At 41.4% G+C, this 1,153,433-nt stretch overlaps 37 protein-coding genes, 6 long non-coding RNA genes and 6 other non-coding genes across 83 annotated transcripts in view; 20 read left to right on the forward strand and 29 right to left on the reverse strand.

The window, feature by feature from the left end:
- LOC127143211 (uncharacterized) overlaps positions 1–267 on the reverse strand; it is a 3,509-nt gene extending 3,242 nt beyond the window's left edge. Inside the window, exon 1 of the long non-coding RNA XR_007814468.1 lies at positions 25–267. This is a non-coding gene — a long non-coding RNA (uncharacterized LOC127143211). The remainder of the gene's footprint in view (positions 1–24) is intronic.
- Positions 1–19,162, forward strand: part of LOC108878472 (E3 ubiquitin-protein ligase HERC2) — a 286,295-nt gene extending 267,133 nt beyond the window's left edge. Inside the window, exons 9-15 of the mRNA XM_051075311.1 lie at positions 600–637; positions 5,824–5,944; positions 8,626–8,738; positions 9,418–9,466; positions 13,667–13,779; positions 16,209–16,640; positions 17,292–19,162. Of these exons, the coding sequence (XP_050931268.1) occupies positions 600–637; positions 5,824–5,944; positions 8,626–8,738; positions 9,418–9,466; positions 13,667–13,779; positions 16,209–16,640; positions 17,292–17,654 (1,229 nt within the window). The 3' untranslated portion in view covers positions 17,655–19,162. The remainder of the gene's footprint in view (positions 1–599; positions 638–5,823; positions 5,945–8,625; positions 8,739–9,417; positions 9,467–13,666; positions 13,780–16,208; positions 16,641–17,291) is intronic.
- Positions 19,163–26,368: 7,206 nt separating this feature from the next.
- On the reverse strand, positions 26,369–28,530 carry LOC108878271 (uncharacterized). The gene is made up of 2 exons (XR_001960210.2): positions 28,480–28,530; positions 26,369–28,213 (listed from the first exon to the last, which is right to left on the reverse strand). It is a non-coding gene; the product is annotated as an uncharacterized LOC108878271 (long non-coding RNA).
- A 7,912-nt stretch (positions 28,531–36,442) lies between these two features.
- On the forward strand, positions 36,443–44,841 carry nr2f1a (nuclear receptor subfamily 2, group F, member 1a). Its single transcript, XM_018668788.2, has 3 exons — positions 36,443–37,644; positions 39,070–39,597; positions 43,614–44,841. Exons 1-3 carry the CDS (start codon positions 37,212–37,214, stop codon positions 43,886–43,888), a joined length of 1,236 nt encoding a protein of 411 aa, XP_018524304.1. The 5' UTR covers positions 36,443–37,211; the 3' UTR covers positions 43,889–44,841.
- Positions 44,842–48,838: 3,997 nt separating this feature from the next.
- On the forward strand, positions 48,839–73,550 carry LOC108878270 (uncharacterized). 4 transcript variants are annotated; one of them, XR_007814407.1, is made up of 5 exons: positions 49,379–50,143; positions 52,267–52,369; positions 60,418–60,636; positions 70,534–70,673; positions 72,670–73,550. It is a non-coding gene; the product is annotated as an uncharacterized LOC108878270 (long non-coding RNA). The 4 variants fall into 4 exon arrangements; XR_001960209.2 differs by lacking the exons at positions 52,267–52,369; positions 60,418–60,636 and adding an exon at positions 48,839–49,355 and having other exon boundaries at positions 49,995–50,143; XR_007814406.1 differs by lacking the exon at positions 60,418–60,636 and having other exon boundaries at positions 49,387–50,143.
- fam172a (family with sequence similarity 172 member A) lies at positions 68,167–224,715 on the reverse strand. 2 transcript variants are annotated; one of them, XM_018668786.2, is made up of 11 exons: positions 224,621–224,715; positions 223,813–223,956; positions 222,587–222,688; positions 219,138–219,238; positions 208,247–208,312; positions 206,500–206,691; positions 167,597–167,815; positions 156,331–156,450; positions 130,505–130,621; positions 124,053–124,137; positions 68,167–70,667 (listed from the first exon to the last, which is right to left on the reverse strand). In XM_018668786.2, exons 2-11 carry the CDS (start codon positions 223,919–223,921, stop codon positions 70,507–70,509), a joined length of 1,272 nt encoding a protein of 423 aa, XP_018524302.1. In that variant the 5' UTR covers positions 223,922–223,956; positions 224,621–224,715; the 3' UTR covers positions 68,167–70,506. The 2 variants fall into 2 exon arrangements, with proteins under 2 accessions (XP_018524302.1, XP_050930939.1); XM_051074982.1 differs by lacking the exon at positions 224,621–224,715 and adding an exon at positions 224,053–224,071.
- A 2,892-nt stretch (positions 224,716–227,607) lies between these two features.
- On the reverse strand, positions 227,608–340,569 carry kiaa0825 (KIAA0825 ortholog). 2 transcript variants are annotated; one of them, XM_018668594.2, is made up of 23 exons: positions 340,155–340,569; positions 336,575–336,711; positions 329,249–329,417; positions 328,610–328,804; positions 328,246–328,431; positions 327,674–327,998; positions 317,963–318,130; positions 316,303–316,388; positions 315,845–316,102; positions 310,563–310,840; positions 309,063–309,213; positions 306,707–306,897; positions 304,941–305,147; positions 304,487–304,597; positions 302,546–302,685; positions 299,388–299,564; positions 297,056–297,286; positions 296,654–296,958; positions 296,305–296,411; positions 293,772–293,916; positions 291,283–291,438; positions 289,757–289,851; positions 227,608–228,669 (listed from the first exon to the last, which is right to left on the reverse strand). In XM_018668594.2, exons 2-23 carry the CDS (start codon positions 336,703–336,705, stop codon positions 228,486–228,488), a joined length of 3,996 nt encoding a protein of 1,331 aa, XP_018524110.1. In that variant the 5' UTR covers positions 336,706–336,711; positions 340,155–340,569; the 3' UTR covers positions 227,608–228,485. The 2 variants fall into 2 exon arrangements, with proteins under 2 accessions (XP_018524110.1, XP_050931210.1); XM_051075253.1 differs by lacking the exons at positions 227,608–228,669; positions 289,757–289,851; positions 291,283–291,438; positions 293,772–293,916 and adding an exon at positions 294,229–294,825.
- A 243-nt stretch (positions 340,570–340,812) lies between these two features.
- Positions 340,813–369,914, forward strand: slf1 (SMC5-SMC6 complex localization factor 1). 2 transcript variants are annotated; one of them, XM_018668598.2, is made up of 18 exons: positions 340,813–341,066; positions 341,477–341,600; positions 342,058–342,136; positions 342,324–342,552; positions 342,663–342,816; positions 343,047–343,175; positions 343,340–343,405; positions 343,926–344,072; positions 344,618–344,787; positions 344,938–345,072; positions 345,258–345,411; positions 345,642–345,810; positions 346,154–346,299; positions 346,948–347,057; positions 350,327–350,406; positions 355,171–355,263; positions 356,513–356,695; positions 368,962–369,914. In XM_018668598.2, exons 2-18 carry the CDS (start codon positions 341,490–341,492, stop codon positions 369,456–369,458), a joined length of 2,652 nt encoding a protein of 883 aa, XP_018524114.1. In that variant the 5' UTR covers positions 340,813–341,066; positions 341,477–341,489; the 3' UTR covers positions 369,459–369,914. The 2 variants fall into 2 exon arrangements, with proteins under 2 accessions (XP_018524114.1, XP_050931213.1); XM_051075256.1 differs by lacking the exon at positions 356,513–356,695.
- Positions 369,915–370,281: 367 nt separating this feature from the next.
- Positions 370,282–503,592, reverse strand: mctp1a (multiple C2 domains, transmembrane 1a). 5 transcript variants are annotated; one of them, XM_018668601.2, is made up of 22 exons: positions 502,635–503,591; positions 457,345–457,465; positions 441,557–441,699; positions 441,247–441,326; positions 439,349–439,460; positions 437,650–437,688; positions 434,388–434,552; positions 433,816–433,946; positions 432,931–433,117; positions 425,921–426,014; positions 420,988–421,090; positions 420,016–420,118; positions 419,309–419,410; positions 418,697–418,771; positions 416,273–416,392; positions 408,071–408,187; positions 397,141–397,197; positions 391,066–391,164; positions 382,426–382,535; positions 381,116–381,225; positions 380,757–380,854; positions 370,282–373,480 (listed from the first exon to the last, which is right to left on the reverse strand). In XM_018668601.2, exons 1-22 carry the CDS (start codon positions 503,166–503,168, stop codon positions 373,409–373,411), a joined length of 2,772 nt encoding a protein of 923 aa, XP_018524117.1. In that variant the 5' UTR covers positions 503,169–503,591; the 3' UTR covers positions 370,282–373,408. The 5 variants fall into 5 exon arrangements, with proteins under 5 accessions (XP_018524117.1, XP_018524118.1, XP_018524119.1 ...); XM_018668602.2 differs by lacking the exon at positions 437,650–437,688 and having other exon boundaries at positions 502,635–503,590; XM_018668603.2 differs by lacking the exon at positions 391,066–391,164 and having other exon boundaries at positions 502,635–503,590.
- On the forward strand, positions 488,310–489,238 carry LOC127143200 (uncharacterized). The gene is made up of 2 exons (XR_007814449.1): positions 488,310–488,391; positions 488,976–489,238. It is a non-coding gene; the product is annotated as an uncharacterized LOC127143200 (long non-coding RNA).
- Positions 502,650–517,669, forward strand: fam81b (family with sequence similarity 81 member B). 2 transcript variants are annotated; one of them, XM_018668609.2, is made up of 9 exons: positions 502,650–502,742; positions 506,284–506,336; positions 506,901–507,108; positions 507,911–508,029; positions 509,568–509,697; positions 510,880–510,986; positions 513,732–513,867; positions 514,487–514,688; positions 516,230–517,669. In XM_018668609.2, exons 2-9 carry the CDS (start codon positions 506,293–506,295, stop codon positions 516,361–516,363), a joined length of 1,080 nt encoding a protein of 359 aa, XP_018524125.1. In that variant the 5' UTR covers positions 502,650–502,742; positions 506,284–506,292; the 3' UTR covers positions 516,364–517,669. The 2 variants fall into 2 exon arrangements, with proteins under 2 accessions (XP_018524125.1, XP_018524123.1); XM_018668607.2 differs by lacking the exon at positions 502,650–502,742 and adding an exon at positions 504,156–506,046.
- On the reverse strand, positions 506,752–521,001 carry LOC108878190 (uncharacterized). Its single transcript, XR_001960202.2, has 4 exons — positions 520,296–521,001; positions 509,556–509,685; positions 507,269–507,470; positions 506,752–507,048 (listed from the first exon to the last, which is right to left on the reverse strand). It is a non-coding gene; the product is annotated as an uncharacterized LOC108878190 (long non-coding RNA).
- trnaf-gaa (transfer RNA phenylalanine (anticodon GAA)) lies at positions 516,817–516,889 on the reverse strand. The gene has a single exon. It is a non-coding gene; the product is annotated as a tRNA-Phe (tRNA).
- trnai-aau (transfer RNA isoleucine (anticodon AAU)) lies at positions 518,707–518,780 on the reverse strand. The gene has a single exon. It is a non-coding gene; the product is annotated as a tRNA-Ile (tRNA).
- LOC108878189 (uncharacterized) lies at positions 518,860–525,271 on the forward strand. Of its 4 annotated transcripts, none has more exons than XM_051075258.1 (2): positions 518,860–518,871; positions 524,030–525,271. In XM_051075258.1, the coding sequence occupies exon 2, from the start codon at positions 524,082–524,084 to the stop codon at positions 524,748–524,750; it is 669 nt and encodes a 222-aa protein (XP_050931215.1). In that variant the 5' UTR covers positions 518,860–518,871; positions 524,030–524,081; the 3' UTR covers positions 524,751–525,271. The 4 variants fall into 4 exon arrangements, with proteins under 4 accessions (XP_050931215.1, XP_050931216.1, XP_018524128.2 ...); XM_051075259.1 differs by lacking the exon at positions 518,860–518,871 and adding an exon at positions 518,956–518,976; XM_018668612.2 differs by lacking the exon at positions 518,860–518,871 and adding an exon at positions 523,416–523,515.
- trnaf-gaa (transfer RNA phenylalanine (anticodon GAA)) lies at positions 519,544–519,616 on the reverse strand. The gene has a single exon. It is a non-coding gene; the product is annotated as a tRNA-Phe (tRNA).
- On the reverse strand, positions 521,090–521,163 carry trnai-aau (transfer RNA isoleucine (anticodon AAU)). Its single transcript has one exon. It is a non-coding gene; the product is annotated as a tRNA-Ile (tRNA).
- LOC108878188 (uncharacterized) lies at positions 521,162–522,627 on the forward strand. Its single transcript, XM_018668611.2, has 2 exons — positions 521,162–521,272; positions 521,679–522,627. Exon 2 carries the CDS (start codon positions 521,748–521,750, stop codon positions 522,402–522,404), a length of 657 nt encoding a protein of 218 aa, XP_018524127.1. The 5' UTR covers positions 521,162–521,272; positions 521,679–521,747; the 3' UTR covers positions 522,405–522,627.
- Positions 523,351–523,424, reverse strand: trnai-aau (transfer RNA isoleucine (anticodon AAU)). The gene has a single exon. It is a non-coding gene; the product is annotated as a tRNA-Ile (tRNA).
- Positions 525,272–526,001: 730 nt separating the features above from the next.
- trnai-aau (transfer RNA isoleucine (anticodon AAU)) lies at positions 526,002–526,075 on the reverse strand. The gene has a single exon. It is a non-coding gene; the product is annotated as a tRNA-Ile (tRNA).
- A 50-nt stretch (positions 526,076–526,125) lies between these two features.
- LOC127143199 (uncharacterized) lies at positions 526,126–528,243 on the forward strand. Of its 2 annotated transcripts, none has more exons than XM_051075260.1 (2): positions 526,126–526,237; positions 526,996–528,243. In XM_051075260.1, the coding sequence occupies exon 2, from the start codon at positions 527,014–527,016 to the stop codon at positions 527,677–527,679; it is 666 nt and encodes a 221-aa protein (XP_050931217.1). In that variant the 5' UTR covers positions 526,126–526,237; positions 526,996–527,013; the 3' UTR covers positions 527,680–528,243. The 2 variants fall into 2 exon arrangements, with proteins under 2 accessions (XP_050931217.1, XP_050931218.1); XM_051075261.1 differs by having other exon boundaries at positions 526,205–526,332.
- On the reverse strand, positions 528,070–542,061 carry skic3 (SKI3 subunit of superkiller complex). The gene is made up of 41 exons (XM_018668592.2): positions 542,005–542,061; positions 541,448–541,548; positions 541,183–541,326; positions 540,842–540,933; positions 540,585–540,660; positions 540,344–540,490; positions 540,034–540,132; positions 539,773–539,881; positions 539,452–539,592; positions 539,219–539,317; positions 538,934–539,058; positions 538,676–538,762; positions 538,374–538,477; positions 538,107–538,233; positions 537,729–537,908; positions 537,460–537,584; positions 537,116–537,366; positions 536,881–536,983; positions 536,588–536,770; positions 536,288–536,435; positions 536,128–536,206; positions 535,050–535,111; positions 534,908–534,964; positions 534,747–534,815; positions 534,233–534,307; positions 533,868–534,009; positions 533,647–533,740; positions 533,474–533,551; positions 533,245–533,369; positions 533,029–533,152; positions 532,540–532,764; positions 532,328–532,400; positions 532,109–532,162; positions 531,746–531,857; positions 531,315–531,443; positions 531,111–531,235; positions 530,743–530,907; positions 530,067–530,219; positions 529,280–529,410; positions 528,613–528,742; positions 528,070–528,443 (listed from the first exon to the last, which is right to left on the reverse strand). Exons 2-41 carry the CDS (start codon positions 541,535–541,537, stop codon positions 528,363–528,365), a joined length of 4,713 nt encoding a protein of 1,570 aa, XP_018524108.1. The 5' UTR covers positions 541,538–541,548; positions 542,005–542,061; the 3' UTR covers positions 528,070–528,362.
- A 132-nt stretch (positions 542,062–542,193) lies between these two features.
- Positions 542,194–547,152, reverse strand: arsk (arylsulfatase family, member K). Of its 2 annotated transcripts, none has more exons than XM_018669103.2 (8): positions 547,059–547,152; positions 545,133–545,262; positions 544,838–544,997; positions 544,343–544,625; positions 544,059–544,230; positions 543,137–543,361; positions 542,749–542,964; positions 542,194–542,627 (listed from the first exon to the last, which is right to left on the reverse strand). In XM_018669103.2, the coding sequence occupies exons 3-8, from the start codon at positions 544,993–544,995 to the stop codon at positions 542,353–542,355; spliced, it is 1,329 nt and encodes a 442-aa protein (XP_018524619.1). In that variant the 5' UTR covers positions 544,996–544,997; positions 545,133–545,262; positions 547,059–547,152; the 3' UTR covers positions 542,194–542,352. The 2 variants fall into 2 exon arrangements, with proteins under 2 accessions (XP_018524619.1, XP_018524618.1); XM_018669102.2 differs by lacking the exon at positions 547,059–547,152 and adding an exon at positions 545,454–545,671.
- An 84-nt stretch (positions 547,153–547,236) lies between these two features.
- arrdc3a (arrestin domain containing 3a) lies at positions 547,237–555,200 on the forward strand. Its single transcript, XM_018669104.2, has 8 exons — positions 547,237–547,779; positions 549,726–549,807; positions 549,916–550,063; positions 550,472–550,574; positions 550,777–551,033; positions 551,618–551,774; positions 551,871–552,013; positions 552,136–555,200. The coding sequence occupies exons 1-8, from the start codon at positions 547,500–547,502 to the stop codon at positions 552,202–552,204; spliced, it is 1,239 nt and encodes a 412-aa protein (XP_018524620.1). The 5' UTR covers positions 547,237–547,499; the 3' UTR covers positions 552,205–555,200.
- Positions 555,201–571,160: 15,960 nt separating this feature from the next.
- adgrv1 (adhesion G protein-coupled receptor V1) lies at positions 571,161–685,693 on the reverse strand. Its single transcript, XM_018668798.2, has 95 exons — positions 684,594–685,693; positions 673,130–673,317; positions 672,110–672,259; positions 669,499–669,594; positions 667,996–668,100; positions 667,686–667,799; positions 667,012–667,242; positions 666,573–666,910; positions 666,201–666,471; positions 664,501–664,827; positions 663,795–663,971; positions 663,170–663,393; positions 661,925–662,051; positions 661,580–661,765; positions 661,171–661,351; positions 660,588–660,751; positions 660,349–660,472; positions 659,906–660,166; positions 658,597–658,723; positions 658,249–658,472; positions 657,337–658,071; positions 655,611–655,984; positions 654,660–654,839; positions 653,968–654,148; positions 653,514–653,707; positions 653,265–653,394; positions 652,872–652,952; positions 651,957–652,096; positions 651,410–651,775; positions 651,028–651,271; positions 650,688–650,903; positions 650,373–650,588; positions 650,028–650,272; positions 649,717–649,898; positions 649,110–649,608; positions 648,651–648,960; positions 648,218–648,427; positions 647,542–647,672; positions 647,227–647,326; positions 646,949–647,128; positions 646,625–646,788; positions 646,412–646,499; positions 645,314–645,392; positions 645,077–645,215; positions 644,635–644,776; positions 644,115–644,380; positions 643,741–643,916; positions 643,500–643,627; positions 643,174–643,355; positions 642,868–643,014; positions 642,671–642,751; positions 642,299–642,563; positions 641,444–641,566; positions 641,072–641,294; positions 640,735–640,939; positions 640,441–640,587; positions 640,035–640,290; positions 639,367–639,569; positions 638,507–638,683; positions 638,175–638,357; positions 637,878–638,057; positions 637,379–637,543; positions 637,069–637,189; positions 636,829–636,952; positions 636,551–636,689; positions 636,231–636,416; positions 635,877–636,112; positions 635,519–635,667; positions 635,063–635,261; positions 634,636–634,855; positions 634,313–634,552; positions 634,003–634,152; positions 633,676–633,896; positions 633,305–633,584; positions 633,019–633,162; positions 632,497–632,668; positions 632,059–632,200; positions 631,361–631,929; positions 630,991–631,254; positions 630,362–630,479; positions 630,086–630,257; positions 629,644–629,886; positions 628,078–628,485; positions 626,984–627,156; positions 626,650–626,896; positions 626,311–626,450; positions 625,165–625,325; positions 624,815–624,915; positions 601,688–601,804; positions 597,335–597,513; positions 594,141–594,298; positions 587,546–587,667; positions 581,433–581,618; positions 579,018–579,195; positions 571,161–574,577 (listed from the first exon to the last, which is right to left on the reverse strand). Exons 2-95 carry the CDS (start codon positions 673,313–673,315, stop codon positions 574,459–574,461), a joined length of 18,624 nt encoding a protein of 6,207 aa, XP_018524314.1. The 5' UTR covers positions 673,316–673,317; positions 684,594–685,693; the 3' UTR covers positions 571,161–574,458.
- On the reverse strand, positions 609,462–614,689 carry LOC108878283 (uncharacterized). 2 transcript variants are annotated; one of them, XR_001960211.2, is made up of 5 exons: positions 614,515–614,689; positions 613,400–613,506; positions 612,244–612,350; positions 611,233–611,339; positions 609,462–609,895 (listed from the first exon to the last, which is right to left on the reverse strand). It is a non-coding gene; the product is annotated as an uncharacterized LOC108878283 (long non-coding RNA). The 2 variants fall into 2 exon arrangements; XR_007814489.1 differs by lacking the exon at positions 613,400–613,506 and having other exon boundaries at positions 614,515–614,675.
- Positions 685,694–685,742: 49 nt separating the features above from the next.
- Positions 685,743–690,161, forward strand: lysmd3 (LysM, putative peptidoglycan-binding, domain containing 3). 2 transcript variants are annotated; one of them, XM_018668807.2, is made up of 3 exons: positions 685,743–685,900; positions 687,316–687,592; positions 688,459–690,161. In XM_018668807.2, the coding sequence occupies exons 2-3, from the start codon at positions 687,326–687,328 to the stop codon at positions 689,167–689,169; spliced, it is 978 nt and encodes a 325-aa protein (XP_018524323.1). In that variant the 5' UTR covers positions 685,743–685,900; positions 687,316–687,325; the 3' UTR covers positions 689,170–690,161. The 2 variants fall into 2 exon arrangements, with proteins under 2 accessions (XP_018524323.1, XP_018524324.1); XM_018668808.2 differs by having other exon boundaries at positions 685,761–685,795.
- A 138-nt stretch (positions 690,162–690,299) lies between these two features.
- polr3g (polymerase (RNA) III (DNA directed) polypeptide G) lies at positions 690,300–693,604 on the reverse strand. Of its 2 annotated transcripts, none has more exons than XM_018668811.2 (8): positions 693,428–693,604; positions 692,980–693,111; positions 691,848–691,977; positions 691,192–691,257; positions 691,045–691,104; positions 690,900–690,964; positions 690,571–690,693; positions 690,300–690,445 (listed from the first exon to the last, which is right to left on the reverse strand). In XM_018668811.2, the coding sequence occupies exons 2-8, from the start codon at positions 693,088–693,090 to the stop codon at positions 690,356–690,358; spliced, it is 645 nt and encodes a 214-aa protein (XP_018524327.1). In that variant the 5' UTR covers positions 693,091–693,111; positions 693,428–693,604; the 3' UTR covers positions 690,300–690,355. The 2 variants fall into 2 exon arrangements, with proteins under 2 accessions (XP_018524327.1, XP_018524326.1); XM_018668810.2 differs by having other exon boundaries at positions 693,303–693,596.
- Positions 693,605–693,692: 88 nt separating this feature from the next.
- On the forward strand, positions 693,693–696,566 carry mblac2 (metallo-beta-lactamase domain containing 2). The gene is made up of 3 exons (XM_018668809.2): positions 693,693–694,287; positions 695,465–695,679; positions 695,816–696,566. Exons 1-3 carry the CDS (start codon positions 693,846–693,848, stop codon positions 695,987–695,989), a joined length of 831 nt encoding a protein of 276 aa, XP_018524325.1. The 5' UTR covers positions 693,693–693,845; the 3' UTR covers positions 695,990–696,566.
- A 407-nt stretch (positions 696,567–696,973) lies between these two features.
- rtkna (rhotekin a) lies at positions 696,974–752,809 on the reverse strand. 5 transcript variants are annotated; one of them, XM_051075359.1, is made up of 13 exons: positions 736,067–736,414; positions 734,851–735,518; positions 706,665–706,926; positions 705,993–706,046; positions 704,229–704,346; positions 703,898–704,122; positions 703,616–703,710; positions 702,851–702,957; positions 702,510–702,641; positions 701,250–701,415; positions 700,970–701,074; positions 698,840–699,549; positions 696,974–698,735 (listed from the first exon to the last, which is right to left on the reverse strand). In XM_051075359.1, exons 2-13 carry the CDS (start codon positions 734,944–734,946, stop codon positions 698,724–698,726), a joined length of 2,082 nt encoding a protein of 693 aa, XP_050931316.1. In that variant the 5' UTR covers positions 734,947–735,518; positions 736,067–736,414; the 3' UTR covers positions 696,974–698,723. The 5 variants fall into 5 exon arrangements, with proteins under 5 accessions (XP_050931316.1, XP_018524316.1, XP_018524317.1 ...); XM_018668800.2 differs by lacking the exons at positions 734,851–735,518; positions 736,067–736,414 and adding an exon at positions 752,285–752,808; XM_018668801.2 differs by having other exon boundaries at positions 734,851–736,414.
- Positions 752,810–757,174: 4,365 nt separating this feature from the next.
- Positions 757,175–761,714, reverse strand: smn1 (survival of motor neuron 1, telomeric). Of its 2 annotated transcripts, none has more exons than XM_018669549.2 (8): positions 761,561–761,714; positions 760,983–761,054; positions 760,772–760,891; positions 760,377–760,568; positions 760,030–760,209; positions 759,476–759,550; positions 757,649–757,756; positions 757,175–757,385 (listed from the first exon to the last, which is right to left on the reverse strand). In XM_018669549.2, exons 1-8 carry the CDS (start codon positions 761,606–761,608, stop codon positions 757,329–757,331), a joined length of 852 nt encoding a protein of 283 aa, XP_018525065.1. In that variant the 5' UTR covers positions 761,609–761,714; the 3' UTR covers positions 757,175–757,328. The 2 variants fall into 2 exon arrangements, with proteins under 2 accessions (XP_018525065.1, XP_018525064.1); XM_018669548.2 differs by having other exon boundaries at positions 759,476–759,553.
- Positions 761,715–761,719: 5 nt separating this feature from the next.
- On the forward strand, positions 761,720–763,650 carry hspb11 (heat shock protein, alpha-crystallin-related, b11). The gene is made up of 5 exons (XM_018669550.2): positions 761,720–761,971; positions 762,117–762,223; positions 763,231–763,299; positions 763,377–763,420; positions 763,512–763,650. The coding sequence occupies exons 1-5, from the start codon at positions 761,880–761,882 to the stop codon at positions 763,602–763,604; spliced, it is 405 nt and encodes a 134-aa protein (XP_018525066.1). The 5' UTR covers positions 761,720–761,879; the 3' UTR covers positions 763,605–763,650.
- A 431-nt stretch (positions 763,651–764,081) lies between these two features.
- Positions 764,082–782,055, reverse strand: lzts1 (leucine zipper, putative tumor suppressor 1). Of its 2 annotated transcripts, none has more exons than XM_018669545.2 (9): positions 781,747–782,055; positions 772,879–773,226; positions 772,663–772,791; positions 770,655–770,817; positions 770,161–770,552; positions 769,859–770,032; positions 769,565–769,696; positions 769,086–769,280; positions 764,082–768,781 (listed from the first exon to the last, which is right to left on the reverse strand). In XM_018669545.2, exons 2-9 carry the CDS (start codon positions 773,107–773,109, stop codon positions 768,233–768,235), a joined length of 1,965 nt encoding a protein of 654 aa, XP_018525061.1. In that variant the 5' UTR covers positions 773,110–773,226; positions 781,747–782,055; the 3' UTR covers positions 764,082–768,232. The 2 variants fall into 2 exon arrangements, with proteins under 2 accessions (XP_018525061.1, XP_018525062.1); XM_018669546.2 differs by lacking the exon at positions 781,747–782,055 and adding an exon at positions 774,791–775,103.
- Positions 782,056–801,940: 19,885 nt separating this feature from the next.
- LOC108878663 (GDNF family receptor alpha-2) lies at positions 801,941–846,981 on the reverse strand. Its single transcript, XM_018669589.2, has 8 exons — positions 846,324–846,981; positions 844,710–845,057; positions 834,481–834,567; positions 823,524–823,902; positions 812,113–812,225; positions 810,941–811,081; positions 807,503–807,642; positions 801,941–803,147 (listed from the first exon to the last, which is right to left on the reverse strand). The coding sequence occupies exons 1-8, from the start codon at positions 846,373–846,375 to the stop codon at positions 803,013–803,015; spliced, it is 1,395 nt and encodes a 464-aa protein (XP_018525105.1). The 5' UTR covers positions 846,376–846,981; the 3' UTR covers positions 801,941–803,012.
- A 3,530-nt stretch (positions 846,982–850,511) lies between these two features.
- bco2l (beta-carotene 15, 15-dioxygenase 2, like) lies at positions 850,512–859,912 on the reverse strand. Its single transcript, XM_018669583.2, has 12 exons — positions 859,865–859,912; positions 857,829–858,006; positions 856,644–856,855; positions 856,187–856,302; positions 855,954–856,056; positions 855,682–855,822; positions 854,236–854,396; positions 853,678–853,848; positions 852,752–852,889; positions 851,792–851,974; positions 851,504–851,614; positions 850,512–851,115 (listed from the first exon to the last, which is right to left on the reverse strand). The coding sequence occupies exons 1-12, from the start codon at positions 859,896–859,898 to the stop codon at positions 850,999–851,001; spliced, it is 1,665 nt and encodes a 554-aa protein (XP_018525099.1). The 5' UTR covers positions 859,899–859,912; the 3' UTR covers positions 850,512–850,998.
- A 4,322-nt stretch (positions 859,913–864,234) lies between these two features.
- On the forward strand, positions 864,235–867,177 carry ela3l (elastase 3 like). The gene is made up of 8 exons (XM_018669585.2): positions 864,235–864,352; positions 864,563–864,651; positions 864,856–864,953; positions 865,313–865,441; positions 865,831–865,967; positions 866,338–866,483; positions 866,870–867,022; positions 867,121–867,177. The coding sequence occupies exons 1-8, from the start codon at positions 864,313–864,315 to the stop codon at positions 867,136–867,138; spliced, it is 810 nt and encodes a 269-aa protein (XP_018525101.2). The 5' UTR covers positions 864,235–864,312; the 3' UTR covers positions 867,139–867,177.
- Positions 867,178–880,209: 13,032 nt separating this feature from the next.
- fam219ab (family with sequence similarity 219 member Ab) lies at positions 880,210–888,673 on the forward strand. The gene is made up of 6 exons (XM_018669734.1): positions 880,210–880,449; positions 881,670–881,769; positions 883,620–883,725; positions 884,263–884,343; positions 884,442–884,496; positions 886,747–888,673. Exons 1-6 carry the CDS (start codon positions 880,372–880,374, stop codon positions 886,903–886,905), a joined length of 579 nt encoding a protein of 192 aa, XP_018525250.1. The 5' UTR covers positions 880,210–880,371; the 3' UTR covers positions 886,906–888,673.
- Positions 888,674–888,811: 138 nt separating this feature from the next.
- klf9 (Kruppel-like factor 9) lies at positions 888,812–893,805 on the reverse strand. Its single transcript, XM_018669569.2, has 2 exons — positions 892,940–893,805; positions 888,812–890,958 (listed from the first exon to the last, which is right to left on the reverse strand). Exons 1-2 carry the CDS (start codon positions 893,361–893,363, stop codon positions 890,681–890,683), a joined length of 702 nt encoding a protein of 233 aa, XP_018525085.1. The 5' UTR covers positions 893,364–893,805; the 3' UTR covers positions 888,812–890,680.
- Positions 893,806–897,111: 3,306 nt separating this feature from the next.
- On the reverse strand, positions 897,112–1,028,265 carry trpm3 (transient receptor potential cation channel, subfamily M, member 3). 5 transcript variants are annotated; one of them, XM_051075129.1, is made up of 25 exons: positions 1,026,877–1,028,265; positions 959,337–959,416; positions 957,712–957,913; positions 956,705–956,918; positions 954,792–954,916; positions 953,311–953,482; positions 943,841–944,015; positions 943,095–943,218; positions 934,432–934,504; positions 930,021–930,121; positions 929,461–929,595; positions 929,181–929,231; positions 925,801–925,941; positions 923,782–923,811; positions 921,923–922,215; positions 919,298–919,526; positions 916,246–916,413; positions 913,816–913,956; positions 912,122–912,250; positions 911,181–911,432; positions 909,769–909,943; positions 907,271–907,421; positions 906,411–906,604; positions 906,014–906,146; positions 897,112–905,440 (listed from the first exon to the last, which is right to left on the reverse strand). In XM_051075129.1, the coding sequence occupies exons 1-25, from the start codon at positions 1,027,078–1,027,080 to the stop codon at positions 903,817–903,819; spliced, it is 5,316 nt and encodes a 1,771-aa protein (XP_050931086.1). In that variant the 5' UTR covers positions 1,027,081–1,028,265; the 3' UTR covers positions 897,112–903,816. The 5 variants fall into 5 exon arrangements, with proteins under 5 accessions (XP_050931086.1, XP_050931085.1, XP_018524647.1 ...); XM_051075128.1 differs by having other exon boundaries at positions 916,210–916,413; XM_018669131.2 differs by lacking the exon at positions 1,026,877–1,028,265 and adding an exon at positions 1,002,573–1,003,340.
- A 14,025-nt stretch (positions 1,028,266–1,042,290) lies between these two features.
- On the reverse strand, positions 1,042,291–1,067,939 carry cemip2 (cell migration inducing hyaluronidase 2). 3 transcript variants are annotated; one of them, XM_018669303.2, is made up of 24 exons: positions 1,067,675–1,067,939; positions 1,064,673–1,065,024; positions 1,064,373–1,064,513; positions 1,063,698–1,064,265; positions 1,059,741–1,059,910; positions 1,058,693–1,058,884; positions 1,057,436–1,057,605; positions 1,055,845–1,056,057; positions 1,054,683–1,054,888; positions 1,053,399–1,053,468; positions 1,052,673–1,052,801; positions 1,051,768–1,051,856; positions 1,050,217–1,050,348; positions 1,049,675–1,049,710; positions 1,049,245–1,049,400; positions 1,047,379–1,047,556; positions 1,046,145–1,046,360; positions 1,045,845–1,046,056; positions 1,045,379–1,045,561; positions 1,045,047–1,045,266; positions 1,044,860–1,044,961; positions 1,044,600–1,044,745; positions 1,044,338–1,044,444; positions 1,042,291–1,044,244 (listed from the first exon to the last, which is right to left on the reverse strand). In XM_018669303.2, the coding sequence occupies exons 2-24, from the start codon at positions 1,065,004–1,065,006 to the stop codon at positions 1,044,045–1,044,047; spliced, it is 4,170 nt and encodes a 1,389-aa protein (XP_018524819.1). In that variant the 5' UTR covers positions 1,065,007–1,065,024; positions 1,067,675–1,067,939; the 3' UTR covers positions 1,042,291–1,044,044. The 3 variants fall into 3 exon arrangements, with proteins under 3 accessions (XP_018524819.1, XP_018524817.1, XP_018524816.1); XM_018669301.2 differs by having other exon boundaries at positions 1,067,565–1,067,939; XM_018669300.2 differs by having other exon boundaries at positions 1,067,688–1,067,938.
- A 2,690-nt stretch (positions 1,067,940–1,070,629) lies between these two features.
- abhd17b (abhydrolase domain containing 17B, depalmitoylase) lies at positions 1,070,630–1,085,552 on the reverse strand. Its single transcript, XM_018669610.2, has 4 exons — positions 1,085,017–1,085,552; positions 1,082,459–1,082,935; positions 1,072,912–1,073,091; positions 1,070,630–1,072,493 (listed from the first exon to the last, which is right to left on the reverse strand). Exons 2-4 carry the CDS (start codon positions 1,082,923–1,082,925, stop codon positions 1,072,274–1,072,276), a joined length of 867 nt encoding a protein of 288 aa, XP_018525126.1. The 5' UTR covers positions 1,082,926–1,082,935; positions 1,085,017–1,085,552; the 3' UTR covers positions 1,070,630–1,072,273.
- Positions 1,085,553–1,085,939: 387 nt separating this feature from the next.
- Positions 1,085,940–1,087,828, forward strand: lg13h9orf85 (linkage group 13 C9orf85 homolog). Its single transcript, XM_018668295.2, has 4 exons — positions 1,085,940–1,086,140; positions 1,086,301–1,086,407; positions 1,086,791–1,086,904; positions 1,087,461–1,087,828. Exons 1-4 carry the CDS (start codon positions 1,086,039–1,086,041, stop codon positions 1,087,687–1,087,689), a joined length of 552 nt encoding a protein of 183 aa, XP_018523811.1. The 5' UTR covers positions 1,085,940–1,086,038; the 3' UTR covers positions 1,087,690–1,087,828.
- A 3,244-nt stretch (positions 1,087,829–1,091,072) lies between these two features.
- gda (guanine deaminase) lies at positions 1,091,073–1,100,735 on the forward strand. Its single transcript, XM_018669644.2, has 14 exons — positions 1,091,073–1,091,279; positions 1,091,807–1,091,895; positions 1,092,180–1,092,351; positions 1,092,608–1,092,695; positions 1,095,733–1,095,838; positions 1,096,082–1,096,109; positions 1,096,252–1,096,359; positions 1,096,651–1,096,758; positions 1,096,869–1,096,966; positions 1,097,259–1,097,326; positions 1,097,665–1,097,811; positions 1,098,107–1,098,225; positions 1,098,309–1,098,336; positions 1,098,428–1,100,735. The coding sequence occupies exons 1-14, from the start codon at positions 1,091,151–1,091,153 to the stop codon at positions 1,098,499–1,098,501; spliced, it is 1,362 nt and encodes a 453-aa protein (XP_018525160.1). The 5' UTR covers positions 1,091,073–1,091,150; the 3' UTR covers positions 1,098,502–1,100,735.
- Positions 1,100,736–1,101,970: 1,235 nt separating this feature from the next.
- On the forward strand, positions 1,101,971–1,106,679 carry si:ch211-214j8.12 (uncharacterized protein LOC100000539 homolog). Of its 2 annotated transcripts, none has more exons than XM_018669728.2 (5): positions 1,101,971–1,102,008; positions 1,103,079–1,103,397; positions 1,103,855–1,104,021; positions 1,104,288–1,105,528; positions 1,105,690–1,106,679. In XM_018669728.2, exons 2-5 carry the CDS (start codon positions 1,103,148–1,103,150, stop codon positions 1,106,096–1,106,098), a joined length of 2,067 nt encoding a protein of 688 aa, XP_018525244.1. In that variant the 5' UTR covers positions 1,101,971–1,102,008; positions 1,103,079–1,103,147; the 3' UTR covers positions 1,106,099–1,106,679. The 2 variants fall into 2 exon arrangements, with proteins under 2 accessions (XP_018525244.1, XP_018525245.1); XM_018669729.2 differs by lacking the exon at positions 1,101,971–1,102,008 and adding an exon at positions 1,102,467–1,102,630.
- Positions 1,106,680–1,107,389: 710 nt separating this feature from the next.
- entpd4 (ectonucleoside triphosphate diphosphohydrolase 4) lies at positions 1,107,390–1,113,629 on the forward strand. 2 transcript variants are annotated; one of them, XM_018669657.2, is made up of 13 exons: positions 1,107,390–1,107,500; positions 1,107,872–1,108,002; positions 1,108,106–1,108,303; positions 1,108,393–1,108,598; positions 1,108,772–1,108,922; positions 1,109,034–1,109,137; positions 1,109,350–1,109,409; positions 1,109,617–1,109,771; positions 1,110,375–1,110,541; positions 1,110,663–1,110,987; positions 1,111,288–1,111,373; positions 1,111,495–1,111,656; positions 1,112,428–1,113,629. In XM_018669657.2, the coding sequence occupies exons 2-13, from the start codon at positions 1,107,950–1,107,952 to the stop codon at positions 1,112,660–1,112,662; spliced, it is 1,902 nt and encodes a 633-aa protein (XP_018525173.1). In that variant the 5' UTR covers positions 1,107,390–1,107,500; positions 1,107,872–1,107,949; the 3' UTR covers positions 1,112,663–1,113,629. The 2 variants fall into 2 exon arrangements, with proteins under 2 accessions (XP_018525173.1, XP_018525174.1); XM_018669658.2 differs by having other exon boundaries at positions 1,107,398–1,107,500; positions 1,109,617–1,109,747.
- Positions 1,113,630–1,116,610: 2,981 nt separating this feature from the next.
- Positions 1,116,611–1,124,638, forward strand: slc25a37 (solute carrier family 25 member 37). The gene is made up of 4 exons (XM_018669694.2): positions 1,116,611–1,116,926; positions 1,120,194–1,120,422; positions 1,120,800–1,120,856; positions 1,121,557–1,124,638. The coding sequence occupies exons 1-4, from the start codon at positions 1,116,732–1,116,734 to the stop codon at positions 1,122,084–1,122,086; spliced, it is 1,011 nt and encodes a 336-aa protein (XP_018525210.1). The 5' UTR covers positions 1,116,611–1,116,731; the 3' UTR covers positions 1,122,087–1,124,638.
- A 4,166-nt stretch (positions 1,124,639–1,128,804) lies between these two features.
- Positions 1,128,805–1,131,778, reverse strand: nkx3-1 (NK3 homeobox 1). The gene is made up of 2 exons (XM_018668422.2): positions 1,131,528–1,131,778; positions 1,128,805–1,131,231 (listed from the first exon to the last, which is right to left on the reverse strand). The coding sequence occupies exons 1-2, from the start codon at positions 1,131,718–1,131,720 to the stop codon at positions 1,130,831–1,130,833; spliced, it is 594 nt and encodes a 197-aa protein (XP_018523938.1). The 5' UTR covers positions 1,131,721–1,131,778; the 3' UTR covers positions 1,128,805–1,130,830.
- A 5,342-nt stretch (positions 1,131,779–1,137,120) lies between these two features.
- Positions 1,137,121–1,138,986, reverse strand: nkx2.7 (NK2 transcription factor related 7). Its single transcript, XM_018668332.2, has 2 exons — positions 1,138,709–1,138,986; positions 1,137,121–1,137,718 (listed from the first exon to the last, which is right to left on the reverse strand). The coding sequence occupies exons 1-2, from the start codon at positions 1,138,950–1,138,952 to the stop codon at positions 1,137,165–1,137,167; spliced, it is 798 nt and encodes a 265-aa protein (XP_018523848.1). The 5' UTR covers positions 1,138,953–1,138,986; the 3' UTR covers positions 1,137,121–1,137,164.
- Positions 1,138,987–1,146,443: 7,457 nt separating this feature from the next.
- stc1 (stanniocalcin 1) overlaps positions 1,146,444–1,153,433 on the reverse strand; it is an 8,020-nt gene continuing 1,030 nt past the window's right edge. The window contains exons 2-4 of one of the 2 annotated variants that reach the window (XM_018669764.2): positions 1,152,212–1,152,351; positions 1,151,860–1,152,071; positions 1,146,444–1,151,210 (exon numbers count right to left, since the gene is read on the reverse strand). In XM_018669764.2, the coding sequence (XP_018525280.1) occupies positions 1,150,910–1,151,210; positions 1,151,860–1,152,071; positions 1,152,212–1,152,351 (653 nt within the window). In that variant the 3' untranslated portion in view covers positions 1,146,444–1,150,909. Of the gene's footprint in view, positions 1,151,211–1,151,859; positions 1,152,072–1,152,211; positions 1,152,355–1,153,433 lie in introns of both variants that reach the window. The other variant, XM_018669763.2, reaches the window with a different exon arrangement.

Raw genomic sequence — 1,153,433 nt, forward strand, 5'->3', positions numbered from 1 at the left:
TTTTCACCATACACTTTTACTTACACATATTGTAAGTGGGGCCTTACACTCCCATCCCACATTCCTTCCCCTGGGGAGCCTGGTGCAGTGTGAGTGATTCAGTTAGCGTTACTACATTAGAGCTGTCCATCCATCCGGTCTGCTTTTCCAAACACATCCATCCCGGTCCTAGTTAAAACACTGGGGGATCTCCTCCACTCCACCACCACCCCCTCCCGAAAGTCTTTTATGATGTCCATAAAATGGAAGAGTGCAGCTTTACTTGAACTAATAATATCTGAGCTTACAGGGCCGTGATTGATGATCTTTAAAGCCAGCCCGATCGGTCTCATCTTTCTTCAGATTTTTATCACTGACTTGTTTGCAGTCATGTGCAATCACAAGCACCGGGAGAGGTAACAAGTGCTTGATGTATGATGCTTGAGCCACTTTTGTCAGCTGCGCATTTCCCTTCTCTCCCTCCGCTTTTGTTTTTTTCTTCTTCTTTTCTATTTTAACCCCAGGATTCTATTTTTTGCCTCGCTTGAATTGTTTGCGGACTGTTGGTTTACTTTGTGCTCTCTCCTCTTCTCTCTCTCTTTCTGTCTTTCTTTTTTCAGATGGTGGGAATGTCTTCTCCTGGGGGATGGGGCAAGAGGTGAGCCAAACATTTTTCCACTTTTGGCCCTGCCAGGAGAGGCAGAATAAGAACAACACTGGACTCCAGGCTTTTTTCATATCATACAAACTCCCTCTCTCTCTCTCACACACACACACACACACACACCAACCTCTTCCATTTTTTAAACATTTTGGGGAGATTTTTTTTCCCCTCCACAGTAGAGATTAAAAGGTTTTGAGGGGATCTGTGTCCGAGCCCTCCCTTCAAGCACTTATTATACTTCATGGTGTGCCAAGAACGCACATCTTTTTAAATTCTATAAATCACTTTTATGGGATCTGCTGTTTGTCCATTTCAACTCCTGTGCTTCACATGGACAGAGCAGGAAATCCTCTTTGTGGAATCTACTGTAGTTTATGCATGTGCATGCCCCCTTTGAACATGCATAGTCAAAAGAGTGTGCATGTGAGGCGTGTGTGTGTGTGTGTGTGTGTTTGTTGGCCCTGTCCTGTCTCTCCTCCTCTCAGATAAAGAATCCCACCTGTCACTGAGGATTGTTCTGGCCTTTCATTTAAGACGTTCTTTAAAGAGCCGCATCATTACACAGCCCTCAGACAGAGCCCAGAGAGTGTAAAACCTAGGCCCACCTCAATCCCTCTGTTCCCCTCTCTCTCTGATTCTTTTTTCCTCCCGGCTTTGGTGTTTATCTGTAAGGTCATTTGAAACCACGGCCAAAATGTGATCACTTTTACAACGTGACAGCGAGGATGACGCTTTGCCAGGACAGTGAAACAAACATGCAGGTGAAGGTTAGAGAGAGACAGGGGGGAGCAATGAAAATGTTAGACATCAGCTGTTATGAGCTGTGACGTGGCCTTGGCTTCCACACTGCACTCTTGTTTTGCAGGGTGGCTTCTAGTCTAACTAGACTCATTGGATTTTCATAAGCGTCCTCGTGTCTATATAACTCTAAGTTAGTCTCTCCAAGGGCACCGTCTATTTTCTCTCTCCCCTCATCATGTTCTTTCTCTCTCCTCTTTCTCCTATCTCTTCTCCTCCCTCAGTCCTCCTCCATCCTTGTTCTGTTCCAGTCCTACCCTTCTTTTCCCATTTTTTTTTCTTACTCTTCCTCCATCTCTCCTATCTTCCTGCCCTCTCTCTCTCCTCTGTCTTGGAGCCGTTCTGATGATTGATTGTTTCTCTGTGCAGTCTGACAGGATGTAGCACACTCTCGGCCCCAGGGGCCCCGAGCAGACTGCACCACCTGATTAAGACTCCCCCTGTAATCAGCCTCACAGTGCCACACCGAAACTACTCCCGTCAACATGTAAAAAAATAAGAAAGGTTCCACCTCCTGAAAGATAACACTTTGTTTGTCGCTGGAGAAGAAGTGAGATGAGGGGCCATCTTGAACTTTTTTTTTTTTTTTTTTTTTTTTTTTTTACTAAGCTGATACCTTCCTCTCTCTAGGGCTTTAAGGCTCTTATGTATCAGTAGCAGTAGAAAAGCAAAAGGTCTTAAACCTAATAAAGTTCTCTGCTGCCTTACCAAGGTAAACCCAGGCAGCTCTAACCCTATTACGGCTGGTAATAGTATTACAGATAGAAATCTCATTGTTTTCCTCCTATTGAGACTAAAAGACGGACGACCTGCGCTGTATCACATGATTGAGGTGAGAAGGAATTTGAATGATGTCAGAGCGCACGCGCCACAGTCGGAATCAATATGGTAACAGCATAACAGGTAGCAAATAAGTGTCAAAGCAAGCAGGAGAGTTAAAAGTGGTATATCAGATGTTTTGTAAACCATGGCTTTTACATTTACTCTTAAAATGTAACATGTCAATATCTAAATAATTAAAACATTATGGATTATTGAATTAACCAGTGAGCCAGTGTAATGGATGTAATAAACTCAATACAGACAAATACATCTACAGTCTAGAGTCATGTCTCAATTCCTAATGTCAGCTGTGTGATAACAGGGTGAACTGTCTGCTAAAGTTGTGACAGAGAGTTCAAGCGGCCAGAGACCGAAATTGACGCAACATCTAATAGACTGCAAAAACAAATTCTAAAGAGCCTAAATAATGAGGTAGACAGAGAGGGCGAAAACTGTTCTTTCATACAAAGCAGACATTGTTCATACAGAGATGACCTGCAGATTACAGTATATCTGCATTACCAATGAATTGCAAGTACATAACAAAAATCTAACAGGAAAAATTATTTGGTTCTTAGGAAAACACTGAGGACAGTGAGTGCAGTGTGAATGCAGCACATCAGGGAAAATGAAGATCTGACCCAAACATATGCATCTGAAACCACTAATAATAATAGCATGCATGACATGCAACCAGATCAGAATAACAAGAACAGATTACATGAAGCCAAAGCACAAACACCTCCTTTTTTTGCTCAGTGTTGTTGTTTTTCAGACTGGTGAAATTTTGCAATAGCTTGTACCGTGTGTTTATGTATGTCTGAAGTATGGCTTCGGATCAGTGTGGCTATTTGGCCTGTCAATTGCAATACTGTCTGTAATGTAATGATGAGGGTGACTCATCAGGCATGGTAAATAATAAAGGAGCCGGCCTGATGGCGGTGGAAGCCCCGGGCCTGGTTCCAACACAGTTCAGGCCTCATCGAACCCTGGGCCTGTTCCAAATTGATGCTAATATGGTCTGGGCTGCAGCAGTAGAGTAAAATGAGCGTTATTGATACTGTGGATCCACAGGTCCTCCTCTGTGTGAAAGAAGAGTACAAGAAAAAAAAAGAGGAAATTTAAAAAATGGTGTACTTGTGTAAGGGCACATGCATAAGTGTGTTTGTATATTAGTGTGTGTCTATGCATGCTCATTCTCTCAAATGCATGTGTACATAGTGTAAGCATCTTTGCTTGTGGGTGTGTTTGGTATGTCGCCATGCTCACATTTATATCTGTCTATGTTTTCCCTTTTCCTTCCTGCTGATGCTATCAGTACACACGTGGTGACTGATGACAGTCGTTGCCACAGTCTGATGCTCTGCTGCTTAATGTCCTTTTTGTTTATTAATTAACTCCAGGACATATATGCTGAGAGACACCTATTGATTCTACTGCTGCATTAATTGATTTTGTGCTTCACTAATCATATTGTTGCTGCAAGATCATTACTAGGCCTCTGTGTTCTTTGTGGTAGAGGATTGTATGTTGATGCACTGTGTTGTTCTTAGTTTTGTGGGTGAAGTGTTGAGTGCAGTTGTCATTTTGAATGGATATCCCTCTGCTTTTTATTACGTGATAATTAATTTAACAATAAGAGGGTGACAGAGGGGATTGACAAATAAATCCTGACAATCAAGGCCAAGTCTAAACTAGTCCTAAAAAGCTAGTCCTAGTCTTCACTAAAAATTTCTGAATGTAAACACCGGCAGAACACATAGTAGTATATGTTTTAAAGTAAGATTAAGCAAGAGCCACTGAAATAAAATATATTATAATATAAAGTATCAGAACAAGTTGTTATCCCTCATCGACCCATATCTCTCTTTTTCCCCATCCTTACTCATTAATCCAAAAATACATTTCATCATGTCCTGCTCATGTTAAAGCAGGGTCTTAATTTGAACACTGGCCTAAAAGTTTTTTCTTCTGGTGTGCTGCCTTCAAAAATGCAAAACCACAGATCAGAAACAAGTTTTGTGAGAGAAAAAAAACTCAGTGTCCTCTGGTTAATCTTTGTAGTCAAAATGCTTGAGTTCAAATGAAGAAATTGATCATATTGTGTGTTTGGATACACTCAAACTTGGAGGCACACAAAAAGTAAAAGAAAAAAGTAAGCCTGAATTACATTGTAGAAAAAAAGGCGGCAGAACCCTGACGGGTAAGAAAAGGTGAGAATAGCCTCTGATATAAGACACTACTATTCTATCATTGGAACAAACAGATTCCAGTGTTTGTGTGTCTCTGACTGCCAGAGATTCCCCAGTGAGTCTGACCGGGGGTTACAGTGTAACCAAAGCGTCTGTCTCCTGCTCACCACCCAGATCAGCCGGTTCAGCTTGACTGGGCCCAGTTGTCATGGTTTCATACTGACAACTGTCTGGGAAAGGTCTGTCTGGGGTTCAAGTACATTAAAGTCATCCGCTCCCCTCCCACTGAGCCCCAACACAGATGGCTCCAGATGCAGCTGGCACAGCATGGAGCAGCACCTGACAGTGCTCATTCACTCAGACACACACAAAAATACACATATACAAGTATAAACACATGCAGACGCACAAACTCAGGTATGGACACATCTGCTCACTTACTGTACCGAAATCCAAGTGAACTTACACTCACACACTCTGATGGAAGCACATACCCTCACACCTATAAATACGCAGAAACACACACACTCACAGCAGGAACATATGCTGCAGCGCGTCTACAAATCCTCACAGTAGCGCACATTCGAATAAGCAATTAAAGACCCAGATTACTGCATGGCGCACACACACAGTGAAAATGTAAACCCACACATATTGTGCTCACTTTCAAACATATGCCAGGGCATGCTGACGTGCACATGAGCACAGTGCAGAAATCTCTTTGTCTCTGCAGGAGCGAGCAGGAAAGAGAGGAGCAGGGCAGCTGAGAGAAGTCAAATTGAAAACCCCTCACCATTTATAACACAGAGAAAGAGATGTAAATTGAGGACAATGCATTCTTTTGTGCCACACGAGATGCTATGGTTATTAAGTCTTTGTGTTTGAATAGAGTTTTTACACGGAGCCACTCACCGATGAGGGATTGCACTGCCAGGCTGTTGTACATGATGGTAAATGAAACATAAAACGTGTGGTGAAAGAAATATGCTGTGTGCCTTTTTTAACAGTATTTCCTCCTCACTGACAGCTATTTGAGCCAAGGTGAATTGCTAGTTCCCTGTGTCATATATAACTCCACGCAGCTGATATTATAACAGGGCTTTACAGAGATGCATTTAAATTATGATACTCCAGAGATGGTATACAAGTCCTCTTTGACAAAGCTAATAACCATGTTACATTCTGGGATGGCAGGGCAACATGAATTAGGATGACACACTAAACGGGAAAATTGTTCTTTCCCCAAAATTGAAATGCCACTTTGGCATGTGTCTGTATTTAACTATTCTGTCTACGAGCAATGGAATCATTGGGATTAAACTTTTATTTAATACTGTGACTGACACTGTATCATTATTTTGCTTGCAGGGACAGCTTGGACTTGGTGAGGACAGGATTCACATCTCTACTCCTTGTCTTCTCAACTATTCTCAGCTAGCCAAAGTCACACAGATAAAAGCAGGGGACAGCTACAGTGCAGCTGTCACAGGTGAGCCAAGCATCCAACTTGCTTCGGTAACCCATGGAGACCAGTTTCTTCTTTCTCACAACTTAATCATTTTGGCCTAAAAGCGCTCAGCACAATTAAATAACACAGCTTAACTCAAATCTCCAAACAGCTAATTGTCGCTGTAGATGTCTTTCATTTAGATTTTTTTTTTTTCAAAATCCTTAAAAGTTGTATTCACTCTACATAATATATAAAACAACTTATTAACTTGAAACCCTTATTTTCCCAGCAGTATCCCTCACTGTGGCTTTGAGCCATGCAAATTTTTCATCTACATCATTTCATTGAGTTTTAATTAACACAACAAGGATTCAGTGTCCTCAAATGACATCACTCGGAGCACAAATTCAACCTCATTAGCTCTCAATATCTCTTAAACCAAGCAAAACTGTGGAATACTGAAACCCGTTCCAGTGTTATGTGTTAGATGAAGTACATAATGAATTGATTTGTTGTTCAACCAGATATCCCCTGAACTACCCTGCTAAGATATGTCTGTCCCTGTAGCTACTTTGTTATTAATAGGACTGGGAGATAAGGAAACACCTTCTCTTTACATCAGCTTTTCCACCAGCCTGGCTGTCTTCTCTGTAATTCCTAAAAAGCCAAACTCAGAGCCCTCTTTGCTGACAAACTTTAAAAACGGGTAGTTACAGATAGTCGCTTTTTTACCTTTCTCTGTCTTAAGTCTCTAACTTGTATGATTTTCAGCAATCGGATTCATCTCCCCTCTGCTCTAGGGAGCAATTGAACCGCTACGAAACTAGTTCTAATACATTTACACCATTACAAAGTGTCAACCAACCTCTTCTCCTTCAATTGCTGCTTGCCTTCTGCCAGACAGATGGAATTAAAGTGGTTACACTACAAATGTAACATCAGCCACTTAAAGAGAAAAGGCATTGTACTTGTTTCAAGACCAGGGCACATTTGCAGCATACTGCTGCACTGCAATATTCCGTTAAAAGAATTGCCTATTGTTGAACAGAGACGTCTGCTGGCACTGTGTGCGTAGTTTTGCTGGAAATGCCACTGGTTCATTAAATGAACTGCAGTGAACATATTAAGTTTGGTCCCATTTGAATTCTTGGCGCGGTGAAGACTATTTGGAGAGTAGAGCCCTGCTTGCCTGTGGTACAGTTATGTCTTTAGGTGATCTATAAAATGTTATTATTTAAAACAAGCTCTTTATGGATTGCTTACGAGGCATGCTTAGCACATGATTGATCTGACCTTTCACAGACGGTCGTTCTTTGGGAAAACATCAGCCTTAACCTTTTTTAGCTGGATTACCCTGCCAGCGTCTCTGTGCAAGTGTGTATGTCTGTGTCTGTGTTTCTGTGCCTGTCACTCTGTATGTGTATGTACATGCATGTTAGTAGTGTAAATCACATGTGTCTGCGGTGTGTGGTAAAACGACATCTAGAAACGCCTGCCTCAGATGCTTTTATAAGGTTTGCTTCACTGAGATGAAAATAATACATTACTGATTGATTGATCAATCATGTCTGAAAGGGTATCTGTGTCGGTGTGTGTGCGTGTGCGCGTGCATATATTTGTGTGTGTGTATGTGTATGCGTGTGTGCAAGCACACCAAGGCTACGTACCGCTTGATGCAGAATAGAGATTGATGGAGGCCTGCCGTGAGGAGGATACTCAGTTATCTCCTTGTAATTAAAATCCACCTCATAAAGATTATTGACTCCCCCACCACACAAACCAGCATGCTCCCTTGCTTGGCAGGGTTTGCAAAGCGCTTCTTAAAAAATGAAAAATAGCATATTAAGCAGCACATATTTCCCATTTATGCGGAACATTTAGATGTGGTTAAGTTATCGTAATGTGCAATAAAACCTGGATGTGAAATTTGTAATCCACTTTGGAAAATTGCTTACTATATTGCTTTAACATCCCCTGAAAGAGCTTTTGAGATGTGTGTGCCAGGTTTATTGTACGCCATAATTTAAAAGTCCTCAATGCAGGCAGTAAATATAAATTTATTAGTGGCAGGTTTAAATAGGCAGACTGAGGTAGTATGAGTGAGTGGATGCTTGAGTGTTTGCTGTATGCGAGTACATACAGTATGTATGTGTGTGTGTGTGTGTGTCTTTGATAAGTACCAGCTGAGAATGTGCTCCCTCTGCTCAGCACAGCATGAAGAAAGGTGAGTGTGTGTGGGCGGGGTTACAGTCTCAATACAGTGTTGTACGTCAACTCCCTCTTCTAAACTAAATCAAACTGACAGGATGTAATTCTCAGTTCCATTTAACGGTTCCTAATTGGGGTCAGTGTTTCTTTTTGAATTTGGAGGAAATCAGAGTTGTAAGGTTCAGGAGTAAGCTAATCTGCGGTAGACTGGGGTCTGGTTTCCTCCTGGCCCTGGGGGCTGCTGAACTGACAGAGAACCACTTCTGGCACTTAGCGGTGTTATTCCGGCGTGACCACAAAGTATGCATGTTGTTTCAACAGTCCCGTGTAAATATGATCAAGGACCCACAATCAGGAGCTGGAAAAGAGTGATGGTGGAAAGCATATGAGGAGATCATACCAAAACAACATCCTCATATGGGTCAATTTACTTTTCATAGTTAAGATAACTATGGTGCAAGGTGACACTGCATTTATTTCTGAGCATTCCTCCCTTTTGTTCATATCCACAGCAGGTGGAGAGCTGCTTCTCTGGGGTCAGATCCCCTGTGTGTCCCAGGTCAGTGATCATCCAGGCCTCAAAAGGGTCCGGACCCCCCAGCCTGTTCCATTGGCAGGCAGAAAGGTGTGTGCGTGTGAGAAAGACTGCGCAAATTATGTTTTCAGGCTCCTCAAGTCTCAAGGAGATGAAAGCCTCAGGATTTTCTGAGTATATGAGTTTTAGCTGGATATGCATAAATTCTTAAAGGGTAAGTCCACACTGAATCACATAGCCCTGAAAGCTGATTCTGCACTGCTCTCAATGGGTTTAAAGTTTATAGAATACAGCTCTCCTGATCACACCACAACCGATGATGTCACAGCAGGTGTTTACCCTTTCTCAGCTGATGAAGATGTCACAGATCAGGGTGTAGCCACAAGTGTATTGTGCCAGATTTTTTTTTTAATCTCATGAAATTGAAACTTTAACATCTTGCAGTTTCATTCCTGGAGAACAAGCAAGTCTTGCTTGGCATCATCTTGCACAAAGACAACCAATAAAATCATTGCAAATTTGTAAGAAATCCCCTTTCTATGTAGTCAAAGAGTCTCTCTTTCCTTAACTGACAACCTATTGGTTTATAGTTGGCAATGATTCATCACTGTGCTATTTACTACATCAAAGTCATATGTTATTTATTCTCTAATTACAGTTCCATTCAATTCAGCATAATACAAAAACTCCATTTGCAGGTGTCTCTTGGGGAAAGCTTTGAAATTTCAGCCTGTTCTAAAATCTAAAAACTGTTTTCATTTTATTGCAGGTGTGTGATGTTGCCTGTGGTACCTGGCATATGATTGCCCTCACCACAAGTGAGTACCCTATCATCCATCCCTAAATGCTCATATCTCTCTGGTTAATTGTTCTGGGGGTAGTGAGAGTGGGTCACCAAAGGTAAACCAGGCCAATACTTCCTAGTCTCCCCTTTCCCCTCCACACTGGCTTCTCTTCCCTTCTCCAAATTATGTCTTGCTCCTCCTCAAAGCCCCTCCTCTCTCACTTTTCACTCATCAAACCATAATTCACTTCAGAGGGAAGCATCATTAATGCACAGTAGGACCCAGCAGCTTGATGTGTGCTAATTATATTGTGTGTTTTACACGCTGGATGGCTTTTGCTTAGTCAGTGATGAGCTCAGTCTCTGGTAATTGTTTTTTTGATATGATGAGTTTATAAAAGCCTGCCTGTGCATGCATGTGTGTGTGTGTATCTGGGCGTGTTATGTATGTGTGAGTGACAGTGTGATCCTTACATTTATGTGCCTGTGTAGTCTTGCATTAAGGCTGTGTGTATACTTGTATACAACATACACTGTTTTTATAAGTAGCCAGAAAGACAAGATTATTCCACAGCACCGCACATCATACGCCTCTGTGAACTTAATAATGATTAGCAAACAGTCATAGTCTCAAGATCATTCTGACACATTAAAACTGCATGCAACTTTAAACTCCATCAACCCCACACAAAACTTTGACATGCACCGTCAAACATGGCACCACACTCCATGACTTGCTTGCATTCTCCACAACCCATGTGATCCTTTTAGTACTGTACATCACTCAGCGCTATAGCTAGAAATGCTGCTCAGCCTTTGGCTAATCACGCTGATTGGAGGTGTCCTTTGGCTCACCTGGGGGCTTCCAATCCTATTAGGCCAACCGTCCTGAGCCTAGCACACCCAGCAGCCGCTTGTGTTTGATCACTGGTGCTTAGAGCCCACACTTGTCCTCTTATGTTGGTGTTGAGGCATGGAGGAGAGGAGCGGCAGGGTGGGGTTTGGTGGGGGGGGTTAAAATGTGATCTCCTTAACTCTCTAGGGGGGCAGAGGGGAGTTTGGTGCCCCACCTCCCTCACTGACACTCCTCTGGAGCTGGTCTTTAAACTTCAGATGTCAGTTGAAAGGCAGAAAACTGCAAGTTGTTTCCAAGCAAAAAAAGGAAGAGATGGGGGGAATGAGAGACTGAAAGATTGAGAGTGAGAAGAGGAGGTTGTGCCTGTGTGTCTCTGTTGTCTTTTAACCTTTTAAAAAATCTTTGGGTTGTTTTGTAGTTCTCTTACATTTTTCTCAGTCTTTTTCTTAATCTACCTTTTCTTTCTCTTTCTCAGTCTATGGAAGCATGGAACTTCTGTCATCTGGTTAGAAGTCAATACGCCTGATCCCACTAGTCCTGTCACCTTTTTCTACCCTCATCCTATCTCTACTACATACTCTACCTCCCCTCCATTACTCCCTCACTCAACCTTCATCCTGACTGCTCTTCTCCCTCACTGCACACCCATCACTATGTCTCTCTTGTGGCTCTCCTTCTTCCTCCCCTCCTCCCCTTTTTGCCCCCTCCTCCTCCTCCTCCTTCGTCCCCGGGCCAGGAGCGCCCAGGAAGAGCCATGTGTTTCCAAAGTGGACTGGATGGGAAATCGAAGCAGGGCTTCTGTGTTTATCAAGCCACAGCTCCGTCACCTTGCTCCAACTCCCGTCTGGAGGCCCCTGCAAATTGGTGACAGCAGCAACAACCCTGCAGCACACATACCCCTTTTTTCCATGTGCACATCCACACACACACTCACACATACACACACACACACACACACACAGCATAGTACCTTGGCCTGTTTAGTTTTATTGCCGGTGTCAGGTGAGGAGGTGGAGGTAGGAGTGCTGTCTAATGTTCACCTCACACACACACACACACACACATACACACTCACACACAGTCATTTCCACCCCTGCCGACACCTTGGCTAACAAGACCTGTGAACTGCAGTGACAGAACTCCGAGACTTGTCAGAGTCCCAGTCATTTAATGCCAAGACCCAGCCCCAGCTCTAACCCAACAGGGTTTCTGTATGCACACCAAGCCACAATAGGCTACACAGTGATATACTGAACATGAGTTTACTGAATACTGCTGCTCCTCCAGGTTAATATTGTTTAAATAATACCTTTACTACAGTGATCTACAGTAATTCTCTCAACAGAACACAAAATTGTAGTACAGCAATATTATGGTTATATAGATAAAATGTTTGTCTGGCGTGAGAGTGGTTCAATTTAAATTTACCCTCAGTTTGCACCTCATTATGTTGATCTGCACCATTACCCATGACTTCTTTCATCTATAAGTGTTTGGATGCTATTACTCTTGTTTGTCCATCTTGCCTGTGTAACAGTGCAGTTATGTGTTTGTAAACCTGCTGTATCCACAGGCATCTTTATCTGAAGTATCTAATAGCTACGAGTCATTACAGGTAGTTGTGCATGGACCACTGCCCCTTTTGTTGCATGTATACAGGATGGTCGCTGCTCGATACCTTTTTCAGTGCCCCCTCTCTTCTCTCTTTGGTGTGATCATGTAAGTGGAGGAGAAAGGAGAGTTGACTGAGGTTAGAGCCCTGTCTGGCCTTGCTACCTTGGAAATGAACTGCACAAACAACGGCTGGCCATTGTGCCTAAGCGCTTACAATGATGCCATTTAAGAGAGTATTGATCCAGCCAGTGCAGGGTCAATCATTGGATCAATGGTGTGTGGGCTGGTCGGCTAGAAGGCTGGTTGACTGCATGAATGAATGGATGGCTGGATAACGGATGAATGGACAGTTGAATAATGGATGGATGGATGGATTGATTCATGGATAGATTTGAAGACTGATACATGAGGAGACAGTAGTGTTGAACTTCTGTGGGTCTGAAGATTACAGTTGTCTATCCTCTTTTGTGCTGGATTGTGTCCGTTATGTTTTGTGCTGGTCCTTCCCAAAGAAACATTTCTTTCCACAAAGTCAGTTTGATTCAATAACAACAAACAAACTTTGTATTACTTGGTCATAACTTTTGCTATCGTCACTAAAGAGGGCATGCGTTACATCTGGTATGTGTGGGAGCTAGCTACCTACTACCTGCTAATATTTTTCCTTAGATGTACACAAGCTTAAGTTGACATCCTTCAAGGAGTTATACTGCATATATATAAAGCTTTACTGTGGCATAGAGGATGGGGGAAAGAAGAGATATAAATTAAAAAAGAGTCATTGTCATTAGCATGTTCTTGGTGGATTCTTGTGATGTGTTTACACCAGGGTTGATTGACCTAGTTACCCAGCCCCTGGCAGCAAAACACGGAGAAATGTAACACAAGGCAACACAAGGGAGAGGTGTAGATCCCTTTATTATTCTTACATGTGAGACACATGTGAGTGAACACACACAAGCACTCATACACACTCGCAGAGCAGTGATCATCAGGGGCTCACAGAGGTCGTGCCTTGTGACTGAGTGAAAAAAGAGAGAAAGCTTATTTAAAATTCTGTAAGAGATGTCAATTGTGCCCTCTGCATATTTCTATGGAAAATTTGTAAATAGATCCTTTGTAAATAGCTTCTCTCTTGCCAATCACCCTGTCTGCTCTCTGCACAGCAGCATTAAAAATTGATCCTTAGCCGCACCAGGGTGAAATGCTAACATCGCTGCCAAATGACTGATTAAAAAGAAAAACCTTTAATCTTTGCTTAAAAGTGTCTACTGCCTTGGCATGCCTTTCCCCTGTGCTCCTCTATCTTCCAAGGCTGTGAAGGGAAGGAGGGGGTCGCCGTGGGGGAAACGGGGTCACGCTTCATGTAGAGTCAGCGCTGTACAGTGATATAGCTCTAGAGGTGAGGGATTTCACTAAGAGCAGATCTAGGAATCGACATGTATCGCTCTCTTCTGAATTTAACCTTAAGCCAAAGGTTAAAAACACATTTGAGCATTCCACAAGAGGGGGGGCGAATGTGTTGGCACTTCTGCTAATAGCTTGCAAAAAAAATAGCTTTATATCCAACTTAATCATGCATGTTAACAAAAATGAGTAGGGTTGTATTGACAGTGCATCATGAGATAGTTTGACCTGCCTCCAGCTTGCTAGCAACAGAAACTGACACAAATTATGTTTAAATAGTGAAGTTATGAAATAGAGAAACACAAGCAAAAGACAAAAAAAGACATTAAAGCGTTGAGAGGTGTGTTTGTGTTTCAGGGAGCAGAGAGAAGAACAGAGAATATGATCACCCAGAATGTGAAGCTCTCTTCAGAGACCTTGTCAGCAAACCCCTACCGACGGAGCACACAGAGAAAGAAAACACAGTGCAAGTAAGATAAACACACCTCCCCTTTCTTGCTCTATAGCCCTTTTATTGACTTACTCACATACTGTATAGCTCAATCTGTAACTCACTTGCTAACTCAACAGCTCCCTAACTCTTGCAGTGGATCGCTCCTGATTGATATCTTCCACTTCCACTCTCCCTGCCTGCCTCGTTGATACCCTCATTCTCACACATCCACTGTTTGCTTCTCAAGTACTCTTTCATTCATTTTTTTTCACTTTCTTTATACATGCTGTAAATGAACATATCAGTAATGAGTGATGCAATATAACAAGTTGCACTTGGGTAAACAGCACAGCCCTCAAAACATTAAGTGGTGAATATATTCACTCACCTCTCATAATATCAGTGAGGACCACTAAATTGTCACCCAGAGCCACACACATACACACACGCACCCAAGCTCCCGCCCCTCCCCATCTCTCTGTCATTCAGGTGTTTACTGTCATTCATACTCAGGGTTTTGTATAATCCTCTCACCACACCTGAGTGCTCCCCACTCAGTGTCACTGGATTTACTCCCCCACCCCACCCCCTCTCTCACACACACACTTCTCCTCTCCTCCGGTGCTCAGCCTTTTTCATTTTGCATCACAGCCATTCTTTTACACACGTTGTCATTTCTTATGTAAATAACCACAGATAAAAAAGACAGTAACAGACATTTTAAGATTTACACACACTGCTCAGCGCGTGTGTTTTCAGTCATCCCCTCTCATCAGCCAGTTTGTTTGTAGAAGTGTCTTTGCCTGTAGCCATAAATTAGGGGTTGTGATTTAACTCATTGAGACAAAAGAGAAAGACAACGAAACATGAATAAAACAAATGATGTGGAGAAGGTGAGGGGAGAGAGAGAGCGCACAGAGAGGAGGGTGAACTGAAGGCAGAAATGGGCCAGTATGTATTTCTGCTCCACTTTCACTTGGGGAAGGCTTCATTAAGAAGTCTGTTTCCAGAGCATGGTGGAATCTCTGTGTGTGTGTGTGTGTGTGTGTGTGTGTGTGTGTGTGTGCGCACGTGTGTGTGTGCATGCGCGTGTGTACACAGGAAGTGTGTGTATATGTTCATAGGTTAATGTGTGAGACTGTGTCGATGCACATGCACATTCATGCATACATGCCTATAAAATTATTTGTGTGTGTTCAGTTTGAGAAATCTCTTAAATAATTTACACCCAGAACTCTCTAATTGGTATCAAGTTTTTAAATGGGGTCAAATGTTGTGGTGCAGTTTCATGCAGCTTTCCTCTTGCCTTAAGTCTGCATCATTACAGCTGGTGCTACAGTGCTGCTGCTTCATTGAACTTGAACCTTTAAATGCTGTATTTGCCCATTGACTGGGGTTCTGCTCTCAAACTGGAGAAACGCTCTGCGCCAGGCTGAGGCCAAGGAGGGAATCTAGTTTTATTGCTGTGGTAGAGTTGTGTTAGTCCATATACTCATGTCTGTTACATAGAAAACATTCTATGAGTGATCTGGTGAGTCGTAAACATCAGAGGTACACACTCACACTCACACATACACACCCACAGAGCCTGAGGCAGCGCACAGGGCTGGTATTAGATTTAAGCCCCCTAATAAAGCCAATTAGAATTATACTGTGCATTGGTGAAGGCAACTTTACCAGAGCAATTCTCTCTTCTCCTCACATACACATACAGACATACAGCATACACATGTATATGCGCACATACATGCAGCCTTACTGCTGTACACCTCAAGTAGAAATAACATGCTTAAGTCCTAGTTTTAGTAGTTGATCTACTGTGACATTGTCAAATGTTTTTTCCCTTTTTCAGACACTGGATACATTGAGTCCAGTGTTGGGCAACTTACTTGGAAAGTTTAATCAAATATTCATTGAAAAGTAATTATATTACTTCACCAATTACTCAACAGCAAAATGAATTGTTTGAATTACTTGTTGTATTATTTGTTACTCAGCACAGTTCTGTCAATGATCCCCTTAAAACCCTCAAAGCCTCCACAACTCATATATTGCATCGTCTGTAGAAAACAAGACAGCCAGCCATTTTGGAGGGATTTACCTACCATCAGTTAACTTAGCCCCAGTGACTTTGCCCAGCACTCCTGAATTCCCATCCTCACTGTCAAGCTGTAGTGTTCACACACCATCCAACTCTAAAAAAATTGAGCTAATTACCTGCATGTCGTCTTGCCAGTGACAAACGTTAGCAAGCCAACTAAGAGCGCACAACACTTTCTGAGTTACCAAGATGCACATTTATAGTTACATTTATTGCTACTGGGAGGCTTAACTTTATTTTTTTGCAGCTGATATAGTTAAACACCTACTTTGAAAGGCTGTCTGTTTTGTTGTTAAGTTCATTTGACTATGCATTTAAGAAACCTGTGTCACAACCTAAATGGATGCTGTGTATTCTCCTGGCAGGACTTCAAGTGTAGTATTCAGGATCTGGAGAAACCAGAGAGCTCCGAGGAGCAGGAGAAAGATGAAAAAAGTGAGAGTGCAGACGAAAAAGAAAAACATGAAGAAAGACCAAACAAAGATGAGGGAGATGGAGCGTTACACGATTCAGCATTTGCCATAGCCAGGGCTGCAACGGGGATGGACAGGAGAGGAAATGGCCACTCATCAATCACATCCGACCAAGGAAATGAGAGGGAGGGTTGCAGAGCAGCAGGGCCTTTGGAGCTGAGAAAAGAACCACGCAGAAGCAGAGCAAGCAGAGACGTAGTCTTCACCACTTTGCATCTTTTACCTAGGTCAGAGGGAGAGCAATATAAGCCCACTGCCAGCACCTTGCCACGGCTACTGATAGGACAGCAAGCTCATTGCAGAGTTTTAGCTGAGGCTCAATTGGTGAGTGTCAGTGTGGTTATCACAAAGAACAAATCTAAATGGTCCAGCTTGTCACTGTTGTGTTTCCCATGAGAAAGGTGCATATGTTTTCAAAGGGAAACAAATGTCCATGTTTGCACATGTTAGATTTTATTTCTTTTACTTTACCCCTTTTGTCTCAGTGAGTATAATCCAAACATAGTTTTTACTTTTATTAGATAGTTGACAGTAGAGAGTGAATGGAAACTGGATGACCTGGAAACGTCACAGGGCTGCTGGCCCTCAACCCCTTATTTGTTATACTACACATTTCTGAGAGTGCTACAGTAAGTGGTTTTGAACTTTGAGTGGCGGTGTTGAATAGCTTTCACATTCATTAACTGGATAGCAGACTTGAAGTGTGACTTTAGAGATGGGCTACTGCACAATCATTAACTTAGAAATGGTAAGCAGTGAACAAGGATGTTAAAAAGCCTTTACATTCCTTTGAGACTGATCAAATGTAGAAAAAAAAACACAGACGTATTGTTTAATTTTTGTGATTTTTTATATCATAGTATAGCATCAAGTAATTTCCCCAGCAACTCAAAAGCAAATAGCAAGTACAAAGTAGACTGTTTTCAGATGTGTTCTCGCATCTGTGTTCTTTTTCTCATATGTCTGTCTTTCCAGGAGAGATCTACACATCTGACTGAACTGGTCCAAAAATCTGGAACTGATAGCAGCAGTTTGCAGAGTCCCAAGCTCAGACCCAAACCCAGACCTCCTGAGATATGCGCGGGTCCTGGAACTCACAGGGTAGCCTCTTGTCACCGTTCAAGAACAAGACTGCTCACTGGCATTGAGTCTCCGATTTACAATTCTTCTCTTCATCTGACCCCTGGACAACAAATTCAGACGTCCCCTTCTTTCCAGCTCGGACCACACATCGAAACCTCTCTTCCTCCGTCTCGTTCCTCCTCTGAACCACTCAGGTACTGTCCTACACACAGAGGAGCACTTTCTTCCTTTAACACTTCTTGGAAAAATCTATAAAAATCTGCAGACCCAGTTCTGTCCACCAGTGGCCCTAAACTAGTTATCTATTATGTTTGAAACTTATATATTTATCCTTTTATGTCAGGTTATGTGGACTACTTGAAATCAAAATATGTTTATCATATAACCTCCCAGATAATACACAACTCATCCATGAAATCATCAACATTTTTAACCAATAGTTCCTGAAAATGGCTGGCTATGGAGAGAGAATGTGCACTCTATTATCTACTTGATAATGCTTTTTCTGGAGACCACATACAAAGTTAAATACTTTTGGCTCCAAGGTGACTGACAAAACAGCCTCTTTTGCTCTGCAAGAGCTCTCCAAAACAGATTTCAGATCAGCTTTAAAGGGCTCCACTTTACCCCACACTGTGATTTGGCAAATACATGTATGCTCCTCTTACAAACCATCTCAGTCAACGACACTCACGAACCTTGACCTCATCTGAAAGCATTAGACTTTGCTCTTACAGTCAAAGCTGCGTGTAGGAGTTGCAGAGTCCTTGAATCACCACATTTCAACAGAACTTGAGAGGGCTGAGGGTTTTTTTTTTACCCTACTACACACTACCGAGCCACATTCATTTTAATACTTACAGTATGTTGTTTATTAAAGACATAACGCCCTCTCAGATCTTGGCCTCTTGTAAGACATTTCACGGTGGAGTGTTTTCATGGCTGCCCATCTCTGCAGTATGAGTCACATGTGCATGCTACTACGGCTCTTTTGAGTGTGAGGAAATTGATTTGTTGCAGAGATAATACTATATGATGAGGTTTCTCTAAGTAAATAGGATCATTACAGGAAACAGAGCTTCCTTTGAACTTGCTTTGCTCTGTTTTGTTTTTCATGTTTCTGAGAGAGAAGTCCTTCATTAGCCTTGTACTGTATGCAAACTGGTTCTTTGCCACAGTCTCAACCACAACCACATGGTAATTCCTCTTGTCAGGATTTAATTTCAAGTAGTGCATGTGATGTTTTTTTCATTATCTGCATTTAACATAAGGACCTTTTGTTAATAACTTGGCACCGTGGCAGTGTTGGGTTAGACTAATCAGTCAGAAATGTAGACAAATAAAACTTTAATTAATTCTTATAAATTATTTATATTACTTATACTACTACTGCTGCTGCTAATGAGGACAATAATAATAGTAGTTGTAAAAATAATTAGTAAAAATATTTTATCACTTGGGGTTGATTTTATATTTACAAATCATTGCATAAAGTTTTCAATTACTTTTACCACCTGCAAGTTATTAGGTATGTTGAAATTTTGACTGGATTCGTTATTGTTCCTGTTTTGCTTTCTTTGGAGTAGTCATCATTTCAGTTGGACAAAGAATACATGTGGACATCAAAGCTATTTTTTACTTTAATTCTTAAAGGTACAAAAGGATACTAATGTTAATTTTGTAAACCTAAGCAAAGGTATTTAAAGCTCATTGAACTGCTTCTCAAGGAGAGTGATCAGTAAAATAATAAAAGTGCCATTTAATTGAGTCTTAGATTTACTTTTGTGAGCAGCAAACTCAAAACCAACTACATACAGGCATGTAGTAATGATGGCATTGAGACATCCATCCTCATCCCACCCCATCATCTCTCCCACCTCCTTGTAGTTTGTTTTGGTGTGTGTGTGTGAGAGAGAGAGAGAGAAAGTGTTGGTTGTGTGTATCACGTCTTTGCCCTGCGAGACTCCTGCCAATCGATTCAAGGTGAGACCTGTCGATTAAACACCCTGAGCCGTGCTCTCTACCTAACCCCAGGGTGATTCAATCCTACCCCTTACGAACACACATATACACACCCGTAGCACAAACACACGCGTGCGTACACACCAACTTCATCTGTCATCCATCAATACCTCCATCGGGGGCCCTATATTGATCCCCTCCATCCAGCCTCTTCACCCCATGCAGTACAACATCAGGGCCAAGACGACATCTGTGCAGGTTTAATTTCTGACAGATTTACAATAAAGCTCAAGTTATTATTTAACTCTTCCGGCCGCAGTGTGCTCTTTGATTTAGCACCCTGAGAGAGGATGAGTTACAGCTGACACAGAGAATCTGCCTGGGCTGGAATGGTAGGCACCCGGTTCATAACTCAGCCGCCGAATGTGTAGTTAGTCAATCACTTGATCTGTAATCACAAATGCTGCCAGAAATTACATGAGTGATGAGCTGTAATAAAAGCACTTACTTTTCCTGCTCTGTCTCTTAAGTGTTATTGGCAGACCCCTCTCTCCCAGGAGGCCGTGGCTGTGAAACAAAATCCCGATATAAACTGCCTCATTGGTCCCTGCCTCACGCTCTCTCTCTGGTGTACTGTATGTGTGTGTATGTGGCTGTGTGTGTGTGTGTGTGTATGTGTGTGTTAATGCAGAGTCTTCCCACTACAGTGTAATACAAAGCTCTTTTTGACAGTCTTTCTTCCACTCTTGGATTGCCTTGCTTCAGGACAAATGAGCCTCACTCCAGTAAAGACACTCATCTGCGTCTCTATCATCTATAATCTCTAATGTCTGCAGAGGTGCAAGGAAACACAATTCACTGGCAATGACTGTTTTTAAACAGACCTGGCGCTATTAATTGGTCAGTAAAACACAGCATATAAACATAGTTTTAAATGTGTTGCCATGCAGCAGTTTGTCAGTGCGGGTAAAACTTTCCTTGCCTGAATCTCATCTCAGCCAAGCATGTCGTGATAAGTTACAGCACATCAAATGTATGACCTTATGTACAGGTAATCAAACATCTCAGGGCCACAACATGAACCTTTCTTCGACTCTCTGTGACTCCCAGCTCCATAGCCTTTGGCAGGAGGTCATGCGTGACAGTTTTATTGATACGGACCTCTGTAATAATTACACAGCGTCTTGCATGCACTATTGATCAGGCATATTGATAAAATCATATTTTACTGTAAAGGTCTGTTGATTTGATGCATTACAGCATAAATCTCTCCTCACAAGCAGCTGAGTTGGAACTCCTCCTGCTGAGTGATGGATGCTCCCACAGACAAACGCACACATACATACACGTACGCACACACACAACTATTTATATCTATTGTTTGAATGGGATAGTAACAGACACAGGTTAAAGATAGACAGAGATGTAATGATATCCATACCTTTAGTCCATCCATATAAATAGACAAACACATAGGGATGACAAGTAGGATGTGCTATCCAGCCCAGCTCATATGATGTGATATATAAGCGAGGGTGTTTATGGAGTCACTGCTCCATCTTATCATGATTTGTATTGTCAGCAGGGGCTGAATCTGCATGGTGGTAATAGATTCTGATGTGGTTCAAATGCCCCATGGTGAATGGGAAATAGAGATGAATGTGACAGATCGTACAGAACTCATCCTGTATATAAACGGCTTTAGAACTGTTGTTCTCACAGGGAGGGAAGGATAGATGGTGTAACGGCTGGTGTGTAGGCAAATGTCATCGCTGGTATTAAAATGGTAAGAATCTGATCCTCAAAGCTGACCTCTACAGTCGATACAATGAAATTGATATGATTTCCTGAGGAGAAACATTCTACACTTTGGCTGCTGCAGTTTGTCTGGTGCTAAAGAGGTTTTTGTCATATTCAGGCTGCATGCAAGCTGAAGTACAGACTAATGGAGAGCTAAACAGAAAGTGTCAGGTAATTTACACTGGTGCCTATGGTGTCGCGCATTATCACCCTTTGATCTTACCATGGAAAAACATAACGTGTAATAAAGGAAAAAGAGCAAATTTATTACTATTGGAAGAAAGGAAAATAGGTCTTTATGGTTCAGGTTAAAAAGCAGCTTACTAGACCATGTTTCCGCTTTGGCCGGCAGTTCAAAAGCATGTTTTCTTTTTGGACTTTTCTCTGGCTGGATTCTGAACCACTTGGGGGTAGTTCGCAAAGGCTGTGGTGCACCAGTGACGGGCTGGTTTTCACATTTAAGGAGCCAAAGGGACATGGGGAGCATGTTCATGTTCAAGAGGCCTACAAAATTCTAAAAGCCGGGATATAGAGTTAATCGCTGGCCCAGGCATGGTACCCCCAGAGCGGCTGCTCCTGCAAAATGCTGAGCAGCCTCATCTGGCTGCAGCACAGGAATTTAGTCCTGCAGAGGACAGAGGAGTGGAAACTGATCTTAATTGGCAGAGATTCGTTTTATAAGCATAAAACCTGCTCCAACCTGAACTCTTGTAAATGCCCTGGAATTCTGGTGAAAGTAACAGCATAGAGGCTTAACGTTTTTCTCAGGCAAACCAAATGCATGGAAGCCTATTAAAACAGAATAAAAACAGCATTCTGAGGAAATAAACAGACGCAAAGAGACATTACATTTTTAAAAACCATTTTGTCACATAACAGGTTTTTTTTAAGACATACCATTTTCCCCTCAGTATTTTTGAGATCAATTGAGGACCTTCTATAGTGTATGATTGATATAGTATGGAATCTATCCATAGACTATGGCGCATAACTAAAGAATTCCGCTGACTTTGAACATACTCACTACTTTTGTACCACAGCTGTTTGAAATGCTAATATAAAGCTTGTGAAATAGCAACAATACCGCCAGTGTGTTCCCCAGAGCTGGAGGGAGAAGGCAGACGAAGACAAAGGCAGTTTTTAATCTGAGCAGGAAGCATACAGTGGCGATTCACTGTGACATGGTGATTGATATGAGTGAGTAGTATATTTACCGAGTCTGACGGGATAGGAGAAAGAGAGTGTTTTCTTCCCATCCGTACGCTTATCTCCCTCCATAAATCACTGCCAATGGGATGCATAAATGTGGACGAGCAAACATCGTATTGCTCCGACTCAGGCAATTCCACTTTGACCTTTACGTTTGGCATTGGTCACTGGTGCTAAATGCCTACCACGACCTTCCCTGACCTTGGGCTATTCATATTTAATAGCCATGAGGCCTGATGGCTTCTCAGACAACGTACAGTATATGACCATGCACACACACACCACACAAGTGGTTACCATAGTCAAGCCAAACAACATTTAATGCCATTAATTGAGATTCTGATCATGAGCAGCTCCTGTAATTTTCTCTGTCTATGGAGATATCACGTAAATGAAGAGATCCCTTTTTCCCTTCTCATCTGGCTGTTTCTTTACAGCTCTGGTTCCATTACCCCTTGCCCAGCGGCACTCTATGATGTCCTATGTCCGTCCTAACCTTTGACTCCAGCCAGTGCTTTAAAGGTTCTGCACTTTGCCCTCTCCCATTTGACCTGTCTGAAGTATACCTTTATAATTGCGCCTGTCGCTATCAAATGCTCATATGAGAGGGTGCAGGGGCAGGGGGCCAAAGTCTGTCCAGTAACCTTTTGGCCTCTTGTTCATCCATTCTGCTCGAAGACACACAGCAGGCCTCCTCCCCCTACCCACAGTCCCATACTGTATTAGTCTGCATGTCGGAGTTATTGATGGTGCTCTGGAAATATTTTATTGGTCAGTCACGACCTTTGACTGGGGCAATGCAAACACTAACCCCCCTAAAGCCTCCTATCGACATGGATATATATATCTATGATCAGATGGCTAATAGAGGTATAGATTTAGAACAGCCAAAGACCTAGTCATTTAGATTTTAACACCATGAGGTCAGCATTGCTTTTTCCACTATGCATGTGAAGGATCAATAGTCAAAACACATACTGAGTTCGTTTTATTAAAAAAATGGAAACAAAATGGACACAAAAACACAAAATGAAAAAAATTATACTCTGACATATTGCTCATCTTTGACTGACAAAGTGCTAAAAACAAACAACCAAAGGGAAGATATCAAATACACTTCAAAATTGTAAGTCCTTCTTTCGTCTCTTCCTCCTATCTTCCTTTTTTATTCCACGTAAGTCTCTTCATCAAAGGAAGTGTAGCTTGCACTGAAGCACCCACAATTAAGATAAGCCTGACCACAGCTGGACAATTACCTGCCAACTAACCTTTTCTGGAGGCACTTAAGAATGTAAGGACCCCTGAGGATAGATGTGCCCCGAGTAGAACAAGCACTTCAACAGTTCAGAGAGAGAGAGAGAGAGAGCAGGAGGGAGGATGTAATGTATGAGAATGGAGGGGTAGAGAGAGAGTGACAGAGAGGGAAAAAATGATAGAAAAAGAGAAAAAGACAGTATCATGGTGAGATTACCTAATCCTCTGTCTGAGAGGAGTATTTGAGGGACCTGGTGGTGTCAGACATGAGGGGGCTTTGTGGAGGTTTACCCAGGAGAGGCCAGCTTAGCAGGGGGATCTAGTGGAACACCAGGTGACCACTGCTCTGTCCCCAAGCACAGACCTCAGTCTGTGGCTTTGTAAACACTGTTAAATTGATTGCAGGGAGCTGATGAGATTTCCCTGCAGCCTGGGTCATTATCACATTGTGTACCAGCTCTAATTCACTCATACTGAGCCCTCTATGGGCTGTCACTCTGTTTTATGTTGTAGTTTTTAATGTAAGTGACAGTGTTTTCTGTCACATTGTGTGTGTGAATGAAGCAGAGTGCCACAAGTTTAAGAAATGAGAAACACTGACTTGTATGTAATTTCCTAATATTTGGTGTAACATTTGTAGCAACAGTCAGGGTGTTACCATCGACGCTGCTGCACAACGGGGTGAGTTTCAGCACTGTATGATATCTGATCCCAAAAACCCTGCAGGGCAGCCACAGCAAATCAACAATGGATTAATGGATCTGGTTCTGCTCATAAATCTCTGTGGGATTGGAAAGCATTCGAGGACAGTCGGCCTGTAGTGGTGTGCTTAATGTTACAGGCAGTTTGGGGTTCCCATCGTTCAAAGCAGTGACAGCGTAGTAAAGATGTGGCAGTATCTTATGTCTGCCTTAAATCAGTGAATATCAGGAATGCTGGATTGTCAGTCAGCAGTGTTGAGAGCTACACCAACACTTATTCATTGGCACAGATTTGTTTATAAATAACTCTGATACTTTTCCATCGCTCTTTGCTTACAATAGGATAACTATAGCAAAGACAGAAAGATGTGTTGTGCAGACATGCCCTAATTCACTGGTGTCAGTACAACACTTCAACCTTAGCCGAGTGCAGTAAGGCCTTGCCATAGATCACAGTGGTTAGCAGTTAGCTGTTCCTGCAGGTGTGTAGGGAATGGCAGTAACTGCTTCCATTACTGGAGAGAATGGCCCAACTCCCACAGCCCCCTCCAGACAGCGCTGTCATTACCCATCCATTGTGAGGCCTGAGAGGGAGCTGTAAGTACGGCAGACTTATGGCTTTGTTAGAGTGACTGGATGGTCTCCTCTGGCTCAGCACAGGATAAGGAGGTATGGTGGTATGGACGGATAGCCAGATAGAGTGATAGAGATGGAGGATGAGGATGAGGATGAATCAAACACCCACTCGCCCCCACCCACTCCCCGATATCCCACCACCGCCATGCCACCCCCCGATGTGCTAGTGAGTAGAGTGCAGGCTGTGGGGTGGGGAGGGTTATTTGGTGCTATTTTTACAAGAAACGGGTTGATTTGTCTTAGGCCATTACCGTCTATTACAGCTGCGAGTCTTGGGGAAAAGGTGGGAAGCGGCAGACGCTGGCATTCTGCCTAAAGAGAAATCAATGAAACAAATTAATCCTTCGCAGGCTGCGGTGACACAGTAATCCATCATTCAGGGGGCGCTTTTACACACTGAATCAGGGAGCGAGGCAGGGAGGTGGAGGGATTGGGGGTCGGGGGACTGGGTTGGTGGGTGCGTGCCGGTTTGCGGAGGGGTGGGGGAGAGCGGTACCGAGGCCCTGGGGGACAGGGGCAGACATCCATGCTACGGTAACACTGGGGTAACGGTGGGTGGTGGCAGGGAATCAAGTGGCTCTGAGCCCTTCCTTTACATCCTTGAGCTGCCTGTGGACATACAGAGCAGAAGGAGGAGAAAGGGGACGTAAACACAGTCAGCTGAGCTGCACCATGGACATGGCCATGATTACACACAAATGCCCACACACAGTTTCCCTGTTGCCTGTCAGTTGCTGCCTGGTTTTAACCCCACCAAGCTGATCGCTGATGGTAGAGAGTAATAGAGCTTTATACAGGCAGCTAACTGGTCATTAATGCATGGACATAACTGGCGTGTGAAAAAAGAGATGTAGAGACAGGGGCCATGAGGTGGAAGGAGGATGAGAGGGGAATCAGGAAGATGCTAGAGCCCTGCAATGATTCTGTTCTTTTCTTACCATTCCCAGCCACAACTTCATTATGTGGCACTGCATTGTTTCACTTTCCTTATGCAGCGATGTGCATTGTCCTTGCGATGACATATTATTTTGCATTGTAGATCATCATAGCAACAGACCAAGGTCCAGGTGTCCCCACCCACAGACATGCAGGAAGCTCACTGCCCTCTTGCCTGGGAAGGCAAAACTACACCAAAGCTCAGCCCACCATTTTGCTATTCAAAGCAGAGAGCTGTATACATGCGCCCAGATTCGCCACAGTGATGCGCCAGTGCATGGCCAATTAGAGCTCAGATCTATCCATGTGACTGAGTCATGTGATCAGCTGCCCTGTGAGGAAACAGTCCTGTCCAGGCCAAGATCCATGTGAAGCAGCTGTACCCTCCGATGAATCACATAACAGCCGACATCAAATGATATCACAATTCAACTGGGAGTGAAGAAAGAAAAAAAAACACACACACACATATTGAGATTGATGTGTTTTTATTAAGATCTTTGCTGTGTTGCATTGCCTTTTAGTAATATTACATCATTATGAAAGCAAGTTCAAGAGCATGATCCACTCAACTGTATCAGCCGGCTTTGTTGGTCTCCAGGATCCTTTGTGGCACTGTGGCTGCTCTGCTGACATTCATTGATAGTGACTGTGTGTGTTTTTACAGCAGTGACTTGTAGCTAAAGCTCTGATGGAGGGTGGTGATGCTTAGGAAGCCGGGGTCATAGCATGGAAAAAAAAGTTAATACAGAAACACAACAACCAGAGCCATTATTTGCCCTGTCATTGTAATAGGTGGTGCCACTTACCTTAACCAGCTTCCAGAAGAGGAATACCAATAGCCCCCTTTTCCCCTTAAAAACACAGGTGGTAGCATTCTGTGGAATGGCATGTTAGAAAATCAGAGAAAATTGTGGGTGGAGGAAAAAGCGAGGGGGGTTGGTGAGCGTGCTGGAAGAAGAGAAGAAGGGAGGGAAAGGTTGAGATCGGGCAGGGTGGGGCAGAGGAGAGGAAGGGTAAAGGGAGCAAGAGTGGTCAGAGAACAGAGAGAAGGCGAGTGGGGAGGGAGGAAGGGAGAGAGGGAGGGTAGGGGAAGAAGTGAAAAGATGGAAAAATGTGGGGATATTGCAGTAGAGCGGATGGTGTGAGGGAGGCAGAGTGAGAAATGTTGCCGGAAATGCTAGAGCCAGCAGCGTGTGTAAAAAACCACACTGCAACATTTCTCATCCTTGACATCACTGACAAGCTTTCCAAACACGCACAGTGTGCTTTCAAAGTGCAGAGTTGTAATATCCAAATTTTCAACACAGCTTCTCCTCTGTGATCACACTCTTTTGTTTTCTCAACTTCTGTAAACAGGGTTTATGTCAGGGATATAAAATTTAACTAATGCTGTAATTCTTAATTTGACACGTGCTTTAAGATCCCCACAGCAAATACAATAAAACATGTTTGTGTGCAGTGAGAACTTTCTCTGTCTCTAAGTTGAGAGGAAGAGACATAGTGAGAGGAATGAAGGGGTGAGGAATGACGGATATGAGGAGAGGGGAGGAGGACACAAGATTGTTGTGGAATGTTTGCAGTTCTGGCCAAAACTCGACCATCTCATTTGTCAGGGCTTGACCCCAAGTCTTAGGTCAAAGGTCAAAGGGAACATCTGAGAGAAACTGACTTGGCTATCACACACACGGAGACAAGTAAACACACAAACGCATGAGAGTGTCTCCCCCTTTGCTCTCCTTCAGCACTCTCTCACACATGATTCAAGCTCATGCACAGTACATCTGTATATATCATCATGAATATCCATCCAGTCGTATTTGTTTTATTAATACTGAGTGTTATGTTGACCTCTAGCTTTGAAAACATAAGCTGCCAGGTTCCCAAAAAGCATAGTATGGTCTTTCTCCAAGAAAAAAAAAGGAAAGAAATGAAATAATCAAAAAAGAATTTGAGTTCCAGGATGCTTGGATTCATTTCTGAGTAAAAAGCTTGACTTGATAAACACACACTCAAGTAATGTACTTAAAAGAAAATCTGAACAGAGCAGTGAAATTCAAACAGGGCAACCTGTTAAAATCCATTTTGACAGTGGCTATTAACTTACCTTTAATGTTATATTTACCACATGTACAGTCAGTACAGGGCTGTCATGCCAAATGAACCCAACATTCTGCTGCTAAGCAGTGGTTTCACCGTCACTGTCCTATAATCAAACAGCACTCGCCATAAATTATGTCTCATCCCAGTGTTAGTCCTTGCCTCACACAGACACGTCCCCCCTTTGTTTCGCCTGGCCGCCATGTCGCTCTCTGCCTGCGAGGACACACACAACACAGATCCTGGTTACAAAGAGCAAAGTTTTAGCTCCACTGAGTCACTCTACACAAACTCTCTGCTTCAAGTTTCAAATTAAAGCGAGGGTAAGGCAGGCACAGGCAATGTGGGTGGCCCACTTCAGTGACCGACATAATCACTGGACACCTGTGAGTCACATGACATTAAGACAGAAGCCACACCTTGCGCACTGCAAATGGTAGATTGGGTTACAGCCGAGTTTTATTAATGTATCATATACTTACTTTCCATGGCTGCTCTCTGGTCTCTCTCTCTCTCTACTCCTGCACCCTCCTGTTAGGAGACAAATTGATCATTTTTGTTGTTTAAAATGCAGCATCCCTCCCTCTTTTCCCTGCTCTAGAAAAGAGACAGGTAGCACAGCAGCTGATATTCATGGCTCTGAGATGCATCTTAAATCTTACACCTTTGTCATTCTTTGGCCGGAGACATCAAACAGGTGCTATGAATAATTTATCTTAAGAGTTTCACATTGATAAGGTCACAATCTGCCAGGTCTGGACACTAAACACAGGCCACCTCCACACCTTCACTTCACACATGTCTTTTCACACACATGTGCCCTCACGCGCAAACACCAGACACACACCTTTCATATGAAAATGCACAAAATTTCAAGGGGGTTTTGTTCGTGTGTGTGGGTGTGAGAGAGAGGGGTATCTTTTAGTTTAAAGTTAGCGTTAGTGTTGATATTGTTTTCAGTTAGAAATGTGTGCAAAAAATATATGTATTTCACACAGTTGCCGTGTTACCTGTGCTATATTTTAGCATAATAATAGATAATATTTCACAGTTGTTTAGGGGGGTTAAAATTAAAGAAAAACTTGAATTGCAGCTTCATGTTATTGTATATTTTCATTTATGGCACAAACGACTTTCAGGGCTGCTAAATGTAAATATACAAATATGTTTCTGACTCCAACTGCCACTGAGAGTTTGCAGGGAAATTATTTTCTGTTCTCTCTGTACTGATGTACTGCACCAGTGTGCTCAGTCATTCTCAGCTCCAGCATGCTGATGGTTCAGCTACACTACATTTCTAATTAAGCCCCTGCTGTGTGTTGGTTTTTAGAAAAAAAAAATTGTAGGAAAAAAAATAATGTGCTGATGTGATGCCACTCATTTAGTTAAACAACCAAACAAGTTAAACCAAAAGGAGGGGTGGGAGGGCAAACTCTGACCCAGCGTCAGCAATCAGTTCAAGACATCACAACCGACAGTATAAACAACAATCTGTGAAAGTTGCCAAAAGAGAAAGAGAACTAATTTGTTTACATATCCCTCTAAACGATTCTGTCCTCGTTCAGTTTTGCTCGGTTTCATATTTTGTTTGATGTGCGTTTACTTGCCATAAATATTGATGCCAGTATAAATAGGTGGGTAAACTCTTTTTAGAGAGGTCCACCATCCACCTCGCCACCACGACAGTGACGGGACACTGTATGTATCAGCTTCATGTCATCTTTTTTTTCTTCTCCCCCCTTTGAAAGCACACAGGGAATCACTCCTCCGCTGTGCTGACCCCCCACCCACCCTCTCTCCCTCCGCTCTCCTCTTCCTGCTGTCCCTCTCTCTCCCTGCGTTCGCCCCCTCCCTTAATAATCGCCATACTTCTTTAAAATTGTTTTGCACTCTTCTGTGTCGGAGGGTAATCTCGCTCTTTTGTCGCGGAGCTATATTTCTACTGTGTGTTGTCGGATAATGTGAGGATGGGATGAAAGGTAATCTGCGTGCAGAATTCCTAAAGCTCCCTTATCCTTGTTGAATTTCTCAAGAATTCCACCTTTGCCCTCCGGTTTCCTTGAAATAAATTACTTTAAGGGCGAGATGCCTTCACGCACCTCCCGATTTTTGTGTTTCCTCCTTTTAAACGCAGTCAAACAGGTATTAAGTCTTATTTTAATTCACTTTATTCCTTAAGGCGGCATCCCTCCCTGGATGTTTCACAGGCACGTGGGGAATAAGAATAAATGATTTCCCAAACATAAAAATAGAACCCACGATATTAAAATGGTGTTGTGTTGATCATTAATGATTACAATGGTGCATTAGGTTGACGCAGTAATATAAACAGGTCTTCTTTAAACCTAACCACCGGCCACGGGCAGTCAAACCTCCTGTGATAAAACATTTTCCCCTGTCACTTCATTTTCTGTTCTGCTTAGTTTACTCAGTGTTTCAGTTTAGCTGCTGATTGATATACGCTAGGCTTCCGTTCACAGTGGATCCCTGAGAAGTGCACACACTGTTGAAAATCTGTTTCCCTTCATCTAGCTTCTGGTACTTAAAGTTTGGTTTTTTGGTGTACTACAAAATTACAGTGTGTGTACTGTGGAACCACGAGGGTTTGAGTGCTAATGGATTTATAATCTCCGTCTCTGGGACCATCCAAAGTAATTAGCACATAGGCTCTAAAGAAATGATGGTTAGTGAGCAATAAAGCCATTGCCCATAGCATAAACTGACAGTCCCTCTAACTTAACTCCAACCTCAAGCCTAATTGGGAAAGTCATTGCAGTTATTGTCCTCAATTATAGTCTGGGATGCAAAAACCCTGGAAAGAGACTTTCATTCATCACGTCTGAAAGTGAAGGATCTCAAATCTCTGGAGAGGCGAGGCCATATTAAAAATAATGAGGAAATAAACAATAATATCTACATAGGAACGAGGATGATTCGCGGGGTAATGCAATTTTACAGTTAAACTAAAGTCCTTCAGGGCAAAAAGATAACTTAAACAAAGATGAAATAACAAAAATGAGCAGCTTTATTATAATACATAAAGTTACGTATACCATGAATACACAGATTGCTGTTTGCACATGTCAGTTTTAATCTGCTATGTAAACTTTTCACTGTTTTGGAGATCCACTTTGCAGTAAATAATTAATAGCCATGCTATTTTGTGAACTCTTGTTGCCTGTTAAATGCCTCGGTCTTAAATGGCCGCTGCCCATAGGCTCCACGATATTTCCACTATTTCTCATGAATGGCGTTTCCATTAAGAGCGATTAGATTATGTCTATTGAAAGTTGCTGATCCATAGAAAAAAAGCCAGCGGATAAAAGGCGATTTCAAGTGACCTTCTCGTCCCTTTCACACCAATCTGAGCCCCCAGAATAATTTGGGGATCAGATTTGGACAAAAAAGAAGCACCCCCACTCACACACATACACACACTCACACACGCACACACACACACACACCTCGAGCCCCCCTCCCTTTTCAACACTCAACCACTCAAAGCAACAAAACCTCCAATTCAAACATAAGAACAAGTTTGATTTTGGTTTTTAATTAGAACTTGCAAAAATATGAGTGTTAGTGTTCGTTGTGTGTTTAGCGCACTACGCACGGTGAAAATCAGACTTTTTTTTTCTCCATGTGCCAGTTTTTAAGTATGGGCTGTAGAGATGTTGAGAGAAGTTACACTAACTTCACTGTAGTAAATGGGCTCCTACTTTTAAAACCATGTCCAAATCACTGTTGCCTCTATCAGGTCGAAAGCTTTACTGTCATTTTAAAATTGACTGATTTCAGCTTAATTAAGAAAAATAAATTCGTCCTTGTTGCCCAACTAAAACAGCACAAATCAATCTTCCACTGCAGGGTTACTGCTCACTTGTAACAAGCAAATGATCCGGAGACACATTTGTAAAAAAAATTATATTCAAAAACATACTGTTCAAAGTAAGACAAGAGACTGTTGTCAATATGGCACATATCCTGTAAGGTAGTGTACTTCTGCATCTACATTTTATTTTTATTTTTTTTACTAGGAAATGTGGAAAAACATTGCCCTAATAATCCTTTGTGCTCCCACAATTAATAAAAACATTTAATAGAAAGTACAAATTACCATCTACTATAAATAGCCTAACAGGCAAAACCGTGTAATGGCATTGTCAGCAGCGCATAAGCTGTTTACTTACTAAATCATAACTAACTTCATTATTAATGGAAATAACTAGTCACAAACTTCCCCATGCTACACAGAAGCACAGTCCAACACGTGTTAAGTTATTTTGGAGGTTTGGAACTGCATCTTACTGCCACACATGCTCAATTTGACTATTAATCAGTGTCTATTATTCAAACAAACGGCCAGGACCCAACATGGAGATGTGTAACGATGCTTATAGTTCCACCGCATAAAGGGTGTCCATCACAGCATTCCGTCTTTGGTTGTTGAATTATTTTAATTTTGCTGACAGATGTTTGGAGTCGCAGGGATCAGCATCAGCTGCATGTGGCCCTCTACAGCCCGGCGTCCAGAAACATAACACTCGTGTGTACACACAGGAGACGTTTTGAACAGAGGCCCCCTGGAAAAGCGAATCACCCTCTAAGCCCATGCAGTGTCTTATTGACTGTATGCTGTGGTTATAACCCTGATGTGATTACACACAATCAATAATAAACAGACCCTCGACCATTTATAAATCTCTGCATCGCTCTGCATCATTTTAAATGCTCTGAAACGCGTTCTTGTGGTCATCTGTTGTTTTATTGAGGGGCCTTGCACTTATGACCTCAGTGTTTTCCCAACTGATAGAGCTGCTTGTTGGTTTCTGCTGCATTAAAGCTGCATTTCGTGAGCTTTATAATGCCCCACTGTCCCCGTTTAAAAAAGGGGGACTCACTTACTGATCATCACAGATTTGGCAAAACTGTTCTGTGCTTCTTTTTTTATTTTTTTTTTAAATCCCCATAAATATTTAACCAATAAAGCCGTCTGACAAAACTTTCACACGAGGGAAATTTAAACAGTCATCCAGCAATCCATTCGTGGATTATTCAATTTTGATTGAAACAGAAAAAGTCAGATTGAACCTTAATATTCAGAGATCACTTCATCACAGTATTGGATTACAGTATAAGACGGCTGCCATGTAGTGCGCAAATGTATCCATTACCTGAAAGACATGTTTAATAATAATGTGATTGTGTAATTCTTAACGTGTTTTCAGTCACTTAATACATTATAGAGGCATGCATATTTTACTATTCAAATAAGACAAAGTAGAGCCCTGAAAGAATAGGAAATGGAAAATAAATATTACTTGGCTCACGTAAAAATAATTAATTAGCATGAACTCAATACATGCAGGATTAAAGTCAGTGTTATTATGTAGTGTTATTTTACAAAGCTGTTTGGAATAATTGAACCTGGCCCACGTTGCTACATCATTTATTTTAGTTTTCAGTTTTTATTACAATCCCTTTATATCAACATTGCTGCTCTGATAAATGACATTGCATGTCCTCTTACATTTCCTCTCTGCTGCCTTTTCTGACATGAGATTTTGCGTGAATCTATATATATATATATATATATATATATATATATATATATATATATATATATATATATATATATATATATAATTTTTTTTTCCATTTGTCAGAACAGAGGCTATACTGGCACTTTGAAAAGAGAGTAAAAGATGGGCAGCGGCTGGTCTCCTTGATCAGCCTTTTAATCCGGTGACACTATCGCTGAGACAAACAGCCTGCTATCGATCTTTTCACAATGTGTTCAAACAACAAATAGCCTCGCAGGTGAGGTGCACGGGACGGTGTAAAAAAAAAAAAGCCCCCCATGTCCAGCGGCACTACAACCAGCCTGTAATAACATTACTACTATCTGATGTACAAATCGGTGAGGACAGCTGGGAAACGGCGAAACGAGTCTCAATAATCGGCGATAATGTGGAGAAAAGATGCGGCTGTCCATTAAAAAGTTGTGAGTCTGACACTGCCGGGGTCGACTCCACGGTTTGAAGTTAACGGTCATGTGGCGTGACACAGAGAATGTAGCCTTGCGTTTAGAGCCATGCGTGTGTAGCGTAGGAGAAGTGAGAAGTAAATAGTGTTACTTGCCTCATCGGTGGCCGGTTTTATCCAGGTAGAAAGCTGCTCCTCTTCTGGTAACCGCCGTCGCTGGTGCTTCTTCTTTTAATGTCCTGCTGTCCACTTTCTCCTTTTTCTCTCGCCGTTTCCCCAGCTTTCTATTAGAGCCTCTCTACCCTGCTCCCATTCGCTGTCCCCCTCACTCTCACTCTCCTCTCCTCTGCTCCTGCGGAGCCCCCTTTTTTCCAATCTGTGGAGTTAAATCTTAATGATACACTTACAGAAAAAATTCTTTGTCCGATTTAATCTTATTGGTTTCACCTTTTCAAAGAGCTGGAGACATGGCCGGGGAGTTTTCAGTGGAGTGTCCGAGACAGGGACGGGAGAGAGAGCTCTCATGTTGAATACTTAAAAAACAACCCATCCCTCCTATGCGTTTCCAAAGGGGGCACTTGCATATTTACGCTCCATTCTATCTACTGATATCTCTGTGTGCTTAAAGATCTGTATACAAGCACTTTGTTTATTTTTATTGAACGATAATTTGATGTATTATGAATGGTTATTCTTTTCCAACATGGTGCATTACAATGTTTTTGGCGAGGATTTACGCACGTGATTTTGACTTTACGCCCCATCTATATCAGGTGTAATCAAAATGGTAGTGCACTTTTGAGATTGTTTTTATTTTCCTGTAATATAATCTATATTTACTGTTGTTCTTTCAAAGTTTTTTTTTTTTTTTTTTTTTTTTTTTTGGTTCTACAGCCTTAACATCAGAAGTTTTTGCTTTTCAGAAAGCCAAAAAACACGAGAGAAACGGTGCGCAAAATTTGGGCTTATTGTATTTTTAAAATCAACTTTTAAGTTTTAAAAAATTCATGTTTGATGACTTGTGCATGCATTAATATGAGGTTGTAATTGTACAACGTACGCTAGATGGCAGCGCGATCCAGACATTTTTGAGTTGGAGAGGTGGTAAGCCTGCAGAAACCCTGATACAAAAAAGCCGGAATCCCCATGCAAATTCCCTGCAACTTCACATGATTTTGAATTACTGTCATTATTAAGACATAATGTGACACCAGCTCAGTGATTGTGGAGACTACAGGACCTCGGTAATTATTGAATATTGCTTATTGCTCCGTCTATTTTTAGAGATTTTCGGCCGCTGGCTCGGCATCCCGTTTGTATAACACACTGTCTTTAATGCATCAGTCTCCCCATTGACATATTCCTCCCTTTATAAGCTCCTTTAAACTAAATTGTAAGTTTTAATCAGCGAGACTGTGCCGATTACAGACAAGGATGTACCGCAATGCGCATGCCAAAGACAAAGCAACGTGTGAAAATATAAATCCGCTTCAGACCAATAATGACACCCGCTAATTCTATAATAAAGATACTGGTCCAAAACAAACCATTTTGAAACTTTGGGGAATTTCTGAGCCAGAGTCCCCCCATTCGCCGCTGCGCACAGTTTTTGGTTTATCTGTCGTGCGTAAAACCTTTGTCCCCCCCTTGCCTTTACCCCGCTTTTTCAGCTATTCTATCCAGGGTTTCTTCCTCTTTTTGGTGACAATAGACGGCCCATACTAATCAGGTTTCAAAGTAAATAGCAGCGCGGGGCGAGCTCAATGTAAATTGTGCCTGTCAGAGCCCCCCAGCCCCTCCAGTCGTAGATGGCAACACTGCAAAAAATATCCATCCCCGGCTATCAGTCGCTTCAGCGGGCTATTGAGTCTGGAAATCTTGGATTTACCCAAACAGGAGACTGAATCGTCCATCGGGACGAGATGCTTCCACTTGTTTCTGATGCCAACAGGCGCATCACTGTAAATTTTATTACATCGACCGTTAATTTTTAAAGGAATCTCCCCGTATACTCAGCCTCAATTGAAGATACTTACTCCTAAAAAAACGCTACGAGCGATTCGGACTGCTACTGGAACCAGGTGGAATTCTGTAAACTGTACTTGCATTTTTTCCGATGTGTTTTCAGGAGAAAAATAACATTTTAAGATTTGAACACGAGACCCAGTGAGTTATCGGGATGGACATTTTTTGCAGTGAATGAACAGAGGGGGACTCTAACCAATGGAGAGAAAGAGAGGGCTTGGCTATAACCTTAGCCTCCCATTTTCTCTCTCTCCCTATCCCCCCCCTCTCCTCCTCTCCTCCTCCTCTATGCAGGGCTCTGGCCAGTCAGTCGCCTTTGATTATCAGTCTCCAGCAGCCCCTCTCTTGGCTCCTTGACATGAGCACCATATAAGGCGCAGCGATCTCCATAGAAACGTGTCAGTTTCAATAGTAGTGTCAAAGTTCACTATATACAGACATTCGCGCAGATCCCCCGTTTCGGAAACATTGCTCTGCTGGTCCTCCCGTTTAAGCGCATTCATTTTTGGGTCTCTCCTTCTTCTTGCATATTCTATTAGTTGTTGGTGTTTTTCCTCTTCTTTTTTTATCTTTTCTCTTCGTATCTCCATTCCTCCTGCTGGAGAGAGGTGAAACTATACATGGGCACTTCATTCGGCGACGCGGTTTTCTTTCGCTGCTGGGCGAGATGATGAGGTTTATTTAAGAATATAGATGTAAAAATCCAGCTCTTCAGTTTTTCCTCCCCTCCTATACGACGAAGACGGGAGTGTAAAGGAGCAAGGGGAAGAAAAGAGAAAGGAATTTATCTCCGCAGCACTTTGGATCGCGTGTCTTTCCAGCAAAAGGTTTTTTTTTACTCGTTCCTGCGTCCATGTGAATCGCTCCTGCCTTTCCTTTGTGGCTATTTTATATCAAACTGCAATTTGTTACGTCTGGACTCGGGTTTTCCTACAAGATTAGGGATTCCTGAATGGCTGACTGCAATTTACCTTGGAACTGGCCTCCCGATACTTGCAAATCCTGATCGGGTGCCTATTCAATCGCCCTCCTGTATTTTGAATGTATTGATCGCGTTGTACTTCCCTTCTTACCCCATATGAGATTGCGTGCTCCGATTTGACTTTGCACTGCCCCGTCTTTTGAGATCTATTTTTTTTTCCTCCTCTACGCTTCATAAACACCGGCGATCATTTCGCTTTATAGCACTTTCCGGGGCCGAGATATGGCAATGGTAGTTAGCGTCTGGCGAGATCCGCAGGAAGACGTGGCCGGAGGACCTCCGAGCGGCCCCAACCCAGCAGCGCAGCCGGCGAGGGAGCAGCAGCAGGCGGCGTCGGCGGCGCCGCACACTCCGCAGACCCCCAGTCAGCCGGGACCCCCGTCCACACCGGGGACCGCCGGGGACAAGGGGAGTCAAAATTCTGGACAGAGTCAGCAGCATATTGAATGTGTGGTTTGCGGAGACAAATCGAGCGGCAAACACTACGGCCAGTTCACCTGCGAGGGATGCAAAAGTTTCTTCAAGAGGAGTGTACGGAGGAACTTAACATACTCATGTCGTGCCAATAGGAACTGTCCCATTGACCAGCACCACCGAAATCAATGCCAATACTGCCGGCTGAAGAAGTGTTTAAAAGTGGGAATGCGGCGGGAAGGTGAATATATATATTTTAAAGCCCACTCATGATTACGCATCCTAGTAGCAGACGAACAGGGTTGCCATGTTGCATTAAGGTCACAGGCTATATGGCTGGGCATACTGCAGTCTCCATCCATGTTTTTGAGGGATGTTTGCATGAATGATTAGTCTCTCTGCCTATGTGAGAGAAGGGTAAAAGGCCAGTGCAGCCACAGCGGCTATGCTTGTGAATGCAGGTCGCCTGAACAAAGCGGCTCGTCTAGCTGACCCTTTTATTATGTTTTCCTTGCAGTCTAAACTGTACTATTATCAAGCAAAGGCATTGAGCCTAACAGGCCTATTTTATGTATAGATTTTAGAGCAGAAGATGGGTTGTGTGTATGTGTGTGTGTCTGTATGTCTGCCTGTGTGAGTGTGTGTGTGTGTGTATAGCTTAAATGTGTGTGTGCAGTGTGTCTCTCTGTGTGTGTACAGTGTGCAAGGCTAATAGTCTCTTCCATAAGTATGTGCAGCTATCTAATTTATAATCGTACAGTAGGGTTTGTAAGCCGTGTGTGTGAATGTAAAATGAACACACTACAAACCCACGTCTCTCTCCGGCTCCTTGTGCTGACTAGACAGCTCAGACACACTGAATAATGCCGCTGAAGTTGTTCATGGCTAATTGTTTTGCCTGCTGCATTACAGGCCGTATAACTTTCCCCCATATGTCAAGTGTTTTATTCTAATTTATGCAAACATCCCTCATTTTAAATCTACTATTTGTGGCACACACTGCAAGCCCACGTATAATGTGCACTGAGTTAGATTAATATTTTATTTTTAATATTTAACAATAGCTGAATTCCTTTTATTCCCAGCTGACCTTTTGGTGTGGGTAAAATGTACAAATGTGACTACATTTAACAGTAATTATCAGTCATATTTGTAATATGTTTGGCCCCAATTAATAATTATTAAAATAAGCAAAAACCCACATAAATGTAATGCTAAAGTAATATAACTAGGCTACTGCATCCATCGTGCAGTTGCGCCTTGAAATATACACAATAGTAAATTTTGTAAATTTACTTTTAGATAGGAGAAAATGTGTGTGTTTTCTGTCTAAAGTGGATGTATTTTCATTTTGCACTCAGCCCATGTAGCCTGCATCCCTAAATACAAATGCAATCAGTGTGAAGGTTGAGGGACACAGCACATCTGTTTTGATGAGATGTTTATGTTGTCGATAGAATAATTTGCTCAGGAATATTATAGTCTTACAAACAGCACACACTAGTCAATATGTTTTGAGAGAGCGTGCTGAATTTAGATTTCAGTGCATGCCGTTTCACTGAGAAGAAGCACACTAGCTGTAGCTTGCCTGACGCTTGTACTACTCATGAACAATGTTTATCAGTCCTGGATGCACATTTCCTCTTTTTCTCTTTCTTTTTGTCAGCGGTTCAGCGAGGACGAATGCCTCCAACCCAGCCCAACCCAGGCCAGTACGCGCTGACGAACGGGGACCCTCTGAATGGCCATTGCTATCTGTCCGGATACATCTCGTTATTGCTGCGGGCCGAGCCTTACCCGACGTCCCGGTACGGGAGCCAGTGCATGCAGCCCAACAATATCATGGGCATCGAGAACATCTGCGAGCTGGCAGCTCGTTTGCTCTTCAGCGCCGTGGAGTGGGCGAGAAACATCCCTTTCTTTCCCGACCTGCAGATCACCGACCAGGTGTCCCTTCTCAGGCTGACGTGGAGCGAGTTGTTTGTGCTTAACGCGGCCCAGTGCTCCATGCCTCTGCATGTGGCCCCTCTGCTCGCCGCGGCGGGCCTCCACGCCTCCCCGATGTCCGCGGACCGCGTCGTGGCTTTCATGGATCACATCCGGATCTTCCAGGAGCAAGTGGAGAAGCTTAAGACCCTGCACGTAGACTCGGCAGAGTACAGCTGCCTCAAGGCCATCGTGCTTTTTACATCAGGTGGGTGCCCAACATGTCACATACATACATGTCTATAATCAAATGAGGCCTAGTTACAGTTATGTTACTGGGAGCGAGGCTCGCAGGGCGAAGCACTGTGGCATCACGAATATGGCTGTCAAGTATAGGCTGGTCACAAATCTGAGTTTACGAGATGTTTGTGTTGCCGATGGAATAGCTATTTTGTCAACAGCTTGCTACATATCCACTTACATGCATTCCCATGTCAGTTGTAGCCGCAGCGTAAGACGTGTAAACAAATCCAGATTGAGTGAGCGCATCAAGTTTTTAAGTGTGACGCTCAGTTCAGTGCTTTCTAAATAGGAGACAACTGACAGTCTCATATAGCTGTGTCAATATTTTATAATTGTTGAGTTAAACTTTTTTTGAACGCGTCTGAGCCGAGACCGAGAATTGAAGGTTCGCGTCCATAAATTTTGGAACAGGTGTCATATAATTGAGCGTAAAGATGAAATAGTCCATCACTGGGTGATATATGACAGCTGATGCATTTATGAGTGTTGGTGCGTGCTTTTATCCTTGTTTTGCGTGCACAAACACATGTCTTGGGGGGCAGGAAATAATCCTTAGCAGACTGAGATCAAAAAAAAGCTGATGGAAGTTGACTCATATGTCAGTGCATCGCTTCTGTAGGACACATGAGTAACACTGCTGTATGGACTGTTTGTAGATTAATCTTAGCTGACCTATTAATTTTCTTAGTTATTGGGGATAGTTTCTCTTCTCTCACGCGCTTTGGAAAGTCATCAGCAGTAATTTTCAAAAGTAACCTACATTGTTGATAGCTTAATTGATGGCTGACTGGGGCAAGGTCCTAAAGGTCCTCATTTACTCTCGGTGCGTAATTTAGATGCTATTTTGGAGTTGGTTGTGTACACTTGCTGCCATTAGGCCTGTTATGTCAAGGGAGTCTGGTGATGATGGGAAGGGAGAGGAAAGTCGAAATTCACTTGCTTACAGGCCCCAAACTACCTCAGAACTTATCTCAAAGTTTTGGCCTCATTGTCTCATATTTTGTCCGTTCCAAAATTCTGTAACATGGTTGTACATAATCTATAATTGGATACGTTTGTGATAAAATATTCAGTTTTATTGTGGTTTTCAGATTTGGATTTATATAGAAAAAAATCCCACTTTCAATATCCCTAGAAAGCGTCTTAACTCCATTTTATATTGAGAGTGGTCACACTTGTCCTCTAGCATATTTTAGTAATTATTGTTTATTATTTACTTATCGTCTCCGGGATCTACAAGGACATATGTACATTGCCTTTATTGTTTTATATTATATTATATTATATTATATTATATTATATTATATTATATTATATTATATTATATTGGTGAAAATGTCTCCCATGCCATATTAAAATGTCACCTAGTGTGTTTAAGTGATAATAAGCTCTAAATGTTATCAGGATCTAAATTATCCAAACTTAAAGTTAGAGTGCTCACCAAACTTGGAAATAGGAACTCAGAGATTGTATTCCATCTACTAAACCATCCTCAACATTCAATTTTCCCTTTTTGGCGAATACGACATTACCACATAGGTTTTCCTACAGTTAGAGGACTTTCAGTTTTTTATATATATATTTTTAGTTTCAGGAGCCATAATAACTACTTTCAGTTTTGGGGTTTGGCAACTAGGTTAATTTGACACGCCAAATTTTGAATTCATGCTGAGAGGTAAATATATGTTTTAACACAAATAAATACGTATTTTGCCTCAGTTTCCGTACTTGAGTAACGTGACAGCCTCTTAGATTCACTTTATTTACTATTAGCCTACTCATCCTGTAATGTAACCTTGTGCACTGACATTTTTTGACCATATTTTCCTATTACCCGGCGTTTCAGCAATTCACCCCAGATTACCCAGAGAAACTTCATACACACATTAACAGCCACCATGTTTTCTAACAGATCATTTAGTTAGGTTGATAGGCTACAACTGGTGTTGGCTATAACAAGTCACGTGGCACTTTGCCAAGACCAGCGTGGATTGTTTGCCTTTAATAACACCAGACTTGTCAGTATTTGATGCACAAATAATGGTGGCCAGGCTAAACTATTTCACCACAGTTCAGGATCATTGTCTTACATTAACTCTTTATCCACATGTGCACACAGCAGTGTGTTGCCTTTGCTAACCTACCACAGAAATAGTCGTTTGCGAATCTGGAAGCTATCTGCTTCTATGTCCCAGTCTATTGAGGTAGTGGGGTGCAGGGTTGCAGGCAGGCCTTATGGAGAACTATGGGGTGTCTTTGACCAGCTTTCTCTTGACACGTACATTCAACTGCACCCTATTCCCTGCAATGCTAAGAAACCCTTATATCGTTGCGTTGCAACATTCACGCCAGGTATTATAATTTACAAGAAATTTCCAAATGTAATTAATTTCAACCGTATTGATTGCTGTAGATTTTAAAGGGGACACTCAGCGTTAATCCACGGGGATTTGCATACATGGGGCACTGACCGGCCGGACTAAGGTCACAGTAAATCACCCCGAGATCTCAGCGTTGCCCCCGGGTTCATAAGGTTATTGTGTCTGGCCATAGTGAGTTATAGCACTGAGAGATCACGAATAGGCTTAAAAGCCTCTGTCCGGTCTTTAATGTATTAGTGCTTGAAAACTAAAGCTGTCTTCCTCGTGTACTTTCTACAAAAGCACAGCTCAATACAGAATCTTTTAGGGGGACAGCCTAGACTCCATGTGGGACCATATACGCCAGCGGTTATGCTGCTTGCGTTTACAGCAGTTTATAAGCAGCAGAACACGCATGCTTGGGTTGTGTGAAAAACAGTTCTCTTTATAACAGGCTAAAACGTCGTAATTCACTAACAAGCCTTATATGCTTTTGTCTATATTGAAGGGTGACTGCTCACGGCTGCATAACCCACCAGTGAGCACCAAAACACACGTCTCGCCTGCGTTGTTGCACAGGCTCATTTTCTGACATTTTATGTCGCTTCTGCGTGACTATTGACTTCACCTCCTCTAATAAATTTGATTGCTTCCAGCGGCCTGTCCTATAGGCTCCATCGAAAAACAGGCCAAGAGTGGTCTATGGAGAGAAGAGCAGCGAAATGACTTAACAGCTTATTGCAGAGTAATTAGGTCACATTACATCCAGTGTAATTTCAGATTCATCAGTGCCGTTTATGTTTCCTTATACTTGAATCCCCAGAGTCCAGACATCAAGAGCAGCGGCCTTTAGGCCCTATACCCTACCTTTCGCCTTTGCTCCACTGCCCCATCACTTCTTCCTCCACAGCGCTTAACAACACTGTTTTCGTGACATTTAGCTCTATATTCTTGTTGATTGTTGTAAGAGCAGGCAGAGAGATATCCTCCACTGTGCTGTGCATCTCCTACTCCAGCAGCAAAGCCCCTTGTTTATTCTGTATGACAGTCCCACTCGCTCAGTGTGATGTAGCATGTTTGGGCAGTGTGTTTGTTCATTCCACTTTGTCAATAACACGTAAAGGCTGATGTTGAATGATAACCAGAGTGCTTTTGCAGGGCGTAAATTGGGAATGGCAAAGTGTGCACTTGCCAGAGCAAAGCCCACGTGAGGCAAAAAAGAAAGAAAGAAAATGACCATGTGGTTCATATATTGTAGAGAAAACGTTAAGCGAATTCATCAGGCATGTATTGTGAGTGCTATACATTTTAGAATAATTATGATTCAAAGTAATATGTGTATTTAACAGCACTGTTTCTCCTCAGCTCTGTGTGCTCTCTGTGCACGTTTGGTGACCTGAGAGGCTGATTTATTTTAAATTCTAAATTTTAATAATATATTTTGGAGTCTACACGTATTGTTCCACTTGTTCCCCGAAGTGTTAAAGTTTAACGACAATATAATATCAGATCCAGACACTTTTTCCACGACGTGCTACACCTTGGGGTTTTGGAGACGTTACGAGCCTAACCACAGTGTGTGTTTTTTTGTTTTTTTTTGTTTTTGGTGTGTGCTTCTCAGACGCCTGCGGCCTGTCGGACGCTGCTCACATCGAGAGCCTACAGGAGAAATCCCAGTGCGCCCTGGAGGAGTACGTGAGGAGCCAGTACCCGAACCAGCCCAGCCGCTTTGGGAAGCTCCTGCTGCGGCTGCCCTCTCTGCGCACCGTCTCCTCGTCGGTAATCGAGCAGCTGTTCTTCGTCCGCTTGGTAGGTAAAACTCCTATTGAAACCCTCATCAGGGATATGCTATTATCCGGGAGCAGCTTCAACTGGCCTTACATGTCCATCCAATGATCCTTATAAGAAAGTGGAAAAAAGAGAGGAAAAAAAGGACCAAAATTCAGCACCCCTCACCCCATCCTCCTTCAAGAAGACTATATATAGGACCTTTTCTGAGAAAACTTGGAAGACATTACTTTTTTTCTGTCTTCTGGGACTGTGATGGAATACATTATGTACAGAAAAATATTGGAACTGGACTTTACACCTGTGTAAATCCACCCTCATCTTCAAGAACAATACTCTTCATTTTGTAAAATACTAGTCTTTATTTTCCTTTTTTGTAAAAAATACAAATAAAATGAAAAACATCATATGCGCAGTAAGAAAAAAAGAATCAAGACTTAGCGGGAAAATAATGTTTCCAAGCAATTATAAGAATTGTCCTGTGTCTATGTACCTCTCTGTTTTGTATTTTTTCTGGTTCTAAACCAGGGTTTCTGTGATTCTATACTAATAATTTTTTGATATAACCTTTTGCTTCTTATAATGAGTGCGATATATGTTGTCGAAGCTATGTTCTCCAAGAATTAAAATTGAAGTGAGAATTTAAAAACAGAAAAATAAAGAAATTTAGACAAATAAGAAACAGTCTAATCGCTATGACAATATCACCACTGATGGTTGAACTTTTTTCCCAATTGAATACGATGGACCTGCAACAGCAGCAAACTGACCTCCAGGACATTTTTACTGAGAGGACGTCTGGGGCGCCTTTTCCCCGGGCCATGAATGCGCGTGGAGTCGATCATCAGTCAAAGAGGAGAGACATGAAAATCAAAAGCACTTTTAATATATCATTTCAAATACATTTTGTTTGTTTCGTCTTGAAAATTTTCATTGTTTCTTGAATTTTATTGGTTGTTGCCTTCAATTTGCTTACTCCATGATGCAGCTTTTTGCAGAAGGGTCGGTTGATGAAGTTGTGTGATGGTGACTGTACTATTAAAAAAAGAAATAGGCAACGATGTCTCATTCTCAAGCATTTTCCTGGAAGTCAAATGCCAAAGATGCTCGGGCTTATTTTAAACCATCTGAGGGAATCTCTTGTCTCTGTGCGCTCCTGGCTTCTATAAGAAAAGCGCAAGTTCAGCCTACAGTTAGTGAGTCAGTGTCCAGCATTGCCATATACTGAGACTTATAATTCTCAATACACTGTTTACCTCTATCACACCTACCAGTGAAAACGAGGTGATACACGGGATTAAGTGTGGTAATTACACAATGGTTGCATACCTTACACTTTAACAAACCCACTGACATAACTGGCAATGCGAGCACAAAGGAGGGGAGGCTATATACGTGAGGAACTACAGCAGTGAGCTCTCTGCCAGCCTGTGAGCGCATTAATGTTTAATATTTTTCCCAGACAGCAAGGGGAAGCCTGCGCACCACACAGAGCCACCTCTATCCTACCTCCTGTGGCTTAATCAAGGTGATTCTCCACAAACCAAACAATATACCCCCCCCCCCCTCTCCTCTGCCCCCCCCCCCCAACACCGTTCCTAAAAACTCTGCCTTGATAGTGCATGCCTTAGTATTGATGTGGGCGTCGTTTGGCAAAAGGGTTAGGCCCCGCTGCAAAGCTGCTGTGATATGCGTGATCAATCTGGAAAATGTATTTTACAGCATGTAAGCCAGTCGATAGGAACACCGAGTGTGATGCATTGTGTGGGAATAGAGAGGAGGAAGGAGAGGGAGGGAGAGAGGGGGGGGGCAGAAAGGTAGAGAGACTATGGAGGCAGTGCAGAGAGAAATGAGAAGGGAAACGTGTTAGAAGAAAGGCAAGTGTATGAGTGTGTGTGTGTGTGTGAGAGAGAGAGAGAAAGAGATGTGGCCTTGGTTTGCCTGATACATTCAGAGTGTAATGAGTACATCGATAACACTCAATGTGTTAGATGGGTTACATAGAGTTTCTGTCCTTGCGTTGGTCTGTCTCTGTGTGTTGCGTTCCCTCTTTTGTGTGTGTGAGAGAGAGAAAGAGAGAGAGTCTCCATATACTCTACAAATGACACAGGAAGCCCAGTTATGGACCTGGATCTACCCCACACTGTCATTACTGCGTTACACTCGCACCTAGAGTGATAAAATGTGATAAACTGGAAGGCGTCGTGAAGAAGAAAATGGGGTTTCGGTGTGACAATTATTAAATTTGCCTGTTAGTCCTCCCCTCTTCATCACCAGACGTGTTGCTTGTGTGCCATATTGCCCACATCTTCATCTGCTGACTGGCAGTGATGAGGGACAGGAGGACAGGAGCAGAACTGCATGTAGCACGTTGCAATGCCTGAATTTGATATCGCCATATTTGTTATCTGCCTTATAGGACTGGGGGAGGGGTATTTTCTGCCACTGGCGTTATTTGTTTGTATTGCATGTCTCGTTCAAAGGCAACAGTATTAAGCTATTAATTAGTTCGTGCTCGTGCTGGAATGATGCTATAGGTTGTGCATTAGGTTGTCCTCAGATGCTCTCTCGCGCGCGCGCACGCAAGGACACAGTTTTTATTCTCGTGATTAATGTCTGTTGAGGCATATTGTACCTGTTAGCTCCCAATCGACCTGTCTGTAGCGCTGGGTCAGTTGTCAGGCGCCTTATTGTTGTTGTTGAGGCCATTGAACAAACATAAATGTGATATTTCTTCGGGTTGGATCGTTGTTTCCTTATTGTGGAAATAATTCTCCCCGCAGCTGTAGGTGCAGGTGAAAGTTGCAGAATAAATGAGCTGATAAGGCCTTTCCTTTCTGCTTTACAATGGAGACAAAATATGCTGAATTTGGCCCAAATAAATAAATAATAACAACAGACACACACATAGCCAACAATCTCTAAAACGCAGCCTTAAAATAGATAATTACTGATGCCCAGGAATTATTTAGCGTGTTAGTCTTCATTGTTTTTCTTTCTCTTTTTTTTAATTGGAATAATCCAGATGATCGTTTCCTGGACGGCGAAGGAGGGCTACATGTGAGAATAAATGTTTGTTTATCAAAGAGAATGAATATGGCGTCACCATGGCCATCACAACAGCGCAGGTCGTTTTTGTTTTATGTGGATCTGGACTAAATTGTTTGCTGGGTTATTAAACGCAGCTTTCAGCTGGTTGTCTCAACATAATGTATTCTAAATCCCTCTAGAGTAACTATCTTTTATCCTCTTGCTGAGAGCATTCTGTTATACAATTGTTACACTACAGGCTATATAAAGCAATAGTTCAAAAACAGATGAAATGGTGGCATGTGTTCCTAATTAACGTTTCTGTACAGGCAATACAAGCAAAACACATGAGGGCTTGAGGAAAAGTCATATTTTCTATTTGGGCTTTGGACCATTTTTGACTCCCTCCACTTTGACAGAAGCTCAAATTAGAACATTATGCAACAACTTCAAATACTGAAATAATAACCATCAAATATCATCTTTATTTTTTTATTTTTCAACTAGACACCTATCATCAAATGTCTAATCTTCTCGTGTAATGACAGCATTATCAGTACTTATACTGAATTAAATAAAAGGACAGGGGAAAGTACAAAGTGCAGCGAGGGAGGAGTAAATGCACCGTCACATTGGTCTGTAGCTGCGGTGGGTAAAGGAGATGGATATGTGGCACACTATAGGCCCCATTTGTGTCTCTGTAATTTCGGAAACTCCGGTTACCAAAGTGTTACTACGAAATGAGTTAAATAACCATTTACCTTTGTCTGGTTTCATTCATCAAACCACAAGTGGAGGACTGCTAACACGGGGGGCTATTTGTTTGCTTTACACAAGCAGCTGGGTGCGATTTCACGTTTGAGATATCTGTCTGAAAGCGAAGCATTTATTATCCTAAGTTGTCAGCGAACCTATTTCTCCAAAACCCTTCAATGCAAGCCAATGGTTTTATGCAGCAGTGGAAATGTCCTATTGGCGTTACACGTCACTTCATTTCACTTATAGTAGCCTGGTTTTCCCGGTCACATTTGACAAATACTGTTGTTTGAGACAATAACAATTTCCAAATAGCGGCTCCGTGTATGAATGGGGGGCCCTCTGAAGTATGACACGGCTTATTTCTCATATTGTCTTCTGCGTAAAAATGATGACAACACAAGACAACAAGTGCTTCGCCGTGTCTACCACGCACACACGCACACACACACACACACACACTTACACCTCATCCAGCACGAGCTTGCAAAATGGCTGGGAACGGCACAGAGAGGACAAATGTCTAAAATTAAATGGATTCCCGTGAGGTGTTTGAGTTATATCTCAGCAAACAGCTCGAGTTTCTTGTTGTATTGACTGTACACAGTCAATGAAGACAGGCATATCTTATAATTACAATGTGCTGTTCTGAGATCTGTCCGCGGACCTCATAGGCAACCTTTAAGCCATGGATCAAATCCAGCCCTGCGGGGTATAAAATATCCCTAGTTGTGAATGTAACATAAGGGGATGCCTCCCGGGGACGCCTCCCTACCCCCGCGCGCGTGCACGCCCGTGTGTTAATGTGTGTGTGTGCACGCAAGTTTGTCAGGATTGTCGTAACTCTGTGTAGGCAATGGTAGGGGTTTTTTTTAATATACGTGTGAGGTCTTTCTGTATGTATGTGTGCGGGCGCCTTCTTCGTATGCCAGTGCGTAAAAGCGTGTATCTTACCAGCGTACGTACGCGTGTGTGCGCGCGCTACTGGCCGAGTGAGTGAGTGAGTGAGTGAGTGAGTGAGAGAGAGAGAGAGAGAGAGAGGTGGTTGTGAGAAAGCCCGGATCGCTGTGTAAGCGGATCCCTTTGTGTTGATTTAGGAAGACGTCTGCTGTATATAACGTTCAAGGCTGATAATATCATTGCCTGGCCAGATAAATAAAGCATTGGCCAAAACCATCGGGTCAGCTATCGATCCGCTTTTTCTCCCCGAGAGAGGGAGAGGGGTGGGGGTGGGGGGTGGGGGGGAGTGGGGTGAGGGAGGGGGGTTAACAGGAGGAGAGTGGGGGGATTGAGAAAGAGAGAGAGAAAGGGAGAGAGACCTCACTCATTAGCATTCCACAGCCATGGACTAAACGCTGACAACTAACAGAGATATCCAGCTCTACACCACTGCATGCATTTTCCCCCCTTTGTCTTCTTCCCCTGGCCCTTCATTTCCAGCGGACAGATCTCTCGTCACAGCCAACACATTTTTATTTATGCCTTCTCCACTCTTCTTTTTTGCACGAATGGACCCCGTGCACAAGAGAGAAAACCTTCCAGTAAAGCAGAGAAGAAAAAAGAGGGAGGGAGAGAGAGAGAGAGAGTAAGAGAGTAGAGGGGGAGTGATGTTGTAAAAGCTGTGCAGAAGTGACAGCGCTAAGCACACTGGCTTTACTTGGGAGAGATACAATTGTGTGTGACTTGACAAAATAGAAGTGGGAGACGTTTTAAATTGCAACCTTAACTGCTATTATTTAAATATTTGAGGATTTAAAAAACTGCAGCCTGTATGCTTCATTATGAGAAGGTAAATGATGATGATTTTATTTCCAATCCAAGTAGTAGGTCAATATTTTTCCACTTAGTTGTGGACATTTGGTTCCATTTAGTGTCACAATTGCAGAAAATATCTTTAAAAGGTTTGTCCATCATTAAAGCTGTTATTCACGGCTTCAGCATAGAATAAAATAAACACAGAGAGTCAATAACAAGAGCAAAAAGTAAATTCTAAATCTCTTGACCATGAAAAGTTAAAGTTCTGTTTTTGATGAATGATTTACAATTTGTGTATTTTAGAAACTAAACCTATTTTTGGAGGAATAAATGAAAACTTTAAAAGATTTGAATGAGTGATAGACCGAGTACCAGTGACATTATCTGGACAAGCTCCTTTTTTTTTTCAGATGACTATATCTTAATATGCGCTCGAGTCTTGCCCAACAATGACAGCTGTTCATCTGATAGTAACTTCTTTCCAAGTTTTCTCCCCTCCCACCCCGGGGCCCCCGGTCTCTGTCTTGCTTTGTTGTTTTAAAATATGCATGTCTCTCCGGAATGCCAGTCACGGGTCCAAACTTTGTGTGTCCCAACCTCCCACATGATGAAATGATCCTTTTAAAGCGGGCTCAATATGTCTCAATCTGCACTCCTCTTCCCTTCTCTAAAGCTTCTGGGTTCGGGACACAGCCCAGAAATATATTAATTAAAGCGCACTACGACAGACTTTTTTTAAGCGCTGGGGGAAGAAACGGTTGGATCAAGTCAAGCTCTGTCAACGACGGATGGATGAAGATTCACGACAGGAAAAGAAAAAAAGTAAGGCTCATTTTGACGGTCTCTCTCGCTCTCTCTCTCCCTCTGTCTCCCCTTCTCCTCCTCTCTCTCTTTCCTCTGTGTGTGTGTGTGTGTGTGCGCGCTCGTGTGTGTCTGTCTGTGTGTGTGTGTGTGTGTGTCTTTTGCACAGTGTTCTTGTGTGTTCCTCGGACTGAAACGGATAAAGCCAGGGGGAGTGAGTGAGAAAGAGAGAGAGAAGTGTGAGAGAAAGGGGAGGAGGCATATATACGTAAAAAGTGAAAGAGGATGGACGTGTGTCTGTGTTTGTGTGTGTATCTGTATATATGCATGCGTGTGTGGGGGGGGGACAGTGTGCGTGCTTGTCACCAACAAGAAATTAATCAGCACGTGGCATCAACCTCCAAAAGTGCAAGTTTTCTCACTGGTGTACTATATATGTAGAGTATGTGGACTTTTGTTTGCATGAATGAGGGGTGTTTGCATGTGTACGCGCGCGGTTGTGCACATGTATAAATGCTGTGTGGAATAAATCACACTACCTACCAGGAAAAAGAGAGAGAGAGAGGGACCCGGATGGTCGGAAAGGAAATGCTTGGTTTTAAAGGGGAAAAGCGTGAATCGGATGTAACAGAGTGTGTTCAACTCAAGAGGAACTTCTAATTCCTTCTGTTAAGTTTGAGAGGCTGTGTGTATGTTTGCGGCAAAGTGATCATCATGAAAGACAAAGCAACTTATTAATAATTGATGTAATAATTGTAATAATTAGCTGTTAAGTTGGTGGAATTTTTGGGGGGGAAAGTTGGAGCTGAAGCCAGTTAACCTGTTGCTTCTGGTCCAAACGTAACAGCAACCTCAGTGCTGTCATAACATCCCATGAGCCCTGCAGCATTTCATCCCATAATAATCCACCCCTCTTGAAAAATGTAAACAGGACCAACAGTGGGAGTCACTGGGAGATCTGCACAAACAAATTGAATTTAATTACTGTGCTCATTTATTAAACTCAGATAGGTTTTAATAGACATCCCAACAGTCCGATTATGTCAACATATGGGAGGCCATGCAGCAAGGCCCGGGCTTACATACCTGATAACGCCTGGGCTTTTCAGCAATATTTACGGCTTCTCTTTCTAATACACTCCAGATGGTGTGTGTGTGTGTGTGTGACTGTGCCACCGCAGTCAGCGAGCTCCTCAATTTTTTACTCAGCAGCATTTTGTTGCAATTACATCAATGCTGAGACAGAATTTATTGGTGACCCATTTTCGCTGCTTTATATGCAAAAATAAAAAAATATATGAAAAAAGAAAGAAAGGAGAAGGAAGAAAAAAGTTTTGGCCACTACTAAGCTCTGCTTTATTTGCATGTGAAGTTTTTTTTTTTTTTTTAAACTGCTCTGAAGTTTTCTTTTAAGAGAAAAAAATATCTTTAAAAAATCTCATTAAAGTATAGGGCTCAAATAGTCCCCACTTCATGGTTTGATGGATTAATATGTTATGAAGACAAAACACACAGGCCGCATTCATGCCTGACCAATCTTTGTTGTAGCCTGTGCGTTTTTTTCCCCATCCACTCACTCAGGCAGAATAATGCTTGTAAAGATATAATCCACTGAGCCCATACCCTCTGTAGTCCTCTGCTATATTATCCACTGACAATAAATTGGCAAGCTTTTTAGCAGGTATCCAGCCCTCTGCACTAAACACATGTGAATGTCATTTGCTGAGGATCTGGTTAATAGACTAATTCCGTTTATGTTTTATTACTATATTAGGTTTAGCATGACATGATGAAAGCACGTGTGCCTGCTGTAGAATAATTCATTTTTTCTGGGTGCATTTGTGCAGATACAGATAAAATTATCATCTGAATATAGCAAAGCAAATCTCGTATTGTGTGATTATTTTACATCTGTTTGCATGAAGTAAAGCGTGACAGATATTTTGCTGTGGACTAAGGCTGCTACAGAACTGTCATTAATAGACCTATCTATCTATCTATCTATCTATCTATCTATCTATCTATCTATCTATCTATCTATCTATCTATCTATCTATCTATCTATCTATCTATCTATCCAGTGTTGTGTTATAGACTGTTTTACTGTTAAAGTTGCAGCTCATATTGTTGTTATCTGTGTTTAGCTAGATTGCTCGGAGAGGCTGCTGTAGGTCTATTATGATTGACTGAAACGATGCATCGAAGGGTGTTTTTCATCTGTGGCACGGAGAACCACTCCTGACAGTGGTAAGGTTTCCCATTGACTCCCTTTAGTCTCCATGGTTGATGCTCTCTCTCTCTCTCTCTCTCTGTCTCTCTCTCTCTCTCTCTCTCTCTGTCTCTCTCTCTCTCCCCCTCTCCCCTCAGCCACCTCAGAGGACATGCGGCATGTTGATAAATACATGTCTTTTTTTTTCCATCTTACTCAGCACCATCCATCAAATTTGTATGTCCATGTTACACTGCTGTGCTTAAGGGAGGGACGGGATGCCAGTAGTCGTGCAGAAACACACTCTAAATCGTCAACAAGGGATGTATTGCTCTCTCTCTACACAGAGACTGAATAATTACTTGATCATTCGCGCTGTGCTCTGGTCACGTTAACGTGGTGAATTGTCTTAAGTCGGGCTATGCCAGGGTTATGCTGTTTGGAGATTTAGAAGTGGTCTTTCGCTGTGCTCTGTGGGTTAATAACCTCTTCACGCACTATAACCACTGTGTTTTGATCCCAGTAATACGTTGGATAGAGCGTTTCTCTGGCTTGCCCAGGGCTTGGACCACTCTACAGAAGACCAGTCGCCCTGTGGTTGCAAACTCTTTGTGGCCCCACATACCGCCGCTGTGATTATAGAAGTGCCTCCTCTCCCTTGTTAAAGGAGCAAAGCTCTAATCTAGCCTCTGTGTCGCCCCCAAAGCCAGCGTGCTAGAGTGGAAATGTGCGTACGTGCGTGTGTGCGCGCGTGCGTAAGAGTGAGTGGGGGTCGGTGGGAGCGAGAGAAGAGGGGAAGGGAAGGGTGGGAGAGAGGGAGAGCAAATAGGAGGGGGGTTATAACGGAGTGGCCCTTTCCTTCTTTTGAGTGACACGACCCCTCTCTTCTCTTCAAAGGCCATGCAGAAATAAACGCATCTCATTTGAATGGCGATTTTTTCTTGGTGGTATTTCACAGCCAAGATTTCTGGAATAGGAATGTGTATTCTTTTTTTTCTTCTTCTTCTTCTTCTTGCAATATTGAATTCGGGAATGGTTCTGGTGGCGGGGTATTCAATATTCCCATCTCTCCACATGCAGCATTCTGCAGCCAGTGTGGTATTTTGTCCATGACTACACCACCACTACCCCCCCCCACCCACCCCCCACTCCCAACACACACACACACCACCCCGTCCAAATTCATTTGCATCCGCTGATGATATCAGTAAAGAATTGCTGGCACCATATGAGGCAGGGTGGGGGAAGAAGGCTTATTTGGATAAAACTGGACCGCAGAGTGGACACGGCCCTAAAGGTCAGTCGCCCATTCATGTCAAGGTGGCAGGGGGTGTGTGTGTGTGTTGGGGAGGGGGGGGGGTCGGCATGGGATTGCCAAAGAGGCTTATTTGAAAGCGGGCGTATATTTGAGGCAAGGGAATGAAAAGGAGTGGACCACAAAGCTCGTCATACTTCAAATACGCCCCGTCACATCTTCACTCGTTGCTTTCCACGCAGGCGGCGGGTATATAAGGAAGCTGGGGTCTCAGCACCGTGGCATGGCCCTGCAGAACGTGCAGCAGAAAATAAAACATGTGGTCCGTAAAGTGGATCACAGAGGTTTAGGTGCACAAAGGAAGGAGTTTCCAGGGTTCTCCTTCAGTGGTTTCCCCTGATTTGTGCAAATAAAATACTGGATGAATTCAAATAAGGAAGGCCAGTGTGGTTGTCAGAAAGTTCCTTTAATGCAGCTGATGTGGAACATTTCATGTAATCTCGCGGTGTTGTTTACAGCACCATAACGCTGGGGAGATAGAGGAACCTTTCTAAAAGGATTCTTCGTAGAACCAAAATAAGGCTTTGCCAGGGACCAAGCCTATAATTTTCTGATTACTAGACTATGTGCTACAATTTTGGTAATAGTGCAGAATGTCAAGGATTTACTTCTCAGGAAAAAAAAGAAAAGAAATAGAAAAAAATCGGGAAAAGTATTAATGTAATGTATTGTAACTGAATGATACACTGAACGCCATGAGGTGTTCAAATATTTGAAGCGTTTGTTTTATATTTTTTATATAAGGATTATGTCATTTTATATCAAGCTCAGGGTTTTTATGTAATAAATCACCAGTACCCGGATGACCATTACACTTGGTGTAGTCTCCTCACCAGAGAATAGTAAATGATGTAAACAATACCACATAATGGCAGAACACGTAATAAAAGTGCTAATGTTTTTTCTCATTAATTAATAAATCGATTAATTCACTCTCCTGCCACACACACACACACACACACACACACACACACACACACACTTATCACTTCATCATTATGTATATATAATAAAATTAGGTGAGGTAAACTGCAGTGGAAGGAGCCACAATTTCATTATAATCATTTCCAAAACTATATTAGTGGCCCAGTTCTAAGTGTGCTCATGCAGTCTAAACTTTACTCTCAGTGTGGAAGCTGTGGGGGGATTATTGAAAGCCTTAACCGAGCGAAAATTGTCACAAATTGCTGGTTGTCGAGGGACGAATGACAAGATAACGAATATGAGAATTTTTGCCCCTGACACCTCGGTTCATATATCATTGCAAAAGCCTACTAATCACTCACACGTTGCCTTTAGTATTATTACACTTCAATGTCATGTTTAAGTAATGTGTCAAAATTGGAAATTTAGATTTATTTTACCTCCCAGACCTAAAAGAAAAAAATAATAAACAGAAACGATTTTCTGTATTTGTTAATTTGGCTTGTGTAGGTGCACTAATTAAATAATTACACAAGCTTTTCAGTTTGCAGCAGTCGCTGATGTATGAGATTAATACTTGACACGATGTTTTTCTAACCTGTGCAGTGATGATGTGGACTAAGATGAATAGTAACATGAAGAATCCGCCGGCTGAATGAAGCTTGATCATTTTAGATATATAGCTCTGCATTGATTGCTGCACTAATAGTGCTTGTGCCCCTTACACTCGCGATCAGGCTTTTACCACTGCTATCATTATTACTGCTTATATTGTATGTGGCTAGAGCTGCTCTCGCTGTTATTGCACTATCATCACCAGCAATGATGTTACAGGGATGACAACTTAGTTCTGTCTTTGTATATGAAACAATGGGCTGCGGTGAGGATGAGTAAGGAAGATTACTGAGTGGGTGAGGATGGAAGAGTTGGAGACATATTACTGACCATTTTACACACGATTCTACCTTTTTTCTTTTCTTTTATTTCATGTGGTCGAAAACCTACCTCTTAACACCTCTCAGCAGCAGCAGAGCATATATATATATATATATATATGTATGTGTGTGTGTATATATATATATATATATATATATATATATAAAATTGATTCGCAACTATGCACTCGACAGAAGATGTATTGTTTGCTTGTGGTACACATACACATCCCCAGTAAAACGCTGTGATGGAGCTTGAGAGTGATAGTATCGATTGATTTTGTCAAGTGGGGGAGTCGCCGGCCGCTCTTACCCCCTCCCTCACCCACTTTGACATTAAAAGTTCTCCCATTTTCAGCTTTGACCACTGATCAGCTGCTTTGCCATCTCGACCCCTCTCGGATGCTCATTAAAATACGATCCGGTGGCAAAATAAAAAAAAAAAAAAAAACAGCAGACGTTACACTAACACTAATTAATCGATTTGAGCTGGATCGTGTATTAATCTTGTACAAATGGCAAGCTTCCATAGCAGGCACGGCAGGGCTTTGGGATCGTGCGTGATACACAAAGTTTTTTTTTTTTTTTTTTTTTTTTTAGTGTTTGAGAGCGCTAAACCGCGGCGCTTTGTTGTGGCGTCCCTCCGCGCCCCTGTGTGCCGTGTGCGTAAAGACAGCTTCTCTCCCTCTCTCTCTCCCAGACCCTCCATGCTGTTATTGTTTCTACCTTTGTTTGCTAGATGGCGCTCTGCGTTGTGGGACCCTCTGACACAAGGACCGCCTCACACCCTCTCTCTCTCCCTCTCCTCAGCACTGCTCTCAGTCCACCGCACAGCACAGAGCAACGTATCCAGGGCCATTTTTTAAAAGCAGGAAATTTTCAGCCGCTGCAAACCGACTTTAATGCAACCCCACCGCTGTGAATAGTGGGGGAGTTTTATAATTGCCTCATCCTATGTCGACTGTCATTTTTTTTGTTGGTTTTGCTAAGCTGTGGAATCACATCGATTAAAACCAGCGATCAGTAATGCGTTTAATTTTAATGCACACTGATAATAACACAGACTATAGCACAATATTTGAGCTTCAGATAATTAATTGTTTGTTTTAGCAATGTAACGTTGCAGAACGTATACACTGGTTCAAATTCAAATTATGTTGAAAGGAATAAAAGGACTTAAATGATCCATCCTCAAATAAACGTCTTATTAATTTAAATAAAGGCAGGCGAACTCAATCTGTAGATGCAACAGAGAATTAAGATCGACTGCAAAATCTATACTGCAGAAATATTTAACATTATTTTGGCTTCGCAGAAAATATTAAGAAGCTGTTAACTATAATGACACAAAATGTATCTGAGAAAGGCAGCAACGCAAAACAGAGTCTGTTATTTACGTTAAAAAATATAAAATGAACGAAAATTAACCTTCATGCAATTTTGTAATTTTTATGATTTTTTTTAAACAATCCAACGATCATCTGTCTGACTTTATAATCTGTTTTAGATTGGTTACAACCAAAGGGGGGGAAGAAAAGTCCATTGTATTGTTTGCTGAGTGGCCCACTCTGCTCTAAAATATACTGCTGCAGTTACACTTTCACTAAATAGCGGCTTGTCGGTGTCTGACGTTGATGAATGTGCTGGAGACTTGGAGAGCCTTTTACAGCTGTCTTAAAAAGCGCCGTGGCCCCCCAGACCAGCCACAAACAGATCAGGTGCAGGGGCCTTAATACGGCAGTCAGTGACAAAGAAACACGCACTATATACACACACGCGCGCGCGCACACACACACACACACGCATGGAAAGAGCCACTGCTGCACTGAAAAGTAAATGTTTTTATTTCAAAGTCGAGTTTCTGTTGACTTGAATCTTAATGATGTAAACTAAAAAACAATACCACTGTGAGATGTTATTTAAAGATGTGGCCGTTTGCAGAAACATGTGTGGAGAGATTGACATTTTAATGAAGATCTAATTGTTTTTAGTTTATGTTGATAGCTTTATATCTGTATAATGATCTCCAACTGTAACTCTTGCATTTTAACCATCTTTGAATTTGCCAGTAGATCACTGGACAGATCCAGAAGATAGATTTTCTCTAATGTGGCTGAAGATGAACACAGTGCAAGTGCTGCCCATGTGGGCTGTGAATGATGGTTTTGGCTTTTTTTCCCCCCTCACTGTGGCTTCATCTACTCCTCATATGAAGACATCAAAAATACAAATGTGAGCTCCAGTATTGTATGTAGAGTCAATCTAATTATTATATGGAAAATATTTTTTGAGTATGTCAAACATTTCCTATGGAGAGTGAATTTATAGTAGACTTTAATGCCAGGAGAGTGATACATATTATATCTCACTAGCTGAAGTACTAAGAAACTTTCATACCTGTTACAATAAATAGATGGGGTGGGGGGCTTAAAGAAAACACACAAAAGACATAGACAATAGTTATACACACAGAAGTTACAGGAGTTGGACCTTACAGGGAGCTTCTAATCTAACAACGGGCAGGGTTTCATTGTTGATTGAGCTGTATTATCCATTTGTTCTAGACACCCCCTCCAACACACACACACACACACACACACACACACACACATAGAGTCACACTTCCTCCCCCGTTAGATCCTGGGTGGTGTGGCACAGCAGGTTAGCTTGTACTGTATACGAGGCCTCTCCACCTGCAGCACCCCCCACCCCCCCCACCCAGAGGACTCCAAACCCAGTCAGGCTTCACTCACCTCATTCCCTCCAAATCCACGTCTGTCTCCTCGCTGCTATTTACATGAGTTGGCCTACACTTGGCTAACACGTTATTAGCGAGCGGGGGGGGGGAGAGAGAGAGAGAGAAAGGGAAGCAGCATTTCAATTATTTTTTGAACAATGGGCATGGGCCCGTCATACATTTTGAGTGTTTGAGTAAGGCTCTCTTGGTATTTGTTTTCCTCGACTTAACAAGCCATCATCTCACACATGCATATAGAAGTGAAATAGCTCAGAGATCCCGCAGGCAAAGGGCGGGTTGCGGGTTCAATTAAGGTGGAATAATGCATGGGGACAAAGCGTATGATGACCTCGATTGAAATTGATCAGAAAACGCATTCACCAAAAAAAAAAAAAGAAAGAAAGAAAAAAGAAAAAAAAACCCAAAACACACACACACACGCAGTAGCCCCCTTTGTTTTGACTTAATGCTACCTCTTTGTATCTGCACTGAGGCCTATCTGCCTCTCTGAAATCGCAAGCTACTTTGATTCTGGCAATAATTCCAATGCCCGAATATAAAGCTAAGAATTTAATACCACCCAAACTATGTCTAGACTAATTCACTCCATTTTTTGACATTCCTTTCTTTCCTTCCTTAATCGAATTTGCCACATTTAAGCTGGTGTGTGGATTTTGAAGCATAAGCAGCCATTTGGGCTCTATCCCTGGATTGACAGAGAATACGAAGGTTTGTCATAATTTCTTAAGTAGAAAACAAGATATTTCACCGCCACAGTGGGATTTTAACGAATTAAAATATCTCACTGCTTGCCTGTGATAAAAAGGTATGGGATTGAGGCGCTCGCTTGTTAAGTAACTTGCTGTCAGTATAGTTAGCAGTGCTCTGATATGGACGGTGGCTGCAGAGCCTCATCTCTTGGGGTTTTAATTAACAAGCTGTCTCAAAGCTGTAGAGCTCCATCAAACAGCCCCTTTCTCCCTCTCTCTCCCTCTCTCTATTTCTCCACCAGTAAATCCTCCTCCCGTCAGTGCCTTGGGCTCTCTCTCAAACTTTAGACATTCTGGTTCCCAAATCAACTTGTTACCACAGTATGTGCAGCAGCTGATAGGGTGTAACTATTCTGAGAAGATTTGCAAAAATATAAATTGCTTGTGTTTTCTGTTTTCGCTCGGCATCTATTTACGTGCACTGATGCGCACGTCTATTCAGCAGACGTCCGCATACTGTACGTGTTCTGTTGGGTTTGACTTCAAGCCCGACTGAACTGTTGCTTTCTCCGTAGTTCGTGAGATGGAGAGATGACTTTCGCTGCTCTGGTAAAGTGGATGAAGTCTTTCAATCTGTTTCACAAATGTGAGATTATGCACCTTTAACCTGGAAAACATGTTCTGAATGATGTTTAACATACTTTACAAAATCAAATTTTCATTGGAAAAAGTCAGTGGTGTAATGTAACTCAGGGAAATGTTCAGACTTTTTACTCCACTACATTTATCTGACAGTTAGTAGTTATACACTGTTAAATTGATAAAGTGGCCAACAGCCTATTAAATGGTTAAAATAAGTGTCACCTCCACCTGCTGCAACAGTAAAACGCTACTTAAACATTAGTCGGTGCATCAGTAATAGTTATGTATATAATGTACATAACGCTCACAGATGCATTTTTCTGATTTGTGAGTACTTTGAGTACATTTTGCAAACAGTACTTATCTGCTTTCACTTACTTTTTCAATGCAAATCTTTTAATGGAGGTTTTTAATTTATGACAGTAAATGATCTGAATACTTCAACCACGACTGGAAAATTCAACTGGAAAAAAGATTCAACTTTTATATCACTTGGTTAAATGTGGCCAGTTTGAAATTCCAGTTAACAGAGTAGAGTTTAAGTTGTCCAGGTAGGAGCCTGTTAACCCCGGGGAAGTCGTGTAGGTAAGGATGGGTCCTTTAAGGATAAAAGCATAAGATAAAGTCATTGTGTAAGTGTAACTGAGTATTGTTTACATAGGCGGTTGGCGCAACAGTCTATGTAAACCGCCAACCTCTTCTTGATTTACCACAGTATTATAGAGTGTAAGCACTGGCTTCAGAGAAGATTTGTCTTTTGGTGAAGAAAAAAAAATCTCTCTCTCTCTTTATCTCCCCCCCCCCCTCTCTCTCTCTCCCTCAGCCTATAGTAAACTTGGTGCTGGGCTCCCACCGTGGCCCAGACGGGGGTAATTTGATAGCAAGGCAAGGTCAAGACAGTGCGCTGTCCATGGTGCTGCGGCGGGGCAGGCTGGATGTTATCATCAAATTAGACAGGACAAGTTTCAAATCGATGCCACCCCCGGATGTCTGGAGACCGCCAGCAGTCGGAGTTAAAGTCCTAACAAGTCCCCCCTGACAGGTCAACACCTCAACACAAACACACACCTCTGATGCAGCAGCCTACAGGTCAGCAGCGCTGTGTTGGCGAGATAAGCACCAATCCCATTGAAGGCTCTAAGTGAAATATAGCTTTAGGTCCACTGTTATTCTGCGGGCCCTGTATGAGACCCGGGCAGCTCAGGTTGGATGTCATGCTTTTCTCAAGATTTCCCCTCGCACTTGAAGTTCTTGTGCTTGCCGATTTATTTGACAGTCTTCATTTATCTGTGTGTGTGAGGAATATCAAAGCCACACTCTCACACACATCTCCGTTTATTATGAAAACAATCCATGGACACGCAGTTATGGAAGGTTGAAAGTTTAGGTAAAAACAGAACTTTTTGGATAATTTGTTGGAGTGTTATTACAATCCTATAAATATTAATATTGAATATAGCTGTAAAGGTTGCACGGTCAGTAGCCGAGACGTAAACAATGTGCTTTTCATCTCCACTAGATCAAAGAATATAATGTTTTATGTATCTTTTTGATCCATAAAATGCAAAAACTGCCTATATTTGTAATATTCAGATAAAACACGATGTCCTTATGAATTGATTTTCTTCTGCACTCTTGTTGCCTTAAATGAGTTGCATTTAATTTGTTAGAGATTCTGCAGACTATGGAAAATATTTTAGTTTTAATTGGATATGTTTTTTTTCTTGTAATCAGACTGAAATAGTTACAAATTCCCTGTTTTAGCTCGATTTTATTTGTTTTGCTGCAAGTTTGCTACCTTTAAAATGTTTTTTTTAATTATGTCAATGCAGTACAACTCTCTTCTATTTTCATTTTTAATTTTAAGACTGCATTTTCAAATTCTCATTCAAAAATAAATAATTGAGCCTATGAATAACCTGTAAAATGAATTATCTGGACATAGGTGGAATAGTAAAACTGAAAAGTTGGACTTTATCTCTATATACATTATATGTATTAAGTAAAGAATAAATGCCATTAGTAACAATCCATTTGTGAGGAGTTGAGAGGGGATCTCAGAGAGGAGTGAAGAGGCCACTGATTAGAGATGCTGCCAATCTGTCACCACCTGACAGCTTTTGCTGCAGGGATAAACAGCAATAAAGTAGAGTTGGCCGCTGTGTTGTTAACTTCACACACACATACACACGCTATCACACGCGCGCGCACACAGCTCGCCACCGGAGGAGCAGGTAAATTCACTCAACTCCCCCCACCTCCCACCCCCTCCTCCCCCTCCTCGCCTATCATCGCCTCTGTCTCCCTCTCTGCATGTCAAACTACCCCTTCCTCCCGTCCTTCCTTCCGTCAGACTCTCCTCTTTTCATCCTCCCTGCTGACTCAGGTAGCAAACACAATGAGGACCTCAGCGACAAGAAAGAGAGCCATTCAACCGGATGGAGAGATTGTGAGCGAGAGAGAGGCAGAGAAACGTTATATTTGAATGGTTGATAAAGAAATGAAATAGATGGGAACAAAGTCTTAAAGCCGTCGGGATGGGAGGGAGGGGTTAGGCATCAGAGAGCAGGCTGCAAGGTGACTGCAGGCCCTTTAATAACACAAGTATATTAACTCGCTTAACCACGGAGATTCAAAATGAACTCAGCTTCACTTAAGGGGCCCTGCAAACCATGAAATGCACATCAAAACATACACCTGCCAATCCCACCACCTATATCCCTCCAAGCCCGCTTCCTCCCCCTCTTCTCTTCATCCGAGCTGTCTGTCATGGTGTGGCCCGGCTAATTTGAGTTCATTGGATGGCAATAACTTCATTTAGACCTTCATCTCTTTTTGGGGTAGATGTAATGAGGATGCAGGGTGCTGCCAGTGAAAGGCCGATCCCTCAGTAATAATAACTTGGATCTTATTCTTACCCCACGCACTGCCGTGTTTATCCTCGGAGGGCTGCGTCCACATGATGAAACTCATCTATAATGTGTGATTTAATATCGCGTTGCACTCCTTTTTTTTTTTTCCTCAGAGATTTTAAACCCAAAAGAGAGGAGACGGTGGGTTAGAGTACACTGCAAAAATTCAGCCTTTAGTCTTTACTGAACTATTTTTCAAGTGTTTGTTTTTTCTGAGAATGAAAAAACAAACAAACTGAAAGCTGAGGTTATCTCACTTAAGAGCAACTTTTTTTAAAAAAATAATATGCATCAGCAACATTTTCCAGACATCACTAAAGTTATTTGCGTTTATTTTTAGAAGATTTCCAAAAATATTTAACTAAACAACATGTGCTGAACAGGTGAAATGAAATGGGAAATATTGACTCATTTGACTCTCTTAAACAACTTTTCACCTTTTTAAGAAAAAAAAATGTAAAGAAAAAATATGTGGCTAATAAATTGGTTCAAGGGCTTTCTTTTTCTTTTTTTAACAGTGTAAGTGAAGGCCTTGTCTCTAACCACCAACTAATCGATATCTCTCCAGCTCCAATGCGATATTGATTCAGGGAGGATTGTACTTTAAGGATTTCTGGAAATACCTCATTATTTCGTTGCTTTAAGTGCAAGAAAATATTTTTTCACAGTCGACCTCCTTTGATTTATTAAAATAAGACCTCATCGATGACAATACAATTCTGGAGTTGTTGTTAGTACTAATGCACAGGTTTATGAGGAGAATTGATGTTTTTTTTTTCCTCTACAGAATGAACCAGTGGGGTTTTCCAATGAAAACTCTTCACTTCTTTTTTGCAGACAAACTCTCAGTAAACTTTTAGAAGACTTTATTAAAATTCTAAAAATAAAATATCTAAATATTTATTTTCGTTTAATATTAATTTATGCATAGCAGAAACTGCAGTCACTTCCTTTTTGGATTCGTATTTGGATTGTATAATTGTTGTTTTTTTTAAATCACAACCATTTAAATGTTGTTCATAGGCGTCCTTTATGATAATGGATTATCCAGGAGGTTTTGAAATAATTAAATATATGAATATATATCTTTTGTTTTTAATGAAGTTGTATTTAGTTTGTTTACTATTAAGCTCTACTATGAAAATTAGTTTTATATAGTGTTTTTAAAATAATATTATCTAGTTTAGTTTTTATAGTATTCCATTATTTATTATAATATTTTTAATGCTGGTTATTTGTTCGGTATTATTCTAAATATAACTACTAAAGCATTTACTAATATTGAAAAAAAAAAAACAGTTGAAGTTCCTGTGAATTGTATTATTTATGATAAAATATTGGTCCAGTGTTAGACCTTTAACAACACAATTTGTTTTTAAATCGATTGGATAAAAAAGGCCTTGAAATCAACTGGTTGTAAAATGAAGAGTAAATATAGTGGATAAACTTTTTTGGAGGTAAAGAGGGACTTGTGACTGAAACTTGTGAGCAGTAAATTTACTCTCTCTTCAGCTTTTGTGAAGAAATCATGGGAGAGGTTATGTCGCACACAACAATCAGAGTCATTTCTTTGATGGCTGAGTGTGCGTCTCTTACAAAAAGACAAAAACACACACACACACAAGTGTGTAATTAAAACTGGCATTTGTCAATATGATATTTGAGACTGGACAAATTACAGAGTGCTAAATAACACACATTACTGGTTCTGAGTTTGCAGATATCCAGTCGCATTTTACAGCCTGAGAAAGGCCCCGATCACAGGCCTACCTAGAGCCCCTTCATCTTCACTGCCATTCATCAAGACAAAATGACCAATTTTCCCCAGTAAGTCGTCGGTGGCCTGTTAAACTAGGCCAATGAGCTGTGTTATACTTCCTTTCCTCCCTCCTTCATCACTGCTTGCCTAACATTGCTTCCCTGAAATCATCAGAGTATAGCCCCAAATCTTAAAAGTCAGAGCCCATTCTTCAAATGTATTGCATTTCAGAGGGTGTTTTTTTTTTACTGCAGGAGTCTTTAGGCCAGCAGAGTATCAGAGGAGGTGTAATTGAGGGGGCGGTGAGGGGATAGAGTAGCGGTCCGCTTGAAAGCTGCTATTAAAGCCAAATGGACTGAACACCGTAAAACGGCTCTGCCAACAGCTGTCCCACAATCGGAGTATTATATGCCAGGATCCTCAAGCACGCACCACGCACACATTAGGGCCACGCTGCTGATGTAGTGGCTACTTAGAAGTATTAGACAGCAACGGCGAGAAAAGAAAATACCAACGAATAACCACTAGAACATCACGGTAATATTCGTATTATATTCCTATAGGGACTTCAGCCCAGTAGTGTTTCTTGGTGATTTTGGTCTCTTAAGGCATTTTTCCTTCTCTCTACAAGCCCCGCTCTTCATATAATAACCTGGGGAATTGCAATTGTGCTGGGATAGCCGGTTTGCTTTGCATATTTCCACACATTATGGTTTAATAGTGCTTTTTCATAGGAGCCCCAAGACAGGTGAGAGCAAAGGCAGAAGAATAGCGTGTCATCCTGTATGTGTCTCTCTATATTACGTGCTTGTGAGCGCGCGCGCGAGTACAGCAGGCTCAGGATATCATTATACAAGTTTTGCAGAAGTTCATTTGTTGGGAATTGTTCCCTTAAAAACTTTTAATGGCAGGGTGTTTCTCTGCAGTTGTGCATAAGAGAAATATATATATGATGTGTTACATTTCGCACATTAGTTGATCCAGACTATTAGAATAAAGTATACATTTGCATGTTTTCTACTACCCATAAGAGGCCCGGCAACCCCACCCCCTCCCCACTCGATGCAACACCTGTGCCCGGGCTAGCGCCTTTCAGCAGCGCTGCACCTTCCTCGCCCTCCAGAATAAAAGCCCAGTCACACCCTTCCCTTAAATGTGATGTCTGCGGACCCGAGTGTTGTCTCAGTCCGAGAGTCCTTATTAGAATAGAGAAGGAGAGAGAGGGCGATTGAAGAGGAGTTGTTTCCACTGGATTAAATGGATTCTCTGCAAGTCAATGAATATGTAATGATGTCTAACGAAACCGGCCACTGAGTTCTGTGCTGCTCTGGTATACAGGCCCTGATATTAAAGACCTCTTCTGCTGGGGGAAAAACACAGTATAGAGCCGGGGCAGAGAAAAGAGGGGCAGAATAGGGGAAGGGAAGAAGGGATACAATCTTGAATGCACCTCCAAAGCTTAAGCCAGACATTCTCTCCCAGTCAATAGATGAAAAAGTATTTGCTCACGTACCCAGAGAGAGAGAGAGACAGGGAGAGAGAGAGAGAGAGAGAGAGAGAGAGAGAGAGGTTGGTTGGGTCTTTTTGAGGCAAGGGTGGGGGGTGAATTTACATTTTTTAAAAACTGCTTTGGAAATATTGTTTCTGATAAGCAGTCATGCCAATAAAGTAATTGAATTGAATTGATAGAGAGGAGGGGAGAGGGAGAGAAAGAGAGTTCCTCCACCATGATTGTTAAAGATATTTTTCCCTTAGTATACCCGATAAAACATTGATTGTTGCAGTTAGTTGACCCGTAAAATTTGGGGGTTAGTTTTCTCCTCTGAGCTGAGCATATAATTATGCAAATAGTGATCTGACAGTGATCCGCTGGAGGAGTGCTGAAGGAGAGTGTGTGTGTGTGTGTGTGTGTGTGTGTGTGTGTGAGGTGGGGGCTGTCAGAGGGGTGACATTCCAACTTTGCCTAATGCCCGGTTCCTTTGGAAAGAGTTCATCTTCTGCACGGATGGCGCGCCTATCAGAGTGGGCCGGAGCAAGCAAGCGTGACAACAACTCTCTTAAAGTAAAAATTGAAATATCAGGCTGGGGCAGCATAAGGAGGTTCCCCAACTTTATCATGTCAAGGACACCCCCCACCCCACCCAACCCACCCACTCAAAAAAAAAAAAAAAAAAAAAAAAAGACGAAAAAAAAAAAAACCTGACATTACAGCACAGACCCCCCATTTGGCAGGATTTCACCCTAAAGCTCCGCAGCCGATGTTATTTTCTGTTGCAGATATGATTCAGTGTGGAGCTGTCTGTTACCGTCTGTATACCGCCAGTTGACGACAATAGCTGGGAGAGTGAAACCTATAATCAAATCAGTCATACCTATTATATATTCACACGCTGTGCTAACTTCTAGCGAGTTAAAAAAAAAAGAGAGAGAAAGAAATCAGACTGATTTCTCATGTGGGGAATCCCTCCTTGGGGAGAACTTTTGGGAACCACCGCGAGATTTTAAACCAGCACCCCGTAGACACGAAGAGACAGATACATGTGACAAAGTGATGCATGAGTGATCAGTCTGAATACACAGGACCCATCAGAAAATCACTTTAAGATAAATGGGGTGTAGTTTCTGTTTAGACAAATGCTTAGAAACAGGAGCACGTACGCCTCCAAATTCCAGACTTGTGAAAAGTTTGCTCTGCATTGGAGTGGATGGGTGTGAATTAAAGGATATATTTTACCTAAACTTACTTTACATAACTTTTAATGTCGCCATATAATAGCTTAACAGATAGTGAACAAGTCTCAGGGCGTGAAATAATTCCTGGCCGAAAATATAATTTATTCCGCTGTGTATTAGTCGTCTGCCTTTGATGATAAGTGACTGGAGGTCATAATTTATGGCAGCACCACATCATCGCTTTGGGCAGAAGGCAGGTTATTTAATTAAACTCCGAAAATTCTCTCCATTGTAAGAATGGACATTTTCTTTCCCAACATCATAGAACTGTTAAGTTATATATATCCAAGGGAAGTTGTGAATCCATTTTTAAGACAGAAAGTTGAGTCCAGTTCACTTGTGTGTGTGTGTGTGTAAGAGAGAGAGGGAGAGAGTGTGTGTGTCGGTGTGATTGAATGCCTCTCTTTAATCAGCGGTCTGACACGGCGTGAGGGGGACTCGCCTGGTTCCACTTGTTGTTTCGGGGGTTAATGGAAAAGATTTCTAAAGATTTATTGAGGGGGCGTTTAATGACCTGATCGGTTTCACCGTGTGAAAACAAATGATGCTGTAAAACCTCGCTGAGTTGGAGTGGTGGCTGGTTGGGTGGGGGGTTCACTTTGCCAAAATTAATGACCAAAAAGAGGGGCATTACTGTTTATAGTTTGTTTTCCTTTTGACACACTTCTTACTGTCGATATGAGCAGTTTAAAGATATCGCTCAGAACAGCCTGACCTGTAGGACGTGTTTTAAAAGTTCAGCCCTTAAAACTTGCGTCTGCCACTCTCAACTTAAACTGGACACTGGAATAAAGTGAAACGAGTTGTTTGACAGTTTAGAAAGGAGACAAAAGATAGTCACGTTAGGTGGTCCTCCCTCTCGGTCAGATTTCATAGATGTCATGTGAGATGATGACACAGGTCAGTTTTCACTTGGTGCTCCACTTTCCCGTCCCGCTGCACTCACTTTACATCTCTGTCTGTCTTTACAGTCGCACCGGATTTTCTAGTTCTGGCGATTAATTTTTTCCCACACATCTCTTCTGTGCGCTATCCTTCACCGACAACCCTGTAAAAGAATAATTCTGATGTCTTGCAGGGAAAACCTGAGGAAATAAAAAGCACAACAAGACACAATAATAATAAAACAATCAACAATGAAATATGAAAATGTGTACAGTTTCAAAACCAAGATGCAAAAGTTCGTTTTATTTGCTTTTGACAGGTTTAATGGGTTAATTGCAAAAAATGAAATCAATCATGTTAAAGTAGAGTAATTATTGAGCTGCAGAAAATGTCAAATCATTTTTAAAGACAGTCGTTTAAAACCGAAATGGATCAAGGAGCACGAGAGAAACACTGAGAATATAAGAAAAATCTGTGACCTGATAGGACACTCGCGGTTTCATAAAATCAAAAGGCTTGTACTGCGATTAAAAAAAATACAGGCGTGTTTCTTAAACCAATACAACATATAAACCATCTGCAAAAAATATTGTCTTCAAGAGCAACTGGCAAAATTAGTCCCCTTTTATTTGCAGACTGTGCTTTGGATTTAGGCTGCTCTTACATCTTTAGTTCCATTCACATATGGCTTGCTGGATATTATTAAAAAAACAGTGAGCAGAGTCTTGTTTATTCCTAAGGCAACAATATACAAATTATGGAGTGAAAAATGAACTGATTGTAGCTGAAAAGCAGAAAGATGAGCAATGGTATCTTGAAATGAAACTCATCAAATCAAATAATAAGCCAACTTCTTTGCTGAAACCTGGAGAGATCTGAATCAAATTAAAAGGAAATTAGGCCTGCAACCATCAGCCACAGTTGTCTCATTACAGCAGAAAAGATAATCCACAAAAGCCTTAAACCATACACACAGTAGGCAGGAGAGGCAGGATTTCACAGTGTACAAGTTTAACAATGGTAACGATTTGAAGTTTCAAAAAAAAAGAAAAAGTATACATTTGAGAATGTGTCTAAGGTATCATAAGATTTAGTATTCGGTTTGAGTTTTTTTACTAATGTCATGACACATTAGAAATGTATTCCATTAAGCCTTGAGTGGTTTATAAAACATACGAGCCTTATGGAAAAAAATTTATCATGTTTGTGTCACATAGTCAGATTATGTGCAGCTGAGCAGGGAGCTGACTTTGTCACTTCTAAGTAGAAGACTACTTTGGTGGAAGGAAAAAAGGGGGGAAAAAATAGATATGTTACACTTCTCTAACATCTAAGGAAATATCATTCAGGCTTAGAATAATATTGAAATCTTGGATTTCCTGACATGTGTAAGGCGATATATTGAGGCTTTATGAGTGTTGTGAGCTGACTTCTGGCTCCTGTTAAAATGAGATATCCCTCAAACCCATTTTGATGCTTGACTTTAAGTGATTTTAAATATGCTCAGTGTCCTGAATTTTCCATATTCAGCACTGGTTGTGTTTTGTTTTATTTGTTTCATCACATTCAATCATCCAGAGACATCAATTTCAAGGATATAAAACTGAAAAAAGAGATATATGTTTATAATAAACACAGAGAGGTGGACTCTCCACAGTTTTGCAAATCAAACCCAGAGATATTCTAAAGTAAACACATACAGTTATGAGAAGTATTGGCTTAATATTAAAAATCAAATAGTGTGAATGAGAGAGTGCATTCAAATTTAGCTCAAAGCTGAGAAAAAAAAAGAGATCTCCATTATCCAGCACTGCAATCCCAGAAATACATGGGTTAGAACCACATTTTACACAAAGTTGAATGAAAAAGGTCAGGATTAAAAGCTAACTGCATGTGCAGAGGAGTTAAAGAATAAAGAATAAATCATAAAAACAACACCCAAAAGAAACCAGCTAAGAGTGTGTGTTCACGCTTTCTAAAAACATTTGTGGTGGGTATGGGCTGAAAAAAAACTTAAGATGGGCATTGGCCACGCTGAAATGATAGTGAGTCTTAGCAGAAGATTTCAGACAGCATGAGCTGATTTCAGGATAAGCAGTCCAGGCTTTGGGACCAGGAGAGGGGGGAGAGGGAGAGGAGGGAGAGACTGAGCAGTGCAGACTGGAGGGCAGGCGGGGCATTAGCTCAGTTCAGGCTGATGTCAGGACAATTAGAGGTGCACCACAGCGCATTGTGCACAGCGCCTGTCAGCCTTAATCTCTGCTGCCGTGGCCCGTACCCGCAGCCAGGCCACAGCCCACGGGAAGCACTAACACTCAGGCCCATATTGCTTTGACAGTTGCGCTCATCTAGAAGTAATGCAAAACGTTACTGTGATGTATACATGGTGACCCTGTACTCTTGTCTCTTACAACAACAAGGCTATGTGTGCGCAGAGCCAGGGAGGGCTGGAAGGGAGAAATGACGCTCAAGGAGAAGAGTGAGTAGGAAAGATGGAGGATACTGAGGGAGAAAGAAAAAAATAGCAGAGAGGATCAGGGAACCATAGCCTCCCTTTCTGCATTCCCCCCCTCTGATCCCTTGACTCCCTCTCCTCTTGTTCCATGTCACTGTTGTTGGTCCTCTACAAATCTTGATGTCTGTTTTTAAGGGAGCTGCTGCGTGTGGTGACGGTGTTGGGGGTCTCTTCTGCCGCCTCGTCCTCTTTCGCCTCCAGGGCCTCACTGAAGAACCTGAAGATGGACATGAAACTCATCCAGGAAGTCAGCTCATGCCTCTCTGTGCCTACATGTAAAAAATACACACAAGACACACACGCACAAACATAAACAGGGTTTACAAAATATTTACTTGCCGTAAAAGTTGCAAGCAAAGAAAGTGCAGATGGATCATCTTACATTATTAAAAATGTAGCTCCACAGCCTTTATATCTGCTGTGGCAACATAGAAGGTGAAAATGAATGAACTCCATTAGATATGTATGTAGATAAGATGTTTAGTCTCTTAAGGCTCTCCACTCCCACAATGTATTGTATCTCTCCCTGCAAGCCAAAGGCCTTATGCATGAGAGCCATGACAGCCTATGACCTATTAGTCCAATGGGACGGCCTTAATATGTTATCCAAGTGGATACCTGATAATCAACACCACTGCACGTCCCTCTTTCCATCTCAGGCCTTCCAACAAAACTAGAGTTATGCACAATGGGCGCACTAAGTGAAACCAGTGGAGCGGTAGTCATTCATTCTAAAGGGCTGATTGAGGAAAGGCAAGACAGAAGCTGGAGAGAGGTAACTAACGAACATATCAGGTGGTCTGGCGGTGTGGGGGGAGGTGGCAGTGCTGGGTTTCCCTCTGACCTCCTCCAGGTTAGGCAGTTCCCAAGTTGGGGTCACGCTGAAGCTTGAAATCTGGTACACACGCCTCAGGTTCCTTAGGGTTAGGGTATCACAGTCCGGCTTTTTAGTTGGATAGCTTAAATTCAATGGCAGCTTCTCCTACACCAGCAAGTCCTGCTACCTCGTCTCTGCATCGGAGCATCGTTGATGAGGACAGATTATGGCTGCAGCTTCTGCCCGACTCATTTCTACTCCTGTTCACTAACCATTCAGCGCTAACAGATAATGGCTTGTTTCTGCGGCCGCTGGCTTGCAGCTCAGCTGCTTAGCAACACAACTGTAACTGGACTTGAGAAGCCATATTGAGGTGCCCTCTTGTTTTCCCAGAGGGAGAATAGGTTTGCCACGAGATGATATTAAGAGTTTCATCCCTTGATAGATGGATCTAAGAAAAATTTACATGTGTTTACAGACAGAGGGATAAGTGAATACAAGCCTGGCAGTAATGGGTTTTCTTTTTTGAATCTTTATTTGCACACTTAAGACTCTTTTTTTTTGTTGGGACCTGCATTTGTTTATAAGATAAGAACATTAAAATGGATCCTTGCAATTTCCTCAGGAGGATTAAAACAAAGGATAAGCTTGGGGTTGCCTGAAAATAACTAGTCCCAGCAGAAAAGGGTTGAAAACCATGACCCTTACGGATGAGTCAAATCAGTAGTACATTAGAGATACCTCTTTACCTCTGCTCCTTTCTTCAGTGCCTTTCTCCATCCTTCCTTACTTCCCCCCCTTCTCGTCTGTGTACATTGTATCGGCTATAAAAACCTAGACTAGAAGGCCGCAGGGATACAATTAGGGGGCACCTTAAAGGCTCTCTCACCATAGACAGGCCTCTGATGACCACTGCACTGACCCCATGTTTATTAGATTGACCCCTGCCTGGACGCATTAATGGAGATGGCGTGCGTACACCTGTGGGTGTGTATGTTTGTGTGTATGACTGTAAGACCGAGGGTAAGTGTGGGGTCTTGGGCTGAGAGTGGATTTGGGTTCAGTTGCCAGTGGTGTGTTTGGTTTGTGTGTAATTTGTGTGCACGAGTATGTAAGGGGGGTTCTCGATCACTCTGAGATAAGGGACTGCGCTGTGTGCTATATAGCAAACCAGACTGCAGTCGGTGCCTTGGGTCAAATTTACTGGCCTGGCAATCATGGGAGTCAATAACCCGGCACTCTGAGTGACTCTGCTACCTGTGTAGGGCTCAACATAACACCCATCCCTGGAAAACAAAGACACAGCCCTCTCACACCTCTAATCTATCATTTATATCCAATTTGAGGCACTGTGATCTTTTTCCACCTCCTCCTCCTCCATGTCCCTCTTCTCATCGGTCTCTCCCTCACTAGTGTTTTTACTTCTGTTTTGTCCTTTTTTTCCTCTCCTGCAGAAGCAATCAATGGTGCAGCGCTCTCTCGTTCACCCTGAACTGGCGGTGAACTCCTGCGGAACGCCGCCAGCCTCTCCACCCTATCCCATCGCAGTTCGGGGTCACCAGGGGGGCGTCTCTGTGCCAATATGCAGATGAGACTGTGCCCCTCCAGTGACTCTGGTGTTAAGATCCACCCCTCTATATGGTGGAGGCTTTGAGATGAAGTCCAATCCCCCCACCCCACACACACACACACACACACACACACACACACACACACACACACACACACACACACACACACACACACCCCACCCAGACAACACTCACACACAGAGACATAAACCCACTCTCACATTGGCTTAAATAGGCCTTTAACAGCTTTCGTCCTCTCTTCCTTTAATAGCCAAAGTGTGTCGAACCTAATGGATGTTGTCAAAGCTGAGATGTGACCACTGATTTAGAGGAGGAACCCCTATGACCAGGCTTCACTAGCCACTAAAGATGGGGAGAGAAGGAGAGAAGGAGAGAGAGAGAGAGAGAGAGAGAGAGAGAGAGAGAGAGAGAGAGAGAATTACCTCAGCTATGCCACAAATCAAAGTAATATCTTTAAAAGATGTGGGGATCGATGAGGTGTCATCTGGCTGTATCTCGTGTGTAAAGTGAACGCATAAACAGCCAATGAGTTCTACTTTATCCTCAGTTTTAGTTGCTGGCTGAAAAAGTTTTTCAGCTGATAAGCAGATTTTTAACATTTTTTTTTATGGCCAATTGATTTCATGTATTGTTAAAACAGGATATAACAGGCAAACAGCTCCTCCATTTTCAGGATTTTAATTATAACTTGTATCTTGTATTTAATTGATCAAACTTTGACAATAAAATACCTTGTATATTTATGTGTGCTTTCTTGCATTAACTATGAATCAATTAAGTTGCATGCGCTAATTTTAACAGGTTTATTGTAATTGCATTAATCCAATAAAGTTTACTGTAAATGCAATAATGTCCTCATTTATTGTAAATGCAATAATGATGTTACTGTGAGCTCCATAACATTGGGTATTGTCAAGGGAAATACAGCGAAAATTTCTCCTTACTTTAACAATGTGTTTATAATTAGCATTAGGCAATGGTAGGCTTAACAGACATTATTACTGGAAGTAGAATGATGACTGCGATAACCTTCCATGATGATGTTTCACTATAATGCAGGGAACACCAGGTATAGGAACAAGGTCTGTGGTGAAAGCCGTGCTCTTTGCTCAGGTCATGGCAGAGTTTCAGTCCGTGCCCTGTGTTTGACCATTCTAGGCGTGTTGTCTGAGCCTGGTGAGGCTGCCTCATTATGTGACAGGCAGAGGAGAGTATTTGATCCTGGATATTTAGCCTCCTCCTCTCTGTCACAGCCACTGGAGCCCTCTCAAGGTAATTGACTGACTGTTTGATCTCCCTCTGACTCTACACTGCTACAAGACGCTGACACACACACACACACACACACACACAGTAACACATTCATCGCTCGCAAGGGTCTACCCCTGGATGGCACACACTCACACATACATTCACTCACCAATGTAGCACATACCCGCTGTACCCTCCCCCACAACACCAAGAAATCCAAGACATGCACACACAGAGAGATCCACACACACACACCGTTGTTATCATTTGTGTGCAGTGAGGTGAGGGAACAGAGGAGGAGAGTTTTGAGCTGTTAAAAAGGAAACAAGGAAACTCCTCCATAGCTATGGGCCATGCTTTCTTCCCTCTGCACCAAACGCTGCATGCTGTTACAAATGGTAATCGGCTCTGATTGTCACAAATTTCAAAACAAACGCTAGGTGACTGAAAAGCCAAAGTGACGCCCCGAGTGATACTCCGACAGAAAGCCCGAATCAAAGCATGCCGACTATAATTAGGTTCCATCTGGGCTACATTATTTAAAGCCGCACCAGTTAATTGCTTGTGTACAAATGGCCTATTTTATTTGAATCAAACTCTTTTTTTGTGATTCATAATTACATTGATATGAAGGGGGCCATATCTCTTTACCTCATTTATAATATAAATACATATTCAAATTATTAAGAGGACTTTGAGGCAAGGGAAATGTAAAGTGATGATACTTTACTATGTGTGAATTTAATTTCTTTAAACAATTATGGGTGTTTAATCAAATATACTGACATTTGGGTTAAACATTTAATGAGCTTCAATTAAAAAAGGAGATGAACAATGATATAATCATGAAGTGAAAATTACAAAAACATAATACCTAACAGGACTGATACTCATGATATTATTGTATGCAGAAGCAAACATTTTCTCATTTCCTCTTGTCAAAGTTTTCATCAAAAATCTAACACAAACAGTGCATTTTCTTATCGATTTCCTATCGACCGTAACCTGAGCTTTTGTTTTATCTCCATGTGAGGCAGAGCATTGCGTCGTGGTGCGGGCCCTGGTTGGCTGTAACCTTAGCCGGGCTGCTGTTTGTGGAAACTATCTGTTGCATAGATCTGCGGTGGGGAATCGCTATCTGTATCCTGGTTGTCAGATGATCGGATTTCCGCCCCTGACGCTCTCTGATATTAGATGATCTTCTGTGGTGTGTGTGAGTGTATGTGCACAGTGTGTGTGCAGATACTGTGTGCTTGTGTTAGTTCCTATGTGTCTGGTTATCCATATGAGATGCATGGGTGCGTACAGTCAGTTATGCTTGTTGTCATGTTGCTTGCCGACATGAGTAAAGGTCAAGGATGTCATTTTGTCCCATGTGGCTGTCTGTCTGAAGGGGGCAGGACATGTTGCCACTGGAGACGAGGTCAAAGAGAGCCCAGGCAGGTGACAGGCAGTCAGCCATACTGCCAGAGCAACTCTGTCCTCTGTAACAAAACATGGAGATGTTGTCCTCAGTCAAAAAGCTAATTAAATCTAAATTGACTCCCCCTCCCCACCACCACCCCTCAATTTCCACTAAGGGTGAAGACATCCACGTCAAAGCCACAGACAGCATAACACAGGTATAATCAGACTTTGTTTATGCTATGCTATGTGTCTTCATTTTTTAATAAAATCAACACTGTACTAAAGCTTCACACATCTACCGGAGCACAAGAGACACACATGCATCACACAAGGAAAAAAAAAAAAAAAAAAACAAACAGAAAAATTACTCAAAACAGAGCTCATTTCATCAAACCAGTAATACCACTGCTGCTCCTTGAATGTAATTCATTTTTAATGCTTGTCGGTAAGTGGGGTCTGCTTTCCCCCACATCTCCCTCGTACTGCTTTTAATTACTTTGCTTATTATTGTGTGTTGTTGTTAGACAAAAACAAGGCAGAACTCATTACACATCCAGAGATGAGGAACCTGAATCACTAGCTACAGGGGCCGCTGAGGGGACTCTGTATTTACTTAGAATAAAATACAAACAGAATAGGGACACAGAGAAACAAAATCAAGCGAAAACCCTGAGAGGGGGAGAATATCGCATTAACTTGTTCAAATCATCAGCCAACGTAAGCTACTTTACATTCCATAAAATATTTCGAGGAAGAGTAAAACTTATGGCAACAAAGACTCCACACAAAAGACTGTGGCACTGTTCTTCTTTCTACTTCTTTCTCCTTCAGTTCCCTCCCTTCATCTATCCTTCCCCACTTGCCGCCTCCCTACCCAGACACTGAGACTGCGCTGAGTGCTTTTTTATTTTAACGTGAATGAGTGGCCTTGGCCGTCATAAAGGACCCTCGCTTTTATAGACTTGGAGCGGAGTATTTACAAGATAACCCCAGTCCAAGGACAGCACAGGCTATTTGATACCAGTGTCAGACTCTCCCCTGTTCTCCTCAGTAAAAATCGAAAGCCCAAACATACCCTCGCCTCTGACAGCACCTCTCAATGTCAGTTGTTTTACTGAAATGGGATGAGACACTTTGGAATAAGAGGAGAGACAGCTGTGTGTGGCATTCAACAAACACATTGGTTGCATCTTTTCTCATTTACTTTTTACACTGGAATGATAATGACATCAAAATACTAGAGATACAAATGTTTTTAAAAAGTGCATTCAAATATTAAAATTCAAGATTTAAGTTAGCACTCTATATACATACAGCAAGTGATAACAAGTTACTCTTTTGTAAGGACAAGGCAGGACATTAAATTCACATATAGAGACAGAATGACTATAAAACTGTTTTAATAAGACTGCACAAATTGTGCTGTCTTGATTATCAGGATTAAAATAATAAAATTTTAATTACTATTTTAGACATGACTAAAAAGAAAAGAAACAAACCAAGAAAAAAATCTCTGGAGTTAATGACAAAATTACATAGAATACATTATTTAGTTAAGAGGGAGCTTTTGAGATTATAGTCTGAGCACACTGTTTGCTCATAGCTAACAAATCTGTTTGACTACACCAAGAAACATATAATTGTGAGAATGTCTTTGTAATAGAAAGAAATTAGGGTAGCTTTGGAAAACAAAACACTGTCACTTCAATTATCAGATACACACATTAACACAAATTCCGCAGTTCATTTCCCTATAAGCAAATTCCCAACTTGCTTCTAGTGACAGACCCATGCTTCACCATTATGGAGAACAAATGTTCACTCTGGCTTGTCCAAGATTCACTGGCAGTTTTTGTTTCAAAAATGCACAAGATCTGTGCATGTACCTGTTGATTCAGTGTGTGCATGTGACAGAGGGAGACATAGAAGGAGAGAGATTGAGTGACTGAGTGTGCGTACACATGTATGTGTATGGAGGGGCCTTGTTGGGAGTGCCACCCAGACATTAGCACTGTAAACAGTGCAGGCCTCCTTCCCTGTCCAGGGCTTTTGTTCCATCTGCACCACCATTGGTCGGAACTTAAATGGCAAACACTCGGGGGCTGCTAGCTCGCCTGACACGGTTTTGTTTTTGGCCTATTGAGCGGCAATGGAGAGCTTCTGTTTCTATGCCCAGGCACAATGTGTCTCAAAAGCAGCATGGCTGAAAAGAGAGGCCCCCACAAAGACTGTCCATTAGTGGAGGTACTGCATGCATGTGTATATGTGCACTTGCATAGGCACAGGCGCATGCACGCACACTGACACACACACACACACACACACACACACACATCATGGTGCCTGGGCAAGGGTCAGGACAGACAACCTTGCCAAAGACATTGGTGGAGATGGAGCATGCGCACATGGGTATGCCCATGCACACACTAGCACACACACACATATATAACCAAATCTGAGCCAAACTGCAGGCTCACTACACTACTTCACTATACTACACTCGCTCCTCACTCACATAAACACACAACCTCTGCTCCACTTCAACACAATGAGGTCTGGTGCACACACATGCATGCACGCACTCTTGCACCTCCCTAGCACCTTCAGGACAATACCAGGCATAGAAACACACACACACTCTCCAACAATATCAGACATACACACATCACTCAGTCACAAAAGAGGTAGAGAAGGAGGAGAGGGGGAGGAGAGGCCCCTTTGCACCTGTAAACCTGTAAGAAAGACAGGCCACATTCAGAATCAGTGGTCAAAGAATAGACAGCCTTGAGTGTGAGAACTTAAATACAGCCCTCCTTCACTAACCAAGTTGTCTAAGCTTTATCGAAGAATAGAGCATACACTGCAGTATGGTGAGGGAATGTATAGTACATGGAAAAATATTTTTTTACCTTTTTCTTTGCCTAACTGGCTGTAAATGTTTGTGCAGCACTACACTTACTTTTTTCATGCTTAGAAAGAGAAAATGTCTTGCTGCGCGTTCTTCACAATGCAGAGGCTTATGTCTGGTAATAAAAAGCATGAAGCAGCCCTATACCAACAGTAGTCTTGACCAGCACTTAATCCAAAGATCTCATCAGCATTACAAGCCAAAGAGAGCTGAGCAATGGATGTAAATGATCAGTATTGTGCGCAACAATATGTTACTTGTGTACAACAACTAAGGCTGAGAAAACATGTCTCCGCTAGCGCAAAGCAGTTGCCTTTGGACCTTAGGACACAAAAAGGAACACGACTGCAAATGATCAAACTGGTGGAACTGCTCAGATTCCTGAACTGAAGGAATACACAATACATGGGTACATTCTTAGATGAGATGACGTGCAAGCAAGCTCTCTGCTTTTACCCCAACAGATTTCAGAAACAATTTAAACACTGCTGTTAAGCATATCTCAGGTGTAGTGGGCACATACACATACAACACACAATGCAAACGCATACTTCAAAATATATCACAGGCCACCTGAGAACAATGTGCAGTGGAATATGTGATATACTAGACTGTATGATTTGCACACAGTTTTGAGTCTACTGAGAGAGAAATGTAAAATCTAAATATAACAACAGAGTGTTCTATAAGAGCCTCGTTGTCTTTATTGTCTCAAATAGATGCATGTACATACACCTGGCATGCATGTATAGAGCTACTTGTCAAATGACCTTTTGATCCTATGTATTGTAATACATACACGGTTGGGGGTAGGGGGGTGAAAATAAAAAAACAGAGGATAGAGGACGAGAGGGTAGGACAGATGTGGAGGACAGGAGAGGAGAGGAGAGGACAGGAAAGGAGAGGAGAGGGGTCATGTGGGGGAGGAGCAGGCCAGGGGTGGAGATAGCAGAGAGTGGGTGTTGAGGGCGGGGCAGGTCTGAAATAGATCACTTAAGGGAACAAAGTGTAATTAATGGGTCGCCACAGATAAGAGCGCTCTGGCCCTATCTGGGAATGTGCTAATGGAGTTGACACACACTCAACAAGATCAGTGGACAACCCCTCTTTATGTGTGTGTGTACATATCTGCAGTGTGTGCATGCACATGCATGGGTGTGTGTGTCTTTTAAGGACACAGTGGATAAACTGTGGGACAAGACTGCTAAGGTGACAGGTTAACATGGTTTCCCCCATGACAAAGATCTACCATTCCTACAATCAGAGAAAACTCAGAAGGAAACACACACATACAAACACACACACACACATAACGTTTCTCCCAATACACACAACTAATATCTATGTGAGTCAGCCCTAACACACGTAGACATCCCACCTCACATCAAAACATGAGTGATGTTATTACACTTGGAGAGCCGGCACGCCTTCAGTTGCAGGGATGTGGTTGTTTACGGAGAGATGGAGGGGGAGGAAGCCGCCTGGTCAAGAGAGGGTCAGACCTGAAGTGTTCTAAGAGAAGCAAGCTGACACAAACCTCTCCTCAAACTTCCTGCCTGCGTGTGTCCCTGCGTCAAGGGAACCTGGCTGGAGCCAAGGGGCCTGTGCCTGTGGATAATCTCTGTGTGCATGTGTCTTGGGTTTGGAGCCTGGCCGGGGAGGTCGGGGGAGGGTTTGCAGGCGCCCACGTGCGCTGGGACAGTGAGATGGCCTGTGATGGACAAGGCAAGACAAGGAGGATTTCCCCTGTTTGTCTGAGAGAGCGGAGCTGCCGCGTCACATACACAGAGGGAGAAGTCTGTCTCCGGGATGGATTTCTTGTGTGAATGTGCGTGGCATGAGGCGAGTAGGTCAGGCATCTGGTTGGTTTTGTGTGTGTGTATGTGTGTGTGTGTGTGTGTGCGTGTGCCTCTTTCAGGGTCACAGACCCTGCGGCCATCTACTTCAGTCTGGTTTAGTCAGACAAGCCAAGGCCACATTAACACACTACATGACTTAATAATATAGAGACGCTTGGCTTGGCGCAGCAAATACAAGGCTCAGAGTGGTGAATAATCAAAAAAAACAAACACACATCTTACATCTTTATGGAAATGAACTATTTAATGCCATTACAGTCACCTTGACAAGTCAATAAATATCAAATGAAGTAAGTGTAACAGTCCTTAAACACAAGGGCATGACCTCGACAATAGCAAGCTGTGCACGGAGCTCTAGGTGAATCTTAAATCTTGCATTGTGCTGTTAAATGTGTCCACAGCAGCCTGAAAAAGTGTGTCTAGTTTGTGTGTGAATGTATGATGTAGCATCAGGGGGTTAAATGGAGAGGGACGAGACTCCAATCTGTCAGGACAAGGGAAGAACAGCTTCAAAGACTCAAGATCAACCCCTCTCTCGCTCACACACAAACACACACTGACGGACAGTCCATTGCTCCCAGCATATCTCTACTTTGTCCTTGGACTGTCTGAATACCACTGGAGGCGAGCATGATTTGAGAGAGCAAGTGGGAACAAGAGAGAGGGAGACAGAGAGAAGGGAAGAAAGAGGAAAATGATAGAGGGAAGGAGAGGGAGAGAAAAGAGGCGCCCCTCAATGACATCTAAAGAGATAACTCACTCTCCAGAGCTTCTTTTCTCTTGCTATCACTTTCCAGGCAGCGCTCCTACCACATAAGGCCTGAAGTGTGAGTGTGTGTGTATTAACTCTGTGTGTGTGCATGTGTGTGTATGAATGAGTGACAGTAGTGTACGTGGGAATACAGTGTACGTGAAGGTGAAAAAGATTTTTGAATCTCAATGAGATGATCAAAAGCGCTATCAAGAACAATGACATGCATACTGAAGACAGCACATTGTACACACTCACAAGAAAAATACGTTCTGCTTGGTCAGACATCATGATCATTGTCAGTGTTTATATATAAAACTATAATTAACAAAGCAGAGATGTATTTAGACTGGTTTGCATATTTGTTTGCATGTAACATCAGTGTAAAGCTGAAAGATAAAGCTGAAACTCGACAATACATAGTGTGTGCTGTATATTCTGTATATTTATGTCAGAGTCATTTTGCTGTGAATCTGCACTCAGATGGCTGCTTAAGAAATGATGTACAGAACACAACACAAACAACAGCTGGCTTGTCTCTTGATTGAAAGTTAACTTTGGGAAAACAAAGCATCAGGCCACCGGCAGGTCACAACATTGTTGAAAACACCCAGACAAAACAGCAGGAAAACACAAAGTGGCGCGATGCTGCCACTGTTGTTGGAAATGCTCCCTTTTGTAGGCACAGACAACTGTAGGGAAGAGTTAACCTTTTGATAAGCTGCTTCGAGCCCCAGCTGTATGCATTTTTCATCGAAATGTGTGAGTCAGAAAGAGAATAATTATCTCCTCTCGCTCTGTGGAGAGGCGAGGGGTTGCAGCCCCCAGTCTGGTCTTCATAAATGAACTAAGTTCTGAAACGAAGAGCACAGAGAAAAACTAAGCTATACTAATTCATAACCTAAAAATAAAGGGAATGTACACAGTATAACTTCACACATACACACACCCTAATATTCTTTGCATTCCAGCATGGAATTAATTTTAATACAACTCTGACAAGAAAACTAACCCATAAACCTGTAAGTCTGCATTCAGGTCAGCAATAGTACTATAAACTATAAACCACTGGGCAATGTTTCTGTCTCTAATGCACCTTCAGGCTGTATTTCGTCTGCACACCTGTACCTGTAGCAATCACCTACTCCAGCTGAGCCGTGTATGTCTTTGACGCAGTGTTATTGTTGGGTTGAACATGGCCCAATAGTCCTTGCACTGGAAGACTTTCCCAATCAGTACAAGAACAAACATGTATGCACAAACACACACAGAGACACACAAGTTGAGCCTGCCAAACAGGGCAAGGTCACTGATCCCTGCTTCAGAGTGGCCACGATCACCTCTAGAGGAGACACAATCTACACCCACCCTGGCACAGTCACACATTTACACAGAGACACATAGAGAAAAAAACAAAAAAAATAAATAAAAAAACAGAGCACCCACCCCGACTGAGCTTAAGACCTTTATCTGACAGCATCAGCTAACACCAGATACACACACAGTCCTGCCCTGACCTTGCAGCACTTCAAGATTAATCAAAATTGTAGCTGGGATCAGAGGTGTGGGTACAACGGGCAGAGAGTCATTCATTTTGTGCATGTGTGTGTATTTTTCTATATGTGTCTGTGTGTGTATTTGCGTGGTGGGGTGGATGAGACAGACTCAGAGATTGAGGGAGGGGAGGTCAGGGGAGGCACTCACCCTCTCAATCCTACTCTATTGACTTGTGAGCAGGGAGACCGCGCCGAGCGGTCAACGGCAAATAGAATAAACTGATCAATAACCTCGCACTTGTCAGGAGGGACGAAGGCACCTCTAAAAAACATTCAGGAGACCAACTTGAACTATGCAGGAGGGGAACATTGATCAAATCGTGGAGAGCTTTGCCAGCTTGATCACCCAGTTTTGTCCTTTATCTGTGACACGTATGGAACGCTACTTCTCAAAAACAGTGCAGGAGAGGGCTTAGAAAGGGGGGGCAGTGAGAGGAGATGTCATGGCATTTCAACAATGGAAAGCCATAACCAAGTAGCAAATTCAAACATTTAAAAGAAACAGTTGGAGAATCCTCAAAAGCAAACAATGAAAAAAACTGACTGAGTGTACGCGTGTGTTGAAGATGGATGCTTGTTAAGACAGATGTTGGAGAGAGGGGAAAGACAGAGGCATGAGGTAAAAAAAAAAAAAAAAAGTCAGCAGGAATGGGGAGACTGAGAGAAAGGGAAAGGAAACTCTGAGTGAGAGCGGCAGAAACAGAAGTGCGGGAAGGAAGAAAGGAGAGGAGAAAAACTACCCTCTGTCATAATTTAAACGAGCCGTAGTCTCCCAACGCTCTGTTTACAATGTATAATTTATGCCTCCCAGTTCAAACACAGCTTTATCTGCACTCAGCTGCTAAGTGATATGATTTCACTTTTTATAGCAGCCCCCCACCCGTCCAATCCACCACCACCCCCAGTCCCTCTGTAATGCAGGCTGGTGTGATTCTGCACGCCTCATGCACTGACTTTCAACTGTACAGCCCCCCAAGGGCTAAAGTAGCATATTAAACCCCTCCCTAACCCCATCCTCTTCCTTCCCTTAAGCAAAACCACAGCCCTAGACACACACTTAAGCACATGCATTTCTTGCGTGCATGTACACACACTCACAGACATGCATACCCTATGTGCTGCAAAAGGAGAGGGCTGCCTCATATTTTACAGCAGTTAAAGTTTCTTTCTGTATTTATTGCTGTGTTGGTGAGCGGTAATGTCCCATTTCACAGCAGCACACTCTGACCTCTGATCAGAGCCTCTCTCATGACCCCACGGCTCTGACTGAGTGGCACTAATATGCCACTTAGGTTACTTCGGTGTAATGGTATTTTTCATGTGTCCCCTCCACACTTATCCAGCAGTGCACACATACACACACAGATATATAGATATTGTATTGAATATCAAACTGGGGGGACAATCTGGATAATGTTTGAGGTCCTAATACAGAAAGTGGATGTCAAGAGATACACCCTATAATAAAGACTTAATGGGTTTCCACAGTGTCCACCATGGTGATCAGTGCACTGATGGGTCCAAGGGTCAAGGTGAGCATTCATTAATAGTAATTAATATTCATTTCTGGTAGTCATTAACAGAATTAGTAATCTTTGTGAGTCATGTCAAGGTATTTCAAGATGTGACAAAATTGTAATTGTTGTACAAATGTAGCTTTATGTTGATGATTTGAATCATGATTTCAAACAAAATTAAAGAAAAAAAACTTCTTAGTTCACATGTGTGGTGATTTTGTGCCTCATATAGTATCAAATGGCAACATTCTTATGAAGTCATGTTATGAACTCTGGTCCAGTCTCATTACATTATTATGTACAGATCAATTTATCTGACTTCAACAGAGTATTAGCCCTCTGCTTTTTCTTTTTCTCTGAACCTTGCTCTTCTTCTTTCCCACCATTTCATCTATTCATCATGCCGCTCCCTTCTCCCTTCCTCCAGCATCCCTCTTTTTACTTATTCTCTGCCATCTCCTCCCCTCTTCTTTCTCAGCTATCTGCCTACATAGTGTTTGCGCTAGCAGAAAATTCCCACTTTATCTCTGGGGAAAACTGCGTTTTTCTCTGCTCCCCTCGTCTCTCGTTCTTCTCTTGTATGTTTTCCATGCTGGCAAAGCTTCCTCTTCCTGCATGCAGCAGGGAGTGTGCTCCGTCTGCAGCTGTCCCATAAGGGACCTTACAGTGTGATGTTACAATCCCCCCATCCAGCGGGTTCCTCTCTCTATCTTCCTCTCTCTCTGGCTGCTCTTTTCTCTCTCTACAAGACGTTCATGCCCTCTTTTTTTCCCCCAGTCTCTAACTACTTTATACTCCTCTCCCTCACTTACTTTCTTAATCTGTTTATCTGACTCTTACCCCTCTGACACTTTCCACCTTACGTGCACTCTTGCTCATTCTCACTCGCTCTCCCTCTCTCTACCCCCACCGACACAGACACACTTAAAATTAGGCCTTTTTCCTGTTTACTTTTCTTTTTCCTGTATTCTTTACTGGAATTGACTGTCTTAGTCTCTAAAAAAGTGCAAATCCTGAACATTTTGTCAAAACAAGAAAAAAGAAAGAATTCAACTTCACAATTAACTGAAGTCTGCAATGGAAGTCTTTATCATCCACCTTACAGTCTCCACAGTTCATTTTTCTTGAGACATGTTCAATATGACACTCTTTGGGGTTTTTTTGATTCTCATCGAACAGTACATGAAGCCTGGAGCCCAGTTAAGTCTGGAGCTCCAAGACTCCAGTCCCTAGCTGTTAGCATACAGCCCAAAGGAGGTCTCCAGGGAGGTGGCTGTTGTGTGTGTGCTGCAGTCCAAATGTGACTTGCCAGCCAACAGACCACGGTCCCTTGCCATATGGCTTGGGGCTGTCCTGCTCTGGTGTTCCTGTAGGGGCAAACTAGGATGGCACCATGCCCTGTGACACACATAGTGGTAAAGAAGGAAAACCCCAAAACACAGTCAAGCAAGACAACTTGCACTGCAGATGTGCATAGTTGCATAAAAATGGGGGCTCTCATTCACAAAAAAAGCCTTTCATAAACTCCTGGGGGTTTCTCTTATTGACTTATTGAATGAATATTGACATTAGTGTAAAATGGAATGCAACTGAGCGCCACAAAGTCGACAAGTAGCACAGTTTAAAATAAACCTACGTCTCTTCCCTTAACCAAACCATCCATTCTGCCAAAGGACAACCAGCAGGAAATGAGCCAGACCCTATAAATGGTACAGTATACAATTTTGCAGTGCATTGCAGTTTATAGGAAATATCTGAGAGGCATATAAGCATAACTTCTTAAACTCTAGCAGAGCGGAAACTCCCTTTGGGATTCTCATGTTAATGCTATGCACATGTTTATTCTGAGACATTGCATGTTTTAATATATATTTTTCTTTCTTCTTGATAAAAATGGAAGGACAAGAAACATAGGTAAAAGAAATCAGGCTAATAGGACAACAGTTAACAGTTTAACAATAAAATTAAAATCCACTACACTATTTATGTCTAAATTAGAGAAACAGAGAATTGGCAGTGTCTTCATATCACCATTAAAATGTGGTCTGTTTTAAGCCTCTCATTACCCATATCTCCCTGTAAACAAGCATGTCACTATGAAGAAATCTGGAATTGGCCACTTAAAAGTGAAAGCTACAGATGGGAACACAGCTTGGCTAAGCCACTCGTGTAGTGATGCCTATACATACACGCATTTACAGGAAAATACTGTGTGTACTGCTGGGACTTCTAAAGATATAAACAGAGTTTAAAAGGTTGAGGGAGATTTTCAGTTTGTTGAAATGCAGAGCAATATCTTGACTAGAAAAGATGAGGTGCTGTGTGGGTGAGATTCCCTTGACCTGCCATCTATGGACAAGGTCTCCAGTTAATTAAGTTTCTTGTACATCCAACTGCATGGCTTTTATGTTTGCAGTTCTTTTTGGAGATTAACATGGATGCCTCTAAATCCACCTCACAATTTCATTTCATTCAACAGGATTTCTTTTCTCTTTTCTAAAGGTTCATATCAGCAATGTGATATGGGGGCGGGGGGCGGTTTGTGGGTTTGTGCATGTGTATCTCTGTTCTTTTCAGTATGCATTTTGTGACTTGTCTGTGCTGAAGCGACAGATAAAGAGAGAAAGAGAGTGAGTTCTTTTTAGTGTGCATTCTGGCATGTGTATGTGAAAGAGAGGTGTTAAAACTGAAACACAGAGAATGGGATTTGGGTTAAAGCTAATTCACCTCTCTAAATATTGCTCTTGGCTGGAGATGGCACATTTGCCCATGTTCTCACGTGGACAGAGATGAGCAGAGACACAAAATGTCAGAACCTGATGCTAAAACCGAGACCTGAGAGTGAAGATCAAGCTGACTGTCTTTGACAAGTCCAGGTAACACAATCCTTCTGTGTAAATGATGAGGAGAGGGAGCATATAGTATAAGTATGTTGGTAACACACACTTTTGCCTGGGAAATGCAGATAAATATACATTCAAACACACACACACACACAGACATGCACACAGACACATGCACACACACGTCTAATGAGTGATTGGTACAGGATGTTTGTTTGGGTGGAACTTGAACCTGTCTGTGCCCCAAGGCCACAGTCAAACAGGTGTTGGTGTGCACACAGACACATACACACAAGTAAGAACACCTGGACACCTGGGCTGGGCTGCACAGCACTGTCAGACTCACAGGAGCTGTCACACACTCCAGGATGAAAGTGACCCTAGAGCTGAGGGGGGCACACCTGTGCCATGGGAGGCCCCCTGTCTGTCGAGGACCCTCTCATAAAAACACTCTGTCACAGTGACAAAGTTGTAGGTGTTTAATTGGCACTTAAACTCGCTCACTGCTAATAAGGGTACTAATAACATCTCTCAGAGCCATCTAAACAAAGGGACAAAAGAGGCTGAAAAGAGGGATACAGTAATACAGAGACAGTAAATTTAGCATCATGTTCTGAATGAAGATTGCTGCAAATATTATAGTTGTATGTATGAAGTAGCTGCCTCGCTAGCTAACTTGTTCCAGGCTGTTGGCCACAGTTTTGGTAATACTGTCTAAGTCTGGGTGTCTTCACAGGGCAGTACAGTGAGCAGCTTTGCACTTTACGCAGCTATGAGCAATCATCAAAGCCAGCCACATGTATACATGAGAGCTGAGGTTCCAGTGTTCCTTGCTTGGTTGCCTGGCTTGGGGGTAGAGTGTGTGTATGTGTGTGCGTGTGTGTTTCAAAGGATCAGGGCATTGTTTGATCATTGCCCAGTATTGTTCAGTCCAGCCATTAAAGGGCACTTTTACCTGTGTGCTTAATGAACAATGATGAGAGAGCAGAGAAAGATGGAGAGAGACAGACAGACAAGAGACGCAGACAGCCACAAAATCAAAAGAGATACACAGAGTTACAGAGACTGAGTGAGACAGACAGAGATATACTAAGGGAGTTTGACACGCAGCCACATCAATAGACACAAACAATGCAACAGCATAACGGGGAAGCTACAAACCCAGGCTGGGTAGTTCAGATAGATGTGGTGGGGGGAAGGGAGGAGGGAGGGCAGTGGGCTTGTGGGTCCTGTCCTGCCCTCGACCTGCGAATGCTGGCACACCCTGTCCTGCTGCTGGCTAAATAAAGAGCCCCAGGGTGGGCCGGGCTGGGCGGCAGGAGAAACAGACACAGAGTCGGCATTACCCAGCTAATCTCATTAGGGAGGCAGCCCTGCCAAGCTGCCAGAGGTCAGCCAGAGTGCCACGTCACTCACCGCACCTTTGGCACTCCCTGTGACCCCAAGGCAGGTTTGGGCTGAGACTCATAGCCAGCTGCGTTGGGGTTGTTGGTAAAGGTGGGCAGTAGGCAGTAAAGCTAAGAAGAGCGGGTAAACCAGATCAGCAGAGTTTAGAGTCAGTGTAGCTTAGAGACTGGGGAGTGTCTGCATGCAGTACTTTCAGATAGAGGTAGCGAAGGGGAGGGAAACCAGAGAGTGGATAAAAGAAAAACAAGAATGAGACAAATATAGTGAAAAGATATAGAGCAAATGAGAGAGAGAGGCAGAAGCAGAGGGAGAAAGAGATAAAGACAGAGTAAAAGCAAGAGAGGGAAAAAGAGATGGAGAAAGAGCAGAGAGGATGGATAAGCAGCTTCCTCCTCTGCAGCTTGGTTTAATATATTTACAGCGGATTGCATCAGGGTGCTGTAGTTAAAAGGGCCATCGCCATCCAACAGGGTCATCTGTAGTGTGATGTGCCTCTCATAAAGAGGATGTGTGTCACATCGCATACACACACATGCACGCGCACACAGCCACACAGACAATAAATTAATGTACCCACAGAGACACAAATACAAGCATACGCAAGTGTGGGTATACATGCACACACGGTCAAATCTCTTCAGAGCAAAATACACAAAGCCAGCAGAGTGTCATAAACCCTTGCAAGTTCTTTCTCATGGAGCATACCCCTCCTACCTTCCTATCTCTCTTTCACTCCTTCCCTCCCTCTGTGAGCACAGTCGAGAGCTGATATGACGGTACTTTTAGCTCTTGCTCCCTGTGCTGGGTTGACATTCAGCAACACGGGCAAAGGTAGGAGTTTAAAGCCATGGAGCACCTCAGTCCTGTCAACACCTTGGCTGCATGCTGCTTCCCAGACAGGGTCAGACACATTGGCTAACGTTACAACATCACCAGCACTGCCCAATGTGGACAGAGCCATGGCCATCATCCTTGTTCCAGCTTAACTCCACTGAGAAAAACATCTATCTTGGGCTTTTAGCTCTCTTTGTAATCTTTAATTGGTGGTCCAGGCTGACTTATATTTAAAATGAAAACAAAATTTGCTGAAATATCATACATTCATAGATTAAGCACCATCATGTGTATACACTATACATGCCTATTGCATTGTGGCTCAGGAGGTAGAGTGGGTTGCCCACTAATCGGAAAGTCAGTGGTTTGATCCATGTACTAAAGTTTCCTTGGGCAAGATACTGAACCCTAAATTGCCCCTGATGTATCACTGGTGTGTGAATGGGTGTGTGTGTTAGAACACTTCATATGTATATGAACAAGTGCTGTATGAATGTGTGTGTGAATGGGTGAATATCAGTAGTGTAAAGCGCTTTGAGTGGTCGGTATGACTAGAAAAGTGCTAAATGTGTGCAGTCCATGTAACATGCTAACTTCCAGTCTTGTTAATGAATATTTAGCGATTGCATTTACATCCTCTTCAAAAGTTGAAACTCAGAAGAATTCGCATTGCCTCACATTAAGTCCCAAGTTCTGGCTTTAACTTTAGTTGTTAGATAGACAAATATTATTTGCTCAGTCTCAAACATAGAGAGACACCTTCTCATGACCCCTAAATGTCAGGAGAGAATAAGGAAGGTGAGGGTTATGGGGGCCAGAATAGCATGACCACTGGCACTGGCTACTATGGACTGAGCTCAGCTGTTTAACACCCCAATCTCATTATTGTAACTCCTGATACTCAGGAAATACAGTGGCTGAAAGAGAGGGATAGAGAGAAAGGGAGAGTGAAAGAAAGCCAAGGGCAACATAGAAAGTAGAGGTTGTCAAGGCTAAAGCTGCTGGTTTGTGTCTGTGATGACTAAAACAGAGACTTACAGTCTTTTGGCTGGGACTTCCATCATTAGCCACTAGCCAGTGCCAGTTGACATACTTAGTGGTTTTAAAAATGAAGTGAGAAAAGGGAAATTAACCCAATCGCCTTTTCTACTCAGGGGACACATTTTCAGAGCTGTCTTAGTTAGCTCAGCTTTGTAAAATTCATGATGGCTGGCTGGCTAGCCCATCTAGGTGACTACTATCATAGTTGTTTGACTGACAGCGTGCAGCAGTGTGACTCCCTGGCTAGCTAGCTGACTAGCTGGCCGGCTGCCTAGCTGGGTGGCTGGTTGGTGTGTTGGCTGCTGTCTGGATAATAGCAGAGAGTTTATGTTATTGTTGAGCTCTACTCGACACCCTGAGTGTGTTTAGACGTGCCCTATAAACTGTGCATAAGAGCATCCACTGCATATCAAGGCCCTCATCCAAAACCCTCCTAAAAAAGGCAGAGATGGAGTCCGGGTGAAGGGGGAGCCAGCTAACTAGAGAGTGAAGGGCGCTGAAGGAAAGGTTGAGAGTTCACAGCTGAGTTCAGACGGGCCCTGCACTGCTTTGGGCCCCCAGCCAAGGCCGAGATTGGGATAAGCTCCTGATGGTTCCACTGTGAAATGGGATCAGAGGAGGGACAGAGGGAGGGATGGAGGGATGGGAGGAGGGCTTAGGGGGGGCAACTGTATGAATAGGCCAGAGTTGGCGTTGAGATTTGAAATTGTTTAACAAGCTGGTGTTGGAATATGCTGCCGGGAGCAGAGCTGACTGAATTGCAGCTGTACAGGGAGGGAACATGCTTGGAGGAATTTCTCTTCCCTCTAAAGTATAAAAATTGCTGGAATAGTGCGACTTGATTAGACTCCTAAAGAACCACATGACCTATGACAGAGGAAATTATCTTCAGAGCATCAAAGAGAGAAATAAAAATGAATCCATCTGGACAAACCACATGATGCAACTCTCCTTTCTGTTGTATAACTGATAAAAAAGAAAGGTTGCGCAGTCATATGTAGAATGGCCGAGTAGCTGAGGTAAACACTGAAAGTAAAAAGTTTAGGTGCAGTATGCCAAAGTGCCTGAAAACCTATTCCACGGCAGGTGCAAGAGTTTCCTAACTAAAAGCTGATCAAGCTAACCTTACAGTTACCTCAGTGTAAATGCTCCACAGTTGACTAAGAGTGGGAGTGCCCTTATCCTCACAGCAGGGGAGAGAAAGAAACAGAGGAAGAGAAAGAGGGGGGTGTGGAGATAAAGAAAGAGTCTTTAGGAAAGCGAGGCTCTTCTGACTAATTTTGGAGGGGTGAACAGTACAGAGTTCGGATTCATGCCAGAGCACGATTTGCCATGAAAGCTCATGCTGCACTTCAGCAAATATTAACAAGAATAGGAGGCACATGCAAAATATAACTGGGTTAGCGATAGGGTTATTAATTAACTACTTAGTGACTTCTGCTTTTAGAGATATGGTATGTATGGTCAGCTAAAACAAGTGAGTGAGAAAATGCTTCCTATTCTTTTAAACATGCAATGAAATTAACAGACTTTAAAATTTTGACTGAAAGCTGTTCTGATGACATGCTTAAATATATCAAACATAAATCTATCTGGAAGACACTGTATTCTTATAACCCCAGATACATTTTAAATGCACGTTCTCATTACCTATCTTTTTTGTATGACGTGTGTGCATGTACTACATGTGCATCTCTCAATGCCACTGTGCTTGTCTACATTCTGGGAACTCATTACCAGGAAAATCAATGCATGACATTGCTTTATAGCGGACGGCTTCTCATCAACCTAAGGACCTCATTCTATCTCCTCTCATTTCTGGCTGAGCACAGAGACCAAAACATATGAACACAGACACAAACACACAAATCAATAAACTCAGTGTATACAGAGGGCACAATCATTCTTACGAGTATGATCAAACACAGCTGAAAATGTGTAAAGGCTTTATTTGAATGTGTCTGTGGAGTGTGTTTGTGTTAGAGAGATGTAGACAATATAAACAGCTGTGTGTGTCTGTGAGCTTGCACGAGGCAGCATGTGCATTAGCTTGTATGTAAGCATGTTTGTGTGCATATATGTATTTTGCGCTTGTGAGTGTCAGCGTAAAGCATCTTTCTGTATGTGTGTTGTGCGTGCGTATGTGTGAGAGTGTGTTTGCAGGCAGGCGTGTCTGATGAAGATATCAGAGTTAGCAGAGCCAGGGCAAGATTGGAATGTTGAGGAGGACTGGGGGGCTCAACAGGCAGAAAAGAGGATGCTGTATGCCTGAAATGTGCACACCCATACTCACACACACATCCTCAAACACACCCCTCCGCCTCTCTGTCATGGCCTCTGCTCCTACTGTATGTGTGGCACGCAGCATGCTTTAAAGGCAGAACTACGAGGCACAACACTGTCTGCCTGGGGAATTCTCTACTTCTACATCACTCTCTTCTCCTTTGCACACCTCTCGCTGCCTTGCTCCCCCGCTCTCTCCCCTAACTCTGACTCTACGAAAACCCAGAAAGAACTTTTGCTTGCACAGCCTTCCCACAAAAACGACTCTCACCCTCCCTCTCTCTCTTTCTCTCCCTCTTGTAGGCAACAAGCAGAGGAGACGGCAAACCCGTGCTCAAAAGTGATCAATTTTTAATTTCTCACCACTTTTTCATGTTGTGTCAGAGAGAGAGATGTCAGCAAACAGGAGCCCTGGGGAGGCTAGAGTAAGGAGGAAGAGGGGGGTGGTAGTGGATGCAGGAAGTGCAGGTGAGGAGAGCAAAGATGAGCAGAAGATAGAAGGGAGGAGAATAATTGAGGAAAATATGAAAAAAAACCTGACTAATATTACACAATCACATTGAGTGAGGATGCTCAACTACATGCATTATGTGCCTTTTACATGTGATCACTATTGAGCTTATTTCTAGTAATACACTATTAAAATTTGTTGAGTTTTTCCGCTGTTGTGTTTGTGCCACAAGCTGGCTAAGCTGGCTGGCTTGCTGTTTGGCTCTTGCTAGTGACATGGGTGGTGAAAACGAGCAGAAAATCTAACTGTTCCATATCAAGGAATATTTTTACTGCTGCTAATGTGACTTAAATACCTTGTTCCACAGCTGAGTGGGCTAGCACCTGCTGCAAGCAGCAGCTAGCCTATTACAGCTCAGTACAGAGCTGTCGCTAATTTTCTGATTCAATTAGCATGCCTCAGAGCTTTCCAGTCTAATTGCAAACTACTTCACAGTTACCTCTCTGATTAATCGCTGCCCATCTGCGAACCATTGCACGCAGAACTTGGTGGAACAAATTTGTGTATTCTCAAGTATCAGCTGCACAACCCTGAGCTGTTGAATAGGCTTCAATCTCATATGGTCATTGAAAGGCCCTGATACCTGACCTGTGTGCCCTGATCTGCTAGGAGTGTGCATTTTCAAGAACCAAGGGTCACATCCCAGTGTTCTGCAAATGTTGCTAGAAGGCTATCACAGCATCAGTAAACACAGTGACACTGGCTCCTGCTGCTTACAACATAAAGAAGATAGGTTGGAGGCTGTGTGAAGAATGTGTCTGTGTGTGTTTTACGTGCAAGTACAAAACAGAAAAGCTATGGATCATATGTTATAGTGGATGAAGAATTTGCACCATACTCCCTAAACTGAAAGGTCAGAGAAAAGAAGCCTCCTTCGCCACTGAAATATCATCATTCATTCTGATACATTTTATATTATAAGGCCTGCTTCTTACACATTTCAAATTAAAAATGCTACCTCAAAGGCCAGCTAAGTACTAATATATTCCTAATTATGATATTGACTTATGTTAGTCCCATTGCTGTAGGCTTTCATTGTTGTCAACATATATACAACCAACAATGAAATCTCACTTGCCCAACGATCCAACACCCCTAACCTTCACCGAGGACTTGTACACCACTAACCTTGTTGGCCTTAAAACCTCCCAGCAGATCAGTAACACATCTCATTAGCCTACTGTTGTTTAACCTTAAAGATTCTATGAATATTACTGCATGCATTGGGGATAGTATTTGGTAAATGGAACAAAAACATTACAAAAAACAGAACAGAGGGAAAACAAGCCAATTCCTTGCTAAGCAATTTAAACAAATGTGTTTAATAAAATCCAAAATAAATGTCAAGTTTTTTTTTTTTTTTTTACCTCAACTATTTAAGTTGTGATACCAACTGTAACAATATATATATATATAATATAATTCTGGCTGTCCATAAAACCTCCAGCCTCCAATTCCTCAAACCTATTTGAGGAATTTATTGCCTATATCATATCATTCACCCTGTTCTGGACCAAATTTTGAAGCCGTACACCTGCATCTCTGGTAGCCCTCCGGCGTTTTTAGTGGATCAACACTGACTGACTGTTGTTGGCCTGGTACTCCATGTTCCCTAACGTCCCCCAAATGAAGAACTCAGGACAGTGTAGTCTAGACCTGGAGGCCGTAACCCTCCTGGAGACACATCAGGAGACCCCTCACCTCTCCCACCAAACCAGATCAATAGCTCTGTGTTGTCTGGGCTGTTGGCCAGTGTTTACTTGTGTTGACCTCTGGAGCTCATGAAGAACAGCATAGGACAGATGACAGCAGAAATAGAGTAAAGCATCATGGTGGAGAAGATGAGGGCAGACAGTGGACAAGCTGTGGAGAGAGGGGCAGAGATACTGCTATCAAAGAGGAAAGGAGCAGCGTCAGAGAAGAGAAAAGAGAAGGGTAGAGAGAACATGAGGAGAGGGCAATAAGGAGAGCTCAAGAGAAAATGAGTACACCAATATCAAAGAGAACAGAGTGGAGCAGAGGTGAGTGGAGAGCTTTGACAATGAGAGAGAAGAGTGCAGAAAGATGGTTAAAGGAGTGTAGCTTGGGTCAGAGGTAAGGCTGAGGTATCTCAGGTTATCATATCAGTCAGTCAGCTAGAGACTTCCAGCTATCATAGTGAGGGCATGTTGCTCTCAATCCCACACAATCCTCTTCTCTGTTCTCCAACCCAGCCCTATTGACAAATCTAAAACCAAGGTCACAGCAGTGTTTACACAGCCTTTAGCCCAAATTACATCATCCAAACTCTGGCCCGCTGGATGCATCACACTGTCACTGAGAGTAAATGACCTGGCAGGCTGCCGTACTGCTGAAAGAGGAGAAACAGAGAAAAAGAGAGGGAACGAGAAAGAGAGACAACGAGGGGAGGTGTGTGTGTGTGTGTGCGTGTGTGTATGTGTGGGGGGTGGAGTCAGATGAAGAGGATAAAGTCTGATTTAAAAAATGAAATGGCACAAGAGCTTGGCATGTAGAAACTTATCAGGGTGTTCAATTTGTGTCCCCACAAAATAAAAATTCAATGTCCCCAAAACACACATACACAACAATATTGTCATACTGTCTGTGGCAGTGTTTTCGCCGTATGAGTCCACACACCAAACAACAAGGGAGCATAATGCATATTGTTGCTGGCTCCCGATAATGATGCATAACCCGGTGGCTGCACAGGAATATAATACCAATATGTCAGGTCTCTGATTTGGCCACAATTTGCATGGTTATAATAGCTTATCGACTGGCTCAAGGTTGAGCAGGGCCAGGCGGCTTCACTGTAATGACTGGCCGTGTGCCTCCGACAGTTTATTTCAAGCTTCTGTGGCTCAGTCACCCGGTCCCCTATCTCGTCAATACCCAATCTTGATCCCACTATCTGCATCCTGACAAAGTCTGCACAAACACGTCTGGCCCCCCTCCACACTGCCAGCAACCTCACCTCCACCCCCCCAGCCCCCACCAGCCCAGTGTTTTTTATTCTTTACATTATTCCTGTATCATACAAGTATTTCCCATGGAGATCAATACAGGTGCAATTCATTAGGCCCCCCAAAAGCTGCTTGTCTGCAAGCGTTTGCTTGTATAAGAGCTATCGACCCTCCCTGAGTTGGCCTGGCGCCCACCTCGTTCAATGTCTTTGCAGCAGCACAACAGGCAAGCTCCAGAAGCACAGCCAAAATTATTGAAATTAAAATTATGGATTGAGTTTGAAACAAAGAAAAATAGGCTATGATATGACCTCTAAAAACATGATTTGTATTTAAAGAACAAATGGACGTACATTAGAATTGTATTTTTTGTATTATTTTGTATTTTTTTAAGCAAGATTTTAAATTTACACAGAGAAATTTCCAAAAATGAGAAGTTGTCTTAATCAACTATTTACTTATCATTCCTTTAGTATAACATCAACTTTGGGACAATGCTTCCAGAACTACATGCAGTAATAGGAGCTCATCAATTAATTGTCAAATAGAATATTATTTTATTCCAAAACTGCTGATTAAGCTAGTCAATTGCCCAGTATAAAATATGCCATATGTAGGCCAGTTACAGTTTGACATATACTAGAAATATATTGTGTTTTGCTTAATTTTAGGGTTTTGTAAATTTTAAATCACATGCAATACTGGTTAGTTGTGATGAGATTTTAGTGAAGTAATTATTGTCAAACTATATACAACAATATGTTAAATTTAAACATTACAAACAGATAAGTAACTAAAATGATTGTTAGTTGCAGCACTGGCATGTATTATGTGAGACAGGACTTCTGCCAAACAAGATACTGAATTTAAAAGTATTTTCCATTGACATAAAAAGCTTTACTGTGTAATTTTTGTGTACACAATATCAGGTATAAGGAAAACATACAAACACAAAGTCCTTGTTTGGAGCTGGAAGCAGTGAAATTCCAATATGAAGCTTTTCATCAGCTGAAATTTGATATGGAAACCTAAACATTTCAATTAATTTATCAATTTTTTTTAGAGAGGAAATAAAAAAAAGATTAGAATTGAGGCATGTAAACAGAGGAGGGACATAAGCAAAGGTTAATCAAGAGTGTACCAAAAAAGATAGAAAGATGGATAACAGTAAAGAAGTAAGGAAAAGGACAGAATAACTGCTGTCAGGCAACGACTGACTTTACAGAGAACTCCATGCGTTAGTCACTGGAAGTCCTTTCCTTCCCAACAGACTACAACACTTGACAGCGTGATTGCTCCAACACTAACATTCTCTGAGTCAGTGTCAAGGGCATCGCCTTGTAGGGGAAGAAGGTCATACAACAAGAGAAACCCGACAGTCCTGCTCAGTGTGCCTTCCACTTTGAGAGATGTTGGTCTTCATAAAATAAAACTGACTGCCTCTTCATTTGTAAAACATAAACTGTTCAAAACTTTCTTGGACAAAGTTTGTTCTGCATTGTATTACTAAACTTTTCTCTAGAATCCCATTCTGTTGAAAATGTCTATGCAGATGTTATAAACAAAATATTTAAATCAAAGTAAATTAAAGCTGCGAGCAGCGTTGAACGGGCCCTCGCACCCGGCGTCCGTCGGGGGAGCGGCGACCGCGGGACCCCGGCAACCGCGGGGTCAACGCAGGTCGCAGGGCACACGCTGGCGTAACAGTTCACACTTCCCAGATGTAAAAATTTTAAATAAAAGCTTTTATGCTAATTATTTTCTGTGATAATATTATTCAGAGCTCATCATCTGTGACAGATCATGGCTCTATTGACTGTAACCTCCCTGTGGCAGCTTCTCACAGACACAATCAACTCCTCTTCCCCTCCCCCCTCAAACACACACAGACACACACACACAGAGACCCCCTTCCAAAAACCCATCAAAGAGTAATACAATGGCTCCATCTGTAGGATAAAGTAGAGAGTCGCAACAGGAAGTTACCCCAAAATCTGAGGTTTCAAACAGGAAGTTGGGTTTCCGAACTTTGACGGGCCAGAACCGGCACACGCTTCGACCCAAACTCACAATTTTCGGAGCCAGTCTTCCAAAAATCCTTAAGTCTGTCCTGACAACATTTGAAGTGAATCTGGTCACCCGTCTAGAAACTGGACATCACACTATAAAATATGTCATTTCCTGCTATAAATAGGTGGTGCTACAACAATTGTATGAATATTGACATATGGATGTGTGCAGATAGGTACCATTAACAATCCTGTAAAGTTTGATGCAGTTTGGACAAAGTATGGCCGAAATATAGCAAATTTAAAGCAACTTCCTGTTTTGTGGCGAGTGATTGAACTTTGAGGGGCCATAACTTCCACGCCCTTCAATGAAAAGTCCGAAACTTTTGCAATTTAACTTCGTCTATGTCTTAAGAACAAATTATCAAATTTTGAAGTCAATCGGATAATGCGTCTAGGACTAGTTCGCGTTCAAGCGACCCCTGGAAATGGCCAAAAACACACAATTTTTTCACCTTCCGGTCAAAATAAAAATACTTTCTGTTGGGTTTAGAATATGGCTCCAAGAGACTTTTTGGTGCGTCATGGGATGTTACATATGTGTGCAGATTTTCAGATTTTTAGGCGCAACGGGCTTGAGGGGCTGTTCCGTTAAAAATGTAGGTGGCGCTACCGAGGCCATTTTGCCACACCCATGCTCAAGACCCCTAAATTCTTAAATTTTTCGCCGTGCCTGACGCGTCTGCAAATTTTCAGGAGTTTTGACGCATTTTAAGGCCCTCAAAAAGGCGATCAAAGAGGCGGAAAAAGAAGAAAAAAAATAATAATAATAATAATTAAAGCTGCGAGCAGCGTTGAACGGGCCCTCGCACCCGGCGCCCGTCGGGGGAGCGGCGACCGCGGGACCCCGGCAACCGCGGGGTCAACGCAGGTCGCAGGGCACACGCTGGCGTAACAGTTCACACTTCCGAGATGTAAAAATTTAAAATAAAAGCTTTTACGCTAATTATTTTCTGTGATAATATTTTTCAGAGCTCATCATCTGTGACAGCTCTTGGCTCTCCTGACTGTAACCTCTCTGTGGCAGCTTCTCACAGACTCAATCAACTCCTCTTCCCCTCCCCCCTCAAACACAAACACAAACACAAACACACACACACACACAGATACCCCCTCCCAAAAGGAGATAAAACTCAGTTTTAACTTGAGTTTACAAGCTTTGAGCTTTGAGCAAAAGCATTTTTTTGCAAGTTCTGTTATTGGGTGCATATATAAATCATTTATGCTTAAACAAGGCTTATAATGAAGTTATTTGAACAGTGAATATCTCATCTGCCTAAAGTCAGGGCGAAGCCACTAACCAGCTGTAGGGATGGGTATCATTAGGATTTTATCTTTATCCATACAGACCCCTATCAGTCCAGCTCAGACTGTTACTGGTTTAAGAGAGTGAAGTTTATAGCAATTTGCAAAATTTGGAGATTAGTGACAAACTAACCAGTTAGACTACATACAGACAAGCTTTCATTTTAGCTGTTAGTAACAGTTTGCCATGAGCTTAACCAGCGTGCTGTGCTTCGTGTTAAACATGTCATGAGACTGTGGACAACGCTGAAAATATTACTTTACTAACTACTGGCCCAACAGGCGCTTTTACAAAGAAAAGGTAAAGGCCAGCAGCTTTTACTTTTCAATGCACTTGTCGTCAACTTGAGTGGCTTATATTCAGCTGGTTCACCTCGACGCCGGTGGATGTAGACGTGCACTTTTCCTGTCGCCGTACACTGTGTAACATGAAAATATCAGCCGACCCCTTGTGAAATTTCCTAACTGATCAAAACCAAACTGTAAAGACTTTGGTCAAGGGGAGACATATGGTAAGATTACATGAATTCAAAATAACCTACAATTCCTTCAAATTAATTTGAAGCCAGTTTAATTTTTTGAGCCAGCTTTGACATCTGCAGATATGAGTTTCTGAAGAGGGGCCTGCTGAGGTTAGATGTGCTGAATAATATCCATTTTCATATCAGAAAAAACACTGCATTAAACATTGTCTTAGCTCACTGAGCTGAGGTCAACAGGTAATATAACCAACCTGTGAGGTGGCTCACCCCCGTAAGATAAACACATAAATGATCCCTGATAGAACCGATAATTAAAGGCACATCAGTGACAGGGAATGCTATTAAAACTAAACTATAAACTGGTGACATTAACTGCAAAAGAAGATTTTTATTGATACATTTCAGGTAGAATTTAGTTTTCAATAAGGAAAATGCTGTAAGAAACCTGAATTTGTTGCAACAAATTTAAAATAAAAGCTTTTATGCTAATTATTTTCTGTGATAATATTTTTCAGAGCTCATCATCTGTGACAGCTCTTGGCTCTCCTGACTGTAACCTCCCTGTGGCAGCTTCTCACAGACTCAATCAACTCCTCTTCCCCTCCCCCCTCAAACACACACACACAGACACACACACACACAGACCCCCTTCCAAAAACCCATCAAAGAGTAATACAATGGCTCCATCTGTAGGATAAAGTAGAGAGTCGCAACAGGAAGTTACCCCAAAATCTGAGGTTTCAAACAGGAAGTTGGGTTTCCGAACTTTGACGGGCCAGAACCGGCACACGCTTCGACCCAAACTCACAATTTTCGGAGGACTTCTTCCAAAAATTGTCAAGGAGGGGCTGACAACATTTGAAGTGAATCTGGTCACCCGTCTAGAAACTGGACATCACACTATAAAATATGTCATTTCCTGCTATAAATAGGTGGCGCTACAACAATTGTATGAATATTGACATATGGATGTGTGCAGATAGGTACCATTAACAATCCTGTAAAGTTTGATGCAGTTTGGACAAAGTATGGCCGAAATATAGCAAAAATAAAGCAACTTCCTGTTTCGTGGCGAGTAATCGAACTTTGAGGGGCCATAACTTCCACGCCCTTCAACAAAAACTCAAAATCTGCCGCAATTTAACATCGTCTATGTCTTAAGAACATACTATTAAGTTTTGAAGTCAATGGGATAATGCGTCTAGGACTAGTTCGCGTTCAAGCGACCCCTGGAAATGGCCAAAAACACACAATTTTTTCACCTTCCGGTCAAAATAAAAATACTTTCTGTTGGGTTTAGAATATGGCTCCAAGAGACTTTTTGGTGCGTCATGGGATGTTACATATGTGTGCAGATTTTCAGATTTTTAGGCGCAACGGGCTTGAGGGGCTGTTCCGTTTAAAAATGTAGGTGGCGCTACCGAGGGCATTTTACCACGCCCATGCTCAAGACCCCTAAATTATTAAATTTTTCGCCGTGCCTGACGCGTCTGCAAATTTTGGTAAGTTTTCACGCATGTTAAGGCCCTCAAAAAGCCGATCTAAGAGGCGGAAAAAGAAGAAAAAAAATAATAATAATAATAATAATAATAATAATAATAATAATAAACAGACCGAAAACAAGAGGGTCCTTGCAACTCGTTGCATGGCCCCGTTGGGCCCACGCAACTCGTTGCTCGGGCCCTAATAATAATAATAATAATAATAATAAACAGACCGAAAACAAGAGGGTCCTTGCAACTCGTTGCATGGCCCCGTTGGGCCCACGCAACTCGTTGCTCGGGCCCTAATTAAAGCTGCGAGCAGCGTTGAACGGGCCCTCGCACCCGGCGCCCGTCGGGGGAGCGGCGACCGCGGGACCCCGGCAACCGCGGGGTCAACGCAGGTCGCAGGGCACACGCTGGCGTAACAGTTCACACTTCCGAGATGTAAAAATTTTAAATAAAAGCTTTTACGCTAATTATTTTCTGTGATAATATTTTTCAGAGCTCATCATCTGTGACAGCTCTTGGCTCTCTTGACTGTAACCTCCCTGTGGCAGCTTCTCACAGACTCAATCAACTCCTCTTCCCCTCCCCCCTCAAACACAAACACAAACACACACACACACACACACACACACACACACAGATACCCCCTCCCAAAAGGAGATAAAACTCAGTTTTAACTTGAGTTTACAAGCTTTGAGCTTTGAGCAAAAGCATTTTTTTAAGTTCTGTTATTGGGTGCATATATAAATCATTTATGCTTAAACAAGGCTTATAATGAAGTTATTTGAACAGTGAATATCTCATCTGCCTAAAGTCAGGGCGAAGCCACTAACCAGCTGTAGGGATGGGTATCATTAGGATTTTATCTTTATCCATACAGACCCCTATCAGTCCAGCTCAGACTGTTACTGGTTTAAGAGAGTGAAGTTTATAGCAATTTGCAAAATTTGGAGATTAGTGACAAACTAACCAGTTAGACTACATACAGACAAGCTTTCATTTTAGCTGTTAGTAACAGTTTGCCATGAGCTTAACCAGCGTGCTGTGCTTCCTGTTAAACATGTTATGAGACTGTGGACAAGGCTGAAAATATTACTTTACTAACTACTTGCCGAACAGGCGCTTTGACAAAGAAAAGGTAAAGGCCAGCAGCTTTTACTTTTCAATGCACTTGTCGTCAACTTGAGTGGCTTATATTCAGCTGGTTCACCTCGACGCCCGTGGACCTAGTGCACTTTTCCTGTCGCCGTACACTGAGTAACACGAAAAAATCAGCTGACCCCGTGTGAAATTTCCTAACTGATCAAAACCAAACTGTAAAGACAGCATCAATCCACGCTCAGCTTTGGTCAAGGGGAGACATATGGGAGAAGATGAGTAGAGAGATGGAAAGAAACAGAAAGGGTGATGGAGAAAGATTACATGAATTCAAAATAACCTACAATTCCTTAAAATTAATTTGAAGCCAGTTTAATTTTTTGAGCCAGCTTTGACATCTGCAGATATGAGTTTCTGAAGAGGGGCCTGCTGAGGTTAGATGTGCTGAATAATATCCATTTTCATATCAGAAAAAACACTGCATTAAACATTGTCTTAGCTCACTGAGCTGAGGTCAACAGGTAATATAACCAACCTGTGAGGTGGCTCACCCCCGTAAGATAAACACATAAATGATCCCTGATAGAACCGATAATTAAAGGCACATCAGTGACAGGGAATGCTATTAAAACTAAACTATAAACTGGTGACATTAACTGCAAAAGAAGATTTTTATTGATACATTTCAGGTAGAATTTAGTTTTCAATAAGGAAAATGCTGTAAGAAACCTGAATTTGTTGCAACAAATTTAAAATAAAAGCTTTTATGCTAATTATTTTCTGTGATAATATTTTTCAGAGCTCATCATCTGTGACAGCTCTTGGCTCTCCTGACTGTAACCTCCCTGTGGCAGCTTCTCACAGACTCAATCAACTCCTCTTCCCCTCCCCCCTCAAACACACACACACAGACACACACACACAGAGACCCCCTTCCAAAAACCCATCAAAGAGTAATACAATGGCTCCATCTGTAGGATAAAGTAGAGAGTCGCAACAGGAAGTTACCCCAAAATCTGAGGTTTCAAACAGGAAGTTGGGTTTCCGAACTTTGACGGGCCAGAACCGGCACACGCTTCGACCCAAACTCACAATTTTCGGAGGACTTCTTCCAAAAATTGTCAAGGAGGGGCTGACAACATTTGAAGTGAATCTGGTCACCCGTCTAGAAACTGGACATCACACTATAAAATATGTCATTTCCTGCTATAAATAGGTGGCGCTACAACAATTGTATGAATATTGACATATGGATGTGTGCAGATAGGTACCATTAACAATCCTGTAAAGTTTGATGCAGTTTGGACAAAGTATGGCCGAAATATAGCAAAAATAAAGCAACTTCCTGTTTCGTGGCGAGTAATCGAACTTTGAGGGGCCATAACTTCCACGCCCTTCAACAAAAACTCAAAATCTGCCGCAATTTAACATCGTCTATGTCTTAAGAACATACTATTAAGTTTTGAAGTCAATGGGATAATGCGTCTAGGACTAGTTCGCGTTCAAGCGACCCCTGGAAATGGCCAAAAACACACAATTTTTTCACCTTCCGGTCAAAATAAAAATACTTTCTGTTGGGTTTAGAATATGGCTCCAAGAGACTTTTTGGTGCGTCATGGGATGTTACATATGTGTGCAGATTTTCAGATTTTTAGGCGCAACGGGCTTGAGGGGCTGTTCCGTTTAAAAATGTAGGTGGCGCTACCGAGGGCATTTTACCACGCCCATGCTCAAGACCCCTAAATTATTAAATTTTTCGCCGTGCCTGACGCGTCTGCAAATTTTGGTAAGTTTTCACGCATGTTAAGGCCCTCAAAAAGCCGATCTAAGAGGCGGAAAAAGAAGAAAAAAAATAATAATAATAATAATAATAATAATAATAATTAAAGCTGCGAGCAGCGTTGAACGGGCCCTCGCACCCGGCGCCCGTCGGGGGAGCGGCGACCGCGGGACCCCGGCAACCGCGGGGTCAACGCAGGTCGCAGGGCACACGCTGGCGTAACAGTTCACACTTCCCAGATGTAAAAATTTAAAATAAAAGCTTTTATGCTAATTATTTTCTGTGATAATATTTTTCAGAGCTCATCATCTGTGACAGCTCTTGGCTCTCCTGACTGTAACCTCCCTGTGGCAGCTTCTCACAGACTCAATTAACTCCTCTTCCCCTCCCCCCTCAAACACAAACACAAACACACCCACACAAACACAGAGAGAGATACCCCCTCCCAAAAGGAGATAAAACTCAGTTTTAACTTGAGTTTACAAGCTTTGAGCTTTGAGCAAAAGCATTTTTTTAAGTTCTGTTATTGGGTGCATATATAAATCATTTATGCTTAAACAAGGCTTATAATGAACTTATTTGAATAGTGAATTTCTCATCTGCCTAAAGTCAGGGCGAAGCCACTAACCAGCTGTAGGGATGGGTATCATTAGGATTTTATCTTTATCCATACAGACCCCTATCAGTCCAGCTCAGACTGTTACTGGTTTAAGAGAGTGAAGTTTATAGCAATTTGCAAAATTTGGAGATTAGTGACAAACTAACCAGTTAGACTACATACAGACAAGCTTTCATTTTAGCTGTTAGTAACAGTTTGCCATGAGCTTAACCAGCGTGCTGTGCTTCCTGTTAAACATGTCATGAGACTGTGGACAACGCTGAAAATATTACTTTACTAACTACTGGCTGAACAGGCGCTTTGACAAAGAAAAGGTAAAGGCCAGCAGCTTTTACTTTTCAATGCACTTGTCGTCAACTTGAGTGGCTTATATTCAGCTGGTTCACCTCGACGCCGGTGGATGTAGACATGCACTTTTCCTGTTGCCGTACACTGAGTAACACGAAAAAATCAGCTGACCCCTTGTGAAATTTCCTAACTGATCAAAACCAAACTGTAAAGACAGCATCAATCCACGCTCAGCTTTGGTCAAGGGGAGACATATGGTAAGATTACATGAATTCATGTAATCTTCTTTGAGGCTACAATTTCAGACTTAACTTAGTCATTCACTAGTGTCTTGGCAGCGTTTATGGGGTTTTTAGACAGGTCTCTCACTGGTTTTCTTTCCAGGGTCATTGAAATCTTTGGCTTCCTACCTCTGCCAGGCTTGTTCTGCACAGTGTGGCTCTCCTTGAATTTCTCGGTGACGCTTCTCATTTGAGTTCTTGACGCTTGGAAATGCTGTGATAACTTTGTATATCCTTCTCCTGCTTCCTGAGCATCGACAATTCTTTTCTTCAAGTCTACAGTGATTTCCTTAGTTTTTGGCATGATGCTTTCTCAAGTGACAGCTCAAATCTTAACTGAAGTTTTTATCCCGCGTGTAAAGCAGCTCTTGGCTCTCCTGACTGTAACCTCTCTGTGGCAGCTTCTCACAGACTCAATCAACTCCTCTTCCCCTCCCCCCTCAAACACAAACACAAACACACACACACACACACACACACACACACAGAGACCCCTCTCCAAAAATCCATCAAAGAGTAATACAATGGCTCCATCTATAGGATAAAGTAGAGAGTCGCAACAGGAAGTTACCCCAAAATCTGAGGTTTCAAACAGGAAGTTGGGTTTCTGAACTTTGACGGGCCAGAACAGGCACACGCTTCGACCAAAACTCACAATTTTCGGAGGACGTCTTCCAAAAATCGTCAAGGAGGGGCTGACAACATTTGAAGTGAATCTGGTCACCCGTCTAGAAACTGGACATCACACTATAAAATATGTCATTTCCTGCTATAAATAGGTGGTGCTACAACAATTGTATGAATATTGACATATGGATGTGTGCAGATAGGTACCATTAACAATCCTGTAAAGTTTGATGCAGTTTGGACAAAGTATGGCCGAAATATAGCAAATTTAAAGCAACTTCCTGTTTTGTGGCGAGTGATCGAACTTTGAGGGGCCATAACTTCCACGCCCTTCAATGAAAAGTCCGAAACTTTTGCAATTTAACTTCGTCTATGTCTTAAGAACAAATTATCAAATTTTGAAGTCAATCGGATAATGCGTCTAGGACTAGTTCACGTTCAAGCGACCCCTGGAAATGGCCAAAAACACACAATTTTTTCACCTTCCGGTCAAAATAAAAATACTTTCTGTTGGGTTTAGAATATGGCTCCAAGAGACTTTTTGGTGCGTCATGGGATGTTACATATGTGTGCAGATTTTCAGATTTTTAGGTGCAACGGGCTTGAGGGGCTGTTCCGTTAAAAATGTAGGTGGCGCTACCGAGGCCATTTTGCCACACCCATGCTCAAGACCCCTAAATTCTTAAATTTTTCGCCGTGCCTGATGCGTCTGCAAATTTTCAGGAGTTTTGACGCATTTTAAGGCCCTCAAAAAGGCGATCAAAGAGGCGGAAAAAGAAGAAAAAAAATAATAATAATAATAATAATAAACCGAACGAAAACAAGAGGGTCCTTGCAACTCGTTGCATGGCCCCGTTGGGCCCACGCAACTCGTTGCTCGGGCCCTAATAATAATAAACAGACCGAAAACAAGAGGGTCCTTGCAACTCGTTGCATGGCCCCGTTGGGCCCACGCAACTCGTTGCTCGGGCCCTAATTAAAGCTGCGAGCAGCGTTGAACGGGCCCTCGCACCCGGCGCCCGTCGGGGGAGCGGCGACCGCGGGACCCCGGCAACCGCGGGGTCAACGCAGGTCGCAGGGCACACGCTGGCATAACAGTTCACACTTCCCAGATGTAAAAATTTAAAATAAAAGCTTTTACGCTAATTATTTTCTGTGATAATATTTTTCAGAGCTCATCATCTGTGACAGCTCATGGCTCTCTTGACTGTAACCTCCCTGTGGCAGCTTCTCACAGACTCAATCAACTCCTCTTCCCCTCCCCCCTCAGACACACACAGACACACACACACAGAGACCCCCTTCCAAAAACCCATCAAAGAGTAATACAATGGCTCCATCTGTAGGATAAAGTAGAGAGTCGCAACAGGAAGTTACCCCAAAATCTGAGGTTTCAAACAGGAAGTTGGGTTTCCGAACTTTGACGGGCCAGAACCGGCACACGCTTCGACCAAAACTCACAATTTTCGGAGCCAGTCTTCCAAAAATCCTTAAGTCTGTCCTGACAACATTTGAAGTGAATCTGGTCACCCGTCTAGAAACTGGACATCACACTATAAAATATGTCATTTCCTGCTATAAATAGGTGGCGCTACAACAATTGTATGAATATTGACATATGGATGTGTGCAGATAGGTACCATTAACAATCCTGTAAAGTTTGATGCAGTTTGGACAAAGTATGGCCGAAATATAGCAAAAATAAAGCAACTTCCTGTTTCGTGGCGAGTAATCGAACTTTGAGGGGCCATAACTTCCACGCCCTTCAATGAAAAGTCCGAAACTTTTGCAATTTAACTTCGTCTATGTCTTAAGAACAAATTATCAAATTTTGAAGTCAATCGGATAATGCGTCTAGGACTAGTTCGCGTTCAAGCGACCCCTGGAAATGGCCAAAAACACACAATTTTTTCACCTTCCGGTCAAAATAAAAATACTTTCTGTTGGGTTTAGAATATGGCTCCAAGAGACTTTTTGGTGCGTCATGGGATGTTACATATGTGTGCAGATTTTCAGATTTTTAGGCGCAACGGGCTTGAGGGGCTGTTCCGTTAAAAATGTAGGTGGCGCTACCGAGGCCATTTTGCCACACCCATGCTCAAGACCCCTAAATTCTTAAATTTTTCGCCGTGCCTGACGCGTCTGCAAATTTTCAGGAGTTTTGACGCATTTTAAGGCCCTCAAAAAGGCGATCAAAGAGGCGGAAAAAGAAGAAAAAAAATAATAATAATAATAATAATAATAAACCGAACGAAAACAAGAGGGTCCTTGCAACTCGTTGCATGGCCCCGTTGGGCCCACGCAACTCGTTGCTCGGGCCCTAATAATAATAAACCGAACGAAAACAAGAGGGTCCTTGCAACTCGTTGCATGGCCCCGTTGGGCCCACGCAACTCGTTGCTCGGGCCCTAATAAAAGCTCATGAGCCTGTGCTGGAAGTTCACCTGGAGTTTTCACAGTGCAATTGTGACTAAAGGAGTAATGATGCGCAATAATGTGTCTGTAAACTGCTTTTTCAAATATGTATCAGTTTATCCTCATTGATTAACAACAACAACAATAACTAACAAGGAAAACCCCTATTACCACTCCCATGAGAGTCCCAAAAAAATCTTTCCTTTTGTTGAATGCAACTCTTGGATATGTGACAGAAACACATTAAGGAGAAAATCCCATCTGTAGTTTTTGTGATCTTCAGAAAAAAATGTTTCTTTTGATCAAGAGGTGAGTGATAAGTTGCACTGTATTAAAAAAAACACTGCAAAAAGCATTCCGCTGGTGGTGTGATCACACACCTAGCCCACTGCTTTGACAAATCAATTCTGAAACATCTCTGTTTTGGCTGTTATGAAGCCATTTCCAAAATACAAAGAGGGGGGGTTAGGAGGAGAAGAAAGGGATAAATCAAAAGGGGTGGTGGAAACAGGCAAGCAGTGGTCCGTGGTCGAGAGGTCAGAGTGAAGGCAGTGCGGCCATGCCCACTGTGGGCACTCGGCTGGAACTAAATGCGGACGTGGAGACGCCAACTACTGCCAAGGACCTCTCATCCTGCTGTGCTTTCTCTCTTTCTCTTCTTTTGCCCGAGACTCAACAATGAGTGGGAATTCACTGCCTACCGCCCCACATCCCCACCCAACCAGCCCCCCCAACTCCCCCACACAACACCCCACCCTTACCCCATTTCGCACTCATTCAGTCATTCAGCTTAACATTTTCATTATGGCAAGCACAGGGACAGTGGGATGTAGGAAGAACACTGAAGGAGGGGAAAGTGAAGGATGTGTGTGTGTGTGTGGGTCAGGGGGGTTGAACTAAACCTCTGACAGCGAGGTTACCCAAAATATTACACTCATTTAAATTTCGACACCCCTGTAGGTGGTTGGTTGGTTATGGCCGTATATGTGTTTGTATGGGACAAGCCTCTCTGAGATGTGTGGGAGGGACAATGGGGCCAGTGAGCTAGTCCAAACAGTTGCGAGTGAGCTCGGTGTCATACCACCTCAACACACACACACACACACACACACACACACACACACACACACACACAAACACACACACACACACACCATCTGTGAACACCAACACATGACAGAGCAAATAGGATTACAGTATGGAGGAAGACAAGGAGGATGATCCAAACACCATAATATCATTTCCAAGAAGGGACAGGGATGGGGCAGGGCATGCAGCGGGCAGGTGTGGGGTGGGCTGGGGGTGAGGGGTTTACCAGGGGGCGGGGCAGGGGTTTAGTTGGTCAGGGGTCAGACCTACAGTGTAGTGATCTAATGGGTGTCTGGTTTGTGCACCGCAGCTTAGCTCGTGTTTTCCATAAACAAGATACAGAAACTAGGCCAGCATTCAAGAGATGAAAAGCACCACAAATAGCACACCGGATAAATGAAATGCACCAAAGTTCATATAGTTCAAACCTTTTTTGCAGTAGAACCTTGTTTATCTCAACTCCTTAGAGACTGAGGTTATTCAGAGAAAATTATTTGATATGTAAGAACATATAGAAATCCCAGATTACAATTTTTAAAATATAAAACGTGCAAGCATGTGTATGATGCATTCTAATTTATAGCTCACGCGTATAACATTGCTTAAAGAACATGGCCTGTATGTCCACAATGGGGATTTATTTGAAGATAAACTAAAGTCTGTTTTTGTGTCTGCAATGGTTTGGTGGTAATTTCCCCTGCTGTGCGAAGGTTACAAGCCAACATTGGACATAAACCTTGGACATGGTCAACATAACAAGTACTGTGTGTCAGCTATGATTAGACCCTTGGGTTAAATCCTTGATGTACGTTGTCATTCGAAAGAAACACTTTCATATCGTGATTATCATGTGATTTGTCAACTAATATTCAATGTATTAAAAGAGATTATGGTTGCATTAGAGGATTAGAGGTCTTTTAAGGAACCAGGAATGAATGCACCACACACATCCATATACACACATACAAAAAGATACAGAAGATTCACACCAACCTCACCATATATGAAAGAGATTATAATGTGATTTTCAGAATTGTAGTACAAAATAATCCATTTCTCTCTCATTCATCCATTCATCCATACATGCATTCGTTTCTCTGTTTATTGCTTCAAGGGCTTGTCTGTGTGACAGAAAAAGGTTGATCCTGGGGCCAGAGAAGGGCAGGAATGCCAAGCATGGGTTTAAGCTGTAAGGTAATATCTACGTCAAAAGCTTCATCGGGTGTAAGACTAAATTTCTGAGTTGGGCTGGGTTGAGCAAGTCTTGAGTAGGAACCACTGAGACAATCTGACATGTGACTGGCTGCGACACCTCAAGGTCAAAGGTCAGTACAGATTTCAGCAAATCTGAGCAGGCACGGCATGAGCTTATATTCAGAAAGGGGAGGGGGCATGGCTTGGCCTCCAACCCTTACCCGCTAAGACCCTTGAAGTTTTTTACCCTGACCTAGACTTGACTCCTTCATCTGGGATGTTAGCTATACTAATTACTGCCTGATAGCCGCCTGGTGCCAAACGCAATTCACTTCCCCCCAATTCTCCTCGACTCTACTCCAACAGCTGGTGCCAACCTCACTTAGCACTCATGAAGTGTTTCAGACACAAAGTGCGAGCCCCCACCTTTCTTCTGCTCTGGCAATCTACCTCTTTTGTTTAGGGTTTTGTTATCTGGCCACATGTTGTTCAGAGGGCTGGTTTGGGGGCAAAGGGTAGCTGCACTATGTAACATCAGAAGGTCGGCTGGCATGCACTCTGAAAGAAAAAAGCATTTCATAAGCCAAACAAAAGGGGATTAAAATGGCGCCAAAGATGGATTTGGAATTTGCGCCTCAGAATACTGGCCCCACCCTTTTGCATCTCAAGGGTAGATATAAGGCAAACTGTCTCCTCTGTGGCTGAGGATTCTGTTAGAATATGAACAAAGGACAACTTAGGGTGGAAGTGGTTGGAAGGAGGGCCAGAGCTACACAGCAATCAGGTGACTTGTGCCCTAAGGCCCCCTGTCCAACCTTGTGGCGCCCTCCACTACCTGCTCTGCATGTCTACCACTTGGCCTTATACCCCCCTCTCTGCCCTCTGGGCCACTCTCACATCTCACTGCAACAGCTAGTCATATCTGAAGAACCAGAGCAGGCCCAGATCAATGTGAGTTTGTCTGTCATTATCAGCTTCTGGGTGTATATGTGTTGTGGCGTTTAGGGGTGTATCACTAAGTGTGTCTACATGTGTAACGCTATCTCTGGGCATGTCTGTGTGCATGTGAATCTGCAAGCACACATGCAGTTTATGTGTGTGTGCATGTGGACAAGTGGCCTGTCTATGCTGATTAGATAAGAGGTGAGCCCTGCAGTAGGTGGACATGCTGGCTGACCAGCACACAGATGCAGAGGCAGGGGGAAGGCAGGAGTGGTGTTTTTCCGCTGGCTCTGTAGTTTAGCCCTGAGAGGCTCACAGAGGTGATAACCAGTCTGTCTCTAGGTCACCCAGATAACATGTCTGTGCACACAACATTCTTCTTCTTGGGTGGATGCACACAAGTGTAGGTGAGTATCTGTATGTGCAAGAGTGCAAGCACACATATCTTGTATGTATATATCAAGTATAAAGGCTCACACCATTAAACAACATGGTTCAACATGACCTGTGACAGATAACACAGTTAAAGAACCTTAGTCTGATCCAAGTTTAAGTATGACAGGATGGACAAAAAGTGACAGAAAAGATATAAACAGAAATAATAGGATAACACCAGTGGCCAAAAGCTAAACTCCAGAACCTCATGATATACAGAATATGTGCACCAGATAACAAGATCCATTGGGTTTTCTTGGCTTGAAATATGTCCGTCAATTCAGTATAAGAGACCACTAAAGACAAAATCACATGGGCAAAATGGAGAAAGTGAGACCAAAATAAATGGCAATTAGACCATTTAAAATTCAAGGCAACTGTTTATTAAGGGATTAGTTTGGTGATAAAGCAAACCCACTTATTTGTACACTGAGGAAAACATACTACAGTGCACTTTATGACATTATCGCCCCATGACTCAGTGCCAGACCACTTTCAGAGCTGAAAAGTCAGCTGACACACAGGCTAAAGGTCATTAGGAGCTGCCCAAAGCAGTGACAGGCCAGCGACAGTCAGAGGATGTTGGTGGATAAACAAGTGAACCAGGAAAAGAGGTCTGAGGATTAGGAGCCATAGCATCAGTGAGGGATCAGTGCAGCCTATCTCATTACTTCCAGGCACAATAAGCACAACAACTCTCCAAGCACTTTATAATTGCTGCTTCCTAGGCCACAAACAAGCTGTGTCTATTACCCTTTTCTACTCCTTGGTGCTTTTATTGGGGAAAAAAAATCATCCTCTAATTGCCACATTTCTCAAATACTAGCGTACATCGGTTTCACAGGCGGTTTGTCTCCTGTCCTGAAGATGGCTGGTTAATAAAGTTTTTATCTGTCAAAGAGGAGCACAGGGGAGGATCCAAGGTCATTGCTGCATGCTCAAAACCTGGCTGGTCGTGGAATCTACCATCACTTTTGTTTACATAATTACAGAAATAAGATGTAATTTTCTTTTCTCAGCAAAAAAAGACAAATGAACATTATAATTTGAGGCTGATTATGACTCAAGGACTTTCAAGGATGATTTTTTTCTTTATTTTCTAATCATCTCTTTGGCAATTATGTGCATTCCAAATATATTCTCACAGCTTCCATGTTTGCTCTTTTTTTATTTCATAAAAATCATATTAAATGTGCATTTAATTATAACCTAATCGTGCAGAAGAGAAGAGAGGGGGTAAAACTGCTGCCACAATGTATCAAAGAAGTTTAGCTAAACAAGAGCAGTGGGTTTAAACTAAAGGAACTAAAGGAACATCTAAACCCTTTGCTCTTACACAATTAGAGTGTACACACACATCACACTGACATATTAAATTGACTGGCTTTTACAGATGTTGGATCTCAGCATGGGTTCTTCAGTCCGGCAGTTGTACATACTGTGTGTGTGTGTGTGTTTCTGTGTGTCTGTGTGTTTGTGTGTATTAATTAACAACTAAACCTTAAGAACTGGCCCCATGAACCCATAACAATAACAGTCTCCATTCAAAAAGAAATGTATAACATGTCCAGCAGAGCACAATAAAAGATCAGTAGAATAACCCAAAAAATCGAACTTGCACCTAATTAGAGTTAATACACACTTCTGGGAGCCACAATCATAAAATCTAATTAAAAGTGCAGGAACAACAGCAAATAAATTCTGTTTGCACAACAATATAATTACCACATCTGTCTTTAGAGTCATGTACAAATTATTCATCACTGTAGGTAAATTAAGATAAGATAGCACCTTAAGTCCAAGTGACCAAGTTCTATGTTTCTTAACCAAGAAAAAAAAATACTGGACAAAGTGTTGTAATAACATTTTATACTGTTAGAAATTATTTTTGTCAAATATTAAAAATTAAATAAGTGTTAATAGGTTAACTATATGTGGAGTGTTTGTAGTAAATGAATTTATGCTCACAAAAATGAACATGCTGACAAATATAACAGAAAAAAAAGCATCCATTGACAAGTTTGTAGCTTTGTCTTTCTTCCTCATTTCCTTTTAAATAAATACTTTGTTCAGAGGTAAATTATAAAGTCATATTCATGTTCTCAACCTTCAATAAAAAAAGCGGTGGAGCAGTGAATCAGTGCTTTTCTTTTCTTTTCTTTTTTCAAGCACTGTGGTGAACTTATAAGGATTTATGATGACACTCTCATATGATTACTCAATAGATTAACCTCTCCTTGCCCCAATCTACTTTATCCCATCAACTAATTTCACCTGCCTAGTGGTAGCACCTGTGAAGAATACTACATTTACTGTCAAACATTTAAAACATTGGGACTAAAATAAGATCATATTTCAGAAGTAACGCATGCATAATGGAAATTAAATGTACAATAACAAACAAACACACACTCCAGAAATCTGGAGAAAAAGTGGTGCTATTAAGGTACAAAGTTTTCTGGCTTGGTTATCCCCTCATCCTCTCACAGACAACATCAATGCCAATAATGATGAGAAGTATCATCAGAGGGGTATTGCTACTGAATAGCAACACTGTGACACTTGTTGGGTGGCAACTTATGCCTTGTTAATAAGGGCACGGTGATACTGGGAGACTATGGGATGAAGGAGATTGCTAAGAGTTATAATCTTAGCAGTAGTTAGGACTTGCCGTGCCCCACTGGGGCTTATTGGATTAATTCCACACCAGGGAATGCACCTAAAACCAGTCTACTGCTACAAGAACCCAGCATGTTATTATGGTATTTCTTGCTTTTTGACTACACCACAACCCAAAATGGGGAAAAGTCGCTAAAATCCCATAGAGCCGCTGATGATCAAATACACTGGCATCCGTTTTTCATCCTCATCTTTACGCTTGATCCTGTCGATGGTGAAGCCATCAAATGTGGTATATGCACGGTTTGTGTGTTCTTTTTTCTAAGTAGTTTGCCACATGTCGAGGTCAGGGGTAAAGGCTGGGCGGATTAGAGCCTATATTGACTCAATGAGAAGAGGCCATATGGGCAAATGAGATCCATGTCCGTGAAGCACTAATCTGGGGATGCCCTCTGAGTGACCAGGGATGGACACTACCCACAGCAGCTAAGAGGCTTGGGGATTCGAAAGCAGCCTGTGGCCTGCTCTACTGTACCCTGTACATTAGCTCCCCCATCTGACCCTTAATACTCAGGGAGAAAAGTGCCTGGCCTTGAACATGAGAGATGATTAAAAACGCTGTCAAGAGTAAACAAATACAGTGTACTATGCAACTATATTGATGCCATTCATCCAAATTAACAAAATCTGCACTATGTAACATGAGAAAATATTTAGAGTATGCACATTCACTTTGTTCCTCATATCAAAGTCAAAGTATATACAATATAATGACTTGTATACTGTATACTGTATATACAGATGTGTTTAAAGGCAAATAACGTCTTTAGAAAGAAATAATGTACAGTTATTAGCAGACTGCTGAATAAAATGCTGGGTGTTTGCCCCATAGCAAGAAAAGAAAAAAAAATCATAAATAAAGCAGTAGGTGGTATAGCAACAGAGAAAAAAAAAGTGAAGATAAAACATGAAGGAGGGGGGTATTTATTAGAGTCCCAGTGATTGGCTGCGAGATGGGTAGCAGAAGGACAAATGGACAAATCTGAGGAGCTAATAAGAGTGAATACAGAACAGCCCTCATGGGCAAATCTGGCACTAAGATGATAATGAGATTATAAAACCCCACTATATTGCAGCAAATTGTATAAGTGTTTCATTGAACCTTGTTGAACTTTCATTTATGCATGCCAGGCTCTTTCCCTTTTTGTCTCTCCCCTTTCTTCTTTTCCCTGGGATGATGGGTAGAGTATGAGAAAGGAGGAGAGGATAAAATGCCTCCTGGATAGAGTTTACCTAGTGCAGGGGTGAACTGAAGACCACAGACTGGGCTTTCCAGACACGCTTCTAGTTCGCATAATCACAATAGCCTAAACTGTTAAAGTGCTCTGCATATGAGATGTGATTATAAATCACACTTCAGCTTCATCTTGTCAGCATGCAATATGTCATTTATACATACAGTATATACATATATATCTATGCCCAGAAGTAAATATAGCTGATGACCAACACAATGAGCAGTTACAAACCTGTAATTTGCATTTTTCATTACCTGAGCTTTGATATTTTCCAGTGGAATTAAATGAACCAATTTTGACATATGGAGTGTGGTCCAAATGGAAGCTCCAAAAGAACTACTGTGTTACTATAAATATAATGTTGACCAAATTGAAAAGTGGGCAATACTTCTGAATATGAGAAATATTTTTAAAAAGCTGAAAAAAAACATTCATGTTCATCTATTGTTACAGTTTTGATAAACTTTCTTTAAAAATGCTGGAAAACGTTTTAAAAAAGGAGACAAGATGAAATCAAAGTAAACACAAAATCATTTTGTAAAAGATCCTAAGACATCAAATGTCTTCTTTTTTCTCTCTCTCTCTTTCTTTCATTTGGATGTAACTCATCACAAAAAATTGATTATGACAATTATCATGGACATGGACAGTCCTCTAGAATTGAATCAAAGAATTGAATCAAAGTGATCAAATATTTGATTCAAAGGAAGTGTCCCTGAGAGATTGCAACCTACATGATGGGACAGGTTGTCTGTCACCATGGCACAATGGCACTGGACTCAGGCTAATATTGCATCTAAATCTAAATTTGGCACAGGAATTTGATGATTGCTGCAAAAGTATCTAATATAAGGACAGTATATGTCCATCTGTTGTTGTTTCTGTAGTTTTTACACAATCAAAATCAAACTTAAATACGTCTCTCACTCCAATGACCAAAAGATGGACTATATGAATATGAATGTTACAAACATCAGGGTGGGTAAATTTGCCAACATTTCTTAAATATTGGGCATTTTTGGTAAAAACAAAACAAAACAGAGGTTGTGGCTCAAACTGATTTATTTTTTTGTTGTTCTTGTGAATATGTACTAAAAGCTGAACTATGTAAATTATTTGATGAAAAATGTTGTTTGTGTCATTTCAAAAGTAAGAAGCAGAGAAAACATTTTTCACATAATTGAAATAAAATAGTCCAAAAGTAGTCTAAATTAAATAGTACTTCAATCAATATTCCTTTCAAAAAGACATTTGTATTTCTCAAGCTTTAGCTTCAATGTCATTCTTTGTTTATACTGAAATGTTGTGTCTAAATGTGTCTCTACATTAATTAAGAATCACATTCACATATTTTGAATCAGAGCTGAGTTTAATTTAGTTAAAGCACCTTTAAGTTTTTCTTTTCTTTTCTTCAAGCTGTCATGGCCTAAAACCTCTTCATCCACACCTGCAACTTTTCAATGATTCCAAATGAGATATCAGAAAATCAATACATATTAAAACAAAAGTAAAATAAAACAAAAGCTGAGATGGAAGATATTCTCTATATTCAACACTCTCATCTGCTCATATCCTCTGTTTATCTCTTATACACCAGACTCTTGATAATGAGCCAAGGTTCCACTCCAGCCAAGGCAGCTGAGACTTAAATACATTGCAATCCATATTTTCACAAAAGAGTCTGGCACTCTTGGAGTTCCAATTCACAGGTACCTCACCAAATAACAGATCCTATAAGTTTGCCTACTAATGTTCCCAACATTGATGCCACCAACAACATGTTAAGAAGTTTACCACCAAAGGATGAGGGGCATTTAAATTCAGACATAATTAACCAAATTTTGGTTTGGTTTGGTTTGGTTTTGCCAAAGTGGATGTTTTTTTGACCAACTCTTATTCCTCCTGAGTCACCATGGGAACATGTCCCCAAGGCGAATACCCATCTTTTCATGGCTGCACCATGACATCAAATGGAAATATTCTAGATGTCTTGTGTCTCATTTTATACATTTCCCAAACTTCAGCCTGACATATCTGGTAACTTTGGATGAGTGGGATCTACACAACTTTAATATGTAGAGAGTTTGAACCATATTTTGTTGCAAAAGTTTGTAATGACTGACCTACTCGTGGGTCAGTGGAGTTTAACCTCCCTCACCTACCACTTTAGGTTGCATATGTAAGCTGGGATGTTGTAAAGGCCTGGGTGTGGATGCCAAGCGAGGGTAAAACAGCCATTTTTACAACAAGTTCTATCAGGAATTAAGGGGTCCATGCTTATTGGCTAAAGTAGTACAGGCTAAAATCCAAAGTTCTCTGCCTGTGCTCGCAGAACTATGGTTACAATGCTTACCCTTCATTTTGACTTATTGAACATAAACATCTAAACATAATTATCCACATCACTTTTTATCAGCTGTAACATACCGTGAATGTTCCAGGTCTATTTTCTAATGTTTGTAAAACAGAATTACTAACATCAAGAGAAACCACAAATCTCTTCCATCTTAACACCAGCTGTGCATGACTCAACACTCTTCTTGGGTTTTGTTACTTAGCACAAGTACAGAGAACATGATAGTCCAGGCATTTTCTTTCTGAAAAGACCTCCAAAGACAGGACTTTTTAATTATAAAGGTATTTGTTAGCCTGTCAAAACAGGTGTAATTTCTTTAAGCAAGTTTACAGACTGATCCACAGCCAAACTCTGTCTCACTGTTTGTCTTCACCTTCAATTTGACATTTCCAGTTTTTGTTACTTTAAAAAAGTTGGTTTCCAGCTCTAACATGGCATCTTTTGCTGTGATTATACAGTTGTCCCTTGTCAAATGTCTTCATAAAAAGGTTTCAAAAGAAAAAAGAAAAAAAAACCTGGCCACCTGAAACCCTCCAATAAAGGCCAGCTGGTTATTGTAAAATTGAGCTGTTTTTTTTTTTTTGTTGTTGTTTTTTTGTTTTTTTGTTTTTTCTTACCAGGGTCAAGAAAGTTTGTTTTGTTCTTACTGATAAAACTCCAAGCTGCTGGAGATTTAGTCCCCCTAGTAATTTCATGGCATAAAGCTTTTGCAACTAAACCTGCCCCCTCAGAGTCAAACACAAATAAAAAAAAACTCCATAAGAAGGGAAAAAGGGAATAGATAAAAAGATCTTTGCAACACTTGTACATACTCTCCCTCTGTTTCATATCAACCACTCAACACTATTTCTGACACAACTTTTCTTCTTTTTTTCCAACTCTGTGCCTTCAACATAACCTTATTACTGTTGCCTATAGTTTGAGAGTGCTACACTGACTTTAGCCCTGGCACTAAGGAAAAAGAGATAACCATTGTTTGACAATTTGGTATGAAAAGGAAATATAATATAGATGGAAACAGTACAAAGAGTACTTTTGAATCATTGCTCCACCAAAAATATGCATTACACTTTGGTATTTTGATCATACGGTTGTGGTTTACGATATCAAAGTATAATCACAAATCAAATCAAATTGTTTTTACATCTCATAAATCAGTACTAGTTTCTTAAAAACCACAATTCCCAGACATCAGTAGTCTTTGGTGTCAGCATTTTCCACATCACTGTGATACAGTCTGTCACAATGGTGACCCACACAATAGCTTGATCCAACCTCAGTGAATTCAGGTCAGAGGTTAGGGTCCGGTTCACCAGAGTTTACCTGTCTATTTCCTGCAACACTAGCACAGCGTGTGCCGGTCAGACTAAGAAAACACTGACATACATATGTGAAAACACACACACACACATTTTAATGTGATCTTCCATTGAGACTGCGGACTTCCACTTTACCAAGCTGAAAAAACAGTGCTTGGAGGGGGTGAGGTTAATGTGAGTGGGCCTGAGTTTCCTCTTAAAGAGTTAAGTCATACAAACATCAATCAGACAGTGTGTGTGTATGAGTGTGTGTGTGGTGAAGAGGTGCAGACAGCTAGAGGTGTTTCATGGTTAGTAGTGCGTGGATTGGGGAGGTGAGGGTAACAGTCAAATCAAACCTACAGCAGGACAGAGCAAATTCACAATAAGGGCATGACAGTGTGTGTGTGTGTGTATTCTAAGTGTGCTCTGTGTCAGGCTGTCTGCCTTTTTATGCAGGACTCTTTTGTGTCTCTGTGGTATCTTGGTACATTAATAACACTGAGCCAAAGAAGTATGAGCCTTAGGTAAAGAAGAAAGGCAGAGTGACCTCCCATGTCATTGCACAGAAATTATTTCTCATTTCTTTAACAATATTGCATCACTTTTCCACCCAAGACCCTACTATTTCCATAGAAGATACCAAAATCGAGAAATCCTTTCAACAAAATCCTCACTTTTAATTATAGAAAACCTAGTAGGAAAGCAAGAAAGGTGGGTAGATCCTAAAATGATATACAGTAGAGTATTTATGTTGTGAAAGAAAATGAAAGTGAGTCTCTTTCTACAGTCCATTAGGGTTAATTACAGCCTTGTGTTCGGATGCTTGTAACAGAGCAGGGTTGGTAATTAAAGTACAGGTAAGACATTAACTTACTTTTGTTAGCCATTAATCAGTGTTTACCTTCAGAGAGCTCTCCCTTTGTAATTAATAATCAGCTTGGACAATGAGTAATCACCCAAGAGGAAGTTGTGTGTGCATGTGTGTGTGCACTTATGTATGTGTGTGTTATTAGCAAAAGGGGTTTTCCCACCTTTGAAACAGCATCTTTCGTGATCAAACAACCAATCATCCATCTCACCAGAAAAAAGTCAATAAACTAAGCTACAAAAACAGACAGGCCCTTACAAGAAAAATAACTAAGAATGTTGTTCTTTCCTCTCTTTTCATCCATCTATTCCTAATTCTCTCCCACCTTGCATTTATCCTTATCCTGGTATCTAAACAACATTGTAGGTTTGGAATGATTACATCTTGGGAAGGCCTCAGCAACCCCACTTAAGCAGCATCCCACTCACTAACTTATTTCTCTGTCAGCCTTGCAGTTACTCCACCACACACACACACACACACACACACAAAGGGAGCTTTTCCAGCAGGAGATTGGTTCCACTTTATCTGCATATTTAGCCTGTGTTCGGTGTGCTCCTAACTGATAAAATTCTGCTAGTGTGCCAGGCCACTGCCAAACGCCAGAGCAATGACCTTCTTGGGGGAACAAATTCCTTTTGCTAGATGGGAAAAAAAGAATGGAGTGAAAAGAAGAAAGATTAAGACAAAAAAAATTTAAAAATGAAAGGGAGGGAAGCTAGCCAGTCAAATGCGAAGGGAATGGGTCCAGGTTTTATCGCATTTAAAACAAGAAACTGAGATGTTAGCGGACACCCCCGCTACACGTTATTTTCCCTCCCTCTCTGGGTACTTGCAGCCCCGTCTGAGTGCCATGCTGGTACACCGGCGTTGCTTCACAGATGATTAGGAATAACAGACAAGCTCTGCCTCCACTTCTCCCTACCTCCTTCTGCCAAGAGTCTACCAGCATGGAAAACACAATCATCATATCATCACTGCACCACACAGGGAGGCAGGATGCAAGCGGAGGAGGGGAGAGAGAGATGTATAGAGAAAGTCAGAAACAGAGGAGAGTAAGGAGAGAGAGAAGAACAGACGTAGAGGCAGAAAAAGCAACAGCAAGACTTGTCCTGCAACCCGTTCTCCCATCATGCTGCCTGACCAGTCCCATTGCCCATGTCTAAGCACACATCCAATACTTTGTTAGCCTTCAGACATCTTAGTATGTGTGTGCTTCTGATCACATGCCATTCTCCACAGCAGCTGAATTGCCCCGGGCCTGGCTCAGTCTGGCTCGACACAAGAGCAGTGGTTCACACTGTGATGCGTGTATCTGCATATGTGCATGACAACAAGGATTCACTGGTCTGTTCTCTGTTGCTGAGACACTTTGGTGGTCAACCCCGATTACCCCCACCTACAAGCACACAAACACATACTCTACCATAGCAACCCAGATAACAGCATTCATGGTAGTGGAAGAGGTGACTGTTGTGGAGCTGTATGTGTGTTGATTGAAGCACTGGGCAATGATGCCCTGACAGCCTTCCCTCAACCTTCTCTCAACCTTGTCACCTCTGTTGCTCTGCTGTGACTCTCGCCACAATGGCAGCTGCCTGTGAACCTGCCAGGCTGCCAAGGACACAAAGACGACCGAGTCAACCTTTGACATCAGAAGCTGCCACCAAAAGACCAGAGACAAGCTGAGTTGGCAGCTCTGTTAACAGGCCAGAGACTCAGATCTTTTCAGCTTGGTTAAAGTAGCAAAAGTCAATAGAGCACAAGTCAATAGTGCATACATACAGATGGAGGTTGTGTCAAACAGGTCTGTGTTAGGACAATGTCAGGCAAGCCAGCAGTTTCAAAACGAAGACCTAGATATCTTGGCTGAAAGGTTGCTGTCTTTTGACTGGCAGCAGTCACTGAGAAGAGACATAAAACATCAAGGTAAAAAACTGACATTTGAACATGAAATACAGTATTGGTTTTGTATTGAAGGCTAGATGACATTTCAAGGAGCTGATTCACTGGTAGATGTTAAGGCCACCCACCCACACAGCTCCGTGTGGAACATGGTGTTTTAGTGGCTGAGATGAGATAGCAGTGTTGGAGATGTATTCACCGACATGTGGAGCATGTGTAAGATGACCTACACATTCACCGTGATGTCACTGAGGGGATTTGAAGAGAATAAAATCACAAGGCAGCACCTCCTGAGTGTACACATGTAACAATCAGTGCTTAAACATACACATGAAAAAACAAAAGATGCATTTGATAATTATGACATTATGATATATAGTATTTCCTTTTCAAAGCTTGAATTTCCTTTTGTTTCTTTGTGTGTGCCTGTGTGTGCACGCCTGCATGTGGGTCACTCTTCAAACAACACTGCAATCATCATCTCTTATCAACGGTCATGTTGAGGATTACAGCTTTCATCCCTAATCCAACATTAAGGACACATTCTCATGATGGCCATGACATCATCAAGGCCAGTCAACCACAGAGAGGGCACAGGGACAGGAAGCCAAACACCACAGGAGAGGATTAATGAATATAGGAGACAGAGCAGATGATGAAAAAGAAAGAGGGAAAGGGCGCGACAAAGAAGACAAAAATAGAAACAAAATCAAACGGCACATTTCTGTAGCGTGTGAGAGACAGCCTCTCTTTCTGTGTGTATTTGTGTTTCAAGATAATCTGCCACTGCTTCAGTTTCTCAGTTTCTCTGACAATGATCCCTCTCAATCAGCCTTACTAAGACTTCCAATCTACCCAACACCCACAAACATGCACGCACACACACACACACACACACACACCCAAATGAATTCTGTCAACATACACATCACACTGCACTGACTGAACCCTGATAATCTTCACATGTGCACTGCTATAAACCACCAATGAACACAAATATGGAGGTATAACAAACACTGAGGGGTGTATTTGTATTTAAATTATTTACCTATTTATGGATATGTGCACATCTGTTATTTATTCAGGTTTTTGCTATTAAATAATTTCACCTACCTGTAATGGCAAATCAATTGTGTCTTAAGTTGGTATATTACATCCACCTTACTCTCAGTTGTGGCATGGAATATAGTATCTAATAAAACATCCTAAACTTGATTTACCCATCTTCATCTTCCAGAGGAGAGATCATTCATTTTTTTAGGCTACATTTCAGGGACCTATAGAAATGGCTTATGAACCTTTCACTGATTGATTTCATTGACTATTTTAATAATTACTACATCACTGGTTGTGACCCTCTGGCAGTGCCAAGACTCCCAACTGCTGCTACCAATTGTACCACTCACAATGCAACCCTGATTCAATTTTTCACCCTTGAATGCAGAATAAAAACTTGGCTTAGCTAACAATGACATAGCACCTGTTACCTGCATGTGAGGCATTTTGACTGGCAACTAGTGTGCTAGTACTCTTACAATGAACCAAGTCAAATTTCATGCACAATTGTATTTGGAAACTGAAAGCAATCCTGATTATACTCTAAGTAGATATGGTGTAATAGTGTTATTACTGGAGTTGGAGTGTGTTTTATACCTGCAGAGACTCGGGGGCAGTCTGGCAGCATGGATTCCAGTGGTGTGTCCAGGGGTTCTGCACTCGATACCCAGTTATAACAGTGCTGTGGGAAAAAGAAAAAAGGAATTGCTGATTGGAAACTCTGAGGAAAGATTTCTCACCATAGCTACATATCATATTCAACTAGAGGTTGTAAGCACTTCTACATAGAAAACTTTGAGCATATAGAGGGTTTGTGTATAGGATGTGAATATAGGACAATCAACAACCTCCAACACAGACATGCATGTTCAATGATGGATATACAATAAGTGAAAGGAGGATTTGATGTGAAAATGTATGTCTTTTTATCTTGATGCCTCCATGCCTTTTTTAAAAAACACAAATTAAACATGCTATATTCATTACTGAAATATAGTATGTTTAAATGAAATTGAAAGTGATATTAAAAGAAAAAAGAAAAGAAAGAAGCCAAAAAAAGAAAAAATGGAGAAAGAGAGGGACAAGAAAGCAAAAAGAGGGAGGCAAGGGAGACAAAGAAAAGGGGGACAGGTGGGGAGCACAAGGGGAGGTACAGTAAGCAAGAAAGAGTTGTGTGTATGGCAGAGTGAGGTTGGGGGAGAACTAAAGAGAGAGGGAGAGAAAGACAGGAACAAGCAATTAAAAGCTCTGTGACATGTTGCTCAGACAGCTTGGCGTTTGTTTGTGGTGGAGAGCTGAGGCCTTCTACCATGGTACATCAGTGGGTGCCCTGGGGGGAGGGTGTCTGTCCAGCTTGCTGACCCATAACCCCCTGCAAACACCCCTAGTCCTCTCAAACCCCCCTGTGGTTGACAACTCTACTGTCAGAAAGAGGAGAAGACCTCTTTATCTGGTTTCTGCTGTCTTCATCTCCCTGTCTGTGTGGCTCTCCCTCTCTCTATCTACTAGGTTATTTCAAACATATAATGGTTAAACCTAATATGCCTTTGATGAACCACAGCAATAGCTTACTAGAAAATAACTTACTTTTCCCATGCTTTGAGTTTGGTATGTTGTGGCTTGTAAGGTTAGTACAAAAACAAGGGAAAAGGGAGAGAGGCAAAGAGGGAGGTTGAGAAGGAATGCTTGGAGAAGACGTTCCCCAGATAAGATAAAAGTTCAATAGAAGAAAGAGAAAATGTAAAGAGATTAGAATGTGCAGCTGGCGTCCTTCTGAATCACTGCTTATCTGCCCTTGTTTACTTTCACCCTGGCCCCCTGACAGCCATTACAGTGTTGTGCACACTTGTGTGTGCCTGTGTGCTTGTGTGTGTGGGTCAGTGATTACATTGCGGGGGGTCTCCCACAAAGATGAGTAGTGTTGTGAACCCTTCAGACTCAAACATGCACGCACGCTTGCGCATTTTTGCCCTCAGCGACCCTGACTCCCAAGCCCCTGAGAGGGGAGGGACTGGATAAACGAATGTGTGAAACTTCGGCCCCTCCAAAAAAAAAAAAAAAAAACACACACACCACATACACGCAAAAAAATCCAGGGTCATAAACAAACATGCACACCCTACTCCCAGATATGATCATGTTTTTCTGTATAAATGTAAAGATACAGCAGGACACTGAGTATACTTGATGTTTAATTGAGCCTTCCTAGCTGCTGCTTTTTGTCTACTTAGGTTTCTGCAGCTTTGTCAAACTAAATGTCTTTTACTATTTTGTGCTTGACATATACTACATGTTTTGTCACACAGTAATTTATTTACTTTAAGCTTATAGAGAAATCTAGAAACTCATTGCTTGAGATGACTGTAATGAAACATCTGGCCCATGTACGCAAATCCTTAGCAAATATCATTAAGGAAGTAGTAGTAATATCTACAAGTAAGTAAACAAAATTCAGTTGGGAAATGTGTGCAGAAAGGACTGATATTAAAATAAAGTTTGGCTCATGTGTGATCCATTCCTAGCCAGTCAAAAGAAATAAAGATGAACTAAAGTGAATCTGTCTTTTAAATAGTAGGAATGCCCCTTCACTTTCTTCCTCTATATTTCATTTCTTCAGCTCTGTCAATCAAAAGTGCTAGCAATCGGAAGGAGCATGGCATAAGAGGAGCCAAAGAGGTTGAAGAAAGATCGGCAGAGAGATGAGGGGGAATGGAGGGGAGGAGGAGAGGGGGTTCAGTGTTGGGGGAAGATGACAAGTCATCTTGGTAAACAGTGGCATATTGTGTATTTTTAGATCCTTTGCTTTGCCCTAGATGTGCTCTCCTCTGAGCCTGGGCTTGAGGGCAGAGCGGTGTAGAGCGGCACAGAAGCAGTGGGGCTCCTTGACTGCTACATCAAGTGTCTCATTGTATCTCCTTTAATTCATTCAGTCTGTCTGGAGGAAGATGTCAGCTGGGCTGTGGAGCAGTAGGCTGAAGGCGGCTGGAGAGAGGGGCAGGAGGGGAGTCTTTCAAAGGGCCCTCCTCCCTCCCCTTCATCTCCACCATCACCACCAATGGAGGCAGGGAGGCCGGGGTTTGAATAGATTTGTCAAGGCAACAACACACATGTGCGCACAAACTCTTGCATAAATGCACACACGCACACACACATACCACACAGCCCCAGTGCTGTGGGAGACCGCAGGCATAACAGCAGTCGCATAAAGGCAAGGCCTGCTGGCTGGGATTAGAGAAGGGCGATGTGACAAAAGGATGGCACATCACATCAGCTGCCTCTGACGCATAGCATCATCACTTCAAGCAGCTCGTCCGCCGATCAATGGCGCTATTGAACTAAAGGCAGACAGAGAAACAAACATGTAAACAGATTTGACTCCCCCCCCACCCCCACTCACCCACCCACCACTGCTGCTCCATGCATGTGTGTCTATGTGTGTTTGGATTTGCGCTGGATATGCAGACATACATGTACCCACATTGTTGCGCAATGCATTTTATTTTGCTTAATCCCTGTATCAACATTTTGCAGAAACAAAGTTCTAAAAGATCCTTTAAAATGGTGAGTTGGTTAAAACTAAGAGCTAAAGCTAATCAATAAGCTACCAGCATGGTCTGAGAGTGTAAATGACAAGCAGATGTCAGTTCTACCCCTCTACCTGTGAGGGATGCTTTTAAGCCTTCTCTGATACAGTATGTGTATATGTGTGTGTGTGATCCACCACCTGCTGCTGTATGCAAGTCAGAGTGGAAGCCACTGCTCTTCTTTCACCTAAACACACACACGCACACGCACACGCACACACACACACGCACACACACACACAAACACACACTGGGAGTAATGGACACAAAACACTGCACTCTGATGATGATGGCAGGGTTATCTAATGGAACCATCATAAGGACCAAATAGGTCTCTTATAGGTGTCCATATCCACTACACATTAAGTGTCACAGGATTGCACACATATGGTCCTCAAAAGGGGATGTGTGCACCCTCCCTTCCAAAATCTGCATCAAAGTAACAGATAACACTTAGGTTTGGCCAGAATTCATGAACAGACTTTAATTATCACAATGCAACAATAAAACAACTGGTTAAAAATGGTGACTGAATAAATGAATAAGTCACTAAATTAACTTATGTTGATTTTTCTAGGAAACTGTTACATCTGAATTTAATAAAAATAGTGAAGCATTTGTATATTTTCAACCGTATTAGGTTGGCTCTGTTTAATGGTAAAACAGTATCTCCACCTCTTCTTTTCTCAAAGCACACATGACTAAGCTCCATGATCGAAACTCTGTGCTAAGTGTACAAAAGTCTCCTAAACCATAACACACATGACAGTCTGCAACCTAACTTCCCAGAAAGTAACTGCGAGTATCAATTCTTGCTCACTCTCTCTGTGTCTGTCTCTCCCACCTCCTCCAGTTGCTGTATAATCTCTATGGATTAGGATGGTTTATTCATGACCATAGTGTACTCTGTATGTGTGTGTGTGTGTGTATGTCTGTGTGTGTGCTCTGGGCAGGCCACTAGAGTGTGACAGCAGGCCAGCACAGTGACAGGAGACACCTTGGAGACTGTGACAGGCTGCCAGCTGTACACCATCATTCACATTTCTCTCTCTCACTCACTTCTCCTCACTATGCTACTCATCTATCTCCGCATTCATCTCTTCATCTCCTCTCCTCCATCTGTATTCACTCCATTCACATCCTACCTGTCTTTTTGTTTTTCTTTTCCACAGCTCTACCCTGCACTTTCTCAGCGGCAGTCAACAGGATTTAAATAATTGAACATTTCTCATACTTTATTTCTCTGTCTATTTCTTTTTCTGCCTCAGTCAATGGATGAGTCTTTCCATCTCTGCCTCCGCTTATTCCCATTCCTTTCTTTTTTCCTTCACCTTCACTATATATTTCCTCTCCTGGCCGTGACGTCATTTGGCCCTCGTCTGACCCATTTGCTTTATATAACCCGGCCCAGCAGGTGCTGATCTCTAAATCCCATCTTCTCTCTTTCACTCTCCTCTTCCCATCTCTCCATCCCACCATCTAGTGACTTCTTGAACCCTGGAGGGAGGGAATTATCTCTGTCTGAGGAGAACAGAGCAGTGTGCTGCTGGGGTGCCCCGACCTCACATGCACCTGTGTGTGTGTGTGTGTGTGTATGATACAAGTGTTGCTTGTGTTAAAGATCCAGCTGTGTATGGGTTATTGATAGCGATATCCTTTAAAAAGGAACATGTTATGCACCTGCTGATGGGCCTTTGTGTGCTCTTAAACATTTCAGTGGATTGTGTGATCATTAAGAGCCAAACATAAGAAAACAGAGCCAATGATAGAGACCCCTAAATCAGTTCAGAGCAATGGGATTAGCATATTGGGTGAAAAACAAAAGAACTCTGACCTTTTGGTGGAACCACTGCACATACAAAGTAATGGTTTCTAATGTAAATGACTGGGACAGATTAGAATTTGGATCCAGCTCAATCCTCAAGCTGACCTGGGACTTGTTAACAAGCAGTGCCATCCATGCCCAGAAGCCAGTGATGTGATAAAATACTAAATTTGAGTTTATACAATTGAAGTTTTGAAATATAAGACAATATTTTTGTCATTATTTTGCTGGTCTCCTGTGACAGTATCAATCAGATTGTTAAAATATGCAAAAATATCTCATCACTTCACATTGTTCCACAATACTGGCAAGAGCAATAGTCATCAAAACTCCTTGCTTTCCAAAAAAGTGTAGACATTGTTTTAGAATTAGCAACAAGTAGTGAGTCCAAAACTATATTGGCAGTTAAGAAGTTAAGGAACAGAGGCAGAAAAAAAAACTGAATGCACTAGAAATCTAGACTATGTAAAATTTATAAATGTACGCACTTTTTCCAAATTTGCTTTTTTTGTTGTATCATTGAGAAGGGCATAGCATAGGTGTGCCACTGTTTCCCTCTAGAAAAATTCCCTTTAATTAGGCAGGCTCCTCTCTTAATTCTGCCAAAAAAGGACTGCGGGTTAATGAGTACGAGAGAGTGTGAATCCTTGCCTGTCCCCTGCCTTCGACTGGACAAAGAAGGTTATTTCAGATTTATTGTTCTGGGTAATCATCACAAATAGAAAATCACTTAACATTCCAATTATGCTGTGTCCCACACATCCCTTAGATGAATCAAAAATAGGAGATGCCAGACAAGGAGAAGGGGGCCAGTGCAACCTTGAATCCCCACAACTGAAACTAACAAACATACACATTCATAGACAAGTAACACACAGTTGAGCAGGCAAACTAAACACACACACAAAATGGGAGATGACAGAAATAGCAAAAACAAACGGCAAGGGATATAAAAGAGGATGTAATACAAATAAAGGTATGGTGTGTGTGTGTGTGTGTGTGTGTGTGTGTGTGTGTGTGTGTGTGTGTGTGTGTGTGTGTGTGTGTGTGTGTGTTTGTGTGTGCGTGACATTTGCATCTCTGGCTCTCAAGCAGCTCTGGTCTTGGCTGGTCCTCATCTGTATGTGCATACTGAGTGAGCCCAGGTGCTGCGTATGGCGCAGAGGTCACACCAGAAAGGGCAAGTGCTAAAATGAAGCTAACACAAATGCAGGTGCATTCTATCTCATATGCCTACCCACAAGTACATAGAAACTCATGCATGCACGCTTACATATATACATGCCCAGCCACACATGCCAGCGAGGGTTAACTGTCTCAGTTATTCATTGACATGCACCCAGGAACAAAAAGTGGGGCTGATAAAAAATATATATATATATATAAAAAAATAGAGAGGGAAACAGACAAACAATGGTTCTCTATGACTTCTAAGGCTAGCTGTTGGTCAGGGGTACCTGTGTAGGTCAGCAGAGATGTGCAGGTAGAAATTAAAGAGGAGCAGAATCTCAGACCTCAGCTCACCGCTGGGTGAAATTACATGATGAGATGGGAGCCTAGGAATAGACCCCTGCAAGGTTTGCAGCATCTTTGTTTGCCTTCAAGGTGTGTTTGTGTATTTGAGTGTGTGGTTATTTCACCTGCTGCATCCAGTCCTGTGTGCCTTTGCTGGTCTCCTGCAGCCAGATGTTGTGAGCAGAGTCAGTCAGAGCCACGGCACACACTCTATTCTTCACCTGCATTTCCCTCTGATTCATCTGCCACAAAAAGCAAATCAAATTCATGTTAGTCACCCTTCCATCATGTTAATGACACAGTCACTGTTGAGGAGGACAACATTTGTTTCAGACAACATTTAAACAACAAGAGACCTTAATCTGTAAGAGATATAATAACCTCTTTTGAAAAATATGATCATCTTTTTGAACTGCAAAGATTTGAAAAAACATATTTTAATATGACATACTCGTTGCGTCAGTAGATACTTGCCTAATAAAAATTTTATTCCTTATGCAACACACACCATCAGCCTACTCCTCGGACCGTGATATCACTGGCCAAGCGGACACCTTTGTAACTGGCGGATACAAATTCAACCTGGTGTATAGCATAATGTTATAAAGTGAAATATGAAAGAGCTGCTCCACTATAGCGTGTCCTTGTCACGTTCTGTACAAATGTCCTTCCCTGTGCACGTTCAAATACCTCGGTCCCCATTCTTAATACCCTTTCCCTTCACATGTCACAGAGAATGTGGCATGAGCAGGCCCGTCTTCCTATTCCCCTCTGAATGTCAACGCCAAGGAAAATGTCACACAAAGGACTTGTTACCGCACTACAATAGACTTCCCACACCGCTGGTCCTACCCCAAGGAGTACCGTAGCCAGGCATTGGGAACGAGCCGTTTCACTCTGCTTTGCTTTAAGATAAAACAGGAAGAAAAGAGAACAGGACGTGCAACAATAGGTTAACAATCACCTACTGTATAGATTTAGTGAAGCTGGCAGAGAGACTGGTGGACTGGGGATGGTCATGGTGCTGCAAAATAGCACTGAGAATAGTGATTGTGTGGTCATCTACACATGGTGCTAAGACTGTACAGACCAATTTTTAACTGCATTAAATCTTCATCTTAAGTGTCATCTGGAGACAGGAAAATCTTGGCAGTGTCCTGGACCACTGGACTTCTGGTGGGATTAAAATGATGATGGTGTTTATGGCTTGGTGCCTGAGAATAAGACTAGCACTTCAGTGGGAAATCTAGTTAATGTTAAGGCTAAGGCAGGGACTATCGGGCATTAGTTGGTGCTTGCATGTAAGAATATGATCAATATTGGCTTATAAAAGCTCAAGTGCAATAAACCAGAAATAGGGCTTAGGCATGAGTATAAACCTACTTTTTGGGCAGGCATAGAGGGTTTAAGCTGGGGCAACAGTATGAATCTGTGTCTGACACTCAGGCTGAGGCTAAGGCTGGAGCAATCACAGAGGCCAGCTCTAGCTGGCTGGCTGTACATCATAATGACGGTGGGCATTTGAATACATCCTCCCTTGCCCAGCCAAATTAAAGTGGGAGTGTATAGAGATAAATGGAATCTATTAAGGCACTAAGGACTCATACATCATCCAGCTGATAAGACTTCCACTGGAGCGTCTTTACCATGGTAGAGGATAAAGCAGACTGAGAGGGGAGGTACAACCATAAGCATTAAGAAAAAAGTAGAGATAGACAACAAAAGAAGACTGACACTGCACATGTATGCACAGACACATTTCCTCGCTCACACAAAATCATACAATCACATACACACACACAGATACAGACTCCCACTTCCTCAGCCACGCTTGGTTGAAAAGCTTTCCTCTGGCAGAACTGGGCCCGTGGGAGTAGCAAAGTCAACCTTTTAAAACTGGAGGTGTCAGTCAAGGTCCTGTTTTCTGGTGCTAGCCAAACGGGCCAGTCCCTGAGTACAGGGGCTGCTAACAGAGGCCAGGAAACAGGAGACAGTGGACTGACTGCCCATGGAAAACGCTAAGCACATGACTTCAATCCAGTCAAAAACATCACCAAAGCCTGGGCTGAAAACACTTTTTCCACTTTCCAAGTGGATAAATGGGTCTCTACTTGCTCCTATTGTATGCCCCTTTAAAACATCTGAGTCCAATATTTTTTTTTATTTTTGATGGAAAACCAATGTATTTTACATGGGTAAGGTTCATTGGAAATCACTGGTATATTAAAACTGTAACTGTGCTATAATAAATTTGGTAACTTGTGCCAAAGTAAACTGTATTTGCCAACCTGCCATTAATGACAGGTTGTTTAAGTCTATCTTTGTTTAAATCATTTTGACATGCCACTTTTAAAACAAAGTACTTTAGAGAGATAACAAAGGATATGCAGATAGATGGAGGCAAGACACAGAAAAAGAACACCCCGAAAGACGACCAGAGGAGGTGTGTGTGTACATGTCTGCATGTGTGTGGGTACACGCATGGATGTATGCATATGTGTGTAGGAATGAATGTGAGCAGATATGAGAGAAGTGCACAACAGAGGGGCAGTTTGGTGGAGAAGCAAGTGAATGACAGACAGCGGTTAGACAAAGATAACGGCATGAACAAAGAAAAAGGCACAGCTGGTAAGGTGGGAGTGAAGCTGAGCTGTAGATGGTGCTGGATGGATACGTCTGGAACTTAAATACTGGACTTAAGTATTTAGACAGTGCATGGTTAAATATGCCTTGACAGACTGTCTCATCAAGCAGACAGATGACTGGGGGAAATTGAAAAAAAAAAAAAAACTGGGATAACAAGATCTTTGGAAATGCTAAAGCACCTATTCAAATTGAAAACATTCAGCACCTCTTGATGATCATTGGTGGGTAAAAACAAGTTTTCCCAAGCTAAGTTTTATTGGTTTTAAAGACAATGAAAAACTACTTTGTCTCTGCCATTTTCTAACAAACTTTTGCGCTCAAGTTTGTCTGTGATTTGCTAGTCAAAGATACTTACACAGTGTTGTATATTTGCTGAAATGAGGAAGGAAAATAAATCAGGAGCTCTGTTTTTCCTGACGATGCCTCAACCAAAGATTAAAGACCAAGGAACTCCATCTCCCAACACTGGCTATATAAATCACTCGTTCTGACAGTTCTCATCACCGCAATGCCTACACACATATGGTTGGCTGTGGTAACAGTTGGGGTAATAGGTTGACAAATAATGACTCCAGGAGAGTGTTTTCTATGCAGTGTGGCCCTCAACCACAATGATTTTGACACCACTGGGTCCCATGTTTTACAAGCCACAATGACAAATGTGGTTTGCTGCATGTTGAAAGGAAAGTCTAAGCATGTCTGTGTCTTCTGCTAGGTGGGTGATACTCATGATTAAGTTACCAACCAGTCAGAACCATAAAGCCACATGCTCCCAAGGGATGTAAGCTGTCTTATCACATGACTCATCATGTTATAATTTTTACACCACGTTACCCTGTGAGTTAGTGTTAGCCATCTTTATCCAGAATGTTAAATGTGCTAATCCACTATGTAACCACAGACTGCGGCTTTAACAAGGAAACAGACCAGCTGTTGTGATCAGTCTTGTATCGGACAGGGAAAAAGGAAGAGAAACATGTGGAAATACTTGTTGAGCTAAAACCAACACACAGATGTTGAGACATTTGCTGTGTCTCTGCTGGCCTTTCCTTTAACACTAAAGCAGCTGGATATGCAGAGCAAAGTTCGGGTGGGGCTTGGACATGGAGGGCTTGCATGTGAAAAATTGTAAGAAAGGGGAGTAGAAAGGCAAAGGGTTATAAGAGGAAGCTGAGTGGATATCAAAAGTAGTATGCTAGGAAGGAAAAAAGAAAGGAGTGAGGAGACAAAGCAAGACAGATTACAGATAGACAGGCAGATGTGCACAACAAAGAATATTTATGAATGTTTTATTGATCCCCATGAGGAAAATTCTCTTTTCCCTTGACCCACTTCACAGGGAGATCAGACCACAGGGTCAACTTCAGAACAGCATCCCTGAAGCAAGAGGGCTTTCACTGTCTTCCTAAAACATAAGCAGAAGCTTAAGTGTAAGTAGAAATCTGTCCATCACAGAGGTCTGAACCTGAGTCCTCAGCTTGAAGGGCAATCTCCTTACCCACTACACCTGATGAAACGTTTATCACCAGTGTGATGTATTTCATCTAGCTTCTGAAGCATTCAGGCTTGTAAGTCTAATTCAGTTGAATTATCAAGGCCTTTTTGACAACATACTTCAGTTTTCCACAACAAGAAAAGGTGTAAAAAATTTCTTAACCCATTTCAGTGACAAGCTATCACTGTGATTTTGTGACCACCACAACACATCATGTTATGTTCCCCTGAACCATGATAACAAAGCTGAGTCACAACTGATGACGCACACTCAAATTCACCCACCGCCCCACATACATTCAAACTCTGGATGAACTACAAAATCCTTCTCCCTCTTTTCCCCCCCTCTCTTTTTCTCCCTCATAAACCATTTCTTTCTGATTTCTCTGCAGAGGGCCTGGTTGCTATAGAGACCCGCAAACATCACAGATTTCTGACCCCCTGGTTGGCACAATTCTACTAAATCTAGCTTTTCACAAGATCCATGAAATAGCCAACCCCCACACATTTGGAGCCACTCAAACACACACACATGCAGACATACACACACATACACACACAGAGACTTTTCTCTAACCCTTGTATCTTGTACCTGACCTCTCACATGGCCCTCACCAAAGTACAGTGTTTAGCGCTTTAAGCTGCTTCCTGCTACAAAGCCAGCTAATTGCAAGACTTTTTGTTGTGCATAATCTTATTTTCACCACTGACGTAGAATGTGATATGTAATGGGTGTGTGTATATGTAAATGTGGGGTGTGGGTGTGTGCATGAAGGAGGGAAGGGGGGCATATTAATCATGTTTATTTATCTGGACGAGGAGTTGAAATAAGCGTCGAGACATCATTTAACAGCATGCTAAGCTAATCTCTGGTCGAGATAAATACTTCATTTCTCTCCTCTCCCCGTGACGCTCCCTTGCTTGCGACTGCTCCGCTGACGCTACATCTAAACACCGGCAATAATAAAGACAATTATTTAGGCCTTTGATAATTATGTGTCAAAGGCAGCGAAAGCCACTAGATAATTGGGCGAAAACTGAATGGTAATCCACAATGGAGATCCCCGCAGGGAGACAGGCAGACTCATCCCTAGAAAGAATGCAGTGTGAGAGAAAAGAGAGAAAAAGGCAAAGACAGAAAGATGAGAGCTCTTTAAGGGGCCTTGCTCACTGTCAGATAGTCAATGTGAAAAGCCACAATTACACAGAGAGAGAGAGTGCGAATAGAGAGCAACAAACAAGAGAAAGGAAAACAAGGGATAGAGAGAGAATGACAGAAAATGAGTGAGAATGAAAAAGAAGACAAAATGTAGAATGTTAGTGGGAGTGTGCAAAGACTGAGCAGAGGCCAAGGGGAAGGGGAAGGAGGGGAGAGAGGGAGAGAGAGAGAGAGAGAGAGAGAGAGAGAGAGAGAGAGAGAGAGGCGCCCCATGACGATGCCAGTCAGAGACGAGGCTTATAATGTGGCTGCGCCATGCACTGCCAACAGCCACAGATAATCTAGGACTACCCACTGAGCACTGAAGCACTGCTTAAATATTTGATTGATTAACTGTCCTGTTGCTGCCAGAGAGTAAGAGGAGAGCATCAGAGAAGCCAGGGCGAACACTGGAAAAACAAACAAACATGTATGCGGGTGCACACCGGAAGGTTGGAAAACACATGGCGCAGACACACTAACACATACACCCCCATAAATCCCTACACGCCAACATTGGAACAGGAGCACAAACACAAACACATACAGACATGTACACATTGCAAGCATGTGTAGAGTCTGCAAAGACAGTGGCAAGGGCTAGAAAAAACAAACATAAAGGCTAACTGGTGCTCTGGCAGTGATTTTTCTCTATCATAAATCAATAAGTACAATAGACTTATGGATAAACAGTGGTTAAGTTGATGATCCTCAGCTGGATTTGGCTGTTAATGACTGGAGGATTCATCACGGGAATGATGTTTGTGTGCTATCTCTCTTATTCCTATCTGTGTATCTGTGACGGTATGTTGCTAGTAATTGATCTAAGGTCATAGAAGGGCGGATAGGAATGGGAGTGCAGCGTGCTTCACTACTCTCTACCTCGTCTGTGACACACACATACATAAACACACACACAAAACACACTCATCCCTGTTCGTCCCTGACTGTGAAAACACAGGCAGCTGGCCCCCCACGCTCCGACACCCTCCACAGGAAGAGACAACACCAGCGCTTCCTGTGGCTTTGAAGCAGCGGTCCCAGGTCCCCTGTTGGTCCCCAGCTTCCTTTGTCTTAACCGCAGGAAGGAAGCCCTCTCTAGCACGAGGCCACAGGGCCCAAGGGAGCGAGAGGGAGTGTGTTTGTGTGTGTGCATCTTTCAGTGTTGTGGGAGTGTGCAGAGGTTTTGCTCACTGAGGTCACATGCATTTACTCGCAGGGTTTTTTCCCCTCTGACTCTCCAGTGCATGAACTCTGGCTTTGGCGAGGGTGTAGGGAAAGAGAGGGAGGGAGAGAGCAGGAGAAAACTGCAATAACTTCCTGCCGTCTTTCCTCTTTCCTCCCATGGCTGTTCCCCACATGCATGATGGAGGGAAGATGAGGAAGAGAGGGAAAGGGATGATGGTGGGTGGGGAGAAAGAGTGAGATCTCAAAGGGTGAGGAGGGGGCATTCCTGAATTGTGTGAGTGACAGCACCGGACGCAGGGTAGTGGGAAGTGGTGTATGTCTGTGTACGTGTTGGGGAGGATTCTATGTGTGTATAAACATGCAAACCACACAGACACACATATATATATACACATAGACACGCGTGGAGAGATACACACCAACATCAGTGGAGGCGGTGAGGAAAAGGAAGGCCAATAAATATTTACTGACACAGCAGAAGTGGAGAATGGTTGTCCACTGGTGGAAACAAAAGGCAGAGGATGAGGAGCGGTGTGCCAGGAAACCTGCCGGCTGCGGGCGCTGAGCCCCGCTTGTGCCCGCATGGAAAACAAGAGGAAGACGGGAAGGGCGGACGGAGGAGAGGGAGAGGGAGAGGGGGAGAGGGAGAAAGAAAGAGAGAGAGAGAGGGCAGGGAGGATGGGATGGAGGGAGAGAAGAAGGGAGGGACCAACAGAGTTGTGGGTAAGGGAGTGTTCATAAACAACAGCAGCCTGGTGCAAGGCAACTACTGTTCACACAAAATAATGGAATTAGTTGCTTCAAGATGAGACTGAGTGAGAGAGTTTTAATGTGTGAAGGAATTGGTTTGTGCATGCAGGTATGTTCAATCATGCATATATATTAAATCTTTTATCATTTTTCTTCTTGCTTGTGATATGTAATTCCACAAAATAATAACATGTCCCTGAAACTCTTGTATTCCTATTGGTTTTCACTTGGCATTGAATTCAAATCATTCAGACCCAATAAGCCAAGCAGATGCTCAAATGTATAGCAGTATTTCATAGTTGCTACAACACAATTCAGTTAATTTCTAATTAACATCTGCACAGTGGTTAGTGTTAATGATATCAATTCCCAACAGTTTGATCAATTTACATTTCTGTCACAATGAAAAGACTGGTATTCGCTACTCAAATTACTTAAGCTATATCAACAATAGCCCTATAATATTCACATTGAAATGATATTGACACAATTAAGAAAGTGGACAAAGTTTTGTAACATTAGTAGTTAAGGATGTTCGTATATTGTTTAGCGACAGCAATTACAGAAATTCTCCCAATGATAATTTCTAATTAGGCAGCTTTCCTTAACAAAGTGAAATTACGGCATGGCGACTAATTAAAGTCTTGTGTTAATTAGAATACATCTTAGTTAAGAAAACCAGTACAATGTACAGTGGGCAATATCTTCATCATTCCCAAATCAACTGGCCATATTAACAGCTTTGGTCTGCAGAGTGAAACCAAAAAGTTACTTTTGCACATTGGATACAGTCTAGGCCTCATCATCTCCACTCGCCTTTTCTCTCCCTCTCTCTCACTCTGAAAGTGCTTCTTTCTTGTCTTTCTCCCTGTCTCTCAACCCTCCGGCAATGCTGTAAAATAGAAACCTAACCTCAATATTTTCCCTCACGGTGCTGGGACTTGCTGGCCCATTAAATTCCCCTTCCCATGTGTCAGCTTGCACATTTCCACCATGAAATTTTCGTATAATTAAACTTTCTTAATGATTTATAAGCTATAATAATAGCCGTAAGTATTTCAGAGCAGGTTAAAGGGACAGCCTTTAAGTGCACGCCGGGGGATGACCCTGTTTTAACATAGTTTCGGATGGGTGACTCTCGGCTGGAGATGAGGATGGATAGGGTGAGGGAGAATGAGATTGACGGAGGGAGGGAGTGAGCGAGAGGGCCTAACAAGGGTGGGTGGAGGAGGAGGCTGAGACCTTTGTGTCGTAACTCAGGGTGATACTGACATCGAGGAGAACCAAGAGCTCCCTGAACCCTGGCAGGGAGGAGACAGCTTAGCACAGACAGACAGAGACACACACATGCAGAGCAGGCAAACGGAGCGATGGAGGCTGAGAAACTGAAAGAAAGATGGAAACCCTCGGCTGTTAGAGGAAAAGGCTGGATACAGAGAAAAAGACACAGGTAGAAAGAGACAGTAAGAGAGGCTGAACATCTGATAAAACTGTAGATAGATCAAATAAATCATTAAGAAAATGGCAGAAAGAAACACAACACAATAGTATACGGTATGGAAAGCAGATTCTATTAAATAAAAGTGAAATAATATTAAGAGGCACATAATTTTAAAAAAGCTAAATAAACACTTAATGGTGATGAACAAAACACACATTAATAAACAGACAAAGTTTAGTGTACATATCTAAAGTAGTACTGGAGTTGATGTCTAAATGATGTGCATAAACAGTTCACATGCATGTTCTGGGGCACACACACACACACACACACACACACACAGATGTTTGCTCTCTGCTGCCTCTCTGACGGCAAGGCTGATATGATTGCCACTTAGGAAATCAGTGTGTTTTCACACCACTCTCTGCTCTGCCAAAGCTAATGTGTTAAATATCCATCGGGTACTGCTGTCCATTTCTGAGAAAAACACACACACACACACATGCACACACACAGGCTTAGGGTTTGATAAACACTGATTCCTTGTACTAACTGAGCCCAAAGTTGGCATTCAAGCCAACATTTCTAAATTGGGGTGCAATGAGAAAATTTCAAAGAGCTATGATGTGGAATTCTCACTCAGTTCTTCTAAATTTGTTGTGAGAAGGTTGAAGTGGAGCTAAATTTTAACAATTGTGTTACTTTCTTCACTCTTCTTGTTGTTATCAAGAAATACACATTTATTTTTTTTCATACACATACTGTTTGTTTTTTCTACATTCCATACAAATTCCCTTTCATGCTTCACAAATCAACACATGAAGTCCAGCTACTGTATGTGTTTTGAAAAGGTGGAGCCTGCTAATGGCAAAATCTACCAAATATCTCAGTGGACTGTTTTTCACCTTAGCCGTGAATGAGGGAGGAGGAAGAGAAGGAAAATGAAACAAAAACAACAAATCTGGAGGCGCCTGCTGCTCTGCACATTACTGGCAAATCAGGTGTGTGTGAGTGTGTGTGTATGTGTGTCCCTTCAGGGCTGCAGGAGTTGGGATTGTCAGGGGAGGTGTTTTGTATAAACTTCCAGGGCCACTCGACCCATCTCTGAGTGAGAACCCGCTCATGGACAAGCCAAAAAAAAAAAAAAAGTTTGGGGGAAGAGGAAAGGGGAGGAGAGGTAAAAGAACGTGACAAAGAGAGCGTTCTTCCCTTCAGTTATCATCCTCTACTCCTTCATATTTGCTCGTCTCCTGTGCCGTGGGGCAAGAGGGAAAGAGAGAGCCCTCCGAAAAAGAAAAATAAGGAATGAAAAAAGGAAAAACAGGCTCTGTGATCCCCCTGTACTCAAAGGAAGGAGAGAGTGAGGGAGGGAAAGCTACAGAAGGCCAACTAAAATTAATGGAAATATATAACAATCTGAAATTAACTTCTCATTGCCACTAGCCATGATTTAAAACAGCTTTTTAACGAGAGGAAAGATGAGTCAGAAAAGAAAGAGAGAGAGAAGGGGTTGAGGCCATATTACAAATTGGACAGGCTGGGGGAAGCTACAAGTTAATTTGCCCCATCATGTAAAAAACTTTGCCGTTCTCAAGGCGCACTCACTTAAATGATTTTTTTTTTTTTTTTGCCCAAAGTAATCAAGACATAAAAATAAAAGATTAAAAATAATACTAATGTAGGGTATAAGAAAATACAAAGCAATTCAATTAGCCAATTAAACAGCCAGGGTAAAGAAAAGGAAAAAAAAACCAAAACAAACCTGTTCCAAGTACCAGATCTGTATCGTGATGTTCCGTTGGACCAAATTTAATAGCAAGAACATTTTCTCTTCTAGTTTTAATTACAATTAATTTAAATTCCATAGATAGTCCAAAGTTAAAAAATAAAAATCAAAAGCTTCAACTTTGGGTTCTATTACTGCAAAAGAAAAATATAATGCCAAAAAGTGAGTAAATAATATCAAATTTATTGAAATTATAGTGATACTACACACTGATATTAAACAAGATAAAATCAACATTGGTACTTATTATTATTATTATTATTATTATTATTACGTTTAAAGCATACACTGAAACAATATTTTGAATAAAACATAACAACACTTAAAATAATTCACTTTTGCTATTCTTCTTTTGTACTTTCACAACATTTTGTAATGTAGTTTATTAAAATAATGTGCCAAACAAGCACAGCAATATACTCTGGAGTACATAATGAAATCACCACAATGATTCCCTTAATGAATTAAATGTAAAATTTACAAATAGTTGTACACCAGCTGAAGTGCTTTTCAAGTGATATTGTTGATTAAAAACAAAGCCTGAGAGAAGGGAGTGGAGTACATACATACACACACACATACACACACACAAACACACACACACAAAGAGCACACACACACAATACGGTATAAAGTATATTATTAATCTTATAAAAAAAAAAAGCAATTAAATCAAAGTGGTATAGAGCCTGAAGCTATGAGGACTGTCAATTCTGCTGGAAATGCCACAGAAGATTACAGTTGGGTTTGTGGATTCCATGAACCCTTTTTTTTGATTAGGGAGTCAATTATTTCTCATTACTGAAGATGCTATTTCGGAAAAAGACCTTGTCAGTCAATCATGCAAAAAGTCCTCAAAAAGCGTGAATAAACCATTAAAGAGAGAGGCGGATGGGGGGGGGGGGGCACACTGACCCTTTTCCCCACCCAAACTCCTACTTGTAGTCAAATTACCTTTTTAACTATTACACCTCTGTCAGGTCTTTGTCAGCGTATGGTAATTAGGGCCTTCAGTGGAGAACATTTGAAAAGAAAACAGTATATTTATTAGTTTATCTCAGAGAAAGGCATTTACCCAGAGCTGAAGGTAAGTTTGAATGTGGTGATTATCTTGTCATTTTCAGGCTGTTTGTCTAAGAGTGTGCATGTGTGCGTTAGTAGGTGTTTGTGTGTATGAGTGTGTGCATGTCAGTGTGAGTGAATGGTGGTGTATTTGACTCCAGGTAATGTGCTGTTATGTGTGTGTGTGTGTGTGTGTGTGTGTATGTGTGTGGATGGACGTACACATATGCATTCATACATATATAATATATATTTATACATCTGTGTGTGTGTAAGTATGTGTGTGTGTGTGTGTGTGTGCACTTCAGCTGCTTTCAGCACACTGATAGGCGAGCACAGCACATTTCTCCTGTCCTCTTTGTTCTGTGTTGGGTTTGACACCTCTAAACAATAGCAGCGCTTCACTTCGCCCAGCCCCAACCCACCACCAACCACACACTGCATGGACGGGAGCTGCCAATTAGCACTATCAAACACCCCTCATCAGCTGTCTGCTTACCACAAAAAAAAAAAAAAATCCCACAACAAATCAATAATTCTGAGTTTCCTTCAGAAACAATCACATTCATCAGCAGACTTAAGGATATATGAGAGAACTAAGCTTGATCGTTAATTATATAGCATGGACTGTGTGTATATATGCCCAGAAAAAACTGCAGCATAAAGTGGAATGTCACAGAAAAGCTCTCAACCGACAGAGTAGAAACAAAGGTCTGCATCCTCTCTGTCTCCTCTCCAACTCTGGTGTCTAGAGCTGATCATTATTTTGGGGCCGCCTCTTCCTTGACCCGGCCCAAATGCAACCGAGGTCCCTTGTCTAAATCGCAAGCCTTTTGGATAAACAGGGCGGTCATTCACATGCACTCTCTTTTTCCTCGCACACAAAAACTGCCATCTACTCAAAAACGCACCACTCTCTGTTTTAGTTTATCTACCTTTGTGTGAAGCCACGCCGGGTGAGCTGTGTTTTCGGTGGCCACCAGGCAGCCAGACGATGTGGTGTGACCCGGGGGACAGAGGGTGAAACGTGGGGAGAGAGACATGGGGGGTGGGGGGGTGGCTTGCCTGTCATGGAGAGAGAGGGTCTCAGAGGGCCGGAGGTGAGCAGAGGTGTCTGTGAGATGACTGTCGCTCCTCTCGGTGGTCCAAGCCCTTTTCATTAACCGACACCCCTGGGTTCACCAAACAGAAACAGGGGGTGGAAGTGGGGACGGGGGGATGCCGACGGGTGCACAGCACTAGCCTTGGTGACCACCAGAGACCTGCTGCTGCCTGCCTTCCTGTCTGTCTGAATGCAGATCTGTGTCATCCATTACAGGCAGGGGACTGCTTTTTAACAAAATACAAACACAAACAGGAGCACATGCACAGGCACACAGACACAGACCGAGCACACGCATACAAAAATACACACGCATGGAAGACTGTTAAGGGAAGAGAGGGGTAACAAAGGACAGGCAGTGCCCCCTAGTGTTTTCATCAAAGAGAAATCAGACCAAATCAACTAACCATCACCCCAAGCAAAGCCACAAAAACAGATACAGGAGGGGAGCAAGAAAGAATAGAAAGGGGGGGGGGGGGGCAAGAGGTGAAGAGGCTGGATTCATGAGAGGAGTGCCATCACGTGGAAGGCACAAGGGTGGGGGTGGGTGAGTGAGGTGGAGGGGGCAGGACACTGGGGGAAGGAAGGAGAGGGATGGAAGGAGCAAGGGATGAAGAGGGGATGGAAGTTAAAGTGTGAGCATAGGGGATGGGGGTGTATAGTACACGTTAGCTGGTAGGTGGTGGAGGGTGTGGGGGTGGGTTAAAAGATGTCTGACACAACCAAGATGTTTTTAATATTCGAGGCCGAGAGAGCGAAAAAGTGAGAGGGAGAAGGAGAGGGCGAGAGGCAGGCAGGCCATGCATGAAAGCCGATGTCAGAGGAGTCCAGAGGAATCGTCGAGTGTGAAGCCATCTAATAGGAAAGCAGAATATATATGAGACAGGGACACACACACACACACACATGCATGTGCGCACACACACACAAGCTGTGAATTACTAAGCCACCCAATGTGGCCTGGTAACTGATCTGAACATGAACCACAAACTAATGAGTGACATGACGGGGGAGAAACGAAAACGTAGCTTACTGGGACAACAAACGAACCTTCTGGAGCAAAATGCACATTCATGCTTGAAGATAAAAACATTTGTACATGAATATGTTAAAAAAAAAAAAAAAAAAAAACATCTGTGCAAATGTGTGCATTTGTGTTTTACGCTTTACTCGGACAGCACATCCAGCGTCATACTCCCACCATGAAACAAGGCCTACCCTTTAGTGAGTTCCGCATTCAGCTCCAAGCCAGCAAAGACATCAAAGGCTGCACCTCACCAGGAGCCTCTCACTCGCTCTCCTTCTCGTTTCCTCTCTCTACCTTCCTTTTGCTCTTTCATAACCCCCATCGTATTTCACAGCACATAAAGCCTTAAAATGGCACATAAAACAGTTCATCTCTTTTCACTGTCAGCTTTCCAGGCTTAAAAAATTAAATATGTTTTACTGCAGGTACATAACTAAAACACACACCCTGGAAAAAAACTGCCATAAAGGATTCAAACCAGGCTTTCCATAAGTATCAGAGGCTGTAGTGTTGGGAACAGATCAGCTGAATAGTCAGTATGAGGTATTTCAAGCTTTAAGTGAAGAAAATATGAAGTCACAGAAACTGTGCGATTGCCTGTTTTCCCTTTGCCATTAATTTCACCCTTGTATGTTTTCTGTTAAAACACTAAAGATATGTGCAGGAAATAAATCGCACATCCTGCAGGTGATGCACTGATATTGAAAAATTCTTTACAAACACACTAAAAGAATGCTGTGACCCTGGTGTTTGGAGGGTTTGGAGTAGGCACAGCAAAAACACCACAGAATACCAACACCCCATTCAATGAACTTTAAAAGCAGTGAAAGACAGAGAGCAGAGAGTGAAGGAGGCGGGTGTGGATGGAGATGCAGACTTTGAAGGAAAAAACGCAAAAAGGAGAGAGAAGAGAAAACAGAAGCCAAGGAGGGAGAGAAGGTTTAAACTTCAACCCTGGAGTCAGTGAGTTCACTGACATTTGCACCAGGATCCGCCTAGCTGCTCCTCACAGCTTTTCAGAAACAACACTTTCTCTCCTTTCAATTCCTAAGACTTATTCTTCCTCCTACATTCGCTGCAGAATGAGACCATTCACAGTCTTGAGGGCAGAAAGAGGGGAAAAAAAAGACAGAAAAGCGAACTGGATAGAATGTGTTGAATTCGAGTGATGCCTGCGTGACAATTTGCAACCCCGTATGTCCTCAAGATTCCTCTCGTATATTGTATGCATTCTTATGGCAGAATTAACAAGGGGGGTGGGGAAAAAAATGACATGTGACAAGCGATTCATTTGAGCTGTCAACATGTCATCTTCGCCACATTCAAACCTCACGTCAACCGCTCCTATTCTGTCTCTGGTGAAGGTGACCTAGGTCGTAACCAGCTGACACACCCAGACACAGCAGGTGAATGCATGGAAATACCACAGTGGGAACAGGGAATATGAAAGAATGGCAAGAATGAAAGGCAAGTTAGAGCCAAAGGATAAAAAGGAAAAAGAAAAAATTTGGAAAGAGGAAACAAATGAGGATACTTTTTAAAAGATTTTCATTTTCAGATAAGAATAAGTATTTTATAGATAATTCATTTCACATTTTAGTTGATATTGAATGATAAAGTTCAGATTACCATTTTAACCATTTAGCGGTTTTACATAGAATATATATAAACAGCACCCAAGAGACTAATTTTAAATACATACAGTAGGTAGGGACTGTGAGAAGGAGGCAGCAATGAGAAAAACTGGTCTTCTTAGACAGATGTTTGCTGAAAAAGACAAAATCTAAAAAAAACTAGATAAAGGAGACAGAAAAAAGTGAGGTCAGTCTCGAGTGAGATGGAAAAGAATGAAGTACCGAGGCCGATGTGAAGTTGAGGTTAAGAGAGGAAGAGAAAAATAAAGTCTGAATCGGAAGCAAAGGGGAGGAGAAGAGAACAGGCAAAAGACCATATATGTGGGGCACAAGGTAAAAGGAAGAAAATAAGAGGAGGTAAGTTTACTGATAAGCGTTAAGAGAGAGGAGACAGTAGTGTGACCAAAAAAGGAGCATGAGAGTCACAGAAAAAGGACAGTAATGTGGAGTGGTTTGATAATGGGGGCAAAGGGCAAAGAAGGAAACAAATGAGTGAAGGAGAGTTTCATTGCGAATTAAGAGGAAGGTAAAAACACAACACGACACCAGGGAGGGGAGCGAAAGAAATGGACAGCAGGGCCCAATGGGTATTAAAGAGTGAATGAAAGAGTGAGAGAGCTCTGTAGAAGAGAGGAGGGAAAAGAGCGAGACCTTGCCTCTGAGGCAACGAGCCGAGAGGAACGAGAGAGGCAAACAAAGCTGCACGCTGCTCTCACACGGCAGAACAAAGAGAAGAGGTGCATCATGGGAGTCTGAGCCTTGCGCCACCGCTGACGCCATGTTGGATGAAAAAAAATAATAGAACATTATGCACAAATCAAAACAGAAACACATAACCCTTCATGTAATAATCAAGGACATGACTAGTATATAGACCTCTGTTTTGAGTTAGTTGGAAAAGAAGGCTAATTACTTTAAAAACTTATAGAACAGCAAGGTCAGTTTTCCTGCTTTCAGTGCTTTACCTCCTCAAATCACATAAAACTATACAAATGCAAAAATATACAAAAATCTGTACAATCACATCAACTATTGTGCACATAATTTAAAAGCATACCATACCAGATATATTACATGATTAGGATCTGTCTGTCATAACCTTGACTCAAGACAAAACGCAAAGCTTTGATTAATATTGAATTTAGAACAGCATGAAATATGCAGCTAAATTACAGAGAGCAGGGAATCAGCATCCTCACTGACCAAGTGTATAAGTGGAAAGATGGTAGACTGTCCAAGCAGGTACAAGGCAAACTGTGCTGGTAAAAGAGTGGAAACAGGCAAGAGGAGGAAAAAACAACTAGTGAAAGAGCACAGGGAGAGGAGAGCTTCCTCTGTAGCACATTGATACAAACAGACCAGGGTTGAAGCAGAGGCTGAGGATAAACACTAGGGGAGGAGGGCTGTTCAATTTTAGCAGCAATTTAGGTATGAGTGGAAATATGCATATATGCATGTGTTTACTCCTGTAAGAGCAGTGTATATCATTGTATTGTGTTTACCGACACAGGCAGAAAGCTCATGGAAACACAGGAAGAAGACACAGGGGTGGCAGGGTGAAACTGGATTTTATTTTCTCACCTTAAGTGTCAAAATTCAAAGAAAAAGTATGCAGAATTATCAAGATATTGGCCCTAAAGTTTTCCATCTACCCCATCTGACTCCTGCTTGCCCCTCTCTTGTGCTCCCTCTTTCTTTTCGTCTCCTTCTCTCTCTTCCTCCGGCAGGTCTGATACACCGGAGCTGCAGCTGAACTCTGAGTAGCACTGTCTCCGGGAAAAAACAAAGTGATCAATGTGAGAAGGCACGGGGAGCTCATGGACAGGCCAATCAATGGTGGAAAGAACCTTGCCCAGGGCCTTATGCAAATGGAAGCACGTCCCGTAACCTCGGGAGTGAACATGCGCACTAGATCAATGGGACGAGGGTAGAACCTTACAGCAAGATCAGCCTCAGCCAGTAAATATGTAATGATGAATCCCTCAAGATTTAACTGAACTCAAATGAACTTCAACTAGCTCAGCTTCTTATATCACAAAGTGGCAAGAAAGGCCCTGTGCTGAAGAGGTGGGGTATGGGGTGGGTGGAGCAGGACAAGAGAGATTAAAAAGAGCCTTTGCACAATGATGCAGTGAGGACAGATGGATTTTTTTTACTTCCTTTTCACTGGGGAGGAAAAAAAACAGGAAGACAAAAAGGTGAGAGGATACTTATGAATAGTCACCTCAACAATACTTGTTTGAGATGTAATGATTTTCAATTACGTCACCATGGCAACATCTGTGTGTTTTGAGGAACGAAGGAGAGGAGTGGGTAACCGTGACGACCTGGTGAAAGCACGTTCGGTCATTTAAAACTGTGGATGGTCAGACCGAGGACTGGATAAGAAAAACTATTCAAAACAAACAGCTGACACTCACAAACGTCCTTATACTGAAGTCTGAAAGTGGCATCAATCAAAACCTTTCAAAGACCAATTAGAGGTAGTGCATGACTTAATTGTCCACAAGGTAACAGTGCAGATGGGAATATTGATAACTTTTATCTCTGTAAGCAGAAAAATGAGAGACAGCAACTTACTGGACTGGTCATGAAAAAAATTGTTGTGTACTCAAACTATTGAAAACCACTGATAGAGGAGAAAAATATAGAATTACTGTAAAAGCAGTAAAAGACACATACAGAGAGACAGATCAGTTCATTCTCTGACAATAGAAACCACAATGTATAGAAGCAATCCTAAAGACTATTGACTGCTCCAGCAGCAGAGCTTGAGGTGAGAGCAATAGCTCCATGTCTGCCTATGGGCTGTTGAGTATATTCTAGGAGAGTTTGATCAAAACAAGACACATATATCCACACATATATTTTAAATAGCGTGGAAATGAAAGTGATGCCTTGGATTGCCCTTGGTTGTGGGCTGTCTCAGATGACCTTTTTAACCCTGGGCCGTTCAAAAGAAGAACAAAAGTTTGGGAAACAAGAAAAGGTGTACTAAAACATCGATGCTTTATCTAGTTATACCCGGAGTACTCCTGAAACAAAGTTCAGGGAAACAGCTGTTAAAACACTGAACACAAGGTGAATCACTTCCCTGAGAGCTCCTCTTGACAGTCTACCTTTTCTGAGTTGTAACAACCCTCCAGGAGCGTCTATCTTACTCCACTGACTGAATATACTTATTCACTAAAAAGAAGAAAAAGTCAACTGATCAAAAATAATGTCATGGCATTGCTAGTTATCTGGTTGTGATGGATGTATGCTAACAAAATGGTGAGAAAATATAGAGACCTACACATATTTTTAAATAAAAAGAGACTGAATCTTTTATGAATACCTGATATACGATATACGTCTTTGAAATAAATTTTGCTCATTAACAAGATAACAAGTCCCGGCTAATAGAGTTCAGGGTTGTTGGTTAGTGATGCATGAGAAAATCAGAGGATAAGAAGATGCTAGCAGCAAATAGGACACATGGCAAAGGAGGACAGTTCCATGAACAGATGTGATCCACTCTGTATTCTGGCCAACCATAGCAATTTTGTAATGCCTTTTGCTCAGGCTGCTTCCTTTCAGAGATATTGTGAAACAACCTGACTAAAAAGAGAGGTGTACGATATGTACAAGGAAAAGAAGCAGATGTAAAAAAGACTAATAAAGGGGACCGACAGTGTTTATGTTCTGAGAACCTGATTGTCTTGCAACTGTACAACAATAAAACAAGACAGAATTAAAAATGAAAGCAATCAAAAAATGCAGTAAACAACAAAAAATCTGAATCTCTCCCTCAAAATCAATTTCCTTAGATAATGAAGGAATAGCACAAGAGACACAAGAGGTGAGTAAAGTATTTTCAACCCCCAACGCCTCTCCAACACCACAAATGTAATCTAGAAACCAAAGATGCTCCTGAAACATAGAGAGAAACACCAACAAAGGTGAGAATAATGGCGACGTATTGAAGGGAATACTTCACAAAGCCTATTGTGTGAGTATCCTTTTCAGGCAGCAAACCCGCTGTAATTTGGTCTGCGTCATCTGCCTCTAGTCACAATGCAGCACTACAGCTTTGAAATGGATGGCAAATGAAGGCCATTTGTACATAATCACAGCAGATAGAAGAATTCAGAAGCCCTACAATGTGTTGTTGAGGTGAAAAGAAAGACCTTGGTCTATCTGTGGCAGCCAGCGCAGCTAAGGTTTGGCAAGGGAGGTCTTTTTTCCAGAAACAAGCAAATCAATTCAAATCAAATCAGCTTGCTAGCCGTGACATTTAAACAGTTCAATTTACATCCTTATGTTAAGAGGAGAGCCGCTCTCAAAGATGCCTATTCATTCACAAAGAAATTAGACGTCTATATTTCAGCTGCTTAATAGAGCAAATATGCTGTAGCTGTACTGAGGAACAAGCCATGTCTTTTCATGGTGTACAAAGGGCTAGGCATTGTCTGTCATTACGAGCGGAGCACAAAAACAGAGAGAGGGATAATATACACAATATAGACAGGACTAGAAAACACGACCATGCATGATATGCATGCATTACCACATACACGCACACGCGAGTGTGTACAAACACGTGCAAAGGCACATACACATACACCATGAGTGGTGATGGTGTATGTCCTAAGGGCTGCTGTCCTGCTGTGCAGGCTGGCAGGCACTTTTGTCATGGTGGTCCTTTTGTTTCACATCAAACAAAACGCCACAGCTTTGCATACGGCTCCACTAATTTCTGCTAGTGTGCCCCAGCCATTTATCATCGCCTCTCACCCTCTCCTCTTCTCCTCCCCTAACGTGGCTCTGATAGCTGCTCTCTACCAAGCTGTTCTGCTCAGGACGATACAGGCTTCTCCAGGCTAGGGCTGACACACACAGGCATGCACATATGCATACGTGCACGCACACATACACCCAGGCAAGCATAGACCCATACAATATGTGCGCACCCATTTGCAGACGCAGACATACACAAACATGCACATTCGCACACGGAGACAGACATACACACAGGAAACTGCACTACTCCTGCACCGCTTGCAAGCCCGCCAGCTATGGAGAACCTTGAGATAAAAACAAACCTTCTCTTCATCCCCTCCAGAAGCAATAGACAGGCCAGCAGTCAGAGCTTCGAAGGCGGCCGAGACGTGCATACAACATTAGATGAGGGGATTTTCGGAGCTTGTGTATGGACCTTTTCACAGCTGCGATGATTTTGTCAACAAATTAAAGTGATTTTTGCTTGTGTGGTAATGAATTCAGGTGAAGGATACACTGGTCCTTGAAGAGCATTTCAGACAGATATGAATGTGGAACTTAGTTTGACACAGTTTAAAGGGATACGCCAACATTTTAGGGAAATAAACTTGTTTGCTGTCTGACTGGGATTAAGACACTGTGAGAAGATCAATATAAATTTTACGTTGGTGCATTCAGCAGAGAGATTGGGATGTATTTAGTCTAGGAAAGCACAAACACTTGAAGCAGGGTGGAAACTGCTAACTTCCAACTAAAGAGAAAACTTTCAACAAAACTTTCTTTAAATTTGTCTTATTTACATTTTGTGTTTGCTGGCAGGCTAGTCACCAATCCATCCATGATCCAAGAATCAGTTGGGCTTTTTTTAAGGCTTAGGAAAGTGTGGAAACAACTTTACCATGAAGACAGGATTGCTAGGACACTGCTTGCGGTCACTTCGCCCAGTAAGTTTCAACAACAATGTTGAATTTCATATTTCTACACATGCTAAATACATAAGAAGAAAAATGACAGTGAGAAAGCAAATAAGTATATTTCCCTAAAAATCTAGGTAGTCCTTTAAAATCACAGAGGTTGACACTAAACTGAAGATCAGGTACAATAACAACTAAACACTAAAGTGTATTCTAATATTTACGTATATGTAAATTTTAGTAATTTTCCAGAGGCATGCTGTAAAATAGAAAAGGAATGAAAAACACAAGTGTTTGCACAGTGCCATGTGTTTAGTGGGCTGTTACCATGCCAGTCATGGAGCTGTACAGACTACTGCCAGACCCAGAGTCCTGCACAGAGGGCATAGTTGGCACCACCGCTGCCCTGAGGGTCACCACGTCTGAGAGAGGGGGAATTAGGAGGATGAAGGAAATGGGGACACAAAACAGGACATAAAGCAGAGTGGATTTTGGGATGGTGAATTTTGTGGTGGAAGGGTTGAGTGAGAAACCAAAGACTGACAAGGCAAAAAAAAAAAAAAAAACGTTTTTTAAACATTTGCATTGCCCAGAGAAATGGCAATGAGCTTTGGAAAAGTATCTGTGGTTAATGAATAGGAAATCTTAAAGAGACACAGAAAATATATGCACAACTACTTTTACTTACTTGTATTTCAACTTGTGAATCTGATTAGGCACAAACAATGCACAGTGTAACAGAAATAAACGTATTGTTCTTCTTACATCTTCCCATACCATACAACATAAAAACCTCTAATTTAGTATAAAGATGCTGTATCACAGCAGTGAAATTCAATCATTTTCTAAACTCTCAGCGATGTAAAACAAACTTCTCCGACTCAGACTGATTCACCCAGCAGTGTTTCATCTTTCTCATCCTCCACACCGGTATAGCGATGAAGTCCACAAGGAGTGAAAAAATCCTCCATATCTATCTGTCTCACCTCAAGCATCTCTTCCCACATCTGACACCTAGCCACAACACACACATACACTTACACACACATGAAACCAAGGACAAACAGAGAGAAAACTATCTATATTCATTATAGATTGAAACAGATGGCACTATCCAGAAAGTGTACAGACAGATACTTTGCAAGCATGCACTGTATGTATGTGGTGTGTTCACAGAGGACTCTCAAAATCTGTAATCATGTTTTTGAAGGGCTGTTGTGGCGGCTGGCTGGTTGTCTGGTTGGCACCCACACATTTGTGTACTGGGAGACAGATGCATTCTTACATAAGACCTTATATAATGCTGCCCTGTCCTATCCAATAAGTGTGCTCCTTTTTCACTCTGTGAGCGGGAAGGTTAGTACGGGTTAGACAACCCTTCCTCAACACAACCACCACCACCACCACTTACACGTTCAGTCCCCCCTGCCCCCCTCACTCCTGGCATCGAAGAAAGATGAAAAGACAGGCTGAGCAGAGGGAGAGATGGAGGCAGGGCCCTAATTCTGTATGGCTCTATCCCCTCAGTCCCTTCCTCTCTCTCCCTGGTTCGTTCTCGGGTGAGATTTTGTCCTCAGGTGAAGAAAGGATAATGTGAACCTGGAACCTAAATGAGCATGGCTAGTTTATGTGTGTGTGTACTGTGTGTATGAGACAATGAGAGAAAGACGGTCCATAGGCTAAAACCCTTTAGACTTTGAAAGGAATATAGGACTACTGGGTTCAAAACAAGGTAGCATGACTGAGGGAACATGACCTATCTTCCTTTAAAACTATACAGCTGAGAGAGACAGAGGAGGAGGAGCAGGGAGGAACAGGCTGGCCGAGCATGAAAACAGTTGTCAGAGGAGACCAGAGACTCTGAATAAGAGATAGAAAAAAGGACAGAACTGCAAAACAGTGAACTTAGTTGGATGGATGGATTCTGCGATAGCTATAGAATGGTAGACAGGGGAAAAGGGCGAAAAAGGTGGGGGCGAAGCAAAGAAAGAGCAAGCAGCCTTCCCCCTGCAGCGCAAGCCTCTCTTTCTCTCTCGCATTCAAAGGCAGTTAGCTACTCTTTGATGTATCTATAATTAGTCAGTACACTCTGTGAAGTGTTTTAAAAGAAATCAAATTGCAATGAAACACTTGAGCACTCCAAACAGGGGCTAACATGCTCCGGAGCAATGGGAGCGAGCAGGAGAAATTAATGGCGGGCCTTTTTGATGTGCTTGATCAGAAATGTATTTATTAACTGCAAAGGGGAGTAGTAATTAACCCACAGACAGCTTGTTTTCTTTGGGTCTTCTCATGTGTCAAATGGTTCATCCCGCAAGGCTCCACTCTCCACTCGCCTGCTCATGCGCACACACCTCCCGTCCTGTCCCGCTGGACCACTTTCTCCTCAATTAAGTAGACGGCGTGCATGTGTATGTTTGTGCGTATGTGTGTGCTTGTATGTGCACGAGTATGTGTGCGCTTATGTGTGAGGGAGTACAAAAATACAGCAATAACAAGTAAGAAATGTATAGTGGCTGCTTTAAATCCCATGTGGATATTTATGTGGTACTCCTGTAAAGTGCATGTCTGTGAGTGGGGAGAAGTTTGAGTGCATTTGGATAAAAAGCAAAACAGCCTAGAGTAGAGACTAGTAGAATAGTTTAAATGAACAATGCTCCTAAACAAAATATAAAGTGCATAGGAAAAAAAACTTAATATTTCAAAAATTGGCACTATTGACTTGGACACGTCTACAGACTTCTCTCTTTAAACAAAGTCGTTGATAGGTAAAGACAGGCAATTGAGGGTAGCTAATAAAAACTATGAATGCATGCATATATGTGTTTGTGTTGGTGTCAGGATGGAAGAGGTGAAGGAGTTTCGACACTGACAGACAACAGAAGCTGGGATGGCCTCGAGGGAAACCTGACAATGCCATATTCGAACACCCTGTCACTTAGAGTGAACACAAAGATCTTTCAAGTCTCTGTTTTGATGTTATCTGATGTTATCTTCACCATACTGAATCTACTATATATGCATATACTGTATGGGAGTGTTTTAAGAGGGTTTTCACATGACAAGGACATCACATAAAAGAAAGCAGTTAGAATCTTGTTGAGGCCTTTACACACACATGCACGCACACACACAGAGAGTCTGACTGAAGGAAACACAGAGAGACAGAAAGATACAAATAGAGAGAATAGCTAGTCTTCGTCACACTGTGAGAAAGCCCAGGAGATTGTGAGGCTGTCACGGACAAAACACTGCATGAATATTTAGCAGCCAAATTAAAATTACAAAATACTAAACAAAAAAAGAGTAGGTGAAAGAAAAAGAAAGAAAATAAAATATTCCTGAAAACACCAGTGGGACAAGTGCCCACCTTTAATCCCCCACTAGTCGTATCCTCATTGTGCCGCCTTCCTCCTCCTCCCCTTCCCAAGAAAAGAGGAGAGATATGTCCTAAATAATATGAGATGTGGTGGATCTCGCAGTAAATCCTTCAGATCAAGAAACCAGCAGACTGGCAATGTAACCCAGCTCTCAGATCATAGAGAGGCTTGCAAACACAACTAGCACAGTGTGTTAGCTAGCAGAGCTTAATACAGTGTAGTCCTTTGCGGTAACTTGCTAGCACAGCATGTTATAAGCTTGGCACTGAGCCAGACTATAGCTACATACAAGTGATTGTTGGGATTTCAGAACCTAATACACATAAAACATGACTTCCATTTGTTTACTATTATACTATCTTTAAATACTTTACACACTAAACATCAAATCCAGGTACCCTGAAACTTTGCAATTTGTAAGCTATTTATGTGTGCTCAAACTACATTTTCTGTATCATGATTTTTGGATTAGGATTAATCTGAATGGTACAAAAAGAGCTCTAAGACAGAGTGAAATTGTATCCCTTTTGAAGCACATAAACTACACAACACATGGTATATATTATATTTTATATTATTAGACTGGATGATAAATCAAGCAGCAGGTAGCAAGATAGACGGGTACAAATATAAACTTCCCACCATCAAACATGGCTCTTGAATGCTACACCAACCCAGTAAGGAGGATAACTCACCATGATGGTATTGGCTATCTGCACACTGAAGCTTTATTATTGGGTAACTCTAGTCATTAAAACACTAAGAGAAGAGAAAGTGATGATCAATATGTGATGTAGGGTCCCAGTAGGACATCATAGTATACTAGAAAATAAAGCATTAACCTCAGAAGCTTTCATATAACCCGCAAAAGACACACTGTAGGCCTATTTAGCTAAAGGGTGCGGTTATAAAGCCAAGAGGCTGGCCAAACTTTTATTTTCAGCCTCCCCTGTGCACCATTAATTCCATCAAATCCACTTCCCTCCCACCATCTTTCAACCTATCCTCTGTCTCTCTTAAGGCTGGGAGATCTGCATGCTCTGCAGCAGATCTGGTTTAACAGTACCACTGTTGTTGTATTGCCATCCCTAGATTTAGCTATCCAGCCCTCTCCTCTCCCCTCTTTCCTTGTGTTCTTGATGTGTAGAGGAGGTGGATAGTGCCCAAGGACAAGGATGAACCAGATTGTTTACAGAAGGAGTACTTTTCAAAGAAACTAAATGCTATTTATTTTTAATTGTTCCACCATGTTTCACACACAGTCGCTCTGCTGCCTGTCTCCCTGAGGTAACTGGTGCTAGTACTGCCCTGCACGTTTGTATTTATGTGTGTGTAAGTTTGAGAATATTTTTTTGTTTTTTTGAATACTAATGGGTGTTAGTACTGTATGTACTGAAGCGTTGCAAACTTCAATTTTAGTCTGTATTCTTCCAAGAGTTAGAATATGCAGATTTTCCAACATGAACATGTGTGAGAGGGATTGTGCTGACAGGAGTGTATTGTGTGTCTCACTGTGTCTTTATGTCAGTGGGAGGTAGGAAGGATAAGTGGAAAACTAAAACACTCACCAGCTCAACGAAAGACAGCCCTCCATAGCTGTGGGCCATGATGAAGACATTCTTGGCTGCGGCTTTGGACACAAAGTGGTCCCACACGTATAGCACGTGTTCCTCGGAGGAACCATTTTCCTGCAACACAAAAAAGCCACTCCAATGTTAGATCCATAACCAAATAGACGGAGGGAAACCTTATGAGCTTGAACTCTGTCAACGAACTCTGACAACCACAGCTGTGCAATTAAGAAACATTTAAGGTGTCCAGCCAATGAGACTGAAACATCAATAGAGTTGTCAGACTCTTAGAAATTTAATGCTACAGCATTGAAACCAGCACCCTTGGGCCAGCCAAAAAGAGAGAGGTATAAAAGAGAAACAAAAAAGTGTTGGTGGCCTGAGGTGATTTCTATAAAGAGCCACACTTCAGCAGATCAATAAGTCTTGCATATTGCAAATGCCCTAAATGTAAAACTCAATAGCCTGGGTGACGTAACGTTTAAATCTTAATTTGTACCCTGTTGCTGAATCGATGGCCCATCTATACACCAGTGGACGCATAGTGGGAAGGTCAAAGAAAAAAACAACAGAGAGGAGATTTGCAAATGCATATAAAAAACCACACACACATAATGTTGCACCAATGCACAACAGTCACAAATAAATACATCTAAATATGTTCTCATTCCCATGCACAGTCATACACACACGTGCAGGACAAACACAGAATGGTAGAAGACATGTTTAATTAACCAGAGATGTAAGTGCTTATGCAGGGCCTGCAAGAACAATAGTAAAAGTACAGGCGAGAAAAGGGCATCCGTTAATGAACTTGTGACATTGATTTTAGACTTTGATTTCCTATCAAACTGTCTGGTTCACAATAGAAATCAACAATACATTCCCACAAGAAGCTACACTATGCATGGAGCTTTGTCGTCTAGAAACACCTGTATCTTTAGATCAGCAATGTCACACTGTATTTAAGATAGCACCATACTGGATACAAACATAATACACACACACACACACACCCAAGCACACACACCATTCTCTTAATTAGCATATGGACGTATATAAAAAAGGATATCATATCTTGAAATAAACAAGCACATGGCCTATAGAGAATGTAAGCTCATCTGTTAATTGAGTGTCAAACTTTTCCATGTGACTCCAAAACAAATCATTAGTTATATGAGGTAAAGGACAGAGGAGGCGTCTTAAAAGATTATTCTGTTACTTTCCATAAATGTGTCTGCATTTTACAAAGTAAGACAGCATATTATCACAGGAAGATAATTATTTCAACATTCTCTCTCATAAAGGTGGTAACTGAGAAGGAAGTGTAGAACACACGCACATTACAGAAAATATGGTTTAAACTTTACTTTGAGAGGAAAGTAAGGCAGCTTGTGATTTGATGAGGTGTTTACTTGCATGCATCTGTGTGTACAAGTTTGTGTGCAAGTGTGTGTGTGCTTGTACTATTTGATGATGTGCTGATGTGTGTTTTTGTTGCTGTGTTTGTCTAGAGGTAAATTAACCTGTCAGAGTGTTTGTGTTTACTGCTAGATTAGCATGAGGGGGTTGTAGTGTCAGCACCCACCTCCATTCACAGAGTGTGATGCAAGAGCAGGCAACTCTGCTCTGCCCTGCCCTTCTGCCATCAGTGCTATGCGTGTGCTTGTGTGTGTGTGTGTTATCCTGTGTGCATGGAGGAGCTGGCTGAAGCGGAGTTGTCTGTCTGAAAGGCTGTGGCATCAAAGTCCTTTGATGTCTCCCTCCTCTCTCCTCCGCCATGTCACCCTTCATCTGTGAAGCCCATTTCATTAGCCTGCCTCCCTGCCTCACCCCTTTCCTCTCCTCTACCCTCTTTTTCTCCTCTGCTGATCCCACCTGTTCTTCTTAACACTCTTCCATCTCCTGTTTTGTCCACCTCTCCACCCACTCTTTAGTAACAATGTCTGACATGGAGGCATTAGGCAGGGTTTGCTACTGTAGAGGACACACACTTACGGGTGTGTGTGTGTGTATGACATTCAAGTCATCAAAAACCAAAATTGCTAATCAACGGACAATAATTGATAATGTTGGTTTTCAGTCAATGTGAATACAAGGTTAGTATTATCACTTACTGCTATTCCCTGAATAATAGTAATGATTTTAAGAAAAATATTGCCTGTTTGATGTCTTCATGGTGGCAAATGAGTCCCCACGTGCGCCTGACTCCATCACCGAACTTCACACACAAACGTACACAGAACAACACACACTCTTTGCCTGCACCCTCAGCGGCAGGCAACAGAGTGACTGACTACCTGGCATGGCAGTGTAGTGAATTATCTAAACAGCATTTGCATATTGTAGCAATTATTTCCTGGGGTTAATTAGCTGCAGTGGAGCACACCGCCCTGCGAGACCAGCTTCCTGTCACCAGCTCTCACACAGTATCTTAGCTTATTTATTTATTTTCCACAGTTTCCCCACAGTTTGTTGTTTGTGTGTGTGTGTGTATGTGTGTATGTTGTGTGTGCATCTGCCAGCACTGTCAGGGTAGCATCCCAACTGCACACCTGTTGCCAACATCCTTCAGCCATGACTGTCAAGGGACATTTGAGAGAGTATACTGTTTGTGTGTGTTTACCGAATACATAGTGATCCATACTGTCCCCGCAGAGAATATAAAATACAAATCTGCTCCCTAGACAGTCTCAGGACCAGACAGTCTCCAGATACTGACAGCTAACTATTATCAAAAAGAAATAAAAATAGGGAGAGAGCTAGAGAAAGGAGATGGATAGATAGAGAGAAGAGGAGAGTGAGCAAGAGAAAGAGAGAGAGAGGGAGAGAGAGAGCCATACATATAATGGAGGGTATACAGTATACACAGTATCTGTGTGTGTAGCAGAAAGAGACAGCAGTCTATGAGAGGATTTTGACGGGTTCCCCCAGCTCTGGTCTTGGAATTCACAAAACATGTTGCCCCACCCCCACCCCACCCCACACACACACACACACACACACACACACACTTTTATGCATGCAAACTTAACTAATGTGCATTTATTGTCAGTCATCATGACCTCTAGTGCAGACAGCTCCCTATAGTACAATCTTGTGTAAGTGCTTTCATCACACAGCTTGTGATTAAAGTGATATATACTCAGTGATTGGACAGCTCAGCCAGTACAGCAAGGATGCTGCCAAACACATCTTTGAGCAATATACTGTGTGGGATATATACTCAATATATATGTAGATACACTGAATTTTGACACAATTTCAAAGGCTGCAGTGAGTCAACTAACCAAAATGTGGTTTTAGGCAACTTCTGCTACCCAATCAACAGAATGCTGATTATGTGTTATACCTTACGTCATCATTAAAGCTGCTAGACAACCTGCTACGCAACATTGTGCATGACTATCTACCCCACTTTTCGTCCATAACTGGTTCCAACTGCAGAATGCATTTGCCTTCCAGTTGTCTAGTTTCAAGAATTTGTTCAATTTAGCTCTTTCCATTACTTAAACAATAACAACTCACACTCCATTCTAATGCCACACATAATTGCAGTCACCCTTGAACAGACACACACATAAACAGGCATGCTCCAGTGCTGCATGTACACAGACTGCAACTCACATACACACACACAGTCTCTCTCTCTTGTTTCTTCAAAAGTTGTCCGGTCCAATACTTGCCCTGTGTTTATTCACTGTAATGAGAAGCAGAGAGAGGAGAGCGGAGGAGAGGAGAGCGCTGCAGCCAGAATAACAGCCCCAACGCCAACACAAACCCAGTGTCTGACCAACACAGGAAACAATGAATCTAACAACATCAACGCACTCTGACAAACAACCACTTCAGACCTCCCTGCTCCTCCCTTCTGCTCCTCCTCCTCAGTCATCCAAAACACACACGACTTCAGAAAACTTCTGAGGAAGCTGGAATTTCTAGTCGGGAGACGGTGAGCAGTGTGGACCGGACGGAATCTAGTGGATAAGAGCCATTATACTTTTTACACTCAGAAACCTTTTAGTGGGAGCCAAAGTGTCAGGACAGTGTTACGGGATGCCTAAACAACTTTATTGGGTTTGGACTCTTTTGCCTGAGTAGTGCTGGTTCCAATCTTGCAAAAAATGTCAATAAGTATTTCAAGGTGTTAAGAGTGAGAGCTGAAGTGGAATCAAAAGTAATACAAACACACATCACACAACAATATTATCTCAGAGTTCCTTCCTGCATGGAAAGAGGTAGAAACAAATTACTCAAATTACACAGGAGCTCTCTCGTTCTCTCTCATTCACTCATGCTCTCTCACAGACAAACACACATGCAGGAAACTGACTTACTGGCTGACTGATCTCTCTCAATCTCTCAGTACCTTCCTGCTCTCAGGCCACATACTGGGTAAACCCACCTCCAGCCCCAGTCATTATGCACTTTAATATATCCTGATCATCACAGAACAAGATTGTTTTCATTTGGCCTGATGATTAAATATTAAATAAGCAATGTACATAATTACATGTTTGGTATTAGCAAAGAGATTATTAGAGTGAGTTAGTCTGTGTGATTGCGTACATGTCTCTGTGCACACAATTAAAAAGTGGACCTCCACGACACCTGTTTGCAATTGCATTCTAATCAATGTCTGGGATGTGTACTCCTTCGCCATCTCTTTTCCTTTTTTCCTTCCCTTCCAGTCTTTGTTTCTTTCTTTACTGGCTTTTAAAGCAGACAGAGAGCTGAAGTTAGCTAGAAGCTGTCTGGGAGCTGATGGGTCTGCTAGAGTGGGGGAAAGGAAGGTATGGAGCAAATTAGCGGCAGAGATGTGAAAATAATGACTGTGGCATTGTGGGTAATTAGCAGGTATGGTACCTATGGAGAGTGGGGAATATAATGATGTGAGAAAGAGACAGAGAAAAGGGAGGATGAGGTGAAAAACGTGTGCAAGACTAACAAGAGAGGGGAAACTGTGCACACGTGTGTGTGTGCATGAGACAGAAATGTATGTGTAGGTGTGTTATTCAACTTTGCAATGAGGGGATACACAGTGTAAGGAGAGAGACAGTGAGAGGGAGAGAGGGAGGGAGAGAGAGAGAGAGAGAGAGAGAGAGAGAGAGAGAGAGAGAGAGAGAGAGAGAGAGTGCCAGAGGAAGGAGAAAAACTATAGCGTACATGTCATCCTGCGTGCAGATTAGCGTGCTCAGACTGTATACAATAAAATAGCATGACCTTGGTGGGGTCAGTCTGCTCTGACAATATTTGCCAGGGCATTGTTTCAAATCAATAACTCATTAACAAAGTACAAAGGAAGTTGCTGTGGGTTTGTGAGATTCTTTATTAGAAAAGAGCGGCTGCAGGCCAGAAAGGTCATCGCTGTGACATCTCGGCTAGCCTCGCGCTGCCGCCCGGATTGTCAGGTGAAATTACTGCGAGCCATTAATTGACATAAGGCAAAGGAGAGCGGGCAGGCAGACAAGGCTGTGTTTGTTCCAGTATGACCCTGAGGTGCTGCGTGTGTACGTGAGTGTGTGGGTCTGTGTATGTCTTTATTCGGGTCAGCCTGTATCCACAACAGGGTTGTGCACAGAGAGGAAAAGAGAGAGAGAGGAGCTCAGTGGGTGGGGAGGTGCGAGGGAGGGCAGGATGGATGTGTTTGATGGTTGACCTGACTAGAAGATTGGGAGCAGGGATCTGAGACCAGCTACACTGGTTCTGCCTTGAGCAAACACACAGGTATGCGTACACACAGATGTTATGTGCTACACATTAACACATATCCAAAAATGCTCACGCACACAAACAAGCATGAAATTTAGCAGACTCCCCTTTAAAACTAAGAAGTCAAATGCACTCACTTGTACACTCAATTCTTAACAAGGAGATAAACCTGAAATAAAAACACGCCACACACCACAGCATACTGTGGCCTTAAATATGAAAAATAAGCTTATAAAGACAGATACACATGCGCACAGGTCAAAGATTTTTCTCTACCACACTCACAGAAATATACACACAAATACAAAGATGGCATCCAGCCAATTTGTTCTCTGCAGCAAGCAGGTGAGCTGCCCTTTAGCTCTGGTCATTGACCGCTTCCCTGACCAAGTTCAGAGGTTAATCAAGTCCCTACCTGTCCTTGGAAATGCTGAGCCTTACCTCTTGGCACAGCCACAGGCCAAAGGTCAAATAAACCCTGTCTGTATAATTGCTTGTGGGCCACAGACTGGGGCAAAGGGGTGAAGGTGACAAAGAGCAAAAACCTAGTCCCATAGAGAAACACTGTAGAATCATGTCGAATACAATTACCTGTGTGTGTGCTTGTGTGTCCATGTCTTAATGTTAATAATCAAGTTTTGTTGTGTGTGTAGGTGTGTGTGCATGTACGTTAGTGAATCCTCTGGACATTTTGTAGTACAGTTTGAACATGGAGAAACAGGGCATCATCTGCTAAGCACAGACAAGGACAAGGATCTCAGCTGGCCCCTGTGGACAGCTGCAGCTGGGAATAATGGTTCTTGGAGCGGCAGCGGCTAAATAATGGATGCTCCTTCCTTTAGGAAACACACTCTGTACAGTCCAGAGTCAGATCAGTATGCAACAGTACAAGGCCCCCTGTTTTGCCTCATACGTCACCAAGAAATTAGAAGAGTTCTGCACTTGCTCTGAAGACAGAAAAACTAAAGGTGTAATATGAAAATATGATTTAAAAAAGTAAATAAAGAAGACTCTTGAGAGGATCTTACATCAACTCTGTTAAGAGTAAAAAAATCTATCTGCTACTTTAAAATGCTATTGGAGTGAGGCCTCTCAGTCTATCTCTCACTCTGAACATTTAAGAAACGTACAGTGTGAGATGTTAAAAGGAAAAGCATAAAAAACTACAAGAGAAAGAGAGAAAAGTATTCCAGTCATTTATAAAAATAAGTGGTGCTTAAAAAAAGGCAAAGCTCTGTTTTTTGTCCCCCTTGCTCTTTTTTTTCCCTTCTTCTTTCCAGGGCCTGCTGGCCTAATCCCAGCCAGCCAGCCTTGGGTGAACTCTTTGGAAGCTTCTTAAGCCCATGAATGTGCCTTTTGTTCCTGCCATTCCTCCGCTTGGCTGACAGAAAATAGCTAACTGGATTACTGCTAAAATTCAGAGTAAAGTGAACTCCCAAACTTCTATATGGCAAAGTGCTAAGAAAGCACCCCCCCCCAACTCTTCCACTATCCTCATCAGCATCCCTCCGATCAGACCTTCTATCCCTCCATCCCTCCCTCTGTTCTCTCTCTTTCTCTTTCCCTCCTCAACCAACATCCCCCCTAGAAATGGCCCAGTGGTGTGTGATCTGGAGGAGAGGAGAGGAGAGGGATTAGATAAGGTTGAGAGGTTGCACACTATGAACCCAAGGCTAAAAAGTAAGAATCCTAAAAGCAGTTAAGAGCTTATTAATGTGTGTAAGGAAGCGTATTAATCAACTCAACTCTATCAGAGGGCTGGTGTGTGTGTATGTGTGTGTGTTTGTCAGTCTTTTTGAGTCAATGTAGTAAAAAAAAAAAAAGAAACCGTACAATATAATTTGGGTCTCATAGGTACAAATACAGAGCAAGACAGGTGTTAATTCCAGCTTATTCCGGCTGTTTTTTGTGTAATGTTGGATTTCATTATATTGGGAGGAGTAGAGGTATATATTTCAGTGTGTGTGTTTCTGAATGGCTGTGTGCAGGTGGTCTGGCAGCTCAGTGGGAGTTAGAGTGAGAGATGTAGTGAATAAAAAGGTTTGTGTATGTGTGAGTGCACGCTTGTGTGTGTGAGTGAGCGAATCTTGGGTGGGTGCTGTTAAAAAAAGATGAAAACAGCCCTGCTAAAGGGGTTTGATTTGATCCACCACCCACCCCGACTAACAGAGGTGAAGGAGAAAGATACACACGTACGTACACACACGCACACACACACACACACACACACACACACAAATGTCAAAACCTTAGTTCTTTTTCCACCTCCTTTACTCTTTTGTCTGCCGGGATGTGTGTGCCTTCGCATATCTGCATGTGTTTATGTGCATGCGTGTATGTGTGTGCGTGTGACAGCTTACTCTGGGCTGGACAGAGGAAGAACAGTGGAGGGTAATGCAGTGCAGGAGGAGGTGTGGATGATAGAGGCGAGGTCATACACACAAACATCCTGCTGACTTCTGGGTCAAAGGTCAAAATTCAAGGGGCACCAACACAGAGCCAGCCTGCTCACTCATTAATCTTTATCCCAAGTCTTACAATCCCTGCATCTAAGGACAAGTGTATTTGGCTGGAAAATCTAAACCTTCTACATGACCCCTATTTTTCAGGTTAATGAAGATAATTTTGTATTAGCCTGCTGGTCCAAAAAAGTAGACACAGAAAGCAATTTTTAAATACATTTTAAATGCCATAACACAGAATACTGCATGGTATGGAGTGCTAAATCAATTATCAATGTGCTAGCTTAAAGTATATGAAAAGAACATGCCACTGGTCTGGCTAGTATTTGCCAGTTACCCATTATGTTGCCTGTCCTCAGCTCAAGGAGTTGTGAAAAGACCAAGACTGTTTAACTGTGCAGTATTTCGAAGATACACTGCAATCTCAGAAAGACACACTACTACTGCTACATACCACCTCTGATCTGACCCTGTTGAGCATAATATGCAGACGAAGAAAGCAGAGCCTAATATCAAGATGTGAATAGTACTGCATGCTTCCTCAAAGGATGGGGAAACCTTGGTTAGCACGGTGTTAATGATCTCACGCTGCTAACATTACTGAGTGTTAAACATTTCAGGCAAGAGGAGAGAGGAAGGAGAAATATATATATACACTCGCCAAGCACTTTATTAAGAACACCATACTAATATTGAACAGGGCCTCGCTTTTCTATCAAAACAATCAGTTCTTAGTAGCATGGATTCCACAAGATGTTGGAAACATTGCTTTGAGAGTCTGGTCCATGTTTAACATGATTTCATCACATAATTTTTGCAGATTTGTCAGCTGCACATTCATGCTGTCAATCTCAGATTCTACTACATCCCAAAGGTGTTCTATAAGATTCAGATATGGTGACTCGCGAGACCACTTTAGTAGAATGAACTCCTTGTCATGTCCATGGAACTGTTTGAACGTCTCTTGCTTTGTATCATGGTGCATTAGCATTCTGGAGGTAGCCAGTAAAAGCTGGGTAAATTGTGGCCATAAAGGGATACACATGGTCAGCAACAATACTCTGATAGGCTGCTGCATTCTGAGATGTTTTTCTGCTCACCACAGTTGTAAAGAGTGGTAATCTGAGTTACCATAGCTTTTCTGTCAACTCCAACCAGTCTGGCCATTCTCTTCTGACCTGTCTCATCAACAAGGCGTTTCAGTCCGCAGAGCTACCACTCACTTGATGTTATTGTTTTTTGCAGCATTCTGAATAAACTCTAGATGTTGTGCATGAAAATCCCAGGAGATTTCAAAAACACTAAAACCTGCCGAACTGACACCAACAATCATGCTACGATTAAAATCACTATGATCGCTTTTTCCCCATTCTGATGTTAAATGAAGAATGAATAGAAATGAAGATTAATTGAAGTTTCTGACCTTTATCAGTATGATTTTATACATTCTACTGCTGCCACATGATTAGCTGATTGGACAATTGCATGAATAAGCTGGTGTACAGGTGTTGCTAATAAAGTGCTGGGTGAGTGTATGTATATGGAGAAAAAGAGAAATCAATGAAATTAGAAAACCATTCAAATTACACCCTCAAAACAAAACAAGTTATGATACAAGCTCCCATCACTATTTGAAATTCTAATTGCTACTGCTTAAAATAAAAAAACTACAGAGCTGACCATAGATGTAAATTAGTTTGCCCGCATCACTGTAAATGACATGATGGATTGTTTACCATAATGTCAGATAGTGTAAAGCAAGTTCATCAGCTGAATGATGGGGAAACAGCGCACATGTAAAAAAGTGTGATGGAGTAAAACAGCACTGCGACTAATTATCCCTTATTAGAGTGTGTGTAAAGGTACTGCCAGGGGGGGTGAGAAAAAAAAAGCCTGCGTTGACAGCTCACACACCACCCGCTAGTCCCACAGCAGCCCTAACTCTTGTCAGACACCAGAGACTGACGTCTTTCTCACACACACACACACACACACACACACACACACACACACACCCACCCACACACACACACACACACACACAGACTCACATGCAAAAACACCCACCCACACACAGGAACGTACATGCATTACTGTGACGCTACTGCCATCAACCAAAGTAAGACACAGTTAATCGATGAGGACACTTGACACCTGAAACCTCAGCTTGCTGTGCCCATCATTTTTTAAATTTTACTGAATGAAAGCTTTTAAGAAAAAAATGGCTGGACCTTATTGAGGCTGCAAATTATGATTTTTGTTGGCAGGGGTGAAAGAAAAGACATCTATGAAGAGGACAACATTATTTTCATTTCACATCACTATGGCCATATTTATTTTTACAGTAAAACTAGATTTATGCAAAGGGTCGCCTCCTGTGTTTGACCACAAGGTAAAGTGGCCAAGCTAGGCTGTGTGTGCTCGTATGCACATGCGTGTATGTGTGGGTGTATGATTAGGGGGTGTACGGTCAGTGCAGCATGATAAGAATGTTGCAGTGTGTTTGCAGTGTGTGTTAGGGAGATAATAATCCCAGCGGTCAACAAGAGTGAAGGGCCAGAGCTGCACTGACCAGCCCACCATCTGAGAGAGAAAAAGAGAGAGACGGAAAGAGGGAGAGGAAGAGGGAGAGAGGGAGGTAGCCATGTGGTTAACACTTGCTCACTGAGAGGCGACTGGAGCACGGCCAACCTCTTCACACACAGGCTGACCACACAAGAGCCTCTCTTTCTCCCTCTGCCTCCCATCCTCCCTTCATCCCTTGTTACCTAACATTTCCTTCCCTTGCTTCCTCAGCTAGCTGCCTCCCACCCTCCTCCTCCCTGCACCTTCTTGCCTCTTTTGTCTCTTCCAAACTTGCCCAAATTCCTCCCTCCCGTTTTCTCACCTTAGTCTCTTCTCCTACCTCCTCCTACAACCCTAGACTGTCGGCCCGCCGTTCGCCTCCCCCATTTTGTCTGTTTTTGATGAACATCTATCCTTCTGTCCCTCCGCCCCGGCTTTCCAAACATTTCCTTCCTGCCTTCCTTTTCTGTCTCTTCTCCCTCTCTCCATCCCCTCGTCCCTCCCTCCCCCCATCTCCGACTTACCCGTATAGGGATACGTTCCGTCTCCGTCTCCTTCTGTGGGTTACGGTACTTCTCATAAAATTCTCTCTTCTTTTTGCCCTCTTTGTCATCTTTGCGTTCCCTCTTTTCAGCTGGTTCGTCCGAGGGTTCAGTGGGAGAGGGCAGGGGAGAGGACTTGGCTGGCTTCTCCACCTCTAGGTAGTTCTCATTGGGGTTGAGCACCATCACACCATAGCCGTCCTAAAACATATAAGAAACAGAAGCATGTGTATGAGAGCTATGGCATCATCTACAACAGATACTGCTCTCAATAATTCTTCAGCATCTATGATATTTTATTTTATAAGAAAATGCTTTATGATCAAAGTAAAACTTATTAATTAATTAACGAGGTTGAGAAAAAAGGGAATCAATCATAATATCTATGGCATATCAATAAAATAAATGTATCTTGAAGTAAAGAACATGGTAAATATATGTGGGTGTGCATGTGTGACAGAGTTAGAGACCTGCAGAAAAATGTATATATATATTTTTTCTTTTTTAATTCCAGAAAAGAAAGATTTTTTGTCTTTCTCTGTTTTTTTTTCTTTTAAAAATGTGTGTATAAACTTAACCCTTAAACCTAAAATGGCGGTGTTTGCCAGAATAGTTTTGGTAGTTTTTTTAGTTGATTGTTCATAATTATCTTTACTTAGAGAAAAGCCAATATTAACTTTGTCAAACCTACTCGAGGGAAAGATATGATATATCTGATACTGCACAATAATCTTGCCCACACTGAAGCTCAAAAACTTGACCTGCTCAGTCTAGGTCTGGTAGTTGCTCATGGTCTATGAGGAAGAAAAGCTCAATAATAGATATCTAAAAGCAAATAATATTGTAACAGCAATTAAAATACACAGATTGTGAGATGACTGGGGAAAAAATGCAAATCCAGACTGAAAGAAATGGCGGAGAAAGAGACGGAGGAGAGAGTGTCACTGCAGGGACAAGCCTGAGAAGTAACTGGGGGATTGGAATTCAGCGACGGTGGTTTCAGTCGGTGAGTAGCATTTAGTGACTCCAAAGGCCATGTGTCACTTAATATCAAACCCAATCGATCCCACCATCACTCAACAAAAGAGTTAGCTGCAACTGCATACGCATCTGTGTGTATGTGCATGTGTTTGTGTGTATGTGACTTGAAACTTCTACAGACAGCATTAAAGATAAAAGTGTAATTTTTTTTGAAAAGCTGAGAAAGTTTTCACATGAAAATAACATTTGAATTAATATTAATAATAATCAGTGCACTGTTTCAAAAGGCCAAAAATGAAAATAGGAGTTGAAAAAGAGGGAAAATGTAAAAGAGCAGAAACCCAAGTGGTTATAACAAAAGAGAATGACAGAAGGGAAATGTATTGTGGAGAAAAGGAAGTTTTCTTATAGCCTTTGGTGACTTCTTCAACTTTGAAGCCATTTTAATTAACTGTGTTTATTGTCCCAAGCACTCCGAAACTAAAGCAGGAAACGGATGGATTCCTGTTCCACTTAAGTTGTGCTTTTCTCACACAACCACTAAGACTTATGGGTATACGCCTGTGTAAACACATACATCATACAAAGGACACATACTAGGGAGAATGAAAAATATCAGTGCTGGCAAAAAGACCTTTAGGAGACGTGAGAGGGAGTTAAGAGAGGCAGCGCCACTCAGCTTCCACTGCAAATCGCCATCACACACACTGTCTTCGCAAGGCAGCACGTCTCCTCTTCCTTAATAAGTGTTAACACAATGTGTTTGTCTTCCGTTGACGCAGCATGTGTGTGTGTCCCTCCTGTGCCCATCGACATCAAACCTGCCACACACCCCTTCCCTTAGCACCTGCCGTGTGTTGACAACGGCAAAATGACACTTTCTCACTTATTCAGATTATAAAATTAGTCTGATTCTCACTCCCTTTCAAAATCATACAAGGCTGTACTTCCCTCATGGACATATTTGTAATGTAACACTAATATAAAGATTATTAATTTAAGAAATTATTTTTAATAAAGAAGAAAATTGTACATCAACAAATTGCTTATTATTATATTTAAAGTATGTGTTTTAAAAATCAATTGACTTTCAGCTTTTAAATGCCACTTCAACAAATGTACCTTTCTCATTTTAGCTTTAAACATTTTCTGCTACATAATGGCATCTCCATGATGATGGAATGAAGTTTTGCATTTTACTCCAAAGCACAGCAAGTCTAATAGTACTTTAATAAGTAACTTATGACTTAAAAAACTACATGTCCATGTAATAGTATTTATACAAATTTTCCAGACCTGGAATTTTATTAGTCTGTGTGTGTATGTATACAGCAGGAAAAGTGAAGTTGAAGAGGTTTTGGATGAAAGTCTATTAGGGAGACTTAATTCTGCCTTCAGACATCACAGAGACATTTGCACGCAAATACAGAAGTTTAGACTCACAAGCGCACATTCAGACAGATGGATCACCGGATGAAAAAGAAGTAGGGAGCGGATGACGGAAGGAGAGGACAGAAGAGAGCGGGAGGGAGGCAGAGAGGGAAGGAAGAGTGAGAAACAGGGAGGAGAGTTATAGATAGATTGTAAAATGATAAGACAGACAGACAGAAAAGAAAGGAGCGACAGAGAGATATAGTCTAACCAGATCCACACCAGCTTTGTGCCACTGCCCACTGGTGGCAGCCTGATAAAATAACTGACAAGACAGCCTATGGCAACAACATTGTAAAAGAGATCAAATTTAAAATCAATAAATGATTCAGTTCAAAACTGTGAAATAATACTCAAACAACATAAACATATGACAAAAATGAAACAATTCAAGAATGAGAAGTCCACTACACTTTGAAAATGTTTTCCAAATGAAATGGGAGGAAAGGAGAGAATAAACATGAAAAGACTCGTCTCCAACACCATCACATCACTTTGTGTGCATTTCTCCTTTCCCCTAATCCTAGTTCACAAGGCCAAAAGTTAATGGTTTAACAACACTGGTCCACATGACCTGATGCTAACCCTAAGTGGCCTACAACTATGTTTAGTTTTCAGCGCTCTTACCCTAACCCTTACTGGTCAATAAGTCTTCCTGGCCTTAAGCATATTAATGCTAACCTCAAGTGGCCCAGTTCCTAGCCTTTAGCTTCCTTATGCTAACCCTTAGTGGCCTATAGCCTATGGCCTTTCCTTTGCAGAGGCTAACACACCTAACCAAGCTAACAGTGCTAACCCTTTCAGCTGTCCAGTCACCCAGAAGGACATTGCTGTAAAGGCAACTAGTGTCGTTGGCGTATTTAGTCTGGAGGAGCAGGGCCGCCGACTTCACCTCTATGTCGGAAACAATCATTTATTTGAACACTGAGAGGTCTGTGTTGGTGTCAGGACAACACTGCTCTCCCTGTCCAGTCACTTCCTCCTCTTATTCTTCTCTCCATCAACCAAAAATGTAACAATGAGTCTGGTACTGGTGGACTTTATTTTTCACATAAAAAAAATAAAAAAAAATAATTAAACTCAAATTTTATACATGTGATTCTACCTTTTCTTATGTAGAAGTTTAAAAAAGGTATTACACCTTTAATTGGATATACAGAACCTATCAATATACACAAAATAAAACGAAAAAAATAAGATATTCAAATCAATGTCTGCTTTCCCAAAATCCCACAGAACTTCTCCCACAGAGCTTATTTTCATCATCCTAGTCTTTGTGTTGTTTTGTGACAGCTAAATCTCTCTGTCATACACCCTTCTAAAGTTAGGTCATTTGGTCTTTGTGTTTCTAGCTAACTGTTAAGTCTCTCTCTCTCTCTCTCTCTCTCTCTCTCTCTCTCTCACACACACACACACACACACACACACACACACACACACACTGGATACACCTGCTAAATCTGATCTTTGTGCTGTGATGTGCTGTCAAAGTGTGAATCTTACACAAATTCACATTGCAAACCTCGGGTCACCCTGCTTTTTATACTACTAAATCTCTCTCTCACACATTGCTAACACTAGGTCACTTTGCCTTTGTCCTATACACACACACTGTCTCAAATAAAGCAGACACACACGGTCCTCTAGCGTTGGGTCAGTCTTGTCTTTCTGCTGCAGTATGGGGGCTAAGTCTATTCCCATGCCCTGTGGGTGCCCCTGTGCCACCACCACACTGAGCCCCTGCCCTGGGGCCAGCGGTCAAGAGGGTCGCCCCGACCCCTCTAAGGGGGGGCACGCCGACCCCCATCACCCTGCGCCGGACGCTCCTTAGCGCTCCTTTGTCGGCCTGTCCCGCACCAGATAGCACAACAAAGGCTGCTGCTGCTACGGAAACCAGGGCTTGTCTCATCATCGTGATGAAACCCTTCCTCCGTCATCCCCACATGCGGGATTGTGAAGCCCTTAAAAATCCAAACACCCCTTACTATCCACAAGGTATTGACAAAATAATTAATAAAAAAGTAAATCATATGAGCTATAAGCTGCAATATAAAGATCATGATATTATGCACTATTGGTGATTTATTATCATAAAACTGGACTATACTGTGCTGTCTTCACAATACTGTCAATACTCTGATAACACTGATCTGCCCTCTTTATGGTCAAATTAGATGCCGTTTGCCCACTAGAACTTTGATGGTAACAGATCATTATTTTCCCTTCCAGTTGCATTATTTGAAAAGAGAGCTGACAGTGTCTGTGTGTGTGTGTGTGTGCGCGTCTACATGTGAGTGACTACACAAGTGCAAGGGAGAGTAAATAAGATGTCCCTTTAAGACAGCAGCACCTCTATTTTTCCAGTGGCGTTGTAATGAAATGAAATGTGTCTAATGTGCGGGAGCAGGGAGAGAGGCGGCCGGAGTGAGAGGGTGTTTCATCTGTGCGTGTGGAGCTCAGCGAAGCTTTGATGTGAGAGCTCTCATGTAGTGAGCAGGGCTTTGGGCACAGGGAAAAGGACAGCACTTGACAGGTACAAAGCATGGCTGATAGCGGTCACGGGTGCATGCAGTGAGGAAAGTGGATGGTATGGTTGTGTGAATTTGAGGTTGTATGTGTGGCTGTTTGCTGAATAGGAGCATATAAATGCTCTCTTTCACATTGCACTTGTATTTTAATGCATTTGTGTATCCGTGCGCATGCATCTTACATCACAGCAATCAGCGTGCAGTCTATAGGTGTCCATTGAAATTGGCTCTTGGGGTAGCTTACTTTATTAGTTTTCTGTCGGGGGGCTGTTAGGATCAAGACAAGCGGCGCAAGCTTTTCTCAACAGCCTTTCCTCCACTTCCTTGTTCCAGCAACACACAGCTCCCGATTTGCTACTCAGGCTTGACTGACAAGGAGGAAAGGGTCACCCAGCATGGCACACCCAATGAGAAGAGGAGGAGGGGAGGGATGTCTGCAGGCTACAGTCGGATTTGAGATCTGAGCAAGGCACAATGGCTGACCGAGAAGAAAGGCTAAGTTGGAAAATAAGCGCGAGCAAAGTGATGGCATCACAGTTCGTTCACATTTCAGTTTACTAGGGGCTGAAGTGGCATCAAATACAAGTAAAAAACTGTTTACAGGAAGACAGAAAAAACAGACTGTTCCTCAATAAAGAGGTATGAGGGAGCTGAGAGGGAAGGTAAATACTGTAATAACAAGTACACTCTCACTCTCCCTCTCTGTCAGGGCCACCCTGCTCTGTGTGACCTTGTCTGTCTCAGTCTCTATGTGAGCTTTTTTTTTTTTGCATGCAGGGCCCCTTTATCCATCCGATCCCCCTCTTCTCTCTCTCTCTCCCTCTTTTTTTCCCACTCCTCCTCTCCCTGAGGCTGACATACCACACAGATCGCACAGTACTGTCAGATTAAGTCATGGTGCCCCCTTTCTCATTTTAACACAGCACCAGTCTGAGACCCCCCACCCCCCACCCCCATACCCACCAAGCACACAGCCATGTTTCTCTGAGAGCAGAGGGGTGGAAGAGTACTTACTGTACCACAGAGGCTATGAAAAGACATGTGTGGATCTTAGGGGTGATGTGAGAGGGGATGAGACGGGATTGTCATCAGCCTGTCAACACAAAATCAATCATCCTCTTGATAACTAGTGATACCCAGGGGGCCATGCCTTTACTTTCCGAGAAGATCTAAATGTTATGAAATATTATTATCTTACATTTCTTTAAAAAAAGTTCACGTTGGTAAAGAAAAATAGATATAAGGTAGAAGGTAACAACATAGGTGAAGACAAGATACTAGAACTGAGTAGCATAAATCGCAGTACATACACAACATACATGTGCTCAACTTGCTTTTTTTGGGATCCTTTGCTTAACACCACATCCCTGTATGTTTAAGCAATCAACTGAACAGCCAACACAAATGTTTACACAGGAAAAGTGAGACAAACTGGAGCTTCATCTCCCCATCTGCCCTCTGAGTTAATTTTGAACAAATCGCCCAACTGCATGGGTTTCTCCTCTAATAAAGAGCACACATTTAATTAAGTTTCTTTAAATTCAACTTTTCACTTCAAGTTCAAAGACTGTTTTCAGCGTTTGCTTCCACTAATGTAGTCGTACACTAATTCGGTCAAAGTAAATAAGACTGTGGTAATGATTATCTTTTTCTTGATCTTAATGAGCACAAATAGTTTAGGTCAGAATAGGAGGCTAACCTTTGGAGCTAGTCAAGTAGTTGTATCTGTAATAAGCAGCAGAGTTTTTAACCTTGGCATGGATGTCTGGGCTCATTTGGATATTGTTTATATGTGGAGCTGAATATTTATAAATTAGTTCAAAGTGGAGCAGTGGGGTGGAGGAAGTGGAGAGAATAGCACAGCTTCTGATCCCTGATGCCTCAGCTTCTTTTCATGCTCGCATTTACATTTCTTTCTTTCTGTTTCACTTTCTATTTCTCTCTTCCTGTCTCGCTCCTTCCGACCTGTCTATTTTCAGCACCTTAGTGAAAAGATAGATATAAAGACATTCACACAAACACTGTTGAGTAACCCACTCAGCGTGATGCCAAAGTCCGTTTATATGTCAATCATTTACCATACTCAACTTCTGTGAATCTGTAAATTTGTTCAGCCACTATTTATGCTCAATGGTTGATAAGCATCGACGCTGCCACATAAACACATGTGCATGTATGCTGACTCAAACACAAGAGTTCGGAGGCCTGCTTCATCTGCTCTCAGCACGACACCCACAGAGGGGGGTGTAGGGTTGGAGGTGGGGGTTGCTAGATTGGGGGTGGATGTAGCATTAATCACCGTCCAGGTGGAAATTGTCAGAGCTATCGATTGTGCAAGTAAATGTTACACAAGCCATTTGTCAACTTTTTTTTACAGAAGACCTATGTGTCATTCACAAAGACACAACTGTGAATGTTAACTCATTGGCTCTAAGATTTTAGAGCTGTCTGTGCAACTTAGCAGTCATTCAAGTATCTGAATATTTGATTATATCTTTTTACACTGAAACCTTTTAATTATTTAACTTAAAAAATCAGAAAATGGAATATCATGAGTCATGCCTCAGCCACCAGATTATCAAATCGGCTGCATAATATGGTATTTCCACGTTAATATTAGAGCATACTAACACAGGGTACAGTGAGCGGGAAGAGTCCTCAGCCTGCAGAGGGAAAGCTATGGGGAAATAAATACAGGAGGCTTATTCTGACGCCGTTAGCATTTTGATTTATATATTCTATATTGTCTCCCCTAAGCATACACATGTATTTTTAATGAGGGCACAGAGAGATATAGATCATGGAATGATAGGTGCCTCCCTGCCCTCCTGCCTAACTATTTAATGTATAAATCAGGGAGAGAGGAGAGCAGAGGGGGGGAGGCAGAGAAGCTACAAAAAGAGGGAAGACAGGAGGAGTGGAGGCGTCCCAGGAGCAACCCTGTCCTGAAGGCCACTAATAACTGTGCACGGAAGGAAGGAAGGAAGACAAAGCCTGAATTGGATGGGCCTAGGAAGGAAGGAACACGATGCTAAATGAAGATGATGATTATAATGGTGATGGTTATAAAGAAGTATTTCGCTGCTATTCAAAATCTATTTTCCAAAGAATGGACAAAAATAAGGCATCTAACCTCTGCAATGACAGTGAAATACCAATCTCTGTTAATCATGATGATAACACTGACACTAAGTGACACCAAAAAGTGAGAGTGCTTTTCAGTTCGACTGAAGTTGAGGAATTCCACCATCATGTGAATTCTTAAAGAGCGCTGTCGATGAATGTTTCTACTTCACCATCTGGACAGGTAGTTAGTGCGTTAACACACATGAACACACACACGGTGGGTGCGAGACGCATGGCCATATGTACAGACTGAGCCAACCGGGGTCAATGGTAGGACACATCTAAACATGGCACACACATGAACACATTTATAGAGGCATGTGTATGCATAGACCTAGGCACATACCCCGTCACCATGGTAAAATAATACACAAGCACATGTGTGTATGCCATGGTGAATTACTAAGAAAAAAAAAATTACAGTCCATCAGAGTGTTAAAATAAAAATAACTTGATAGATTATGTTTTAATAGTTAATAACTGCTACGTAGCATGTGTCATTTCACAAAAAATAAATAAATAAATTTTTAAAAAGTATAGTTTCTTCAATTCTAAATTCAGATTTTGTGTTGAATAAATGCAGGCATGCTGTGCTGAGAGTCATCTACCAGTAATCGGCACTGTGTCTGTGAATAATGTGTCTATGCTGTTGCACCCAGCGTATTAATCTTACTGAACATCACAAGACCACGATGACCTCTATAGGTCAAAGGTGAAAGAGGAATCCCTTCACCCCTGCCCTGTTATTGTGACCTAGGAGGGAGAGCCACAGAGAGAACTGGTGGTCCTGTCGACAGTGCTGACTGTTGCTATGTGAGGTGCGTGATATTTCATGTTAAGTGTGACCTTTCATGAGATGAAGTTTTCTGTTTTATATGTGTAAAATATTCATTTCTATCTGCAGTGGTATTGTACACTGTGTGTAACAGGCTACAGTCATGAAATCAGCAATAAATCTGAAGGCCACAGTATTAGCACACACAACCACGATCACACACACACACACACTCCAACAGTCCAAGAGTCTGACCTCTCTCTAAGTGGAGCTGCACCACAGGTCCATGAGTCACGGGAGGTCGCCACAGCCAATCACAAGCTGTGTTTGAAGTGTGAAGGGTAAACACTATGGCTGCTCTGTCCTGCCATTTACTCTGCTTACTTTCACAGGATGTAACCTAGTAAAGAGGTGATGGAGAATATATCTGTCTGTGTGTATGCATGTATGTATCTCTGTGTGTTCCAGCACATTTTCCATAGTGTCATTACCACATGGCTGGGTTTATGCTTCACAGCACACACATGGAGCTACGCATGTATGTTGGAATCCCCTTCATCCTCTCGCCATACGGCCAAATACACATGGAGAAATCCATGCTGTGGCAACTAAGGAAACCATGCATGGAGCTACAGACATTTTCCTATTAACCCAATGTAGCCTTCAAAAACGGTTGAAAGCAATTAACCATGGAGAGCGGCTGTAAAACACATCCTCTCTCTCTTCAGCACTCTCTCACACACACAGGCCAACCCCTTCAACCCCACCACCGCCACCACAATTCTCACTAGAAGCTCTTTCAAATCTACTACTTTTTTTTTTAAGACCACCTGTTGTCTATTATTTTTACATACTGCTTTTCTCATAAATCATAACACTGGGTAATTAATCAAGCTGTCAAAACAGAGACCGGAGGTCACTTGGAGGGGTCGGAGGTGGTTGCAGGGCCGATGGAGGTCAGGGTCACACTGCATTCCTCATTATCAAGTTGGGATGGGAGAGGGGCCAGGCAAACAAAAGCGAAAGCAGATGGGGGGGTGGGGGGCGGGTTGGGGGGCAGATGAAAAAGAGGACTAGAGAGACAGAGAGAGAGGGAGAAGGAGAAATTGACAAAGAAAAGTGAAAGAAGCTGTCAGCTGCCTACAGATGAAGACAGGGGAGGCGATTCTGAGAAGGGAGACATCACATAAAGAGGTGGAAAAAAGAGAAGAGAAAAAAGACAGAGGTATGAAAAAAGAACAAAAGAAATCTACAAGATGTTTCTACTGTATAGACCTGAAATTGGTTGCAGAGAGGAGAAAGAGAAAAGAAGGAGGTAGGATGGTGTGGTTTCTTCGATGAGAAAATAGGGAATCAGCTGTGGAAGTATGATTGTTATCTTGTTCTCCTTCCTAGCTTGTGTGTATGTCTGTGTGTGTGTGTGTGTGTGTGTGTGTGTATGTCTGTGGGTGATGAGGCAGACTGATATCTCTCTCAGAGGAGTGTGTATCGGTGTCTCACTGGGTTGAGAGCCAGTTCAGAGACAGGACCACGGGCCTGGAGTGGCATGTCACCGACTCCACAATACACACTGCTGATTAGATCACACAGATTAGATTGGCACATATATACACAGATATACACACCCCCCCAAATAAATGCCCACAGGCAAAGAAGCTGAATAAATGTACCATCTATTTTCAAGTTATTCCTGTGGTCAATACTGGACAAGTTGCCTTATTTGGAAAACTAAAGACAGTAAATTAAAGAAATTACTATCTTATTATCATATTAGGATGTTGAAGGGTTTAAGTTTTCTTATGCTTCTCTGCTTTACTAAGCATTATGAAGTATGTACTGTGTGGCAAAATGTGTTGACAATCAAGTTAAATGAATTATCTCATTATGTTGAGTGTAAGTAGGTTATGTGAAGTTATGGGGGCAAATTCAACAAGATGAAAAAACAAAACATGGGAGGAAGATGCTCAGTAGGCTGGATGAAAGGACTGGGACAGACAACTGGAGTGGCTGAGAGCGAGAGGGAAAAGATTAAAAAAAAGAACAATTTAAAAAGTGCAAATGCCGCGGAACTCCTTGTGTTATGCTCGCGTCCCCCTCCCCTGCGTAGAGCATGAATTCTCAGGCGTGGCTCGCTCTATCAAAAACATCACTCTTGAATGAGACGCCGACCATTGCGCAAAATTAGCTGTCACCCTTTCCTCAAAATCTTTGTTAATCTTGTTTCCAGTGTTTGCGGATTTATCAGCACATGCATCAATGTCAGCTCCTTGGTTACTGAGCCGCACTACTTGGGAGAAGATATAATTAAAAATGTTTGGGGCGTGGGGGGTGGGAGGGGAGGGCTGCTGAGGAGCGGGAGTGCTAGGAAAGACGGAGTGGTGGGGGGTGGGGGTTGTCTGGGAGGAGGAAGGTGAAGTCTTCCTCTCGTCTCGTACTCTCCCCAGGGAGCCTGTGGAATACAGAGCCAGTGATAACACACAAATGGGCTCGGCCGCCTCTCTCTTCCTCTCTGGCTCGCTCTCTGGTATCATCCAGGTCAGCATGTGCCGCTATCTCTTTAATGATGCTAGTTCCACTGATCTGGCCATGGCCGGGAAACTGGTCTCACTGCTAACAGCTGCTTGACACGGAGGAAAACAACAGCCAAATGCATCCATCTAGTGATATCACTACCTTATCAATGATTTGATATACAACAACCCCATCCAGAGGGTTTCACACATTGGTGTCACAGCTGCGGGGGAAGGACAAGCAGAAAAGCAAACATACTATACACAACATGCATCATTTTGGAGAGAGCCACTGTGACATATTTAGCACAAGTGAAATTCTGTGAGTATGTAAAATTTGTTTGCATGTTCACTGACTTAAACTAAAACACTTTGACATCTGTAGGGGCGGTGATGAATTACACTGTGGCACCACAGCTTGATCCTTGATATATTTCCAGCACATCTCTTATTATCATGTGGCTTTTCAAAAACCATTACTCGCCCATCCAGCTCGCATCAAGGGACAAGGGACATCATGCATTAGAAATTCAACGTTAAAATCTTCCCTGCTAACTCACAGATACAAACACACATCCAACATGCATATACACATGTATAAAACACACACACACACACACATGCACACAGACACACACAGGCACCCCTCTGGGAGTGCAGTTGTGATGCTGATATCCCGGAGAGCCGTGCCACAGTACCAGCAGGTTTCAGGGCTGTGTGGACAGAACTCTGGCCACAGACATGACAGCTCGGGAGACAGCTCTGGAGGATGACAGACACATGTTTAAAACATAGCGCATAAATGCAAACCCCTTATGAGATGACACCTACCATAGCAGCCCTCTGTCTTTCTCCCAAAAGATTGGGGTGTCAAAGAATGCGACAACTGTGTGCCCTTGTGTGTGAATATCTATTACAGAGATTGGAAAAAAAAGAACACAGAACGAACTGTGTGTGTGTGAAATCTACTGTGGCCACATATGGGTGTCTTAGCTTGCACATGGTCAAGCTAGCAGGAAGGGGTTAGCTGACAGTTGAATAGAGGATTTTCAGAGAGGCAAGAAGTATCTAATTTTTTTCCCCACATTATGGTGAGAGCTGCCATGATAGCCCAGGCTGAAGTTCACCCACAGGTCTTAGAGACAAAAATACAGCTGTCCCATGACAGAGGCCTTGGGGATGGAGGGTGGACAGTAATGTGGCCCTAACCTTAACCTCACACCATGCCTGATACAACATGTCAGCACTGAGAGCAGAGGTTTTTATCCATGCTCACATATTTTCTTCTTGTCTCCTCGAGCTCTTCTTCCTCCCTCCTTTTCTCCTCTATCCAGACCTTTAAGTGTGGTCTGGCAGGTTTGGCTGGGAGGTCGCGTATTCCCCCTCTTCATTAGTGAGAAAATGGACTCTGGTAAACGCTTGTTAAAGCCCTTACCTACACTCCCCCAGTTAATGGGAGTGATCCATTTGTGTCCGTTTCTGCCTGACAAGGCTTTACTGGAAGATTAATAGTGCGGTGTCAGGCCACGGCCACCCTCTGTCCCGTTCTCATTTCCTTTCTTCTGGGACGCACACATGCAATAATGGAGCCCCGTCTTTTGTTGTAACACCATGATTAGCCAGGGAGAAAAAAAGCACAGGAATGACAGAATGAGAGAAAGAATGGAGGAGACAAGAGGAAAACAAAAGGAATATAAGAAAAAACTCTTTCCTTCATGACATGGTACAAGTGTAGGTTTTAAGGTTGTGAATAACAGGCACTTGACAATGGCAGAGTGATATTATTAATTAATCTCCATGTGAGGTGAAGAGAGATATAATGAATCACTTATGGATATTTCCTCTGTTTTAAAGGCTGGCTTTATCTTGGCGTGATCCAGAGAGAGGTCTTAAAAAGAGTTGACGATGGAATGTATGACAGAAAAAGAGACAGAGAGAGGGAACACCATGGGAGAAATAATAGAGACAGAAAAAAGACGGAGAGAGAGAGTGAGAGAAAGGAGAGGGGAGAAGTCCTTAAAGGGCCACCCAGGGTTTCGTCTATCACCCAGGCCCCCCAGCAATCCCTCTTCCTTTCGGGGATGACACTGTCAAGTGCTCGGTCCCTTCACTGGGCGAACAGGATAATCGCTCTTAATAATTACACGGACATTCCCGAGAAGTCTGTCCTGTCCAGGAAGAGCAATTCTTCAGATGAGAATCCCATGGTGTAACAGGCCTGGAAATGTGCCATATAAATGTAGAATTAAAATATAGGCAGAATACTTTATTTTGTATTGTTTTGTTTTCTTATCTCTCTGTGTCTTTTCTCTGAGGATTTCTCTGATGGGCAGACCAACAATCTGGTAAACATACAAACAGACACAGACAGGCGACCTGCATCGCAACCCCCTCCTCAGTACATCACAGTCAGTGCCAATGGAAACCAGGGTGTTTCTCAAAGCAGAGTATAGGGGATTGGGGCTGGTGGTGTCTCATTAAATTCTTGGGATTGTCTAATTGTCTTTCGTGGACCTCCGAGAGACTAGTACATTATACTCATTGCAATTAACTAAACAAAAGAGCCGAACCGCCCAAGCACTGGGGACAAGGCTGGCTAGGGGGAGCAAGCCGTCCAGCCGGGACCAGCACAACAAAACACAAACACACACCCACCAGAAGAGAGTGCGGAGAAACACTAAAGAACAAGAGAAAAGATATGAAGGAGAGCAAAAAAAATTAAGGGGGAATAAAAGGGGAGGGGAATGAGTGAGGACTCAGACAGATCTTGGGATTGGCCAGATGTCAGAGTCGGGTGGGAGGTTGGGGTGAGACGGGGTGAGGCGAGAGAGGAGGAGGGTGCCTGTGCTCATTTGAGACGCACCTTTGTGCTGGACCTGTCTTGTTTACTGCACTACAGCTTAGCAGTGCGAGGGTCCTATTCAGGGTCCAGGCCTTTCAGAAGGTACTGAAGGAGCCCTTAAGCCCACTTAACTACCATTTTCACACACTCTGCCTGCTCTCCTCTTTGTCCTTGCCTCCATTACATCAAACGCAGGAACAAAGGCGGGGAACAGAAACTGGGGCTGGCAGAATGGCGCCCATCACAAATATTAATTTGAAAAGGTGTTGGAAAGTAGAATCTACTTTTATGCACAAGGACAACTTGGGATTTTTTTTTCTCTACCTTGTGGGGGGGCTCTTTGGGGGCCGCAATGAGCTTGGTTTTCAGGCTAAAGGGGAGGCTGAGGACTTGCAGCACAATTATCCAAGAATAAGGGGCTTGAGACGTGGCACACTGCTAAAGACTGAGCACACACAAGCACAGATACATGCACGCGCACTGCCTATTAAATAAGCTCCAAACATCAGGCCTCATTCACTTGCCAAAGCTATTAGGCAGAGCAACAAACTCAAAGAGCACACACACACACACACACGTGAATAGCTCATGTGACTGCAGTGGTTGGCATACAAAAACTGTGAAGCAACTTCTTTTCTCCAGAAAAATATACATGATATAAGTCATTATAAGAGGAGCACACATAAATGAAAAATGGTGGCAGAAGAAAAACAATAACAAAACATCATGTATATTGAGATGTTTGAACCAGAGCTTTCATTCAGACACACTTGATTGAAGCATATTTGCTGGCAAGTAAATGGGTTTGTAAAACTGACCTTGAATTGACTGGTGGATAGATAATTGTCTGAACTAGAGGTAATCCACAGTCCACCACTCGTATTGCTATTAGCTCTGAAACACACAAAAGCTGCACACACACATACACACATTCACACAGGTGCAGGGCGCATGCGTTTTCTGTGGAATGCTGTTTTAGTCGGATCACATGAGAAAGTGGGGTGAAAAGTTTATGCTGCCATTACCCATCAGAAAAAAGTGCACAGGCCTCTTTCTGACGTCGTCTCGCACACTCGCACACACACACTCGCACACACACACACCTGCACAATTGTAACACACACTTCCCCAGTTCAGGGGAGTCATGGCCAGGGTATGGTATGTTGAAAAGCCCATCCTGTGTGTATAGATGGTGCATTGCTCTAATCTGCAGGATACAAGCTCTGCAGTCCCGCCCCCACCTCCATCTCAGTCTGCCCACACTCCAGGTCTCGTTGCTTGTCAAACCAAACCCTGGCCTGCCCTGGACCTGGCTCTCAGCGGGCTGGCTCTCACCCAGCTACTCTGGCTGACCCTGCAAACATGTGGTCAACTTGGGCACGACAAACCCTCAGCTCTCTCAGGTGTAGGGTGGGAATAGGTGGATGGAAAAAAAGGAGGGGAGGGATGAGGAGAAATAGGACACAGGACTGGCTCAACACCTAACTTATATTCAAAAAAGAGATTTGTGCTGTAAAAAAAATTACAAATAATGAATAAGCAAGCTGCAACACCTCTTTCTGTTGCATTGAGTTCAAATATGTATATTACTCTGCTCTCTGCTTGGTGCCACAGTGGAAGGTAGGACGCTGCTGTGTGTGTTTATGCATATGTGCTTACAATTACCAGCATGTGTGCAAGCACAGGACCTGTCCACTCACCCACATAGGTACTCCAGAGAGGGAGGGAATGCAAAAGGGGGGAGTGTCCATTTTGATCTCTGACAGAGCTGCCACCGCCAGAATCAAACCCCAGCTCAGTGGGGCGGCAGGCAGGCAAGGCAAAGCCACTCGATGGGGGGAGGGACACTCCATTCAACCGTGCACCACCACCCCCTTCAAAAAACATACACACTTACAATTACTCATAATCTCCTAATGATGCAGGCCTATGGTGGGTTTGCTAACATTACCAGAGGGAGAAAAAGAGAAGAGTGCAGGAGTGAGAGAGACTGAAAGACAGAAAGGGCGGTCTCCAGGTGTCCAGTAATAGCAGAGTGACTGAAACGGTTTTACTTTGTGTTATTTTCATCTACCACACACTGAGGCTTAAACATTTCACACAACTGCTTTGCTCCCAAGCTTCAAGGAAAATACGGAGGAAATAAAGACAGAGTGGATAGGGAATGAAAATAACTGTCGAATCCACTGCGTTTAGAGAATGTGAGAAAAGAGAATTGAAGCAAATACTGTGTGAAGAAGAATAAACACGAAAAAAAATTACAAGCGTTTTCTTTGTTGCTCATTCAGCTGGAGGATCTTTGGAAAGGAACCTGACCTGTTAAACTATGATAGATAGTTTAACAGAATTTTTTTTTTACTTTATTGTGAAATGTTGTGCTCTGGAGAATATTAGTGAAGAAAAACATTCATTTCTATACTGCAAAACATATAATAACTTGATAGCGCGATATAAAATATCTTTGGAGTGTTTTGGTGGCATTTCAAAAGCCATATTAAAAAAAACACACACATTCAATACCGTCTAAAATGAAATGGCATCCTGCTGTGTGAGTAACATTGAATCTGTCATAATTTTCAGTGACACATCTAACAGTTGGCCAGTAATCCTTCCTTTTTACTCTGAATGCTCGCCACAGTATGTTACATAGAAAAAAAAAGGGATGTATGGATGGTTACCAAAAAAGTAACACACAGGACAAGAAACTAGGTAAAATCAGAGACCATACTGTCGACAAATTAAAGACTTTAGTAAAATGTCATAAAGTCAACACACAAACAGAATGAAAGAAATATTCAACTAAATTGCAAAGTTCATTTCTACTAAAAGTAGGTGATGGTAAAATAAGGAGAGTGTAGGCAAGTTCAACTTTTGCACTGCCTCTTTCAGAGGAAATGCTGCTTAGCTTAAGGACAATAAAAGGAAGATGGGAAAGGAGGGAGAGCAGTGTGTGTATGTGTGTGTCTGTGTGTCAGATGCAGGTTACTGCACAAGAGGATGGAAAAAGACAAGAAGAAAGTCTGAGAGTTGAGGGTACCACCACAGTAGTGCGTCTCCGGGGAAGAGTGGTGGGTGTTTCGATGACAAAGCCGTCTATTTCCATAGGCTCTCTGTGCCTGATCTCCCTCTAGTCCCTCAGAGCCACGGCCTTGATCTGGGCAAACAGTGTGTGTGTGTGTGTGTATTTGTGTGTCTGCATTTATCTGCTCACATCATTTCCAAGTTGATGGTACTGAGTCACAGCTGGTATGCAGTGCTACAATTTCTTATCCATTCATTCTTTTATAGACCTGTATCGGACACAGAGGAATGAATAGCCACATCTATGCTAACGAGTGCTAACATCACTGCATTTTAGCATTTAAGCAGGTAGCACCTCAAGGGGGAGATGAGGGAAGACTCCGTAGAAATGGAGAGATAGCCTGGGGGGAGATCGAGAGGAGGGATATAGCAGAAGATAAATGACAAAAACAGTGTGATAGTGGGTGCTGAAGATGACCGTGAAGGTAGAAATTCAAGATCAATCCATGACTTGATAGGATAATGTGAAAATCTGTCTTTCTGAATAATATAAATCTTGATTTGATAGATAGATATATAGATAGATAGATAGATAGATAGATAGATAGATAGAACAAAACAGGGCCTAATTAAGTCAGAGGGAGATGGGGAGCAAAGGGGAGGAAAGGGAGAAAGTGTTGATCAAGCCTGACAGTATACTGCCACCTATCTGTCTGATCTTGTATAACAGTCCCTGCTCTTCACGCATCTGTCCTAGGGTCTGTCGCTCAAGTTTCATATTATTCAGAAAAACACAACCATAAGAACGGCAAGATCTGAGGCAGGGAAATGATAAAAGCCCTAAAGAGATTACATGCAGACGGTGACAGTTTTAGAGAGAGAAGGATAGAGAGACAGAGAGAGGAAAAAAGAGGAAAATCATGTCTGTTCCACAAAGCCTGTTGTATCAAAAGGTAGCATAGCAGCCTGGAGCAAACGTCTGCTCACCTGCCAGCCCAGCCTGACCAAATCTCTGTCTCTCTCCAGTTCTTACCCACATCACACATGTTAAAAACTGCCAAATGCACACAAAAGCAAATTATCATTTTTAATTTAATTAACATCAAACCAACAATTCCATAAAATACATGCATCTAAGAAGATATAAAAGTGCCCTAAATGTCTCCCCCAACTCTCCCTCTTGTCGATATCAGCATCAATCTGGTTTAGGAATTCCCCGGCTGGGGAACAGGGATGGCTGCTGGGCTGGGCTACCACCAGCCTTGGTTCATATGCAGGTTCCAGTTCATCCACAGTTCATGCATACTCTCATCTTTTTGAAGCAGCATCCCATCAGCTCAGGATCATGATTATTCAGGACAGAGAAGAGAAGCGTGGCGTGCCATCAATATAACATCTGCCCTCCTCCCTCCCTCCCTGTCTCTCTCATTTTTTCTTTTACACACACACAAAACTCCCAAAGAGAGTTAGCGCCGCAGAATTTAAACCCATGTTCTGACCCTATGTGTAGATCCATGCCAAGTAATCATTTGACTATCGTTCTCATTTTGCAGCGTCTCCTCGGCTACAGAAAAGCACACTGCCCCAAGCTTTGAACCTTTAACCATCCAATTTGACTTACTTTGAGGATCATGCTGAAAAATTAAGGATGTATATTTAAATTTGCCACATCTGTAGAGGTACTTTATGTGTTATTAATTCCTGGACATTAAACAGACAAATATGAGCATGGGAAAAGGCATCTCTTGCTCTAAGTAATACTGAAGGGCTTTTAAACTTTAGATTAATCAGGGTTAATCAGGTTAGTGCAGATGTGCGTGCACACTCACACCCACATGCACACCGTCAAATGGGGGAGTAAGCAGAGTTTATATTACATTACATTTAAGCAGCTATCTGACAGTTATCCTGTACTTATAAAAACCACTAAATCAGTGAAGAAATCATGATGCTGTGTTTCACTGGAAGTTGAATAAATTGGCATACAATCCACTCATTAGCAAGAGGTGAGGCTACCAGAGAGATACAAAAGAAGAAAGTCCCTGCTGTCAATAAAGGGCAACTATAGGTCTTTAAAAAGGGGGATGATGAACATCAGCGTCCTCCACGCACAACATGAGGAGGACAGGATCTTTTTTTTTTCCTGAAAGCTCTGACTCAGGTTCCCCACCAGCAAGCCAGCTTGCTTTTCCTGCACTGCCACCCACTGCCAACATATGCCACTTCCATACACAAGTAAAAGCACAAGGAACTTCACACAAACTGCACACATGCAAGCACACGCATGGATAGACACAAGTACATTGGTGCGCTTGAACACTTGCTAATGCACTCATCCCTCTAATAAGCAGACACACACACACCCTGTTTGTGAACACACGCACACGCACACACACACAAACTTTGTACATCTCATCTGGCCTCCTCCTCTCCTTGTCTTTATTTTAATCTGCGGGAGAGGAGTTCACCAAGAAGTCAGCGGGGCATACAGGAGTTGTGCCTCCAGCGTCACACACTTGGAATGAGGAACAAGGCAAGGTGGAGGCAGAACTTATCAGCATTTTAAATTAACCAATGGTAATGGTAAACAGAGAACAATTTGACATCAAGAATCCCCCTAATTTCTTTCCGTAGTGGTGAGAAAAATAAAAGAACAAAGTGTAAATGGTGCAAAAACTTTTCTTATATACTGAATATTCACATATTACACCTTTTATAATATTTTTTTCAAAATCACACCACAACGTGGCAGGGGTGAGGGATATTAGTGGTTAAAAAGTAAAGGAATGATGATGGAATAAATGAGAGAGAGAAGATGAGAATAAAAGGGAGGGAGAGGGAGAAAGAGAGAGAGAGAGAGAGAGAGAGAGAGATCTGTATGTAGGTTATTGCAGTCTCACTGCACCACTCTTGAATTTCAAACAAGAACCCTGGGCAGAGCAGAGGAGAGAGCAGAGGAGAGGGAAGGGAGGAAAGACAGAGAGGCAGTAGGGCGAGAGAGCAAGCAGCAAGCTAACACTGGAGGCTAACAGGAGGCAGGCAAGAGAAGTGGTTATTAATGAGATATCTTAACTAAAGAAGGGCAACAAAGGGAAAGGAGACGGAGGAAGAGAAGAGAGAGGCATGGACCTGGAAGAGGGAAACAGATCTGCTGGTTGAGAGCGAAAAAGGGGCTGAAGAGGTGAATGAAAGGCTAAAGATATCCCCACATAACTGAGGCATATTTTTTCTTTCTTCTCTTTTATTTCATCCTTAGCTACATCCCCTCTGTCCATCTGCGCATGCTGTATTTGAGAGTTATTTTAAGTGTGCAAGTATGCAGCTGCACTTTTTTGGTACAAGTATAAATTAGTGCATCATTACATGCCTGGATGTGTTGTCTTTAAGTGTACTTGTTTATGTTTGCACGCATCCAGGTGTTACTGTGCACACAAATTTCAGCCTCTGTGTGAGTGTTAGGCTGCAGCATCTCTCTAATTGCTGGTGTATTAGAGGGCCAGCTCTTTGATCTGGGGGCTGTGCCGGGCCTCAGCACTCGCTGCGCAGGGTGGTCTCCCATCATGCTCGGCTGATCACAGACGAAGCCTCACTATTGGCTGCCTGGCAGGCCCTCCCATCAGCCTCAACGCTACACGCCTCTGACAACTTCATTAGCCCAATTCGACCCTCCAAGTCTACTCTGCTATACTCCTCTCTGCCAGCAACAGGAAGCTAGCGCTGCTACAGCTGGCACATAACCAGAGAAGTTCAGGGAAGGCTCTTACACAAATCAAAAAAGACACCACAAAGAAAAAATCCACATACTTACAAATACAAATAATGACTGAAGGTAAGCGTTGAGGGGAAGATGACATATTTTCTTTGCTAATTTTTTTTGCGATGATTCTCAAAAAAGAAAAAACTTAAGAAAGGGCAACCATTTTTCTATGTATTTTTGTGCTTTGTGCTTTAACACTGTATTCAGTGAGGTGTACTATACCTTAATTATCAAGAATTGATGAATTTTTTATCTGAAAAGTTAAGCGGAATGAACATGGGGAAGAAAGATGAATGGAATTTTAATATACTGGTCTCTATTATGACTATTCAAATACATTAAAGCCATCTTTGTCTGTCACAATCAGTCTCTCTCACTCTCTCTCTCTGTCTTACACACACACACACACACACACACACACACACACAAAAGCCGGTAGTGACACAAAATATCTCTATAGCCACCTCTCTACACATCAGCATTCACTGTCCACTGTTAAACACCAAAATAAAGATGTGGGTATGCATGTGTGTATTTTTACTCAAAGCCAAACCTTTGCCAATATAAAGGCCTATGCTTCCATTCTCACACCACTCTACCCCTCTACATCTTAATTGAGCCTTGAAGATGAAGATGAAAATGGGATGTATTTACATATTTTTGTTAATATTGCAGAAGAACTTCCAAAAAATACCAAAAAGTAACTGATTGTGTATGCAGATTGTGGTATCTCTTTTTTGTTTTGTTTTACTAAATTGTCTTTTTAGAGCAAGCTAAGAGCTGTGTGTTTGCTTAAGGCTTCACATGTGAATATAAAGTAAATATATTAATAAGATCTATAACCAATCTCAATCAATGGCTGACGGACGGCAGCCTCACATATTCTTGAAATATCAAATATCAAGATGAGAGCTTATCTCCGATGCTTTAGCTTGTCACAACAAAAACTGATTGACGGTCCATATCATCAATAGCCTTTAATCATTTACAGGCGTAGCTGACACATCTAGGACAAAGCTTTTACAACATCCCATTTTAAATGACAGTAGTCATAAATCTGATCCCGTTAACTAATGTTTGGTTGTCTTTCATTCCAAAAGTGAAAGAGCTCTTCAGTTTCCAGGCCACTCAAACTTTTTTTCCCATGATATGCAGACATTATGGAGAAAGCAACTATGTCTCTTCTCAGGACAACAGATTTCATAAAAATCCACCTGGCCAGCTCTTTGGACTGATTTGATTTCCAGGTTGCTGAACAAGATAGGTACTTGTAATACTGGGGTTTGGTAGCAGGTAAAGCAGGTAATCCAGGTTTACCATCGTTGTAGCTCAGTGGTAGATAGGTGAACTATTGAACCCTGTCCCTGCAGCTGAGGCTTGGTAGTGTAGCGGGCTAATTAGTCGGTCACAGGGATGAGGAAAAAAAAAGAGCTATCTCTCTCTTCCTCCCTGCTCCATTTCTACTTCTTTTCATCTCTCATTCATGAGCCCTTGGTGGTGCCCTTGGCATTGGGTATGTAAACTATCAATTCATACCATCACACACCAACTCAGGACTGGCATTATAAAACCTTACCATGGGTTGCATAATGAGCACACAGCTTAATGAATTTGTTTCAGAAGTGATGCTGTGTGAAAAAGAAAAATCAATGATTATTTCACAATCCTGACACATATTGGATGAAATGTGAATTTAGATGTTGTTATGTTATTTCAAAGATAACCATTGGAGACTGTGATGCATCCTGAAAAGAAAGCAAAGCATATAAATATATCAAATCATTTATCTATTCATCACCTCTGTGATCATATGGCCAGATTCTGATACTCAGTAGTTCTAGTTCCCCTGAATCCAAGCCCACAATGGCCAACAATGGTCAGAGTTTTAGTGAAAAACTGGTGAATTCCAACAAAGGACACACTGGTTTAACCAACACCACTGATCACAGGCTCCAAACCAGCTCAAATAGGAGTACCAAATTCCAGGCCTGCCAAAGGAGGGATACTAGCAGAATCATAGAAAAAGTCATTTATCAAGCAAAATTACCAAACATATGCTGGATCCTGCTTATCAAATATGAGAATTTGAAAATTTTGAACTGTTCGTCAAGTAAATGGGAAATGGAGATGAGTATTTTACACAATTTTCTGATTTTTTACTGATGAAACAATTTGGAAATTTAATTGAAAATAACTAATGGCATCCCCAGAATCAAGGATTGCTCAGACAACAGCAACAACAATCACCTTAGGTTACTTTCTGTGTAAATGACTTTTTCTTTTTTTAACCACAGTCCCTCATTCAACTAGTCTCTTAATCAAGAATAGAGAAGTGAAAATAACCATCCAGGAAAAGAATGTGTTCTGGCTCTTCAAGCAAGAAGATGGCTGGCTGGATGGCTGAGAGAGAAACTCAATCCCGCCTCCTGCTGAGGAAGAGACGAGCGCTGGCTGACTACCACACAGGTACTGATTTGAAACGACAAGTCAAGAGAAGTCAGGAGTAAATAAGAGAGATAGAAAGAGAGTGAAAAACAGAGGGAGAAAGAGAGAGAGAGAGGGGGATAATAGATTTGAGAGTGTTTTTGGGGAGTAAACAGATGGAGTAAACACAGCACGGGGGAAACCAGGGGACTCCCACCGAACCCGCTCAATGTGTCACTGACACTGCAGAGCAGAATCAACAAAGTGCTCTGAGGGCAACATGCACACATACATACACGCACACCCACACAATCACACACAGTTCACCAATTGGCTGGGACCCAGAGCTCCTATCCAGAGCAGTGACAGGCACATGGAGAACAAGCTGGCTGACAGCACATGACAACTCCTCAGCTAGTGGAAAAGCAGAGAAACATCTCCTACTCTACTTTCTGACTGTGGCTTTAATAAGTGGCCTGAATATGTGCTGGTAAAAATGCAGTAACACTAATATTTTAGAGAGATTTACTGTTAAATATCACTCTGTGTTGAGGCATAGCTATAATTTACCTTCTCTCATCTCCTGATCGTGCTCTAAACCTCATCCTAGCACCCATCTGTATTGCTTCCCTCTCTCCAATTTCTTCCATGCCCTCAAACCTGCTTACATGCCCAAACTCTGCTGCTGTGTGCCAGCGTACCAACAGGCCTGTAGGCCTGTCCAAGAGAGAGATAGAGAGGAGGAGAGAAAGAGGGAAGGTAGCCAATTAAGATTGGGTAATGGGAGAGTGAATGTGAGAGAGAGAGAGTGAGTGTGTGTGTGTGTGTGTCTATGGGTGAATGTCTGACTTCAACCGGCTGTGAGTGCACTTGCGCTTGTATGTGCACGTGCGTATGTGTGTGTGGTGCCACAGGCTGTACACACAGCCAAACTTAATTTAGCAGGCCCAGGTTTTTAACACAGGCCTGAAGCTAGCCAGCAAGCTATAGCTGGACCAGAGAGCCAGAAGTTAACAGGCACATTGCTCTCCTAAACCCCCTGAGATCTCGTTCCAACCCTGCAGGGTGAGAGAACTCATTTAGTCATTGATGACCATCACTGATCACATCCTTGTGGTCATATCTTTCCGTCAGGCAGTTCATTACAATAAAGCTTTATGGAGCAAAAACTTTTTCCCCCCCTGACTTTCAAGACCTTGACAGTTGACAATGCTAAAAGAGGTACAGGGACCATTCAGCTGTCACTGACGAAACTTCTGACATGGTTTGTGATTGTTTGTGAAAGTGACATTTTGGAAGACTGCTATCACTTGCATCGCTGCAAACAGTCTGACAGACTCCGCTTTTAAGCCATGAACAACAACAAAGATGGCAATATCCAACATGATTCTGTTTTTTCTATGTCCCGTGGAAGGGGAGCTGAAAAGACATGCTTATTTGTGTATATGTGTGTCTGCAGTACCCATGTGTAATGTATGTGTGGTGCATGTGTGGCATCAGGGCTGAGATGGATACGGCAACGTGGATTTTTTTTGTACTGTGGTGGGGCATGCCCTTGACGTTGTCACAGACAAAAACACAGACACAGCAACAGTCAGAACACAAGCACACACCTTGATCACCAGTGTGTATGGGAATTCGTGCCTGGAGACTAAACACAACAAAACAGTGTTGGATTGTGTCTGAGTCTCCAAACAAACATGCACCAAACTAGTTAAGCAAATAGCAACCAAATTTTCACTTGTATGGCTCACATGCTGCTTAGCTATGGAGTTGATAAATGTTGCATCAATGAAAGGTAGATCAATTACAATTGATAGTGGGTGGATGTTGCCTAAAGCTAAAGATTGCAGAGTGACAATCAAACTAAACATACGATGACGCATGTGTGTTTGTGCATGCATGTGGGAGTGTGTGTGCACAGATGTATGCACACACTTCACAAGTGTCTCAGTGTGTGTTGTCTTATTCTACGAGGTAATAGGCAGTCAGCTTCACAGCCAGAGCATGACCTAGAAAGTGAAACCACACGGCAAGGGACTAAATGTGTCACATGGGCTCAATCATTTTCTCTTTCTCTGTCTTCAGAGAGAGAGACAGAGACATGGAGAGGGAGGAAAAGGGGGGAGAGAGAGAGAGAGAGGCTTCTACCAACCCACTGCACTCAGAAGCTAATTAAGTCATTTGAAATAGCCACAGAGGGTACCTGTATGCAATCTAGCCAAGGCAAAGGGTTGATGAGGCTCTGCGAGGCCCCAGGCTAACTTCAAAAAGAAGGCAAAGGAAGGGAATGAAAGAAAGGAGGAAAAGGAGAAAGGAAGAGGGGAAAAAAGTGAAGTGGATTTTTTAATTGAAGCCCAACTTGAAGAAGTGCATGTGTGTCTGTGTCTCCTTGTGTTGTGCAGCAGGAAAAAGGTTAAGCATGCCCCCAGCAGAGTATGTCTGCACACACAGGCTCTCAATGGGGAGCAGGTGGGAAGATGGAGGGATGGAGGGGTGCAGGAAAAAGGCTCCGGATAATTGAGGGAGTTCACTGAGCGGCCATGTCGTATGATGTGCACATGTGCGTATGTGTGTGCGTCTATGAACTCCATATTTGCTCTGTCTTTTCTTAGACACATGTTGAACTTAAAATCGACACAATCACTGGTGTACACAAAGTCAATTAAAATGTGAGGAGTGGCAGCCATACATACATAGATACATAATAGAGTGGTGGTTTAACTGAGGAGCCAATAACCCAGTAGGCAAATGATATGGAAATAAAGATACCTATAATTCATTTTGGTAGATTTACAAACCACAGATGTAAGAAATCTACAGCTGTGCTTGAACAGAATATACACATCTAAGGCCCTAATATGCATGCCCTCACCAGGGGCAAGCCTGGCGACACCAGCAACTGAACTGGGTCACACACACACACACACACACACACACACACACACACACACACAAACACACACACACACACACACACACACACACACAGTATAGACTGCGGCATTGGCAGCGTGGTGATCACAGGAGAGGGCAGACAGGGGGCTGGATGTAGAGTGATTGGACTATTCTAGGTCAGCTCTCCTGACAATGCACCACTGTCTCCTAATGTGGTGGGCTAAAGGATAAAGGCTGTGTTTGGCCTGACATTACAGCTACACGTTCCAAAAGGAATACCTGCAACACACAAAGACACACACAGACACACACACAGAGAGAGAGAGAGAGAGAGAGAGAGGGAGGGAGAGAGAGAGAGAGAGAGAGAGAGAGAGAGAGAGAGAGAGCAACATCACAGTCACAGCACAGTTAAAAGCATATCCTAAAACACAGTCATATAGACACACTTGAAAGCATGAACAAGTTGACACATAACACAGCACATACATGTACACATGCATACATCTATCTGGAGGTTTAGAGCAGGCTGAAGACCCCCAGAATTTGATTCAGTTCCTGCTTTTTTTCAATCCCGGTCTAATATAGCTGTATGCAGCAGATCTCCTCTGCAGCCTATAGAGAGAGATCAGCCTGTGGACTTCAAAGAGGTTGCAACTAGGTCACCACAAGACACTGCAGTCAGCTAGAGCACAGTCTCTGGTCTGAGACATCTCACTTCTCTCCCTCCTTCTCCCTCTTGCTCTGCCAACCACTGCCACATTCTCTCTCTCTCTCTTGCTCTCTCTCAATACAATGATATCAGTGAAATTAAAATGGATTATGGTGCCTTTTTCTCTTGTCATTCCCTGGGGTTGTACAGAACCATGTCATGTTACTGTTACTATAATGTTACTTCTTTATCACTGTCCATCGAAGCTGGTGCTCAGCAGTTTAACTAATGTTTAATTTAGACACAGAGCGAGAGAAATGGGGAAAGAGAGAGCCAGCGAGAGGAGGCAGAGAGAGAAAACGAGACAGAGACCCCAAGCTGAATGCAGAAACAGCCCAATCCTCCATGGTCACACACTGCCATCCTGATCTGTCAAAGGCCAAAGAGACAGTGACTCCAAAGGCTACTGCTCTGCACTTTGGATAAAACAGCCAGAGAGGCAGCCAGAGATGAACAGGAAGCAGGAACCTTAGAAAGACAAGAAAGAAAGGAGAGAGGAAGAAACACTCATGAGGGAGAGGGAAGGGTGAGTTTGAACAAGGTCAAAATGAACAGAGAGCTGCAGGGCCACGTTCCCTCTCTGAATGCCGAGCAAAACACAACAACTCTGTTAACACGAGAAAACAACCACCAACATCTTAAGATGGATATAGAGGAAAGGGAGGAGGGGAGAGAGGCAGGAAGACACAGGAGGTACACTTTTATCAGGTAAGTGAAGAACACAATATACAGTAGCTACATACACACTCACACTCACACACATATGCATGTGTGTGCGTGTGAATGTCAGTCTGTGTCACTGTGTTATGCTATGCATGTGTGTGTAAATGCAGACTTGAATTCAATGTATGACCGCTACTGAATAGATTTTGGACAAATGTGTTTGTGCCACGGTAGTAATTTCCACCCACCTGTGTGGCATCTGGAAGTGGTGTTTATGTGTGTTCTCCTATGTTGATGCCAAAACTAAATATCCCTTTGCAATGCATAATCGTTACTGAATGGCAGCATTCACCATATTTGCAGTGGAGTGAACTGAAGCAGGATTTCTCACAACGTGAGTGCATGACAAGTTGGAAGCAGCAAATAGCCTTCCTGGAGCAGATGGCAGTTATCTTCCCTATTTACAGCAGATCTTGGTTTAGGTAAGTCCTCTAGTGGCAGATTTAAAGGAAAAAGATTTCATTTTCTAAGCAAACTTCTGTTCGATTAACCTTTGTTGCAAAGTGTATTTGTACATAGAGGATATCTTTTATCAATCACTGTGAAAAGCTGAAACTTGATACTGAGATTTCTGTTCACTAGGAAAAACAACTAACTACTGCTGCTCTCAATAGGCAGTAGAATGTCCTGATGGTGGTATGGCCATTACAATAAAAGTGTGCCAATCTATCAGACACAAATTATGATAGACTAACATCCACCACCAGGGGCAGAGACCAGGGTTCAACACCCAGTAACAGTACCTCTGGCTTGGTTGTGCAACAAACAGAACTTAATCTGAATTTTGCTACTAAAACGCAATCAATTGGACAACTTTTCACTTGGCCAATCACAAAGATTAGCAATCGAAATTAGACTTTGAGAGAAGAGTGTACCTATGCATAATTAGGTGTATGTCTGTGTTTACAGGCATGACTTCTCTCACTTCAAGCACTACTGCAGATTCTGTTGTGTTCCTCAGTCAGCTGATGAAGAGCTGTATGTCAGGGCCTTCCTGGTGACAAGCTACACTGTCCTCTCATGGCACCCCAAACAGGATGTGAATCTTTTGTTCTTACTCCAGTGTGTCTGTATTTGCTTTATGGCAAGTTTATTTGTATGTACAGTATGGGTGTATGAGTGACTGTGTGTGTGTGTGTTTTGTCACTGTCGTTGTGTTTCTGGGTGTGTGCTGCGGCGTACTGTGTTCTGAGCTAAGGTTGACATTCGTTTGACTGACATCGGGGGCGACAGCAGCACAGTGGCATATGGTAACCGCCTGCTAACCGCTAAAACTTGACATCAGCGCAAACAAGTCAGCCAAGCGTGGCATAGTGTGCTCCTAAGAGGGTTAAGGGATAGGCTGTCAGCATACAGCAGGATAATAACACCTATCACAAGCACCATAATACCAGATAAAGGGGAGGGGAGCCAGACCAAAAACACAGGTTTGACGCAGATGAAACTGTAACTGACAAGTTACACAAAAAAGTAATGGATAAACTGTAACAGATCTGAGCACGTTGTATAGCTGTTGTGCAGTGAGAAGTTCAGATCCTGATCTCAGCATTTTGTGGCATCATAAGAGGCAGAAAAGCAAAGAGAAACATTCAGATGAAGATGAGTGCCTTACACTTGACATTAACATGAGTCTCACACCCGGAATCTGTTCACATCTGATGTAGCTGGATTATATTCACGCCTGGCTTTGACATGCCTCCTTAATATTTACACTGAAATTTGACTTCTCTTTCCTTTGCCAAAATACAGATTGTCATGCATGTCACTACCTGGCATAATATTTATATGGAAAGTGACAGTAAATACCTCATCTGGCTTGTTCCTCATCCCTGAGTAACTTGACAATGCATTTTTGAAAAGTAAGCTACAGTGAGAGCAGTCTTCTGCCTTTTCTTGTGTTTGTGTGTGTGTGTGTGTGTGTGTGTGTGTGCCCTTTTTTCTATATTTTTCTATATCTCACGCTGTAGCTTTGATGAACAGGCAAGAAACACAGTGTATTCTGACATGGGACAAAATGCATCTCTGACTAAGTCTAAAGGTGATGTGGATGACCCCATCTTTAACATGTCTTTGCTTAAACACATGAATATCAGAATTTTTAGTTATCCACTGACCCAGTGAGCTGCAGAGGACAGAAGAGCTGCAGACAAATCTGATCACTGATGCCATCTCTCTCTTCTCATTGTCTGTCTCTCTTTCTTTTGCACAGAGGCAAAAGCGCACATCTTGAAACACTGAGACACCGCCATCACTGCCATGATCTGATGTACTAAAATGTACATTTCACATCCTCTAAGAATGCAGGACAATACCAGTCTCAAAAGACAGATAAGCCTTCAAATAAAGATTACAGCTTTGATGTCTGGTCACATAAAAAAAGAGAGAAAAAAAAACACAAAAGCAGACAGCTACAAGACACTAACACATATGGGTAAACGCAGATAAAACCACAGCCTCAAATAAATATATGGCTTATTAATAATCATCTATATATGACAAATAATCCAACAGGCCAAATGACTGAAAAGCTGGTCTAGATGTCTAGATGTTGTCTAGATGTTGTTACCATAAAACACGACTGAAAAAAAATCTGTTTCCAAAACTGATTTTCAAATGTCTACAGGACAACCAGAACAGCCATCCAGCATCCATTTTCATTTCTAACCACAGAGCCGGCACTAAAACTATTAACAGAAAGATTTGTTGTTGTTTGCCTCTAACCCTAGTGTACCCCCTAGAACCCTGGTAACCCCTATTTAAGAGCTGAGTTTCCTCTCATCGATCAAAGTGTGGTACACACAGTCCAGGAGCATGACACTGGCACTGGAGAGCTTAAAGCAGGTTTCAACTTTGACCCTAAGAGATGCTCAGTGGCTGATTGTGTGAGTGAGAGTGCGTGTGCTTGTGTGCGTCTGTGCATGTGTGCGCAGTGTAGTGTAGTGTATATTCACAGTGGGTCACCGAAGTGCTCACCACTAGCTCTCTGCAAAACTCAATTTCCTCCCGGAATGTCCACAGCTAAACACTTTTAACCTCTGCAAACCTGCTGAGATGGAGGATACATGTAAAATTTACAAGAGGATGAAAGAGCCTTTGCATTTGCGTGTTTGTGTCTGCAGGTGATATTAACTGATTCAAATGCATACCCACCTGTATCCAAAAAGGAAAAGGAAGTAAAAGCTGTTACATTAAAGCAGTCAGACAGTGAACATGCTGCCACACAGGTTGACAAATTGTGCAAAAGATTGTGGAGTATTTTTCTATGCATGTGTGCATGTCTTTTGTGTGTGTGTGTGTGTGTGTATGGGCCATAGAGGAGTGTTCCCTGTGAGAGTGTGAAGAGGTATCCACCACACACAGCCTGGGGCCCTCTGGAAGAGAGACTAAACAAGACCTTCCCATTGGGACGCGCACACACAGCCTGCAGCTGCAAATGACCTACTACCTACCTCACACACAGACACACACACTCACACATGCGTGCATGCACACACACATAGAGACAAAGCCTTTTTGATGGTATAATTTGTTAATTTCAAGAAAAAAAATAAAGTCAATTATCACACGTCGGCTAATAAATGTTCACTCCCAAATAATGTTTCACAATTAGATCAAAGTCTTCCTCTCTCATGCTCTTTTGTTTTTCATCCTCTTGTTCTTTCCATCCTCTTATCCCCCAAGCAACAAGGTGGCATGAGCAGTCTGAAAATTGACACACCAAACAACTCTCAACAGATTTTTCAATAGTATACATATACACTATATTTTAACATATATTGAAAATAAAATATTCTCTTCTCTCTGAGTGTATGTAAACTACTAGAACAAACTGCTACATTTGTGCTGGTATGTTCAGTTGCTGGATCTATAGCAGGAGTTTCACCACATCTTTTAAACCATAGCATCCCAGTGACACAAACACATACACTTGCACCCTTTAAGCCAAGAATGTCATAGTAAATATGTACTACTAGTCTATTTACTGTGACAAATGTGTGATAAAATGTTATTAAAAAAGAACACAAAAGCTGGAAACAAATCTTGCCATATCCCTGGCCAGTTTTTATGGCACCCCAGGGTTCTGTACCAGCCACTTTGGGAACAACTGATCTGAAGTGCTATGTTTAAAAGTCACACTATTTAAATTGGATTACTTTTAGTGGAGGCATCCTCTAATGCAATTTGCATGTGCTATGTGTGTGTAAATCCAGGGGCACTTTGTACAAAATAAATGATCTCTGCACAGTAAAATTGCCAGACTTAATTTACTGTAACTCTGAAAGTGTTAAAATCAACACTTCCTGTGTTTATAGAGGCCAATCAACACTTATTAACACCACAACATTTGCTGTGTGTTTTCCCTTGAATCTCTGCTCTTAGCCCAAATATGAAATGTCATAACGCATGCTCCCCCTTACACACTTGTGTGAATTATGTATCAGGCAGATTTGCACTGGATGAAAATTACAGATGCCACTGGTAATTACAATAATGACAGGACCTCCCAAAAGAACATCCATTTTAAATAGGCTTAATATGTAAGGGGAAGAATGTGTCCTACACCAATGACATACAGACACTGATAAAAAAAAAAAAGAAAAAGCATGTGATGTGACCTTTTGCCTACAGTGTGTTTAGAAAATACTTCAAACCTATTGTAAACGGTCAGTCTCATTCATCAGTGTCTTGTGAAACAATAGTCAGTATGTTTTCCTAGAGGAAGCCTGAGGATGAACATATCTTCTTCATATCGTTCTTGGACTGACAAATAAAGGCTCCCTGCCAAGAGAAACTCAATGAGACCACAATCAATATACTGCTACAAGGTGCGCACATGCAGATACGTGCACACACCCACACATGCACACTCACCCTGCACAGATAGGGGATGATGTACGATTACCTGGAGCACATAACAATCAGCTACATGCTCATACAGCATGCACACACACACACGATCACATACTGCATGTGCACACACATGCAGACAGGGATGCACACTGAAAGACACTTAATATGCAAATAATTTTTTTACAACAGGGACAGCACTCCATTGTTCATCGGGACGAAGGGGGGCAGATAGATAGATAAATAGGTCTCTAGATATCTAGCTTGGACCTCAATTGATGAGATTTCACATACGGCAGCAGCAGTGCTGTTAGGACAGGGAATACCACCACAAAATAATGTTTTCTCTCCCTCTGATCAATTTTTAATTTGGCCCGTGCAGCAGAGCCCTTGGCGGGCCTGGCCCCGGTAATTATGGTGGGTTATTGACAGCTGCCTTCCCGCGGGAGGCTATTTAAAAGAGGTTTAACCCCAGAGCAAGTCCAGGCCCCACACCTGCCTTTGAAGGTGTCAAGTGCATTGATCTGAGCTTCGGGATGTGCTGGGACCTTCCCACCTGGAGTTGTGTTACGTGTGTGTGTGTGTGTGTGTGTGTGTGTGTGTGTTGCTTGCAGGGGTACTATTACAAGGCCACAGCTAGGCAGAGCATCTTTTGACCTATACATATAGACACACATGGACACGGATACACACACACATACACACACTGTCCTCTGGCTATACCTGGCTAGCTGGATAGAATGATATGTGTCTGACTTCTGTAGCCACCTGATGCCTTAAGACAGGCTGTACACACACTGTACGTACAATGTTATCACTGGGGTACACACACACGCACATGCACGTGTGCACACACACACATACACAGACACAGGTTAACTCACAGCTCAGGGGGAATTAGAGGAACTAATGAGAAAGGAGGAGGAGGAAGAATGGTGATTGGAGAGACAGAGAGAGGAGAGAGAGAGGGATATCCTCACAGCACACAAGGCCACGACACAACACAGGAAGATGCCAGAGTGTGAAGCTGATGTTGAAAAAGACATCATCCAGCTACGGGTGGGGGGTGGGGGGGGCATGACAGAAATTAAAAGAGGATTTCTGTGTTTGAGATTGTCTGCCTCGCTGCCCCCTTTCAGCCTCCCATTGAAATTCTGGGCAGATACAAACCCCTAGGCTTTTGACACACTTTTGAAAACACCACACCCCCTCTTTCTTTCCAGTGGGTCTCCAGTGTCGAGCCTGCCTCACTATCAAGAGAGAGCGAGAGAGAGAGATGGAGAGGGGGGTGAGAAGGAGGGGAGGCATTACGGGGGGGTATAGATCTGTTTTTGTATTAGCAACTTCCAAATTAAATTGAGTCGTTCTTGAGGACAGTGCGTGGTTTTTGTGTGGTTATGTGTTTGTGTGCACATGCATATACAGTAAAGGACTTGGAGAGTTGGCGGACTTGATACTGTTGAATTAATTTATACTTGAAAAATCTAAAACACCCAGAAAATTAGATTGAATAAATTAACAATGAACTCAACCTAAAAACTTTTGACCATCTGAAAAAAAAATCTCGAACTCGAATTTCTGCAGAAATAATATCAGTAGCTTTAAAAAATGACTAAATTGTGTGTTTCTGTTGTTGTTTCTTTTTTTTTTTTTTCTTTTTACCCCAGATGAATACAAAGCGTTTTGGAGGAGAATTTTTTTAAAGCAGTCAATAACTAAGGTTGCCAGCAGAGCCAAAAAATATGACAACTGCAGAAGAAGTCACAGGAAACAAGTAAAAAAAAGTCATGTAAAGTAAAGAAAAAGAAAAAAAAAAGAAGGCACTTGAAGATTCTGGCTTTGTGCTTCTCAATAATGTTGTGTCATGGATGAATAAGGAGAGCTAAGGCCTCACAACAGCCTTCAATTGTATTCTGTCAGTTTGGACACAAACTTAAAAAAGTTCAAAGTCCTACTCCTAACTCCAACAGCTACTTTAACTAATGATACCACCTTTCGATATTCCCTACTTCCACAATTATTCTGACTGTAACCTCACAATCTACACTCTCCCTCTCTCTCTCTCCCATCCTCCCATCCCCTCCAAACCCCATGGCACCCACCCTCCACCTCCACCATCTCAGTCTCAGGATGCAGAGCAGTGACAGGGCCAGAAGGTAATGATACAGCTGCCATGATGCAACAAGCAGACCTGTCGACTGTCAGGAATTGAAATCATGAAGGAATAAGCTGTCATTAAGAGGCCCTCTCCCAGTAGTGGAGCTGTCAGACGCCTGCCTTCTGCCTACTCTCTCTCTATACTCCCGTCTGTCCTCTGCCAGTCCCACCCCATTTGCAGTCACTCCCTAGTCCTCCTCTCATTTCTCTCTACCTGCTTCAATCCTCTCTGTACTCCTCTCCTTCTCTCCTCTTCTGTCCTCTTCCAACCAATCATAACCCCTCTCCCTCTCTGCAACCACCCACCCCCCTCTATCTCAGATTCCTCTTTTCCACCTCTTTCCCTCTCTCTGTGGTTGTTGCTTGAGCAACCTCCTCTCACCTGTCACTTTACCTCTAGGCTATGGGAATAGCACTACTTGCATGTGCACATACACATACACATAAAGACAACATGCATGAGACCTGCATGCACAGCACAAAGATTCCCCTTAACCTGGTGTTACTGTACACACAGTGCCAAATGCCACAAGCATACCATTCGCCCAATGTGATGCATAGGTTTTTTTTTCTATGTGCACATGTTTATGTGTACATATTTTAGACTTATCTTTATCATGTGCATTTTGCTATCTTATTAATATGTTATCATCATTCTAGGATTGTGATATGTGCAGACAGGAGCATGGTTGATATGGGAGGCAGAAACAGGTGATTGGATATAAATGGTATGAGACAGGCTGCCTGGAGAATCACCCTAAAATGTGATTGTTTGTGTGTGTGTGTGTGTTTGTGTATGTGTGCTCTGTGAAGGGCCTGATCAACTAGCACAATCAGCTATTTTTCCCACAATCCCCTGATTGGCAGTGGTGATCCCATCGGAAGAGAGGAAAGGCTGACTCGCGCCTTTAAGGAACAGGGCTAAGAATTTCAGAGTGGTGCTTTAACGCAGGTGCAGGCCCATACACACCATAGACTAACACCATATGCACACACACGATACAGTTGTACAGTTGCACTGAGTCAAATTAACTGGTTTTTTTTGTGTGTGTGTGTGTGTGTGTGTGTTTTGCAAAGCCGAAAGCTCCCCCCATATTTCCCCGAATGAACTCCAGTTGACCCTTCGCTGCAGGCTTTGAATTTCCAAACAACTTCCCGTGAGTAACTTCACATGCTGCACTCGAGGCAAAAGATTCTTGCTACGCTACATTTTTGGAAAATGGAGTCTAATCTAAACATAATAAAAATATACTAAAATTTCAATGTTTGACCCATTGCACTTAAACAAATTTGCAAATAAACAGTATTGAGTATTTGTCATGGTGACAGAGTTGCTCTTATATAAAGCATCAGACTGTTGTAATGACCTATTAACAAATACGTTTTCAGACTAAACTTTTTCATGTTTGCATTGATGACAGTTTAATTAAAGGAATAGTCCACTTTCAGACGCAGATTATGTCTCACACTGCTGAATATCAGTACTGTATTGTGGTATAATACAGCAGGTGGTATAATGTGCTTATTTCCTCAAGCTTGTTCATTGACCTCTTCCTCAGTTAGTCACTTTCTTCAATTCCAAGAATGGCTTTGGACAAGTTCTTGTGATTTTTTTATTGTAATCAACTGTGGATTATATAAGTAGGGGGAGACAGTGATGCTGATAGCCACAAAGGCAGCAATAACAAGAGTTTCCTGTTGAGGAAGTAGAGTTTTTATCTACTTCCTATTAATCATTAGTGACTCATAGTAAACATTTCAGAGTAAAGAAGGGGTTACTGGAAAAGGTTAACATAATAATAGTACAACAACTTTTAACAACAGGACACCTCACTGGGTTTCAGAACTCACCTAGTAATCACCATTTCTGCTACACCTCTCTTCCCACGAGGAAAATAAATATAACATACTGGAAGTCAGCAAGCCACTTGGCCAAACAGTCAGGCACTCATTATAAACACTGGCTTCGGAAATACATTTAAATTAATGCATAACTAATGCCATGCCTCTATTCATGTTTGTCTTTGTGCTGTATAACAGGTGGAAGGCAGTATCTTTAAAAAGGGAGACGGGCTTTATCTGTCAAAGTGATGAATTAGTAGCTTGTACAAGTATATGAGATAACCAGATGAGATGTCTGAGGGTAAATGAATAAAGGAGGAGTAAAATGTGAAGCTGCACCATGCCAAAGTGGAAACTATCAGAAAGTTACGGCAATTACATGTCAAATACCAAATATAATAGAGTCAAAATAACTGTCCTTGTACAAATATGGCTGTCAGTGTATATTACATACTAAATGGACATACATCAGTCATGTGGTGTACCTTTTGAGCATACAGCAATTTTAAGTACCCACTGAAAACAACATACTGAATAACTATAATGGCTACTGCTGATGAGTATGCAGTATCATCCTAGTGATTTCACTGATTACTTCCTCCCTCTCTGCTTGAATGGAAACAAATCAGTAAAATCGGCTGATGACGTATTAGGTAGAGACAAAAACGAGTCTACACTCTACACCTTTCTTCAGATGTTAGAGTAGCTGTAACTCCTGTGCATGCACCTCAGAAGACATCCACACAAATTTCATGGTATGACATAATAAACCACAAACATGCCCGTAATAGATGCAGACAGCATGAATTGACTGTAAATGTGTGTGCTTGTCTTTCCAGTGCACACACAGAGTACAAGGCCTGTGTGTGGTAAATGCCTGGATGATGATTTGTCAGGGTGTAAGAACACGATTTCTTGTTTACTATGATGAATGAGCAACACTCGCACTGCACACACTGTGTTCTCTATATCTAAGCTGTCACTTTGGCTCTCTGGAACACAATCCTGCCTTTTCCAACTGTAACAACAGCCAGGGTGACTGTAAAAGACAGTTTCGGGGTACCTGAATCATCCGTTAGCACACACATGGACACACACGCACACAACCCAAACCTCTCCTGTTGTTGTACTCAGCAGGCGGGGGCTTTACACAGCAGTGAAAGTCTTTATGGTATTCAGATGGACAAAATGAGGGAATGGGGGGGAGAGGGAGAGCAGGATCTCCCCTAAGTCAATTTGAACAGCGGGCCGATGAAATTACACAGGTAGTCGTGGCCAGGCTGACAAATGAGCACAGAGATGGGGATGAAAATAATAAGACAGACAGAGCCACCTTTCGCTTGCTGACACACACATGTATACACTTATGTGTGATCATATAGTAGGGAAAGAAAAACAAATCTATATTTTACATTACATTATCTCCTTTTCTCTCTCAGCTCAGTCACCCATGAACACTTTGGACTACATAGGAATCGTGCATCATAAAAATGCATAAATGTTTTCTTGTATAATAATGATCATGTTGAGGAATATGCTTCATTTCACTAACAAGACAATATAAGCCTCCATTCTGGGTTGGGGACTGTAGAGTTATATGTAAAGTAATAAAGTCTATGTTTGCACCTTATTTGCTCCTGTTACTATATGATTCTGTGGAGAGCTGAAATTGTCCAGCATCATATAATTTATCATGACCCCAGGACAAAGTTTCCTTTCCACTCTACACTTGCAGAAATTGTACAATGAAGTTAAACTGAATTGAGTCGATCCAGAGTCTAAGGTGTGAAAGTAGAGAGCAAAAGAAAATTAGCCACAATCACATTCATACCTCCAGTCAAATACAAGAAAACTACATACCACAACACTCCATTTATGACTGTGCCACAACTGCCTCCACAGCCAAAAATATTCAAGCCTGCCCTTAAAATAAACAGTGTGTGTTACAGTTGTCACACCAATATCCCATCAGGCTAACCACTGTGGTAGTGGTGGTACCACCATGTGGTGACTTTTTCACTCAAAGACACACAAAACCCTGCAAACCAATGATGTGTCACAGTTTATACTCTCTGGGAGGGAAAAACTGTAGCAACTGTAGCAAAAAGAAAAAATGGAGAATGTAAATGTGAAGTATTTTGAACTGGCTGCACAATATATCCTCTTCCGACATCTTAATTGCAGTTTCCTCAGTGTGCTCATTCAACCCCTCCCTCTTAGTGACATGAAAACAGGACATTTTGGAACAAAGATCAGAAAATCAGCTCAACATCCAACAAAATAGCTTGAACTTCTTTTGTTGTGCCCCCCTACCTCCATGGCTCTGTTGATGAAGGGGATCTGAGTCCCTGAGTCCAGGTCCTGGTTGATGATTAGCCTGCGGGCCCACTGACCAGCCCGGACTACGCCACTGCCCTGGATCAGCACCAGCAGCTTGGACGGGTTTGACAAGGCATCTGGACTCAGATAGATAAAACTGGTGGGTTCATCTTCTGTGGAATCCACCTAAATATTCAGGAAAACACAGGTTACCACATGTCACTGATGTGCTATTGGAGACAATATCTCTTATAAAAAGTAAAATACATATTTCTAAATGATGTTCATATATTTTTTAAACTGCTGAAGATGTTATAAATATGACTTCATTTAACTCAAGCAAAATAAAGCTTTGCTGTAGCAGCAAATAAAAAAGATGATCAAATTGTGATTTCATAATTAGAGCTCTGATTTCTGTTGATTCAAAGAATCATCTGAAAACGATTACGAAAAGAAATGCTAAGAATTTTCTTATGTAACATGCATGAGTTGAAGGAGAAACGGCTTTCTCCACTGTGTCCTTTGTAATTAGATAAGCTCATATGCATCAGTACACTAATCATCAATAACCATGATTAGAAAACAGCCTTTGTGTGATTAAAACTGAAGGAGAAAGTAATACAGACAGAGAGAGGCTAAGTGAGTAAGTGTGTATTTGTGTGTGTGCATGCGCTCCATCCACATCCTATGTATCTTTGCATCCCTCCCAAGTATGCCTGGAAGAATCTCTAAGGAGACAAACACTGTCCATAAAAGCCATGGGTGGCAGCTGCAAGAACTTAATCCAAGCAGACAAAGAGAGCCGAGTGGGGGAGAAAATCTTACCCTTTATTCTCTTGTGCTCCCTCATTCCCTTTCCCTATACTTGGCTGCGGTTAATCTTCTTAAAATCTGCGGTCACAAGTTCAATGCCACGCAGGTGGACGGACCCACCACTAACACACAAATACACACACACAAATGCCATATACACGCAGGCGGGTGGGCAGCAGAAAAGCAGAACAGAGCAATTTTCCAGAGGAATAATGAGATAAATAGACCAGGCAGATAAACCAGTAAAAGTGTATGGGGGCTAATGAAAGGCGCTGAGTCCCTGGCTAGGTGATTTATGGACACTGTTAGCGCCGGAGCTAACTCTGCGATGCTTCTAAACACCAGCGCTGCCTAACATCCCTATAAACGCAGCCTGAAAAATGATCACAACTTTTATAAACAGAAAAAAGCACAGGGATGGAGGGGTAAAGGGGGCAAAAAAGAGACAAACATGCTTCCAACAACAAATAAAAGGGATCAAGTGTGTGCTCTGAGCCTGGATGAGCTGGGCAAAGAATAACTCCATGATGGCTGAGTAGAAAGTCCCCTTCAGCGCAAATGAATGCAAAACAGATTAAGCATCAGCATGCTGCGCCTCTGCGCCTTTGAAATGACACGTCACAATACAGTTAATTTGTTGAGGAGACACTTTTGCACAAAGGATGTGAGCAGAGGAGGGGGTAACAGAAAGAGAGAGAGTAAGAGAGAAACTGAGTGAGATAGAAAGGGAAAGACAAAGACTGATAGAGAAATGAGGAGAGCTGACTCCTCACAATCCCCCGTCTTTATTTTTTTAAACAGGACACTCAATATAATCACACTCTGAAGCCGAAGCATTTACGTCAATTTTCATATTTAATACTCCCTTTAATCTTCAAGGGCATAAATCAAAGAGGAAAATGCCTCTTTTCACACTCTGGGTACTTACTGGCAGGAATGCTTTAGTCATGTTGCACTTTTTCTCCAACAGCTCATAAACATACTGAGTGATGATCTGGAGAGAAAAAAAAAGACACAGAACACACACACACACACAGTCAGACATCACATTGATAATACAGTCTAATGCAATTAATATTTTGATATAGCTGCTGATATAAATCCATCTAACAAAAGCCAACTAAACTCTGTGTGTATGTGTGAACAAGTAATAACAACCACTGTCATGCTTGCAAACAGAATAAAAAATACTATTCAAAACCCTTGTTTGCCCTCTGGTGTATGTGTATGCATGTGTACATGAGCTACTTGAAAGGGTGCGTGTGTGTGTGTGTGTGTGTGTGTGTGTGTGTGTGTGTGTGTGTGTTTGTGTGTGTGAATCACAGTGCAGTGTGAGTGTTGAGGTTGTAAGTGCCAGGAGAGGAAATCTCCTGTACAAGCGAAGGGCTGATGTAAGTTATGTTTATCCCCGCAGCCACAGCACTAAAGAACCTTGTATACCGAGTCATTCCAACCCGGGGCCAAGCCTTTCATGGTTCAGTGACATTAACAACTTTCTTTTCCATTTTCCTTATTTTTTCTTTCCTTCTTTTCTTTTCCCCACGTCCTGCTCAGCTGAGAACAGAGAGAAGCACTTTGTGGAACAGATTTAGATTTGTGATCAGTTGTTAGAGAAAGCCAGAGGAGTTAAGAGTGATAACAGATGACAGGGCTCATGACCACTGGCACCGAGCAGTGCTGGAGCTATTGTTACTGCAATAATGTTTCCCAACTTCACATGTGCAATGACAGACTCTGTGTCCTGTACATGTCACAACAGCACAATGCTGGCTAGATGGACCACAGGGAGAACTGAGCAACAAGTTGTCCTGCTCTGCTGTTAAGTCTCTTTGGGCGGCTTCTGAAGCATCAGCCTTACTAAATCAGGAAACCAAAGGCCAGCGGTGGCGCCACAGCTACAAAGCGTGTCCGAACCCAAGTCACGCTCTCTAGTCAGAGACCAACCAGCTGACTGACCCCAAACACAAATAAGGATCAACCAGAGACTGTCATGTCTCACAGCACAGAGAGGCATGATGCTCAGATCTCATTAATGTGTGAAAAGGTGGACTGTACAGAGATTTAATAATAACACGTCAATAGACAATTACTCATTAAATGTAAGAGGGATGGGTAATTAAAAACATCTGCACAAAAATCTAAACAGTTTGTAATTGGACTACTAACACTTTTTAAAAATACCACCATACACCATCAAAAAATTACCTCAATTATAAACTGCAGACATTCACAAGTCACTTGTGTGTTTTTGGAGCCAGTCAAAAGTAAACTTGCTCTGTGTAAGCTTCAGTATGTAGAACAGAGGTGTAGTACCACAGATACATGACAATGACAAAAAACATTGTGCTATTTCTGAAAGAACATTTCTCCAAGTTCCTTAGAGAACTGAAAAAATCTCTGCCCTCACTGCTGACATGACTAGTGCACTAGTTACAAATACAAGAACCAAAATGTGAAAAAAACTGATGGGATTTTTTTGGGCCATGATGTGCTTAGCTTTTGTAATTTTTGGCACACACAAAACAAAACGTTTTCTTTAGCCCAAGTTCTAAAATGTCAACCAAGGGACAATGAAATTATGTATATCCCGAAATTACATGTTCCAAACTCCAGACCTTTTTTAAATGGCATGAACTTGAGAATATTTCTCCTTTCAAAATGTAAAGGTGGCACATTATTCTCCACCAAATGCCAAATGCAACTTATGAGTGCTCAGGGAAGAAAAGAACAGCTGTTGCTTTAAAGTCAAATGTGAATTCTCATGATAATATTCACCATAATATTACCATGCTCTTTTATGCCCAAAAGAAACTAAATGCTAACTTGATTTAATGCTTAGAAAACAACATGCAAAAATAACATTACATACTAGACACATATTAGCCTTATGACAGCCAATCAAAGGCCAACAGACAGAGCAAATGAGATGATCGATTCTACCATTTGACCCTGAAAGGGAGGGGGGTAGGGTGGTGGTGATGGAGCTAGAGGATCTAAAACAACCCCACCTCACCCGAACCCACCAAACCTCCCAACAGCTAATTCACTAAAATGTCAGCCAGTCTGATGAAGACTAAAATGATTCTGGGCCTCAGTATGCTAGTGTTTAATGACATCAATAAGCCTCACAGGAAATTTCATTTGCACTACGTTATTTGTTCAGTGCCTCAGGTGGCTCAAGAACCATCTGATATAGAATAAGGAGAGAGACTGATGGGGAACAAGAGAAGAGAGGAAAAACTGGAAAGAATGTAGGAGTTTCAATGTGAAAATCCATTTCCACTGATATAAGAACACTGTAGATCATAAATAAGAATCTAATATCCCAGCTTGTATATATGGCTATGAGGGCATCTGTATGTTTCAGTTTATAATGTAAACTGCAGCCAGATGACCTTTTCTTTCCACTGAACAAGATCTAGATCAAAACTAAGAGTTGAAAAAGGGACAGTAGCAGAATTTCAATGAATCAAGATCAGAAAATCAGTCTACTAGAACAAAATTTGTTTTAAAACAAAATTTGTTTTAGGAGACTGAGAGCAGAGGCATACAACTCAGAAACTCAATGTCCTGACACACACACAAATGTACACACACTCACACACACACAGCCAACCTCCTTCTGTGTGGGCCTCAGAGGACTACGTCTCAGCAGCTGATCAGTACAATAAGAAAAGCCTCTTTGTCACCTAATTACCAATGTGTTATTAGTGCTTTAATGAAATGCCTGCAGGAAGCGGGAACGCTGAGTGCCTGCATTGTCGACATTGGACGATAGGAGAAGCATGAGGAGTGGATTTGGGAAATAATATTAAGTCACACAAAGAGAGGAGAAGGGAGGGGAGTGAGGGAGAAAAACAGAGAGAAGGAAGGAGAAAAAGATAAAAGAGCCTAAATCAATTCAAATCAATAGGTTTCATGACCACAAACATGTCTACAATGTCCTAATCTGCAACAAATATGTAATATCATTCAGGCTGACAGAATATGGGTGCCACATCATCAGAAATTTCAATGTAAGCTCTCTGTCTATCATAAAAAAATGGAGGCTGAAGTCATAGACTGTACAATTTCATCTCCAAAGACATAGTCCCCCCCGGCAGACACAGGCACACAGAGCAATGATCATCAACACTTTGTAACCCTCCTGACTTTGTCTCCTAGTCCAGAGACAAAGTCAGTCTTCACAAAGGTAAAAAGAGCAAAAAGGGCGAGAGTGGAGTTTTAGTTGTCTGACAACTGGATGATGCCATGAGCTCTCTACATGACCGTGAGAGAGATCGTGGGAGAGTCTGAAATAGACCTTCTGTGGCTGAGGTCATCTCTGTGTCTGTGGTTTGTTTGTGTAGAGGAAGCATTGTGGTGATGAAGCAAGAAGAGTGGGATCAGGGAGGAAGGAAGGGACTTAGAGGAGGGCTCAGTGGGAGGAAAGGAGGAAGACAACAAGGGAGAGGTGGAGAAGTAATCCCCAGGAGCCAGAGTCTCGTGCCAGATCCCACTGCAGTGAACAGCTGAGGGGAGAGGGAGTGATGGAAGGGGTGTGGAGGAGGGGAGAGAACAGTACAGTATGTGGCCTTGATAAGAGGCCTTTAAGTGGGTGGGCTGTGGCATCAACTCCTTGCAAACCTCTGGTCATCCCCATTACAATCTCTTCATCACTCACTCACACACCAAGCCATGGTCTTAATTAAGACCATTGTGGCTGCAAGTCGATATGTTTTTAAACTCCTCACTACTGAGGGAGAAAGACCTCCCACATTATGTCCAGGCATGTGTCAGTTAACGTGTGTGTGTGTGTGTGTGTGTGTGTGTGTGTGTGTGTGTGTGTGTGTGTGTGTGTGTGTGTGCCTGTGTGTTCTTCCACTGATTACAACAGTCATGCCTGGTTTGGCTGACCACACCTGAGGCGATAAAGAGATGATCCTTCCCTGGCACACGTGAAAAAAAAAGTGAGGGGAAGAGAACCAGGGCAGGAAGAGGAGGATATATTGAGTGGTGGGAAAGACAAGGACATGAGGAACAGGAGCAAGGGAACAGAGAGTAAGTCAAATATGAGAAGGAAAGAAGGATAGAGATCAGGGAATGATAAGAGGGAGGCAGAGAGGATAAAGGTTGAGATGGTCAAGGGCAATGGAAAGACTGAGGTAATTACAGGGGAGGAAGAGAAAGCAATGATCTGAAACCAGCCCTCAGAGACAATCATGAAACATGACCAGATGTTTATCAGGGTCGATGTAAGTCTCATCAAGATACATTTAAGACCAATTAAAATTTCTGTATGTGTTCCAGTGATATCTGATTGAAAATGCAGCCACCCCACAAGAAAAGTAAAAATTTAAACAACTTTTAAGTAATGAGAAGTCAAAGTTACAGAGCTGTCTCCAAGGCCTTGTGAGGCTTCCAGTTTAAATAATGGAATTGGAGATATGTCAATCACTTACTGGTGGCAATGAATCCACACTGGTTATCTGATTAACTATCACAGAGTGATAGCCATGTGGACAAATATAAACAAGACAATACCACATGCTGTATACACACATGTGAGAAACTTATGTACAGACACACACATCTCTTGTCTCTCTAGTCCAGAGCCCTCTCCAAAAGCCACTTAGCCACAGAAACCAGAGAGCAAGAAGAGGCATCAAAGCTGTTTATATAATGAAACTGAAAGAGCTGCTCCATGCCATATCACTGACTGCACCCAGGAAAGCATTCCCTCTTCTCCAGAGAATAGAAGAGAGGAAGAAAAAGAAAGCAGAAGAAAATCCCCCCGAACAATGCAGCACAACAACAGTGGCAACAACAGCAAAGCATGCTCAGAAAGAGAGACAGACTGCAAAAATGAGAGGGAGCACGAGGCAATAGAAAGGTTGTTTATTTTAAGTCAGCCTCGTGTACCAACAGAAAGTGGTATTAAAATAGGGCCTATTGTTGTGAGTTTGTGATCTGTCAGGCCGTGTGGGAAACAAAGAGAGAGAGAGAGAGAGAGAGAGAGAGAGAGAGAGAGAGAGAGAGAGAGAGAGAGAGAGAGAGGGAGAGGGAGAGAGAGAGAGAGAGAGACTGGTGTAATTCCCATGGGGTCTCTGTCATTCTTCTGTCAATGGAGAGAGGGCTCTCCAGGGGGAGAGAAAGTTCTCCAACAGACTGACAGACTGTTTACACTTAGCGTAGATATCCCTCTCTCTCATTCCCTCTCTGCCCTCCCTGCACTACTCATCCTAATGGCATCATAATGACCTCCTCAGGTGTTAACTGAGAAGCCAGCTGAGGGCTAATTCAAAGTAAAGTACTGTATGCCACCATGGGTGCCGGCGGTAGTGACAGATGCCAGTGCTGTAACTACCAGCCCTCCTGTCTTTTCTCTAACACCCCACCCCCCTCGCATCCCCTGTCCAATTCCCTTCTCTTTCATCAACTCTAATCCACCTCACCCACACCCTGCAACCATTTTTGTCTGACTATGTCTGTTTCCTCTTCCTTGCTCTCAGCAGAAGCTGCAGCAGCAGTGTTTAAGTGTTTTGGGAATGGAGACGTGATGGCAGTCAGTGAATCAGGGCAGACAGCTGTCATTTACAGTCCCTCTTTAGAGAGATCCCATTAGCTTCCCAACAAAATGGTCCACGACCAGTATGGGGCCTCCCGGTGCTTTAAGTACAGTATGAAGGCCTGTCTCCATGGTTCCCATTGTGGCCCTGATGCAACATTTCATGACTGGAACCATAACTTTTTTATTCATAGCACCTCCACAACATAATCTATCCCTTGTAGGTTAAAACGGTTTATCTAAAGGGGCAAACACACTACTCTGCTTGTTGTGCCAACGAACACACCTAAAACACAACATCTGATGAAATAAATGTGTGAAAATGTAAAAATATATTGTTTAAAATGTTCGTTAAAAATCTGTTTAGATTCACAGTTGTGTAGTTTCTGCATCTGGACTCTGTTTGGGCTGCACCTCCACATACACAGAGACTACTGCATGGACACTGGCAAATGACGAGATTTCCAATGCAGCAAAGTGAACACAGATAGTATGATTTCAGCTTAAGGGATAGTGTTGTAAGCTAACTCTTCAGAACTATCTGTTTGTCTAAGGACATCAACCAGCTGGCCACTAACTCTCCACATCTTCCCCAACAATCTGACAGTTAAATCTCACCCATTTTACTGCATATATTGTTTGTCCTGAGACCAGCATCCAAATGTATGCAGATGACATTGTAATTTATGCACATGCTAGATATAATATAATATAGTAAGAGCTTGTCATAATTTATTGTTACCAAAGGAAATACTTTAGCTTCAATGTTTGTCTCCTCAGCATTTTGCTCAAGGGTACTTCAGCAGGGCCTTAACCCTTGGCCAGCTGGTCAATGTGTTGACAACATCCAGAATCCATAATGTGGAAAAGGAGGTGGACAAGAACAGAAAAAAGATAACAGAGAGACAGCAGTGTAGGAGACAGAGAGAGAGAGAGAGAGATGAAGAGACAGAGAGAAAAGGAGAGAGAGAGACGGCTTTCTAATTCAGCCATCTGGCTAGCTTTACTTCATTATAATATTCTGACTGTGTGTGTGTGTGTATGTGTGTGTGTGTGTGTGTGTATGTGTGTGTGTGTGTGTTTACAAATTTGTGAGTGCCTTCAATTCCACAGATGCAGGCAGAGCAGAGAAGAATCCTCATTTATTAACAGCTTAATAGAGCTCCATCTGGGCCAGACCCTATGCTTGTCTTCTATCAGAGAGATTCATCACCGAATCACAGGAATTAGACTACAACTGACACCTACACAGGCTCTGGTGACCCTGCTGCACTGAGCAACACCACGCAGATAGCCTGCACTGTATTACAGCTGTAATACAGCCATTACGATAACAGTTAGAGCCAAGGGCGGAAAATGTCACCATACCAGTAGTCTGTGGGTTGAGTAATGTTTTAGTTTGCATAGGACAAAACAGAATACAAACACAAGAGGAGAATACGAAAAAGAATACATTAGCGCAATACAAAGATTTACAAACTGGGGTTAATGGTAATAACAGAGAGATCACCTGAGTTAGTACTTAAACTCTTTATAGAGTGCATTCAGAACATAAAGGGATATTTTAGTTGCAGACTTTTTATATGTCCTACTTATCCACAGACAGACAACCATGGATGCCATTTCTTATACTATTTCCATACCTTCAGACTACACAGAGAGACATAATAAAGGCATTAACAAGTGGCTGACTCTTGGTAAAAAGGAAAAATAGCTATACTCCACATAACCCTGCTTTCCCTTGAAATAATTTAGTTCAGATAGTTAATAATCAGGTACTCCCTGACCACGCTCAGTGGTTTTCATGCCAGGATGTATGGCTCTGAGAAACTTCATTCTCTCCCTGTAAGTTTGCACTGAGTCAGTACAAAAGGTACTGCTGTGTGGAAACTGTTGGGTTTGTGTAATTAGCCTTTTTTTTTTTACATCAGCCCTTGTTTCTATGAACCTACCTTGTGCATATCCTTAATAAGTGATTTCCTACATTTCTCTGAGTGGTTTTGTACAACTCAAAGAGAACAGGTGTAAGCTTGATGTTTTTAGTCAGTTATATTAATAATGTAAACAAGGCCTCCAAATTGGGATGTGTTATAACTTTATGGCTAGTATTTTTCTCAGGTGTTGAACTACGGGCCATTTATGTGTAGATAAATGCGGCCAATGGCCCCCAAACAAAGTGGACTGATGCAGTTCCTTGGAAACAGCATCTCCAAATCTATCCACATCATGGCATAAATATATGGGAAATTTTGAAAATTATTTTTTCATAGATCAAAAATGAAGAGTGAAGAATGATTCACTGCTCAAATTTTGTTCCCCATCTCTTTCTTTCGCTTAGAGGCCATCACACCAACATCCTCGTTCTCCCTCTTTGTATCCGTCCCTCCATTCAGACGAGGCTGAAGTGCAAATTGGACATCTGGTGCTGTGATGTGTCTGACAATACAGCCGCCACCCCCCAGCCCCCTCACACATGTACACAGACACACACACACACACACACACACACACACACAGAGTCCTCCACACAAAATACAAAACCGTGAGGATATAAAGACACTGAGAATAAGACAGGAGGAGGGAGAGATGGACAGGGATATGGAGGAAGGGAGGGAGAGAAAGGAATGTGAGTGAACATTACGGGGCAATGATGATGCCACTCTATTCACACTGCCAGGGGCAAACACATGCACCCATGTCCTTGTGCCATTGCTCACAGCTCTCAGGCTGAATTGTGGCTAGTTCTCAGACCGTCTCAGGTGGCAGGTTGATAGAGGGCACTAGTGTGTGTTGTGGAGTGTTGTTGGCCCATAACAGGCCTGTCTGCATAGAGGCTTATTTTACCTTTACCCTCATGACATCTGACAAAGTCTTTCTTCTTGCCTGATGCAGAAATGAAGGAGCGGGATGGGAGAAAATACTAGACAAACAAACAATGGCATACAGGGGGAAATTCACGCACAAATAGATCTGCATGTGTTGGCCAGACGGACACAGAAATAAGCATGCAGGAATGCCTGTGTGACACACACTTAAACTCACACATACAGAGGCTGACTAAGCAGCATAACCTACTTTTACAACCAAAGGCATACAATACCATAGTTGTGTCTATTTATAATGGTGAATATTTCTTACCAGCAAAAACAATGCATTTGTACTTGCAAAGCTGTAGGAGAGAGGTACAGTATTCATTTTCTTGAATCATCTGTGGCCTAAAAACAACAGACAGATAATACTGCTTATTCAGGTAGTGTTCCTTTCTTCTCAGCCAGTTAATCTCCTGCAGCACAACACATACTGTATCTGTTCTCATTACACAAGCTCGTATCAACACTGATTGACACAATTTCCTTTTTTCTTCTCTAAAGAAGATACTTCTGTCAATTTTTTAATCACAGGATGAATAAAATTTGCATACATCCTGCTTGATGATTATTTGTTTCCTCAAAATGTTTGGCCCCCCTTGGATGCCTGAGTTCAGTTAGTTTAAATGACTGTGTGTTCTTTCAGGGCCTCTGCTTTCCTGCTACCAAATGTTTGTTTCTACAGGCTTTTTAGATGTTGGTAGATAGTGCCTGAGCAGGAAAAAGAAGAGAGGGGGGAAAAAAGCCTTCACAGAAGGCAGGCTCTCAAAGGAGCTACTGTATACCTGCATTAGAAATAATAAAAACACCCAGGTAATCCCACAAACGGGTTTATCACTTTGCTTTGAACTTCAAAGAATGCACACAACAATTAAAAGCAACATAGCAGGGGATGCAAATAAAAAAACAGATTACAAAAGAACATTTGTCTCATTATCTTAATGCATATTGCATGTGGTGGTACTGTGGAAGTGAATTAGAGGTGAACTTTAGGATGGTATATGGTGATGCAGTTGGATGGCCACAGGACATCATAAGGTGGCACAGAATCCTTTAAGTGAAAATCTAAAAGTAGCTTTCAGAGTCCGTGCTATTCCCACCATGTGCTCCATATATACACTATGGCAAAAAACAATGGAAGTCATCACTTCATCTGCACACATCCCATTAACACCAGTCATGCATCAGCGACTGCAAAGTCTCCAATGTGTTTCAGCAGCTCAACTTGCACAGTCAAAGAAAACTGTCAAAACAGTTGTTGATTCTCTCCTGCACATGCATGTCTCAGGCCTGCGGTCTCTGTCAGAACAGTGTAGACAGGCCAGGTTTTATCTGCACCATGCCATCTCATGTCTTTCTAATGTTGCCTCAAACAGCTTGGTTGAGGTGTTTTTCTGGTTAAGGTGATGGTTCTCAGCAACAGACTCAGTCTAAGATCTATCCTCAGGTTCTGATGTAGACTTCAAATCTGATTTAGGCTTTTGCTTAGAATCAGTGGATGTATCAGTCACCAGTCCAAATTTCACATTTCGAAATTTAACTGGAGTTATGTGACAAATTTGACCTCAAACTCAACACATACCTCAACTAAGCTGACAAGTAGATGATCAGGGTGAGATCCATTGTGCTCATCTGCCTCAGCAGACCATGACCTTTAAAATACTTGTAAACTTGTTCCTCATTTCTAATCTGACTGAGTCCTGGACCACAAGATACACCACTGCTGAAGTCATTCTATGGTTCTGGCATTTAAGGTGTTTAAAAGAATGTTACAGTGCAGTTCATCCAGCTTGTAATGGAAGAATGTGCAAGAGCTCCATCACCCCTTTTACACACAAATGTTACAGTAAAAGGTGTGGCACTTTATGATGACCACATTGTGTTTGAAAAAGAACTGGAATCCACAAATCAGCCTACTCAGAATCTTTAGCACTTCTGTAACTCTTCCATAGCCCAAGCATAAATGAAAACAGCAAATGTTACAATATTTTTAGACATATAAATGCATAAATAAAAAAGGAATTAAATGACAGTTAAATCTTAACTTCAACAACTTGATTTTCTTTAATGCTACAGCGACTTGTTTGCTGAAATTCAAGACTTGACATGAAATTGATCTGTACAGGGGATCTACACTACATGTTAATGTCAAAAATCCACTCAGCCTTACGCTGATATAAAAAAGCAATGTCATGGGTTCCATGTGTGAAAGAGCTTATGTGCCATGTTTTTTGCTCTCAAAATAATCAACAATAATTGCAACATCTTGTAGTGTCATGTTACAAAAAGTGGTCAGGATAGAAAACCCAGTAGATGAGGCCGAAGTTGATAAACATGGATGGCCTTGGAGAAGAAACAAAAACTGATTCTCGCTTAGTATGCCAGTAGGAAGAACAATGCGTTACCTCTCCAAGAGCTTCATAGCGTTTCTGGTTCCAGCGGTGGAGATCCTCTCTGGCATTGAACACAAAGGGTTCTCCTGTTTTTGTATGTCTGAGCTGGCCATCTGTGAGAGAAGGACAGGAAGACGGAAGGAAAAATCTGTATTGATAATAGATACCTGTATATACCGTATATGACTGTGTGTGTGCATGTTCATATCAGGTCAGGTCACTACTTCTGACTGAACATGCGAAACTACTTCTCTCTGCCAAATTAAACAAACTGAGCTTGACCACCTACTTTTTATTGTTTATTTTAATTCTCCCTCCCTCCCCTCCCCTCTGTCAGTCCTTTCGTCCCCCCCCCCCCCCCCCCCCCCCCCCATCTGGCAGGTGCAAGGCCTGTGGATGCAGCAGCGTTCTTCCAGTCACGACTCCAACGGCCTTCTGGGTAGTCTGGCAGGCCAGGGCTGGACAGCTGGTATGGCAAAAATTCTCTCTCCCTCTTTTCATCCGTCTAAAAGCCTCTCCACTTCCTCTTTAACTGTGTCCATCTCTCTCTCTCCCTCTTCTTCCTCACTCACTCTGGCGACAGGCCACAGGTCTGTCCCTGCCTTTCTCACCTGGAATATCCAAGAGCACAAACTGAAGGAGGTGTGGGCAAGGGTCTTTGTGTGTGTGTATGTGTGTGTGTGTGTGTGTGTGTGCGTGTCCGTGTGCGTGCATACGTGTGTGTGTGTGTGTGTGCGAGAGAGAGAGAGAGAGAGAGCAAGGTGGGCTGGCACACATTAGCCACAACAACAACTGCTCCTTGAGATTGTTGGGCATCAGCCAGTCACCCTAACCAGCATAGCATACATACACCCTAACACACACACACCAGCAGCTCCAGCCAGGAGGACCAGGTGTGGACATACACTAAGCGTCACTAGGCCTCTGTAAAGTGTTGCAAATGAGCCACACTGCCATTACAACACACAAGAATTGACTGAGAAGAAACTAATGCTCTCTGGGACAATGATTTATTATAATTCAGGAAAACCAGAGGAGTTTTTAACACATCCAGGTTTTATTTCATATAAAACAGACAAAATGCTGTTCAGAAATGGTTCTACTTTTTTTCTTAATAAACAATTACCCTTGTGTGGCTGTGGAACCACTACATTTATACCTTAGCAATGAGCCCATCGATCCTGCAGTTGACACTACAACACAATAAAACACTAAACAGTGTTAAATTTAATTTTGACCTTTATGACTGCAGAATTTGTAAGAGCTAAACCACTGAAAAGTACACATACTTAACCCAGATAGCCAGGGGGCTCTCATACTTTCTCAATTATTGCACAATGTGAGAAAACCCATCTAAGATATAAATAAATATAATATCGCAGCAAGATAAAAGAATACATAAGCTTTTTTTTCATTTCCTCCTAAATTGCCACCATTTTCACCCCTCTTTCAATGTGATAAATCTTACATTGCTATCACACTGTGTATTACAGCACATGCTTTCATGGCTTGTTGTTAGACAGCATGTAATTCTGAATGTAGGTTTGTCATTGTGTTGCATTAAAAAGCAGACTTGTGCCTGAGAGGTAGCGCAGGAGCTGAGTGAGAAGTTAGGATAAAGTAGTGTGCACAAAAAGTACCTTGAAGAAAATCAATTATGCATTCGTGGAGGGGTGAGGATCTAAACACTACTGCCTAAGAGAAGGAAGAGAGGAGCCATAATGAAATCTTACTGTAGGAAAGGGGTGTGGGCGTGCGTGCGTGTGTGTGAGGGAGGGAGAGAAGAAGTGTGTGGTGTGCATGTGTGTATGGGCTTCATCGCCTCCCCCAACACATCCTCTCAGAGGAATAACGTTTTCTCAACTTTTCTCCTCTTTTTCAGTCATAATTAGCATTCTGTTCTCAATTTGGCCGCTTAATTAGGTGTACATAACCTTGGATTTCCAGTAATGGAAAACCGGAGGGCTAGCAAGATGAAGCCATCATCTTCAGTGATTAAGATACCTGCAAACTATTGTACACAGCCTGGTCTGTATTCACATCATTACATGGTCAAATTAACATTTTTGTTCCACCTGTCTCAGGCAAAGGTAGCCAGGGTGTAGCTATAGAAATGCCCGCGAGTCAGAGTGACTATGAGCCGACATACTAGAGACACCGCCTGAGGGCCACCATGGCTTTAATAGAAATACTATCCTTCAAAAACAGGCCTGAGTGGAAACTGACAAGACATACAGATGGGTATGGGTGTGTATATCCAAGCGTGTGCATTTTTATTTGTGTTTGTGTGTATGTGTGTACCTAAAGTCTGTTTCAGTTGGGGACTCTGAGCAGGGCAGGGGCAGAAATAGAGAGATACAGAAACAGAGGGAGAAAAGGGAAGAAGGGAGATAAAAGGGTGAGGCGATGGAGAGTCTCTGAATGTGTTCCTCCCTCCATGGGAGACTGAGCTTGGGACTTGAGGGTGTGGGGTGGTGGGGTGAGTCTGCGTGTCTCTGTTCTTAGGCACAGCGAGGTTATGCAAATGCTCCGTCAGGCGGAGGGCAAGGCTGAGTAGGTTACTGACGGGCCGTAGAGTACACAACATGTCCCCCACTCAGCCAGCCAGACAGCCAGCAGAGACACTGACAGAGAACAGAGCGGGTGAGAGAGGGAGAGTAAGAGACTACAGGGGAATACTAAGAGCCAAAACCACCACTGCCACTGCCACCACCAGCCTTTCCAACTCTTCCTCCTTCCCTCCACCTGGTTTGATTAAAGCAAGCCAAGAGAATCCTAAAGAGACTTTTATATCATCTGGACCCAAACCACTCTGGGTTCAGCTCTGCTCCTTGTTGTCACTGTTAACTGACACACACACCTACACCCATAACCCCCCAAATGTCCCAGATGACAGCTGAGACAGTTTTAGGTCATTAATTCTTATGCTGAAATTGGCTCAGTTTTTAAAAGTACTCTGGTAATTATGTTTTTAAGTCAACTTCAACATGACTGCTGTGGAAGTATCCAAACCAATAAACCAGTAGTTCCCAACCTGGGGTTTGAGACCCATCCAGATCAAAATAATAAAATGGGGAACAAGGAAGGGAAAATATTGTCGTTTCAGGGATAGTTTTTTCCTCTTCCGGTCACTAATAACTATTCAAATGTAACGAAGAAGTAGACTTTGCGTTGTTTTAAAGGGTCACAAGCCAAATGAATTGGGAACTACGGTACTACTATAGACGACAGGCCATGGATTGACCTGATTTATGTTTTACCCAGTTTATATCCAGACCTCACGTGGTTTTGTGCCAACAATTTAACCTTTTGTTCACCTGAGCTTAAGTATTTTGCCTAGACTGTCTGCCTAGATTTGTCTTTTCTCTATCAAATCAGAAGCTTTTGTGTGCCACTGGGCAGGCCATGAAACTCACTGGGAGACATGGGGTTTATACTTTGAAGATAAAATCTGAACTTACGTTCATTGAAGGCATACTCAAACTCCTCTAGTGTTTTGGGGAAAGTGAAAGGAGGTTCATCTTTCTTCATCAGTTCATCTAAGTCTATTCTTGACAGCAAATCTGAGGAGAAAGAGAAAAAGGGTGATCAATGGTGAGGAAAAAAACAGTGACAACAGTCATACAGATGCTCCTTTTCTTCAAAGGATATCAAAATCCAATTTTCATATCATAATCTCAATCACATCATCATACCATTATGAGATTTACAACATTTACATTTGATAATGTCGCCTCATTTTGTTAAGTTATGAGGCAACAAAGCAAACCCTACACCAAAGTCCTCCCTACTCAAATTAAAAGCTCTTCATCATCCTGAAGTGGCATAGTAGGTATAGGAGAGACTCCAATAATAACCAAACCAAGATGTCTACTGACATTTTTCTGCAAATTCTACCACTTAAGTAGAAAGAAACTAGAGGGGAAAATTACACATACCGGTCTGTTAAAACGGTGGGTGAATATATTGGATTCAAGGTTAAGTGAGACATTTCCGGTCCTGTGCAATCTACTCTCTGAGCCAATTAAAAGTTTAATCATGAACTGGTGGGTAGGCTAAAGCTTTCAGTTTTGCAGCTCACATGTTGAAAAAATATATCTTAATCAGAGTCAGTTTGGCCAGATAAATTTTAAAGGCACACATTCACACGACAGATTGCACAGTCCTTAAAATATCAGAGAAAACTGGTGTTTCTGCCACAATTTGACTGCGTATTTATTCCTAGTCACACAAAGGAAGGCTGTACATCATCAGTGATATGAGATTACAGTCTGTAAGAATGTGTGTAAGCGGTGGGTATTAGACAAGTCAAATATGTTGGAGAACTAACTAGATCAAGATAGGAGAAAAACTAGGGTCATCTCTAGGCATGTCCGTTTACATGGATCAATACATTTGTGTTTTTGTCCAAGATGATGATGAAAGTGACAGCTACAAAATAAGAAAGCAGGTAGCTAATTAAACTACAAAAAGATTCATTAGATCAGATCAACATAGAAATAAACAACATCTTAAAAGCTAGGTCCATCACTGCAGTATAACTAGCCATGTAAGTTATGATCAGAGCTGTAGTTTATATCCATTTTTGAGCTAATTTTCTTTACTTTCACTAACAGTGTTCCCTCCTTTCTTCTGGTTAAGAGTAGTGCCAAACTTTATTTTTTATTTTCACAATAAATAAATTCACCTTTGAGTGCAGTAGTTTTCTCTCTGTCCTCCTGGCCAGCAGCCTGAGCAGCCATGGCAATCCACAATATGTACAGGGCTGGTGTGGCAGCACAAAGATAAGAGAGCATGGGTCCTTTGCTCCTGGGGATCACTGTGATGCATCCTGTCACATGCGGATATTAAAAGAAAAGACAAAGAACGAAAACGAAGAACAAGAAATTAGCACGAGAGCACATGTGCCATATTATATTATACTTACATATTCCTGCCTGAGACTGAATCCCTTTGTAAAACCATAACGGCAATAGTCTGAATGGTTGCTGCACCTGTAAGATGGCAGTAAGCCAAAACATTAAAGCCTGCTCCCCTGTCCAGGCTTCAAGCTTCTAGCTGTCTGAATAAAACAGAGCGGTGATCATTCACACTGCAGTAACACACTGCATTAACAACTGTTTGTCGACGTTGTTGCGATCAACTTTGCACACGTGCAGCAACTGAGTTAATTATGCAAACACAGCAAAGTTATTCTTTCTTTAAAACCAGGCTGCAGGCGGCAAAAACACAGTCATTTTCACACGCTCAACCATCTCATATTGCTCCGTCTTTTTCTCAACAGCAGTCAACATCTGTTTATTGTTTCCTACACTTAAAAACAACTCCCGGAATGTGTGCAGTCGCTCTACGTGGAGGCACGGCGAGCACGTACAGTAGGACATATTCGTGCTTTTTTTATCTCCCACTCGTTTCAGCCAAATGAAACACAGAGGCTCGGAGAGGAACAGCTGTTTATAGTAGATGCATGCATGCTTTTTGCTCGACTCACGCACCATTAGTTGGCTACATATGCGACTGTCCAGTTGCTGCTGCTTCCTTGAAATTTCTAAAACAGGAAGGACTCTGAGCAGTGCAGAGCACTGAGAGCATGAAGCTTCCGGGTTACCGGGGCAACGGACTGGAAGGGATTTTTAAAGGCACAGTAGCACAGCAGCTGCTGCAGCTCACGCAGATGTTTTCTCATGGATGTGATTTCTGCCACCTGACAGCGATGGAATGTGCATTTGCACAAGTATTGTACTTTTTGTCACCTCTCACAGCTGCTATATAGTTATAAGATGCCTTGTATATAAATATTCTAAATATAAAACACAAGACTATTTTATAAAATATGGTGCATTATTTCAGATCAAACAATCCAGCTCTATATAAAGTTTCAGATCAAACTCTCCAGCTCTATATAAAGTTGTTGAAATTTAGTTTACTCCTCTAACAAAATTAAAATTTTGCTCACACGCTCACAATAGGTTACGTAATAGGAGTGATGCTTTTACTACATTTTGCTAATGATGAATTTTGTTACATTTTGACTACAAGACCTTTACTAGTAATTTTGTGTTTTTAACCGACGGTATTATATACTTGTGTGTTAAGAGTACATTAAGTCCACACCTTTCCCCTGACAACTTTACTTTGTTTCTGTGTTGCATAAGAGGAGCTACACAAAACACTTATTGTGTTCTGTGTTCTTAAATTATGACCAGATGACCTACTAATATTATTTTTCCCTCACAAGCTTGATATAACTATCTAACTGTGGGGACAGACATATAGGATGTACTTCTAGATGTGTTATGTGTCAAAACCGTTGGAAGTGGGGCAGGGGGTGGTGCATGTGTGAGTTGCTGTGATGGGACAACGGGAGTACAACATTTTAGAAATGGCACTCATTTATCATGGGAGTGTACACTGAATATCAGGGCTTTTAATCTGGATAGTCATGCAGGTGTTTTTCTCACCTGGGCCGACGTTGTGCCTTGGTGACTTGCTGGTGGAAATTGACTGCATCTAAGTGTAAATCCCTGTAAACAGGAAAAAGAGAGCACATTGTTTAAATATAATTTTAAAATTAGGATAGTGATTAGGTAAGGCATGTTGAAGGACCTAATGACTGTCATCTATTAAAGAACTATTACCATGACCCACTATCAATACAATCTACAGAGAATACTCATAGGTCAATAGGTGGTTCCTTCCTCAGCCAAACAAACCTTTGTTCTGATCTTTGTATTAACATTGCTGAACTGTTTCCTATCAGCAGCAAGCCTTATAAAACATGTGTTTTGCAAATGTGTTATCTTAAATTTAACAAACTTTACCATCAGCATCATATTTAAGGTGGTGGATATTCCCTTTGATATTCCCTTTGATTTTCCACCTCAGGCACAAGGGACGAAACTGCCAGTGTGACATGGATCAGAGCACATTACAGTACACTTAAGGAGAGAGTAGAGAAAATAGACCTGTCCGATTGATACTGATACTGTCCTATAGGTGACTTATCTAAAACCACCTGGCACACCCTGTTCCCTGGTACCATGTACCTGCGACTTTACTTCATGCTAGGTGCTGTTGATTCACAGAAATAGCCTCCTGGTTAAACTTGAGCTGGATGCCCTACTTCTGGACGGCCTCTAGAAGTTGAAGCTGTTTCTCTGGGGAGCTGAGCTACCCTGTTTCCTCAAGCAGAGCGCTGGAGATGCTGCAGAGGGAGACCCAAATAAGAAACAGAGATGACATATTGTGGCATTGATATCCGCTGAGTTTGACAACACAAAAGAGGTACTTCTTGCTCACTCTGTACTCAGTGTAACACCTGAGACCAGAGATGTGGACTTGAATCACATGAGTTGGATTTAAGTCTGATTATTTGCTCAGATTTGACTTGACACAATAAAATAAATCACTTAGACTTGAGAGTTGAAAGATCTGATACCTGACTCAAACCCAAGGCAGAAAAATCCTGGTTGGCCCAAACAGAGAAGACATTCAGGCCACTGTTCAAACTAGATGTGCATTTGAAGTAATTATTATAACTTTATAAAAGACTTTTCAGGTTACTGTGTAATGAGAGCTCACACTGATCCCCCATTGTATAAAGAGACATTTATAGGATATAGATAAATTGCTGCTATGGAATTGGGACTTGACATGGAAATGAAGAGAAATCAGAGTGCTCCACCTGAAAGATGGTCCTCCTGTTATCGCTGCCATGATGGTTTGCAACATGCTGACACAAAGTCTGTTGTGCTCAAGGGATAAACATACAAATAAAACCAACATGTTTCTGCTGCGACAGTTTGAATGTGGACAATGCACTAATATACTGAGGGTAATAAATTGAAGTAGAAATCAGAGGAGTCAAAGTGCTGTGACTGTTTATCCTGTAGGAATATGTCATGATGAGCTCTGGGATTCTAAAAGTGTTAGGTTTGATAATCCCGAAATGAATGCTGTATAATGGGAAATTCAATTTATTCTTTGTGATGACTCATTCTTTGTAATGATTCCTGTGAATTATACTGTCAGCTTATACTGACAGATGTCATCTGAGCCTATCACCTGTCTACAATGGAAACACAAATGGATAACTCAACAGGTACTTACTTTAAGGAGAAAGAGGAAAAGGGGATGAGATCAAAGCATTTTTTTTCACAAAAAAATGTTATCTTATGAGAACAGTTTGATTAGTCAAATACTTTTTTTCTGCAGCACCAAAATAAAACTGTTTTAATGTTTTAAATAAAGTTTTTTGTTACTGTTTACCCTTTATTCAGAGCCAAAGGCAGAATTGCTGAGCATTTTGCTGTTTTTTGTACTCTCTAATGGTGTGGTTTGGTGATCTTTCTATATTTGCATGAAAAATCTAGTTAAGGAAAGGAACATCCCTCTCTAGAGAAAGAAATGTTTTCCTTGTCTCTCAAAGGAATTGAACAGCAGTAGCCTTAGCAAGCTAAAATTGTTGATCAAAAGAGCATAATTTGTGTTGTTTAAGCTTTATTTGAACATAATATATAATGGGAAAGGACATATTAAGATTTCAAAAGTGCAATTCTAACTTCGTAGTGATAAATCATAATAAATTATTGACTACACAGAGATCACACAAATTGATCATACAACAGAAGAAAAATGTTCAATGGTGAAGAAAGAATCTGATTTTATTTTCATGTTTAATTCTAAAACATTCCATCTCATAAATAATAAAATATAGACACGACTCGAAAAATATACTGAGCAATCGTGTTACACATAAAATAAATGTTTTCTCAGTTTGCACAAAATACTGACTGATATTACATAGTGGGGCAGATTTTTGGGACACACTGTAATCAAAACATACATCGTCTTGCTTCCCAACCATCATTTTTGATCCAGGAGGAAGTATGCTGACACCAGTGTCTTTACACTCACAGTCTCAAGAAAAAAAAAAGAAGAAGAAAAAAAAAAACTACCAACAGTGATCACACAGTCCCATCTTGTCCCAGGCAAACAAATCCAGGTTCTCCATTTCCCAGAACTGATTTCTGGAGATGTGCTCCAGAAAGATGAAATGTGTCTGATGCTGCATAGAAAAGCACAGGGAGTTTGTCTGAGGCATGTGCATAAAGAAGGAGGCATCGTCTCCCTCGCTCTTTTTGTTGTTTCAGTTTCTGGTTGTCTCATTCACTCATGTTTTCATGCACACACATATGCAAACTCACTGCATACAGTACACACACAAATCCAAATACACCCACAAATGTGCACACACTCACGTCTACACACACATATGCACATTCTGCTACCTTGAGAGTGGCAAGTGCATATTACAAGCAAACATTTACAACATGATAAAAATTCCAACTGCGTGGACTTTTATTGGGCAGCACTTTTATCGGATAGTTGCGTTTCCCCCTGGGTCTGCTCTGCCAGTGTCTCCTCAGCTTTGGGGGGGTCCTGTGGTCCCGGACTGCAGCAGCAAACAAAATAGGCTTTCTGAAGTTCTTCTATCATCGCTCTCTCTCCATCTTCCAGCTCTGCACCCTCCTGCATCTCCCACCTGGAAAGCACAGACAGCACAGAGAGTGGGTGGAGGGTTTCAGACAGAACATCGGCTCTTTTAATACTAACAAACAATTGTCACCTAGTCTTAAATCAAAACACACATCCACTAGTAGCTGCAAAGGAACCCGCTGAATGTGTCTACACCTACAGTACAAATAATGCTGGTCTCAAAAGGCTGTTTATGTTTGTTTGTGTGCCAGTATCTCCCCTCCATTTGTATCTCACACAAAAAATAAAGGATCCCACCGCATGCAACTCAGCTTGGGTTCAGCAACACAGAATGAGGAGTAACCTGTTGTCCACAATACATTCTCTCACAGACAGAAACTCTTCAAGGCTCTATAAGCTACACTTTCACTCCTTACATTTTCATATGGGACTATTCTTCTCTTTCTCCTTTCATGCTGTGCCGGTCAGTTTCACAGCAGTCTCTGCTGCTCTGATACACTATCAGAGAAAAAAAAGTGAAATAAAAGAGAATGGATGCTTCTCTATGTGTCTCCCTCTTTCTGTCAATCTGATGCTCACTGTGGTGAAGACATGATATAACAACTGCAGAACCGTCCATGTTTGGGTGACTAATTTTTATGGAGGAAATTGCTTCTCATATCTTGTTGCTCCTCCGTCTTGTTTAATCGCTTCTACAGTATGTCTCTCCATCACATTTTCTAATTCTTCAAGCTATGGAGTGGATGGAGGGCTTTAATATGAAGACATCAAGGGCAGTCACGTCGTAATTCACTCTCAGTATTTCAGTGGAATCCCTTGACGAGTGACTGTGGTCAATCAAATCCATATGGAGAGCCGGGTGAAGGCTGTCTTTGAGCCGCCGCATCACACTTCCTTCCAAAGGAGAATTATATCTGTCTGACTGCAAATGATTGCATTTTCATTGCAATCTCTGCGTCTCCTTTCATCCCGTCCTCCCTCCCTTCCGATTCCTCACTGTAGCTTCAAATACATACCGTATAGTTGTGCTCTGTGCATGCGTGTGGGGCATACATGTGCATAAGCAGAAAGAGAGGGTTAAACACCAAGAATATCACGCAAGTGTTTCATGCATACTAAGAAGCGGGCCTCTCATTGCAGATCACTTTGATGAAGTTTCAGCCTCTGTCATAGAGTGTGTGTGGACAAATCAGACTTCCTATTTCTCTGCTTCCCCAAGCATTGTCAGTGCAGTAATTACCATCTATAAGAAGAAGAAGATCTGTTTATGTAAATATGCAGCTTTGACAGAGAAGTTTCCTCTCATGTGACTGCATTCTCCTTCGAAGTACAACTTTGCTAACTAGTTTAGTTTCCTGACTACTTTTTGTGTCTGTCTGAATTTCACTCTTTCTATTTGTCGGAGAATAAGTGGACTATCTCTTAAAAAAGAAAAGAACAAAGGGGGGAGTAGTTAAGCATGTCTTTGATGACTGCCGCAGACTGTTTAGGAAGAATGCAGATGACTACTAGGGGCAGACAAATTGCCCCTATATTATTTTTTCAGTGACATAGAATTAAAATCAGTTCTACTAAATAACCATTATGGGATACAAATAACACTCACATAAACAAAACAATACAAATGTCACACAGGGAGCAAAACAAGAACAGAAAGGGAGCGAGGGAGAACAGAAAGCTGGAGGAGTGGTGGCCAATAAAGGAGTGAGGCAAGACAGGAAGCAAGACAGGAAGGTGCGCTAAAGGTTTTTCAATGTTTAATTTTCAAATAGGATTAAGCAGAATGACATTTAGCTGAAGGTTACAGGCTCAGCATTGTCTTAGCTGATATTGATATGCAGGAGGCGCCCTGCTTGTCACCGGGACAAACACCGTTGATGAATGAGAAGCCTTTCCCCAGGAAGGTGTTAAGTGCAAATTTGAAATGAGAGAGAGGTAGAGGTAGAGAGAGAGAGAGTGAAAAAAAGAAGGAGCACACACAGACAGAGATTGAATTACCACGATAGTCGCCATGTATGCTGTCACTGGATAATGTTGCCAAAAGTGTAAATTGTTCCGTAAAGTGTAGGTTGCATATTTGTTGAGATTGGTTGATCTTGTGCTGAAAATGAGCCAAAAAATACACAAGGTGCTTTGCGGCGTGTATCTAATTTCAACAACTACAACACAACAATGCCTCTTAGAAATGCATAAGTAGGCTAAAGTTGACAATAACTTCACTGTATCCTCATTTCGGCAAGTTTTCCCCCGGAATTTACATCTTAATAAGGGGGAGTCTTACCCTTTAATTCTTATGGGCTCTGCTCATTTCTCATGCATTAATACTGGAGCTGCTGACTTGGCTCTTCCTCTGAATACAGAATAGGACACACATATTAAGACTCATATATTTACAGGATTGATGCCACGGGAGATTGTCTCAGAGTGAGATGAAAAGGCTGGCTCAGATGTATTTCAACGTGAACATCAATGTAAGCTGTCCTAATCATGGGTCTGCGCAGGCACAAGACAGACAGCATCCATCCTGATTTTCAGCTGATAATGAGCAGTGATGTTCGACAAATTAAGAGCATAAGCCTTGCTTGGAGATCATCCGGCAATCCACTTACTTACTAAATCTCGCTCAGAATGCAACACAGATGAAACTTTGATGTTCAACTTCAGCAGCTGCCAATGACAGAGAACAAGAAAAAGGAGATGTAAACTGATAGTGAAAAAAAAATCGACGTGGAGTGGGGAAAAGCAAGCAAGAGAGAAAAAAAAAAGGACAGCAACAAAATAAAACTGGCAGAGGTACAAGTATAGGCTGTGCCAAACAAAGTGAGAGAGCAGAAAGACAAAGTGCTTGAAAGATCATGAGAGGCAGAGAGACAGTGGCCAGTGGTTTCCTCTGCAGCTGTCAGTGGGCTGAGTGGTTTCTCTCAGAGTGTGGGGTGTTTGTGCTGCACTGGGTGCCCTGCCTGCTCTGCCACTGGGACCGCTGTTTGTTTAAAAGGCTTGCCTGTCAAACAGAGAGCGCCACCGGCAGCCAGACACTCAGCTAAATGACTCTGACAGCAGCCCTAATCAGAGGCTTCGCACATTGCCGCAGGGCCTGGAGGATCCATCATAACCCAAGCCTAAATATTTAAAGTGCTAAACTTTCCAAAGGTCAGGCCTTTCCATGCATGCCAGGGCGACATGTGTCAGAGAAGAAGGAAAAGAGGGACTGAACAAGAGAGAGAGCTGGAGAGAGAGAGAGAGAGAGAGAGAGAGAGAGAGAGAGAGAGACTATAGTCAAATGTTCTCTATCATTTTCACCCTTGTGAGAACCACTTTCAGTTTTAGACCTTTGAAATCAGGTTACATAGTGTAGTGGACGGACATAAATTTGAGTGGTCGTCACGTCTTTGCACATTTCATTTGAGGTTAGAACCCTGGATTAGAGTGAAAGATGAGCGAGAAAAGATTTTTATGTAAAGCAACTCACATCACAAAGTTGGGCTGCAACTGACAAGATTGTCCCTCCCTACACCAGACACTCAGATTCACCCTATGTCTCTGAAAAGAAAAAAAAAAGATGAATGATGATGTTTCAAAACTTTGGAGAAAAATAGAAAAAAACTAACGCAGTGAGTGAGTGAGTCAGCCCGGTGAAAAGCTGGACTGAGATGGATGGACCTTTTCAACCACAGTTACCTGACCAGAATACATTCTTAAAAATTCAAGCAGCTACTCGCTGATGTCAGAATTCAGAGTGTTGGGTGTTTAAAGGTGATGGGTGAAGGTGAGGTCAGTGGATGAATGTAGCCAGTGGAAGAATAACTATACAAGGATGTGTACAGTGTACGCCTGTGCCTGCTTCAGACCTAGTTTAAAGTCCATGTAAAGTCCATACCATCTCATTTCATGCTCTTGCACTTGGCCTTCAGTTTTGTAGTTCAGCAGACAACACTGCAATGCACACAGGTGACTGGGAAACAGAGTGCATGGGAATAAATCATTACAAGAGAGAACACAGAGTGCTTCTAAGAGGTGACAGCAAGTATTTGGGGATTTTATTCATGATCTGTCAGTAGTCTTAAGTGAAGCACATTAGTTGTTCAGCAAGCAAAGTCACAACTCGTGATACAAATCTGTCAAAAACGGATCTCAAGCTACACCGTTCCTTCAAATAAAAAGGAAAAAGGGAAACAACAAAGATAAGTTATTAGTCGAGAATAGATATTGTACATTACAATCTAGTTGAGTTGGGGTACTGACAAGTTCACAATACAGGGTGGAGGTGGGATGGAGTGGGGGGGGGTCATCTCTTCAACTCAATTTCCATTGAGAAGCAAACATCCAATTCAATTTAGATATGTGCCTGTGCTAGGCCATGAGCCAGGGGGAGATTGTAACTGACAGCCATTGGACAGCCGGCTGGATTTGAATATTGACGAGACAGAGACTTGACAGAAGGGATTATGCTCTACCTTCTGACTTACTAGCTGCTACACTGATCCATTCTATTGTCAGATCAACTCAGTGTCAGGTCTACAGTATGTCCGTGTGGCACGGTGATGCCACTCACTATTAGACCCTACCTGAGATCCATCTCAATCCAAACTGATGTCCACTCAAAAGCTACAAGACACACACTAAATCAACAAGGACAAAAATATGCGACATCAAAGTAAATCTATTTCAAAGTAAAGATGAACCGGTAGCTTTAGTCTATAGCTGCTGTGTTCAATATAGACAAACAAAAATACATACACACACAAAGTTTGTATTACAATACTTGAAAATTAAATTAACCTTGCAATTTCTAACCTTGACCTTAAACCTCTCTCTCATATTGTGATAACATTTTGACTTCATGCAACAAAAACTACAATAAAATCCTGAGGTATCATATGAGAACAAAGCTCCGCTATCATATGCTACAGCAAAACTCAATCTTCAAATTTTAAAATGTGCATGCGCATGTACGTGCTTATATGTTTGTGTGTGTATGAGCATGCGGGTCAAAACCACAGTCTGCCCCAACGTCAAACCAGCCCCGCCTCCCTCCCAGCACACACACACACACACACACACACACCCTCCCATCTCGAGGGCCGCCGAGAGCAGGCGAGTCATAGAACGCTTGATCAAAGGGCCTCGGACAGATCTGTGAAGGCCCTTTGAAAGGACATCCACAGTTACACAAGTTGACACGTTTGTACGTGCTTTGGCGCAGACACACACCCAGGCTCAGGGGCATACACACATATTCACAGAGGCTCACACACAAACACAAAACCACAAAAAACCCACCACGGTTTTCAACTCCAGATCCTAACAAAAAGTCCAGCACATCAGAGATTACAGAGGGCCTTTTCCTTAAATGCATTACACACACAGATGCATACACACACATACCCTAATGTTGTTAGATCACAAGTCCTACAATATAACGAGATGGGGGGAGAGAGAGACAGTGAAGGATGACTAGAGATATAACCTAACTCATCTCTAATGGAAGTAATGAATCTACTGGTATATGAAGACTAATGTAACTACAGAGAATATACTGGATAATATATTATGACTGACACTTAAAAGAACAGTTCAACATTTGGGAAACAAACTTGTTCACTGTGTAGCCAAAAGATAGATGAGAAGATCAATACATATCTGATCGTTTGTTTAATTGGTCATTTTTACAATCCGTTTTTTCTTTGGATTAAACAAATGAGATACAATATACAACAATATAACTACACAATGATACAATGTAAATTAGTGAGCTTCAAATGGTGCTGGTAGATGGATTTTTGCTACTGTTTGACAGAGCCAGGCTAGATGTTCCCCCATGTCTTTATTGCTAAGCTAACCAGCTGCTGTCTCCATCATCATACTGAACAGACAGACATGAGAGCCGTACCAATGCTCTCATTTAACACTGTGACTACACAGAAAGCATAGCAGAGCAGCACCAGCAGCAGCAGCACCAGCTCTGGTGCTCCGTCTACACCTGCACAGAGGGTGCTCAGGCACAGTGCTGAGTTGTAGGTAACCCTCGTTTTGGAAGTACTCGGAGCCCAGTACACAGTCACTGTGGTTATGTGCATAAAACACAGGACAATAGATTTGGAGCATAAAAATATGCTTTTATCAGACACACGTGAGATGGATGACTGGTGGTAGAGGATGTATAGGAATTAAATTACAATAACACTTGTTTTGCCAAAGATCTCTTAGCTAAGGGTTGTATATGCATACTATGTGTGTGTTTTGTGGGCCAGTTTTCCTTTCATGCAAGATGCCATTTTATTATTTTGTGGAATATGACAATGTATTCATATCATGTGACCACATATTTCAAATCCCTCTACATGGCTGTTTCTAGCTCCTCACTATTCTCTCCAGTCATCCAGGGAAAAGTTTGTGTAAATTTGCAGTGGCTTAATTACTGAATAATTTAGACCATGCTCCAAATTAATGTAGACATTTCCATATTAATGTGTTTGCCTACCAATTCCACATTTATTTGTACTGCGGACAGGAGGGTAGCAATTATCACAGCATATCATAGCAGTTGTGCCGGTATTTCAGACATCATTAGGCTGCTTGTCCACCACAGTGTGACTGTGAGTACTAGTCTATTGGACACAGTTTGGTACATTCCTCACACAGGCTTGCTACGCTTCTGTGGGTAAGATCTATCAAGCCTTGCTCTGGGAGAAAAGGGTGAAGGGCCTTGTTTGTGTTTGACAAGGTGAGGTCCAATTTAGAATCCTTGCTGTTTGTGAATGTATTATTACATGCAGTAAAAAATAAGGACAACAGCAAATAACCAAACTCCTGCCAAGTCTACACAGCCAACGTCGTCTGGTCAGTGCAGTGCAGTATCTGACTGCTCCACACAGACACTGAGTTCTGCTCATGTCCCAGGAGGTTGACAGCTCTCTGCTCCTCTTATCTGCCCTCCTCAACTCCCCCTTTTTCCCACCTCAATTCACCTTTTCTTTTCTTCCTCCTCAGTCTCCTGACTGTTTGGCTCTTGTTATAGGAGCTTGGCTGAGCAGGCTGGCACCTTTCACTGAAACAGCACCCAGGAGGAGGTTGTGACATGGAGAAATTCAAGTATGTGTATGTGCTTACGTGTGTGTGTGTGTGTGTGGGTGTGTGTGACCCCTCTCACTCGAGCTACTGTAAATCATTAAAGCAAGGCCCTTCGTTAAGGAAGCCAACCACCTTGGCACCTTTCAGCCATGTCCTGTATATGCCTGACGACTGCCCCTGACACCGCCTCTCAAACTCCCACCACATGGGGCACAACAATTATTTGTGAAAGAAACCAAAAAGCAACTCCAAATAAATCTCAGCCTTTGTCTTGCATCATCAACATCTATGTATTTACATGTTGCATTTTTAATGTTACTCTTTTTTTTATACCCATGAAAACTGATGCATGAATATCTGAGCATAACAGCCAGCTCTTATCTACCCCATATGCCTCATGACCACCCTCTTCCTCCTTCCATCAACTTCCTCTTGTATGTTACTGCAGTAACGAGGGGAGGCTAAGTTAGCCGGGCAGTCAGTGAGTCAGTCATTCAGCCTGGCAGGTGGGTAGGCAGGTACCTGTTAACGGCTCCAGTGTGCCTGCAGGTCTCTGGGATCAAAAATCTTAGCAGAGGCAAACTGTCTTCACCCATGAGCCAAACAGAGAGAGCGGAGGAGAGAGACGGAGGGAGTGAAATAGATAAGTAGGCAGGCAGAAGACAGAAAAAAAGGAGAAAGAAGGAAGGGCTCTTATTTTGAATAAAGATAAGCACATGCACATATTTAATGTTATTAGAAACACAATCTCATTTAAAAGCAAAAAAGTGTCTAAGTATGACAAAGCCTCAACCTAACAGGTCTTGTACAGAATGTGCCAAATATTATGACTGCATCCTATTTTGTTGTTAACCTGTAAGCTGTTTCCTGCCATTGTTCAAAGTTGGTTCACCAATTTCCTACAATCCACCATTTTCTTTGCCATCTCCTACAGTAAACTATCAGCCACTATTCACCCATCACCTACCTAAGCTCACCTGTTGCATTCAGCCCTCCCATGTGATCTGCAAGTACCTTAAGCTCTCTCCAGATGATCTGCAGGTCCCCAGCTTCCTTTAGAGAATGATCATTAAAGCCTCGCATAACACACAATCTCCCTCTGTGTCTTGTGACTGCATTTGGGTTTACTCCTTTAAACCTTGTCACCAAATGCATAAAATATCACCCATGAATTAATGAACAAAGATGATTCAGATAAACAGTGAGTAGCTTTAGATTTTTTGCCCTCCCCACACACACACACACACACACACACACACACACACACATACACAAGCACAAACACTGAGAACAAGCATTCACTCACGCAATTTCCCCACTGAACAGCGTACAGAGGGGGAGGAAAAAAAAGCTGTTCGTTGTGATTTCACCTCAGTGTGCTACCAGGAAATAGCCTATTACTTATTCAGTACTTTCTCTTTGTCATCTGTGCATATATAAACTGTGAAATCTACTACGGAGCTCTGGGGGTTGAGAAACTGCGACTTGCTCTCAGACAAAGGCCTCGCTCTCAGACATTGATCTGGCAAAACTTCTATTCAAACCCAGCTATATATCATCTCCATAGCCACTATGAATAAATTGCATATTTCAGCATATTCTACTTTTTTATGGATTATGTAGTGACTTAGTTGAGTAAGTTGCGAGTATGGTTGGTGTCATGGTGAGTGATCGAGCTGAAGAATAAGGAGATGTGTTGAAATAATACTGAAAATACAGGAACACTGTCAAAAAAAATCAAAAACCACATCAAGGCTGAGAATAATACAACAACAGCTGCACTGTGGGCATGTTTAATAATTGTGATCACAATTTATAATTCCACGCTTAATTAAAGCTGATCAGCTGCAGTATTGACGCTCAGTGTTTATACTTACTGCTTCAGTGCATCAAATCAAACATTAACTATTCACAGCTAAAGTCTAAAGAGATTTGTTTTGTGCACATGATGGTCAAGCAGCCTCTCTTTGGCAAACACTGACTGAGCAATAGCACTGCACAGACAACCAGCAAGTTTTTGGTGTTTTCCCCTTTATTAGATCATTGACAGTGAAGAGGCAGACCTGGGGGAGATAGTAGGGGTCAACCCAGGTGTAATTTCACTGCATTTTTTTTTTTTTTATCCCAGAATAAATCCTTACATGGAGGAAGAAACCCTTAACATATGGTTAGGTTTGGAGCTTTCACATTTAAACAGCCAAACTAATTTACCTTCATTATTACATTTTCTCAGAAAGCGCTGAAGTAGCAGGTGCCCACACACAACATTTGGCTAACAGCAATAGCTTCAGGTATTTGTAGAGTCCTACAGGTGGATCCTTTCACCACAGAATGGTTTCAGTTGTGAAGCACTTTGGGGTTTTTTTAAGGCAAGCAAATACATGAGAAATGAGTTGCACTTACTCTCACCAGCTGGTGCATAAATACTCACTGAAGGCCACACTGTAAATACACCTATGTTTAGACTCAATTCATAATGACATTATTAGCAATGGCCTCCCACAGTTTTGCTGAGCCTGCAATGAACTGATTAGTCCATGCAGACATTGATCTCACCTTTCTAGGCTGTGTGTATGTGTGTGTGTGTGTGTGTGTGTGTGTATTAGTCTTTGGTTGGGGGTGCTCTATTATTGTGTATCAGATCAGGGCCTTGTTCTTTTACCATTTCAAACAGTTCATTTTCTACCATGCTAATGGCAGTTTTAGGGGGTTAAGGAGATAAATAAATCCTCGCTGTCACCTCATTTAAAATCAAATGCCACTTAATTATAGCTGTATGTGTTTTCAAACACTTTGCATAATTTATTGTTCTGCTCCATCCTAATCTCCAGATCCTTATCACTTGTGCTCTATTTTACCCTCTCTGTCCTTATAATAAAATTATAATGCTCCCACTCTCAGTTTTTCTTTCCCTTTCTTGCTGCCAACAGCAGTGTGCAAGAGATAAGGAAGGCGATGAAAAGACGTTTTTAAGTTGTGCCTCACCTTGTAGGGATTTGATGCTGTAAAGGTCTATTGTCAACTCAGGGGAGCATACGTGCACATGCTCACACACATACACACAGCCCTCTGGCAAGTGTTGCATTTCTTACAACCAAAATACAAACATTGTCAAATTTTATGAAAAGAGTGGGGTAACACCATCATTCATGTCTTGGTTACAGGCACAAAAAAAAAACAACTTAACATGCCAACTACTAGTACTTTTGTAACCTTTATCCACGTGATGTCAAGAACTTTTCTCTGCTTTTCATTCACTGACCCTCTCTTCCACTTCTTTGTAGCACTAATGTGCCAGAAAGGACTGAGCACATTAGTGACATTAATGTACATGTGCGACATAGGTCATAAAGGGAGGTGAGCACTAATATGCTACTTTACTGGCTGAGGCTGCCATCATCAACACTAAATGTCAGATCACATCAGTCATCTTCTCTCTTTTGAGAGAAAATTGTGAAAGTTGGCATTCTGTCTCTGCCTGCATGACCTTGCCTACAACTCAAAGAGACTTCATTGTGAGATTAAATTAGTGAGCAGCTAAGAATTTTGAATAGATAACAGATTCATGTTACTCGCCAGATACAGTGACATGAATACACAGACAACCAGGGTAATGACAGTATTTGGTGCAGACAGATAGAAAAGTTAGCATGCACAATATATACAGTTAGAGGAGTGTATACATCTCACTATACATTCATACATTTGTCATTTCTATCACTTTGCATTCAGGGAGCATGATGCACTGTATAGCTATAGCTGCTGAAAGTGGTGGTACAGTAACTGTCCAGCAGTACAGTGGATCAGAGTACAGATTTAATCCTCATAATCAGTGTATTTTGATTTGTGAGGATTCTAGTAATTCAACTAAGCACAGTAAGTAAAGTAGTGGTTTAAATAAACAAACAGACACAACATCTAAAAAGTATAATTTTTCATAGACCTCTGATTAAGAAAGTGAGTAAAAGTAGGCTTGAAAGCAGCTCCCATTTGAGTAGCAGTTGATGTTATTATTTCTATATAAAAATACACAAACCAGACCAAATAGGCCGCATTCATCAGAGAAGCTGTTCAAAAACCTTTCTTTAGTCACCTTGGGAAAATAAATGCCGTTCATATAAGTTGGCAAAGAATCTTTTGCTGATGGATCCACACACACACACACACACACACACACACACACACACACAATATGTAACACCTTCATCAACAATCCTCAGTCAGTGTGAACTGGGAGCAGATGGTGTGTGCATACCTAACAAGATGTGTATGTGGCTTTCTGTTCCACAGACTCAGAAGCAGTAGCTGTTGCAGCGTTACCATAACTAGGTAATGGATGGGAGGAGCATGCAGTTGTGCATCCTCTCTATGGGCCCTCCATCCTGGGCCAGTCGATGGACCAGACAGGCCGGGGATTAGCATATCACATAGATCCCATGGCTGGACAGCACAGCAGACAGATACGAGTCAATAGGAAGGTGCTGCTTTTGAATATTCACTCTAATGGTCAGTGGCAGGCTGCATATTAATTGGTCACAGAAAAGTAGATCTCTGTTATTAATGCAGATTTTGTAAAGATTCCTAGAGTGAGAGAGAAAGGAAGAAGCTGTAGGAGAAGTGTGTGTGTGTGTGTGTGTGTGTGTGTTGGCTGTGGGTGAGAGGTGGTGTTATATACTCTTGATTGAGTGACTTAACAGCTGGGTCACTTAAACCAACACAATCAATGTCACTGAATTCAATCTGGGTTCACAACACAAAATTCATTGCAAATAAACTAATATTGTATAGTATAAACTTCAGATGGACACTAAACTATATAATTACCATAAACTAGATTGCTTAGCCTCAGAAAACCATCAATCATATACAGTACAGCCATTCCAAACATATTCCCTATAGAGAAGCATAAAGATATTGCTATCGAGCTTTTCGAAATGTCAGGGCAATGGAAACCCAGGCATTGTGCAATTACATAATGATTATTGCAAAAGTTTCTCCCCCTCACTCAGTGTGGCTGTAATATGCAGTGGATGGCCATGGGGGTTCATTAGCGAGAACAGGCTGCTGTTGAAAAGCTCCAGTTTCACCTCTGATCCTGGCTAATGTGATTTGGACCTGAGATTGGTAGTGGGGAGATTAGATGCTAGCTCACCTCAGGGTGGGAACCGGAGAAGGAGACATACATCAATGTTGTTTGCTTTCAAACTCAAATGTCTTCTCACCTCTAATTTGCTCTGAAGCATCTGCAAAAAAGTGTCTAGAAAGCATCGGTACTCAAATTTACTTTTCCAGTGATGGAGAGTTGGTGGTGCTGAGCAGGTGCTCGCTAATCCACGCTGTTACATTTAGGAGTGCATGATTTGGGCTTTCATAACAAGTCAATTGGTTTGTGAGTGGAGCTGGAGAGCCGAGGATCAGCTACAGATGACAACTGCGGCAGCGTTCTCCTCTCATTACCTCATGGCATACCCCCATGGCCTGCACTGCCATTCGCAATGTCAGGCTGCTCCTTCTTTCATTTCCTTTTCATTAAGCCGCTGCTCTCTCTGTCACTTCTTAGCCTCAACGCTTACAGCCCCTCCACCTTCGTCCATATACTCCTCGTGCCCCCTCCACCTCCTCCATTATGTCTCTACCTCCTTCCTTTCCCTCATTCCTCTCTCCCCCTCTCATTAGGTCATAGTTGTGGTGATTTGTCAGAGTGGCTGTGTTGATTAATAGGCCGACGAAGCCCCTATATTTGGGGGCTGTCAGCGGGGCTCCAGAGTGCCAGGGCCGCCCCGCTGAGCTCCCTCACCACCCAGGTGGCCCCATTTGGACTAAATGAGCTGTGAAGGGTCCCGGCTATGCCCGCCTGCCCCACACTAAGACGTTACGCACAAACACACGCACAGGCATAGACACAAAAAGGCACAAACACATGCAGGCATACACACACAGACAGACACACACACAGACACATATACACATCTGAGATGCAAGCACACATGCAGGCACGCTCACGTACTCAACACCCTGGCTCTCACTGCCACGCACCCCTGCGTTCCCACATGATTTGTCACACTCCATCAATAGACAATAAGTTACTGCCACTCTAGCCTGTCAATGGGCCCTGTCTTCACCAGACCCCTCTATGCTGTCTCCTTGCCTGCTGAGGGGGGTGGGGGGGTGGAGGGGAACAGGGGAGAAAGTGGTGAGCATTTAGTAGTTGAGTCTCAGGAAGGAGGGAAATAAAAAGAGAGTGAAAGAGAAATAGCAAGAGAAGAGAGATGGATAGGTAGATCGACAGAGAGAGAGAGAGAGAGAGAATGCAGGAGATATTAGACAAATTGCTTCGCTGTGCATCCCACATCCCAGTGGAGGGCTTACAAAGCTCACACTCACGCACAGGCAAGTACCCAGGTTCAAGGAAATGGGAGTCTGAGCCTGTGTGTGCGTGTTGAGTAACATGGTTCAGCTGCTTCAAGCCAATTGCCCAGCCTTGGAGGTGGGTCATGTGCATGAATGCGTGTGAATGTGAACGTCCCTCTTTGCAAGATTATTTTTGTTCCCCACGAACTAGGAAAGGGGGGAGACCTTGGTGAATGAGATCATCCTGCCACATTTTGCACCGTGCACGCACACTCCCACAAATGCACAAGCACGACACGCCGCACACGCCCCCTCAATGATTCAATCTGATGATGGGTATTGGAGGGGAAACTGGAATCTGTGAAGGTCAGAAAAGCCTGAACAGTAACATCCACCACTGCAGGCTACTGCCACTGTCTCCACTCCTACACTGTCATTACTGCTGGCCAGCTAGCTCTCATTATCAACTTACTTCATCAAATACACTTCATTATCAGCTTGTCCTTAACAGACAGATGGGATGGACCCTCCGGCAAATGACAGAGTAACTGGTATAAAGTGATCCCTTTTAAAGTCTATTCAGTGAACGGGTCATAACACATATAGTCCTCTGCTATTAGTTTATCTGTGATTTACACTTGATTGGACATCTGGAGGAAGAAAAAAAGTGGTATGTTTCTTCAGAAAATAATGTTTAATTGTACCAATGGCTATGCATTATAATTACATCTGAAGTGATTATAGTCATTATGAAGTCGTTATTTCTGAGGCTGTTGAACATATGAAAGGCGGATGGATACACTGGCTGAATAGACAGCTGTTACTGAAGATGTAAGTAACAGACAGCCCTATCACGCTGGCAATATGGACGACCATGAAATTAAGACTCAACGTATAGTAATTACAATGACAATGAGCTTTGTTCGACGTGTCAAGTATCAATCTAACACTTGCCAGGCAGCTTTCATATCATAGCTAATAGGCAGTTGGCGGGCCAGGCCGTTGCCAACCACTGAACCAAACTATTCATAAGCTGGCCCTTGTCATTGTGCTTAGCAGTTGACGTAACAGTAACACACACATCAGCTACATGTGCCCCCATGCAAATGAGTGCATTAGAGCGGACCTCGGAGAGCGGAGCGTGGCCAATAAATCCAGCCGGGGTGAGAAATGTAGCCTTTACCATGCGTGTCCAACCCCATCTATTTAACCTAATTACACACACCATACCAGGTAATAAAAGTCTGCATGCCATCAATTCTGACATCTCATCCGGGGCACTGCAAGGAATGTCTATTAGAATCTATAAATCCTCAGGATAGTGATCTTCTCTAGGTGTAAAGTGTGTGAAAAGGTGTCTCTGTGGGCGGCTGTGTCTTTTCTTGTGTGAATGTGTGTGTGTGTGTGTGTGTGTGTGTGTGTGTGTGCACAAGAAAGAAGTAAGTCAGCATGACACTTATGACATGCATGTATGTATGTGCATGTTTGACTCTGTGTCTTTTTTAACTACATCTGCTGGTACTGTATGGGAGCCCACAAGTGAATGAACACATCAGGAGGTGAGACACAAAGGAAATGAACCCACCGATGGAGTTCAACCATCACTATTCTTTTGATCGGCCCTAATCCAAAGTGAAAAGACAAAACAACAAATAGCTGATTCAGACAGCAGTAAAGCATGAGAGCAATCCTAGTTTTGGCCAGCCAGTGCTCCTACCCAGGTGTTTCATGTCACTTGCTGACAGGCCTGTCTGTCATACCTGAGGTCAGGCGGAACATGGCTGCAGGTACTTTCACTTTCCAACGTCACGCCTTGCGATTGGTTAAAGAAAACAGCACAGAGCTGCTGAATGGCCGCAGCCAGTGTTTTAACCACAGGCGGCTGGAGTTAAATAGATGTGTTCACAGTAGCTTCACTTGCACACTCTTTGCCTTTGTCTGCAGCACACCTGAGCTACACCTGACCCCCATCACATCCGAAAGAGAGAATGAAGTGGTAAGGTAAAGCAAGGCAGGCAGACAGGGAGGAATGAGGGGAGTGAAAGACAAATAACTGAGGGGCGATGAATGCAATTGTTGGAAGACTACCCTGTGAACCATTTCAGCATTTCACCTTTCTGGTTAATTGAGGATCAGCCACGTTAGAGTGGCAGCAATATTGCATTTTACAACTACTGTACACTTGCTGTAAAGCTAAAGTAAGTAATTCAATTCAACACCATAGTCACACTACTTTGTTGTTACTGTGGTGCCTGATATTTAGTTTACAAAACAGTGAAACTGACACTTTTTTGCATTTTTAAACATAGGAGACACAACTTCAGTTCATATACTTCAATATCATAAATATCAGTAAAGATTATGTCCCAACTAGTAAACATTTGATAATGAAAAGCGAATACAAGCCTCTCTCTAACTCTTTCTCTCATTTTTTGATGGTACATTACCCACCCAGTCTGCAATTTCCAGCTTTCCTCCTTCCAAAAAAAAAAAAAAGGAAAAAAATAAAAGGATCACCACACCTGGATTTCTACTCCAGGATGTCATCCATGGAATTCAGCAGAAAAGCTAATCCATCAAACTCTGTAAAAAGAACAGTGTGGGTGTGTGTATTTTCTATTAAAAAGGATTACTCCATTACCAAAACACACCCGGTTTGAAAAGCCAACTCAGAATATATGGTTTGGTAAATTGATTTATGACTGATTTATCTCATATAAGCCTAAGACAGTGTTGGGTTTTGGATAAGCACAGGCTTTGTGTCACAAACAATTACCATTTCATATAGCGGGCTAAGAAAAGATGGTGAATTTGAAGCAGCTTGTGTCACAACATCGGGCCGTTGTGGCCCCTGTCACTGTAGAAAGCGTTAAATGGTTGGGATTGATAAAGGAGTTTGGCGGGAGGAGGGACTTCTGTCTCACTGCACTTTGTGCTTATTTTGAAAGAGGCAAACCCTAAGATAGTCTCACATACACAAACACAAACACATTTGCACAAATACAAAGATTTAAAAACAGAGACACTCTCTCACACATATACAGTATTATTCATGAACATACACACTACACACAGTGGAGGTTGAATAGTGATTCGCTGTTGGTTTATGAAGATTATGCTCTTCTTCATTGTCATGTTTCGTGCATTGTGCCTCGACTCTCCACAGAGCTCCGGGCTTCAAAGCTACTCCAGTGCAATTGTTGTCTCAGTCACCTATTATAAACAACGCATTTTTAGAGAAAAAGCTGTAATTGTGCAAAAGTGTGGCAGAAATGGCTTTGGAACATTACTGTATGCCTTTCTTCAATGCAACCCATACACAGGACCCTGAAAGCTCTCGCCAATTGAAGTTCTGCTTTCATCCAGCATAAAAGCTATGTTTGCAATTGAGCTTTGGTGCTATACCTTTCCTCGCCTTTACCCCCACCCTCCTCGCCTTGTTTCATATGAGTGCACAACCACAATGGCCTGAGTAATGGGTACAAAACGCCTTTTCCCTGAACAAAATCACTATTTTTGTGGGTCATGCAGAGGTAACTTTAAGAGACCAGAACAACTTGAACAGACTACTGCTATTACTAATTCCTTTCTCTCTATTCTAATAGTGAAATCATTCTGCAGTACCTCGCAGGCCCCTTCGTTTAGCCTGGCTCAATGCAATATACACACAAGAGAGAAAAAGAAAAAGCAAGAAGCATACAGAGAAAAACACAGGGGGAGAGAGAGAGAGGAACACAGGTCAACCACAGAGCTTTTTCCTTGTTTTAAAATGTCAACATCAAAGAGAAGCTTCTCTCCATCGGTGGGGGCGTGCTGGTGGGCCGTGGATGTTTCCCTGCTGCAGAATGAATTGGGGTCCAAAGCCAAACCAAGAGCAGTCTAAAATAGCCTGGTGACTGGGTGGTTATGGCCTCATGTCTTATATGAGTCGAAGCCACATGCTTTTAGTGCCCAGCGGCTGGCCCCGTTTGCTGCACTACTCTGTAACCTCCATGTATATAGAGAGAAAAGTGCTGTGCTGAGTGTTACATTGGCTTAAAAGTTTTTTTCAATAGAAAGTAACGGTCTTAGCTTAAATCCTTTCATTTGGCATGTAAATGACAAATAACCAGTCATAAAACTTACTCTGTCAATTACTGATATTACTGACTGGCTTTCCTCTCACTGTCTTTAACAGCTGTAAATGGATCCAAGACACTGCCTCTGGATCGAAACTCACAACATTTCACCTACTCTTGACGTAATATCCTTTGACATGTATCCCGTATCACATATGCAAGCATGCTGTGGTTGCGGGCACATGCGTGTGTACATCCGTGCATGTTTAGAAGCGTGAGCAGGCTGCAGACAGTGGCCACTGGGAAATCAAGAAGCACTTTGTCATGCATCCTTAAATGTGTGACACTACGTCTCATGAGACGGCGCCTGATTGGTCTATGAGGCATCGAAGAATGACGGGTGAGTGATGGCCTCAGGGGGATATGGCGTGCGTGTGAGTTGTGTGTTGAGTGTTGTGTGTGCGTGCGTGTGTCTGTTGGCTGGGGTTAGAGACACAGGACAGCACTGTGACATGTCTGGGTGGCACCCTGTCAAAGCCAGCTGGCAACGTGTCGTAATGCTGCCATGGGAGTCATACGCCAGTCTAGTCTCAGTTTTCAAGATCCACATCGTTTTAACCCATATGTAAACTTCATTCAAGTAAAGAGAAAAAAAAATATTGGAATCAGCTTTTAACCCACCAGTGACTCCTTATATAATGATTTGTTAGAGCAAAGATATCATAATGAACGCATGTCAAGCAAATCAAACACAAGAACATATGTGCACGTACCAAAAAATTTTAATTTTAAATAGTACTATTAATTTCTGATGGGAACTGTATGAGGAGCTCAATTACATTTTCACATTTTCCATTTAGCCATCACTTTAATAATTACTTACAAAGAGTACACAATGAGAGCAAGCTCAAAATCCCTGACCACCAACATCACAATCAAAGCAAATGCAAGGACTACAGTGGTTTAATCAACAGCACCAAGGCAGAAAAAAATGAAGACGTTTCAAACATAATGCATACTCTTGAAAAATCTGGGATGAAAAGAATATATCAAACTAAAAAGAAAGCTGTGCTGTTAAAATGAATCTGTGATGTTCAATGTATTCATGCATGGTACAATGTATTTTACTTTTTTGGTGTTAGCATCTACCTCTTAAATTATGGGGCGCTGTATGATTGTTGAAGTCTAGTAAAAAGCCACAAATTCTGGAAAAAGGTGGAAATCCAGTGGTGAAAGCAGTTTTGTCAGTCCATTAGTGGCAAATAGAATTCACAGAGATGATCAAGAAATAAGGTGAAGTACACCAACAACAGATGCCTAGGAAAGCAAAGTCTATAGTGGGCTTCAAATGTTTCAGGATGTATTTCTCATTTGAATTAAGTATTATAGTCTGCATTATAGTATGGCACTAAAATGCAGACTGTGCTATGCACAATGAAGTTTCAAGATTATTTACCAAAATAAAACATCATAGAGAGATGATGTTTTAGGAATTATAGGGTGTACAGTATGTAATGGTACAATAAGGTGCCCTTACTCTATTTCTATTAAGTTGGGTTAAGCTTGTATTTAAGGGATAACCTTGTTTTTTTAATGCAAAAAAAGAAAAAAGAAACAGAGGCTTCATCCTCTACTGTATGAATCATGTGTGACTGCTGTAAAGAACAGCTGAAATCCAAAACCAACAGGGGGCAGGCATAATTACCAAGCATGTCCCCCATATTTACTATCTCTTAATAAGCTACTGGCATAGAGCAGACAATGGCCTGTCATCTGTACTTCGCATTTATTTTTACTCCGTTTTGTTGTTGTATTTTCATCAGCAGATAAGAACTGGCATGGAGTGAGAGAGAGTGTTTAACTTTGTCTCCCTGGTCTTTGGTTCTGATCGATGTTACCAGCTCTTACCACCCGAGAGGTGGAGAGAGAGAGAGGGAGAGAGGGAGAGAGAGAGACGGAGAGACAGAGTGAGAGAGGAGAAGGATTTACGCTGGCACCGCATTTTTGTCCAATTAATAGATTGCCAGTGTGTTGCGTATTTTGCATGACAAAGGAGGGTAATATTAAACTGCCATTTGTAATGAAAATGCACTTTGCAAATTAAAAAGTGCAGAAACCCAATTTTTCCTACCTCTTTAGGAAATAAACAGTCCTTAACCAATTAAAGCGCATTGTAATAATTCTGTGATTTATTGCAGGTTGTTTAACTTTCAAAACTCGGCTAACCTATATTAAGGTCACAATCCATCATGTCTTGCATGGAGTGCTGTGGAGTAATGGCTGTTGTATTAGCTGCTTTTGATGATAGTATGAAAGAAGTATTAGCACTTGTCAACAAAACTGCTTACAACATAACATTAGCATGCATGAGCTGCATCGCCTATTCATTATCTTGGCAGCTCCACACACACGGTTACTGCCTTATAAAACATTTTGCCGGGCCGAGAGCACACGCACACTGTTTGGTTTTGTGATAGAGTGGCAACATGCAAACCACGGGGCGCGCTCCGGTTGCAAGGCAAACAGGCACCGGAAAGATGAAACAGTCTCTGTGACACCCGAGAGAGGGAGGGAGGAAGAGCAAGGGAAGGGAAAGAAGGAATGAGGGATGGGAAGGATAAAGGAGATTACTCTCCATCTTTGCCTTGATCACTCTCCTTCAGTTAAGCTTCAGTTTGTGTGTTATAAACACAAAAAAAATGTCCACTGGTTGACAGAGGAAGAAAGGGAGGGAGGACAGAGGAGACAGAGGAGACAGTGTGGACGAAAGCACTGTGGGTGAAAGAGAGTGCAATGTTATGAAAAAGCATCCCGCTTTTAGAGTTCAGCTGAGGCTGAACAATGACTGGCAAGAAAAAGGTAGCTCCGGAAGAGAAATGGAAAAAAGTAGACACAGAACAAGTTAAACTGTGGGGGTAACATTTGGAGGGCTGTTGAGGCAGATACAGTGTGGAGGGAAATAAAGCTTCAGTGGTAAGTAGTAACTGATTTGAAAGACAGAAAGCTGGACATGATGAGGGGGTTGAGTGTGAGACACGGGTTGAAGTAGAGGGAGAGAAAGAAGGAGAAACAGATGTAAACACAGGAGAAAGAGTTACAGCTGAAGGGCACGGCAGGGTACCAGCCAGTGAGAGAAAGATGCAGAGATGCAGGGCGGTGTGACATGGTGACATTTGCCTCCACAAATGGGCTCTCTGGCTTTAGCCGCACAGTCTGGTGCGATGCCCCCCGACTGTGAGCCAAGAATGCACTTAGCTCAACAAGAGCAAATGAATGGCCCTGTTTTGACTTCTACCATTACACTCCTTCTCCCTGATAGCTGGTGCTGGGCAGAGTGGGTCTTTGTTGGAGCACAGAGATCCCTGCGTGTTTAAACACCTCTGCACCATGGTCTAATTAGTGTGTTAAATCAGCAGTTGGATAATATGTGGATTCAGTGCTCAGCCCTTGATTCTAGAGTTTTGGTTCACCTGGCTTGGTGCAGTTGGAAGGCAACTAAAATTAAAACGTGTCAACATATATTGCTACAATTAGTAGTATACTGTACATATAATACCAGCTTCAAGATGAAAAGCAGTAAAGCAGATGCCAATTTAACATCTGCAGGTCCGTTCTTATTCCATTGGGCATGTACACTCCTATTGGATCCCTATAGAACCATGTTGTTTACTTCTCACAGAGAGGAATCTGCGCATCTACCCACCACAAACCATGCTAACACCTGATGAGCCCACAAACATGTCAACAACAGGCCATTTAGCAGCCAAATCCACCACGCCAGCAATTCAATAGAGCTAATTGCAACCGCTAAGGATTCTCGTATCCTAGGGCAGCTTTGCTAAACATCAGGCTTATATTAATTATTTAGATTTTTCCTGGAAGTCCATTTTAGACACATGTGCTCATCCCTCGAAGGAAATACATAGAAATCTTCTCAGCTTGTTAAAGACAGAAGTGCTCATTTATAAGAAGCGTTGGCATTAATTGTGTAGTTTTTTTTTTTTTCAACCACTCTTCAAAGTCAGTTACTCTTTGCACAACAAGTTCTCCACTGTTGTATCTGAAGGTAGAGACAAACTACCTAGATTAAGTTTTAGGAGTGTACCAGCAGCAGGTGTACCTGACCTTGTCTTACTGGCTACAATAGTAAACATGCACTTAAGGTTATGGAACTGTTAAAGTTTGGCTAGATTAAGGCACAAAAACTATTTGGTTAGGTTTAAGAAAAAATTATGGTTAAAATGAGTATGCTACTTCCTTAATTTTCAAAGACCTTTGTTGTCATGGTTACAATAATAAACTTGAATGGTCTGTGGAATGGTCATGGATAAAAGCAACCAAGTTTCACATGGAAAACGTACAGTGGCCTCCTGTGTGAAAGTCCTGTCTTTTGTCGTCCCATATACCCACGACAACCTCCTTCTAACATGGACTTTGTCTCTCTACATACTTCCTTCTTTGCCCCCATTAATTACTGTGGCTGCCTAACAATAAAACACAACTATGGGTTTTAATAGGCTCCTTGTACAGACGACCTATGAGGTTGTTGTTTTACAGTCTGCATATTTGTGGAACTTGAAAGTACTCTTTAGAAAATGCATACTGGTAAAGGAAAAAGTAACAAAGTAAAAGGAGTTGAAATGTAACATATACATGAGCACATGCATCCACTATTTAAATATGTGTCTTATTAGATATTTACATCAACATTTACGTGTATATGCTCACTGGTTGCCTCGAGTATTCTGACTTTCATATTGATCTGGCCTGTAGCACATTTACTATTACATGTCTCTATACACTGTCTGTCTCTGATCACTCAGTCCCTCAACCCACTCTGCATGTGTTGATATTGAAATCTCTCTCTCTTTTTCTCTGTAGCTCCAGCTCCCCGATGATTATTCATGTGCGTTTAACTCTCAAACAGCCCCTCATTAACTGTGGCACGCTGGGCCATACGTTGGACCAAATTACGCAGCTTTGACATACACAAACCAGCGGGGGTGGGGGGGGGGGATATGGGAGGGAGGGAGCGCAGTCGTTGGGATAAAAGGCCTAGCTCTCTACTTGGTCCTCTCTAACCACAGATAATGGCTGCCAACGTGTCTGTATGGTCTTTTAAAGCAATCAGCACTTTCACTTTTAGAGGAGTGGGGTTGGGGGTGATAGGGGTGTTGGGTGGGGGTGAAGAAGGGGGAGAGTGAAGAGCAGGAGGAGAAGAAGTGGGGAAAAAGGGGGGTGAAGTGGTAAGCACAGTTAGGATTGGACCCTCATCATCAAATAGCACAGACGGGAAGGTGGGCGAAAAGCAAAGTCGGAGGATCTACACTAGAGTCCATGAATTTCCTGAGCTGATGTATAGGATTGATATCAAGGGTTTAATTTTTAATTGATCTGTTAACCACTGCAGCTCGGTGATGCCAACTGTCAAAAATGCAAAATTGTGCAAAACCACTTTGGCTTTACAATAATTTGTTTTGTGCATATTCTACAAAACACCACAGGCAACCATAAATGAAGGTTGATGGCAGACTATAGTCTCTTAATGCCAACATGCTCAATTGTCAAACATATATCTAGATCGGGCCATCTTTGATCATTTTAATGTAGCCCTACTTTAGTTTAAATGTGTACTGTGAAGTTATATTATGTTGAAAAATATAATTATGAGATTGGCACTTGGCAGATATTCAAAATTAGATGTCTCGGTTCAAGATCACGAGCAAACGACTTGATTCAAACATCCCTACTAGAGACTTTTTTTCATTCTAAATGATAGCTGATGGAAGAAAGCTGGTGAGTATAAAATATAGGGAAAAGGAAGCGTTATTGAATTCTAACAGCTAATGAAGTCGGCTAGGAGATTAAAAAGAGGCAGAAAATCTAGAAGGCAAACAGGGGCAATAATTGTACAATCAAATTATAGCTTATAAAAGTAGACATTGAGTAGTGATAACAAGAACAATACTTTCTCCCACTGCTACAGTTGTAGTCGTATTTGAGTCAAGAGAGCAATCAAAACCTCTTTATTCATTAACAGCTGATGTCCTAATAACAGTGATCACAGTTAAATAGAGGAAAAGTCTAACAATGGATGTTGGTAACAGATAAATCAACCCTTGAAGCAACAGAGAAATTAGCCCACGAATATACAATCACCACTACAGCGAGGTGATTAGTCTCTGTCTGACAGTCTACTGTACACTCTGGGTCACCACACACACACACAAATACCACAAGTTCAAAACAGCTTACATTCTAAAGGTTTGGTGAAATAAAGACCGTGAGAGTGACGCTGAAACCTTGCTATGTGTTGGCCCAAGAGTCAGACTTGTGCATATTTCTGGGTCAGATTCTTGACATGACCTGTTTGCTAAGGAGAGTTTGTTTCATTTGTAAAATGATACACTATACTACAAACACTGTAAAAAAGCAGAGCTCTAAATCTATCCAGCGTGAGAAATTACATATCATTTGATTCACATCTCACATCATTCACCTATACAACCAGCCCAGTTACTGTAGCTATATAGACATGTCACTCACTGAGTTTTAAATAAAATAGAAATGACGGTACATATCTGTTATCAGCTGCATGCTCTGACTTGCCATAATAACAGTGAGAATGGGAGAACAAGTTTTGAATGACCTCAACATCGACTAAACTCAACATAGCCATTACAAATCAGCCTTTATTGAACTGCAGGCTGAAAATCACTCATCACTGCATCTCCCCCCGCACGTAGTTGGGCAATCAAATCAAAATGCGCCCTAATTTGACAGTTGCTATGAGAGTGACCTCAGCGTAATGTGAATAACTACCCTTTATTACGAAGAAGAATTGAGACTAATTCTACATAGCTTGTCACATCTGACGTTGGACCTTAAGGTTTTGGGGGTGGGTGGGGGTTAGCGCCATATGCTCAGTGTATGACAGCTACATCACAGCAGTGTGACAACTTAGAAGTGTATACTCCTCTCATGGGATGGTGATAGGCCCTGTATGTGTGTGTATGTGTGTGTGTGAGTATCACAGATGTTTCAGTCTGAGGTCTGGTGCAGATGGCTCTGGGCATACTTGCCAGTGATCTCTTTCCAGTGAGAACAGCACCCTCACACACATTGCTACCTGGACTCTGTTTAGAGGATAGAAAGTGACATGCTGCACACACACAGGAAGACACACACAGACCACCATCAGGGACACTCACGCACACACACACAGACACAAGCACACACAGAGAGACTCAAAATTCACCCTTATGCTTTTTACTCTCCTTGACAACAGAGCTCTTTCAAACTCTACCTAAAAAACATCAAGCCTTTTCTGAAACTTTCAAAATTTTGCTTGGAATAAAAAACTCTTACAGCTCATTTTCTATAAAAATCAGAAGGTTTCTCTTTTTAAAGAAATGTAATTCAATTATTTAATCTCTGCTTCAGACCAGACTCATTTCTTTCAACATTTTCCACTTCATACAATAATATTTCAGGCAATAAAATATTTAACTCAACATAAGTGTGACTTACTCACTAAACAAACCTTTAAAGTTTATGGGAAAGAAAGCACATCTCCAGTTGGCATGCATTTGATAGGTAAGCCTGCTAAATCAGATCTCTTGAACATAAGATATTCATAGATACTGTACGCTGTTTATTTTATCAAACACTTTATACACACATGCTTGCACACCATGTACAACAGCTAGACACCCAAGTGATTAAGCCAAACCACAACCAGAGTGTTTGGAAAGAGAGTATCTTTGTAGCATCACATTCACACACAGTATACAGATAGAGAAGAGTCTCTCTCTCTCTTTCTCTCTCAATCTGTCAGTGCCTCTCCCTCTGCTTGTTTCCCTCAGTTTCTCACTGGGGAAAGGTGTCCTCTGGGGGATAGAAAGGCCTCAGGGGATTTGTCTTAGTGCAGAGTGCCACCTTGTTGTCAAGACTGCAATGACACATTTCTTTCAAAGCCACCCCTGACAGACGCTCACAGAGGAGAAATGTCATTTTATGATGCATTGCAACATCAACGAAGCGCATACATAGATAGTTTCTACGATATCCATTTAGATGAAAAGGGAGGAGGTGGATTGGCCAGGGGCCAAGCAAATTATGACATAAGGGAGTAGTAGTCAGGATATGACCTCCATTACCTCATGGCATCTTATGCCAGTGGCTGGATCTCCATTTCTGACAAGTATGACTTTAACACTTTAACTGTCAAATTTAATCTTACTGTATTCTAATTGGGTTGATGTATTCTATTTCTTTGTAAAAGCATGCATCTTTTATAAAGAAACAGTAACATACAAGTAACAAAGCAGCATCCCTCTCTACACACACTATACAGTGCATGCTGCTGTTAACTCTAGCCTACATACAGTATATAAACAGATATATTTCTCAAGGACAACAATATGAAAATGTTGAAGAACTACTGTCAACTTTTGACTTGCAACATTTTGAACAAAACTTTCAGTTTACATCAAGGTAAAATTGTTTAACTTGTGAAATGGTGTAAAGAGATTTGTAACAATGAGCAGTGTCAATGAGGCATCAATACCACAAAATAACTACTGATAATAGTTTAATACTATAATATAATTTACTAAGTCTGAAAAAATATATGTGTAATATACAGGATAACTACTATAGATGTTCAATTTTTTGATTCCAGTAATTAATTAAGCAAAATATTCTTTAGATGGGAAGAAAAATCATGAGTGTCAAAATTTACCTCTCTGCTAATCATTTCCATAAAGCTATACTGTTGATACTGTCTAACTTCTTTCATAGAAGTAGTAGAAGTAGACACACACAGCCATGAGCATGACATTAGCCTAAGCATCACTGCACTAAAGCAGTCAGAGTATGATAAACAAGAGATTAAAAGCATGTGTACAGGTGTGAGTGCATAGATGTGTTAATGGGAAAAAATGAATTATAAAACCTACTTCCCATAACGGAGGGAACATGGTGTATACGCTGGGTCAGTAATGTATTCGTTAATGTGTGAGAAACCAGAATACAGGCAGCAGAGTCCTTGTCACAGGTTTTTACTGGATGACGAAGTTAATTAAACGAGGAAACGCAGGATGAAAAGACAGAGAAATGGAGGCGAAGCCAGGAAGGACCGAGGGGTGATTGTTAACAGGACATCTGGCACAAGCTTGTTTCTCTCTGGGAGAAGGCAGGAGGGAGGGGGAGGCAGCAGCCATAAGTACTTGACCTTCCACTTGTCTGACTGGCAAACTCACACACACAAAATCAAACTCTAACAAACGCGCACAAACATACAACCGCATACATATGCAGAAGTGTACGCATTTTGTGTGTGAGCAGATTCCCAGAGAGCAGAGAGAAACAGTGTGAAGGTGAACAACATGGCCGGCAGGGTGCTGACACGTCAGAGACGGAGACCAGAGGATGAGATCACTGTCCCGCCTGTGGGCTGTAATGGCGACGGGAGCCTCTGTTGCATGCACACGCATACACACACATAAAGACAAACACATGTGCGCGCATTTGAAAACATAAACATGCCGACATACACACATTCTGTGCTCGCTTTTATATGCACACAGGCACGCACGCACACACATACAGCCTCACAGTGTCTCTGGGAGTATGCAGTCAGTGTCTGTGCCTGCTGCATATGTGGCCCCATGCATAAACAATGTGCCCTGAGAGACAGTGGAGTGATACTATGGCCCTTAGCGCAACTCCCATGAGCTTCTCTGCCCCCTCCATAACCACTACCAGTCTCTCTCTATCTCTGCCTCTCTCTCTTACACACACTCTCTCTCTCTCTGCCGCACACACAAACACACACAGGCAAATGAACAGCCAGAATATACACAAATGAAAAAAGGAGTAGCACTGAGAGGGAGAGAGGGAGGTATGCATAAAAATGTAGCGCGCGCACACACACACACACACACACACACACACACGCTTACAGACAAGCACACTTAGAGATATGTGGGTGCTCAGTGCATGTGCATACAGTGAAGAACACAAGCACATACATACATACACACACAGACACAAACCATTTTCAGAAACATAAGAGAAGTGGATGTGTGAGCCCCTGTTGCGAGACTACATGTAGATAATAGAGGGTGCTTGCTGTAAGTACACATACATACAAGGTATATTGCTGTGTTCGTATTGTGAGTGCTGGCTTATCACCATTACTGAGCTACACACACCTACAGCAACACAAGGATGTCTGAAAGATGTCAATTCAAAGTTATAATCAGCCACAGTTTTGTGTAAATACATTCCCATCTTACTACATCCCATTGCGGACTGTTATAACATAATACTGATTCAACTTATGGCCACTTCATTTCCTCCACACTTCTTTCACTTTTGCTGTTGTAAACATCTGGTGTCAGGTTGGTCTTTCATAAGAAAAATCCTTTTGGTGCACAGGAGGACATGCATTTTAAATTTCCAGCAGCAGTACCAGCAGTTTGATTGGAATAAACATAAGAGGAAATGGGTGGTTAGCATTTGCAGCATGGCTGTAGGAAGAAAAAACTGCCACCAACAGGAACTCATACTTTAGAAACTTCACTGGCAAGTGATCGCATGGAAGTGCAAACCAAAAAACGCTACAGCAAAGATTATATATGAACAACGTTTTTTGGGAAAAAATAAATAAAACTAGGACCTTGTGGGTTACAAAATAAGTACAAAAGTTAGAAACACACACACACACACACACACTCACACATAAAAAGGCCTGACAGATTAGGAGACAAGTGTGCACTGTGAGATCAGTATTTTGGTTTTAAGTTAACCTACAACAGAGTGAGGGCAAACAAGGTGAGGATTAAATATATGGAAGTAAATTAGAATGGGAAATTTAACAGAGTGGGAGGAGGGGAAGAAGGGAGAGGGAGAGAGAGAGAGAGAGAGAGACAGAGGGAATAAGTTAGTGAAACAAAGAGGAATGTCCTCAGCATTATGAAGGAGATAATTGAGATATGCAACTCTTGACAAAATGTGCTATTTCACTGGAGCTGGGAAAAACAGAGAAGAGGGATGGGGGGTGGTGGGGGAGAAGAAGGGGAGGAGAGATAGAAAAGAGGGATGGGGAGAGGAGAGGGGTGGGGGGTGGGGGGTGGAAGGAAGTCTAGAGGGAGGTGACAGTGGTGTATGTGGCTGTGCTGTCTGTCTGACCTGATTGCAAATAAGCGAAGGAGCTCTGCAGCGGCCCAGGAGCACTTCCTCATGCACACAACTCTTCTCTCGCACAAACACACACAACCTTTCCCTTTAATAAGACTGCTTAATGGTGGCTGTACACACACGCCACAGCAGTAAAATGTGAGTGTGTGTGTGTGTGTGTGTGTGTGTGCATGGATACATGTAACTGGTGAGGAATGGGACAAGGAGGAAGAGAGGGTTGCTGTAGTGAGACAGCAAGGAAAAGGGTGGGGTGGGGGAGTGGGGGAGAGGGAGAGAGAGGGAGGGGAGGAGGGAGGGGCAACGGTGGGTTTCCGAGACGCATTTGCAATTTAAAACACGGTTTGGTATAATGAAAATGTAAAGCAGTGGTTTTATTTTATTCAGTGTGGCAGGTTCAGATTCCCAGAGAAGCTCCACTCGAGCAATCAGTCCATTAATAATTGAATTTTGTTCAGGAGCCGTGCGTGTTTGTGTATGTGAGCATATGAGTGTGGGCATAAACGCGTGTGTGGCGCGTGTACACACGTGCGTATTACGAGTGTGTTAAAGTGCATGCGACAAACCTCTCTTCTCTTTCCAGCTGCTGACCCTAATATGAAGCAGCCAATTAAAGATCTTTATTTAATTGCTGGGCGACTCGTCCTCGCTACACACTGTCATGCTCTGCCAGCGACTGGCACTGTGGCACTGGGGCAGGGCCAGGGACACACACACACACAGACACCCATACGAATGCACACATGTATGCACACATCTCATACACACATGCGTACACACTAATGCAAGAATTTCCTTAATGATAATTCCCAGGGGAAAATGCCTTGCTGTAGCTGGACTATTTTATGTCCTACAATACAAAACAATATTAGTTTGCTCTGATATCAGCAAACAAAACTTCTACATATGTGCATCACAACATATATTCACCTTCAAACTGCACATGAGACATAGAGCAGAGAAATGCCAGTTCTCTCCTCTTTTAGCTCTGGCTTGTCCTTCATCCCGCTCTCCTCACTGACTGCTCTTTCCCTCTCTCTAGGCCCGAATTTCTCTCCATCCCTCCTCTCTGCCCTAAATCGGGTCTCTCTCCTCACCCTCCCTCCTGCATCTCCCTCTCCATCGCTATATCTCTCTCTCTCCCTCTCCCTGGCTGTCAGAGAGTATCAGATCAGTAGTTAGATCCATGGCCGAGGCCAAGCCGGCCTCTCTGCTCTCAGCACTCTACCACAACACATCATTACAGCTGACAGCAGGACTTCACAATGCACCGTACACACGCGCACGCACACACACACACACACACACACACACACACCCAATGCAAGTGTGCATACACACACATACTGTTATAGTTTATATGCATGCTCTTATTCGCTCTATCGCTTCCACAAATGTACATACACAAATCCACTGTTACAAAGCATGAGGTCTCTACACATTTAATAACAATCGTGCTGTAGAGATTCTACAACTTTTTTGCATGGTGCATATTTACTAACGCAGCTGTTTTTTTATTGCGCAAATAGTTTTTTTTACAGATGGCTTGGTCGGGTTTCATAAAACAGAGATTTAAAATGAAGGGTGGAGATGGGGGAGGAAGGGGGGGGATACCACTTCCAAAACCAACAGCAGCAATATGCCAGCGCTGGCGGGAAGAGTTAGCCTCTGTATAACACTTCCAAAGAGAGGCATAGCCCCTTTTACAAAGCCGTGAGGGCCAACTGGTATGTGTGTATCTGTATGCGTATGCATGTGTGGGTGGATATGTTTTTTAAGCCAGGCTGGGGACTTTAGAGCTCCAGCTAAAGTGGGGCTTACACACATGCACATACCCACATGCACACACACACATCAGTTGAGAATACACCTGAGAATACACACAATCACCATGTAGGACAACAAATCTAACACTTTGCCCACTTTGATCGGCTACCCAAAAACAAGGCTGGGGGTGGGGTTGGCAGGATGGGAGGGTGGGTAGGGTAAGAGGGTTGGGCTGGGGGGGCCTGGTGGGTGAGTGTCTATGAGGGGGGGAGTTATTGAAAAGATATGGGATACGTTGCCCCCCCGCCCAAAAAAAGGTGCCCACTTCCCTCCCCTTTGGTAAGATGACAGGAGGAGAGCAGAGGGAAAGACAAAACACACTAATCTTTTGGCTTCGCAGGAAGCCACAAAGCATCATTTACACAGCGGAGTTAACAGGAGAGCACCAGGCTTCCTGATTTGCAGCGAGCAGCCTTGTTCTAGATAGAGATATTCAGACTGTCAGTATAAACTGCTTCTGTTTTCGTTTTGCATTTATTTCAATGCCAGACTCAGGGCATAAATTTTTCATCACCTGCTAAGCTATGAATAAAAGATTAAAAAAGGAACTGAGAGGGGAGTGGAGGGGAGTGAGAGAGGGACATAGAGAGAGAAAGAGAAAGAGAAAGAGAGAAAGAGGAGAGGAAGAAGAAGAAGAAGAAGGAGAGGTACAAAAAAGTCTAACAGATGTGGCGCATGCGGTGCAACGTGCAAGCACTGTGTGCATAGTGAGAAGGTCTCACTCTCCCCTTTCTCTTTGCCCCCCACCTGCCCAACTCCCCATCACCCCCCTCCCCTCCACTCCCTCTGCACCACCATCCCAATATACCTCTAGGAAGAGAGCAGTGGCTGCGGTGCAGGGTAAAGATGCTATAATGAGCGGGAGGCAGAGGAGCATCTCACCTTGGCTTTTTATAGGATTACCTGAGAGGTGAACTCTCTGCTCTGTGAGAGGATTCATCAGTACATTCTTCTTTCTCCCTCTCCCTCAATCTCTCTCTCTCACCCTCTCCATCTCCCTCTCTCTCTCTCTCTCCCTGCCCTCAGCGGTCTTTGACAGGCAGGGCGAGAGTGAGATGTCGAAGAGCTGCCGGAAAATTCTCTGCAATACAGAGCTGACAGGTTCAGGTGGGGGTTAAAGAAGGGAGAAAAAGAGAGGGATGGAGGGAAGGACGAGCAAATGCACAGACAGGGGAGGAATGCATCTCTAACTCTCTAACTCTGTAATTCTCTCTTCCTCTTTCTGTTGAAGTTTATGAAGCTGTACATCCTGCCTCATATGGACTAGGACTGTTAAATCCATATATACCTCACACCATTACCTTCTCTCCAACCAGCAGAGTCATACCATGACAGTATGCCACCTGTATTATGAGGAGTGCTGGTGTCACTTGCAAACTCAATGAGAATCCTTAGTTTTAGCTACAGATAATAGACATGGCATTTTCTAGAATGTCCAGTTGTGCACACAGACACAACTACACACCTGTAAACATACCTGTTCCTTTTTTCTGTAGTTGATTTTAGTGTGTCAGCAGTTTTACTTTTATGTTTTTTCTTGATGGGTAAATCAGAAAAGACGGCAAAGACGTTCAGAGCATGGGTTGCACAGAAGTGCACACGTACACCCTTACATCAACTGACCCAGTCATACAGGATGTAATCTAAGGAGACAGGTACATGGAAACAGTGCTGTACACAACAAAAAACTCACCTAGTCTACATTATGTCAGGCAGTGTGTGTGTGTGCGTGTGTCCGTGGATATGTGGGTGCTCAGGTCTGCAAGGAATAAGTGTGATCCACACTGAAGATACCTGATCAAAATAACCACTTATACAGATGAGCAGTCACAGCACACCCACTCAGCACAGCAGCCCCACAGTTGTACATCTATATACATACATAAGCACACAGATGCAGTCATATGACCTTGTCTCAACATATAAAAAATTAATGCTGGACTCTCCTGAAAAATAAACATTACATTGACACAGAAGAAAAAGAACACCTACCAGCTGCGTGTGCTCATAAACACACGCGAGCACGCAGGCACATGCTGTTTGTGACCTCATGCACAAACACACACACTTGCACGCACAAATATATTTGAAATGAACATATATATAAACCCAGAAGGTTGTAGTGTATGTATGTGCAGGGTGAAATTCATCTCTGGTTTGAGTAGAGGTAATATATCCCACCAGGATCTGTGTTCCTCCTAGCAATTTAAAATAATTATTGTGAGACCTGATGTTGGACGTCAGCCCCAGCTTTCTGCATTTAAATGAGTGTGTGTGTGTGTGTGTGTGTGTGTGGGTGTGTGTGTGTGTGTGTGTGTGTGTGTGTGTGTGTGTGTATGTTTGCCTGCATTTTTGTGTTACCTACTAGAAACCATGTTGGGACTGCCCAACCTGCCCCCAAAGCCTCCTAAACCTCTACTGCAGTTATGTTTTATGCTATTGAGAAAAATAAATGTGATATTTTTACTTTAAGGGTCTTAAAATACCATTAGCTAGACACCTAAAGAACCACAGACATTACCAAAAAGAGTGTGAGGAAATCACAGTGATGACTATTAGAGACCTGACATTAACTGTGAAAATATAAACTGATGTAGAAATAGTAAGAGAATAAAATATCACAGGAACTGTAGTTTTGTGAAAAAATACCATATGTCTGCTCTATATGTGCACATCATGATACTGACAATAGGTTCATCAGTGAGCATTCAACCACAGTTGACAGTCAAGTCCTCATCATTTAGAGCTTCTTGGACAGTTAGTGCATGTATGGATGAGGTGTGGGAGGATAATAACACTTAAAGCAATGATTTAGTTTAGCAGTGTTTTGTCAGTAGCCCTTTGATAAAACTCTCAATCTACGTTGCTGCACTGCCACTAATTAAATAGAAAATTTTGAGAATTCCATCACCACAACATAATCATTCAAAAGCACAGTTTATGTCTGTAGAAAAACAGATTTGGCAAGTTGCATGTGTGAAAATTGGATCTAAACTGTGAGAGGGGTTTTCTAATGTGGCACCATCAGTTTGCCCCTTACACCTCCTACTCTTTCACCCCCTGCCATCTCCTCATATCACCACCTACTCACCACCTTTCTATCTTGCCTTCTTTTTTTTTGAGTCCCAGTGTCACTCTCCTTGTTACTCGTTCTTCTTCCACTCTTTGGCAACCATTGTCACCCTCTTTCTCCATCCTCCCTCATCTCCTCCATCTGAATCTGACCATTTCTCATCCCCCTTTTCTACGATCTCAGGCCAAACGCTGTGAGCCCTTCCTCAAACACCATCTCCTCTCAGTCAGGGATAAGGGTGAAGGCCATGCCAGGAGGAGCTGGCATCAACCTGTCACCCTACCATTCCTGCTTCCTCCTTCTGCCAGTCTGCTTAATCAAATTACCCCCCTCACCCATGCACACACACAAGCCCATTTCGCAATCAACTTCCCCCCATGCTCTCCCTCCCTCCTCCTGCCCCTTCTTTTTTCTCCTCTCCTAAACCTTGTTCCATTTGCTCTCTTTATCTGCCAGCTCCCCGCAGATTGTGTAAAAAAACATATATACCTGCGGTCCAATTGGCAAAAACTGTATTATAGTGTGTTTGTATTTGTGTGTCTGGATGACTTTGCTTGTGTCTATGTGCTTGTGAGTGCAAACGGTGCAATACATCGCACTGCAACAATGGCTGAGGCTGCTGTTTCATCTTAATTAAATTTCCCTCCTCTTTTCTGCTTCCTTCCTGTGTGCCCACTTGCCCACGCTCCAAATGTCAACAGGATTTGGGCACATGGAGTGGCATCTGGTGCCACATCACCCAACGCACACGGATACAAAAACCCTCACAGCACGCAGAGTTAACCTGGAGCGCCGCCAAGCCAGCAGCTACTCGCTAGCTAAGTGCCGCAGCGCCAGTCAAGTGCCCGTTCGGCTGTGCGCCCACCCGCATCACTGCATTGCTCACACACACACACACACGCAAACACATACACACGCTGGCACTTTCAACCCCCAGTGGCACTAGGCGATGACAGGGAGACAGAAGGGCCTTGCCTTGCTGAGCCGCTCCCTGCCCCCAGCACATACTGTACAGCTCCCTACCTAACCCCAGAGCCGTACTGTATCTCCATACCCTTACTGGCAGTCTGTTAGCGTGGGCTACGCTCAAACAGAGTGTGTGTTATGTTGTTACAGTGTAGCGTAGAAATACCAGCTCCCCGTGTCTCCCCTCAAGCACACGCAAATATGTATGCTTATATATGGAACATGCATGTGGGCATGAAGACACACACTCAGACAAATTACCAATCCCACTACAGCACTAGTATTAAAATATACACACAGCCATGGATTCATCCCCCCACCCCACCCACTTGCACATGCCCACACAGAGGTCTTCTTTGATATGTTTGAACTGTCTCAGATGGTACCATTAGAGGCTAGGGTCTGGCCTCCCAACCACAGTGTTCCTCTGAGCTATTACTGGCTTCCCAAGGTTTACTGCGGATTGGGCATTTTCGCTGGAAAACACTCCCAACACACATGAGCTTGCAAGCAGAGACACACACTAACACTCCTGCTAGCTAAACTTTCTATCCAGTGCTATTAGACAGCTGTGCTGCTTAAATCCAAGGACAGCAAAAAGGGATCATGCATGTGTAAAAAGAGAGGAAGGCGGACAGAGACAGAGAGAGGGAATGAAAAAGGTAATTGACAATCGTGACCTTGAGTTCAGCCTTTTCCAGTGAGGAAAAGCTGGAGTCAAACGGATGCGTGTGTTTTAGCCGTGGGGACGATGAAGGAGGGGAGAGGAGCCACAAGCAGAAGGAGAAAAAAATAATAATAATTTGGTCAGCAATATTCATATTCTCGTAAAAACACCACTGCACATTTAATTCAAGGACCGCTTTTTTCCCCCCTCACCTCCCAGACTTTTCTCAGCTTGCCTTAATGCAGATTAGAGTTGACTCTCAATTACAGTCCATCTCAGATGCAGATGACAGTGTGAGGCGGGCCCAAATAAAACACATCAGGCTTTTCAAATCGGCTGTTTCAGGACCACTGAGCAGCCATCAGTGCCAGCCAGCTAGCCAGCCGGCCAAGTCCATATACATCCATGGCTGTGAAAGAGCTCAAGAAAACTAGAAAGCTAGCCATGCTGCCTGAGTCTAACATATGTTCTATTCCAATCCGTGTCACTCTTCATTTGCCTGTTCCTTCTCCTTGGTCTAGGCAGCTCTAATTCTCTAATTTTCTGCATTTGTACTAATGTTGCGGCATCTCTCTCTCTCTTTCTTTAAACTCCTTCCCCTTTAGGATTTGGCATTGCTTAACTGGTTCTCATATGGCATTAAAGTTTGATTTTTGCATCAAGGCTACAGGTATGTGACTGCTTTTCTCCACTATGTCTCAATGCTGACCAGCTCCATTGTACTAGGTATGTTACATATTGCCATATTTCCAGATTTGGGAAAGGAGGATGAGAGGGAGCACCCCATCCTAGCCCATCTGTAAATTTAGACTGCACTAATTTGGCTTAGTTTTGGAGCAGTGCGCATATGAAAACAGATGCAGCCAGGCAGACAGAGGGACAGATAAAAATGGGCCTTGGTAGCTGGAAGCAATGGACCAAACAGAAAATCTATTGGCTTGTTTGTGGAGGAGATGCCCCATGATATTTGTCTGGTGCTTGTCTCTCCATTGAGTGAGATAATCAGAGAGTGAGTATTTGCTGTAGGAAAACACACAACCTTGTTCAGTGTCTGCCTGTTACAATGTGAACACATAGAAATCAGCAGCACAGCTTTTCAACTACACAGAGGTGATGCACTGTATGCTTATTGTAACACTTGTGTGTTTTCAAGTGCCCATACTGCATGTTCAGGATGGCAGACAGGTGGTGGTGGGAAGTGTGTGAGCCTAAATGACATTGAGCTTTATGCATGCACCAGTACACATGTGTAGGTGTATACGTTTGTGTACCTTCTGTAAGGAACCCATTCAGTGTGTGGCCTCCATTTAAGTGGGTGAGTCTGTCTGTAGCCACTCACACACCAAGGAGAAATAAAGCAACCAGTGCTGTGCCAGCTTAGTGTAGGCAAGACAGGCTGAGGGGTAAAAGAGAGTTCATTAAGAGATTCCAAGGCACCTGAAGTTCATTTGTCTCCCTAAAGCATCAAAACAGGATAATAAGGACAGAGGAGGAGGGAAAAGGCAACAGCGAGTCAAGTCTTTGTTTTTTCTCTCTTTAACAATTCTCCCCTTTAAATACCAAGTCCTTTCATCCTTATCAGCTACTTGTCTCTAGATTTCAATATGAAAAACTTCTTATTGCATTCATTGCAGTGTCAAGGTTTACGCGGGGCAAACCTGTCTCCTTGCACAATGCAATACAGATAGGGAAAATAAAATGAATCCCAAGAAAGTATTTTAATTCATACCACTTGTCACTTCCTTTTTACTGTACATTGAGTGTTTTGAGGCAATCTAGATTTCAAAATAGAACCAATAGTATTTTCCTACCGCATTGTCCAATTACTTGTTTCTGGTTTAAGTTACAGACATTGATACACACATTTATATAATAAGATTTGAAACCCATGCCGCACATCTTAAAAATCACAGTCTTGAAAAAATTTGCAATAAACAATGTAACAAGTGCCCAGATGTTAAGATCTGGACCTGACAATTTGCCACTGTCTGCATCTACTGTAGCCACTGCATAATTAATGGGGTTTAATTGTCATTTACTTTCTGTCTCTGGCATCCCTCATTCATTGTGCTTTTGTACCTGTGTGTGCACGCCTGCCCCTGCCTTGCATATGGCCGGTGCTAAGGCTAATAAATATGCTCTTATAATCCTGCTGCTGGTGTCATCCAAGTGTCACTCCTAGACATAAGGCAGGGTGACAGTGGGGCGCCCCTTGCAGTATGTGTGTGTGCTTAATTTGACTTTGCATGGATGAATGCATGGTCATGAGTTTATGTTGTGTGCACGAGTGTGTTCATTTGTGTGTGTGTGTGTGTGTGTGTGTGTGTGTGTTTGTGTTTGTGTGTGTGTTTGTGCATTAGTGTGCATATGTGTGTGTGTGTGTGTGTGTGTGTGCGCGTGTGTCCGCATTGTGTGGCGTGCAGGTCTGTGGGATTGATTAAGACACACTCTTCTCTGGTGTGGCGGGGACACCTGGTCTTAGTGGGAAAATGGGCTGTGGGCCACCAGGGCAAGAGGGTAGGCAGAGAGAGAGAGAGGGAGGCAGGGGGAGGCAGGAGGGAGGGAGGCAAGGTGAGCTACAGGGAAACACTGTCATCCACTTCCGCACCAAAAGGACTTTTAATTTAGCCACGGTCAGATTAGACCAAGGCACATGGCATAGGTGGAGAGACACACTGCTGCCAAGCTATTAGGTAACCCCAACTGGGCAAAGTGACAATACACAAATAGATATACTGTATCAACACACATTTACACACATAGACCTGCAGGTCTCTTGCAAGGTTGTAAGACAAGAATAACAACCATGTGTGTATTTACGACATAGTGTTCCTGACCAGTGTTGAGTCCAAGTGGCTCTGACATCACTAACAATGTTAATACAGCACAGCTGCTATAAAACAGTTACTATTTCATGTAATATCCTTCAATTACACATCAGTTTTTCAATTTCTGAAAAGCTGCATAGTGGAATGGCAGATTTTAACTGCAAAGGCAAGACAAATAAACTTGTGTGATGTGCTTTTTGAGGAGTGTGTTCGTATACACAAATTTCTGTGAAATGTTAGGTTGTTAACTAAATCTTGCAAACACAATCAGAAAGAATACTAATTCTAATCATGCAAGAAACATCTTTCTACTGTGACAGAATAAGAGAATAAAGTTTATTGGGATTTCAATAGGTTTCAATTAGATTTTTTTGACAGTAACACAAGCTCCATTTTTTTACTTTGTTCAATAGAACATCATAACACATCTTATATTCCTGTTATACCATTAAATGTTTCTTTTTTACTACAGCTTGCCATGCTGTTTTTGTATAAAAGCACTGCTTTACATCTGTTTTACATTAACTCTGTAAATTGATTGAGGAGAATCTGTGTCTATTAGGTGTTTCTTACACCACTCTAAGGTGTAATTTGACTAAGCTAACCAACATAAGGCCTTAGCACAACAGTTGCAGCAAGTGGAGTATTGCTATAACCTGGTTATCAATTATAGATTTGTTAGTGTGCAGAGAATCAGGCTGCAGACTTGGGGTTCATACCCAGTGGGCAACTGTAACACATGGCAATGACTGTGCACAGTGCTCAACAGAGATGAGGCCATGACACAAGTATAGACAGAACACATGAGGTTCATAAAGCACACGTGGTTGCGCGCACACACACACATGCAAACACACTCATGCGCACACACTCAGAAGAACACACATCACATCCACAGTAAACATAAAAAAACCCCAAGGCAGCTTGCAAGAATGAAGTAACAAAGCTAAACAGGAATGGCAGTTTTCTTGGTGTCTGCTTAGACTTAAAGTAATTGCCGCATGTCTGTCATTGCCGACGAAGGCGAAGAAAATGTCTTCCTCAGCTGCTCCCCTGCCTGTTTTGTTCGCTGCACTTGTGTAAAGTGGGAGAAAATAAGTGTCATTCAATGAATGCAGCTATTCTTCCCATGACAGCTTCATATCTATGAGTTAGGGGGGAGGCCACCCCAAAATCCTCCTTTCTACTGGTAACGCCTTTGACAGGGTGTTAAAAAAAAGGCTCCACCTCTTTGTCCAAGCATGGGTAAGCACACACACATATAGACATGCACACACACCTACATCCCACTCTAATAAGTTTTTACACACCCACTCAACAATGCACAAGGACTAACATTCACACACACACACACGAACAAATGCACAGAGAGAGCAGTGAAGGGTGTCTGTGCTGAATGAATGGATGGCCTTTTTAACCCTGCTCAGCAAGTATCCCTGTGTTAATACAGCTGATTAGATGGCTAGGAGACAGAGAGAGAGGGACAGAGAGAAACAACACAGAAAAAGAGATGCTGCTGAAGAGTTGAGTGCAGAGGAGGACTTTCCTATATTCTTACAACTATACCTGTCTGTCTGTCAATCTGTCTGACCCTGTCTCACACTTCTCAAGCTCCTTCGCCCTCACTTTCATATGCAGCAGGCAAATGGGTCAGTTGCCATGGCAACAACTGAGAGGCCAGGGATCTTCTAGTCTACTAAGAAAAGTGGGGGAAGTCGTACTCCCCAACCCCACATTTATACTCATTCAACTCAACAGTGTAGTGAAAAAGAGTGAGATGGGTTATACTAGGTGGAGCACGATAGCTGATGATCATACCATATATGCACACATAGACACACACACAAACTTAATCACAAGTAAGTTTAAAGGTGCTATATGTAAGTTTTGTTATCACTATATAACAGTAATGTTAGTATTAACAGCTATTTACTTAACAAGGTATTCAGTTATTGTTGCATTTATAAGACAAGAGGTTAGAATATGCCCTCTGGGCAGCACTACTTCTTCATCCTCTCATATTGGACTGGGGGTAGACAGGACACTACAGTGACTTGCTATCGCAGAGTGGTATTACAAGGTGGTACAGGCTGGGGCTAGCTGGTTAGCATGCTAACTTCAGTAAAAAAAAAAAAAAAAAAATTGATAGAAATAGAAACAAAACAAGAACTAACATTGGTGCTGCTTTCCAGTCCTGGAAACATGAAGTTTGATGTTGAACCCACAATATTTCTTCCAGAAAGGTATGTAAACAGCTGTTAATTCTAATTTTGGCTATGTAGCAATAGCAAAAACTTGCACATAGCACCTTTAAGTCCATCCATAAATTGAGACTGTCCTCACATAAGGAGAAGGTAGAGGTAGATGGATGAGTCAACACAACATCTGCCTTTGACATGAGCAACCAAAGTTAACCTTGTGTTTCCAACAGACAGTCAGTGTTGTTACAAGCACAACCACAATCATTCACGATCTTTCTCTAAACCTAGCCAAGTTATTTTTATGAAACTGATGCTTTTGTTGAGGTTTCCTCAACCACAGCACTGTCACATGATGAAAGTGATTTACTTGTCAATAATGATTTTTGGAAGACACAGTCATTAGGGGTCCAGTCCAGTCAGATAAGACAATGCTTGTATGCACTGTTCTAGAGGGTATACATAAACAGTGTATTTTGTTGTTCAATTTGGAAGGCTCATAGATTTGTTGGTTATAAATAAAGAATGCCACATAATGTCTTCATACAAGGCCAGTGTAGACAATAGCTAGTCATGAAATTGTTGATAAGGGTGAACAGATGCAGAATTCATTACTTCCTCAAAAGTGGTTTATTAGCCCTTACAAACTTAAAATACAGCAAATTTAGACTTTAGAGTTACTTTTAAAAGAAAATGACAACCACAAATATCTTGATAATAATCTGGGTCACTTGTTTTTACATACTATATGTCTCATTTAAAAGTAGTAAATCTCAGTTATAGTTATTTGCTTTTAAGATGAAATGAATGGCAGTTGTTTTTTTTTTTTTGTTTTTTTTTTTTCATTTATTACCTCTGCCAAGGAGGTTATGTATCCACAGCTGGTTTGTTTGTTTATTTGTCAGCAGAATTACACAAAAAGTACTGAACCAATTTGCACCACATTTGTGGAGGAATGGACCATGGACCAGAGAAGAATCTATTAAACATTGGTGAGGGTCTGGTTCAAGGGCAGATGCAGAAATCTTTAAATTACTTTCATTAACATTGTGAGATAGAATAGAATAGACTTTATTGTCATTGTGCAGGAGTACAAGGAAATTATGGGGATGGCAGGCCATTTCTCAACATTTTCGTCAGTTTCTCAAGAAATAATGTACGAAGACATGTGTGGGATTGTTTGGCCTTGGCAGAAGCATGCACTGTACCAAGCACCACTTGAGTCTTATTTTGTTTTGTTTTGTTTTTGCATACATGCTGTACTTACAAAAGAATATACTCATGGCAGTTTCTCGATATACATTCAATGTTTGGAAACTGTTTCACTGCATAACCCTAAAGATTGTGACCTTGTGACCTCCCCAGGAGCTTATGGCCCTGACCACTATGCTTTCCTGTACTGTAGAGGTACCCTCGCTTATGGTGTACTCCCTTGAATATTTCAATAATCAATGAAATATTAATACACTGTAGTGAGATGATGAGAAAAGGAAGTACGCAGTGGAGCTGGAGTGAACTTCTGATGGAGGGACAGACTGCCAGCTGGGTTATACAAGGTAAACATAACCACAGAGATGTGGAGGGGTAAGTTTGAAAGTATTCTTGAGTTTTTTTTCCACTGGTCCATTAAGTGTAGTAATCTTTTGCACTGTGGAGTAAGGGGAATTCACAAAAATATATTTTTAAAAAATTATTATTTATGCAAAGTAAATGACCCTTGATCCATATAGGTTAATATGTGGAATTTGACAGCATCATCAGCTCTGTTTGTTGAAGCAAGGCCCGCAAAATCAAAACTGGGGAGGAGCCATGACTGGTTTTTGGCATTATCTGATATTATTGTATATTGTACAAAGCTTAGTGGCAGAGAGCAAGAGGGAAAGAGGGAGAGAGGAAGAGAGGAAGAGAGAGAGAGGCCCCTGCGGCTCACACCCTGACGTGTATGTTACGCTCTATTAAATTAGCATGAGTCCAATATTAAAATAATAACATTTACCTCCACAATAAATGCTTTGGGTCCCAAAATCAATACCTCTACCCTATAATGCCAAAGTATCATTACAAATAATAAGAGCAAAGTTGTTGCATTATATTGAGCATTTTAAAAAAAAAAGCTCAAAGGGGCATGCACGTATAGATTAAATAATTTCATTTGAAATGTCACAGATTCCCATAAGAGTTAATAGAGTTACACTGTTAATGTGATTTTTTTTTTTTTTTTTTTTGGTTTGATGACAAAGAAAGCAAGAGGCAACACAATAATAATGATAATGTAATGAAAAAAGAAAAGACAAAGCACTCTTACACAAATATGTACTCTGTGTTTATACACATTTTCATTAATCCAATTTGGTTTTTACTATTCAAGTTTTATGACTGACAAAACGGAAATCCAAGGCTACTCTCCAAGGTTTACCTTGTGCTTAATTGCTTGATTGAAGCATCCTTCATAAGCACAATCAGAGTAACTAAGGAACTAAAGACTCATATCCACAAAGCAACACTGTTAATGTAAAAAAAAAAAAAACCTACTCCACGCATCAAATCAGAGAGAAATTTTTCAGTGATGAATTAGTGGACCTAACAAAAAGGACTCAAAATGCTGGAGTGGAGTGACGATTATATCATCTTTGAGTTTGTAGAATCGAGTCTAAAGGTGAGAACAGAATGACGGAACCATACAGCTGAATTGTGAAGGCCCACTGTCATGCTTTCTATGGCCTTATTGGATGAGCCACTCTCAAAGTACTCAGTCTCCATTCAGAGCATGAATCAATGGCTCCTGATTAGATTTTGAGGGGTTACTATGCTGTTTTTGTTTGTTGTGACATCTTCCCTCGCTTTGTGAGGTCTCTGTGCTCCTGTCTGACAAAGGCACCACCTCCTCTGATAGAGGAAGAGCAAAATGGAGAGACAGGAACTGGGGGAGGGGGAAAATCATCGAAAGGGGACCGTCAAGACTGTTTCTTGCCATTCCTTGTTGTGTTGCATTCTGCTGTTGTGTGCAGGCGTAAATGTAAGCATTTGTGTTTTCATGTATCAGTCTTTGCGTGTTTGTGACTATGTGATGGCATAAAGTATGTGCAGTCATGGAACACTCATTGAGCAAATATGTGTGTATGGTCAAAACTGAAACCTGATAATTTTTTTTTGTGTATGGTCTTGCTACTATTTGTCATTATTTTGTCCCTGCCCCTCCACTATTCAGCAGAGGAATTGGGAGGAACATAACAAAGACATCTGCAAGTTTCCAAGTATTCATTGTACAAGAAAATGCAGGTCAGAATGACATCCTGTCTCATCTTCAATGGCCACTTCAAATGCTGGGTCCACTGGATAGTAAACTGAGTGAAAGCAGCTCACCACATGCCTCACTTTCTCTCTCTGCATGAGTCACATGTAAAACTACTCTGCTGTTCAGCGTATATTATACTGCAAAATCTTCAGTAAAGGGAAATTTATATTGAGAAATGTTTACCAGAAGCTGTTTGAGAAAATATATCCCACTGCATTCCAGCCAAGCCAAGGCCAAGCCTCACAGCCTTCACTAGTAAACTGCCTATGTGATAAGGGGCTGAAAGAATCCGATAAGCTCTAAATCTAAACAGGGCCAAAGCATCTGCCTTAATAATAAATGTGCCATGCTAAAAGGTTACTTGAACTGCCGAATTCAAATTTAATTGAGGCTGTGTGTTGAATAATTAATCTTTTTCCCAGGGAACACAAGGCGTACTGGACAAGCCAATGCTGAGAGCCCAGAGAGACACAGAGAGAGAGAGAGAAAGAGAGGGACAGAAACAGAGGCAAAGATGGAGGGAGCACAGTGAGGAGTGCTGCGCCAGCCCACGCCACCATCCCATGAACCCTGCCAGAGCGCGACCCACTATACAACACAGTCAGGGCATGATGTCATCCGCCACATCATCACCCTGGTAACCAGCCTACGTGTGCGTGTTTGTGTGCAGAAGGGAATAAAGAAATCAACCTTTCAACAACTGAGCACAAATAGGAGTGTGAAAAAGGGCAAAGCAAAAAAAGAGGAAGGAATCAAAGCATTAGCAGGAAAAAAAAAGTGCCATGAGATGATGGTCGGGATTTTTGTCGTTATTATTGTTGTTGTTGGGGTACAAAGCCAATATAAAGAGGAGCGTTTAACGTCTGTCTTTAATGTTTGTATCAGTTTGCTCCCCTCTAATTCTCCTCCTCCTCTCCTTCTTCTGTAGGTATTTCAGTTAGAGGCGTCTCCTTAGATCTGTGCCTTTTAATGCTGACTGCCGCAAATCTTTTGAGGCCGACTACAAAAGCAAGCTGGCAGTAAACTTTTCCCCCTGAAGGAGAAAGAGAGGAGTGCTGTTTGGGATAGCTCCGCTCTGGGGAATCTCCTCCCTGCTATAGGGCTGATCCAAGGGTGCCACTGCCCCTCCTCTGCTCTGACTGGCCCCCAAACACACACACACACACGCACATTCACACACCTGCGACAGCAAAAGAGCTTGTGTGTGTTTGGCTTGGCTACATGTTGACTGGTTTTGTTTGGTCCATGCAGATGGATAAGTAAGGGTGCTTTTATGTATTGTTCCTCTATGTGTATGATGTGCCCTGCTGCATGCAGTACAGCAAATTGCATATGTAAACACAGTATTGTACATAATCGTAGTGGTTTTATTGCAACAGTGCTGTCAGGCAGGAGCAACAGCAGCATTCCTGGTCTTCTAGGTTTTTTCCCCTCTCTCTCTTTCTCTCTCTCTCTTTCTCCCATCAGCCCTCTCTGGGTATAAGGCAGCTCCCCTCCATTGTTGATCTGACTCTGGGCTCTACATTGCTGAGGTGGCGGATTGTGGCGGAGAGATGCCTCTGTCAGGAACGTGCTTATCCTCTCGCTCTAGCCACCCTCTTATACATAAAATATCAAACATCTGAGGGACAATATGCTGACCTGCTGTGACCTCCACACATGCGTACGTGCACAAAAGGGACACACTCACCCACGCGCACCCGGTCGCACACAAACACACACACACACTGGAAAACAGAGACGCACACACATACACACACACACATGCACAGATGAATGCTGGCATACAGTGACACGCACACACAAATGCTCAGAAAGCTCAAGTCGGCTCACATCCCCCACTCGTACGTGCCTTGACTTTCTTCCATCACCACCGCATCCCTCTGATGATGTATTTGCGACATCTGGCGGCGCTCACTATATTCATGGGTACTGAGATACTGCGCGTGTAGGAGGGAGAGAGAGAGAGAGAGGGAGAGACGAAGAGAGCGGGGAGAGAAAAGAGCCATGGTTGCCTGAGATGGCACAACGACTGAGGGAGAGCAAGAAAGAAAAAGAGTGGGTTAGAGCGAGGGAAAGGACCCCTAATCAGGGGGACATAGACAGGCGGATTCATTGGCGAATATACTATGAGTTGCGCGCCGCAAACCCGCAAGCACCTCGAATTCCACAGCGAAAGGCTTGGGTACCCCCTAGTGGGCGCCCAGCGGCAATCTGGCCCTTTTGGCGTTGTGGGGGTTTGAGGGTGCTGTGGTGGGCTGCCATGAATCCATAGGGGTCAGAGGTCAGCCTTCTTGAGTTGCAGTGACATCATGACAATGGGACACTTCTAGAGCCTCAGAAACACAAGCTGATCCATTCTGCTGAGGCTAAGGCACCAGGCCCCTCTTTTCCCACACATTCACACCCTCTGCCAGACTGGGAGAGAGGGAGCAAAAGAGAGAGCAGAGGGGTGAATGTGTAGGCCTCACCCCCAGAACCCCCACTCCTCCAACCCCCATCTCTCTTTCTTTCTCTCCGTCTCTTTCTTTCAGGGGCTAGATTAAAAGAGATGGCTTAATTCTGTCTAATTATCTACCCTTACCCTCTCCCTGCTTCCTCCCCCTCTTTTTTTTCTCTCTCTCCCTCTCCTTATATCTCAGTGTGTGGATACTAATTAGCTGATGTGAATTGTATCTACTATACAAATAGACTGTGCAATTATATGAAAAAATTATATTCCTGCCCTTTAAAACATTAGATATTGGTACCACAAGTATGATCTTGAAATGTTTCTTTTTGCCCATTGAGGTAAAGAAATAATCCAGCAGTGTGACTGTCTTTGCTGTGGACCAATCAGCACTATGATACCATGACTGATGATATTCATCACACATTATCAAATTGCTCAGATAATTGGGGAAATCCTGGTGTAAATACCCTAAGCACTAAACGGCACTGCCGACTAAACCTACAGCCTACATTACTGAAATCTCAATGTTAGAAAAACATTTGATTCATCACTCTAACTGTATTAGCTCAACAATAAACAATACATTTTCACTCACATGTTCATTTGCTTTATGTAATAATACTGCAATCACTGTGTGTGCATGTGTTTGTATGTAAGCGTGCGCGTGTGCATGCACGTTACATAAGCAGAAATCACATTAATGAGATCATACACTGGTGTTGAAAGTGCTAATTAGTTGCCAGGCTGAGGGTGAGGAAACTAGGCGAGGATCCTAGTGACTTCAACCATTGTTTCCTAATCCCCTCCACACATTCATAATTCATTCCATCATGGACGGCGATGATACAGCGGCACTCGTTTTGTCTCTTTTTCTTTCTCTCTGGTTGGGGAGATGATGGTTTTCTTTTTTTCCCCTCCCCTTCTCTCTTTCCTTCTTGCTGTGAGGTTTCACTGCGATCATAATAAAATGTGCAAGCGAGGGATGTTCGCCTCGGGACCCAGCTGTCGGGCCACTTTGACAGCTTCATTTGTGGTGTCGCACTTTGATCCTTCCTGTCACTGATATCCAACGCCACTGAACATACATTTGCCCCCCAACCCAAATAAATAAATAAGTAGTGAACTGTGCAGTGCAGAGCCAAGTGAGGCGAGGTTTTCAAGCTAGTTGGCTGTTTGCTACATCTGCTGTGAACTAGCTCGCCTCCACCCCCTTTGCTCTCCCTCCACTGCAGCAATGCATCGACACCCCCAGGGCTGATCCCTTTGTAAATGCTCTCTGACACACACCCACATATACACTCACACACAAACAAACACACACACACACACACACACACACTCAATCCTGTACAGAAATAACAGCAGAATCACTCCCAACACTAACTCCCTTTGCATATAGCGCATATTCCCAAAGTGCACCATTACTGCGTGGAAGAGAGTACGAAAGAGAGGTGTTGTTAAGATATGAACAGTGAGGTGCAACACTAAACAAGAGTGAGACGAGTACAGATACACCTGGTGTAATGTACGGGGTTAGGTTGTGATACAAAGAAAAACAGATAGCAGGAGGGAGAGCCGGAGGGGGACTGATTGTGATCGGTGCTGTCAGGTCTGAGATGCTGAGATGACAGAGATATCAGCCATATCTGCTCTCAGTGATACAGATACAGACAGACAGATATCAGCCCACACTGGCCTCCCACTGCATGGACGCAGCCACCTCAAGAGGAAGTGATGAGCTAACAGTATTGAATGGTGTACAGTTACTCTAAGTTAAATAATACTTTCATACTCAGATGAGAAAATAGATTTTCATATTTATTTAATCTCTTATGTTATGTTAACCTTATGTTTGTGTTAATTAGGAGTTTCCCATCACAAAACTTGAAAACATTAATGGATAACGGATAAAACGTTGGCTTTTGGGATGCTATTATTCACACATACTGTACACAAACACAATGCGCAACAAACATGAACACAAAAAACACAAAAACAAATATTCTTATTCAAAGTTGAAGGTGTCACAGGAATTGATCTGCAAAATATTCACTGACAACGCATTTTTCATTTGGTTTTCCTCCAGTGGCTGCTCTTGCTCATTGCATCGAAAGCATGATTAAACTTTTTTTTAATGGTTTTATGGTCTAGCTTGTAAGACTATCCTTTTGGCTCAGTGATTGTTTCTCCTCTGATGTGAAAGACATGATACACAATTTGCCCTGCTGTAATAGTATAAAGTCAGCTTCTCTACTGCAGCAATATATTTTTACCCCCTAAAAATGCCTCAATCCCAATCTTTTTAATTTGCACTAGGATTTAGATAGCTGCTGTTTTTTTCTCATTGTTGTTACTGCCAAATGCTTCAGATATCTTCACATTTATTCAAAAACATTCAACTCTGTATTCCTAAAATTCAGCACAGTGTGGAAAGACTAACTTTCAACCAAACCACGCATCAATGCAAAAATGCATGAATTCATAAAATAAGAAGGAATATTTTTATCCATTGCTGTGATTTTCTTTGGCAAGTTTTCTAACACCTTAAGTCCCAGCAATGCTCAGATTACAGCATATTCACTCACACAGTATACATATAGGAGAACATCCTTGAAACACCTTTACTGTTGGCAGGCACTAAGATTACTGCAGGCATCTTGACCTCTCCACCAGGCATGTGGGCATCAAAACTACAGACCCTACAGACACCCACAAGGTAGAGGTGGGTAGGCCTTCTAAGATAGAACAAAAGAAAGAGAGAAGGAGAGAGATGGTAGTGTGGCCCAACTTTCAGTCTCAGGGTTTTTTTTTTTTTTTCTTAAGGATCTAAGAATGAGGGTGTGTGTTTGTGTGAGTCTGTGTGTGTGTGAGACGACGAGATGGAGGAGAGAAATAGAAAAGACAAGAGCAGGAAGGGACTCACCTTGAGAGAAAGTGGGGATGAGAGGGAGGATGGAGCTGAGCCACCTTTAAACTTCCACTCCTTTGTCAGATGAGTGTAAGTACTGGATAGAGAGCTGGTGGAAGGCTATATGGAGAGCACTGGGAGAGGCTCACCTTGAGAGGAAGAGCTGGAAGGAGGGTAAAACCTCCAACATCCAGACTCCTTTATGAGACTGTGTAATAAGCAGAGAATGGATAGATACCAGTAAGGTGCATATGAAGGATAACGGAAACAGAAAGGCCGCAGATGGAGGCTAACCTTGAGAACAGTGAGGTGCAGAGGGAAGGTCTACCACACGGTGATAAGAAGGGCTCTTTTAAAGGGCTGGAGGAGGAACACTCAGACAGGAGGGCTAGGCAGGCTGACTGATTGCAGGGTACAGCCCAGGGGTCACACTCAGACTCAGTGAGGGCAGAGATACTGGACATACATGTATACACACACATATACCAGGCAGAAAATACCCACCCATTCACACAAAAACATCAGCTTGTCCACATACACACACACTCTATACCCCCGTGACCAGCTCTTCATCATTACAAGTCAAACTCAAGATGAAGAGAAGACAGATTACAAAACAGATGGAGTGATAGGAGGCCAGATAGGAGGAGACAGGACGGGGAGCCTCGACAGTAATTTAAATGTCCTTTCCTATGATTGTCATTGGCATTCTTATAGACTGGCATGTAGCAGTACAATATGTCAAATAATACCACTCACCGTTCAGTCTCCTGTAAAGGGTAGACCTGTTTCCATAATGTCATAGGGGAAACAACATCTAAAAAAGATGCTTCCAGCAAGCCTAGGTCCTGCATCTAAAGAATCCATCAAGATCACTAAATGTCTCCGGTGGCAAATTCAATCAAATAGACTGTTCTTAACAGTCATGACAAAGCAAAGATACAGAGGAATACAAAGATGTTTTTTTTTTTTCAAGAAAATGAAGGAGATAAAGAATTGATTTCTGCAGAGGGAATTCACCTAAGAAGAAAAATTCCAATGCTTTGCCTTTATGTTTCAATTTTTTTCCTTCCCTCCTTCCCTTTTTCTATGTCTTCTGTCAAAAACAACTTGGGCTAACATCGCAAGCTGTCACATCAAGGCCATCCCCTGCATCTTACAAAGGAGAGAATTCTGCAGTTGGATGGAGCTGCAGAGCTCTCAGACACCCAGCCATCGTTTACACACATGAGGTGTAAAGACTGAGGAGAAAAAAAAAAGGCTTTTTCTATTTGAACCAGAGTTTGTGCCCTGAGGACAAACCCATTATGGCACAGTGAAGGAAGTTTTCCATGCAATAACTGAACAAATAGATGTGGATGAAATGCTAGGGGTATTAGGAGATCTACATTTCAAGGTTTTTAAGCTATTTAAAAATAATGTGAAAATGTTAAGCACTTCAGAGTTATTTTTTTTCCCTTGATGATGACATTGTCACATGATTGTCATCTGTCAGGTATGGTACAGAAAAACCTTGCTTATCAACCAGCTCAGAACATAGCTACAACTTAGCTGCAACATGATCACAACACAGTGCTATAACAGAGTCTTTCATCATGTCTGAGTGGACACACACACACACACATACACACACATACGCTTTCAACATCAGCAAATGCTTTCAACCATCAACATCATAGAAGCCAGATAAGTGTGCCCCCTCTTTTGCAACAACCACTGGGGAGGTGAGAGGCCTTGTAGTCAACATGCTGAAAGACTACTCAGTGATCAAAGACTCAGAAAAACATGACCCATGATGGTTTCTCTGAGAAGATAGGAGAGGGGGGGAGCCAGAGCAGGTAAAAAGAGAAAGAGTTGAAAGAAACATATAGTAAAAAGCCGCAAAGGTGGGAGAAACAGTGCGAGAGGTAAAGGGAAGATTGAATGCAAGCACACACTTACCATTTGCCACAGACAGAATTCCTGGTTACTACATTTACAGTATAAACTGATCTTGCCTGCCTAAACTAGAACCTGCTCTGAATTGGAACAGGCTGTAAATTCATAACTACTGGGGGCTTGTTAAGAATGTGCTTTTTCATTCCTGAAAGCAAAGTCTTGATTGACTGCACTTCCAGCCTCATCACAGGTTCCACATGTGTTGGCACGAGTGTTTAATCAGGCTGGAGCTACTGTTGCACTGAGAAGGTGGCTAGGCTTAGCAGAGGACAGCAATGATGCAGCAAAATGCAAACATTGGGTGAAAATGATACTGTGCAAAAGAGGAAGTTGGTTTGCCAAAGCATTTACTGCAGCATAGTGTAAGAATGTTTTTGTTACTCCAGTCCCAGGCATAATGCCCTATTAGCTAATGCTGCTGCATCAAACCATAAAACAGCCAACACTCATCTTGAGCATGGCAGGATAAAGAATATTACATTCTTCTTTTTTACATTCTTAGCAAAAACAAACACAAAGTACTTTGCCATTTATGTCAAATGATTGTTAATGACCGTCTACATCTGCTGAGAATACTTATGTTTTTACTTTCACATTTTTTCCTGACTCAAATAATACTGTCTTCCCAAATGGGAATCTGAATCTGAATCATAAAGGTCTAAGTAATACCCAACCCTAACTGTAATCTTCACTATTTATGGAGGTTGGGTAGGCTAGTCTATGTAGTGAAGGTATGTGAAGATAGGAAAAGTATTTTATGTAAGGATAAAAGAGGATACTGATGAGAGGAGAGGAGAGGAGAGGCTGAAAGGAGGGGGTTGATTCCAGTGTGGAGTGTTCGCTCTGCCTGTCTATAGATTTGTCAAGACAAGTGTCAAGACAAGTGCACCTCTGTGCTTACCTGTAATGGCACAGGGGCAGGAGGGCGGGACAGGCTATTTCAATTCAGCGAAAGTGTGTCTGAGTAGGGTCTAAGTGTTAGCATGCGTGTGTGCGATTGCATGTGCGTATTTGTCTGTGAGACGAGACAAAGAAAGAGGGAGAGAGAGAATGATGAAGAAAAGCAAAGAAAAAGTGGAAACAAGTGTAGAGAGAGCTCCTGGACAAAAGGCAGAGGCACAGACAGAGTACAAAGATTACCACATTAGAATATGAATCCAGGGCCTCGGGCACTCTTGGCACTTAAAGAGCCCCTAAAGTCAAGTGTCAACTATTATGTGCCATCACTGGTGACACAGGGTCACAGAGCGGGACGGATGAGGTCAGCGACGGTGCTCACCCTCTCTCTCAACATGCACCATTAAACAGTCCCACAGTGTGCAAAAAGGACTAGCTGTCATTTGGGTGGAAATAGGCTTTGCAGTGACATGAACATCTATCCAGCTTTTTACACAGGATTTTCTTGTACTGGATGAAAGACCGTCTATGACATTCAATTAGGTGAGCAGAGTCAATATTTGCATAGACATATTCAGCTAATCATATGATATTTTACATAATATGTGACATGTGCATTAAAAGCGGTAACATTCACAGATGTAGCTCATTTCCTCCGATTAACTATCAAACAGGTACAAATAAAACACACAGGCAACACGTGGAATGTATAAAATGCTTCAGTTGTTTGCTGCTAAACCAGCTCTGTAATTACCTGAAGGATGTTTTAATTGTTGCATGTTCTACTCTTAATATTAGTCAACGCTTTAGCAGCTCTCCAAGTGAGATTGATTGAATAAATCAGTCGGAATTATGGGAAAACAGGAGGCCTGCCAATCAGCGATGTGCGAGTGAGTTTGTGTGTTTCCGACGTGTGTGTGTGTGTGTGGCTGGGGATGTGCCAACGCACAAGCGCATGTACATGTTTGTTGGGATGGAGTGCGTATCGATGTGCATGTGTGTGAAAGTATATAGGGCTGACAGCTGGGCTTGTTCAAAAGGCTTACCGAGCATTCTGCCTGTTTGGGAAGCAACAAGCACACAGTCTATCTGAACAGGGATCTAAAACCTGTGTCAACAGCATAGTACAACTGGTGTAAACAGCCACTGAGTCAACATGCTATCATTCACATACCAATGGAGAAGCAGTTCTGATATATTTCAGTGTAATATGCTGCAGTATTAGAGATAAAAAAGATACAAAAAGACAACTGTATTGGTCACAGGTCAAAAAGAGGGAGGTAATAAAGACTTACCCTCCACTTCAGCAGCAGAGTATGAAACATCAGAAAGATGGTGTTTGTGTGTGTTTGTTTATGCATAGCACCAGTGTGTGTGTACAGGTACTGTATTTACTCTTGTTTGTGCATGTGTGTATATCGGATGCCAGTGTGTGCACATGAGTATAATGCCGCACTGTGTGTGTGTGTGTGTCGACATGTGTGTCAGTCCATCAGCATGTCGGCGTCACAGCCCTTCACTAAGTCCCAGATTAACAGTGACAGGCAGAGATCCCTCTAATTATCTCTTCCTGGACCACATGCAAATGGCAGAGCCGAGCGGAGCATGGCGATTGGCTGGGACAGCTTGGGCGCCGCCGACGGGCTAATGAGCCTGGCGACAGGATACAACCTCGTGATGTACCACCAAAACAAACCCTCACCGTTACACAGGAGTGTACGTACACACACACACACACACACACAGACATTATGTTTTAGACATTTAGCTGATGCCCTTTTCCACAGTGACTTGCACCGAGTGAATATAGAGAGTCTCAATGTCTTGCAAAATGTATAACATGTTATCTGGCTGCTTTCAGATATAAATTTAATCTCTTACACTTCTCAGCAACTGGCTGGTCTCTCTAACTTCTGGGCTACACTGATGCCCGAGAAAACACACATATTGACAAATACACATTAACATTTACAACTGTTAATGTGTGCGTATTACTCCTGACTGCAGTGTTGGCAAAGTACACAAAAATATCATTACTAGTTCTCAATTCAACATTGAGTTTTACAGTGTTATCCCTAAATACACTCATCAAACAACCACACATATTCTGCAAGCTAAAAGCATAACTCAGTGTCACCTCCAGAGGGTCTGAATAAAGATGGCAAATGGAACAGAATAATGAGAAAAAAGAAGAAGAATACAATGATGGACTGGAACAGACGGTCACAGTCTGGCTCTTGACAATGGACTGCTGCAGTCAGCTAAAAAGTCAACTCAGTAAATCAGCAGGAAACATGGCAACAGCGTCAAACAGTCCGCCATATCTTGAACTGAGTCCCAGTCCATCTAAACTGGTTGACAAAACTGGTTCCAGGGGCAAAATATGGAATTATTTTGATGATGGAGCTCACACAAACAAATACCCAGTGGACATAACTAGCAAAAGTTGCCACAAAGCTCCCAAAGTCAGGTGTAGCAACAAAATACATGAAGGTAAAGTGTGATAAGTTAGCAAAGCATCTCAGTAACCACTGTGCTGTGACATTGTGTTTGCCATTGTACTGGAGCTCTATTGAATTTTTAGGTAATATTGATATCACTATCGTTGTACAAGGCTTGCAATGCCAGTCAGTTTCACTCAATGCAATGTAACACACCTCAACTGGCATTTTTCCATGGCACACATTATTTTAAGCTGTACAAGAGATGATAGACAGATCTCTCACTTCACTCTAACATTAACATGAACCTTTTCTTTGTGTGATAAGACAAAACACAGCAGGATTGTCACCAGTTTTTGCTTCTGATTTTACACAAAAAAGAGGGCAGTTGCTGAAGAAAAGTGTTAAATAGGCCATACAGTTGCTAAATGATGGCTCATTTTATATTTATACAAACCTGGTCCAAATAGCTGCTCATAAGGTTCGTGTAGCAAAAAGTGATCTTGCAAGATGTAGTTCAGCTGTGTGAGGCTCCAACTGCACTGGTGTCATCCTCATAATTCTGGCATGATAACAGGAGAAATTCCTTCCCTCCAACAGCATTACCCATACTTAAGACAAAAGCACAGCTTTCTGTTGCTGTGTGGAGCACTGTCTTTATATTTGTACCATCAAATACCCCAGTGTATTGGAAGAGCCTTGGGACTTGCCATTTTTAATCAGGAACGGGTGGCTTTGTCTTGTCCCTGTTCCATCCAGCATTTCTATCCATCCTTGGAGGGCTTTGCAGTAGATTAAATGGTATTTTCATTTAGCTCTGGTGTTACAGAGGCTCTCCAACTATTTATCCGTCCAAGGTTGGAAGTTGGAACAATCACAGAGGTTGCTATTTATGTTATGAAATTGTCTGAAATCACAGTTTAAAGAAGGGAAATTTAAAGAGGTCAGGTGCACAAAGTTCATAATGCACGGGGGATAACCAGATAATCCTGTTGAGAAGCTTGCCTTGTGGCATGAGTGCTATGCACCAACAATTCTGTCAGTGAATGGTGATATTATTATAACTATTGTTAACAATTGTAACCAATTTAAAGCCCTTGGGATGGGAGATTGCAGCAGTGAAATGGTCGGAATATGAGATGTGATACAATAATCACAAAGAGAACGGAAAACTCATTTTCACATGACTGTATTTCCATGTAGGAGGCATACACGTTTTACCCCTGAATGTACCCCTGAAGGCTCTGTACAGTGGAAATTACAGGTGAAATTGGTCTTACTTTGTCAGCAGATATACTAAGAGCTAGATGTATTGACTTGCCTATCTTAAAACTTAACCGAAACCTAAATATATTCCTAGCCTTTACCAGAGCAAAGTCATTGCCCCTCAATTTTCTTATATCAAATGAAGATTAGAATTAGAATGTAATTAGGTTACAAAAGAATTTGGATAACCATGGATGGAGAAAAAGATATTGTTCAACTGTACTGGACCAGAGAGGAGAGTCGTCTATAACCACAGAGACCAGAGCAATGTGCAGTAATGACTGATGTCTGGTGTCTCTAGAATGGTTTGACCATGACCACTCTCTGAGAAGATGGATTTGCCTCGACCCTCCAGATCGTTTTTAGAGGGACAAGACAAATATTTCAGATGTATCACACTGAGGCATCACGCTGGAGGTGAGTGGAGGTAAAGGGAGACTGAGAGATAAATACAACAGAGGGGAAAGAGGGAGAGGGAGAGAGAGAGAGAGAGAGAGAGAGAGAGAGAGAGGGAGAGGAAAAGTGCGGCCGGCCTGCCTGCCTGCCTGCCTGCCTGGCTGACAGTTGACTCTGTTGGATGTGACTTTCACAGTCTGCTGGCGGTTTGTGTGGAAGCCATCACATCTGTGACTGGCCGTTTGATTAATGAGCCTCTCAGCTTGTCTGTGCAGTTTGAGGAGGGGCCACGGCCTTATCCCAGGCATCACTGATTTATTCGCCTTTGGAGCAAACCTCCAAATATCACACACTCTGAAATATAAGAGTGAACATTTACACACATGCAGGCAGACACATGTACACCCTCCATGATATGCATACACTGTACAAGTTGGTGCAGTGCAGATGCACACAGGCAGGCATGGAAACAAACTCGTGCAAGCAAGCTCATCCCTTTCCTCCGCCACCTGCTTACGGCTAATGAAAACCTCAATGTGTCAGTGCTGTCCAGGGGTAGCGAAGACAAAACACACCATGTATAACCAAGCCGACAAAAGATGTATTCTGTCTCCACCAACACAAACTCACATCCCTAGCTGTCAGTCAGCAGAGGGGACACACACAAGGGGATCGACGAGAGAAGAAAGAAGCCCTTCCTCAATGACACATCACACTCTCCTGATTTTCAAAAGTGACAAGTCTTTTGAATTTCTGGCCTCGCAAGACGGAGAGCCTGATGATGGCTTGAGAGTGTTTCTTCTAGTTTCTTTGGCAGCGGCAACCATGAAATGTCACTCTGGCTAACCTTGAAGCTCTTTTCTCCTGTGCTGTTTAATGCTTCCAAGACTAGGGCAACCAGCTGCTCAAAATGGTATGGTAACATCGCCCTTTAAGTCAGATAAATGATTCCAGAAATACTTCCAGGTACATAAATGTGCATTAGCATGTGCATACTCTCATCACACAGGAATGTGCGTGTACTCACACAGACACACACGAAGCCACACGAACCACAAGCACACACTCCCTCATTCCCTGAAGCGTAAAGTAAGACCATTAATCCAGACACACTGAGATCCAGCTTCTCCCCAGGTTGATCAGCGTCCGTGGAGGAAGACGAACATTCTGACATATTTGTTTTTATTTTATTCCCTGAGAAAAAGGCCCGCCATATGGCAGCGCCCAGGAACAGATGGCGATTGCCCACTTCCTGAAAGCACAAGTGTCTATCGCCGCAATTTAAGGAGCTGCTCAAGCAAGAGAATGCCACAGACTGGCATTTTTCCACAAACTGCTATTGTTATGGACCTGAGGGGTAACAGCAACAATGAGACAATGCAGTGAAAATGCTTTAGTGTTCAGTAGTTACAGAGTAGCTTACCATATTAAGCTACCAAATCTATGGGTCAATGCGGCTAGTCGTCTCTTACTGTCAGCGTGAAATAAAACGACAAGTGCTTACTCAGAATATTTCTGTAAAAATAGCACAAGTCCTCATTTTGTCCCACACTTTAGGAAACAGTACTTGGAGCAGTGGACCGGTGTTGTAGATGTAAGCATGAATGTCCTTGGGTGAGATTAGGTCCTTATGATGGAGTGGAAGAGCTGCCCTGTGACACATGAAGCTTCATCTCTCATACTAGGCTACCCCTTATCAACCAGGTCAAAGGACCTTCTCTGACATACAGACACAAAGAAAGAGCCTCAAAAAGTCACCTTGGCAGATGACAGTTAAAATGTGACTTTGGTCTGTGCCCACACTCCACACTTTTTCAAAGATTTGTTTTATTTTCCTTGGATGGAAAAGAAAAATGACATAAAAGACTACAGTTCATAAAGGCCTTGCATCACAGTCTGAGTTATAGAAGAAAGAGATGGGCCCGCATTGCTGCCATTAATTCCAACCTACAAAGGGGCTATGTTGCTTTTGACTGTTTGGTGCAAAAGTATGCTGTGAAAGAGTTACAAGTGTTCACTAAAGAAAAGAGGATTTCAGTAGGTGATCAAGGACAAAGTAAATGAGTTACCCATTCATAGATCACTAGTTGAAGAGAAACTATTCAGTATCAGTTGAATCACTTAATACTTTGACTCCATGCCTCTAGGGTAGAAACAAAGGGCAGCTCGTGACTTGAGGTCAAAAAGTGAGGCAGTGAGGACATTTTTCCATCAGTACACGGTGACACAGACCTTTGGTGTAAAATCTGTTCAATGTGAAATGTCAAGTATATATTTAACCTGGTATGTAATGTCATTGACTTTGGCATTTCAAAAAAGTAATCTTACTTTAAAGCTGATAGAGACCTGTGGTAAAGAAATGAATGAATATATATCAGGTTGGTTGATACAAATATGAAATATTCCATAGTCCTTTTGAGGTCTGTCTAACCTTGATTCTTCAATACTGTATGATATGCCATATATCTCTTTCATAAGTCAACAGTACATCAGTATGAAACAAATAGGCTAGCTGACGGAATTTAAGTATAGAAAATTAAAAAGTTTTCCTAGGAAATGTAGGATTTAATTTAGGAGATTAAGGACGGTGTAGATACAACTACAGATTCTGTATAGGAACTTCTCATTTGGATTAAACTAGGTTGGGAGTGCGGCTTCCACCCATCAGCAAATAGTCAGACAGTTATTCTTCTAGTCAATCCATTACCCATTCATCAATCCATTTTTGAGACCTGTCATTCATCAAAGCAGACCAGCAGCCAACAGGTTAGTCGGCCTCCCAGCCATTTGGTCAAAATATCATTTAGCCTGTCATTAATCAGCTAAACTTCCACTGATCACTTCTTCCTACATCATTGTACCTAACCAAGCCAGCCTGCCATTTAGTCAGCAAACAAGCAGGCTAAAAAGTTAGCCCACCCACAAGTCGTCCATCTATCCATTTAAACAGCCAGCCTGCCAGGAAGCCAGGTCAGTCAGTCAGCCAGTCAACCCTGGGGGTCCTGGGGTAGTATTAATCAGTCTGGTTTCTGCTGAAAAGCTCAATCTGCAGATGATGGATGAGCCATCGTGCTGAGGGAACTGAAGTGACAGGTGACAAAGAAGGACACACACACCTGTATAAATCCACTCTCCCTCCTGTCTGGCCCCGATGTTACACCATCAAGGTGGCAGGGTGAAAGTGTGTGTGTGTGTGTGTGTGTGTGTGCAGGCGCAAGTGTCTCAGCATGTGTCCTGCTCTGCTAATGAAGTCATCTGAACAGTGATTTAACAGCCTGGGTGTAAAAGCCTACCGCCCTTAACTCATAGCCTTGCTCCATTAGAATGTGATATAAACCCTGGGCACAATAACTGTCCTGCCACTGTAACAATATATAGGAGGCCAATGGGCCACACTGCTAACTCACACAGTCCGGGTAGTGAAAAAAAAAAAATTATTGGCTGTGTACAAGGAAGGGAAGTCATTCAAGGAGACTAAAACTTACAAGATAGAAAATACAGATCGCCACAAGGTCACAATGATAGGTCTTTTTGTACAGTGTGAGCCAGCGTCATTACTATTAATATTGTCAACTGTGTAAGATTATATCCTGTGGTTTGTCCAGCAACTGTAGGTAGCAAAAGAGTAATTGTTGTGAAGCCTCTGTGAAAACAGCCGAGGGCACTTCAGTCTGCGGTTACGCAGAAAGCATTATCCTTATCTGCACTAACAAATGGATCAGTGGATCCGACATCAGTGAGCTTATCCCGTGAATGGCCTTCTATAGCTTGAGAGATATTTTTGAGTCAGAGATGGATCTGAGGAAAACTTTGACAGCTTACATGTCGCCAGCCGTGAAACTAACTTCCTGCTCTGTGCGAGCGTCTCAGGCAAAACCAAAGCCATTCTCCAAATCCTCCATGAAATCTGCTCCTCTGGCCCAACAAAGAGAGGCTAATGAGGCAAATGACAGAATCTCAGACACTTTGATACTGTGAGATTAGGGTGAATTATATAACCTTTACCCCCTCCCACTCTCATCCTCCCTCATACTTTTTTGGTGCCTTGTCAGTATTGACTGCTCCCTCTCTCTCCATGTCACTCACAGTCTCAAACTGCAAGTGCAATCTCTCTTTTTTCTGTCTCTCTTGTCCTATCTGACTTCATATCCACTTCATTCAGTTTCTATTTGTGAATACCCCAACACTAATTTGGCTCAGTCAAGCAATGACAGTATCTGTTTTAACATGCAACAAAGCAGCATATAAGGGGAGGAAGAATGGAGTGTGTGTATGTGTGTGGGGGAGGAGACGGAAGAAGCACGAAGGCGACAAAGCTCGTCACAGCACAGAGCTGCGTACTTCACCCTTATTAGACCTGTGTCCTTGGCAGATGCAGAGCTTGCCCTTTGTTAGAAAGGTGTGTGTGTGTGTTACAATGGCGGTGATTTAGAATGGATTGGGCGTAGGCGTGGAGACAAGGTGCAGTAGCCCCATGGCTCCCTGATAGCTGGCAGCGTGACAGCTGTGAATGGAGAACAGGGAACAGCCTGAAGTATTGCCATCTAATATGTGTCACATACCTGCATAAATATTTATGCCCGTTGCAGAGCAGAACACGAGAGGGGTGGGGGTGGGGGTGGGGGGTGGCACAGAAGAGGTGGACTTGGGCGAAAAACTCTTCAATCAGGTGACATCAAGATCTGAACCAGCCACTCTTTTTCCATCTATAACTACTTCTATATCTGTCTCAAGGCCTCCAACGTACCCAGAAAGCATTAATACCTCAATTACCAAAATCTGCAAACATTTTGTCCACATTACACAGTCAGTCACACATGTGAATGTGCATTTACAAAGACAGGACGCCATGATTCAACATACACAGCATATTATATCATTTTTCCAAAGAGTTATTTCCACAGCTCAGCCTCCATTCTGGAAGCCACAGGAGCCCTTGGCCTTTGAACAAAGTGGAAGCTTGAACCTCTGATGAAGAGCAGCAAGGCTATATGATCCCAAATGACTAAAGCTTATGCCAAAGTTAAGTCAAAAGGGAATTTGTGGAGAGAAAAAAAAACTTGCTCCAGGAGTCCCATGTGTACACTCATTTTGTGCAGGTAAAGACACTACTGATGCGGCACGTGCCTCAGTGGACTGAGGCTTTTATTTCATGAAAAGACTCCTCAAAAACCCAAAACACCTGTGAGGACCCTAATGAAAACATGAAAACACAAAAAGATACTTGCATTTGCGCACTCACGTACACACCGCCACCAGTGAACACATGTATATGTAACAAGTGAAATTACTGTTTTACCTGTTGGCCAGCAGAGTTTTGAAGGTGACCTGACTCATGCCCTGATAGGCTGGCAGCAGCCTTGGCCAGTCCCATGCCCAGTCGACCACGGCACTCTGTTGATGTATGAGGATAGCACATTGTTAGTTATTAATCAGGGTTAATACCATCAGTGCATTACCGCTCCAGCTGGGACCCACTAACAAAGGAGGAGGGGGGTCCCCAGCGCAGGCCACCGACACCAGGCGATCAATCATGTCCGCACAAGAAGGTTTTTATTCCAATAAGACAGCAATTAATTTATAAATCCATTTGGGGGGATGTAGCCATCATTTATAGAAAGATAAATCAATTTTGGGAGGGAGTCGTTACTCTTCTGACTGCTCTGCTTTTTTTTCTCTCCATCTTCAATGGCACCCCGCCAACTGCCCCCCCCCCATCTCCTGCACTCTCTCTCTCCTTTTCTTAAACACACACACATGCACAAACACACCAGCACCATATTGGGAAAGCAAATAAAAATCAGATTGCTTTGATTGCCAAAATGTCACTCTTAACTCCAGGCTGAGTTTTATTGACAAAAGGAGGAGAACTCCACTCGTTTCCTCCATCCATCCATCCCCCCTCTGCTCCTTCCTCATAGCTGATTGATGGATGTAACTTTTTTTTCCTCCTCCCTCCATTTTATTTGACAAACAACACAGGCACCTGAAGCGGAGAAGGCATTTTAATCATTCTCTTAATAGGGTGTTTCTATGCAAAGCTATGCAGCCTCCTGCGATAAGCCGAAAACAGGCAAAGTCTTAGGATTAAAACGTGCCTGTTCTTGAAAAACAATAGCGGCAGCACTACTACATTATAAGGGATCACAAATGTATAAATACATCTAATCCATTTCTAAATAGCGGAAAGACATGCAGAAGCTTGTCTAGAAGAAATACTAGCCTTTTGTTGATTGATTGTGAAGTATCAATGGTATTTCCCTTGATAGTAGGATGAAAATGAGTGGAAAAGCTGACAACTCTCAACACTGAACTAATACTACCTGTAACTAGACATATCCCCTTTAAGTGAAGAAAAAAAAATCTACAATTAACTGAAGATCACGGTGACACTCTTGGGGATAAGTTTGGGGTAAGAGGGTACATGGTTCAAAGCCCCAAAGAAGTGCACTTTAAGGCTGCACTCTCCTTTAACATTACTCACTTTTTTATGAAAGAGAAAACGTCTCTCATCTTTTCACCTTTTCGGTATTCTTTTCTTTCTGCTAGTCTGACTCCTGCTTGGGAAAGGAAGCGACCTATGGAGAATAGGGAAGCCAAGCCCCAGAAAGACCTGACAACTTCACAGACTGCCACAGTATCCAGTTCACTAGAGACTCAAACAGCTCCTAACCTTCAACTTTAAGCTTCTGGCCTTGGGAGAATGTTAAAATAACACCGGCATGAAGTTATGAGGGAGCCTCATTAATCACTAGCATATCAGAAATTTCATAGAGCTAGAATAAATAACAAACTGTGATGATAACTTAAAAATGCTTGACAAACCTGATCCAGCTTCTTCTTGCCAATGTGGTCAAATTGGTGTAGAGGGTTGAAACAGGCTGTGCCCACAGGACTGTCAGAGCCAAGGCTAAAGTTCACCAACTGAGGAGGATCATTTTGTGAGTCTGTGCCTCCACTTAGTTTAGACATCAACAGTTCCTGTAACCAAGATCGAAGGAAAGACAGGGTAGAGACACGGGACAGACAGAGGTTGAAATAGATTTATTCTGACAGACTGACAGTGAAATATTCTGTAACGAAAAAGGCTGACAAACTAAGACCAACAGAGAAAGGCCAAAAAGTTGTCCAAAGCTGAAAGCTATCTGAACCAAACTTGCTGAAACAGAGCACACACTAGAACGTTCAGCATGTAGCTGACATTTGGAATATTTTTTTGCTGTAGCATTTTTGTTTTTTGATAAACTAATCAAGTTCAGACAGGATTTCTGCAGTACTTTTTCAAGACTGGAATAGTAATGACTATCATCATAGTATCCACACACTTTTCAACTGTTCAGCCTCACAAAAGCAAAATTAATATTCAGATATAAAGAAATGAGAACACAGAACTAATATGTGCAGATGTAGAGAAAGAGAAGCAGGTTTTTCAGGACAACAGCACACTCTGCTTTATTTTTGTAACCTTAGGAGTGGTTACTTGGTGTAGGTGTCTTACAAAATGTACAGTATAAAGTAATGAGTGTGTGTACAGTATGTCTCAATGTGTGTTTGTGTGTACATGGGCACCCTGGTGTGGATCCACTATATTCCCATCTGTCAGTTTGACATGGCCTCCGAACCCCCTCTCCCTCCACCTCACCACCAGCCCAGTCCGTCCCTGACCTGAGTGTTCTTGCCTTGACCTTGGGTGAATAGAGATACTCAAGCTGCTAGCAGGGGTAACTCAGAGCCTGCTTGGGAATCCCATTCACATGCTCACAAATTGCTACATAGGAGTTATAGCGGTTTATGGATTCTATCAACAGTAGCATAATGTATACGGTGCTTATGTTTTTGTTATTCCATGCTGTGTCCTAATAAACAGTCTATAGGAGAACCATGTCAGCAACACTCACATGAGCACCAACTAGCTGTTTGGACTTTACTGCACCTATACCTCTATGTGATGCTGTAGCGATCTTTGAAGGTCCTCCACTCTCTTTTAGTACAACTGACCCTTTTCATGCACACCTGATGAGCTAGTGGAGCTGTGGTGCAAACATACAACAACTGTGACTTCTGTACATAATCTTGTATGTGCTTTTGGTATTGTCACCATTATCTTTATTGTTATTGTCATGAATTTCTATGTCATTTTCTTTCTGGAATACACTTTGTAATAATTGCATTGTACAAGAGCAATTCCTCCATTAAAGATAATTACACTACTTAAAGGTCTGGTAATGTTCTATCATCCTGTAAACATATTCAATGAGAAGATGAAAACCAACGATGAATGATTCTGCTAACAAGCATTTTCTGGGTATCTAAAGACTGACATAACTTATTCTTCCATTGTTATCCAAAAATGTTGGATGGACACAAATGAGCTACATCGTTGCACCGGATGACACGTTCTTTCATTCCAATTAACATGGGAACTGTACTGTAGTTTATTTTGAGTCCATCCCACATAAATTATTCTACTGCTGTAAATACTCAGTACGGCACTTTTAACCTTTTTACAAAACTCTTCAAAAGATTTATGTCCTTAGTAGGAACCAATAGGGATGAAGGTGAATGTCACAGACATGGTGGGGATGCCAGAGAGTTTTGAGAAACATACTAATGCTGTTGGTATTGGTCTTTTAATGGAATTCGCTAGTGGTGACAAAAATACAGAATATTGCCAGTCTCATTGTATAATTAATGTTCTTTCCCAGCGAAACAGCTATTGTGGTAGGAGGATGGTCAATAAGTAATTGTGCAGTAAATGTGATACAGTACACAGTGTAGCATATGTTGGTGTCTTTGTGATATACAGTGGTAGCAGGCTGACTGCGAGATATAAATGTAGTGCACTGTAGATGGAGGATGTTTCAGTTTGATTTTCACTACAGGAGTAATGTTAACTTTTTACATACTATTTTACCAGCGGTTCATTTAAAGGAAAATAACACTCAACTTGGGCACTTCCTAGAGAACTGCTACTTTTCTTGTTGTTAAACTTTTTTTCCCCTTTTAAGTTAATTCAGCTAAAATAACTTCCACTTGAGTTAAAAAAGAATCAGTGCTCTTCCTCTCTCTGATCTTCTCCTCTATGCTAACTCTGGGAACTCCATGTGGCTCCCTCTCCTCTCCATGTGGTGAGCATATAACACAGGAAATCACTGTAGGTTTGCACCCTCGAGGTCACCTGAACAACAGAAGATCAGAACGAGCAGACTGCACACAAGCAGCAGCCCTCTTCCCTCTGTCTCCCCCCTCCTGAACAGCCTGCGGCCTCAGGCCAGCAGCCACCTAATTGCTGGGGAGAGGGAGTGCTTCCCTACCTCATTGCCTTGGATGATGTGATAGATCTGCCTCAGGTAGTCGCTGCCACCTGCTTTGTGGCAGACCTCCAGCAGCATCAGGCCTATTTTCTGCTCAGTCAGTTCAGCTGCAGCGACTCCGCTCTCCCTTTCTCGCTCAAATACACTGAAAGAGGAACAGAGATGGGAGAAGGGGGAGATGCGAGAAGAAACACAAAGAGAGAAAAAAAATACAGAGTGGGGCAAAGAGAAAGGAGAGGAAATGGGAAGAAGGAGGGTGTCAGCTTGAATCTGGATACCACCTCTGGTTTAGGAGGTATTTTCCAGTTTAGAGAGGAATTTGGGATAAAATTTGAAATTTACTATACACAAGAAAATGAGGTGAATCACAAATCCTCAGTTCAAAATTATTATTTTTTTTTTTAGTTTTTAGAGGAATCATTCATTCCAGAGGGCAAATGAACTTAAAATCCAATTCTTGGCAAAGAAAGAAATGTCTCTGTGCTCCAATATCTCTCTGAAAACCATGGTCAAGGCTAACGCTGGTAAAAGTGAATAAGAAATACAAATTACTGAGGGTTAGATAACAAAATAATTTCCACTGTTTTCATTACCATTCATGAGATACATAAGGGATTCTGACCGAAGGATGCTGCTGCACTAAAAATGATTGGTGTATGTGTTCTTAAGTGTCTATATGTGTGTGTAATTGTGTGTCAAGGTCCTCATGCATGTACAGTCCCCAACCCAGGCAGACGCCAGCATCATTTTCCTGCCCTTCTTGTATGGATGGATATCACACTACCGTCCATCAAACCCTCTCCTTCACATACACTTCCTGTCATTGTTCTCTCTCTCTCTCTCTTCCCCTTTGTAATTACAAGGTGGCAGAAACGGTGTCGCCTGTCAGCCAGCCATTGGCTGCTTGACATTGAGAGCGGCAAAGGAAGAGGAGTCCCGTCTCGTCCATATACATCCCCTCATTCCTTTGCTTGGCGGCCCAGCAGTGGTGTTGTCGGCGATGGTGGCTCTGCATCCGTGTCAGCACCTGCACTGTATCCTTTCCTGTCCATCACTGTGCAGGTGAAGCAGATGATTGGATTCAGTCAGCGGGGTGATTAATGAGGGCCCCTCCGGATTTGGGACAGCCTATCAATCATGTCATTAGGGCCAATGTGCCCTGAAAGAGGCAGACCTCCGCCAAGGAATAACTGCATTCATCTTCATCTGTGTATGCATCCCGTCAGCCCAGCCAGGGTCACCATGATGGAGAACAATAATCTTCTCCTCTACAAATTACTTTGCAAAGACAAGGTGGGTGGCATGGTGGGTGGTGGTGGTGTGTGTGGGGGGGGGGGTTACAGCTGGGAAAGGAAGAAGGGAAAGCGGGATAAGGGAACAGAGGTGGGAGGGCTCGCAAGGGGCAAATGTTCTTTGTAGAGGGGGTTCACTATATGTGTGTGTGTGGGTGTGAGATGCCAGTGAGTGAAGTGCCAGTTGTTTTTGGAGTTGATACATCCACTTCTTTCTCTTCTCTCTCTCTCTCTCTCTCTCATTCTGACACTGTATTCTGATTGTTTACAAGCCAGGCGTCACTTCCCTGTGAAGGTTAGTTTAATGAATAGTAATGATCCCACTGAATGCCTCCGACAGGTGATACATAATCACTCTTCTTTCACTCCCCCCCCCCCTCTGCCCCTCCACCACCACCCTGTCTCTTTTTTTCCCCCCATCTCATCCCCTCTTCCTGTCACTGAAACAGACAGCATTTCCTAGAACTGGACATAATCTACTCAGTGTTTTTTTTTTTTTTTTGGTTTTATTTCATTCTTTTTTATTTATTTTTTTAATTGTACGTGTTGTGCCACAGCACTGAATCACCATCTTATGAGGATAGATGAATCCACAGTTTGTTATGATGAAGTGAGCAACCAGAGATGCAATTTCTGGGAACAAGCTACAAAACGCAGAGCCAAAGGTCACAGATCAGCCCAGAATGAAAGCTGTTTTCCCATCACTCCAGCCCGCAGTCCACTCAGTCAGACAGCATGTCCGTCATTTACCACAACAAACACATCTGAGATTCATCGATCTTTCTCATAGAGCTTTTCAATGAAAAATGATCTCGATGATACGATACATCAGAATTTGAATGCTTAATTAAAAAAGCATATCTAAGCTGCATTCTTTTTCATTGTTTTATTCAGTATCTATACTGAATGTCAAGTGGTTGAATACACCATCAGTCAGTTTGATCAGTTTGAACCTCCTTCATCAGACTATCAGCCCTCAACCTTCATCTTGCTATTGATAAATCACTAAAGTTATGTATTGGGAAATTCATCTTATAAAATTCTGTTTTTATGATCAAAAATTATCTGAATAAATTGAATCTTCATTTTTTGCTGAAGGTGCAATAATCAATATCAACTGAGACTAATGATGGATAACACATGTATGCCACTTTCCTGAATGTATGAAAACATTAACGCAAACCACATCAATATCATTCTGACCTTATCCTCTGGCTAAATCCCTGCAGTTGACCTCTCACCTGTCTGAGCAGAGCTTGCGGGCCTTCTGCAGCTGCACGTTTGTCCATTTGGGTCTTTTTTCCTCCAGAGCCTGCAGCACTTTGTGCACTGTGGGTTTGGGAACACCCTGCCAGACACACAACAGACCACCAAGTTAAATGAGTGAGGAAATAAACTCATAAGGCAAATCAGCCATCATTATGATTAATGTATGATATCAGTTTTTTTTTTTAGATATATATAAGGTATAAAACAAGTATTTGTACTTTAGAGATACCACAACAGAACAGTACAATGCTCTACCTTACCCTAAATTATGGTTGAACTTATTGTTGTTATTACTTTTATTACATAACCCTTTGCCCTTACTTTCTGTTGAATGCCAATGGCAGCCTGTAGGCACTCAGCCAGCAGGCACAGGTGTTCCTTTGCCACACGGTCCAGGGCCATACCACTGATCTGTTCTAGTGTGTCTGGGACCTCTAGGCCCTGGATCAGGCAGCCCAGCAAGGCCCAGAGCAACAGGCCCACTACGCGCAGCTGCCGGGCATGCTGGGAGAGGTGCTTCTCTGCCACTTGGAATAAGAAGCGAATAGGGAGGGGCACAGACGCTACAACCAAGGGCAGGTTGGTGAAAATGAAGGATATGGCTTGAATGGCTAGGGATATGACAGCTGGAAGGAGAAACAAATGTTAGCTGTTAGTTTTGGAGAACAACCCTTAAGTTTCTAATAACTTGTCTTGAAAATCCAGCACCTGGTCTGTACGTACTCTTAGTGGCAGTCTCTTTTCCCTGTGCTTCCAGTGGTGCGTAGTTCCAATCCTTAGGTATTTTAGCCAGGACACTCTCTGGTACACTCTGCTTGAATAAGGTTCCACTCGGCTCCTCTGTGGCCTGCCAGCCAATCACCATGGAGACCAGGTGTACCAGGAGGCTGTTGGTAGACTTGGTGACTATGGCCTGGACACAGCTGATCACTAATGGTGCTGTCTGCGTTGTGTCTGACAGAAGAAGAATAGGAGTTACTGAAAGAATATCAAACGGAAGACTGAAAACCTTACTACTTCTATGTATCATTCATTATTATGACTTCATTTGAAAGTTGTGCTGTTCAAGAACAAGCACAAAATTAATGTTAGGCTATGACCAGTTTCACGCTGTAAGACAGAAACACAACTCAACTGGTGAAGGAAATGACATCCCTTTAAATTTAATAACCAGACATGTTGCCTTCTGTACAAAACACCTTGTTTTGAATTATCTTAAAAGTAGCGATGCAGCACAAAGATGACTCTCATTGCTGTATGTTAGAGCTTTTATTAGTATTCTACTGTATGAAAGAACTACTGTATTACAATAAAAGGTCTTAAATCATAAGTCTTTTGGATATGCCATACTTTTTACATAAAAATGAAGGGTAAAAATTACATGATTACTACAAAATTAGAGTGGGTTACATTTCAAATGATAGGTATTGTACTATTGGGCTTTTCCAACAACGTATTGTCCACCTAGTCATTACTATATAGCACACTCAGTCTGTGTTACAAATGATTAAACTTTTCAAACAATGGAAAAATACAGACACACGAATAGCTTGTGAATCCACAGACTGCTACGGTATTCTGTTGAAATATCAACACTAAAAGCAAGTAATATCAAGTTAAATTCAGATGTTCTCAATCAAAACCAGGTGGCCTAACAGTAGAAATCTTACTACTTCCTCCAGGTGCACTGTGTCTTTCATCGCTCTGCCCTTTCATATCCCACTCATACTGATAGCAGAGCAGCTACAGCGTGAAGTTGTATGGCACCCATAAACTTCCTATGGCATTGGCTGTAAAACCAAAGGCTACAACAGAGAGATATAGTACTGTGGCAGCACTGGAAGTGCACTGAAATCTCCAGGGACGCCTAACAAATGTGTGACCTCAGACCCATAGAAAAAGAGGTGAGCGGAACAGAAAATGATATAGCTTTTCGTAAGAGAAGCACTCTGTGGCAGGTGAGACATAGACCTATTTTTCAAAGTCACTTGGGTTTCAGACTTTTTACCGCCCGCTACCATATTGACTAGTGTATTGATTTGAAACAACCTGCTACAGTGTGATGAAACACCAGTGCAAGTGTAGAAACAGTGAAACTCTAAGTGTAATCTATGAAAGTTAACTCAGTGAACAGTTTAAATAGAAATGGGGGCACTGGGGGTATCCTGTAACCAAAATTATAATACAAAGATTTGGCACAGTCCAATAATTAAACTAATTACCCTGTGAGGATAAATGATGATTGGATGACATTGAGAATTTCTCTCTGGCTCACTCTATCTCTTTTTCGTTCTTTCCCTCTGTCGACCCCTCCCTTGCTCCATCTCCATCCAAATACTCTTCTCCAATCACCCTAATTTATGCTACAATAATTACCACTCACCCAGGATATAAAAATCACCACCAAAAAGAGCTCCATACTCCACAGGAGTTCTGATTAAGCTCTGTATCAAAGCTTGTACCAGAGAGAGGCGGAAAGAAAGAGTTGGGGAGTAATTGCAGTCTCTGTAACAGCATATTAAAGTCATGCTTTGGCTCACGTGCATGCAATGTCAACACTAGTTGTAAAAAAAAGAAAAGAAGACATATTCTTTGTGGGCAGATTTACTCTTGTATTTAGAAATATATCTGACACATTTAGAGAAAATTTGGCCAAATCTCTACATAAAACATTCATTTCCTGTTCTCTAAGCATGCAACAGCTGTGTTTCAATATCTTGAGGGGTGATTGATTTAAGAATTAGTTTAACCTGCCCTATAAGGCAAGTAACACTGCTAATGAGCAATGAAACTATTAAAAACTGACATTAAAGCTGCTCTACTTTTGCATTTATTCATTTGTCCCAAGAAATGAATATACTATTTATTAATATTAGTATATCATTTCTATTAATATGAAACTAACTGATACATAATGTAGGGTAGCGTAGTACTAAGATGTAGCTTTGTGGCCTCTAGTAATACATTGAATATCAACCTCCACATAAGTGTAATGCCAGTCTGTAGTAATGACCCCTCGACTACAACATTACACATCAGCTAGTTGCTACTTTACCTGCCAGTGTGTAGAGATGTTCCCATATCTGTGCCTTCTCCAGGTATGGTTGTAGGGCCTGAGTCAAGGCCTTGGGAACAGTATTCAAGCAACTGAAAAGGTTGAACAATGTGACTATGAAGTCATCTCCTGCCTTGCAACTCTCTGTAGTCTCTGAGGCACCCTCCTGGCAAAAATCTGAGAAAAAAAAATAGAGATAGTCTGGTGGGACACTTTTGGGCACAATACAAATAAATGTGTGAATTTATGAAATGTGATAATCTGGAGCACTTCACAAAAACAACAGGATGTACAAAAAGATGTATAGGCTCACTATTTATGCACACATACATTCAGTTAGGGGTGTGTAGGTGAAATATGACTGTTTTCCGAATTATGACTCAGAAAAAAATCAACCTTATGGAGGTCGGTAGGGAAAGATGTAAAACCCTATCCTGTGAAACAGCATCTTGATTTATTCGCACAAAAACACATTGGAAAATGTCAAGGCTGCCCAACCTGACACATGTTAACAGAAAGGGTGAACAAAAGGCATTGTGGAATAGAAGGGGAAGAAAACCCCACATCTGTGTTAGATGGAGAAAAAAAAAACAGACCAGAAAAAAACAGAAAAAGAAACAGATTTCAAAGCCCCTGGCTGAGGGATCCACAGCACATGGAGACAGGAAGTGAAAAGGAAGAGGTTTTGACAGGGTGTCCTTGTGGGGGTTGCTGTCTGAGCACAGGGCTGAGGATGGAGGTGTGTGCGTGTGTAACCCATATGGATGTCTATATATGTGTTTTGTGTGGTTACAAGTGTGTGCGTGTTAAGTTGACAGGGGTTGCTGAGGAAAGGCCCATTGCTCCAGAGGTGGCAGACATCCAGCGGTCTGTCAGTCTACTGTGTGGGAGATGACAGCTATCTGAATAGGAGAGTGTATGCAACGCAGCAGTCAATGAGGGGGCGCTGTGATGGAAAAAAGCACGGCTTCCTTGTGACTAATGCTGGACTATTTTAAAATGACAGGGCTAAATTAGCTGCTGCATTACAGGGCCAGTAATATCAGCTAGTTTAATAACAGACAAGTAGGGAGCATTGCCACCACTCAAGGGCCAGATGAGAACTGATTTCCTCTGTCCCCCTGTCTTTAAGTTCCATTTACATCCCTCACTCTCTTTCTCTTTTACTATCACACATCTTACACACACACTCAAAAGCAGTCAACCACCCTGACCCACAATCAGTCTATTAGGTGGCATTATGTGGGTTATACCGGCATCTTGTTCCTTGCCTATCTGGTAATTGGTCCTTAAGGAGAGGGTGTTCTGGATATCACTGCTGTGGCTCCAATGGTCCAAGGAAACAGGGGTGACTAACATTAATTTCCACTTGGGGTGCTGGAGAGCACGGCAGGTTAACTAGGTGCCTTTTAATAATGATCCCATTATAGAGCAGCAGATGACTTCAGAAAAACAGATGACAGTGCACTGGCACACTCTCACTCTCTGTGGAGTTTCCACTACTGCTACAGCACACGATAATTCCAAAATGTTTGTGCTTCTATGTCAGTGTCTTGGTTGCTTTCTCTACTTTTCCTCGCTCTCTGTCCCTCCCCTCCCTGTCTCTAAGCTTATCCAACCTTGATACATAGCCAATACATACACCTGTTTATCTTCCGGACAACCAGTCAACCAGTCACAAGGGCCCTCTCTGCAAACCTCTGTAATTGGAAGCAGACGCACTGATCATAGTAAAAAGGTTGAGTATATGTGTATGAGTGTGTGTGTGTGCACCAGACATAGTGTACACTCTGATGTAGGGATTTTGCAAAAGCACAAACTGTTATCGTAAATGTGGAGGAGGTGTTATCTCTTTGCAAATAAATAGGTCATTTAGTTTGCTAGCTAGCTTTCTGGTGAGTTGAGAAATATGACTCACTGTATTAGTTATCTATGAATAAGTTACATTTAAAGCAACAGAATGTAACTTTGTCTGAGCGGTTAGATGGTTTTCATGTACAGAAAATATAGCACATAAATTGAGCGACCAGAGCTCCAGCTGCATAGTCCCACTCACTGAACAGAAACATGGCCAGACGGTGTATATTCCTCATAATACCTGGTTTCTGTAGCTGGATGTCCTGTCGCTGTATATATGATATTTTAGTATGTAAGTTTCCTCATTCGATATTGGAGATGAACGCTGCTTTTTAATGACCTGATTCCAGCAGTTTAAGCCACTATCACTCAGTTGTGCAGTTCTTGTGGGAGATCATACCACCTCACAAAAGTTACATAGAGCCTGAACAGTCATTTAGGGTGCAGAGTAGGAATGACAGGGGCACCATTTTCCTTGTTACAAGTCAGGGTACCATCAAAATGACTCTGAAGCTGTTATTTTAAGGTAAAATACTTATTTAATGTTGCTTTACATTTTTTCGCACATTTAAAATTTTTAGTACAGTACCAAGAAACACCCTAGTATATACATGTGGGCAAGTGCAGTGGCTTATGGGAGTGTAGGCGTTCAGTCAAGCTGTTCGTTCTGTCTGTCTGCTTCCTGGTTAATTAGCCCGTCACCGTGATAACACGCAAGAGTCAGCGCTTCCAGCGTTGATTTACGGCAGCGTGCAGAGAGAAGCATTGCAGAGTCTCTGAGCCAGACTCAGACCAAGCGAGAGAACGAGACAGTGAGAGTTGTTATTAATGAGGTCGCTATAATGTGAATTAATGTGCAAGTGCACAACAGTCTTTAAAGGTTAGACTGTTGCTGGTGCGGCGGAGAGAAGAGGGAAGGGAAAATCTTTAAAGGTCAGCCTGTGTGCTCCGCCTGGGCCTGTTGAGTGTTTATTACTGCGCTCTATTGATTTAGTGATGATGATGACCAAGGTGAAAATGATGATGATAGCAAAGATGCTGATGATAACTTCATAAAATGGATAGAGCTCATCTAAAGTCCATATAACTCGCTTAGGATCTTAGAGCACCATAATTAAGACACTGGTAAACACCTTCCCACATATAGTCCCTGCAGGATTGACTGAGGGTCAAAAAACAAAAAACATTAAAGAATTAAAAGAAGTTGCTTCAATTTTCTAGTAAACAATGGACAGCTAGGCATCTACACAGACACTGTGCCCTCTATTAACATAAACCAATCCATGTAAAATCAGACTTACGAGAGTTTTCCAGGAGTATTCTGGGCAGGTGACAGTCTCTGTACAGCAGCATTCGCAGTAGCAACTTGGGATTGTGTCCCGGGTCAGAGGTCAGCAGCCTCAGCTGACATGCAAAGGCTGCCTGGCCCATAAGGCCATCTCTGAGAGTGGAAAAAAGGAAAACAAAGTTGACAGTTCTGCAGTGTCAGGTGAGTGTACAGATAGCAGTCCATTTAGCAAGAGACAACAAAGGAAGGAAAAAGCCTCACAAGTGAAAAACAAAGACAGAAGTCACGGTTGTCTTGGATGACACTCTGGGAGGAAATAGTGTTTATGCCACAATGGTAACTTCCTTCAGTGTCACTCACTCCTGATACGAGCTTAGTCTGCAAATGTCTTCACTCTGGCTTACTTATAGTGTGCACCGGGAAGGAATTAGCTCTAATCTTGGCCAGCTAAAAGCAAATTAACATTTGGGAGACAGCCAAATACATGAATATACAGCAGTACCCCCCTCCTACATCTTTTGTATAACCAAGAGGCTGCAGCCAGCTGTGGGTAATGAGCCGTATCCTTGGTGTGCGTGCATCTAAATGTGTGTGTGCGTGTGCACCCTTCGGTGCCTATGCTTGTGGTTATGTACGTGTGCAAGTGTGAGAGCGTGCTGACATGTGTGTGCCTGCATGTTACTTTATACATCTCAATAAAATCTAATGGAAGGAATGGACAGAGTTTGTCTGAAGAGCAAGGAGGCAGGAGGCTGGACAGGGGGTGTCTGCCCAGAAATTAACCATTCTATTTGAGCCAGAAAGCTGGAGCAGGGTGCACCCTGCTGCTTGACTGAGGAAAACTATGCCTCGATCTGACAGCGCAATTTATGATGTCACTGGGACTGCAAATCTAGAAGAAATCCTCTTTTAACTGCTCTGATAAATCTACCCGGCTACAGCGAAGGGTCAGCTTACAGAGCCAAGACACACAGATTCAGACACACAAATTCATACACACACATATGTGCAAAGGCAATGCAGAGCATGAATGTGTGCAAATGCAGAAACACATATAAGGCCAGAAAACATAACTTCAGATTCCTTCTTTACAGCCTGTAATGCTGGATGATTTATTTATGTGCTTTGTGATTTTATTATTGTTTTATTTAATAACCATAACAATGGGTTTTATTTTAATGGGCTGGGGAAAGATTTGGCCACAGAGACCGGGTCCTGGATGAGGACCTGTGGATCTGGCCCCGGGCCACTGGCAGGCCCCCTGGCGCCCTTGCATGCAGGCAGGAGGTGGGAGCAGAGAAATAAAGAGGTCATAAAAATAAACTAATTTCAGCTCTCCAATACTTAGAAGCAGGAGAGTGGGGGTTAGTTTGATTTGTGCTCCATCAGCACGCAATGACATCACCTCTGGCTGTGAAAGAGATGAGAGGGGAGGAGGGTGGAGTCAAGGGTGAGGGGAGAGAGTGATTGACTGCACCGTGGAGGTCACAACAGTAACTGGACACACATGTACACACATGTATGCCTGCATGTGCACATTCAGGTATACACATGCACATACAGAGTGCACTCTGTTGACACCTCATGTGTAAAGCCCTCAGCAACCATCAACATAAACAAAATCAGTGTCAGCGGCAACGGTAGTTTATTTTATTTTTTTTCCCCTTCTCAGCTTGCATCTGTGTTATATTACCACAGCAACTGTAGCTTGAAGCCCTGAGCAACGGGTAAGTCAAGTTATATGTCTGCACATACAGTGTGTGGCTATAACTCCACACACATATGTTTCTCTACATAGCGTGGGTGGAGGTGTGTGTGATGGCTTTGCATACCAGAGTGTGTGTGTGTGTTGTGTGTGTGTGTGTGTGTGTGCATTTGTGTGTGAACATGCATACTATATGTGTACCTGCTATATGACAGGTGATAGATGGTATGATGGGTGTACTTTACATACCGTACGACCTGCTCTGTGAAGAGGTCAGGGTTGATAGCATTTAGCCAGTGTGCAGCAGAGCTGTCAGGCTGGTGTGGCATGGATTCCTTTGCAGGATTAATCATAAATGTCCTGGAGGAATTGAGATCACATGTGGCAGTTTTGAGCAATACATCTTCAATATACAAAAAAATCTACAACACCTCTCTATGACACTACTTCAGGTAGTGATGTCATATAACCACATATTGTGTCCACCCATGTAATTTATGTATTTTTTTACCATTAGCAGCCAACTCATGTTATTATAAAGTCTAGTGTGTGGTTAAATCAATGGTCATTTGAGACACACTTAGTTTCAGAGTCAGCAGCTACAGCCACATGACCATCTTTGGTCATTAAAGTAGAAAACCTTTAATATAATTAGGTCATATTGTTAGTTAATTGTTACAAATAACATAATGTGCATCCATACCTATAGAGCAAAGATAGGGGTGCTGTGACAATGACGAGGACTGTCAGGAGTTGCTCACAAAGGCTGTGGATTTGGTACGGCCAGTCTGATCCACCCGCGATGATGGTAATTGCTGAAGAAGGGTTGGCACGCACCAAGGCCTCGGGACTCTCACACAAACTCCACAGGAGCTCCTCCACATACAGCAACATTGTCGTAATGTCACATCTTAGACACACAGTGAGCAAACAGAACAGGTGAACGTATAGATGAAAACAGAGTAGATGAGATGTGAGGGAATACATGAGAACACATAAAGAGAGAGAAGGAAAAGAGGCACTATGATGTTAAGGCACTGAAGACATCTCTGTCTTCAAAGGCTGGCATCCGGCATAACATCATGACATAACAGCCTCATTGCGCAGCCTTTCAGATGACAGATCCTCCTGGTGATTTTACCATTGCAAAGTTAAGTGTACTGCTGGCTTTGGATTTCACTATAAAAGTCAGTGCTTTTACATTTAAACGGCCATAAATCTGTTTCCTCAATTGGTCAGGAAGAGCTGCTCATCATCTCTCATCTCCTCATCCTTGCTTCCCTGTGGCCTAAATCGTTATTAGACACACACAGGGATGGACTGATACAGGAGAGCTGAGGCAGCATAAGAGTACCCATGTGGGTTCTGTACACATAGAAAACTTGGAGACGCTTTGAAAAGCCATCTGTTTAGCCTAGCCTTACACTTTACAACTGTCCCTTCAGAAACGCACTCATCTCCAAGCAACATAAACCAGGCTTTGCACTGACATCATGCTGTGCTACACATGTATACTGCACTTTCTCTTTGTCACTCTTTCATCCTCTTATGGTGTGTCACAGTTTAACCTGTTTATTGTCATCATTCAGGTATTTGGAGGAAAAAAGACAAAAAAAAGGAAGGAGAGGAGGACCACTTGAACCTGTACAGGGAGTGTGCCTATGATATGTTAACATTATGTTCAGACCTCCACCATCAGGCCCACAGGAGCTGAGTGAAAACGGGGTCAACAGTAATTATCACCGATTCATTGTCATACAGTATACAGCAACATCTACATTCATGTAGGCCATACGAAGATGTATGTGAGGAAGGTAAAGAGATGTTTATGCAGTTCAAAACATACCAGCTTAATCACACACGCAGGCTCAAACATCTATGGTTACTGACTATATTTGATTATATTACCAGGAAACTGACAAATTACTGATGAAAAAATTAATTTTGATAGAAAACAAAGCCCTGCAATAGACTGATCATCTGTCCAGGGTAGGGATTGGCTCCAGCCCCCAACAACCGTAAGAGGATAAGCGTTATAAGGAGGACCACTTAATGAATGGATAGAAAACAAATATCACTCCTGGAGTTCACAGTTCATTCAGCTCATTCATAATGTTTAAAAAAGAAATGAAGCCCATTCAGATGGGTAAAGCTTTTGATCATATCGAGCTTCCTCAGGAGATGAAGTTTGCCTACTTGTCATAGAATTGTAGCTTTTCCTATTTACATTTTAAGCACTTCTCATCCTTGTTGGCTTAAAAGCAGAGATTCTTAATTGACTCTTAATTGCTGGTTCTGAGGTCAAGAATAAACTAAAAGAATAAACAGGAAGTCCTTAAAACTAAAGGACCTTGTGATTAGATTGTTTTCTCAGTTATCATCACCACTATCACTTTAGTAGCCTAGTTCTTATCACAGAGAGTGTGTCTCAAATGAATCACTGAGGTCAGAATGGTGAAGGATAAGTACCTGATTTGCAGGTGTCTCTTGTACGAAGGACGGGCCCTGGCATATCTTTGCACCAGCAGCTGCAAAGTCTCTGACAGCACCTGGCCGAGCACCCCCTTGGCCATCCCCGCCGGAAGGACTGCCCACAGGTCGCTCCGGAGCCCACACAGGAAGTAGAACCACATCTGCACTGAAAAGGAACAGCGCTCGCCCTGTGGAAGAAAGTGGTGGATGGGAGGAAGGGAGGAGGTAGGGTAACAGATGAAGATATATTGTGATATGGACATTGACAGTGAAGAAAAAAAAAAGCAGAGACAAGGAGATAAAAATAGAGGGAGAGAAAGAAAGAGTGAGAGGGAAAACATGAAGGAGAAGAAAGGGAGAGACAGAGACAGAGGCAGGTCTGTCAACACCAGGATGTCTCAGTGGTCACGCCACCTGCACTCTGCACCTGGGTTTCTTCCCCCACTGGGATTTTAGACTGCTTTAAAGTCCTGAACTGGAGAACACATCACAACAGGCACACACTTGCACACACATACACACTCACACATACAGAGAGCGAAAAAGGTAGAAATCGAGAACTTTTCTGAATTAAGTAAGAAAAGACAAGTAAGAGTGAAAAGAAAGACAGACAGACAGAGAGAGGGGGAGGACAGATGGAGAGAAGTGGATGATTATCCTGGCATCCTGCAGTTTTGTCAGCGAAGATATAGAAGGATTCATTCATTAAACCTCCCTCTTCTACCTCAACTCGCCAGAAATCTTCATGTTTAACCTCCAACAATAAACTGCTCCAGTGGATGGTGTCTGTGTGTGTCTGTGTCTGTGGCAAAGACACTGACACGTCCAAAACTCCTCAACTTCCTCCCATCTTCAACTCATCATACCCTTCAGTCCCTTCTCATTTTCCTCCCACTGCACCTCATCTATCTCATATTTTAGATTCCTCCTTCCTCTCCCTCCCTCTCCTCCCCGGAGCCAGTCATTTAGGGATTGCTGGTTGATGGGGAGCGTGACCAAGCTCTATGTCCGGGATTAGGCCGCCATCCTCCGCCTGTGGACTCGGTGGAGCAAACGCAGACACAGACGTTGGATCAAAACCAAGAGCAGTCACAGCTACATGTGTGGCTGGGATGTTTTATCCGTCCACACAAGTCAAACTTTATTTAACCAGCCAGGTCAACTATGAACAAATTCCTATTAGGGATGACAACCTGGCAAGAGTAAAGACTGAATCTGGGACAGGGAACTGGGGGCGAATAAACTTTTTTTTCTTTGTATGAAATTTTGCATTCACTTCAGGCTCTGAAGGCCAAATCCTGACAAGGGAGGTAACCAAGGTCATGTTCTAAACCTCTTTTGATTGCCTTAACTGACCCCATATGCTGTTATTATAACATATTAAATATTTGTCTGCCAACAGCTATTCGTGTGTCAATATCAATGTAAAATAACAAAAAGAAAGAAAAATGCAAGCTGGAGAAGGGTCTCTTTGGAGCTGCACTGAGCCAAGACACAAGGCTGCGGATCCAGGGGATGGAAACCTGATACATACAACTGCACATATGCAGACATCAAAAATACAGATACATACATACATTCACACAACAAATGAAACGCACATCCTGAGATGCTGCTGCACACCCACACATGCATTCATCTGTACAGATGCACACAGGCATGCTTGAACAAAAGCACACACCTGCGCACAGCAGGTCTGTCTGACACCAGTGACCCAGAGAAGGAGGGAGGAACAAAGGGAGAAAAAAAAAGGCAAAAGCGGAGTAAAGTAAGAAAGAGAGGGGAGGTTTAGATTGGTTTAAGGGCATAAAGGTAGGGGAGTTCCAGGGGCCCTATGCTGTTTCCAGACAGTCCCAGTGTAGACTGCAGACTTCAGACAGCTGAATCCCTGGAGCCCCTGGGGCAGCATGGAAGCCACAGATGTTCTCAGGGAGCTCAGAGTAGAAGGCTTGGTTAGAAGAGGGAGAGTGGGAGGCAAAGGTGCATTGTGGAAATGAAAAGAAGAAGGGAGAAAGCTCCCGAGTATAATTCCTAGAGTTCCTCAAACTCTACAGAACAAGCCTGCTAAGACGCGTGGCATCAGAATTTTCACTTTTTGCAATGACAGTAACGAAATAAATACCAAACAATACAGGGGTAGTTATATGTGTAACTGGCTTAAATAAATAACACTCACACAGGCTCAACTGATTTATTTTAAGCATCACAAGCATCAACTCTAACAAGTAAATAAAGACAACTAAGCATATTTTATCATATAAGGGTTTAGCGCAATTCAATTATATTTCAAGATGTCTTAAGTAAAAAAGAAAACTCAATTAAGCGGATTATGGGAAATGCAAGGACATTTTACCTCATAGAATGGTTTGGGGTCAGCCCAGTAGTGACTCTCTGCATCATGAAGAATACAGGCAGAGCAAACCTGGATACAGTAGCTGGTCAGCTGGTCCTTCAAGGTGTCCACTGTATCTCGGTACTTCTGTATGGGCAGTAGGGTCAGGGGTCTGGGCATAGAGGAAGGAAACAAACTTTGAAAGGGAGGGACAGAAAATATATAATCTATAATAGTAAGAAAAAAAGAAAGGGACGGTCGGGGTCAAGAGTCCAACAGGGCACAATCCTGTAATTCAGATGTATAATTGACTACTGTATATTCAGAGAGCTATCAAACAAACATGAGCTGAAATGATTAGATGAAAGAACAAATGATTTATTCTAAAAGTTCAGTGTGACATTTCATATCCTTTAAATCTGCCTGCCTTGATACTTTCCAGAGAGAGGCAAGAGTTTAACAGGGGTGCAGGAGGCTTAAAACCAGGGGGACTGAATGGTGTACAGAGAGGAAAGTGCTTTATGACCGGAGGGGGCACAGCGCAAGTGCAGGTGGAGGGGTGCACAGGGCCAGAGGTGGGACAACAGGAGCACCGAGGGCACCAGAGATGCCTTTAGAGGGGATCTGTGGAGAGCAGAGGTTAAGGGGGTATTATGGGGCATAAAAACTCACCAGATGTAGACATAATATGGGTGTCATTACCACCTGTCAATCATTTCAACTCTTTTTTTTTTAAAAGCTCTCTGGTCCCCTCCACTTACTCTACGATGTACAAATTCCTTTTAAAACATTTCAAAATGTTTATGTTCATGCTTAGGTTTTCTGCCTGTATTAAAAGGCTCCTTCTTTCCTCATCTTTGCTTATTGCTTTTTAAATCTATACTTCATGACTTGGATGGAAATAAAAAATCATAAGACAATATATACAGCAATGGGTACCGGGCGCAGGAATGTGGCAGCTGTGAGAGGGCTTGGGTTTTGAACAAATCTTGACACAGCATCTGTGATGGGTGACATGCTCACATTCATACTTCAAACTCTAATAGGATTTGGAGTTTGATGTCTGACTGATCATTGTGATAGCACAACCTAATGCCCTCTACAGTCACCATCTGTGGGTTTAAACATGAGGGAATTTGGTCCCAGTGAATACTGTCTCTTTAAGGTACATATACTTTACAGTTCTCATTTGTAAATGCAACATTTGGTTCTTTGCTGGAAGAAAGCAACAAAGATGGTTTTTCAACAAACCCATTAATTATGATGTTGTTGCCCCTCTGGCAAGGCAGCCATAACTGCTGTAACTGCAGAGCAAAAGTTAGTCTAAACTGATCATTGAGATCACAATTTTCAATCAATTGCCAATGACAATTTTTTTATCCAATGCTTGCTGTAGTAGAACACACATAGACAGACAGACACATGCTGTAGATATAGATACTTAATATGTATATATTGTATGAAGACCACAAGCATATGCAATCCCACCAATACACACATACGCACACACACTTCCCTTACACTTTAGCTGCAGTAGTATTTGGATCTTTCAGCCTAGCATGGTAGTGCTCCAGTCGTTGGTGTACATAAATGCAAGTGGCCAGCAGAGCAGGCAGGTTCTTCAGGGGTGCAGAAGACGGTACCTCCAGGGCCCTCTCCTGCAAACGGCCCAACATGGCAAACGCTGCCCTGCCACACGCCTCCACAAAGCTTGATCGTACCTCCAGGAGGGAGCTGTCCCTGCAGGCTGCTGCCAAAGGTAGTAAGGCATCCAACTCAGCCATGACTGTTCCACAGAACTGAGGGGTGAGATAAGGCAAAGACAAGATGATCTCAATAGCAGAGAGAAAATCTGTCAGTAAGAGGAAAAAAAACATCAGAAAAAAAAACCTCATTAGATGTAAATAATGGAACATTTGCGAGGAGACATCAGAATGACAAGCATTCAAGATTGAGCTGAGTATTATACATGCATTTTTCCATCACATTGTGCAAGCCATTACAGCTGAAAAGCAGTGCAATTGTAGAATACAGATGTCTAAAGACATGCCCTCCACATAAACTTTGCAGCTGAACATGCATAATTGGTATCAGGTCAAATTAAACCTTTGCTTCGGAGGAGCCATCAGCGCTTGTCTAATTTTATAACAGCATGCATCGTGTTAACCACATTCAAACAGACATGTTACAGTACAAAGGAAGAGGTGGGGCATCAGATGCGCTGAGAGGAAAGAAAAAGAAAAGGTCAGGGAAAGGTTAGACTGAGAGAGACAGAGAGGAAGAGAGAGCTGTTTCAGCAATGTAAAAGACCAACAGCATATTCTATAAACAGCCAGAGCAACAACCAAGACTTATCTCTTTTATCCACATTTGTCCTAAAGAAAGGCCTGTAGGGACAGGGCTGCCTACACCTTTCCCTCTCCAGGGGCTGGGAGACTGGCTGATCAAGGCGCTTTAAAATAGTTGAGTGCGTGTGCTCGCTGAGACACAGATAAGCAGTTTGATTATTTGCTGGTTTTTACTTAAAGCTTTAATCTTAATGTTTTTAGTATAATGATAGCATTGTGTCAATCTCCATGGTTGACATAATGTTATATTCATAAATCATTGTGCTTCTGGGAAAACAATTTCACAAACACGGCACCAGATTGCTGGAGCAGTGTTTATGTGCATGTGCCTGTGTATTAGGATGGTGTGTGGTGCTGGTTGCCAAATCGTATACAAAAAAAAACATAGTATGCATATAGTATACTGTAGTGTAATGGTTTAACATGTATTCTACAGGCACCACATATTGTACACCTTGACACCACTGCCTCTGCTCACCTCATGTGCTTCCTATTGACATTGCATTGAGAACAGTGAAAGATGATCATGCAAGTGCCAAGGAGTCACACATGTGTGTAACTTCAAATCCAAATTTATACACCTATACATTTGAGTTATGTGTCAGGCAGATTCTTAAAAAAGCCATAAAACAAAGCATATTCCAGCCAGGTCATACTGAGAGGAAAAAAAGTCACCATAACTCAGAAAACTCAATGGCAGTTTAATCAATCAATCAATCGCACTATGTATTACTTGTGTCTAGAGTCACACACTCTATTACTTGACTTACTGTAGGGCTCACTGGGAAGTTCGACATTCTGTCAGATCAGGGCTTCAGCGTGCATACACAATTGACAATCTCACAATCCCTTTACACAATTTTCTCCAGAAAAGCTTCCAGTGTGGTTAAAAGGCCTGGGAACAATGGCCGTTTGGACAATTAAGTCAATATCTGACTGCATGTAGTCATTAGGAGCTTAGCTTTGAGAGAGAGAAAGCAGAAGCAGACACAACACTCAGCATTACTGGGTGATGGAGAGACCCCGGAGAAGCATCTCATACACATACAGGTTTGGTGCGTGTGCACACACACACACACACACACACACAACACACACAGCCTCACATGCACGCTCAGACAAAAACAACCACACGCATGCGTCCATGCTGAAGTCAGATTGAAACCTTAACTAGCTAAGATCAAAGCCTGGAATCCCACCAGGACTATTGCAGCAAGGTGAAAGAGATTGTATGAAGTTTTTTAAGTGTTAGGGAGGCCTGTTTGTGTGTGTGCAGAATTTGGAGTAGACAGACAAGCGGAGAACTGAACACGTAGGTGAGGGGTTCAGTGAAGTCTGAATACAGAAAAGGCACCTCTGTTGCTATAATAGAGAGCTTGCATCAAGGTTAGAGGGGCCCACCCAAACAAGAAGAGTTCAATCCCAGGTTCTGACAGGAGGGCCAGTTCCAGAAGTTGAATGCAGGGTATTTGGCATTCAGCGCATATCTGACTGCCAATAAAAAAAAAGTACACTATCTAAAGTACTCTGATGGATGAACGGTATCATCGCATGCCTGCATATGTATGGTAATACAGACAGTGAAGTGGGTTCACGTGAAAAAAGTGAGGATTGAGGTATGAACATATGAATATAAATGTGTGAAATATTGATCCATCATAATGCCTTTGAACCGGTCATATTTTATGCTTATGCCTTGTATAGTAATTTGCTCTCTGCTCAAACACTAGGGCTAGTGTCAAAAAAAGATGAGGGGTGTGTGTGTGTGTGTGTGTGTGTGTGTGTATATATATATGTAAAATCTTATGGTCTCGTCTTGGATATCTGTCTGGCTCTGTGTTATTGAATGCAAATGCATGCATGTATAACCTTTGGGCTGAAAGGCCCTCATCTTTGAAGCGTTGACCTACACATAAATACGTTGTACAGGTCCTGAGCACCGACAAATTCTGACACTCGTTAGCAATGAAAGCCACAACTACTGTCAGAGTAAAGGGCTGGAGGAGAGGAGAGGGGGAGGAGGAGGAGAGAGAGAGAAGAGGCACTAATGATAAGAGTCTGTACAGTGTGCAGTGTAGAGGAGAGAAGTGGGTAGCATAAGAGTTGAGAGGAAGATGGAGGAATGCAAGTCATAAAAAGTTTGCAGGAACTTGAGGAGAACTCCACTAGTTGTTCAGCAATAGTAAAATTGGAAAAACGATTAAGAGAAGAGACAGAAAAAAAACAACATAGTGTCATTTGAAAAAGAAATCCCAAACACTGGAGATTCTTTGTAATGTCAGGCACTAAGCCTGGTCTCACACCAGACACTGGTCTTCCTCCTGAGAAAAGTCCATCTCTGATGTCTACTTCACCTCCCCCTGCCTTTTCCCAGGCCCTCTCTTCTCATGCCGTCTCTCACACTATCCCTTCTTTATCCTGCTCTCTACCCTAACCTCTTTGCCTTTGTGATACATCCTCTGTATGCATCTACATCATCTATATACCCTACATCTCCCCCTATTCAACACCTTTCCCTACACACGTCTAGCCCTCATAATATCATCCTTACTGGTTTTTGGTTTCCTCCTGTCTCTCTTTTGTCCCCAGAGTCCTCCCCTCAAGTAATACTGATGACTCTTCCCAAGGCCCTCTCTGATCCAGAGAGTCGACTGTGTCAGGCCCAAATCATTTGGGCTTTCTATTATAGAGGGTTCACTTTCCTTTGGGGCTACAAAAACCATTAATCTCCCTGGGTCTGGGTGATGTGTGTAGACCTGCATTGTTCAGCCAGGTGGATAAAGGAGGATGAATAGGACAGGGACACCGGTGTGTATTGTAAAACATGCTCATGCATGGGTATATTAGGGGCAGACCAGTAGAGGGTTTCCAAATATGCAATAAATAAATTAAAAAGATGCAATATTCAAAATTTCAATTTCATTTTGAACTTCTAATCTTAAAAGAGAAAAAAAAAAAGCAATAAATTTTGACTTGAATTTTGCTTGACAAGCATGAATCCGTGTAATGTTTTAGGTGAGTAATTTTTCATAAATAAAACATTGTAAGACTTGTCTGTGGCAAGAAATTATTTTGTTTTATAAAATTAACCATTTTCCCCAACACAGAATGTACGTTTCTTGATGCACTGCTGCACGGCACTGAAGTGATGTAAATACCTTAATCCTTGCTATCAGAGTTTTCATATCAGATTTTGTGACATGTACTGTATCTGCTGACACAGATGACACACATCTGATGATGATTCCAAAGATTATGTCACATCTTCACTGTCACTTTCATGTTTCATCATCTGCAAATGCTCACCAGGCTACAGACTCTTTGTGCTTCCAGCTATGCTAGTGGCCTTCTACAGAGTGGTGTGTCTTTCTATGGTAAAGCATCTTTTGGCATTCTTGTAGACGTGAAAAAATGCTTTAAAAACCCAGAAAGTCACAAGGCAATTCAGTGATAACAACATAAGAGAAATACTGGGTTTGAGGAATGAAATTTAATGTTGTAAAATAATGTGAAGGGGGTGTCTTAATTAAGTCAGCTCTACTCCATATTGTGAAGAAAAAAATAGAGGGGAGAAGATCCTATAATTAACCCATTTAAACAGATTAATCAAAGTAACATCCCTTACTCTAATTACTGGTCAGATTATTTACTGTATGTGCATGGGAACACAACTTGACAAAGCTTCTAGATTACTGTCTAAACTGATAACTTCAGACCTGAAAATTGTGATGGAAATCGACCATTACAACATCACTGTTAATCGGGAAGGAATAAATGAAAATGAAGGTAAGCTAATGCACTTTCCTGACAGCAAGATGAAAAGAATTACTAAATCCTGTGCTCCAGTGCCTTTGGTTGTGTGGACATTTGTCTTTGTAACCGACCTTGTTTCTAAGTTGTAGATGAACAAGTTCACTAACTCTTACTACCAATTTGTATGAGGCTGTTACCAAATTGCTGTATATAACATTCAAGAGTTTTATTTAATATTTTTTATCTCTAGTCTTAGTCAGTGTACTTAAATATCTGTCAATCTTATCGTGAGAGCAAGTTCCACTACTGTGCTTTTTATTTTGGTAGTGAGCATACCATTGTTACATTAGAATTACAGATGGTGTCTTTGAGAGGAAAACTAAAAGGATAGGTCAGATGTGTTTTCCCTTGTGTTTTTCCGTATACTTTTTAAGATGATCCAGTTTTCTGGCTACTCACTGTGAAGCCCCAGACAGATGTTGTGGATATAGACCCATATGTCAACAATTTAACTCATGTTTTGCTTCTTGTCTAGAGCACATTTGTGTGTTTGTAACTCACTATGGAGGAATTCTGGCTCATTCCATTGTCACAAAGAGAACTATAGTATACTTAGCAATTGATAATTAAACTCTAAGGCATGCCTTCAATTAGATGTATTAAATATTGAACAAAACTATTCTACTTTATATCGGAGAGTACCTTGGCAATCATTCTGGGAGTCTCTCTCTCTGGGTATGTATAGAAGGAGTCTTCTTTGAGATGTGTGGCACTGGCAGCATTGACGGTGTGTCCAGTTGTGCAACACAGGGTGACAGAGGTCTGTTCCAAGGAATATAAGGCCTCTTCCTGCTGTAGACTCTTGGCACAAACATCATCCAGCACCACTTTAACGCAATGCTCCATGTGAGGGACCAGCCCTTTAAACGCTGACCTCCAGTTAAACTCCAGAACCTGTCCCTGAAAAACAAGAGATGAGCCAACACCCAATTAATGAGTGCTGAAGGGAATATTTCACCTGTTCTACTTCACTGCTACAAATTGTCTTGCCTCTTTGTAATTATAGAAAAAGATAATAAGGCTGAATGACATTGAATGGTTGTAATAGAATAGAAACTTTCTCTCAGGGTCTTATAAAGCAGCACATGCAAACGACTCACCTCTGGTGTGTGGAGAGGTGTTCCTGCTGTGGATTTCTTGCTGTCTGCTGTCATGTCTGAATCCTCTCTACTCTTTTTCAAGATGCCTAAATGAGTAATATTTTTTTAATGCAAACATCATGTAATACATCTTAAAAGACATTAAACAGTAACTGTGCCCGGTCAAGCTCTCAAATCAAATCAGGGAAATTTCACCAGGAACCTATGATGATACAGAAGATATCCACTTTGAAAATGAAAAGCTATGTGAAGAGTGTCCGTAGCATCTTTCAAATCTATGCATTTTTTAGCATGACTATTTCCATATCACTCATAATACACTGTATGATGATGTGTTACAAGCCTTGCTGAATGCCAAGAGCGGTAACATGAAAGCAACTGTATGTAACTAAGAGCCAGATATGGGTCACATTGCTCCCCTCTTCCCCCACTAGCCAAAATGAGGCACAGTGACCGGAGTATAACTTTACATGCCTTAGAGGGAGCAGAAACAGGCAGTAAATACTAATGGCTTTACGAGTCTAAATTTGGGGCTTAGATTTGATTTGAACCCAGATAGCATAAACTATATATGGGGTAATTCCATGAGGGAAGATTGTGTGTGGGGGAGCGTAGCAGGGGGGGTGATATGAAGACAAGCATACAGGATGTTGGGTTGGGTTGCAATTAAAAAGCGTGAACATCAAGGCCGCAGTTTCCTAATCAGAAGGCGAAGTGTAAGACCCCAGGCGAGGCAATTTAGCCGAACAAGACCGCACGGAATGGAAGAAGGAGTAAGCAGCAAGCGCATCACTTTTTGACCTTTAAGCCCATCTGATGAATTTCTGGTAATTAAGCCGTTTGATTGCCTGGAATTAATGATTTGGATAACTGCCCTTTAAAGGCTGTTTACCTCTCTGTAAATTGAGCCTTTCTGCAAGTCTTGTTTTTGTAAATGTAACCTTTATGGAAATTACTCCATGCACCAAAAGCTTTCATTTAACATCTCTGCAGCAGTAGTTCAAAGGGGAAAGAGGAAAAGGATACTAAAGCCTTATATAACACCCAAGATAATTCTCGCCTCAAATAACACATTTCTTCAGACACAACTCAGACGTCTCGCTAGAACAAGTAACAATGTGTGTATAGGTATGTGTATGGGTATGTATGTGTGTGTGTGTGTGTGTATGTGTTTTGTGGGGGTGTGACCTGACTGTTTATGCCTGGAGGAGTGGCACACATGCAGTGCTATAGCCAGAAATTCTGAGGTCATGAATTTCCCCACTGTCACCCCAACACACTCACAGAATTAAGTCTGTAGTTTCGTAATTATTTGAATTATTCAAACTTTAATCATTCATTATCTGTTTCATAATTTTCTGCAAATTCTAACTCCTACTTGATGGTCTAAAGGGTGCTGTGAAATCTGCTCCACGCTGTCAGGCTGAATATATTTCGAAACTTTTTGGCTGAAAAATTGTGAATTTTAGGGATATTAAATCAACCTTTAAAGTATCTGCCATTTTTAACTAATAGAAACTGCACCTCAGGTCAGTAAGATTTCCCAAATTCACAGAAAATGTGCAGAGAGCATGACCTCAGTGACCTCGGTAGGAGCTACAGCCCTTATTATATGTCTAATATGTATACACGTGTGTATTTTGGAGAGATGGAGACATACCTTTTACACAGGGAGTGTCTCCTGTACAGTTCATGAAGGTCATGTTAGTGACCAGCTCCTTCACATTGTTCTCAAACCCCAGCAGAGCGCAGGCCAGCTGGGTTAACGCCCTCAGCTGGTGGGAGGTCAGACTAAAGCTCCTGTTTTTCATGGGAAGCTCCATTGGCGCTGTGAAGGGGGAAAAAAATGAATGTAAAAGAGGAAAGAGATAAAATGAACAGTGCATATGCTTGTGACTGTGTGAGTGACGGAGAGATAGAGCAGTGAGAGCTGCACTACAGTTTACAGTTCAGTAAAGCCACAAACAGTTTGATGAAAATAGTTTTTCAACCCAACCTCCCAACCTACACACACTCATCAGAAAACACCCCCATCCTGAAGTATTGCCTCGCACGGCACCTCTTATAAATATCGACCCATTCATGTTTTCCCAGTACACAGTATAAACAAAGAGACAGTGAAAAAATATGCAAAACTTTGCTCCCTGAGAAGTCACACATGCACATCCCTCTCTCTCGGCACAAAACTTTTCTCCCCCTAACCCGCCGATGACCCCCTCGGCAAATATGGATTTCCCATTTTGGAGGCTGCCAAAGCCATCACCCAGGGGATGTTCCGCATTAAGCTGGAGAATGGGCGGCTGGGAGATGCGTTGCCATACTTCCAGACACATGCACAAATACTTTTGTGTGTCCGCTTAAATGAGCTCCTCCACTGCAAAAGCATTTGGGAATGGATGAGCTCAGTATTAGTCTTGACTCTGAAAGCACAGAGATGATTGAGCTTTGAGAAGGAAGAAAGAAGAGGGGGGCCCTTTTCCAATAATTGTAACATTATTGCCTCTGGATCCTAATGTAATTTTGCCATATTGTTAAACAAAATCTCACAATATGACAACACACTGTCCCCAAGGATGCCTGGTTTAATCATGCATGAGGCTTGACTCGGTGTGTGTGTGTAGGCACTTGTGTTTATTTACAGGAGTGTTTATGAGTGAGAATCGATGAGTTTTTGCGTGTTTGTGTTTGTCGAATGAGCACACACATGTTTATGTGCATGTAATGCAGGTCATTATGAATAACTTGATTTGTAGAAGACACTTTCACACACATTTGCACATGTCAGTCTTGCAGGATAATTGCCACAGTACAACCAGACTCTATGGTCACCATGGAATATATTCTGACCTCAAGTTTGTTTGTGTTTGCAAGTGTATACATGTATTTATGTGCAAGTGTGTGTCTGCAAGCATGTATGAAATCGCATGTGAATAGCTGTGTAATTATTTTGTGTGTTAGAATGTGTGTACCATGCATTTGTGTGTATGTGTGTGTGTAATTAAGCTGCATGGGTCCACAGCTCGGCAGCTCCTCTGTAATGGGGTCCGGTGGGAGTCTGTGCCAAAGAGACCACCTCATACTGCATGTTTACATGCGTGACCTGGCTGACACCAACATGCCAGCCTCTTTCTCCAGCTTGCACATTCGCACACGCACCACCAATCATGTCTATTTCTGAAGTCACCAGCAAATCAACAGAGCTTTCCGTGCCTAAACGCAGGGGCAAACTAAACCAGTCAACAACTCAAGACAACAACAATCTAAACCAGATGAGACAGGGACACATTCGAGAGAGAGTCGCTGGATTCTCTATAAAGCTATCACTAAACCCCCCCTCATGTGAGCATAGCAACCATTAACCACCACTTCATCTGGAGCATCAGCTTTTCCAGAGCATCATCTCCATCTGTCTTCTTTCTCACCATTCATGCTATCCATCCCCTCAAACTGTGACCCTATGACTGGTTCACTTGCTCACTAAGTCACAGTCTAAGTAGTTGCACATGACCTTGATGTTTAGCAATGCCTCAGCCTCTCATCAAGCTCTGCCTCCCAGGCTATATAGGTATTTATAGTCGCCTCCCTAGCCAAATAGCCTTATAGCCATTGCAGTCTAGTACACAGCCATCTAAACCTCATTATACCTTTGTCACAACAGTGAGGCCAAATGGAGGTTCTCATAGCCGGTTGATGGAGAGGGTGTGCTTAAAAGCACCCAGGTGTGTCATATAGCATAGAGCATAGCATGTCTCAATGAGGAAGGGCACTAGCAGGCAGAGGAGTTCAACTAAAGGTCAGTGCACTGAGAATCAATAAAAGAGGGCTGCTGCTGAAAGCTGGGCAAAAGATGATATGTCTATATGAGAACTCCTCCGTATGACATTACAGCGTGAGGATGTTCTTATAAACAAAAAGAAAATCAATGGTTAGTCATATTACTGTGATAACCATAAAGCAGCATGAATCTTATGAGAGGCCCTCAAAGCAAACAAGCATATGTCAAGCAATATGTCATTCAACAAAACGTGTGAAACAGAGAACAGTGTGTGTGTTGAGGGGAAGTGGGGACTTATGTTTCACATGGAGCAGAAACAATGTAAAAAAAATGTCTGAAAATACCAAACTCTGCGGGTCTACAGTGGCCAGTTTCAGTTTGTAGCTTTTAACAATGACAACAATGTAACACAAAAGGAAAAAAAAACAAAAAAACAAACAGAGCAGGTATTTTTGGCGAGCCATCAGTCTTCTCCTTGTCTGTCTCTCCTGTGGGTTCCACCATCAGCTCCACAGCACACTCTCTGTCTCACACACACACACACACACACACACACACACACCCACTGCTCTTGACTGGCAGGGAACAGAGGGAGAGGGGAGAGAGGAGGAGATCTAGGGGAAGGGAAAGAGGTGGTGGTTAGGGATGAAAACATGAGGAAGAGAGGGAGGGAAAGAGAGGGAGGGGCGGGATAAGGGAATTCCCTTAGCAGTTGTTATTGATTCCGGTGTTTACGGGCGAATAGTTTAGTGCCGTTTACAAAACAGAACAGATGCAGCCAGTGAGCAAAAAGGTAAACAATTGCTGTGTGGCGGGCTGCCAAATCCCCAGTCTGATGTATTAAACTCACGGTGAAGAGCATTTCCCCTTTGGCTGCACTTATTGCCACTTCATTTCCTCTTCGCTCACATACACACTCTCTCCTTCTTGCCATCTCTCTCCTTCTCTGTGTCTCTCTCTTTCTATGTCGTTCCCTCGTTTATATGAGGGGGAAAAAAAAGAAGGGCGTAGGGCACTTTTTGCCGTCTGGCTATTTTCTGTCCTTCTCTGACCCAGGAGGCCCAGTTCTTCCTAACAGAGCCATTAGTAGGGGGAATTGCATGTGTCTGACATGGCCGAAAACCAATTATTAGACACTTTCTACCAAATGATGCCCAAGTCTTTGGGGAATGGGCAATCATGCAATAATTTAGCCACTGATTTAATTTCTCTCCAGCACAACATCTCTCCCCCTCTCATCCTCTGTCTCTCATTTTCCTCTCTTTCTCTCATTCTGTCTCTCTGTAGTGTAAATCAGACCATCAGAGGGGTGGTCTTCTTCTCTCTTACCACACTACCCAACTGGCCTCCAGTATCTTATCATGTGATCACAATATGAGAAGATGAGTTTTCTGTGTTTGTGCAGGTGTGTGTGCTATACAAAGGTGATGAAGCCATTTGGTTTCATTAGATCCAGAGAGAAAAGAAAGGAAGGCAAGAACTTTTAGCACATGTCATATATTGGTAACAAAGATGCTTTACATATTGCATAAAAAAGAACAAAAAAAGAACAAATAATGCTTAATAATCTTTTTGCAAAGTAATTTGTTTGCATCCCTGTTTTTAGTGACATCCTGAGAGGTGTATTTTGGACCTTTTTGCCTATGAGTTTCATTTAGAAGGCCTAAAAAGTGAGTGTTACAATACTTTCACCAGCTGGAGGGAATAAATGCATGGATCAGCTTTTTGAGATACTGTTTATCCATGAATCCTTAGACTCCATTTCAGACTGACGTCAGACTGACGTTAGACTGACGTTGTAACTGATGTGATGTGACTGCTAAAATTTATATTCAAGCCCACAATAATACCCAAATTTCTATCCGTCTTCGAATTATTTATTTATTTAGTTATTTTTTGTTTGTTTAATGCTTTCAAACTGTAGGCTGATGGGACCATGGCCACCAGGCTAAAGATTTGATTTGGATACCATCTGCATATGCAGTATGTTAATTAATACTCACAATGGTCAGTTGGGAAAAAGTATTAACACTGATACAGCTGAAACAGAAAAATGGCCTGTGTTATTCCAAGAACTCTCCTTCCTGGTGCCACTTGGTGCCTACATTACCCACAATGCAACTGGACTGCTGACAGTTCACTCAGCTATTCAGGTATGTGCAAATATTGGCTAATGGGGCCTCAAGCTGCGAACCTCATGCTGTGATGAAGAGCCAACTACAAGCCCATTTCTCTCTGACTCCACACACAGTTTCAGACTTGTCTTCAGCATCGACCAGTGCTGCCTCAAGTCAAGCCACTTGAGGCAGGTTCCAATGCAGCTCTCTCTGGAGCAGCAAAAGGCTTTATACAACTTTTTTTCAGATATGCAGCAGGACTCCTCAAGACCTGTAAACAGACTTTGATGTGTAAAATCAATGCACTTCCCCTTTAAACAGAAGCATATAACTATTGAATCGAGGGGGGTCAAATACTGACCCTTGTGGGACTCCACAGAGCACAGTGGCGTGGCTGGAAACTAAATTTATAATGAAATAATATATTTCCCCTCCTAAAAATAGTGACAGGCCTGAAGCTAACCCAGTTTAAATTAGTTCCTGAACTCAACAGTACACACAAACTATGAAAGAAGCGCTGCTTAGGGCAGAGCAGCAGCAGCGAAAACAAAGTGCCAATAGACAACACAACCCTCCTGCCAGTCCATCCTGCAGTAGCCACTTTGTGCTTTTCTTACAGCCTGGGATCCACACTGACACAGATGTTAACCACTTAAAAGACACTTAAATATCAAAATGGGCTGGTACACCTCAGTCTTGTGTATTTGTGCACTGCTTTTCATGGGGCTTTGCTCCTGGAGTGTAATGTTGTGGCTCTCCTGTGTGTTTCTTTTTGTGCCTGTGTTTTCTGTGTATCCATGCTTCCTTGTGTGTTCATCTCATAGGGTGTCAAGCAGGGTCGCGTGGGTGCCTTGGGGTACGTCTGTGGCATGTATGTGTGCGTATGTGGGTAGATGAAGGCTATGAGCCACTGTGGACCGCCTGCCAGGCCCTGTGACAGCTGGGGTCCTCTTCGTCAGTTGCGGCCCACTGCTCGCTCAGACAACCTTATTATGGGAGACCTCCTGCTGTGATTCCCTAATACACACTCTGACACATGCACGCACACATGCACAAACACAAACCACCCAAGCCCCGGTCTCTTGTGGCCCTGTCCCTTGGTGCTGTCCAACCAGTCCACAGCAGGGGCCACCTGCCCTTCACAGAAGGGGAAAGTAGCAATATTTGATATCTCAATTAAGTTGGCTTACCAAGGAGGAGGTGTAGTTGTGACTGTGACACTTTTTGTGGTGACAGAGAATCCTGGCAAACCTTCTTGTGTTTTATATTTGTTTTTCTATCCTCCTCTGTGTCTGTCTTTGTTTCTGGCTCTCTTTGTGGTGAATATTGCAGTGACAGTGAGATAGGGGTTAAGATTTCTCTGGCTTCCTCCGTGTACTTGAACCAAGCAGCCTGGATGAAGAACACGGAGGAATGTATTGTCTTGATGGGAGCATTTCATTAAAACCCACTTGTTTAGTGCCCTTGTTCGCATTATTGTTTTCAAGCCCTCGGCGAATCACACTGACTCTTCATTACGAAGTGCTGGCTGCTCTCAATAAGCTAGCCATTTTTGTCTGTGCTTTCTCAATAGAAGGTGCCAGGAAAATGTTCATATCCTTGAGCTTTTCAAGAGTGATACACAAAAGCTATTGTGACCACTCGGAGGAAATGGGGAAAAAAAAATAAATGGCACGCATAATACACATTCTCAAGGGCCATGAAACATATTCTTTTCTGTAATTTCATTGGAGCTATGATTTAGAGAAAATGAACACTTACACATACACACATGAACACAACCAGAGAGTAAAGACCCAGCTATTCTCATTAAAATTAGTAAATAACCACTTGCTCTGTGTGGTAACTTTCTTAAACAAGGCCTTTCTCAGCATCTACAAGGACAGTGGAAGAGAGCAGCATAAAAAAGAATCATCCATAAACTGGAAGCAACACGCCACATGTACACAGAGAGACACACACACAAACCCTCCTACCTTGCACATAATTACATGGCAGCATGCGGGTGCACGTCCCTGGCTGACAGGGTGTATAAACTCAGGCAGAGATATGATCTAGTGAGGAGCTGCTCTTATTAAATATTAACAAACGCCATTCCCAAGTAGCCTCAATCCCCACAAGCACCTCCAATGCCAGTCAGAGCCTCAGCCTAGCTATCTCGCGTCACTACTGAACCTCTCTCCCCGCTGAATAGGCTGCTGTGCTTTCTCTAAGAAAGAGTTCAAAGAGCCAGAAAGGGCGAGGACGGGGGTTGGGGGGGGGGGGGTGTGTGCTTGCTATACATGTTCTGACTCAATCCTTTTTTATCTATAGGGAGCTGCCGACGTCGTCATATGGGGAAATTAGTGGAAGTGGAATTCAAATCAGCGCTATCAGAATGGGGTTGCGAAGTGTTTGAACCAGAAATTCACAACCTCGACTTCAACCCTTTGGTCGATTGTTGGGGAATAAATTGTATGTGTGTATGTGGAGAAGTTGGAATGAAAGCTTTTGATGTCCTTCAAAAACACGGATCTCCTATGCATACGTATGCAAATTACCGATGCCATATGGAAATTTAATGATGCATTTTTAAAAGGGAGGTATTAAATGACTCTTGATCACACAATTTTCTAAGTAAGCCTGCAATTAGTGTGCATACTAGCATCGACTCAAAGACAAATGGGCAAACATATGCACATGACACATGCTCAAAGGTGATTGAAAACACACATGTACACATGCACAACCCACCTACATGGCTACTCAAACGTTTGCACAGGGCAAATAAGTACAAACACACAAAAACTGCACCATGGTAAATGGCTTTTTTAGTGCTGGTGTGTCTGCACTGGTGTCGGGTGCATCTCTTAGCACGGAATCATTCCAATTTTAGCTAAAGGTTGTGCAAATTCTGATTACTACTATTTGTATTAACAGGAGCAATAACTAGCTACATTGCTGTGAGAGAAAGTGTGTAATTGTCTCTATGGAGAAATTTTTACCTAATGCAGCTTTTAATGTAGAAAATCACAGAACTTGGATGACTGTTGAAAACTGTAACTGATGGCCTTTAACCTTTATCCCAGCATAACTCTAAAGAGCTAAGGGCACTGAAAAAATGTAAATTACAGTATTTGCATTATTTTGGCAAAGCACACACACACACACAGATACACACACATTCAGTGACATGCAGGCTTGGCCCACCCACTCCCCTGCAGACCCAGTGAGGTGTATCAGTAAGGTTTAAAGCCTGTATTGTTCCTGACCAGCCAACCTGTCCAGCACACTCCCCAGTCTCACTGCTCACCCCATTACACTTGGAAAACTACAGGAAAATTGGAAAAAAAAAAAGACAAGAAAACAGAAAGAGAGAGGAAGTGGATGAAGGAGAGATGGAGTAAAGGGAAATTTTTTTTTGAGGGGGGGGGGCTCAGACCCTTCACATCTGTCTAGGTACAATGTCAGAGCCTACCTTTGAGTCAGTGGGGTTAAAAGAGGAGGCAGATCTCGCCGTGAACGCTGTTAAATGGTTCAGTGGTTTGACAGTGGCTGATGCTACAGACAGTGCTGCTCCCCTGGGAGCCTGCACAGTCTCCCCGGCATGGCTCTTATCAAAATATACCTACCGCCTGCCTCTACTGCTGGAATAAACAATAACACAGCAGGGAAGGAGGGAGAGATCTAAGAAATCATTGGATGCTTATGAAAATAGAATTACTTTTTTTTTTTTTTTTTACCACTGTCATAATTGTCTTGACAATTATGGGCATAACATATACAGTAAAGTGTGAAAATAGATTATGCATTAATGTTCAAGCCTTGGCTCTTTAGGAGCCACGGGCATTTGGGTGGTGGGTATGTGGGTTCCTTTTTTGGGGGGGGCTTAAAACATGAACAACACAAAAATGTAATCCCAGTTGTAGCCCTCAAAGCTGTGTTGCAGCTGATAGTCAAACACATACACATACACACACAAACACGCACATACACACACGTAAAACCAGCACAGGCAAAACTGCTCCATTTTACCATCATTACACAGCACGGGTCCCCCGCTCCCTTTGGAGCCGTGTTCTGCCTCCGGTGCTACATTTGACGGTTTGTTGAGCGGCACGTAGGTGTGTAGCCTCCGCCGCGTTACGTGATCAAACAGCCCAACTGACGCATGGCCAATTATCCTGGCTGCCTCCTCTCATCTCACGTTTAAGGAGAGGGAAAGTAAAAACCAGAGAGGGAGATGGAAAGAGAGAGATGGAGGGAGGGAGAGAGAGGGGAGAAAGAGAAGCAAGGCTGGTGGTGTGTTTATCGAAGAATGGCAGATGTAAAAGCACTCTTCTCCCCGTTCCGCAGGGAAGCTGACATGTGCACCATTTTTGAAAAAGTAAACAATGGCTCACACACTTTACATTTCTTCTTTTCTTTTTTTTTTTCTTTTTTTTTTACCGTGAATCTTTACCCTCAGCAAGCCGTAAATAGGCCAATATGAAACAAACAAAGAGAATATGGGAGGAATTAAGTATCAAAAGTGACACAGCATGTGAAGGTCTGTGCTCGTCACAGTCTTTAACATCACTAAATGTTCCATCACAGTGACACATTCTGCATTACTGGCAAATATTAAAAGAACTTCATATGGTTTCTTTCTGTCAAATATCCACCCTACTGTGCAACAAGGTCGAGAAAATGTTCAACCTTGCTCTCACTCCTGTGCCAACTCTTTCACAACCCCCTGCTGTTCTTCCTACACAGCTATATCACTGCTCAAAAGTAAGAGAAAGGTTAAGATTAATCACTTTCCCATCTCCACCTTAAGGTCACAAGGTTGTGTGAGGGTGCTGCTGCTGCTCTGCCCTTGTTTACTTTTTGATAATAAACTTTGTTTTGATTTTTTTCAATGGAATTCCTATAAAGAGGACAGCAGAGCTATTGTCAACACTGGCACAGTGCACATTGCCTTAGGTTCAAGTTGAAGAACCCAATTAAATCTGACTTAAACACGCTGCAGACAGACCTTGGATATGGCTCAGACCTTTCTTGGCATTAGGGTCATCACACTCATAGATGAGGTATGTGGTAAATAGTGTTTAGAGGTAGTTTCAAACGAAGCCTTGGCCCTGGAAATGCTGCTCTTCTCTTTTTGTTGGTAAAGAGGAAAGTAAGGCAGACGGGAAAGAGGGCAGTAAAAAGAAAAGCAATTACAATGGGAACAGCAGTTACTGACAATCACTTACAGAGGCCTTGGCTCAGGCTCAGATCACTGCACACTACAGTTGGTTACAGAAAAGTAAAAATGGAGAGGAGAGAGAGAGAAAATCGTTTAGCCTTTATTGGGTAACAATAAGAAGCAGGAGGAGAGGAAAGAAGGTAAAAATGGAAAGAAAAAAACAGCAGTAAGGCACATCTAAATAAACTCTCTAACCATTTGGACAGAAAAAAGAAAACAGAATGAGCAGACAGAGGAAACTCTTTTTCTTAATTTGAAAGAGCCACTTACCCACAGTTGCACGGGACCTGGCTGAATATTTTTTGATCCTGCTGCTGAGTGTGGTGTTGTCCCTAAGGGCCATCTCACATTCTCTCTCCACCAGGGAGGCCAGTTCTCTGGCCACAGTGCTGAGGTAGGCTGCGTTAAGGAAACCGAGGATGGTGTGTGGTTCTGCTAGTCTTGAAAGGACCTGGAGTTCCTCTGTGAGGGCTTGGGTCAGAGCTGGGATCACAGAGCAGAAACCCAGAGCCAGTCTGTCAAAGCCAGTCTCACTGCCTGGGCTGGAGCTCAGGGTCGAGTGCAGAATAACCTGCACAGATTGGCTTCTTAGGCCCTGGATGAATAAAATCAAAATAATACATCATTGTAAAATCACTAGTATTCTACTGTATCATACTGGTGCTGCAAATTGACAGTGTCTGGAATTCAAGAAAACAACATAGCTCATGACTAAACTATGGTGGAAAAACACTTGCCAACAAATATGTTTCAACAAAAATAGAAATTTAATTTGTACAGGAAATTATGGAATATATTCACAGGATTTTTTTCATTGCTGCATTTTCACTATTCTGCCACACCTGGTACTGTGTGAGCACCTCAGACTCAGGATAAAGAAAGAACAGCTGCTGCAGACAGTGGATTCGTTCAGGGATGGACAGAATGGAAATTTGTCCAGGTCCAGGATGCTCTGGGCTGCGGGAAGACAGCCGGTCCAGCAGGTGGCGGCGCAGCTGCAGACGCACAACATCCCATGCCTCCTGGATCTTAAGGAAATAATAAAATGAGGGGTAAGTACAAAAACACACTATTATTGACAACACCCATTTTAGGAGGTGACCAAATATTTATCTTTTCTGGTAGCCAAGCATATCTTTATTTAAATCCACTCAGATGCTGTAATACACATTAAATCAATTAACCCGATAACATAATGTGTATTACCTCTAATGAAGCGTCATCTCTGACCGTATGTACCAGTTGGATGGGGGAGGCAGTCTGTTGAGGATGAAGAGAAGAGGACGTGGAGGTAGAAGAGGGAGTACAAGGAAAGCAGACACCACACTGGGCAGACAGGTTCAGAAGCAACTGAAGCGTCACTTCCTCTCTCCCCGCATCTTCAGATCTCAGGTACTGTTGCTGAATGGAACAGAGGAATGAAGATGTTTATTTCACTGGAGGGAGAAGAAAACTACCTGAAGTTATGAAACAGTACAGTGTAACTGCAGACCCAGCAAGTCCAAATATGAAAATATGTCAATCAATATATCAAGCCAAATACAAGCATAAGGCCATCTCTTGACATCTGAAGGTTGTGTTAATAAAAAGGGCTGCAGATCAATAAATAGCTAAATGTTAATAACAGAATATCAGTGCAGTCAATAGGGAAATTGAGGATATTCAACAATATCAGAGCAGATTGATGAAATCATTATGGTCAACATAACCACTGTCAGTTATCAGTCTTCTAGAATTCTCATTTTGGAAAAAAAAGATTTTATTACATGTAAAATATTTAAAGCACTATTATCATTAATATTATCAACACCATCAGTCAGTGTCATCAACATTGTGATGTATTACCAAGGCTCTGAAGAAGTCCATGAGCTCTTGATGTCCAGTGGTAACAGGCTTCACACTGTTGTGCATTCTGAGGCTGAACCACTGCAGGCACTCCGAAGGACTTGGCGGACGCTCCCCTGTCTGGGACTCTCCCATTTTGGCCTGGATCTCCTTCAGCTGCTGTTCAATGCTGAGTGAAAAGGACATACGATGTGTAAGTCTGTGAGGCTGAGGACTATGAAACGGTATGCATTACCAAGCTCAGAGTGAAAGAGAAAATGACTTAGCAAAATAAATGATAACTTAGAAAAATGAGGGGAAAATACACCCCCAACAGTCAGTTTCAGTTTTTGCTGCTTATGTTCAATTCTGACAACAACAGAAAAGATTAAAATGCAAAATGCAAGAAAGAACCAGTCCATCTGATACTCCCCTACATGCCATGTTTACCAGCACACAGCCAACACATTCCTGTTAATCTAAACTCCTCCTTTACTCAGTCGTGACTGAGCAAAGTGTTGTAGTGACTGTCAAGATCTGCGGAGCCGAGTGAGGAGACTGTTGAGAGATTAGGCGCACCCCAGTCATTCGAACATACCCAGATGAAGACGCTGCCACACACACAAGAACAACACAGAAAACAGGTCATGTTACAATCACACTGAGGGACCTACACTGCACATCACATTTGGCTTTCCCTCACTCTCATTCAGTGTCTGTACTGTGAGAAGACAGATACTGATGCATCAACAGTAATGAACACAGACATCGATATATCAGTGTGTGAGTGTGTGCTAAGCATCTGGCGTGAAGTGGTGTTACAGGCATCGGCAGGCATCTGAGACGCGCGCGTCTTGCCGTCTCACGTCTTACTCTTCCCCTTGACACACACGCACACACACAAACAAACACAGCTCTTTTGATTTTAACAGACTGCATCAGCTATTCCGTTTCCCCTTTAATATGACAGATTAGAAATGACATCTTTGGGCTCGACATGTTTAGTCATTTCCATGCAAATCAATGCATATATATTTGGCCATGTAAGACAGTGTGTGTCAGTGTGTGTGTGTGTGTGTGTGTGTGTGTGTGTGCAGGCCTACATACCTGCATAATTAAACATGTTATGGTGTTGTGAATGCTGCTATTGTGTTCCAGTGTGACTGTGTGTGCACAAAGTTGCATACATGAATGTGTGTGTCAACTAAATCAAGACAATCAATGACTGACAGCTTGATGGCTTTTCAAACGAAATAAGCAGTTTAATACATCACTTAATTATTAATCAAATATTCAAACAAATAATCAATAGATAACGAAAATATTAATTAGCTGCTGTTACATGTACCAAACGTGTGTGTGTGAATGTGTGTATATGTGTGTTAGTCTACATGACACGAAGCCAAAGTGCCTTTTTCCCCCATCAGACAGCTCATCCCCTACCGCAGGTCTATAAACTGCCTCCTGCCTGCTCTTGGGCCATGAACGCATCCAGATGTCTTACAATGGCAACACATTAAATAACCGTTCAATCTGACACACTTTGGTTTCAGTGGGGAAAAACGCAAGGGGATAAAATGTTATAGACTGTTACAAACCGCTATCCTCTAGATTGAACACTGCCTAATGCTATCGTTCTCTCTCTCTTTAACTATCTTCCTCTCCCTCTCTCTCTTTCTTCTTCTTTCGGCAGGCCAAATGATGCATCTCACTTTATTCTCCTGACACTAACTTGCTGACTGACAGAAACCCTGATTATAAAGTGGGGATGTTTTGTGTGTTTGGAGTGATTTGATGCCAGTTAATACTTGTACCACAAGTGAAGAACTACTGTATCGACACCTTCATTAAACAGTCCTTTGTTATGTTTTTCTTTTTTTCACCTCACCCTGTGAAGTGCGTGCGATTGTGTTTTTGTATCACTATGCATGTTAATACCTGTTCTTGTATGAACATTGTATAGGAAAGATATTGCCTTAAATGTGTGACAGATTGTGTGAGCTCAGCAACTGGTTCAGGATTGCTGATGGCACTGTGTGTAAAATTAACCGACACCAGTTTAAACAACACAAAGGAGCGTTCAGATGCTGGTTTGTTTTTGTGACCTCTGACTTTGCTTTCTCTAAGGAGAATATGGAAATGACTCTCTGACATCCTTTTTTAAAGATCAATCAGGATGGGTAAAATTTAAAGAGAAGAAATGTACATTTAGGGATAAATGCAGAAGTAAGAAGTTTAACTTTTAGTATAGATTTCTGACTTGCAATGAAACCTTGCTGTAGATTAAATGGCAGCACAGAGCACTGTATGTGTGTTTATGGTACGTCATAAACATGGATGTTCGTTCTGGGCTCTACCCCAGGACTTCACATAGACAGCAGGTTTCAAATGGGCTTCCATCTGTAGCTCACTTTTCACCGACTCTCTGAAGTTCATTAAAAACAGGAAATGTAGGTAGACTAAACTACATAACTGAGGTCAGATAAAAGTGCAGCTTTGCGGGACATCCACCTTGTTTGCCCAGGACTTGGCGAGATATTACCACAGTCTCTGGAGCTCAATTTTGTCATAGGTGGATACAACACAAGTAGATATTTGACTTGAAATCCATGTGAAGCCATATACTGGGACAGGAAGGAGAATGGCTTTTAGGCTTCATACTCATTCCACTTCCAATCATCTCACTCCTGCCTTCACTCAATGAAACAATGTACTCTAATGGCTACAGCAACAGCATTTGCTCCAGATAGGTTTTCAACCCTGGCCTCCACAGTCCCCATCCTTACCCCCACCTCCACCCCCATCCCCCTCTTTCATTCTCCTCAAAACTCTTACTTTCCTAATTTCCTTTTCTTTACTCTCGCCTTTCAATTACCCCTCCTTAGGGCCTTGTGCTGTAAGTTATAAAGTCAATGTGGATGGTCTGTGTCAAGAAGTCCATCCAGCTCTCTACAATGTTGTGACCTTTTGCCCGCCGGTGTGAAAGCTACCTGCAGCCTAATCAACTTGGCAGGATTAGCTCCGAACCTGATGACTTCCACTGCCAACAGCTCAGACGCCAAGGAAAGAGACAGAAAGAGAATGAGGGAAGAGGAAGGTAAAAATGGGTAGAAAACAGAGGAGTCAGAGAAAATAAAACCATTCAACTTACTGAGTAAAGACGACAATGGACCAAACTGTAATGGCAAAAATGGCGGAGCAGAACTCAACAAAGGACTCGAAGAATGAGAAAAGAGGGAGAGGAAACTGGGAGGAAAGGATTCTTTAGGCCTCTTGACAAACATGTCAATCATCTTACCCTAACTGACACACACACACATACACACACTTGCACTTTCACTGCTGAAGTGAAATCTAATTGTTTTTCAGACCAGTATAGCTAGACAGTCGACACCGCAACCGTGCACCCCCCAACCCTCCCCACCGCTGAGAGAGAAAGGGAGCAACCGGAGGTCTTTTATTAGATATGATGGCACATTTCACAGCTCCCTGACTTACGGAAACCCAATCCTGCGATTAGTCAGCGCTTTGACGTTATCTTAAGTTCCTTGTCAGAATTAATTTAGTGTGGGTGGGCTGCTGCGGGGCTGTCTGTCTGTCGCGCTCTGCTCCCCTCTGCTCGCCTACAGGAGGTGCGGGGGGGGGGTTAGAGGCAACAGGGGCAGGAAGATCCCTTTCAAATAAGCCCCAGCTCCAGTCAGTGCCAAACCAGTCGCCTGAGAACTAAATATCTCCTCCATCAAAGGGCCCCATTCTGTGAGGGGAAAGGGAGTGAATGGGCTTGAATGAACAGGCTGAAAACAGATCCTATCCTGGCCCAGCCTGTCGTCCACTTAGTGCCCTCGGCCCTCAACCCCCCAGCCACCGGGCCCAAGCCAATGATACCGGAGAACCGATACAGCTGATATACTAACTTAACACACGTGTCACGCACAGCTAAACACAAAATCAGCTACATACTGCAAAGACTACAGATCAGTATTTTTGCTCACTGGAAGGGAACCTTGCACGATATTTTACAGTGGCAGACTTTCAACTCTCTCTCTCAACTGCTCGCGCACGTATACAAAGTCCTGACTATCAGAAGCACTTAAACACACAAAGAATCAAATTTAAAAGTATTGATATTGAACCCTGATCAAGACTGGCAGGCGACTAGTGAGAGCCATTTGCCTTGCCAGTGTGAAACTAGAGGCCTGTCTGCACTCTCCGGGCCTGCACTGACACTTCATTAGAGGATTTTTCCTGGTGGCCCACCACTCCCCGCTCCCCACCCAGCCATGCACCGCGCCACTGTCCCATCTGATGAAAACTAATGGATTACAGCGTTTCAATTTGGGGTAGCCAGCTCCGTTGTCAGCCTATCTTAATCTCCTTCAATTAGGGAGTAGCTCTTAGGAAAATCTCTGACATCTGAGAACTGGGAGCAGGCCAGTCACTTTGACCCATAAACTGGTTGCAGTCCTTCACGGGTGTGGGCAGCTCGGTCTCCCCCATCTCTCGGTTTCCCTTTCCTCTCCTCCACTTCCGTAATTTGTCCCAGACACTGATAAGTCAATTAGGCAGCAGGTGAGTGAGCTGTGGATGTGTGTTTGTGTGTGTGTGTGTGTGTGTCTGCAGCCCACCCTGGCTGAGGCGAAAGAGAGGCCTTGTGAGATTTTTGTTTGTCTGGATGTGTGCTGACAGTAAAGGGGCTGTCTTGAAGTAGTCTGGAAGGAAGTTATATGCAGCCTGACAGAGATACTGACCAGTGGTCCCCCACGGCGAGAGAAGGATTGCCTTATTTTTAGCCCCATTCTCCATTATCTGGACGCTTTGTTCTCATAATGGTTATCCCTCTCCCATCTGCAGGAACACAAAATAACCCTTTAATGCTTAGAAAGCAGAAAAATGGCCTGGCCTTCGGTAATAAGCCTTGAATTACCTACCCAAGGGTTTTCGTTTCAAGATGTGGAATCTTCAATTATTATGTTCCCATTTAGAAGGAGGAAGGAAAGAAAGAGAGAGAAAGGGAAGGAGACAGAGAGAGAGTAAGGAAGGGATGAGTCCCAGACACTAATGGTGCCAGAGTGAGGCTTTGTTCACTTGCTACATTTAGCCTGTCCTTCATCATCTGCCCTCAGCCTCATAACACCACAAACAATAAAAGACCTGAAATATAGATTTCTCTTTTACTTCTCTCCCCAATGTCTGTCTCTTTATCAATCTATTTGCGCTCTCCAACTATCCCTGTCTGCCATTATTGACAGACATCTATATTTCAGCGAAGGTGCAAAAGAAAGAAAAAAATAAGTTGCTACACTGCACTTTCTTCTGTAACACATGACAGAAGGATTGTTTGAGTAATTAATATAATTGAATCTTTCGGGTTATATTATCAAATACTTGATGTATTAAGTGTTTGGAATACTGTAAGAAAATAAAAGTTTGATAAGGCCATTTTATACAATCATCCCAAATCAGCTCAACTATATACACACACATAGAAACAGAGAATAACCACAAACATTTTCATTTCAGCGAAAGTCCTCAACAATGTTAAGCAGACTAAATCCAATAGACTATATTTACACCTACATGGAAAAACAGAAATCCAGTTAAGGCTGAATCAGACAAGTTACCCTTATTGCAATAAAATGGTTAGTCTAACGCCCATAGCTACATGTAGCTGGTCAGATTTGTCCCTGTGCACTACCATATGTTTGCACCAAGGCTTGTATATTTTCAGTTTATTAGTCAGGCTTTCTTAAGGCTTCATATGACAAGAATTTTTTCTTTCTTTCTAATTTTCTGTGTACAGTGCACAGTGAAAGGACAGTCACTGTCAGCTCAGAATTTTCCCTATTGTGCAATTGTGTCTGAATTGTACAAATAGGCTGTTCAGCTGTGGAAACTAATGTATTTACTTTAGTTTCAGAGTCACCAATCAGTCCTTTCATTTAATTACTACATTCTAGATTCAAGAACACTGATGCCACAGTAATGATCTTTCCATTCAGTCTTCCACACTGCTGCCACAGTAATACTTAGAGTCTTGGGTCTTTGTCCTGTTAGACTCTCAACTGAGAACACATCCCCTTATTTTAAAAGAAAGATATTTATACAGTTTCTTTAATAGCAGGCCTGTTAAGAGATTTTTTGTTTGAACTCACAACAGGTGACATATATTTACCATTCCCTCTTCAAATGAGTCTGCAATATGTAAAAAAAAATAAATAATAATAATCAAATACACAGATGTGATTGGTAAATTGGACAGTCCTCATTCAGGAGATTGACATGATGAGGAGAGGAAAGAGTGGCAGAGAGAGAGAAAGAGAGTAATTTAGCCCAACAAAAAGATGGATGCAGTCTTTTGGCTTGTAATCATGATTTCATATCTCTACTTTGAGATTTGCCACTTGCCACAATTGTAAACTGCATTACTTTTTCTTTTCTTTCTTTCTTTCTTTCTTTCTTTCTTTTTTGTTATGTTTTGTTTTGCTAGTCGGTCATGCAGGTAGTTCTCTTGAAATTGATTCCTGCTGGTGTGTGCACCTCTCTCAGTGGTAGTCAGCATAAAAATAAGAGCTTGTTTTCCCACCTTCAGAGCAAGCTATTTTTTTTCTGGCCTTAATCTTTGTACAGTTCAGAAAGCAACTTCCACATACTGTAATTTCCAGACTATTGAGCGCACCTAACTATAAGCTGCACCCGCTAAATTTAAAAAGAAAAAAAAAAAAGTACATATACAGGCCACACTTTTCTATAAGCCGCAGGTGTCTAAATGTTTTTGCGGCATGAAGCCCATAAAAATCTATAAATTAGCCGCATCATTGTTTAAGCCGCAAGTTTCAAAGCGTGTGAAAAAAGTAGCGGCTTATAGTCCGGAAATTACGGTACACAGAAATCATCTGAGAAGTAATACATACCCATGAAAGTGAACACAAGGCTTTAATTGTATTTTGTCAAAATTACCGTTTAACATTAATTTCATTGTGCCAGTGTTGTGTCCTCATGTTGAATTGTGCTGAATTGTTCCATTATTCACCTGACATCCTCAGAAAGAAATGTCTCCCTCAGAAAATAATCCCTCAAACACATGCTGTAAAAAAAGTTCACTGTTACATTCATGTCTTCTTACTTGGGATTTCTTTGTGAACTGGGACAGTACTTAATTTCAGTCTGGCTTTGGCATCATAAAGCTTAAATTCTAAAACTGATGAAAAGCAAGTATTGTGATTAGTGATTCGGGGGTGTGGAATTCAAAGGAAAATGGCAAAACTCAAAATGATGGAACTATTTGAATTTAAGGTCAGAAAGATCAGGATGGCATATTAAGTCAGTGCTTTTACTGCTCTGACTGACCTGCTGGCATTGAGATTGAGTTTCTCCTCTGTGTCTTTGAGAAACTGTTCAAAGTCCAGCTCACTGGAAACCCCTGGAACCAGTAGATCCACAAAGGCATGGTCGTCAGGAAAATCCCCCGGCCACTCCATAGTGCTCTGCAGGGAGAGGAACGAGAGAAAGAACGAGACATGTAGAGGTTTTATAGCATTCAAAACAGTATTCATGGTGTGTGTGCAAGTTCATACCCTAAGCAATTCAAAGTGCTTTACAGAAGCATGGACATGCATTAAAAATAAGACATTAAGAATACATTTAAATTGCATTAAAAGGACAATTAAAACAAACATGAAAATAAATAGTTAAAGAGAGAATAAATAGTTAAAGATGCTGTCAAACAAAATACTGCAAAAGACAGTGCTTGTGTCAGGATTAAATTGGTGGTGTATACTGATACCAGTTGGCTGCGTGATCTGGTGTGTTGTATTATCACAGCTGTCTGTCAGGAAGGTAACCACAAACATAAACACACAAACAGGCTGTACACACGCGTCCACGGTCATGTGGTCTATAATAATTTGAAATTTTCTCAAACAGGAGTCTTATTAGGAGGTGCAAATCAATTGCTCCTCAAAGACCCGAAACAAAAGGAAGCTTATCATCAGCAAAAACAGATTCTTCCAGTTCCCCTCCTCTCTCCTCAAAAAATCATTTGCAGAAGGAGGAGACCCCTGATCAAAATTCATTGCCTCAGCCTCTAACCATTTCCACCTAGTGACACTGTAGTGAGTTAACACATGAAAAAAAATAGACCAAATAAATAAACAATGAGGTGAGATGCTCTTCAGTCAAGGCTTTAAATAAACAACTCATCTCCCTACGTCTCTCAGAACAGAGGGCCACCCCCCTACCCTGTGGTGCTTAACGCTCATGCTAACAGCCAATCCCACGCCAGTGCCGCGTTGCTGGGTCTCATATCAACATTGTCATCAACACGAGTCAAGTGGAAGGTAATGGAGAGTGTCTGTGTCAATTTGGCTTTCTCACACTCCGCCTCTCGCCCCTTCCTCGTCATCTGCTCTGATTTTAATAATCCCTGTCAAACTCCAAACAGCTCTCCGTACTCCGCTCTGCTTCTTCGCTGCTGCATACAGTCTATGCCACTCTCCCTGACAGGGAAGACAGGAAGCTCAACATTCATTTAGCCTGCACAAAGGGAGGCCTGTCCAGCTGGACAAATATTATTTTCCTCTGCTGACAGCCTCACCAGTTAAGCTTGTCCTTTATTATTTCTCCCTCTCTTCTTCTCCCTTACTGTTTCCCCTCATCATCACGCTCCCTCTGCGCCACTGTCTGAGAAGGGGTCTATGCACAGCCAATGCTGAAAGGGAAGAAGATTTTCAATCCATGGATTAGGAACTCAACATTGTAATTATATGGGCTGAGCCTGTGTGTGTGCGTGTGTGTGTGTGTAATTTTGAATAGTGTCTGTAACACCATATTCTCGTATATGTGTATGAAAGACAGTCAGACAGATGGACATAAGGTCTGAGTGTGTACACTACGTCTGCAGGGCGTCTACCTCCTGGTCTGCCAACATATCATCTGTTATCTTAAGCATGAGTGTGTACATGTAAGTGCGTCTGTGTCAGGATTCTCCAGGCAGCACACAGGGCCTCATTAGTACTATACTTTAAATCATCCAGTCTCCATTGTCTTGTCATTAGCTCTTTACAAAGCAGATGTTGAAGGAGCCCCCGTGTGTTTCACAGTGTTGCAACAGGGACAACTGGGCCAGGCGCTGCCTGCCTGAGACATCGACTCCACAGCTATTAGAGCACAGGAAGAAACACAGTCTCTCTCTCTCTCACTCACACACACACACACACACACACATACACACATACACACATACACACATACACACATCACTGTCCTATCTCTCTTGCTGCTGCCTGTCTACCCCAGCTAGGCTAACACACAGGCCCATTTACAGTAATGAGTTTGTCCTGAAATATTTAGCAGCACGTCCCCCAGGCCGCCGCTTTAAAGCCACTTAGAGCATGTCAAGTTAAAGTCAACATTATTTTAAAGGGGGTACCTAACAGCCTGCTGTAAAGGAAACATAATAAATTAAATAGGTGCACATTCTAAAATCACAATACAGCTGAGAACTATCTCATGCGTACCCAGGGGGGAACATGGCTTCTCTGTTACTGTGCAACCATGTGGCCCTGTTACACTGCACTGGCTTTGACTGATTTTCTTCTTTATAGTAAGTCCTGTCTGCTTAGTGATGGGCTTCAGTTCAGATTTGATATAGCGATATGTCTGCTAAACGTAGGAGGCACTAATGTTGTTAAAATGTATTGGTCACTTTTTTCCTTTACTATGGGGAAATATGTGGACAATATCTTCTTGAAATATGTTGCGTAAGATTGTTTGAAAATTGCAGTGCAACAACTAACAAATGCCTATGTGATTAGCTTACACTGAGGGAATGAATAATACATGACTTAATCCTGATATTACTTGTCGTTGCTGTTTTGTGGAATAATCATCATCATTCAACAGTATTAAAGTACCCTGAGCAATGAGTCAATTACAGCCACTGAAAAACAAGACAATATTGTCACATTGGAGCAGATCATATTGTGTAGCTTATTGCATCCCAACTGTCATGATTCCAGTAAACTTAAATATTCCTATCTTAAACATACATTTACTGTAGAGAGTTGACTTACAACTACATAAATATAAAGGTTTTGTGGTTGTATTTTGGTTGAAAACTACAAGAAAAATATGCACAATGTAAATATATCATCATGAACTCCAAAGTTTTACAGTGCTATTTTGCTACAATAATAAATTTTTTAAAAATCTCCCAAAGGTATTCAGGTTAAAAGGGAGGAAGGCATTAAATCATCACATCTGAAAGGCTGGAGCCTGTAAATATTTTGTAATTTTTTCTTCATTTATGACTTTTAGAATGAACCTATGAGTGACTGATTATCAAAATAGTTGTTGATTGAGTTTGTCAAACGAGTAATAAATTATCAACTTATCATTTTTCTCATTTTATTATAATTTGGTAACATTTTATTTAAATCTTATAATAGTGCTCTATAGTATTTTCAGGTATTAACCACAAATATATGTTCATACAAAAGGTGTGAGCACCACATCACTGAGAGAGTCCAGCTATTGCTTTGCATGGTGTTTTGCCTTGTGACCTGACTAAGTGAGATCCAGACTCTGTAGATCAAGCTCAACATGTCATAGAACATGTGAAACCAGTAGAAAATGTCCATCATTAATTCTAAGAAGCCAAATTAAAATGTAGTTTATGTAGATTATCAAAATTGCTGTTGATTATCTTTTGTCTTTTGTCAGTATATTCTGGTGTTGACCATAAGTATGTATGTAGAGAGAGAGAGAGAGAGAGAGAGAGAGAGCGAGAGAGAGAGAGCCCTTGGACTTTACAGAGCAACTGACTTTTACTGCCTCTGTATGACAAAGAACTGACTCTGTATTTCCTAATGTTGTCAGGTTACAACACAACACTTCACTTGACGACACGTGTATTATTTGTGCATCTTACCTTCTACAAGTTCCTTTATATTCCTCTCTTGATTAAAAGTTAATCCATTACAGGTAGGGGAGATATGACTAGCATCATTTGCGGTCACGTATTACTAAAATTTGTCTACGACAGCTATGTGTACCTGTTACAAAGCTGTAAACACACACAATTCAACAGCAAATATGCCACCATACACTAAAATTACATTACTATAGAAAGCTTATCTGTCGCTGTCACTGAACGTCAACCGAACACTGCACTGAACGGTTTCTGTAAACAGCTGTGCGGTTTCATGAGCAGCGTCTGTGTCAGAATCAAATCAATTTGATCGATCGATCAGATATTTCCGTTAATCAATCGGTGCAGTATGATAACCAGTTATTTTTGGTTGTTTCCGGGGACAGAAAGCGTCCGTGACAACAACCTGGAAGTAGCTCCACGAAAACTTCCGCTGGTTGGAAAAGTCCAATCGACAAACAAAAACGGGGGGGATTTGGCGCCATAGTGACTGAATAACACACGAATTCCACCAAAAGTACTAGCACTTCATTAAACGTATATTTTTAACACATTCTTCTGTGTTTCTGGTAAACAAAATTGCCTTTTGAACGTTACTTACGCAAACAAATTTTATTGGTAAATGAAGAATCTCCCCTCTTCAATATAGTTAGCTGTGCCGTGAAGCTGTCAACACATGGCAGTTGGGCGGTGAAGAAGCACAAGGATCCAACACACATCATTAGTTTACTAATACAAATGAGGGAAGTCGCTATGAACGTGTGTCCGCGAGGTTAAACATCTTATTTGGAAGAAGCAGCCAAACACTGGCACAAATCACTGCTCACGTTACTGGATGGTGTCACTGTCAGAGTTTTGGCGCGCCTGTACCTAACTGGGTGGACGCAGGGGTCATTAGTGGTGGTATGACAGGTACCTGGTCAGTCAGCTGTGTTTTAAGATTATTGGGAATTACTTCTAAATGAACAAGACGCAGATGTTGGGTCATTTCTGTGACTTTGAGACTGTAAAGGTGCAAAAGATATTAAAAGATATTCACGTGGCATAAAGTTTTAGTGTAACCAAATTGTTTTGATTACATGCAGGTAATTAGCCTCAAATTTTGTAATGAACTAGCTTAGTCAAATGAAATTATCAAACATAACATAAAGTGTGATAATATGCAGTTAAAACCATGCAAATGTCCCCTTTACAGTCATGATAGTGAAAGTAGTCCAAGCCATGCAGTCAAACAAGAATTGCAGCATGATTTCTTCCAATGAAGTAAACAAGCTTACTTACCATGTAATTAACATCTTATGGACATTTTGTCTTTTCTTCAGTTTCTTCTTCGGGATGGAGAGTTGCACACATGTCTTCCAGATATCTGGGATCAAGAACCCGGATAAGAAGAGAGCTCTGATCCAGGGGATCAAACAACTGGGTGGGAAATACTTAGGTGGCTCAGTGAGTAGAGATCCTTTCAAAACATTTTAGGGAAAAATGACAGATCCATTTCAACCAAAGCTATAACAGAGTTTTTCCAAATAGGACACAAATTTATGATCCAAACAAGAGAGGCCACAGTGAGATATTAAAATTGGTTACTAGTCTCAGTAGCAAAAGATAAAGAAAACCAAGCAAATCTTAGCTTTTTTAAGAACCAGCAAATATTTATGTTTACTTGATGAACAGTAAAAAAGTTCCATCACCTATCAAGACTGTTGATCAAGTTTTCCAAAGATAGTTCTGTGTTTGTGCTTGCTGAATTAACTGTATTAAACATTGTTTATTTGATCTTAATTGCCCACTCCCCCTACAAAATTAGCTTTTGTTTATAACATATGAAAACAAAGTTCTGGTTGTCTGCTCTATATTATTGTGTGTTACATGTCCATAAACTGACGCAGTGATTGTCTTCCAGGTCTATGAGCAGGCCAGCACCCATCTCATAATCCCCCAGGTTTTGTCCAGTGAAAAGTTTTTGGCAGCCTGTGCTGCAGGTCAGTCAGATGATCATTATCATGGTGATGATGAATGTTCAAAATAATTCATATCCAATCATCCTGATTATATCAAGACTGTTCATCTGAGCTACTTCCAACACTTGACTGTAGAACTCCTTTTGCTGAAATCCCAAGACTGACACAACACCACTGTTCTCCCTGTCATTTGCTTTGCTCCCCCCAGGAAAGTGGGTTGTGACTCCAGACTATGTGTTGGACAGTGTTAAGAATGGTTCCTGGCTCGCAGAGGGACGCTATGAGGTGGCCATTTCCACTGGTGCTTCGGCTTCTGCCTTCTACCCTGTCAGGCAGTGGAGGCAGAAGGTGGCCAGTGGGAGACTAGCAGGGGCCTTCCAAGGGTGGAGGGTTCTTCTCATGGTCCAAGAGCCCACCCGCAGAGCCATGTTCAAACGGTGAGGTGTCACGCAAAAATACCACAATCACAAATCACAACAACCTATCCATGTGGGATTGAAAGTTGCAAAGTATGATAATAAATGTATTATTCTCTCATCTTTCACAGGCTGCTAAAAGCAGGCATGGCCAAAGTTTACTACTTCCCTCCTCCCTCTCATGCCTCCATCACTCATGTCATGGCTAAACCTGTTACAGAAAACTCAAAATCCTACAATGCTCCGTGCTACCCTGTGAGCCACATTGTCCAGCACCTTTTTGGGGTAAGCCAGACTAAATTATATAAAAGATATGGTCTTGATTATATTATGCTGTATGTGGTTCTCAGTTATATGGGCAAGCAGTTCTCCAATCTTAATGGCTTTGACTTTGCTTCTGATTGGTTGCTCAAACCTGTTACTTTAAAAATTATTATTAAAGCGTTTTTTTAAATGTAGGAATATTAGCTTGTTGTAAATCTTGTTTAAAAGTCTAAAACCGCCCCCTTTGGCAGAGCAATTGTGTGGATATGAATTTCAACGTAGCAGATGATCATCCAGTGGAGACGAAGACGGTCAGCTTTGTTGATGTTGACTTCTCTAAGCTGGAGACAGAGCTCAGGGACCATGTCATCAAAAAGGAGGTGTGTATGTATGTTTGTGTGGAAGCACATTGCAGAGAAGCACTGAAGCATGGTTTCTAATAATCATTTCATAAACTTTTAGTTGGTCTACATTCTCTTCACTTGAATGACCTTTTTTGGCTTTTGTATGTGTTTGACATTATTAATGGGGTCTTTTGCTATAGGGCCGGCCGAGACTGTGCTTCCTTGAATTTCTGGGTTACCATGACCCTCACCGTCCACAGTCACAGGTAGACATGCATACATACCCCACCTCTCCCTCCACCCCAGATCACTACTATACATCTCTAAAATAACTATGTGTTTCATCAAGAAGATCAGGTCATTCAATTTCCTTTATGTCATACATTTCAATGGAAAGTGACATGAAGAGCAAGGGCGCATCATACTGAGGTCACCAATTTAACCACCACTGTCAGCTGATCTGAGAGTTTTGATTGGCAGGCCTATTAACAATACGTTCCACTGTCCTGTCCATACCTTACCCAAGTGGATCTCCATCAGATTGCTATTATAAGTGCTCATGTATTTCCATTCTGTACTCTCTGAGTCCATATGCTATTTGGCAATAAGTGACAGTCAGAAATGACCCCTAGGAACTTTTGATGCCCATTCACTTCCTATTTCCATTACCCTCCTGCCCTCACTTTTTTTCCCTCCTCTTTCTGCCATCCGTCTCTTTGAGTGCCATGTTTTCCCCTCTTTTCCATATACCTCTTACATTTCATCACTGTTCTTTTATCCCTCCAGGCAATGGACACAGACTTTAGCAATGTCGGTAGTATGATAGAGTGCGGCCTCTTCACTGAAGCCTTGGACTCAATCAGAAGTGCCGTGTTCCCCGGTCTGCTGCCACCAATGCCATACCTGATCTCCCTCTTAGAATACGCGCAGCAGGTAGGACCAGAATTACCAGACAACTGCATTCCCACCTGCTGCTGCACAAGCCCCAGGGGCTGAGTGAAAGTATATCCTGTTCCATAACAGTTTTGAATTTGGATAGCTCCCTTTTTGGTGTATTATTATTATTTTTTTTTAAATCAGTGTCAATGGATTAAACTGCAGTTTAGGGCTGCAACGAACAATTATTTAAATAATGAATCAGTTAATCTAACAACTACTTTTTTTGATTAATCAATTAATTGTTCTGTCTTATAAAACACCAGGAAATATTGGAACAAAATCACATCACATTTTCTTCATGAGCTCTTGGTGACATCATCAAATGCCTTCTTTTGTACAACCAACTGTCCAAAACCCAATGATGTTCAGTTTAAAATGATTAAAAAATAAAGCAAGGCAGCACATCCTTTCATTGGACAAGGTGAAACTTGACAATATTTGCTTGTAAAACTTACTTGAATGATTCATTTTACCTCCCAATTAATTATCTGCCATAACCATTGGAGGTCTTCAGTTGTTGTGTGTTCATTATGTCACAGGGTAACGCCACGTCTGTCTTCCTAAGAAACTTGCAGCAGGTCATGTGTAACCTGCTCGTTACCAACCCTCCCTGGCTGGCACCCAGCACAGTGAAAAAATATTACACCCAGGTGTTGCAGTGTCCTCGATGTAAGGCAGGCCCATGGTCTTTTCTAGAGACAGCCATTAGGTAAGCCTGATTTCTTGTTAAAAGTATTCTCGCAAATGATTTTACACTTTTAATTGTTTAGATGATGGCTAAAAGAGATGCTTAAACCTTCTCTTCCATTAAAAGTAATTTTCTTACATACTGTTTCTCTATATGTGTGTATTCCTTCAGTTACTGTCTGTCCAGTGAGGCCACTTGTCACCCACTCCCTGGACCTGCCCTGCCAACACTGTTACATTTCCACAGCGACCTTGTGGCATTTTTCCTCAGGCTCTTCCAGGGGGAGCTCCACTCTGTCACCGCCAGGTAACAACATACACACACAGTGGGAGAAAGGGTGGTCTCTATTTATGTATTATTTTTAAAAAAAATTTTAAAAATACAGTTTTTCTTCTTTCTCTTCACCATCAGAGCCCCTAGAATCCCACAGATAAGAATATTCCTTAACGAATAATTGTAATTTAAGTAACCCCTGCCTCTCTCTGGCTCAGGGATTTTGTGCTGCCTCAGGGACCAGGAGTTTCTCAGGCATCAGCATCAGGATCTTTGCTATATGGAACCTTTTGGACTGTGTGGGAGCGCTCCACTCTGCTGTCTCGAGCTGTGAAACAACTAACCCAGCTCTTGGTACAGGCCGCTGTTAAGGTAAATACTGTGAACTGCATTGCTATTCTCATTGGATGTTGTGTTCACTAGTATTTAGACAGCAGACAACGAACAAAAGTAGGATTATTGAGATCTGTATTGATTTTTTTTTTTTTTTAATCTGACATGATCAACAAACTTCAGCTTCTTCTTCTACAGTATTCTTAGAGCTTGCTAACTCCCTAGTGTGATGTTGAGCCTGAAGATGATATTGTTTATCTTCACTGAAGGACTACGCTGAGAAAGATGAGAAGCAGAGACTGCATTTGGCGGATACCCTGCTGAACCTCCTGTCTGTGCTGGTAGAGTTCTGGTGTCAGCAGAACTTCAAACTGAACCAGAACCTGGTGGAAAAGGGCCTGAAAGATCTGGCAGAGCACTTTGCTGTTGTCAGCCAGGGTATGGAATAAAGACTGAAAAAAAAACAAAAACAAAACAAAATTGCAGAATAGGAAAAATATCTTTTTCACTTCCCCTGAAAGTTCTGCTGTGGTATGTCACGTGTGTAAATTTCATTTAATGTATTGTGTACAGTAGTACTTTTCAGCTGTTACTGCTTTAAAGAAAATTTTAAAAATACAAAGTGCACTTAAATATATTAAGTAACTTAATCACAATACTTAGCTTAAAAATTAACATTGTCATTTTAAATATACAGCACTGTGAAATGGAATAGCTTTCTTCAAACAATCTAATTTTACGCTAAATGATTTATATATGTTCCCCTTGTTCTGTTCTGTAGATGTGTCTCCAGTGGTTCTGGCAGAGCTGGTTGCCAGGATTTCCTCTACCAGACTTAAGCTGGTGATGGCTGATGCCATATTTAGGAATCTCTGTTGCAGAAATGGAAACACTGTGGGAGATGAACCCCTCTCACTCAAAAAAATGGTGTGTGTATGTGTGTATTTGTTGTTCATTTGCTTTCCCATTATTTTCCCACTGCTTTCATCAGCCCTGTATTGCACGGGCATTTTTGCCATTCGCTTGTCAAAAATTGAGGCGCGCACTTCTTAACTTAGGTGAATCACGACAGTCATGTACTGTTTAGTTTAATAATCATAAGTGTTCAGTTGGCATATTTAGTTAAAGAGGAAGGAAATTTCATTTTCAATCAGTGTGCTTCTGGTGAAATAATTATATGATTCTGATAAATCTACACACAGAAAAGTTTGTAAAATACAACAATTAATTAAGGAGTTGAAAATAATTAATAATTTAAAATGCTTCTGATAAATACACTAGTTTTAACCATTTTGTTTTTCTTTTTGGTGTTATGTTAAAGAGGCATAAAGCACAGATGTTCTGCATTAGTTAGCCTGGCAGTGTGGAAACTGGTATAGATTATATTACAGTTCATTGCTACAGAGACAAAGATTGCTGATGTGGTCGACCCATTATATTATGTTGCAGTAGAACATCTGGCTTTCTCACTCACCGTTGGTGTCTTTGTGCCTCCTCAGTCCCCTAAAGACACAAACATTCACTTGAAGTGTAAAGGCAGTGTCTAACCTTGTGTGTCTGCGCAATGTCTGACAGGTGCTGTCCTACCTGCCTGCTCTGGGAAGCTTAGCTCGGAGTCCCAGCGGTGCTCGCCTCAGGACGGGACCCCCCTCCCACAGCTGCACCAGCCAGGAAACTGGCTGCAGGTCAGTTACACGCAGCTGTCTGTTTATACCACTGTTTGTCTCTTTGCTACATTTGTACATACGAGAGCCTGAAGCATGAACATGTGAGGACATACAGTACATGCAGAGGTGGGGGCTGCACAGAAGACAATAAGTTCCAGTTCATTTTAAACCAACTTAAACATATTTTGGCTTTAAGTTCTTTCTCATTTCAGTTTCTTGTACTAGACTGAATTTTAAACGTCCAAACTTTAAGTGAAATTATTTATGTTTAAAAATCAGTCTTGAACACTCATTTTTTTAGTTGGCTGTATCACATCCAGTCATTGTGGTTTGTTGCTTCCTCAAAACATTGTGTTTGGAAGGCACAGTGTGTGCCCAAAGCACCACTGGAGAGTTAAACAGGTAACAAAAATGGGAGTGTAACAGTATACATGTTGCTGGTCAGATTTCACTTAAGCTGCAAAAGAGAATCTGCCACTTTCTGCCATCCTGTCAAATCAGTTGTATCATTTCTTGCTGCCTTTGTTGGCTTGCGTGTCTAAAGTAACAGAACTATTCAACCAGCAGTCTACACTACCTCCATTGTCAGGTTTCCACCCAGAGATTTAAGGCCAGACAGCATGAGGCAAAACGGGGGGAAATGTACAGATTTGATGAGAAATGTGAGTGAAAGGGAACAAAGGAACACCTGGAGAGAGGAGGAGTGTGTGTGGTGGTGGTGGTGGTGGGGGTGGGGGTGGGGGGGTACATGAATGGAGGGACTGAGGGAAAGCTGGAGAGAGGCAAATGGAGGTCAGACGGAGTGTGAGGAGTTGGCATGTGATGGGTCATGCCCAGGTCTGATCCTATCAGTGTGTGCTGGCTGACAGAAGGGGTGCAAAGGGAGGTTAGACCCCCTCCTCCCACACACACACACTCACACACACACACACACACAGTGCTCAGTCTGATTTGGACAGGAAGCCGACAGATAGATGGACTAGGATATCCCATCAGGCCTTTGTGTCTTCCCTTACGACCACCAGCTCTCAGCATTCTACCGCCCCTCTCTTGATCTTCCCTCTTGCATACTAAATCCCTTTCTGAATGCAAACACTTACATACACACAGACACACAGACACACAGACACACACACACACACACACACTCACTCACTCTCCACACCCCACACCCCACACCCCATGTCAGACATCTGCTCTTCCACCAGCAGGTAGTTGGCCTGAAGAAGGGCAAAAGTCACCAGGGAGCAAGTTCATGTGAAGGCTACTGGTTCGTGCACTGACCAGATCCCCTCTCCCCACCGTCACTGCTCTCTCTACTTTCTGCTTTCCCCACAGTTGATTTAGTTTGTTTTGACATAGACATGAGAGGAACTGAATAAAACACGGAATGCAATCTGTGCGGGTGAGATAAAGAAATGCCAAAGGGCATGGAGAATCATTTGACCCCAAAAGAAAGAATGAAATCAAAATGACAAAGCCTGTGATAAATTGAGAACAGACACCAAAAGTAAATCTTGTTTCCTCATTCCTCATGGTTGAATTCATGATATTATACATATTTACAGTGACGTTGACACTCTTAATCAATTGACACATCTTATGTTGAAGCATTTATGAGTCTGACACACTCCTCAGTCTCAATGCGTTTTCAATACAATTCTCTGTGTTGTTGGAGCTGCTATGACTCAGTGCATAACAAGATAAAAAACATGAAAACAGAGACGCATTGGTGTTAAAGCCATATGACCCCTTTATCTTTAATTTCTGGCTGTTAGAACACATGAGGATGTTTTACTGCGACTTGAGGCTGCTGTAGTCGGAGAGATGATGAGTGTGCTTCTTCTGCACCAACACACAGCCTGGCATTAGGGCACACATCCAAAGTCATACCAAGCTGACAGGATGGCTGATTGACCGACTGTTTAGATAGCCGTTTGACTTGCCGGCTGGCTGGGTGCGGTGGCAGTGAGTGCTGTTAGCGGAAGGGAAGCTGTAATTAAACTGAGGTTTTCCTCTTGCTGGATTAATCAAGCTCTGTGCATTGCTGTTATCTTTTCAAACCATTTCACTATGTCATTATTTTGGCTCCATCTCCTCTGACCAAACCTGTACATAGTCTGTGTGAATTGCTGGATTAAAGAAAAGTCTGTAAATAAATTGACCGTACTAATATTTAACAATGGACACAGACAGGTAGTGGGAGTTTCTGTGATTTTTGGTAGAATTTAAGTAGAAAATGTAATGTATTAGCCACTTTTTGCTGTGGCATTGGACATGCAGTTCCTGATTACTTCCATTATTGCTCACAAGTTTCTTGAACGTCGGCCTCCAAGGGCACATGTTGCCCCAGGCCCAGAAATGATCGCTGGGCCACTGACAGCATGCTGGCCTCCTAAAGTAAGCCACGAGGGAAGGAGAGACTGGGGCGTACACAAGCACAAGTACCGTCAACCACTGTTTCCAGCTTATACGGACAAGGGGACGCTCGGGTGAAGTGGTTTGAGATGAGAAGTAGTACACCCTCATCCTAGACACTCTTATGGACTCTTCTCTCTTGTGCACACACACACACACACGCATGTACACACAGAGCTCGTCTCATCTCTTCTCAGCCTTGTCCCTGCTAATAACAAGCAACGTGACAGGACGTGTGTTTCCTCCTCACTGCTGGGAGCTCCTTCCTGGCTTCTGAACAAGCCAATTACCAGGGAACAAGCCTCTTCCCTGTAATACGGATGGCACTGCGCTTCAATGTGACGCGCGCGCACGTGCACAGACGTATACACACAAGACACCTGTCAGGCTTCATGCAGGCAGATCTCCCATACCCACTCACAGGACTAGTGACAGCCCACAGCTATTAGCACGCCACTACTTTGAAGAGGCTTCACTTTCTTTTACTAGTTATTCTTCCTAATGTGCTTGCTCACATCGAATTCTCCATCTCTGTGTTTGAGGCGTTAAGTGGGAAGAAAAGTGCTTTGGAGACGGGAATGGAGGATTGGGTGTGTGTAGTGTGTGTGTGGCCAACACAGTAGGGGTTTGACAGATATTGTCAGATTTCATATAAGATGATACAGCGCCACAAGGGATTCATTTGCTAATGGCACTTCTCACAGTACAGTGATGCCCGTTCCACTTTCTGTACCACTGGGTCTCCTTGCTGTCATGATGAAATGGTCAGCCACTGAAATGCCGGACTTAATCTATTATTGAATAAGGTTCAGTACATACATGTATATCTTCCCATAAGCCCTTTGACCATGTCCTTTGTTTCCAAACAGAACCCAGAGCTCTTTGGTGAATGAAACAGGCCCGGAGAACGAGAACCTCCCCAGAGGTTTGAACAGAGTCAACGCAGCAGGTGCGACGCACACGCACACACATACATACACACACACACACACAGTGCTGCTTGACGATATAGCTTCACATTTGCAAGGAGCGGACTTTTAATGGACTGATGCACTGCACTGGGTCATCAGTAAAGAGGGACATGATAGCTCTGTCATCACTTTCAGTTTAATGAAGAGCACATAATGTATGGAGAGAGTGATTGATTTGCATCAGACCATGCTTCCATCTAGTCAGCTGTAAGGGCAACTTTTGCTGCATAAGTACGCCTGTCATGTACATTCGGGGGCAAAGTTTGGTCCGTATTACCACCTCTGCATCACGCCTCCTCCTCCACTTGTTCCATTCGCATTTAAATTCACCACTGCGCTCTTTGTTTTGTTTTGTTTTGTTCCTCATGTCTTATTTACCTTTTTAAAAAGTAATAGATAAATAAATAAATGGCCTGGACAGAAATAATGGGTTTCTCACACAAAACAATAACGCATATTAGTAAGCACAGTGCGCCTCAGATCTCCATTTTAGGGATATTAAATGCAGCAATTAGGGTAGCACTGCAGATATACAGCGGCTGCACTGGTGGAACTTCCTGCAATTAGAGGCATGGCACTCTGTGTGAACTCTCGAAGGTGTCAGAGCTCATATCTCCCCCCTCCACCTGATCAGAAAGGCCCTGTGCCGGTGTGAAGGAGGGGTGGAGGGTAAAGGAGAGGGAGTGGGGGGAGGGCTGAGGCAGGAGACTCAAGGCTGTTGGCATGTGTTGTTTTTCCACTACGTGATCTCTATACCGATGCGGTCGGCATTAATTTTTGATGAACCATCGGCACAGCATCCTCCCCTCTCGCCCTCTCATCCCATTCTCTCACTCTCTCTCTCCCTCTTCCTCTCTTTCTCTTACAGGCTTTTTCACCCACATATGTAAGCTCACTTTCTTATTTGCTGCACTTCTTTGCTTTGGAGCATCTGCCTCGCCTCCTGGAACCTCGGTATCTTTGTCACAGTAGCTGAGAGGGGTTGAGGGATTTGGGATGAACTTCTCTTTTTCAGTCCCATATTTGCTTCTGGAAGCTCAGCAGAGATTTCAATTTAAATCAGCCTGAATATAGCATATGCAGATTGTCAAACAAGAACCAGTGTGTGTTTTTCTCTGCTTAGAATCTGTTTGCTTTTAGCTTCACATCATTCCTGAGACAAACCTATAAAGTCATCATTCATGCAGCATAATTCAAAGACTAGGCTGATTGTTCTTGGAAACTTAAGCTACACAACTTTATCCAGCAAAAGGTAAAAGGTTCCTTAACTGAACAAAGAGTAATCCTTTTTCTACTGAAGTATTACACAGTCAGTAGTTACTGTCATAACCCCATAACAAAAGAATTAAACCCAATATTTTAACTTGGATATTAGTAAAAATGAATCTCACCACAAGGTCTATCAGTTCTGGGGCTTTCAGCTGTGTCACACTGTCTTCCTCAACAGGAAACATTTCCCATTTGCTACAGAGCAGTAGAACCATTTTGTCTTAGCACTTTAAGGCCGTCTCATCTGTGTTGGCTTAAACATTGAGGCTGAATGTTGACTGACATCTTCCTCACTTATTTATAAGCTTTATTGTACAAGTTAGGGTAGGACAACCTTTAACCTTTTTATTCATATCAGTGCAGTTTGGTAACTTTATGTCATTGTGAGCCTCAACCTGAGTAGAGGTGTAATCAGCTAAAGCAGACTGGGACTGGACTGCACCTCAATTCCTGTTGTGGTCATGGGCACACTCTGGAGTCGGGAGTGGAGTGGGGCGAGACAAGAACATAAACCACCTCAGAAGTGGTGGAGATTGGTTAATGAAAACACAGCCTCTGCCTCAGTAACGTTAATTTAATTCAACTTTCTGGTTTATGATCTGTTTTTCTAACCAATAAATTAAAAGATTTCTATTTAGAGGCCATTGTTTCTGATCAATTCCAAGATTCCTACTGCGCTACGTGCAATCAATAAGAAATATATGCTCGCTGTAACAAAAGATGACAGAGGCAAAGGTTTGTGAGCCTGAGTAATGGCTTAAGTCAGGCTCATTACTTCCTGTTGGAAGAGAGGAGAGCATCAAGGGCCTTTGTTGCTGACCCATGTTGTTTTTTTGAGGGATTAAATGGATATATCTTGTATTAAAATCTTCACCAGTGGAATTTTTTAAGGACGGTCACTTATGTTAAGGCCAGTAAATTCTTTCAAAGCACAGTGAAAGCTGCAGTAATCTTGATTCAGGGGAATTAACGTGCTGCCATTGCTCTCTGAGCCAGCGACAGCAGTAGTCTTCAAATAGTTTTAAATATATCCAATAACTGGCACAGAATACCTGTCTAACACATTCCTGACAAATGGCATTGTTACAGGCTTCCAGCAGCTCTTTGGTCCAGGGATCGGCAGGCTAAGCGACACTTTACAGGAGTGTAGCAAGCAGACTGAGGGATATAAAGAGCAACACATACATTTAACTTTTCTATTAAAGTGTGAAACGGGGGATTTATAGAAAAGGACAGGGGGATTTATCCTTTCCGTGCTTGTAAATGCTGAGCATGCAATTACCCCTATAATAGAGGCGTTGTGTCCAAATTGGAGCCATTAAAGTGATTTAACAGTGCGTGGATTGGCCCTGGCATTTGCGAGGATGTGTACACATGGGGTGTAGTGGAATGGGTGTTTAATCACAGCATTTTAGAGCCCGGTAATAGCAGAGCAGCCCATGTAGAACACTGACGTGCCACACAGTACAGCTTACTCATTAGGGACTGTAGTTTGGTCTGCGCTCCACCCTCTGTTTGGGTGTTTTTGATTTTTAGATTGGACATGTTGGTTTGCTTCATTGATTGGCCTCATTATTGTTACTGATACTGATGCTGTACAATCACCAGTGTGTCTGCTTTCTGATGGTACATTCACACACCCATGCACTGTTAAGTTAAATATGATTTTTTACAACACAAAACATACTTTCAGATGAAAATCTGCCTGGCAGCAATTAAATTGTCAGACAAATGATTCCAGGTTATGAAGTAAGACATTATTATATAATCATAGTACAGTTACTGTACTAATAAAAAATACTACATATGATGTTGCCTATTGAAATTGCATACACACCATCTAACAAAGTGCTTGAAATAATTTGCAGTCAAGTACCTGCGTCATCAGCCTGTTGGTGTGTTCTCACTGCTTCCAACTGCTTGTTATAGCATTCGTATAGAAAAGAAATGACAATTTTTCACATGACTTATAGTCTAACTATATAAACCTACAGGATCAACTATATGATGCAACATAAAAATACTCTAAATACTTTATTTTATAGTTTGGTAAAGTGGCGCTTCAGTGAAGGACTACACCAACCATTAATCATCTACTCCATTAATTCATCTAAGATTATCCTGAGTGTTCAAAGGTTTGTGCAGTGATGACATTTATAACTGAAATGTGCTGAGGAATATTGTAATATATCATATGTTTGTAAAAGATATTTGTTCTGAGTCAGCACTGAAAAATGTGTACTTTTCAAAACTTTTAAACTTACTTCCGTTTGTCAGGCTTAGCATTGTATTTCTAGGGAGAACATAACTGATCCTCCTTTTGATAAACAGTCCTTCCATCCCCCCCCCCTCCACTCTTCAGCCTCTTAACTACCAGTGGATGGCATTTAATGCATCTTCTGCATCCTCAAAGACACCTCCTGGAAGAAAAGAATTCTTCAAAATGAATAGGATCCAGCTTTTTTCAATATTTCCCCCTACATGCTTTGAAATGCAGGAAACCCTTTCACTCTCTCCTCCACTGCTTCTTCTTTCTTGCCCCCCTGTTTCTTCCCTCCCTCTCCTCCGCCACCTCTTTTTGCCCCAGTCTGTGCTCTGTGTGCGCTGAAGTGGAGCCCCTGTACAGGCGTGGCATCCTGGGGAGAGCTAGTAAAGCATTTATTACAGGCTTTGCAGTCCTGTATTATACTGGCAAGCACAGAGCCACTCATGCTTGGCCTTTAACTTCCCTCTGAAGTTCAGCCATACATGAAAAGAGGGGGCTCTGGCCCACTAATATATTCCTGATTTAATATTGTATCAGAAAAAGTGAGGGATGGGGTGAAAATGAAAAAAAGGCGGGGGGGGGGGTTAAAAATGTAAATGGAATCCTTGTTTTTTTCCATGGCTGTTCACTGTTAGTTTGCTGATTAAATATCACGTGGTGACACTGGCAATGCCCAGCGGAGCTTTTGAACCCTGGATCTGTGAAGAATCCTTTTCGGGGCTTTGTGCGTGGGCTGTCTACCATAACTTCCTCTCAAGTAACAATGTAGGGATGAGCGGACAGGAAGCGAGGCTACTCTCTTACCACCACATTCATTCAGTCGCTGACTGCCCCGATATTAACTTTTTGGGCTCGGGGTGTAAGTGGAAAATCTCTGTGTCTATAAAAGAGGTAAAGACCGAGGCGAATTAGCCCAACTCTCCATCTTTAATTTTTTCCCTCCTTTTTTTTTTTCTTTGAAAGATACCCCCCCTTTTCTCATCACTCTCCTTAAATCGCATCCTCATTGGCGGGTCGTACTTTTTTAGGTCAGGCTTTTTTTTTTGGTGTTTGGGGACATTTCTGTGGTATTTTATTGGTGTGTTCACCATATGGAGGGGGACAATGGGCAGGACATCGGGCACACCCTAATTTTGGATTTCTCTCTTCTCTTCCGCCTCTTCTCTCTTTTGGGTGTGTTTGTCCGTTGTGTGTGTCCTGGTCGAAGGAGAGACCCTCCTCCACAGAGCTTGCAAGAGGAACCAAGTGGAAACAGTGTTTCAGATCCTGGCGCTTCCTGGCACGGACATCAATGTTAAAGGTAAGACTTTTTCGCTTTCCCTTTCTCTGTAACCTCAGTCTCACCGCCATCTCACTTCACTCCCACTGTTTGCTCCAGGGTTTCAAGGAGCGATTAACATTGGAGGAAAAAAAAAAAAGAAATAGGAGTGCGTGTGCGTCATCATTGAGGTTAACCTTTAGCTAAAATGTAAAGGGTGTGTCCAGGAAGAGCGGGATTGGTTTGGAGACTCAAATTTATAGATTTACGGTCTCTTTGCTAAGTAAATTGAACGCCTTTTGATATTTCCGAATGATTTTCTTTTGTCCCTTTAGGTCAGATATAATGACTTGCCCTCCTTTTATGGAAATGTTGTGCTGTTTCAAAGGTTTCCCCAATTTAATAATCGCCCTTTAGTAGCAGCCTAAATTAACCTGCATCTCAGTAGGGGGCTTACGCAAGAGGTGATGTCCAAAATTTGATCAGGCAGAACTATGGACAAAATGGTAAAATTACCGCTGTCACCTTGCAGTTGTCTCCCAAAAATGAGGCCCATGTTAATTGAGGCAGAACATTTTTGAATTCTTTCATGTCAGATGAAACAGATCCACATTATAATGTTCTCCAAATGGGCTGTTTTTGTATTCCTCAGGACACGTTGATCCATGATGACTTTTAATTTGATAAAGAACGGTGTAAAACATAAAGAGATGGGCCATACTGTTTTAACGTTTCTTAGAAATTTGTTATTAACCTATTCATAACACACAAAAAAGACTTTTAAACAGTCTAATTTAAACGACACATTCATTATATCTATATAGTTTTCTTTGTCCTTTATGGCAGTGGAAAAGACAGACAAGTCAATAATCTTTTCGTTTTTTGTTTGTTTTTTTTTTTATTTGCTACCTTACAAGCAAAGTATGGTGTTGAGTATATGGCCTGTGCCACTTAAGTATTTGCAAGGTCTCAAAAGTTTGTAAAGAGTTTCTCCAAGTAGCTCCTGTTAACTTACTTGCTAACTGAGTTGTTAGCTTCTTTCTTTAATCTTTAATCTTACTATATCTTGTTTTGGGAGATGGACATATCTCTTCAACTGCTTGATAACCAAACTTCTTTATGAAACATTGCATTCAGTCTTTAAAATCTTTAAAAGATACATTTTACCTTTTAACCTTAAAAGATATCAGACAGTTTGTTTTTCTCCAGATTACTTATCTCCCCTATTGAGTAAATTGTATTTATGTAAGTGTGTGTTTGTGTGCCTGTGCTTGGTTTGTTAACCATGTAGACCATGCCGGCTGGACACCACTGCATGAAGCATGTAACCATGGCAGCACTGCATGTGTTGAGGCTTTGCTACGTCACCACCCCGCCCCCGTGCTTAATAACCAGGTGGGTGGAGTGAGTCCACTTCACGATGCCCTGCTAAACAGACACATGGACATCGCCAAAATGCTACTGGAGCACGCAGGTGGGTAAACTTCACCAGTACACCCAGAGACTCTAGAGTGTAAACTGACATAATCTAACACTATTAAAAATGAATTAACTCCAATTTTATCTTTAAATTGCCTAAATTATTGTCAAATATTGTTCTTTAACCAAATGATATTGGTCTTGAAAGTGATGGTACTTTTGTGAGTAGTTGTGTTTTGTCTAGGTTGGATCTGGTTGGATCCAGGGTGGCAAACTCCAACATCTATACTTACAGAGTTGGTTGCAGAAATATTCTAACTTGTGATTAGGCGAGTCAATTTAATTTAATATAATCTGTCCATTTTATGGAGACTGGCAGACTTTTTGCTTCCTTTTTACATGAAAAATTAAATGATATTAAAATGCTATAGTATCTTTTTGGGTGGTCTGCGTTCATACAGTGAGATATAGGAAACAGCCATAAATGAATTAAAATAAAAATTAACATCTCTGTGTATCCAGGTGCATGTGTGTTAGGTTAGGCTGATGCTTTTATTGTGACTTCCAATCAAAACAGGAACAGATTTTTCATTTTTACAAATTAGTTTTCTTGTAACAGCTGAAACTCTGACACTGATATTGGTCTTGGTGTCTTATTTTGTCAGTGCCATTACTCACGCAGGTTCAATTAGAAATTGCTACTCTAACTGTATGTTACATGTTTATGCTTCTTAATTGGATGGGATATATCCAACTGTTTTTATATGTCTCCATGTAATCCATCTTCCTTGAAAAGATTCATTAAACCAAATGGTCTCCGTCACATTGATGGAATCATATAATGTTAAAATAAAACACCTTTAACTTGTCTGGCCAGTTGGCTGCCAAGAGAGCTAATCTGTAGAATTAGCCATTTAGCTAATGATTTACTGCAGTGGTGGGCTGCTTGTCACTGCTGCTGTAGCCAAGACAAGCTTTCAATTTAATGTAGCCTACAAATGAAGTGGAGCTTACTGACAGATTGAATGCTGCTTTCGACCTTATTAGCAGGGCCAGTTTTATCTTAACTAGCCTCCTGGTAGAGTGATGGACCTGTTGATGGTGAGGCTTTTAAAGGGGCACTCCACCAATTTTACACAAGTTCAGTTTATATGTCACATAGATTACTATTCAGTATGTGAAAGCAGATATTTAACGTCTTCTGTGGCTCTGGAAGAAGCTTTTGTAAGGTGTGAAAAAATAACCCTGATGACATCATCAGGGTTATTTTATCACTGGCTTAGACTCAGGTTTTTAAGCAGAATACCTGTGGGGTTTACCATAGAGGATCTAACCAAACTATTACTGGCAATTAACATCAGTATGGGAACTGTACTTAAGGATGTTTTTAGAGTAGCAACAAATGACACATTTGTTACAGTCTGTATTTCTAATTACATGTACTACTTAAAGAATCATGGGCTGTACACATACAGTGCACCCAAGACAAACAGAATTGGTACTGGGTCCCAGAGGCCGTACCAGCTGCCTGCTTTTTCGCTGTATTAATTCTAGATCATCTATACCATCTCTCCCTCTGCCCTCTGCTTGTCTTCATAATCCTCATGCAATCCTGCACTGCAGTGTCTGTCCAAACAGATTACAGATCACCTCATAAGATGTCTGTTAATGTCTTTTTGACGAGATTAGAGGAGTCAGGATCCACCGCTTGCGAAATTCACATGCAGGTTTTTTTTGTTTTGTTTTGTTTTTTTAGATGTGTCACAACACAACTAGTTTGGTGTCTGCATCTTTGTGTGCCACATACAGTCTGAGCTCAGGAGGGTTGAAGTGAGCGTGACGGGTGTCGTAGCTCAGGAGAGGGTGGCGTAGCTGGGTGTGCGGCAGCAGGTGGCAGAGAATGTCTGTGTGTGTGTGTGTGTGTGTGTGTGTGTCTGTGTCTGTGTGTTTTTGGGGAGCCGGGGGGGTGAGGGAGTGGGGGTGCCATTTGCCAGCGTTGAACAAGTCTCCCATGTAACATACCTCTGCCTCTGCTCACTTCTCAGTTTGACTAATTATAGTTAATTTGATTCGACTTTCCTATTAACACATGTACATATTCTGTCCTCAAAAAATAAATTAGACTGGGATTGTTTAGTCCCGGAGAGGAAACAAGAGAGCGCTCCTTTTTTTTTTCCTTTTTTTTTTCCTTCCCTCCTCAGTAACAGGAGGGAGAGCAAATTAAAAGAGGTCAGAGAAAGAAGCAGCTATCTGTATCAGTAAAATTAGAAGAGAAAGAGAGTGTGTGTGTGTATGTGTGTGTGTGTGTGTGTGTGTGTGTCTGTGCAGTAGATGTCTGGCCTGCTGTCTAGGCCAGGTCTCTTCACAGGGACTGAGCAGAACAACAGGAATGAGAATAGTCTGAATCTAAAACACCTGCAGGCTTGTACATTATACTTCTTTTTTCCCACTCGCTCTCTTTCTGACTGTTTGCTATTTCCTCACACCTTGATGGCGGGTTGTCTAAAGGCTACAGCAGGGAGTTGGTGAGGAGGTGGTCCTCTTGACTCCAGGCTATACTGTCTCTCTTGGTCTCTTTTCCGTGAGCTCCATCTGGTTGCCATGGACACCATCGATAGGCATAGGATTTTTATTTTTTTTTTTATTTTTTTTTTTTTTGGTCCAAGTTCATACTGTTAAATGTGGAAAGTTATAGCTTTGGGGGGTACATCATGCTTAGTTACCGTAACTGTCTTTATGTTGTTGTTCATTCCAGTTTTTACTCTAAACTCAGGCAGGACTTTTGTGCTTGTGGCTGCATTTCTAACACCCATACATCAGACTGCTTTTTAAATTTTGGCCAGGGAGACTCACTGCGCCGTCCCATGATAGGAAAACAGGCTAGTGGGCCAGATGCATTTCCATTCCTCTCTCTTTATTTATTATATTCCTTGGTTTTATTCTTCTTCTGAGTTCCTTCTACATCTCCTGAAACTATATTTTTCACTGAGGCATTCACCCTGTTGTCCTAGTTGTTTCCAACAGACAGGCTGAACCTAGCTGCCAAGGCCAGAGAGGGCAATACTGACACTGGCACACCAACAAAGCCTTTATTTGGGAGTGATCTCACCCCTTTGTAAGCCTGTCTGCTTGGAGGCCTGTGCTCTGTATGAGTGTGTGTGTGTGTTTGTGTGCATTTTTAGGGGTGAATTGTAAAGGGGGGAGGAATGGATGGATCCCCCCCCCTACCCCTCTACCTCAGTCCCTCTAGGCTTATGGAGCTGGCAAGGAAAGGATGCCATGGCTGAGGGCAAGGCTGACTCTGCTCTCCTCCCCTCCTCCTCCCATTGCCCAAGGCCACCCCACATGACCCTGTGTATAAGTGTGTGTGTGTGTGTGTGTTTGGCTTGTTTTTACATAGTATGGAAGTGTCCTTGGCTGTATATTTTTGGTGTATGTGTATGCATGCACAAATATTTTCCTGAATCTCAAATGCTGTAATGAGTGTGCGCTGGCTTGCAATTAAATATCTGATGCTCCCTGTGCCCCCTTCCCCTTCCTCAGCTGGTAGGAGTGTTTAAATTTTGCAGGGTGGCCAGGGCAGCCGGTACCCCTGATTGGAATGGAAAATGACCCGGAGCCTTTAGCTGTGCAGTTCAGACCTGGCACACACACACACACACACACACACACACACACACACACACATATATAGAGAGAGGAGGCGTGTCAGTTAGCAAAGGGGGTGGAGAAATAAATAAAAGAGCCTTTAAGCTGTCACCACTCTGCCCTGTGACCGTAATCGCTGATGGCGTCCCTTCAATACAGCCCACCATGTTAGTAAGCACAGCTAGTCCACCTCGGCTTGTAAACACACGCATTCACACACACATACACACACACACCCAGACTAATTTAGATGCTTGAGGAGGAAAGAGTATAGGAGCAGAAAGAATTGTTCAGGTATGTGTAGAAGTGTTTTTTTCTTTTTCTTCAATCTTTTCGTCAAATTGTTTGGCTAGAGTCAAGTTCAAGGAGGCAGGAGAGGTTGCTACATGACTGCTTCTCCTTCTCTTATATTCACACACAAACACACACACACACACACACACACACACACACTCACGCTTACCACACAGCATCCTGTGGTCCCTACAGATCTTAATGCGAACGAGTGTTTGTGGAGCAGAAAGATGTCATTTGCTCAGTGGCACAGGAAACACACGGTCCCCTCGGACTGCTGTAGTCAGTCATGGTTTGTCTCTGTCTGTTTGTCTGTCTCTGTCATAGATACACGCACATACACACACACACAGAGGTTGTGCTTTAGACACACTTGGGCCTCTTCACTGTCAACATGGTAAAGAAAGTTCATTCTGCTCAGCACTTATTTCCCTGTGGGTCCTGAACTGGCAACTGCGAGGAGCTGAGCACTCGTACTATTAGAGGTGAGGCTGTGTTTGGAGCTCTCGGCTTCATTTGGGTGTGTTGATGTTTCAACTGCAGGTTTCTCCAGGCTGTATTTCAAGGACTTCCCTCACTGGGATTTTTTTTTTTTTTTTTGACTAGATTCTTTTTCGTCTTCTTTCTCCTCTCTTCTGCCTGTCTTTCGCTATCCAACCCCCCCAACCTTTCTTTCCGCGTTTTTCGGGCGGTTGCCAGGATTAGATCTGGAGCTCTATCCGACAGTCTCCCCGGTTGTTCCTCACAGAGCTCCAAGAAGAGGGTGAGATCCCTTTTCAGTGTGTGTGTGCGTGTTTTATACAGATGAGGGCCAGAGAGGATCAAAGAAATGATGATGATTTTGTGATTTCATACCAAAGGTTTCTTGCAGGCTACTTATGCCCAGCACCACCTTTTGGGATGTACAAACACACACATCTTGCTCTTTTTTCCCCTCTATAACCATGTACAGCATTTAGTGAGAATGAAGGCCACCGAGAGCTAGCTTACGTGAAAGGGAAAGGGTAGACGCCAAGGGGCATTTAACTATTTTTATTTATTACGGTGTCGTCTTTCACCCACAAGGTTGCACTAGAGTTTAATGTCATGTATTTAGTTCTAAGAACTGAATGATAATTGAGAGTGGAGAAGTGCTGAAAACATGCTCTTTCCATCCACAAACAAAGCAGAGTTTCAAGGTTTAGTTTGTTTCTTTTGTCAGTTTCTGGGGCTGATTGAAAAGAAAGACAGCATTCACAGTCACAGGCCAGAGATGATTTTGTTTTGTTGGCCATGAAGATTGTTCTCTGTCTGACTCCAGCCCTGAACTTAAAACATCATATATTGCACGAGTATTGTATTCTCCCTCCCAACCCCCCCTTAATTTAAAACACTTAACAATAACCCAGGAAGCGATTCAAAAGTACACTGACAAAAAAAAATGTCTATAGAAAATACAGATAAGAGAATGATGTTTACTTCTTTGACTTACATTAACAAGAAGTCCACAATGGCTGTTGAAAGTCAACAGTGTGTGGTGTTTCAACTCTGGTTGAGTGGGTCATACAGTGAAAATGAAGTGTAAATGAAGACATTCAACAGGAGTTGAATGTGTTTGCTTAAAGCAGGCTTTCAATGACAAGCTAAACCCTGGGTATGTAGAATGTTGTACTTTTAATTGTTAGAATCGTAAAGGCCACCTCTAGCTCACCTCTAAATTAAGTCTTGTAAAAGAAAACAAGAGTCAGGAGCAGATAGGGCATACGGGGTACGCCATTATTATTCATTCTCGCAACAAGAATGTAAAGTCAGTCTGAAGTTCTCAGGTCTAAATTTGCCAGCACAGTGTCAAATGTAAACATGTCGTATAATATAGTATAATATAGAGAATTGTCCTGGTTTTTAAAGGTGCAGTCAAATGTGAGTGTTGTTAAAGCTGACAAAACATATGAAAAGCAATAGTTTGTCAAAGGCACTCATATGATTGTATCAATGGATAGAACATTTTTGTCCTATTAGATTTAACCAAAATGATATCAGTTATAGTTCTGCATCATGATATCATATCTTAGTTTAAAAAGGCTGATGCCCTCATTAAGTTGTATGAGGAGAGAGAGTGAGAGGGAGTGGAGCGAATGAGAACGAGAGTGAACTTTTAAGTGCCTCAAGATTTTTTACTTTTCACTGTGAACTGTGTCCAGTGTGTCTCTGCGCTGAGGCTAAGAATAAAAAGGTTGATTCATCCAAGTTACCAGAAATATATATATTTTAACTGTGACTTTGTGTGATATCTCGCTACAGCCCTTGAAAAGATAGTCTTTATGAAAACAGTTGACAGTGTGTTTTGTGGAATATCCAGGGTAATAGGGACATTGTTTTTTAACAAGTGACATCAGTGGACTTTACCCACTTGCACCACCTACAAAAAATATGACATCCCCACAAGCCCTAGCTGCACCTAATAAACCTGCTAAACATCGGGGTGTCAGCATTGTTATTGTGAGCTCGTTAGCATTTAACTCAAAGCACCACCTTGACTGAGAACAGCCTCACAGAGGGGCTATCAGTTTTGTCACAATACTTTTTGTGCTGTAACATCTGCATTGCGTCTTACCTTTGCCCCATGTGGGTCGCACTGGGCATGAAAAGCAGCTTTTTAAGTACAGGAAGACACCAACACAGCACTTTTTGCACTAGTCTTTGCCATGAAACTCAGTAAGTTAAATTTGTATTAAATTATTGTGCCCGTGAGAGATTTGCAGACACTGAATTCTAAAATCACAGCCTGTACTTATTATATATCTTTATACCACTGCAGTCTTCTGTGTTCATAGATTTGAGTATTGATTTCCCTTTGGTATACTGTAGGCATAACTTCCAAACAGTTTGAATAACTAAATAAGGCTGTGTGCATGTTAATGGCATCATAGGAAACAGTTCATTATAGCTGAACATGATGATTCAGTACATGACATATTATTAGAGCTGATAGCAGTGATCAGCCTTTTCTGATTCAAGAGACCAGTTAAGAGTTCATTTAGGGCTCCGCTCTGATCATTTAAGATGCTAATCGCCCACTGCTGATCAGCATCCAGTAATCAGAGTGTATCTTATGCCCCCCCCCCCCCCCCCCCCCCCCCTTACTAGAGGCATTGGAGTGGCAGGGGATTACACAAAGCTAGCAGTTGGTGTCCATGCCTTCATAACCCACCTTATCTGCCCTACCACCTCCAAAAAGGCTGTGATCCAGCTGTAATCTGTGGCTGACCGGGCTGTGTTTGAGCTGTGTAGCGTGCAGGAACACGTTTATCAGACATAACCTGTGAAGATGATGCTCACCTGTGACTGAGAAGACTGAGAGGCTTCCACGGGCTATAATGGCATTAATGGGGAAATATAGCAGAAGCAATACAGCACTGATGCTCTGACTGATCTCCCATCCATGTTTTTTTCATACTCTGAATATCAAGGTGAAAAAGCAGAGAAAAACATCACTGAGCGTTCAGACCCTGTTGCGAAAGCAGAGAGAGATTTTAGCATATTCACTTGTCTGGCTGGTCTTTCTTTTCCCTGCATCTGATGCCTCTCCGCTGGCTGCTTTGGTGCTTCACTTGGTTGGCCTTGTTGTTTTTGCTGTGGTTTCTAGTCGCTAGCTAGCAGCTCCCTGTGGATATGTGATGCCGTGCCCCTGGCTGCAGTTCACACACACTCACCCTGCCTCTCTTTTTCAGTCAGCGAGGGGAGATATAGAGAGAGAGCGAGAGAGGGGGTGGGGGGGGGGTGTTTACCATGCTGTGGAGCTGCCTGCTTCCCAGCTTGTCTGCCTCAGCCCCAGCCTCAGACCAGAGACAGAGAGGGAGAGAGAGAGAGACATAGGGGGAGGGAGCACTGCATCTTTCTTTCCTTCCCTCCCTCCCTCCCTCTTTTTGCGCCAATTTTCCCTTCCTCCACTCTTGCTTTTATATTTCTTGTCTTCGCCTGCCCTCTAAAGGCCAAAGGGCTTTGCGCTCAGTATGTATATGTATGCGTGTGTATGTGAACATGTGTGTGTGTATGTGTGTGTGTGTGTGTGTGTTGCAGACTGCATCTGGCTGGTGCATCAGGCAGTGGCTTTTGCTAGGCATGTGAATTCCCTCCCTCTGCTGTAGCTTCAGAGCTGAGGTCTTTGCAGGGTATTTTCACATTCGTACACACACTCACACATACACATAAAGGATGGTGTAATTACCCTGTGCTCTCATGTAATCCCCCAGGTGTTGTATTTATCTCCACTGCAGCATATCTGACACCCAGCGCCAATACCTGGATTCACTTCAGTCGCCGTCCCTGCACCAAAACCATCCCCCTGCCTCTAATCTCATAACTCTGTGTGTGTGTGTGTGTGTGTGTGTGTGTACGTATGTGTACATGTGTGTATTATATTATAAACAGTATGTGATGTTATTTTCAGGTCTTATGTTAGAAAATATGTAATTTAGCACTGGCTATGACCGTTGACGTCTGTATTAAGTGCTGTTGAGCTGTGAGTTGGAACATTACAGCGCGTTTTATATCCAATGATGAATAATAAAGAGCAACTGACTCTCTTGTCCAATGGATGAAACATAGGAGCACAGTATAGAGAGGGAGGAGGAGAAATTCCTGGAAAAGCAAAACACACAATCTGATGCTTAATAGAAATAAAAAGGAGAAAGTCAGGCAGGTAAAAATGCAAATGTGACAGCAGACACACTGACACACACACTTAGCTTTCAGGCAGACAGATCTACAATCAAACACACAGCCATACAGACAGTCTTGCGTGCTTTAAGGCAAGCCGAGCCCAGGGCCGTGCTGCAGGGGCCCTCTCCTCCCCACACCAGTGTCATACCTCTGGTTGGAGGCTGTCTGGCAGGCGGGTTTGACGTGGCGGCGGTGGCGGCGGTGGTGGCGGCAGCGGGGAGCGCTTCTCAGTCTTCCTTTTTCTCTCCCTCACGCCGACAACTTGCATCTCGTACACTTGAGTGAGCAAACAGCACTGTAGTTGAGAAGAGTGACAGGTGGATTAGATTGAAAGTGCTGGAGCAGATTGGCGTTGCTTTATTTTGGGTGGAATTTGTGTTTTCAGCTTTAGAACCATACCCAGTTTTTTACAAGAGGAGAGAAAAGGGAAAGATTTTCTATAGGTTACTGTACATTTACACCGCTGGTGCAACAAGGTTTCTCCTGTTTGACAATACAGTTGTAATTGGGAATCTGACTTGTAGTGTAAGTGCTGCTTTGTCTGGTGCTTTATGCTTAAATTATCCCTATTTCTGTTATGTTCATTTACATATCTTTGCTGCTGCAACAAGCCATTTTCCCATGAGAGGAGAACGTACTGTGGGAGTTTCATCTTATTTAACTGATGCACAGTATTCATGCATTTCAAGAGTGACTGGTGTAAAGCAATTTAGAAATTTAGTTCATGCGCACACACACTACGTAAGTATGTATTCCCTGCACGTATTTGATTTTTCATATCTTTATTTATTATATAGCAGTCACAATGCCCATGTGTTGTGCCAGCTGAAGAGAGAACTGCTGCAATCGTTTTTGATGAAAAGGAAAAGAATTGGAACTTGGAGTGGGAGAGAAAACCTTTTCCTCCCTTCATCTTTTTCCCTTCTTCACCTTTGGTTGAAAACACTCCACAGAGTTCCCAGGTTCATGGTCCAGGCTTAAAAGCCACTTGCAGAGCTCAGTCCCAAGGCTGGTCCTCTCAAAGGAATGCACAGAACAGGAGGTATTATAAAGAAAAATAGCCTCAGTCTTCTTTCCTTCTTTTTTGTGCTCATCTAGAAGTGACAAAGATGGATCCATTTTTCTGCAGACATGGTGTTGCATGTGTCGGTGTGTCTGAAAGCGGTGCTAAAGTAACGTTTTTTGTTGTTGTTTTTTTTTTTAATATCCACATTCTGGTGGACCTGAATCTTTTTGACAATGTGTCACACTGTGGTCAGCTTCACACATTACAGCCACTCCTACTGGATGAGCGTAATAGCGAGGACAGCTTGTTATAGAAACCTGGTGATTATGACCTGCTGTGAACAACCCCTCTCTCTCTCTCTGTCTCTCTCTCACACACACACTCACACATACACCACGTCGCTCTGTCTCCCTCCCCTCTGCCTTTCTCTTGTGGCCACTTTGATCAAATCTGTGCTCTTACGTCCTTGACTGCTGCCCCCGACGCCTGACCCCTGCATTTGAAATTTCCCCGCTTATGTAAAAGTTTATGTAGATTAATGCCACAATTTATGCAGATTGAGTTTTTGCCACTCAGGCTTGAAGCACTAAAAGGTAGATGAGCGCTGACCTTCCCCGCTAACAGCTACGTGAGCTCTCACCGATTATCTCATAACTGCTACGCACAGTGTTAGTTCTGTGGCAGGCAGAGAGATGGAGAGCAATTTCAGAATTCATAACGTTCCATTTTGAACTACTTTTTTTTATAAATAGTGTCATTTAAAACAAGGCTGTCTTTTTGTCAAAATGGCATTTTGGAGGCTTGGTAAGTGTGGTTTATGTCAGGATGCGCCACACACACAGAATTGTCCCTCCTTTAAAATGTCGTGCTTCCTGCAGCCCTGCAGTGTCTGTCAAACAGAAACAACTGCCAGCAGCGGTATCAAGCAGCCTTTCAGCCGTGTGTGTGTCACACCAAGCCTCCACAGAGCCGTAAACTCACTCACAAGTGGCAGCAGCATTGCCGAGGTTGAACAGTCAAGCACCATCAAGAGCAGTTTGCCATAGAAATGGGTCTATCTGAAAGCAAACAAAGGGCTCACACTTGACTCGACCTGCTCCATGTAGGCTAAGTGCGCACGGGACCGTCTGACACTGGAAAATGGCTCTCAGTCTGAACAGACAAAGCAGAAGAGTAGAGAGAGGAGATGGTAAATGTCACCATTATAACTTTGCAGGCATCTTAAGAGGGGAGAAAAAAAGTGTTACATTCAGCTGTGACTGTCACATTCAGTTTGAATGTAGTGAAGCGGGGCTAAAAGGGCAAAATCAAGGTTACTGGAGATGTTTCGAATGTATTGGAAAGTTGTACTTAGTGTATGAAGTGGATGTGCCTCTTTCACTAAAATAATACTACTGTTTTTCACTGAAACACAAGCCTCAGCGCAGCATCTGTAGCCCCGTCGTAAGTGATTTGGATTCACGCGTAACTTTGCTGTTACAAATCGTCCTTTCAAACCCCTTACACTATAAAGTGCGAATTTTTAACAGAGCAATTTTCTGATGTCACAGTCAAGGTCTGTTGCGAGTTTGTCACCCCCGAGCAGCTCCCCGTGTCGCTGACAATGACGACGAGCTCACTCACAGCTTTACATCGAAAAAACTAACGGGAAAGCAGAGCCTTTATCAGGTCACTAACCCTCTGCGCCTTTTACACAAATACAAAGTGACCCGCCCAGTCACACCGTTAAGACAAGGTGTCAGCTGAAGTTAGTGCTGAAGTGAGCTAAAAGCCCTGGCTGGCACTGAGGCCCAGTGGGAAAACAGCTGTTCGCTTACACTCCCCACTTCGCTGTAGCATGTGTGTACTGTATAACATATGTGTTCCTGTGTGTGTCTGTCTGCGTACTATTTATATCTGTTGCTGTGTCCTGCCATTGACCCATGTGGTGTCTCTTTTTTATTTGATAATGATGCGGCACCCCACGGTAGCTTGGCTGCACGTCAGTGTGATCTGTGTCACTGATGCTTCAGCTGGCTGTTTACATTGGACTCATTAACCTCCAAGTCTCAGGCCAATGTGCCACTTTAAAAGTCAACATTTAAAATCAGATCAAATCTTCTGAGAACTTCATTAGGTTCCCTTTCACGTCCGTTGCCAAATGCAAATTTTCTTACAAGCACATCCTTCATTGCTTTAAAACAGGCAACTTTAAGATGAACTTTAGTGAAAGTTGAAGAATACTGGGCAGTTCAAATGTTTAAATAGTGTCTGCATTTTAGATTTTCTGTTTTGTCGTGGTGTGTGAACGCTGTGACATGTTCAAAGTGCCTATACATGCTGGTCAACAGAGCTCTTAAAGACCCTCTTCCTGTCCTTGTATAGTACTGATGAAGTATTTGGTTGAGTTGACGTTCTGTGGCATTAACAATTAAAAACTACTCCCCTCTTCTAAGTATCAAAAGTATTTTCAGGCAAACATTTGGAGTCGGGTTCATTTCAGGTTGTTCCCTCTTAACCCATGCATACTGTCTTTTCAAGTGCAGCAATGTCATTGTGGAAATGCAAGCTGTCGTGTGCTCTATGTACACCTGCAAAGAGTGTGTAGTAGCCTCGAGCGGTGATAGATATGTCTGTAATCAAAGGAAGACAAGGGTGTGTGATGTGATTCTGTACACCTCCGTCCCTTCCAGGCTCAGTTCTCCTGCAGCAGGCCGATGAAGACGGGCGGACTGCACTGGATCTGGTCTCCACAACAACTCAAAGGGAGGAGCTCCTCCACAGCGCGCAGGTCGGCGACTCCGCCCTGAGAAACAAAGTGACCAAGGTCTCGAACCTTCCCCTCCTGGAGGCCGGATCCTCCCTGCTGGCCCACCTGATTTCCTCCTACCAGCAGGAGAGGGCCCTGTGTGACCACGCGCCACCCAGCGACAGGGCCCGCAGCCTGGCCTACAGGTTGGTCAGGGCCCTGGAGACGCACTCCTTCCAAAAACTTACTTTGGGCTGGACGGACCAGCGGGTAGTCAGGTTGGTGGAAGACGCAGACACACTGTTGGAGCTCAGCAGAGGGAGGTACCTGGGACAGGTGTCTCAGGCTGTGAAGGAGTGCAAGGGACAGAACACAATGTTCCTAATGGAGATGCTGGAGAATTTAAAATCTCTGGGAGATGCTCTGATGGCTGATCTGTGACAGAACACTGTAAAATACTTAAATGCACAACCAAAGGGGCAAAAGGGTGTCTGTGCCAGATAAAATAAAACTGTTCATTACATGGTCTTGCAGTTCAATGAGGCCTTAAAATATCTGCACTGGCAAAAATCATGTTTTGGCTTTTTGTGAATGTATGCCTTGGGCAAGCAGCTGATTGTAACTATGATATGGTTTGGTTATATTCTGCTACCTTGTTTTGGTTTAAAATGTTTTATACTTTGCAAATATTTCTGAAATCCAAAAATGTATTTATGTTGAATGTTTTCAGTTGCATGTTTTATAGGAACACTAACATTTCTGTGTAGCCTGTCACTACCTCAAGCTCTAGTTTTCTACAGTTATTTTTCTGAATGTTTCAAGATGAAATTGTTTTTTGTGTGTCAATTATTATTTATAACAAAATAAATGAACATAAATCAGTTGATTGTTACATTACCACACTGTAGTGTCTAGTATTTTATAACCAGCAAGTCAGGGGGGAATTGGTAGCTGCTGGTAATAGCTTCATGTGGGGGCCACAGTGGAAAAGTTTAAACCAGTTCTCACAGAAGTCGTCCCGGTTTGAGATGCTTGAGGCACCAATGTGAACTCGGGGTCTCAGCCACACAGACAGCAGTGAGAAATGAGCCACTTCCTGAAGCTGAACACGAATGAAGGGGATTAGATCTGCGTGTTGGGGTGGGTCGAGTGGGCGACAGGGTGGGGGGGTGGAACTGTGAGCGTAGTCGGTGTCTGAGGCTGAGATGAACAGCCCTATATTCCCTTTGCTGCCGCCAGTGTTTCTGCAATAATCCAGACACTGTGAAGATGATAAAAAATATTTAATCTCATGTTTGTCTTTTCTTTCCTTTTTTTTCAAAATAAGCAACATACATCAGATGCATTTAATTTCTCAAACCAGAAATATACATCATATTTTCTTTCACCCCTCCTGACCTACTCACGTCTCAGCTCATGTCACTGGTCAGAACTGGGCACATGAAGATGATGTCACAGGCAGGCAACGTTGCAGGCGGAAAAAGACAGATCTTAAAAAAAATGAGGCAGGCATACACCTACTTTATAATATCACCAGACCATCAACAGGCATACTGTATAAAATACAACCATAAATTAATAAGTAGTTGGCTATGTACAGTATCATTTAAAAAATAAAGTCTCATTTCAAACTGGTGCAAATAAAAGTGCTTTTTTTCCTTTGCAGCTGTCAGTCTGATACATTCCTTTATATAATGTATTTTCTCTTCAACATACAAAATAAAAACACTTTGGTTTGCTTGCAAACAGAGCCAAAACCAAATAATAAATGACCAAAAAAAAGTAGAAGACAGTATCGGATGCAATACCACACAATAGTCACCACAATTTGCTGTAAAATAACTACATACAGTAGTAAACATATACGTATCAGGTATTCAAACAGTCCCTTCAGGCATTATAAAAAGCCATCCTTCACAAGCCACAGAGTGTGTTTGTTGAGGAGGCTATAATCAGTCTGCGACGCTGCTCTTGGGGGACAGTCTGTTATTGTCTTTCAAGTGGATTCCTCAAAACAACAAAACAAAATCAATGGCCCTCTGGAGTGACGGATCCGAGCCTGTTGATATTTAAGCATGGAGATGGATGGGTAAAGAGGGAGGGAGCGGGCAGCAGAGCAGGAGAGGTGATGGCATGCAGACAGACAGGCAGAACAAGAGGATGACAAAATGGCAGAAGAGAGCTCGAATTGCTGCTGAGGGGGCTGAGGAGTGATAAAGATAGACGGAAAGACAGACAAACAGACAGACAAAGGGGGTAAAAGGGAACAAAAAGATGTGGTGGCAGGGGGTGGAGGCAGGGATCAGTAGGATGAGAGGAGACCTCCTCAAATGTAGCCTGAGCTGTGATCTTTCAACAGATGCTCAACTAGAAGCCCAGGAGACCGTCCCTTCAGACAGGGTCGCAACCCCGCTCACTGACGAATGAGGGAACCGCAGAGAGAGCAAACGGAGAGAGGCTGGGAAGACGGATCTGAAATAGCATAAAACACACACGCACACACATATCCTTCCGTCCCTGACATCTCAGGCCTAAGTCCCCTTAGAGCCTTGTCTTGTCACACAGCGACTTGCTGCTCATCTAGCTGACGGCCCTCTACACCAGCACACCAAATAACAGCTGGCACGTCTGCTACACCACACACACACACACACACATGCACACACATACCGACCGACTAAATCTACGCATCAGTCTACAGCTGGAGGGGAGATACAATTGTAACACACACCAGCGCTGAGAAAAGCAACATGTCTTTGATTGCATAAACGTGTATACGCAAACACTCTTGCACAGTTCACATATACAAGCCTCTGTCTCTGGAAAGACAGATCAAAGTTGAGCTGTGGGCACAGGAGGTGGGGCAGATGGAGAGGGCGGCCAGCCTGGGGCACAGCATCACAGAGAGCATATTTGTGTGTATGTGTGTGCCTGAGAGAATGTGCCTGTTCAAATGGGATGTTATGTTTTCATCTGTGCACAAGTAGGTACGGTATCGGTACGGGAGCTGTTTATTCACGTGAGAGTTTTTTTTTTTGTGTGTGTGTGTGTGTGTGTATGTGTGTGCATGCATTCTCATGCTTATGTGAACGCTTTCGTGTGTGGCCGCCGAGGCAAACACACGGGGAGACGAGAGGAAAGGAGACCAGCCTTTCAAACAAGATTAGGGCTGCAGCTGCCTAAAGGCCTGCCTGCCTGGCGACACTCTGCATAAACTGGGTGACATCTATATTAACACCACGACAGCAGAAGGCCCAGTCGGCTGCGCCTCCTGACAGACTGTCTGACTGACTGATGGTGGCTTTGACATGTTTTTAACAGGTTAAGCGAGGCTAAGCTATCTGGGCATTTAATAGCGATAAATGTTCAGGGCATCAAACCAACTGCCTAATACTTACCAGTGTTGTTCTTTTTTCCTGTGGGTACTATTTAATGATGATTATGCAATCGCAATCTATTTTAAGAAATACAGACTCACTGTACTTAACTAATTTCACTGTCCACAGTGGTTTGATTTTTTTATTTTATTTTATTAAATTATATTTTTGTTTGTTTGTTTTGGAGTCAAGTCTTTAAAAAAGCTAATTTGGCCATTGTATGAAAGCACAGACAGATAGCACCACAAGCCCTCAGCTTGTTGGTCCAGTTTTGTGTTTGTGTAGAAGGACATATCTGGAGGCTACCACCATAATTGCTAATCAACTTGGCTGGCTGAGTTAAGTGCAGGCGATCCAAATTACTGCCAGTGAACATAACATCATTACCACATCCAAGAAGGGAAGGAAAGAAAAGATACTTCAGTACAAAAACAATTAGAAAATATAAACATATTACTAAAAATCACTAAATAACTACAATGAGCAAAAAAACTTAAAGTCCTTTGCAGAGTGATAATGCTGAATGTTAGTGTAAGGCTTATATTTTGATAAACATGGATGCACTAAATATTTTTTTTGGAACCATGAGTATAAATGTTAAAAGTCGTTTTACTCATTGTGTGACACTTGTGGCAAGCGAATGGACAGAGTCCACCGAGCTGTCAGGGTGATGGAGAGAAGAAACGAGGAGAGTGGCTCACACGGCTGATAAAAAGGTCATTCCAGCCATCATCCCCCCTCGTGTTTAAAATCAATCAAAAGCATAATGGAGATAATAATTCAAGGGATTTCTTGTCTTGTTTTATACAAAAATTACACATCAGGAAACTGTACTGTACATCACGAGTAATTAAAGACAGAAAAAAGGGTTAAGAGAGGAAAATGGGAAAGAAAAAAGGAAGGACAGTTGAGCTGAGCTGGTCCACAGCCGTCTTCCTCTGCTCCTCAGTGTCCAGTAATAGACAGTGAGAAGAAAAGTGGAGAAGAGAGGAGTTGGTGGGCGGACACAGTCATCTACCCGGGGTTGTTTTTCTTCCTTTTATTTGGACTGGGATTGGGATCCAGTTTCAGCTCTCGGTACTGCACCTGTTAAAACACACACGCACACACATTAAAGCGCACACGCATGCACACACACACACACAAACACACACCACCCGGTCAGGTGGAAAGAGCAAAGGATGCTTGAATAGCACAGAAACCCTCCAGAGGCTCTCTGAGTCCAGCTGTGTGGAACAGTGGCCTCGGGGAAGGGATTACACACTGATTACAACACACACACACACACACATACACAGATGCACATGAAGACACTCACATGCACACACACACACAATCCGCGTACACTGTTCAAAGCACCAAATACACTTGTGCTCGCTCACGGACGCACACAAATATACACGTACACACATACTTCCACAGATGTGGAACAGTGGCCTAGGGGAAGGGATCACACAAACAAACAGAGAACAGGGCAAGGGCTCATGGGAAAGCTTGGAGAGACAACAGAGTCATCTCAGCATGGCAAGATGGTGAGGAGAGAAAGGGCAGAGAGATGGGAAGGAGACAGAAGGTAGGAAAAAAAATGCACTGTAACCCTTTGAAAACCAAAGTCTGTGCATAGCTGCTAGTTATAGTTACTACAGTATCAACACATTACTGAACACATGTAGCTTGACATATACTGTGCTTTGTAATTAGGCACAAAATCATGTACTCTTTCTGTTTCTGTGAAGTTGAATGAAGAGCCAATTATAAAAGTCAGGCAGACAGACTTACTTCTCTGACAAACGTGCATTAGACAGCATTCATGCATGCAATCTACTGGCCAGAGAGGTTAACAAACCAGCACACTAGAGATTTTCACTGTGTTTGCATCATTCATTGTACAAGAAAAAAAAAAAAAAAACTAGGAAAAAAAGGACAACATAAATCTCTTTCTACGTCTTTCTCTTCCCAGTCAGACTGGCTCAAGTGCAGTTAGTCTGTCTATGTGGAGCTTCCCTTCTTCTCAATAATGAGTGGACACGAGAGAAGATCTGAGCTGATCAAACAGCTGGAGGAAAAGAGAAAAGTCTAGCAGCTGCACAGAATTCTAAATGCAGAATAAAACAGAACTGTATTTTCTTTAAAGCCTTGTGTTATGTTTGTTAAGTATAAGCTGACCAAAACGTACTGATTACGTAGTCTAAGAAACAGTTTCCCATTTCAGCAAATACACTTATTTGCTTGCCAAGAACTCCTTCCCCCTGTGTCCTGTCTTTTGCTAAGGTAAGCTAACCAGCCGCTAACGCTTCATAATTGGGGAACACGTATGAGAGTGGTATCTTCTTATATATCTTATAGCAAAAAAAGCAAATAAGTGACTTTCTCAAAATGCCATAAGTATTTTTTTTAAAACAGATAGTTTAGTGGCACATTGAAATCCCCTCAGAACAGGTTCAGTGTTATCACTGAGGGAGCATCACCAATTTCTCCCAGAGGGAAATGATTCCCACTAGACGTGATGCTTTGCAAAGAGGGTGAGAAGAGTTTAGAAAGAAACTGCTCTTAACTGATGGACACTCGGATGCAACATCATCTTAGTGGCTGAGTGTCAACAACCAGAGACTGTCACTCTGGCAGTCTCTCTCTTTCAGAAGTACACACACATGTGCGTGCACACACAAATACAGTCACTAGCCTAGACAGATTCAAGACACTGACATACACTAGCCACTGAATCAGAATACTAATAGAGAAAAAAAAAAAAAAGACGAGACTTAACAGTCACAGCACCAAAGAGCCAGTATTGTCTGTGGGATCCCTCCTAGGCTGATGTACTGTAGGCTACTCTGCCTGTCTGACTGACTGACACCCTCTCTGATTCTCCAGGCAGACAACAAACTGACGTCAATATGGTTTCTCTGTTCTGCCTCATGGTGGGTCTGTCTGCTGTGGACGGGAACAGCAGCGTCTCTCAGTGCTGGCTGGGAACGAGCCTTTATCATCCATCTTCTACTGGTTCCCACTGTCGCTTCATTGACGCTTTCCAGTATCCTCTGCCTACAATGCACAAATCTGAGATGTCTGAAATGTGTGTGTGTGTGTGTGTGTGTGTGTGTGTGTGTGTGTGTGTGTGTGTGTGTGTGTGTGTGTGTGCTAAAAAAGAAGACACATGCATACACATATGAATACCAGCGAAGGATATGTACACACAAACACCCCCGCACCTCCCACATCACACAGAAACACAATACCCAGCCAATCTTGCATCATTAAAATCCACACACTGCACGTAAACACATGTACAGTGTGGTATTTCTGTTCCTCTGTCTCACAGTGGTGGTCACCAATGTCCCGTTAAGGTGCTTACAGGGTGGTTAGGCCAGCATGTGTTGCTCTCTACGCCTCACTAGGCAGCCAGACTGTACTGATTCCTCACTGTCCACAAACTAACATCCTACTAAACAGCTGTACAAATACAACCGGTTTGTTGGATACAGTGAGAGAGAGGAGAGACCAGGAGAAAGGTGACGAGGAAGCAATCCAGGTGAAGAAAACAAGGGAGGAAGGGAATGATGGGGAGAAAGAAAGGACAGAAATATACAAGAAAGATGAAGGGAGGAAGGGCAGAGAGCGGGACAAACCAACAAAGGAAACAGGAGAGAAAACAATGAGAGAGAAGAGGAGACTGGGTGAGACAGAGGGAGATCTGTGGACATTCGGGTGATGACAGATACTGTTCTCATGTGGGTGTGGATCCTTTTATAGCCCTGCCAACTAAAGCAGACAACGGAACAAAAACCCAAGGGACAGTAAGGGGTTTATATGGCCCCATCTGTGTGTGTGTGTGTGAATGTGTGTGTGCAGTGGTAGTTTCGTTAAGGGACCGTGGCAGTCCTGGCAGAGTGCCCACATTGACTGCGATCAATGACAGCGGTGCATTCATGGATGAACATGTGAGTGAGTGGTTGAATGATTTAATTCACTCATGAGTAAAGGGATAACAGCACATCTGCATGTAGCGCAGTAACACGACCATATATCTGTTAATATCAGATAATTGCAAGCAAATTCAAAAAAATACACTGTTACTGAAATGTTTCTCCATATAAAGCTCATTCTCGCTCATTGTTTGCTTCAAGCTTCAAACGAGCTACCATGGATCCAAAAGTGGGACAGGTATTGTACAGGATCACTGGCTGTTAGTGGTCCCATTATACGGCCAAACGCCTACAGCAGCAAAAAGGAAATACAGCAATTTAATTCTGCGCATTGACATTCCTGTCCAAACAAAACTCTTTGTCAGTACAGACACACAAAGAAAAGTTTGCATGTCAGTAGAAAATAGGGTTTTGTTTCTCATGAAGAGTAGCGAAGGGGACCGACAAAAAGGAAGGGCGCAGGAAAAAAAACAATATCTCAATCAAACAGGAGTTTTTTCTGTGAAGAGCTGCCAGCCAGGAGAAATGGGGCTCATGCGTCACAGGTGTGGTTCCACCTTACGGGTGACAGGCCTGCCTGATGCTATACCCTTGGCTCCCCGCTCACCTCACCTAATAACACACACACACACACACACAGGCAAATGCAGACAACAAGAGCTAGTTAAAGTCAAAAACAGAGGAAAAGGTAGAGGAGGCGAGGAAAAAGTGGGACGTTAGCAAAATAAAAGAAACCGGAATTGGGTGAAAGTAAAAAGTGAGGTAATGCGGTGAGCACATAAGCAATTTGGTACACGAGCGGGGAGCTTAAAGGGAACATCGACAGGAGAGGCAGTGGGTAAAGACCCAGCGCTGCTCAAAGGCTGCTCCACCCTCGCTCCTCTCCTCTCCTATCCCAAATGTTGACAGTACAAGTGCAAAACAGGCTTTGAAGTGCGCTCTGCTGAAGGGGCGCCGTGTACCGTGCATCGTGCTTCGTTTAACGGTGTTACCCACAAAGCATCCCGGGACCTGCTCCCTCTCTCGCTCTCTCACTGTCTCTCGTTCTCTCTCTCCCCTCTCCCATTGAACTTTTGACGATGTTTTGATGATGCCGGTGTGGGCAGACAGACAAGGCGAAACCAAGGTGGGTGACAGTGAGCAAAAAAAAAAAAAAAGGCAAACAGGCAAGTAAATAAATGGTTGCTACATTTTAATGATACTGTGTTATTCTGTTTTCTCGTCCTTTCCAGAGAGCACAGAACTCAGCAGGTTTCATCTCATGTGATGCCTAACGGAGCATAAGGGTTATTAAATGTTTCCAAAGAACTATTGTGTACAGTTCAGACATCTGCAGATCGGAGGATTCAGCACTCATGTCTATTGTTGGGAAAGAAAAAGGCATGTCAAGGTGACATAAGCCAGTGAGCTAAAAAGGGGGAAAAAACTACAAAGTAAGGAAAGTTTTGCCTATTAGCTGCTGTGGCACGACACATACTGAATAGTGACTAATTGGCCACTTCCAGTGAAATGTTTAAATTTGTCACAAAACTGGGGAAGGACAAAGCAGAGGAGAGAGAGACCTCTGGCAGATGTGAGTGATGGCATCTGGCAACGTTTCAACCTTTAACTATCCTGCCTTTGACCCCTGTACGTCCAGTGAGACTTCATCCCCAACATAAATGCTGTCTAAAAATATTAACCCAACTCCCTGCTGTTCATTAGGCGCTAAATTGGAATTCATGCTTATTTTTGTACTGGGGGTTTGATCCGGCTCCTTTACACCAATCATAAAGGGCCACTTGGCATGCTAATTGCCTTGGCCCCACTTATGCACTCCGAAGCTCACATGGCTAATGGTGTCGTAAAACATACTAGTGCACTGACACCTCCAAAACGCCAGGTAGGGAATACTTAGCACTATAAAGGTGCTCAGCTTGGCCTCGTTTAAGAGGACATGAAGGATTCCCTGATAATGACTGTAAAGATAGCTTACACTGGTCAAAGATCCAAACCAGATACAACAAACTGTTACCCAGAGAGGGATGGTGACTCTTCATGCACGCATGCATTACACACCACGCCAGCCTTTAACATTGCTGCTCACAGGGGGACATAATGATTTAAGTAAACTGTTCAGATGGTAAAAAGGTAGCTCTGCCTGTTGCAGCTTCCATGCACCACTGGGGATTTAGTTTTTAAAGGGTCTTTGACAGTGCTGTTAGGGGCCCAGTGTCAGTGATTTGAAAAGCCTGGTTTGCAAGAGTAAAGTACCTTCCGCTAACCCTGAACAACTAATGAGAAATTAATGTTGTTGCTGATAAATGCAAAGTTTCTTTTATGTACTTGAACAGTATAAAGAGTAATGAAAGATGAGAAAACTGAGAAACTGTTCCACAGTTGCCGTGTTGCTGTACAGCTATATATGTTATGATGGACTATGGCCCAGTGTGGTTGCCCTTTGTATATAAAGTCATTAGAACCTCATCAGTTCTGGCTGCACCGAAGCACCTCCAAATGATGCGGAACAGTACCCTGAAACACCCCCAACCCACCTCACATGCACTACTGCTGGGAGAGCATGTGTGTGTGTGTGATTATGTATGTGTGTTAGGTCACACCGGGGCCCTGAAATAGCACTTCATTAGTCATCCAGGGTGTCAGGCATAGTAGGCCCCTGCACCAATGCCAGTGGGTGCCATGGACACGTGCCCGTGAGGGGACGCTCCATTTGGACCCCAGCACCTCTCTGCATCATCCGAGAGCCTCAAGGGCTTAATCCCCACAGACGGCTTTGACCCAGTAAGGCGGGGGCAGGCAATGAGGTGAACCCACCACCGGAGGCAGCGGCGGGATGCACCACAGAGCAGAACGTTCTGGTCTGTTTTTAGCCAACGACCGCAGAGCAGCGTTTCTTCATAGAAAACTATCCTTTTGAGTCAATGAGAAAGTGATTGGCACAGGTCTGTTCTTCATCAGCTGACTGAGCAACTTGTCTAACTTGACCTTATTTTATTGATACAATAATCAAACCAGTCATCTCCAACAATAAGTTAACTCTTCTTGCACTCTCTGTCGTCATTCCTCCTCCCGTTTTTCCATTTCCATTTTCAACCTTCCTTGCCAATATCAATTCTTACCCCTCTCCCCTGGTCTTTCACCCACATTACTCAATAAACCTGCAAACTGTCAGTGAAACCTGGCAACAATTACCATTCCTCCAGCTGCAGCAATAACTGTTACAGTAGCACTTATAGTCTTACTTATACAGTAGGCACAACTCCAGCAGCACGGGCACCAGACCAGAGCAACGTGTCTGCCCCCACCTTCCCTAGCCAGCAGGCCCTCATTAGGGGCCTTGTAAAGGCCTCGTACCTGCCGGGCCTGGGCCCCCTCACCACTCCGCTCCTCCAGGTTCCAGGTGTGTAAGGTGGCTGCACTTTACCAGAGGGGACAGCTTGGGCTCATTTAAGCCAGTGGCTACCTGCCTTGTGCCTACTGCTGCAGCAGGCCCCAGTAAACTATGAAACTGTAAAACTGCACGAGGACGAAAGGAGCGAGAACACAGGGGGCTGGCAGGGGTGTGTAGGGGAGCAAGGATTATGACCCTGTAAAGATGAAAGAAGTTGCGGGCAACAAGCGATCAAAGAGGAAGTGTGTCAGCACTGATGTGGCAGGGGATTGGTCTGATGTGGCCCCGGGTCGTTCAGCTTCAGCCTGCACGTGTGTGTATCTGTGTGTGTGTATTGAACTCAACACAGCAGGGCTTAACGGCCACAGCGGACACCATCGGTGCTGGGTAACACAACGACTTTCACAAGCTGCCGCTTAATTGCAGTTTAAAATGCACTTTGTCCTGAGCAGCACAGCACGTTACATTACATACACACACATGCAAACACATCTACACAAATATACTTTACCTAACGAAGCATCTGTAGTCTTCAACCACAGAGTTAATCTGATCTCACGGTTAATGTAGAAGCAAAACCGCATGGGGCTGGTTAACTGTTGGTTTACACTCTGTTCCAATTACTAGCATAGCTGGGAAACAACAGCTAACTGTAATTGCATGTGAGTGTATGTGTATGGAGTCAATCAACCTAGTTATATGCTGGGCACTAAACTCACTTAACCTTGTTATCATATTACACAGCTCCAGCTTTGTATGTGGAAATTGAATTAGACTAGGAAGTTATTAATAGGAAAACACAGAAAGGACTTTGAAACAATTAGATTAGATGTCTGTGTGTCTAAAACAATGGATAGCCGGTTCACCCTACATGAAAAATACAACGGTGAATAGCTAGCAGCTGAGAAGAGAAAGAAAGAAAACAGACAGAGATAGAGGAGATGATAACAGGAGCCCTATCCCTTGCCCACGTCTGCGCCTGATAGATGTGTTGTCAAAAAGATAGAAAAGATTAGGCAAAGATGAAAGTGGAAAGTTCACCCACCACTTGTACATCTGAGGGCACTCTGGACAGAAAGTCTAGCAGCTCGTTGTTGTCAATGGTGTAAGGGTCTCGTAGCTTCTTGGTGAATTTATTCACCCCTGTAGAAAGAAAAACAGCAGGGGCAGGTACAGAAGTGGACATCAGCACACACTGTACGAGTCGTTAACACCTTTATGATTGCTGTACTCCCTGAAAACACGCACCGAGAGTGTCATGAATTTTCAATACTGTATATAAAACATGCTCTTTCACAGATTTACTTAGATGCTGTATTTACATTTAACTATACAATTTAAATTTAATTACTTATGCTTACAGCACTTTTAAATAATCATAACACATTTTTGACATCAGCTCACCCCAGGCCAACACAATGTATCGTAGAGGGATGAAGTAGATGATGATGGTGGCCACTCCTAGAGCCACAATAGCCAGCCAGCTTAAGAAAGGCACAGTCCAGTTAAATGTGCTGCAAAGAGAGGTAGGAAAAGGGGACTGTAAAAATTAGGAGACATGGCAAATACCACTCCAGCCAAACAAGCTGAGAAAGAATATAAAGAGGAATCAGGGAGGGCATTTTAATACTTTTCAACCCAAACAAGCTGATCTCGACACCTCTGCACTACAAATTCTTCACACTCACTGGAACTGTACAGAAGAAAATAAGTTCACCCAGAGTCTTACAGGTCAACACTGCAGGGTGAAACTGGGCTACGACTCAATGCTGTTCACACTGTCTAATCAGAAAACTGCTCTCAACTTTACAGAAATACAGGTCACACATCAGTTTCAGTTTGATTTAAAATGTTTTTACCCGCAACTGAGGAAAGAACCTGTGGCCTAACTCTTTCCCTATTACAATTTTTCAAACTTATTTTATCCATATATTTTTAACAACATTTCAAGTTTAATATACAAAAATAGCAGGCACAGAAGATGAGGTCCTGCTTAGTATCAACAAACTTCAGAGACAGGTTGACAGGTGTGGTTCATTACACAGGGATTTCAGCACTGATGATGTAACAGAGAGAGAGAAAAAAACTGTGATCAACACCCATTTCCTGTGAGTAACAGTCCCATTTCCTCTAGTATTTTTCCCTGTTGTCTTTCTGCAGACAAGGGGTCTAAATCATCTTTTCCATGGAAGGTATATAATTAACAATTCCTGTAAAAAGGTCCACAATGGGGGGATTTCTCTGAAGCCAACATTTGGCGACAGCTTTTTGACATGTAACTCTAAGACGGTGGGCAGGACAATGACACATCAATGTTAAGGATCGCAGACTCACTGCACTTTTAATCAAAACAAAGTCCCCAGCCTTCCCTTTGCTTTGGGTGTATTTATGTGGAAGTGAGGGCACATGGGTATGCAGGAGTGCACAGTAAATAAATGTTTTTTGTGTGTATGAGTGAATCAAGGATGTACATGATTTAGGTCATGCAGGGTTAAGTGAGATGTGATGGACATAAAGACCGACTGCCTGTGTTTGTGTCTCAGGGGTAGGTGTCACGCTGGCAGTGTTTCCTGAGAGCAGCACTGCGTTATTCTCAGTTAGGGCTGGCAAGGGGAAGTGGGGCAACCTGACACTGTGGAAAAAAAAACACTAGGACGTGCGGAGCGGAGCAGAGCAGAGCGGGCCGGGTGCCGAGGAGCGGGCTTACGACTCACTTCTTTATCCTCTCGCCATAGGAGGCCACTTCATCCAGTGCATTCTGCACGCTGATGCACACGTCCTGAATGGCATAAAGCTTGTTCATGAAGCCCTTTCTCTCCGAGTCCTGCATGAGAACAGATAGAGATATAGGCGAGGGAGAAAGAAAGCAAGGGTGAGGGAGGAAGAGATGGGGTGAGACAGAGAAGAGACAAGAGGAGATAGAGAGAGAGAGAAGAGAAAAGACAGAGGCTGGGCACAGGCATCTTTGCGAAAACAATACATTTTAAATAGCGTCAAAGATTTGGAGTTTGGGAGCCAAATCACCAGATATCCTGCATGAACTGACGGAGTGCTTTCATTCCAGGCAGTAATAGAGATATAAAGTCGGCAGAACAAATCAAAATGTTTTCCTCCTTACAAAAGCTCACACAGGGAAATTTGAATATGTGAATAGAGAGGCAGAATTAAACTGAAAGCCGAATGGATACATCAATCTTTGGGAGCTCTCCCTCTCTCTCTCTTTCTCTCTGCTGCTGCCAAGACAGCTAGGAAGACCGGGTAGAGCCCTCTTTTGTTCTGCTGGCTGGCACACTGTGATGATGTCACCAGCCGTGACATCATTATCATCCTTATTAACGCCGTCACCCACCATGAAGAGCTCTTCCTTTTCAACTTTTGATGGTTGAGAACTTGAGAGTATTGTGAGGAGTTGGGGGTGGGGGGTGGAACCACAAACTAGGCAGGCAATCTAAAATCAACCCCCCACCACCACCACCACCACCACCACCACACATACACACCCCTTCACCCCCACCTCTTACTGAAACAAAATGAAGAATTTAAGAAGTCATGCAACAGTCAACGAGCTGCCTGCTGACTGACTGACAGGCAGGGACAGGATGACTCTGGACAGAATGAGGTGACAGAGACTGATCGAGAGCCGCTGGCTGAGTGAGGACATCAACACGCAGACTGGTTGTGCCTGGATGTGGTTGGTGGGCATGCTTCTGAGACAAAAAGGGGGCATAACAAGAAGAGGAGGACTATTCAATACAATCAGAAGAAAGTTACAGTTACTTGAGTGTCTAGTGGTACTATCGTGGGTGGTTAGCTTTCAATATGACAATAGCAGGGGAATCTGAAGAAACATTCATTCATTATAAGGTTATCAAGTTCCATTATGTAACCATGCCAACACACAAACAGCTATACAGGGCTGCAGGTATTCTCTCCATGAATGACTTGATGTGCCCTTTTCCCCTATTGTTGAGAGTACTTGTTAAACACTGCAAATGAAAAAACTGAGTTATAGATGCCAGAAACCTTCATAGTCCAGACAAGAATCTGGATTTTATAAAGCTTGGGGGGGCAGGGTAAGGATATTACACAGCTGTTTGAATAACTAAAGTTAATTAACTCCAAACATTACAAAAAAGATGAAGCTTAAGTAAGAAAAGTATAAGAGAAACCAAAAGATTATGACATACCCCTACAAGGCCACCAAATATTTCTTTTCTGTTAGAGAGAAAAAATATGTATATTGTGTTATTGATGAAGATGGATGGACATTGTTAGATTAGAGAGGTAAAACTCTGACTAATCCTTATCATTATACCCAAAGAGGACAGTGAAGCAGTCAAAGACATGAAACCTCCAGGACCCCAGAGGCCTTCACTACATTTTGCTCCTCGCAATCAGCCCCCCCCCCACACACCTCACCGCAACCCTCCCACTGAGACCCAAAACACCATCCCACCGCACCCTCCCCACTGCCCTCGAACCCAACCCTCCTTTTTCTGCTCTCCATCCAGGATCAGATAATGTGAAAAATGAACCGTAGAGCAGTCAGGGAGACCACATGGCCTCCACAGCAAAACCACACAAGACAAATAGATATAATTAGACAGCGTCCCTGGGTTATTTTTCTTCGCAAATATTTTACAAGACTCCCTTTCTTTTCTTCCTCCCTCTCTCCTCCTCTTCGCAGTTCTTTCCTCAGAGTCCATCTGTTTTTCATTGCTCGCTCAAACAAATCTCAGAACGCAGGGTCTATTGTGCTGGGCTGGGTTAGGCCGAGCCGAGCCGGGCTGGGCCAGGTCAGGCCGTTTTATTTTCGGGCCCGGGCTCAGGGGAGAGTGTTAGAGGGCCGGGGGAGTGGTGTGAGAGAGCGGGCGGGGGTGGAAAGGATAGGTCAAGGGTCATCAGAGTATAAACCATTGCCACATGCCCCTCGGACTGCGGTCTGACTCCTATTTCCTGTCTTCAAACACAGCTCGGGAAGGCGGGAGGTAGCAATAACACAGAGGGCCACGGAGAACCTTGTTTTCCCAGCTTCCCCGCACACTGCGCACATATGGAGCCAGGCAACCTGTTCTTATAATGCAACCTAATATGCACACAAACACACACACACACAGCCTACAGCTATTAGATAAGGTTGATCTGCACACCTGGTCTTGCTGTGTGACTCTACAAACGATATTATATCCCACCACAGATTAGACGATGAGGGCTCTTGACTTTTACAAGCAGTTTCTTTCATACTGAGCAAGTTTGTTTTAGACGGCAATGTCATCACTGATAGAGAGAGAATTGATACAGAAAAATGAGGAGAGAGACAGGAGGCATTCATAGATGACAGCCAAGGTTAAATGAAGCTTTCTCTTAACCAAATTGTGAATTTGAATTGGTGAGGCAACCTTTTATAAGACACATATTTATACATACTCAAGAGCAGATCAATCACTGGTATAATACATTAAATCAAGGACTTGGTTTTGTCATATCTATGGTTCTGTGAAGAATGTCTGTACTTCTGTTAACCGCTAGCTCGCATGTGATTTGTGATGAGAACATGGCTTTTCCGGTCCTAACCAGCTTCCAGTCCCACTCGATGAGGAGCAGGGTCTTTACAGGAGGCTCAAGGCCCGTATTTCCATCTGTCTCTTCCTGTGTCTGTCAGGGAAACTAAGTGGGTTTGTTTGGAGACCTGAAGGCAAGGCTAATAAAATGAAATCTCTGAGGCCTCTCGCTTTGACTTGGCTTCAGTTGCAGGTCATGTTAATGCTCAAAGTATGTTACAAATCCCAACACCTCTGACAACAGTGTTCTGATGGATGTTGCAACATGGCCTGAATCATTCAGACAGATAGTGTAATAAGCCTGCCTAATTAATTTAGCATCATGCATTTTAATAGACTGCAACTGTAGGTTCAACTGCAATGTGTTACGCTGACATGTTACAGTAACGGCCAGTTCAATCTGTGTGCTACATCAGTGAAGTCTGATTACAGAATATTCATTCTTGATGATTTGATATGCTGTAAGACAGTAAGATTTTTTTGTTGGGTACACATACCATGTTTGCCTAGTTCTTAGATACAGTATAGCACAGTATAGCACATATACCACTATACCACATATATCATTAATTGCGCTTAAGAAATAAAGCAAATCTAATCCTAGTAAACTAATCTATAGCTGTATGGCGTACTTTCTGCCACACCTTCATCAAATATAAACGAATGTACTGCAAAATGATTACATATACTGTTCAGCAAGATCAGTAATATTAAATTAAAAAAAACATATGCATTAGAATATCAAAACACTGAATATCATTTAGCATTCCCAGTTGTGGGTTGACATAATACATAAGAGGAGAGAATATATAGTTTTAATTAATTTTTTGAATGCCCATGACCATCAGTATTCTGCCAATGCAAAACATTTGTTATCTGGAATACATACTCCAGAGTGTCAAGCTAATATAAATACAAAGGAATCTTGAGGGCTTTATACATTTATTCTTTATTATTCATTCTCTTTGTCTCTTCCTGTGTGATGGTGCATCTCTCCTTTGAAAAATCATTTGTTTCATCATTTACTGTAAAATAGGGTCAGGGCCATGCAGAGTGTGATGAGAGTTCAGGGTAAAGTCAGCAGAGCAGGATACTACTGTGAGTTAAATGAAAAACTGCACTGAAACAATCACTTTGTCCCGTGAGTGAAATGTCTCTATGTGCAGAAGAAGATCTTTGACATCAATTAACTCTCATCAGGTTGGTAGCAGAAATATTTACTGAGTCGGTGTCCTTTGTTGGCAGAGAGTTGCATGTTTTAATTGCATGTATGCCATTTAAAGACAATAAATGCATTTTTTGTGTGTGTGTGGTTATGTCCAAAGTTTGCATCATTGTTTGGATGTGTGGAGTGTGATATGAAATCTCAGCCAAGCACCCATCAGCTTAGCACTGAGCCACCAAGTGTGAAAGTGTGTGGAGCAGGCTGCATCATGGGAGTGCTCCCATCAGGGAAGACAGAGGCGGGAAGGCTCGTTAAAGTGATGCGAGTTGTTTGCATGTGTTAAGGAGAAACAACCCTCAGTGACACCAGAAAGAGCCCGGGAACACACAAACATACAAACACACACACACACAGAAACAGCCAACTCAGGCTAACCACATTGCACTTGCTGGTAAATTGTGGTAAACAAATGTGGTAAACTCCTTGAAACACTTGATTAAATATTTAACAAAGGAATGATGCACAATGTCTCTGTGTACTCGACTGCTCCATTTCTCTTTCAGAGAGATAGCATCATGGCAGAGTACATCTATATGCAAAAGTGCAAAGTGAGCAGTTGTAAACTTTGCAAAGACAGCTTGTTCTTCACTGACCCAAGGCCTAGAGCTAAACAAGAGAGAGGTCACTGAGGACTTAGCCTGTTACGATGGACTCAAATATCTGTCCTACATCTACTAGGTGGAAATAGAGAGAGCCATTTGAGACCGTTTTAACCTCCGATCACATTGTTCTCCCTGCTGGGTTACGCCATAAAAATGATAAACCTAACAGTTATAATGTAGCCGCACATATCCCATCACACCACGAAATGAGTCTGAACCACAAGTGGCTGCTGCTCATTGCTGCTGTGCTAAAATTGCACCTGTTTTTCTTTGTTTTTCTTGTTGCCTCCCTCACCCTGGCAGCACAGTAAAAATTGAAATGTCATATAAAACGTGACAGGATGCTAATATGTGGCTCCCAGAGGGCATCTGAAAGCGTTCGTGTTGATTTTGTAACTGCAGAGAGAGTCGGCATCCCTCCCATTTCCACCCCAGGAAAAAAAGAAAAAAGAAAAGAAAAAAAAAACACTGAAAAGTTGAGCAAGTTGAGGAATGCTTGAGGGGTGACACAAAGTCAATTTCCAAAAGAATTAAGAATGACAGAATAATAAATAGCGCATACAATTAGCATCTACTGTATATTTAAAACTAGATGTGCTGCTCTCTGTTCCTGAAAAAATCAAAAATCGAACGAAAGGAACAACTTAGCAATCAAATAAATGCAGAAATAATTTTGTGACTGATGAAAGGAGAGGAGGCTTTCATAGGTTCAGTCACGTCAACTGGGAGCATACAGTTCAATCTTGTAGTATTTTGTTTCGTACTATAAATGAGTCAAAACAGTTAAATGTTCAGATGGCCTGTCTCCCAAATGAGGCAAGCGAAACATGTGCAGTAGATACACAGTAACGGACGTTTGGATGGACATTTTTGGCAGCGAGAAAAATGCAGCATGGAATACTTTATTTCTCTCATGTTGACCTTATAAACAAGCTCAGCTCCTAAAACAGAGGCATATTATGTAAGCCAATAACTGCCCTTAAAAATGAAATCTGTTACATTGGTGTCTATTCCAAGTATTACCAATTTCACTGTGGAACGATGAGTCACAGATTTTACCCGCTGAGAGTTAAGAGAGGTCCCTCAGGGGATTTTAAAAAAAAGGGGGGGGTGGGGTGGGGGGGCCCAGTGGCCTAGAAGAACATCTCCCCTCTGTCAGGATATGACAAGATGAGACAAAGGCCCTGTGACCGGCCTCAAATACCACCATGCAACCTGGCATCTCGCCAACGCCACATGAAAGAGGCAGATGTTCTTTTTTTTTTTTTTTTTTTTTTGAGGATGAGGTTTTAATAAATAATTTATCCCATACAACACCTAATCCACAAGCGAATGTGGGGAATACATCTCTATTTCCCTCCCTCTCTTTTTATCATAAACACATAAATATCTGTTTAACTAGGGTGTTGAGATGCGCTGCACGTCGTCCTGGCCCTCATCAAGCGGCTCGCTCACACAAAGGCCACGTTGGGGATGTGAAGGGGGTGTCCCACTCCCATAGGCCTAAATGGATGAATGTGAGTGTGCATGTGTATGTCTGTGTGTATAGGATGTATTTCTTTGAGAATATCTGTGTGCGCTGAGGGTTGCTCCTACAAAGCCAAAGTCAAACTACAGTTAAGACTGTCAGCTGAAGGTGGAAAAGGCAGACAACGCACTACTAATTAGTCTCTTCACCCAGCCTAGTCCCATAGCGAGGATAAATATACACATATGTAAAAGAGAGGGATAGAGTGAAAGAGAGAAAGAGGGAAGGAAGAGGTGGTGGTGGTGACTTATTTTAAGTTTGACCTCTGCTTCCTATCCTAAAGAGAAAGGTTTCTGGTGTTATGAGTGTGTGTCTCTCTAATGTGTCTGGGTGGCAGGAGGTTGTTTGCCACTGATCATCTTTACCCATCTCCCCCTGGGGCCTCTCATCACCTCCAGCACACCGGCAACTCCATCAGACTCAAGGTCGGGCATGCACACACACACACACACACACACACACACACACACACATATATATAAATGACTACCACCCCACAACCTCTGTGCTTGATCACTTCCCCTTCCTCACCTCCCACTGAACGCTACCCGACTCCCCACCCCACTCTGCCCAGTTCTCCCCCACCTTGCCTCACCTCTGCTCCCCTGCTCCTGCGCTCTCCTTCCCCTGTCCTTCCCAGGATCCAACCTGGCAGTTTGTGATGAATGGGACAACATTACTCTTGTCCTCTGTTGGCCTGGTTTAGCAGCTTCAGCCCATCTCCCCCCGTCTGTCTGTCAGTCTGTCTGTCTGTTTGTCTATCTCAGTCTCTGCCTGGGCATATGCTGCTGCACAATCTAAACTGTGGATTAATTTGTTCTGGCCATACTCCACCATGAAGGTACAAATGAGCTTCTACATCTTGAGATAAGTTTCAGAATTTAGATAATTAGGTTGGAAAGGAAATGTATTTTTAAGACACATATAGGCTTTTTTGATTCTGTAAGGAGTAACCACGTATCCACAAGAGTGTATTGTATTTAACTAATTAAGATTTTTAACTACACAATATTCAAACTATTTTCATTAATTAAATCTTATCTTACTCTCATTTGGATTAAATTACACCTGATTCGTCACCTCGGCCTGTAAAACTTGCTAACTTTGGCGTACCTTTAATTACATATTCATGTTCAGAGAGACACAGGCAATAGAAACAGTTGTAACATCCACTGTTTTAAACTTTGTTTTGGAAGAAAAAAAAGCGACAGAGCGAGAGTGCATTGCTATGAAGTGAAGGGATCACGTCTTCAAAAAAGTAAATAAAATATGCATCCTCTCTGTGCTCATTACAGATTTATGACTCTTGTTAAAAGAAAAGGTGGCGGCTGCCTTCTTACATGTCTGACTTTCAAATTCAGACGACACTGCTGTCAAGTGTTGTGCTCCACATTCTGTCCAATGAGAGACCGGGAGGGCTGAGTGTGTGCCATCTTCGACATCCTATTCGGTGAGAATCTTGGAGAGAGTTACTTTGGGTGGATGAGAGCACACAAGAACTCCTCACCTACGGTGCAACGAGTGCTCGTCGTAATCCTTTGATGCATAGTTCATCAGTCAAAAAGTTCAGTTGCTTCAGCCGCTTGTGTGTACGTGATTCAGAACAATAACAGTTGGGGGAGTAGACATTGCTGCATTAAGCATAATGAGCATTGGGATTTGCTCCCGCAATATGAAATAGTTTTGCTGTTTCTGTAGCAACTTTTAAGAGAAAGCACTCACAAGCACATTCAAATCACCCCACCACCCACACACACACATTTATACATTTATACACACACAGGGCTCTGAAACTCATTAGAAAATTAGTTTGTTAGGTGCTTATTATCAGTGACTTAGGGGTTATAAAGTGTGAAAACAATCATTATTTCTGAGAGGAATGTAATTAGTGCTTTTCAAAATATATCGGAATTTTTGACACAAAAAAGTGTACTAAGCCAGTTTGAGATTTTATTCCCTTACCCCTTGTTACTAGACAGGTTATATTCAAAACAGCTATGAATGCACTCACTCACTCCCAGTGTCACCCTTTAGTACCCCAGAGCCAGAAGTACCACCAGCAAAATGTAGCTGACACACAGTCACACCTCAATCTACAGCTGTCGCCTTGTAGTGTAACAGGTCTACATTGCCACAGGGAAGTCACACAAAAAGACGGAAGCAGCCGTCCATGCTGGAGCCCCATTAGCTTCCCCATCACCTTAAAGAGCAGGCAGAGAGGCGCAGGCCTCGAGGTGGGGTTGGGTTGCGGGCCGAACGTGCAGTGGGTGCAGTGGGGGTGTTAATTGAGACGCGGACAGGGAACAGGTGCTGAACACAAACCCCGACAGGACGGCAGACAGAGGCCGCCGGACAGACGATGAGCTAAATAGGAAACCGGAAGACAGCGACAGACATCATCAGGAGTCAGTGCCAGAGCCACACACATGCCCACTTACCACCATCGTTCGTATCCACTCAAAGTGCCAGGAAGCCAACATATCCTCGAGGATATGGTTTTTATCACAGCTGTCCTCCCAGGGGCCTGGTTTAGGATCCTTGTGGATAGATTACAGTGAGATTTTTTCTTTACAACATAGAGAAATTAAGGTGAAAGGGTTAAAGAAAAAAATGAGGATGTTTTACAGCTGGGGTCTTGTGGTTGATGTTTTGGCCAATAACAAGGCTGTAGCCACCAAATGCACTGCAGAGATTGTAAACATAAGCACTGAACTGAAAACAGCTTTAGCCTTGCAAAGCAGAGAATCATAATTGATAATCTTGTTTTTTCAGTACTCACCTTTTTATTTCCAATTGGACTATTGCACAGCTTGATACAGAGGAGCATCCACATCTATAATCTCTACAATGACAGTGGTGAGTATACTGTAAACTGTGTACTGTCCAAAACTACAAAAAAGACCCACAGTGCAAAAACAAAAAAAAAAAAAAAAAAAAAAAAAAATCAACAAAATTTCATTTCAATGACAAAGGCCAGAGTTAAAGTAAAAGTGTTAAGAGAATGGCAGAGAGTCAGAGAATGAAGGAGAAATGACAGAAAAAGACAAAGCAAGAGATATGTATCTGGGGGGAATAGAGATAGTGAGAGATGATCCACCTGATGTATGTGTGTGACAAAGAGGAAAAACAAACAAACAATGCAGTGTATTTTGCATAGAGAGACAATACCCCTGCATGCCTCTTTCACCCTCCTTTTTGTTTTCATTCCTCCCTCTATTAGCCAAACATGATTAAAATGCAGTTCCTACCAGCGTCTCTGCTGAACAACGGGGGAAAAAAAGACAGTGAGATGGGAAGAAAAATGAAGCGGAAAAGTCAAAAGCATCTTTTACAGCGTGACGCTTTTCATCCTTCACAGGCGGCGAGAAGAAAAGAACACAGACATTCAAACTTTTCTTTTCCCCTCTCTCCCTCTGTCTCTCTCTCCCATTCTCAGCAGCTAAAAACACCCCCTGATACCTGAGGACAACCCCACTGCATCACAAGCTCAATAGCCTCCCCAGAACAACATTTCAGTCACACTTTTTTTTCTAGAGCATTGATATAATTCCCAGTGCTCTCTTTAGTCCAATTATATTATGCTATGTCACTATCTGAGCGATCAGCACAGCGCCGTGACTGGGACTGAGAGAAGAGTGCTGGGTCTTCGGAAGGTGCTGCAGAGCGCTGTATGCTATCTGGAGATAAGTCAGTAAACTGTTTTTTAACCATATTCACACTGAGACAAAGTGTGTGCCTCATTTAACATTTCATGGAGCAGAGAGCCTAGGCACTTGCTTAATGGTACACAGAAGAAGAGACAGAAGCTGAGACAGAGATGGGTAAAGAGAGACAAGAGACAGACACTATTAAAACCAGCAGCTGAAAATGGCTGTGAGGCCTGCAGAATGAGAACTGAATATGTGTGCTGACATTAGCCATTTACCAGGAGTTACATACTTGCCAGAGAACCACTGATAAACACACGTGTGGTGTTTGTACATACATGTGCATGAGTCATACCAACAGGGAAAGCAGCAGAGGGTGGAACGGCTGTCTCAGCACTACAGATGAGAAGGATAAAGAGATACTGTGGTGTAGGAAGGATGACTGCGTGGCAGCAGAGATGATGAAACAGAGGATCATGTATGCTTAGCCCTATATACACAGTGGAGTCATCAATAAGACCGCCAAACAATAAATAATACTATATAGCGCTCATAAAGCTGATGAAACCAGACATGCCTGCCAACTCACTATAAGCATTCTGGACCACTCATTTGGTGGGAATTACCACATCAAGACTATTCTTTGCATGTCATGGAAGATGTACATACATTACAGACATCTATCCTCAACTCTTCAAAACTGTTACATAATCCCATATAACATAATTATAATAAGAAAGTGCCTAAAAAGGTCAAAAGAAAAATGATCTATAGGTTTGACCTCCAAACAGGATTGTAAAAAAAAGCAACTGCTGATATACATCAGACTAAATAATGACTAAAAAACTGATTTTTTACAGATCACTGTGTTCAAGCTAATGAATAATATATATTTTATATTTACCATCAACTGTGCACATGAGGGAAAGACAGAGAAAATGAGTGAGAAACGTGAGAGGCGAAAGATTTTGCAGGTGCATGTGTGTGTCTGTGTGCGAGTGAGATATAGATAGATAGACGTAGAGAGAGAAAAAGAGAGGGAGTGCACCGAGCAGTAAGCCCGTGAGCAGGACATGATTGCAGTGTGTATCTTATCTATGTCAGGTCCTCCTGAGGCTAGTGGAGCCTAGCTGAGCGGAGCACGAGCGCTTCAGTGACCAGTCAACCGTGTGAGGGTAATCTCCTCACTCCTTCAGTCTGTCTCTCTCTCACTCTCTCTCTTTCTCCCTTTTTCCAGTAAGCATCCCCCCCACCCCACCCATCTGGGAGGCAGCTGAGCCACTCTACACACATAAGTGAGATGCTCACACAAACACACAAACATATTTACACGCACAAACACTCGCGCCCATCCAGAGCCTAAGGTGACTGTCTCATGCCAGCTCTGGACAGCCAGCCCACAGGTGAGAGGAGACATCACAGGCTACATTGCACACTGAAGCCCCTGCAGCCAGTAGCCTGTAAATATACCACTGAGTTGCATGTTTCTGCTATCTCACACTGTCCAAGTCTAACAATGTTACTTGAAGCTATATTGGAAGATACTGAAAAGGCACATGAAGACACAGGGGGACACATTTTAAAATTAAGCAAGAAAGAATTAAAAGAAGAAAAAAAAAATAAAGATAATTTTACAAAATAAAGTAAATAGTTTTTCAAGTGACAACTACATCTCATGATAATGTTTCAGTACAATGAAATCAGTGTAACTAAGAAGGTGGAGTACATGGCACAAGGTGGGCTCTGTGGTTCAGTTCTATTTATAGAATTACACCGGTGAAGTTAGTGATTCCCATTTGATTAAGTGTATTTAGCTACAGTATATTAGATACATGTTTACATTGAATGGTTGGAACTCAGCCCAAGTTCAATTTTTCTTATTATAAAAACCTATTCTTAGAATAAAGTGAAGAATAAGACAATGATAATGTGCTGGCAGCACAGTTCATCACCACCATTAAATTACATTCAAGCACATTTCATGTAAAATTCTCAAAAAAAATAAAAAATAAAAATAAAAATAAGGCCACAGTGGTTCTGAATAACCCTACTTACAATACAAACTTCTTTATTGTACCATAGTGACATCCTTTCATGTGGAATATATCTAAAATATTATTTCTGCAACTGCATCTGCAACTTTCCATCATGTTTAAAATTAGTTTTTATTGATAATAGAGGTTAAAAACTGGGACAGTATACTGCTAACATATTTTATGCATGTGTGTGTATATGTATGTGTAGGCAATAAGAATCAAGAAACATTCCATGTTGAAGGTCAGTGCACACACACAAACACACGGTGAGGAGGAGAAAGAAGAAAAGTAGAAGTAGTTCATGTCTAACATTCTTTCACCCTTCGTGTGCCTGCCTGCTCGACTTTAACAACTGAGCCGTCCCCATCAATTAGTCTAGATGCTGGACTTTCATTGAGATTAAGTGACTAATATCAGTGCTTGCTCACAAGAAAGACACTTTTCACGTCTGCCCAACAATCTGTTAAGTCAAAACACATGTGGTGATCCAAGGCAAAAAGCCTGCAAGGGGTCCTCTCTGCAATGAAAAACAGGTGCTCTACTTTTTGGCCATGTAATACCCCATTTAGCCTCTGGAGCAAAGGTTATCCAGCTAATAGCTGCCTTGTGGTGCACTGGGAAGAGCTGTGCACATGGCCGGAGTAAACATCTGGGACGGATTGTACATACTTGCAACATATGCTTCAAGTTCAATTAAAATGAGGCCTTGGCACATTTATTAATCTTTTTTTCCCCTCTCCTCTCTCTCTCTTGCTCTCTCCCTCTCTCCTCTTCGCTCTCTCCCCTATAGGCCTGTGCCATAAAAGAGGCCTCCTTTGACCCGTCCTTCATACTTACTCATACAATCTGAAGTTACCTCATATCCAATGTAAAAGACCTCATATCCAATGTAAAAGACAAATTTGTTAAGCCTTGAAACTCCATTTGTTCTGCACTTAACCAGGTTGGAGGGAGAGCAAAGGGAAGGGGGGGGGGGGGGAGAGTATGTGTTAGAATGAAAGAGGAAAAAAAAGCAGGGAAGGGGACGATGGAGGGAAGGGTAGAAGGAGAGTGGGAGGGGAAAGAGATGTAGGTGAAGAAAAAAGAAAAATGCCCCCCTTTCAACTTCTCCACAGCTCAAATGAAATGCTAACAGTTGAGGGGAGCAATAGATCAAAATGTATGAAGCCAGAGTTGGTAAATTGTAGCCTTTGTGGCGGCTGTGCTATCCAGCATCCCAGCCCTGTGTGAGCACAGAGAGCAAGGCCTTCTTATGTGGAATAATCAGTTTGGCACCAAATCTGACGGAGGCCGCACAAGCTGCCGCTGCACCTCATTTCAATATGAAAGTCGAAAATGTATTTCATATAATCTGCAGCTTTTCAAATGCCTGTATTTTTATTTTTTCCCTGAGAGGAGGTAGGAAATGCAATGATGGAGGGCAGACGTAAAGAAGGGGTAAAAAAGAAAAAAAGGTTCAAGGTTGCCTGCTGCATATCTTCAGTCAGTGGCCCCCTGTACATTTCAGCCTTGGAACTTCACAGCCATGAAACTTTGCTTCTGCATCACTGTGGGAGAGGATGTAATGCTCACGTATCTTTGTGTGCTCATCGCCCAACTGGCTGCCTGGCTGACTGATTGCCTGACTCGCTGACTTACTGGTGGGATGACTATTTGACCATCTGCACTATAAATGTGGATTTTTTTTTTAACCCTGTTGTTGCCTACTTGCACTTATGACCCTTAAAAAATGGAAGAGGTTGTAGCAAGGTTGCAGTTGCATAAGTAAACTCAGCATACAGAGTGTCCTCAGGCAAAATTATATTCAGATATCAAATTGCCTGGTCAAAGGCCTTTAAAACAGCCAAACAGCAATGTTAATTGTTTTGCTCCAAAAAGATTACCAAACCAGATCATGCAAATTACCACTTCTAGCCTACTAACCTTTATATTGCTGCAGTGTGGCTTTAAGGCATCAAGTATCAGCTCAAGTAATTTCAATTTCCAGACTGTTCAGTCAAGGTAGTTTACAGTTTTCACAGTAAAAGATTTGGACTTCACTTATATGCTCAAGCTACATTTCCGTCCTTGTTTAACACAGCTCGAGTCTGATCAGACTGGAGTACCAAACAGAACTAGGTTTTTTTTTTTTTTTTGCCTCACCAAAATCTCGACAACACAGTAGGTGGATAAAGAGCTGCACCATTTCAATTACCATTCCCAAGTGGAACATTGACACGGTACTGTATCCTATCCAGTGGCATTTGTTTCAGTAGCTGTTCCTCCAGTGTAAACGAGCAGAGGCAGTAAAGCAGCCACCTGTTGTTACCTGATAGTGTCTGGACAAGCCCAGATGCTGTTTTACTGGGACATAAAGGAGCAGTGAATGGGCCTAAATAGCTAACTAAGCACTTTATATGGGTGCATGTTCTCAGGAAGCTGAAGACCAATGTTAGTAACATAAATTCGATTTAGTATTATAAGACGGGAAAAATAAGGATAGTGCACCAAACTGTAGTAAAAGGCCAAAGCAAAGCAAGCCACAAAGAAGAAAGGTGAGGAGTGTGCTGTGTATACACCTACAGAGAAAACTTTTCAAAAGGTTAAAAGGTTGTACAATCTTTGTACATGTGTTTGCGCCTCAGGCAGTGAGAATAACTGAATGGTGGGGTGCGGGGTGGGGTGGAGTCATTTCGTTTGTCTGTTTGTGTTTCCGGTCTGTGAAGCAGTGTCAACCCCTCCTGAGGCAATGTGTCTACGCGTGCGTGTGTGTGTGTGTGTGTGTGTGTGAGCACATACGTTTGCGTATGTGTTTGTGTGTAAGTGCATCCCTGACGCAAGACATAATTACCTTGTCATCTTTGTCAAAATCCTCATCCTCATCCTCCAGCAGGTCTTCCACTGCTTGCTGACAGTTGCAACAGAGAAAAGAGAAAAAAGAAAACAACAAATAAAAATGTTTATGCAACAGCTATAGTACAGATAAACATTAGATAACACAGGGTTAACATCATCAGCGCAGCCAAAGAGGCATATTAAAGCTGATTGGTTATGCTTATGTCTGGCCAGAGTTTGTTAATGAGAATGGAAAGCATGCAGATAGCACAACTATTGGTTTGGTGTGTGCTAATATGTCACAAGCTTCAAAATGGTTTTGAATTAGAATTTAATTTTAGAAACATTCTGTTGTTCAAATGTGTTGACACTTCTGGAAATGTAAGCAAATGCTCTGGCTTTGAATTTCAACGGGCTGAGGATTAAAGTCTATTCATCCACTCAAATCTCATTGCACAAAAGCATTCAAATCTTATACCATTCAGTAGGACGAGACAGAAGAACTCTTCTTCTGATTGTGCTCTGTCTCTTCTGACCTCTTTAACCTTTGCACTCGTCTCTAACCTCCACCTTCCAATTTCTATACATTCATCTATCTATCGTCTCACATCCTCTCACAGAATGATGCTCCACGAGGGAAGGGAGAAGAAAGCCTGCAGCGCAGAGAGCAAGTCACAAAGAACAGCAACTATGTGCTTCACTGGTGCACAACCGATGAAACAGGAGCTGGTGTAGCTCTGAAGCCCCAAGATACCATGATACATACTGTACAACACAAAGAAAAATGACACACTCGTGCACAGTGTCAGAACCACAGACACAAAAGCACAATGTAACGATGGTGCATGCGAGGTGTAGCCTTTCCTATTCAGAAACAGAATTTCACATGCACATTGTGAGGCACTGAAATGTGGTAGAGAAACGGCTTTATGGAAAAGGCAGTCCATCAGATACAGATCAGACCTCTATCTATATGTGAGAGTGAGCAAATAAATAAAACGCCTTGGCACTTGTAGAAAGCCCTGAACCAGCAAGATCATCTTGGGCCACTTTGTTTAGTGATGCTATATCTGATTACTGTTTAGTGATACAGTACTTGAGTCATTGTTTGTCTGCACCAGTTCACATGTAAAAAACCACAGATCACTGCTGCATCCTATTCACCCTCTTTCTGTCAATCACATATCAAAGCTACAAGGTCATACTGTTAGTTCCAATTTACATAAACAAACATCCATATCATAAGCCCTACAGCTGTCAACCTCAGCATTCATCTGCTCCCATTGTTGCATTGCCTTACCAGCCCCAACCCCCCAAAAAACCTTTGCCCAGTCTCAACATCGCCACAACCCCCTAACCACCTCCAGAATGGCACAAACTAGTTTGGAGAAATCCAAAAATCATTACTTAACAAGACAATAGCTTTTGTCCTTTTTGTTTTTCATTGGAATAAGGGGGGAAACTATGTGGCGGCTGACATAAGCCTCTTATGTAAATGCAGCTTCCCACACAAACAAAGAGAAGTTCAGAACAGCAGAGTTGAGAGGGTAGAGTCAATAGTGCGTGCCTGTGTTTGTGTGTGTGTTCTATCAATAGCACAGAGTCACTAGGGCAAAGTGTTGTGCATGTATGCATGGCACTCCTCGTTTTAACTGTCTGACTCTGTAGCAACTGGTTATTCCCAGTTCACTTAAGACTCCATCACTGTCTAGACACATAAGCTTGACTGTTCACAGTTCACAATCTCTTTATTGATACAGAATACATTCATTACCACGCTATACAAATACCAGGAGGGGGATTCTTGTGCTTAGCTGTGGCAAAAGATGTAGACGTGATACTGTAAAATGAAAGCCTTCTGGCATCTCTAAACAAATGGACTATAACTGTTTATAAAGTCATCATGGTTCCTCCCAAATCCTTTCACCCATGCCAAAATACAAACATAATGGATTCCTCCACACAGAGGCTTTACTAGGGCATGCCTGGCACACGCTCCAAACTTTAAACAAAGGGAATGAGCATGAGCTAGCTGGAGAAGCATGACCTAGAGAGACAGAGAAAATGATAGAGTCGTTTGTCTCCCTCTGCTCTCCGCTTTGCTCTCTCCCTTCTATCGCCTCTGGTTACAGAGAGAAGTCATGTTTCCTGCAATGAGACACAGTGTAAAATTAATAAATAAAAAGACATGGAACATGTCATCTGCCCTGAAGATTGCCACGGCTAAATGCGCGCACTGAAGCTACTGTCTCAGTAAGGGAGGATATAAATTACCTCAGTGCAGCCGATGAATTCCAAGCGTCTTCCTTTCTTTCTCTCTACCTCTGTCTCTATTTGCCTCACTCTTTCTCTCTTTCCAAGACCTGTTTGGTGTATGATATCATTTGTCTGCTTATCCCCCCCATTATCATGTTGTTTGAATTACTATCATTACAGCACGGCTGCATCAAAGCCTTGCTGTCGACAGGATCGTGTAGAGCTCACATTGCCTGCAGAGCTGCTCCAGTCAATTCAATATCTACTGAGGTGGGGATTAACATATTCAGACCTATTCAAATGATACAGGGATGATGCAGGCTACTCTTACAGATTACACTGTGCCCCATAAATACATACAAAGATGGTGATAATATAAAATACACACAAAGAATATGAGTACAATGACATTGAGAGTTCAAACAGCTGTGAAAGTATGAATGCATCTGTTTGGCCTTAGTGGCTTAGACCTAAAAAGCTGATTTGCAAGAATTAAGTTTCTGTTGCATTGGCTCAGATCCCAGCACAAACTCTGCTACATCACTCTGATTTTTCCTCTGGAACTCTTCTTCCTGTTAATGCAAAAACTGTCCGTGAAGGACGAACTGCAATGAATTACAATTAAGTGGAAAAAAACAACTGTGCATTATCTGTCTTTACTACTCTGCATATAGTAGTTTTGATCGTACGTGAATGACCTAATTTTTAATGACACTGCAGTCAAAACAATAGAGCAATGAGGTGGTGTAGTAGCCTCTTGTTCTGGTGGCTGGAAATCTATAGTGCATCCTTGCATGACCATTGCTTTACTATTTGGTGACTGATATTTCAGAGCTACACTTGTATGCATCTTCATGTCAGTACAAATTTACATTCAGCCTTACAGAGCCAGATCTTTGCTTAACATTTACTGCTGCTCTGTGCCAGCTGGTGTGCATGGTGCTAGCTAAAATCTGCCTGGACTGAATTTGAAAAACATCTGAGAGGAAAAAAAAGAAAAAAGAATTGAAGGTACACGAACAGTCCAGTGTTTGGATCTGAGGCTTTCCTGAGTGAGCGAACCTTTGTTGAACCGACTGACTGACTGAGACGTGATGAACAAGTTGTTCGAGTGAAAAAAAAGGGAATCGCAGAAAAAAAAAGCTTTCAAGAATCAGGTAGAAATTTTTGATAATCTACTGATTCCTGAGAGGAAATTTGTATATTCTCCTTTTGCCTCCACAGGGAGCTTCTTGGCCACTGTCAGTGGCACAACAGCACCCCTACTGGCTTTTGAAGGACAGAGAGGATGCTCGGGATCACATGGGATCATTAACTGTGACCTTCAGCTTACAGGACAGTCTCATGGGTTTGCAGTGTTATGGTGAATGAAATAGTAAGGTGATTCCTTAACTTAAATCAGGGCAGCAGTTGTAGCTCTGCAGTATCTAGAGCACAGCGTTTTCAATTTAAAACTGGTCTATTTTGATTCATATTGGGTTGTATTACCCTTACTTCCTTAACTCAAACAAAGCAAACTCTGAGTTTGATGTTAGAGCAGTATGGTTGTACCTTATAGAGCTCAGCCCTGACAGTGATACAAAGAGAAAAGAGACACAAGAAGTTTCAAACTGAGGTTAAAGGCAAAGATGAACCTGGTTTAGAAATATGGAAAATGTAGAAGGTAGAATGTTGAATTAAATAGAAAGAATTAAAAAATGCTAACTACCTAATTAACTAGACATACTTGTCATTAAGTCATACAGCTACAGTCTGGGGGCATACAGAAGAGTTTAAACCTAACTTGACAAGTCAGGGAAAAAACTGCACTTTGAGTGAATGGATACTGCTTTCGTGGAAGTAAAACAGTATAGAACCTGTCTGAATCAATGAAACGAGTGCACACACATGCACTCCATAGAGGAAAAGTAAAAATCTACTACCTGAACTAGTAGCCACATTATTTTCACCCTTCCACTGAAATGCCTCTATACCCGCTCCACTCTCTCCCTGGCCGAGCTGAGTTCTACTATCTCCCCTCCTAACCTTCCCAATGACAGCCGCAGGGGGAATTGACGCAGAGGCAGACATCCCGGCGAACATGAAGATATACTTTCTCCTCCTTTTTTCTCCCATTCCTCTATCCCTCCCTCCCTCCATCCTCCTGCTGCTCTTCCTCTTTGATACGTGAGGGGGTTTTAACCTCTCCAGCTGCTGAGGTTTGGCCGACTGGCTGGCTGGGGGATCTCAAGGCCCTACTTGGTATGCACTGTCCATGAGTGTATGTGTATGTGTGTGTGTGTGTGTGTGTGTGTGTGTGTGTGTGTGTGTGTGCGCGTGTGTGTGTGTGCACATATTGCCTACACCACAGTTTCTGCAGACTGGGGGAGGGCTGCGTGTCTGATAAGGGCTGCTGGCTGAGCCTGGCTGACCCACACAGGCCCTTCACAAGCTGTCAGAGCCATGGCCCTCAGAGGGGGGCCCTTCCATCTGCACTGCCCCAGCCAGGGCTCACCCAGCAGGGGGCTAGATAGGGGTGAGGCTGGGGTGCTACCGGAGCTGGAGGCAAGGGGTGGGGGTGAGAAGGGGCGGCTCCATATTCATGAAAGCAACACCAAATCTGTTAGCACTGGAAAAGATTGAGTTGCAGGATAGTAATGTAAGCATCGCTAACATAATTTACGTTCCTCGTTGCTTATTTGCTGACAAATCAGCAAGTCTGTTTAGTCAGAGATTCAGCAGCTATTCAGAGGAAATCACAATTTATCATGTTCCACCAGCAATGTTGAGATAGTCAGTAAATACAGTAAATTCAGTGATACAATGTTTGTCCTTCTCAGACAAATGATACTGTCTTGTCTTATTGTTTATACTCAGTTGTGGAAAAGAGGGCTAGAGCTGGTACATCTTGATGTGCAATCTATTGCACACAAACTCACGCACATCAGTAGGCTTAAGCTCAAGGTTTAAACTGAAAAACTTGCAAACAGCTACAGCGGGTGTACTGTATAGACAAAACAACAATAACAAGCACTGAGGCAGACACCCTGAGCTGCTGACGTTGTTAGCAAAGAGCACAGACAGTTACAAAGGTTCAGTGTGATGAAGGGAGTCAGACAAATGGAGGGAAAGGAGGAGAAAGAGAGACAACATGATGAAAAGGGAGGCTGGGAGGATTCCGCAGTGGCATTCCTGATGCTCCCGATGCTCCCGTCCCGCTTCAAACTATGCCCGTCGCCTGTCTTTCTGCCTGCCAGCCTGCCATCCTATCTGCCAGTTTAGCAGAGACAGAGAGACAGCGAGAGGAGCAGAGAGGAGCAGAGAGGAGCAGAGATGAGCGTGGTGATGCCGGGGCGGCACGGGGGAAATCAGCGGGGCACAGGCGCTCCCAGTTAAAAGTGACATGACCTTTTGATTTTGTCACCTGTCACCAACTGCCATGTCTGACTCTGCACTGAGGAGTGCCTGCCATCCACCGCTGCTTTCCTCTGCCTGTGTCTCTCTGTCGCTCCGTCTCTCTGAATGCCTCTCTGTCTTTTTCTGTCTCCTGCTCCCACTCCATCTCCTTTTCTCCTTTTCTTTCCAGAGTTGCAGTTTTATGGGGGAAAAGTGGAGGTGTGACTTTTTGGAGGAGTTTAGGTATAATAGGCAGCATTTCCTCTTTTCCTTCCAGCTTTCCTAATATTTACTCTTCTCTACCTGTGTTGTGTGTGGCTCTTAATGAGGGCAGATGTCACGGCACAGTGTGTTTAGAGGCGCAGAAAAGTTTTTTTGAGATGCAAAATCAGGGAGAAAATAGAATAGATAAAATTGGCAATGAAGTGCAATGTTCAAATAAAATCAGATATTATTACTGTCTTGGAAATAAACCAGATTATTTTTACACTAATGAACAATATACTGCTGTCATACTGAGTGCTTAAAGATTAAACTGTTACTAATACAAGTAAAACTATGTAGATTTAAACAAACACAAAATCAGTAGAAAAACCTAGTAAATGTTTTATTCTATTTTTAAGGTTGACTTAGCTCTATGAGGGAGATTAAACTCTATATTTGTTTCATGGCAATGCTAACTCAGGATGTAGAGTGGGCTGAAAGTAGTCAGCTCTATCTCTCAGTTGGAGGCATGTCTGTAAGTGTGAAGTATCTTCAGGCCATTAAGGTCTTCTCTTCTGTAATGGGTTGGCGGATCCAGTGGGTGAATCTATGTAATGGTCTGAAGTATGGGATAAAGAGGATGGTCCTCCAGTGTGACGAGGCCTAATTGCCCGTCATCCTGTGGTAGAAAGAGACATCACCATGTTTCGTATGTGCCCTCTACGACAGCCTGCACTGAAATTAACACCTTCATAACATCTGGTAAGGGCCTTTTTGGGCCAACAGAACAGCAAGGAAGGATTTCTGTTGGGATGTGTCCCTGCTCGTTAATCTCAACGCTCATCATAGACATGCATGCAAGCAGGCACACACATGAACACGACACACAGCTGTGAGAAGATATACACGTGCATGCATACATGCCTTGCAGCCTTTTACTCTTGCAGCAGAGCTGCATGTCCTCTGATTGACTGAGCCCAGCCTACTGGCAGTTTCCTTTGCAACAGGCTTGGGATGGATCTAAGCCCCAAACTGTTCGGTTTCAAAACAAGATAGAAATGGAGAGGAGATATCATTAAAGTTTTCCTCCACACAAATAGAGAGACAGGATGAGTCCTCCTTATCAGGTTTGAATGTCAAAGTAAAAGCAGCATCATCCTTTGCATATATTCAAAAGCTTAAAAGGTCCTCTTCTTTGTTTGTTTGTTTCATTGAGCATGTTACAGCATGACACATAGGTCAGCTAACAGTGTTGAAGAGTCAGGGTTCACGGGTCAGAGTGCTACATGATAAGAGAGGAGGTCGCTGACCTTGCTGGTGCATCGCCTCCTTTAATCGCTGTTCTGAGGACGCTCCGACTGCTTAGCAGGCACCGGTCAAGGTTGGGGCGAGGGTAAGGAGCTCTGATCCAGGATCTGTTTGCAAAGCAGCATGTAACCACACAACAGTCAGTGACCCTGAGTGGTGAATTACAGCGTGTAGAGAACACTGTGTTTGTTTATTTGCTATAGACAGGGCTAAGGACTGTGGTTGCGGTGTAAAATCCGAGAAGGATCCTCACATTGAACCCATCAGATGAAGCAAGGCCCTTCACTTCATTAGGAAGTCTGTGCTCAAGTGTATACTTTTTTGTTTTCTCTCTTTCTTCCCCCAGCCTATCCTTCTCTTTCTCTCTCTCTCTCTCTGTCTCTCTCTCTCTCTCTCTCTCTCTCTCTCTCTCTGTGTGTGTCTCTCTCTCTCTCCCTTTTTCACCCTTCAGAGTGAGTTCAGCAGAGATTCCTTTGGCATTACCCTCACCCCAGACTGCTGGAAAACCGCAGCGCTCCGGATGCTGACCCTTGCTCGGCTCAGCACAATGCTTTAATTTGGTGTGTTGTTTAAAGTAATTAGAAAGCCTTTTTCCCTTGTTTTCTTTTCTATTCTTTTCTGTTCTCTGCCAAGTGTGAGAGGGAAACAGTGAGTCGTCCATGACTTCAGCTTGATAAAGACTCGGAAGAGGAGTCCAGGGGACTGGGAGAGGAAGCAAAGAACGCAGATACCGTATGCTCTTGCTGTACCCACTTCCCCCCTGCACCGCAGCAGATTGGGAAACTCTGTCTGAAAACAAACAGGGACAGGACTCGAGGGATACTTGTGTCTAAATGTGTGTATTATAGTGTGTGCGTGTACAGCATTTGCAAACACAAATGCCTGAAAATAATGAATGCTTACACAGTCGCACATTACTTTTACTGTATGTATTCCAATTTGACGTAGGATTGTAATATCACAAGTGAAGGAGGCAGAGAGTTGATAATGGAGGAAGGATAGTAGTAAAGTAAGACTGCAATGCCGAGACAAGCGAGACGATGATTGTCGGAGAATCTTCTTTGTGTCGCCCGTGCTGCTCTGTACTGTTCGGCACAACTGTCACAGCGGCAAGAAAAGGAGCATTAATGGTGCTAATCTTTGACAATTAATCCCTCTTTCATCGGATATATTGTTGCAAAGAATGTCCACATGCACTCGTGTACTTATACAAATACACACACACATTTTTCACACAGACACAGATAGATAACTTTTACACACACACACACACACACAAACAAACAAGCACCTGAAGTGATACAGTCTACGGGAGCGACACATGCAAATGTTTGTGTGTACATGTGTGTGTGCTATAGTTATACACTTTGGTTGTACGTGAATCATTACTTTGGAATAAAAGAGAACATACCAGACTATATCAGACGGCAGAATACCAACATCATAGCACACACTATATCCAGCATTCATGCACTCATGTGCACATTCACTTATAATACATATACACTACTGCTAACCCATTCTTTTGCACTGTGTATTTGTTTCCAACTATCTCACAAACTTCTCCACATACCTTCCACTACCCAATACCAGCACTGACACTCCAGTCCACACATATCAAGTCTGTCGAACTATAAGAAGTACACAACACACTCACTTACACAGCCGCCGCCGACTGCTCATATTAGACAGTGGAGACATTTAATTGAAAGAAAGTCAGACATGAAACTTTGAAGCACTGCTTGCATGGCTAAAAACTTTCCTGGCACTGGTGATCTATTCAGCCCAGTGTCCCATGCAGATACATCCTTTGAATTCAACCAGACACCCTCAAACCACACTCTGAAGATGATGATACTGAAGCAACCTTCACAGGCAAAAAAATCCTTCAGCTCAGACTGTAACTAGGCGAGGGTTTTAAATGGTACTGTTTCCAGCATAATGAACCTCAGTTACAGTCAGTCAAAAACATACAGGTCCAGGACTCCTGGTCTAAAAGTGGGAGTGCATGTCAATCAAAATTACAGTGCTGCGATGCTATTAAGATAGTATCAGATACTAAAAACAGTGAAACTAGAGATCCCATGACAGTACAGTAATAAGTGTCCATATCTCCTCTTGTCTCCCAGCATAGGACAACTTTGTAGAACTGAGCAGGTATTGTCATACTAAAAGGCACTCGCCATACGAGTATCAACAGTATCAACATGTCTTAATGTTCCAACCAATTCCTAAGGTACTTGAGACACAATAGTCCCTTTCAAGAAGGAGAGAAAAGCAATTCTGCATTAAGTAGGATTGACATGTACTTACTTGTATGTGAAGTGAGTGGCATATTATCAGAATATGTAACCTTTGTTGCCTCATTTTAATTAGGAAGTGCATTGGAAAATAATTTTATTAGGTTTCGATAAATACAAGCAGCAGGTAGAGGGACAAATCATCATGCCGAATTTTGTCTCAAGGCATGTGCAATTTTTTTTTGTCAAGCAATGTCGCCATCTACAGGCAGAGAGTGTCCTCTGAAATTTAAGTCTGTGTCATTCACAAATTAGGGGGTTTTTTTGTCTGTGAACCAACTTACAATTGCAAACATTCAATTCTTGACTTAACTGATTATATCCACTTAAAAATACCCTAAATTCTAAGTATGTACCACAACCTACTGAATAACCACCAGATTATTGTTAAGTAACAGAAGGCTTGTATCTGTCTCATATGGCTTGTATTTCACTGATTTTATTTTCAACTTTCCATAATACGGAAAAAGAGACGTATAAATAGAGAAGCTAAGCTCTGAAGAAAAGACTTACCAAATAAATCTGTGTTATAAGTTATGTACACAGTTCACATGTAACTCCATTTTAATGTGTAATATTATAAGTAGACACAGCAATGAGATTTGGTTCATTATAGTGACTGAATTTAGTATCTCTTCCAAATCCAATCCAGTCTAACTCAGAGAATCCTTAGGAATAGATAAAGATACACATATAGAAGGTGAGAGACTGTAAGAAAATCAGAGGTCTGTTAACTGGTTATTTTCCAACCGAGTCTTGGAAAAAGGCACTTATTAAAATTAATCACTTCATTGTTCACGCTCGCTCCATAGTCAAGTCCTCTCTCTCGTTCTCACTCTCTACTCTCCAAATGTGCCTGGCCATGATTAAAACATGTCTGTTTCTCCATGACATTGCTTTGACATCATTTAATTGGTATAAGAGATAAAAATAAATGAATTAAATAAATATACTACCAGGTAAGTGGCGTAACGTAGCTCAAGGTGACAGCCTATTATTTCTCCCTTTTCTTTGCCTGAAACAAGGCAAAGTGAGAAATGTGAGATTGCACTGAGAATGCAGCACCTCAAGGGGCAGATGGAGTTATTCTAAAAAAAAAAAAAAAAAAAAATTCAGGAGAGATTTTTTTTTAAATTAAATTCCAATTTGCTCAAAGTTTACGACAGCAATTCAATCACAAGGTGTATTCTAAATGAGTTTGTATTATGCTTATCTTTTTGTTGTTTCTTTAAAAGTATTTTGCTGTCTTACTCATCTGTACACCTATACTGATCATAATCACGTCACGTTTTTTACATCTCCGACATATTGTTTGTATTAAGTCTAGTATCGGAGGAGTGACATGGATGTAAATGTGATTAATGTCATAAATAAAACAAGAGCAGAATGTCTCCATAAGACAATGGTGTCTGAGTTTTAACCCTGCATTGTCTATGGAAAGACGCTTTTACAGTGAAATGAAAGAAAGGTGGAGGGATACCAAGTCGGGATTGGGTTACTCACCACATCTTGCCTGGTATCCTTCCCCGACGCGATGAGGATGTAGTTCCAGGCCAAAGGCAGCAGCAACGCCAGGGGTATCATATAGAGTTCAAAGTTCCAAACGACGATGACAAAAAGCTGATGCAAGAGAGAAAGGCAGAACAGTCAGCAAAAGAAAAGCGAGAACAAAAAAAGTAAAAACAGTGTGGGTTAAGAATGTATACATTCAAGACCCCATATTGACCCCCATGAGGCAAACTCCTGAGAACGTACGCCAACCATATGTGCAACTGGAATCAACACACATTCAAACACATTCATATGCAGAATCATAACCACCATGGAACAAAGCGTAAAAATGAGTCTGTGCTTCAACAAAGGTACAGGCCTGGTGTTGGTGAGCCTAGGTTCAATACCCTGACCCTCAAGGCTTTCTGGGCCTTCAGCTGAGGAGGAGGACGGTGAGGAGGATGAGTACAAGCCGTCAGAGCCTCTTTCCTCTATGCCAATCATCCCAGAGGTTGAGGTCATGTACTGTTTCAACCGCAGCACGTCAATGCTGACCCTTCCATACTCAAGCCCAAACCCCAGCATCTGACCTCGCACGCACCCCACACCCTGAGCCCCTAACCCTGTCACTCCAAGCCCCAATACCCTCTCTCTTACTCCAAAAGACTCATATGCCCCATCTCTAACCTTCTCTGCACCCATCTGCCAAAACCATAACCTCTATACCTCCCCTCTCATCACCAAACAAGCAAAGTACCATCTGAAAATTAACCTTTCCTAAAACCTTGTATTCTGGTTTTGGCAGGGCTCTTTAGCCTCTGACAGCAGATTATTGTGGTGGTTGGGAAAAGATATCTGTGGGAAAGTAAAATTGCTAATGATAGAGGCTTGTTATTTTGTGGCAGTATTATGAGTGTGTGTCAATTGTTAAAAAGTTAAGATGGTAGAGATGGGATATTTTGTGGGAATAAAATCTTTGAGAAACAAATAGAACAAAAGTATATTTATAATATTTTATTATTTTCTAATAATTTCATGTTTAAGTATACAGAGATTTTCCATGGTTGATAAAACCTCAGCAGCAATTATAAGAAATGCTGAAATTGCAAACCATGCCTAATGCTCAATCTTTTCTAGCAAAACATATTTGTCAAATTCAAGTACAGGAAATCCATTATTTCAAATATGAGCAAAGAAGATTTGAAATTAATTACTCTCTGTATAGTAGTGCATCCCTGTTTAACAATCAGTTCTGATGGGAAACTTTTAAGAGTGGTGAAATTGAGACTATTATTGTATAAAGCAGATTTATTGGTCTGTGTACCAATTATGATCTATCCTGTTTGGCCAAATAATATCAACAAGAGAGATAGGAGGCTTAATAATCAACAATCAAATTGTTTTATTTGTGTGTGTGTGTGTATATGTGTGTGTGTGTGTGTGTGTATGTGCGTGTGTGTGAGAGAAGCAGACACAGAGAGAAGGGAGGATAAAAAAAAAATCAAGCTCTTCATTATGTTTACAGTCTGAGGTTAATGTGAATATGAAGTTCAACAGCCCCTTAAGACTGCGTATGCATGTCTACTCTTACTGTAGTGGAGCCAGTCAGACACTGAACCGCAAACACACTCGCACACTGTGCTGTTGGTATTTCATGTTCCTTTCACCCACACCCATACACACACACATGCATCTGAATATCAATGCAAACAACTTCACACAATAACAACACAATTAAACAATTCAGTTTTCTCAACTTTTCCCCTTTTCACATAAAAAAGTTTGAAAGGCTCATATCCAAACTTTTGAACAGAACAATAACTTCATGTAAAATTAACCAACAGACACTGAGAGTACAAAGCCAAAATAGACATAAATTAAACATTAGAAATGACCAGTGCATTTGCATAATGCTCATAGCAAAGTTTTGTCTTCAAATAAACCTGAATGGCCTTGGTGCAACAACCAAATCTCCCAAAAGGATTGAAATCTTTCTCTGTCTCGCTCAGGCTCAACTTCACTTTCTCAAACACACAGACTCGTTCTCTGATACAGCTGTGTAGGAGTATTTGAAAGAATCTATTCAATAATTCATATTTGTATACTAATAAGCAACACAACCATTTCCCTTCATTTATCATAAAAAAGCTGTTAGGACCGTGAAAGCTCAGCAACAGAAACTTGCACACTGACAAACATAACAAATGTTCACACACACATTTTCTCCACAGAATGTAACAGAATGTTCTAAAATTATCCATCTTCCTACAAATTATTATAATTTACAAATCTGTATGATCTGTAACACTGATAAACACTGGAATAATCTCTAACTAAACAATGTGCAATAGAGGTGCAGAAACATGACTTCAGTCAAACAAACAAAGGAGCTCACTTGTTTTAAACCTATTCTGGTAGAAGCTATAAATAACTGCACACTTATAATCATCTTCATGCAGATACACACACTGCTCCTTTCAAATACTCTGCTATAAATATAACCTACAGTAGGCATATATTGTATTGTAAATATATTTACTGTCTGGATCGCACATTGCTTATAGTATCATTATCACACAACGGACAAATAAATTGCTCCTCACTGTCCTGATGTTTATATGAAACCTTAAAACCCTCTTTTATGTTTTTTTTTTTTTCTTTTTTAAATCTCACTTTCTTCACCATACGCCTGAGGTTGTTTAACCTGTCGTCCCCCTTCATTCCTCCTCCATTTGATTATAGTAGCTGAGGGCGAAGTTTTGACTGGCAGCTAGAGGAACCGGACACCCAGGCTCAGCAGTGGCCAGCTCTGCCCCGTCTCTGTACCCCCCGGCTGGGTAATAGGGGCCCTGCAGTGCCTGGACCTTTCCAGTAGGACCGGGCGATCACAGCCACCCCCCATCGCTTGCTACACCAGATAGCAGGCTCTTCGCCTGGGGAAGAGGGAATGGGAAGGAGCCTGCTGTGGATGTCAGTGACCAGAAAAAGGCAGAGGGGGAAAAAAACACAGCAATGAAAACATGCTGGATGGAAGGGAAAAAGACGGGGAAAATGCGAAATGAAGCTCTAGATGTATCCTTTGGGAATAATTTGTAGATGGCTCTGTGTGGTCAGAGACACATTATGTAGTGGCCGGTGACGCTTCATAGTGAATATCTGAACACGCATAGAGAGGAGAGCTCACCATGGTCCACTCTGGCTTTTCTGTTTAATACTACTGAATTTTTACCTGTGTGGTAATGTAAAATTATAACTCTGTATATGAGCCTCTATATTATTTAAATTATGCAAACTCTCAAATTTAGTTTTGAGACCGTTAAACAGCAGAGTAATGATGCAAATAAATGCATAACTTGTATTTGTCCAAAAACAAAAAGGAGTATTGTGCTCTGTTTCCTTGTCACTGCCTGTGCGTCTAATCTAAACTAACAAAGAACAGTGGTGATTAATATCAATTTTACAGTTAGTTTAGTTTATTTGTTCAATGGTGGACATTTGATTTTGGCACCAAAGCCACTCACTGTTGTGAATAATAAAATAACACTTTACCTTTCATACACTAAATCTTTTTTGTCACAAAAATGAATCATAATTCATTTTTTTAATTATTTATGGTTCAACAAGTCTTTATGAAATCCACTGAAATGTCAAAGAACAAAACTATTCACTTGTCACAAAAGTAAAATAATATTTTCCACTGTCAAATCTGCTAAACCATTTCAAATAACAGTTAAAGGCTACATTTGAACTGGGCAAACTTCACATCTGAGCACAAGTCGAAATTCAAATAAGATGTATAATTAAAATAGACAATCACAATCATGAACAAAGAAAAACCATGGCAGTTTAATTTGTAATATTTTGGCAAAAATACCCATACACAAATTTAGTAAACTAAACAATTCTGACAAGTCTCTGTAGTTGGGATTTCATTTCCTTATAATCTTTGATGCTTTCTCTTAATATTAAGAAATCTCCTCAACACTAGAAGATTTATTAAAAATGCTAACAAAACAGAGAAGTCAAAATGTTTTATTCACGCACTCACTACAGCACATTGAAAGTTGTATCTTGCATTATTTGTTTCAAAACACAACCCGTGTCCTTACGGCTCTGAGCCGCGGCACTGTGGGAGGGTAATATTCAGTACTTTGGCTTACATTAACCACACACCAGGCTAACTTTCCCCCTGCTCTGTCTCAGTGGAGTGAAACTGAAGTTTGGATTTCAGAGTTCCCCTTTATCTCTCTTACATCAATTTCCATGCTGGCACTAAGTGTTGCCAGATAGCAACTAGAAGTCCTGTTAAGTTCGCAGGAAATAGAGAGGGAGGGAGGCTGTGTCCTGTTTGTGACCGGACCTTCTCATCATTCAGTGGTGCTAGACTGCCCCCTGCTGTACTCCTGCAGAACATAAATCTATCACACAGTTAATGCTGTTCATCCGATAAAAATGCAGCCAGAAATCACTAAAACCAATGTGTAAAAGCCTGTCATTTTGTAATAACATGGACAAATACAATAAAGCATCCACCATTTTATGGCCACAGTCCTGAAACTGCACACTGGCACGGTGGAGAAGTACGGATGCTGAATCTCCGACTCCTCAACAAAGGGCCTAACGCATTCTCTGTTGAGTCTCTATCTCTGGTGATTAAACTCTGACTTGGTATTCTCTGTTAGTCATGCCACTATATTTCAACTATCATTCATTTTGCAAATCAGGAGAGCAGTAAAATGTGAAAGTATATCTTTCAAAGCTGTCCCTTGCTGTGGGCAAAGACGAACTCCAGACTTTAAAACTTTTAAAAGTTAGACAGGTTCTTTGAAGAGGAGTCAAAGGAGCAATTTAAAGAGACCTGGAGTGGTGTGTACCACTGACTGCTATGGCGTCTCTGCACTGTGTGTGTGTATCAAACTGCCAGCCAGACATGTGCAAGCAAACACACACATTCACTCACTCACACACACACACACACACACACACACACACACACACACACACACACACACACACACACACACACTCCAATAGTTGCTTCTGTACCTGTCTTTGCTTTTTTTTCCCTTTTTTTATTTCAGCAGGGTGAATTTTTATCTAAATGCAAAGCAGGTGATAGGTGCTCCAGTTTCCTCTAGAAGTAGCTCCCTTGTCTGGGCTCTCTTCCTGATAAGAGTCCTACTTTGCCTGACATAAAAGAGCCTGGTATCATTTCCCCTGCCTCCCCAACAACCCCCAGCTCGCTGCCCTCGCCCTTCCCCGAGCTTCACAAAGCTGCCTCTATTTGCTCCCAATTCAGGGCCCAATTGCAGATAAAGTTACAGCAAATTTGTTTGGAGGAAGAGCTGCTGAGGCCTGCGGTCCCTGGGGCAATAACAGCCTTGTCTTGCAGGGGCCGTGGGGAGAGCTGGCAGCAGCAGGAGAACAGAACCCAACACCGCTCAGCCCCACAATGGCCTCAACTCTCCGGGAGGGAAGGCGACGGGAGGGGAGGGGAGGGAGAGATAAAGAGGAGCAGGGATGGATGGATGGATAGAAGGGAGAGACACTCAGCTTGCAGGTGTGGAGAGAGGAAGCAGACGCTTAACCTCGAGACAGGGAGACAGAGACACTAAGACCCACCCATACACACACACAGATATACACGTACACACACACATACAGACACCACCCATCATGCAGGACAGGAGGTAACTCCAGTCCCGTCCATTGTGCCAACGCCTCAGGCAAAGCTGCCACGGTGGCTGATTCACTGTCGGGACGGGTGGGTGACAGCAGTGTGGGTGTGAGAGAGAAAGGCTGCATGTGAGACTATGCGATATCTCTCTTTCTCTCACATGCACACAAAACACACACAACATACACACTAATCACAGCTGGCACTAATGTGCGATGTGTACATGCGGCTGGCATTGCAGAACTAGGCAGAAGGAGAGTAAGGAACCATGAAGAAAATTCTAACGTTTTTGTGGAGGGAATGTTGTGAAGTGACAGTATGACAACTGCATTTTGATGTACTATTGCATTCACAATATCCCACAAATATATAAACACACTTGAATCCCCCCAGGCTTACTTAGCAGTTGATAAGTGCACACATTTGTAAGCTTAGAGGTTGAATTGCCCACAACTCCACCTCTGTAGCTACAGCCATGTTGGAAAGTTAAGTGTAACATCTGTCTAGGAGACAGTCAGTCAGAAACACACGTGAACATGTGAACAGACACACATGCCCATAATCACACACAGCCGTACACCTTCATGAACGCACCACCTTGGCCAGATGGCCCCCATAAAAACCCACTTAAAGAGATGAGCGAAGTGATTAAGAGGCCTCTCAAAGTGAGGGAGAAATGAGAGAAGGATGAAGAAATGGAAGGGAGGGAGGGAGGGAGTACCTGTGTAGAGGAGAGGCCCTAAATACTCTGATGCTTTTAGCTAAGTGCATACTCCTACGATAGCAGACTCCCAAAAGAGCGAGAAGGGGGGGGGGGGGGGGCGCACAATGACACCTAAATTTCAGACTTTGTATAAACTATAAAACGCTATGTCCTTGGCCTAGATACATCCTTTATCGTCATCTGAATACTTTGAATTTAAGTGAGTACAATGAGAATATGAATAGTTGGCACTGTTACTCAGAAATGGGTGTACTATAATCTGTGTTTTCAAAAAGGGTGAAGAACTACACAAGGAATGCACGTGTGTGTGCTTGTGTGTGCTGACATGGAGGCTGCGCTATCCAAGGCTGAGTCCTCTCCATTCACCACGTAGATTGGCAATTCTGAAGTGACCTTGTTTTGCGCAAATTCCTCGACATTTTTGTTTTTGGCTGACATTTTCATTTATTTCTAAAAGATAAGACACAAGGGCTTGTGCCTAGTTCAGCCTTACATGAGAGAAAATGCAAAAGTACATGCGCGCACCAGGCTCACACACAAGTATGCTCGCACACACAGAGGGAAAATGTTAACTGATCAATACTATGTCTCTTCTGACCCATGTCTTGTGATGACACTGTGACCTGCTGTACAAACACACACACACACACACACACACACACACACACACACACACACACAGCCTTGCAGAGATGAAACTGGTGTCAGGCAGCCAAATGCTGCTAATGTCTAATGTCTGCTGTGGAGACACTTAGTGCTCCCATGGTAAAGGGCTGGGGTGGGGCGGGTCCACCTGTCCTGTAGCTACTTAAGTCAGGACACTAAACCAGACAGGATTAAATGCCTGCTCTGTCATCTTTAGGGTAGGAACCTCCAAGCAGCCACTCACTGCCCTGCAGGAGAATGTCTTCTACTGATAGCTCTGCTGTCCAATTACACTTCACCTTTTAATACCAGACACAGATGACAGGGGAGAGAGAGAGAGGGTAGAGAGAGAGAGAGACGATGAAGAAGAGGCTGATGGGAGAGGCTGTCATTTCCTCTGTCTGTAGGAAGAGCTTGTCACACTTCAATAGATTGTAGTTGCATCTTCTAAGTTTCCTAAGATCTATGAGGGTCTCATTTAAAATGGTGTATAGGCTGCCACTCATTCCCAGCAACAAAACAGACACTTGCCACGTATACACAATGAGTGCTTGTATATTCAATGCAAAGCCAGAAAAGGGAGTTCATTGAGACTATTATATCAAGATATTTGAGAGTGCGTGAGTAACAGTCTTTAGTCCGGGGTTACAGTGTGGGAATGTACTTAAATGTGCTTGAGACATCAACAATCTCTCATGTTAGAGTGTGCAATTACCAGTGAAGGATCCATACTTTGTTAGCAGAAATGGTCCTACAGCCTCTGTGATCATGTTACTCTCTTACTGTGCGTGTGTGCGTGTGTGATGTTAACTGGCATAAAATGTATGACCAGTAACATATATGCCTATTGTGTGTCAATATATGTAGAATATATTGATAAATCAATGTAAGTATAGTTTATTTAATTTCAAAAAGTGTGTAACAATTTTAAAATAATTTCTCTATGACAAAAAAATAGGCCTGACTACATTCAAAAATATTTCTGATTGTCTTTCTCCAACATTAAATCATCAATAAACCAAATTAATACAGTATAATCATCTTCGTGGCAACACAGTAATTAACAAAGATATAAATGACATCATGTTTCAGTTCGTCATGTCTGGTAAATTTGTTTGCAATATGCTACAGTTTATGGTACTGTATATGTAAGTACACCTCTACATACCACAAAAGCACAGATGCTCCTCTGTGGAGACTCCCATTCAAAGCAGCTGTTGATGTAGCAGCCTGTGTTGATAAGGAACATGATGCAGCGCCTAACTCGGTTGAAGTTACGCAACAGCAGCTGGAAAGAGAGACAAAGACAAACAGGTCAAAAATGTGCTATAGCAAGGAATACAGTATAGGAGTATATGCATGATCTACCACTCCATTTTGAAAGTAGTATATACAGTACGGTAACATGAACAGTGAGTAAAAAAAAAGACTTAATTATATGCTGTATTGTAAATATGCAGGTAATAGATGAGACGTGTCGTGACAGGCAGCTGGGTGTCATTGAAAATTAACACTAAAACATATGAGGGCATTCTGACCTTTCCAGAAGGTTGTGAGGACAAACTGTTAAAGAAGTCTGTTCTCTCTCCTTTATGTTTAGTTAAGATGTGAATTCATCACAATTTAGTAAGCAAATATGTGAAGTTTTATAATTAGTACCTTACTTAAAATGACATACTGTCATTAAGTCTTATTGTGGTATGTTCATAGCCTGTAGTGTTTCATTCTACTGTCATTTTGTAAAGTTAAGTAGAGCATTTACAAGTTACAACTTGAAATTTGTGGTACTGACCTCACTTTGGCTTCAATATTACAGCATTACATCACTGCGGTAACCATATTGTGCCTCCTTCTTTGGATAGCTATACATGGATGTGGATCAACGTATAGGACAAATGGCTGCATTAAGTGTGACAAGCTGACTCACAAAGTTTCTTTAAGTCGAATCTCCAAGTGATAAAGTTAAGTACAATAATGACAATTTCCAACACAGTCCCCGGATTCTCCTCCCTGAGGGTTCTCCAGGCATTTGGCCAGAGATGAGAGAGAAGTGGCTAACTGCTGTCCTCCCCCTGGGTTGCCAACCATTCAGGGAATAGCATAACAGCAGCGCAGAACACCAACCACCCAATCAGGTCACCACCAGGAGAAAGTGCTCCCAAAGGACAAACAGTCTCTGCAGATCGCTGTTCAAAAAAATTCTAGGCCATTATTTTACTCTTTGGAAAATTGTGTGTGTTTGAATGTGTGCATACTGTGGGTATACAGTGGGTGTTTGCTGCATTACAGTAAAGTCTATTGTCTGTATGTATGTGTGTTTCCGGGTGCATGTGGTTAGGGGTGGCTTGGCTGCTTTGATGCTAGATGAGAGCAGGATTCCTCCCTCTCTATGTATAATTATGTGAAGCTTTTTGTTGCCAAACTGAGGATGACTGTATGGTGTCCTGCTGGGGACACAGAGACCCTGAGGACTGCAAAACTGTGAATCATCCATTTCAACGTTCCTCAGCACATGCACTTGATGTACATGCTGTACTCTTCTTGGCTCATTACTGCAATAACTGCCTTGATAAAGGATATTTCACTTTTCATGAATTATTTCAAAGAGTGCCTTGAGTTATTCCTTAAAAACACTTAGCAAAGTAGTGAAGCCATTTATTAAGTCACATGTCATAATTGCAATTAAATGCTTGTGTTTGGCAGCTTATGATTTTTTTCTTTTCTTTTCTCCGTGTGTGTGTGTCTGCACACTAAGCAGCAAGCAACAGCAGGGGAGCTGCTACCACACAAAAGAGCCCTCATGGGGCAATCCCTCCAAAGCAGCCAGTGACATCATCATTGCGAGACGTTGACATGGGTCATCTCTGTGAGTCAGAGGTGAAATGGAGATGAAAAAAGGATTCTGCACTTGGGAGAGAAGCATAGAGTGGGCCGAGACAGTGAGACAGAAAGCAACAGAGAAGGCAGAAACATTGAGGAAAGAAGGGAATAGATGGAGGGTTGACAAAAGGGTGGTATGGGAGCTGGTGTGTGTGTGTGTGTGTGTGTGTGTGTGTGTGTGTGTGTGTGTGTGTGTGTGTGTGTATGTGTGTTGTGTTGCGCTGGGCACGGCTGCGCTCGGCCGTGCATGGCGCAGCATTGACTGCTGAGCCCAAACGGTCACTCATATGACATGTCTGATGTGGGCCAGCCCCTACTATTCAGCCCTTTGTGGTGCCGCCACACTGAGTGGCGTGACAATGAAGTGCAAAGCAGCAGTGGCAAAGAGGGCCAACTATAAGGATGGCCAATCTACTTATGCACCCCACAGCTGACAGCTTGACATTTCTATTCACCACTCAGAGTGGATGCGAGGGGGGGAGAGATGAGAGAAGGGAGAGAGGAGGGAAGAAAGAAAAAAAGAAATGAAATGCTGTTTTTCCTTCAATCATCCTGTTATATCTTGCCCACACAGTTGTTGTGCTTTGCAAGATGCCACTCTTCAGGCTTGTTGGTTTTGCTTCAGACAGTTAAGCAGAATAGCTGATGCAGTGGTGGACACAGATAAAAATGAGGCGGAGTGGTAGAAGATAAGTGTTGGCTGCTGATGTACCTGTTTGGACACTCTGGGCTCCTCCTCGATATACTTCTGCTCGATGGGAATCAACGTCCTGAGACCAGCCTTCACCTGGAGGATGGAGTGAACACACACACAGTGTCATAAACAGCAAATGGTGAGACTGAAATGACATTCATTTAAAAGGATCCAGATGAGTAAAATGATAGAGATGAGAATAATGAATTAGCGAGGGAATATATTTGGATTATTTGGAAGGATTTTCTAACACATTGCGCGCTGATATAACATGGCAGCACATGCGTAGAGCGTGCCCCATGTCAGAGGCTAGAGAGAGCGGGAGAGAAAGCTGTAAGATGGCCGCTATAGGACACACACAGTGATGGTGAATGGGGGAACAAAGGCTGCTGAGAGGGAGTCTTCGATAATTAAAGCCAAAACGAGGACGAGGGACAAGGGACGAGGGATGAGATGGAAGCAAGGGAGGGGGGGGACAAACAGAATAAAGACAACAGCAGCGTGGGTGCATGGGGGGGTGCTGGAGAGAACAAGAGAGGATGGAGAGAGAGAGAGAGGATAATGGGGGGTGGAGGGCAAAATAAAAAAAAAATCAGGGAAGAGAATCAAAAAAGCAAAAGAAAGACTTACAGCATTAAAAATCACGTCTATTTCGAGAAAGATGACCCCTTTTGTTGGCCCTGTCAGCTCCTTGCTTTTCAAGGCGTAGGCTTTGCGTTCTCCATTTTGGATCTGTGGGAGAGGGACATGACAGGCGTCTGTCTGGCAATACCCGGCTGAATCGGCTCCCCGGGCCACCTTTGAACCCCAGCTGCTGGCGCTGACAGGGAACCCAAAACAACTGTGGCAACTCTGACAAGTACCTGTTCATTACCCACTGCAGCTCGGCTCTGTCAAACAGAAATTAACTATCCTGGGGAATCATACTGTACAGCAGAGCATGGATATATTAGATACACAGGTCTTTCACAGGCTATCTATATATTTTTTTCAAATGTAAGAGACACTCACACGTCGTTCTTTTTTCTCCAAATCACATCGTTCTATCTCTCGATCAGTGTCATTTTCATATCATCTTTCATCCCCTCACTTTCTTTCTTCTCACCTATCAATCTCTTCTTTTTTCTCAGACCTCTCTTCCATTTTTTTCTCTGCTTCCTGTCATCTCTTCCTCTTTGTGAAATAATAACAGTCTCATCTGTGAAGCTGCAAAAATAACCTCTGCTTTTTATATCTTCCACTGTGTGTTTTCATTCCTTCTGTTCCTCTATGTTCTCTCCATTATCCCCAAGGGAAAAAGAAAAAGAAACACACACAGAATTCTATCTTTGACTCACATTTAGTAAAGGAATAGCCACTTTCCCCAGGAAGTCTGCGCTTCTGTCTCGGTCCTCGTCGTAAACAGTGACCTCGAGCACCGAATGGATGTCCTTCACATTACTAGACCACACACAAAGACAATGCCACTGACATATATGCTAAAAATATGGGCTACAAACTCCAACAGTGTGAAAGCTATCACATCTTGCACAGGCTTCTTTAAATATTAAAGAACACACAGAAAACAGTTTAAAATCTGAAATGCTCTATAAGGCATAACAAATGTTATTATTTAAAAACCCTCTGCTGAATTTACATAAAAGTTTAAAAACCACCATTCACATGCTTTATGTGATATTGCACTGCATTATTGCATGAGCTAAGTGGAACTTAAGTGTGAAGCTCAGACGTGTCATCTTTTGAAAACTAGGCTACTAAGAAGATGGCTGATGTTATGTATAGAAAGGAGGCTATGAGAAAGATGTGCACTCAAAGAATGACTAAATTAACCCGTCCCATCACTGGGAATTCATGAGTTTTTACTGTGAAAAAAATTGCATCATATATAGATAAGAAATTATGCTGAATTTGCTCTCTCTCTTTTAATTACAGCCACAGTGTACCTATGTATCTGAGAAGAAACAGATTTTTGAATAAGGAGATTTCAATTTTATAAGCCTTATTTCTAACATACACTAATATATTGTCCTGGATTTTCTTGTTGGCACATGACACATTTTTAAACACTATAAAAGAAACAGTTGTATTAACAATAATAAAAGTAACATTACACACAATAAATGTAAATAATAAAAGTCCAGAATGATTTTTTTAAATACAAAAAACCTGCAAATAAAATGCAATTATATTGAAGTTTTTAATAAGACTGTTGCTTTACCAGTTTTTAATTCAAAGACATATGTTAGTTAAAAAAATCCATGTTTATTTTGTACATGTACAGACTTGTGGGTATTGTAAAAGCCACTCACAAAGTGAAGACCTTGTTCCACTCTGGGTTGAGGTTTTTGTAGACAGTGTGAGTCTGCAGCCGATCGTTACTCAGCTCCACCACACAGAATGGGTCACTCTTACCTGCCGAGCAAAAATACAAGAATGACCTTCTTAGTGAAGAGAGACATAAACACAGAAGACGCTTAAGTCCTGTTAGCTTGAGGTTTCAAAGAAAGCACAAATCTAAAGTAATTCCAACAGCTTTTGTCTATCTCCAATCCCTCATACTATTAAGACAGATAGTATATAGCATCCTCCCCTTATACCACATGACAGCTCCAATACTCCGGACTTATCAGAACTGCAATAATATGATTCTTTCATTTTTTTTGCCCAAATGCCGTATATATTATACGACAGTATATCAGTGGAAAGCTGCAAGCCGTTTCTATCAACAGCCTGGGAACATTGACAACTAGAAGATAAGCTCCAGGACAACTGTGCCCTGGGCAGCCGCAAGGAGGGGGTGGGAGAGAGAAAAAACAGAGAAGACTTTGAGAATGGATGGTGTTGGGAACATAGAGGGCAATGCGGCTCTGAAGGCCAGAGAAGTTCAGAGTAGAAGATAAAGACGGCTGAGAAGGGGTGTGAGAGATGTAGCTGGTCCATGATTAGCGATTCTAAAACAAGCAAGCAGTGAGACGGTAGCGGCAACAACGTGAAGCAAAAAATGAGTGAAAGCAGGAACATGAGAATTAAATGATGAAAGAATGACAGAGAAAACATTTCCTCATCTCCATTTTTGCAGGGAAAGAGTTTTTTTTTTTTTTTTCAAAACAAGAAAATCACTGCTGGAGTTTTATGCAGTGGCAACAATACTATTTTTCATTACAGTGATAATAATAACAATAGCAATAATAATAACAAAAAAAAAAACACACTCAAATTTCAGATTTCTCCTACAGAATAATAAATAATTTAAAAAACTCAAGCATCATATTTCAAATAATTTGAGTGGCCTGTCGCTGCCAAAAGATAAAACTTTAATACACTATGTGAGAACTTTAAAGACCCTTAGACGTTATAAAACACAGATATGATATATGGTTCCCTATAAATCATATTCATTAATGCTAATTCATTCCAACAAAACTTTCAATTCAGGATTTACTATGGTTATGTAAGTGGGTAGGGAGAGAATGAAAGAGAGGCCGAGATGAGAAAAAAAAAACATAATCACAAAGTTATTTCCTCCTCCTGAGAATAGCATACTGTACTATGTCCTATATATTCTCTATTTGTTTACTAACATCTCACATTTCAATTTCTTTGTACACAGAAAGGACTGAGACCAGCTCCCCATGCCTGCAAGCCCACCTCCCTTCAATTGCCTCAAAATGAACTAAAAACAACAAATCTCTTAATTCAGCCTTTGATCGTGATTTTTTATTTATTTTTTTTCTTACTAAAACTGTTGGGAGCCGTTGAGCTGTTTGTTCGAGCTTATCACTTGAAAAGGCTGGGTCAGGAAGTTAAAAAAAAAAAAACGTCCTATGCGAATTCCCTGAGAAAATTGAGAATACTGAAATATTAGTAAAGCAGCAATATTGCATAATAAGACTCAATAGAGTTGGGAACAAATTCAAAGCCCCCTGTCACACTAGTGTATGTGCTTGTATGTGTCCGTCTGTGTGTGTGCGTGTCATGGGAAGTATGTGTGTGTGAGTGTCATTGATTGGTGTGATTTTCTTCAAATGTTGTGACAAGGGCAGGACATTTAGTGGGTGTGCAAAGTAAATGTCACTGTGATCAATGCTGAGCCGTAGGTGTTGCCTTTCATATCTGTTTGTGGCGCTGTATTGATGTAGAGTGTTTGAAGTGGATATTGACAGCTATGACTCCTACGATAGAAAACAAGATACATTAAAATAGACAAAACACAATGGACTCAAGAGCCTACTTCTCAATGCATGCCTGTATATACACTTTGTCAGCCATATATATTGTGTGCATTGCACGTTAACTATGTCTGTGTTGTCTTAAAATGCAAACTCCTCCTTGGACCCATTATGAATACACGCAAAACTGTATTTTAAAAAAGGTAAAGACTTAAAAATAATATTTCGGCATCAGTTTTCATTCAGTATTTTTACAGTAGTGGAAATTTCAAATCCTCCTTAATAATAATCCTGGCGCTTCCATAGCATAAACAAATCAGGTCTGATTAAATTTAAATGCAATCACCCGAATTAAGGGATGGAAATTATCTCTGCAGAACCCTGTCCCTCCCCCATTTTCTCTCTAATATTCTGTTTTTAATGACATGGCAGGCTGTGTTGCTGCAGAGAGCCAGTTGTCATTGGTGATGAACTTTCACCTTATTGGCCACCAGCACCAGAGGCAGCTGTCTTAACCAATTACACGCTCAGGTTTGAGCGCCACTCAGTGATCATCCAGGTAATGTCCGAGCAAAGCTCCTCCCCCCCCTGGGTCCCCGTCTCCGTGGCGCTGGCTGAGGGTCTGTGGCGAGAAGCGGGCTCAAACTCATTTCAGGGTGCCCTAAGATAAGTGTGGAGGATGAATACAGTACAGGGACGAGGGAGCGCGCTGTAATTGCCTCACAGGAAGGTTAGCATTACTGTGGAGTGAGGTTAGAGAGGGAATGCACGCTTTCATGTTGCTGTATAATCACAATTAATTATCATTCAGTCTTTAAAATTTTAATCAAATGCATTTTTTCTTCTTTCTTCATCACATTTAATAGGATACACAACATAATCTACAGGATTTCGCCATGTGTCAATTGAAAATCTAAACTTAACTAGTGGCAATTGACTGAAAAGAGTCCACACATGCTGTGGTGCTGCTGCTGGAAGTGCACGCGCATGTGTGTGTGTCCATGTGTGTGTTCTTACTGAAATGTTCTAACAGTATAGCATCCACTCAGAGGGACAAGAGCTGGCAGACAAAAGGGATTGTTGGTTTTAGAGACTATTTTCAGTTATCCTACTCGGGCTGGAGAGGAGCTACTCCACAAAAACACTTCAATTAGAGAGAGAGATGGCCAGAGAGGAGAGAGAGAGGAGGAGGAGGAGGAGGAGTAGGAGAAAAGACAGGAGAGGAGACAGGCAACATGAATGGGAGAGAGATGGTGAACTCTTTCTCTCTCTCACTGACCTCCTCTCCCTTTCCCTCTCTCTGTGCGTCTGTTTGTCTGTCCGCCTGTTTCCCTCTCACCTTGCTCCTGACCCTCTCTTGGTCTGGGATGTTAAAATAGGGTGTTCATGCGGTGAGGGCTCTTATGTGGCTCTTACAGAGCTATTGTTTCTGCCAGTGACACACACATATACAGACACACACACACACACATGCACGCACAGCATCAGACTCAAAACAGGAATAAGCCATCTAGAAAAAGCCCCTTTGCCTGTCTGTTATTCGTATCAGTTCCCTTACTATCTGTATTTTCTGGGGGACAAAAGAAAAATATTTTCTTCAAAAGAAAAAATATTTTCTTTTGTCTGTAAAAATGTATAAATTCAAATCACAAATTGGTCTAACTTTGGCTATAACAAAAAAGTTATATGTGACAACCCATATGTGAAAGGAAAGGGAAATTTCCCATGTCAAAACACATTCTTTTGTATACCGTCTTTTTGCATGTGAAGTTTTCCATGTATAAAACGGCAGGCAATGCGGACATTTCTCCTATGAATTTACATTTTCACATTTTAAGTAAAAACTTGTTCTCTGTCTAATTAAAAATTGCCAAAAACTAGACTGCAAATGAGTCTAAAAAAGCATGTTTGTTGTGGGTCTTCAATCTGAACTGAACTGTTTTGTCCCAATTGTTTTGTATTCAGTTATAGTAGTTTCTATGTAAGAACATACTGCACTTTGACTGTGAAGGGAACCTGTAGCAGCAATTTCAAATAACCACAGGCTGTAAAGACACAGTTCTGAAATCACACATGTTCTCCATGACCATGTCAAGCCGGCAGAGACAAAGTGAAAAGCAAACAAACAGCCAATAGACATTACATTTCTACAGTTTTACTCATGATTTTTTTTTAACAAGGATCCATGAAGCTCAGACTGAATGATGAGCTCTACAACGAGGTCACGGAGCAAATTTCTGCTCCGAGTGAAATACAAGAGCCATTAGCCCTGCACTCCGGTCGCTCCGGTCGCTCCACGCAATAACCCAAATCAACCAGCTCCACTCTGTATTGGCTAATGGGACTGTGGCTGCTTCAAATGGAGAAAAACTCTAGACTCTAGACTCCCTCTCTCTCCCTCTTTCTCTCTCTCTCTCTCTCACACACACACACACACACACACACACACAAAGACACACATAGACACACACATTTCCTTCTCTCTCTACTAGATAATACAGAGTGAAAAACTAGGCCTGTCCACTGTAGACCTAATTAAAAGTAAGAATTAATGGAGAATGGAGGATTCAGGGAGAGCAAGCAGAGAAAGAGCAGGAGGAGGGAGGAGGAGGGAAGAGAGATTTGTTGGTTCAAATGTGTACTTTTTCTCTATTATTCAAATGAGCAGCCTGCATCTTTTCTAAAAATGCAGAGACAAATTTAGTGTCCTGCACAAAGTAGACTTTAACTCTCTCTGAGGATTCTCACAGAGGATCATCCCTTAAACCACAATTACACCCGGACTTTATCTTTGGCTAGATTTATGGCTGATTTCTGGTGGAAGAAAACATGCTATAGAAATTGTTCAATGTCTAGATCCAAAACTTAAGCAAAAGTTATTTATAGGAAAAAAACACTAATAGCGTTCACGCTGACAAAAATGGCAAAACAACAGCAAAAATAGAGGCTTATTTGTCACATTAGTTGTAAGTGTGTGAGTAAATTATGAATACAAAAGACTAACTTCTGACAATGTGTATGAGAACTACAGAGGTTATACTCCTGTTGTTTGGACTTAAGGTCACTGTCTTACCTGTGACATCTGCTGCCATCAGTCCCTCAGCCCTGATGACCTTTACCTGCACCACACCGACATCTTTCAGGTTGTGGAATGACCTCCACAGGCTCTGAAACATCACAGAGACAGGGGTGAAAGGTCAAAGAGGATGGCAAATTAGCATTGAAGAAAAAGACAGGTCAATAGCCTGACATTTCATTAAGAGAGGAAAGGGTAGAATGTGTCCTTTAGCAGTACCTATTTGAAAATGTAGAGCTGGCATTTATAGCTGAGTCTAACAGAGGACAAATGGCCAAATGTAATTTCACTGAATAGCTGCTCTTCCCTGTTTGAAATGTTTCCTAACTTTGTACTTTCTAGATAAAATGGAACTTTACTGATTTTGGTAAAGAGGATGAGTCATGCAGAAATATATTGTAAAAGGTTACCACAAACATGGGTCATTATGGACAACAGGCAAGTTCAATGCTATTATATGTTAAGTAGAACAAACAGCACAGATTTCTGCATCCCTAATATAGAATAAGGAGGCTTACTGGAGGTGAGAATGCATGAAAAACTGTCCCGTAAACTATAAACTGTTCACTGTTACAACTGAAGTAAGGAGTTTTGTGCTTTTTCATTAACCACTCATAATGAATAAGTCAGTCACTAAGTCAGTTACAGAGGAAACTGTGTTTTAGTGGAAAGTAGTGTGTTATATAGTGACCATGAGGAGAGCAACAAAATGAACAAAATGCAGATGTTTGAATGTAGTTTTCACAAATAGATGCAATTTTGATGTATATTACTGAATGAATTGTCTTTTTTTTTTTTTTTACTCAAAGCTGATTGGCTTTCTGGTGCACACTGTCAATCTGGATAATTTGACTGAAAATCCTGGCTGGTATTTACTTTCTTACCACACATTGCTTCCTCACAATGTTGTGTGTAAGAAAAAGAGGTGTTAAGAGGATGTGTGAATAACAGTGTTAGTATCAGCAGAACAAGAAAGACAAAAGTGAAATATATGCCAATAAGAAAATATAATATAAGAAACCATCAAAAATCTCTATGTGTAAAATATATAACAAAATATGAATATGAGGGAAAAGGGGCAAGGAATTACAGCACATATAAACACAATTAGCATGTTATGAGGATTTTATTGATATTAATATGTGTGTGTGTGTTTTGTAGAGAGACAGAGAGAGGGAGAATTAGGCTGATAATGTGATAATAGAGGTATTGCAGTGAGTAGACACATCCAATGAAGCGTGACTGGCAGTGATATCATAGTTATGAGGCAAACACACACGCTGACCTCTGCACACACAACATCCAAACAAAAGAGAGGGGGGTGGGAAATCACACTGACATTTATGGTAGATAAACACATCAACTGTAACACAAGAACAGGCAGACACATGAGCTTACTCAAATACTGTACATATTCCCTCTTGATATTTTTCTCCTCCTGCATGCCTACACACCATAAACACACATTTACATACACAGTCAGGGGTTGCCATGAGGCCCTGATATTGTCTAAAATGAGAAGGGGAAATACTGTATGCACAGGGTTTTAATAACCAGGAGAAAGAGGAATGACTGTGTAAAAACTAGTTTGTAAATCTGACGAATAAAGGGATACCTGTGGAGATCTGCGCCATGAGGCATGGGCACACACTGACAGACACGCACACACAATCATAAACTCGTGCTTTTGTTCACACCCAAATTCTCAGGTATAAACACATGCATAGAAAACCTACACTGAGGCCAAATTGAGTAGCATGTCGGCGTGTCTTAAAAGCAGAGTGGAAATGCACTTCACTTCAATTTATTTCTCTCTCTCTGGCAATAACCCCTTCCATCCCCACAGGAGTAATTATAATTTAAATTTCAGAGTCAGGGCCAGGCTACAGACTTAATTCATTATTACCAACTCTGTCAGACTCTGCCTGTTTCCAGCGATATCATTGTCCAAAAGCTCTCTAAAGGAGATGAGAGGGGAGAGTGTGTGAAAGAAAGAGAGGGGGAAAAAAGACTGCGAGAAAAAGAGACATACAGAGAGAGAGGGAGCGAGAGGGAGAGAGGGGACAACTCTCAATTTTAAGGCACGATTTCTCTGAAGATACAGCTGCTTGTTGTGATTATTGGGTAGCAGCCAAGAGGAGAGACATAGGGAGAAAAAGAGTCAGAGAGAGGGCATGAAGGAGGCAACAGAGGAGGAGATGAGGGCAAACTACTTCCTTACTAGTAAGTGTGTTAGTGTTCAACAGTAGAACACACTGTGATGCTGATAACCCAGCTGTAAGGCTGTGCAGTACTTTTTTGGTGCTGACCAAAATGTGTCTGCAGTAACGAGAATCAAACACTGTAACAAAAGGTGGCTGGTCTGATTCATAATCTTGTTTACTTTTTACTGAATCTGATATTTATGGATATACATCATGGTTTAACCAATTCACATTGTGGTTTATTGGTCAGAATTGTGGTTTTTTTTTTTTTTTTTTTTTTTTTTTTTTACTTTTTAGACCTGATCAGACAGTTCTTGATTTAGATAAAAAAAATTCACCAACTTTGGACTGGATTTGGTTTAAGTGAACTTCTGTGTCTGCCTGTGTTAAGACATTTAACATTTGAGATGTTTGGCCTCTTTTGTTAAATAGAAAAAATGTTTTTATTCCTTAAAGTACAATATCATAAAGATGCACATTTTGGTCCTGTACCAGAACTCAAATGTCGCACTGGCACAGGTATTGTAAAATTTCAGACAATACCACACAAAAGATACACAAAAATGCCACAGAGATTGAATGAAACAAATGAGATAAAATTACTTTTTAATATAGAGATGCAGAGGTATGTTTTTCACCCCCCAACCATTTCTCCACTCTACATCCCTTCCTCCACCCACTATACAGCCTCCCTGAGGGGACATTTAGGGTTGGGCCTCAATCCATGATTGGTTGAAAGTGCATACCCATCTTCCACAAGGATCAAATCCCCATCAGAAAAATAGACAGCAATAGATGGACTGGACAGACAGACAGGTAGAGAGAAAGAGAGATGAAGGGAGGCTAAGACCAACCCCCACCCCCTCATTTATGTTTCCCCACACCCCCATCAGCATGCAGGTGGAATGATGGGCATAAGAAGAGAGATGAAAAGGGGGGATGAACAGAGGAGACAAGAGGAAAAATGGAAAGGACAGAGTTGGCTTTCATAAGACAAACCCCCGTCCTGTCTGTGATTGACATCTTGTCACTGTGACATCTTCTTCCCGTCTCTGTCACACTGCACAGACACACAAACACACAAATGAATCAACTGTGGTGTAGCCTTATGACTCACTGTCATCTTTGCATTGTGTCACCTTTCATCAGTACTGAAAATAACAATTTCACACACAGACACACTGACACACGCACACAAACACACACAGAGCATCCGCCCAGCAGCCGTTCAGTTCAGGGGACATTTGATCAAATGACGCTGAAAGCTCAAACACAAACCAAATGCTAACAACTTCCTCCAATTCCCACTGCTGTTCATCATCACAGGATCACTGTCTGTCAAGAGTCTCTCTTACAGTTTGCTCTCTGCCTGTCACACACTTTACTGCAACCCCTTATTGCACTTCCTGTCCAGGTTGTGTCCTTTCACTTCACCTTAGAGCAGTGCACCAGAGTGGGTGGGAGAGGTACTGCAGGTGTGTGTGAGCGTGTGCAATACAGTCCGTGGGGGTGGGTGGTGAAGTGCCACCACTTCAGTGGAGGTCACCACGTCCTCCTTCTCTCATCCACTCATCTTGCAGCCACCTCAGGCCCATTAAGAGCCATTAGTGTGTGTGCTCCTTTGCCATCATAATGCATAAATCTCTTCTTCTCCTTTTCCCTCTCTCCCTCTGTCCCTCTCTACTTCTGTGAAACAGTAATTAGGGATGAAGGAAAGGTTACGGCGAGCAATAGTACATCTAAGGCAGTTGTCACTGAGTGAGTGTATTGCACTGTGTTGCATATAGCTCTGCCATCAGCAGCATTCAAAGTAGCTTGCAGGAGAAATTCAGGTGTACTCATTCACACGCACACATGTGGTACATGCAAGTGCACAGAGGCACATACAAACCTGACAGACACACACACACACACATTGTATGTACACAGAGAAAACCATCATAATGCAGAACAGCTAGACTAAGAGAGACACTGATGAGCTCTCAGGTGTCTATTATCTGTTTTCTTCAAGGGCCACAGATTGATATGGGGGAAAAACACCTGCCAAACACAGCACAGTGACCTCACTGTGAGCACGAGGTGTGGTGTTTCTATAGGTGTTTGCATGCATGACAAAGTGACAAAGACATTCCTAGGATTTAAAATCGGTAATGTCTTCTTAGAAATTCAGGTTATTACAGTGTGCATGTAGATGTGTTTTTCTGTTTTTTTCTTTTTTTCTTTTTTCTTTTCTCTTTTTTTACTCTCCAATCCACTGCTACACACTGCCTTAAAAGTACTCATGTGCATGTGTTTTAATGATGGGCAAGGTGGGCCATGCCGCTGAAGGCTGGGACGAGCAGACGATTTCAATTGTCTTCTCTTCCTAAGCTTTGTTTGTGAAGGTATCTGCTCTTTAAAGCTGTGATGATGACAGCAAGGTACTTGCATTGCTCTGCCGACCCCCATCTTTTCATTAGATAGCTGATGTGGAGTGGGTACTGTTTTTGCATCTGTATATGTGTGTGTGTGCCTGGTTGTGATGCTGCTGGACAGCTGATTTCAAGAAGATATTACTAGTCAGTAAAATTGTGCCCAAGCATAATAACACCTTCACACACACACACACACACACACACACACACACACACACACACACACACAAACACACATGCACACATGCACACACACTGGGAAGATTAGTGGGCTTTGAGCAGCACTGTTATGTATTAATGGTGGTACTTGGTCTTATCAGTGCTTTTTGATAAAGTACATCTTTATTGAATTCTCTGACTGAAAGACAGCCAGTCTGGGGAAAAGGAATATGTTAATAGGTAGAGACCATTCAAGTCTTCAAACCGACCTCACTGTGCCCCTCCATCTGCAACCCCCCCAACTTCCCTCACCCTCTATCTCTCCATCCCTTCATCAAACGGGAGGGCCATAGTGGCGACAGAAAAAGAGAGCCGGGGCTGATGGGAGAGCGGGACAGAGATGCCGACTGTGGGAGAGAGAAGGAGGCAGGAAAAGAGGTAGGCGAAGGAAGGGAAATGTCTCGCCTTCAGCCGAGCAGAAAAACGGGGTCTGCGCGAGTTGTGAGAGAGGTGAAATAGCTTTTTCTTTTCATTTTACACGCCTTCCTTTCCCAGTGCAACCCTCACCCTTTACCTCTCGCCCCCTATTACACACACACACACACACACACACACACAAACACACACACATACATTCACGCTCCCCGCCCTCATTTTGTGACTGTGAGGAAAGGCACAGCATGTGTGTGCCTCGGTCCTAGAGCTCCCCCCTCTGATCTTGAGTGGTTGCTGCAGCACGGAGCAGAGTGGTCGACCTCCTGCCGCTAGCCAAATAAGGCACCTGCACGGTTATGTAGGTCGTGGCACCCATGTTCGGCCTGTGGAGCCCACCGCTGGTGCTTATGCACACAGCTAAAGACGCAAATCAGAACACATCCTATAGGCTTTCAAACACAAATAAACAGCTATTTACTGTACATGAACATATACCCCCGCATGAAAGCAAACGTAGCTAAGTGGTACTCATGGGAAAATATCCTCCAACAACTCTTCTAGACAATTGTATCTTTTTTGTTATTAACTCTCAAATTAACTGAAAACAAATTTTGCATTTTCGATTAAAATAAGCAATAAACATGGGTGCAGCATTGAGTGATAACACCACATGACATTTTGTTGATTTGCAGAGAAATGCCCCATGTCAAGGCTGTCAGTGAATGAAATCTATTGAAAGTGTGTGCGAGCATGTGTGTGAGTTGTGTGTGAGTGTCTTTGTAGCAAGGAGTGAGGATGACAGGGTGTGAAGGGTTAACTAGGCTAAGACAAAGACAGGCTGAAAGCATTGTGTTGAGTGGAGGGCCTCTGGAGCAGATGGGGCCTTAGGGCTCTCTCTCTCTCTCTTTCTTTCTCTCTCTCTCGCTCTCCCTCCCTCTCTTTCTAATACTAAGCTCAAATCAATGACAAGTGGCTAACAAGCTAAGACATTTTACACTGAAATAAATGAGCCCACATGCATTAATCATAAATCCACAACACACACAAATCACTGTAGGACACTGATGCAAATACCACACAATTCTTGTGTGTGAATCATAGCGACAGAAACAAACCAGCGATGTGAGCCTGCATCCTTTTCAAACAGTTAATCCAAACAACTCTGCCCGACAGAGCTGCATGATTTTTCATCTCCTTCCTTGACCTCTAAACCCCCGTGTTTCTTCCTTCCTTTCCCTTTTGTGCATCACCCACTCCTCTGCTCTTCACTTCTCCATCAAATCACAACTGCAGCTTGGTGGATTTTATTTCAAATCTCAGCACATTAGCTTGTAAAAGAGAAGTTCTTTATGAATAGGAGAGATTCTTCATAAAATGTAAATAGATTCTGACTTTATAACAATCAGAAGCCTGATGATAAATGTGTGAGGGAGTTGTTGTTTGACACGTCAGTCTGACTCATGGCACAAAACAAACGATGCTTTTCTTTCTCTTTGCAACTTGGACATGCTGACACTTGTCACACAGCAGCCAATCCAAGGGAGGAAGCCACAGTATCAGGTATCTGGTCAATCAGTGATACGAAAGGTAACTGCATGAAACTTCTAGCTGTATATGAAGGAAAATATTGAGTATGTGGGTGGGGCTTTTGAGTTGACAACACAGTAAGGTCTTCAAGTTGAACTCTTGCACATTGTGCACTCCTGCCAAAAGTATTCACACATAAGCATATCACAACATAATCTTATCTTAAACTCACACATACAAGGCCACTCGTACAATGAAACTAACTCACATATCTCTGCATGATCTGGTGTCTCTCATGCGGGTCGTCCAGCATATTGATTGACAGGTCTGAGATGGAAACGGCAGCAGAGGCAGTGAGTGTTACCAGGAGCACCAGCACACCTTCTCCCTCCTCCAGTGGCAGGTCCAGTTTGTGTGTGTGTTCTTTACTGAGAAGCGACAGATCGATGGTACACCTAAAGTGCACACACATGCATAAACAAAAAGAAATATAAACAGAATTACAGAGTTAGAATACTGTACATTTTGTGGGGAAGCTGACCGTGCTGAAAAACAGGCTGACAGTAAAAGAAGAAGCTAAGCAAAGCCACGGAGGACAATAAAGACTAAACTTAAAGAAATGCTCGTGCAGCTGTGTTTGGTGGCTGACGTTTGCAGGAAAACTGTCTGTGAAGTTAAAGAAATCACACAGACAGAGATCTCTAATTTCCTTTTAGAAATGAAGTATTTACTCCATTTCTGAGTTATCATTTCACCAAAACGACTTTAGACAATAGTGTGTTGAATATAAGTAACCACAGACAACTTAGCTAACACTGACACAATTTAAACCTTTTAGTAGTCACATGAGAGCATCTGAATTGATTTTCTGGCATGCCCTTAATATATATCTCTGATTAAGATCAAAGCAGGCTAATGGTAATTATTGGTCTTGGGTCAGAGAGTTCAAAGTAAATACTTCCTCAGTGCCTCCATCCTGATGAAAACTAGGAAAAATTCCACTTTTCCACAGGGAATAGCTCAGTATTTACTCAGGGTTTAAATTTGCACAGGAATGCTGTTCTCTGCAGTAATCTGTGCTGGATATTGAACAGGAGGTTTTAAAAAAGCCTTACAAAAGACTGAGATAGCTACATGTGAGGAAAGACTGCACCTTCCCATGAAGTCATCCTTCTTGCCAGCATCTTTGTCCCAGACTGTTATGTCCACGTAGCCTCCCTGCTCATCATACAGATGGAAGTCAAACTGCTCTCTCCACTGGGGGTTCAGTGTTTTGGGAATTGTCTGAGTGAACAACAGAAGAAAATACATTTGTCCATGTGTCTCTATTGTTTATATGAGATATGTATATGTCTATATATAAGCTGATATAGTGTATAAAACACAGATTGGTCACAGACTGTATGAAGTAAAAGTTATTAACTGTTTCAGCAGAACAAAACAGACAAAACAAACAAAAGACTGAATTCTGTAAAAATACACACAGAAAGGTGGTACATGACATCTTCCTGCTAAAGACACATGTGCTTCTATGTTCTGTAGAATGTTTGTTTTTCTATTGAGCCCTGTTCAGATTTAATTTAACTTAATTTGACCTTAATAATTAGTGTATAACTGAAAAGGCCTGTCTCAATGGTTCCATTGTGTACCAAATATGGAAATTTAAAAAATCTTGCTTTCTTACCACTTAATGTGGAACATATTCTCAAAGAGGAGTGTGTTTACCTTGCTTTTGTACTTCTGGTGCCCCATCCTGAATTTGACGTAAGGGTCGCTGAGGCCATTGGCATCCATGGGCTGCAGGCCACGACCTTCTATCAGACTGATGCTGACTATACCTCGCCACAGCTGGGCTTTTCTGTGCACATCTGACAGACGCATACTCTGATACTGCAGCAGGCACGCACACACAGACACACACATTCAAAGACCCATTTATACAGACACATGCAAGCACACATACACAGACATATGAATTAATTAACCCCAAGGTAGAATTGTGCGTGGCTTGTGTATACTTTATCAACAGGGAAATCACAAATACCAAACACATCAAAACAACACAGAGAGAAGCAGGCAAAACACACAAGATAACACTGAACACAAAAAGAAAGTAATCAGATTTACCAAATTAACCCTTGGGGAGTGACCAGAGCAGCCAGAACATCACTATAGGTTACAAAACAAGGTACCCCACTGATCAGTCAGCCCCAGTCTAAAATCCTGAACAATTTCTTAGAAATGCTGAGAAATAACTTCACTGTTGGTAGCAGCATTTTATCCACATTTGTAGAGAAATGAAGAACATGTAGTGTAACTGTAGTATTTTCTGAGAATCTACTGTAGGAAAAAAAAGTTTATAGTCTGCACAAGAATGTAAATGTCACTGCATCAGTTCGGTCTTATTCTGTAGACATTTGAAATATCATAAATAATAAACAAAGGAGTCGAGTGATTTATAGGCTGTCTTATCCAAAATGGGCAGATCACTGAGATGCTGTTGTAGTGTACCTCTGTAAATTTCTTATTCCATCTGGCTATACTGTAAGTTGACAGCTCTGCAAATTGAGATTGATGATTATCCATATTTTAACTCTGTTTTTTCCCAACAGTTTTCTTAGCACTTACAGGCCTATTTAACCTCTCTTTGAATCATGTCAGTATCCTTCACTAAAACAAAGAGCAGGGTATTTATTTGTCAAACAAATACACCCCTCTCTCTCTCTTCCTCTTTCTCTCTCTCAGCCTTTCTCTCTCCTCCTTCCTCGTTAGGGAGAATTTATTAGCATAGCTTTTGTTTTGCGGGTGAATTTCATTAAACTCTGAACAAACCCTGCCTCGCAAGCGCAGGCCTTTGATCTGGAGACGGAGCCTCTTAATTTCCATTCTCCAGACATTAAACAATGCGAATGGCTCCCTGCAATACAGCCAACCTCCCATACAGCAACTCCCACATCTTTCACTTCTCCTGTTCACTTATTCCTAACATACTGTATGCTAATGATGAGAGGTCGCTGTTATGTCCTACTCGAGCACAATCCTAATTGTTTCCTTGTTTTGTTGCTACATATTTCTTGTTACAGAAAACCATGGGCTATTTGGATTGGGAATCCACATCCTCTCTGCCAGCGCACAGCAGGAAAGAGATCATGCACATAGATGTTTGCAGGCTGAAAGTCTTATGAAAGATACTAACGTTCAGTTTAAGAACTAATACAGCCTTGCACATGGTTCAACTTTTGTCAGCCCTTTGGAAGAAGAAAAACTTCTGAAGTGCCAAAATAAGCATTTTGCCTAGTGGTAAAAGTTAGAGAGACCTGATTTCAATACGCCTCTGACTCATAATTATTATCTCAAACTACTTCTTAAATAGTTTGCATCTTCTACTGTGGATTCAGCACTCACATATGCTTCATTAAAAAGAAGTAGTTGTGTAAAAATAACTGTGTACTGTATGCTGTCGAGCACAGAGGCAGGGAGGCACTCAAGAGCAGCGCCTTTTTTGGTGGGGTAGCACAGTAGCTAGTTAGTTAGTGTTTGAGCTAATTCCCGAGTCACAGGCGGGGTGGCCCAGTTTGGAGGCTTCAAAGGCTCGGTTTGGGGAAGAGCGATACAGCAGGACGTCTGCCCAGCTCCAACCAAGCACACTTCAAATGTGTATCTGTGTCTCTGGGTGGATACCAAACTTTTTGCTGTTAGTTAAGGAATCACTTAGTGCCTCTAGGTGCAATTTAGGAAATCAACCAAAAGTAAAACTGAGTTTCCAGATTCAGTCCATTTCCTTCTCCATGACGGAAAAGATACTAGGAAAAGTACCTTATTTTTGAAACATGAGCAAACAAGGCTGCAAATAAACACAGCTGTGTGAACAAAATTGCCCCTGATACTTATACTGCTGTATTTGGCTAAAAGAAACATGGTAAGTGCTTCATGCATGAGCAAATAAGAAGCAGAGTCTCAACCAGCATGCTTTCTGTTCAACCTGACAGCCAACAATCACAAAAAACAAAAATCGTAGCAGTCTCTTATGTATGGCTAGGTGAAAACTCAAAATAATGTGAACATCAAAGATTTCCACTTGATGTAAAGGGGTCTAAGAGTGTCCCATAATCAATCAACAATCAAAAAATGTTCTTATGCCACAGATGATTTGCTGTACAGGACTCCTTTAAGACCCCTAAAAACAAATCAACTGCTTCATTTTCTCACTCGGTAGCTGCAATACACAATGCAGATCAAAGGTGGAAGAAGTATGAACATATCATACTTGGAGTTCAAGTTGAGCAAAAGCACTGCACAATTTAAACAGCTGAGAGAGCAATGTCTAAAAGATTTGTTTCACTGCGAGACAAATACATAGTGAAGCCACATTACACTACAGATATTCTTATTAATGACTGATTTCACTGTAAATGTGTAAATGGTTCCACTGTTACTTACTGGCAATTTTGTGGTGTAATGATGTGGATAGCAAAACTGTAGCACAATATAGCTCTTGTAACTGATTTTCTCAAACTGAAACAGTAATGTTTCAGAACATAATCCAAAAAGTTAAATAAAACAAACAAAAAACATCCTTAATAACAATGGAAGCATTTGTACTGCATTACTTCCACCCTTGGTGTATATTTATATGACTTAAGATTTGCCTTCACATACGTAAATACAGTTCATTCTTAGGCTTAGTTGCACTTGTGTTCCAAAAAAAGAGTTTACATCCCCTCAGGTGATGTAAAAAGCAGGTGGTATATTGCAGCTTGTGGAAAATAAGCTGGTGACAATGAGAACTAAAGAGCTGATAAAAGAAAGAAAAAAAATGCTAATACCACTGTGGGAAGAGGAAAAGGAGGAGGAAGAGAGAGGGCCGGGGAGACTCCATCCATGTACCAGGACACCAGTGAAGAGTGCAGGATAGGTGAGGTGCGGTGCGGTTACAGTACAGTTAAAAGTTTGTGGGTGGGGGGAGTTACATGCTGTTTTAGTTTACCTTACTAGATCGTTTCCAGTTCCTTCTCAAAAGCATGGTCTGTAAATGAAACAAAGCGGTTACAGAGCGCCCCCCACTGTCTCCCCCTTAAAGCTGCAGGGTCAGAGGTTACAGGGCATGGGGTGTATAAAGTTCATGTGTTAGGCCTGGTCTGATGCGGCGGAAGGGAGGTGGGTTAGATAAGGAGAGAGGGACAGTTGTCATTCATGCAAGTTAAGTAAGCAGGAAGTGTATTAAAAGCGCTCTTACTTGTTATATGTGTTATGCAGTATTTGTATATGCAGACATGCTCACACACAGATGCACACATTACCATGTATGTATAAAGTAGCTGCAGATTGCGCCTCTCATACATAACCATCATTTTTATACTTGATACATATTTACACAGTGCATTTCCACTCATCCTTGCCTGTTTTTACTTCATTGTGTGGGTTCAGTGATGGAGAAGAATCACTTTGAAAAACAGTTGTCCTTCACCAAACACAAGAGTAAATACTGTTTTGTAATGGCAAGGCATAAGAGTGAGGTTATGAACATGTCCTCAAAAATGCAGAGAATTTGTTGAAGGTCTTACCGCATTTATTCAACTTGGGCTTCAATTTATTTTTGTGGAGAACATGTCTTTCTTCTGTTATTGAAATGTAATCATCAATGCAAAAGTCTCAACTATAAAAAATAATCATTACATATGAGGACTATGCACAAAGAAACTCGCACCTCATGTCATCTCAACACTCATGACCTTGAAAATACAATTATTAAAACTCAGCACTATATACAGATACACTGTATAGTAATTGAAATAATAACTAAAATCAGCAGATTATTAGCCTCTTAAAAGGGGGATTAATTCAAAAATGGATTTAAATCCTGTATTTTCCCTTACTCTTCCATACCAGTAGATGGCAACAGAGAGAGTCCTCCAGAATGTACTAGTATAACCTTGTACTAATTTTTGTCACAGTTGGAGAAATCCAAAATGATGCTTAACCTAAATAGAGTTTATTTGTTCTGTCAAATGTGGACTCTCTGAACTACAGGACTAAATAAGCAGCAGAATTAAGACATCAGATCAAAAGGAATAAAATATTTCCCCCATGACTCTGCCTTGTTCCGGATAGAGCATGCAGGGGTCCAATTAACCAAACAAATAATTGAACAGAAATAAATGCAACTCTGAAACATCGAGCACGTCCACAGAGGCACAAGCCAACATAATTAGGAAAGAGAATCCAGTGCTCTTTGAACACGGAACTTTTCCACAGAACATATTAATTACACTTGTGTTTATGCATATGTATTTGCTGAGTTGAAGAGTTTCCAGTAACGGAGGCTGAATGAAGCCAGCACATTCCAGTTCCAACACAGCCTGCTTGATTTTCTGATGTATAGAGACACAGTTCACTGAACTGAAATCAACACTGTTGCAAACTTTAATTATGAATATGATGAAACTTCTAATATTCATTTGTGTTGTTTCTTACTGATAAACTTTACCAAGTTGTTCAGCATTTCTATATTTGGCGACAGTATATCAGATATATAATTCCCTATCTTAGTGTGACATTTCAGAGATGACGTACAGAGGAATGAGTAAGACAGAGAAGTATAATTCCTTTGAATGAGGAGATAATGTAGTGTGTGCAGGAAGAGAGAGAGATGAATGAGTAATCTGTCTGAAAACTAGTTTTCTTACAGCATCCCTAAAGTCTCCCTCCTTCGGTGACAGTGTGACAGCTAGTTCCAGGCTGCCCAGGTTATGTTCAGGATACTGTGGGTCTTTCAGGTCCAGCGTCACATCCAGTGTCCTACAGGGAAGCACAGTAAACCGTGTTCACATAGGAATTCATACTGTAAGTTGCTACATGAATACTGTACATTCGTATGCATATAGTGCAGGGATTGTAGATAAATGAATGTAGTCATTACACACAGTTTAACATAAAGTGGACACACATATTTAATCAGTTCACGTCTGACATGATGGATGTGGAGCACTGAGATAAGCCACCCCAGTGACTGGTATATTCTGCTTCCTTTCTCTCATGCTTCTAACTGCCACTCTTGCAGTTTTCAGTGAGTTACAATGCCTGCAAGCGGTCAACCTTGCTAACAACCTTGAATTATGCATAAGGAAGATAATTAGTGAAGGGATAGCAACTCAGGTAATTACTATTTACAACTACAAGAGTATCTCAGTATCTTGGTGTATCTTGGTTTAGACCTGCTCTTGACAAGTCAGTTTAAAGTCGTAAACCATAATCCAAATGTAAATCAAATGGGCTGCCTCTGCTTAAATTCAAAGCACAAGACTGTAATCTGCTATCACTCTCAAGATGATTGACAGGTCTTTAAATACAGGTACTACAGTCCAAAAGCTGTGAAGCCTTAATAGTGCTGCTGTAATATTCTGAAGGTTCTGACAATGTGATAACTATAGCCCTGATGAGCAGTGATGATCTTAATTCTGGGAAAAGACAGCTCAATGGAAACATAAAGAGTAATTTCTGTCAATGGAAATGTACATGAAACTGAATTATTCCAGTTTCATTATTCCACAGATAGAATGAAAACGCTTTCAGTGGACTCACTGACTATTCTCATGTTAACATTAAAGCCTCTACACACCCATGTTACTTCTCTTTTTTTTAACTTAAGTCATTACTAACAACATCACAAAATAGGTATCTTTAAACAAAAGATACATGACATCACACCCTAGGAACAGCACAGGTGTCAAGATTAAAATTAATGACAGTACCGACATTATTCATAATAAACATTTTGATTTGTCACAGAAGGAAAAGCACAGGTGAGACAAATGTGGCTCAGTTCCACCAAGTGTCCTACTATTCCATGACAGTGAGCCAGCATGCAAAATACCAGGGCCCTGGAACTAGCTCACCTAAAGGGAACAATTTTTTGTTATCAATTACACCTGTGCTTTTCCTGCCATAAAATAAAGTATCTGTTGTGAAAAGGGTCAGCCATGCATACTGGCTGACTGCTGCACGCACACCCATGTTAATAATACCTGTGCTTCTTCCTGCCACTACAAGTCCAAATGTGTGCCATGAAAATAACCTAATCCTGGCACAGCCCCCCACCCCCACCCACTACCACCTGACTTGAAGTGTGCTTGTGTGTAGGACTTCACAAATGGCAGTATTTCTGCTTAACAATTAAAGTCCTCTTTATATACTTCTGTACAATCAAATTTTAATATAGTCCTGTTATGCTTCATAAAGTTTGAGGTGAGTTATTAAAGACTGCCACTAGAGGGAGACCAAAGACTATGTTTGATCAAAATGACTGCATCAAAAGCAAGGAAAGATGCTTGGAGAGGTGAATGTCAAGAAAGAAGGTGTGAAGAGAAGTATCCCTAACCCTCAGCTTCAGAATTTTTTGTTTCTTGCCACATCAGCTTCTCTTAAAATGGCCATTACTGAGGGAATAGCTAATAATATAGTATGTCAAATACAAGTAGTAGGGAGTACAGGAGACAGCTTGGTTAATAAAGGGCAGGATATTGATGATGAGTAAGTTGTTACTGGAAGGAAAATAAGTATTAAAAAAGAGAAGAGACAAAAAGACCTTTGATGTTCCAATGACTCCAGGTAGAGGTATGCTGAACCCATGAAATCATCCTGAAGTCCAAAGTCATAGTCAAAAACCTACAAAGAGACAATATGCAATACAGCAGCTATCAACAGAGGACCCTCAAAACCACACTGCATACGTCACCTGTCCCATAATTTTAACACTGACTAGTTATTTTATTCTTATTATTTTCATATTGACTAGTGATAATTGACATAAAAGAAAGCTTGCATAGAGAATTAATGTCCATTGAGACATAACAGTCATTAATACAAATTTACATTGCAGCACTCATCTATTGTACCTTGACATACAGTGGGTCCCTCAGGGTTTCCACATGTAGGCTTACTCTCTCGTCCCACACTGGGTTGAGGTTCTTATGGATGGTCTTACTTCTGAACACCTCCTTCCCTGCAATCTTAAACTTCACATATGGGTCACTGGTTCCTAAATTGAAAGAGAGCAAACACAGAGATATACTGGTAAATAACAGGATTAAGAAGGGCACCACAAAAACTATGGCAATTGCTACCTATCCAGCTATCTACCTGCTAAGTAAAAAGCAGGTTGCATTCCTCATTCTCTACCATTGCTCAAACGGTACAACCTACACTTAACATTGTGATAAAAGAGTTTCTGACATTTTAGTTGAAAACATTCAAATTAACGTTGTCTGTCGATAACTGATAATTGATAATAATCGTATCAAACAAGATTTGAAAAAGAAAAGAAAAATACATACTATATATTTTGATAACTGACACATATTTTGTACATTTATTTTATTATACCCTCTACAGTATGTCATGTGACACATGCTCTACTGTGAGTCATATGACCACCAGTAGTTAATGTTGAATCTGGGGCTTGAAAGCTAACGTTTCATACAGTGCCTCTGTTTGACCACTAGATGGTGCCACTGAACTACATTTGTTTTATGTAGTGCCCCATATGATTGTGGTGGAATCAATGACTACTGTAAATCTAGTCTCTTTGATTTGTGTTAATAAACATTCAATGGGCTATGCATGCTCACAAACATTTCATACCTAACACATACACAAATACTTAATCTAAAATGTAAAAACACAAATATGCATTTAAGCCTATAATGCACATGCTTACTGCATACTCAGAAGGACTAGGGGGTCTACAATTTATTATCTCTATGTTTTCACCATATATCATGATGACCAAAAGGAAAGAAAGAAGATAATGCAATTCTAAATCTACATTTTACTACTCTGACAAATGACATTGATCCTCCTGTCCATTTTATTTCTGCCTTATTCTAACATCCTATTCCCCAAGGTCCATAAACATCAGAATAAAGTCAATTGGTTTGACAGGCAGAGAAAAACAGAGACCAGAGAGAAGTATACCATCACAGCAAAGGATAGGTTCAGTTAAAGAATAGGGGACCATAAGGTAAATTAAATTAAATACAGTATCAGTGACATTCAGTCCAGGAGATAAATTTCAGTATGTATCACAAGTGTATTTTCTTCAGTCAAACGCTACTGGATTAAGAAAAAAATTACAAGTAACAACACAGATTTAAGGCCACTGGGAAGTATTCATAATGCAGTGTCTGCATTCAAAGCCTTGTTTGTGCAGGAGATAATCAGGTTTACTGGCTCAGCAATCTGTTCACATTAAGATTCAGATAAAGTGGCTAGAGGGACCTTAACAGGAATAATAACAGACAGTTTACTAACACATATAATTACTGCACACACACATATATATACTACACACAACCTGCACAGGGGACTGTGTCTTCTTTCATGTAGAATTATTTTATATGCATACTATATTTCTCCTTTCACAGTGTAGCACACAGAACCACAGTGTTTCAGAGAAGAGAGCTATACATAGCAGCACCTGCTATTAGCACAATAGTAGGTGACTTGTAAGTGAGATAAACAGTAATAGAGGGTTGGCCAACCTTTGCAGTGTTAAAGCCTGAGCAAAAGGAGGCACACAAACAAAGTTAATGCACTTGGTAAAAATCTGTAAAATGTTTTATTAATTAAATGTTACTTAGGGTATACAGTGTTATTTTCAATGAATGCAACATGCAATTAAGTTGTATGTGAACTCTCTGATCACTGTGACTACTTAGAAATGACTACTGTGCAAAAACTCCTTCTCAAAAACTACAGGTACAACTTTATACTCTCTCTTTTTCCTGTCAACCTTCCCTCCCTCTTTAACATCCCAGGGCCTCTCATCTCATCCTCCTAATGTCACTCCTTCCAGTGTTTGTATATCTAACCATGAGGATGATGTGCAGCAACTTCCAATGACACAGTGACTGGTCTGTTTGTTCATGCTGTACGTGTCTCAAATCAGTGTCATGTTATCATCCACTGTGACCAAATTGCTTACCAAGCAAATCACAGGAGAGGGAAGGTAATCCTGTTAACAAATACTTCTCGCTCTCTCACACACAGTGCATATGCAGTTTATCCTTTCTGTCCATATCTCTTGAGTAAAACACAAATTTAAGTGAATATACAGACTACACAGTACAATACCATGTGCAGTATCTTGAAAAGCAGTCAAAGTCACAAGCAACCGTAGTCCTGTGATACATTGTTTACCTACTGTGGTAATCTGCTCTATTTTCTGTTTGGAAGCCGTGAGGGCGGATGTGTTGTAGACACATCTACAACACATCCAACACAAGACTGACAGTGAGGATACTAGTTGATAAAAGACTGAGCTCTCTCTGTGTTTGCACATGTCTCATCAGTTCCAGATAGAGTCTTGCTCTGTCATTAGCAAGAGAAGAACGGCAAATATCTGATTCTCACATAATGACTTTACTCATGCTGATTAGAGGGCAGCAAAGAGACTAATAGAAAGACGCACAGGGCTTATTATATCATTACAAGAGATATGATATGGTATTCAAATGCACAGTATTAACAACATTATACACAAAAGCATAAAATCCGCTTTGTCTGAGTAAAAACTGCTGATGCGATTCTCAGCTGCCAGCCAGCTTTGATGTGCACTAACACTGGCCTGCTGGGAAAAGATGTCTATTTCTTCACATCCAAATAACCTCATGCACATCAGCAGAGCTACTAGAAACACACTCACAAACACTTACTGTACACATTGTCACCCTTGACATATCACTGCAGGACAGCTGCAGCAAGGAGACATGGATGACAGGATAAGAAAAATAAGAGGAGAAAAGAGATACAACTAGAAGTGCATAAGGCAATGCAGAAATACAAGCATGAAATCAATAAAAAGAAATCTATTTCCTTGTAAAAGGAGTGGAACATGCTGAATCATGAACATGAGATGATACCTTCTGAACTACATAAAGGCAAGACTTAGGAGAAATGGTCCCCTACTGCATCATGGAGGCAAATGCCACTTATCTCTAAAAATGCAGCAACTCTCTTTCTTTTTCTGTGTCCCACTGGGTCGATATTCCCCAGACATACATCACTGGCTCTAAGAGTCTCTGCATCCCCACAGAGCCAGCTTTATGGTGCCATAAACACACACAGGCTGAAAAGTATGAAATGGAAAAAAAGCTGGTGTTGGAAGTGGGTGGTGGCTGAATATGAGTGAGCGTGGGTAGAGTACAGAACGGAGGAATGATCGCAGAGGTGCTTTCTTGGAAATCAACCACCATATATGACATTTATATTTTTAAAAGACTTCCTTGGGAAAAGTTGGGGAAAGTCTAGAAAGAAAGACAGTGAATGTATGTCCCATATATGGGCTGGTAGGTGGAGATGTAAACAGGCAATAGGTATTTTAAGATCAATGAGCTTTAGAAGAAAGAATAATGGTTGACGTGAGTGCCTAGAACCAGTTGGAGTTCAAGATAGTGGGTGTGATGGATTGGTGGACGCTGGATGTTTGTCCACCTTGTGGGCAGAAGGCTGTGAAATGGAAGTGCTGGGTAAGGGGAAAAAGGGTACGTGGAGGCAATGTGTCACACACTGATAAACTGGCAAAGGTAAGTATGTGCCGCAGGTACTGAAGTGCAGCCATGGGAAGTAAAAAGTGATTTTCTGTCTCTCTGTTGTTGAGGGGCATTAGTGCTGATGCTTGTGGACTAAAACCACATTCACAAAAGAATCTCTGAAAAGGTTGTAAGCAGGTTTTAGAGGATTTAACTATAAATTAAGAGAGGATTTAACTATAAAGTAAATGCCTGCAATGTTACAAATGTTGCAAGTTTCTGAACATAAATAAAGGGAATTCAGTGCTCAGCTTTCAGAGACTTAATATCAAGTATTTAAGAACACCCCTAACTGGCCTGAACAGGAAACAACCATGTAAATTTCAATAAAATACAACTTGTCTTTATATAGACTTCCAACTGAACATGTTTTAATTGGTCAGACGTCACACAAATAAGCTCAATCACAAGGAAAAAGGGGGTTGCAACCGGAGACAGTGGTTCTGAGACCAGGCTGAAAGATGGTTCAAAAAGTTAAACTACTAACATGATGTTTATCTAAAAAAAATTAGCTTATTATGTTACATAGTAGGTTAGTTAAAGGGCATAGGTTACCACACCATAGTAACAGACACAGTAAACCCTGTATCTGGAACAGGGGCTTTTCTGTGAGCATCTTCTTAAAAGTGGAAAGAATTTCTCTCAACTTTTGATACCAAAAAAAAAACATAGTTAACTTCCTAATCCTTCTGTCTATAATGAACCCCTGGGTCCATAGAGTGGTGGGTGGGTGGTTGAGTGAAACAGCAAGTGAATGAGGAGCAACTGCAAAGGACACAATGAAACACGGAGTAGTTTATGTCAATCTATTCATCTTCTATTATGCCACTGAAACCAACCACTAAATACTTAAACAGTAGTGAGAGTAGAAATAAAAGTGTTTATGAGAGGACCCAGTGGGGCACTCAGCAGGTAAATTTGCCTTGGGTGTGGCACAGCAACACACCTAAAAGCCCTGATAGACTTGTTTTTGATAGCTGCTCTCTGTCTTCCTGACAGGCAGCTGAAAACATAATCCACCACACATTCATCTCTTCTGGACACCTAATGGGCAGTGGCCATAAAAATACTGCTCACTGTGTCTGTCTGCCAGTAAGCCAGGCTTCCCTGCCAGACTGAGAGTGCAACAGTAAGCTTAAGAGCGTGATCCAAATGTAAACAAAAAGCCACCAGTGATAAAACCTTCTACCACCTTTGCAATGGTCATCTAATCCAAGGGTTAATACTAATACAATATTCGCTAGCTTTTAAGCAAACCGACCTGTACTATTTCTCTTTTTTACCTCATGCAATGGTACAATTCCTTTGCGATGACTGCTGTCAGGGTCTTGTGCATATGTTCTGTATGCATGCCTATACACATACTGTACATTTGGACTGCTAATGTATGTACTTACACATGGGTAATGTGTGTTGAGACACCATGTGTCATTGTGCACAATGACTTCATTTGATAAACCAAAGGTAAAAAGTAATGGACACATTTACGTTATATACCCAAAAAGCCTTATAACCTTGCAGATCCAGGGTACACCAGTTCAGGTAAAGGAGAAAGGATAGCTAACAGTAGAAAGTTCAGCAGTAGGAAATAATACAACAAAGTAGCCTGTGTATGAGTAAAAGTCATCCCTACTCTAGGAGTTATTTTCTAACAATATTTGCCTTTGATCTGCAGTAGCTTTTATCTTTATTGATGCACTAGAGCAAATCCAATTGTGTCATTTAATTGCCAGATTTGGTTTGAAGAATCAAGTTCTTTTGTAGCTTTCTACTTTTTCCTATTCTCCTTCCTACAACAACCTGTTTTTCTTTGCCCATCTTACCATTTCCCTTTTCTTTCAGTCCCCCCCAAGCTTTCTAAATTAAATTACATTATTAAGCCTCATCACACTAACTTCCAGTTGATTTGCTTTCTGCCGCAGGTATTCAGAGAAAGTTATGGCATTGACATATCCTCAGCGAATCATCCAGCAGCCTGCTCACGCATCAAGAAGCACGATTTGCCTCAGGCTGAAATGAAAATATGATTTGCACAATCAACATCATTGCAAAAATGATGGAGCATCTAGAACCAAAATTATAAGTTGCTGTCAGTAGGTTGTTTTTGGAAAGCAGTAGAAAAGTCCCTGATAGACAAGGTAACATAAAGGTAACTACAGTATTATATGTGATGAAATTTGACACCACTAAACATTGTAAAATGACCGGCACAGAACAGTAATAGATGGTTATGTAGCATAGAATGTAGTATAGCATTTGACGTATGTGAAATTCTGGTCTTTAAAACAGCTTGTTTATCTTTATTAGTGAGATATTGTAAAGTTGTAAAATTTCCATATTTAAGGCCAAGACTTATATTGACTGATATTTTTGGAGGTTTTGTAAGTAATAAACAGTCCATTCAGGATTGAGGAGACTTTGGAACTATCATTTTAAAAACTGTAAACTGTAATATCACAGTCATTATAGGAGTGGGCTGAAAATTCTGAAAAGTTCATCAAAGTCTGATGCTTTCGTTTACATGCCAGCGATGCACTGGGATTAAGCAACAGTCCAAGGGCATGGAAGCATGCCTCCTAGAGCTCCAGACAAATCTCTGAGCAGTAACTGAGGATGTATTTATTTTATACATAAAAAAGAAGAACTCATAAACGGAGATCGAGATTCGTGCCTGCGTATGTGTTTGTGAGCAATCAATGTCCGAGGGATTAACTGCGCCCGGAAACATTCACATAGAAGCACAAATATGCAAAAAAATAGAGATACAATGTCATTAGCGCACACATTCAAGGCCAAGCACCTGTATAGTTAATTGTTCTGCGAGGCAGTACTAGGGCATTAAAACAGACAGAACTCATGATAGTAATGTCAAATAGAAAGCCCCGACCTTGGATAAAACATTCTGGGAAAACAAAGGATGAGTCCCATCTGTCTGAGACATTATGAGAAGGAGGAGACAGTCCTTGCTTATGTATGCTATAGAGAGGAGACTTCTGCTGCAGTTAAATGACATAATATGAGGTTAAGGTCATGTTCAGACTTATTAAAAAGCAGTCCCCAGCACTTGACACATTGTCTTGGTCAAGTCCTTTAAATAAGATCATGAAAGGTGCTTGTTACAGACTGCAGGGTGAAAGATGATAATGATGATACAGGGCTGTGATTAGCTGTGATTAGCTGCAAGTTTCTAAAATAAAACGCTCTTTTCTGTCATATGGCCTCACACTGATACGTAGGACAATTAATTATACTGCTTCCCCATTTTTATCATCAATCTACAGGTACTCATTACACATTCAAGATCAATAGCTTTCTGTGTCAGTACAGGGCAGACAAACGGTCCTGAATTATTAACTGATAATATATCAGTACGTAATTACATTTCCACAGAGGACAGTGTGATATGTGCTAAAAATAAGTATCATACATCCATGAAAAATTATTATCTCACTGTTTTGGATATTACAGTAGGCTACTGTAGTAAAATATAACCTAAACAGTATGCTTATTCCTTTAAAATTACTCAATAAAAAATAGTCAAAAATACAGAAACAGAAACGGACTTGTTAGTCTTTCTCACAACAGACAACTCTAAGAGGAAAATAACAGTGAAGATCTGACACTTGCTGCTAACATTTTGAGTATCAAAATACAATGAATATGGATGACAAACCACCTGCTGATGGCATTAGAAAGCCATCAATAATGCAAAATGTCAGTATGAAATCACTGCAGTTTCAGTTTACCAGACAATAAAGTTGTTTTGTTTTTTATGACTAAATTAAGTTGCTTCCATGAGGAGAAACTGACCTCCATAAAAAAGAATATGGTATGTGCCTGAAGATTCAGTTTCAGCACAGTAACCTGAGATGAGACACTACAATGTGCATGTACTGTTAACACATGAATATACAGCAATACAAGATGTTGTTTTTGCATTGGATAGAAATTATATCAAATATTACAGCAAGAGTGACAGACACTTCCAACAAGGTAACAACACTGTCAGTCACCATTATAGCACATACCACGATCTTAGTTTGTCACATGCTTCACTAAACCTGTTCTCTGTTTTACAGACACTGTATGCCTGCACTCAGTCACACACTGTTGTGGTGCATTTCTGAGCTTATGTTTGCAATAAGCTGTTTGTTGATGCCTGCAGTCTACGTGTGCTAAACACTGAGATTATGCTGTGAAAGATGATTATCAAAGAACTCCAGAATTTGATATTTGAAACTTTTTCAAATATCAATGGCTTGTCAAACAACATTTATACATTCATTTATACTGTAACAAACAAATGAAATAACAGGGTTTCTCCCAGGAAATTACAACAGAAGTGCTGCAACCTTTCTTTAAAAAAAGTAACACGTCTGCAAAAGTTTAGAAAAATCATCATAATTATGCACCATATCATAAGCTGCAGAGTGGAGCTAATCACTTCTGTTGGTCAGCTTGCTGGGAGGGAAACCTTGAATCATTTTAAACATGATACACTTACACTTAATGTATGCAGCCTTGGTGGTGAAAGCAGTGGTTCCAAATAACAAACGTTTTTCCACAGCAGACTCACAGGTGTAATTAATGACATTAACAACGATGACATCAGGTAGGCGTTCCAGCTCCAGGATCAAAGGAATGGTTCGTTAGTTGCACCTGTGCTACTCCTGCAGTGTCAAGTGGCCTAAAAAAGGCTACTGTAATGAAACATAAATATAACAAATAGAAAAATATATAAAAGTTTGTGATTAAAAATAGTTAATTCTCTTAACTATTAACCCTTAGTATTGGAGATTCTATATTGTAAGAGGAGTTGCTTATGATTCCATAGACATTTAGCACCCCGGGAATGAATGAAGAAAAAATTAGTCCCCAACTACCATTTAAAAGAAGGGACTATATTTCACTACAAGGTAAAAAAAAAAAAAATGGCCCCATATTAACCTCAGTATTAACCTTAAATCCAGAAGTCAATCTGCACTTTGGCCTCTTCTTTGGACTCACTGCATCACTGATATACAGTGTAGGAGGACCTATTCAGAGTTGGCCGACACATTGCCTGTCAAAAACTCTGCTATTAAGAATCACATCACGAAGGGGGCTCACTGATGCTTGGCACAGGATGTGAGAACAGGAGAGGAGAAAAATGTAGTAAAGCTGCCCATAAAACCCTCAGTCATGCTCCAGCTGCAAACCTGGAACAGTCTCACACTCAGACTGTAGGCATGGTGTGTGGCTGTGAATTGAGTGTGTATGTATGTGCATGCAAGTGCCTGGCCTATGTGTAGTGTCAGGACTGACGGATGGTTGCGGCTCTGGGGTTTCCCATTACCCAGAATGCAATCTGCTCAAGACGACGTATTGGGAAAAGCTGCAAACACAAGGAACTCCATCATGGGATGCCGACAGATGGGTGAAGAGCCTGCCTCATTGCAATTACCCACAATAACACACTTGTATGCCTCTGCCTCTTGCTGCTTTATGTTGAGAGGAGTTTACTTTTCTGTCTGCCACTGACATTTTACCCCAGATTAACCGTTACTAATGCAAAGTGTGAGATGCCATAATAGTAAGATTTCTTGCTCAGTACAGCTGAGCTGAATGAGCACAAACAAACATAAAGCAGACAAGTGCACAGTATGTGGGAGAATAAGACGGGAGGTGAGAAAGCAATGAAGGGGACTTGAAATAAAGTAAGAGACAACATGCCAGCAGTGGTGTCGAGCTCTGCTTCTCTCACTGTTTTCACATCTTAAGAAACTGTTGTACGGCAGACAAGATAATTAGGCTCGCTGTAGTCTCACTGGTTTTAGCGGCTGTACTCTGAGAACTCAGAACTAATCACTGTAAACCTCCACACTGAAATTAGTCCTTTAAATAAGCACGCACACAAAAAGCACATATGTACTGTACATGCACACAAAATGTGCCAGCACATGCAAATAACAGAGACTACAACCATCTAGCCAGTCATTACTTAGTCTCAAAGGGTTGAAATAATAGTAGTTTCTAGTGGGGATGTGTAAAGATTACGAATCAGGCTATTGAGGCACCTAACCAATACTGGTTGCACTACTTATATATAACTATTTTACATTTAGATGTTACAGATTTATCAATTCATAAAACTGTATTACATATTCTGCAGACTTAAACTTAACTCCTTAATCAGCTGTGGGAAAACTGTCTAAATTGTGTCTAAAGGTCTAAATGGCCCAGACACAGGCCACTTACACATCTAAAGTAGTGTCTGTCATCTGTTTGATTCATCTGCTAATGCACTACAGATGTGAAAATCACTAATCTGATAACCCCATTCCAAGCTTCATATTTAGACAGCCGTACGAATTTTGTAAATGGAACAGTTTGAGTGGCCAGACAAAAAACAGGGATAACTGGATTGGTAAACTATATTGGAAGTAAAAATAGACAAGAAAATATGCAATAAGAGAGATATCAAACACATCATGAGAGGAACCAATGAGAAATAACAGCCAGCAGGTGAAAGAGCATGAGTCGAATATTACCCAGTGAGAGAGAGGGAAACAGTAAGCAGCTTGTGATAAAGCACTAATGATAGGATACACCCACAACATAAAGTACATGTGAATTATGTCAGAGCATTTTTCCAGTGTCCAAATGTGCACAGATGCTCTATAATGAAAATTTTGACAGAAAGGCAACCTCAGGGACCTCAGATAAATAGGAATATAATGTAATGTGGGCTGAGATTCATCAGTGTACCTATGGTCATCTGCTGCAAATGGATCACATTTTTAGCCTAGCATATGAAAGAGATGTTGTACATTCACCACACAACAGTATAAGAATGAATCAAATCAAATGATTCTGATTAATAATGACACGGTGAAAGTCTGTCTCAACAGATACAAATAAATTTGCTGCTCTGGCAAATGCTAATTTCAATATTTCTTGATAGCAGTTGAATGTTGATGTTCATGACCATTTTCCATTAGGAACAATGGCAACAATTTAACATTCAGCATTCAGATAAAACTAAACTATGCCTAAAATGCAGTACAGTGAACTCTGTTTATTACAACTTGCACCTGGTACATTTGCATAATTATCCTTCATTACATGCAAACCAGAGAGCAGAGCGGCAGGAATAGTTGTGGTATAGAAACAGGCATTAGGACGCCACTCCTCAGAGTTTCAGAGCCTGTGAGGGACCATTCAACCATACACTTTATAAGCACTTTGAAACATAATACATTCCAAAGATAATAATTATGTGGCAACTTTGAAGAGCGAGACAGGTCAAGTAAACATTTGACTACAGGGTTTACAGAGATAAATTGAACAAATATCTGTGAATATGGTTAAAACACAAATGCACATCCAGTATGCTACACTGTAGCATACACACATAGCACACACACAAAACATACAAACATTCACAAACATACACATGTGCACACACACAATCCAGACAAAACTGTCTTGTGTAACAGTGACAAATTTATTTTTATTGATCCAAAGTGTCAAACATTGACTGTTGATTTGTATTATTTGTGGATCATTACATAGCTCATCACACATCACATCACTAAGTGCTCTAACTTGGTAGTTTTATAAACTGACTCCACAAACGTGCTGTGAAATGGAATACAGAAAAACAAAAGCATACAGCACCAAGATACTACCTCCACTGTGATCATATTTTTTATGTAGAGCTATGAAATTTTCTCTGTGTTTACTCTTAAAGTGAAGAGAGAGAGAGAGAGAGTGAAGAGTTGAGTCAAAAGACACAAACATAAAGGCATAAACTGTTCAGGAATATACACATCCTCTGAAACACACGCACACACAAAGGTATTGCAAGATGGGAAGGTAGCAAGTGGTGTCAGGTCTTGAACAACAGACAAGCTTCATCTTCTGGTGCCTCACCTACAGGGAACTAAGGGTCGAAACAGAGGGTAGTGTGTTTTCATCTGAGGTCACCTACAAAGCTGCAGAGCTTCCCATTGGCAGCTCATCATACCTGACAGTTAAGACAGGGTCATGGCCCTGGGGACACAACAGGGTTTTACCCATATAAGATACAGTGAAATTCAAATATTTTGTTTTTGTTTATGTTTTGTTTTTTTGACAGGTAGAATTTACATGGCTATTGCCATGTGGCTATCACTCCTGTTCCCTCTTATTCACTGCTTTTAATGTCTTTCTTCCTACAGTTTGAATTCAATACATCACCAGAGGCAGGATTGGATGATAAACTACCTCATCATGCCTTCTATACAAGCTGTACCTCAACAACAACTGTAAAATACATCTATCTATTTCATGTTTATTACATTCAACCATTTTCATTATATATTTTTGTTATCCTGCCACAACATTAAACCATGTCACTGTGTTGGCTGTCTCTCCAGGTGACAAACTGTGGAATGAATTGACTGTACAGGCTGAAGAGAGACTGATGATAATGGAGGCCTGTGTAACTGTGATGGCTCATGGCTCAGCTATATAATAAGCAACCTCCAACCACGAAATGGAGACAGACAGGGGATAAAAACGTTCATAAAGTGAATTGCTCCCCAGAATTCAATTTTACCTACAGAGGCATATACAGCCTATACAGGGATATACACTGTGTACAAATAACAGAGCACTAAAGCATCTTCAACTCTAAGAAAACATGCTCAAATTTAAAGAACATCACACAACTGTCATCAGTGTGCTTATTCAGTAAAAGCTACCGCATGGTGAAATATAATGTAATACCATCATATAGTGACACAAAGGTATTTGTACAATCATCCATTGGTTTTACCAGTATGTCATGTCAATGCCTCCACTGAGTCTGTGGTCCACATTCATGTCAACCCTCTACGCTAAGCACTGCACTCTCTCTGACTTTTAACAGACAGCACCTGCACGCTCAGCGGAAATCCATGAGCACAAGAGGGTGCAAGAGTTCAAAACGCTTTAAGAGGGATGTGCCTTCTCATGACAACTGGAAAAAGGGCTTTTCTGTGGCCAATAAAGAGAGGCTTAAATTTTGTTTAATTGGCTGTAGTGCTTTAAGTTTAATACCATTTATGTGTCATCATCAGCACTTGCAGGTGAGCTTTGCAGATAACTCTCAAGCACATGTTGATTTAACAGAGGGACAATACTGAGCCTTCACAGTCATTTTGTAAACACAAGGAGTGAAATGTTTGCTTCTAGATGTTGCCGTTCCTAAAACTGAGGGTTAATTTCTCAAATAACTCAAATTTGATTCTAATTGTTATTTAGCAAAGGCAGTAATTCTCCTCCTTTCCAACAAGGGTATAACATATTTGCTTCCAGAATCTCTATAGTGCAATACTGCATTATGGGCAGACAGTAAAAAAAAAAAAATATATATATATATATATATTGTTTTTAAAAATCTTTTTATTATTGAAATTGGAAATAGATAAAGACAGTGAAAGTGAGGAGCATGTCTCTGGAAAACTAAACAGCCCAAAGAATGGTGTGTCAATATTTAATTTCTTATCTCTAATATTTTGCTGCCATTACTGATTATCTACTGTCAGCCTTTTGATATAAGTTTTGATATAGCAACACATCCTTTAATTGGCTGTGAGGGCTGCTCCATTTCCACTTTAGTTGATCCCTTGTCCTTTCTCCCACCTTGCTCAAACACAGAAAGCCTCCCTTCATCAAGTGAAACTTCACCATAGGGACATCAAGGGAAGACAATGTGCTAACGTGGAATTGGATGCCTCTTGTCACTGAGCCCGTCTCCCTCCTTCTTTTGTGTCTGGCCAGTCAACCTTGTCTCTGGGTGCATACATCACTTTGATGCATGGATCAGAGTTGTGCGCTTCTGTTAGCTTCTTGTAAAATCCCACTTACTTTCCTTTATTTTTGCAGTTCTGTATGTGCATGCTTTGTAAATACCTACACCTCAATAAACTTCAGACTGATATTAGAATTTAACTGAAATCAGAACCCAGCCTGTCCATTATTCCCCTGCAATAGGATAAAAATGTCTTTTCTTTGACCACAGCAAATGACCAGGTTGTCATTTACATCATCTACATTTAATTTACATTAAAATGATTCTACATAGTCAGAGAAACAATCCTAATCCAATGTTTTACATTGTTTCAGTGATTTGTGAAGCTTCAGGCTACTGCATAAGCAATGCTTTGCGGAGCATAGTTTGATGCCACACTAGTTTAAGAAATAATGAAGTGATTAGTGTGCCTGTCGGCATGTTGAGAGTTACTTTCAGCACAGTTATTTTTAGTTTCACTTCCAGGTTCACTAGATTTGAACATCTGAAATTTCTAAAATTCCATATAGCATAAGTATTTTTGAGAAGATGTTGCTTCAAAACGTTTTTACCAACAAAACTATTTGTATCATTTATAATTCATGTCAGGGCTTTTAGTGAATCAATAACATAGAAAAACTAAATTGCTTCTCCAAACAAACTGCTTTTACTTGACAACCTTGCTCATCTCCAGTCTACATGCCTGACAAGGGAGCCTAGACTGAATATAGAAGTGGAAAATCCCACCAATCCCATGTCTGCATTCTATAATTTATTCCTCGCCCCCTATACGAACACTTGAAGGCCCTGACAGTACTTTATGTAAAAATTTGGCATCAACTGCTGTATATATTAATATTTTGAAGATGTTTTATGTGACAAAACAGCATGTATTACAACACTGATTGTTATTAACACATTAATGCTCACACTGAGTTCAGTCCGCTACATTTCTGTATATCCCCCTCTCTATAATGAGCTGTTCTGATGGGCTCAGGACAGGACAGGTGAGCTCTGCACCTTACTGCTCATTATCCAGGTGGACAGGTAGTCAGGCAAAATGTACGAGAGAAAGAGAGAGCAGGGCAGCTTATTCAGATCCGTTGCCATGGTGACTGCTAATGAGACCTTGGCACCCGTCACTATCCAAACCACTGTCGGTGAGGCCTTGCTTGTTTTTGCTGGCTGGCCTTTCCACTACACAAGACATAAACGCCTACTTAAGCACAGTATAAGGAATGTATTCAGACAGCTTCCACAGTGGGCAGAACGCTATCTGTCCTGCACTTAAATTCACAACCAAATGCCAGATCCAAAGAAGCAGACAAATACTGTTTATCAGAGTGGTTTAATGTGAGATAATATCTTTTATAGCGGTGCAGAGTGGAGTAGATAGACTATTTCTTCCTAGAATGGGAGAAATAGGCACATGCAATGAATATAATGGTTCAAGATAGCAGTGCATAAACATGCCCACTCCTGCCCTATTGACCCCTTTCAACCATCATGAAGAGCCACTCAGATTTTCTTTGGGTCACTGGTTTTGCTTACTAAATCAAATATTTGTCACAAAATGCAGAGTCCCTTGCAAGAGTGTAGGTTGCATACGATGATAAAGAATTACTTACAATAAACTAAAAGCCTTGATCAAACGGTCTACCCCACTGGGTAGGTAAGGGAAAGACTTACAGAATGATTTATTCATACACACACAAGAGAAACAAGGAGATCATACTAGTATCATCTGCCTAGGCTCTAGATGCGACAATGTTCTCGCTTAAGCCAAAGCTGAATTCTTTTCATGCCTAGATGCACAGGAAATGTGCCGCATCATCCCTAGTAACTCTATCTCTCTTCACACATGGAAAATGGAGTGAGCTGTGAGGACGAGATGTGTGATTTAATAAATCTCTACATGGGGAGAGAGATGAGAGAGAAGAAAGGGAGTAAGATGTGAGAAAAAAAGAGCAGAGGTGAAAACAGGAGAGAAAAATATTACACTGAGAAAAAGAGGCATGTATAGAAACGGGGGGGAGACCCCGAAAGATAGTAGATGAATAGAAGATATAGCAACAATGAAACTAAGCATAAATCAGCTGAATTCTTTGAGGATGGTAGAGTCCTGGGTGCTGCACTGCCTGTGCTAGTGCCAAAACAATTGTGAAAGGAGGACAGAGACCAGAGAGCAGCTTTCATTTGGTAGGCAGGACACAGGCTTAATAAAGCTGTTTGCCCTGTCTCTTTATATAAACCTCAAAGCTATTGAGGTAACAGGAAAAGCAGGAAGCAGAGCTCCTACCTGTCCGATCTCGGATGGCCAGATTGTTCCCTTTCTTTAGGACAATATCCAGCTGGTACATGGCTGGACTAGGAGGTCGCGGCAAGGCTTCTGCATTACTGGGCCCCACTATGCTGATGCCCTGTAGAGAGAAATTACATAAGTTATTCAGTCCAGATTGCACCAGCATTATAATTGTATGAGGACAAAGAGAGGAGAAAGGAGAGTATAAATGGTTAAAGGAGAGAAAAGAAGACATAAAGTAGCCTACATACAGAAGTGAGACTATGTTAATGGCTTAGCACTAATTGAGCAGACAATGTTTGCATCCTATTTGTGTAATCAGCAAGCACATATGAGACATTAGTCTCCAACATTACATATAATTGCTACTTCAAAATAGTCAATATTTTTGACATTTTTGAAGACTGATATTAAAGAGACAATGAATGTCAAATTTTTGATAATGGCTTTTTGGGACATTGTTCTTTGATCACTGTCCAAAATAAAATAATTTAGGAGGAAGTTTGCTCCTGCATCACCATGCTTGGAAAAAATCACATTCAGTGGAGCAAAAAACCCTATAAGAGGAGACTAAACTAAAATGAATATCAATATTTGTACATTACATAATGCATGTTGCATGTGTACTGTAGTCTGGTAACTAGCATCAAAGTACGCATGTAACCTCCTTGGGATGCGTCTCGAGTGTCAGGCTTTTCGAAGGGTCATCTCTGTGGCTTTGCATGTCATGCTGTAGTCCTGAGGTCAGTGCTGGACTCCACTTTGCCACGGAACTCCCACTGGCTCTAATCGTGGTTCCCCTTGGAGCTAGATGCCCATTAGCGAGCCGCATGATGAACCAGGCTACGCTCTGAGATGCACTAAAGCTTACTGACTCTCTCCATCTCTTGCTCATCTTATTCTCCCGCCCTCACTCCTCTCTTCTTCTTTCCATTAGACAACCAGTGCGTGGGCACTCCTGTCGTGTCTCCCCATCTATCGTACTCTGAGATGAGGCTAAGAATAACTATAAAAGAGCAGAAAAATGCTAGTGGGCCACTGGGAGGCTACTAACAGACTACCAAGGCTAACATAAGAGCAACTCCCACCAGAGAGGAGCTGAAGAGCAGAGAGATCTCCAAACAGCTCAAAGCAGGATGCAAATGGAAAAAGGAGAAAGAAAGCTCACAAGGATACTTCCTATTAACACTGTCATCAAAATGCATACTTTTCTAATGGGGCTGTCATAGCATTTCCTGCCAGTGATAATAACATTGTTTCCCTCCAGAATAATGTCTGACTGCCCTAAAACATAAACGGACTCTGTAGACTATTCAGTTTATTTATCAAGTGTGACCTACGGTATTTTAATGGTTTCTAAATCATTGTAATAATAGAGAGAGATGAGAGTCTGCTGTATTTCTGTTTATGATGGTGCTATCAACTATCAAGTGCATACTACCAGTTCAGTGTCTATGATGCATGCTAAGATGTTTTTAACAGCATAGTTTTGGACATGGCATGATGGTGTTAAAGTAGAATGTGTTGGTGCAGTACCGCTCTTCCATTATTAACGGGCAGCCCTGCACAGAGGCTACAGGTTAATAAAGGTGAGTATAATTGCACTGTGCGGTCCATGTAGTCCCAGTATAATATAGTAATTATCTTGTGCTGTCCTCAGAAATGACTAATATGGTCATCTGTAATGCATGAGGAAAATATGCCAAAATACTACAAATGAGATTTGTAGCAGAGGTTATATTGTGCATTTCACTAAAACAGAATGATAAAAGGCAGTCCAAAAAACATAGTTCTGCTAAACTACCCTTTATCCTTAAAATAACTGAAAAAATGAATGTGATTCATACAGCAGTATTTCAGCGCTGGCAGCCCACTGACACAAGAGTATTATTATAACTGTCACAACATAGTGCAAGCTCAATAATTACTTAATAATTAATCTATCTATGATTATGGATATCAAAACATTGACAGTATGTGGAAAGAATGGTGTGGACTACACAGCAGTGATGCTGTGTAGAGCTCGGAACTCCAGAATCTCCATGGAAAAGTCAACCCCAACACAATTTTAGCTTCACTGCACCTGCTGTCAAACGGGCCAAAAACAGAGGAGAATAGAAATAGAGTCAATATTCTAGGGAAAAGTAAAAACTGAAATACATCTAAAAACCAAAATGTAATCCATTAGGTAGGTGCACCAGCACAGCAAATATCTGGAGGAATCTAATGTGAACATTCAGGGACAGACAGATAGTTAAAGCTGAGTGATTGGAGATTGGATAGGATAAATCTGGGGTCAACGGTGCATGAAAGGCACTGTAATTGAACTCTGTATGTATGTGCATGTGTGTGTGTGTGTGTGTGAGAGAGAGAGGACTGGACAACAATTGCAAGGGTCTGACCATGTAACATTAAGTCCTTTTGTCTTTTTGAACATGACTAACAAACAGTGACACAGAGACACACAGAGCAACACAATGTCACGTTGGGTCACATCAAAACGCACAGAGATTAAGAGAAAGATGGAAATCCCCACACACACTGTGCCTACAGAAGATGCCAGTGCACGTGTTGTTTGCCTCTCTGTTGCACATGAATAAAACCTTCAGTGCTTTGTATTTTTCAGAACAGCAGTAGTTAGTTGTGCATCTGCCACACAGTACCACCAACACAGACACACGCGTTAAAAGCGCGCACACACGCATGCACACACACACATGCACACAAACATAATAGGGACCACAGGATCTGAAATGGATTTGCAAATAGCTCAGGCTGTTTGAGTGAGCAAGAGTATACAGGATAGGATCAATGAAGTCTTCAGTTTAACAAGCAACCTGATAAAACACCACCAAGGTGTATGTTACAAACCATGTACAGAAAGGAGAAAACCAGCAGATAAAGACTAGCATAGCTTTGTGTTGCATCTCCAAACCCATGACCAATGAAAAGCGACACTTTCACTGCTCCAAGCAGGGTGTAGATCTGGCCTGAGCTTAGAGCAAGAGCAAGACAAGCTTGAGTCATGAACATTGAAACCATTAGAGAAAAACTCTCATCGTATACACATATACCATCACAATTTAAAAGCTCAACATTTGCTTTTGTTTTTTAGATGAAGGTAGTTTCTAAAAATGGAAAAACTAAAATGGATTAAAACTAAAATGGATTAAAGCCAAAATTGCTAAAAGATAAAATCTGTATTTTGATGAGAAAACAATGTAGCTCTACTTTGGAAGAGATTATTATTATTATTTACAATTTACAAAAATATATTATTACAATTCTCAGCCACAAGAGAATAAAAAAGCAAACATAAGTTTAAACGCTCACATAACATTAAGACACAAACACATACACACACACACACACATATATAAACAGATTCCAGCTTTGGCACCAGTCATCTTGTTCTATGACCACCACCCTGGTCCATCTGGAGAGGGTGTGTCTCTGTCCTGTCTCTTGAGTCCAGCAGACATCAGCCTTTACCTTTGCACAATGAGTCCTCAGAGACACACACTCCTCAGTCACATACTACACACACTTTAACGATGACAGAAATGGAGAAGAAGAGAGGAAGGAAAGGAAAGGAAAGGCTGCCAAGATTCATCCCACTGCACCTGCTCTGTGTTTCATTTTCTTTGAAGCTGACAGAGAACTAAACAATAGCTGCCACAACCCAATTTTCAGTCTGTGTCCAATCCCAGTCTGCAAGAGGGAGACCTTACAGAGAAGAGTGTGCACTTGGCCTACCATTTCTTTGCAATACAAGCTCTCTGGTGTGACACATGATACCGGATACAAAAAAATAGAAAAGATTCTATTTAAGATTTCTGAGCACAAACACAACTCTGTGGATTTTTTTCATCAAAAACTCTAATTTAAACCACGTTTCATTTATATAAATCAATCCTAAACTTGCAGAAATACAAGCAAGGTCTAATGAAAATTCACAGATTTCAGAAGTTTGTGTGTATGGGGTTGGCTGGGTGTTAAGTTTCTATGAATAAATAGCATCCAGCAGCATGGTGTAAATAAAGGAGAGAAAAGATTTCCATTACATCTCCATGCAGCAGCAATCCAGTGAGCTTCAACTATCAGAGCACTTTACATTTACATTGAATAATCCCTGGAGGACCACACTGGAGAGGGCTCTGGGTATTTGGAAACAAGCCTTCAGCATTTCTCAGAAAACCCTTCAGACTGAGTCCCAATGGAATCCATTCAAATACCAATCAATACAAATTTCCTTTTCCATTAACTAAATACTACTTTAATGGGACAAACAGGTTTCAGCATTGCATTGCATACTGACTGCAACCTTCCCACATCCCCAGGGGATAGCTTGCATTGATATGTGAGTGCATGCACAAAGTGTGTGTGTGCACGCTCTCCATTCCTTCATGTTTGTGTGTGTGAATGTGTTGGGTTATCAACCCTGAGTCATAGAGGGGGGAGCTGACTCTTCATCAATAATCAAGACAGACGATGTACCTCGCTCCTGAAATGAGAGTAAATATTCAATAGGATATTCCACACCAACACACTCCAGGCAGGCACAATGCATATTATCTCCTGTTTACAGTCCAAGAGGGAGGGCACAAGAGGGTTAGCAGCAGATTATGTGGATATACTGCACTGAGCTTCAGTTCAGCTCTGAGACATGCTATAAAGCCATAAAAACCACTTAGTCAAACAGGTTCACTTGTATTGACTGCCCCGAGCCTTAATTAAAATTCCACCGTGCAACAAAACTCACAAAGATACACATGTGCCAAATGCCACAGCTTGATCAGAGTAACACTTCAAATAGTACAAAGTTAAATTAGATTAAACAGAAAACAAAGGTTTTGTGTTGATGGAATTCATTCTATAACCCTGGTTACTTTTCACTCACAAACCTGTACAGCAAACTGAAACTGAATCAATGACTTTTCAAATTTTGGCCTTCTCAGTCAGAATCTTATTCTTGAATCTCCAGTTTTTAGCCACAGTCTGAAAGTCAGACAGCTAAAAGTGGCAATGTGGCAAACATCAAAAGACTGAATTGGTCATCTGGCAAGCTGCTAATGTTCCATTTTTTTCTGTGTGGACACTGGTCGCTCGTCACCAGGGATACACTCACAACCACATGACCCATAACTTTCCACTTTCCTGTCAAAGGTCTTCCTCATGTTCTAGGTGAGAATATCCAGTCTATGTAGCTGGATTTGGTAGGACTTCACTGTCAAGTTCCCCTCTGACTTCCTGTGATCCACTAGTTGTGTAGATGTACAAGGATGAGAAAGGAAACATTTAGAGAAATTCCCAGACTCACTATCCTGGAAATATAAAGCACACATGATGTTGTTTTGAATAATTGCACTATATGATGTGCTGTGTTGCCATAGTTTAACCTTGACTGCTGCATGAAATTGTGTGAAAAGTGAAAAATGGCCTATTGGGAGAGTTTTTATAAAAGTTCACATTTCACATTTCACATTTAAAGGGCAAACTGTATGTAACAAACTGCTTAGAAAACTTAGACATCAACCGGAGTCATCTTTTTCTTATCCTGGATTATATGTCATGACAGCAGTGTCTGTCTTTATGGAGGAGGAAGCCTGTATTTAGCCCTAGGCACTGTGTGGAGCCAGACTCTCGTTTCTCACAGCGATGGCAGGTAATTTCCAGGCTCAGCAACTCCATCCCTGCATAACAATAACCTGTTCCTGCTTCGCTCATTAACAAGCACTTCATGACAGTTCCCTTTCTGTTAGTAGAGATGCCACTTCCTGCTGCCCAACATAAAACCACTATTCATCTCCTGCTTTCATGGCATGAAATCCTCTCAGACCATCAATTTTTCTGTCTAAGATTCCTCTATGTAGTTATTTTTAAATTTATAGCTTTCTACTGCCTTGCTGTAGGTCAAAACAATTGGGGGGAATAACTTCATGTCATAAAATGATGAGTGATTTTTAGTTTTATTTTGTGTGTCGTATCTGGCCCAGAACAGACAATGGAAGCTTTTTTGCATAAACTGTGATAAATTCACTTCTGCTTTAGCCAGTTGAAATGTAACTCACTCCTGTGCTGCAGTTTTTAGTTTAGAACTAATGTTGTTCACATTAGTTTTAACTTTAAGTCAATTTCATTCATTTTCATGCTATTTACTGACAACCAAGAGCCAAGAACTCCTCTGAGCCATAACCTGAGCAGTTTCGAAGCAATTAGCAATGATCTGAAATCTGATTTCACTATGCTGGCTGGAAAAAAAAACAGGTCTGCTGCTGTACATTAAACAAACTACATTATGAGTCTCTCAAATTAAATGCGGCTCTTTAATATAACTAACATCGATCCATAATGAGAGCTGGGTAATTCACTTAAAACTTTTAAGTGATTCCCCAAAGGTATAGATCATCATTCAAATGAGCAAATATCAAACATGCAGACAAACACACACACAGATGCATTTTGGTGATTTGTTGACTGCGTTCTGGGTCACCTGACGTGAGCAAAACTAAACAGGTAGCCTATCTGTTTTTTTTTTTGGGGGGGGGGGGGTTGTCATTTTACAGGTGACTGTACAATGAAATTGGGGTAGACTATCTGAAGGTGCATGGGTTAAAAAAAATATGTATATAAACATCAGACAATACAAGACACAATCAACACAAAAATATGTCCTAATAAATAGACAGTATAAACTGCGGGACTGCTCTCGAAGAGTCTTGCTGTAATACAGGTTTAGGTGGTAACACAAAATGAAATCAATGATTTAAACACAAAGTCATCCCGATAAGCACAAACCCACACTGTATTAATTTGTGATTTTAATCATCAGCTAACAGTCTTACAGCAGCAGCTGGGGGCCCTGTGTCTTATTCAAGAATACAGTACTAAGACACACGGCTGTTGATAGATGCACTTTTACTGTTTTGTTCATTGACACTGTGATGGATGATCTTGCTAACCACTCGATCATGCTGCTAAGCCACACTGGCAGGACACTACAGTTTTGTCTCTCAGGTTTTAAAAGTAAAATCTGTGTTTCAATGACTCTGACTGGTAATTAATTCACAAACTTGCACTAACTTGTAATTAATGTCTTGTTTAAGGCCTCAACTAAATCAATAATAAATGACATGTATTTCACAGAGCAGATGTCTGTCAGGAGAGGTTAGAAAAACTGGCAAATACTACTGAAGTCTGCATCTCTTGTCTACACTTTGAAAGTTTGTTTCCTTGAGGGCATGAGTCTAGGTCTTGTGCAGGCAAATACATGAGATGCTAGTTGGGTGTTGCTATGCAACCACAAAAAATAAATAAATAAAAATAAATGAAAACTAAATTTGTTATCTGTGTGAGGTAAAACATATCTCCTTTGTCTTCCACCAGGAACACAAAAATAGCACATAAGGTGAACAGAAAAAGGCTGAGCCTAACACAGCTCCCAGTCAGAGTTGTGATATTTCACAAGCTAATACAGTGATCCCATTATTTCTCTTTATGGATTCATTTTCAGCCACAGAGCCTCTTAACAAGCTTTGCCTGCACAGGATATGCAGCGATCCAAAGATTTCAAAGGTGAAAGCATGTAAGCTCAACACCGTAAACATATGAAACACCTACACAGATACATTCACACGTTCTGCATATGCACATAGAAACATACACACACAAATAACAGGACACAGCTAGACAGAATCAATTAATTCAACACTATCATATTGTTTTTAAAAATAATTAAACCAAACCACTTCCAATCTGTAATAAACACCAGCCAAGTACTGACCCAGTCTACTTTGGATCTAGTGTTTTGTGTATTAGCCTCTGAAATATTTGTACACAAATATATTTTTGTCCTATGTGCTTTTGCTGCTTCTATTGTTTTTTTGTTTTGTTTTGTTTTTTTCTAGTTTTAACTTTGTAGAGCACTTTGGGTATAAAAAATGTGCTTTGTAAATGAATTTGCCTTGCCACATTCAAACAGCACAGACACATAACTGTATGAACACACACACAGTACAGACACTTGTGAACACAGACACATGAGGAAAGGAAGGCTCTTGAGGTCTGCCAGTGGGGCCTATTGAATTGCCAGAAATGTGTCTTTCATGTATTCCATCTAAATATAGGATATATGGGGGAGGCAAGTAGCGGAGAAGAAGAAATTCAGGCTGAGGTTGTTTCCAACTGTATGGTACAGTACGCTACTGTACAATGCATTTCTCCCTCAAGACCCTCCTGAAATGAAGTAACGTCTACTGTGAAAGTTACACAGCCACTTTGAGTTGAATCTTTTTCTTGCTAATTGTGAAAATAACTCACAGCCCTCAAAGACAAAATGTCATAACAGGAACTATAGGCAGCACTCTTAGGTGAAAAAAAAAAACTAAATTCACAGTAGCTTTGTACTACACAGAAATATCAATGTAATTCTTTATTTCTTAAAACAATGATGTGCTAGAGAATGTAAGTATTACATTAAAATATCATTGAAAAAATTTTAAAAATTGTTCTATTTGTCATCTCACACCTGGAAAAAAACACCCTGACATCAATAAATGAATTAAATACAGTAAACAGACATAAATGTACTTGAAAACCCACACATTTTGGCAAGCTATAGACATGTATGGTTAAGGTGTTTGTCAGCAACTCAATAAAGCCGTCACTTCATCAATGACAAGTGAATCATCATCATTCTCCTCTGCCTCTTTTCATCTGAATCATCTTCCCTCTCCTGATCTCTTTTACTCCACTTTCTTTCTCTCTCCCCCACAGTACAGCCATATGACAGCATCACAATCACAAAATCACTTTTCCGCTGCCATGTCTAGGACTTATTACTATACTCATTTAAATATTGGCCCCATATTATTTTTTTGGCGCAAGCCGATGAGACAGATAAACGCACATATGTCTTTCCCGTCGCATCATGCCAGTCACAAAACCCTGAAAAATGTTTTCCATTACACTTTCCCAGCCAAATAAGCTGCTCCATTAAATACCACTATCTCAGGGCCATTACCGAGCCTCTCCACTCTCGAGTGTGCACAGCCGGGTAATGTGTAATGTGACAAAACACAGAGCCGGTGCAGGGCTCAACCAGGTAGACAGCCAACAGCCACTCGGCTAGATAATGAGGTCTCTTTGGTGTGTTCTTTTCTTAATAACAGTCTAGCGGTGTGCTGTACAAAGAGCAAGCTTCTTCACCCTCTCCTACAGCGTCATAGATAAAGCTGGTCTCAGACTGTGGTAATGAGCCTCTTGAAGCAGTTGGTATGATGTCCTGCTGATAACAGCTGAGCCACTTACTGATGTGTTGAATAGGTGACTTGAATAGGTGGAGTTAAAATCCTGATAAGACGACCAGTCAACAGTGACAACTACATTAATATCTGAAAGTATCTGCCTGAATTCACATCAGAAACTCTGAACATTGAATCTGTTAATGGTGAAGTTTTTTTTTTTTACTCAGACATTCTTGTTCACTGTCAAACTCACATTTCCTTCTGAATGTCAGTGCTTTCGCTGAGACAGACGTTAATGTCAAAATATATTCTCTCTCCTTTCCCATTATCCTGATACTGAAAGATGATTTAACAGCACAGATGGTGATATTTCACAGTCTATCAATTGTTCATGATCACAAAAGAGAAACCCAGTGAGGGAGAGCTAGAGTCACAGAAATGGGAACCAATGAAGTGATTTAAAAGTACAATGACATGGTGACTGAGAGGAAGAAAAGAAAGAGTTCACTTTTTCAGTGTCAGTTATAGAGAGGAGTTATTCCAATTATCTGCCTCATTTTTCAAACATGAAACCAATAACATTGATAACATTGTTTCTGAGAGGATCTGAATGAGATTTTAGAAGGACGTACAGTAGACACTAAGTCTAAACATGGTGCATGTATTGGTCTCAACATCAAACACCCACGCCTGTGCAAAAAACTAAAGTAAGGTATTGTTTTCAGCTTTATATCCAAAGACCAAAGAGAGCACATCATTGTGCTCAATCCATAGCTCCACCATTGGCCCTCATGGTCATCCGGCAAAAGTTTGTTTACTCTAAAACCTGACAAATTTACTGTATCTTGCCAGTAACATAAATCACGCCCAATACCTGTCCTGCGGGATTAAAGGGGACGATGGAAAAGATTTAAAACTTCCAAGTGTTCACTGCAGCTGGGAACTGAATCAACTGACAGCAGCAAGCACCGAAAACTATCAAGCAATAACTGACAAGTGAAAGCAAAAGTCTTTGAAAGACGGAAACTGTAAAGACTGAACATTTCTGGATGACTGATTGTATTTGACATTTGAAAAGTTGTGCTTCTTCTTAAAGGTCTGATTTTGTTGCCTGTACTGAAGCTTACAGCTTGTATAAAAGTATTTCAAAAAAATACCCAGACAAAGTTGGTCATGTGGGGATAAAACATGTCTTTTTCAAATTAGCCCTTAAACTGGGCTGTTACCTTGACTGATGGACCTAAGCTGACAGTGTACATCGATGTTTATTATTCAAGTCTGAAAACCAGAACTATGAGAAAAGGATTTCTGGCACTTTTTATAATTTCAACGGCAAATGCAACATTATCTATGGCTTCAATGGACTCTGAAATTGCTAACTAACTAGTTTATCATCCTGCTACACTGTCTTTCCACCTAGCATCACCTGTAAGTGATTCCTCTGTTGTAATTACAGCTGGCAGCCATGCATTTAACACAACACTCTTGAAGTAGGTTTACTGTCGATATGGTCAGGTTTTGTGTAAAAGTAGCATTGATATGAGCAAGGTAGCCATCTTTCTTTTCTTCCCCACGCAGTAAAAACCCTGACTTGGCAAAACCATACTCATCATCCCAGGGACCTGCAGTTCAACAGTTATCAGGTGATTGACTTCCAGAGGATTATTGACTTTCATTCATCAACATGCATCCATCCATGAATGTAATCAATAGCTCTTTATACTTCAGTGATATAAAAGAACTACTTCTCAGGAGATGAATGAACACCCAAAGGGCTCTTTATTAAATAATAGCTCTTCTGGAACTGTCATTAAACTACCAAACATTAATCTTTTATAATCCTGCAGATATCATTACAAGAACAAGAAGCAGGCATTAATCTGGAGGACGTGAGCTCCATGGGGTAGAGTACAGTGAATGATGAGAGAAGGAAAATAACTCCTGAAGATTTCTTTAAGTGACTAAACAGAGGTATAAAGTGCAAACACATTTTTATAAAGTCCTTTTGATGAAGATGAACAGTAATGAGTCCTAAATCAAACCATTTTCATTGGTGATCATGAACATCGCCAGGGACAAGACTCTGCCTGTTCTTATTAAAAGACATACTGCAGTGATACATCTTAATGAGAAACAACACTGACAGTACAGTCTGTGGTCAGTAGCAGTCATGGCAACGAACACACTTAATATGTGTTAGACTGTGGGGTGGTTTGCCTGTACACACATGAGGATTTGGACAAAGACAGGGAGTTAGAGGATTAACCGAGAACAGAAATCTCTGAAATGATTTGAGTTCCTTGTTGGTCTCCTTTGACATCCTGTTCAGAGTAGCAGAAGTGCTGCATGGATTCATGTCAAAACAGGTCAGGGTATCCCCCAGAGCTTTCTAAGCCCTGATGACAACGTCAAGCTTTACTGCTGGTGCAGAAAAACAAGGAACTTTTTATTCCCTTAAGGCACAACACTGGAGCTGTAATTAGGTATGTCTAAATACTGTATATACCTTAACATTGAACTAGGTGCAATTATGAAAACAGAAAGATGTAGGATTGTATGATATGCATATATAGATACAATTGTAACTGTGATAATAATTATTTGAAATGCAGCACAGTCTTCTGTCATTTTATGTGACATTTGCAGTAATTACACAGAAGTTCAAGCTGAAACAAAGACAGATGAGACAAAAACCAAATTGTGTTTAAAATAACGACACGTCGCGTCGCCGCGTGTCCTACTTGGCAACTTGTCGGAATTCATTAAAACTGTCCACCCAGTGAACCTAAGGCTCGAATATGTGCTGACAGTAAATGCAATTGTGTGTGTGTATGTGTGTGTGTGTGTGCGTGTGTGTGTGTATACCATTATGTAATGACTTCTCTATACTTTGCAGCAATGCCATAGGGAATTGCAGAACAGAGTGGTTACACTTGAAAGCCTGGTTCTTGTCCAATAAACATGTTGAATTTTACATCAAAAACCCTGTACAGAGCAGAGAGAAGGAGAGACAGTGAAAGAAAGGGGCTAAGAGAGAAAAAAAATTACACACAGACTGAGAATCAGAGATGAAACAGCAGGAAGCGGAAACATGGCACCCATTTAGACCACAACAAGTCAACAGACTCACCACAAAGGAGCAGCGCCCCATAAAGATTATATGCTGCTGCTCTTTCTAACATCATCATCCTCTTCATCATTATCAGTCTTAACCTCACCCCAGCTGGCCCCCCATGTGTGACTCTAATCTACAGCTCTGACCTCCATGCCCGGAACAGTAACCCAGTTTCCATCCCTCCTGCCAGCTCTGTCCAGACCCTCCCTTCCCAGTTGTACCAGATGTCAGGGCTGAGCTGTGCAGCTTGGCCCACTTTGGGTTATGGTGAAATGGGCGGTCAGCCGATAAACACTGGGTCATATATGGGAGAAGACCAGAAGAGGGGAGAGCCTCTTTCAGTGTCAATGCCATGATGAGCAAGATTAAGTTGTAGTCATTGAGTATGTGTGTGTATAGTATATCCGTGTTTAATCATTGCCTACTTATGGTAGGCTCTTAGCTTCTTTCTATTTGAGCAGCTTGCAAACTGGCTGTACATCCCTTAAATCAAAGATAGAGGTTGCACTTGTAAATTAGTTTAATTCAGTTAAAAACATTTAGTTTATTAAGTTTGTCTGAAGAATGGATACTGAGGAAAAGGCCAGGGCAGTAAAAGCATAGCAGTAGAGAAGGCCAAGTATTTAAGTGCACCGGGATAAAATACACAGCAAGATTTTGAGATTTAGTAACTGTCCATATTTTAATTTTGATTAGATGGACTTGGTTTTCATGTGTGGTAGAAAATTAAAAGCTTATTAGCTTATTACGTGTAACAGGTGAGCTTTTTTAGATTTACTGTGGTTTATATGAAAGAATGGCAGTGTGTGACAATTATAGTGTGTGAGTGTCATTTAAAGGAAGTAAAGCTGTTGCTGTGAGTCACCTGGATTTGTTAAAGGATCCTTTTGTTCTGATCACAGATATGAGATCCAGTGCTGGTAACACTATAATTTTACACTTCCTTATCACTGGTTCCACTGACTGACTGAGCTAAATAAGGGAATTTTGACCAGTTATAGGTAGCACTATTATATTTCACAGCTTTTTTTAAGTCTTGTTGTACTGCAAAGGGAAACCCACAAAAGAAAAGTAACGCTCTGAACACATCTATACAAACTGTTTCAGTTGTGAATCAAAAGTGCTAAATGCGTTAATACCACATCCTGACGCAAGTGCTTTGGACTTCCCTTTGCAACACATTCTGCTGGTAAGTCATAATGAGTGGTGTGACAAATTACATTCACAGGCACACTGACAAGCACATGTTCGCCCTCAGAACATATGAGACATGAGTTTTCCTGGAATTCAGTGCAGGTTAATGCTCGAGAAACGGCTCTCTCGTCTTCTGCATCTGACAGCTACACGACACAGCAACTCTCCATAAATAATGAAAAGGAAAGATCTTCTGCTGCGAGAGAGAGAGATAGGCGGAGGAGGTGAAATAAGAGTGGGGGGGGGGCAAATAAAGGTAGTGAGCATTCAAGAGAGAGAGAGAGGAAGAATGGCAGCTTGAAAGTGAAATAGGAGGTGCAGATTGATGAACAGAACTCAGCAGACAGTTGAAAAGCTGACAGTGAGGTTATGACAGTATGAAAAACAGGAACAGGAAAGAACAGGAGTTGTGGAAGATGGAAAATGAAGGTGGGTAGATAGACAGATAGACCAAACAGACAAGAAAGTCTTTTGGGTAGACACAAAATGACTCAATGAGAGCGAAAAAGCAGGAAACATCTCTCACACAACAAACATATTGGCCAACTGCTGAGCATTACCAGGTTTTCCCCATGTGTTTGTCACCACCGAATTTGGTGCGGTGACAAACTAAGCTTGGGAGCGTTAAGTGTTGCTAACATCGCAGACAGACAAGCTGGTCACCCTGCTGTCAACCCAACCTGTCAACCAACCAGGAGCCAGTCAACGCCAGTCTGAGATCACGCTGACACGACTCAACATAACAGAGTGCAGTGCTGGTCTGAGCAGAGCAAAGCGCATTTGTCCTGGAACATGTTGATCCAGGCCTCTCTGTTTGCAGGCTCAGCAACTTCACAGCAGCAAAGAACCAGTCCAAAAAGACTGCTCATGTGCTTTTTTTTTTTTTTTTTTTTTTTTTTTTTAAATCCAAAGCATCACTGTACATAAATATTAAGGCTTTCAGGCACCAAAAAGATAGAAGGGTTACTTTTTTGGATTCCTTTTAAAACAATATACTGCCATAATACCACAAACATCAGTGCTGATGCATTATTAATTCTAATCTTGAAATGTTGAATGCCACCTCTCATCAGCTGCTCACTCTATCGCTTTAATAATGTATAAAATAGTGCCATAAATCAAACAACTCCACACAGGTTTACTTTGGTAAGTATACAGATGATAATTTGCATGCTTCCTTTTTTTTATAACAGCTCCCTTATGACTGCTCCAACAAGGAACATTTTGTCAACCATTATTAGCCACCATTAGACACTAATATGACTAGACACTGATGTATATTTCATGATGTTGGTGATCTGTACATATAGTTATTAGAAAAGTCCATACCCATGCCATAGTTTAACAAGCCACTGATAGAGCGTGCACCAAGAAGAAATTAATCATAGAATGACAACCACTAAAAGTAATCAGATTTATTTGACTGGACTGACTCCAATCCTTTCTACTCCAAAGCAGCTTGGTTTTAAGAAAATGAATCTGTGCTGATAAGCCAAATATGCATATTACTCCATGATATACTGTATATGTTTCTGATTTAAGGAGGAGAATATCAAAGGGATGTTTAGGTTTGGTCATTTTGCTTGGTCTGATTCAATCTGTAGCTGTTTTGATGTATATGATTGGTAACATCTGGTAACGCCTTTTCTTGTATACTGAGGAATGATGAATAACTTGAAACAGTCATAACAAATTCATTGCTTTCGTAGGTGTGCTGTCATGGACTCAGTTACAGCACTTACAGCTTCTTCATGATGTTTGTTCACACTCTGACATCATACAGTGTTTTCCAAACGTGAACTCGAAGAAAATAAAAGAGACCATTATTATCTCATTTTAAATGCACCGTGAGTGCTGCAGTTCCCTTGTGAACCATTTAAAATTGTACTATACTGAACAACAGCTCCCAGAGTCAGTAGTGGTATTAACATTTTTTTTGTTGTCGTATGCCGCACCTTCTCCTGTACATAATAATGAGATGGAGGAGAGATTCTATCATTTTTCTCATTTCTTACTGTATTGGAGGAATTTCTTTCCCTTTTTCCTCACAATGTGGAGATTCCTCTGTTGCCCTGGGGAGGTTTTAGCTGCCCCCCTAATTATATCCATGGCATTATATTGACAATGTGTGACAAGGCATGGCCTCTCATCAATATTGACTCCCCCGCAGCACCACCTCCCCTCACCGTCTGAGTCGTGATGCTGGAGTAAAGATGTGGTCTGAGCAGCATCTTTTCAGATATTACTCAGTTGATTGCATAAATATGGCATCTACTTAGATTATTAGATTTTTTTAATCAAACAACATCAGCTTCTTTTTCTGAAATGCTGTGTAAGTTACGGTGGAGCAACTATCACAAAATAATAACAATGTACAACAGAAACAGCAGGAACTGCAGTATTTAGGACAAAGACTAGTGCTTAAAGCTACACCTCTTTTATGTGATCCAGCACCGGCTGCTCTCTAAAAGGTTAAGAACACTGACCAGATGGACCGGCATCACTCCGATTATCTATTTATATACCAGAAATCTTCATAAAATATTTCTTTATGGACTGGTGAATCTAAGCATGGAACTAAATGAAGTGTTTGTGACAAAGAATGATGAAAAATGTCTGCAATATGCCTGTAAATTGTATATCCAATGTAATAAATCTTATTATTTTTTCTACATAGAGCAGTTTGTCTCTGTGCCAGCAAGTACCATCCCTACACACCGTGAGCACGGTGCTGATCAAAGACTGTGGTACCACCTCCGCACTGGCAAACAAACCAACTGGCAGAATGACAAGAGTTTATACCCTTTACACCATTATCTTTGGTTAAAAAAATGCCAAGGCAGAGAGGTGAGAGAAATTGTGGGAGTAGATGGTATCGCTGCAATGAGCAGGTGATGGATGTGAAGTGATGTGCCAAGTGATGGAAAGAAAACAGAAATTGTGAGAGCAAGAGCAGGAGAAGGCAATATGGTGAGACAATGAGTTTATCTGATTCATACACAGAAACACAAGCCTCGCAGACATTTTTAATTAGACTTTGAAGTTCACTGTAATGGGAACACTTAATCTGAGAAATGCAGGGAGTTTTTTGCCGCTGTATGAAGAGTGTATGAATACCTAGGTACCAGAAAGCTCCTGAACAATACCAACCTGCATAAGCATCCCCGTAGCTCAATTTGCATACAGGGGAAGGAGACTGTAGCTATTCTTCATCCCCCAAAAGATACTATTGATCGTGACACTTCATTTAACACTAAGAAATGAGCAAATCCACAAAGAGAGCATCTTCTACCAATCTCAATTTATTGGCAATCTGCTGCCTTAAATGTGTTTAGTTTTAATACTGTGGGAACGTATGAAACATTCTGGCTATTTTCATGTTCAGCTGCTACAAAATTAGCAACCGAATGACCAAATCGTGCAACCGTAGCTAATCTATTACATCTACAAAGAGGAAGAGCCTCCTCCTCTCCAGGTCTAACCCAGCTGGGACATTTACACCAGCCAAATTCTGCAAATGTTGGCTGTTGCTCATCTCTGCTAGGCAAGCTGACAGGTGATCAGTCATAGTTTGGAAATTCTTTTAAAATTCTGATACTCACTTTGGGGATTTTGTAATCCAGCAGCAGCCTAAACCCTGATGGATATAAACACAATTTGTTTCCCAGTCCAGTTTTTGGTTATTCTTCAATGAATGAAAGAGTCAATACATCCTCCACACCATGAGAATGACTGATGCTGATAAAAAAGACTTTAATCTATACTAAGTGGAACCGGCACTGTGTTATATTAAGATGATGCCATCCCAGCTATCTGTGTGATGAATCTATTTAATGTACAAAATAATAAGGGCAGCTTCTTCAATCATCTCAAAATCCTTCTGAGTTTTCTCCAGCTGTTATTGGCTTTTATCTGGACTTCAAGAGAAACTGGCACAATATTTTGTAATGCAGTACATACAACTTAAATGACAAAATGAATGATTCAGTCACACCACAAACACATAGCCTTCGATATAAAAGTGTTGCGGATGCAGCACTTACTTCTAAAACATGCTCTCCCAAGAGAAGTTCATAGTGTGCATTATGCATGTACTGTACTGAGTGTGTGAACAGTCACAAGAAATAGCCTTCAGGAATTCACATTTTGAGGAATGATGCCATGAACTGATCTCAGAAATTGATGAAAACTGTGCTTCAACAATCTGAGGAAGCTGGAGGAAAACCCTGCAATATATCCAGAATTTGTCTGGTGAGAGGCAGAGAGAGTCCCTCACATCTTCTCATCAGACCATCCCTCTTCACCCTCCTCAGGCTATCTCCTCTAATTCCACCTGCTGTAGTCTTTTGTCTCTCTTTTCTCTAGTCTTCTCTATTCCCATGTCATCTCTGTTACTGTGCCTCAATCTTAATTCTCCCTCCCACTTCATGTCATTTTCCTTCTGTATCTTTTTCTTTTCTCACCCACTCCCCCCCCCCCCCAGCAGTGGCTATTTTGCTCTCATTCTGAGCACGTCCAGCACCCAGCCCTTAGAACAGGAATTAAGGGAAGAAGACTGCGGCTGGAGAGCCAGGCAGAGGGGTGTGGACCAGGGACATGAGTCGTAGGTGAGGTGGGGGGAGACACATAAGCCTCATCTACTCACCCATAGGAATACTGTCCTACAAATTTTGCTATCTATCCTTCTTTTTTACTTGTTGTATTGTCATGGTGGAAGCACAAGCGGGTAGGTATCTGTCTTCAACTGCATCAGTTTTTTTCAGTTTCTAAATCCCATTCCTAATTTTCTAATCTAAATCTTTTTTTATATCCCTGTTTTTTTCCCTCTGCACTCCTCTCTCCCCCTCTTTTCCTAGAGTCTGACTAACAGTCCCATGTCATGACATACTAGCAGCCAGCTCAGGTTCCACACTATTGGAAACTGGACACGACACTCCCACTGCACCTCCACCCCTCCATCCCCCGCCACACATAAAACACAAACACAAACACACGTATACACAGTTTAAAGATGGCCAGTGCCTTCTATTGTCAACACTGTGTGCAAATCATCACTTTAAAAAAAAAAGCAGGCACTGAGGTTTATGGAAATGCTGTATGAAAATCTACTCTGCATGCAAATGTGTGAAGTGCTGAAGTGATGGAAACATTTCACCGTTGAATGGCACATTTTAATCTTCTCCATCACCTCATCTCACTCAACTGTCTCAAATCCTTTGGACTGAATACTCTTGGAAGAAAAGAACGCTCCTGCACAGCCACTATTTCACTATTTGCCTTGACACTTAATACAACAGCATTAGAAGCAAGAAATATCAGTGTACAAATATAAATGGATAAACATGGAAAACAGCAGTTAGACAGTCAAAACAGCATTGTGCACGTGTATGTGTACTGCTGTGCATGTGTGTGATTACCTACAGTGAGGCTTCGTCCCGCGGCTGACAGAGGCAGTGCTAACATCCAGACACTGAACACGCTCCACTGTACTACTGCTGCTGCTGCTGCTGCTGGCTTACTCTCCTATATGAGAGACACACACAGACCAGCTCCCTCCGTACCTTGCTCACACACACACACACACACACACACACATAGCAAAGGGCAACCAGCTGTGAGGTTCTTGCATACCCCACAGGCAGCCACTCAGACTCACAACGCTCTCTCCCTCTCTCTCTCTCTCTCCCTCTCTCTCTCTCTCTCTGACTGTCATTCACGCACACACACAACCGTGTAGAGATACTCATTGTAGACCAACTAATCCGCTGGGATGGAGCGATATCAAAAAAAGTAAACAGGGGCTCAACCATGACCTCACTACCAGCTGCTGTCTCAAACATCAGCAGATGTTTAGCCAGTGAGAGAGCTGGTTTTTGTCTTGGCCAGACCTCTCAGCTGGGCATCTTTATAAAGCTGACAGATCTGCTTTGTTGAATGATGTTATGAAGAGACAGTGACAGAAAGCACTAAGTGTGTGGAGATGAATTACAGAGACAAAGACAGAATTAATGTACAGGGGATGTGATCGGATGTCAGCAGCAGTGAAAGTAATAAAGGGGAACATGAGGTCAATCAACAGTAAATGGACTACATCTATATAGCGCTTTAACACCAATGTGCTTAATAAGGTCCCACTAATTCAGCGAAATACACGCCATTGCATGCTGCTGCTGGCCATCAGAGGCAAATGGGGCTCAGTGTTTTGCTAAGGGACTCATCAGCAGCTGCCATTCACAGCTGCCCAAATGCATACACAATATACAGATTTTCTACCTCCAGTCTCTCTCTTTTTTATTTCCATAACATTCATGTTCATTTACAGTATTTTGGCACTGCAACATTTTTAAGGCCCCTACGCACCCATAGTCCACTCACCTTTTCTCATCACCAACATTTATCTTCACTCTCGTGCACAGTTTTAGAACACAGCTTCCACTGTTACAATACTGCATTCACGCCATATTGACTAGAAAGAACAGGGAATATCTCCTGTGATTCTGACTTGGGTACATTCATGCATTATTCCACTAAGGCCTTCCCAACTGCTTGCCTTGTAGTGACAGCATCTAATGATGCCATTTATTGTAAAGAGCCTAAATTACTACTTTTGCTGTCTTACCTAGTTGGAGCAGTTTGTTAACAAGATACAAACAATGTACATGCTCTTTTAGATAAGCTGAATTGACTTTCTTCCTCTGTTGGCATGTCTGCACCACCAACTGGGATTAGTCTTAAAATTGAATTTTAAAAGTAATTGAAAATACCTATGTGGGTTTGCAGTGTTGGATTAGTCATATCATTTGGAGCCTTAAAAAGCTGCTGATACTGCACAAAACACTACAAAAACTTTCCTCTATTTACCTCCTACAGCTTCTATCCTTCTTGTCATGCTTGAAAAACTAAATTAGCTCTCCCTTGCTGTAGCTGTCTGTTAAAAGTGTGAATACCTACCATAACAGGCACAAGACTGAATGCCAATGCCAAACTTGTGGCGAACTGGAACAAACATTTCTCTACTGTTGAACAGTAGATATCTAAAACCTTCCCTCTGAAACCAATTACCACCGATGTTGTGGCGCCACAACTTTCCTGCTGAGTGGGTACTTCCCCTTAAGGACATCATGCCGAGGGAGTTCAGGTTTTTTCACTTAGGTGGCAAATTAGTGTTTAAGAAACAATTAATTGTACAGTGTGTGAGGGAATAAAAGCAAATGGCTTTAAGTAAAGTGCCTTAATGAGGCTATTAATTTGCACTGTTCAGCTATACAGCAAATAATCAATAAACATAAGGACACATTAAGTACATGCACATATATTGGAGATATCAAACAAGATGAGTGTGCATGATCTGTTTGTGCATACTTGATGTCACATGCTTTGCTGATAAAAGTATCATGTACTCTTGAGTGCATGTATAAGCTGTAAATAGAGTAAAGGCCAGTCTCCCCACCCTCCCTCCTTCTTCCTCTCTGTCAGCACCATCAACATGCTTTTCTGCTTGCTAGCTATTCATATCGCACATGGGGAGCGCTCCTTGTCAGGAGCCACCAGCCCAGTTAAAAAAAAGTCTGATTCTGGGAGAAACTGTAGGAAGGTTCACTCCACAAGTCAGAAAAAGAGACGCGTTTTGGTGAGGTGAAGCATAAAAGAGCTGCTATAAAATAGTGAGAAAATAGATGACCGAAAGGTGAACCACTTGGAGAAAGAAGAGAAGAAACGAGATCAGAAACATCAGACAGGAAAAGGTTTTTACAGCAGCGTAGAGTCACAATAAAAGAAAAAATTCAGGGGCAGATATGAGCAGCGGGAGAGACCGAAATGATACAGGAGGAAAAATTTAAAAAAATAACACCTGATAGCACAAAGAAAAGGAAGGAAATGTTGCGAGGCTTACACAACAGGGAGTGTATACATTCCTCTCTCTTCTGTAACACCTTTCTGATCACTTTGTATTTGTGAAGCAAAACAGGGCGATTGCCAGGCCAGACAGGGGGCATGACAGCAGGGAGGTGCCACTCTGCTTCCTGGCACCAACAGCTTTGCAGAGTCACGACAAAAACTCTGTCGAGGCACAGTGAAGAGAGAGAGCGCTGTGTCTGTGTCTGCGTGCGTGCGTGTGTGCGCGTGTGCTCACGTTCTTATATTACAATAGAGTCAGACCCCAGGACATGACAGCTGTCCCTTTCATGTGTGCTGTTGTACGTGGCTTGTTCAGGGTTGCATCTGTCAGCAGGTCTTATGACTTCAGTTGCTGAGCTCAATCCAACACCACACACACCTCATCCTCACAGCCTGGAGAGCGACAGCAAAACAGATGAAACTAAATTTCGCCCACATCTCTTTTAAAAAAAAAAAAAAAAAAAAAAAAAGCAACAACCAAAAAATGGTTTCTGATGCTTCAGTGCGCTCTGTAATAAAGCACATTTTCCTTAAGCTAAAGCAATTCTGACAGGTTAAGAAATGACATAACCAAGACCTTTGGGGCTCAGAGAAAAATAACTGCATGTACAGTGCAGTATGTGTGCATGTGTGTGCACTTGTAGCTGGACACATTCACATAGCGAACATGTTGTGATTGAGGGTACAGTCTGTACAGCTTTGCCTACAGTCTAGATGGCCTTATAAAATGTGCGAGGCTGCTTTTATTCCACACACACACTTGCACATATACGCGATAAACAAACACACCCATGCGATGCCTCCATCCTTGCCCGAATATCCTCTGTTGGCATGTCTGCACCACCGAACCCTGGAGTGTGCACCATCTGTCTATTCATTACTCACCACACATCACAGAGCATTCACATATACACGCACCGACATGCACAGCATAACATGTGAAAACACAAATACATGCACAAATACATGCACATTTACTGTTTCATTAACACTGCAATGACATGAGTTGACAGTGAAGCTCCTCAAAACCTCTGCAAGCCACTCCTCTCCCATTACTCTTCAGCTACTGCAGTGTTATCAGTGGAATACATGGGAAGAGGCACAAGCTTTATCAGTATTGGAAGTAGCAGGGTGGCCTCGATCAGGCAGACAGATGGATGGGAAGAGAAGTGGAAGAGACAGAGCGATAAGAGACAAGCACACTGCCATAAAGACTGAGTTATTTATTTATTTTCATACCGCATACCTTGTAGAAAGCTTGTGACATTTACTCTAGGATTCAAATCAATAATCAATTAAACAAATGTAAAGCAGCCACCAGGAGTAGGCCCTACAATTACAGGGATCACCCTGTCTCTAGCCCAGCAGGAAACAGAGTAGATCTCTGCAGGTCGTTTATTACAGGTAACACACACACATACACACACATACACGTAATGCTTTGCCCTTTTGACCACTTATTGTTTTAATCATTGTAGCATTTCATCTGTTTATTATGCATCTTGTATTACTGGCTTTCAAAATCACAGCATCAAAAAGTTTACTTCACATTGTTTGGTTGGCTTTGTGTGTGTGTGTATGTGTGTATGTGTGTGTGTGTTTCTGATACTGCCTGGAGCCTTCTACATGTTCACACACACACTCAGTGTCTATGACGCATCTTTCTGTTGGAACTTTGTACAAAGTTTGACTCTAACTGTCCTGTTGAAAACTGATGACTGGAATAGGTGTGTATTTACAAGATGATATGACCGCCAGCGGAATAGAGTTATAGGATCTCCACCGATTATTCAGTGGGGATCCAAAACATCAACTCACGGTATCTCAATGCTGAGGAGCCTGTCAAAGCCAAATTTAAGATCAGTTTTTAATTTGTAAGAACTAAGTCGTGTCATTTTCCTCATGATAATTATCTTGTAACAGCTGTGATGAAATAAGCCAAAACTAGCACAGCCTCGATAGTGATGTAGAAAGCTGCCATTGGCATTAATTAGAGACAAGCACCATCAGTACTAATAAAAGTAAAAATAAATGAATAAATAAATAACAGCCGCCAAACAGAAATAATAAAAAGGGTGACTTAAATTTTAAATGAGAATAAATGCAAATAAAGGTTGTAGAGCAAAACAGCGAGAGAAAAATCTAATCCAGAGGAGAAACAGATAAAACAGTGGATTAAACAGTGGATCTACAGAATAAGTGACGAAATGTAAAGGAATGAGGGAGAGAGATGAGAGGTTTTAGTCAGGGCAGAGGAAGGATGATGGGATGCAGTGATGTACAAAGGGCACAGTCTGGTTAAAGGCTGAGTAGCCCCAGTGGCTGCCAACAGAGGAGACAAAAACACACTGGGAGCCAGGCCAGACACAGCATACCTCCTCCTGGGAGAATCACTGCTTCCCTTGGATCTATAGATGGATTCAACTCTCTGCTCTGTTTACTTTTGTCTCTGCCCATGTCTTTGTCTGTGTCTCTCTCTCTCTCCTCCTCCACCCCTCCTCAACTTTGCTTGCTTCATCACTTACTACTTGTACTATTGCCACCATCCTGATTGTGTCGATCAGGTGCTGAACCCTCTCGTCTCCCTTTTGTCTCCTTTCTCCTTTGAGCCGTGAGTATCCTTGGACAGCTTCTGTTTCAGCCTGAATGCCAATTTGCAGTAAGCATCTCAAAGATAAAAGTGAAGACAAACTAAAAGTAATTGGTCACCTAAATTTGAGAACGTCAGAGGAGGAAACTCCAACCTTTAGATAATTAGTTGAACTGAACCTGTATTAGTCACTCTGATTTGCCTCAAGCCACAATAAGACAGTGTTGCTGAATAGAAAACACAGTATTATATGTGTATGCATAAATTTTACCTTGATTTTCTGGACAATTCCCTCTACTTCACGCACTCATGTAGACTCACAGAAGCATGGCATAATTTAGAAAATTAATTCAGCTTCCAGATTTTCAAAACAGAAACACCATTTCAACCCCGTAATACAGTCTTGTGGTGGTGTAATTTAGTTGACAATTTTCTGTAATTTTTCCTTTCTTTCTCCTCTCAAGGTCAGTCTGTATGTCAGTAACCAAAAAAGTATCAGCTGAAGTAAAACATATCTATTGTCTTTGCTGTCACTATTATACAGCCTTCTCCCTCTTTCAGGTATACTCTACACAGTCACACAAACAACCAATACAGCAAAAAAAAAGAAGAAAAAAAAGAAAGAAAAAGCATTTACATCAGAGGCCGCAGGAGACAGAGCAAAGAGCAAGATTAGATTAGATACTTTATCAATCCGCACGAGAAATTTACAAATTCACAGCAACGAGGTGGGTTTGATGTCACCTGGAACGTGATGTGTATAGGTGCTATTTATGCGGTGAGATTTGCATGGCATGTACTGTATATGTATATGGTGTATGTCTATTTTTAATCCAACAGTTAACAACAATTAAATTAGTTTTTGCAGACTTTTCAATTACATCTACAATTACCACTACATGTCTTTCCTTTTCTATATTGTTGTAAAGCTTTAATTCAGATTTAGATTTAAAAACAAATGTTACAGCTCAGCTCGCTCCCCTTTTTCTGGAATATGAGGTATGGCAATTAATTAATGAGACTGATGCTGTAATACAATTTTATTGAACATAAACATTTTTCAGTGTCTTTCTCCTTCAACATACTCCCCTTCTGCATCAACACACCACTGTATTTGGGTCTTCCACTGATCAAAGCAGTGCAGTAGGTCTTGTCTGAGAGCCTCTGTTGTTCTTTTCTTAACTTCTGATACAGACTCAGAACATGTTCCTCTGAGCTGAAAGATTTGATCTTAGGAAGAAGGAAAAAGTCACACGGTGCTAGATCAGGTGAATAGGGAGGTTGATCAAGCACTGTGATTTGTTTTTGGGCCAGAAACTACTTTATCAAGAGTGTAGTGTGAGTTGGCACGCAGAAGTTTTGGGACAACTTTGGCACACACTTCTGTCATGTTCAAATTTTCATTTTCATTTTCATGCAAAATTTGCCGAACTGTCTCTTTATCAATGGAGACTATTTCTGCTGTCATTCTTATACTAAGCTGTCGATCATTTCAAACAATTTTGTTCAATTTCTTGGATGTTTTCAGAACTTTTTGATGTGCATGGATGCCCAGAACGTTCATCGTCTTGGACATCCTCTCTGCCTTCACAAAATCTTTTGTGCCATTCAAACACACGTGTATGTGACATGCAGTGTTCCCCATACACCTCAGTTAATGTACAAAAAGATTCAGCTGCTGTTTTGTTCAATTTCACCAAAAATTTCAAGTTAACGCATTGCTCAACTTTTAAGATAATCATTTTCCAACACCTGAGCAAAAACATATGCACTTCAATCAGTAGCTAGCAGTGGACTAAAGACGTCACTTATTGGAAACTTAGAGCAGTTGTGCGCGAATACCCGACCTTTAATATATAACGGTCGGTGTGACTGTGAACCATGTGGTTTTATCCTCATAAGCAAAGTTTCATTATTTAATAGCTATACCTTGTAAACTCCCACTGCAAAATCAGGGGGCAGGCACTGTTGTGTTTTTGTTTTTTTGTTTTTTTTTTAAATTATGCTACTCTCTCGTAGTGTTACTAGCGGAGTAAAAATTCAGGTTCAGTGGTTACCACAGTTCTGTCATTGTTGTATTCACTTTCTTAATTTTTTTTTAACCTCAGTCACATACAAAAGCTTGGTCTGGACCTGTTATAGCATCAATTTTCAATGTGCAGGGTACACTACTGCACTATTAAACTTTTCTGTGGTTATGTTTAGGCACTCACAGCACTAGTTAAAGGTAATGGAAAGAATGGGGTGTGGTTTGATACAGGAAAAGTTCACTGTGACTTCAAAACCATTCAGTGGTCTTGGCCCATATACATCAGCAGACAACGGCCTGTGGTCTGCTTGACTCATCCATCAACTTTCAGCACAGCACTGGAATCAGACTACCCTGCACATTGAAAAATGATGCTAAAAGGGCACTAAGTATGTTAAAAAGTGACACCAATAGGTCCAGACCAATTGTTTGTATGTGACACTGGGAGTAAAACCGTGTTCATCTTTGTTTGTGTGAGTTGCAGGTCACTGTAACTGGAGCTGAGGCAACATTCAACAGAGGTCATGCCCTCATTAAAACAAAGCTAATTCTGACTTTTAAATCACATAAACAGCTGTCTTATGATTGTGTCTCTGGCTTGGAAGACTCCTGGAACATAACGCTGTTCACAATCACAGTGATTTGGCATAATGTCATATTATGTAGAGTCACATAATGAATTTAAAATTTAAATGAGGTTGCCCATGAGGGAAGTTTAAGGCAAATTACCTATCTAATGTCTCAGTGAATTCTTTGTTCTTGCTGGATTCAGAATCACACTCTGTTCCCTTTGGTTAATCCCTATCACGTAACTGTGGATGAATCGTGACTGAGCTGCGTACATGAACTTAGCTCATCCATGTGCTAATATTATACACTCCATTTTCTACTGCACCTATAATACTGCAATCATTAGCAGGGACAGAAACTATGATGTGAGGGTCAAATGCCTTTCCCTTATCTTTACTGTATGACATGTTTTATGAGGCCAGAAACAGAACTGTTTGGACCTATCCAGCCATCCACTAGACCAAAGGGCAACTGGCTAGCCTCACATTCCCTAAATACAAAGCAGTGCTGGCTAACAACTCCTCTGTTACAGGCATTGCATACTGTTACATTCCACTTATGTATGGAAAACCTAGATGAAGAATGTGTCCTTATATATCCTTACACCAACATATTAATAACAGTTTAGTTTATAATTAAGACAGATGTGAACTGTAGTTGTTTATGATGAATGTGATTGTGTCAGTGACAGCTGTGACTCTCAATCACGTGGCAATATGTACAGAAGGGTGAAGTGGAAGTTATTTTTTGCGCTAAGGGTTCCAGAAATACAGAATCCCATTCATTTTCTGCACAATGTTAGAAGAGAGAGAGCACTACTTGGGTGGACACGAAACTCTCCCAGCTGACTCATCAGCACCAACAATGAGACTGTGGGCAGAGAGAATTCTGCTTCACTGAATAAAAAGCTAAAAGTACAAGACTGTGTGCATAAACTTTCAAGCAGAAGCATTAACTATGAGTCTCAGGGATGTCTACATAAAGAACCATCCAAATGGCAAGCTTAAGGGCATTGAGGCAAAAGGTAACATGATGTCTCAGAGACAATGCAAATGACAATAACACTACAGCAGGGTTCAGTTATGCAGGGGACTCTTCTGTTTCTATGTAGAGGAAATTGAGATTCTCATGTAAAGAAAACTTGAAAATGTGAATTCACAATGACAAAAATAATGTATAAAGTAATAGTAATAAAACCCAGCAGGTACTCTCTCCCCTGCCTTTCTGAAAGCCTAACTCTATGATTGTGTGGGACTGACGTTGATCACTGTTTTCTGCTGTGAAATTCCAATGCAGCTGCACTGGAAATAGCTTGCTGTGACATCACACTATCTTTCCAACAGACCCAAAATACAGGCATTTCCATATTATCCACAAAAAGAAATAAACACTGTCAAACAAATATAGGCCCAGAAATGCAGGATATATCACTTTTTTTAAAACTATACTTTAAAAAAATGTAGGATGGGATAGACTTTTCCTTGAACACCCTGGGATTCTTCCCCCACACAATGTGTCATCACAGTAGCCTACACTCCAGACCTGGAGGGAAGCCCACACTCCAGACCTGAGCGATCGTAGTAGCAAACCTTACAAGTTTCACCCAGTGATTCATCCTCTTTCATTATAACAACACCCACATGCACACTCATACCACCACATGGTTCTATTATAACCACTGAGAGCTCACAGGTCCCTTAATATTTACCCATGTGAATTCTTCGATAAAAGAAGAAGAAAAAAAAAAGCTGGTTCTGTCAGAGCTTTCATTATGAAAACTGTCCTTGCCCCTGGCACCTAAAAATTGATGACTACAACCTTGTTTCTCATTTCATCCAAAACACTTTTGCATCAGCTCTGCCATGAAATTATAAGACAAGACTGTCCATCTCGACTAATCATACTGCCAGGTCTTGGATAATTAACTAAAAAAAAAAAAGTACTAGAAGAATAAACTTTCGCTATGTGAGAACTACCTTAATTCAAAGTAGTACAGAGGTCATCTTTTAAGGATGTACTGCATGAAACTGACGCCTTCTGTGCTCAAGTTCAATTTGTATTTTACTGTACAGGCCATAGACACAGTGTGGGGTGATATGAATGATTTTCCCATTAATGTAGTATACTGTACTGCTATATATGAGCAGCAGTAACAGCAAGGCATCTGGAGGTGTGCCATTGTGGAGGCCCATAAGAATTCCTACTTGAATTAATACTGTATTCTGGTAATGCATTGGTGTGTAAAAATAATAAATGAACATGAACAGAAGGAGAGATTTTATGATTAAAGCTGATGAGGAGACAGAAAGACAGGGATGAACAGATGGCTGATGGAAAGTAACTTTCCCAGTTTCCGGACAATGTCTGACACTTCAGTGCCACTGTAAAGCAGCCACAAAAAGTTAAGTCTCTCTCTCTCTCTCCCTCTCTCTCTTTCTCACCAGACAGTAAACTATCACAGATTTTGGGTAAAGAAATGTCTAATGAGTATAACTGTCACATGCACTGATTCAGGTTTTGACATACATTGTTCAGCCTACAGGGTTGCATTGTCATTTATATGAATATTTCAGTCTGTTTTCAGCACTTTCAAAAGGAAACTTGACAGTTCTCTTGATAATACACATCAGTATGCACACACACAACAGATTCTGCTCTTTTCCTCTTACACTGAATCTACACAGAGCAGAAAACAGAATATAGTGTACTGTACTATCTACCGCATAAACAATATAATCTGTTACATAAACAAACAAATTCTTCCATTTGTGCTGCTTCTCCTCTTGAAAACTGACCCATCCAAACTTATGTGTGTATTTTTGACATGCGGGGGTGCATGATTTTACACACAAGGACATAACAAGACCACCAAACTGGGCGGGGGAGTGTGGGCCTGTGGTGAGTCGCTGCTGTGTCATTAACATCATTAAGATAAAGCTGAGTAATAACAAAGGTATGACATTGACACAAATCTCATACTCATTTGGAAAGCTCTCGGGTGTGTAGTTGGTGACGGTTTTCAGTGAAATGTGCTGGAACAAAGACTATATTTAACTAACTGACAAACTCTGATCAAACAAAAAGTTAGATGAATACAGTCTGAATTATTGCTCACAGATTTAGTTCCAGTTATTAATCAAAACTGATTACAGGATCGAGTTATAGTGCAGATATAACACTACAATGATACACTGAACAAAAGAAAAATCTAACATTGTTGAATAGTGATAAGGCTCTTCAAGAAGTGATATGAAACTCACCCCTGATTTTGTGGAGCTCATAGATGACAACAGTCCAATATCTCTCACAGCAACATAATACAGTCAGAGGACTGAGAGGGACGGAGGGTTAATGGGCAATATGTGTGTCTGCGCGTGTCCCAAACTGTCCAGTATGTCAGCTGGTGTGTCAACAGTAGATGTGCACGCCATTGGGAATGGGAATCCTTGTCTAAGCTCACAGCTTCAAAGGTTAACAGAGAGGATCCAGCACACTAATGTCAGACCAGTGCATTAACACATTTGTGGACAGACAAGCCACATGCTGAGAGCCTGCCAGGATGAACAGGAAACATCTCACACATCTTAGTATAGATTTTAACTAGTCAACAGTCACCCTCAACATCTCTGCTATTTGTCCTTGAGCTGGAGAATGAAGATATTGAGAGATGGTGATAAGACAGTGACTAATGAGACAGTGAAAAGAGGCAGGCGTACAAATGGAGGTAGAATGAAAGTGACAGGCAGCAAAAAATGAAATGAAATGAAAATAATGCTGTGATGTGGCAAGCCTTTTTATAGACACTATGGCCTGTGGCCATAATCATAACTTAGAAATAGCAGCCACCTGTTGGAGGTGGAGACTCCGGCCCAACAGAGCAGCAGGCAGGCCTCTGATGGCAACTGGGACAGAGGACGAACCATTACAGATACTCCTGATCACAATAACGTTAGAAATAGATAGTCCTAATCAAAATACCAGATTTATAGATGCATACCATACAGCATATATTTGTAGGCTGTACATCTTTACAAGAAACTAGTTTAAAAAAAAAAAACAGTAATATGTAGGACTAAATTAAACCATTAATTTCAAATGTCATTTTTTTTGTGCCTCAAAATATATAAATAAAAAATAATATTTTTAATAATACAACTTAATGTAACTTGACATAGCGTTGCATTTCAAAAGAAAGGAAAAATCATAGAATAAAATATTCACAAAATATTTTAAATAAGATACACATTTTTTATGTTGTTGTTTGTCTTAGAATTTCTTATGTTGTGGAGAAGCAAAGCTCTATGAATTTCAAATGTATACAAAGAAAAAACACATACACAGTTGGTCCAACTACCAAAGGAAGAAGAAAGAAGAAATTTCAACTGCTCACAATTCAACTGAGGTAAGTCCATTTTGGATGCTACTCCTAAAACTAAGCATTTTTTTTCAGTGCAAATAATACACTGACATTCAATAAGGTCCTAGAGATTGACCAAATTAACCATTTTAATTGACTGTACTCATCCACAAGACCTAACCTACAGTACCTGTGTGGATGTGGCTGTCAAAGGTTTCCTTGAAGGGCATTTTTACAAATATCTTAGTATATTTCATTTTTTCTAACAAAACACAGATTTATTTATTCATTAAATCTTTGCACTGCTACTATTTATACTGACTTGGTTTGTGCTGATTTGGCTAGGGGCCAGAGTAATACCCACTTTGTGTCAGGTGGTGTTTGCCCCCACGTCATCCATTGATCCACAATCCACCACGATCATGCACAAACTTGGAGGATAGCATTCCACTGATAATGAAACCACCAACTGCCAACAAAATGTTTAATCAATCAAGTAATCAAACTAAAAATACCATTGCTTAATTTACCCTTACCTGTGACGTTAACTAGTTTTGATTACATTTTGCTGTCTCATTAAAATATAACTTGTTCCTGCGCCTCAGAATTCCTAATACTTGTGTTGCTAGGCAACATCTAAAGAAGAAAATGTTCAGTTCAGTTTTTTGGCTGGGACCTGGCTGGGAATCCACAATCCTGACTCCCATTCATCCGTCTCTGACATCAGAACTTTGCTGGATAAAAACAGTTTTGAAGTAAGCGGCATGGGGAGATTTTATTTTCCCGCCCACTGTAGCAGGCATGGGGAATCTGTTGGTGAAACGGTGAAACCAGAAAGCTCATTATGATACTGGGCAGCCTTGATCAGTCATTACAGATATCATTTTGGAAAGTGATTGATGACAAGCACTTCTAAAAATGCCTTTTATGTGAACTGGTCCTTTATTGTCTTTACCCGGAGTTTGGTGTATTCATTTAGAATGGCAAAAGAAAAAAATTGTTTGTTTTTCCACAGAGAACAAGAGGATATCATGATGGAAAAATCTGGTAGAAAGAATCGTCTCGGTTTCTCTTGCTTCAGGTACAATTCTTATACAGATGTTGTATGGCAAAGGCAACATGTTTTTGTATTGTTTTTTTCCTATCCACGTAATACATCTTATTTTAATACAAATCATGCCATGCAATACAGGCAATTGCTTCTGGAACAAATACTGCAAACACATAATGTATAATTACTGGAAGGTTCATCAGGTCAATGTATTTCTATTGAAAGAATTTTGCTTTAATGACTGGTCAGGGGGAAACGACAAGCAGCAAACAACCGGAGGTTCTGCATGATCTGGATCAACAGGATGGTGAAAAAGCAAGTGGAGAGGCAAATTGCAGACCTGCGTTCAGAATTTCTTCTCATGAAAGCTGCTCTGAAAGAGGAGATGACTGAGCAGCTTAGAGAGCTGGCAGCGAAAGAAACAAGAGTGAGCTCTCTATATTACACCAGCCTGGATAAGGTATCAAGGCATCTAAGGGAAATAGAAGAAGACCTGAAGAATGCTAAGGAGGATGAAGAAGATGATGCAGAATCGCTGGACCTGGAAATATTAAGCTTAAATATTTCTGAAACACCATCGGATTCTACCGACAGCTTCATAATGAGGAAACATCCTAAGTATGACCTCGGGGAAAGCATTCTGAATTTGTTAGATGTTTCCTGTGATAGTGACATCAGTGGTGGTGATACCAGTGATGGTGAAACCAGTGATGTTTATAACGATGCCGACACCAGTTCACGACCAGCTAAATGTGAACAAGAGGAAAACCAAGGAAATTTATCAGATGTTGCCGCTGATGCTAACACCAGCCAGTTGTTGAAGGAATCAGAGGAGGAGGAGGGAAGCTCAGGGAATCCCTTTCGTGTAAAATCTAGCTTCATGCCCCAGGAACTAAGATGTAAGGCGGAAAGTGTGGATGGAACAAAAGAGGAAGAAGCTTTGCTGATGGAGAGACAGTGGAAGGAATGGATGGACAAACAGGAAATGGGAGGAAACCATAACAAAGTACAGGCAGTTGACCAACAGAAAACTGAAAAACGGGGAGAGGCAGCACCACCTGCGTCAAAAATACAAGGGACACAAAATGTCAAACAAGTAGTCACCATGACAAAAATGACGAAAATGAAGACATACTTCAGTGAACTTATCAAGCCTAATATGTCTTACAAGTGGCAGAGATTTGAAGATGAGGACTGATAAACTCAGCTCAACAAACAAAAGTATTAATACGAATATTGTTATAATAAATCAATAAAACATTGTGTATAACCAGTGAAATTTCCAGCTATTATAGATTGATGAAATGGCCATCTCTGCCATTCTGTAGTGTGTCAGTGCTGCAGTGTGCATCAGTGTGACTTGGTTGGTTACTTGATGCACTCAGGTCTTGAAATAAGTAGTTGCCAGATATAGTCAACTGGTAACAAGGGTGAGCAGTTCTGTTGTCAAAAATATATGGCAAAGATACAGTTCCATTTTTCATATATGCAATGGAAAATAGACAATTGGAAAATTAATTTGAATTTTCTAAAACTGTACTATTTAAATGCATAATTAAGACTTTGGACTGATTTTTAAAATGTTCTGACCCTGCAGATCCTCTTTTAGAGGATTAGCACTCCTCTAAAACAAACACTCAGCATTACAGCTGTACAATATCCAAAATAGTTTCATTATATTAATTCAATCATATATTCAGTTTATGTATTGACAAACTTACTAATAGGCATTACACAAATTTCCTTAACACAAGAATCCTGAAAAAGGTTTCAGACTTTCAGGACTGATCAATCTAAAACACAAATGTATAATTCAGATTCTTTTAAGAAATATCAATTTAAGAATATGCAGTGATACATTCACACCTAATGGAAACAACTCAAATCATTGAACCTGATGTGACTTCAGTCAATTGGAAAAAAAAAAAAAAAGTGCCAATTCAAATTACTTCTTCAGATGAATGATTTTCTAAGGGGGGCTCTGAGGACAAAAAGAAGCACCAATAGGCAAGCTAATAATTACACTGGCTCTCTATGGTGGAGAGAAAATGCAGCAGTGAAGCTGCCTGAGCCTGGCTGCTACAGTGTTCAGGATACAGTCCAAGATATGGGATAAGGCCTGGCACCACACTGAGACCGGACTCTGGTGTGAATGAGAACACTCACTTATTTCTGCAATCATACACAAATCCTTTTGTGTAACCAAGAACCCTATTCACAAATATAATCTGCATATATGCATATCACGCATGAACATACACCCATGCATTGGAGATTTGAATTTAAAACAAAATAAAACTTCCAATAGCGTTGTTTGATTATGCAACTCACCACATGTTTCGCTGTGGTGTGTATTTTCACTGTGTACTTTGACCTGTCTCTATAAATGTAACCACTTGCTGATTAAAAAGGGACTAACTACAGAAAGAGCATGAGATGCTGTCCTAGTTTAACTTTTAAATACACATAAAAACAGCAAAACAAAAGAACCAAAACATAAATGGCTCACAAAAAACACATTTACTATTTTGCGCAAGCCCACATGCACACACCCACACATCTACAGAAGGTGTAACTTATGTAACTCCTGACCTTATCGCCAGTTTGACTGCAAGCTAGTTTGATAAACAAAATGCTAAGATGAGTTTAGAACCAAATCTCAGGGGGGAAAAAACAAACAAAATGCATAGTCACACTTCATTATAATCATTTAACCACACCTGTGTAGGGAGACTATGATTTATGTATGAATGACATCCAATCACAATAACTTTTTGAAAGCTATTGTGAAAGAGCCTTTTAATCACAAAGAGAAACTGCAGAGTGTACTGAAAGCAGTGCAGAGAGAGCAGAAAATGGCCATGGGTTGATATTAATGGAAGGCTGAGCATCATATCCATCTAGCCAGCCAAAAGCCTCTCTAATCACATCCTGCCAGTTTCCTCTCTCCTCTCTCCAGAGATCCACATCAGCTCTGCACCAGTAGGTGGCACTAAGTCCCTTCCAAGCGTGAGCCAAATTCAGCAGCACTACGAACAGTGCCAGGAAAATTCACACTGATGCAAACCATGACTTTTCTCTCCCAGACATGATAGGCACCGATTTCATGCTGTCAGTCTCTTTCCTAACAGGCTGAGTCGACCATCAGCTGATCCACAGTCTGCACACAGAGACAGCATCCCATCATGTAAACACAGAAATACGGGAGTGATGTTGTTGTCTGTCATTATCTCTGCAGGAGGTAACACTTCGCTAATGTGATGGTTATGTGCCAAAATGATGTTGCTCTCAGTCAGAGCCCGGAATAAAACCATACCCCTGGAAAAATGACAGCATCCCAGAGACACCCACTGAAACGACATTTATGACCTGATGAATTCAAGCTTTCAGGGACTAAAGGGCAGTTTTGACTCAAAACACCTGAATAAAGACTGCAATTTGTAATTTATCTGACACACTGAATTCAGCAACTGCGTCCAGATTTTCAGATCATGGCCAACTATAAAAGTCAACTCTAAATCTGTGACTGTGAGTAAAAAGAAAAATTATGGGTGGAGCATCACCGCAGCTTTTAGCTATACATATTTTTTTCAAAATTCCTAACTGTGCTTGTCTAAATGCCTGTCAGTTCACCTGCTGTTCCTATAGAATTTCCCATATCCTCATCTCTTTTGACACTTACACAAACACACTCCATCTTTAAGCTTGATGAGCCAATAACAAAAATTAATACAAAAAGCCACAGCAGGGTAAGCAATGTCATTATATCATATATTATCAATTAGTTAAGATGGTGTCATTGAATGTGCTTTGTGAACAACTGTGCAGATCAGCAGGCTTTCACTGTCGGTCACCACTTTCATTTTCATAACACACAGCATGCTTTAAATAAACAAACCAGGCCTTCATGTGAAAAATTCTCTACATCTAGCTGTGCTCAGCCATGATGAGGTGCATCCTTCCACACCAGTGTTTCAGGACAGCCACAGCCGTGATGTCTGCAGGCTGTCTGTCTACTAAATGTTGAGCTGGCCAACAAGAGGAGATATGTAAAAGCAGTTTGAGCGGAGTTTAAGTGAGTCACATTTGTAAGAGGTGAATTTGCCATATTGTCTAATCTACTGGAGTTCCCCTGTATTTTTAAGTTCAATAATAACAGAAAAACAGGATGGGTTTGGATGGGGTTGAAGTCCACTAACTCTGGTTGATTATATCCTACAGTAGTGATGTCCTATCCTGTTCTACCATACTTCTCTGTGGTCTTATGTGAATTAAAAATATATATATTGCATTGCAATATTTTGTTAAATTAATGATCACAGACTTTGTTTGAGTTGCATTACATGTTGGTGATTCAGGAATCTCTCCTTAATCCATAGTTTTATTCATTGTATGTTGCCCTAGGCAGTTAAGTGCTTAAAATGTAAATGTAAATTTAACCTCTGAGTCACAGACTGCCAGTCTGCACATTCAGGGAGAAACTGAACTGCCAAAAAAAAAAAAAAAAAAAAAAAACACACACACAGACTAAACTATTAAGATACTAATGTTCAGTTAGGTATTTGTCACCTCACACAAGTTAATTCATGATCAAAGGAAAGTACTTAAAAGCAGAAACTGGTACAGTCAGATCCTAAGGTACTCATTTGTATTAGTGTGTTTCTACTGGCTAGTTTTTCACAGCAAATGGAACTGCAGTGAAATTGGCAGACAAGTTGGACTCTAAATCAGTCCTATAGCACCTCAGGTCTACTTCCCTCTATAACTACCAAACTCACTGAGTACTGGGCAGCCATTTCTAAGAAGAAGTCCAACGGAAAACATGTGAGGTGGGTGTTTAAATAACTGGCTCCCCTTCGCACATATTTCCCAAACTCATACTCTACCCCAGTATTGACAGCTCTCTTTCATCTCCATCTCTGGATCAATACAGTGGCTTTTCAGATGATTAGAGTGACTTCCCAGGAAACCCCATAAAGATGCTCCCTTGAGTTCAAAAACCTCAGATTTACTAAACTCTTGTCAAAGGGAAGATGGAATGGAAGATTCTCCATTGATCTTCCAATGGAAGATTGGATCTTCAGAAGATTCAGGAGCATAAGAATAACATATCTTTAAAATATTGAAGCATGTTGGCCTGATTTATTTGAATGTGTGTTTAGTTTGAATGCCGAAGAGGCCTATCAAAACACTCAGCTGTCCTGGTCTCCATGTTTATATGTAAATGAATATGAGAAGGGTTTACAACTTAGTTACAGAGAAAATAGTTAATTTCTCAAATAGCATCATCAACATTAAAAACATTAATCAAAAAAATTGCTTGGTGGTAAAATTTAAAAGACACATTTTGGAAATTGAACAATGGTCACATTAGGCATCATGTCCCATTTTTATCTCAGCTATAGGGAGCATAGACATTGGCACATCGCATTTCTAGAAACAATAGAGAACATATACCACTATTAGAGTTTTGCATATGTTCATTAAACATGCTTATATGAAACTCAAATGAGGTATCAGGGTGACAACAACTAAATCACTCCTTTAGAATTCTTAAGTGGGGTTTTTGGCACAATGGATCACATTCATATTTAATAACATTTATACTGAGGTAGATGGGACTCACGAAACCTTGGAAACCTGGGATGAGAGGCACACATTTCCTCTTAATATGCAGTACATTGAGTTCTCAGTCGAGCTCCAATATTGATCTTAATAGGCCACAGGAACACTTATGCAGCGAGTGACTAGGGACTGGGACAGCTTCATCTATGCTACAGGGAAGCTCATTTGCAAATATTCAATATTCACTCACCACCGAGGAAGTGGGGTCTACATTGAGTTGCAAATGATCTATGTTTGATTAGCATGAGGAGCAGGGAAAACATCCCACAGTCTTTGGTCAACGTGTGTTGTTTTGTCTGGAAAAAATGACCACAGCCCACCTGTGCCATTTTATTGTTGTCCGTCTGTCTCGGTCTGCCTGGCTTTGTCCTCGCTTTCATCTTGTGCATCCGACCCACTTATAAAAGCGGTCACAGCTCAGTTGCTCAGCTGTTAAATTTTCAGAGTGTCTTTGTTTGTGCTCTTAAATGAGAAAATTACACCGTCACTCAACTCGCCCTTTCACTCAAAATAACACACTTATCTGCTTCCTGATATCAACAAATATCACATAGCAGGCTATTGTTGGATGTCATCTGTAATTTGACCGCCCTCCCTACAAACACACACACACACACGGATACCCTTCCTACACCAAGCCACCGCTTAGGTCTAACTCGACTCAGTGATGATTAATCTATGTGGGAGGGCAGCATTAAGAGTTAGAGAGCTAATTCCCGGGCTCCATCTATTGATTTAAAGGCTGACCCATCTCTTTCTGCTCTGTCATTACTGACTGACAATTATGTCTGCAACTGCTTTTGGCCTTTGTTAATATGCATCATGCATTGCATGTTGCTGTATTCAGAGCGAGGAGAAGGAGGAGGAGGGAGTTGGTTCTGAGAGTAACATCAGAACCACATCAATCACTTTTTCTCTGTCTGTGTAAAGCTGCCAATGAGGAAGGCACGTTGTCACTCCTGAGTCATTTAGCAGTCTACACTGTCATGGTTAACCTTGTTTACAATAACATTGCATGTGTGTGTACGCCTTAGTCACATGTGCGTGTGCTTGGGTGTGCGTGTGTGTTATGAGACTGTGCAATGGGACTGGCTGAGACTGGAGAGAACAGTGCTAGAGGATAACACAATGTCACAGTGCAAAGCTCCAATCTTGCAGTACACAGACTGCTCGTCTGACGGGCTGGGATATTCAGTACTTTGGATTTGTCCTCAGAAATCTCTTGTGAGGGACGAGTGTTGTTATCAGAGAGACTAAGGCTGGGATCAGAGGAGGGGAGATGTGAGATTGATCAGGGAGACAATGTCGGTAAGGTTTTCCCTTCAAGGACATACTGAGGAGTGATGGAACAAAGGAAAAGGACTTTTTTGGATCACTGTGGGCAAGGACAGACCAAAACACAAGATTTGTGACCTTACTGCAGGAAAACTTCAGTGTACTGAAAGACTGACAGGCAGAGCATAATCACTAAAAAGTAAAACGTTGCTTTAGGTCAAGTGAAAGTAAAAGTGGCTGTTTAATTTGGTGAAGAAAAACTGATTAAATTAATTAACAACTGTAATAATCAAAACTGTGTTGACTCCAGCACTCACAAGATGATGATCTTCATTTTCATTTGTGGTGGGTTGTTTTTAATTTTTTTCAATTCCCTGTTTCCTCTTTTTGCTCCTCCACTCTCAGCCCTTGAGATCACACAATCAGTTCTTGATTAATGCCTAAGAATTCATTTACAGCTTAACAGCCCCATGGCTAAAACAAATAATGATTTGTGGCAGAGCATTTGAATCAAGAATCACTCAAGTTCCTCTAGTAATTTGAATAAACAATGGAGGATAAGAACATCTTTAAAGGAAATATGGAAAGAATCTGCTAAGACATGAAAATGTCTAGAGGCACAGAAAAAGAGATTAAATTGAGAAAAGACTATATCACTTCTTTTGTCAATCTTTTCCCAGGATATAATAAGCAGAAAGCAAGGGAACGTCATGCTATCAGGTCACTAGTTCATAGCGTGGCTAACAGATAATTCTCACATTCAAACACATGGGCACCTTAAGTTTTAAGTGCACCCAATTTGCATGTCTCAAAATGCAGACAGTCCTTGTGAGCACTGACAAAGCTGAGGCAAGGGCACTGGGTATAATTCTCAGCTTCCAGGACTTTAGTAAACCCTGGAAATGACTGATCCATTATGCCACCTCCTTAAACTAAAATTTAATCTATATTTGCTGCCCACAATTGCTCTTGTCTGCAGGTAAGACCACTCAAATTATCCCTCACGGGTCATTCACAGATGTCTATGGCAGAGAAACAGACACACTTCGATGTGTGGGAAGCAGATGCCAGGCAGCACCAGACCCTTAATAACAAAGTGAGAGCTTAAATCCATCAACATCTCCAAATGGTGTCAGTCATACTTTTGGCGGTGTGAATTTTTTTTCCTCCTAGTTCTGGCTGCCCAGACACCTTCGAGGTCAGCATCAATCATGAGACTGTCAGTGTCTGTTACAACCAATGCCCCCTTCCCCAGGCTGTAATGAATCCTAATTTAAGCTGTCATCAGGACACTTCCAGAACGAGGCCACAGGCTGTTCCCCAACGACCATGATGTTGCTCTCACAACACAACTCAAAAATGAGACACTTTTTTTTCCTACAGGACATCGAAACATGTCTCTTACAGCGTCACAGTCACTGCACTATCAAAAGAGCACAATAACTAATCATCCAAGAATTACAGCATCTGATATGCAAAATAAGATCTGTAAACTATCATTCATGGATTTGATGTCCTTTCAGTAACAATACACTGTTTCATCAACTGGATCACATGTCGGCCTTGCCAATCAGTTTACAAGATTTTTTGATTTTCATCAGAAAAGATCCACTGAAATTCACTGAAGCCAAGGTAGCTGGACCAATCTGCAAGCTAAGATGAGTGGTTCAGAAAGACAACATGACTTTTCATGACCTTTTCATACAACTCAAAAACCTTGACAAAATTGTTGAAATAAGGGTCTGCAGTAACAACAAAAACCATGATACTGCAATGACTAAATGTATAAATGTTTATTAACTCAGCATTTATCCAGATACTGCAATATACTAACGCAGTGGTTTAAAAGGATGAAGCACTTGTCCATTCATCCAACAACAGGTGTATCATCTCCAAATATTACTATTCGCCCTGAATAGCTAAAGGTACATGAATGGAAATACACCACTATGCATCTTTTACATCTGATATATTTAGCATTAGACTGTGAGTTTCTAGTCTGTGACACAAAAACCTACTTCCCTGGTTGAAATGTGTTAAATATTTTAAAGTGCTCCATATGAGCTGAGCACAAGGAAGGCATGACTGAGAACTGGAAGCATAGAGGTAGAGGAAGCACAGAGATTTAATTTCTCAAATAGTTTTATTTGGATGAATTATTTCTCTAGAATTAAAAGGGATGCTAAAATACAGTGAGTGCTATGAACATTAAAATAAATTGCATGTTCACAGAAAGGCAAAATAGTATAAACGCTTAAAAACAACGTTATGATTTGGTTCACTTCTTTGGTTAATGCCTTACCTAACACACAGGCTTATCCACAATTCATACCCACAATTCAATACCATGGACAGCGACACTTACAGTAACAAAACTCAGGAAAGCAGGATGCTGGATATGAGTGCAGTGTATACGTTAGAATAATGCAAACGCTTTACTCACCATTTTATAATACCTGTTGGACCATCTCAGGATTATAATTACTGTCTCAAAGGACAGCCTTCACGCCATGTGAAACATGTTCATAAGTGTGGAAAACACATTTTCAAACGAGGCAGAAGAGGCACCGAAAGTCAGGCCGTGATTGAATGCGGTAAAGGCTGGTGCAGCTGATGCCCGCGCAGTGAGCTACAAAGGTAATGCTAAGTGACATGCGGCAAACGCCTCGACTTGCTAACCCATGTGTCTCCTTGTAAACCCATAACGCACTCACAAACGCTTTCCACATTTGTATAAACGGACTGAGTAACACTGTGGGTCGGTTTGGATGGGTTTGTTATTCCAAAACTTTGAACAGTCCAGACAGCTGTAAGGAGCAGAACCGGCCTGTGGGGAAGTAGAGGGACGGTACGCTCCATGCTAACAGTTAGCCGCCAAAGTGTTAGCTTCGTTCACCTTTGAACTCCGCTGATTTCTGTCACTTTTAGGACCCGGACATTTGTTCAGGTCTACAATACAATAGTATCAGGTCTCCGTACGGGTGATGTGTAAACTAAATAACGAGAACGTAATTTTTTTTCCGTTTCTAGTAATTTTACTTTATTTTTCTATTAAAAGATATTGAATAATCTTGATTAACCAATTCACTTGTGGCTATCCCCATATTTGTATTTATTTATTTATTTATTTTAAAATTCAAAGATCTGCCCTAGATGCTCTTCCGGGTACAATTGCTACCAAATTGATTGAGTCGCAGTAAAACTGAGGACAGCTTGCTCTGTAGGCTAATAAAGTAACATGTTCAGTTTATGAGGCCAAACTCATTTGATTTGCACTAGGAAGAAAAACAGCCTGAGGGAATCAGAAGGAGGAGTAGAAACCTGTATCATGCAAATGTGGCAGGAACTAAAGTGCTGAGTGGCAAGAAATAAATCAAAGTCCAGCCCCAGTTGGTTTATTGGTCTAAAACCTAGACCACAGAGAGAGCAGTCTTGAAAAAGGCCATCAGCATTTTTTGAGGAAAGTTATTTACTAATTGTTTAAGTTGCCTCCCCACCCAGTTAACACAAAGTTCTAGATACTCCAAATGTATATTTATTAACTCATTTGAATTCAGAGCTCGTATTTACAGTTCTTTGGTTTTGCAAGAACAGGACAAAAGTATCTACATCAAAATATGCCGACCCCCAGCCTATATTACAGCATTTTAAAATAATGTTTTACATAACACCAAGCTGTTAGTAGGTCGACCAGGTAATGACAGAAGGGCAACTCTGCACGAGATTGAAGGTTAAAGAGCTAATCACCCCAGATAAAGACAGAGGAGTGTGAAGGCATGTTAGCTGAACTGGCACAATCACTGAGGAATTATGCATCATTATGATGAAGCTACTGTGTGCGTTTAGCAAAGGTAACATAGGCAAAGCCAAACTTAAATTGAGTGATATTGGTCCACTTTACTTCAGAACAAACACACATGTATGAAAAACCTACTGAAAAATCAGAAGATCGAATAAAACCTAGCCTACAAATAGAGGTAGAGACTAAGAAGAGATAACTCCTCTAAAATGTGAAATTTACAATGAGAGACGCAAAAAAAAGAAAGAATACAATAAATGCAGCAGCCATACTAACTCCTCTCAAAGTGAAAACCGACTTTTTAAAAAAGATATCAAGACATAATAAGGACTCTGTATATTGCTTCAAAATTCATAAGTCATTGAAACAAGTGAAATATGGAGTGTGCAAAGGGGACTGAAACGCACAGGAAGATAGATGACTCTAATAATTTTCTATTTCAGCAGGTCCTTTTCCCTGTCATGTTTTACTGCAGCTTTCACCCACATACAGCTACACACACATCAAAAACTGCCCTGCACTGCAAGCAGTTAAAAAGTTAAATATGCTTATTGTTTATACTCCACTGAGTCAGTAATGAAATGACTCCCAGAACTTGGCATTAATCCTCCATCGCTCATTTTCCAAATCAAACTGTGAATAGGCTTTTTGGTTGTTATGTTCCATATATTCTTCTTTAATTTATGAAATTGCAGCTTGGAGCTTTATGCTCTCATTTTAGTAATGAGAAGCTGTATACACTCACCTAATGCTGAGTTTGTGGATGACTGTAAACATGTCTGAGTTCAAATCCTTGTTGGATCAGGAGGGTGTTTAGGTGGCAAATCACCAACATGCATATGCTAATATATGCAATGAAAGTGTATGCACACAAATGCATGTGCAAAAGTGCATCAAACATAGGCATTTTAGCTCAATTATAATTATTGCAACACTTCATTCGCATCATCTCTTACCTCATCCATTCTCATCTCATCACCTTATCATCCTGTCTAATCTGTCTTCACATTTATTTCCTCTCATTACCTATCATCTAACACCCATTTTTCCTCATTTCTTCTTGTTTTTACTTCATTACACAATGATTTAGATCGTATTGTATACATCTTACATCTGCATATAAAGTCAAATAACAAATGACACTGTCATTATGACCACAGAGGATGCTGCTGTCACCGTATGTAGTGTTTACCTCTGCCCTGTTCTTTACAGGCATGTGGAAAATCCAACAAATGAACAACAGATGCTTGGATAAACATGGCAACAAGAGGAGGTAAGTAATGGCTGGCGCTGAAAGCTAAAACTTTATTTGGCAAAGTGAGATCTCTGTGTATTATGTAACTGACCTGGTGAGTGCTGTGATGAATCTGCAAGATCAATTTCAATGAAGTCATTAATAGTTCTTTCTTTTACTTCTTCAGCTTAGTGCCCTGCACTTCTAGAGATTTAATAGACAAGGGATCTTTGGCCCCAGCTTTAGTGGGGAGAGGTGTTCTTGTATGACTTTTAGAAGGCGGTCTGGATGGTACTCAAAAGCAGGTCTGGAACACTTCAAGAGTGGTGAGATGAAAAGCTTTGCAAATAACTGCTGCCACCGAAACAGAATGCAGTTACAGGCTCTCATACATAGTACTGTTAAATATCAGCACAGCCTGTCTGAAATAATGTGACCTAGTGTAGGTCTAGTGAATAGAATTACTATCAGGGGATAAGGCATAGGCCTAGGCATCAGCTTAAAGACTAATTATTACTCTCATCAGACAGTGATTTCCATATGGTTTGACTGAGAATTCACATTTTGTCTTAGACCCTTAGGAATCAACTAGTCAATCCAGCTCACTCTAGCTGACATATCCCTTTGATACAGTCCCTCCTGGGGCACCCTGACTCAGCACGTCGAGTGATGTGGGAATATACCTGTCACCAATTGCCAACACTGATGGTGGCCTGCCCAATATCCATTTGCCAACTGGGCCACTTCTCATGGAAAGGAAAGACATAATGAACCCTTGGGCACACATGGGCCTGTTGTAGCCTATAAGTCTACAGGCAAGGACACTGTGACGTTGGACTGTGAGGCTGGTGGGGAGGGGGGGCAATCTGAGCATGCAAAAGGGGGGCTGTAAATAATGTCAGAGCATGTAGTCTGTGTTGAAATCAGAGTTTGAAACAAAGAAAATAACCTGAGCCAGGCAGGAGTAGCTGTGATGGTAACATGATATCAAACGTAGCTTGTGATGTAAGCTTGCTGTTTGTGATGATCACACAGGCCTACACTGGCATTTGTTGTAGTCATGTGGCCCATGCAGCCCTACAAGCTACAGGACATGAGTAAAGAAAGCAGTGGCCCGGCAAATCGATGAGTGCATTACATGATATGTATTGAGCACTTCGCAGCACCATCATCATGAACTTGTTTCCTTTCATTCATATCCAGGGCAAAGTAGACCATTCATACTAACTGTTTTTTTTTTTTTTTAAATAAATAGCCTTCCTTGGTGTTAAGATGAGTGTTATGCCACATGTGTCTTTACTCACAGAATCACTTGCGTTTTTACGCAGCTGCTCCTCCTCTCCCACCACCACGGCCGGGTCCACTACCAGCTTCTCGAAGCACGCCGAGCCGAGAGAGGAGCTCTTCTGCTGGTACGTGATCAGCTGGGATACGGGGAGTTTGGGGCTTCCGTGCGCCGTCAGCTCGGGCTTGCTCCCCGTGGCTCCAGAAGCTGCGCCGAGGGGCTGCAGCAGGGGCTGTCCGTCTGTGCTGGTGCCGGGGACCGCGTCGCTTCCAATCGACTTATCTCCCTCAAAAGGCACCGGCGTTGAGCAGAACAGGTTCGGCTGAGACGACGAAAACACCCGGTCCAACTGTTTCTTTTTCCTCTTAAACATCCATAGCCCCGATTCCTTTTTGCTGCCCTCCGCGCCCCCGGCACCGCGACGCTCCGATCCCAGTTTAGGACTGAGCCAAGGCTTAGTTTTCTCCTGGAAATTCTTCCACATCCTCCGCTGGTAGGACAGAGACTCTTGTCCTTTGGCAGTGCTCTCATCCTTGGGTGATTTTTGCTCCATGGTGCCTGTGCAGCAGCCAGCCAGCCTGAGCACACTCTGTGTAGTGGAGGGATGTCACAGTTGGGCTGCTGCGGCTCGGGGAGTACACTTCCACTGATGATCAGTGTAGAGCGCCAAGACCGAGACGCACCGTGTGATGATGAAGGGGGTGTTAGTCTCACAGCGAAGCTTGTAGAATGCCTATGCAGGCAACACTGTAAATTTTTGTGTCACACACTGTGCACGCTTGTCAGACGGCAGGCAACAGCCCCATCTCATCTCATCTCAGTGGTGAAGTTGGAGCTCATGCAGTGACTTCTGCAAGATCACCTAAAAATGCTTAGTAGCCTTACTGCTCCGCTTGGCTCTTGTCGGTCTTTGCGTCCCTGCTCTGTCCACTGTGTTTAACCAGGGTTTAGGCAAACTTCCTCATTAATTGTTCTATTCAAATGAAGGACGAAGGGTGCACCGCGCCTCCCTCTGGCCAGTCATGTCACTTGACTGGGTAATCTGTATGCTGGTGATTGCATAACACAGCCCCACTGTGCCTCGTGGAGATGTTGATATTATAATTCTGGGTTCCCTGTCATCCCATCTGAGTGTATCTCTTTATACAGCCTATTGATAGTCTATGTGTTGTTTGTGTATAGTGATTTACAGACTCTAGACTCAGCCCTTTCAGAGCACTGACCCTGGTAAACTAGAGCTGACAGTGAGTCTGAGACCTTAGTGTTTTTTAAGACTTGTCTTTTGTGTGGCGTGGATGTTTCTGCTCTGTGGCCTTGTCCGGATATGTTCTCTCCATCAAATAGGTCAGGCCTCAGTGAATGTTATCACCCGCATGCAGCAGCGAGCAGGCAGCGCTGAGAAGGTCTCGTCTCTTTCTAGTTGCTGTGCGCTGCTGCGATGTGTATAATAACTCATTACGTCTTCCCCTCCGGCCCTTGTTTCAGTGCTGGCCTGTTCGGTCCCCCTGGTTAACACTGTACCCACATTCTCATAAACAAACACACAGAGACAATAATTGCAAGAGTGAATAACTCTCTTCATCTAACTCTGTGCAGCACACATACACACACAAGAGGTCACAGCATGACCTTTTCCCTGCAAAATGAAATTTTACTTGGAGCAAGTAAATTACAAAGGGGAAAGAATGATATAAGCAGGTAGACATTGTTCCATTACACAATCACAGAGAAGTGAGGATCCAAGGTCTTGTATGCAGTTTGTATGGACATTTATTCATATGAGACACTGATAAGACCTTTAGGAGTGATGATGAAGGTGTAAGTGGCTCTGATAATGGCTTCTGTTGCAAGCTCCTGGCCTCGACCCTCTAACAGTGAGAAAGAGTTAATCGGCCTTCAGTGGCGTGTGAGGATTTAAAGCAACAGACTTTTATAGAAGTATGACTTGTGTAAATTTCTTCTTTTCCCAGATACTTTGAATAGTCTGTCTCTGTCTATGAGTAATACAAACATCTGTCAAACATGGGATAGGTAGCCAATAACAAATTCAGTTGTAGCTTGGAATCACTTAGTTTGTTCTCTCATCCATCCTACAAAATAAAACAATTTAATTATGACCAGGAGGGCAACTGGCAGCAACACAGCGAGCTACCCCTCTCCCAGATAAGTAGATGGAGATGTGAGCATGTGAGCCAGACATTTCCTTTCAGCTGCCATCGGCTTTTCTATTGGCCTAGCGTGGATAACTGATGAGTCTGCACTGGACAGGCCTCTCCTCTTAATGATCCTGGTCCTCTTGATAAGAGACTAAGCCACAGTGCGTGTGGCTGTGAGTACACACACCAAACGGTTTCACACAGACACTCAGAACTGACTGCAATTGCATGTAATTCACTGCCGCTACTAACAGCTTGACTTACACCGTGTAACAATGTAGGCTAGGTCTTGGATAAATTCAAAACATGGTAAGGCCGTTTTCACTCTGAATCATTCCCTTTATAATCCATTCAGTCCAAAGAAAAGCTGAATGTTCAATGGCTGGCCACAGAGCCACATAATAAAATGTTTTTATGTCTTACTGTGTGCAGTGAAATACCAAAGGACAGGACACCTTTCATGATTTGGCCAATATTCCTTTGCTGTCCGTGGCCAGTTCAAATAAACAAATATTCTTTCTTAACAGTCTCAGCCTGCTGGTACAAGCACAGGTCCTCTCAGCACTGGCCACAGAGCAGCTACACTGAAGTGATTTAAAGCTTAAGTGATTTACTGAAACAGCTATTGAATAGTTTTTGAGTAAGTCTTGAATTAGCTGTTTTACCTTGAAATGTCTCCAGTGAGACTAAGATTCAAACCAGTGGCTTTTCCCTTAGCCTTTCATAAAAGCTTCTATAATCCTTGTATTTGTATATAAGTAATCAGCCATGTTCAACTACATTTAGCTCTTCTAGTTTAATATTATCAGATGAGTAAGATCATTGGAGAGGGTTCTATAGTTGTACTTTGTAGACACATGATTAAATCAAATCTTGAACCCATTTCTGAAGTATCAAGATTTTATATCAAGATTAGGCTAATTCCAGTGAAATGGAATATCAGATACAATATTTCCTGACATCAAATGAAATCCAAGATGTGAAGAAAGAGGATATATAGCAGTTATAATAGCAGTTATGCATAGACTGATCTGTTACTCACATTTCTCAGAGTTTAAGTAAAACTAATGTTCACACTCAGAGGTTAGCAGATACTCTGGTTTGCTGAGTTAAGCTGCTTCTCCACATATACAATACATCATTCTCACATTACTGTTGGACAAAATCACACTTGGCAAGCAGGCACACCCCACTCAAGGAGACCACAGTTACCAGGTGACGTGACAACACAAACACATGAACTCAAGAGCTGACTGAAGAAAATCACACAGGCATGTGAGTATTCTGAGAGGAGAGCAAGAAAATTATTACTTAATATACTGTTGTTGAAAAAAAGGGACATATTATATTGTGTTTATTGGTCTTGTTACACTTAGAGAAGACTGTAAAACTTTCTATAGATTTTAGTAATAAAATGATATTACATTTAACAAAGCAGTAAGGTTACATTAGAAACTTGAGTAGTTACTACTGGTGGTCTCACCAATATGTAATATGTGTTTTTCTTTTTAGAAAAGAAGAATGTCACATGAGTCAAACTTAGAGCTCTCTCAGAATCACAGCAGGTAACTTGCTTATTGTATTTTACATTTTATGTATTCTAATCATCAAAACTATTACAGTATAGACTGTATTGCAGTAAACATTTTTCACCTTACTTGGCTCCTGCGGATCATTAATTCAATTCTAGAAAAAAAATCTCCATCAGAGAGGGAGATAAGTTCCTCTTCCCCCCTACTGATGGGATGAAATAAGGTTGGGAACCACCAGCGACCTTTCTAACACACACTGTGAATCACATTGATCAAATTAATCCCTAATCCACAGTAGCATCAGGCAGGGTGACACAACACGCACAGGGACATGAAGTCAATGAGAGATCTGGTTTGAGGATGACCTGAGGGTATGGAGACCAATGCACATCATCTCATTCCATCTTCATTATTCTTCTGGATGGATGATTGCTTCATTGAATTATACTTCCCTTCTGATGTATTCCAGTGCTCCAGTGCTGGAGAATGTTAACTTGACTTTGCATGATTTGCAACGCGTATCCCTCAGTTACTGAAATCAATAATAAAGAGCCTCTCAAACTCAGAGCTTGGTTTTCTGTTTACTTCCTGATTAAGGCCTGATGTCTTGGACGGTCGTTGGAGCAGTCAGGAGAGGACGCTGGCTGTGCTGCTGGAGCAGGCTTTCAGGATCAAAGAGGAGGTGGCAGCAGGCCTACAGTCCACCAAGGGCTCCGTCCAGGTCCAGGCGCTTTCCCACAAGCTGCTGGAGAGTCACATACTGACAATCACACGCATTGTCAAGCAGCTCAGCATGAACATACAGGTATACAAGTGGGGAGGTCAGTGGATATGATGTTGTCTTATACAAAAATCACTCAATGAACGTACTGTGGTCTTGAATACTTGCAGCCTCTGTGTTTATTTTGTAGCACATATTTTAAACATGTTATTATGAGGATGAAGTCATCTCTACTTTTGTCTACCTTCGGTTTTCTTTTCCAGTGCATTCTTTTATCTGCTCTCCTCGTCTCCTTTGATGTACAGCACACGCACACTGACACATACACACTCATGCCCACAAAGTCACAGATGATTTGATTACACCTGATAGAATGGTGCAGCGCCTGAGTAAAGCCTGACTGACTCCTCCTCCTCATCATCAGCTCATAGTCATTTCATCTGTATCTGCAAAAAAAGTGAAAGTGCATTGAAAATGTGACTCACAAAAGAAATGAAGGTTGAGAGTCATCTTTGACTGAGCAGAACATCAAGCCACAATCTGATAACCACCTCATGGAAATGGAGCACATAAATGAAATACACAGCTTCAAGAGTGCATACCAAATGGGCCATTAACATGATTAGAGGCTGTCATTATCTGAAATATAACATGAACGCCTAAGAGCTAATTAATTCTGCACATGGGGAAGTAATAAGCTAAACTGTGAAGTAAATACTTGTTAAATCAAATGAAAGTGACACCACACAGTCAGCTTTTGCTCTCATGATAAGCTGAGGGTCGTCTCTTTGATGTTAGGTTATTGCACATTTGCTGAGAAAATATTGCCATTCTTTTGAAATAAATTAGACATCATCATCAGCTGTGCTGTCTTTGTTCTGAGCAGGCACTGGAGAGACAGATCGCCCAGCAGGACTCTGTTACCTCTGGAACCACGCTGGCTGTTGAAAGCTTAGACCAGAAAAACATGGCTGGCATTGGAGACCTGAGAGGAAGAGTAGCCAGGTACACGCACAAGTCCTGGGTCAAACATTGTCTGCAAACACGGGGGTACAAACTGCATAGTGTGTATCTGAAATATACACCAATGAAATGAGTGCCAAGTGATTAAAACTCTCCTCCAAAGCATTATTGGGAGGAATTGTACAATAATTTAGACCTAAGTCTGTTGCACAGGGTGATCTGACTGAGTAACTCTCCTTGCAGATATCCTTACTTGTTTTTCTCTCTCTCTCTAATGAAGTGAAATTGTAGAGCCTCCATCCTGTCTGGCAGCTCTTCGCAGTCTCACAAGCTTCCAATCCGCCGTGGCATCGCCTCTGACACTCTCACAGACACACACACATGCACACATTAATTATTTCGTTCTCGCCAGACCACAAGTTTTGAGGTTTGAACACACTCTGATTAGCACTTGCTCATTATTTTGTGTTGGTGCAGATCACCCTTATTAGACCAGGTTGCTGAAGACAGCCTGTCATGTTAGTGCTTGGCTCAGCGAGCATTAAGACCGGTGTTTTTGCTGTGCTGCTACTTAGGCTGAATTCTTTTGAAAATCCCTGGTAATCATTGGTCAATACATCCGAGGTAATGTCATCAGACAGTAGAGCAATGATGTAGCAATATTTTGTGAACTTCTTGTTTCACAGCAGGCCTGCCTGCCATGGTGTTTATGGTGTTTAAGAGGCCAGTGGCAACAGGGGATATTGCTCATTACTCAGCAAACAGCTGAGTTATGGTCCAATAAAAGCTATTGAAAAATCTCACCTACTCAGTCTAATGACCCCTTGTACATTAGTCATAAATAATCAAGTGAGCTAAGGGACTGTGGTTTTTGATAAACTGTATGGTTCTGTGAAGGCCTTGATGGAAGCTCTTAAGTGATCTGCAGGGAAACAACCCAAATTTCACATTGGATATTTCAATAATTAGCTGCTGGATTTGGTTGTTGAGCTTATTGTATTTTATCACAGATATTACATTGACATACAAATGTAATAAGTCTGATAGAGAGAGAGTATTTGCTGCCTCACTGATGAGATCTTAAAGCAACCATAGGAAGGAAGAGAGCGATGTTGAAATTCTGATAAAGGGCCAGTGCAGTTCATTTTCATCACATAAACCATGCATGCAGGGGCTGTCAGGTACTTTTTCCACAGTTTCTTACTTGTATTTGGTGGTAAATCTGTTAAACTACTTTCTTTATTTGACCGGTGCCCTGTTTTGCCTGTGTTTTTAGTATCAACAAATAGGAACATGTATCCTCTGAAACATTCAAATGTGTGCTCGGCATTCAGTGGACAAATTCTCACTGCTCAAGATTCACTCCTTCTTTTGGCTTCCATCAGCTTGTCTTGGAAAATATTGATAATAGCAGCTGTCTGATTTTTTTTTCCATCTCACTGCCTGGTTGTTTACCATCTCAACTGTGGGTTCTTCAGTACAGAGCTTCCTCCCAGCTCTCCCTACCCCCCTCCCCCCCAAACTAATCTTATTCAGCTGTGTCTCACCACCTCTCAGTGCTTCCCCACCTATTATCTCAGGTGTGATGCCAGCATTGCCAAGCTGAGCGTTGACGTGAGCTCTGGGGAGCGGCAGATGATTAGACTGCAGCAGGAGGTGGCAGTGCTCAGGTCAGCTGTGGATGCGAGGCTCAAGGAGCTGGAAGTCAAGGTGAGAGATGGTGCATTAGTGCTGACATAGGGTTTGGCAGAGGAGACATAATGCTACGGTTTAGCTGACGTCAACACTGCACAAAAGAGCTAAACGCCAGTGCCAAAAAGAAAATCTTCAGAAGTCTTTAAAAGAAATGATCTCAACAATTACTCAATGGATTGCTATAGGGTGATGAAGACGATGAACCCAATCACTTTGGTGACCTCATGACTTTTCCTCTTGTGCCACCAGCAGGTTGACATTTTTGTTTTTTTTTAGTGACACTTCTTGACAACTATTGGACAGATTGCCATGAAATTTGCTACAGAGCTTTATTGTGCTCAGAGGAATAACTCACCCTACTTTGGTGAACCTCAACTTTTCATCTAAAGCCACCAGTGGGTCAAAGGTTTCACTTATACTGTGAAAAATCTCAACATCTACTGGATGAAATAACACAAAGTTTGGTGCGGACATTAAAGGTTCCCATTGGTTATAAAAGGGAGGAATAACATTTAAATGCTGCTTATATGAAGGTAATAATAATCTTAAAATATACACAGGGTATTTTGTTGTTTATCCGGGAAAGGATGACCTGGGGCTTAACACTGCTGAGTGAGAATAGACTAAACAAATAAATTCAGAGGCTCAACCACAACCACAGACCCTGAAAGAGGGAAATGGGATGTGAAATTAATTCAAACAGGGATGGCAAGGTCACTCCATAAATAGCTTTTACTGCCCTTTTACTGTCCAGTTTTCTTTACAAAAGAATTATTATAAAAATACTAGAACCCTGGATTAGGACACATATGTCACACGTTATAATGCTCTCCATCACTTTACTAAATCTAATGCTGACCACAAGTGCTGTCAACACACACACTCACACATACACACCCATACTGATTCAGCCTGTACTCAGCTCTGTTGATAGCACAAGGTGGTAAATCATTGTGATGGCAGCACATTAGCTGTGGAGCAGTGGTCAAGCATGTGCTATAAGGATAATTGAAAACGCAGAGAAAGTGGGTCATTGCTGTTTCTCCCAGTCCTCACTGGCCGCGGGAGTGGTGCAGCGGCTTGATCAGCTCCACTCAGCAGAAAGTGCAAAGGGTAAAGGTCAGTTCACGGAGTCAGCGTCACAAGACTCTCCCACATCACATAACAGCGTTTGCTTGTGTGTTTTCCTATCACCAGCTCCATCACGACCTTGGAAGACTGGAAGCCTCATTGACAGAGAATTCCCAGAGCCAAAGGAGCTCCATGTCTGATCTGCATAGACAAGTTAAACAACTAGATGACACGTAAGGCCATTAATTCAAGATAAGGCAGTACTTGCTATAATACCAAGGCATGAATCAGTCTTATTTTGCTTTTACTTTCACTTTCTTCCTTCTTCATCAACAGCGACATGATAAGTGGTGGTCAGGAGTAAAAATAAACTGTGAAGACCACAAAGATAGCCTGTAACTGATACTGTAGATAGCAACTTTGTATTACGGTTTTTTTTACAGTGGTCAGAGCAACACATTATATGTATATGGAGTGAATGATTTGTGGAAACATCCAGACTGAGGTTGTTATTTTCCTTTAATTACATACTTACTCCAGATTTAAATTTCTTGAGGGCTGTTATATATTCAGTATGCTGCTTGTGACTAGGAAGTATAGCCATTGTCTTGGGCTAATCTGCCTTTTAACAATGTTCCTCAAGTGACTGATTCTTTATGTTGCCTTTTTCAAACCTACATCATAAAGAAAAATGTATGAGTTAACTAATTTGCTTATCAAATAAGTTCCCCAGTCAGCCAAGCTCCAAGTTGATCAGTCTAAAGCCATGGCAAAATATTGATGCAGGAGGCACAACAAGGCTGTTAGTTTACTTCATTTACAAACAAAATTGGTAAATAATCTCAATTGAAAGCAAATATGCAAAAAGAAGTGCATAGTTTTGCCACTGGGGAAACATAAACAGAGACATGAATGATGAATATGCTCTGTTTACTGATGATCTACATTTGTAATGGAAACCAGGTCACTGATCATGTTAAAACCAAAAGACCAACAGATAAAAATAGATGAAACAGTAGATGAAAAGTAGCACTCTCTGAGTTTCTGAAACAGGTAAAATAATGACAAACACAGACAGAAAAAGATTCATACCTACATTAGATATATGTATCTCTCAACCTTACCTGTCTTGGCTATTCTGTATGGCCAACTCATTTTCACAAAATAGACACAGCTGATTTCAAAAGGCCTTTTATTAGCCATCATTGTAGAGGGACTTCTGTAGATTTATTTATTTGTCTGACTGCGTCTTTTTATAACAATCAAAGTCAAAGTAAGAGCTCTATTTTAGTGAAACCTGCAGTGCTGCACAGATCACAGTCAAGTGCATGATTTTATTCGTTTGCCACCGTAGTGCCATATATACAACAAAAATAGATTTTAAAATGCGGTCTAGTTAATTTATATGTATGCTATTTATTATTTAGGTTTTATTTCACTATAGGCTGTACAAACTGGTTAATAGTACTAATGAGAAACCTTGGATTGTGTTTATCACTATTAATCAAGCCAGAAAGGTAGGCAGCTGGCACATCTTTAACAGTCTGGTTCCTATTTTTTCCATCTACATTCAACCTTCCTATATTCCCTTTTATCGTTGTCTGAAGTCGACATTGATAACTGGGACAGTCCTAGAAGTGTACAGAGCAGAAAAGTCAAAGGCTGATCTACACAAATCATTAGCCCAAATTAACTTGGTCATTAACATTGGTGAGGTGAGGCGGACAATTAGCCAGACTAGAAGAATAGCTGGAGAATGTGGCTGCAGACTGCTCATTACAGATGCAAGAGCTGATTATATATTTCTGAGTGTAAGGGTGCATCAAAGGTAATACGTTTATGGTCAGAGACACGTGGTTAAAAGACGTAGAAATGTTTTTAAAATTCTGTGACAAATGAATTTGTCAATATGAATGCTAAAGTTACCTACTATGAGCCTATCAATTTTAAGAGCAATATTTGCAGTATTTGCATCGGGTGTGTTGATAATTGAGATGACTCTTAAAAAGCGTTACAATACCCCCCACCATAACCTGCTAACCAAGGTGCATTCAGAAAATTAGAATTTGGTGGGCAGCGTTCCACTTGAGAGGAGCACTCAGGTTTAAGGCAGGTCTCAGTAAGGAATAGGAAACCAAGGTTGTGGGATGTAATTAGATCATTGAGAATGAAAGATTTATTAGATATGGGCTGAGAGTTTAAAAGAGCAAGGACAGCTGGAATAAAGGGCTTAGCTGAACTGGAATTACTACAGCAGATTGAAATCAAATTATATGACCTCGCAGTTGAAAACAAAGAATGCATAAGGTAGTAGGTATTAAATCTAGTCATATTCCTAACAGGACTACTGTATGAGCCCAAAGAAGTACACTCAGGTGGACTCACTGCAAGTCAGGAGATAAAAGCCTCCTGATCTGCTCTTGTGAATGTGAGTTTGTGTCCCTCTGTGCACATATAGTAGCAGCATCCAACCACAGAGTATTAACAGTAACAGTATTCTGACTGCTGAGGCTAGCATCAAGTCAAGCCAAAAAAAAGTAGCACTGTTGCTGAGAAAGTCTCACCCCTAATTAACACTGCCTGTTAAGCAGCATAGAGCAAATAAACACAAAGTATCTTACTTTCAAAATAAACTGACAGATTATCAATTTATGATTGACATTCTGTTTTCACACCTCACACATTTTATAAGGAGGTACTGATGAATTATTGGGTGTGGAAACAAATTCTTTTTCTGATTCAAAGCACCAAGTAGTGCCAAGTAGAGGCTGTATATAACAGACCCAAATTTACAGCAAGCATTGCTAGCCATTAGATCCTCAGGTGTCCAGGTATTATTCAGTCTATATGCATTCCTAAGGCATTTCTAATCTACTAAATGTGTTTTGGGTGCAACTTCAAAGCTTTAATATGTAACTGCATTTTTAAAGTAAAAACCTACTACATTTCTCCATTTTCTCCTCCTGGTGTCTTTGTAGGCTGTCCAGTGGGCTAAAGGAAGCTAAGGATCAGACAGACTTGCTGAGAAAGTGGACAGAACAACAGCTCAACACCTCTATCCAGACACATGCACAAAGCACCCAGCAGCTCCGCTCACTACTACAAGACAAAATGGTACAGTATCTTTCAGCCTGACCCAGAGTTTATTTAGAATATGGTGTATCTGTGCTTTTTGTCTCCTTTTCCTTTATTGACAAGTTCTTTAACAACTCAACAATCAACTTGTCAGGATCTGACAGAGTCAACGGTTGTGTTTGTGGTGTTGAAATGTGCAGGGTTCAGTCACACTTTTTGAACTGTGACTCAGCAGGGAAAAAGACTTAACTTTGAAAAAATGCCAGTCAATTGGACCAGATGCTGATATAGCATTGACATATCAAACTTACATGAACTAAATCTATGATATAATTCCATGTACTTACTAAAGAGCTTGTTGCTTCTTACCCCCTTCTTAAGTTGGAAAACATGCAGGAGACTTTTTATTTGTCACCGTACAAATCTACTACTTTTCCTCTGATGACCAATGCCCTCCTCCTGTTTCATGAAAAAACTGAAATATAGAAAAATACACTGCAATACAATACAGTGATAACTCAGAAGTAATATTGTTCTGAATCTATATAGATCAAATGTTAAAAGGCAGTGCCTTAAAATCACGATTAATGACATCTACAATACATGTACAGTATGAGGATTAAGTAACTGTGTGTGTGTGTGTGTGTTCTGTGTTCAGTCGGAGGCAGAGTCTAGGTTAGCTGAACAGCTACGTGCTCTGGAGGCCCGTGTGGAACAGTTTGAGACCCGGCGGGACCAGGCTGGCCAAAGTCAGGCAGATCAGCTGAAACGCTCTGAAACCAAAATCAGTAAAAGGATGACCTCAGTGGAGAACAGCCTTCATCAGGAGCTGCAGCTGCTCAAACAGGAATACCACAAAGGTGGGTGATCACTGTCATCAGTGAGTAAACACATGCATACTTCATGTACCTTACCATATACGTCAAGGAAAAAAAAATACACATGAAAAAAATACCTCACAAAAGAGTCAGAGTGACAGAAAGAGAGAGAGAGTGACACTGTTCATAATTAGTCATAAATGGAGAGATCTGACTACTTGACTGATTCATTTCTTTTGCCCACAAATGAGATACTCAATAACCCAGTTAATCACATTGGTCAATGACATCTTAAATGAAGCATGAGAAGTGAGCTATATTTGAACTATGTTGATCATAAGAGCAACACAGCTCATTTACACATATACACAGGCTAATTCAACATACCAACGTATGTCATGTGGTTCATCAAATAGTTACATTTGATATCTGACAACCACAGTATAAAGTGGATATGTGTATTTTTCTTATCCTATGCATCTGCAACTACTTAAATCATTATTTCAAGAGGCAACTGAACAATGGAGGCAGTCCAGTGATGGATTAAATGATGACGCTGACCAAAGACTTTATATGGGACACAGAAAACTACCAGCAACTAACATGGGCTCCTGATCTTAAAGGCAGGTGCAGCAAGCTTTTTTACCAGAGGAAACTGAGTTGCTTCATAAAGCTATCTCAAAGCTAATAAGTTATAGGCCAAGCCACAGAAACACACAGCCACCCAGCATCTCAATTCTGCATCAAGCTGCTGTCAACATCTATCCCCATCTCACTGCTGTGTCTATATGAAGTTCAATTCCCAGAAGCCCTGGCACTAGATCTCAAAGCTCTCCCACTTTCTGTCAGTCTCTCTCAGTCTCCAGCTCTTATTAAAGTGTAGACAAATAGAAAAGAGGCAAAGGCCTCCCTCAGTAAATAAGAGCAGGGCTAAACTGCTCTATGAATCACCACTCAGCCATCAGACCCAGTGCTAGAGAGTCATTCATCCATAGCTCTATTTTAAGTATAGGATGAAAAAGATGGAAGGAGACGGTATGAGAGGGGAGAAAAGCAATACATAATTGATGAGTGTCGTAAATATTCGGCAGGCAAGGAGTCAGGAAGAGAAGGAGAGAGATTTAATATCCCCTCATTGTGTAAAAAAGTTTATCCCTCCACCTCACAGTGCACAATAACTGAGTATTATGTCTTGGAATACATGCAATATTGAAAGATCTCCATTTCAGGCAGTGTGTCATCAGCTACCCAGTGAAATCACAATAACTGATGATTATGACCATGGCCAATTTTATCACCAGAATATGAGAGAGGGAGCAAATTACAAGCTAACATCATTACATCAAAATGAAACTCAACAGAAATTTAAGAGGTTAATAACAGCAAAGGCCACCACAACACTAAATGATACAAAGTTAGAGCCAACACGATCAACTAGTGCAAAGCTGATGTTGGAGATAGTTGTGAGCACTGAACAGACAAGCCAAAAGCCCAACTCAGCACCAGGATTACTTCAATCACAAGCTGCACTGTTGCATTATGTCTGTCTGTTGCATCATACAGCCTGCCTCTCTTTTGGACAGGGTTCTTGTCTGTGCATGACGCCATTGAGTCCCTGAGGCAGATAAGTGACATCAAATCCTGTCTTGAAAAGCAGAAGCTGCAGAAGGATATCAGGCACATCCGCAGCAAGGTGGCAGAGCTCAATGACCTGTGACTGAAGAGGAGCTCCTTTTACTGTTACACCTGTCCTGAGGCAATTGCTTGAGTCAAACCAAAGGCATGCCCATGGATGACAGTGCTGACTGTGTCTTCACTAGCTTCATTACCATCTTATTCTATGAGCCCACAGCTATTTGGACTAGCTACAGTATATTTTCACTTTGAACCCCTCATTGAAAAACAGAGGAATTATCTTGCAATTTATAGTTAAGTACTTTTTGTGAAAAAGGAAAATCATAATTACTAGTGTCAATAATATGCATTGTTAATTTTGTGAATTTAGAAAATTTTAATATTTTAACCCTAAGAATTGAGATGACATAATTGTACTGAAAGTCACGGTCTATGAATATTAACGTGCTGAATTATCTTGCCGGTGTGGATCACTATGAAAGTGATATAGGTACTGTATTAGTTCGCATTCCGAGGAAAAAGAACCCCTTTTCTCTGCCGAAACCCGGGATCGAACCAGGGACCTTTAGATCTTCAGTCTAACGCTCTCCCAACTGAGCTATTTCGGCTTAGATACTATGTGTCGTACCAGACTCCATTGACAAAAACAGGAATTTTACCTCGTAGCTCGCGCTACTTTATGCACTGCCCCTGCCTCAATCGGTTTGTCTGTTTGTGTTATTGCGTGACTTTCCGTGGTGTAACAACTATTCACATCCTTTACATAAATGAAAATATGACTAAATGACACAAACAACACCAACCGATTGAGGCGACAGTAATCCAGCGAGTCGCGTGTACTACGAGGTAAAATTCCTGTTTTTGTCAATGGAGTCTGGTAGTGATGTAGAGTGACAAATCTGGTGACACAAAAGCGATCTTACATTATAATAAAACGATACACGTCTGTGGGAATCCTATCCATAATGTTGTCAGACACTGATGACAACAATCTGAGTCTGTCCGTGGAAGAAAAACAAGCAATCAGCCAGCACATGGTGGACTTACTATGACTTGAACCCTTCACTAAGTCCCGCCCCTCGAACGCAGACTGGCCAATCATAGCGTAGCATCAGTCAGCTCCTACCAGGCCCTGACAGCTGGGCTGTGCTCCATAGACCCTGATGCAGTCCTCTTTGGATTTTGGTCATTTGCAGGCTGGTTTTGAGGATTTCTGGCTACTCATGGTGTGTGACAGTGATAGTGGTTACTCAGAGGGGTTGGAGGGAGATATTTCTTTACCTTTAAAATCATATCACATTATCTAGCACTTATATGCTACACTAGCTAGCCTACTACTCAATGTATACGTGCAGCTTTTACTCTCTAATTACATAATTTCATAGTCTTCTGTCTCGTTTGCCAGGTGATGTGGTGGTTCACTTTTACATTATGATCTTTAAGCTTTAACTGTCTTTATCCTTTTAACATGCTCAGGACACAGTGGTGTACTCTAGTTTGTAGTAGTAGGTATACTGTGATGAATCCTCTACCCATTCCTTACCTACATACCCACAACCCAACGCAACCACTAACATGCATATACTATACATTCACATTCACAAACAATTTAGCCCTAGGTCTGTATTTTTACATATAATGAAACCATTTTATTTCGAGCAATATTAGCAAAGTAGTATACACACTATGCACAGTTACAGTTTAATCCACGTGTGTTATGAATTTCACAAAAGCCCACACTGAGACCACACTGTGCAAACAGCAGTAGTGGAAAACAACAGTTGAGGATTAGAGGATCTCACACACACACTGCACTCCAGTCCCCTTCACTGGTATTATGTATTCAGTTATGAGACAACAACACAAAACTACAATTATATAGTATGTCCAGTAGGTGACACTCCAAGACCACAAATGGTACAAGATCTAGCCTCCGGTTAATGTGTTTATCCAAAGGTAACAAAAATGCAGTTACATGACACATAGACAACAAATTGGTACAACATATATTAAGTTGTCACAAACACATTTGCATTTACAGTAGCTATCATTCACCAAGAGGAATACGTAAGGGAGAAGCTAACTGTCTAGCTGGGATGAGGAAGACGCTAACTTAGCTAAAGTTGATGTACTGCGCTAGCATAGTTGGCTAGACAAATTCAGTCGGCTAACTTCAGGCACACACTAGACATATGGCAACGGGTATAATTCGGTATATTTATCTTACATCCAGGGCTGTTAGAGTTTGCAGTTGCAGTTTGCCTTCTCCAAATCCATCATGAGTTAGATTTGTTTGGTTTTCCAGGTTACCAATTGAGATTGTTTATGTGAAAATCCTGTTTCAAACCTCTGATCAAGATCATCTGGAGAATGCAGCCTGTAATAGGGAGACACAGTAGCATACGGGGCCAGAAAAGGATGTAATTGGCCCGTACGGGGATCGAACCCGCGACCTTGGCGTTATTAGCACCACGCTCTAACCAACTGAGCTAACCGGCCATGAGGTGGAGGCCATGACATCATCAAAAGTGAAGATGAAACAGAAAATGAACGTTACTGAGCCTGCAGAGACAGCAACTCCTCACTGACGGTAAGGTTGATCTATTTTAACCTAAAATAGCCTTATTTACTTTGCTAGATTAACAGAGAGGATCGTAACATCCCAGGAGTCAGAAAACAGATCATATGATAACATGTAAGTACACGAGAGGTTCACCGCCGGGAAAACTACCCGATGTAAGAGTGAAACTAGCTGCTATCAAGATTCAGAGCAGCATATCTTACAGAGACAATAAAGCAAAATGTACAAGATTGACAGACTTCTGACAAGGGAGCAAACACAGGTGATTCAGGAAGCAAATATGAGGAAGCAACAAAAGACACAAGCAAAAGCTCAGATTGATTTGTACAGCACCTTTCAACACCAAGCCAATTCTTTTTTCTTCCAAAGGGATGATTGATAGAGAAACCATAAGAACCACAGGGCTATGCTAACTGAATGGTTCCACAGCTTTTACAGGCCTCTGTTAAATAAAAGTTAGCCCCTGATCATTCTCAAATCTGATAATAACATGATGTCACATTTCTGTCTTCATTTGTTGCAGATCTTTGCAGGACCTGAGCAACATCCTCTCTCAGCCACATTGAAATTGTGTGTGTGTGTGTATAAATATATATATATGGTGGTAGTGTGGATGAATATGAGAGAGTAAGGACAGAAAGTGATATAGGTACTGTCCGAGGAAAAAGAACCCCTTTTCTCTGCCGAAACCCGGGATCGAACCAGGGACCTTTAGATCTTCAGTCTAACGCTCTCCCAACTGAGCTATTTCGGCTTAGATACTATATGTCGTACCAGACTCCATTGACAAAAACAGGAATTTTACCTCGTAGATCGCGCTACTTTATGCACTGCCCTGCCTCAATCGGTTGGTGTTGTTTGTGTTACTGCGTGACTTTCCGTGGTGTAACAACTATTCACATCCTTTACATAAATGAAAATATGACTAAATGACACAAACAACACCAACCGATTGAGGCGACAGTAATCCAGCGAGTCGCGTGTACTACGAGGTAAAATTCCTGTTTTTGTCAATGGAGTCTGGTAGTGATGTAGAGTGACAAATCTGGTGACACAAAAGCGATCTTACATTATAATAAAACGATACACGTCTGTGGGAATCCTATCCATAATGTTGTCAGACACTGATGACAACAATCTGAGTCTGTCCGTGGAAGAAAAACAAGCCATCAGCCAGCACATGGTGGACTTACTATGACTTGAACCCTTCACTAAGCCCCGCCCCTCGAACGCAGACTGGCCAATCACAGCGTAGCATCAGTTGATGTACTACGCTAGCATAGTTAGCTAGACAGATTCAGTCGGCTAACTTCAGGCACACACTAGACATATGGCAACGGGTATAATTCAATATATGTATCTCACATCCAGGGCTGTTAGAACGATGTACACCAATTAACCAACTAATGTTAATCTGTGAGTTTTTCACTTACCAGATGTAACGTGACGGCTCAGAATCACACAGCCGCTCATGTGAACTTGTTAACTTCAGAATAAACTTAGTTGGCTGGTGCTCACTGTGATTGGTGGTGAGAGAGGATGTGCGCTTTCTGATTGGACAATTTTTATTATTTTTTTTCTCTGATTCAGTGACGTTTGCTGTTTGCCTTCTCCCAACCCATCATGAGCTATTCGTTTGGTTTCCCAGGTTCAGACTGTCAATGTGAAAATCCTATAAAACCTATTGATACATGTATCCTTGGGCACTTTCAGCAGGTATACGGAAATGAAGGAGTTTTTTAAGCGGTTATAAAAGGTATACCTGCGTGTCACGTAGACGACACTCCCAGTACGACATCCTGAATATCTATCTAAAGGAGGTGCAGTTAGTGAGCGCCAGCTCAACATCTTGAGGGACTAGTAGCTGCTGATAACAAAGGGGTAGGGCTTCGCGATAGTTCAGTTGCCCATTCGATTACATTGCAGCACCTGTTAGCTGACTGGGTACACAGTTCTATTATTATTATTATTATTATTATTATTATTATTATTAGTATTATTATTATTATTATTATTATTATTATTATGTTGCCACATCCTACTGGATGTATAACTAAGCCAATGTTTGCCATATTAACTGAAAAAGATATATAAATGTTGTGTCCACAGCTACTGCTGCTCTCGAATGGCCTGCACTACTTACAGCAGATTTTGCATCCTGCAAACTTTGATCAAGATCATCTGGAGAATGTAGCTTGTAACAGTCGCAAATACGACCAGAAAAGATTGGCCCGTACGGGGATCGAACCCGCGACCTTGGCGTTATTAGCACCACGCTCTAACCAACTGAGCTAACCGGCCGTGCGTGTCAGGAAGTATGACGTAACCAAATCTGCAAATGAAACCTACGGAACAGAAAGTAAAGTTTATTGAGTTGTTGAGCTGGCAGTGAAACGACTCCTCAGTTACGGTAAGGCTGATCTATTTTATTCTTAAAAGCCTCATACTTAGCTTGATTTATCATAAAAAACTACCAGGAGTCATAAAACACTTAAATATGATAATGTACAAGTCAGCAAAAAGTCCATAAGTCCATCTGTTTAGGCTGCACAGGCTATGATAATGCAAATAATCCACATATAAATACGAATTGAAAGGATTAAAATAAATCATAACATAAAATGAATTTAGATTAAATATAAGAATAATGATTACAGTGCAGTACTACATTGAAGATTGGTAGTGGCAGGGACAGTTTGGGTAAACATATAGAACAAAATCAAATGAGAACCATTCATGAAGAGAGAAATTCATAGATAACATTGTTTCATGATGTTTAAACTGGCTGTAACATGATGTCACATTTCTCTATAAAGTTCTCACAGAGTTGCAGATCTTTGCAGGACCTGAGCAACATCCTCTCTCAGCCACATTCTTAAATCAAGATGTCAGTGCAGTTCTCTGGCTGGGAGGTGGTCGACGATGGCGCTTCATTTCCTGGTGTGGAGCTGGGCCCATCACAGACACCTCAGAACCGGGGCATTTACGCTATGTACCACGGGACCAGTGTTGCCAGTGCACGGCTCATCATTGCCAATGGTTTTAAACAGTCAACAGGTGGCATGCTGGGACCAGGCGTGTATGTCAGTCGTGAAATGAAAAAGGCATCTAATTATCCATTGAAAAGTAACCCTTCAGACCGTGTGGTCCTTAACGTACGTGTGCGTGTTGGCTGTGTCAAGCGGATTGACAAGGACAACCATCCTATGCAAAAAACCTGGCACTCACATGGCTATGACACAGCCTGGGTGCCCCCCAAGTGTGGCATGAAATCTGTGCCCAGCGGCCTAGAGGAAGACTGTGTTTTTGACCCCAAAAGAGTGAAGGTGGTGGGCATAGCAAAGGCACCAAACACCAACGTAGAGAAGGAGCTAAAGCAGCTTCTAGGAAAAAAGTCCGAAACTTGTGCTACTGTGGACGTCTGCTCGCTGTGTAAGAGGAAGACGCAGAAGGGTTCTCTACACATCAAGCAGCAGTGCTGGGAGTGTGGGAAAAACATCTGCATTCTCATGTCCAAGCATTACTGTCCATCTAAACCCTGACATGAAGACATAAGAAGGTTACCAGTTTATAATAAATCTTTAACTGTATTATATTCTCTGATAATCATCATTATGATTATGTGTGGTAAAGATGATTGCTTTATGTGATGTAAAACTTTTAACTGTTATAATACTCTCATGATTGTGATTTACTGAAATGATTTAAATTCACTGAACACTAAATTATGTAACACATGTAAAACCAATAAATGTCATTATTATATTTTGAGACCCATAATGTCCAGTTTGATAAGGTTCTATATCTAGTGAAGAGACTCAAAAATCCATTTAGCAGTGATGCCGTCAGCCTGCAGATCACCCACAGCGTCAAATTAACCTGATGCAGTTACAAAATTCAGGATGGTGAGAAGTAAAACTAATTTTGGCATGTTCCAAACAGACATGCAAAAAGTTTGAGAGAAGTCATAAAAGTTGTAGCAAAACTAAGCAGCCAATACAGACATATTTCAAGAACCAAAGTTTAGTTCAGGATCAGTTTAAGATTTCTTACTCATGTGCTACCAGAGGACTGAAGATAACAGAGGATATATACTCTTTTTTTTCCCAGGCTGACACAAAAATAGCATTTTCCACTAGTTGATGACTTAACATAACACAGGTCTGCGTAGTTTGATTTCTAAAGGTAACAAAAATGTTTTCAGTCATCTGAGAACAACACAAGGAAGGAAAAGGTATATGGTTGGTCACAGCAAACTACAAGTGAAACCAAATTTACATGTATAGCACAGAGATGAATTGTGTTTTTTTTACTTAGTCACATAATGACCACAATAACAGGATTAACCTGTACCTGTCAACAGAGATACGTCCTGAATCCTGAAGTGAAATTCCCATGTATTTCTAAAGAGAATTATTTCCCTTTTGTTACTGACTGCTTTTGGGGCACAAGACAATATTAATAACAGAGGACCACAAAACTGATCAGTGGCCCGTACGGGGATCGAACCCGCGACCTTGGCGTTATTAGCACCACGCTCTAACCAACTGAGCTAACCGGCCATGAGGTACATGTCATGACGTCATCAAAAGTGCAAATGAAACAGAAAGTGAACGTTACTGAGCCTGCAGAGACAGCGAGTCCTCACTGACGGTAAGGTTGATCTATTTTAACCTAAAATAGCCTTATTTACTTTGCTAGATTAACAGAGAGGATCGTAACATCACAGGAGTCAGAAAACGGATCATATGATAACATGTAAGTACACGAGAGGTTCACCGCCGGGAAAACTACCCGATGTAAGAGTGAAACTAGCTGCTATCAAGATTCAGAGCAGCATATCTTACGGAGACAATAAAGCAAAATGTACAAGATTGACAGACTTCTGACAAGGGAGCAAACACAGGTGATTCAGGAAGCAAATATGAGGAAGCAACAAAAGACACAAGCAAAAGCTCAGATTGATTTGTACAGCACCTTTCAACACCAAGCCAATTCTTTTTTCCTCCAAAGGGATGATTGATAGAGAAACCATAAGAACCACAGGGCTATGCTAACTGAATGGTTCCACAGCTTTTACAGGCCTCTGTTAAATAAAAGTTAGCCCCTGATCATTCTCAAATCTGATAATAACATGATGTCACATTTCTGTCTTCATTTGTTGCAGATCTTTGCAGGACCTGAGCAACATCCTCTCTCAGCCACATTCTTAAATCAAGATGTCAGTGCAGTTCTCTGGCTGGGAGGTGGTCGACGATGGTGCTTCATTTCCCGGTGTGGAGCTGGGCCCATCACAGACACCTCAGAACAGGGGCGTTTACGCTATGTACCATGGAACCAGTGTTGCCAGTGCACGGCTCATCATTGCCAATGGTTTTAAACCATCAACAGGTGGCATGCTGGGACCAGGCGTGTATGTCAGTCGTGACACAAAAAAGGCATCTAATTATCCATTGTTTTGTAACCCTTCAGACCGTGTGGTCCTTAATGTACGTGTGCGTGTTGGCCGTGTCAAGCGGATTGACAAGGACAACCATCCTATGCAATTAACCTGGCACTCACATGGCTATGACACAGCCTGGGTGCCCCCCAAGTGTGGCATGCAATCTGTGCCCAGCGGCCTAGAGGAAGACTGTGTTTTTGACCCCAAAAGAGTGAAGGTGGTGGGCATAGCAAAGGCACCAAACACCAACGTAGAGAAGGAGCTAAAGCAGCTTCTAGGAAAAAAGTCCAAAGGAGGAAGAGGTGGTGGTGGTACTGTGGACGTCTGCTCGCTGTGTAAGAGGAAGACGCAGAAGGGTTCTCTACACATCAAGCAGCAGTGCTGGGAGTGTGGGAAAAACATCTGCATTCTCATGTCCAAGCATTACTGTCCATCTAAACCCTGACATGAAGACTGAAGAAGGTGGCTTGAAAAACAGAGTGGAGCAGTGACACGAAGACAATCCACATCTACACAGCCTCTGTATGTGCTGGGAAAATCAAACTGATACAGCTTAGAGGGGTAAAAAATAAAGACTTCATATATCCTTACATAAAGAAATAGCTTTAATTGGTACAATATGTTAAAATTGTTACTGCCGGTCATGTTTTGCAGATCTCTGTAAATGATGTACAAAATCTTATTTCTGAACTCATACCAGCCTAAAGTAAATCATTACTGTACTAGCTTTACATTCTCTGATCATCATGTGTTATGATTACCAGCAGTCAAGATGAGACACTACATGCAAAATGACTTTTTTCCTGTCTGACAGTGAAAATTCATAATTTTATGTGATTAAAATGAAATTTGAACTGTTATAATACTCTTATGATTGTGATTTACTAATGTGATTTAAATTAAAGGAACACTAAATTATGTAACAAATCTAAAAACAATAAATGTCATTATATTTGAGACCCATAATGACCCAGTTTGATAATGTTCCATATCTGGTGAAGAGACCCATTTAGCAGTGATGTCATCAGCCTGCAGATAACCCACAGTTTCATCATATTGAACTGATGCAGTTACAAAATGAGAAACGGGAAAAGGCTCGTCTGTTTTCTGTTTTCCTGCACCAGAACGAAAATCCACTGGTCGTTGTGTTCACGGACTTTCTACCATGAGGCTGGCCAAGTTCTTTTTTCAGGTAGGAAAAGGAAGTAGCTCGGGTAAACTGGTTTCCTTTATAGCCTCTGTGGGTGGAGCTGCAGGCAGCAACACCAACTAAGCCATATACATTTGGGGCAATAAATATGGCAGGCCTGGATGTTATTACCGTCGATTTAATACACAAACACTAACGTTGGGTAAAATCCACCCGAAAAATATTCTACTCTCAATCACTAACGTCGAAAATCACCCGAACGCGTGCCTTTAGTAAAAAAAAAAAAAAAAAAAAAACAGGGATGGGAGCAGGGAAACACGCCTACCTTTAATAACGTCAGTGAGCACCCTGAAGCTACCCAAGGACCCACGCAACTTAGACAGCGGCAACACAGTTTAAGTCATGTGACCACAGTCGTGTGGGTGAAAATCACCCTAACGCTTTGAGTTTAAATTCACACGTATTTCTAAAGGCGGTTACACTCCAATTGTTACGGACAGCCTTCAGGACAAGAGGCAATATTAGAGATTCGTCAAAAATCAGCAGTGGCCCGTACGGGGATCGAACCCGCGACCTTGGCGTTATTAGCACCACGCTCTAACCAACTGAGCTAACCGGCCCGATGACGTACAAAGACTGATTTGGAGTATATATATGATATGTATATGTATGACTCTTGTCAATATGAAGCTAAGCAAAAGATACAAAGAGCACATCAAAACTCACAGAATAGAAAGTGAAAGCTACTGAGGTTACCGAGAGAAAACAACTTCAGACTGACAGTGAGTTTTATAAACTCGTTAACTCATAACTTTAAACAACACACAGCATACCTTATTAGAATTCATAGAATAGTCGGCGAGTTCACCGAAGCCCGGTAATTGCTCACCTTTAAAGGCTGACTTCAGTTGGAGCGTGCGATTATGTTCTCTCGTAAAGCTTATAGCTAACGCTACGTTAGCTTAAGACTTTTGTTTGCTGCAAATGTAACTGATGTTGGTTCATTCCGGTGATAGTTTGTCATACTGTAACGTTATATTAGTATATCGTCACATTAGTATTAACACTAGCATATAGACGTGCGTAATAACTTAAAGGGCTGATGCGTACTAGCTATCGCTAGCTAGACTACAAATAGGATAGATCCGATGTTTCACCAAATTCTGTCACCCAATTAAGAATACCAGGTTCTCACTGTACTGAGATGATTGAGTATGACTTATTTTGATCATTTTCACAATACGCTGTTCCCCCATAGTATCTAGATAGGGTCACATATTCTGCGGACTGATGAATGAGTGATTTAAGGTCGAATACATTTGTCACAGGCGCTGTTCGTGTTATTATAAACAGACCTTTACACAACAGTTTCTGCTATCGTGCATCAGTATATATAGATATATATATATGGTGGCAATAGAGCTGAAGTCCATAATTGGGAATCGCTCTATTAAGTGTTAGAAATGGCCATGAAAGGTCACATCCAGTCACTCTTGAATATGTCATTAACATGATGCCAATATCTATTCACTCCTCACAGCCTACTTATTGAAGCAGGATGTCGCTGCAGTTCTTTGGCTGGGAAGTGACCTATGATGATGCCTCTCCCCATATGGAGCTTGGGGCCTCTCAGGAGCCCAAAGACCGGGGTGTCTACACCATGTACCATGGTACCAGCGTTGCCAATGCACAGCTCATCATTGCCAATGGCTTTAAGCAGTCCTCAGGTGGCATGCTGGGACCGGGCGTGTATGTCAGTCGTGATAGGAAAAAGGCTGAACGTTATCCATTGAACAGTAGCCTTTCAGACCGCGTGGTCCTTGAGTTACGTGTGCGTGTTGGACGTGTCAAGCGGATTGACAAGGACAATCATCCTATGCAGTACACCTGGAACACGCAGGGCTACGACACTGCCTGGGTGCCCCCCAATTGTGGCATGAAAGCTGTGCCCAGCGGCCTAGAGGAGGATTGTGTATTTGACCCCAAAAGAGTGAAGGTGGTGGGAATTGCAAAAGCAGCGCCCAATGTACTCGCAGATCTTCAACAGCGCGTAACCAACAGTCTAACAAACCAGAGCGGAGGAGATGGTGGTGCTGTGGATGTGTGTTCCCTGTGCAAGAGAAAAACCTTGCAGGGTTCCCCACATATTCAGCAACCCTGCTGGGGCTGCGGGCAAAACATCTGCACTCTCATGACCAAGCATGTCTGTCGAGTTAGCGCCTGAGAGGGTGTATGGGCCTGAAATATAATTCAGTTACAGATGGGATGAGGGTCCCCATCCAAATGACCTGGCAGAGTGGGGGGAAAACTAAAGCTAAAGTGAAACTAAAATTCTCAACTCAGGGGTCTCATCATACTTTGGAAACAGGACTCAAAGTTTAGGCTTTTCTTCCGCATATGATCTGTAATTGGTGTAATACAGTATGTTGTTTATTCTAAACATGTCTTCAAGATCACTGTATATACTCTATATATATATACTGTATATACATATATAAATTATGTATGGGTGATGTAAATAAGCAAATGAAAGATATTCTAATTGACACTCCATTTGTGTTATATTGATGGGTTAGCGTGCACCAGTTTTATGTGCAATCAAGATGAGACAATCTTTATATATTGAGCAAATTGCCTTTATTTTAGCCTTAATGTGTGGTACACTTTGAAAAAATGTGATAATGCTCATGATTTTGATTTACTGAACTGATTTGATTTACTTAACATTGCATTACCAACAGTCAATGACCAAAGAATAATGTAACTAATAAATGTCATATTCATAATATCAAGTTTGATATGATTTGATATTTAGTTAAGAGATGCAGAAAAGTTGAACTGGTGATGGCTTAAGCCTGTAGATTAACTCACTAAGCCACATGATTTTATAGAGATGCGTTTGTAGATTCAGGATGAAGAAGAGGCAAGCAGTGAATGAAACTTCAGAAGTCTCTGATCTCTATTCATTTTGGCTCGTTCCAGAAGGACCTGCAAAAAATGAATGTAAGAATGACTAGTTTCACTTAAGCTTTTTACGTGCTATTTCCTGTGCTGTTTCCACATACATCATGGTTTGAAAAAGGCATATGCAATGATCACCACAAAAATATTTAAATCATCCATTGCCAGTGTAGGTGTAAGGCAGCTGTGTTCTCACATTTATCAGCTCGTCGTCATTTTTGGCATGCAAGTGTCTGAGGAGGTACCAGCTGGCCACCTGCACCACCGTCACTGGGAAGTCCTGAGAGGAAACGTACACCAGCCTCTCCAACAAACGCCTTGTTTCCCTGCAAAAGACATGCTCAGAAATGGGCAAAGATATAACATGTTCACTGCCTGAGACGGTAACTGTTTTTCATCAGTATTTTCCAATAAAATAAAACTTGTCTCTGGCATGAAAGGATCTTTGATATTGTAATTATGCTTGGCACAGAGGAGTTTCTGCAGCATCTCTCAAGGAATTTGGCCGATTCAGGATTGGCATATGCGTTCTCTTCAGCCTCTGATGTATAGTAGCACTCTAATTAAGCATCTTGGCAGGTCTGTGAGGTAGTGACAGAAGGCTATTATGTCAGGACATTATGTCAGGAGGAAAACTTTGCTTTAGAAATTGCTTTGAGCCCTGTTCCAGAAGCACCAACATCTTAAAACGGCAGATAGAGGCATAAATGTGAATTATCAGAAATCTTATCTGATCACTTTAGAGTATATACTAGACATAGTGGGATAAAATCATTTGCATGTCCTCACACAGCCTGTAGTTTACATGAGCATTTACATACCACCTGCAGCAGGGGAAACAGAACACAGTGAGAGGCACTGACCTCGCTGCCATCTTGGTCACATACTGGAGCAGGGCCTGGAAGAGGAGGGCCATGGGGAATGAACCCAGCTTCAAAACCTCAGTAGTGGCCTCTAATACAAGGTCCTTCCAGTCGTTTCCTGGGACATCTGCCTGAGAGGTCGGATTACACACGGTTACACATAGAAGTAGCTAAAAGAAGTCAACATAAAATTAGGTTTGAATCATCTACTAAACTTTGAATGCTTTTAACTATATTGTTTGCTAACAGTGTGCATAACACCTGCCCACTCTGTGTCAGTATCTGCTTTCAGAGGAGCACTGACTATCATCAAAATTTGATGATATTCACAGAGTTACCAAAATGACAAAGAGAAAAGAATTATGTTTAATTATGATAGGCAACTATGGGATTGTCTGTCCTGTGAGCAGTTAAATCACAAAGGCAACTTCTTGTCTTGTCTGTATTCCCATTTGGCTGTGGCTGCTGATCCTTTAATTGTGTGGGATATTCCTCTACCTTGTTTCTGCCCACAGTACAGGGATGTAGACATGAGCTGCCTCTGACCCTCTGTGAGTGTGAGTGTGAGTGTGAGTGTGTGTGTGTGTGTGTGTGTGTGTGTTTGTGTGTGTTTTGTGATATGTAAATCTGCCTGTCATTATTCTAAGGCACTACTAGTCCTTATTGCTAAGATTTTAAGTTTATTTTACAATACCATTAGATTTGTGCTGTAATGGCCGTACTTCATCACACTAAAATTAAGAATAATTGGATTTAGATACGTGTTATATCATGTCCAGGAACTTACCATACAGGGTCCTAGAGCTAGTAGGGCTAGTCGGAGCAGGCTGGTAACCTGACTGCTGTGCAGGCCGAGCTGTGAGGCAAGCTGCAGACTCTGCCTGTAAGCCATGACTGCCTGGACCAGCAGACCCTGACTACGATACACCTCAGCCAGCCACTGAGAGAAGGAGAGAAGGAGAGCAGCAGGATGAGCAAGGATGAGTAGGAGTAGAGGTGAGGGTGAGAGATTTACAGAGGAATGGGTGGGAGGTGGAATATGAGAGGTGAAGCAAAAGGGGCATAGAAGAGGTTGTTAGAGGCAATAGAAGGTAAGGAAAGTTTAAAAGAAGAGAGGAAAGAAAGAGATATTAAATTGATTTAATCATTTCATTTCAGTCATGAGTTTAGATCTGATAACCACTGAACGAGAAATAATGTGCCGCCTCTTGCTTAAAATTGAAGCAAAAACTATTGGTACAAAAATGCCAATATCTTTAGCTAGTGAGAATGACTTTTCAATGAAATATTCACAAAGTAGGAAGCCAAATGTCCATTTTATTATTTGTAGCAACAATGAATGAAATGACACACATTTAGAACCACAACTTCACATTTAATCTGTGGCATTTGGGGTCATTAACCATGGCTACAATCTGCCAATATGTTATTTAAAAGATTTAAATAACTCCATCTCCACTTACATGCCAAGCCCCAAGGTTGGTGGGATTCATCATCACTGTGTTGTTCAGCTGCTCCATCACAGAGTCTGGGAGGACAGTACCACCATTGGCCACAAGGAGGCGCTGACACTGCACCTGTCTCAGTGCCAGCATCACTGCTGGGTGTTCTGGGGAAACATTCAGCACCTGGGACAAAGCAGACAGAGCATGAGGAACACAACAGTGAAAGGAGGATGCTTCACATAAGATAAATGTGAATATAACTTGTATTACTTCATCTGTTCATCTGTCAAGTATGACCATTTCTATAGTCATATGAATGAGAAAATAATAAATGATTTGTTTATGACAGAGTGTGTATAGGTGTTATATATCATATCATATTGAACCTGTGAGCACAGAGCTTCTGCCTCCTCCAGCTGCCCCCCCATCACGAGACCAGTCACTGCCTGTTGTAGTACCCAGCCTTCTAGAGTCTGGGCTAGAGGGCGCTCTATCTCCTCCACACTACGCACTGGAATACAGAAAGGTGTTGGTTATTCAATCAAACACATAAACATACGCACACATTAACCACATATAAATGAACACACCTTTCTCAGAAACCACTGACATGAGGATTTTCTCCATTCCTTGTCTGCAAGGAGCAGAACCTGAAAGATAACAGGATGTGTTTTCTGTGTGACAGGCAGCCATTAATCCCGCCCACGCTGCTGGATCATCTGAAAGTAGAAATATGAGCAGAGACTCAGAACTTTACACTTATCTGATAAGGATGAACATAAACAAGCTCTCTGTGCTATAAAATAGCAAAACTCAATTCTACTGTATATTATCAGGGACAATATAATCTGTAGGAATGGTTCATGCATAGCAGTCCACTAAAACACCCCTAAATTAAAGAATTTACACAAATGACTTTTTTGTGACATCTTTAAGACTGGTTTATTTTCCAAGAGATTTACTCGCTCAGTGTGTTTGTATGTGAGGTAGTTCAATGTCCTTGTAGTGTGTGTGTGTCTACCGGGACAGAGCAGCACAGCTCTCTGCAAAGTCTTCAGTGCATTCCTATGCCTGTCTTCTCCAGAGTGTCTTCCACTAGCCAGCTGGTTTACTCCACTGTACAACAGCGCCCTCTGCAGGGACACAAGTGCAATCAATCACTGTGGCATAAATAGTAAGGAAAAAATGAGTTTTTCAGCTGCTGAACTATCCAAAATGTATAATAGATTAAACAAGACTAAGTTTAGGAAAAAGAGCAAAATACACAATTAAGTTAATGACTGTTAAAAGGTAAAAGAGCACCTAACAAACACATTAACAGAGAACACATCAGATGAAAAAACACTACACCATTTAAATAAGATTACATAGTCAAGACTTTTACCTTTCCTTGGGTCATACTGGAAAGACAGGCAACATGACCAGCCATTGCTCCACCCTGGAATATACAGCAGACAACACCAAGAAAATAACTATGAGAACTGTTAAGTAGTACTACAGCAGGAGTGGATGGAGCTGCTCAGTTAAATGTGTATGAGTATACTAGATTTCCTGGGGTTGAAGTTGGGATGTGTGTAATGACTGCGTGTGTATGCAGCCTTACATTTGCCTTCCGTGGGTAGTATTGTGGTACCACTCTGGATAGCAGGGCCCACAGAGAAGGGTTTCCAGGATTACTGTAAATAAACAGAAAAATCATACAGAGGAAGATTTACAATATTATGTATGTGATATATTGCTACACTTTTGCTTCACTTTAATAGTCCTGCACAATTCTGCATTATGATTTGGAGAGGCAGCAGACAAGCAGTCCACCTGTGTACAGCTCTGGAAGCCTCTCTTTGCACGGCACTGTAGTTGCCCTGCAGGGCCAGCAAGGTGCAGGTGAGTAAACATCGCTGCTCTACAACACTCCCAGAGGCTGAACCTTGCTTCAGCAGCTCAGTCAGGGCAGCAGCAGCTAGTGTAGCATCACCATGGACCAACCCCAGGGCACATAGACACAACAGAGACTCTGAGATTGGCTCCTTTAACATCGAGCTGTGGAAAGGGAAAGCAGACAAATACTATTACCACACATTATCATCATGTGGTAATGCAGGTAATTAATTAGGGATGGATGATCTATCTGTACTAAGTATCTAGTCTTTGCAAGTTTATTTTTACACTGAAATTAAGAGAGAATTTAGTTGGGTAACAAAACACATTCATCAATCAACTTATGTACAGTATTTTTAGTTAGCGGACAAGGACAAACACACACAAAACCACTGGTACGGCTCAGACAACACTGTGGACTCTCACCATTTAAACAGCAGAGTCTTGGCTGAGTCTAGATTGCCCTGTCGGTGCTGCAGTAGGGCCAGAGCTGTTAAGATGTAAGCTTTCTCCTTCTCACTGGAAGCCACAGCCAAGGCACGTTCATAGGCTACAGTATACATACAACAGTTTATTCACAGTCATTCTGGTATGTAAACACATATACAATCTCTAAATTTCAGCATGTCCCTCAGTCCTCACCACTGATGCTCTCTGGGATGAGTCCTGCCCTGCAGTAGGCCAGAGCCACCCCAGCCAGATCACTGAGCTCCTGCAGTGGAGTGGACTTATAAGCATGCACTGCCTCCTCCCACTGGCCTGAGGTGCTGCAAAACACACAGTGGGATGTGTAAAGAATGGAGTTTGAGGTATTTGGTAAATATTGCCAAAGATGCTTCAAGCACACAATAATGAGACAGCTGGTTGTTACCACAAAGCACGGCCATAGCTGCCCACAGCAAAAGCTAGTTCTTCTGTTGAGGACGTGGACTGTAGCAGTTCAACAGCTCTGAGGACAGAGAATTGAGATAGAGAAAAAGTGAATTAGAATCATTCTTTTCTTGGTATGTGAGCCTGTGGAGTCAGTCAGTGTAATTCAGACACCTTTGGTAAGCCTGTAAGGCCTGCCTCTTCAGCTGCAGATGCTCATTTAGGTAGCCAAGCATAATGAAGGCTTCAGGGTCAGACTGGATCCTCTCTGAGATGGACAGAAGAAGAAGAAGAAACTTCATGTCACACAACATCCATCTCTAACACACTACCCAAATACAACCAAGGAATCTGTGGATCTTGCATGATCATCAACACAAAAATAGATTGTGTACCTGTGTACTTGCTGAGTGCCACCTGAGCAGCAGAGATGGCGTTCATCTGGACTATGTTGTAGCGGTACAGTTCAGTGTCTCTGTTGCTCTTATCCAGCAGGGTGGAACATACCCAGTATGCATAACCTTTAACTCCCTCCATCTGCCAGGGAATAATGAGTGAGAGAAATGAAGATTAAGACTGAAACAACAGCAGAAAACATAGAGTCTGACAAAGCAAGCTGTTTCATCATGCTATCGTCACCAATTCCTTAATAGCGGTAGCAAAATGACTGAGAAAATTGAAGCCAAGATTAAACTGTTATTATCCAGCTAATGAGTGGGTATTACAATGGCAACCCCAGTGGTTCTGGGAGGTCACGCACATGTGTGCTGAGTTCAGTGGTGTGCCTGAAAAGATCCATGGTGTCATAGCTTCCCACTCTCTCTGCTATCAGTGCCTGGTAGGAAGGAAAAGAGGCAAAACTGTCATTTAGACAGACGCAGACAAAGAGGTCACAGACAGAAATTCATTAAATCTCATGAATACACACTGATATGCCATTACCTTCAGTCTAATAAAATCTTGTGTGGCCCTTCAAGCATACACCTTTCACATTCCTACCACTGCAGAACACTTGTACCAGCCCAAGACATTTAAATTATATTAATTATTTCACCTAATTATCCCTCTCCTTGTTAGTCATGCTGTCAGTCTTCAAAACATGTTACATGTGTGTGCATTTATAGAACGTACTATATGTGCATGTGATAAAGAAGCTAGAGGCCACAGTGAATTACTGCCAAATGGTAATTTCCTTGACATAGTGGCATGTAAGTGACCATTAAAACATTGTTTCATGATGTATTTAAAAGATAAGGTGGGTTGGGGTTCAGTACCTGTCCAATCCAGCAGTTGACATACAGCGGCTCCAAAGACTGGGCAATCTTGAAGGCCTCGTGTGCAAGCTAAGACGATAAGACCAGACTTAAAAATGAAAATGTTCAAGCAAATGTTCAAACAAGAAGAATGTACAAGAAAAAAAAATGATCACACGTACCTCTATATTGTCCTTCTTCAAATACAGGGTACCAAGGTTTGTCCAGGCAACAACATTCTGTAATGAAATATTAGTCTGGTAAAAACACAAGAATATTTTCTGATAATATAACTCATCACCAGACCAAATGTGCTGTACATACATTTGGCTCAACTTGTATGGACTTGATGAAGCAATGTTGAGCCAGAGCATAGTTCTCAAGACCTGATGTAACAGAAACAAAGTGACAAGATAAAACGGTGTTAGTTCCTCTGACACAAATCAAAAGTAGTAGTGAAAAAAGGTGTACCTAAATACATAATTAGGTTATGTACTTTTATCTACCACTGAAGCTAATGCTACAACAATTTTGGTATTTCTAATGTATTTCTATTTCAGTATTAATTCAGTGTTAATTATGCCAACCCATGACTTTTCCTTTATCAGCACCAAGCCTGGTTGGGACAGTGGTTATATGGTTAAAAGCCTGTGCTATTTGAGCAGGGTTGTTATTATTATTTCTTTCATGTTTTAGGCCTAATTCAAAATGATGTTTGGATGTGCTTGTTTATCAGACGGGACTATGTCTGAAAAATTACAGCTTTTTCAACTGAATAAAATCTGAAGTCTACTTAAATCAATTAAAATTTAACTCATTTTTTTCCAGGATTCATCTACTTGTTTTGCTTTTGCTGGTATATGGAGTGTATTTAGTCTAACAACTTAAGTATTTCCATCTGCAAAATGGAAATCATTTATTGTTGAATTCATCCTTCTTACTGAAGCTACTGCTACAGTGGATAGACCTGGAGAACTGGTTGCTGCACTCTTAATTCTAATCAAAGATGTGAAGAAATTTTGGATTACCAAATTATTTAAACCATTTTTTGTCAGATAAAATAATAGACAGCTTTCCACAACCTGTAGTTCTTTGTATTTTGACAACTGGCTTGTGTCATTTATTTCTAAAGCCAGAGCAAAGCAAAACAAAATGTGAGGGCTTTTGCTCTGAAAACACACTAATGGCATTCAAAGTAAAAACATTATACTTCTTCTACACAGAATAAATCTAGTTAGGGGATGTAGGCAATAATATTGAAATATTTTTGAATAATGAAATATTAGTGGGTCAAGTATTCATTGACCAATTAATAAATCTGTCCACCAAATGGGGTAGACCACTGTTACTTCCAAAAATGCATAATATATTATAATGCATATAAAAAGATGCATATTGTTACCTTTGTTCATGGAAATCACTCCCAGGGCATTCCAGTAGCTGTGGTTCCCACTGTCCATCATGATGGCCTTTTTCAAACACTGAGAAGAGACAAAAACTATTAGTAGAGAACCTCTGGGAACAGACTATGCAAAACTGTTGTGTAGCATCCAGTGAAATACCTGCTGAGCCTTCTCTAGGACCAGAGATTGGGAGTTCTGGTCTCCCTCTGTAGGGGAGGGTAGGCTAGCCTGGCGGTAATAGTTGAGTCCTAGGTCATACCAAAGACTGGGGGCCTCAGACATCAGCTTTAAAGCATGAGCATAGCACCTGCAGACAAAAACATGCACTTTACGTTCAGTATTCAGATTCTATTCTTGGCAAAAAGGGGCAGACATTGCACACAAGGGCAAAAATAAACCATTATGCTATTAAAGCTATTCAATGTAGCCCAGAAAAGATCTACCTGTTTGTGGACATACCTCTCACCAACTTTGAGTGTCTGGGCCTGGTTAAGCATATGGCTCTGTGAGTTGGGGTCTAAACCAGCCAGCGGGGCAGGCACAAGAACCTGTGCTCGGTTTGGCGACACAGTGCTGACAGCGGTACATGCATCTCCCAGCAGCTTCCACAAACAGGACAGGTCTGGACGAAGCTCCACAGCTCTGAGGATCACAGAGTTATGAAAAGAATAGAGAGATGAAATAGGAGATACTGCCATGTAATTAATCACAGATAAAGCTTTATAATCATTGAATAAATGTCTAATCATTACTTGAAGAGGTTCTGTATGGCTTGCTGAATGAGGTCAATGGCTCCCCCATCTCTGCAGTCTTCCATTAAACTTTTTGCTAAAGACAGCTGGCACTCCCCAAGACCTGAACAACAGACCATACAAATCAAATTAAATGCTCAGGTTTAGACAGATGACTCACCAGAGATATGCAATAAAAGCATAACATTATACCAAATGAAGTGCATGTTCAGGGTATAATGAAACAAACACCTACCTTTAAGAGCAGGAACATAGTCCTGCTGTGCTGTGATCTGCAAGTACTCTGCAACCGCCTCTTTGAACTTGCCCAGGGTCTGTTTGATTGCAGCAGCTTGGTAAACACTGTAGATGGAGGAGGGCTGAAGCTGATGAGCCTTACCAAAGGCCTTCAGAGCTGCTGTGAAGCTCCGGCGGTTTAGGTAGGCCTCACCTAAACACTCCCAACAAACCCAGTCCTCCGGGTCTGCTCTAAGAGCTGCCTGCAGACTGTAAACATAAACTGAAGGGTCAATAATGCTCACACTCAAACATCTAGAATATGGTAACAGATTGTAGTTGACTCAGATTTGAAATGCTTACTCAGCTGTGGCCTGTTGATGCTCTCCAACCTTCAGGTAATACAGGCCTCGTCTCATCCAGGCCCACTTAGCTGAGCCTGGAGTGGCTTTCTCAATCACTGACTCAAGTGTTGCTAAGGCAGTTTCCTGTGGCATTTAGGGAAGAGGAAACGGGGGCATAAAAGGTAGGGCAGGGTAAAGGTTCAAGACAAAAGAAAGACACCTGTACAGAAACATGATAAACATCTGTGGCTTTTTTTTTTTTTTTTTTTAATCACTGTGGCCACTCACCATATCCTCCTGCTCCATACTGAGATCCACAGAGGCAGCTCCAGATTCAGCATCCTCGTTGTCCAATTCAAAGGCCTTCTTATAGCAGCCTCGTGCACGGCCACGATCATTTGCAATCTCCCGGTAATAATGGCCAAGGTAGCGGAATGCACTGCCAAGGTGTGGATCTAACTTTGCAGCCTAAAAATCAAATTAAGATGAGACTTGACATCTGGCAATTGAAAAAGATATAATGACATTTCTTAAAGTTTATTTGTGGGCAAGTTAAGTCCTTCAGCACTTATGTTTCATAGACTGCCCTTAAATGGACACATCTGGTTGTGAAATATAATTCTTCCTGCCTACCACAACTTTGAAATTTTCAATAATTGTACCAACCTTCAGCAAGTGTGTATGGGCTTTGCTCCGGTCTTTACGCGTCTCTTCTCCCATGCCCCAGTAGAGTTGTCCCAGCAAAAAATAATACTCTCCACAGTTTGGGTTCTTAGTAGCTGCCTTTAGAAGACTACACAATGCAAGAAATGAAAAGTTAAATGTGGAGAACTGTGTCATTTTGTATCATACAAATGGACTGTTTTATCTAAATGTATCTAAGTTTATGACAGATGGGAAACATGCACACAAAAACAGAAAAACAGTTTTTACCTCTGCTCTGCCAGCTGCTGCTGGCCTTCAGCTAAGTGTACCAGTCCTTTAAGTGCTAACCCCTGGGCCAGGTTTGGGTTGGAGGCCACTAGCTCTGATGACACCTTTGAAAAATATAACAGTGTAATTTGTACCAATGCATTTTCGATCTAATACAAGACACATATTCATCTGTGAGGTGAGATCATATCATAAGTTGAATATGTTTTGAATAAATTATTTGCTGATATTTTTCCTATGTTTACCATACAACAAAACATACATTTTCATAGATAGAATTTGGTAGGTCAAAATTTTTCAACCTTAAGTGCTTGATCAATTTGTCCTTTGTTAAGGTATGCACGTCCTTTAAGGGCTACTAGAACTGGGTCCTTTTCAGCATCTGGAATCTGAAAAAAGAAAAAGAAAAATACATACACATGTATCTATGGTTACAACTGGAAAAATACATTTCTATCAACGCCAGAGTAAATAAATTACTTTTGACTATTGAATTACCTAATACAAAAATTAGCACAAACAGCATGCTGAATAAACAGAATAACAGTCAATCACATCACCTGTGAAAATGTCTCCAAAGCCTGGTCTGCAGCCTTCTCTCCTCCACTTCTGACTAAAGTCTCTAACTTCAATCTGAGCAGTTTGACCCTCAGCTCCCTGTCTCCAGAACCACATATCATCAGACCTAACAGAAACAGACAGACAAAGAAATTCAGTAGATTTTTCAGGGACTTAAGACTTAAAAAAAGAAAAACACTCTGGATGAAGTCTGATTGGATCAGAGAGTACATGCTGCAGTTAGGTTATCTGGATGGCTATAGTGACATAGAGCAGTCTAAACATACCTTGGGAGCATGACGTAGCACTGTCTGAGTATCTGTGCATTTTAAACTGAGCTTCAGCCAGACTGTACCATCCTGTGTTGCAGCTCGTTTTCTTCAACCCTAATACAACAGAGGAGGTAGATCACAGGCAGTTACCATCACTGTCATTCTAAATCACAGTGATGGTCATGAAATGTCATGTCTCACTATAAAGTGTTGCACAAAATTCATTCACTGTAATTGTGCAAACTAACCTTGTGCAAGGTCCTTAATGGCATCTTTATATCTTCCTTCCTGAAGCGCTTTGGTGCCCAGACCTAAGTGACCTAACCCACAATTAGGGGCCAGATCGAGGAGCCGAGAGAAGCAGCTGACTGTATCCTCATTCAGGATACCTTCAAATGGAAATATAACATGTATTAATATTGCCTCTGCCATTCACTAACATACATAATTTGCGCTTCAATGTGGCACCTAATGGTGATTTCTGTTTTTTTTTTTTTAAAAAAAACAAACAACTTGTCTTGTTCATAAAATCCAAAATTATACACAACACATATTCAAAAGTATCTTACCTGTTTTAAGGTAATGAGAACCAAGGACCTCAAGAGGATAACTTTGGCTGGGGTAGTGGGACAGCATGGACTCACATGCCTCCTTCATTTTAGCTTCTTCTTGTGGCAGCTAAAATAAAGGCAGATTCATTATGAGCAGGCGATTTAGGAAAGAATTGTCCACAACCAAGTATGAGATGGTTTATTATGATGAACATCACTGAATTTCTATGATGATGATGATGATGATGATAACACAAACGTAAGTGAAGAAGTACTTACTTTAGAGAGACATCTAACATAGTCCGTTGACATCTTCATGTGTTTCTCTCCTGGGACGGGGTCCATGAGAACCATGGCATTCTCAAATGCTGAGATTAACTGATGATCATCAACAAACAAAATAGTTTTTGTCAGACAGTGGGAGAACTGGAGGTTATGACTTCCACAAGGTAAGCCATACATGTGTTCAGTTCTGACTATAAGATTTTTGGAGCTTGTAGATTGAAGGGTATGGGCTGTTATGTGTTGCAAAGTGTTTATACACAAGGAGAAACACTACTTGTTGAAGACTTTGAGTTCACTGTCTTACATGTTGTTGAATTTCATTGTCCTGCTCTTCCTCATTAAGGCAGTCTGAGAGGAGCTGTGTCAGCTGTTGCCATAGCTCTAGTAACTCTTTCTTGTCCACAGCTTCTTCCTTCTTCAGCTGAATGAGCTGCTGCCAAACCTTTGCCAACTGTTTGCACAAACAGATGCATTCAAATGTGTGAAAAGAACCCAAAACACTACTTTTTTATTTGTCTTCTTCTCATGCATCTAAGATGACATACCTTTAAATATTCTTTGTCAGACTGATAGATTTCTGTGAGCTTTTTGATCACCTCATAACATTTCTTTTTGTCTGAGCTGTGAATAGAGAACATAGTGAAACGATAACATCACATTTCAAATGTATGAAGCTACTCAAAACTACAATATGTCATGAAACCCTTAAGAGGTAAACACAAATAAATGATACTGAAATCATAAGAATTTTCAATTGAGTTGTAAGAAATGTGTACAGATAAAAAATGTTTCCATGTCTTACCTGGCATACAGCTCAACAAGCTTCTGATAAACATTAGGCAGCTCAACTTTAAAATCCCACTGGTCTGTCTTCTCATAAAGATTGGCTAAGCCCTAAAACACACATTATTGACATGGATCATAATGCGACACATAGAGACAAGCAGCATAAAATGCAACATCCACAGTAAGAATGCACACATATCTTTTAAGAACTGTGTCACAGCACAACAGCACTCAGGTGTAATTTCCCTGCTGTAATTCCAGAACAACTGATGAGACATTATCAGCAAGTGAATTCCTCTCAGTGAAAGACATCTAAGGAATAGTGTAACAGATTATGACTACATTTTGGCATCTTACCTGCCATGCTAAGAGCTGCTCAGGCTCCAGCTCCACTGCCTTTTTATAGGCTGACTGAGACTGGTCTGGTTGTTCAAGTTCACTGGCTGCCAAGCCGATGAATACCCATGCATTGTAATTCTTCTTGTCAAGTTTCAAAACAGCCTAAAACCAGAGAGAGCAAAGTTAACTATACAACATCTCTGTGCGAGGGTTGTACTGACTCATTCCATACTCAAATTCCTTGTAACAAGCATATCAACAGCCTCAGTATGAAATACTTTACCTTGCATTGTTTCAGAGCTTCTTTGAACTCTTTATTCTTGATGGCCTCTTTGGCACTTTTCAGAGCTGATTTCACTTCTTTACCAGACATCTTGGGATTACCTGAGTGAAACATAGACATATCAAAACACTGTCAAGTCACGCTAAATATCAAAACAAACTGAGCTGCCAGCCTTGTAGGTGGATGAACCAGCAACCTACCAAGCGTCTGCATGAATGACGCATGGACTCGTTCACGTTAAAACTATGTATTTGACTTGCATTAAGATGCAAACATTTACTGTGCTTACCGAGTACAGGGGATGTACGTGACTGAAAAGTTGACAGCCCACTTAGAGCAAACTAGGCTAAGATGAGTTTGTATTAACTGTTAGCAGTATTGGCTAAATACAATGTAGCGTTAGCTGTTAGCTTGTCAAGGCCTATAAACTACAAACTTTAGAATGAGAACTAGTTTAAAACCTTGATTTATTCGTAATATACAACTTATTCAGTTGGTTCAGTCAACTGTTACTCGTAAAGGTTTTATAAATGTGAAGAAAAGTTGGAGACACTCACTGTTTACGTTGACAACTTGCTAAGCTCATGTTTGGTAACACGGAAGTGAAAGAAAAGCAGTTACACCTACTCTGAAATTTCAGAATAAAATTTCTCGCGGTTAGGTCCACTTGATAGTGCGCAGGTCCAAGGCAGGTTGAGAATAAAAATGACACTTAGGACTAGAACAACGACACAGAAAACTCAAAAGTGAGCAAAATTCGATCGATTTATTTTTTTTAAATGAAAGAATGATGAAATTAATAATGTAAGGGATTTCATAAACTTTAATCCAAGTGTGAGTCCAGCTCATAAAGTAAGACACCTTAAAGTTAACAATCATTACGATTGCAGTATCACGAGTAAGTATCACGAAGAGCCATAAAGCCACCTGTCAATAGCTCTCTCATTGGCTAACACATCTTTTTGCCAATCTACATGCCACCTGAGATTAGCAATGACCTGGCTGTAGTTTCCTCCCAGACTATCTCGCCAGGCACCAAATGCTTTTTTATTATAGAGGTGGACAGTTGTAGAGACTTTTGGATAGTCTACAATGCTACGCAATAGCTTGTCCAGATGCATCTGCACATCTGGGAATTTAAGAACCACATTGTAAAGTTCTTCCTTGTCCAGTTTAAGGTCTGCAAAAGAGAAACAAGGAACAGAAAAATCAAAAAGGTGATAAGAGTTTTATGGGGACTTTTTCTCAATGAAAGCATAAGAAGAATGACTGAGGTTTAGTTTCTGAGGCAAGGAACTCACCAAAAAGCTGGGGAGGGACACTAAGGCCATCTGCGTATGTGATGTATTTCCACCTGCCACTTCTCAGCATGTATGTAGAGGCATTGACATTACAACCATGATATTCACTCAGTACCCAGTCTGGACGTTGCTTCTGGGAAAAAGCACTGTACTTGGACAGCAGAGGAAGGAGGGAGTGGCCACTGAGATTACCTACTGCTGAAATGCCAGCAATATCTGCAAAATACAAACGTGTGTTATGTCAAGTTAAAATATTAAAATTAACAAAATAATTAATAAATAACATTACTTCACATCTTGACAACAATAATGCTTTTATTCTGACATTTGAATGATTTATAATCTTTAATAGACATTTTATTCCTGTCTTTTGTGTCTATTTCCTTACCCAGCATGGTGGGATAGAGATCCACCAAAGACACAAGCTGGCTGACCTGTTGGCCAGACATCAGCCCAGGCCCCATGATCATCAGGGGAACATGGGAACTGCCCTCAAACATCGACATCTTATAAAACTGCCGGTGCTCCATGGCCAGCTCTCCATGGTCAGCCGTAAAGATCAGAACGGTGTTATTAAGCAGCCCAGTTTCTCTCAGAGCTGAAATCACCTGGCCTGGGGAGACACAGAGTAAGCACTAAGTTTCTGCTGGATTTTTACTTTACTCAGTAGAAATATATTATTTAAACAGCAGCAACGGGATAAAATGCTGGAAAACAGGATCTCACTGCTGACTAAGCTCTACAGATGTACTCTAGAGAGAAAATACTGTATAAACGTCAATATGTCTGTGATATTTTTGAGTCGGAAGTGATGAAAAAGCTTATAACGAAAATGGGCAATACGAAGCGATTGAGATAACAGAAAAATGTATTCTTTAGATAAAGGCTGATCACAGTCATTTTGGTACAGAGGAAATAGCTCTACTTAAATGACACATTCATTTCATTATGCCTACAAAAAAGCATTTACTATCTTTTAACCTTTATTCATTCATTTAGTGAGGCCTCACTGGCACTAATTAGTCTAAAAATGTTCCAACAGGCTATTTCACTTAAGTCCTTGTATTTTTGTCCATGTTTGGATCCTGTAAGAATGGTGACTCATGCGATTTTTTCTACAGTACATGTTTGGATCTGTGAACCTGAAAAAATAACTGCTCCTTGCATTAGTTATCTTGGCAACAGAGTTTGGTTTGAAGAGAAGCTCTTTGTGAGTCCAAAATACCAGGGTTAAGATCAAAGTTGGCCACCTAATCCACAAATTATCCTAGTTGAGACTGGCCTCTGGTGAATTACTGCTGCCAACTAACCCAGCATGGCATCTGCTTCAGCACACATGGCATAATAGAAGGCCCGAATGCTTCTGACTTCATCCTCAGTGAACACACCACTGCAGTTTTTGGTGTAGGTGGAGTAGTAATCAACAGGGTGCATGGCAGCCATGGGCAGCCATTTTGGGACAGAGATGAGCTCAGAGGACACCTGTGTGTGCAAATAAGGAATTAGGATTTTACAGTGATATCTTTTGAGGAATACAGTGTAATTCTGCAACAACAGAGAGAGCATTCAGAAGTCATTGATTGAAAATTCATGCCTTTGTGAGCCAGTATGGTGAGGTAAGGAAGGTGGATCCTCCTGCGGTGGGCCCCAGGGATTCAGTTTTGTAGGGGTGAGGTAAATTGAGACCAAGATAAAGAGCAAATGGCTGGTGTGAGGATGCGGCTGTTTGTTGGATCCACTGTGTAGCCTTGTCTGTGTTTTCCCAGTCTTTTCTCATGATTCTTACTGTTGACATGTTCCCGACAAGTTGCGTAACTGGTCGGCCCTCTTGGTGCAGGAGGAACTGAACATCTCTTGTCCAGGCCTCCACACGATTACTGCAGCAGTTGCACAAATGTACAAAAATACCAAGATGCAGGCAGTGACACACAAAATGGGAAGTGGAAAGAAACACGTGAGAACAAGCATCCAGAAAATGATTCATACTGTTCTGGAAAATAGTTGCCCACTATTTTCATAAACAGCCTGTTAGTGCTTATTACTCATGCAGTAGGTTACTGATAATTCTTTTGTGTGACTGTCTGCGTACCTGACCGAGTGACTCCCTGAGGTGTAGTCCAGCTTGCCCATCATCTTGGTGAGATATCCATTCGCCTCCAGATAATCCATCCATGTGGTTGCATTTGCATCTAGGCACTTGTAATTGTTCCATGACTGAGTGAGATGAACAAACTGACCACTCCACATTGCTAAGTGCAAAGATTAAACATATGAAATATATTTATTATTCTACCTTTATGACCATGTTAACTATCACAATATCTGCTTAATGGCAGTTTAAAGGGAAATCCCAGTGCGTTTTGGTAGGTAACTCTATCCTTTACCTGCTCTTGAAGGGCAGCAGATGGGAGAATTGGTGTAGGCATTGAGGAAGGTAGAACCAAGCTCCCTAAGGTAGTTTATAAAAGGCAGCTGCACAACTTTGCTGCCAGGATCAAAGGTCAATCGCCCATCCTCAAGAAACAAGAAAAGTAACATTTAAACCATGAGCAAATGAGATAGATAGTTGCGTAAAGACTAAATGTAAAATGTAGTGTCTCTGTATGATGTTTAATCTTGAGATATAGCCCTGTTCTCCCATACTGCTATTATGGCAGTTAATGTGCAGTAACATAACACTGTTCTGTAATGTTTTTCATACTTACAAATGCATCACTCATCACCATCACAATGTTAGGTCTGGTTTCATTTTGGCAAAAACTCGGACCGTAATTTTGAAAGAGAAAAATCAAAGCTAGTAGAAAAATATTCATGGCAATGTTTCACCTCCTGACATTCAGGTGATTTGCTGTTGCAAAAGAAGAGATTTTGTTCCTCTTTTCCTGCAAGTGCTGGCTACTTGCGAGTCTAAGGAACTCGATATCAACATCCCGGTCACGCTTTCAAAATAAGAGTTTTCTTGTTTAATGTAAAACGAAGCAGTCCAGCAATAATAATAGTTAGTGAATATCTTTTTTTTAACAGTAAAAGTGACTTAACTTATGACAGAAATAAATGCCACCAATCATTCCAAACATTAATCAGAGAGGGGGAAGGTATAATAAGGAGATACGTGAACCAAGCCGTCCCCTATTTAACATGTAATGACAAAATGTAAACTCTAGGGGGAAGCATTTATCTTTAAAAAAAATAATAATAATAAAATAAAAATCTACGCTGCACAGTCTGATTGAGCCAGCACCGTCATGACCACAATTGTATACTATTAGACCATTGTAAAGCAGTAGTGTCACAAAGTTGCATGTCTACGTGTTTGTGAGAAACTATATATTTAGTTAGCGAGTTAATGGCAAAATCAAATGGCATAACTGCAAGTGCTGCATTTTGTTTTATTCATTTATTTTTTTTAATGAAAGAAGATACTAAAGATGATTCAAAATACTTCGGCTAAACATGGTTTTAATCATATGCCATCCAACTTTAATGGATGGCATATAATCATACATCATCCAATTGCGTTGACATTTGGTACGGATCTTGCAATCATGGACGTCAGTAAACGGTATTGTGCCTTGTAATTAATCACACTGAATTAGAACTGGAGGGAATGTCACTGACAACCAAAATGTTGGTTGGAAGGACTGCGCGAGTTACAGTGCTCTGTTCAACAGGTGATACAGGTGAACAGCTCATCTCAGAAACCTAGGCGGCCACCAGGTGGCGTTTTGAGCCTCAGAGTTGTTTTTCTCTAAAACTGTGACTGTGAACACAATGAGAAATCCCAACCCCCTCATATGTGCATGGATCATTTTAATCTTAATCCAAAAACAATATATGTGATAGATTAGTGCACTGGAAGCTTTTCTTGAAGTCTGCTCACCCTCTACCCCGTTAAGTCACGAGCCTACATAGTATCCAGCAATTGTGCAGGGCCTGTGCTGCAGCCATCATACAAGATGCAGCTCTGTTGTTTTCTGTTGGTTGCAGTGGGATGTTGAGGTTGTAATGTGGCTGTATATATGGGAGACCATATGTGTGGATTATATTGCAGATGAGTGTGCAGATATATGCCAAGACATAAGGCTGGAAGCGGGATAAAAAGATCACATGATGATGCATTATTTCTTTATGTATATATGATGACTATATCGTAGAGCGTGAGAGCGTGTATTTTCATTTGTTTCTAGTACAATCAGCCAACACGTTCCTTATAACAATCGTTGGAAAGTGCGGAAATAAATTTGGATGACACTTTTTGAATAGATGCATTCATGTATTTTGAACAAAACAAATTACCTGTAGAGTCTCACCTATTAAACCACTGTGTTGAACAATTCTTTGTGCAGTCTTTCAGCAGTTTGACCAAACTTGTCATCTGGCTATGTGCCACAGTTCTCTGCCTTGTTCCAGAAGGCGGAAGGAGGGGGCAGTGAAGCCCTGCGCATGCGCTCAAGGTTGTTTTTCACACAGCCTGTCGCTTAAAGTGAGCTGAGCTACGGGGGTTTCCTTGTCTTTGACTGGAGACCAACAAGGAGAGAGGCAGATGATAACAGCATCCATTGCTGTTATTCAGCCTTCACACATCTCAATGAACTGCTCGCAGAGAAGCCACTGATCGTGCCTACTGCTTTTTGCAGGGCAGAGATACTGATCAGTGTCTAAAAACTGCATCCCATTTTTTCTTATGAGATTATTTTTCATAGACTTTTTTATTTTAACTTCAAGGTCTCTGTAGCCTATCTCTTTCCACCATGGTGCTAGGAAAGGTAAAGAGCTTCACAGTAAGCTACGACTGTCTCAATGACAGCAATGTTCCCGTTTTCTCCAGCGGGGACTGCGTCTCAGGGAGGGTGATCATCGAAGTCACGGGAGAAATCCGTGTGAAATCTCTCAAAATCCACGCAAAAGGATTTGCAAAAGTTCGTTGGACTGAATCGAGAAATGCTGGATCCAACACTGCCTACACGCAAAACTACACAGAAGAAGTGGAATATCTAAATCACAAAGATATTTTAATTGGACACGAGAGAGGTAAGAGTGTGTGGTTTTATTCTTTTTAACAGAAGTTTTGTAGAAACTGTGAGATGCTCTTTGTGCTAGTTGGGGATCAGGTTCACTGTAGGATGCTGTTGTCTCGAATGCCAGAAACAGTGATGATAACATATAAAGGACACAATTAAGAGTTGGAGAACTTTGTATATCAAACATTGTTTCCTTTTTTGTGGTGGTGTTGGTATAATTGTGGATTGTGACATTGGCTGGATACAGCTCCATCGTCACTTGTTTGTGGTCAAGGTGTCAGAATGAATGACAGCAGCTCGGGCATCCTTGTTTTTCCACTGTATTTCAAGTGGAAAAAACGAGAATTACAGTCATTTTCGAGACGCAGAGCGATGGACTAATAACTTGCAGTGGCGTATCTGCACATTTGTTACAAATTTCCAACGCAGAACAGCAACATTTAGGGTGTTTCTTTGTAGCTTTTCTGAAGTTTCCACCCATTGTTCAAAGCGGTTCAATCCTGTTCAGAAAACTGGACCGGGAGAGGGCGGGAGCTAAGCGCAGGCCCCTCCCTCGCGCGGGCGTCATTGGCTGAGGTGCTCATGTGTGGCCAATGACATCACTCTTTTGCAGAGAGTGACAGAAAATTCTGCAACTTTTTAATTAAGAAAGCACCTGCGAAATAGAAATAACTGCAGTTAGATTTTTAAGTGCATTAAAAGCTCCGATAGAGCTGTTTCCGTTCTTTTTCCACTGACTATGACACTGACATATCTCTTTACATTAACAAATTGTGTCATTTTAGCCACAGAACCTTGTACTTGTCTGTATTTGCATAGATATACCTTTTAATGGTTTGAGTTTAGCTTAGCGTCCACGTCTAACATTTTGACTATTACCAGTGAATGGACAGTTTCTGGTCCATTCTGCAGTCGCCGACAATGTGTAGCAGGTGAATTGGTTTGGATTAGCTAACATTTTTCTTTGACTCATTTAAAGCAAATAGTGGTGGAGGGAAAAGCATCACTAGCCTTCGTTATCAGCGGGGTTGGACTTGAGATACATTGTTGCAAACGAGCGCTACAAGAAGTCGTTCACCAAAAGTAATAGTTCAACATAGGATACAATTAACCACAAGCCCTTTTTATAAAACGTTTCCTGTGAGGTGTAAGCGGTTAGAGCAGTAGGAGGCTGCTGCAGCTGGTAGTCAGAGTAAGCTTGTAGTAGTGACTGCGGTGTCGCACAGTGAATGCGTAATGAGAGCAGAGCGGCTGTGGGAAGCTGCTCGCACCGGTTTAGGCCGGTCTCCTCCTGCTAGAGTCTGCCGTTTGAGTGACAGCTCCGCACTTGTTTACCACACGGCTGCTGCTAGGGGGAGGGAGTGCTGAGCTGGCAGAAGCATACCCGGCCTGTCGACCCAGCTCTTCAGAACGCACTCATGATGTTATAAATGAAAAAGTATTTGTATTCCTTTAAGATCATTTCAAAAGCAGTTTGGCATTCAGAAGGTGTCCCCCCTCTGTAACACAGCAGAGCATCTTGTTTTGTTTTTTTGTTTTTATCTCAACGGAAAATGGAAACAGTCGGAGAGACAGATTTATCTGGAGATTAGGATTTCATAGTTGCCTCATATACCCTAGTTTTCCTGCCCTGGTCCATAGATTCTCTATCATATACCACAGTGGCCTTTCTGGGGATGTAGTTCTTTGTTCTATCACAAGCACAATCCTGCACCCTCCGTTTCTGGCACTTTTTCTCACATAATCAGCTTCTTTGGTGTTCTCTAAATATTGGTCTGCTTCTCATCTCTCAATACATTAATTTTTTACAGGCAGATAAATAATAGTAAATTCCATTTATTCTCTTTTGTCTCCCCCACCCTGTGTTTTTTGGTATGACTTTCAGATGCCTTCGTAGAGCATTTTACCCAGGTATGGTATACATGTGTTTGGAAAATTGTCCTCCTTGTTTTTCAGACGATGACAACTCTGAGGAAGGACTCACCACTATCCATTCAGGACGACATGAGTATGCATTCAGCCTCGAGCTTCCACAGACGTAAGTGTCTCAATAATACACTTGATTCAGAGATGCAATATCAGCACCATCACTTTACAGCTGTACATAACATATCTCTTCTTTTTCCTTATTTCTTCTTTTCTGTAGACCTCTGGCTACCTCCTTCGAAGGGAAGCATGGCAGTGTGCGCTATTGGGTAAAAGCAGAACTTCACAGGCCATGGCTCCTGCCCATGAAGACCAAGAAGGAATTTACAGTCTTTGAGCACATTGACATCAACACTCCATTATTGCTGGTAAGCTCTTTTGAAGCAGACCTTACTTTTGAATATGCCTGTCAGCTGGTGGAGGCATTTTACAAAGAAAATACCACTTTAGTATGACTCACTCTTGATGTCACTTTCCTAATTATGGAGGCTTTGGAAAGAATTTGCCATTTTAATCTCTTGCACCCAGTTTCCAGAAATATGATAGCAGTTTCAACTGTACAACTTGAATTGGAGTGGAAGTGGAAATATAAATATACAATGTCCTCAGATTAATAAATGGATAGCAAGAACAGAGTGCATTATCAGTGTAACAGCTCTTAAAGTTTCTATTTTCTATTGTGTTTGTGAGCAAAACAAAAGACAATTCTACATTTTATGGAAGTATCATATAACTCATGCATGTTTTTTTTTTTTTTTTTTTTTTCCTTCCTTCAGTCACCACAGGCCGGCACGAAAGACAAGACGCTTTGCTGTTGGTTCTGCACCTCAGGTCCTATTTCCTTAAGTGCCAAAATTGAAAGGAAGGGATACACCCCAGGTGAGAATAAGTTTATGATTAATAATGCAACTGATAACCTTGTCAGTCATTTATTAACCAAATAAGTTAATGAACATATTACACTCTGCAGATTGTTGCATTGAGTAGCAATTACACACTGGATAAAATGCTGATTACTGCTGATTATAAACGTGGGGCAGATTCACCTAACCTCTCCTTCACCTTCTTTATAACTCTGTAGGAGAGTCAATCCAGATCTTTGCTGAGATTGAGAACTGCTCATCCCGCATGGTGGTGCCAAAGGCAGCCATCTACCAGACTCAGACCTTCTATGCCAAAGGGAAGATGAAGGAGGTCAAACAGCTGGTGGCCAACCTGCGGGGAGAGTCTCTGTCCTCGGGCAAAACGGAGACCTGGAGTGGCAAGATGCTGAAGATCCCGCCTGTCTCACCCTCCATCCTGGACTGCAGCATCATCAGAGTGGAGTATTCGCTCATGGTGAGTACAGCCTTACTGTATTTGGGCTGCTTTCATGTTTAGCATAACCGCCCTCTCTTTTTGTTAGCCACCTTGCCTTTGTCCAGACATCACTAGCATAGAGACAGGTGTTACTGCCTTCATTAATTTCCTTTCTTATCACCATTATTCTGTACAGAATCAATATTTCCTAGTAAGCCAGTATCTCTTCTGCTAAAGAACCCGGCTGACTCAGCTAGCACTGCCAGATCTGGGCCTTGGATTGCACCAGGTGTTATCTCCACATGCTGCTAAGAGCATTAGCCCAGAATATCTGTGGTAACACCTGCCTTGAGGGCGCTTATAACCTCTTTACCCTGTGAGCAGACAGGCACCAGGCGAGGGCTCTACCTTGCATAAGCAACCGACCTCCAGACATTGACCCACATATTGCTGAATGACTGCATAACCCATATTGCCCTGAATAGAGTGGTCTTATCTTACACAGGGTTAAAAAAGCGTGTTTGATTTCACGTCAAATGCTCAGCCCCAAAACCCCTAACACTGCAGCACATTTATTAAACCTCGGAATGACTTGCATGTTCTAACCTGGTGTCTTTGCTTAGGTATATGTGGACATACCCGGGGCAATTAATCTGTCCCTGAACCTGCCACTGGTCATCGGAACCATCCCTCTCCACCCTTTCGGCTCCCGCACCTCCAGCGTCAGCAGCCAGTGCAGCATGAGCTGGCTGGGCATGGGTCTGCCTGAGAGGCCTGAAGGTAGGTCGAATCTCACGGTCATGAGTCAAATTAAACATTTCTATTTTAAATATAATTCCCAAGAATTCTGACACACAGCTTGCTCTTCCTCCACAGCTCCTCCAAGCTATGCAGAAATTGTGACAGAAGAGCAGAGGCAGAGCAGCCTGGATGTCCCAGCAGCCCGTGAGGAGCTGGATGGACCTCTCTTCGCCTATATTCATGAGTTCCGCTTCCAGCCTCCTCCTCTGTACTCTGAGGTAAACATCAGATACCACAGAGCAGAGCATTTTTCCATTTATTTATCTATTATGGACTAAATTAAATCAGCTATTTGTTTCCATAAATAAAGCATCGTCTTCTGTTCCCCTCTCCACTCCAGATCGATCCAAACCCAGATCATGCCAGCCGTACAGAGGAGCGCAGGCTCAGCGCCTGCCCATCGCGCTGAAGGGATTTCCTGAAATTCCCTCTGACTGACTCGAGGAACTCAAAGGAACCCGTTTGCGAGGCACAGCTTTGTTCATTTCTCTCCAACAACAACGCTCATTCTACGCTGTTGACGTCAAGAGAAAGACAAAGTATCCAACCAACCAACAAAGTCTTGGACAAATACTCACAGTTGAGTTGGGTTGGACAAAATCTGTTCCTGCCTTCCCTCAGTGAGAGAAACAGGAGTCACTAGTTTGGGGTATCACCTCCTTCCTGTGTCAGCCTGCTGAGGGTGGGATATGTACAGATGAACACATATTCAGTCTGTATGAAAATAATAAAACCCCACTAGTAGCGAGAGCCCTGGTGATAGTATTGATGATGACATGGAAGAATTGCCAAGGCTCGGCTTGCAGCTCCTCTTTCACCCCTGATTCTTCTGCACTCATGGCACATATGGACATGGCTCCTTAGACAAAGGGCAGGACTAATCATGTCCAGACTTCAGCAGAATCACCCTACAGAAATTGGGATGAAGAGAGGAAAAATAACAACCAACAACAATGTTCCAGCCACCACAGTCTCTGAATGAAAGATTTCAATGGCAGCAGTCAACAACAGAGCAAAGACTATTTCCTCCTGCCTCATTTGGGATTTTGTTTTGCACATTTTATTCTTTACTTGAGTTGTGTGGCTCCGTTTAATGATGAGAATTAAGAAAAAAAATCACTAATAGTTTGGTTTCAGCCTTGTAATGCGCCAGACTAAAAATAATGAGACTGCAGGCTTAACTTTTCTTCTGAATAACTTTGAGCAACGCTGAGAACAGGATTTGATTTAAAAAAAAAAAAAAGAAGACTGAAAAGGTCAAGAACAATGCACTGAATTTGTTTTAAGCTGTTTAAGAAATTTATTTCTCTCCTTATGACATTTCCTCGGTGACTTATAACAACTAGACTGGACTTTTACAACAACTGCAGCACACTATCTCCATCTGGAAGCTTTGTAAGATGTTGCCTCCTCAGCTTGGATCCAAGTGTGGCTTCCCTCCTTTTAGTTTGGTTCTGTTATTCTGTTCTTATATTTAGCTCCAATCATAGAATAGCTTTTAGCCTTTTTTTGGGTTGGGGTTGCTCTAGATTTGGACTAGGAGGGTTGCAGACCTGCATTTGCCACTCAAATTGTAGCTCATGAAAAAAAGTGTGCGTGATTATGTGTGTGTGACGGAAGGTGGTACATTGTGGAGGGACTCGCCTCACCCTAATTGCCTGCAGCCCCTCTACTCCTAATCTCAGGGCAAGCCAGGCTTGCATAACTGCCCAAAAAGCACTGTCTCAGGTGGTCTTCTCACTTGCCAAATGGTTAGAAAAAAAAGAGAAAAAAATGTTATAGGTTTTCTTTTAAATTGCACTGTTAAAAATAACGACGATTTTTTTTTAAACTACCAAAACGAGAGAACAGACCTGCAGAGAAGCAAGGCAGCTTTCTGAGATGAATCACATTCCCTTTTTGTCCTGCTGCACTTGCCCAGTTCATCCAACCAACAGTTAAGATTTGTACCAGACCAGTGAAGCCAGAATGCTAGCTATAAAAAAAAGAAGGAAAATGGAGGAATGACACTGCTTCTGCATTTAGGAAGCAAACCCAGCACAAATGAATAGCTGGGGACGTTGTTAAACCTCTGTTCAGACTGGTCAGAACAAGTAGTGGTAGGTTGACATGAGTAATACATTGGTTTTCTAACTCACTCAACACAAAAGACCAGCTGCAACAGGTTTGGCATAGTCAGGAAAAAGAGAAAAGCAGCACTTTTTTGATAAGAAAATAAGAAAAAAAAAAAAGCATTCAATGGTGAAGGTCTGGGGAAAAACCATTTGGTACTAATCACGTTATACTAGAAGATTTTCCAGTAAAGCAGTGTTGTGTAGGACATAAATGCATTATTTAATCTTTTTAAGATTAATAACCGTTTTTTTTTTAAGTTTACATTTTAAACGTAGCTGACACAAGTTTGTATGTGTTGTGTGTGTGTGTGTGTGTGTGTGTGTGTGCGTGTGTGTGTGTGTGTGTGCACGCTCTCATTGCGATCCAGCTGGCAACTAAAGTATACAGCTTCTGACAGTAATTGACAAACTACAGATTATTAAAGTGATCTTATCTTAGTGGCCTTGACACAGAAAAAGACCTGATCATGATCCTTCATCTTTCAGCGTCGACGTTTAACTCCTGTTCTTCTATTATGTTCGTCAACACCTGTATGTTGTAAAACCTTTCCGTGTTTATTCAAAAGGACAAAAAGGGAAGAGGAAAAAAAGTCCTTTAGAAGAAAGTGACATCCCGGACAGGCCTCTCGATTGTGTTATTTTTCTGAAGCTGATGAGAGTTGACTATTTTTTTTTCCATGTATTTCTGGGCATTAATATAGTTTGCTTTCTAGTTTAACAAGCAACCTTCCTGAGTTAGTCTCCCCCTGACCCCTCTGATCCCCCTCAGGCCTCGGGGGTGGCAGCTGTTGACCAGCACCCTTCACCCTCCCTCTGAGAAAGATTTAGGCAACATGGGATAGCAGACCGTAAACTCATGTTGTACCCTGTTATATTTTGTTTGCAGTTCTTTGTTTGGATTTTATCTTAGGGAAAACTGAATCAAGCTACACGCTAATGAATAAGCTTACATATTTGTTTCAGGTTGGTCAATTCCATAGTCCATTTGCTTGGGCCTCAGAGTAGTCCAGTGTCAAAACTAAGCTAAACTCCTGACCTATTAAAGGCAGGAACTGAAATGTTCAGAGATAAAAGACCCTGGGAGATGGGATCTGAAACATTTTAGAAACAAAGTGCAATATTACTCACTGAATTTTCTTCATTCTCCAATTGTATGTTTGTTTTTATCTTTTTTTTGTCTGTTAATCATGACGGTGTATAGATATTCTATGAATATACTATGTTCTGAATGATTTAACCTTTTGTCTAGTTCTTCCTCTTGATTTGAATAAACATTTTGTTCTAAATTAAAGTGGACTGTGATGTGAATTTTTGTACAACATTGAACACAATTACACACCTGCATCATATACACTAATAGCTTTCATATAATTATAAAAATTGTAGTAATATTAGTAAAGATAAATATGCACTTATAACATTCACATTCTTTTTGCCTGAGCACTGTCACATACAGTTGGTCAATCTTTGACAGAAATGCGACAAAATATCCCCTCAACTGGAAAGCAAATAGAGTTAAAATGCAGTTGCAAATGATTAATCATTATCCACTGCTTTACCCTGATAGAAAACAGTTTTATTCGGGTCATGCCAGCTTCAGATTAGAAGCACACAGGTTGCCTCTCTACTGGATTGTCCTCTAAAAAGTAGTACAACAGTGCCCCTAGAGGTGGTTCAGAGACAGCACCTGGGCCCTCTGGCAGAATTTTGCATGATAGTGAAGCCTAGGGACTAAAAACTGGTTAAGTCTTACTTAAGCCAGTTCATTAAAAAACACACCTTAGGTATATTTTAAGTTTTTAGGGTGTGTGTGTCAGATTTTCTTTTCAGAGATGGAATCTGCCTAGAGCAGAGATATCTGTTATTGTCCCCTAAATTGAGGCTGACATGGCACATGTTTCATTCTATTTGTACATGTCCACATTGGTCTTTGCTGGCGAAAGTTCCCAGGGGTCAGCTGTAGGGATTCCTCAGATCAGGACAGGAAAGACAAAGCCAAAAAAAAGCTATGTAAGCACCATTTATATGAATTATGTGACTGCTTCCGGTCTTCCGCTGATGGAGCAAAATGTTAAACTTGACAGTTTATCGACTGTATTCCTCACAGCTGGTTATGAAGTGGCAGCTTAGCTGCTGAGATCTTATCATTGTTACACATGTGATAAACCAGATGTTAATTCTGATCAAGCTGATTAAAAAATAATAATGTGTAACTATTATTTTTTCTCTTCCACCCTTTGAAAAGAATCATGGTTGACACGCTGCATGCCTCTCTAGGAAAACTCACAGTGAACCTGATACAGACCAGGCGACTCACAGCTACAGGTCAACACACAGCAAAGCGTGATTTATTGTTTCCTGCATGCACAAGAGAGGACATGCCAGCCTGCTGCAGAGCAACGATAAAGAAGGTATCAGCATTAGACCTGAATGTACTAATCACATTCTTTAATCATTTGTCATTCATATTTTACTTTGGACCTATTTTCCATAGAGTCATGTTGTCCATAGTCTCTTAAGTCTCATTTGCACCAACATGTAATGACTTTGTGACTCTGTATGAGTCACATTTAACATTTGATAGACTCTGTATTGACAACCAGAGGTGGCTTTGAAATCCTTGATTTGTTTCATGCTGAAGTAAATATTTAACTTGCCTAGGTTGCAGCATTCTATCTTTAAGTAAGGTTGCTCTATTTCTGATAAGTTTGTCTACACACGACCTATTTATGATGGTCAACAGTCTGTTTCGTGAGCAGTCGATCAATATCACTCGTAGTGCATCGACTTGCATATTACGTCAACCCGGTTTTATACTAATTGATTTTGTTGCAAAATACAAGCATGCGTGCACAAATGAGCTCAGCAAATTCGATCATGCCGGATGTGAATGAATACATCTCGCAGTTCAGGCTGGAAGGAACGAAATGCACAGAACGAACTCTGAAAAAAACAAAAAAAGCATGAAAGTCATTGCTGTTGCATAACTGCATCTGATTTGATTTCCAAAAGTCCTCTGTGACACAGGAACCGACAGTAAGTGTGGTGTAAAGATCCTTTACCCAAAAGTGACATTTTAAATACAAATAGTCAGCTCATCAACTTCACTGAGATTTTTTTTTGCAAATTATCAGTTTGAGCCAGCATCAGTGATGACTCAGCAGCCCTGTCAGCTTTGACCAAGCACTTCAATTTGCCTTTGTCCCCTGCCCTTCTACTCTCTGGCCCCCTTTGACTTTTTTTGTGGGCCCAGGCCTTTGTGGGTGTCTGACCCATGCAGATTGGGGCAAAAAAAGGAGGAGGGGATTATTGAGGGAGAGCGTAGATTGTAGGCGGCGTGCATGTATGTGTGTGCAGCCGGTGGGAGTGTTGATTAGCAAGTGCTGACGCTACACAGGCCTCAGCTGTTTCCTCTCACCAGCTAATCCCACTACCCAGAAGCCCCCCGTGATCCAGAGGTTCTCGGCAGCTTGCTGTGACCAGGCACGTTCAGCATGGATGGGGAGGTTTGGACTGAGGCCCCAGTACGCCTGCTTGCCAGTGCCACATCATCACTGTGACATAATAGAAATACACACACACACACACACACACACACACACACATCCCTGCGCTGAGGCACGGAGTGCACAGCATCACTGTGAGCCCACGCATTCCTCAAAAACAATGGAACAACCAATATTACAGCACGTCTGAAAATGTTACGCAGGAATGGAGCCACAGAAAGGGACTTAAAACAAATGTATCTGACAAAATTGTAGTTTGTGACTGCTGTTTCATCAAAGCCAGAGAAGTATAATATCCTCATGTGCAGCTTCCAGGAATAATATCATACCCATTTTATCCCATAAAACATGTTGCACTTGTTGAAAATTTACAGAAATTAAAGTGTTACTGATTTAGTTGTTTTGCAGACACACTTCCTGACCCTTTGAAGAGGCAGCCTGACCTCTGCAGCGGATAGCTTGAATAATTGACAGAACTGAGCTACTGTTTAGTGTTCATTAACACGCACTCTCCTCTGGGAATCTAACTGCTTTGTGTCAAACGTTAAATATTCCTAACTAAATGAAGACAAGTTTAACAAGGAAAAGTCACCACTTCCTGACACACGCTTCACATTAATCAAGAATCAAATCCAGTTGATTTATTCATGTTTTCTCTCTTTTGGTAATTCCTGTAGCAGTTGTTATATTTCAACCATATTTATTTATAAAAACCCTTGTTACAGAATCATTTAATTAGTCTGCTCTTTTTTCTTTTCTGGAAGCAGGTCTCAAACCAAATCATAACCTCCATGCCAAAAAAAAAAAAAAAAAAAACCCATGGTACAGGTACAAGTTTTCCTCATAACCTTATCATAGTCTTTCTGTGCTCCACCCTCCCAGCACCACCATCACAACTTGTCTTCAAGTTCATCATCTCACCCTCACACATCCATCTGTAACATTACGCACTCACTAAACTTACTATATATTATATCTCAGGCTTTATGACTAATTATCCTGTATGAATATGCAAATATTTTGTTTGTATCTGTCTGACACAAGTTGTCCTCCACTCAGTGTATGTGCAGAGTACAGTATGTGGGCTTCAGGTTTACACCAGGTCCACATCACACGTGTGTCAGTTCCATATTGAATCAATAGCAGTAGCCAGTAGTTGTGATATCACAGAATCATGCTCGTGCGTACTTCTCAAACTCAGACTCTCTCTCTTCAACAGATGAATGTGAAAACAGTTTTGCAGCGTCAAACTCTGCACACTCGACATTCTGCACAGTGAAGGTCAAACACTCAAGTAACAATAAGGCAAATACATTTTTGAGTGGAGAGGGTGTCACAGAATCAGGAGTGATACAGAATGACTTTTAAAAGATCATCCTGTAGGAAAGCACATCAGGGAACGCCTGCCACTAATTATGATCTTTTTCATCATTTCTATTCACTCACATCCATACACACACACACACACACACACACACATACACACACACACATACACACATATGCAGCAGCAGCTCTGCAGCCAGAGTTCCATCTGTCCCGAGTACAGACTTGCTCTGTTTTTCTGAAAGAAAGGAACAGAGATGGAACTACAGATAGACTGAACGGAGGTGGAGGAGGGAGAAGCAATGTTCCTTTTTTTTCCTTTTTTTTTCAAGGACTTTTCTTCACGATCTTTCTTGGCAACTGGTTCATTCCAGTTTGAAGCTCTTCTGCATGAGGAGGCTGACAGCAGAGGCTGCTGCTTTGTCGTCACTGAGAGCTGGACTGTTTTTTGACCTTGCCAGGAACAAGTTGTTTACCTTTCACTGCATGCGCCAACATTGGACAGCTGAAAGAGAGAGAATAACTTGACTAACAGTGACACAAAGCAGAACCTCTGTGGTTTTGATTCAGTGCTGAGGGAACATACATTGAAAATGAACCTCATCCTGACCTTTTGTCCCCATGTTATGTTGTTGTCAACACGTGTGCACATACCTTTTCACTGCAAAAACATTCTAAATGAATATTGATACAGCACATGCATGTCAACAGCAGCTGCTGCGCATAAATAGTATATGTCACTTGTCAGCTTTTAGACTGCTTGACTCTAAGTCAGTCCCTCTGTGAAAGACAGATGTCAGATTCCTCTTCTAATCTCAGCCTCAAGTCTTCAGAGTCTGTCCTCACCTTGCTGATGTGTCATGTTTTCTTTGTACTGTACAGGAAATGTAATTGTTGTTGTTGTTGTTTTTTTTTTAAAGAAAGTCAGGGAATTTGCTGTGGCTATCAGTAGCTATACCACAATAGCCTCGACACACAGACTGAGTATAATTTATGATGATGGTGCTAATTGAAAATGCTTTTAAATATCCTCTGTGGGGCTGTACAGGCTGTTTAATATGGACAGGAACCTGATAGCCAGAGTGAAACTGTGTTATGTTCCCATGCCAGGACTCCAATCCCTGCCATACCAAAGTCTTAGCATGGTCAGCATTCCACCTCTGACCATCCTCCACACACACACACACACACATACGCTGCACTCCAGTTCCCTCCACTGGCATGTATGCAACTCTTACGCAGCACCACAAGTTCAAGACCTTGTCGTTACAACTGCTGGGAAAAGTCCTGCACAGCTCACACCTCTTTTTGCTCCCACTAGAGAACCGGCAACGGCCAAAATAGATGTAGTTAAAGGAAGAGGTCGGGTTCAAGGTACTGAAGATAATATTAGGAGTCATTTTAACTGTCCAAAGAGAGGAACTGTATGTATTAAAGTGAGGCATCTTAATCCCCGAGCTCACCTGTGAGACATAAGATGAGACGCTGAGTGGTTCCAGCCCTTAAGTGGCCATTGTAACTGAGCCCTCAGAGCCACGGGAAAACAAGCTCAGTGCACAGCAGAGAATGACGTCAGTTTCATTTCTGTTATTCAGACTGCAGAGAGATTCGATAGCTATACCGTTACTTAGGGTAGGATGTCAGTCGCGCTTCTCGGCTTATGCATTCATCCCAGCCAGCAGAGGTAAACAGAACACTTAGTCAGGCCTGATTATAATACTTTAAAATCCTGTCAGAGCCAGACCTCAAGGAAAAAGTCACCCAGAGTTCATTTCTGACACATTGCATTTGGACAGATGCCTCACTCGCTCTTTCTTTCTCTCTCTCTTTCCCAGCATTTGTCATCTGCAGCATTTCATGCATCCACGTTGTTGTCTTTCCATCTAAAGTGGCCTAATCATCAGATGTGTTTGAAAAGCTTTGCAGAGGCCAAATAAGCTTCGACAACTATGACAAGACCGCTCTAAATGGTATTTCTTATCATAACCATGTCAGGAGGACTGATGACTTTGACTGCTCTGCATGACATGGAACTAAGGAGAAAAGCAAAGTCAGCCTGTATGTGCCACACAACATAAAGCAAAGCTGTAATACCATGCAACTTGGGTTACTGCATTTCTTCACCATGGTGAGCATTGCTGGGTGCTCTGCTCTATTCTAAGAGCTTGAGGGGAGGAATGGGAGATATCTTCACCGGTGACACTCTACATCTCTTATTATGTCACAGAGGATTTGGCTTCAGAACAGAGTGTGGGTGAAATTCTGTTGTAGCCCTAGAAAAAGATGCTGAAATGCTGGTGTATGAATTGCAAAAATGTTGCAGTTAATGCCTTGTTAAGAGGTGAATTGATTATGTGTCTGCCTATTTAGCTGTTTGTGTCTTAGGGGTCTGAATATAGTATCTGTAATCCCCTTCACTAATTCATTCAATCAGAGAAGAAGCTGTATCTGAGAGCAAAGATGCAGGGGGTAGACAAAATAATGTCAACACCTCTTGGAAACTGAGATCCTGGATGATTTGCTCTAATGTCCCTTTTAATGTCTGACATTATTAAGTGCTATTTAGTCTATTTGTGGCACATAAAATATGATATCTAACAGCATGTCACCAAGTCAGTCATGATTATCCAAGGTGAAACTTGATGTGCTTTTTATGCAACTCCCTCCCCAAAGTCCTTGATCACCTTACGTTCTGTTTCAAGGGGATGAGAGGCCGGGTTGAGGAGTGCTGTTTCACCGCTTGTCTTATTTTATACCACAGGTCCCCAGTGGAAGTTGCTCAGTTTCCTTTTTTAGCCACGGCTGACTCATAGCATAGCTCCCATCGCCCTCCTCCCCCTCCTCCTGGGTCTTTTGCAAAGTCCCTGCTCAGCTTTAACTCTCCCCCTCCGTGCCTGCTCAGATTCTCCTGAGTCACAGGGAGCAAAGACACCCCTCTCCTCACCCCCCCACCCCCCACCCCACCCCACCCCACCCGTGTGTCTCGCTCCCCTGAAAAACAACAGGTGCAGCGGGGGCCCTGCAGAGGGTGGGCTGTCTGGTTCGGGCAAGTCAAAGCGTCCGAGCCCTCCCAGTCACTCCTCACTGTTATTTCACCCCCTCTGCCTTCCAAACATCTAATCTGTCGCCTCTTCCCCATCCATCTATAACCCCCCACCCCCACCCCCCCACCTCTATCTCGGAGCTTGTTCCAACCTCTGCCACTTCTCTGCTCCCCCCTAATCTCAAACTCCTGCCGCTCTCCTCCCCACTGGACGCACATTCTTTCCAGGCAAATTATACGTTGTCCTCTACAATCTCGCCTACACAGCACAGATCTTACCAGGAGGATGACCTTCGGTTTCAAAAATAGCCTGATTAATTTTAGTTTTTGATACAATGTTTATCTCTGTCTCTCTCAACCCATTTTCTCTCTCTGTCCCTCACACCTCTCTGTACTGTAATACATTGCCTTCTATTCACAATCTTTAATACACCTACTTCCACTTATTGCAGATATTTCAATGCTTACAATGAACACGATTTGTGTAATGCCACAGTTTAGCAACCCCGAACTTAACCAACGTCTGCCTGTTTTGTCGGTCAACTGTTTGCTCTTTGCATGCAGCCCATGTGGTTTCTAGGCCATCACTGGTGTTGTGCACACAGTAGGTCCCAAACATCACATGGCCTTTCTTCTCTAACCTAGATTTCTCTGTTTAACACCCTCTAGGTGATATCCCAGTGACTTCCAAAATAGCACGGTGGCCTTATCCATACAGTAAAATGGGGCAAGCTGTGCAATACAGCTTCAGAGGGGTAAGTACACAAATGTTTACAAGTCCCAGAAGGGTTTTGTTAGTGGGCTTGCCAAAATGCTCCGTGGCACTGCAGGGGAAATAAAACTGCAGTAAAAGCAGTATTTTTTTTCTTGTCTCTTTTGAAATTATGTCCATTTCAAAATCATAAAACGTGCCTGTTTACTTTAACACATACTCAGTGTCTGTGTTCGTCCGTGCTCATTTTATTGCAAGGGCCTTTCGTTGATCGTCACTGTGAGCTGAGCAGACAGAGAGGAATGTGTGAGACATATCGGTGCAATTGTCTTCTGACTGGTTCACTCTCTGCTCACCATACATTCACAGCCTCTCTTTGGTTGGTTCTCACCTCTGTTCACAGCAAACAAGTATAAATATGACACAGGTGTTTTTTAAGATGGACACTTAAGACATCTTAGCATTTAAAGTTGCTGGGTAAATGTTTCCAGGGATGTATGTTGATGGGCTTGAATGTTGTCTTGCTATTTTGAGTTTATACTCATGTGTAGCCCTTTAGATCTGCTGTTGAGCCGTCAAGACACAAACCCTCTTTATGGTGAGGAGTAGTCATAAAAACTTCTCGTCAGCCTCACTCAAAATAGGACTGAGGTGCTTGCTGTTGATTAGTCTATATATGAGCTGACATTAACAACGACCCTGCAGCAGCAGCTTGATTGTAAAGAGCTGACAAAAGTCCAAATGGCAGATAGATGAGTTTTGTGTTCTGTAATTTGATAGGTATCTACACCAAGTGTTCCTGTTTGCTCTATTAGAAACGGTAAAACCAAAAGTATTAAGTCAGTTTTTCTTTACTCTTTCCTGAGGCTGCTCATTTGGGTTCTCTCTGACAAATGACGTATTTATCAGCATCTCAAGCTCGAGTTTGTGGACATTTTTTGCAGGGGATCAAGATGCTGTGTATAGCTATAATACTATTTTAAAGACTTCAGCTATTAATGGCGCACAATATCAAAAAACACTCATCCAGTCCAACATTTTATCTACATCTCAGGTATAACGTGGCCCTCTTCTCTGCTGATGAGACTCTTGACCCTTAAACTTGTTGCCAGACATCCTGGGACTCCAGCTCATGTTCCAGAATCTGTCTGGTCTGGACCGGACTGGCTGGGGTGGGCCTTTCCCCCAGCCTGTATACACTCCTTGGGTTAGACTGGGTAAACAACATGGTCTGTCAGCCCAGCTGGTGTCTGTAAAGCTGAATCCAGCAGAATGGATAGGAATGACCAGGTGGCTAAACAAGGACACACATAGACACCAGGCACAGAAAACACACAGTCAAGTCCAAGCACACACACATGTGTTATTGTAAAGCTGAGTTGTGTGTCCACATTGTCCCCTAGCAACACTTTTAGTTGTGTCCAATTGACAATTTGATGAAAGCCATGGAAGATATTAATCATAACAAAGTGAGAGCTGCTGAAATGTTGATGGGATTTGAGCTGGCTGTGTGACATCAGAGAACATAACAGACCAACGTTACACAACAGACAAATGACCTACAAAAAGCCATAATCATCAAACTTTTTCCACTCTTACATACACAGTTTCCACTATACTGCTGTTTGAGATAAATTAACGCAATGCATTTTCTCCATAAGCTGCCGTATATCAATGCATAACAAGAAGTCAGACTGTGTACAAAGCTCCTGCTTCTCTCTCGTGATAATTATCTTCTGAGAGGATGTGAGAAGATTTGGAGCGAGGCTGAATCTTCTGTCAGGCCTGTGAGTTTTGGCAGACGTTGCTGAGCAGCGGAGACAGAGGGACGTGAGAGGAGGCGGTATTTGATTAGTGAGAGGCTTAACTCCTTTCTGGAACTTTCTGGAACAAAACTCAACTCATCCAAACTCACATTTCACATCACCACTTCCTTCATATTGCCCCATCTGTTTAGTCCCTCTTTACTGTTTAGTTTCTTCTCAGTCATACCAGCTCCTCCTTTTAAAAACTTTTTATTCACTCTTTTATTCCTCTCTCCATTTTAAAATTTCTGTCTCTCAGTTTCTCCCCCCTTCTCCTCTCCACTCTGAACAATGAATCACCACTGAGTCATGAGGGTCCCGTCTTTGGGCTGTGGCTAGCTGCTTCAGCTGACACGTATCAGCCAGTAGGAAAAGGGGGATGGACCACACCCTTACTAGTTCCGCCCATGTTGCTTCCTACTCCAACATCTGACTCCACACGCACTCACAGCTTTCCCTTCCACGTGGTACAATAATCAGCAGTGTCCTATGTGCTGTTCCTTTAGTTTCAAGGAAGCTGCCTCCCTATTCCCACAATACCCTTTTTCCTGTTGCATTTAAAATTGTGTCACATCTTTCCAGTCACTTTGTCAATTTTTTTGTTCTTTTACTTGCTGTGTTAAGATATAACTAGACATCAAATTTCACAAAATAGGCTTGTTTTCTTGTTTTAACCATTTTCCACTAGACACACACACACACACACACACACACACACACACACGCACAAGTCACTTTAGGACAAGGGCAGCCCGGTCCGGTCTGCTCCAGTTCTGTGACTCATTTTTAATCATTTGGAACGGCTGCCCAGTGAAAAAAAAAAAAAAAAAGACTAAAAGGTCTCTCTCATTTCATCAAACTGAGTCAGTTTTTGGCAGCCCTACTCTTTTCCCTCCAAATCAGTGGAGCTGCAGCAGTGAACGCTGCTGCAAAGAGCTTCGTTCATCGTCACTGTGAGCTGAGCAGAGAGAGAGGAATGTGTGACACATATCAGCGCAGTCGTCTTCTGACCGGTTCACTCTCTGCTCACCATATGCTCACGGGCCTCTCTTCAGTTCTCAAACTGGATGAAGACAATTTTGTCTTATGTTTCTAACTTTCTAAACACCTTACTACTGTAAATTTTTTACGCCTTCATAATCCACAAGAAAACTCTGTGCTCTGTGGTTTGTGAACTACATAAATGCAGTTTAATATGAAACTGAAGAACTATCTGGGAATAAAAGGTTGCCTCACTTGCTACATTTTTAAGTGGTGAGAGGTATGAAGGGATCCTGAGGACACATTTCAAGGCTGTTTGCACTGATACAACACAGCAGAGCATTCTTCAGTTATTTTTTTTAATTGTGCTGAGTAACACTGTACTAATTTTAAAAAGTCTCAGCTCTCAGCCCAGTGACATTCAAGTTGGAGGATTCTGAGGGAAAAAAACATTAATACAAATATTAATTTATACAATTCCCATTGTGTGTTCTAATCCAGTTAATAAAGTGCAAATTTACCTCCTGACTTCAATGAAGAATAATAATTAAAAACACATTTCAGGTTCATTATTGTGGCCTGTTAAAACACCTAAACACCCACACAGCTGACTGTAATGTTGCTTAGACCGCACTCTGCATGTGGTTCCCTCTGTTGTTCTCCACGCCTGCCGATAAGAAACAACAGGTGGGCGACTGCAAACAATATGACCCGTGAAGCATGCAGCATATAAAAAGATCACATTAACTCTGAACAAATGCTTCCTAGTAAAGATATTCAAGGTACTATCAACACTGTAACATCGAGGTGAGATATCTGTGTGAAAGTACATCTTAAATTATTTGACCTAAGTTTTAAAAAAACTGTCTGTTCTCAGCTCTTGGATGCAGACTCTCTATCAGAGCGTGTGGCTGAGGGGAAGTCATGGGAATGGTAGAAAAGAGAAGTAGTAGCAGATATAAAACTTAATGAACTTGAATTTCTGTTCTCATCAGTGGCTTTTTTAAAAAACTCATCACAGTCACTCCATTATTCCGGTTTAGTCGATCAGCTTCCTCACCACCGCCCTTCAGGTCCTGCCCTGACTGCCTTGCATTTGACATTTCATCACAGACACAGGCAGTACAATAACCGATATTGTTCTTGGATGCAGTCAGAGCCTGATTGAGCCGGTTACTCTGCCTCATGTGAAGCTGCTGCTGCTGCTGCTGTTGGGGCAGATGAACTACTGGATCAAACCAGCTGAGTCTGGCTGAACACACACAGAGGAACCAGTGTGATGCGATGACTTCCTCCGTCTGATGTGTCACTTCCTCTGGAAAGGTCACACGTCCCTCCGCTGAGGGTCCGCTGTGGCCCTCTGTATCCCTCCGCCACAGCCACTTTCTCCCCTCTTCCTTCCTTTTTTGCTTGTTGTCCTTTTTCAGCAGCCTGTTATCTGTTAGACGTGCCTGTAGATGCTAATAGAACTGCTGTAAGTGATATCTGCCAACAAGACAGCCCACATTTCCACTTACTCTGCTTAGATTGTGGTATTTATAGAGTGCATCCTTACCACTGAGGTCAGAAAGTGCTCTTCCACTCCAGGCAAACAGCATTTACTCACATGAATGTCAAGGCTATTTATTCTGATTTACTTTTGACTGATGCAAGCAGGACTGAGATGAAATGAAACTGGGAAATTTAAACATAGTGACTTAGGTGGCTGGTGTGTGGTCATTGTAAGAATTTTCAAACTGGAAAAGCTGCCTCCCTTAAAGTAAAGATGGAACTTATTACAGTTGTGATGCTGCTGCTGATATTGACCATGACCGTGATCATGATGGTGGTGGTCATGGCTGTGAATGTGGTAGCCACAGTAAATAGCCAGAAGATGACAGGAGGGCAGCTATCTCCCCCTCACATATATTAAGCAAACACAGCAAAAGCGACTGGTGGGTGATAAGCAAGAACTGGTCTCAGCCTGCTGAGCAGCGTGCTCCAGAGTGGGAGAGGGAGAGCAGATAGAAAGAGTTTGTAACTGACTTTACTCCCTGCCACAGATAGCTGGCAACTCTGAAATACTTTATCGGAGGCTCTGCTCATAATCTGCCTCACTGCATAGACACAAGAACATGCACACACTCCCTTTTGCACACACACACACACACACAGACTCACTTTGAGCACAGGTGTGTGCACTCAAGCACAAATAGGTGTGGTGATAGCACAGCGCACATAGAGACCAGTTCTATAGACTTGACCTGCACTGGGATATAGCACTGCTTATGACAAGCAAACAAAGCACAATTTCAACACAAGCAGCTTTGATCCTGTTAAGCGTTCGCATACAAATGAACACTGGGGATGAAAAGGCAGCTGGACAGGTTTCAGATCTGGTTTGTGGACCACAGAAGAGGCCTGCGTTTCTAGCAAAACAAATAATCTGTCCAAACGTGACCGCTATTTCAGGCCGCTGGAAGGGTTAAAAATACATACGGCAACCCGGGAGGCTTTAGCTCAAGGGTCAACTTTCAAGTACATGAAAGCATATATACAGTACCAACATTCATGCACAGGCAGGCAGCGAGGGCGACACACTTTAACATGCATGCGAGCAGGCCTCAGACAAACAAATACTGTACATGGCCATACATGAAAGCGCACACAGATAAGCACAAGCAAACACATACCGCAAAGGGGACGGTCTAGTTTTCTTGCCAACCAGACGGCATAGTGAGAACAAGACAGAGGGTCATTTGCAGACATGATATGTCTACTCCCGTTGGCTACGTACGACCACTGCTTTTGCTCCCTCCCCTTGGTCAGCCATGTTGGCAAGGCCTCCGCGGACAGTGTTGCCTTTCAGTTTGCAGAATCACATTTCATAGAGCAGTTACAGCCTGCAGCAACAAAACACTGTGCACACTGTAATCTGGCAGGGAAACAACAAAAAACATCAATGACACATCTACGAGGGAAAGTCAGTCTAAGCCTACTTTTCCTTCTTCCTTTTCTTTTCTTGGCTACAGTTTAATTTGTCATTCAGACCTGCTCTGCTACACCCCACTGTCAGCTTCAATCAACAACCCACTCATTTCAGTGAACATGCTGTATTGATCTATGATGTCTATGTCTATAGCTCAAGACATCCTGTTTGCTCCGGCGCTCACAGCTACGCCTCCACTAGGCTCTCTCTTTTAATCTGCCTGACCTTTGGAGTCGGTGGACGGAAAGAGTCAGAAGGTCATGTTATCTGACCTGGGTGTCATCAGCTTCAAATAAAAACTGAGTGAACACTGGACTCCCTGAAAATACGACTGCCCAGCATCCAACTTTTCAAGTGCATCTCATCTATTTTAATTAGTTAGTACAGAGTCACTGAGATGAACTTAAAGGGGGAAGAGCATGTTTGTTATTTGGTCACAGTGTTGGTTTAGACCTTGCTTTTAGAGTAGTTTGCAAATCTTTGTGTACATGAGTATTTCACAAAAAACCTTCTTGTAGAAAACTTGCCAAACTAGACCTGAAACAAAAAAACGAACAGACTTAAACAGACACAAGTTACTCGCATTCATGTCCTTACAACTGCACCCTGTTTTCAATTCCCTCCTTTTCATAGCACATCTGCACTACTGTCATCGTCTGTCACTCTTTTCCCCATATTCACACAGAGACTGGCCCTTACACTTTCAGGCCAGAAACCTGTGTAACAGACAAAGGTTGGTTTCTTGTTAAAGCAACCTACATCATGTCTAACAAACAAAGGCACTGCACTCTGGCTCAGGCTCCATTGAATGACAGAGGAAAACTGTATCTACAAACAGAATGTGTTCTTTCAGTGTACTTGTCCATTTGAAATTGTTTGTTTAACAAATGAAGCTTGACTCTGATTATTTACAGTTCACAGTTCATAGAAAATAGGAACACCTTTTGCAAGATATCTGTCAGTTTACTATATGATGAAATGATTACTGAAACAAATACAATTCATAAATCATTTAGAATATAATACATTTAAATGTGTGATTTAAAGGGTGGAGAACATTAGTAAACTAAAGAGTGCAGTACAGTCTAAGCCACAGCACCAAAGTGTAGTTACTGTGTTTTGGCTTGATTGTTTGCTGTTTTGTACATATATTTCCATAGCATAATACATCCATATATTGTTAAATAGGTATGATTCCAGTCTAAACTCAATTTCAGTATAGAAGGTGGTTAATGTGTTGGCATGTTGTAAAAAAAAAAAGAACAGCATCGTTGACCAGTACAGCTTTACCACTGGTTACAACATAAATAAATCTATTGTAAAGCTCTGTGTATCTTATAATGAGGTGGTATTGACTCTAACAAATGCCCATACTAGGCAGTAGAAGGCCAGAGTCTTCATCTAATCACCTGAGAATAAACACATTCTCAAAGTTTTCAAGCGGTGTGACACCACTGGCACTGCTGAGGCCACCTGATACCCTGCAGGACTTGTTGCTGATGTCAGACTCACCAGTGTGGCAGTGATGAGTGCGATGTAATTGACAGTGGATGACAAGACAGACTAAAACGCTTTGGCTGGTTGACATATAGGAAGGGAAACACACTGTGGTCTCATTATGGAAACGGTCATCATTTGCCATCTTAATGAGTGGCAGTATAATGTGCACATATGCTTGCACGGACACACACACACACACAGAAAAACACACACCCATGCATGTAGACCGATGTAGGAACATATTTGCATCGTGTCCTTCCATGGATATGAGGAGAGATGGGAGGATAGCTTTAACATATGCAAACACATACGTACAAAAGCACCCTCATTTAAATACTTTCACCCTTCTATGAGTCACTCTGTCCTCTTTCCTCACATTATACAACTGTGCATACGGAACTGACGCCCCTGCTGACTGAGTCGGTGTCAAGGCTGACAGGAGCATGGGGAATGTAGTGGGAGCACAAGGGCCATGTGCGTAATACAGAGATTCACAAATGCTTTCTAGCAGTGCAAATCATCCGTACTTGAACTCGACTGAATTCTGAGGTCATGGATTTAGACAGTAGTGCTTGCTCAGCGGTCTCTGTGGAACACAGAGAGCTGGGAGGGTCTGAGTTTAGTCTCGTAAAGCTGTTAGTATGGAAAGAAAACTCATGTTATCTGTTAGGTAAAGTAAAGGACTGTACATCTGTATGTGAAGCACCACTATTTCTCAATTTGATCTTTTCTTGAATGCCTAATAATAATCTCTGTGGTGAGTTACACCTCTGAAATCAGCTTCCACGCCCTTCAAATTACCTTTAAGCAAATTATTGATTATCTGGCAGGAGTCACAGGGGGATGATTGGTTGATCAAATTACACCTATGCTGCCAAGATACTTCTAATGAGACTTTCAGTGCACAAAATGTACATGTACTGCTGTAACCCTACTGAATGTGCGTTTTCTCCACAGCAAGGCTGAAGTACATGCAGCACAGATCATTCTGAGGATGTGAAAACAGAAAAACAGAGATGTTAATTTTGTGTGTTTGCTCCTCCTCTGCTTTCATCCCTCAGCACCACAGCGACTCCTGACTCACCGTCTGGCTGCATTGCTTCAACCGGCGATGACTGTTAAGCTGCCTGGCTTTACTGTAAATTGTGGAACTGGGTCACTTTATTGTAGTCTGAAACAAGGTGTTGCATGTTCCATTAAAAGGTTCTGACTAGTTTGTATTCACCTAAACTGCGCACTTATTCAGAGCTTGAAGAATTAAAGAGGGGTTTTCTTACATTAATTGTATTGTAGAGAAAAGACAGAGAGAAGACAGTAAACAGGTGGCATTATCACATTTCAGAAATTCACACCCTTTCCATTGAATTTAAAGAATGACGCAATCCATGGAGATTGTTGTTGTCATAATAATCTTTAGTTGAATGTCACTGAAATAAACACAATGCCATTTCTCATTGTTTGGTGGTGTAACCTCATCTCCTGCGTCTTTTTTTTTGCAATCATTGTGAACAAAATATATATATATATATATTTTTGCTCAAAAAACCCCCAGTCATAACTTTCCCAACAAGGCTGAGCGAGGTGTTGAAAGAGAGAGCGATCATTCATAGTTCCTAAAATAGGACATGACTGATGGGAATACGTGCTCTGTTCATCATCCTGTGTTTGCTGTTTTCCCCTCTTTCATTTTGTTAGACAGTCTTGCATCAAGGATGTGTTGATTCACAGAGAGCAAGATGTGCAGAGTCATCATCTGAGCATCCACACAGACGGACTGGGAGTGAGCTGTGAATCAGCTGTTGCCTGGTTGTCTGCTGTCTTTTCTCCGTCATTTTCTTTCCCCCTGGGCACAGACAGACAGACAGACAGACAGAGGGAGAGAGAGAGAGAGAGAGGGCACACAGGCGAGAAGAGACCAAGGACTTCAACATAAACATGTTTGTCTGCAGTCTGGTGTCTCTGGGACCGAGGCCGGTGGGTTGGGACGCCAAGCTGTTTTGCTGTTGCTCTTTAATTGCTTCCCCCCCTACGGCTAAGAGAGATGATTTAGATAATTTGAACACTTTTACTAAAGCTGTGCCCATCTCATCTGAGACTGAGCTGGCAGGAACCACATTAGTATCTCACAAATCTGAAAGTGTCATCCTGCACTCAGGAAGATTCAGTTCCACAATAGCATATTATACATTTAATTATATTAAATCCTTGACCTTGGAAATAGCTCGACAATTAATTCATTTAATGAGAGCCTGACGTTTTAACCAAAAGCACCAAGAAACAGTCACATTAACACTATCAAAACAGATACCATACTAGCGAGCATGTGAGAGCCCCATAGAACACAATCAAACTTATCAGCAGTTGGTGAAACGTGACAACGCCACCGTTAAGCAATGTGCAGAGCTTGCACACCTCTTTTCTGTGAATCAGGCCTCAGTTTCTCAGGCTTTATAAACACAATTTTAGCCTGATCTGATCCTGGTTCCTAGTCAAACACTTGACCTCCAACATGAGATAAGATTGTGGCAGGACTGTACAGACTGTGGTTAATTATATAACTAAAATACAGAGTAAAATGAGCCATGTGCGCTGGGGAAACTAGTCGTCAGCAGTTTTTGCGCAGCAGTTAATTTAGACATTCATCAGCACATCTGACTAAAGGTCAGGAGTATTTCTTTGGCAGCAGATCTGTTTTCCTAGTCCTCTTGTAGCTTCCAAGATTACTGATGTTGGTTGCATCGCGTCTCATTAACAATGATGACATAATGTGGCCTACAGACAATGCAGTTCACTCTAATGGATGCATAATGGAAATATGTCAGAGTTGTAATGTCACCATGACGGCAGCCTGCAATAATGCATGGAAATGAATTGCTTGTGTCTTAACTGCCTTTCTTAGAAGGAGGTAAACAAACAGGCCCCTTGGAAATGCTAGATGAGAAAAGTTCTTACTGCACTATTACAAGTTCATTTGCAGCAGGAGAGAGCAAACGATGGAGTGTTATCTCATTAAATGGAGTAATGACTTCTTTGCTCATTACAGCAATGTTTTCCTTTCAAATCCCTGAGGAAAGGCTCCTTCTGACGGTTAAAGGATGGGTCTCAAAGTGATGTAACCATCTCGCAGGAAACCGGCACGCCTGAACGTTGCTGTGTCCTGAGATTTTTTTTTTCCAGGGTATGAGAAACTCCTCAACCCTCCATTGAGGGCAAAGTTTGCTCACTGCTTTTCCCTTAGGGGTGAAAGTACTGCATTTCCAGCCATGCCACCCCATATAGCAAGCTGGGAGAGTAGAATCAATATGTTCCCATACATTTAAGAACAAGAAACTGCTTCATGTGTCAAAAAAAGGAAATTCATTCTTTCTTCCCTCTGCAGTCTCTCCTCCATTTGCCTGCAGGAAGGAGAATGAAGCCATTAGCCACTGGGAGGGAGGTTCATCAAGAGACAATGCTCTCTAGCTGGTTCCTAAGTGTCAAAATATCCTTAAGTAGCACATTTGTCTCTTGCCGCGACCGCTCTCTCATCATCTGCCGAGATCACGACCTCAGCCATCCACCACAAACCAGGAAGAGTGGCTTTAATGAGCAAGGTGCTGTGTCGCTGACAACAAACGGATTGCTGGACTATTCTTAAACTTCAGCCCACGTCTTATGTCTTCTCTTTGTTTCCTCTTGCAAACTTCACTTTCTTGCTTAAGGAGAAAAAGTAGCAGCCTCTCACACAGCCAATAACCAAGTTCAGAAGTCGAGCTGATGGAGGACAGAGGATAAAGGTCGGCGCAAGGGTCAAGTAGACGGTGGATTCTAAGAGGTTCAAAGCTGCTGTTAAAAGAGTTGAAAGGGGGAATATCTGCTTGTACGTTCATGCCCACTGATTCATCACAGGGGCAGATCGAATCTTCTCTTTAATAAAAATGTATGCCGTGAAGGGAAACAGATTCAGATATGACTGACTAGCTCATATAATTCTGTTTATTCTCCACACTCCTCTGCTCTGCATCGCTCACATTTTTCTTATGTTCAGACTCTATTTGTTGCTTTCTGCAGACACCAACAGAGAGGTCAGACCTCTCCTCGGCGCAGAACCAGGTCGTGAAATTCCAGCCATCATTCACACAAACCATCCTACACAAGGGTTTGACCCCTGACCCCACGGTGACTCACTTACATAACCATCAGAGAGGCCCTCTAGTAGTAAACTGCCTGTTCGACAAGTTCCAGCAGTAAAGATGGAATCAGCATATTCAAATGTAAAATATAAGTAAATTATTTATTAACAATCTTACACAATCTCCATCCTCAGCAGTAGAAGTTGTGCTAAAGGTGCACATCTGGCTATCTCACTTACTAGGTTTCTACAGGAGAAAAAAAAAAATCAAAATATACATTCACAAAACGACTCCATCAAGGATTTTTAAAAATTAATTTAGTAAAACATTTATGTATATATATATATATATATATATATATATATATGTGTGTGTGTGTGTGTGTGTGTGTGTATGTGTGTGTGTGTGTGCGTATAAAAAACAGATGTACAGTAAAAAATCACATATAGTATCAAACATCTATATGAAAATGTTCTATTAAAAAAACAAACCTGTGTTTTAGTGCAAGAGCATTTTATAATATAAAAATACTGTGCTGTAATTTTTCTTTCTGATATGAAGGATAGAGGACATGGGATCTGTGTGAGGTGAAGAGGTTAGAGGTGTGTATCTGCAATGGGGATTCGTCTCAGCTCAACTATTTGGGAGTTGGTTACACTCCCTCCATCGTGGCTTCCAGGGATGGACTCGTTATCGCTGACATTAAGGCCAGTCCCTGAAAGAGACAAAAAAGTTACATTATGCTTCAATCAATTTCTTTGTATTTATTTCTGTCTGTATGTGGACATGTGCAAGAATTTCTGGAGCATGGTTAGATGTATTTTCTTTCCTCAAATATTACATGTCCCTTCACTCAACAGCTGGACCACCTAATGTCTGAATACAGTCTCTTCAGCTCAGTGCAGCAAATCCATGCTGCTAATCATTTCCAGTGCAGATAATCTGTCACATATGTTCTATCAGGGCCAACATGGTATTATGTAATCGATCCTATGTGTCCTAATCTCTGGGTTATCGGACAGCATAATGCAATTTATCTGATCAGTCAGGATAATGAGTTGTAAATGGAGTACTGACAGTCTGACGTAAGACTGGAAATGGGCAGTCAAACAAATCATACAGCAGGGCTTTTGATAAAACTGTGACATACTGTAAAGACCTGCTGAGTTATGATATATATTAAGTATTCAAGATCACACAGTCTACTATAAATCTGATCTGTGTGAAAACACACACAACTCTTCTCTGTCACACCACCGTCTCTGTCACCGTCAAGTTTTTGGGTCTGTATACTAGAGAAAAGTTGTATGTGTTTTAATGTTGATGGATTTGGACTGAAGCTCACACTGGTCAGCACCTTACTGTGTGTGTGTGTGTGTGTGTGAGCAGTGCTGTTTGTTTGCTTGACGTCTCAACAGCTCAGTGTGTGTGGAAAGTTGGGCAATGGACCAAGAAACAAGAAATAACTTTATGTATCAATCTAGCAAGTGTTGCAAAGACTTCTCTGCATTCTGAAACAAAGGATTTGAAACGTTCCATTTTTGTATGAACTACTTGAAAAACAAAAGAATCACTATATGTATTTTGAAGCAAATCAAGATCCAGATTAAAAAATGTCTTCTCATTTTTTTTTTTTTCTTGGGCTGTCAGCATCATATAATATAACACATCACTATGTTACACTCTAGGCAGAGACATTTATTCATATATTAAGTGTTCTAGGTTAAATCCTTTGCTTTATGCATTAAACTGTAACCTTTAAAATAAGATGATATATGACTCCTGTGACATGACCAGAGAAACACCCAGACTTACCATCCTTCATGCAGTCTGCCCTTTAACAGTAAAACCAACATGTTAAATGTTCAGCCTGTAGCGTACGTATGCTGAGAATACGTGTGTCTGTGTGTGTTAATGGTTCACTACCAAATGAAGTGCGAAGACCCTCATTAAAGCGCTAGTTACTGACCCCTGTCAGACAGTTATGTAATTCTGATTAGTCAGTTATCTTTACTGCTGACGGACAGGTTGATATTAAACCAGGTTATAAGTTCAGTGTGACACGTACAGACAAAGAGAAGGTCAGAGGTCACCAGGTGAAGTGTGAAATGGAAGAAAAGTCTTTATGACTGGCAGAGTCAATTTTTAAAAAAGTTTTAACTGCAAAATAAAGACTATTGCAACAGTTTTTTTTAATGAAAATCTAACTTATGAGTTTGCGTTCAATTTTCCACACAACAAAGATCAAGTGTCTGCTGGACGGTAATATTTTCTTGAGGCCATGCCAGAGACCTGCGAGAAGCCAACTGCTTTGACTTAATTAAATCTTGCAAACTTTCCTCTTTGCTACACTGAATAATATAAACGATTACTTCATACTGCTGAGTTTGCAGACAAGAGAACCAATAAATTCCTGGGCTCGTTCGCTGCAGCCTCAAGGCTATTTAAGGTTGAACGACACACGGACTCAAGGCAGCAGGGAGAGGTGGAGAAAAAAGTGAACCAATGTCCCACTGCTGCTTACTTGAGATGGAGAGCAACAAACACGCTTGAACAAACACACACCTCTGAGTCTGACTGACCTAGTCACCACACAATCAATAAGAGAGTAAGAGGTTATCTCTGTTCACGTTTTTTTTTACTTAGCGTAACTCTACCTTCTTTGTCTTCTTCATATTTTTTTAACACCTGTAATTCTCTTGTTCTCACACCTGTTAGGAAGGACTTTTAATTTGTCTATCTCCATGGCTGCAAGTGTTGTTTTTCTGCGATGCACACTAGCAGGTCTCCAGTGCTGCCTCCTGTGCTGCACTGAAGTTACCTGAGCAGATTCTGTCGGGGTCCAGCAAAGTAAAGTTTGATGTGGGTTTCAAAATTTAAAGCCCTGCTGTGTCCCAGACAGGGCAACGTTCTTTGCAAAGTCAAACCAAACCTCTGGACTGAAGCTTTAATGGGCTCAAAACCATCAGAGGCCTGGCATTGCTCAATAACTGACTAACTAAAATGACTAATTTATTTTGAAAGTTATTTCTCTTCTGCAGAATCCTGAGAGATTAACCAAAAAAATTCAATGTGACCCGACTTGGTCCCAGTAACTTTAGGGTTTTATCAAGTTGGTCTGTCAGTATGTGTGTATCTCTTATCTCTCCCACAAAGACCAGACTCTTGCTGTTTCCATGACGTGGGACTAAAGCTGATTGGGATATTCTGCACTTAAAGCTCAAATGCTTAGCTGCTCATCAGCAGGAGAACTGCTGAAGTGTAAGACGGACTGATAATGATCTGCACAGAAACAAATAAATAAAATAATAACAATCAACATCCAGGAATGAGCAACAGCCAACTATTCTGTTAGTAACTTGATGATTCACATTTCCTGATGACCGTCTGACTGTCTTAAAAACAAACAATACTTTTGTCACTTGATGTCTTCACTTTTCCCGAAAGATTTTGTAATAAAAAATTTAATGTTTATAACTAAGTTCAATTTCAAGAATCCTGCTGCTTTGAAGCGTTGTATTCTGATCGTCTAATATGCTAAAAAAAAATTAATTATGACATTACTTGAAAATGCTGCACATTCTGTTGGTATCTCAATTTTAAGATCTGACACTAAAACTGATTATTACTCATTTTAAATGACATCTACACCAGTATAACTCACACTCAAGACTCGCTTATCATCCTAAAAATGCCTAAGTTTATACATCCTACCTGTTGAAGAGATAATTAAGTTGCTGGCAAATAAGCCTCACCTTTCACAGTACAAGTAATATTATAGGAAGGGTGCAAAACAAAATAGATTCTCCAGTTATATTTATGAAAGCATTTATTCAGTATTAAAGTCTTTTTTTTTTTAAAACTCATTTAAAGTCACAGGGTGTAGCTTATTGTATCAACAGTTCAGGCCCTGTCTGCAGTGGAAGACCTTTGCTTCATCACGCTGGTTATTTTTCAGGTGTGTGAAAATGACTCCAGTGGAGTCCTTCTCTTTCTGGCAGTGTCTCACATCTCACATCACATCTCCTGGTGCACTGAGGTTCCTGCTGCCTGTTTCTGATTCAGCTGGTTCTGATTCTCATTCAGACTCTGTGAAGCAATTACTCAGTGTTTTGAAAGAGTGAGGAAAGGACTGTATGCACGTTCATATGTGTGTGTGTGTGTGAGTGTGTGTTTTGGTGATGTATCAGTGAGCAGTTTGGACCCTCAGCTCATTAAATATTGATGGTGATAGAGGAAGAATGGTTTCCATGGCAGCAGAGATTTAAGGTCAGCAGCAGAATGACTAAGCAGGGCCGGTCCTAATAGATGCTACAGATATTTTATGTATGTACACTATGAAACAATCAATACACACACTGTCTCTCTGTTGTTATTCAGTCCAACTTTTATAAACTTTCTCTGTAACATTGCTACACTTTGCTTTAAGCCACATGTGCCATGCTTGAGTGAAAAGGTTTTATTTTAGAAGCATGTTGTGTTTTTCTTGAAGGTTTTAAAAAAAAGTATTGTGGCCACCACATTGTGAGGGCGTGTGGCGACCTTTCACATGATCCACAGTGCTTTTATTTTTATGATTCATGGAAAAGTACTAGACAAGAGTGCTTACGGGATGTTTTTATGTTTTCAGTCAAGTTTGACTTAAGTAATGTTCCTGACTCACTCAATAATCTTGTTACATGCTTTTATACACAAAAACTAGTGCCAGAGGTGAATTTAGGGATGTCATTGTGTTTGATTAACTATTTGACCAAAAGTAAACTGGAAACTTGGAAAAGTTTATAATTCAGTGATAACGCTGTTGATACCCAAGGGAAAATTCAATATTATATTGTGTTTCTTCCATTTGCTTTTACTACCATGTAATCTGCTGGAAACTTTTCTGTTTGTGCTGCTGTCCAACTTGGCCAGCTCTCCATTAAACCTCAACTGCTGCTTAAACGTAGGTTAAGCAAATCAATAAAACTGCAGTTACTTTATATATATCTTCGCAATTGGTATGGGAAACAACAGCTGTCTTTCCAGTTCCAGAGATGCTGTTGAATCAGATACAGTTACTCAGATACTGTTTGAGGTTGATGATGGTATTTTTTTGTCTTTAAACAGTATGAATGTGTGAGTGCACAGTTCATCTCTGACTTGGTGGGTTCCTCACCAGTTTTTAAGGCAAATATGAGGTCGTCAAATTCCTGTGACTCCTCGTCTGCGGTGACCAGGTTGGTGTTGATGAAGCCTCCCTCTGTGGTGTACGTCCCCATCACAGGACTGGGTTTAAACACACTGCTGGGCTGACTGCTGGGCCGCAGAGATGCCCTCTCCCAGTCTGCTGACACCTGACACACACAGTATACGATCTTATCAGCCAAGGTGCATCAACATGCCAATTAATGTTTAATGAATTATCATGTAGGACATTTTATATAAAGAGTAAACTTATGTATGTGTGTAATGTCTGTACTGTTCATAACATACATAATATACACAAGACTGTCTTCATGTGTTGTTGATAAAGTTGAGTTCAATGCCCAAAAACATTAACTTCGAATGAACACGGGGCAAAATCAGGTTGACCATTCACATCATCAATACAGTCTCACACACACGCACACACACACACACACGCACACACAAACACTTAATTCAGAGAATGGCTGCTTCTGTCAGCCATGTAATCATGTCTGTGATGAGTTAGGGTCAGGCAGAGGGCATGTTGTGCAAGCACCCCAAAGGGTTAAGGCCACCCCACAGAGTCACAGCAGGTTCATGGGGTGAGAGCGAGGTCAGTGGGTTTAGGGTTTCATACTGAATCAGCCTAACATGATGGAAATTATGCTGCCAGCACAGTTAGACAGATGACACAGTTTTGTTTAGAGTTCAAAATTAGCATTTTATTTAGGAGGGTGACTTTTATCATGCATCCATACAGCAAAAGACAGGAGTGAGGGGACAGAAAAAAATGAGAGGGCAGAGAGTAAAATAGAGAGAGGAAACTGACTAAAGGGATTTGTCTTACAACAAAAGAATATCATCGTACATGTGTATCTCTCTTATTCTTCTCCAAAAGAATCAGATGAATACTTTATCTCCTCTTGTTTTCCACTGTGTTCATATATTATGAATGCCTGATTTGTCCATGTCCATGCATAAATGTGTGTGTGTGTGTGTGTAAGCGTGTATGTGTGTTTTTGAGGCTTGCTAGGCTGTAACCGGTACAGAGTGTCCTGGTGAGGTGAGTTAAGCACCACCAGGCACCTCAGATCCGTCACATCCACTTTGAGAGGAGGCAGTGAGTGGGTGACTCAAACCTTTCAATAAACTGTTCAACCCTCAAATTATATGCTACTATCCCTATTCTAGTCTCACCTCAATTTCCTTCCAACCAATTGTCTCCACAAATCATTGCTCATCTAACACTTACATCGCCACTCTTAGCAGGTCTCTATCTGCACTCTTATTTTTCTTTATTGAGCTGCAGCCAAGTCTCAGAGGCAGGAGTGTGCTCTCATGAATAAAACAAGATTACTGGATTCCTACGTGTAGAGAGGGATCAAGAAAGAGAGAATGGGGAGGAGGGGCTCCCAGGAGTAATGAAGTTAAACCTGCCCCCTTTTTCTCTCTCTTTCTCTCCCTCTCAGCAGCTCAGTCCTTATAGGGTATTCTCCTGAGACAAAACTGCTGTGGAGACTGAGTTACTATAGAAGTAGTGCATGTGTGGTTTTGCATGTGATGTGCAGGTCTAACAGAAAAGTCACAAGAGGAGTTGATGTGGGTGTAAGTGGGAGTTATTAACACTGACCGTGTACACACACGTGCACACACACACACACACACACACACACACACAATTTTTACACAGATGTTTCGTAATGAGAATCAGTCTGAAGCTGGGAGGTCAAATGCATGTGAGTGTCTGAGTGAGCGAGTGAGTATGAATGTTCTCTGTGGAGTCAGGCTCAGCTGATGTGAGAAATGTGTGAAGGAGGACCAGGAATGGGCAAACAGAGCCATGGGAATGAGGCCATGGGAAAAAAAAAGTCCAACAGAGAAGGTGAGAACATGGAACGCAGTGAGGGAAGGTGAAGCAATGACTGAAATGTTGTATTTATAGACAAATCATATTTAGTTTTTGGCCATCATTCATATCAGGATGCAGGGACATTGCTACAGCAAAGTCCAACAGAGCAAGGATCAACACCAGATTATTCAAACTGCTGCAGGTGAAGTTGAAAATGAGCGACTATGGCAGGTATAGTAGACTGAAGTTCAACCAGGCAGCCGGTTTTAGGTTGCTGTGGTATCTCTGAAGAAAACTTTGTGATCAAAAATATTTTCATAACCGAAAGACCTGACAGCCAAATCTAGAGACATAAGACCCAGACCATAAAAAAACCCCATCTTTAATAGTTAAAAGTGGGGAAGACAGCGGAAATTTAATGCACTGTAGCTAAAACATAAATGCTAATCAATGGAATTAGACAGTAAAGGTAAAAGTATTGTAAATCTATACGTACAGCATGCCTAGAGAAGCACTTCTCTAAGCACTGTACATGTGTGTATCTGTGTGTAATACCTCCTCCATGGCGCTGATGAGATTCTGAGTTGATTTGCTGATGTCGCCCCCTACAGTGGTGGGTCCCCCTCCCTGGTAGGTAGAGTCGGGGGAATCATGGCCGCTCATCTCCACTGTGTAACTGGCTTTAGTTGGCCAACACAGCTGGTTGTGCATGATGAAGTACACTGCAAACACATACAATCCCTGTGGAGAAAGAGGGAAAAATCAGCATTAAGAAATAAGTTCTACATTCTCACTGGCTCTGTTCCATTATCCTTTGCGGCGCGCCTCAATATCAAATAACATCAGCCTAAAGCCTAAATATTTCAGAAATGCAACAAGTAACTTTGCTGTCTGCATCGATCTGTTAGGACAGTCTCTCACGCTGGCAGGTTTTGTGGTTGCTTGTAATGGCTGGGATTCAAGAACTACATGCACATAAATTGTGTTATATCAAGTCATACAGATGTATAAGGGTGAATTTTCTTGAGCAATGATTTGCTACTGCACCAATAGTTTATGTTTTTTTCACATCATTAGGAACAACAGCGTCTCTTCCAGCATGATTAATGGAGAATTACTTCATCATTGTGCCATGACATCATTGGTACCCTGGTATTTCTGCTTCCTCCACTTCCTCGTCATTATCAAATCCCTCTGGTCAACAGCACCGGGCTGTGAATTACCCCAAAACACCGGAGTGTCAAATACCGCGCGACCATTCCGCATTTCACAACACTCATCACCAGGTGATGACGGCAGCCGCAGTCAGAGATGGAATGCAATGGAGAGTGAAACATGAATGTGTCTGCGCACAGGTGTATGCAAACACAGAGCCACTAATGCACACACAGATGCATATTTAGACATAAGGACTGTGGTCCAATCTAATTTAAAGTTATAATGACTGTACATAAAGTCAGTTCCTGCACAGAGAAACTGACAATATTAGAAACACGCATGGTCCTCTGATATGATGATTCTAACATACATCTCTAGCAGAGAGACAATTCTCAATCTTTATTCTCAACAAGTGGTGGTGGGTGAGAATTTTTCAAACCGTCCTATAAAGCTGCATGTTAGCAAACCACAGGCGTCTGTTTTGTGTGTCACAGAGCAAAGAAACAGCAGATCAGACAGCCGATTAACAAAGAACAGTAAACTTTGCCCAGCACGCTCCTCTATGTAGAGAGATCATAATTACTCATGTACCCAAGGGATACTGAAACAGAAAAAGGATTACAAACAGTGCTGATGGTTACAATCAACATTACGAGGAAGACAACAGAAACTGAGAGTAGAAACTGTGTTTTTATGGGTGCACTGTAAAACTGGAACAACCAGCTTGTGAGAAGGAAAAAAATGGCTGCAAATAGATAAAACAGAACATGGAAGAGCTCACAGGTCATTAGCTGTGTTTTATAGCTTGGTGGCTCTGAAAGAGTGAGTTACACAAACTGTCTAGTGCATTAATGTGTGAGATTAATGTAGAGTGTTTGTACTCTTGGATCTTTTTGTTTGCATTTTCTGTGTATGAAGTAAAAGAACAAAATGAACTTCTTCTCTGTGTGATCACTTAGGACATGGAACAAAAGCAGCCAGGTGTGTATTCATGCCTGGGTGTGTATTTTGCTATCCGTGACTATGGCTCTATCACAGCGGTGTTGTGGGTGATTAGCACATATCATTTGCAGGCTGTTCCAGCCTGAGGAACAGGCTTTACAACCATAGGCCTGTTATGTAAGTGTTCCCTGTTCGGCTGGAGAGGCCACGTCTCTAGCGATGGAAAGCGCTGACCTGAGGAGAGCGGGAAGGACAGGGGAGGTTGTGGGTGGGGGACCAAATCTCTGGATCAAGGGAAGGCAAAGAGGGGTGGAAGAAAGACCATAAGAAGGAACATTTAAGGGCAAGACTGACAAAAAAAAGCTGGATGAAGTGTATGAGAAGTGAAACAAGAAAAAATAGCTAGAGAAGTGTATTGTCTGTGAGGGATGAAGGGACCAGGAGACAAAAAAGTAGAGGTAAAAAAGTTGAGGTAATTCAAAAGAGCCCAAAAACTCTTCTGAACTAAGTCATGTGAGTGTGATAATGTTGTTATTGTTGGGGACTGTGTGATTCTTGTTTTTGACTGGAAAACTGACTCAGTTCAGTCCTAACGAGTAATAGTGCTGAGTACATATAATCCTCTGAACAACAGACCTATTTCCCCTAAATCCTGATTCTTTGCAGGCTTCAAACAGCTGACTGCGTGTGTGTGGACACGCGTGGGGGCCTGGGTCTTCTTTTCCATAATAACACACAGATATCCTGTGTCCTATTTATAGGTAGACTACAAAGGTTGAATGAGGAAGTGGGGGTGGAATTGAATTGTAACAGAGCATGGTGCTGCTTCACGGCTGTGGATGTTTCTGACTGTGACGATACAATGAGGTAGAGGTTTACTGGCAGAGGAGCAGCCGCAGGAGGAGATAATGAGGGGTGGTGCTGTGGTGATGTGATTATTGTCCTCTAATTCAGCCTGATGTGGCACAGATGTGGATCCCAAGTAACAGTGTGGTACAATGGAAAATGAAGGATGGAAGAAATGGGGAGACTAAAGGAAAACACTGCTCTGTGGATTCAAAAGTCTAATTTTTCTCACTATAACTGCAAATATGATTTGTTTGACAGCCTGGTTCTACAGAATACCCTGCTGGAAACTAAAAATTGCTTTCTACAAACAAAGCGCTCAACTAAAGAGTAACAGTTGTGCACAGCTGTAACATCTGCATCTGTTTAATGGTGTTCAGTAATCAGCTGTAGGGAGGTGTGCCACACAACCACATCAACAACACCAAGGTAAACATGGAAAATTCTCCTAATGGAAAATTCACGACATGAAGGAAATAATAACAGCTGGTTTACTATACTTTGCAGCACAGACCCACAGTATAACAACTTCCAACCTCAAGGCAATGGAACAAAATGGGAAACAATAACATTAAAGACCTGACTAAAGGATAAGAAAGCATATTTAAATGAGCAGCTGGTGTAATGTTGCCAGAAACAGGTGGTCATGCAGAACCTTAGCCTGTACAATATCTAAGTGTAACATTTGTTAACCTCTTTTGTTAATTTAGACTTATCCACTTCAAGCGCAGCGATTCAAATAAAAAAGTGAAGACAAAATTACAGTTCAGTCTAGCTATCAAGCTAGTGCATAACTGGTGACACGAAATCTGATCTGAGAACTACTGATGGTAAATTTGTTAATGGGTGTGACAGTCATCGTATCACAAGTCCTGTTGTGCAACAGTTTTCAAAAGCGTTCCGTAAATAGCACTTTAATCAGAACATCTCGCTATGGCACCAGGACACATTAACACAGAGATTAGTTACTTTCATACATCCTTGAAGGACTGCGTCTGTTATGAATCGTGACAGTCTAATTGCTGTTCAAGGTGTGCAGAGTGTTTGATGAGAGGTACATTTTCAGTCTCGTTTATCAGGATTCCATTTGCTTTCATTAAACTTTCATTCAGTCCCTAATGGAAGTCTCACAATCACACATAATGTCAGCCCTCTTACTGCAACTCTTTCCTCCTTCACAGCTAAATGAATTAAGTTTGCTCCAACACTTGCGTGCACACACACAAATCTAATTGCAACCATGGCTCGGCAACAGCATCTCCATCAACACAGAGGCCGTTTCTTTAGCAGTGCTTTGTGAAAACTGGGTCAGACGCGTTTGTTTACTGCTAATCAATGTCTCTGGATGTGCTTTGGCTTTGGGACTCTTTACCTGTCTGTTCCACTCTGATGAATCCTTCTTTATTCCTACTGCAGACCCAGACCAAACCCCAGAGGCAAGTGCTTTAGTCTGAGCTTTTGAGGTTACAATGTAGGAGCTAGGATTGAAAATCAATTGACATAATTCTTTCCTAAAATACTTTTTTCTCTCTCTCTCAGAGAGAGCTCAGTTTGAAAAGTTTGCTGTGAGGTTCATCTTGTCACCAGAATGTGTCTTGCCTGAAACCAAGGACAAACTGGATGCAATGGGAGGCAATCTATTAGGCTGAAGTCCTTTAATGTTGCATTTGCCCTTTCTCAGTAGAAATGTAGCTAAATCAAAGACCAGAACACATTAAGGTCGCTACAGAAGGCACAAAGGACTTTAATCTTTTAAGTGTTCCTATGGGATTAAGACAGGAAGAAAAAATTCAACTGGCGTCAAGGAAAAGTGGTCATCAAAAATCTCTTTCACATCTGAGTGATCTTTGTGTCAATTGTGTCTGGTGTCTAGAAACACTGACAAAGTTTAGGAATGTAACACATTATTGACGTCATTCTCAGGACAAAAACAGAGAAGAGTAAATGTTAATAAACCTATTCATGTAACCAATGACATGTAACCCTAAAAGAGCATCACCATACTGGTCAGCTAAGGAAACGGACCACATGATGTCAAAGAGTGGGACAAGCTCAGCATGTACCTCTGAAACAAGTGCTAAATGCGACATCAACTGTTGGCTTTGACATCACTTCTCTTCATTAGTCACTGTACCAACAAGAGAAGTTTACTTTGGTGCAGCACTGTTGTCTTTGGCAAGTGGATGCCACATATCACCACGGGTTACCACAGACCTCTTACGGCACACTTTACAGGCAGATGGTGTCTCTCAGAGGATGAAAGAAGAGACCACAAACATTTATAGACTACACAAGAGAGAAAAGAATCTATTGCACCAAACTGAGCTGGCAAACTGGCTGACAGAGCTTCCTGGATATCTTTGCAAAGAGAACGTTATTGAGACACACAAGATGCAAGGTGTTTGTAATTTATATATTACAGTACAACTGAATCTTATTTGTCTATGAAGGTAGTGTAAGTTGCATTATGTATTTGGCCATAGAGAAATCCTCTCATAAATGATTTACTATTAGCATATTAGCTGAGTTTAACCTATACTCAGTGATGATTGTAATGTAACTGAACTGAAGTTGGATACCTGTGTAAATGTCTGCGAGTCCTCCTGCTGTGAGGAGATATTTGGTGATAGAGTTATATTGTGCCTCATTAACGCCCACCTGCCCATCTCCACAAATACAGAGAGTCAGAATAAAGAGAGGGAGCGGCAGATAGAGAGAGGGACAAACAGAGACAATAAACAGACAAAAAAACTAATGGAAAGTGGAGAGAGAGAGAGACAGCGAGAGAGACAGAGAGAGAGAGGTGGCAATGAGAGGCCTCTGTGAGATGTGACACAGTGATAACCCTGCCTCTCTCTCCACTCCTGAGGCTCTTCTTTCTCTGCCTCAGCAACACATCAAAGCAGGGCTTCAAAGTGGGGTGAAGCAGCCTTCATCACTCCCACACTCTCTAAGTCAACACACCATCAACATGCACACTCACACACGTACACACACACACGTACACACACACACACACACACACACACACACACACACACACACACACACACACACACACACACACACACACACACACACACACTCGCTTTTGTGGTAACTTTCAGAAAGCCCTCTAATATTACAATCAATGAAATGCAAACACGCTGACCTACTACCACAGTGATGAACAAATCTATGTAAATCCAAAAGTATACATCCTGATATCATTATTGTGCCCCGTAACACCCTCCCATGTTTTCCTTCTTACTGTGCATAGTTCACAGTTGAGTTTTAAAACAGCAACATTTTTGCTGGGAAGTACTTTGGAGATTTTGGGGATTCTTGGGGAACTTGGAAAAATTCAAAATTTAACTCATTTCAAGACTGAGGGTGCATATCAAAACATTTCTGCAGATTGGTTTCACTTCAAAACTCCGCACTGGGAACATAAACAAAGATGACAACTCAAATTTGTGTTGATAGCACCTGTGAAAATGACGACAACACTAATGATGAGATCAGGGAGGAAGATAATCAACAGTAAGTTCAGTGCATTAATTCCGCTGGTACAGTGTAAAACCAAAATGGAACTGCAATACAATACACTTCACAAGACAAGACGCTGGGTTTGGTGGGTCTATTTGATTAAATCATTGTACAAATAAACAAAAATGTACTGTAGGTAAATATACAAACAAGCAAGCATGCTTGCAAACAAATAAATAGGTTAATGAGCTCACCAGCAGGCAGTTAAAGATGACGTAGAGGATAAGCATCCACAGGTATCTGTAGCCCATATGGAGTCCCGCCCACAGCCAGACCAGAGAGATGAGCAGGAACAGGTAGAGGACAAGCGGCACCTCTGGAACACAGGAAAACAGAAGAACAATATCAGCACAAGAGTAATCAACAACTAAATAAAGTATACTGTACAGCAAAGTTTTTTTGTGTAAATTACAGCTGATGAGCTTTTATCTTATTTATAGTACCATAGATGAGTATGATGCCTGTGCATGTACACAGACAAACATTTTCAACACATTAAAGTTTGGCATTAACAATATGCTACTTGATTTAAATGATGCAATAACACGTCAGACTTGATTGCAGATATTGATTCATCATCACGTGTAGTCCTCATTTGTTGCTAATGTTTCTGAAACTGGGGCTAACAACCCCCAACAGTGGGGCAGTAAGAAGAAAGGGAGATGATGTTAGAACCACTGGGGAACCTCAGGAGCTGCTTAATGAACCACCTCTTATAGCCTTAATTCAACATTGGTGTAACAATCTTCATGAGTCCATGTGGTGTGCATGTGGACTAATGTGGACCCTGATTAAAATCCCAGCTAGTGATTGTTGTACACTGCTGCAGAGCAGACATATAAGTTTGGCTGAGAGGAACTTATACTTGCGTGTGCCAGTAAGCAAGCATACATCGTGCCCTAAAGGCAGTACTCTCATTTTCCCCACTCAGGGCTTTGTCTATTGAGCGTTTGTGGTACCACTAATGCAGTTAAGTGCATAAGAAATGCTGATACTTATCTAAATGGCAGAGACAACTGGTGTGTTAGCATGTTTAGCCTCATTTATACATACTGTACATACAGTATAATACATACTGAATATTTTAAGAGGTTGGGTGCATGATTATCAAGATGAGGCAGTGGAATATCCTCACAAGAGGAAAACCAATCATTCTAACCCTAACCCTAACCCAAAGCCACAACAGGTTTTTGAACAGAGCTTCATGGACAATTTTGATTTTGTTTAAATATTATTTGATGATTAAAGTTTCCATGTGTTAAAGAATGAGATTAAAATTAATCACACATTGCCTAGCAATGTTCTTTTGTATAACAATACTAATATTGATATTGCAGTGTGTTAAGAAATAAAAAAATTCCAAAACATTCCAATGTTGACAAACCATGTAGCAAACCAACGTCTTCGCTCACCTCACCTCTCCCTGTATTTTATGGAGTGGGACTAAGGTATTACTCATGCCACCTAACTAAAAAGGTACAATTAGATACAACTAGTAAATACTGCTATGAAAACAACTCTCACGTGCAAGCAATCCAACAATTGCCACAAAAGCATTCAAATGTGTGACCTCATGCTAAAATGCACACTCCCCCCCTGCGTGCTGCATAACAGAAAGTATGCACAGAAAAATATCCTCTGTAATTAGACTGTGTCAGGTGTTTCTAAGATAAGACGAGACTATCAAGAGGTCCTTCTGCATGTGTTTCTAAACTGAGCTCTGCTGTGGCAACTGGCGTCACTGGTAACCCACTTTCTGTCGTGGCTGGTGCACACTTTCAGGCATACAGTATGTTGTGCTGCACAAGTAGAGGTGAACAATGTGCCTCAGACTTTGTCTATAAAAGTAAGAACGTACAAAAATTCTTTTTAACCACTGATCCTTGTACTTATGTACTTATTTATGGTTCATGATGTTAGGGTTCAAAAGGACAACCTCAGTCTCTCACTGAAGTGGAGACTGAATTAATCCTTGCACCTCATCTACATCAATTCATGGTGTTCCTCTCAGCTTGAGAAATCATTCCCCCTTACTATTATTAGAACAGCTAATTGGGGGACAAACAAAATGAGCACTGCCAATCAGGAGCAGACTGAGTTAAAGTCAGAGTGAGTCATGACAACAGAGAGAGAGAGGCGCCTGATACATAAAAGAGCTCATTACTATCGAGCTTGTTTCCTTCAGGGGGGAATAATGAAGGAGAGCATGATGGTAGCAGCTGTTGAAACAATATATGTGAAAAATATCTGGTCTGATACTTATAAAGAAGAGGCTTTTACGGGACGTTAGAGTAAGAGACATCATTAGGCGTGCAGTTTCTGTGATGCTCTGTGTTATCTGTGTAATTCAATGTGTGTTTGTGAGTTGGGGCATGGATGGCTGGGTTGGTAAGGTAGCTGGAATTTGCAGCAGCATGTTTCCATTAGTGATCATCTTGTGTGGCTGAGAACATGATGTACCATTGATAACATCCATTCACGCTCCATGTGGTTCTATCTACCATGACCTTACATAGCACACCTTATCAAAGTGACCATACAAAAGAAAGCACAGTGAGATGAATCTAATATATTACATAACAAATGGATTTCACAGCAGCATCTTTAAAATCAACTGTACCCCAGATGAACATAAACTTGTTTTAAAATGACCTTTTTATAGGAAATTTACAAATTCAAAGTGACTCTGCTGAGTCACTCTCACTTCAGCCTACTGGTTGGTATTATGTAGGACAGACCATACAGTTCACTTCACAAGTAGGATGGAAACACAAGGCACGGGGGCCCAAGTTTGCACAAAAAGTCCTCACTTAGGTGCAACTTCCACCGCCCTGTCAGTTCTACTCTGGTCCAAGTTCTGCTCCTTATCTCTCTGCAGCTTTCCTCAGGCTCAACTCTATTATGCTTTCTTAGGGATGTTTCCTTCTTCTCATTTCCATGCCTCTTCCTTTCCCATTAACTTCTATTCATTGCTTTCTGGTCATTGTTTTCTGTTGCTTCAGTATTATTATTTCACACCTAGTCTTGTTGTGTCTTAACCCCCTGTGGACATTATGACTTATTTTGGTGTATCTGTTTAATAAGCCCTTCCATCTGCTGCTTTTCACCATTTTTTGTTTTCTCAGAATTTGAACTGCTATATCAGCACCGACTTCTTCCATCGCTCTCACTCTCACCCTTCTATCTTGCACATCTGTCTCCATCTCCTCCCTCGCTGGTTTGATTTTTTCCAACCATGTAAGCACATTCCAGTCTGTGGACAGGGCAGAGCTCCCACAGTAAGAGCAGGTTCCCAGAGCCAAATGGAGACTGACTGCAAAATGCTGACTGAACGTTTGGCTTGATACCTCTAAGAGGAATCAGAGCAGGGACACGTTTTCAGCAGTTACTGTATGTGTTCATATGCTTGTATGTGTATGAGCATGCATGAGTGCGTATGTAAGCCTTTGCAAAAAACACCTGAGAGGGACTTAGCTCTCTGCTGGAGAGATGCTAAATGATGTCATGGGTATCTTTCTGTCTGGCGGAGCTAAGAAGTAAACAAACACTTAAACCCCCAATGGTGCAATTTCTGTCTCAAACTATTTCTAGTGATTTTGCTGAACACGTGGGAGCTACTTTTCTCCACAGGCGGACAGGCTCCAGTTTATGTTTGATCAGAGTGGGTTCCTGGTGTGAGAGAACAAACTGAGAAGAGAGCATGGGTTCAACAAAAACAGCCAGGCTGAAACTCAAGACGGTGCAGACAAGACAAGACGTCAGCAGCTGTAATAACAACAAGCTGTAATAAGCACACACTGAGCACGCACAAAAACCCACACACACGTAATGTGTGAACATACAGGCACAGTAAAATCTATGTTTTTTGATTATTTAATTGAAAAGAATATTCTAGTGAGAGTAATGATACTACTAAGAAGGTTACAAATGTATGTATGCTTTCTTTGTGTAATTTCAGGGTAACAAAAAAACACTGAAGAATGGAATTATGTCACTAACAGTAATTACGTCTTTCAGGAGAGCAAGAAGCAGTAGCCTTCACTTTCAAAATTACTGTCATTAGGCTACATGAGCAGATTCACGCTTCTCTTTCTTAGTGTTTACATTAATCTGAAGCCACCAGGTATGTGAAAATGAATCCTTTGTGAACAACATCTACAAAAGTCTGCATTTCAAGGCTACTGATAACAAGTCTGCAAAATATAAACACGCCTGGAATCAAAATAAAGCAACTGGACAGCCTCAAACACAAGTGCATAACACAGCTTTGTGCAATCAAACCTCATCACATTTATTTCCACATTCATGACCAATCAACGATCAAAGTACAGTCAGGGGACCACTCTGATTCATAAAAATAGAACAATGATAGTTACTAATTCAACTCTGCTCTGTTAAAAATGTAATTGTAAGCCTGCTCACGTCTGTATCAAAAGAACATCATGTCTTGCAAACACATGTTGAGGGCTCAGCGGGGGCTGTGATAAGGGCTTATTGATGTGTTTTTAACAGGCAATGTTCTAAGTTCAGTTTAGTTTCTGGTTTTCCCCAGTCAGTCAGTCAGTTCCAATCTTTGCCAAGGTACAGGTACATGTCTGTAGACTGGGACGTCTGTGCAGGCACACGCTGGCACACTTGCCAGATGTCACTGACGTCAGAAGTCCTGCTCTATCTCACTTGTCACAATCACTCACGCACACACACACTCACACACAGGCACAGATTAGCCCTCAGCTTATCTCATCAGTAGTTTGCTGCAGTTAGGAATTTGAAAATGGTCCGAATGGCATCAGCTATCAGCACACAGGTTCTGTCCAAATCTCAGATGGGTGGGAATGTCAGGGTGAAGCTCACACTGTTAGATTCAAGATGATGATGCTGTTTTTAGCCTATTTAAAGGTAAAGTGTAATAATGTAGAAAGAACCTGCAAACATGACATGAACATATCATATATCACATGAACATATCAAGGCTAATCAGTTTTTCAGTCATTTGTCTGACCACTGCATATTGCAGGTCTGAAACAGGTTGTTGTAACAGCACCTGTTGCTTTAAACTGCAGATAAGAACAGGGAGTGAGCAGAGGCATGGCCTGTGTTTAGAACAATAAAATATAACAGACCTTTCCCTCACATTGTTTTATTCTCCTCTCTCTCCTTCTCTGAGACGAAGCCAATACTGATACATTGCAAAGAGTTGTGCACTGTGCACTCGGCCAAAAGCAACAATAAAGAAAAAGAAAGGGAAAGAAAAATGCTACTAAAAGCATATTCCATATTCCCTGTGTGCACATTGTGTTCATGCTTATATACAGTGCATCTTCATATGTATAAGTGGTTGTACTGTGTCAGTATGTGTCCAAATAAAACCTAAAGGTGGAGCCAACACTGGTACATCACTGCATGAACGTGATGCTGTCCATGTTTGTAATTTATTTATTTTCACAGCACAGCGTATCTATACAAAACTAGATGTACATATTCACACCTCAAAGGATTTGCTTGTGCCAAACACAGACAGTCAAGACTTTGCACTGCTGCTTTGAATAGTGAATGCAGCACTTAGCTTTTCCTTGCATTTGCTCTCTTTCTCTGTGTAAATAAGGAACTTTAGAAGCTGCTTAAACCCCTGCTGATGGCTTCCTCTCTGTTTTTCATTTTTAAAATCCAGTAGACTACCATATTTCTCTTTATCCTCTTTATCCTTCAACTCACCAAAATCCTATTTATTACCTATTTATTTTTGATTTTTATCCTATAGGCTGACCTTTAGCCTCAGCCTGGTTTGTGAATGTGAAAGTATTGCTCCTGTTAATAACACACACCTACGTGCAGCTCAGCAAAATGTGGTTTTGATTTCTTACACTACTTCAGAGGCCACACACAATGTGTAGGGCAAGCTGCTCACCAGAACTGGCACCAATTCAGGCTTTGCTTTGTCATTGGAGGGCCTTGACCGAGCAAAACAAGCTAAAGCCTGCTGAGTCTCACCGATGGCCACTGATTACAGCCATGATACTGAGGGACTAAAGTGGTTTGGCTAGGATCTTCATGTGTGGGCGAAGTGACCGACTGCACTGAATAAATGCTACTGATTCATACTGCCCGTAACTCTATGATGGTTATTTCTGTGCAAACAAGAATGTTGCGTAATATACAAGTTTGAGGTTGTTTGCACACATCTGACTACACTGCACTGAGTGTAATATTTAGTGCTTTAAATTACTTGAAATGCAACACATAGGCTGTAGTAGAATGGTTTTGGAGATGCCACATGGACCCATAGCACACCAGACTGTTTAAAAGATATTACTATCATTAATGCAAACAACTTCTCAAAACTGAGTTCAGTTCTGGCTGAATAAAAGTGAGACAAACAGCATTATCAATACCTGACCTTCCCAAAAGATCAGGTATTGATAATGTTTTGTTCCTGTTGAGTTTCTGTATTATGGGTCCCTTGGCTTCACACAGCAGATACAGACACAGTCTGTAAGCTGAGCAAAATAGGGGCTGAGACTTTTAGGCAAAAATAGGGGTGGATGCTGTCTAGTTCCTGCGGGCATTGTTGCAGCAGGTTACTTGTTTCTGTGGCATTTGCATGTGTGCATGACACAGAGATATGGAGTGAATGATGGCGTGATTGTTTGTGTAAACAATGTTCAATTCTTATCATTTTGTGTGCATTCACAGCTTCCCCCATTTGATGTGCACAATTTCAAAATCACGCACATGCATTATAACTGCGTCTGTTTGTGTACTTTGCATATTTTCAGCTTTGTTTGGTACCTGTGCTGTTGGTGCGCCCGCGATAAATGTCATCATAGGCCCTCCACTGCTCAGTAACCTGGTAGGCATGGATGAATACGACCAGCACCGCTACCAGACAGATGAGAGGCACCAGCACCGCAGTGCAGAGAGCTGCGTAGATGTTCGGGATGAAGCACCTAGAGGAGGGATAGAGAGAAATGTGAGAGGTGAGAGAAGCTGAAGTCTAAATGCAAAAAAGCATTAAGCAAAGAGTCCGTCCAGTTCAAAGGTTAGCTCTGGAAAACTGAAAACGTGTTAGATGACTGTGTGGCACAATATTAAGTTCAGTTAAGACTTTGTTTCTTCGAGTTTCACAAACAGGATCTGCCTGGTGAGACCTCTGAGCCTTTGTAAGACTCACAGCATTATTACTCAACAACAGCTTTTGCCTTCAGCAGCAAAATAGGTGTGTTCTGAACAACCAGGTCACCCTGGCAGTTACAGTGGGATAATATCTAAGGCCAAAGAAGCTTGAAAGTGTTTTTCTATTTAAAGGTTGAAAGAACATTTCAAAGAACAAACAACGTGATATATTTGTCTCATGATTGGAAGAAGATGATGAGTGTGGAGTGGGTTATGTGAGTTCATCTGCCTGAGCAAAGGAGAAACTTTTATATTTCTTTGGGGACAAAGTGAATTTCAGGTTTAATACACATAATAGAGGGTGGAACAATGCAAATCTTTATTAATGCTATCTGTGATGATAAAGTTATTTCTCTTTCTGCAATCTGTCCATTAGTTTGAGCGACTATTTTACAGTCTATCTCTCTGTTAAATCTCAGTAGTATTTTCCCAGTTTCTTTCGAATCAGCCATGCTTTGCTTTTATTAAAGAAAACTGAGTGAAATATTTTTCTCTGGGAAAATCAACATCCTCAAATAAACTGTAACTGGCAAACAACTATCGAAACACTCATGTGACTTTCACAAAACAAGCTCTGCCCCTGGTTTGGTGGGAGCGCAAAAATACAGATAGGACTTCACTGCAGGGTTGAGTCATGGCAGAGAAGTAAATGGAACTATGCTAGCCATAACATCACATGTGGTATGCCAAATAAAGCATTGCATCACCCTGTCCCAGCATAGACAGCCAGACTATGAGAGTGTAAACACACTGGAATATGGATATTTGTACTGCCGTGGCCTTGTGGGGGAATGAGATCCTACTGTACTGAAAGTCTCACAAGAAAAGTGAAATCCCAGGGATTCTTGTAGTGGATGGAGAAAACATTACCCAGGGGCCCATTTCACTGACTTCATGGTTTGGGAGAGAAGAAATAAAGTGAACAATGCCTTTTATGGGGGTATGCTGCTGGGATTTTCTGCTTTAATACTCATACATACCACAGTATGATGGATCCCTTAAGCACATTTACTTGTTTAGGGAATACCTAGTATAAAGACAATGATAGAAATGAAGTCTCTCTAAAGGAAACACACACATGCTTCTGTGGTAGTTTTTAGCTTACAAAACATGATTTCAGGATTTCCAACTCATATATTTACATTTCCTAGCCTGCATAGGATAAGACAGATGTCAGGTTTAAATGTCAGGCTCTTCAGGAAATTACCCGAGCTACTTTACAGTAGCCAAACTAACCATGAATCATTGTGTCCAGATAACACAGTTTATCATTTCTTTGTTACAGCTATGTGATCCAATTAAAAAATGTTTAGAAAGTTAAAAAAATATATATATATATATCAGCAAATGTACCAAAACATCACTAATCATCTACAGTACTCCATGATTTTATCTGTTACATTCAATTTTTGTTTCATCTTTCAACTCTCCCGGTTTTATGTTCAAAGTTTCTGTTTTATCCACACAGGTCTGTTAAACTTAAGAGATGTCTCTATATAATTTAAAGACGTACAACCAATGTGCCACAGTAAGAATTAAATAAGGTCCATCGCACAAAGCAGTAACAGGAGCTTTTAACCACAAAGTGAGATTCACCTTCATGTTGTGTTGTTTCGTTTAAAACAGTAGTACCCCTTCCTATTATGCCCTAATCTCACCATACTTTATTACCTCCAGTCCAACACAGATCTAGTGGCAAGTACTAAAAAAAGTCTTTCACTGACAGTTAACAACATGAGCAATACATACAGTTACAATACAATACAAAATCGCCAACTGATGCAAGGTCTGAGCATGACACCTGTTTGTACGCAGGCAGGGTGAAACTGAGACGACTTGAGTCGTGAGAAAACAAGAAGCTACCTGTTTACACTGATTGATGAGGAGCCTGATACAGAGAGGGGGCGGGGGGGGGGGGGGGGGGGGGGGGGAGAGAGAGAGAGAGAGAGAGAGAGAGAGAGAGAGAGAGAGAGAGAGAGAGAGAGAGAGGAGATTGAATTCAAAGGCTGCCTCATTCCCTCAAAGAGGAAGGTACGCTTCCTGGGAAACTGAATACTCCTCTGTATCCTCAAATCTCTCATGTGTACGCTCGCTGTCTCACACACACCACCCCACAGGAAACACACGTACACACTCGATCCCAAGGATAACAGCCACACCTAGGACCACTGGCTAATTTTAGATGTGATTTAAGGGTTCTAACTGCATCAGTGTTTGACTTCGCCCGTCATGCACGCCTCACACATGAAAAGAAAAAGAAAGACACGTTTACTACATACACATAGACACACTTAAACACAGACACACCTGACTAGAGACCATTATGCACATTTTTACAAAGTGACCTCATCTGTTGGGGCGCTAAGATTCAGGTGATCTATGCAGAGATGGCAGCCAGCTATTTTTAGCAAACACTGAGCCATACAATGTATGGGCTATTTAGGGTTTCTCCCTCCCTCTCTGCACCCTGCTGTGTGAAAGCCTCCACCTCCAAGGTAAAGACGCGATGTGGGGAGACGAATGCAAACACTGAAACTTATTCATTTATTCATTCAGGTGATTGGGCAAGCTACCTCCTCACATGATGTCACTGGCTCAGGTGTTTTCTGTTTGCTCTACTCTAGCCTGAAGTGGAATTTACCTAAGTCTAAAAAAAGAAACTGAAGTCATCGCGGCTGACACAAACCAGTTTAAAAAGCACACCCATGTGTCCTCTTATGAAAACAAATTAGACTAGTGTTGGCTCTGTTCCACCTCTCATTAATCAGTTGTAGCAACCACTGTATTTCTGTTTTTCACTGTCCACTCACACGTCTCCTTGCACCAGTCCGTATACAGTGTGTATGCTCCATCCAAAGCCGCCGAGCAAGACGATGACCAGGACAATGATGACCAGAGCAGGAAGTCCCCAGCCCAACAGGAAGTAGAGCAGGTATCGACGCTCTGTGTGCTCGTCATTCATCACCAGCACTTGCCAGAAGTTCACTGCCTGAGGACACAGTTGGAGAAAACAGGACTGTGAAGACATATGCCGGCACTAACTACACATTTATGGGCAATAATATTTCTCTTAAACCTATAGCAGTCCAGTAATGTTGTGAAGACAGGCAAAATGTTTGGACTTTGGATTATTTTTTCATGTTTCGTACAATCACACTTTTATCACACCCACAACAGCTATGTTTGCTTTGTTATATAGCAGGCATTGAGAGACTCATCCATCTGATATGCTAAGCCCTGTGTTGTTATATAAGTGGATTTTCTGAACACCTGTTGGTTGTAGCACAGACACAATGTCTTATCTCTGTGTGAAGACCTCAGCAGATACTGACATAATTTTCAGTTTTGAACTGCTACACTGGTGAGGAGCAAAGAGCAAAGTTTAATTTTGAGTAAAGATAAGCTCAAGGGCAAAATCAAGATGCCCTCCATTTTCCAATCTAACTTTGCAGGCTAGGGTTACAAATTAAAGTCCTGCATTTTATAATACACATTTATGTAACAGCTCAACAGCTATAATGATATAAAACAGCTGACAGTATCCATCTCTCACTGTCCATCTCTCTGCAGAACACTTGAGCAGGACATTTGCAAAGAGGGCACGGTGATGCAACTAATGACAGGAGGTTAAGAGATGCTGACCTCTCCCTCAGATAACTTCTGCCTCCTCCATAACCATAACCACTGACACAACAAACATAGCTGTGCAGACACACAAGAACAAAACAGAAACATACATAGACTCCAGTTGTGTAACAGCTTGACAGTCCTGAGACAACAGCGTAAGGAACTGCCTTTCCTTGGCTGTGAGCAAGCTGGAGCCACCGAGATACAGTAAATGGATTATTGGTGAGTCCGTGCTGAGCTGTTGCCTCTGCAGTAGCTGCATCGCCCTCTGACTGTTGATACTGCAGCGTAAGAATAAAGCAGGGATACAGATCGATATGCTTGCTGACTAGTAGGCTTGATGATTGGTTATGCTTTTGCCTTATCACCATGGCAATTGTTTAAAGGGCCCGCTCAACCAAATAAAAAAAAAAAAAAAAAAAGTAAATATTTTCTTGCATCTGGTGGAATTTAACCATGCAGAGAGTTTGGTTTTATCTGTCCAGGGATGTGAGATGTGTGACATTTCTGCTGCCACCCCGATACAATGGACAAACTAACAGTCTAACAGCAACATCTCTTTCCAAAACCAGTGTCCTGGTTATTCTGCATAAACCACAGACCTTGTAGTGAACAGTTTTTAATAGACTACTTGCAATTAAAGTAATATTTCCATGAAAATAGTGAAACACTGTGAAACTATGGCTTTATTAGGTCTTTCCTGGCTGAAAGAGCTGTCCAATAGTGTGTAATATAATGCAGATTCTCAGGGAGCTGAGGTTGCCTCTGCGAGCCTCTGCAGTCAAGAAAAAGCTGGTCTCAGTAGTGATTAAATTATTGGCTGTTTTCTGGCATTATGTCAGCGCGTATTCCCCTGACCAACTATTAGACATGCACGTCCTCACATATACACACCCACCCACACACACTGCAGTTATTGATTTAAGTCATCTTCATAGTCTGAGATGGGTTGCTGGCGCCCACTCCTATCAACCACTTAGCTGAAAGCAGCTACCTGATAGGAGGGAAAAATGAGCGGTGAGACATCACTGGGGTCGATAGTATACTGAGACACTGGTGAGGACAGAGGGGTTTTAGTGCCACACATCAATGAAAGCCAGAGTGGCAGCAATATTTTCATTGTCAGCTACTACAGCTGCTGACAATGAAGAAATGACCAGAGAAGCTTTTTTGGCATCAGTGTTAAAGGACAAGGGCAATTGAAGGAAAAGTAAATATATTTGAGTGTATGAGTAAATACCAGAAAATCCTACATATTTATTTATTTATTTTTTATCTCCAAGCTACATTTTTCCTCCCATCTGAACTTCTACTGGGGTGAATCATAGTTTGTGTTTCCTCCACTAGATCATATCAGCTCTACTACCATACTAACGACTACCATGTGTGTCTGAACCCCCTACTTACATCAAAACACAATCCATCTCACTGCCAATTTTCGTCATTCAAATTTTAACACTTCTTAAGCCTTGGTTTGAGCCTTTATTCCATATCTCAGAGGTCATCTATAAACATTCTGATATAAAAAAAACCTGCATAGGTTCAGCACGTACAGCACTGCCTGTTCCCAGTGTAACCCTACTGTGGTACCCCCCATTAGCTTATTCAAAGGGCTAATCTTATAATACTCCACCAATAATAACATATGTGCCAGGAGAGATTACGTACACTACATAAACAGTGATTATGTTCACTAACAAACGTCACACGTTGTAAAAGATTTAAGAGTGATGGAAACAAAACAACAGTCAGAAGACTTACACAAGAGGAGGACAACGGGAGGAAAAACAAAATGACAAATCAGTTCAAATCAGGATAGATCTCCTGGGGGATACTGGTCTGGTAGAGAACATATTAGTTGAAGTCCATGTTTATGTGGTGGAGCTCATTTTTGCTCCAGCCTCAATGACTTGTTCACATTCTTGTTATCTGGTTCACGGTTAGACACAGAATAACAGCTTTGAGAGATTTTGGGTTATGACGACAATGGATCACATTTCCCACCTCAAAACGGGAATTATTTTTTGGTCCTGAGCTTTCATTATAGTTTTCATAACAGAGTCAGCCACCACCCAGTCAATTTGCAGTCATTTCTTACAGTAAAGTTTTTCTTTGTGGTTTCCTACCCTCTATTAAGTCTGTTTAACCAGGCGAACATTGCTCTTTTTTTAGTTTAAAAATCCTAAATAAATAAACAAATGGAACAAGGAAATGTTCCAATTAGGAAAAACCTAATTAATCTACAGGGCAGGGTTTGGAAGAGAAGGATCAACTGAGGTAAAAGGTCTATCCCCGAGGCAGCGGCCCACTCCAGAGGGGCTGATAAAGTACTCTGGCCTATGTTCACCACATTCCTGTACTCTCTCAACAGGTCAGAAGTCATACATAGTCTCTCTGAGGGATTAAAATTGGCTTAGGGAAGATTTACACTACCAGCTAAAAAATCACATTATGTTCTTTGGCTTTTTGTGCAACACAGATCTAATGTATGTTAATGGCTGAAATTAGCAAAGAACAGGAAGAGGTGTTTAAGGAATAATGAAAACATTTTGAGGTCAGGCAGACTCTAGCTGCCAGGGTAAATCCAGCATTAATATCCTCAAGTCAAGACTGATCTTGGCAGTTGCGACACAAAAGAGAGCAAAATTAAATAGAGGCCAGATGGTCAAGAGGGAGGGGCGGGGGGCAACTGGGGTGAGGTGTTACTAACCAGTACCAGTCTAGGGTCAAAGGTCATGTCATGCGGCACTGCGGTACCTTCATCTCACCCCCTTATGAAAACCTGCCTAAGCCCACGTGGTGTAGGAATGAGGGTTCACTACTTGTTATGTAAAAACACATGCTTCATATAAGGTACAAAAGAAAGAATAGGAACCCTGTTTTTGCCAAGTCATGAGGAAAATGAGCAGGAGGAGGAAAGGAGATTTTACTTACGAGTGTCCTGCGATAAGAAATACATTTGATGAGAAAAGTGATTCTTTACCGAGAAATACCCATGTTGCCAACTACAACAAACTATGGGGTCAAAATAACTGGAAAAACAATATGATAATATTTAAGTGTATGATGGCATAGTCAAACACATAACCTGCTGTACAGTTTATCTTTGACCAAAAGACTGATGTTATTGACCTTCTTGTTTTACTTTTCAACACTGTGGCCCATTGTGTAGCCTACTGAACAGACTACATTGTTGAGGCTTGTGGACTGCACAGTCTAGGCATTACACAGTGATAACAGCGAAGCAGTTAAACATTCTTCTCCTCATATCTTTTTCCAGGGCAAATAAACAGAAACAGAGCAATATCTCTGCTCATATTAGAAGAAAAATAATCATCTATCACAATCTATCTGCAGGCACAATGGCAACAAATCACATTTTCTAACCACCATCTGGTGTCTCTGTTCCTGTACAAATCGAAGTGTAATAATAATAATGTCTACGTCCGAATGCTTAATGACATAAGAAGCTAAAGGTTTTTCAGTTACAGCGTAGACTCAAGTGTGTTTAGTGTTGTTTGTTCATCTGGTATTACCTGTATGAGCATCCAAAAGAACTGACTGAGGTGAAAGTAGTGAGAGAAGAGTGCCAGAGCAGCACAACTGTCCTCTGAAAACATTCGGCCACGGAAAGCTGACACCAGGAAACAGATCTGTAGAGAAACAGAGAAAAAGACAAATTTAGAACCAGCTACCATTGTGTGTAAATGAGCCCTTCATACTTTTGCAGCAGCAGCAGCAGCATCAATTTTTTTTATGGCAATTAATGTATCTACACAATTTGTTCTTTTTAGAGAACATGGTAACATTTTGTATGTACTACCTGGCAGTGCTCCTTGCAGTGTCAGCAGGTCATATTGCGCATGAGGCGATTTATTGTTTGTTTTATAGTCTATACATTTTTAAAGGAGACGGCAGGATTCAGGTAGCCCCCCTCCCCTCCCAAACAGAGACATCCCATCCTGCAGACCTGTTACATCACCATGCAGCAAGCTATGCAGGCGGAAGCCCAAATAAAAACATCACCAACATAAACAACACCGACAAATATGTTGCTTTGTACAATCCCACACACATAAAGATTTGAACAAATGTGTGGGTGATGCATTTCTCCAAATAATGGAATAAAGGACATTGCAGAATCGCAGCAGAAAACAGCTCATGGTAAGTGTGTGTGTGAGTGTGTTTCTGTGTGAGAGAGAGAGAAGGACAGAGAAAATAGCGGGAGAGGAGAAAGAGAGAGAGTTTTGTAGGCGGGAATGCACCAGGGCCAAGATTCAATTTGTAACATTGGAGGCAAGACTGTGTGGAAAACCCACGAGGACAGCAGAAAATACTGCTACTCCGCTGTCCATCAGAGAGCTTCATTAACCTCTGGCACTGACAGAGTGTGGTGCCAATGCAGCTGGGTGACTGTTACGTAACCCGCAGCCGGTCGGCACGCTGCCAGGGCCATGGACCACAAAGAGGGTGAATGGAAGTGTGCAGGAGCCAAGGGATGTGGGGAGAATGATAACTTGGTGTCAAATATTACTTACATTATATTCATTACACTCAGCAGTCAGGGACATAGAGTACAGTAGCAGTTACAGCTGCAGGTAAAAAGGAAGGTTTCTGTTTAAAACTCATTATAATTTGTTAAGCAGCATCTTAACAATGTTGCTTTACCCTACACATACAGTAATTATCTGTTACAGTTGGTTGATTTAATATAATAAATGGCCCTGAAGCTGATGTATACTTCTGATGCCACCCTATGGTTTCGGCTTATTTGTTTAGAGGGGTTGCTATAGTAACCAGGTAAACAGGCATGGTGAGCTGTGACATGACCTATTTCCTACACACACACACACACACACACACACACACACACACACACACACACACACACACACAACTTATATTTGTTTGCCTTGTTTTGTGCTGAGGTTACTCCTAATAAAGAACGATATTAAATGACATGCCCTTCGGATGACACCATAAATCCTGCCCATTTGAGTGGAGTGATGTCAACGTCACCACTCCTCAAATGTCTTCTCTCTACCGACGTCCTCCTGTGTTTTTCCTTTTCTCGTTCTTTTTCCTCTGCCCTATTTTCTTTCATTTTGAAAACCCATCAGGAAAACCTTAAATAACCATTCTTGGATTTTCCAGCTGTTACTAACCCTGTCTGCATCCTCCTGTTGAGTAAGGGGAAAAGCCAGGGCCTTTGTGCAAAAAATAAGAATCATGAGTCACTTTCCCATCCATGCTCCAAGCCCTGCAGGGCGTGAGTGGGAGGGATGGCACAGGAAGGAAACTCGTGCCTGTACTGCCTGGAATTGTGCCTGAGTGGAGAAGCTGTTCAGGTAGCTTATGGGAACAAAGATTATGCAGCGGGGTTGTGTGTTTTTGGCATGGGGTTAGCCTCATTTGGCCAAAGGCACAGAATGACACACCATCCATCCTCTGAAAAGCAAAACAATGGGAAAACTACAGAGCGAGAAATACTAAGTAAACTGCAGAACACTAGACACATAATCATAAGCAAACATGCTGTACATATGCACAAAAGGCTCTAATTTTGTGAAATCAGGCACAGGGCACAGTCGAGTGCGGCATGCAAAAAGGGTGTGGCAGCGAACTTTAGGTATTTTTGTGGCTGTGTGTACCCAATACACACATGGAATTGGAGTGGAGTAAATTATCAGTGAGTGTGTTAGGGGCTACTGCCAATCACTTTGGCTTGGCTCATCTCCTTGACTGATTATTTGGGTTGAATGTGGTCAATACTGACACACTAGCCTAAATCTTTGAGAAATGCACCCACACGTCTTCTATGGCCTTTCGTGACAAAAACTAATAGCCACAGGACTAACCACTGAACCACTGAAACTACTGACCCGTGGTGAAACGATGACATAACAGGTAGGGAGAAATGGCCTTGTAGGGAAAGGAGGGCAAAGGACTTAAAGGGGGCTTGTGTGCATTGGTGTGAATGGACTCTCTTAACAGGTGGCTTCCCCCCAGATGTGTATGAGTCTGTGTGTCTGTGTCCTCCTTTGCCATGAGCTATGGGTGACCTGACAGGTGAAGAATAGAAACCAGATAAACCCATACAGTGAAACTGGATGGGTGAGTCAACAGGTGACAGGGTGGATTCCATCAAGATTTTATTTGATTAGGCCCTAAAATAAGCAGTTACACAGATTAGTAAACACACACATAGGTACACTCTGGAACTTAACTGGCCTTTTTATTGCTTTTGTACCAGTGAAACAATACTCTATTGTCACTGCTGACTGGTCTGGTCAATATATCACTCTTCATGTCATATACCTCAAATAGTAGGGCATAAAACCAGAAGTCATTTAAACCACTTGGGACTTACAGTGTGTCTATATGGCTTATTTTCTTTTATGTGAGACACACACACACACACACACAGTACAGTTTAGGTCCAGCTGTAGTTCAGATCTCTGTAAACAGACACAGACTGCTGTTGCCATGTTGCCATTAGCTGGGACAGTGTGTGGTAATGGGTAGTTCTATCTATCGAGAAGCTCTCAGACTGTCATGGGAGAGAATTTACATGGGCGACTAAAAATGAGTCTTCAAATAAACACAGGAAACTGATTTTCCTCTAGTGTGTTTATTACTTACATTACATTACATTACATGGTGTGGACCAAGGCAGTAAAGCTCATTTTAATCTAATTAATTAACTGTACTAGACTACATGGCAAAAACAAAAGCTTTCATGTGTCATGTAAGTTTAGGATTAGAGACACCATAGAGACTTCATTTAACATTTCTGCTACAGTAGCAGCAGTGTCGAGGTTGTTTGTGTGTTGTTTGTCAGATTTGAGCTGTAAACTACTCACATTACCAGGCATTCTGTGTTGCACGTCAGTACAGAATAAGTCCCTGGACCTGATTTCAGAGGAAGAAATCAGCCCAAACTTCGTGAAATCTGAGCCTGCCATGAACTGGAGCCTGTTAATGAAACTACACCAGTGAATACTGTCTCTATTTTGAAACCAGAGTGGGAAATAGGGTGTGACAGAGGTAAGGGATTTACTAACCCTCCCTGGAGCTAATTACACTTTGGACAAACAGAATGTCTAACACTAGGGCTGCTAAATGTCACAAAACACACAGCACAAACTTTAAAAGACAGGGAGGTGACATGCAGGCAAAGGGGAGTCAATGAGGTTTTATGACAGCGCAGACAGATCCTTCGGGGGAGCTGTCAATAGCTGTATCATCATCACATCATCAGTGCTGACATGTAAACTCCATGAACTAATGAACTGTGAGTACAACAATTAGGAAACCACCTCTTATCATAATGTCACCTAGATGAAGTGCCATCCTTGGACAAATCAAAACTGAACTATATCCATTTGTTCTTTGATGGCGTAGTTCATACACCTGTTGCTGGGGCCTTATTGAGGAGACAAAACAATAAAGAGAGAAATCTGAATCAAAGTCAAGCTCTGTGGTTTTGAAAGAAATGTAAAGTCAGTTCTGTGTTACAGAACTGGGATTGATATGGATATGGCCTATTAGCTGAGGTTAGCTATCTGAGTAGGGAGGACACGTTTACAACTGTGGTCATTGTTGGGTCCATTGTGAGAATAACACAGGTACATGTCAGCACTGTGGTAATGATGACCTGCCACAGGCTTTGGGTTAGTGGGGAGGTGACAGGTGCGGATGTGGAGTTTATCAGAGCAGTATCTGCTCCTCTATCCTTTGTCCCCAGGCCTCCTTCTCTTTTGTGAAAGGCACTAGGAGTCGACCTGTCTAGACCCTCAGGCTACAGACTTATTGAAAGCAGAGACTGGGAGGTGCTGCACGACTCTAAATACATGTCAGTGTAGCATGTGTTATGTGCGTGCTTGTGTGCTCTTGTGTCTGGTAAAACAGGAACCACTGGAGCTCACATACATAATGCCTGGATGCTATTAATTTATTACCCCATTGTACAAAGATTACATGTCAAGGTGCTGGTTTTGTCAACAGCACCAAGGAAACTGCCAGAGAGCAAATGTGACAGAGTAACAATAAGACACTGCATGTAGCAAAAGGAGGTTGGGAGAGATTACTCTCTGGGCCTTTGAGATTACAAATAAAAAGCAGAAAACAAAGCAGCTACTCTCCTATAGAATGTTGTCCTGGCCTAGACCTTAAGCCTGAACTGTTGGTTCATCTCCTTGCCTAAATGTCCAATCAGAGAGCTCCCCTTTGTTTAATGGCCCTGAAGCCCCACAGAGACTGTCAGCACAGAGTTGTTGTTTTTGTTTCAGATCTACTGCTGCTTTGGGAATTATTCTTCTTATCAATAGAAAAGATTTAACCTCACTTTGATATGATAAGCAGGTCTGAAAGAAACAAAATGTTTGTTTCCCAACGTAAACGCAGCAGTGGTGAATGAAAAAGAAGCTGACAGCAAAGTGGCTTGATGCCAAATAGCCTCATCAAGATGAAAATGAAAGAGAACAGAAACATTAAGAGGATGCATTTGCAAAAAAGAAATCAAATTATCGTACAGTACAAAATGAAATAAAATTCAGCCGAATAACATATTGTCATTTACTTATAATTCTTAACAAAGGAGATCAGGAACATGCTGCAGCACCGAACTGCACAGAGGAACCATAATACACAGTAAGTTTCACTGCTGATCGATAGCCCTGTGTGCTGACGCTAGGTAGCTAAGTGTACCAGTGTGGCTAAAAATAGCATCTGCCTGATGCATTACATCACTGAGAGAATGGGGCATTAGCTGTCTGCCTGCCAGACTATCCATCCACCACACTTAACCTCCACCTCTCCCCTCCTCCAGCCTCCCTCATCCCATCTTTTTCTTCTGCTCCCCCTTCCCCACCCCCCAACTCCCTCTACATCCTCTGCTCCACCCTTCATCTCATCGCCCCCTCCTCCTCCTTCTCCTCCCTTCTCCTTCACCTCCCCCTTCTCTCTAACAGCTACCGGTCTGATCTAGCTGGTTCCAGCCTCAGCCTGCACCCTGGGTGTTTCCTCTTATGCCTTTGTTCAGAGAGAGATAAAGCAAAAGAAAGGGAGAAAGACAAGTATGAGATTATCATTTCACCCTCACTCCCATCATCATTTTCTCACTGAAGCAATGCTTTCCCATCAAGCCGCTTCGAGTCCTCTCATCACTATCAATCACTCCTCTCATCCACAGCTGAGACATTCAGACTACTCTTAGCAAAGGGAACTAAAATATATAGATTTATATATTGATAGTTATATAAGTGAGTTAAGTTATGGCTGCTTTAAATTAAGTAATGTGACCAGTAACAATATTTGTTTCAACGCCATTTTTTCTTGCCTTACACCATTTGGTGTGTGCAAGCATCATCAGTCTCCTCACGTGCCGCAGCCTTTCGCTTCATGCGATATGTGTTGTTTATGTGCTGAAGCACATGGGACATCTAGTTGCAAGAAACAGGTCACATGGGGATGTCTGATAGCTGGGTTAGTGGGCCAGTGCATGGGGAGAAGGAGAAGAGATAAGTGAAGTGATTTAACATTTGCTGACAAGACGTGTGAGGTTGTTAAAATAAAAATAGATGCATCACAGTTGAGATGGAAACTGATTCAATCTGGTGTCAAGTGTCCAAAGTCACATTTTGAAAGCATAAAGACATCAAGTCTTTAGCTTTAAAAGGCCCTTCCTATATTTTTTGACATTTTGAGCCTCACTGGATGGTTCACTCCTCAAACTGTCCATGCGTGATAATGAGCAACTATCAAAAGTGTTTTTTTGAAATGCATCTCCACTTGCTTAAGGTCAGAGTGTAGAAGTAAAGTTCACAGGTGTTTTGGGTTGAACCTCAGGCTGCAGCTTACTTGCTGAGCCAGCAGTTTGCAAATAAACATCCACCCCCCTTCAGTCTGTTTCACATCCAAACAACCACAACACTGCATCCACATTCGCTTACGTGAGCACAAGCTGTAATACAGTAATGGTGTGTCTATGTGCTCGTGTGAAACAGGGAGGGACGATATCAAGAACCTTCACCACATATTCCGGGAATGACTGATATATTCTCAGAACAAACGATAAAGTGAGAGCCTGCAGATTTTAGAGTTTTAGTGTGACCCTGTGTGACACAGGAATAGGGGACTGTCTATAAAGCAGCTAAAACAAGCTCAAACGCTGTCAACAAGTTTACAGTGTCACTAATGCCACTGTTTTAAGTCTAGGGAATGCGGAAACCAAGGAACATCCCAAGCTTTTTTTGGGAAGTCAGAACATTAGAAGATTTTTGTACAAAGCCCTGTGCTACATGTATTTCTGTTGTATCATTTCTAAAAGCATCTTAAATTGTGATTGATTTAATTAGTATTTTCTCAAATAATGTTTTCTGTGTAGTGTGGTAGAGATTTGTGCGGACTAAATATAATGACAATGTGGCTCATCATAATAAGTTTCTATTAATGAGAGTAAATGTAGATATAGCAACTACTCCCAGTGATATTTTTGCCGTTGTTGCTTCTCTTACACTACTCATACTACACTAATGCAGAGACCAGTGGTCATGCAGCCTCCTCCATAAAGACAATCTCAGCAATACCACCCACATGAAGCACATTTAGCTGAATTCCAGCAGGCCTCCTCTCTTTTCACCCATTCACACTTCAGTCAAAGAGCGTCTACAGCTGGAAACCTGCAGCTGCTTTCGATCACAACGGGGCTACTTTCAAGAAGCCTCTTGAATTTCCTTCCTCAACATCTGGTGGGAGCCAGTCTGGAGACCAGACAGAAAACTCTTTGGGCTGCAAGGCATGAGACACACGCACATGGATTCATGTGCATACGCGCGGCTATAAAAACACTGTAACCAGCTGCGCAGGGTCAGCTCCCCACACACACACACACACACACACACACACACACACACACACACACACACACACACACACACACACACACACATACTGGTTTCCATCTTGTATGGGGACCACATTTCTGATCATCACTTGTGGGGACCACCATTTCTAGAGGTTGTAGAGGGCTGAAAAAAATCAGGTAAACCAATCACAGCCTTGTTAGCTCATACACGCGTTCAAACACCTGAAATGATGAAGTAATGGTTGGAGCGTGTTCAGTGGGGACCTCTGAAAAATCCAGTGAACATTATTGATGGGGACCTCATTAACATATTATTTGCATAATTCACACAAATTCCCATGTGTTTAGTGGGGACCTCATAATAACAATATGCCTATTACTAATGACAAAATGACACATGATATGCATCTCTTATTAAATAATAAATAATTAATAATATTGCATTTGTTGAAAGAAAAGTTTAATCTGCAAATTTGTAGAAAAAATACAGGTGTAGTAAATCAATATCAAATTTTGAAATTTAGCTCAGCTTACTTCCTCATAGTTTATGTAAAGACATAGTATGAGGCCAGAAAATGGTGCTACTGATACAAAGCATAGTGCTGTTTGCTGTGCATGTAGTCAACTGCACAACACAGCAGAAATAGGATAATACATATTAAAAAAATAAAAATGGAAGGCAACTTTTACATGCCTGTAGGCCATAATGTGGTTATAAATGAAGAATTTCAGTTTCTGCTGCTCCCAGTTCAGCCCATAAATACTTCTCACAGTCAGTTGACGCTGGTACAAGATGTGATGAATCGATTCATGCGCCTTTCCATCATCTGCACATCTGTTTGCTGCCAGGATGTTTTCTTCATCTGGGTGGCCTAACCTTAAAGATAAAAAATAAAAATTCAAGATTTTCATGAAGATATATAATTTACAGTTACTACAGAATGTTGACAATACAGAGTTAATGTATCATTTGTTAATCAATAGTATAGAATTGCCTTGTAAGTATATTTGAACTACATCATTTAACTAATGAATCATTTCCACTAATGAATCAGCATTTTTTGAACTTTTTTTTCTGTTGACTCCTGATACTAATGTTACTGACAAAAATCTGTCATGGAGTTAGAGCAGATTTGATTTAAGTACACTGTGAATTATGTTCTAGTTAGCTATATCAATGTATCTTAATTGAGAACTTACTATGACACTTTTAGTCTGTCTCAGTGGGATGACACTCTACGTTTTGCTTTGAAATTCTGTCACAATCTGTTCACAAGAGCAACAGTATAAACAACATTTTACATTATTATAGTATTTGCTATTTAGAAATAAGATTAAAAGCTCAAAGATGTGATACATGCCATCTTAAATAAAGCAGATTTTGTGTGGACATTTAATGCAGTTTGCCAAGAAAAAAAATCTTTGAGAAGGTTAAATTCTGCCCTAAATATGCCACTCCTACTAACCTTCTACATGCGTTACATTAAACTGTTAAATGTACTAATTAACATGACTCCTGCCCAGCCAGTACCTGTCAGAATAAAACAGGCTTTATGGGGACCATTCACACACAGTGTTACAGTTACTTGTGGGGACCAGTTTTGGCCACGTTTTCACACAGTTTCTACTCAGATGCTGACTGAATGTGTGTTGTGGGGACACCGTAAGTGTCCAAAACAAAGTAATAATTAGCTAAGAAAAAAAAATCATATGAAGGTTAAATTCTACCCTAAACATGCCACTACCACTAACCTTCTACATGCATTACTTTAAGCTGTTAAATGTATTGATTAAGATCATTCCTGCCCAGCCAATATGTGTTTGAATAAAACAGGCTTTGTGGGGACCTTTCACACACAGTGTTACAGTTACTTGTGGGGACCAGTTTTGGCCATGTTTTCACACAGTTTCTACTCAGACGCTGACTGAATATGTGTTGTGGGGACACCGTAAGTGTCCAAAACAAAGTAATAATTAGCTAAGAAAAAAGATTCCTGTGAAGGTAAAATTCTGCCCTAAACATGCCACTACCACTAACCTTCTATATGCAGTTCATTAAACTGTCTGGTATATTGATTCACACTAGATTATCATCACAATACACTTAATTTCCAGTGTAAACTGCCTAAAAAAGCAAAAATATTAAAAGAAAGAATAACAAAATAACAAAGACAGACTGTTGAAGTAAACCTTAAGTGATGAACATGAATGTACCTGTTGAGGAGAGTTGTTTGGACCTGTAGCATCATCTTTCTGAGTCTTTGGCATAGTGAAGGATGGAAATCAACCACTGCTATGGAATCAGCTGCAGTGCTGGTTGTCTGTAAATACATATTTTATGACATAATTTTAGAAAATAAAACCACAAGGCACAAATGGTCACTTGGATGTAAAGACTGCATAACATGCAAATAGATTGACCACCTGTTCAGACAAAATCTCTGAGATACATGCCATCATAAAACACACTTGGAAGAAAAAAATAATCAAATCCATACTGAAATATTTCTTCTCGCCCAGCCATGCTCTATCTGCATTCACACACTTTGAATAAAACAGGCTTTGTGGGGACCTTTCACACACAGTGTTACAGTTACTTGTGGGGACCAGTTTTGGCCATGTTTTCACACAGTTTCTAGTCAGACACTGACTGAATGTGTGTTGTGGGGACACCGTAAGTGTCCAAAACAAAGTAATAATTAGCTAAGAAAAAAAAATCATATGAAGGTTAAATTCTACCCTAAACATGCCACTACCACTAACCTTCTACATGCATTACTTTAAGCTGTTAAATGTATTGATTAAGATCATTCCTGCCCAGCCAATATGTGTTTGAATAAAACAGGCTTTGTGGGGACCTTTCACACACAGTGTTACAGTTACTTGTGGGGACCAGTTTTGGCCATGTTTTCACACAGTTTCTAGTCAGACGCTGACTGAATGTGTGTTGTGGGGACACCGTAAGTGTCCAAAACAAAGTAATAATAAGCTAAGAAAAAAGATTCTTGTGAAGGTCAAATTCTGCCCTAAACATGCCACTACCACTAACCTTCTATATGCAGTTCATTAAACTGTCTAGTATATTGATTCACACTAGATTATCATCACAATACACTTAATTTCCAGTGTAAACTGCCTAAAAAAGCAAAAATATTAAAAGAAAGAATAATAAAATAACAAAGACAGACTGTAGAAGTAAACCTTAAGTGATGAACATGAATGTACCTGTTGAGGAGAGTTGTTTGGACCTGTAGCATCATCTTTCTGAGTCTTTGGCATAGTGAAGGATGGAAATCAACCACTGCTATGGAATCAGCTGCAGTGCTGGTTGTCTGTAAATACATATTTTATGACATAATTTTAGAAAATAAAACCACAAGGCACAAATGGTCACTTGGATGTAAAGACTGCATAACATGCAAATAGATTGACCACCTGTTCAGACAAAATCTCTGAGATACATGCCGTCATAAAACACACTTGGAAGAAAAAAATAATCGAATCCATACTGAAATATTTCTTCTCGCCCAGCCATGCTCTATCTGCATTCACACACTTTGAATAAAACAGGCTTTGTGGGGACCTTTCACACACAGTGTTACAGTTACTTGTGGGGACCAGTTTTGGCCAAGAAAAAAATAATCAAATCCATACTGAAATATTTCTTCTCGCCCAGCCATGCTCTATCTGCATTCACACACTTTGAATAAAACAGGCTTTGTGGGGACCTTTCACACACAGTGTTACAGTTACTTGTGGGGACCAGTTTTGGCCATGTTTTCACACAGTTTCTACTCAGACGCTGACTGAATGTGTGTTGTGGGGACACCGTAAGTGCCCAAAACAAAGTAATAATTAGCTAAGAAAAAAAAATCATATGAAGGTTAAATTCTACCCTAAACATGCCACTACCACTAACCTTCTACATGCATTACTTTAAGCTGTTAAATGTATTGATTAAGATCATTCCTGCCCAGCCAATATGTGTTTGAATAAAACAGGCTTTGTGGGGACCTTTCACACACAGTGTTACAGTTACTTGTGGGGACCAGTTTTGGCCATGTTTTCACACAGTTTCTAGTCAGACGCTGACTGAATGTGTGTTGTGGGGACACCGTAAGTGTCCAAAACAAAGTAATAATAAGCTAAGAAAAAAGATTCTTGTGAAGGTCAAATTCTGCCCTAAACATGCCACTACCACTAACCTTCTATATGCAGTTCATTAAACTGTCTGGTATATTGATTCACACTAGATTATCATCACAATACACTTAATTTCCAGTGTAAACTGCCTAAAAAAGCAAAAATATTAAAAGAAAGAATAACAAAATAACAAAGACAGACTGTAGAAGTAAACCTTAAGTGATGAACATGAATGTACCTGTTGAGGAGAGTTGTTTGGACCTGTAGCATCATCTCTCTGAGTCTTCGGTATAGTGAAGGATGGAAATCAACCACTGCTATGGAATCAGCTGCAGTGCTGGTTGTCTGTAAATACATATTTTATGACATAATTTTAGAAAATAAAACCACAAGGCACAAATGGTCACTTGGATGTAAAGACTGCAGATGTGCAGAATCATATTTCCAGGGAGAATTTAAGTACTTTTTGAACCTAACTTACTGCATCAGACAACTTCGCCTTACAAATCCTTAATTAATTCAACGAGATTACGCTGAAAACCTTAATCCCTGTTTTAGGTAGCTTAGGTAGATAACTAGATATCTAGTTAGTGTACTTTCAGACACAGTAAACATGATGTTTGGCCAGCATCCAATAACATTCAAGTAGTGTGGTGCATACATTTACTCATAACATATAAAAATTGTGTTGGGTTTCATTTGATATATCTCACAGAGTCACAGACACTTACTGAACAATTTTAAGCACCTCACAGCCCACTGCATTATGTTTTCAGCCTTGAAAACATAATGGGCTTTGATGGGGATGTAGAACAAAGTTAGCATTGTTAATGTTAAGGGTGCTTCCTGCACAGTTTCAAATTAAAAGCTTCACAACGGAAGTCTCAGAGAAATGGCATTTAATATTTTTGTGTAAAAGCACTTTGGTCAAAGCTTGTTGTTTTTTCTAGCTACCTTATAAATTCACTTTTACCTAACATCAGTACAAATATTGATCCTAAATTCATAGGGAAACAAAAATCACATTTACATTTATAAAAGCTAGAATTTCACCATATAAGCCTATCATCCGAGATTGAACAATTTAGCTAAAGATCTAACTGTATCTTTTTAGTGTGCATTAATTTATTCACACCAAAATGCATGCAACTAATTGGAAAAACATAGTAAAACATTTCAGAATCACAATCAGAAACAGAATCAGATAAAGTAACATTTAAAGTCTACACACGGCCTCTCTAGCCAGTGCTAGCGCTAGCGCTAGCTAGCTATTCTGCTAACCAATGAAAGCTAATCAACTTAATTTGATAGTTGAATAGTGGTTATTCTGGTTTGTCATACAAATGTGCTTACCTTGTGTTTCACTTTTGCTCCTTTGCAAAAATTCCAAGGTCATAAGCTGGTATATCTTCTGTAAATAATCCATCTCTTCATCCACCGTGTGGATTGCAGCCTGTAACATGCTGGTAAAATCCTTCCTTATGGGGACAAGGAAGTGGGCAGTGCCCAGCCATATTTGGAATAAGTGTGTGTGTGGAGCAGCGAGTGCACTACCAGTCCCAAACTACGAGGGGCGAAAGTGAGCACTCCACACACACACACACTGACTGAAAAACATGTGTGATGGGCCAATGCTAAAAATCACACAGGCACCTTCAGAATAGCTCCTGCACTCATTTAATAGGGCTTCCTTCATGGGGACCTGATTTTTTGTCCCCACACCGTCAGAGGTCCCCATGACGTGACTGTGTAAACAGATTTTTGTCCCCACAACGTGATGATTACCAGAACACACACACACACACACACACACACACACACACACACACACACACACACACACACACACACACACGCTCAACGGGTCTACTTTGCTTTACCACGAAACTAACAGAAGCACATACGTGCTGTGTGCTTCAGTGCATACAAGATGTGGGAGTGTGCCAATCCTCAAACAGAGTTCTACAGTCCATTGCCAAGGTTTGACCACAGTTGCTTTATGTGATTCTGGGTCAACAGATGAAATGCCACACAGCAAAACATCATGGAATCATGAACAATGTTCAGCTATATTCACAGATGTTGCTGCGAAAGTTTCTTTGTTTCACAGCTTCCAGGGCCTTTCACTCTGAATGAGATACACAAAACTGAAAGGACTGTTATTCCCTTGGTAGCACGGGTCATCTTTATCATCAATTCACAATCAGAGGCACAGAGAGAGCAAAAGGGGGCGGGGTGCACAATTATGCCGATATGATTATGACAGTGCCATGTGAGTTGCATCACATCTAAGACTGTAAACAATTACACAACCTGCACACATAGATCTGTTTTATGGTGACCTGTTGCATCACATCCAAATTGGTAGTACTTTCATGCTTCGACCAATCATCAGGAGGACAGGATCACGTCTAATCATATTGATCAGAAGGCCTACAGAAACCTACACTGACCCACTAAAGCAGCCTCATCCACTGCTGTCCAACAGGCCATCGATCCAGGAGAGATTCCTTCTGTGCAAATCGGCTGACCTACGGCAGCTCTCAGTGCCTGTCAATGGGTGGTAGTGAATCAATATGTGAAGGCTCTGATTGAGTTAAATATTGTATGCTGCATTCATGCTGCTCCTGCCCACACACTCACTATACTCTGTGCTTTGGTACCTCAAAGTCAAATTTAGACTTAATCAGAGCCAGAGCTGTACTATCATGTGCTGTATAATGTCTCAGTCGGCCCTCTTCAACTACCATACCAAAATAAATCAGCACAACGCTTGCAAGACTTTGGCCTCAGTCCTACAGTTGTAATTTAACTTTTAACTGTTTTGTATCACGCTAGTTAGATTAAACTGCATTCAGATCCTGTATAGTGAGGAGGTTATATAGCTTTAACATCTCTACAGGTGAACTGAGTCAAAGAATAAGAGATGGAGGATTTTGACTGGAACAATTTCTTTACGGATAACAGTGCAGCAATTTCCTAGTGCGCTTCAAATTGGTCTAGTCGTAAAAAGAGGTAGTGCTCTGGGGAGTCATTGATCAGGCACTTCATTCACATCTGCTGTTGAACTTGGCTCTGGCTGTGGAGCTAGAGTGACCCCTACAGATCAAAGCGACCAAGAGCAGAAGGCTGGGGCTGTGTCTGTGTTCCTCTGTATTTCTACATATAAGTGTTTGTGTGTATGTGTGTGTAGTTTTGTGTGGGTTAAATGAGTGGGTATGTGCACATACAACCATCTGTGTATGCTTCTGTATGTTTGTGCACTCATTAATGCAAGCATATGTATGTGTTTCATAACTATGACATCCGGGAGCTGGCTCTGCTTTCTCGCACAGACCGATATCGTGAAAAACATTTGTCTGCGCTTTTACATGTGTGTGTAGGCATATTCACAATAATATGCTGGGATGTGTGTGTGTATGTGTTTATCTGTGTATGTTTGCCATGTGTTTAATATTTTTGTTGCTTTAAAATATATTTTGTTTATGAGTAAATGCATTTCCAATCAGCAGCATGTCTGCTGTTGTTATCTTAAACTCCAATTATTAAAACAGGCTCAGGAAAACACCAGGATTCAAGATTCAAGCGAAGCAAAAAACAAACTGACAAAATGGACTGATTACAATTTTCTGATAAGCCAAGAACAAAAGACCTTATTATAGATCCAGTTTTATTTGATTACGCCATTCACCATTTCCTTCCTCCATTCAACATTTCCTGATTCTGTGAGGAAGCTGGGCGATTCTCATTTTCTATTTCAGGCCTAGCATCATTGAGCTTACTCTATCAATCAATGTCTCTCTCTCCCTCCCTTTGTCTCTCTAGTTTGGCAAGCACAAGAAATTCTCAGGCAGTTTGAACAGAGGATTCATAATTAATTACTAGATATAAATGTAAATATTAATTGTAACATTTAGCTCAGCACAGACAGCATTAATGCCTATATGCTGTCATATGTTACAACAACCGGGGAACATCCTGTTGAACTCAACCAAGAAAACCAGTGCAAACAAGAAGCGAGAATGGCAACACCACTGACCTCAACAGTTCATGTTTTCACTTCTCTAAAACCTCCAAGGTTCACTCCACTCTGCACACAGAGGTCTGCCAAGACAAGCTGTCAAACTCCAAAAATAGAGCAGGGACTTTGACAACTGGAGGCTCCCACTTTGTTTATCATTCACAATGTCAGCAACCTTTTGACAAAGTCCTTCATGACAAACTGGATGACTCCACAGAATCAGGTGAAAGGTGCCTGTTTTGGCATGGAGAGTTTAGAAAACACAGCACTAAAAATACAACAATGACTACTGATTCATTTTAAACAGATTTCTTTATGCCAGTACATTTATTACAACTTGGCCCTAAATTCTTAAAGTATGAGCCTGCCAAAATGAAATCAGATTACAGGGGAGCCAGCAACCGATAAAATGAATCAAGCCCTTGATCTGACTTGCCACAAGTTATTTTACTCCCAGGTATCTGTTGACAGTATCATTTTTATCTACTGAAGCAGGTAATGAGTGGGAAGTCAATGGTTACAGCTCAAGGGAAGTAATAAGTCATGTCTGTTGGATATACATTTTGCTGTTATTGAAACATGAATTTCATATAAAAGTAATTTGCTACACATTGTAGCTGAATATCCATGTTTATGTGAATTTGAGCTTCACATAGTGACTTGCTGTACCATCTAACAGTGTGTACTGGAACATCCCATCACCTCAGAAATGACTGCCCTAGGCACTGACAGCTTGCAGGATTTCCTCTTCACTGTTTCATGTCTCACAGCTACCTGACATGGCAGGAGCCAACTGTAGACCCTGATGAAGGAGAATGAGGCCTCCTTTTGCTGTTTACTGTGATTTTTCTGGAAATAGAGGAAAGTTCATAGAAGTGTATCTGGGATTGACAGCTGTTAGGACAACACACATTTGGAAAAAAATGAGAGTGTAACTTCCAGAGTCCAGAAAGGTCAGAGTCTGCTGTCAGCAGATGCTAAGAAAACCAATGCCATTAATTCAACTAACATTGCACTTAACAAATCAGTTGTCACAGGTGCAGATAAGTGGCCACAGAAACACAAATATAACTGCTTGCAACCTATGCAAAAGTAAGGAAATGCACTGCATATTATAAATACTGCAAATACTACACAGTTCAGCAGCTACACAAAGTAAGTTAATGACTGAACGTGACCTATTTCGTATTATTGGTCAATAGTTTACGAAAGAAACCTCAACTGGACTAAGAAGGATGGCTTACATTGGCAGATGACTAAGTAAGTAAGTATATAAGTGTGTGTGTTTCATCCTGCTGGCTATGGCATGATGTGATCCAGAGAAGGTCAGTATAAAAAGGAAATTACATTAGCTGAGCATTTAATTGTGTGTCACAGATTTTATGGTTTTATAATGTATGACCAGTGTGTGAAGTTGATGTAAGTGCAACAAAATGTAACATGATCAAGCAGTAGGTTGTCTACTACATGAGGCAGGAATGAGTTTAAGACTCAGTTTAGTTTCCTTTATGATGGTCTTTGTCTTATTCAGCCTGCACTAAAGCTGACCCTGATGAAGACGGTCAAGCTAAAATAGACTACAACAGATGCCAAATGAGATCTCATTATTTTTCAGATCAGTACAAAATGTTAAACAGTAAGTTGTATGCAAACCATCTGCTACTGATCAACAGTTAGTTTGTCTGACTGCTAAGAAACTGTGCAATGTGCCAACAAATTTCAGGAAAGAAAAGACTGTCATTACTTTAAGCAATGAGGTTTGCAAATGTCTCTTGTGAAATAAATGTGTTCACTACATTTCATAAGAATCAAGAACAGATTAAATGTGTTCTTGTGAAAAACACTGACAGTAAAAATATGACTGTGTTTACAAGAAAACTCCACAGGGTACCTTTAAAGATCAGGAGTCATTGCAGTGTTTATGATGTTATTACACTTTGATGAAAATTGTCCTGGCAGACATTTTGAAGATTGGTGAGTTTCTGAGAAGAAGAAGTCCTGTGACTGTAACCAGTTTAGGGAAAAACAGCATGCAAAAATATTGTCAGTGGTCAAACTGATGAGTCACACAGGATGTGCCCAGTCACTTTAACGAGAGAAGGGGAGGGACAGACAGAGTCAGTCTCTTGCTTATAATGTCAGAGCTCCCAGCTAAGCCCAGCAGCAGTCAGAATGATAAACGGGACAGAGAATAGAAACAGGGACATTACTCATCATTTTGTGAAATAAAGGTTGGGTGAGAGGAAAAGGAAAAAGCCAGAGGGGCAGAAAGACACAAAGGAGTAAAACATGAGAATGAAGACATGAAAGAGCAAAAAATGAGCTCTTCGTTTCTATAGTTTAGCCTCGTTTTTCAGTATCAGGCAAAAGAGACAAGGTCACAATGAAAAGTGAGTTGTTTTGAAGAAAGATGCTGCTGACTTGAACAGAGACGGATCAGATGAAGAGGAGAGGAGTCAGGGCAACACTAGGCACAAGGTGTTGGACCAGCCAGTAGGGTGTAATGTGAGTCTCCCAAGAGGCAGTCTTCACCTCTCCACTGTCCCGTCCACCCCCCGCCCCTCCCTCCCTCCACACACACACACACACACACACACACTCACACACACATACACACATACACACATACAGTGGGCCCTGACTGGTGATACTTTATACCCTTCCATCACTTGCCTGCCATTAGCTCGGGCTGACAGACAGTAAAGAGCTTAGACCTGCATTAAAATCTTATCAAGGACATGCAGTATACTTTATCTTGCCTTTTTTTTTTCAACAGCAATGACTACAGAGTAAAGAAAACTCACTGTAAAGAACATGTTTGTTGAAACATTAAAACAAAGGGGTACCAGAGAAAAATATATTGGAGTAATTCTATTGACTAGACTGAAGAAGGAACAATGATTTCTCCTCATTCTTTTGCTTATTTTGTATTTGCATTTTGTTTCTAGACTTCTTGTGGGGATAAGCAGAGAAAACGATAAGATAGGCCTATTCTCTGACGTCAACCAGAGAAGCAGACACACAAAAACTCTCTCTGTTTATTGATTTAGTGATTGATTGGCCATTATGGGAACTAATAAACTTTCACAGGAAAAGCAGGGCCACTCACATTATTTATAAAGACTTGTTGATCCTACGTTTTGCAGAAAAGGACACAGTAATGTCTTGGATTACGCAATTCATACATCCCTTTTCCTGTAGAGCTGAGAAACTGCATGCACACTTGTCCAAAACCTAAACCCACCCCATCTCCACCCCACCCCCCTCCACACACACACACATACATGCTGACGACAAACAGGAACCTTTAGGAATCCTGACCGCAATCAGACAGCTTCTTTATTCTTCTCAAAAACAGGAAGTGTAGTGGGGGAGTAGAAGTTAGTGTGTCTGCGTGTGTGCGGTGTGAGGGGCAGACTTCTGAATGCTGGAACCTGTCCCAGAGCTAACAGGAAATCCTTTATAACCAGAACTAGGAGTCACCTAAACACCTCCCAGACACTGGAATAAAGCACTGGGACCAGTGGGGTAAACACTTGTGTGGGAATGGCTGTCTGGGATATGGAGAGCTGTTTAATCACGGTGGATGAGAAATTAAATTGTGTTTTGTTTGCAATAAAGATGGAGATTAGATTTTCCTTTCCCACATCAGCACATGGATATGTGTGTTCAAGCTCACACATAAACATCAGCTGCAGTATTTAATATGAAATAATAGAGTCATGCCAATCATATGTTATAAATAAACAAGAAACAAACACCAATGGGCTGGGAAGTATTTAAGTATGTATCTTAAGTGACTTTCAGTAGAAATAAAAAGTCTAAATTGACTGGGGTGCCTGTGGTTATCTCAAAATGCCAACGTTTGTTTAGTGACACAACAGTTACTGGCATACAGTGCCACGACAGAGCTATGATTTACTGAACATATTCCTGGGAAGACTGTCAGTAACCCATGTCTAGTCCTTTTCAGAAATATTATTACACTCTCTTTTGGGAGGCAAACATCTTCTACTGTTTTTGAAATGAGTAGGACAGAGATGAATCTAAATCAGATGATGAAATGCCTGAGGAGCCCAAAGATAAGGAACAGAGAGAGAGGGGTTCAAATAAAAAGAAAAATGAAACCATCAGCCATCTGGTGGTGTTTGAAAGGAGTCAACTACTCAACATTATCAATCAGTTTTATGACCTTCTCGTCTTTCTGTGTGTTTTCTGTTCAAAATAAATTTCAGTTTCTGAGTTTCTTCACCCTGATGACAGCAAGATAACTGAAAACAAAAGTTGTGCAATATGTCTTAATTTTGATGGACTTACACAAATATAACTGTCACACGTAGGTAAAAAAAAAAAAGAATTGTGAGGGACACAATCAGGGAACAAAGATATTATTAGAAATAGTACACAAAATAACTGGGGTTCACTGCTGCACGTGTGATGAGCCCTGACATGATGACACGCACAATATCAAAAGCATGTTAACATACACACATACAACCAGCTGAGGTCCACTCTCATAGCACATATGCACTGGGTAAATTTCCACTCTACACAGACAATCTTCAGTTGTCTTGCTGAGGGGAGGATAAACTGCTGGCCAGAGCCAGAGACTGTCACCGCACAACCTCTGATGTGAGACACACACACACACACACACACACAAATCACACACACCATCGTTCAGTGTGAGAGGACTCTCTCTGGAGGTGGTGGATGGGACAAATCATTATTCTCTCTCAGTAGGAGGCCTGATGTCTGTATCATTGTCAGTGGCTGCTCTCTGTGTCTTGATATCAACACGGATCAGTTCCAACCTGTTTGACCCTTCAACAAGATTCTATAACTGAAATATTTTTGGGCTTATTTAAAAGATATCTTACTAAATCCATGAAAAGTCTACATAATATACCTAATATCTAGCATTTCACCCATCCTTAAAATAAAACCAGAGCACTAAGAAGCTAATAGACATGTGGACACACAGCTCTGGCAATATGCTGTTTGTGAAATGTTCATGTACTTTTTCTGTAAAAAGTGACATGTCTTACTAACATCATTTGTAAGGGAAACGTTTGTGCTAAAACTGCAGGGGGATAACTTGTTGACTGATGGCCCCTTAAGATGAGTGGCCTTTTTTTTTGGTGATTCCCTGACAACAGAGGTATTGTTACTATAGCTTCTAATTAAATCTTTGGAAAGAAAAACAAATCGGAGGATGTCAAAATATGTAAAAAAAAATGTCTGGAAACAAGGAGGAGAACAAGATGATAGACAAATGAATCCTGTTATATAACTGATGTTAGATTAATCTTGTTAGTCGTCCAAATGTTCTATAAAATGCACTACCATTGGTACCCATGGGTCTGTGACATTTGCAGAGACTAGACGGCTAAAAAGGATGACAGCCAGACATAACGAGGCACGAAGACAGTTAAAAACTTCATAAATTGAACCACCATCCTCTGCCCTCTCCATCTCCTCCACCTGCTCTCAACTCTCACAGAAGGCAGGATATTATTCTGGTTCTTTCTAGCTGATTGTAGCTTTTGCAGAGAGAAATAAATCAAACCGGCAGCTTTAATTTTCTCCCCACCGAGGGCAGCGTCAGTGACTAATTGCAGCTCAGCCACCACAGATGGAGAGCCCTCTCTGTTAGAGGTGGTTGGAGCTGGACCTGACAGTTCAAATCAATGGTGAAGCACGAGCGAGGCTGGGACCCACGAGTTCAAGAGACATTTCTGTCACTAATTACATCTCTTCCATCAAAGACGCAGGACGATTTGCCTTCTTGATACAGAAGCATAATGTCAATTCCTTCCTAATGCCAACCACTGATTGTAAAAATGATGGGTGTTTTTTTTTTCCAAATTCAAAGCAGTTACAGCCACAGTTTTGAAAGGATGTGGATTCAGATACATTTTTACTGAGTTTGAATGTCCTAAAACATACCACTGTTCTGGTTTTGTGATTAGAGAGAATGTGTGTGTCTTTCCTTCAATTTAACAGAAGTAGCCAGATATCAGTATGTACTGTATGTTTTGGTGTGACAGCATTAATTCAGTTTATTAATGTGCTTAGATAATTCTTTGGGGAAATAGTCAAGAAAGTCTACTTTATCAGAGAGCAGGTGATTTCCAGAGGTACCAAACACAACACTGAATGGTAAGATATCTGCCAGAACAGCTACTTAATGGACCTCACTCTGAGATTGTTTTGGCACCTCTCATCTTGTGCATACATGTTTTAACAAGAGACAAGTCAGTAACTGAATTGATGAGCTGATTGCTGCATTGACGTCATCTACCAGGCTTACGAAAATAAGGCCCCCTAAATTTAGGGGAAGTGTTGGACACAGACAAGGCTTTTAGAGAGAAGAGGCGAAAGAGAAATAGACCTCACAAACAAATCTGCTGCCAGAGGTTTATACAAAAAAGGAAGTTATGTTTTTTTCTGTTTCTAGCCAGCAATCTCACATCTAAGATGAAGTGCATAGTTAAGTGAAGACAATGACGTCAAATGGTCTATTTTAATTCAGAACATCCTGCGCTCTGAGCCCATCATTACCTCCAAAATATTCCCAGTAGATGAGGGTACATCTTAATACCAGAGTGCACATTCAGTTAGGCCTTCAGTTTGTCAGTGTGGAATTCAACCAGGCCTTCATCGCCTGGCCTTGACAAGAAGGCTAGAGAAACACACACATGTATTTTATAAACTATAGCACAATCTCAGACACGTGTACATCCAAGGAAGAGGACCTTAACATGCAATACAGTATCAACAAGGAAACAGAACAGGACGGAATTTTCCATCCAAAACCCTTTAAGGTTCAGGGGCTCTGTTGGGGCCATAAACAGGTTGAGCCCGACGTGGTTCGCCCCCAATGACAGTCTGCTTTAGTAGGGGCTCGTGTTTGTCAACCAAAGAGAGTGGGGACCAGTGGAAAATTACCAGTCCCGCACTCACTCACGCACACACATGCGCACATACACACACACACATAGTAGGGACCAGCTGAGAGACTAGCCGCGTATCTATCTCGCTCACTGCTTATGTGACAGCTTGCGTTTTTAATGGGCGAGGGTGCGGGGGGCATGGTTACGTTGTCAGGACGCGCCAGCCCGCAAACTACGCAACCAGTGACATTCAGTGATGTGTGTTCACGTCTATGCACATTTCCAAGAAAATACCTGTGACATGTCTGGTGGCCAGTAGGATGGGTCGGCAGCACATATATGTGTGTGTGTGTGTGTGTGTATAAATGTACATATATATATAATTTTAAAACATTTAAATATAAATAAGTATGTATGTGTGTGTGTCTCTGTGTGTTTTTCTGTTTCTGTCAGTATGTCATGAGGGTGTGTTGCACTACACACATTACACATTACACCTGTGTTAATGTGTGTGAGCTACTGATCCATAGAATACACAGAGATGAATGCCTCTATTATAATTTCCAAAGGTTCCCTATCCATCTGCATTTGAGGCCATACAGAGAACGTAAATGCCAAAGAAATGCAGACGGTGTAGGAGTCAGCCTTTATAACCATTGATCTCTGTCTTATTGTGGCCTATATAGTAAAGTACTGTAGTACTATAAAAAAAAGCATGTTAGCAGAAATGCATTACCTGAGTTCCAAGGCAGCTCATCATCATGTGAGTGAGTAGTTTGGCAGCAAACATGGGGAAACGGGAGCACAGCACATGGGATATAATGGCCAATGCAAAGCCTGTGGAGGGGGGAAGTGGAAAACATGAAAGCAATATTAATGATTGATTAAAAAATTATTTATATGAATTATCAGTGGCTATATATAACAATGTGGGAGGGATGAGGAAGGTCAAACTCTGAGGATGGAATGCACCAGAGAGAAAGGCAAGCAGGAGGTGTGCAGACAGAACAAGTGAAGACAAGTGTAGAAGAGAAGATGTAAAAAAAAAAAAAAAAAAAAAAAAAAAAGAAAAAGTGTGTTTTGTACCTGAGATGCAGATAAATCCCGAGGCATAGAAGGCCTCGTTGTAAGATGCAAGAGTGGCAAACTCTGCGTAGGCTGTGTAGATAGACAAGTGGGAACAGGCACATTCCACATAGTTCCCACTCTCTTTCACAACCCTGCAGTATCGACCATCTGATGACCAGCTAGAGGAGAGAGGAGAGGAGAGGCGAGGATGTGGGAAAAGGTGAGGAAAGAAAAAGAACAGACATGTTACAACACAGAAAATAACACAGACCAGGCAAATGACACGGCAACACAATGGGCCTTTTGTTCAGCGGACTGCTCTGTGGTGTTCTGGCTTCTTTTTATGAAATTATTGTTATCTATGGTCACATTTACACCTCATTTGTGCGCTAAATTCAGTGGCACAACTAACAGACAGGTATTGACTGAGCAGCTGTTGAGAAGCAAAGCCCATCCTCATTTTCATTTTAACCTTCCTTTCACATCAACAAAGCCATACTGCAACATTGACCTTTCCCTGTCAGTGACTCTGCTTCTCTCTTCACCTTTGCTCTCTCCATATCAGTTTGCTCATCAGTTTTGTTTTCTGGGATACGTTGTCCAAGAAGCTGTTTGGGGCCAAACCAAACCTGCCAATTCTTAACTTGTAACAGTGTGTTCCAGCCAAGTCCCATTCCACGCCCCAAGAATGTCCTCAACAAACCGACTCTGAGTGGGAGGATTCAGTGTGTACCAGACTGAATGTGCAGATATTAAACACAAAGATGTGACTTCCCCCATGGACACAGAGGCTTTACTGAGAGACTGAACTTGCACTGGCAAACTGGTCTCAGCTGCACAGCAAGTGTGAGGATGACAGACAGAAGTGAGCACAGGGTGACAGCTTTAGAACATATTATAGATAGCTACAAGTATAGATGTTCAGTATCAGAGAGGCTTTAAAGCAGCTGAGATAAATAACAATTACTAAAAGAACTAAATGTTTAGTGGGCATATGCTGGAATAAACACACTTTACCACTGACATTATCAGCAATGGCAGTTCCAGCATCAAGACTAGAAATGTTTTGAGTATTAATATATATTTGGAGTGATAACAAGTTGTCTTTGGTTTATCCAGAGGGACTGAGCATGAACCAAAATAGGTGTGTCTTTGGTGGATTACCTTGCAGTGGTCTGGTTCCAGAGAAGGCACAGAGATCGGCCTGGCTTAACTTGCTGGCCGGGGGTGTGGATACGATACACCACCTCATTGCCATCTTCTAGAGGTCGTGACCCTCTGTCCTGGAGGCTGGCTGAGAATACCTGCATATAAGCACAGACAAGAGAAGAGGAGAGTTCAGCTTTGGAGTGAACTAAAAAATTAATGGCTAGTTTCTGTTGAAGCAATACTGCCACCTGCAGGTTTTTAATAAAACATGTTCCCACCAGTATAAAATAGTAATTTTAGAAACGTCCTTTGCTCTTTACAGTAAATGAAGCAAAACTACATGAGTTTCCCTACCTTCCCATTGAGAGCAGTGTTTGTATCATTGCTCAGAAACCAGTGCTCAGTTCTAAACTCGGTCAGCTGAATCTGGCTGAGGTTGCCGCAGTCAGCAGTCAAAGCTGCTGGTACTGCCAACAGGGTGTCTGGGAGCTGGAAGAAGTCTGCATTACGACCCCTGAATTTGTGTCCATTGATTTGTGTTGGGTACCACTGGAAGGCAGAGATGGTCATATACGGACATGTTTCCAGGATGGTACCCTTTCTGGAGAAATCACACAAAAAAGAACATTTACAACCAAGCCTGGAGCATTCTTAATGTGAAATTCTAAACAGGGGTATTGACACTCACATCTCACACTGGCTGCGCGTGAGCAGGGAGAAAGCAAATCGCTCAGCCACCTCAGCAAGGTGGCTGAGGCCTCGGGTGTCCTCTCTGCTGGGATTGGCCAAAGCGCACAGCAGGTCATAGGTCAAATTCCGACTGCTTTCATGTAAAGGAAACCTCTCTGCCTCTACAAGCACCTGGCTCAGGTGAAAGACAGGGTGAGAGAGAGTGAAAGAAGCATTAAGAACCTCTGGTATTGTTTGCATGTATCTGTCACTGATATGCATCTGATCTGTATTTGAGTACCACATTTGTCTTTTCCAAAGCTCTAGGCTCTGTCACTGTCCTTTGTGCCTTTCATCGTGAATTAATGCCATTTTTGTCTGCATTGTTTCCTTCCCTTCATCTTCTTCCCACTCTCTCTTTCTCTGCCTCCACGTACTCTCATGCTGTGTAACTAATTTCTTTCTCTTCCATCCCCTGCACTCTCCCTCATATTAAATTACAGTGTCTCCGCTTGTCTGGAGGCTGAGCAAGCGCAATATGTAGACTCTAACATCAGAGCAGTGGTGGCAGTTCTCATGTAGAGTGACAACTGAGACCTTTTCAAATGACAAACTGGTTCTCAGATCTGTCAGAGCAGTGCAGTGCAAGTGATGTATGCCCTTTAGCATAGCTTTGTCTGACACAAACTACTACACTGACTCACAAGCTTCAAGTGGTGAAAAAATAAGATCTCACAGAAGCAAGTGTTTCACTCATCACTCACTCATTATGCAATCATTTTTAAAAATGAAATACAAATCAGTAAATCTGCCATTTGCAAGGTCTGGGAGACAGTGACAACATTTTTGGCCAGATATGTTGACATGGACAATGTGATGACATTCTGGAGAAAAGTACTTGTGCTTTCAGAAGAAAATCGTTAAAACTAAACTAGATTAAAAAAAACATTCAATTATCCGGGATGATATCTAGTCTCATATCATGATTTTGGTCCTGTGTAGGAGCATGTACAACATTGAATATTAAATTAAACCACACTGTTTTATCTGCTCCTCATTACAGGTTTTTACAGGGATTTTTTTTGTCGCTAATCTTCTCTGGAACCTTCTTACCTTCTCCAGAGCTTCGAGCACAGCGGCCATCTGCTCACGATTGAGAGTTGTAGTGACCTTATTGATCAGTCCTTGCAGCACCTGGTTCAATATAGTTTGATCAAGAGGCTGATGTAATTGGTCAAGTAAGACCCACACAGCTGCACTTGCTGGATTTGACACCAGAGTCACATTGGCCAGCCCAAACCGAGGGTGCACTCTGGTGCCCTCTGTTGCATTGTAAAGCTCCACCTGGAAGCGCTTGGGTGTAGGCAAGGACGAGGCGAGGTCAGGTGTCAGGTATATGTCCAGTGATGTGTTATTGTGTCCTGCAGCAAAGGTTATTCGGCCCTCCTGCTTGGGAAAGTCCATTCCTTCTTTAGCAGGCCGGATTATGGAGGGACCCACCACCTCTTCCCTATGAAGCTCCTATAGGAAAAACATAGACATGTATTGTGGTAAACTTTGTTCAACTGATTAAAGCTAAGTTAATGAGTGAAAACATTAAGATATTATATGCAAAAAATAACCCCAAATGATTAAAAGTGACATAACTTGTTATCATCTGAGTACTTAGTATAAACAAGTGTACCCCAACTCCCATTTGAGTGTCTACACGATCTGCATTCCAACTGCAGCAAAAATGTAAATGAGCGTAGTTGACCATGTTGTGACAGTTGTGGTGAGAGTACAATGTAAAGTAAATGAGGATTGGGCTTTTAATAATGAAAATAATCATAATAACAAAACACACTTTTATTATGCAGTTTTGCAGACTGAAAGCAGATGAAAGAGACATGAAAGCAGATGACCTGGCTCTGTGTCTCAGTAAGGTTTTTGATTTTTGTTGAGTGTACTAGACAGTCTCTCACTTTGATATCCAATATCAAAAAGTGAGTGCTAGTGCATATAATGTCCCCAAGCTGTGTGTAGGCAAGATACCTCTAATCATGGCCCCTCAAAGAAAAGGAGGGTGGCAATGAGATTAAAGAGGTGAGGAGAGGAGGAAACATTGGTCTTTTTGAACTTCATCAACATCAATAAACCATGACTTTTAATGAAATATATGTGCAAGTGGAAGACAGACTGAAATCAGGGGACAACTAGATGAATTAAGGATTATATCACGCAAAGCTGGTACTTCTTCCATGTATTTATCTTTGTATTTATCTCAACTATGACTTGATTTTACTCTAAATTGCTCTGACGATGTACACGAATTGAGAAGTAAACATAAATGGTCTGAAAAATCATTTTGCTGTAAATAACTTACAAATTAACCACTGTCCATCATTTAAGAAGTTCAGTTCTAACCACTGTACAGCAAATCCCAATATTGGTGCTCAGTTGCAGCAGACAGAGCATGACATAATAAAGTAATCAAGTTTTCTTAATTGGCTGACAGTAATACAAATAATTACAAGTTATTATGAGAGAGCCAGATTAGATCAGTATACATTTAGATCTGTGCCTGCTGAAACTCATGAGGTAAAGCAGGTCAGACAGACAGACATAAACACTGTCCAGGTGTGCCTGTGTCTGCCACTTGTGCTGTATACTTAATTAGTACATATATGTGTTACTTACCAGTGTGCGATATTGCACAGACATGGCTGAAGCTGTGCTTGCTTGTCTGTATATCTGGAGACTGAGCCTTGTGGTTGTCAGGGTGGCAATGGGCAACCTATGGCCCACAGCAAAGTACACAAGGCCTTGTGGGTCGTCGCTTTCTGCCAAGGTGATGTTGGCAAAACGAGTGGTCTCATTAATGGCAGCTCCAGCACCCACCTGATAAATCTCCACCAAGAACCATGTCTGGTACTCTGGTTCCTATGGCAACACAGACAAGCAGTTGTATTATTTTGTACACCAGAGGATTTCTTATGACTGCACAGAGAAAGAAATGCATTATTCTACCAAATTTGTAATGTATCTTATACTGCGGGACTGGGTGAATTTCAAGGTAATCAGCAAGATACCAATATTATCATAGCTCTGCTTTCACCAGGGGCCCCTGCCTTCCTCTTACCTCATCATCCTGGACCTCAAGAGTGAGAGCACATATTATTGCTCCTTTCCTACACAGTGCAGTTCCTGATGTCTGCACCAACTGTCTGGTTAGGTTTAGTCCATTGCTGACAAGAGTTAGAGCTGCCTTGCTAAGGGTAGCTCTCCAGAAGACCTGCAAATCCTCAAAGGCTCTGAACAGATGAAGAAAAAAAGACATATTGGTGGCAAACAGTGAACCATTTCCAGGAGACAAATTGTTATTAACCTCAGATGGAAAAAAGTGTTCTTTTATTACCTGTTTTCTTGTCTCTGCAGGTAGAGGATGGCAGTTCTGTTCTCTGAATCCTCATCTAGTACTTGGCCCATCAAAGAATTAAAACTAAATCCTATAATACCATTGTGGAAATCACTCCCTGGCATGGGCAGAGGAAAGGATAAAAAATAGAGACACCAAAACAGAAACAGAGAAAAATTAGAAAAGGAGAGTATGCATTAATTTCCTCATAACTTCACAATCACATAATCATTTATTTTGTAATCAATCCTATATGTAGAATAATCAAATCACTGCAGTGATTATATGAGAAGCATTGCCATGAGGCCCAAGACTAATGGAGACTAATGTAGCAGTAACCTAATGCAAATCAAAGGGCATTAGTGAAACCAGAGAAGAATATTGAATCACTTATTGAGATAACACATGTCCGCAGGTCCATTTGATTAGATACAAAACATACACCTGGGATTTATCCAGTGCTATAAACGGGAGAAGACAGAGTCCAGAATACATGCCAATAAATAAATATATTGCATCATTCTTATTTGCCAGAACACACTGCAAGTGAAAGAATATACTTCTTAATACTTATTTTTATCTTTGATATATAGTGGATGCAAACAAAGATCTTTTTTTCATCAATTTACCAAGGATGGTGATCTTGGCAAAAGCTCCAAAGCCCTCGGATGGACTATCTGTGATTTGTGCTCCTCCCTCTGGATCACTGAGGTAGATGAAGAATACTTCCTGTCCTTCTGGCTCTGAGTCATCCAGGATGAGGAGGACAACCTCTGTCTCATTCTGACCAGCCTGCAGGGACACTATGGTGGACTGCAAGTGGAAGTCCTCTTGCTCCTTTGCAAGGGTCCCAACAGGTTCCAGAGTGAAGGGAAGAGGTTCTGTACTTCCATCTGGGTAAAATCACACAGCAATAAAGTGCTAATGTAGACATCAAAATTACAAAATATAATATAGTGCATTGGAGCATTAAAGCAGTGCTACAAAACAAACACACACCTCCATATGCTTGGACGCGGACCCTAACATCCCCAGCAACACTGTCAGACCTGCGCACCCTCAGAACCACCCTCCGCTCCTGCTGGGTCTCCTCATCCCTGTCTTCCGATACCTGGACCAATCCAGGTCCAATACTCAAAACTCCACCAGTCACATCACTAGCCAGGATAGTGACAGTGGCCAAACTGTGCTGAGGGTTGAGGCGCGGAGAGGCCTCTGCCCAAACTAAGTCTTGAGTAAGGACTTGAACATCTGTTAAGTTGACATGAAAGTACTCATCTGGCTCTGAGAGGGAGTCATCAAGTATAGAAAGACGGAACGAAGTGTTGGTTTGGCGAGGAGAGTTAAAGACCAAACGGCCATCTGGCACTGAAACATAGTCTTCTCCTGCTGCTGCACTGCCTGCTACTGTTTTATAGGACAGGCGGGTGGTATTGCTACGAGAACCATAGAGTCTCTGAACATAAAGTGTTATAGTCTGGATGTCCTCTGCGATAACTAGCTTTCGGGAATCGGGGGCAAACTGGTAGACCCCCAGTGGCTCCACTTCCGCTACGGTAAAGCCTGACCTGTGCAGGTAAACAGATATCAGAATGTCAGTGGCCGTTGACATCAATCAAAGATATCATGAAAGGAATAGTATTTCAAATTTTCACGTGTTGTCTCTACCACAAGTTCAAATACTGTGGAACCATTACCTGAGCTTGACAGCACTGGTTGGAGCAGTGCTGGAGCTAGCAGCGGTGAGGTGTATCGCATAGGAAGCTGGCTCTAACGCATCATCAATAGCTGTAAGAGATATGACTTTAGTCCTCTCTCCATGGGCCAGGGTCAGTGAGCCTAAATATAAGGAAGGAACAGATGACCAACAGTTAGAAGAGCAAGTTGTTAGACTGGTTAGCATCAGCCTGATAACTAGGTTGCAATGGTTTGGTACACAGAAAGAGGAAGTGATCATAAGAGAGATGACAGCTCAGAATGGTGAACTGTCTGTATCCAAAAGATAAAAATGATTGAAATGATGAAAAAAAAACAAGATTGAAAAAAAAGAAAGAAAAAGACAACAACATCAACCAAAGAAAGTAGCTCAAGTGGGTTGAGATAATGTGTGTCTGCCCTCTCTAATGCTGCATTACCTGAGCCAGGGGTGATAGCTCCAGTTCTGAACCCAGGCAAAGTTTGTCCTGAAGGATAACCTGCTTTCCACTGCACCCTGATGTCTCCAAACAGCCCTGTTCGTGTCACCTTCGCCTCACACGTCCCTGTTTCTACACTTGAAACCTGCAGAGCCAGGGAGGCAAAGCCAACCTGCGCAACATAAATGAGAAAAGACAGAAAATGGGTGTTTAATAAACTGATGTGTAGTGATCAATTTTCTGACAACACCTGTGAAAACTACTCTGCCTTGACTAAAAGAAAACAGATGCATAATGTTGATTATTGAAGGTAAATTTTGATCAAAAACAGTCCTCTGAAATAAAAATCTGCAATCCTAATGAAAGCAAAGCTCCTGTGGCTCCTCAACAGATAAGTGTATTGATCTGTAGCAAATCTTAGATCCTTGCAGAGAGGACAATTCAATTTTTTTTCCCTCACAAATAAATGTGTCACGACCAACAACAACAACAACAAAAAAAAAAAACACATGCACAGCTCACCTCTGAGCTGGCAGCTTCTTCGGGCACAGTCACCGTGGCAGCACTGACCCCATGAAGGAGGTGAGGCGGGGAGCCAAGGATGGGACTGACTAGACTAACATCAGTGAGCTCTGCTGTGAAGCTTTCACCCACTGACAAAAACACCTATAGAAAGAAAAAGGGGGGAAAAAAGATGTAAAAACTAGTGAGCGTTTCAAAACAATACAAACTATGAAAAACTTTGAAACGGTTCCTGTGATGATTCCTAGAAGTCTTAATTTGGGTTAGTAAAGACACTCTTCCTCACCTCGCTACTGATGGGCACAGTGATTGTACTGAAGGTCTGTCCCTCTCTGAAGAACAGCCTTCCTTGAGCTCGTCCTCCCAGTATCTCCTCAATGTCCATCACTTCATCTATCCCTCCACTGATCCTGTAGCCCACGCTAGCGTTGCCAAACAGCCCAGGAAGCCGTGTCACATTCATAACCAGAGCCCTGGTGACCTCTGACCCTGACCCCATTAGCACTATAGCTTGCTCCCCGGGATTCAGGGAAAAGACACCGTGGGGCTCATCATTAGCAGGCACCCTAAGGGAGAGAGAACAAAATTAATTTCAGGTTAATTCTATCTATGATAAATATGTACATTAGAGACTTCAACAGGACCACTATGACTCACCTGATGCGGGCTCTGATGAGGTTTGGGTTGGCATCGAGAGTAGCACCACCCTCCACAGCTGTGAGTTGGACAGTGTAGAGCTCCTCAAGCTCTGGCACCGTGTCAGGCATCAGAACGAGGATGATTTCTGCCTCCCTTTGGCCTTCCAGAATAATCACTGAACCAGCTAAGGCTAGGAAGTCACCTGTTACATCTGAGTCACTCTGTATCTGCCAATGCACCTGAGGTGAAAGCACGATTGTGTTTACACTTCAACAGTGGCCACAAAGCACTGATACTGGATATGACTGATAAATAATAAATGTACGTATGTTGATGTAAACTTACTGTGATGTTACCCATGACACCCTCTCTGCGTGTAACCAACAGGGAAATGTTGAATGGGCCCTCTGCCTCTGTGGTTTCATTGTAGACACGGTCTCGAAGAGCATCTGCAGTGAACTGGACTATACCATTTGGGTCACCAAACTTCTCTATCTGGGAGACAAAAACACATCAGGATAGAGGGGTGAGGAGGGTGCTGAGGCCTGCATCCCATTAGACTTCCTTAAGCAAAATGTGCTGTAATCCTTGTTCCACAACCTTAACTGATTCGTGACGGTAAAATCAACCTTGCAGTCATGATAGAATGAAGTACCTTCAGTGTTATGGAACCAGCCTGAGGATCTACATCCATCTCTCCAGACAGAATGCTGAGCTCTACAATAAATGTCTCTTCCACCTCCACCTCTCCATGAGGGAGGATCCGCAGCTCTATGGTGTGTGTGCCTTCCTCTCCATCCCTGAAGAGGAAGGATCCATTCACAGGCTCTCTAATGTCTGTATTAAATGGAGGAAGGACCTCTCTGCTGTTAGGGCCACGGATGAGCCAGGCAACCTGTCGAAAGGTAAAACCACTTTGAATTAGTTGATGTCTATGACAGAAAAATGAAAAACGATAGAAAAATCAGGACTTTATACCGTTGCGTTGCCCACTAGGCCTCCTGCTCTTTCTAAAACAAGATTGAGTTTGAGAGTGGAGTTAGGGTTGACCACAGTGATTAGGCTCTCATTGAAGAAACGGACCACCCCACTTGGAGAGTCACTCTTGCCGATGGTTACTGTGGCAACACGCTGAGAGCCCAGTACTGCTCCTCCTGTTGCTCCAATGAGCAGGACCTCAAATATCTCTGCATATTCACTGGGGGGAGATAATTTTAGTGTTAAGTTGGAATCAAATCAAAATCAAATTCCAGGCTGTTGAACTATGTGACCTCCTGAGTTTCTGATGATTTATTTTTTCTCCACACTCAGTGTTTAATGTCCTTAATGTCCTAGCCAGCACAGAAAATATATAAAGGGATCAAGCTAGACATTTCTTTTAGTTATTTTTCATTTCTCCTCTCACCTGTCAAGGTCATCTATAATAGTGACATTAATGTAGCTGGTATTCTGGCCATGGACAAACATCACTGAGTCATTATAGAGGATGTAGTCGAGGTCAGGGGTTGCGCTCAAGCCTCTAGAAATGAACTGAGCTGAAACCAGTCCATATGTTCCCACTCTTCTCACCACTGGGATCAACACAGTGCCCACATTCTCCTCAACTGAAAGAAAGAAAGAAAGAAAGAAAGAAAGAAAGAAAGAAAGAAAGAAAGAAAGAAAGAAAGAAAGAAAAAAAGAAAGAAGAAAACAGTTTACAGCAGTTTACACAAAGAAAATAATCTTTTAATATTGTGTCCGTATCAACTGGTGAATAGCAAAGTTTGTATGACACTTGAGTTCAATGTGTGTGTCTGCCTCACTTGGTAATTTCACAAGACATAAATAAAGTGCTTCAAACTGGTAGTTTTCTGACTCTTACCTGTAACATTGACATAGTCCTGCCTGAACTCCAGGATACCCTCAACATTGTCATTCTTTAATATGACCACAGTGACAGAGGAGATGTTGCCTACAGCTGGAGGCTGGTCCAGCTGGAGACCTGACTCCTTTACTGTGTAGTCCACATCACTGACCACCAGAGGGAGACACCAAACAAAATATCACTGACAAAAAACCACTACCAGTCACATCAACATGGTATTTTCACTAAATGAAGGCTTTGCAGTGCCTATGTTATGCATGACAAGGAAAAATAACACTCTTCACCTGCTGAAGCTATTATAAACATTCCAATCAACAATGTTAGTAATCCACTTCACCTGATAAAGTAATTTTACCTGGCATTGACTATCTCCACTTCAGTGATGTTGAGGAAGAACATCTCAGTCTCCTCTGGAAGACTGTCATCCTGGATATGCAATGTCACTTGCTGTGACGTCTGGCCTGGGGTAAATAGTAATCGACCTGAAGCTGGAGTGAAGTCCACTCCACTGACCGCTGTGTCGCCTGATGTCTCATAGGTTACCCATACACTGCCTAGACTGCCAATGTAGCGATTAACACTCACATTCACCTGAGGAAAAGAAAGGAAATGGTATAGCTGTGAGTTAGGTTTGTAACTATATTTTACCACAACTGCGTTCATATAGCAGATCTATATACATATATCAGCTTCATTTTCATGACCTCACCATTCCCTCCTCCTCTGTTGCTCTGAACTGGTGCTGGGTGAAGGAGAAAAGGCCATAGGGGTTGTCACTGGCTGCCATAATAACCCTGGCATGCCTGGCTATGGGACTTATTTCCAGTCCTGGGGTAGTGGAGGTCAGTGTAAGCTGGTACTCACGGCGCTCCTCAGGAAGTTCATCATCCAGGGCCTGAAATCACACAAGTCTTCATTATAATGCATTTTGCTCTGTGTATGAGCATTCTGCAGTTCACAGATAGAGGCAATATCCTGACTTCATTTCAATCCATTTCAGTGAACATTAAAATCTACATTACTCAGTACCTTCAGAGTAATGGTGGCAACAGACTGTCTGTCTCTCATAGTCACAGTGCCAGAGGTCGCTTCAAACTCAGAGACCACAGCCGGAGTGATATTCCAGTACACCTGGACCTCTCCAAACACACCTGGCCCTCTCACAAGGCTGGGGAATACACACAAATACACACAATGATTTCCATGTCACATTCTTAATTAATAAATGGAATCAGAGAAATTTAAAGCTCTTGCTTACTCTTATCATCTCAGGGTAGTCATACAGAATGATGTTTACAGCATCTCACCTGACCACAGCACTGCCATTGTAATCTCCCTGAGGTTCTCCAATCAGGATGTTTCTGGAGGATTCTGCTATTCCAATAATCCCAAGGGCAGCCTTGTCAGCCCTGATAGTGATGGTGGCCACGCCTAGATGGCACATAACAGATCAGAGAAGGGAGGACAGATGAGGAAGATGGAAAATGATTGTTCATTTCTTCAGTCAATTAATGCACTGGCTATTTGACTCTTTAATAAATGCTAACCATTTAAGGGGTCAATGACAACACCACTCTCAGCAGGAAACAGCCGGACAGTGAAATGTTCATCTCCTTCCAGTACAGCATCAGCAAGGGCTTTAATCATAAATGTCTTCATAGAATCAGTCTGTAAAGTATGAACAGTACAGCAGGCTTAATGAGGAAAGTTGCAATGTGTTGTACAGTACATAAAGACATAAGATTAAAGAGTGAGTATTGCTTGATATTATTACTACATCCTGACTAAATCATTCAATAAAAAGAATAATGTAACAATATCTGGTGGGACAGCAACACCACCCTTTTCATGCTGTACCTCGGTGAAGACAAGAGTTCCATTGAAAGGTGAAAGGTCATCTTTGGCCTCATCTTCCAGCTGCCACAACAGTGTTACTGCCCCTTCACCACCTGCACTACGCAGCACTGCTAGTGTTGCCACAGCAGCAGAGTCATTCACAAACTCTGGCTCGCTGACAATAACCTAAGAGGAAATACAGTAATATGTAGTCAAAGTAGTGTCTAATGCACACCTGGTGGACAGGTGTGTGTGAAAATGAAATCATAAGAGGAAAAAAGGGATGAATTTCTGCAGATTATCAACATTCTATTTATTAGTGACACAAAGATTCTGGCATGGTCTTTTTCAGGAATGAAACATTGTGCCTCTAACAAACTCAGTGTGGACAGTGAGTGTGAATTCAATCATTGCTTACACAAAACTGATACAGTAAAATCAGTGGATCCTTCACCTTGTATTGTGGGTTATTAAAACTAAGTAGAAAAACTTCATGACAACAGGGAGATTTCAACTTCACCTCCAATTCCTGAAATCCAAATTGTCCGAGAGGTGAGTCATTGGCTGGAATACTGATAGTTACAGAGGTCACTTCTCCGAGTCGAGCACCACCAATCACACGCAGCAAATTCACTCTGAAGGTCTCTGAAGTCTCTACTTGTTCATCATCAGTGATGGTGATGGCAATTCTGGCTTCACTCTAAAAATAAGGAAACACAGGCTAACACCTTGCAAACACTGTGGACAGCTTCTCTTTTTGATGTGATTTCATATTTAGGCCAGGTTCATTTCAAATGAGGGCTATTAGTCCACTTACCTGCCCATCTTGAAAGGTGATGTTTCCAGATGTGGGGCTGAAATCATTAAGATCAGCAGTGATAGGCTGAGCCTCCCAGTAGACAACCAGTCTTCCAGTCTTACCAGCAAGTCGCACCACTGACAGATAGAAGATGTTTTCTGGTGGTGGTATCTCATATGCCAGCAGAGTTCCAGGGATATCCTGAACAAGATATTTAGAATTCGTTTAATTAGCACAAATTAAGCTTTACTTACTAATCAGGAAAGAAAAATAGTAGTAATTCAAGATCTATTAGTTACAGTTAATCTTTTAAATGTGTCATTATTGCATTGATATGACCATGTGCTCACCACAGAAACATTGAACTGCAGAATCCCTCGAGGGTCATCATTCTCCTGGATGGTGACTTCTGCTACCTCCATACCAAGCCTCTTCACACTCGGCTGCCCTGCTCCAACTGACCCGCTAACTAGCTCCACACCGGTGATATTTACCAGGAAGCTCTCTGCCAGCTCTGGAATGTCATCCTTTAAAAATACATATGTACATACAGTATACACTAAATAATGAGGAAAAAAAACCTACATGAATAGATGCTTTCTGTCTGTTTTACAAACACATTCATAATTTTTCATAAGCTTTGTCACTAAATTAATTTGGTGCTCACAACTGCAGTTAAATGTGCAAACAGCAGTAAACTTGAACTATGCAAGAGGTAAAAACTTAACAAGATTTATACAACGATAAAAACACTATCACAAGTTCCATTAAGAGGGTATTAAAAGGTAACCACAGGCCAAATGTGTCTGGGAAGGTGAAAAAGAAGGATAGAGGAATGGTCAGTCACAGGATTGAATTTATCCTTTTATCAATGCTTACACAAGGCATTTAAAGGCTAGTGTTTGGATGGGCACAGAGCTGCTTAGTATGTTTTAACCTAATGACAAGAAACAGGTCTTAATTAGCATTAATCTGAGTCAATGCCTGAGTGTGGGAAATTGAAACCTAAAAACCTAAAGTTGTGGCTGAGATTGAGCAAGAAGCACAAGATTGGAGTTTGACATCTGACTGATGCTCTCTTGGTTTTAGGTGTTTAGTTGAAAAATGAACTGCGATGGTAGATGCTAAAAATATGTCCTATCCCTAATATATTTTTCTTTATTCAAGTAGACTTAACAAACTTCTCCATTACCCAACAGTCCATTCTTACCGGCAGGATTGTGACAGTGACAAGGGCCACAGTAGCACCATTTATCATGATGATGGTGTCATCTTTGGCAGTGTAGTCCTCTCCGGCGGTGGCTTGGTTGGATGGGGGCTGGTACAGGGCTGGTCTGGTCTGGTAATGGATTGCCACCTCACCTGAAGAGCCCTGCTCCCTTACTATGGACAGAGTCACGTTGATTGGAGTCCCTGCAATTGGAATCAATGGAAGGTTACATGAGCCAATGTTTAAAAAAAAAAAAATGCAGTAAGAGAATATTTGAAGGAAAACGTGTGGGTGTGTTAATCTACTACTAAGACGTCTTTGACATTTTGGGCCAGCCTCCATAACACAGATTAAAACAAATCCTAAATTACTGGAAATCTTTACAGATCTCCTTTACAGTAAATCTCAATGTGTGATTACCGTAATAGCTCCTTAAGAAATCTCATCCAAAAACAACTGGTATTTAGTGATTTAGAAAAAAAAAAGATGGAACAAAGATTGAGCATAAGAGCATAACTGAGAAATCTATTTGAATTGGTTAAAAATAGTATAACCTTAATTAATGACAGTACATTAGACCCCTTTGTACAGTGATCCAGTAAAAACCCACATTTAGTGACTAATCATCAGTCATTCATTCATTCATTTCTTTCCACAGAAATTCTTACTCTGTGGTTCTTGTGTTAGTGTAAACTGGGAGTCCAGATGCCATCCAATCACCCCATACGGAGAACCATTTGGCAGGATGACGAGTAGAGCTTGTGCCCGCTGCTTGTCAATGACTGCAGCCTGTCGCAGGTCCCGCAACCCCACAGTGGTGACATCCATGAGGGTGATAGTGACACTCTCCCTCAGCTCTGGGACACCATCTGCTATTATAGCCAGTGAGATGATGGCCTCCAACTGGCCCTCTGAGAATGTTACCTGTGATACAAAATAACATTTTTAATTGACTCATCAAATTTGTGACGTTATGTTATAATTCTGCCATTGTTTGTTTTGGTGGGCATTTCATTTTCAAACATGTTGACATATTATATGTATTAGTATGATAGGAGGCCAAGGTTTACTCACCACTCCTGAGGTGGGGTAAATGTCTGCCAGATTGCCACTGGCAGCCCAGTGAACAGTCAGTCTGCCAAAAGTCCCTCTTCTCCTCTCCACACTGAGAGAAATTTGATTATTCTGCTCCAACTCCTCTACCTCCATAGATAAAGAACTCTGCAGAGATTTAATGATAAAATATTTCTCTATTAAAACAGTTTGTGGTGATGCGTAAAAGCTAGACTTGTGGTTATGTGACTTAATATGATGGATTAATGTACAATGTCAATGTGCTGTCTAATATCAAAGCATTCATCTGCTTACCTGAGCAAAGCCAATGACTCCATGGGCATCATCATTGGTCGGGACAATTACAGTCACCTGACCACCAAATCCAATCTCAGCTCCGCCCTTTGGATTCTTCAGGCTGACCTGGAAATACTCCTCCACCTCAGGAATGTCATCATCAATGATGTTCACTGCTATCTCTAGCTCGCTGTCACCTGGTGCAAAGTGCAACTCCCCAAAACTGAATGTGAGGAAATAAAGACAGAAACAACCAGAATTATTTAACTTTCATTGTGTCTTATTTTCCTTGAGCAGAATTTGCTTTCAGAGCAACAACTAGCCTGTCTGTGACTTATAAAGATTATTTGGATACCTGGGTATGAAATCAGATTGATTGGAGACAGAAGTGAATTCATAAACAGTGGAGCTATTCTCCTCAGTGGAAACCAAGAGGGTCTTGGTGGTGTTTAGGGATGGGACCATGAGAGAGAGGAAGGTAACGGCTGGAGGGGCCCTCAGGACCATGGCAAACAGGTTAACATCAGACCTCCAGGAGTAGAGTGATGAGCCATTTCTTCCAGCTAGCAGGGCATAAGCTATGAAAAAGAAAAAAAAAAAAATGTCACTTTTAATCTAAACATGATTTCTGGTGAACTTATTTTAATAGAACAGATAACAAACACAACTGGATAAAATTGACAAAAGACATCTTTGCAGAATAAGCTGTTTATTTATTTGTGCTTACTGATCCCAGAGGGACAAGTGAAGGGGTGAATAGAGGTGAGGCCAGGGTGAGGAATGGACTGATACAGCTGTGGTGAAGACTGCATTGACCTCCACTGTAACACCTCACAGGATGGAGAAAGACCTGGAGAAAGACACAAGCACACAATAACACACACAGGCTTAAGCTCTTTCACGCTGGAATAGCATGTTTATGTAAAGTAAGGACTGGTCTGACTGACACACCCAAGACTGACAAATTACAACCTCCGAATCCCTCTGTGGCTCTGCTCTGCTCCACACTGAGGCCTTTCCCATAAACCCACAACAGGTCTGAACCAAGAAAACTCACCACTTTTGCAGACTCAGAGGGATTATGTCTCATCAAAATATACCGAGCATGGTATAAATAAATGATCTGGTCTACATTGTGAATTTTTTCATCTTAGGTTAGACAACAGAACAAGGCTGTTTTGTCTGTAACAGGCACATAGTTTCTATGTGCTTTCTAAATTATCAGTGATTTATTTGTACTATCCTAACCAACATCTAACCACCACACAATCCTCTAGAAAGTACACTGAGAATACAACCACAGAAAATAGCATCTCATTATCGCAAAAACACAGCCATCCTCTTAGCAAACCATAGACCAAGTGCACTTGACTCTTATTCAAGGTTATTTTTAAAAATGTAATCTCTACACCACAGGAAAAACACTTTTTAATACTAAAAACTAATAGCTAATTTTGTTTTACATATCAGCTCACTTATTTTCAGATACAAACACACTAACATTGTTAGTGTTATTTAAATGTGCAAAATAAACAATTATTATAATTAATGTTATGTGATGTGTCAGAACAAGAAAGGTCACCTTCAACAGCAACCAACAGGAGAATGTCTTCCGCCCTTGTGTTGATTGTCTCCACCTGACTGGCTCTGCCGGTGAGAGGGAGAGGCTGTGGATTCTGAAATCTTCCACTGATCCATTGAAGCAGGAGGCAACTGGCAGTCTGTGTGTCTATGCACGCCACCAGATAGAGAACAGTGGAACGAATGAATGGAGTCACACTGAGGACATCCTGTTCAAAGTCAAGAGTCTGGACGAGGGTGAATGAGCCTCCATTCCAAACAAAAATCTGTGGCATGAAACAGACAGAGTAACAAAACTTAAACTTCTGTTTTGAAATTCTTCCAATAAACACTGAATTAAAGATTTGTCTAAACAGCAAACAGTCAGCCTCACCTGACTTGATGCTATTAGATAATCTCTGCCTTCAGTGGAGAAGTGTTTCACATCCAGAGCTTCAACACCTAAAGTTTGTTCCTAAAGAAATCAGATTTCCTCAAATCATGTGAAAATAACACAAGACAATGCCATAGTGTTATAGTGAAGTAAAAAAACTTGATAGTAATGTTGTATCATGTTGGTTTTATACTTACCAATGTGACATTGAGATCCTTCTGCAGTTTAAAGATGCTAAGGTTGGCAGCAGGCGAGAAGGGAGGGCCACTATGTGTGATGCCTATGTAGGTAGAACCATTCACTGCAAACCCAACACAAGAGCTTGGGTCCTGAATCCTAACAGACTGTAGTGGCCAAAAGAGATAGAGAGAGACATTTATGCTGACAGTGTAATATACCATACATTTTCTTATTGTTGGGGCATACTGCTGATCCATTTCCTACTGAATTTTCAAGTATATGTAAGGACATTGTGTGCTGGTTGAGTGCTGTTGTTGGCGTACCTCGAATGGCACAAATACACCCTGCCAACGATACAGTGTGGCCAAGGTGTGGGCGGATCCAACACTGGGCCTCCTATCCAGCCTCATAACCAGGAAGGAAAGCTCTCCGGGAAGGGAGCACCAAGCGGAGGTGGGTGTGTCCTCAAAACTCTGGTACACACCCATCACTGAGAGGTGACCCGCTAGAAGGAAAAGAGGAAAAAAAAAAAAGTATTGCATCGCTTATTGGAAAGAAAGGGGGACTACAGGAACAACAGAAGGAAAGAGGAGAACTTATGAGCGCTCAGGAGGTTGGGTTGACTTTGAATTAAAACAAATGGTCTCACCAGAGGCAGTAGCTGTGTCAGACCGCGTCTCCCACTCCACACTGACAGCTGATTCCAGACCATTACTGCGAGACACGGTGAGGAAGACTGTTCTTCCACCTTCATCAGCAACCACCTCAGTGTTAGTTCTGGGCAGAAAATACACAATGAATAAGATGACGTAATTGCATGGGTATGTTTGCACACAGTTTCCTTCAGATTCAGATTCTTTCAGATTCTTTTGGTGCACATGTATTGAGACCTGTCGAGCGTAGGTCCGATGCGGAACAAGCCAGAAGGAGCCAAGTTCTCTAGGACAGTGATTAGAATTTGGAGTTGGTCACCCAACCGTGCACCTCCTGTTGGGTTGGACAGGGTCACAGAGAAGGTTTCATTCATTTCAGGCTCAGCATCCAGCACTGCCCAGATCTCCAGCATCTGAAACAAAACACATGAGACTAAACACCCTCTGATAAATCAAAATGTACATGCTGTTTCAAACACAAATTTTTTTAAATAAGTAAATACTGACAACTAACATGTTTGCCACAGTACACTTGTAATGCCGCTGAAAAAAGAAAAACAGATCTTTTACATTATACATGTTTTTCATGTATGTGTTCTATTTTTTCTCACCTTAATTCTGACTCCATCCTCCAGTACCACAAACCCTTGTGCTGGCATCAAATCGCCTTCTGCTAGGCTACCATTGGCATCAGTGATGGTAAACTGAACAGTTACTGTGCCAAATGTGCCTTCCTCTGGGTTCCGGACCACATACAGGGTGGCCACAGACTCACTCAGCCCCGATACAGATGTGGGCTCCCTCAATAAGAAATGCTCACTGGTGTTAAAGGAAATGACACCGTGTCCATCGTCACTGGCGAGGATATTCACAGTTGCTACAAGAAAACAGAAAGATGTAGCTTAGGAAAATAACATAATAGTTATGTACAGTATGGATACATTTCAATATAGAATTTTAAAAACCCTACAAATGCTATAAAACCTACTAGCCAATCAGAAACATGTATTTTCTTATTTCACATATTGTTCTGAATATGCATTGGATTTATGTATGTAATATCAATATTCCACTTTCTTATGCTGTCTCTACTGTAAACTCTAATGTATTCTATTCTGCCCTTGTGTCTACCTGTGGTATTGGTTCCCAGCTCCAGTCCGGGGGAAGGCTTGGACAGAATGAGCTGGAACCTCTCAGCTCCCTCTGGAATGGTGTCATCGATGATCTGCACTTCTACAAACTTGTGCCTTTCACCATTAACAAAATGGAGTATCTGTGAGGACAGAGGGGTTTCTAGTTTTAAAAATTGATGCTATCACATGTCTGACAAGAGACAAGAGTTATTCCCATCGTGGCATATACAGAGGGGGCTACGTGAAGGGCAACTAGACCTGAATTAGATTCTTCCAAAAGGCTTCTTCAGTTCATCTGCTTTAGAACTGAGGAGTTTTGGATGAAAGGAAAATGTCTTCAAGAATCTAAAGCAAGTCCAGTTGCTCTCGAGTAAGAGCTTCTGGTTATTCATACTACTCAAAGTATTATATCATGTGCTGTCCAAGAACGTGTAGCTGACCGTTTCACTGGTATTGTAGTCCAGTCCCTGTTGAGCTTCCAGATTCTGAGCATAGAAGACAAGCGAGACATTTCCATATGTCCCCTTGTTCCTGTAGGCCACTAGAGTCAGAACACCGATTGTTTCATTCACTTCAAACCTGGAAAGGAGAGCATGTTTGGGTAAGAAAAAAATTGATGTAGAGCATGTTCAAATCAACATAAGAAATTATGTATTATCTATGGATGCGTTTCTTACATGGTGTTTGTCCATTCAATGACTCCTCTAATTCCATCATTAGCAGCAATGCTGACCTCTGCCACCAAACCCTGGGTGTCTGGGAAAAAGGACAACATACAAAGAGGAAACATATGATGACCCTTAGACTGTGACTTGTTCATAATAACTGTAGTAAAAAATTTAGGATCCGCATCAGCGCAGGCTTCAGGGCTGTAACTACAGCGCAAGCACCAACAGCAAGCTGAACAAGAGGAAACTGTGGAGGATCTAACTTCTGTCATGGTACATTTGAGCTAAGGATTACAGCTAAGAAGCGTCTCCTGTAAGTGGGCTGGGAGGCCGAGCAGCCAAGTCTTTTGGGTGGACTGATTTATGACCCCCTGTATAGTCCTCTCCCATTGACTCTACGGCCAAGACACCGGGAGGCCAGCTACGGGTTTAGTTTGGCTTTCTCTCTCCTCACCACACAGTGCTACTCTGCTCCCATCAAATCCCCAGGCTTCCTCAATCGTGGAAAGCATCAATCTTACCATCCAAGCCACATAATGACTGCTGCCAAAAGAGCAGCCATGTGTTTACTGTGTGTCTCCAGGCAGAGGGCCGACAGTATTCTGGGATTCTCCAAGTGCTGCTCTGCCCGTAGTATTTTGTCTACTCATCACTTTCTAAAGTTACTCATTCATAAATTGGACAGTGGTTTGGATTATGTAAAAGCAGTAGCAGTAGCTAACAAGCTCTTTCATGGTGCATTTTGACAGTCAACTACAATGTTGTAGTTTGATGTACCATACAGGAATATTGTACAACAAACTACATGACATTTTGGGCAAAGACTGTGAACATATGAATGTGTATTTTACCTGGCAATGTGCAATACACAACCTCTACTCATCAAACAAAGCAAATGTTGAGAAATTTTAGAAAGAAAAGGAAGAAAGTCACTTCATAAAATTACACAAACTTTAAAAATGTAAAACATAGCATCAGAAACAGCAGAAGAGAGAGAAACAATGATGCAAACCAACTGATAATTTTAAGTGTCATTTTGACTCTGTAATGGCACAACTGTCTATGACCAAAGGTGAGAAGAAAAATCAGCCCTAAGCTGCTAAATACCTAGCTGAGGAACAGTGGCGAGGGTCGTGATGAGCACTGCTGATGTTATGTTGACCAGGAAGAACTCCTCCAACTCTGGAATGTCATCCTAATAAAACAAATGGAAGTTAAAATTCCACAGTCAACAAAATGTTAACAGCTCCAAAAGAAAGAAGTATCTTAAGTATCAAGCTTGGGGGACAGACAAATAAAAGACAGCCACTGTGTCCTTACCTCCAGTATGGTGACTGGGATGGCAACAGAGGTCTGTCCATCCTGAAGAATTACAAAGCCAGTACCAGAGATGAAGTCTTGTCCTGGATCAGCGAGAGCACCTTCCACTTGGGTCAGGTCTTGTAGAGAACCTCTTATAACCTCATAGGTGATATTCACTGCTCCTGTACAGTTAGGGTATAATGTCAGTTACAAAGTAAAGGATTACAATGTATTTATGCTTAACATATTAATCAAAATGGTGAATGAACAAAAGGAATGAATGAATTAACAGGAAACCCAGTAATTTAGCACAGACTTTGTTTTCATACATGGCCCACTGACCTGAGGCTCCAAACTCCCTGTTGACGTAGATGTTTATAGTTCTGTCCCGTTCCTCTGTGGTCACTCTCAGGGATGATGGTGCAATGGTCAGCAGCCCGTAGGGCTCATCGCTGGTGTCAACAGAAAGCACTGCCTCACTGCCCTGAACATCGAGGGCAGCATGGCCTGTCACCACCACACCTGTGTGTAGGTCAGGGGAATGATAATCTGTGTAAGAATTCTGACTTGAGGTTATTTTTCACACTAAATCACAAAGATACTAAGAGCAGATGCATTACCAAAAGTTTGTATGTTCGACAGGGAGACTTTGTATTCATCTTTGTCCTCTGGTGTGGCATCATTAAGAAGTTGCAGGACTATGGTGTCATTTAGTTGTCCCTGTAGGAGACCACAAGCACATAATTACTGCTGGAGATACCAAATTACCATTTAAATAGAATCTTTTATAGTCTATACCCGGCCCTGTCTTCAACACAGAGAAGAATAACAATAACAACATGCTGTTCCAGAGTCTGTATTGCCCTACTGTGCAATAAATGTGTTTAACTGTGATCCCACAATTAACTATTCAGTGATCTCCTGCTGAAATTTACCTCAGCAAAGAAAAGTGTCCCTGAGGTTTGGGTGAAGGTCCGGTGTACTAGGGGCCCTTGTACAGTCCAGTCCACAGTGACGTTACCCAGACCTGGAGCCGTTCTCAACACTAGTAAGGACAGCCTCTCACCTGTAACATGAAATATAATACAGTCAGCCCTAGCACTTGATGCTAAGGAAAAGGTAATGACTCTATTTCATGATTGACAATATGTGAGTAAATTTAAAGCAGTGATGGACTCTGAAGAAGATGCTGCAGTACTTAAGCCCCTCCTAAGCTTTAAATTGGTCTGAATTTTACATTTGACCAATCAAAGTTTACAAATGACCATTATCTGAATTCATCTATAGGTTTGTAAAGATCAATACACTGATGGACTTCTAATGTGAACTGCCTCACCTATACTGTAGATGCCAAAGGATGAAACGTAAGGTCTCTAATTGTATGGATTCTACTCAGGGAGACTTCAGCCACTCATGCATACATAATGTCAAGATAATGACAGACAACCGCATGGCCCACCTGTTGCTGCTATTACTATGAGTGCATTCCCTTACGTTTGCACTCATAGATAATTAGGGCACAAGGATGTGAAGTGTGGGGGAGATAATGAACTTAGATATACAAAATATAGGCTGAATCACCAAACACACTCATTGAAAATAGCTACTCACCCTCTCTGGCGATGACAGAACGTGAGGCTGGATGGAATCCTACTATCCCAGCCACATTATCATTAGCAAGTATCACTATGGTTACAGTGTCAGAGCTGGGCAGGATTCGACTTCCTCCCTCTGTATTAACTAGACCGATCATGAGGCTTTCGTTGTCCTCTGGCTCAATATCATCTCTGATTACTATCTCTATTGTCTTCTTCAGATCACCTGTAGACAGAGAGGATAAAGTAGATGCAATATTAGTTACATGCAAGTGTTCTTTTAATTTTCCCCACTATTAGATAAACAAAAGTAAACACCTTTCAATGTCAAGAAACCTAAGATACAAGAGGGGTAATGATGATTGTTTAATAGGACGCTGTCCCAAGAAAATGTTTTTTTTTATATTATTCTTGATAGAGAGTTATACTGCAGTCAGTGATCCACATACCATTAAAGATCAGAGTCCCTCCAGTCCCTGTAAAGTCAGCATTTGGTGTAGCCTTTCCCCCAACAAACCTCCACTCCACTGTGACAGTGCCCAGATTCCCTCCTCGTCTCTCTATAACTAGGGGCACCACAACTGTAGGCTCTTCCCGAACCTCTAGATAGAGCCCTTCGTCAGTAGCATTGGGACTGAGGCTGTATATCAAAAATACACCAAATGCATCTCCATTCATCCCTATGGTCACCAAGGCTTTGTCTGGCTGGCCAATCGAGGGCAGGTTCTTCTGTGCCACAGAAAGATTCATCAGCTCTACCTGCAAACAACACAACATAAAACCTATTATTTGTTATACAGATTGCCATATAAACAAAAGTAAACAAAGTAAATCATAAATAACAGGGCAATATATATATATACACACACACACACACACACACACACAACCCTATGATTGGGTTTTACCTTTAAGATCTGTATTGAGAAGCTCTCATCCATTTCAGGGAATTTATCAGTCAAGATTGGGACTGTGAGGTTTGCAACCGCTGACCCATCTTCCATGATGGCACTCTGAGCTGTCACAGGGGTGTAATCACTCCCTGCCACTGCCTGGGCACTGAACAGGACAGCAGCTGCAGTGACGTTTTTTACATAAGTCATAACCTGAGATTTAGAAGTCAGCTGGTCAGCCCCTGAAGTCACCCAAGTGCAGGATGGTGGTACCACCCCTGACGACAGAGAGAAGGCCTGGCAGGCGTGCTCCCTCAGACACGCAGCAGCGCATGCAGCCAGGGGATCCTTCTGACCGGTGACGTTAACTGTCCTGATGGGGGTAGTGGATGGAACACCTGGTTTTGGTGCATCATAGTACATCAGCAGGTTCTGGCCTTCATCCTGAGCCATGCCAACAATGTCAATCTCAGAGGTGCTATATATGATCTCCAAGCGACCAAAGTGACCACCCCTGGAATAAAGGCAATCGGGATTATAAGAAAAGGGGGTTTAATGTAGGATGCGTGCAAACAATTTAAAACACAACCATTATCTCCGAAAAAACTATAATTAAAAGTACCTTCTGCGGACACTAATATTGGCTCTATAAACTCCCTCCAGTGGCTCCTGAATGCGGTAAACAGACTGTTCAAAGTAGACTGTCCCATATGGGTTGTCATTGGCAGGCACTATTATGTTAACAGATGTATCGGCTCCAAGATTTCCTCCATTACTGGCACCAATAAGCTCCACTTTAATTATCTTTAAAAGACAGGAAGAGTGTGATAAACATTGTTACTAAAGTTATGTAAAAATTATGTAACAAGTATCATTTTACATAATTCACAATGTGTTTTTTTTTTTTTTTTTTTTTTACTGTGAATTCTTTACCTCAGTAATTTCAGGTACATCGTCAGCTAAAATCTCAACTCGCAGCATCTTCATGGTCTCTCCAGGAGCGAATCTCACCTCTCCTGATGTGGGCCTGATGTCCCCCACTGCTAATTTACCATTGACAGTGGCCTGCCATTGGACTACCACTGTGCCAATTGTACCAGCATTACGCACTATGGGCAAAGTGACCTCAACGGAGTTAGATGCTGGCTCCTCTATGGTAACTGGAACAGCCTGGAAGACTAGTATGAAATATAATCAAGTGAAGAACTTGCTTAATGAGAAATAGGACAAAAAAAAGGATGAGAAGGTTGAAACATATCAGGGATAATGCCTACTAACCAAAGGCACCAAAGGGGTCATCAGAGGGCAGTATGGTGATGATGGCACGTGTGAGCTCCCCCAGGAGAGCTCCTCCAGTGGTCTGGTTGATCAGCTCAATGAGAAAAGTCTCCTCCAACTCAGGGACCATATCATTGATGACATAGATGGGCACAGATTTACTGGACTCCCCTTCTAAGAGGACCACATCACTGGAGGCTACGCTGTAGTCCTCACCTTTAAGATTACACAAATGCACATGCATTATGGCTTGCCTGCTCACACACAAATCATAGTGAGAGATAATCAAACCCATACTCCATGACCAACACTTACTGACTCTGGCGGTCAAAGGCACTGCTCTGAACTTGACAGATACGTCAGCGAAAATCCCCCCTACACGTGTAACATTTATTATGGGCCCAACGTAGTGCTCAGCTACACTGACAGCAGAAGCTGACAGCTGGAGGACTCCAAAAGCATCATCGCTGGCCTCCACTATCACCTGGGCTACAATGTCAGTCCTGGGGCCCAGAGAGGGGGAATTGGAAACTGGAAGGAAAAGTAAAGGTAAAGATATTTCATCAGTTTAGGGTAGTATTGGTGAAGTATCACTACATCTTAAGAGATTTTTTCAGGTCAAGTCTCCCACTCATTGGGAGTGTCAGTATCTTACTGGGCCTCTCCTGCTCTCCTCTGATGAGTTGAACACTGATCAACTTCACAAACACCGCCTCATCTCTTTCTGGATCCTCATCATCCAGCACTCGCAGGGTGATGTTTGCTTCACTCTGATTGGCCAAGAAAACAACAGAATCCCGGAGGGGAACAAAATCCCGCTCTTCAGTGGCTCTGCCCACCCCAGGGGTCCTGTAAGGTTCGGGATCTGCCTCATTTAATGTCCCATACGTGACTCGCACCTAGACAAATTAAAATGGGAAAATATGTAATTTGGTAGATTTACCTCATGTGGACACCCCTCATTCTGGTTTATTCATGTCATCATAAGTGGCTTTAATATTCTGAGAAGTTTCTAAATCTTCTACAGCAGGACACACCTGACCCATCAGGCCTCGCTGTCGCAGGATGGTGAGGGAGACAGCTGAGTCACTTTCAGGAAGTCTGACCAACTTTGTAACATTAGCGAATACAAAAACACCATAAGGATCATCACTGGCGAGCACAGTCAGAGTAGCAGATGTCTGGACACCAAGGCGACCGTGGGAGACGTTAACTAAGGACACGATGAAACTCTTGTCCAACTCAGGGATCTCATCCTGAGCCACATCGATGATGATGTTCTCTGATATCTGACCTACACCAAAGGTGATGTTCCCAAACCTGCTAAGGAGTTCATCCTCAGAGCTGGGATCAACCTCCCAGTACACAGTTACATTTGAGAGGTCACCGAAGGAGCGATCCACCTGGGAGAGACCAAAAGAAAACAAAATGACGATGAACAATACTTTCATATGCTGTATTTAAAGAAAACATGAGTAACTTTTTCTGAGAGAAGTATTAATGTCGTGACTTGCTAATGCAAACACAAAGAAACATCTATTTCCTTGAGCATTTCATAAATGTTAAAGGGTGCATCAAACTGACCTGTAGGACTACAGAGCTGCGACCATCCTCGGGTTCTGTCCCATTAACAGACAGCGACTCAGGACTAAACTGAAAAACTCCATGGGCATCATCTGAAGCAGCGATGGTCACCGTGATGCGGGATGCCGCTCCCAAGCTGGCTACACACAAGATGCCAGATATGACCCTGTGTTATTTTTTAGTGATGTACATTTAGCTGCATATCTTAGCGTTTCAGTTTGAAATAAATGAAATGTACCCAATGGTGTGAGAAGAGGGAATAGAAATGTGACAATCATCTTTTAATGATTCAAGCAAGTGATTTTAATAGAGATAGCCAAATAATAATACACACCTTCTGACCACTAAATACAATGATGTTATGGCTGAAATGGCATCTTCAAACTGTGTGCGAAGGTTATTTCTGAATAGTTGACAGCAGCCTAAGCTTAATGCAAAACACTGGGGTCTCTGACACTTGATGTCAACCACATATCCCTGTTGCTTGTAAAAGGCTATTTGCTTTTCCCACATTACTCTCCATGGGTACTTCTCGCAGGGTTCACAGTACAATGTCAATACCACACACAATTAAAACACATGTGCATCGACACCCACACACCTTCAGATGTGTGCATGTGTATATGCACTAAAGATTGTGCAGAGGAGAGTTTCCCAACTTTTATGGTCCAAATCTTGCTGTCCAAGCAGCCAAAAATAATACTTCTATAATACTAATTTTTAGATAAAAGGAGGAGATCATATTAAAAATGAGATAAAATATTGCCTATCAGCAACAGCAACATGTCACTTGATTCCTAATAGAACTTGAATTTGAGATATGCAACCTTAGGGAGTGAGAAATTATGTTGGTGGGGGAGGTGAAGGAACCAAGACAAGAAGCAGTTTGGCCGCATAAAGGAGGGGGATACTTACCACGATGGTGATAAGATGGAAGGAGGAAGTCAGAATCACTCTCCCCACTACCACTTCCTTCACTATGCAGAAACTGACCCACTGACGGATTGCACACGAGGATCAAACAAGTGTCACACCAGGTTAGAATCACACCAGAGGAGTAGAGATTAAAGGGCAAACGAGAAGGAGGGTGTGCAGGTAGTTACGCAGGTGGGTAGGTATGTGTGGGTAAGCACACAGGAACACAGCAAACAAAACACACAAAAACAGTAGGGAAGAATACAGGGTGAGTTCAACTCTAATTAGGATTACTAAGGGCAGGTTTCTATTAAAAATGTACTTGATTAAAAAAAAAAAAAACTACGGAGAGTTACAAGGGCCAAAATACATCAAAATATGAAAATTTCTCACCTCCTCCTTCAGCATTGTAGAGCTCTACTCTAAAAATCTTGTCCAGCTCAGGGACAGAATTGTCTGTGATGGTCACAGTGATGAACTTTAACCTCTCCCCTGGACGAAAGTCCAGCATGCCATCTGAGTCCTGCCGGTGGAATATAGAGAAACCAGGCAAAATGTATTCTCTTCATCTGCTCATTAGTTTATTGACACATCATTGGTGTGTGTAAATCAGTAAGATTTCAGATTTGAGTGGAGACTAACCAAATAGTCTTCAGGACTGGATGCTGTGAAGGGGGTTGTCCTGTATCCTACCATGACCCTGCCCAAAAGGCCTTGGGCCCTGGCCACCGGCAAACGGATCAGTCCGTCCTCCTCGTTAACAGTGATGTGGGCAGGTTCTAATGCTGGAAGGATCAACCCCTCCCCTGGAGGGGTGGGCTGAAACTGCAGCAGACCTGGATCAGGGAGGGATGTGTGAGTGTTACAGTGATGGTTAGAAGAAAGGAAATAGGGGAAAATGCAATGAGAAGAAGAAGGAAGACAGGGAGTGGAAGAGGAATAATACACATTAGAGGGAGAAAGACAGAGAAGATTGTGCTTAAATTTAGCTGACCCCATATGCCACTTATCACAACATAATCTTAGAAATATGGATCGCTTAAATAGCAAAACTGAAAGTATAACAGTACTGGTAATTGGGCATGTGAGTAAATACCATAGGGATGATCACTAGCTGTGACAGTGACAGTGTTGACAGAGTTATTTGGGTCGATGCTTGCACCACTGGTGGGGGTGGAGCCTGGCTTCCCGTCACCAGACTCTGCTGACACCAGCATGATCTGAAAGGACTCTGCCAGCTCTGGGAGGTTATCATCCAACACCAACAGGTTCAGTACCTAATGGAAAGATGTGCATACATTATTATTATTATTATTTTTTTTAGTTCAAGCTGTATCCTTAAAAATAGTCTCTCTTTCAGCTCCTATCAAGTGCTTGATTTAGGATAACTAATAATATTACCTTTTCTTTTGGTAAGAGGCAGTCACAGTGTCTATGTTATGTGCTACAGGCAGCAAGCATAAGCTTAACCTTCAGCTGACACCTGTTGACTCATCAGTAAATTCAAAGACAACCATCCACTAGGTGGGGCTGGTTATCAAGAAACAATGCAGCTGGGTAGTGTTGAATTACTGCTCTTAAACTGGACATTATTTATTTGACATCAATATTCCAATGTGTAAATACAGTGCACATTAGGTACATCACACTTGTTTTTATAGTGTCACTGAGTGACTGCACTCTATGTTATGCTGGATAAACTCAGAGGGGTTTTCCCCAGCTCATGTAAAGCCACATTAAAACAGGTCCAATCGTTGAGTCACTCTCACACATGCACAGCACACACACCTCAAAACGCTGGTCAGGCATGAAAAGCACAGCTCCAGTGGCATTAACAAAGTCCTCATCGGCTTGCGTCTCATTGTTCATGCCATCCAGTTGGGTAACAGTGTAGTTGACATAAACGTGGTCCAGAGATCCTCTCGTACGTTCAATCACACAAGAGATAGTGGAGCCCTCCTCAGTGGTCTATGGGGACAAACAAGAGAATAAAAATGCCGGTTACCATTGAAGAACCATTGGAGGAAGTGATCAATACTGAATGCATTGAACTGTAGTCACTTACTGCAGTCTGTTATGCTTAAATGATCTCATTTTACCAACTATGTTAACAGCTCAGTCTAATTCCAGCACAGTAATAATGTGATTTAGAGAGGGAGCACCTGATAGCCCACATGCCTCCACGTCTTTTTATCCCCATAGGGTCTAGGATATAAAAGAAGACTCTCTAGTTCTGATGGAATGCCATCTCCAGCCCTGCCACCTGTTGTGCTGAGAGGAGCAAGGAACAAGATCTCTCATTTCCAGTGCTGGAACTCCTGATCCACTTCTACAGGAATGCTCTTGCTGCAGCCTCGCCAGCTGTCGCTCTACCTGAGAGGGACCAGCATGAGAGCCCACACATCCAATCCAACTAAAAACAGAGAGCATGCTCTCTCTGCAGCCAGGCGTGAACACTGATGAAATATGCAGCAGGACAGGGACTGACAAACCAATGGGTTTATATTACATGTGTTTCTATGTTTTCTCTGTAGACGCAACTGACTGATGACACTGACAAATGCCACTGTAATAGCAGTCAGTACATTCAGACTTATTCAGGAAATACATACTTTATTCGTGTCCGAAACTCTGGTTTATATTAAAACTGTTACTGTCATAACTGCAGTGTTTGCAAGGTGCTTGACTGAAATACTTAGTAGGAAATATGGTCCACTAAATTCGAGTGGCTAAACTTACATTAGGTATGCAGGCGCCGGTGAAACCAAAAAGCCCATTGGCATTGTCACTCTTCATGACTCGCAAAATGGCCGTAGGTCGGGGGACGGGGAGGCGGGCTCCACCGCGCACTGCCACCAACTGCAGATAGAACACCTCCTCACCCTCTTCGTCATTATCATCCCTGACCTCCACCACAAACGACTTCTGCCTCTCTTCTTGCCGGTACCGTAGGTAACCTGAGATGTTACGTAGGTCTGTCTTTGCAGGCTGGGTGTGAAGCTCGTGGATGTGGCTGCGGTTCAGCTTAGTGTGGTATAAGCGAACATCCTGGAGAAGGCCTGTGTAGCGCTGTTCACCTTCAGGATCTGACCCAATAAACAGTGATGCAGGTCCTGGGGTAGAAACACCCAAAAACATTGCACAATATTTTAGGGCTATAGCAATAAAAGAACTTTTTAATTATGTTTAAAAAGTTCAGATGTGACAGTCAAAACAAATAAAGCAAAGCACACACGCACACACACACACACACACACACACACACACACACACACACAGTTATAATTTAAAATGTTGTTCTTGTTCTTCTTGTTCATAATTGCTGGAACCTTCACTTTCTGAGATAGGTGTTCGTCTTGCAATTATAACTGAATTGTGTGCATAGTCTAAAAGTTACAGTGTGACAATTTAGGAAAATAACACTAATTAATCAATGATTAATTAACTAATTTCACATTTGTCAACAAGTCTTTAAGTTGGCTTGAGATTTGGTGAGATCATCATCAACAACTGAATACAAACTGCATTTCACACTAATTATTGAGACTTTTTTGACCCAGAAGGCGATCTGTATCATTATAATAATGAAGATCATATGATCACATTATTCTTAATGCTGGAACTAATTTGGTTGCTATGGTTGGAGTGTATTGGGATTACAAACAGAGTCTCGTTTAAGGCCAATCAATGTGTCGGTCCAACTCTTACTCATTACTCATTTATATTCTTACACCTCTCATGCCTATTGGTTCCTTTTCTTGCACAAAATGGAACAAATGCAGGAAATCTGCCCTGATGAGCAAGAATAAAGCCCAGACACAAGGCTAGCCATCTGTGGGTTGAGTTACCGGTAACAGACAATAACAAATGACATGATTGATGATTATGTACATATCTGCTGTGACTGAAGTACGCCAAAGAGCCATCAGGATATTCCCTCTTTGGGAGTGTTTGGTCCAATACAGGCTGCCACTATTGTCTCCATTAATCAGAGAGAATAGGAGGAAAAGAGGATGCCGACTGATTCCCTTTAGCAGTAACAATATCCAGCAGTGCAGAGGCTAAGTGGTCACTCAAGCATTACAGAGTCCCAGTAGTCCTGAACAATGAGGAGGCGACTGCGAGGTAGGTGCTTGTGTGTCTGTGAGAGTGTGCATTAGTGTGTATGTGCAAAGTTTAGTCTTGTTGTCCTTCCATATGTGAACGACAGAGAAGCCTTAAAACCCCCCTTCCCAGACAGTCACACATACACACACGAGCAGATGCACAAACTCACACATGGGCCATCAGGCTCATCATCTTTACAAGAACATGAGCATGGTATTTGTGCCTCCATGACAACATATGCTAAACACAGAAAATCTGCATTGACAAATAGGAGCTGCTATGACGGACAGTTTATATGATGAACAACCTGCCCTTTGTCATATGCTACATTAAATACATTTCTAACTGGGCAACTTACCATCAATGATCCCCTCTCCTTTGATGCTCTTCAGCCCACGAGGAATATGGTTGCCATCTAAGAAGAACTCAATAATCCCATCATGAACGGTAATGATGACATGTAACCATGTATTATCAGCCACAAACTTCTCAGCACTGGCCCAGGCCATCTGTGTGTTGTTTGATCCTATTACTGTATAGTACAACATCACTGTGACATGAGACTCATTAGTGTGGACCTTCACTCCATAATACAAAGTCCCATTCGTGGTTCCCTTGGAGACTATAAAGCCATCCGTGTCTGGTCTGGGCACTAGCCAAGCAGAAAAGGTGAAGTTGCTGACAGCAGCAGGTCCATCTTCAGGCGAGATGGTCCCATAAGCTCCTGGGAGCCCAGAGAAAAACCACGTGTCTGTGGCTGAGTGGTGTCTCCTGGCATGAGGCCTGAGCTCAACCTCATCTGGAAAGGAAGCTAGAAGGAGCAGGTCATCCATCAGAGGAAGGCCCTCTGGGAAGTGGCCAGAAACAATCTCCCAGGCAACCCGCACATCACCAAAAGTACCCTGCTGACGGAGGATGGTGAAGGAAGTGACATCACCCATATCATCGTCTGAGAGTACATCTTCGGCTACTTCTTGGTCCAGGTTGCTGTCAGCGATGGTAAAGACGCCAAACGGGTCGTCGTTGAAAGGGATGAAAACCGAGGCATTCAGAGAAGTCTCAGCCAGTCGCCCACCTTCCCCTGGGTAACCCCCTTAAAGAAATTATAGGCAAGAGCTGAGGGGTTTTCAAAACAAAACTATAATTGAAATTAATCCTTCTCTGGCATTTTTGGAATCTAAATATTGAAAGTCTAAGATGATGGCTTGGATTATATTTTATAGCAAATTCAATCTCAATGACAAATTTATCACTTCTACCTTAAACTCACCTGAAATATTAACCAGCTTGAGGACGAAGAACTCAATGAACTCTGGAAGCTTATCTGAGATGGCCTCCAGGACAATAGGCTTGGTCTCTTCCCCTGTAGTAAAGGTGATGGAGCCAGATGTGTTGGTAAACTCCTGGCCTTCCTCCAGAGGAGTCACTGAGTCATTGGCAAACAGCTGCCAGAAGACTGTAACATTACCAAAATGGCCCCTAGCACGCAGAACACTGAGAAAAGAAGAGAAAAGAGTAATCATTTCAGTAATAGAATGAAAACTTTATGTAGAAAAGCAGCAATATAAAAATCTCAAAGAGAATGTTTTGCACAAAAGAAACATGACCTGTTCCTTACTAAAAATCATTGGTCTTGCCCTCTTCAACAGGTTTCTCTATGGATTCCAGGGAGAAAATCCCATTGGCATCATCATTGGCCTCGATCACCACAGTAGCCGTGTGTGCTCCATACACAACAGCATCACCTGTGTAGACAAGCACATTCAGGTTAGGACAGGACATATCTGTTGATGTTATGCCAGCGTTTTTTGCACTATGTATTCTGAAATTGCCAAATCAGATGTAGATAGATAGATAGATAGATAGATAGATAGATAGATAGATAGATAGATAGATAGATAGAGACTGACATGGATTGCACTGGCCATATTGTTATTGTAATGCTAAATGTGATAGGGGGAGGCTGTCTCATTAACATAGCACACCATAACTATGGCAACCAAGCCCAGAAGGAGAGGGCTTCTAATTCATGACAAAAACGAAAGCCCAAAAATAAAGACTTCTCTCAGCAAAGGAGTTAAAGTGAACGAAGCTGAGGACACAGCCTCAAAAACCAGCAACCTTTATATTTGAACACTTTTATATAAAATAAGAAATAACTGAAGAACTACAGGGGAATGTTCAGCTGAAATAGCATCCACACAACTGCAATAACCTCTTACACGCATATACTTCAAGTTGCCAGACTACGATTACAATGTGATAAGTATGCAAATCTGCTCATAATTAAACAGGCAAGGTGAAGAGTGTCAAGGTCCCAGTATTCGTTTGAATGACTCCTTACATGAGGGTTATTGACTTTTAACACAATCTCTGTATAAAGAACAACCCCCTGGCATAAACCAGAGGCTACTCCTTACTCGACTCTACTCCATGTCAATCAGTAAACAGAGAGAGGCCAGTGGAGAGGCCAGTCTTTGTGTCTTAGAAAGTCTGAAGTCTGGTAATTAAGGTCTTGTTGGGGCCCAGCCGTCTTTCATTCCCATCCCTGACACACAATGCTGGGATTAGGAGAGCTTTCAGTGTTACCACAGACAATGCTAAATAACCCAACTACTCCTTTCTGTACATATACAACCGGCATTAAGACAAGAGAGGATAAATAGGGGAGAAGGGGGTGATGTCATTTTAAGATGACATGTGTTTTCTGGGTTGTTCTATTATGAAACACACTAAAAAATGAGAAAAGCAACTGACTGTCAGCTGTTTAATCGTCAGGTGGAATGCAGATTACATTGCTTTCACTACCTCAACAGATAAACATATATGAAGATATGACACATCCACTATACAACCTGACATATGCACTGATAGTACACAGTACACTCCTGTGCTGACCACTTGTTTAAAAGGAAGCCCATACTCACCAGAAGCGTTGAAGAGAATAATGTAGAAGGGTTCATCCGTCTCTGGTATGTTGTCGTCCTCCACGGCCACAGAGATGTTCTTCATCCATTCACCCACGTCATACACCAGCAACGTGTCATTACTCAGCGTGGTGAGGTCACCTGGTGATGCATCACCGTACTCCACTCGGTACATCACCGTGGCAACAAAGTCTGCCTGCCCTGCCCTCAGAATGGTAAAGTTGGCCACCTCTCCTTCCTGAAGCCGCACAACAACAGGTTCTGAGATGAGAGTGAGATGGGGAGAGGGAGAGAGAGAGAAAGAGAGAGAGAGAGAGAGAGAGAGAGAGAGAGAGAGAGAGAGAGAGAGAGAGAGAGAGAGAGAGAGAGAGGGAAGACAAATGAATGGCACGAGCTATTTTACATTCTTTCAGACAGTCCCTCATTAATAGTGAAATCCTTACCCGCAAAGTAAATGGGGTCATCATTCTCATTAATCTGTAAACTGGCATTAAGTAGATTTCCCAGTCTAGCTCCACCTGTAGCATTTAACAGTGTGATGGTGAAATTCTCCATGTCTTCTGGGATCTTGAAAAAACAAACATTGAAATTCAAACAAGGAAATGTCATTCAAATTTGGATTTATGCACTTATCAATTATCAACAATGTGATGAAAAGTCAGAATTTAGTTTCTATGTTTACCTCATCAGGTACAGAGTAGAGTGTGAGATTTTTCAGGTACTCCCCCTCCTTGAAGGTGATGTTTCCCTGAAGGGGGCTGACGTCACCGGACGTGGCCGGCTCCAGGACCCACGAAACAGACACTTCTCCAAAGTGACCCCTGTTCCTCACTACAGGGTACACAGCTGAAAATGAATCAGAATAGAGAGAGATTATCTGTTTAGATACTGAAACTTCCTTAAGGCTCTTGTGTATGCACTTTTCTCTTGATATTTTGCCTCCAGTAGAAGCTACCATTTTGGCATTGAACACAATAATAATCTATTTTTCTGGCTTCCAGCTAAACTTTATAAGTTTATAATTGAATGCTGTACACATACGCGTGCATTACACATTACACAAACAGGATACAGACAACTCTCTGGTCATGTTTTAATTAACTAACACATAAAATACTAACTTTTATCAAAGTCCAGCTCATCGCACACGCATACAAATGTTCTGTGATTTACTCCAATTAGCTCCATGTCTCACTCCTTGTGTCGATGTACAACTTGACATGGAGAGTGCGACTATTATCTAAAGAACTGCTACTTCAAAGTACCCTGGTGCATCTCGTTCCCTTTGCTCTCGTTGATTGCCACTGTCAGTCCTGATTGGATGAACTCAATGACCCCAAAGGGGTCGTCATTCTTCCGCACTGTGATGTTGACCTCCCTGTGGTTGCCTAGGCGACTGGGTGGAGTGCTGTGGCTACTAAGCACCACAGAAAAAGTCTCGTCCAGCTGTATGCACGCACACACACACACACACACACACACACACACACACACACACACAGCATGCAGCAAAAACAGGTTTAAAACATAATTTTACAGTGCTGCTTACAGTCTGTTACTCAGCTAGTTAAATTAAGGGTAAACTCTAAACTAACAGACCAGAAGGATTTTATTTTGGAATGACGTAAATCGATATTATATAACCACAAAAGGTCAAACATTACATGCTCTTACCTCGGGCACGCCATCGGGCCTTGCCACCAGTGCCACCACCACCTCTCTCTCTCCAGGTTTAAACTCCAGGATGCCTGTGGCACCATAGAATTCAGCACTGCCTGAAGGCATGACGGCATATCGTACCAGCTGTTTCAACAGCTGTCCCTGGGCTCTGACTACATGCAGCTCCACAGCCTCACCCTCCTGGGTTTAAGATGTTCAAAGGTCATATGACCAGAGAGACAACAGACAAAATAAGAATATTTAGCGTTTCACGTACATGATTATGACTTTGCACTGTTTATGTAAAACTTGACATAAAAAACTACATTACATAATTTTTGGTTTCAAACTTTGACTTACATTAATGACCCATGGACCTCTGGAGAATGGGGAGAACTCAAAGACTCCCCCAGGGTCATCGTTCTCCAAAATGACGATCTCTCTGCTTGTGAAGCCAGCTTTCAGGATCTGATTCTCAACATTACTCCTGAGACACACACAAATGCACACATAAACATATACACAGTACACGATCATGACAGTGAGTCACTATGACTAAAACATTGCATGAAATATGGTGCGTGAGATTTTGTTTTGCAAAATATTTGCCATCACATCCTCCTTAATGACGGACTGTGGAGAACATTCTGCTATAAGCATGCAAAGCGCATAAATGTCATGTTTATGGTGCAGCAGATGGCATCTATGACATGGTAGTAAACTTTTTGCTTTATTTGCGTGTTGTGAGTTTCTAAAAGCAAAACTCAAATTTAAATAGACCTTCTTAATGCATTCCATGTATGGTGTGATGCTCATTCATTATTGACTCAATATGCTGATGTCCTGCTGTTTAGACCACTTTTAATAACAATGTCAATCAACAGCGTGCCTGCATCTTTATTGCTCCACAGGGGTGTGTGTATGTGTGTGTAAGCTGAGAAAACTGGAGCCAAGCAAGCATCACATGACGGGTAAATTAAAGACAAAGACATGACAGAATGAAGCACTCCAAACAAACAGCCACAGCCAAGGCGCTGCATGCATACAAACACTGACATCTTTAAAAGGGTACACAATCAGGCCTGGTTCAATTAGAGCTAAACGCATAAAGAATTCTCTCCTTACTCCCAGCAACCACCCTCTTTTGGATTCTCTTTTTTTCACACCATGGTAGAATCGCCCACCCCATCCCAATCCCCTTTATCCCCACCTCAGCCAAAGACCCCAGAAATCCTGAAGTAGGTCCTTCTCTGAAAAACAAAGCCCTGATTCACGCCACACAAAAGGTCCAGATTCACCCCACTCTCCACTTACCTGAAGTACACTATAAAGCGTGAGGTCTCCACCCTGCACGGAAGGAGTGGGAGGGAGAGGGAGATGCCGTTCTCATCAGAACATAAGACTAACAGCTGAACCCACCCCCCCAAAAACACTACCACAGACACACACACGTATCTCATCAGGAAAACCAGAGGAGAGATGAGATGAGACAGCACCCACTCGGCCTTTCAAATCTCCCTGGACTCACACGGCGTACATGTAGGTTGGCTCTTACACTTATTATGTTGGTCAACTATAATTTTTCCTGGAGTTTAATATCCCTACCTATCCAGAGTGAGTAGTAAGGTCTCGTTTACTTCTGGGATATTATCAGCCATTATAGTGAGGTTGATGGAGGCGTCACTCTGCCCCGAGAGGAAGACAACAGAGCCGTTTAGAGGTGTCAGGTCATTAGAGGTTACATCTTCACGACTGGCTCCGATTGGCTTAAGACTCCAGAACACTTCAGCTTGTCCGTCTGTCCCATCACGCCACAGAGGGAGGTTCACCTGCACCAAACGTTACTGAGATTACCCTCTTATACATAAGCACATTCAGTGTTTTCTGCTAACAGCTTGACGGCTATAAAGTCAGTGATTAGAGGCCTTTGTCAGTTATAGTGACAAAAAAAGGAAACCTCTCTTTTCCCTTAAAAGTGGTGGTTAAGTTAGCACTTTACAGGGTACATGCCCGCTGAATGGTGAGAGCATAATGTTAACACAAATCTTGGCACACTGAAGGCTTTCAGGTACCTCTGATCTTAAATAAGAGCTGTTTTATAATTTCCATTAAATCACTTTATTAAAGTTATATGTTGTTTTATATAAATCTGAAAGTCAATAGAGACATGCATCACAGATATGCCACTACTTGTACTGTACTACTGCTGAAAACAGGGGTCATATCTTACCGTGCTGGTATTACTATCCTCTGGTTCATAAACCACCACTGTGGTGTTACTCGTAAAGCCGATTTCCCCATTAGCAATGTCAGGGGTGACAGTTAAGGTCAGGTTTCGAGGTCCCCCGAACCTTGGACTGTTTGAAGGAATTGGGGGTTTGATATCAACCAGTTCCAGTGTATTCAACTAGGGGAAATAGAGGACACAAGTGAATTAATAGATGAATCAAACTGGTGAACTAAGGGACAGATATTTATAAGAAGAAGCTTTCAAAAATAAAACATGTGACTGTAATAGTTGATAAATCAAAGATACGGTATATTTCTATCTTCACCATCTGCTTACGTGTATGTGTTAAAGGTTTGAGGCTGGAAATGTGTGGCGTGATTACGGTTTTCCAAAATGTGAAGAAGGCTTTTCTTGTACTTTTTTGCTTGCTTTAAGGGCTAGGTGATGTTGTTAGTTTGGATAGCTGGGCAAATCCCATAGCAACATGCCAAATTTGAGTGCCAGTGTCAAACCATTCACACATGCAAATGAGGCACTTAAACTTTGGATGGCAATGATTTGGCTGCAAGTGCAAACAGAAACAGAGAGAGCACTTTTTTTTAGACATGTAAGCAAAGTGTTTCTTGGATTACAATGCAAAAAAATAAATGAATAAAATAATGTTGGGAGAAGTGGGAAAAAAATCATGTGTTTCCAGCCTTGTTACCTGTATTAAGAAATGAGCTCCATTCTGCAGGAAGGCATCATTCCTGATTGGCAGAATGACGTGGACCATCCGCTCCCGGGCAAACACCACATCAACAGATCTGCTAACATTCAGAATCTGGTCACGGGCCAGTGCTGGGTCTATTGGACCTGCAGGAACATAGAGGGCGGTGATGGTCATAGACACGTCACCTAGTGTACCACCATCTCGCAGGAAATTTAGTGAGAGGAAACGGCCCTCAGGTTGGCTGTGGATGCTTTGGTTCTTTTCAGGGTCAAACCGAAAAAGCCCGTAGACATCATCACTGTCCTGGATGTAGAATACCATCTGAGGAGAGAGTGGAGGGAGAGTGGGTGGATGTTAAATTTTGGCCGATGAAGGAATGATCAAAAACACCAGAAAGGTTATAGTTATGTTTATTAACTATAACCTTGTATTGTACTTTATTGCCTTATTAGTACCTCAAAGGTAGAGCTGCAACAGTCAAACAACTGCTTGGGTTTAGATAAATGATATACACTCATAATTTGCTCATGTTTAAATTTAGTAAAATTAGTTATATACACATTGCTTGGAAGAGAATGTGATTTCACAAGTTTGACACATGGGCCTTAGCTGCACTGCCAATGAGGGAGCGCCTCTGGGCTGTGTGCAGTCCTCTGTGCAGTGAGTGATCTTCAAGCTGTGAGGGGGTAATTGCAATGAAGCCCAGATTTACCATCAATTACTCTGGAGGACTTTGATGTGTATCCTGTTTTTGTGTTACTAAGACTGTATCTTAGGTCAAGATGAGAAGAAGAAGAAAGAAGAGGTGAGGAACAGAGAGAGGAAAGAAAACAAGTGAGACTGAAAGTAGTAAAACAGAGCCCTGAGCTAACTTTAGAGAGGCATCCTCTTTAATTAACTCTGCTAAGACTGCTAGAGTAGTTTTCATGAGTATTTTGAAACCTACACTTGTTGCCTGGCACGTTCATAACAGCTGATTTACAACTCAGTATAATGTGTATGCTTTTGTGTGTGTGTGTGTGTGTGTGTGTGTGTAATATATCATTTGCAACATTATTAGAAATTAAGATTGATTAATTTGTCCTGTTGTTAAAGGCGTTTATTAATTCTTCTGGGAATTTCTGTTGAGCAAACTGGTACTGCACAGATGGCAAACAGACCCTATACCCTCACAACCTGAGGTGTTGTTCTGGAGTGTGTTTGTATGTGACCAAAGCAGAGTTTGCATGCTTCTAATCTCATGCCTTGAACATAAACAAGACTTAGATCTGCCCACTGCTTTCACACATAGCCAAGAGGTTTGGACAAAGATGGAAGCTATAAAAACCTGTCACCACGTCACCCATGCTTTCAAAAAAAAGAAAGAAAAGAAAACCACACAGACACCACACACAGAGTGTGCCTGCTGTTTCCGCTTTGTTTTGATTCAGCCACATTAAAGGAACACCCACAGAGCTAAGTGACACACTAAGAGGTTGACTTTTGCAGACTGTGCCAAGTTTGCCACTGTACCTTACGGTAGGTCACACACAAACACACACACATGTATCACAGATGCACAACATCTGGAGGATATGTTGCCCAACAAGTGTAGCTTTTTTCTCTCTGTCACAAACCCATAATAGCAACAGAGAGAAACTATAAATAAATAAGAAAATAAACACCAGCTTATAAAAGATTTCTTATTAACTCACCTCCATGGGCTCGTCGACTTCTGCATTACCAGTCACAGTATTAGGCAGCAGTCTGAGAATGAAGGCCTCTGCCTCTTCAGGTTGATTGTCTGCCACAATGTCTATTGGAATCACGGCGTCCACCTGATTGGCTGCAAATCTCACTGTCCCCTCCACAGGCCTCAAGTCATCCGACACCGGGGAAAGATCACTGGAGTTTCTACTGATGGACCAGTTGGCAGACACGGCACCATAACTGCCTCCATTTCTTACAATAATGATGCCATTGAATCTGGGGGGATGATAATTTTTCTCTTTTTATTATGACACTTTTGCACTTATATAGTATACTGTATGCAGTATAGATTAACTGTGTATTCATGAAATATCCACCTCTGTGTCAGATCTTCATTGATGGTGATCGGCTGAATTACTGCGCTGCTGCTGATTGACAGGACACCGTGAGGCTTATCATTGGGTTCGATGGTCACTAGCACAGCGTTAGGTGATATTAGCACAGCATCTCCTTTGATGGTCTCTTCCAGCAGGACCAGATGGAAGGATTCTGCTATTTCTGGCACCGTGTCATCATTGATGTTGAACAGCAGGCTGGTCTTGTAGACAAATGGAGGGAATGTAACAGTTCTGACTGGCTGTAGGTCGAGAAAATCCATAGCTGGTGTGGCACTGCCCAGTCCTTCACCGCTCACCACCATGTAATCTACAGAGACCTAAAAACAACATAGTCCATATGTTTTAATAGTATACTACACGCATCAGTCAAAATACACATCAAAATTCTAGGTAAACAAATGGAATGATAGAAAGGAACCTCTGTGTCAACAGAGCCGACAAGTGGCCCATCTTCAGTCAGTCGACCTCGGGTCACATTGAGGGAGATGACTCCAGCAGACTCTGGTACTGCCATGATAGAGTGGGAGAACCGCAGTGGGCTGTCATTACGCCGGATTCTCAGCTGGACACTGCTGGCGTTGGGCCTGAGGAGGGCTCCACCTGCCACACCCGTTAGCCTGACTGAAAACACCTCATCATCCTCTGGGATCTGGTCCACAGAGAAAGAGAAGCACATTCATATACAGCTGTTTCAAAACTCGGAATATGAAATTTGAGAGAAGATGAGTGACAGAAATTACCCGTGATATGCTTTATTAATTTTAAAAGTTAAAAAGATGTGAGTTTTAAGATTCATCAAGATCAAAGAGGTGATACATATGTTGCCGTCAGTTAAGAGGTCTTTAGTATTGTTGGTCTTTTAACTCCACACTATTAAACAAATCAGTGTAATATACATGACAGCCGGATGTGAATGGCATTTAACTAGTCAAGCTTTTGCAGGAGTTAAGTCCTGTCAGACTGTGGAATTTTGATCTTTAAATTGAATCTTTTTACATATTTCCTAGTCAATTAAGCTATCAACCTGGCAACCTAATCCATATATGTGACATGTGGTGATTTAAATGGTACAGCAAAGAGCCAGTTCAGTACCTGGTCGTCCAGGATGAGGATGCTGAAGTGCACTACAGCCTGTCCTACAGGGATGGTGATGTTTCCTCTGTCAGGACTGAGATCCTCAATGGCAGGGTTGGGACCATCAGAGATCTGAGCAGGAGTCGTCACAGTGAAGTTAACACTTTGGTACATCCATGCACTATGCTCTATATGGAACTGCATATTCATGTTGTATTACATGTTCCTATTTGGATCTAAATTATCCAGTCTACATTTAACCAGTGGGAGAAACAAACTACAAGTACAGTGTTTAGGTATGCTGGTTTTATGTACATTGGTCTCTCACCTCGAAGTTCACGGACACAGTCCCGTATGTTCCCTTCTCTCTAATTAAGGTGAAAGGCACATAATGGTTCCTCCTTCTAGGTTCATCAACTACAATCTCATCAGTCTAAGATTAAGACAGGGAGAAAGACAAAAAACACACACAGAACCCCAGTTAGCTCTGTTTGATCAATTTCTTATCCCCAATTAGAGTCAACCAAATTATAAAACTAAGCAAAATGGCATTTTTGAAAGATTGATAACAAACCCAAACACAGAGTAAATTTGAGTTTAAATGGGCCGTGAACAGGCAGTACAAGTCTGCTGAATGCCTCTTTACTGATAAATCAAAGACAGATCCTTATCAAGTACAGCTAGCTGTCTGCCAAGAAAATAATGTAACCAAGTAAACATTTGATTTAATTTGAGTCATCTGATTTTGAGCTGTCCTTACTGTTTTTATATAAAAAGACACTGACAATTACATATGATCATATATATTATATTGAACAAATAATTTATATAACAGTGAACAAACATTTTGATGAATTTATTTGTGTTTTTATTTTGTATGCTGCTTTGGAAGCACTACCTCTAATAAAAGGTCACGCTAATAAAGTAAATTAAATTGAATTTAAAAAGACAGAGAGACTAAGGAGAGTAATATGAGCAGGGATAATGCTGTACTGTTTCAGAACATAAGTACCTCTCCCAAGGCAGGCTAGGAGTCCTCTATTGATTCTAAGCAAGCAAAATCATTATCCAGCATATGAGACCATGTGGGGGTGGTAGGATAAAGAGTTCCCAACATACCACAGCTACCGTGGAAACACTATACACTCCCACTGATAAGTTAATCCAGACAATGTTGTGGTTTTAACTGCCCCTGGAAACCCACAACCTCTAGATGGTCACCTCTCCCATAATCACGATACTGGCATAATTGAAGTAGTTTGTCCAAGTTACTCCACCCCAAAATCCTTAGCTTCTAACACTACTTTCATTAACATCATTGGGCTCTATTTTTATAAATATCATCACAAATGCAAGTGGATGCAGTGTAAATGAAGTTTGTTGTGGCTAACTTTTGCAATATTGGTAAACCAGGGGACTAACAAATGTTGGAGCAGGTATCACATATGAAAAATAAAACCCTTAAAATTGAACTGACAGTTTCCTAAAGGGTTAAGAGAAGAGAACTAAAAAAATAATTCTAATTGACTCTGCGTGTCTCCAATTAAAAATAAATCCTCATATCTTCAGTTTCCATCTTGTTTTACATTGTTCCTGATTGCTCACCTCCTGGTCTTGAGGCATTATGAACATGTTCAAATCTAGATTTGAGCCTGCAAAGACAACTGTGAGGACTGGTGATGGTAAAATAATGATACCATGTGACTAACTATGATAAACTGATGTAGATTAAATTCATTCATAGTTAGAAATTAGGAGTGATAAACTGTAGTGGATAAGACAAAGTGAATGAACAAATGAAGATAACATGAACACAAAAGGGGTTTCTTACTGAGTTGAAGGCAATTATTCCGAAGGCATTGTCATTGGACAGGATGGTGATGGTTGCCTTGTTTGGTGTCCCCAGTGTCACGCCATTTGAGGAACTCTAGAAAGTGGGAGGAACTGGAACGGTTAGATAAAACCAGGCTAAATGTACAGTGTGTACCTTAGCGCATCTTAACCTCCCCCTTACACTCATGCTGATGTGAAAAACCAGAACGCCTGTCTTATTCACTATCTTCAATTCATTCCTGTGCTCCCACTGAGAGGCCCTGGTGAGAAGGCACAAAGACAGGAAGTACTGGTCTCAGCCCAGTTGATATAACAGGTTAACTCACAGTGGGATACCTCCTCAGGACTTGTGCTGTGCTCTGTGATTTGGCACTAAGACCTAACAAACTTAAAATCTCAATGTGTTTAAAACCGCACAGAGACTTCACTCAGCTTACACTGAGTTCTTAACAAAAAGAACCACAACCTATGATCTGTGCAAGGAGAGTTTTCCTTCTTCTGCACCCTACTGAAGAGAAAGACCACAGCCTTGTTACTTAGTATAACTTTCCAAGATTTCCATTGGTGAGCTTACCAGTGTTTTCACAAGCATCTCATGGATCAACTCTGCTGACAGGAACCGTGTCTGAGCTCAAGTGCATGGGCTTCGACCAAAACTTCCAAAATCCCTTTACAACATACAATGCTGTTCTGGAAAATAATCAGCTATGAGACTCAGTATAATAAAGAGAGACAAAGTTTTGAAATGTGTTTCATTTTCCTCAGCCAAACACAGTCCAATTGAAAGTTCTTAGCACAACCACTGCATGTGTGCGTGTGCAAATGTATTTATCCTTCTATTCAGACAGGGCTTTTCCCAGCTGTAACGGAGCTTTCTTTCCGCTGCTGAGCTCTTGTAGCGGTCAACTCACAGACACAGAGCCCACACGCTTTCACAAAGCCAAGCCGATGGCCGAGCCAGGAGCCTCAACACACACATACGCAGATGGACATAATCATGTGTGCCAAACTACATAAACATACTCCAATATACAGTGATTCACACACACAAATTGTCTAGTTAAAAACAGCTTTGTTATACACATGTAGCACTCCATAAAACCTGCCTCTCCCAGTCCAATATGCTACAATCCACTGTGTGTTTCTACACTTTGTTCCTGCACAACACTGGTAGGCTGCACCTGCTCTGGTCCACCACAATTCTACTCTACTTTTATGTAACAAGTCTTGTTCTGTCATAAACTTTTCTAACAAAGCAAGTACAATAATCTCTATTGAAACAGGATTTACAGATTCAGTTGTCAGAAATGATAGATGGACCCTGATCAGCCCTTTATTTCTTGACACCCCTAGATCCCACCCCTTGTAGTGCACATTCATCCTCCAGACAGTCCTTTAGTAAACTGATAGGGTAGCATTTGGCCAAAAGCTTTGTCTCGGCTGTAGTGTAAACAGAAGGGCTAAGTGGGCCTCATCTGGTCTTTCGCTCTCGTAGCACGCTAAATAGGGGCTTGTGCTACTGGATTTTAACCAGATGTCACAAAAATGCAGCATCAAATTGAAAATGTGGCAAAGAAAGTCACTCTTGCTGACAGCTGCTCAGAGGTGCTGCTGTTTTGTAAATATACATAGCTGACAATCAGTGATTCACAGTGACCTTTGTCTTAGGTCTTTTAGTGAGGGACAGGCAGACAGCAGGACCTGGCCCGCCTAGGTCATCAATCAAACTTGACAGCTAAAGGTTATATGAAGCCATGGAGATAGTCTCTAGGTGTAAAGAATTTTGACACGAATTTACAGTGTGTACCCATTAAAGATCATTTTCAAACTTTGAAACAGCTATAAATATCCTCTACATGACTATGCTCAATATGAAAAACTCAATAACATGCTAAAAAAACTGCAAGCCATTTGTCCATTTTATTTATTCATTTTTTTATCCTAAAGAATAAAGTAGCAAGTTGAAGCCTCTGATTATATGGTACATTTGCTTGTCAGCAAAAAAGTCTCAAAATGCATGAAAAGATGTTACTTTACTTGGTTATGAATCCGTTCATTGTAACAGACTGAGCTTTCATCTATAATAGTGTGTTAGTTGAAATGGTGAACACACAACATACATAGAAATGAAATCCACAGATCAGACATGCCCATTTGAGTCAATGGGGACAGTGAATGAGAGAATCGCTTTAATCTCATGTGTGGTGAGGCGGTGGCTGTCAAAGTTAGTTTCTTTTCACAAAGGTGTCTTTTAGTGGGGAGCCTCAGAGACGCACACAACATTTGGTCCCACCCACGCCAGTCCTAGAAAAGTCCTGTGGAGCGCACACATCAAAGACCCTGCAGCTCTGAGTCTCCCAGGGCTTACTTATGTGACGCCCCCACTCCCTATTGCATAGTAGCTGGGGCTGGGGTTTAAGACGGTCGGGGCAGAGTTAGAACAGTGGCACTTTGTGGAAAAAAAAGCTTGGAGCTCCAGAGAGAAGAGAGAAGGGAGTGAGGGAGGAAGAGAGTCATCATCACATAAATGCAACACACACCAGACTGTGAAGGAAAAGTGGTACACACACACAGATATAGAAACTTGTAGGCAACCAATGGGTCTTTACCTGCAGTTTAAGGTTGAAGATAAAAGTCTCATCGGCTTCAGGCAAGTCATCATCTTTCACAGCGATGAAGATAGTCTTACTGGACTCAGTGGATAGCAGAAAGGCTGCAGCGTTAATAGCTTCAAAGTCCCCTGTGTCAGCTCCCTCTAGCTGGGAGAAATAAGCAAACATAAAGTTGTATCACTCACCATTTCACTAAAAAGGATGTTTGAGATACTTTTTTCATGTATTTGAAAGTGTAAAATACAGTGAAACTGGAAAGGCACAAAAGAAATAAATACAGCTTGGCACAACAGACCAAAGATAGGTTTGAATCCAGGAAGCTACAGGTACATGACTTGTGCCCTGACAACTAAGCTAACAGGATGACTCAGGCAGATGTTGGTTTTGCCTGTTTCAGCTCTTTCCACCAACAGAGTGCATTTATTGGGCTCTTGTCTCTTTCCTTCCTTTTTTCTGGTGCTTTTATCTGCTTGATCTTGAGTTTCCATGCATTTCTGTGTATGCCCATTAGTTTCCTGGAAGGAAGACTGATAATACAGTATTTCATTAACTAATAAGTCAGCCCAGGTATAATAGATCATGTAATAAAAAGTATGGCAACGATATCAAGAAGCAGAGGAAACCCCCCCAACCACACTCCACTGCACGGCCAGCTCGTCTTTCCAGACACCAACTGTGAGCAGCTGACACTAGCCCCATGTGGAGGACATAAAGCCAAACCCCACTCTGTGATTTCCAAGACAGTTTCTGCAGACACAGTGGGTCTTTAATGTCATCACCACTGTTTGCCATAGACCAAAAAAAAAAAATCACTGATTCTTTCCTGCACTGAACATAGAAGTGACAGTCCAGCGGAAGAGCATTATCATGCATTATATGACGTAATACATAATGTATCATGGTGTTGGGTGTCTCTGTTTGGATGCAGGCATAACAGAATTGGTCAACTGACTGTTGACTGTTGATGGGCACTGATACACAATATATTATCAGTGATGAGCCTGTCCCATGTCCTACCAGAACCAAAGCTGTCACGTTGACCGGGTCTCCCACTCTCTCCACAACCAGCCGGACCACAGCTGTGCTGCTCTCATTGACAACAAAGTCAGTCTGCCCCAGGAACCGCAGCGTGGCTGACTCAGACGTAGCGCCAGGGATGGACAGAGCCAGAATCAACCCAGCTAGCAGGAGGACAGGGAGCATTCCTACAAAAAAAGGGGAGCACATGGAGGAAATATTGAAAAAAAAAAAACACATAGGAGGGATAGACATAATGCATATATTGAAATAAAGCAGAGACCAATATGGGTATATCTTGAGAGGTTTTACAAATTAGTAGAGATACAGAGGGTTGTTTTTAGTTAATGCAGTGCACACATAAATGCACTCCAGATTTAGAGTTTTAGAGATCTGTTCCAATACACTATAACATCACACAAATTCATTATGCTATTTCATTTCAAGACCCATATTCTTTACACTAATGGATGGTGCTATTAAAATTAAAATATATACAGTATAGATTAAAACTAATATAATCTACAGACAATATTGAGTGGCCAGATGTTCAGAGGGCCTGGCTTTTGAAAATGTGCAGCCCGGACAGCTGGCAGGTTTGCCGGTCATTGTGGTCTAAGTGATTCATAACATTATTCCATAATTCCAACGGCTGTTGTCCCCGTGTTGTCATAACTGTTAAAGCAGTTGTTGTTGAGTTTATACTTCTTTACCGCATGAATATAATGTCATGCCAGAATAAATGTGATCACTCAAGGTACTTTCAGTAATTCAGCATGAAACTTCAACAGTCTGCTGCAACTCTGCGCTGCCAACACTTTCTTCTCGCTCTCTCTCTCTCTCTAATTATCTTTTCTGCTCTCCTGCTTCCTCCAATCATCCTCACTTCCCAATTTGTCCCTTCTACACCCCTCTGCCCCCCACTTCTCCTTTCCTCTCATCTCTCCTCTCCCCCATCTTCTCCTTCTCAGCTCTCTCACCCAGAATAATCCTAAAACTGGATGGAGCTGCTTAGACAGTTGTCATGGTTAACACAACAAAACAACACAGCATGATAAGTGGGGTGGAGCCAGCTTAAAGTTAAATTGTGGCCACTGTCTTTCCCCTCCCAGCTGCCTTTTACCCATCCCATTCAAAATCTGCACCACACAGCCTGGCCAAGAGTATGAACACTTAAGGTCTTTAAAAAAATATGTGCTCTTAATTACAAGGTTGAAAAAGAACATCAGCAGCTACGGTGGATGAAGTCATGCTGTTTGGTTCTTTTTTCATACTCAGAAATCGTTTAGGAAAGTTGGACATTGAAAATATCCCGTTTTTCATATGTTCCATTACTGTTATATCAATCTGAGTTATTCTCAGTATTGGCGAGTGTTTAAATAGCAGCCATCCATCAATCAGTTTGTCAGTTTACAGAGGAGAATAAAACACTGTATCAGCATTAGAGGTTATTGGTTGACAGATAGAGTCAGAATCAATTGACGCAGACATAATAGATGTGTGTTACAGAGAAAGGACATATGCGTGTGTGTGTATGTGATTTTATGTGATGGAACTGATGTCAAGGGGTGTGTGTGTGTGTGTGTGTGTGCGCGTGTGTGCATGTGTGACACACATGCCAGCAGTGGAGAGATTGCTGGGAAATCCATCAAAAAAGGATTTGGAGCTGGTGGGTAGCAGGGCTGGACAGTGCAGAACAAAGGCTGGGGCTAAGGGGAAAGAGAGGTGAGTGTGTCGCTGGACAAAGAGGGGCCAGGGTTGAATAAATCCTCTTATCCACCCCGCTCTCTCTCCTGGGGTTGGGAACTTCCTGACTCACTGACTGAGAGCTTGAGTGAAAAGCTATAAACCCACTTTCTTGCAGCACCTCACTGAAACTGCCTTAGACAGCATTAGCATACAGTGACGTCTAGTTGACACTCTGATGGGTAATAGTGCACCTGAGGCTACATGCAACTTCAAAGCATCTGGACACCTGTGTGTGCATATACTGTACACTTGCCTTCCTGATTGAGTTATAATGGGCAGTTAAGGCTCTCTACGCCTGTTACGGTCATGGTAATATAAATATCACCACAGCTTGCAAACTTTCCTAAAAACATCACAATTTTATCAAGTAAAACAGAGTATTTTTCATTTAATCTCAGTCTCTCTATGTCATGCCTGCTTTCAGTTTTCAGAACAAAAGGACTAACTTCCCACAGGCTATTACTTCAGTAAATATTGGTGCCTCGAAACCTCACATCCAAACTTCCAAATGATTGCCTAACTTCATTTAGACCACAATCTTTTAGATGGATGGTAGCAAGCATCCAATCCTCTAACCTCCTAACCCCCTACTCCAAAATGGAGGGGTGGTCTCTTTCGCATCAACTGACCGAGATGCCGCACTTCCTTCAAAGAGTCTAATACAAAGCAGATGTTGTGTGGATGGTACAGGTCTGTTTTATAGGAAGCAAGGCGGTTTTTGTGCTGGCATCACACGTTGTGCCAACCCTGACCCCAGGGGTTACAGGGGGACCAAGGATCTGTCTGTCACAGCAAAAGGCGGCATGGAGTGCCTGGCGCAGACCTCTGACATTGATAAGGCTGGGAGTCAGAGTGCATGTAGAGAGGTGCTAAGAGACACAGTCACATACGCGCGTATGCGCACGCGCACACACACGTTTGCATACATGGATGCATTTGCCAGGGCTGCAACATTCAACATATGCATCCAAAATGCAAGGTCTCAAAGCTCAGTTAGACAGCTGGGTGACAGGCCAGGACACTGGAGAGTTCTGAAATGTATGAAAACACACTGTCCATCACAAATATCCAAGGCCAAAAGAACAGAAAATGATGTCTGAGGCCAGGCCTCTGGGACCTGGCGCTCTAACAAGCCACAGACAACACCACAACTAAAGAAACTTCATATTCTGAACATCCAAAATTGCTTTTATTGACTTATTCTGTGACTCTGACCTCAGTCAGCTGACTTCTCTTTTATATTGCATTACTTTATTTCCTGGAACACAAATAGCAGCCAATAAATACATACTACCCAATATATATAGTATTGGCAAAATATGTGATGCACATTGTTATATTCATCCACAACAGAACAACAGTATGTTGTCAAATGTTCTCTTTAATTAGTCATCAAGGTCAAATGAAAAGGAAAAACCATTGGCCTGGAACAATTCTGAATCATTCTTCACAATCAGGTACAAATCCCTTAGCTGTTGTTTGAATCATGTTATTATCTTGTTAAGCCTTGACCTTGAACCTGTTTTCACCATTACCGTTTTTGTCTGGCAACTAACTAGCTAACGTCTCTCTTTCTCTCTCCCTTTGCAACATGCAGAGTCATTCAGAATTATGGTTCTCTTGCACAAGCAGGCTTTGTGTGTGCCAGGAAAGTTTCTTAGTGCTGGGCACTGAGCTACAGCTGTGCCACTAAGACCACTCATTTCACCAGCTAAGCTCAGATCAAAGGTAAAGCAAACAGTGCATAGGCAACACACACAATGCACACACATTTACACACATATGGTACATGTAGAGTATCCCGTCAGTATCCACTTGCAATCACTCACTCTTTATCTGCTGATCTCTCTCTGTCACACATCTTATCACTTAATTCCTTTTGGAAGACAAACTCCCTTTCCTGTATCTCTGTGATGGATAGCTCATCACCAGGCAGCCTCCTCCTTCTCAGCAGGCTTGATCACGATAAGCACCATGACCACTCACAGTGATAACATCGGTGCTGGTCAGTTGGCGGTTTGACCCCGTAACTTGTCAGTCCGTCTTAAAGCAGCCTGCCGGTGTTGGGAGCCAGGTTCACATAAAACTGTTGCATTGGATCCCTTGCAGACGCGCCACACACACTCACACATACACACGCACACGCTCACTCACTCACTGATCTATTGGATATCCCTGTCAGAGGTGCTGAGGAGGTGTCTGGTTGCAGGGCTGCCTCTGGGGTCAGTGCTCGCTGCTGATGCCTCTAGGGTTTCTCCTGACAGTGGCCTCTGTGTTGTAATCTTTATCATCAATTATTCACTGCGGGCTTAAGACTTCACAGTCAGAGGATGGTAGTAAGCGTGACACTGCAGGATTCATGATATAGAATGTGGCATGTGCCGGCTGCAGTGAGTCAGGTGATTGGGTAGTTGACATAAGTATATGTTATCACAAATGAAATCTTTCGGGCTGTCAGGTTTGACAGTGAGTGACTTTCGCTCTTTTTGTGTTTCTTGAGGTACAGTAACAGCTTTTATATAACAACAAGGACTTTGCCTTTTCTCCTATATACCCAGTACTGGAAGCTTTAAAAGTGGAAAGCAATACTCTTACTTCCTTTTCTATAGAGGGTGTGTGGGATATCACTCTGTAGAGTTTTAATCAAGGGCTTTCCCATGCAGCATCCCTGCCCTGAGGCTTCCCTGGTCCTGAGACGCCCTTGGTGAGGAGCATGTGGTTATATCTGGCAGTTAGCTACACGCACACATGTACACACACACGTACACAACACAGAGAACGTGATCTCCAGTTGTCTGACACTGGGAGGCCTGCAGTAGGATCTCATTCATCAATCTTACAGCTCTGGTTGGTGATCTGGAGTCAGTCTGGCCACAAAAAGAAGCTGCTCTGTCATTAACATCAACTAATATAATAGTGGTCCTGGAATGTTTGTGTGTCTCCTCAGCACAAATTCACACTAAAAGTTGACCACGCAAACAGACAATATGACTGATGCTGACAGACAAACAGATAAGTAAACAGCAACACACAGAGTGACAGACTGTGTGGTAGGCAGAAAGGCATACCAAAAGAGGTGATGATGAGCCTTTAAGTATATCAATCTGTATTTATGTAGAATGTAAGGGGTCGCTGCTTAGCCAGTCCTTTAGGGTTGTAAACACACTGGAAAATGGAAGTGCCCTGTGGTTGGATGGCCGGGTTATTATTCAGACATCAGATTAAATATGAAAAATGCCTGATTTGAGCAAGCATAGGCAGAGTTTGCTCAAAATAGCCTGCAAAAAGAGTTTATTAAAGAGAAAATTAAAATCAAATAGAGCAAATCTAATGAAATAAAACATAATACTACGGTGTCATTTAATGCTTCTCCTTTCACGGAATAGCTGCTACAATAGTTCAGTTTATTTATAAGTCTCAGGGTATGTGTTTGGCCCAAAACCACGGTGCCTCCTTTGCTCTCTTTATTGGATTGTTTTCTGTTTGAGCTGCGCTCCACGCTAAGCGATGCCACCAGCCCAGTGTGAGTCGGGCCCTACCTCAGAAACCACCCACCGTTCGTTCTCAGCCCGACGTAGCCGCGGCTGCCATACCCGGTCAGCTCACAAGCCCATAATTGCACTTCACATGTAGTTTCTGCCTCTGGTATTTTTAGATCAGTGAATGTTCTCGCCATACAGAGAAGTTTGGGGAGAAGAAATTAAGAAACTTAATAAGCGAGTAGAGCTAAAACATACATCATTACATCTGACAAGAACTCTGTGTTATTCACTGAGCTTATTTTGGAGAGCTCTGTCCAAAAAACAGAATTCTGTTTATTTTGAGGGGAAAAAAGAAAACCTAGCATTAGTCCAACAAGACGGTAGAGAGAGAGTTTTGGGAAATGAGGATGGCAGAGTCCTGAACTGCAGCCAAATTATGCCATTCCACATAAGGGGAACTAGAAAACACTTGAATGAATACCTCTCTAAAGAAAAAAATGCATGAGGTCAGCCTTCCAGCTATTGTCAGACGATACTTTTCAAACTAGGCATTTCTCCTTCAGGGGCAAGAGGCTGCCAATCAAGTGTGCATTTTACTGTGAAAAAAGAAACAGAGAGAGAGAGAGAGAGAGAGAGAGAGAGAGGTATTGTCCACACGGCCGTGGTCGGCTGCTCTCAAGTTGAGCCAATGGCATCTCGCATCCCTAACTAAAAACAAGAGTTTTTTCTTCTTAGGAAATAGTGGGAAGGCAGGGATATAGAAAAAGGAAAGTGGTTCCAATTGAGTAGGAACCAGTGCGTGAGCAATTTAGAGCGTTTTCCAGTTTGAGCACTGGCTGACTGATTAGCTTGTATGACACACAGTGATGGAGGCAGACAGAAAAGCACTTTCAGGGGATTAAACAAGGTTGTGCTCTCCACAGCCTTGCAGACCAAAGGGCCAAATTAGAAAGGGTATTACTTCATTGCATGTAACTGGTTGGGCCTGGATGAAATGCTAATTGCGTTTCAAAAGAGTTCCCAAAACAGAGCGGCAACCCAGAACGGGGGTGTATTTTCATTGGAGACGAAGCGGGACTTTACGATTCACTGACCAGCACACAATTTTAAGGAGCAGGCTTTTGTTCTCTCGTGCTCCTTTTTGTGTTTTGTGTGCATTTCTAACATTGCCACAGTACTCTATTCTTTTGTTTCTCCCACTTTTTGGCATGCCAGCCTCCTCTCCAACAGAATCCAAACCATCCTATTCAGACTCAGTCCTTTTCTCTCGGCTCTACTCTATCACTCCCAAACAAGGACACGCACGGCACACACATCCTTGGTACAGTAGGTGTGGGAGAGCCCCTCTTTCAGGCCTGTGCAGCACTGGAAAACTAAGGGCCAGATGGCAGGATTGAGGAGGAAGCAAATCCCTGAACAAGTGTGGTCAACAGATCTTGATTGTCGTAGAGGAAAATAACAAAAACTGTTTTAAAAATTGCTGCTCATTGCTTCCATTAAGCTGTTCATCGTGTCTGTTCTCTCATCGATTCAGAACCAGTCATTCACACAACTGTTTATAACGTAATGTTGAACGCAGGAGGGGGCACTAACAGATGTGTACGCATTGCTAGTGTACATGACATACATGTGTGTGTGGGCCTTGTCATATGCTTAACACAAACTCAGATGTATCTTGCCTTACCTTAACTGACATTTCAATCCACAGACATTTTTCCTCTGTAGTGCTTCACACAAAGATGCAAGGTGTGTTTTCTATTTACCACAAAGTGATCCTATTTCTTGAGATGTTTTACTCACAAAGCTCAAGTATATAATGACAGGCATCGAGAGAAAGTGGATGAATACATCTTTTTACAACAATAAACACACCCTGCCACATCTCAGCCACGCTCGGATCACCCACCCCCATCTACTCGAAGAATTCCTCTGCCATGACCAACTACAGTACAATGAGGGAAGTGAGAGATAAACAGGGAAAGACAAGAAAAGAAAGAAAGCGGGGCTGGTGTAAAGGACAGGGCAGATGGGTGCAGCGGGGGGGCTGAGATGAGTGTATGTGAGGATGAAATAATAGAGGATGTGTCATACACACACATTAGGGGATGGCGGACAAATAAAGCTGGAGGGTAATGGAGACAACTGAGAGTTCACATCAACAGGTTTGTGTTTTAAATATGCAGCCTGACACTTTTTTTTCTCTCCCACTCACTTTCTTATTCTCCCTCTCTCTCTCTCACACACATACATGCACAAAGGGAGTAGTCACAAAGAAGGAAGGGTATAGGGATAGATAGCCATGGTGTCCTTCCAGCGTGACCCACTCAACCTGTCTAAATTAGGCACCACAGGAGGTGTTCCACGTGGCTCCCTCAAAAACATCCAGGCATGGGGTAAAACTCATAAGGATTTATGGCCAGACAGAGACCCCCACATAGGGGTCTGTGCATTTAAAGTATGGGATCATTGAAAAACAACCAAGGAGTGTGTTCATTTATCAAATTAGGCTGTGGAGCAGGTTTATCGCTTGGGGATAATAAGCCGTTCAGTGATCAAAAAAAACAGAGAATTCATGCTTTAAACCGTCCTTGAAACGTAATTTAATTTGTGCAGAGTCTAGCCAAGCTAATGTGAACCAGAGGAAACAGCCTTCATAAATGTTCTTTTACTTTTCTCTGTTTTGATATCTGAGAAAAGGATGTAGCTCTGTGTGCTTCCTGCACTGATTTTCCATGCACTTTGCACATTGAAAAGAAATACTGCTGCTTTAGTTTAACTGGTTTTAAATGCAATTACCATAGAATACAGTGGGAATGCTGTAGAAATATTTGATGGAGTGTTTTTACTGACACTACTTTGCTATTGTTGGACTTAGATGAACTGGTACAGTACAGCTGTCAGGAAAAGCTCCAAGGCTGACGTATATGTGAGGCCACTGGCTTTTCTAACATCACACGAGGTCAGAGTTCAAGTTTAATACTTGAATGGAGATGCTGGGCAGATGTAGGAGAGCTCCTCATTGCCTCTACAGAACATGAGATAAAACAATAAGTGTGTGTGTAAGTGTACATGAGTGAGTGTATGTATGAGTGTGCGATTATGAGAGTTGACAGCGAGGTCATTGCCGACGGTTCACTGCAGCGACCGTACTAGAATCCTCTCACCGGGAACAATATGCGGTTGGTCAGGCCCACTAAAGAGACCTCAGGATTGTTGGCCACTGCTGACGACCCACCACTTTCCTGTCCCTCTGCTCCAAGGACAACAACTACTAAAACATGATACTGTCTCCTGTGTGTAAGCATGAACCGTCAAATAATTTTGGAAAACAAAGTATTAAAATCCCAGAGAACATTACAAGAAACTTATTTATGACTTTAATTTGTCCATTCACTAAATCTAAAATGAATCTTACCAGGGTTTGCAGACAGGGTCATGATCATCCCAGTCAAGTTAAACAACATGATCACGTGCATTAAGGTCTTGTATTACTTATCACCAGTGAATGTTCATTTGAAATTAGTTGTGTACATCAGAACTGTATGAGAGTGGTATAGATCACTTTATTTTATCTCATGCTCTTTTAAGTCATTTTTCTGCATTTGTATTTTCTTCTTTGATTCTACAGCATGTTCCTGGTGTCTTCAATGTCTCCTCATGGAGATGAGAGCCTTAATTATACTGTGTTCCCACAGCAGTGCCTGTTTTCCTCACACTGGCCAAATATCACTTAATCGATAAGCAATACTCTAAAGTAACACCAAACACTGAATGAGATGGCTTCAAACTAACCTTGGTTTCAGAATGATTTCTTCTCAGAAAATCTCAGAAAATTAATCTAATCTGGTTACCATGCTCAGCATAGAAAACAGTCCAAATTCAGTCAAAATTCATACATGTGTATGTGCAAACATTTTTGTTCTGCGTCCCAGCTTGCCTCATATATCAATACATATCAAATATATGGCAAACAATCTATTGCTCCAAAAAATATCTGTTGTTAACACCTAGGGTTTGTACTCAAATAAGCTTTCAGTGAGTCCAGTCAGCTCCCAATATTGAGGCACATAAGGTTTGGGATATACATCTGGACTGTCTTGGCCCAAAGGATTATGAATTGCTCTACTGCATGGTACTTCTGAAGGAAATGGTAATTTGAGAGAGGAGAGGGAAAGAAGGTGCAACATTTTATCCTCTCAAGGTGTGGAAATGAAAACCAGACCATAACTAATAAGAGGTGTAAAGTAAAGGGAGGTCTGCTGGTTTTCTCTTCCCACATCATGAAAAACGTAAATGCAGAACACTCACTGAGGGGAAGACAATTATAATATTTTATGTTTAATTAGATTTTAATAAAATCTGCTCCATAAACAAGGATATGGTAAGATCTAAAACACATGTAAGACAACAACCAAATGACTTGTGTTTCAGTATAACTCGCACAGATATCTCTAAGAAGTTATATGAGGCTGCTGTAGATCACAAACAGAATATCAAGCCATGCAAAGTTCCATTTCAACCTTATAAATGTCCTTCATTCTACAGACAAAGACATCCTTTACATCTCTTGTCCCCAACAGTGATCGACGGTGCATCGAGGCAGGTACAGCCTGTTGCAGGGTGGAGGAGTGTGTGGAGAGCTGCGCCCTCATCTACTATTTCCCTCTGTCCCCACACACGGAGATTGCAAGTCCTCTCATCCCCAGCAAACATCAATCTAATCCTGTCTGCAACACGCAACACTTGAGCACCTTTCATCAATGAACGGTCTCTGTTTATGGCACTGTCCCCTTTTGTGCTGTGCAGCCATTAGGGGGGTGAGACAGAAGGGGAGAGAGGCAGGCAGTAAAACAGTTTCCGCCCAGTGAATCACATTCAGACCCTCACACAGGCGACTGGGGGCTGACCCCTGCCAGGCGATGACATAAACACTGACAAACAAAGGGCCTGGGCTCTGAGCAAGTGAGGATCTTAGAGGATCCAAATCTACAAAAACAGACTGACCGTGACATGTGGGTTTGTGATGATGAAAACAGAGACTGAAGGTCTGAGGAAATAAAATTGTGAGCGTTTCATGGCAAGTTTTGCTGCTTCTCTGCAAACAAAGAGGGACGGCTGTAATTCTTCAACTGATTGAACAATTTCACCCGTTTATACAAAGATTCATTTCAGAAACAGTTAACAGTGAAGGCTGGCGCTGGGGAAGAGCAGGTGTAAGTGCTGAATGGATACAGAAGCAGCTCCCTCCCTTCCTTCCCAGTGAGAAAAAGGATTTAACTCTGCTGAGGCACCACAGAGGAACCAACAAAAGAGATTTGCCAGGGACGCAGCGAGATGACATCATGTCAAAACAATTAGAGATAAGGTGGACATATTCAGTTATTCAAGGACTGAAAACCCCACCCTATCAACTGGTGTAGAATTATGAAGCCTGGACATCTGCGTAAAACACGCAAAGAAGCAGCAGCGGCGGCGGCGGCAGCACAATGAGGCTACAGGCACCACTCGTTTATTTAACAGTATCAGCACATGTGCGTAACTCAAAGTGTGCCAAGATTACTTATGGCCCGAGTAAGCCTATAGATTAGTCAACGGAGCCTCTATGAGAGGGTCTCCAGCTCACCATGTGTGGCAGTTCCCCCTGAATTGTTGTTTTATTTCAGTGGGAGAGAGAAAACCCACACAAAGCGCAGTAATCACACTGGAGATCCTGAATGTAACCATGGAAGCGTTTGTCTCCCTCCTCAATGGGCTACCCGGCCATTCATTTACTGATTGCGCTGAATCAATATTTAGGCTTTTCAATTTTATTAGCTGCTCCGAGGGGGATATTTGGCACAGCGCAAAAGGAAATTAGCAGTGGCCAACCACTTTTAATCGTTTTCTTATAGTGTTATACAATATGTCTGCTTGAGCTGTCTGGCATAATTGATGAGGAGGATCGCTACTCATTTGTTTCCTTTATTCTCTGCACTATTAATCTAGCGCTGACAAACGCGCCTGGAATCACCAATCATTACTGAGTCACTTACTGAAAAATCAATCTAAGGCGTTTGCATTGTTTAAGAGACAGTATAACCATGAGTCACAAAGCGATATCACCCTCAAGTCCTTCTATGACATTAATCAGGCAAAGTTTTACTGGTTGCCACACATCCTTACTGTCAGTCTACTCACTATGACAAACAGAAGCCTCGTTGAAAAGGGACATAAAATAAATCTTTCCAACTTACCTGACACCTTGCTTGGCCTCTCCGTCCAAGATAAATTACTACAATGTCTTTATTGCTGGGGATAACATCGATACGCGCTCCCGGGGTCTTCAGCTCTTCCTCTTCTCAAACAGCAGCCAAACAGTGCATCATTTTGTGTTGCTTGATTTAAAAACAAAAACTACTGAAATCTGTTACTCCTCCGGCAGCTTTGGGCTCCAAGCGAACAACATGAGATGAAGCGCGTATGTCATCTAACGGTGCAGAAGCCGGGGAGGAATAACAAGAGACTGAGTGGTGTTTCCCCCGGTCTCCTCAGGACCTTCACCTCTCTCTACACACAGCTTTGAGCTCCTGCAGCCATGTGAGAACCTCTGCTACTGTACACACGACTCACTGACCCACAAGAACAGATTAGTTCGCAGCTACTCAGTGACTCCGGCTCGTCTCCCAGTCGATGCCTAATGAGACAAGATGTTTTAATCCCATTTGTCTCTCGACGGTGCACCAGTGTGGTGGTGGCGGACAGCTCCACCCTGTGAGCCGAATAGGCATAGAGCCCCCGAGCAGCCGCTGTCCCTCTCCACACTGCTGTTATCACTCCACTTAAACTTAACAAATTTGTGGCTGAGTAACTTGAAGTATGACATTTTTCTAACTGACCGAAATACACACACACAGCTTCATAATAAACGTCGCTCGTATCATTGTCCACGTGGTCGAAAACTTAGCTCCCTGTTGATTTATAAATAGCTTTAAATACATCCCCGGCTAAATGTTAACGGAAGGGCAGTGGTAACCCATATGCAAGCAATTTGGAGTAGACTTGATACAATTTACTGGGTATTTATAAGGATAAAACCGAATTCAGCTAGCTTAGTTTTAACTACCCCTGCATGGCCTCCATAAACGCTAGCTAGCTTGTATGTTTATTAACAGTTACTTTAGGTGATCTATACAAAACTAGCTAATACGGATTTGAATATTGAAGTCCGAATGTAAAAATAACCTGTCACTAACTTCTATTTAAAAATCTTAGTAGTTGTGCTGTCTGGTCCTTAAATGCAGGGATGTTAAAAACTATTAACTTGACATTTAGCGCCATCTTGTGATTTAAAGTGGGGGGTTTGAAGCAGGTTTGAAGTCGTCAGTGATAACGTCATTACGTAAGTATTCTGTTGACGTGGCGTGAGCGGTAGCAGTTCACCAACAGTGGCTAGCAGGTATGTAACAAACCAACGGCAAGGTGAGACAGAAGATAATCCTCTGGAAGTACGACCATGGATATTATTCAGTACAACTGATTGATCGGTGTTCATTTTTTTCAGGTAAAAGCAGTTGTTGACGACTTCCTTCAAACATATTATTCATCAACTATGACCACTGACCGATAGAAACTGTACACGACACATAACATAGGTGGACGCTGGTTAGCACTAGCCTAGCCTGTTATCTGCCGAACTGTTGATGTGCCCTGTACACTACACTCCTGTCAACGCAAGACCAACCTTTCATTTAAGACATTGATTTGGTAGCTTAGAGAGACCTGCCTTTAAAGTTTCATTGTTATTCTCAGCGGACGACGACATCGACTGGACTTGTCGTGGGGTGGCTGGGGTGTAGCATTAATATATTGTATTAGCTGCTTGCCTGGTTAAATTACAGCAAACCTGCGATTAAACCAGAGTAACGCTAACTCTTTGCAAGCGTAATCGCATTCGAATCACTCCCTGTGTGCCCAATAAAGAGGAAGATTGCTGGTGTGCTAATGCGTATACCTTGATTGGTAGCTGCTAACTAAGCTAACGTCACCTTACCCTGGCTAGTAAAATGGCATTTGGTTTAAAGTCGTAACGTAGGCTGAAATCTATGTTGCTTTCTCACAGCAGTTATAGCTATGATAGGAGAATAGCTTGTAACGTTATCTGTAAAGATATTACATTAGCTGGTTATGTTCCCGTGGGCGTGATTGATAACGAAACTGAAATGTTACATAAACAGGGAACCTTGACATCTCAGGGATTGAATGTACTGCTTGTGAACTTACTTATCATACTAGAAGAGGCGCGATCTTATCTAGTTTAACTATAACTTGAATGCCCGAGATTGCCAGAGAGATGGACATCAGGTTTTTTTTTTTTTTTTTTTTTTTAAAGTTTGCTGAACATCCTCGTTTCAGCTGCCAGACACGTATAATTAGTGTATGGGAACTTCGCTGCTGCATACACCTGTTAATTATAGGTTTCAGAGTAAGTAAAGCAAGCTAAGTTTTGCGTGGTGTGATAAAGATCTCATAGGGTAGCTTTACAGTGTGATTTGTGATTGCCTGAGACAGTGGTTACATTGGGGATGACAGTGACTGCTGTAATGGTACAAGTGATAGCTCTTCATTAAGCTGTCCACTGTAATCTTTTCCTACACTGTTAAAAATGGCGGAAACGATTGGTTCTTAGTCACCTGCATGTATGTCAAAATCATTAATGACCCACTTGTCAAGTTGCAGTGGCACAGGTTTGCTTGTGTGCCTTGTGTGAATGCACCATATATCACAGAATAGCCCTTCCGTGTTAAAGCTAGACACCCTGTTAAATGAGCCTTTGTTCTGACTTACTGAAACAGCACACCAAGTTAGACATTTTTCTGTTAACTTTTTTCAGCATAAAACCTGCTGCTATCCCTAAAGAACATGCTGCACAAGTTCAAGATTTGGTACTCAGCCCTGTCTCTGTTCTTCCCAATACAGTGAAGAAAAAATGTCCAGTAGAAGCCAGCACTATGGGTTTCAGTCAGCCACCATGGTGCAGCCTGCCAATGGCGGTCATGCCTATCTGTTTGGAAACAATGGCTCAGAGAATGACCTGTCAGAGGAGGATGGGGAGAGCTATGAGCTGCGGCCTCGTGGCAGAGAGAGGCTACGGAGGAGCACCTCCAGAGAGAGAATGGACGATATTATCTACCTGGCCAGAGATATCCAGGAAGGGGACACTCTGAACAGCATTGCCCTGCAGTACCATTGCTCAGTAAGTCTGTGCTCAGATCTGTGTGTCTTTCTTTGCTCAGTCCTCTCTATCAGGAGAATTCACTAGAACCCTCTGTCCTGATGAAATAGACCATTTTTTCTCTCTTTATGTGCTACATTACACATATTCACAAACATTTGACCCTGATCAGTTAATTTATAGATTAATAAGCTAAAGGGAATTAGGCCACAGCTTCAAAATGACTGAATGACTACCCCCAGTTACAACAGAGGGTACTCTAGGATTCAGAAGAGGTGTTTTTTGGTTATTAAAGTATGCATATGATAATATAGCAAAAAGTATATGCAGTATAAACACAAGTAATTAATCCCTGCAGTTATTTAACAGAGAATTTCCCTACTGATCAGAGAAACAGAGTTTCAATAGGGATGTGGTTTTAGAATAATTAAAATGTTCTTGACTGTTACATGACTCAACAAATTGAGATGAATTAATTAATGGCTTTAACATATCCGTAGCATATATCCAGATTAATCAAGTTTGAGAGGTGAAACATCTTCTTAACATGTTCTGTTGTTTTTTTATTTTATTTGTAGATAGCAGAGAAATGTTAACATATTTAATTATATATGCAATGTTAATCTTGCTAATAAATTTCACTTTGGATGGCTTTAGTTTTATTTTACCAGATTTTTTCTGATGTAGTACATTGGTTATTTCCAAAAGTCTGTAGAGGGTTGATTATAATTGCTATTTTATTTTATGCATTGTTTCGTGCACCATGTGAAATGAGCACCATTCTAATGAAGTGGTGAAGTGGCAATATTTGTAGGGCAGTAAATTTAACTGCACTTTCTGTCTGTAAGGATTTTACTAAATTCATTTTTCTTCTTTGTGTTGCCCAGGTGGCTGACATTAAGCGTGCCAACAACCTCTTGACAGAGCAGGACTTCTTTGCCCTACGTTCAGTTAAGATTCCTGTGAGGCGCTTCAGTGTCCTCACCGAGACTCACAGCACCGGACCTCTAAAATCTGCCTCCCCCTCAGGTGCCAGGCACCTGCCTCAGACCTCACCTGTTACCTCCCTCCCTTCTGAGTCTTCCACAGACTCCTCTTCTTCTTCAACTGACAGTGTGGAGGGATTCCTCCTGGAGAAAGACAAGGACATTGAGCGGCTGGTGAAATCCACAGGCCCATCTCGGAGCAGTCTGAATGAGGTTGTTTCCTCCTTAACGCTGCAGCAGCAGCAGCCACTGCTAGCAGAAGTAGACTATAAACCAGCACAGAGAAAGGACCCTTATTATGGGGCAGACTGGGGCATGAGATGGTGGACAGCAGTGGCCATCATGCTGGTTGTTGGTATTGTCACGCCTGTGTTTTATCTGCTGTACTATGAGGTTCTCATGAAAGCTGACGTCAGCCACCATGGTATTCCTACAGATTCTCATGGCAACATACTTCCTGGACATGATAGTAACTTGAATCCTGTTGGCAAAGACAGCCATGAAGGGGCTGGAGCTGGACATAATTCCGGAAATGTGGTTAAAGAAATTCCCCAGGGACCCGGCGTGAACAAAGCAGAGAATGATGAACATGGTGGCCAAGAGAAAACATAGCAAGGGATTATAACTTTACACACAAGTTTGTTGCTAACTCAGAGACCTAATAAAACTGGGTGGATGTTCCCACTTTTAAGTAGTTTCTATTGACTTAATACATCAATGCAATCTGTCTGAATGGGATAGTCACTTTATAGTGGCAACAGTAACTTTTATAGGGTGGAGAGACTAGAAATAAAAGTGTGGCCACAATCATTCCTTTTGTCTGTCCATTTACATTGATATGCTTTTCAACAAGGAGTGACCATAGGCTGAAAATGGGTCCATCTATTTCTGCCAGATGTGTGTCACTTTTGACAGACAAATTTTATAGTATGGCTGAACTTTTTGGGACTGATGGAAAGGTTTCAGAGCTCTCAACATCAGGAAAGCCAGGAGCACTGAGGTGATGTTTTTGTTATTGTTGGGGCTGCTGCATTTTAAGCCTCAAGCAGAACTCTAACCGGTTTCTTCAGTGATGGATCAGTGGCCACACCATAAGACTCTCAAACTTACTCAGTTTGGTCAAATTGTACTTTTTTGCCATGTGAGTAATTTTTCAATGATACTTGTTGGAAAAGTATGATTGCTGCCATTATGTTTAATACAGAATTAATTTATTTCATGACTATTAAACATTATTTTTACTTACACTATCAGTATTGGGAGTTGCCAGTTAAATTATGTTTCTGAGATTTCATGAAAGTTGCTTGAATTTTCTTTGAGTTTGCCTGAAGAGAACTGCTTTTTTTCCATTTCAAAAAAACCTCGAAGAGCATGGTGAGGAAAATGGGAAAAGCACATTATTCCCACAATGACTCATACTTGTAATTATGTGAAATTTTAGACTTTGTTATATAGCCCTTTTATTTTATCACTGTGTTCAGTTGATATTTTACGACAAAGCATTTTGTGTTGTTGTTGACAGTACGTGCCTTTCAACCTGTGGAAATGTGCTACAGGCTGGAGAATAAATACATCTATTTTGAATAAATTATTGCCAGTGTGCACATAGTTTGGCATTTCTTATTTACATTAAGTCAAAAAGGAGAGCTTGCCTCTCAAGATCACAACCAAAACTATCACTCTGCTTACCAGTATTTCCAACTTATCTACAATATTTAACCAATAGAAACAATCACATAATAAGTGTTCACTTCAGCAGTAACGCTTGCTTGAGTCTGCATAGCTTAGTCATCCTGTCTCAGTATGTTGCTTCTCCATCCATATTGTCATCACTGTCTGCAGCAAAATCTTCGCCATTGTCAAAATAGCTCTCTATGTAGTCATTCTCCTACAGAGGAAAAAAAAAAAAGGAAACAGATAAAATACTCAGATTCTTACATATTGACCACATTGCGTACACAAATTGCGTATAACAAATCTCACAAAGATTTCAGGTCATAATTTTAATCTAACCTCTTCAATATCCTCTTCATCATATTCTTCCCCTTCAATTTCTTCTTCATCCTCATCCCCTGGTTTCTTTTCAGTCTCATCATCAGATTTTTCAGGATTACCATCACCTTTCTTTGCCAGTGCCTGAAATATTAAGATTAAATCATTTCTGTAAAACATCTGCTTGCTCTGAAGGACATAGATTGTTCCTGTTAAGTACATGTACTGTATGTAGTGCACTAACTTGACACTTTCATAAATGGGTGCCTAATAAATCACATCAAGGAAAAATTAACAATACATAATGCTCAGTAACTGAACACAGAACAAACGAGTAAAGAGAAGCTTACATCTAATTTACTCAGCATATCGTCTGTGTCTTTGCGTGACAGCTTCACTGTTTTCTTCTTTGTGCCTGTAGGATTTAAGCATGTTGTCTTTATCCTTGTAGTTACAGACTGAAATCTCATTACATACATAACTGCTTTAATATACCTGCTTTAGCACGAGGTTTTTTCTTTTGGGGCATCAGTTCTTTTGGGAAAAGTTTCCAATCTAAAACATCAAGAACAACATTTACTTCATTTTGCTTTTCTTTTTCTCAGTTTGCTCTGATCCCATTACAGAGTGTTATGCAAGTACCTGGAGTCCATTCCCCATCATCCATCTGGCTTTGCTTTAGGTATCTCTCCGTGTATCTCTCCACTTCTGTTTCATGTAAACAAGAGCAAGTTCTGCTTCAGTACACTTCACAAGTCCTAATTCACTATCATATCACATCCAGCAGTCTAGCAGAGCCACATTGTGTAAACACCACCCACTGAGTGCTACTCGTGCTACTCCTAATTCTTAGCCACAGCTATAAGTCAGGTTTTATATGTTTCCACTATAGAACAAACAAGATATAATCTATCAAGTTCCCAGCCATTGCAATTATAGCTAGCACATTGTTCTGTGAACACGAAACACCAAAATGATGCATCTGAAAACATTTACAACAATACAGTCTAATAAACTAAATCTACTACCTGTCATGGATATATTTAGTTCACTGTTTACCAAGGGAACTCTGTAAGGCCTAACCATAGAAATCATATATAACCGCCAGATGAGACAGCAGCTGTAACTCAATATTTCTGCCATAAATCAGCCTCTCTCTCTCTCCTTTTCCCAGATATGACCCTTATTAAATGTCTCAGTTCCTAAGTGCTACATTATCTTTTCTCACAGCAGCCGATTGTCTTGCCCAAGCATTTCTATCAGATGTCAGGTTTCGAATGCACTACTCTCCTCCTCACCTGCTCTGTTGGACTGAGGCTTGATGTTGTGTGGCAGCCGTTGCATCGTTCCCCTCATCTCCTGTTTCAGGGCCAGCATGTAGTCCTCATCCTCGCCAACTTTCAGCGGAACTGGTTTAAAGTCTGTGCTCTGGGGGAGGAGAGAGAGTGGAGGGGAGATACCAGCAATTAATTCTGAATTAGACTAAGCTGGATCCCAGTCAGACAAATAATGGTGCAAAGCCTTTTCTGTATAAATAAGAAAGATCTACCTCATATCGGGCAATTAATTTAATACAAAAATTTAAATTGGTGTACCAGTTGTCAGAGGGACTTGCAAATGTACAAACTCTCAGTCATGCCAAGCACAAAACACAGATACTGAATTGCATAACTTGAAAAATAAATATATTGTTCAACCTAAGCAAGTGGACAGAGGTGTCTCACACAAAAAAAGGCTTAATATTCAGTGGGACTAAATTGACTCTCAGGGGCCTCAAAAGCCCCTGGGTATGTCAAATTGTATGTGGTCATCTAATCAAATGCAGAGTTGTTTAAGAATACATACCACCAAATCACAATGTCATGGTTGGTCTCTGGGCCTGTGTACATAATACAGTGTAATCAAACTGTTATGTATAGTGTCCTTGAAGAGCACTGTGATGCAAGAGGATACTAACACAGAATGTGAGTAAGAAGAGTCAATAAGGGCCCAAAGGTCATTTTAATCCTTTGGGCCCCTGTTTGCTGCATCATGCAGAAAATAACAGAAGCATCCCAGAGCAATGGATAGTTTTGCTGTTCTAGCAGAGGACGCTTTAGGGAGGGGCTCTTACAGGAACACCAGTTTTAAACAGGTGCAGGCTCCTGACATGAGCATGACAAATATTCTTTTACCCAACTTTATTTATGCAAATACAAGTAACATCACATTTTATGGTGTATGTATATTTCATCTGACACTGGTCTGTCTACAAACACTGGTGCAGTTAAAGCTCTGAATTCCTCTTTCTTGGGTGAATTTAATATGCTGCAATGTGATGTGCCACATCGTGGAATCTCTGCATTTGTTTGTGTGTTGAGACAGAGAGAGCGAGAGAGAGAGAGAGAGAGAGAGTGTGTGTGTGTGTGTGTGTGTGTGGTCGGTACTTACTGGAAACAGCGGACTGGGCCCCACCCTGGCTTCTGGCATGCTACCCCTGCCGATGCCCAGAGCCTCAATGTTGAAGGTAAAAGCGGCTACTCCACGACCTTTGCCTGCCATGGCCCTAAGCGTCCTCTGCACCTGCAGCACAGAGTCCACATGTCTTCACCCAACTTCACGATAACACACGTGCAAACACACAACTTAATGACACAGCGTCGCCTTTTCTCTCACACTACTACTAATACTATGCTGGTCAACACTAGCGTTGATCATCACTGACATATTATCTCGGAGACGCATTCACATATACAGTAAGTTGTGATACTCACTACGGGGCTGTTAGTAAATTGCTCCTAATGTGGAGCCGTACAATCCTAAAAGTCTGTGTACTTCAGGGCTATTCAGCGGCATTTAGCCTTTACTGAGTCTCCATGTTTTCACTTTTCGAGTTTACTTGTCTTTAACATTCAGCTACTCAGCTTTATCTGCTGTTCAGCACGTACGCTAACCACTAAATCTACAGCTAAATCTAATAAGGGTTTGTATTACTTTGCTAACACCGGTGTGGAAACCTATGCTCTCACTACACTCAGCATGTGGAAATGTGGCTTCAACTAGCACCGCCCCCGCGTGACGTTTAGGGATGCGTCACTTATTTTGCAGCCAATAGTAGCGTCCTTTGGCCTGTCGTCACTGGCCTGTGCGCCCAATGAACACGCTCTTGTCCTACAAGGGTGTGTCAGCAGCCACCATCACTTTAACCTCAATGAAAACAACCCTCTCTAGCTAGGAAGCTAGTCACACCTCTCCGCTGCAAAATTTTCACAGCACAATACCCGCACCACCTCACTTCGATAAGTGCATGAATTGTGATGTCTGCAGCCGACTGGTACGCTCACAAATCGCTTGGAGACGGTCTCTTCTGGATACAGGAGCGATTCTACCAGTCGGAGAACCGGGCCAATATCTGGCTGCTCCGCGGCACGCACCAGGACGTGGTTATAGACACTGGTCTGGGCTTGAGGAGCTTACCTGAATACATCGACGCCAAGGGGCTGCTCGGCAAAGATCCGCAGAGGAAGAACCCGTTGCTGGCCATCGCCACCCACGCCCACTTCGACCACTCGGGCGGTCTGCATCAGTTCCAACAGGTGGGCGTCCATAGCGCCGAGGTCGATGCCCTGGCCAACGGAGACAACTTCGAGACGGTCACCTGGCTCAGCGACAGGGAGATAGCCGAGGCTCCCAGTCCAGGATGGAGGGCAAGGCACTACAAAGTCAAGGCTGTGCAGCCCACACACATACTGCAGGAGGGTAGGTAGGAGAGGCCGCTTTCGCAGATATGATTTATGGTAGGGGAGTGGGTCTGTGATCAAAAAAGGCCAGGTCATAACGTCTGTGGGTAAGCTTCACGGTCGATTAGGCCATTAGACAATTTAATGGCTGCGCCTGGACTCTAGCTATAGCTGCACATTATTCTCTATATGGAGTCCTCTCTATCCCCACAGGAGGATTTCACCGTACAATGAATTTGGCGGAAGACCAAAAATGACTTAATAAATGAATGCACACACACACACACACACACACACACACAGAGAGAGAGAGAGAGTGGAGGGGGGGGGGTGAAGTGCTTATGCAGGTGTAGAAGTCTTATTGCAGTATGGGGTAGGTTATGTAAAGAATGTAGAAACAAGTTATTTGTCAAGGGGTGACCACCCTAAGCAAACTGTAGGACAATGTGTGACAAGAAGAAATCTGTTTTGTTGTTTTTTGGCAGCTATTTGCTCCTTCTTCATCTGTACTTGCAGAGCATTTCTATTTTAAGCCACCGTGCTAATGACTGATGGATTCTGTTACATCCAACAAAGAAAGAAGAAGAGAGTGCAGATACTAGCCACATACTTATGGATCAATTTAGCCATCATCCACCATGTTATTAGCAGATACACACCAAATCAAGCACTAATAGATTGAATTCATATTCTGTAGCTTTAGATTTTTCATTAATTTTGGGGTAGTTGTTGCATGAAGCTAATACCAGAAAGGATGCTGCATTCAGGATGAGCAGCTCTGCTTATGTTGGGAGTTTGGATCAAAACTTGTTAGCCTCTTTGGTATTCTCACAGAATGTAATTTATGCACCATCAGTCAATACACTGACTTGTTCTGCTGTGTCAGAGCCACTGCTGCAGTGCAGTTAAAATATCTCATTGTCTGGTTTGTCAAGTTTCACCCTTTTGACTCATACCCAGTCTGGACCAAATCAATGATGTACTGAATGTCCAAGACTCTGCACATTATGGTGATATGAGGTGATGCATGGGAAACATAAATATAACCCTGGCTTGAATCCAGCTACCATATTATGAGTAGAATGAGGATTTAGTCTGGATGTAAATGTTGGAATGGGATGCATATGGCCCCAAGGTGTTTGTATGTGTGAATAGTTGTGAAAGTATGATACCATCTCTCCCTCTCTCCTGTCTAGGTGATGTCATCAATCTGGGCGACAGACAGCTGACGGTGCTCCACATGCCCGGTCATTCTCGGGGCAGCATCTGTCTCCACGACCGTGAGAATAAGCTGCTCTTCAGTGGAGACGTAGTGTATGATGGCGCCATGATTGACTGGCTGCCCTACAGCCGCGTCAGTGACTACATCAGTAGCTGCGAGCGTCTGGTGGGGCTGGTGGACAGCGAACAGGTAACACTGAAACACACTCGAGGTCACACAGATTGGTGCTTACCCAGAGAGGTGACGCTTGAGTGTGTCACAACTGATGATTTAGGAGTTCATGTAGCATCATTTTTTTCAACAACTGGCAAATGTCATTAAACAGGTTGACCAAGTCTTGCCGGGACACTACAACACCTTTGGTGCGAAGCGGCTCCATCGGATCGCGTCCACATACATCAGCAGAGCCGGAACATGCCCTGCAAAGTTCTCCACATTTGCCTGGAGTACTCTGGCTGGGGTGGCGCTGCGGGCATCCAACCCACGGAGTGCCTGTTAATGAGAGAGGATCATGGAGCTGGAGGAAGCATAAGTGCACAAAGAAACATGTTTAAATACAAAGGACATGAAAGAAGGTGAGGAGGGGAGACACCCCTCATTTATCTGTAACCGTAACATTGTTCATTTACTTGTGTAATCCAACAGAATTCATATAATTGCCAAACTTTGTGTAAAATACACCTTATTGGGTTACATAAGTCAATAATCAGCATTGTATGAAGCATATAATATAAAGTACTTATTAGTGTGATTCTGTTATATACTGATTATATATATATATATATGTTGGTCTGAATATGATTAGATGTATGGTTTTTATACTTTAAGCGGATGTGAAGTTACAGTAGCACAACAATGGTACAACTTTGCACTACAAACAGAAAGCAAGGAGCTTTGGGTTTTCTTCTGAGACATTTTAAACAGAGTCAATATGGCTATAGTATTCCTCTATGCATATTACAATGCTCAGTGAAGACTCAGTGTCGACTACCTCCTATGTTTGTAAGAGTGCTTTGTACTATTGACTAATCTTACGGCTTTGCTATTGAAACATTGACAATAAAACCTCGGTTCTACCTGCCTCTCTTGATGCTTCTACAGCACAGACAGCTGCATCTTCTATGTGGAATTTTATCTTCGGTTGTTCACATAAGAAGGGATCTCCTATGGGATTTGTTGCTGGAGGGAGAAAGAAAATCAGAACAGAAATGGATAAAATATGATCCATCATGTGTTCAGAGTGCAGAGTACTTTAAGTACCTTTCTGATCTGATGGAAAGCTCTCCCACTGGAGGGGAAGGTGTTCGTGGTGACAGAGCAAAGAGAAGATTTCCTCCTTGAAAGTGCAAGACTGATGGTAAAGAATTATGATTTTGGAAGAGATTAATTGACTTCAACTTAACTGACAAATTTACATATAACAAAACCGTCATCATATTTCATGTGGACAAGACCAAAGCAGATATGATAGGAACAAGGCAGCTGTGAGTTGATAAAACATTTATTATAATTAATGTTATATTATTTAATCATGAGATTTCCACATTTTTTGTTTTATGTTCGCCTTCTAGGACGGCGTACATGCAGAACACAAAGCCTGCTAACAAGGGAAACTCTTGCAAGGTTATAACATTCAATGTTATCTATTTGTAACAGTTAAAGATCTGCACATCATCTATTAACATTATGATCATCAGGTATCAATATAGCTGCATTTATAACAAAATCAATAATGTAACAAAAGACAGAGAGAGGAGGTTTATTTGTTAACTTATAAAAATTAATTTACAGTAACAAATGCTGTTTTTCAAGCATTTGACAGTTTTAAATCTTAGTAAAAATGGTTGCCCGAGTTCTGAGCCCCGAGAGGGAAACTGTAAGTCCACAGTAAACAACAGAGACAAAGAAGAAGAGGCTTTACTGCACTGACAGAGACACCGACTCTCCTACAAGATTTGATTCTGTTTTGTGATAAGAAGTAACTGCTGTGAGTTGTCTAAATGGCAACAACTTACATAAAAAAACAGTTGGCAGTTTAAACCAACCATTTACATTTTGCTTTTACTATCATGACTGAATAGTTGACTTTGTTTTATGTAAGTATTCAAGTTTTCTACAATACAGCCACAATAAAATTATTTCTAAGATTTATCTCTATGTTGCATAATAATAGATCAATAGATGTTTCACATTGTATTGGATTTTTCATGAGCAGAAATCACTATTCAATAAAATCCTACAATACTGCAGTGAGGCAGCGTAGCAGAATTATAGGTATGGCTTGGGTTTTCAATAATACTTAAGCTTTGGTTAATTTCAGTTTATTCTAGGGGTTGTTCTATGTATGAAAAGGGTCTTTTACTCAGTTCTGACTACAGTCTGTCAATAGTGTGCAGATAAGTGTGTAAAAGTAAAGACCAGAGCACAGATGTTTACCCTGAAGAGATCACAGTAATAACCAGTACAGTAAGTATGAGCACTTGCATTAAGTTAAGCTTTCACCAGATTCATTGTTGAAATGATCTCAAGTAGTTCAACATTTTAACTGTAAGTGTAATCATGCAAAAACGACAAAATAAAAACAAAAATGGTGCATAGTAATTTTAGGAGAACCACAAAGATCATCTGTTGATGTGAATAATTAGAAAAGTACACTGAAGTAGATATCACAGTACAGGCAACAAACACCAACCCTTCCCTCCACATTTAACAGTTTGCATGTGAAAACTCTCGACTGATTATACCTTATGTTCATCTTGCATGTTCATCTTGCCACATGCTTACTGGCTTTCATAGCATAAACACTGCAAATCTTTGTTCATATAATACAGATACAAATCATCCAGTCAAAACACTGCTAGTGCATTAAAAGAGATGACCTTGAAACCAATGTCAGAGTGGCCAGGATGACTGATGCAGAGGACAGAACAAAACCTTTTCCAGTTTCAGAGTTAGATTCCAAAGACAGACAGTAGGCCTAGTGTGGCGTGTTTATCAGAGCAAGTCCCTAGCTCTTAGCATCACTTAACATGACAATAATTTCTCAAAGCAAGCAAGAGTACCTCCCATTTAGTTTTGGACTGTCTTCAAAATTGTGGCAACTCACAAAGTGTAGAGTCGCCTGCAGTGATTGTCACCTGTCTTTTGTGTTAGAAGACATTCCAGTTTGCCCCAGGAGGGTCTTCCATGATCCATCCTCCACCAGGCTAGAGGCAGCTTATCTTTCTCAGGGCCTAGCAGGTAGCCTGAGGTTGGTTCACATGTGTTAAGCCAGTTAAACCACGGTTTAATGAGCACTATTACCTTAGAGTCAGCATAAAATGTCTGCCAGGAAACAATAAGTTCACACCTGACTTTGGAGCCAGTTGCGAGGATCAAGTCTGGCCCTGAGGTTCCTGAGGCTGCGTCGAGCCGGGGAGGGCCTTGAGAAGGGGGCTCCCTCAGATGACTCAGGGCTGTGGCTGCCCTCACTGTTGCTGGAGCTGTTGCTGGAGGTGGAGCTGGAGCAGGAGAGCGTGGTCTGTGTGCTGCGCTGTGATCGAGGTGAACGAGAGGAGATGGGGATCGGGGCGAGCAGCGAGGAGGGAGGAGGCTGGCAGGGGCACTGGAAGGTCCCCCCTCCTCCGTATCCCCTTCCACGAAGGGTGCTGAGTTTAGCATCCAGCGAAAGAGTGCGCGGCCTCAGGCGGGAGGGGGAGGAGGACAAGAGAGAGAAGTTTGAGGGGGGCTCGGGCCAGCCATGGTGATGAGAGCAGGGACTGGTGCTGCAGTGGCTGTCGCTGTCTGAGGTCAGACTTGCATCTGAGGACAGCAGACCCGTCTGTGGGCAGCGGTGAGGGCTCACAGGGCTCCGGGGCAGTCGGTGAGGGGTGCAGGGGCTGTGGCCAGACAGGCGAGAAGTACAGGGACGAGGGCGGCCAGCGCTTTTAGGGTTGTTCTCGTCAAACACAGACATCCAGGTGGGAGAGGTGCCCAGCTGGCTGCGCAGCTCCAACTCCTGCAACCTCCGAGCCAGGATGTCTGACACAGTGCTGCTGAGGTCATCAGATGACTCAATAACTGCAGGAGAAATGCAGCAAAACCCATCATTATACAGCTGTTGAGCAGGAGGCTCGAGACTGGTTTTAGAGACAGATTTTAATCTGACAAATTTAAATCATTGCTTTAGATTAAATTTGAAATTTGGGTTACAGAACATATAATGACGTTCTTACAGCATATAATGGGTTTACATTTTTTTTTCCACCAAATTTCTAAGGTAGGGATAAGGATAATTTTATTGCAAAATTTGGGAATATCTAATATCCTATCCCACTGTAAGTGAGGATTCTGGATGGGTTTCAAAACATATTTGCAAATCATTAAATTTGTTGCCTTCACGCTTAAACCTTGAAATGGGATTTAGATGTTTTATTACTATTCAAAGAGGCTTTGTAGTTTTTCTTCTCTCTTTTCTACTCTAATCTAGTCATGCATTATACACATGCGCAAATACAACACACATACAAACTGTTTTGTACATCCTAATCCTGCTCACTTGGGTATTTTTGACCTTATAGGATATTGCATTATTGTCAATGAGACAATTGTAATGTTTTGCAGAATTAAGTGATGCTCAATTTGAGCTAAATCCTGGATTGCATAACTCTACCCAGAACAGATTAACTCAATCTAGCCTTCTGGGACTGCAACATTCACCACAGCACAATTTATGTGGAGCCCTACTCCTGTTACTTCACCTGTCGTTGTAATAGGACGAGAGCAGAGCGCGAATCTCAGCAGACACAGCGTTATCCTGCAGCAGAAGACCCTCACAGGAGGGTGTGGCAAGAGGGGCTACCAGGGGGGGTTAGGAAAACCGAGAGGGAGGTTGGCGAGAGAGAAGGGGTGGAGTGGATGTGAGGTGTGCAACAGGTGGAGTTCAGTGTGTATGTGTTTTGATGAGCATGGGTGGGTTGATGCGTGTTTATTAAGGAAATTAATGTTAAGGCATGATGAGAGAACAAAAGAAAAGATTCATTTGAGGATAAAGATTAATCCATCCGTTAAAAATGAATGTTGAAAGTCGATAGAAAATGTGGCGTTGGTCATGAATAATGTATGAGAACACAAGGAAAGAATAAAGAAGGACACAAAGGAGACAAAGCCAGTGGAGTGATGGATTCAGGACACACAAGGAAAATTGAAACGGACAAAGAGGAACAGAGAAACAGAAGACAGAGAATAAGTCAGCGTGTCAGAGATAAGACCCATTCTACCTACAGTGCAGACAAGTAAAGCAGAGTGTGAGTTTGAGATATCGGAGAGGAAAATTTAATTGTGACAGCATCTCTCATGCACATGGACCAAAGGAATTAAAGCTACACACAGTCACATGCAGTGCAGGCATAGTGCTTCCTTTCCCTGACTTCTCTTTTATTTTTCCTTAAAAGTTAAAAGTGACCAAAAATGTGTTTGTTTTTATCAGGGGAGGTCTTACCCATTTCATGATAAAGAGATCCTTGTTTTGGTGTGACGGGAGCTGGTTTCCTTGGCGATGGCAGTTCGATTTTCATTAAGTCATCACAGCACTGCTTCCACTGGCCTGTATAGTGGAGACAAACAGTCACCTTCAACAAACCAAGCAGCAGAGAGAGAATATACAATGTTTGTGCTCTTAAGATGGCGTCTTTTAAGCACCTATGGTAACATATGCGACTGTCTGTTTGTAGTGGGTGTAAATCACACACTGCCTGTGTTATAGTAAAGCAAGCACTTACTCATATCATAGAAATGTTGCCAAAAGGCCTCCATCCACCGGTGTGTGTCCTCGCGGCTGTCTGTGGTCAGAGTGTGTGTGACCTCCTCACCTCCGTACTGGTTGCTAATGCAGATGTTCTGAACTTTACTGTGAGGGTCTTTCTCTGACGCACGTATTCTGGTCTCCTGAAACAGGGGAGTGACAAAGATTACAATTATCTGCCACCAAAATGACTACAATCAGGAATGACTGCCAGTACTTCTGAATGAACAAAATTATGTGCTGCAACAAGTGATCATTACGGCATTTGTAATTGTAAGTCCCCACTGAAAATAAGCCCTCACTAATAAAGCCACTAATTAGTCCTCTTCCAAACCATTTCCCTTCAGCAATTATCCAACAAAAGGTGCAGACATCTGAATTCCCACCTCTTGTTCCACTCCAAATGTGTCTAGGTGTATTTATGGCCACTAGATGGCAGTGTTGTTCCACTCGTTCATTCGTCACACTGAACTTCCTCCTCGTGGTCTTCCTTCTTTCAGAGAGCCAGACAGCTGACTAACAAAGGATCATACAGACCTGATCTGATCTGACTGACTTGGCTTTGGGTCAGCTGTGTGCGCTCAGGGTCAGAGGCTACAAAAGACTGAATGAGTCACTATGGAAAGAATGAGAAGCCCCACGGGCATCGGCTCTCAGACACAGAGACACAGGAAATAAGATGATTGAGAACCTGACTGGCTGACTGACTGTTCTTCACTTTGGTGCCTGGAAAAACCGAGCGATGAGAGAAATACACTCTCTGATTGGATGGCTCTGACTGCTGTGTCTTATTGTGTGTGCAAAGACTTGGGAAGATACTGAACAGATTTAATTCTTCAGTCTTTAAAGCCTTTTTCTCCAACCATGCCTGCTCTTTTATAGCTTTGCTGAACATTTACACAGTTTCACCAGAAAGCTTTGCAACAGAACCACAGATTTTCTTGTCTTCTGAGCAGCTCCACTGGGGCAAACTGATGACTAAGTACTTTGCTCAGGGGTACCTTGATAGTAGTTACTATTTCTTATGTACTTCTTTGGCTCAGATTCTACCAGTATACTTAAGATTCAAACTGGCAGCAATCCACAGGCCTTACCATCTATGTTGCTGATGCCCTAGGTGTTTCTAAAAAAAAATCAAACACACAACTGTATGTTCTCTGTAAGGCCGGATCAACCTCTGGAGACTTATTACTACATCCCTGATAGTTCATCTGTTTAATGTGATTTCTTTCCTGACCTTGTTGACAGCAATAGTGAAAGCTGGTTCAATGTTAGCCTCCACATCTTCTTGCCGGTGGTAGCAGAAAAGGCTTGTTCCTTTCAGAACTGCGAACACTTTTGTCCAACTCTGAGGGTCACCTCCACACTGCTGCAAGGTAGAGGAAAAAAAAAGATCAGTTAAGTGTGGAGTAAAAGACAGGTAGAGAAACACAAAGAGAGATGGCATCATAAGAAGCAGAGGAAGGAAGTGGAGAGGGAGAAAATGACAAAAATAAGTCAGGGCTAAAAGCTAAAAAACTATTGGAATCCTGAGAGGGAATTCCCCCATCTGTGCTGCACACCCACCTACCAACTTACCTTAACTTTCAAACATCCACTCATCATCTGTTGGGTCATACAGTGAGGCTGAGCTGCGAGGCGGCAACACATGCTGCCATAGAGTGGCAGCCAGTACGAACACTCTTCTACAGGGAGGGAGGGAGGGAGAGAGAGAGAGAGAGAGAGAGAGAGAGAGAGAGAGAGAGAGAGAGAGAGAGAGACGAACGGGCAAAAATAAACACCATTAATAAATAAAAACACAGCCTCGTGACATTCAAAATTCACACACAAACATGTATACTCATGAGCATCTACACACACAGACACACACTTCATCCTCACGTCACATTGCCGCCCCCCATGTAACACAAAACAAGGTACAGGGGTGTGAAAGACTGGCAGCTGCAGAGAGTGTCATGAGGTGCAGCAATGAAACTTTACAGCAGGCTGAAGGGCCAATGAATAAAACACTAGGGGCCTGTCTGTCTGGGGTTCTGGGCCCTTGTTAGCCCACATCATTACAGCTTTACACAGCAGTCAGCTCACTAGCACAGCCTTTTATTACTGTGACCTTGACAATGGCTGTGTGTCAGAGAACATGGGGACAGAGAGGAGGGATAAGGAGGAAAAGGAGGAGGGGAGAAGACGCATGGTATGCTGGTTTAAAGAAAATTCTGAGAACACAGAAGAAGGAGAAGTGAGACAGTGATGAGTGAGACGGGGACAAGAAGCAGACAGATGGCTGATTTGGCAGAAAGAGGAAAAAGATGGTGAGGAGACAGATTGATGGAGGCTGTCACTCACCGTTGCCGGAGATGGTGAGGTCATGTGTGCGAAAGCTGTCCTGGACGTGCGACAGTGACAGGGTGGTATGAGCTAAGAGGTGGTACTTAGGGCCTCTGTCAACACACAAGAGAAGGGAGAGAAATTTATTCAGCGTTTGAGTATGCATCCTTAGAGTGAAAAACGGTCTCCATAAATATGCCCACCTGTGCTCTCAGAAATATATATTATTTCTGCCTCCATCCTCCATTCAATCTATCTGAAATAAAATGTAAACTAGTAGTCATGTCAAAGCAAACTTACGGTACAGAGGGGACTGGCAGCAGGAGAGGAGATGCCCCTCCGTTGCTGACGGGACTGCACGGTCCAGGCTCCATGGCTGCCCGGAGCTTCTTCCCAGCTGATCGTCCCAGGGAGGAGCTCAGTTTGCTGGCTAGCTTCCTCGGCGTGCTCCCCGCTGAGTAGTCGTCCTCCGAGCAGCAGCTGTACAGCTCAACACGCAGCTCAAAACCTGGGCTGGCGTCAGTACTGTGAAAGGACACACATATCAATGTCACTCACAGGTGGTATGTAACTTTTTGTTTGTTTGTTTGTTTTAAAAAAGGTTTGGTAAAAGTGTAGATAGATGACTTACAATACAATGGTGTTGTCGAAGCAAATATCAGTGAGTGTCCGGTCCACTATCACCATGTCTGTGTCAAAGATCTCTCCTCCCAGCTGCAGCAGGCAGAACACTGCACACCGATGAAGCTCTACAAATGAAAAGGTATTACAAAAGAGAGAGAAAAAAACCCTGTGAAACACTTACAAGATTTCTCAACAGCTTCCTTTCATTTGCATCGCTTGAAAACTCATTTTCATCTCCAAAGCAGCATCACTTGCAGCCTATAAGATTTAGTTAACAGTTTTAATAAAGTGTTGAGACCAGAGGCTACAGGGTGTAGTTAAAACTCCTCCACCTGGCTGACAAGCACTTCTATTATTGTTAGTTTCAGTTCGGCAGTCTCAACGGCAGGCTCTGCTAAGAATTCCTGTACAGCTGCATTGTTAGCTGTTTTATGGTTGAAACTGAAGCACAATGGTCTTTAATGCTGCAGTAGGCAACAAGAGCTGGGTAACAGCAACTCTTGCCCTCTAAATACACTGCAAATAAACCATCTCTGGGAAGAGGTGTAGAAGGTGTAATAGCCTTTTTAGGCATGCTCCACTGTTATGGCTAATTTGAATGTAAGTAAGAAACAGGACCATCACATGAATTCAAGGTTACAACCAAAAAAGGCTAAGAGAGGTGGTCTGTTCCTACTTATGTGCTTCCCTGTCTACAGCACATTGACACTTAATACTCAAACCTATTATTCTAAGTATGAGCTCAACACTGCTTAAAATATGATTGGACATGTGAGAGAGGAACATGCTTTACTCCTCCTTGCCTCCTGGGCTTAGTTTATGTCTCGGTGTGCTTAATGACCTTGACTAACAGCCTCATTAAGCTTTGTTGAGAGTCTACTACCTGTCTCTTGAGTTCATTTACATGCATAGGCCATGCAGATTAATTCCATTCAAGTTGCCAGGGGAGAGAATGAGCACTGAGACTGCCATAATGACTGCATGGAGGTTAACCCACATTGACTCTATCAAGAGGAGGTGGGATAGAAAATAGTCAATATAAAGATTACCGCTGGAATATTTTCAGTGCACCATTGGATTCTGAAATGCCATGAAAACAAATAAATATGACCCGATTCACAGTATTATTCCACAGCACAAAAGACTTGGGGAGTTCCATAAATGCACAATTTAAGATTTCATTTTATTCTAGCTTCCAGTATTCTCTGCCCTACTAATAATGACCCAGTTCAGTGCCTGTGTACTGCTGCTTCTCAGCGCCAAGACGCACAGCCAACAAGACTGAACAGTGGGTCAGGTTGTGCTGCCAGGAGTTTCTCATGTCTAAAAGAAATCAGTTCATGTAAAATACAGAGATCTCTGGTAAGCTGCAACAGATTGTAATGATCAGCAACAGGAACTGTGCTGTGGACCCTGCATAGAGTGGAAAAATGTCATACTCTACGATCTGTTTGCACAGTTCAACGGGAGTCTCTTGGGTTGGCATATTTTTAAAATATGAAACAAAAAAGGTCCTCATTAGTGTTTCACCCTGAAGCAAATGATGAAAAGGTGGATTTTTTGTTCTCTGGTCATGAGGAATCCCACACTCACTGCAATTATTTCACAAAGCCTTCACACAAATTCAACATCTTTGAATTAGCCATTTTATTACTGTGTGAAGAAACATACCACCTCCCTCAGAAGCAAATCATTAATAAAACCTACAGGCAAAAATCATTAATAAACCATCGATGAATTTCTTCGCATGCATACAGAGGTGGCTCCTCACCTCCTTTGTTCTTGAAGTACTCCGTGTCTTTCCACATGAGAGGGATACGAAGATCTGTAATGACAACAGAAAAGGGATTAGACCTCAAAAATGTTAACTGCCTTAATTGTCCAACTGATGTGTATATCTGTGTGCGTGTGTGTCTTCCTGCCCACTGGCTAAAGTTTTCACAGCAAATAACTGACTCTGTCTGTGTGTGTAGTGTGTTTCCCAGCTGGGTACCAGGCATGCAGCACTGCCAATAAACGTCTACCACACACGCATGCATGCATACATACACACACACACAAGTTGGGAAAAAAAATGAAATCCTATTGTCTTGCTCACTGGTGTGAATTATCTCTCTGCAGTGTATCTGCGATACAAACAGAGTAGGTCCATAATCATTCATCTGACTGCCCTCTCTCATATTGCAATGGGCAGCATCTGCAAATCACCATGTTCACCGCGGTCAATAAAGAGAGAATGATACATTCTCTATTAGAGAGAGAGAGAGGAACCTGGATCAGCCTGTGCCTGACAAAAGCTGCTCTGCATTAAATTAAAACACTAAATGGATGGCAAGGATTCTCTCCATCTCTCTCTCTTATTGCTGAGAGAGCGATCTCCTTAAAATGCTCAAGAAAGTACTCCCCTTAGCCTTCCTCCGGTCATCTACATATTTTTATATACCTGAGATGGCCACTTTTCCTTTGCATGGGAGTCTGTCGTCCATCGGCCCCGCATCCGACGACCTCCGCGTGACCTTTTGCATGACCTGGGCTTCCTTCATCCTCTGCAGCTCCGACATGTAGGCCATGATGCGAGTGCTGCAGGTCTGCAGGCTCTTTGCTGCCTCCAGTGCCTGGTCTCTCTGAGAGCAGGCGGCCAGCAGCTTGCAAGCCCCGTCGCGCATCCTGATCTCATGGTCAATCTTCTTCTGGATGTCACTGTCCTGCGAGGAAAAGAGGCGGCGGAGAGAGTGTGAGGGAAATGAGGCTTAAATGACAGATAACGTCACATTCAGAGGAATTCTTCTTTGGCAAATGGAGGAGCGAAATTATTAGAGAAAGGTAAATTGAGAGTGAGGTACATTTTTGGGGAAAATGAGGGAAAGAAGAAGATTAGAAGTGTAAATGCAGTAGATCGTAGGGCATTCTGTGGATACATCAATGAGGTGTGTCTCTAAAGCATTCTGGAGTCTGTCGTCATTGGTGTGTGTGTGTCAGAGGGTTGGCACAGACAATATTCAAACACGTGGCCTTTTGCCCTCTCACCAATGAGCCCACCCCCTGCTGAGCAGACGCATAGATGCTGAATCATTTAGTGCAAACATATTCACTTCACACACACACACACACACACACACACACACACACACACACACACACACAGGGAGGAGCACGTCTCGAGTGGGAGAATAAAAAATGAAGCTGTCAAACATTGAACGTCTGCAGCCCATGAGAAGCCCCAGACACACGCACGTCCACACACACCCTCACTGATTTCTAGCTCTTGCTGTGCCTTCCTTTCAAGCCACACATACACACACTGTGGACACATGCACACACCATACACTTGCAAATCCAAACACATGCAAGGTTCCTCAATCCTAAACTGTCTGGGTCTGTCTCTGGTGATGCTGTCCAGAGGTTTAAACAAATCTCTAAGCCCCTCTCCACTCTGTCAGCAGTACCAAAAATACTGTATGCATGAACTTAAAACAGTAGGTGAAGCGAAAGTGCTAACATATGCGGCGAGAGGGATAGAAGAGCACAAAGGGATCCAGGAATCAAACAAAAGACCTGGCGAAAGCAAAAGCCGGGTTGACCTTGAGTATTACTGCCTGTGCTCGTTTTCAAGGTAAAACACCTTTGAATCATGTGCAAATCAATGCACATAATTTGCCTCAATCCAGGGAATACTGATCAGTTTTGATTGTCTTTAAAGAGCCAATTAAACAAATTAGAAAAATATAAAGTTTGTCAAGAATGAACGAACAAATGGTGTGCAACATATACCTGACTGCTAGAATGAATGTGTGTGTATGTGCTCATCCTTTTCAGTGATACATTGGTGAGCTCACACTCTCCCCACAAATAATCTCTAATGCTCCCTTTGCCCTTCTTTTCCCCATCCCTCTCTCTGCCTGATAAATGTACCTTCCCCTCCTCTACTCCGATATTTTCTCATTTATCTTTTCCCTCTCTTTCTCTCCCTCTCTCTCTCTCTGCCTGATTCTTATGAATTTTTTATTCTTTTGATTTAAGCTTTTATACTTTCACTGCTCATTTTCTTCCGCCTCCTCTCGTGCTCCATCCGTTCCACTCCACTGTCCTCAATCGGCTTTTTTCTTTCTTCTCCTCCACACACCCTCTCCCTCTCCTTTCTACCTGTCTCTGTCTCTCTCTCTCACTCTCTCTCTGTTAGCATGAGTCTCTCACTTTGTTCAAAAGAGGCCCAGTGGGAGAGGAATGAATGTGGTTTGGACATAAAAGTCCACATTTGGACACAGATTCCTGCTTGGACACAGTGCACTACAAAATGAGGTTTCGTGTAATTTCTGATTAACCGCTGTATTGGAAAAACTAACTTGCTTCTGAGGATATAACCACACTGCTTCTGCACGGTGGTGAAAGCTATGCTAACAGTTATAAATTACACAAGATCCAATCATTCGGTCTCTAAACCAAAACATTAAAAAACTGTCAGTAAAAGTCTGACAAGCATTACAGTATGACTTGGTACAAAAACATGGTTTGACATTAAAGAACGGATGGAGGTGATTACTAGCAGATTTCACCTCAGGCATACTGCTGGAGAGAAGAATTATTAGCAGCACAGCATGATTGTGTATATTTCTACTGATATAATGATAATGATCAGTCTGGAGTCGTGTAAATTCTACACTGTGGCTGTTGAACACAGTGTAGTTACATAAAATACGCCCATCACTAAATAAACACTTTCACTGACTGAAAAGCAATTACTGCACTCTTGACGGCGAAAGAAAGGAGACCAAATTATAGCAACAGTAAAAACATAGATTGTCTGCAAGGTGCAAGTGGTGAATTCAATTTTGTAGGTCAAGTGTTTGTTTATGAGAGCTGATGTGCTTCTCTTTCATCGTAGGTGTCGGGTTATTTTGGAGAGAGAATAAGTAATTTAAACTGCGAATGGGAGAAATAGAGAGGATGAAAATATACAAGCAAGCAAACACTTAAAGTATGTTTTTAATTTTGATGAAGTGGGTACTTAGCAGATCATTTTAGAGAGAGCCTTAAAATGAGAAGATCAAATGCATATTTATGCATTTGTAGAATCTATAACTTTACATTAGAGGTTTGTCTCCCTGGTCAGACAAACAAGATGTCAGTGATGCATCAATTATTTGATAAATTGATCGGTTGATCATTTGGGAATTTTGATGATTGATCCTATTTACATAAATCTGCTTCTCAAATGTCAAGATCTGCTCATATCCTCGGTAACTGGACAAAATTATTGCACCAGTTTGGACTCTTAACATTATTTTTGATATTTTACACAGAATCAATGGGAAAAAAGGATATGCAATTAGAACAAAACCATCAGATATAAGCAATAAACATAAAAAGAAAGAAAGAAAAAAGAGGAAAAAGAGAGAAAGCCCAGCTCAGGCTGTGCCCAAATGTCCTCGTCAATGGTGGCACCACTGCTCCAAGTATCCCTGAGCCTAAGGCTGGCTAGCTAACTTTGAAGGAATGCATGCACACACATCTATAGCACACACACACAGACACACAGAAAAACACAGAGTAACAGAGCTGTCACCACAGTCCACGTCCATGCAGTGGGTCTTAGAGTGACCTGCTAGGCTAAGAGGAGGTTCTGTATTTATAGCAGCAAAATTAACAAGCTTCTCCTTCTGGGGATCTCAAAATAGAAGACAAGCAGCCTAGATCTAACTCTAATCCATGTGTCTGGCTGCATGTCAGGCCAGCAGAGCACAACAACCCGACATAAACACTAACAGGCGGTTAAGGAGGAGATAAACACAGCAAACAACACAGGTTTACACACACATGCAATAACAAGAGTGGACGACGAACTCATTTTCTTTTTATTGTCTTTCACAAATGCTCACAGGCACACATAAACACAACCCAACGGACACACATGTTGTCACAGTGATTCCCCACAGTGTCTTCAGAGTGGCAGGTGTTAGACCAGTGGGCACTGCCAGACAGGCTGACTGCCCGTGACGGTGGCAGGGTGGACAGCAGCCAGATAGAGGGTGAAGAAAGGGTGGATAGGCGACAGGGATGCAGTGCATGCTGGGTATCAAGCAGCGACACAGAGGGGTGGCAGCGCTGTCAAAGAATAAACACAGGGAGGAGGGGGACTTGAGGAAAAGACTAGAGAGGAGGGAGAAAGTTGACGAAAGGAGGAGATAGGGGCTGACAGGGCGAAAGGTCTGGGTGGGGTGAGAGAAGCAGTTGAGAGAAAAAAAAGCAGAAGAAAAGAAAGAGAAAGCACAAAATGTCAAACAGGGTGAGGTTTAGCAAGGAGGGAGGGTGAGGAAGACAAGCAAGAGGGAGGAAGATCGAGGTGTGGGGCTCGCCAGAGAAGACAAGAGTGATGAGAAAAACACAAAAAGTGGTGGCAGGCAGGAAATGAAGAGACAGATTTGGCAGTAGATAAAGAAGTGGTGGGTTCTATATAAATAAATCTGCTAGCAGGGTAATGAAGCTCAAAGCTGTGTAAATGAGCAGGCATGGAAATAATTGGGAGAGACAGTGTCTTTTTCTGAGAGGAAAAAACTTAGAGCGTATGGAGACAGGATCATCTCATCAAAACTTGAAGTTTGCACCAATGACCAAAGACAGAAAACGTCAAAATCATTTATAAATTAGTTATGACTGAGTTTAGATTTTTTTTTTTAAGTCATTCGGCCCCAGGTTGCACCCATTGCATTTGTATAAAAAGCATCTGCCAAAACAATGTGATGAAAAATAAAAATTCATCCAGTAATTCTCCTGGGTTACAGATAAATGTTTCAACAAACCTCCATAGCGCCGCGGCATGACGCACACAGTATATGCATGATGCCAATGTAACCTTTCTGCAGGTAATTTGATGCCTCAGTAGATACCAGATGGTCACTTCCTCCGTCACCTCTCTGTCTCCCGTCTGGCTGTGTGTTCTGATCTTCACTTGTGTGTCTGTGGGTGTGATCACAGAGACACTAACGCACACACCTACATAAACACACACCCTGCTTGGGGGATTTGACGCCGTTGCAGATGGTGTGTAATGGTTTGTTTACGATGTGTTGTTCCACATGAGTAGGCTTTCCTGTTCAGATCACTGACCCTTGACCTCTGACCTCTATCCCTGACCAGACCAGACGGCTGTAGTTACAGCATGAGGTTAGTGCGCAGGGTGAGGTTTAATGCAGAGTTAAGAACATCAAGGAACCACACAGTTTGCTTTGTACAACAAAACCATATTAATTCAGACCACTGGGGAATGAGAAGCACAAAGGAGAAGGAGGATGACTAATTTTTAAAGCTGAAAATTGAAAACTTTTTTTTCATTTTTTTTACAATTTTAGCCACACTAATGCTGGTCCACTATTTTCACACTGACTGAAATATCTCAACTATTATTAGATTAATTGCTAAAAAATTCAGTATGGACATTCATGGTTAACAGAGGATGAATCCCTCCCTGATAACCCCCTGACCTTTCATCTAATGCTACCACAAGTTGTGGATTTAAGTGAAATATCTCATCATTTATTGGATAGATTATCATGAAATGTGGTATAGACATTCATGTTCCCCACAGGATGAACTGTAATAAATTTGCTGATCCTAAGACTTTTTTAAATCTGGTATCTAGCATGGATATAGACTACTTGTTAGATTATAACAGTTCAGAGACTTGTCATATTGTGTTTTACTGTAGTACTACTATGTTCACAATACTACAATGCTGCACATCTAAAATACGTGTATATACACACCAGACCTTTAATATAACTGACACCAGAGGAATTGTCCTTTGCCTTGTCAGAGGTCAGAGGTCAAGAAGAGAATTGCTGACACTGGGATTGAACATGCATCCCGCAGTTGAAGGCTGGTTTCGCACGCTTACAACCATGCCACCTTTTCTTCTTTCCTGACTCTGAATTTGTTTTCTTTTTGAACAGACAAGACACTGCAGCTGACTGGTGGAGTACAAAAGCCTCTCAGACAGGCAGGGTGAAAGAGGCTGAGAGAAGAGAAAGAAACAAGGAGACAAAAGTGGAAAGTAACAACAGCAGAACTCAAACACACTCAGACAAAAACGAAAAAGTCTGTCTCACTCTTTCACACACACAAAAGCAGACAACCAGAGAAACACACAAGCTCATGCACTCACAAGAACATGCATAGTCTGTCAGTCTTCACAGCCACAGATATGAACACTGACATGAATGTGTTCTATCTCTATTTCACATACACACACATAACCAAAACTTGTGAATTCCTGACCACTCCCATACACTGGGACTTTACTGACCAAACTGCTGGCTTTCAATTAGCCAGCCACAACTATGTGCCTCGCCTTCCTCTCCACCCTCTTCCGCTACTTTCCCTCTTGCTCACCCTCTTCCCTGCTTCCTCTCCCACACCCAGTGCATGGCTGCAGTTACGGATGGAGGGAACAGTTGAGAGTGCAAGAAAGCGTAGAAGAGAAGTGAGGAGAGAAAAAAATCAATGGCGAAATAGCCAAAAGAAGGTTTAGAGTATGAGAGAGAGTGAAAAGTGAGAATGAAGAGAAGAGGGAGGAATTATGGAGAAAGAAAAATGGATAGAGGATGGAGTGAATGGATGAAAGTGAGTGGTGAGTGAATTGCAAGGAAGGAATGGGAGGAAATCACATCAATGCAAACATAAAGTACAGTACGTAAACAGTGGTTTATAGAACACATAGCCTGGAGTCAGATTAGGAGAAAACAGACGACAATCCCAAACCGACCCAGAGCCCCTCAAAAACAATGATCCAATTCACCAAACAACATCCCTTCTGTGTTTCAGACTCCAGCTGGTGCTGGGCAGCCAGGGCACAACAACAGTGAAGGGAACTGGTTTGGTACTGGTCATGGAAGATGGAGAGGAGGGGGCAGAGAAACAGTAACGGGCGGAGTGTTCGCATTTGCCTTTTTTTATAACAGCAAAGCTGGCTACAAAGCAGTCCCAAGTCTGTTCATTGCCAGGACACACTCAAGACACACACTCCTGGGGCCCTCTCATGTGGCAAAATGTGCCTTCTTATGCTGGTCTAGGTGCCAACATGCTGATGTCATCACTGAGGTGACTGCTGGTGATTGAGTTTCAACAGTGAAGTCGCTCTTACAGCTGGAACACTGTGAACTCTACCCTCTCCTGACAGCTTATGCATTCAATTATTCCCTGACAATAGAGACTGTTTCAGCTCTGCTTGCATGGAAAACTGTGTGTGTGTGTGTGTGTGAGTGCTTGTCCACATGTGCTTATGTGTGCGAGCGTGTGTCCAAACGACTTTGCGGCCAGCTGTTCTCACACAAAGGCAGTGTGTTTCAATGCAGCTGGGTCCCAGCACACATGGGGGCGGAGTCGGAGCAGAGAGCGGTAAAGAGAGAAATAATATGCATGTGTTTGTGTCCTAAATCATGCTTTTATGCACATGCAGGAGGTGACGGAATATGCCTGTGTATGCAAACAAGTTCACGCAAGTAAATCGGGGCATATTTGTCCTGTGCGTGCACTTTGTACTTGCAAGTGGATTTGGTTTTTGGCTGCTGGCCCCAAGGAGAGCAACAGTGGAGTGAATTTCAAGCAATAAAACAAATTTGTTTAGAGCTTCGAGAGCGCACAGGGAGCTTAGAGTCTGCCAAACAGTGATCACTTGAACAATTTATAGCACACTAAAGCTTGATGGCTCTTACACGGCTGTGCACACTCAGCCTAATACACCAGGTCCACATTATCATATAGTAGCACAGCAGGAGCTGGGAGAAGCAGCAGGCAGGCGAACCAAACTGCAGACTCATTTGAAGGCAATGTATGGGTGATAATAACAGGAAGTGTGTGTGTGTGTGTGTGTGTGTTCATATATCTACTGTAAGACTGTGTGTGGTCTCTCAGCTTATAACTAACAGGCCTGCAGAGTATAGATTTATGAAATGCTGTGTACAAGTTCCAGACCAGCCTCATAAATAAAAAAAGGTATACATTCAACCTTGACGGTAGTTTATTATGAGTAGCAAGAGTACAAAAACACTAATAACAGAAGTATCCCCCCTCCTACCTCAAACTGGACTGCATTCAAAAAAAAAAAAAAAAAAAAAAAAGCTATGTTCAGATAAAATAAACTGGATTGCAAATCCTTGATGACTTGTAGCGCTGAATCTAAAAGAAGTACAACAAAATATATTGTAGCCTTCAAGGATCCAAGCACACCACATAAGGCTGAAAAAGGCAGTGTGGTTGAATAGTTGCTCACAAAACCTATTTGCAGGAAATGTGCTGATGATAATTGTATTCTTGAGCAGTTCTGGCTTAGTTTTGTATGTTTCACAGCTCTGAAGTGAAGAAAACACGGAGGAGACAGAGAAGAGACAAGAGTTGTCACCAAACAGCTTCCTTTTCCAATCAAACAGTAATAGAGAAACCTAATGACAGTAACTGGCAGGCCGGACTGTCTGGGGGCTACAAGAGGCAATTAATGAATTACGAAACACACACACAGCAATACTGTAACCTCATGAGTGCACTTTACTGGCACAGTAAGAGTTGTGCACTGCAGGCTGGAACACAGCCACTGACTATTACACAAGTTGATACTGTATTATCAACTGATTAGCCAGCTTTTCCTGTAAGCCAGAAGCCCATACAGAGAAAGGAGAGAAAGGTTTAGGGAAAAGAACTGGTATGAAGCAGGTCTCTCTGAGCCCCTGATCAAAGCCTGCTATGATCTCTCTCAATGAGAGTACTCTGCTGGTGCATCCGTAAGTGGGGAGATAGAGTAAAGGGGATTTAATCACATTAAAAGATACATGACGCAAACATGACATGACGTGACATTGTAATCCACTCTGCGCTGGAATTTTTCACGTCGTTACAGCCCGTCCTTACTCTAACACGTCAAATTGCTGTTTGAAGAGAGGTGTTAGTCTGTGAACGACAGTTGGCTGTGTCACTTATTGCTGACACTGATGTGGCTGTGAGGGAATGGGCGGAGTATGTGTGTATTTAAAAAAAAAAAAAAAATTTGACTCTCCCAAGAACCTCACTTTGAATGCAACTGTCATGGTGACTGACGGCTCTCAGTATGACACGTTACCTCACACCTCGGGTGAACATCAGGGAGGGGGTGAGGGGAAGAGTAAGACTCAACGACACGCCTTGGATCTGAACTCTGACAAGTGCCCAGGCTGGTCCGTGGGGTCACATGACTAGCTGTATATTTTGCAGGAGGCCTTCAGGCTGCATGCTTCCAGCTGACCAGCTTACAACCTCCCCAAACAGTAAACATAAATGAGTAATGAACAATCCCTTAACTTAAATGAGTATACTAGTTTGCCTTTGCAAAAAAGGCCAAATTAATCTAGGGCCTACTGCTGGCATTAGTGTTAACAATCCCCATGCTGCAAACAAAGAAAAAACTAAAATAAAATCAACATGGCACTCAACAGCAACTCTCTAAAAACAGGTTCTTTATGTCACCCCATACTTCTTTTTACTTTTCTTGTCAGCAATCATATTAGCAAAATCAAATGTCTATGTTTTGCAATGCAAATTTTCAATCAGGCAGTGAGATGGAAACATGTTCATTCCTTAAGATGAATGAGAAGGATTTAAAGGGAACAGTTGTTGCAGTAGGAAGACATGACAAATGGCAGATGATGAACAGCTAAAGGGACAAACAGAGGGTGTGGAGGGCAAGAGGTCACAGTGCCGCAGTTTCCCAAAGGAGAGTGGCATGCCTGCTGAGTCCTGTACCACTGAGCTCCTTCTCATCCTCATTGGGGTGAGGGGTGGCCACTTATCTCACTTGCATAAAACCAATCCTACCGCTTGCTGTGCAACAAATTGTAACACACTTAAAGCTCTCATTAGTTGATTTTTGCAAATAAGCACGCACCCCCACCCCCCCTTCCTGATTAACAGTTTCAACAGCCTGACACAATTTCAGTGACACAGACACACACAGTGCTTGTCTCAGTAATCCCAGGCTTTGCTCCTTGTCTGAATCAGGATGAGGAAATCGGGGCTAATTAGCTCAGCCAGCCTAACTAGCAACTAAGCCTGCCAAACTCTCTTCCCTGTTGTCCGTTACCTCTGCTCTCAGTGCTAGAACTACAGACACATGGAGAGGTGCAGTTAAGCCCAAAGCATGTGGGGCTAAGACCATATTAATGCGGATAAATCTGTAAAAAACGAATTATTCTTCTTAATTTTAGCCTTCCATTTACAAAAGCACTCTCTAAACTGGGCAGATTTAAAAACAGAGCTTTTATAAACCGTAAAGTAGGATTGTCATGTGATAAAACTTTCATAACACAACTTTCATCTTACACATTCAGCTCCTCTCCATATGGTTTGTTGCTTGCCAGCTGCCATTAAACTCCAAAGGAAGAGGGAGAGGAGATTTAAGATTTCTTTTGTTTGTTTGTTTTGGCTTTTTAGTTCGGATTTTGAAAAACACTTTTGTTAAAAGTTTTGATTGAATGGAAAACTTCCAATTTAAATTTATCTAGCTTAATTTTATTTAAACTTAATAAAAACATCTAATTTGCAGTGATGGCTTAGTTCTTTGACTGGCAGCCTCACTAGCAAAGTATTTATAACGTCTGGACACACAGATGGTCCATCCTCTATATTTACACTGTGTCTGTCCATTATTCTCTATACTTATCTTCTCTCCACTTTCCTGGAATACTCCACAATTCAATTACGCTTATTACAGTTTTGGTCTATAGAGGTAATAGCAATCAGACAATGTTGGTTAGAGCTTCTATTGTCTCAATGTTATAAAAAAAATGGGATATCGCAATCCATGTAAGTGCAGTCATTTTCTCTGTCTGTCTCAGTGTGCTCTCTCTGAGCCCTGTTTCAAGCCAAGAGCTCTGTAGTTGAAGCTGCTTTTACCACACTCTATTATTCATCACTGTTGCTACTGTTGCCTTATTTAGACTATATGACCACATGTGTTGTATATATAACCACATGTGCTGCCCCCACGTGAGATCTGTTGGAGGGGAGGTGAGACTTTTTGTCTGTCATGAAGGTGTACAAGACAGAAACAGAGAGACAATATCATAAGGCAGCAGACACTGTGGTGAATCTGTGTGTATGTGCGCATGTGTGTCCTTTATCATTATCGACCGGCGAGAGTCCCAAAGTGAATGTGGTTCATTATAATATTCATGAAGCAGCAGGACTTCAGAGCGGAGTTAAAGCAATTCTGGATATTGCTACACTGACCCTCAGCCCCCTGCCCTCAGGGTACAATGACCAAGAAAAGGACAGATGAGGCACAGCTAGAGGGAGTGTGTGTGTGTGTGTGTGTGTGTGTGTGTTTAAGTAAGTGTGAGTGCCTGAGTTAGGGGGGGGATTCCAGCTTACACTGTGGTGAAAGCCACTTACTTTGCAGTTATAATGGTTTCATGATTTTGGACAGCAACAAATTTAAGGCCTCCTGAAAAAATAAAGGTTCACACAGACTGAAAACAACTGGATCTGCAATGTGAGACGCCACAATACTTTACAGCTCTGTGGTATGCCGTTAATTAATGGCAGCCATGATTCAAGACCTTAGGAATATTGCTATCACAGGATAATAAAAGTAGTGTTTGTTCCACTGCCTTGATTAATGACAGCCATATTAATGTCATGGGGAACACATGTAAGGTGAGATCCACTCACAGTCCCTGAGTCTGTCACTTTGGTTCCACCCTTCTGCCACTTCACAGCACTTACAGCCTGCTCTGGTTACTAATGGGCCACATTAACCCTTGAAGTCTCTGCGTGTGCATAAGCGTGCATGTGTGTAGCAGCATTTTGTGTCAGTTCAGTTAGAGACAGTGAGAAAACGAGTCGGGAAGGCAAGAAGGCGGATAAGGCCAACTGAGATTGAGAAGCGAAAAAGAACAAGAGGGAATATAATTAATCGCGGCAAGTGTGTTTTTGTGTGTGTGTGTGCGCGCGCATGGTTCTTATCTCTGCCCTCCAGAACATCTTCAACAGATTGGAAGGGGGGGAATCTACATTTATATATATGCGCACAAACTAGTGTGAAACTTCTACACAGTCATTTAATCCACCACTTATCTACACACCAGCACTGCACACACAGATACTAGTTCAACAAAATATTTATTCAGCTACAACAGAACAATGCACAGCCTCTATCTGCTGACAGGTAAATGTACCATAGGCGGGCGAACATAAGCAGAGCTGGTCTGGGCCTTACACGGTCTTACATTCCAGTTCAGTGTGAACCCCTTTTGTCTTTCCTGCTTCTGTCTGTGCTGTGAGGGAATTAGTACAAAGCATTAATCAACACAGGATAGATAAATCAAGCAAACAACACACATTTAGGTCACTTACAAAGACAATACTGAAGCATGTTGTAATGGTGAAACAGATCAACTGGACCAATAAAGAGCTGCAGTGAAGTGGGTTTAGATGCTGTTTCCTTTCCAACCCAGAAATTTAAAAAGGAGGGCAAAATAATAAATATTACTATTGTATTTGAAATTAGAAATTTAAAGATGACAAGTATGCTACCAAAATATTGGCTTTGAGCCAGCTCAGTCTAAAAATATTAGTGCTGGCCCGTATCGGTCAAGTTTTTCCAGTGCGGAACAAATGCAGAACAGAGGTCCTGACTGCTCAGTGTTGTGGTATTTATGGAGGCTTCTCAGCCAGCCTACAAATGAACAGGCACACATGCACACAGAGATAAATAAACCAGAGTAAACATGTTTCATTGTCAACAGAGGCGGATCATTTGGGAGTCAGGCATCAAGTGTGCACCGCGCCCCTCTCATATTCTCTCACCAAGCAAATCCACAAGCTATTTTGTCTTGTCTTCTGTCACACACATGCTGCGCACACACAGCCCTTTCTATCTGCAACAAATAACCGACCTACGCTGGCTGAGTTGTCACGTGAGTGGCATGATGTGTGCAGGGAATGATGTGTGTGAGGGAGTGTGTTAGGGAAGTGTAAAACTATATTTTTGATATTATTATTATGGATTTTATACTGCCATTCCAGCATTTCATCAGAGGGCCATGGGAACAGGATAAAGGCAAGCCTTGATGGATTATCCATTACGTTAGATTGCCACAGTTCTACTGAGTGTGTATAGAGTATGTGTTTGTGTGCGAGTGTGTGTCTGGCTGTCTAATATCTGCAACTTGTTGTGTGTGTGTGTCTGTGCACACATTTTGTGGCTCTGCTCATATCAGCAACACAAGAGCAATTCCGTTAAACAAACATAACCTAATCATGGACTACAGACACAGATGCAGTGGAAAGTGAAGGAAAACAAACACACACACACACACACACACACACACACACACACACAAAGTAACAGATATTAGACAGCCTTTCAAGCAGTGCTGTATAAATGACTGACAGCTCGGCATCTGCTTCCTCAGATAGACATGACAGATAGACGCGGGCCGGGTCTGATTCTGATCCACTGCCAGCAGCTCTGCATTAGCTGCTTGTCTGATTATCTGTCTGTGGGACTGACTGAGGTTCTCTCCTCCATGACCATCAATCCCTTCACAATCTCTCTCTGCATCGTCAGGTCATCACTCCTCTCTAATTGTCTGTCTGTCTGTTTATCTGCCTGCCCTCTGTTTGTCCATCACTCCTATCCTCATCCACTGAATCAGCGTCATCAAGCCAAACCATCTCTCTGCTGCTGCATATATATACATGCCGCCCCATGTATGTTTCTCACAATGCACAGATACATGTCTTCCTGCATCAACCCTATTTGTCCTCTCTCCCTACACAGTCTCTTGTTTTTCATTTTGAGGCACTCATGTCAGGACAAACCCATCAAGAACTCCGGCGCCCTGCCTGCCAAATCACTTGCTTCTGAAAGAAGAAAGAAAAATGGGACATAACCTTACTAAGGGAGCTCTGTCATGGCATGTCAGGGCAGTCTTTGAACTGGCTTTATTTAATGTGTATTTGACTCATAATGCATGAAACTGAAAGCAGGAGAGGAGGGCCGAAGCTGGCAAGAGAGACTGTGAGAAAGTAAGAAACCCCAGGAGAGAGAAGGACTGTGTATGAATAAGTTAGAGTTAAAAGATCTATAATTGGGTGGGTGGAGAGAGGCAATACTGTGGAGGAGCAGGGTATAAGTGGCTCATTTTTCACTCTGGTCCTTAGACAACTGGCTCAAGGAGACACACAGAAAACAAAGTCCAATTCACCCCACTCCTCCTCCGCCTCAGCCTCTGTCATAACGCACAGTACATAGAGTAATGGGTTGCAGTTCCGCCTGTGTTTCTCAGGCTGAAGAGGTCCTACCTATCTCAGTCCTAGCAGCCGCCTCCTGGGAAAAAGCAATGGACAATATCAGCAGAGGAAATAGAATGACCTCTACTGCAGGCACACAGCAGCAGCACAGAGCGGGGCAGAGAGAGGCAGCAAGAGGAAAAAAAAAAAAATCACACACACACACGTGACTACAGAGGTGAATGAAGGCTGGGGAGAGAAGCGAAGGAAGAGAGACAGACAGATACAAGCAGAGGAGACACTTGAGATACCCATCTTGAGAGCGAGAGAGAGACGGAAAGCTAGGTGGACAGACAGAGACTTGACTGCAGAGAGCTCCTCTGCAGTAAGTGGATATTGATTGTAAGACAAGGGCCAAAGGATTCCATGCCCAGTGAACTGACACAGGATGCTGACTTCTTTTCCTCCTTGCATAATTGCAAACGCAATGAAAAGCACAAGCAGACATGCATTTAATAGCAAACGGGATCTGCTTAACTGCAGCATACAATGACAAAGACTAGACTTAAAGTGTACAGCAAATAGGAACATATACATATACTCTATAAAAATGCATCAGGAAGACTGTATACTGAGGATGCTGTGCAGTCACACTGAGGAGGACCTCTGGCACATCAGCGACCTTTTCACCACTAATGATCAGGGATGGCTGTGGTTGTAACAGTAGTAGGGACAAAATGAGCCCACACCACATGCTCTGAGCTTTCAATGCACCGCACACACACATACATATACACAGAGATCGACACACACAGAAGCCAACGCTGTATTCCAGGAATGGAAAGATCACATCTGCCTCGCTCATTCAGTCTCTGACTGATGCTGATGCAGGTGACCTTTTAAATCAACATGAGACTAAAATCCAAACCCTAGCTCACTTGCACCAGGAAGCAGCCTATCATTAAGTGAAGTGAAGGCAATCAACAGACAGCCAGTTGTTTGGTTAATCTTCAAATGTATAGATTTTCAGCGACGATAAAAAAGTTGATTATGGGAAGTGGTCAGAGCTACCAGTCTGTCGGTCAAATGTGCTTCAACTGAACGAGCAGAATGACTGCCTGTCATACACACTCTCTGGCTCTCTGGTCACTGTTCTTAAGGGGACAGCATGTTGAGGAAAACATTCTTTGGTAGCTGTCCTTTCCTCTTGGTATTTTTCTGAGGTTTGGAGTGTGTGTATTTAAGTGGGATGCATGGTGAGCTTCTTCCTGAAATAGAAATATGAATACATGACAGACACGTCTCTGCTATGTGGACTGGCACCCACAGAGCGCCAACATCTGCCTGTCAAAACCATGGCATTTTATTATTTTACAGATGTGGAAAAAGCAGTAAAAAGCTAAATATTCTCACTTTTTAAGATCTTTTCTACTTCAGAATTCAGTTTCAGCACGGCTACTCCGGTGCTGCCAACTCAAGGCGTTCAGGAAAGATTTATTCACAAGAGAGGGGAAAGGCTGATGACTGGGAGAGGTAAGTCATTGTTGCAGTAATATCCCACAGTTGTCACATGGCCCCCACTCTGAGAGGCTGGATAATATGTCTCAGTGCTGCAAGACAACATGAAATTGAGAGTTACTATCTTCCTACTAATGTCACCATTTAGTCCACCGACCCACACACGCAGTACAGAAGGAGCCATGGAGAGTGCGTGATTTAGGGTGACAAAGAAAGGAACAAAAACATTAGTTGTTGTAATTACTGACTGGCTCATTATGCCCACAGAAAATGTAACTAACGTATTAATGCAACAACGTCTGTGCCCTGATGTAAAAAGACACACCTACCAATTACAGGCGCACTTTGGGATAAACTGCTACCAAACTCCATTAAAAATCGTTCAATTTTTGAAAATACACGATTAGAATATGTTTTTACTCGTAGGAGGTGACTTAAAAGATTTCACAAATCACCAGGTACCACTCTTTAATTCGGCATACACTGGATACACCAATTAAACAGTTTTCCTCGTAAATCGATCTTTTAGAACTGGTGCATCTATTATTGCCTCAATATTCCTCAGTTTAAAAGAAAACGTGGTGAGCGGTAAAGAGCAATGTGAACCAGTTCTAAAAGTTGGAATTTCGTCAATTAAATGCGCTGGTTGAATAAGCTACGAGCCGAATTCATCAACATGTTTTATTGATTCAAAATAGACCCTCATTCGGTTCAGTCAGGAATGCAGACTTTAGAGATAAACACATCGAGTTTAAAATGCCAGGATTTTCAATAGTGGCGTCGCCTCTCTCCAAACAATTGACAGCACGTTATCAGAGCAGACTTGCTTCAATCAGCTGGACTCAACATGGTGTCTAAAAGGCTGCTGGTTCATTGAAGGATCATAAGCCTGGTGCCTGATCTGAGGGGGACGATTTAACCCAGTGTGACGTTTAGCCTACAACTGACTGACATTTTCCATCTCATCTCAAACTTAAAGTGTTCAGAATCTCTGGGCAATAAACAAAACAAGCTTACCCTTTGGTTGTTTGAGTTGTTCATTCTATTCAAAGAGGAGCACTCTGCTTCTTAACTCTCCAAAACTGGCAACACAGGCGCTTTACGCCAACACCAGTGTCCGTCCAACGTCCCACACACAGCCCGTGAAATACCTTAACTCAAATTTTCCCTTTGAGTCACCTCCATTTACAGGGCAAAATGAAATATCCACTGAAAAATCCGAAAACATCTGCCGGTTACGGATTTCAGAAGTTGTTATGGATCCGCGCAGAAAACACAAACCGCACTCTTGACAATTTGGAAACGATAGCGGTCATGTGTTTGAGCCTCTCTCTGTGTTGTCTTCATCATCATAATCATTGTCGTCGTCGCTGTCCTAGTAGCTCCTGAGCTCCAGCCCGGACTCTCTCTCTCTCTCTCTCTCTCTCTCTCACACACACACACACCGCTGCCAGCACAAGGGAGGATAAAGACTGACCGACTGATGGACCAACCGAGAGTCAATTCTGAGGAGGCGGGGGTGTGTGAGAGTGTTTGCGCGCAGCTTCACAGATTAGACACAAGCAGAGGAGAGTGAAATGACATTTAAGACACAGTCTTTCAACGCAGCGTCCAGGAAGCTCCAGGGGTCCTTGAGGAGGGACGTTGGCAGCAATTTTAGTGCCACCCTACTCTGTCACTCACCAGACATACAGTAACTGATCAAATGTAAATGAGGTGATGTTTTTGCTCAGAGGTTTTCTGTTTTGTCAGTGCACTGTAGTAAACACTCACATGCACTTCAGTGTTTTCCTTTCCCATGGGTTCCCAGGGTCTCTTGAAAATCTTAAATCAAAATGGCAGCAAACAGTCTAGAGCCATTTGGGAGAAAATGACATAAGAAGGATTTGGCAGCCCTGAGTTTGGCCATAGTTTGAAGTGGGTTGCAAAGAGTGTCGGTAAAATCCTCTGTGGCTGCTCTGGTGCCTACACCGCCCACAGTGGAAAAAGACGCTTTTCTTTTTTTTTAAAGTTATGACTCAACTTTTTTACACAAGGCACCGGTCAATATGCTGTTTGCATTGCTGCACAGAGGAGGCAACACCCCCCCCCCCAAAAAAAAAAACACACACACACGTCCTTCTTTGCTCCCATGACTCAAATAAGCAGCAATATACTGTATGTCAGAGCACATTTATCACGAAAGGCATGCATTAAATATATGGACAGTGTCAAGCATCCTTTGTTTATTAATTATTGCAATGTCAGGATAAATTTGCGAGAGACAATACAAACAACCACAGCAAAACCTCCATGAAGTTAAGATGCAAGTAATGCTGCTATGTCAGATGAGATATCTATCTAGTGAAGTGATTCCACATGGGGATGTAATTTAAATCACTCTCCAATAGCACAGACACATTTATGTCCCTATATTATGAAGATTATTTAATAATACAAAAAAGAAAATGGCAACAGTCACTGTGCTACCAGCATACTTCAAATTCCTCCCACAATATATAAAGGTTTATTATGATGAATTGTTGGCAGTGGCAGCTGTATAACCGTAACTGTACTCTAAATTAGCAGTCTAAACTGTTCCAATATGAAGACACCACGAATATCATTAGCCATCAGCCTACAGTTGGTGCATATACTATGTAATTCTATTGACAGAACAACTTATCATTCCCAGTAAAATAAAAATCTTCATTTGTCTCCCTCTGCCCTTTCTCTTTCTGTGCCTGCCTCTGCTTATTGCCTGGCCCATATGTGCGCACTGGGAAGTTGTTGTGCAGTGGAGCGCGTCGCCTTGTCGACCGGTGATGTATGAGAGTGATTTGTGGGCAGGTAGAAACGGAAAACACAGACGAGTCCGGCTAGAATTAAGTATGGGAATAAAACAGGGGAGGGGGGTTGGGGTGAATCAGCTAACTGAGAGTTTGGCTCCAGGAAATCCGCACTGGAAAACTAATAATGGAGTATCCAGGACATATTTTGCAAAACACCAGGAGACGGTTATGAGAATGTACCTCTGCAGGAAATAACTGAAACTCATCTAACAATGTTCCCATTTTTTGTTGTTTTAACATTTCCCCAAATATGAGCCGAGCAAAAATGGACGAAAACCCACAACACTTGTTTTGTTGTGTGTCGTTTGTGGGTGAGTTGAGACGTGGAATGAGATACACAGTCCAGAAATGCAGCAGATGACGTGTAGGAGGATCAGGATGGAGGAGGAGAGAGTCAGTCTGTGGGCAGCCTCAGCTAATAGCAACAGAGCAACAAAGTCCACCTCAGTGGTGCAATAATACATCTGTGCACCTGGCTGAGTGAATACAGCTCTTAACCTCAAGCTAGGGACAACGGAGGAGGGGGGGGGGGGGGTTGCTTTGTCATGAAATTCACCTCACAGTGGGAGCAGAGGACACAGCCACAGAAGCCAAACGCATCAGATACAGACAAGAATGTTAACAAAGTCCTACAGTATTTAAAATTTGCCTTCAGCCATCTTATTCTTATACAATTCCCTCTCTTTGCCCATCTCTCTGTGCTAGTAGATGTGTGCAACAAAAACAAGATGAGCCTTGATAACTCAGGACTTAGAGCTGTAAATATCCTATAGTTAATCAGATTAAGGTTTCATCAGCAAGTAGCTGTGCCAGGAAGCCAGCCAGAGAAGTGCTGTCAGAGACAAATTTACACTCGCAGTTCACAGTGGGGTTCACAGAACACATGTGAGCAACAATACCAATACACTGACGCACAGAATCAGCAAGACAAAACAGTGGTTGACTGTTACATAAAAATATGGCACTGGCCAAACAACAACACATATACTGCACCTGTGAAAACATTCAACGAATCTGGATATAAGAGACACATACTAGTCTTACTACAGAGTCTGTTTCAGTTTCCCCATGCTGAATGACTCAGTGGGACCAGCTGAATGAACGATAGCATCATTCCCAGTGTCATTACACTGCATTTCACAGGATGAGAGGACATTCCTCCGGCCAGGCTAACCTACTCAGCCCTCTCCCTTTGAGACTCAAGCATTTCCTATTGACTCACTGACAAGAGTGATTTTCTAAAAAAAAAAAAAAAGAAAAAAAAAAGAAAACAGTTTTTCTCTTGCTACTGTACTTCCTCAAGACCCCTTCCTTCCTACTGTATATCTAAACAAATAAGAGCCTTTGGTAGCAATGTGTTTCTTTCCCTCACATTTATGCTGAACCTGTAATTTCTTATAGTTAGTAAGAATAGAATTATAATTCCTCTCAGGGCCTAGGGGAGTAACTGCAAAATAAATAAGCATACAAAAACTTCACACTTTGGGTTTGTGCAGATTTTAATCTGGTGCCTTTGTTGACAGTAGTTGATGAGGGACAGACCTGTGTTTCTCTTTCACATATTTTAGACATTTTTTTTTCACGGCCCTTTGTTTTAAGAAAGATCTCTGGGTAGTTTCACACCAAGTGGTCCAAAGGAAGCACTGAAGCTAACGGATAAGCTTCAGTTGCTTTACTGCAAGGTGCTGGGAATAAACGCCTCTTTTTCCCTGACCTTTTATCATTTATATTACAACAGTGCCCCTTGTTTTCACATGTGAACTGGAGGGAGAAAAAATTGTATTCACTCACTAAAAGATGGTTGTCCCGTCAGCCCCCTATTGGCCATAAGAGGGCACAGCAACATTTACAGACACTGAAACAGGTTCCTCCTCCTCGCTCATTGTTGATCTGTGCCTCGTGTCTAAGAAACTGTGTCCATATTGTTATGTGCCTGTTGTGGTTTTTGTCTCACACAGGCATAAGAGGCAGTTAGAGACCTGCATTCATCCCAGTGTCAGGCAGCCTGAGGTGCTGTAAAACAGGTCATATTCATTCACCTCTTGTAGCAGTCACAGTTTAACTAGACCATGGAACTTAACTAGCCTGTAAATCTTGATTACAAAAATTGTGTGTGTGTGAGTATACTCCATCTATTGCAGTCACTATACCAGCTTACACAGACATTTATTATCACTACAATAACATCAGTGTGTGTGTGAAACACGAGGAAACAACAAAAAACTTAACAAACAAAAAAACATTAAAAACATACATGAGACAGTGATGCTATTGCAAACTACACCTACGTATTGCAAGTTAAATCAACAGTGATCACATTCAAAGCTATATATATTGACTGTCAGTGTTGATGGATCTTACAGTGACAGCTGTGGTTGCCAACTGTGAGGACATGAGCTGTGTGTATGTGTTTTTATGTACGGCCTAGAATAGATCCTAAATAAACTTACACAAGCTGTTACATAACATCCAACAGTGACATAGTGACCACTGATATGGTGTTTCAGCAGGGCTTGGCGTAGCAGGGGTTAATACGGGTCTTGGTCCGGTTAGTTACCTGTCTCAGCCAATCACACCGAGCCATGCTTCTCCCCAGAACCAATAGGAATCCCTATCCAGGTTCTTAGTCCATCCCAATGAAGATAAGATGGATTAACCTTTTCATCTCCTAGTGATGACAAGATTAGAGACACATACACTGACATATGGACACCCTTCAACCCTGACAACCTGAGGAACCTTTCCAGGTTTTGTAATAGTGTCACTAATGGATGGGGTAAAGGAGGACATGGAGGGTAAATGAGTCAAAGGTTTGTGCGTGCACACATATATGTAGGTGTGTGCAAGGAGAAAGGAGAATGAAGAAAAGCACATAAGCACAACTCAAGCTCAAATTCACCCAACTGTCGGAGTGTTTTGTACACACCCCTCCCTCATACAGACACATACACACACCTTCCCCTAAAGTGACCCTGAGCTGTTGACCCCGAACATGACATCATCTAGCTTGACAGTTTTTTGTTCCACTGATCTCATTCTGGTGAGACAGAGAGGCTGTTTTTGGGGGGAGAGACTGTTGTTTTGTGGGGTGAGGGGGGGTGGGGGGTGGAACAGCACAGCTATGCCTTTCAACACCTCATACCACAACAAGAGGTCCCTTTCAGAAGCCTTGGCCCTCACATCTACCTCAACGTTAAGCCCCGGCTCTTGCTGACCCGCCTCTGAATGCTGGAATTCCCCCGTGACAGTTCGCCTTTGGCATTTAGATTTTCCTTAACAGCATGACCATCCATCTTCTCAAGGCTAGGTATCCACCAACAGAAGTCACTGAAAACTCAAGCTAGTCTTGCCTTTTCTGTGCAGAGATAACAAAGCCCTGAGCAGATGCTGTGAGGCCATCTGCTCAGCTTGCTCCGTGTTACTTTAAGTTTCGCATGATTCACAATTGTCAACATTAAAACAACCAAACTTCTATTTATGTGTTGTTGCTGGGTCTCTTACAGACGCTGTGAGAATTAGGCATGGAGACAGAGGCAATAACAACATCATTACATCATGTATGAAAAAAGAGAAGAGATCCTCTCTTGTCCTTGATGAAAGCAGAATGGACTCTCAGATGGTCAGGAGGCAGCCCTCCAAATGCTGACAGAGTTGTTCCACCTGCCAAACACACACACCCACCAGTGATGCGCGCACACACAAACACACACACACACAAGCATGCAGCAACTCAGTGGCCGAGGATCCTGCAGTGTGCAGTGATTCAATTAGACACTTTGGCTTGCTGCTTACACACACATCAAACACACACTTGCACTGCCCCACAAAACAATCTTAAGGGTTACAGCGGTGCTGCTGATACTACTGATGCTCTCAGAGGAATGTGCACAGGGGAAGGGATTGTTTTAATGGTTGTAATTGTTTGTTTAGACAGCTCTTGCTTTGCACTTGTCCTCCCGCCTCTCTGACTTCCACCTACTCTCTGTTCCAGGACACTCTCTCTGCCTGGTAACAGTGTTGAGATGGATCGAGGGATCAGAGATCGGGCAGACAGAGATAAACATACAGAAATAGACAGGATTTATTCTCGCACACGTAAAAACTCCCCCACCGTCTGTACATAAACCCCATTTAAGATCAATAAAGTCGCTGCATGAACCATAAACTTGCACGCAATCATGTATACTGAGCAGGGTGTATCTCACAAGCTGGAAAGCATACAAATAGATCACACAGACATGAGCATAAATTGCATCCATATGGACAGACAAAAGCAACATCTACAGGCTCAATTAAACACATTACCAAATGCTCATTTTAACACAATGTGTGTTCGCACACATTTTTCAAAGACAGCCATCTGATTAAGCAGCCTGCACCACCAGCTGCATCTACCATCGACATGTTCAGATGTTTTTAATTGCAAGTTTTACAAAGGAATACAACATTTTTGATATCTCCACTTGAAAACAGTGACTTGTGGGTTGTTGACACGATAAGTCAAACCTAGCTTTAAATCCAATCTGTGTCGATTTGAATAATGCCTTGAATTCAAAGGGCTTAAGTGGCTCCAATTTTCTTTGCAGCTACAAAGGGGGGAAAAAAAGCCTTCAAGTGCTAAAACCAAAGCAAATTTGTGCATCTGCAGGTGAAAACAGAAAGTGTGGAGAAGGAGGATTAAAGAAAGGTGACGCTGAAGGGTGAGATAAAAGTGCATGGAAATAAGGGCCGAAAGCTGAGATAGAGGCAGGGAGGCGGGAGAATAGCAGAAGGAAATTATCAAATAGTTTCAGGCAGAGATAATGTGCAGAGGGAAGAGAATGACAAAAAGAAGCAGGCAGGGAAGGTGCAGGGAGTCAGGGTCGGCGTTCCAACAACAGCACCTCTCGGTTTGGCTCTCCTTCTCACTCTCCTGGCTCATGCCTGCTGTTTTTCAAAGGAAACTGGCTCGGGCCGCGGCATCTAACTGGTTCCTGCTCGCACAGTGCGCCTATTCAGACCTGAGCTGCTCCTCCTATCCGCTGCATGGGCGATGGCTGGCGCTAGGGGCAAGGTACGGACGAGGGGGGGGTCGCAGTGCGGGGGGGTTAAGGGGAAGCGCTGGGTGCCAAGGTGAGGTGTGGAGCCAGATGCTTTGGACTGTGGTTAGTAGACTTGAGGCTGGCTGGGAGACAGGAAGGCTTGGAAGAGATGGCTGAGGGTTAGAAACTGGATGTGTGGTTGCAAGAAGGAGAGGAGGGCTTGGAGGGAACGCTGGGTGTGTGTGATGTGATACAAAGCCCCCTTTCTCTTCTACTTCACTCACACACCATGCTTGATATTGGCATACAGCCCTGGAAAACCTGGAACCTACTGTAGCTATCCATGGTACAGATGCCAGAGACACACTTAAAAACACAGCACATACACACAGTAAACAGACTAAAACCCATGAACATAACACCTACATGTAAATAAACCTGGCTATTTCCATTCATTTTAGGGTGTTGCAATACTGTAGGAAACTGCTCCATCTAATTCAAAACAAATGAAAAGAGCCCATTAAAAAACTCATATTCACAGTGAAATCCTGGGTGATGAACCTAATGTCCCTAATTAAATCAGAGTACTCTGCCTGATTATAAGGCTTACACAGTATCGGCTTATTACACTTTGCAAATATTTACTCATACACACTCCGAGAGGCACACAGACACACACACACACACACAGACGAGCTCAGCGGGGAGGGGTGTACAATGAAGTGGTTCGTAGTGGAGGAATGTGTTCTGGCTCGGACGTGATTGTGTATCCTGCGTCACAGGAGAGCGAGCGATGTTAGCTTTAGCACACCTTCCACTGAAGCAAGCAGGTCTGGTGTGACTTAGGCTACTTAAACAACCTTGCAGCTGAACTAACACACACAATCCTACAGATGCACACACACGCACAAGCATGCACATTTCAACTGCTGACTGCCTGTTTCTTCATGGAAAAATATACTGATACAGACTCTAATGCTTTAATTTAGTGCAAGAAAGAAATTGGTAATGCAATAAGAATGATCAAATTAATGGTGAAAATGATCAAAAAGAAGATGGTGGAAAAAAGGGATTAAAACATTACAAATTAAATGGGATGCAGCTACGAGTCTAGACCAGGTAAGCCAGGGGATGGAAACTGAATTGTTTTGCTATTCCAGTACAAGTAAGATTAACCTTTGCTCTTGCCACAAATTCATCATCGGGGGGAGATTCATCAGTCCAGCGACAGCGCACAAGGAGATACTGGTTCACTGTCCCACTGCAGGCAGGGACTAACTACTGTCAATTTGGCCTTTGGCCCCTTCAGGACCTCCTACATTTAGAGAGCACGAGATCTGTGAAGTCTAAAGGGAGTGGAGCTGAAAAATATCTTTTACCAGGGCTGATGCACTGAAGGCATTTCATATAGCGGGGAAATGGTAAGATATCTGCACTGAATGTCTTCAGACACATGACAACATACTGTATGTTCAAGGGAAATCTGCATCATACAGAGGGGATATTTCTATGCAGTTGCATCAGTGCAGTTTCAAACAGAGGAGGCATTGATCTCAGCGGACAGGCACTGTTTCTGATAAGTCCTGCTCAATCCAACAGTCAAGGCAGCTTGACCGGTGGTCTGAGATCAGATGAAGCTGCATGAATACCAGCCAATGGATATTTAAGCCCTGCCTGCGGTGCCTAGAATCTCCAGAACTATCCGAGGCATGGCCACAGCTAAGTTTAGGGTTTGGGAGCGTGTGAGAGGTCAAGCATGAGTCCTGGGTGAGGCAGCAAGAAACTCCCACCTGACCCCCATGTGAGCTCACAGTCAACCAGGATCAGAGGGATGAGCTACCACAAACAGGGCATGTTAGGGTTGTGGCTCCATAACATGATTTCACTTGTCTGGATCCTAAAACCTCAACAAATGCAATAACTGCAGCAGTTGACATCAGATGATATCATTGGTATGATCAGTAGCAGGCAAAGCTGTGGCAACTTAATGCCCCGAGCTGCACTCCTTCTGATTAGAGCAGGGCTACTCTGATCCAGTGAGGTCAACACACATACACACTCGCACATAGAGAAAGTATTGTACTTTCGCAAACAATGGCTGACTTACAGAATGAAATGCCTGACACAAATCCTGCTTTTATAACTTGGGCAAAAACGAATGACCTCAGAAACCCCTTCACAAACGTCAACATTTAACTGGCAAAGCCACGATCTGCCACGAAGGCCGGTCTGCAGGCTAAAATTAGACCAGGGAGAAAGTGTCCATCTACGGCCCTCAGGCTATCAAAGGAGAGAAGGGGAAAGGACAAGGGGACTGAGGTGAAGAACGCTAAGAGAGGAGCACAGTACAGAGAGACATTACATATAAAGCAGATCAAAAAAAAAAAATAAATACTGCTGTGTGTTTCCGGGTCTGTGGTGGCAGGAAATGGTGTGTATACATCTATTAATGGCAGAGGGTTCAGTGACATCTTGTTATTTCTCCCAGTGGGAAACATTAGTTACACATGACCATTTCCTGTTTCCCATCAGCCACCTTTCCTCTGAGGCCAATCCTGTATACAATGGGCAAAACGCTTTTTACACTTGTGCTTTTTGAAATGCAGTAAGTGTATTATGGGCCTCATAAGAGAGGAGGGAAAGACGAAAGAAAAACAGTGCAGTAGAGCCAAGAATGCAGTCATTCCTATTATAACAGACTTGTTAAAACCTGAAGAGCAGAAAAGTTACTTCCTACTGAGCTTGAAAATAACACAATGACTGCTCTCTCTCCCTCCCTGACACAGCAATTATATATGCCTGAAGAATGTTGGAACCTCAGGACATGCCTGATCTTCTTTTTAATTTTCTTTTTAAATAACAGGTGCCACTGTTTTTGAGATGACCATTGCAGGAAAAAAAAGAAGTCAGAAACAAGGTGTACCTCTGTATATGTTATACATTTATGTGTATGCATGTACAAGGGGTGGGAGTAGCTCTCAGGTATACTGTATGTTGTAAGGATTTACAGTTTAATAACTTTAAGCGAGTCGTGCTGATTCTACCGGACATCTATGAAAAACCCTGGAGCAAGAACCATCCATAGCTAGCTGAAATTACAGTTATACTGTGGGCTGTGCAGCCCAGCCACATACAAAGAATCCCTGTCTCATAAACCCACCCAGGCAGAGGAGACATGGGGGGAGGGAGGGGAAAGGAGAGAGTGACTTGAGTAAGCAAGCATGTGAGCAAACAAGTGAGTGTTTACCAGCAAATATGCTCATTAGTTGAAGACGAGCTCGACGTTGTACCCAACAATCTGAAATTCTTGGTTGTTTTTGCAGAGTAATGGTGCTCTGCAGCCGACCCTGACCTCTGAACTCCCCGAGAACATAGAGAAGCAACAAGAGAGTTTTCCCACAGGGCTAAATAAGGGCTCATCATCTTGTTATTACACATTCCTGCCCTTGCAATTGCATTTACAGATACAAGGCTGAGACGAAGACCAGAAAATGATTAAGCACACAAAGGTCTCCAGACAGAAATGCCAGTTATCTGCATTCCTACATAATGCAATAGATTCAATATTCAGACAAAGTGCCACTTTCCAGTTTGTGTCCGAGCTGTAAACAAGTTACTTCATCAAAGGAGGCTCTGTGACAGGAACTAATAAGCTGATTAGTGCCTGGTCATCTTGTTATTAAAAAGACCTTGTGATGGTGGCTGGTTTGTGCCAGTACATTTCAGGCAATGGGAACAATAAAAGTCTGAGGAGAATCACTTTTAGGCTGTATACTAAAGCATTGGAGGCTCTATGAGGGTTTTAAAAACAGATGAACTGTAACATCCCAGAAACAGAACAGACTAGACTTCACTCAAGTTGAAGTAGTTGGCAGGCGTGTGCTGTTTCATAGTCGCACATCTCCCCTTATGTGATTAAAAAGCCAGACACCTGGCATTGCTCTGTGGCACTTGGCACAGGTAGATAAACAAAGCAACACCTCATACGTGAAAGCCAAACTGCTAGCAGGGCACAACACACCAGTGAGTGATATCACCTCTCATACAGCCCTTGTGTCACACGGCTGAAGGCCTTTTGGACAAGCTTTCAGATGACATAGTGAGAAAGAAGCTGTCTGCTTTTTACACCTCTAAACAGCTGCAGCACAGACAGCCAATATCTTTTCAGATTATGGGGCCAGGAGATAAAGTATATTAGAGTTTCCCTTTGAAATTCCTGTAACATTTCCAACAGCCATGTGTCTCCTCTTCCTCTGGACCTTGTTAAGAATGAGACAGACACATTCTTGAAGTACCGCCTCTGAAACCATTAGCATTAAGAGAGATTGTGGAGATTTGCAAAAAAAAAAAGGTGGTTAGATTCTGCATAAATGATAAACATTCATCGTGTTATATGAAAAGACTCATTTCTCAGAACACAGAACTCTCTCACACACACACACATATGCATGCATGCATGCACAACACACTCCCATAGGGACTTAAGAGGCCCATGTGTGCAGCTGTGGATTGTGTGTATCAACCTCAGCTGGAAGGGGAGACACACAGAGAGGGAGAGGTGGATGGCATGCAGTGTTGTTTTCTATTTGCTGTCAGTGAGAGCTTTGCCATCTGTAATGGGAAAGACCATACCAGTGTCAGCTCGACTTGTTTGTCACACAGAAAGATTCATCAACCAGCCCCTCTGTAAACTCTACAACACTCTAAGGCACAGCTGCAGGCTCAGTCAGTTAACACAGTAAGGCACTGTACCTCAGGGACGACAGACATGTCTGAAAATAGATTTCAGTTAGACTGTTATTGAGCCTTGTTGTTATCAGGATGGATCAAAAATTGAAAGTGGAATAGTTTGAGACATGATCACACGCAGTTCTTCCACTGACACACCCCACAACTTTGAGATTGTGTAAAAACTGGTCACAACAGCGCAAATAAGAGCGCCAAAAACGCGTGCAGAGGGTCAGAGACAAGTGATGGTCAACTGTAGGATGAAAGAAACTTTTACCTGTAAACTGAGTGCAATCTGACGGATGTACATCATATTGAGATCCTCTAATATCCACAGTTTTTCCTCCATGTTTGCGAATTTATCAACTGGCATCCTTTAGTCAAATATCCACAAAACGACTTCTTGTTTAAGGTAATGGTCGGGCTCAAACCGCTATCCCGCAGGTACCGGGGAGACTAAGTTCATTATGATAGTTCCCGTTCAGTCGCGACTCGTGCGATCAGTGCGTAAAACAATGCGTAAAAGTTCCGCTCCTCATCCAAAACAAGACTGGTAAATCCGGGGAAAGCAGACAGAGGTGGAGTGGATGACAGCATCAGCTGCACTGTAGTAACCCTGTCCATAAAATTCCCCCCAACCCGTTCACGGCGCTTATTCTTCTTCTCTACTTTTCTCCGGGCAACAAAGATCCTCTCAAACACCCACAGTCAACACCCAGCGGCAGCGGAGAAAAGAATGGAGCCTTTTAAAATGCAGTTCTTCTTTGTGTCCCCGTGTCCCGACTGTGAATGCCGTCTGTCCTCTCTGTGACAAGAGACCTCTCCACAAAAGGGCATCGCCTCTGCGGGAGTGACCGGCACAACTAGCCCACTGTGTGCGCCCTGACGCTCCCCAACTCGGCGCTAAATTAACCCCTGCGACGCGCCTCTGATGATGGAAATGAACTTTTAAAAAAAGAAAGAAAGAAAGAAAGGGGGGAAAGAGTTAGTGAGAAAGATGTTACTGTAGCCGCCCCCACGCCCTTTTAAACAAACAAATAGCGAATACCGCACCACCACACAAGCGTAGCGGGGTGGAGGAGCTTTGTTCTTTTTACTGGCTTGATAATAAATGAAGAAATTATAACCGCGTCAGCTGGCGCTCTTCATGTGGGGAGGCAGGAGTGAAAACGAACACCCAGACACCTTAACAGTTATCAGATTCAGAAAAAGTCTAGGCGTATAACAGTTAAACAAGAGAAAAAATATATATCATTACATAGTCCCTTTTTTAAAAATACTTCTAAATAAATCCGAAACGTTTTCTGCTGCTGTTACAAACTGAAATTTGGAGACGTAAGGAAAGACATGCCTTAGTAGGTCACAGGGTCACGAGCATTTGGCCAATTCAAATACATATTTCATAGCACAGATCCCCAGTGTCACAGTTCGTTTCAATCTTTTATCACTGATCTCTTTAAATATTCATTTAGGTCTCTCCTGGCAATTCTTACCACATCCAACAAAAATATCGGCTCCCAATTTCACATTCAGTGCTAGAAGTCAGATGTTACAAAAATATGAGAAAGTTGTTGTTAAAGGAAGAAAAATTTCCATAAGGGGGGAAAAAAAGCTGGTCTCCTTTCCCATCACTCCAGCTGTTTGCTTCCTGCCCTCAAAACAAGATAATCCTGAAGTTTACTCTATGTGACTTGTGCTGGTGATCCTGCTTCTATCCTCTGGGAAAAATTGGTTTACAGCCAATCTGCCTCTGCTCTCCAGACCATACATGAAAAAGTATGAGCACAGAGACCTCTCCAGCGCATCAATCCTGGACCTGATGCAGCTGTTGTGTGTGTATGATGTGTGTATCCTTTCCTCGTAGCATGGGTGAGACGAGGCTACGCAAACCACAAGCCGACCCCTCAACAGGAAACTGGCGTCACGTTGCGCACTGTTCGCTGATCCACATTAATTAAAGTACACACACATTCTTCTGGCATTCAACAATACTGACGCACTGGGGTGGAGCAGTGGGGTGGGGGGTTTCAGAGGGTCACTGACTGATCTCAAGAAGCTCACTCCTTGAAGGAAAGTATTGAGAGTTTTTGTTTGTTTGTTTTTTACCGTATACTTCACTTTCACGTGACATTTGGGACCGCTCCTCTCCATGCACATGCCCATATGGCCGTCCATCACTCTGAGGCACGTCCTCTAAACTGTTTTTACACAGCTCAAACACTGAAAACAAAGGAGCTGTAAAGCCCCTTTCACCTCAGAGGAGAGGAGAGGAGCAAGGGGTGCCAGTAGCAAGCCGGGTCATTTCCCCAAGAAAAGCCTCCACCCTTGAGAGTTTAAATCACCCAGCTAATCTGTCACAGACACCAACATACACACAGTAAGAGAAGAGATTTATTGTTCTTGAGGTGGAAAGAGAAATAGTTGAGGTGAATGCACAGAGGGAGGGTTATTGGTGCTCACAAAACATTCTGGTTTGGGGGCTCTTGCATGTGTGTGTGTGTGTGTGTGTGTGTGTGTGTGTACTTGCACTTGATTCACAGTTCACTGTTTGTAGATTCATATCCAGTCAAACCCCCTTTGAAAGTTGATCTGGTTCACTGCTGAACTGGAAAATATTCACTTAACAAGACCTCAACCACCATGAACACTATACTGGATTGTGTTAAAACAGGCTCAACTCCTTTAACAAAGTGATACAGTTTATCTCACAGCTGTTGTTACTTTTCTCGCTGACAGATGCAGATGTTTTTTTTACTGAAGGCGATGAACAAGCAACAGGACAGCAATGTATTATCCATTTAGTCTTTCTTTAGTCTCTCAATTACACTGGGCAGCAGCTCCTTGAAGCAGAACATGCTGCAGGTAAATCTCCCCGCAGTAAAACACAAAGACTGACATCTTGTGACAAAAGCCTAGAGGCTGAACAAAAACAGACAGAAAACAGCTATTATCTCAATGACAGGGCACGCTGGCAGGCGGACAGGCAGGCAGGCGACCAGCTCAAACACAGAGCATCGCCGCTTCTTGGCCAGGAGCCACCGAGGACGAGGCAAACTCAGGTGTTCGGAGACAGTAGATTAGTGGTTAGAGTTTTAGGCCTGACTGGGATTTTCGCTATGTTAAATGGTGATTACCTACTGATGGGATGGTGGATTAGCAGCTTGTGGCTAAAGGCTTGATCTGAGTGTAGCCGGGCCAGATGTGCTAATTGGCTGCCATGAGGGAGGAATGAAACCAATACATTACACAAGCAGTTAATCCAAAGCCAAACTCTGAGGTTTGATCAAAACGCTGCGGATTAGTTTAACAGAGCACCGACAGGAAACACTTGCTCCATGAAAAGATTAAAAACATTAGGATAAAATCCTTTGCTCCAAACACACACAGACTGACCCTTGTATAATAGGTTCAGAGTGGGTCTCAAAACAATACCCGGTGCCCTTCTTGTTTTTGAACGGATGTGTGGAGGAATATAGAAAACTTCCTGCCCGTACACCTAATCAGCTGGAGGAAACATGCTGGAGTCAGAGCTGAAGGTCAGCTGATGGTGCTGCACCAAAGGGCAAGTATTATATATGTAATGTTTGCAATGGAACAAAAAAGGTAACAGATTGTAAGAAAGATTTATATTTTCATCTTTTAAAAAACATTTGTTGGTGACTGAATTGAGCACTGACCTGAAAGAAAGACTATCAAGACCAGTTGACTCAAGGCAATAAACGAGAAATTAGTAAAAGAGTGAACGGAACAAATATTCTCATTTCAAATGTGGGATGGAATAATTCCCATTTATTACAACTTACAACAAGTATTTATTTTTAGCCACAACTCAAGGGATGCTTATCTGTCGGTCTGTTGGTCCACCACTTTGGTCCAGATTGAAAAATGTTGACAATACAATGGATTCAGATAAAATTTTGTACAGGCATTCGTGGTTCCCTCCACCATAAATGCTAATGACTTTGTTGACCCTGTAACTTCTTTTAGTGCCACCATGAACTCTGCATTTTTGGGTTTGAAAACTATTGGATGGATTGCCATGAGATTTGGGCCACGAATTCACGTTCTCATTTGGGATGAGTTTTAATAACTTTGGTCATCTCTTGATGTTTGCTCTATAGCCACCATCAGCTCCAATTTTTAATATGCCCAATCAGTTTATGACTAAATATCTGCAAAACCTCATAGATTCTCATCAGCCTCAACTGTTTGTGTTGTGTGTGTTAATTAGCAATGTTAGCTTGCTAAACTATGATAGTGAACATGGTAAACATTATGCTCTCTCTGTATCAGCTTGTTAGCACTGTAATTGTGCACATGTTAGCATGCTGATGTTAGGATCCAGACCAAAGCACCGCTGTGCCCGAGCATAGTCACACAGAACTACTGGAATGGCTGTAGACTGTTACAGTTTTCTATCAGCTATAACTTACTCCGCAAAGTAATTGCCCTGATCTGGAGACCTGACAGGGCAAGTCTGGCTTGTTCAAAACCCAGTTTAGCCAGGCAATCTCAACCACTTTATTTGGAAGTAAGAGTGAAAATGAGTGCACCTGAAACTTCTCTAATAAACTATCACTGCACAAAACAGTGTGTTCAAACATGTCTTCAATTTCTTTTCCAAGTAAGTTTGTCTAACCTGAGGGTTTGTTTAAACCCTGTATGATCAGATTTCCTGCCCTGTCAGACTTTGTTTTAGCTATGCTGCATCATTCCCAGCTCTCAGCAGTTCACTTGGTGGATCAAATGTTATCAAGGAAAATAGATTCAAGTTGTAATAAACTGTGATTATTCTTTAGTATCGCTAGACTCCATGCTTCTGAACACAGAGCATGCCCAGTGTTCACCCAGGCAGTCCACAAAAGCAAAAAAAGAGCCCTAAGGACATCTATCTGATATTCTAAAGAGTGTAAAGAAAGCAAACATGCTGATGATTATCAAACAAATGTCATTTTCAACTTCTAATCAGCACCAACTCATTGCCTCAGATAGCAACACCACCTTTTATCTTCAGGACTGTGGAGTCTGTGCTAAAGGTTAAAAGCTGATTTTAGTCTAATGCACAGTGTGGCAGCAGAACAGGGCAGAGAGACACAAGAGGGCTCCAGGCTAGCCGGGCCCCAAACCACAACAAAAGAATCCTGACTGTCATCTAGAACCCAATCTGAAAACTGAACCCCACCCACACCACGACTCCCACTCACAGAGACATACATACACAGACTGAAACCTACACTTACACACACAAATACATACCCAGCCATAAACAGACATAAACAAACACTCTGGGAACCATGTGAGATGCACACACGCACACAACACAGCACGAAGCTGTGGCAAGACGGTCTCAAAATACAAGACAAATACAGCTGATCAAGGTTTGTTTGTCTGATTATGGCCTGTCAAGCAAACATCCTCCCTCCTGTTTCACAGGGAGGGCAAAGAAGTAAATTAAGACAGAATCATTACAGAGCTTTTTCTTGGTGTATTTTACACTCTCAGACAGTTGACTGCACAAGAACAATGAGATAAAAAAGAGGTATTCTTCAGCTAATTTATAGTCACGCGCCAGAAATGGGATCCGGCAAAGCACCGGGTTACAAATCTGCTCCTGTAAAATGTGCGTCACAAATAAAAAGAAAGTCCACAAAGGTGTACAGTTTTTGTGACGGAGAGATAAAATGAATCTTTCCGTCTGCGCACAGTTACAAAGAGATAAATGTTCTCAACAAGATAGGAAAAGACACACAGAAACCAGCCACAGCTTTAAAATCAGTCTACTACTACTAAAAAAAAAAAAAAAAAAATCAGTCTCAACAGATTTTAATATCACAGGACTTCAATTACATGGCTGTGTTATGGCAGGCACTGGGTCACATCTGCTCGACTTGATGACAGCAGCATGTGACGAGCTGTGAAACCAGACGTATCATGGAGAAATCCCCCCGGAGGTCAGTTCTCAGTTATGGAGCATGAAAAACCTGCGCTGACAGCCACACAGTCATAACTCAGACACAGAGACGGAGTAATGACACTGTAAATCTCAACGACAGTCTACCTTGTTATTAGGTGCATCAGTTTCAGCCTGTAATGTCTGAGTGGTCTAGCTTTAAGATGAGATGCAGGGGATGTTATGAAGATGTATGTCGTGGAGAACGTTCTACCAATGATCAAAAGTTGAGGAATGCTGGGTATAAAATGTTGCATGCAGAACCACAAATAATGCAGCTGGGGTTCTTCCTTTCACTGGAAATCCCACAATAAAGAAAAGGGTGTTTGCGTCATAGTCCATGGGTTAGCTAAGAAAAGCTGGGGGGTTTGACTGCCTCATCACAGACCGCAATAACAGAACAGGGAGTGTTTTTATTACCTTGTTTTGAGGCCCCATCTTATTTCTCAATATGACTCCTTGTACTGACGGGAAAAAAACAGGCATACATACACACAGAGAGCCACACATATACCTAGAGAGACAGTTCAGCATCATGTCAGGAGGAAGCAGAGCGCTCTGGCTCCTTCCCAGAATCACTGCTGACTTTCAGGAAGGCAACCTCAGACAGTCACAGGAGACTGCAGCATCTCATCACTCTGAAGGACCAGGCAGCTCAGTGAAAGAGAAACTAACTCAGTGGGCAATTCATCTCCATTGATTTCTACCCTCAGGGGTGCAGGCTGTGCAAGATCAGACTAGATTTGAGAGGATATGTACACTGAGGTAATTCATTTAGTATTTTTAAAAATGCATGCCCTTCTAAAATTATTATTAATGGCTGTGAGTAGAACATAAAGTGAATGTCAAATCTTCTTTATAGGAGAGGTGAATGAGAGGAGAGAAAGTTTTGTCTTTGCTGCTGGGCTGCTGAAGAATCTGAAATGGAGCAATGGCTCCCTCTGCAGAGCAGCAACAGCAACACAGCCAGATCTGCTACCATGTGACACACAACCCAATAGTGCAATATGTTGCACAGTAGCTTACTGATAAATAATTACTAGACAAAAGGTGGAGATGTGTGATGATATCAGTTTGGTAAATTAGGATAATTCTAATCAGGAGATGCTTTAAAAAAAGAAAAAAGAAAATGAATGTTCACGGAGGGAACATGGTCCTGTTTGTTTCCTACTTAAACCAGACATGATGAAGATGAGTTTCCCAGACATGAGCATGAGGAGTGAAGAGAAAGACAGAGACAAAGAGAGACAGAAATAAATCTCATTGTTGCATATATAAATAGTCAGTCTTAAAAAAGATTCTGTACTTTTATTTGCCATTAGGTCACTCAGACTACAATACATCTTTTTTTAGTAGAGCTCACACCAAGAAGCTGCTGTTTGTAGTAACAGTATGTCTGGGTCAAATCTACAACAGAGGCCACAAATCTAAACATCTGCAGAAAGAATATAAGAATCTAAACATCTGCAGAGAAGACACCAGAGAGGCCATATCTCAAACTGACGAGCATAACAGGCTTCACTGGTTACCACTCCAGCCTTCAGCAGGTGGGTCAGTCTCAATGCATTATTTAAGCTTAGTACTTTAGAAAATGCTTTCCATGTTGTCCTGCCGAAATCACGGTAAACTGTCCTAAACTCGCTGCATCACTGTGTGTTTCTTCCCTCAAGCACATTAGGTTCCAGACTGTATGCCTCTCTCTCGCTCTCGCTCTCTCTCTGTCCCCTCTCTTCATCATCAATCTCTCCTGTAGTTTTGCGCTTTTCGTCTCGCTTTTCTTCTCCTGTCGCTTACTGCAGGTTTTCTGCCTCTGGAGCTGTAGAGTCTCCTGCTGCTCCCACAATCCAGCTCTAACTGGTCGAGGCAGATGGCCGCCCACCCCGAGTCTGGTTCTGCTCTAGGTTTCTGCCTCTTAAAAGGAAGTTTTTCCTTGCCACTGTCACCTAGTGCTCCCTCATGGTGGGAATTGTTGGGTCTCTCTTTGTAAATTTTATAAGATTAAGCGTACAGTCTAGACCTGCTCTATATGTACAGCACCTCACCTGTGAATTGGTGCTATATAAATAAAAATTGACTTGATAACATTTTTAAAGGTTAAACATTTTTTCCAGAAAGGAGTGAGCAGGGAGAGGGTCTAATGAGACAACTGATTCAACAGAGTAATGAACATAATGTTTGTCTGTGAGAACCATTTTGGTCTTTGATTGTCTTTAAATTAATAAATTCAGCCTACTTTATAATGTTCTCAACTTACATGTTTTGGAGAAATACTAACTGTCATGTTAAGGTCCAAATTCAGCACTGAACTCAGTTTGTCGTGTTATTTTAGTTGCTTTCATAAGAAGGCATGAGTTTTTTTTTTTTTTGATGACTTAGTTAACTTGATGTCATGCAAATGATTTGTTGTGCAGCTGCAAACATCTCTTAGCTGGCTGGTTTTCTGGCTGGCTAGTTATAACTTTGGGGAATTCCCTGGACTGAGTCTGGACGCATACGAAGAATACACAATGAAGTCTGAAAATAAATTACATATTGCATATAAATGTGCCCTTCATACTGTACATGTAATGGCAGCAGTACGTTGGGTATGATGTTACATAATGACATTATTGCAGCCCTAAATGTTAACTCATAATGCTGATTCATCTTTTTTGGATTAATCTAGATGCCATTTAGTCTATGAAACATCAGGAAGCTGTGAGAAAAAAAAGCCATCAAAACGAGCTCAAGGTTGATGTGTTCAAATTTTGTCCAACCAAAGGCTGAACACCTGAAGAAAAGAGGGACTTTAAGGTAACCCACCACTGAAAACACTGCTATAAAAGTGTGCCATATTCACGCACAAGCTGACTGTGCCAGTGCAGTATATACTATCATAAGACACAATTGTGAATTAAATACATATATGTTACAGCTTTTTCGACTGTAGCTAATTTGGCCCAGATTTTAAAGTGCTCACTACAATAACTCTTTTAGTGCAGACAAATGGCACTAAATGGCATTTAACCTGATCTGGCTATAATGAATGTTGTTGATAATGTGACTATTACTTAAATGTTAAAGTCCTTTTTCATTGTATTTCATTTTATCCATCCCATCAAATTTCATAGTACACTCACAGAGGTGTCCGCAGCATCACTGATACCTATAGTATGGAGGATTAAGTGTCCAAATCTACTTGAGTGAACATAAAGACAAGCTGATCTCTTCCTTTTTCTTGAGGTAATGGAAAACTAGCGACAGAAACAATAAAAATAATTGCTGAGACAGCAGGAACAACACAACGATACAACAAGATCTGACACCACACCGTCTGCCACTGGGCCCAGTAAACAAACACATTAAAACACAGGCATGCTGGCAGGGACTAGTACACTATGCGGCATGCAGAGAAGGCAGACATGCATAATAGACCCATCTGCTCACATAAAGTCAAACACCTGCTCGGCATCATCAAAACAGAGAGCAACATCATTGGTGGTTGTGCCCCTTTGCCCTCTCCTCTCCACTGTAACATCCATTGATCTCCTGGCCAGGCTGCACTGCAGAAAATGTCCTTTTCTAAGATACAATTTTGAATTTAGACTTAATTCTGAATTTAACTATTTCATATAAAGAGTACACAATACAATATCTACATCTACATCTACCCACAGTTTGTTTGTTATAACACACAATTCACCTGTGAGAGACGTGGGTGACTTAGCTTGAACTCAGTGAGATTGCACCAAAGTAACAAGCGTGTACAGCACATCTTTCCATCACGTACACACATACATACACCTGTCAACATTCCTCGGTATTGATTCCTTTCACACTGCATACCTCTGTATGAAAAAGAGGCCCTGACCCCAGCTATTTCACAATAAAGTCAGATGGTTATATGGCATACAGGAGCAAGGCACAGACAGCCTCTTTGTGCAGAAAAAAATGAAAGCATAGCCAAAAAAGAAAAAGAAAAAAAAAACAGAAGAGAAAGTGTGGCATACTGGGCTGACACTGACATTCCCCATATTCTTTACCCTTGTGGAACTGAAGGTTAATGACTTGTCCTTTATGAAGTTACAGAATAAACACTGAACTACAGTGTTGTAACACATAATGTAGAGTGACTTTTTGTTAATCCTATGTTATTGTAAAGTGTTACCACTATTTTCAACTGTAGTTCACCATCGTATCATCATATCCATACAAGATGTAACAGAAAAATATATATTTCACATATCTGCTTTTCTTTAGCCAATATGTGCAAAAGAGAAACAAAACAGCATCTTTTATTTCATTGATTCCAGTAAAACTTGAGAGAAAGAAAGAACAGAAAAGGGGAAGGGTAAAATCTGTTTTCCATAAGCCCAAATGCAGTTACACAAAAGTTACACAAATACCAGCATTTGCTATTTCTCAGTGTCCAGCATAGCTTGTTTGTCAGATAATGGCATTTTTCCACATGGAGACAACGCCTCTCATGTTTCTAAGCCCTCTGTGATAAGTCAATGGGGGCTGACAACAAGTGTCCCAGACTGTAAATGAAACCACACATCGGAATCTGTGTGTGTATGTGTGTGCGGGTGTCTTTTCTGTCAATGTTTAACAGAGCAGTACTCAGTGGGGGTCTTGTGTTCACAGGAAGAAGATACCTTTGGCATGAGCCAGTCAAGGTCTGTGTTACAGTCTGTTAGTGCCAGACTCAATAGGTTAAGGTTAAGGTCTCTGTTGTGATGTGTGTACAGAGATGAACAAAGAAATAAGATTGAGAGATAAAGAGACATAAAACCAATCTTCTGTGGCAGTCAAAGACAAAGGAGGACTTCCTCTGTGCAATCTGGATCAGTAAAGTGGGTTAGGACTATAGCACATGACAAAAAAAGACCCATCAGGGGACCAGAGCCTCAAAGAAGTGATGTGGCCCACATAACATGGTTCTCCTGGGGAATGGGAGTGCTGAAGGAGATAGATTGGGGAGAATGAAACAGTGGAAGGACGTGAAAGTTCACAGAGGCAGGTGGGCTAATGATTTACCTGCAGTACGTTTCTTAATGTCAAACATTTGGATTTCCTTTAATCTGGAAGCGGTGACATCATTTTTCTCTAGTACTTAATTTAAGCTCTATTCTAGTCACTTTTATACCTCTTTAACTCCGGCTCAGTGCCATTCATATTGTCTGGGCGAGCTTAGTTTACAACAAGGGCTGAACCCAAATCCTTCCATTGTCATATTTTCTCCAGTATTACACAGTACAAATCATGAGACAAGAAAGGACTTGCACGGCAACAGTTCTGCATTGCTCTGATTCAAAAGCTTTATCCACTTCACTAACCAAGGTAGTAACAGAATGAGACAGGTTTGATGATGCATGGAGGAAGTTTCCCATCTGGGGGGAGCGGGAAAGCATCCAGCGATTACGCCACCTCCATCTATCTCTCCGTCTGTTAACCGAGTCACTGCCAGTGACAGCCTCGCTCAGGACAGCGTATACTGAGTGAACAAAGCCTGTCTCTGTCTGAGAATATTCAGTGGACCTTGCTCAAGGAGACACTGATGCTTAGTCACTGTCTGAAGGTGTGTGTGTCTGTGTCTGTGTGTTTGGGTGAGAACCAGAGGCTGAGAAACTGCAGTTATCATGAATGACTAATGATGAGTTCAAAACAGGAGCTTTCATTCATAACACTGAGTGGTAATGCTATACTGACAGTGTGTGTGACTCATTTCCTGTGTGTGTCTAGATGTGACTATACTACATATACACATTATCTATCTTTGTTCTCTTTATTAACACCTTTTTCAGAGCCCTATAATGTACAAGAATACATGTCTGTGGTTGGGTTGGGCTAACATCAGCAGCAGACCCTCAGCTGTTAAACTGCACCCTGACACCAGTTGCCACAAAGAGTCACAGGCTAGTAACCACATTCCAAGGTCAAAACACTTACACTTTATATGTAGGGCCCTCACACAAAGGCAGTCTACTTCGAATTCAATAACAGCAAGAAGCACCTGAAAAAGATGATCGAAGGGCCTCAGAAAATAAGGGAATGAATGAAAACTGCCAAAAAAATCCTGAGATGTCATTCAAATCAACCTCAGATTCGGTCTTCACTGTGCCAGTTTTACTATCTTTCTAAGCAAAGAATTAAATGGTTTGTCCAGCATTCCTCAACAAGGCTGTGAGGAAAGTGCTGTCCTTAGATTTGTATGAGCAAACCAATGAAGGGTCAGCACAAGAGGACATCCTGTAACTATGAGACTAATGGTTTGTGTGTGTGTGTGTGTGTGTGTGTGTGTGTGTGTGTGTGTGTGTGTGTGATATAATATAGGATAGAACAGAGACCTTCAGGGCTTTTGGGGCCCACCAACAAGCGAAAACATCTACAGTAAATGAGGATCATCAGCTCAGCTGTTGTTCATATGGCAAATTAGAGACTGAAAGAGATTATCGCTACATAACAGCAAGGACATTGCGCAAGTTACATTTGATGTATGAAAATTCCCTGCAAACAAAAGCTCTATTGTGTTAAATAATAAACTACTACATAACCTTGCCTTGTTGCATAAAAAGATAAAGAAAGATAAAGAAAGTGTGTATGTGAATTCAGAATTGAAAGAAATAAGAATCTTTATTAAATGCGTTATTTGAACAATAAACCTTTGTTCCCTCTTTCACCAAACTTATTAGGCAAACAGTCCAGTCATTACCATGGGAACAATAGTAGGACATTGGCTGAATTTTACTCACGGCTTGAAGAAACTGAGATTAAACAATTTTTCATTTGTGTTCACTCAGAGGCTGAGTGGGAACAGTGCTCCACAATGATGTGTACATAAAGCCCATGTAATAAAAAAAAGTTAAACATTTGCTAGTTAAAATATCCCTCAGCATACCAAGAAAGCCTCCGAGCAGAAAGCTCCAGTGGTCGGGCTTTGTTTTGAGGAGAAGGGTCTTGGAAGGGGTAAACATTTCCCTGGCATCTCCCCTGCACCCCTGCAATGTTCAACATGCCAGAAAGCCCCGAGGTTGCGCATACACACTTAAGCGTTCACACAGATTTAAGCACTACTGGGTAGTCCCACGCTAGTTAGGAAGACTGAGCTAAAAATCCCATATCATCACTCTCTCACAGAACTCTGTGTAGACCAGTCTTGGCAAATTTGGCACAGCAGTTGTTTGGGAAATCTCGTAGAGTGCATCCACTCTTAACAACCCCCAGGCCTCTGAGCCCCTTTCCATGGTATTTCATGTCCTGTCCCAGAACAGGGTTTGGTTTTGGGCTACAGTGCAGGGACGGCCTATTGTTCTTTGGGTACACTGAGCTGCCTTGAGAGTGAGACTTTGGTGGTGGTGGTGGGGGGGTTTGGCATTCCTTGAAAGCAGCTCTTTCTCAGTGGATTCATGGTCTGAGGTGCTTCCTCTTTGCATTCAAAAGTGTCGTCCTGGCAACATCTATATGACCTCACTCCTTCTGTGTATTTGGGGAGGCAAACATGTGCTTACATAAACAGGCCGAGTTCATCACAGTTTTCTGTCAGGCCACATTAAACACTAGCAGAAGCCACAGTGAGAGGCTGCTTACAGTGCAAGGACTGCGTCTGTGACCTGTCAACCATACATCTGAGCATCTGGAGAAAACATATCAGTCAAACAATATCTCTGACTAAGGAGCAATAACACCGGGATGCATCAGTTCCCACTGATAAAAGCAAAATGTTCCTCATACGTGAAAGATCAGAATATGAAGACAAGTCAATATTTCTCTTGCTGAAACCAAGGTCTGGGAAAAAAAAAACCCTGCATCCTATTACGTAAATTTCAAGATAGGAGTAAGGGCACTGTTGGCGTGACCAACACTTTTTAGGATGGACAAGTATATGCTGAGCGAAGGAAACACCCATAGTATCCAAAGTTTAACTAAAGCCACTAGTATGTTGAGTTTGGATACTTACTGGTGAGAGTGTGTGGGTCTACAGGGTGGAGAAGGGCAGAGCACCAAAACCAACCTAACCGCAGTCCCAAGCTGTTAAAGCTTTTACTCAACACAATTGGCAGAGTCCCAGGCCTTGCCATGCGCTCCTGAAGGCTGGGAGAGAGTGTGGGTGGATGGGTGTGTCATCACACACACACACACACACACACACACACACACACACACATATCTAACCACTTCCTGGCCCTGCATAGCTGGTGGTGGCCACAGTGGCGTGTACTAGTTGGGACCATCCTTGAGTTAAACATAACGCAGAGTCTGCGCATTGAAAGAGAGGACATTCCATCCCCACCTCCACAATAATAACCGCAATATCTCGGGCTCCCACTGCATGCCTGGGTGGCTTCAGCTAAAACAGGAGAGCCGGGGCGAGGATGGAGAAACAGAGTGGAGTGCAGAGACACACTGGTGGCCTTGTGGATCAGAGAGGAGGGATGCAGAAAGCAGATGTCTTCTCTGCTCCCACTGAGAGCAGCAGGCAGAGAGGATGGACAGGACGGCTGCAGAATGGATTTCTGGACAAATCCTGTATGAGCATGTAATGGTTCGGCTCGGCTTCTCATTCTCCTTCCACTCTCTGACCATATTACCCTGTCAATTTGTGATACGCACACAGCAGAATGATTCAGCACCAGACCTCAGAGGACGACAAGTCAGAAAACAGCAAGGAAAGACTGTCAAGACATTTCTTGATAAAGCAGAGACACTTGAATCATATTCACATGAAAACAATTACTTACTATGGATATAATACATCTAAATGTCAGACTGGATGCCTGGCTATATTTTAAACATTTTAATCTTTTATTTACATAACTGATTACCGTAATTAGGCACATAGTCCAAAGAAATCTCCAAAGCCTGGTTCTGCAGTCTCTACATTAATAATAGCAGTCATTTAGTCTCACAAAATCATGCTCTTGGCTTAATTTGCTGCAAGCCTCAAGGCAGGATAACACAGACACAAAAAATGCAGACACATTCACTACTGACTGTGAGTGCATTTTTGCCATTTAACTCCATTCCATAGAAGCTATAAATGATCCCTTTACTGTAACAACAAACATTACAATTCTATTGTAATTAGACAGACAAATTTGACCTAATGTGAGAGTTTGGGTTTGATAACTGGAGCATGAAGGGACAGATCTAATCATCTCCTCTCTTCTACGACATTTTCATTGCCTACATACATACAAAAAACTGCAAAGCTGGCAGCACTGCTCACCTTGGGTTCAGGCCAACCAAGCATTTGAGGCTTTTTCTTTCTTTATCAGCTGTTTGAGCATTACACGTTTCACCTGCTGATAACATGTCATTAAGTTCCAGACAAACCACCTTTATATGCACACATTCACATCAGAGGCTCAAACGCTAGCACAAATGCACACACACACACACACACACACACACGTGATATCCGCTGGCTCAGTGAAAACTGGGGTGCTTTCACACTCTGAGGTAGCCTGCCTCATTGAAATGCCACAGACTGGGTTCCACGGTGGCACCGAGAGAGCTCTAACACGCAGAGCCGGAGGAAAGTCCCAGTCTCTGAAAGAGGATCATTAGCATTGGCAACAAAGGCAGAGACACAAATTAATCTTGTATGAGAACCAGCGGAGAGCAGATTACAGAGTTGAGGAAGCAATGACTGTTGTTATTGTGAAAAGACGGGAAGTCTTTACCCTGATAAATAACTCCATACAGAGACTAAACAGGGGAGAGTAATTTGAGTTAGGGGTGGAATTCCCATCAAGCATGATTAAAAGATGAATATGATGGTTCAGAGTATCTCTTGCCAGTCATTTTTTGAATCACTTTCTTGATTCTTTTGATTTACTCCCCCCAAAAGATTCAGTGGCATAGTAGAAAGGAACATAAAACATGGAAACCGTCACCCAACCCTGCTGGCCAAATGAATACACAAATAAATATTATGTATGGTGAGTAATAAATACCTGTACTGCCCCCCCCCAAAAAAAACAACCATGTGCCTTTGCTTATCTCTCTCATCACAATGCCTTTGAGGAAAATTGCTTATACTGTTTGTACACTCGGACAAGATCATCACCTCATACCATCTGAAAATAGACCTGAAAACACATGAGATCATTCACTCCTGCTGGAGATACAGCGCAAACATAACCATGTTAACACTACTGCACCTCCAGGAAGGGTCATGTGTTACTGGCCTATACAAGCTCATGTGTCAAATAAACTCACACCACTCAGACACCAGATCAGGCTAATTCCGACTGCAGATCAATAGGATAGAGTGTTGTCAGACTTTCCCTGCAGTCACTGGTGTTTTCCTGCGACATGAATTATAAACAACTAATAGACATAAGTTGACAATGTGTATGCCTGCGCACACACACCGACACGGTGAACAAGCAAGAGAGATTCAAAGAGGGAAGGAGAGAGACAGAATCAATACACTATCTTTTCCATTTGCTATATTGCACCATTAGCATTCCTTAAGTATCTTCTTACAATTGAGTCTCTCCCCACCTCCTCTCTTTCTTCCTCACACACACACACATCCCTCTGTCATACTATGGCCTGGTAAAACAAAATCACTTGTCTCAACTTCCAAAACTGTGAACAACCCAAATGTGGGTTTAAGTTTTAATTTAGCAGATGCAAAACACCCTCAAACAAGAACATGTTTCAGACTAAATTAACCAAATACCAGCAATGTAAAATGAAACCAAAATAATGTGGATACTGCCCAGGGCAACCAGACAAGTGTATGTGCATGCATGTGACTGGGCAAGAGAGAGAGAGAGAGAAAGGAAGCAAAGGGAGATAGTCAGAAGCAGGACTTTCCATCACAACAGTATTAAAGTGGACCGTGAGTAAAAATAATTAGAGGTTAGATTGGAAGTGGCTTCTGAGCCTGTCTGCTCTGCTGACAAATATGAAGCAGATGTTGACACGGGAGCTTTGCACAGAGGAAGAGGGGAAAACATGCAAGAAGAGTACCAGTTCTAATCCAGTGATAAACAGCTGAGAGGGATACACACAGTCTACAGCTTTGACCTAGTTCTCAACTTTTGGTGGATGGAGTCTTTTTTTAACTATTCCCTTGAGGGTGACTGTCCACATGCAGCAGCCAAAACTGAGGCAGCTAAAAGACACACAAGTGAGGCGAGAGGTTGAAATCCTGATACACGAGAACAGTTTTGGAACTTTGCAGGGCAATTCAGCCTGAGAGCAGCCGAATTTAAAAGTATAATGGATTTTATTAAATCCAAAATGGGCCATTATGAAAAACAAATGTCAAGCAATAACCTTGCAGGTGCAAGCATCATAACAAACAATACAATACAAAATCATTTAGGAATATTAAAACATCATGGGAGATGGAACAAAGAACAAAGCACATTTAAGTAACTATTAACCCACTACTGAGTGCCACACACGCACTTCTAAGTCTCTGTAGGAATATTATTGTTTTTTGTTTAGAGACGACTAAAATGCAAAGTGGTTTGGAAATGGTGCAATTAAGAGCTTTAATTTGCGGACGTGAACGCAGCGGCACAGCTCTTCAGTGCAGTTTAATTAAAATATCACACAAAGCAAAGCAGGAAACACACTCAAATGCCTCCAAAACGAGATTAAAAGTCTGCCAAATAAGTTAGTTTGTACAGGGAGAGAGATCAGTCAAAGTTGTAAACAGAGGATCCCCTATGGTGTGTGTGTGTGTGTGTGCTTGTGTTTGTTCATATATTTGTGTGTGTGTGTGTGTGGTGATAACTAGCGGACAATGTGAGTCTACCTGTGATGTGTCCAGGAAAACGCTCTTTCTGAACTTCCCTCGCCGTATCTCCATTTCAAGGGCTGAGCCGCGGGCAACGGTGGCTCTCGCTGTTTGATTTCGGCAAAACATCGTCTCTGCTTTCCGGCCAACTTCCCAGACAGTCCCGTTTAGAGCGTATTAGCTGAACTTAAGCGCAAAGGCAGGAGTCGTTTCGAAAAGTGCCAAAACAAACAAACAAACAAACAAACACACAAAATATCAACAGAAAAAACAAAAAAAAAAACACGCAGGCTCTAGATCCAGGTGGCACAAAACGGCCCCCACCGGCAAAAACTCCCAAGAGACTTAGGCAAAGCCCCCGGAATCAAACACTGACGGTTTTTTTTCTGATGTAGGAGCTGAGACTGAAGCAAGTCTGCTGGCAGGAGAAAAAACACTCTGACTTAGGGAGTCTTCCTTCACAGCTGATTTTTCACTTTCCCAAACACTGCTCAGTGTGCGTCCGACTGTGACACGGTGACACCCCACGCGGTGCAGTTAAGACCTAACTTTGCCCTGTCCTGTATACGGAGACCTCTACCGGTGATAAATGGCGTCTGCTCTGCTGAGATTATTGCAATGTCTCAAATTCCTGTTTTAGGCCTGTTTATGCAAGTCATTCAACAGGGATGGATGAAGCATAAAAACCACATGTGCACATGCACCAATCCCTCTACCAACGTTTGTACTTATTTCATTCTGGGGCATGGCTCTCAAAATATACAAAATCCGTGCAAAAATGTATTTACTCCAGCATATTTTCTTTATTATTCTCTATCTACTTCTGGCGTTGTGATATTCAGCTAGGTTTAAATTAGTGTCACAAACACTTTGACTGCATGTGTTTTGCCTTGACAGACAATTAATCCCCAACAATACAAAGTTTTGTGTGCAGTACTTTCCTAAACTAGTTGCAAAGAGAAAATTCCACACCATGAGACAATATTCACTGTAGTCTACTTTAGTTGCATATCAGTTAAATCTGCCTTAAATAATGAGTGGGGTTTTATGCACTAATGGTAGCTTCAGTCTGACAAGTATGATATTGTTGCAAAGCTTGAGGTCCTTACTGGAATATATTTGATGTTTGGCCAAACAGTATGTCTTTGAATGATAAATCCACCAGTGGGTCCAGCTCAGTTGATGAAGATAATAATATATAATTTCTATAGCCTCCTTCATAGGGAAATTACCAGGTAAACCAGTTCCTTGACCTGAGAGGACCATGATGTATTTAAATGTATGTTTCAAGAGCATGTGTTAGGTAATATTTATTTGCTACCCTTTGGACTGAGAGAATTCCCTTTCCTCTAATACCAGTGAGGCAGTCTCCTACTATAGGGGGCTATAAAGTAGGGGGTATTGGCTTTGCCTTCATGGTATTACATGTTATTTACGAGCATCTGCAGCAGAGCATGAAGATCCAGTGGGAATGTGGATCACAATATGCGGCGGGACCAGGGCTTTACTGGACCTGCTGTGAGTGGAATTCTTAAAGGTCAGAAGGTCAGGGAGGATCAGTCTCACCAAGGCAGAGGTCACTATCCACATAGACAGTGACAGAGGTCTGCTGGGAAGTCCCAGCCTCATGACACAGTGTGATACCTCAACACTGCTTAGTCCAGTCCCAAAAGAAAGCACATTCTCATCCAGATAAAGGGACTGATATCTAACTCTGGTCCCTCAGAGTTATGAACTGTCCACCAGCTGTCGTGGTAGGCCTGTTTTTTTCTCTACATTCTATGGGTTTCAAGGAAGCAAGTAGGATCAATAAAGTTTTTTTTTTATCTTAGTCTTATCTTAACTTTTAATAATACATCACAATATTTGTTGACTATATTTTATGATATTGATACTTTTGACTGTAATATTATGTTATATGTTTATATTATATAAATAAATAACATTCTAATTTGAACCTGCAAAGTAACTAGTAACTAAAGTTATCAAATAAATATAGTGCTACAGATTTGTACTTATACACGGTACTTTCCTACTTCTCACCACTGCTGACTAATATTTGATACTGTTCTTCTTACCTGAAATGCTACAGTGTCAAAGCTCTTTCCTTTCTTCCACTTGTGGATGATACCTCGGGCAGTTCAGTGTTGATGCTACAAGAACTATCTGGTGGCAAGAAAGCTGGTGTTCAACAAAGCTACCTTTATCTATTTTCTGCACTCTGTGTGACTCCGACTGTATCACCTGAAATTATCCAAATAAAGTATGAGTCATCAAAAGAGAGAGAATCCGAGGTGCCCGCAAGCCATAAATAAGATAAAAAGCTTTTATTGATGCAAGGCTGGAGATCAGTACGTTAAAATAAAGTCTTGTCAGGGTGTATGTGATTGCGAGCCACTGTTCTCTGTAAATTTCCTACTGTTTACAACATAACTGAGATAATTAACATTGGATAGGCAATAAACTCTGACAATCCACTGTCTGGCATCACAGTATCATTTTGTGATGGTGAGCATGTTTTGTTCATTTTTGTCTAAATCATAAACAGCCTTGATGCTGCAATCTGTTGACTGCCAATCATATAATCTAAATTTAGTGTCTGTTTGCAGTTGTTTGTTTCTGAAAGAGAAATAAATAGTGTTGCATTTCCCATGCTATGTTTCAAACAGATTACTCAACATGTTGGTGCGCTATGCTTCTTGTAAAACAAAGTCTCACGTACACTTTAATCCTATGATTTAGCATAGACCAAACTCTCACCAATTATGCTCAGTAATCCAAATTTATGTTTTCCTGTCTCAAATAACACATTCTCTCCTCAGTTGGGGTTAATGGTGTTTGCACAGCAATCTTAAAAAAATGTAATGATGACTGTAGCTCTGCAGCAAGTGTTTGGTGCTCGGGTCTCTATGGAAAAAGGAAAAGGGGCTTGTGTAGCCCCTATTTTCTCTAATCTCCCCCCAAGTCTCTTATTTAAAAGCAGGATGTTTGTTGATGTTGGGAGCTTGAGTAAATAGCTGAAGGCGCTCTAACTCACGCAGCAATGTGATCTCACTTGGATGTCTGTCTGTTTCCTAGAAGGGACTATGTGAAATGCAGATTATGTTTACACGCCTCATGCCGCTCTGGTCAGTAGGGGGTAGACAGTCGCAGAGGGCGGCAGTGCTTTCCCAAGCTAGGTCTGACCCCCTTTTAACTCCTCGCTGGGCTCCATCGAGCCCTTTGGGCAGCTCAGTTTGCTGCAGAGTCAGGCAAGCAATGGGCTTATGTGCAGGCTTTACTGTGGCAGATTTTAAACCCATCTGTGGGGAAAAGATAGGTCTGGCTTATCTACCCTCGTTTATAGTGCATATTCTATTTGTAAACCCCACAGACTACATTTTCTCATGTTACCACCCCTCTTTTCTCTCCTGCCTTCTCGCTTTTTACTCACAAACATGCACATGAAACAGGGGAAAACAAAAGTGACTGCAAGTGTAGGAATCAAATACAGCAGTCAACACTGGCACAGTCGCAGTGGGCTATAAAATGCCGACCACAGTCAGTACACAAACAAAGGGACTGCTCTTCACTCAGAAAGCAATGGCTGTGGAGCAGCTGGAGGAAGGTCACATGGTATCAAAAAAAACAAAAAAACAGGAGACAATCATGTTGTTACATCCTACCACAAAACCCTATTCTGTTTCTCTCTTTCACACACACAAACATACACACGCATATGGTGTACAATCAATTGCCCACCAGTTTAGAACCAGAGGAGTGGGTGTAGTTGGCAGCAAATCACCAGTATAGAAAATACGGGAAGTCTGTTTGGCTTTCTCTTCACGGAATGAAAGTGCTACAGGCTCAGCAGAATGATTGTGGTTGTTCCAACTGTAATTACATGTGGTTTTCTATACTCTAAATATAAACTTGCATACAGTATTTGCAGCCATTGCCCCACTGTTCTTACATTATTAAACCTTTAACATTCCACAGGGTAAGTTTTCAAGACAATTCGGGATTAAGTAAAAAAAGAAAAAAGAAAACTGAAACAAGTAGTGAACAGATCCACAGTTATCAGTGTAAAGTATATTAGAGCTGAGAAAGTAATAAACCTTGTGATCTGCCATATAAAGTTATAAAATATGAGTATCTGTCTGTTCTAAAAACCTCCAAGTTTTGTCATCCACATTTAAGGTTTGAAAGAGTGAGTTTGTCAAGTGTAAAAGACATTAGTACAAAATCGTCTTTCAATGATCTTAATGTCTCAGTGATTTTGTTAAAGTATCAATCTCTATATGCACAACTGGCCCAATGAGTCATACTGTCTGTGGATGAAACCCTGCCTGCTATTACCCTGAAATATGCACCCATCTGATGTGAGTTGAAAAACATTATGATGGATGCGAACCTATATTGGGTGGTGGACGAGAGAAGACCTTGGGGAGAACAGAGAGAGCTCGAATGCAAGGCATACACTGGAATGATACTCTGAACTAACTGTGTGGAAAGCACCCGAGGGACTGGAGCAGGACTCCGGTCTGGCTTGCAAATTGTTAGCATGCCAAGAGACGCCAAGTGTACAGCAGACAGAAGTAGAGAGTGCTCCTCTGTATGGCAGTGACTACAGGTTTGAACACCGTGCCATGATGTACTCATGCCACATTCTATGGTAACATACATACATTATACTAGTCTGACTTCTACTGGACAATACTTGCCATTACAACAACACATCATCGTCCGTCACACACACATTTGCATAAATAATCTAAAGCAAACTCTCTTGTATTTATGAGTGGAAAAAGTGCCTGTAATTGCACCCATCTACTGTCATCTACTGTCTAATAAATCCTAATCTTACAACACCGTGTCTAAGCAGTGTGAAACAGTATACAGTGTAATAAAAACAAAATAACAAGACAGTTACCAATGGTGCTGTGATAGCCTTTATTTTATCTATTTACAAAGAATACAAAACTCTTCTCCTTGAACTCTGGTGAACGCTCTGCTCACACCATGCACACTTCATTTATGACATTTCCTTTTGAATCAAGGATGAAATCTTAAGTCGATGACTTCATTTGTGGTGCAGTTTTGTCCAGTTTGCAGCTTCTTTGCGACCTTGTTTCAAACCCTGTAAAAAAAAACAAAAACATGTTAATAGAGCTCCTCTTTTAAAAATCAAGGACTCTCACCTATTATGAACCTAGAGGCATCTGATAAAAAGGCTCTTGTATATAAGTGTAACTGCAAAAATGGAGCAACATAACCAAAAAGTGTCTGAATTACCATATAACACCTCCTGTTCTACACTACATAATGCAAGAAACTGACTGTAAATAAAGGCTATGAATCCCTTTTATAGCCCATAATAAGCCAGTTGGCCTCTGCACATACCAGGTAGTATCCTGTGTGATATCCGCTCATGTACCAGGAGATGAGCACACTGCCCAAGGCCTCATCATCCACCATGTCGGGGCTCATTGGTGGAGGTGGAGGGATCATCTGAGATAGAGACATCAGCAGCAGAGGGAGTGTGATCAGAATGCAGATGCTGGAGGCTGACGATATTTGCTGTCAGTCACTAACGTGCTATATCAACGGTTTAGTTCTCAGTTTACCAGCTGGATGAGTAAATGTGTGCTTTTTACACATAGAGTGGTGAGCAAAAGTTTGGGCACCCCTTGTTGAAATTTCTGTTGTGTGTGAATATCTAAGATGAAAGATGACCTGATTTCCACAAGGCGTTAAGTTAAAGATGACACATTTCTTTGATATTTTGAGCAGGATTACTTTTTTATTTCAATCTTGCAGTGCAGGGTCCAAGGCAAAAGTTTGATCACCCTGCATGGTCAGTACTTAGTAACAGCCCTCTATGGCAAGTATCACAGCTTATAAACACTTTCTTAAGCCAGCTTGAGTCTTTCATTTGTTGTTTGGGAATTTTTCACCCATTCTTTCTAGCAAATGGCTTCTAATTCTGTGAGATTCTTTGGTTGTTTTGCATGATCGGCTCTTTTGAGGTCTAACCACAGATTTTCAATGTTGTTTAGGTCTGGGGACCGTGAGGGTCAAGGTAAAACCTTCGGCATGCCATCCATTGTGGACTCTGAGCTGTGTATTCAGCTTTTTTTTATGGATAGTGTGATGTTTGCTTCCAGAATTTTTTGGTATGTAATTGAATCCATTCTTCTGTCTACCGGGGAAATGTCCCTTGTGCTGCTAGCTGCAACACAAGACCAAAGCATGATTGATTCACCTGTGTGCTTAACAGTTGGGAGTGTTTTTTCCATGAAATTCTGCAACCTTTTTTCTCCAAACATGGCTCATTGGAGCCAGAAAGTTCTATTTTAACCAAAATGCCTCAGGCTTGTTGAGACGTTTCTTTACAAACTTCTGACGCTGAGTTTTGTGTTGAGGATGCAGGAAAGGTTTTTTCCTGAGGACTCTTCCATAGAGGTCATATTTGTGCAGGTGCACTACCACTCCAGAGCCTGCAAAAACTTCCTGAAGGTCTTTTGCAGTCCAATGGGAGTTCTGAATTACCTTTCTAGCAATCCTATGAGTAATTTTCTGGGAAACTTTTCTTGGTCTTGTAGACCTCAACTTGACCTGCTCCGTTCCTGTTAACTGCCATTTCTTAATTACATTACAAACTGAGGAAATAGATACCTGAAATGTGTTGCTATCTTCTCATAGCCCTCTCCTGCTTTGTGGGCATCAATTATTTTAATTATGAGTGAGTGTTAGGCAGCTACTTAGACGAGCCAATGGCTGCTGATTGTTGGGACATAGTTTGAGGAGTCTTTATAAATTCTAAAGATATTTAAAACGGTATTGAAATTTTGATTGTGAACAAGCCATAGCTCCAACAAGCTAATTATGATCTGAGACCTTGGCAAAAGTCACCTGAGAGCTCAAATGTCTTTGGGTGCCCAAACTTTTGCATGCTGCACCTTTCCTTTTTTCCCCTCTACAAGTTACAAAAACAAAAATAATACATTAATCTTGCTAAAAATGTGGAAAATAATGAATTATCTTTTTAACTTTTAGCAACCTTTTGCCTTTAGGAGATCGGCTTATCTTATACTCACTAAACTATTCAAAGTAGTAGAGATTTTAACCAGGGGTACCCAAACCTTTGCATGCTGCTGTGACTGTAGAGAGAGATAGAATAACTGCATTTGTGATTAATTGGATATGTAAGACATATTTTCAACTCACAGGTGGACCAAAAGGCATCATGGGAGGCCAGGAAGGAGGTACAGGCGCATGACCACCAGAACGCCTGCTTCCCCCCTGCTAGAGGACACAAAACAACACGCTGTGATCTCAGTATTACCAGATCATTTTACACTGAAAGGAGGTTTATCGCTTACACAATCTCTGTATAAAGTAAGTTCAGGTCTCTGGTGATATATTCTTTTTAAACACATTTCTTCATTTCTCTTTTTATGACTTTATACAGAGTTACATCAACACAGAGGGTAGAACCATTAACATAAACACCAGTTTAATTTACTGCAATCCAATACAATGCTCCTGTGATAAATGTCAAATCTGAGAGGACTATGTTTATATATCATTTTTATTGTTCACATTGTAAACATTTTATTGTTTATATGTCATTATACCATTACTGTAGCCTCAGCAAAGAGCCAACCTTCTCACAGAATGTAAAACGTCTAAATTGGTTTAAACTCAACATTCTAATCTCAAGCAGCAATATGTGTAAATACAGCTATTGCCAGTTAATTTGTTTAGCTCCTTCCTCTTACCTGTCTGAAAGCATGCATTGGAGGTGGGCCTGGAGGAAACCCAGGGAAGCCAGGAGCCCACATAGGAGGAGGTTCTTTGTGGGCCTTGGACTTCTGGCCTTTACTATGCGGCTGCTGTTTGTGTTGGTTTGGTGTTGTTGACCTGTCACTCTCCTCTGTTGACGATTCTGCCTCATTTACCTTAATTGCAGAGGCAGATTGCTTTACATTTACCACCAAAGAGATGTGAAACACATGACCATTTACCAGTTAAATAAACTGGTAAGAGTTTGAAAATAAAATAGACACTAAATATACTGTACATCATAATTACAAATTACAAATAATATTTATTTGTGCTGCTTTACCTTGGTATTTGTTTCCTCATCACCCTCAGAAAACTCTGAAAGCAGGTCGTCGAGGTTCTGCTCCTCCTCATTGCCATAGCCTGTGTAAACAACTATACAAGTGCCCCTCTTCTCATCTATGGAAGAGATTGTGGCGGTGTAGAGCTGGCCATCCTCTGACCAGTAAGCACAGCATGAGTCCCCAACCTGCCACTGTGATACAACATGAATTGCATTTGAGGTCAGAGTATAACCGTACTGTGTTGGCTGTCGCCTGCAGTTAATTAAATCTAAATCTAGATTTGATGAGTTCTGAGACACTGTCATTGAGACCCGTGCAAACTGTCAATAAAATTACTAGTCCCTAAATCGCTTTCCTGTATATTTATCAGTATATTTTGGTGACAGTTACAAACCTCTTTATCTGGTGGTGCATTGGTTCTTTTCCTGCTCTGGTTCTTTTTGTTGTTTTTGCGTTTTTTTCCTGGGTGATTTTTCTTGGAGGCTTGTGGCTCATCTTCACCTTTAAGGGCAGTCTGGAAAACAAAGCAACAGCAGACATACACATTAAAGTGGCAAACACAAACATTTTACACATATATATAAAATGCAAAGTGCTTATTTTACCTTGAATGATGCGACTGCCTTGTCATAAGCCTTTATCAGTGCTGTGTCATCCCATATATCTGAATCATCACTCTGGAAGAGAGACAAACAAATTTAGAGCCTCTGCAAATGGAGGAATGTTTTTTTTAAAACAAGTCTTTCCCATACAATGAAAAACAGATAAGATGTAAAAGATAGTGGAGAGATTGTATAGTTGATTTGATTGATTTGATCTTCTCGGCCAGTTTCACAGTGCAGCCAATGTTTGCAGCTGACCTGACATGTTTACCTCTGCATCCCCTACACTGTGAAAAGGATGCTACAGCAGTCAAAGTGCGACAGCTTTGACATCACTCACGTGATATCTGTCCAAAACACTGTATTACAATAAGGTGATATCTCGACTAAACACATCATGCACATTGTGGATTTCCGATTTCACTTTTTCCTGTTCCTTCTCTCTTTGTTACCCCACTTAGCCCAACTCAGCGTTGGTTTGTCGCTTAGCTTCCTAGCTCCCCATCTCAACTACATCTGCAACGACCTGGGAAGGTGCAGAAACTCTGTCATCTTTAGTCCAGTGGTGCATCGTAACTAACCTGACCAGTTCCGCGGGTAAACAACATCTCTTTGCATCCATTCGCCATGTGAAGGTGTGCAGATTTCACTGCTAAGTGCTAATTGCTAAACAACTAACGAGCAACGTGCGTCGGAAATAGTGACGTTCTATAGTGGTGTTGACGTATATATCTTGCGACGCTGTGGTTGGCTAGGCAACGGCAGTAGCTAGTTGTGCACGTCTCCCGAACCCGTAGCCTAAATAAAATTGGTTGTTGTGCATTATCATTGAAACTGTTGTTATTTTCCTCAACCACGCATCAACTGAGATCATAAACTTTACTGTGTGACCCGCTGAAGATGACCGAGTCCTCTCTAAGTGCTTTGGGTGCAAAAGTTGTCGTCGCTGCGTCCTGCGATGAAAATCACCCACCAGAAAACATCATTGACGGGTGAGTGTAGCTTCTTCTGGAATAATGGTTTTCTCAACCCTGAGCCGCCACAGTGTAAGTTAAAGTCAGGTGTTCGCTTCATTTAATGCTCCCTAGCCCATCAAATTAACTTAACTTTTGATGTTTGTTTGTCCCTTTCACCCAGAAACACTAAAACGTTTTGGATGTCCACCGGGATGTTTCCTCAGGAGTTCATCATCCGCTTTGTTGAGCCCACGAAGATTTCTGCTGTGACAGTGGACAGCTACAATGGTATGGAGGCTGTGATAGTGTCATACAAACTGTTACAGTCAAATACATTGAGCAGTCAAGCGAAGAATTGCTGCCTTGTGACTTGAACTGTGTCATTATCCTCAATATATAAATTGTAAAAGTTAGTCTAAGTCTGTTAAGATATACTACTCCTTTTGATAGTATTCAAACTGTGTAATGATATTAATTTCCTAAATCTCTCATTGAGACTAAGTCAAGTCTAAGTTTTCTTTTACTTTTAAAGGTTTCTTTAGGTCACCAGTGCTTGTAATCAGAATTAAAGAGGCCTATATTTTATAATAAGACCAGCAAGCATAGATAACAAAAATTCTTATTACGTCTAATCCTCGAAGTTTCTGATTATACAAGATGTGTTATTTATATGGTAAAAAAAATACTTATTGGTTTGTAAGATTTTGGACAAGAACTGAAAGTCTGGTCATATGAAGGAGGAAAAACATGGCCGGTCAAAATAAGAGTCTACAGCCATGCTGTGAGGCTTTGAGCTAGGTGCTGACTTCAGCAAGCTTACAATGACAGTGCTAACACGCTGATGTGAAGCAGGTAAAATGTTTATACTATGTTCACTATCTTAGCTCAGTATGTTGGCACGCAAATATCTTCTAACTAGCAAAGAATGTCAAGTACAGCTGAGAGTGATGGAGACATCATTAATTTTGACCTGATGATGGCGCTAGATGAAAAATCAATGGAGTATCAAAGTGTTACAGGGCTTGAACGCATGTAGCAATTTTCATGACAATTCATCCAACATTTGTTGACCAGCGTGGTGGACTGACCAACTGACTGACCATTGACATCTCAAGAGCCATACTGTTAGTATTTACCACTATATTTAACATGCACATTGTCAACATTGATTTGTTTCTAGGCATTAGTAACAGACCAAAATGTTCAAAGTTAGTCATATTATACATAAAATACACCTAGCCCAGTTTAGTTCCATGTATTGATTTTTATATAGCCATGTTTTTTTTCTTTCGCAGTCAAGCATCTAAAGATAGAAAAAAATACCTCACGAAATGCTTCTCAATTTGAGCCTGTCACAGAAAAAGGTAAGGGGGGCACATTTTTGCACATTTGGTTTAAATACCAAAGAACTTGATTAATCAACAGTCTGATTCTTTCATAGAATTTGAACATACAGAGGGACATCTTCAATCAAATGCTATTTCAGTAAGTCACAATGTAAATATCATTATGGAAAACATATGAATCCATAGGTGTAACAGGTAAAACAACTGCCTGTCTTTATTTTCTCTTTCAGCTAAATGGAAGCAATGCAACCCACCTTCGTTTTATCATCACCACAGGATATGATCACTTTGTTTCAGTGCACAGAGTAAATATACAAAACTGACACACTTGATTATTGTGAATTAAACCCTGATGGATTATTTTTTGTATATCCATATGACTTCATGGCATTATTTGATCATTGTAAATATGAGTAGATCTCATTATATGCTCAGTTTGTTTAGGTAATGGACACACACTGACATCTTCTCCCTCATGGTAGACAGCAGCAGTAGTAACTGGGAATCTGATAAGATTATTCCATGAATATGTGAGGTACATTGATTTGGAAAAATCAATGAATGTATGTCTAAACAAAATTAATTTTACTGTCCTAATCTTATCAGTGAAGTTGCAATTGCAGACAAAGCATATGCCTGAAGGCTGCGGTACATTTTTAAATCTAATTCTGAAATTTGCTTCAACCCGTTTTCTGTGTTTGTGCTTATTTAACGTTATGGATTCACTTATGGGGCTTTTTATCCCACATTCGACTGTTCCTGCTAATTTCACAAGCTGATAGTTGGCAAAGCTTTAGAATAAAAGAGTTGGATTGTGATGAATGGTAGAGTTGCTTAAAAAGGAGGTTTCTCTCAGTGTGAGAGATAGAGTTAATTAACTAATTTTGAGCTGTGGGGGCTTAAATTGGCATCACTGCAGCACCCCCATGAGCAGAATTTGACATCCCCATAGAAATGGGGAACCATGGGCAATGCAGCTGGGGGGTTGGGGAACCAGATGGTTTCCCAGCCAACCAGTGAATCTATAAAGACTGCGGGCCTATTCACACAAAGTACTCAGGCCACCTCCTGTACTTATATCTTCCACACACACACAAACACCCACTCAACACACAAGCACCAACTCCTATCTACCTTCACTGCCATTTCAACTTGTCGGCAGCAAAGGTTCAGCAGTGTGCAAGGACCCTTTGGGACTCCCTCCCCAATTACTTTGCTGACTGTGGAGGAGCTTGGGGATTTGCTGAGGCTGTGTTTGCTGGAGCTTGGTCTGCATGCAAGGCTCTGAATAAACCAATACAAAATATGAAATACATGCCTGAATAACTAGCCCCCTGATATTTTAGAGCAACTAATTGCTTAGGGGTATGGCCGGGATATAGCACATTTGAGTATGTGAGTGTGTAATGAGTAATGAGGGCAAGGTAGGAACTGATACACTGTTATTGACTCATCTATTATTTACCAGTATGGAATATTTATTATAATGTTAGAGGTGAGGGTCGAGCCATGAAATGAAGCACAAACTCCCATTTCATAGGAGAGCAATTATTTATTTCTACCACATTTCAAATTGTGAATTTACTACATTTGTTTGCTATGAATATATAACCAGAGATCCCTTTTTTGTACGTTGAACATGAGGTTTGCAAGTGCACTTCCCCATTACTAATGAATTCAGGCCCTTTTGTGCTTGACTGTCAGCCGATCAGGAGAATCACAGCAGGATATGAGTGTGTTATTATCATGTCACTGCAGGGCAGGGCTAAATTATCACCCAGTGTCTTCTTACGGCTGCCTAACTGCTGTCCAATCACACTGAGACATCTGCTGGACCACAACTCTGTGTGTTCAGCTGAGTCTGTAAAAAGAGATAGTACATCATAATCTTGCCAAAAAAACCTTTCTGGTACTACACGCCCCAATTGACAATGGTAGATTTTATGAAAGAGATAAATATTGAAAGCTAGAATTTAATACATTAAAACACATTTTTCCAACTATTCTGCTGTTAAAGCACATTAGAAATGGCTGTATCCGCACTGCATAAAGCACAGCAAAACACTGCAGCAAGGATCTATGTTTATTGTACAGAGCTGCATATGTGTAGGTGATGCCTCTTATAGGGTTATTCTGAGGAAGAAATCACCCCCACCCACGCACCCACCCACCCAGCTCTGTTATTTTCTTTCATGTCAAACCAGCGACTTTGAATTTCTTGTTATCTCGTCTGTGTGGTCCTCCTTTCATGTCAGTGACGGAGCCACACACACTGACAATGGGCCTTAATTTGATTTCAGTTTTGATTTGGCCCAATCAGCTTAGTTATGACAGAAGCTGAGCTGGAAAGAGCTGCTGTGTGAGGAAGGAAACACTATCAAAAGGCTGAAATTAGATGATTAGACGGGAGAAGAAAACAATCTTCTCATTATTTAAGTCCAAGAGGAATTGAGAATGATAATGAGGAACTGACAAAGAGTGCAGTCGAAGACAGCTTTGAATATATAACAACAACATTCATATTTATTTCTGAGCCTAAATCCAGCAGTTGCCTGTGAGGTTGTGTAATAAATAGTAACAAGAGTTTGACAAACCTTTTTTTGTACATCTGATGCCTTGTAGATGTATAGCTGCAGTGTCTATTGTGTTATAGTTTACTTTATCAAAAGTATTCACCCATATATCTTTCAACATGATTTGCAGTTTTAGTGATCATGAGAAGCAAACATAATGCAGATTAGTCCAATAATATGTTTGTTGATGTTTAAACATACACAAATCTGCTTACTTCTTCATCTTCTTTTGGCAAAAAGAACCTCCACGAGTAAGTGTGTTTGCTGTTACCTTTTTTAGGTAAACAGAATTTCACAGCACAGCACAGCAAATGAGCAAAAGTGTTAGACAGAACAGCGATGCACAAATGACAAACATTTACTGCTTTTCAAATCACCTGTGTATTTGCACCCTGCCTTTTTTCCTTGGTATTTATTTCCAGTTCTGTCTCAGCCCACAGACTAATTCACTGGAGGCTTTTTGCCCAAGGTGAGCAAGTGTCTCTCCGTTTGATTGTGTTTATTGAATTCCAAGAAATGTATTTACCAGTAGCATAGCAGCAGTATCAATCGTCCTTTTGCTTCTTCCCTATTTGGCCACTTTTATTCGCTGAGGCTCAGAGTAAGGGCTGTGAAACACTTATCAGTCACCAGTGGTACTCACAGTCTGAGTGCCACTGGTTACAGCATCTCACCTTCGAGTTCCACTTAGTCTGTCTGCCTCCAAATGTCTCCTGACCTGCTGTGGTAATGTAATGTAATGGTGGGTAGTTTAGCCTTCTCAAGCAGCCTCATTACAGAGATTGCCACACCAGCACACTATGTGCATATACTTGTGCCTGACAGTATATGTGAGCCCCTGAGTATTGAGTGGGTGGAGTAGTTAAACTTTTGCTTCACAAACTACTTTGTCCTTGTGGGAAGTGGAATAGCTCCAAAACAGTGGAGCCAAACGGCCAGGGCCGATGCTAGGAAGGATTGTTTATCTCCAAGTGGAACAGTGCCAGGAACTCTCACGAAGTTGGATGAACATGGTAGGGAGAGAGACAGACATTACTGGGAGATCACCTTTTTTCCTTTGTTTTTCTCTTAAATATTTGCTGTTATTGTATACTATCCAGCCCCCTTTAATCTCTCTCTCTAAACACACACACACACACCACAAACTGAAGCCTAAAATTTGCATTTGTCCTTGGTATCTGTCAGAGGTGTTCTCTTACTGTACTGTACTGTGTGCATTTCTCTATCAGAAATTAACACAACATATTGATAGTATAATTAACGTTCCAGTCTCTGCATAGTTCAGAAATATTAAACAAAGCACTCACTGTCCACTGATCCAAAGTTTTAATCCCTGCTTATGTTTGTAAAAGGAGCCATAAACTAATTTGAACAACAAGATTATATAAGACCACAATCTGTCTAAAACACAGTGAACCCATTTCAGAAGTTAGTATTCATAGAAAATAATTACTTCATACATAAATATATGTTCAGTGGAGTGATGGTTATTGTATGTGTGATATTAGGATCTTACATGGCACCTGAATAGAGACCTGAAGTGGCAAAACCTCATACGATGAATTTACTACTCACTGAAATGTTCTTGTTAACAGGAAGTTTTTACAAGATCCAGAGAATGACAAAAACATACAGACGATCTAATAAAAATATATTAATTGCACTATTTTGATTGTTGAATTGAAAATACATGACAGATCAGTGTGATTTTAACATGTCCTTGTAGTGGTCTCACAGTGGTGCAGCTATAGTACATAGTCAGATGTGTATTGTTTTGACATGACTTTGAAAACTATTTTCCATGCACAAACCCCTTGAGAATGGACAGTGTGTGAGCATACAGTGACACGGACACACAAGGCTGAGTGAATTAAGCTTTAGGAACCAAGACTCACAGTAGATAATATATCACTGTCATTTTCTGGAGGGACTGAAGGGACAGATGCTCAACCACAGTCATGCTTATTGTGTGTCAGACCTTAATTATGAAACAGATGAGTCAGCTATTGTCTGGTCTCTATCAATTCACAACTAATAAATGGTGTTTAAATGATTTGAATGACAAGTGATCTTGTTGGGACAACATGGTAAAAAAAAAAATAAAAAATTAAATTGACCATTAAATAATTTATATTTACTTTTAAATAACAGTGTCATCACAAGAAACTAAGTTTGCAGTTTTTTGTGCATTGGACACAAAAATACACTATATTATGCATTTTCTATTAAATAACCCTGGTGAAACACTAATGAGAAGTGAATGAGCTCCAGTTGTTGTGATTGTTGCATGTGCCATTGAGACACATAAATATCTGTGGCCAAAAAACAGTCAAGTGACAGCATCACTTTTGTCGAAAGCATGTGAGCGAATGCTTCCATCAAATCTCTGTGGCAATAACGTCGTCATATGTTTGTAACCCTGAGCTGTAGGCGATGTCCATGCCGAGCTCTGTGCGGCTTTCCAGTTCAGCGGTCAGCTCCTTCAGGATCCTCTCCAGGTCCTGGTTCTTCTTGTGCATCTGCAGGTAGTTGATCTGGAGCTGCTTCTGGTACTTGATGACCCTGTCTTTCTCCTTGTTCCATGTCTGCCTCTCCTGCTCAAAGCTGTTGGCCAGCCTTTCTTGAGCATCCTTCTCCTCCCTGAGCTGCTGCTTCAGTCTCTCTACTTCCTTCTGGAGTGATTCTGTGGAGATTTGTTCCCTGTTCTCCTCCCTCTGGCTCTGGACCGGGGAGTCTGAGCCTTGGATTAGTCTTTCCAAGGCCTGAGTCTGGGCACTGGCCTCAAGTTGCAAACTGTGTTGCAGCCTCTGCTCTTTGGCCCTGGCCAGATCCCGTTTCATTCCCTGAATGTCTTTCTCCAGTTTGCCCACTTTCTCTCTCAGCAAATCAGCCTCATTCTTCTTGCGCTGGAGTTCATTTTGGCAAACCTGAATTAAAAATGAAAAATATTCAGAGAAAGGCAGCAATTAAGAATATTATTTAGACTTATATAACAGGCCTAATCATGTGAAGTGTCAAATAAGCTCTCTTATTAAGACTGTGATTATATATGTCTGCTAAAACACTGCTATTGAAAGGTCTGAGGGTCAGTCACGTGTGGCTCATAACAGCAGGAATCATTCCCAAATAAAAGTACTTTGAAATTAAAAGCACTGTGTGGGCATTTTGTTCGCACGTTCTCATTTGAGCTCCATTGTGCAATTAATTGCACTGAACCATTAACAGACTAACCTCAGCCTCTACAGTGCGAGAGTGGAGTTTGTCCTCATGGTCTTTATTCTGTTTTTCAAGCATCTCCATCTTTGCTGTATTTTCCTTCAGTGATGCCCTGAGGCTGACTATCTCGTTTAGCTTGTGGTTGACGTCTGCCTGGCTGTCTCTCAGTTGCTGCTTCAACAGTGAGATCTCTCCTGTCTTCTGGCACACCTACATTAGGACAGATACAATTATTTAATATGTTTATATACATGTATATAAACAATATATATATATATACATATGTAGAATATATACTTACAGTACATACCTATATATAATCATATGGGTGAAAAGAGACATAGTATTAGCAAAGCAAGAGGTTTTTGACTTAAGAAAAAGTAAACCTTGCTCCTCATGTAAAAGGACAGCAGTCTTCAAGGTTGCACCAGATTGTGGTGTTGGCTGCAGGGTTTCAAATCCAATTGATATCACACATATGATTCATGACTGACCTCCCATTGAGTTTCCTCGAGCGTCGGAGCCAACTGTGTGCTCTCACTCTCGTATGACCTCAGTCTGAGCTCGACAAGATCCTTCTCTCTGGTTAATTTTGAGACGTCCTCCTGAAGCCTCTCCTTTTCTGCCTGCACAAGAGTTCAATTTCACTAAATTTTGCAAGCATGCAATGTGTAGCATGTCTGTGCACCTGCTAATGGTGAAACACTAAATCTTATATGATTTACAGATAAATTCACTGATTTTGCTGGAGGGGGAGGATGCTTGGTGGGAAAATGAACCAGACTGACCTTGAGCTGGCTGACTTGTAGCTGGAGTGCTTGCTGGGTTTTTGCAGCCATTTGGGACACTTGTCGTAGCTTTGTGGAGCATCGTTGCCTCAGCCCTTCCATTTCCTCAACACAGTACTTTTGTCTCTCCTCAAACAGCTGGCAGGTGTCTGCTTCTTTCTCCTCAAAACTCACCTGTTGTATGGTAAAGAAGTCTAACTTGTAAAAAATTAATCAGACAGTTGTACAGTCTAACTACTGATCAGGAGTACTGATCTTGATTAAGAGCACATGCTGTTTTTTGTTACATGACAGTTTGGTACCTGTAGCTCCTGCAGTTCAGTCTCTCTCTCCAGCAGCCTTTGTTCCAAACGTTCAATCAGTGACTCATCTGTAGTAATGGGGGACCGAATCCCACCTGCAGTTTCAGAGAGAGTGCTCGGCTCATCTGCAGAAAGTGGGGAGCCAGCATCCCCGTTAGCCTTAGATGCCAGCCCGCTGCTGTTTAAAACAGCCCTGTAGCTACAGTCAAGGTTAGTGCTATTCCCGTTGACCCATGAAGGCAAATTGGGTTGTACTCCCTTGCTGAGGCTGTTTGCAGGAGCTGAGCTGCCATCATTGTGACTGACAGGGCCTGTGGAAGCACTTAGGCTGCCGCTGGTGCTGTGGGTGGGCAGGCTAGACATAGAGTTACGTCCAGAGTCTGAGAGAGTCCCTGTGCAAGGAAAAAAGATGACATTGTACTTGAGTGTAATTTGTCATTCAACCTGAATGATCTCATTTCAAGACCAATTACCAGTACAGAATAGATAAAGACCTGAAAAGGTGTCTTGCTTGTGTCTAATGTCTGGACTCCGTGCTTTCTCCAGAGGACAAAGGATGTGGTCCAGGCTGCCATGGCCTGTCTCTGTGGAGGACGTACTCCTGGGAATCACAGGCTTGAAGGCAGTGGAACGGACCAATGACTTCTCAGCAGAGGTCTAGAAGAGTGAAATGACACACAGTCAGGGGTGCTCTTTACTATTATTGTTTTTATATTCAGTGACTTCCCTTAGCTGACAGCGCAGCAAAAAGCAAGTCCTCTTGTACTGTTATAGAAAATACAAAAAACCATGGATGAGCCACATTCTGAAACTTGAAAATCATAATGACTGGCTTTTACAGAGATAAATATTGTCACGTGATGGAAGTCTGCACAAATGAAAGGGATAGATTTTTTTCCCAATCATGTCGTTTCATATTAGAGACAGAACCACTGAAGCGTGCAGAATTGCTTTACTACAAGCTGGAAGTATTAAAAGCCACACAGCAGTAGTTGCAAGTAAAATTCACAAGACTGTCATAAAAGAGAAAACTCATTTCAAAGATGAACTTATACTCCACATGCCCCATCTGTGCTGTCCAAGAACGTCATAAGCAGTACCATAGCTCCCCTCCTTTCTGTCCTCTTCTCCTCCCCTCTGCATCCCGCATCTCTCCCCCATGCACTGTCTGAGGGAAGATGAATAGCCTTTCTCTGTGATATTAATAATATGAGCCACTGCTGAAGTGTAAGAGGTAAAGCTTGTGAGCTCAGCATTCCTTCTCACTGACTTCATGACTGGGATGCCTTTCCTCATTTTTTCCCCCTCTCTTTCTATCCCTCAAACTCTCTTTGGCCCTCGATCTCTCTCTCTTTTCTCCTTTATTCTCTGCTCTGTCTCTTTTAAAGCTGCTTCCTATTCCTCTCCTCCCCAACCCCCCTTGCCCCTGAGGAATAAAGACCTATTGAAGGAGCCTCCGTTTGCTTTCGTATTCTTGGCACAGAAATGACTTCTCTGAGAAGATCAAGGCATTCTTAGGTCATTAATCTGGGAGGGGGTGATTAATAAGCTGGGAAGGTTCAACACAGGTTATAAGAAATGGCTGCTACCTATTAAACCACCTGCTGTGCATGTTTTATTCTCAACTTCACTGTGAGGTTTTCAAAGTCTGTTGCAGTTATGCCGGATGACTTCTTAACGGTTATAACAATAACCATAGCAATGGTTCCAGTCAAGTAAAGCACAGCAGAGTCACATTTTATGAGGCTATGAATACTGACATAAAATCTGAATCTCAGTTCATGTCTAATGCTAATATTCTTAAAGAAGCAGTTTGACATTTTAGGAAACACACTTCTTTGCTTTCCTGTTGAGAGTTAGATGAGAGCATTAGTCCCACTCTCACATCTACACGCTGAGTATGAAGCTGCTGCTAGCACCAGGTTAGCTTAGCTTAGCATAAAAAGTGGAAACAGGACTAAAAGATGTCCAAAGATAACAAAATTTGCCTTACAGCACCTCTACAGGTCACTAATTGACACAATTTAAATTCTGTACAAAAACCAGAGAAGAAATTTGACATTTTGCCATTTCGCAGAGAGGGTATATGCTGAACTGTTTCTTTGCAGTAACATCCTGGAGTTACCACAGGTTGCCTGGCAACTGCTCCCGACCGAAAAACTGTATGGCACATAATCCCTTGTAAGATGGAGCATTGCTGTTTTTACACGTGTAGTATAAACAAGTTATGTATTGAATGTCAATTAGTGAGCTTGCTGGTAGGTGAATTTTGTTACCTTTGGACAGAGCCAGTCTAGTTGTTCCCAGTCTTTATGCTAAGCTAGGCTAATCAGCTGTTGGATCTGGCTGCATAGTAACCATATAGATATGAGTTTGCCATTGATCTTCTCATCCAACCTGCTGCAAGAAAGCAAATATACACAGATACTTCCCAAAAAATGTTGAACTATTCCTTTAAAATCAAATCATGTCTTTTTAAAGAGAAATGGGCATTTTGCTCACCCTCTCTGTCATTTTCCCTGACATGAGCAGCAGCTTTGGTTGCATTCGCCCATCTGATTCCCCATCTCTGTTTCCCCTGTCCTCCATGGATCCTCTTCTGTGGTACACTGTCCTTGGTTTATGGCTCACCTTGTATGAAACAGGATAAACCTTTAATCTGGGAGCAGTGCAGTAAATGTTGTTTTATACATGTCACATAAAAGCACTTGAGCTCACCTTGATGTAAAAAAAATCTTCACTTCGCCCTGAGCGGGAGTGGGTGAGACCTTTAGAGGGATAAGTGGTGGACGAGGAGCCCTGAGTGAAGCTGCACTTCAGTAACCCGTCGAGGCTGCAACCTCCACTCTTTCTGTGATGGCTTGTTCCCTTTTTTAACCTGTGCTCAGACGCCTTGCAGTGTTTGCTGTTGAGGCTGTTGCCGTTGATGAGGCTACTGACACTACCCATGGTCCTGCAGGCATAGGTGAGCGGGAGGTGGGGCTGAAGTCCAGGTTGGCCAAGTTACACAGAAGTGAGGAGAAGACACAAGTCATGACCCCAGAAGAGTACAGTCAGTGGCTTCATCTGCAGGACAAGGAAGGGATAATGTACATCAAACAAAGAGAATATCAATTGATGGTTAAACTGAAGATTTTTTCATCAAAGGAAAAACCCGTATTTCCTCTGATGCTTATCAGTTTTCTACTGTTGTTTAATTTTATTGTTTCCTGTTCAGTCCAGGCACGCAGTGTTGAATCAGGCGTGTTCACGTTTGCAAAACAAACAAAGTGGGAAAAACAGTCCATCTTGGCATCCTGCCTGGCTTTGTGTGTCTAGATTTATGGCTCGGCCGTTGAATTTGACAAATAACCCTTTGGGTGCCCTTCCTCTAAACAAACTGGCAATTAGGCTACTTACTGCCCGCTCAACACTTGGCTGGTGCTGCCACCTGAATAACACTATGCAATCATTTTGTATTTGCTATTGCACTTGGAACATTGTATAAGCAGACCACACAGAAATATTCCAAATGTTAATAATGTAATTGGCTGGAATTATAAATGCACAAAGATTGGATGAAATATAGAAAGAATTATGCTGGAACATGTTCCCTTACAATCTTCAAGAACATTTCACAGACTTACGAGTGATGCTCTCTATCCACTGTCCCCACCTCCCTTTTGAAAGCAACCAAACCACAGATGTTGCTAGTCATGATCTCTAACCCACAGGGGAAAACTCCCCTTAGTAGTGACTTAGTAGCAAAAGGCTCCATACTGGCTGATCTGTCTTGTGGGCTCCCCTAACCACCTGGTCCTCAGTCCTTAAACATTTTATAATACCCACCGCAACAAAGCTTGGGACTAATGGTCCGCTGTAAGTCTCCTATTAGTGTACGTTGCATTTGGTTTGAGGCTAATCCATAATTATTGGTTGCACAATGGTGTTTGTAAGGATACACATAGCTGTCAGTGTCATTTTCCTGAGGTGTTTGATAAGCGTGCTTAAAGTGGGAAAATGTTCAATGAAGGAGGGAGCACTGATCAAGGCTGTCACTTTTCATCACCCAGAAAACAATGATAAGCGAGATGAGACATGTACAAAATAGATGTTTCATGATGAGGAGAATAACAGGGGGAGAATCACAAACAGACAGTAAGTGAGACAGAGCAGCATGCGTGCAGAGGCAAGAGGGAAAGTTTGTGTGGTGATTATGGTAGAAGAAAAACCTGACAGTTACAGTCTATTCGAAGTGAATAAAAGAACAGAGTGAAAACCCTAAATTGCATGAAACCTTCTAATCATGAAAGCATCACATAGCCAGTTAGATGTCTTCCAGCACAACTTCAGTTTTAGATTTTCTGTTTTGTTTGGGATGAAATTCAAAATAAATTCTATGTAGTAAACAGCTACTGAAAATGTTGAGCAATGGTATATGATGTTAAATTTGTACCTTCTCGAGTACAAAGCAAAGCATTCCCCTGTGGCACTGATGTAAACAGTCTCTGACATGACTGTGACAGCCTCTGTTCGGCTTTGCCTGGATGTCTGCCACTAAATCTAAGCTCCAGTCTTCACTATCACTCTCAGATATTAGCATCCACCACTGACATGGTACTGAGGTAATGAAACAATAGATTTTACTTACTGCCAGGTCAAACTAAGCATCCATCTCTAGCAAGGCCTGTGCAGAGTCATCTATCCAGTCCTGGAAAAACCGAGCAGGCAGACATGTGTGTGCATCTGTGTATGTGTATGGCCTTGAATGAACCAGCAGCAAATGCAAAGCTCACACTATCACCACGGCCAGGAGGGTCTGCTAACTGTTGTGGAGGGGGTGGGTCTTCCTGCTTTTCTTGTCGGCCTGTACCCAGCTTTGCATTATAACTGACATGTAAATTCAGCTCTGTGTGTGTGCATGTGTGTGTATGTGTGTGCGTGTGTTTAGGGACCTCTCGCCCCCCCTGGGGGAGCCAGTGTACGACATGTGCTCCCATTGAAATGGCGTGTGCCGCTCAAGTGATTAACTCCCAGCCTTCACAAAAGATCTTTCACACACCCCCGTACCCCCTCCTCTCCCCACTATCACCCACAGATACCCCCCCCCGGTTTGTGCATCGACTAACTGTGTAATAACCATTCATCCTCCCCTCCCTCCCTCCCTTCTTCCATCAGTCACTCCCTCCATCCCGTCCGTCCCACTCGGTGCCCTGCACCCACCCTGAACAAACAACACTTCATCTGAAGGAGAAAAAAAAGGCGCTTGCCCTCTCTCTTTTCGCTCTTTGTCTGTTGAAGTGTGCCGCTCTTTGTCTGGACTCTTGTGTGCCGGTTGATGTATTCTCCCCAAACAGCCCAGGACCATATTTGAGTGTTAAATAAATGACTAGTCCTCACAATGAGAGGACTGGAGAGCCTTAGTTTTATAGTGATTTACCACCATCCTTCCTTTATGCTGTTTGTTCAGACATACACACACTGACTCACTCACTCTCTTACACACACCTTTATATGTCCACACAAATAACACACTTTCACACACTCTCATTGCTGGAGTACAAGTCTCTCTAAGGCAGCAGAGCGTTCAGCATCCCACAGAGAACACACTGTTGACAAAACACCTTGTGGATGAAATACAATCACATACCACGACAGGAAAATATACAAGGTGCTGTGTTCCAAATGAACAAACAACAACAACAGAAAAAATATGGCCCCTCGGCTCTGCTGCTGACAAAACAAGCGTAAATCTTACACCCCATTTTTGTCACAAGTAAACGTATACTTTCACTTAATGTGAAGAAAAAAGACAGTTTTACCATGTATCTACAGATAGAACACTAGTGATTCATTGATATCACACAGAAATCAATACAGAAATCAGTCTGTTAAAACTGAACTAATAACAAACCGTGGGAAACAGCATGACCCTGTGCTGTGATCTTTCAACATGTTCAGACAAAATTGCACCGCGGGTTACATCGTGTTACATCATACTGTCTGAAACTTTTTGCCATAAAGTGTTTTAACAAAGTCTTTTGTCCCACTTATCAAATAACATACAATATCTCTTTAGATCTACCATATCTTTTTTAGCAGAATAGTTCACTCATCCTTTCAGCTGACTGCCATTGTTCCTCGATTAGTTCTATTCAGAGCCCCAAGCCTGTTTGTCTGAACAATGATCCTGTAATTTCACTTTTTATGTCCCCACTCACTTGCTACTGAGAATTGGCTTATTTCACATCTATTTGATTCAAATATTAAAGTGATTTGAAAATCTTTTTATTGCTCCATCATTGCAAATTTTAATAAGCACTACAAATGGTCTGACCTCACGGCTTTTGAGCGGACAGCATGATTTAAGACCTTTGGTGAGGTGGGACAGGGGTGTGTGAGTGTGTGTGGATGCATGCGTACATCTAATCTTATATCTGATTGGCTGTATGTTTTTTCTGTGTCTGCACAAAAGATTGTGTGCCAGAGTTTGCTATGTGTGTGTGTGTGTATGTGTTGGTGTGCAGGTGGTGTGTGTGTGTGTGTTTGGCGGGGTGTCGTCTTAGCTTTCGAGCCCCAGCTGACCTGCCTGACACAAAGCCCTGTCCTGCACAGGACCAGCTGACAATACCCCCCCCAACCCCTACCCACCCACACACACACACACACAACACACTCACACATAGGCAGAACAGAGCATAACCAATCCATTAGCACAGCCAGTGGAAGGCAGCAGTGTACTATAAAGGTCCAGGATTTATACCTGTTTCACAATGACCATGAAACTCTCCTCTGTTCTCACTGTATCTTTACACTGTGACAGTGCCAGATGGCGTCACGTTAATTCTCACTGTCTATATGGTAATTTCTAACAGATGCAAGTGTAATCTATCTAGTTCAGTGTGTCTGTTTTTTTTTAGGTCAGTCTTAGACAGCTTATTGTTCTTTGTTCATGTGTGCAGGCTTCACCACATATAATTTTATATACAGTATCTCTTTATTTGAAGGCCCAACATGTTGTTTTAACTCTCTATTTTACATTATGGTTTATGCAATCTATTTGTAAAAAGCTGTAATACTAGGCCTTCTAAAAAACATTAAAACTTTAACCCAAACTTTAAAGGATCATTCAAGTATTTTCCCCCAGTGTTTTACCCCATTTACTCTACAGTTTGAATTTAATGTTAGAGGGTGAGATATCCTGACTTTTAGTCCCTTCTGTGGCTCAAGCTCCAAAAGCACTTTACATAATGCAACTCAGTAGCATCCTTTCTTTAAACCATCCATGCTCAGCAAATGCCCATGCCTCCATTTTGTAATGTACAATTTCTGTTAAGATGAAAACCCTCAAAGCCTGACCTGACCTGGAACCATACCACTGGAGTTATTTTTCAGACTTTAAAAAAGCTCCTGCAAGAGCCACAGAAGGCTTTAGGAGTAAAGTCAGGTCGTCTACTGAAGAACAAACTTTTACATGTGTAAAGCTACCAAACTGACATTACATTATTCCATGACATCCACTGGCTCATCACACAGCTCAACATGTGAATGAACATGTTCAGAGACGTTTAAGCTGTCAGACTGTGGCTACACAGGCAGACTCTCCAGGGGGAAATGCTGTTATTATTTAAAAGAAAAAGTAAAGCCAGACTCATCCTTACAGGGCAGTAGTTTGTCCCAGTGTTTCACTACATAATGCTATTTCACAGCACTGTACCAGAAATAAAACCATCAAATTTTTGATGGTCAATCAGTTCACAACTGTAGCTTTATCTAAATCTAAATCAATCTTTATTATACTGTTCAATCCCTTAAATGCAAAATGCTGTACATATTGCTCCTAGTGTGATGTAACACGTTAGATAACTGGAATCGATTGGTGATTCACACAAAGTAACTGATGATTCACATGTAATAAAGCAGGCATTTCCATTATCCCAGGCATGACACATTGGAAATTAAACTCACAATTTAAAGCAAGAGGAAAAAAAAACAGCACACATTACAGTAGAGAGTATATTTTCAGAAAATGATGTGCTGATAGGTTGAATTATTGAGAAGCAATACTGAGTAGCCTTTCATGCACACACACACACACACACACACACACACACACACACACACTTCCCCGTCTTGTGTCTTACTCACTGTGCCTGAGCTGCTGGGATGAGTAATGTGGCCTCTAGCAGAACATCAACTGGGAGTGAGGTGTGGGGTAGAGACAGCCATCTATCTTTCACTTTCACTGCTAACACATCTATCTACTGGCCAAGCACGCACACACACACTCATGCATACACACACACACATAATGGCATCCAATAGCAGCTAATTGGGTAATCCTTTTAGTGCATTGTAAAGGAGATTGAGCATGAATAGGGCTTCAATGCTGAGGAGCAGAATACCAGACACTCATTACCGCCCCAGAGTAAGGAGATGGACTACCAGGCACAGAGAGAGAGGCACAAACAGAAAGAGACAGACATGGAAAGACAGAGTGTGTGTGAAAGAGAGATTTCTGTGGAGCCAACATCGCATTATACATTGATAGCTGTTGTATTGTCCAGCAAACAGTCAATGTCTCCTCTGTTTAGAGTTTGAGGATTAGGGTTTGGATGCAGAGAAAAGCTTAAGAATAGCATGTTCTTAAGCTTTTAAAAAATCATGAGTAAAACCTTTATTACTCATTAATTCGATCTCTGTATCCTCTATTGGCAGCCATTTGGCAGCATCTTTGTCTTGAGGCTAGCTTTTAGTGAAGGACCCCCTACTGCAATTAGATTGCACTCAGATGCTCTTGTGTGCATCCAAATGAGACATTAGGTCAACCAAACAATCAGCCTCCTTCGGTTTTAATACTGTAGATAAGGAGGTCGTCTGCACTGCTCACTGGGTTTATATGGCTGGCCAACAACTGCTCTTGTAGTACAGGCATTTGCATAACCTTGGCAGCTGGAGTATAGAGGAAAATGTATTTTTAATGGAGTCTAAATGGGAGCCTTTAGCACTGTGACGAGGATGGGAATTGATGCTCATGAATTTAAGGAGTCTTAAAATTAAATATCTGAAATTTCCTTTTATATTTCTTTATTGAGCTGCATCCACCCATACAAGATTGATTATTACCTTACAATATGTCTCTGCGCTTTTCTGTAATGCTTCAAACTTATGCAGCACCCTGGAATCTGTCCAAAAATGGTTTTAAAGAATTGTACTTGTCTTTGCTTAGATAAAGCAGATCACTGGCCAGCTCCATAGTCATAAAATATTTACTTCTGAGGCTTTTATCCCACTCTAAAAACAGCAAGTGAAAATGTATTGTAACAAGCGGATGTATTTTTAGACATTTTTGAATTATGGCCCATCCATTACCTGCGAGTATGTACCTTTTCCATTACCCATCAGTTGTTTTGAGCAGGCTGTGTCATTTATGCATGATATGACAACTTCAAAAATATGAAATTTAAACTTGGATGGTTTGTCATAAAAGCTTTTTTTTGTGTGTCAGGTTATTATTTGAACAATATTGAAGCTTTCAGCAAGGAAGGAAAGTGTAGACATTATATTGGTAACAATTATATTGGCTGTTTCTGGTGTCTGATTTTTTTTGTTCTGGATGTTACAATGTCACATCATAATATTGTGTTCCAAATACAAATGAGAGATAATTGTTTTTCACTAAGTAATAGCAATGAATGATAAGATTTATATAAACTCACATAAAACTGGCATTTCTCACATAATCACGCACAGTCACACACCATTTCTTTGAAGACTGTCTTATATATTCTTGTTTGATGCAGTATCACAGTGGACTGACATACCTAGGTAGGTGGAAAAGAATGAGGCCTTTCCTGGCACTGGAGCCCATTGACCCTGCAAGCTGAAGACTCAGTGATAAGGTTGTCATTCTGGAGCATAACCATCCTCCCATCCTCTTAATCTGCCATAGCTATGTGTGTGTGTGTGTGTGTGTGTGTGTGTGGATGGTGTAATGTGGGAGGAAGAGAAGACACAATGAGCTCACTTTCAGGGATCTATATCATTTTGAGAGCAGCTGGAAATATGTGCTGCAGGCAATACCTGTGTTCAGCTCCAAAATAAAAGCCCTCTAACCTTGTAATGCTAGATTGTTCATTGTAGAGAAACTCTGCATGGTTCTTTCAACAGTTTGAGGTGTCACAACTAATAGTCACAGATGATATCCACCTGCTGTGAACATTTGTTCAGGCTGATTCTTATAACTGTAATTCTATTTTAAAGAGGGAATGATTACTGAAAAGTTGAAAACTCTGCAGCATCATCATGAGCTGAGATGCTTGCAAAGATGGTGGGATGCTGCACTTCCCTGACATAGAGCCTTCACTCATGAAAGGATGTTGTATTTGGGTATCTGGGACAGTTATTTTAAGAGGCGTCTTCTTTAGCAGGTCATGACAGCTCCAATGGTTTGTCACACACCACAGATATGGAACTTAGTTGTGTTAATTCCCACGGCAAAATGCAAAACACAAAATGCTGATAATATAAATGATGATAATATAAAAAATCAAAAATATTTACATCAACAAGAGAAATTTTGCACTCTGCAATGAAAAAACAAGGGGACTGTCTTTGCTACCTTAATCCTTCAAACTTATAATTCTGTCTCTCCTGTGTTTTCCTCTGTGCAATAAGTTATAGCACAGAGCAAAGCTGAACATGCCTGAACAGATGCCTTATACTTACAATTGTCAGTGTCACTACCCCAGTGTAGAGTAATTCATGATCCCTGCATGTCTCAACATGTACATTAGTGCACAAAGGTGTGACAGTGCTGAAACTGGGAGGTTGTGCAAGGGGCAAATTATTCCCCACACAGGTCTCTTTCTCATGTTACCATTCATTATGCAACACAATCATGACAATGTTTAAGAAACGTGGGGCCAGTTACTTCAGAAAATCACAGGGTGGGATATATCTAGATGGACACACTTAATACATGCCTAAAATTTCGATAACAAGTGGCTGTGTGTCCAGTGCCATTTATTTCCCCAAATTGCTGTGTATGGTGTAATATTTAAAGAGTCCCATGCTGTGCCCTATTATTTCAACAGTTAAAAACAATGGTTTGTCCAGTAATGGCTGTGCTGAAAGTAAAGGACATGATTGGCAGTTTCCTGCAAAGAAGAAAAAAGTTGAAAGCAGACATTTCATTTGGAGCTGGCACGTCCTCACACAGAGATGCTTTTACTTTGAAATTCAGTTTGCATATTAAAAGTAGCAAAAGACTTGGACTGCTTCCATACTGAGAAACTTTGGTTCAATCAGAATGTTTAACTATGTAAACAGCAGACATAATTCAGTGTGGTACTAAAGTGGGCCTGGTTTAGTTCCTTACTTGGTACACACATAGCTAAAAAACTTATTGTAAGCCGCATCATGACAGCTCCACTTAACAAATCACACACACTCAAATCTATGGGAGCTGCTGGTGCCACTCAGGTTCACTTCTGTTTAAAGTTGTGAGGCTGCAAGCCCTGGCTGAGTCTGTACCATCATTTGTCCAGTGTCACATCCAGTCAAACAGCCATAACCTTCCTTCAAGTCTGTCTGGAGGTGACTTACCTCCATTATAGTCTGCCTGCCCCCACAGTCACAGTCACTGCTTCTCCTGCTCTGTCTCCCAAAGATGTGTGGATCACTGTAGACAAACCACTTTCAGCCGGATACTAGCTAGCAGTTCTGGTGTGGAGAGAAAGAGATGTCTGCTTTTGTTGCTGATGTTCTCGCTGAGTCCCCTTCTCACCCCTCTTCAACACCTGGTATGGTACAATCAGTCCGTCCCATCTCCCATACTCTGAGCACTGTCACATTCCTCCATAAACACGCTCTTTCTCTCTCTCCCCTCCCTCTCTCTACAGTGTATCCTTGTTGCCTCCCTCCTGAACTCCCTCCCACTCTCTCCTTCACTCTGAACATCCAGCACTCCCGCCCACCCTCCCTCTGCTGCTTGCCTCATCCACCTCTTACATGCATTTCTCTTAAGTTGTGCAGTATTTCTGTGGTACTTTCTCTCTTTCATCCTTTGCTCTTTGCATCCAACTCTCTACCTTTCTCCTCTAACCTTCTACCTTGCTTCACTCTTTTTCTCTTTTGCTGGTATTTGCCCAGCAGCTCTGCTTTTCATCTCAAGTCACTTCACTGCCTCTGTATGCCTACATACAGCACACATCCTGCCCACACTTGCAAGCCACATACAATATCTGTACATGGTCTAAATATCTGTGTGTTTGAGTGTGTGCAGCACAAGAAGTGTAAGAATTAAACCAACTGTAGTCTATTTCCTTTTACTGTTTGTACATTTGCATGAGTATATTAATGTGAATCTGTGCAGCCTATATGTGTGTATGTGTGTGTACCTGCAAATAAGTCAGTAAGTGGCTGCTGGGCTAATGACTCATCCATGCTGTTACCCACCATGCTGTAGATTTAACCTGCTTCAGTGCTCCAACTGTGTCCATTGGCTCTCACACACACAGGAAACCAGGGGCAGATATGTTGTGTTTTGGTTTATTTATGTAACAGATGAGTTGAATAAATGGTTGCGGTGCAGGTTATAACCCCACAGTGCAATCCTGGCAGAATACCCATTTGACATGCAAGTACGTCCTCCCATCGTTCTGCCTCAGCTCCTGTTTTGTCTCTCTGCGTCCATCATTCTCCTGTGAGCCTGTCTGCATGTTTTTCTCGTTCTTGTTATCTTCCTCTTTCTTCTTTCTTCCCTGTTTTACAGTCTACCCTCCTTTCTCATTCTTAATCTTTTGCCCCAAAACTCTCAGCAACTGCTGCATCACAATTAGACATATCAAAACTTCCTGTCTCTCTCACAATTAATATAATAAAATCAAGTTTGAAGTTTGCTGGCTGTGAACTAAAAGTACAATATTCTTCTTTGCTGTCTGGGCATGTTTGGTGGAGATATAATGACTGTTGCAGACTTCCTTCAGGGTTCCTGGTGTGCCAATTTGTCTTGCAATGATATTCCCTCCCTTTAGTCCGGATAATGATATGTAATCAGCAGCCAGGAACACAGTGAGGGACATCGCCTTTACACTCAGTGGGTGCCAGAGATGTGTGTGTCTGTGCGTAACTGTGTGTTTGTGCACTTGATACAAGCATGTAATCTTAGTTGTGACTGAGGTGTGTATGAATGATCTAATTTCAAGACACAGTATCATTTCCCGCTTATTTATACTCCTTGGTGCTATAGCTGAACACTTCCATGCAATTTATGTGTGTGTGATAATGACGAATCATGTGTCTGTTATCGTGACTAAGTGCCCCCGTCAGTGTGTCATTGTCTGCTCATTCTTTGAAGGCCCTAAATCTGACTGGTACCCTCTTTGTCCTCACATAAACATCTGTCTGTGTGTGCATGAGTGAGTGTGAGGGCGGGACCATGCATTTTGGATTGTGTGTTTGTGTGTGTGTGTGTGTGCGTGCGTGAACATATAATTTCAGTGTTATCTAAAAGCCTTTGTTCTTTGAAAGAGTTTACTTTTGTAACTCAGACCAAATGTATCAATGATGGAATGCAGTGTTGTTAAAAATAGTTATCGATTACGCACATGCCTCAGCACCCTGGTGCATTTGAGTGTGTGTGCATGTATGTTTGTGTATTTGCACTCAGTGTTATATAAATCCTCCAGCAGGTCTCTAAAGATTGCATTACAGGAAAACAATTAAGAGATGTTTGTGTTTTCTGCCAAAATGAATGAACCGGCGTAATTACTCATGTGACTTTTGTGTTCAGTGTTTTCTGTACTTGAAGGAGCAGCTCAGGCTGTCCGACTGGGAATGCGCTGCAGCAATTGATTGGATTTTATGTCAAATTTACTCTTCCAGAACGTGCGCCTCCTTTTCTTGGCCCGGCCCCATCTCCCTGCTTATCTTCACTCACCCCCACAGATACACACACACACACACACACACACACACAGAGGAGGATCAATACCTTGTTGAATAAAAGGATCCAGCATAATGCTGTTGACCCAGCTGGCCCAAGAAACTGACCCTTGTCAATGCTTGGTGGCCAGAGGCTGGACACAGCTGAGTTGCACAAACACGCACACAAACACACACAGAGTCACAATACACACACATATATAGTATGTTACACTTAAAAACATCTCCATGTATGTAATCATAAACTTAAATACACATGGTCACATATTCATATGCATTTAAACCCTTAGGATGTTGGTGAACCAGGGCTTTAACAAACACACAGACAGCCACAAACACACTCTTACACACAGAGAGCCGATCTCAAAATCCAATTTCTTATGTAAGCCTGCTCTGTGTTTGCACATATGCCTTTTTTGGCAGACTGGTGGATGTGAATCCAATATGAATCCATACTACACTGGAGATTAAATAGACTCTGTCAGGAATCAGTAGTATCACTCATGGAGCAAACGTGAACAGTGGCTGTATGATTTACAGCCGTCATTTTAAATTGTAAGCAGCTAGAAACGATTAAAAGTTTTATTCCAAAATGTTTTACTAAGGCTCTGTTGGACTGAAACATTAGTCTAAAATTAAAATTGCTGTTTTGCAAGAAGCAGAGTACTGTAGTTTTTTTTTTTTTTTTTTTTTTTTTTTTTTACAGTTTGGGCTTTTTCATCTCGTACCAAATGAGATGAAAGAGAAAGAAAACATTCCCACTCTTTTTTAAATGATTACTGGCACTACAGCAAAGCACCATGCTACCAAAGTGGTCTTCCATGCTTACACATATTTTTTTTTTCTTAGGCTTAATTTCAAGGTCAGAATAAGCAGTGGCTTTAAAATATTAATTATGTATAAGATTCTAGAACCTTTCTTCTATATGTCACACCTTTGACATAACTATTATCTATGAAAGATCACTTTAGTGGGGAAATATTTCCAAGAGAGATTAAAGTGGAGTTCCCAAAATAAAAATCCCAGTCCTTTGTGGGAGGACTTCATAATGGTAATCGGTAGTAATAAATGTAAGCCAAACATCTTCACCACAGGAAACTGCTACTCTTTTGGGTCGTAAACAGGTAGCAGTGACATTGACGCTCCAGTTTAATTACCGTGAACTACTCCCCAGTGCTCCCTCTATCTCTCTAATAGCTTTTCCACTGCTGTCTGAAATAGTTTGTGGGTACTACACAAGGCCCTCCATCATTTAAACTGTCTGTGTGGGGACCATTCACCCCCACCAGAGCTTGAATCACTCAGCCCCTCTGAAAAAATTAAGTTTGCATTTGTCTGATGTAGGTGCCGCTGCACTAACAAGCTGAATGGCCTTCGGTAATCCTCAGGCCTTGGTCTTTTCTTTCTTTCTGAAGTGCTTTTCTCCTTTTTTTCATCTCCTGTCAAGGCTGACAGCTCCACTGTGTATCAGCATGTTCACCTGGGGCTGAGCAGAAGGGCAGATTGAGATAATATTGACAGAAGTTGTAGCCAGACACAGATAAATGATGTCACCCTGGAAAAGACAGAGGTGGAGAGAAAAACGGACAAGAATTGTAAGGAGGGAAGAAAAAAAGAGATGAAATTTGAGCAAGAAAAGAAGGCAAAGAGGCCAAAGCGAGGTCTGAGTGCACAGAAGTAGGGCTTCAGCTAAGGCTTTATTGATTCTGTTGGCTTTGTCTGTCACCGCCTCAGAGGACACAGTTGGCCTATGATGTATGGCTGCTTCATCCTCTGCTGCTGCAACAGGGGACATGAGTCAGGGAGTCAGGCACTACAGGGACCTTGTGTGATGCTGCTGGTGCAGCAGGGGCAGGGCAGCCCTTCGAGCCCCGCTCATCACAACTCCACTGAGAGCTGGTGTGAACCAGAGAGAGCAAGAGAGACATTCACCTGCTTGTTGACCTGCAAGAACGTGGCTTCCCACTGAACTTGATAAATCTCCAGCGCTCACCACCTGACAACAAGCAACATAAACTTCTCATCAATAAATAAAATCCATAAACTGGCTCTTACTTTTACCCTGGCATAAATACATACAACGTCTCCTGCCCCGTTGCAGGAGATGAAGCGAGGCTACGCGCACACACGTACACACACAGATGCTCACACTTCAAAGCAGTGATGGCTGTCTCTCTCTGTGCAAAGGCAATTTGCTCTCCCCAAGATCTCTCTCACCAGCAGCATATAAATAAGCCTGGCACCAAGCGGTCAGAGCGCACAGTAACAGCCTGTCAGGTTAGATGAGGACAATGAAGTTGTCTTGTCTGTCCCGCACACCTGATGAGTGGCACACATTGAGAGTATAGTACCCGTCACGCACCCAGATACTGATGTTGTCACTAAAACACTCACACAAACACATACGGGGGTTATTAGTATTGATTTAATGTACCTTTGCTCAACTCCGCTAAGCCACAATTTGATGAGGCTTTAATTCATCAACATACTCTCCGTGTTGAAGGTGTTGGGCGAAGAGCCAGGGCAAGCATTGTCTTCATAGACGAAGAAGGATTAACTGACGTGAGATAGAAGTATAGGGCCAAACACGAACAGATCTGCTCATCAGTGTACATCTTTACCCCTTGAGTAATGTGTAGATGAGAGTGTTTCATGGTAGGACAGGGATGCCTCTGACGCTCAGTGAATATTTGTTCGGCGCTCCCAGCCACCATTTCACCCTCATTTTACCTTTCAGGCTACATTTGCACATAATCCTATTAAGTCGTAGGGTTAATAGAGGAACTGTTACTGATGATTTAAGTTTTTGATATGGGGGCGTAGGTGCGCGGGGTGACTGTGTCCATATGTAGCACAGATGGATCACTGCCAAAGTCACCCTGATCCAGCCGATTTGCCCCTCCCCTCCCCAGGTGTTACATGTGATATAAATTTCACAAATTAAGTCATCCATTTCTCCCTGTGGTTAACACTTCAGAGGCAAACAAGAATTAACTGCTTTGAGAAGTGTTTAGCATCTGCTAATAGGGATTATGTGGCATGTATCTCGACTATAAATTGCAGCAAGGTGCACAGTCAGGTAGCGTGAACAGAATAGAAGAATAAACACCTCCTCCCTCTGAAATCTGTTTGTTTTCCTAGAACACAGTCAGGTGGTGTTGATGACAGTCTTATTGGTTTTCTGTAGTTTCAAAGATTGATGGTGTAATATTTGAAAATTGAAATTATAGCTAAACTATACCAGATTTTTTTGGCCTCATGCCAGCTCTCAACAAGTGTCTCAATTGAATCATGAAAAAAGCAGTCTGTAAGCCAGCAGTTTACTCTACAATCAGGCCAAGCTGCTGAAAAATCGCCTTCACTGTCATATAATTAAGCCTCTGTGAACACTAGCACAACACTAAACAAATGTGTTAATACTTGCTACACTAATTACAACTGAGGCCCTGCTGCACTAATGCACTTAGAAAAACCCTGCTGTAGACATAATACCAGCTTGTGATTGCACTTCATTCATACTGTTATTTTATCTGTCTTTTATTCTGTGCCAAAAACTACTCATAAACTGGTACCTTAAAATAAACTCACTTCAAATAACCCACTTTCCAAAATCATTTTGTCAGTTCTGATCTTTCCTGATCACTTTATCCTTTTTAGCATAGCTAAAGTAACCAAGGTGTGTTGACAGTGTAAGGCTGAACGGTGCAAATCAGCTTCTTAATGTGTGAAAGAAAAGGGAAAATTTGGAGCTGCTGCAAATCTTCAGCTGTGGTGTTACCTTGTGCAGAGGAGTTGCATATCACCTTCACAAGGGGGCACTGTTGCCATTTACTTCATAAACCCCAGGTCTCTTCATACATTATTTTTCATTTTCTCTTCTTTCTAGATGATATCATACATGAAATGAAATTATGTTATTCCTTATAAGCAGGAGGGAGTATTAACAACAGCTTCCCCATTTCTCTCCCTGGTTAAAATTAGCTGAGTGCTGATACAGGGGGCAGTCTCTCCATTGTGCTTGCAGCACACAGGGTCCCTGTTAATTTCCTAGCTCAGTGGTGAGGCAGTCATTATCTGAGGATGGGCATCTACAATGGATAATTATCCTGGGAAAAGGATTTCAAACTGTGGAGAAAATACTGCTTTCAGCAAGGGGGCCTGAATGCACAAAAACACTGGCTAGCAGTTAGTCACTGCCATTACGTCTTTCTATCTGCCTTTTTCCAAACGCCCAGTTGTGATTTGGACCAACCCCTGACAAAACAATTTTGAAATCACTCCCTTTTCCCTTTTCTCCACATAATTCTATATTTATTGCTGTTTTAAATCTCATTTCCAAATGAGCTTGCTGGCTGGAGAGACTAGATAATAGGGTGTTTAATTTGAGTGGACCACTAGGCAGAAGAGGAGAGTGGACACAAACACGAATGCGTGTACACCAGTGAACACAGGTGCATGCACACAAACGCAGATGTACACAGGAAGAAAATAAAAGTTGACGCTATGCAGGAGTGCGACATGTTTCTCTCTCCATTGAGATGATTTCAGTAATTACTTTCTTTTGTTTCAAAGCCAGCTTTTTGGGAGTTGGGTTGTTTTAAATCATCTCTTCCTCACTGAGAAAGCATACTTAAGTCCAACATCAAACACTCTCTGAGAGAGTCCATTTATCAGCACAGACACTCTCACTCTCAAGAAGTGACTCATAATTTTGATGAATAGGAAGGCTACTCGACCCTGATAAGAATCCCCTTCTGATGTCAATCATTTTATCACACATCAAAAGATAAATTACTCCACATAATGTCGTGTCAATGTTATCTCTAGCTCTTACATGCAGATCAATACTGCAGTCAATTTCTCTGTGTTTGAGGGGACTCCATTGTAATGGTTAAAGCTAAGGCTGACTGCTGAAAGTTTAAACAGACCCTGGATTAGAAGTAGTTTGACCCCACAGTGCTGGGAGAAGTTCAGTTCCCTCATATGCCCCATGAATTTGAATAAAAAGTACTATTTTATTCTGCTGTGGACCTCATAGAAATCCTGCTGAGATGGAATTGATACCCAGCTGTTCTGTGTGGTAAACTCAAATAAACTCTCTCATGTCAGACCAAAAGAACATTATTAATGACTTGGAGGAGCTTCACACACACACACACACACACACACACACATGCACACACACACATATACACACACTGCACACTGTTCCCTCCTCCCTGCTAGAGTGGTGATTGACCCCAGTGGGCAAGTGAGGGAGAAACCAGATCCTGAAAAATATATTATAACCTAATAAGGTTATCCCCTATAAGCAGATAAAGGATAAATAAAATAACAGGAATTCTCTCTAGATTGGGAATAAGCAGATGACAACACTGTGCTCTGATTTGTTTCTGGTGCACTGGTTTAGCTCAGTATAATTGGCCATACGGTCTGGAGAACACAGGTGATTTACCGATAAGTGGGTCTGCATGGGGCCTGGTTCAAGCTAATGCTCAACCACCAACGTCAGCAGTTGGTCTCCTTTTCGTTTCAACTCATTAGACCTGAGTGCTGCAGGGGGACGGGCTGGGAACCATGGAGCAACTCCTAAAACAGCCTCGTGAGTCTAGACTCATAATTTCTAAGATGAAAACTTCAGAGTGGACTCAGCTATATTCACTTGTTATTGTAACTTGGACACGTGAGTCCTGAGTGACTGAAAAATGAGAAGAGACAGTGAGTGAGAATAAATATCATAATAAATTTTAGGCTCTGTCACGCTAAACCTGTCACTGTCACCTTGAATACTGTACTGTTTGGGATGTTGGGATTTTTTTCCCCCCTCCTTATCTCATCACAGTTTCAATCCCTTTCCCAAAGAAGCGTCATTATTCCTGTGTCAGTGGATTGAATGTCCCAGTTGGCTGAAGATTAAAGTAAAGATACCAACAAGAAAAGTAATTCCAGCCAACAATTTTACAACTATGCAACATACAGTTTGTAGCGTAATGTTTACAGTCTCCATGTTCTGAGTTCTCATACTCAGAATACCAAAGATATAGTCTACCTTTATGGTCTGCTGTGCTTTTACTCTAATATATTCAGATGTACCTGCATTTCTAAAGGCTATTCAGTCAGTTAAATGATTCATTTAGATCAGAAGGCCAACAGTATGCACAGTATTTAAATACCATTGGATGATGCTCTGTGCAGTGTATCAGCTGTAGGTTTTAAACAGAAGGAGCCTGGACAAGCCTTTAAAATCAGAGTAAAAGATGAGCACAAGAGCACTTCTGTTGACAGGAAGCATTTGGAGGAGCGAGAACGAATCACTGTCTTTGTGTATGTCCATTATTGTCTTATTGTCTTTCCCCATTAGCTGCGAGCATCAACAAGCAGACGTCTTCTCTTTCAGCGTACTTGACCTCCTCAATTAATCGCCCCCTCCTCCCATACTTTTTTCCATGAAATGTTTACCCACATCCTTTCTGTTCAGCTCTACATCTCTCCAACATTTCTTTCCATCTCATGGAGTCTCCGGTGATGTCTCAAGTCAAAGATGGAACAGTCATCACGTCCGTGAGAGAGAGAGCCAGCATTCATTTATCATAAAGGCATGTAGATTTCTTGGACATGATCTGATCTCATTAGTGCAGTTTTCTCTTAAAGGAATAGTCCAGCATTTTGGGAAGTAAACTTATTTACTCTCTCCCAAAGAGGTATGAATGATTAATGATGATGATTAATACCGCTCACTATCTGCCCATTAAACATGAAGCCAGTAGGTTAGCACAAAGACTGAAACAGTTATTCATTGCTCTCTCCAACAGTTACAAAATCTGTCATCCAGCACGTCCAGAGTTTCCCACGTTATATCCTGTTTATTTATACATAGGTTTTGTATGGCTTAACATATTGGTATATGTTAATCAGTCAACTTTGGAGGTGCTTGCGACAGATTTTGTAACCACTGAACAGAGCCATGGATAGCTGCCCCCTGCTGTTTTAAGTCTTTGTGCTAAGTTAAGCTTCCCTAGCTACTGGCAGTAGCTTCCTATTTCTAACTCAGATATGAGACTGGTATTGATCTTCTAATTGTACTCTCTGTCAGAATAGCATATTCCCCAAAATGGCTAACTATTTCTTTAACAGCAACGAGCTAATGAGGTGAAATATTTGAAGATTTCTTGCAGTGTGCAGTTAAATATTACATGTGAGATTTACCGAGGATGATGTTTATACCTAGTCCCCAGATTGCAGCATTTTTCTGCAGAAGGAGTAATCACAAGTTATTATTTGGCCCCATCTTCAGAACTTTATTGTCAGTTGTAGCTACAAAGTACAGCACTTGGTATATGTCTGTGCTGTATCAGTATTCACAGAGAAACTGCTGTAGTGGGAGAAAGAGAACACAGAAAACTGACTTGGTGAAAAATCTTCAGCCTGGTTTGTGATTTCTCACTTTTTTCTGTCTTTTTTTCTCTCTCAGTCTCTGCTCCCTACGCCATATCTATCTCCCTTTTGCTCCATCTCTCTAGTACTCCGCTACATACACACATACGTACATGCACCACACACATCCACACAGTGTATATAGGCCTCCCCCTTCTCATTACTATCTATAAGACATCACCCGCCCCCCCCTTTCATTTTTCCTCCATTTCCCCAACTCTCTTGTTATTTCTTGCTGTCCGCATCTCTTCCTCCACCTTTTTCTCCCTGTGCTTCCCCCTCCTCTCTCTCTTTTTTCTTCTCTCTCTCTCTCTATCGCAGCCCTGCCTGATGTGTGGTTGTAAGAGGAGGTGTTTTGACCTGACATTGGGTTTGTTCAGCACGTCTGTCCACAGCTGCTGGAGGCCCGGTGGGGTCCTCTGGGGTCGGGTTTTGTTGGTGGAGGAGTGTGGTTCTCCAGCCAATACGCTCATTCAGAATACAAACATGGAGCACACATCTGAAGGGAGGGGGGAGGGAAGTGAGACAGGGACAGGGGTGAGAGAGGAGTTCAACACTACCTCTTCTTCCCTCCATTCATCCATCCTACCTTCAGGTCCTCTCTTTCTCTTTCTCTCTTTCACCCCCTCCCCTCCTCCTTCCTTGTTCCCCTCTCTCTATGCCTCAATGCATACATAAAGTACACAGACTCAGGGTAGTACAACGGCCCTGGGCAAAGACCTAAAAATACAGGTTTCAACACATCCTTACTTGCTGTTAAACACACACACACACACACACACACACACACACATGCACTTGTGGTATCACACAGATTCCCAGAGCTACTCTCTACCATAGCACTGAGCTCTGTATGATGTTCACCTTTCCTCAGATTTTCTCTCCACTAAATAAATCTCTGTCCACTCTTACACTTTAGTTTTTGATCTGAACTTCACTGTGTTTTAGTTTGACTACAAATCAGACAGATATCAAAATCTTTTTTCCCCCCCTCTTGCCCTTTTTTCTTTTACCTCCATCATGCAATTTTGAAGCACTACATCGCTATTTAGAGTTTCAAATTTATTAGCTGCTGACACAGACAAATGTAATGTTCATTATAATAATGAGTTTTTGTCAATAATTTTTGATATATTGATGTCATCTCAGTCATAATGAGTTATCCACAGTGATGGTGCACTTCATTCCGACAAGTCCACACCTATACATTTTCCCTCAGCTTTTGGTTGTGCAACACACTTAAATATTTATAATTCATTAATATTATTTGCAGTTGGTTGTGCCATGACTGTTAACACTAAGAAATAAATAAGACCACCACAGTTGCAGCAGATTTGCTGGGGCAGCTAAATACTCTGTTTTACGGTAATTGATGAAGCACTACTGTACAGTATTTCATATGCTGAGTAATTTTCTAATTGGTGGAGGGGTAGCGAGTTGTTGTGTAGCCCTGCAGCACCCTCAGTTAAGGGAAACACTTGCTCATCAGAGAGAGAGAAAAGGGGGGAAAGAAATGTAATGAATTGTGAATCTCCTTAAGATATGCAGCATGAACTGAGTCTCTGAATTTTTAATGAAAATCATTTTTTCTGAATACTTGTCAATGGATACACACTGCTGGACTGCTCACTGTGCCTTTTTTATTTTTTATTTTTTGCTTTATAACAGTAATGTTTTACTGAGGTTGGCCTTCAAAATCCTTCCCTAGTGATTGGGTTTCATACAGCATTCCTGCTGGATATGTACAGTCCATGTAAATATGATTACAAGTCTGGAAGACACTCACATCAGGTTATATGCAATGCGTGCAGCACCACAGAGAGAATGCACACAGGAGCTCCTATTGGCTCCTTCAACACAGAGGTATGGATTGAATATATTTGCATAATTAATTTTCACACCTTACATTGTCTTGTAGGAATTTAGTCTGATGTTTTCTGTGGTTGAAGGTGTGAGATTAGATGGAAAATATGTGGAACTGCTATATTATGGAAAATGGGTGTAGACATACAATGAGTAGAGTTTCAAAAGAGTTGATAATGAAGAATTCCTTCCACCCACCTCACTTAGGAAATACTGATCAAAGTCTTAAGAAAGTAAATTGCAAGGAAACATATGAGAGTCATTTGTATTTTGCTGGTGTTTTGTTTTATCTGTGGGAGGTGTCTTGATTGGTCATCTGCTCTAGTAAGAAAACTAAGAAAAAACAAGTCTTCTTTTTTGAGAGCTCCTGTAATCCAAAAATTCACCCATACCATTTTAAATCACAGCAGGCAGCAGGAATAATGAATCTCTCTCCATGTGTACGTCATAAACATGTAAACGCGCTGGGCCGGGAGGCACAAGAGTAATGAGAGGCAGTCTAAACAGTCTGTCATCATCTATGCCTTTAGAGTGGGTCCTTTACTCAGTCCCCTGCAAAGTATATTGGTAGCATTATAGCATAGCGGCCCTCAATTTATCAATAAAAGAACCAATGTGTCACTCCAGCAAACACACAGCCGGCATTTGCATTCAAGATAACCAGACCTGTCATGTGAATTTTATACTCTGTCTCCTCGCTCTGTTTGCGCTGTCCCTCTTTCTCGCTCTCTTGCCTTTCGTTTTTTCCTGCCCTTGGAAATTCAGATGAAAGCTCCTGCTGTGGCCACAATGGCTCTACATAGACCTGAGTCCACTGTAATATTTAGATAAAATTTTAGTATATTACCAATAAATTATTCATATATTTGCTTTGTATTATACAACATCTTCTATTTTATTTTATTCTAATCTATTCTATTCGACTTTCCTGCTCTCTACCCATAATGCCACATGGAGAACTTTTCCCACCAATCACCTATTGTTAAGTGCTGCCTGCAGTCAATGCTGATACCAACTCTGGCTCCACTCTCCATTCCTGCCTTTTTCTTTGGGAGCCTGTGTCCATTATGTTTGCATTGTGCCTATCTCCTTTTGCAAGAATAATATGTTTTCAGAAAGCGCAAACAAAATGTAACTCCTGACTCAATTGGCGACATTCTTCTGAGAATGAGAAACAGTATTAAAATATAGTAAACACACACTGTTGACGGACCAATCTAGAGAGGGTAAACAACAGTTTACAGTGGTGAGCAGCAATATAATCCCCACGCGCAGGCCTCCATACAGTGCTGTGCATTGTGTGCGTGTGTATATGTGCCCTCCACAGGACGGCTGTGGCTGTGCAATAAAGGCCAGACTACAGCTGTGAGAGAGACAGAGATCCCATCGCCAAATCCAATAAGAGGAGTAGAATTTCATTACAGATGCTCAGCCTGGATATGACGGCTCCATCAATAACCACCCCACATGTGAGAGGCAGAGGGGTGAGCATGACGCAGTCAAAGTCGTACAGCCATGACAGAATCTATATCGGATTGTTTCACAGTTCCACTAGCTTGAGTCCTCCTCTCCCTCTTGCATCCTTCACTCTCTCCAATGCCTCTTTGTTCTTGCTGATGCCTCTCTTTTATACTCTCCGTCCCCCTCTCTTTCTTTCACCTTCACTTTTTTTTTCGTCTTGACAATAGAAATGTCCAGTCTTTCTTCAATGGAGCAAGGAATTACATCTCAAGTGGTCTGGTTCAATACTGCTGTCCACTCTCTTCGCCAGACAACGAAGATGTTTGCTTAAAAAAAAAATATGGCCCTTGTTTTGAATCCCAATTACAGTCTCTCTCTCTGTATCTGTGCATCTCTTCTCTTCACTGGGACAATTTTCATTTTTCATATGGCATGTCATAAGTAGCTCTGTTTCTTATTTTGAAACTTACAATTGATTAGAGGGACAACATCATTTAAAGGAAATAGAATCTCTTGTTCTTTTTAAAAAATCGATATGCGTGCATTCTTTTCATTTCTTCTGTCATCATAAAAGGAGATTTTTCCAATAACATACATATTGTATCCAAGAGTCATTTTTTAAATAACATTTGCACAGTTCAATAACATTAAACTTAACACTGACGTCCATTTGAGATACTTGAACTCTTGTGTTCAGAGGTTAAACCGACAGATATTTGTCTGGCAGAGTTGTCATCCCTGTAGAAAGATTTGTAGTAGTAGTAGAAAAGTCTGAAGAACTCTTACAGTTCAAACCATTTTTCTTTTTCAGATGCATCAGGTAGTTGGTTTTTCAGACTGAAATATCTGAAGGATTCAAGCTTTTCTTGAAAAACTGTTTGTCGTTAAAGGACGTTTTGTTTTGAGGAATTCACAGGCCTTCTGAACATCTAACATGGCTATGGCAGTGATTTGACCCTCAAACCCAAGCTTCACAAAGCAAAGAGGTGCTTTTGATTAGATCATACTATTCATACTATTCTCATCATATCATGAATGACCTCCAAAAGACCTAATTTATTAGACAATGATTGCAATATTTCTCATGAATGACAGGGACAAGTGTAGATAAAGACAGAAACATTTCACGCATAAAAGGTTTTTCATGCTTACTATTATGTCATGTTAAAAAAAAAAAAGTTAAAAAGGTCACACCACAGATGTGTCATTTATATTGATCAAATATGTCTTGTCATGCAGGAAATCCACTGGAGAGGCAGAAATATTTGTGTACAGCCAGCGCTTGGGCACGGGGTATCAAAGTTCACGTTTTTCAATTACCTCTTGCTGCCATCTGGAACCACCACCACTTGGTTACTGCTTTGGCCAACCTTTGTTTTGTTTAATGTGTGTTTGAAAAATATGTTTAATGGGAACACATGCTGAAATTCCAAAATGCATCTTTAATGTTGTAATAAGCAGGATTTTGTAATTTAAAAACACCTGTAGAGCATCCCTTGTTACCTAAGACTCTGTGGATTTGCTCTTTTTAATTTTGTTGCAAGATTCTCTCATTCTTTTTCCTACAGTAAAGCAACATAATGTGCAAACTGCAGTGAAAAGAAACCAGTACCGTACTGTGATGTGCTGGGTTTAAACTCAGCAGATCTACTTTTCTAGCTCTGTCCTCTCTGATTTATCTAAGAAAGGCAAAATGTCCTCTTGATAACAATAGGTGAGCCCTGCAGTCCATTCAGAGTAAGACGAACTCACCGGTGTTGCATCTGTCTTCCTCTAATCACTTTAATTCCCTGCTACTGCCATTAATATTGCATTGCAAATTGATCAACCAGAAAGGATTTCCCACATTACAGTAAAATATTAACACCTTCAGTGGAACAAATGTAAGCCCAAAGAAAATAATTTGGCTTACTGCTGGTGACAAAAACATCTGAACATTTTTTGCTGGCATTAAAGTAATATTTAATATCACACGGATATATACTACAGACAGGAATGTGAACACTCCATTACTCTGAATTTATTTGTCTGCTGCTCTTTCTTTTCTCATTTTTTGCCCCCCTGCGATTTATGTTATTACATTCATAGTGCATTACACTGCTGAGGATACATGCTGTGGCTGGGATTTTTCTGTCCAGGCACTGAAAGAACTATCATTCTCAGCTCATATCGCTGTGGTTTTGAGAACCATTAGTGCATGCCATACATATTTATCAGGAATCAACACGTCTTGGCTGTGTATCTAACTTGATAAACAGGAATTTATATCAAACATCTAGTTCTGTCAAGCATGAAAGTGTTATATTTTCAAGCACATCTGTATCTATTACCGAATATTTTACTGTGCAGATCTTTTTCAGCCGTCAGCAGGCAGCCCACTATATTTTTTTTGCAGCACGATGACATAAGCCACATTAACAACTCATTACAAGCTTTTACATCAGTTCCTGTGGTAATCTCTAAACAAAGACCGTGATACACACTGTGAACTCCGCAGTAGCAGATGTATCTCATATTTCTCAGACAAAACTCATTGGCACGTTACTTAACACAGGGTGAAGGGTCCAATTGCATCAGCTACAAACTGCTGTGGAGAAGAGAAGAAGGGAGCCCCACAAAAACAGGTGGGTGAGCACAGAAAGGAATGATGGGACGGCAATGGGAGCCGTCTGTGGTTGGAGCATTCCTAGCCCCAGTAAACCTTTCTTCTCTCTCCGCCATGTGCAGAGTGTTGATAAGAGACATCATCCCACTGACTCATTAATCAACTGTGAAATGTACAGCTACCTGCCGCTTTCTTATTCCCCGTGCCCCCAAAACCCCTCTGCTACCTGCCTCCTGTGCTTCTCCTCCTCTAGCCGTCTGTAAAGAGAAGAAACAAACTGGACTCCACAAGGATTCCTTTTGAAAAAAAAAAGAAAAGAAAATTGCTCTCTACGCAAAATTTCTGTTTCAAGATTTTTTACTCCTTCCCATCATATTCACATGCACACAGCCTAGTGTGTGCATGCATTCATGCGCAGAGACAAGCATGAACGTGCGCGCTCTGTGTTTAAACACAAGGGATGCAAGGACACTGAGACAAAAGGAGCGCCCACAACTCTGCAAATGGTTCCTGCTTTAAAGTTGTGCAGCTGAGCACTTTGTTCTACACACACAGACACATGTCCTACGCATTGCTGTCTCAGTAGCTTAAATTATGCTCATGCAGACAAATAACCATATCATTTTGGCTTTACATCTAACATTCAAACCTAGCTGCCACAGTTGACTTTTTTTCCCCTAAAAAAACACTTTATTCTGCCTCTTTTCAAGCTGTCCCACTGCTGTGCTCCTGCACTGGTAATATCTGCCATAAAATCCCTGATACATTTCTAAATTGTGCTGTGTGTTGTGTAGGTCTCCTGCATATACATTCTCTTAAGCTGTGTAAGAACTGCTGATCTGCTGTCTTTTCACCCCAAACTCAGTCCCACTCCAGGGAGGGGAGAAGGGGGGATATGGAAAGAGAGGGGAGGTTTGAATTTTGATGAGTTTATTTGCATTTTCTACATGTCAAAACCCTTAATTTATCTGCCAGTTTTGATCGCCTTTATGGGAAGCTGACTATAGAATCAGTCACAGAGCGTCATCAATTTTTCTGAAAAGTAAGCAACAAACTGACCAAATCAAAGTTTGATTAATAGGTGGGGAGGGATATAGACAGCATTGTTCTGGTGACAGCCGCATAAACAGGAAGACCGGAGAGCTTTTAGCCGTAAATTATCCGATTGAGCAAGTTGTAAAATATAAGCAGCAGGCCAGAAGTTCACTTTCATGTTGCATTTATGGAACAGAATATACCACTAACAAGCAAATGCTGTAATTTATATTTATGGCAAGCTGTGGAGGCATGAAGAACCCTGTTTGGTTCCACACAGAGAGAGAGAGAGAAAGCCAAAAAACATTTTATGTTGTCAAAAAGGTTGAACATGAAGTGTCAGTCAGTGACGTCTCACAGTACATAACCCAGAAACATCAGCAGATTCTTGTTATCATCCAGGTACAAATGCTGGAGTCTGTTTGCATTTTACCTTCTCCCAGTAATAATCCTGCTGTAGACTCCACTCAGCTCTAAATTATTCAAGCACTCTGTAAAATACATAGAGGTGTAAGTGACTGCAGGTAAAGGAGGGCCCAATGTCAAACTGGACAAACACACCATGCCATAATAAGCTCAAATGTACTATATCTGTGATGTTATATGAACATGTAAGCATATAAAAGTAATAAGATCTCCATGCTATAAAAAGGATCCATGTCTGGGTTGGAGGGAAAATCTTGAGCACTGGGTCGTGTCTGTGATTGGCTCTGCACTATATTATGACTGTATTGCATTATGGACCACTGAGACTGTTCTTGCTGGAGAATTGGCAGCTCTGCTTCATCTTTGATGGATTTCTCCCCCTGAAATTGTTTAATGTTGATGCTGAAGATAAGAAATTCTTGCTTTTTGATTCTCAAACACAGAGCTTGACATTTACTGTTGACGTTGTAGATATGTTTAAGATAAATGAGATTAGATCAATTCATTTAAATTGAACTGTTTTGCACCCCCTTTTCTATTTCTTTTTTTTAACTTAATCTTGTCTCTAAACCACGTATCCTACGCCTTGATAGTAATTTACAGCAGTCTCTAAACTTTTCCAGAGGTACATTATAATTCTAAAGGACTGCAGCAATGCCAGGAACAATTTCTCCTAAAAAGGAGATGCCTACAATATGTGTGGGTTGTTGACTTACTTCTGACAGCAAGCACAAATTACTGATGTGTTTTGTAAATTTTACCTTTTAAAATACTTTGTTAGCTTGACATCTTGACTGTTGTTACAACTGTGTGGTTATTCGTTATGAGTCTGGTGAAAAATCTCTAAAATGGAACTGTCTGTACTTTTTACCTCATACAGTCACCATATCTTTTGACATCCAAAACGATAACAAGACAGAGCAAAAACATCAAACACAGTGTCACTGTTGAAATATGCTGAATGTGGAGCTCACAAGGAAAAATTGTAAATATTGCAGTATATACAAGTGTCTGACATTTTATGCTCTCAGAGGCCCAGAGCAGTAAAACCACCAGTTTCGGAAATCATTATAATTTCTGCCAGACCTGACCACACTGTAAATGGTACAACCACAGTTAACAATAACATAGTGAGCAGGATTTAATTTTACATCTCTTCCCATGACAGATTGTGAACCCTTTTCTAAATCAGCTGGTTACATAAAGCTGTTTGGTTCAGTAGCATGCATTTATGTGGCACAGCACTTAACTTGATGTGTCGCCTGAAGACATAAACATTTCAGTGGAAATACTGATTGTGAGCTAACAGTCAGCATTCGTTCACTGCAAGAGAAAAAAATGACGTATGCAGAAAAATACAGAGATAAATCTTTCATCCACAAACATGCCAATGAAAGTTGAGGTGAAATATTACTCTTAGTGTATAAATACAGTGTGTATGTATATATAAAGGTCCAGTGTCATTTAGTCTGCCTGTTCTTGTTTACGTTTGTTGTTCTTGTTACGTTTGTTGTTTAAGTATACTATAGTGTAGACTAATTAATGACAATCTTCATGATATTTTGCAAATAAATTGAATGTTGAATAGCATCAGTTACATTGAATGACTCTCAATGGATTTGCTGAAGTCACCAAGTCCTCTAGTTCAAAATAAAATTAGACATTAGAGATTAGAGACTTTGGCATTGTGGAGGGATTTCCAGTCAGATATCTGAGTTTTTAAGTTAAGTTAAGATTTTCAATATGACACTCACATGCTCATATATGCATTGAAAATGTTACTGGTTGCTGACCACGCTGGCCATAAAGAGATCTCTTCCTAACTCCAAGGAGTGGAACTCCAAGACAGGGAATAAGTCTTTGAAATATGTGTGTCTCTGTGCTGTGACTTTTACTTGCTGAGCTGCAGAGTAGGGACAGTAACACATAGAGGGAATAATTGGAATTTGAAGATGCCTACCTGATTTGGCTCATTCAGACTGCTGAAGCCTCATTTAACTTCAGCTGAACTTTGAGAAGTGGAATTGAATGAGGACTGTTTTGCTCCCCATTTGTTAGAGTCACATTAAAGAATCAGCATGAGTGGACAGGGGGAGTGATTGTAGCTACCAATAACTTTTTCAATGTACATACAGACCTTTAAGTCCTGTATTATGACATGACATCATGACTTGAGAAAAATTGGACTTATCCTTCAAGAAGTCAAATTGCACCCAAAGTTAATATGAAATTGACTTTAAAATATTGTGATTATGAAGATGCAATATCAACTTAATATAAACGTAAAATTTTTGCATCCTTGCTGAAAATTAGACATCTGAATGGTAAATATGAAACCGCCACCAGCAGAGGAGCTTAATTTAACTTTAACTAAATTTAGCTTTAATTTAACACAAAGTAAAAAAAAAAAAAAGTAAATAGTCACATAACCCCTCCTGAAATCACAGCGTATCAGAGTCCAAGCCATTTCAACCATTTCCAGTCTTTATGCTAAGCTAAGCTACATGCAGTAGTTTTTATATTTAGCATACACACAGGGGAGTGTTGATCTTGTCGTTTAACTCTCAGCAAGAAAGTGAATAACTGTATTTCCTATTTTCGCAACTACACTGTTTTGAAGGCAGCTTTATACAATCTTTGGACAAAAATTGACTTCTTAAAGGACAGGTTTTCAACAACATCTTTTTCAATAAATAAAAATGGTCAAACAGTGTATATATGTGAATTAAGAAAATCTTTGAATTCCCACGATATGGGACCTTTAAATGAGGAACAAAGTAGCTATTTTGGCTGGGTTACACGTTCAAGCCCTCTCAAAAAAAACAGTGACTGTCCTTAATCTCAAAAACTCTGTAATTAAACAATGCATCATAACCTCTGCTCTCTGAAGGGGAATATGAACCCCCCATGCTGGCAATTTAAACTGCTACTTATAAGCTTCTTTTCTCCTGCATGTAAACATAGACACACACACATTGTAATAAATGTCCACACACACTCAGTGAACACAGTATGATACTCAGACACAGGTTATGGCTTTCCAAGCAGTTTGAGCTCGTTTAATCTCATCCCTGTATACATTCTTTGAGATCGAACCTTTATAGACAAATATAAACGCAGATAATGAAGGCCTTCCATTAGTATCAGTACAGAGCCATCTTAGTATACAGTAATGTCCACTCAAAGTACTGTAGATATCATTATGTTGAATGAAAGAAAATTGGTGGCTATATACAGAGACAGAAATATACATATGTGCAGGTGAACACCTGCAGTCATAAACAACAACATCTCAAATGACCAAAGAACCATTAACTGTTAACGTTGCTGCCTTTAGTTCTTTTTGCCGCCTGCTGAGAAAGTATACTGTAGCACCCAAATGAAAGAGCTGTACGGTAGATTGATTATGGTCACGGATACTATACCAACACTTAGAACACTGAGTAGGCTTTACAGTTTAGAGTTTACACTAGTGTTGAAGAGACAGAATGTAATCATCCCCCATCCCCCTAAATTTGTGGTCTGTTCATCCAAGAGAAGATTAAGTTGAGAGCCAATTCAAGACAAAAAAAAGTGTGACTGATAGCAGAAATATGTCCCTCTTTCTCTTTTTGCTCTCACTCTAGTGCTTTTACCTCATGCTCATTCCTTTTCTCTCTGCAACAATTTCTTTTCTGTCAATCTTGTCGTCTTTTAATTATGTTGTTCATTCCCTCTCTCCCTCCTTTGGTGAGAAAAGTACAGAAGTCTTTGACGTGAACAGCTTCAGTCCTCCAGGTTTTTGTGTCTCAGACAGAAGGAGAGTCGTTCCCCAGAGAGCAGCCTTTGTGGCCTCTCCTACTAAGGGTCCTTTTTAAAGCCATGTACTCCATCACAGTTGTGGTCCGCCCTAACAATACATCAAATGAACAACAAATTCACAGTTGTAAAATTTCAACATTTTCCACCTCTCTCCTCCTTTTGTTTTTCCTCTTTCATAAATGCCATTTATGCCAACTGCCCAGAGATTCAGCCTTCTTAATATCAGTCTCAGAAATAACACCTTCTGCTTTTGGGATCAGCTTGTGGGTGGATGACCTCTTTTTTTCTCCTCCTGGCGCTTCTATAAGGCATGCTGGGCCAGGACCAGAGCCAAAGCCAGACCGGGAAGCAGAGCCCAGACGTTGGCACACAGACAGGCGGAGTGATCCTCTGGCAGGTGCGTGGTTTTGCCCGGGCCACCTCTTGGTTCAGGATACTGGGCAGATAGAGGGACACAAAGAGGGAGAGAGATGTGTAAAGGTTAGACATGACTCAGACACTCATGCTGCTTTCCTGTTCTGGCATTTGAAGAGAGGGAGGAGGAGACAGGAGGGACGTGAGACAGGACAGGGTCAGAGCTGAGGAGGAAAAAAAGAAAAAGAAAACATAAGTCAGGAAGTCAAAGTAAGAGTGAGAAATTACATGTATCCATGGCAGACCCACTTTGGCATGAACATGAAGTGTTTGATCCACCAAATGTTTTGATATGTGAAGTATATTTGAAGCCCCTGCTGCTCAGTGTGCTCTCTGCTTCTTAAACAAGTTGGCAACAAAGGAAAGCTTCTTATGAGGACTTTTTCTTTTTTTTCTTAAACTCCTTTAGGTTGCGCCAGCAAGTCTCTAAACAGTTTTTAAAGCTATCATTACAGACTTTATTTACAACAAAAACATGCTATGAAGCCAAACACACACTACAGAAGCCAGCCAGGATTTCTTTCAATATTTCATAAAGCATAAATTACAGCAAGTAGTGCCCGAACAAAGCAGTTTCAAGACCCCTTGCATGCAGTTTGACTACAGAGACAAAACACTACAATGTTTATTCTTCTGCACAAGAGAAAATAAGCGTATATACAGTGTGCACACTGAGAGAAAGCCATGCAAATTACCACACTGCTCACATTACGGCAGAGAGCACTGGGAACACATCAGTCCAGATATTAAACTCTATGGCCTCCAGAGTTCTACTGTTATATCTACACTGCAATGGACTTATTATGTGCTTTTCCATAAAATTGTTAGCATCTTGAATACTTTTTCAATTTTCTCAGATTCTTGTAACACAATGCATAACCATTTGCCTCCAAGTTAAAGTAGTCTCGCTCAATTTGCAGAGGCACCATTTTCAGTCAAGCACAGCAATACAGAGGCACATCATAAGGAACATGAAACATTTTCTTCTTCTTCTCCTCCTCCTCTTCCTCCTCCTCCTCCTCCTCCTCCTCGTCCTCCTCCTCCACCACCACCACCATCCCCTCACTTTATTTTCACCAAAGCAACCTTCGCAGAGATTGTACTTTGGTCCATTTCCCTGTACACAGACAAAAAAATCTACTCAGATGTTATCTACCAGCACCTCATCTTCCAACAGAACAAGGCAACACATAAACGAGAAAATACATGATGAAACAAGAAAATAGTGTTGAATTATATTAACAAGACAGGCATTTTTTTCCTACAGAGTGAGGGAGAGAAAGAGGAGTATTCAAAATAGCTACATTTATCACAGTAGCTTGGCATGTACATTTACACTCTACACTGCAGAGAAATGGTTAAGTGACAGTTGCCAAAAAAGGGGGGGAAAAAAGCTATGGGTAGCTTGACAATGCACCAAACACATCCGCGACTAAAAGCCAATTAATTAGCAAGGGCAGTGATGTGTGGCAGCAGCCTGTTGACATGAGTCCAGATCTCTGGCTGCAGCCAATATCCACACATACACTCAGGCTTGTGAGGAGGTACACGTACACATAAACAAGTGGCTAAAAGCACAAACACATGCACCATGGTGGAATACAGAAAATGTCAAAACAGGCACTTATTTCCGCACGCTTTAACACATGCACAGAAAAGCCAGAGAGTGGAAACTATTCACAAGTACATATGTAAACTGTAGATAAGAGTGTATCACATTTGTCATTGAGGTAACTCAGGTAACTACAAATGTGTTTTCATTATCGATTGGCATTGTCAAATTTACAGTGCAGTAGGGCTGCATTTCCCAAAGCTAGTTATCGGATGACCCCGAGTTACGTAGTTTCTGTCCACAATCAATTCCATTCAATTGAGCTGAAAATCAACACATGACAGTGTTACATGGGAACACAGACAACGCCAGTTTCCCAATGGTTAAGAGGTCAAAGGGGGGGATTTTCACACTCACCAGCTGGTTTATATTACATTGTACATGAAACCCTAAATGCAATAAAAATGAACACTTTATTTTAAACAATTAGTTCAAGAATCTGTTAAGTGAAGGCATTAAAATTCAAATCAGGATTACAATTGTAAGACACACAAAATCCATCTTGTCTGTGAGACCCACACCGACCCTGGGAATATAGCAAAGACATCATTGGGAGTTTACAATTTACTTCATCAAACCCCACAGAAACACATTAGTATACGGGAAAAACAATTGCTTTTCTCCACATAAACAAAGCATGACTTGTGATGGCTACCCCTCTGACTTACAATGCTCCAAGGACCAAGCTTCAGCCTGTATGTTTACTTGCTAAACATGGGATAAAGCCCACAACCACTGACAGTGACATTTTGAATAATTATGCATCTAAATTAGCTGAAAATATTCTGCAGCCTATAAGACACAGTATGACTGACACGAACAGGCTTAGTCACAGACCACAGATTCCCCTATACTTCCTCTTATCAAAATATTCTTCACATTATAGGTTATCCTTTGATGCCATGGTCATTTGGCATCCATCCATCCATCACAAACCTAATATATTCTGTTACCCAGATTGTTCGTACACGTGTGCTTGCACGTGTCTGTGTGTGTGTGTTACTACGAGGTCTACGCTGGCCGCCTTGAGATTTACGGCATTGGACAGTCAGTCCTCTGCCAAGAGGACTCAAACCATAACAACACTCCCCCAATTTATCTGCCATGGAAGTTTGACAAGTTTTAATTGCCAGGCATAGTTGTCTGAGAACGCAGGGCCACCCAAAATGTCCCTACCAGCTCCCTCTCTAATTATAAACTTCCTGCTTGAGTAATCACACGTCTTATTGTTTCCTAATTACCATTTTTACAATAAATTAAACACCACGCTGCAGTGAGACAGGCACAGAGCGGTGCATCAATACTGACATACACACACAGAACCCTTGGAGAAAGCACTTCCACCATCCATTCCCTCCCCGCCATCCTCTCTCTCTCTCCAATACATTTTTCCAAACATACACACTGTAATTGTTATCAGTTGTGCTTGTTCATTAATTCTCCTCTTCGCAACATTTTCAAGGTTTTAATTTGCTGTCTTCACAACAATGAGGGTTCTGCGTAAAGGACAATGCTGCATGACTCTGGTGCAGTCTGACCATTTAATGGCTGTGAAAGCCCCAGGAATTACTCAAAATAGATGTCTTAATGGGAGTCATTCATTCGCCATATAAATTAGCATTCATAAACACTGCATGCTGCTTGGATTTTGTGTATATCTGTAATAGTCACTGAAAAATTACATCAACAGCAGCTGAAGGTTTTACAAAGCACAGTTTCATACTACAGTGTCTAATTCAGCCAAGCTTGGTAACTGGGTCTCCTACAAAGGTGAAAAACATCATTAGTCTTACACCAGAAGGCTGCGCGGCACATCTAAAATACATCTGTAAAACAGAACAATATGTCATTGTGAGAACTAATCAAACTCAACAGCTAAATAAAAAAAGGAAAAGAAAAAAAAAAAGAAAGGAAAAATCCCTCCTTGGCCCAAAGTGCAATGTGAAATATTTCTGTCCTCTTCAAGAGAGAGAGAGAGAGAGAGAGAGAGAGAGAGAGAGAGAGAGATCATCTCTGGCGGACAATATGGCTCTGTCATTTTCACATTTTATTTGAAGAGAATATGAAGTACAGTTCTATTAACAGATGAACGTGCATGCATTCTTGCAGCACAGCAAAGAGTGATGTTTTTCTGCTCCAGACGGTGAACCCGGTTGTAGCAGAGTTGACTGCAGTCTTCAGAGTAGACGGCATTCAGCTGAGAACAGGCCCTAGGCCAGTATTTTAGAACCTCTAATCCAGATTAAAACCCCCTCCCCTCATTCCTTTCACTATTCCATTGTGTGTGAGAGAAATATAATATTTCAACCAAATGTCATCATTTTGGGTGTAGCATAAACTGTCTTATCATAAAGCGTCTGTTCTGGTGTGCCAATTGCTTTAACAGGCATAGAGATTGAATGTGATGTGAATGTGAATGGTGTAGCGTGTTGAGCTTTATGATTTTTCCACAGTACAAAATCCTCCTTTCATGGAAGCAGAGTGTTTTTGTGGCTCTTCTTGTAATAGGTCCATTTCAACAAATTCATGCTAAGAAGTTGCTGGAAACTGCTGAAAATCTATGGATATAGCTGTACTACAACAAATCATATCTGTTTAAATTTTACATAATGGGTTGACCTATAATATAATATGATAGACTCTGGGATTAACACCCTTAACTCAAAAAGCCAACCTGATTGACAAGCAGGCAGGAAATAATGACTTTGCATATAAATGTTACATTAATATCCCATGCAATGCAACAATCAGTGCAAACCGATTACCTTTGGGATTTCATCAAATGGAGGCTCTGAGGTGCTTGTCGACCACTGCCAGACCTTTGTCGTTGCCGAGGGGCCTGGGACAGCCACGCTTTTGTTTTGGAAGTTGACTATCCCATAACCGAAGGCCTGAATGGCATTTCCTGCAGGGACAGAGATATAAAGTCATTTGTTTTTGACTGCCATCCCAGTGAGAAGCCAGCTAGCAGACAGACAGCTCTAAGTCAACTTCTTGGTCCCCTGCCCAAATCTTTGGCAACTGAGGGAGCGAAGGAGGGCGGAGAGGGATAGAGGAAGGAAGGAGTAAAAAGAGTATGGAAAGGCACTCTTTTTGCTTCGTCAGTAAGCCTGAGAGTTGTATGCCAAACTAATCAAAAACAGTAATCAGGGGATTGTTTGTGAAATCTGTCACTAGGGAGGCTGCTCAAGATTTTACTGTTTTACAAAATACTAATAGCCTTTTGTTTAATATTTTTAGATGTAGCTTCCTTTTGAATGTCCAACATGTTTATGCTATCAATTTAACTACTAAATATCCTTCTATAAGTGAATCCTGTAGTGACGCAGTAGACACATTTATCAAATACAAACAACTTTGGTTCATATCCTTGGCTCATTACAAAAACCCTTTTATATTGCAACAGCCTCTGTCAAATTGCAACAAGCTGACCAAACAACAGCATAATGTCTGCACTTGAGATGATGAACCCCAATTTGTTTGCCGGCAGTTGTAACACTTAGAAATGGAATCTTTTAAAAGTCGCAAATCCATCAGCTCAAACAGAGGACAGCAGCCCGTGAATGCATATGAGCACTTGTGTATCTGCCTGCAAATGTACTGTATGCATGTGTGTAGTTTTGTGTCTAAGTGCATGTGTGACTCTCTGCAAAAATGTGATAAATCCCTGTTCAGTCAGCTTTTCAGCTAGATATGGTAAAATAGGGGCTGAGTACCTTTTCACTGCTCATCCGTTTAAAACATGAGGCTTGTTTCTCTTTGTTCAGCCAGAGAGAAGGCAAGGCATGTAATTGCTTGGCAACCACCTCCATTATAAGGTCAGCATGCAGAGATGACTTTGAATAGATTTATGTGACTGATCAAATTCAAAACATTCCCAAACAAAGGAGAAATGGCATTTCACCACCACCACACAAAGGACAGATAGGATACTTGTGGAATGCACGTGCACAATCGGGTGTACACAGACACAGTCCTTAGTAATTCCAATGCACGGCCACATAGATTTGTCTGTCACGTCCACCTACACAGTGTTGCAAACACAAGTGTACATACTGTACAGCAAATCACACACAAAGGCGCACACACACACATACACCTGCACATTTAACACATACAAAAGCACCCTTCATGTTTCTCATTCTGTTCAACACTGGTATTTGGGCTGCTGCTGGAAAATGAAAGCACAGAGAGAAACAGAGTGAAGCCTAACAACTTTAATCCTAGCAGTGAAGAGCTGGTGAAGTACTGCTGAGACATGTGATGTTATGCATCTGTTTGTCAGGGTCGGCTACAGCTAGCTATCCCCCTATACAGATGCTGTAAGATGGGGGAATAAAGTCATAAATCAAACTAGTTGGCTGGAGGGCCTCCACACAGGATGTTTTACTGCGCCCAAATGTTCCACTGAGTGATTAAGCTCATTGCCAATAGCAATTCAATTTTTTAATGACTCTGGATAAGTTTTCCTTTAACCCCTGGGCACAGCCTGCATTGCCCTACCTGCAGGGACAGATGGAGTAAGAGATAAGGGTGGAAAGAACGAGAGGAAGGGAGGCAGAGAGAGGAGGGAATCAGGGTTCAGACTATGTTTGGACTATTATTCTAATATCCTTTCAGCTGGAATGTTTTGTCCTGGCCTCCTCATCTATTTTAGTCAAATACGTATTCTAAAAGTATTCCTCTGTTGCACTATTCTTTTGCTTGAACTTGTAAGGGAAAGTGGGGAAGAGGTGTAGATTGTAAGTTATTTGTCTAACACACAGTATTCATTTGCAATGTGCTTTGGTTTCTCGATGAATGTAAAAAAATGATTTACTCTGCAGAAACAGTGAAAGTGGAAAGATGGGGGTCATGTGGAGCTGAAAGCTAATTTGTCAGTGCACATACACTGTGTATATATATATATATATATATATATATATATATATGTACTGCTTATATATATGTATAGCACTGTATGAGTGTGTTTTTGTGTATATTCTCCTCCCTGGTGTGTCGAACTTTATCGCCCGTTCCCCTTGACTGCAGAGAGGAGATGCTGCATTTTGTGTTATTTTTCAAGACGCCTCCTCAGCTCCCAGCCTCATCCCTCATCCTGCACACTCAGCTAAAACGGTACCCCAGCAATCTATTGAAATGGTCTGAAAGCATTATCCACACAATGGAACATGTTAAAGGCAATGGTGTCTTGTAGCGCTGATGACACTGCTCGCTCCGGCATAGAAGGGAGGGGCTCTCTGTATTTTAGCTCTCAGTGAAAAAAAGCACAAGGATGTCTGAGGTAACCACCCTGTCATGCTGCACCCTGTGTGTTATGCATTAGATGTATTACAGATGATATGTATTTTAGCTTCCCCTATTATTTCACTCTTGCTAGATCTTCCTTTTCATGACATTTTTCTCCCGTAAGGGATAAGCCCTTTAACTCACTCAGATTGAATGTGAAAATGACATGCAAATGGTTTCTTTTGTATTAAAGTCTGGGCAGATCTTGCCCAAAGGAGGGATGAGAAGTGATAAGAAATTATTCGTTTCTGAGGAACTACGAACATTTAATTTCAACTTAATCAGTGGGCAAAGGGGTGTCCGTGGATAAGCTGTATCCATTGTGAGATATAGCAGACAAATTTTCATTAGAACTTCGGGAAGTTCCATCCATCTATCCATCCATCCATCCATCCATCCATCCATCCATCCATAAATATTTTCTCTTAATCCCTCCAGCTTTATTTCCTCCTTTGTAATAACCAAATAAAAGGAATTATAAATTATTTTCGGTCATTACTAATTATTTTCTGTGTCATTTAAATGAAATAACTTAATTAAAATTTTAATCAAGTTAATTTTCCTTTGACATTTTAATAGTTGGATGTCTAAAGTGGCTGGTACCCCCCACCTCCAGCCCCACCCCCCCATTATGTCCATATTCAGCCTCCACCACCATCCACCCCTCAACAGCATTGCATCCACAGTTATCCTGCTCGAGAGCTCAACGACATTGAAAAACAGAATCTGACATGAAACCATTAAAGTTGCATTGGATCGAAGTTTGCAGCTCACTACCCTTACATGGCAGCAAGAGTAACTACTGCATCACACGCTTGTGCTCTTATCAATATTACATGACTGTTGGACCCCTATCAGTTACAAAAACACATCTTAGATGCATGCAGAGTGTCTGTGTGTTGGGGATGGCTCACTTAGGCATGTGTTATCGGTGAAGTAACGCAGGAAGTTCATACATTCCTCTTCTTGGTTTCCACTGCCCTTACAGGTACACCATGGGGATATGGTCCAGTTGGAGAAGCTGCTGTCAACGTAGTTGGGAGTCATTTCGGTCCCTGTGAGGGCATCCACACACAAACACAAACACACACATACACACATTAGGACAAACAGTTATGGGTCACTAATGGACAATAATGGACTACATTTATTGCAAATAGTATATAAAATGGACAACAAGATGTTAGTCATAGGAATGGGTTTGTACTGTTTGAGTTTATGGGAAGGTGAAGCAATTTGTAATGCTTAATTTTAGATGTAAAGAGGCCATTATGTTATGAATATTTTGCAAAGTAGGTGCTTTAGGAAGTGTGTGTGCTGTTCATATATAGCACTGTTGTACTAAAACATTTTTACTTCTCTGTGTCGATGCTTTCAGGTGGAGTCAGGGGTGTTAGATGCACTTTGTGTAGCATTTTCCAGAGAAATCCAGGAAGCACTATGGCATATTATCACTTCAGACTGCACGATTTATGACACATGGTGGGGAAGCACTGACTGATACGGAAATATGGACACTTCAACAACCACTATGCTAAAAACAAAGAAACATTTTTTTCATGTACATTTGCATTTGGAACTCTGCAAGCTCTCTGATGCTGCCACAACATGACCGAGGTGCTGTTATCAAACAGTGGCTGGGATTGAAAAATATGCATGCACTAGTCTGTGCACATTGTTTGAGCAACATTTACTATGAGCAAACAGATGGTCATCAAGCGTTTTAATTAAGTAAACCCTCTCTCTGTGCCTCTACTCCCTAATTACTTCTAGTAGTGAACTGATGTCCAGTGTGCTGGTGGGAGATATCAGGCTGGGGGGGGGGGGTCGTCTCAATGCTCTGCCTGCTCTTCATTTTAAAAATGAAGGTACATCAGACTGCTGCCCCACTGTCTCTTCTTCAAGCCCCCTTGTAACCACTACTCTTTATCTCTCCATGTATCTTAAATCTTAGAAAAATATTGTGAGATGTGGAGGTTCCTGTATGTCTCCTGCCACGTCGCTCCCTCTTTTTCTTTTCTTTTTTTTTCTCGCAAATGCACATTCACTCCCTCACAGTGTCACCCACAGCCTTGGCCGTACTGACCGATGAGCCTTGCATAGGAGGCCAGACAGGCTTGGTGATTGTCTTGGTTGGGACAGGTGCTCACTGTGTGTGGAGTCATCCAGCAGTTTACCAGGTAATCAGCCAGCCTCGACCTGCACGACAAACACGAAGCACAGCACAGAGAGAGAAAGAGAGATGCAGAGGGACTCAGTCATAAACTCTAAGCACTTGACAGATGAACACACACATACACAAATTCAAAGCACTGGCGTTAATTTTCTGGCACCATTTTTATTGGAGAGCAGCTGCCAATAGTGACCAGCATCAAACTGGCAAAGTATACGCAACATCTGTTTCTGGGCCACTACAACAGGTGTCTTGAATAGCAACCAGGTCTCACTCATGCCTCAGTACCAACGGGCCATTTACTAGCTTCACAGCATGCAACATAAACCCAGTGGCAGGGCATTTGGGTAAGGATGAGAATGATATCATATGCCTCTTCTGGCCGTAGCTTTCATGCTTATCCTGGACATCTTGTCTGTCTCCCAAACTCACTTTCCCCACAAACCAAGGGAACTGATAAAAATAGTATGTTTTGTTTCGGTGTGTGTTTGTGATAAGAGCTTTAAGTCTGTGGAGGCCCCCAGGGTGGCATTGCTAATCTACTTAAGTAGGTTTATTGGGAGTAGCGTGTGCAAAGTTGCTCTGTCTGTACTGTTCACATCACAGCTGCCCACCAAGTGAATCACAATCCATTGCACATTTCTTTCTCTCTCCTCTCTCTCTCTCTCTCTCTCTCTCTCTCTCTCATGACTCATTCACTCTGACCTGGTCTGACCACTTTTTGCAGCCTTAAGTTCAAAGGTACCCTAATGTACCTCGGGCTGTGTTGTCCTTTTTGAACACAAAGAGGCATGTGCACAAACAAACATGTGCACACATACAAACACAGACACAGATTTTAGTAAGTGCAGTTGACTTGAATGCGTTTTCTGGCTGGTATTCAGTTGGTTCCTAATTTTTGGACAACTTAGTGCCTGGTAAACAGCAGTTGAGTTGACTCATGTATGATAGCTGCTCTGATAGCCTTCTCCTCCTCCCTCAGTCTGTTATATAGTCATTTGTTATCATGTTTTTTATAAAGGTGCTGCAAGGGTGATTTTTAATAGCAATACATAATTGTCAGATTGATTGTGACACATTTTAATTACCATAGAGGAATGAGTTGCCAACTAGATGCCAGCGTGAGCGTTTTGAGGCTTTATCTCAATCCAGTACTGCTTGTTTCTCATTATTAAAGAAACAGTTTGGCATTTTGGTAAAATACCCTCATGTCTGTAGAGTAGATCATTTAATTAGCTTTGCCTAGCAATAAATATTGGGAGGCAGCTTTGGACAGAGTCAAACCAGCTGTTTACCCTTGTTTCTTTATGCTAAGATGAGTAAACTACATCTTGGCTGTAGCTTCATGTGTAACAGACAGACATAACAGTGGTATCAACCTTCCCACACAACTCTCATCAAGAGAGCAAATAAACATATTTTCCCAGATTTACTTTAAGACAGCATTTATCAGTCATTTCTTTCTCCTGGTGCCAAAGTTGGAGGTTTTCTCTTTCGGGTGGGTTTTTTTCTTCAAGAGATTTGAATATCAAAACTGTTATTGTCTATTCATCTAGTCACTGAAATATACTGCATTTAATGAGAGTTTGTCAGATGCATCCACAGCATTGCATTCATGCACTGAGCAAGAGATTCATTTAAAACAACAACAACAACAAAGTGCTGATGGGTGCATTCCACAATAGCCTAAACAGGTGGAATGTTAATGTCATAGAAATTTACATATTGCCTTGTCTTTAAATATGCATTGCAGCTGTATCATTTATTATACGTTCTACAGTGGCGATACTTGATCACTTATTCATCACTTTGAGCCTTTTTCATAAGGTTGTAAAGTAATTGGATTAAATGAGATGCATTCTAATGATACTGAACCTCTACCTGCATGTTTATCTGCAAAAACAGAATCTATTGCTTTCGGCAGGATGGACATTGTCGTTCAGGAAACTCACAGAGGATGGTACATGTGACCATAAATCAGTCTATCCTAGAGAGTCTGTTGTTAGAGACCAATACACAATCACTGTTATGCTGCATCCCAACTCTGCGAATAAGAAGACAAGCAGATTTGGCCGAGGGGGAATATAGGGTGATGAGGTAAGAATCTCCCTGTCTGTCTGTTTGTGTGTGTGTCTCTCTCTGTGTCTTTCACCATAGCCAGCCAGTGGGGTGTGATGAGCTTGGGCCTCCAGCAGCAAACCCCACTCAGACTCACTTCATTACTCCGACTCCATCTCCATTCGCCCTACTCTCAAATCACTCGGAGAGCCTCTTGACGTGACATGCTGCTAACACATCGAAAGCCACGCTTCAGAAAACGGGACATATGCTTGCTCTACCATGGCTGTGACGACTGATACAGAGGCTCACAGACACAAACACATGTCCACTGCAATGGTAATACACTGTGCCTAATGTTAATTCACAAAAAAAGGAACTCACACACAAATACAAACCTACACCTCTCCACACCTGTCCTCCTCACTCGAAGCCCTCTCTCATCCATCCCTGTTCACAATGAAAGAAGGCACTTGTATCCACAATCATGCCATAGATGATAAAAGATACGACAGACAGGGGAGAGAGAACAATTCTATTGTACCCATACAAAGCAACCTTTAGAGCCACATTTTCCATTTTTCTATTTCTTATGGGCAAAAGGTCTCTTACTTTCGTGCTAACAAAAAAATGAGAACGTCAGATTTCTGTAGGAAAGGCAAAGACCACAGAAGATTAAAGAAACTGAACAAGCGCCACGTTTCTTTTTAGAAGCGGAGCTCTTTCAGACAATGATGGCTTAAAAACAGTAATTTAAAGTTTAGAGAGGTGTCCTGAGTGTTCAGACAATGGTGTTCCAACACCGGGATGCAGCGCATTTCATGGCTTCCACAGACTTTCCATTATACCTCGGCGAAGCGCCACTCGCTGCTGAAATTACAGGCTGTCTAGCTCAACAGCGTTTTATGGTCATTTCAGCCACTCAGCCCCCAGGGAAGTGGCAGGGGAGCCCCCACAGAGGTAGACTTCTTTCAACCAACCTGACACTTTAAACACAGTGATTCGGCTGAGCGCTGAGTGCCTGTCCATCCAGCTTGGCAGTAATAGAAAACTAATGGCTTTTTATATGGATTCTTATTCCTATCACTTGATGCCCATGACAAACAATGCGACTCAAATCAGATGAATGTCAGTCTTGGAAACCATTTCCTCATGAAGGAGGCGAGGCAAGAGGAAAAACAGTTATGAGATTCCAAAGTCCTCTAATAGCTTCCTTTCTATATTAAAACAACAGTCTATTGAGAGTCGTATCTGATTTAGGGACTTTCAGTCTGTGCTCTATCTACAAATATGAGTTCTTCTACGATATGATAATTCCTGTTAAATGTGAAATTACAGCCCTTCACTGTTATCACTTGCCTCAGTCTTCAGCCTAGAGAGGCTTCAGAAACCATATCTCTCACTCATCTACAGAAAGCATAACAATAAGCATGACACAATAGCTGCCAACATGAAACAAATGAGAGAAACAAAAGATGTTTCTCTCTGTTCTGCTCTGCCCCACGTCCCCTTTCCCTGCTTTTCTTTTCCTATCTGTTGTGTTCCTCTGACCTTATCTCTCCTCTCCTCTCTTCTCTCATTAATGTCCTGTTGTCACTGTCATACAAACTGATCATCATTGCAAATTCAAGCGCTCATGTGCAAATTCATGGTGAGGGAATTTGACCCTGGTTCAATCAATAGGACTCAGTAGCCTTGTGTGTCCCTTTGTCACTTGATGTTAAATGCCAAAGCAAACAATGAGGCTTCACCAAACTGATATTTTTTACTATTACTCTCTTTTGACGAACTCTGTATTTTGTGTACTACGGCTCATTACGTCATAACAATTTTATTGAAAAGCCCAACAATACAGCACTGACCTTGGGAGTCGAGTGCTATGAATATATTTTGATTATAAGGGCATAACATCCGTAAGAGATTTTTTTTTCTTTCTACTAAAATACTTCAGTATTTGGTCGGCCACAGCAGAATTCTGCTCTGCTTTCCCACCTAAATTTCTGCTGGTGACCCCGAGACGGTCTCTGTGTTGCTCTGGTCAGAGGTGATTGTCCATTTTACCCACAGTTACTTTCTCCTGAATGTGCCTGGACAGATGCCTGCCTTTTTCTGGCAGCACTGTACTCATTGGGATTCCCAGTCGATACTCTAAAAGGGCAACGTGGACAGATGGCATTCAGTCAAAACACAAGGCAGTTTAGCTTTGCTGTCACATGACACAACCTTTCGCCCCCTTACTCAGCAGAGAATTGAAACCAACAAAAACTGTCTGGTGACACAGCATTCCCTGCATTATTAAGCAGAAAATCCAAAGTAAAGAACAAGCAGCAGTCTGAGCTTGCATTTTCATTTAATCAACCCACTTTTATTTTATTTTCAAATACTTACTTATGCATGATTGCAATGTTCCTTGTTTGGTGACCAGAAAATTGGTGTGCGGTTCATTGTTTCTTTTACTTTCTCACTTTCTCATGCTTTCTGTCTCTGTTTCTGTCTACACCATGTCTTACAACCCCCTACTGAATGTTATGTCATTGGGATGAATGCTAAATCAAGCATGCCACACACACACACAACCCAGTACTGTCTGTTTGGTAAGGGGTGAGTAGATTATTCAAGGTTATCTGAATTCCTTAAATACTATCCGAACAAGGCAAACAGCCGCCCCCCAAGACAAAGTCTACGCGTCAAACAAATAGATGAACTGTCTCTGAAAAAATGACAGACTTAGCAGTACGCCGCAAAACAGTTATTACCAGTAATTATATAGCTATTAGTCACATATCAAACGATTCTGTAGGAAAAGTTTAAAAGAAAAGTACATGCTGCAGCTTTCAGTGAGACTCCTTAAGTACAAAGAGAAGTTCAGGGTAAGAATGATGAAGAGTGAAAGAGCAGGCCCTAATTGACACATTCCAAACCACACATCGACCATTCTGTAGATAAGTCTGAAGCCCTATTGATAATGTGTGCATTAATAATAGATACAGTACCATTGTAGGAAAGGATGAGGCCTAGCCTTAATGACTGCAGTTTTCCGCTACACCGTGTCCCCTTAGAGATTACGGTCAGGAAAGTAAATGGGCATATGCTAATCCATGTACAGGAATTAAATGCACAGCTCTTTATTTCCAGTTCCTGCCACATCCCTCTCACAACTTCTCTTCCTCTCGCTCTCTCTCTCTGCTCCACTCTCATCCTGTTTGCTGCTCTTATGTATAGCCAGCAAGCTGAGCACATCTTCACCAAAGCTGAGGCCTGATTAAAGCCGCACACTGCAGAAAACTGTACTATGGATGAGGAAAAGGTCACCAATTGACACAGGCTTTGCCTACAAAACCAGAGCTTTAGACTATCAGAAAAGACACTTCACTTTGATAGCTCGTATTGTAACCAGGGAGATAGAAACACTCCAGCTTTTACCTAGAGAAAAAAACTTTCAATGGGAAGTAGTTGGATCTGTTGTATGCGTGTATGCATTTATACTTCTGTCAATGTGAGAACCTCCTGACTTTCAGACCATGAGAAGATCTTTGTGTAAAGTGAGGGCATTAGATGAGTCCTTGCTTCTTCAACAGGCTGTGCGAGGGTTAAGACTTAAATTACATCTAAGAATAGAATTAGATTTAGGTTTAAAGCAACACCAATCAGTCAATATCTTTATATTAACAATGGGTTAAATGACTGTGTGTAAAGTCCCTAAATGTATGACCTCTACATAGCATGTAGCATAGCATACATTTCACACTCATCTGATTGAGTGATAGAGCTCTAATCCTGGCTGGGATGTTCCACACGAGCCTTTCACACTGTTGAGGGGTAATCTTGTCCCACTAAATTCTTTGGTTTATGCTTTGAAACAGACCTTTTGATAATCCACCACAGATTTTCTCATGTCCGGGGATTGAGCTGGCCACTCTAAGACCTGGATACAGTGCTCCTGCAGCCAACTTCTACTGGCCCTGGATGTGTGGCAAGGGGCAGTATCCTGTTGAAACATTCAGTTTTGACCTTGACAGAACAGTGCACGTGCAGAAGGGAGCATGTGGGTTTCGAGAATGGCACAATACTTGACAAAGTTCAATGTGCCATCACAGACAGTCAGATGACCAACACCAGCAAGCCATGATCTAAAAGTTGACCATGTACAGTGCGGGTGGAACACTGGACACCAGTTTGGTTTGACCACTGCTGCTGAAGCTCCTGTGATGTCATTCTGTATGTCTTTCCCTGCACATGCGGATCAGGATGCAGTCATTTCTTGCTAAAAAAAACCCTTGGACACCTAGATCTTGGTTTGTCTTCCAAGCTGTTGGTTTGTCTGTATTTCTGCAGAGTGTATTCAACTGCTGAAGGACTGCATCTGTACTTCCTGGCTATCTGGCGACAGCTGTACCCTTCCTGGCTGAGAATCTGTATCTTCAGGCGTGTTTTCTGTGTTAGGTTCCTTGTTTTAGCCATTTTTGTCTCTGAAGAACTTTCAAATGTGATGGCTTTATATAGACACAAAGCACGGCAACACAAATTGTGTCTTTTAATATAAAACACCACCTTCATTAGTGGATCACTGGTACCAAAATGACCCAATACTCAAAACTTCTTATATATTAAAACTTCTTATGTATTTTTATGGAACCAATCAATTTTAAGTTTTTGATGGCTTTTTTAGGATTTGTTTAGTATTATGGCTGTGACTGTACTAAAAGAAATTACACTTGAAGAACTAAGAGTGATTGTTGTTTCACAAATGAATGGGGTGTCCAAAAACTTTTTTCCACCACTGTATTTTGTCTCAGATAACAGTTTAGGTTTAACAGCTGCAAATTCACTGTTCTGTTTCGTTCTCACCTCTCTCATCTAAGAGAAAGCTAACATGTCAGTTTACTGCTGGTTAAAATAAGCAAAGGGAATAATTAATTATTCCATGTTAAAAGTAAGGGCTGAGTTTAGGCATTAAGCTGCGATGGTTGATGCCGTGTTCACACATACAGATTTTAAATAGCATACTGTCTGCTGAGTCTATAGCTTCAAGCGTTATTTGAATTTTTACATGCACAGCTCTGATTATGAACTTATTTTCTGACGTTTTTCCTCACCCCAAGTAGTTCATTTCTTAAGCAATCTATTTTCACGCAGCTTTTGTTCTTATTTGAGCCCTGGTTGCTCATTAAAGTTACAGTGTATCGCAGAGAACTCACTGTATATGTGACTGGGAGGTTAGGGGCAGGGTTAGTGGCCAGGGAATACATTGAGGGTCCTCACAAGTACAAGTTCACAAAAGTGTGAGTGTGTGAGAGCACAGGAGAAAGTGAGAAAAACTGATGATAAAAGAGCAACAGCATCCTGATTTCTTTGAGCTGTGTCTCCAAAGCTACAGGGTAATGCCATCTGGGCCAGTCATTCTCCCTACACTGTTCCCCCACAGTGGAAGCTTGAGTTGTCAGATACAACAGAGCTGACTGTTGATTTAGGGCAGTGCGTGTGTGCGTGCGTGCATGTGCCTGTGTGTGAAAGAGAGAGAGAGAGTGTAAGCAAAGGCAGCCTGATACAGTACATCTCCTAAACTGGGTCAGGTTACCTGTACAGTGATCGATTGTCTCTCAGCTCCCCACTTTTGAAAACCAGTGGCCAAAGAAGTCAATCAAAGAGCACCCAGTGAGCCTGGAGACCAGGGGGTATAAATCAAAGATAGAAGTATTGCATTGATCCTTCAGGCAATCAATATTGTACACGTATACAACTCAATGATCTTTGGGTTAGGCTTCATTGGGCTTGGGCTGCATGAACTGACATGGAAATGGATAGTGAGTTTCTCTACTTGCATACATGCATGAACACACACACACACACATGCTCACACTACACTTCCCAAAACAGCACATCCAAATATAGCCTATTGTCACTCTGTGGACTCAGCAGTCCCAAATGAATAGATGTTGGATCCATTGGAAGGATGGTGAGAACACAGGGTGGAGAGGCAGAGAGGAGAGGAGAGGAAGTGAGGAAAATAGGAGAACAGTAACAAACACAGGGATGTCTGTTTTTTTCTCTTTGCGCAGGATTATGGAAAGAATTTAATAACTGCAGCAGAAGTACAACCAGGTGCAAGGAATAAGAGCTGCTCCATTTAATGCTTGTTCTCTGTCCATCTATAGTCCCTAGATCTCCAGAATATGTCAACAATTGCCTCCACAGAGACCAGGGAGAGAATGAAATCTTCCAGTGCAATATGCCACCTAAGCCCAAGCCAAAATTATATATTTGAAATCCTTTCAAATATTTATTTTTTGTTTGATTGAGCTCTGGGCTCCACCTGGAACAATCTGAACAGTCTCCAAAGGTGAAATCACAGCCAATCTGGCATCCGATGTGCTCAAGGTAAAACTCCAAAAAGAAAGTATTTGAAAGCATTTTTCACAGTGCAAAGCAAGGAGCTGCTGGCCTTTCGAGGTCTAAAATAAATAATAAAATAGGTGAGTATAAATCAGTTTTGACTTGGGCGTTTTTTGATCCGTGACCCTTCCTTCCACCAGAATGTGTTGCAGGGGAGCTAAGCCTGTCTTTGAGATGGCCAGCAGAGCCTGCAGCAGAGATCCATAGCTGTGTGACCAAACCACTGACCTCCAACCTGCTGCAGTAGCTTTACGGCCCAGATCGATTCTGTGACCCTCCTTCCCTCACCTCCCTCTCTCTCTGTCTAATTATCGCTCCCTCCTTCTCTTCCTCCTCCCTGTTCCCTGCTCCTCCTCTCTCCATCCGTCCCTTGTGTTAAAATGAAATAGGCTTGGGTTAGCTGTGTATCCCCCTGTTTGGAGTCAGACAGGCACCCCCAGGGGAGACAGGCCTGTCGTTGAATGATCTCCCCCTGCTTTTATCAACACATCTCTGAGAGGGGAGAATGGAGCCAAGGAAAGTTTCCCTGGTGTTGTACTTGAGTGTGCTGTGACTCTGTTTAAAAAGTTTAGGGAGGGCTCTTTCTAGAGTTGTTCAATTGTGTTTATCACTAAGGTTGCACAAAACAAACCCTAATCTGTAGACTTCATGTCTCCATTAGCATGACAAATGAGTTTTAAATTCAATTTGCTTGTAAAACATACTGAAGATGCAGAGTAAATTAAGAACACAACATGCTGGTTAATGCAATATCTAAATTATCAGATCAAATAAATAACAAATCATTGTTTTCAGGGTCTTCCAGGACATAAAACTGATGATGCCTGACATCATGTAACAGAGAGAGGACATTGAGACAGATAGAGGACACGTTAACAGTATTTCACATGGTCATGGTGATGGTGGTGATTGTAGACACCTCAAGGCAGGATAAAATCACCAATCAGAGAACAATGTCAGTCCAGCACTGACCGATGACATCTTACTTTAATTGAGTCGCAGTGAAATTCTCTTGCATGGTGGCACTTATTCACTGCAGGAGAATGCACCACTCAGACAGCAGATTATTAGTCACATTCAAGCCCAAAGTGGTTGTGCGTAAATGTGAGTGTGCACATGTGGCTGCTAAATGGTTTTTGGTCTGTCGGTATGCTGGCCAGTGCGTGTGCACACTGTATGAACGTACGTGCGCGCGCTCATCGAGCTGTTGACCTCAGCAGGGCATTACGCAGCCACAGATAATGAGCTTTAACGTTCTATTTCATCTTTCTCAATAAGGAGGAGCACAGCAGACACCTGAGGGCCTAAAGGTCAAAGAAAGCAACTCAGCCTGAAAACAGATTACACAATGCAGGCAAGCAGGTAATTATCAAGACAATCATAAATCGGAGGAGAGGCGATAGAGTTTCCCTGCTTAGCAGCCTGGTGGTTGGATTTAGTGTTGCTGGTGAGGAATTGGGTTTTCACCATTAATGCTCAGCCTCAAACACTGCTCATCTCCTTGGAAACAGGATAAATGTAAAGTACAACAGAAAACAACGCGTGAGGAACTGTTGTGCATCATTAGTTAGTCTAATTTGAATTTTTGTGACTGTAAATCACCCTTACTTCTCATAAAACAAATGATATTGGCTAGTTATCCAAAATGGAGTGAAACCAGAGGTAATACAAAAGTGATACAAAATGTTTTCACACTTAGATCAGTGCTTTTTGTGACTATTACTCATATTGTGCAACATATTATTTATTTTACTGCGCAAGATATGAGTTGATAAATCGTATTAGTTGTCATGCCCACCGCAAAAACCTAACCAAATCTATTTCGAACCAGTCACGTTAAAGCAAACACTGACAGTAACTGAAAGTACTTTTTGGAAGAAGTGACTGGCGTCTAATTTTCAGGCAGTTACTGCAAGTAACGAACCAGGGAAGGTGCTATTATCTTCCATGCCGACTGAGGCTGGACAGCTACTCGGTGTATTAAACCCACAAACTCTGTCAAGCCCCGTCACTGATAGTCTATGAATTGTATCAGCTGCCTAATCATCTGTCACATTGGGAAATGAAAGAGTGGCCAAAAAATTTTCCCTTCTCACATCATGAGTATTATTTTTAGCAGAGAGCTTTCAAGGGTCTAACACTTGGTCGAACTCCATTAGGCTCATAAATGAACTTTTAAATGCTTAGAATTATTCAAATGTCCCACATTTTTAATGCTATTAGACTAATGAACGCAGAGCGTATCTCTTTCAGCTGGGTGGATGTATACCCTATGAGGGCCGGACACAGCACATGGTGCTGGGGGTAAAGAGATCTTGACAGCTGATCTGGCTGATAGTACGACCGCTGTGTTTCACCTGCTCTCAGCGGCACTAACACAAGGAAACATGTCACGGCTGGGTAGGTGTGAATTGAATCCGGCCGCTTGAATCCAATAGAGGCCCCATGCAGCCAAAGTGATCCACTAATGTTTTGTTCAGCTTAATTGAGCGTTGTCCCTTCAACTTAGCCTCACATCTTCATCCTGTGTCTAATAGCCACAGCTTCTCTGAAAGTCTAATTACTTTGCTGGCAAAGTTACAGCAGAGAAATATAAAACTTTAGGATGCCATGGGAGCAGGGAAATTGCCATCAAAAACAGGAACTCTGTCTCTCTAACGCACAGATTCAATTTTCTTTTTTTCTCATTTTCCATGAATATAAGAAGATGATAATGAGTCTTCAGATGTGTTTAGCGGAAGCTCATTTCATACACACAGCACAAAAATCCGTTGATCAAACCAACAAAACTGACACACATACACATAAAATTAATGTGTATGTGTGTAAACATCCCACTCTCCCCAAAACTTCTCTGCAAAACTTTACTTTACCTGCAGAGAGAGTCCTGGCGGCAAACCCTCCGTAGCTCCAGACAGTTGGGCTTCTCCTTATCCTTATAGGAGCAATCAGGCACGATTGTCTGCCTGCGTCGCTCAGCGCAACCCTCAGTCTGGCAGGGACAGAAGAGCAGACGGTGGCTGAACTCCGTGGGAACGCGGTCCAGGAACATCCTCAGCGCTTTGTGGCAGCGCTTCTTGCTGCAGGTTTCACCCTTGTTGGGGTCCTCCTTGCTGCAGGTAGCGATGTAAGTGGAGCGCTGCTTCTTGCAGCTGTTGTTGAGGTTGCAGGCTTTGGCCGCGTCAAGACAGGGGTTGCAGTTTCTCTCGGCGTCAGGACAGTGGAAACCTTTCGGTGCTACTGTGAGCATCCCTGAAAGTGGATACAAAGAAGACAGCTGAGTGAAGGGAAAAAGGGAAAAAGATTTCATATTCCTGTGGTTAAAACACCAATGTCAGGCATCTATCTCATTGCAGTTGAATTAGTCCTTTGGATTCCAGTATTATTTACATGTACTTCCAAGAAATACATGTATTAATTTGTACTGCAAGCATTTTTGCAAATGTTAGTATTTAAGCAAACACAACCTAGATCCAAAGGATAAAAATCTTTTCACTCATACTCTGACTCAACACCAACAATATTATATGGTTTAGAGTGGGCTCAGCTGCAGTATGATCAACAAATAAAACAATAATCCTTGCATCTCTGCCTGTTGGGGAGTTCATTGCAAATGTTAGACTTGAACATTGTAGGAGACTCTTCAATATCATCTATGTTTCTCTGTTTCTCCAACCAACAGTGAGCCACTGGAGAGATGCCTGTAGCTAGCCCAGATCCACTCTAACTGAATTATTGATTCAGTCTGTTCAGAGCTTGAAGTGAAATATGAATGAATTAAGCTATGATTCCAAATTGGATGTCAATAAATAATTCATTTCCAGGTAATATTATGATGTGATTACCATAATATTAGTACATTATCAAATTGTCATCTTGTGTATTAAATTTTGTGTTGATTTAACACAAATTATATTCATTCTGATGCTTTTGTTATTTGACTTTTAATTATGTAAACAAGACATTTTAATTAGGCTGATTGGAAGAATGTAAAGCAAACAGGAGTCCTTGGAAAATACTCATGAGAAAGCATGTTGATGTGAATACTGGTCAGTGGGAAACAACACTAAATATTGTATCGTCTGCACAAAACGTGTTCAGCTCAAGGACTTGGCAAAGACTCCACACTGTAGTACATGCTGTGCTGTATGATCCACTTATTGGATGGTTCAAGTACAAGATTAAGTTCCCTTATTTTATTTTATTTTTTTCAGTGTAATCACAAACTGAAACATTGCAATTACCCCTCAGGCTGCACATCATATTTGTGGAAAACAGATTATGTCATTAGGTGTGTTTGGGTGTTCTGAGATACTGCATATACCACAGTGGCAGTGAAAAAACACACCCTTTTCCTGAGATATACCGGTAATAAAGCAGTATCATGTTCACTTGTGGCACCCCTCTCTTGTATTCAGGCTATATTAGAGAAGTTAACCTCCCTCCCCTGTAGATAATGATATTTCAGAGGTCGTGGCGGCATGGTGACACCCAGAGAGATTCATCTCTTATTCAACAGAACCAATCTCACTCTGTGTCTATCAGACAGCCTGGAGCAAGAGGAAGACCATTTATTTTAAAGGGAGAGAGGGTCTGTTGAGATGCTGTACTGTTTCCAAGTGGTGCATAGCATGTTATCAATCCTAGAAATGGGGATACATAGAACGCATCACATTGCAACAGGGGGGGAAAAAATAAGCAAACCCCCAAAATTAATGATTTTGTGGTTTCAGATCACGTCAGATAAAGCAAAACTCACTGCCATTGAAGAATAGCAGAAGTAGAATATCAGGAGTTCATCACAGAAGGAGGAAAGCACACTTAATCTAGCTTTCCATTAACTGGGGCTTTCATTTAGATGTATCAAGGTTAAATGTGACAGGCACTCTGATAAACAGACAGGATGTTAAAAAGCATGTCCCAAGTTCAACAGATGTAGGTGCGCAGGCCACCAGAGAGAGCCTTTCCCTCTTTTTCATTCAAATGATGAGAGCTTTAACTTTTATGACTCTTATTAAAATAAGACATCATTATATCATCAAATGAAACTTGTTTATCCTTGTGCTCTCTAAGGGGAGAGTATAAACACTCCACAACAGATGTCTGGCAGCACGGCATACTCAGTCTTGTTAGTGTTAAGTGACTGAAAAGGCAGACAGAATTGTGCTCAGATCATTCACTTATGCAACAGTAACAAACATCAAGCCTTATAGGCAGGACATGAGACAATTAGCCAACCTTGTCAAGCAGGAGCAGCTCGGTGGATCTGTAATTACAATGAGAATCGAAAAGAGAGCAGACTTTGGCGCCGGTCACGAGAGAGGCCAAAGCGGGGCCAAAGTTTTACTAAAGTGGGCCAGGCTTGGCTGAGACGGGCCTGAAGCGGGGCGGTACAGTCCAGCTGGAAGAGAGGTTAGCAGGGCGGTTGTCCAGTGGTTCAGGCTACATTACATTGATGGATTGCAGCTCCTAAATCTCCCCTGGCCATCTGCAGGCTCTAATGTGGGCCATTGGGGGGGTCCAGGATGAAAAGAAAATAGGAGAAGGATGAGCTACTAAGATTTATCTGACCAAGCAGGACTGAAGCCGTTTTTTTTTTTTTTTTGTTTTTTTTTTTTAGGCTGCAGCGATGGACGGGTTTTTACTACCTCTGATTGGGGAGCTGAGATTGAATTTGGTGCTCAACCCAAAAAGATGTCCTGGGGCGAACATAAGACACAAAACCCACTTGATGGCTCTGACGTACTTACACACAAACAGGATGATGGCAAGAGCAGGAGGAGAAGAGGAAGGAAGCAAAGAAGTGGAGATGGGAGGGGAAATGTGCAGTATTGTGTTACAGAGTTATAATTGATTTTCCAAGTGCATTACAATGAAGGTTTTCAGCAAACATATTCTGGTGTAATGTTCGGACAAAAGGGGATGATAAGCTAATGATATGAGACATATAAAAATGGAAAAAGCTTTAAGGGGGGAGAGGAGACTTGATTGGTTGATTAAAGCAGCTGATCATGAGAGAGAGAGAGAGATGAAATGAGAGGACACAGACTAACAGATTGGACAGACACTTACAGAGACATGCTGGAGAGCTTTCAATTAATCCAGCCTAATTCAGGAAAGATGTGCGACTCTTGCTCAGAATAATTAACCCAGCCCATCAGCGGTGCAATCAACAGCTCTCAGCATCACAACAGTCTACTCATATCTATTAACTTACCTTGTTGCCTGTGAGGTATTGACTGCACAGATAGATGGGCGGGTGGGTGCATTGATTGATTAATGGATGCTATAAACACAGAACAATCAATGTTATTAAGTGCAGGAAAAGTAATAAATAATGTTTCTCCCACTATATCTTGGTACCTGTTGGCTGCAGAATAAACTAATATGAATGCGTGCAGAGCTGTTTTACGTATGCATGTAGCGCAATGTGACATTAAATTAATTTGGGGAACACAAGACATGAATCCACAATGAGGGTATCAAATTGTCTTGTGTTGTTTACTCACAACTGCCTCGTGTGGGCAGAAAATGTGGCCTCATAACATTTAGTTGGAGTCAACAACAGTTAAAGCACCGTCATTGCTTTTGGTGATCCTGCCGTTTGACTGTAAATAGGCTTTTAATAGGGCTCCCTACTCTATGGGCATCATAAATTAGAGCCCACTGATGGCAATGTAGTGGAAATAACCGTTTATTCTTTCCGCACATATAGCACGCACAGGGAGAGTGAGAAAGAGAGGGAAAGGAGTAAAGCAGAAGAAAGAAGCAGAGGGGTAAAATGTGAGATAGAGAAGACACCTATGGCGAGACAGATGGAGAGAAACTGAAAATAATCTAAGACCTGTGTTCCAGTGAGAAAGAAGAGAGGAATAATAAAGAGAGGAAGACAGAGGTGAGAGACAGTGTACACATCAATGAGAGGAAGTGGATAAAACTTTCACGTACACTGTATCTGGATTTTGATGCCTTTTTTCCCAAAGAGTAAGGGATCTTCCTTACCCAGTAATTGCTCTCCGTCAGCCTAATTTGAATTCTGCATTTCATATATCATCCCATACTCGAGGGACTCTGCGCTGCAGAGGGGAGTTCAGCCCAGGTTAGGAAGAGGTTCTTGGCTACGGGTTATGTTCTCAGTAATTAGGAAAGGTGCCAAAGTTTGGATTTAATACAGCCCTGGGTGAGTGTGCAAGAGCTTGTTAGGGAGGTCTTTAGTCTGGACCCCGAGGAGCATGTCAAGCATTTCCGTGTCAAAGGGCTCATCAGTCATTAGCTCTGTACTCTGCCGTCGCAGCAGGGTTTCCAGAGGGGAAGAAGAGGGCGCACTGGATCTACAACATCATCTCCCTAAGCCTTACTGAGCAAGTTAGATGTGCAGACGTCATCAGAGGAAGACCAGTGGAGTTCATGGAGTCCTCTGTTCTCTGCGATCAACTGAATTTTACCTCCGAGTGTGAAATTATCGCTGCAAAATGAACCGGCACGCAGATGAGAGAGAGCGAGGGGAGATGGAAATGATGAGAGAAGGCTAAATATTTGTATGTACGAATGAAGGTAGGAAAGGCGTGTCCAAAGGAATTTTAAATCATTGTAAACATGCTTTTAAATACTCAAGCTGTTTATTAACATCTGCCTTCTAGCAGAGCTTCCTCTAGTGAAATTCAAAGCTTGAGCATCCTCAGTGGCCCCCTCAGTGTTAATATGCATACTGTTTAGCTCTTTCAGCCATCACTGGCAATAATGCATAACATGCTGGAATAATCTAACAAGATGTGTGTGTCAGGTAAACCTACACAATATTGTATCAATAATCTGCTGCCTTGTTCATTACCAGCATGCAAGGAGGGAATAACTAAACGAATGTACTAACAAACCGAAACAAGAAACATCTTCTGTGGATTATTCACTGTTGTTTAATTCAAACTTGTTAGAAAAACGCTGACTATTAGAAAGTGCGTCTGATAAGTGATCTGCAAACAACAAGTCTCATTACTGACCCACAGAGAGACAATCTGAGGCTGCACTAAGAGTAAACTGATTAGAAAATTCACACAGAATAATGAAGCATATGAGCAAAGTAATCTAAATACACACAGGCACAATCACAGGCATATGCAAAAACCAGTCTTGCACAAACAAACACAAAACACACTCAGATACAGTCAGATCCCTAATAAGCAAAAACACCCCTACTGTACGCATGCAACAAGATCTTTGTGTTTGCCTAAGTAATAGTAATTGTTATGAGGACAATGTGAAAATGTCAAACATTTCAACAGCATGCTGAGCACGGCTGTTGCACTGGTCCTTTCTCCCCCAGCTGTGGAAACAGCTTTCTGGATTTAATTGGATGGTGGGCACACTGAGCTGAGAGGTGAGAGGCTTAGTGCGGAGAGTTAGAAGGTCTTACTAAGGGATGTTAAACTCAATTCCTGGAGGGACCCCTGAATGCAGGATTCTATGCTGCCCTCTGCTTCTAATAAGTTAATTAGCTCAGCACTGGGTCAAGAGAACAGAATACATTTCACGTGGAGCATATTAACAATTACAGTCAATGATATCTTTGCATGCTGTATGTAATATGGCAGCCATTAGGGCTTTGATAAGGGTTCTGGTGCATTGTGGAAGAAGGATTCGCCCCCGCATCCGTCATACATGATGTCTTATTGATTTGAGTAGAGGGCTATTGACTTGTACAGCAGCTTCATCTTGAAACTGGTTAATGCATTGTAACTCTAGTTCCACAAACACAGCAAGGAGCCTCTACTGGGGTTCTGCATGCAAGAAAAAAACATTTTCTTTTCCAGCTTTTCATTTGGATTTGCTGCTTTCTCATTTTCTATAGCAGTAAACTAAATATCTTTTAGTGCTGGAGCATTGGTCGGGCAAAACAAGTAATTTAAAGATGTAAGCTTGCACTGAGGGAAATTGCAATGGGCATTTTTCATTTGTTTCAGATATTTTATGGACTAAGTGATTAATTGATTAACTGAGAAAATGATTGGCAGATTGATACACAATTTAAAAAATCATTAGTTGGAGCCCTGCTCTGCATCAACAAAAGGTTTCTGCATGCATCAAACAAACTAGTAGGGCAGCATCAAGCACCAAAGGTGATTAATTTTCTGAACTAACTTAACTTGGTGGGGCGAGGAGATGTCTGTCACTGGCAGGTGTGGGACTATAAACAAGACAAATGTGCCCCTTCGCCATGCTTCATCTTTTTGGTTGATTTTGTTAGATTCCCAGTGGTGTTCAGTCCAATTTGATTAGCATAGGGAAAGTATGCATTAATATTGCTTATTGTGCTCAATTTGTACAGCAACTGAGGGGGTTTTGGGTTGAGAACTGATTATCAACAGATTTCCTCTGGGAAGGACTCACTCAGTATTATTCAGCATCATTTGAGGATTAAGATTTTTCCAGTGACAAAAAGTTACATGAGGCCTGAATGTACCCCTCGTTCTTAATTTCTCTGCTGAAGACAATGCAGTTGATGTACATGTCCTACAATGACAGGTGAGGTAGCATTAGTGGTGCAAGATGAACTTTAGTCCTTGATATTTTTTGAAAAATGTAGGGGCAGTCAAAAATACATTTTTGTATCTATATACTTTGACAAAATTATTGCTATAAATGGGAAAAATAATCCTAAAATATACATATGTGATTGGCTGTTCCAGTCATGATGCACTAGACTGTACCTGTTGCAAGATTAAATGAAAAGGAAAAATACTACCTAGATAAGTTAATAAAAAAGCAGTAAAAGATAACTCCAGGCAGCAGTAAGGGAAAAAATAATAATAATAATAATATCATGCTGTGCTGTTCATGTTAAACACAATATTGTTATTGTGGATCTGTGGTTTTGTGTTGCTGAACGGAGAGCACCTGTGAAGTGCACTTTACATGCATCCTTTAGTTTGCTGCAATATTCTTTGGTTCTCTTATTGGAGTGGTTTTCATTATGACAGCAGTTCTACTGCTCAGATACTGATAATAACAGCCAAGTTTTCTAATCTCTCTCTATCACACTGAGCCGTTTGCACTGTGGCGGCTGAGAGGCGTATTTTGAGGTATTGTTGAATCTTTTTGTTTTTGTGGGGCACACATGGAACATCTGGGTTGTTTTCAAAGTCATAGTAAAACATCTCTTACTAAAATGTTGATGATAAAGTCACTGGATTTATCCTGTTGGTTGTCTGTAATTCTCTATGTCTCACTCTTAATCTCTCTAAATCCTGAAACACTACATTATATTGTGAGGATATTGCTGGGATCAGTATTTGATTATTGCAGCTTTCAGTTTTCACAAGGGCGATTTCCTACAAACACCTGTGAACACCTATGTTAGGAAAACTATAGGTTTACAACATCCATCATCAGGCTTAGTGTCACCAGTCCTCAGTGCTGACCAGAGTGCATTCACTACAGCTGTCACAAGCACTCCCAAAGGAGAACACCAGTGGTTTTCACAGCATTTCTCACTCGCTAGTAAACAGGGCTCTCCTCCACTCAGCTGTCAGTATTGTCCTATTCACATGTTTGCTATTCTACATAACCTCTGCTCTCTCTCCAGCTATCATTTCCATCATCTATCACATAACCATACCCTCTGCCCTGACACTGACAGTGCAGAATGGTGATAAAGTGTCACGGGCTACAGGAATGAACAATACCCAATAATAACCTGAATGCTTAAGCAGAATGTGGAAAGGTGGGCAGGAGTGCAGCACCACACCTTGTGACAGAAGCCAGATTGTGGCAAACTGGGCAGATCCAGCCTGTGGGACAATGGGACTGTGGCTGAAGCTATCACAGATCTTTTTGGAAGGGACAGTGAACAAGTTTATTGCAGCTGATAGCAAAGCTCAACTACGTCAAGTGTCTGGTGCTGTGTCAACTGGACTGGTTGTCCATTTACAGCAGTTATGGGGCATGGTCCAAGAAGAAACTATAGGCTAACCTGCAGTCCTCACAGGGCACACACTCAAGCATGAAAGCCATCTTTTTTTACTGTAACCTGCTTATCTTGCTGGCTTCCCCAATTAGCTACTCCCCTCGAAGTAAGCAAATGGCAGTAAGAGTAAGCTTTTTGTCCAGTCCACCCTGTCACAATAGAACCTACTATCACCCTCACTCTTTAGTGGCAAACAGAAGATAAATACAAGAAGAACAGGGCTTGAGGGAGTGCCACTACGCTACCATCACTGCAAAGAAATCGCTGGAAAAAGGCCCACTGCTGTCAACGAGGACACTCTATTCAGCCCTGCTGAGCACTGAGGTGATGAAACACTGCTGATGCAGGTGCACAGGACCAGCCAAGCCGGGGCAAGAAGAGCAGAATTCATCCTTGTGTTTCTGACGAAGCCATCCTCGACTATATTGTCATCAGTGCTGCTGAAGAGAAGTGGATGAGGAGAAGGATAGCCACCGCCTTCATATTTAAGGGACAGATCCCAGAGAGTTAAATCTCTTCATCTGTGGGTGTACAGTGGATTGCAAATTTTAAGTTTGAAGATATGCAACATTGAGCAGCTTAGACAACACAGTAACGATTATAAGGGGAAGCCTTTGTGAAATAGTTTTGCAGGTATCACTTGAGGCAATGCAGAAACAGAGTCTCCATATGTTCTCTTTCATTTTAACTTCAGGGTGTGAGTGCATATAGTAGTATAGAATTCTTTTTCATTTCTATCACAACTTCTGTCCCTTATCTTCCTCCCAGACAAAAACTTTTAAAATAGCAGAGATTATTTTTCAATTTCCTACCTTTCCTCTTGGAGAGTATACATTCCCCCATCCTCATCAACCAACCAGATATCATATATTCCCTGGGTGTCTATACAGTTCAACATTTGTAGACGCGATTATGAATAGTTTTGTGTGGTTTGGTAATTGAAGTGAGAAGTATTTCCATAAAACAAGTGTGTAATTACTTATCTGTTTGCCTGTGGTTTCCTCTCAGTGCCACAATCAATTACTCTGTCCTCAGAAATGATAAATAATGAGAAAAGCTTGCGGCTAAACAGATTTCAGAGAGCAAATCCAATATTTCACCTTGGAGAGAATGGAGGAAACAGCTGAAGCAAAATGGATACAGTAATGAGTCCCCTGTTGTATCTTAATATGTCTAGGTATACTGTGCTGCACTCCTTGTTTTACCATGACACTTGAACTTGTAGGTTAAAAATGAGCAGCTGTATATTTTCATTACTTTCTTTGATTGAAGGTTAGTAGTTCATCTCAAAACTACTAATCACACATCAATAAAACTTTGGAATCTTTTGCCATGCACCAAGGAAGAGCTGTTATTTATGCAGGTAGTTAGTGCTAACTTCGGACCCATCTATAAACATTTTACATTTTTTGCTCATAATTTTTGAAGTGGATTCTATCTAACACATATTTTTGCCTTCCAACATTGCACTTTTTAAATTATTCTTCCAGATATGGCCTCCAGCCATTGAGAACATTGTAGGATTAAACAAAAAAAAGGTTTCTAGTTTTTGATGTTTCATACTTTTTTCTTGCAACCAGTTGCCAAATTTTTAAAGGCCTTTATGAAATATACTACCATAATTCTTGAGCTGACTGCATAACTGCTGCTGTATTTATACAAGTGCACAAGTCAGCTCTGAGTGATTTTGCAATACTTGCTGGCATTTTGCTGATAAGTGACCATACAGCGACACGATAGATTGAAACAGCCATAACTCAGTTATCATGGGTCTTACTCACTCAAAAGTTCATACTTGCACAAAACCAATCAGCATGATTGTTGACTATAAATATTTTGTTGCAGATCTCAAACCCAGATCAAACTTCTAAACATTTTCTATCATCAAAACAACAAATTCTGAGGATTGTGCAGCCTAGTATGTGCTCTTTGAATGCTTTCTAGATTAACATGCACCTAAATCAGAGGAGGCAGTTTGCCATCATCGCTCAAAAACTCTAAAGTAATCAAAGCCTGCTCTCTTTCACATTTATTCTGGTACTGTCTTCTTCTTTCAATATATCAAACAAGCGCATTTTCAAACACAAGTGATACACTGCTGATTTCAAGCTAAGGGGATTACGCAAAAAGCGTGTCTTTCTTGTACCTCCCAGTTATAAAACAAAGCAAGATACATCAACCAAGAGAAAAGGAGAATGTGCTGTCTTCAGTGTTTGTGGATTGCTTTTGGCTAAAAAGAAAAAAAAAAATAGAAGGGAACATCCTCCGGAAATTTCTCTCACTGGATGAAAGAAAACGATTGAATTTTCAAGTGAGTGTCGCCTGTAGCTCTGGCAATGGACAGGCGTCGTCCCTGTGTCCAATCACACCTATTGTACAACTTGCTTCTCTGCACTGCATTAACCATTGTAGCTGTGTCTTATTATAAGATCTGCATTGATTAGTGATACCATGACGGTAATAACCAGTAAATTAAATAGCAGGCTATAGCTCCCCTGCTGAGTGCTGGGCTGTTTAATTAGTAAACCAAAGAGGAAATCAAACTGAAAGCAAAATCAATAGCTGGAAAAAAATGTGGGGTATTATACTGAGACTTTATGGTTTACCTCACAAGTGCACAACAACCGTTATATCTAGCAACACAGATCAAACGATAACCACACAAGGACAGGACGGTTGACTGGTGGAATGCCAGTGAGGAAAGATCAACACAGGTTCTTTAGACAACTGCATTGTATTGTTGTTGTTTTTGTTTTTTTTTATCCAAAGGAACCTCCATTTACTCTATCTAAGACAAATATTTACATCACATTTCCACTCCGCCATATGATAAACCACCACATGGACAGCTAAGCTCAAACTTGTGATACCTGATGAGATCGAGGCCAAGCGGAACACGTCAGGGTGTCGGTTTGGTGCTACAGGTTCATATGGAGATGAGTCATCCATGTCTCCACCTGAAACAACAAAAAAGAGGGCACAGATTCATCATTCATCAATCAACAAAAACAGAATATTCAGTTCATAATCCCTTTTTTTGGTCCTGAAATTTTAAAACACATATCTATTATAAAAGTAAACTTTTCACCTTTCATTTGATAGACTGATTGAAGCCATATTTTGGATTTAAATGTAACATTGTACTGTATTGAAATCATTTCACAGTATTGGACTGGCAACTGGACTCTTCAATCAAATGGAAAACAGGATGTTCATCATGGTCAAATCATTTCCTTTTGGAGAGAGAATTTATTCCTGCTGTGGTTTGATTTGGGGGAAGCAGTTGAAAGACTAAAGCATGAGCAATGCATCTTCCCTGCTAACAAGGTGTTGCCAGAGCTGTTTGTGAGAGAAAAAAAAAAAAATTAAAAAATCAAATTAGCACTCAACTGACTCCCTCCCATGTGCCTGCTTCTCTGTAGGCCCTAATCCTGCATTTAAAATTCATAGCCATTCGGTGTGATTGAGACAAACCCTCCAGTGTGTAATAGCTTTGCATTCTGATCCCAACAGAAACACAGTGAGGGTGTTGTGAGGAAGGCTTGGAGGCCTGCTGCCACAAATGAGAAAACCTGAAACCTGTTGGTGCAGTACCGTGCTGCCTGGACAACCAATCACTAGATCCAATCAATAGATACAGTATGTTTTGTTTATCAACGTGCTCCTTGGATTCTTTTGAAAAGATGATGCAAGCTGATAAAAAGCTGCCTTCTAGCTGCTGTGATAATAGGTAAGGTGTGGAAGCTGTATTTGTGTGAGTGTTGCTGTTTACAGGCACATGCAGCACAGTGTTATTCACGTCTCCTGTGAACATATTTAATTATCAAAGAGTCAGAAATAAGACATAAAAGGCATGATAAAATCAGCTATGTAATGATACTTCACTTGAAGTGGAATACAAGTTACACGAGTTGTATTTATCCATTAAAACTAATCAAAAGCAAGGGAAGATATCTGCATGTACGCTGGCACACAGTGAAAAGGAATGACTAAACTCTGGGAATTAAAGGAAAAGAGATTTACTAAAGGGAATTTTATATCATAATTTGTCCTCAGAGTAAAGAAAACCAACCTCAGGCTTGTGTACATCCGCAGAATCATTGCTTTATGTGTAGTTCTACATCTATCCTCTACATCAATATTGACAATCATAACAAGATGGAGCAGTTCAGCTGGCTATTCTCTGAGCACATATAGCTATTGACATCTGGCAGAGCTGAGGATTGTATGTGTGTTTGAGAGAGAGAAAAGAGAGCAGAGGAGAGGCAGTTCGGGGACACAAAAGAGAGAAGAGAAAAGACAGACAAAGACAGAGAAAATCAGAGAAGGAGAGGGGAGTAACATAAAGAGAGGAAGACTTTGAGAAAATTACCTAAATCCCCCAAGTTTTCAGAATTTGTGCCTTTCTTGTTTGTGTGTTAAAAGATATGCATGCACATGAATTTACTTGAAAGTGCATTTCTGTCTTTCTTTTTTTTTCAGTTTCCTTTTCGTCACCCACATCTCTGTTCATGTCTGCCTTTATGTTTCAGTTGAGAGAGAGAGAGACTTGAGAGGCTGCCGGACTCGAGATCTCTCAGGATGTCTAATTACAACAATTACCTTTAAAGGCTTTAGAAGCCTTTCAAGAGTTCACAACTACCACTTACTCAGCAAACAATCCCTTTAACCCTCCTTCCAACACAATTGTATATTTTAAAAAAGAGGCAAATATTCCACAGGAATACGCAATGCCTCTTCCAGTACACTGAGAGGACTCTGTACGGCACAGAGCAACATGGAATAAAGGATGCCATATCTTTTGTGGAAAGCAAAACATCTTGTTATGAGGTTGCTTACTATTTTGTTCAGGCAGCCTCTTACCATGTAGGGAAGCGTCACTACACAATCAGCCAGGAATCAAATGGTGTTAAAGCACATTAAATTTCATAAGTCCAACTGTACAGTGTGTACTGTGATGATCCTATTAAACAATAATGTCAAACCCCAGAAGCAGCTGTAATTAATGAATTTTAAAAGCTTACTTACATGGATGTTACAAGCTGTGTTGAATCATAAAATTGCAAAACACACTATAATCACACCAACCCTTAGGATGTAAAAAAAAAAAAAAAAAAAAATGTTGTACTGTGCTCACATAGTCACCCTGGACCCAATTATGCATTCATCAAGTAATAGAAAATTCTTCCCAGCTGTTTAGTGATAAGATGTTTTTAGCCGCAGGGCAACAACTTATCGCTGTAATTAAGCCTCCGTTTGACTTCATTTGCTCTGACAGTACGGAGCATGACCGGCACGGCTCAGACAGAAAATCAGGCCTTTCCCTAGTCAAAGCATGAGAGGAATACTGCTTTTAAGTGGATTCACGGCCTTCTCCTTTGCCATAAGGGGTTTTGTGAAGTCTTTAGGCACCATCACTCATCCTTTTAATATGCATTATCAATGAGCTAAACTCCTGAGGTGATGGAAACTGTCCTATGGATTTTTTTAGTGACATTCTTGGCAAACCGTTTATGGCTGGAAGCAAAGTCAATTTTAATAACTGTCATTCACCTTGTTGTTTTTAAAGGTGCCCTATACTGATTGTGTTCCTGTTTAATATTGATTTTATATTGTTCCCTATTTTTTCTGCAGGCAGTGTTGGAAAAAGACAAAATACTTGTGTTACACATTACTTCTCATTCAAATAATAGCACTATATTACAACACTACCTCTTTTTTTTATATTAATTACACACAAAGAAAGCTTCGCACAGTCTGAGCAGCCTGGAGCACAGCCGGAGGTCCTCCGCAGAGCCCTGCTGGTTGTTGCACGAACTCCGCTGGTAACAAAAGGTGACCGAGCCTTTGCTGTCAGCTCCCAAAAGTTTGCAAATGAGCTGTCACTGGAGTTCAAGCCACCCAGACCCGTCTCCTTTTTTAAATCGCCTCTCAAAGCTCACTTGTATTCTATGGACCTGTATCAGAGGAAACACTGGAATTCATATTTTTATTACATTAGGATAAAACGCAGTAATCTTTCCTCTCAGCTTCCTCCTATAATGTGCCCATTTCCACAAAGAAAAGATAAAGTAAACCGATACCACAAATGCATCTTTCTTCGAATTGTGCTTAACGGAACACAAGTTGAACCATAAATTCAGTTAACGGCTCAGCTTTTGAAGTGATATTGACATTTTAAACTCAATTTCAAACCATACAAATAGAATATTGGATTAGCTCAGAATAATATTTCAAGTCACAATTCCAATCCAGTGTGGCGTGGTGGGCAAACACAGCTGAGAAAATGAGTGCTGAAATTTTCAGCCTCCCCTTTGGCTATGCGAATGTAATGTAAATATGAAGAGTTGCACACTCGCTTACCTAAATCAGCATTTTAATACCTGGTGTCAGGTACTAAATGTTGAATATGGCGTAAATCCTGCAAAACTTTCAGTAAAAACTGCTATCATCTTTATGGCATATCAGCATATTGGGGAGAACATTAAAAGCAGACAGCAGAAGTGTGGACCAATATATCAGCCTCTCCTCATCATTTTAATTTTTAGCTCAGTGAGAATGAATAGAAGACCTCATAATTTTGGATGTTATAATTTTCTAACAGCTTAAATAGCTGATATTAAGCAACTTAAATATTTTCTGTAAACACGATTAGTGCAGCTGTATAAATAAGTTGGTAACTAGGAGATGACAGCCCAAATAATTAAACTAATAAATGTCTTTGACTCCTAATTGTGCTTTGGATTCCTCCATATGGAAGAGAGAAAACTTGGCTATCTTATTTCAACAAGCAGCTATTTCAATTAATGATGCAGAGAATAAAAGAGAGTGAAAGGCAGAGAGAGAAAAAGAGAGGCAGCCATGCTGTGATGACAGCCGCCGGGCTTGGTAGTTGACTTCTGCGATGCCCATTCATTCAGCATCACTGTGAAACCTTTCTGCCAGGAGTGAGTCTTAATGCCCACATCATGACAGTATTCACTGAGCAGAATGGCCCGTCACTCACTCTCGCCTCTGATAGAGAGCCTGAGAACTCACTCTGCTATAAAAGGCTAATCTAAACCCTGCTACCTGGCCCCCATTTCAGCTGCACTGTCACACTCTATACTAGCCTCATGGTGAATGGGAATCATCTTGGACCGTTCACCTTACAGTATAGAAAATCATTAGACAGATTTACGAGGACAAACAGCTCCTGTTTTGTCATCATATTTCACTGATCCTTTTCACATTTTGGGATGAAAGATGAAAGGGGAGAAGGAGGGATGAAAAGGATGACAGGGGGAAAGCTCTGAAAGACCTTATTGATCACGTCCAGAAGCTATTGACAGGTCCCTTCCTCTGATGATGAAGTAGCCACCTAGCGAGTGCTGGCTGGGTCTCCAGCACAGGGAGAGAGAAAGCAGAGAGGACATATTCAGCATGCAGGAGCCTGCTTCCCCTATCCCCTAACATGCAGGGCAGGCTGGAAAAATGTTCTGCTTATGACAGTGGATGGCTAAGGTAATGGCTGGTGACTGCTACCATTGCTCATAGTAATGATGGTTTCACCCAGGAATACTGTGTACCTTTGTAACCCCCCACCCCCACCCCCACCACCACCTCTGTAGTTTCCCCCCATGACTTGCTCTTTCATTCTTTGGTTTTCTCTATCTCTCTCTTACATTTTCTCCCCCCCCCCCCCCCCCCCCCCCCCCTCATCATTTATCTGCCATCCCCTCCTCACCTCCCGGTCTCACCTCCTGTCTGCTTTCTCACTCTCTCCATTTCTCCTCTTGCCTGCCTCAGTCTATCATGATGTGCGCAGCATTCTCACAGCGCCCGTTTCATGTAACTTCCCACAGCATTACGGGGCCAACTTGTGGTATTAGCATGATGTAGTGATATACTGAGAGGGTGACCTTTGCAATGCTGACATTCATGAAAATGGAGAAAATAAATCATTCCCGCAAAATTGTCTGGTGTTCTGGTCGTTTCATGTCTCCTCTCACAATGAGCTGGAGCAAGGCCGATGTGGTCCATGGGTGGAGCTCTCCTTTCTCTCTCTCTGCAATGAAAGTTGGCTCGGCTAATTAAACTGCTCTGAAAGGTCCTCACAAAAGATCTTCGATTCCTACTTTGAGACCGAGGCTGTGGTTTCAAAGCTAAGGCTATGAAATAATGTATGTTGGAGGTGTGGAACTTATCGTTTAAATTACCAATTCTACTGCAAACCTGCAAGGCTATATCCACATGAGGCCCAAGGCACAATTGAAAGAGAACCGCAGCCGCCTATACAATATCCCTGTGTGTAGCAGCCAATGTTTCTTTCTTAGTAATTACTTCTTTTATAGATTCAAACTGCTAGACCTTATTGCCTCACACCGACACAGCTCCATTCAGAGCAGAAACCACCCATTATCCATCAAGGACGGCTGCACTGACGCATTGAATTCAACTGCCATTTTCTGTTAGAAAACACAATTAACAGGTCACCATTAGCACCATTACTAATGGCTCAAAGACTGGTATTATAGCATCCTTTAGCTCAAGGTTTTTAAGCTAAACAGGGTCGTACAGTAACCTAAAGGCAGATAACAACAGTCTAACGATCAAGAATGAAATCTGACCCCATATAATACCTGCAGGGCCTTGTTATTTGAACAGATTCACACGGGTAAGGGATGTGTTTCGAAATTTTAAATGCTGCAGAAACGTCACTGCCACCACCTGCTGATATGTGTGAAAATGCTTTCTCCTGGTATTTCAAGAAGACAAGCAACACTTGATGACGGTACTGAGTCACACTGTTGTCACACTGAGGCGTTCTATGTATTGCTGTGTTTTCTCAGCAGCAATACAATGTTTCATCACCAAAATTGTCAACTTTGAAACACCTTTCAGAAATTCAGGCCCCTCACTGGATTTGTGTAACTGGCGACACTCATCCCACTCCTAAGTGTCCGGACCTTTTTGCTGTTACCAATGTAATTTACTTTTACAGCTCACAGACACAGGACACACTGCAGCTTGAGGGCCTTTCCACTAGGGCATTTTATGGTGAGTCTGGTTTGGCTTGGCAAAAGATTGAATGATTAACTTTTCAGTCTCAAGGTAGACTCTTCAGTTTGCTTTCAAATAAGGATGACATTTTCAGTTATGAGTCTGAGGGAGCAGTGAACTTCCCCAAAAAAAGAGAGGTAAGAGAGGTGTGTGATGCACAGTTTAATACACAGGTTTAAAGCCTACACACGCACAGTATTTACTGAATCACTCTGAAATTCACAGCACCGTAAAATGGCTACAGAAACCAGCCATTACACCTCCACCTACACCACACCACCTGAGTGTGCATTGTCTTGAGAACCAATGATGATGCTTGGCTGATGCAACGATACATACATCTGACATACAAGGTTTCATCACATATTCTGTTTCATCCTTCATAATTAATTGATTCATGAACACTGTTTTATGTCCTTCTTATGGTAATCAAGCTACAGCTTTCCAACTTTCACAGTTCATCAATTTTTCAGTGGAAAAAATGGATGCAGGTAGTTACATTTGCACACTATAGCGCTAAATGAAATAATCGTTAATTTAGGCCTGTTTGTCCTGGTGAGAGAAGTTTTTTCTCATTTTGATTCCTATTGACAGTTGATGACTAAATACATACCAACCCTAACCCTACCTTTGATTATAATTGTTTCCAAACTGCAGGTGTTTCATTTCAGCATTCACTTGAACAATACTTGGACAAGAGACCCAGAGGGTTGTCAGAGTCATCTCCTAGTATCTTTAACGATTCATTTTTCTACACAGCATTTTATCTTGAGTCTGTACTTTAGATGTACACAGATTATTATTATTATTATTATTATTATTGTTATTATTATTATTACTACAGCATATTATAATTATCCATTCCAAACCTGAAACCCCTATTTCAAATCAAAAATATAAAAACAAACATAATTGATTTTTTAAAATCTGAGACTAAGAGTTCTTATTATTTTATGTGCAGAGTTCATACTGTTTCATTTGCTTATGGTAATAATGAATGAGCAGCAAAGTACTGAATCTGAAGAAGCATACTTTGCCAAGGTCAGTTTGAATGTTTGAATGACTGATTTTCTTAATATCACTTAGTAGTACAGCCTGTGAACTAATTCACAAAGTGAATACTTTTGTCATAAGGTTAACAAAGTCCTTTTGATCTGGAAAAAGATTAAACATTCAGTAATAGGCACATTTAAAATACAGTAATTTGTAATTCAAGTGCAAATGTCCCAGGCTTGTACTTTGCGTGATGTTCTGGAAGTGATCCTTGCTTCACTCACACATGAAAAATGTGTGGTCTCATTATCACATGTCTCCGTTTGAACCAATGAACCATGAGCCTGCATAAATATTTATTATATGTGTTTGCCTTGTATTTGAGTTCCTATTTTACTATTTTGGAAGGCAAATTATGAAGAAATAGTCATGTAGTTCTTTGACACTCTGACATTTCAGTCTTAATCGAGAATGAAACTACAGAATAATCAACATTAAGGAAAAACTGATCTTTAATATGTGGCCAAATACTGGATGTGGTCCTAAAGCTCAACTGTATGTTTTTGCATTTCACAAAAAACAATAAAATCTTGAATTCATGTAGAAACATAAAGCCCTCTCTATTTCTGAAGTTATTTTTCCCCTGTTTACTGTGTTTTTCCACTCTAGGCCTGTGGTACATATATTTTTTATTGAACTGTTTGCAGCAATTACGTGGTTCTGTATTTGAAATCAAGAATATTAATATATGTACTAACTAAGGTATTGTGATAACCTTGCCAGAGGCAGTTGACTTAATGTGTGCTGTTTTTGTACGGCTGGTCTGGGAGCAGGGCATTGTTTCAAACCCAGTCCATCCCAGATCAACATCAGCTTTCTCGTCACAGACACAATGGTTTAGCCCTCGAGCTTGAAGGCCAAATTCCATCCCCTAGTCAACATGGGTCACAAGAACCATACTAAGTTCTGGCTAGGGTGAGATTTCTATATGGCTTTCTACACTTTATCCTGGCCTTAGGTTGCAGCAAAATGGCCATATGTGCCAAGTGACTAAATGTGTTTTTCCTCCAGCCATCAGGCACACAGTACTCTTCATACATAGCTTATCACATTAGTAAAAATTACACAGGCCTTTAACAATCGCTGTCCTCCTCTGTCTGTCCCTTACTCATTCATGTCCTTTCACCCGATTTACTATCTTTTCTCATATTTCTCCCTCACACACTCTTGTGCTCATCATCTCACCTCATTAACATGAGTAAAATAAAATTTTCAAAGCTACATAACGCATTGTCTAATCCGAGTGCTGCATTGAAACCTTCCTGTTTTGTCAACAAACGATTTTTAAAGTGGTTTAGCACCATTTTGAGAGGGTCTGCTGGGATTCAGCCCTTCGTGTTTGTTTCCAGAGATGGATGTTGTACATAGATTGTTTCCAGTTAACAAAAGCCTGCTTGACTGCACAATGGATCGTGATTAGATTAAAGCTGCACTGTAAGAGCTTTTCGTTTGTGTTAAAGTGGGTTTTATCTCCGAGGGCGACAGGGCCAAAACAGGACACTGCTGAGAAGCATTCTTCGAAAAGAAACACAAACTCTGTGAAGGGCACACTGCAGGCGCAGGAGGTCTCATCCTTGATAGCCAGACAATGTGCATGATGCATTTAAACACAAACACACAAACACTTTTGACTGATGCAGCTATTTGTTGGGGAAAGGAGAAGGAGAGTGAGAAAGAGGAGTAGAGGGAGAACAGAAAGATCATTACAAAGGAGAAAGAGTTGGTAAAGGAGAGAAAGACAGGAAGGGAGACACAAAGCCTCAGGAGCATCCATGTCATTACATTTCCCTTGAACTCATGTCAGGGACCCTCTGCTACCATCAGTCTGATGAAGTGTAGCTGGTGCTATGAGCAGTCAGCCTGGCGAATCACTTCACGGATCACAACACAAAAGCCCAGAATGCTCAAAGCTCAGAGACTTTGCAATGCTTCCACCATTGCCCCCACGTGTCAAAACAGCTGAGTACATTATGTCCTCCATGTTTACATGGCGTGACACTGAAGTCACAGACACTTTGGGCACGAGGACAAGCATGCAGAAATGTCACTCTTGGGTTAAGGTCCCCCCTGTAGGCTGATCCCAAGGGCACAGCATCTCCAGCAGCTCTGATTCAGTCAGATTTGTCTTAACATGAAGCCGTGTGTGCCTTTTGCCCTAAGCATGGACCAAGAATAATGCTGGTCCAGGAGGCTGTTTTATGCTCTCTAAATGTATTGCAATGTAAAAACCAGAAGGTTTCAATGTTACAACAAGAGTGCTGTTTTATGTCCTGCGTAAGTGGACACATAAAGAGCACTGAGCTATACGATTATAACCTAATTACATTGTAATATGGAACACTTTAGGTGAAAACCAATAAGTCTACCATAACAGGTCTACCTAATGTAATCCCATTATAGCTCCATTACCTTCAAGAGGGTGAGGAAAGTAGGAAAGCATATATTTTTCATCAGGGGGTTTCTGGGTATCACTCTAAGAGGGCATCTGGGAATAGGGCATCAACAATGGGTGTTGTGTACATCCTTCTTGTCTTTGCTCAGAAAGTACACTGGTACTTGAGATCAGAAGAGTAATTTAAAATAGATGTTATGATGCTGAAGAATGCGTTTGAACTTCTACAACCAGAGTATCTAATGCAGCAGTTAACATGCATCTTGTTGTGCACATGTCATGTTGCCCATGACCACGAGGCTCAGTTAGAGCCCTGCAATACATATTCAGTTATAACACCATCGAATGTGATGTGAGCTGAATTCACAAAGAGGGAATAAACAAGGAAAGAAATGACACTGAAGACCCACATTGCTTATTATAAGCTGACTGGTAAAAACTTTAAAAAAAAGAAAGTGCTAATTTCACATGAATACATTTACAGTTTTACAAAGAAACAGCATCACTTAAAGAGGTGTTATTATATTACAGGTTCTGAAATTGCCACACAGTTAAACATGATGTAATATGAATTTTGTGAGACAGAGAATCGTAAAACCATCTGCCTCCTACCTTCGGTGAGTCCCATGTGGATGGTCCAGTAGTTCTGCAGACACTGCAGCTCCTTCTTCATGCCTCTTTTGCAGCGGCAGTCATACAGAGGACTAACCAGCAGCACTTCCAAGGCAGCCTGGCACTCCCTGTTGTTGTCCAGCATGGCTTCCTTTTCTTTGCCCACAAGGCACTGGCGCATCACCCGGTACCGAGAGCTGCAGTAAGGGTTCTGGTTGCACATGTCACTCGCCTGGATGCAGTCCACCCATTCTGGCTGAGCACCGGGCCCAGACCCGGCGCCTGGAGAGCCTGGGTCCAAGGACACAGGCATAGCTGAGGGGCTATCCCAGGAACTTGCTGCCTCATCTAGGTGGAGACAAGGAGACAGAGGTGAGGGTTGACAAAAGGGGCTCAGAATTTTAGAATTTGTAAGGTAACGTGTGAGGAATTTTGTATTTGTGTATGTTTGTTCTTGAGGCAATCCAAGTGCAAACATATCTGATAAAATGGTTTTCATTTTTATTTAGTACATGGAACAGGTTGAACAGGTCAACCTTTGAAGAGGTTTGATGGCCTACGACATGCTCATGCATGCCAAAGCACCATTTATTCAGTTACATTCCTCATCTCTACATGGGGTCTTGTTAAGTCTCATTTACCTTATATTCAGTGACTGACCTGTGATTACCTGTACTCACTTTAGTGCATCTAAACCCTCCTAAACTGCCTTTTAGATTCTTATCGAATCTAATCAAAAGAAGGACTCAATCATTGCAGAATATCTGATTAACCCATATCAAACGAGCACCTGATCAAGAGCTGCTCTTAATTCACACCCAGGTGACCGGAAAATGAGCGTGTGCTGATCCACAGAGCAGAGACACAGGTGTTGCCGTTTGACAGGAATCAACATTCAAACGCACCTTCACATTCAAACCACAGCTCAGACAGCTCCGGTGAAATGACAAGAGAGACCCCTTGTGGTGATCTTGAGTATTGAGCTCGGAAGGGGGAGAGGTGATACTGCATCAGCATCAGATGGTAACGTGTGAGAAAAGAGTAACAAGACATGAAGTTAACTGTAAATGTGTTTTATCAGTCCGATGATTTTAAACGGGAGTCCGGGTTTGTGGACGATACTGATGGTGATAATCGTGTTGAGGGTGATGAACGTGATGAAGATGATGATGTTTCTTTTCATATTCAACCAAACACAAGTGTGCAACTGAAAAGACCAAAGAGATTTTCCCTTTACCGACTAAAAGCTGTATTGTGCTGTTATAATAATTAGCTCTTTATTTTGTTATGGAAGCTGTTTTTGTTTAATGGGTCCAGGGTAAGTGATCAATCACACAGAACAAGTTCAATGTGTAGCTATGGGTGACAATTACACATAATCTAATTAAATCATCCGACTATAACATGAACGCCCATCAGCATTTCCCTGCATATAATAACAAAAAAACGGAATAACCTTGTGCCCTCAAACAACTCCAGTTTAAGAAAAGTGCACACATATCAGATTTTTTAAAACTCACAATACTTGCTGATGTCATAATTTATCTGTATGATAAATTTCTTTATGGTATTTTCACACAATTGTACATATTATTCCCGTATTGCACTTCTCACCTAAGAGCAGGAGAAAGATGTAAACGCACATCCACACAGTGACAGACTTCATATTGGACTCAGCGGGCAAGAGGGACGAGTTGGGGGTCCAACAAGACAGATATTTCCACCTTGTGAGAGGTTAATTCCACTCCTCGGATCCTTTACCCAGTCGTAGGCTGACTGCAAAAAGTCAATATCCTCATTCAACTTCAAAATAAAGACGCACCTCCGAAAAAAATCCTCGACTCCCAAATATAATCCACAATTTTCTTTTGAATAATAGACTAACCACGACACACAAAAATCCTTTGATATTAAAAAAATAAAAAAAAAAATCAGATGCCAATCAGTCAATCAGTCAATCCATGAAAGCAGTTTCTCAGGGTCCGTCTGCGCTGCGTACATAACGACAAACTACTGAGACTTGATCTCTCCGCATTATAAGGGCTCAGACTGGCCGCTCCAATTGCCCTTTGGAGACAATTTGTCCCTAAAACATTCCTTAAACTGGCGTAAAATGATCTGTCAGCTATGCCAGTATCTCTAACGAGGTAGAAGAACTCATCGGAAAGTGCTACAAAACGCTGACTGGATTTTTTTCTCCTTTCTCCCCACCACCACCACTGGCTCCCTCAAAAAAAGCTGTGCGCTCCTCTGGAGGGAGTGAACGCTTCTTTCGCACTGACTGCATGCGTGTCGAGGCATCACGGCACTTTATAAAGAGGAGTTTCTGTGAGCCGGCAGAGGGCGCTGCAGGTGGGTGCTCTCACTGGAAAACGTGGGTCTCGGTCACACCGAGGCCCAATATTAAATGTTGCCCTATAGAAAAATCACCACGATCCACCTGTAATTTTCCTGCAGGCAGCTGGGGAAAGATGCACCTGTGGTCCTCAGCAGTGAAATTATAGTGACCTCACTTGGTCTGTGTGGGATTTCTTTGGTCTCCTGTGATATTGCTGCAGGATTTTCTGTGAAAGCCTATACATTCTGTGAAGCAGTTTCTGTGTTTCATGTATAATATCCTTCCTACATGATTATTATGTTCTTTTGTAAGGAGGTCTTTGCACTTCTGTTCAGAGTGCAGCTGTAGGGAGTGAGGATGCCACAGCTGCAACACATCAAGAGACATAATAATAAGTGTGTTGGCTACTTGCACTTTAGCAAGAATATCCGGTCAGCCAGCAAATAGTGAATCTATTTTCAAGTATGTACCAAGGCCACTGCACTAATTCATTTTTTGGCTGACATGAGGATTTCATTCCCACAACCCATTGAAATTCGCAAATGATTTTTAGGGGTAGGGTTCAAAGGTGAACTCACCAGTGGTGGTGTAAATGTCATCATTCATTACAGTAATATCCCAACACTTCACATAACATCTGTTTCCTCCGATCGAGAGGAAGATTTAAAAAGCCAGCACAATGTCTTGCATTATATTTGTGCTCACAGGAAATAAGCCCACAACCCACAGAATCTGCCATTTTTCAAAGTGGCTTCACATTAAACAAAATGACTTTGTTGTGCATCACTGCTTAAATAGTGCCTGGAATGTCATAAATCTTTACAAATCTTGAAAACAAAGTCTCTATTTAGAGGCTGTGACAGTGACAAACTGCAAGGCCACCGGCTCATAATGATGTTTGACTGTCAGCCCAGGCTTCAATCCAAGAGGGAAAAGAGCTCGCAGTTATAATGGCAAAATCAGCCTCATTCTGCCTATATTGGCCCGGGCTTATTCTCCTCTCCCCCCAGAGTTGAAGTCTCTGTCATTATTAGGGCACTGTAAAGCATCACCCACCACCATGAATGTATCTGTGCTGCATTAGTGCAGCAGTGACTGATACATCTTGGTCTTCGATTGGTTTCAAACAGAGGTGCATATTTCCACAGAGAATTGCATCCTTTTGTCTTTCAAGCAACAATTTTCAATCCCTGACCACGTCTTCTTTTATTTTAGGAGATAACAAAGGAGGCATTAAGTTTTTCAAGTAATTTCTCACTGTGGAGCAGTGGTATAAACTTTATAAAGTGTACAACTGCCAGAGAAGTAGACTCAGGAGGAGGAGGAAATTTGTAATAATACCAAAAGGCGTGAAATCAAGAGAGAAACATTAGCTGCAAACACAGTAAATACAACAGCTAAATTTGCACTGTGAATTCTTTTTCAGGCACCATATTATTTCCATCCATAATAGCACAATATGGATAAATCCTCCCCTCACATCTTTTTTTTCTTGAGCCAGACTGTCAGGTCCATGGCAGGAGTTTATTCTTGTTGACATTGCACAATTCACCCCTGTCTTTAATTGCTCCATTCTGACTTCATAAAGCATATGCAGTTTTAAAAAAAAAATGATTTTATGCATGTACAATTTGAGATAGCCCACAGAGAAACACACTCACATTTTCACGGCTCCGTACTCTACAACACACACACTCTTTCATAAGTGAACATAAGTGTAAAAAGCACTTGCGGTCACGCACGCGCACACAGATGCATATAATCTGTATGTCAGATAACCATGCTCCCACAAGATGGCTCAAGACCGTGAAGATAGGGAATGACAAATCTGGATATAAAAGACATTGTTCTCACTATTGAGGGAAATCAGTCCCTGCCTCTGAGAAGTGTGTCTAATATGGTGAATATAGATGATATCATTATGAATTCATGGGACATGAAATAATGATACAGATAACAGTCAAAGTTAAGACTCTCTGCAATAACTTGTGCTTAGTGAGACAGCAGGGGGGTTTGAGAGTGAGCTCGTGCTTACTCTCATGGGTCAAATAAGAGCTTAGACAGTCTGAAACTGTCACCTTGAAAGCAGGACAGACAAACTTGCATATAAATGTTGTGTATCTGTGTTGCAGTGTATACAGATGCCTGCATAAGTCGGTGTGTGTTTTCAGAATGCCTGTAGTTAGTGTGTTTGGCTCATCATTCAAGCTTGACCCAGGTGAATCCAACACATTTATCTGTCAAAGTGTTAACTATCTAGGATAACACCTTGAATAAACCATTGATCGTCGTACTTAATGTCTCATCCAATAATGCTTTAAATTGAGAGGGTGTTAGGTGATAATGATAAGGGTTTGCTTCACCTAACAGCTTTGCAAACACAAAACTCAGCTTGAGATTTATTTGAGGGCAAAGGTCATTGTATCTCTCTCTGCTGGTCATTCCCGTTGGAGAGAGTACTAATGAACCTAAGCATACAGTATTTGCACACACAAAGGCACACACAGGCACACATACAAGCACACACAGAGGTTAAGCATAACTGATTAGATTAGGAATTATGGGATAATTAATGTGTATCTTGGGAGACCTGTACTGCATGCTTATTAGGAGACACAGCTCGAGTTGAACAGAGAACATGACAAAAACATAAGTGCTGTTAATTGACTGAATTAAATTAATTTAAACTGTACACTAGAGCTCTGTTCCATCTTGTTTTATTCAGTTCAGTTTAATAAGAGAAGCTAAAGATAAAACCTCTGCCTGTGTTTACTGTGCAGTCATAAATTATTGAAGGCTGGGACTCAGTATTGCAAAATATCTGTAAAACTTCCTCACTGTAACTCTTGACAAAAAGTCAATTTTGAAACATTAAAAAAGGGCCAAAAAATATGTAGGTCATAATATATTTGAAACCTCTCAGCTTTCGCACAGCCATAGTGCCTGTATCAGGTGCAGAGCCCGGAGTCAGTTCAAATCAGTCTGTTCAAATCAATGTGAGAGGGAAAATAGCCAATGAAATAAGCATAAGTAAAGTCAGTTGTGGAGATGGTGGAGTGACAAATGCAGCTGTAGGCTACTTCACATTCTGGGTAGGGCCTGTGTGTTATATTCCACACTGTTCTTTTTAGCTCACAGTTTAATACGGTGACACAACAAGCTGGTCTTGCTTGCACACAAGGTCCTAGATGTCAGTGTTTATGTGTATGTCGACTTTGTTTTGGGTTGTTTTGAGCATATAAAAAGCACTACATTCTGATGTGACCTCTCCTAGACTCTCTGGTGGCTATCGACCAGTTAGATCCATTTTTTTTCCAGGCGTTTCAGACGTTGTCCATTTCTATCACATTACTTTGACAGAAATTGAATTTCCTCTGATGCATTTTTATGTATCCTAAGTGCTGTTCCGTCCTCACTGGGAGTATAGCGTTTCCAGTGGTGTGATGATGCAAAAACACTTTGGGTTTAAACAGAAGAAAGAGAAATGGATTTTATTTTAATGTGTGTATTGACTTTCATATATTTTTTCCTAAATGTTTTCCACATAAAGCATTGGCCCTTCCAAGTAAGCACCATCTGCATGGTCCTCTGGCCATTGTCGAAAGGCTGTTTCAAAATCTTACAAGAGCACATAAGAACACACAGAGGACAAACTTTATCATTGCTCTTACACCATGCTGTGCTTCTGTCTTGTTAGTCTCCAAAAGATTGCCATCTATCTGACTGTAATGGTAGCACACAGTGAGGACATGCACCTATTCCTACCAAGGAGGCACAAACAAATAGCATGAGTCTGCAGTTTTTTCCCAGCTGTTATTTCTTTTTCCTTTTTCGTTTACTAGGGTTTTTACAGGCAATGGCATCAACAGAGATATTCCATTCGGTGGTTAAAGTAGTTGGTCGCTGATTCTTTTTCAGCAATTTGCCACAGAGTTGCAAACAGTGGCACATCTAACCCATCTCATTAAACACACCGTGGGTCCCGTATGGGATATTGACAGGGACCTCAGCTCTGCCCAGCTCAGTGAAGGTCTTGGCATCCAGAACAAGTAGGAAAGTACTTTTCTCCTGGAAACAGAGACAGAGGAGATTAAATATGTTATGCAAAGAAAAAGGTCACAGAACACCCTTCTCGCAATAATGATAGTGAAAGTACCAAACCATTTGTCTTCTCTTTACATAGTAAAAATATACAGTATGTATGGTCAAGTCACACAGACCTTATACACAAAGTGTGCTTTTCATGACTGTCTGTGGTTATGTCTTTTCTTTATAAATCTCACAGCACAGCGTCAGTGTGCACAGATACAACATGATGTCAGTATTAGTCCAAGTAAGGTTGTTACAGTTGTTAAGTTAACAATGTCTTCTGCCTCGCTTGTTGTTTTGTTTTGTTTTATTTTGTTTTGTTTTGTTTTGCTTTGCTTTGCTTTGTTTTTTGTAGTCGTTAACTTACTTCTTTGGGCGTGATAATGACTGACAAAACCACTCCATCATCTTCATCAGTAGCTCCGGGCGAAGCAACAAAGACAGGCTCAGACGGGTACAAGCCAGGATAACGCCACACCTAGACAGGAAGGATTACATAAGCATCCCCTTTACTCTGAGCCTTTTCATGTTAGAAAACCTACTCTCAACCCACTCAACGATCAGGAAGCAGCAGTAGAAATAACTTTGATGTGATAATACCCGGCCCAGTTAACAATGATGTCCCTTTCTAAGTTGTCTTTGATTGATAAAGAACCTTAAGCTCCTTGGTATGGACATCCATCTTGAGCAGGGAGTCACTGAAGACGTGTCCAAAGCCACAGGAGTAGAAGTAGCGGTAAGGTCTGCCGTTGTATTTATCATAGTTGATCTGAGGGAACTCGAGGCCACCGTATTGCAGCAGCTCGTTGTCATGAAGCTCTTCATGGGTCATGTGAACCTGTAGGGTCACAGGAGAAAGTAAGGACTTTACTCAGATCTGAGTAACTTTTACATTTTAACAAAAATAAAATATGTCCATAATGCACACCAACAGACCTGGTTTACTGTGAACTGTTATGCTATGAGGGCTAGAATCAATACTGCATTATTCTCTAAAACAGGTAAATGGATACCTGCACAATATTCTGGGCATTCATTTCAAACTTTACTTAGAATAAATCAATTTCTTTTAATTTTACTTAAAAAAAAAAAAGTACCTTCAATTGCAATTACAAACCCATATTTTTCTATTTGTTCATAGTGCCTGTGGTAGCCAGCAGCACTTTACAGCTGTTACATAGACATAACATCACTCTCACTGAGAACTAAGACTGAGAACAGTGTCACTCAGGTAGTCATGACAACTAAAACATCACCTCTTGCTTCAGCTTTATTCTGCCATAAGAAAATGTTGGACAGTGTGTGTGTGTGTGTGTGTGTGTATAGAGACAGGGGGCACACATAAGCTGTTAAATGGCAGTTGTTCAGTGACACGATGGACTCTCATTTTGGCATTTTTATCTGCCATAAGTCATGAAATTACTATCTTGAAGAAAGTACCTTCAGCATCTCATCATGCTGGATAATTGCAGTGTGTGGGAGTGACTTGGCTGTATTCATCATGGTTATAGGCTTCATTCTTTACTTGCTTCCAGGAATACCAGATCAAATGTAATATACAGATAAGCATAATTCTTAATATGGACAATAACCATACTGCGCTGTTTAATCCCACCTCATTTGGTTTTGTCTTCTTCGCTGTGGCTTTACAGCCATGCAGAGTGACAAGGTTTTGGTCTAGGGGAGTTTGCTTATCCACAGTCAGGGGCAGAACGTATCTCCTTGGAAGGTTTCGGCACAACGTGTTGTAAAACTGCCAAGAGACATGAAAATTTGTGAGTGTGTCTCCTTTGCTGAAAGGTGCAACACAACTCCTGGAACAATCAGACTCAGACTGACACAGACACAAGATACCGACACAAAATCACTAATGGTTGCCACTACTAGTAGTGTTTGGAGGCATTTTTATGTTAATTTTGGGTATGTTCTGATTAAAGTGTGAATGGTTTTTATATATGTAGGCCCTGTGATGGACTGGTGACCGGGTGACACTTGCCCAGTGTCAGCTGCGATAGGCTCCAGCCCCCCTGCAACACTTGACGGATAAGCGGTATAGATAATGAATGAATGTTCTGATTAAAGTAACATGTTTGAAATCACATAGAAGAAAAACTGACTGCATCAGAAATGTATCAGTTCAAGAAAAAAAGAGACAATGACATGCAATTGCACTACATCTGCCTAACAGATGGACTTTGCTAAGAGGAAAAAAAAATGTAAATGACAGCAAGAGAAAGAGGGAGATGACCTTGCTGAAAAAAGATGGGTCCTTCACATAGATCCACTAAAAGCTCTTCAAATCCCTCCTTGTTCACAATTTATGTTTTTGTGTTTTGTGAATGTTGTTTAAAGTAAGTAAAAACTGTATAGATGGATGGATGGTTGAAATACTTTAGTACTTAAGTCTTAGCTGCTCAGTGACGACAAACTAATAAATCACTGTCATATCAGGCATATTTGATTGTGTGTGTGTGTGTGTGTGTGTGTGTGTGTGTGTGTATGTGTTTGCATGTAACTCTGAGTGAAACATTATGCATTTACCTTGTCCATCTCCTCTCCAGACTCTCTGCGGATGTTCTCTAGTGTGAAGTCTCCAATGACCTCACCATCGTCCCCACAGCACATGTCCATAACCAAGAACCCATTGTCTTCATAAGCATTGATCTGATGCAGCGTGAACATGGGCGCTGCACAGTACTTCACCTCACTCTCCTGTTGGGCCAGTCACATCAACTAATCAAAACTTTCGGAAAAACAAGAAGGAACTGGGGTGTTTTTGTTAGACAAGCCCCCTCCTTGGCACAGCAGTTATTGTGTTGTACCTTCACATTGTGAAAGTTTGATATTGTATGCTTAATGGGTATGCTGGGTAATGAGATGAGAAAATTGAGAGTAACAATGTATGAGAAAAAGCTACACCAATGGAGTGTGACTTCATCAAAATAAATAAGGAAAAAACTTCATCATGCGTGAAGAGATTAGCTCGCAGCTTTCTTTTTTTGTTCTGACTGTTCAGCAGCTAGATGCATGTGTTTCCTACTTTACACTTTCTTGTAAAAAGTAAGTGCAAGGCTGTGCATTAAACCAATTTTAGCCCACCTTGCCAGTGTGCCTGTTGACCAGGTGAAAGATGGTTTCATACTGAGGCTCCCAGGTCATGACTTTATGAAAGCTCTTTCCCTGGATTCTGTACAGCATGAACTTCAGCAGGTCCAGCTTGATCGGCTGCTCAATGAACACAATGTAGTTCTCTGACATGACTGGAGAAGGAGAGCACACACAGGAGAAAAGGCATGCATTAAAAAACACACACACAACTGACATCTCCTATTCATCTTGATTTCATCATACATCATAAATCATGTTCTCAAGCTTGTTAGATCTGCTGTGTCATTGTGGGAAAATAGATTTTGATTAGTGTATAACTCATCAGTACAATGCTGATCCTGTATACTAGTTATGATGTGGGGCCTTGTATAACTGTGCAATGATGTGAGATTTCTTGGTGCCAGATAGTCTGGCAGAACAAGGGTGGTCTGCTGGAAATATAAACTGAGATGTAATCAGGGAACTGGTGTAGCACAGAAACCAAATGGAGTGTGGAGTCTAACACAGTGTTAGATCAGGCAGAGCAGTGTGGTCATGCAGGCTTTAGTTTAATGTTTTATTATCAATGGCCTCTTCATCAGCTGCTATCAGCTGACTGGTAACACCCAATCATATTAGCACAGGTGCACTGTATGACCATCATAACTTGACTCTTCTCTGTTTTACTCTGCTGATATATTATGCTAATGCTGCCAAAGCCCCCCCCCCCCACCAAACCAGCACATTATGTGCTAAGCTTTTGATACTGTTGACTGTACTAAGATCTAATATTCATGTGTTTGTTTATTTGGGGGATTAGGTCTCCCAGTAGGGTTTATGTCTCTGCTGGAATTCTCTGAGTGCTCCCCCAAAGAGCAGAGCTGTTACAGCTAAATCTAACTTTACTTTAACTGCTATATTTGCTATAAATTATTTTACTGAAGTGTCTCTGACTGATTTATAGGCATATATGAGTACAAAACTTTATAAACAAACAACAAAACATAAGAACACTATGACACAAATTATGTGTATCTTGATAGTGCTGCTCTCAAAGTTAAACCATGGAAGAAACTATACAGTAAAAAGATGATTGTGTGTCTTTTAAACAGATTTATTCCTTTTTTATGGGAGACAGGGTGTAAGACAAAATGTGTACTTCTGGGTGTGAGTCAGAGGCAGAGTTATAGTCAGAGAAAGATAGTGAAAGCTGAACAGAAAGACAAAGGAACTGTGATTGACAAAAAGAAGCAGGACGAGACTAGAATTCGAATGAGTAATTAATAAGAGCACAAAAAAACTGTGACGCTCCCTTTCAGTGAAGTAGACTCATCCTGTCAGTGCAAGCGAAAAAAACAAATCTCATAGAGCTCATTAATTCCACTTTAGTATACATCCAGCATGCAGAGAACTTAAAGAAGGTGCAGCCTGTTTGTTATGCTGTAGTGTATATCTCACCAAAGCTGTGATAATAGGAAGGTTTCCTGGGTTCAGCTGCACGGATGGAGCAGAGCACTTTGGCTCCAGTCAGGTCTGCTGAGTCCTTTGCTGCTGCCTTGTCCCCAGGAGGAGGCACACGGATGATGTTGTAGAAGAAACCTGAGGGAACCCAAAACCAGATGATGTTGTACAGTGTGTGCTGAGATGGATAACTTAGAATATTTACATAATTATACTGCAAACATGTTGCACTACTTTCAGGTGGGGAGCAAGGAGTGAAGGAAGGTTACCGTGTTTGCCGTAGGAGTTTCCCATGTTGTATGTGGCCCCCTCACGGTCATAGTGTGGGTGAGCGGTAGCTGAGTTGACAGCAATGTATTGACTCCAGTCCACCTTAAATGAATAGCATCATCAGCTTTGCTGTCCTCCTCATCATCATGAATAGTCACCCATCTTCTTCGCCTTTACCCTCTAACTCTTTATCATCATTCAAAAGACTTTCTTATTTGGCTCTCTGACTCACCTTCTCCTTTGTCTCCAGGCTTTGTGGATCTATTCGTCTCATGTAGTTGGTTTCTGTGCTGACATAATAGTCTCCCTTGTACTTGACAAAGTTCACACTGGCGTTATCTGTGGCTTCTGTTCACACACAGATACCAAGAACATATGAAATATAACACTAATAAAAAAACACATTGTTCTCACAGCTATCACTGAAAACTACTTTTCAAATCAATAATACACATTGCAGCACATACAGTCAACATGAACACTAAATTAAAAAAAACATGTATACTGTAGATTTGTACTTTTTTCTCTATTTGTTTGACTTTTACTTTGCCTCTGGTAATCTGGCACTGCTGCCTTATTACCTACATGCACAAATGAGTTGAACATTTGGCAGTGCTGGCACTACATTCTGCTGCACTGAAGTGGATTACACGTAAGAATATTTAGCTGTGTAAAGAAAACAGACATACTAGGAATCTGAAAGCGTGAAAAGAAGCGTGCAAAGATGTTCTTGCAGGGATCAGGCATCGCCAGTGTCCCGAACTCTGACACCACGATGCGGTTCTTCTCCGAGTTGCGGACATACGAGTCACTTCGAAGGAAGCGGCTGCTGTATGTGACACTACCCTCGCAGATGTGGAACCGGTGCATCATGGCCATGCCGTCAAACCAGTGGGTGTATCTAAGAGGGAAGAAAAAGACAATTAATTTGCCAACAGGGTATTTGTGTAGGACGTGATGTGTCTAAACCCAACCGGTCGAGGCAGATGGCCGCCCACCCTGAGTCCGGTTCTGCTCGAGGTTTCTGCCTCTTAAAAGGAAGTTTTTCCATGCCACAGTCGTCTAGTATTTGCTCATGGTGGGATCTGTTGGGTTTCTCTCTGTAAAATTTATATGATAAAGAGTGTGGTCTAGACCTGCTCTGTATGTACAGTGCCTCGAGATAATTTCTGTTGTGAATTGGCGCTATATAAATAAAATTTGACTTGACTTGACGAGGTAGAGGGAGCCATGTGAGCACTTTGACACAGAGAAATACTCATTTTTTGGGGGGAAATCAGTCCATTGTTAAACTCTTGGTGAGAAAAGCTTCATCATCATCCTCATCATCATGAGGACAAAAATGTTTAATTTGTCATGGGTGTGTGACTCAGTAAGTGACAGCTTAAACTACATAGTTTGAATATGTATGTTGCCTCTTCAGGTAGTTTACTGAATTTATCCAAACTGTATATATATATATATATATATATATATAGTATCTATATCTATGTGTAACAATCCTGTTACTGTACATTTAAAGATGCATAGAAACAGATCACTGCTCCCTGTGGTGTTAGTGTACCATAAAGGTTGAAGTGTAATTACATAAAATTACTATTACGATTGTCATTTGTCCAGTCTGTATTATTTGAACATACAGGTTTATACAACTGTTTTTTAAAGTGTTACCATCACCACTGTTTTAGTTGTTGTCTTGTGAAGTTGGTTTGGTAGTGATAACAAATTTCAGTCCTGTTCTTTGAATCATTTACTTTGCTGATGTGATGTGTCTAAGTTTTACCTTTCTACTATTAACTATCATGCCAATAAAGCTCAGTGAACTGGGTAATACTATGGAGTTTTGTTTTTACTATGGAGTGTTCCCAGAATACCTGTCTTTCCCAAATTCAAACTTCCCAGGACCATTTCTCAAGAAGCTTCCATTGATCCATGTTGGGATAGTTCCCCTGATGGTGGTGGGGATGGGATCAGGGGTTTCATCCACAGAACGCACCAAAGGCGCCAGGCTCTCCAGCCCACTGGCCTGCGGACATCGCTGCCTGCTGGACACTGAGAGAGAAGAGGACAGGAGAGGAAAGGAGAGGACTTAAAGCTGAATTTAGATTTTAAAATTCTGTAAAATCAATGAAGACAAAGCAGAGAGAAAATCATGATAGCAAGTGTCTCTTGAGCAGCAGCTGAACTCTTGGCCCCACAGCTCCACACCTTCTCAGCCTTTGGTACCATTTCTCTCTTTCTCCCTTTGTCTGTCTCTTATACACACACACACACACACACACACACACACACACACACACACACACACAGGCATGACATGTATACACACTAGGTGTGTGAGGTGTGTGAACCATTTATATTTCTGGACCTTTGAACAAATGTAGATGTGATGTTACGAGCTACAGGAACTACAAGTCATTATAAAACAGTTCATATTCATGGATGTGACTAATTAGATAATAGTCACCATTACCAACAGCTATTATCAGTGTGTGTTCTACTGGTTTTAAGACAGCTGTTAACAAGCAAGATCTTTAGCAGCTTTATTTTTATACATCAGTTGAATACAGTTACATACAGTTTAATTTATGTTGTAAACAAAATAAATTACACTTCCACACTTTCAGTGTATCCCTCTATGGTTCTTCACACCTCAGTGTTCTGTTGTAGGTAACATTATGTAATCATCGCCCCTGCTTGTGTGAACTCCTGGAACTCAGGGTTCATGCACTGTGAATGACACCTGCACTATCTGCTGTCTTATCTGTTATCCAATAACCAATTCCCTTTCATTACTTCATATCTCACGCATAATGGAGACTGTAAAATATATATGAGAGCTATGTGATTAGCAAAAGCAAATCATTGCAGTTCAATACAGAGCACCACGCTGAGCTTAGGATACAATATCACAGGTTTTCTGACGATGTGAATGGTTATTGCAACCAATCAGCTGAGGCAGAATTTTGTTCATTCCCATGACACCAGTACAACAGACTATAAAAACGAGAATGTGCAATAGAGAGATAACCGCTGTAGGCTTTAACAATCTCTTACAATGTTGACTTTGTGAGTTTTGATTGTGATTACTGCAGCATTGCAAATGATGCCTGAATGTGTGTTGTCATTTTTTGGGGTGGGTGGGGGGGGGTATTTTCCTTCTGCTGCATTTAAAATCAAGTCTTTTGAAAACAAAACGGTGACACTGACGAGCTCAGAACTGGGTAATAGCTTCAGGTATTGCTTTTTTTTTGTCTTTCATTTTTGGATAATAACAATTGCAACTGTAGTTTATTTGTAACAGCTATTGCTTTAACGACTTGTTTTCCTCATGGCACCAAAAGAATGTCAGTGTACAAGGAAATGACCTTGTTAGAATTAACTGTCATATTCCTGCACATCTTTTTAATTTTCTGTTCTTTTCATTTTTACTGTGAAGGGACCTGTCAGCCAGTTTTCTTCTTTTAGTGAACAGCTGAGAATGACTAAAAGCTGTTAATGAGACATTGTGCATATTCTTTCACCAGCTCTGATTCAACAGGAGACCTTGGAGCAGGAACAATAGAAAATGCCGACATGTCTTATTGAAATTGCAGCTCTGATTTTGATATGCAACAAAATGCCATTATGACTAAAACAAAAGCTAGAGAAACCACATTATCTAAATACACATCTGTGTGTACATGTATGAATTCTTTAGAGGGGTTTTAGATGCTATTCAATTGTCCAAACCCCACCACCCCCCACCCCTCAGTTTTTTTTTCACCAAAATACAGCAATGATACACTACCTTTTGACTCTTCTGTAGTTGTGTGAAATGTTGATTCAGATAGTCATGCCCTTTCCCCAAAATCAATAATAATAATTTAAAAGAAAGAAAGAAAAACATTTGAAAGTGGTGTCTACTCACAGCTCTGTTTCTGGGGCTCTGTTGTCTTGGACATGGCTGGTTTTTCAACGGATTTAATCAGACAAGTGCAGAGTACTTATACAAGCCTTGAGGAAAACCTTTGAACCCTTGGATCCTTGCCAAGTTAAGGTGATCACACACACTGAGATTATTGATTATATTACCTGGCCAGTAATAAAAGTGACAAGAAAGACAGTGGCCATCGTGATGCTGGTAACTGTTTGTGTAATGTTACATTAAGGTTCTTTACATTTCTCCAACATCTATTCTGGAAGAAGATGAATCAGTTGAATCATGCTGCCATACACAGAGGACCCAGTCTCAAACACGGCCATACAGTACAAGGTTAAAGTATTATATCATGTTATTATTTTTTGGATCAATAGTAGTTGTGTTAGTTTGCTGCTATTGTTATATACACGTGTATGATGTTCCTGCAAATGACCTTTAAATTACAAGTCCACATAGTCTGTGCATGTTTGCTGATTTTATCTAATCATCTATTGTCTGGATTCTGCAGTTTGTGCATGTCACGCTGCAGTCTTGGTTCCAACGCATTTATGCTAACTCAAATTACATAAAATGTCTACAGTTATTGTAAATGTAAATACACGTAACAGCAGAATTTCTGTGCCAAACTGTTATAAAATATCTTTAGCCCCATGTAGTCTGAAATTTCATCTTTTAGGTTGAGTGATCAAAAGAAACTTTACAGGACTTGACTGCTATTAAAGCATCTCTATAAATAAACAAAGGTAATGATTTTTTTTTTTTTCAAAGACCACTCAGTGTTAATTGGCTATGCAATAGTCCGTCAGTGTGTCCAATTCTGATAAGCATTGCTCTCAAGTTCCATGACATTGCACTCTGCCCAAGTCCCCAAGTAACTCTGCATATGAGAAAAACAGATCCCATAAATCTGAAATATTTGAGGTGGTTCCAAAATCTAATTACTATGAATAACTCTGCAGAGATTTGTGTATAACTCTGAGACATGTCTCAACTTGGGGGAACAATACTCAAAAAAGACAGAATACACAGAAAAAGACTGAATAATAAGAACTGAAGTAACAGCACATTTTTGTATAAAAAAGCGATGAGTATGGACCTGATGAAGATTAGATAAAACAAGGGTCTCCAGTATCTATGAGGTGTTGTATAAATGTTAAGTTTGGCTGGGATATTAACATTTAAAACAGAGTAAGGCTAAGGCACAATATAGAAATAATGTTTTTTTTGTTTGTTTGTTTTTTGTGGTTGCCAGATTTAGTTCATTTCTGGTTGATTCGTTTGTTGTATCAAGCAAAAACAGAAACACTGAGTGACCATAAATTACTGGCACATGAGCATACCAGACACAAGCACCATATCAGATAAATAACATATTCCAGCAGTAAGCAGTTTTTAACACATTACAGCGCTGTAGGTGGTGAGACAGGCTCACCTAGTCCCACTACTCCCCTGCTACTCTCCCCCACTCGACATGAAAGAAATGGAAAACTGGCAAGTACATACAAGACCTGAAGGAAGACCAGTTGGGTCATGATGTGCTTATGAGATTTAATTAAATCAGTAGTTCCCAACCTGGGAATTCCTAAGGGAAGCCAAACCAAAAATGCTGGAGAGCAGTGAATTAAAACCTTCGTAAACAAAGACATCAAAATAAAATAAACATATGCACCAACAATCGAAAAGCCAAGGCAGGGAAAACCTTCTGTCAACATCAGTAGGAAGGATAATGATGAAAAGCAAATCAACTGCAGACAGCCGATGTTTGAATTTACTTCAGCCCTCCAGCTCAAAACACACTGCCCGTGGCAAATAAGGCAGCCACTGGAAAATACAGCTGTATATTTTTCTAAAGGCAAAAAAGCAAAACAATATGGATGTTAGTATGCTCAGAATGGACTGAACATTAGAGTGATGCTAGAAACCAAAAGATCCGGCCCTCTGTGTGTATGCATACCACATACCAGTGGCTCTAATGTTGGCTACAAAGAGGCATGGAAGGGAAATGAGTTAAAAACCACACAGCTGACTGCAGCCAACAGCATTGAGCTGCCACAACAATATTTATACATTATTGCAAAATCTCTCTCCTTTGCTCCATGTGGGGAATGGCAATGGCCAGTACAGTGTTTACTGCCCCAAAGTGATACAAACCAACCATAAACCTCACACAGAGTGTCATTCAGAGTTCAGCTGCTGTTCTGATAGGGGGGAAAACAGGCTGAAGTCTACCTGTTACAAAGTCCTGGAGGGCTTCAGTCATTGCTCAGCTATGAAACTGGTGAGCCTCATCTCAGAACAGGACAGACTACATTTGACTGCATGTAAACATATTTCACTGGTAAGGAGGAGATTTTGGAGATCAGAGGTTTTGAACCCAGTATGAAGGGTTGGTGATGTATATATATATTTCATGTTAGGTTGATATGTTTTGCTGCAAAAACGGCATTACTGACATAACTTACTTAATCTATTTTCATCTCTTCTTTCCTGTTTAATGTAGTTATGTCAGTTCAGTGCGTACCTCAGTTCATTATCTTGTGTCATCTGGCCACTATCAAATTAATGAATACAAGAGGTTTAATCAGAAAATGGGAACGGGAAGCATCTATTCTGGACACTGCCCTGTAATAAGTTTAACAACGTTTTACAGATTTGAAGAGTAATTTTAATTAGCTTTCAATTAATTGTGTATCACAGCTGTTGAGAAGCTTACACGCGCATGGCAGGGTTACATGCACACACACACAGGCAAGTACATTTAGACAACACACATACACACAAACAGACTGAGTATATCTGGCTTGTTTTATTGCTGCAGTTTCAAGTGTTTTGTTCATCCTATCAAGTGTTTTCTGTCTATAAACTATAGATGGGCAAACTTTAGAACTAAACTTTAGAAGCAGCACTGTTCTGTAGCTTCAGCTGTTATAAGTAGTGAAGTAGTCTGCAGCGTATGAACAGCTCTTACTATCATTTTAAATGTCAAAGTTTCGTCTGACCTTCTTTTCAGATGCTGCAGTCCAGTTAGATTAAGGACTGAGTTCCTAAATGACGCACTTTACAAAGTTTGGATGTAGTTTCTTGTAACAAACAGACACGAATATAGAACTGAATTTTTCTTTTTCGGTGTAAGAATGCATCTCTCTTTGGTGTCTAAACAGATAAATTGTCCCATCTAGTGGTGAACTGGGAAACTAAGTGATTCATGAACAAAAAGTCCAGTCTGTCATCTGAAGTGGTCTGATGAAATGATTCTCTTTTTTCTGTATTACAACACAGTGTTTGTATAAAGTGGTCCCAGACCAAAGCTCTAATAACAGCTGGAAAAATCCTCAGCCCACATGACCTGATTCTGTTTAAACTGATGCCAGGTTCACTCATTAGAAACATCTTGATCATTATATACAAGCATTCTGTGCTCAGATACTGACTATTCCTCAACACCTTTTCTACTGACTCTACATGTTTACTGCATCGTAACACCTAACCTTTATCGTGCCATTGAATATTACCCAAGCAGCTTTTGACAGATTTACAGGGTCTGCATGCTGAGTCACCTCAGGCCTGCACACCCTGACATTTTCATACCTCAGGAGTTGTGTCTGTGTCCTCCAAGTCTCATAAGTTATTCAGGTTCTGTTCGTTCACATTATTATAACAACCTCATGATACACTGGGTCAGTGTTTGGAGCAGTACACATCAGTAAATATACTGCATAGAAAACCAGTAGGAATGTTTGAATATAAAATATGTTGAGTGACGTGTTTGATCATACATATGGTCATACAATATGTCTCACTTTCCTGCCACTGCAGAATTCACTGCAGAACTGTGTACATTGTAAGATGCCAAAAAGATTGTGTTGTGGCGAAGCTGTCAATATTTTCTGCACCAATGACACCATCTGTTTCTCATTGTCCTGGTTATTTATCATAGTAATGCCTCTTAGTTTGATTTTTGTTTTACATTTCGGAGATCTGTGCCAGTAATCCAGATGTTGGCTTCCCATGCTGTTATGCAAGCATTTAATTCCAGGTTTCAGGGAAGAGAGTTCGTCATTGAATAGAGTAAAGGTAAGTTAAAATACAGAATATGAGGTTGTCTGGAACATGCCCTCTGTATTTACAAACACACATGTACTCTGCATGTATATGTCTGAAAGCTGTTGAATGCACATATCCAGTGTACGACAGTGGAGTGTACATTGTATCTCTGCATGAAGGTCATGGGAAATGTTCTAGAAAACACACCTGTGTGATGCGTCACCCACCCAGTTGTGCTGACCCTCATCACCATTGGTCCATCTTCATCCCCTGGAGGCCATGACCAACCAATAGGAGAATGCGTTCCCACATTCAGAGCGGGTGTTGCCTGTGGTGGAAAGTTTAAAAGAGAATGTGTGTCCTGCTGTCCCTCAGCAGAAGCATCAATCAACATGATCCCCATTGTGCTGGCCTCAGTGCTCATTGCTAGCGGTAAGAACATCTGGCATCCTCTAATTCTGTGTGTAATTGTTTCTGCGTGTTTTCAAGTTTGTCTGAGTGGGTGTGCGAGCTTGCACAGGGAGCAAGCACTCAATTCTCTGCAGTTCTTTATTGACAAGAAAAATGTGCCTGATGCAGGACTTAAAAGTGATTTCATTGTTCTCCTACTCCCCCACTCATGACTGTCTCCTCCTTGTCCAGTCCTTGGGTGCGGCACCCCACCCATTGAGCCCCTGACATCCCGTGTGGTCAATGGAGTAGATGCCAAGCCCCACAGCTGGCCCTGGCAGGTATGCTAATATGTACACATCTGTCAATGTTTTTATATTTACTGGCAAACCTTATGGGTCCAGCATCTGTTTAGACCCAGTGGCTATTGAAAATTCCATGCTTAAATGGTTATTTCTGAATTAATTCAGCAAATTATGCCATCCATACACATCCACAACCTGCCTCTTACTGTATCCTTAATGTTGTCCTTTTTTCATCTCCAGATCTCCCTGCAGTATGAGAGGGACGGTGTATGGAGGCACACTTGTGGGGGATCTCTGATTGCTGCCAACTGGGTCATGACTGCTGCTCACTGCATCAAGTATGAGCAGCAGAGAAACATAAACACACAAACACATAAACACAACCACCAGGGCACACATCTATAAATCACACAGGCACAAGATCTCTTGTTGACTGTACTTTACTTATTCTAGGCCATACTACTTGCCTTATTTTGGACCCTAAACCCTTCTTAACCCTAGCAGAAATAAGGAGTGGACAAGTCATTAGGTCCAAATATTTTAAACCCAAAAACTAAAAAAAAGCTGGACTTCTGCCCAGTTCAAGTCCTTATCTCGCCATTGCAACTAATCATCAACTTGAACTCATCAAATCAACGCTACTCTAAATCTTCAATCTGCTTTAACTTGGGCTTCAACTGTGTGCTCTGTCCCACAGCACCAAGCTCTCCTACAGAGTGTTTGTGGGCAAATACAACCTGGTTGAGGAGGAGGCTGGATCCCAGGCCATCCTGCCCGAGAACATTATTGTCCATGAGAAATGGAACCCCATCTTCGTGGCCCTTGGGTAAGACAAGCACTGCCGTACAGTACAAAAAAGCAGACTGAGTCTCCTGCCACGACACACAGTCCATCATAATCTCATCTGTTCCGTGTCGAGGTGACAAAGTGCAGTGAGGCTCAAATTCTATTTATTCACCGGCTCATGGCTTTGACACAAGTTCTCCATCTTCATTCATCTCAAATTCCTCTACAACCTAAATAAAGACAACATAAATGAGAGTGGACCTTTTTTATAATGTTCAACCTCAAATAAGCAGCTGAGCTTTTTCCACTGTGGAAAACTAGAGAGCAAAAATTAGCCAAGAGTTGATTTATTTGTACGTGTACAAATAATAACTTAGAGAAAGAATGTAAAAAGACAGACTACACTCTCTTCTTCTGTCTTTCTTGCAGTAATGACATTGCCCTCATCAAGCTGTCACAGTCTGTGACTTTGAGCGACCAGGTGCAGCTGGCATGTATCCCTGCTGCTGGCACTGTGCTGCCCAACCTCTACCCCTGCTACATCACCGGATGGGGCAGGCTGTACAGTAAGTCACTCTTTGTTGGAAGGCTTGACTGTGTTTATTTGCCTTTGCCATTTGTCATTGTGGGGGTTTTTTAGGCTCAGCACCTCTGAAATGTCTTCATGATAGTGTCCTTCGGGGTGTTCCACTTGTTTGTAAGTGTGGTGTTTGGATTTATAACAAGTCATGTGTATGAGTGTGTCTGGGGTTACCCAGGGAAACCTCCAAAGTTGGGATGAAAATCACATGCATGAGATTTTCGGGGGGGATTACTCCTAAATTGAAAATGTGGGTCAGACTGTGAATTTGGCACCCGGGAAAATGCTGTAAAGCAGATTTGACAGACAGCTAGTGTATGTGGATGACGGTAATAGACTCTGCCTGTGTGTTTTAGCCGGAGGCCCCATAGCTGATAAGCTGCAGCAGGCTTTGATGCCTGTGGCTGACCATGCCACCTGCTCCCAGCCTGACTGGTGGGGTATTGCTGTCAGGACCACCATGGTTTGCGCCGGTGGGGATGGAATTGTGGCTGGATGCAATGTGAGTTTGTTCTGTGTGTGTGAGCAAAGAGGAAACTATTTTCAATTATGTGTTTTTTCTAAAAACAAATTGAATTATTACTTATCCTGTAAAGCTTCTACAACCTGTTTTGGCAATACTGTACTCAATTATGCCACCAAAGCTAATTTGAATATAAATGCAGTTAGTTTGTTCAAATTAAGACTTGTCCAAAGAATCAGAGGGGTACTTTTTTCATCACACTCATGTGTTATCAAGCTGACAAGAAACAATGTTACTTATGCCCCCATTATACTTGGCAAAACAATGGTTCTGATTGTGATTCTCACAGTTGTGCCTTGCCCATCTCCCAGTGCATCCACAACATGAATAAAACATAAACCCTCCTCCTCTCTCTCTGTGTCCAGGGTGACTCCGGTGGCCCCCTTAACTGTAAGAACACTGAGGGTGTCTGGGAGGTGCACGGCATTGCCAGCTTCGTCTCTGGCCTTGGCTGCAACTATGAGAAGAAACCCACTGTCTTCACCCGTGTCTCCGCTTTCAACGACTGGATCGACATGGTAAGAAAGAGCTTGATTTTGAGCTAACATCTCTAGTTGATTTAAAGCTCCTTCCTCATTTTATTTATCAACTAATCACTAAATCTCTGTCCTCTCAGGTTATGATGAACAACTAAAGAGGAAGAAACATCAATAAAAAGACCCAGGAAACTTCATTTGCTTTGTGTGTGATGTGTGTTTTTCAATACCCACCAGATTCCAAATTCAAATCTGATAAAATACATCCAGATGAACAATAAATGAATCATGGGCCTGATTTAACCACAATAGAGACACTGATTCTTCCCTTTCCTTAGGGGCTTTGCTTATAATGGAAACAATTTCAACAAATGTCCAGCAGGTGTCCTCATACGCTCATGACAGGGAACTGGTTCTGACAGCTTTTCAAAACAGGACACTGTGTAGAATGACCAGTGTTTCTGCCTGGAAAACAGCACAAACAAACAGATGTGATTCACTGCAAATAGCCCACATAAACTGAGCAGGTGATTAAGACAAAACTGTCTGTCTATATTTTACATAACAACTCGCATATGGGATGGATTATAGTGAAGGATGTGTGCTTCTTCACATAAAATATGAATCTAATATCCGTGCTTGAACCTGACCCGGTTTGTCTGTGTGCCCTCTCAGTGGGAGGGCTTTATGAAAACCATAATACTCAGCTGGGAAGTAGCTTCCCTCCCGATAACAGCGCTCAGAAGAAGGCTGGAACAGCAAAGCTGAGATTAACATTTCTGTCAGTTTTTTTCCCACACTGTGATGAGATGAGGATGAGAGCGTAGAGGGGATGGGAAATTAAGAGAGAAATTAAATCACCTCTCTCTTCTTTCTTTTCTATCTCACTCTTTCCCCCTTCTCTGTGTCACATTTGCAAGGTTCACGCACAGACACATACACTGATTAGTTTTGACAGAGTAATGGAGGTGTGCAAGGGTCTTTATTGACATGAGAGGCAGTGATCAGACAAGATGCGTCCTGCAAGAGCAAGTAATAATGACTGTGTGTGTGTGTGTGTGTGTCTGTGTGTCTGTGTGTCATACATACATCATGTATCAAAGTTCAATAAGAAAGTCACACAATAAAATAATCCAACATGCAATAATCATACTAGAATAGATATATAAAATAGATTTTAAGGAAACCAAGCTTTAAAAAAATATACCCCACCTTGATGTGTGTGTGTGTGTGTGTGTGTGTGTATTAAAAGCAAGATATAAGGAGAGGCAGAGAAAGAGACACAGGGACTTTCACAGTGTCTCCACGATTCTCTCAGACTATATTTGCGTGCATTTCTCTGATATGATGAATCACACTTCTGCAGCTTCCTCAGGAGTGTCAGCCTGTGATCAGTGATAACTATCCCATCTAAGCTCTTCATGTAGGCTACAGCGCAAGTGCTGCTCCCTCCCTAATTCAGTCTGATTGTGACAAAAAGTAGAGGGATCCATGAGTATTGACTGTCTACTTTGAACTGAGTCCATAAAAATAAACCTATATTGCACTTTGCTTTTTTACAGAGCACACTTGTGATAATGTAAAGTTGAGTGAATGTTGAATAATTTAATCCTGAGTGCAGTAATTCATCAAAATGTAATAGAATAACTAAGTTAGAAATATAATTCAACCCACTGATGTGACTGACTATGTCTTGACATCATTCCAGCTGTTAGAGAGGAAGGTGCTGAAATCATTATAATGACCAAATGTAATAACTTTCAACAATAGGATGAATGCAATAAGTGAATTTTTTACATTACAATCACTGTTATTAATAAAAACTACATATAATACATTAACTGGTGGCAATCTGATTTGTCAAGTTTAATGAAATCTTGGCTCATTTTTGCTGCATGTAATTAGATTTATGGAGTTATTTTATCATCTGGCAGTTATTACATTGTCAGTCATTGTAATCACATTTAATTTAAATAATTCAGTCCTTGAATTATTGTTAACATGTGCACCAGTATGTGCAGCACTTTGATTAAACTGCTGCCCTCTGGATCTGATCCCCTTTTTTGTCTCAAGCCAGCAGTGAGGGGTGAGAGTGAGGCCTCCAAAAGAATGCTTTGTCTCTGCCTGAACCCCGCGGGGTCAGGGTGCCTCCCACTCCCTTCACACACTCATACACACATACACAAAAGAGAGGGAGACAGAGAGAGCTGAGCAGACTACCCTCAGGGACAACCCTGCTGTGGCGCTGAATATGAATGAGGAAAAGACCAGGCAACAAGTTTGAAGTTTGTGCAGCTTCACGCTGCTTGTTTCAAGTGTAGCAGCAGGTATGACAGTGCTTGTTATTCACTGTACCTTCAAGAGCACAAAATACTGTTAATGCTGTGTAGTTCTGAAATGAGTGGAAAGTGCCTTTAGCTGAATCCAAAATATTCCCTCAAATCACATCGTTAGTATCTTTCTTTTACTTTGTTCTTGATGTTTCTTGTGCTCTTCAATTTGCAGGCTGAGAAATGCTCTAATGTGTGCATGTTGTAACATACAATATATCTCATTGCACTGGTCTATAGTTTTACTTTTATCTCTGCTGTTGCAGTGACTGCAAAAGTCTTGACCGCGGGATCTCCATAGAGGTGAGAGGAAAAGCCCTTGATGGGATGTTCCAAGAGCGTCTTTGTATAAATAGCTCAGTACTATCAGACAGGGAGAGGGAGGGAGGGAGGGAGAGATGGGTGGCAGGTGGGTGGGGAAAGGATGGTGGTGGGGGTGGGGGATGATGAGCAGCCACACTGACAGCAGCATCTCCGTCTTATCGCCCTGCGCCTGTCAACAGTCACTGGGAACAGCTTGACTTCATTAACAGTCCGGTGTTGCCCGCCTGCCCGCCCGCGCGCTCCGCTGAAACACATTGTCTGACGGTCGGTTAGAGTTTGGTGACCTACTTCGAGGCAAAAAGTTCCGGCTTCACAAACGATTTGGTGACATTGCTGAAGACCGGAGTGTATTTTGAATTTTTTTTTCACATGTCAACTCGTTTTTGGATACAGAACTGCAACCGCATGGATACCAGACACCAGAGGGAGGAACTAGGTAGGCTGGTGTACGAGATGTTTATGTGCTCGGAGAACAAGTGTTAAAAGTAAGCAAAACATTTAAACGTAGGGCAAAAGCCACTCAATCTTTTATGACTTTATGATAGGATATTCTAGATTTCTTAAAGATTTACAAGAGAATGCATTAATTTGATTAATCTCTAACTAAAAATGCTTATATGAATTTTATGTACGATATCCAAACTTTGAAGCAGAATTTGACTACTGTGGTTTTCACCCTATAGAAACAACGTATAATTCAATATTCGATCGTTGATGTTGACAGAAAACCAACTGCAGTCGGTCAGCAGTCAACTCTGGTGATTCTCCAACTCATGGTGAAGTTTTGGCCATGCAGCTAGTGTTTTCAAACGAGCTGGGGAGGAAGGGAGGCAGTTCAGTCACATGAGATGAGGCCACTCATTCTGATAGACCACTGCTAGGTGATGCATTATGCACAAGCCTGTTTTCCATGTGGTCACTGCAGCCTCAGGTCTGTGAGCGTGCATGCGTCTTTGCATGCACAACCCACATGCCCAGCCCCCGTAAGAGAGCATTCTTTCGCTGATGTAGTATTTGCATACATCTACATTAGACTATTTGTAATTGTACACAGAAGACATTTATGTGGGTCAGTGGCACCATTTACCAATACAGACATTCAAGCAGCAAGCACATACTCATGCTGCGTTCTGCTGTTTCTGCTGGACTCCAGTTTCAGACTTTAAGTCGAATCTTTTCACAGGATCATTGCATAACAGAGACACACTAAAGTTATCTTTGTATTGACTGTGGCCTCAGGGAGTGTGTGCGTTTGAGTATGTGTTTGAGTGATGGGCCAGTCATGTGCTGTTCTGATCTTTGAACCTCTGAAATCTAACAAAACAAATGTCCAGTCATTGAAAGCTGTGATTCAGTTTGAAGTGAATCACACCACATACCTTTTACTTGTCAATAGCAGTGATGCACTGTCAACTTTGCTGGAATTAAAATGCACAAAGGAAAAGGATTTCATTTGTGATGCTGGGACCTACAAACATTTTTGCTACCCTGACTGTGCAAATGTAACATAATCCCAGTTAAAACTTTTATTCTAACTTAGGTTGTGTATATTGTCTGACTTTTAAATACATTTGCTTTCCTACAGTGTTATCACTAATTGAAACATAGTCTCAGTGTGTTCAGAGGAAATGCATTTATATTGCAAATGAGAACAAATTATTCTTGAAGTTAATAAGATATGAACCACAATCATCTACTCTGGGAAATGTAAGTTGTGGAAATGTGTTATAATCGGTGATAATGAATAGCTAGTGTGATGGTTGTGTGTTTTCTTGTCACATGCACCACTGATTGTCTGAAATCAATGTAAGCACGCAAACAGTGCTCTGTTTCAATACATTGATCACACTCATTTAATTTCTCTCTCTGTCTCTAACACAAACACACACACACACACACACACACACACACACACACACACACTCTTCCCCGCCACATCTCTCTGTCATCTAATAGCTTACACATTCCTCGCTTTTGCTCTAATTGAAATTACAAACTGGATACGCTACATTTAGTGTCACCTGACTTCTGCAGAAAAGGCTCCTCGGGATGTTTTGGAAATATTCCACAAAAATATGAGGGTAGTTTTTATTGACAGTAATCCCAGTTAGTGATTATGAGGGTAATCTTCCCCACAGTGACGCCACCAGCTTCCTGAAAGGGACCCATCTGGTACAAACAGAGAGTGGCCGCATAAAGCTGGAGAGCAGATCAAATGCATCACTGCCACCTACTCTGACTCGGAGCGATCCATCTTTATTTGGCTTGGTCATAAAATGCCTATAAAGGGAAGGATAACTTTGAAATGAGTTCTCAACAGCAGGTTTGGACTGTTGCAGTATATCCCTCAGTTGGAGGGAGGAGAAAATATGTTGTCTCATTAGAAATGCATTAGAGGGAAGGGAGAGAGGTATAGAAGCGAGGAGATGAGCTCGAGTTTTTTATCTGTTAAACTCTGAGAGGGGAAATATTCACACTCTCTATCTCATGCTTGAACTGACTTCCCTCTCTCTCTCTCTCTCTGTCTCTGTCTCTGTCACTCTCCCTCTCTCTCACACACCAGTACACTTCAGTGACCCATTTAATATCAGCCACAAAACTGGCAGCCAGATTCCCTCATGTTCCTCCTGAAAACGCATTACTGCTGAAACTCATTCAAAATAATTCAGTGAGAAAAAAGTGCTTACTGGCACCTTCTTTATCAGTTTAATAACTTCATTGCTCTCTGCCAGTATAAAGGAACCCAAGAATGAAAATAAAAAAAAGCTTGCTTGCATGCTTCGACATGCAACTGCAACCAAAAGGCACTTTCTTGTCCTGTAATACTCTTTTATCAGCCACAGATTATTAGACATAACAAAGTCCCAAAAAGGAAAATTTCTCTGCTTTTGTGTGACACTTTTTCTCATACATTAGTACTGAAATATTACAATAACGCTCCATTGTGTAGCTAGAGACCCTTGTAATGCTCTGTACTTGACATTGAAATAGTACTTGCCTACTCAAGCAGGTACTGGACATACAGTGCGTAGGTTTTTCTATATATAGCATGTGCAGGGATAAAGACACCTTGGCCTAGTGACTAGCTTGTCAGAGGGAAAGTAATCTTTACTGAGCTGACCTCCCTAGTGGACTCAGCGGGCCCACGTGACAGGTAGGTCAACTGTGGCCAAGTATGCCAAAGTGTGTGTGTGTGTGTGCGCATGGGGAAAGTGAGGATGTGCTTGGAAATTCTATGTTCAAGTGAGATATTTTCTTTTCTTTCAGGGATAAATGAAGTGACCAGCGTAGCACCAGTTGCAGACCTTAGTCCATCCTCTGAAGTCTGATGTGACCAACGTGAGTTTGGAGGCAGCTGTCCAGTCGACCATGGAGCATGAACTAAGGATGGGCCTGTCTGTGTGGTCTATCGTGGCCATTGTTTGTAACTCGGTGGTGGGCGTCCTCATCCTCATCCTCTTTGTCATCCTCTACAAAGCCTGCAAGGTGCCTTCACACCCAGAGAAAGTGCCAGTTTTCACAGCGAAGCCGCAGCAGAGGAAGGAGCAGAAGTACCTGCTGACTGCAGCCTAATCATGACTCAGAGACACAGACTTATAGATAGAAACAAAATCCAACTTTGTGGATCTGCTAGAGGTCAAATATTGAGCTGCGGGATATTAGAGGACCAGCTGGACCCTCTTCCTCTTCAACCACTCTTGTCATTTTTTTGCTCAGTGTCTCCTTTTTGTCTCACAGTACATACTGTTCACTTCTCTCCATCATCAGCCCCATCTCATCTATGCAAGTCAGTGGAGCTCAGAGCTCAGAGTTGCGGCAAGACCAACAACAGCAACAACAAGTGGGTCCAATCCTCTTATCTCTGCTGTGTATCGCTGGGACTGTCCATCTGTCAGTCTGTTTGCTTTGCTCTACACAGGCAGACCATGCATGATCTCCTCCACCAGTCTTTATATCCCCTCATATGAGACAACTGAAAAGAAATAGAGGAGAGAGAGCAAAAACAGTGATTTGGAATAGAGGAGTTTGGGGTGACAGGGTTGGCTGAAAGTCACTATTATTATTGCATTAGAGAAGAGAAAATGTAGCTCTTGCTCAGTGTGTTCAGACAACAGGTAGAAACCAAAAGCCTCAGAGAGTCAGGAGGGAGAGGGATGGTGCTGGAGGAAGTGTGTGAGTCAAGACAGATGGAGATAAAGGCCAGATATTTGTTGGGGATGATAAAGTTCAGGGGAAGAAACCCTTTGATGTTTTGTTTACAGAAATGGGAGCTCCGGGCCCTAGTTGATAGTCTCCTCATTTGACACACACATGTCTCTGCTTCCACCGATCCGACTCCCACGGGATTAAAAGTAACAGCATAAATGTTACTCGTGTCCCGGTGTGCCTCTGTGTCATTTTGTGAGCTCCTCAGACTGAATGAAATATTTATAGACAGCCTTCAGTAGAAATGACTGACTGAACACTCACTGTCTCACAGTAACGAGTGAGTAGTGTATTTATTGTAATTAATGTACTAAAGGTACTAACAGTGAAATGTCAAGATTGTTTTAGGGGTGGAGGAGAGATGAGGCACACCACACTGATAAAATGATGAGCCAATAATAATTTAATCACCACATCATTGGAATAAAAAGCTACATATACTGTATGCCTTTGTCTCGTAGAAAATTTGATTTTAGTGAAAGGGCTTTGAAAATATGTCCTATTTTGTGTTGGAGAAACATTACCCTGTCAAAATAAATTGAATTGAATTCAACTGAAGGCAAGCTTGATATTTTCATTAATAATTTAAGTTACAGCTTCTGAAGTGTGAAATGTTGCTGCTTTTATCCCTTTCAGTTCATTGTAAATCGAATAACTTGTGTTTTTTTAATACTCATCAAACAAACAAGAACTTTCAAATCGTCACTTGGGACTTTGATAACTTGCAGTGGTTGTCTTTCTTTTTTTATATGGATGAAGTGAACAATGATTAACAGAATAACTGAATGACACTATGCTTTGTGAACCTGATGACTGTTTATTTTTTTACTGATTCAATAAAATTATTCACTCTTGTTTATATCTAATGTAGTCCATAATCAGTGTTGCCATGCCCCTTTGGTGAGCACTAGCACTAACAGCCTTTCCAATTTTTTTAAACGCAGGAGCTTGAATTAAAATAACAATTGACCACAGCTTCCTGCACTGAGGTAATCAGTGTAGAGCATATTGACCTCGACAGTGACCCACATCCTGTGTTTGTCAACTACAACCATATAATCTGCTAACCACAATCCACCATCATTAACACAGGGGGGAGGGAGAGAACTTCAGTGTTAACTGCTACTATTGTTTTCTTTGAGTTTTTATACAGAGTTTAATTGATTTGATTCGTTATTTCTGTCCGTCTGCCTTGAGCACACAAAGGCAAAATAAAAGCAGAAGCGCATGCTATTAGTCAAGTACTGTACTCACAGTAATTTTTAGGTACTTGAGATTCTTATAAAATAAAGGAAATTGTGGTTGATTTTACTATAAAACAGTATATAGAATAAATAGAATAAACCTTGACCAGCTCCAACAACAAATGCAGCTTAGACATTAATGCATTGTGTGCAAACTACAATTATTATGACAATAATGAAAGGAAGGGGCCATTCTGCCTGCCTGATGAGTACTTTTAAGTCATGATACTTTAGGTATATATTTGCTGATTGTTGATATTTACATACTCCAACATTTTGAATGTTTATATGTAGAGAATTAAGACTAGGAACTGATTTCATGACTCCTATAGAGGTGAACTACTAATGTGACTGTAGGAGTCATGGATGAGATAAAGAACTGTGAAATGTTATTTGTGTTTGTAGAGACATATCAGCTGCATGACCAGTGAGTGTGAGTGACAGAAACAGTGCAAATACATGTATGCACATGTGTAAAACAGTGGTTAATAGCATGTATGAGACAGATGGTTTGGGCCTTTGGTGGAGCTGCTGATTTGAAACTGCTCGTCAGAAAGGCAGCTCTACAGCTGTCTAGTGTTTATCTGCTTCCCTTCTATTTATCTGCCTGCCAGTTTCTCGCTCTCTCTATCTAGTTGGCTGTCTTCCTCTTATTTGTTTCTCTGTTCCCACCGAGAGAGACCAGTGCCAAAGCCATGCAAACTGGCCAGCGCAGATCCAGTGATCTACTCTACAGTGAGCTGCTTGGACGTGAAGGTCAGTCTGTTCTGACTCACACCATTTGTGAACCACTGCACTGATCAAAAAACGCCGGTTTTGAGATCAGATCCTCTACTAGAGACAGCTGAAGGAGTTTATTAATTGATCCTGTGTGATACCAATGGAAGAAAAACACAGAATAAGCCTCCATCTAGTCATCCATCTGTTCTCCTGCCTATCACTCTCGTATTCATCCCTCCATCTGAGGAGAGAGTGTTATACTTTGGATGACTTTTACAGTGACTTCATCCAGTTGAGTTTAGACATGGCTACTGAGCTCATCTTCAGTTACTTCATCCCTCCCTCTCAGGGAATGCATTACACAGCAGCAAAGCAATTTCCCTGTTCTTCCAATGGTAGCTGAGATGGAACAGGGTCACTGAACTCAACATGGTGTTATATAATGATCAGTACAAGTATTACAGACAGCGAGATTACTAATAAACATATGAAGGGCCAGTAATCTGTGGCTCCATCTGCACCGCTGGAGGGGTTGCATAACCCACATCAGCCCAGACTGAGTCATGGGCAGTGCTTGTGTCCGTGTATGTGAGTGTGTGCGTGTATGGCTTACTAAGGGATCAAATGTTAATCTATGTTTTGACCACTACATGTCTAAAAAATGTGTGGGATTTGTTTTTTCTTTCTTTTCTTTAATACACACACACACACACACACACACACACACGTATATATATATATATATATATATATATATATATATATATATATATATATATATATATATATATATTTGAATCTTATGCAATCTATAATTTAATTTGATGACTCAAAATAATCCATTTCAAGTGTGTGTGTGAGAGAGAGAGAGAAAGAGAAAGAGAAAGAGAGTGAATCTATGGACACAACACTTTTTTTGAGGCTGTCTGTGATTAAGTATGAATTCATGCAGTATATTGTACTGTGCAGGTGTATTTGCATAAGAAAAAATGTGCAGGGATAGGATATATGTGAGTGTTTCTATCTTACTGTCCTTGTGCATGAATAATTAATGACAAAACTACAATCACACTTAATCTCATCTTCATACCAAGAGAGCCATGAACACTGATCACAATTACAAACACCCAGACACACAGTCATTTAATCAATCTTTAACAGTTCAGCTCTGATATCAAAATTGTAATAATTCAGTATAATTTAATCTGTATGAATGTTTATTCTGTCAACAGAGGTCAAATTATAGCATGAAACAAGCTGAAATAATGATGCTGACAGGAAACCATCATTATGCATGACACAGCAGAAAAAAAAAACAATGAAACATTGTGATTGTAGGTAAGATATAGAGGAATAGCAGAGAGGGAAAACTGAAGAAAATTAAGTTCTTTAATCTGTAAATCCCCCCCAACACACACACACACACACACACACACACACACACACACACACACACACACACACACACAAAATAGTGCCTCATAGAAGAGCCTGACCTCCAGATATGCTGCTATAGTCATGCATATGCATGATCAGACATATGGACCTCAAACTGCTTGCATTCAGAACACTAAAACACGATGACCTACTTGACCCTGCACACACCTCATTGTCATTCATCCTCCATCAAGCCATCCTGTGTCCTTTCTCTTGTGTAGAACTAGACTGCCACCTGCTGGCTAAAGCTTTAATATGTGCAGCCTCAAGTTGTAACCACCTGGTGTCAACTGCAGCAGAGGCCCATTGCTGCCAAAACCTTTCTCTATTATTGTGCAGTAGAGCATGCTATTGCTGCTCTCTGCTGGTATTCCCAGGTAAGGACAATGTGCAGCCAGACATGTCAGTGACTTTCAATAAGAACAAGTCACGCCGCTGCGGATGTTCTTCTGGCAGGCTGTCATTAGCCAGGGGTTTTGTTATTTTCTTACAAATTTATAATTAATGTGCTCCGTGATGTTAATTTTATTGTTTAATTCAGTGTTTGATATACGTTGTATGAAGAGAGCAACTGTTCATTTTTCTTGCTAAAGTGTATGGTCATCCAATAATAGTTAGGGGCATACTCTGCATAGCTGTGATTTAAAATGGAAAGAAGGTTTAATTAGTTTTAGAATTAATTTACAGAACTATAATATAGAGAATAACTGTTCCAGGAGGTGGAAACCCACAGGTACAGGCAGGGACTGGGCAGGGACTGGAGTTGATTCAGCACCTCAGAGAGGTGCTGAAGAAACTCTGTGATCAATTTTCAGATTGAGGTTGCTGTAGTTCAGTAGTGGATGAAATATTCAGGTAACAAGATAACACTACAGTGTAAGAATACTCTCTATTAAAAGTCAAAGTCTTCAGAATCTCACTTAATAATCCTGATTGTTGATTAGATTGTTCATTAGATGACACGTTGTTTGTAGACTAATAAATCAGCCACAATGTATCCAAGACAATGATGCATCCATTAGCTAGATATTTGAACTTGTAAATAGACCTTAGAAACAAAATATTGAATGAGCTATAGTCAACTGGGCTCCCTTAGGTGCAATTCCCTGGATCTCCCCCACACCCTCAGAGGTGAACAAGTTCAGTGGCTGACCATCTCTAGAGTTTCCTGCTCTGGGGATGAAATGTGAGTTGTCTGAGTGCAACCAGGCCTTGGGAAAGTGGTGCTGAACTCATTCTGTCCACCCACCTCTGTTGCTGTGGAGTGTTGGACCCCAGCTGGACTCCATCTTCATAGCTGGTTACACCACGTTTTAACATCTGTTACAATGTACAATCAGCAGTCCTCAGAATGACATGTAAAGGTAATTCATCTAAATCTACTTAATAGTTAATTTGTATTGTATTACTGTGTATTGTAAGGTGTTTGTTTTTGTCATTGTGTAATTTCTAAAGATTTTCTACCAAACTTTGATGATTTAAAGGTATCAGTTATAAGGCCTAAAATGTTGTTTTAAACATTCATACTGTGATGACCCCATGACCCCTTCCTCCCTGTTTGGTTTCTTTGTTTGGTGTTCTTTCCCCTTCCTCTTCAGGAGGTGGTGCTGTTGGGTCAGGTGACTGGGAGTAGCACCTGAGTTCACTCAGGTCCTGATTGCTATAAAAGAAGACTGGAGCTGTTAGCTCTGTCTCCTACCATCAGGCAGGCCCTTTGGGCTGGGGGGTTTGTCTTGGACTTTTGTTAGACTTATCTTTAGTTTTATGCTCACACCCACACATTCTTTCCACTCATTCAAACACACTACATTGCTGACTTTACTGACTTACATTAGTTAAAGTAAATTTTGCTTTTGACTTGTCATTAATTAAATAAATTTGATTTAAGTGTAAATCTTGATTGTTTGTGTGGTCTCCCTCATTTTTGTCCTGAATTCGAGTCAGGACAAAAATGAGGCACTGGTCGTTTATAGGTTTTTTTTTTTTTTTTTTTTTTTTTAATACAAGCAAGAGTCTTGTAGCTTGTTCATAGCCTGTAATGGAAGAAGATGGAGACTCTGATAAGTAAAAGTATAAATACCATAATGTTAAAATACTGTGTTAGACAACTATTGTACTTTTTATTCCACAAGTCCTGCATTCAAAAAACTGTAGAACTATTGCAACTATTGCTTCTACCTAAAAAGTAGAAGTACCCATAGTACCCATCAATTTCAGGGTTCTATATATATTATTTGAATACTGCTGTAAATTAATATGCAGACAGCATTTTAAGGTAGTAGGTAGGTTTCTATAACACCAGATAAAGTTAGTGGATTAAAAAGCACAATATTGTTGTTGAGTTGAATTATTAAGAGGCAAAAAGTGTAAATATGCTTACCCATCACAAACAGGATGCTGAGTGACACCATGATTTCTTGAATTTAAGTTGATTAAAGTCATATAAGCAAATTGATTCCCAATTGAGAATTTCTGGTAATTAATTGGTGCCAACTCTTTCATTTGACTGAGTAATTTATTCAGTTTTAATTAAAATTCCACAATGGAGACTATTGTTAATTGACTTTCAGAGTGATGTGTTCTGGTTTTTTCTAGTACTTTTGTAACAAGAGACTGTTTTGAATATTCACTCGTCTGCAAGAGTTTAAACATTAAAAACTGAATTTCCTGCCAAGACCAGAATAGATACTGCTATTAAAGAGGATGTAACAATAGATAATACTAATGGTTAATCCTCTGATCCTCTGGCTTCATTTATTCACTTAAATTAGATAAACATTATTATTATTATTATTATTATATACCCTCACATCCTATCTTCTTCAACCTGAATTATACTGACACAACTCACTTTGCTGGGGACCACCTTGTCTTTTTCAAAAGGCCCTTTCTGGGTCCTCGAACCCTAGCTTGGGATACCCCACCCGGAAGTGGGTGGTGGAGTCACCGTCACCCAACTAGTCACACCACCGTCGACATACTGCCTGCTGGGATGAAGCTCACCACCAGAGAACTACAGAGATTGTTACAAATCTGAGACCACTCGCAATCTCGGCGATAACTCGTCGGAACGACCAGTTACCATTTTTTTAGTTTCTAGGAGAGGGGAGGAAAGAGGAGCTTTGCCAAAATGATGGAAGAAATAGATAGATTTCAAGTGCCGAGTGCCGTGCAGGAGGCGGAGATGCAGGCTGAGATGCAGCCGCTGGTAAGTCAGATCTGTTGGCTGTTATCTGCTGGAGATGATCGATCAATGTTTTGGTCTTGTTTTCTCATGTAAAATAACATTACTACTCCACGATGCTTAGTGTAAGAGGTCTGTCATTCATAATGTTATGCTTTGGGATTCCCAACGTATACATCACCTGCCATGCGTAATATTGGCTGATGTACCGATAGAGCATTTTCAGTAAGTTTTTCGACTACCAGCAGATAGTAAAACGTTAAAATAACGGTGGAACGAATAAGAGGAGAAAATATTTATCCATAAGGTTGCGTTTTTGTTCCTCTGTGTAATGTAGGCAGCGTCCGGTCTGCTGCGTAGTGAACAGCATCCGTCGTGTCTGGCGAAAACAAGCATCCCATCCCCAACACTGCTGCTACATCCTCAGCATCCATGCAGCAAGTTGCTCCGGCTTCGACGTCACTTGTGTGGCTTTACCGCGGTTAATGAGCGGCTTTTAATCTCGAATATACGTTTGTCTATGCTACTGAACCATAGTCTTTATTTTAAAAATCCGTGTAAATGATCAGGCAATGCGCTCCGTGGCCTGTAGCGGGGCCCTGGGTTACTGCAGCCTGCATGTCGGCCTCTGCTGCCCACGGCCGGGGCCGCTAGAGAACCAGACGAGACCCAGAGCAGTCTGACCTACTGTCTTAAGGCGTCCCCACACCTCCCTTCATCCCCGTGCCTTGTGTGGCCACTGATCGTTGAGGTCTTTTCTCTCCTTAACTTTGCCCTGTGGACAGAGGATGTACATTTTTTTCTAAACTGGGATCCAGGGACTTAAAGATCCCAGAGCAACCTGAACACATCAAGTTCAAAGTTTTACATTTACTTAAAATCTGTTTAAATGAGAAAGTGTAAGAGCTCTTATGATTCACTGTTTCATTCTCAGCCTTATCAGATGGAAGTAACACTGACAAACCCTTTTTTTAGGTTTAATTTCTCCAATTGTCTGAAGTATTTGTATGCAGGTCTTAACATTTTAAGCCATCCGCATAATGTTTCATACACTGGCATTCATTAGATAGAGAGAGGGACTGCTCCTCACACGTTTTATCTATTTATGAACTGTTTATTCACATGGTCTGGGCATACAAGGGTCTATTATGCATTACAAAAAGACATTAATTATTCATCGATCGCTCAGTAATGCACATTTCTGCTCATCTTTCTGTCCATGCCGTCTCCTCATTTGTCTCCAGGACCCAGCCTCGTCCACAGCCTCAGAGGCGGACTCAGACACCAGAGAGGGGGAACCCGTCACTATCAACTACAAGCCCTCACCCCTGCAAATGAAAATAGGTGAGTTAAGAGCCGACAGTGTTTGTAGGCCAAGTGTCTGCCTGTGGGAATCAGCATAACCTGTAATCAGCTGTAAATTTAAAGTCCTGGAAAGAGTAAACTAGTGTTATGTAATCTCCAGACAAGACAGAGATACTGGGGGAATCAGTTTTCAGACAAGCTTCCTATCACAAGGCAAACCAAGAATGTGGTGATATGTTGTGGTTTAATAATCCCTGTTATGCTCCAAAATGATGACATTATAAAATTATGTTCATTATCAGTTTATCTGTGTGTTTTATAATTTTTAAAATTGATTCACTAATTATTTTAAGTAGTGAGAAACAGCAATCACAAGTTCCCAGAGTAAGGTGTTACTAACGTGATGCCATTATATTGCATTTTTGCCTCTCAGTAACAGTCCCACGCAGCAACGAGTATTCAATTTACACTGATACTAAAGCAATGGTTTGGCACGTTTGCACGATAAGTGGCTAAATTATCAAAGTTGTTGTCGATTACCTTTTAATCAGCCTATCAATTAAAAGACTAATGGTTTCAGTTCTATTTCATTGTATTCATTGGGTTATGGATACCCATGGTGAAAAATATAAACCACTCTGGCCTGTTTTTATGTTTGAGAAAACCAAGTCTTTTGTGTTTAAGAACACACAGCGCTTCGAGTCTCATTTCAGCACCTTGGACAGAGTCCAGTGGTTAGCAGCAGCACTTCTTTATTATTATTATTATTATTTATTTTTTTTACTCCTGCTGGAATTCTTTCTTAGCCAAAGCCTTTAAGAACCAAGAATATTCAAATCAAGTAAACTATTCAGTGACAGAAATGCCTAAAAAGGGTCTTTTTGAAAAAGGATCACATGTATAGTCAGCCACTGTCAAGTTTCTTTTCATTCTTCATCCATCCTGCATGTTTGAGGTGAGACTATAAAGATTACTGCACTTACTTTATATTATTCTGTTTAATCTTACTGCTTGTTAATAGTCTTTTTATGACATGTAAACACTGTCATAGAATTTCCTGCCTTTAAACACCAGTCTGAGTGTATACCTTTAATTATGCATGCTTGTTATACCAGTCACTTTGCCTTTGTGACCTTGAGATAGAAAAGTACATTTGATGGCCTTTTAAAACTCTTTCCTGGGTTAAAACTGTAAATGCCATTAACTGGAGGCGCAGTATAAATGAAAAACAACATTTTCTAGTGCTAGTCGTGCTCTTCACAGCAGTCTCTAATGCATTATATTTTAGTTCAGCACTGGCTCAGACTAGACTAACAGCATTACTTTGGTCATTTGTGATCTGATCACTGATGAGACTCAAACAAATGAGAAAAGGGAGGCAAGAGCGTTTGATATCACATTAGGATTCTGTTGTTTCCGAATCTATTGTCTCGTGCTTTTAGGATTTTAATCACCTCAAACACTGCCCACTGTTCTGCAAAAACAGAAACTGATCTGCTCTGAGGTTATGCTCAGAAAGAGAGGATGTCATGGTTCTCTCAAAGTGAAAATTGACTTCATGTAGAGATGAACTCAGTTCCATTCCCTGATCATCACACATCCTGATGAGTGTGTGTTTAATTTGAAGTGTGACAAAATGACATGCAGCAGAATGTTTTGAGAAATAGGCTTGTCTTACATTATATTGTCTGTCTCTCAGAAATGTCATTCTTCACGTCAACAAATTATAAACCTTCCCTGATTTCTTTAGGAATCTTATCAGAGGCAAAATTGAAACATTTCAGTAGACGACAGAGACATTAGTCCAGCCTTACTCCATCACTTTCAGTCCGTGTGTCATTTCAAGCTGAGCTGATGTGTGTGTTCCTGCATCTGTGTATCCTGTGCAGAGAAACAGAGAGAGCTTGCTAGGAAGGGCTCATTGAAGAACGGCAACACCGTAGGCAGTCCGGTCAACCAGCAGCCCAAGAAGAACAACGTCATGGCCAGAACACGGTAAGAAGTGCACGCAGTGGTCTTCTGTTAGTGGAGAAAATGAGATAGAGATTTCCACTTTCTGTTGATTTATGGTGTATTTTGGAGAGGTTATTAAAATTGATTTCCTTTTTGCAGTAAATTCAAGTCATTCAGATAAATTATTTGGTTTTCTACTGATAGCCGACCGCACACAGGCTAAATTTATTTAGATTTTTTTATGTTTTTGTGTGTATAAAAAACCATGTTTTAATGGGCTTGAATAGATGGATTTTATTCTCATGGCCATGACTTTTCTCCGTCAATAGGGCCCCAAAGAAAAAATGTTTTATTGATTCAGGGTTTGTAAGATGCCCGAGGAATTAGACCTCTTTCACGCTTCTGTTGTTACTCAGTTCAGTTGTGACATTGTGTCTCCAGGCTCGCCTTTCCTTTTCTTTTACCTCTTTGTGTTTGTGAATCTATATTCCCTCCTTCACCTCCTCCTGTTAAACCCTGTTTCTGCTCCTCTGAACATTTCTCCTCTGTCCCCTATCTCTCTTTGTTCCCTCCCTACAGGTTGGTAGTGCCCAATAAAGGCTATTCCTCTTTAGACCAGAGCCCAGATGAAAAACCCTTGGTGGCCCTAGACACAGACAGGTGAACACCCACACAAACACACATATTAATATACTTATTGTTTTCTAAAGAACATAAACACAAAAAATAATATGCTAACTTGTGTTTTTCTTTTTCAGTGATGATGATTTTGACATGTCTAGATACTCATCGTCAGGATACTCCTCTGCTGAGGTGAGTTGGGCTGAGATATCTGTGCCATCTGCTTCTTTACCTCACATTTACACTCTCATTCAAACCCACCCCACCCACCCCCATCTTCCTCCCTCCATTTCCCACGACTGTAAAGAGGCCAAGAGTCAGGATTTTTATAAACCAGTCTTGAAGCAAGCCCATTTTTATCCATCCTGCTCATCCATGTTAATTCTGTAGGCGTGTGTTCTCCCTGCGAGCTCGTGATTACGCTGCAGACGCACCTGCACACAAATATATATACAACACACAAAGAAGGAGACAAATGAAATGTCATCTCGGGGTGTCTGCTACAGCAAATCCTGTTTTCAACACTGCTGCCAAAATAAGTGCAAATCACAGACACATGATCATATTTGTTCCACAGAGAAATTCTCATTCCCAACCTCTACATCAGTTTTCTGTCACTGACAAGTCCAGGCTTGAGGATATATTGCAGGTTATATTTAAAAGCCCACAAGTGTTCAGATCTTAATACCACCATGTTGTTAGAAATAATTACCTAATATGCACAAAATGTAACCCACTTAAGTCATTCTCTCCTCTTTCTTAGTAAAAGTTAACAACAGCAAATGCTTAGTTGTTGTGCTTTGCACTTATGCAGTACATTACACTATATAGTTCATCCTAAATAGGTATATGTTGGGATTTTAAATGAAGACATTGCTTCTGATTTGCATGCAAACAAATGAATTGTTTTGCTAAATAAATCACACTAGGACAGAGTAGTCATCACGTTCATGACAAAGTTCCAAGTGATGATCCTTACAGCCATCTGTGAAAGTGCCGTAACTCACTTTGCCATGGTTACCACTGTAACTTTTAGACAGTCTTCATATTTGTATGTTGTACATTGTCTAAATCTGATTAAGTCAAAAGACTGATGTGTTGTAATGAAACAGTGGCAAGTCATATAGTTCAGCAGGTGGATTTCTTTGTTTCATGTAGAGCTTTGTAACTTAGGCCTTTTAAAGCCAGAAGATCTAATTAGAAATGACGCATCTAATTACAGTTAGCATGCTTGTTTTTTTTTCCTCTGCTTTTATATGCCTACCTGTCCTTGTAAGTCCATCGCTATTTTACTGTCCACCAACCCATAAGATCCAAAGATGCAATTTGCTTCATGAGCCATTGTTGAAGTTGTTGTCCAGCTGATGTGGTGGGGGATCTATCATGACCTGAATAAACATAAAGGTTGCACCTTATATGATAGTAAAACTTTCAAAATATATTTTTTTCTGCCATACCTTCGCCAAAGAAACTCTTAAAGAAATAATTCAGCATTTTAGGGAATTATTATTATTCGAGACTCCAGGAGGTTACTGGCACCAGCCAAACCGTAGTCTGGCCCATAACCTCCCATAACACAACAAAGTGTTGTTTATACAGTTCAGTTTTTGTACGAGTTAAACATACAAGATGTTAATTAGTGAATTTTAGACATGTTGGTGGGTGGATGTTTTCATGCCTCCATGCTGGTGACAGCCATGGCCAGCAGCATTATGTTTTCTGTCCATCCATACGTCTGTATGTCCTTATATTTGTCTGTTCCATTCTTGTGAATGTGATATCTCAGGAATGCCTTGAAGGAATCCTTTCAAATTTGGCACAAACACTCACTTGGTCTCAAGGACGAACTGATAAGAATTTGGTCAAAGGTCAAGGTTACTGTGACTGCACAAAACACGGCTGGGGGAGGCATACAACTACAAGGTGATAATTCTAATTTACCACTGGACAGAAACAAGCTAGCTGTTTCTCCCTGGCTGAGAGTGATATGAATCTTCTCAGTAGCACATTAGCTATAGCAGGCACTGACTTTTTGACACTTCCCACTGGGCATCATATACTTGGAATACGTGATACAAATGGGCACAGATGTAGAGACAAATTTCTTAATAACCAAGCCTGAACCCAACACAGGCCAAGACAAAATGTGCAGACTTGTCAGGTTCAGGTTGGATGGCCAAACCCAAAATACCACGTGCAAATCATGTGGATAATATTGGACTGACTTCCTCACTTACCGATGGGCTATTTTACTGTAATCAGTTGTGGGAGTAACAGGAAGTGAAACAGTATATAAGGTTATATGATTAGAGTGCGGATTTTATTGCAGAATCATACATTTTCCTTATGGCTCAGGAACAGTGCTCTTAAGCCCAGCCCAGGGGTTGGGAGACATTGCTGTAATCCACTAAACTCTTTTTCTGTCCTCTCTCCCTTCTCCAGCAAATCAATCAGGATCTGAACATCCAGCTGCTGAAAGATGGTTACCGCCTAGATGAGATCCCAGACGACGAGGACCTGGATCTGATCCCACCCAAATCAGTCAACCCTACCTGCATGTGTTGCCAGGCAACCTCCTCTACCACCTGTCAAATACAGTAACCCCGCCCCTCTGACCTTCTGCCCCCCAGCCCCCATTCAACACAACATAACCCCCGATCTTCATCCGCTGTGAGTTTACTTCGCTGCCAGAGCGGTGACAGTGAAGCACTGGTAGAATATTGTAATGACAGGTAACTGCTATGATAATGACAATGACAAATAATCAAATTAACATGTAGAAACACTGGTTTAAAATCTAGGAGAAGGAGCATATGTGAACATATGTGAAAATATTGAATATGTATTTAAAATATGATTAAAAGTGGTGGTTTCCTCCTATGGTAGGACGTGCACTTGTGTTCGAGAGCCCTTCTCCTGGTGAACATGACGTAACGTAACACACTGATGTTGGTAGACAGAAAACAAAGGGTCAATTGATGCTGTAAAGTGATTTCAATTTCCATGAAGAATAAGAAACATTATCATAACTGCTGACTCAACAGCGCTGCTTACCAGAATTCTGGGTTGCATTTTTGCATTTTTCTAGTTTGTTTTTTAAAAGTTTTTATTTAAATGCTTACTTTTTTTAAACCAGAGGGATCAGTATGATTGTACGTGTTGATGTGGAGATATTTGAGAAGTGTGGACTGCAGTCTTGGTACCCCAAATAGAGGATATTTGGTACTGTATTCACTGTACTGTACGGGGTTGTTATGTAGCACAGGCCAGGTCATTGCACTCATTTACACCACCCTCAACACTTTCCTTGCCCTACTGGCTTGAGATGTTTCATTACAGAGTTTAGGGATGAATGTATAAACACAAATGGCTGAGGAACAAACTGCATGAAGAGCACCAGACTGAATAATTGAATTGAAAATAATAAGCAAGTAGCTTGTTGCACATTTGATTTTTGCCCCAGTTCTATTGTGCAATCATATGCTACTGTCATGGCACTAGCTTGATTTGTATTGTTTTGAATTTGCACAATTAGTTTTTTTATTTTTCACGCCCATACCTGTGTAGTCTTTCCTGCCTAGCAGTGACAGTGTCTTATCTGAAATGAACTGTGTCAAAAGGGAAGATTACATATCGTTGCACCAACCCTCTAGCACGTGACGCTCACATGACTCCCACGTTATCAAGGCCAAAGGCACTAGAGCTGGGGGCGTTAGATAGATTTTTTTCCCAGCGCGGTCTACTGTGTGACTCTCCTCTCCCCCCTGTATCTTTTCTCAGTATCACAGAGACTGACGATGACTGGACACTCCATCCTCCACATTTCTGTCTTCACCCCACAGGTCATTGAGGGAGCACACAGGTTTAGACAGAAAAATTTACCCTCTCCTCTCCTCCTCTTGCTCTCTCTCACATACAAACACATATGCATATGCATGCATACAGACATACAATGCCAAAATAAGGAGTGTGATGGCATTTTTCTGCCTCTTTAGACTTACAGGTTGGAAGTTGTTTTTTAATTGCAACATCAAGGATCATTGACTTTGAGCACTAATATCCTTCAATGATGACCCTCTTTCTCCCTTAAATCAGTTGATTATTTGCAATTAGAGTATGCCTTAAGTACAGAGAAGTTTAAAAGATGTGTATTTATTCCCATCATAATAATTTAGATTATTTGAGGAGCTTTTGCTGTCTATGAAGTTATGCTTTTTTTTACATTTACACACAGGTGATAATTGTTTTTCTTTGGTTTTCCTTTTCTAAAATGATTTTCTTGTATTGTAAACACTTCCATTACAGTATTTAACAATGTTATTGTTATGTGCGGTGTATGAAAACAAATAAACACAAAGCTAATGGAGCACTCCCTGTTCTACCTTACTGTTTTTGTTACACCATGTTTACACTATTGTATCAATTATTTCATTAAATAAGATTATTTATGATAATAGTGTACGGTACAGGTGTGTGGTGTAGGAAATAAGAAATGAGCACACGTTAAGAAAGTGAAAATAATTTTAATGTTAAAACTTTTGAGCAGTAATTATTACACAGTTGTGTATATTGCGATAACATGGGGTCTGTATTGACAGTCCCTGATTACAGTACAGTAGCATCAGAAGTAAGGGCTCCGACCTGAAAGGCACCAACATCTAATCACAGTTGTCATAATGCCAGAAAGGAAAAACAGCATATCATTTTACAAATGTATATGGTTTGTTATTTACTACACCTAACTTAACACTATCTGGACGTTTTCAATGCATTATGTGTAAGTATAAAAAAGAAAACTAATGACATCAACTGTGTTTCTGGCTCCTGTAGTGGATGAATAAGACCTCTCATCCCATTAGTAATATTATAAAAGATTACCAGACAAATAAAAAATACATACATGTACCAAACAAATACATATAAACATGCTACATGATGGAATTAATTGATTCACAAATAAAACTAATCAGGAGAGTGTGCCTTAAAATGATAATGATGGACAAAAAATTAAAAAAAGGTTTTTATGACTTTCTGTTGCGAGAAATGTTGTGCTTCCATGTCACCACCAGGGGGTGTAATATTAGTTGACATGACCACGCATCACATTATTCCCTGATAAAACGCAGTCCAGGTACAGAGTAAACAAAAGTTAGTGTCAATGTACAGCAACTGGCACTGTTGGTTTATATAAGAGACAGTCATTGATATTCTGAGTATTGAATATCAACATTAAATAATCTGACAATGTTCATTCAGGTAGTATTTCCAAAGGTTGAAAATGTAGAAATTCCTCTCTGCTACAAAACCCTTAAAAAGGCACAGACATTCTTGTTTACAGTTTGCACACTTTTACTAAACATCAATCATTGTGGTTTTAACACAGAGAAGTGAAAAAGTAAAGTTACTACTTGACCTTTTAAAGGTTTTACCCTGTTATGTTTTGTTGCACTACTGACACAACTCAAGCCTGACATTAAAGTTTAAATCTATTTGCCCATGAGGTTTGTTTATTATTATGTATATATAATGGTTTTGCCAAAGTACTTACAAAAAGTATTTTGGTGCAGTTATTTGCAAATTTATCATTATGTGACAACATTTATGTTTCAACACAGGAAACACACTGTCTATACCTACAAGCTCACAGTATACCTGATTTACTAAGTCCATAGCCAAATATATGAAATTAAATACCCAAGCTCTATTATTCTCTATATTATAGCTTTGTCTTATTACTCTCTAATAACACTTAACTACAGGATACTGAGTATATCATCCATCTGAAAGGTACTCTGTTTAATCTATTTACATGACAATACTGCTATACTGTACATTTGCCTTGTTCTGGACTGAAAAATAACTGTACAAGTATGTGTTTATGTGTGCAATAATAACATTCGCTAAAGGACTATTCCCAAAACTTATATCTCAGTCATAGGATTCTGCTGAATGCTTTTATTCTTTTTCTCCTGCATGTAGTGTTTATGAAAACTACATATGTACATGAATGCCACTTGGATGGCAAATTCTTCCAGAAAAAAAGTCACATAACAAAATTAAAATAATTATAAATGACAAAACAACTAGACCTGTCTGACAGATCCTGAATAATCCTTGATAAATACCAGTCACCACAAGGAATAAGAAGGGGAAGCTCTAGTTTGATTACAGTCAAGTTCAAAATGTTTCTGTTTGCTGTTGCACAGTGTTACATGCATAGCAGAAATTTCTCTGAATAGTGGCTTGGCTGGCTGAATTGTCTGGAGGGATTTGGATGTAGGTGCATACACCTCACATGGGTGTGTCCATGTTTGTGTATGCCTCTGTATCTACTACATGTACCTTTATGTATATATGTACAGTATGTGGGTGTGTCTCACACCCCTGTGGGGCTTTGGTCTCCAGAATCAGAGGACACGGACACGGAGCAGCGGCGTCTCTTAGCCGCACTGGAGCCCTGGAGCATGCTGGGATGGAAGCCTGCGTGCCGGCGGGCGTGTTTAGTCAGGTGGTCGCTCCTCATGAAGCACTTGTCACACATTGGGCAGTTGAAGCGCTTCTCACCCGTGTGCGTGCGATAGTGACGCGTCAGCTCGTCTGATCGGGAGAACTTCTTGCCGCAGTCTGGCCAGGTACACTCGAAGGGGCGCTCACCTGAGGGAACACATACACATGTTTTGTATTAATATACTTTGACTGCATATAACAAAACCTCCAACCTTAACCCCTGTGTTTAAGGTGACTTTGATAGTGACTTCTCCTCCTCCTTCCCATTTGGGGACCCACAGACCCAACTGCTGTATGTGTAAAAAGTCTTTTCTTCTAATCTTATTAAAACCCAATATGGAAAAAAACTTTCAAATGGTAACCTTTCCCTTTACAGCATCTGGGTAATATTTAATGTTTAATGAGTTGCATGTGCTACCTATGAACAAATATATCCATTTTGTTTTCCAAAATGTCACATACAGACAAAGAAATTAACTGTATGTTATCCTATTGTGGTTTTACTTATGTCTGGGGTCAGTTAGCAACCTGTTAGACGTTTTCTGCTGAGCAAACTGTTATAAAACGCAAGTAAAAGATATACAGATATACTTATGTGGGATCAGGGAGGGATAATACTGTGTAAAAGGTACAGTCAACACCCATCACAGATACAGAGCACATGAAAATCCATTGTAAAATTCATTTAGACTGGATCTCTAAGAGCTCAAACAGAAATAATTCAGCAATTTTTTATGTCTGAATGATGTCATCAGTTTAAAAGTATCAATATGATAAAACAGTGTTAAATATGGTTTTCTGAGGTGCTATAGAAGACCCCAAACACCACCACTGCACAACTAAGCAAATATAGCCTTCACTCTAAATTAATCCTAATGAACTTTTTCACTCAAAATTGTCATTTAAATTCTTAGCCTTTCAACTATGGAGAGATAGCTATAAATACAAACAACAGATACAACAGAACCAAGTGAAAATAAGAGGAGGAGCACAAGCTGCACAATAAGATTGTTATTTTCCTTTTTCTTCTTTTTTTGTCTGCAGCAAATCTAAATTTTGGGAAGCCTGTATAAACAGTGTTTTCTAGGAACAACGACAGAACATATTGATTTAGAAATAGTCATGATAAGAGCCTCGTGAATGTAAAAAAATAAAAGGGGAAAAAATATGGCTAACCCCACCCCCACCCCTACCTCCTCCACGTGCTCCATTGAACCACATGTCCGCTCTTGTTTACAACCCGACGTGAGGGTAGTGGAGGGGGATGACGTATGAGGAAATAGTGGTGCAGGGTGGGTTACTTCAGGACAAGAACATGTGGGGACAACAGTGTCGCAGTGACCTGTATGTGAATCATAAGCCAATATGTCGATGTTTACTTTACTGTCACTCGCTGTTATTACAATATACGACATACGTTAGCACAGAAACAGACACCTATATGATAACGCGAGGTTAAAAACAATCGTTTGAGGCGTTATTAAGGTAACATCATGTGTCATGGTGGTTCAGGATGACATATCACAAATGAACAATGTGCCACGCATCAAAAACATGGGCGGAAGCACGCGGTGTTCCCGGCTCGCAGTCAGAGTGCGCGTCAACAGCGCATTGAAATACCCCCTCCCCTCTCAGCCACCCCCTGGCCCGCTACGGGCCGATCAGTCACACCCCCTGCAGGGGCAAATTCATGGGACAACCTTTCCCATAATCTGTTATTCATTTGCAAGAACATGTGGTCTCTCACTTAACACCCCTCATGTCACATTACATACACACACACAACACGGGATGTGGGCTTGGTCTGTAACATTAAATGTCATATTTTAAGTATCAAATCGCGACTTTATGATTACATCATTATCTAGCTGATCATTAGCTAGCTAACTTTATAAATGTCTCACAGTATTTTTTGACCGTTTTTGTTACGTCTCTCATCGTTTCCAACACATTTGACGTCCGAGAAATGGCAAATAGAGTTTTAACAGTGACGTCAACGTGCGTATGAAATTAAAAATAATGGCAGAAATGACGCAGAGCGGTTTCGCTGTTGTCAACAGAACCGAGCCCGTGAGTTTCGTAGGCGTGTCTCCCAACTAGCCTACCCAGCAGAAGAGCTTCCACTTACCGGTATGCACCCTTAAGTGGGCTTTAAGGTGGGACGACTTGCCGTACATCTTCCCACAGCCGGTAAAGGGGCAGCAGTGTCTCTTCTCGGGGGACTCATGTCTCCTGGCCGCTGCTGCAGCCCCCGCCGCCGCCGCCGAAGCTTTCTTGCTCCGGGACTGTTTGGGTGCCACCGAGCCCCGGCTATCCCCGGCGTTCAGCCGGCAACTCCCCCGTTCCACCTTCTCCTGTGTGTCGGTGTCGCTGCTCCCGAGGCATATGCCGGCTCCGGTGCTGATAGCGTTAGTGTTGCATTTGTTCAAGTCCAATAAAATCATTGCCACCATCAGCAAAGTCCTGTTCTCCTGGTTCTCTTTCAACATGTCCTCTGTCCGCCCCGGTGGTCGGCAGGGGACACAGTCTGCGGAGACATCAACCTCCGACATCACTGTAGCAGATCCGGATGGAGAAAAGAAACAATGTATCGGGAGTACCTATGGGCTATATCTAAAAACACTCCGACGAAACGGACACAATAAAGTGATCAGACCGCAGTCCTCCAAGGAAACATGTGGTTAACCATCCACACGTGTCGTCTTCAATGTGACTATTCCGCAAAGGCTGCGTTTTCTTGTTGGGGTTGCAGGGCGGACAAATAAACACCCCCTGAGGAAAGAGAGCAGTTTGAATCGTCTCCCGGCGTTCCCTCTTTCCTTCTCCTTCTACACCGCTTTCTTTCCTAACTGACCGCTCGATAAAACACAGCATTAACCGACTGAGCCATTGTCCCTGCGTTTATTCCGCCTTAATGTGCGCTTCCACACATGCGTCAACTTGTCCTATTTTACTGCGACCTGCACTTCTCCCAACTCCAAGAAACAATTTCGCGGAATCCCACGGTGTCATAATAAAATGGGGCTGTGATTGGCTCACGGGAAACGTGACTCGATTTTTGGAATCGTCTATTCACAGGAGTGACTGATCAGACAATTGACCAATCAGGAGGGAGAAAAGGGGCTGAACCACTGATGCTGCCTTCAGGTACTTAAGGTGACTGGGAAATATATCTTAACTTAAAAAAAGATTTTGAAATTTCAGCTGAAATGTCTAGAAATGGGAATAGTTTTTTCCAAAGTATGAACACATTTTTTATTATTTTATTGCTTAATTTCAAGAGTTGAGTTGTGTGTTTTTAATCACAATTGAAACTATACCCAATTTTAGTGCTGTATTTGCAAACTAATGCAAACAAAATGCATCATCACAAACAATGAGTCTAAATTTATTTGCTATATATGTATAAATGTGTATATGTATATATACATATATATATATATATACATAAGCCATAACATTATGACCCTGGTGGATGCAGTGAATAACATCGATCATCTCATTATAATACAATGTTCTGTTGAGGAACCTTTGGTCCTGACATTAATTTGGACGTTACTTTGTCATGTACCACCCACTGAAATATTGTCACAAACCAAGCACACACCCCCTCCAATGGCAACAATGCTCCCCAGTGTCAGGGGCCTCCCCCAGCAGAATAATGTTCCCACCACACCACAAAAACTAATCAGAAATGTCTTGAGGAACATGACAAAGAGCCAAAGTTGTTGACCTGGGCTCCAAACTCCCCATATCATAATCTGATTCAAAACCTGTGGGACCTGCCTAATATTGCATAGGTACACAAGTATGAGGTCCCCCTTATACTGGGGGACCTATTTAAAACTGCACTGACCTGTTGGGGCTTGGACATGGGATCTCTGAAGATCTCTGGCACCGGGCCATTGGCAGCAGATTCTTTGGGTCCTGATGCTGGGTCAGATTGGGATCTGGGGAGTTTGGAGGCCAGGTCAACACATTGGACTCTTTGTCATGTTCCTTGAGACATTTCTGAGCAGTTTTGTGGTGGGAATATTATCCTGCTGGGGGAGGCCCCTGACATTGGGGAGTGCTGTTACCTTTGTGGGTGTGTGCTTGGTCTAAAACAATGTTTAGGTGGGTGGTAGGTGTCAAAGTAACATCCAGATGAATGAAGGACCCATGGTTCTTTAGCAGAACATTGTATTGTAACAAGATGGTGTATATAGTATATAGTTGCTTGATATATATATATATATATCAGGCTCATTTTGATTTATTTATTTCCTCTCATGAACAAGACATGTTTTCGACGTGCTTTAAAGAGGCACTCGAATGCATCATAACGGCGGGTTGAGTACATAACTGCATCATAGCACGCCCCCAATCCCACGCTGTTGCTGGAGAGAATCGTTTGTTGTTGAGGCATCCAAAGTGTATGTTCTTGCTAGGTTTTTAGTGTCATGTTTGTATAAGAAGCTTACGGGGGAATGTATCAGTTGATGTACATTTAGTATTTATCCAAGTAAAGCGGGATCGCGCTGATTTGCATGGAATGAACGTTGATTTTGTGCGAGAACTAAAGAAAAAACAACAATAGACTTCAGGATTGCTCAAGAGCAGATACACGTGCAGGTCGCACACTCAGCACCAGCCTTTCTGCATATGCTTATTTTACTTTATGCAGCAACTATATACGTTTTTCTATGGTCCATTGGTTGATATGGACTTAATTGTTATTTCCATTCAACACATCCTCATAGTTTGGACATCAGAGTTGATCACACCTTCGAGTTTGAAAAAAGAAACAGTGGCTAGTGATAGAACACAGGACATAAGAGCTGCAGCGACATCCAACCAGAGTTCACCCTGCATATCACTATTTACGTGATGACACACACATCTGTGTCATGAAGAGAGAGGTATGTGTTTTGTTTTCCTAATTGTAAACCAACCCTGGCCATCATGGCCCATAATGTGTTAGCTGAGGACAGGTCTCATTTTGTGTCCCAGATTCACAACCATGGTCTGATCCCAAATTAGCGCAGTCCTCAGCTGTCCTCAAAACTACACTTGAACTCTTCAGAGCCCATGCAAACTCACACTGTGCATAAGGTCAGTTTATGTTGTCAGCATATGACAGCTGGTGTCTTTTCTCTTTCTTGTAAATTTGAGATATCTTCATGACTTTCACACAGTTTGAGTGGAGGAGACAGGTAGATGGGTACAGGGAGTTTTGCAGTTACTCATATTTTTTGTATTTTGTGATGTATGAGCCACCCCAACATGACACATTTACCAATCCTGCCAAGCCAGTATTCCAACTTACCCAATTATAAATATTCTTTCAACAAGGCTGCAGTTCTCTCTCCTCTGTGCCTCAACACCTCCAGTCTGAGTGTCTGCTATGCTCTCCTGGCGTCAGGATCAGCAGTATGATGGCTATATCTCGCCTCTATAATGTGCCCTGTAATGTGTTTACTCAGCATCAGAGGAGCCTCACTTGATGCAGACAGTGAGCTGCCGCAAAGGTATAAAGCCAGAACCACACTGTCCATTCAACATGGTTATGAGGAACAAGTGTGTTCTCATTATAACTTATAACCTAATATGAAAAATGCTCCCTCCCAGTAACTGCAGACTTATTATAAGTGTTAAATGGACCTGCTAATCCTGTGTCTGACGGACCATGTATGCACATTGGTGAGCCTATATATATGTACCCTGTGAGAGAGTCGTAATGCAGCTAGTCCTGAAAGTGTAACAAGACCCTCAGCCAAAAAAAAAAAAAAAAAGGAGGGGGGGGGGGGGCAGTGGGTGGTTCATTCATGGATAAAGTTCCTTGAAAATCCTACTCATCTTTGGGGGTGGTGGGATTGAGCAATGCTGCCTTTTCCTGAACTGTGTAGACATCATTTGGATACACGCTCTTCCCTGGGGCTGTTTACATGAGAATACAGTGACTCAGACAGACACACTCATACACAGAAGTGTTTTCCTGCGTGTTTGTAGCACAAAGTAAACTCCTATCCAACTTTGCTTTTCTCAGATACATCACTGTGTATGTTGATGTGCCCACGATTCATTTAAAACTGTGAGAATAGAACAATGTGACAACCTCTCACAGCAGGTAGAGAAAGGTGCCACTCCTCTCCAGAGCAACTGCAAAATACCCTCTTCACTTGAGGCTAAATCCTGTCTGCACTGCAGCAGTGAGTCACTGCCTAATAGCAGATATATCGTGATCCCTTAATTTATGCATCCGCTGGTCACACGTTTTGACAAACAAAATGTACAGGAAGGAGGGTTCATGAAGACTACAGGAGTAATAAGTCTCTATCTGAGCACCACAGATGCTGTGTAAGCCCAAACACTGCAGGGACTTTTCGCCCTCTTCCCGGATCGTCCGGCGCTGGAACTCTGCCTCCACTTTACTCGATTTAGTGGCAGAAACTCCAAATCTAGTTCAAACTAGGGTCTTGCCCGGACGCGTATAGCCTGCAGCCGCCTCCTGCTCCTCCTTCAGCAGAGCTGTAAACATTTCTCTGAAGAGGAAGTGCTTCCGCGGCTGCTGCTGTTGCTGCTCAACACTTCCTTTCTCACTTAAGTGCAAGAGTTCAGGAGTGCGCTGCGCATCTGTCTGGATCGTGTTATTGTGTTGACACGATATGATGATTGTATCAGAGAAGACGTTTTTTTTGTTGTTTTGTGTGTGTGTGTGTGTGTGTGTGTGAGCGGGCGCGTGCGTATGTTGTAACAGAGAGGAGGAGGAGGCACGTGCGTAATCTCGGTACAGAATGTTCCCTTCCACGCGCGCAGTAGGAGCTGACGCACCACTGCTGACCCCGCTCCCTTATATGAACACCCTTATACACACAAGCGGACAGACTGGAAGTCCTGGTCTAGTCAGAGGCCTCTCCTGTCAGCGCAGTCCGTTTATTCATGCGGAGAAGAACAGGAGGCAGCGCTGCTGCTCAATGGCGACACAACAGATACAACAGGGTGAGAAGCCTGGAAAGAGTTAATGACCCTGTGCCTGGTGCAAAGTCATTAAAGAGAAAAAGGAATACGTTAATCACTTAGAAATAAATCATTGGCAACATGCATGAAGTGATGAAAAGTACATACCTGCATTTACTTAAAGCTTGTATTTGAAGGCTACTTGAGTATTTCCATTTTATGCTACTCTGAAAAAATGAATTTCATACTTTGTGTCAGAAAGGAGGATTCAACTCCCAAGGTGATTTTTGTATCCATGTGTAGTGGTGCAGATTGCATTAAGGAATACAGAGCCAAAGATTTTGTTATCTTTGTACATTACAATAACATGCAATCAGTTAAAATGGCATTATGAACTATGGTGTCAAAAATGACCTCAAAGGTGGATCAACATCTCCTTGGCACAGTATTAACAAAAACGGATCACTGGTTTACAGAGGAAACAGGGCTAATGAATGTACTGTAATACAGGTAGTGCAGGTGTCAATGGTATTGTGTACATAACGCAGGATGAAGTAAAGTGTTTGCAAAGCAACACCTATATAAATGCAACAGTGCACTGTTTTGTTAATTTAAGAAACTGACACACAGGTGTTTACCAGGTGTTTTACAGTCTTTAGAAGCCACTCAGGCAGCCAGAGCCCAGGATGAGAAGTAAATAATCTGAAAGAGAGATATGTGTTGTAAAATGTGACATGAACAAACAATGAATTTCAAAAGGACAAAAAGTGGCAGTTGTTTTGAAGAAATCACATAAAGAGTTTTTGGCCTATGGGATCAATTCAAGACTGTGTTTCTGCCTCGTGGTGGTGGGACAAGTTTTAAAAATGACAGTCCACTGAGCAGCACCTGTTCCACTCGTCTCACCACGAGCCAGTGGGGGAAGGCAATATGAGGCAGTGGGAGTCTGTTGTCCTGCCGTAACTGCAGAACAGCTTGTGTGATGTGGCTCATTGCTTGATGGTTTACACACTGTGAGCCTTTGTTGTTTTATGAGTTCTGCAGCTATGAGGTTAACAACCCCCCCACCCCCCACCCCAATCATAAAGGGAGTTAGAGAAATGCAGATGTTCCTGATGTTTGGCCCTACAGGTTTTAGATCATTGATCTAATAATCAGTTAAAGCAACATCTCTCTGCCTCTTCCTCTTTGTAAGCTTATATGTCTGAAACAACTTTGTCTTTTCTGATTATTGTAACCCATTAAAACAGACATGGTTGTGCTAAACACACCTCTGACTTCACATTTCTGATAAGTCTTTTTGTCACTGGTTAAGGATAAAGTAAAGTAAAAACAGGCAAGACACAGAGTACCAATCTATTTAATTGTTTATTTAACAATGCATGCCAGACATGATCCTATTCACATTGAAGAATACAGATTTGTATTTGCATCCAAATACTCACTACTTTGATTTCATGTTATAATCTTTCTCTATCTGTCTCTCAGTCATCTTTACAGGTCGTCTCTGTACACTCTGAGTGGAAGAACTGCATGCATTTAAAGGACATTAAATAAAGTGTGACCAGCAAGGGGTGTGTGTGTGTGTGTGTGTGAGTCCCTTTCAGTTGTAGAAGCACAACATCAGCAGTTATTGCAGAAAAAACATGTGCGTGAAACTCTCTTTGATTTTACGAGTCACAGGTCGTTATATAGGAGGGAAGCAGATCTGTTGATTATCATCATATGCTCATGATTCCACAAAACTGTAAGATACAGTATAGGAAAATATTTAAAAAATACTGTACATTGAGATTCCGTTGGGTTGTGTTGTGTTGGCATGCCTCCCTGTTATTAGTGTCACCTACATGTCTGGATGCACACGCAGTTCATGTACACGCACATTCACACATATGCACACCCTCTTGTCAACAACACCGTCCACAACAGCCATGTCAACATATCACAAAACCATTGAAGAATCATGTACACAGGAGTTTAGAAGTGCCATAGACATGTATGTACGTACATCTCACATTCTTTACTGAAAGGATAAAGAAATTAGAAAATAATATTTTGATTTCCTATCATAATAGGTCAAATGGGAGGGCCTGGACTCTCAGTCGCACACAGTCATACTTAGCTGTGCACAACTGAGTTGAGCCGTTCGAACTTTGCTTGGTTAACCCTGTTTGCCACAGCCGTATAGACAACAGGTCAGTAGAGCACGACTCAGATCGTTTCCATTTGGTTTGGCAAAGTTTGGTTTGGTTCAGTACAGGAGGGTCAAATATGCGTGATCAAAGCACTCCCTATCAAAACACATCCTCCATAAACTTCTAAAATAAAAAATCCCTCCTTATCGTTTGTACTGTTGGGAAGTCAAACTTCTATGGGTGAACAAGTCAATCAAGTACAAAGACATTCATTCATTTACTATTGCCATTTCTGAAAACATAAATTACAAAATGTATAGATTCTCTCTGATCCCGAAGATTCCTGGTTAGACTCATAAAGCACAGTGTTTATACTTGAGGCCTTCTGCTAAAGACAAACTCATGTCTTTCTTTTTCTTTCCATCTTTCTTTCTATATACTCACTACCTTGCATCACTGGGGTATTGTTGTCCCTGAGCACTGACTTGGGGTCAACCTTTCCTCTCTAAAACATACTGTAACCTACGTATTTGTTGTAGAAATTGCAGATAAGTTCCTTTGTAAATATTGACCAGCTACAACATCCTATTTGTCATCTTATAGGTATTTAAATGTGTTACCCCCCGATCTGCCCAACCTACATGATCTATACTGACCATGTGCCCCCCATGTAATCTATGTTGGTGTTGTAATTACCGGTTAAAGGGGCATTCCACTGATTTTACAGCCATTGATCACAGTTGTATGATGTCTTTTGTATTTCACAGACGACCTGTGTCATTGTGGGATTAGGAATTTTGAAAGATGAGCACATTTAACAATCAGGGAAGGTCTTATCAAAGGATGCTACTGAGCTGCATTATGGGAATTGTAGAATCCAGTATTTTTGAAGCTTGAGGCAAAAAGTTAGGGTATCTCAGCCTCTGCTGCTTTTATTTTGACCAGTCTTTTTAAAAATCTGTTTTAGGTAAGTCCCTCAGTTTTATGAAAGAACTGCACTAAACTAGTGGAGCACCCCTTTAAGGTTTGGGTCAGGTTTAGTGGGCATGTGAACAGTTTCGATCATCCAGCAGACTGGGTTGTGACACAGAGATAAGTTAAAGTATTCAATTCAAACAAGAAAACAAAACTACTGCAACAGCACCAACCTTATGGTGATGCTATATATTCATCCTAATGTCTCAGTTTCATGTGCAAATAGATAGCTCCCTTCAGCTATGAAACTATTATTCTCAGTCATATCTTTTTATGTGTTTGGGTGGATTCAAATAAATGTCCATACAAGCAATGATACAGTCTACTAATAACAACAGTTCCCCTTACTCTGTACATCAGATGTGTTTTAAGAGAACAACAAAGGTCTATAAGAGTATGCAAAAGCCACGTGTTGAAAATAATCACTGATATTTGGGCTTTGTGATTAGAGAAAAAAAACACATGAGAAATTTCACAGACTTTTGAATCACCTCAGTTCCCACATACTCCACCAATGCCCAGAAGGCACCCTAAGTTTGGTATACTGGCAACTGTGTATTGCCGTGTCAACTTTACATTAGAAAATTCTCATAAGCTGCTTGATAAAACATACAATAAAAACTACTTTAAATACTTTAAATATGTTTGAAATGTACAGTATATCAGACAGTTCTATATTTAATAAATAATATAATACATCAGCATTTAGTGCATGTAGATGGTCATCTTTTATTAAATTTAAAAGTTTAATTAGAAAATACTTAAAATTTGACAAAAATATCACTGAGAAGATATAAATATTAATTTTGTAATTCAAACAGGCATTTACTGTACTTATCAATGAGCAAGAAAAATGTCAATAAATAGAATCAATCTCAAAATAAATGCAACATGATTAAAATGAATTGTTATAGCGAGGATATATAAAACATAAACATAAAAAAATCAGTAAGAATTAGATTAATTTCACCTATCTTATCGTTACAAAGCTATCAGAGAAGGACATCTTCCTCCCCTCCAGACTTCTTCTACTAGAATTAAAAAAATGAGAAATTTTCAAAACACTGATCTGGCTTTCATCTTTTAATAATAATAGTCCCATTTTTCACCCTCCATGTCACTTAAAATGCACACCTTTCTTATTTATCAGCTAGAATGCATATACTTGACAGCTTATTCTCAAGCTTTTTTTTTTGTTTAAAATAAATTCATAAATGAGCTCTTTCTTTAGGACCTCTTAATGACCTCTATATGATTTATAATGGGCTTAGTCATGGGGCAACTGCTTTCTTTTAATGTCTGCTTTTGCAGTGGCTGGCTTTGAATGCAATAACAAAAATTAAAAAGGCAAATAAAGGCAAATGAATGACAGTTATGGAATAGATGAAGGACGGATCCATTAGGTGTAGGTGGATGTAAAACCATTGCAACATAATGCCACTGCCAAAACCTGAAGGAGGAGGGCTGGGCTACAAGAAAGCTACGGTTGGTTGAATGGAAGGATTTTTGGTGTCAGGTGCAGGCAAAGAAGGTTCACATCAGGTTGGCCCAGCAAGCACTGCGTCTGAAATAGGCTCACAGCGCCCTCTTGTCCTCATTTTTTGCAATTGCTCTTGTTAAAGCTTTCTAGAATCAGGTCTGAAGTTACGTTTATTTCCAAGTGATATGTAGGATTTCACTGACCGTGTGTGTGTGTGTGGACATGTAAATATCCATGTGAATGCAGACATGCACTTCACAAAACTCTTCTATCTCATTTCCTTTCTAATGCATTGGCCTTCAAAGCACTGACTGCCCTCATTCACTTTCCTGATATAAACTTGCGCCCTTGAATCACTACTCCCAACATGAGCTGTAAAGACACTAGATATTGTCGCCTGCGGAGCTTAGTTTTCGTGACACTTTTTCTTTCTCAGTTTTTCCTGACAGCTTTTAGCTTTTCACTCTTATCCCGTGGCTAATTAATCACAGATTTCACTTTTCCAGTTCCACTTCAGACACATATGCTGACACTGGACAGCCATGACTGGAGACAGAGTAATGACCTTTTGTCTGGAGTATGTTCAAACACTGCTTTCTTTTTCTAGCTGATTGGACAAAAGACATAAAAACAGCTTTGTAGATAAATTACGCTACAACTTGTGAACAAAAGACAAATTTGATGTTCCTTTGAAAAAAAGAGATAAATATTGATTGGTAATTGATTATTCGAAAGGTATATTTGTGTATCCAGAGGTAAGTTGTTGCCATGTTAGAGCCACCGGTTCCAATGCAACCACAAGGGGTTCCAAACACTTCACTGATTCCATCTTTCTGTTTGCTTGTGCTGGGGTCTTACAGGGTGGAGTTAGGATTATATGAAGAGAGGAAAATGTATTTAAGGTGAGAGTTTTGTGACAGTAGTGACTCTACGCTAAGACAAAATGACAAAATGAGGTGGTTGTTTTATCTTTCTTTCTCCTCTTTCTCTTTGTCTCTCAGACTTGACAGGTTTCTACCATACAATGCAGCTAGGAGTACAGTATACTTTCTCTGACTAATGTGACTGATATGTGATGTAACACAGTGACAGATGTCTACTTGACGTAAAGGTGGTGGGTGGAAGACAGTACAAATACACCTTCCATTGCCATAACACCCCATTGAGAGTTACTTAGCTACAAGAGGAGGTAAAAACTAGTCTAGATTCATAGCTCTTTGTATTTGACTGGTGTACAGTAGGACCCCTTCATCTCCCATCCCTTTTCATCCTCACTCACGATCCAGGGTAAAGTTGCCCTCCAGCACGTACTATGAATAAACTTTTATCACCTTTTCTAACCTAAAACATGAGTGAAAAAACTAGATCTGGTCCAGATTAGCATCTAAGGGCAACTTCACCCTGCTTTCACCTTGGCCCTTTCATTTTTTCCTCCCTGGTCCTGTCAGTATGTGAGTGTGCTGACCAGTGTCCTTGTCACGTGTAGTTTTGTCTATCAAAGCTGCGGAAAGCTGACGGAGTGGCCAGCTTCCTCATGGAGAGGGTGTCAGTCTTGGCTGTCTCAGGCCGTGCTCCGGATTTGCTCCTGAGGAAGGGGTTTCTGGTTCCTGCCAGACCCCGGCCCCCTGGCCCAGGCCCCCTGTCTGCCCCCAGACCCGGTCCCCTCTCCATCCTCTCACTCACCGACAGGCTCTTCCGGTGCGGAGGGGCCAGCGTGAGGGAAGGATGGGAGTCATCTGAGGAGCAGCTGTTTGCTCGCTCCAACCTGGAGAAGGGGGAGCAGAGAGGGGCCCCACTGGGCCCACCAAGGCCCCCTAGACGAGGGGTATCAGGGGCTGGAATCAGGTCCTCAGGGTCCTCTGGGTCAGACTCTGTGTGACTAAGCTCTGCCTCTCTTTCTGGGTGAGAGGAACCAATGTCTGACGGCTTATCAAAGGGGAATGAGGTGGATCCTCCAGGGGAGTGTGAGCGTTCTGCAGGAGTGTATGGGGCTGAGACACAGCGTGTATCGATGCAGTCAGTGATGCTGGTGTACTCTGCAGCCTTTACCTGGACTCCTGCCCCCAGTCCACCATAGCAGCCTCTTGGCGTGAACATGAGGCTGTGGGACTTGACCAGAGGAGGCTCATCCAGGAATGATGTCCCTGCAGTAGAGAGGTAGCGACTGCTCTTAGAACGTTCGAGCAGCCCTGCTGAGGGAGGTGGGGATGGTTCTATATCCCAAGGAGGTAAGGTGGGGTCTGGTAAGAGGTGGGCCGAACACAACGATAAATCAGCAGCTGCACTGTCGTCAAACATGGCTCCGGCTGTGCCGCTGCTGCCTGCACCGCCTTCCGAGTGCCTGTCGCCCAAACCGCTGGTGGCAGCGCTGCTGAAGTCCCGGCCTCCCGGCAGCACCGTCTCTATGATATCTGACTGCAACGAGGAGTCTCTCTGGAGCGGAGGGACCACACGGAGAGGATCCAGGAAGACCTCCGCAGGCCCCACCTCCTCAGAGGCTGAGACATAGATATCGATGCATGATGATGGACGGTGCTGCTGGGAGACCGACAGCGTCGCCAGGGGGAGGGGCTTAGACTCCTTGGTGGCGGCAGCTGAGGACACAGATTGTGAGCTGTTGGCTCGGTGGAGGCTGAGTGAGCGCTCTTTGAAGAAGCTCTCAGCTCTTTCAGCTCCACTTGAACGTTCACCACCACCACGACCACCTCCAACATAAAACGAGTGGCTCCTTGTCCGTGTGGCCATGCCAGTAGGGGAGGGAGGGGACATGGAGCCCTCAGCTGTTCCCTCCAGCGCCTCCTGTAGACGGTAGGCATTCCCCTCAGTGCTGTTAAAGCTGCTTTGACGGAGGATATATGCTGCTTCAGGACACTCACCCTGGCGGAGTATGTATGCAGAGTCTGTGCAGTCAGATGAAGTCCTGGAACGTACTTTGTTGACCTCACCACGTTCAACCCCCGTCACACGCTCCAGCGCTACAGCAATTCGTCCAATCAGCTCCTCCATTTGTGCCAGACGAATATCAACAGTCTGCAGTGATGCCTTCATGAAGTGTTCCCTCTCATTGACTTCCTCTAGACGCATTGCCATATTTTCCACCCTGACAGAGTAGAAAAGAAATGAGAGAAAAGACATTAAAAGCAAAGGGGGGTGGCAGGAACACAAATGACTGCTGCTTACATGGGGGTATTTAGTAAAAGAATTGAATAGCTGAACGGTCAATCATGATATCTGAGTGTAAAAACTGGAGTAAACTCAAATTAGTCAAATAATCCTATTAATATACATAAATTGAAAGCTTATGGTTTGGCTGCCAATAACTGGTTTTCTTGATAGGGGAAACAAGCACTTGTTTTTGTCCTGTGTGTGTAGGCAGTCACAATCCAATTCTTGGTGGTCATTTAAAAATATAGAGCAGCAGTTAAGCCATTAGTGTCCCTTAAAACATTTCAGATGTGTATTTTATCCTAGTTCTGTGGTTCAATGTGCATATTTCAGCATGTGTATTTGCTTCTGTTTTTTTACATACAGGACTTCATAAAGAATAAAGACGATAAATTTCAGATGTGCACTATATGACTGTGTGTGAACTATGACATATCCTCTATCCACCTGGTAGACAGAGCACTGGACTTATATATCGAGATCATTTTACGGTGTAGCCATGTCTGACCTTTCAGAAGTGACTCTGATCCGCTCGTCATTTGAGGAGTGGAATCTGTCATCTTTCTCTCTGAAGTACTCTTCTATACATTGCTCCTCAAAGTCATGGACTTTCTTCAGCTCATCCTCTGTGATGAAAAGCTCTGCAGGTGAAAAAGTTTCAGAGTGATAATGCAACAATGTCATGTTTACCTGATTGGTAGTATAATTACAGCATAAGTCCCAAAATAGAAAACATATACTAAATAATTTGAGTTGGTTTTGTTTTGTTGTTATGACACTAAAAGCAGAGTAGGAATAAAAATAATTAAGAGTGATGTGAATAAATTACAACTCTGTATAGTATAAGTGTTCACATTATCCATCCTGAGTTTAACAGGTGTGTTAGTGGTTTATCTGTGACTCACTCAGCCCATAGTCCCTCTCATCGTCGTCATGCTTGCGCCAGCGACAACACAGGTGCTTGAGGACCATGGTTATGTGACTGAAGATGATGAGTGGTGGAGGAAGGACTGGCCGCTCATGGAAGGTCATAATGAGCTGGTAGCGCTGGAACTTCCAAACCTGGTTGGAGATGGACTTCACCTCGAAGAATGTATTACTATGATGACGGACAATCGCAGACAGATATGCCACATCAACCAAGGATTAATTTATTGTAGGTAAACCATACATCATGACCTGTTCAGATATTGTGAATATATACAAATTTGACTGGTTGATGAACTGACTCTTTCATGTAGCATGCTGCTGCGCTGCAGAGCAAAGTTCAGGCACAGAGTATGTGGAGATTATTGCAATGCCCAACACAACAAATGTTTGCTGTAATGCTTAATGTGATTAAACCTTCAATTTAACTATTGTTTTTTCCATTGTGCACTTTTTGGTAATTACCCTGACAAATGTGAGGAAGGATGATCGCCCTTGCTACATGGATTATTCAGAGGCACAATAACAGATCATTAGCATGGTAATGTCTCTGTGGAAGAAGCACCATCCTGCTCTGATAATACAATTTGCAACCAGCCCCTAATGACTGTGGCTTAACAGCAGCCCAAACACAAACCATTTTTCTATTTCTCTCTCACGCACTCACAAAATTCAAGAAAAGTCTTAAGACAGCTGATGTCTAAAATGGTATTAATTAGATACTGCTATCCATCCATGTCTTAGTGATACTGTTTTTTTTGTGAGAGAGTTGGAGGTTGTTCTTTTTTGTAGTTAGCTGTAGTTAGGAATAGCTAAAATTTTTCAAATGTATACGTACTTGAACACAGCTATGAGAAGGTTGACCAGCAGTATGTTGGCTACCAACAGATAGCAGGCCATGATGGCTGGGACAATCCAAGCACCGGTCTTACAGGGAGGCAGGGCCACCACCACCCCATCATCTGTAGTGACGTTCTGCCCACAGGGGGCTGCACGCCGTCACAAAATAAATACACACACATACAAGTTAATACCAGGTAAAGTATGTCTTTAGATAGAGACTTGAATCCATCAAAATAATATTTTAGTAGAAAAATTTAGATGCACAACAAATCAGAAAGACATGCACAAAGACACATTACATGAACAAAAGACAGAGCATTTAGTCTAGGAAAACAAAACCTATAATAAAATTAAACCTAAGCAAATTAAAAGAAACATAAAACATTCAAAGACAAACTGCACATTGAGTTACAAGAACACAAAAACAAAGAGACAAGCAGACCTGAAAATACAGAACAAAATGCATAACTACATATCCTGCAAACAAACAAGAAGCATAATTTATTTTTATGCTTCTTTTCTGAAAGAGTGGACACAATAATGGTGGGGGTTCATGTTCAGAAATGTGCATCTGAAACAAAATACTCAAAAAAATACATTCATCATGTATCATCACAATTTGTGTTTCCAATATATTTAAACATGAAGTCAATGTTTAAAATATATTGTCACATATGCGTGCCATAGCTTCATTCAGCAATGGTTGATTGCTCTGAATCATTTGAAATGTATTTAGGATACATAGTATGTTTTTTCCATCTGTGATGGTTCAGTTGCTGTGGCTTATCTGGGGAACATTCAGCATTTGATCTTTGTTTGTTTGCCTTTGAGATTCATTCTAGTCATGCTCCTCATTGCTTGATGTTCAATTGTTTCACACAATGCAGCCCAAAGACAGAGAACTGAAGTAATTTTTTCTATTTTTATTTTTAATTTTTTTACCTAAATCCAAAAATTTGGACTTAAAAACTCTGACAACTGAACCACGTGAAAAAACAGATTATAGATGATGAAAGGTGGCTGATAAATATGTTCTGCTGTGGATGTTGGTGTATGTTTGTGTTTTGTATGATGTGATAGTCATGTTTACTTATGTTAAGTGCTGGCTATATTGGTAGAAGAATTTTGGCAATGTTGCAATTGCTCCAGTGAGAAGCTGAGCCGGCGTAAAGGGAGGGTGACATGGTTTATGTGACAGACGGTGTTAACATGGCAGGGTCACCTCCTCAAATGAAACTAACTGAAAGTCGAAAAAATGGGGGGAGGAAACATCAAGGGAATATCAAATTTTAAAACTTTGATTATTCCTCTTGTTGTTTGAACATAAATACAAAGAGTAAATACCATAAATACATTAGAACACATTTGAAAAGTGCTACTGCCATGTAACAGTGCCATTTGCCAGCCAGTGCCAAAATTAGTCAGGGTAAAGTTGCTTCCAGGATACAGCCTTAGGCCGAGCTACTCATTGTCTCAATTAAAGATTTGGAGAAGATGGGTAGTCCCATAGAATTGGGCTTTGTTTCACATCCGATTCTCTTGAACCGTTCTCTGTTTTGATGTTTACAGAAAATGCTGTTGATATACAGTAGCTGACCCAAGATACCAACACCTGAGGGCAACTTTAACCTGTGAGCGTGTGGAGCCGCATGCACACTTTTGTCTCAAGTGGCCTCTAGTGGTAGGAGTGGGCATGACATGGTGGTAATGTGAGGATGATGAAGGAGAGGTGGGATAGGTGGATGTGGTTAAACTGAGGTCTGTATCTATAGATTTACTGGGATTTTGACTGCACTGGGCAATGTGGGATGGACCATTATTACGCCAGGTTCCGTGAGTTCGAAAGTAATTTTCGACCAGCCAGAGTTTTTCATTCAGCCTGTGCTGTAACTTCCTACTATGCATATCTGAAACAAAGAATGAAAACATTATTTCAGATCTCTTCTCTTTGGGCCACTCCTCACATTCTGTACATACCATCATATATACTACCATACATATAGACAACAGAACAGCACAGAAATACACACTCACTCTCAAGACATTTCCTCACAGACACCGCTCACAGTCTACTTTTGATTTATTGAGTCAAAATGTCACTCTGTCTACATAGCATAAAATAATGTAGAGACAAAAAGGTCAAGACAAAATGACAGTAAACATTACTGTCCTTATGTATGATGTGTGGCTACATCAGAGAAAGATTATGCAGACATGGGGGTGTAGAAACAAGATTTGTCAAGAATTTCCCTGATTCATAATCACTATGATTGATTCTCTTGTAGTAAGGTTTATTTTTTTATTATTATTATTATTTTTAAAATATCTATGTGTCTTACAGTTGTATTTGAATCTGTGGAATATTGACTGAAAATTTAATTAGTAATTCTGCAATGAGATTAGTGTGTATTCAGTTATACTACTTGCCTCCTCCCTTGAATTAACAAAAATGAAGTTTATTCAGTTGCTCTGACACTCTGGCCCTGAACTTACGGTCAATCTGGTCGGCAAACACCTCTCCGTAGATCATCCAGTAAGGCATGAAGAAGATGTTCCTAGCTAGCATCCAGGATGGGTCTTCATTAGGGTTGAGGATGGCCTGACGTGCCACCCCAAAACTCATCAGCACCACCAACATGATGATCACAAAATACATCATGTCGATCATCTGACAGAGGGAAGGGGAGGGGGGTAGAGGAGAAGAGAGAAGGGAGGGGGTGAGTGGTTTAAGAAGAGAAAAAAAAGAGGAGCAGTTGGTAAGAATGTTTAGAGCGATAATAAAGCAAGAATGGGTGAAAGAAAGCAGCAATGAGGCAAAACAGGGGAACGGGAAGGGAATGTGCTGGTCTGTTAGAGCTGGAGAAGCTGTTTAAATAGTGTGATGAATGATGGTCTGAACTGCATTTTTTAATTACTATACCCCCTAGAGTCTTGGTTGGTCAATCAAACCTCAATTTAATTTGTTCTGGAGTGAAACCTGAAGTCAATACTTAAAATGCACTTAATTTAGATTAATCCCAGATTGATTAAGGAAGTTACAGTGCTGAAGTGGGGGGGAAACCCTTCCTCCGGGTTAGATTATATTCTACTAGCCTCTGTCACACAGTCTATTTTTGATTAAAACTGTCATTTATTGTCTCTCTATGGAAATCATCTCAGATACATGCACATGTTAAAGCCAAAATGGAACTACAGTTATCACTCTAACCATTACTGTTATAAGGTGCATACTAATCTGTCAGAAATAAGAATTATAATGTTTCAGTTTTTTTCCAGAAAGAAAGTTGAAAGACACCCTTTGTGTAAGGATGCAGTTTGCAAATTTGATGGTACTTATGCTCTATTTACAATGCAGCATTTGTTTTCCCTTATTCCTCTTCTCTAACTTTGACTTCAAATCAGCTTATGGTGCCACGACATCATAAATGCCAATTACCTGACTAAGTGACTGAATGCAAATCCAAAGCGCTCTCTCTCTCTCTCTCACTAATTGCTGATTTTCATATCAAACAGAGCCCAGTGCTTCACAGCTCATGATAAAGACAGATCAGAGATACAGATCAGAGATACAGATTTGGGCCTTTGATGCCTTCACTAGTTTTGTCTTCATGTATGTATCAGAGGCTCTGATCTTGTGGTCTTTAAGATCAAACAATAAGATTCATGGGCAGAGGAGCTCTGTTAGGATGGGGCCTGCATGCCACATACAAATTAAACCAGTGCAATCAGGGAACTCAGTTAACTCATAATCACGAGAAATTGTGTTGAGCGAAGTCAGAAGGAACAAACAGTCAGATATAAATGAAGACTACATAATAGGGAGAAAAAATGTGAAAGAGACTGTAGATAGAAAAGATTAACAGACAAATACACAAATACACATCACCACCCCTGCCTCTTCTCACCATCTTGCCAATCATCATCACATAGGGACCCAGGTACTTGTTGACTCCAAAGATGTCGAGCAGCCGGATGTACCAATAGATGATGTTAACACAATAGATGACCCGCCCATAGCTCATGAGTGGTGGCTCCTGGAGACGCAGAACCATGCCGACGGAGAATATGAGGATGGCCATAAGGTCTGTGATGTTCCAGTACTCCTGAAGCCACACCTTCACCTTCTGTAATAACTTCCCTGGCTCTGACATCAGGATCTGGAAGAGGTTTTGAAGGGAAATTAGTAGAGAGAGGGAAACAAGAAATGGATGGTTAAAAGCAGGAGTGATGGAGAGTGTGAGAGTGGTCATAAACATAGAGGGGAAAAACTGATGTGAGCCAAAATAAGTGACTGAAATAGAGCAGAAAATAGAAATGCATTATATCATGATCACCATAAGAGGGCAGTATGAGTTCACCAATCAGATAATCTGGTCTGAGAAGGCACTGTTGTGCAGCTGAGAAGGATGTGACACAATGATTAATGCATTTCGTACAGTTACAGTACAAACAGAGCCACAGAGTGAGACTGAACTAGATAGTCTCATAGGGCCACATAACTGTATTCTCCATTTACTCTTTTCTTTCTTTGTTTTCCCATCTCTATTTCCTGTCTTCATTTCCCCCACTCTCTCCCCCTTCCACTCTCTTTCCCTTTGCCTTTGTCTTCTGCTTCCACCTCAATGATCCCATCACTGTTTTCCATATTTACTATGAGCTGTTTGATGATATGGACATAATGCTTAGCCTTGCCCTCCACCATAGAACTTTCTGAATTCAGCTGTAGGCTGCATTATGGTTACAAGCCTTGTATCTTCAGTTCAGTGGGCAGTGGTGGAGAAATTATTGTTGTGCGTTCAATGCACTGTGCATATTTCCATGAAGCCACTGCTAGGATCTAGTGTACCTCTCTCATTTTCTCTATGCCGTTGGTGAAGATGTAAGCGATGACGATCCACTCCTGAGGAGAAGGCCACAGGTCCATCTTAACCAGGACAATGTAGTTGAACAACATCAAGTAGCCCACGTATGCCATCTACATAAGAACAACAATAGCAGAGGGAAATCAGCAGGGACAGATTTATGGATATGCGCTCATGTTTGTGTTTGTGTACTTTTCCCACATTAGCAAACTGTACATCAATAAAGCTCAGTTCTCTTTCTGCAAACAAATTGACTCAAAGGGTGACTATGAAAAGGGTTGAGAGTGTTGCTGCTCAAACTAAACGCTTATTTAGTGAATGACTGACCCTCGTTACACCTCCATTGAATGCAGTTTTTCACATATGATAATAGAAATTTGATGTCAAGACACCTGATTGCTGCATCTCCACAACTGGCCTGAAAATGTCCATTACTTGTCTCCTATGGCTGTATCTATTTAAATCTATGTCAGCTGTCCACTTTCATTTTTCCTGCACCTATTTGTGCACTGTGGATCATTATGATCCAGATTAGATAAAAATTTGATGATAATGCAAGCCTAACAATCTAAAGATTAGACATGGAAGGCTTGACACATATGCATATAAAATCAATTTTTACATCTATTTCTCATTCATGGGTATTGACATTACTGGATTTCAATCAGATATATGATATTTCTGATAACCCTTAATTTCTTTCAGCAATTAGTGATTCAGTATTCTCTAGGAAAAGCTTTAGCATATTTAAATTGCAGATTGATTTAAGTAATAAATAAATTAGGACACTTCTTTCCAGTTATAAATCAAGAATTCCACTGAAATAAGCACATAAAGTGGTTAACAATGTGTGACCAGGACTGTTTTCATTCAATGCAATGCAATGCTCTACAGAGGGTAATGGGTATGAATACAAATCCACTGCCGAGGTAAAGCCCACATTTTGACCCTGAGAAAACCCAGCATCTGTTCCACAAGTGCACTAATGAAATTCACAGCAGAATATTTTTCTTTAACCTGAAGGGCAGAAAGGGGAGATGGGGGGAGAAGCGATGAAACAAAAGGCAGTCAAAATATTTTCTCAGCATAAACAAACAGCAAAATCCCCATGATAAAAAGATGTTTTCACTGGGCAAGCAAAGGAAGGAAGGAGCCCAAGACGGTGTAAGGAAAACAGAGGATCAGCTTATATCAACCATTATACACATGCTCAGGAGACAGGCTTGTAGAAACCAGATGGACAGTGCTGTATAGAGAGGTGTAAAGAAAAACACACTCCACACACACTTTACCCCACATATAAACACTCTAAGCTTAACTTCAAATCAAATAATATACTTATTGAAATATTTATCTATTAATATCTATGATATAGAGGTGTTTGCACAGTCAATACACAACCTCCTTCTGGCTCACTTCTCTTCCTCACACCCCTGTACTTTTCTCACCATGCAGCTTCCATCAGTCTCCCTATCCCTTTCCCACAAAACTTTCCCACCTCAGTAATGCTGGATAATGATAGTGTGGAACAGGAGGTTAATGGCAATGGAAGCACAGTGGAAATAAACGCTAACAGCAGGAGACCAGCAATTGATGCTGCTGCAGAGACACAGTAAGCACTGTCAGTGCCAACAGAAAGCCTGAGTATGTAGGTGGTGTTGCTGAAGCCAACACTGACCGTATGGAACCAGAACTTGACAATTGGAGCGTTGTAGAACTCGTATATCTTGCGTCCCATGGGGATGAGGCGGTGGCGGTTCTGAACCTCCTCAACATCCTTCTTTCTGGATGTCTCTGTGGTTACCTTGCCCAGCATTGCCTGGACGAATGCAAACCCCACATGGAGTGAGGGAGGAAGGAGCGAAGGGTGCGAGGGATAAAGGGATGGAGAGTGTGGGAAGAGGGAAGTGTGACGGATTGGAAAGATGGAGGAGGAGGAGTGGGGGAGGGGGTGGTAGATGAAGATAAAGACATGTATGTGGAAGGGAGGAGGTGGGATGGGAGGAACAGAATAACAAAGGAAAAAGGAGAAAAAAGGAAAACGGGGAGAGGCGTTACATGATGGGCTACGACACAGTTTTAATATCATAATCAAAGAAGCAAGCACAGGCAATGTCATCATTCCATAATGTGAAATGTGTGTTTGAGGTGGAGTGTTGGGTGAAGGCTGGTAACACAGTATGACGCAGACACAGACACTCATGGATTGTGTCTCAGACAACAATTAAGAGGCAGAAGAGAGACAAAGATAATGACAGAAAGAGGACAGAAAAAGGGAAAGGAAAAAAGATAAGACATAGATATTTAATTTCAATCTGTGACACATTTCCTTATCCATGAGAGAGGGTTTGGAGCCCACTGTTTTTTATGGGTCATGGTCTTCATGTCAAAGCAACACCAGACCTCTGAGGGAGTTCATTCATGGAATTGTATTGTATGTCAAGAATTATAGTTGACCTGGGAAAAGATAACATGTTTGACGTTTCTGTCCAAATATTTGAAATATGCAGTGAGGTGATGGTTTAAGCTCCCAGGCGGCTGAAAAGGTACAATAGTGATAAAACCATTGCTAAAAAATCAGCAAGAAATCAAAGGAGAAATCACCATCAGTAAGGAATCAAGGGTTTTCAATTTTTTTCCCAATATGTGAAACATATACAGCCAAAGTTTTGTCCAAGGCACACACAGACAGGGCCTTCAGTGTGAACAGATTCAGATGCCAGTGTGTAAATCACACCATGCCTTTACTGCACTGAACATGCACATTATCGAATCAGCAAGTGGACACAAGCTATTACATTCATCACAGTGTGGTTTATCTAAAGCATCTGAGGATACGACAATACAATCTCCCTCTGTGGTGTAGCAGTCTGTGTATCTGTATGAATCTTTATGTGATTCATAAATATCTGAGGGTGCATTTGTACAGTCAGAAGCCAGGGCAACAGAAATGGCTCATTGCAAATGCATCCTCTAGCAGTTGGATACTTTGTTTAATGCCACAGTGCCTCAAGGACTGCATATGTAAAATGGCCTCTTTGCCTCTTTGCGCTGGCTTGCTGGCTGTGCTCAATGCAGATGGAGAGTATGTACAGTGGTGCTGAAAGACATTCAACTTCAGTTCAATCACGTAACGGGACAACCTTAGATCCAGTTTGTGAATTAAACAGCTTTTCAAATTTCAGTCTTGATTTAAACACACAAACTAGATCTTAGTATCATCTCCAGAATTGATTGGATTGAAATGGAATGAGTCCTAATCCTGCTGTACATCCATGTCTATGCAGATGGACCAACTCTTCCACTGTGAGCCGGGAGAAGGTGCTCAGACTCTGCATGATTTAAGCTCTGCAGCAGCAGGCGGACATGGTTATATAATGCAAAAGCCTGGGCCTCCCATGCTCAGCAGCCGTCATGCTGAGTGGTATGCTGCAGCAAGCCATCACTGATGGGAGAGAGTGAGGGGCAGCAATCGGCTAGCATTCAGTACTGTACCTCAATCAGAACTGAGCTTGGAAAGAGAGGGAGAAAAAGAAGGAGAGCTAGAGAGGGGAAGGGGGGGATAGCAGAAGAGCAAGAGTTTGAAAGCAAAAGAAATAGAAAAAAAAACAACAAAAGAAGCGAAGAGAAAGCTGGGCAGAGAACAAGAGGGACAAAAGGAAAGGTAGAGAAACAGAGAAGGAGATAGATGGAAGAAGAAACATACACGAGGGAACCCACAAGCGGCGACAGACTGAGACGCTACAACTCCACGACCATGTCTTTGCTGAGACGACGAGAAACAGGAAAAGGCCGATTTGGCTGGAAGGGTCCAGTTGGCCAGAATAGAGAAACGAATGTGTGTGCGTGTATGTGTGTGGAGAATTGTGTGCATATGTTTGTGTATATGATCATCTCGCTGTGGACACCAACAATATAAAATTGGTCCACAAGAAATTACTATGAAAGACACAGAATCTGGGCTATGTGGTCAGTGATCAGTTTTATAATCTGAACAAAGTGTGTGTGTATTGTCTAAAGTTTGAATATGTGTATAGATTCTGAGATGCAGGGCTGAGGTGGGTTCTCTCACCACGGAGTTGTACTGCGCCTCACAGTAAGATCTTACTGTGAACTCCATGTCTTCTTCCTCCTTCTCCTTGACTGGTTTCTCAGGCTCCTCCTCCTCCTTCTCCTGCAGGTAGGCCTCCTGATCCTGGGGCATGTACGACATCTCATCCTTGTTCTTGAACTCCAGGCTCAGGATGGATGGTGGCAGAAGCAGCCCTAAGATTACCTGGTTGGTGAGGGAGAGAGGAAGTGGAAGTGTAGGAGGTGGAAAGTTAGGGAGAAGAGCTAGCAGCAACAAACTGCAGATGTACAGTTTTATGAGCAGCGCTGCGGAAATTAGGACACAGAGAGTCTGGAACAAACAAGCCTTCACAATTGGCCTGTGACATGCAGATGTGAAACTCTGAAAGACAAAGCTTTGGTATTTACAACAGCTCAGGCGAGGGTTCTCATCAGTTACAAAAGCATTAGTCCAGACAGGCAGCAAGGGTACTGTGCTGCCACGATGGATGTGAGGGACACGCACCCACAGCAGATAAAGGAGGCAGGCGTGCTGTTAACACTTCAGATACATAATAGTGAAACGAAAGGAACGCAAGAGTGAGGCTGTAACCACACAGGGAAGGTGAAGAGCAAGGGAAAGAGAGGATGATGGAGAGCAGTGTAATTGAGTGTCTCATCTCTGGAAGCAGCTGCCTTTAACTAATTTAAAAGTGAAATTTAGCTGTTTTCATTGCACTGATGACTGGCTCAAAAGTGATTTATTTGTGGTGATTAGTGGTTTATTTTACATTCATTAATAATGAGCTGAGGTATGAAAAATTATAACATGAGTTTCCTAGATGACTGAATGTATGAGATGAACAGTTTCAAGGTGATGGAACTGGGGTAGTAACCAGGGAAAAAACAATTCCCACCACAGCACAGAAAGCAATGCTTCAGTTTCTCCTGTCATCAATCATGTCAAGAGGTTGAAGGCGTAGATGTCAATAATTTGTCAGACCGATTGATGTGTGAAGAAATCAATGTGCTCATCTTTGCAGTTTATAGTCATTTGTAGCCTCCAGTAAGCATGTTCTAATATGAGTTAGGGTGGTGGAGACCCTAACCATATCAGAACATGGTTGAAACTGACTGTCCACACAACTGTAGCAACTCAAAAATATTCACACACATCATTTTGACAACATTTTGACAATGTTATTTGCTGCATATCATCAACTCCTGGGGGCAGTGAATCTTGTTTGTTCCACTTGTGGTTTCTTTTCTGTCTTTCTGCTTCAATGAGCTTGCCTTCGCAGCACACTCCCTCCCTCCTGCAAAGGCCACACCACACTTAAAGCACTTATAGTCTGCCCCTGCTTGAAGAAGCTAGCAAGCAGACCCATCATCCTGTCTCACTCTGTGTATGAATGAGTGTGAACCCAGCCGTCCCTTCGGCAACTCCCAGGGCAATTCTTCATTATAAATAACTCTAACCTCTCTGATCTGAGCAGCTGCCTCCTATCGCCCCGCCGCCAGACGTCTGGAAAACCCACGTGAGTGAAAATTGCTCAAAACCCAACCACCAGTCTTAACTGAAACCTCTCCCCTCGACTCAAAAGATGCTCACAACATGAGCCACAGTGTAAAATATGTGGGATGCAATTTCAAGGTTTTTTAGTAATTAAGGTAATTAGGGTCAGTTCTTCTGTCCCCTCTGGCTTCAGAGAAGGCTTTGATGGTTTATATAAATGAAGTTACAGAGGAAGTCCAACGGGGGCGACCTCACCCAGACACTTGTCATACTCATAATGTTTCTCTAAAGTATTATTGTCCAATAAACCTCTTTCCCCTGGCTCATTCTCCTCCCCACTTTCATAAACAACCTTGACTGGCTGAGCTTCAGGTATCATAATCTATCTTAAGATGCATCATTTTACCTACATAAACCCACCTGCATTGTTTTTCTATTATCAACAAATATTACTATTATTGTTCTGTTGGTCCCTGTTAATGAAATGAAGTGTGGTCACATAATTGTGTTTTCTTTCCTAAGCCAGAACCGACAGAGAATGCTTTGTGCTATTACCTAAAGGATTTAGCTTAGAAATAATGTAATTGTAAACAGATTATCAGGAGACAGGTGTATTAAGTCCTGGGCTTCCACAAACTACAAGATAAAGTATTTTAACTGTCAGTGGTGACCCGTCTACTTTTCACAGTCCAGTGCACACTCTCCACATCCTTGGGAATGACTCATCATGGCCAAACCACAGTTATAACCAGCCACACTAAAGTGCTCCCTCCTTCAGCCTGTTCATTCCTCATTATTAGAATGCTGTCTGAATAAAATCTCCTTTTTCACCTGTCCGGTTTGAGTCACATGTGTTAGAGAAGGTGTACACCGTGCTGTAGATTGGTACTTTGAAATGAAGGCCATTCTTTCAGTGCTAGACTGGTGGTGCATGAAATTTGACATGGACGTGGCTGTCCTATACATCTTCTAGTTCACTGCACATCATTCTGCAGTATTTCTAACTGGAACCTGATTGTGACTGAGTAATGCACTGATTTTTATATATTATAGCTGTAAAATAAAGTTGACAGTGCTCTCTGGTGGACAAACTATGGCAAATGACCTGCACTTCATACTGCAATTTCTTGCTACTGCCAACATACACAGGTATATATATGTACTAATATATTTGTAATAATCTAATACTTGGTGGCTTCTGTTTCTAATATAGATATATTATGCCCAAAGCAACTTACTAACTTTTCATTTTCTACAGAAAGGTAATTAGTAACCCTCTCCCTTAACATTTGTAACATTTCAACACATGTGGAATGTACAACAAATGTCCACTTTTCTGTGAGGCACTCAGAAGACTCACAGGAGTGATCTGGGACACCTCCACAATAGTTTCTCAAGGAGGTGAGAAGGTTTCTCATTATTTTTCCAACCAAACTTTTCTCAGGTAGTCTGAGGGGACTCAAACATTCCAGTACAACCATGCCTCTCTAACACCAAAGCCTGAATTTGCTTTGAAGTCCAGATATCTTATGTAAGGTAAAGTATACTTTTCTTCACTCACAGGTTATCCCAACATCTGGCCCATTTCTGTTACCTTCAGGCCGGAGTTCTTGCGCATGCGTAGGCGTCCCATCCACATGTCGGTCAGCAGCATCTGACTGCAGGTGTGAGCGATGAAATCTCTGTGTTTGGCCGCTACCGCCAGCTGTAGGCAGGTGGCGTTGCTCCAGTTCTTCAGCTCATACGTCAGCAGCTTCATGGCCATCTGCTCATCCTGTTTATAGGACTGGTCTAGGAGTTCCACTGCCAGCTGGCCAAACTCTCTGGGAGATTATATGCAGGACATATACGGGCACACAGAGACATGAACAGAGACAGTAACACACTTTGTCCAAACATGTGAAAATGTAATTAAACTGGTCAAGGCATCACTGACCATCTGGCCAAGTTCTGAAGGAGATTAGATTTGCATATAAACACTTGAACACACACACACACACACACACACACACACACACACACACACACAGATACTACATTTTACACATACAACACATGGCACATGAGCACATGTGCATGGTCAAGGCTTTACATGACAAGCATATCTAATATCTTAAGTAGATGCACACATGTATCCAACAAAGCTGGGCCAAATTCTCACTGGTAATTATATCTGTATCTTTTCCAAGGTGAAGGGGTTTGGAATACTTACATACTTTAAAATGTATGTATAAAGTATGATGAACAAGAAATGCTCTGAGCAGATTTCAAGGTTATGATTACAGAATTATGGAGATAATGCAAAATTTTTATTTGAGAATGAGGCAGAAGTATGAGAACAATGTGGAAATATGGTAATGTAATATGACACACACACCCATAAGCACAACCTCAAATATTCAAATCTGCAAACAAACCTAAAGGACCACCCACCATTTAAAATGTCCCACTCCAGACAATATAAACATAAATCAATAACTGGAGGTCATGTTTCACCATAATTTCTGCCTCTGAAAGGACACACAAATACAGATACACATGCACACACACATCAAAAATACTCATCACAATATTTCACCCTACACTGGAAAGCAATCAGTTTCAGGGCTTTTGAGAATTTATAAAACAAGGTCTCTCAATGTTACAGATCCACTGTCATGGTCACAGTTGTGACTCCAGATTATTCCTTGTGTTTCTGTGGTTTTCTCTTCCCTTTGTGTCTCCCCTGTCCTCGTCTCTCTCGGCATGTGCATCTGTGTGTCTGTGTTATGGGCGTGGCGCTCCTCTCTCCCTCCTGGCTGCCTGATTGCCAATCTGCCTGCACACCTGCAATCCATCTACTCATCAACTCAGCAGTACACCTACCCCAGGTCTTCATCCACTCTTCTTCTGATCACTGTTTCAGTCTGGTAGCACACGCTAAGCCTCCTTAGAATTGTATATTCTTAGACCTAATCCTTGCCTCCTTGTGTTTCAGGATTGTTGCATTCCTGCCAGCTTACCTGCTCTTCTCTGTGCCTGTTTGCTATACTGCCAACCCTGCAAACCAGCTCTGCTTCACCAGTCACCAGGTTGCCACGACCCCATGTCATCGTCCACCTGCCTCCCCTGTTCATTCCCCCTGCCTGCCGGTCAGTCATCCAGCCCCATTCACAGCTCTACCTTCACCCCCCACTAAGCCCTTGCCTCGACAGCCACTAGCCTCCCCCTGCCTTCTATAGTCACCTGCCAGAATACTTATCCCCCTTCCCTTTATTTCTGTGGACAAGCAATGAATGGTCTTTTTTTCTCCTCCAAATGCACGATAGTGCATTTGGGCTCACTGTAACATACACAGCACATGACCCAGTTCAGCAGTGTCACATGAACGGATGAAGTTTCTGTTTCTATGAGGTGCTTCTCAAGTGGCCAATATGAACTTCTACATACAGTATAGAGGGTGAATATTTCAATATTTGTGTATCTTGTTTGGAAGTGCCTTAAAAAGTAAGAACTCCCACAGAAAGTGAGCATTACTGTATGTATGTCCACACATTATAAATAACACCAGCTCACACAAATATCCTCTGTGTTTATACAAATAAACACACACAGGCATTCACAAACACCGCAACCACACATTATGTAAAGACATCAAGATATAAAATGTATGTAGTTAAATGAGCTCCTTGAAGGAAGCCAGCCAAATTCTCTGTGGAAAGTAAACTGAAAATATGCCAGCTCTGAGGCTGTCCTTTGAAACTGTGTGTAAGTGTATGTGTATGTATGTGTATGCTGGGGAAGTGGTTGAGCTGTTGTGGCTATGCTTCATTTGTAGTATCTGGAATATTTTCTTCTAATTAACTGTTATTTCCGTAGCCAACATTTTCATCTCTAGGTGATTACCTTCATCTCAAATGCATATCCTTAACTAACGATGATGCATGTTATTAGATTTCTGTATGTATGTCACGGACATCCTGTGGGAGCCTGTAGTTGTTTGAAACGGGTCAACTTTTCCAGGGAAAAGCAAATACTAGTGTGTTTGTGTGTGTGCATCTGCCTATATGTGCTGGAGTTTAAGAGTAAACGTTATTGTCTAGACTCCCAACTCAACTTTGCATTAATCATTTAGCGCAGAGATATTTCCATGAAGTCAGCCCTACTCTGGACACTCACTCAGTACAGTATATGATGTTGAAAATCACACATGTCTGTCTGCATCCCTTGTGTCACCCACCTGGAGTTGTGGTTTAATTCCTGGGAGATGTCATCCACCATGTCGTTCTCAGAGGCTTCATGTGCCATAGCCTTGCAAAGCTTACAGGCTACCAAGGCCTTGGCCATAGCCTCTTCACCATGCTGCCAAAAGAACAGTGCCATCTTCTGACGTTTCATAAGCACGGCCCACACCATCAGCTCATGGAAGGGGAAAGGGAAGTGGTTGATTTCTGGGTCATCCAAATCGATGTCCACCTCTTCCTCTCGTTTGCGTGTAGTCTTCTGGCGGCCTCTGCGGATTGGCATGTCATCCTGGTGGGGATCCGTGACAAGTGAGCGGGGGTGGAAAGACAGAGGCGTCAATGAAGAAATTGTTCAGGTGATTTTTCGGATAATATTCATTGCCATGATTTCAGTATAACAGGACAACAAGAGTGTTGTAGGTTGATCCTGACCTGGTTATGGATGTTCTGTGTGAAGTCAATGCTTGGGCTCTAAATGATGATTACAAGTGGCACCCAAGAAAATTGGATTGTACTCATGACTTGAAGCTCTGAAGCACACCTGCTGGTTTGGCCACTTTAGATGTCTAAAGTGGTCATATCAACCAGTGTGGGTTTTCATTGTATATTCATAAAAGGTGTTCACCCTCCACATGCAGTAGGAGAGTTAGGCAGGTGGAGGTACAAAATGTTACACACAAAGCAATTTAGATGACAAATAGCAGGCATGGTCTCATATTCCATATATTTTATAATTTTCCTTTACTTTTGAGTGACAAGACACCGCTAGAGGAGAAGCTCAGTATCTCCAGGTTTGCTCACTGTCTCTGGAGAGACTGAAACTGCCAGTTAATGCCTAAATGGCATGTCAGCAGGGCAGCATTGATCTCCAGTAATTTCACATTTTAACAGCTGAGGACTACTGACAGTTGGTCAATCACATATATCTGAGGAATGACTTTCAGTGCTACTAGAATTGCTGCTTTCTCTGAGAGAGAGTATCTGGACAAAGAAAGATGATAATACTTCTGACTTCAGACAATGACACTCTATCAATATCTGTTTATAAGAGAGGAAGTTTGTGAGTTTACAGATATTTAGAAATGACTGGAGTACCATAAAATTAAGTCTTTAATAACTGCAGGTGTCCAGTGTTAATGGGAGTAAATTTATGGCCTGGTTGCCATACTAACTGAGTGTTAAATTGGTTCACAAAAAGAGAGCAAAGCATTAAGGGAAATTGAGTTGATTTTAACAGGCACAAACAAGGAGAAAACACACACTGATGGGGAGACAGATTTCAAACAGGCAGACAAACAATGGAACGGACAGCCATACACGTTGGATACAAATACCTCTGAGAAAACTGCAGACACATGCTGTGATAAAAGGCTTATGATGTAGATACCTTATGGTATGTACACCATGGATACATTTGTGTACACAAACCATGTATTATGTAATGCAGTTTGGTCATTACCTATTCACCTAAATGTAACTAGGCTGCTCTGACATGTGTCATAAGAGGCATATACATTAAAACTGAGCCATTAGACGTTACGTAGCCATAAGCATTTTTCCATTCCATAAATCTGAGGAAAAGGTAAATTGAAAAAAATACCTTTGTACAAGGCTGTGTGAAATGTCTAAAGATCTTCTGTCTGTCTCAAAATGTGTACAGATTGCCAGCAAAATAAACTAAGTATGCCTCAAGGTCTGTCTTTCAAAGACAGTGAGGCACGCAGCTATCTCACGGAAGATTCTGCAGACCTACTGTACACTCAACATATAATACGAGTGAGAAGACTGTGTTTTAGACAAGGGAGAGGAACAGTAAAGGAATGACTGAATAACAACCTTGATGATCAACACTCACCTCCATCCCCAGCAGTTTCAGGGCTTTGGGCTAGAAAAGCAACAAAAACATAAACAAACAGAAGACCTTGTCGAATGTATGTTATAGAGCAATTTACTCTATAAGCACAACACAGCATAGACTGACAGACAGACAGACTCACTTACATGCGACTGGAAATATTCTTTGATATGGTAAGTTACCCATAGTGTTTTTTAAAAATAGCAACAACAGTGAAGGATAGCATTTTGTGCAGGTGTGATTGACAGTTTACTATACATACAGCAACAATCTCTCAAGGTGGCGTGTTTGCATGTATTAAAGCAGAGTGTATTTGTGCATTTGGTACAGTACTGTGTATCTGTATTAAAGCAGGGCATGTATGAATTATGCATTCATGAGCCATCATCTGAGTTGGTAAAAATAGCCCAGGTCTCCTGTGGGGATTTTGATATCTGCATCTATTTCAAAGCTTTGTTCTTAGTTAATGTGTATGTGTGTGCGTGTCTGTGTGTGTGCATGTGACTATGTAAACGCACGTTCATTTCATCTAGAAAATCACAGTTAAATTGGATCTGACTCTCTCTCCCTCTCTCTCTCTGCCTCTCTCTCTCTCTCTCTCTGCCTCTCTCTCATTTTGCCTCTTTGCTCAGTCTCTGTCCCGTTTTTTTTTTTTGCTTTCACTTTATCTGCGTCTTTCCAGCTGCTTTGTTGCTGCCGTGGCAGACATACAATGAGATAAACAGGCACATGAAGAATCACATGCACACATACACACACTCACAAACACACATATTCAAACATAAATACACTATTAAGCAGAAATATGGTGTTTCAGACACAGCTGTGTACTGTATATTTCTATTTTCATCACACCTGTGGCAGTGTGTGAAGTATTGAGGCAGAATGAGAGAATGATATGTCAGAACAAGAGAACATGAACACACCATATAATGTGCAGTATGTGTGGTGTTGAACACACCACCACCAAAACAGTAAAGCACAATGATCAATGATCAGTTTCTCCACTTTGGCTTCAAGTGTCCTAATCAGAGAGGTGAGATTCTGCAGTGGTTGCAATGAAGTGTGTATCTTCTTGGGTTTTTGATGGCACATGATGAGGAGCCAGTGTAGATGAATGATTTGTTGCATCAAGCTAATAATAGCCTGTGCTGCCACTCGATTTGATGCGGAAATGAAGAATAACAGGAGGACGACTCTTATGTTTGACCTCTGCTGATGAACAGCACCGTGACTGCACAAGATCACAAATTGTATGGATTTAGTGACAGCTCTGTAATTGAAAAAATACATTTAATGCCTTAATATCATCTTGAGTTTTTCTAAATGTATTATTTCAGTGCCTCAGTTTTTCATTTGGGCAGTCAGACTGAGGTATGCAGACTCACATCCTATTTTTGTGCAACACTAGATAGCAGTTGCACCTTGAAGACAACCAGCTTAAACCCACTGATTTAAGCTTATTATGTTATATATTAGTGGCTCTCCAATTATTGCTTTTTCTTTCTAGCTGTGAAGCGCTTTGTAAGCCTGGTTTTGGACAATAAGAATAAACATTTTATTGCTACATAAATAAAATTTTAGTCACTAATTCAGGCTTACTTCCTTTACCTTATAGGTTTGACATCCACCTCAAGTCTCAACATACACAGTGGTGTATTACAAAGATTTCTGCCATCCTAAATCCAAAAACAAGTACCACACTCGACGCACTCTGTAGGTACTACGGTTTCACGTATTTCCTGTCACAACCAGTAAATTTATATGTACATGCTAATTAACTACTTGGATCAGCAGGTGGAGTTTGCCCTTGAGTGCACAATCCCTAATTAACATTTTATTATTAAAACATAATTTGCTCATATTATCCATCTTGCCCTTACAGGGCAAATTTGATCATGAGGCTCATTTCACTGATAGTGTTCCTGTGATTAATGACATTAAAATATTCTCAGACATTAGTGTTAAAATGCATTAATGGCAGGATGCTAATGAAGAAGGTGAGAATCATTCACTCACCCTTTTGGGTCCAAAGAGGTTGTGGTATAGAGTCCTAAATCTCTTCCTGGTATAGTTACACCGATATGCCCCGCCCATGAGGTATTCAATGACCAGTCCAATGTCGATGAGACTAATGCGGTAGTCCGGGGGCAGGTTTCCCTAGAAAACCAGACAGTGTTAACAGGCAACAACCCACGCCGACTGATTTATAAAGGAAGGTAAACAAGAGGGAAACAAGGAGTACAAAACAAAACACACAGTCATACACACCACAAAATCCATACCAAACTCTTTTTGGCTATAAAAGAAAACATGATTATCAGATTCACCTTGAAGTAGATCCAACTGAACCCTGGATATTCTCGCTTGGAAAGAACACACAATGTCAGTGAGTAAACCGCACGATAAGCAAGAGCAGGGGAAATGAGAAACACAGAAACTCAGGTGAGATCTCTCTTCCAGACTCTTTAATACATTGTTATCACAACCAGACTGTGGTTCAGTTTATGTTTTTGGATTTTAAATTATTTGAAACTATGTGGATCTTGGTTTGGATGCAGAAACTTTGAGTTACTCCTCCAGTATCACTGAAAAAAAAAAATCGATTGAACCAAAAACTGGTCACAGTTTAAGGTATGGTAATACTCCCAACAGCTTTCTAAGAATGTGAAACTTTGAAGCCCCAAGCTGTAACTTCTCCTCTTAAACTCAACAGAGAAGCAAAAAATGAGGAGAGAATTAAAAACTCAGGTGTAATATGATTTATAGAGAGAATATAATGTCTGAGGACAATTACAAAGCATGTAAAAAATTGAATGATTTGTCGTAATTTGCATTTAGGGAAATAATGAGATCTTCTCAGTGAGGTTCAATGCAGTCTTGAAGAGAGGAAAAAGAGAGAGAAAGCAGTAACGACTCATTAGCCTGGAAGAGAGGGGCAATAGCACAGAAAGACAGACAGACAGCTATTAACGCTGGAGGGGAGAATCATTATTGAAATAGAAGTCCTTTCTCATGAAGACGATTACAATGTCAACACTTACTGCTCCTCCTTGTGCCCTCAACATCAACCCCAGATCATGCAGTCATTATCCTGACCCCCACTGCTTCTTTGAGGTACACCAATTACCTTACATATCTTTACACCTACCCTGATACCATCCTCATCCCTCTGCAATCAGATGTGAGATCCTAGAAATCCTCTGTCCCACTCGACTCTTTATATCTAAAGATTGAATTTCATTGGCAGCAAAGGTGAGCTGTACTGCTGACAAACCCCTGTAGGCCAGCTGATACACTTTGAAGCAAAGAAAGCCACAGATACTGCTTGTCTTTTCAACATTCCTGGTTCAAAGCACCTCTCACCTCGCCATCCTACTGATATATGTATAGTTCAAATGCACCAGTCAATGGTCAGCTGAGCCCTCTTTTAGTTCCCTGTTGTTGTGATGCTCAAGCTAATAACTGTTTGTTTACACCCTGGGTGAATACACTCTAAGAGCTTAGCCTGCTGCAGTTTTTAATTCTCCAGTGTAGTTAGTTAAAGTCTGAGTCTTGGCTGACTTACTAATGTGGAAGCTGCTCTGCTGAAAAACTCTGAAAAAATGTTTCTTTTTACTGCCTCCATACAGCATAGTCACAGCATTAACAACAACAAATTAAACAGCTGACCAGCCAGTTACTTCTGTTTAGGTGTCATTTTTTTTGCCAAACTTATTGAAAATCATCACAAATTACAACACAGACGATATTTAAATGTATAATGTCAGTGTTTCTCAACCCAGTTCTCATGTCAGCTGATGACCTACAGTGCTAATCAACTATCCAAATATTCTGGCTCATTCCTACACTTTCAGTTAGCAAAGCAAACTTAGATGTAAAACATTTGGATTTATTCCCAACTTTTCCTGATATGTGAGACTTAAGGTCCAAGGTGTATTGCTCCCAACCTTTGGCCACACAACTGCATTGTTCATTTACTCTGCAGAAAAAGCAATTTCTGTTTTGGCAGCTGCAGTCCACAAAGCCAATTCTCCCCGTTTTCTGACTCAGCTTTCACACAATCTAACGAATGGACCAGATTAAACTTGAGAACAGCCTTCATCTGCCCTCACAGCTGTTATTGGCACAACACCTGCATCTGAATCAAAATAAAAACTGCTAGTTGCTGATCAACCAGTCTACAGAGAACAACAAAAGCAACAAACAAACAAACAAACAAACAAAAAAACAGGAAACCGAAATGACACTGTGACTCAACCCGAGGATAGCAGTTAAATCTAATTAGCATCATACGATGATACAACAATGACACACAAACATCAAGCTACACTATGGCAATTACACATAGCTCTGCAAAAAGAACATGGTAATGTTATGCCATGCACTACAGTGCGTTTTGAATGTTTGTGAAATGGTGTAGTGATATGTCTTGCATTTAAACTGCATACTCTCTGCACTGACTTGTGATCAGCGTTGTGTTTAAAGACATGGATGAGGTAAAGGAGGGGTGATTACAACATAGAGCCTCTTCAGCGACTCCAGGAGAATACAGCATTACTGTAATCAGTAACACTTTAATTTAATGAACACCTCTCAGATCTAATGGTGGTGCGGCTGACCTCTCTATCATCTCTCAACAGTGGGATCATTCCTAATTGGTGTGGAGACATGTGTTGAATGTAAAACTTGTTGTCTTTTATTGCCAGTAACACTGGCAGGGTGCTATAGGAGATGTGCAGCAAATTATAATGAAGTGTTGATTTTTTTGGCTAAAGTGCAGCCAAAACCCACTGAAACACAATGCCACTATTTCATCTACACATGAAATGAACACAGTCCTGATACAAAAAATCAATTTCATGTAAAGGATTTTGCAATATAACTAATCACAGAATCGGCTGATACTTCATATCAAAAAGACCACACAAAATAATGGTGTTAATAATAAAAACAAATAAACTGTGGGTCTACAAAGTTCTTTATCAGCCTCACAGCAGTTCCACTGCGGCCTCAGTTTTTTCAAATTCACGTTCTGTGGATAAAACAATGTTTAATACATGTGGTGTTTGTTTACCATCGTGGTGTGTGCCTTAGACAAAGAACAGAGTAAATTGCTGAAGAGTCATGAGAGGGATGGGAGTCGTGCATAGCTCTACACAGCCACTGCAGCCCGCAACTCCAGCTGAAAGAGAAAAGCCGGCCTCTATTCGCAGTTAACAGCAACTAGGGCTACCAAAATCTAGACACACAAATTGATGCAAACACACACCGCAAAAAAGCAACTGAAACGCTATGTAGTCAAACATGTCCTCTTTAATACACACATTCAAGCCAACATTCCCATATAGTGTGCCTGAACAGCCACAGAGCTAAAGGGATGGCAGGGATGTTCATACCTTTTTGACATCTCTGACAAGGTGGTACAGTGTGTTGGATGGTCCATGTCTCTGTTGGAAAAAGAATCATAATATAACACATGACAGCATCTACAATTTCTCAGGACAAAACTGACCATGCCTGCTATACACTAATAGCACCATGTATTTCTTTTGCAAGGAACTTTTCAAACAACGTTTTACTTTGAAACTCACTATTGCAACTATCTGCTAAAAGAGGTAAAAAGATCACATAACTTTATTTATAGTTTACAGTCCATTTATGTGCAGTTGAGATTACCGTGTTGTAGAGCTCCTCCAGTCTGGAAAGCGTGAGGAAACGGTGCATACTGACTCCATTCTCAATCAGAAGCTTGACAAAGTCCACTCTGTCCAGAACTAAGGCATCCAGCATCGCCTGCTCCAGGGAACCGACCTACGGCACGCGGGAGAAAGGACAAATATAATGACAACAACGTACACAGAAAACAAACACAAACTACAGTATGGAGGAACGCTGCAAATAAATAAATATTTATGGATGACTTCACTCTAATAGTCCAGTGAACTCTAGAGCAGTGTTACAATGCTTTGTGCTCTATTGATTTCACATGGCATGTGAGTGGAGCCACACATAATTGGTTAATTTAAGACTCCTTCAAATTATATAGTCTGAAAACTGCAAATAAATTCATACTTTTTAATTATGTTCACAGATAACCACTGTAGTCCTTGATTATTATATGCAGCCATTTGTCAGTTGCTGAATTTTTCACCCTTGACTGATCCTGAGGAGTTCTCTGCATCCAAATTGCCTTTCAGTGCTCAAAATATAATTTCATTGGCTGTTTCAGTTCTTACGGGCCACTGCTGTCCATAGATGAAGATCTGACTGCGGGCGATATCCACTCTGTTCCACGCCAGCGCTAAACTCAGCTGGTCAGGAGCAGAAGCGTTGGCACCTGAGAGAGGATGCAAGCAGGTTGATGGACAATGTCATATTTGTGACAAACAAGGTTTCTGACACACAGATACAGAGTCAGAGATCCAAACTTTAAAGCAACCTCCTAGTGTGATTTTTATTAGTTGTTACTTAAGTTGATACACTTTGTTGCTTTAGTATTTATGCTGATTTGTCTTGAGTGCTTATTTTATATTCTTTTTATATGCTTATATTCACTTACCCCTGCTGGATTCTAATATTTTTCTGGCTGAAAAGTATGAAATGATTTTCATGAGTTTCATCTCTCTTATCTTGAGAGACTTTTGTTTACTTCTTGATATACAGCTTTTGGGGTTGAGGGCTATTTTTCTGAGCTGCAGGGGCTTTGTCTAACTTCAGGTTTGGTGGCTCTTGGCTTTACTGACAACGTGTGTTGTTTGTCCTGTCCCTGCTTTTGGCTGTGCCTGTTTGTAGAGAGTGAGATGTCTTTGCAATGGGGAATGACAGCTTGTTCTTTGATGTATCACTTAATTTAATGCTCCATCTCATTTCTGCATAAAATGTGGACTACAACTGCGCTCCTTTGATTTTCTGTGTCTGTGAACATCATTTTCTGTACTTTATGGTCCTCTAGTAACATCACCATGGCTCTAAAGTAACCAGAAGAGAACTACAGAACATACATACGAGACCAAAAAAAAAGAAAAATATATTACAACTGAGAATAAAAGATAAAAAAAAGTGGCATTGTGGACAGATCCAATTAGTTCAGTGTAATACTGGAGGAGGCAAGAAAAAAAGACATGTTGTTTACAAGATTCAAGGGCACAATGACAATAAGGATAAAACAAAAGTAAAAAAGTCACGTCTGTCATCACTGTGACAGCTTTGCTGCATGTCATTGCTGCTTGGTAAAGGACAGAATGATAAATGTAAGTCTTCTGAGAATAAAAAACATTTGCTGGGGTGTCCTGGTGGCCCAGTGATTGAGATGGATATCAAACTGTGGCACAATGTCCGTGGTCAGATTCTAGCCAGGGACAAGCTGCATGTCGTTCCCCCTTTCTTTCCCCTCTTGTTTTCCATCACCTCTCACCTGTTCATTATTGTGTCATCACATTTCCGTTCAACTTTAGTCAGAATATTTTTGGGAAACACCTTGCAAAAGTAAGGAGATGATTACAACGCAAAAAATGGGTTTTATGGTAATCTGAGTCTTAAGATACTTTTGAGTGACGGGGCTGAGGTACAGTGCGTAAAGACGTAATCCCAACTGTAGGTATTTCTTGCATGAGCTTAAACCACAGTGATACCATATTTGTTGGAATAGGGAATTAAGTCAGGACAGCAAGAGACTGTAGTGTATATTAAATAAACCTCACTATTTATAATTGATCTACAGAATCCAATGTGAAACATCTTCAGTGTTATCTACTGCAAAAAAGCACTCCCTGTAACTCAACTTTCATAGTCAGCCTGTGAGGGATTGTTTATAGTGGTTCACTTTTATAGTGGCACACATCAAACACTTTTGACCAGTGAGATCTAACAGAGACAGTCTTCTGTTCACATTAATAATTTAGCTGTACTCTGGGATGAGTTAATCAAAATGAGCGAGATAAGAAAACAATTCAACTTTGCCTTTAGAGAAATTCAGTGTAATACAAAGTATAATAATAATATTCCCTTGTGTGTAGACAAGACTGTGTAATTTTTAATAAGCACACCGGTATCATTGCTTTACACAGAGCTCTCTCTGACTTAAAGGCCTGTACAGCATTACAGAAGCTTAATGGTGCAAGTTCAGACAGAGCCCTGCTAATAAGACACAGAGCCCACTAATAAGAGCTTTAGCAGAGATATATGTATATTAAAAGGCATGGTGGCCTTGCTTTATCAAAGGCCTGTGGCTGTACTCAGTCTGCCATCAGGGAGGTTGAACTGCAGCCAACTGACTTTATAGACCCAATCTTCAGGATATTGACTACCTCTGACAGTAGACCATAAATTACTCTAAACTCCCCTCTGTTACACCATGTGTGTTTAGCTGCAGTTTCCTTCCAGCTCTGTCTGTTCGCACTTCTCTAAATCTCTTTCTCTCTTTCTCTCACAAAGCTTCACACTCTCACTCCTTTAATTCTTTTTTTCCAGCTCTTGCTCTGTTCTCCCCTCACCGTGTATTCCTGACTGTGCTGCGCTTTGTTGAGCTTCAGGCAGTAGCTTAGTTCTTCGGTGGAGGAGTCTAATCCAGTGTTTTAAAAAGCTCTCAGGCAGGATGTGACTGATTTCATTTTACACTAAAAGCCTTAACGCTTCTCATTCACTCAGCCACAGAATGAGACTTGCATGTAAAATGACCCTCATGCTGTTTACCATAAAGCATTTTTTGCCCCTTTCCTTAGTGTTCCTCTTTCATCCTTTCACTCCCCTGATCTCCTCCTTTTCGTTTCCCTTTTTTTCATTTTGTCTTCTCTCTTTCTTTAATTTCAGTTCCTTCCTTCACTCATTCATCTAAATGCCATTATTAGCACAATGCAAAAAGGGATGAATAGAGAAAGGATAAACAAGTCAACAGAAATCAAATACAGATCAACAGATGGAGTCAAGAGAGCACATGAGTGAAAAAAAACTCTCTAGTTTAGTCTCCTCTTCACTCTCTGTGGAATGAAATGTTTCTCTGAGGAACAATTACTGAGATAGTTAGTCATATGCGCTGACTTGCTAAGCAGTCCCATAAGACTCACTGTTTCTTTGTACATGTGCATAGGTGTGTATTCACATGCATAGGTGTGTGTGAGAGTATGTGCGCGAACTCCAGTGGGCCTAGTTAATGTCATACTCCTTGAAGACACAAGAGCAACCGTGATCAATACAAGCTACTGAACAACCAGTCGAAAGTATGGATCTATGAGTGTGTGTATGTGTGTGTGTGTGTGTGTGTAGAGGGGTGGGTATGGGAGGGTGGGGGCATGGGAAACAGTGATGCGGGAAATAGGGTAGGGGATAGGGGAACGAAGGAGGTTTGGTTTAATTGCTGTGTCTGCACTTGACAAATTTTCAATTCCCTTACTGGCAAATGCATAACAATTTGTTAGTATCACACACTTCTGCTGACTGTATATCTGCCTGTATATTTTACTGTGTCATGCCTTAAGACTAGACTAGACTATGTTGTATATGTATAAAGATAAGAAATTGCAAGCTTGGACTGTGGGTCCCTTGCCACAATGTGGGCACTTCAGCAGTTCTGAGATACGAAAGCCTCATGTATGCCACATGAGGAACAGTGTATTGTTAGGCCATTTGGTGAAATCATTATTGGCCACATTAGAAATTAATTTCATAAATAGATATTACATTGAAATATATACTTCAAAAGATATTGCACAAAAGAGATGGCACTTTGCATAATTCATTGGTAACTATAAGTGTCTCCCTGTAATTATTTGTCTCTGGCCACAGAGTTAATGAGCAGCTGTGTTCATGCTAATGGATTATTCTGCAGGTGTTGTTTTTATATCAGGCTTATATTAGCATACCAAGTTGGAAACCTGAATTCACTGCAGGCTTGCCTGAAACGACTTTGACGACACTGTAGCTGGTGCGGCACTAGAGTCACAACCACATCACATTTGGAGAACTAGTTTGATGTTTTGTGAAATACACTTGCACATTTTCTTGCCAAGAGTTAGATGAGGAGGTTGCTAAAGCCAGCAGCTGGTTAGATTAGCTCAGCACAGATTGGGCACAGAGGAAAACAGCTAGCCTGGCTTTCTCTAAAGCTAACAATGTCTGTGTACAAGCACCTCTAAAGCACACTAATTAAAATGTTATACAGTGTATCACTGGTTGAATCCCTACAAAAAGTAGTGTAAAAACTAAACCAGTGAACACTAGACTTATATTGGAAATGCAGTGGTAACAGAACTCCTGCATTATACCCACAGCACTGTTTCTGTAAGTAAGCAATTGTTTGATAATATAATTTTTATAATTTAATGCTGCAAATTTGTGTTGGAGTCTTCCTGCCCTGCAGTGATCAAAAATTGCTTAATTGAGCTTTCAGAGAGAAAAACATAAGCACAGATGTCTGCGTTTTATTACTAAGCTCTGAACTGCAAAAATAAAAACATACTCATGTGCTTTAAACATATACCAAAACTGGGACAGTGAGAGGAATGCTTTCTGAAACGATATCATCCTCCTTTAATGTACAGAAAATTCCAAATAACAACATCCTTGGAGGGTGGCAGTGAAATGAAAGCCACTTACTATACACTCACACTCCAGCACACACACACACACACACACACAAATGCACACACCCACCTTTGAGTAATGCAGTGAGGATGGCAAGGTCAATGTCCTGATGTCCCTCTGACCCCATCCGGAAAACTGTTATCTGAGAGACAAAGAGGGAGAGAGAGAGAAGGAAAATAGAGAGAAATAGAGGGAGCAAGAGAGAAAGAGTGATAGAAAGGTGCATTAATTCTACACAAGCCTGTTTGAAAGTGACTTTAGTCTTGAGTCATTCTATTGTTGTTTGCTTGACTGTATCAAGGTTTATAGCATAAAAAAATTCAGCCACATCTTGAGTGAGAGTGCTTTCATTTGCTGGATTAAACTACTTCACAAAAAACACTGCTACCAAGGTGCTCAGAGGGGGGAAGAGGAAAGTATATATACAGTACATTATATCATTCATATCATTCATTCAACATAATATACTGTGTGTTCTCCTCTCCAGAATCTCCCCTTTTCTCTCTCATCTTCTTTTGCAGGGAACACCACAACACTCTCAGATACAACTTGTTCACTGTAGGGAGGGAATAAAGGCATTTGCTGAAAAGGCAACTGAGGAGAATGAGAGCAAAAACATGACAAAGGGAGAGATCAAATAAATATGAACTAATGGTGCTCTCCAATTCCAGAGATCATTTTGTTCTATTTCTTTTGCTGTGTGTACCATTTTTTGGATTAGGCTTTAAGGTAAATATTTCACTCGGAGGGCAATTTAGGTCTTTGTCTGTGCAGTCTGACATGTCTCTTAGCAGAGTTTTTTAATATCCTGAGTGAGATGAACTAATGGTGCAATGGATGAAAGCCAAAGTCCACCGAGAGGGACAGCTTTTCTGGATTATTTTTTCTGTAATACGTATCACGCGCACGTACACAGACCGGTGTTAACGTATGTGGCTGTACACGCACACATGCATGCATGTGTGAAGGGCACCTTGTGGGAGCTGTGTACAGGAGAATGCGTGTTCTGAATGCCTGACGAGCTTTTCCTCTAATCCTTCCATCCACCCATCCATCTCCTCCCACCTCCCTCTCTTCCCTGCAGCCCATCTCCTTTCCCATCTTCCCTCTAAATGGCTTCATTTGGTGGAGCTCCGGGAATGTGCGGGCTTTGCTGCTGCTGCTGTTGCTGCTGCGTTCCCTTGGGCGTTGCTGCAATGTTGCACGCTAACCCTCCTCTTTCAATTCTATCCTTCTCTCTCTTTTGACACAATCTAAATGCAGAAAAATAATTCAATTCACATTGATGATTTACAGTGTCTATTATGTTGTCCCATTCATCATTCGTACACCGTATGCTGATGACATGTTGGCTCCACCCTGAGAGAGAAATGAGGAGCAGGGCATCGTGTTAACGCCCCAAGCCCTGTGTCATGCATTGCAAATGCAATCACTAATAAGGGGAGCATCTAAGTGTGTGTGAGCGCTTGTGTGTGTGTGTATGTGGTGGTCACATGCCTGTGCAATCAAAAGGTCTTTCTCCAGGTGAAATAGGAGTGCAATGGGATGTGAAAGTATCGACTGAAGTCTTCATGAGCGGGGACATCAATGAGTTGTTGTTGCAATGTGTAATTTCATGTGCTTCTCTGAGTCTAGTTTTAGTGTGTGTGGTTGTGTGGTGTGTGCATGTACGTGTATTTGTATTTGTGTGTGTGTGTTTGAAAGGTGTGGCCAGTGGCTAGATTATTATTTGCTAGAACGCATCTTTGCCTTCACCCTAATCGATGTTAACAACACATTTATGGTGCCATTTGTTGAGCACACGCAATACTATGATCTAACCGTGCGGTGTGTGAGTGTGTGTCTCAGAAAGAGTGTTGTTAGTGTGCTAAAAAGAGTAATAGTTCTTGTGCGTGTGCTTGCATTGTGACTCTGAAAGGTCAAACTATAAGTATATATTTTATAACTAGATCCGTTTTTAGAAAAAAACAATCAGACAAAGAAGGAGAGACAGAGAGAGACACAGAGAGAGACAGAGAGAGAGAGACAGAGAGAGAGAGAGAGGCTGGGGCAGCTACCTATAATAAGGGCATGCTCATGTATGAGTTAAATTTCACCCAATCAGCACAGATTCCTATTCTGGCCACTTGTTCATTATACCCTGTACTTATCATTACAGCAGAAAAGAGGATTCTCTCTCTCTCTCTCTCACACACACACTCACACACACGATTCTTGATGATGACGATAGATGGATGACGCTGTGACAGAGAGAAGGTGATGATTATAGAAGATGTTCGCCGTTGAGTCTATTCTCCCCTGTCCCTCCAGGCCTCTGCACCTTTACCTCCGCTCTCCTTCTTCCACCCATCATCTTTTTGCCTCCTTCCCCCACCACCTCCAACCACTAATCTCACAGAAACCTCCCACTGGCATGCTACCCGCCACCCCCACCATCTTTGCCCGCTTCCTCTCTACTTCTTCCTCCCTTTTCCTTTCCTCCAATCACAACCCCTGTGACCCTGTGGATATGTGCTACCTGTTATCATAGAGGCTCTACCATACAGAGACTGAGCAGACCACAGCCTCTACGACAATGCAGGGCTGCCAATTTAATCGCAACGATCCTACAGAGAGTCATCAATAAGTCTGTGTGAAGGTAAACAGACAGCTCCTTCCCCATCTATTTTCATCAACACGTACAAACAAAGGTGCTCTTGAGTACTTCCTGTGAGCAAACAACTTTAGTGTAACAGCTTTACTGTTTTTTGTTTACTCATAGCATAAACACACCAATCTGCTGTACTATACATTTTCAAAATGTTGATGATAGTCACGCTCGGTTAATACCGTAGCTTAAAATATCTTTAAATGTTGAATATGTTTTTGACATCTCTCTTCCTCTAATCTGGCACCTCAGGGGTCAACATATGAGAGAGAGGGCACTGATCTGTGTCTGTCACACTCCATCTCTCTGTTGACAAGAAAACAGGAAAGAGGAAAAGAGTATGAACACTAAGGAGAAGGAGACAAGTGGAGGCAGGGATTGAGTGGATAGACGAAACAGGAAGCATGTGTAAAGCAAAGGAAGACAGAGGAACGGAGATTTAGTGTTGACAAATTGAAGACGGATATATGAGATGAAAAGGGAAGAGGCAGTGCTATCTTTCTCAGTGTGACTGGGTTCCATCGGAGGATTCCCATATCTTCAGAGGCACTAAGCTACATGCTTAGAGGATCAGAAAACTGCTCTTCACGCTGCAGTGAGCCAAGCTGATTGGAAAACATTCATCTTCATTTAACAGGCAAAGACCCTGCTGATGCTACTACATGTACATACAAGACACATGGCAGACACCACACACACACACACACACACACACACTCGTACAGTCCAAAGACATGTCCAAATCTTCTTCTGCATTCTACATTAACAATGGTAGCAGTTCAGATTTGACACAAAGTCTGCTAATGCTTTCATCTTTGTGAATTTGAGCATAAAATATTTAGATGTGCATCTATTACTTACTGGGATGAACCATGAACAAACACTTTTCAGTATGAAGAGCTGAAGTTTCTCTATTTATGAAATTTTAAACTGATAAACTGCCCTGCTGATAATTAATAGTAATGCTTCTCTGTGTCTCAAACTCTCTACTGTACCTAAGTTTCACATTTGCTCTTCATCCAAACCATCATTTTTTTCCTTCTCCTATTTCGTGTCTCATTTCCTCCCACCCTCCCTCCCAATCTACCTCTCTCTCTCTCTCACGGTCCATTTAAGTCACTCTTTCACTCTCCTCGTCTTCCTCCTACTCCTTCTTAGTTTCTCTTGTCAGGGAGGCGGAGGAACATTGTGGGCTGGTGGTTCCTCCTCAATATTTAATCCGAATTAAACATATAAGGACTATTCTTCACTTAATTATTCATACCAAGCTGGGAGATACCAGGACAGTCATCTTGCACACACCCTCCACACACACATACTCCCAACCTCCCACAGAGGAAGAGTGTGAGATCTAGAGAGAGGGAGGCAGAGGGAGAAAGAGGCACTTCTCTTTTAATTAGACCTAGAATTGGATTCACGCATTTCTGGCAAAAAGGAGCTATATGACAACAGAACCTGATAATATTTAATTGCACTGATTCTCACACAGACTGTGGGCTGTTCAGTGTGGTTGTTTGATACTCATAAAAAAAAAGAAACAAGATAAGTGATGCGCATATATGAGGAAGATAATTTCTCTCATCAACCAGACTAACTGATGCAAATGTGGTCTATATATTTCTTTTAGTATTCCCTTTCATTGCACTTTTATAATGCACATCTATATACTTCACATCTATTACCACTCAATCTCGGGAGCTTGCACATTTTTCATTGATTAGCTTTGCAATTATTTCCCCCTCCCTCCTCCTTCTGACTTGGAAACTAATTATCTATCATCTATCAGAATTATTTTATTTATTTATTTATTTTTTTTTTTTACTGGGACATGGGCGAGCACACTCTTAAATTAGACCAAATGAAAGTATATTATTGTTTATAGCTGCAAAGAGCACTTGTCTTAGTTCTATAATTTACCATCTAACTAACTTCACAGCAATAACAATTTATGATATAATTTGTCATGTGGCATCTTGAAATGACAGAATTAAAGCAAAAAAATGGCAATGAGTCTGGAATGCAACTGCCTGTTCAGCTTTTTGTAATACAAAGATAAAAAACATATAACACAGAGGTATACATTTCAGTGTGCACACATTAAGGATTGCAAGTTTATTACCTCAGTATCAGCCAAGTATGATAAACAAAGCAAAGGAAACAGGGAAACAACTGAAGCACAAAATGTCTACATGAATAAACCAACATGCTGAAAGTAAGGAAAAAGCAAGACACAGCCTCCCTTTGGTCTTCCTCCTTTTATCCACTTGCCCTCTTAAGCAGACACACACACACTCTCTCTCTCTCCCTCTGTCGCATACATTATCCCAGTCACCTTTAGTCTTTCTCTTTTCCTCCTACTCTTTGGCTTTCCCGCTACAGAGCCAGGAAAATGAAAGCACAGGCATACTGGCACAGAGACAAACACACACTCTCATTGTCTCTTTCTCTCTCTCTCGTGCACTCACCCCTTTCAGTCCGATGCACTGACCCAGGTTAAACCTGCATTTGCTGCCAGTGTGAATGGGTCAACACATGTTATCCAACCTGGTTTTGTGACCCAGCTCCTGACCTGGGTGTTAACATGGGCTTGACACTACTTGGCTTTGGTATACAAGCATAAACACAGCTTTGTATAATCACAATGGGACTGCAGTACAGGTACTATAGAACTAATCTAGCTTCACTGTATCCCCATATAAGAAAGAGAGAACATATTAAACCTTTTTCAAAGTCCTGAAATTCTTTTGCTTGTCAATTAAATAATTCATGATCTTACCACCCTACTTGCCTGACATGCTTCCAATGTATGAACCTGGATGCCCCCCATGCCCCGCACAAGTGTTTTAGTTGTTCCAAAATGCAGGACAAAAACATTTGTGACGCAGCTTTTAGTTTTTATGCTCTAAGACAGAAGAGTCTGCCTGAGGATCCGAGAACAGCTGAGTGTGGTGACATCTTAAAATGAAAACTTAAAATTGTGAACTAGCTGTGTAGGGGCTAGAGGAAACTGTGATCACATCCAGGGAGATTTATTTTGGCCTCATATCAAAAGGGTTTTTCTGCAAGTTGTCCTGCAGCATTTGAATATTTTAGTTTTATTAAAGGGGTTCAGTTGTATGAGGTTTGTGAACTGGCAAAGAGGAAGCCTCCTAGAGCAAAATGAAATACACTTTTAGGGTCTTGAGCCAAGCAATGATCAGTGTTTCAGGCTTTGCATGGGACAATGGGAACTCTCTCTTTTGCTTACTCTCATTTTCGTTTTTCCATCTCTGCTTTACAGTTACACCCCTCCTACCTCACATATACTCTATGGCTTTCTGAGTGTGGGTTGGAGGGAACCCCTGTGATGCCTATCAGCCTGATAAATACGAAGCTGGTGAAATCACCTCAGTGAGAGACAGAGAGGTGCCAACAACAGAGAGAGGACACATCTAGCTCTCTCTTTCTCTAACAACCACAATCATCTTAGGCTATTTGAGGCTCTCTGCATGGTGCATGGGCATTAATGACTGCAGTATGTGTCCGCTGAGAAAAGCCAGACTTTTTATGGAAGACATACAAGGAGGTGGATTACCTCTACTGAATACATTATCAGGCAGTATGTTATCAAAGTTTTATGCCATTTCTAATTTTTTTATGGCATCGTTAAGCTTATAAGCCAAAGATGACTCTTTCTTTTTGCATTCATACATAGAATATGAAGTACAGTGTCCTTGATATGATCACCTGTCACACTGCTGGTTTTACTTGCACCTGCACTTTGCTATCTATGATTGTACAGGTGTAACAGTTACACAAGTTTACACATGAGCTGTATTACCCTACTTCAACTTGCAGAGTAGTGTAGAGATTAGGACTGTCACTCTTTTTTAGAACATCCACTGGAGCATGAGAAAAAACAACAACAACAACAACATACACAAAAACATACTCAAACTATTCCTGACACGTTCAAATTAAAATTTCATGGTCTTCAAGTGCCACAGGCTCCTTGAAATAGTTTGAATTGGGGTCCAGCAGAGGGAGCTCTTAAAATAATAAAAAAAAAAAACAGTTTGACCTATTGCAATATTGACCTATCAGTAAATGAAGTTAATAAATAAAAATGGAGGACATTAGCCAGCAAAGCTGTGCTGATCGGATAATCACGACACTGAAACATCAAAGAAGCAGTGTATAGAAGCATTTTGGGTTCTCCAACAAAGAATGTACATACCACGACAATGACAAAGTGGAGCAATGCCAACTGTACAACCTTGTCTGACTGCCTGTACCTTTCACCATTGTCATGCTATTGCAGAAGCTTGTAAAAAAAAAAAAGGCCACTGTTGGTAAGACAGCAAGCACAGATAAGATAACTGATTTGGTTCAAATTCGCACAAGATGGATTTTTTGTAAATGTGACAGCATTAGTAGAAGTTAGGAAGACTGTCCTTTATAAGAGAGAGCTAGGTTTAATTTCTTCAAAACAAACATATGTAGTTTTGAAACTCAGTCTCTGTCAGCATCAGAATTTGAATTGTGGACAAAGAGGTGTACATTCTCTTCCTCTGTGAGTAAATGAATCATTAAAAAATATCTAATTGGCCTGTAAAATGCAGAGATATAATGTAAGGGTGACACAGGGTTTGTGGACTTGTATAATATTGCCAAAATACATTTCAGTATTCAGTTTTACTATGGCAGTGGTAACAGTTTTACAAGTTCAGAGAGAGGCAGCAGCATCAGACTATCTGGCCTCTACAGCTGCTCTTGCTGAATGATTCACATCCCATTGTTCTGCTCTGGTGTATTGTGTTCAGAAGATCCATCAGTGTGAGCATCAGTCAGCCACTGAAACCCCACTGAGGGCACAATCAATCCACTTACACGCTGTGCAACCGTGACCAATGCTGGGCTGCCTGAAAAATATGACGTGTACTATGTTGTGTGCACATACGTGTGCAGTTTGCATGTGCACATGCTTTTGATTTCTTTGTGTGACTCAGTGCATTACAATTATTATAATAACTGCAACACATAATAACATGATTAACCTACATTATTTTTACAAACAGGGAAGAACTAAAACATGATAAATACCTGGCTGAGTCATCTCGAACATTCCAGCCATCACGGTGATAAAATAAGGCTCAGGTGTGTCTGTGTGTATGCTACTAAATCACACATTTGTAAGCAAAATACCACTGGCAACCACCAGTACCACTAGTCATTGATCTGACAAATATTCCCCTCCCTAGAAAAGACATAGTACACTTTGTTCAAAGTGAATTGAGGCAAGAGCAACCAAGTAGTGAATAAATTAGTATTGCTGCAGAACTAAGCTAAAAGCTGCTTGTTTGCATCACAGAGGATGTGTTAAGTCATTATCTTGTGAGTGAGTGTAAGGTTGTGTGTGGGCGCATGTGTACTTTATATGCCCTCCCCTGGTACACGCTTTCAGTCGCAATGTGTGTACCACTGTTGACTGTGGCAACAAAGCATCATGCCCCCAGCCCTGCTACTCTGATCAAATACAACACACACACATACAAATACACATTGCCTTTACAAACACAGCATTAAACTTCATTAATCAGAGGCTGGTTTCATATGATTGATAGTGCTCTAAGGGGACTGAGACGTGTCCCCAGGAGAGAGGGATGTGTGTGACAGCTGTGCTTGACATGACATGCGTTTGACTTAAACACTGCCAAAGTGAAACAGAATCTCAAGGTAGAGGCCATTTGGTCCCGGACTCATCTGAATACATTTACATCCACTTAACATTACATGTCATACATAAAAGATGGGGTAATAATTGCTTCAATAAAAGTTTCATGATGAGCTAGCTTCATTTGACAAATCCATTTGTTCCTCCTTCACATATTTTTTTCATTTTTGGGCCTCGCTACACAGCAGAGACCTCAAAGCTTAATGGTGATGTTAGTGGTTTAATTGTGTGTCTGTGTGAGTGCCTGTATCTGTCAGTGTGAGTTTGTCTGTGCTTCAGTGTTTTGTGTATATACTGTTAATATGTTTGCATTTTCTGCATCTGCAAATATACACATGTATTGGCAAATATATGTATGAGAGTGTCACTCACCAGCTCCTTCTTCTTCATGCACTCCATGAGAATGATGAACAGATGTTGGGCCTGTGTGCGGCTGTAGGTGAATGTCTTCTGGATGGTCACCAGCAACTGGTCTCTTAGAGACTCATTAATTATGCTGCAGTGGGAGAGAGGTGTGGAAGAAAAGATGAGAGTGTGTCAGGAAAGGGGTCAGATAGAGGTAAGGAGAAGAGAGCAGTGAAGGGGAAGCAGGCAAATTAGATTTGTTTGTCAATAAGTGAAGCCAAGGTTGACTGGGACTCTCAGCAATACTATCGCTGAGTCCTTGGTGAGATGTGATTCTGCAAGTTTATTTTCATCTGTAATTAGATATATTAAGCAATTCTGAATTAATTTTGTGTCTCGTGAGAAACACAGCTCAAATGTTTACTTGTGTTATTGGAAGTATAAGTATGGCATCAGCACATTGCATCACTTGTTTTTACACACATGTTTTTATCCTAAAACTGCATCGGTTACATCAAAAATGCATAGCTCCAGAACTACACTGTTGCTTTCAGTATTAAGTTTATATGAAATTGTATGCATGTTAGGTTAGCTCTAAGGGACAATTACAGGTTAATAATAATTAAAACAAAATATTATCAGAAAATCTGATTACGAACAATCTTATGAGGAAAATTTCCACAGTGTAACAGATTTTCCACACTGGATAAAATCTTGACTTAGTAAGTGTTTGTCCTTGGATTACAGCATAATGTGCACATGTGGGTGCGTACCCTCCCTCCTCAGAGTATTTGTGTCCAAAGGCCAAGATGTCTGAGGCTCTGCCACTGCCATCGCACACCACCACAGGGACTGGAGGAGTGTCCCTGAGGTACTCCAGCACTATGGAGATCACATTAGGACCTCCCTCTACAATCAGAGCCACCACAGGTACACCCTGACCAATACCTGCACACAAAGAGAGCAGGAGCAGGAGAAACGGGGGTGACGGAGTGATTGTAGAGAGGAAAAAAGGGGATGAACAATGCAGGAAAGGGACAGAAAAGTGAAGAAGAAAAAGACAGGTTAGAGACAGAAAAAAACAAAGTGAAGATTGTCAGCAAACACGCTTCATGATATCAGCACTACTTGATCCATAAATAGAAAAACTCAGTCCAAATTTGTTACCAGTGAGGTGTAAATGTGACACCTGTGATGTCTCATGACTCTACTGTCGAGACACTGTACACTTTCTAATTATGGTAGAGACATTTTAAAAAAAAGAACATGTACCAAAAATAACCAGCCCACTTTGTGCTTTGTGCTCTGTTCCTGTGGTGTGTGTGTGTGTGTGTGTGTGAGAAAGAGAAACAGCATTTCACTGATAAATCTCCTGCTGTTCCACACAAAAATGGCTCCTTGCCTTCTAATCACAGGCTATTTAGGGTAATTATGCATAATTAGCAGGTGGGTTTTTCTGCACACAGTGAAGCTACGTACAGGAGAAGGTACTGTAGATAGGAAACGTATTGCCAAACTCTCAAAGGAATTTCCAGCCTTATTCTCTCTCTTCCTAGATGGTTTCTTTCCTGTATTCTGTCCCTCATTATACCACTAAACATCACTTTTAGACACCATAAACCCTGTAAACTCCAGAGTCCAATTCTCTCTTACCCCCTTGTGTCCTCTCCCCTTTTAGTGGTCTCAGTTCAATCCATTTCCTAAACCATTCTCCCCTCATCCTGCCCTTTCCCACTCTGTCTCACTTCCTGTCTTCCTCTCTACCGTTTTTCTTTCTGTAGCCACTCCATTCTCATCATCTCCTCTCCATTTTGTTTCATGTGGCTGTGTTTTTGACCGGGTGTTTTGACTCTTCTAATTCAAAAGCTGTGTAACTGCCGGATCTTCCCCGCCCTGCACCCTCATCCTGGTCTGCATAATTCACAGAGGAGAAAGCATAGTCTGTCTCTCACACACGCAGGCAGACGAGCACATACAAATGCGCGCTTACACACTGTATGCACACACTTGCACAAGCACACGCACACGCTCAGAAGCGTACCCGCCACCATTACGCTTTGCCTCACACAGCCTCGTGCGGCCTTGCAACAGGGACAGTTACATAAGGAGAATATTTTAGGGCCCTCGCCTACTTCAAAAGAGGTAAAACGTCACTGTGCCACAACACATCACACGACCATACATCAACAGGGCAGAATGAGAGAGAGAGAGGCAGACTAATGACTTGCATTTTGTATCTGATTCTTCCATTTCTTTTGGATGTCTGTTTTTGTTGTTACCTGCATGTGTGTGTTGTGTGTGTGAGTTCGCGGTTGTGTCGGATCGAGCATTGATATTGATGACTAGTGAGCTTTGGAGGCAACGCCGCAGTATCTAAAGCAGATTATTGTTCAACTGAAACCCACTGAGGAGCAGATGAGGAGGGGAAAGCACAGCTGTGTCATAGCTAATTGGTAGGAGAAAATTCTGCCTGTGTGCACACATATACACACACACACACACACACACACACACTAACACTAACACAAATGCAGATAGCACCACACACATATACGCAAACCACAAATTAAATAAAGTTTCTCTTTTGCCTGACTACCCAAAAACAGTGAGTACATTTTAGAATGGCTTTTGACCTCCTATTCACAGTCAGTTTTTCTAATTAGCAACAGCCTTAACTACTGTTATTCCTGTGGGAATGTGGCTGTATTAAAACATGGATGAGGAAGCCAAACATGGTGGTTTATTCATTGTAATTAAAGCTGCCTGCCCAGGAGATACACAGAAAAAAGTTTTCTGCTCTGGCACAGGCATAGCACCAAAATTTTGATTCAGTTCTAATTGCTTTTATTGGATCTTATAGTTCTGTTTTTGATCAATTAATGAGTAACTTTTCTCTGTTAGTTTTATAGACATTTGTATTATGTATGTGTGGCCAAAAAAAAAAACAAAACAAACAAAAAAAAAAACAGTGTGACCTAAATTTTGATTGGGGCCACCTCTAAAAAAACTGCAACACAATCCAGTCCTGTTCCTGGAGGCTTGAGTGCTTAAACTTACCAGTACTGATTCTCTGCCAACTGCTGCCTCTACTGAGCTTGCAATTTTATACTTTTTAAAATTTAATCCTGTTATTGTTAGACAGCTGTGTGTCTTTTGAATTATTTCATCTGTGGAGGAGGATTTAGTGGTCTGAACTCTCCCTTTATAAGAAATAAAACACTAGTACACACAAGTATTTGAATACATGCAGTGTTGTTACATAAGCTGGCACTTTCAGAGGAATACCTATTGTTCCAGATGGAAATGCAAACCCATAGCTAGAAAACTAATCTGTTAAAGAGAATTTAGTGATGATGCAATCCTTCTTACTGGAGTTTGCAAAGTGTTTACCCCACCAAAGTGGCACTGTTATGGAGTAGACAGTCCTTTTATGTCTGTGTTTTCTCCTTCCTATTTCTTTCTGTACTTTACTACACGTCTTGGTTAAGACACAGTTTGGTTAAGATGTTACTATATGTGCAATGCTGCCATCTGATTATAAACACAATGATAATACAGTTAATATCTATCTACAAGTGTACATGCACTGAATGGATCACTGGGCACTTTCCTCTTAACCTGCTCCTCCTTCCGCCCCCCATTCAAAATATGCTGTCACTGAATGGTGAGAAAATCCAAGTGAGCTGTCAGACATGCCTATACCTAATGCAACTATTCATATTATATATGGTAGATACATGTGAAAAAAAACACTCTATATAATATATTCTACATGTTCTGTACTGTCTGTAACAATGCATTCGGCCTCTCCACCTCTTCTCCTGCAAGGACTCTATCCATGCACTATTCACACACTCCAACGCATCAGATAACACAATTGTCAAACCCTTACTTTCTCTTTCTCTCTCCTGTCTCTCTATATCTCATCCATAGTTTTAACCTAGTGCCCACACCTTCTCTCTGAGGGAGGGAAGCTACCCTGTAAAAGTGTGAAAAAGCAGAGGCAGAAGAAAATGAGAGAGGTGGTCGATGAAAATCCATGGCCAACTTTCTATATTTATCCAGCCTGGGAGATGAGGAAGTAACGAGGAACAGAAGGAATTAGGGAGGGAAAGAGGAGCGTGTAAGCGAGACACACATAACATGCTTAAATGGTCCTAATTAAGGATCCAGCAATGACTCATCCTCTGCGTGTGTGTGTCTGTGTGTGCGTGGGTGTGTGCGAGTGTCTGCGAGTTTGTCCTTGTATGTGTCAAATTAGTATCAGCATGACTGGAGGAGGTGTGCTACAGTATGTGGGTCATTGTCTTCGCACCCCCACACCCCACTCCAAAAATAAAAAAATAAAACACATACACACATTATCCTAGCAACAGCTAAAGCAGACAGGAAACATCAGATCGGTGAAAGCAACATGACTCGACAGGCTACAGAACAAAAGGTCGGGCGTTTGGTACACTAAAAGGGCAAAGTGTCTCTCAAAGTTTACTTTTTCAGTCATGTTGTGACATCAACATATCGTGTTGTTTTTGACCTACTAACAGGAATTCTGGCTGAGTCAGATGGCCTGTGCCACCTTTCTTATGCTAAGAGTTACAGTGCTACCAAGGCCGAGTGAGGCAGATCATGAATGGTGTCACTGACCGGTAAAAGACATTTGCACCTGGGAAACTGGGATTAAAGGAATTTTCCTCCATTGATTTGTGTGTTGATTTGTGTATGTGAGTTTGTGTGTATGTGCTTCAGGGAGAACTCTACCACTACATGAGTTAAAATGGTATTCAGTGATCTAAAAAATAAGACCCCATTTACACAGTCACTTAATGCATCTTAGACAAATCAAATAGCTACTGGATATTTGCAAGGGACTTACGATGAGTTGCTCAAACCACCTTAGATGCCAAAATGGTGTATATGCATCGGTCTCTTCAAGATACACACATAAGCTTTACTCCTCAGAAGTGTATATATGTCAGTAAGTGGTCAGTGGAAATAGCCTCTTCCAGGGTGTATGCTCCAAGAGAATGGCAGTTCAGGTGCATTACCACCTCTGTGTGGACTGGAGCAGGGCTGACCCTTGTTTTGATAGAAGTATTTAGTCTGTTAAGCCCATATCACAAAACTGAAGTTTGACTTATCCTTCCCAAAACATTCTGGCATCAGCAAAAAATAAGATATAATAGACTGTATATCATTACTCTGCACTGCCTCTAAATGATCTATAAAAGATATAAATGTCATTATGCTGGAAATGCTTTGCAATTGGAAATTCTGGAAGGTTTATTGCATAGTTCAAGTGTTAACACTTCTATGAAGAAATAGTTAGTGTAGTAATAAATGTATATGACAGGGAGTAATTTTAATTGTAGTTAGTAGTGTGCATAAGCCACCTATCAGAACACTTCTGACCTTCTCACTATTCTTTTTTTTAGCACTCGTACTGTTCCAAAAGACATTTACCACAGTTCACACTGCTCATCATGCACTCAAATTCTTTCCACACCGCATAACATGTTGTCATCCATGCACATCCTCAACCTGGGACCATACCTGGAGCAAGTCTTGTATTCAACCCACTACTGAACCTCTCTCTCTCTGTTATCTCTCCACCACAGGGTTGAACACTCCAGTGGTTCATGTTTATCATTCTGTCATGTTTTTTCTATTCATTCGTGCATAAACACACCTTACCTCAGTGATTTCAACTGTGCCCACAATGTCTCTGTGCACTTATTCTCATGTGCCCACAAATACTTTATGTACTGATCTACACTCTCAGCGTCAGTTCAACCCCACTGATTAAACCAGTCATCAATGCAGGACTACCACAGGGACTGAAACCACTGACCAGAGGACTCATGAAAAACTATATTAACTAAAGTGACTGATGCCCATTGATAGTCTGGAGACCTGAATTAACTTTTACTGAATTAACCTTTGCACTGTATAATTTACAAGCTTTACTCCACAAATTGTCCTGCTATTTGTACTTCATTTAATACAGTCACAGTCAGCAGAGGGTGACATTTCTAAGGATCAAACTGTGACACTGCAGCTGTGTGATATGTGTCAAAGAACAAGAGCAACCAAGTAATCCAGTTGGTCACACACACAAAAAGGCACTACAGTAGCTTTATCTAAAAAATCAAGTTTGTCCAGGCATTTATCATTCCTGAAAGAAGACTATTACAACCCTCTTGACTTCCCATATACCATAGCTTAACTATAATCTCCTCTGTATGGGATGCTCCGCAGTAGAGGTCACGATGTCATGGCTAATCTGAAACACAAGGTCTTATGGCTTCTGGATTCAATTACCCCAGCTACTTCATCTTTTACGTATGCTGTGATTAATGAAACCACTGCCATAGAAGGGTCAGTGAAGGTCACACAGTAGACACAGAGTTAAAACATGCACATGCCTTCACCTATGCACACATTCAATACACAAAGTACTTACGTGCCCATCTTAATTTTCCAAGTAATTTAGGTGAAAAGAAAGAGGGCACAGTCAAGGTGCTTCATGCATTCTCATAGACCTTATCTTAAATGAACAACTTTTATTCCTCTTTAGGCATGGAACGTGCATTCAATTTTTAGCTGCCACGTGCAAAAACAAAAGTGTGAGTGAATAAGATTCAGGCTTTTCTTATTTTTCTCTTGTTCAATTTTACAGGACAAAATAAGAAAACATTCATGAATTAAGCCTATTATGTCCTTCCTCTCTCTGACTTTCACTTTTTTATCCTACTTTTTCGGTGAAGACACCTCAAGATAACATCTCATCTTACTGATAATCATTTTTTCTTCATGTATGAGTTTAACAACATCAGCTGGCTTTTTGAGATGATGGGAGGAGGAGCTCAAGAAAAAGGCCATAAATGAGAGTGTGTCAGTATAAGCAACATATGCAGCATTTTTAAATCAAAGATTATATTTGTATACTGTATAATCATGCACTGAATAATAAGCTCTGTCCCTCTGTTCATATGTTAAGTCCCAGGCTACCTAAGCTGAATCCTTGTCACGGTAATCCAGGCTCATTTGCATCTACATCTCTGTTCATGTTCTATCAAGATAGACCATGTCTGGCTGAGCAGGTCATGAGATGGCCATGCATGTACAGCAAAGCCTTGCACCTTACTAGCACTTACTCTAGCTTGTGAATGTGTGTGCTCCATCCACCATATTTACAGCCTCCCAACCCCTCCTGTCATAAGACATTTATTTTGTTTACACCCAGCCAGAGCTGTCCCTTAGATATTCACGTCCACTTTCCACTGGGGAGGGTACAAAACCACAGGAGGCAACACCTTCCACAACATAAAATACACAAGAGGAACTGCAAGAAAAAGTATGTGGAGACAATACACAAGCCTTGTCACCAAGGGTGGTGTTGAGAGTTTTAGGAACTGCACAACTGTGCTCCAATGATGGGTTTTGACAGGTGCCAATAGTGTTGCCATAACTAACTTGGTAATGCACAATATGCAAAATGATCACATATACATACACATATCTTGTGGCAACAAGCAATCAAAATGTAGCAAGGTTTCAGAAAAAATATATAATCAGTTAGAAGATTTGTTAAGACATTGTTTGTAATACACATTTTTTCTAGAGTGCAGTCAGACCAGAACAACTATAAATTTGTTATAGAGAATTGATTCCCATATTTAAAAACTGTGTGGAGCCAATTTGATTGCTACAGCATTTCCGGCAGTCACATGATGATAGCCATTGCATGGAAAATTGCACACAGGCACAGTAGGATTAGCTACAGGATTGCCCAAACATCACAAAAATACCACAGGGGAAGATTACGCATATCTATCCACCACACTTCATTCATCTTGTGTTTGTGTGCAGCGTGTGTGACTGTGTTTTAAGAAAAAAAAGAGAGAAAAAAAAGCCTGTGGTTACGTGTGGTCTGCAAGCCACATGTTAGGACATTCAAAGTAAACTGCTTTTTCTCCCTTTACTTTAAGCTCCTTGAAAGGACCTCAGGCTACACTTGGATCTAACAGGAGCCGTGCTGTGAGGAAAATTGATGCACTCCTTGATTCACCGTGGACAGGTAATCAAATCAAGAAATGGTCCTTGTCTGCCAACCCTACAGCATTGACTGAGGAAGTAAAGGATACACACGTACAACAAGGTACAGTACATCATACAGACACAAAAACAGTACAGTACAGTAATCAAACACTGGAGAAGCACATTTACTTGAAAAACTGTGCAGTATAAATTCATACTACAACAGAACAGATATGTGGCTAATTTGTCAATGGTGTGTTAGGTCCTTTGGGTGTATATTACACTCTTTTGGGGGTGAAGCTGTCCCCCTGTTGATATGCAGGGCTTCAGGATCAGAGCTGTTCTAGTTTTTTTCTTATGTTAAGAAGCTTAAAAATATTCATGGACCTCAAGTCTCACAGCCATAAAGGTGTAAAACTTAATATTCATTCAAATTTTTTATTTGTTTTCAACAAGAAGAAGAATAGCTGGATCTGTCACATTCTCAATTTAATCTAAAACCCAAACAAAAGAAGGGTGTGCAGACACAAACCCTTCTTTTGTTTAAATCAGATTTATACTGGATGCTTGTATGACGACTGGGCGTCCCTTTGCCTTCCCAGCCCCTTTTGTATGAGTCCAGGCATAGGATGACAAAGGGAAGTCCATGGGTCATATGACTGGATGATGGACAGGGAGGGAGTACTTGTGTGTGTCCTGTCAGCCCCAGGAACATTTTTTAAATCCATGAAGTCAAGGAGTTAGGAGGAATATGGCAGCGGCAACACTTGTGTTTTATTCTAAGAGTGACATTTAACATTGTATAAAGTTCCTATCAACGAACATCACTGACAGTGAGCAAAAACAGTGTTGACTAAGGTAAGGTTTGAGTCATGATATTGCTCTTGACACTCTAACAATCTAATCATTTGGTAACACCTATTTCCTGACACTCTTGGTTTTTAAATAAGCACTGATGTTAAAATGAGTGCATTCATGTCAACCAAACCCTGAGGAAATTATTATAAAACGGCTTGATGTTGACAACAAAAGAAGGTAACAACAAATAAATCACAGCTGCAGACAACATCTCTCAGGTTTGTTTGCGGCTCTGACACATTCTAAACAATGCTGCAAGAGGCTATTGAGAAATGTATTTAAAGGGTATCAGAGAGGTTCGTGTGTGCTTGTGTCTTTGTATCTGTGTGTGTGATAGAGAAAAAAAGACAGAGAAATGCATTTTGTATTCATGCAAATCCATTTGGTTTCTAGCTTGGGTATAATGTGGAAATTGAAAAAGGGAGAAATGCAATGTGACAAGGACTCAACGGTGGATGAACACTCCAGACAAAGGCAACTATGTGCATATGCAGCCTCAAATACACATTAATGTACACACAGTGCATTAACACCTATGTTTTGAGATACACAAACAAGCATTCAAATACACCCCTGCTGCCCTTATATGCGAATAATGTACTTCTGATGCAACAAATTTAAAAATCAAGACATAGAGAGCTGCACAGGAATACAAAATGAAGCAAACATTCTGTTGAGTTTCAACAGCAGTTTGTTATAATATCCTGATATTCATGTTTCTGTCAAAATATACAAAAATATTGGTTTGTATTATCAAGTATCAAATGAAAATAAAAATACTATAAAAAAAAACATCAGCAAAGAGACACCCAATGTACCTTTCATTCCTTTATGTGTTTACACTCTAAGTGCAACTGAATATACTTGGTGTGTTTACACTATATGTGTGTGTACATACACGTACAGTGGTCATGTGCTTGTCATTGTGTTTGTTAGCTGGGCTGGTAGCTGTGTGCAACGTCCCAGAACAGGAAGACAAGGATTATCAGCAGGTTCATTTGAGGAAAGAGTTCATCTGAGCTGTCAGGAAGCTTTGAAAGAAAATATAAACCCATCCTGAAGGGAGGGATAGTTTCAAAGGCTTATCCAGTGATATCACAGCTGGCTAAAAATACACTGTCTGACAGCATGTGTTCAGTATGAGGCAGGTAATGATAATTTTAGCAGCTACAAAATAGACTTTGAACCCAATGAACCCAATTAACCCACAGTGGTGTCATTGATAAAACGAGGATAACGGTTTCATTATGCTGTTATCATTTGCTGTATTATGTTAAAACACCTTCTCTAATTTAGGGTATGTAGGTTGGTCTGGCAATAACCATGACAAACTGTAAATTCCACTCACGTGTGTTGATCTTCTGCAGGGAGATGTGTTTCTCCAGCTGGCGGCGCAGTTTGACCTCAGCGCCATACTTTCCTGTGGTGCCATTGTCTGCCAGGATGAAGTGGGAGTGAAGACTGTTTAAAACGGTCAACTTGCTCATTGGGTTGGACATGGTCTGGTATGGACGCACCACCTAGTCAAAACAAGATTTAACAATCACACAAACATCAGATAAGTGCGTTGCTGACAGAGGTATGTAGCAACTGGACCAAGGAAAAATGGATGGATTAATGATAATACGGGCATGCTTTCTTAGAATCAATAATGTAACTGAAGTGTTAGCAAAAAAATGAATTTGGCAAACATTACAGTATATAATCATTTTCAAGAATTTTTATCAAAGGAGCACTTCACCAATTTTCAATTTACCTGCCATGCATCATACTACTCAGCCTTGGAAAACAGTTGTATAATGTCCTCTGTGGCTCTGGAGGAAGCTTTCCAAAGTTTGAAAAGGGGCTTGGAGGCTACAAAGTTTTAATGGCATGTCTAAGTTACAAACTGGGACATAGAGTTTAAAAGGCATAAGCATTTACCAGGCAGAGAAAGACAAATGAAGAGACACTACAGGTTGCATCATGGGAAACTTAGGATCTACCATTTGGGGCTCGACCTATACTAGGGACTAGGTGCCTCCTCTGCACTACTATTAACAGCTGTTTTTCACATCTGTCTCTTTTGAGTCCTCCAACTTACATTAACATTTGATGATGGTTTTGTCATGGTGATGAAAGATGTTTGTTTGGTTCTCAATAAATAATTACAAAAACTTAAAACACTCTGTATTCACCTCTGTATTTTCATGAGCTGCATTTTAGCCATAAGACACCCCGATACATTCACACAATCCGCCTTTTTAAACAACACATTTATTGCACTGGTATTGAAGTTACAATAAATTACACAAAAAAATGGATGAATATTTTTACAACATTAATGACTCTCAGAGCTTGGATTTGGTCTATTGGGGCAGCACCTGACAGTCTGAGGTAAACTCATCTGGTCATTAGGCATACAGTTGAGACCAATCAAGCATGAAAAAGAGCTTCAGCACTTAATCACCTCATTTCAGCCACTAACATTAATCGGATCTGCTTGACTTGCTCAGTAGGACAGAGTGCGGCACATTCTGCTGAAATTTTAACTATAACATAACATTGATTCCCGAGATTTGGATGAGTCAGCATGTGCTCCAAAGTCTCATGTGGTTCCGCCAGCTGTCCAGCTCACTTTGAAGGAGTGTTTATCACAGATTGGATTGGCTTACTCAGCACCTCAGTTAATAAGCTGTCAACTGCAATTTACAGACTCTGGCAACTGTGGACTGCACGTGACATTTTTCGCATATTAACATGAAAACAAGTGCTGGAGGAAATAAGTGGCCACTTTGTAACTGTTTTCATAGTTTCGTTATTTTTTTGTTTGTTTGTTCCCAGACTTACATCTTTGCCAACAAGATCCTCTTGATTTTCTACAATGCCCCATGGAGCGATGCCAATGGTGCAGATCTTCCCCCTTGACTTGGAGGCGTGGTCTTTCAGTGCATCACCCACATGGCGAATCACCCCTGTGTGTGCAGAAATGTTTGAGTGTTTGAGAGACGGACAGAGAAACAGATAACAAATCAGTTTTGTCACAATCAATACACAGTCTAAACTTAGATAATGATACACTCTGCTGCGAGAGATAAACAGAATCTGTTAGACACAGAAGACAACAGCGCAGCAGCTGATGTGACAACACACAGACACTCAGACACACACAGCTTCAAACACTGACAAGTCGTAGCTCCAGGATTCTAGTTGTTGTCCTCAGGGGAGCAGCAGTCAGACCCGGAGGCCATCTTATCCCATCTCTCCTGCTGACATTCATTCTTTCTCCACCTCCACCCTCAACTGTCCCTCCAATCCATCCCTCCATCCATTATTCAGGCCTCTCTCTTCCTCTTTCTTGCCTCTGCACCCATTCTGTCACTAAATCTTACTTTCTGTTCTTTCTGTATTCAAGTGTGCGCACTCTAAAGCTTCCAACGATGCATCATCTCTTATCTCTCCTATTAAACATTATTGTTCCATTTTTTTTTTCTTATTTCAAGCCAGCTAAATTTAATCACAGTTACTAAAAATGCTTCTCTTTTTGTGACCTAGAAACAATACAAGAACAATACAAACAGTTAACTACTATGCTGAAGACAAAGTGAAACAGCACTGATAATAATTGCACTGTCAGCATGACTGATAATGTTTGACCACAGGTAAAACTAAGAAATACACAGTCCATACAACCTAGGTATCATTTTGCAACACAGTCATTAATTTTAATATCAGTGCACAGTTTATATTAAGTTTCAGGATACTACACCTACAGTAATATGTAAGATGGGAGCAACCAAGCATTTCCAATTTTAAGACTTAACATCACTATACATAGCTTGCTACAATCAGAAACATAGTGGAGCTCTAACTCAGTCACATAGACTACTCTCCATACGCATGATAACTCCATGTTTATACATAATTCATGTGCTCATGTCAATCTGTCAGCTGACGCTTCGGTTTATCCTACTTTAATTTCAACCAATTATATTTTGTCACAAACACTGTTACCCAATCATCTTGCTGTCTCACTTTGAAACTGTTTTCAATCTGCTTTTACACATCCAGCCCTCCACCTCGTATGTTTAAGATCCAGATTCTCCACTGAGCTCCACATAAATCCTGCTCTAGGCTCCTTTCACCCAGCAGCTCAGTGCATGGGGAACAAAATCTCATTTCGTTTTCACTGGGTTACAACTCCTTGAAAAGTACATGTGCACAATGGGCCCTAATTGCCTCCTCAGTCATGTCTGTCATGCAACTAATGAAACAATAATAACTCCTCTCATTTTTTGTTCAAACAGTCTTCCCTGAAGATCTACAAAAATACAGTTTGCGTGATCAAATACACTTTTTGTTCTAAATGTGATACCCATTAATTGACTCCCAGCCATTAAAATAAGCACATACAAGAACACTATTTTCATTCAAGATGCATAAAATTATAATTGTGGGCTATCACTTTACCTGTCTATTACTATGAGTCTCTGTAAGTATAGGTGCTCATAATGTACTTAAAAGAACCCTTTTGCAGTGAGCCAGTAGTTGAACGTCTTTACAGCCCTGAGAGGCTTAGTAAATGTTAATTTAATAGCTGATAACTTATGAGGAACATTCAAACACAATCATCATACTCCTACTGAAGCACAAGTACATGACCACCCAATTCGTATAAAAAGAAGTGAGGCTGCACGGTGCAAATAAAATTTGTTAATTTTTTTGTCTTCAAAATAAACTGGCTTATTTGTACAGTACTTTACCTGTGTTGACCCCTCCAGTGAATATCCAGGCTCCTGTTGTCATGGCAGCCTTGATGAGCCCTTTACCGAAGACCTGTTTGAGTTTGGGTTGTAATTCAAAGTTCTGCAGGCCCCCGTGGACTGAGATGAGCAGCTTGGGCAGATCCAGCTGCCATTCCTTGGTCATCAGGTGGAGCAGCAGGTCAGGCTTGGTGTCATAAGACACTCGCACATACTGCAAACAGTAGGGAATGTGTGAGTGACGTACAGTAGCACATCTGCTTCACCCTCAGGCACATGGTGCCTTGGTGTTAGTATGTGCTTGAGACATAAACAAACAAACAGGAACACACATGCATACACATACACAAAGGTATGTGTGCACAATATGTTACAGGAGTGTTACATGGGAAACAAATCTCTGATGTGAAGACCTGCCTGAGTGTGCGGCACTTTCATTTTCCACATTACAAAATGTATTGAACAGATGTTTACTTTGATTGAAGAACCATGAGCATTATGGAGCATCTGTTTATTCATCTAATTCACTCTCAGACACCAAACCTGACATGTGTCTGAATGAATAATTTAACACTCGGAATAAATCAGACATAATTTATCCTTAATTATCTGAATTCCCAGAATATTAGAGTACGTGTGATGTGATTGTGTCACCGTGATTACCAAACACAGCGACAATGTGAATGACACATACAATCAGACATACTTTTAGGATGGGTCAATTAATCAGGCAGAATTTTATCTGCTGCAGTCTCAAGAATTGTATGAAATTACAAAATAATTACACTTATTTGATTGATTTTGCTGTTATCTTAAGGCATGCTACGATGCACTTTGTCACTCTATATATGATGTGGAACGAAGGTATGTCATTTCCATTTAGTATTTGAACTATATATGAAATGTGTGACTTGACAAAAGCTTGGCAATCACTGACTATCTTAAGATGCAAGGTTTCTGCAGGACACTGTCAAAATGCGATACAGTAGATTTGTTATGGGAGTCACCATGGCTTTGTTGGAGTGTCCTCCTCCCTGGAACTCAATGGTGCCGAAGGCATCAGTGGGACTGAGCTGTGTGTGCTTGCTGATCGACCACTTCTCCGACAGGCTGTCATTTTTGGCCAAACGCTCTGCCTTATCATTCTGACTGGATGAGATGCCCGGGGGCAGGCCCACATGCTGACCTATCAGACGACCACAACAGCACCTGGATGAGAGGAGAAAGTACAGGTGAATGTGAGGTATATTACACACTCCTTTACAGAGAATAATTGAAACATTGAGAGGTCTGAGCCCCAAGCAAAACTACCATAGCATTAAGAGGGAAAAAGGAGAGGGTGAGAGAGAGTTTGTGTGTGGCTGAGAGAGTTAGAGAAAGAGTGTGAGAGCTGCTGTAGTCATGTGCCTGGCAGTAAGAGGTGGGCAAGGCTGAAGTGACAGCTTGTCATTTGACTCTCATCTCCTGATTGGGAGGAGAGGAGGAGAAGGATCTGTGGGCCCCTGCAATCTTTTATTGGCACTGTCTCTTTTTGTTTTCTGCTCTTCACAAACCTCTGTGTATCCCTCTCCCTTGTTCTCCTCTCCTTCTCCCTCTGGGCAACTCAGGATGTAGCAGAATGACAGTTAGATGAATTGTAGTATTCCTACATGAGTACATACTTATTCAGACATGCTGAATGCAGCTTTCATATTCTGTGTTTTAACCTTACAGGATGGAGTGGGAGCCCTGGGAGGAAAGGGAGTCAGGATGCTTTGATTATCACTTCATGTTTCCGTCATCTCTCACCAAAGGTACTTTGCCTCCCTCTGCCTTATGCATCAACACAAGTGTTTTTGACTCAAAAGAGGAAAGCTGATTTGATCTTGAGGAACATCTCTTTCCCTTCCTCCTGCTCATAGCTTCCACCCGCTTTCCTCTAGTTATGCTAATTCTGTTTACCTAACAAACAGTGGCATTTCCTGTGTGTGTGTATGATGGACGGTACAGCAGGAATTAGAGCTGACTTTCTGAGTTTGTTACCAAGAGCAACAACATCAGCTGTAGTAAAGATTTTGATAACGTCACCATGATAGAGCAAAATGAGAGGAACATTGAGAATAGAGATAGTGAGTATCTCTCAATACTTTACTTTATTCTCTGTGACCTATCATTTCAATCATGCTTTTTGTGTTAGTATTACACAAACAGGGCCCTTATAAATGTACTTTAATATTTTAACTGATATATCCTTTCCTCTACTGAGTGGGTATGCTCCTGTGGGCTCTATCGTGAGTGCTGCTTAAATTAATAAGCTTTTAAATGATGTGGAATATTTTCTGTCTTTATGACCTGGCCTGGCCTTGGATTTCACAAATGTCACTAAAGCAGCTACACTTGCTATTTGTATAATGTCAGTATTTTGGCTCATTAGTGTAGAAAATCTACCTGTGATGCAAATAGAGGCCAGCGTGATATTACTCTGAGGCATGTTTTAAAAGGTCAACAGGGCTCATAATCTGCTGCATGTGAGGTGGGCGATAAATTAGCTAACTCCCTCATTAGGGTCTTGTAGCTTTTACAACAAATAATCAGGCGGCTAAATTCTAAATATATTTAATATATTTATTTCTTTACACTCATTCTTACTCACCTATGGGGGTCTTTGGCGCTCACTATGATATGAACACATTCTCTTTTGCTGAATGCTCTTTCTATCCACGATTTCTGTGCCTGGAGAAATGAAGACAGAAGAACAGAGTCAGTCTTTGTCAGATAATGGAGCTGTGACCTGAGCATGCAGGAGTGACAGCAGACAGACAGCAGGAACAGGCATATATCATGACTAGGCCTGTGCTTGACTGTGGAGTTCACCTGTGGAAGAAAATGTTTTTCTTGTCCTTCAAGAAATAAGAAGGGCCCTGCTCAGCAGCCGTCTGTTGTGTAAAATGACACAGTCTGATCCTTGTTATACAGAGACTTATCTGCCACAGTCTATTTCCAAGCAACAGGGGATGGCAAACAGAGCATACGCCATGAGATGTTGGACCTAATGTCTCAAAAGTACTAAGAAAAATTCAAAAATTGAAGAGAAAAATCAGCGATTTCACATCAAAACCTGGTTTGAGAGCAAAATCACAGCACTTTGGAAATGGCATAACACATAGACATAACACACACACACACTAGATGCACAGTCCCTCACACATAATTCAAACACTGAAGACACGCTGACAGAAATGTTTTATGTTATTCAGTGACTTCAGCCCAAACCGAATGAGATGAAGAGCTAGGGAAGAGAAAGCGGATGTTAAATGCATTGAGGCATTAAATTATGTCAGAGTTCCAGTCCTTAGATACTCTTATGTGCAGCCAGCTGAGTGTGTGTGTGTATGTATAAGCATGTCAGTGTGCAAAAGTGTAAGTGTGTGTACGCATTCCTATATGTGTTTTTTGTTCTTATATTCCATAACGTGTAAAAAGACTTCCTCAGCATAATGCAGCCAGTGGGATGGTGTATATGTGATGCTGTGCAATCACATCTGCTGCAGGTCTGAATGACAACGACTGAGCGGAGCCAATTATCCTGCTACACACACAACTGGAAAGACTGTGGAGCAACAGAGCTAGCCTGCAATACACATGCAGCACAGGATTAGAAAGTGACACACATCAGTATAGTTGTCTTCTCACATACATGAATGCTTGATGTATGGTAACAAGGATCCATACAGGACACAAGAATATATGCTGTATGTAGCAGAAACAGCTCACAGCTAATAGTATATATGGGGTTTACAGTGACTTGTAAGTAATAATATTTTCACAATTGAACGTAGAGTGAGCTGCTAATAGGTACCATGAAATGTCACAAAGTAAATACTACAACTGAATGTTCTTTAACGTTTATTTATGTATTCCACCACAACCCCAGGAGAAACAGTGTTTGTTTTGGTGGCATCTGCGTGAATGTGTCTCTCCTTTATTTTACAGATTGCTGCTACAAGAGAGATAATCTTTACATCACAGACGCTTGCATGTATTTGCATATGAGAAAAATATATTTTAAAAATACTTTTTGGTTTAGATAATACAATATATTACAGTGATTATGGAAGCTTACAGACTAGACACATTTTCTTTTGTAGTTGCTTTCCTAAATTTTCCCTTCATTGAGAAGTGGTACAATAAAGGGTAAAAACAGGAACAGGTTTTTAATTTAAAGAAATCAAAGTACTGAGCTCCAAAGTTTTAAAATTTCAATTACTACATTGTTAAGAGAACTTCTGTAAGGGTTAGGGTTGACAAAATAAATAAATAAATACATAAACTGCAGTTACTACTCTGAAATCCAGATGTGAATTTACCAAAATAGAAACGGAGTAAGAGTTTACCTTGGTCATTCATACTGTGATCGGTTGTCAAAGGGGATAGAAACATGGGGGGAAAATAATTGTTATGCTCTTACTGACAGCACATTGCAGTTGCTTGTGAAATCTAAGGTCTTGAATCCAGTTGTAAATTTCCCTACTTCCAACTCATCCAGACTGGAACAGACCAGGCGCAGCTTATTTCATTACTTGTCATGATTAGAGATCATATTTATAATCAATAAAACAATCATAAAACATGTCCGTAATGTGTGATCAATATCTTTTGGGTTTGTTTCCTGTCTGTAATGCTTTCATGTGTTGTTATACATTGATTAACTGTAGAAATAAAACAGGGTACAGTAAAACATAGTTTCATTCTCTATAATGTAAATTTTCTGTTTCTGTGATTATGAGAAAGTTACCATCTGCCATTTAAATACACTGCTTTTGACTCATCTTCTAGTAGTTCAAAAGTTGCACTTCCTGAGTTGACACTGCCATTCCAGGAAGTGGACTATGTCTGTGTGAGATTTTGTGGCGACGGAGCACAACACCAGACGTCCAGAACAGGGCCGAATGTCACACTGGGACATTCACAGACAACCAGGAGGACACACAGACCAGATTCTCAAACCCATAGCAGAGGGAACACAACAGCCGTGAAAACAAAAGGACACAGCTTTTTTTCCTGCTTTTTATTCTGGGAGAGCTGTCCCGGCTCTTCTCCCAGCCAACAGAGCTGAGAGCTGCTTGTACAGGGCTTTCCCCATCGCCACGGCTACAACAACACATGCCCCATCCGCCTGACTGGCCCTGTCACACTACGGCACGCCAAAACCCACCACATCCGGCCACAACCAGGCTGAGCCTGCACACAGGCACACTTACCCTAACACCAGACTTCCCACGATTAACCATTACTCTGGGGGGCTGGGGGGCTGCTTTTAGAGATCACCCTGGCCACGATGACTCAGCAGGCCACAACAACGCCCCCAGCCCCATTCTTTCTCTGACATGCTAAAACTGCGTATTCATCCGCCAGCTCATCCTTGCATAAACTAGATCCATTCAATGGGTAGCAGCAGCAGAGGTTTTTAGAGTTGATTAGTATTGGCAGGGCTGATGGCAAAATCACAGTCATGCAACACACAAAAAAAGAGACAGTCACTCTACCCCAGAGTATCCAAGACAAAGATTTCCTTCACTTTGTACCCCATCTTTTGCTCCACTTCTTTCAATTCTGCCTTTCCAAAACATTTTTTTCAACAGATATGGTATGCACATTTTCTCACTCTCTCTGTCTAATACAGTTACATCTTTTTCTCCCACTCTTCCTCTCACGCTCTCTAGTGTTGCTTATGAGATTTGACATGGCATGATGAGATGGCACATGGCCTGGACTCCATTGTGTAATTAAGATTTATCACCGGGGCGCACTCACATGCACGCACACACCAACAGAAACACACCAGCTGTCTAGCAAAACATTGGATTGTGTCTTGTGTGCGTGTGTTTGTGTGTTCATAAAGAGTGACTGTGTAGCAAGTGAGCAGCATCTGACAGTCTGTTAGGGGTCTTGACTCCTTTACACCACCACCCTTTTCTCCCTGTCCTCTCTTCCCCCCCTATACTATTGTATCTCCTCTTTGTTATTGGCACTGGCAGGGAGTGGAATTGAGAACCATATCCAATCAACAGCCTAATCTCTCTGCTCTCTTACTTTTTCTTTTTCTCTTTTCCTTTTAGCAAACATGAGTGACTCAGCTTTTACATGGCCATATAGGTGAGTATGTGTATAGGCAGCTTGTAGCACGACAAGGAGAGTTTAATAAAAACTGAAACATGTAACAGGTGCATCTATTCCAAAAAAGTGATTAAAGCTAAATCATCATCTTGTGCTGAATTAAGTTTTCATCTTCTTCATCTTACAACTCTTGACTTGCTTAACAGTGAATTTGGGTTTACTGTCAGGCAAGTGATTAAAGTAGAAAAGAGGGCTGCTTCTTTTTCTCAAAATGTGTCTTGATTTCTATTTTTGGTTCACTTTGATTTTACATGTATTAAGAATGATATCATAACTCAGAGAGCTGTTACATTTTTAAACCATCAATCTCAGTAGAAAGTGATCTCATATATGAGGATGGTCCAACATTAGAACACGTCTTTTTTTTCTTCTTTTTTCAGATAAGTATCACAAAAGATACTATCTTATCTTGCTGATGCAACTTCAGGGTAAATAAATAGTGAAGTCATGAGCTAAACAAAAGATGTTTTGGCTATCTTGGCTGCAGATAACTACTTAAATCTTTGATACAGTACAGGGAGAGATTTTTTCCTCCTTACTTCCATTCATCATTTAATGACAGAAATAGGTAGAATAAAACTAATGTAAATACACAAAATACTTTTTTCCCTCAAATGGCATCAAGATATACATGAAATACTATCACCAAGCCAATACTATCTTAAACACAGATCATCATTTTAGATTTTTCAGTCAATTACTGCATTTGTGTATATATATATATATATATATATATATATATATATATATACACACACACACACACACACACACACAGATTAAAATTTGGAATAAAAGTAGAGCTAGTTTTCCAATTAAACATCAAGCTCATCAAAAATAAGTTATGGTAAAAAGTCTTAAGAAATCAATAAGAAAGTTTGTCAGAACAAAAACTGTGAAGCACATGTGTCTGATTTTCATGACTCACCTGAATTTTGTGATGGGCTGCATTGTTGTGGCTGTCATAATCAAGGTTGATGGTAGCGTCAGAGGCATGATCCTACCTAAAAACTAAAAGGCCCTAAATTAACTGGATCAGAGCAAACCTGATCAGGCCACCTCTCAGTCCACAGGCAACTGGTCTACTCTGGGACTATTAGCACTGCTGGAATGTGTATATTTGTGTGTGTGTGTGTGTGTGTGTGTGTGTGTGTGTGTGTGTGTGTGTGTCTGTGTGTCTGTGTGTGTGTGTCTGCGCACGCGTGTGTGGTTCATGGTGCTGAAAGTACACACTAGCAGGCCCTGAAACCCTAGTAAACTAGTCTTTACTTATCTCTCACTGCCACCTTCCCACCCTAAATTCCAAACATTAGCTAAGAAGTAAAAGTGAAAATATAAAAAATCTCACATCATGACACAGTTAGTTAAAGGTTAAAGGATAGTTAAGGATCTTTCTGTAATAGCCCAATAGAATCTGACCTCTCCAAAATATTCAAAACTCACTCTGTCTTTTCCAGAAAACAATATTCTTAGTGAATTAACTGCTGCCATCCTCTCCTCCTCACCAACATCTCACCTGTTTTAGATTTAAATTAAAGTCCGACTGTCAGGCTGTGTTTGTGTATGTGCTTGTGTCTGTGACAGAGAGAGAGAGAGAGAGAGAGAGAGAAAGAGAGAGAGAAAGAGAGAGAGAGAGTGTCATCTCCCTCAGCCATGTTTCTGTCAGAGACCAAGACCGAAGAGGGAGGCTGAATGGCAAGAGAGCCTATTAGGTAGAGCAGCATGATATTCGTAGAGCCTGCTCACCATCTTTATTTTTGTCCTAAATCACACACACACACGCACACACGTTTGTGTAAGTGAGCTTTTGCCATTGCACTTGCAGTTTTCCTGCTGTTATTTTACAGTACAAGTGTAATTTCCTACCTGTTTTCATAAAGGGGATTAACGGACCTGTAGATAATACAGACCAAGTTTAATTAGCGAGAGCAGTGGGAACATAAGACTGTAATCTGAACTAAATGAGGTCTAACAATACACAAGCAGGATAAAACACAGAAAGGAAAGAGAATGTACTTTCCAAAAACTGTAATCCTACTTAATGATAAACACATGCACGCACACACACCTACAACAAAAGGTGAATGTATGTAAAATCAGAAACAAAGCTGCTTCCCCAGATCTGATGTAAATTAAATCCTAATGTATTCAGTGTCATGACAGACTCTGCTTAGAGGAGTGCACCTGAGTCCACACAGTCCAGATGCTGCAAGGCATCACAGGCAGGTGTGTGAGTGTATGCATGCACATATGATAAAACACACACACAGACACACACAAACACACACCTATGAGCAAGCAGTGAGGATGGCAAGGTCGTAGTTCTCTACTTACTCACATGTAAGGACACACACACATACATAAACACACAAGCTCATAGACACGCACATTATGTGTATATAAACTTTACAAAGACAGCTCATTGAACATTTGCACACAAATACAATGTTCACCATCTAAGACAGTCAGCTATGTCTCCAAAAATCTTATTTTGATATCATGAAACAATGCCTTTATAGACTATTACATGATGAACTTGACGTATTGTTCACACAGCTGCACTGCTGATGTAGGCCAGATCTGTCCCCCTTGTAACAGCTAAACAATATTTTAATGACCCAAGATCAAATCAGTCCCCTGACATTAAAACAACACTGAATATTCTGTTGAGTAAGAGCTGTTTTTCCCTGTATCTGTTGTGTTGTGTATATGGAAATAGAATCACACAAACTATCAGACAGACAATATACAGCAGGCACAGCAAAGGTGTACAACATACTGTATAATATAGCATATGGCCTGTACTACATGTACTCTGTTACTGTCTAAAGCAGTTTTGTATAAATATATAATGTGCAAATCTTGCTGTCTTATCAGTGATGGCTTTTTCGAGCTTCTGGTGAAGGTTTTGAGGATGAGTGTGGTGAAAAGTTGGCAGTCAGACGGGGTTGTACAGCTCACGTTGCTTCACTTGTTTGTGATGCCTCCACTGCCTCACTTGGGTGGCAAGCTAGCAGATGAGTCCTCAGATTTTTTGTCGTTGTAGAGTAAGGTACCTGCTTTTTACAAAGTCGTCTAACAGCCTAATTTTGTTGGGAATTGTCATCTACGGCATAGAGCCCAAGATACTTTCACATGTTGCTTCTCAGAGACAATGTGTCACAATTATCCAATCAGCACAACTTTGCTCATAGTCCCTCTCCTGGAGCACAAGGCAAACTGCTTCTGATGATGTGTTGCGCTTTGTTGTAGACAAATATTTGAATTTCAAATACAAACTGACAACCCTAGCAACACACAAGTAACACATTATTTGCTCTGTATGGTATTGAGAGTATTTTTTGGGACAAAGCCTGATATTTCTCATGTCTATCAAACTGATACGACACATCTTTCAAACTCTCATTTCCTGGTTTAGACACAGCAGCAGATAACATTATTCAAGGTGACAATAACTGCACTTAATCATTGTAACTTTAAAGAAGTTCATGTTTATGTGTGAAGAAAATGGAAAATAAACTGTTGCTGACTGTTCCTTTTATTGACAGTAAACAGTAGTTCACTTGGGCAAATTAACTTGCTCCCCAATGAGCGTCTAATGGACTTGATGGGCGCCTGATAAATTTTGTAAACTGAAATTTATGATCTAATGGATGAGATGAGCCTCTCAGTAGAGAGTATTTGGTCTGTCCTCTCTTCCACAGAGTCTACTAGATGTGATCTAGATGCTTTTATGCACTGATGAAATCCAGATGGAAGAGTTTAGGATGTGTGAGTTGGTTAAAATATGGAAATTGCAAATGAAGAGACACTACTGTAATACAGAGGCGACATGGCACTCTATCAGTTCAGAATAAAGCAAATCTGAAGCCCTACAGATGGTGTTACTGACTGGCCACTCTACAATCCGGCTGCAAAACTGTCACTTAAATTCACATACAATAAATTGTATGTGAATGTGAAGAAACTGGTATACAGAAAAAAAATCTGGCTTTGTTTTGGCCTTGCTCTGGACCCAAGCAGGTCAGAGCAGACATGAATTGAGTTAAAATACACTTAGCACAGCCATTTCACCTTCCATCTCAATCATACCCATCTACTTAATGTTACTATGAGTGCCTCTGTCTCTCTGTTTATCCTTTCTTTCCCCTTTGTCTTTCTCCTCTATCACGTCCCTTTGTAACCCTATACAACAACAGCTAGGAACAAACAATGCCCAGCATATCTCACCCCAGAGATGAATGATGCTATAGACAGTGACCTTCACACGATAGCCTATCTTGGGCAAGTCAATGCAGTGGTAAACAGCACTACATTATGACTCAACGGTTGACCCACACCTACAAAGACCAATGTCAGCTCCATGTAGTTACCTGCATTAGGGGTGAGGTCATTGGCTCTAAATGCAATCTTGTCAAGGGGAGGAACCATTTATGCAAGTGAAATAGCATTCACTGACCTGAGGACACACATTGGGTTTATTTTCCTGGAGGGTAGCTGGCATGCATGAGTATGGGCCAGTACACACACATTCAGGTTCTCTTGTTTTCTCTTTTCTCTGTGTCTTTACCTGACACACAAACACACACACACAAAATGTGTTTTCCACTTGTTTCAGCATTTTGCAGCTTAGGAGAGATTTAGAGTATAAATCAAAAAATGGTAATAGAGTAAGAGCAAGACCAACTTAATATGTGTGTGCGGATGTGTGTGCTCATGGGTCAAGTGGGCTTATTTTGTCTAATTAGTCAACAGCTGAGGTACTTTCTTATAAGATGGCCAAAACACGAAACAACTAAATATAAACTGGAGGCTCTTTGCTGGCAGCACACCATGGACTGAGCCTCAGTCCAAACCAACATTTTCCACCTCTACTCAGCAGCTCCTCTCCAGTCTAGTAGACTGGAGGGCAGTTGTAAAAAGGGGCAAAAACACAGGACAAACAAGTGCACACAGCCTCAGACCAAACTAATCTTTTACACCACTCTACTGTGCTAAATTGCAAAATGGCAAATACACAATACAACTAAGTACAGATTGGGCGTTCTCCTCTAGTGTGTTACAACAGAGAAAACCCTCAATCCCAGCCAACCTTTTCCACCTCTATTGAGTGGCTCTCCTCCAGTGTGGTAGAGTGGAGGAGAAGGACAAATTAGTCAACACACAAGATAACCCAGTGCAGGCCAAAACTCTCTACTCTCTATTCAACTCTCTATTCCCAGTTAAGTGTAAAATTCAAGGTAAGCAGCACTTTTGATGCAAATACTCAGTATAGTCAAATGTCTCATTGTACCAGTGACAGAAAAAGTCGTGAATTCAAGATTTAGAGTGAAGACTTGTGCCTCCCGAGGCAATTGCGCACAATTTCATCATGCACAGTATGTCGCCCAATTAGAACCATGTAACAACCACTTTTTTAAAAAAAAATAGCTTTGTTAAAAGCCAGACATTAATAAGCACTTAAGATACACAAGGAACATTTATTTAAATCCTGTAATTTGTTAAGTGCCATTGGGATTCTTTGTTTTAATCCATCACAATGCACAAATTCACCCAGTGCAAACTGAAGCTGCTGAATAACAAGCCTGCCAATGATTTTCTTCACCACTTTACTGCACGTATTGTATCATCCACCTGCTTAAGAATGGCAAACAAAGCACTTTATGCTAAGGAGATTGGCTCTTATTTTCTCCTTAGTGGTTACTTTCAAAGAAATTCATGTAGCTGATTTAAGGCAGCAGCTTACATAAATATTTCAGCAGATCTACAGCTATTTCAGTATTAATAGATAACGGCTGCGTAACATAAGTTGCTATAAATTTGCTCCTCAAACTTAAACAGCCTTTCCAGGCTGCTGAGCACATTATCTTCCAGCTTCAGTATTTGGATTTACATAATGTCACTCAATGATCTATAATCACTGGTAACATCAAGGACCACGTCAGTGACTAATTATCCATGTCTGACCCTTCAACTCAGTAACCTTGAGGAGACCTTCACTGAAATGATCTGGAATGGGATTTCTGTTATCCTGATGGAAGACTTTACAGCAGGTTGCACTCAGGTTTATGGTGTGACTTAAATGTAATTTATGGATTTCACTGCAGCAATATAATGTCCTATATAGCAGAGGAGCATAGATGGAGTGAAACCCTTAAAGTAGCATTTCTGTTTCACTCAGCTCTGCACGTACTGTTTGATTTATATACAATTTAATTGAAACCTTGAATACCCCTCAAAAATATACATCACCTCCCTCAACATTCCTTATATTGACAGCAACAGAACACCTTCTAGGCAGTAGAATAGAGCACTTCACTGATGTGACACAAGTAACTGTAAATCAGATTGTAATATGAAAAGGACAAACAGACTGTCAGAAATTCTGTAGTGAAGTTATGTGTAAGTGGGAGATATTTAAGATAGAAAGGGAGATCAATAGTGAGAGAGGGAGTAGCTGAGTGTGGCAGAGAACACCCAAGGAAATGAAAAAGTGATTCTAAAAAAAGGACAAGCACATAATGTTGCATTTATTAACTGTAGTTTGGGATGCACCAATCTGATCCCTGGGACTGTTACTGGCACAGATACTGACCTTATCACTATAAGCCTCATGGGTAGCTACCAAATGTGACAGTTATAGTTTCTTCCTCCATGCCATTATAAAAATTCTGAGTTTTAGCTATTCATTCAGTTGTGGCAGGCCGACAAGTCACTTTTTGGCCTTCTATCACCTTACATAAAAATGATCAAACTGGAATTCTTTGGATCAGTGCATCACAAGCTGTGGTCTGTAGAAATCCTGCATCACAAATTTGTTCTTAGCACTTTCCTGATAATATATGCAGCATATTGTCTTGCATGTAGAGAGCAGCTCAGCAGATCAGCACATAATGCAGAATCACCTCATCATTCAACAAACAATATCAAATGAAAATACATGAGGAAAAGAAATGTTAAAGTGTGTGTTTTTAATGTGGCTGTGTATGTATCTGTTTCCTTCTTGAGTAGACTGCTGTATATTAATATGTGCTTAGTTGCGTACTCGTGCACATGTGCGGGTGTTTTGAATGCGTGAGTGTAATGAGAGAATGCTTGCTTGTTTTAGCTCCCGTCGTTTTCAATCCATCTCCTGAGGCTAGAATAAGCAGCTCTCTTTCCCACAGGCTTCCGCTAAGCCTAGCTGAGCATCTGGCCATGCGGGCTCTAATCAACACTGGCATGGCCATTCTGTCTGTGACAGAGGGGGAGAAGGGGGAGACAGGTTCACTCTATGGGGGGGTATTGGGGGGAGGTCTAATGTCAGCTCGAGAGGAGATGAGGATGAGGGAAGTGGTTAGGTAGAGAGTGGAGGAGATGGAAGCAGAGGTAGGTGGTGGGAGAGGTAAGAGGTGAGGGAGAGGTGAGAGCAGGTGAAGAGCGGACAGAGAGAGAGGGAGAGAAGAGGGGGAAGATGTGACATAAATTATGTTTAAGTACCAGTGAATTTGTGAGACATGGGGGTCAAAATGTCACATAAGAAGGAGATAGGTCGAGGTGGGAGGAGGGAAAAAATGGTGGGAGAAAGAACCAGGAAGAGAGCAGGCAATTCTTAGAGTCAGAGGATGTGGACATGGCTGAAGAGAGATGAAAAAAGAAGAAAAGGAGGAAGAGCCTATTTGCTGTAAATCAGGGGCCAGGGTCAAAACAGATTAGGATTTTTTTTAAAAAAGCAACAGAAATAGAAAAGCAGTAGAAAAGGTGGACTTGCAGAGAGAGAGAGGAGCTAGCAGAGAAAGAAATAGACTGACAGAGAGGAGAGATAAGCTGTATCCATTTTGTCTGTGTCAAGATGAGGGCAGAGAAGTGAGGAACCTCACATCAGAAGAAATGAGAAGCCAGCAGAGAAGGAGACTGATGAAAGAGAGAGTGAGTGGCAACGAGCCAAAGTGAATGACAAGGGGAGGGCAGCCAGCCACTGAACTGCAGTCAGTCTAATGATCACATGGCACTTTAGTTAACCATGGTTTGATTGACACCTGTCGAGTAGCCTGTAGGAGGTGATGGTGGATGTTGTAACAGTCAGAGGCCAGTGGAAGGAAGGAGGAAGAAATATAGAGGTTGTGCTTTTTTTTGTGATGCTATTGTTAGGTAGGTGTGTTAGCACTAAGCTCTGATGTGCAGTTAGCGTTGTGTTGGGTTGTCTTGTTGTATCATGATGTCTTTTATATTATGTCATGCTGATTTGTATTTCCACTGTGTTTTGTTATGCTCATATCATGTGGTGTTGTGCTGTTGTAATGTCATGTTGAATTTCATTATGTGTGTTATGTGTAACCTGGAGCCTGACAATCAGACTGTAGGTTACATTTTCTTTTACTTCATTCATTAAGTCTGACATTATATTTGCGTTAGCTGATGTCTTGTTGCGACATATCTGTCCCACTAATGTCAGTCAACCTGGATGTTTTGAAAGGGTTTCTGCAGAGTTTTTTCAAGGCCTTCTTAACACCACATAGGATGCAATTTAATACTTGTTTCACAGCCATACTGTTCAAAAAGTATGAAAGTACAATGGAAAACCAGCAGAGACAATATGGCCTAGAGTTACTTATTATCATATTACACTTTTCAGTACTTACCCAAAGTATGTAACATAACATATATAACATTTATTCCTAACAATCTAACCTATAAAATTAAAATGACTTGGACCCAGATAAATGACTGCTGGATGAACGATGACAGTTTTTTCTACAGGTTTGATGTTACTGACTGAAACCTCTCAGTGAAAGACTAAACTGCCCCCTGCAGCAGAATCCATTGTCAAAACAGTCCCACTTTCCATTTAGAGATGTGTAATGTCTCCCATTTTTCACAGATGCAGCTAATTCACTAGTTAGGAAGGAAGTTGAGGTTACCATTCTTAATCTTGCTTGCCAAGCTCCAACTGGTTAATTGCTTCTCCAACCGGTGGTAACAGCTGTCAGTGGTCACAACACCAGACCCATTTGAATTAATTGAGATGTGGGAGGCAATTCAGATATCTGGAGCCAGGCTTTGCAACCCATTGTGCTATTACAAAACATGCTGGTTAGATTTAGTTGCTTTCCTTCTCTTTATTCCTTTCAGCTTCATATTGTAATACTGTATCTCTATCTGACTCACACTGTTGTACAACTCATTATTCTGTGGCTTTTGCTGTTCCACAAAATGATTTTCTGTTTACCAGACCAGTGTCAATATGACTTGGGCACTCAGCATGTTATCCGTTATCATGAAGTGCCACATTCAAAGCCAAAACAAGCGCTGTTGCACTCCACTGTGCTGTGTCATGTGTGAGTCTGTGTGTGCACAGCAGACCAGTACTTGTGTACTGTGATGAAGTTGTGAGTGCTGAGATGGTTCAGGCCAAGGGCTGTGAAATTGCTTGTTGTGCGACCACTGTATTTACCCGACAGGGGGGCTGAATGTCTGATCTGTGGACAACACAGCCAGAGAGAGAGAGAGAGACAGAAAAGGAAGGGGGCATACTACAGAATCTCCAATAAAATGATTTGTGTCATAAAGGCTCATATCGACTGACTTTGACCCTGTCTGTTCTCTTCCACCACATCACACTTTGTCCTTCCAAGCTCTCACTCCTTCTCGTCTCTTTTATCAATTTATGATGGATGTATTTCTCAGGTCAAGTGTACATGGCCAATGATTCATTTTTAATATCACAACCAACCCAGCGGTCACATAGTGATTCAGATGTGGTTCCATTAGCGCGGCTCACATTCTCGCTGTGAGGAAGTCCAGCGTTCTTCAGGCAGCAGTCAGAAGTGTTAAATGGCTTTCTGAAATATCTAAAACAGCCAGACATACTGTGACGCACAGAAGCCATTTTTCTACTTTGTCATCAATAAATGTTTGAGATCTAATGGTGCATAGTTGTGTCAAGTGCTCTGATGAAAAATCCTACTGTAATTGGAATAAATGAAGGCTCTAAAGAGAAAGAAAAGCTGTTCTGTTCTGAAATAAATTGCAGAGAAATTACTTCTTTTTAAGAGTAGCAAAGTGTGTCTGTGTCTAACTATCTAAAAAAAAAAAACATAATTTCCCCCATTCAACATCTCATTTTTACAAGAAAAGTGGAATATGGATCTCAGGGTTTTTTCAACATAACAGAACTTGTATTCATGGTTACTGAGCTGAAGCAGAAATGAACAGCTAAATCCATTTATCACTATCACAGACAGGCATACACAGTGTGGTCACACAAACATACAAGACTCACACACAGAGACACAGACGCACGCGATATTTGTCTCTTTTTCTCTCTCTGTCTGTCTCCCTGTTGTTTCCAGCACAGCGGGAACAGCTGACAAGTTTCCTCTTCTGGCATGCCATCATTATTATTTCACAACACACACATACAAAACACACAAACACGTATATATATAAAAAAGCCTCTACCAAAGCCATGGTATACCCAGACCTTCTTCTTACATCAACATAAATTCAACCCTTTGTCGTATTAGAGTCAAATCATTAAGCCTGTATTGAATAATAGATGTCCTCCCTTGTCCACCTCTCGCTGGAACCTTCTTTGGATCAATAGGCAGTTTGGCAAACTCAATATCACTCTCTCAACTGAGAGAGACAGAGAGAGTGGATCCACAGATAGGTAGACAGGAAGGGAGGTAGGGAGAGGAAGGAAGTCACAGCTCATCCCCACCGGCCAAAATGCGTAGTGCCAGTTTTTGCCCTGCTGCCAGAGTCAGAGAGAGAGAGGGGTGTGTGTTGGGTGTGGGGGTCGGAGCATGCGGGTGGGAGATGCAGGGATGTGAGAGGCATTACATTATTGTCCACTGAACCAACAGGTACCACTCAAGTCACTGAACCTTGTCAGTTTTTCCCCTTCAGTATCCCTTCCTCACTCGCACGTCTCTCTATAGTTATTTGTCCATTTATCCACTGACAACGTCCCCACAAACTCCACGAGCCACTCCGTGCCCCTTCTCTTCCCTCCCTGTCACCTTTCAATGCCCCTCATCCGCTTCACCTTCCACTATTATTCTCTTTCTCTATCTCCCTCAATCCCCTCCACAGTCTCTCTGCAGCCCGTCTCAGCACCACTGACACAGATCCTGCCAGGGCAGGATGGTGTTACCATGGATACTGAAAACTAGGAGGAACCCCCCTCCTCGCTTCCTGTGCCCCCCTCCCATAGCCCCTAAGGCATAGCTGGGAACTGGAGAGGTGATCTCTGGAGCATGCCTATGTGCGTCAGCACACTGATCCAACAATGAGCGCACACGCACATGCAGCAAAAAAGGTAACAAAGAATAATTACAAATTTGCTTAACAGTATTTCCCTGTCAGGCTTATGGAAATATATTAATCAAATAGAAATAGTATGAATATTAATGAAGGGAAATGAGGAGATGGGACAATGGATCAGGCCTTTTCAGTTTATCTGTTCTTCTGTCCATCAAACGTGATTCTGTATGTCAGGTGATATCTGACAAGCCCAGGAGGGACAGTGCCCCATCACACTGTGTCCCAGCATTTACAAAATGACAATGATTGGCATCAAGGGTGCGGGCATTAAATTTAAAAGGTTAAAACATTTAGCTTGTATACAATATCTCAGCATCTCAAGCAAAAGCAGATTCTGATGATGGACAGACAGCGTGTCTTGCTACTGACTGGCCCAGGAGGCATCTAATTTTGTGGAAAAGACCTTAGTACAAACAAAAGAGAAACCGACATATCACATAAAACTATGTCACATATTTGGTTACATATTTGGTCTTATGAGTCTCATATTTCAAGTTTATTTACTTGGTCTTCTGCTTATTTCTAAGATTCATCATGGAAGCTAGACTTGTTTTAGTTGTGGGAGGATTTGTGAACTTAACTGTACAAGCAGGACCTATAAAGATACTGAGCGTCTGCAAGTATCTCATTTTTTGTTTTTGCTATATTGTCATCTTAGTGCTATGCAATGCAGTTATCATGACAACAGAGACACAGTTTAACAAATTATTGTATTTTGACATTTCCGAGACATGCTCTTTTTCATAGAATGTGTGGTATGATGATTTGTTATCAGTCTGTCAATTGAGCTGTCTAACCAGTAATGGTGCTGTCTGTCAGATCAGGGTACATATGACTATATCTGTGCTTTGCCAACTGCCTGTCACAATTGAGCTTTTCCTAAACAATTGGTAGACTAAAAATGCAAATGTGTTTAACAACCTAGATCTCATGGTCTTTACACAGACCATCTGAATGTCAAAGAAATCTAAAGTCCATGTGTCCATTTATCTACATTTCTTCTGCTTATTAAAATTAAAATGTTTTTCAGTTTTCTGCATATGGACTGCAGAACTGAAAACACACGCATGCTAAAAATTCATCCAGGTCAATTTAGTGAAGCCATATATACCATAAACTATTAACAGATCCTCTATGTATGTATGTATGTTCACTAATACAAGTTGTCTGGAAGATTGAAGAATACAGAGGGACAGTAAAATATCTCAATTTCCCTGCCTGAGGGCCTGTAGCCAGAAACTCATCCAAGTGAATCAGATCTACTTTGTCTGTGTTTGCACAGAGACTCAGTAATGTATCTGTGGTCAAAGCTGCACTGACACAAAGCTCTTTACTGAGACCTGAGCCTTAATCCTATTGTCCCTCTCCCAATCTCTCTATATCTCTGAGTGTACATTACCCCTTGTCTAACCCTGCATCTTGTGTTGTGTATGTGACAGTTTGTAGAAAGAGAAAGACAGAGAGTCAGACATTAAAAGTCTGAAAGCCTTACACTGAGACAGTGTGCCAACATGGCACCGAAACAAGTACAAATATACAGTTCAATACACACTAACCTGCTCTTAAAAACATTGTGTTTAATTAAAGTTACATTTCTTGTTGATTTCTAATGCCATGCCCACTGCATGGAAATTTTGGTTAAGACAGTCCAGGGTCTACAAACAATGTCACATGTCAAGACACATTATATATACTATATATGTGCACACACACAGCCACTTTCTCTAACTTTCTGTTTATCTGCTTCCCCATGTGCATGTCTCTTTTCCTATTTCCAGAAAGTTGGCAGAGAACAACAGAAAGTCTAAAAAAAAGAGATCCACTGTGCTTCTAGCATCCAAAGAACTTTAACTTTGTAGGAACTTTGCTTCAAAACTTAATGAAGTGTAACTTTTTTTTTTTAATCACAGCAAGGGGGGACCTGCCAAAAGGGAAGCTGATAACAACCACCCCAAAATATCTTCAACATCGTCATTAGCAGGTCTGTTCTCCTGGGTCTGACACGGCAGGTCAGAATGACCTCTTAGTCAGCGGGACTGGAGAAGCTGTCACTTCATTGTGATCTGTTATCTGTGTGCCTGGTAGAAGTGCTTCAGTGGAAGATGTTTATTTGATGTTTTGTCAGCAGGCAGGTTAGGAAAACTGTGGCTATGTTTTCAGAATGAATAAAAACTGAAGTGATGTCTCCAGGGCCACTGCAACTGTAGTAGTTACTTAGGTGAAGAGTTTCTGGTCTCACTGTCAGCTGCTAGTGATCAGAGTGTCACATAAGCCTCAATCCATTAAATATGAGATCCTACATACACAGCTCTCCCGTCTCTCACCACCAGTTCTTTGCAAAGACTAGAGTAAAATCAAGTTTGTCATTGTGCAGACAGGTATTTATGTATGCGGCAAGAGCTAGTAAGACTTGGCCAAGAATAAATTTGGCAACAGTTCTGATGCTACTCATGCCAGCACAGACAACTTGCCCTGTTCTGAGCAGGGAAACCCTGGACACAAGAAGTTTTCTTCTCAGCATATGTAGCAGGCTGAGAGAAGAGATACCCTGAGGGGTGGTCAGTGTGAAACAGATGGGCTAAAGCACCAGGCACAGGGGAGGACGCAAGATGAGGCTGCTGAAGCTGAAAGAGGACAGCAAGATGACCAGCTGAGGGACAACATGAGGATCTAATGATGAGAGGGATGGAAGAGTGAACGACTGACTACTTTGTAGACCGCTGTGAGGCTTGGTTGCAAGCTTAGAGATGTAAGGGGCTGAGAGAGCAGCAGAGAGCATTTCTGACATGCGTGCAGAGGTACTAAAGGGGAATTTCATATAAACAAGGAAAGGGCAAAAGGAGTAAGAGTGGTGAGACTGACAGTGGGAAGGAAAATTAAGCTGGAGGCTGGAAGTCAAACGAAGAGCTCCTCTGTATGTAAAGGGAGTGGGAGTGTAGTCGCTACAGGACAGGACAGGACAGCAGCAGGAAGGAAAAATGACAGAGATTAAGGGAAGGGAGTTGACAGGGAAAAGATGACACACACTAAAATGCAAAAGAGAATAATATGAATGAATATCTGTCAGAATGCAGATTTATTTTAGATATATCTGAGAGTTAGGCTGAGAAGTAAGAAAGAATCTTGTACTGTTTAAAGTTTCATAGCCCACATTTGGCAACAGGGCTCCCACTTTTTGTACTAATGTTTTTTTTTTGTTTGTTTTTTTTTTTTTGCCAACATGGAGGTCTCGCACTTTGTCTCACTTAGCCAGAGATGTATGGGATGAGGGAAAAAAAGTAGCAAAAAAGTAGCAAAAGTTTTGCTAAAAATAGTGCTCTCTCCTGTCTCAGAGGTCAGTGTCCTTCCCTCCTAATGTCCTCCGCACAAAAAGAAGCACATAAAAGTTGTATGGTATTTGTGATATTGAATACAATATATATATATATACAATATTATATGTGGTTTGTTTAATAAACCCTGCAAACACAGCTGGGGAGATATTTGGTCAGGTGAAACAGGTCAACCACACTGAGATCAGATCTGTATTCTGACCGTGCAGCATCTGGTTTGTAATAGTTTAAATGACTAGAAAAAACACTTACGCACTTCTGACTTTTATGTAATTTGTAAGAAAGTTGCATAACATTGTCTAACACTGAGACATAATGTGTATGGGAGGATGGTTGCAGGCTGCCCTGTTTCAGGCCAAACTTACACCTGTGTCACCACTGCTGTGTCTAATGAGGAGGAAGTTGGAGGGACAAAGTGCAGCTGAGCTGGGGCTTAGATTGATAGGAATATGCAGTTCAAAGAGATGGGTCTCTAGGATCTGGAGGGTGTATTTTAGGCAACTGAGGCTACATTGTCTAAGCAGAAGTGCCTGTTCTCTCAGCTGTCACACAGAGGAAGAGTGCTGATAATTAATGACTCTGGAGCTTTGTGGCTGTTACATTTCTAGGTGGTACTAAACCCTCTGGCAGCTCTCTGGCACTAATCCAGAGGCAGGTGGACTTCCTCGGGTCAGGACATCAATGACTCTGCACAGCTATTGTCTGCAGTATTTGTCAAGACAGGAGGGCAGTTAAGCTCCATTGACCTGGAGAGAAGTGTTACAGGTGTCTAACTCCAGGTGACATGAAAACTTCTGGATTAAGTATCAGACAAATATCAGGGCAGACCATGGCTATAGATCATTGAAGAATCTATAAATTTGTGCTAAAGACCTACCGCCTCCTAATAGATAGTAGCCAAACAGTGTACTTGAGGAGTTCTTACATCCTGGGTAACACCTGGACACCCAAACACCTGTAAGGGTACATTCACACACAAATACACACACACAAACTCCAGTTGACTAGTCTCTTTTATCTGCCTGTATATGTTGTCCATCCAGAATTTAAAAAGGCCATAAGTTGAGTGTCCTGTAATACTGTTCCACAGCCAAAATGGCTCATATGGATGGCATATGCAATTAAGACATATTTTTCCATTAGTAATAAAAATGTACTGACATTAACCTGGCCACCTCACTGATGCTTGTTCATTCAGTAAAAACTGGTGTCTAAAGATCCCAAACAAACTGGATGATTCTCTATCTAAGAATTTACCTCCTTGACTGGCAGGAGCCAGAGTCAGGGTCAGGTCCAGGTTTGACATCCTGGTATGTTGTATTAAAATAAGCATTTTATGCAAAAGTCACCACACTGTTCTCTCCACCTTTCTCCTGTCCATATCTCGACTGCAATATTATTCAGTGTGTCAAGAAGTTGTCCTGAGCATGTTTTATTTTCACGACCACAGCTTGTCCAGCTATTTTGGAACAAGAAACAGCCACACAGTCATGTTCAAACTTGCCAATTTTTGATGTTTCTGCCATACCTGCAAGTTTCTGATTAACCAGTTATTCCCTGTGCCATGCTGCATATAAGTCCAATAGTTGGTGAACAGTTTGAACATGTCATTATGTCAGTTATCAGTTTATCAGGAATTATTTTAAGTGATCCGACATAAATCCTGGCTTTGTAAAGCCTATGATGTTAATTTTTAAATGCTGATCCAACTCTGTCATTTAGCTACTGATGGACTTTAACTAGACTGCATTTAAATATATGTTAAAATGTTTCTTTTTACAATTTAGGCATACTTACTCCTCCAACCCCAAGTATATTTTGACCAGTGAGACAGACTATGTGTGTGTGTAAAACTTTCCGGGTTATTTTAGTTTCATCCTTCTCTGCTTTGCTGTGACATATGTTTCATTAAAGAACATCAGCAGTCAAAACCCCTATTAGCAGGTTCACAAGCTTAGTCCAGTGTACAATGAATAAAGTGTAGGTGGATTTCCTCTTTCAGTGCGAATCAGTGAACCAGTCGCTCTGTATTCATCCTTTCCCACACACACTCACGACAAGAGCCTGTCAGCTAAATCAAGATGAACCTTGGCCTTAAAGATAAGCTTAGAAGTGGGAGGAGGAAGAACAGCAAGACTCATTAAAATGATTTGTCCCTCCTACACTTTGAGCACAAAGCCATTTGAGGATGCTGAGATGCAATATGCTTGGAAATGAGATAAAGGGAGAAGTTAACTGGAGTGAATAAAAGAGAACAAAAGAACCAAAACTCATTTTGTTCTATTTTTTCCTCATTTCTTTTATGGCAGCAAGGTGAAGCTGCTGTTCGCATGTTTTGCAAGTTATCCTCTCACTAGTTAAGTCTGTGTGAAAACCAAGTTACGCTCCCCTCAGCCATGTCAAGTAGCACTGACATTAGTTGTGACATTAGACTCACATGCCTTGAGTCCCCAATCTCATCCCTAGAGGAAAGCACGACCTTCCTGTATTCACAAAATCACATTCAGTTAGACGCTCCTCACAAAAATTAACAGTATAACCCTGCATTACTTTCACTGTTTTCTATTTATTTTATTTATTTATTATCTATTTTATTTCTATTTCTAAGAAATACTATTAATAACTGACAATGAAGCTCCTGCCTTCGTTTTCTGTGCAAAATAGAAATTCAAATATAGTCCTCTATCATTTGCACAGTAGGTTTCACACAATATGAACGTGCTGATTTCATAACACACACACAAGACAGCAAAGACCCTTATATGACTGCAGTCATTTTCTCCAAATTCTTAAATCCAACTCATCAGGTCCACAATCAACCACTCATAAATTAACAATAAAACATTTGTCATGTGGGTATCCATGAATGCCAGTGTGTATGATCATGTTAATTGGACTTTTTTTTTTATTGACACTGAAGTTAGGAGTTAGTCTTTTTCATCTTGCAATCAGACTTGTCACAACAACTTCAGCATCAGTCGCATCTATGCAAATGACTTATAGAATTATAATTGTACTGCAAACAGAATTTATTAGCGCTATTATGAGTCATTATTGGCTGTTTGAGTGTTGGCTGTTGAGTGTGTGTAAGAGAGAGGCAGTGAAAGTGAGTTCATGTTTGTGTGCTGATATTATTGCTCTGTGGCTCCCGTAGGCTACTTATTATTAGCAAACATGAAAACCAATCAAGTGAGACTTGAAACATTATGTAAAAAGCTGGGCAGGCATCGGCCAAATTCTCGTGGCGATATTCAGATTTCTGCTCTCAGTGGATTCACGACTTGATCGATTTTGTGTCTGCTAATGATGCCTTGAAAGGCATTTTTTTTGAAAAAAAAAAGCTAGAGGAGAGACAAATGTCTATCCCTTCTCTTGCCTCTGCTCCCTCCTCATCCATCTCTATCATTGTTAATGGAGTGTCTGTTCATGTGTCATTGGTGGTGTGCTGTGGGGAATCTGAGTCTAATTGGATGGGCAGGGGCAATGGTTTGTTTAACCACAGACATGACAGGATAATGAGGACAAAAACCCTGGCACAAAATGACCTTGTACCTTGTCTGTGATATATACACATAATAAAGCACATGCCTACACATGTTGGTGCAAACACAGAGTGCACGGACACACAAACATATGTTTCAGTTTACCCTATGTCTGCTCTCATTATTATTTTCATTCTGTTTTCTTTTCCTCAAATCTGATCATTAATAATTTCTGAGTCTTTATCTGGCTAATTCTAGGAAACTGCACTCCAGGACAGATGTCTCACTCTTTACATTACGTTTATTCTTTCTCTTTATCTATCTTGCTTTGACTCAGGCATGTCAACACTCAGCAAAGGTGTGTTAATGTGAATTTTTGCCGAACATGAGAGGTATAATGCTATCCACAACATCTGGGTGGATGGAAGGGAGGGTGGGGGAGCTTGGGGGAGGGTGTTGATGGTTTTGACAGCTGTTGTCCAGGCTCATCTCGATCTTCTTCAAACGATCGTGAGCCAGCAGCGTCTTGCCTGCTTTCACTGATAATTAGCAGTTTGTGTGCTATTTGTCCTTGCTCAGCAGGGATTTGTGTCATGCCCTCTAATTGGACAAAGAGGAAGTAGATGGTACAGTAAATGGCCTGTATTTACACATCATTACTTCAGCAAGAAAAATCTCCCGCAGTGAAAACATACAAACGCCTATTAATTATTGAGGCAAGGAGAAAGAGAGGGAGAAAAAGGGAGAGAGAAAGATAACACAGAAATATAATCTGAGACAAGGGCAGCTCCATGAATTAAGAAACATGAATATAATATGTACTTTGATTCATACACATACACACAAATATTCAATGTGGAGTTGCTGCATAATGATCTCAGGAATTTGAAAAGAGTAAGCGATTAAACAATTTATTCTCTGATTAACTGTGATTTTTATTTGAATGATTCACTGATTCACAGATTCTTAAAACTGATTGATCTTTGCATTTTCACCTTTTCTCAGTGAACATGTACATCTGTACTAAATGTTAAGTGTGGGTAGAAGTTACTAATTTTAAGTTGTACACTTAGTGCTGCATGACATGTAAAAGAACATGCACAAAAAGGTAAAGAGTTATGCAGATGATGGCTGGGTTTATGAACCAACTTGCGTCACGACAGACTCAAAAATGTGACGTGAATAATTACAATCTATACAAACCCACTGCAGTTTACAGGACTGTTGTGACTCAGTATGGTTAGCTGACTCTGGCTATCCCGTGTTGAATCTAGAGATCGCAACAACAGGAGGGATACCCTCAAAAAAGATTCTGCACACTGATCTGAGCTCTCAGTTTGTGTTTGCTGAAGCGATATTATCTTCTGCTATGAGATCTAAAGCTGTGGAAGTCGACTAAGCAGTGTATGGATTCAACTTTATTCAGTCTGTTCCTGCCGGGGAGCTAAGACTAGCTTGCAGCTGTCGGCACATATCAGGCTGATGTCAACACATCTGTTACTAACAGTCCATGTGCAGCTGCATGGGATAGTATTTGTTTTGTATATATAATGATGATGCCCTTGTAAGTGACGCAATGGTGTAAGAGTCACTTTACGCAACAAAGGTATTTACCTGATGAAACTGAATCATTGAGAACTGAATCAAAATGAATCAATTCTGGACTGCAATGAATCAAAACTGAAACTGAATCAACTCAGGAGGTCAGTGCAGACATCAAGCCCTACAAAGGAGTGCTGGCACTGTCCAGTGGACGAAGTGTTGAATGGAGAGTAAGCAGTGTAATGACACACTATCATAAGGTTGCATTATGTAAGCAGTTATATAATACCTAGAAGGGTTCTGGCTTTGTAGAGGTGCAACATTAACATGAATGAATGCCACCTAGAGACATATTAAATAAGAATCATATCATAGTTTTCTTAACTACAGCCTAGATAGACCCATTCCCAATGTCAGGTCTGAGTTCAAGTTGTAATGAATAGATCATCACATTGGGTGCTCACTTTAGCCTTTTAAGTTGGAACTGATACTGCTAACAAATCAGTCAGATGAGCTTTAAACTGTGGACAATATTGGAAAGAACATGCTTTTATTTGCTTTACATGTATGATTAAAAAAAAGATGCAGTCGTTTTGTGAAGCATGCAAGTGTTGATTTGCTGGCAATAATGGTGTCAATTTAACACTATGTCCAGTGAAATGATCTGTCAGAACAGACAGGTCTCAGGGGACAGTAGCATTACCTACATAATCAGTCAATCAGCACTGGCCCAGTCATACATACAGACACTCGCTCAGCATAGCAATCACAGTGCAGCTGGTGCCTTTCTCACTCATGCTTTCCAGTGGACCTCACCTAGTTTGAGTCAAAAAGCAGGTGCATGTTACAGTCTGATTTCACATCACATGAGTTGGCTTTACATTTTAGACCAGTAAGTCCAAAGTGTTCACAGTCGCAGTGGGAGCTAAATGTCTGCGCCTGAGCTCTATAGTATACTGTGAATGAACATATAGGCACGTAGACACAAACACACGTAAGTGGATTTCACAGATTCACCTACATTCAGCCTTACAGGTTTATCTGATCTTATCTTTCACTGACAACAGATCTCCTTTTAGATAAAACATCTAATTTTCAAGCAAGACCTAAAGCAACTAAAGACTTTCCACAGAGATAGCTGTACTAATGAGGAGGGTGATCACTTAAAGTTCCACACACTAGGTAACCAAACACAACAAATAGCAAAAGTTCAGCTGTTTTAATTTGTAAGAAAAACATACAATGACGTATCATTGATGCCCTTTTGAAGTCTGAAGATACAGGGAAGATATTAGGTTGATAATATGCTCTACTTTTCTGCATATTATCAGTACTAGTACTGACTGAATGCCTCTAAAAATAAAAACTACAGTGCTCAGGGGCAAAGCTTTGATAGCCCTTACTTTAAATATAGAGAAAATAATGTCAAAAACATTAGAAATTCATGCTATAAACATGAATAATTATAATCAAAGTTTTGCCATTTGGTCCCCTCTCAGAAGTGAATGGCATTTTGCCATGTTGTCTTGTCAGATTAGTCCAGGCTTTATGCATGTCAACCCAATCAGTCAAATGCTCAGTCAGAAATGAAACTAGCATAAAAGAAATATTTGACTTTCTACTTAAACCCATACATAATGCATAAATCAGTCTCTTCAAAGTGGCCAGTATATTAAATAAATGAAGCAGTACTTATTCATAGATACCTGAAGTGCTGTTCCTCCTCTCTGTAAAATCACTAGTGAATCACAATAAAAAAAAGGTCAATAAATGGATATTAGTTTTCTTTTCTGCTTCTCTATGATTTTATCTGACCTATTCTGGTGAGATAAACTCTGTTTGTCATGTAGTGGTACATCAAACAGGAGTGCTTCAGTCAGCTCCTTGGGAACAGACAGTAACATGTGGTTGGCAGGAAAGAGACAGGCAGGTTAATCTACAACAGATGGACACAAACAACAGGACATAGAGAACTAACTCACTTGCCACAAATATACACAGTGTCACCCCGAACAAACACGGGTCAGATTTTGTATATGCATTTGTATTTGTATATACATGTGACAAGTGATATGATAAAAAAAAAAAAAAGTATTTGAATACTGCTGGATAATGACAAAGCAGAAGCAAAGAGTCATGTTGCTCCTCCCCTTTATATGTCCACATGAGCACTAAAGCAGAATCTCATCTCCATGTAATTTCCACAGGGAGTTTACAGAAACTGTATTCACACCCTTGCACACACAGTGCCCCCTCCCCCACCCCTACCCTCGCTCTGATACCGTGCACAATATCTAATTTCAAATGGAAGAAGAATGATTTGAAAGGCTTTTATGTTGATTTTTCACGCCTGTGTCAAGTTGAAATGACATCACATAGTCTGCTGGCTTTTACCCTTCGCCTGAGGAAATAGCTTCACAAACTCATCAACCATCTCATCAGTGTCTATAAGTGAGAGTCACACTTACTAAGACCTACCTTGATCCCACGCAAAGGGTAGTGCGCACATGGGAGTAAACGCATATGCGCATACACACACTGAGTATCTGTCAGAGGTGATCTAAAACAGAAACTGCACATCTGAGTTGTCTTTAAATGCACATAAGGTAAGTGTGGACATTTCATTGCAACTTACATGTCACTAAACAAGCCCTGTGATAAATGTAGTGGCACTAAGTAATGTGTGCATTTAGACAGCATACTCATCAGCTTCCCTCAATATTGCCATGGGTTGTAGCTCGGTGCAGCTGAGTTCTGTTCCTGACTAACTGGTAGACATGCGCATCCATTTTAATTTGGGCATGCGAGTGTGCAGAATTTTCGAAAGCCATTTTGGTTGTATGAAAATCTCCCAATTCTTCCACTGGAGAGACATTCTGCAGTGCTCTCATTTCACTGGAAATTGATTTAGGCAAGGACTGTTACCATGAAACAAATGAAATTTGCTGATCAATATTTCAGCAAAACAGCAAAGCATCTTTATGGTTGGTTCACATGTGCGCATCCGTGTGTAAGTGTTGTATTTTTGTATATGTGTGTGTGTTATGTTTGTCTTTGTGTCATGATTGAACTGCCAACATAGACAAAGATTATGACTGTGATGTGACCTGGGCTCAACTTTTGATTGCCAATAGCAGAGTCTGGAGGATACATGTGTGTTTGGGTGTGTTTTCCTGTCATAGGAGCTTTGCAAACAAATCTTTCCCTGAATCCAGAAATGAGGAGCCACTGGCACTGGCAGCCGACCTCTGAGCTGATAGGGGTTAGGGGTTCTTTCCAGGCGGATGGGCAAGAGCCACAGTGCATTGTGGGAACATGTTTTTCTCCCATGTCTGGCATAGCCTGATAAGGCAAAAAGAGCTGGCTAAGGATCAGGGCGAGTGAAACCTCTGTCTTTCTCTCCCTCTCTTTCGCAGCCTGTTCCGTTCACATTCATTGCGAGGTATTCACTCTCCATTACTGACATGCCTCCCTCTCGTATTCGCTGTCTTCTCTCTTCTCTTAGGCTCTCTTACTCATAACACTGTTTTCTTGTTGTATTCCTGCTTTTCTCTGCTTTACATTGGACCTCTTCACTCCATTCCCTCTCCTGACTTACCATCTAATTCTCTCAGCAACTCTCATTATTGCTTTCAGTCCTCAACCTCTCTCTATTTCTCTGTCTTTCTGAAAATGGGATTTTTTTCCCCCTCTCTTTCCACTGTTGAAACACCTCATCGCCTTCCAGCTCTCAACTCTTCCCTCTCCCTCTCTTTGGCTTTCGTGTGCCTCTCCTCTCTAGCTGTCAGGCTGTCAGCCCACAGACATGTTCCTGTAAGACAAACACTGAAAAGTAAGGACATGTGAGGGATCTGGAGGACTTGGGGGTGGTGGCAATTGAATGGAACAGGGATGGAGGGTATGAACTAAGGCTGGAAATCTCTGAGTTACCCACAGTGTGATTTAATTTGGATTCAGGGTGCTACAATTTCAACATGTCTGAGATGTAGCCTAATATTTTTCTTACTACGTGATTTATAATAGAATAATCATTAAATCTACCACTAACCAAGTTAGTTTTTTTCCTTGAATTATTATTTATCATCATTACAGAAGAATGACAACTTGTGTGCTGAGGTTGATTGCATGTATGAGCAAGTAAGAATATTTTCCATTAATGTAAAGACCCAAGAGGCTTCAAAAAGCATATGTGATTCTGCAAGTTAATTGTGGTCCCCAAAAAAACTGACACACTCCAGTATGTAAAGGTAATTGGTCAGATAGAGATGAGTGAAGATTCTCAGTCATCCAGGTCAAGTGCCATACATAGGTAACTGGATTTGCTTGAGTTCCCAAAGGCTTATTGGGGACTGGTAGCGAGTCCCAGGCATTTAACCTCTTGTGGGGTCCTGTAAATGGGTGTTAAGCCTCCTGGGGAAGGATCTCAAAGACTGCATTATAAGTGACTGATAAGTGGTGTCGCAGACCAAACCCATGGTTTGAAAGAGGAGTGAATGAAGCCATCTATGTCAAACTGGAATTACCTGTGCCTGTTGTTATTATTAACTTGATTTAGTGATATTTTTGTCCTTGTCAGGTAAGAGGGGGTAGGTGTTAAAAAGCTTTAGCTTCAGCCTACACCCTTTCGGTTTGTTATTGGAAATGTACTTTTTTTTTGCTTTTGTCTTTACACTTTGTTTTTGTTTAGTGAAAAAGAACTGAATAAAGACTTCAATCAATCCAATCAAACCATCACAACACAGAGGAGGTGGTCAATGACTCACATGTGACCTCAACGACTCTGAAGGTATTAACGCTCCAATAAAAGGTTGAATGCCTGGGACTCCCCACCAGTCAGTTAGAACTGAAGAGGCCTTTCGAATAAGAGGTAAAATATCTTCAAGAGCCTCAAGCAATTCCAGTTGCCTTTGTAGCCTTAATAGCACTTAGAAATAGCAGTGACTTGTCAGCCATTTAGCCTACAGCATGTATTTGGGGAACACAATGAATTTGAATTTGCACATCAATGCGGAATTGTTCAACACAGAATCACTATGTCTCTAATGATCAAATATTTTCCCACCCCTAGTATGAACAAAAGATAAGTGCACAGGAGGTGACTTGGAATAATGAGAATTAACGGCTCTGCAGAGAGTGCACACCTGAGTTCAAACATTTAAACACAGCATTAAAAAAAAGGTTTAAATTCTTCTATCTGAAAACAAACCACTGCCAAAATTATTTCGCATTATCTCCAACAACTCAACTGTTCTTCACAATGTCTGTCAGTCAGCACCTCACAGTGTGTCTTTTTAGTTTCCTCTTATTCAGCAACTTAGCAATCACATCAGACAATTATAATCCAGACAGATGTCCTCTTTCTTTACAGTATCAACTGTGTGACAACAGAGTCAGATCACACATTAACATGAAGCCTGACCACATGTTCCTGGCTCTTTGGGTGTGTCGTGATGACACATCTCATGGTGAGAGCTAAGCGTAATTAAGCCAGGGACTGACTCCATCCGATGCTCTGCTGCACCGCTACCATTTGACTGCAACTTTAATTGCTTTTCTTCCCCCAATTCCCACCACACTCCCCTGCCCCGTTCTATCAATCTATTCAATTCCATGGGGGAAATGCCTCAATACAAACATGCAAATATAGGAGCGACAGGGAGATAGTGAGTGTGTGTGTGCCCATGTATGTTTGAGCATGTGGGTGAATGCAAGCTATTTAAACTTATCATACACAATCACGCACACACATACTATATACCTTCATATATGCACATGTCCCAGCAGATGTGTACTTTGCATCCTCATATGTACTCATGAGCTGGTGTCTGCCCATAAAATGACTCGTGTGTTTCTCTCTCACCTGTGGTGCAGAGCTGTAGAGTGAGAGGTTTCCCCAAATAGCTACTCTCATTTACAGCCTCTCTGTGGTCCAGGCTTTCTTTGTCTGCCTCCCTTGGCAGCAGCTACTGGGAGGCATCTGACCCTCTTTACCAGACACACACTCACACACATGCATGCACATATGGAATACACATACACTTAAGGACAAGAAAGCTGGTTCACTAGGAGTAAGTCATGAAAACAGTCAAGGTCATGGGTTCAAACTCAAACATGAGGTCAGATCTAAAAACATACAACACAGATACAGTATGCTCTCATGGGGCAATGAACAGCCCAAGATAAAAGCATACATGTAATGCCATAAAAGATGGCAAGAAATGGACTAGCACTGTGCATTACTGGCTTTCCACATGCCTCAGTATGTTTTACAAACTGGTGAACCAAATGTGACCTCTCCTGATCGACAAGTCAAAACAAGGGTTGGTTTTTTTTTTTCAGTTTCAACCCAGCTCCACTCAACCATACAGTGTTTGCCTGTCCTCCTGACCCTGTGACTTTGACCTGAAATAGGGCCGTCAAACTTTGTGTAGCACTGGTGGTGATCCTTGAAAAGAAACATGGAGGGCAAAGCAACAAATGCAGCAAGCAACAAAGAGAGAGCAAGCAGAAATCCTGAAATATTACAACATCTACATGCAGCTTGATCCAGATCATTTTACGCATTGTTGTACACATTCTGTGTATGTGGGGCGAGTTTATCAAGTTAGAAAGCATCTTACTCTTTCTAGGTGCATGTTTTGCATTAAGCACAAAGACAGTGTCTGATTTAACTTTATAATTAATCTGTATAGTTAGCTCAGATCAAGTCTTCTTTGGCAGACAGAAAATAAATCAATCAAGTAGAATTAAAGCCCTTTTATATTTTATGCTGATAAGTTTGTTATGAAAAGTTTACATACAATGAGTTTTAAAAATAAAAAAGTATGAAAAAAAATGTTAAATAACTGTCATGACAAGAATGAGCAGAGAATCTCACATTTGTACTTTCATGGTTTAAGGGCCTCCTGGTCCTAAAGCAGGAACTTCGTTGCTTATTGTCATTTAAACAGCTGGCACCGTTCTGTAAGTAAGAGCCAGAGAAGCCAATTTTCTTGCTAAAATATATAAAACTTGTAATTCCCTACCCAATCTGCTTTAAGTCACAGTGGTCAGTACTTTGCACCGATTAGCATATTAATGATTCAGGAAATGATCCAAATGAAATGACCCGTAAAGTCAAATGAACAAGACCAATGTCACATTTGAACAGGCTTTTTTTTTTTTTTTAAGTGAACCCATTTTAACAAAATTAATTGAGTCACAGCACGAGATGTAATCTATTAAGAACTGAAAATGAGAAGCTGAGCAAGCAACACCCATTCATGTTCTTCAGCTTGGTATTTCTTTATGGCACATATACAGAGAGAAGGCAATGTGCCCCTGTACCTCTCACCCTTGGAGTGGCAGGGATAAAGCTTCATTACATAAGGTTGCTGGCAGGACTGGAGCTGGTGCTCAGCGGCACAGTACCTGCCAACAATCCCACAGAGCACCAGGCACGCATTCATCACTACACAGACTTCCTGCATCCTATTTTCTGTACCTCTTTCAGTCTGCTCATTCATTCATTTCTCCTAACTTAACTATTTTCTTTCTTTTCCATCTATTATTGTTTTCTTTTCTTTTTCTTTCTTATTTTTCCACCTACCCCTGCACCCACCCTCCCCGCCTTTCTCTGGTAAAGTGATGCATCCTACTTTCCTCCTGCCTTTTGGGATCAGGCTGAAAGGCAGTGCTGTCTAAGTCTCTGGTTGTACTCATAGAGTGTATAATCCTCTTGATGTTCTGCCACTGTTGTTGCACACTCTAGAGGGGGGCACAGTATTAGAACATCCATACTATATGTATGTACTGCTCAAAGTACATATAAAGAACAGAAAGAAACAGTGAAACAGGACATATTTACAGAAATATCAAAACTATAAGTGTATACAGTAATGTACAGGTAAAAGGATGTTTAGGTTGCTGAGAATTGTTAGAACAAATGACAATCCATACTTTGTGTAACATTTTCTGTGCCGTCTGTGAGCACATGAGAATAACAATTCACAACAATTCATCCTGAAATGCCAACGAGCTGTTCTGTGAAACATTTATTTGTTCCTTGGTAAACAGACTCCATACAGTAACTGTTTCTACAAATGACCTTCTGAATATATTTGATCTCATTCTGTATAATTCCTGTCAGAAAAACCCCAACCTGCCACCTATCTGGTCAGCCAGAATGACCTTCATTTTTCCTCTTATGAAAATCTTCTCTGTGGCTGAGGCAGAAATTGAATTTTTATAGATACAGATTAAGGTACCATAGCTGAGCTGTCTACTGTAGAAGCGAGTAAGAAAAAGATGAAAAGGAGTAGAGGGAAATCCTGCATAACTATTGCAGAATTTTCCAAAGAATTCTCCCTGGGGGCATAACAACAGTGCTACTTCAGTGCAGAGCGAATATAGATTAAAAAAAAAAAAAGACTCACTACATAACTGAATATTATGCAATAATTTTGGGAAAGACTGAAAATCTGACTTTTGGATGCAGAATTCTGCAGGACATTTAAAAGGCTGCGCGTGTAAACGATTTATGAGGGGATTGCAGAGATAATTTTAGACTGTTGTAAAAAGCCAATGTGGAAGCCAATGTAGAGCACTGCTATAATAACCTCTTAGATGTAAAATGACAGTCATCCCGTCAGGGTAGGGGCTAAGATAGAGGTGTGACTGGTGTAAAAGATGGGATATTAAGAGGGTGGACTGGTTTGACTGGGCTGACATGGCCACAGATATATCAGAAGTACTGAGCAGGAGGAGAGAGGGAGAGATGACATGGAGAAAAAAAAGGGGTGGAGGAAAGTTGGGGAGAAGGAGGGGGGAGAGAGGAAACCAGAACTGAGAGAGCGTGAGAAGGACTGAGAGATGGATGGAAGGACAAAAATAGCCCTGTGTGGCCATGCTGTTCACTTTCATTTTCCATGTCCCAATATCCAATTTACAGAAACACACACAGGCACATATGCACACATACTCACACATATCCCTCTAATGTGTCTCACATACACAATATTACCCCAAATTACACACACACACACACATCCAGAAATGCAAGCACGCACACACACACACACACAATGTCATTTTCCTTCGTGATAAAACTGTTCTATTCCCTCATTCTTTTACACCTCCACACTCGCTTTTTTTCTCAGCCCTGTTCCCACCTCCATCCTGTATATTTCCAACAAATGGTAAGTTGTACCTTGCAAGGCTCCGGGAGGAAATTTATATTGAAACTCAGGCAAACTTATGTATACACATGTACATGCACACACAGATGCACACACACTGGCTGCAGCTAGCAGAACTCCCTAGAGTGCTGTCCTATAGCTGTGCCATGAGATTTAGAGCCTTTCATCCCGTTTAAAGGGGACAAAAGTTAGAGAGATAGATAGGTAAGAGGTTGGGAGGAGATATAGAGAGTAAAAGAGACAGAAGCATAGAAGTCTGAGATACAGGGAAGGGAAGATGGAGAGGGAAACGAAAATGAGGAAGACAATTTGCATACATGTGGTCTTAATTCCTGTGAGGCCAGTGGTGACACGCAGGAATCCAGGCTATTTTCACCCGATTTAAAAATTGAGGCTTAGTACTAGAGATGATCTTCAAGGAGCCTTCATGCTCTTTATGAATCACATGCATCCATGTGTGTTTATGTGTATGTGTGTGCTAGTGCATATGTGTATCACTTCCGCTGAGGAAATTAACCCTAATGCCTGCAGTGGATACAGACTCCTTATCCATTCCCTCCATTTTGCTGGAGAGGGAATTCACTTCTATTAAAAATATCATTACAACTCCAGAGCCAGAGAGGAGACAGGCTAATCACACTCATGCAATAAAACAGCACTGTCTCTCTGGTTAGCCTGTTTTAGGTGCCTGCATATGTGTGCTTGTGTGTGTGTGTGTGTGTGTGTTTGGGGAGTGGTATTCTGTGTAGGTGAGAGTGTTGAGTCTTATATGTGTGTACATGTGAGTGCACGATAAGTGGCAGCATGTGTACTTTTGTTTGGGGGGTTCTTGTGTGTTAGTTTGTTGCAACATTTTAGAGAAGGCATGTGGGGGAACTAAAGCTGCCCCAGCATGATTTAAGATGCCACTACTCCCAGCTAATGACCCGAGTGAGATCACTAACATTGAAACAATCCACTGTGTGAGCTGCAGAAAACAGTGTTGGTAGGGAGATGGATACAGAGTTAGAGACAGAGGCTGACAAAGTGCTTACAACAGGGGGGAAGAGAGAGATGAGTTATTGTACAGCAACAGTTACAGAAAGAAAACAGCAACAGACAGGTGTGGATTCCTCCAGCGTAGACATCATTAAAAAGAACAGCACAGAAAGAAAAAATGCTGCCATTCCCTAGTGCACTTTTGAATGGCTGAACACTCCAAACCCTTACTGAAGACCACATATTGATTATCAATTAAAAAAAAGTGTTTAAAGGCCTTAATAAAGATGTGTATAGGGAGACGGAGAAGATCATTAGGATATTGACAAGAATGTGTGTGTGTGAGAGAGAGAGAGAAGAAGGGAGGAAACACAGAGGGAACAGATAGAGAGGTACAGATCGAGAGTGATCAAATGAAACATTACATAAGGCAGGACAGTCAGAGAGCGAGCGCTCTGCTCCAATGCTCTCTCAGATCAAAGCATTTTGTTAAAAGACTCTTCCTGTCATAAAGAATCTTATTCCCTTTCAACACTTTTGATATTATAAAAATCTTTTATTCACTCCTCTTCGTTTGACTGTCACGCTCCAGCACCAGCCCTCCAACACAACAGACAAGGTGCCAGAAATGCTATCTTTTCATGGAGAATAGATAATTAGCAACCAACCACAGGGTTCACTCTGTATCTCTGGGCAAGGAAACTTAGAAAAAAGCATTTTTTCCCCTGCTGTATAGTTAAAATTCAATGAAAATCTAAACAATGATTAATGTGTACTCCACAAATCTGTGGGGCAGAAACAACCATTGGTGCAGCCCACTCTAAAACGAGGGAGTAAAAACTAATAAAAAACACTTTTCTTTTTATTTGATGCCTTGAAATGATAAAGACCAAACTACTGTAACTGTTTATACAGCAGATACAACTGAGTGCAGCTCCAAATGTTTGATCTCCATCAGTACTGAGGAAATATATTAAATCAGCAATATGCAAAGAGAGAAAACAATAATATTCAGTCTTCTGAGTCTGCCATCTTTGTGTGATAAATGGCACCTCAATTTGAGCAACCAGGCAGGTTGGGTGTGAAAAATACTTTTTTTATTAAGTTTTCATTCATTGAGCTGGGTCAACAAAAAGTGCAGGCTAATGTACTGCAGTCAACCAGAGGTTTTTGTTGCCTTTATAATAGGTTAAAATCTAAAAAAGTTATAACATGACTCAGCCTTTTATACACACACAGAAAGACACCACAATTACCAAGGCCATATCAATTATTCAATGACTACCACATGCGCAGACATCCACAGACGGTTATGAATACACGTCTGTTCCCATGAGTTTGTCTGAGATTTAAACAGGTGAAACTCTATCAGTACAGATTCTAATAAGGTCACATATGTAATCTCAAGTCACACACACTGAAACAGACAGATAGCACATGGACTGTTAGAAAAACACCATGGGAATTATACATTTGTTAAAATGCTGTTCAGATCATGTAATGATTTTTGTCACTTTAATGTAAATCAAAGAGAGTAGAGTAGTCTGTCTCATTTTTCAAGGAAAAAGTCTAAACATTTACATGTAGAATGTGAGTATTTGTAGATTTTATTTGTTTTACATGATGATAAACTGAATATATCTGGGTTTTGGACTTAAAATCAGACAACACAAGACATATAAATATATCTCTGAGTTCTTAGAAACTGTCAAGGACATTTTGTAAGATTTTCACTTTATAGACGAAACATTTCACAGATTAGTTGAAAATAATGGAGATAATCATTAGATGCAGCCCTAGTGAATAACTGACTGAAGTGAATAATAAAATTAAATTTAAACCAAATCTGGTTTGGACTTGGAATATCTCTCATTTGAGTATCAGAGATTTAAGTCTGAGATTCTCTGCAGTCGCTGTCCATGGTGCTGATTTTGAAACTTGGACTTACCTGGCCACATTTCACCCCTTTGTCAAAGTAGCACTGATTGGCTGGCTTCAATTCAACATGAACAACAGCTTGATTGATTACACACGCCTCAGTAACAATATGGCTGCAGCTCTGATGATTAGAAAGCCTCTAATTTTAGTCTCCTGAGCTCAGGATGCAATTTCAATACTTTTCCTATCCTCCCCTCACACCTCAGCGTGTCCTTTCATTATTTTAACAGCCCTGACAATTACATGTGAGAGTGATTAAATGGAAATGTATTGATTATTGGATTTATTGACTTATTGTTGACCTATTGATTAGCTGTAAATTCCATGCATATACAAATATCCCTTAATGTACTAAGGACAACCAAAACCAGCCTATCCTGTTACACATGCAGACACACACACAGCCCAACGACCTTCATGAAACAGCCCAGACTAAACAGTACCGCTTAATTAATTAAAGTGATTTAATAAATGTAATCTGTATAACCAATATTTTCTGATTTGAGTAAAAATTTGGAAGACATCTGAACTTCATGGACTATTTACAGAATAGTTTGACATTTTGGGAAATGAGCTTTACTGAACAGTAAAAACAAGAAGTTGTAGTGTTACAGGGGGTTACGTGTGGGACTATTTCTAAGAGAAGTCTCCACTGATTGTCTGGCAACTGCACAGTGACAACAACATTTCAGAAGTAACAGCTCCCAGCCAAGAAACAGTCTGCCACCAAATCCCCTGTAACACCACAGCTTATTGTTGCTACTCTTTGTGTTTTGTAGATATATTAATTAGTGAGATTTAGAGGTGCAGGTAGTTGGGGTTTTTTTATGTTTGGATATAGTCAGGCTTGCTGTTTTCCACTATTTCAACACTTTATGCTGATCTTAGCTAACCTGTTGCTGTCTCCAGCTTCACAGACGAATGTGAGAGTGATATCAATCTTCTCATCTAAAAAAAAAAAAATGTCAAACTCCTTTAATCCACTATGGTACTAATACTTTAACTTACGGTAAAGGATTTGAACCACTTCTGTTTTTAATGAAGAAACATGCAGGAGCATAAAGTTGCACATAGACTCCAACAGCTACAAACTACATGCACAATTCTTTGCACATAAATACACCCCAGGCAACATATAAATAAATGTACACTATAAATTCACCCAATACCAGTGTCACACTTTCTACACCAGTATATACTGTTCATAAAGCACATCAGGAGGATTCATGGCTTTCTGTCCGTATACATAATTAAACAGCCCTCCATCCATAGCATATAATTCCCCCTAACAGTTTACAGGTCAAGGTTCACTGTTCAGAGTTCATAACTCTCGGGCTGGTGTCATGGATACTACAGCTCCGACAACAAAGTGAGAGCTGTGGGTGGATGGATATGGGATTTGCATTTGTGTACGTGTGTCTTGCTCATGTTTGTATACTGGCATGTGAGAAATTTCCACAGTGAAAGCTAGAAGTGGTTTGACAAATTATACATTTATTCTGAATCTGCAGGTCCTTTCAGCATCGATCCTCATAAATGATTCAGCAGCTGACTGGTAGGTAAAATGATGCTGTACTAGCTGTTGCATTAATTCAGGACAAATGCTTTTAGAAACAAAGAGTACAAACAGCGTGACAACACATTGTTTCCTCTAGCTGGTTTCCTGTTTAAAGATCCAAATATTTCAGAATGCATAAAAGACAAATTTGCAAACAGCTTGTTTCACTTCCCATGATGTTGAGTGGAAGCATGCCAAATAGGAAATATTAAGTCTTTGTGTGCCCAAATAAAGAAATGAGGTGTTAATTGGCAGCTTATGTTCTCGTTTTGGCTTATTAGTGAGATAATGTTTTAATTGAAATCTCATAAATGCGGTATTTGCTGGTTAATTGAGACATAAACAGGCAAGCATTGAGACATCCCTGTGAGTTTGAGGCCTGTTCACACACCACAGAAGAAGAGGAGGGAGAGTGAGAAACAGGGGAAAGGACGTTCCCTTAGGTGTGTGCATGACAACATGTTTCTTCCAGTTTCACTCAACACTCAAGAAGCATTTGTTCTCAACACTTTGGGATCTGTCAGTAAGTGTGGAAGTAAGAGAGAAAAAGAGTGTGGTGTTTTGGGGAGGAACAGGACTGACCTCCAATGCACTGCAGAACACAAGTGAACAGCATGGAGAAATATTGGATGAGTAGCTAATTTTCTTCATACTGAACACATGTTGAATTCCCATCCACATAATGATGTTTTATGTTTGTATATTTAATGTTCAATGTTTTTGTCATTGGTTTCGTGTAAATTAAGTGTGTCAGTTTGGGCAGTTTGTAATTGATCTTGTTTGTGACCTTGTTGTTTGTTGTAATGTTGTATCCTGCGTGTAAGTAACATATTATGTTTTTATGTTAACCTGTACAGGGACTAGCTATTATCATTCTGTATGCTATGTGCGCTTCCTCTGCTTAAATAAACTCAATAACAACAAAATGCACACAAAGACTTTAATGTAACGTGCATATTATGGATGTTTTTATCACACGACATGGAAAATTTAATCAGGTAATCTGTGGTTTCTGAAAGCTTGGTAATTGGAACAATCCCTGCTGTCCCAATCTTAATGATTTATCAGAATGTGTAAATGAAGCACAACATTTGTTGTACACAGTGTGACTAATGTAAAAACTCAGCCTGAAAAAAAAAACATTCTGTTGCACCACTTTAGTTGCTCCAACAATCACAGTAAACAGTAATGGGCTGTTTCATGGATGGTGCCATATCAAACTGAACAGAGTTAAATAGACCCAGTGATTACAACATAGGAATGTATTATGCTCTTTGCAATAAGGTGCAGTGCTGCTGACTGCTGCACCCATCACTTTCTAGTAGAGAGTTATGAAAAGTGCACATGCATGTGAAACTGTATGTGTCTGTGTGTGTATGTGTGTGTGTGTGTGTGCAAACCCTTGCAGGCAGTGCTCCAGGCTTTTAAGGTAACAATCTTTGTCTGAAATCTACTGTATCCGTCTACCTTATTGAATCTACTGTACATACAAAAATGGGTGGTGCCACCTATGGGTGACAGCATGTACCTTGCTCCTTGGTCATAATGTATATTATAGGTATCAGAATTCACATCTAAAACAGATGTTTTTTATAAATATCATTATGTAAGATTGCTGCTTAACTTACATGAACACATATTCACTCCTCGCAGCGAAACTAGATGATAAAAAGCATCAGACCACTGCATCTTTTTATGTAACACAAATGTATTTTTAGCATTTAAGAGATATATTTATTTTTTTTAGCAGCAACATCCCATCCTCCATGTATTTTGCATAAGATGGAGTGTTATCTATGCTTTATGATTATGGGTGGAAATGGAATAAAAGGAATAGAGAGACAAAAAGAGAGGAGATTGCAACAAAGACGGAGAGGGATGGAGAGAAAGAAGATGAGAGAAAGAAAGAAAGGAAGACAGACAGGACACAACAGAGAAAAGATGGAAGGTAGAGACAAGAAAGGATGGGCAGAAAACCAAAGAAAGGATTATTACTGTATTTGCTGTATGCAGTATTTTCTTTACACAATTACTGCACAGCACTGCAGAGGTGTTAACTGTCTGATTTCCTCAGAGGGTGAGAAGATGTGAAATAAAATTCCCTTAAAACTGATAAATAAGAGGCTGTTAATGTAATATAAAGATCAAAAGTAAGATATAAAAAAAGCACACAAAATATGAAGTGTAAGAGAGGCTGTCATCTTAAAGAAAAAGAAAATACAAAGCTACGTGACTGAAACAAACAGAATTTTAGTGAATACGAAAGAAGCATTTAAGTTGCCAAGAGAGGATGAAAGAAGACAGATTTTCTATTTCTGATTCTCTGTCCAATATTGTTTCCCTGTTTCAAACTTGATCCCACTGAGTCTACACAAAATCCCTGGCTTAAACTTGGAACATCTCAGCTGTCAATGTTGCAAATATATAATTATTTCAGGAACAAGCCACCAGCTCTGACAGAAAGGAAATTTTGATTGAATCTGCACTCAAACATATGCAGCAAAGAGCACTTTTGTAAAGGTCCAGATAAAGGGAGCACAAGGTTTCAAATGGACGATAAACTAAAATCTGTACGACTCTGAATGGCTTTCTGGCAAGACACACAGGATGATAGCACATGGACTAGAGTGAAACTCCAGGTGTGTGTGTGTCTCTCCTTTTTTCACATGCCCCCCCCCCCAATTGTCTGATAGAGGCATTACTCTTCTGTGAAGTGGCACTTGACCAATTGCTTGCCATTTTAAAGGTCAGAAGGAAGCTGTTGTAATGAATTGAATTACTTGTTGAACACTCATGTCAGTATAAATGTGATTCATTGTCAGTTTGAGATCATTAATAAAAGTGAGTTAGTGTAGTGCTACTGCCCTAACAGACAAAAACAAGTATTTTGGGGATATCTTTAACTAAAACAAATTTGTATTCTGTATAACTTGACAGCAAATCTTCCTCATTAAACTTGTGAATCCACTGAGACTGAGGCCCAGTCCACACTAGTATTTCTTAAAATGCAGCTTTTTCTATGCATTTTGGCTCATCATCCACATGCAAACTGTGTTTTAGGAAAACATATTAGAACAGATAAAAACTTTTTTCAGACTTCTGATTGACCAAGGTGGCTTTACGGTTGCATGTTCTTGCATTTTCATATGGATGGAGATGTTTTTCTAAGAATGAAGAAAGAAAACCCCCTTTTTAATAAATACCTGTGTATGTGTGAACTAGGTCTGAAGTCCATTCACACTGACACAGAACTCACACAGATCACATTTATCTTTGAGCTGATATAAAAGACATACAGACAAATAGACCATAGACCCAAACTGAGAAATGAACAAACATCTTTACATCAGGTTGCACAAACAAAGAACAAAGAACAAACAATGACGAAAGATTTGCCACACACACACACACACACACACACAGATTTCCACACTGTAAGCCTTGGTTCTCTGATGGATAAAATGCCAAACAGAGTCAATTTCAAATCAATGCTATGGGCTACAGGGCCTTGCCACTGTGAAAATGATATCTTCGGATGATCAATAACTGAACATGCTTCAGGTTAGTCTCATGCACACACACACACACACATCCACTTGCTTCGTGATTATTTAAGGGTGGGGCAGGTCGGTTATAAGATGGGGAAACTGGTAATACATTTTTTAGTAACTGCTTGAATGGTAAAAGCAGGTTAGGTTGGTTGCGTATGCCATTAGACTGCTTTACTGGTCAGCTTTGAGGAGACAGATATGGTGGTAGGACTTACACAATGTAGACCGTTGCATTTATTGGTGAAAGATTCCGTTCTGATTAAATGTAGTTTTTGCAGGTGTCTCCCACACGCTGATCAGGCCACAGGGTTCTTATCATTTGCTGACATATTGGTGCTTGCAGGGTACATGTTTGCTGCAACGTCAACTGTGCCGGTAGCACTGCATTATAAATGCACATACATACACATAGAGAGACATGTGCACAGGCACAGGCACACACCTACGTAAAAATCTGTTGGACATATTTTCCTGCCCAAGGAAGACAGAAAACATCTCTGACAGCCTATAAATTGTAGTCACACTCAAATGCACACACAAGCATAAGTATGCAGTTGGCAGCAGCGGGCAGGTAATGAGTTAGAGGGACATGGGAGGAAAGTGCTTGTCGTGCAGAAATTTCCAACAATAATGACAGGCCTATTAGACTAATTTCACACTGACAGCCTGATGTGTCCCTAGGGGGATTCACATACAGTAAACACAGTTTCAGGAACCATAATCCTCTGTAGCTTCTCCCAAGGTACTAACACTGTGCTAACAAACCATAAGAGACTTTAACCTCAAAACAAAAAGTCGGCTATTAAACAGCAGCAACGCTTAAAAGAAGGAGTCATTCTGACGATCCACCCAGAATGATTTTTTTAAAATGTTATTTTACAACTCATTTTTACATCATTTGAGCAAGTATATCCTGAGCTAAACAGCAAAGACAGCACGGTGCTAATGATGTTAATTCTGGAGCTGTTTCGTAATCAGCCCTTGGACACACAGAGGGAATATGGGATGGGAACATTTTTCTGTTTCACAGTTGGGAGCCCTAAAATCAAATATAACTTATTTTGGTCTAGTTATGAACCTACAGAGGGGCCTCACTTGTTCAGTGTCAATGGAAATCCAAAAAAACTGACTTGATGACATCATCTATTCAAGTCTTGATGTTCAGACATGCTGCTTAGGGGGAAAAAAACACTCAGATGACTAATTTGTGTAAATTCATTCAAACTTTTAGGGGGGGTTTTTGGAGTGGATTTTAAAATTAGTTTTACTTAATAAAATCACCTATAATTTAGAAATGTTTATTGGTTCAATTTATGAGCTTTTTTCTTAAATGGAATATATTCCATTACATTTACAGCACTCTGCAGTGATTTGAATGCTTTAAACACATGCAGAGAGACTACACTCTCAAAATTGCATCCTCACGTAAAGACCCACAGTAAAGTATGAGCAACCACACCATGTGCATACTAAGACACACACACACAAACACACAGTTTCAGTGCACAAACAGACCCAATGCACATTTAATCAAGGATTACAATGATATTCATTTAACCAGGCAATACAAATGCAAATGCCTGACATGTGAGCCCAGGCACTCTGGTTGTGTGGTTCAACATCACAGCATCACTGCTCTGTGAGACACTTTGATAAAGCCAGATCAAAGGAGAGTGAAGAAGAGGCATTCAAGACCTCCAACAATAGCCCTCCTTACGGAGTGCCTGTAACTGGCTTATAAAAGCACATGAATGAATAAAGATGAGGTTTTCTGCTACAAATGTCTGTAAACAAGCCGTAAAAAGGCTCTTTGGATTTACAGAGGCTGTAAGACACATACACAGATGCACCCACACATGCTCAGATACAACCATGATGAATATACACCCTTTCATGCACATTATGTTACACACTTCTGCTCAGGTGATGAGGTGAAAAGTGCTAACTTAACCTGGCTTACTCTAACAAAATACGCAACTCCAAACGTAGGCTTTACTGTGCATTGTGCATTGTTGAATTCATCTTAACACCTGTCCACTGGGATTTGGTGTTGCACATCCACCTCTCCCTGAATCTCCTGTGTACTGTCTGTCATTTCCAGTTCAACATTTCTGCTCATCCATCCCTACAAATCCTCTCTTTACATTCTGCCTCTTTTGTTCACCACCATTCCTTTTGCCCTTTCTCGTTTCTTTTTCTTACCCCCCTCAACTGTCTACATTTAATGCTTTCACCTTCACCCTTTGTGTAACCTCCTCGCTGTTTTAACACTGGACCCCTGTAATCCACACTCACCCTCTGATTCCTTCCCATGTCCTGTTGTATATTCTCTTTCCTTCATTTTTTCTTGCTCTCAGTAATTTATAAATCTTTGCCTTTTCTTTTTCCAACACTTTTCTTTGTCACTGCTTCTTCAGTTTCTAACATTTTTGTGCACCTCTCTAACATCATGCTCCCACTTCAGCCCATCTCCATTTTTATCCTCCACTCTTTGCACATCCCCACTCTTTCAAACCTTTATGCTCCCATCTCAGTGAGTTTTCTATGCTGGCAGTTTTTCCACTCTTATCTTCGACTAAATCCCTCCATCTATTCCTTCTTAATGCCTGCTTTACATCCACTGGGTTATGTACTAAGTACACTTGAGGGAAGCCTGAGATGTGGCATGGCAGCTTCTCTAGCATTCATTTTGCATCCTCACACCTCTTTCTACTCATCTTCCTTCAGAAAGCAGCAAGATAGCAGGAGGGCTGCCTGACATTTTTTACAATACATCTCCTGGGGCATCTATTTTTTAGTTCATTCCCACTCTCTTGTTCTCAGTCTCCCTCCCCCTATGTTCTTTTACCTTTAGCAGTCGTACAGATGGCAGGAAGGCTGCATGGCACAGTTTTCTGATGGTCCAGTTGAGTGGCCGTGGTGCGTCCAGCTGGTTCATGGTGCCCACTCTTCACGGTGCAGCCACTGGTGCCCGGCGGCTTTCCCCGGCACCAGGATCAGTGCTGCCCCACTAGGGGGGCAAAAATGGGAGAGGGTCTCCAACTCCAACTGCCGAAAAGCACACAAGTCCCAGGGCATGACCCTCGACGGACAACCATTAACCACTACCGCCACCACCTTGAAGCCTTTACTTCCCCAAGTAGATGATGCTCTCACCTGGGCAGCTCTCTGCCCCCTCTCCCTCTCCCTCCCTGCCCTCTCCTCCACTCCGGCACACACAGATCCAAAGAGTTCGAGGCAAGCCAAATCTGAAGCACCAGAAGCATCTGATTCCTCTTCCACCAGTAGCTGGAGTGTACTCAGCTCTGGCGCGAAAAAACCAAGAGTGTTCAATATTTTCCCAAAGAAACAGAGCAGAGCGCAGCAATGCACAGCAGAGAAAAGAGCTTGCAATGTGAGAGGGATGCAGGTAAAGAAGAAGAAAGAGGAGAGAAAAAGAAGGAGGAGAGATGGAGATGTGAGGAGAGGAGAGACGAGCAGTGCAGTGCGGTGCAGTATAGCGCAGAGGGGAGAGGAGAGGAAACGAGAGCAGCGCAGAGCGCATAAACGGAGCAGCGCGGCTTAGATTTGAGGCTGCATGCACACTACTGTCTCCAAGATGAGAAAAAGAGAGAGAGGGAGAGAGAGACGGAGGGCGAGAGAGGGAGAAGGGGAGACATAAAATAAAATCCAATACAATTGATGAATAAGCTGAAATTGAAAGGGGATAAAATGCCAGAGAAAAAGATTGCTTCAGCGCATGGGGAAAAAAAACAGGAGAGATGGAGACAGACAGAGAGAGAGGGCAAGATGGAGAGAATGGGAAGAGAGGGAAGAGATGTGATGAGGCACTGTATGGTGGTCAAAAGGGAAATGTGTGAAGCGGAGTCAAAGCTCTGTCTTATAGAGTGAATTCAGATGGAGCTTGAAGATGTAAGCACATTAAACAACTTGGTGCCGTGGCAGTGGAGGGGAGTACGACCTACTTACCGATTTGCACATTAAAAAGCTCTCAAGTGGTTTTAAAAAAAGCCACTAAAAACAGAACTGTTGATGGGATTTTCATCTTGCATTAACTAATTTTTAATACCCTTTAAACAACGTTGACGCAATTCAGTTTGCTGTATTGGCATGAATGTTAGGATGGAATTATAAAGTTAACAGAAAAGACAATAAACGTATTGATGATGATTGATGATGATGTACTGATGAATTGATTTTGACCTTTAAGATACAAATAGCAATTTTAGGGCTGAATACATTACATTAAGTGTATCTAAAAATGATTGAAGCGTTTGACATATAGATGACAAAAATAAGCATTTCTCTGTCATTCTGGACCAATTTTATTCAAAGAAATTCCAATAAATCTTTAACATCATTACACATTAATTAACATTAATAAACAACATTAAATAATTGACTGTGTCAGTCCTAATAGAGTTACAAGTTAAAATATGTATGATATCAGTATATTACATTATCTATTACATCTGATCAGGCTCTTCACACCAAATTCCCATCGATTTTTAGTTTTATGCTATATCTCTTCCCTAATCATCACTTAACACTAAATATACTCAAAAGTCTAATTTTATAATATTTATCATCTACTTCTACAGAAGCCTGAGATTATCAGGGAGATAGCCACTACAGGCTAATTAATTACTCTCATTGTCTTAGGACACAAGGCCAACTACCTTCTATAAATGCTTTTGGCTCACACCCTACAACCATCCACAGAGCTGTACAGCAGCAACCTGGAGCATATTAACAATGGAAAACCTTATCAGCAGAGCTACACCTCTAAATGACTTGAATGCTTGATAATGAAGCGCACTGCCAAAAATGAGCCAGCTATTTTTACTTCTACTTCTTTGTTGGTGTACTGAATTTGGTGTGCCTTTCTATTTCTAGTCACTCAGACTGTTTGTCTCTGGCGAATTACCAATACACAGCACTCAAATACCCAAGTGCTTGTCAAAACAAAAGATATGAAAAACATAAATTAACACCTCTCTTTGTGATAGATCTGACATGTTCAGACCGGTAGAAGAGTGATTCAATGTGATCTGACTCTCTGGTGTAGAGATAAAAGCACCGAGGGTTCAGAGGTATTGATGACAACACATGATGTCTCCTGTTAGATGTACTGTGCATTGTCATTGTTTTAAAATGGTTCAAATTAATGTCACAATGAATGCGGCTGAATTAAGCATTAAAATATCTGTGCCTGCGCAGCACATGCTCTAGCTTAGCTAAGGCATTAAATCCGTGCAAATAAAAGGTAAGCTTATAATATGGACATGGAATACAAAGGGAACAGTTGACCTTATATTTGAGCTTTCATAACAGGCAACCTTGAGAGAAAATTAAGCTCTCACATAGTTCGCCTCATTCAGCGAAGCAAGACAAGCTGTCAGAGTTATCCTGGAAGCAAAATAAAGATCAGAGAGTAAATCGTAATGAACTCTGTGTTTTTTCTCCCTTAGATTAAAGATAAAACAAGAGCAGCTGCAGTGCAACACATTATGACAAAACGTGAATGATGCATTGCCATACTGTTTTCAAACTGCATCTTGCTAACAGTGACAGTGTAGAGCATTTTACTGTATTACCAAATGCCCTAATGACTTTTGAGTCACTAGCACAGTTAGTGGGCATTTTTGCCCTGACAGTCAAGGGCTGACATTAAGAATATCCACCTCACTGACCACCGGGTCCCTGAGGACCTCCAAGACCTCTGGGAGATCTGTCTGTCAACCGTACCGCTAGTCACTGTGGGGATGGTGTGTCTTGTGTGTGTGTGTTTGTGTTTGTGTGAGGGAGGGGTGGGAGGGAGGAGTGGCAGCAATAGAAGGCGTGAGAGTGTGCCATTTCCCCCCTAACCCTCTCGCTTCACACTTCTCCATCTCACCCCATGAAATGGTTCAGCGAACACCTCTACAGCTCAGTGCATCACTCTGCACTGTCTGCATCCTGACTCTAGATGGCATCCTTCTAATATACAATACCCATCTCTGCCTCAGCCCCAGTATTCAATCCTGACTCCAGCCATAACGTTATAATGACAACTCTGAATCATCATCAAACTACCAGTTATTTTGTTACTATGAAGCCAAAGTGACTGCCTTTTTGTTACAAAATGCATCAGGGTGTCACAGTATAAGACTGCATGATCTTCCTGCCAAAGAAGCAACATACATACTTCAACCACCAGAGGGCATCATTTCAACACGCCTGCTGCAGACGGAGTGTGTCTTGATTGTTCTATCCTCTCACTCTTCTTGGCTACACTAATTATCAAGTTAAAAGGTATTAAACACTGGCAAAGAACAAGACCAGACAAGATGAGATTTAATTCTCTCACAGTGATTCATTTCTCCCTGTGGGAGCTTAACTTGGTTGGTGATGGAGGCAATTTACTGTGAATTACTTGAGTGCTTCAGTGCTGAGAGCTTGGATTGAGATGGTAAAGGCAAAACAATAAACATCCAAAAATGTTGTGTCACTCACGTTTTCAGATGAGGTGGGAAAAGAAGTGTTGTATAGTCATTTGTCATAGATAAGAGTTATGCTTGAGATGAATGGAATTTTTTGTACCAGAATCACAAGAGAATATTCTGTCAACTTGAACAGATGCGGTCCTGTGCTCATAGCATGATTAATGTGCCAGCTAAAGTCACTCTCCTCTAGTGCCTGTAGATGTAGATTTATGCTGTATTATGTAAATGTAAGAATGTGTGTGTGTGCACATCTGTGAATAATTTATTCACAACCCACAAGTAGTTATGCGGAAACTGTACATTTCATCATCGGTATAGTGAGTGAATGTATGCAAGCACATTTGTGTAATAAGACTGAGTGGGTGTTCTGTAGTCCACTTCTTCTCAGACACATTTCTGCTACAGGTAGACCTTGTGACACCACCTATCTGCACTGACAGAGTGAGAAAGAAGCCCATTTCCACCTGTCATTCACACGAAGCCAGGGGCACCCGAAAAGCTGTGCGCTCATTGAAAATATGAATCCTCTCTGCTAGTATTTGTGCAAAAAAAAATTTAAAAAATAAAAAAAGCTTGTAAAAGAGTAAAAGAGTGGAGATCAGTGAGTGTGTTGCATTTGTGGAATATTATTGTTATATTTCATATAAAACATTCTAATTGGAGTCCTGGCAATACTATCAAAAAATCTACTGAACAACCTAAAATGAATGAATGACAAACCATGAAGCAGTAAAGACAGATGAAAAAGATCAATATTAAACTTTTATGTGAAGAGTATGCCTCTGCAGGTGCCTTGAAACTCAGCATATGGATCTAAGTGTCAGATCTATCAACACAACTTTGCCTGTAAAGGCTTTTATGAATAATTTATGTGTCAAGACGCTTATTATTGTTTCTCTGAATATTATGTTTGAACTGAAGCCTTTGCATGAACAGAAAGGCAGATTTAGAAAGCTGTGATTCAGCTGACATTCTGCTGATGCAATTCCCATTTGTTGTGACTAATAAAAGGTAATATCCACAAAGTGTAATGGTGTTTACTCAAGGGATACCATCCAAACTTAGCTACTTGTACTTTCTGTTGTAGCAGTACTTCCATAAAGGGTTACAGATGACTGCGTCCAGTTACACAGCAGCAATGACACTGTCAGTTTTTCAGTAGAGCAAGGGAGTGAAGGTATGTGCTAACAAAGTTGTCTGTTGTAGATTGATGGTGCCAAAAGCCTTTATCTAATTTGGCTTCCTCTCCCTCTTCTCTGTGTGATGTCCGTCCCCTGGAGGATTCCCGGTAAGTGACAGTTCAATACCTCCCTCCATATGCACTCAAACACACAAATGCACCCACACACACACACTCTCACACACACACTGCAACCCCCTACTTTCCTTGCCCTGAGGAAGCAGGAAGACCTCTGCTGAGTCGGGTACACTCCTCCATCTGGAGAGAGGCAATGATTATTAGCCTGCGGGATGGAACCACATGCACACACTAACACACACACACACACACACACACACAATATAGTTCTCAAAATGTGTCGTTTTCTCCACATTTTTTGCTGTTCACATTCACTCACTATCAGCCACTCAGTTGTGCTTCCAATCATAGTTGTCTTAATATGCCAATGTCCCACTGCAGTTTCATGTTTTAAAAAAAACCTATAATATGTCTTTACCCTTCTAAAATCAAATTTGTTATTCATGTGCCACAAGTTGTTTCATAGAGTCCCTGTTGTCTCATCCCTGAAACCAGGTCTACATTTTCCAGCACTGACATTTAGGCCTCTAGCAGTACTACTAAATGTTATCGGCAGGTCCAAATGACTGTTGACAAACAGCAGTGTTATCAGTTAAGCCAGAGATAATGAACTGAGAAGATGTTACTAATTAAGAATAATGACCTGCAAGGGTTATCCATGTGGCAATCACTCCAAGCTATCCTTCACATCTTAACCAATTGGGCTAAACATGGTGTTAAATTGTCAGTTTGCTATATGGATCCATCGTCCTCTTTTTAACCTAACATATAGCCTACTCTGAGGGATCAATATCTTCTTAAAACAATGAAAAATTTCTCAGTTACAGAATGTTATTCTTTAAATGTCTTATCTACTTTTAATTTCCAATCATTATGATTGAAGTTTGTCATAGATTATATGATATGTTATGCACCAGCACTTGTGTTACAACCTCAGTGAAAACATTTCACTGTGATGCTATCGGCACCATTTCTCCACCTGGTGACTGGAAGCCTTCACTTTAATGTTTGGTAAGAGACACATAAGTGACATTAATGGGACAGGGGTGGAAGGTAGGTAAGAGGACAGCAGGACAGGTAGACAGCAATATTTGTAGATAGGTAAATTGTAAGGTTGAGGGCAGAGACAGAACATATAACAGGGATACATTAAGTCAGCGTGTTGAAGCCTGGATGACAGTAAACGAGACTGAGACAAGACTAGCGATGAGGTAGAAGGAAGAAGACCGAATTGAAAATGTAATGACGAAAGTTTGCAGTCATGGTAGGAAGGAGGAAGTCAAAAATCTTCCCCTCGTGAATTTTACCTTTTAGTTTAGCACATATTATTTCATGCTGTGAGGTAGTCTAACAAAGGCGCAGCAAGAGTCAATCTTCTTTTCTCTGCAGTAAAAAATATTTATGTGGTATTTTACATTCCCCATAATAGAAGGTAGTAAAACCACAAATATCTCAGAACTGCATAATTGCAGCAGAACAAGGACACACACTGTTAGATTGATGGTTGAAATATTGGATCATTACACTCACCATGCCCACATGAAACGCATCCTTAAATTTACATCTTTGACAGTTTGACACTGACTGAGGAGCATTTATAAAACAAAGAACTCAAGGTAACACTGTGTTTGGAAAGTCTCAACTGGATGAAAGAAAATACATGTTCAATTCAATGTCTAATGTTTTGATGTATAATATGTACAACACAGAAGATGTTGTGTAGCAGAAGTTATGTAGTTGCAAAGGTTTGGGCAGTACTAGGCAAATCACATACAGTATTTTATTGAGAGAGGGAAGTGTGGTGTAAAGTAGTACATGCTACCCCTGCAACAAAAAGACATTAAAATGGGCCTGTAGCTATTTTTATTTCATGAAACTACAAAATAGAAATTAAACAGTAACTGTGGCAGGAACAGAAGTAACTGTCCCCCCACCCCCCTTCTGCTAGCTGGGTTTTACTAAGTACTGACTTAACGGTTTGCCCTAACTTTTAGTTTTCTACATTTCTTAGTTCATGAAAGTAACAGTGCATTAAGACCTGAAGAATTTCCCATTATTTATAGTTTGTTTGCCGCAGGGGTTGTAGTTACTTCTTTTCACTTCAAAAATCAACAAAATATGTCATTTGCCCAGGGGTGCCCAAAGTTTTCCCTGCAACTGTACAAACTGCTTGATTGAACAGGGTGACTCTGTACTACAGCTGCATGTCGTATCTAGTTGATGTGTCATACAACCTGACATCAGACAATCTAATAAACTAATACAGCTTTTATCAAATGCTCAGTATGGTCAAACTATGAGGAAAAGGTGACACCATCCACCCAGAAGCCCTGCTCTGTATTTAAAAGCATATGATAAGCCAAATGTGTGAAGGTTAAAATAGAGTTCACAAGAAAGGCAAATACGGTTGAGTGCACAGTATGTGCATTTACCTGTATGTATGCATTAGGAGTTGTATTTGTGTATATGCAAATGTTTTTGTAAGCTTGTGTGGACAAATTTTCAAAACCATAGTATAGTGAGGACATAGTATTGTTAGGACATTTGGGCTGGTACTCACAACAAAGATATTTTTGAAGGTGTTAGATGGTGTTAGGGTTAAGGTTTGATTTAGTCATTTACTTTTAATGGTTAAGCTTAGAGAACAGGGAGTGCACTATTTCAAGTCTCCTCACGACTATAGTAAGACCAGTGTGTGTGTGTGTTTATGTGTCTTCGGCCGTTGCTGAAAAGCATCTTTAAACTGCCCAGAACTGAGGACTGCATAAACAGCACACAGCATCACACAATTATGGGAACTCTGTCCATGTAATTGGCAATGAATAATGTACAAGGACTACTGGCGGTCCTTAGAAAATAAATCATTTTGTAGTAATATGCCACCTGCTCTGTGAACTGTACATATAAATTCAAATATAGCATTCTACTAACAATTTACTCTGACAGATACTGTCCATAGTTCAGTAGTTAGGTTGTACTGCCCTAAAGATTGTGCTGTAACTGCAAAACTACTGTGCTGTTACTCTGTAATTCTTGTCTTCACAAATGGAGCATAAAAAACAAATGTAATGAAATGACCAAGCACTGATTTTACAGTGTACTCAAAAAATCTAAGTACATGAAAAACTACTACTTTACAGCATCAGTAGTAATGTGAGTTACTTTAAATCCTTTATACCATATCATTATTAATAATATATTTTTTGGTATGTGGTACAACATACCACCTCTGATATATTACATATGTAAATCCTCAGTATGCAGAGCAGAGTATCTCTATACTCCATTCACCCTCTCTTCTACGAATGATTTATCCACAGCATCAACACAGCAAGTCTCTCAAAAAATGTAAAATTAACCCTAATGACACTAACAATTAGCCAGTGTTTGTCTGGGCTTCTGGGAACTACTGTCAAGCTGTGGTCTGAAACCTACTTTCCAATCTTTTTCTATCATACAACTCAATTTTGACCAAAATCATATGGTATATCATACCATATCATATATATACCATACAGTACTATATCTTGCTTTCTACATCAGTCTATTATATATATAATATATAAGGCGATTTAATAAACTAGCTGTGTGTGTGTGTGTGCCTTTATGGTTTGAGGTTTTGGGGGGTTCACTCCATCAAACTAAACTACAGAGCTGACAGGTAAATAGTTCTTTACTAAATAAACTATTAAGACTTCAGAGTCAGTCAGTGAGGAAAACATAAAAACTTTGCTCACATCTAAAATGTCTGCCGTTAAGTTTCTCACAAAGTGCATTTGGGGAAGAGTTTTTAGTGTCTCCATCTTCTGTCCAATGGAGCAGAGAGGTGTGACAAAGAACCATGGCAGGAGAACATCCCTGCAGTCCCTCTGAGACACACCAGACTGATTCTGACTGAGAGAGCAGAGTTAGAGAAGACAATGAAGGCAAGAGAGAAGATGATGAGGAAATGGACTGCGTAGAAAATTACAGAGAAAAAGGGACCCCAAAGTGGGCATGGCAGAGAGAGAAATGAACGGATACAACCATTTAAGATTTTTTCTCAACCATTTAATATTTTTCTTTCTGCACCTGAGTGCGCACACCGGGCAGCGTCATGGCAAGCAGCTACAAAAAAGTAGGTGAAGATATTGTCTCTGCTCTGGTGAATAAATCAACGGTCTGGAAACATTTTTGGATTTTGGAGAAATGACAAGTCTACTGACAAGTTGCACGCTGTGTTTCAACCACGCCACTTCAAGAAAAAATACTCAGGTTTACACAATATCCTGTTTTAATGTAAACAAAAGGAATTTAATGTTCTTTCAGTTTATAGAATGTGAAACATTTAAAGCTCAATATATCAGAATGTGGCACTTTATAGTAAATAATCAATAGAAGATAGTTTTTCATTTAAATGTCTGGTTGAACTCAGAAATAAAAACATCAAATGATATTTTAGTTGCAGTTTGTGATTTGATATGAATGAAAGTGACTGCGTTAAATCAGCAATGATATTGTCTCATCAATCGCTGGTTCCTGAATCAAATCAAATCAAAATTGTATCGCAGCAGACTTTGTGATATCGGCAAACATCGAGTCGTTGTCCATTGAATCGATATAATATTGTATTGTGATGAAACTTGTGATTTACACCCCTAGTTGTTACCTGTTGCAAGACACCACATTGCATTTGGTCACAAACTAAATTGTGTGTAACTTGTGTGTGGCTCTGCTGGGTTACATTTAAAGACAGCTGCCTACAACTTCTTTTACTTATACTCTTTCCCTTGCAGTTGAATATATACAATATAATACCTGTGTCATCATACAGCAGCAATGACATCTCACAGCACAGCACTCAATTTATACAACAGCATCCAGATTACATATATGATTTTAAATTAAAGTTCAGAATCAGAGAGCACCAAAAACAAGAAGTTTTCTCTCAGCTGGGTAAAAACCCAAGATGCCATGTGACCTTTGAACATTTACATTTGTATGAACCAATGAAATGAAAATTATTTTTGGACATCCAGTCTTTCACATCTACAGCACTGGACTCAAGTTAACTAAAGATGAGGCTGAGTGAGTGAGGCTGCTGGGCTTGGCAGGAAGTGTTGACTGCTCTACAGTGGTAGATAATGCAATGTCTACATATGATGTGCCTCAGGAAAAAATAAGATTGGCCAAAAGATTGAAAACTGCTGGACTCCAGAGGTTCTAAGGGCTATGATGGAGTCATTGTTCCCAGTAGAAAAGAAGTTCTTCCCAGAAAGAGAGAAAACCACTGGAAAGTTGTGTCAGATATGCCGACCCAGTGCTCATATACCAGAATACCACTGTGTCAAAAGCTGCTGTTATGGGGGCGTTGAGTCGTTCCATTCACGATCCTCATTTGCAGCTTGGTTAATTTACTATCATAGTAGTTTTGACAATTTCAGTTTCTCATCAAATAGAGGAAATGCACACCAGACAGCAGAGGTTCTGTTTAAGTCAGAGAGGAGGATGATCCAGCTGCAGTATTTTCATACAAAAAGTAATGTGGTGGTGACTCCCTCTCCCTCTCTCTCTTTCCCTCCCTCTCCTTCTCCCTCTCTCCCTCTCTCTCTCTCCCTCTCCCTCTCCCTCTCCCTCTCTCTCCCTCTCCCTCTCTCTCTCTCTCTCTCGACAGGAGATCAGTGCAGTGCCTATCTGGTAATACCTGAAGCCCCAAGTCCCTGTCAGCCCAGTGCTCCATGTAGAAATAGAGCAAACACACTCTCTCTCTCTCACACACACACACACTCACATACAGAAATCTATAAATGCCAGATTAGCTTTAGTGCTTGCCGATCTAATCTTCTGAGTCAACAGAGCAATGCAGACATGGCTCAGTGTCAGAAGCCACGATAATGAACAGTCACTCATTTCACCCCAATACTGCAGAGTAGACTGGCATCTTTAAAACCCAAAGCCTTATTCTTCAGGCTTTACTAGACTTTTGATTTATTAATTCAATCCAGGATCAAGTTGAAAAACTTTTAGTGAAAATATCACATACTGAAAGATTTTCTGAGACTTGGGTAAAGAATACTGTAATTTTATTATTTATATTATTTCTACCTTTAGAAAACACCCACTTCACTAAACTAATCTTAAATATGCCAATAATATTGTATATAAGACAAGCCCTAGCCATAAGGCTCCTGCGATTTTGATGACATAATTCTTCTCTGGCCAAGAAGGCAGAATTTGGATCAGTCTAGTTCAGGCTAGTTTCATCTGAGTGTACTGAGTGTTTGACATAGCTTGTGTTTCAGTGTGTCTCCAGGTTGTCCTAAAAAACATGCCTCAGTGTTCAGCTGTGAGGATGGAACCAGTGAGGTGAAATAGTGGATGGTACAGCTAATGGGTCAACCTCCTCCATTTTGTCCCTCCGTCTTTGAAATGAGCCCCCACTGAGAAGGTGGCATGCGCACACGCACGCACGCACGCACGCACGCACACACACACACACACACACACACACACACACAATGCAATGCTGTGTATGAAAACAAAATGCCACACTCCCCTAACATAAATTCTGCATTAGCCGTTGAGAACCTCAGTGTTGCCGTAGCAACGTAGACATAGTGTAATTACCGTCTTGCGGGTCGGTGTAATAAAGCTAGACCCACAGCCCAGTGGCCCCGGGGCCCCTGGTAATGGCTTTTATGGCAATCATTATTGCCACACCACTACACCAGGAAATACATACAGGCTTATGCTTAACCTCAAAGCCCAGAACTCATGGCATCAGACAGGAGCTTCAAAGCCACGGTTCAAAGAGAGGGTGCAACACGGGTTTCAGATCAACAGTTCGCTATTCAAAGATCGCTAAATTTACATAAATAAAAAAAATCTACATCTGCATAAAAAAGATGGAGCTCCCTATTATAAGATTTCCTGATTCAAGGTTTGGAAACTAGCTTGAGGAACACCCGCATTAAGACACAGACTTAATGTTCTCAATTTAATTTCCATAAAATATCAATATCAGCAAAATACTAAAAATGCTAGGGTTTCCCACAGCAGACTATGGACTAAGAAATTATTACACTTTTATGAAATATAATATGAAGCTTCAGGGACAACCAGCAGACACAATACATCACACAGTTAAGGCCATGGGTGAATTTAGCCTGATAATAACCAGCTAGACACATTTACTCAAAAGAGTCTGCACCAAGATGAAGTTTGTATTTACCAGCTGAACTTGCATCATCAGCTCCATGTTGTTTTGTTTGCATCAGTGTATTTGCAGCAGGGGTACTGCAGTTCTTACCATCTCCACTAAAAAAAAATCCTGGGGGAAACCTTCAATAGTGATGTTCTATACTGCAATGTAGAGGCAAAAAATAATCGTCTATAGCTCAAGGGTTTAAAAATAAGCTAAGTGTGGCCAGTAGAGATCTAATAGCCTAGTCTTGTTCATGACATCTGCACATGGCACCAAAATCAGTGCAAATAAAGCTACAGATTTTTTCTGAAAGGAGTGAGCCAAATTAAAAACTAAGATTTATCATTTCTTTCTGCATACAAAAAAGCTGTAATCTAATGTGAACTGTCTAATGGAGGCTGTTTTGGCTGAGGCATGACTGAGCATCTCTGAAACGTTTCTGTCTGCGTCTCTCTCCACTTCTCTTCCTCTCCTCATCTATCTGAGTGAGGATAAATTAGCAGAAGGAATTCAGAGGAAGGCTTCTTAGAGGAGGGTTTAAAAAAGCTTTGATCAGGACCCATGCCAGTAATCTGACAAATCCATAAGGGGAGCAACTCAAAACATGTTCTTTTGTAAGAGGCTATATATTTCTTTGGCAAGTCACCGTGCCCTGTTTTTATGAATAAGTGTTTACTCCATCCCTCGTTAGTGATAATGAACAAATCTCTAATCTCAATAATTATTTATTATAGTAATTTAAGAATCCTAGAACACTAAATACCTTCTGGTCATTTAGCTTTTCAAGTCATTTAGTTAAGTATTCAAATGTGTTAGGCTACATGTCTGGTTCTATTTGACTTCCTCTAAATGTTCATTTTTCTGCGTGTGTGTGTTGTGTGTGTACAGTACATGTGCATGTGTGCGTGTCAGCTGTGGAAAAGATAAGAAACCCCTGGAGACACTAGTTTTTAATCCTGCACTCCAGGTAGAGCGGATTTCACTGTTCCTTTCACTTTGACACGGAAATGTGCACATACAAGTGGTTTCACTTCTATATCCTTGCCACTCAGCATTAGTGTACTGGCCTGAACAGCAAGGAGCACAAAGTGTGGACAACGCTAACTTAAGGACAATAGCACACTTCAATCAGTGTGATATAATGAAAAAGAGTTTCTCAGTTTCATTCATTAGCCTTTCAACAAATGAGAGAAAGGATTATAGAGCTGTCATAATACCTTGTTTAAATCGCAAAGAGAGAAGAGAAGGGGGGGTGAATGGATTTGCAGATTGGTAAGATGAAACAAAGACAAAGAAGAGGCGATAAATAAAAGCCCAATTAAACCTAGAATTTTGATGAGGTCTGATCACATATTTTCTGACACCCATGCGTGCGTGCGTTCTTGTCGACATGGCATTTTCTAGACTACAAGAAAAATTAGGAGCTCTTGGTGGTGTAGGATGTGGTATTTCATCTACAAAAATCTGCCAGCTCCTTTTTCCTATTTTCAATGATTTAACCAGACAAAGTCAGACAGTGCAGGCAAACTCACTAATAGTTCAGTGAAACTTGACGGGTCAACTAGAGTCAAGCTGCAGCAATGATGATGTGTGTTTTTAAGGTCAGAATACGCCTTCCAACAGGCGGTCCATGTTTGCACAGACATAATCACACCACACACACACACACACACACACACACAGATAATGTCTGTCAGGTCAACACTGGTCATTACCTCAGCAAGGTGAGTTGAGGAATCATTGCCATGCGACCTTATCAAACCCTGTCCTCTTGCTTTCCCTTTTCCTTTTCATGGCCACAGTTCATTTTGCCCTTTCTATTCTCCAGCCTGAAAAGTTCACCATCCACATCATCTCTCTGAATGGTATCTGGAGAAAAGATCTCCTTCATTAGAGTTCAACAAAAAAGCTCTGTGCCACACCCCACTGTGTGTGTGTGTGTGTGAGAGAGAGAGAGACAGAGAGGGAGAGAGAGAGAGAGAGACAGAGCAACTGAGAGGAAAAAAGAGATAAAATGTACCACTTTCATTTGTAACACCTAACACCCATAGACATCTCAAAATTACCATGCCTGCTCAACCCCCTCACACTTAAAGCTCCATCTGCATCACACACTAGCACTCCTTCACTGTCTCACATACACACACAAACGCAATCACATACAAATAAATGATTTTATTCTCCCAAAAGATGCTTTGTCTCCTCAGCACGTTCTCCCACTATCTAACACCTCCCACCGTGTTCACTGCTTAAACAAACTCTACATGATACTTTGGGTTTCCAAGCTACTGTTGCTACGGATGTCAGTCAACACCCCCCCCCCCCCCCCCCCCACACACACACACACACACACACACATAAACTTGCACTATCACTGCAATCAAATAACCAGCTTATTTGTACTACTGGTATGCCACTGAAACGTATGTTAAGCAGATTAAAATGTTGAGGACTTAGCTGCGTTGGAATGCCAGCAGCACAGCCTCAGGTTTGTTATGACTCAGCCCCACCAGCATGCTAACAGAAAGTGAAATGAAAGTCTCAGGCGTGGCATGACAGTTACAGAGAGAGACCAATTACTGAGTTTTCCCATTCCAACTCTAAAATGAAAGAAAAAGAACTTTTTGGTGATCTGTGTTTTTCTGCTGGTACTCCCTGGTTTATTTGGTTCCGTGGTTACAGGGGACTGTAGGGATTTATGTGTTCACATTTCCACACATCTGTTGTCTGTCCGTATGCCACCCACTACCCTTTCTCCAGATGGCTCTCCCGTACTAGGAAGATTAATAGGCCATGGGTCCTATTCGTGCATGCTATTGAATGTGTACTACCATATAATACTATAATTAGTGCGGTAATAATTAAATACAGGGGAAGATGTTGGGAGATTTTGGGAAGTTGGGGGTGAATGGTGTATCATGAGCTGATATCGTGGACATTTGTAACATGGTTTTTGGAACAGTTACACCCCTTATAAATGTGTATATATTTAAAACTTTGAAGTTATATGAATGAAGGTTTAACTGGTAGGCACCAACTTCTGAAACTGACACTGACATGACATGATCCACTAGAGAGATGTAAGATGTTGGAGTTGTTGGAATTTAAGAAATATATGCAACTGAACAGCAGTGCTACAGAACTGAAGTTTTCTCATTAAAAATGACCTCTGACTGAGTATAGACACAGACTCAACAACATCCAAGTTTAATTTTGGTCTATCATCAAGTAACAGAGTTAGCAATAATGAGAAGCTCCTAGTTAAATGTTTGTGAACTGCTACACTTTGCCAAAGAGAGAGTCAGAGATAAGCAAAGCTTTGTATTTTGCCAACATGGACATGAAAATTTAGTGTCTCTCACAATAATGCCTCCAAAAAAAATAAATAAATAAATCATAGAAAAGAAAGGATCATGAATTGATTAGTTTTATTTGAGCAGATATCAATTATTTAAACTGTGCAGGCATGGGCCCTTATAATAAGCTTTAGGATCATCTCAGGACATCTCTAGATGATGTCTAATCATAAAGAGGTAAGATCATGAGAAGCAAATTATTATTTTGATGGATAAAACATGAAAAGTTAGAGATGGATTGCACAAAACTTTGCCACATTATGACACATTTGTGAGTAAGAATATCTTTTCTGTCATGCTAAGACTGACATCGGTACTGTTTGGAAAAAAAACACTTGACCCCATTTGTTGACGCTCACATTCACACCTACAGGCAATTTAGAGTCAACAATCAACCTAACAAGCATGTCTTTGGACTGTGGGAAGAAGCTGAAGTACCCGGAGAGAACCCACGCAGGCACTGGGAGAACATGCAAACTCCACACAGAAAGACCCCGGGCTCAAACCCACAACCTCCTTGCTGCAAGGCGACAGTGCTAACCACTGCACCCCCATGCCGTCCCCATCTTAACCAGTCATGTGTATTTCATCTTGCACAACAGCTGTCAAACTGTGAGAGTGACAATGTCTGACAATGCCTTAAATTTACAACATGACAAAACATACTATATGGGATGCTGACCATCAATGGGATTTTCATTGTAAACAATTTTTCCAGAGTGAAAGTAAGAATGCCACCAGCATGCCTGAGATTAGCAGTGAAAATGGAAGAGACCAGAAAACTCTAACAGGGACAATACAAAGTTTTATTGAGACAATATTAGCATTAGTAAGATTCAAGTAAATGCCATTACCAGACCATCTGTACTGTCCGTCTTTCTTCACACTTGATTTTAGCACTACCTTGCTGTGGCTAGCCACCTCACCCACGTATGTCAGTAAACTAGATATTATTAGTCTCCATGCTGAGATCTGATACAATTTCATGTTCATTTTAATGGTCTCATTTGATGGTTTAATGGTCCCTTAAAGAATTATCTTTAACATTAGGAACCACATGGGGGCACTACAAGCCTCGTGTCAGCATAGCAGCAAAAATTTGCTAAATACAGTTCTAGAAGTATTTTTGTATGATCTCCACAGTTTTATACTTAATTTCTAGGGAACTGATTAGTTACCATTATATTTACACTAAAATAGTCTCTGAAAATATAAATTCAAAAGACAAAAATTCATAGGTAAGCTGCAAAATTCACAGTGAATCTAACTGCTTTGCATCAACTATAACTTCACATAGAACAGAAACAGCAGAGCTACAGGGGAGAGACCTATCCTCACCTTAAATGCAACTGCATTTAAGCAGCAAAGGAAGCCCTGTGTGCCTCTTTTTCATCATAATATCATACTGTCTTTGCAAAGCAGCCACACTGTCATATTCTGCGTGCTGCCAAAGACAGAACCCAGAGGAGTCTGCGTGATGAGGCAGCTGGAAAAGTTGGTACAGTACCACTCTTCAATTTCAGCTTTGGAGCGGGTGAGAGACAGACCATATTTTAGGTGAAACTGTGCGAAAGCATAGATGTAGCAAAAGCTTTACTGCTGATTATATCTGGTTTCGCAGAGAAGAGAAATACAGTACGTGGAGCACATACTGGTTGGGAAAGCACGCAAAGCTTTCTCTTTTTTTCCACTAGTCTCTCACACACTGGACATGAGTCATGAGATAGTGAGGGGAATAAATTAAAGTAAACTGAAAGCAGTGCCTACAGTGAACACTGAGTACAGAAAAGAGACAGCAGAGCATATTTTTTGTCACAGTTATTTAAACTTATGTGCATTTTTAGACAACAAAAGAAGTGAAATAAGAAAAAAAATCCTGTTAAATTGTGCTTTTCCTCAGACGACACTGAATAATAGATGTACTATAAATTGAATCCCTGCAAGAATACATTCAATAAACTAGACACAATGAAGGGGAAAAAAGGGCACTGCATCTGATTTGAAACTAATACTACCCAAATCAGACTGTGCTACACTTTGCACTGTGGGTGGAGGCCACTGTGCTGCCTCAGTATACACATTACATTTAGACTGACATACTGATAACAGCTTTTTATCATGACTTAAGATGCTCTCGTTATACCTCTGTATAAGAAATGTCATCAATATTGTGAATCATTATGAAATGGTATTTTATCATTCTTCTTTTTACTGTAGTCATACCTATCACCTTTCATTTGCAATGCAATTTTTAGAGTTTATTATGATATGTGATATTTTTCATAATTCATTTAATATTGCACTGAGGTATGAAACTGCAGCAAACAATTGCAGCAAACATTCCCTGGCCAACAACCGTTAAAAAGCAATTCTTTGACACACAAGACCCAACACTGTCAAAGCTGTTACAAGATGTCTTTTTCTGTGAACACAACATCGAAGCAACAGCCTCACTTGTTGCACACTCATGCCTCACCCTACTGATTGACTCATTTCCTCGAAGACACTTGGCTGTTAGTTGTATCTATCAGTACAGATGGAAGCAAACTCAACCAACAAAAAAATAAACAAAAGCAAACTGCTTGTTCTATTATCAGTCTATATCTTCAGTATCTTCAAAATAAAATAGAAAACCCAAGGCCAAGATAATGTCTCACTCTCCTCTCCACAGTCTGCGATCTCTCCAAAATCTCTGCACCAACTTGTTCATATAGGAATGCGCAACATGGAACAACACCATATGCTGCAACACCTCAACGGTCCAAGGACTGCCAGAAGCTGCCTGATTTCACCTGTGAATGAATTAAGTTTCTGATCGATATGAGTAGTATGAGGCTGAGGAAACAGTGGCCTAGCACTCATACAGTCGTGTAGTTATGTGTGCTCTCTCCACCAGTAAGTGCATCTTAGAGGAGCACTCTGTCAGAACTCATGAAATCTTCAGATGCAACAATGATTGGTTGTGTCAACCAATCATTGTCAGTCACTGTACCTGACAATGATTGGTTGTACCTGACCAAGATCGTTTTGCCTGCAATCTCCAAGCCTGTGAATCACTGGATTGTGTTCTTTATATACTGCAATAATAGATCATTCAGATTAATTATTTTGCAACCCACCTCCTCCCCATCACCACCACAACCTCAGAGATGTCAAGGGACGCTTGTTCAAAGATTTCCATCAACCACCCACTGGCTCTACTCCACCACCACCGTCTAAGCTCCGAGGGATCTACCCTACCGCCTGTCTTCATATGGGCCTACACACATCGATGGAGTCTAATCACCAAAACACTCTCTCTTGTTTACCTCAATAAATTCTGTTATTCACTTCCATTTGATCTCTCCTTATTGAACTGACAACCAGAGGTAAATTCCTTGTTTGTGTCTGCATATTTATAAACTTCTGACTCTGAAAATATGTGTTGCTGTCATGATCCAGTGGCATAAATTCAAGCTTTGTGCTGGGAGAGTGTTGTTTCCATGCACCCAACAGGGGTCTAGCTCTAGATTTAGCTCTGTTAAACAAATCCTTGTGATATGATAGTTGAGTCACTTCCATTTTGTTGTACGTGGTTTTGTTGTTTTGCTGTTTCATGTCTGTCTTTAACTGTAATGCTTTTTGTTGTTGTTGTATTTCTCTGATAACTGCCACAGAAAGAAAAGGAATTAAACAGGAAGGAAAATAAACAAAATTAACTGTGAACCAATATTAATGTTTTCAGAGCCAAAATGTGTTCAAAAGTAATCAAAGCAGCAAAAGAGCAAATGCCAGGTTTCCTAACTCACAGAAAACACTTTTAAGTGTCAGAGCCATTGATCTTTGCTCTAAAAACATTCCTTTAAAAAACACAAGTTGCTGAACTATGCACCGTTTCCATAGGAACTGACAAAACTCTTCTGCTTCTTTCCGACCTCTGACTCATAAAGTAATGTCACACTTGGGTTCATTGTAATGAGAATCCAACACAAGCATTCACACATTTTCAGTTGTTTCCCTTGGGTACAGGACATCCACAATGAACAAACTGACTTTTCAACAAAACTGAACTTGTTCTTTTGCTCTCACAGTGAAGCAGTGAAAAATCAATAGCACTTGATACGTTAATATACATATACGTATTGTGTATGAAGTGAGACTAGAGGTGAGATACTGTTTAAGTAAGATGTTAGGTGATTAATGTAAGTCCAATTATCACTCTCCTTTAGCTCTGACAGAAATATACTGCTCTTTATCTGCTGAATGCTTCACTATGATCATCAGCTAGTTGCTATTTTTCTGTTTGCTGTATGGTTCTGAGCATGCAGAGTTTTTAAAGCTGCCATGCTGCACCTGAAAACAATGATATGAGAGCAGTGAGACTGAACCAAAACGGAATGAGGGAAGCTGAACATTGAGATGATAATTCTCTGTAGGTTCACCACAAGTTACCTTATTCACATTGTCACATTGTTTTAACTTTGTCATCTGATACACTCTTATTACAGAAATATTGATTTTGAACCACTTTTACACAACATGTAACACATATGATGCAGGACATAAAGTAACGATGCAAAGACAATAGTTTTAATGTTAAATGAACACATTTGAGTGTTGTTAAGATGGAGGCATGAATTAAAGTCAGAGGGAATAGTCACCACACATGTGGTATGTCGTAGTGTACTTAATAATGCCTAATTCCAGATCAACATCATTAGATACAACATATTAGTTCAGATTAATGCAAATGATCTCTTCAATACTGTATCATACTGATAGACATGTTGTAACATGTGCTCTTGTGATATTGGAGCACAGCCAGATCCTCCCTTTACCCAAGTCTTTTTAGCTTGGTAACTGTTCTGCTCTGATTGATGGCACATGCACACAAGTTGCCGTGTTTCAGTTTAAAAGGCTTTATGTAGTTTGATGTAACTTTTAATTGGTAATTTCTTTTTCCTAACATGATTGAAATCTCAAGAAACACACTGTGAGCACCAATGAGCCTAATCAGGGCAACTAAAGACCACTGAGGAAAGGAGACAAATGGGCTATGGGAACTCTTTCCAAGACATGCTCTGGTGCCAGGGGTGATCACAGTGGGCAAAATGTCTGTTTTCAACACTACTGTGTTCCCACTGTGACATGAGATAAGGCTCATTACAGCCAACAGCATCAGGGCGATAGTTTGAGCTGCAAGGCTTTGACACCAACAACCTATCTCAAATTGCCATATTCTCCAAGGTCCTCATGATATACTGGTTTACACACAATAAAATACACACACAGTCAAGGAGACAAAACCCACACAAACAAACATCACACACAAAATTTAAACCTGAAAAACCTCTTTATCTTGCTGTAAAAGGGACTGGGGATTTTGCTAGCTGTACTGAGCAGAAGGCCTCTATGATCCACAGATGGCTTCATAAACTCCAGGGCATTCACATGGCAATAAAGAAACTAGAATTACCACCACACAGTCATATACCTCTGCCAACCAGTCAAGTTGCAGTTGACATCCATCTCTGTCCAGATTCTTGTAATATATTTAGTGGAGACAAATAACTGAGTCAGATTCCTCATATGTGTCCGCATCCTTGGTAAATCAAACTGAAACAAACTAAGACACACACTTTGTCACACACTCCAACTCTACAGACTGTGATGAAGATGAAGACTGAAAATAAATACAAGATTGAGATATACTGAATGGCTACACTGATTCAAACCAAACCAAAAACTGGGTTTGGATAAAATTTTAAGTAGCATCCATCCATCCATTATCGATATGGATCGCAGTGGGGCTGGAGCCTATCCCAGCTGACATCGGGCGAGAGGCACCCTGGACAGGTCACCAGTCCATCGAAGGGCCAACATATATAAACAACCATTCCTCCTCCCCATCACCACAACCTCAGAGATGTCAAGGGACACAACTGAAGTATACAATACCCAGTCTGCAGTATTTTAGTGAAAAATCTCTATGTATTACTGCCAATAGACATTTTTCGCAGCAGACATTTCAGCATGTCATAGCAGGAACAGAACAGGTGTAATCATTCATATCAATTAACAACTTTGTTTAGGTGTCCCTTGCTTACTGAGAACTTATGTAGCTAAGCCATAATTAATGTTATGTGTTCAACTTGTATTTTGCCTGCTATGACCAATCAGTATATCTGCTGTGAAAAAGGTCTGTTGTTGCTGTGACAGGAGACACAATTTCTAAGCATCTATACTTATGATACATTCACAGAGACATATAACAGACAGAACAGAGGTCTAACCTGTTTGGGTGTGCTGATTATGGTAATCATCAACATTTTTATTTTTTTGATTAAGCTGCATTTACAAACTATATAAAAAAAATAGGAATACGAGGGAATAGATTCACACCCCCCACTGTAGACTCCAGTGTAGATTTAAAACGACAAATGTAAATCCACAGTGCTGAATTCTCTTGAAGCTCTTTTCCCTCACTCTTCCTATCTGTCTTGGCCTCTAATTCTCCTTGTCTTTCACTCACTCAGCACTATCACTGAGTACTGGATTCTCAAAGTGCCTGTGGAGTAATTCTCCATCTACCATTTTCTCTTCCAATTTCTATCCATCACTCTCTTTCTCACTCATTCAGTCAGTCACACACAGGATCGCTCACTCACTCAGTCTACACCCACACACAACCATAGACACACACCTGGCCATTACAAATGACTAATGACTCAAAGTGTCTAATGATTTGAGACTAGCAGTGGTGTTGTGGTCGTATCACTCTTTCATATCTAAGCAACACAAATCCCAAAGGACCAAGCTTAGCTTCTCTACACACACAAACATAAATGCAGCTAGAGACACAGACAGAAGCGCACACGCTTCTTCTACTGTTATGATATTTTGAGTCTGTTTTTAAAAATCCACATTTATATCCACTTTACATTTATATACACCCTAACCATCTGTGACACAACTGGCTGACAGCCCACTACCTCACTCCAAAAATCCTCCTAAAAAAGAACATTCCCTCTGAGATTTTTATATCAGAGTGTGTGTGCAATACAAAATAGCATTGGTTACTGGGGCACAACTGAAAAACCAGAAATGGATCTCGTATCACCAACCGTGCATATCTCTGTCTCCCACACATCTCCCAGCTCAGATATCGCTGCCAAATATCACCCCACAGATTGGCTAAGTGTGATAGCCGATGAGCACCAACTAGCAGCCAGCTTTAGTTATGCTGACCTTGATTCATAAACATCAGTGAAGTTCTACATTTCAAAAATATAGTGGATAGGACCCTAGATCCATCAGATCCATATCACAGAGAAGTTTCATCATTGCTACAATGACTATGGAGAATTCTTCCCACTAGCCTGACAGATGCTGCCAAACGAAATAGAGTATCCATCAATTCTGAAGCACTACGAGCACCCCAGCACCTTGAAGCTGCTGCAGGACACAGAGGAAAGATGGGAATTGAGTGAAATAACAAAAGAGAAGAGAAACAGACAGCAAGACAGAGTCTGATTGCATGTGTGCAACCAGTTTCCAATAGTCAGTGGTTCCACTTTTTTCACATTTGTCTTAGTAATTCCCAGTGACTTTTTATGGAAAGTCTTACATAACATACAACATTCAACATAATTTCACCAATACTTAACTACCTGTATCACCCACCTGTATCTTCAGGTGTATCACTCATAATTTTTGCAAGTGCAGCATTTCTCTTCTAATCTTACAGTTATCCTCAAAATACTATTACCCTACAATTCTCTACCACAGATGTGATTTTGCACCTTGCACAACAGAATCACTCAAAGTCTTGCAGCTGTCAACTGCTCTGTTGATATTTAGTTAATCTTTCTTAATTACCCCTTACAGCAGGTAATGTTTATTTGCTTATAATAATCCTCAACAATCTTTTATTTCTTGATATTGGCAGCAACTTTGTTATATCACATGTCACGCCTCATTTTTGCCAGTCACTTGATGCTACTCAAACCACCCGTCACAAGCAAAAAAATGTGCCCTGTTTTAATCAGTGCAAGTTTTATAAACACTGTGATGATCTCTGATGATTTTAGCTGATCTCCAGCAGTCTATAAAAATCGTAAAATCTAACCTCCTAAAAAACTGTTCATTATGCATTGGATTAAAACCCAATAAAACCAACAGCTGAACGATAACTAACTTCCAAATGTCACACACCTCTCTTGAGGGCCATGTCATCTTTGGTTCATACACCAGATAGGTTATTTCATAGGCTGAATCACTACTGCCTGCTACTTGGTGCTGTTTTTTTTTTTTTTTTTTTTAAACAGACTGGCCCTGAGGTCAATTTACTCATTACATACAGGGAGTGCAGACACCATAATCACCATTAGTCCTTGGTAGATCGCGTGTTGTGGTGACTAGTGTTGATTGCCTATACAGCATTATCTAAAATGTTAGAAAATAAGTACATGTAGCTCCCTTAAATCTAAATGGTAAATAATTTCATATGTTTATATTGTCAAGTTTAAAATATAGATTACATGTATAAAACAAACCCATCCATATAAATATAACATTCTGTTCTGAATACAGTACCTGGTTTCCACGGTAACAGGTGATGGAAGCTAAAAACAAATGCACAGTAGCAAAAACAATGTCTTACTTTAGGAATGAATACTAAGAATTTTGATGTATAAATCCTTATCACAAAATTGGTAAATTAACCAACCCCATTTACCCCCTAATCCCCTGCAGCTGCTTAACTCTCTCCCAGGAAAGGCGCTACCTTGACAGCAGCGTTTCCTGTCCCTTTTCCCTCCCAGCACCCAGATCATTGATTAATCTTTGGGGGAACATGTAGAGGGGGCCTGTGTATCCTCGAAACATCTTACCGGTGGCTGCTGAGAGTTGAGCACCCCCCTCTTGGTGGACCCCCCTCTGGAGCTGAGCCTCTTCCACGACTCTGAGAAACGCCCCCTGGTGGTGGGACGCCCTGGCCCAGATGTCCCAGATGCAACAGATGAATCATCCCGGGTGGAGAACGGCCGCTCCCTTCGCAGCTCCCTGCGCTCAGCCCACTTCTTCTTGGAAGCCATTGGTGTTAAAAATCTGGTCGAAGAGATGTGGAAAGTAGGGCGGCTACGCAGAGATCAGGAGGCTGTAATCAAACTAATGCCACAGGTGGCATCTTCACTTCATTCTTAACTCTTCTGCTTACTGAACTAGCCTGATTCGCTCAGTCTCTGTGCCTCTCCTCTTTCTTTAAGTCTTCTTTTTCACTTTGAAAAGAGCAATTTTTGACTCCTTTCTCCCTGTGTCTTTTACTTTTTCCCTTTTCTGAGCTCTTGATGAAAAGGAGTGGGACAGCAGATCTTCACCTGCTCGGCTGCACTCCTGTGCTCTTCTTTTCTTGCCTGTAGCCTTCCCCTGGGAGAGATGAGAGTCAGAGAGGAGAGGTGGCGAAGCAGAAGGTGCTGCCTGCACCCTGTTGCATGTGCTGTTACTGTGGCTCGGCCGTTGATGCTGTTTTCCCTCCTCACGGGGAGAGAGAGAGAGAGAGAGAAACAGGGAAACAAGGCAAGGGAAAGAGAGAGGCAGGGGAGGGAGGGAGGGAGAGAGGGAGGGAGGAGGAGGAGGGGGTTGGAGGGTACGATATTCAGATCCGGGTGAAAGGGGCTTCAGGACAGAGACTAAATAATAACACAGAGCTCACGGTGTGTGCAGGGAAAGAAGAGGGAAAGACAGCGAGACAGGTGGAGAGAGGAAAAACAGAAAAGGCTACCAGACAAGAAAAACGAATAGACAGGCAAGAGTCTCTGGAGTGCAGGTTTCCTGTTGAGCATAGCGCAGAGCTGCTTTAAGCTGACTGAGAGGCACAGAGACAGACACCCTGTTCAGTAAGTCACTCTCTCACTACTGTGAGAACACTGTGCCTTAAATACCCACAGCTACTAGACCTCCATCTCCTCCCTCTTCTTCCTCTTGTTCCCCGAGCTTTCATTCACAATTTCACTCTCTCCCTCTTTTCTGTGTGGGGTACATGTCTCCCCCCTCTTCTTCTTCTTCTTCTTTCTCTTCTTCCTCTTTGATGTACATGGTTCACAGTTCATGAGTTAAGCCACCTGAGCCTCAGCTTCTCTGTTGCAAGTGAAAAGTAAAGAATGATACCAATAAAACTGGCAGTTGAGGTCTTCCCTGCTTTTTCAATTTCCTGCTGCTTTCCTGGTTTTCTTCTTCTCCTTCCATTCTCTCACCTCTCAAGTCTTCAGATGCGCTAAAAGCCATGCCATGCTGCGAAGTTGTGGAGTTGACAGAAGGTGAGAATTTCTTCAGGTGCAGTAATGAGAAAAAATATCTATTATGTTCTAATGGTACAGCTGTATGAGAATCTAAGATGCCTATGATTCCGTTTTGGCCAAAGAAGAGGAGAAAAATATTCTGGGACAAGAAAACAAGATGAGAGAGACAGAGAGATAGCAAGTGAGATGGTGGGACAAAGACAGGGAGACAAAGTAAGGAGAGGTGACAGTGTCTGAACACCAGGGACATTGTTGTCGTCGCTCCCAGCAACGACTCACCACCTGGGAGTACGCTCCACTGTGTATTGTCTGTATGTGTGTGTGTGTGTGTGTGTGTGTGACAGTCAGAGAATAGGACTGAGCGAGTGAGAGACAGAGAAAGTGAAAAAGCAGGACAGAAATTCCCTGAAGGATGAGAGTAGGAAGAGTGAACTACTGACAGTGGGAGACCAGGAGAACGAGACAGACAGAGAGACGGTAGGCACAAAAATCACATAATCACAGGTTTTGATTGAATACAGAACAACACCGCAGGGACATTTAAGTCAGCCCTCACTATTGTATTGAATAACTGATAGCCACATAGTTAATTTTTAGGTAATTCTAATAGTATTTGATCAGAAAAGGTAAATGTAAGTGGCAAAATGCAAAATTCTGGCGTAATTGTAAATTGCGTTAGAAATGAATCATTTGCAACAATGGCATACTCTAAACATGATCAGCCTGACTCAATCTGACCACACAACAAAACAACAACTGGACACTAGAGCTGAAACAATGAGGCAATTAATCGATCTGCCGTTTGATGAAAAATTAGTAGGCAACAATTGTAATATTAAGTTAATGGTTTATGACACATTTAAGCAGAAATTCAAAATGGTCACTAGTTCTACCTTCTCCAATGACAGGATTTAGCATTTAACATAATTGTAAACTGATTATCCCTGGACTTTTGGACTGCTGGTCGCACAGAAGACATTTGAAGACATCACCACCTTGTTTGGGGGGAAATTGTGATGACATTTTCACTTTATTCTGACATTTTGTAGACAAAACAATAAATAATAAGATTTGATAATGAAAATAATCATAGTTACAGTCCTGTGAATTGTAAGCCCTCCTCAATATCCCACATAGCTGTTTATCCAATGTGCAAGTTTTAATTACAGTAATTTGATAAAATACAAATGCATTTCTTGTATTAAACACAGTGTCCTTAGCTACTTCCACACGTGGCAGTTCAGGCTCCTTTTTACAGGCTTCAACTGGCCATACTAACGTCTGACTTAATGTTCTGCCTGATAATTTGTTGCCAATAAGCTACATTTTATTTTAAGTGACATTAACCGTTAAAATACCTATGCAATAAAGGCCAAGTAGCCTGCAGCACAACTTAAAACCCGTTAAAATGTGCTCAAATAGCCTATGCAAGGTAACTTTACAGGTAATGCTTAATATGGTTCCTTACACTGGCCTGTAACATTAAGTCAGTGAAAGCTTCGCCAAGGCTTGTAGGACATTTTCGAAGAATAGCTCGATGTAAATCTTTTTAATCTGTTGGTGCTCCCTGTGACAGGTGTTATTAATATCTTAATTAGTTAACGCTACGTGTTTAGCATGCCACGGATAGCCTAGCAAAACCTCACAGCAACGCAACAAAATTATATGTAACAATGAGTTCATTGCTTAAATGAAATACAGTATGTGTAAGTACAGTACTTTACTGTTATCTTACCTGACAGTACATGGGAGTGTACAGACCGAGAGGACGACAACTCAACATGATTCAGCTGCGACTGCACCCTGAGCGAGCTCGTTAAAGTTTGCGGCGGTGTCTCTGTTTTTTTGTCACGACCACTAGGTGGTGCTAACGTCAAACATTTTCAAATTTTAGACATACTATACCCTAGCCAGAACATTTTGACCCCTGAGCCAAAACCGGGCTACATCAATCTTTTTTTCCTCCACCAGCTTCGTGGAAAAATATCCAAAAGTAGCTGTTAGATGGTCTTCACCAGCTAGATGCTTATATTTGCCTGCTGCTAGGCGCCTTACAGGTAGTAGATAGTTTACCAGAGCCTGATAGCTTAATCAGAGAGTAGTTTACTGGTTAATGTAAAAACTGATGATATCCGGGTGTGCTGGCCATTTTTATGCTGTTGTTCTGAAACAACAGCATAAAAATAGATTCAGCTTTGATATGTGCTATATGATCTGTAAAGTGTGTGTGTTTTTGTAGGGTATGTATTAACTGGAACTGGCTGTAAGAACTGTTACTCCAGCAGTGAAAGTCCTTCAGTTCAGTCCAGCTTATGGTAACAACACACACACACACACACACACACACATCTATGCACAATTACAACTTTTCAAAAGTTTGTGCAAAATTACTGAGACTGTAGCAGTTATAGAAGTTACACAACCTTTGACGGTGAGTGAAAAACATTAACTCGGAAAAGCAGACAGGGAAATAAGAGTTGTAGATTTCACCTAAGGAGCTTTAAGAAGATTTGACAGGGTATGTTTAAACTTTGGACTTGTGTAGACTACTAGCTGACATCTGCCTCCCTCCTGTACCCTAGCACCGTCCCCTTTCTTTAACATCAAAGATCCACCTACGCAGGTCTCGTGTGGTTGCCATAGTTACTAACCTGAAAACTTAGATGTTGCATCATCAGAGCTTCATTATAATCCTCCCATGGATCACCATGTGCACTCATATACAATTTCATGCCATTACATCCACAAAAACACACATTCCCCAAGACAGAGAGCAGACACACAACCGGTCACCTGCAAAAATATTCACAGACGTGCACACTAATATGCAACCACCTCACAGGATCACCTACTGCTCTGAATTCCCAGAAATGTTTCCTACAAATAACAGATGACCAATTTTGTAAAAAAAAAAAAAAAAAAAGTAATAAAGCAGTATATTGAGCCCAGCAAAAGATCATAAGAAGATATCTTGCTCAGTTTCAGCTTGTGTGAGACTGAAATCTACAGTAAATGGCCCAACACCTACAGAGTTGCTTGCCTGAGCAACATGTGCCCCTTTAATTCCAGGTCATTTCATTAAACAAGTAACTTCTTCAGAGAGGCTTTTTAATTGGCTGTCTGGTTAGCAGAATATTTTTTCTGAGGTTGTGTAAAGTGTCAAGCTCAGACTCTAACAAGTTACAGAAATAAAGATAAAGAAGAGCAAAGCATGCCCCTGCAAAAGGAACTGCTATTAGCTGTGGGAATAACAAAATACTTTAGAAAAAAAATTGCCCAGTTAGTGTCTAATCTCTGAAACAAATACTAATTGCCAGACTTTCTGAACAAGATATTTTTCTTTGGTCTTGAAGTTGATTATCAAACTGTATCTCTTTCCCACTGACATCAGTACAATACACTCACAGTAAAAGCAGCTGTTTGCAGATGAGCTTCTAAAATTATTTCAGATTCCAATCAGCTTCAAGTTGTATACAAGTTGCGTAAATACATAAATGTAAATATTTATATATTGTATGTAGTCAGTACACATAACTCACCCTGAAAATAACACACTTGTTTTGTCTGTTATGTTAATGATCCAGGGGGAACAGGAAGTGTGTAGCCTACCTTCATCTCTGTGCACAGCGGGGTCAGAACTCTTCTGGTGTGAGATTTCCTCGTCATTTTCCTCTGGAGGACAAAATCAAAGAGGAAAGTAAGAAAATATCTACGGTTATTCATAATGATATGAATGGGCTCCAAAATCTCATCAGAAAGTTGTTCAATTTATGACCTAATCTTCTTTACACTTGTGATATTTCTAACATAAAAGTAATAATATCAAACATGACGAAAATGTTTGAACTTTTAAATTTGCAGTTTCCTGCCAAAGACTTTTTTTTTCAAAACTGCAATGGATTAGTAGTGTCATGTACTTATTTTACAAAGGATCTGTAGATTCTACAGCCTTCATACTGTAAGTATGATGCAATGTGTTGAAAGCGTGCACACTGAATATGGTTTCAGAAGACTTCTCTTTGTCTCAAACTCCCCTTACTGCTATTTCGATCGATTCCTTCCGTTTACTCACAGATATCAGATCACAGTTGTTTTATATTTACTGCGTTAACTTGATTTACCAGTTGGTTTTGTAAACACAGTTGAGAATCAATGAGATAAATCAATGTGATATGAAGTTATTGTTTCATACATTTTTTAAGACTGAAGAGAAGGTATGATTTGTTGGTCTGTTAGTTGCTGGTAAGAGCTTTAAATTTGACAAATTTCCATACTGAATTTTTCCACAGTATTTTGTTAGTGCATTGGATCACTAACATAGACTTTAAAAAAAACAAATGATGATAAATGATGTAAATTAGCTCTGTAGACATTTGTGGTTCAGGTGGTGTAGTACTTAGCACTGCTGTCTCACAGGAAGAGGGTTTTGAGTTCTTTCTGGGTGGACTTCCTCTGGGTACTCCAGTTTCTCCCAGAGACATGTAGGTCAGGTTAATTGACAACTCTAAATTGCCTGTAGGTGTGAATGTGAGATAGACAGATAGACCTCCCTTGATCTTGTGAGGGAAATTGTCAAACTCTGGAACTGCTGCAACTGGCTGCCACTCTCGCCCTATGTGTGTATGTGTGAATGGTTGTTTGCATCTATGTTGACCCTGTGATAGACCGGTGACCTGTCCAGGGTGCACCCTGCCTCTCGCCCAGTGTCAGCTGGGATTGGCTGTAGCCTCCCCCCATGACCCTCGAATGACAAGCAGTATAGCTAATGGATGGATAACACAATGTCATCCTCCTTGTGTTATCTTTTTGCAGAGTAGTATAACATGTATTGTAAACAAACAATAAATGTCTTTATTTTGAAAAACATTACTGCTGTTATGTCTGGATGCTATGATGCCAAATGACCAAAAATCAGAGAAATGATAGGAAAGTCTTAGGTGTACAAAGCTTTACTCTCTCTTTATTTGATTTAATAGATCTGTTTTTTTTCCTAATCTGATTTCATGCTGATTTTTATTCATTTCTGTGGTACTGTTAATCTTACTTACTGCTGCTACAAGTCTCTCTCTCATCCTTATACTGACCATATACACCATATGTAGTCTTTGCTCAGAGCGTGAATCTTTAAATAAGATCCATTCAGGAGCTCTGTATTAATACCAAATAATCAGTGGTTTTAATGGAAGGAAGCAGGTCTGACTGATTTCAGCACAGTTCAGCTACCACTTTCTCTCCATTTCCTACACAAGATTTGACCATCAACTTCTCAAGCTTAATTACAGACACCAGAAAGACGTGAGCAAGCTGAACTGTTCCCTGTCCCCTGTCTTTCTCCACCTACCCAGTATTTGCTCTCATCTGCAACATTCCATTCCCAATCCATCCATACCTTCATTACTTTTTTTTTTTTTTTTTCATTTATTCAGTGCCACTCTCAGAGTCTGGCATGTAGCCACTTCACTCAAATGAGCAAATCAATGTAGAAAATTGGTGTAATGAATTCAGGATCGTCTTGTCCTTGAACATGGATTGGTCTGTGACAAGCGGCTCCATCCAAGTCTTTCCTCCAAATCTACATTCATCTTTTCACAGTCAGACATCATGACCACGTCTTTGTCATCTTCCCTCATTCTCATACCCTTTCCCTCTCTTCAAACCAAATGAGCTGGATCGTGCGGTGAAAATTGGAGACAATCATTAACAATATGTCATTTTCACAAATTTGTATTTGATATACCTGCAGAGTCTGTATGAAATAGAAAGAAGGTTTACTCCAAAAAGAGCACGAAAGCTGCTGTGTTTACCCCACTGATAATTAGCCTCTGTCTCCTCTCATATTCTAACACTAATTACTGCTTCCTCTCTGTGTGACAGAAAGGTTGGGGATGCATTTTTAAGCAGGCTGATGCCATCAATAATTCACACATAGCATCCACAGACAATATGTGTGTTTCTCTTTGCCAGAATTTGTGAATTTCTCTCAACTACCTGCTTTGTACATCAGGTACATATTTACAGATGATACTCTAGTGGAGTTTTACTTGCCCAAAGAGAAACAGATCAAAGAACAAAATCAACACTGCAGCAACAATATGTATCGTGTCAATAAACCTTCCCAAAGAAGACACATTATAAGATTAGAACCATTATACTCTCTTCTGTTGTTTCAGCCTTTCTGTGGCTATTTGTAAATTCAGCAGGGGGACTCATCTAGCTGTCAAGCTGTAATAGTGGATGAGCCAAAAGCAAGTCAGCCTCCTATGGAGAAGTGTCACTAAAACTGTCCATACTGCTGCTGAAACTCCTACACATCTCACAGGCTGTTGGACAACAGTCTAAATGATGGCCAACAAATGCATGATATTCTCAATATGCTCACAAAATGATGCATTTGTAATTTTCGTGTGTATGTGTGGGTTTAAATGACTCACTGGTGCTGGCTTTCCGTCCGAGCCACACATAAAATAATGAGGGACAGCTCATCTGTGTCTGAACAGCAGCCACGGACCGGCTTGGAGACAAGTCACTAATCACTGAATCATGGAGAAGAGACCGAATCATCTATGCTCGCACATAAATACTCACACGGACACAAATTCTCTCTGTAATGACGATCCTCCACTGAGGGAGAACTAACCAGGTCGTGACCAGACCTTCAGCCACTCACAGATAAAACTCTGAGAAAAGGAATGCTTAAAAATATAAAAGACAAAGCTTGGCTTTCAGTTATGAACATGGCAGGGAATTCTGTTATGTTGTAGTTTAGGCTTTAAGGTGTGAAATAGAAAACTAAACATCACATCAGACGTTATTCTGCTCTCAATCTCTCGAAGAAAAGCAAACTTAAAGATTTAAGGAAAGACAAAGGCAAAAAGAAGAATAATTAAATAAGATCACTCTGATTAGGGGACAGAAAATCCCTCAAAGGCTTGTTCTGGAGAAATGTGCCAAATCCATGTTATATCAGACTAACAGAGAGCAACCTACCATGGATGATTTATACATAGAGAACATATGGTTGCTTCAGTGTCCAATGGCCAACAGATGGAGGGGCAAAGCAAGAAATATTAGGACTATCATTTATTTAGCATACCAGCAGCCACACACTTCTGAGCATTGATCTGTTACTACAGCTTAGCCTACATAATGCCATTTTTAAAAAAATCTTCACTGAGTAAAAATTCAACACATGAAGAAATCCCAGACAACAGTGATCCCAAGAGTAACACTTTAGTTGTTTGCCAAAGCAATGTGTCCTCGTTTCCACTACTTTTTTCTCAGCTATGATTTCATCAAACTTTCTGCATATGTGTACAATCATCACTGTGGTTGGCCTTTTTGTGACATTTTTATACACTTAACCCAAGCATCATCTTCAAGAGAGCATTCAAATTCAAAATGGCCGATGGCTTACCACTCTGAAAGTCTCTGAGGCTCCTTTGGGAATCGCTTTCCTCCTGCCCCTACTTCACTCTAGTCTTGAACTTCTGAATCTTCTTGTGAGCAAACGTCCTTCTTTTCCTCTGAAGACAGAAAGGCGTAAATCTGGGTGATTTCACATACAGATGAGGACAGAGGAGGAAAAAAAAAACAGATGATTGGAAGGAGAGAAATGGTGGCTGAGAGAAGATGGCTGGCTCCAGGAGTCAGAAGCCACAGGTGGGCAAGACGTCCCTCTGCTAGTGGAGGCGTGTTGGAAGACAGGGCATGACGCAGCCAGTGTTTGTGTGCGTGTGTGTGTGTGTGACACTGTCAGTCTGTATTAAAACACATCTGTGGGTCCAGGAGAAAAGCTGGGCTGAGGTCGAGGATCCAGATATTCCACAATCATCTCGTCACAGCCTCAACGCCAAAAACAGCCAAACCTTCCTGCAGTTATTAGCATTACAGGTATTGCAATGATCTAAAACTTGCCACTCTGACTGGGTTTGTTGATTTGTTTAAATGCTTGTTATGGAAAGCCTCGTCCGTCTTTGAGCCTGAAAAGTCAGAGAGAGGAAGAAGATGAAGAAGAGGTCATTTTCTTGTGTTGCACCTCTGTGCAAAACATCTCTCATCTGGCAGCCTTAAAGATTAAATAAATGTCCGAGCTGATGAAGATGAAGCAATGGAGTCCCTTTTTCTCCAGTCACGCGGCACATCTCCTCTGCTCTTCCTCATTGGCTGATCAGTCTGCACCTTGTTTCCTGTAATAAGCTGGCAAGGCCTTGCGTTTCAGCAGATGCGAGTGAAAGAATGAAAAGCGGGGCATCAGGGAGGAACCTGTTCCTGCAGATCTGGCTGCCGTCTGGGCCTGATGAGCATCTGGCAGGTGGAACGTCATCAACAAAAGCACCTGAGTCACAGTTACTCTGAGGGGCTGCAGGGTGGGAGACTCAGTGTGTGTGTCACCCCCAGCGATCCAGACCCTTTGAGCATCTCACCAGGGCAGGTTGCTAGGTGAGGCTGCTATGATGCCCACCCCAAATCACACACACACACAGACACAAAACACACACACAAAACACACACAGTGCACGGTATGAGGGGAGCAGGGTTAATGATAGCAAATAAAGAAAAGTAAACAGCGGGTGGCTAACGAGTGCTAATTTAGTTTGGCTCTCTGCTATGAATTAATGAAGAGATCACTTGGATGCCACAGCAACACAGAGGAGGAGTTGTCTTGTGGGACGACAGTGAGGGGCCCCTGTCAAGCTGCTGATCATTTTAGGGCCCTGATATACCTCTCTGTTGTCTGGAAACATGAGCATGACATAATATCTCGCTTAGCTCACTGGTATCCATCCATAATGACCTTTTATTTCTTTAACTTGTTTTTTTTTTTTCATCCCAGCATCCTTTCATTTTTCTCTTTTTTCCCATTCTTTGCAATGATTTGCCTTTCTACCCCCCACTACTCTTCTTCCTTCACTTTGTCCCATCTCCTGTCATGGCCTGTCTGTGTCGATTGCGGTGCGATTGTAAAATGGCTCATCCGATCATGGTCTGTCACATCAGGTACAAACTGGTACTGATCAAGGCCTCATTCATTTCCACACCGATCCATCATGCAACCATGCACACCTGCTGCATACACACACACACACACACACACCATAAACATATGCTTCCTCAAACTTTACATTCTTAATAAAAACATGCTCAAATCAGAGAGGAGAGACAAGTCTGAGAAAAGGGTGCATGAACACAATAACACGATTTAAAGAGGCGTAGCATCTTAGACAAAGGGTTCGCATAATAGTGTAACAATTAGTAATCAATTACCTGACTGTGAGTAACAGTGAGTGGGTGGTCCTCTTCAACAAACTCGCTATTACAAATACCGCATGTAGGGCTCAAATAAGAAGAGACAATAATTGGGAAAAAAGCTGGATGATGAGGAGGAGGTTGTGAGGGAGGATGATGAGCAGTGTGCACAGTAAAGTGAAGAAATAAAGAGGACATTAAAACCTTAAGTTGTAAAACTAAGGGTTGAGTGTTTTATATTAGTTTAAAAGTGGACGAGGATTCTAACTTTAATGGGAACCAGTGTTACAGAAACCCTCAGCGAAAGACAAAAGGTTGTTTTCACCCTCATCTCATTTTATCTGTGCAGATAATGACTGCCTTATTAGCACAAAAGAGAGCAAGAAAAAGTACGGATCACTAGGCAGTAGAGCAACAGTAGAAAGTTGTACCCTCGTATGTATTTCCATGCTCTGTACAAACAACTCACACAAGGCAAGACAGGTGACAAAACACACACACACATTCAGCTGATAGCTGTGGTTTTAATAGGTGTATATATTGTTTAGGGTTTCATATGTGATTGAGGGACAAAGACGTTACAGACAATCAATCAACACCGTGCACAAGCAGAAAATATTAAAACGCTTCTCTTCATCTCACCGAAGGACACACAAAATCTATATCCAATCAGAAAATGTAGTGGTGCTTTTCGGGTTTGGCTTATGGCACAGCTTCCATGACACAGAAATCACACAGTTTGAAATAAAAAACACACAAATACACTGAGCTTGTGTCACATATTGAGCCGGCCAGTTGAAAAGGTTATGGGAGAAAGTAGGTTTCTGCTAAGTGTCTGTATTCTGGCTAACGGGCTAAATACTGAACAAGCGTCACAGAGAATTTATCCAATGATCACTCTCTGTGTTTGAGCCCGGGCCCAATGTTGGTTTTAACTTGGTTACAGGATCAGATGTATCACTGACAGCCTGGAGCAAGAAGCTCTCAGCAGAGCAGCAGGTCCCGGTGTTTGGTCAGTCACAGCAGACAGAAATCTGGTACTGTTTCTCTAGGGAATGGTGATTATCTTGGTTTGGCAACCACACTCCATGTCTCAACTTGATTTGTCTCAACAGGCAATTGGTTTCACAGCACAAATTAGTTTAGTTGGAGATTGAAGTTGGCAGCCTGATTGCTGCCATCGCTATCATCATTTTCATAGTCATCATCGTCATGATTGCCAAACTCTAATGGCCTAGTATTTCCTTGAACATTTTGGTGGCCTCATAAGAGCAGATTTTGTTAAAACCAATAAACATAAGCAGCAAAACCTTTCAGTAAGTCCTTAACCATGACACAAATCTGTAGATTCTGTTGAAAGCATTACATTTGAGCCTTAACAGCCTCCACAAGGTCACTTTACGGCCAAAGAAAATGAAAACTACATTTAACCAAATTAAAGAATCTTTTAATGTTTGCTACACAGATGAAGCAATTTCATTTGGAGTTCTCTCTATTATCATCTAGGTCATGTTGAAACACAGTGCACTAACTGGAAGTTTGGCTTTAAAAATCCCCTGCTCAGTGTTACAACATCTCACAGCCCCTTCAAGTCCCCAAACACAACATGTAGCCACATATTGAGTGAATTATTAAAATACAGAATAAGCACTTTTGACAATAAATAACTGCATCATAATCCTTTTTTTATTGCATTTCTCCAGGCCTGATTAGTCAGTATCATGCTGCGTGGAAAGTACACGGCATATTTTCTAGTAAGAGCTCTGACTGGGACAAGGCTATAACCGTCACACCCATACCTCTTCATCTACAGGTAGATAAGGTTAATTCACTGTCTAATGGGCTGGGGAACTGATGAACCATTTGATGTTAAAGGGTAATTGACTATGTCTGAGTAGTGTTGTGTGTGAGGGGAGATCAGGAGATGTTGTGTGTTTGTGCGTGTGCGGTGGAGGGAGTATCACTCTCAGAAGCATAGATGTGTCAACGTACTGTCAGAGAAGATTACGGACATCATTAAAATATTCCCTCTGTGACCTTAAAGCGATGCCACCCACCTCTGCACTGACTCATCAGTGCCTATTCAAAGTGTGGTCAGTTTCTATACAGCCTGCTTTGCTGTACATTTGAATGGAGGAAGCCAAACAAAAAGTTTATTTGGCTTCTTCCACCAACTATGTACTGTGTGATGACGCTACGTCTTGTCTCATCTGATCCCTGAAAACCACTTTGTGAGTGTGACAGTCTACAAACTTCTTCATCGTGTGGTCACAGGTTGTCTGCCTCACCTTTCCCTGTGATGACACTGAGCAGACAGGAAACCTGAAGCCCGACATGTAATCAAAAGCTCCCACTGACCCCAGCCTGCGTGTCTTTGCGTGCCACTTTGCCTCTCTTACTGTGACATTAAGCAGACAGGAGATTTACATTACTCCTCAGGGCAGCAATGACCCAGGGAGAAGGGGTTGTCATAGAAACGGACCCCCACATGGCTGTCAGGATTGGTTAATTATTCAGGACCACCATCACTGAGCATCAGCGGGGAATCAACTGGAACCGCTCAACCGATTGAATGGGGAGATTAAAAAATTATGCGATGGGGCAAGTTGGGGAATCCAGATAAACATACCTTGAATAAACTAAACTGTTGAGCTATAAAGCTCCTGGTGGACTCAGCTAATGAATATTCACTGCTCTGCACACAGAGTTCATTTCTATGCAATCATGTACCCACCAGTAATCCACTAATCTAAGGATGGCAGGAAGCTTTTCTCTCTAGTATCAGTGCTCATATTTTTGCTGTATTATTTTGAATATAAATTTGCTCAGGCATTTTAAATGACCATATTTTGTTTATGTGGCCATGGTGTGCCTGTACTAATTGAACATTTAGTCATATCAATCAATATTTAGTTAAGACCAGGATCTGACTTTTTAACATTTGTTTTAATACACATGTCAGTGCTGCAGAAATGTGATAATTCAAAGAAAACAGCAAAAACAGCAAAAGAACAAAATAAGGCTACAAACCAGTCAAAGAAAGACCCAGTTGAAGCTAGCTGGTGTGATTGCTAAAGATAAATTTGCTTATTTTTCTCTCCCCAGCTGTACCTTGTAATTGAGGTACAAATGATGATGATGATGGTAATTTAATTTGGTATTAACTAGTCATAATGGATAAAACTAACATGAGTCATACTGAACTTAGACTCGCTTTGCAGAGTCATGTTAATTGCCATCTCACCAGGAATGCAGTTTTTCCAAAGGCACAGTTCAGTTTTTAGGTCTTAAATATGGTCCATGTCAGTGACTGCCTGTTCACCCTGTCAGTCCAAAAACTTTAACCCATTTCATCTAAACTCCTGTTTTTCTGTACTTTATATATATAAATATATAAAAGATATATATAAACAGTATATATCTTTGTCTTTTTTTGTCTCCTCTTTCTCATTTAACCATGAGAAGGGTTAGAGAGAACAGGAAAAACCCCACAAAAAGAAAAGACAGTTTCGAGTGCATGTTGTCATAGCTATATCCTTCTCGTGAAAACAATATACAGTATAACGCTAAAGGCTACCACCCACACTCCAGCACAAACACACACGAGTCTCCACAGTGTCATATTTTTAGCTTTGGCATTTCTCTAATTGTTTTTGCGCAGTTCAAAAGCCTGAGTGTTACATAATTAAAATTCAGCTGTAAAGAACGTTCAGTCCATCCGTGCAACATAGAAACATAATCATCAAAGCATATTTCAAAAATCCAGATCTGGCAATGTCAGATCTGATGGAAATATTTTCACTGCCTGTGCTGATAATGTCTCAATGTGAAATTTTAAATGTGTCCAGACAAGCTGAAAACACGGGTTCTGCAGAGACAATTAGTGAGAGACAATAAACAAATGCAGTGTTATCCCACCATTGTGGGGTTTTTTTTCTCCTTATGGCAGATGCCTGGGTGTCAGGGGGAACTGCTGTCCTCATGTGCATCGTTCTGCCTGCAAAGTGTGTCACACCAATCTGTCCTCTCTCATTTCCAGAATGGTGTGAAGTGTGTGTGGGAGCACTCAGTCTTCATGGTCAGAGACCATTTTATGGACAAGTAAATTCACTATCCAAGCCATATGGTGGGCAGTGGTCTGTTAGGACTGCACCATATTTCTTTAGGCAATGACAGTTTTTATATCTTTTTCTTGTCAAGGAGCTTGGCACACAGAGGAACATATAGAAATGATCTCAGTGAGAATATCAACAGCACCCTGAATGTATCAAAACTAAAATAAAATAGCTGACTTTAGAACAAGTCGTTTCTTGTGGATGATGAATTCATAATTTTCTTACTGCGCTTCATCTTGCCATATATATTTTCCCACATCTTATAGTTTTACATGTTTAATAGAAGATGATGACTGTGATCTCCGGAGGCTCATTAAAGCTCTACCTCATTAAAGCTCTATCCCTTCGACCACTTCCCTCTTTGTTGGCGTCGATGGGTTGAAACAAAGAGACATGGTTATTTTCAGGCTACAGTTTGATGGTGATTTTGTTAGTGTACTAAACACTAGTTGTATCTTTGATTTGAAAATGTAGATTAGTGCCAAGATGAAATGCAGAGTGAAGGCAGGAACTGCTCAAAAATACTAGGCTGCACCCAAGTGGTGAAATTTTATATCTGATGCAAAAAGACATTTTTTCCAGACCTACAACCCTCAGGAGGCATTCTCCTTTACCTGCTGGTGTAAGCAAATAACGAAATATAAAGTTATCACAAAGCATAAATGTTTATTTAATTGTAATTTCATAACAAATGCAGAGTTTCCATGTTGAAAGAACTGACTTAAATTCTTCCAAATGACTTATCAATTGACAAACAACAAAAACAACAGTAAATACACACTATTGACAACCTGTATCCATTACATGTACAGTTTGAGTTAAACATTAGACACCATATTTACAAAGCTCACTTCTAATTTAAAAAAAATTAAGAACTCTCTGGTTGTGCATTTTTAAAGCATCAATTGAACAAAAGGCTGGATGGAAACATCTTTCTCTCATTCTTTTGCTCTTTTTAACAGTAAAGTGGTTAAAAGGCAACAAGGTCATTGTCCTCTCTCTAGCTCACATGGTCAGTCATATACTCACACTATCACACACACACACACACGCACACACAGTCACAGATAGGTACTTATCATTGCTCAGTGGGGGAGCCCTGCTCACATCCAAACAACCTATAAAAGATTATATACTGTAAGTCTCAACATAAAAGCCTTAGGCACATGATCTGTTTGCATTTTGCTGCTTACTCAGGGTACTATCTCTAAAAAAAAAAAAAAGCACCCTGTAATGTATCAAAACACAGTTTTGGCAATAATGCACATGAAAAGACTGAGGCAGATGAAAGATAAAACATTCAATTCTGTTTGAGAAAACAAAAATAAAAAGAAAAGTACTACTATATGTATATTTGTGCTGCACATGTGGCCAGCACTTGAGACACCATTACTGCAGAGATAAATAAGAGATATGAGATAAAAGATCCAGTAAGTCCATGTAAGAATCCATAAAAAGGTGCTTAAAGTGTTCAGTTGTACAGCTGCACGATGATCAGAGGAGGTTTTCCAGTTAAAGATTCAGTTGTTACAGACATCAACTAAAAAGCTAAAAGATGTGTGTGAGGATTGGTGAAAAGAGAATAATGACCTACATAGTAGTAAGTTTTCTAATTAATGGCATTATTATATGTCAGAAACGCAAGATAGCCAGATTCATTTTACTGCAAACTACTGTATCCCTATATGACTATTTAAATATTAATGTAGATATGGCTTGTTACGACTTGCTTTTAAAATGTAAGTAAAATGTATTATTTGCATCAAATAATAACTAACATATTTAACCCACTGGCTCTGTATAATTACATTACATGATCATTTTTGGCTTTATGTTGCTGTTTAATTCTTGTATTGTAATGGCATTTAGTTTCTTCATTTCCTTTTGACCTGAGCACATCTAATCCATCTTTCATTTTCAGTTCCAGTCGAACATGTTCTCATTTCAGGGACAACGCAATTTATTTTCATTTATTCTCAGTCCAATTCATTCTGTTTTCATTTACTACATAGTAAATAATAAGATTGATAGGCAGATGTTAAAAGCTGTTTTGGGTTTGTTTGTTTTTTCTGCTGTCAAAGATAAACAACTGAGTTATGTTATTGCAAAGCTCCATTTGATCACTTTGGCTGATAAGGCAGGTTGTGTCTTTAAAAGGAAAGTGCATTGACTCAGCGGCCCCAAGGCATACTTACACATACACACGCACATACACAAACAAAATCATAAAAATACTCCCCCGTTCATACTAAAATACCTCTCCACTTGAAATTGGTAAACATCTTGGCTATTGTTAATAAATTAAAGGTTCAGCAGTTCACATTCATCAGCTGGTTGTGTGTGTTTATTTATCTGTGTGCAAGAGTGTTTTGGGTAGGTAAGTTGTATAGTTCACATTGGTCATTGTAGTCCTGTGGCTTTTTTGAGAAGCTCCAGGTCTTTGCGCCTTTGAGCTGCGGGTGCCGTACAGCCGTATGCCTCCAAACCCAGGGGTAAGTAACGCTCCTGCAGCCCCATGAAGTCATCCCCTTGCCCCGTGCGTAGAGAAACCCACGAAGGGGGTGAAGAACCACCCTGGAACCCCCAAAGTGCCAGACTCTCTGTGGTGGGAGGCAGTAATGACAGTGTGAGAGAAGGAGAGATTTACAGTGACTAGAAAGACAAAGAAAGGGAAACAGTTTAATGTCACTAACCTTTACTGTGCAGATCAGCAGCTTTAGCCAAACCAAAGGAGACCAGATATGGTGCTACGCCGACCAGGCCTTCTGGCTGACCTCGTGTTGCCATGAGCACAATCGACCTGTTGAGGAAACAAACAGGTCTCTAAATTAAGCATACTGCTGTTGTGAAAAAAATAAAGTAAGATCAAATGTAGATTTTAAATAAAACATATGTAAACTTATGGGGTGCGAACAATCTTATCATTTTCATTCATTCATTCATTCTCTGGATTACCTCTTTGGTATTCCAGTTTTTAGGTACTGCTCCATCTTGGCGTCCATTTTGGAAAATGAGGTTTTCTTGGTGACTTTTCCAGAGCAGGCATCCACTGAGACCAGGATATACCCAGGCTCAGAGAGGGGCATGGTCACATCATTCACCTGGCAGATGACAGGGGGAAAAAAATCAGTTAAACAAACTCTGTTTCGCAGGTTATGGTCATATAGATAGTGTCTTTGGATTTGTGTCTTGTATTTGAGGCCTGGCATGCTCACAGTGATAAAGGAGCTGTTATCTCCCTTCTGCTGCTCTTTGCTGCTGAGAGACTTGATTTGTGTCTGGAGGTAGAAGGTCCATGGCTCGCTGGAAAACACAAGCTGAGATCGAAACACACTGGTCAGCAGTGGTGGCTTGTGTTTTAAGCAGCAGAAAGGAAGTTATCTTAAATCAAACAACACAAACCTGTTTAGCACCACAGCCTTTGCATGGGTTTGTGTTTAGAGCTGGCATAGGCACCACTGCTGAGGGAGTCTTGGAGTACTTGGGGTAGGCTTTAGCTGTACAGTTACAGGTCTGTTTGGAGGATGTGGTGGCCATGATTTTCACTCTTTCACAGCCTTTCACCGAACAGTAGCTGTGACCATCACGACCATGCCGGGCCCGAAGGTACAGCCACAACAAGCTATGTATAAGGGGAGAAAAACACTTTTAGTAAAAACAGCAGAGTTTACTACTACTACTGGGGATCTTCAAAGAGGGCAGGAAAATGAGAGGACTGGATTTTGTTTTCTCACCCAACAGGTCGGTCGAAGAAGTACTTCCTTTCCATCGGTCTCTTCTCGAGCTCTGACAGGGATGACACAGTGCCGTAGTCTGTGATGTCATCAAAGGTGTTGCTTTGCCTATCGTAGATGTCGGCCATGATCTGAAATGTGGTGTCTGAGGGGTAACAGACTCCCACCAGCACCCAGTCATCTCTGAGTGGGAGAGAGAGAAAGATAGAGACATTGCAATACACAAGGTTTCCCCTAAGACCATTTAGAACTAAAGAAATTACACTCTGGTTTGTTAATGAGGTTTTTCAGTTCAGAACAGTTCAGTTCTAATCTGCTTATCTGAATGACAGGGAATTAAAAATATCTTGTCCCTCTATGGTTTTCTCAAGGAAAAAATATATCCTCTTTTGCAAAAAATTATAGAAATCCCCCAACTCGCAACAGCTCCAGTCACACATACACTCTCTTGACTCTTGGTACTCACTTATCAAAGTTGATGAGGGAGAGGACAACCTCCCTGGGCGCAGGTCCACTCCAGTGCAGAGTGTAGCTCTTGCTCATCATCAGGATGGGCTGATACTGCTGTGATAGCGCCCCCTGGCTGTTAATACCCCTCAGTACCAGAGGAGCAGCAGGGTATTCATCTCTGCTGATGGATAAACTGAGGCTAGGGGCTCCCTGTGTCTGGACATACACCTGAAGAAGAGGAAGAGGATGTGAGTGCACAGTTTACATGACAAGGACAGAATAACAAGAGTGAGGTGTAGACCCGGATGTGCTCTACCTGAGAGTAACGGCCGCTGCAGATCACGCCACTCCACCGAGACATGTTCACACAGCCAGGATGCTGGATCAGGTAATTGTCAGCTCTGCCAACGTAGGTGTCTGTGTAGCCTGTTACTGACCCATCCACGTCGTGGAAGATGGAGTTTTTGTCACCGTCTAGGTCGTTCTCTTCAAACCACTGCCCGGGGCGACCAAAGAATGTCCGCAGACCCACCTGAGGACATTTGTGGCGGAGACTATTGTGAACGTCGCCATATAAATTTTAGCACTATTTATCAATTCACGCTTTTATGGCTTTGCTTAAGTGCCACCTCTGGTAAAACTGTGAGAGTGCTTTCTCCACCACAGCTGCTATTTACTCAGTAATTATCTCTCATCAACATAATGTAGCTATTTGCTTTCTGTGAATTCCATAATGATAGTCACTACTCATGGGAGGGAGAAATATAAAATCCAGCCATTATATTTCATTTAAATTCCTCAAAAACAAAACATTTTTCAAGCACTGCAGAGGGATTAGACATCGCTCTCTGATGACTGCCTTTTTACAGATGATCCTAATTTAAAAAGACCACAGTCCCCCTTACACATCAATTTCCACTCAGATGAGTATAGCACTGACATTATGGTTTAAGAGATCACATTTGATGAGCTGAAGATATATAAAGACATTTAAAGCAAATTGGGTTTTTAAGTGTCTCTTTTATGTAGAGGCATTACACTGTCTAATGACACCACAAGAGGGCACCAGTGATTTGCAATGGTTTCACCACTCTGAAAGGGTACCCCTTCTTTTCTCATTCCATCCAACTGATGTTTCAAATAACTGCCAACTCCATGCTAATCTAATAAATATGAAGGGATGGTTATAGGGCTGAAGAGAAAATAGGAGCAAACTGTCAAAAAGGAAAAAGTCAGACCCAGTGTACCAGGAGGATGGACACATAAAGTGAGATAGAGAGAAAAGGTGAAGATTAAAAAAAAAAAAAGAGCTGACAAAAATTCAGTGTTTTAAACAGGACGACAAGAGTAACATGTGGACATACACTTATAAGTTAAAATAAGTCAAGTGTTAACTTGCTATTATAAACCATTAACAGATAATTATGAGCAGATTACAGTGAAATCTGACACAATGCACTATGAAACCCTGGGGTTTACGACACATTCAACTGTATAATGTGCTCATGATGTCTCAAGTGAAGTCTTATCAAGCCTGGATGTTTACTCACAGTGGAATGGAAGCTGAGCTGGGACAAGTTGTTTCTTGGGGTGAGCTGCCAGGTGTTCTTCAGGTTGAACCCCACCGCGCTGGTATAACGCTCAGGCGTAGGGATATATCCACGAAATGTGCTCTGTGTAAGCCGCACCGGACCATCATAGATCTGGAAACCTCGGATTGGGAACGTCCTACAGTTTAGACAGGGAGGGAATAGTCCATGATTAGGCAAGAGACAATGGGCATTGGGGGAAAATACAGATGAAGGACTAATCATTCGAATATATAACCACAGGTTTTAGTCATGGCCTGGCTAAAAACCAAACCTTTAAAAAGAGTTTCAGAGGAATGTGTTAAAACTCACACAAAACAGGCCATGAGCTCACAGGGAGCAGGACATCAACTGCCTCAGACATGACCTGCTCCACAAATCTTGCTTATATGGGCCTTCAGTCAATTTTACAATTTCAAGGGTTTCACCCAAAATAACTCCAAGTATGTTATCATTAGTAATGTAGACATTATAGTCAATGTAGGACAGTGGCAAATGTTATTTTAACATATGTTTGTAAAAGAGATTATAAGAGAAACAGACCACTCATTTAAAAATGATACCCTTCTCCAGACCGAATAGGTCACACAAACAACAGGAATGTTAATAAGGAAAAAAGTTGAGTTGGTTCAGTTAAGAAGATTGATGCTCTTGGATAATATTGAATTTTTAACTGAGCATCTAAGGATGAAATGCTGATTTCATTTCTGTTCAGAATGTAGGTGTTATAAAGTGATTTACGGTTGCAGAAATAAAAAACTAGACTTGGCAGTCTTGTGTAATTGCTATTATTGAAACCTTACTGAACTTGCACTTTAATTAAAGGATCAAACTGTCCATCTATTTCAGTGGATCTATCTTCTTTCTGGCAAAAAACAAAAAGCGTGTCAGCAGCTCTGCCAGTAACCACGATGACGACAGACAAACCGCCTGTGCCAGATGTCACAGTGCGGTCAGGAAGCCTGTAAAATGCTTGTAAAGTTGTACACAGTGGTGACAGTGGTCACAAACTGACATAAACTGGAGTTCTTGACAGTAAAAAAAGGCAGCTATTTGCCAGGCTCGCGTTTATGCTGCTCTCTTTTTGTATAACTATCTGCAATGAGAGAGAATGAAAAAAAAGTAAGGAGACCCTGAGGGAACATAAAGCTCAAAACTGTGCTCTAATTAGGACTGTCCACTTAGTCTGAAATGACATTACTGCATGGAGAGACTCCATAAACTTCCTCCTAATGGAAGTCAAATTGTCAGTGAGGCACAAGTAATGTGAGACTGCCATATTGTACTTTTGGTCTTATCAAATATCTGTCTGGTTTATCTGTGGGTGGGAGCACTGTTATTTCTTCGTGTTCTTTTCCAGAGATGATCAGGAACTAAAAGAGGAAACTGTGACATCTAGACAAACTAAATGGGAGCTGTGCGTCAGACAAGTCTGAAATAAATTGATAAATAACTCCCCTTGCTCTAAAATAATCAAGTGCTACAATGAGCAATTCGTGTCTGAGGAAATCATGTAAGCATTGCCACCACAGTTTTTCATAAACTGCCTAAAATATCACTGGAGGGAAGTTAGTCTAAACAGAACTTCCTTTCACAAGTCCACCTACAGCTAAAAGCAGCTGTAGCAGCCCCATCTGTCCATCTGTCCAACTACCTGATTGCCTCGCTGGCTCTCTCTCCCTTGTTTGTTTTTCTCAGCGTATTTTTCTTAGGCAACTCCTCCAGCACCATCCCCTGCAATCATTCGACTTGGACTTTTCCCTCAATTGCTCACATATATCTTTCCTCCACTCAACAAGTTGTCCCGGCCTGTTTGCTCCACCCCACCTGTTTCTTGGCAGTGTCCTCATCTTTCCATCGGCCCCTCCTACTCCCCAGTATTTATTCTGTCCTCCATTGGTCCCTCTGTTTTGGCTTTCACCCACAAACAGGGACTGCTTCACCTCCTGGCTGGAGCCTTCATCCTTAGGGTAGCTGCCATCACTAGAGAATAAAAAAGAGACAAGGGCATTACAACATAAATATCATACACACATGTAAATATATTTATTATGCTGTGTTCTTTTCAGGGATAAAAGTAGAGGAAAAAAATCCATGTCACTGTGTTGAGCAGGAAGGAGATGCTTGTGACCACACAGGGAGTGTAAAGTATCTGTTTCAATGCTCAGTATCTATCAATCACAAATGGTTTTTGGCAAATTCATTTGGCAGAGAGAGAAGAAAAGCAAATACAGCTGAATGAAATCATGACACTCACCTGGCAAAGGATAATCCCACTCCATTGTCTGCGAAGCTGAAAGCAGGAAAATAAAAGTATGTGTTAGTCTCGGAAAATGTCTGTAAATTAAAGTCCATGACCTGTCTAGGTAACAAAGAGACACACTGAGATTGGTTTGTTATTGATCCAGCACACAGGAAATGAATAAAAAGCCAAAAAGTGATTTCAAATTACCTAACAATTAGAGTGGAACAATCTGATACCACTGAAAATTAAATCTGCTACCTCATTAAAATAATGAACTGTTCATTGTTATAACTTCAGAAAATATGGGGATTAATCCAAGTTTGATTATAAAGTTGGGTCAAATGATAAAAGGGAGGAAAAGTGCAATTTGTCACAAACAGTAGATGATGTCATCACAGGGAGTTGTGGGATTACATCATGCTACTAGCACAATTTGTCAATATCTCAGTTTTTTTTCTTTGGAAACTATCTCTGTTTTTCATTAGAAACATCCCAGCCCGCAGTTTTCTTGAAGACATGACATTAATCACAGCGCAGACTATGACTCGTCTCACCCAGAGTTTTGGATGACTATGTCACCACCCCGTATCCACGCTCCCAAGTCGTTGTTCTTAAAGGAGATCAGAGAGTCGATGACTGCCGCCACCCGAGGAAGGCTCGGGTCAGCGTTCTGGTGTGGTCGGAATCTGAAAAAACAAACGTGTAAATTCTTGTGACTTTACATTGACAGCATTCATTTTCAAATTCATTCACTTTTTACCCTGACCACAATGTTAAACTTATTTTTCCCCTAAATTTTCTATATATGTTGTCCGTGTGAAGGTCAATGCACAACACACACACACACAACTTTTGGAGGGTTATGAGTGACAAATGGAGCTGATAATCATAACGTCACCGTACTATAAATCTGCGCAGACATAATTTATAACTAGACTTAAAGTTTAAAGGCTTACAGCTGAACTGAGAGTGCTGGCTTCAAAGCTCATTGCCTCCCGCAACGTGCACTACGAGTGGCATTGTAGAAAAGTATTTTGTGTAGTTAAATACAAACGGGTTTGTCCCCCTTGAGAGCATGAATGTACTCAGAAAAGTTTTACAGCCATCTTTCCATTAGATTAGGAAATATCTTGCGCACAAAGTTGAGAGAAACCAAAAATGGACAGCACTTCTCCTCTTTTTTCTCATCTTAATGGTGGCACTCAATTGAGAATACAGGAGGAATATTAATTTGAATGTGGCATGAGATGAAAGTTCAGAGGATGATTTCAATCAGAAGGAACCATTCTCTGGAAATGATTAATATCTAATGTCCGCTTCCTAGAGTTTCTTACAATCACACGACACAAATCTTACTCTCTCTCATGTAAGATTAATGCTTAGCACACATTTTAACATTTAAAATCCTCCCCCTCATACCTCTGCCCACATACATATACTAACTAACTAACTAACTAACACACACACACACACACACACACACACACACACACACACACACACACACACACACACACACACACAGCGTGGCCAGCAGTCTCAGCGGACACGTAAGATTTTTTCCGTCTAGTTGAGGGCTGTATTTGGGTAGGGAGCTACAGAGTGGAAACTCTATCTGTGAAGCCTTGTTTTCTCTGTCAACACAAACCTGACAGACCTTCCACCAAAATGCAGTAACAGAGTAAAAGGCCATCTATCTATCCTAGTCAATGGCCATATCCTGGTAGATATACATAAATAACTCAATTTATAAACAATTATTGACAGTGGCATTGAACAAATAAATTAGTGAGCCACAAATACCTTCATATTTACATAGTGTAACTGTGCACCATGATGCATATGATCATCCTCTATAGGCTCTCATATAGTGCAGAGTTATATGCATTTTGCAAAAACATGTTCAGTATACTCGTCGGTTGTACATCACTATGCATTTATACACACTCACAAGTAACTATTAAAGACATCTGACATAATAATAATTTTTTAAAAACTGTTGAGAGTAATCAATGTCTTTATACAGTATAAATGACAGACTGTACACTTCTCAAACTGTAAAATGGTATTGCACAAACATACACACATACACACAACATACACACCTGGCACTGTTATCGAGACACAGGTATTCCCGGGGGTCAGCAGCACTGGCATTGGTGGTCTTCACTCCTTTATCAATGAACAGTCCTGCCTAGGAAGATGAAAGGAGATTACAGTAAAACACAAACTTTTCTTAAAAGTACAGTTAGAGATCCACGATGGGCCACAGATCTATTTATGCTGGACTGATATAAACAAGTATGTCTAGTATATTTTACAGTGTGGGATCTTGAGCAATAGTAAATGTACAAAATTTAAATCCCGGGCTGACAGAGTTATAGAGTCGATGTTGTACAGGCTACTGTGGAAAGTAGGAAAAGTGGCAAACAGAATTCCTGTGAATAATATACATGAACATGTAATGTATATTTACATACTCCATACAGACACATATGGATTCATTTTGTATGTTTGAAAAATTAATTGTAAAATAAATGAAATGAAAAATGTTATACGTGTGTTTGTGTGTGTATCTGTGTATATGGAAACCTGTGCTCTGAGTTGGTCTTGTGGTATAAGCGAAGTATAGTCTTAAACCTTGGGGGCTCCTTCCTCTATAAGAGAGGCTGCTGTGGTCAGACTGGACAAAGAACTTACAGTTCACCTGCCTGACTTCTGTCATTACATAACAGAGCACTATTGTAGAGCCGTGTGTGTGTGTGTATGTGTGTGTGTGTGTGTGTGTGTCCATGCCCATTTTTGGCAAGAACCAAGTAAGCAAGCAGAGAATTATGTGCAATCCTTTTTTACAAGTTATAAAAACTGTGTATATATGTATATATATATATATATATATACACACATATACACACACACACACACACACACACACACACACACACACACTGGCTTCAACATATACTGATTAAAAAAAGAAAAACTTGAATATAAGCAACACTGATGGTACCTTAAAGTTGGAGTGTACACGGTTGTTGTAAAAAATCCCCAAGGGAGTGAGCTCTGCCTTGGTCTCTGGTACCAACCCATGAGAGTCTCCAGTGGAAGAGCTGTGGAATACAAACCATATGCCAGCATCCTGGAACAGGAAGGAAGCGTAGAGAAATGAGGTGATAAACAAATCATGTTTGTGGTACAACAAACAACAATAGGTAGAACAAGGCAGGATGTCGTACTACTCTTCACTTCACAGCAAGAATAAACTAGATGTGGGAGTTCATATGAGCTCAATGGCACATCAAAGATTACGGTTCATCAGATATTGATAGAAAAACTAAATATCACACAAATGCCCCCAGCCAATAAGTGGTATACTGCATAGACCTCCCCAGTGGACCTCCACAGTGTTTTTGCTAAAATGAAAAAGAGATGGGATGAGGGATCCATGTCTTCTAGTCTCATATATTAGAAGCCTCACTATGTTATTGCACCCCTCTATCAAACACTAAAGCCTGTTAAATCCCATTTTATTGATGGATCACTTGTTATGAGCATATAAATCTTTATTTTTCATTGTGTAAAGTTCAGGAACAGTAAAGCCACTGCAGCCTCACAGAATATACAACAGTTCATACATCACTAAGGGACTCTGCCTGTTGGTCACTCATTTTTTCTTGATCATTTGTTAAAAAGTCATTTTGAAGCTGTTTTCTTATAATAACCCTGATGTTATTACCTGAGAACCAGCAGCTGCATTGCTGATAAGGTTGTTGTTGGGGTTGGCGATCCAGAATGTTGAGACTGCCCTGGAAAACACCCACACCACACACGGACCAAGACAGACAGACAGACACACACACAAACAAATACACAGAAAAAGAAATTAAAAGGGCAGTATGCTGGCATTATCAGAGACTATGACTAATAAGCAGAAGACAGATCAAAGAATACCGTGATCTTTCAAAAATTCCCTCAATAATCCTCCTTTCCAACATAAACCCTGGATGAGGTGAGCACTGCCAAGACTCACACACACTCACACAGAAACTCCTGGAAACAAACCTTGCTGCCTCCCTCAGAAGAACTTTTCTTGTTCTTGTTACGACATAAAAACATCCCGTGGAGAGGAGAGGTTGTTATTGCATGGATAAAACCTCCCTACAAATATCTCTCTCTCTCATAGACATGGACAATCTGTCTTCTCTCAAAGTATGTCTGCACTATCTCACCAGGTTTCCCACACTGACTCCACAGAGATTTACTCTGACACAGACACACAAGTGGTACAAATCATTTGTATTGGTTTGCCCCCACTGTTCACTGTTTTCAAAGACAAAATAGTTGCTCAGTGTCTATTATATTTCCTTCCCTAAACACCAAGCTACTTTAGAGTCAAGATGTAGGTGTATTCACATCTCTCAATCTTGACAAGTGTTTTTGTAGAGTCCCTACTATTATCTGTCATTACAGTTATCCTCAGACTTATAGCCCCTGGGTTTCTGAATTGCAGCTTTTGCTGATGGATGAATTAGGTATTTTATATTAAAAGGAAACTCAGACATAGCCTTCTTCATCAGTGCTATAAATGAAAATGGACCTCCGTGTGTGTGATGTGCTATGTTAATGCAACAACTGCATAATGTGTGATCAGTTTAAACTTGTGTGTAACTAAAAAGCAGTTATGGATGGACGTTTTGTAACAAATACGTAATAAATTGTTACAACTACTAAATAAGTTTTGAGTGTGTGAGCTTCTAAACACAGGCATACACACAGGCAAATAACTGATTTTTACACTCACACTTACCCCACCTACAATATAACTATATAGTTTCATAAAATGAGAAAACAAATGTCCTTTGTCCTTTCATTTGCTGTGGTTACATTGTAATGACTCACAGCCATGTTCTTGATGATGGTGCACAAACTCATGCTGTTATCAGTTTGCTCTATACTCATATCTCTAACCAGAGATACAGCATATCATCATCCATGTCATTGCCATGCCATTATCTCTTACTTGCACTCTGTGCTGGGTGAGGGAGTGTAGCCCTGGTAGACTTTGTCCTTGATACTGGTGCAGAGCGTCTCATTGCGGTCAGTGGGCAGCAGAGTCCCAGGTCGAGTCAGCAGGCCGAGGTTGTGGAAGAAAGTGTTACGCTGCTCAATCCCATCCTCGAGGAAAAAACAGTGACCCAAGGTGTCATAACCCACAGTGTTCTTCACCTGGGTCAAAGAAAGAAAACCGCAAGACACAAAAAGAGAATAATTAAGAGTATGCTGAGCACAGGAGGACTTTCACAGCAGAGTCCTTGGCAGCAGAGAAAAATAAATACAGAACTATTTCCCATTCATTACACTCTCTCCTTTTCCAAGGGGTAGGTAGTTTATACCATATGAAAATATGCACAAAATCCTGTTAGTCCATCTTGGAATCATCAACAGCCCACAGGAAAATACAGTACATTCCGACTGCTAAATGCCTGCCTCCTTGAATACTTAAAATTCCTGAAAGAATTTTAAGATTTAATTTTTTTATTAAATCCATCTGAAGCTATGAAGAGAATGATCAAAAGAGCTGCTTAAGAAGAACAGAAGAAGCAGAATATTCACATGGTCATTGTTCCAGAGGGGAAACAGGAAAAACAAGAGTCAAACAATGTTATCCAAAACCTGGAAATATTTCCTTGATGCAGTGAGGAAGACTGCTTTCAATCATATGGCCACAAGGACAAATGTTAAACCATCACCATTTGACGTCAAGAGGGAGCATAACACACACACAAGCAAAACACAGAATCACATAGGCCACACACAAAGACACTGAGATTCTGTGGTTTATCGTCTGCACTTATTAAGTGATTTAACTCATCCAACAAGTACATAAAAACATCAACATCTGTCCAAGGAGACTGAGCAAAAGATCATTCTATAATGGAGGAGGAGAGCTTAAGGAAAAGAAGTAGAGGAAGATAAAGAGTGGAAGATAAAGAATGGAGGAAACAAGCCATTACAGTAATCCAGTGATGGAGGCTGTAATTGATGAGCATTCAACAGTCAGCATCACATGGTACTTATTAGTAAGAGCTGCCTGTGTGCCTACATCTGTTTCTACATTATCACATACATTATAGATTTACTCAACACAGCCACACAGACACATACACGCACACTTCACTAACCAGCAAACCATTGGTGGTGTGGATGGTGAGACAGCGGGAGAAGGAGTGGTGTATGGATAGTCCATCCACGTAGGTGGGCTCCTCGTAGCCTCCCCTCTGGTCGACATCCCCACACATGTGAAAGTGGAGGGGGTAGCGGCCCGTCTCCCCCTGCTGACCCATGTTCTTCAGCTCCACGTGGGAAAGATGCACTGACGAGAAGTTACCAAAGATCTGATGGTGTTGGGAGAGAGTGAGAGAGAGAGAGAGCAAAGAAAGGATAGAGTGGAGGGTAAGTCACAGAAGACAGGGAGATTTTAAGAACTGATCAAACAAGAGCAATGAGCTATTACACACCACAAAAGTAAATTGCACTGGCCTTGTGGTGGGAGACACAAGGTTCATATTTAGCAAGAAAAGTAGGCTAACCGTCTAGCCACTCTGGTCCAATTAAAGGTTTAGGTCTACAGTATGATTCTATGTGTTTGTCTATGATCTCACTGGGATAGGAGTTATAGCTGTGTCAGTATTGTGCTGAAGTGAGTCAGTCTGCTTCATAACCACTGATATTCCCCTCTTTATGAATAATAGATGTGAGTTATAGAAGTACAAATTAAAGACTACATAGAGATGCACATATGAAAAACACAAATGTACTGGGGAGCAAACTAAGTCAGACATGAATGTCAACAAATAATCCAATATAAATATGATGTACAGAGCTCTCTAGGAGGTCTTTTTGTGGGTATGGCATAAGCCACACAGTCTGGTTCCTGTTAAGTAAGTATTGGCCAATCCCTCCAGCTAACTGAAACTCACCCGCTTCAAGCACGCACACAGAGAAACACATAATACATACTGACCAGCTCCCTCTCCCTCTGTTTCTCTCTTTCTAACTGACACAAACACACACGCACATTCACACTTTGATAGCAAATGAATTGTTACTGTATACATACACATACACACACAGACAAATAAGACTGCCAAAAGTTACATATCTATGTCTAGGTGGAAGTAGTGCTATGTGTCAGATGGTTAGCTCTGTTAGTTTGGGGTTGGAAAGTCAATCATTGTTGGAGACATTTACTGCAGTATAAAAAAAAAGTTAACTTGGAAAGGAAAAAAAGTGTTTGTTTTGTTTAGCACAAGGGGGACAAGTTACATAGAGCTTGAGGAATGTTACCTACTGTTGACTACATAGAGACCCATGGAGGTCAGGGAGGATATGATGCTCCAGTTACTGCTGTGCTTAACCCTAATCTGCCTTGTATTGTCAGAATTTGCTCAGATTTATGGATATCTTCTAAAGAAGAAGTATAAAAGCCTTTAAAATAAAAGCTTGACATAGATAAGAGAAAAAGAGAGAGAATGGCAGTCACATAACTGATTAAACTGGGAACATGAATGACCCCACTCATTTAGGACAGCATATAAATATAGAATGCATGCACACCTGAGATCTACAGTATGAAAAGTTTCACGCAGATTACTGCAGACATAATGGCCTTTAATGAGATTGTAAAGTAATACTGAAACATGCAGACACATACGTCAGCATATACACAGTTTAAACAAGAGCTGGTGTGATGAAATTACAAATAAGACACACCTTGATGTGGCCTCCGTAGGTGTCGTGGCTGTAGAACTGGCACATGTTGTTTCCGTAGCAGGAGTTTTCCATTTCTCCATAGATGAGAATGTTTCTGGAGAGCAGAGCCACTTCAGCGCGCATGTCGACTCCATCTATGATTTCTCCAACATGGCTATACTGAGGCTTCCCTGAGTAATACAGACAGGTTACAACAATTAATGAAGGTGACATTTAAAATGTGGTACACAGTTCGACAAAAGCTAGAAAAAGTGCAAGAGATTATTTTGTATAAATACAAATGTCAAATGTGGCATTTAAACTAAATAAAGGTATTTTTCTGAAAATTGTGTAACTCCAACTGTCAACCACAGGAAGTATATCTAGCTGCATACAACTAAAACAACAAACAACTATCCACACCCCAAAACCAACTGATCAAAATAATAAACATGTAAAAACAAAAGTAATCAAGCACATGTGAAATACAAAATAATCAGCCCTCCAACAATGTGGAAAGTACCCATGCCCACAAGGTGCAGATGCCAGTGTTAATGCACAGCAGTACACCAGCTGCTCAGCCCTTCCTCATGGCAGCGGCACAAAATCTACGCACATTCACTCTCTCTCTCTCTCTCTCTCTCTCTCTCACACACACACACACACACACAAACTAATACACCCTTGTCTCCAGGAAGGGAGTTGGCGATTGTTGACAACAGAGGAATGAGATCAGGAAACATGTCTGATTGAGAGATGGACAAAAAACTAACAGATTGCTAGAGGAGCAGAAGGAAGTAGGAGGACATGAAGCTGAGGCAATGAATCTAAATCCATACAACCACTGTTATTCTAAGATGAGGTTACTATCAAAACATAAGATAAAAATCACCATAACACCAGATCAGGAAATGAGGTCTCTCTGGACCCCGGGATTAGTAGCACTACATCTGCTAATCACATATACTGACAAATAGATAATCAATGAAAGATGTTATTTGTCATCTTCTGTTGCTGGCAGAGAAGTGGTCATGAGTCTTGCCACAAACTGTCTAATATGAAATATGTTTTTTGCTATGCCTTTTTCTTTCTGTCCTTCAACACATATAGCAGGAACTCAAAATGGTAACCTGCAGCAATACAAGCCTTGGGTTGGATTACAAGCCACACACACACACACACACAAGAAAGAAGAGGACCGACAGAGGACAAACATCCACACAGACACAGTCAATTTCTGTTTACAGCCCAGAAACGCAAAGCTGTTCTCTCTCTCACCTTGTATCCTGACCTGCCTGCTGGTGCAGTGGGGACAGGGCAGCAGGGTAAACTCTTCAGCCTGGTGCATAGAGTAGTCTGTGCTGGCAACTACAATGCGATCTCCGGGTTTCCAGGTCTGCTGCACTTCATCCTGTAGGTTTAGCACCACCTGGTCCACAGCGTCCACCTGGAAGCCTGAGATGGGGAAACCTGGACGGACATTGCATTGCACTTCATTTAAAAGAAACACAATACACAGCATAACATGACATAGAATGTGATTCTGATGCGTTGTTATTGTCTTTAATAAATATGTGTCACACCCTATTTATGCATTGAGGACAGCCATGATTTTCAGCATGAACAATATGGACTTTTGGCCTTGTTAATTTGTCAAAAGCAACTAATTATGTTCAGTTATGGGCGATGTTAACCAAAATAATTACGTAGAGAAAGCATAGTTATAACACATAACCTCAGTAAATGTAATCATTTTACACTTATACTATCTTTCACAGAGAAATGTAGTTGCTGTCAAAATGTGTTTTACAAGGTGTGAACATGCATAGCTGCAATAAATGGCTGAAACAAGTAAAAGGGTGTGCTAGTGCTTCACCCAAACCACACACACTCACACATCCACATACACGCACACCACCACACTTCCATCTGCCTTAAGACCTTCACACCTGGTATTTTACATGACGACATGGTCACAAAACAGTCATCCACACACACACAAGAATCCCTTTCATGTACAGAAGATTGATCTGCAAAACACTTGGTATATGGTGGCCCTCATTCCTCACCTTGTTTCCAAACACTTTACCTCTTCACACCTAGAAAAAACCTGTCCATTTCACCTGGGAAGTTTCCACAGTACTGGCCCCTAATATTGTGACTAAGTACAGACAAACAGAATCAAACACAAATGCCCAATATAAAATGAGAGAGGGCGCAAACTAAAATAAATGGCCAATGACTATATTATCTTTAACAGCTGTTAACAGTGAACCATATATGTTCAACCGGTTTTGAACTGATACCATTATAAGCTGTTCCTCACCATTCTTCCATTCGCTGTAGGCGGTAACCGAGAAGCCCACTCCATCCACGGTGGTGAAGTTGCGTCTTGCCAGAGCTCTCCCTCCTGTGTCATGGTTTTCATGCTCCCTAACGTCCTCTGAGCATGACACGTTACCACCGTCTACCACAGAGACCAAAGCCCATGCCTGTCTGGAGAGACCAGAGGGATGGAGAGAAAAGTAGGGGAGAGAGACAGAGAGGAGAGGGAGTCATTTTCAGACATTACATAGAGTAGTTTCACACATCCATACCAAAGATAATGAATAAATGGGCCTTAGTTTTTTCTTTGGATGATAAAAATAGCCTTGAAGTGTAGCTGAAATTTACTGCATACTCATTATCAACTCTAATTACTGGTTTCATCTCTTACCTTGCTCACATTTGGACATTCACACAGCCACATCAACACACATACCACTGTCTTAATCCTTTTACAGGCCCACTGAGAAATTAATGATAATGATATATAGCCTAATTAATCATGGCTTTGCAGAGTCATTTCAAATGCTATTAATGAGAAAACAACTTCTTACCAAACATGATCCATCTGTGACAGATAACCCTAACCACATGTGAAGCCACTGAAAGGTAGTGGTAGCTGCAGCAGACAGAGGCAGCACCAGAATTAGTGGACATAATCAAGTTAAAATAATATCTTACAGATGCGGGAGCTAGTCAGATAAAGGATGTGACCTTAACGGAGCAATAAAGTTTCTCTATGCCTGAGTGTCTGTGTGTGTGAGGCATCACAGTGAAGATCATACACACACACACACACACACACACACACCTCTTCCACTGAGATTACAGGTACTATTGATCATAACTGGGCAGACACTTAGGCAAAGTATCTCAAAAAGGGATTAAACTAGTCACTAGTGTAATGCCCTGAAGGTAGGGAAAATGCCTGAAGCAGGATAGTGGGTGAACGAGGAGTAGGCAAGTGAATATCAGAGTGAATGTCATTTAATGATAAAAAGACGGTGAGAGGAGGAAAGCTTAAGGATATCAGCAAAGTGGAGGGATTATTAAAATAAGGACAGAAGATTTCAGGGAGGGCGTTCATATGGCTCAGAGGAATAATGGGTGTACCTGCCATGTCTAAAAATTAATTCATATCCAACTCTCTACTTTTGCTCCAAGTCCTCCCTTCTTTTTCCATTGCAAAATATCTTATGAAGCAGGAATGTCAAGAAGATCATTTTCAAATGAGATTGCAATGATTAAATAAAAAGGAGAGACTGAAATCATTTGAGCAGAGGAGCTTTAGGGTGTGGATGGCAAGTGGGATTGGGCGTGCTTTCGAGGGCGTATGACCTAAAACAAGACAGTGTACCACGACTTCAAGCCAAATGTCATGCCCTTAGCTTCTTAAGAATGACTTCTTGCTTTATTGCTGCCCAGAATTAGATGAATGAGTCCAAACAAGCTTAAAGCCTTTTTTTGCTATTGTTGGATTCAATAATATTTTAGGTCCATTGTTATAAACTATGACACAACCTTTATACTCTGAATCTACACAAACTGACCCTGACCAACATGACCTTCTCCCAACATATAACCATTCAGAAGCCTATTTTAAACCTATGGGATCATATCTGGGCAGACAGCTGTACATTCTGATTAGACTAGAGAAAAGTAAGTATGAAGGCTCTTGTTTCCGATAAGACACTGCTGGGCTTGTTCAAGTAGACAGTGCCAGAGGGAATATCCTAAATTCATCTTTACATTTACCTCTCTAGCTCTGTTTTATCAGGCACTATGATGTATCTATAGTAAAGTCTGAAACTCCTAATACATTTGAACACAATTCAAAAGTGGTAAAATGCTCCATCTATTCCTTGGAGAACTATCTTTGGAATAACTGAAATCACAAGAAATACACCAGAGGGACTTTATATTCTCAGTGTTTACCGACAATATCTGCCTGAATATTAGCAGCAGTTTGTGATGCTATTGAGCCCAACATGCCTCTGTGTTAATATCTGTCTGTGTGCGTTTGCTCCCGCTGGCATAACCGCAACTCAAATACGTTGTCTTGTAGATGAAAGAGGCCCTGTGCCATGTTACTGTGCACCCCACTGATACACAAACAGGATCCATCTGGAGATCCCCTTTGCTCTGTCATTTCAGCCCCAGTGTGTGGCTTTCTGTGGGTTTTCCTGTTGGGGAAAAAAACATCAAGGAAGACCCCCCTTTCTGGCCAACCTGCTAATATGCAGCCAGTGTAAGTGTGCACTTAATAAATCAAACAGAGATGAGGCCAACACACAGAGGCACACAACAGAAATAAGAGAGAGTGTTTGTTTCACTTTTTCCTTTTGCCATATCCTTGAGCCAATGTTCAGAGTTTTAACAACCTCATTGTTTGACCGGAAATGGCAAATGTTTAGAGGCCAGAGGTGAATTCACTACAGACCGGCCTGAACGTGTGTTTATGTGTGTGTGAGTGCTCTCCTGAGAGGCAAACATCAAAGACAGTGGGGTCGACAGGCACGAGGCAGAAGCCAACACATTCTCGTATCTGTGCCAGGAAAGATGACTGACGCCACTAAGTCCAACCAATAGAAATCTCAAGGTGTTTCTGTTTGTTATAATTTATCTTAAACTGACCATAAGTTGGAATCGCAAGCAGTTCATAGGGCACCCAGGTGTTACAGCACTGAAACGGAAAAAACACTTCCCAAATAAGTGCTGTTTCCCCACAAAACCGCATTACATATCATAAACTGATGTACATCATCACTGTGCTCAATCCTATAGGTCATATGCCTTTACCACCCAACGTTTTCCATCCAAAATCACTCAACCTAGCATAGGGTGACTTTAATGAGACATTAAACTGCATGCTGTCTCATAAATACATCTGTGTGTTTCCTCCTACTATAAGAAAATCTGCAGATAAAAATCTCCACTCCAATAAATGGTGAAAGGATTAGAGGGGAGTGCACACTGTTAACTTATTGGTGCACACACACAAGTGCAGGCTTTATTGTCTGATCCATTTAAACCACTGTGCTGTGGATTTGAGTGGACTTGTTTGAAGACCTCTGTGCTGCCTTGGCACCCACCCCCAGAGGCGAAATGTGACACTTGAGAATCTGGCGTAGCACTTGGCTTTTCAGCCCACTGAGGACCAAACCAGGCCAAGATACAAATAACTCAAAGTGAAAGGTTGCACTAAGACTTTCCATTGAAAGAAACACACTTGTGCATACAAGTGTTTTAGTGACAGTAACACAAGATTTATGGTCATGTAAAGCTAAAATCCAATTCTCTCACTTCATGAGCTTGAAGAGAGTAAAAGGCCACGAGAACAGGACTACAATCTATATCAAACTTATTTGTCCTTTTTAGGGAATAACCATGACGGACAAAAAAAACAAATCTTGAGTCGTCACATTTTGCGCAAATCCTGAAAACTCTCTGACCATAACCCTGTTATCCTGGACGTGCTTCCTTTGCTGACAGAGCATGATATAGCGGAAACATGGGAAACAGGAAGAGGAAAAACTAGGAACAATTCAAGGCAAGATCCCAAGAAACATACGTGAAAGAGGACTATTTTCCAGCGAGGGTGGACATGGAACAAAATGCTGGTATTGTCAGTCAAAGTATTGAGGCTTCAAAGGTGAGAGGCCTTACTGAAGTGGTTGAACAAAAACACATTAACCTTCTTTATCAGCCCCAGGAGACCAAGAATAAACAAAACACTCCCAAAGACTTGCAGAGAAAACACACCATGGAGAATCAATACAAACTCTCTAGGAGCTGGCACATTCTGTAACACAGCTGAGCAACAAACTCCCTAACACTTATTTTCATAGTTTGACAAGAGACATAGTCACCACAGCAACATCAAGAAACTTTACCTGTATTTTAATTTGGAGTCTATTTAAAAAATACATAATCATATTCAGGATTTGGCACTATTTACCTGTATTTGAGATCATAGACAAAGCTGCTGCCGAGCTTCTCTTCAATGGTCTTCTTGGTTTCATCTAGGAGACTCTTGACGGCCGAGTCTCCTACAGCTAGTGTGACGATGCGGCCCGCCGGCAGGGACCGGAGCAGCTGGGTCAGTCGACGACTGTCATTGCGGGACTCATGTGTGTCATAGCGTTCAGACAGCAGCACAGCGGCTGTGTCCTGGTCCACCACACGCAGGTTGATGCCTCGGCTGAAGTTGCGCTGGAAGGCGTGACCCCCTGTGGCCAACCCGGAGGAGGGGATGCTTCGGGTCAGCAGAGACCAGGAAACTCTCTCAGTACCATGTAGCTCCAGAGTTCCACCACTCTGAACGCCGATGAACTTACGGCCCAGGCCAGGGACCTCAGGAACCGCCTTGTCGTCAGAACGGCCCACAAGGGCAATGGTGGCACGAGAACGGTAGCGACATTTGGGAGCACCGATGTGAAGGGCTCCACCTTCCTCTATGAGGATGTGGCGTGTTCTCAAGGTTATGTTCTTGGAGCCGTTGGCGTTGTCTGCAAAAACTACCCGACCTGCAAGAAGTCAGAGGAAGACAAACCTTAGTTGCACCCAAAAGTCCATAATGTGAACTTGACCCAAGGAAAGATGTGACTCAGTATATGGACCTTGATGTGCTTACCTCCTGACTGAATGGTTAGTGAATAGAAGGTAGCAGAAGAATCCAGTCTAAACAAATGTCCTCTCCTAACAACAACAGCCTTCTCTGGCTGGTGGCCTGGGTTCCAGCCACTAAGGGATGGGTTGTGGTCTGGACAGTTCTCTGTGAACATAAGCAGTTAGTAACAAATCAGAGACTCTCATACTTCCCATTAGACATCAAAAAATGTACAGCGATGGCATATGTAGCAGGGAACAAGTTGAGAAGCCTTGGTTCACATGAAAATCATAAACATTTGAATCAGAAATTTGCAATACACACCGTCTAACACATCTCCACTTATGAGACTAAGAACAAGGATGAGTGTGAGAGTCAAAGCACCCATCGACACTCCGAAGCAGATCAGCGTGTTCTTTCTTTGCTGGAGGCTCTGAGCACGCTCCCTGCGCTGGCTGTCCTCTGACAGGTTGAAAGGGGCCGGCCGCTCCGGTGGCGGCCTGTGAGGTTTTAGCGGTGGAGGTGGCGGAGCTTTGGCAGGTGGCGGTGAGCGGACTGGAGCCACTCGCCCAGGGACGTAGCCTGGGGACCTCTGGTGGTTGCTGTGGGGCGGAGCCACAAAGACAGGGAAGCGGCTAGGGCCATCACTCGTCGGCATGGTATACGTGTCTGCTACCTGAGAGGAGAAAAAGGGAGAAAGAGTGAAAGGGGCGAGATAGACAAAATATATCCATGACATGGATTCAAACAGCAGAGTCACTGAGGATGTTTGGAACCACGGTCAAAATGCAGAAGACTCAGTTTCAATTAAATGTACCACCTCCCACTGTCTGTCACATTCAATTTTGTGCTCATCTAAAAAATGTGACTTTGATTTGAGTGTGAGACTGGTGAGATTATTTTCAAATCAAAGTCATTGGACGTATGTTTGTCTATTAAGAGTTTGCTGTAAACAAAATTATTTCACCCACGCACAGTTTAAACATTTGTGTTTTCTTGTAAAGACTGCTCAGCTCTAAGCACAACTGTACAATAAGACAGAAACTTGTTAAGTGTTAAAGGATGAAACAAGAGAGAGAATAAAAAGAGTTCAGACAGAACGGGTCAAAGAGGAGGAAGAAGACACTAAAAGAGCACATAAAATGAGAGTAAACGCAGTAGGAGGTGAAGGAAGAAAGGGGCTGATTCTGGGGAAACAGGCAATAAGCCACCAAGCATCTCAGTCATGGGCCTCCAGGTAAAAATCCTGGAAGTAGGTCTTAAAAAGAGAATAAATGTATTCCTCCAAAACAGACAGCCTATCCCCTGGCTGATTTGGCTTGAACAGAGTGACATTGGCGGCTCTTGTCCACAGTAACGAAGGAGGTTGTGAATAATGGATCACAACATTCCTCAGACTATGTTAACACAGCCAAAACAGATGGCACCAATTACAGTAGGGAAGGAGGAGAGGGCTCCAGCCTGAGTCTGTGCTGCCTTCATTTCACACAAATGGAGACGCTCGCACAAAGTCAACTGAAGCCATGTACGCACACATGAACACACACGTAGAAGGGTCATGTGGAAACACACCTGCACACACAAACACACAGAAGTGAAGGAAATGACACTGCAGAAAAAAGGGATTCAATAGCACTTTTCATAGGCACAAACACCCTGACCACTGTAATGACACCATCACATGCTGCTATAGGTCTTCATAAACGTCAGCAAGTTCACACTTTCAAAGATCAGAGTCAAGCCATATAACTTGAAGAATGGCCAAGTCTTTTTTTAAAAGGTCATTAAAAGTGCAAAACTTCAACAACTATCCAAGACAAGCTCAGTCAAACCAAAGTCACCCTGTACGTGGGGACTATCCAGTGATCTAATGACACTTGTCATATACAAGCAGATACACACATATACACCCACACACACATACACGTGCCAACGCACAGACACACACAACCATTGTCTTGCCATGCCAATTACTCATCATTTTAGCCCAGAGCACAACAAACCTCTTCAGCTCATAAACAAAGCAATGTACAATCAAGGACTGCAAGACAAGGGCTCAGTCACTAATACAGGCCACAATATAAGCTGTGCCTAACAGCAGCTGTTCCACCCACTTCAACCTGAAATACCCCATTACAGTGAACTCTGTACCATTCTCCATCTAAACCAAAACTGGAATGGCATCGACAAAGTTATGTAGATTACACTTTCTTTTGGTTGTTCATATTTTCTCTGTCTCTCAGTCTGTGTGCCAGACTCGGTGGGAGGGAGCCCTGTGATGGGAAGATCCCCCAGGCATCAGTCTTTACAACCCCTATATCAGGGTATGTCTTTATTCACATTCCTCGCCATAAAAAGGGCCAAGCTGCTCTTGCTGCTCTTGCTGCTCTGCTACAACTAACTGACCTGTCAGTGCAAAAAGAGTTGTGGACTGACTTACTCACCTCCGGGCTTATTCAACGTCTGGAAATGACACTGATCACAAGGCACTGCTCCTCATGGACTTGGATCGTGCTCACCCCCCCCCCCCCACACACACACTAATATTTTCCTGATTTCAAAGCTACTGAATATCAAACAGATGTGTGTGTATGTGTGTGTGTGTGGGGGGGGGGGACACTGGAGTCAAAGCGGAACAGACAATCACACATTCCTCGGCTGGAAAATGATCCTTTCACTTTGGAAATCGACAGTGGCAATGTAACAAACAGTGAGCCATGTGTTTCCTATGTTACAAATACAAGCCGAAACATCGCTGTCACAACTCCCACTACTACAATACCACACTAATCTTAAGTGTAGTGAGTCAGTTGGCCCACGTTGTGAGATATCTTCGTTGAGGAAGGTGCGTTAACTGTGAAGATTTTAATCGCTTATCAAGATTTACGGGCTTGTTTTGGCCATTGTGGCTCATTCCACACCACCTTTCCTCCCGATAAAGAAGCACTACTGTATTTTCAGAGAGTGCTGGGTAGTCTGTTACCAACTCCCCCAACACCACAAAAGAGGAACCTAGATGGTAACATATGGCATAATTTACGCAGTAGGTTAAAAATATTTTCTAAACTGGTTCTCGTTTCGTTTACAGTGGCTTTTCTCTCCACTTTGACAGTTAAGGTATGGATGAGACACGTAGCAACACATTACACACAACTTTGAAACAGAACTTTGGACACAAAACACACTAATTTGTCACTTTTTAACAAGCTTACTGACCCCCAAAAGAAGCCTCCTCACGGGCAAATAAGTCAAAGGTTCACCGGGTAAGTCTTCTATCACCGCCAACGGTTGACAGACACAGACACAATGTAAATGGTCGGACGTACGGTGAGGTCGTACCGTTGGTGAGACTGTCCTGCTCTTCTCCGGCTCTGTCCATTCGCTCTGTGCCGGGCCGTTAAAAACGCTGACCCGGTGGTGCTGGTGGCGATGGGGAAACAAATGAATGAGTCTTCACCCTCTTAATTTTCTTTTCCGTGTCCCTTTTTATATACTTTCTCTTCACATGGTGTGTTTTTTTCCTGCTGATGGGCTGTCGTCTGTCCGTCGTTCAGCCCCCAGTCCCACCGAAGGGAGAGCAGGCGCGGCTTGGGAGAGAGGAAGTGGTGATGCGTTCATATACTTTCGGAAAAAAGAACGGTGCCAACCAAAACTTGACCTCCGAGACACATTACATGGGAGAGCACATGATAAAGGTTAGACATTGATGATGTATTAGTACTTGTGTAGTGGTGATGAATTATGAATACTTGGCGCAGTAATACTTGTAGTAATATTAATTATTATTGTATTATTATTGTCAGTAATAGTGTACGGCCGTAGCTTGGATTTTGAAAATACTAAGGCCATGAATCTAAGTCCTCAAAACACATTTCTTGACATAGAAAATTTTCACCAGAAACCAAAAAGAGTCTATGATCTATTTTTTTTTTTTTTTTTTACTTACTGCAATTTTTTATTGTTGTTTCTGTGACTGCTGTTCAGATGTATGGACTGTGAATTTTTATTTCCTTCAGGTACCAAAGTCTTGGTGGTAAGAGTAGTAGTATACAGTATATGGGAAGACTGCTTTATATCAAAAGTAGTGAACAAGAGGTGGAGCCTGTTCCTAAGTGCTGTATTTAGTCCATAGTAGCAATCTGAGTGTTGTTAAGATTATATGCTAGTGTGGAGCAAATTGTTATGTTATCACCACCTTGATTTACAGATTGGTAGGTTAAAATAGACAAACAGTATATTTCCGGACCAGCACACTCTGTCCTTGTAAGTCTGTTTTTTTTTTTTTTTTTTAAACTCATATGATAAAGCAAACACCGTGTTATTATGTGGCCTGTGCGTTTCTATGCTTTATCTAATTTATTTGAATGTGGGTCAGGTCCCATTCTTAAGGCTTAATAAGTTGAAAATTCCGAGGAGTCATGTACGGATCACCAGGAGCCTGGAGCGGCATGGATAGAGGGGAGGGGCTTAATCTTGAGCTACACCGCCGCCTGCTGGTATAAAAAAGAAAATACCAACCTCCCACACTGGAGGCAGACGGGAAGACAAACCAGATAGCTGAACCTTTATTTTTATGTTTCCAAATGAATTCTGTAATATTTAACACAGATAATATCACAAATACAGTAAGAGTTTGCTATGTCAGAGAATTAGAGCTCCCATAACCTTTACATCACTCATCTTCCTTTCAATCACAGTGAGGGATTATCCCTCCCATCCATTCTCATAACTTCTGTAATCTTCCAAATTATTTGCTCATTAACTGTTACTACCTGTAAGCCTCAAGCAGTATCAGGTTAACAGTTTTTTCCTTTCAGTGGAGTCTGTTTTGATGTATGATATCCTCTCATTATGACCTGGGGAAAGTACCAGACTGCTTCAGGGCCACAGAGACACCTGTTGACCTAAAATATTGCCTGACTCTGACCCACAAAGATAATATTTGATGCAGGGGTGTTGTGTTGGATTTCTTGACATTGAACAGGTGTTAGATATTGTGTATTTTCTAACAATTTAAAATTACAGAAACCCTGAAACTATAGAGCAGCAAACTCTTGTGTTTAAAAACACAAGATGAAGATCAAGTTTTACAGATTTGTCCTCATGTATGAGATGTCATTATGATGAAGGGAGTGCAGGGTGTTTTATTGACTGTAAATATCAACCTGCTTTGTTGTGGAGCCAAGTCACATCAATGCCATAATGACCACGAGCTCTCCCCCATCACAATAAGAGCAAGGTCCCGTCACTTCTGGAGGAAGACATGATCATGCTGTATTGCACCACCTTAATCACCTGCAAGAGCAGGCATTACTTGTTGTTGTGACACAAGACGACTCATCTCTTCCTATAACACAGACATAAAATTAAGGAATACAAAAAATTAAAATCAAGATAAAAATCAAAAGCTCAATCACACATTGTGTTGCTTCTCAAATACCTTTTTATTTTCTCCATCCATGTTAGAATTACTATATTAATATTGTTATTACATATAAGTTCCTTCTGTATTGAAATATGCTATACAAAATTAATCTAATCAAATCAGAGATGACGTTAGTCAAGGTCATCTGAAAAGCCAAAATGATGGCTTACCTTGGTCTAATAGTTGTCATATCAAGAGTTAGAGAAGTAAGAATAACTACAGTTGAGAGATGATAAACATTTGTGAAAGCAAAATAAAAATGACAACATGTCCAGTACAAATACTATTTACAAAGTGAAAATGAAAGAAAGCATAACCTTGTTAATAAGACAAATGAGTTGTGAAAAAAAGTAGTTTTCATAACAACATAACCATCACCTGACAAACAACAGTTACCAATCCTGATCTGGATCTTAGTCAGTCTGACAAACATCAAGCTGTCTTTGCTTCCTCTCAACCTGTAAGTAATCAGACCTGAAGGTTTACAGTAGCACCCATTGACTTATTGGTTAATTGTCACTTAACAACAGTATTTGACCACTTTTGTGAACACAGGTTCAAGTGTTATACAGGTATTAAAAATACCCATAAAAAATGATCCATTGAGATTCCCTAACTAGTTCTGTGTTTGTTATACATACAGGCCAAAAACATAAGAGGAACTAGTGTTTGTGGCATGCAGTAGCACTTTGACATTTGCTTTTCAGGGCACTGACAGTGCCTTAATGGAGTCATCAGCTGGCTTAATGCTTTGTTTTGCCTCACTCAGCATTAAAGGGCAAATCAACAGACAACAATGGTTCCAGAAATATCATGCAGAGAGAAAGATAAAAGTTAAGACAAAAAAAGCAAAACATTGTGTCCATGATGGAGGCTTTTAATGCTGAACCACTTAGGCTGACATAACCCATATTGTGAGTGAGCAATCAAGGCTGGAGTCCATTCATTTTCACCTCAAATGTACTGAATTGAAAGCCTCTCAATCCAAAACACTGTAATTTTTTAACAACTTCTTTAACTGAAAATGAATCAACACCAGCTGCATCTATAACATTCACCATTCAGTCCTGATTGGCATTAGTGGTATAAGCCTGGAGTCTCAGAGCACAGGCTGTTAGCTGCTGTCACAGTAGGTACATTTTTATCATATAAAAAGACACATCTAGAAAGATCTGATTCAGGTACATAGGCAAGATCTGTAATAGTAACTACACACATTATTTCATTTGTTATCTTCAGACCCATAGACAGAAAACCGCACTGGGCTTTTCAATAGTTACTTGAAGTGAATACTTGTTATTTCCAGAGTGGGGTCAGCTTTTTTGTCCACAAAATGGTCCAGTATTTATTTTTTCAGAAAACACGGAGTTTATCAACTAGAGTGTAGTGATACTGATCTTACAGCAACAATACTTCAAGGTAAACTCAGAAGTAGGAACTGTGGAAAGGTCTCTTGAAGACAATGTGAGGAAATAACTCACACTTTATTGGTCAATGATATACAGCCTGAGCCTTTTAACTGGCTACATAAGCTGCTGACTGAGCCCCATCTTGCATCATATTCTTGTAGTAAATTGTAACATCAAATTGTACCATTTTAAGACTGAACAAAGTAGAAACTCAATACAGCTTACAGAGCTTTGGAGATGTTTCTAGGTGTTACTTGTACAACATACACTTCTTTGTGTGTCTAAGTCTCTGCAATATATTATACTAAACATTTGGCAACACTGGCACAGCTAGGTAATATGTCAGTTTGACTGGTACAGTTCTTCAGTGACAGCTGATACGTGCAAATATCATGTATAATATAAAAAATATAATAAACAGTAATCCAAAAAAAAAAAAAAAAAAGAAGAAGAAGAAGAAGAAATTCATGGTGACTGCAGTGTGTAGGACCAAACCTGACCTCAAAGTTAGATGGAGTTCCGCTGGATTAGTGAGAGTCAGGTCCACTTCTGGTCCAGTCCAGCTTGTAGCAAGGCTATTTCTCAAAACCTCAAAAGCATCAGGAGTTGACCAGAGGTCTCCTTTAAGAATTGTGGACCATGTTCTTCTCAAAAGGCAGCAAAAATGTGACACAGACACACCCACACTCACACAATCTCTCAAATATTGCACATAGTATGTTGTCTGTGCACGTCTACTTCTTCTTTCACTCATGCACTTTCTCGATGTGCAATTTTCAACATGATAAAAAAGAAAATCTAAAAGCAAAACAAAATAATGGGTAGTTGTAAGTTCACAGCTGCAGCATGTGGTGTGGACGGTACTGACAGGCTCTGGGCCCAGGCAAACTGGAGATCCAAGGAGGAGAGGTGCTCGATAATGAGAGAAGTCAGCCACCATTAGTCAGTACTACACAGACAAACACCACTTCTACCTGCATTACTTAACAAAAAAGAAAAAAAAAAGTTGTACCCCTTGTCCATCATCCAACCTTTCCTGGAAATTACTGCTTTCTTCTCTTCTTCCCTCTCCACCCTTATCTCCAGCTCCTCTACAAGTTGACCAGCTCATGTGCAACAAACTGTTTGAGTCTCTCCAGGTACTGTCCGTAGAGCTCCACATCGTTGTGTCCGGCCCCCTCTACCCAGAGCGGCTCCACAGGGCGCTGACAGCGTTCATACAGTGCCAGGCCATGGGAGAAGTCAATGACCTCGTCCTCTGTACCATGGATCACCAGTACCGGTGACGTTACCTTGGAAATCTTGTCGATGCTTTAAAGTGAGAAAATAAGGAAAGAGGAAATTAGATGGAGATGTCAAAATACAGACGCTACATGAAGACAAACAGAAAAAGTGAGACCCTGGGTTAAGTTATTGTAATCAGAGAAATGATACAAAAGTAACAATAAATGTTAAAAATTTACTAAGAAAGAAATGAGCAGAGCTACTTTGCTGACTGACCACCAGAGGGCGCTATTGAGAATATTTTAAGTGCATGACTCATTAAGAATAAAAACAATTACAGCATTTGACACATCTAAATTTATAAGTTCATGTCTGGGAGCTTGTGTGTATGTGTTTTCCCAGATTCATTCATACAGTGTTTTTTATGGAATGTATGTGTACTCTTGTTAACTGAATATCCATGTAAGCAGGATGTGTGCCCTTCAGTGGATGAAAACGCACTCACTTTGGGAAGGCGTCAAAGCAGTAGGTCTTCTTGGTGTCAGGGAAGGCCACTCTCATGCCAGAGGTGAGCGGGGAGTGGAGGATGACGGCAGCACTCTCATAGCGAGATGCCAGGTCCACAGAGGGCACAGTGCCAATGCTCTGGCCATACACAATCACGCTCTCTGGTCGGATGCCATACCTGCGAGAAGGACACAGAATATCTGAATAGGATGCTTTTGCTGATCATGGACAGAATATTTATACTACTGGTAGCCAGACATATTTGGATAAATTCTGTGTGCTCTGCCAGAGGCTGGCAGGCATCCAGTTAGGCCTTTTGTTAATTATAAAAGCAGCTTGGCTGGCAGAACAGAAAAAGCAAACGCTGTATTTTGGAATCCAAGTATTTGTTTTAAAGTTGATTTCTTAAAATGCTTTTGACTGGAAAAGGGAAACTTGTTATAACCACCATTCTCCAGGTAAAGTCTGCCTTTTATCTATCACTAGTAAATATACTCAGACTGCCAATTAGTCTACCATCATTCTCTCATTTGACCCACATGCTGCTCCATAAGCAAACATGCACCTGTGTGCTGAGATTTACTCATTCTCTATTATTGGCTGAAACGTCATGCCACAGTGACTCAGTGATTATAGGCCCTCCTAAAACAAGCACACAAAAGGTGTGATACAACCAAGGTTCAGTGGCTGTCTGCTGCTTTTCTCAGCAGCTGAACAGAGACAACCACCACTAAAGTCTTGTGATTCAGAGGGGAGGAGGGGGGATAAGAGGAAAACGAGCAGAAAGAGAGCAAGTGAGACAGTGACACTGGATTGAGGGTGAGGGATAAACAGAAAGAGAGACGGGGGGAAAAAGGGAAGAGAAGACATTCCACAGCTGATTATGGGGAACGTGACCCACTCTAGCAAGCAAGCAGTCAGCTGACAACCTGAAACCTAGTCTGAGCACACTGCATCACTGTCTTTACCACTGCACTGCTGGATAGTGCATAGTAAACAGCCATGGCCAGCCTGACAAAATCTCTGCTCTACTGTATTATTAAAATTAGGAACACTAACATTACAGGCTTAACATTACAGCCTCTGCCATTGCACTCCTATAATACACAGTGATGAACAATACATGAACACCAAAGTCTGACACCAGTCTGTGCTGCTGTAATGGATTATTATAATTAGGAACTCCACACACACAAGTCTAACACAGCCACTGCAAGGGAACAATCTGCAGTAATGTAGGACTACTGCTACAAAGAGCAGTAGACTTAACTTAAGTGCAGGCACATTCACTTCAGACAGAACATAGAAATGTACACACACAGACAGTCTAATTTGTGGACAGTCCTTGGCAGGAATATAAGATCTGTTTACCGTTGGTGTGTCAGCTAACCTTAACATATACAAATAGGGGTGAAAATACAGGCATGGCATGGGAAAGTGACGGTAGACTGTTGGGTGTTGCGTCGTTAACAGAACCGTTAACTCCCAGTGTTGGCTGGTTATTACATACACAATTCATAGACTGAAAGCCTATCTCAATTATGCAATATAATGTAGCTGTTTAAGGGAGATGAATGATAGTGAAGAGAAGACCAAAATCTCAAGAGTGTTTTTGTATACAGTTAAAAAAAAAAAAAAAAGACACTCCCCTGTCCTGATGTTACCTACTGGGAACCAAGAGCTTCCAAAATAATTTGCCTCAACTGACAAATGCCACCATGCTTTTATAACCTGCCTTGTTCAGTGCAATCTTAATGACTGTCATCAAAATAAAAATCTTTGTCACTGTTAATGTAGACTCTACTTTGGTCCAGTGCGGTTTGTTGAGAAGCGTTTTCTCAGGACCCTTAAAAGCCTCAAGTGTTTCCAAGTTCTAATCATAATCATCTTAAAATAGAAAGCATAATCACTGAAAGGAGAATTTAGAATATGTTAGCAGGAAGCTCTTCAACCTAACTATGACCTATTTGCCAGATCATCAGCATTCAAGTTAGATTCCTAGTTTTATCTGATGTGTTAATGTTAGTGTTAATTTGACTAAAATTGTATGAAAAGTGATAACTGACCCTTTTTGGCACACCAAGGTTTATCTGATGTTACATTTTATCACTACATGTTGTTGTTACTGATTATCTCCTATCATTTATGCTTATCTAGTCAACGTTCTTCACCATATCAGACCACTAAAGCCTGGCCAATCCTAAGACACATAAACACCTACCACATGGATGTCACAACAATGTAAAGCTTATGCAAGATAGTAAACTGAAACTGTTTGACAGCTTAGTCATCAGGCAAAAGGATGTTTGCTGGTATATGAAGCAAGGCTGTCCCAAAACCTGACTTGGCATGTAAGTGCAAGTACTAGTGCTTTTGCTAGAGGACACAAATAAATTCAATGAAAAATCAATGGCTTGAACCCGCGACCTACTCTTACAACAAGGTCACTCTAACCACTATCCCACCCTGCCATCTTGGCACGGTTAGATGGACTGCTGTGGCTTTTCCTCACACATTCAGGAAAGGCTATGCAAAGAGGACAATTGCAGTGCAGATCTGCAGCTGCACTCTCGTCCAAACGGCACTATGACAGATTTTAACCAACCCAGCTCCACACAAGGCGCAACCCCCATGGACCAGCTATCACTAGTCTACAATTTACTCCATTGCATTTCAGCTTGAATAGACCTCAATAAGCCATAGCCAGCCATGCTCCATGGTTACACCCCTCCCCCAAACCTTCATCAATTTAGACTCCTGACACAAATCCAATCTATTATGCATCACATCCTCCCTCGGTCCCCTATTCTGTCTCTCACTCCCTCTTGGCTGCCCACCTCTTGCTCCCCGAAGACCAAAAATATTCTCATCCCATTGCAGTCAGTATGACTAATAGATATTTTAGGATATCCTGAACATATGTACAGGCATGTTTAACAGATCACAGTACCACCTGCACTACAGCAGGGGGATCCTTTACTGAAGCACTCCAACACACCTTTTAATTCATTTCCTTTCATTGAACACTTTTACACCTTTTCATATATGTCTGGAAAATAAGAAGACATTAAGATCTGAGTTTGTGGCTCAATGCTCACACACATTTCAAAATAGTCAAGAGTGAATTAAATATCATGATGGGAGTACAATAAGTATACAACCAGCAGGCACAATTTTCCTGTTCTTTGCTGACGAGTACAGTCAGGTGAGTGAACGCACTCCACCCATCTGACTAAGCAGACACAGCAGCCTTTGTCTACAGGCTTCATCAGGCCAACCGCTGCTGTTATTTCAAGTAAAGAAAAGTAAACAATCATAAACATGGTGGGTTGCCACCCTGGGTGTCTATGCTTGAAAGAATTTCTCCTCACTTGTCTGAGAAGACTGATGGTGTTTTGATTTGGATCAATCAGATGATTGACCAGGAAGTGACCAGTTTTTCCTGTTTGTTTTTATTGGCCACAGTGTGGGAAGACCTCAGTCTAAAAGCTCATTGGAAATCGGTTGCTAGGCTACCGTTCAATATTAGACTAGCAGGATTGACTGCTGGCCTGCCTCCATCTCCGAGGGAAAAGAAAATGATACAGTGCCATTCTGTAGTGGGAAACACACACACACAAAGCTAAAGAGAGGAAGTAGGCAAACAGCTTTCGTCAGCTTGGTCAATAGAATGTTCTTTCTTCTCATTTCTTCTAATGTGGTGCAAAAAATAGTAGACCTGATACATTCATCTGTTGTTAGTATGTGTAATACTTGATACTGATAATGGAGGCTGTGTGCGAGTGTGTAACCCCGCTGACTCACACAACAAGTGAATCACCCGCTCCCTGCTTAGGTGAAGGGAGTGCCTCATCCACCATGGCTAAACAAAGGAACACAGGAGGAGTGCACGTCGGCATGCCTAGCTGAGCAGTTGTGGTTAGATTGTTAGCAAAGTGACAGGTGGCTGCCCTCTGTCATATGACAGTGTAGCAGCAGCGCAGCAAGAGCAGCCTACACAAGTGTGTCAACACTCAGGAGAAGGTGAATTTGCTGACTGCTGATAAAAGGAAAAAGATGGGATGGCACAGAAAACTGAAACAAAGGCAAAAGACGTCAGGAGCTGGTGTGTTCAAAATGTCAAATAATCAGAAAAAAGGGCACTGACACAGTACAAGAGCCAGAGAGAGTGAGAGAGATATGAGAGCTGCTCTCTTCTTCAGGCTGTGCGTCTGATCTAACATGAGAGACATGCACGAGGGATGTAGGCAGCCGACTAATGTGAGGCCATGCAGAGAGGCCTTTTGATGTGATAAACACAAATCTAGTTGATTCATGTTCCGCGGGGTCAAAAGGCTGGATTGTACCCTCTTTCTTTCAATTATGAATCTGGCACAGGCCTCAAACCATCAGACACAGACAGCTGAGTCAACAAGCTAGAAAATATATCATAATATATTATACTAGGTACCTTATTTACTCTAAGCCTTGAAAATTCTACACTAAGAGGTTACAAAGTGGGAAAAGTATGCAAGGCCAAAAACATTTTCTGTTAATAAATCATTCTCAACTTTACCATGTTATTTTTTACGGCCGTGTAAGACCCTTGAAGTCCCACATTTTATTCTTGTGATTAGCTAGCAAATTGCCCTGAATGGTTGTGAAATTGTTGGTTGTCCTTCAAAACGATCATTTCATTCCCTTTGGGTAAGAAAAATAAAGTTGTAGCACTGACTCAATGCAAACCTGAAGTACTTGTTGAATTGATATGATGCCAGGGGTTTGGAGTCTTGGCAGAGTGTCACCAACCAAAAATGTTTTGTGCGTGGCAACATAAGCAGTTAGCACTGACAACTCTGGCAGTGGGACCATTGACATAATATACTCTGACTGTAGAGACAGCAGAACTTTCACAGAGGCAGTGAAACCGTGACGTGGCAAAAGAGGAAGAAGACTGTTGTCAGTGATCGAGGTATTCAAACCACAAATTTTAAATTGACACTTGTCATTTGGTTAAGACCAAAAAAAGTATGCAAAACGGACTTGGTAGGAATTAGGGAACTTAGGTAAAAGTTGGTTAAGTAAAAAGAGAGGAACATCCCGAACAGGATGCTTTTGTGCCTTATGCACCATGAAAGAGGCCATAGTCACATTATTACATAATGTTGCAGTCCTTTTTTAACCCTGTAGGAGCCTGTCAGTCCAATTCCTTAAGAGTGTCCATTTTTAGTGTTAATAAAGTCCCAAATGTATGGATTTCTTTAAAAAGGTATATTCTAAGACAAGCCTTATCCTCATCTGATACATACAAATAGGAGATCACCATGTGCCACTGTTCAGACAGATACTGTAGCGTGAGCAGAATAGGGATCCCCAAAAAAAATCATGACTAGTTGGCATTCATCCAAAAATGAATACATCTCAATGTCCTGCATCTCTTCTCTGTGGTATGCAGTATCCAATATTCACACACTTCTCCCCCTGTCACAAAGAAACTGACTTCAGTGAGAACAACAAACAAAAGCTAAAACTTTGAATCGCCTCAGTACCTCATGACATGCTCCTAAAAGTTGGCCTGCGTCATACAGATACCTGTTAGTGATTGTGTGAATCTGTTGATAGACAGCATAATTACAACTGTGTGAATGCATAATAAAGCAATGGCGAGAAAGAACATCAAGCACTTAGACATTGACACACTCGTCTTGAGGGAACTCAGTCTGACTGTGCCGCGGGACTGTTAACCATGGGACTACAAGGCACGGGACATACAGCATGCAAGCAAGTCGTGGCTTCTTGAATACCAAGTTATTTCCTTGTTCTGGTAAGTCTGAATTTGAATCTCATTTTGAAGAGGCTCCTTCCCTGATTACTCTACAAAACCATAGCCTCTGAGATTAATGCAGGGTCAATACCTGCTCTGCGCCCCCCCCCCTTTTTTTTTTTTTTTATAAAAACAGCTAATTAACATCCCCAGAGTCTTCAGTAACACCAGTAGGCAAATAGCCACCCCATCTGATCAAAGTGCAAAAGTTTATATGGCCCAGGCAAATTAGGTCGTGCCATTATGTATACAGATTATCATCTTAATGCTGTTACCAAGAACAATTTTTGCTTATTCAGACAATCAGCCACTATTTTGCTGACCAGAGTCATGTGGGATCACACTCAGGATGCACTGTGGATCATGCTGTGACTAAATTCATCAAAAGAAAAATAGTCATTAGTGAAGGGATGCTTTTTAGACATCTGCATACCATTACAGTTATAGCGTGAATTACTCCACTCAAATAATTAGATCACTGAGGTCATAGAAACGATCAGTTATTGGTAAAACATTTCTTACATCATGCATTCAGACAGTGAATAAAGAGCCAGGGCCACATGGTGTGTAAGAGACAGACAAAGAAGAGAGGTCACACCATGCAAATTTTCATCTTAACTATACAACTGGGCTTACATAAGAAGAGAACCCAACAGTTAGGGTTTGCATTAATGTCAAGAACTGCCATTACCACATCCTGCCCCACACACACACAACACCAAGCATAATTTGATAAAGAGTCTGTTCTGCTCTGTTCAGATTAAATGAAATATCAAAGCAAATTTCTGCACTGGTCACGACTATGTGTGGGAGCCGGAGATTCCTCAGTGCATCAATGAAAATAAGTAAGCTGGAGAAGAAGAGTAAAATGATAAAACAAAACAAAAACACAAGGAGCAGAACAACACAGCAGCTTTAAGTTCTACTTTGTCTTTCAAGTTGTCTGGTGTTGTGTATAGAAAGAAAACAGAAAGAGAATATGTTTCAGACTACCCAGAAGCCCTTTCTGATCCTTTTGTTTGTTTTACTTTCTATCACATTCGACATTGTAACTAAAGCTTGTAAAGCTGGTACAACTTTGTGTGGCATTGCTGGAAATGAAGCATGCTAAACTGAAACACAAGTGACAGACACGTTTCAACAGTAGCACAGGGCTGTTTTTGGTTTCCCATAAACACCCCCACACACACACACACAGTGTCTGGCCACCAGAAAAGCAGGTTCTTCCTCACAGCAGTGGCCCGTTTCCTGTATGCAGAACCTTTATGATCAAGGGTTTCCTGTTTAACTTGCCAGCTTCCTTATTTAAAGGTCCTTATTTACTGAAGACCACTCAGTATATTCTGTGAAATGGTGGATGGTGTAAAATGTGAAAGAAGTGCTGACAGGGATTCACAGCAAAAGTCAGTAGCTAAGACACAGTAACATTTTGTTGCCAGTGGCTCTATCAGTGTTATCCACCATCAGCACTTTGAAATCTCTGCAGTGCCAACACCTTCATTTACCACAGAGAGAACATACACCCACATCAGCATTGACACAGGAGGAGCACTCCACACTAAAAGTCTAGTTTTTCTCTTTATGGTTGATTTATGCTGCTTTGGCTCTTCTCTTCCAGCCTCTTTAGCTATCCTGAGTGAGCATTCCCCCTCTCCTCTCTTAGTCATTTGTTTGTCTTCCAGCAGGAAGTATACAGAAACAACCTACTGGCCTGCTGGATGAACTTTTATTTCTCCCTCATCCACATAAACAAAAACGCACAAATATGACGGATACATTATTTGCACTCTCACACACATGCAAAGACACACAAACACCGCAATAAACACCATACACTCCTCCTCCACATCCTGTTCTCTATCAGAACAGGTGTGTGACGATAGCATCCGTCTTAAATGCATGTGTAACTGCACCTAACTGTTATTTTCATTAATCTGTCAACAATTGCCTCTATACAATTGCTTGTTTTGCAATATCAATAGTCCAAACCCCAGCAATATTTAATTTACTATCATACAAAATATTTCAGAACCAACAAATTTCTGCTTGAGAAATGACTCAAACAAATGATTAATAATCAGAGTAGTTGTCAATTAATTTCCTGTTGCTCAACTAATCAATAACTCTCCTAATGGATTCAGCTCTATGTATATGTATACTGAATGTCTGTGAGAACCCAACACAGAGAGTCTCTTGGCAATCCAGCCCCAAAGATATAAAGTAAAAGGTCTACGGTGTTAAAACAGGACAAAAGGAGGAGATGACGAGAGGGTGAAGACAATGAGCAGAGGTTCTTAAACGTAGGTGGAAGGAAGTGAGGGATATGGGGTCAAACAGACAGACCGATGAACACTGCTTGCATGTAGGGAGGCTTTATCTGAGGCAAGCTGAGAATACGTATTTAGAAAATTTTGAAAACAGGATGATGGAATCAAGAAAATTTGTTTCCCCAAGAGTTAACTTGTTAATCTGTTTTTTTAAATTACATGACTTAATGCACTATAATTGAGCAGGAACTCAACAGCTAATTCCTTTAGTGCATGTACACTGTTAAAAAAAAAAAAAAAAAATCACAAGGAGTCCAGGGCTCTTTGCTTGTTTCATCGTAATTACAAAACTATGATACAGATTAATGCAGACATCATCAAGAGGCACTGAATAAGAAAGCTTTATCAGCTGAAAAAATCACAGATACGGATCAATGTTTATTTTAAAAACTGCAGTAGTAGTCAAATATCAGCTGATAAACATAAGTAAAGTGATAATCAGTCTATTCATAGCCCACAGAGCAAAAAGATGCAGCAGAGCACCCACTCACGCCTACATATGGCTGGCCAGCATAATCATAGAAACCGCGCTCCTTATTATCGCCTACAAGGACATCATGTTATCCCTACTAAACTTCTATTTGTCGTGAATCTCCACCCAGGGTTTTATCAGGTCCAATATAATCATCCCTCTACCCAGCTCCCTCTGTAGACTCCGCACATCTTCTTACTCTCACTCTTCAAACTCTTTTTGTGATGCCCTCATGCCCCTGTGATTTTCTCTATCAATCTACATCAGCCTGGTTTCTTCTGATTTTATTTTCAATCTGTTTTAATTTCACCAGTCCCTGTTTAGTTTAGCACCTTGTGAATCCTCCCCATAGCTACAGACAGTCACAGCATGAGAAAACCAGGAAAGGTGGTTGTTGTTGTTGTTCACAACATAATCTCCCACTACCAAAGCTGTCAACTAAAATGTGACGAACAGAGAGGTTCTATAAATATGGCTCTCTTGTCGCTGTTTATACAACTGACAGCTTAATTTGTGACTTGCAATATGTAGAGTAAAAATTTAAATAAGTATTCAGGGAAGAACCATTATCATCCACTGTATGGGAAGGTTTTAACTATTTTTTTGCATTATGCTACTTCCCCTTCCCCTTGAGATCTGGGTTGTGACACCACTTCCTGAATACAAGGTGAAACCATGCAATGGTTGTCAAGCCTCATCTACATCGAAATTTAGGTTTATTTTACTCCCAAGTATAGATGCTGTCACTAAACATTTTCTCAGTGCCTGGCACATAGGAGCCACACTCGTGAGGCTTATGTCTCCACTCTTATATAAATCAATTATAAGGTCTGTATGCTATTCAGTTACTCTAATATCACTGCATTCATCACTACTAATCAATAAGCTCTTGTGTACAGGTCCCCCCCCCATCTCCCCTATGTCCATCATCATCTCTCCTTACCTTGACCGGAGTGCCTGCCAGGCAGCGTCTACATCAGCATATAGGTTCTTCTCCGAGGGTTTCCCAGAACTGGCCCCGTAACCCGAGTAGTCGTACGAGAAGACGTTGCAGTTGATCCTTGAACCCAGGCCGATGTAGAAGCTGCTCATTTGGCCCAAGTCCACTGCGTTTCCATGGGAGAATAATAGCGTGTAACGGGCGCTGGGTGAGCAGCGGACAAACATGCAGGCAATGCGGTTCCCTCTTGAGGTGCGTGTCATGAAACACTCGATGGCATCCTTCTCCCGGGCCGAGTACTGCCAGTCTGCACGCTCAGAGAGGTGCAGTGTCCATCGGCTGCCACTGTCATCAGACATGAGGCTGTAGGTGGGCTCTGGGGGCAGGAAGGCCAGTTTAGAAGCGATCTTGCTTGGGCACGGTGGACAGCAGAACAGGCAGCATAGCTCGCTGAGGGATAAGTGATTCATCCTCAAAACACTGTGACAGGGAGAGTGAGACTGGTTAAAACAGAAATGAATACATTTCAGCAGTAGATTAAATGGAAAAAATGGTCTTTGAGAACTACGAATAAGAGAGAAAACAGATATAAACTCATAAAACAAGAGCATCTGTGCGGTCTCCAACGACCGAAGCACCAATTTGTCACTGCATCCCCTGCAGATTGATCACAAGGAAAACACCACAAGAGCTAATTCGTGCCATACAGCTCTTGAATGATGTTTTCTCCGGGAATATAAACACTTGTCTTTGTTAAGAGGAAGAGAAGGGGGTTTCCAGGATTGGGGGCTGAAGCCAAGCTGCTGTCTTTTTTTAATACACTATCAATTCCCCTCTCCAGAACGCATGGCTCTCTTCAGCTAGGATTATAAAAAAAAAGATATATTCCTGACCCTGATTGAGTGTTTGTTCTCTGTCTGCCTCAAGGCTCCACAACCACTCAGACGTATTGACTTAAAAGGCTTTCTTGTTTCACCATGCACCTGGACTCCCACCTAAGGCTACCTTTTAGATATTCTAGGTGCTTTTAAATTGCAGTAGCCAGCACTGGACATGTCAGCAGAGCTCCTTTTGATGACACTGAATCTGGTTGGTCAAGATAACAAAATGTCACCCCGGAATGCCTAATATGTTTCTAAAGCCATTTTCAAATTTATCTTCAGGGGTTGCTTTGTAATTTGACTCGTTTTAACTACACGTGCCTTTTTGAATCAGGAGAAATGGATCATAATGTCAGGGTATGACAATGTGTGGAGGATTTCATTTCCAATGAAAGTACTAGAAGAAAGACATTACACCCTGCTATTACAACTTTGAAATTACATCCTTGAGTGTATGTGAAAAGCAAAGCACTTTTTTTCTTCACACTTACTGACAAAACTCCTGATGCTCTGTCAAGTTTAACAGGTACACCTAACTTAAGTCCTGCCCCGTATTCTTGATGAGAATGAGGTCTGGACTTAGCTGCTCTGTGACATTACCATTGTTTGAAACCACTGCTGTGAAGGTTTGGCTTAATGTTAGGGGCTGGTGTCCTGCAGGAAAGTAAACCTCCCCCAAAAGTGCAATTTGCTAGCAGTCTGCAGCCGCTATTTTCCCCCAGGAAATACCAGCATGATGCTACTCTCTTTCATTTTAGCCTCTACATGCTGTCCAGGTTCTGCTGCAGAAAGGCATCCAATAGCATAATGCAGCCCCCAAAGCTTAAAACATAGAGACTGTGTGTTTCTACTGATGTGTAATATTTGGCTTGTGTTTTGGTCTTATATGTTTTTTTTAAGTGACCTGCTCCTGTACACCCATGACTGACAAAAAACACAGGACAGTTGTTTCCCATCTCCCATCCCATTCCTAGACCTCTGGCAACTACAGACATGCCATAGGATTCTCTGAGGCCTCAGCAGTTCAGCTGTTTTCATTCCTTAACAATTGTGTCTTTACTCTCAGGGATATTCATGGTCTCGTTAAGTTTTTTATATGTCATTCTCAAGGTTGATATTTTTAAACAACCTCTTAATAAAATTGAGTGGTCCTTTACATTCATATACAGAGATGGACAGTACAGAGAACTGGCCAACGAGCAGCTGGACCTAAAAATCACTTGTGACACCTTGATTACACACAGGTGAATTCACTTCAACTTAATTACCTGTGTGTCGTTCACAGGAACAATAGGCTTAGGGTGAATACTTTGTCATCTATGAATGCCACTTCTGCTAGATGCGGTGACATTCCCCGCAGAGGCAAAAATGCATAGTGGACGCTATCCCCCCCCCCCCCAATATTCCCCAAAATAGTCCATAATCCCCCCGCCATGCAGACAGAATGGAGCCCCGCAGCGACTTACTGTAAAATGGTGGTGGAGGCAGCAATGTGTTCAGTGAGATTACAATGATTCTCGGCTGGGTTGTGGAGGTTTAATTTCCAGAGGCTAGGCATAATTTAACGCCAAGTGTGTTGGGGCAATTAACCAGCAACAGTAAACATGCAAGTGTGCGCGTGTTTCTGATATGTGTATATGCATAAAAAAGTAAATGCAGGAATGGTCACAGCAACATTACCTGGACGGCGGCTGGACGCTTGTTTTGTTTCCTTTCTATTTTGAGGGGACAGTGTTGGCCAACGTCGCCGTAGTTAAGTGTTATATTTGCGCCAAGCCAACTAACTTATCTTCTTCTCTACACCAGGAGATTGACAAGGCTATCCTCGGCCAGATTATCCTCTGTTCCGTGCCCGGTTCGTTAGCGATGTCACTTTGAGTGTGAATATCCCTCTTGGCACCACAGCTGAGTTACTACTATTAGCTAGCCGCTTTTCGTCCTCCGGTCCAGACAGCCTCCCGAACTGTTGTTTCTTTTTCCTCCCCTCGGTTTTCTCAACATATGGTCCTGAATGATAACGAGGTCGAGTCATTCAAAACGTTCAAGTCTGTACAGCTCAACAGCGACATGGGTATATTCGATATAGGTCAAAAAATAACCAAGTTCTTGTCACACGTCCGTGGTGGTTTACCCAACAGTTCACGGTAGTACCGCTCACCTCCGAAACATCACAGCTTTAGTTGTGAATATCACTCTGCTTGTTATCTTGGCTTGTAAGGAGAGGCAGTGATCGGCAGTTTCACGGACCAATAGTAAAGAGGTCAATGCGAGAAATCCACCAATGGCACAAAGCGTTGATATTTACGGGCGTGCCCAGTTACCGCTACAGAACGGTGACATAATGTGTAGATTGACGTCTGCGAGAACCAATAGGAGATTACTATTGCAAGGCACAATCCAATCAGGATCGACCGAGGTGTTTCTAACGTCCTGGTAGATGACGTCATTGGTCTTTAACTAATTTATTAAACGTGTTTCTAAATGTAAAAAGATAGGTGGTATTTTTTTCATTTTTACTGACATAAACAGCTATTTATCTTGTATTATTTTAACCACTTTTATATAAAAAAAAGTGGATGGTTCCTGTGCCTCAATGACGTAACTTGACGTGCTCTTACTCCTTCCGGGTTAGTGCGCTCTCTGGCATGGTTGTTGGATTTGTAGACCCACACAACATGTGTAACTAAAAATTTGAAAATAAGATGAGTTCTCAGAAAGGTAATGTATCTCGGTCGCGAGGCCAGAAGCATCAAAACACCACTGCCTTCAAAAACGACAAGTACGGAGCGACTGTACAAGTGACGGTGTGTAAACATTTAAGATTTTTTTGTTGTTCAAGCAATTGGACTTTTCGACTTTTGTCAGCAGCGTTGCTAATGATACTGTATTTCCTTTGTCAAAGCCACGTTGCAACATTGTTATAATAACATTTCCATCACGTCTCTGTTATGATCTTAATTGTAGAAGGCAAAATCAAAGATCCACGATGGGCTCTGTCAACACTGTAAGGGTGTTCTTGAGTGGAAAGTCAAGTACAACAAATACAAGCCACTGACCCAGCCCCGAAAATGGTGAGTGCACCTGGACACTGTACACAAATTGAATAAAGCAAAGTATCTGTAGAGTTTCAAACACTGTTCATGACTTCACACACTGAACTGATCTGATCTCTTACAGTAAACAAGCTGGCATGTATCAGTCAGATTCACAACACCTGAGATTTGCATCTTTTCGCCATTTCATATTATTATAAAATTATCACACGGGGATTTTGACTTCTTGTCCGGATAGTTAAGAAATGTTTGAACTCCCGTCTTAACAGAGGTTTCACGTTGTCATATGCGCAGTAAAGTGTTGAGCTTTAGAAGAGTGCTTTTGTGCTAATTTTGGTGCTATTGTTGGTTCCAGTGTAAAAATTGCTGACATTATGTGCATATATGTTTTCTTCTTTCAGTGTCAAATGTTCTCAAAAGACTGTGAAGGATGCGTATCACGTCATTTGTAAGCCCTGTTCTCTTCAGCTAGAGATCTGCTGCAAGTGCGGGAAGAAAGAGGACATTGTTATTCCGTGAGTTGTCCTGTACTATTAGAGTGTGCATGCGTGTTTGTACAGATTCATACATACAAATGATCAGTGACTCTTAGGTCATTTTCTGTTCTGACCTCACATAAGTTATAAACTCTCTCTGTGGACTATTCAAACTCTAGGCCCATTTAATGTCACTAGTTTTATGTTTTTCATGCTCACTTTTCTGTCAGTCACTCATAAAGAAGCCAACTTTATTATTGTATTTTTCATCAAGCACGTACTGTATGCTCTAAATTCTACTGCAGTGCTGCCATCTTATGGACAATGGAATACATTACTACATTGACATTACCTATCGCAATGACATCATTTTTAGTTTCAATCTTTACATCTTCATTTTACACCCTGCACACAAATTGTTTCAGTTGAATATTTTGGCATCAGTTTATTCCTCAGTACCATCATATTTATTTCTTTGATTACATTATGACATTCAAAGCAAATCTTGAGAGATTTTTCCCTTGCTCTTGTAACAGCACAAGTAAACATGACAACTTTTGATGCTACCTCATTTTGATTTTATCTCACTGTTTAGGATAAACTCACATCTGGACCAGAAAGAGCCAGAGGAAGATGGTGAACAGACAAAGAAAGGACGTGGGCGAGGGAAGAAGGACATGGACAGTGATGATGATTTTGATAATGACTTTGGTGACCTTGAAGATGAAGATGATGAAGATTTTGACAGTGACTCAGGACCAAAGAAAACACAGGACAAGTCTGCCACACTCCCAGATGTGTCCCGAGTCAGTGTTAAAGACTGAAAACAGCAAGAGGGTTCTTGTTGTACCAAGTGGACTTAAAAAAAATACTTACATACCAACCAAATTTTAAAATCAATGTACAGTATGAGGTTTGTGATGTGACAAATTAACAGATGCAAATAAACTAATGTTGCCGGTTTCACGTTGTTAATGTCAGCATTGAGGTAGTTCAGTTGACAAAAGCTACCAGATGATTCGGAAAGATTTTGGATGGTTGCACTTCCTTTTTTATTCTTTGAGTTTTCTCAACACTTGGAGGCCTTTACATATCAGCAGCACTGAAAGCAGAAGTGGAGGCTTTACAAAAACATCAGGAGCTGAACACTGATTCAGTCAAACACACTCTTGCTTTACATATATACTCATTTGCCATTTTATTAGGTATAGCCAGTAAAACTTGATAAGGCATTTCAAATGGAGGCAATTCAACCTGCTTCACATAGGCAAAGATAAGTATTTGAGCAACATTGTGAAACAACAAGCAATAAAAACAATTAAGGAAGAATAAAGTGAGATTTTAAAAAACAGATGAGAAGAAATAAAATACACAAAATTGAAATACAAAAATAGACAAAGATAATAGTAGACTGGAAATAGTTACATCGCATCCAAGAAAAGTTGAATCAAGGGCAACTAGACTAAGTTGTAGATACTTGAAGATGGTTCACCTCTCATTCAAGAGTCTTCTTCAGTTCTGACTGGTGAGAAGACCCAGGTATCAGTCCCAAATGAACCCACAGACTGTCACCTCACAGCTAAAAGGTTCCAGAGGTTATTCTCTGTGGAGTTTGTCTCCTTGTGCCACAGTCCAAAGACATGTAGGTGCTGTGTTAGTGCTCCTGGCTTGTTGTAATGACAGTCATTAATGGAAGCTGTATTTCTCTATATTTTGAAGATGGGTTATAGTAATATTTTTTTTATTGTTATGTTATTTTATTCTTCTATATTTTATCTGTACATGGGAAATGGCGCACCGCAATGCAACAATTTCCCACAAGGGATTTATAAAGGATTCTGATGTTGATAATCTCCTGGAAGGGGATGATGGGACAGCATTGTAGGTGGTGAGAGCAGGAGAGCAGGAGAGATGGTTTCAGTACTTAGACGTTGATGGCTTCCTTCACCCCTCTTTCAAACCACCTCTCCTCTCTATCTAAAACATGTACATTGTTATCACTAAAGGCATGTCCCTTGTCCTTCAGGTGTAGGTAAAGCTTGATCCTACCGTGCTGAACCATGCTTTTGTTTGATGGTCAAAACTGTTTTAGAGAGGTGTTGATTCTAATATTCAGTTAAACCTACACAGGTATTACTTTCTTAACACGTTTGTTTACTGCTGAGAGATTATTCTGTAGAGAACAATATAATCTTGAACCTTTAAGGAAAGCTTTATGGAAGTAAAAAGAGATCTTTGAATGTGCACAAGTTCTCTTTTTTGTTCATTACTTTCAGCTGCCTTTTATACTTCCTCCCTTTGTCACTGTATAACCTGTAGTTACATGGGAATAGCCCCTTGCAGGCTGTAATGATCTAAAATTACTGTGTGTGGTCATTTGTCATGTGGGGTTGATAAAATTAAAAGAATGCTGCAATATTTCAAATTACAGTTCCTCATTGAGTTATTTGTAACAATAACTAGAACTGATATTGTTTTACTATTCATTCAGACACTGAAAACCTTCTGACTTTGTTATACGCAACTTTGTCATATGCTATTTGTACATTGCATAATACCCTGGTGGTCCTGATGTTATTGCCTGCAGTAATGAGCACCAAGTGTCAAAGTCAGGGTTCATCTTCATTATACTTCTCACTGTTCAATGTGTGAGTTAGGCATTGAATGCTTGGCTGGAGAAATATGTTTTTAGGAGAAATATTAACTCCATCAACAATAATCTGAATATGAACAAAGATAATAATAAAATAATTAAATAATTATATATATACTTTAAAAAGAAGGAATGTTTGGGATCAGTAAGGGAAGCTAAATTTCAGTTGTGGTTGTAAAGGCATTTTAGCTTCTATATTACTTTTTTATTACCCATTTACACTGGAAGTTGACCTGTTGTCACCATTCAGTTTCTATGGTTTGATTGATATGTTTTGCCCAGTTGTTACCTCAAGGTGTTTTTGCTTCATTATATTTTAAACTTTAACATCAGAAAATATTCTCACTGTTATTACCTGAATGTTATCTCTTTATTTTCCTCATTAATGCCATTTTACTAGAAGTAATTATGATGTTATTACGGAGATGTAACATGCTGCCAAACATGAAGTCTCAAACACCATGACAACCTGTCTCAAACACAGACAAACGGCACTGACAAAGAGGAACATGGAGGCCTAAACACGCAATATACCATTGGATACATAAATATGCTGACTGGCATGTGACTAATAGCTGCCCAGATTAATAGTCAATGCAATGTTTAAGTTATTGTGAAATTCTTGTACCTTGGGACATAGACCTGCTGACCTGCCATCACTCTTAAAGACAGATGGCACAGAATGTCCCTTTTCAAGGTATCTATATATAGCCTTCTCTCTCTGCAGTCCACTACTCAAAATGCACTTTAATGATTTCTAGGAACCAGTGTTGAGGCCCACTGGAATTCAAAACTAATTTTAAGAAGGCTACTGAAGTGAGTTCTCATCCTCCATTGTATATAGGCCTACTCAAAAAGAGATAGTTACAAAAGATAGTTTAGTAATAAGAAACTGTACATGTCTCGATCTGACACCTGCCCACTCAACCAGATGGAGAGATATTCACCATCTCTCAGACATGGTGCATGACAGTTTCATTGTCATACTAACTTAAGTATTGTCTTCCAAGATGGCAGTAGCTACAGTTTATGATGGAAAACAATAAGTTGTTAGTGGTCAGAGATTGTCTTAATATTGAGCTGGAGTGATTGTGTGTAGCAGTGCAGAGACTGAGCTCTTTCATTTCAGTGATAATAGGACAGGAGTCTGTGTGTTTTCACTCTGCCTGTGTGGGTTCCTTCTGGGTACTCCTGCCTCCTCTCATAGTCCAAAGCCATTCAGGTCAGGTTAATTGGCAACTCTGAATTCCACTTAAGTATGGATTTCTTCCACTTATCTTACACAACAGTGTTTAAAGATCGTCCCAGTCCCAGTGCTTACAGTAAGTCCTGCACCTGATACATATATGTAAAACAAAAGAAAAACTGGAAACATCTTCCTCAGCTGACCTCCTCAGTCTTAGTGACTGTGACCAGTGGATAGTTATACCATAATAACGTAATGGTCTAACTAACTAACCCCAACACACACATAGACTAACGCCCTACCTTCTCATTGGCTGAAGATTGTCTTTGCCGTCAGATTGACTCGTGCGTCCTGGTGCGTCGTGGTGATCGCAGTCCTCCCCGAGGACAAAACCCCTGCGCGCTGCCGCAGGTATCTCACTGCTCGACTCGGACCGATTTGAAGGGATGGCAAGCTCCGACAGACCGACCGCCGCAATTTCTCACGTCTACAGAGGAACATTCATCCACTCTACCCAAGAAACTGCGGTGCAGATCCTGGAAAATGCGCTCCTGGGAGTGGATACGGATGGAAAGGTTTTTAAGACTTAAATATCTAAAACAGCTTTTGCAAGCGTTAGATGTTTTGTGTAGAACCTTATTATTTATAGTTTTGAAACAAGTCCGTGGGCTCATCCTTTGGGTTGTGGGTCTCGTTATTAGAATTTAAGTGTAGCCCCCTAAACCTGGCGCATAAGGACAACATTTGGCACAGTTTGGACAATCCAAGTCCAAAAACGACAAATGGACATTGTAGGACTGATGGCTCGTTACTAACGAGGTGGATTTAGTGCTTATCAGAGACTAGTACACAAAAAGGTGTTGTTTAGAGGATTACATAAAGCATGTATTTGTCTTACCACTGTCACTGCTGATGATTGTATGCTGTTAGCTGAATGTTAAATATAAACTATACTGTAGTGTGCCTCTCAGGTTTTCCTCCTCTTAAGCACACAGTCATTGCGATCAACAAAAGGTAGACCTGTGATGTTTTCAGCCCTCTCAACTTACTCTACATGCGTTTTTATCATCAGTAACTCTTGGCTGATTTAATGTGCCATCAGATTGCTTTTGTTGAGAAAGGAGAGGACCTCGACAGACTGTCTTCAATGTTTGGATTCAGTCCATCTGAAGTCACTCAACTGACACAACAGTAAGTAGAAGACAGTATGTATAGTGAACAAATTATCGTGTGTATAACTGAGCAACAGTAGTTTACCATGAATTGACTTAAATGAGTGAGATAGTAACACTGTCTTTGTAACACATGACCACAGTTTTCTTTGTGTTTTTCTGCATGGACAATGATATTTGTTACACCACTACAGTGTGAAAGAACAGTATGAGTCACTGCATCATATGGCGGTCACTTATTGCATAGCCCATAAAAAAACAATATACTGCGTGCAAATCATTTTCATGCTCGCTCCACTGCAGTGAGTTCTTCATGCCAGGAATGGTGGACACCCACATCCATGCATCCCAGTACAGCTACGCTGGCACCGCCCTGGACATGCCATTACTAAAGTGGCTCAATACCTACACCTTTCCTGTAGAGTATCACTTCAAAGATCTGGAGTTTGCCAACAAGGTCTACACTCAAGTAGTGGTGAGTTTGATGCCATCGTTAAATATATGGCTATTGAAGTCAATTGTGTTTTTCATAAGTAAATATATGCAACAAGCCAAAACAGAGCCTTGTGGTGCAATGCAAGTATAACAGGTTTGATGTGTTTCAGATATTGCAAATGGTATGGGTTCCTCTGGCAACTAAATACTGCTTGGTATTTGAAAAGGGTTTGAACAATTCACTGCTTTAACAAGAGAAAGTGTTAATCCTGTAATATGATCCCTGTCCTTTACAGAAAAGAACCCTGAGAAACGGAACGACCACTGCATGTTACTTTGCTACCATACATACAGATGCCTCTCTCCTGCTGGGCCAGATTGCAAGTAAGATATCCTACATTCAACACACATACACACACACACACACACACACACACACACAGTCAAATATCCACCCTGTAGTTTAAAATAATCCCCTTATAGCAGTAGGTGACCTATGGGTGGTGTTGAGATTGCCAGTTCATACATGCGTATATCTTTACTTGGGAAAATCTGAGGGTTGGAGGTGAGAAACATCTATTGGAGTCTATTGCTAAAGAACATACTTGTAATGTGAGCCTGATACCACAGCCACATAATATTCTAGAAATGTTGGACATTAAGAGAGCATCTCCACAGCACAGCACTTCTGCCTTGTTTGACATATTAAAGCTGTGTAATCGCCATTATAACCAGAGCAGAGGCTCCAGCTATGGTAATGGATCCATGTGCTTTGTTGAAATGCCATGAAGAACACAATGTAAGATCTGAATCCATCACTATTCACCGCAGTAATTGTAAAATCAAGCTTATAATGCCTCATGCAGCTGATATGCTGTCGGTTCCAGGTCAGAAACACACTTATTTTGTTCACACAAACACATTGCTCACCTTTATGCCTCATCCTTATCTTCCTGGTGTTATATAATACTGAACACACGCACACACACACACACACACACACAAATGTGTAATGATACAACCATACTCAGTTGAACACCAGCTTTGGCAGCTTTACGTAGTCATTCTGTGTAATCAGGGTCAGTGAACTTCCAACTTTGTTCTGTCCTGGGCAGCTGTTCCATGTTGTTGAAAACTGTTGGTTTTCAATGTAAGCATATTTGTGTGTATGTGTATGTGTGTTGAATTTATTCTATTCAGTTTAGAGATATACTGATAGATATAGAATATAGTGTTATAAAATATACATATGCAAAATCTGATGTTCTGTATTTTCTTAGAATCTTATAAAGTCCAAAGTTCAAAGTCCCAGGGAAATCTGATATATTACGCATATTTTCTGCCTGACTCGACTGGAAGTGTTTGGTCACAGCAGCATGAAGCTCTGTCACAGTCCCTTTGAGACTTGCTGATCATGTCAAGTATCTGTAACACTAAACTTGTTACAGTACAACCATATTACTATACATAACATGGGTGGGTGTCACCTGTCACATGCCCCCGTCTCCCAACCACACACGATTTTCAAAGTTAAAATATGATATGTAATAGATAAACATGTTACCAATGATGAACATGCTGACACTGGCCATATAACTGCATCTGTTTGCTTACAAAAATCATATTTTGGTACTTCCCTTGTTCTGCAAAATAATTTAAGACCCTGTCCACCCACACAGGTGATTCAAACATTTTGGCAAATAGACCTTTTTCACAATAATGAGGCCTGACAAAGGGCCATGTCACAGAGCCATCAATAATCTAATCAGTTCCATGTGTGTTTTTTGTGTTGACACACACAAAAAACTCTCTGCTGTAAAAATCTGTTGTTTTTTTTTATTTTTATAATGGCTCGAGCTCCTGATGAACTTCCTGTTCCTCTTCATCACAAGACTACTTTACAACAAGAAAATGGTTACAAAGAAATTTACAATTACAGCCCTCTGACAATATTTCTAATGGTATTATTATTCTAACTTGTCTTGATTGTCTGATTAGACCTCTCCACAACTCTCCTGGTTTTGTTACATCTGTTAGGGCAAGAAAATGTACACCTCCACATTTCTCATCAACTCTGCCCTCAACCTGAGTAAAAGCCTAATTAGTCTAACTCAAAACACCCATATATGCATGCAGGGCCTTTAAATAAATGTGTGTTTAATGAAAATACAACAAATTGACTATTTGCAAACTTAGTTCCAGGCAAAATTCCTGTTAGCGCTGGTCTTCTAGGTTTGTGACTATGGTGATTATGCAGCTGCTAAGATTGTGATACTTGCCTCCTGCAAATTACTGTTATAATGACCTGTTATTAGCTGTAGCACCCTGTTCACAGTTCACACATTTTTCCAGTTGTAGCATTGGTAAAGTGAAACTACATGATTTGCTTTTATTTGACCGTATGTCACAAATTCTGATGTTTTGAGCAGCTGGGTTAGACAGAGATACAACAAGTAAATCTGTGGACTCCATGCACAAGTGTTTATATTGTGTTTTAGCTAAGGATTGCTGTATATACTTGTTCAAGGATTGAACTGAAAAAATAACTGACTGCTGGAACATGTGGTTGTCTGTGGTTGAATGTGTCTATGTCGACAGAATGTGTGACAAAACAGTTGTCTATGTTTATTCAACTTTGAAGTGTACCTCTGTTGCCTTGTTGCACTCCCATTTAACTGTGTTGTTGTACATGTTGTTATGAATGTTGTTGTGTCTGGCTATCATGGTGACAATAGAACGTCTGGCAGCACTAACCAAATTTAGGTGCTCAGTAAACTTTGAAGTCATTTATTTGCTGCTATATGACCATTACTCTGATTGCTCTTATTAGTATGATACTGATAAGATGCTTAGAAAATAATGTAATAGTAATTGCAGTGCTAGATGTATTGATTGGAAGCTTGATCGATTAAACAGAGGAAGGCGGTGCATCTCTGCATGGAGGTTGCCCACCCCAACCCGCCTGAGGGAAGCTGCCATATGGTCCTGATAGTTTGACTGACAACTCTTTATGTGCGTGAGCTTGTTTAAGAGTCTGTGCAGGATATTTATAAACATAGTTATATGTAATGTACCCATGTATAGAATATGAGTCTGTGTGTACATTCATCAGATGACTGGGATTAGGGCTTGTGAGTGACAGCAGGATTTGACTCTGACATGACGTGACCTGACACAAAGCCAGGCGATATTTTAAAGATTCTTGCTCAAGTGTGAGTTTAACAATTGTACAAATACTTCAAATTCAATATGGAACGGTGTCAGCGGAAACTTGTTCAGCCTTGTTCACATTTTATCATCATGTAACTATGGTCATTGCATTGCATTTTCATGCTCAAAATGTGCCATAAATAAAGCTGTCATATGCTGCTCAGTAGTAACAAACTTGTTGTGAGCTCAGGCATCCTTATTTTTCTTGCAGATGATTTTGGACAGCGTGCCTTGGTGGGTAAGGTGTGTATGGACAGGAACAACGCTGTGAAACATTACAAGGAGACCATTCAGGAGTCTCAAGAGGAAACATGTCGGTGGGTATCAACCGCTCCATATGTTATATAGCAGATCTACTGTATTGGTCTTTATGCATGTGCAGGCTCTAGCTATATAGTACCAACTATTTCTTAAACAGTGTCAAACTGTCTATGAGTGGCCTTTATGTAATTAGTTAATAGACAGGTAATATTAATTAAGTTTGATTCAGTATTTTTTTAATTTCATAAAACAATGAACATGCCCCAAATGAATTATAATCATTGTTTTGTTCCCTCAAGGTTCATTGCAGAGCTCTTGAACAAAAAGGTAAGATTCTACAATACAATAAATAGAACAAATCAAAGAAAAAGAAAAACAGAAGTTTGCATTGTTTTTTTCCAGATTTTCATTCTCTGCCATTCCCATGTCTCCAATTTTTGTTTGTTTGTTTGTTTTTTGGTTCGGGTAGTATCCCCTAGTGAAGCCAGTAGTGACTCCCCGCTTTGCTCCATCCTGCACAGGAGCCTTGCTAGGACAGCTGGGAGCAATCGCTAAGAATAACCACCTGCACATTCAGGTGAGCTCAAGGTGGCAACCAAACCAGGCTATGTCCACAGGGGACTGTTGCCATAGAGACCAATAAGCATTGGGCCTGTGGGGTTTTGGAAACAATGAAATAAACACACACACATGCACACACATGCAGTTTTCAAAGGAAGAATGTTGAGTTGGAAGAATGAGAAACAGCACTTTGCTGCACCGCCACTCTTAAGGCTCCATCTAAATGCCACAGTCTTTGTCATAGGCAACACTCTAGATTCTTTTATAATAACTGTTTAGCATTTGACATGTGTGTGTTTATTTCCAGAGTCATATTAGTGAGAATGTCGAGGAAGTGAAGCTTGTGAAGGAGCTGTTTCCTGATTCAGAGTCTTACGCTGACGTCTATCACAAATACAACCTGCTCACCGACAAAGTGAGTACACAATCACATCCCTGCCCGCACAAAATGCCATCAGAGATTTCTGTATAAAAGGTATGAATGTTGATATAAATGCTTAACATACCTGATTTTATTTATAACAGACAGTGATGGCCCATGGCTGCTACCTCAGTGATAAAGAGCTGGATCTGTTCAGAGAGACAGGAGCCTCTTTGTCTCACTGCCCCAATTCCAACATTTCGTAAGTCTCTGATAGTTTCTCAAGATTATGTGACCTAGGCCCATGATGATTTACATAACACAGATCTCACAATAAAATAGCACTTAACCAATACAGTGACATATCATTATAAATGGATGCAAAGATGTACAACAAATATAGATTTAATTGATCCATGTGCTGAAATTAGGTAGTAGAGGTAAAATAAAAAGCGCTTGAATTTAAATCAGAAAAAAATATTAGAAAATATTAAATGGTATTTTGTCAGTTGTTTCATTCTATTAGTTATCTCTCTCTCTCTCCATTTACCCAGGTTGTGCAGTGGAATGTTAGACGTCCGCAACGTCCTGAACCACAAAGTGAAGTTGGGGCTGGGAACAGGTGGGAGCAGAGCAACTATGTGCACAAATGCTAGACCACTTTGGACAATATGAAGTAGTAAATTTACATTTTGTTGTGTTTTGGAAACTCCCTCCAAGCATGCATGGGAGCTGGAGTCAGGTAGAGCAGTGGGTAGGGCCTGTTGCAGCAGTGAGATTGGTTGTCATGGTTATGTTACGTAATCTAGTTTTATAGTTTCTGAGTATTTTAGTCTTACTGGCTGAAAAAATCTCAAAATTAGAAATGGACATGCTGCTCTAATGCTTGTGTCTTGTACGCATGCTTGTACTTCAACTTCAAAAACCCATCTGGTCTGTGTTTTTGTGGCGCTGCATCAGATGTGGCTGGGGGCTATTCTGCCTCAATGCTGGATGCTGTGAGGAGAGCTTTGGACTCGTCCAAAGTCTTGACCATCCAGAACCCAGACTATGACACACTCAACTTCGAGGAGGTGTTCAGGCTGGCTACACTGGGAGGCAGCCAAGGTGAGACACAAACCCAGCTGTCACTCAGAAACAAAGCCAGCATTGTACAGAGGTTACAATAAAAACATGAAATGTTCAGTCCCTTTGTTATTCATATTCTCCATCAGCAGTCGTTTTTCTCGCTTAAGTGCCTTTGCCCACTCAAAGTCACTCTGCATTAGAGCGCTGCAGCAGAAATCCCTGATTCAAAACACTAGTAGCTGTGGGAATAAAATAGTTTTAATGATGACTGATTGCGATTTTACACAAGGGCATAGAATACAACAGTTTCTTTGACTATGTGTTTTGCCTGTAGCCTTGTCCCTGGATGACCAAATAGGGAATTTTGAAGTTGGCAAAGACTTTGATGCCCTGAGGGTGAATGTAGCTGCTCCTGGTGCACCTATTGACGTGTTCCAGTGTGAAGAACCAAAGGTTGGTTGTTGAGAACTGTCTTAATCTACCGGTTGGCAGAAATTTCAGCACTAACACTAATTCATCTTCATTTTAATTTTCAGATCCTGTTGGAAAGGTTCTTGAATTTGGGTGAGTGTCCATTTCACTGGACAAGTTTTTAGGTTCTCATCCGCCACTTACTACAACCTGCATGTTTTTGTCTGTTCTTCTTCTGTCGCAGGTGATGATCGTAACATAGTGGAGGTGTTTGTGGCTGGGAGGAAGGTGGCACCATTCACAGAGCCAACAGAGTAAACACACCTCCATCTATCTCACAGCTTAAAATACACGTATATCTCAAAGATACAATATAGGCAGCAAAAGAATGATCAGCTGGAAAAGCCATATGGCTGCATGAACTGGATTATTATACCACTGAAGACAAATAGGAAATTAAGTATCTTGATAAATATTTTAGTGTTTTTCCAGAGTTTAGAATGGTGACATGCTATTTATAAGCTTCAATGTGGATCATACAAAATTGTGTTCAGCTGAGTTCATATTCAGTCGGTTCCTTAAGTCTCAAAGATAATTAGTGAGCGTTTAAACAATGTATTTTAACAAGAGACTTATGTGCGGTGAATGTTGGACTTTTTCTGTTAGTTATTTTAGATAGTTAGCTAGTTGCTAGTGGTTTTTGCATACTGAAATATATTTGTGCACCATCTGATAAATAAAACTCTTTTTTATGTTCTTTTTGTTTATGTGCACACTGTTGAAGGCTTTTTTTGTTTTATTTACTTAAACGTCTTAGTTAAACTTACTAAAACTAACAAAGATACAAGTACTGGTGATGGTGGCCTCTATAGCGTGTTCAAGACAACATATTTTCTATTGCAAGTTGAGGTCACTTTGTGTTGCCTCAAGAAATGTAATCATTTTTTTTTTCATTGTCCATGAAGTAAATTAACGTACTAGCACAGGACTAGTGATATTAAAGCTGCTCGGTCCTCAGTCTAGCTGCGGTGCCTGATCTGATTACTTACAGTAGCTCAATGATCCCATTTTCATGCTTTTTTAGGTAGGAAATACTTTATAATCAGAAGACTGAGATTGACTTGAGTTATAATCACAACTCTGTACACTCCATTCAAATGCATCAACTCAAGTGTTAAATGTGACAAAAACTGACTTTGACTATGACTTTGTTATTTGATTTTTTTTTTACCGTACAGTCTGCTTCAGATTGCAGCACTCACTGTGGTGAAACTGTGGACTCATTCCAGTTGTAGGTCTGTTCTGGGTATAAATTGACATTTAGCTGTACTAACATGTGTCTGATTTACCTCAAAATCCACGTCCTGGTTTGACTCAGTGAAAAGTGAAGTTAATGTGGTGCCTTATTATAAGAATCATTTATTAGTTTTGTCAGTGAAAATTCTCAGTCATTAAGGTCATTGTTATCCAGGAAAAGTTTTAAGTGAGGGCATTTGGACTTGGTTGTAGATACTGGGGAGACCCAGGTGTCTCTGGGGTTGTTTGTAACATTTGGTTTGTCAGTGCTCCTGCCTGTGCTAATGGCAGTCGTTAGAGAAGTGGGAGTCACCTGAGGCCAAGTGTACAAGGTTGTTAAATCTCCTGGGAAGGGATGCTGTATTATATGTGGGGGATAAATGGGGTCATAGACATCTTCTGTTGAGGGGTGGTTTCTCTAACTTTGACATAATGGCTTCCTTCACTTCTCTTTGAAACTGTTGTCATCGAAGGAGTGTCCCTTTTCCTTCAGGAGTAGGTAGTCCTGACCTTCTGTGCTGAGCCAGGAATTTGTTTAATGCCTGTTTAATTTCACTGATGTATAGATCTGTGCATTCCTCACTGCATTGGGCTGAATTCATCAGATTGCTTTTCTGGGTGTATGTTCTCTTGGATGTACCAGTTCATGTCTTAGTGTGTAGCAGGGCTTGAAAAACACAGGGATGCGGTGCTTGTTGAATATCCCTCTCAGATGCTCCAGACATGAAAATGGCTGCAAATTCCAGGAAAGACATCAACACCGAGGGTTGTAAAGAAAAGAAGAACAAACACAACAACACTGTCATCTGATACATGTCTGGACTATTTGACAAGCACTGCATCCCTGTGTTTTTCAAACCCTGCAACACACTGAGACACCAACTCCAGTTGCCCTCGATTCAACTTCTCTTGGAGTCACTAGTTAATACTAAGTAAAAAAATAATACTGACCTTAGATCTACTCAGCAATTACAATTCAAATGGTTTTACTGCTCAGATGTTTGATTTTAAGGACCAAAATGTCTTTAGATTACCATTTGTCTTATAATTGTTAGGAAATGAAGGGAAATGAAATGGGCTGATTGCTGAATATGTATTTGTCTTGATAAACAAGGATGTATTTAAGACAATTTTTTTTTTTTTACTGTAATACATCTTTTTTTTATCACAAAACTCTATATCACCAAATGTTATATGTTAAAGAAACTCTTTGATGTGTCACATCATTAGAGATTGAAATAAAGAATTTCACCATGTCTGTTTTGATTTTTTTTTTTTTTTTTTTTTTTTTGGCACTTTATATTAGGGTACACTTATTCATCATTAACCAGTTGCTTATTAGCATACATATTGGCTCTTTGATTATAAAGCACTTATTAATCCCTTATTCTGCATGATCATATTCTACAGCTACAATACTATTAACTAATTAAAGAGTTTTCCCTCAATAACCTCCCAGTTACTGCTTATTGATAGTAAATAAGGAAGTTATATATGAATTATGATCTTAATATGCTTTGCTCAGTATGGACCTTATGAGGTAAGGCAGTAGTAACACAAGAAAAGTGATTCTCCCTTATAAACACTTAATGTATGTTTTGTTATGTAAGAACCATATTTATCAAGCATTAATAAGGGAGAATTACTGTTCTTAATATGTGCTTTATGACTAATACAGAGCAAAGATGCATGCTAATAAGCAACTAGATAATGGTGAATAAGTGTTACTGATTTGTTAATGCTCTTTTTCTCTCATCTGCAATAAATTACCCATCAGCTACTGATAAATGATCTTATAAGGTATTAAGGGTTAACAAAATTACCACTGACCCTTCCAGCCCAGTAACAGCAATCTACAGCCCCCTCAATAGACAACTGTCACCATCTGGACCAGACAGCTCAGAAGGTCAGATGGCAGAAGAGAGACACGTAGATGTCTATTGTCTCGTCCGAGTGACAGCAAGCCCTCTGCTCCACTTCAAGTAAGCCATTACAGTGTGTTCAGTGAGAATAAAAGGTCATGCTAGTCACAGCCACTAGAGGGGGACACTTGAAATACATCAGCTATCCCAGACCCTGAGTCTTATTTGTGTGAATGCTGAGAGCATCCCACTCACTTTCATTTTCCTCTACTTTGCAAATTAAAAAATACATTAAAAAACACATTTTGTTGTTAAGTGTGTCACTGTAAATGTTATTATAAATTATATGTCATAATGGATATGTGACATTTTGGTGTTTTTGCACGACCAGCTTTCTCATCTCAGGACCTATAAGGAGTGATGATGGTTTTAAGTAACAGGTATATATGACCTGGAGCAAAACATTTCATGGTGAGATGCTTGATTCAATAACATTCAATAACAACACACAAAACCATACATATATACAGTGGATACATACACAGTCTGTATTTCTGTACATATAGAAATCCACAAATAATGTGTTGCCCCTGGTGACTAAGTCTGTATTTTTGTTTTGTTTTGATTTAAACATGAAACCAAGCAGCATGGCTCAATACCTGTAGAGGTAAGTGAGGATACTTTTGTTGTTTAATTAAGCACCCTTAACGTTTTGGACAATCACTAAGTAATATTTTTTTCCCAGTTTTAAATGTTTTATTTACACATATAATATAGTCTGCAAAATTACAAAAAAGAGAAAAAACATTTAGCCATAAAGGTGTTTACAGTTCAGTAAACAAGTTGTTTAACAAGGTGTTTGATGGCCTGACACGTTTTTAAACAACCTACTGGCATTGAACGTAGCTTTATTTGGTTCGATCAAGACTTCTTGCCCGAAGTTTGATCTTTCAGGAAGACATTACCACTCAGGCTGTGCACTGCTGCATGGCCACTCAAAATTGTCAATATGTACAAACTGATTATATGTGGTTTATTTAGGATTCAAGCCACATTTGGAGTTCAAGGCTACCCCTTAATTTATTCACAGCAGCCTGCGCAGCCTGAGAGGAAAGTATTCCTGTGAGCCCATACTCAGGGCTGTAATGTCCTCTAAACCTACACTCAGGAAGTGCTGTTGAGACTCGAGAAAGTTAGAGCAAATGTTGCGCATATTTTCTTTTACTGTACACCTCTGTGTCCTTTCTTTCTGGATACCTAAAAACTTCCAGCACTGTTAGAGCTGGCAGGTAGGTGTCAGTGCAACAGAAATTCTTCCTCCGTAGGCTATTACCTACAATGGCCTCCATTCTATCTAAAACTATATCAATTCGACATTAACAGTAATCAGCTATGTGTACAGTGTATGTTAGTGAGAGTAACCACACGTTCTGGTGTCTCTGTCATGTGTATCTTCTTAAATATATCAAAAACAAAACAACATGAAGTAGCCTGATATAGATTGTAAAAAAAAAGTAGTAAATAACTAATACATTGCAAATAGTAATTGTTTATATTTAGACGTTAATCTGTGTGAGGGGAGGAGAGATTTGGAGTTTGGGAACTCATATGTTCTTCTTCCTACACAAGTGGTTTCTTTTGTTTTGTTTTTTATACGTGTTTATTTTACATTTTCAATGAAAATGACGACCACTTCTTATCCTGTTAATCATCTCATTATTGTTCTCCCTCACCAAGGAGAAACCTCCGTATCTCACAGATCCAGCATCCACTCCAGCACCGCAGCCAGCTGCTGCTGTCCCTGCAATGCCTCTGTTCCGGGCCTCAGGTGAACGCGGTGGGGCGAAAGCTCCGGCCGGCCGGAGGAGGGTGAGGAAAATGAAGTGGAAGGGGAGCTGCGGGAGGACAGATGAAGACGGCTCAATCCCCTCGCTGATGCGGCTGTGTCTGCTCAGCCTCGCTGACAACATGAAGGAAGTGTGGGTGAAAGACTATGCTGACAACTACCTGGATCAATATTCATTCAGGCACATTATGGGGCCTTTCAACTTCCTGCGTGAGTCTGTGAGGGTTTATCAACAGTCAGCCATAGAATTAACAGAAAAAAGTCACCTGCCTGCTCCTACTTTCAGCGTGGGACAGCAGCACACAGCTGTGTTTGCGAATGACTCGAAGTGACTGCACCATAAGTCACATATTTTGTCCCTCTCTTACAGGCAAAGTGTCCATTAACCAACTTAAGCAACTGTCATACTGATTCACTATATCAGTAAAACGCCTGAGTTATAAAGGGGGGGAAGGGGAAGTAAGCCATTTTTACTATCATGCAGAATGAGTCAGAGGTTGAATAAGGGACACCAAATTTTTTTCCTATACCACTTCATGTACACACACGCCTTTTATGACTTCCCTCTGTCCACAGATTAAGTGATTTACACAGTGATTGATCACCTCTAATCCTGCTACAATATCTCCCCCTCCGTCTCTCTGTCTATATTTTACTCTCCCTGTAGCCGGCGAGCTGGTCGAGGAGCTAACGTGGTTGCTGTGCACCAGAAACCAGTTGACACGGGCGGCCCTCCACCTCCTGCTGGTCCCCCAGCTCCATGGCCTGTCTCTGGAAAGGTGTCCTGGACTGGTCACCTCTGCCCTGTGCGCCCACATTGCTGCACGTTGCCAGGTGCCACCTGCTTCTTCTCTCTACCCACTTAGCTCTCTGTTGTTTGTGGCATTGATATGGAGAATTATAAAGATAATGGTCTGGCTTCACGTCATCATCATTATTTCATGAGAAGGGGAACTATTCCTTCCTAGTTTAAACATTTAGCATACTATGTCTGTGCATCTACACTATATAGTATTCAGTTAATGAAGATAGTAAAAAATAGTTTTTCTTCCAATCTCTTGTGTCCAGTGTGTCTTTATATTTCCTCCTTTTTGTCTCAGGGTCTGTGGAGTCTGGATCTATCTGGGGCCCAGCAGCTGCCTTCAAAAGTCCTGTCTGAAACTCTCTGCTGTCTACCTGCCCTCCGCTCACTCTCCCTGGCCGGCACGCCTTGCGACAGACGTGTGATCAAAACGATCGCCCACCACTGCCGTTGGCTGCGCCACCTAGATGTATCCCGCTGTCACTTCCTTTCTCCTGCTGCTCTTCTTTCTCTTGGAGGTGGGGCTCTCTGCTCATCCTCTACTAGTTCTCCTAACTCATCCGTTCGCTCATCTCAATCTCCTGTTTCCTCTTTCTCCTCTGACCCCTCCTCCTCCTGCTTTTCTGCACCCCTGTCTCCTCTCCCCCTCAGCAGTCTGCTGGCTCTGGATACTGGGTTTGGGGAACAAGAGGGAGACCCTGTGGCAGCAGCGGCCTACCTGCTCCTCGCCCTGTCTGGCCTGGAAAGAGTGGCCATGGAAGGCCTGGGGCAGGCCTGCTGTCTTATTGAGCGAAGAGAGTTTAGCCAGATGGATGCGTTCACTGACAGAGAGGGAGTTCCAAGGCTGGAGGAAGTGTGGAGGGAGAGGAGGCACAGGCAGGGCCTGGAGAGGAGGAGAGAAGGAGCAGCAGCGATAGATGAGGAACATGAGGATGGGGAGGAGGAGGAGGAGGAGGAGGAAGGGATAATGTGGGAGGGGTATGGCGGTGCAAGTGAGGAAGATGCAAGTAGAGATGAAGGGCCAAGTTGCTCTCTGAACCAAGCAGAGGAGAAAAAGAGAGGGAGAGCTCTGTCACAGTCAGACGATGAACGCCTGATCCTGCGCTTGAAGGACGCCAAGGGCTTAAGTTGTGACTTTCTGGACACCGTAGGCCGTTTATGTCCAAACATCTCCTCCATATCTGTGACCGCCAATGATAATGAAGATACCAGCGGAAGAAGCCAGGGGTCTCTGTTAGCTGCCGGCCTCCAGACCTGGTCGGGCCAGCTGCAGAACCTTTCAGTACACTTCCCAGGTCCTCTGGTGGATCTCCTTCCTGCCTTGCAAGTTGCAGGCTCCTCACTGGTCTCTCTCACCCTGGAGGGGGTGAAAACCAGCCCCCACTCCCCTCTACTAGAGATCATTAAGTCCTGCCCCAGACTGAGAGACCTGGTCATCTCTGCTGAACCTCCTGACATGCCAGATGGAGAAGACGAGGTGGATATGTTGGATTATCGGGATCTTCCACAGCTGCCTAACCTCTTCTCTCTCACACTCAAGTAAGGCTACTGTTGAGGTACACTAGATAGTACACCAGGAACTATTGACCTTTGTTTGGGATTCAAGATCAAAAATTGACCTATTATGTCAGTGGATTTACAGTTTACAGCAGATTTAAAGTAATCCTCTTTGTCTTCTTCTGTCTCCCATATGTCTGCAGTTTCTCATATGTCAGCCTTTTCACTTACAATGACATCCAAATGCCTGTGAGGTCCTGGATGTCCCTGCAGAAGGTGCTCCAGTGTCTCCTGATGGGTTCTCCTCTACTGGAGAAGGTCTCGCTGGTCTCCCTGCCATGCCGTCTGGACCACGTTTTACAGCATGTACTGCGCAGGGGGGAGTTGTACCTGTGTCGTCCTGCAGATTCTGCAGAGGTGCCTCCCATGCCACTTGGACGGGTTCAACACCTCGACCTGATGCGGACAGATGTGACGATGATGACGCTGAGAAAGATGATGCAACGGAGCAAGAGACTCAAGTTTGTAGATGTGAGTTACTGCTGGGCAATTAGTCAGTTTGAGTGGTTGGACTGCAAGACGGTCAGTGATGTCAAAATTGTCTGGTTGTAGTGACGAGACAGTCAGCTTCCAAGGAGCAGGAGCAATACTGCTGAAGGTGGATAAGCAATGCTTGAAACTGTTCAAATAAAAGAAACAATGCACACTTTTTACAGTGTTCGTTGCAATAGTTGTTATAACTCTATATTTCAGACTATTTTTGCACTGACAGATTCCGGTGTGCCTTTAATTCTTGTCTCATATCACAGTGTTTCCCCTAGAATGACTGTCGTGGGAGGGGGGGGCGCATATACGCAGAGACGCACGTGAAAGAGGAAGTGGATAGAGAGTCGCAAACATAAATTATCTTTTAATTTTTTTTTACATTTTTTTCTTTGCTTTTCTTGGGAGGTCGGGGGGGGGGGGTCCCGTTGGCAGTAGGGGAAACACTGTATCAAAACACCTTGGACTTATTCTTGCAGTGGCTGGGATGAATTGCAATAGTTTTGTATCATCGGCCATTTACTGTCATGTTTTTTTTTTCTAAGAAAATGGTGCAATGAACAGACAACTTATAAGTTGCGTGTGAGAAACCACATGGTATGTATTATGTACTCTCAGTACACTATCAATAAAGAAGGGGGAAATATGTATTTCCTTGTCTGTTGTTATTCCTCTGTAAAGAAGGGACTAGTAAGAAGGAGCACCAAAGAAGAGGGAATCATAACAAGACTGAGGTTGGGATTTACCAGACTGAATAACACTGCATCTAAATTCAGATGTGCTTTATTGGCATGATTAGTATTGTACAGTGTTGCCAAAGCACATTGCACAGGGCTTACAATGCGAGTGTAGTATTTCATCATGTTATAAAAAATAAAGCTTGCATACTATAATATATACTCTACTATACCTTATAATATACTGTAATGTAAGAACACTGCACACAAGTAATTGCAACTTATAAGATGATAATATATATGACAGCCCTAATTTGATATATAGTTTAACAAATTATTTTACAGGTAACGAGAGCCATAAAAACGACAACCATCGATATCAATGCATGGAAACAGAAACACTTAAGAGGGACTACGGGAAGACTGAAGGAACAAAATCGAAATTAATTTGTTTATGTTGTTACACGCAAGGAACTCGGGACGTCTATGAAGTTGTTCTCGCCTGGTCCACATTCCAGCAACTAGACGGCAGTAATGCGCCTTAACCCTGGTTGCAACCCGTCGTCAAATGGAAAAGAAGGAGAAGGGTGATGGGCGGTTTGGGTTTACTCACTTTGTTGCTTGTTTTCCGGGCAACGCGGAGTTAAAAATCGAGCGTACCGCAGTGGACGGGACGACCACGTCACTCGCCGGAGACGTGCCACATACTCGGTTAACGCTAGCCAGCGGTTAGCATCTGGCTGCTCAGAAATGTCACATTTTCGAGAAAAGAGGGGACGTTCACTTTTTTGTTAGTAAGTATTAAACCAGTCAAAGGCTACGAACGTATAACTTTACTGTCTTGACACTGACGATTTGTAAAAACACAAATTCGGGTCTTTTATCTCGCCCCTACAGCCAGACACTTAACGACAGTCACTAAATAGCTAACGCTAACGTTACCTTTAGTTTTAACAAAACTGCTTCCCTGTCGTCCTTTCAGTGTAGTACATTTTTGTTTACAGTTTAAGTGTATTAAAAACTGTTACAGTATCGATAGCGAAGCGGAGACGCTGCCGTCCAGTTGTCCGAGCACTTCATCTAACCTCAGGCCTTTCTCATACAAGAGCGCTGAAATTGTCTTGTAAATGTCCAAGAATAACGTTAAAAATGACTCCCTTAAAAGGATAAGATGCTGATAAGTGAGGAAAACGTGATGGAGCCGTGGAACAAGCCAAACCATCCTCCTACAGCCAACTGATTAATGATTTACGTTAAGCAAAGCCTCAACGTTAAGACAATCCGCACCATGGGAAGGTTGGTTTGATATAATTTGTGGTCATGTAGTTTGATTCTCACACCTATGACATTGTCGGCGTTTTTTTTTGCTGAGGCTTTTCTTTCTGTTACCCTCCGACAGGATCAGCTTTTCGTGCCTTTTCCCAGCCTCATGGCATTTCAGCCTATCATCCCAGGTTCTCCCTCGGCTCCTGACACCTTCCCTCAGACAGCTACTCTTCATCGGCCTGGTGCTCTGCCTCATGGGACTGCTCTACCTGCTGCTTGTCACTGGAAAAGGGCATGTGGGCTGGATCAGAGAGGAAAATCACTTCCACAGGTAACCTAACAGCTGCTCTTGAACTGTCTGTGTCTTAATGAATGCAGGCAATGTTACGTCAACGTTAACAAATCTTTGTGGTTCAAAAGGCACTTGGCTAGAGTGACTGATGTGGATGCAACAGATACAAGCAACCCCAACCTGAACTATGGCCTGGTGGTGGACTGTGGCAGCAGTGGCTCTAGGGTATTTGTGTACTGCTGGCCCAGACACAATGGTAATCCCCATGAACTGCTGGACATCCGGCAAATGCGAGATCAGCACCGCAAGCCAGTGGTCATGAAGATCAAACCGGGTAAGCTTCCCAGTGCTTGGCTTCTCATCAATCAAAATGTTATTTAAATTATTTTCAACAGTTAGCACTGTTTGTTTAAGCACTCATTTGATTTATTATGATGTAAGACAAACCATCATCATAAGTTATCCTGTTATGTACCCATTTTAACAGAATGTGTTTGGTCTTTATAGGTATCTCTGAATTGGCTAAAACACCTGAGAAAGCCAGTAATTATATATTTCCACTGCTGAGCTTTGCAGCCCAACACATCCCCAAAAATAAGCATCAAGAAACACCTTTGTATATTCTGTGCACAGCCGGAATGAGAATCTTACCTGAAAGGTACGGTTGGGGCCTGATGAGAAACCTCATAAGTTTAAACAGCATTGACTGAGTTACTCTGGAAAATGGAAAACTGATATTGATGAAATTTTGGTGTTTGTTTAATCTCAGTCAACAAGAAGCACTTCTGGAGGATCTACGCACAGACATCCCAGTCCACTTCAACTTCCTTTTCTCTGATTCCCATGTAGAGGTGATTTCTGGAAAACAGGAAGGTAAATGAAAGGAATAATAAAAATAGACAAGGAATGAAAATCAGCATTCTCAACTAGTTGTACCTGATACCTGACACCCAAATTAAATATGGCAACAAATTTGCATTACCTAAATTAGGCGGTGTAGGATTCTCCTGTACTGCTGACCTAATTCTTTATTTAAAATGAGTGCAGCATTGAAGAAGATAAAATATTGTTTTCATTTGTTTTAGGTGTCTATGCATGGATTGGAATAAACTTTGTCCTTGGAAGGTTTAACCATGTGCACAATGGTAAGGACCCAATCAGATAATATTTCAGTGCTATATGATTTTAAAAGGTTATTTTTGTTTTGATTTTTTGGCATTAAACAGCTAATGTGTGACATGTTGCCTAATACAACGAGACTTGTTGGGAAAGCATGTCTTAAGTTACACAGTGATCATGTGATATACCTTTCCTGACTGACTGTATTGCCTCTCTCTTTTCATTCATTCAAGATGGGGAAGCTGTAGTGGAGGTACATGTCCCAGGCAGTGATCAGCAGGAGGCGCTGGTGAGGAAAAGGACTGCCGGTGTCCTAGATATGGGCGGCGTCTCTACACAGATCGCATACGAAGTGCCCAAAACTGTAAGCTTTGCTTCTCCACAGCAGGTTATTATCCACAACCAATTCTGTTTTTGTGCTGTCTTTGGTTTTTGTCACTCACCCTTTGTTCTTCTCCCTATTTCCAACCTCTGTCATTCCCTGGTTAAACCTCTATGCACCATTTTTGTCCCGTGGAGATGATCTGCTCTCCATTCATCACTATTGAAGGCATACTGTAAGCCTGCTGCATGACTCCATAGCAGGATTTAGGACTGACAGCACCAAGCCATTTATGTAGAGACCATCAAATACAGTGGAAGATTTTTTGTTTGTGTTGTAGTGATTTATTTAGAGTAGCAGGTTTGACATATGCTGCTTTCCCTTTTCACTGTCATTGTTTTTTCTTTACACCACATGAAGCTCAGCTGAATTTTCACTGACATCTTGTTTGGCAGTTGTAGCTTTTGTTCTTTAATGTGTTGAAATACATTAAACCATACCTAAAATTTTGCTCTACTCTTAATGCGACCTCAAACATAGGCCTGACCTGCTGTAGTGATCAGTTCATGTGTAGCATGTCAGCACCTTGTTAAACACATACGGATATACTATGGTTTATCACAAGTGTGTCATCATTCCCAGCCTAATTTTTTTTTGTTTGTTCCCTAGGAGGAAGTTGCCAAGAACTTACTGGCGGAGTTCAACTTGGGATGTGACGCACATCGCACGGAGCATGTTTATCGTGTTTATGTGTCCACCTTTCTGGGTTTTGGAGGAAATGCAGCACGCCAAAGATATGAAGAAAGCCTCATCAGAAATACTGCCACTCGAAACAAGTGAGAACCGCAGGCAGATCTTTGTGTGCTTGGATTTATTTTTGAATTTTTTAGCAAATGTTTCCTACCTGGCAGTACCACAGTATTGTGTGTATTTACTCTGCATTACTGATTTCTTCAGGCTCTTAGGTCAGCATATTGGTGAGACAGCAGAGTCTCCCCTCCTGGACCCCTGTCTACCCACAGACCTGCAGGATGAAATTGGTCCATCTACACAGAAGCTCTACCTGCGAGGCACAGGAGACTTTGACCAGTGTCGCCAGATTCTCCAGCCGTTCCTCAACCGCACCAATGAGACCCAAACCTCCCTCAGCGGTATCTACCAGCCAGCCATTGACTACAGCAACAGTCAGTTCTACGGCTTCTCTGAGTTTTACTACTGCACAGAGGATGTGCTGCGCATGGGCGGGGATTATAATGCTTCAAAATATGCCCAGGCTGCTAAGGTAAATGCCACATCGAGTAACTTATTAGTCCCTACATTTTCCATAAAGCTTTATCTTATCAGAAATGCACCATTATTACCATTCTTTTTAAGATCAGTCAAAATTTGCCTGTCAAATAGCCAGTCATCACATCACCACTGGCTATTCTTATTTTGCTGTCAAGACAAGCAGCGTTTTCTCTCAAACTGTTTTGCTGACTATTTGCAATAAAGATTTTGAGACTGTCATGCCTTATATAGAGGCTAATGTGCATTTATCAATGTCTTATAACTGGAAACTTTTTTTTAAAATCATTTACAGAGTTACTGTGGCACCCAGTGGAAGACTCTGAGGGAGCGCTTTGACTCTGGCTTGTATGCTTCACATGCTGATCTTCACAGACTGAAGTAAGTCATACAGGATTATTAAAACCACTTCTAAAGCTCAACTAACCACTTGGTCCCCAAAAAAGATGGCTGCTATTTTGGACAAGAGTGCTTATCAGTGGCTTTATGTTTATGTCTGCAGGTACCAGTGTTTTAAATCTGCATGGATGTATGAAGTATTGCACTCAGGCTTCTCTTTTCCAACCAATTATAAAAATCTGAAGACTGCCCTACTGGTGTATGATAAAGAGGTCCAGTGGACTCTTGGAGCTATACTTTACAGAACACGGTTTCTGCCTTTGAGGTAAGATTGATTTTTCTCTCACCTGTGCCCCATTTTTTGTCATTTTACTAATCAAACCTCAAGCAATGCTAGCCAGTGAAAACGATCCTCCTAAATCCCATCTAGTTAAATCTGTTCTTTGGTGTAAGTGGAGGAGTTATTGTTTAGTCTTCAGAGCTACCTTGATAACAAGACACAATTTTAACACGAGTAGAGAGTTGAAACAATGATCAGTACTCAGGAGTGGCTGGTAAACAGACATGACACTAAAGCCTCCAGAGCTGGTGGCTTTTATTGTATTTGGCAGCAGGAAGTAACTTAAAACTGAGGAATGTTTCTGGTTTCAAACATATCCTTACTATGAAAAGAAACCGAATACAAATGAATTACAAATTATAGACACTGTTTCAAAAGAACTACCTGTATCTTTCAGTCTCATGATCTTGGTGTGACTTATTAATGGACTAGTCTTTAAAAAATATAGATTTATATCTGAAAATGAGTGCACATGTGTTGTTAACATAAAAAAAGAGTTGCATGATCCAGCCTACTTTGAATAAGATTGCAGTTTGGCAGGTTTGAGCTTAGTCTCATGTTGCTCACACAGTAGTTCAACAGAAATTTCAGCCAAGCCTAAAAGAAATCCCAATTCTTGTTATTCATGTCCTTAGGTTTTAACATATAATGACCAGGGCCCTGAACTAAATGATTCTATGCACATTATCTCTTTGTTCATAGCTGGTCTAATATGTGTCGGTTTTTTGTTGTTTTGTTTTCTTTGGCCTCTTTCAGGGACATTCAACAGGAAAGCCTGAAAGGAGCGCATTCTCACTGGCGGCACAGTTTCTCCTTTGTCAACAACCACTACTTATTCCTGGCTTGTTTCTTCATTGTGTTGTTATCTATTATGCTGTACTTACTGCGACTCCGCCGCATCCACCGTCGCACGGCGCAACGCTGCACCCCCTCCTCCGTACCATGGTTGGAAGAGGGCCTTGGCTCACCCACACTCCCTATCAACCTCTAAACTTTGTAGAGCGTAAAGTCTGGACAGTGTGTCTGACTTTCCAAAGCCAATCTTTACTCCTCTTCTCTCTGAAGTTCAGAGAGGTTGCTACTCTGAAAACAGGGCTGCTCCCTGCCATGTGATGAGAGATGGTACTGAGATTTGGACAAATGATAAAGATCTTCTTCTTCTTCAGGCTTACCTGAGCCAATGTTTGTGTTTAAGTTATTTTGTTTAATATTGAAATGTCTTTTTTAGAATTCATGCTCTTGCCTGTCACATACTCTTTTGTCAATTTCAAACGGCAGCTGCCTCCAGGTGTCTTCTGTTTCATTTCTAAAAAAGACAAACACAATGGTACTTGTTAGGTAATCTCCCATACCCAAATAAATTATGTATATAATTCTATACTTTGACTTTCACAAAGTTTGACAAATATACCACAGTGGCAGTTTATTTTATTTTTGTATGTATGTGTGGGCACTTGCCTTTCTTTATGCCTTTTATATGTGCATGATCACATATGTTCTTTTTTGTTTTTATGGTTGTTGTCTAGAAAAACCTCAAATGCAATACAATTTATAAATAGTGGAAGGAGCACTTTGTAATGCAGTTGAGAATGAGGCTGCATAGCACTTCCCACCTGGGATGGTCTTTTTTTTTTTTGAATGTGTGTATGTGTGTGTGTGTCTTTTCCAAATCACTCTGCCTCTAGTGCAATACATGTCTTGTCACTGTTGGGAAGTTCTCCACAACACATCTGCTCTTTTGTGTGGAGTATCAGTCTATCTGAAAGCCCTGCTGAAATTCTTGTGTTATTTATGTTGGGCTTCATTTTCAGAAGCTGTCATATCACTGCTGTGAGGGGATTGTAAGTGGGAGCACATGCCCCATTATTTATATGAAAATGGTCTAGTAAAATGTTTGCACAGATGAATGAGAAATATATGTTGTCAGATTGAAATTCATTAATAAAGGTTTTATGGTATACTTGTGTGGCTGTTTACTTCATGAGGAGGAGATCAGACTAAACAAGTATTGTTTGTTTTTCCTTGAAGTGAATCTGAAAACAGTGTTTCTGAAAGCATAAACATCAGCCTCTCTGTCACTGACATGGTAAGAGTTTATCCCAATGTAACATTAAGATTTTGGTACTATGCTGCATGAGAGCATGAATCAATTGTAATAATCTGCATGCACCCTCATGACCACATAAGCTCATGGAGTGGGTTTGATGGTATGTTATAGGTGGCATCCTGAACAAAGTGTTGTCAACACCACTGATTGTCCTTATTTACACTTGCAGATCTGACTCCAGGCAAGGCTGCTGGTAATGATAATGGGCCAAATGAGACGGTAAGAATTGTGTAGTATGTGAGGGTCATCAGATGTGGTATAAAATTGATGGATTTTCATGAGTGAATTTCTCCAGCTGTGCTCCCCCTTACAGTACTGGGTTTTTGCCATAACAACTGAGAGAACTGTCCACTTTTGTTTTCATGACACTATGCAAAAGTGACCGGTGCACTATTCCAGTTATCCAGTCAAAACACAGTGCAGAGGCCACCATTTGATGTGCTCTGTGATGGAAGTGTTAATACTTGATGCGCTCTGCATGTGGGACACAGGAGACCATCCTGTGTGGTCTCCATGAGATAGTATTTGTAACCTTCTTCTGTTGCAACTTCCACAGTAAAATAAGTCAATTTATTGTTGTGCTTACAGATTGGCACTTGGATGGGAAGATATTTATATCATAAACAGGTCCACAATCCATATCATACAAAATGTTAGGCTAACAACTTAAATCTTTGTGTGTTCTGTTGTATATAGGATTTGAACCAAATATATAGTCTATTTCACAACCAAATGGCAGACTGTGAAACTTGTAGTTAACAGTAAACAGGGTTTACCAATCGTACCTGTGGTTCAAAGTGTATGCTAAAGTAGTGCACGTAGACAGTAGGTAACTTCTACTGGTACAAGGTTTATACAGTCAGTCTTACAGCTCTGACTGTAGTTTCCCAACATGTGAATACCAGTTTTACCAACAAGTGTAAGGCTCCTAGAATGCTGAGTCACTGATGTGTCACACTTCTTCGATGACACACCCACAGAGACACTACAGTGTGCTTTGTGTGTAGAGCTTATGTTTCAGCCAATGGTGAGATAGTTAATACTAATATCATGTTCAACTCAGTCACTTTAAAGATAATGAATACTGTTTATTTCTATACCTGATAGAATAACTGAATTCACAAATCAATCAAATCAATATTTTGATGAACAGATTGTTAAAAAATATTGGAGAAAACAAATGTTCAGTGAAAGGGAGAGTGGATTGACAGAGAACCACTAAATCTTAAGTACATTTAGACAAATCAGGTGATATCCTAAACACAAACAGGTATCCTGTTGGATATCAAAGTGAAATTTAAACTTCTGGCCTGCAACAAGAGACAGCATGACACTAATGACATTAATTATTAAGAATAAGAGATGTAGTGAGACGTTCATCCAGTCTCATTGTGATGACTGGTGTCCAACAGGGTCCTTGAATTAATTTAACTGGACAAATAATTAATTTGAAGCTGTAAGGCAGCACCATCTAATGTACAGGTCTGAAACTGTGATAGCAGTGTTGAACTTCTTATTCAAGAGCTGAAACTAATTTCATATGACTGTTCACATGATGTGATGTCTGGATGATGTGTGCAGATCAGTATGTTCAAATTTAAGAGGGTTACAGGTGAGGAGGGGGTGGTGTTAGGTTGTTGTGTAAGCTCACTTAATTCTAAAAGAAATTCTTCAATGTACTTTTCCTGCCCTAATTTGTCATTAAGAACTTTCATTGTGTCAATATGTGGTTTCAGAGAGCCCTTTTGGTCTGTGGTTCCTCCATGCTTTTTAAAAAATAATTATCTGCCATAATTTTCTGACAAATTATTCAATAAAATAAAAAACATTACACCTGCAAATTAGAGACACAACACCTTGTCTTTAAAAGGTGTGTCCAGCCAAAGAAATAAGCAACAAAACAATTATTAAAAAAATAAACATGTCTATTTATGTTTGGGAGTGATATATTGTACAGCCCCCAGTAGTGGAAAGTAACAAATGACATTAACTTTATATATCTTTTTTTTTTTTTTTTTTTGTTTTAAAAGCTTTTATTCATTACTTCAGTTTATCCACTTTTGCCACTTTATATTTATATTGCACAACATTTCAAAGGGAAATACTTGTACTACTCGTTTTTTGCTGTTGTATTTCATTGCTGTAGTTACTACTTACTTTGGAAGATTAAATGCACATTATATACGATCAGTTACTAAAATATGATGCACTGCCCTTGTTTATAGTTAAATAAAACTGGCTTCATCTGAGCAGCTACAAAACTGAGTAGATGCTTACAAGTTGATGCATCAGTAATAATACCGTGATATATTATTAATATGACACTCTGGAAGAGGTCATTATGCATGAGTACTTTTGATTAGCAGCCCATAGTTCCTATTTGCTGTACTTCTGTACCATTACTAAAACTTTGGAGTATTTTCATTCTGTAGCATGTTAATACCACTTTTGCTTAAACAGGCCACAATTAGTGCAACCATATTCAGAGTGAGCAAACCACAAGTGGGAGATGTGTCCTTATGAAAAGGGGAAGTTGTACGATTTCTCTACAGTATTAATGAACAGATGCTTCCTGATAAGCTGACCAAACCTACTTATCTGTTTCAAGCAGTACTGTGCGATTACACGTTTGTCAAACCCATTCAAAAACTTTCAGAAAGACAACAGAAACGCAAGGATGCACACAATCTGACACAACAGCAGGACAGCGGAGTGTCAGAGGAATCTACCACGGAAACTTTTCATTGGCTGACTCAAACTAAGAGCCGGCCCAATAGTTGAATGTCTAATCCGATTGGTCCATATTTGTCTGAGGCACGCCCCCCAGCTGTTAACGTCACACGGGCGCTGGAACTCCACTAAGTAGTGATGATGTTGTGGTTGTTCATGCCGCCAGCTCCTCTCTGAGTGTCATCTTACTTAGGAGAAGACCCTCTGTGAGAGTTCACCACGCATGGCGTTGACCTCGGACCGTGCGGTGGCAACACTGGAGATGTCGCAGATCAAAAGCAAAGACGATGAGCCTTTTAACAGTGACGGTGACTACGAGAGCTTGCCACCTCATGTCTCAGTGGCGACCCACATGACAGCGGGCGCCGTGGCTGGTATACTGGAGCACACGGTGATGTATCCCGTGGACTCTGTCAAGGTAACGCACACGCAGGCGGCTCAGCAGCAAATCACACTCGTTTTGCCACCACAGCTCATTCACTAACAAGCTCCACAGCACTGCTAACTGTGCATACAGTCTGCTATCGCCTGCTAACAAGCGTTAGCTATAAAACGTCTGGTGCCCATCCATAGTTAGCCTGAGTGTTAGCTAATTTAAGCACGTCAGCCTGATCGCCTCAAGTGTACTTGAGAAAGTAATAAAGCAGGCTAGCATTTAGCAATTAGAATACCATGTGTTAGCTAAACCGAGCAAGTAGTAACAGTTATACTATTTTTCGTTTTTTGCTCGATATAACTATTAACTTCGCTAACATAGCGAGCTTTCTGAACGCCCAGTGTAACCTTAATTTACCTTACCAAGTCACATACTCAGCCAGCTTTGACCAAACTTATCGACATTTTAATCATGAGATAATTTTGCTGTGTGAAAAGACGTTTCCATGCTGCCCCGGGGTTTTTTTTCCCCCGTCAGAGTCACATTTTCTCTCATACAGTGAGACGAAGTGAATTATCCAGACTCCCTGTTACTGACCTAGGGTAACTGAAGGTCAAGTACCTGGCGTGGCTCTAACAGATGTCAAAATGGCTTTATATTTTGATTCCACAACGACATCGCCACTCTTAAACAATAACTTTTCATAGTGTAAGTATGCTTTTGTGGCCACTCCTCGATGACTGACTTATTAACAAAGGCCGCCTGTAACCCTGTTCAACAGAGCACCATTACTTCTTTTCCCCAGGATTACACAAATAAGTCAACACTAAATTTAAATTGTGGCAGCAATTATTGTTATGTACTTAATAAACAAAAATACAATATTGAGAATGCACAGTATGTGAAGATGGAAAGCAGTACACTGTTGGTTGTACTTAATGGGAAATTTATAGATATTACCGTTGGCTCTTGGAATTTGCAGTGGGCATCTTTAATATAAATTTTTGACACAAAGATTAATCAAGAACAAGAAAATGATTTGCAGAATAATCAGTAATGGGAAAAAAAGATTACTTGACAGGAATCACATGAGATCATAACCAGATAAACCTCTCCTTACTCCAGCACTTTTATGTGGTTGGATTTGAACAAATTTGTTTATGTTTATGTGTTTATATGTGTTATGTTTAAGCTTGTTAAAAATTGGCTTGTGTCTGCAAAGCAAATCACAAACTGTTGGGTTGATTGTGACCTTTGCCCCATGCAATCCTCTCTCTTCTGCTAAACTATTGTTTTCTAACAATGTAGTGTTGTTTTGATAATTCGTTGTGCTGCTCTACCCTAATAATAGTCTGGATGTGGCACAGACAACTGTAAACATACTGCAAGAAAAAAAGTCATTATATCCTCTTTGCTTTAGTGTCAAAACCTTGACATCTTTCTAAATGAACTCAGGTTCCTTTATTACACAAAGCACTGTTGCCATTTCCTCTTGAGGTTTCAAAATTTTCTGCCCATTCAGATTGATCAGTGCGTGTCTAGAGTTGCACTGTAATCCATTTTGAAAGTTGAGTGGATCCAAACTGATGAAAGACTTAATCATGGTTCCTATTTTTTATGCTCCCTGTTTTTCCTCTTCATATTGACTATTAAGATTTGCAGTATGGAAAAACAGACACCTAAGACATCAGAGACAAACTCCAGTGCATTTCTTTCCAGCTCAGAATCCTAAATTAGAAGTCTTTATGTATATGTATTTAATGAAGCAATGAATTGACGTCATTCATCAAACTTAATGTTTCAACCTATATGTTTCAGCCTCCCATTAAAGAACAAGATACACTGAGGACTCAGGGAGTAGCCTGTGCTAATGCTAGGAGGGGGATCTTATCGGTGTTGTGCACATTTGGCATCAGCCTCACACGGTGAAGGGCGTGTGTGTGCAATCGCTTCTCTGTTGTGTTGATTAGTAAACGGCCATAGAACAACAGCTGCCAAAGCTAAATTAGAAAGATAGGCCACAGAGTAATGTAATAGGTGAGAGTGTTTCCTTTTCAGGATGATTGAATGGGTACACTGGCGTTGGCTACCTGTTTTGTTACCTCAGTTCACTGCCATATTGATTTTAATAGCATCTTTATTATTATCGATAGTACTTTATTATTTTATGAATAATCTAAGATGTGTAAAACTGAATGTGAATTTCTTAGGCAAATGTAACTGTAAAAACTGGACAATGTTTATTTTTAAATCAACAGCTGAAAAAAACTAACTGGCATGCTTGTCCTAAAGTTTGTGCTGAAAGTACTGGACTTAGGTTTTCACTACGTTTTAACTCTTGTCTCGACAGTTTTTGTACTGTCTTGTCAGGCCCACAGCTAAGACAAATCTTTCACACCCATATTTTAAAGGTGATACCAAATTTTTAAAATTAAAAAAATCCCATATTGATATGTAAGCCAGTAGTCATTTTATGGTTGAAAGATAAACTGATCAGTCCTCTGTGGTGGTCACTGAAGCAGTGTGCCATGTGCAGAGGTAATGCGCCAGTAATGTTTTTTAATGTAATGTTACTATAACCATAATCTTTCCCTAACATTACCCAATTTTTACTTGCCTTACTTTCACTTTAATCTAACCATCTGTTCATTTATTTAAGCTTCATATTAGCTGTAGAGCAAACCAATTTTGTCATTTTGAATCAATTTCATCTGTCGAGGACCTCAACGATACGCGTGAATATAAAATTCATATTAATGCCTTTGTCTCCAGCAGAACAGTGAAGTGTGCAAATTCAGCCACAAAAAGTTTAAATGTAAACTATGCTACCAGGTTTTGTGTGCCCCAAGTTCCCAAATCTGAATCCAACGGAAATGTAATTGATACTTTATTGTCAAGCCAAAGGAAGGAAACACATGGGAACATGCTGAGGAAGATAGACTTGGCCTATCTCCTGAGTCAGCCCCAGATCTCCCTGCAAATAAAAACATGCTTTGTGCTGTCCAGATAACTTGGCATGGTGGAGTAACACAAACAGCTGCCACAGCCTCCCACACCAGCCTTGTGAGAGACACACATCACTCAGGCAGGACCTCACTGCTGCCAAGAGCACTTGCTGTCAAAACAGTGCGACAAGTAACAATGTGTTAAGAAATCATAAATGGGCTTTCACCAGGTGCCCCCTTTAAAGCCGCTCACAGTCACATTCATGTAGAGCCCCAACTTTAGCTCTTGGATGTTATAACTGTTATGAAATGTAATTGAACAAATAATAAGCAATGGTTTAAATATACATCTTTATTTTTTCAGACAAGGATGCAGAGTCTGCAGCCAGACCCCAATGCACAGTACAGGAGTGTGTATGAGGCTCTGAAAAGAATCATCCAGACAGAGGGAGTCTTCAGACCGCTGAGGGGCCTCAACATCACCATGATGGGAGCCGGACCTGCCCATGCGCTCTACTTCGCCTGCTATGAGCGGGTCAAACGCTCACTAAGTGACGTCATCCAGAGCGGAGGCAACAGCCATTTAGCAAATGGTATGAGTTCCCACGTCTCGACACATATCACTGGATTGTCATACGAAGTGTTTTACACTAGGCTAAGCAACATGGCCTGGAAGAGTGTAGTCAGGATAAGTCATGTTAATGCTGTTTCCTGTTTACAGTGGCAAAGACAAAGTCATATCCCAAACATGAAAAATGCTATCTGGGATGTCTGGGTACAAGCCTGTGTTTTTCTTTCTTTTTTCTTTTTTGCTTGTAAACATCAGGAAAAAATGGGTAATTCACCCTGACCTACTAGAATTACACTCATATTTGTGACAGATGTTGTTACAATTCTGTTAATTGCTATTAAAATTCTTATAAACACAATCACTGGTTAGACTTGACAAGATGTGTTTGTGTTATAACAGGTATGGCAGGTAGTGTGGCCACTGTTCTCCATGATGCAGTTATGAACCCAGCTGAAGGTAAGAAAAAAAAATTCCTAAGGAGGGTGGCACATGTGGTTGTGTCTGTCTGTTGCATCACAGTGAGAAGTTTCTGGGTTTGAACCTTTGCTCCTGTGCTCATGCAGAAAATTGACAAATTTAAATTGCCTGTAGGTGACTCACATGACTCACATTTGTGTATTACTTACTTACAATACTTACTCTTGTTTGAGTGAAGTTAGTAAACTATGTATTTGTGAATTGTTTTCACCCCCATTAAGAACAAAAAAGACATGGGGCTGGTTCACAAATGGGGTAGGTAGCTTCAGACAGACAGACAGACAGAAAAACTAACTACCTAACTATTTTGGTATTTTCATAGGACGTATTGACAATGAGGAGAAATAGAATAATGCCAACTCTGTCCCTTTTAAAATGGCAGATATTTACACTACTCTTGGACTGTATTGGGCACAATATTATTGATCAAATGATAGGTTTGGTTCATATGTCAGTTAAATAAACCATGGCAACATCCAAAAATCCTTGGCTCACCTCCAGAGTTAAATTATGTACTGTTTGACACACGTCTTGTGGTGTAACTAATCTCTTGATTGTCTTTTAAAAGCCTATTCTTGTCATGTTATTCAGGATATTTTTGTTGTAAGTGCAAAGTATAAAATTGTACAGATTGCATGTAATGAAACACACTAACTCTTTGTTTCCTTCCATGACTCAGTGGTAAAGCAGAGGATGCAAATGTACAACTCTCCATATCGTGGACTTTTGGACTGTGTTCGAACGATAACACGTACTGAAGGCATTGGAGCCTTCTACCGCAGCTACAGCACACAGCTAACCATGAACATCCCTTTCCAGGCCGTTCACTTCATGACCTACGAGCTGATGCAGGAACAGTTAAATCCCCACAGACATTACCATCCTGGCAGCCACATAGTGTCAGGAGCAGCAGCGGGAGCCGTCTCTGCAGCAATAACCACTCCACTTGACGTTTGTAAGACGCTGCTCAACACACAAGAGAATGTAGCGCTCAACTCCATGAACATCAGCGGCCACCTGACAGGAATGGCTAACGCCTTCAGGACAGTGTACCGGCTCGGCGGTCTGACAGCCTTCTTCAAAGGGGTCCAAGCGAGGGTTATATACCAGATGCCCTCCACTGCCATTGCCTGGTCAGTGTACGAGTTCTTCAAGTACTTCCTGACGAAGCAGCAGCTGGAACAAGAGCCAGGACCTGGCCAGCTGTAATGGAAAATATGTTACAGCAACCCACACCTAGACTGATGAAAGAAAACTCCAACCTGAACGTGTGTGAGCTCAACATGTTTTTCCACTGTTGAGGAAATGATATTAATTATTGTCTCACAGGGAAGTCACCATGAGGTAGAGGTGTGTAAGAGAACGACACTTCTCATGGGTCATTAAGAGTTAGGATGATGTTGCACAACCAGGATATGCAGAGAGATGACTATTCTTAAAGGGACATATAAACAGAGTGTCATCTTCTTCCTCCTCCAATCCACAAACCCATCAACCACAACTCTCCAAACTCTCTTCTCTACATGTGGTGATCGTATAATTAAGTTGTCTTGAATGATGTTTATAATTCTTAATATTGGAATGTTTTATTTATTTTGCTAGCTTTCTGAGGCTTGTATTTTATGGATGCGGAAGAAACACAATGGTGTTTGTTTGTTTTGTTTCATGGTCTATTTATAAAGAACCATTACAACACATTCCTTATTTCCACTCCATGGCGGACAGGACAGTTGCGCTTTCCAAGTGCCTCATAAATATTAAACGCTGCTTCACCTTTTATTTCTTTTTTGCGTACCTGTTTGTAACAGAGAAAATCTTTCCACATTTTTTTTTGGTCCAAGTTCTATCAAAAATGCGCACAATTCTTTTACAAAAATCACTCTCTGGTTCTTAATGTTGTTAATCATTTGTCGAATATGAACATGCTAAACCAGAAGGTGCTTTGGGTTTTCTTCAGTTATTGTCTCTGCACCAAATGGTCAGAAGCCAATTGGCAGAAATTCTCTTGTTCTTTTGTAACTGTTTTTTGCATTAATTGCAAAATACTACGTTTCTCCTACCCTGAGAGAGTCTCTTTCTCTCAGCGTCAAAGTGTGTAGGCCGTAACGGTCCAGTTATTTGCCTTGTTAAAGCGCAGGACTACAACTCTCCTGAATCACGCACAATAACCAGTTGCAGAAAGAGGGCAGCTTGTGTATATGTATTCAGACACATGGATACATATATTTTGAGGGTGGCTATTTCTGAGAAACTTTGATATGCAGGTCCAAACGTGGATCAAATAAGGCTGTTACTTGAGATGATGGCCACGTCTCAACCTTTATGTGCATTTGTACTGGTGAGATGTGTATATGTGTCATAATGACCTTTAACCTTTAACCAAAAGGTTGTAGATTGTATATAAAATATTTTTAGAGTCTAAGTTTGTCTGAAACTTAAAGTGCAGACTTCCTGTGATCCAAAATGTAACGCTATGACTTTAATTCTGCTTTGAAACTGACCAGTAATGTTGGGCACTCTTTGTTACCATGAGACCAGTAAAATCAGCTGGTAAGCAGGCAATGCAGTTTCTTTTATTTTCACTCATCCTGTTGTAGTTAAACATTTCCTGTGTGCTCACTGCTCTCTCCAGCCTATTGTCTATTTTTGATTCTGTGGTCAAGACATTCCTCCAGATATTGATGTAATCCAGTAAGCAGCCAGATTTATTTGTTTTTAATTATGGAGGTTTTTTTCTTACTCTGGAAAAGTTCAGAGAGTTCGACAAGATTACAGTGGTCTCACGACCCCCTTAACAACATATTCTTTGTGCTTGTACAGTTAATATACCAAAGACATGCATTGTATTCTATGCATCTTACTTTTGAACCTGTATTGATGATGATGTGTGCCTGCCTGCTGTTAATTTTTCTCCCCCACATAGTTTGCGCCTAGAGTAGGGTTAAGTTACCTCATCACTTGAATTCTTCAGTAGCTTTCATTTCGCTCTAGAGCTCTTTTCATCTGCTCCTCACTGACTGCTAAAGTATCTGAGCAAAAGCAGTTATAAGTGTTTATGTTATTAGGAATATTTTGGAAAGTTTCAGTATGTTTGGAAGATTACATTGTGACCTAATTTTTATTGACTGATCAATTGATTTATATTATATGAACTTATATTGAATATAGTTACACGTGCAATATGAATTTCGCATGAATAGATAAGATGTTAAGCTTGAATATAAAAGCAGCTTAATTACCATTGGTTCATACAGCTGTTTCATCCTAAGTCTACCCATAGTTACAGAGTGTTGCCCACATTGTGTTGTTTTTTTTTCATCTGGATCCACTGACCAAACTACTCTTTTAAGTTTATCACATGATAAACAAAAGTAAAATGAAGCCATTATACTTGCAGTCAACACTGCTTTCGTTCCTGCATCATTCCTCTAAAGTGTCTGTTCGTCATTGAGACTCATAATTGAAAAAACTGTGCTGCAACACGTGTCCAAGTACTTTTAACATGATAAAGAAGTGTTTCTGATAAATACTTACATTTTAAAGGAGAGAGTAGAGCTGATATTCTGTGTGGGGATTTTCATAATGTAAATATTTTTATGCTATTTACGCACAAAAATGATCAAAATGGGAGTTTGGATAATTTTTTGCTGAGTGCCATCTCCAGAACAGGAATGCTTGGAAGTTTGACCATGCAAATATGATTGTAATAATGCTGCTACAGTATGTAACACTGGAGCTAAAATAAACATGCAACTAAGGAATGCTGTGTTTTATGTGTGTTGCGTTTCTGAACTAATTCAGTATTTGCTTTATTGCTCCATGTCCTGTCTCAGTCTTTTCGATGTTGGGGAAGATGATGATTTTATTCTTTAAGCATTAAAATACAACCACCAAGAGTTTACAAATTAATGGGACTTTAGTTTGACATTACCTGCTTTCCGGTGCAACTACGTAATATTTCTGCCTGAAAAAAGAGACACAACATTGTATTTAACTGCTGCTGAGATTACTTATTTCAAATTATTTTGTAACATAAAAGGAAATGACAGTTGGGATCGTGCAATCAATTTCAGAGGAAAACTAACACGAATGATACGAGGAAAATGGACTCACCGTGTAAGGTAAAATAATCAGGAATATTTGAGGCATCATCCTAATTTACTGTTTAGATGAAATGGTTTATTTCCTGGTTTGTAGGATTTATTGTCGACACTGAAAACATGAATGACTAATAATTTTGGGAGAATCCAACGTATACAGTAGGTGCATGCTGCTGGTGCACCTACTGTATACACCTGTACAACCTTTGAGAAAGAGAAGTTGTTGCTACATTTTAAAATTTCATCATCTTTTAGTTCTGTCAGGACTTCGAACCAACCCTTTTAGGTTTTGTGTCATGTAGGAGGCATACTGTCCCTGTAGGGGGCAGTATAGTATCATTTAAAGGTTGTCACCACAGGCACATAACAACCAAGCCTCAAAGGGAGAGATGATATTGAGATGTGTCACAGTGTTTGGACCCACCACCCAACATTCAGATACATGATGATGTTATGATGAGTGCACTGCTGGCTCTGCTCTTAGTTTTGTCTCATAGAAAGAAAAGTGTTTGAAGAACAACCTAGAAGTCTTGAACTTGGATTTAAAATGATTTGGAAGCTAATTACTATGCCAACACTGATAAGCCAGGGTTTAAAAAAAACATTGATTTTTTTTTTTTTATCACATATCACATGGGCTTTGAACTACATCTCACTGCAGTAATTAAGTACCAGAAACACCTTACATTATAATGACACCGCAACCTGCACCTTTAAAGTTATCAAATAACTCAATCAGCTTCAATGCTCAGTAGTTTAGTTGCAAAGTCTTCCAGTCATATTACTTTGCACAAAAATAAAACAAAAAAATTTTAAAAAAATATACAAAAGCTATTACACTTCTATCTCATTCCCAATTTTTCTTTAATTCTGCATGGACACGCCAGTGTTTTGACTGCAAATGTTCTTCCTCAGGCATAGGTAAGGGTGTGAACACACCTGTATTAACAGACAATCTGCAAATTGAATAACTGATGATATACAATCTGCCAACTCATTTAATTACAAGGAGTGGTCACAAAATACCCATGTGAATATCACATCAGCAATGCATTAAAAGTGCAGGATTATATCCGTACATACTTTTTTGGAATGCCCTCATTGACCTCATATTGGTCACAGTTATCCATGTGGTCTGTAATTTCTGTGTTTTATTTATTCTGTTAGGTAAAGGTAAATGCTATATATCAAATGTGTGTCCTGTACATAATACAACATGTAATGAGAGAAGAACAGGACTGATCTGATTTTTTATTGAGATGTAGACAGTGTGGAGCTTTATTCCAAACCAACATGCCTCAGGACACGTACACTTGTGCTGTTAACGTTGTTGTCCCTGATGTGTTTAGTTTTCGCCCTTGTCCGTGAGCAGGTTGTTTATCTGAAGCGCACAATGAACGGCCCCCTCAGCCCATGTCCTCTGTCCTTGTCATACTTTTCTCTAATCACTTTAATCTGCAGTGAACTATCCCACTACTTTCTATCTTTATCCCACAGATAAAGACACTGGAAAATTACTCTTCTCTCCCTGTCTGCCTGTTTCTTTCCCTTTCTTTCTCCCTCCTCTTCTCTCTTGTACACATACTACACTGTTCACAGCCACACAATCACTGTCAACCATCGGCTGAGTGGGATGCAGCGGTGTATCTGCTGAAGGGAGAAGAAAGGCAGCTGCTCTACTGGTACCGTAACATGAGGGATCCAGTTACACTATCCGAGGAAGTTTATGAGTGTTCCCATGTGAAAAGATCAGGGCTGTTTTAAACCTCCTTATCAACTCCAACAAATTTGTCAGACAGTCACGGCATATTTGAGCACTGACAAAGGCTGTCTTTGTGGTCGGGCTTTGGTTTTCTTCTCATCTGTTATGAAGATCTGCATGTTTTTCAAAGCATCATTGGCCACCTTGAAGAGCATGACGACGGCTCCACAACCACACTGTTCACTGTGTCCCACAATCAGATCCCTAAATATATAGACAAAGTAGATAAACTCTTGAGAATGGAGTCTTAACATTGTATATCTTGGCATTTATACCAGCTTCGTTTCCACATCCCAGAAAATCTTTATGTAGCCATGTACTGGCAAAATTCATGATCCCAAGTATAGAGGAGGAGATAAGTCAGAAATACTATAAACTCCTCCTCGCTGCTATTTACCACCAAATCCAGTTAATCCAGGTGGTGCGTGGGCAGATGTGGAGACACTCCCCAAGCCTAAAGAATGAAAGAGAAGGTAACAGGCAGGAGGATGTTGTTTTTAAGTCTTCTGTATTTGTGAAAGCTGTGTCTCTTTGAGCCTTCCTCTTTGAGGAAGTGCAGGTATTACAATGGCAGATACAATAATAATAGTTCTTCCCAACCTTCAGTTTCACCCTTCACCAGGCTCCTTTATCTGATGAACGTGTTCTTATACAACCTGAGAGACACTGAGAGATACTGTCAGATTTTCAATGCCGTCAAAACAGATCCTATCTGCCCTCTTCATGTCTAATTACCTGTTTACTCCAAGGGCCTGGAGTGAATGGTGCAGCTGCTGGCATTGTTGATAAAAACTCACTTTAGTTTGAGGAAATCATTAGGAGTCAAAGTTCACATTTGGTGTCATTTCTTCAGCTTCTACATTGTAAGTCACAATATATCCAACCTTAGTATTATTAAGTATTGTGACTACCTTCATATAGGTGCTTGTTTGGATGGGATGGTATGAATCAGAGTCATGTAGACAATCAAAGTGAAAACTCTTCACAGAAAGTTTATAGAAAAGTAGCAAAGGAATGTACAAGACAAATCTCAATGAGGACAGCGACGGGTTACTGGCGTGAGAGCTCTCAGCTCTCCCTCTATCAATTCCATCAGTCCTCTGCTCACACTTTGGTTGTGTTACTACAAACTTGCCCTTCTTAAATATGTAAAGCTCTAAATCCTGCATGCCATCTTATCGGCACTGTACTGAGTCAGCTCAACATGCCAACCTGCATGAAGCAGGTTATATACTGACTTCTTCAGCTTTTATGTAAATAGTTCAAAGTTACTCTGAGTAGTTGACGGGAGTTTAAAAGACTGGATGACTTCATTATAATTAAAATTATAATATATTAGTTTAATATAATAAATTAGAAACACACAAATGACAGTAGATGAGAACTCTCATTTTTAATTTGAAGAAATTATGAGAATCTCCAAAAGACATATATTACACCCTTACACCACACCTTATGTTTATTCATAGAGATACAGGCTGTGGTGAACTTGATGATTAACATATCCTCTCCATATATCTTGGAGATATAGGAAAATTGGATACATTTCAATTTGTATTGGCTGCTGACGTTCAGATGCAGTGGTTTACATTCACACCGAATACTACACCAGGTATAGTCAGAGAGAAGTTCCTGGACTGGTTGAAGGTGAGGAAATCTGTGTTATACTGATATATCTGATACTGTATGCTTACAACACTGTGGTGAAATAATTAACATATGAGTATATTAATCTGAAATATGCATATCCTTGTCCATCTACCTGCTCATTAAAGTTGGTATAAAGCATAACAATACTTTGTGTCTGTATATGTGTCTTACAAATGGAAGTGGCCTATATGTTTTACTCAGCAGCAGATTTGATGCAGATGCACTGAGTAGAGGAGGCTCTTGCCTGTAGCAGCAGCATACAGATGAATGTGAAGGCCTTTAAATAGCTGTCAGCTGACATAGCATAGTGTGATGCATGACTTACTGTAGAGTATCTCGCCAGACCTCATTCATAATTTCACTTTTTTTGTTTGCATGCTTGTTTTATTTAAACAATGTTCATAAACATGATGTAAATAAGTATGATGCCGTTATTATTTTCTAAATATCAAAAGTGAAATCTTAAGTCGTAATGATAATGTTATTCAGAAAAATGCATTTTATGCGGTGAAGAATATTAGTCTTGTCAGCATATACACACAATAACAGCTCAAACACAGTCAAACTCCACTGAATCTGAAAGTTCAGCGTTGTGATGAAGGAAGCAGTGATCTTCCCTGCTAAGGGCAACACACATAACTCGTGTACGGGCCAACATAACAAAAGAAGACATGTTCTACAGTTTATTCGAGGCATGGATAATATCAATACTCTAAAAGATAACACGCTGCATTCTATGTCTGAAACCTGTGACAGGGCAGCTGAAGGACTCAAACTGGCACACACCTGCAGGTACCCTTTAAGTTAAAGGCTAAATGCCACTGCTATGCAGCCAGATTAGCCACAAGTAGAGAGCCCACGAGTACAGTAAACCCAGTAAACTGGAAAGTTGCATTGCATTTAAATATTAAATATGCAGGAACACTTTTGTATCACATTATAGTCAATGGATGTTTAATTATTTGTTCAGCAAAGCTGTATCCCACTGAATCCTTATTACTAGGGGCTTTTTTTGTCCAAAATGTAAATCTGTACATACGAATCTCGTTTAGTTTTCATCTCCAGTCAGCACCAGAGTATCCATATGATTACAATGATTAAAATGTAGCTCTATATGTGATCTATAATCATTTGAAACCGTTATCACAAAGTCTAAAGAAAAAATCTGAAGTAAAACATATTTGCTTAACATATATTATTTTCATAGTGTTAGACAGTGTTCCAGTTTCTTACCCCCATTACCCTCTCTTACTCTCTATATGTCCCACAGCAGTTATGTTAACAAACAGGTTTTGTTACTACAATAATCACTATTACATGCATGTGATGCTACACGAAAGCTTCACTACTTCATGCCACGGTGGCACAAGCAAAACTGACTGAACCTGACATGCGAGACAATGTGGCCTGTCTTTTGTTGAGGACAAGATGAACTTTAACCATCTTTAAAATGTATGTTTAATGTATTTGATCATCTGGATCTTATGGTGTTGAAAAGCTTATTCTCATGTGTTCCCACAGTACACTGCTGCTTACTCTTTTAGGATTATTTACTTTTCATAGCTTCACTCCTCCACATTTCCCTTTTGAATCACATATTGTCTTTTCATATCTTTTTCTATTTCATTCCTGTTATTCTTTGACCAAAACACTCTTGTCTGTAATTTCTCTATGAACTGGTCAGTTTATAATTTTTGTTACATTGCCATACTGAGTCACTTAGAGCCAAATGTCTCAGATAAGAAACTTTCCTCATGATGTCAGCTCAGGAAAGTTGAAGAGCAGTTTATCTTCATGTAATCAGGTCTCATTCTTCTGCCCTCATTTACAATGTCAACCCTCATCTCTGTCTGCTCTTATCTTCTTCTGTAGTTTTACTGTATTAACTCCACACAGATACTATAAATGTTTTCAGTGTAAAACACCCCAACTGCCTGATTTACAGTGTAATTCTTACAATATAGTTCATGCATTACTGGCTACTTCAAAATCAACTACATCACCACAGCCACCACTTTAACTACAATCAGTTGTAAATTATCAATTATAACCACGTTACATCTCATAAATTGTTATAGTTTCTCTGTTCTCTCAACATTTTGCTGTATTTTTTAAAATAAACACACATTATGTTTACTGTTAGCTTAAAACTTATTATTTATTAACAAATTAATTAATAATGCCACAAATGAACTCAGTGAGCAAATGGTTTGTTGTGCAAAACCACATCATGTCCATACAGTAAGATTTGTGTGATTTTTGTATAACAAGCTTCTAAGAGCAAAACCATTTTCAAAGGCAGAGTGGTGAAGGTAACACACACTGGATTCAGTGTCAAATAAGAGAGAATCAACTTTTTTAAAGAACACAGAGCCTAAATATCAGGAACACTAAACACAGGTTTATGATTATAAATCATAGCTTAATACATCATTTCAATTTCACCATAACGTTGGCCCCCAGGGGCCACTGTAGTCCCACAGGTATGGTCTGTATTGGTAAGCTTTGCAGAAGGAGGTGATTAGTGACGATCGGACCAAATCCTCTCTCAGACCCAGTCCCTCGGCTTTGTACATGTCCTTACAGAAGTCTGATGTTTGCTGCTTTCGTTTTGTTTTGTACCTCCGGTTCTGGAACCAGATTTTCACTTGAGTCTCAGTTAGTCTTAAGGTGCTGGCCAGGTGAGCCCTCTCCGGGGCAGACAGGTATTTCTGGTGGTTAAATTTCTTCTCTAGTTCGAGCACTTGGAGGTGTGTAAATGCAGCTCTGGAGCGCTTCTGTTTCCCTGTGGAGGAAAAACTGCTGGACTCTGAGGTGCTGGGACAGGATGTGTCCAGAGACCCTGTCGGGAACAGATGTGATCGGATCAATGAGGAGAAAAATTACGCTCTTTAAATCAGTGTGATGTAGTCTGCATATCATAATCACCAGATAAACAACGACCACTATGAATAAAGATGCTCAAACTATATTTTCTATTCATTGCAACAACTTTGGATGATACAGACCTAAAATTTATCTCATAAAATTGTATTAAATTTTCTAAAACATCATTCCACAAATTGAATTCAAATGCACAGGATATGTTGGGTTATCTATCTAGTGTTACATTCCTGTCATTGAAAGTCTGCAGCTCACCTGTTTGCGCTCCAAACGCTGTCTCCTGAGGACAGAGTTCTTCTGGCAACTTTTCAGACTCTTCTCTTAGCGGTGAACATCTTTCCATCTTCTGTGAACAGCATTTGCCATTAAATCTTGTACCATCCTTAATGGAGAGGATGTCCTCTATGAGGAAGGAAGTCAGAGGTTTGACTGTATCAGACATTTCCATCCAGTAATCCACAAACCAGAGGCCTCTCAGAGCCAGAGGGCGACACGTGGTTGAAGCCGTGTGTCTCCTCACACACTCACACGGTCTGAATTTATATGAGAGCAGAGGCGGGTCCATCCACTCTGCACTGACATGTGAAGAAGGCGGGACAAGGGGCTCTCTATGTACTCTGTTAAACTCTGTAACTCTGTTTTGCCTGTTCATTTCACGCTCATGCAAATTTCTGCAATCACATTATAATGTCCTATGAAAAATAAGTACTTTATATATCTTTGCCTTTTGAGTATAATAAATTAGCCTTTTTGAAATTATGCGATTCATATGTAGTGCCCAATTTAAAAAAAAAAAAAAAGGTTTATGTATGTATATTTATGAAACCACATCATTTTTGTGGATTTTGTCACATGTGATTATGGTTTCTTTCACACTAATTTTATGTTGTTCTATATAATACGATATGCTTTGTATATTGTAGCTTGACATCCAGTGTATATAATCTACCTGTGCTATACTATATATCAAGGAAGTGAACTATCTGACACATACAAAAACATACAACAGTGGAAGTAAACTACCAGCACAATATACCAGTATAATACTAGTATGTTTGCTGTGTATAAAATAGGCAAACAATGTATTCTCATATAGTGCATATAGTTTTAGTTACACACTGACCGCTATCTAAGCCATTTATTTTACTGCTATTTAGCAAAAGTCTACCTCCAGATTTATTATGTATGTATGTGTACATATAATATCCATAATGTAAACATAAACATAACAAATACTGTAAATATATATTAGTTACAGTTTAAAATATGGTGGTTTTTAAGAGTATAATTTAACTGTGTGTCACAGTCAGATGAATTTGTGTCTTGAGTTTCACGCCTCCCTCGGCTCAGGGCAGTAGCCCAGTTGTCTGCGGCTGCAGAGAGACACCTCTGTCTGCGGTGGTGGGTGGTCGTACCTACTGGAGCACTAATGAGTTTCACACATTTAGGCCCGGCTCCTGAATGGACACAGTCATTGTTCACTGGCTGTTTATTTGTTGTTCTCCGAGGTTCGGCCTGACCTTTCTCCAGAGATTGAGACATTTCCTACCAGTGTCTGTGTTCCTCTGGGACTTCACGCTTCAATTGGAAATGCATGAGTGTAGGTATGAAAAACATGATCCTCTACATGCCCCCTGGCCCTGCTGACTCCACCAGCTTCCACACACCAACCATACACCAAGGAGTCACTGACACCACAATGTCACACTGGTGAGTGCTTCTTTTATCATTGATTTAATTTGATGAAAGTGCAACAATTTACTCGCTGCTGTCATATATTCATGAATGTTAAATGCTGTGTACTCTATGTGCAATATGAATATGAATGTAAAGCCACAGTGACTGACAAAGTTAAACATGTTCTGTCCTGTGTTGTGGATCATCATTTATAAAAGCCATCTGTTTTTAATCTACTGAGATTCCTCTTAAGCATTTACTTCTGTCTTGTCAACAGAGTATTAAGATCATCACTATGATATGCTTCACCTTGAATTCTTTGTCTGCAACTGTCTGTCTGCAAAACTATGTTGAACTATAAGCACAGAAAGCTTTTATCCCTCTGTCTAGACACAGTTTTTCTTTCTCTTTTTAAAGCCCTTATGTATTTCTGAATCATACAGTAGTCAGTATAGAATAAAATGTGATTTTCAGCTGGATGAAAATTATTATTTTTTTTTTTTTTTTCATTTTTTTACTGTCACTTCAAAATACATCTGATGCTCATGTTGGGGCCAGTGAGGGCCTGTGTTGTGCTCGGTGGGGCTATCATCACTTACAAACAGTTCTTCTAATGCTCTAAAGATGCTGTCATCCTCTGCCCTTATTCTGAGACAATCTACATGATTGCTTGTAGTGGAAAACAACAGTATTTCTTTACTACTTAATGTATCCTACAAAGATATTCAGCTGCATAGTTGTGCATGAGACATGACGTAGTAGAGCCTCTAACCTTTTAGCCTGGAAAGGCATTTGTCTTCCAGAGCAGGTAATATGTGGTGATGATGTTTTCTTTAAAGTCACAGATAGTTGTTGTGCCGTCAATCTTCTGTTGTTTTCCTGTCATTTCTTTGTCTGAGATGATGAGCAGTGAGACTTTGTTGTAACAGTAGATTTGTCAGAGTTTTATCTGCTCAGCATCAGCACTGTATTTATACTGTATCCTGCACCTGGGGTATTGCACAAGTTCTTCACTCTTAAGGATACATTTGATACATTTTAATCTTATTTCTTTTTCAACCTTTTAATACTTTTTTTCTCAGACAGTTTAATTGAAAAGATACAAACAACAATATATAGATATGAAAAATACTCTTTAGTCTCTCCATCCACCTCTACCCAGTGTCCATGTCCTTTTAAATCCCATTTTAATTTGAGAAGACTTTTATACAAAGGACTTGACCACACTGGTTAACAGAAATAACCTACTTTTAAGATTGTACCTAGTGAATGTGAAGAGCCTGTAATTTCTTTTGGCTAAATTCTTTGAAAACTGCAGTTACATGGGTATCATTTGTTAACTACTGCATTAATCCTTTACTTAACCTTGCAATATTTTGTATGAGATCATGCTGGCATGAATGAGCTTTCAGTCATGTTAAAGTGGTGCAGAAGTTTTCCCCTAGAGGGAGCTCTAAAGCGACATATAAAGTCCTCAGAGTAAACAAGCCAGCAGACAATTGAAACTACAGGAGCAGCCACACAATGAGCTATTTTAGCCAAAGGTTTAGTTTAAAGAGAGTCAGATTATGCACCACCAGTGCTTATCTTTCGTGGCTAGCTTTATCTTCTTTTAGTTCATGACTACAAAATCAACATTCTCTTATGCTGATTTAGTTGGGTGGATGGTTGTACAGAGGAACTCTGATCCTGGATTTGTGCATCATCTCAGCTCCAGTCATAAACACAAGATTAGCGGACTGGCATTTAAAAGATGTTATTACACAGCCAAAGATGAGACATCTGCCTTTCTGAGCTGAAGCTGACGTAAGGCTGTCTACAGGGTGAGTTAACGGGATGAGTGAAAACCTTTTTAAGTAAACCATAATAGGTCTTTCACTGATGGCCAGGCTCACGTCATCCTCTATTTAAACTGACCCTCATGAAATGTGAAACATAACAGTGTAATCAAGGATCTTTATCTAAATTTTGCTTTCATTCATACATCTCTCTGTCATACCCCAACCAACCCCCACCCTCTCTCTCTCTCTCTCAACAACAGGCAACTTGTTATTCTACATCTCCCTGAGCCCACTTTCCAGTCTATTAGCACCTCAACTGCCTGCTCTATTTGTAATCATCACATGTGTGCATATCTCTACCTGACAACAATTATCAATACACAGTTACAGATGCCTAAAGGGTGAGCATTCCTATGGAAGCCCAGCATTTATGTTAATGTTCAATCTATCACAGGGCCCTGCAGTGGGGACCAGGCTGTGTTATCATAAATCTCCTGTGCTTCCTGTGTGTGACAGGCGACACCTTTCTCTAACCCTGAAGTACTGTACCTTTAAACCAAACATATTTTAATGCCTACAGTGGCTCAGCCTCCTTACTGTATATCTACATTGTATCTGCGTAGGTTAAGGTACAGTGGCTGGCCCAAGTGACTTGTTAGACAACTTTGTCTGAATGCTGTGATTGTCCAACCACCATGACTGTAATAACTACATGCATTGTACCAACAGCCAGCACTTAGTAACACCTCTGAATCAATTATGGCCCTCGACCTGTCTTATCAATTAACGTGTCAAAAAGAATTTGTATGCGTGTGTGAGTGCTTTGAAATGGGCCAGCACTAGTTACAATAACTTTTATAAAAAAACAGGGGGAAGTGGAGGGAAATGAATGAAGCTTCTGTTTCCTGGTTGACATATACATTTAAACTCACAAAAGTGAGTACAACTGCATGTTTATGATTCTAGGGTATTTTAAGACAAATAGGACATGTGAGATAAAATCAATCACAAATCAAGGATTTGTCAAACACCTCCATTAAAATAACTGCTGCAAAGTCTTCTTGTCACTCACATACACATATACACAGAGAGAGAGACATTATCAGATCTCTTGAAGTGTCTCTGGTCTCCTCTCTGTCTGCAGCTTCATTCTTATCTGTGCAGATGCTCCTCCAGCTCTTCTCTCCCCCCAGGAGATGTTTCTCCTCCTCAGTCCCTTTAGCTTAATGTCCATGTCCATTAAAACTGACACACTGACACACACAAACACACACACACACAGACCGAATATTTCCTCAGTTCATTCATTTATTATCTCAATAAAATATCACTAAACCGGCTTGGTGGGAGTTTTTAAACCCTGTTTTACTGTAAGCTTTTGATGAGACATTTTAAATCCCTCCACATTTCATGGTGGATTTTAACACCATCGTTTTAATAAGTTGCCTGATACGTGTCCAGGTGCTGGGCGACGTTTAATAAACAACCAGCACGATTAAATTAATTCCCTTTGCAGTTCAAGTAAATTCAGTCTTATCTGCGGCTGATCGATGAGTGACAGGTCGGACTGGAACTGTTTCCCGTTTGACTGAAAGTTTGAAAAAGTTAAAGAGCCACTCTGTCTGCGGGTTTGTTTACCAAGCAAAGCTCCGGGACAGGACAAGCTCTCCAGCCTTATCAGCGGATTTGTGAATGGGACAATAATGAGCTAAGTTTGATAGAGCAGCACACTCAGGTCAGATGTCACTCCATCCATTAGTTTTTTTTCTTTCTTTTTTTTTTTTTTTGGATGGCTGCTTTTGATAAAACTGCGCAGAAGAAAGCTCCATTATCAATTACTGAAGGGTTTCAAATGAAGTCTGTTGTTTTTAACTGGATCCTAAGAGGAAAATTACACACTCTAACTGAAAGCAATGGATGGAGGCGGCTTGTCATATTTAATGTTGTTTAATAAGAGTTTATCACACAGTAATGACGTTTAAACGCCAGGAATCAGCTTCAAAATATTTCAGGATGTGGCGCTGATAAGTTTTGAAAAACCTTAAAAAACAGACAAACAAAAATATTATGACTGTCACAAAAAAGAAAACAACCAAAGGATTTAATCTTAGCCCCTGGAAGCAAATTAGTAGCATGTAAACGTAATTAACTGACGTAAAAATAAGACGAACTTTTGAAAATGAAGATTGAAAATCTAATTTTATATATTTAATTAAGAATTTGTACCTATTTAAAAACTGTGAACTATGTATAATCGAAGAAAAATAAAAAAGTGACTGGTTAATAAAGTGTATTATCTGTTTTCATCTGTTTTTAATTTGCCTCCGACTTTTTCAACAAGAGAAAACACAATTCCAAACAAAATATACAATAAAATTTTGATAGTGAAATATTTGATAGTTCTCTACTACACAGACTATTTATATTGCTTTAATCACCAGCCTCTTACACCCTGAACTGAAGCCTCAAAGTGTCCGTGGTTGAAGGGCCCCTCACTGCTACCTGTTAAATCAAGCAGCTGGTTATTGGACATCTGTGCTGCTGATGGAGAAACAGTGTGATGATAACTGCAGCCATACACGCCGCTGTTTCCGTACCCAAACACGGGGTTATACTGTCCAAGAGTAACATTATAAGGTGTTGAGTGTGAACCTGTGCTGCACAGCTTCCCGTCCCGCACCAGCACCGGTACCGCCACCCTCCTCGGGGTAAGTGGGTAACCCGCCAGCTCCAGAGACTTGTCCTGCCTTTGACGCTTACATTTGTACCTCCTGTTCTGAAACCAGATTTTGACCTGGGTGGAGGTGAGTTTGAGGATGTGGGCCAGGTGCTCTCTCTCCGGGGCGGACAGGTAGCGCTGCTGCCTGAAGCGCCTCTCCAGCTCGGACACCTGGGACTGGGAGAAGAGGACCCGGGGCTTCCTGCGCAGCCTGGGTCTGCCTTTTGCGGTTTTGTCGCAGTCGGGTGAACTGTCAAGACCGCTCATCTCTGTATATCAGAAATGAATGAAGAAAAATTAAGAAAATCAGTCTTACTGAAACGTAGACAACAAAATTCTGCTAAAAGTTTTATACATTTAAACTATACACACTGAATAACTTATTCTATTTGATAATATTTTATTCTTCTCAAATAAAATAAATAAAAATCTAATGATAGAATTGATAAGTATAGTAACATATAGTAAATTGATATTTACTATATGTCAGAATTTTGTCGAATAAAGTCAAATCTGATTGTTTTTACTTTTGTCCTGTTATACACTTTGTGAGTTTCCATGGAAATATTTTTGCAGTAGGCTAGAATATATTTTGTAGTAAGCTACAGCCTATTCATGAACATTATTTCATTGAGGAAAAAAAACACAAACACAATTTATATTTCTGCCACTTGTTTGAATAAAATAAAGTAAAATAGTAAATAACAAAGACGCACAGAAAAAAAAGTCATTTATAAGATGTAAATAAGATTATTTTGATGTTTTAAAGACGACACGGGTTAAAAGCGTACTAATTCAGAACTTAACTTTATTTGACTTAAAATTAGATTTTATAGTTTTGTTGTAATCGATCATTAACATTGCAGAGAAACAAACAGGACCTGTTTTCTTTTCAGAGAAGTGTGCACCTGGTTACCTATTATGATTGTAATTGATCACAGTGACCAAATATTAATAATAACGACAACAATAATCCTAGTAGTCAGCAGTCAGTGATCCTTATATCCTCATAAATGTGAGTGATTTCTTCTAGTTGTTTGGTGGCAGAAATGCATTTCTTTCCTCGTACATCATGGCTGGGTTTTCAGATAGTGAGATGTAAAGGAAAATGAAAATGTGGCAGGTCATAGGCCGTGTTTCATCCCTGGTGTTACACACCCAAGGCCCCATCCCGTCGTTCGGCCTAACCCTAAGTAAACAGCCATCTGCGTATAAAAAAGAACTAATTTGACCGTTATGTACAGCACGTATCATCTCACCCTGCTCATTTATCTCCTCCTCTGCTGCTGAGTTAAGCGAGTGGAGCTTCCCAGAGACGCACGGGGACACGTCTGGCGGACAGTCATAAAAGTCCCTGTTCCGGGACGCAGCGTGCACGTGCTGATGGTGGTGCATCGGAACAACCTGGTCAGTCATCAGAAATTCATTTTCAAAGTCCAGCTTCAAAATATCCTTGACAGAAAAAGGCGTCGAGGTTGAAGTAGTTGAACTGGGAGGATGCATTCCCACCCTGTTGATTAGGCTGTAAATTATTTTTTGATCCTTTTTTTTTTTTTTTTTTTTTTTAACGCGCCAGGCTTGTGTTGCTGGTGATGCTGACCGGACGTAGCCTATCTCTTAAATGGCGGATGAGTGAGGGCCTGGGAAGATTTAAATCATTCAAGGGTCCGGCTAGAGAGCAAGGGGAGAGATATATCTGTCACCCCTCTCCAAAAACACTGGCCAACACCCTGCCCTGTCTGCGCGCACAGTCCTGCAGCTCCTTTTCTTCTCACCTTACAGGAACAACCTCTCATCATGTCCACCCTTCTCTCTGTGTGTGAGGAGGTGTAATTAAGAAGGTTAATTAAGAGACAAGACTGTAGATGACTACTACGAAATACTACAAACATTTAAGTAATTCTGTGACAGTATTTTAAACACGTCATTTTGAATCAGGCTGCTGTTAAAATACGTGTAAAAATATTTTTACTTTTTTCATGTATACACAGACATAATGCCTGAGGTTGAACTTGTTAGAGTAAAGAAAGTTTGCGGTCGACAATCTGCATCATTGGAAACAAGTGACACTAACTGTGTAATTTACTCAGTGTATATACCCAAATCAGCCTTCTGGTGAGCCAAGTAAAGCCACTTAATCGAGTCTTTGGGGGTGGGGGTTGAGTGATCTTGGGTGATGTTGAACAGCTTTGCCATCAACATTGTTTTCAGGCCTCGTTATTAGTGTTCTCAGGCCACAACAAACAGTAACATTACACCTGATGTTGTGGAAGTGGAGAGGCTGCGGCGCCAGCCTGCAATGCATGACTGAGGCCGAGACGCGCGTCGCACACAGACAGGAACAAGGACAGACGCGAGCTGTCCCACTGCGGGATGTATGGAGGACACTTACAGGTCTGAGCAGGGGTTTCAAAGCAGTGACTGAAATTGTTAGTGTAGTAACAAATTAAATGACAATAAGGTTTCAAAACAGTTTTATTTAATACATAACTAGAAATGTGACTGTTTATGTGTCGATTAATGGATGTTACAGACACCCATATGTGTATTGTGCTATACTCTCTAAACTTAACCCAGCTGGTTAGTTTTAAGGTCCAACTTCTGACTGGCTGCATCACTGTCACCTGTTGAGTAACTTTCTTACACACTGAACAAGTGTTTAAAATCTTCCCGAAAAGTCAGACTGATTACCTGTATGTAGGCCACTCAGATCTAATCTCAGGTTAAATTTGGGTGGTGCTGTTCTTGCAGTTTGCCTAGGGTCAGAGAAATCATGAGCTGTGTGGAGAAAATTAACAAAACAATCACTAAACATCCTCTCAGTCCTGAGAAGAGGCAACGAGTGAAAACAAACGTGCAGTGTTGTTGATCTCTCAGTAGCTTAGCTGCTGTTCAGATTTGAAGACAGGTTTGACACCATTTCGTCTGAAACGAAATCAACCCTGCTGCTGTTGCCTCAGAAGTCCTTTGAGCTGCACCTGTGGTTTAATCTACACAAGTGAACCCAGCTGCTGTGTCTTTCTGCACATGTGATCTAACAGACGTTTTAAAACTTAGAGTTCAGCTTTATAGTCAGACTTATACAACACCATAACTGTTGATTTCTAAACTTTAAACTCTCTCAACTTGTATAATCTTATGATGAGTTTAGTTGTGTATTACTTATTACTGTTTTGTGGTGTTAAACTTACTATAGAGTCTCTAAGGATAGAGAGCTTTGGTGTGATCTTGAACTATATAAAATTGACTTAACTTGTTGTTTTTGATGTAGTGTGCAGCCTACAATTAAATCCCATTATAAATAATAGTTTTTGTTTTTACCAGTGATCAAAAATAGCTCAAAGCCTACAGGTCCAGGAAATGGAATCTGTGCATTAATTGGCACAGTTGTTATTATTTTTATTTTAAGCTGCACAATAAAATAACATCACAAGTAATTTTTAACTCATTAATGTTAAAAGGAAAATAGCCTCTAGTTATCTGAGATATGATTAAAACAGGGATTTTCACTTGTTTTTTCTCCTTGTGAATGTTTTCAGTTCAAATGTTACTACAAAATTTATAAAAGGTCTTGTTCTTCCATTGTAAAATGCAATATGTATGCCCACTAGGAAAGTTGTCTTGAGTTTATGACTCTACTGAAAGAATAAAAGTGGCTTTACTATTTAAAATTCCTTTTTTTCTTTTTGTTCTATTTACTAAATTGTTATGCATGGTCATCAGCATGTCTAAATTCTGCTATAACCACTTCCTGGATAAACTTGGTTAAACTGAATCTTAAAAGGTAATGCAGTGCTTAGGTTTTCAACAGTGATATTCTCTGAAACAAGCGTTACGCTGACAAACCAAGAAACCTGAACTTCAAAAACAGTGTTAGTTAACTGTGAATTGTTTGACAGCTTGGGGATTTCAGGGTGTCCAGTTTGATGGGTAAATTACTTAATCACTTCAGCAGTGTTCTCTGAAGGCTTGGAGCAATGCTCTCTCTGACTTTCTGTCACTCCTGTTCCTTAAAATCAAAGCCTTTTCTATTGATTCCACATTATGTCCCCTCAGTGTAATATAAGAAGCTAGCTAAGTACAGTTTACCACAAAATACCCCTAATTCATCATACAGAAAAATAGGAGGCTGATAGCAGCTGAAAGAGGAGATAGAGTGGCCTTGCACTGAGTGAAACTGAATCCAGCCTTTCCTTTGGCCAATATGCAACTAAAGATACTCATCAAAATGTTATGTGACGTTGACTAGACTCATCCAATAGTCGTGAGATATGGAGTTTGTTTACATATTCTATGCACTGTGGTTAAAATGGAGGATGAAACATTAACTCTGGTGAAGATTCCTGTGAATTACTCTAAACACTTCCCACTTTATAAGACAATACATGGGTCATTGTCACCCATTTGTTACTCCAACCTGTTCATGTATCATCTCCTGCTCCTCTACACTTGATTTGAATTCCCACTTTTGCAATTAGTATGTCTGACTGCTCTGAATTCAGAGACCCTGGAAAATGTTTTTATCTAGTTTGCTCAAAGGGATGTACACCTGTGGTAATGCTTCCTTTGTTGTAGTCACATTTCAATCAAATTAGAGCCAAATTGCAGCAGTGTTTCAGCTAACAGAGACATTACTGTCTCACTCATTAAGGATTCAGGATCCTGGTAATGATACTGTACTCTTCTATACTGATGTCTAGGACAGCAAATTTTTTGAGTTTTTTCAAAAAATAATTGTTATATTTATTGTTTGATAAACAAAATTATAGACGAGGAATTGGAACAGATGAATTCTGAAAGACCAGAACAACAATCACAAAAATCTGTATTTTTGAAACATTAGGACATTTAGGACTGAAATGACAGACTACTATACCACGATGCAAACTGTGGCTAAATTGTAGAGTGCTTGTGGATTTGTCCCTTCATATGAAATTACATTTTGGTAGCTGAAACTTTGTGTTTCTATGAAGAAACTGGTGCAACCTGTTTTCAGCCACTAGATGTCTCTGCCACACTGTGTTAATTCTAAGGGCTCCAATAAAAGGACGGATTTATCTGCACTTGCTGATCAATAGGTGAGAGAACATCATTCATTTATTATCATTAAGCGTAACACAGAGTGTTGCTGAATTTACGCTTTATGTTCAGGTCACAAATTAAAGGACACACTGATACGAATGCAATTTTACAACAGCTGGGAGCTTCTTTCACACGCAAAAGCAAACTAGACACGAGCAATATATGGATCTTAATCTCATCTTGTCAGTTGTCTTTTCGAGGTTTGAACTTGAAATCTTTCTCTAGAACATCTTACATGTGAGTTTCTCTTCGACAACCTAGTCTTGTGTAATTGAGCCCCTCTTCACAAAAGGTTCTTCCATCTCTTACGGAAAGGCTAAGACATAGTGTAAGACAAGTGAAACAGGCACTAAGGAAATGTAAATTATTTCTGCTTAAAACTTAAACAACACTGTTTGGAACATGGCTTTTGTCCATATTGGTGAAACCTGCCTTTCCTTTCCAATGTTAGGTGTTAGGCTGGAGAGCTGTTAAAATAGTCAGGTGTTGCTAGAGAAAGCAACATTTGAGAGCGTTCAAGAGCATTTCAGCTGCACTTGTGAAGTGACTGAATATAATGCTCAATTGGCTCCATCAGTCTGATTGGCTAAGGCAGACATTAAGAGCACAAATAGCTTAGTGATGTGTAAATTGAAAAAAAAGGATGGTGACAAAATGCAGTGAACCTATTACTTACTTACCTTACTTACTACCTATATTCCCTGTGCAGCTATGCAGCCAGAATAAATGTTTAGTTTAATGTATTCAGCTTAACCAGAACCAAAAAACTGCATTGCATTTGATTGCAAGACAAATCTAGAGATGCTTTGGCAGAAATGGAAAATGCTCTTTTTCATCTCTTTCCCCTGCCACTCCAGCGCTTTCTTCAGTAAAATTTGATCTAATTTTCTTTCCCGTCCTTGGGTATTTCCCCACAGAAATGAAGGGATAGTGATTGCTGGGTAAGATTGGAGTGGATCTAATCTTCCACTGCTCTCAGTCATACTCCATTTCACTGCACATCTAATTTGTCACACTGCTGATGAATATGCCACAAGTTTCATGGGAAAGAGAAGGACATAATGAATATAAAACACACTGGGAGAGGGGAGAGGCAACTGCCGTACCACACTAACCACAGTGCATTGTTCATTTGTCCCATCAAATTGCTGACACTATGCATGCACCATGGATACATTGCTTTCCTCCCTCAGAATTTGATCAAGAGGTTAAAACAATGACAAACAATGGTGCGTTTGTTGCTTGCCTGCAGTTTGTATGCAGCCTCATGGTCATTTATGATCATCGACTTTAAGGTTTGTCCAAGGAGGGCATGCATCACCCCTCAAATGCTGTGCACCCTGCTGTTAAAGTCTGTGGGCTTTTTAGAGGTCTGCTTGTAAGAGATGCATGCATTTATTGCTCATATTTGGGCGACACTGCAAGTGCTGCAGGCTGATGTATTTTACAGGCATGCATTACATTGTATCTGAATTTAAAAAAAAACACAAGCAGATGGCATGAATTGCATCTGCATAATGATATTCTAATTTCATCATTATTCATTATTACTCTGGTTGTGATTGTCAGGGTGGTGATACACTCGGCAGCAGTCCAAGCAACAGGCAACAAAGTGAATAGGCAGGGTCAAAAATCTGTTCAAATGTTTCCTGGCAACAAGATGTTTCTGTGTGTTGAAAGCAGTAATTCCATCCCAATTGCTTTTAAAAGCTGCCCACTACATAACTGCAGCAATGTAACCGGGCAGAGAGACTCAGGGAGAGAAAGATGTCTACACTGACCATACAGAAAAAATTCAAAACTGCCTTGTTCTGTCCATCGTGCTGGCGTTAAATTCATTGATGAGTCGAGAGTGAATGTCTCTTTAAAGGAGGAGATGATAGAATCTGTGCGCAGAGCTGCTGCATCACCTATCCATGAGACTGGAGAGCGGCTGATGAGAAAGCCCTTCAGGACTCTTCTCTAAATAGGCATGAAATTATATCTCCCTCTGACTGAGATTAGCGTCCATGGAGCCTCATGCGTTCTGCCCCCTCTTTTCCTCAGGCTCTCAAACCAAACAGGCACTTTGCAGTTTCAGCTCGTTTGTGCTCAAGTTTAAGAAAGTTCATTTGCATCAGGAGGTGCTCTCTGTGTCCTTTATCTTCCTCCATGGGTCCTGCAGGATTTGTCACACGTACTGAAGTGATGTGGCCAACCATAGCAATGTTGTGTGCTGATGATTTGTACTTAATAGAGCAGCCACTTCATCATTTGCCGGAAAGAATTTGATACGCAGTTAGTTTCAGCACATGCAATACATAGTGCAGAACTTATTCCTACATGGCTAATCTTTGAGAATCAATCATTTTGTGATAGAAAGATGGTTCCGGTCACTCTCAGTCTAATGGGAGTTGTAAAGAAAAACTCTGATGTCATCAAATGGGATAAATGCACTACGACAAAGGAATTTTCTGTACTATATATTGGCGGTCTAAGAATATGGGGGCCAAATGGGAACAGAGCTGAGAGCCATATGGTCAGGACCTCTCTGTTTATAGTAGAGACACTCCAGGCAATCTGGTCGAGGCCAGTTAACGGTGATTTCAGAGGACATCTATTTGAAAGAGAACCTTGATCAGTGTAGGAAAACTGGCAGCTCACCTTTTCAGATGAAGCTTGGCTAGACAGCGGCAGTGTCAGGCAAACACTTTTTTTGGGTGGCTAGAGAAGCTCAGACTGGAGGAGGAAGGTTGCTGTCATGTTGGCTCACCTCCTCCGAGGTGAATTGTTTTGATGCATGATCTGTTAGAATTCGCTTGGAGTGAACACTGTTGACGTCAGTGTCTTGGGATGTGAAGAATAATGTGAACAGAAATTAAGCATAGCTGGTTCATTAGTCCAGACAGTCAACTTGAGTCCACTGTTACTCTCAGGACACACTCCCCTCACTGCACGCACTTTGGCTTCAGTTATGTTTTATACCCAGACTATAATCAATATTTTTATATAACAATGTATCACATTAATATGTTTAATGCGAAAGAGGGAAGTAAGAATTACACACTGCCCTAGTCCCTTGTGTTGTTGGGCTTGGTTTTTCATTGTGGGGAGGTCAGAGACAAACCACCCATATATCAATAATCAACAACAAAATGTAGTTGCTGCCCAATAACCTTAGGTCAAAGCACATGCAAAAACCCACAAAAGGCTGATAATGAGGTTCTGCCTGAGTTACCTGCTACTTTTGATTTCAACTCTCTTTCCTGCTTTTTCTAAGCTGAAGCCGACATAGATGCAGTTCTTTATAATCTGGAGCCAAGTGTTTTTGGATGATGGCAGCCCTGAGGACTGATTCTGTTTCCATTTTTCATGTTGCTGAGGGAAATTAGAAATGCTAATAGCCTTGGATATTATTGTGGTGTCATGGGTGACACATTTATTGTAGATTTTGTGGTCTGGTTGAAGGGGCGGTGATGAAGGGAAATCAGCAATCCAGAAAATCCAGCAGAAGTGTTTTAGAAAACAAACTCCACGTCTTGCTCAACCGGTCAACAGGTCATGGCAGTTTGCTGCTTCTATCTTTAAGTGTTTTGTGGTTTTTGAGATGTTCCCAAACATTATTTGTACTGCCACTGCTGTGAACCATAAAGTCAGAGCATAAATGCCTCTCTAAGCTTATCTAGCCAGCAGAGGAAGGGAAAACTTTACTCAGTTTTCATCAGCTTCAATCCAGTAAACTACACATTATGGGGTTTGCTGATAGATAAACCAAAGTCATGAAGCCAGAGGCACTTTTCTGAATGTTTTAGGGCAACTGATGGAGGATAACGTCGAAGCATTAAACTGGTCAGTGTTGATGTAAATCTGGGAGAGATGGAGGATGGATCCAAACGAATGAAAGAGGAGCAAAGCAACATATTTGATACCATATGCCAGATATGATAAATATTTTATTTCTGATCAGCAAAAGACACACAATTGATGCATTTGTATCTTTCATGACTTTTCAGTACAGAGGAAAAACCCAAACATATACACAGTATGGGTATATATGTATATGGGTATATTCTAAAGTGCAAGTGATTCACAAGGGTCAATCATGCGTTACATAGCATCTTTATCAGGAACTTCAGTTGTCTCCTTAAATCCTGGATAACTTTTTGAATCTGATAGTAAAATAACTGTCACTCATATATATATGAATACAAAATAAACTTTACTAGTCACTTAAGCTTTTTGATTTTGTTTTAAGCACAACAACATTTATCAATCTATTTCAAGTCTTGAGAGGAAAGAGTACCATGAAGTGCCAGAAGTGAGGGAGTGTTTAGTCTCTAGTATTGACAGGAGAAACAGTTTCACAAAAGTCACCATGGGTCAATTTAACAATACTCCAGTACCACCTTAAGCACCCTATACTTGGATTAAAATCTAAAAACAAAGAAATCGAAAGTCTTACTCTTGTCTTGCTTTTGTTTTTCCCAATAGCCTTCATGGGTCACCTAACGTGGGTGTGTTCTACGTCGAAACAGACATTCAGTATACAGGTACATTCTCTGAAATTACCGTTACATTTGACTTGGTGAGGAAACAGTCAATTTGCCCTTGCCAAATATATTTGACACAAGGAATGTTCGTAGAAAATAAATATATGAAGACAAGGATATACATTAAAATGCTAATGCGGACTGATGCTGAGCTCACGGTGTGTTGACAGGTCAGAGCGGCCACAGTAGATGGGCATCTGGACAGCATCAATACAGGGAAGTAATAGTTTAGCAGCAGCTGTTGGGTTTTGGATTTACCCATGGACAACAAAGATACAGACATATGTATCAATAGTACATGAAGAAGCCCTGACCCTTCAGGATGCAAAATATTCAAACTGATTTCCATTCACTGGGTAAATAAAACATGTCTCAATTGCACATGTGCTGAATGTTTCAATGCCCTTTATAGTGGTTAAGATGCAAAGTGCATATTTAACATAAAATAGTAAGCTAGGATATACTACAGTGTGACTATAGCTCTTAACTTCCCGAGTGATTCCTTCAGAACTGCTGTCCTTTCGCACCAAACGACACAAAAGAAATGATCAGATTCACAGAACAAAAGACACCCACTTTACAAAAAACAGAAACAAAAAGCGATACAGAGGAGCGATGCCTTCACACTGTGAGTGCAGTATGAGAGCACCCATGCTGCTGCTTTATTCACACAGCATCAGCTGGCACTGAATGAAATAAAGGTCAATTTCTGTGTTGCTGTGAATCCTTTGTGTGTGAGATTATTGCATAGTTTGGAATTCTTAACATAGCTATTAAATTGACACTGAAAAATAAGACATCTCTGTTTCTGGTTTGTGCTTCATTCTTATCAGTCCAGGACAATATACAGATTCTTTTTTCAAACAGGGCAGGGTTCAATTCCTTTCATGAAGTCAAAATAACAGCTCTAACGGCAATCAAAGTCAGGCAAACACAAACTTTTTGCTCAATAGTTCCTCATAATTTTGCTATAAAACACATTTTAAGATGACTAGTTTGCAATTGAATTTTAAAGAAAGGGTATTTTCTAAATCAAGCTGCTTCATGGTGAACTGAACCCAGTCCTGGTTCCAAGTTAATCTCTATTTTGCATTTTCAATGTGCACTAAGATTTCCACTTACTCCAAAACAGAAACCATCGAAAGTCATCGACTATCTCAGAAAAGTTACTGGTGCAAACCCACCTCCTGTCTACCAGGTATATATAAAACAAACACCAGCATTAGTGACTGTGGTTCTGTACTAATCTACTGATTCTGAACCATTGTCTTGATCTTAGATGTAGGAGAATTATTTAACAAATGAAGTCCACCTGGACTCTGTATTTTTCATTTTTCTTTTGCATTACGTGACACAGAAAGCAACTCTTAATCTTCTTAACCTCCTGAGCGACCTCTAGGCAGGAACACCACCATCCTGCTCGACACCACTCTCTTAAAAGGCCCTGAAAACATCTTCTAAATGTGACTGATGTGGTCCTATGTGGATCAGCCTATTGGTTATTTTCACATGAGAGATTTCTGTGCGTGTTGTTTTGTCTGTTTTGTCTCTTCTCACAGGTTTGCAGGCGGGTGGGGATCAGTTGGAATTGGACGTCACATATTTTCGTGCACCAATCAGGATTTGGCAACATTTGAATCAGAAACTGAATCGAAACTGATGACAGCTGTGGGGTTGTTTGCTAATGTTGCCAGTCAGTGTCGATCCAATCTGATCAAACCACACCCGCGCAGACCTGATGAAACTGATTATTTGAGTTTTTGAGCATTAAACTCCTAAATAATAACTACTGTTGCTTATTTAGTTGTGTATAAAGTTCTTGACTTGACTTGTATATTTGTTTTTATGGAAAAATAGTTCATGTTTTTCACAAATTTTCTGGGGCTTTAAAGGAAGGACTTGGGAGCTGATACAAACAATACAGTCTGTACTGCTTTGTCACCCTTTCCCTATTGTATTATATGAAGCACATTTTTAATAAAAACATAATAAGTAATAATAACACAAAAGAAATGCATGGGAAGGAGATGATAGCTGACATTAGCCACTATTAGAAGTTGCCTACATGTAGCCAGTCATCTTAAGGAAAATCAGTTTCACTCTTTGCAATGAGAAGCATTGAAAACTAGTGAACCATCAAAAAACATCACTACAAGGGTACTTGATGCTGGTGTTTGTTTTAATCTAACTATACCTGCTCAATCTTTGATAATGTGCACAAAAACCCCCCAGCACCCAACGAGCACATCGAGCAGCTGTGGTGACGACCTTATTTTTAAACCAGAAAGTGTGTCAAAATGAAGCTATAGTTTTGTTGTGGTCCCTTGTAACACCCATAAAGTAGATCACCTGACTTGAATGACCAACCTTGTTCCCCTATGGCCAGCACAGAGTCATGACATGGGTCCCATTCATTCAGAGTGTCAGCTCACTTTTTTTTTTTTTTTTTTTTGGCATAGAGCTCATGTTCAAATAGGAGCCATGACTGAACTGCTTTTTAAAATCTGTAAACTAATTAAAACTACAATAATGCATTAAAAAAAATTAAATAATATAGTAGGAAAATAAATATCATTCCAACAAGGCTTTTTTTTAAATAGTCATTCTCAATCTTGACACTGGAAGCCAGTGTGTATGTCACGTGATTCACCTCAGAGAATGATGATCATCAGTCCAAGAAGATGGCTGCTCTCAGTCTCATTGGTGAACGTGCTAATCAGCTACTGCACATACACCACTGCTTCACACTCAGTTAAGAACATGGATACAGATTCCACTAAACATGGTCCCACATATACTGTAGAGCTCAACAGTCTTACGCATTTTACAAGTGTCTGGATACAAGATATGCAAAATGGATTTTTTTTTTTTTTTTCTGACAGGCAGACTTGGCCATGACCTGGACAATCGTTATTGTGCAGGACGATGATTTGAAACACATGACCATGACTATGTCGGCCATCAGAAAAAACCCAAAACAAAACTAAACTAAAAAAAACAATTATAAGTGCTATAGCTATACACTATTTTGGTATTTCATGAATAGCATTCAGGGCAGTTTGAAGTTTTTTGGTCAGTTTAAGGTAACCTCTCAAAGGTTATCATGAAACCTCTACAGACCTCACTCCGTATGAGCACTCTTTTAGAGGGCTTGCTATGGCTGTCTCAGATAATGTAGTATACAGTACATTTAAGTGTTGTGTTAGTGTCAGAAAATAGATATGAAATTCATTTCCACATCTCATGCTCACAATTTGACTGGTCTCATTGCTGAAATATTAGACACATCTATTGATAATTTCCCATTCCTATTAATGAACTAATAATAATCCAACTACTGATTTCTATTCATGAACAAATGTCGGGATTATGAGATTGTGTTTTTGTCTTTTAACTTTTGCTCTAAGGGCGTGGACCACCATGGCTGTTTTTCTTTTTTTCTTTCTTTCTTTTTTTTTTTTTTTTTTGCTTGGCATCAAACGACTTCTTAAGGATTCATCTCTGTTGGAGGAGGTGAAGAGGAGTGAACAGGACCGTGTTGCACAGATGCAACAGCCACATGTTCAACACTAACTGTGAGCGGACACGTTTGAAAACAGTCGATGGAGGGGGGGTTCTCTCAAGCCTAAAGTGTAGGATATACAATATAACAACAATCAAACTCTGATATCAACTCTATGGGCGTTCCGGCATTCCCTAGAGGTGAATGTTTCTGTAACTTCCAGTCTAGCGGAGGAATGGATTTTTATCACCTCTAGGGAATAGAGGAGCTTTCGTGATGTTTTGAGGAGTGTGTGGAGTTTTTTTTCTTTTCTATTTTTTCATTTTTTTGTGGAACGTGAGTGGAAGTTAGGAGCTGTCACTGGCAGAGCGCTTTTTGCCAAAATGACTGGCAGAGTCTCTGTTTCGCAGATTAGGCTGGATCTTGTACATATGGGGACCCATGGACCAGCGCCAGCTCCCACGGCCCTCCACTCCAGTTGGGATGGCGGCAGCTGCAGCCACAGCAGTGGATGGGCAGGGCTTGTTCTGCAGCAGCTGAATAAGCATGGTCATCTCTGGGCCCAGCCGCGACACCATGCTGGTCCTAACGCGCTCCACCGTGTCCTCATCACAGTCCATCAGGCTTTGAAGCAGCTTACCATAAAACCTAGAACAACAACACAAAGCATCGCAGAATGAATTTTTAAGAGCTCAAAAGGGACAAAATGTACAACAATATATTCTTGTCTTACAAAGATTTGTTGTACTCTAAAATCAATGGTATTCCAATTTATTTGTGCATGTGCTGTAAGATCTGACGTCATCCATATGGGAGGGTCTGTGCTCCACCCTCCTATCCTTCTGTATTCATTCCCAACTACAATCTACAAGAACAGTAGGGACAAAACCCTCCAAACTTGATATTCCTGTTTTATTTTCTTTCATTGTATGAAAGAATGTATGAAGCAGATGGTAACCAAAACCATGGAAATCAATACAAATGTAGCCATCTGTTACACTACATAAAACAGGGCTATCTATTTGTATTTATAATAATGAACAGCACTTAAGGTCATTGTGTCTGTCATTCACTTCAGATTAGCAGCAGATACATTTCATGGTCTTATTGTTCATTTCTGGAGAGTTCAACTATTGTTCAGTCTAGTCTAGGCGTCATGGAGCTTCACAGGGTTTAAATTCTGTACTGACTGACATTTTGTTCAAGACAGTCTATTAACAAGTCGTTTAAAATGTGTTCTGCTGACATGATAACCTTAATTAACTTGGAAAATATAGACAGTAGAGGAAGAGCTCACCTATTGGGGAAGTGACTTGGCAGCTGTGCCACTTCGCCAATAGCATCTGGATTAGATCGGGCAACAGTGCAGATATCCAGCTTGCTGTAACACTCCTCTTGGACCTCAGATATCATTCTTTGGAAGGTGGAGCAGCGGCGGATGGTGGGGAATGCCTTCGAGGTGATGCCATTGGCAATGCACTTAAGGCTCTCCTTCACAAATGCTTTACCCTGTTAAAAAAATAGCAGTGCTTCACACATTCTTGCCCTGACGTACACACCCATATAATACCGCACAGCTCATGTGCATGTAGATATAGAGGAAATGGCATACTGTATGTGGTCTTTCTGAAATGAATTAGAGTGTATACCTGAGTGTCAAATTTAGCAGCACTGTATAGGAAGGACTTGCAGATGTCATGCATGCCATCTGTGTCACAAGTTGAGTTTTCCAGGCAGGCGAAGGCTCCGCAGCCAACTTGGAGGGCACTGTTGAGACAGCGTGCCACATCTGCTGTGGGCACAGAGAATGAACCATCAGCAGGGGAGCCAACAGTGGGTTCACTGGGAATCACTGCACACTCACTGAGCTCATTACACAAGGGCTGCCAGGGTTTCAGCTAAAAAATGTGATGAACAAAAGAGAATTTTCATACTTTGGTGATTCACAAAAGACACACAGTCACTCTGGGAAAACAGTGACTTGACTGGGGATTGGACACCTCACAACTCTAAGAGTCTCAGACACTATTTGGCACTACTGCACTTTTCTCTTGGCAGGGACCTATATTCCACTGTTTGGTTCTTTTCAGCAGAGCTTGGATGAACAGCACCAGAAATACCAAAGAGTTTCCTGAAAATTGTTGGCATGCCTGTAGACACACATAAACATACACTTGTACCGCTGGCACACACACATACATTCATAAATGCACCGTGCCACCAGACTCTGTCTTCAATTATTTTACACAAGTCATAACTGTCAATTTGAGGACTTTGTCTCCAAACCACTTTACTATTCTTAACTATTAACAAAGCGCATGTCACAGTCCACTTATACATCCAAAACCGATCCCATGCACGTCTGTACAATGAAATACACACAAACAGAATGTTTCCATATTCATCTGAGGAGCATCACGTGACTGGAAGAGTTACTAGGCTGATTAACCCCTGATCCTCATCTTTGTAAAACCTTTGAAACAGCCACCCTGCAGCAACATTCAGTCTTTCGATCAATCTGCCAAAAACAAATCTTGGCCATCGGGTATGGAGCTCTAAGTCCATGCAGCCGACTTGAAATTTTACACCAAGACAGAGCTATAAAACATAATCTGTAAATCAGCGTATCCAGATAGTTGGCTTTCCTTATTCCTCATCCAAGAATCCAATGAGATGGCAAGCAGCCTGACTCAAATCCTTTGTAATAACCATTAAAAAATGTCACTGAGGATCCTAAGCCTACTTGGCAGACTTTGAATCTGGGGCCCCATGTTGACCTGCACAGTCAGATAAAGTCTGCCTGCCATCAGGGACCAGAGATTGCTCTCAAAATACAGAGAGTGAGCAGCAAATCTTATGATGATGAAGCAG

This window comes from Lates calcarifer, linkage group LG13, assembly GCF_001640805.2.
Source record: "Lates calcarifer isolate ASB-BC8 linkage group LG13, TLL_Latcal_v3, whole genome shotgun sequence".
Classification (NCBI taxonomy): Eukaryota; Metazoa; Chordata; class Actinopteri; family Centropomidae; genus Lates; species Lates calcarifer.

Excerpts from the sequence above, each read along its gene's own strand:
- fam219ab (XM_018669734.1), top strand. The coding sequence starts at position 880,372 with ATGATGGAAGAAATAGATAGATTTCAAGTGCCGAGTGCCGTGCAGGAG. Across the intron at positions 880,450-881,669 it reads AGGCTGAGATGCAGCCGCTG|GACCCAGCCTCGTCCACAGC; the intron begins GTAAGTCAGATC and ends ATTTGTCTCCAG. Across the intron at positions 881,770-883,619 it reads ACCCCTGCAAATGAAAATAG|AGAAACAGAGAGAGCTTGCT; the intron begins GTGAGTTAAGAG and ends TATCCTGTGCAG.
- fam172a (XM_018668786.2), bottom strand. The coding sequence starts at position 223,921 with ATGCTCTCTTATCTTTGTGCTGCCACACCAGCCCTGTACATATTGTGG. Across the intron at positions 156,451-167,596 it reads CGGAACGTATCCCTATACGG|GAAAATGGTTCCTCCGAGGA; the intron begins GTAAGTCGGAGA and ends TTTGTGTTGCAG. Across the intron at positions 130,622-156,330 it reads GGCTGTCTTTCGTTGAGCTG|ATGAATCAGAGGGAAATGCA; the intron begins GTGAGTGTTTTA and ends TTTTTGTGGCAG.
- arrdc3a (XM_018669104.2), top strand. The coding sequence starts at position 547,500 with ATGGTGCTAGGAAAGGTAAAGAGCTTCACAGTAAGCTACGACTGTCTC. Across the intron at positions 551,034-551,617 it reads GAGTGGAGTATTCGCTCATG|GTATATGTGGACATACCCGG; the intron begins GTGAGTACAGCC and ends GTCTTTGCTTAG. Across the intron at positions 552,014-552,135 it reads CTCCTCCTCTGTACTCTGAG|ATCGATCCAAACCCAGATCA; the intron begins GTAAACATCAGA and ends TCTCCACTCCAG.
- entpd4 (XM_018669657.2), top strand. The coding sequence starts at position 1,107,950 with ATGATTTACGTTAAGCAAAGCCTCAACGTTAAGACAATCCGCACCATG. Across the intron at positions 1,109,410-1,109,616 it reads GTTTAACCATGTGCACAATG|ATGGGGAAGCTGTAGTGGAG; the intron begins GTAAGGACCCAA and ends CATTCATTCAAG. Across the intron at positions 1,110,988-1,111,287 it reads AATATGCCCAGGCTGCTAAG|AGTTACTGTGGCACCCAGTG; the intron begins GTAAATGCCACA and ends AATCATTTACAG.
- bco2l (XM_018669583.2), bottom strand. The coding sequence starts at position 859,898 with ATGTCCAAGACAACAGAGCCCCAGAAACAGAGCT. Across the intron at positions 856,303-856,643 it reads TTCACGCTTTCAGATTCCTA|AAGCCACAGATAACGCCAGT; the intron begins GTATGTCTGTTT and ends GTGTGTGAACAG. Across the intron at positions 851,975-852,751 it reads AGAAGACAAAACCAAATGAG|GTTCACATGACCCATGAAGA; the intron begins GTGGGATTAAAC and ends GTGACCCTACAG.
- lysmd3 (XM_018668807.2), top strand. The coding sequence starts at position 687,326 with ATGTCCAGTAGAAGCCAGCACTATGGGTTTCAGTCAGCCACCATGGTG. Across the intron at positions 687,593-688,458 it reads CCCTGCAGTACCATTGCTCA|GTGGCTGACATTAAGCGTGC; the intron begins GTAAGTCTGTGC and ends TGTGTTGCCCAG.
- klf9 (XM_018669569.2), bottom strand. The coding sequence starts at position 893,363 with ATGTCGGAGGTTGATGTCTCCGCAGACTGTGTCCCCTGCCGACCACCG. Across the intron at positions 890,959-892,939 it reads CCACTTAAGGGTGCATACCG|GTGAGCGCCCCTTCGAGTGT; the intron begins GTAAGTGGAAGC and ends GTGTTCCCTCAG.
- slf1 (XM_018668598.2), top strand. The coding sequence starts at position 341,490 with ATGGAGAGTTGCACACATGTCTTCCAGATATCTGGGATCAAGAACCCG. Across the intron at positions 350,407-355,170 it reads GAACAGAGTCAACGCAGCAG|GAGAGACCCTCCTCCACAGA; the intron begins GTGCGACGCACA and ends TCCTGGTCGAAG. Across the intron at positions 355,264-356,512 it reads CACGGACATCAATGTTAAAG|ACCATGCCGGCTGGACACCA; the intron begins GTAAGACTTTTT and ends TTAACCATGTAG.
- ela3l (XM_018669585.2), top strand. The coding sequence starts at position 864,313 with ATGATCCCCATTGTGCTGGCCTCAGTGCTCATTGCTAGCG. Across the intron at positions 864,353-864,562 it reads CTCAGTGCTCATTGCTAGCG|TCCTTGGGTGCGGCACCCCA; the intron begins GTAAGAACATCT and ends CTCCTTGTCCAG. Across the intron at positions 864,954-865,312 it reads ACTGCTGCTCACTGCATCAA|CACCAAGCTCTCCTACAGAG; the intron begins GTATGAGCAGCA and ends TCTGTCCCACAG.
- polr3g (XM_018668811.2), bottom strand. The coding sequence starts at position 693,090 with ATGGCAGGCAAAGGTCGTGGAGTAGCCGCTTTTACCTTCAACATTGAG. Across the intron at positions 691,978-692,979 it reads GGCCCAGTCCGCTGTTTCCA|AGCACAGACTTTAAACCAGT; the intron begins GTAAGTACCGAC and ends CTCCTCCCCCAG. Across the intron at positions 690,446-690,570 it reads ATGAAGAGGATATTGAAGAG|GAGAATGACTACATAGAGAG; the intron begins GTTAGATTAAAA and ends TTTCCTCTGTAG.
- si:ch211-214j8.12 (XM_018669728.2), top strand. The coding sequence starts at position 1,103,148 with ATGCCTCTGTTCCGGGCCTCAGGTGAACGCGGTGGGGCGAAAGCTCCG. Across the intron at positions 1,103,398-1,103,854 it reads GGGGCCTTTCAACTTCCTGC|CCGGCGAGCTGGTCGAGGAG; the intron begins GTGAGTCTGTGA and ends CTCTCCCTGTAG. Across the intron at positions 1,104,022-1,104,287 it reads ACATTGCTGCACGTTGCCAG|GGTCTGTGGAGTCTGGATCT; the intron begins GTGCCACCTGCT and ends TTTTTGTCTCAG.
- smn1 (XM_018669548.2), bottom strand. The coding sequence starts at position 761,608 with ATGGCGAATGGATGCAAAGAGATGTTGTTTACCCGCGGAACTGGTCAG. Across the intron at positions 759,554-760,029 it reads CAATGCATGCTTTCAGACAG|CAGGGGGGAAGCAGGCGTTC; the intron begins GTAAGAGGAAGG and ends TGTGTCCTCTAG. Across the intron at positions 757,757-759,475 it reads TGATGCCTTTTGGTCCACCT|ATGATCCCTCCACCTCCACC; the intron begins GTGAGTTGAAAA and ends TCTCTATCTCAG.
- skic3 (XM_018668592.2), bottom strand. The coding sequence starts at position 541,537 with ATGTCTGGTAAAGAAGTGAAATCAGCTCTGAAAAGTGCCAAAGAGGCC. Across the intron at positions 539,882-540,033 it reads ATGTTAGATGTCTCTCTAAA|CTGCCACAAGAAGAAGCTAA; the intron begins GTAAGTACTTCT and ends CCTTTATTTTAG. Across the intron at positions 538,763-538,933 it reads CTTTGGAGACATTTTCACAG|ATTCCAGATGCTGAAAAGGA; the intron begins GTGATGTGATTG and ends TTCTTTTTTCAG.
- mblac2 (XM_018668809.2), top strand. The coding sequence starts at position 693,846 with ATGTCTGCAGCCGACTGGTACGCTCACAAATCGCTTGGAGACGGTCTC. Across the intron at positions 694,288-695,464 it reads CACACACATACTGCAGGAGG|GTGATGTCATCAATCTGGGC; the intron begins GTAGGTAGGAGA and ends TCTCCTGTCTAG. Across the intron at positions 695,680-695,815 it reads GGCTGGTGGACAGCGAACAG|GTTGACCAAGTCTTGCCGGG; the intron begins GTAACACTGAAA and ends GTCATTAAACAG.
- LOC108878189 (XM_051075258.1), top strand. The coding sequence starts at position 524,082 with ATGTCAGTGCAGTTCTCTGGCTGGGAGGTGGTCGACGATGGTGCTTCA.
- slc25a37 (XM_018669694.2), top strand. The coding sequence starts at position 1,116,732 with ATGGCGTTGACCTCGGACCGTGCGGTGGCAACACTGGAGATGTCGCAG. Across the intron at positions 1,116,927-1,120,193 it reads ATCCCGTGGACTCTGTCAAG|ACAAGGATGCAGAGTCTGCA; the intron begins GTAACGCACACG and ends TTATTTTTTCAG. Across the intron at positions 1,120,423-1,120,799 it reads CAACAGCCATTTAGCAAATG|GTATGGCAGGTAGTGTGGCC; the intron begins GTATGAGTTCCC and ends GTGTTATAACAG.
- nkx3-1 (XM_018668422.2), bottom strand. The coding sequence starts at position 1,131,720 with ATGGAAATGTCTGATACAGTCAAACCTCTGACTTCCTTCCTCATAGAG. Across the intron at positions 1,131,232-1,131,527 it reads AGCGTTTGGAGCGCAAACAG|GGTCTCTGGACACATCCTGT; the intron begins GTGAGCTGCAGA and ends TGTTCCCGACAG.
- hspb11 (XM_018669550.2), top strand. The coding sequence starts at position 761,880 with ATGACCGAGTCCTCTCTAAGTGCTTTGGGTGCAAAAGTTGTCGTCGCT. Across the intron at positions 761,972-762,116 it reads CCAGAAAACATCATTGACGG|AAACACTAAAACGTTTTGGA; the intron begins GTGAGTGTAGCT and ends CCTTTCACCCAG. Across the intron at positions 762,224-763,230 it reads GACAGTGGACAGCTACAATG|TCAAGCATCTAAAGATAGAA; the intron begins GTATGGAGGCTG and ends TTTCTTTCGCAG.
- abhd17b (XM_018669610.2), bottom strand. The coding sequence starts at position 1,082,925 with ATGAATCACTTATCCCTCAGCGAGCTATGCTGCCTGTTCTGCTGTCCA. Across the intron at positions 1,073,092-1,082,458 it reads TGGCAGGCACTCCGGTCAAG|GTATGGCATCCGACCAGAGA; the intron begins GTAAGGAGAGAT and ends TCCTTCTCGCAG. Across the intron at positions 1,072,494-1,072,911 it reads TGCTTTGACGCCTTCCCAAA|CATCGACAAGATTTCCAAGG; the intron begins GTGAGTGCGTTT and ends CTCACTTTAAAG.
- lzts1 (XM_018669545.2), bottom strand. The coding sequence starts at position 773,109 with ATGGGTAGTGTCAGTAGCCTCATCAACGGCAACAGCCTCAACAGCAAA. Across the intron at positions 769,281-769,564 it reads TCGAGGAAACTCAATGGGAG|GTGTGCCAGAAGACAGGAGA; the intron begins GTCAGTCATGAA and ends GTCCTAATGTAG. Across the intron at positions 768,782-769,085 it reads CTCGCACTGTAGAGGCTGAG|GTTTGCCAAAATGAACTCCA; the intron begins GTTAGTCTGTTA and ends TTTTTAATTCAG.
- cemip2 (XM_018669303.2), bottom strand. The coding sequence starts at position 1,065,006 with ATGCCGACGAGTGATGGCCCTAGCCGCTTCCCTGTCTTTGTGGCTCCG. Across the intron at positions 1,064,266-1,064,372 it reads ACTAACCATTCAGTCAGGAG|GTCGGGTAGTTTTTGCAGAC; the intron begins GTAAGCACATCA and ends GACTTCTTGCAG. Across the intron at positions 1,045,267-1,045,378 it reads TTCTTCGACCGACCTGTTGG|CTTGTTGTGGCTGTACCTTC; the intron begins GTGAGAAAACAA and ends CCTTATACATAG.
- nkx2.7 (XM_018668332.2), bottom strand. The coding sequence starts at position 1,138,952 with ATGCATCCTCCCAGTTCAACTACTTCAACCTCGACGCCTTTTTCTGTC. Across the intron at positions 1,137,719-1,138,708 it reads GGAGGAGATAAATGAGCAGG|AGATGAGCGGTCTTGACAGT; the intron begins GTGAGATGATAC and ends TCTGATATACAG.
- adgrv1 (XM_018668798.2), bottom strand. The coding sequence starts at position 673,315 with ATGCTCCCTGTCCTCCTGCTAGCTGGGTTGATTCTGGCTCTGTCCATC. Across the intron at positions 632,201-632,496 it reads AGCTATCACCCCTGGCTCAG|GCTCACTGACCCTGGCCCAT; the intron begins GTAATGCAGCAT and ends CCTTATATTTAG. Across the intron at positions 628,486-629,643 it reads CTGTGCAATATCGCACACTG|GAGCTTCATAGGGAAGAGGT; the intron begins GTAAGTAACACA and ends TTTTTCCTATAG.
- mctp1a (XM_018668601.2), bottom strand. The coding sequence starts at position 503,168 with ATGGAGCAAAAATCACCCAAGGATGAGAGCACTGCCAAAGGACAAGAG. Across the intron at positions 457,466-502,634 it reads GTAAAAACGCAAGTGATTCT|GGCATCAGCATAGTGGGGCC; the intron begins GTGAGTAAAGAC and ends TTCTCTCTACAG. Across the intron at positions 416,393-418,696 it reads AGCCCAGAGTGTCCAAACAG|CTGCTGTTGCGTAACTTCAA; the intron begins GTACATCAGCAG and ends CTCTCTTTCCAG.
- trpm3 (XM_051075128.1), bottom strand. The coding sequence starts at position 1,027,080 with ATGGCTTCCAAGAAGAAGTGGGCTGAGCGCAGGGAGCTGCGAAGGGAG. Across the intron at positions 954,917-956,704 it reads CACTGGAGGGGTCAACACAG|GGGTGATTCGCCATGTGGGT; the intron begins GTAAAGTACTGT and ends CTGCACACACAG. Across the intron at positions 953,483-954,791 it reads AGGATCTTGTTGGCAAAGAT|GTGGTGCGTCCATACCAGAC; the intron begins GTAAGTCTGGGA and ends TGTTTTGACTAG.
- nr2f1a (XM_018668788.2), top strand. The coding sequence starts at position 37,212 with ATGGCAATGGTAGTTAGCGTCTGGCGAGATCCGCAGGAAGACGTGGCC. Across the intron at positions 37,645-39,069 it reads AGTGGGAATGCGGCGGGAAG|CGGTTCAGCGAGGACGAATG; the intron begins GTGAATATATAT and ends TCTTTTTGTCAG. Across the intron at positions 39,598-43,613 it reads CATCGTGCTTTTTACATCAG|ACGCCTGCGGCCTGTCGGAC; the intron begins GTGGGTGCCCAA and ends TGTGCTTCTCAG.
- arsk (XM_018669102.2), bottom strand. The coding sequence starts at position 545,561 with ATGAATATTTTTCTACTAGCTTTGATTTTTCTCTTTCAAAATTACGGT. Across the intron at positions 543,362-544,058 it reads TGAAGCAGATGCCATGCTGG|GCCAGGTGATTTCAGCTCTG; the intron begins GTTAGTTGGCAG and ends GTGTCTCCCCAG. Across the intron at positions 542,628-542,748 it reads TGTCCCTCCCCAGCTTTTTG|ACCTTAAACTGGACAAGGAA; the intron begins GTGAGTTCCTTG and ends TCTCTTTTGCAG.
- gda (XM_018669644.2), top strand. The coding sequence starts at position 1,091,151 with ATGGCAAGCTCCGACAGACCGACCGCCGCAATTTCTCACGTCTACAGA. Across the intron at positions 1,096,759-1,096,868 it reads ACAACCTGCTCACCGACAAA|ACAGTGATGGCCCATGGCTG; the intron begins GTGAGTACACAA and ends TATTTATAACAG. Across the intron at positions 1,097,812-1,098,106 it reads TACACTGGGAGGCAGCCAAG|CCTTGTCCCTGGATGACCAA; the intron begins GTGAGACACAAA and ends TTTTGCCTGTAG.
- LOC127143199 (XM_051075260.1), top strand. The coding sequence starts at position 527,014 with ATGTCGCTGCAGTTCTTTGGCTGGGAAGTGACCTATGATGATGCCTCT.
- lg13h9orf85 (XM_018668295.2), top strand. The coding sequence starts at position 1,086,039 with ATGAGTTCTCAGAAAGGTAATGTATCTCGGTCGCGAGGCCAGAAGCAT. Across the intron at positions 1,086,141-1,086,300 it reads GAGCGACTGTACAAGTGACG|AAGGCAAAATCAAAGATCCA; the intron begins GTGTGTAAACAT and ends TCTTAATTGTAG. Across the intron at positions 1,086,905-1,087,460 it reads AAAGAGGACATTGTTATTCC|GATAAACTCACATCTGGACC; the intron begins GTGAGTTGTCCT and ends CTCACTGTTTAG.
- LOC108878188 (XM_018668611.2), top strand. The coding sequence starts at position 521,748 with ATGTCAGTGCAGTTCTCTGGCTGGGAGGTGGTCGACGATGGCGCTTCA.
- kiaa0825 (XM_018668594.2), bottom strand. The coding sequence starts at position 336,705 with ATGGAGTGGCCGGGGGATTTTCCTGACGACCATGCCTTTGTGGATCTA. Across the intron at positions 299,565-302,545 it reads AATACTCCTGGAAAACTCTC|ATTTTTGCCAGGAGGGTGCC; the intron begins GTAAGTCTGATT and ends TTTTTTTCTCAG. Across the intron at positions 296,412-296,653 it reads CCATTGGCATTCAACAGAAA|GGTGTTCCCAAACCCACAGT; the intron begins GTAAGGGCAAAG and ends TGTGTCTGGCAG.
- fam81b (XM_018668609.2), top strand. The coding sequence starts at position 506,293 with ATGTCACATGAGTCAAACTTAGAGCTCTCTCAGAATCACAGCAG. Across the intron at positions 508,030-509,567 it reads CTGAGAGGAAGAGTAGCCAG|GTGTGATGCCAGCATTGCCA; the intron begins GTACACGCACAA and ends CTATTATCTCAG. Across the intron at positions 510,987-513,731 it reads GTTAAACAACTAGATGACAC|GCTGTCCAGTGGGCTAAAGG; the intron begins GTAAGGCCATTA and ends GTGTCTTTGTAG.
- LOC108878663 (XM_018669589.2), bottom strand. The coding sequence starts at position 846,375 with ATGAAGTCTGTCACTGTGTGGATGTGCGTTTACATCTTTCTCCTGCTC. Across the intron at positions 823,903-834,480 it reads CTTGGCCTCGATCTCATCAG|GGATGCTCACAGTAGCACCG; the intron begins GTATCACAAGTT and ends ATCCACTTTCAG. Across the intron at positions 812,226-823,523 it reads CGCCAGGACTCTCTCTGCAG|GTCGAGGCTGGCTGATTACC; the intron begins GTAAAGTAAAGT and ends TTTGTCGTGCAG.
- rtkna (XM_018668800.2), bottom strand. The coding sequence starts at position 752,395 with ATGTTTTGCCGAAATCAAACAGCGAGAGCCACCGTTGCCCGCGGCTCA. Across the intron at positions 706,047-706,664 it reads AGGAAAAGTGGCCATCTCAG|ATCTTCGTATCCCTCTCATG; the intron begins GTATATAAAAAT and ends TTGTCATTACAG. Across the intron at positions 699,550-700,969 it reads ATCTCTTTATCATGAAATGG|TTATTGAGTCATCTGATGAC; the intron begins GTAAGACCTCCC and ends TTTCTCCTGCAG.